This window comes from Triturus cristatus, chromosome 4_2, assembly GCF_964204655.1.
Source record: "Triturus cristatus chromosome 4_2, aTriCri1.1, whole genome shotgun sequence".
Taxonomy (NCBI): Eukaryota; Metazoa; Chordata; class Amphibia; order Caudata; family Salamandridae; genus Triturus; species Triturus cristatus.
Genome location: NC_140586.1, coordinates 795,704,033 through 796,857,465, shown reverse-complemented (window position 1 = coordinate 796,857,465; position 1,153,433 = coordinate 795,704,033). Strand labels below are relative to the sequence as shown.

Genomic DNA, 1,153,433 nt, shown 5'->3' with positions numbered 1-1,153,433 from the left:
AGCAGTGGCACGAAGTACCACAAATCGGTCGTGGGGAATGGGGGTAGCTGGACAGTCTTTCAAGATAGTGTCTCTGCGAAATACCCTGCGGATAGCTCACAATCCTCGAGCTGGAGGGTGTCGATTCTCTGGGCGATCTCTTACCGAGTCGTCCTCAAGGGGAGCGCCGCGAGTCTCTCAGCAGGCACAGGTGGTCGGAGTTCGGGAGCCGCGATTCCGTCAGCAGGGCTCAGATGGTTCAATAGCTGGGGGCCGCGAGTCACTCAGCAGGCCCAGGTGGTTCAGTGCTCGGGAGCCGCGACCTCGTCAGCAGGGCTCAGATGGTTCGATAGCAAGAGGCCGCGAGTCACTCAGCAGGCCCAGGTGGTTCCGTGCTCGGGAGCCGTGACCTCGTCAGCAGGGCTCAGATGGTTCGATAGCAAGAGGCCGCGAGTCACTCAGCAGGCCCAGGTGACTTCAGCGTTCAGGAGCCGCGACAGCGTCAGCAGGCTCGGATGGTTCCAGGTCTTCTCTGCCTTCGTTTCTCCGGCACCCCTTGTTATACTCCGCTTGCTCTTTGAAGTCCGGGGTCCTCGCAGAGGGGGGACTGGGGTGACGGAGGGGGTTCGGCGGGATTTCCTGCCGCTCACTTCTTTGGTCTTTTCAGGTGGGTCTGGGAGGGACCCCAGACGCTCGGCAGGGGAGGCGCCTGCTCCCCAGGGGCCTGGTGGCCGATCGAGTCTTCCCGGGGAAGGCGACCCGAGGTGTGACTGGGCTGGCACCTTTGGGTCTGGCTCGAGGGTTCCCGCTCCCTCGGTCGGACATACGTGGTAGGGTGTCGAGTCTGTCAGGGCTCTGGCCGGCCCTCGGATCTGGGTGGCTGGGGCGGCCGGAGTCGGAGATGTCGTGTCTTGAGGGTGGTTGCAGGTTGGCTGGATGATTGGGAGGGCAACGCCGTGAGGCCGGTCTCACAAGTGGTGTACGGACAGTGTAGGGGGTCGTGCAGGGGGTGGTGTTTTAGTGTTCTGGGCAGGGCAGTGCAGTGGTGTTCAGGCAGTGTATGGGGTCATGCAGGGGGTGGTGTTTTAGGGTTTAGGGCAGTGCATTGGTGTTCGGGCAGTGTCGGATGTTGTGCAGGGGGTGGTGTTTTAGGGTTCAGGGTAATACAGTTGTGTTTGGGCAGGGTAGGTGGTCATGCAGGGGGCTGGTGTTTTAGGGTTCAGGGCAGTGCAGTGGTTTTCGGGCAGTGTAGGGGGTCATGCAGGGGGGCAGTGTTGTAGGGTTCAGGGCAGTGCAGTGGTGTTCGGGCAGTGTAGGTGGTCATGTAGGTGGTGGTGTTTTAGGGTTCAGGGCAGTGCAGTGATGTTCGGGCAGTGTAGGGGGTCATGCAGGGGGTGGTGTTTTAGGGTTCAGGGCAGTGCAGTGGTGTACAGGCAGTTTAGAGGATCTTGCTGGTGGTGGTGTTTAGGGGGCAGGGCAGTGCAGTGGTGTTCAGGCAGTGTAGGGGGTTGTACAGAGGGTGGTGTTTTAGGGTTTAGGTCAGTGCAGTGGTGTTCGGACAGTGTAGGGGGTCATGCAGGGGTAGTGTTTTAGGGTTCAGGGCAGTGCAAAGGTGTACGGGCAGTGTAGAGGGTCTTGCTGGTGGTGGTGTTTAGGGTTCAGGGCTGTGCAGTGGTGTTCAGGCAGTGTAGGGGGTTGTACAGGAGGTGGTGTTTTAGGGTTTAGGTCAGTGCAGTGGTGTTCGGACAGTGTAGGGGGTTTTGCACGGGGTGGTGTTTTAGGGTTCAGGGCAGTGCAGTGGTGTTCAGGCAGTGTAGCGGTTTGTGCAGGGGGTGGTGTTTTAGGGTTCAGGGCAGTGCAGTGATGTTCGGGCAGTGTAGGGGGTCATGCAGGGGGTGGTGTTTTAGAGTTCAGGGCAGTGCAGTGGTGTACAGGCAGTTTAGAGGATCTTGCTGGTGGTGGTGTTTAGGGGGCAGGGCAGTGCAGTGGTGTTCAGGCAGTGTAGGGGGTTGTACAGGGGGTGGTGTTTTAGGGTTTAGGTCAGTGCAGTGGTGTTCGGACAGTGTAGGGGGTCGTGCAGGGGGTGGTGTTTTAGGGTTCAGGGCAGTACATTGGTGTTTCGGCATTGTAGGGGTCTGTGCAGGGGGTGGTGTTTTAGGGTTCAGGGCAGTGCAGTGGTGTTCGGGCAGTGTAGTGGGTTGTACTGGGGTGGTGTTTTAGGGTTCAGGACAGTGCAGTGGTGTTTGGAAAGTGTAGGGGTCATGCAGGGGGTGGTTTTTTAGGGTTTAGGGCAGTGCATTGGTGTTCGGGCAGTGTTGGATGTTGTGCAGGGGGTGGTGTTTTAGGGTTCAGGGTAATACAGTTGTGTTTGGGCAGGGTAGGTGGTCATGCAGGGGGCTGGTGTTTTAGGGTTCAGGGCAGTGCAGTGGTTTTCGGGCAGTGTAGGGGGTCATGCAGGGGGCAGTGTTTTAGGGTTCAGGGCAGTGCAGTGGTGTTCGGGCAGTGTAGGTGGTCATGTAGGTGGTGGTGTTTTAGGGTTCAGGGCAGTGCACTGGTGTACAGGCAGTTTAGAGGATCTTGCTGGTGGTGGTGTTTAGGGGGCAGGGCAGTGCAGTGGTGTTCAGGCAGTGTAGGGGGTTGTACAGGGGGTGGTGTTTTAGGGTTTAGGTCAGTGCAGTGGTGTTCGGACAGTGTAGGGGGTTTTGCACGGGGTGGTGTTTTAGGGTTCAGGGCAGTGCAGTGGTGTTCAGGCAGTGTAGCGGTTTGTGCAGGGGGTGGTGTTTTAGGGTTGAGGGCAGTGCAGTGGTGTTTTTGCAGTGTAGGGGTCGTGCAAGAAGTAGTGTTTTAGGGTTTAGGTCAGTGCAGTGGTTTTCGGACAGTGTAGGGGGTCATGCAAGGGGTGGTGTTTTAGGGTTTAGAGCAGTGCAGTGGTGTTCGGGCAGTGTAGGGAGTCTTGCAGGGGGGTGGTGTTTTAGGGCAGTGCAGTGGTGTTCGGGCAGTGTAGGGGGTCGTGCAGGGGGCTGTTTTAGGGTTCAGGGCAGGGCAGTGCAGTGGTGTTCAGGCAGTGTAGGGGGTTGTGCAGGGGGTGGTGTTTTAGGGTATAGGGCAGTGCAGTGGGGTTCAGGCAGTATAGGGGGTCGTGCAGGGGGTGGTGTTTTAGAGTTTAGGGCTGTGTTCGGGCGGTGTAGGGGGTCGTGCAGGGGGTGGTGTTTTCGGGTTTAGGGCAGTGCAGTGGTGTTTTGGCAGTGTAGGAGGTCATGCAGGGGGGTGTTTTAGGGTTCAGGGCAATACAGTTGTGTTTGGGCAGTGTAGGGGGTCATGCAGGGGGGCGGTGTTTTATGGTTCAGGGCAGTGCAGTGGTGTTCAGGCAGTGTAGGTGGTCGTGTAGGTGGTGGTGTTTTAGGGTTCAGGGCAGTGCAGTGATGTTCGGGCAGTGTAGGGGGTCATGCAGGGGGTGGTGTTTTAGGGTTCAGGGCAGTACAGTGGTGTACGGGAAGTTTAGAGGGTCTTACTGGTGGCGGTGTTTAGGGTTCAGGGCTGTGCAGTGGTGTTCAGGCAGTGTGGGGTTTGTACAGGGGGTGGTGTTTTAGGGTTTAGCTCAGTGCAGTGGTGTTCGGACAGTGTAGGGGGTCGTGCAGGTGGTGGTGTTTTCGGGTTTAGGGCAGTGCAGTGGTGTTTTGGCAGTGTAGGAGGTCATGCAGGGGGGGGTGTTTTAGGGTTCAGGGCAATACAGTTGTGTTTGGGCAGTGTAGGGGGTCATGCAGGGGGGCGGTGTTTTATGGTTCAGGGCAGTGCAGTGGTGTTCAGGCAGTGTGGGGGTTTGTACAGGGGGTGGTGTTTTAGGGTTTAGGTCAGTGCAGTGGTGTTCGGACAGTGTAGGGGGTCGTGCAGGGGGTGGTGTTTTAGGGTTCAGGGCAGTGGAGTGGTGTTCAGGCAGTGTAGGGGTTTGTTCATGGGGTGGTGTTTTAGGGTTCAGGGCATTGCAGTGGTGTTCGGGCAGTGTAGTGGGTTGTGCTGGGGTGGTGTTTTAGGGTTCAGGACAGTGCAGTGGTGTACGGTCTGTGTAGGGGGTCGTGCAGGGGGTGGTGTTTTTGTGTTCAGGGCAGGGCAGTGCAGTGGTGTTCAAGCAGTGTAGGGGGTCGGTGGTGTTTAGGGTTTAGGGCAGTGCAGTGGTGTTCGGGCAGTGTAGGGGGTTGTGGAGGGGGTGGTGTTTTAGGGTTTAGGGCAGTGCAGTGGTGTTTTGGCAGTGTAGGGGTCGTGCAGGAAGTGGTGTTTTAGGGTTTAGGGCAGTGCAGTGGTGTTTAGACAGTGTAGGGGGTCATGCAGGGGGTGGTGTTTTAGGGTTTAGAGCGGTGCAGTGGTGTTCGGGCAGTGTAGGGGGTCTTGCAGGGGGGGTGTTTTAGGGTTTAGGGCAGTGCAGTGGTGTTCGGGCAGTGTAGGGGGTCATGCAGGGGGGTGGTGTTTTAGGGGTCAGGGCAGGGCAGTGCAGTGGTGTTCAGGCAGTGTAGGGGTTGTGCAGGGGGTGGTGTTTTAGGGTGTAGGGCAGTGCAGTGGGGTTCGGGCAGTATAGGAGGTTGTGCAGGGTGTGGTGTTTTAGAGTTTAGGGCTCTGTTCGGGCGGTGTAGGGGGTCGTGCAGGGGGTGGTGTTTTCAGGTTTAGGGCAGTACAGTTGTGTTTGGGCAGTGTAGGTGGTCATGCAGGGGGCTGGTGTTTTAGGGTTCAGGGCAGTGTAGTGGTTTTCGGGCAGTGTAGGGGGTCATGCAGGGGGGTGGTGTTTTAGGGTTCAGGGCAGTGTAGTGGTTTTCGGGCAGTGTAGGGGGTCATGCTGGGGGGTGGTGTTTTAGGGTTCAGGGCAGTACAGTGGTGTTTGGGCAGTGTAGGGGGTCGTGCAGGTGGTGGTGTTTTAGGGTTCAGGGCAGTGCAGTGATGTTCGGGCAGTGTAGGGGGTTGTTGGACAGGCCACATGAAGGGCTTGCTCCCTCCCCGCATGACAGGGCCCAAGCCCCGGCCCTCCAGGTGTTACCCACAGAAACAACCCGCACCCCATCTCCAGACGGGACTCCTGCCCCCGGACATCTCTGTATCATGGGGCCGAACCACTACCGGCTCCCTCGCCCGGACCGGCCGCCATCTTGGACACTGCACCACGAGGCCGCGTGGCCTCAGCTTGACCCTAACCCTGGGCCTGGCCAGGCCCCGACATCCCTGCACCACCATCCACCCAGGAGGTGAACGGACCACTTGGCAGGTCGATGGGAGAAAGAAGTGTCGATGGCTCTCCCCCGCCAGGTGCCGACTGCCCCCCAGCTTCTCCGGGCGCTGGCTCCACCCCCCTGCTGGGTGGCTGGACTCCCTCATCCCGGACCCCCCGACCTCCAAGTGCGAGGGTCCGGACATCAAAGGGCGCCAGACCTATAACTAGGGCAGCTCCAGAGCAGGAAGGCAGTTGTATCCTGGAGTCGAGAGACACCGAGAAGAACTCATCCTTGACGGACTACCGGCGCAGCCGTAGCCCTGCCTTGTGAACTATCGTCCTGCCTGCTGGCGCTGCCGCGGCCTTCTGCATCCTCCATCCTCGTCGGGACCTGCTGGCGCTGCCGCGGACCGTTGTAACTACCACCTTCGTTGGGACCTGCTGGCGCTGCCGCGGTCCGTTGTAACTACCACCTTCGTCGGGACCTGCTGGCGCTGCCGCGGTCCGTTGTAACTACCACCTTCGTCGGGACCTGCTGGCGCTGCCGCGGACCGTTGTATCGACCACCTTCCCCGGGACCTGCTGGCGCTGCCGCGGCCCGTCCAGCTAGAACACCGAGCTCGAGGATTGTGAGCTATCCATCATATCATCGCATCTACCAGATTGGTAACCAGACTGTCCCGCTACCCCCTTTCCCAACCAAGAGACTAGAATCGAGGGGACTCCTGAGTCCAGACCTCCTTGTCCTGAGTCCAGACCTCCTTGTACCATTCTACCGTACCTAAGAGATCGCTTATAAAGAACGTTAAACCTTATCCTTGTGTGGTGTACATCTGTGGGGGGGAAGTTACTCGTCTGTACGATCGCTGGAGACGGCTCTCCCCGGAGACCTCTTGTTGGACAGGCCACACGAAGGGCTTGCTCCCTCCCCGCACGGCAGGGCCCGAGCTCCGGCCCACCAGGCATAACCCACGAAAAGCACCTGTACCCCGTCTCCCGACGGATCTTCTGCCCTCGGACCTCTACTCATCACGGGGCCCAGCCCCACCGGCTCCCCCGGCCGGTTCAAGCCGCCATCTTGGGCCCTGCACCACGAGGCTGCGTGGCCTCGCCCCGACCCTAACCCCGGGCCTGGCAGGCCCCGACATCCCGGCACCACCATCCACCCAGGAGGTGAGCGGACCACTTGGCAGGTCAATGGGAGAACGAAGTGTCAAGAGCTCTTCCCCCGCCAGGTGCCGATCGCCTCCAGCTCCCCCAGGCGCTGGCTCCACCCCCTGCTGGGTGTCTGGACACCTTCATCCCGGGCCCTCCGACCTCCAAGTGCGAGGGTCCGGACATCAAAGGGCGCCTGCCCTATAACTGGGGCAACTCCGGAGCAGGAAGGCAGTTGTATCCTGGAGTCGAGAGACACCGAGAGAACTCAGCCTTGATGGACTACTGGCGCTGCCGTAGCCCGCTCTTGTGAACCATCGTCCTGCCTGCTGGCACTGCCGCGGCCTTCTGCAACATCCATCCTCGTCGGGACCTGCTGGCGCTGCCGCGGCCCGTTGTAACGACCATCCTCACCGGGACCTGCTGGCGCTGCCGCGGACCGTACATCGACCATCTTTCCGGGACCTGCTGGCGCTGCCGCGGACCGTGTACCGACCATCTCGACCGGGACCTGCTGGCGCTGCCGCGGCCCGTACCAACTAAACCACCAAGCTCGAGGATTGTGAGCTAGTCATCATCTCATCCGAACTACCTGACTGGTAAACAGACTGTCCCGCTACCCCTTACCCTGCTTTGAGAGACTTGAATCGAGGGGACCCCTGAGTCCAGACCTCCTTGTACCGTTCAACCGTACCTTAAGAAGTGCTTATAAAGAACACTGAACCTTATCCGTGTGTGGTATCTGTCTGTGGGGGGGGGGAAGTTACTTGTCTGTACGATCGCTGGAGACGGCTCTCCCCGGAGACCTCTCCTCCTGACCCCGGCCGACCCTCCCGGTCCGTCTACCCTTTCTAACATTGGTGGCCAGCGGCGCGATCCGAATCAACGCGTAATCGTACAGAGAGTAGCTCACCCCACGACAAAAACACGATGTCAGCCAAAGATAGCAGCTCCACCGAGAAATTCCAAATGGATAAGTTAGAAGAATACAACCACCGCGAACTGAGACAATTCTGCATAGAACTTGGCATTGCTACCACCGGCCTGAGTACCAAGGATGATCTAAAGCACGCCCTAGAGTCGTGGACAGAAACTGGGGTCGCCGGACCCTCCGACCAAAGCAGCATCACACCAGAGGGGAACGCCACGGCTCCCGAGGAGCGGGGAACGGGCCTCTCGCAGGAGGAGATCCGAGAAAGAGAAAGAACCAGATTGCACGAGTTGGAAATGGCACGACTCAAGATGGATGGGGAACTCAAGTTAGCTGAACAGAAACTCAACCTCGAGCATATGCGGCTCCGAGAAGAACGAGAAGAGAAGCAGAGACAGAGAGAGCTGGAGGAGAAAAAAATAACGCTCGAGCACGAGCGCCAACTAGCGGAAATAGAACTTCGGAAACAGAATAAAGAACTGGGGGTGCCTGAGCGACCACACACCCCGGGGCCAATCGAGAAAAAAGTCCACATCCCCAAGGATGTTGTCCGCGAGTATGTCCGAGAAGACGACATACAACAGTGGTTTAAAGCCTACGAGATCGCCATGACCTCCCACCGGATTGATTGGGGAGCCGGACTTTGGGGGAGGTTTATCAACGAGGGTCGCGATGCCCTACTGCAGCTCCCAGATCACCAAATGTCGTCCTACGACCACATGAAGGCTGCCCTCCTCACCCGCTACGGCCTCACACCCGAGATGTACCGCCAGAGGTTCAGAGATTGCACCCGGATCCCAGGTACAACTTGGGTAGAATACGTGAACTATTTCAGCCGTGCCTTCGAGGGTTGGATCAAGGGGAGCCATGTCACCACCTACGAACAACTCTTTAACCTTATGGTATGGGAGCACCTGTCGAACAACTGTTTCGTCGACCTCAGGCAGCACCTCCTCGACAGTAAGCTGACTGACCCCCGGCAGCTCGCCGCCGAAGCTGACCGATGGGAAAGCACCCGAGTGGGCCGGAGGGGGCCACACGAACAGAACAGAAGCAACCAAGGCCAGCACCGTCCTCGGGGAGGAGGAGGGGGCCAGGGGCGAGGGAGAGACGCCTTGCCAGCAACACCCGTGGCCAGCACCCCGCCTCCGGCCGGCCGGGGCAACCCCCCGTGGCGTCCTGGGTTTCGAGCCAACGTCACGTGCCACCGATGCCAGCGAGTCGGCCACTACGCCAATGACCCGAGCTGCCTGCAGAACCAAACACCCAAGCCCCGCCAGGTAGCTGCCGCCGCCCTGGGGGAAGAGCGATTATCGGAGGAATCGGAAGAGTATGGGCCGGCCCAGCAAGAGTGGGAACCGGCCGCCATGGTCCTGGCGTGCTGAGGGGGAAGAGACATGGTCCCGCGGGCTCCCCTACCCGCTAACACCAGGAAATACGGTCAGTGGGTGACCATTAATGGACAGCGAGCCGAGGCCTTGCGTGACACAGGCGCCAGTGTGACGGCCGTCCGCTGTCACCTGGTGAAGCCCGAGCAGATCCTGCCGAACATTCTCTGCCCCGTCTGCTCGGCAGACAACTCTGAGAGTATGTGTCAAATGGCCTGCGTCCCATTCGAATGGGGAGGGGTCTCCGGCCTGTTGAAGGTGACGGTCCGGGACGATGCCCCCGTGGACTGCCTCCTGGGGAATGACCTCGAGAGTTCCCCGTGGGCCACCGTTGAGAGAAGAGAGCACCTGGGGATGCTGGGCCTCCCGGACTGGGCCTGCATAACCACCCGGTCCATGGCCGCCCGTGCCGTCCCCCGATCAGAAGAACCGGAATGGCCAGCACCTCCGCCCCCGGTCGCCCCAGTAGAAGACAACGACGAGGCCAGCCTCCCAGACCCGACGACCGAAGGGGACGCGCAACCCCAGGACCTTCCTGACCTGGCTCAGTGGCGTCAAGAAGGGGTGCCCACCCAAGAACAGTTCCGCCAGGAACAAAAGACCTGTCCCTCCCTCGAGGGACTCCGCCAACAAGCCAGCGCCCAGAACGCAGGGGACTCCACCGGAACTCACTGGGTCTACTGGGATAACGACCTGCTATACAGCGAGCAAAGAATCGCCGAGCTGGGGGCCGGTCGAGTACTGGTGGTACCTCTCCGCTTCAGAGACTTTCTGCTCAACCTGGCCCACGATGTCCCCCTGGCTGGACACCTGGGCCAGGACAAAACGTACAGCCGCCTAGTGACCCACTTTTTCTGGCCGAAAATGAGGAACGACGTCCTGAACCACTGCCGATCTTGCCCCACATGCCAAGCCAGCGGGAAGAGTGGTCGGAAGCTGAAAGCCCCTCTGCAACCCTTCCCTGTGGTCACCACCCCGTTCGAGAGGGTGGGGATAGACATTGTGGGGCCTCTGGACCCCCGCACGGCACAAGGACACAGGTTCATCTTGGTACTGGTGGACCATGCCACCCGCTACCCCGAGGCGGTGCCCCTACGGACCGTGACAGCTCCGGTGGTTGGCCGGGCCCTAATGGGGATCTTCTCCCGGGTAGGCTTCCCCCGAGAAGTCGTCAGCGACCGAGGCACGAACTTTATATCCAAATACATGAAGTCCCTCTGGCAACAATGCGGGGTCACCTACAGATTCACGACCCCCTATCACCCCCAAGGGAACGGACTAGTGGAGCGTTTTAACCGCACTCTCCAGGGGATGATTGGGGGATTGGAAGAGCCCCTCCGTCGCCAGTGGGATGTACTACTCCCGTGCCTCCTCTTCGCCTACCGAGAAGTTCCCCAGAAGTCCCTCGGTTTTAGCCCTTTCGAACTCCTGTACGGGCACCCTGTGCGAGGGCCCCTCAGCCTAGTAAAAGAAGGTTGGGAGATGGCCCCCCTAAAGACCCCTCCAGACGTCTTCAAATACATCCTGGCCCTACGCAATCAGACCCGGCGCTTCAGAGAGATGGCCAAGGCGAACCTCGAGGCCAGCCAGGAGGACATGAAGAGGTGGTATGATCACAATGCCTCCTCCGTTGAGTTCGAGCCTGGACAACAAGTATGGGTGATGTCCCCCACCGAACCATGTGCCTTGCAAGATAAGTGGACGGGGCCCTTCAAAGTGGTCGAGCGCAAAAGCCCCGTCACTTACCTCATCGACCTGGGGAACTCCCGGAACCCCCTTCGGGTCCTCCACACCAACCGACTCAAACCACACTTTGTGCGCTCAGAACTCAGCCTCCTGATGGCTACGGACAGTGGGGCAGAGGAAGACTCCGAACCCCTCCCGGATCTTCTGAAGACTCAGGAGAATGACGGCTCCGTGGACGGGGTCCGGCTCTCTGACGCCCTCACTTCGGAGCAACGCCAGGGCTGCCGGAACCTCCTGCTGCAGTTCGCTACCCTGTTCTCCCTCACCCCCGGGGTCACCCCTTGGTGGTTGCACGACGTGGACACCGGGGACAGTCCCCCTGTCCGACACCGGGCCTACCGCGTACCAGATCGGGTACGGGCCTGCATACAGGAGGAAGTGGCCAAGATGCTCACAATCGGGGTCATCGAGCCCTCGGACAGTCCCTGGGCCAGTCCGGTTGTATTGGTTCCCAAAGCCGCTGCCCCCGGCACCGCACCTGAACTGAGATTCTGCGTCGACTACCGGGGCTTGAACGCTGTCACCCGGACCGACGCTCATCCGATCCCCCGAGCAGACGAGCTGATCGACCGGCTGGGGGCCGCCCGCTACCTTAGTATCTTCGACCTAACAGCGGGCTACTGGCAGATCGGCCTCACACCCAGGGCTCAGGAACGGTCAGCCTTCTCTACCCCCGATGGCCACTACCAATTCAAGGTCATGCCCTTCGGCATGAAGAATGCCCCCGCCACGTTTCAACGCCTCGTGAACCAGGTCTTGGCGGGGCTCGAAGAGTTCAGCGCTGCCTACCTGGACGATATCGCTGTATACAGCCGCCACTGGCCCGACCACCTCCGTCACCTCCAAGAGGTCCTACAGGCCCTCCAGCGGGCCGGCCTCACAATTAAGGCCGGCAAGTGCCAAATTGGCCAAGGGTCTGTGACCTACCTTGGGCACCAAGTGGGAAGCGGGCTGGTGGCCCCGCTACAACTTAAGATTGCTGCCATCCAGTCCTGGCAGCCCCCCGTCACCCAGACCGAGGTCCGAGCCTTCTTGGGGCTCACCGGCTACTACCGGCGGTTCGTGAAGGACTACGGCAGCATCGTGGGGCCCCTCACGGGTCTCACGTCCAAGAACCAACCGAAGCGGATTAACTGGACCCCCGATTGTCAAGCGGCCTTCGAGAAGCTGAAGGCCGCCCTGTGCACCGCCCCTGTGCTCCAGGCCCCCGATTACAGTCGGGAATTCGTGGTACAGACCGACGCCTCCGACCACGGCATCGGAGCCGTCCTTTCTCAGTTAAACCCCGAAGGTCATGACCAGCCGGTGGCCTTCATCAGTCGACGTCTCCTGGCCCGAGAACAGCGCTGGAGCACCATCGAGAGGGAGGCCTTCGCAGTGGTGTGGGCCCTCAAAAAGCTCCGGCCCTATCTCTTCGGTACCCACTTCCGGGTACAAACCGACCATCGACCCCTGCAGTGGCTGATGCAGATGCGGGGGGAGAACCCAAAACTCTTGCGCTGGTCCATTTCCCTGCAGGGAATGGACTTCACTGTGGAGCACCGACCAGGCCAAGACCACGCCAACGCGGATGGCCTGTCCCGCTTTTTCCGCCTCGACGAAGAGAGTCCCCAAGGAGATGGGTGACTCTCCCCGCCTTCAGCTGGGGGGGACGCATGTTGGACAGGCCACACGAAGGGCTTGCTCCCTCCCCGCACGACAGGGCCCGAGCTCCGGCCCACCAGGCATAACCCACGAAAAGCACCTGTACCCCGTCTCCCGACGGATCTTCTGCCCTCGGACCTCTACTCATCACGGGGCCCAGCCCCACCGGCTCCCCCGGCCGGTTCAAGCCGCCATCTTGGGCCCTGCACCACGAGGCCGCGTGGCCTCGCCCCGACCCTAACCCCGGGCCTGGCCGGCCCCGACATCCCGGCACCACCATCCACCCAGGAGGTGAGCGGACCACTTGGCAGGTCAATGGGAGAACGAAGTGTCAAGAGCTCTTCCCCCGCCAGGTGCCGATCGCCTCCAGCTCCCCCAGGCGCTGGCTCCACCCCCTGCTGGGTGTCTGGACACCTTCATCCCGGGCCCTCCGACCTCCTAGTGCGAGGGTCCGGACATCAAAGGGCGCCTGCCCTATAACTGGGGCAACTCCGGAGCAGGAAGGCAGTTGTATCCTGGAGTCGAGAGACACCGAGAGAACTCAGCCTTGACGGACTACTGGCGCTGCCGTAGCCCGCTCTTGTGAACCATCGTCCTGCCTGCTGGCGCTGCCGCGGCCTTCTGCAACATCCATCCTCGTCGGGACCTGCTGGCGCTGCCGCGGCCCGTTGTAACGACCATCCTCACCGGGACCTGCTGGCGCTGCCGCGGACCGTACATCGACCATCTTTCCGGGACCTGCTGGCGCTGCCGCGGACCGTGTACCGACCATCTCGACCGGGACCTGCTGGCGCTGCCGCGGCCCGTACCAACTAAACCACCAAGCTCGAGGATTGTGAGCTAGTCATCATCTCATCCGAACTACCTGACTGGTAAACAGACTGTCCCGCTACCCCTTACCCTGCTTTGAGAGACTTGAATCGAGGGGACCCCTGAGTCCAGACCTCCTTGTACCGTTCAACCGTACCTTAAGAAGTGCTTATAAAGAACACTGAACCTTATCCGTGTGTGGTATCTGTCTGTGGGGGGGGGGAAGTTACTTGTCTGTACGATCGCTGGAGACGGCTCTCCCCGGAGACCTCTCCTCCTGACCCCGGCCGACCCTCCCGGTCCGTCTACCCTTTCTAACACCTCTCCCCTTGTCCTCGGCCGACCCTCCCGGTCCGTCTAACATTGGTGGCCAGCGGCGCGATCCGAATCAACGAGTAATCGTACAGAGAGTAGCTCACCCCACGACAAAACCACAATGTCAACCAAAGAGAGTGGATCCACCGAGAAATTCCAGATGGAGAAATTGGAAGAGTACAGCCATCGTGAATTGAAACAATTCTGCATGGAACTAGGCATTGCTACCACCGGCCTGAGTACCAAAGACGATTTCAAGCACGCCATTGAGTCGTGGGCAGAAACCGGGGCCACCAGATCCCCGGACCAAAACATTGCAGCATCAGAGAGGAACACCACGGCTCCCGAGGAGCGAAGAACGGGCCTCTCGCAGGAAGAGATCCAAGAGAGAGAAAAAAACAGACTACATGAGTTAGAAATGGCACGGCTCAAAATGGACGGTGAACTAAAATTAGCCGAGCAAAAACTGAACCTAGAGCATCTGCGGCTCCGAGAAGAACGGGAAGAAAAACAGAGGCAGAGAGAGCTCGAAGAAAAGAGATTAGCATACGAACACGAGCGCAAACTGGCAGAAATAGACCTACGGAATCAGAACAAAGAACCGGAGGTGCCCGAGCGACCGCGCACCCCGGGAGCGACAGAAAAGAAAGTCCACATCCCCAAGGATGTCGTTCGAGAGTATGTCCGAGAGGACGACATACAACAGTGGTTCAAGGCCTACGAGATCGCCATGACCTCCCACCGGATCGATCGAAGTGACTGGGGAGCCGGTCTATGGGGGAGGTTCGTCAATGAAGGCCGCGATGCCCTGCTACAGCTCCCAGACCATCAGATGTCATCCTATGACCACATGAAGGCTGCCCTCCTCACCCGATATGGGCTCACACCCGAAATGTACCGCCAGAGGTCCCGAGACTGCACCCGGATCCCGGGTACAACTTGGGTGGAATATGTCAACTATTTCAGCCGAGCCTTCGAGGGTTGGATCAAGGGAAGCCACGTAACGACCTACGAGCAACTTTTTAATCTCATGGTGTGGGAGCACCTCTCTAACAACTGCTTCGTCGATCTCAGGCAGCACCTCCTCGACAGTAAATTGACTGACCCACGGCAACTCGCCGCCGAAGCTGACCGGTGGGAAAGCACCCGAGTGGGCCGGAGAGGGCCGCATGAACAGAACCGGAACAACCAAGGTCAGCACCGTCCCCGAGGAGGAGGAGGAGGCCAGGGATGAGGAAGAGACACCGTCCCGGCCGCTCCCGCTGCCAGCACCCCGCCCCCGGCCAGCCGGGGCAACCCCCCGATGCGCCCGGGGTACCGAGCCAACGTCACGTGTCACCGATGCCAGCGAGTCGGCCACTACGCCAATGACCCGAACTGTCCACAGAACCAAACTCCGAGACCCCGCCAGGTAGCTGCCGCCGCCCTGGGGGGAGAACAAATCTTCGAAGAACCGGAAGAATACGAGCAGGCACAACAAGAGTGGGGACCGGCCGCCATGGTTCTAGCGTGCCTAGGGGGAAGAGACATGGTCCCGCGGGCTCCCCTACCCGCCAACACCAGGAAATATAGTCAGTGGGTGAACATTAATGGACGCCGGGCTGAAGCACTACGTGACACGGGGGCCAGTGTGACGGCCGTCCGCTGTCACCTGGTAAAACCAGAGCAGATCCTGCCGAACATTCTCTGCCCCGTCCGTTCAGCCGACAATTCGGAGAGTCTATGTCGGATGGCCTGCGTCCCCTTCGAATGGGGAGGAGTCTCCGGCATGTTGAAGGTGACGGTCCGGGATGATGCCCCCGTGGACTGTCTCCTGGGGAATGATCTTGAGAGTTCCCCGTGGGCCGCCGTAGAAAGAAGAGAACACCTGGGGATGTTGGGCCTCCCGGACTGGGCGTGCGTAACCACCCGGTCCGTGGCCACCCGTGCCATCCCCCGACCAGAAGAACCAGAATGGCCAGCACCTCCTCCCCCGATCGCTCCAGTAGAGGACACCGACCATACCGACCCCCCAGATCAAACCCCCGAAGGGGTCGCTCAGCCCCAGGACCTTCCCGACCTGGCTCAGTGGTGTCAAGAAGGGGGGCCCACCCAGGAACAGTTCCGTCAAGAACAGAAGACCTGTCCCTCCCTCGAGGGACTCCGCCAGCAAGCCCTCGCCCAAAGTGCAGGGGACACCACCGGAGCCCATTGGATCTATTGGGACAACGACCTATTGTACAGTGAACAGAGAATCGCGGAGTTAGGGGCCAGTCGAGTGCTGGTGGTGCCCCTCCGTTTTAGAGACTTCCTGTTAAATTTGGCCCACGATGTCCCTCTGGCTGGACACCTGGGCCAGGACAAAACCTACAGTCGCCTGGTGACCCACTTTTTCTGGCCAAAGATGAGAAACGACGTCCTCAACCACTGCCGGTCCTGCCCCACGTGCCAGGCCAGCGTGAAGAGCGGCCGCAAACTCAAAGCACCTCTGCAACCCTTCCCAGTTGTCACCACCCCGTTCGAGAGGGTGGGAATAGACATTGTGGGGCCCCTGGACCCCCGTACAGCACAAGGACATCGGTTCATCCTGGTACTGGTGGACCACGCCACCCGCTACCCCGAAGCTGTGCCCCTGCGAACTGTGACAGCCCCGGTGGTCGGCCGGGCCTCAATGGGGATCTTCTCCCGGGTGGGCTTCCCCCGAGAAGTCGTCAGCGACAGAGGCACAAACTTTATTTCGAAGTATATGAAGTCCCTCTGGCAACAGTGCGGGGTCACCTACCGATTCACGACCCCCTATCACCCTCAGGAAACGGACTAGTCGAGCGGTTCAACCGCACGCTCAAGGGAATGATTGGGGGGTTGGAAGAGCCCCTCCGTCGCCAGTGGGATGTACTACTTCCGTGCCTCCTCTTCGCCTATCGAGAAGTTCCCCAGAAGTCCCTCGGCTTTAGCCCTTTCGAACTCTTGTACGGGCACCCTGTGCGAGGGCCCCTCAGCCTAATCAAAGAAGGTTGGGAGATGGCCCCCCTAAAGACCCCTCCAGATGTCTTCAAGTACCTCCTGACCCTACGCAATCAGACCAGGCGATTCAGAGAAATGGCAAAAGCGAATCTTGAGGCCAGTCAGGAGGACATGAAAAAATGGTACGATCAAAATGCCTCCTCCATCGAATTCGAACCTGGCCAACAAGTGTGGGTGATGTCCCCCACCGAACCATGTGCCTTGCAGGACAAGTGGACGGGGCCCTTCAAAGTGTTCGAACGCAAGAGCCCCGTCACCTATCTCATCGATATGGAATCTCCCAGGAACCCCCTCCGGGTCCTCCACACCAACAGACTCAAACCCCAATTTGTGCGCTCGGAGCTCAGCCTCCTGATGGCTACAGACAGTGGAGCGGAAGAAGACTCCGAACCTCTCCCTGATCTCCTGAAGACTCGGGAGAAAGATGGTTCCGTGGACGGGGTCCGGCTCTCCGATGCCCTCACCCCGGAACAGCGCCAAGGCTGCCGGGACCTCCTGCTGCAGTTCGCTACCTTGTTTTCCCTCACCCCAGGGGTCACCCCCTGGTGCTTGCACGACGTGGACACTGGGGACAGTCCCCCTATCAGACACCGGGCATACCGCGTACCAGATCGGGTGCGGGCCTGCATCCAAGAGGAGGTAGCAAAGATGCTCACGCTCGGGGTCATCGAGCCCTCGGACAGCCCCTGGGCCAGCCCGGTCATGCTGGTCCCCAAAGCTGCTGCCCCCGGCACCACTCCTGAGCTCCGATTCTGCGTCGACTATCGGGGCTTGAATGCTGTCACCAGAACCGACGCTCATCCCATCCCCCGAGCGGATGAATTGATCGACCGCATGGGGGCTGCCCGCTACCTCAGCATCTTCGACCTGACAGCGGGCTACTGGCAGATCGGTCTCACACCCCGGGCCCAAGAACGATCCGCCTTTTCTACCCCCGATGGCCACTACCACTTCAAAGTCATGCCCTTCGGCATGAAGAATGCCCCAGCTACTTTTCAGCGACTGGTGAACCAGGTCTTGGCGGGGCTCGAGGAGTTCAGCGCCGCCTACCTGGACGATATCGCTGTGTACAGCCGCCACTGGTCCGACCACCTCCACCACCTCCGGGAGGTCCTGCAGGCCCTCCAACGGGCCGGCCTCACAATCAAGGCCAGCAAGTGCCAAATTGGTCAGGGGTCCGTGACCTACCTCGGACACCAGGTGGGAAGCGGTCTGGTGGCCCCTCTGCAACTCAAAATCGCTGCCATCCAGTCCTGGCAGCCCCCAGTCACGCAGACCGAGGTCCGAGCCTTCTTGGGGCTCACCGGCTACTACCGGCGGTTCGTGAGGGACTATGGCAGCATTGTGGGGCCCCTCACGGGACTCACATCTAAAAACCACCCGAAGAAGATCAACTGGACCCCAGACTGTCAAGCGGCCTTCGAGAAGCTGAAAGCCGCCATGTGCACTGCCCCTGTGCTCCAGGCCCCCGACTACAGTCGGGAATTCATCGTGCAAACAGATGCCTCCGACCATGGCATCGGGGCGGTCCTCTCCCAGCTGAACTCCGAGGGACTTGACCAACCGGTGGCCTTCATCAGCAGACGCCTCCTGGCCCGAGAACAGCGCTGGAGCACCATCGAGAGGGAGGCCTTCGCAGTGGTGTGGGCCCTCAAAAAGCTCCGGCCCTATCTCTTCGGTACCCACTTCCGGGTGCAAACAGATCATCGACCCCTGCAGTGGCTAATGCAGATGCGGGGGGAAAACCCCAAACTATTGCGTTGGTCCATCTCCCTGCAGGGGATGGACTTCACTGTGGAACATCGACCGGGCCAAGACCACGCCAACGCAGATGGCCTGTCACGCTTTTTCCGCCTCGACGAGGAGAGTCCCCAAGAGGATGGGTGACTCTCCCCGCCTTCAGCTGGGGGGGACGCATGTTGGACAGGCCACATGAAGGGCTTGCTCCCTCCCCGCATGACAGGGCCCAAGCCCCGGCCCTCCAGGTGTTACCCACAGAAACAACCCGCACCCCGTCTCCAGACGGGACTCCTGCCCCCGGACATCTCTGTATCATGGGGCCGAACCACTACCGGCTCCCTCGCCCGGACCGGCCGCCATCTTGGACACTGAACCACGAGGCCGCGTGGCCTCAGCTCGACCCTAACCCTGGGCCTGGCCAGGCCCGACATCCCGGCACCACCATCCACCCAGGAGGTGAACGGACCACTTGGCAGGTCGATGGGAGAAAGAAGTGTTGATGGCTCTCCCCCGCCAGGTGCCGATCGCCCTCCAGCTCCCCCAGGCGCTGGCTCTGTACAGTAGAACCCAACATGAAGGTCTTAGAGGCCATAGCGCCTCCAACAGAATGTGCACCAAAGACCTGAGTATCTACACCCACCTCCTGCATAACATTTTTGAGCCATCTGGCTATAGTGGCTGTAGTGACAGGTTTGTACGGTTTTTGCAGAGCAATCAACAATTGTACCACACCATCAGGCCTAATAGCCCTGGTACATTCTTCATAAATCTTAAGGCATTGGACCACACAAAGCTTAGTATTGTCGGGAATAGCATGATAATCCACACTGCGTGACATTGTTTTAGTTCTAGACGTAATATTAAACGAAACTCCCTCCGGAGTAAATACTCTACCTGTAATATCAAGAGCTTTAACATCTGAGGAACGTCTGCAGGCCGCTAGGCAGAGCAACATGGCCAGTTTGGCTGACAATTGTTTCCTGGACAACATATTGTTGTCGGGCCATCTGTTGAACAGTGACAGAGCCAGCGAGACATCCCACAAAGAAGAATACTTTGGTTTGGGTGGATTAGCTACTCTGATACCCTTTAGCAGTTTACATATTAAAGGATGCATTCCAACAGGTTTGCCCTCGATCTGAGAGTGGCCTGCCGAAATGGCGGAACGGAAGTTATTAACAGAGCGATACGCTAAACCTTCCGACGCCTTTTCTGACAGGAAGTTTACAATAAAGGGTAATCCTGCCCCCACGGGATCCACATGCTGTCCCATGCACCAACGAACCCAGCATCCCCAGGCTGAAGAATATCGTTTCCTGGTAGAGGGGGCCCATGCTTGGTTGATAAAGCCGGAAGCTTGTTCCGAAAATTCTGGCATTTGCCAACGCTGCCTGAAAGTCTCCAGGCCATCAGAGACAGATGCCCCGATAGAACCTTTTTTTTTTTTTTTTTTTTATTGAGCAGAGCAAGAGGTGAATAAAGAATAACATTGCAAAGTACAATTAGCGTGCATTTCATAGACAGTATGGCTTTAAAATATAATAGTACAAAGAAAGAGAAGCACTACTAGAAAGTGCAATGTGCCTAGTGCAAAACAGCAAAAGTACATATACACAAAAATCACTAAAGTGCGAGTGCTAAACATGAAAAGCAGCAATAGTATTGCAGTAAAAAACATTCGTTAGCATATAAAGATCGATACGGAAACGTACATTCAGACAATTCACCGCTTCAATGATATAAAATCTATAAAGTGCTAAATGCGTTCCTAAGGAAAGCCAATCAAGACAGGAATTCACTTCCAATCGAAAGTGCAATATACCATGTACAAATAGCAAAAAATACAGTACTCCAAACCATTAAGGTGCAGGTGCGAAACATAGCTAATTACAAAAATATTGTAATCAAAGGAGTTCAATATCGTAAAAACCACAATAGAGAACCAGTTACAAACGATTCACCACTTCCAGTATTTGAAACATAATCACTAAAAACTGCTAGTGCATTCTTAGCGGGCAATCAAAAAAAAAAAAAAAGAGATTCACTTTCACATGGAGATCGGAAATGGAGAAGACTATTGAGTATATCACTTCCAAAATTGCATTTACTATTAGGTCTTCTCCAATATTTGAAAAAACTTCCAATTTCGCTCATATTTTTTTACTGCTCCAACCCTCCTGGCATAGGCCTCCTCAAATTTTTTAACCCTTTTCATTTTATTAATCCATTTCAGATGAGATGGGGCTTCATTAGATCTCCAATTTTGCAGGATTAATGAACGTGCTACCGCACTAGCAATAAAAATGAAAACTCTTTCTGAATTAAACAGTTGTAAGCCTCCCTTGCAATAGCCAAATAGTACAGTCTCAGCTGTAGTCGGAATAGTATTTCCGGTTGCACGCTCGATGTCTAGAAAAACGACTTCCCAAAAAGACCTCAGACCGGGACATACAAAGAAAGTATGATGCCAACCACCTTCCCCTGATTTGGAGCACCGAAAGCACTTATCTTCAACGTCAGGAAACCTTTTGCTTAAGGTAGAAGGTGTTAGATAGGCCAGCCACCTTGAGAGAAAGGCCATCCTTTTATAGTTGGCAGCACACAGTGCTCTGCCACCGGAGTGGCAGATCCACTCCCACTCCCTTTCGGATAGACTGCAATTGGTCTCCCGATATATTTTTTCCAGATGGTTCTGGATCAAAGGAGAATGTTTTTCTTTATGTAGCAACTTATACCAGTTGCCTATCCCTCGTAGTTTGGCTCCATAAAGGGCAGTTGTCAAATGATTGAGAGATTTGGTGATACCACCATTACTTCTCAACCAGGAGACCAACCGCAGATATTCAAAATAGGCCGGTTTCCGACGAGTCCCTATCCTGGCCAATATTTCCTGCCAGGTAATCGGTCTATTCTGTACTATGAAATGTCTCAATTTGGTTAATCCAGCATTCTCCCATACATTGATATGACTAGCTTGTATCTGGAAACCGAGACCGGCACATTCTCTTATAGTGAGATATTGAAAGCCCATCAGATTCTTGTCCCTAAAAATTGCCTGAAGTCTATAAAGGGAGTCCTTTAAAGTTTTATATCGACTTTTGTTAGGAAGCTTAGCAGTTTTTAAACATACTGGAGCAGATGAACCGATTTCTAGCAGCATTCTATCTATAAAATAAGTATCTCTACAGGAGCAAGATCCTAAGAGACCAGATACTAAATCGAGAAGGGCAGCTTCACAGTATGATCTTAAATGTGGGAGCGCAAGTCCCCCCTGATCTATTGGTAGTTGTAAAGTGTCTAATTTTACTCTGGGGGCTTTTTTCTCCCAAATAAATTGTCTAAAAAGCGTATCCATTTCCCTAAAAAATACCTGATTGATTTTGATAGGGACATTGAAGAATAGAAAGATCAAGAGAGGAAGTATCGACATTTTAATTAATGATACTCGCCCTACTATTGATAATGGAAGCAATGACCATTGATCCAATAATTTAGTTATTTTTATCTTCATTCTTAAATAATTTAGATCAAATAATTGGGAGAACTGTGAGGAAACATAGATCCCGAGGTATCTTATGGGGTCAGTTCTGGATGCCTGAGATTTTAAAGAACAGGGAAAGACGTCGATATCCGCGTTCAAGGCAAGAACTTCAGTTTTGTTTGCGTTGATTTTGTAGCCGCCTATTCTTTCAAACTGAGAGAATTCTCCCAAGAACTCCTCGAAATTGATCCTATTAGGGGCCAGATATAGAATACTATCATCGGCCAATAGCTTAAGTTTGGGCATATCAAAAATTGAGGGGTGGATACCAGCATTCTATAAAAAAAGTAAAGAGTAAAGGAGATAGTGGACAACCTTGTCTCGTTCCACGCTTAATTTGTATTGCTCCTGCGCAGGTAGCATTTATTACAAGCTTAGCTGTAGCGTACTTATAGATATTATTTAGCATTCCTACAACATTTGGCGGAAAACCGAATTGATCCAAGGTAATAAATAAAGTTTTCCAATTTACAAGGTCGAAAGCTTTTTCAGCATCGACCATTACGATACTTGCAGGAATACGATTTATATTAATAAAGTCTAAAGCTTGTATTAAAAATTGGGTATTAGCAGCCATAGATCTACCCGCTATGAAACCCGTTTGATCTCTATAAATGACTTCCTGAGCAGCTGGTAGCAAACGCTCGGCCCATACCTTCATTAATAATTTATAATCGGAATTTAAAAGACTTATAGGCCGATACGAATTCATATCGTCGGGATTTTTATCTTTTTTAATAAATGAGATTATAATCGCTTCTTTGAATTCGCGCGGGACCTGGCCTCCTTCTCTTACTAAATTAAACAAGTTTCTCAGAGGAACAAGTAGTTCCTCTGAAAAAACTTTAAAAAACTCGATTGGAAAGCCGTCTTGCCCACAAGCTTTAGATCCCGCCGTTGATTTAATGGCTGCTACAATTTCGCCTACCTCAACTTGACTTTCTAAATTAAGAACCCCTCCGAGGATAGTTGAGGGAGATCCAAAGTTGCGAAATACTCTTTAATCGAGTTTTTCTGTATTTTATATTCGGTGGAGTATAACCGGGCATAATGATCCAAGAAGAGTTGGGCAATTTTGGAGCTGTCGACTACTTCCAGACCAGTAGAGGGATCAGCTATTTTTATTATTGAGGCTGATTCCTGTTTCTTTCTTGTAGAATTTGCCAGGAGTCTGCCGATCAACTGGCTCTCCTCATAGACCCTCTGTTGGAATAATTGGGAGTTGCAAACCTCTTCGATGGTAAAGAAATCTTTCAATGCCATTTTTGCCTGATCAAATTTATTGGGAAGAGACTGCAGTTTTAGGGCATACTCCCGCTCAAGTTCTACCTGTAATTGAGCTATCTTATCCCTACGATCCTTATATTGGGCAGTTGTGAAGGCTATTATTAGACCCCGAGCTGTCGTTTTGAAACCACCCCAAACAGAGAAGGGGGAAGCAGTGTTTTCGTTAATCCGAAAGTATTCCCCAATCCAAACCCTGAAATCTTTTACCCATTCCTCATTCTGCAGTAGGAAGCGGTCCAGCTGCCACCTGGGTTGTTCCCTATTTTCTCCATTGATTTTAATTTCCAAATTAATATAAGCGTGGTCAGAAAAAGGGTTACATCCTATGCCTGCTTCTGCGATCTGGAGGGACCTGGAGCTAAGGAAAAAACGGATGCGGTGTGAAAACGATGTGAGTAGAAAGTAAAAAATTCTCTCGCCGCAATCCTTTCCCTCCAGCCATCCAACAATTGGAAATCCTCAATAATGGTTTCCAAAGCTTTTTTAGTGCTCGGTTTTAATTGTCCCCTCTGTTTATTTGACGTATCTTTTCTTGGATCCAATATAAAATTAAAATCTCCTCCCAATATCATCTGCCCCGGGGCACCAGATAATAAAGTGTATATTTGAATCAGTGAATCCTCATCATCTACTATCGGGCCATAGTAATTAATTAAATTAAGCCTCTTCCCATAAAGCTTTACTGCAACTCAAATCCATCTCCCCTTCAAATCTCTATGAACTTCTACGACCTCCCAGGGAAGATTATTTGAGAGATAAATTGCGACACCCCTTGCTGCTAAACCTGAAGATGCAAAAACAACTTTTGAGAAAGTTCTAGGTATAAACAGCTTAGAGGAGTTAGTCTTTAGATGAGTTTCTTGAAGAAAGAGGATTTGAGGGCTTAATGAGGCTATCCATCTAATTAGGGCACCATATTTTTTTTTATTCAATATGCCATTTACATTGGCTGATAGAATCTTGCATCTATTGAACTCCCTAGCCATCTATCCGTCTAAACATGACCAATTCTCTACCTTGTATTTCCATATACATTCTAATCCTGACCTTGTTCCAAAAACCTCTTGCTCTATTTTTCCCCCTTTGCCATAAGTGAACACTCGACGTCGACAACCCCACCCACCCCTAGAAAAAAAGAAGCCCCCCCTAGAATGTGGAATATCCCCTGCGGACCCTGCTAACCACATTACCGCCCCCCCTACTACAACCTAGGGTGTCTTGACCTTACACCCTTAGTGCCCTACAGCCCATCTCCACCCCACCCCTAGCTTGTGAATTAATTTAGAGCCTGAACATCAAAAAAACAATTAATTGTAAATATCAACAGCTTTCTCAGTTAAGTTTAGACTCCCTTTGAAATTTCCTTTAATAATGCCTGGGCTTCATCCAGATCAGAAAATAAGAAGAACTTGCCCTTGACAAGAACTTTTAATTTGGGCTGTTGTGCGATTGAGGCTTGAGCACCATAAGTTTTAAAGAGTTGCAAGAGCTTAACGAATTCTTTTCTTTTGCGAGCAGCAGAGGCACTCATGTCAGAAAAGATACGACACTTAGTGGTGGCATTTAAAGAAAACTGCCTTTGCTGGATTGCTCTTGTTATAATTCTTTCTTTTATGCGGAAGTCCATAAAATTCACCAAGATTGTTCGTGGCATGGGAGAGTTCGGAAAAGGTTGTGCTGGTACCCGATGAGCCCTTGCAATTGTAAGGTCACCTTTGAACCCTGGAAGGACAGTCTGTTTAATAAAAGATTCCACCCATTGCAGTGGCTGTGCCTTTTCAATTCCCTCTGGAACGCCGACTATCCGTAGATTTGATCTCCGTGAATGATTTTCGTGATCCTCAATCTTATTTTCAAGATGTCTCTCTTTGATTGTAGCTGCTTTCATTTCTTTGGACACAGAAAACATCTGATCCTCAAGAAGTGAGACTCTGGCTTCTGCTTCCTGGAGTCTGATAGGGAAACCCTGCATCGCCTCTTCGATTTTCCCCAGGCGTTGGTACAATGTAGCAGTTTCGATTTTCTGGGCCCTCTTCATCTCACGAATTTCCTCTAAAATAAGATTGAGAAGGTCTTTGATGTCTAATTGCCTTACATCGCTTTTCTCACATTTCTCCAAGCTTATGATGGAATTAAGCTGGGATACAGTAGACTCAGTAAACTCGGGAGACATGGTAAGAATTGTAATCTCCCCTTGAACTGATACTGGTACTGGTACTGGTACTGGTACTGGTGCTTCGAATGGTCTTTCAGGCCCTAAAGAATCGTGATGTGATGAGGCAAATGCTGTTAGTGAGCCTCCATCTAATGTTTCAGCAGCTGTCGGAGTTAGAATCTCGCGGCCCCTGTGCATATTGGTGTCCTGATTTAAATTTAGCTCTTTTTCTTGCACATGATTTAAATTTTGATCTCTTCTTTGCGCTTGAGCAGGGACCAAGTCTTTGCCCCTGCTATTAAATGGCTCTGAGGAGATAATTCCTGTCTTGGGGGTAAACTACTGAGTAGTTCCATTATCTGGCTCCTGTCCGCTAAGTCGCCTTTGGTTGTAATCCTTATTGGTGGACTAGAGCTAGAGACCGGAGGCGGCAGAGTTGCTTTTTAAAAAATAACGGAAATTGCTTGGAAGAGTTAATTTTATCATTGGGGCCATCAGCATCTGTATCTGCTCTATCGGACTCACCACACTGCCCAAGTTCGTCTACCATATGAGGCTCCTTGGTTTTTAAGGATGTTAACGAAACCAGCTCCTCTTCAGAGCTCTCAAAGGTGCTGTCTTGGACTGGAGTGGGTGCGAGCTCGTCTCCCTTTTGAACCAGGCTAGCTGTATGTCTTGTTTCCTTCACCTGAGCTAGGCGAGTTTTTTTTTTTTTTTTGACGGGATACGTTGTCATTTTTGGCCGCCCCGCTGCTATTTTTTAGGGGTTTACCCATATTTTTGCGGCAAGAAGATATTTTGGAAACAAAGTCTTTCCCCTCCCAAGGCTTAGCTGAAATATGACGTTGTATGACGTTTTATGACCGAAAAAGGCAAAGGCAAAATCATATAGTTATGGTTATAGTTATAGTTTTGAGGCCAGTGCAATTCAGCGCGAAAAGGCAAAGGATCCAGGGCCTTGATCTGTGGAAAGCATTGCCCTTTTTTCCCCCTTTCTTTACAGAAGGCTCAAGTCATCCATCAGAGATTCAAGATCGTTTTGCAACGATTATTTAAAGGTGCTCTGGACTGCACTTTAGCACTGATGCACCATTTACTCACTCACTCAGTCGTGCTACCGGAGCTGGTGCGGCTCTGAAACTCCTGGCTCCTGTCTCCTCCGGACGCCAATATCGTCCCGTCATTCCCTGCATTCCTTGCCTCGTAACTCCTGGCTCCTTGGGGCGCTTGTTTCATCATTCTCGCCTCTCGCACCACCGCACTCTGCAGGTCTCGGATGATGGCGCACACAAGGAAGCGGGGAGACTCGCTGCCGAACAGGACAGAAACGCCGTTAACGCTGGCGCTCGAAAACCGCCATTACGGGGGTGGGCGTGGAAGCTTGGAAGCTTCGGACACCTGACTAGCCGGAGGCGGGGCGCTCCGCAGTCATCTCGGCCCGTGAGAATTAACAGAGGGGGCCCATGCTTGGTTGATAAAGCCGGAAGCTTGTTCCGAAAATTCTGGCATTTGGCAATGCTGCCTGAAAGTCTCCAGGCCATCAGAGACAGATGCCCCGATAGAACCATCGGGTGTTACTCTCCATGAGGGCCCTGGAGCATCGTCGAGGACCATGGGATCCTCCTAGGAAAGTCGCAACTCGCCTCCAGTAACAACGGGAACCAAGGCTGCAACTTCCACAAGGGGGTCACTAATATCACTTCTGCTTTCTGGCGCATCACCGGCGTGAACACTCGAGGAATGAGAATGAATGGTGGAAACGCATAATTCGACTTCTGAGTCCACTCCTGCGCAAAGGCATCCGTCGCTAGTGCCAATGGGTCCGGCCTTCAGCTGAAAAACTTCGTCATTTGACGGTTCAGCCTTGAGGCAAACAGGTCGATCTCGCAACACCCCCATATCTCCTGCAACCACCAGACCACTCGTGGGAGAAGTTGCCAGTTGCTGTAGTCCCTGAGGTGGCGAGAGTTCCAATCCGCCACCACATTGGACTGACCCGGAATGTATTCTGCTATGACTGAAATCTGATGACTCAGGCAATAGTGCCAAAAGGCCTTCGCTATCTCCACCAACATCAAGGACCTCGTGCCTCCCAGTTTGTTGATGTACCGCACCACCGATATGTTGTCCATCCGAAGAAGGATGCAACATGAGACCTGCCTGGGAGATAGTGTCCGGATCGCAAATGATCCTGCGAGGCGTTCTAGACAATTTATGTGAAGATTTAACTCTTCCAGGGACCAAGTCCCCCTGTGGAAATATTTCCGCAGAGCGCTCCCCAACCCCAACGGCTGGCGTCGGATTCTATGACCACCTCCGGTAGAGAGCCGAAAATTGCTCTGCCGTTCCACGCCTCGACGTGGGCCAACCACCACTGCATCTCTTCCCTCACTTCTTGGGACAGAGGGACTACGTCCGTGTATGAAAGACCCTTCTGCAAGTGCTGAATTTTTATTCGTTGCAGGGCCCTGTAGTGTAGGGGACCCGGAAATATTGCTTGAATGGACGACGCAAGAAGTCCCACTATCCGGGCAATCCCCCTGAGAGAAACCATTGGTTTGGTCAGGAAAGAGCGAAGCTCCTTCTTGATATCCTGAAGCTTGGAATTTGGGAGACTGAGCTGGGCCGGTAAACACCCAAAATATCGATTCCAAAATATCAACTGCCCAGAATATCGAAGTTAAAATATAGAGTGGACAGAATATCGACTCTACAAAATATAGATAGGTCAGAATATCGAAATTGGGGTACAAAATATCGATTACCAAAATATAGACCTTAAAAATATCGAATACCATAATATCGAATTTTAAAATATAGATTACCATAATATCGAAAAAAAAATTGTGTTATATATGGTAGTATATGTGTTAAAATGAAGTATTATTGTTGTAATGTATGTTTAATTTATTTAAACAAATGAATGTTATGTAATTTAATTATTGCGTAATTTAATTCCGTAGCAAGTTGTGGGTTTATAGGGGAATAGGGTGGGAAGTAATTTAATTATGGTTAATTAAATGTTAATTATATTTATATTTTTTGATAATTAATTAATTGATAATTAATTATTAATTGGTAATTTATTTTTATTAATTGGTAATTAATTTATATTAATTGATTAATTGATAATTATGTTAATTGTATTTGTTATTAATAGGAGCGGGTTGTGGGTTTGTAGGGGAATTGGGTGGGAAGTAAATTAATTGTAATAAAGTAAATATAATTTTTTTTATTTATGTGTATTGATAATTGATAACTAATTTGTAATTGGTAATTAATTATTATTAATTGGTACTATATTTTTATCAATTGATAATTAATATATTTAAATGGTAATTAATTGTTATTAATTGGTAATAATTTTAATTAACTTTTTATCAGTATTGATAATTAATTTCATCTTATATTTAATTTAAATCATTACTTTCCCTACTTTTGCACTCTCTGGAGTGGGAATAGTAATTTTTACCTCTACGCTATCCAACGCTTTCCCTACTGTTGCACTGTTTGGAGTTGGAATAGTAATTTTTACCCCTACGCTATCCAACATTTTCCCTACTGTTGCACTCACTGGAGTGGGAATAGTAATTTTTACCTCTACGCTATCCAACGCTTTCCCTACTGTTGCACTCTCTGGAGTGGGAATAGTAATTTTTACCCCTACGCTATCCATCGTTTTCCCTACTGTTGCACTCACTGGAGTGGGAATAGTAATTTTTACCTCTACGCTATCCAACGCTTTCCCTACTGTTGCACTCTCTGGAGTGGGAATAGTAATTTTTACCCCTACGCTATCCAACGTTTTCCCTACTGTTGCACTCACTGGAGTGGGAATAGTAATTTTTACCCCTACGCTATCCAACGCTTTCCCTACTGTTGCACTCTCTGGAGTGGGAATAGTAATTTTTACCCCTACGCTATCCAACGTTTTCCCTACTGTTGCACTCACTGGAGTGAGAATAGTAATTTTTACCTCTACGCTATCCAACGCTTTCCCTACTGTTGCACTCTCTGGAGTGGGAATAGTAATTTTTACCCCTACGCTATCCAACGTTTTCCCTACTGTTGCACTCACTGGAGTGGGAATAGTAATTTTTACCCCTACGCTATCCAACGCTTTCCCTACTGTTGCACTCACTGGAGTGGGAATAGTAATTTTTACGCTCTCAGTATCCAACAAAATCTCGACTTTTTTAAATTACTTATATTATGTTTACATTTTAAGCTATTTTATATTATATTATGTATGTTTTATTTAATTGTTTTTAATATTTAATTAATTTTATATTATTTTTAATACATTTAAAAAATTCGATATTTTGGCTAACTATATTTTGACAGTCTATATTTTGGAATCGATATTTTAGTACTTACCTGTTTGTAGATAGGGAGTCGATATTCTGTCCCTCGATATTTTAGTGTCGATTTTTTGTATAGTCGATATTTTGTCCCTCGATATTTAGTCACTGAACCAGCTGGGCCGTCTGAGAGTTTATGACGAACCCCAGAAAATCTATTGTCTGAGTGGGACACAGAACCGATTTTGGCTCGTTGATCACGAACCCCAGGTTCTGCAAGATACGAATGGTCATGCGCAAGTGCTGAACCGCCAACGCCTGAGACTGCCCCATGATGAGCATGTCGTCCAGGTAGACAATCATGCGAACCCCTTGTTCCCTGAGGTAGGCTACGACAGGTTTCAGAACCTTGGTGAAGCACCGTGGTGCTGAGGAAAGTCCGAAAAGAAGGACCAAGTATTCGTACCACCGGTTCCGCCATTGAAATTGAAGGAATCTGCGATGGGGACGATAGCTGGGGACGGACAAATAAGCGTCCTTCAGGTCCAGACGGACCAATCAGTCCCCCTGCTTCAATAGATCCACCAGCAGATGGATGTCCTCCATCTTGAAGTGCTTGTAAATCATATGTGGGTTTTGAATTCCTTCAAATTGAGTGCTAACCTGTAATCACCGCCTTTCTCACGCACCAGAAAAATATTGCTCCAGAAACCGCGTTGCAAGGTTCTATCGCCCGTTTCTGCAGCAATCCTTCTATTTCTGATTCGATGAAATCGCACTCTAGTTGGGAAAAAGCAAGCTGTCTGGGCCGATGAACCTGATAGGGTGTCTGAAAGAACTCTAGGTGGAACCCCTGAACTGTCTGCAACACCCAGGCGTCCTGCGATATTTGAACCCAGTTGTGATAAAACTGCTGAATACGTCCCCCCAATGGAAGAAGAAATAAGTCTGGAGCCCTCACCTGAAGATTCGGTATTCTGGAATCCTCCCCGATAAGATCCCTTGTTAAAGCGTCGCTTGTTGAAGCGCTGCCTGGTGAGGTAGAAGGTGCCACCGCGGGTGGAGTCCCACTCTCCCCTGCCGCGTCCGAAATCTCCTCGCTGAGGACCTTGGGAGAATTGACGGCCAAACGAGCGTCCCCGGCCTCGTCCGGCCCTGTTGAAAACCCCTGCCTGGAATACCCGTTTGATTCTTGCCTGAGCTTTGTCCAGGGTTGTGAAGGTGCCCACGTATTTCGCCACCTCTTTGACGAAGCGGTCCCCGAATAGGTTGCCGTCTGCCAATGGGCCAGGCTCCGCTGCTGCCAACTCCGTAAGGTTAGTGTCCATGCGCATCAGGATGGACTTCCTGCGCTCCGTGGAGATTGCGCACTTGGCATTACCTAATAGGCAGATAGCCAGCTGGGACCAGCCCGCCAACACATGGGAATCAATAGCGGTTCCCGATTCCTGTGCATCCAGAGCCATCTCCAAAATCTTAGCTAGGGGACCGACCACATCCAGAAGCTTGTCTTGGCACCCTCGCCATGCACGGTCTATACCCTTCTTGGGGTCCTTGGCAAACTTTTTAAGGAAAGTGAGCAAACTGGCGTCAATTTCTGGCGTTTCCGCCACATTGTCCGTAAGGTCCGGTCGGGGACATTCAGACCGCAGTCTGTTGCGCACTTCCTTGTCAAAGCTCTTGCGCAAGTTCTCATGGAGGTACGCTGCCACCTCAGGGGCAGGCAACCAATCCGAGGATCTAGGGTGAACAATATCCGAGGGGTTGAAGGTGAAAGGCGTAGGGGCCGCCTGTGGAGTCTCCACATTCTTAACCTTCCGAGATTTCTTCTTGGGAGGGGAATCATCAGGGGTGTCCGAGGAGGTGGAACCCGGTTCCGAATCAGTGTTCTGAACCCTCTCTGTCGCAGGGCGCGGGAGTGATGAATAGGAAGCAGAATGAGGCCAGGACTTAGGCCGAGGTGCCTCTTCCGGCTCCTCAGTTGGGGAAGTGAAGCCATGATGCTTAGCGAACCTCTCCAGTTGCCTAGTAATAGGCTTCAATGCAGTCGCCAATGCCTGCTGCACAGTTCCTGGAACTGCCTTTTCCAGGGCCTTGTTGACTGACTCCTGCACGGAAGCGTCCAGGGCTTCAACAATATTATCTTCTAATGCAGGTGTACCCACCTCTTCCTCATACAATGTGTCATCCTCCTCATAGTGTACCCAATTTTGCATGGTGGAACCAAATTTGTAGACGTACTTGCTCATAAGGCAGCAGAAAAGAGGAGTAGCAGGGGGGGAGCCAACCCTCAGCACCACAGCACCGGTACCTAGCTCCTCAGCAAAAGCTGTATCCCAATTATTACAGCCCACAGGGCGTAGTGGAGCCAAAAGAGCAAGAAAGATCCAAGGAGGTGTGCTCCCTCCAGGCCCAAGTCGTTTTTGCAGCCAGCCAGGCGTAGTAGATGCTCTCTGTATGGAAATCAGCCTGGAATGGCGAAAAACGAAAGAAAAACTACAGAATACGGGCAGTTACGACGTGCGTAGCCCAAATCCTACCAAAATAGTCCAATTGGGCTACGCACGTGGAAACCTGAGCAAAAACAAAAGTGACCGGCTCCCAGCGCACCGGCTTATTAGGAGAGCCTTCGCGCTACACATAATGCTCTGTTATGCACCCACCGAAGGCGGGACGGTACCGTGCTGTTTGTATACTTAAAGCGCTTCCACGCGCTGTTGTGCAATCTACCAGACTCTTTGAGACAACATGCCATAAAGCGGCGCGATGCCCCCACGCATCAAACGCCGTGTGTATGGGCCTCCGTTAAGCCCTGAGACCTCCCCGCTCCCAGCGGGAGCTCCGTAGCGCTCCGAGCGCGAAATCAGGCTTGTCCCGAAAATCGGGCATTCGTTTCAAAATGCAACGAGGCGTTAAATGACTATAGATCAAAGACCAAGCGCCGCTGGCAGAATATAACACATTAATCATCCCAATAAACCATTTAATAAGTGTAATAATCGAGAGCTCAACTTATATGTCTGCGTGAGCAGCAAAGAAAGAGGACTGGTTCCGGTATTACTGGCTCTTATGGGGCTCTGCAGGAAGTGATGTGGTGCATGCATCATGGGAAATGTAGTTTGTTTTGCATAAGAAAAGTTTTCATTGGCTGCTGTGAGTAGCAAAAAATAAGAAAGAGAAGCTTAATACGAAGCCTCCGGTCCTGTAATAGAATTAGTTTGAAATGTTTAGCCGCCTTTCAGACTCTCACCTTGTGTCACTTCACAATCACAAATACTGAAGCGCCCTGACAAGAGTTTTGAGCTAGACTCTGTTTTGATATATCGCTCTAGCAGTGGATTCGCTCTCGTGCTTAAAGTTTCAAAGAATATACTTTTAAAATGCACACACTTAGGCAAAAAATAAAACAAAATGTCTGAAAAATGGGAGCCTTGAAACAAATCCACTTTGAATGTTATTCCCCATCAACATAACTGTCCTCAAGTTTAGTTGCAGCACACAAACTCCCAAAAATAAAACCTCAGGCAGTCCCAAGAGACCTTTTTTTTTACCCAGCACCTTCTCAGTCAGAGAATGGTAGTAGAAAAAAAAATTCCTACCATGCGTTTTTGAGCGAAGTCTTGATAACAACAAACCAGGGGGCATATATCTACAAGGACGGCGATAAAAAACGCAAAGCGCGCTTAGCGCTTTGTTATTTATCGTCGTCTATCTCTGGAATTTCTCGCCCTGGTAAGGTGTTAATAACAACGCATTACTCCAGGGCGATAAAAATTCCAGAGATAGCGGGGAAAATTGCCGTTTTGCAGGGAACATTGCTGGTTTTCCAGCGTTGTTCCCTGCAAAACGGCGATACCCTTGCTGATACGAACCACAGGTTCGTATCAGCATAATCCACCCCATTGTCAGGGATAGGTAAGTCTGCATTTTAGCAGAGGTTAGTTTATGGAGAAAACAGAGGTTTTCTCCAAAAACTAACATGTGCTAAAATCCTGTGGGCTGCCTTGTAAATATCGCAATGTGAACATCAGCGATAAATGGAAGGTAGTCCATCCGGGGTACGCCCAGTGACGCCCACTTTGCATCTCATTAGAGATGCAAAGGGAGGTGTTGGGAAAAAGGGTGCTAACATGTGATTAGGCATGTTAGCACCCTCTTGTAAATAGGGTGATATTTTTATCTCCGCTTTTTTGGCTTTTTAAGACAAATAAGCGGAGATAAAGCCCTTGTAAATATGCCCCCAGATTCCTCAAACAGTTGAGACCTTCCTTGTCATAATACACAATCCCATCCTCGTCACCAGTGTGACAAGCTACATGTAAAAGATTGCAGGACACATGGTGTGGATGACAAAGTACTTATTGTCCAAACAACAAGGGTTTATCCTGCCACAATGGTAGACAAACAGGTCCTTCCCCTCTAATTGCCAACTTCCCCTGGCCTCCCACATTCCAACATCATTACCCGCCAAGATTCCATGAGATGACAGCTGCAGCTGTCACAGACAGCTTCATCTCACTTTGTATGCACATATCAAATAGCCCATTTGCAACCAAGAACAACTGACCACTGCCGATCACCAGAGTGCAGCCTGGGAAACTGAGTCCCAACCCTCAAAGGTGCACCCGAGTTTGATTAAGTCTTTGGAGTGCAGTCTCTCAGCAAGGAAGTTACCACCCGTTAAAGGGAACCATTGGTTTCTCTGTAACCGGACACAAGTAGACCAGTGGCAGCTGGTTTTTGGATGGACTTCACCTTGACTTCGAAGGACACTGACCCCTGTGGCCAAAGTTGTCCCACCATGTTTGTGGACCAATGGGTGACGCCAGGAAGACCCCCATCGCTGGATAAACATCCTTGAGAATCTTCAGCATCCTGCATTCCTTGGATCAGGATAACTCCATTGAAATCTGTGTTGGTTCACTGATAGAGCCTTGTACCTGGACTGGAGACTGGTTTGGCTGCGAGGTAACTATCCAACTGGACCTCATTGGTCCCTGTGATTCACTCGCTGCCAATGATGGTCACCCAAAGCGTGCGGAAGTAGTAGTTGCCAATTTCATGAACGTTTTACAAAGTTCACTGCTATTGCAATGATTTTCTTAGCTAAGTGTAAGAGCAGTGATTTATAGTTCCTTCGAAAATTCATATCTCCGGAACCCGCCAGTGGATTTTTGTAACTGAGGTGTCAATGTAAAAAAAAAAAAAAACCTATGCTTATACATTCTTTTTTTTCATATGCAGCAGGTCTTTGATACCACAGGGGCTGTGCCGTCATTCAATTTGTCCTGATTAATTTTGTTATTAATGTTTTAAAATTCCCGTTTAAATTATTTTAAAGATGCTATGGAAGCTGGCTATCTCTCTCCGTCAAATGCTACTGCTGAGGAAAACAGTAAAACACTTGTTTCTTTGTTCTCCTAATGCACTTAATGCGCACAGTTCAGTCTGGCTAATGCTTTTATAGCCCTGATGCTTGTGAGGTTATCAGCCCAGCAAAGCAATTGAATCTGGCACTGTACTCAATTCCTGATGACCTGGAGGTACAGTTAACCCCGGTTGCAGTAGGCTGAAGCCCCCTAACGCCTGGGACTGCATGTCAGTCAAAAGTTGGTCTCTGTGATTCACTTCAGTTGGTACAGGAAGCTGAGATCTGCACAAATTATGTCACCCTATGTCGCAACACGTGCTCACACACTGCACAAGCTTCTGACGTTTGCTTTCTACTTCAAATGGAGCTCAGAGATACATAGGGAAAACTCTGTCGGCCGCTACGGGCATATAGAGCAGAAAGACCGAGCCAAGCCAAATAACCTAGGGGTAGTAAAATTAGTGTTACTGTAAAATAGTGTGTTGAGTTGTCAAATGTCGGTTAATAATCCAAAGAGTCAATGTATGATTGTGTGTGCACATCTGTGAGGGCAGTTTACATGTATATTTCGTTTAATATGTTGTGCCTTGCCCCCTGGCCTTCTGTTTGCTTCAGCTTACATTGCACACTAAAGTAAAGTGTGCTCAAAGTTTCAAGAACAACACTGGCATTGAGTTGCCATTCCCGAATCAGCGAGGGCCCCACTCCCGCCTTTAATAAATACATTGGGGCAGATTTATCTTCCCTGGCGCATCCCTGCAAATCAGCATGGATGCGCCAGGGAAGATGCGTCACGAAAGTTTACCCTTGCGCCACAATAGATGCGCCGCATTTACAATGCAGCACATCGCGGCGCAAGGATAAACAGATGCGTGACGCATCTGATGGCGGAAGGTTGGCGCACTGCTGGAGTTGCGTCGCAAGCGCGACGCAGCTCCAGCAAGGCTCGGGGGTGCCCTATCGTTACAATGCTGCGTCAATCCTTACGCCTGCTTCAAGCAGGCGCAGGGTTTTGACGCAGCATGGCCGGAAAAGTGACTGAGTGAAATCTTGTAGATTTCTCTCAGCCACTTTTCGGAGGCGTTCCTGCGCCGGAACGCCCCCCCCGTGCAGGTTCGCCCACATGTGGCGCAAGCTTTACAACATGACGCATCTCCCTAGATGCGTCACGTTGTAAAAGGGGCGCAACATTGCGCAGGGTTTACGCCGCCGCTGTGTCACAAAAGTGACGCAACGGCGGCGTAAAAGTGGCGCAAGTCCGTTATAAATCTGCCTCATTGAATTTATCTTTCATTCTCTAAAGTGTAAACATTTATTTTAGACTGCAGCCAATGCTATTGGTGGGTATAGAAATGATCAGGAAGGGGCAAGCAACAATTAACAAAACAGTAAGATAATCTGCCATGTACTTTGTGTCAGCAGAACTATTTACATTTCTGTGCATACAGGGAGAGAAGGTAAACAAGGGATCTAAATCAAACTAAAACAAGCATTCAGCTTGCAAACGGTGTGTTGACAAGGTGCCTTGCTAAGCCAAAAGACTAGATGGCGCTGCCGAGGATGGACCAGTTTATTTTGCCTGCTGTCAACAAATAAAGAGGAAAAAGCTGTGCTCAGGCGCTTGATCTGAGTTTTGCGAAACTATTTTAGAAGAATGCGGTTAATGGAGTAGCATACACAAGAACGGTTTTAGTTAAGGCTGGCTGTAGGAAAGTGCCCCTTTCTGCATTGTTGCCCCCCCCCCCCTTTTTGCCTAATATTGATGTACTTTGTGCCCTGGGTTCCTGCCAACCAGGTACCTAGGGTCTATGTTTTTTCCCTAAACTGTACTGTTGCAAAACCCAATTGGCAACTCTCTGGCACATATAAGTCCCTTGTAAGAGGTACCATAGGTACCAAGGGTACTGTGACCAGGGAGAGCCTCCAAGGGCTGCAGCACTTATTATGCCACCCTTTGAGACCCTGTACCTTTACACACCCACACTGCCTTTGCAGACTCCGTGTTTTGGTGCAAAACAAAGTGAAGTGTCGACATGGCACACATCCCTGTGTGCCATGCCTACAACCCACTGCCCTGGCATAGGTAAGTCACCCCTCTAGCTGGGGACACTATACCAGTGGTTAGGGTACAGGTGCACAAGCCCTATACCCCTACAGTGTCTAAGTCAATTGTTACACATTGTAAGTGCAGTATTGCCATAAAGAGTATATGGTCTGAGAGTTTGTCATTACGAACTCCACAGCACCATAATTGCTTTACTGAAAACTGGGAAGTTTGTATCAAACTTCTCAGCACAGTAAACCCACACTGATGCCAGTGTGGGGTTTAACGAAGAATGCACTCAGAGGGCATCTCAGAGAAAAACGACCTAATTCCAGTGTCCTGGCTGACTGACTGCTCGCCAGCTGCCACCACCAGACATTTTTCTGGACCACTGGGTTGAGACCGTACCGCTCTCAGGATCCTCAAACAAAGCACATCCTGGGAGGAGGTGCCAAGCCTCCTCCCCAGGATGGGCAGGGTCCACGAAGAGGAAGCTTCAAAGGCCTGCCACCTTTGTGAGGTACCCCAGCCATTTGCTGCTCCCAGCAAACTGACCCCACCAGTTCTGACCCCCACTTTGGGCGGGAGAATCGTGGGAAGACTAAGTTAGAAGGAGAGGTGTGCCCACCTTTGCCAACCCCACCCCTCTGGTGGGGGAGGCAAAGTGAGCACAACATTCAGTCCCTGCCATCTTGCAGATGGAGGAACCCAGCCAACCAGAGTAAAGCCTATTCCACCCTCCCACTGGAGAGTGGCATGTTAGGGGGTGTACTCACCCCAAGAAAGTGACCCATTGCTCCCGAACTGTACCTATATGTGAACGCCCCTAAATTTAGTATTTAGTTCAACCCTGAACCTTGCCCCCTCAGATCAGAGCCGAAAGGAAGAAGCAAGAAGAAGAAGGACTGAACAACCATGCAGAGAGAAGACGAGCACACCTACTGACTTGGCCCCAGCCCTACCGGCCTATCCCGACCTCAGAACCTCGGTATGTCCTGCAGCAAGAAGCCCTCAAAAACCCAAAGAACCTGCACTGCCTTCACAACCAAATAGACTCTGTCTCCCGTGAGCCCTGGGCTTGCTCAAAACCAACCGACTCTAACTCCGACCAATTCTGTGACTCTCCACCAATCAACTCCCAGTGCCCGAGCCTGAGCTCGAGTAACCCAATACCCTAAGGAGGTCCCCCAAGAGATCCTAGCCTGGATCCCAGTGACCCCGTAACCTCTATAAGCCCCTAAACCAAACCTGCAGCCAACAACGGGAAGGTTGCCTCAACCGTAACCGAAGGCGACACCCTGACCGACTCTGTACCCAAAGCGGTCCAGAAAGATCAATCGCAACCATCTGACTGACTCCATCTACGAATGCTTGCGGTCACAAGAGGATGACTCCCAAAGACCCCATTCGCCTCATCCGCTGCTGACCGACTCCGAAGGATCCTCGACCAAATCTACAGCATCAGCCAAGACAGCATGCTACACCCGGCTGCCTCTGTGCCGCTGGTGGTGTAGCTCTTGTGCTGGCCATTGAGCCCTACAGTGCTGACCTCGACCCCAGGAGCTTTTTGTTTCCCCAGCTTGGTGGCCTGCTCATCGCAGTCCCCAAGCCTGCGACCATTTTTAGCCCATTGGCTTACATGTGGTCCCTGTACTCTGCACCTGGTCACCTTTGTCACGCTGGTGGCGATACTCAAGTGTCCATTTCACCGGATCCTACCCACGGACCTGTAAACTCAGTTATGCCTTCTCAAGACTAGGGTGCCGATCACGATCCTGCAAAAACCGGGTACGAACCGTCGGACGGAGCACAATCTCCGCCCGACGCGTACCCGGTCGTCAATTTTCACAAACAAGGAATTACGATTCGCACGGGTACACCATTACCGTACGAATCGTAAAAAAGCCCGACCGAACAAAAAAACACCTACCAATGCGATCCGGGAAAGCGCCGACCTGACGTCGGGACGCTCGCAGCCAGCCATTCACGACCCAGGAATCACGATTCGCACCGACGTCACCCCGCACGGTGAATATTTTGCGGCAGCCAAAAACTGCCGGGAAATCAGGACGACGCGAACAAGGACCACCAGTACGCGACAGACAGACGACGACGCGAACAAGGAGGACCAGTACGTGACGGATACACAGGACGACGCCACCAAGGAGGACCCGTACGCGACAGGACGACGCGATCAAGGAGGACCCGTACGCGACAGGACGACGCGAGCAAGGAGTACCAGTACGCGACGGACAGACATGGACCCAAACCTACGAGTCATCCCTGCCCTCATAGCAGTCCACCTCCTCTACAGGTTACGACGCAGACGCCGCAGAAGGTCAGAATAACTAAGGGAGGGGGGAAAGTGGGGTGGGGTGGGGGTGGCAGGACCAGGGCAGGCCACAAAACAACCACATAAGTCACACACCACACATGGCCTGGACATACCTGACTCCCATGCCCTGGTCACCACGAGGGGGTGGGGGCGTGTCCTGATAAGCCAGCGACCGCCACAACGGAAGTCCGTCACCACGCGAACCGGCAACACAACCAGACAGGTACGTCCCGTACCCACGCCTGAAGAGCGTGGGTACGAGTCGGACCACGCCCACACACGTCACCCCAACAATGGCGGGACGGATCGCACCCACGTGGCAAAGGCCTGGGTACGGGCCGCACAAACATCACATAGCGTGGGGACGGATATGTACGGACCCTACCCCCACCCGCGTATGCATGGAGCGTACCCCCATGCCAACAGTGTAAGTACGACTCGAACCCTCACCCGCGTATGCAAGGAGCGTACCCCCCAGCCCAACAGTGTAAGTACGACCCGTACCCCCACCCGCGTATGCATGGAGCGTACCCCCCAGCCCAACAGTGTAAGTACGACTCGAACCCTCACCCGCGTATGCAAGGAGCGTACCCCCCAGCCCAACAGTGTAAGTACGACCCGTACCCCCACCCGCGTATGCATGGAGCGTACCCCCCAGCCCAACAGTGTAAGTACGACCCGTACCCCCACCCGCGTATGCATGGAGCGTACCCCCCATGCCAACAGTGCAAGTACGACTCGAACCCTCACCCGCGTATGCAAGGAGCGTACCCCCCAGCCCAATATTGTAAGTACGACCCGTACCCCCACCCGCGTATGCATGGAGCGTACCCCCCATGCCAACAGTGTAAGTACGACCCGCACCCCCACCCGCGTATGCATGGAGCGTACCCCCCAGCCCAACAGTGTAAGTACGACCCGTACCCCCACCCGCGTATGCATGGAGCGTACCCCCCAGCCCAACAGTGTAAGTACGACCCGTACCCCCACCCGCGTATGCATGGAGCGTACCCCCATGCCAACAGTGCAAGTACGACTCGAACCCTCACCCGCGTATGCAAGGAGCGTACCCCCCAGCCCAACAGTGTAAGTACGACCCGTACCCCCACCCGCGTATGCATGGAGCGAACCCCACATGCCAACAGTGTAAGTACGACCCGCACCCCCACCCGCGTATGCATGGAGCGTACCCCCCAGCCCAACAATGTAAGTACGACCCGTACCCCCACCCGCGTATGCATGGAGCGTACCCCCCAGCCCAACAGTGTAAGTACGACCCGTACCCCCACCCGCGTATGCATGGAGCGTACCCCCCATGCCAACAGTGCAAGTACGACTCGAACCCTCACCCGCGTATGCAAGGAGCGTACCCCCCAGCCCAACAGTGTAAGTACGACCCGTACCCCCACCCGCGTATGCATGGAGCGTACCCCCCAGCCCAACAGTGTAAGTACGACTCCTACCCCCACCCGCGGACTCACGGACCGTACCCCCACCCCAACAGTGTAAGTACGACCCGTACCCCCACCCGCGTATGCAAGGAGCGTACCCCCCAGCCCAACAGTGTAAGTACGACCCGTACCCCCACCCGCGAATGCAAGGAGTGTACCCCCCAGCCCAACAGTGTAAGTACGACCCGTACCCCCACCCGCGGACATACGGAGCGTACCCCCACCCCAACAGTGTAAGTTCGACCTGTACCCTCACCCGCATATGCATGGAGCGTACCCCCACCACACCAGTGTAAGTAGACTCGTACCCTCACCTCGAATGCATTGCGCGTACCCCCACCGTGTATGTGCCAAGCGTACATATCCTGAAATCGGAGGTGTGTGTGCAGAGTCCACCCAGCAGTGCCCTGAGACAGGAGGGGTGGGTGTGGAGTCCTCCCAGCTGTGCCCTGAGACAGGAGGGGTGTGTGCAGAGTCCTCCCAGCAGTGCCCTGAGACAGGAGGGGTGGGTGCCTATCACTCCCAGCAGTGCCCTGAGACAGGAGGGGTGGGTGCAGAGTCCTCCCAGCAGTGCCCTGAGACAGGAGGGGTGTGTGCAGAGTCCTCCCAGCAGTGCCCTGAGACAGGAGGGGTGGGTGTGGAGTCCTCCCACCAGTGCCCTGAGACAGGAGGGGTGTAACACATGTGTGTGAGGCCAGAATTATCCACATGCATACTGGCTACAAGGGAACATGTCCCCATGAACTCATGTCAACAGACTCCACACACAAGTACAGTGATCACCAAGGATGCCACGATTGTTGCAGGTGGAGACATGGCCCTGCATGCATGGCCAAAGTAGAAGGGCTCCGTCACACACACAGCTCATGTAGACACAGCTCTGCGCTAAACATTGGGAACACCCTGCAGGGAAGAAAGCTGGGTACACAGAGGAAGGAATACACCCTGGGACAAGTGCACCATGCAGTAACTGCTTACATGAACAAAGAAAGTTAGCCAACACCTTGTGATGGCACACAGATCACAGGGTCCCACCAATGAGCAGTACACTACTACATATCCCACACACCCAAACCCTTACACACCACCAAAAACCATGTATCAGCCCCACCAACACCAATACCAGCATAGCAGTAGTGTGATAATGAAAACAAAATTAAGCTTTAATCAGCATGAGCACAATGTCCGTGGATCGCAGGCAGTTCAATCTTCCCAAAGACCATAGGGCAGTCAATGATTCTCAGCTGGATGGGGGACACAGTGGGATGCGTGTCCCCTACCTTGCCTGCACAGTCAAATGGCATCGTCTTCCACACTGGTGAGGGCATCAGGGGGGGGGAAGCAACAGGCACCGCAGGGACATCAGGGCAAAGGGGCGGCGTTGTGGGTGCAGGGATGGAGGACTCCACCACAGGGGGTGGGTCAGTGCCAAAGGCGGAGGCCAGGATGGCACTACACACCTTTGCAAGGTCCTCCAGGGAGTCCCCTGCACCCGAAGGGACCTCATGCCCCAAGGAGGGGGGGGGGGTCAGAGGGATGGGTCGCAGCGCCACCGGGGGAGGGTGGAGACAGGGGGGGAGACTCAACCACCCTGACCGGGGACCTCCTTGACCGCTTGCGTGGTGGTGTAACTGTGGGGCTCAGAGCGGCCATGAAGGAGTCCTTGGGGGAGATGTGGCCAGGAGAGCTGAGGGGAGGGGATTTGGAGGGAGTGGACTGGGTGGAATGCGGACTCCCACTATGGCTGCGTGTCACACATTTGCCCCCCGACCCAGTGGGTGTGCCTACCTCACCCTGTGTGTGCGTGTCAGGAGGAGTGCGGTGGACCTTCCCTGCTGGTGTGGTGCCCGTGTCCGTTGATGTGGGTGCATGCCGACGTCTGGGTGTACGTGGGACAGGCATGGGAGTGGGAAGTGTGGATGGGGCAGGGGTAGGTGGGGGGAGGTCGCGCTGCAGGAGACCCACTGCTGCAGTCAGTGTGGAGTCGATGGACCTCAGCAAGTTGCGTTGGTCAGCCTGCGATGAATGAATGCCCTCCAAGAAAGCCTCGATGTTGGTGAGGGTTTTGCCGTGGGCATGGAGGACATTAAGGATCGCAGCCTGACCAACCTGCAGTTGCCGCTGGATGTCCACAGACTCTGCATTGGCGGCAGCAGTGGAGACAGGGGCAGGGGGTGCGGTGCCTGGCAGGAAGGAGACATGCTGTGACCGGGCACGCTGGGAAGGGACACGAGCAAGTGGGAGGCGGCTGATGGAAACTGAGGGGGCGGGGCGAGGTGTTGTTCCGCTGTCAGCTGCTGGTGCAGCCTCCGCCCACTCGGAGACATCCTCCTCGGACCTGTCAGCTTCGTAGTCTGATGTGCCAGTCGACAGGTCCTCGGCCACACTCTCCTCCGCCTCTGTCCCACTCGATGTGCCAGACCCGATGTCACGGCTGGCACTGGTGCTCGGTCCCTCCGCCTGGTCTGTGTCCATGTCTCCCTCTGTGTCCCCCGACGATGCTGTGGGCAGGGTGGAGAGACAGAAATTAATCAGACACCTGTACACATCTGTCACATGAGTCCAATCTACATAGGTAACATTGCATAGCCTGAAAAGGAAGATCCCTAACATCTACTGAACAAGGTACCGATGTAGGGCATGAAACACACAGTTGGTTGAGCCACCATGCCACTGAAATACCATGGAGAGCATGAGACAATAGCTAAACACAGGAAACGGAGTCTGACATAGCACCCAGGCCCTGGGGACAATCCAGCACTGCATCTGCACTACACAGCGTTGGCGAAAATACCGATGACCAGGGACCATATCCATGAACTTGAGACACATGCTGCATAGGTAATGCTGAAAACATGCCCAACATGACTCGGTCACTGCACATTGCGTGTGTGTCCAGACACATCACACACTGCCCAGACCCAGCAAGTAGAAATCAGGATTTGACACATAGGCATTGCCCGCCCCAACAAGACCCTACACGAGGCAAATTGTTGAGACACAGGTGGCACCAACATCTCATAGTCTGGGTGATACACACAGGGGCAGGCAAAAAGCAAGAGTGTACGCCAAACAGCCAAGGTGCGCCTGTACAAATAATGAGGTACCAGTGCCCATCCTCAGATGAGTATAACAAGACACACAGGCACTGGCAACTGTGAGTATGAAGAAGGACAATCAGGTCAGGCTGCACAGTGGACACCTGTACAAAATAGCACGTCTATATACATGGTGACAGGGGACAATGGCACAGAGCACAACCTACGCTGTAGACACTGAGATTGGCCACGTTAATGATGACACATACACCACTGAGGAAAAGGTGCCCCAGGGGACAGTAGTGGGCACGCAACTACATGCTACTGAATGGTAATGACTGCAACACACGTCACCATCCCTGCACTATGTGTATCGCACACTCATGCACATCATGTCACAGGCCACTACATAGGACATGCGCGCTGTAAGGCATGACACATGAGAGACCAACTCCCATGTCTGGAGTCAGCATCAGTGCCAACTGACATGGAACCCACATGCAGTGAACTTGACAGTGCACAGGCAAGGTCCCACAACCTGTTACACACCACCCCCACACATGATGCTACAGTCATTGCTCTTGTGGACAAAGCGCCAGCCTACATTACCTTGTGAAGGAGTGACTACACACAGACCGGGGAACACATTGCAAGGAGGGGAAGGGTGGCAGGGGCACAGCGCTATACTGGGGCAAACAGGATCTGCACAGCACCTTTAAATCCTGCCAGTGAATTCATGCTACTGTGCCCTTACAAATGCCGGTGACACACAACAAACACACATGTACCTACCCCCTTCCGGCTGCTGCATCGCCTGTAAGCGCCTCTCCAGGTCTGGAAAGACCACCGGCAGCACACGCCTGTGGAGGTGGCTCAGACGGCGGCGGCCGCGGTTCTTGTGGCTCTCAGGTGAGTCCCCAGCAGGAGCCGTACAATCCTCCGCGTCCAGCACCGGATATCCTGCCAGCGTTTCCTCACCTGGGGCAGGCTCCGCCTCCGACCATCCACACCCCTCACGGCACTAACGGCGGTCAGCCAGATCTGCTCCTTGGCAGTGGCGCCTACCTGTGAGGAGGAACAAGTGACACCACATCAATACACCAGCCACATGTCACAGAGAGACATATGGGTACAAATTAGCTGGTTACAACAAGGCATGTCATGCAGCCAACGCATTGCACCTTTGTCATAGGGACATCATCCCCTGGTGAGGGAAAAAGCATTACGTGCCACAGTGGGTACACAGGTGGAATGATGGCAATGTCACAATCAATAATCAAGGCTCACACTGTGCATCACACCCACCCCTCCTGTCTCAGGGCACTGCGGTGAGTGATAGGCCCCCACCCCTCCTGTCTCAGGGCACTGCTGTGAGTGATAGGCCCCCACCCCTCCTGTCTCAGGGCACTGCTGTGAGTGATAGGCCCCCACCCCTCCTGTCTCAGGGCACTGCTGTGAGTGATAGGCCCCCACCCCTCCTGTCTCAGGGCACTGCTGTGAGTGATAGGCCCCCACCCCTCCTGTCTCAGGGCACTGCTGTGAGTGATAGGCCCCCACCCCTCCTGTCTCAGGGCACTGCTGGGAGACATCTGGCACCCCCCCCCCTGGGACCCCCCCGACAGTACATGGCATGTGTGTTACACCTGGACGCAATGGCAGAAGTCACAGTCACAACATAGGGACAGTCTGTGGCAGTGGCCTATGCACTCACCTGATACCCTGGTCGCCCATACAGCATGGAGTACTGTGGGAGGATCACATCCAGCAGAGCCATGTTCTCCTCCAGGGTGAATGGCTGTGTCCTCTCCACAGCCCTTGACATGGTTCCAGGGAATCAATAGCAGCAGCTGGGTCGACGAATGCAAAGATGTGCAGGCAAGTGCTCCCTCATGGGACCTGGCTGCCTTATATGTGCCCTTCTGCCCAGTCTCATGCACAGGAGTACAGAGTGATTGGTCACTCACATTTGCATCCTATGTTTCCACCAATCCCTTCAAACCTAGCAGTCTGTGGGTTCTCTATCGGTTTCATTCTCCTGCATGATGTCAGCCCCACAAACACATTGCAACAAAGTAGAAGAATTCCAACTGACTTCTGCTGTGCACCTTCCAGAACAATTTCGAAATTTGAACTTGGTCTCCAAGACAACCAGCATGCATGTAGACCTTAATACTTGTCCCCTATGTAATTTTGAGCATCACACACAGGTACGGTGCGTTTCGGGGCCCTAGGGCACACCAAATGCATGGCAACGGCCCGTACATGCATGCCTACGTTCACTATCACTATGGGTCTGCACGCGTATGCGTACCCGTAGTGGTACGGACCGTACACTCGCATGTACGCTCACTATCACTATGGGTCTGCACGCGTATGCGTACCCGTAGTGTTACGGACCGTACACACGCATGTACGCTCTCTATCACTATGGGTCTGCACGCGTATGCGTACCCGTAGTGTTACGGACCGTACACACGCATCTACGCTCACTATCACTATGGGTCTGCACGCGTATGCGTACTCGTAGTGATAGTGAGCGTACATGCGAGTGTACGGTCCGTAGCACTACGAGTACGCATACGCGTGCAGACCCATAGTGATAGTGAGCGTACATGCGAGTGTACGGTCCGTACCACTACGGGTACGCATACGCGTGCAGACCCATAGTGATAGTGAGCGTACATGCGTGTGTACGGCCCTATCACTATGGGTCTGCACGCGTATGCGTACCCGTAGTGGTACGGACCGTACACTCGCATGTACGCTCACTATCACTATGGGTCTGCACGCGTATGCGTACTCGTAGTGCTACGGACCGTACAAATGCCTGTACGCTCGCCATCACGATGGGTACACATACGGCAGCACTCCCACAGTGATTTGGGAACATGCACAGGCCCTCTCAGCAGCAGTACGGCGGTTTTTACACATCACTGTGGTGATAGGCGACACACAGGTAGGAATAGGGCGGACATACTTGTCCATGGATGGACATACTTGTCCAGGAATGGACATCAAGGCATCGTCTGTGCATTACTACATGTGTGGGGCACAGGTGTCACAGGCTGTGATGTGGAACATGCCTCCTGAGTGGAGAAGGCACCAGATGTATGATGAGATGTGTACATGTGTACTGTGTGAGGGTGCAATGTGTGCCAGGCATGCCCTTGACTCCTTTGACATGTGTGCATGTGGGACTGCGCACTTGGGGTGAGCGTCACTGGCATGGCACGGACACCAACACACGGAAGTGTCCCATGATGCCCGGTACAGGGGTCATGACACATGACTTGTCACTACCCACAGTGCACAATGTGACTATGTCATATATGTGTCCGGGATTTACATCAGGTTGATGTTGTAGCACCCTCAAAAGCTGCAGCCGTTGCAGCAACCAACATGTGGCTGTGTGTAGATTGTCATTGCACACTGTTCCGCACACCATGCCACATGTGTTATCGGATGTGAGGTGCACATGTATGCATGGGACACGGAGTAGCGTGACAAGGCCATGTCAGCATCCTCACAAGGAATGTGTGGTGAGTCATGACATGTGCACCTTCATGGCAAGGTGTGTGGGCTGGACTAGTGTAATGTCATGTGACCTGTGGCTCCAGTGTTCCGCTACCAGTCTCTGCAATCGGCATCCTACTTCTGCTGATGTGTGGGCGTATGTCACTCCTGTCTTGCGTCGGGCTGTGCACTTGCACTGGGACACAGCTATTAACATGGCGTGGCATGGGGAGGTTCTCAATCACCGTGTGTAGCTGGGTCTTGGAAGGAGTGTCACCTTGCATCCATACGTGTCCTGGGCATGTAGCACATGCCTGACTCCCTATGTAGCATGTGTGTATTGCCAGATTTACATGTGCTCAGTAGACATGAGTTGTTCTCGTAGTGCACTCACTCTTCCTTGTCACTTCCAAATTACTGCAGAGCGCCTCCTCTTGCCCGAAGAATTCCAGACTTGGCTACCATGCAGGAGAATGACAGGATCCGGCTCTACCGCTTCACCCAACCGTTGATTCTGGAGCTGACGGCGAGACTGGCACCACACCTGCAACCGCAGCACAGGTATCCTACGGCACTGACACCCCAGCTGAAGGTAATGGCTGCCCTACATTTTCTTGCCACGGGTACCTTCCAAAATACCATAGCTCATGTTGGTGGCATGTCCCAGAGCATGTTCAGCGGTGTGCTGCATGATTTCTTGGAGGCCATGTTGATTCACCTGGATGACTTCATCAAGTTCCCAACCCCTGAACAGATGACTGAGGTCAAGCGTGGATTCTATGCCCTGGGAGGGATGCCCCATGTCATTGGGTCCATAGATGGGACACATGTAGGTTTGGTACCACCACACGCACGGGAGGTGGCGTACCGCAATCGGAAGCACTACCACTCCATCAATGCCCTTGTGGTGTGTCTGTCCAATATGGTGATTTCACATGTCTGTGCTCGTTTCCCAGGATCAGCACACGATGCCTACATCATGAGGCGTAGCGGGATGCCTGATATGATGATGCAGCTGCGCAACGAACGGGCATGTGTTGTTGGTGGGTACAGTCTGTCTGTCCTGTATTCTGTATAGCCGACCAGCACGACCGCTTCACCAGTTCTAACGATGTCCATGTGCTTCCCATGTAGGGGACGCTGGCTATCCCAACATGCCTTGGCTGCTGACACCTCTCCGCAACCCCATCACGCCGGCCCAGCTCCGCTATAACACCGCCCATGGCCGGACAAGGCGAGTGATAGAGAGGACGTTTGGCATGCTGAAGAGCCGATTCCGGTGCCTCCACAAGACCGGCGGTGCACTCCCTTATGCCCCGGCGAAGGTCTGCAAGATCTTCATGGTCTGCTGCATGCTGCACAACATGGCAGTTGAAAGAGCTGTGCCACTCATCCTGAATCAACATGACGAGGACCATCCACCCGTGGAGGACGAAGGGCTTGGCAATGGGGCTAGTGATGTGGAGGATGTGGAGCCGCAAGAGGACATCCGGACTCGGCTCATACGCGACTTCTTTGCTTAGTGGTGAGTACCAGGGTCTGAGTGTGCACGCATTGGTCCCCGTGTGGCATGCGTTGTGATGTGTGTCTCCACCTGCATGTATGGCACGTGGGTCAGAGGTGTGTGTGGGTGTGTCACTGGAGTGATGGTGGCAGTGATGGTAGTATTTCCCCAGTCATAATTGTGACCTAGCATGTTGTCATCCATACATGTGTCGAGTAAATGCACATGCAAGTGGCTGTGCTTTTTGTGGCTGACTTCTTGTGTGTCTCTCTTCCCCAGGTACCTGCGCATGCCGTTTGCTGGTTGCATTGTTGTGGCACTGCTATTCCTCATGGACATGACATCGTGGGCTGACTCAGCGTTACAGGCACGGACACGTTTGGAAGTCTCCATGGGGTAAGGGATGCATCTGGGGTGTATTGGGTGTGGCAGTTGTTCACGATGTGTGCACACTGCCCCGGTCGGGGTTTGGTTCCTCTGCAGACATGTGGCATCCCCATGGGACACGACATGCAGCTGGGTACACCTGAATAGATGGGCTGCCTGGTTGTCAGTCATCAGTGATGGGATAGTGGATTGTGATGATGGCATCAATGTGTGTGACACTGCCCTCAGACACATACGGTTAACATTGTCTTTACATGGCGTGGGACTTCCACATCAGCGGATCTATGGTGTATGGCAGGCTCTCCGTGAGCAGCTGTGGGTGTTTAGCTGTTAGCCGACGCTTGTGTGCCAGTTCCATGGCTATCACGCATTTGTGCTGCAGAAGGGGGGTGCCAGTGTTGGACCCACATGTTACTCCACATGATGTGTTCATGTGTACTTCAAGTTGCCTCTGCAATCCCAAAAACATGACTAATAAAGGTGTCCCTATGCCTCCAAGGTGCCTCTTCTCAGTCAATGCTGGTGTGTTGGCACGGTGCATCCTGCATGTCTGGCATGGTATTCCCTGATTGTGGCTATGTGTCAATGTGTCGAGTGGCAAGATGCAAGCTGTGTGTGTGTGCTGAGACTGTGTATTGGGCATGATGTCCATGACTGTGTGGGTATTGTGACATGTGCCATCCCCATGCATCCAACGTTGTCCATGACCCCATTCTCTGCATCCACCGGACTCAAGCTTGCAGGACATGGTTCTGCCACCTGTCTACACATACCTGGGTGCCCCCCAGGACACTGGCCAGGATCCCTGACTTCTGCGCATGACTGTTGCTGTACTCAATGTGTCTGTCAGCACGGTTGTTCGGCCACCCCCTCAGCTGGTTCTGACCATCACGGGTGTGTATGGTGCTCCATGTCTGTCTTGCCTAATAAACTGTGACCCATGTGTCCTGTGCCAGACTCAGGCCCCAGGGTGTGGATGGTTGAAGTGAACAGATGACTCAGGCATGTTTAGACTGTACAAGACACATGTTAGGTAATAATGCTACCAGCAGGCATCTACTCTTAATAGTGTGATTTATTATTGGGGGGGGGGGGGGACAAAGTGAGGGGCTTTCCGGGATTAGGGAATCCAAAGTTCAGTAGGGGAGTTGGTGTCCTTGCCATTGGAAATCCTCAGAGTCCATGCCACAGTCTTTGTCAACATTGGTCAGCCAGTGACCAGCAGGGCCATGTGGCAGAGAATGTCTCTTGATGCTATGATGCTGTTGCTCCAGTGGGCCAGGTGCCAGGCCAGGTGTCCTGGGAGATGGTGATGTAGCAGCCACCCTCACGGTCCTTTCCGTGGACGACCCGGCTTCCTGCGGGGAACCTCAGCAGCAGGCCGTGACGACATCTGGGATGCTCCGTCGGATGTTTCCTCCTCCTCCTCCTGATCCCTCCCTGTGGGTGGTGATGTTCTCCGCCTTCTGGCACAGGGAGGGTCGGCCATGGTGTCGGCCATCCGACGGAGTGTAACGTGAATCCCCTGGGACGCCGTCACTTGCTCAGCCTGTCTGTCCTCCATCCTCGTTGGTGTACCTGTAGACAGGCTATTAGCTCCGCATGTTGCTGGGCCTGCTGGACCTTGATCCCCTCGAGGACGGACACAACCTGGGCCATGCCCGTGGTGTCCTGCCGGTATGAGTCCAGGATGTTACGGACATGGGAAAATACCGGATCCCCAGCCAACTGGTCAGGCTCGTGCCTCGGCCGTCCTCCACTCCCACCACCCCTGCCCACTTGCGCCTGGCCTGCCCTTGCGGGCACATCGGGTCTCCGGGACCCCTGAGGGGTGGCATTGGCGTTGTCGCCTGCCTCCTCCTGGGTGCCCGGGACACCGTGTCCCTCCTGGCCAGCCTGGCTGCATTGTGGTGTTGGGGCAGGGATCCTGGGTGTCTCCTGGGATGTGGCAGGAGTGGGGGTGGTGGTTGGCACAGTTGTACCTGACGCAGGTGCTGCAAGCGGTTGGACACCAGAGGGGCCAGGTCGGTCGGGGTCGTCCGCAGAGTGGTGAGAGTGGTCGCTGCCGGTGGGATCGGTCTCCTGCAGATCCGGGTCCTGTGAGTGTTCCCCCCCAATGTTGGGGGGTGCAGCACGACGTTGACCTGTGTGTGAGAGAGAAAATGTTAATTTTGGTCCATGCAACATCCATGTTTCATCCGTTTCAAAGTTGGCACATTTCCTCTTGGAATTAGGATCTGTCTTGCCTTCCACTCACAGTGCACTTGTGCATGGGTGTGTCCCTTGGGCACCAATTTGGCCCCTTTAACTATGTGTGGCACAGTCTTACTTGCTGCGTCAAGTGTGACTGCAGTCAGCAGTGGAGTGTGCAGGTGTGGCGAGCCATGCATTTGCGCCTTCCTTGTAGCACTGTACATGTGCACATGGAGTGGATCCACACACTTATATGATGCAGGTGGCTGTCCTTGTGCTCGTGTACAGGTTGGGACATGGCCCTGCGTTTTGCCATGATGAAGAGGGGGGGTTCTGGCACTGGCCACCCTTGTCTACATGCACGCAGTCCACCTGCTGACGAGCAGACATTCCCACACACCAAAGGACTGATTTGCTCTCCCTGTGTCTCCCTCCTTCTCTGTCCCCCTCTCCCTCCCTCTCTGTCCCCCTCTCCCTCCCTCTGTGTCCCCCTCTCCCTCCCTCCGTGTGTCAGCCTCCTCCCTCTGTCCGTCTCCCTCCCTCTCTGTCCCCCTCTCCCTCCCTCTGTCCCCCTCTCCCTCCCTCTCTGTCCCCCTCTCCCTCCCTCCGTGTGTCACCCTCTGTCACCTTGGCCCAGCTTCCTGGGCACACACTGTTGGCAGATCTTTGAGTGGCCCTTGGCCTGTTGATGTGAGTTTGTTTCTGATCTCCAGGCACCCATTTTGTCTGCTGTGTGTCTGTGCGCTGCTGCTGTGGTGGTGTGTGCTGCCACTCTTTCACAATGTTGGCTGTTCATTAGCTGCTGTCATGTGCAAAACAGTGCCTTCACCCCCATGTGTTGATGCAAGGCGTCCGCCATTTGCTGGCAAGTCATTCCTGTGTTGGGACACAGTGTTTGTCTGGCTGTGACCTAGGCCATATGGGCAGAGGGCATTGTTGTCTGCTTTGGAGTCGCACTATGTGATTTTTTGTGCCCAGCCTCCCGCCATCCGGGTTACCGTGTCATGTGTTGTTGTCTTCTGTGGCCTGTGACTTGACATTGTCCAGCTGGGTGCATGGGGCATGGTGGCAGCAGTGGCATGTGCCTGCTCATGGAGTGTGGTTGAGTCATGCGATGGCTTGTGGTGGTTGCGTGCCTGTTAGTAATTTTGGTTGTGGTTGCAGTTCCCCCCATGTGAGGTGCGTTGTTTGTGTACTCACCCGGGTCTCGGAGTCCTTCTACTCCTTCAACTGCCTCCACCGGCAGTATGGCCATCACCCTCTCCTCCCAGGGATGGTACTGTACGGCTCTGCGGGAGGGCCCTCCTCCGGTGGCGTTGGCCTGGTCGTGTTCCTCCTGCCTCTTGGCTCTGACCCTCCTCCGCAGATCGTACCACCTGTTCTGGCAATCCTGCTTGGTCCTCCTGGTGTCCGCAACGGCATTCACAGCATCGACGATGGTCTGCCACATGGCTGTTTTGGCTGCCTGGCTGGTGCTTCTGACCAATGTTCCAAAGATCTGTGGCTCAACTCTGAGGATTTGATCAACAAGGACCTCCAACTCTCGGTGACTGAACTTTGGATTCTTGGTAGTGGGCATGGTGAGGGGTGTGGGTGGGGATGGTGTGGGTGTGGGGGGTGTGTGGATGTTGGGGGGGGGTGTGGATGGTTGTGTGTGTGTGTGAATGTGATGAGAGGGTGTTTGTGAGGGTGGTCGTGTGAAGGTGTGCAAGTGTAAGGTGTGGTGTAGCTTGTAGTCTGGTTCTGTGGTGTCTGGCAGCAGTGAGTCTGTTGCAAAGGCTCATGGTTTGTGTGTGTGGGCCCTTTTTATTGGTCCATGGGTGGGTGTGGCAGTGTTTGAATTTTGGGTGGGTGTGTTATAAGGAGTGGTGGTGTATTGGGCCTCTGTTTGTTTTTGACAGTTGCAGGTCAGTGATTGTGTTATTTTAGTGGTTGTTGGCCATGTTTAGTGGCTGTGTGCCTTTCGAATGGTGTATTCTTGTGTTGTTTTGTTTTGTCCTTGTTGTGTACGTGCGTTTTGAGCGTGTGTACGGTGTGTACATGGGCCATTTGGTTGTACGATTATGTCCTTGTGTGTGGCTTTGTACGACTTGTACATGCGGTTGTGATGTTGGGGCATGGGGTGCGCTCCGTACTTAGGAGGTTGTGTTGGGGGTGCGCCAGGAACTACTGGGGTGTACATGGACGGTGGTACGACACGTACAGGGGTGGGGGGGTGTACATTGACGTTGGTACGACACGTACTGGGGTGTAGGTACACGGGGGTATGACACGTACTGGGGTGGGGGTGGGGCTCGAACGTACTGGGGTGTAGGTTCACGGTGGTACGACACGTACTGGGGTGGGGGTACGACTGGAACGTACTGGGGTGTACATAGACGGTGGTACGACACGTACAGGGGTGGGGGGGTGTACATTGACGGTGGTACGACACGTACTGGGGTGGGGGTACGACTGGAACGTACTGGGGTGTACATAGACGGTGGTACGACACGTACAGGGGTGGGGGGGTGTACATTGACGGTGGTACGACACGTACAGGGGTGGGGGGGTGTACATTGACGGTGGTACGACACGTACTGGGGTGGGGGTACGACTGGAACGTACTGGGTGTAGGTACACGGGGGTATGACACGTACTGGGGTGGGGGTGGGGCTCGAACGTACTGGGGTGTAGGTTCACGGTGGTATGACACGTACTGGGGTGGGGGTACGACTGGAACGTACTGGGGTGTACATAGACGGTGGTACGACACGTACAGGGGTGGGGGGGTGTACATTGACGGTGGTACGACATGTACAGGGGTGGGGGGGTGTACATTGACGGTGGTACGACACGTACTGGGGTGGGGGTACGACTGGAACGTACTGGGGTGTAGGTACACGGGGGTACGACACGTACTGGGGTGGGGGTACGACTGGAACGTACTGGGGTGTAGGTAGACGGGGCTATGACACGTACTGGGGTGGGGGTGTGGCTCGAACGTACTGGGGTGTAGGTACATGGGGGGTACGACACGTACTGGGGTGGGGGTGCGACTGGAACGTACTGGGGTGTACATAGACGGTGGTACGACACGTACAGGGGTGGGGGGGTGTACATTGACGGTGGTACGACACGTACTGGGGTGGGGATACGACTGGAACGTACTGGGGTGTACCTAGACGGGTGGGGGTATACATATACGGGGGGTACGTGTCGGACGTACGGGGGCTGGGGGGAGTGTTGGGCGCGTATGCGGGCACATGTCTCCATGGTTGCTATAGGTGTTCGGTGCGGACGGTGTTTTTTCCATACGGTTGTACGCTCGGACGCACGGGATGGATCGTGATTCCTCGGTCGGACTTGGATTTTCACGTTTGTAAGGTAAATCGTCCGAGGACGTGTCGGACACATTTTCCGACCCGAGGACGTGTGGGGAATGATTCCCAGTGCGGTTCGTATGGACTTTTTACCATGCGAATCGTGATTGCCAGTTCGTACGGCACTTGTACGATTCGTTTGGTAAAAAGACCCGATACGAGTCGCACGGGGGAATTTTTTGCCGGATCGTGATCGGCACCTAAATGTGGCTCTTGAGTAGTACTTGTACTGAGTTTGCAAAATTCATTGTCTCCTTTTTCCTTCCCTCAGAAAATGCACCAGGCTAGCATCTTGAGATACCTGGCTGCGTAAGAAAAGTAATTGCAAAGTGATTCTGACTGCAAATACAAGTAATTATACTGTTACTAATTCACTGAATTCCAAATGTATTTAAAATGCAAATGCTTGCAAAGCATTTTTATACTTACCTCTACCAGGCCTGGCTTGATTCTAGAAAATAAATATGTAACTAAATAATATTTTTATACAAACAAATTGGTCTTAGTTCAGTCTATGAGTGTGTGACATAACTGCTTGCCTGAGTGTGTACAATAAATGCTTAGCACTCCCCTGTGATAAAGCCTTACTGCTCGCTCACACTACCACAAATAGAGAGTAAGGTATGATATACTTTTACCTCTGTCTTCCTCTGGGGATCCACTGGACTCTGTGCACACTATACCTTACTTTTGTATAGTATATACAGAGCCAGCTTCCTACACTGGCAAAAACTATTACAAACTACTTTGGCCTTCCAGGCAGTTATGTCAAAAAGTGCATTGCTCCAGAAGTTGTTTTGCCTAGATTTCAGCCCAGATGTCAGTGAGTAAACAATAACCACTTAAGACTGAACGAGTCCTTCAGAAAATAGTTTGGAGGCACATCAAGTCTCAAATCTATCACTGTTTAAACAATAAACTACTACTTAACAATTTTTTCATAAGCAGTCAAGCACGGGTGACTTTGGAAAATACACTGAAAATCCCTGTATTCTGCAGTGTTATGGCCACTGCAAAAGTACGTCTTTGCAAAACTTGTTCATATTATATGTGAAAGAAATTTACAAACCAATGTGGAAAAGAACAGCAACAGGTGGAATCTTTCTGCTCCAACAGTGTTAGACACAATGTTGGCTGATGCATTTGTTAGTACAGAATGGTTCAGAGTGTCCATGTACTTTAAGCATAAACGGTCTGGTACAAACTGCGTGATTTGCTAGTTCTGGGCCCGCTCGTAGGCGCAGAACGTGGACACTTTTAAAGACCCTGTTTTTAACGTGGTTGGAGCTGAAGGAAATTGCCGGCGGAACAAACCCTTGAAGGCTGTTCTTGACTACTTGCTGGGACTGCGAGGCCCAGGGTGCCTTGCCTCGCTATCATAGGACGCACCTGGTCCCTCTTCCCGGCCCCTCCTCCCTTTAAGCTTTCTCTTCAAAAACGCCTCGCGGCCCCCGCTTCGCGGGAGCCGCTCGTAGGCGCAGAACGTGGACACTTTTAAAGACCCTGTTTTTAACGTGGTTGGAGCCGAAGGAAATTGCCGGCGGAACAAACCCTTGAAGGCTGTTCTTGACTACTTGCTGGGACTGCGAGGCCCAGGGTGCCTTGCCTCGCTATCATAGGACGCACCTGGTGCCTCTTCCCGGCCCCTCCTCCCTTTAAGCTTTCTCTTCAAAAATGCCTTGCGGCCCCCGCTTCGCGGGAGCCGCTCGTAGGCGCAGAACGTGGACACTTTTAAAGACCCTGTTTTTAACGTGGTTGGAGCCGAAGGAAATTGCCGGCGGAACAAACCCTTGAAGGCTGTTCTTGACTACTTGCTGGGACTGCGAGGCCCAGGGTGCCTTGCCTCGCTATCATAGGACGCACCTGGTGCCTCTTCCCGGCCCCTCCTCCTCCCGCTATTTGACTTCCGCCCCTTATCGCGTGAGCGGGACGCGAGCGGGGCGCAGACTGGGGCGAAGCCTGGGCAAAGGGTGGGCCGTCCGAGGACGATCGTGGACGGGACGGGCCACCTCCCTAACAATCTTTCCACGGTGAGAGCATCCATCACACACTGATTGAAACGGTTTGAAACCTTCGCCTGTTGTGGACATTGACTTACTGTGTATAGTTGAACTCTATTGGTATCTTTTTGCTGTAGCTCTACCGCATTATAACATCATGTCACAAAGCGCTGATAAGTCGCGTACTCTAACTGTAAACACCTCTAAAGGCCCAGTATCTGGAACTATCGATCAATTCTTCAAGCGTGTGACTACTGTCTTGGAGAAGGAGATAGCGGATACGGAAAAACGACTATCTTTAGACCTGTTAACAGGCAAGCGTTCCTCACTGGGCACAATTGGTAAAATTCCCTGTATTCTGCAGTGTTATGGCCACTGCAAAAGTACGTCTTTGCAAAACTTGTTCATATTATATGTGAAAGAAATTTACAAACCAATGTGGAAAAGAACAGCAACAGGTGGAATCTTTCTGCTCCAACAGTGTTAGACACAATGTTGGCTGATGCATTTGTTAGTACAGAATGGTTCAGAGTGTCCATGTACTTTAAGCATAAACGGTCTGGTACAAACTGCGTGATTTGCTAGTTCTGGGCCCGCTCGTAGGCGCAGAACGTGGACACTTTTAAAGACCCTGTTTTTAACGTGGTTGGAGCCGAAGGAAATTGCCGGCGGAACAAACCCTTGAAGGCTGTTCTTGACTACTTGCTGGGACTGCGAGGCCCAGGGTGCCTTGCCTCGCTATCATAGGACGCACCTGGTCCCTCTTCCCGGCCCCTCCTCCCTTTAAGCTTTCTCTTCAAAAACGCCTCGCGGCCCCCGCTTCGCGGGAGCCGCTCGTAGGCGCAGAACGTGGACACTTTTAAAGACCCTGTTTTTAACGTGGTTGGAGCCGAAGGAAATTGCCGGCGGAACAAACCCTTGAAGGCTGTTCTTGACTACTTGCTGGGACTGCGAGGCCCAGGGTGCCTTGCCTCGCTATCATAGGACGCACCTGGTGCCTCTTCCCGGCCCCTCCTCCCTTTAAGCTTTCTCTTCAAAAACGCCTCGCGGCCCCCGCTTCGCGGGAGCCGCTCGTAGGCGCAGAACGTGGACACTTTTAAAGACTCTGTTTTTAACGTGGTTGGAGCCGAAGGAAATTGCCGGCGGAACAAACCCTTGAAGGCTGTTCTTGACTACTTGCTGGGACTGCGAGGCCCAGGGTGCCTTGCCTCGCTATCATAGGACGCACCTGGTGCCTCTTCCCGGCCCCTCCTCCTCCCGCTATTTGACTTCCGCCCCTTATCGCGTGAGCGGGACGCGAGCGGGGCGCAGACTGGGGCGAAGCCTGGGCAAAGGGTGGGCCGTCCGAGGACGATCGTGGACGGGACGGGCCACCTCCCTAACAATCTTTCCACGGTGAGAGCATCCATCACACACTGATTGAAACGGTTTGAAACCTTCGCCTGTTGTGGACATTGACTTACTGTGTATAGTTGAACTCTATTGGTATCTTTTTGCTGTAGCTCTACCGCATTATAACATCATGTCACAAAGCGCTGATAAGTCGCGTACTCTAACTGTAAACACCTCTAAAGGCCCAGTATCTGGAACTATCGATCAATTCTTCAAGCGTGTGACTACTGTCTTGGAGAAGGAGATAGCGGATACGGAAAAACGACTATCTTTAGACCTGTTAACAGGCAAGCGTTCCTCACTGGGCACAATTGGTAAAATTCTATCTCCAGAGGTGGTGAATGTGGGTACCGGAATTTCTAGATCCTACTCAACGCCTGGAACAACTAAAAACACGTCTTATGTTAATTCCCTTGGCGAGGTTCCCCAGCCCGATGATAATATAACCACACTCACCTTATCGGGGCTATCAGATTCACCCAATCTAGTTATCTCTCCCCCCCCAGTGGTTAATAGACAACCAATGAGAAAGAGACGAGGCATACTTACTAGACCAGTCTTGACGAAAAAGAAAAAAGCTAAATCTCTCACCCAAAAGCCGAATCATGTAGGTTCCGTAGAAATAAACACTCCTCTTCCAAGCACAAACACTCCAGGATTGTTATCCAGTCCGGATATTTTGACCGACCTACTTGCTAAATTAGAGACTATGGTCAAATCCCTTCTACTTCCTCTTCTTGAAAGGTCTAGATTAATAACCCTCCACCTAGAGGATTTAAGTAAAAAAGTGGAAAGGAATAATCTAGTTATATCCGAATTCACCAATACCCAGATTAATAATACTACGAAGGAACAAGTTCCTCTTCCCATGATAGCGCGATCTTCTACTGATGATCACTCGACAAAATCACGCATCACTTCGGGGGCAAACTCTGCGGATATACCATCTAATAATACCGCAGATTTAGGTAGGACACATCACGTAACAAATAGCAGAGACTTAGAAGGGGACAATAAGGTGGGTAATAGACAGAAATCTGCCACTCAACGGGACACCGAAGAACAAAAAAGTAAAAATAGAATTAATTCTTCGGTAACACCTATCATGAAGAAAAAGGACATAACAGATCAAGAGAAGTGTGATTGGTTAACCCAGCCACAAAATATCCCAGTAAGTAGAAGAGTGGATCTACCGCCCGAATCAGCCCCATATACAGTTATTATGACAGGGGTCCCAGAATTAACACCAGGTGCAAGGGAGGACTTCCATGCGCTAAAAAACAAAACCATGCATTGGTTGAATCAAAATAGACCCCTCCCTGCACACATAAATGGGGAAATTCTTATGGTGAGACGTACAAGTTGGGTAGGAACTAGACCGAAAGATAAGAAGGGGGACGTGATAATTATAAATTTTAGAGATCACAGAGCGGTCAGATGCATAGGTGATTGGTTTGAGGCTAGAGGGGAGGTCGCAATTGCTACACACCTGGTTAACTATTTCTACCCTAGAGAACCGATCGCTTACTCCACTCCAGATGATAAACAAGATCTTCCTATGAATTGGGGTAAAATTGATCATCGTTTCTCTTTTCAAACTGTACATAACCATGCCTTTTATCCACAGCTGAATAGTAGACTTATGAGCAATAACTACCAACCATTTCAAGCTCTAAACCAGGCTCCAAGGAATGATAATTCTCAGACATATCAGAGATTTAATATTCCTACCTCTAACCCTTATGCCGCTTTGTACGGTTTGGAAGATGTAGATTGACTTAACATCAAAGAGATCCAAATTAGAAAACTCAATGCATCTGACCAATCTTCTTCCAACGACTCTGACCATGTATCTGAAAACGTGGAAATCAGTTCGAAAGAAACTAGGATCCCCCCTTCTGTACCAATCCCCCTACAGCATAGGGATTTTGATTCTTCTCCAACGAGTTCACATCAACTATCACCTAAACAGCCGGGGGTCACAGATCCAAGAGTGGTAGAAACTCTGCCTGCAGTGAAAGCACTCAATATTTGTAAAAGCCCAGACCCAAGAAATGCTTGCATCAATGTACAGTTTATGTCATGGAACATTGCGGGTCTACGAGCCAAAATAATGGACGGGACTCTCATGAAGTTTGTTGAAGAATACCAAGTAATTTGTCTTCAAGAGACATGGTCCACCAACGATCAACACTTGTTGGGATATAAAACTTATTCCTCACCGGCTATTGCAGGCTTACATGGCAGGGCGAAGGGGGGTTTGACGATATTCATAAAAAATACCATACCTGGGTTAAAAGTCACTCCCCTAAGATTACATACTAACCATCAGATCCTAAAACTTTCGTTTGAGGGGAAGGCGGTTATTTTTCTAGTAAATTCTTATGACAACCTTCCAGAATCAGAGAGACCAGAACTACTTGAGGCTATTCGCAACAAACTTTCCACTCTGATAAGCAGAATACAAGGGACAGATGTCCCTAGTATTGTGTGGGGGGGCGATTTTAATCATCACCCCTGCAACGTGTCAAACTGTAGCATTTGTGGGGATGGGGAAGAAACTGATAATTACGAGACCCATTTCAGTCATACAAAGTTAGGAGAACTACTTAATGAAATGATGTCGGAATTAGGTCTAATGATCTTAAATAATTCTAATACTTCATCAGGACAACTGCAGGCTACATATTTGGGGAGAGGGTGGGAGACAACAATTGATTATATTTTGATCACAGCTACGCTGGGTAGTAGAGCACAGAATTTTAGATTAATAATTAATGCACTAAGCGACCATGCAGCGTTGGTTTTTAACCTAATTCTTGATGTGGGGAAATTTAAACCGTACTTGTTGATGTCTGCTCTCGCCCAAAACAATATTTGCTTGGCAAAACAAAATGGTTATGCCATAAGTTGGGGCAAGATTGAACCAGAAATAATAACAAAGAAGGTGATTCAAGCGGTTTATCCCGCTATTATGAAATGTCTAGACAGCAATACCAACCAAAAAGAACTGTTGATTAATTTTAGCTTAATTCTGGAGAAAGTAAATAATTTTTTAACTCGTACCAATAAAGGGAAAAAAGGCGATAAAAGAGGGTGGTTTAGTCACGAATGCACCGTAGCTCAAAAACTTTTGAAAAAAGCATTGTCAAAATCTGTAAGAGATCAAGACGAAATTCGCCGGCTAAGGAGCTCTTACCGTCTAGCTTGCAGATTAAGGAAGCAGAAAATAAAAGAATCCCTATGGGACCAACTGCACGAGAGCTCTCAGTCCAAAAATGGAGAGCTTTTCTGGAGGACAGTGAAGACTCCCTTCCTGTCTGACTCCAGTGATCAGCCTTCAGTCGAAGTAGCGATTGACGGCCCGACATGGGTAAACCATTTCGCTAAAGTGTTTAGTAAAACTCAAACAGTCGACTTAGATGAGAAGAATGAGGATAGTGCCCAAGACATCCTATTTCCGATCCCCCTAAACTTTGAATTACACGAAATAATTAAGGCTGTGAAAGCCAGTAAAGGAGGAAAAGCCCCCGGCCCAGATGGAGTCCCAGTCGACTTTTTTAAATTTAAACTTGACCTGTGGGCACCAATCCTAAAAGGGGTGTTTGATGCTACAATGAGGCATGGGCTACTTGAAACTTGGACTCAATCAATTATGATTCCGATTTTTAAGAAGGGAAATAGAGATGAGGTCTCCTGTTATCGGCCAATATCATTACTGGATTCTCTCGGTAAAGTGCTGGGTAGGGTGGTCTTACAGCGACTCCAAGACTGGGCAGAAGACTACAATATACTATCAAATATTCAGTTCGGCTTCCGAGAAGGCTTCGGAACAATAGAACAGGCACTGAACTTAAGCTTATTGATGGGAAAATACGTAACAGCAAAAGAAGGCAGATTGTACATGGTATATGTCGATCTTTCCGCGGCATTCGACTGCGTTTCCCACTCAAAGCTCTGGTCTGTCCTAACTGACATGGGAATAGATCCAGCCCTGGTAACCCTCCTTCGGGCATTATATTCTAATGCTTCGTCGAGGGTCCTTTTTGGTACACAGGGCGAAGTATCTGAGTCCTTTCGGGTGGAACGCGGTGTGAGGCAAGGTTGTGTCCTGGCCCCCTTCCTCTTTTCTCTGTATACCAACGGTCTGGAGGTTGCAATGTTGAGGGGGGCCCAGGACCTCCCTCGAGTAAAAGACCGCCTAATTCCAGCGCTTCTCTACGCAGACGACGCAGTAATTTTAGCGCGTACCCCGCGAGGGTTGCAGAAATCCCTTGACAGGTATGCTCAGTTTATGGCTACTCTGGATCTAAAAATAAACATTAAAAAAACCTATGTAATGGTGGCAGGAAAGGACAGGAAAAGGGGAAAGTCCATATTCCTAAATAAAGAGATGCTGGAATCCACTAACCAATACTCATACCTTGGAGTCTTGATTGACGAAAAACTCAATTGGAAAGCGGCCATTAATGCCAGAAAACATTATCTCATGCGTGCAATAATGGCACTTATCAAATTTTCCCAGAAATTAGGGAAAAGACCACCCGTAGAACTACTTCGCATTTATGCAGCAAAGTGCCACTCTATTGCACTCTATGGGGCAGGTTTGTGGGGCCATAAAAGCACGAATGTAGTCCAAATCGCAGAGAATGTTTTCATGAGATTTCTCCTGATGACCCCCAAACGTGTGTCTACGTTTTCTTGTCATGCTGAACTTGGTATGGCTCACATCGAAGACTTGGCTAAAATCCAACCTCTTCTATTGTGGCGCCGTATTTGGATGTCATCAAAAAATCTACTTACAAAGGAGATTATAGCAGATTGCATGACGTTGGAGCACGCAGGAAAAATAGAATGGCTACTGTACATAAAAAAGTTTTTTAATGACCTAGATCTGATTAATATTATGTTAATCCCGAATCAATGTCCGAGATTTCGAAGAAAGACCTAAAAATAAGAGCCCTTTCTCATCTGGAAGAATTACGGATCACAAAAGAGTCAAGTAAAATATCGGTTCAACATTCTTTGATGGTTGAGACTTCTCTCACCATTGAACCATACCTGACCTATGTTGAGTCCCAATTTGAGCGCCTCTTGCTGACGCGTTTCAGACTGAATGTCTTCCATAGGCTTGTAGCTTTCCCAAAACGTAATTCCTGGGAACGAACTTTAGTGGTGTGTCCTTGCGATGAAATTTCAGCACAAACAACCATGCACACTGTTTTGTTTTGTAAGTTTTATGCTGTCCATCGCAATTTATGGCTGACTCCGTTGTTAAGAACGCTTGGTTTTAGAAGATGTCGTCCTGCTATGCTGCACCTACAATTTCTGAATACTACACTGATCACAAAAAGTGTAGCTATGTTTTTAAAGTGTACTTATAATCATAGATCTAATTTGGGTTGAAAGCATTCATGTTAACCTAAACAATTTTACATTTTGTGCATATTGTGGATGATATGTTTTCTGTAAAAGCTTTTATGGTTATAACTATTTTTATATAACCGAATAAAGATTATTATTATTATTATAGTTCTGGGCCCGATACATAATATATGATATTGAATGAAAGACTGACATATAAAAACGAATTTCCAAATGAAGTGGATATGTGAAATTAATTTGTTTTGGCTCAATGTGTTAATAAAACACACTGCCTGATATGTAGATATGTCTATGCCTATATTCAGCTATTTTGCAGAGCCTTCTTTTGTTCTGGGGAGGGGTGCAGTGGTACTGATTTACTAAAATGCTTTTCAGCTATGTCAGTTAAACGTACATTCAATCTGGGGTACATAGTTGATTGTGGCCTGATGACAATAGTATAGCACACACAAGACTGACCTATATTTGAGGGTTTATTGATATATGTGTGTTACACAGTAAGAAGCTTTGCCTATGCTACTGCTGCAAGAGAGCACTGTGTGAAGAAAGAGCTCTATTTGATACAGGAGTACAGACTTGTCATATGAACACAACCACACCATACAATAAACCCCATTACTCACAATGGATTTCTGTTGTTTTTTGTTGCAAATTGTGCTTACTCATTTCTCAGGTGAAAATGTTTTACTTTCTTATTGAAGTATGCCAAAAACGTTGAGTTAATATTGCTACTGATCGAGGATGTAAGGTTCTTTGTCTGCTTGTTGATCTGTTCAAACCTTCTGAGCACCGTTCTTACTTTTCCAGCTTTTCAGTTTTCTGCACATCTAACATGGGCTTCAATTGGAATTCTATAGAGCATATTATCAAGCCCATTATTGCCGTTTTAGCAGCAGTTTTCTGCCGCTAAAGCGGCGATAAGTTTATCGCCTGGCTTGATAATATGCCCCTTAATTCCTATCAATGGCTCGTTAAAGATGTTCAAGAGCAAAATCCCCTTCATCTCTCGATGTTGGTTTGTTACTTTTAGGAAACTTTGAAAGCAAGGATATTTGGGCCTGGTTTAGATTTGTGCAGATGGGTTACTCCCTCACAATGGTGATGGATATCCCGTCTGCCGAAATATAAATCCCACAGGATATTATGAGATTTATGTTTCAGTGGACGGGATATCCTTCACCGTTGTGATGGAGTAACCCATCTGCCGAAATCTAAAGCAGGCCCTTAGTCTCTATGGACTTTGGACACTCATTTGGGTTTTTCTGGTAGGCCCTTATCCTTAGAAAAGAAGACATCTAATCTACTGCATGAGGTCACTGGTAGATAAAAATTAGGATGACTGAGAGGGAAAAGAGACTGTAAGATCACACCAATGCAAATTGATATTGCTTAAGCGGATGTTATTGGAAGTTCTAGAAGCTATCGACAAACATAGGTTTCTACACTCTACTGAAATCATTTGATCTAGTACATCTCAACTGTGACTTACTTCACAATGCAAGGAAACACAAATCTCATAGACGCCTGGTTAGATATATTTAATACCATGAAAGAACCAATACATTTTAGCTGCAATTTCTAATGTAACCTAAGAACAGGAATGTCTCAGTAAAAAGCCATGCCATGCTCCCAACCTGATAACCTGAGGATGAAATACGTAACATCATATTTTTTTTGCTCTAGTGATTGGCTTAACATTCATAATATTGGAAAACTACATGGATGATGAGTGTTTACGCAAAACATGATGATAATAAAATAGATGCTTGTCTTTAGTTTATCATACCAAGTTAGAGAGAGAAAAAGTGTCTATTTATTGAAATTGCCATTCATGAAAGCTCTCAAATATTGTTCCATAGTTTGGCTTGTTCACTCAGCCTGTCCATCTGACTGAAGATGCACCATGAAGGAATTTTGGAAATAACTTATCCTATATCGAGCTAAATAAGTTATGATCCTCTGTGACTTATCAATATAGGAGAGATACATTTAAGCAGTACCAAGTTGAATTAATCCTATTAGTGGAATAAAATGAGACATTTTCAATCACTAAGGCAGTGATGTTTCAATGAAAAACTGAAAGATCTCTTACAAAATCTGACAGAATGCAATGACTACTTGGGGGATAGGCAGCAATATTAACACCATGCTTGCATTTTCAATACACTATTTTGACTACAAATTAACGTCATAATAAGACTTCACAACAATTAAGCCAATGCGCGATGTATTGAAAAGGATTGTGCCATTTTTGATGACTTGCTCTTAAACTGTTTTGTCACTAGTAAGTGATCATCATATCTGTGTGTTGCTGGTACACAATCACACTCAGTATTATATAACATAGGTTCCTTGTTTACTGACTCATAATTGCAGAATACTTTTATTGCAACCTACTTAGTTGACAGTGTCTACAATTAACAAAAGACTCCATCGTTTGGACATTCTCATTGTTTGGGCATGACAAATATTCTGCCCTTCTTCTCCCAGGTCTACATACCATTTCATAAATTGATTCTTGAGAAGAACACCATCAAAGTCACTTGATGTTGGGCATCAAGAGGCCATCCAATTGGGGAAGGAAGATGGCGGGTTGAGCCCGCAGTGGAGAGCTGCTCCACCCGGCCACTCCGTGTCAGCCGCCAGCCATTACAGATGCCGAACTGCAGATTCTCGGCTTGCGCTGACTTGCTCGCAGCAGCCCCGCTGACAGCTTGCTTTTCGGCATCTGCCTGTATGCTGCAGCTCTGTGGCTGCCGTGTTTTCAGCCTGTGTGGAGCTTTTCGCTGCTCCCATCTGGCTGCAATCCATCTTCAAAGATACCAGCGTAGTGTTTTAATGGAGCCTCCAAAGATAAATCCGCCCTGTTGAGCCCAAGGGGGGCCAAGACTCGAGCCATTGAATCACAGGGACAGCAGGAGCAGCAGATGCAGGTGTTGTGGGAGCCGGACACCATCTTACCCGCACCAGATAATACTCATGTTGGGCCACAATATTAAAACTGCTTCGGTCTGGTGGTATGAGGGAGCTCATACAGTCCTCTGCTACAGAGCCGGCAGTTTCTGATGAGGGGCTTGCACTGGCAGATCCTTTAATGGCATCAGTCACAGCAGGAGTGTCCTCTGGTGCGGAGGATCAGACTAAAGGCGTTGCAACATGCAACCTCTCGGCAAACCCAGGGTACATAGTCTCATCATCTGGGCCCCTGCAAAACTGGACAATCTAAGCTACTTAATGCGAGTACTATTACTGACACTGTTGGGGCTCAGGTTGGGAAGATCCTTGTTGATATGGTGGCCATTGAGGGTGAAGGCTGTGAGGCTGTGAGGGTGAAACTCAGTGGGGTGAAAGTGCAGTGGCACAGCACAATGGAAGTGTCAATAACCTCTCAAGGGTGGGTTATAGCGGTGATTTCCCAACCATCACCTGTTCAATCGATACTGTGTCCCCCAATACGGCTAGGGCCCTTTTGACTACTACTACACCTCTGTCGGGGGGTGCAGGACATAAAGCTCATCAGAGCCATGTTAGTTCTAAGAAGAAGAAGTGTGTGGACCAGGACTAGGACCAGGCCCAGCTGTATCAACAACGTAAATCCTGCAAACCTTACAGGCAACGGAATCTAAGCAAGGGCGGCAACTATGTTGCTCTGAGTAGCTCGCTCAGGAAGTAAGTCACATCAAAGGGGGAGGTAAAAAGCACTTGTTTCTCGCTTGTCATCAGTGCTCCCGGAGCCAGTGGCCAATAAAGTTCCTACCAGGCAAGGCTCACCCCGTGAATCCCCCCCTGCTAATCTGGGGTGCATGGCGGACATATCTTTGGACAGTACTCCGGAACACTCTCCATCCACTAAAATTCCAGGATGATGATACACAGAAACCCCCACTAAGAGTAATCCTACAAGTCCGACAGACTCAGCGCTCAGAAGCTCAGCTGTATTATGCTCAGTCTAAAGTAGATAATGCAAAGGTACAGCACTCCTTGGACGAGGTCTCAGGGCAAATCACCACTCTTACAACGGAACTGTCTGAGCTGCAAGAAAGAGTTGCTTGCACTGAGGAGGCCACATCTGCAACAGTTAAGGCAATCGTGGACCATGATTCCCAACTTGAATACCTCCAGACAAAAATCGAAGATATGGAAAATCGCCCAAGGAGAAACATCTTAAGGATTTTTGTGATACTGCAGGGAAAGGAAGGCCCTGACCCCCTGCTCTATATAGTACAACTGTTTGGGAGAACCTTTCCAGACCATTAGAATTGGGATTGGGACTCTCAAATTCTGCATGCTCGCCGCCTTCCGCTCAGTCAAAACTCAGCTAATGCTAATATGGCTGAGTCTCGCCCAATCCTGATATACGTTAGAAATGTCCTTTTGAGACAGGAAATCTCTCTAAAAGAACGTCCGGCGACCCCACTTCGGATCAAGGCAATGTCAATCGTGTCTCTGTCTGACCTTTGCAGATCCACAATGGACCGTAGATGGAAAATGTGTCAATTATAGATCCTCGTTAGGCTGTTGAGGCACAAGTCTTTTTGCAGGAGCCTTTTCGTCTCAAGATTATAAAAGACGGGAGAACCAAGATGTGCTACTCTATGGAGGACGCTAAGCAGGCTCTGGCTTGCCTGGGAACATGACAGTAACATTAGCTTAGCTTTGGGCTTTAATTTGATATAGGCTATCTCTTATTATATCTATTTATCGCTATGCTTTGATACATCTCTCATATATTTTCTCTGCGTTAGGAGAAGGTTAGTTTCCTTCTAACAATGGCGTTGATGATTTAGACACATGTCTACAGTTGAATATGATGCAGTATTTGGGTGGAGAAAAATTCCTTTTTATTTTCTCGGTGGTCTTTCTTACTTATTGGTCCGGGATGGATGGAGGGACAGCATGGCTTGGGCCAGTTAGGTGGCTGATTGGGGCTTAGGGGTGTAGGTAGTCGGTACTCCCCAGGGCTGTCTCCAGCTGACAGCCAGAAAGAGGGGGTTAATTTATTTTCTAGAGCACGGGCTGGGTGGGGAGATCAGGGGAGGTGGTTGGGGGGTGAGGAGGTGATTACAGTGACCATGTTTTGGCATTCGGGTGATGACAGCGGTGTTTGAAATGGTCAAGTTTGGTCTATCTATCTAGGGCTTATTTTCTGTATTATTTAAGGTGGTGGAATAATAAATTGAGCAACAAAGGGCACAAGGGGAACAGGGCATTGCAGAGCCACTGAAAGTTATCAGTCTTTATGGCTCAGATTAAATGTATATGCTGGAATGTATCCGGAATCAACATGCGTAGCAAGCGACAACTGGTTCGGGAGGAGATTATTTTCCATAAACCCCAACTGGTAGCCCTGACGGAGAACCATTTAGGATAGAAGGATAGGTCCTTATATAAGCAACTAGGATGTGACATAATTGCTTGCACATTGCAATCAATTTCGATATGTGGAGTGGCACTGTTGTCCGATAAGAAATTCTGTGGCCAAGTGCTCAGAAGCGCGTCCGACTCTAGGGGAAGATGGGTCCTTGCCCAATTATTACTTATCTCAATGAAATGTGTTCTGTGTGTAGTGTATGCCTCTTACAAATATGACCCAGAAATACTGGATATGTTGTCATTGGAGCCAGTAGATTGGGCTGGGAAACTGATCGTAATGGGAGATTTTAATTGTATACTGGATAATAATATAGATACTACTAATCGTACTGCTATCCTGCTTAAACTAAGAACCAGGGCCTCACTTAGGGATCCTATGCAGTTTTATGGGCTATGTGATTCATGGCTCATTCTCTATCCTCTCGACCCTGGTTATATTTTCTATTCTTTCCCTCACAGGCATTATTCCAGGATCGATATGGTTTTTACAGGGAGGTCCCAGATTGATAGCATGGAACTGAGGGTTTGCCCTAGGATAGTCTCAGACCATAATCTGATTCTGTTTTCATTTGGTTCAACAGGAGATAGGAATAATCTCACTACGCTCTCATTTCCCAGGCACTTGCTTGTAAGTAATGGTTATATTACTTATACATCAGGCCTACTTAGGGAGTCTTCCAGGACCACCAGGATACGGCTTTACCTCAAATAATTTGGGATACCATGAAAGCATGTATTAGGGGTATAACACTGCAGTATATTGTTAAACAAATAGATACTTCTGAGGAGGCTTACATTCTCCACCAGGCTATTTCACAACTCGAAACACCACACGCGCTTAAAATCTCACTAGGATGGACGGATAAGCAGTTGGTTTATCTCTAGGTAGTGGAGGAAAAAAAAGCTCTCCTGGGGTGTAGATTAAAAGACCAGATCGCAGCTAGGTATATAAAACACAGAGTTGCAATATGAATATGGGGAAAGGGTGGGGAGCATTCTGGCCCAATAGATATTAGACTGACAATCAAAATGTGCTATACAGGCAATCGAGGGCCGGGATGATAAGATATATGCCACCCGCTGCCTATTCTCGAACAATTTGCCGGGTTTTATGAGGAGCTTTGTGATCAGACAATAAGCATAGACCAGGCAAACTGCTTACAGTATATCCAGCAGTGCAGTTTACCCAACCTGGGGGAAAGCCAGGTTAATGGTATGCAGGCTGAATTCTCTTTGACAGAGATTGATGCCGCATTAATGGCTCTGTCAACCGGTAAGGCGGCTGGCAAGGATGTTATACCGTTAGAGTCTTACAGGGTATTTAAAGACATAATAGCTGTTGAGTTCCTAAAAGTGGCCCAATATAAATACATGGGGGACGATCCCCCGGATCCCTGGAATATTAATAACATTACGGTATTCTTAAAAAAAGATAAGCTCTCAGAAAGTATGGAATGTTATCGCCCCATATCCCTGATTAATGCTGACGCCAAATGGTTTGCTAAGATCCTGGCCATGCGTCTGGCCTAGTAATCTCCGTCTTAGTTTCCCCACATCAACACAGCTTTGTCCCAGAAAGGGACACCACTAGCCGTACTAATATGACAATTACAGCTTTTGATGTGGCTGGGAGGCTCAGAAAGAATATGGGCATGATTCTTCTTGATGCTTAAAAAGCCTTCAACTGTGTTGGGCTACAATTCGGGCCATACGGTATCAGTGAAAGATTCATCAACCTGACTCAAGCCTTATATAAGACACCTAGGGCAAGGGTAATACTCGCAGGAAACTGTTCTAACCAATGTCAGATATCCCGTGGCACCCGTCAGAGCTGCCCGCTTTTATTTGCTCTCTATATAGAGCCATACCTGCAGTCACTCTGCAGAAATGTAGATATTTAACCCTTCACCTTTGGAGAGCAACAATTTAAACTGGTTGCATATGCTGACAATGTGGCAGTTTTTCTTCCAATCCTCTAACAGCAATTGAACAGGTCTCTAAAGAAGCATGCATGTTTGGTGAGGTTGCAGGGTACAAACTTAATATATCTAAAACTCAGCTCCCCCTGAATTTTAATCCAGACTCTCCTAGCCCAGAGGTAACTAATACTGCAGTTTATTTAGGTATCAAGCTATGTTCAGAAATACACAATATTTTTTGATTGAACTATAATCCTCTGCTATCTGTGGTTAACTCTAAATTAAAATCGTGGGATAAACTTCCTCTGACAATTATTGGGCGAACCAACATTATTAGGATGAATGTTCTCCCCAAATTCCTCTATCTGTTTCGGCCTTCTCTTTAGGGGTCCTGGACTCTTTTTTTAAGCGCCTGGAGGGGGTCATCGGCAGCTTTACATGTGGGTATAGGCACGCAAGGAGAGCCATACGATTTCTTAAGCTTCCATTCAAGAAGGGGGGGCTCTCACTCCCAGATTGTAAGCTATATTTCTGGGCGGCATTCACCGGCCGCCTGCGCAGTTTATTGGACCGAGACGATCCCGGTTTATTCTCTAACTTCTACCGATTAGCTGCAGGAGCAGAGTGCAGGTTCTTTCTCCATCGACTAGGAGATCCCAACTACTGCAAGAGGCTACGGTTTAAGGTGCTGAGGGACATCATACATATATGGAAGGAAACATGCTGTAAATATTCCATAGCCTTTATAAACAGAGAAACGCCACTCTGGAATAATCCTGCGTTCCACAGTCTTTCGGGGTGCGACTTGCAGGGTATGGGCACGGAGTGGTGTACCAATGGGTCAGCTCTACGATGCTGAAGGCCTCAGGTTCTTTGTGGTGTTGAAGGATATATATGGGCTTCCACAACACCTTTTCTTTAAATATTTGCAATTGAGGGACAGTATTCAGTTGGGTTGCCAATACACACTGGATATTGAGGGCTTTGAACCCTCGTTATACTATTTTAAACCCGGTATTGAACCCTCATTTAGCACCGCCTACCAGGGGCTCTCCTCTTAAACTGTGGCAGCTAAATGAAGCCGACTGCTTTCAGTAGAGACCTCGGCTTCAGAGATGCATAACTTCTTCGAAATATTAGATCACTATAAATATTCAGTAAGGCTAAAACTGCAGCAACTGCGTACCATGCACCTGCTATATTATACCCCAGACAAAATACTCAAATGGGGAACAAATGTTGCTACGGATAAGACTAAATTCCCGAAGTGTAAACCCTAGCTGCTGACATATTACATTTGTTTGCGCTCTTCCCTGCTCTTAAAGAATTCTGGGCAGGAGTGAGCCAGGCAATGATATCTGGCCTGGGCCACCTGAGTGCATTAACAATCAAGAAAGAAATTATGGGGGTTAAGTACGACTGCAAGGGAGGTACCCAATATTTGGTAATGATCATGCTGGTGTGTTTACGACTAAGTATAGCCAGGGCAGAGATCTCCTCAAATGCCCCTAAGGCCAAAGAATGGAAGGTTCTTATCCACCAGATTTATGAGGCAGAGCTTACCTTGGCTAGTGCCAGAGGTATTACCTCGCTGAAAAGATTTGAAAGGATCTGGATTACATTTAGATGGGTCCCACTCGCCACCAATGTTTAATACTGACTAAATTAATAGCCTTTGGGTTTCTTCTCAATATGGAAAGACTGCTTCAAGTGCCCTTCTCTTGCTTGAATTCCACTGGCCTGCCCTTTTTATTATCATGCATTCTTTTCCCTTTTGCTTTCTCAGTATTTTTCTTTACTCATTTATTGTACCGTTTTATGCCTTTCTCATTGTTAGTTTTATATTCTGCCTCAGTCATAATATATGTACTACAAAGAGGTTATTTGTGACCAAATATGATGGCCAATAAAAAAATAATGACTTGATGTTGATTAATACATTTCACTGGCATTAAATACATCAAAGTGTATTGTTTGATAACAATATTGCATGGTTACTCATATATTCTGACTTTGTATCCAATGGCTACAAGCCACATTTACCTCAAGATTTTCTTTGTCTAGATAGTGTAATTAAATGTAGATGTGTTATGATTCCCAGGAGAAATGCCATTGAATGCATACTCATCATCCCTTTGCAGTCTTGGGGCAGCTCAGAAACTTAAACAATGCTAAAGGTATCAGTCTCTAATTTAAATTTCATTTCTTTAATCAAATTACTCCTTTTTAAATGCTCACAGATTTCTAAGTCAGTTTGGGAAAGAGTGCAATCATAGTCAAATCAAACAATAAATCTATATATTAGGTCTATATAAACAATCACATTCTAAATTACTTTTTAATTATTTTCGATTCTAAGGATATTTTTAATGGGGTAGCACATTTATTAATAATGAAAGTATTTATTTGCTTTTATTTGTAAAGCACAACCTTTATCCTTATGTATCATGACTCTATGATTTAGGCATGTGAGGAGCTGAAGGAACAGAACAGAAGAGTGGGAGAAAAAGTTGGCTGAAGAGCAGAGTTCTTAATTTTTTTTGCAAAAATGTAAGCAGTTGAGCAGCTCAAGTGGCAGGTCATTCACGAGAATGGGAGCCAAGATTCCCAAATGGTCTGGTGAATATATATTTTTTTTAATTGCAAAGTGGTCCTTCAAAAACAATTTAAGCGACATGTACGTAAAAACAGGAGGCCCTTGGTGGTTTTGGAGTTCAGAATTATAAAGACAAGTCAAGCAGCATCTTCAGAAGAACAAAATAATACATGTAAATGTTACATGTTGTCATTATCAGAGTCATCCTCTTCTTCTAAAGACTGCTTTGCATATTTCTCAGCTTCTTCTCGGATGTCCTTTGGAACAACTTCATGCTTGCCTTTGGTTATTTCTCCAACCCAGCTGAGTTCAAGTTCAAATGCTTTGTCCTTTACTTCATCATGGACGATGTGGATTATTTTTTAAACTTCTTTGGCAACTTCCCGGCAGGTCATGTCTTTCATCTGGAGTTTTTCAATCTCTGTCTTCGCCGCTCGCTGTGCCAACTGAACAGCCCCAATAGCCATAAGAGATACCTGCTGGATCAATCATATAAAGCTGAGCACCATCATCTTCATTATACGATCCCATCATGAAACGGCATCCAAACGGTCGGACAGCACTGTACAGTGTGTAGGCTTGTACGTACATAGCCGCTCTGTCTGCAAGGTGCTTTAACGGGATGTCATAGCCGTAACTTGATCTAAAGTTAGAAGCTTCTTCTCTTGCAATGTCAGCCAAAGAACGAGCATCTGCCAGGAGGCCCGCTACAGCCATTCCTACATGTCGATCTACATTAAAGATTAGTTTGTTGGAACCTTCTTCATAGAGTTTGGACAGAACCAACTCTTCAACGCCAAAGACAACACCACCTTTACACCTGATGCCAACAGCAGTACTACTGTTCTCTACTGCTTTGTGGCATATTCAACTTGAAACTCTCTACCATCAGGCGAGAAGGTGGAAGCAGACAGGTCATATGGCTATGTTTAATAACGACTGACACCACTCGATCTAACGGTGGCCCTATACCTACTCCCAAACATGCTTCCCCCGGCATCACCCGCAGATTTCTCAACCACCCCCCAATATTTTGGCCCCTCTTACCCCGGTTCCCAAATGGTCTTCCTCCACAACGTGCCGAATAAAAGCAGGGAATTTGGAGTAACAGAAGTGAACCCTATTTAATGGTATTAGTAAAAATCAAAGAGAAAAGCAGTTTTGGATTGGTCCAGTAGAAAGCCTGGTTAGCCAACCACAGATACTCACCATAGATGTGCTTGTTAGCTGGAAGACAATGAACTGAGATATGTTCAAAATTCCTAAGGCAAGCTAGCATGGTCTGGATTCTTTGCAGTTTAGCAATCTGGTTGCCTGAAAGACTGCAATACAATCTGACCCTGTAGTCTAGATGCAAAGGAATAATGGCACTGATAATTGTGGGCCAGTTTTCAGCAGGGAGAAAACGGAGGGTATTCCTCAAGCTTTCAGAAGTAGTGTAGGCTTTCTTTATCTGCACATTATCAATACACTACCTAAGGTTCTTTATCTTGGAGGCCAGGGAGGTAAATCCTCCCAGCATGTACGGCCAGAGAGACCTTGTTCAGAGGAAATGACTGCCACCTGTAATGAAGATTATGGACCTATTTCTATTGAGTATGAGAAAATTAGCTTTCTTCCTGTCTTGAACGTCTAGCAAATACTCTTTCAAGGGTCAACAGTTCTGGAGAATGATCTACAGAGAATTTGAGTGCACTACGCACATGCCAATCCAAAACTCCAGGTCTGCTCCCAAGACACTGGACATAGATATTGATAGATTGGCAGAAAGTGTTGGTCCTTGAGAGACTCACCAACACAGAGGCCAGTCTGTGAAGCAGAAAGAGGCAAAGAGATGGCTCATATGCACCTGCAAATTGACTTTAGGGTGATATCATATAATCACATATGCTAGGAATTTTATGTGTACTACTTGAAACTCACATTTCTCTAATGTTGGAGTCCTGTTCACCCAAAAAAAGGTGCAAAATGTAGGCAGAGATCTCTCCCCTCAAATTGAACATACTTTTCCATGCTTTTGCTAGTCACCAAATATATCAAGAGCACACCTGGAAAGCTGGATCAGGTGCAGGATACCAGGTTTACACCAGTGATGGTCAGGCGACTTTCCCAGTGGGCCTCTATTGCTGTTGTGCAGAGTTCTTCATAGTGAAGAACCCCACATCTGCAGAATATGATTTTGTGTGAAAATAAAACAAATTTCTTTGTTGGAAAAATATTTTCCCCCATGGAGGAAGCCCTTCCCCAACATTTGCAATAAAACTGGGGTGATCCATTCCCCTTCCAACCCTGAAAGAAAATGTCTCTAACCTGTTCTAGGGTGGAGAAGGGTTGGGTATGTTTTCAGAATTCCCAGAAACATGCATATTTTGTGCATTTCCAAACTTGCAATGCAAAGTGTGCCTTGGAATGCCCACATCCTACTCCTTGGCTTCAGAGAGCTCCACACTTGTCTAGTAAATGGGTTTATGCCTGCTGTTGAACCTGGCAGGGTTATCCCAAACCTTTTTGCCTTCTTCCTCCTATTCTTTTACCTGTTTTTGTTGGCTTTGGGACTGTGGTCACTTTACTACTGCTAACCAGTGCTAAAGTGCATATGCTCTCTGTCTAAATTGTATTGGTGATTATTTATCCATGATTGCCATATTTGATTTAATAATAGTCCCCTAATAAAGTATTCCGGTTGTACCCAGGGCCTGAAAATAAAATATTTCTAGTGGGTCTACAGCACTGATTGTGCCACCCACACGAGTAGCCCTGCAAACATGTCTCAGACTTGCCACTGCAGTGTCTGTGTGTGCAGTTTTAAACTGCTATTTCGACCTGGCAAGTGTACCCATTTGTCAGGCCCAAAACATCCCTTTTACTACATGTAAGTCACCCCCAAGGTATGTCAAAGGCCGCCTCAGGGAAAGGGTGCAGTGTATTTCAAAGGCAGGCCATGTGCTGGTGTGTTTTACATGTCCTAATAGTGAAATACGGCTAATTTCATTTTTCACTATTACAAGGACTATCTCTCTCATAGGCGAAGATTTGGATTGCCTTGAAATAACTTTTGAGTGTAATTTCACATTGGGAGCTAATAGAGATTTGTAGTTTGGGTCTCTCAACTCACAATTTAAAAGCACATCTTTCGGTGGAGTTGGTTTTTAAATTGAGTGTTTGAAAACGCCACTTTTAAAAAGTGGGCATTTTCTTGCTGAACCATTCTGTGCCTACCTGTGGAATCCACATCTGGGTCAGGATGACAGTTGGGCTCTCATGCATTCACTCTAGACAGTCAGATAGGCCATCATCAGAATGATGGGCCTTTCTGAGCTAGAGTAGGAGAAGTTGTCACTGGCACCTGACCAGGGCTGTGCTTGTCCTCACACAAAGCTGTCTCCACCTCTCTGTAGTATGTCTGGAGCCATGTCAGGGAAAGGCAGGGTCCAGTGCAGTACAAAGACTTTCTTTTGAAGTTTGCCTACTTCAAAGGCAGAAAGTATTAGACTTCTGACACTCAAATCAGAACGCTTCTGGAATGAGGGCATTCTGCCAGAAAGAAGAGCTGGATGTTATAGGAGGATTGAAGCTCTGCCTGTTGCTTTGTTGTGCTAGCTTGCTACTTGCTGCTTCTGTCCTGGGAGTGAAAGGCATGAACTTTGCTTTCTGTATCCTGCTTCCAAGGTTCTCCAAGGACTGGTGTGTGCTCGCCTCCTGTTAAGAAGTCTCAGCGCCATCAAACTTCACAAACCAGTGCCTGGGCTCTTCTGCTGAGAGTCCTTACTTGATAAGTGGTGCCAAATCCAGTTCCTGGGCCCTTGGATGAAGAATCTGGTGAACTGAAGGAGAAAATCCATACATCGACTCCCAGCATCTGTTTTTATCAATGATCTGCACATCGACCACAGCTTTTAACGGAGGCCCCAGCTTTCTTTTGCAGCACATCAGAACCGCTGCATTGTGAGTTTCGAGCACTGCATCATCAAATTCTGTGATACACAGGCGCGCAACGCCCATTGGGCTCAAAGGGCTTCAGCCCCACCTTCGTCGTGTGTTTCAGCCCGGCTGAGACAGCTTCCCGGGCACACACAGAGCAGCACCCGAGTACTTCACAGGTCTTTAAAAGACCATTTACTCGCTAACGAGGCTTAGAGCCCCTGCTTCTCCACTCTGCATATTGCTGGAAGAATCAGCCCCCCCCCCCCGAAACGTTGGTAGCCGCCCACAATATTTGGCTCTAGTTGCACTTCTGGTGACACACCACTCCAACTCTGAAGCAGTGCATGCTTGGTCCCTGTGGAATCGACGCAGTGCATCTGGATTTTCAACACATTGACCCTGGGTGCTGATCGCTTCATCGATGTTGCCCAGCAGTAAGGAACCGAGGTCACATGTCTGGATATCGATGCATCACCTTCCCTGGCAGTAAGGAACTGATGCATCACCTCCCCTTGGAGTAAGGAAACAATGCATCGCCTTTCTTTTCCGGAGCCTCTGCCCCCCTGAACCTTGCATCATCTTTGAGTTTGGACACATCCAAGGTACTTTGTGCTAAAAGAAACTCATCCATTGATTTTTATGGATTGAACTTATTTAACCTTTACTTGTGTATGTTGGATTTTTGTCATTTTGGTCTTATTGGTTTTATTCCAATGAATACTGGCTATTTTACTACACTGGTGTGGACTTATTTTGTAGTGTTTTCAATGTGTTACTGTATGTGAATGTACAAATGCTTTACACATTGCCTCTGAAATAAGCCTGACTGCTCATGCCAAGCTGCCAAGCGGGTAAGCAGAGGTTGTTTTAGCTGTGTGACTCCCTTTTCCTGACTAGTGTGAGGGTCCCAACTTGGACAGGGTGCAAGCCACTGCTAACTTGAGATCTCGTTTCTACCACCTACCATTAATCCATGTTTTTTCATTGACAATGTAAACCCACTTTAACATATTGTGAATGGTTTTCAATGTCAATAATAGGCCAAATAAATTAATAAAATATTGCTTAAGATATAAAATACAAAATGTTGAAATGCAGCTGCAGAATAGGAAGAGCAAGCCCTCATACCCAAAATTATTTACTTGATATATACCCTTGCTTTTATTATTCTAGCTCTATGATAGGTTCCTTGTGATTAATTTTAAAATACATTTGTCTCTGAAACTTAATGCAAAAATTATCCTGTTATTAGTGGTGATAATAGCCCTTGCCAGTGATATCATCAGTGCTATATTGATTTCCTTTATAAAGCATTCTAACCCCTATTGTTTGCTCTAGCAGGAGAACCCCTTGTTATATGGGGTTATGTGGCCCGTGGATAGATTGTCAACATTGCTAAATTAGCATGAGTTTTGCTTGCCCTATGCTGCTGCTTTTGCGCACGCCTCTGCTAAGAGTTTGTTTTCACAGCGCTTTGCCTCGGCCCTGTACATGATAACAGATTGTTTTTCACGTTCTCAGCTTTCCCTTCAATTCTGTCTGAACATAATGTGCAAGGTCGGTCAACAATGTCTCTTGTTATTCTGTTCTGGTCAGTCCCTATTACCTAGACAAAACATGTTACCAACAGCTGCAATATGGAAGAATCGTGCTTTAATATAGCGTGTTTGCATGTTTTTAAAACACACCCGAAGAAAGCTGTGCCATGGTGCTGAGCTCTGCTGTTCCTATGATGTAAACCTTTACGTTTAGGCTTTCAGGTAGGGGGTCTGCAAACAACGCCTAGAGATCTTCTGTTATATAAAATAACTTCTTACTGCCAAGGGGAGGGTGATTAGGCCTGGTTATTTTGCCTTTTTCACAGTCTTTATAAAATTACGACTCCTTTTGTATTCTGTGGTATTGTAACAATGCTAATGATGCTAGCTTTCTACATTTTGCCGCTGGTTCGTATACTATTTTATGAATCACTATAGTCAAAATAAACATTTTGAACTTATTTAGTGACTCTGATTATTCTTTTTGTGGACAAGTACAAGAGAGTGATAGATTGTCTTGTTCCGGTGACTCTGAGGTGGGTCGGGAGTGCTCGTGTTCTTGGCTGTCTAAACATTCGTAGCGTCTTGATTATTGTAGGAGACCGAATGAAACACTATTGCTAGTCGGTTGGGGTTTTGGGTACTAATGTGGCAGGAGGTACACCCCTATTTACTGAGGTCCTGTTTTCTTGTGCATAGTTCTGTGTAGGTGCAGAATCCCGGCAACACCCCAACCTCCTTAGGGATGCAACTGCAGCGAGGCACAGCATTCCCCACAAGGCCATTGCTACATGCCAACAACATTTCTCTGTTACTCAAAAACCCATGCAAGAATCTCACATAGATTACACAAAGGGGCATATTTACAAGGAGTGAACGCCACCAGAATGTTGTTCTGGTGGCGTTCACTTCTTCAACCTATTTATATGGTCGGGTTAAGCCACTTAACATGACTTAACGCTGCCAACGCTAGGGTTAATGCAGAGGTGCACCACATTCTTGTAAATACGGGGCATCCATGCATTTTGAAACTGTCAAAGCGCAGTATCACCAAGTTTGGCGTAACACCGAAAGTCGCCAGTTTCTTGTAAATGTTCCCCAAAGTGATATTTGATTTGGGGAACATATGGGTATCCGGATCCACGGGAATACATCGGAAATGTTTCCATTTATATATGGCACATGACTATCCTGGACTCGATGATTATGGACTGGTAAATGATAAGCATGCTATGCAAGTTGAAAGATAGATCCGGCTAAGCTTATCCTTATCGAGCAGAATTTCATTCGCCATAATGATAGTACTACCTACACTTCTGTACTTGCTCATTAATATACCTATTTCTCCTGGGAAACATTTGTTCACCAAACTTTGAACATTGCTAACTAAGTCAGCATGGTGATGCAGACACCTGAGGCTCAAATGGGACAGACAGACAAGCAGTACAAAGCAGCAGGATTTCCCACGCCTGATTCTAAGCGATACTTCCTTGCCGCACAATCACACTTTGTTATACTCTTGGTGGGTCCAGATAATATACACCACCACACTTGTCCATTGAGTGGGACCAGGTGGAGGTTGGGACGTAATGCTTCAATATGGGGTGTAAGGTACCTAGACTTAGCAAACCTTATGGAAACATTTAAGTGCACACACTGGGTGATCTAGACAGCGCCTAACAAATGGGGAAGGTGAAAGTGGAGTTCCGTAAAATGTTCATTGGTGACAATCCTGAGCGGTGCCCATCAGCTGACAAGTCAGTGAAGGCTACACTTATAAAACTGAAATGATATAAAACAAGGCAGTTGTTCCCTGATGGTAGCGATGTAGCTCAAATTGTGCTCTTTCATTTGTAGGGGTGCACCATAATCATGGGTAGTCCATACCAGCTTATACTCCTTAGTTGTATTAACATGTGGTATTAGCATGTGAACTGTAATAACGTGAAAGGTGACGTGTTAGGGACATTTTCAATGTAACCTGAAGAAATTAACGTTGAAACTAGATGTGTTTAGTTGGAAACTAACATGTAGAAGTTGTATATGCTGACAATTATTCACGTATTCCATATGCTTATGTAACGTGATAATATAAAAGTGTTCAGTAAAAGTATTCATTTTATGTGTAATTTTGTGAGGCCTGTGTGTTGTTCTCTTATGTTGGAAGATTTCTGTAGGCCTGGAAGACATTTTCCCTGGAAGCTCTCGCACTAGATTTAATAGTTGAATTTCATGTGCATGGTGGATGTGTTCTTTTTTATTTATCTGTTGCAGGTGGAAAATTCATCCTTGTTAGTTAGATTAATGTCTTTATTTTAGGAGTTAGGCTTAGGGAGAAGAGGATACATCGAGCATTGATACTGATAATGGAGAACTGTTGTACTTTCTCATCGGACCAAGCCTAGAACATGGAGCCCGGTTCCATCAGTTGGTAGCGGAGTAGGAGGGTTTTAGCATCAAGCGGCGGGATAATCCAGAAAAATATAGATAAAGACTTAGACCCCTATAGCCCCAAAATAGAGCCCAGTGATCTTGAGCGGAGAACGATGGACTTTGGCGGAGACCCACAGAACTTGATGGTGCTGCGAGAACAACCGCAAACAGAGGAGTGAGTATCAATAGGGATACATTGAGGTTCTGGAGCGATCCGAACCCGTGTATTCGGTATCGTAGTACTGACACGATTTTGGTACCAATGAACCGTAAATGATCCATTTAATGCATGACAGTGTTTTCGCTGCGCTCGCATGAATTCACTGAGAAATAGGGCATTCTGTTGTAAAATCATGGCATCCATTTTAGATACGGCACCCATTTTGTTTCTTGCCCTCACATAGTCAATGGACGAGCAATGACCCCAGCAGAATCACCTTGTTAAGGACACGTAATCTCGAGCCCGAGGAAGCTGACGCTGCGTGACTAGGCAGAATCAAGCTGCCTCCCCTGCCTGAGGCCAGCCCTGCTATACTGGTTCTCGTGTCCATTGTCCTGATTAAGAGGCCGAAGACGGTAGCCATGCCCGTTTATGCTCCTCTCCTTCTGGGCTTTTACAATGGGGAGGATACGATTTTTATGATGGGGAGGATCGGTCAAAGAATGGAAAACTGACAAAGAGACTTGATCGAATACTGAAAACCTACGACTAATTATTGTTTGGTGTATGTTTATTGTCTGTTTGGGATACCGGGTTGGGCATGAAAGATATTCATGCAATGTTGCCTGAAGACATATTTTGTGTATTTAAGGAGCAACCCACTTTTTGCAAATTGAACAGTCTCGTAGATTCTGCCTTTGTGTGGTTCCTATGACTTCTGTGTCCCTGCAGTAAATAAATCTCGGTCTCTGACGCCACCATCGAGAAGCCAGCGTCTCTGTTTATTTGTGCACCAAGGCAGGAAGGAACTCAGGGGTCTTTGGGTGTTGTTTCCCTGACACCTCTGGACTCTTAAAAGTCCAGAACCTCAATTTGGCGCCCAATGTGGGGCGACGTCATCCGGTACAGGTCCAAAGCCTGAAAATTTCGAGGAGCTTCGTGTGAAGATTCCAGAGGGAGGTACCCCGCTTCATCGATCCCTGTATGTCGTAAAAGTGGCCCGACGATCTCTTCCACGAGGGTTCCCGTTCCTAGACGGCTACAGAGGACCGCTGCCTTGACTGTCGCCCTGTCTTGGACCCGAGGTGCAGACCTTAGTACGGCGAGACGTAGACGGGTTCTCCTTGGTGACGTCTTCCACATTTCAGTTAAGTATTAAGTGGGTTGCGCTCAGTTTGGTTGTTCTTTGTTGCTCTTGTTTTGTTCTCTGGATACGTTTGTTTTTGAATTCATAGATTATCATTGGTTGCTCTTGTTAAGGTAATCTTTGTTTTTGTATTGGTTCATTTGGTAGGCCTAAGTTCTTTGCGCATTTTGGTTGGAATCTGTCCTTAGTTTATAATGACTAACAGTAGTAATTGTTTCCTGTCCTGGTTAAGTTGCAACGGGGATTCCCGGTTGGAGGATCCGTGTTCGGTTCCTCCGATTGGAACTCCTACATATGAGCTCTATTGTAAACATGGTGTAGGTCCTATCGCTTATAATGAAGTATGGGTCCGTTACACCAGGAAAGATGGTGTCCTTAGTTGGCCACCGCATGGTAGCTTTGAAATTGAAATTCTAGACAATCTAGAAATGAAGTTGTTTAAAAAGAAAGCCCGGCCGGCAATGTTTGATTCTTTTCGCGTATGGCGTAAAGAAGCCAAACAGAGAGAAGAAGGAACAAAAAGAGAAAGGGTTGACATTAATGGAGTCTGCTAGACAGTTGCATGTCAATGAGACTGAGAAAGCAATAGAGATGGCGAATAGAAAACATAATTTGGCGATTGATAAATGCTACCCTGTCTTGCCATCGTGCCCTGCTAAGCCGATAGAGGACTCTGAAAAGGATCCTCTGTTGTCTTATCTGTTGAGATCACCTCCACCATATGCACAGGGTAATACAGCACCACAGTTACTACCTGTTGTGCAGCCAGCTGCTGGTCAGCCTGGAATAGTTGCTCCACTTCCTTTGATTCAAGCTCCTGTCCTTCCTGTGGTTAATGTTCCCTCGGCACCCCCTCTTCCTGGGTTGCCTATTCCGCCTTTGCCTGTCGTTTCGCAAACTGCTTTACCTGCTACTCCCACCCTTACCATTTCATCTGCTCCAGCTTCCTTGTTCCCGAACTCTGTAAACATTCTGACTCCGCTTTCTGTTCGTCGAAAAATAACCGACTCTGTAACTAATATCTTAACTCCTCTCTACAGGTCTTTAATTGGGACCCCCGTTTCTGACTCCACACAGAGACGTAGCCAGTTTCCTGGTCCCCAGGAACGAGAAATATTAGATTCGCCAGCTCTTAGGTGGATGTCGAAAGCTGCGAAGTATGATGCACGAAGAGTGTCAGATACATTTATGCAATGGAATGAACCAACTCAGCGTTATGTCTTTGACATGATGTGTTCTCTTTTGCGTGAGGAATGGGATGATGATGACTTAGATTCCGTTCCCTCTGATTTGATAAATATTCAGCAAAAGTTCGCCGCAGGAATGGTGATAGGTTCAGAAGTAAGGGAAGCGATAGAACTGATTTTAGCTTATAGGGATGATTCTCCTCTTTGGTCTCCAAGGGGTTCTGATGGTTCACCGATTACTAGGAAAAGACGAGGTCAATATCCGATGAGGGAAGTTCCACCGATATGGCGCGAAGCAGTCCAAGCTGATGCGAACTTGGGTATTGCAGCTGCTCCAGCACATTTCCATAGAGTGTGGATACACATCCCTTGGAAGCGGGCTGAAGTATTAGCAGTAAAACAGGTATTACCGGATCCACGTAAAAATCCTGCTGGTTATTATAAAGAGTTAACCCAGACAGTTCAAGCGTGTGTCATGAATTTGGCAGACATCGAAATGCTATTTGGCAATGTAGTGCCACAGCCTATATGGGCCAAGATTCGGCAAGAGAATCACCCAGTTGCCTTAGGAGGTGATTGGCCAGCTATTATAGCGGCAGACGCGCAACAAGTTGGTGGTGCTAAACCTGAGCCTCTGATTGCTGCTTTACCTGGCAGAATAATTAATCTGATGAAAACGCTGATGCCAGCGTTACGGGTCAACTGGGATAAATTATCAGCATGCAAGCAGAAGAAGGACGAAAGTGTCTCTGACTTCTTCACTAGATTTGAAGAGACCTTCGTAGACCACAGTGGGCAAGATATGAGTACTGAGGGAGGTCAGAGGTTGTTTGTCGACAAGTTTGTGTTTAATTTACTGCCTGAGCTTAGTAACAAGTTAAAGGATTCTGAGAGTGCATGGGCAGTGTCGACGACAGCACAGATACTTGCAACTGCTCAGTATTACGAGAATAGGGAGAAAGAAGAGAAGGAAAAGTCAGAAAAGAAGACAAAAGATTTGAAAACTAAAGTTCTTTTGCAACAGGCGTACCCGCCTCGCTCAAATCAGTCAGATTCACAGCAGCGACCCCAGTTTCAGCAACAGCCACAATTCCAGCAAGGGATGTCCCAAAGATTTGATTATGATTTTCCCCGACAACAGTTAGCATGGAATCAGTGTGCCTATTGTAAAAAGGAGGGTCATTATAAGAACGAGTGTCCAGTACTGCACACACAAACCAGTGGTGTCCCAGCTCAGAGAGGTAGTGGTGGGTTTATGCAAGCTCCTAGAGGTAGAGGACGTGGTACAATGACTCCACAGGCTGATCGCCCATCAAATTATTTCGATCAGCGAAATGTACAATCTACGCAACCAGGTAGATCTCCACAGTATCATGTTGAGGATTACTATGAACATAATGAAGAGATTCAGACAAGCGAGTACTAGGACAGCCACAGGCAAAGAGAGGGAGTAGTATCAGTTCTAGTTGATCAGAGTGGACCTTATGTCGCAGTAGTTACATCAGGCGTGGTCGAACCGTTTCTGTTGGATACTGGTGCGGCAAAAAGTTCAATTATGCATGCGAAACTCCCTGGCGCACCTTTGTCTGGCTTAACGAACACTTCAGTAGGTTTCTCAGGCGCCCCTGTTCACAATCCTGTTTCCAGTCCTTTGTCAATTTCTGTTGGGCCAAGCGAACTAGAAGCACCCCTTATTCTGACAACCGGTTGTAATGAGAATCTGCTTGGTTTAGATCTGTTGAAACGCCTGCATGCGACACTGTACTGTTCTCCTTCGGGAGTACAGCTCACATTGGGTAAGAGAGTCATTTCTCCAATGTACATGTCAATGAATAAGCTCCCACCGGAGCTGCGTTCTCTCCCTGATACTCTTTGGGCGACTGGTCCTAATGATGTAGGTCTTTTGGAAATTCCCCCTTATGTGGTGAGTCTGAAAGCGAATGTTAGATTCCCACGAATCCCACAGTATCAAATTTCGAATGAAGGTGAACGTGCACTTTTACTGATCGTGAAAGACTTGATACAGAAATATGTGATAGAGGAAACTAGAGGAAATGTCTGCAATAGTCCTGTTCTGCCGATTTTGAAACGCACTGACCCTTCCAAACCTCCAATCTACAGATTTGTGATTGACCTTAGAGAGGTTAACAAAATAGTGATTCCACAGTTTCCTGTGGTACCAGATATCACTGCATTATTGACGTTGATTCCTGCCTCAGCCTCATGGTTCACAGTGATAGACTTGAAGAATGCCTTTTTCAGCATCCCGATAGCCGAGGAAAGTAGAGACATTTTTGGTTTCTCCTTAGGTGGTCGCAGTTTCAGGTTCAAGCGCGCTCCACAAGGTTATTGTGAGAGCCCTTCAATTTACAGCCAAGCATTAAAAAGTCAATTAGATGCTCTTGTACTTCCTCCTGGTGTTGCTCTGATCCAATACGTAGATGATCTTTTAGTGGCTGCTGATGACAAGGAAACTTGCAAAACAGCTACAATTTCTTTATTACGTCATTTGTCAGACTTACATCACAAGGTTTCACCTTCTAAACTGCAATATTGTTGCCAAGAAGTGACCTACTTAGGTCATCTTTTGTCAAAGGAGGGAAGAAGGTTGACCCCAGAGAGAATCAAAGCAAGTTCACAGATGACTGTACCAAGCACACAGAGAGAAGTGCGTGCGTTTTTTGGTATTACGTCATACTGCAGGCAATGGATCCCAAATTTTTCTCTCATGGCAAAACCATTGGTAGCCCTGACTGGAAAAGGTGTTCCGAGCCCTTTGCCATGGTCTGATGAATGTCAACAGATTTTCTCTGACTTACGTGATGCGCTGTGTTCAGCTCCTGTGTTGGGTACTCCTGACTACAGTAAGCCGTTTACTTTATATGTCCATGAAAGAGAAGGTTGTGCGTTGAGTGTTTTAACGCAACAATTTGGTGACAAACAGCGACCTTGTGCATATTTCTCATCCACATTAGGTCCGGTAGCCAGAGCATTGCCAAGTTATTTGAGAGCTACAGCAGCAGCTGCAGTGTCTATTCGACAGTCTGCTGGACTAGTCATGAACAACATGTTAGTAGTCATGGTTCCACATGCTGTGGATACACTCATGAATCGAACAAAAACTCAGCACCTCACCAGTGCTAGACTATCAGGCTATGAGCTGACGCTTTTGGCAAGTCACATTCAGATCAAGCGATGCAACATATTGAATCCAGCAACGCTGTTGCCGACTACTCAAGAGTCGAGTGATTCAGAGCCCCATGATTGTTGTTTTAGAACTGAGGAAGAGACAAAAGGTAGGATTGATTTAAAAGATACTCCGTTACTAGATCCAGATGGCACTTTGTACGTCGATGGGTCATGTTTTAAACTACAGAATGGTGATGTGACGGCCGCGTATGCAGTTACGACTTTGAGTACGATTGTTGAGACCGCAAGAGTAAGTCAGAATTCTGCCCAAGCTGCAGAATTAATTGCATTAACAAGAGCGTGTGTTTTAGCTGAGGGAAAGAGAGTGAATGTGTTTACTGATAGCCAATACGCCTTCGGCGTAGCACATAGTTTTGGACGTCTGTGGAAAGAAAGAGGTTTTCTCACGTCCCATGGGACTAAGATCCAACATGGACAGTTAGTCAATGACCTGATGGAATCTCTGACCCTACCGAATGAAGTTGCGATTGTGAAGTGCAGTGCACATCGAAAGATTACGGATGATGTTGGCCGTGGGAATGCGTTTGCTGATGAGGTCGCCAAGGAGACGGCCAAGAACATGATGAGTCGAATGTACGTTGCAACGTCTGCAAGATGGATTGCTGAATCAGGAATGTGTGAGAATACGATTGAAAGTGTGAAGGCAATCCAGAATGAAGCAACTAAAAATGAGAAGAATGGATGGAAGGAGAAAACGGGTAAAATGGATTCAAGTGGATGTTGGGTTGATTTGTCTGAGCAGCAGCGTTGGATGTTACCCGATGCGTATGTACTTGCGGTAGTCACGATGGCGCATGGAGCGGCGCACATTAGTTCGAAAGGGATCTGCAAAATGTTAGCTCCAGTATGGAAGAACGATGGAATTACTAAGTGTGCGGAAAGAGTGGTGAAAAATTGCATGATATGCCTGATGCATAATCCTGGCAAGGGAACCCCAACCCCAGCTGGTCACTTTGCTCCCCCTTCTTGTCCCTTTGAAGTGATTCAGTTGGATTTTATCCACATGGACAGGTGTAATAATCTTAAATATGTCCTAGTGGTAGTCCGTGCTTTTTCAAGATGGATTGAGGCGTTTCCGTTAAAGGATAACACTGCTATGTCTACTGCCAAAATCCTCCTCAAAGAGTACTTCCCCAGGTATGGTATGCCACGGATTGTATGGTCGGACAATGGAAGTGAGTTTGTAGGGAAAGTTATGAAAAGTGTGTGTGTGGGTCTGGGAATCACCCAGAAATTCCACAGTGCGAATCACCCACAGTCAGCAGGTTTGGTTGAAGGGTACAATGGTACCTTGAAGCTGAAACTTGATTACCTTTTTGACCTGACTGCTAAATTGAGCCTTATTCATCAACAGGTATTTGAATCCTTGCCTAAACTGCCAGAGAGTCCAGGTCACACGTTGAAACCCGGTGATCAAGTTGTGGTGCGGAATTTTGAACGAACCCGGAACCTCCAGCCAAGATTCGTGGGCCCGTTTCAAGTGCTCCTGGCCACAAGAACTGCTGTACGCCTAGCTGGAAGGAAGAATTGGGTGCACGCTAGCCATACGAAGCGTGTCCCTCTCCCACTCCCCTACGACAACTGGGTTAGACAGGGATTTGGTGTATCCGAGACAGAACCTGTTCCTAGGCTCATCCCCTTCAGTGATGCAGAGTACATAACGGACAAACGAACTGAAACGCAGAACTCTGATACCCCATCAGGAACTGTTCCTTCGAACCCTGAACAGAGTGTTGTACAAGGTGAACATTTGTCACCTGTGGATTTGAACATTACTGCACCTGTAGATCAATTGTTTCAAGATCAGACGAGACCAGAAAAATTTAGATACAATCTACGTTCTCATTTTAGAAAACAATAGCATTGCATAGTTACCTTTCTATTTTTAAAAAAAACTCTTTCACATTTCCATTCAGTCAGGAAGTTTGCTCTATAATTTTTGTCCTTTTTTTTGTTTTCTTTGTGTTGTTCTCTCACCTTGCCATCTGGGTTACCGTAGGGTCGTAACGTGTGCCTTGTTTTAACTTGCAGGGAACCAGACACAAGGTCGGTTTCTTCTGTTTATTTTGGGAACTCCCAGGGTAGACAGAGGCAATTTTTTAACAGGTACAAACCATCCGTTGCGAACGGTTGTAGAAGATGGAGCTTCCTGAACTGCGACGGGCTAGCGTCATAAATGCTCGCAAGACAAAACTGTATAAAATATTGAATAGCAAATATTTCCTAATGCAATGTGCTCTGACATTTCTGATTGTTTTAATAACTCTGGTAGGCGGAATTATTTTTGGTATTCAATTGATTTTTGCACCTGTTACATCTACAGTATCTCCCCATGTTTCTGTTTCTCCGACTGTTGTTTCTTTTCATTCTTTCCATCCTTTTCCTGCACATGAGCAAGCTCGACGCTCTGAGTTTATAAATAACACTTTCATTCAGCTCTTGCACCAACACCAACTAGTGGTAAACACAACGAACTGTTGGGTGTGTGGCTTGATACCACATACCATGGACAAGGGTATCCCTTATCTGGTTCTGCCCTTTAGTTATAATAGATCATTCTGGGCATTTCAGACCATGTTTGTCTATGCTCTAGAGACCTATCCCCCGCGACCTCCGCGTTCCACTAGGTATAACTTCGCTAATAGAGCCTTGGTAAAAGGAATTACTGACATGGTTAGAGATGTCAATAACACTCCTTTTATTCCCAAGGATGAATTACGAGTTTACATGGGTTGGAATGTTACGGAGTATGGCATTACTTTGGGTGAGAACAAACGTAAGAGCTCGACTCTGATCTGGGTCGTACCCCACCAAGGTCAGGTCTGTTTGCAAGGAAATGGGAGGAATCCGAAAGCTCGACTAGGGAAGAGTGACTGTACCGAAACATACGTTTTCCCGTCACAGTCTTCCTTTGCATTCTTAGCTGCTAAGGGCACATATTTTGTTTGCAAAGACAGAGCATATACATGGCTGCCTGATGACTTTTCAGGCTCATGTTATATCGCTCAACTGTTGCCTCCGACATACACTGCTGCACCGGATTATCACAAAACTAGAGTTGTGAGAGGTGTTTTCAATGAGGAAGACACTGCTGGCCAAGAAGCAGGAGACTTTTTCAAAGGTTTCCTTCCGTTCTGGGGGCCTACGGCCAACAGTAGAAACTTACGTCAACTAACACGGGTAGTTGAATCCACTATTACCGAAACTGCGGGTGCCCTTAGTAACCTGACAGCTGAGCTTCAAGCGGATCGCCTCATGACGTTACAGAATCGTATGGTCCTTGATGTATTACTTGCAGATCGAGGTGGGGTATGTAAGATGATCCAATCGAGTTGCTGTGTTTTTATCCCAGATAATGCGCCAACGGTATATAAGGCCATTTCTAAGTTACACAAAATCTCTGACTCTATTCATGTAGAGGAAGGTGACTGGTCACTAATGGGATGGTTCTGGAATCTGTTATCTGCGTGGGGATGGAAGGTTCTGATAGTCACTGGTGTTGCGTTGGTATTTTTATTTTCGTGCTGTCTCATTGTTCAGTGTGGTCCTGCCTTATGTGGCCTTTGTGTTTCAACATGCGTAAGAAGACCACCTGTTTTTGGAGATACGCCACGAGTTAGAATAATGCTCCAGCAACATATCAGTGATCTGATGAACATAGAGATGGACTCTGACATAGAGTAAGTTATTGCCTATGTAAGGGCAAAAGGACGGTCTGAGGTTCTGGAGCGATCCGAACCCGTGTATTCGGTATCGTAGTACTGACAAGATTTTGGTACCAATGAACCATAAATGATCCATTTAATGCATGACAGTGTTTTCGCTGCGCTACGAGCATGAATTCACTGAGAAATAGGGCATTCTGTTGTAAAATCATGGCATCCATTTTAGATACGGCACCCATTTTGTTTCTTGCCCTCACATAGTCAATGGACGAGCAATGACCCCGGCAGAATCACCTTGTTAAGGACACGTAAGCTCGAGCCCGAGGAAGCTGACGCTGCGTGACTAGGCAGAATCAAGCTGCCTCCCCTGCCTGAGGCCAGCCCTGCTATACTGGTTCTCGTGTCCATTGTCCTGATTAAGAGGCCGAAGACGGTAGCCATGCCCGTTTATGACCCATAAACACCTCTTATCCTACTTTTCTATCCCTTACACCTGGCTCTGCTCCTCTCCTTCTGGGCTTTTACAATGGGGAGGATACGATTTTTATGGTGGGGAGGATCGGTCAAAGAATGGAAAACTGACAAAGAGACTTGATCGAATACTGAAAACCTACGACTAATTATTGTTTGGTGTATGTTTATTGTCTGTTTGGGATACCGTGTTGGGCATGAAAGATATTCGTGCAATGTTGCCTGAAGACATATTTTGTGTATTTAAGGAGCAACCCACTTTTTGCAATTTGAACAGTCTCGTAGATTCTGCCTTTGTGTGGTTCCTATGACTTCTGTGTCCCTGCAGTAAATAAATCTTGGTCTCTGACGCCACCATCGAGAAGCCTGCGTCTCTGTTTATTTGTGCACCAAGGCAGGAAGGAACTCAGGGGTCTTTGGGTGTTGTTTCCCTGACACCTCTGGACTCTTAAAAGTCCAGAACCTCAACATTGAGTGTTAGATTGCAGGAGTTTGATGTCTGGTGGAGTTTGTGTGAAAGTCGAGAGAATGTAGTTTTGGGCCAGGCGTAGTCCAAGGATTGAGATTTGAGTTTCAGGTCCCGAAGTTAATGTGATTGTCTGAACATAGATTTGAGGCCTTGTCATGAGACGTCAGCAGCAGTTCCACCTAAGACAGGGAACTTTGTGTGAGGGGAATCGTATGGTAAACCTTGTGTACAGGGGTGGAGCTGACTAGCGCAGGTCGAGGGTTACTATGTGTGAATGTTCTTGGGTGATTAAATTCTTTTGATCTAATCATGCAATGTTTTAGGGTGTTGCGAGATTTGTTCAGGAAAGATCAGGGAGTGGTTGCTCAAGTTGGTGAGGAAGCACCGCCCAAGGATACTACAGCACACTAAATGGCAATGAATATAGTACTCCATATCATAGTTTGGCTTCAAAATTGGCATACAATCACAGAAAAAGAGGGGAATTTGGCATTTCCACATTATGTCTCTTTCAGATTGGAGGTGTTATATCAGTTGAGGGGAGTGATGTCTTTTCTACAGCCTCCACTTAGACCTACACAGTTTGAGGCATTAGATGCGTGGATGCGAGCAGCACATGCAAAGGACAGGAAGAGATTCCATGGAAAGATGAAAAAGGCAATAAAGGCATATCAGGATACGAGATGTGACACACAACTTAAGACATGGAAAGCAGACATCATCGAGGGAGATAGGTTATACCAAATGCTGGTGAGAGAGGGAGACACTCAGGATAGGAATGGAGGAGAAAATGGAAATGATGGGAGTGATACCGATGACAGCTTGTTAGACAGATTATTGTCAGAGCGCCCTCCACTTTATGATCTACATTCAGAGGAAGAAAGGCTGAAACTGGCAAATGCATCAAATACGGAAAGAGTGGTAACACCACAGACAGGCCCTACTGCAGGGATAGTGGGAAGGATTCCAGCAGCAGTAGGAGAAACAGGAATACCTGAATTAGGAGGTGCAGAGTCAAGGGGAGTCAGTGCTGCCTTATAGTTACCATAATCCCTTATGGTACCAGCCACCATTGGACCTGTAGTCTCTGTGTATAATTAGAGCTTAGTGGAAAACTCCAGTCAGCATCAACCAGGGTTAGAAAAGAGGAACAGCTCAGGAGGGAATGTGACAAATGGGCGGGAATAATCAGTTTCTGGTGCCTGTAGAATCTAGTACCCGGTTGCCAGCAAATGTAGACCCTTTGAGAGTATGTGTTGGGTCAAGTATCATATGATCTGTGTTCTTAGCAAACTCAAATTCAGATTTGAGGATGTGGGAAGTCCCAGTTAGAGGGCCCATGGGAAGAATACCGGAAGCAAATGCATGACAGGGAACCTCTGGAAATCAGCATGTCCTTGAAATCAGAGTAGTGATAGAGAAGGACAGAATAGCACGTCGAGTCAGGACACGATCAAGGCTGTGGTAAAGGCAAAGTTGATGGATGTGTAGAGGGGAAAGGCTGAGGTGGGCGAAATAATCAGTGGGAACTTGCCTTTGAAGAGGATAGAAATCAATGAGTAGGGTAAGCTATTGTTTGTGGCGAAGGATGTCACCAGTAAGGCGAGACGAGCACATGAGAAAGTAATGGAATTGGCTAAAAAATATGATGTAGACCACTCGAAAACAAATATGTTACAGGGAAACCGTAGGCTGAACTACAGTGATTAGGAGCTTGAAGAGAAAAGAGTAACAGGTTTGAAAACACACATATCAGAACTGATTATAGAGATACATGCATGGAGTATGCTTGATAAATGAAAGGAAAGATGGTCCAAGAAAAAGAGCATTAGGAAGGTGACAGGGGGGAACGCCGCCTTCAAGAAGGGGAAGAGCAGGAATTGAGGCATATCTACTGCACGAATTGCCTAGTGGAGGGTATGTGCATGTTCCTTGCAGCAGGGCAGAGTTGGCGGAATACCACTACACGGAATTCTGCGGAGTTGAACAAAAACTCTGTGAACTCCGCTCCGCAATTCTGTTCTGGCTCATCCCAATTAATAAAACAGAAACCTCACATACCTTTGATAATATAGTCATCTCACAAAAGTAAAAATACAGCAAGCAGTGAGAGGGATGATGATTTTGGGGCCTCCCTAACCTAGGGAGTGAACCAAGCAGATGCCTTGAACACAAAGAGCACATTATGCTGAACGATTCTGTGGTGGTCCCATCCTCCTAGGACCACGCCAAGCAAAGTTATGGGAAAAACACAATCCCAACCAAAGTCCCTGCAAAGCATTATGGGACGAGATTCTAGAGTACAGTGAATATTCTAGTATCCAGTATCAAAACATTCCTCAAGCGCAGCAGCTCAGCTGTGAGGCTAATAATATAATATTCACTGCACTCTTGAATCTCCCCCCATAATGCTTTGCTGGGCATTTGGTTGGCATTGTATTTTTGCCCATAAGTTTGCCTGTGGTGGTCCTAGAAGGATGGGACCACCACAATCGTTGAGAATGATATGCTCTTTGTGTTTGATGGGATCTGCTTGGTTCTCCCCCTAGATTAGGGGGAACCCCAAAATCTTCACCTCTGTCATTGCCTGATATTTTTCAAAGCTCACTTTTGTGAATTGGTTATATGCTTTTTAGCATGTAAAGGTAAAATTGTATTATCAAAGGGTTGTGGGTGCAGTAGCTTACTCCAAAGTTTTTGAATGAATTCCATGTTTTCAATGTAATGTCGTGAAACTCTCCTCATCCCAATTAATAAAACAGAAGTTTCACATACCTTTAGTAAAACAACAATTAACTATATTTGCAAAAATGCATATAGTCATCGCACAAAAGTGAAAATTAAAATATAACAAGCAGTACCTTTAGTTAAACAACAAATAACTATCTTTACATGCTAAAATGCATATAGTCATCTCACAAAAGTAAAAATGAAAATAAAGCAAGCAGTGAGAAAGGTGATGATTTTGCGGTCCTTCCTAACCTAAGGAGAGAACCAAGCAGATGCCTTGAACACAAGAACACAAAGAGAACATCACGCTGAACGATTCAGTGGTGGTCCCATCCTCCTAGGGCCACCTCAAGCACAGTTATGGGCAAACATACAATCTCAACCAAAGGCCCTGCAAAGCATTATGGGATGAGATTCTACAGTGCAGTGAGTATTATAGTATCCAATAGCAAAACATTCCTTAAGGGGCAGTCTCTCCCAGCTCAGCTGAGAGCTAATACTAGTTGTTTTATCTAAGGGTTTTGGTTGCAGAAGCTAACTCTACTATGTGGTGAAGTTAGAATTTTTGTATGAATTCCATGTTTTCAATGTAATGTGTAGTTAACAAATCTCCGCAATCTTCAGTAGCGGAGCGGAGTTCATTTCCCACGGTTATGTAGTAGGCATGATTTAGCAGCATTCACAAATAATTTTCCTCGGCTGAGGGAGAAACCGGCTGAATGGTACAAGTAAGTCAATCGCTTTGTAAAAATTTCAAAAGTGTTGTGGATTGATCTGAACACGTTGCTTAACATTGTGGTTCCCAGTGATTTATGATCCGCTTGTAAAATGACTATTGACTGGCCTTCTGCTGAACCACATAGAGATCCTATAACTCACGGTCCTTCACCTTTGGTTATGAAAAAGTTTGAACAGGTGTTACTAACCCTAGGCTGAGTTAGCCTAGCTGCGCTACGCGGAACTTTGCGAGCGGGCGGAGTTCCTTGTCCTGCCCACTTCCGTGACATTTATGCCGTACGTCTGTGCGGATTGCATGTTTGGGTGGAAATATTGCGCGAACTGCACCATGCGGTCACGCACGGGCGTGACAATCTTGTTTCTTAGTCTGTTTATGGTGCTGGAGTATATTTCGTGTTCTTTCTTGTTTTTCTGGGTTTAGTGAGTTTTGTACTGTTTTTCTCAAATACTTTCTTTCAATTTTTTTTTCCTTCTTTCCTTCTTACCCCTTAATTTTTTTATACTTTCTACGCTTTCTTTTCCACCCCCCCCCCCCCCAGCACCATGGCAGAGACCAGTGCAAAAAAGGCAGCAAAGAAGAGCTGCCTTCCTTGTGGAAGGCAGCGCCCAGAAGGGGACCCGCCCTGGGCATTGTTTTCTGATGTGGAGGTGGCAGCGCTGGGAAGTGTTTGCGCAAGGACCCTCGCCTGCCTTGAGTAAAAAGTTTTTTTTGTGCAGAGCCACCTCCCCTCCACCCTGGCAGCAGGCAGCAGGCCTGAGTCTGGGTACAGGCTCCGGGAGCATCAGCAGCGGTGAGCGAGGGTGTGTCGGGCAACGTATCACTGCTCTGGAGTCTGGCGCACCCACACCAGCTGATGCACCGGTGGTCCGGTATCTTGGACCAAGAGCAGGACCTGCTGGACCTGCTAGGAGTTGAGGTCATGGGCCTTGGTAAGTTGGTAATTATTATTATTATTGTGTGTTCATGTTATTGCTAATATTTTTCTCCCAAATAGCAAGCATGCTGCTCACATGCAGGTAAGTTATGTTAACGTTTACAAATCTTATATTATGTGATTGTTATTCTTCTAGGCAGGTGCTCGGCGCTACCTAATTGTACTTGTTAGAAACTTTTTTTTTGTGCTCGCTTCGGGTGATTATGTAAGAACTCAAATTAAGTAATGCAGACTACAGAGAGACTGCTTTCCTTTATCCAGTCACTACTAAGTCTAAGATAGTAAGTATAAGTAATCTAGTAGCACACATCCTCTCACTTCAGTTATTAGAATCTTTTTGTAGCTTGTACAGTGACAAGTAAACTAAGCAACCAATTCGGTGTATGCAATGCATGCGTCCATCTATGCATTTAAAAACAAAAATTTAGACTTAGTAAATTGGCCCGTCAAAGGGGGTTGAGAATGATTGCGTATGAGATCGGAACTTAGAAGCAAATATTATTTGTTGCAATCTATTCCAAAGTCTTTGGAATAGGCTGGTTAGGCTAGGTAGGTTTCGAAAATGTGGAATCGATAAGATGGTCCGCGATACCAATCTACTTCTAGTCAATATGATTTAGGAAAGTTCAATGTTATTGCAATTGCCGGTTCCTGTCCAAAAATTGTTTTTGAGTGATTATTCATTTACCACCAATTATTTCTTGTCTCTTTAATTATGTCTTGCATGCATCAGCATCCAAGGACAAGAGATCGTCGAAGGCGGGCGAGGGAGCTGGAGGTGCCTCCCGCCAGGAAGAATACTCCTCCTCGGCCGATGGCTCTGCTGACCCCAGTAAGTCCTCCTGTTGTTAATATTAATGTATTCCCCTAACGTCTACTGCTCCTTAATTTGAGCAATTTTCTACCTGTTTCCTAGTTGTATTCCTTTCCCAAATCCTCTTTCATCTATCAGTTTAAAAAATCTAGTTATCCTTGCATTATCCTATTATTTACTAAGTTATTTTATATTTCTATTGTCTGTATTTCACTTCAAACTGCCTCTGTCTGTAGCTTCCTTACTTCTGTTTTTTCAGTCAGCTTTCCCTCTCCCAATATCTATTTTGTGGACTGCCTAGTGGTGGTACTGTAAGACTCAGGCAACCCATTGGTCCTTACTGATACTACCACTAATACTACTACTCTGCAGAATACATGCCTAAGTAAGGTATTCTACGCATGTTTGTTGAGATGCGAATGAAGGCTTTCTTTTACTTTCTCATGCTCAATCAGTAAAACGAGAGAGTGGCCATGGTCACGTTGGACACCCCAAAGCTGTGTCATCTTCTTATCTAGGTCTAGTATTATTAGCAGCAGTTGATGGTGAACTGATTACCGTGCACCGTGGCTAGAAGGAAGTATGAGGAGGAGAAGGATGGCACAATTACATTTGCCAACCAAGAAGACTTTATATCCGTTTGTCCAGCCAGTTTGCCACTCTTATTTCTTTTCAAAAACTCAGATTCACCATTAGCTATAGCCACTCAGTTCAATCCTTTACACTGCAGGTTGTCTTCTTGAGATGCTTTTCAAAAATTGCCACCAACAAAATCAAAATACCCAAACTGATATTTTATCATGTTTGATAGGACATACTGTGACTGTACCCAAATTGGTAGTGATGTGTTTGGTGTATGTATTTTCAATTTTGCTATGGAAGAAAATAAATAGGGGGAGGCGCATATGGCATCTAAATGTTTAATGTTTTTTCTAGCCGCACTTCCATCAGTGCTTGGCCCAGCAGGGATGGCGGCGCCATCCAGGGATCAGATGCGGCAGCTGCAGGGGCTGAGCCAGCAGAAGTGGCAGGTGGTGGTAAATCATATTGCTTGCTTATTGACAATTTATATACTCGCTGCAAGGGTGTACATTGTACTGTTGAGAGTAAGACTTAGGGCCTGATTCCGATCACGCTAGGAAAGCCCTCCGTATGACTCGGATCTGGTGGGCTTTATGAGTGAAACGTGCTCCGGGGATCCGAACTAGCGAGTACGATGCATCCGTATGCCTACGGGCTGTGTTCACTTGGACCTCCATTGAAATCTATGGGAGCCAGTGTACAAATGCGTCCACAGGCTCTCATAGCAAAAAGGGGTGGGTGGGGAAAAGCGTACACCCTTTGCCTGGCACCACATGGTACCCACCACACTGTGCATGCATGGATCGTGGGGATCCATGGGCACACCCCCGTGACAGATTCCGCTGAGACCGAGGTGAAGTGGCTGTCCGAATCGTGCATCGTACTTGCTCGGTCGGAATTTGACTCCACAGCGTGGCGCTATTCGGCTACAAACGAGTCATATGGACAGATTCAGGTCCCAGAAACGATTATGTTGGTGCATACGCGATCTTCACATTGTACTTGGTCGTTCTGACCTGTGTACGATTCGGTCATAAACAAGGGCTACGAATCAGATCCGGGAAAGCCAAATCTGATTCGGAGGCAGTCCGAACGACATCGGAATCGGGCCCTAAGTTGTGAACGGTTGAAGACACCCCTTCTTTACTCAGCATTAGCATATACAGCAGGAGTTTAATAACTAATGGCCTCTTCTATCTTCAACTCAGCAGAGAAAGTTTCAAGAAGAAAAGTCAGACCTTGATGAGTTGATGGGAAAGAAGGATGGAAGGAGGAAGGATGGGTGAAATGTAATATGACTGGCAGAGAAGAATGTATGGGTGAAACACATGCATGCATGGGTGGATGGGTGAACGATGGGTGAAAGTTGAAATAAATTATGCCTGCCTGCCTGTGTGAAAGTGTATCCCCACCTATTCAACAAAAGAAAAAGTAAGTCGGTCCAGTGCTAACATTTTAACCAGCTTTGCGTTGTTCCAACGTGCCATTGGGTAGTTGCGTTCACACTGCCCCTGTGGCCTAAACATTGCAATAATAGTAGCCTGAATTTTTTTTTTCTGATTCCACTGATGCGGTTGAATTCATGTAGGCTCAATTTGCTTTTCAGCGGGGCAGTCACTGTCCTCTGTTGCCTTGGTGTCTCGACCTGAGTCTTGTACCATTGCGATATTGCTGATGTGGGCGATACTACTACACTGCTGGGGAGAGGCCTGATTTGTGAAATGAAGATGTCTCTCTCTTCTTCTTGTCCTTCCACCATGATCGGATCGGATTTGTATTCCCTGGTCAGCCGGCTTTCACTCCCTTCTCAAACAACACTTGCAGTTTTTTGCCCGCTAAGGTGTGCCTCCCAACGGATCATGTGGTTCTTTCTCAAATGGGTTGTTTTGCCCCGGGTACCATAGTTTTACCAAGCTTAACCCGACTAACACTTGCTCCGCAAATGGAGCATATGCCAATGTTTGTCTCCTTTCGGCTAACTGTAAGGAAATCCCAAACTGGGGAGCTCAACTTTCTGATGCAGCTGGTGCCACTGCCAATGCTGGATGAGCTAGCTGTAGTTGGGCGTTTTGGCGTTTGACTTTCTGGCTCTGCAGTACCTACTTTTACTGGTTGTGGATGTAGGTCGCTGTCAGGACTTTGCAAATATGGCAGCTGGCAGTGGTTGGATCTGTGGTGCCACTGCCACATCCCCCTGGGAAGTAGGGATGGGGCAACGTTGGTCTCCACTGGGGCTGGGTTAACATCCATGATGACAGGCTCATCATCATCCTCTTCTACATCTTCCTCTATATAACTGTAAGGCTTTCTGGAACCTTCCATTTCCCTAGCCTTGTCTGAACCATCTCATGGCGTGTCTCACTCTCAGGCTGAGGTGGGTTCCAAGTGGTGTCTAAATCATCAGAAGGGGGTTTGAAGAAGAAGACAATGCACCACTAACCCTCCTTTTTTTAGCTAGAGATCTAGAAGACAATGGATCTTCTGGAGCAGATTGCTCTATTTCCTCAGCATGAAGCTCAATCTCTTGAACTGCTCCTACCATGGCAGTTGTGGCTGTTGTTCTTGTTGTTGTCCACTTATCCGAGTTTCCTGCAATGATTGGGTACTACAAACTGTGCATCCTTACTTCAAGTTATCCCACACTGCACCATTCAAATAGAAATCCAAGATGGCATAGGCAATCTTCCCTTGTGTGACCATCGAGGTGTGCTCAGAGCAGGTTTGGGGGTAGCTTTTGTGCCACTGGGTTCAGAGCCCAGCTAGTGTAGGTCTTAGGAGCAAAGGCTTTCCCTTCTTAAGATCTCCCCTTACAATAAACTATGAATGGCCAGGCTTTTAGGTTTTTAATGTATTTTTATTGTTATACTTAACGCAATCAACAAAAAGCATTGCAATGCATTGTATGACGTGGTAGGGTACAAGCAGAGGTCAACAGGCACTGTCAATCATGCATTTTGTAAAGCACAGATGTATACACCAGGTTATATATACATTCCAGGCAAGGGTCAGTGTTATGTTCTTACTCCTTAGCAACGTAGTACACACTGTGATGTATGATGTACTAGAATGTATACTATGTCATTGTGGAATGTGTTTGTTTCAGTTACAAGGTGGACACAGGGGCTGATGGACATGTCCAGCCGTGCTCCTCAATGAACAATGAAAAAGGAATTAATAATTAATGACCTGCCGTATTCCTTCGCAACACTGAGGACGAGGTGTTGAGGAGTCATGAACCTACGTGAATATTCTACAAATCCTACCTGGATTTTCACTGTTCTGCATCGTGGAAGAGAGGTTCACTTCTTCAGGATTTCCGATCTGCCCCGCATCTTCAGGATTTCTGATTGGCGTTGTTGTTATTTGTTCGATACACACAGCGGAGAAGGATTTGGGCAGAAATCCAGGTATTGGACGCCGGAGCCAAATCCGAGCGTGAGGACAACGGATCCAACAATAACGGCTCGTGAGTTCTCGTGACCTGCGTGAACCTCCCAACGAGCTTTGTGTGATGTGTACTCAATGTTACGCCTCTTGCTTTTGCGTCCCTTGTAGGTGTTACTGTGTTTCGAGGCGCATTACGTTATCATGCGGGTCATGTTGCGTGACCTCACGGAGTGGCCATCTTGAAATGTAATGAATTTATCGGGAACGAAGGAAGAACTATCGGAAGCTTGTGGAGAATAATAATTATTAAAAACTCTCATTCTTCTCCAGCGGTTAACTTTATTTTACAGCATTATTGCGGTAAGCCTTACTAATTACTAAATTATTAGAATATTACTAATTGCTTTTATCTTTGAGTTGCTCTGTTGTGGTGAAGTTAGGACAGTGGACTAGTTCTTCAGGTGAAGTAAGGACACTGGACAAATCCACTCACCATGAGCACTCAAAGCTACAACAGCAATCCTCCTCAAGCATTTTGGATTTCAGGCTCTGAACCATCACTAAAATGGTTAGAATGGAAAGCTTATTTTGCAAACTACATTGAAGCCTTAGAATATTTAGGTCCTGTGAGTTTGAAAGTGTTTAATGAAATGACAAAAGCCAATATTCCAGGAGAATTGAATATTTATGCTTTAGCCTTAGTACACCTTGATGGGTATTTTATGCCTAAGGTTTGTATAGGCATAACAAGATTTAAGTTCTTCCAGAGGAAACAAAGCAGAATATAAACGGTTGATCAGTATGTATCTGATCTTAAAAGGTTAGCCTTGGATTGCAAATTTGGTGTTTTGCAAGAAGCCCTTATCAGAGACAAAGTTGTAATGCATGCAGTAATCCAGCTATACAGGAAGGACTATGGATTAGTGGAGATGCATCATTAGATGATATTTTAGCAATTGTGCGTAAAGCAGAAATTTCTAGTAGATGTGCCAATGTTCTCAAGCAGGACCACACAAGCAACGAAGTGGTGGGTAAAGTGAGTACCCAAGGTGAGAAAAAGAAATCCCTTGCCACAGCCAGGGATAATACCAATTTTAGAACCCAACCCAAGTGTTACAGATGTGGAAGCACTGAACACTTGGCGTATACTAAAAGTTGCCCTGCTATTAAATACAAGTGCAGTAACTGTGGCATTTAAGGCCATTTTGATAAAGTGTGCAAGAAAAGAAGAACCAATGTTAGATTTGTTAATTGTGCTGATTACAATGACAGGGAAGTCACTACTACTGAAAACTGTGAAGAAGATAGTGTGGACACAAACAGTTTAATAATGAATGTTCGTAACAACTTAGTGGTGAATATTTGTAATGAGATCTTTAAAAACAAACCTGTGTATTGGATGGAAATTGGGGAAGTTAGGAATTATTAGAATCTGACGTACATCCTGAAGGGTATGGTGGCGAGACTATTAATTTGTTGGGTTATCGTTGGTTCACCTTTAAATTCAAAGGACGTGAGAGTAGAGGTAAATTGTATATTGCCAAAACGGGTCCACCTGTTCTTGGATGGTTTGACCAGAAGCAGTTACACATCATCCTAGATCCTAACAGCAAGGAACAAATCTTAGTAGTTGATGAACGTAGCACTTTGGGAGATAGCATTTTTAAACAATTTCCTAAAGTATTCAGTAAAGTTTTGGGTAATCTCTAAGGTTTCGAACACAAAATAATTTTAAAGGAGAATGCCACACCTAAGGTACACAAATGTCGTAACATCCCCATACTTGTGAGAGAAGAAGTGTCTAAGGAATTAGATAAATTGGTTGCAGCACACGTTATAGAACCTATTGAAGCTTCTGAATGGGTTTCCCCCATAGTCGTGGCCAGGCGGAGCAATGGTAAGATCAGGCTCTGTGTAGACTTTAGACATTTGAATAATAATATTGTGATTGATAATTTCTTTTGTTTTCATTTCTTCTTCTTTTGGAAGAAAGGGGGATCTGTTCTTACTCCTTAGCAACGTAGTACACACTGTGATGTATGATGTACTAGAATATATACTATGTCATTGTGGAATGTGTTTGTTCAAATATTTGTCAGTTACAAGGTGGACACAGGGGCTGATGGACATGTCCACCGGTGCTCCTCAACAACAATAATTAAGGAATTAATACTTAATGGCCAGCAGTATTCCTTCGCAACAGTCAGTCAGTTTATTATTTGTTTTTTTGACTTTTTTAATGTCTGGCTGCTGAATACATTCTTTACCCATTGCCCTAATTTAGGCCTGTCTGCTGTGTGCTCTAGCTACCATGGGGTTGAACTCAGGTTGATTTAATGACTTTGGGGTTCACCCTGACAATTTAATGTTATTATACTGGTAGGGGTGTGAACACCCACCCGAAATAGTATTCCACTTACATGAAATCGTTAATTTTAATTCCGTGTGTATTCTCTCTCTGCTTAGTGATAGTGAGTCACTTCCTTCCTGAGGAATCCTTCCTTATTTGAGAATATGTGTTTATAATACGGCTGTGATAAGAGAAAGACTTGTGCCAAAGAAGACCTGGGTGTGTTATTTGTCTCACTCTCTCTCTTCCTCTCTCTCTCTATCCCTCCCGATTCCCACGCACTTTTCCCTTGGGTATGTGTCTCTTAGTGTGTGAATACTTGTACAGGTAGAGCAACATTTTGAAATGTGGGGTGGGTTAACAACAGAACCAGTTGGATAACATGCAATGAAGGAATTTAATATTTTGGGAGTTAGGGTTTCTCTGGTAGGATTCTGTCTAGGGTTCACTTACGGAGTGGTGGAAGTGTGGCATCAGCCGTTTGCAATGATGTGTGTCATTGTTTCTATTCTTGTAGTTGGGTTTTTTAGGTATTAGTTGATGTGTGAGTGATTTTTTTATTTTTTTGATGAGATTGTTTTAAAATGAGATGGGCAAATCCCTGGGCCATGATAAGAGTGTGGGCTTTGGAGTGCTAGAGTACATTTATTAAAGTACAATACAGTACGTGGAATGATTTTTGCCAATACAATAAAAATTACTTACATTTGCTAAAAGTGCGGAATTATACGATCACTTCCCAAATATTTCTCTGCTGCTTTTTGTCGCTTTGTGGAAAGATTGGTGGTTTTCCTTCTGAACAATACATATTATGTTTTATCTGTTTTTATTAATTTATGAAAATCATATACAATTATTTACAATCAAACAAAATCAAACCTTGCACATGCAAGTAAAGACAACAATGACATTGTTAACCTACAGAATTAAAAAAAAGTTACAAAAAAGGAGGTGGGCACAAAAAAGCTACAGTACTGATAAACATAAGAAGATGCATACAATAACTTCACCCACTTTGGAATAATAAGAACCCACATGGCCTTGCATTTAATGTCATTTTGCTGCCAAAAGATGGTCACTTTGGCAGAGTCAATGGTAGGAGGGACCACTTTTGATCTCATTAATGTATGGCTTGTCTCTTATAGGGTAGCCCCTTGGGTTGGTGCAAGTGTGCATCTCTCCAGCACTGGGAGTCATCCTGCATTGTACTCAATGCTCACATCTGTGCAGCGCCTTCTTTGCTCAGGTCTTGGAGCCACTGTCCATACTGTGGTACCATTGGTGACCTCTTGGCATGCATTGATAACTTTGGCCACTAGTAAGGTTAGAGATCATTTTGTCTCTCTCTTTTGGACAATCCAACCCAGCAGACCACCAATGCTCATTTGTGGGTCTCTGAATAAATTATGTGATTTTATTCAACACTGAGTTCAAGAATTACAGTAATGCCTGTAATCCCATACGGTTATTATGAAATCAGCTTCATCACACCTATCTGGAGTCCCTACATATATATTACACAGTAGTTTGTGAATTAGATATGTTCTTTGTAGTAACTTATAATCCATCAATTTGAGCTGAGCAATGAATACATTTTCACATACTACTTCATAGAAAAGATGAGATCTTTAAATCTATATCATAGGCCCAACAATTTAGAAGCTTTCATGTATATGCTATTTTAGAACGAACCAGAGCTGCAAATAAGGCACATACATGCTGACCTGTGTGTCCCTCCCTTTTTATAACACCAGAAACAATGGCTTCCTATGTTTACTTTAGGGTCAGTTCCCAACCTTCTTTAACTAGGAGAGCCAAACAACTATAGATTAAGAATTGCCCACAGGGTCAAATCTCCCCTTGTTTTGTTTTTAAATGCAGATTTTGTAGAAGTGTCTTAAACATATACAGCCTCTTTGGGCTAACGCCATTGGTTGCTGTGACTAAATGTGTAAGGGTTCATAGAGGGATCTTTGATTGCATTTTGGGTGTTTTCACATCTTGTACTGGCCTTCTGTTAAATTTACCTGACTATCACATCTATCAATTATAACCGAGTAAAATTTGTAAGTTTTGAAGCATTCTAGCAGCTGGTTTGACATTTGTTTTGAATGACTATCCACAAAGAAGATGTACTTTGGAAGTATTGAGTGAACGGTGTATCTAGATGTCAGTCTATTTTTTTAATAATTTTTTTTGTGTGCTCTGAGTCTGGTACATAATATGTTTAGGCATATGTAGAGGTGAAGAATCCACCTGGGCACCCAAGTACCAGAAGGTTTCTGTCTGGTACAAAGCAAAATTGGTCTCCATACATCAAGCGTATTAATTACAATTTCCTCCTGCTGGTATTTTACAAAAGACTTTGATGTCTTGCTTTGGCTTCAACAGCCGTTAGTCACCTTTTGTGTGTTTTGTTTGAGATTTCAGCAATATGCTTTTTTTTAACGAGAACAGATATAGTATAAGCAGCTCACGGGCCATCAGTCCTAGAAGTTTGAGTAGCTCTCTGCTGGCAGCTTTTAGATCCTATGGTCTTACCTTTGCTCCAGTTCACCTCTAACATGGGTGTATCTAAATTCAGTTCCACCCTCAATTCCCTACCGTAGGACCTCCTGCTTTGACTAGTCAGTGAGGGTTTGGGACTAGTCTTTGAGAAGGTCATGAGTCATGCTGTCAGCCATTGTTTTGAATTTTGACCCTTGCAATTTCAGAATTGATATTCTTTGCAAGTCTATCCCGGATAATCCTACCAAATTGTTGTAACATTTGTCATCTTCAAAATGCTTTGGGTCTATATTTACGGTATACTCAACCCTTTTTTAGGTTTCGCCTGAGCCAGCGCATGCGCTGGGCTGCGAGACATTTAGTGGGGTTTCAAAGTGCTACCAGGGGCTTTTGCTGGCCTCAAGCTTGCGGGTACGTGCGCGTGCATGCGCGCAGCCGCCATCTGCCTTTCTTTCATGGCTCATTAAGCCTTACAGCATGCTCCTCCACCCCCAACGCGCGCGCCTCGCTCTGCCTCTCTGTCTTGCTTGCCCCTCCCCCACCACAGAGCGCGTCTCGCAGCTGCAAGTCTTTTTCTCTTTCCCTTTCGAGTGTCTCTTCAAAGCTCGTTTCCCCACGTGTATTCTCTCCTTCTTTCCCCGCCCCTATTTCTCTCAGCCCTCCCCATGTGTCTCTCCAGTGTCCCCTTATTGATCACTTTGCTTTCTCTCCCACGCGTGGCCTGTCCGTGTCCTTCTAAATGTCTGCATCCCCAGCTTCCTAGGTTTCTTCCTCTCGCCTCGCCTCCATCTGTATATTTGTGTCTTCCGTGCCCACCTTCAGCCTCTCCAGTTTTACCATTTCCCCATAGTTTTCACTCAGTTTTTTTAAGTCTTCTGCGTATCCATCTTCTTCCCCTCGCATATCTGTCTCTCCAGTTTCATTCTGCCCCCAGTTCCAGTCTCCCCCACCCATCCATATCCACGTGTCTCCTGCTCCTCCGCATGCCTCGTCTATCCAGTGTTCTCTTCTCACCCAATCCATCCTGTCTGTTTCTCCCTCCTCGCCATCCCATGTGTACATCTCTCATTTCCACTCGCTCTTCAACGTCACCCCGTCTTGTTTTCCAATGCTACAAGCAGCGCACATGTCAGTCACAACTTGAAATTTACAGTTGCAGGAGAGAGTGCATCATTTACAGCTGTCATTCAGCCATCTCTTGCTTAAGGGAGCGCTCCTTCTCACCTTGCAGTGCACCCAGCAGCCATGTATTAAGCCATCGAAGTCTCTCGTTATGCTGGAGAACATTTTTTGTTTGTAGCATGTGTGGTATTGCTTGTTAAAAGAGGGTCGCATCACTTGGGATGTGGAAGCACGGACCACAAATCTGTGAGCCTTTCGGCTGATGGAAGTACAGAACTGAAGCCACAAGGTGTGGCACGATGTAGTCACACACACACACGAGGTGGAGCTTTAAAACTCGTTGCTGGGATGTAATGGGGGACAGACGATCTTTAATTTGCAAGCCTGGGAGCCTTATCTCACAAACAACAGATGGCACCAGAGGATGCTCTATGGCTTGCACGCGCAAATCTGACGACTACAGAGCTAGAAAACCAGTTCAAGTCTTGATGTCGGCACAGCATCCTGTGATCTTGGGCAAATCATTTAATCTCCCTGTTTATACAAAAACAATGTGTCCTTTGCATAAAGTAACTGGCACTCACATAAAGCATTCTTTTGGCGTTGGAGCAACATCCTGTGATCTTGGGCAACTCAGCAAGTAGAATTTCCCTTCTCCTACAAAAAAGAACATGGTCTTGTGCAGAGTAACTGGCGCTCATATAAGTGCTTTAATAATACATTGGGGTGGGGTTCATGCTATATAAACCTGCATTAAAAAAAAGAGAGGGAGAACGGAGCGAGTGAACTGAAACCACGAGCACTGTATGAAGTGTTACGAGGCAAAGAAAGCAAGCATTGGCATAGCCAATAGGTCTCGCCTTTGGGACCTTATAAGTGTTTAGCCATGCAACAGTTGATGTTGTTGCACCATAGATATTGTGCTGCATAACTAAATACTTATAAGGTCACAAAAGCGAGACCTATTGGCTATGCCAATGCTTGTTCTGTGGTGTTTCAAATTTGCACATAAGGGCTCTGTGGCGAGCACGGGAAATCATTCTGTATGTGCCTCTTACAATCAGCGGCATAACACAGCCCCCACAGGGTGTGAGGCCCCCGAGCTGCAGGGGGACCCCTCAGCACAGTTCTCTGGCATGAGAGCTCCTGATTAAATCTGGAATGGGGGCCCCTCCATGTACCTTGTAGGGGGGCCCCTCATGTTTCAATCCGCCACTGCTTACAATTGCAAATGCATACTCTTTAAGGAGTGGGGCGTTGAAGGAAGACAGCAAGGTTTGCCCTGTCCACCTGTGAGAGCATTCCCAAACTCGTATCTGACCGTTCGTAGGGGAATATCAGCAACAACCGGCGATAATTATCGCTCAGCGCTCTTAGCGTGAGGATAATTATCGCCGGCTAGCGTGGATTTTTATCACTGAGATAGCGTGCTATTGTCAACGCTTATCTCAAAAGCGATACAAATCCTAGCGCTAACTGCCTAACGTGAGATTATCGCTGGAAACCCAGCGATAATCTCACGAAATGTGGCATTAGCTTGTTGATAGGGACTCACAAACTTAGCCATGATATCCTCCTTCCATAGGATATCATGGCTAAGTCAGTCCTGAAGCAGGCGTAAGGAAAGTAGCGATAACAGGGGTTATCACTACTTTTCCTGCCGCTATGCTTCATAGCGTGGGGCTTGATGATAGGTGAAATGTCGCTTATCGACATTTCTCCTGTCATGTCAGGAAAGGAACGCCCACTTTGCATCTCATTAGAGATGCAAAGCTCGGTGTTAAGATTTCGTGCGCTAAAGCAAGGTTTCACGCGTTAGCAGGACCTTGCTAATTAGGCGATAAAATTATCGCCGCTTTTCGGCCGAAAACACCCGCAAAAGCGGCGATAATTTTCTATCGCCTCGTTGTTGATATGCCCCCAATTTTGGATAAAGTTGGGTTTTTACTCCAGTAAAGTGTCGGCATCGTCCACTTCCAGGGTGAGAAGGGACATGATTCGCCTTTTAAGAGGGTGGGATTTCAGGGTAAGGGATTTCTCTGTAGGAATTAATATTTTCCATTTAATGAAAAAGAAATAAATTGCATATGCACATCGGGCTACTTTTGAATTGTGGAAAATTGAACTATGTTCAATTACTTGTTCATAAATCACAGCTTTTAAAGAAAAATCACGACTCACTCCGTAGTATTCCTGGAAAAATGTGCCTGCTCCACCTTTCCTGGCAATCACAATTTGAGTTTTCTGAGTAAGAGAAAATAGTAAATATTTTCCCATGAGAAGTAAAGCTTCTACGGATCCTGATTTACTATTGCCTTTGTGATTTGAGCATACGGGTACCTTAAATGACAGTAGACATGATGTTGAGCTTTCTTGAATTAATCTCAGTCACTTCAAATTGTTCTTCGCTGCATTGCATGGATCACTGTAATGGAACAGACCAACTAAATATGATATGTTGTGATGCAATGCAGACAGGGGCGGCTCATCTGTTATGGCGGAGGGGTGTCACCCCCTTCTAAAAAAGCCAGCTGAGGCAAATGGCAAAAATAAAATGCTAAAACATTTTTATCATCATTTTATTTTTCGTCCTGCTGGCTACAACTTCTTCCGAGAGAGGGGCGTGGCCTCCCACACTGACACTGCAGCTGCAGCACCAGGGAGTAGGGTGGTGGACACTTCCAAGTACACATGACAGTTTGGATGGCCCTCTGGAGCCAAACCGTCATGCACGCTTAGCCTTTCACAACCTAGCTGTGTTGTACAGCTGGGTGGAAACACCTACACAGACTCCCAGGTTAGGTCTGAGCACCGAACCGAGGTGCTCAGACCAATCCAAGCGCTGCTCACATGCTGGGAATATTATTCTCAGCATTTGAGCAGCACTAGGATTGGGAGCTGGGACCCTGCACAGTGTGTAGCAGTTCCCACGGGGCGTAATGATCGGGAGCAAGGTGGCAGCAGTCGGAGCAAGGTAAGTGCAATTTTCTTTATTTACAATTGTTTTTTGGGTTTGTGTTCCCCCTCTCCTTCTCCCGCCCCACTACATCACAAAGGGGCATATTATCAAGACAGGCGATAAAATTAGCGCCGCTTTAGTGGCAGGAAACTGCCGCTAAAACGGCAATAATGGGCTTGATAATATGCTCTATGGAATTCCAATTGAAGCCCATGTTAGATGTGAAGGACATCTAACCTGAGCTTCAAGTGGAATTCCATAGAGCATATTATCAAGCCCATTATCGCCGTTTTAGCTGCAGTTTTCTGTCGCTAAAGCGGCGATAATTTTCTCGCCTGTCTTGATAATATGCCCCAATGTGAGTGCCTGCTACTGAATGCAGAGCAATTAGTTGTGGTTAAGATTAGTTTAAGCATTACCCCCTTCACTTTTTTGTACTGCCTATAGGAATGAATATTCCATGGCATGCTTCTTCAGCTTGCTCTGCCGTAGGAACCAATCTGCATCTTACTTATGAGCTCCAACAGGTCATTCAGATGGTAGGTGTCCAGCAATTTGGGGAGAATAGTTCCTTTTGAGATTGGCTAACAATGATTTTCATGTGGTTATGGTTGGTCTTTGTCTGTAATGTGACAGGCAAGCTAAGAGAAAAAATTGAATGTATTCCTTAGTAGCTGCAGTTAATTCAAGCATTCAAACATCCTGTTTAACACTTTTTGTGTTGCCTATAGTTTAAATGACATCTACATTCTGTGTTACTTGTAGTCCCTGTCTCCATCACTACACATGTGCTCCCTTGACTGCCCAGCATTGCCCTATTGCATACTGCAGCTCATAACTTTGAATATCAAACGCGGTCATTATCTTATTTACAGGTTGTACAAGAATAATGAATCAATTAACTCAGCCCAACTGGACATTTATTCAACTTGAAGTTTACACCTCAAATCCAAAAATCTATGTGTTATGTCCTAGAGCCTGACTAAGTTGCACTACTTATGAAACAGTGTAGCTGCTTGAAAAAATGCCTGTCAGGATCACCCAAGACAGGCAGGGGCAGACCTCTTAAACTTGTATAGTGGCATGTATATCATGCACACTATTAAAGCAACCATAATTCAAGTTCTAGAGGTGTATCACTTACATTCACACACTTTATGAGGCTAGTGGCTGACACCAAATGAGCACTTCCTGATACTTCCTAGTATTTTAGAATCCACACAGACTTATTTCGTATGTGTTCTGTGATCACTCAACTCCCTTTTACTATCATTGCGTCTGTAAAGTTCCTAAGATACCCAGTTGCGAAGCCACTTCTTTTGTATTTTATGGTGGGTCCATCGCAACCAAGATTTATGAAAAAGATTTATCATGGCAAAATGTCTCTAATTTAGTGGGCTCTAAGTCTACTTTTACCTCCTTCCAATGGCATTTTATTTATTGAATATACTGAGTGTTATCTAGGAATATCAATACAAGTTTGAATATTATTCGATGGGGCTCTTTTGTCTGGCTCCATGCATGACAGTGTTGTGATCCTACAAGTTTAATGCTCTTTCAGTCAACACTCTAGGCTGGCAGAAGATGGAGTACTCAATGCTTTTGCGTTTGAGCTCTCTAAATAGTAGTAGTTGGGAGGCCTTTGGTCAGACTTATTTTGGAGCCAGTCAGTCAGGGACAGTTCCAATAATGGTCCCTCAGCAAGGAGTTCCTACCACCTAAATACTGTTTCTTCGGGAATGACGTTCAATGTGCTCAGTTGCCCTAATTTGCAGGATCTTTCTCCAGTTCCACTTCTTGAGACACTTGTGCCTGTAACTCTTACAAATTCAACTCTAGTTCTACCCCTTTACTTTCTATTGCCTTTACTCTTTCATTTCATAGCAAATGATTTAGACCTTAGTGACAACTATTTTTATTTTGCTTACCACGGAGCTAAGAACATGTCATGTAGCTGAAAGGATTAAAACAGAGAAGCATCTACTGTCCCAAAGCATTAATGCTGAAAGAGTAAGCTGGATGACTGAACCTGGGTGCTCCGCTGTAAAATTTAGGCCTGGGCTAGATTTTAATAACACCGTAGTAATGTGAATTAATCCAATTTTGTAGTGTTACACTTTTGACGCGAAATTACTATAAAAAATGCGATTACGCCCATTCTCGTAATTATGTGTAATTTGCCACAAAATTACTACTGCTGGAGCACAAGAACGACAAACGCAGTGAGCACAAGCAGCTGCTGGCTACTGATGTTTGCATTCGGTTGCACTTAGCGCAATTTTCTTAATGCAGAATGAATCCTATAGTCCATATTTGATTGGAGGGTACAATTAGGGCTAAGAAAAGACCACTAAATGTTGGGATATGCCACTCCCTCAGCCCCACCCTCTTCAATGTCTACATGGCCCCCCTCGCAACCATCGTCAGAAACTATAGTCTCAACATTGTCTCCTACACTGATGACATACAACTCATCCTCTCCCTCACCAAGAAACCCGACATCACCAGGCACAACTTCCAAGAAGGGATGACAGCCATCACAACCTGGATGAACAACAGCTGCCTGAAACTCAACTCAGAGAAAACAGAGGTCCTCATCCTCGGCTCCACTCCCTCCACATGGGTCAACACCTGGTGGCCCCCACCCTTGCAGGTAACCTTGGTATCATACTGGACTCATCCCTCACTATGAATCACCAGATCCACCCCACCTCCTCTGCATGCTTCAACACCCTTCGCATACTACGCAAACATTAAATTGGATACCCACCCCCCCACCCCGACTGCAGGAAAACGGTCACTCACGCCCTTATCACCAACACCCGCTATGCCGGAATCAACAAAAAACTCCTCCGCAAACTTCAGACCATCCAGAATGCCGTGGCCAGACTAATCCTCAATATCCCACAGCACAACCACATCACCCTACACCTCCGCGACCTCCAGTGGCTTCCCGTTGAAAGAAGAATAACTTTCAAGCTGCTCACAGATGCCTACACAGCCCTCCACCACTTTGGGCCAGAATATCACAACAACGGCCTACCCTTCCATACCCCCAAAGAATCCTCCACTCAGCTGACCTCGCCCTAGCCACCGTCTGTGAGAAAGTGCCCCCACTTTTTGCTGAACTGCTGATGTACATTGACTAAGTGTGCCCTGGGCTCCTGCCAGTCAGACACCCAGGCCCTATATTCTTTCCCTAAAACTGCATTGAAGACCAAACCCAATTGGAACTCTCTGGCCACAGGTCAGTCCCTGGTAAATGGTACCATAGGTACCCAGGACACTGTGACCAGAGAAGGCCTCTAAGGCCTGCAGCACTTATTGTGCTACCCTGACAGGGCCAGTACCTTCACACTCACACAATGCCTTTGCAGGGTGCGTGTTTTGGTGCACAACAAAGTGAAGAGTCAACATGGCACACATCCCTCTGTGCCATGCCTACAACCCACTGCCCTGGCATAGATTAGCCACCCCTCTAGCTGGGTGCACTATATCAGTGGTGAGGGTACAGGTACATGAGCCCTGATGCCAGTGTGGGATTTAATGAAAAATTCACACTGAAAAATGACCTAACACTGGTGTCCAGGCTGAGTGGCTGCTCCCCAACTGCCACCACCAGACATGTGTCTGAACCCAGTGTGGGATTTAATGAAAAATGCACACAGAGGGTATCTTAGAGATGCCCCCTGAAAAATGACCTAACGCTGGTGTCCAGGCTGAGTGGCTGCTCCCCAGCTACCACCACCAGACATGTTTCTGGACCCTGGGTCGAGAGCCTGCTGCTCTTGGGGGTCTGAAATAATGCACATTCTGGGACGTGGCGCCAAGCCTCCTCCCCAGGGTTGGCAGGTCCATGAAGGGAAAGCTTCAAAGGCTTGCCACCTTTTTGAGCTTCCCTAGGCCTTTTGCTGCATCCAGCAAATGGTCACCACCGGTTCTGACCCCCACTTTGGGCGGGAGAACAGGCGGGAAAACCAAGTGAGGAAGGGAGGTGTACCCACCTCTGCCAACCCTACCCCTCAGGTGGGGGAGGCGAGGTTAAGCACAACTCTAAGTCCCCGCCATCTTGCAGATGGAGGGACCCAGCCAACCAGAGTGAGGCATATGCTCCCTCCCACTGAAGGGTGGCATAATAGGGGGTGTACCCACGCCAGGGAAGGGACCTATTGGTCCCAACATTTTACCTACCTGTAATGCCCTTAAATCTAGTATTTAGGGGCACCCCTAAACCTTGCCTCCTCAGACAAGAAACCACAAGAAGAAAAGAAGGACCAAACAGCCATGTCGAAGCCAAGAAGAGGAGGGCGCCCACTGACTTGGCCCCAGCCCTACCGACCTGTACCCACCTCGAACCTGCAGAAGCAAAACTCTGGTGTGTCCTGATGCCAGCAACCTCAAGAACCCCAAGGACCTGCCCTTCCTTCCAAGGAAAAGACTTTGTTTCCCGTGAACACCGGATTTATTACCCACCGACTCCAGCTCTGGCGAAATCTGCAAGTCTGCACCACTCTGCACCCGAGGCCAGAGTTTGAGTGGCCCAACACCACGGAGAGGTCTCCCCAGCAAGCCTGACCCAAGATCCAGTGATCCCTGACCTGCCTCAAGGCTCCTGCTGACGCCTGCAGCCTCAATCCGGAAGGTTCCCCAACCGTGACCAGGGGCTGGGAAGAAGATCCGACTCTAAAAGACACCCCTGCACCCGAAGCCCCACGGCCTTGGGGGGCCCAACCGACGGTGTCTAACCAACCCCCATCATCCCAACTCACCTCTCCAAGTGGTGGTCTCACCCAGAAGACCAAGCCTGCAGTGTGTTTGCAAACCAGAGACTCCGCTTTGAAAGTAACAGGGCACCCGAAGACAAGCCAGCTCCCTGCACCCGGCTGCCCTAGTGCCGTTGAGGGTGCACTTTTAGTTCTAACTTAAACCCTCCTTTGCCCTGAGCTTAAGTCCAGGAGCTTTGCTCCCACAACCTTGTGGCCTGCTTGTAAGCAGCCACCAACCAGAGGTCCCCTATCCCCCATTGGATAACATTGGGACATAGCACTCTGCAACCGGCCGCCCTAGTGCTGCTGATGGTGTAACAAGAGTGCATCCTTGACCTTGGGGGACCCCTGAGTCTAACCCCAAAACTCCAACAACAAAGTACTTACCTGTTAACCGATAACACTATTTCCTCCCATAGGATAACATTGACTGTTTTTCTATGAAAAAGTTTCCAATTTGCAAAATCTATGTCTCTAAAACTGTAACCAAATAACCAAAACGCTTTTACTTATCGGTTTACAGGAAACGCCACAGTGCAGTATCCAGGTATACTACACTGTGTAAGAAAAGGAATCTGTAAAGTAATCTACTTGACATCCTATTGAAAAGTCAATATAAAGTATATGTACAATATTTCAAAGCATTGCATTACCAGTGATTCTACTGTAATCAAACCAAAGTATATATACAACTGCAATTCAAACTGTATTATAACTGCAAAGTATAAATCACTTATCTGTGCCAGGCTTGCTTGGTTCTAAAAAAATAAAATAACAAAAAGAATATTTTAGCTTTATAAAACCTGAATGATTGATTGTCTAATTCCATGTAATTTTGCAGTAACTGTACGTAATTATGCTACAACAAATTACACAGGTTACACCCACCCCTTTATGATATATATCCATATCTAGGGAGAGAGGTTTTAAAACAGCCCATTCTCTTGTGCCACCTCCCAGTGACTACATCAATCAACAAAATAAGACTGGAGGACACCCTCCTATGTGGCCAGATTTGTTTTAGATAAAAGGTTTTAATCATCTTTCTGATTTCCTAAACCAAGACTGATCACCTCCTCCACATGAGGAGCAGGCTTCTCAATTGACCTCCTTCACCAGCACCACAGTGATAAAAGATGGCCTCACCCTTAGCACTTACTGGAGATGATTGAAAGCCTGTTATAGTGTACAGAGGGCAGCTTGTTAGTTCTCAATCACTTTATTCTATGCCACCTGTCCTCTACAAGGTAAAAAAGAGTGTAAAGGAGTAGGGTGAAAGCTAACTATTAGGGTTCCTTCGTTGCTCCATGTTAATAAGCCACATGTTTCAGGCCTATCAATGTACAGAACATATCACTGGGCTTTCTTTCAAACCTTTGTGAGGCCCTCACTGTCTTCCCTCTGTTACATTTAGTGAATTACAACATCTATCTGCATTCAGTCATGTACTTTAATACAGCTGAGCAATATAGAAGTACCAAGGACCATCACAAAATGGCTAACCATCAAACAAAGGTATGCTTTTAGTCTTCTCAGAAACGCTATTTTGGGGATTGGCTCATTGTATTCAATTTACTTTAAGCCCTGGTATTGTCAGGGGTTCATCCACTGTGGTTTTGGCTTTCACAAGGTTCTAATTGAATGGTTCTTCAGCTTTGTCTCTCCTGTCTTAAATTAGGTTTGATGTTTTCAATCTGTCTTATACTTCCGGACACATCTATATTATGATTTTAGAGTGCAGCTGAAACAAGAATCAGTAGTTCAGCGAATCACCCCACAGTATGCACAGAAACAGTGAAGTTATGGGACTGAAAAGAATACAAAAACTGCTCAGCTTTGTAAAAAACATTGCGATCTTGTCAGTTTGAGATCTCAAGCCCTGTGTCAACCACAGAAGCCTAGATATTAACAAAGTGAACAACAGATACATTTATTTCAGTCAAGTGTGAAGCACAAAACCCACTCAACAATTGTTTCATGTGTCGTAGGGCAGCCAATTATGTGTTCAGGACAGTCATCCACTTAGCTGAGCCGTGCACGAAAGTAGACACCTCTTGAAATTGTTGCAAGGCAATTACGAATTAAGAATTTCATGCACATTACATGAATGTCCAATCACAAGGTTCAGCATATGGCTTTCACAATTTATATAAAATGGCTTTGGGACATGTTTTAAAACTACTGCCTGTTCACTATTTATGGCACTGTACATTAGACAACCATCATGTCTGTCCACGCATACAATCAAGGTTCAGGACATATGCTTCTAATGAAATTAGCATTTTCTTCCCAGTCCTGACAACTGCTCCATTGTGTGTTTCTTCAAAACCAAAGAATTCTTCAAACACATATGTTCCTTCCGCAAAACCAATTAATAGTAAAGCTCTCTTTAGCAGCATTGTCAATAGTTCGGTCTGCTAAAATAGCACAAAATCGACTCTATTTCACGTTTACCATGTCAGAAATCCCAGCCTGAAGCTGTAGATGGAGAACAGCACAGAAAGTACTATCATTATCTTCAGGTTCCTTGAAGTTACTAGCTGTCCACTGTCTTGATGTCTCCAAAGAGCAATGACTTATTTAGCACAATGTAGTGTTGATTTCACTATTGGCAAAAGTATTTCCATGTTTTCCAGAATTTTGTTTTTAGTTGTTTCCATCATAGTTATTAGAGCAACATCCCTCCCTTAAAACAGAGAACTTGTTGCGGCTATTACTGAGTTCATATTCTATTTCTGATAAGTGGACTCCAACGAAAAATCCACCATGAGAGGTACCCTAGACTCCATTGGACCCTGCTCCAGTTTCTGCAACACCATTGCCAACTTCATTGCCCACCTCTCCCTAGACTCAAACAACTGCATCTTTCTCATCAATCTAAACTTCTATCTTGATGAACCCAACGACCACAACACCACCAACCTCTTCATAATCAAGAACAACACTGGCCCCACCCAACTCGTCAACAAACCCACTCACATCATAGGACATACACTGGACCTCATCTTCACCTACAGCAAACGATTCCATTGTCCACTTTACCATCTCCAACCTGCACACCTCCACCACCATGCCATCCAACATCCCCCGATGAAGCTGACCCAATTGACCGATGCGCTCAACACAACCAAACCTCACAACACCACGAACCTCAATCAGAGTGTCAAGAACTACAACACTTGGATAACCAACAACGTTGATCACGTTGCCCCTTCAAGAACAACATGAAAATCAGTTCCACCAAGCAAGCAAGATGGTACACTGAAGAACTGAGAACAGCAAACTGCAAACAACTGGAGAGAAGATGATGCACAAGCAAAAACACCCACAACAGGACCACCTACAAATCATCTCTCAGCCACTACCACTGAATGATAAGAGAGAGTAAGAAGAACTTCCTAGCCGATCAGATCAATGCCAGCTCCAACCACAGCAAAGAACTTTTCAAGATTGTCAGGGAGTTCTCCAACCTCATGGCCACAGAAAACAGCATAACACCCTCTCAAGAATTCTGTGACAATCTTGCAAATTTCAGATCAGCATCATCTATAAGAAACTTCTATCCTCAGCCCAGACAGACAAAAACCTCTCTCACCACTTCCTTCTATGACCACCTACTGACCACATGGAACCAGCTCATCCTCCTGGACACCACAACCACCATGAGCACCATCCACTCAGTAGCTCAGATGGACTCTTGCCCACACCATGTCTTCAGTCTTAGAAACCACAGGATCAGCCACAAACTTACCACTCTTTTCAACACGTCTCTCACCAAACCCTGGTCCCTGAAGACTGGAAACACACTACGGTCAAACCGCTACCCAAGAAGCCATCTCCCGACTCTAGCAAACTAAAAATGTTCTGCCTCATCCTTGCTCCCCTTCCCAGACAAGGTCCTGGAGAAAGCCATCAACAGGCAGCTCACAAGACATCTGGAATGGAACCGCCTCCTCCACACCTCTCAGTCTTGATTCCGCAGCAACTACAGTACCAAGACCACCCTGATAGCCGCAACAGATGACATCCGAACCATCCTCGACTGAGATGAGACAGCCACACTCATCCTTCTTGACCTCTCAGCAGACTTCAACACAATATCTTACCACTTACTGATCACAGGGCTATGCCATATTGGAATACAAGGAAACACACTCAAATGGATCACCTCCTTCCTCACCAGTAGAACCCCAACATTTCTGCCTGCAAAATCATCTCCAAATCCAAAGACATCATCTGTGGCATCCCTGAAGGATCATCCCTCAGACCCACCCTCTTCAACATCTACATGACATCACTAGCTGACATCTTCAGATCCCACGGACTCAACAGCATTTCCTACGCACAAGATACCCAGCTCATCCTCTCCAAAGACCCCACCAACACCAGAACCAACTTCCTCAGATGCATGACGAGCGTCCCGACGAGGCTGAAAGTCAACTGTCTGAAGCTTAACTGTGATAAAACAGAAGAACTCCTGTTCAGCTACAACCTCTCAGCTTGGAACAACTCCTGGTGGCCCATGGATCCGCCAGAAACATTTGCATCAAGCTGGGCAGTCAGCTGACCATGAGACACCAGATCAATGCAGTTTCCTCTCCCTGCTTCTTCACCCTAGGTATGTTATGAAGAGTCTTCAAGTGGCTCCACAGGACACAAGACGTACCTTCACACAGACCATCATCACCAGCCAACCTAACTATGGCAACGCTCTCAACACAGGAATCTCCACCACGCTCCTACAAAGACTTCAGACTATACAGAATGCCGCCACCAGAATCCTCCTCAATATCTCCCCGCGAACACCCAGCACCTGACCTCAGAAGACTTCACTGGCTCCTCACACAGGGAAGATGTCAATTCAAGCTACTGATCCATGCATACAAGGCTCTTCACAACCAGGAACCTGCCTACATCAACCAACACCTCAGCTTCCATAATCCCGCAAGACATCTACACTCTGTGTCCCTCTCCCTTGCCTACACACCCAGTATCCACCACAGCAGAAGTGGTGGATGCTCATTCTCATACCTGGCTTGCAAGACTTGGAACAACCTGCCCACGCAGCTACGGGCCCCCTCCTGCCCTCTCAATTCCCCCAGGTGATTAAGTGCGCTGTATAAATACACTGATTGATTGATTAAGCTTGGACATGAAAATAATTTTGTTCATGTTTCTATTTTGTTGTCGCCTGAAAAACTATGTTCCCTTCAAATTCATGCCCACTTCTTTCAACTTCTTTATGTACAAACATTACACACATCTTTCATAGGGCACCTTAACCTAGCACTGCTTGCACGTCATGGGCAATACATTTTCAGCTACTCATTTTGAAAACAATAGGATTCATTTTCCAGTTGAGCAGCAGGAACCTAATAAGATACATCTGGTGTCCAGGTACAGTGCAAAAGCTGGAAGCGTAACTAGTGAGGTTTTGAAGATAAAACTGTACCGTGGGATATCTATGTATTCAACTGTATTTAAATTTTATGAAGTCTTTGCAATAGACTGCTTTTGACATGGATTAGGAAACTCTGGTGTGCCTGTGGTTCTATAAATAACAAAATCACAATTGAGCAAATATAAATGCTTTGAAGGAATATAGCCTTGTTATGATCAGCATAAATCTTCTGAAACTGTCATTGAATTTCGAGTGACTTACCAGTGAGTCAGTACCCTCTATGGTTCATTGTTTATATTTGTATACCCAATGCCATTGGTTTATTTTAAAAAGGCCCTTATGTCAGTGTCTTATTCACAATAAAATCCTGAAACAAAAACCAAGATATTCAAGTAAAAAATCTTACCAGACTCATTAATGAAGCAAGCTAGAAGTGGCATGTCTGCAGAAAATGACCCTAGTGGACCTTTCCCCAGGTTGCTGAACAATTAACAGTGCCACCTGCTTAATGAATGTCTAAACACCTATCAAATTGAAGATTTCTTCTCATAATAGTCTCAAACCAGTCCCAAACAATATGCCAACTAGCGAATACAGTTAAATATGAAACTAAGAGATCACAGTACCAATGTAGACTTATACCAGAATGGTGTTTAAACGCATAGAGAGGAGGTAAAAATTGCAAATTGCAATTGAAAATAAAGACTGACGCTCAAGATAAAAAGTAGACAAACTGCAAACATGAAGATACAAATCAGGGATGAATAGAATATTTATCTAGCAGTTTATTAGGACCACACTCTAAAGTGGTTCCACCCAAGAACCAGGAACCAAATGGAACATATTGTAATCAAATCAAGCTGGATAGTCACTGAGCAATGAGTGAACACTATGAAATTTTTTCTGCAATGATGAATAGATCTTGAAATACTGGGCTTGGAGGCGAGAGGCTGCCAAATTCAAAGAGAAGAGATCGGTGTGAACCATCTGGCCTCTGAACATTTATTAACAGGTCTGGTTAGCATGGCAGCTTGAGATATGAATGATGTGACCAATGAAGGAGGTCCATGAACCACCGTTGATGTAGCCACTCCGGTGCTTTCAGGATAAGTCTGGCCCTTGAGTAGGACAACTTGAGGAGGACTGCCGGGATCAGAGAGATTGGTGAAAAGGTGTAAAGAAATTTACCTGACCAGTCTATCCATAGGGCATTCCTCAGAGACCCCCGTGGAAGTACCTTGAGGCGAAGTCTTGGCCTTTTTTGTTTTCTGTGGTGGCAAGCAAGTTGATGTGCGGAGAGCCCCAATGCCTGGAGATGTCTTGCATGACATCGTAATTCATGGTTTTCTTGCAGCACCTTGCTTAAGGTATCCGCCTTCACTTTTGCACACCTGGAAGGTGAGTTGCTGTGATCTGCAGGGTTTTCAGCCATCTCCAGATTGCTTGGGTTTCTTCGGATAATGGTCTGAACCTCATACCCTCCCTGCTTGTTGAGGTAATACAGGGTGGTCGTATTGTCCATTTACCAAGTAGGGACGGGCGAAACGTTTTCAGCACAAGGTGGACTGCCCTGTGATATGTCTTCCATGCCTTGAATCTGGGGATGATACATGTGGGCTTCCCATCCCATGAACAATGCCATCTGTCACTATGGTTTGAGTGGGAGCCTGCTGGTGGAAAGGCATCCCGTGAAGGAGGTTGTTTGGAGAACACTACCATGTCAGAGATTGCTTCACATGAGCGGGTAGAGTAATCATGTGTTCCCCATTGCCTGCCTCTTGGTCCCACTAGTCCTTGAGACATTCCTGAAGAGAACGAATGTGGAGGCATGCATTCGGAGTGAGGAAGATACAAGAGGCTATGGAGCAAAGGAGCAATGATACTGACCTCACCAGAGGATAAGAGACTTTCATTAGAGAGTGACATTTCCGACAGATCGATGAAAGTCTCTCCTCCGAAGGAGACACTGCACTGTCGATGGTAGCCCCTTAGTATTACAGATTTGAACCGGAGTGGAGATTAACTTGTCTTGGTTGATGTGAAGACATTGCATATCCAGTTGTAATGCTGCTGGGCTTCTTGTGAAGTTGATGCATTGATTAACCTATTATCTAGATGGAGATAGACCAAGATTTGGTGCCTCCTGAGATGAGCAGCTTCTACTGCCATGCACTTCGAGAAAGTTCTGGGAGCTGACGAGGCCAAATGGATAGACCTGGTATTGATAATGGTCCTGCCCCACTTCAAACCTCAAAAACTTGCAGTGGTCCTTGGTGATGGGTATATGAAAAAATACATCCTTGAGGTCTATGGAACAGAGCCAATCTCCCTAGTGTACTTGTGGATAGATCTAATGCAAAGCCAGCATCCAAAACTTTTCTTATCAAATCAATGTTTGGGCTACTTTTAAATCAAGAATGGGACTGAATTCATTCTTGTCTTCTTTCTTCACCAGATAGTATCTGGAGTAGATACGTGTACCTCCATTGTTTGTGGGCCATGACCTCCACTGATAGCTTCTGTAGCAAGATATGGACTTCTTCCCAAAGCATCTGCAGATGATGGCTTGATAGTTTTGGTGGTATGGTCGACAGAGGAATAGTAAATTTGAAACAATAGCCATTCTGAACAATGTTCAAAACTCAGGCGTCTTTTGTGATTTTTTACTACTCTGCCAAAAAGTGTGTGAGTCTTCCCCCTACTGGAGTGGGTAATGGAAGAGGGGGAAAGGAAGATTAAAGGTTTTGGGCCTGTTGTGGGTTTACCCCCTTGGGTGGGCTGTTGGGAAGACTGCCCTCTAGATTCCTGTCACCGTTGATGCTGTTATGGATGCTGCTGTCAACCCTGGTATCAATGAGGAATTTGAACCCTCTGAGGGTATAACTGGAGTTGGTAACCTGTAGGAGGCTGGCTTAGTACATTGTGCACACTTAAAGGAGTGATGCACCTTGCACTAATCCAGGCAACCTTTATCGTGATTTTAGTGGTCTTTGATACCCTTTGGCTCTCAAAGTGGCAGGTGTGGAGAACAGCCTTCAGGCCTATTTGAAGGAGTTTAAAGAAGCTTTTTTTACCATATTTAATCAATAGTGTATAGTAGATGAAAAAAGAACCACACAGTGTTTATGAAAAATAAGTCTATATATTACACAACACAATCACTATCACATTGGTATATCTCCTACACGGAGACAGCAACAATACACATGAAAATACTTAAGAAAAATAAGGTAGGTAGCACAAATATACACTGGTCTGCGGGGGAGACAAACAATAAACTAAAAAAGTGGAATGCGAACTGCAAAGAAGAAAAAGACTTGGACCAAAGGATGCGTAGGAGCTGAGAGAGCAAGAAACCACCCAAGGTAAGTACCCAGGATCCACACAGAGGCTATGTGAAGAGTGGAAACACAGCTGTCTGGAAATTGGAAATCAACGGAGAAGTTGTGGTTTCAGTTTTAAAGAAAAAGGACCCTTCTCAGAGGACCACTAAGAAACCCTTTGGAAGAAAGAAGGATGGAGAGCCACCCCACCCATGGATGCCCCAGGAGCCAGGTTACCTGCACTAGCGAAGCCGGGGGCATAGGAGTGAAGTGACGTCAGTACCTCTCGTAGACGACAATGGAAGACTTGGGAAGAAAGGCCTTTGGAGTAGTCTCTGAAGATGTGCAGTGGGATCTAAGGGTGGATTCTTGACAAGGGGAACCTGCAAGCACAGAAGGCATAGAACCACAATGCCCACAATTGGCAAGGAGCTCAGGAGAGTTGAGGAGGACCTTGTCGCTGCAGCTGTGGGGACCAGGAGGTGCAGAGGAAGGCCAGGAAATGTATACAAGCTGTTCCACGTTGTATGTCGGTGTCTAGGTGGTCGGTGTCCAACAGGGACACATACAAGCCTTGGTAGCCTCAACTGGCAAGAAAGACAACAAGATGTCATTGTTGGGACCAGCAAGGTTCAAGGGACTCACCAAGTGCAGGAGAGTCAGAGAAGGGCCCGAGCAAGTAGGGAAACCTATCAGCACAGAAGAAAACCTTCGGAAGGACCTCCAGGCCGAAGGCACAGGAGTCGCCAGAGGACCTCAGGCAGCTCACCAAAGATGGAGGCCCATGGTGCAAGGGCTGCTCTTCAAGGGATGAGGTGCTGGAGGCTGGAGCTTCTTGAAGCCGGAGATCTCTGGAGTGCAGAGCCAACAAACCTCAGCAAGTTGTCGCGGTCCACCCGTGTTTGGTCCCAGCAGCTCTGACAAGGGATACTGTCCTCCAAATTGCAGGAAAGACAGGTCAGGCCTCTGGAGAGCTGCAGAACCACCACCTGTGTTGCTGGGCCTAGGGAAGTCTGTCGGAGGACAGGAACAGCAGACTGGTTAGCTTGGTTGTGGTGCTTGCAGATGCAGGAAAGTGACTCCTTCCCTCCAAGGGAGATTTCTTTGGATGTCCTTAATGGCCACAGGTCTTATGGAGAACCTGAGCAAAGCACAGACACAGATGAGGCAAAAGACTTGAAGAACAGCGAGACCAGGAGCACCAGTAGTCTTCCTTGATGCACTCAGTCGAAGTCCAAGTGCCCAGATGGTCGAAGAGTAGGCCTGGGCGAAAATTCCGTTCCGCTCACGGAAATTGCGATAATATGACATTAATTTGACATCGGAGCGCGAAAATTTCCGCAATCCGCATCTTACCGGAAATTTTTTGCTTGCTCACGCTGTAAAAAAATTACATTCTCACGTGCGCGCGATCGCCTTACCTGAATCCCCGCGTTTGCCGATCCGGTCGCGTTCTCCACGAGATGTTGGATTGTTGGTGCCATTTGCGCTGTCTCGCGACAGTTCGTGCCCGCAGTGACATCATTCGTCACGCAATCACGTCTTTCTTCTCACGATCATGCACCGCGAGACTAGTGAAAACAAAATGGCCGCGCCCGCGAGCAACCACATGGATAAGTTGGCGAGCCGCGACCACGCAGAAAATATCGCAAACGGGCGGGAAAAAACGTCAGCATCTTCGCGATATTTCCGCGTGTTTGCGGAGATTTTTAACATTTTCGCGATAGTTTGCGAAAGTGAATTTCGCAAATTCCGCCCACCCCTATCGAAGAGTGTCTTGGTTTCAGAGGTGAGTCTTGTTCCAATATGAATCTGAGGACCCACCCACGGGGGATTCATTGCATACCCAAGGAAAGGGATGGAATGCCTTGGGGTCCCTCGCAGAGGAGGGGTTGGACAGAGGGGAGGATACTCCGCTGTCCTTTGTCCAACTTCACGTCAAAGCTGGAGACAAGGGGTCCTGAACTGTCTCAAACCTGAGTATGCATAGAGGGCAACAAGTGTGCCCTTCAATGCAGTCTAGTGGCGCTGAAAAGCACCCCCACCCCAACCCAAAACACTAAGTCCTGTCTGGGAGGTGGTCACACCTCCCTTTGACAGGAAACCTATTGTTCTACCTTCTCTTACTCAAGCTCAGTTCAGCAGCAGGAGGGCAAACCTGTGTCTGTGGTCGATAGCAGCCCTAGCTTGCTGACAGACCCTGAAAGGCTGTAACTGGGAGTACAGGGGTCACTCATAAGGGGCCCACCAGTACATGGTATCATACCTCAAACACCGGAATTGGCGTTGGGGTATGATTCCAATATGTTTGAACCAAACATAACCAGGCTCACCGCAGCCATTATATACTTAGACATTGCGTAATGACTGATGTTCGCTACATATCTTAAAATAGCTGAAAGCACTTACAGAGCCTGGAGAATCGACTCTGTGGTTTGTAGGGGTGCCCTGCTCATGTAATGGCACACTCACACTAATAACCAAGCACCCTACCCTTAGGACTGAAGGGCCTTCCAAAGGGGTGCCTTATAGGTTTTAAGTGTGGTGACCTCAGATGTAAGAACATTTATATCTGTTGTGAGAGGTGCAAGTACCACCTCACACAGGCTGCAATGGCAGACCTGTAGTTTAAGTTTAAGTGGAAACGCTCGGGCGGACAATACATGCTGCAGCTAGTGTTCCCTGTAGGGTGCACATGTGCGTGCATCTCTGTGACCACAGCCCCGCAGTGTCCTGAGTGAAGCGTGCACATACAACATATCCCACAAGAGCGTTTGCACTGCTCACGTTTTAATACTGGCGACGTGAAAAATTATAATTTGCTGGTTTCGGGAAGTGGTGGTAACACCGTGCATTAGGGGAACACGGAGAACATGAGGGAACGGCAGGTTAGTGTATTTTTTGTACGGTAGCCTGGCAGCCTGTGCATGCGTTCAGCAGCAAGTTGCTGCATGTATTTTCTAAATGTAACGTGGCTGCTGGCTGTTTGTGGGCCATTGTGAAAATAATCATGTTAATTGCAGTGCTTGACTGTGCTGCAATTAACAGGAATACTTTCACAAATGCCCACAATCAGCCCTCAGCCATGCTCTATTAAGAAAATAAATAAAGCACAACGTGTGCTTTACACGTCTTGTTTTTGCACTTGATGTATGTCTTTTCTTAATGGAGCAAGGCTGCGGGCAGATTGTGGGTGTTATATATGGGAGTTTCCAGTTGGCAGAGGTCCAAGTAGGGACCCTTCTTCCAAGTCAGGGTAAGGGGGATACACTTCTAGAATAACGCTTGCTCACCCCCTTGGTAGCTTGGCACGAGCAGACTGGCTTATCTCAGAGGCAGTGTGTAAAGCATTGTGCATGCATACAGTAACACAGTGTAAACACTACAAATGGACATCACATTAGTTTAGAAAAATAGGTAATCTTTATCTAAACCAAAACAAGATGAAAATGACAAAAATCCACAATACAAAAAAAATTCATTTATAAAATGTAGACACAGTCTTCCATGAAAATGTTGGATGCAACACTTTTACACAAAGTACCTTGGATGCGTCGAAAAATACAAGCAAAAAGAGTTGCAGCGAAGGTGATGCGTCGGATCCTCAGCAAAGAGGAGGTGATGCGTCGGTTTCTTACTGCGTGGGGAGGTGATGCGTTGTTTTTTTACTGCATCCCCCAATGATGCAACAGACCTGATGCTTCGATGTGATATGTAACAATCCGGTACGATGCGATGCATAAAGACCCGAGATGCACTGAAATGATTTTAGCCATGTCCCCTTGATGCGTTGGTTTTTCCACAACAGAACCTATCAGTGCGGTGATATTGGACGTCAGAGATCGATGCACAGGAATAGTTGCACTGAAGACACTTCAGCCGCAAGCAGGCGCTGCATCAATTCTTCAGCAGCGGCGATGCTTTGGAAAATTCTTCTTGCCCCGCTGTGATGCCTGAGAAACAGGCGATGCATTGATTTTCACAGTTCTTGTAGTTTCCAGTCCCAAAACAACCTGCAGAGGCCCAGAACACTGGCAGGCACCTCTCAGCAAATCAGAACTCCCAGAAAAGGAATTCAGGGGGAACTGGGGGTGAAGCCTTTGTGTCCCTGCGACTTCAGAACAGGAGGCAAGCTCAATTTTAAGCCCTTGGAGATCTTCCTCAAGCAGGGGACACAGCACACAGCAAAGTTCTTCTCCTTGTCTTGGCAGAAAGTAGCCACTGCAGGCCAACCCTAGACAGCAAACAGCACTGGGGCAGTTTCTCCAGCTCTTCTCCTTGGCAAAGGTTCCTCTTGATTCCCAAAAGTAATCTAAAAGTCTGGGGTCTGGGCCCCTCTTTTTATAATACAAAATCCTTTGTTCTCTGTGGTGAGAAGCTCTTTGCCCAGCCAAAACCAGTCCTGTCCTCTCTGGTGCAGCTTCCTGGCATGAGGTGGAGACAGCAGTGTCTAAGGCAGACCAAGCCCATTCAGTTCTGAAGGAAATCTCCTCCCCCTACTGTCAATACAGCCCAAGTCCATTCAGCCTAGCCCTGACTCACCCCGGAAAGGCAGGACACACCTAACCCCCCCAAGTGGCTTGTCTGAACAAACTGCACATCCCCAGTCCCTGTCACTCCAAAGCCCGACAGTCAGTACACAACCTAGCAGCGGCACACTGGATGGTTAGGCAAGAAAATGCCTTCTAAAAGTGGTATTTTTAAACCCAGAAGGTAAAACTCACCCTCACTAAAAAAGAGATGCATCGTAACATTGTGAATTCGGGCCTATCAAACTTTATTTTCCTATCTTGGTCCCATAGGCACTAATAAGATGTTATAGGCAGACTCCCCATTTTATCTTATGGACAGATAGCCTTGCAATAGTGAAAAACGAATTTGGCAGTATTTCACTATCAGGACATGCCACACACATCAGTTCATGCCCTACTTTTCACATACACTTCACCCTGCCCACAGGGTTACCTTGAGCCTACCATAGGGGTAATTAACATGTAAGAAAAGGGAAGGGAGGGCCTGGCAAGTGGGTGCACTTGCCAGGTAGACATGGCAGTACTAGACTGCACACAGGAACAGCAATGGCAGGCCTGAGACATTGTTGCAAGTCTGCTTGTGTAGGTGGCACAATCAGTGCTGCAAGCCTACTAGCCGCATTCTGTTTACAGGCCCTGGGCCACACAGTGCACTGTACTAGGGACTTAATAGTAAACCAAATAAACCAATCATGGAAACATCGATTCATAACAACAATTGACAAAGGGAGCACTTGCACTTCGGCACTGAACAGCAGTGTCAAAGTGCCCACAGCCTCCAGACCAGCAAAACAAAGTCCAATACACAGCAAGACAGGAGGCAAAAATACAGGGGAAACCCACACCAATGTTGCCAGGTCTAACAGTGGGCTATTGTGAAAATATTTATGTTAATTGCACCGCATGACTGCTGCGATTAACAGGAATACTTTCACAAAGGCCCACAAACAGCCTGCAAGCTGCGCTCTCTTAAGAAAAGAAATACAGCAAGTGAAAAAGCACAACGTGTAGAGCACAGGTCGTGCTTTTGGACTTGATGTATGTCTTTTCTTAATGGAGCGTGGCTGCAGGCTGATTGTAAGCATTTGTAAAAGTATTTATGTTAATTGAAGCGCATACCTGTGCTGTGATTAACAGGAATACTTTCACAAATGCCCACAATCAGCCCCCAGCCGAGAAAAGAAATGCATCAAGTCCAAAAGCAGAACGTGTGCTTTACACGTCATGCTTTTGGACTAGATGCAGGTGGCATCTGGCATGTTACTTGTTGTGTTATACATCTGGATGCAGATACAGAAAGCACCATAATGCCAGCCGGGCACACTATCTAAGCAGGAAAACTACCACTTTCCAAGGAATACTCTAGGGATTCTTTGTGAATACCATAAATCAGAAATTTGTTCCACATGAAAGCGTAACCATTCAGTTGCAGATTTCCAACTTTTTTACCATGTCCTGTGTTAATTGGTCTCTATCAGATAATTTGTGCTGTATATTTGTACAAATCTACATTTTATAGAGTTATGCTTAAGCTGGATGAGAGTGCAGGTCCACATGGGTATGCCAAGGGCACACGTTTCCTGATTAACTTTGTGTGCTTTAGTATGACTTTCTATTATCGGAAGTGAATGGGCCAGTCTATTGCTGCAGTGCATCCCTGTCCGAAATTTGACACATAAAAATTGAACGCACCACTCCAGTACCCTGTTCCTTTTTCTGTATGAAAGCCTACATCCACCTTGGATGTTTACATAACATGAGTAAAGTTTTAAAATGTGTGAAAGCTTGCAATTTGCACTTTTGCAAAAATTGTGATGTATCTTTTTTGAGAGTTCTATAAAACTTTACGTGCATCTTACAGCTGCTTCCGATCAATGTGAATATCAGGTTAGAATTAATTGCAAATGCTGGAGCAGAGTTTTCTGATGAAAATCTATTGGGTTTTTTAAGCTCTGGTTTGTCTATTTGTCATAATTAAAAATATTAATTTATAATTACTAATTATTTGTTTTGTGTAAATGTTTTAACTAACCAATACGTACTAATGAGAGAAAAACGACACGTGGGAATGCTTTCGTATTGCTTATTAATAATATGCATGTTTTATTAAATAAACGTTGCTGTGTGCTGTTTATTTTAAAGCACAAAACGCTTTTGAATTGCCGTGTATTAATGCTTTTCTGTGTTGCAAAGGCTAGATAATTACATACACATAAGGGTATTAGTGGGATTAACACTGTTTAATCACTATGCTGTGGTAACGTTGTTTTTGTCTCTTTTAATTAAGATGGTCCGTTTTGGCCTAATATAAAATGGCTGCCGTTTGCAGCCTGGGCTCGAGTGACTGAATTTTGATGAGAAGGCCTTGCTGAACATGGTCGAGAGTCATCTGACCACAGTCTTCGCCTGGTTTGAAAATTTTCCATGAGGACAGCAGTTCTGGGCGATTGTCCAAGTACATCTGAGTAACCTTGGAGGACAAAGGAGCCCTAATAGACTTTGTGATCATAATGCTGGTTCCGAGGAAATATGAACATGAAGAGTTACATTTAGAATTTCTAGTTCCGTGTTCCGTCTTTTTATTTTTGTGATTTTTTCTGAGCGGAGATTTTCCAAATGTAGCGATGCTACATCCTTTCCTGCTCGCTCTGCTCAGCGGTTCAGCGGATATCTAAAACATTTTATGTTGCTTTCTTTTGTTAAAATCATTATAAATATTGTTAGCCTAGAGAGGGTCTAAGGCCACTTCTTCCCAAACCTGCGTTGGTGAGGATCTATGCTGTGAGGACGGCGACTCGGGAGACTTCTACTGAGAGACCTGTCCTGACCCATTCTGACATTTAGCTAGAATAGGTAATTATGAGAAAAATTATTTATTCTGATTGATTTCCTTGACTAATTTTGGATAAAGTACCATAATTTTAAATACAGTGTTGGTGGTTATTTCTTGACAATTATTGAGTACTCTATTTTGATTATTGTTGTATAGATTGTTTAGATCATGACTCAGGACAGTTACAATTAGGTCTTCTCGACCTCAGTGTAGATGCAGGGTGTTTAGGAGTTTTTCTTTCCACAGGTTCAGTGCTGGTAGAGTATTAGAGCGTATGTTAGTAAAATGGGCCCAAGTGTATGATGAGTGTATGTGCGTGTAACTGTGAAATTACTCTATCCGTGGAAGTAGGGAGATTTTGTACACCCCGATCTGCACCAATTTCCTGGTAGCAGAGGATGGTTATTGATGATTGTCTTGATCTGATTAGATTGCTTGTATATTGGCTTATTGATTATTGATTGATGTTGGTATATGTACTAATACTATATGTTGGAGTCGTCGTGTTGAGTTATATGTAGTGCTTCTGGAACTTGGGAGCTAGTAGCAGTTCCGTAGTAGGGCAGAGGGAAGTATATACTGCTCTCGGGAAAGACGGGATTGTAGGGAAAAAAACGTGTGACAATTGAAGTTGCGCGTCACATTGTCTGGGTTCGGAATTAGTGACATGGTCGTATGTTACTATTAGAAATATATTTCTGGTATAAAAGGAGTGCGTATGGTAGTGAAGGTTATCTGTGAAACTCTAGTCTTAAGTCCCAGGGATCCGTAAGGTTCACCGTTAAAGCTTATCGCGGGAGAAGTAATAGGTATTCTCTGAGCTTGTTTGAAGGACTGGGCAGAGGTAAGCTGCTTGGTTAACGTGTGTTATAATTCTGTAGCGGGATAGATTGTTCGCTGTTCTCGGGAAGCAGGATTCTGTGTGTATGTACTACATTTTTCTTGTATGAATGTGCGTGAATGTATGAGCATTTAGTTGATTGTAAAACTCTTTGGACAAGTCCTAGAGGAAACAGTTAATGAATGCATGATAGAAGGGCAGACTAGAGGGATGTGCTACTTTGTCAACGGGATTCTTGTGAAATAGATTTTCTTTACTATTCTGTGGTTAGCGAAGCAGACAATGGAGATGTTTATATGTTGTAACTAATAGATTTTGTAGAAATTTGACACAAAGTCTACTGAGAAATTTTGTAAAGGAGGGGTAGACGAGTGACAGGAGACAGGACAGAAGCGACTGCAGCGACTGCTGACGTCAAACAGACCGCGCTCTGATTGGATATTGGATCAGAATAGTGTTCGCGCTGGGATTGGTGCGTTGGTGTGAGCCGCGCAAGGATTGGAAGAGGTATTCTAGTGACGTAGACGCTCCAGGATTGGTGCGTTGGTGTGAGTCGCGCTGTTATTGGTTGAAAAATCGTATTGTATATTTGTAATACGAAAGGGATTAGAAAGTTTTGGTAAACGCTAAAATGTATTACCAAGAAGAGAAAAAGAAAAAATCTTTGTTCGGAAAAATAAAACGCTGGTTTGACAAGGATAAAGATGTTAAAACAAGAGAGGGTGAATTGTTACCTCCAGCGAAAACACCTGCATCCTTCATGGCTGCGAGATATGGGTATCATACCTGTATATGGTTGGAGAATTGGGTTAGGTATACAAAGGAAGATGGTGTTCTAGCATTTCCAGAACATGGTTCATTTAATCTGGCCGTGTTGAGAAATTTACGGGAAAAGATGTTATGTCTTGACCCAAGACCAAGGCCGACACAGTTTGAGGCTTTAGTGGAATGGGAAGAGGAAGTACATGAGCGAGAAAAGCAGAGGTCTGGAGGAAATTACAGGTACATGTTTGGGAGGAGACATGATCGTGAAACTCCTCATGATCGAATGAAAAGATGGCGAGATGCTAGCATGTCAGAAGGATTATATCCTATGAGAACAGTTGAAGAGGGAGCAGAAAGGGTTCCTGAGGCAGAAGTGAGAAGATATGGAGTTAATGAGTATGAGGATGAGGTCTTGAATGACATGATTTACAAGAGACCAACTCCATATAGACCAGAACCAGAAGAGAGTACACCAGTTGTTTCTCCGATAAGAGATACATTGCGTATTATTGAGACAGAAAATGTGACACCTGAGTTAAGAAATGGTAATCCTTTCAGGGAGAGAGAGAATCGATGTGGTGACGAGAATACAAGAGAATTAGCTAGGACTAAAACAGAGCTGACTGAAAAGATTAGAGAGCTGACAAAGAATCTGGAAGCTGTTACGGTGCCTGTAACCATAGGTCCAGTTATGCCTGTTTTTGATAAGCAGAGGACAGGTGAAAATGGTTTGGTGATTCCATATGTTGGGAATAAGATAACAAGTTTAGTTGGTCCCTCAGGAGATTCAGGAAGAAGGACAGAGAGTAGTGATCTGAGACAATCCAGACATGACACATGTAGTGAAGGATTAGAGGTACAGTCTAATTCAAGATTGGATGCTAGTGAAGCTAGTTGTTCAGGGATGCCAATTTTAGAACCGCAGAAGAAAGTGGTTCCAGTGAGAAGAACTACTGAAATAACAGCTGAAGATTTGAATGATTGGATGAAAGTTCTTCAAAAGAGGGATAAAGATTCACAGGCAATTGATGTGGCTAGGTTACGTGTAGAATTAGAAGAGCTTGTTGCAGGGACAGTTCCTACAGAAATTCTAAAAAATCATCATGATGGTGAACTGTTATTTATGTGCAAAAACATCACCTGGAGAGCAAGGAATACACATGACAGGTTAAGAGCCATAGCGAATGAACAGGGAGTTGACATTGATAAGGTGAAAGCTTTGCAGAAGTCTTACAGGATGGATTTTACAGATAAAGACATTGAAAATCTGAATGGTACTGGTAGAACAGGACAGATTAAAGAAATGGTTGCGTTGTTGCGAAGATGGGGTGATGTAGAGAAGTGGAAGGATAGGTGGTACAAGAAAAGAGAAGAATCAGGGGACAGGACTTATTTAGCATTTCCTGTGAGAGAAAAAGAGAAAGCATCCACTGCTGCTTATCCTATGAGAGAAATACCTGGAGGAGGATATGTACATGTTCCATGGACCAGACAGGATATTTTATCATTTACGAATGATTTCCCTCGACTGAGAGAAAAGCCCGTCGAGTGGTATAGGCAGGTAGACAGGTTTGTGAAATTGTCAAAAGTGCTGTGGATTGACCTGAATAGTCTGTTTGATATAATTGTTCCAGCAGACTTGTGGACTGAGTGTAAAATAGTTGTGAGTTGGCCTACTGAGGAATATCCAAGAGATCAGAGAACAGGAGCACCAGATCCAGAGGTAATGAGAAAGTATGATCAGGTGATGGTATACCTGAAAAGTAAAGTACCTGCAAAAGAGACAGACTGGGTTAAAATAGACCGAACACAACAGGAAGCAAAAGAATCAGTTCATGCTTTTTACGAGAGGCTGATATTGGCGTTTAAACAATTCAGTGGGGATGAACACCTGGGTGACAAAGATTTGAGTCATTTTGTATACAGATTTGTATATGGCCTGAGACCTGAGATTAGTGAGAGAATTCGTGAGCATACAGTGGACTGGCAGAGTAAGAAAATAGATGAGATTCTGAGACATGCAAAATACTTCAGTGATGAAATTGAAGCAAAACAGAGAAAGCTGAAAGAAAAAGCAATGTGGGCACAAGTGAAAGTTGCGGAAAGACAGGAAGCACAGTTGGTGGAACAGGCGAATAATCCAGGAAATAATGCAGGGAATAGGCCCAGGTATGGAGGGAAAGGAAAGGGGAATCTTGAGGAAGCCAAAAAGAAGTTCCCATGTCACAACTGTGGCCAACTGGGACATTGGAGATCAGAATGTACCAATCCACCATTAGTGAATAATGAGGGTAAACCCTTGAATCAACAGGTGCAGAACGAAGGGAATAATCGACAGCAGCAACAACCTTCTGTTGTGAGACAGCAGAGTCAAGAGCCAAAACCGCCCTTGCCGCAGAATAGAGGGTCACAAAAGTACAATCAGGATTCAGGATTCTACAATGATGAGCAGGTAAACAAACAAAGGCGTTCTAACCAGGTCCAACAGTACTTGTTAAAGAATGAAGGGAGTGAGTCTGAGGGTGATTATTGACGGTGCCGAAGAGAGGAAGAAGAGTGCATACTTGGTGCAACTCTAGAAATAGACCAGGCAGGACCATTTGTAGATGGGAAAATAAATGAAGAAATTGTTACTTTTTTAGTAGACACAGGTGCGACAAGATCAACTGTCAGGTCAACAGATATTAGAAATCTTCCTCTCTCGGATGAAGCAATCCAAGTAGTTGGTGTAGCCAATACACAAATCAGGACACGTCTTACTGAACCAGTAAGAGTACAAATAGGGAAATTTTCAGACATGCACAGATTTATTGTCTGTGACACTAGTCCAGTGAACCTGTTAGGCAGGGATCTGTTATGTAAAATGAATTGTACAATTTTTTGTACACCAGATGGAATAGCTTTTGAGACACCAGATGAGGATGTTTTGTACCGAATGACTCTAGGAAATAGAGAGAGTGAAATGGTTGGTGCATTTGCTGTGTTTGATCCGGAGGATTTGCCTCGAGAGCTGAGAGACACAGTGAAAAGGACAGTTTGGGATTTTACTGGAGAGGATGTGGGATTGATGAATAATGTAGATCCTGTGAAAATTTCAGTGATAGAGGGAATTACTTATCCTAACATTCCTCAGTACAAAATGACACCAGAAATAATTGAAGGAATAACTCCTATAATTGAGAAAATGATTCAGCAGGGAGTTCTGAGAGAACTATTGAGTAGCCCGTGTAATTCACCGATAATGGGGCTAAAGAAGCCTAATGGGAAGTTCAGGATTGTACAGGATTTGAGAAAAGTTAACCAAATTGTGGTGGCATGTTGTCCTATTGTGCCAAATCCGTCAGTGATTTTGTATCAGATTCCACATGATGCTGAGTGGTACACAGTGATTGATTTGTGTCATGCTTTCTTTTCAATTCCATTGCATCATGACAGCCAGCCGATTTTTGCATTTAGGTTTGGCCAGCGTATTTTAGCATGGTGTCGTATCCCACAGGGGTATACAGAGAGTCCTTCGATATTCAATCAGTTATTGAAAAAATCATTGGAGAGCTTGATTATGCCTGAAAACTCAGTACTAGTGCAGTATATTGATGACCTACTTGTGGCATCAAAGACACGTGAAGCTTGTGAAGTAGATACTATAGCTTTACTGAATTATCTGGCAGATGGAGGGTTAAAAGTATCTCCAGCTAAATTGCAATTCTGCAAGAAAGAGGTGCATTATCTTGGACACAATATTGAAAAAGGTCTGAGAAAGGTGACTGATGACAGGATCAAAATCATCAGGGGAATAAAGGCCCCAAAGACCCAGAGGGAAGTGAGAATGTTCCTGGGTATGGTGGGTTATTGTCGTCAGTGGATAATTAATTTTTCTCTGATAGCAAAGCCACTGATTAAGCTGACAAAAAGTGAAATGACAGACCCATTGGAACTAGATGGAGAACAAATGGCAGCATTTGAGGAGCTGAAAAACAGAATGTGTGAAGCCCCTGCTTTGGGTATGCCAGACTATGAAAAGGAGTTTGAGTTGTACTGCAGTGAAAGAAATGGATGTGCACTTTCAGTGTTAATCCAGAAGCATGGACAGCTGAGGAGGCCTATTGCGTACTTCTCATCGACACTTGACCCTGTAGCTGTAGGTTTACCAGGTTGTTTGAAATCTGTGGCTGCAACATGCAGAAGCCTGGAACAGAGTGAGGGAATCATAATGGGATATCCTGTAAGGGTATTCGTACCTCATAATGTGGCAATTCTTTTGACAAGAAGCAGAACCCAGTACATGTCACATAGTCGGCTGACTAAATATGAGAAAGTCATTCTGGGAGCATCAAATGTGACTCTTGAGAGATGTGTGAATGTGAATCCAGCGACGTTGTTGCCGGATATTGAAAATGTGGGTGTGAAGACAGAAGATGATCACAATTTTTTGGATGTGCTTGACTACTGTACAAAACCGAGACCAGACATAAGGGATCTTCCCTTGCTTGAGAGTGATCATGTGCTGTTTGTGGATGGATCATGTCTGAGGAATGATGAGGGTGTGCTGTGTGCAGCATATGCAGTGTGCAAGGTTTCAGAGGTTATGGAAGCATCACCATTGAAAGGAGTGAAATCTGCACAAGTTGCTGAATTGGTGGCATTGACAAAAGGTTGCAAAATTGGAGAGAATCTGAGAGTGACTGTGATAACTGATAGTCAGTATGGATTTGGAGTTGTGCATGATTTTGGCCAGCTTTGGCTGCAGAGAGGTTTCTTGACGTCGAGTGGGACTCCAATAAAGAATGCTGAAGTGATTGGAAAATTACTTGAGGCGATACAGCTGCCTAAAGAGTTAGCAGTTGTGAAATGTGCTGCTCATGGACAAGGAGATGATTTTGTGACAGTTGGCAATAGATATGCAAATGACATTGCTCAGTATTGTGCAAAGAATAACCAGTCAATTAATCGGGAACGAGAAGGTAAAATGTCTTTTTGTTCTGTGATGTTTACTAATGTCCTAGAGACGTGGGATGAAGTGAAACAGTTGCAGGATGAGGTAGGAAAGGAAGAAAAGAAAGACTGGATCAAGGCAGGTTGTGCCCCAAGAGAAACAGACCATGTTTGGGTCTATAGAGATGGCAGACCAGTCATGCCAAACTCTATGCTGTCGACAATGGCAAGGATGTATCATGGCCAGGGACATTTGGGAAGGGATGCGATGATCAGGTCTTTTAAGCAGACTTGGTACAATGCAAAGTTCAGGACAATTGCAGAGAGCATCTGTCAAAGGTGTTTGATTTGCCAGCAATTTAACACTGGGGAAAAAGACAGTGGTGAGTCTGGGAACGATAGGTAGAGAAGGAGGTCCTTTTACAAGAATGCAGATTGATTTCATTGAAATGCCCCAAGTGAACAGACTGAGGTATGTTCTAGTGGTAGTCTGTTTGTTCTCAAGATGGGTGGAGGCCTATCCGACTAGGAGAAATGATGGAGTAACAGTGGCAAAGTTACTGTTAAGAGAGTTGATTCCTAGGTACGGGTTTCCAGTAACGATTGAGTCTGATAGAGGTGGACACTTCTATAATGAACTCATGCGTTTGATTTGTGAAGCATTAAGCATACATCAGAAGCTACATTGTGCATACAGACCAGAGGCTTCTGGTGTTGTTGAGCAGATAAATGGCACAATCAAGAACAGGATTGGTAAGATGTGTTTAGCCACTGGAATGAAATGGCCTGATGTCTTGCCTCTAGTGCTAATGACTATTAGATCTACTCCAGATAGAACTACTGGTTTAAGTCCGCATGAAATCTTAATGGGGCGTGCAATGCGACATGCATATGTGCCTGTCAATAAATTGATGACAATAACTGATGACATGATTTTGGATTACTGTAAAGGCCTGGCTGACGCAGTTCATTCTGTGTTTCACCAGGTTGGAGAAGAAGCTACCACACTTGAGAAGAAGCAAGCTCATGATCTAAGTCCAGGGGACTGGGTGAGGATTAAGGTGCACAGAAGAAGAAATTGCTTGGTTCCAAGGTGGGGAAGGCCGAGACAAGTCATTCTGACTACGACAACTGCAGTAAAGTGTGCTGGTGTGAAAAACTGGGTACATGCGAGTCATACTCTGAGAGTTCCAAACCCAAAGGATGGGACTGGTAAGGAGTATTTTGAAGAGTCAGATTCCAGTGATGATGAAGATACAGAACCAGTGAGAAAAGAAGCAGAAAAGGCTTTAAGAGAACCATTGAGAGTCTCAGAAAGGAGATCAGATTCTGTAAAAGAGCCTGAAGTTCCGAAAAGCAGTGAAGGAAAGAGAGGAGAAAAGAGCAATTCCACAGAGACTACTCTTGAATCAGAAGAGGAGGAGATTGAAGAACCACTTGAGATTGTACCTGAAGAAGCAGGGTCAGAAGAAGATAGAGAGGGACAGATTGCGGAAGACCCCCGAGGAGGTGTAGGGAACATTCTTGACAAGCTAGGTGAAGGGACAAGTAGACAGCAAGAAGATTGCGTGTTGGAGACCCGAGGAGGGACAGAAGTAGGGAAGTCTCAAACAGTGGTGAAAAAGACTGTGGAGCAAAAGAAAACTGCTGAAGAACCAGAGGCATTTGAAACAGAATCGGATGAAAGTGAGAATGAGAAATCAGAGGGTCGAGTTCTGAGAAAGAGAACTTGGATTGGAGAAAGAAATAATACAGAAACAAGACCGAAAAAGGTTATAAGAGGAGATCTTTGGACTAACAACAGAATAAAGAGGCTGAGATACAGACTGATAAGAGCAAATACCTCGAAAGCTGAACAAGTGAATGAGGTGTCGAGTCAGAATCCAGCAAGAGGTGAAAAGAGAAAAGAGTCAAAAGAACCAGAGGAGATCAAAAGGATAAGAAAACCTAACCAGAAGTATAGGTCGCCGGAATGGACGTATGTGGCACTGTCTGAAGGTGAAGAGGCAGAAAGTCAAGGAAATCCTGAGGAGACTGTACGAGAAGTGGTTGAGGAAGATACTGGTGAAATCCTAAAAGTAATCTTGACTGACATTGATGAAAAGTCGGATACTGAGGATATTGTTGGAGATCTAATACAGTTTGATGTTGAAGAAAATAAAGTAAAGAGTGATGAGTATCCAAATTGAGTGAACAGAAGAAATCACTTGGAGAAAGTGAAAAGAAGAAGAAACTGAAATTAATTGTTTGAAGTAATCCAGAATTTTAGAGTCTCAAGTAGTGGAGTAGTAGAGGCTAAGTCAAAAGACACGGTCAAAGTAGTAAAATGGCTAACATAGAGAATAACAAAAGTAGATGTGCCTTTTTGAAAAGATGGTGTAAAATGTGCTGCTGCTGTACTGGATTATTAATGCTACTATGGGGTGTTTTAGCTTTATTAGTTACTTTTAGAGTTACAATAGGTACATTTGAGATGCATACAGAGAATGTGACAAATGCAGAGAAGAGTTCACAAAAAGTAGTTCCAACTAGAATTAGTAATACTTACATACATAAAGATAGGTCAATTAATGATTTTTCTAGTAATGTTTTTTCAAAGTTGTTATACGAATATGTGAAGACAATGGAAGTTAGGGATTGCTACGTTTGTATGCAATTACCTGCATCCGTTTCAGAGGGTGTTACTTATCACCATTTACCAGCTACGTATGGAATTTCTTGTAGTGTTTTAAGTAGTGTGTTTTATTTGTTAGGGAAAATAGATTATGAGATGTCTAACAAAGATAGTATTTTTGGGCAATTGCCAATGAACAAAAAGCTGAATCCAGCTAAAGAAGCTAACATTTTGGTGAGATTTTTATTGAAAAAGAAGAATTAACTTTAGATTACATTTTTAAGAACAATTTAACTTGCAGTCTGAAAGAAGAGGAGAAAGTTTTCCTAAATATGGTGGAAGAAAGGAGATTAAGCATGCATGAGAAAGCAGGGAAATATAAAGTGAGTGAGACAATTTGGGACATTGAGATGGGAAAAGAATTGAGAAATGGGGCTAGTCCAACTTTAGCTCTAGATGCACCACAGAAGGGTAAGCTGTGCATTACAAGAAGGAAATCCCAATATGATACATATTTTGTTGGGACTAGTGAGTGTCATGATACATACTTCATTGCAACAGGATGGGGTTTCAGAGGTGGAGAAGATACAATTTTTCCAGGAGTGTATTATGTTTGTGGGAACAAGGCTTATTACAGGTTGCCTGACCATTGGAATGGCACGTGTTATGTGGGCCTGGTCTTTCCAAAGATCTTTCATATAGATAGAATAGAAGATGTAGAACATATAAATTTACTAACGCGTTTTAAGAGAGAAACTTGGTCTGAAATAGTGGGTGACATTTTTGGAGCTTTAATTCCTGCAGTGGGAATTTCTTTGAATGCTTATGGAATTCGAAAACTGTCAACAGTGGTGGATCGCTTATCGTTTGTGTTGTAAAAACAGGGGAGGGAAAAAGAAATTAATCAAAAGAAATAATGAAAAGAGAAATAAAAGGTTGAAAAGAGAACCACAAGAAATAGAATTAGAAGAATTGAGGGAGAGTGTTTACTTGGAAACAAAGAGGGATGATGAAAGAGTGTCTGGTGTGTAGTGTTGTGTAAGGAGAAAAAGACATTTCCAATTTCTCCTAAAATGGGACTAAATTTCACTAAATTTTTTTTTTTTTTGGATTGTTTATTTGGTGATAATATCACCAAAGGGGGGATTGCTGGAGCAGAGTTTTCTGATGAAAATCTATTGGGTTTTTTAAGCTCTGGTTTGTCTATTTGTCATAATTAAAAATATTAATTTATAATTACTAATTATTTGTTTTGTGTAAATGTTTTAACTAACCAATACGTACTAATGAGAGAAAAACGACACGTGGGAATACTTTCGTATTGCTTATTAATAATGTGCATGTTTTATTAAATAAACGTTGCTGTGTGCTGTTTATTTTAAAGCACAAAACGCTTTTGAATTGTCGTGTATTAATGCTTTTCTGTGTTGCAAAGGCTAGATAATTACATACACATAAGGGTATTAGTGGGATTAACACTGTTTAATCACTATGCTGTGGTAACGTTGTTTTTGTCTCTTTTAATTAAGATGGTCCGTTTTGGCCTAATATAAAATGGCTGCCGTTTGCAGCCTGGGCTCGAGTGACTGAATTTTGATGAGAAGGCCTTGCTGAACATGGTCGAGAGTCATCTGACCACAGTCTTCGCCTGGTTTGAAAATTTTCCGTGAGGACAGCAGTTCTGGGCGATTGTCCAAGTACATCTGAGTAACCTTGGAGGACAAAGGAGCCCTAATAGACTTTGTGATCATAATGCTGGTTCCGAGGAAATATGAACATGAAGAGTTACATTTAGAATTTCTAGTTCCGTGTTCCGTCTTTTTATTTTTGTGATTTTTTCTGAGCGGAGATTTTCCAAATGTAGCGATGCTACATCCTTTCCTGCTCGCTCTGCTCAGCGGTTCAGCGGATATCTAAAACATTTTATGTTGCTTTCTTTTGTTAAAATCATTATAAATATTGTTAGCCTAGAGAGGGTCTAAGGCCACTTCTTCCCAAACCTGCGTTGGTGAGGATCTATGCTGTGAGGACGGCGACTCGGGAGACTTCTACTGAGAGACCTGTCCTGACCCATTCTGACATTTAGCTAGAATAGGTAATTATGAGAAAAATGATTTATTCTGATTGATTTCCTTGACTTATTTTGGATAAAGTACCATAATTTTAAATACAGTGTTGGTGGTTCTTTCTTGACAATTATTGAGTACTCTATTTTGATTATTGTTGTATAGATTGTTTAGATCATGACTCAGGACAGTTACAATTAGGTCTTATCGACCTCAGTGTAGATGCAGGGTGTTTAGGAGTTTTTCTTTCCACAGGTTCAGTGCTGGTAGAGTATTAGAGCGTATGTTAGTAAAATGGGCCCAAGTGTATGATGAGTGTATGTGCGTGTAACTGTGAAATTACTCTATCCGTGGAAGTAGGGAGATTTTGTACACCCCGATCTGCACCACAAACAATTGGCTTGCGCTTGCATTTTATGGATTTGCACGAAAGGTTTCTTTGGGGAGCCCAACACCTTGTTTTCATTGTACTTTGCAACTCATAATTATGCCCACTGATTTTTATTTGTTGGTGTGCTTTCTACAAATGCTTTTTTCAATTTAAAAAAAAAAGGAAGATTTTTATGAATCGAGGCACAAAGGTGCGGTTTCAAAAGGTGACTTTTAAAACGTTGAGCTTTATAGCGCAAGCAAAGGAGTACTTGAGGATTTCTAAAGAACATTTTGTTCCTCATTACCAATGATCCCTTAACTCCTGTTACCACATATCATAATTATAACATCATCAATTGTGTACACATCAATGTTAGTTTTTATCAAGTGCGATAACTATCCCACTCGTAATGAGGGTCTAAATATGCCCACCTCCATACTGTACCAAAATTGGACTTTGGGTAAGATAGTCTGATAAAAAGCCATTATATAGCCCCCTATTTAGTACATAGTCTTTCCAGCACTGTGAAGAGCCTCAAAGGGACCCCAAGAGATCTCAATAAACATGCTTACACACCTTTCAGCGCCAATAACCTTCTCACGCAAACCCATAATATCATGTCACGGAACATCTGTATGTTGCAGTTACCGATCTGTGTCAGGGCCAGAAGCCAATACAATACAACTTGCCTCTGCTGTACGGATTCTCACTGAGCAAATCGATCGATAGCAAAGGAACTGAAGGGGCCTATTGGACAAATAATGCTGATTACTAATTGAATTGGGGGGTTTTGCCCTTACCTACAACCACCTTTGGGCCTTAGACATTTGTATACACAAAACAAATTCAGGTGCTTGTGAGATTTAAACACATCTTTACTTATGCATGATGTACATTTTACTCAATAATCATGACCTCAAATTTGTTTCAGCAATGATTGAAAACGTTTGTGTACATCTCACTACCACCTGAGATTACTAATTCAAGGCACAGGTGGGAGGAGAGTGGGGGGGGGGTGAGAGGAAGCTCTCAGAGAGGATATGTTGAAAAACAATACAAGATTCTCAAGGTAACTGTTATATCCTACTTAATTGAATAACATTGTAGTCCAGCACTGCTGCCACTAGCTGCTCAGCCAGTGCGTGAGATGGTCATAGAATGTTGGTGTGCCTGTGATGCATGGAATGCCTGGGTGTCTGAGTGGATGAGTGTTGGCAGTTGAAGATGGGCTGAGCAGCTAGGGAGGCTGCTCCTGGTGGGGCTGGTACCACACTAGGCTGGCTGGAGTAGAGACAGATGTAACCTGAACTGGAGACTGAATAAAGATGGTTTAAGAATACCTCCTGGCTCCAGGTGTCTTTCTACAGAGATCATAACATCTATTTTGGCGACGAGCGGACTTGAACCCTAGAGACTCTTGGTGAACCACTGAAACAAAGGTACTACAAAGAAAAAAAAGGAGAAACTAAGAGATCTTACAAGCAACTACAATCTACAAACAAAGAATTCCCAGGAAAGCCAGCGCCAGCCCCACCAGTGTCCTCATCAATGGACAGCCCACAGAGAAGTGTCATCACCAAAGGACACTACAGCCTGGGAATGCTACAGCCACAAAAGGACTACAGTGAGTTGGAGGAGTAGCTAAGCTACAGCCGCATCTGGTGTTCCGGCCACAACATTAGCCACAAAAGGATTACAATGAGTTGGAGGAGTAGTTCAACTACAACCGCATATGGTGTTCCAGCCACAGAAAGAAGAAAAAGTTAATTTTACAAGATGTAAAAACGGATATTGTGCAGTGGCTGCACAGATGGAGAATATTTTGTTTAAAAAGGTGCTTTATTGGCAGTTGCAGCGATTTAATGTGTCTTCAAAACCACAGTGTCTCACTTCGTCACTAGGACCACAGTGACATTAAGGAGAAAGGCATATATGGTGGTACATGTTGTTTCTAAGAAAAGCTGTCACATCACTTTGCATCCTGTTGCTGCGCAGATGGAAAACAAATTTTTGTTCTGCACACCGTTGCTACATTTGTGTTTTCCTGCTACATCGTGAGTGGAGTTCCACAATTATCGCGTGTGCCCTGGATTGTGTTGGCTTGGGCACTTAAAGGAAGGTATCATTCTTACTATGTGCACGGGAGCAGAAATTCTAACTCCGGGTCTTCCTCTGGAGCTGGCTATCTCAAGTTCAGCGGTGTTCATTTTTGGAGATGATGCACGTAACGTGTGCGGGCTTGTATCGAGGCCGTTTGGTGAAGTGACGTGCTCGGCCATTGACTTTACATATTTAGGTGTGGGGGTAAGTTAACGTTTATTTGTTTTGGTCGTACAACACCCAGACTTTGGCCAGTTCAATCGCTCTCCTCCAGTTCAACCGCTCTCCTCAAGTTTAAATTTTTTAAATTAATGCTCGTGCGACTCACTTTTGTTAGGCATTGCGCGAGGCTCCAGTGGGACTTCTGTGACATTTTCGCCTTCATCCCGCTGTTGTTTCGTCTCTGGACGCTTCCCAGCCTTGACGTGCCTTGAGCCATCCGGCTGGACGTGGAATTACGTGCAGCCATTTTGTTCTTGGTGGCTGCTGTCCATGCCCTATGCAGGCATTGCAGTCATCCACGGACGCGCTTTGCCAACCACGCAATATTTTGCCAGCCACAGTGATATTAATAAAGTTTTGTGAAATTCGACAGGAGGGCCGGGGACAACGCGGTGTCCTCACTACATGAACATTATTGAGTGCCGGAGACAAGGCGGTGTTTTCACCACATGAACATTATCCAAGATAGTGTTGGTTAACCTCCGTTTCATGTATGTCGGAGGTAGTGTGCTTTGTCAGTTCTTTATATCTGAATGCCCGTTTGTTCGGTTGGGCCACATGTCATAACATTTATTTTTTAACCATTACACTTGGATCTAGTTTCTCTTCCGCCACCAGTTTCTTTTTCTGTGCAGCGTATTTCTTTTGAAGTTGTCCCAAGTTTGCTGTACTTTGGCAGTGATATCTACATGCACATCTTGACAGTGTCTCCGACGTGGGTTGTCATAGACTTGCTGACTAAGTTTTCTATACCGTATATCTGGCAAGTTACGTCATCAGACTGTGTGTTAGTCTGTCTTAACAAATGTGTGGGTTTTTCGGCATACAAGAACATGCACTATTAATTTTGGCTATGGTATGGTTTATAACTAATGACAAAAGCTTTGAGTACAGTTGATGTAGTGATGCCACGTTTTGTCATTTTTTAAGGATGGGTTTTCCTTGATTTTGTGTGTGGTCATCACATTGTTCCCTACACGAGGAAAGATTGCGGGTAACAGCCCTTTGTCTAGTTACGTTTGTTATTGCCATTGGGGTATGTAACCTCCACAAGGGGGTCAAGAGCTCTTTTCGTATTAAGGTTTGGTTACTCCTACATGGGGGTATGTAACCTCTTTAAGGGGTTTGGAGTACCTAGGTTAACCCTCACACAGGGTAGGGTTATGGCTTAGTCCATAGATAGTTGCGCGAAGTACTAATGTACATTGTTTCATGGTTAACTCTCACACAGGGTTGGGTTATAGTTGCGCGCAGTACTAATGTACATCCCTTCACGGGGGTTGTTATGGGTGACGATCCATATACTTGTTTGTTTCCCTTTCTCTTGGGATTGTAGTTGTCGGGTATGCTATCTTTAGAGCTACTTTTAGTTATACTTTTGGACATTGGTTTTGTGGGGTATTTTACCCTTTTTCGTTGTAGTGCATCACCTCACAGTGGTTGATGCAAAATGCTTCAAATTTTTTTTTAGGGAATGTTATGCTTGCTTCATAATGTTTTTAATTCTTTTTAGGGAGGGATGGGAGATATTGCTGTTCATATGTATGTATCTTATCCGTCCTTTCTTGCTTTAATGGTTCTTGCTCCTGTGATGTTTGACTTTAATGGTTCTTGCTCCTGTGATGTTTGATTTAAGTTTGCATCCGTGGGACTTGTACTATTATTCATTTTTCTTCTTGATGCTCCTGCGATGTTTGATTTATGTTTGCATCCGTGGGACTTGTACTATTATTTATTTTTCTTGTTGATAGTTCTTCCTTCATGTTTTATCATTTGCTAGTTTCGTTTTCGTTGAAGAAAAAGGGATAATGTTATATCCTACTTAATTGAATAACATTGTAGTCCAGCACTGCTGCCACTAGCTGCTCAGCCAGTGCGTGAGATGGTCATAGAATGTTGGTGTGCCTGTGATGCATGGAATGCCTGGGTGTCTGAGTGGATGAGTGTTGGCAGTTGAAGATGGGCTGAGCAGCTAGGGAGGCTGCTCCTGGTGGGGCTGGTACCACACTAGGCTGGCTGGAGTAGAGACAGTTGTAACCTGAACTGGAGACTGAATAAAGATGGCTTAAGAATACCTCCTGGCTCCAGGTATCTTTCTACAGAGATCATAACAGTAACTTTCACCAGAATTGTGATTTATTTCAGTGTAGGCTTAATGGGGCCATTCACGCGCCTTTGCAGGATCGTGGAGTGTTTTCCTCAAACATAGATGCAGTACAAGGAACCTAGAAAACGTTTTTTATTACGTTTAGCCCAATCCCATAATGTGAAAACTTCTTGATATGCTCTTTTATATTTACAGTAACTGTCCACGAATCTTATAGACTGGGCTTTAAGTGGGATGAAAAAACTAGGGGGTCTCTTAAAAGGGTGTGACCAATGTAATTAAGAGTGTGGCTTAAAAACACATAAACTGAAAATCTGTGCTTAGCAAAGTGTGCTGCCTGACTGGTATTTTGCTGCTTCTGTCAGCACATCCAGATATATAATGCAAGTAACATTACACCTACAACAAGCCAGGACTATTGGCTTTGTCATTGGTTTTATTTTACTGCTTCTTCCAGTCTCTGCATCTAGATATATAATACAAGTAACATGCAGATGCCACCTGAATGAATTATGCTTTACATGTCGGGCTTTTGGACTTGCTGCGTGTCTTTTCTTAATAGAGCGGGGCTGCGGGCTGATTGTGGGCCTTTGTGAAAGTATTCATGTTAATCGTAGTACCATCATGCGTTGCAATTAACAAATATTTTCACAATGGCCCACAATCAGCACTGCAGCTGCGCTCTATTAAGAAAAGAAAGGTATCAAGGACAATGCTACTTGTATTATATATCTGGATGCAGAAAGAAGCAACAAATACCAGCCAGGCAACACAGTATCCAAGCAGAGATTTCTTAACTAAGGTGTTACCTGAAATAAATGCATCAAGTCCAAAAGCACGACCTGTGCTTTACACGTTGTGCTTTTGGACTTGTTGCATTTGTTTTAATTAACCCCTTCAGTGCCCCGCCCTTTCCCCCTCCTGTGCCGGGCGTTACATTAGCGGGCGGGGTCCATGACGAGATAGTCTCGTCATGGGCACAGCGCAACCGTGCTCCATGACGAGGCTATCTCGTCATGGGCATAGAAGAGGTTAACATGCAAGTTAGAAATTTCTTCTTAGCCTAGTGTGCTGCCCGGCTGGTATTTTGCTGCTTCTTTCTGTCTCTACATCTAGATATATAATACAACAAGTAACATTACACCTATAGAAAGCCAAGACTATTAGCTTTGTCAATATTTGTTAGTTGCATAAGATAAATGAGCAACAATAGCATCTTTGTACAAAATAGTTCAAGTTCAAAGTTTAAAAACGCTTTATATGGATACCTTCATATCCATAAAAGCACAACACACATGACAATTTTTTTTAAAAATGCACCAATAGGAAATCACAATAAAATCCATTGGTGATATACATAAATACACATAGTTAGGATATATCAGGTTTCTGCAAAACTCATATATAGATAATATAGGATTTCAGGGATTAAACATAATCTGGCGTGCTCACACAGCAATGCTCAAGAAAGTGCCTGTGCGAAGAACCAGCTCACGGTCAGCCAGGATAAGCAACCTCAAATAAGCGTTTTCCAGACTAATGGACGTGAGTTTCTTAAAAAACGGAGTTAAAAACCACTTAATATTCTTTGAGTAATATTTACAGAAAAACAAAAAATGTAAAATAGTTTGACCACTCTGGCCATCACACGGGCTAGGTAAGTAGTCAAGATTTGCATGATGGCCAAGGGGAAAGCACAGTGCAAATTTTACGGTACCTGCCCTAAGGCGAAAGAGGAGACTCCTCTCCCAATGACTCATAAGCAGGGTAAGATAGCTGGCCAAGGGATACACGGTCTGTTCGGTGGTCAAGCAACTAAGGACGGAGGATTTCTTAGATTCCCTTTCGAACCTTTCCGTGCTGTAAAGTGAATAGAGTGCATTCCTAAGGTCAAAAAAAGACTGGGGGGCATGTTCTGAAGGACCTATCGCTGAGTTAACGGCACTTTATCTCAGCCAAAGTGGTGGTAAATGTATTGCCCCGTTCACAAGCTGGTGCTAACAGCCCATACCACCAGTTTTCCCACGATAGCAGCCGCAAAAATCATCGCCACAGATGACCCCGGCAACTAACGCTAATGATATGCAGAGTAGGCGCTCCCATGGAAAAATCTGCAACAACACCACATTGCAACATTCACAACGACCAGCCAGATCAGCGATAAGATCACAAAATAGGCGGTAAGGCGCGTTAGCAGCAGGAATTTAACACCTGCTCAGACCTGGTGTAAAATCGGACGACAACCTGCACCATTAAAAGGGAGCCCAGCCCAGAGCCACACTTGAAGAACAACAGATGCCATGAAGTAACTGTTCATGCAGCTCGGAGCCCCAAGATGGCCACAACACCCACTACCGCCACACCCAGGCCCCCCCCCGAGGCCCTACCCCAGGCAACACCCCCCCAGACAAAGATACTGCACATCAACTTTACGAAATCATAAACAAAACAATTCGCCTGATTTCGCACAATCACAACAATTAAAATCCATGTGTGGCCAGAAAAAGGAGAATCATTCATTCATCTATGAATTTCCAAATCAAGTATCAGATTCAAAGTTAACTCAAAACAACTATGTGGAAGAGTCATGGCGGGTCTTCCATGGACATTCTGTAAGTCACAGCCTGCAAGACAGAATTCAAGATGAGAAGGTGTGTCATGCGCTCATCATAGGAGAGAGAGAGGGAGAGAGAGAGAGTGAAAGGAAGAGAGGGAGAGAGAGAGAGAGGAAAAGAGGGAGAGAGAGAGAGAGAGAGAGAGAGAGAGGAAGAAAGATAGTACGAGCGCCATGCCGCCCAGGCACTTGCGTCATACATGCAAACTGTTTTGTGTGTATCGCCATTGGTGCACCATGAGCCTAAGGCCCAGCATCAATTCCAGCACGAAAGCCACATAACATTCCCAGACTGCAAGCAGTAGTCAGACTAACATTAGGGATGAAAGGTCTATTGTCACCATACATAAGGTGGAAGGACATCTGTTCCTCCGACCTTGGTCTGGCCAGTGGCTGGCACCCCCTGAGAGATAACATTGCAGATGCTGACAACTCCCACACCACGCACAGCATCAATGAAAGACCAACGTATCCGCACCCCACACACAGAAGTCCTTGCTTGAGGTACTTCTGCATGGGATGCCCTTTACACTTATGCACACAAAACCCCATTCTTCCTAACGTTGCACACACATACGACTCATTTCTCCGAGCTGTGGCATGTCATCCACAGAACTGCCACAGAAAAGAAGAGTGCCGGTACCACCCGAGCCACAAACGCAATGGCAGGACATCTGGGCACATGCACAACTCCTTTCACGTGGGACTGTACCGTGACCGAATGCTGAATTTGTTGGGGGCACTGCCACTGGCAGTGTTCCGCATCAGTTACCGTCTGAGCTTCCTTCTTGCGTACGTCTCCTGTGTCCAGCCCTGGTTCCACTGTCGATCATGCACATTCCAGTGGCCCATGGATGTCTGCCTATCCAACACAACGGTAGCTGAACTGGATGATGACTTGTGTGTGTGCCCCCTGTTGGGCCATGACCAGGAGTGTAACCGTGATAGCCGTGCTTGGGAGGCCTTGATATCTGGCATATGTGCTGGCAGTTGGGCATGGGAGATTGCACAAATCCTCATGTGCAGTGACCACATCGAGGCGTTCACCTATTGGTCTGTGTTGCGGATTGGTGAAATGGCATGGACGGAGCACACCTGTCCGGACCAGTTAATGGAATGGATCGCACTCGTGTTCGTTGAACTCAACAACCACGTACTCTTGGAACTGATTGCACATCAAGCTGCGCTCGCATTCATGGACGAGTGACTATCTTCCTGTGCCCACAACTGATCGTAACCCAGAGCACAGGTCCCAACAACGTGTTGCATCTTGGAGAAGTGGCCACATATCCCACCACAACACTGGACATAGCTGCATTTGCCGGGACCCAGAATGCATGTGCGTGCACCTACGCGTGTTGACACACACCTGTGCAAGGTGAGGCAGTCCCATGGGCGGAGCTGCACAGCGTCGCTTGGCAACATTCCTAAATCTGACATACTGCTGGAGGAACAGTACACACATGGCAGTGAAGTACCACATGTGACCTTGTCGGACACCTCCACCTGCTCACTGTCAGCACAGCAGACAGTCAGCGCAGTCCGGTGGTACAGCACTATGCAGATCCCATGGGCTATGAGTAGTGTCCCCTGACACAGGGCAATGAGCATACACCATGACCCATCCAGCAAGGCAAGGTGGGCTGAGACCGTTGCCATCCGTAGTGATTGGTGTTCATTTCTGCCTCCCCATTTATTGCACCTCTACATGTCCCTATGCTGCCTGTTAGTGTCAGAAGCATTGGTCTGCATGTTGTGGCCCTTGTCTTGCACGTATTGACACTTACATGCCAATAAAGTCTATGCAACTTTACTAGTGTTCAACTGTGATGAGTGTTGATTAGAATGACAAATCGTGTGCCTCAATGACCATTGTTCATACACAGGGAGGGACTGACTGACGTATTCCACTTAGGGGTGAGTCCCCATTGCCAGCTCCACCTCTGTGAGTCAGACATTGTCATTGGGATAGTTGCTGGTAGACCTGTACTCTTACGTGTCTTCAGCAATGTGAGTATGGTGTCCAACGACATACCATGTGGGTCAATGTGATCCATCAAAACAGGAAGTGTCCACACAGTTGAGTGTGAAGGGATATGCGAAGAGATGTTCTGTTGTCACATGTGATGGGGACTCTACTTCGGGCCTGCTACCGAATGTGACAGTTTTACACACAGCCCTATATAATACATGGACGTGGGGCCACTTGGGCGGTTGCAAGATTGTTGTTTATGAGCAATGAGGCCACAGCTAGTTCACACCTTCGCAGTCATCTAATTGGCCATGTGGGTCAGGGTCAGACATGCGCATTGATGTCATTCCCCATGGTGTATATATTTGTGCAATCGATCTCCCTACATTCAGCCATACTTTTATACTTGATTGAACCTAGACATGACACATCTGTGTGTTTTGGAATGTTTTATTCACATTCTGTGGAATGTTGGATTGGGAGCAGTACATGGCCATGCAAACCCCACATTAAGAGTCCTTAGTTGAATGATTAGTCAATCGGAAGAGTTCAGTCCGCAGCCTGATTGCTGTGTCCTTGCTAACCAGAGCAGATATGACAGTCCATGTCGGGGTCAAGGTGTGTGTTGCAGAGTGTTTCAGGGGACAGTGGAATGTGTTATTCCAGAGCATAATGCAGAGGGCTGAACCAAGCAGGAACAGGCCATATGGCGGGGATGACTGCTACAACCACATTCCGCACTCAGAGTCATTACCATCCACATCTTAGTCCTCTGATATGTCTTCTGTGTCAGGTGTGTGTGGTGGTGTTATGGCTGCATCACTCTGTGCCACTGACACATCAGGGGGTGGAGGTGTAATGGATGCATCACTGTGTGCAACTGACAAATCAGGGGGCGGAGAAGTGTGTGGCGAAGTTCCTGCAGCAGTCATCTGAGATAGGCTCTGTGGCAGCAATGCCATGATGAGGATCTGCAGGGCATGGAATATCCCAGCTACATCTCGCTGGTGTTCAGCCGTGGTAGCCATCCTTCCAACCTGCATCCACTCCATGTTCTCCATTGTCCTTCGCAGCTGTGCCAACTCCGTGCTGTCATCTCTGGGGCCTGTCTGACTAGACAGTTATTGTATCCGAGTAATGGCTCCAGCGAGGTCAGCCAAGGATTGTTGTAGAGCATGGAACGGACTGTGGGTGTCCGTAAAGGACTGTAAGTGGTCCCTGATTGGACTTAGACACCCACGTATGGCATCCAGTTTGGCTGCCATGATTTCGAACCCCAATCGCACATGTTCAGCCAGCTCCTTCTGGCAGTCTAACACACGGCGTTGGAACGCCATGTGTTCTTCGGTGAGGTGCTGGGAGCCAGCTGTGGTGATGGATGCTTCCTGCTGTCTGGTCCGTGCAGGGGGTGGGGTCACCTCGATGCAGCTGGGCTGCACTGCTCCGGGGGGTGGGGTGCGGAGGATGTCCATGAGCCATTGGAGGGTGTCTTAGCAAATGTCCAGGGTGTCCTCTTCAACATCATTGTAGATGTTTATATCTAGATATAAATGTGCTATATATATAATATATAGATGTGCTATCACGAATCACTTGTCTTTCAGAAAGAGGATTAAGACCTGGCTATTTGTCACTCTTTAGGCCCGGTTCTCTGTGGTTCTTCCCACCCCAGGCTTGGTTGTTGTGTATCTAGCTCGTCTGCAAGCGCTGGGACGCCCCGTTGCTGGGGTAGCCATGCGCTATATAAGCTACCCTAACATAACATTTACAAAAAGACTGCATGACAATGTACATTGTGACTGTTTTGGTGGAGATGGCTATTTGACTACATTGACTTTGGACTACATGACGGATGTGAGGTTGTACTCGTACATTTTCATCTCACAGTGTCCTGCTATGCTAGATGTGATTGGCCAGTTTCTACGCACAGGCGGCACCAGTTGTTTCCTTTGTTCTGTAGTGAAAGTGTTGCACATTGTACCACATTGTCATCAGTGTTGATATGCTGTGATTGCTATGTGTGTGTGCTGCATTGTGGGGGAGTCGCCCCTGCATCTCTGAATTAGCAGCCCCTTATCCCTTTGAGGCGGTGTGCCTTTGACTTGTGTGCTTTTACATGGCAGATATGTTGGCATCTTGGGTCATTTGTGCTCTTGGACAGTTTTCGTATTCTTGTGCATTGTTTGTCTGCAGATGTGTTGTTGACGTCAGGGGTTGTATGTGCACGTAGATGTGTCAGAGTGTGACCTGCTCCTTTGAGGATGTGATCCACACTTGGCCACCTCAGTGTTGTGGCGTGCACCATGTTATGTGTTTTGACTGCAGCCATGCTATTGGTCATGCAGTGTCACTTGAATTGTCAGTGTGGCTCACAGAGCTGCTGCTTAGCTGGATTCAGCACATGTGCATGGGTAGGTTGTGAGATTTGTGATAGGGAGGGGCGCCCCTTTGTGCAAATGGTGGACGGGGGCCTACTTTGTGTTTACATGTGCTGCAGTGTGCCAAGGGTATCAGGGACATGTTCCACACTCATTGTGGGTGTGCAGTGTGCTACAAATGATTGTGCATGTGTGCCATTGTGCCCATCTCCCCCGTCATCCCAGTCCCTGGTCGTTACTCACCCTGTTGCTGTTCGGTCCAGCCATATCAAGCTGTGTCTGGCCCCCCAACTCCTGCCACTCTCTCCACACTGATGACTGTGGCCATCATTTCCTCCAGATCATCCAGCTCCTCCCGTGGCGCAGGACTCCCACCACCAGTCGCCGTTGCTGCCTTCATGTTGGCAGCGACTTTCTGCTTGGTTAGGCTTTTCACATCATGCCAGCGCCTCTTGATCTCCTCCATTGACCTCCTGGACACTCCGACTGCATTCACGTTGTTCATGATGGACTGCCAAATTTCCCTGTGTGTTGCCAATGACATGTTTGCGGTGCCAAACAGTTGTTGGTAGTGTCCTATCACCTATGTAACGATGATGCTGTTTTCCTGCGGACTGAACCGCATCTTACTCCTCCTCTTCTCCTTGGCCTTCCCCGAGCCTGGGGTTCCTTGCTGGTCGTCTGTGGGGATTGTGGGGTTCGTGTTGTCCTCTGCACTCGGTCCGGGTGCATCCTGTAGGAGAGTAGGATCTGCTTTTCATGGGTACCCCCACTTTTTGCTGGTGTTTCGCTGTTTTTGGACCTTAGTCCGGCTGTGGCCCTGCTAATCAGGACCCCAGCCTAGCTGCTTCCTCTCTAAAATGGTTTCCATGTACATTAGGTACATATCTAATTGGATTCTGGAGTGCCTTATAAGCCCCTAGTATATGGTATACTATGTACCTAGGGCATAGGTACCTCAGAGGCCTACCAGGGGCTGAAGCATGTATTATGCCACCCCTGGGAAGCCCTCCAAAATGGCACCACAGGTCTGCTACTGCAGCCTGGTTAAGGTGGTGCTTGCACCCCTTACAGTGGTATAGGCTACCTATATCACTACCATTGCACACACATATAAAACCTATATTCACTCCTATGGCAGGCCTTAACAATCCTGAAGGCAGAGTGCTTGGTTTTTATGTAAGAGGGTGCCTCTGCATTAACAGAGCCCCTCTGCAGCGTTCGGAGTACCTCCTCTGATGCTGTTTGTGGTGCAGCCTGACCATATACTCTTAAGTGCATTATAACCTCGTGTTAAATGCTAACTTTGGGATGGCTGCACGGAAACATGTTGTGTTTGGTGTCAAACGCTTTGGAATACTACCCCCACCCCGCCAGTTCTGGCGGCGAGGGTAGCATTCCACCCTTCTAGAGGGAGAGACATGCTCACACTGGTCTAACCTGGTAGGACTTTCTACAGGCCCGGCATCACAAAATGGATGCCTCTGCCACAAACACGGGTCTGGCTCCGTGCTGCTGACCGAAACTCCAGCAGGGGAGGCCTGGACAATAGGTTTACTGTCCCAGGGAGGTGTAACCACCTCCCCAGACAGGCAGATGTGTATTGGGGCTGGGCGGGAGCACTCTCTGGTGCTTTGAAGTCCTGCACTGGGGGCACACTTGGTGTCCCTGTCCCAGTTCAAACCGGTTGCAGGGGCTTCCTGCCTCTGCTCTGGCATGAAACTGGACAAAGGAACTGGGTGTAACCACACCTCTTCACAAACCCTCCCTGGAGTATGTCCAACCCCCAAACTTAATATAAGTATGGGAACCCAGTCCTTGCGACTTTAGATTACCCTGAACGAAACTCTGCAATATATATCCTGGACCTTCGACGTTCTACTTTGCTTAGAAGACTGAAGAAATCTCCCTTGGGGTCAAGGAGTGACTCCCCTGCTTGGCAGGCACCAAAGAAGCAACTGACCGGTCTGCATCGCTGAAGCTCCCACCGGACGCTGAAGTCTTTGCATCACCAAAAGTAGATTTTCAGACTTCGCCGAGGCTACCCTGAGTCCACAGCAAAGCTGAGGCTCGTGGATATTGTGGGTGACGTGGAACCGTGATCCCTGGACACCGTGAACTTTTTCAGAAACAACATCTTCCTGGTCTTCCTCGAAGTTGTGCTTTGGGCTCCGACTAGCCCCAGCCTTGAGCACCTCCTGCACCGAAGATTGCTGGCCTCCACTCCACGAGTGACACGTGGGCCAGTTCCAAGTGCGACCGCTCGAGGTTCCTTCGCGGTCGCTAGCCCATTGGCTAGTAGGTCCCCTCAAAGGCAGCTCCTCTTCTGATTGAGCTTTCCTGGTTGCTCCAGACGTGCCCCGACTTACCCTCACCGGGTGAGTCCCCCAGACCTTGCTGGTCTGCACCGCCGTCCTTTCTCTGATTCCAAGAGACTTGCCGTTGCCAAGGCTTGTTGGGTCCAATCTGGTCGCCGACACCGCAGCACTCGACAGACTTCATGGGACAGCTCGAATTCAGCTCCTGGTCATCATCGGAACCTCCTGGACCTTGTGGCTGAAGAGTCAAGACACCCGTCAACTCACCTGTTGCACCCGACATCTGTGGGCATTGGTCTATCGTGCCCGTGGTCACTGGCAAGTGACTCAGACTCTGTCCCCTCTGCTTTCAGGTTCCTTCCATCCATGATCCAGGCTTGGATCGCTTTGGACACTTCTCCTCTTCACGGCAGCAGCACTTCTTTGCCAGCTTCCATTGAAATCGACAATGCGACCCGACACCAAAAGACACCTATGCACCCGGCTTCCCTGGGTGAGGTAACACGAGTAACCCGGTGCGCCCGTGGGTGCTAGCCCTAGAACTTCATAAGCCCAAAAGGGTTTGGTCCTGACTCGATTCTAAGTGTCCCTAATCTTTAAATTTCCAACCGCGACATTACCCTTAGAAGCTAACGGGAATCCGCGGTTGTGTTTACACACTGCAATTCTACAGGCTCTAGTTCAGTCGTGGTTCTTATACCACTTTATTGGTATATGGTTTGGTACGCCCCCAGGGCCCAAACGTGTATTTGTGCTATTACTGTTGATAACTAACTTGTAACTTAAGTACTTCGAGCTCCAGTCTCGTAAAGAGACTAGAGGGGTGTGTTTTATCTTAAATACAAATATTTTAAATATATATTTGGTGTGGTTGTCCTTTCATTTGATTATTCAAGAAATATACGCTGGTAAAACAAGCTGATTTACATTCCTTCAAGATTTAGCCTGAAGGCTGCTCTCCATAGCTACCACTAGGATAGCTTTCAATAAAGGTTGTCTTTAACCAATTCACCATAAGGAGTTGTTTGGACTGATACAAGGTGCCCACTAGAACTAGTGGACGGCATATATCAGGCCAACATCTCACACATCCATGGTGCTACGCAGTTTATTTTCTTTTGCCTTGCACTTTGCCGCATGACGCGTGGGAATTGCAGGCCTGTCACTGGTTATCGCTGATTTGTGTAATGCGATTGGCCACATTACAACTTTGTTCGTGTTTCGCGTTTTTTAGGTGTTGCGTTCGTTTTAATGCAGTCATTTAGCACGTTATCGTGAGACTATCGCATGGCGTCGCCGGGTTAAGAATACAAAGTTAACACTACACTATTTTACCGTGATAGACTGTGATGTGCAAAGTTGCATTAAGCAAATTTAGCGATAGTTATCACACGTTCTTGAGAATATCCCCCTTCCTTTGTTAACACATACATAGGCTTCGGTACACTCCTGACAGCCATGGGATATCCTTCCCTTTCTCACACCCAATGCAGTCACCTATGATCTCTCTTGTTAGTGATGCGGCTGGATTTTTCCCTAGGGATATCTAGAAAAGGGCAGGGCGAGACCTGATAACGTCCTCTATGAAATTGAAATTAAGTTCCTTATGGCAAATGTATTGAGCCATGGAAATAGGTACGCCTAATAGCTTCCTACAGAATGTATTCTCTTCTTGTTGAATACAGTGGCTCTTGGCGCTACCCCAGACCTCAGCACCATATGTGGCTGTTGGTACACACTGTGATTTAATTTTTATTTAAATAGAATAGCACCTGTACTCTTTGGGCGTGGGAGACTAAGAATCGAGTAGGAGGCCTTTGAGAACTTGCTCCTGAAATGAGCCATATGTTCAGTCCAGGAGCCGTTTGCAGCAAAGACCAACCGAAAGGAAAAGAAAAGTACTAGTACTTATCAGTTTCTGGTCTCCCACAGATATAGAATTAAGATGGCGTTTCCCAGGTCCACACAACATTATTAAAGATTTTTTTAAATTAGTGCATAGGTCCAGACTGTTCATGTGGTCAACAAAACCCTGCACTAGAATGCGTAAAGAATTAGGAGTGCGGCCCATAAGGACCGCATCATCCACGTAAAGTAGTACAAGGAGGGTTTTGCCATTTATTTTAGGGACGTCTTAAATCAATGATTTAACTGTTTTATGCAGTCTGTTGATATAGATGATAAAGAGGAGGGGGGCTAGAACACAACTCTCTCTAACCCCCCTACCTGCTTTAATTGCTTCGGTGATCTCACACCCCCTGGGAATCCTGACCCGGGACTTAAGATCTTTGTGGAGGTGCGCTAGAAAGTGCACCAGGGGTGCATCCAATCCATAGGCCAAGAGGATAGACCAACGATTTGACCTATTGACAAGGTCAACAGCATCTTTGTACAAAATAGTTAAAATGCTTCAGTTCTGAAATGATGAGACTGTGAAAGAACTGTAATGAGTCGGGCATGGCCAACAGCGGGGAGCAATGGCTGCACACTAGCACAGCTCTGGCCCGACTGTTCTATCCCAGTGATTATCTTGTACTAAATCTGGCTGCTAAAGTCATACAGCACATAGGGAAGGAGAGTAGAGCCTGGGGGACCCAATCCTGTAGCCGCGGAAAAGCCCTGGACCGAGGATGGAAATTGGAAAGGCGGCAGCCTAATCACATCAAGTGGTGGCGGAGTCAAGTGAGCAGGTGCCCCGCCTGTGAGACAAAGACCGGGCAAGCGGCAAAGGCATGCCAGCACACACAACTGCGTGAAAAGAACGCTCCCCTGCGACCAACTGGGGGTACCAGCGAAAGCGGAGATCTGGTGCGGCAGCGGACTGAATATCAACGATGTGCGTACCCCGCAAATAAAACAAGTAAGAGTGTTTCTTCGCCGAAGAGCTCGAAGACTAGCAGCAGGCCGTTGTTGTGACGCACTCAGCCATTTGAGATGAGGCGCGTTGGATTGCCTTGGATTTAACATTAATGCCGCTCTACCGCATCCCCAAAGCGGACCAGCTCCTGGGGCTACTCGTGAGGGGACATAACTTTAAGAACTATATCCGGCTCAGACTAATAGCCCTGCAAGTCGCTCATGTAGCCACTTGGAATCCGGGGGAAAACACAACACTGAGGGCCTCCATAACTAAAGTGATCCGCATTTTTATGCAGCCCACTCACATTTGGTTGTCCACGGGGAGGCGCATCAGATGGCCTCTGATTCCAAACTGGCACCGCTGCAGGGCACCCTCATAATAGACTGGCCTCCAGGACTTATAATGAGGGGGCACGTTCCTAAGACCTGAAACCAGCTTAGGGGATCATCAGCCCAGCTAGATGCCCGTCTACCCACATGCAAGCTGACAAAGTGCAAGCCATGAAAGACCTGAATTTATGACCTGCTCCACAAGTTGCCAAACCCTATATGGTGCTGCAAAATCACCTGAGATAAAGTGTTGGAGGTGCAAGGGCTGACCCAACCACAGGGGAACAATAAATATCAAGAAGAGCCACACCCAACCAGTGATACCTTGAGACAGTAAATAAATCCTGAACACAACCGAACAAACAGCTAAGGTCACGGCCCGTAGCATCAAACACAACGAAACCCGAGAACACAGTCATATAAACTGACATACGGAGGGCGGGCCCAATGCTCTAGCGATTGTCACCTACAGACCACTACTCTGTAACTGGGGTTTGACGGAGGGGTAAAGCCGACAGGCTACGTGAGATTCCCCACGGTGGGCGGTGGTAAGCACCAACCGAAGATTGAGAAATTTGCTTGGCATAGGTCGCAGGAGGGGAGACCAGCCTGCTCCAGAGTGGACCAGGTAAACCAACATAAACCAATTGAACAAGTCTCCCCTATGCTCCAGAATGTCATGGCGGTGATTAATGGCGTTCGAACCTCGTTAGAGGGGTGCATGGACTCCTTCTCTACAGATATATCTCTGCTCAGGGCATATCTCAGGAAAATTGACTCTGGAGTTAAGGAAGTAGAAGACAGCACCCAAGACCTCATCACTGACACGTCAACACTTGAGAAGCAAGTCTCGGAGTTGCAAAATCACACCAAACTACTAATAATGCAGCTCAACTTCTATGAGGGAAGATCCAGATGCAATAACATCCGCATCCTAGGAGTACCGGAGAGGGCAGAAGGACCTGCAACAGACCTATTTGTCGAGGATTCAGTGACTAAACACTTGCAACCCAAGAACCTCTCCAACTACTTCTCTATTGAGTGAGCCCACTGGGAGGAACACCCAAGCCAGAGGCACCCCCCTGACCCATCCTGGCAAGGGTGTTTAACTTTAGAGACCAAGATGTTATCCTTCAAACTGCTCAAAGCGCTCCCCCTTCAAATAAGAGAACCATACAATATCGTTTTTTCCTGACTTTAACGTCAACATGCAGAAACTGAGACGCTCCTTCCTGGATGTCAAAAAAGCTCTCAGGGCGCAAGATATCAAATACGCCATGCCGTTTCCAGTGAAGCAGCGAGTGGAGGCACAGGGCAAAACCTGGCTCTTCGTGGAGTCAGAAGAGGCCCTAGACTGGCTTGATGGACGGCGGAGAGTGGGAGCCAGAGGAAACTCAGACCGACATGAGCGACGAGTCGTAAAGTGGCAGACAAGACAAGATCTTTCTCACGAAGACAGGGACCAGCACGTCACGGGAAGATTCTGAACTTACTCAAATGGTTTTGTACTACAACTAAAGCGAGGACTCTCCCTGCGAGGGAAGACCTAGACAAACACGCCTGAGGAGCGGCAAATATGACCAAGAAGCGACTAAAAAGATAGCTGAAACTCATAATAACCTCAAAGAACTTATCAAAACTAACCCACACAAAGAAAAGTGAAGGCAACACTCCGTAACGATCGACAAGAGCGGATGAGAATAAACTAACAGTATATAATGACTTATGTAGCAGAAGGTCCGATTGACTTGGGGGGGCAGGGAAGGAAGTTGAGCCACGACTCCTCCACACAGGGTTGGGAGGGTGACGGGCACTCTGCACAGTTGGGGAAGCAGGCCGTTGGATTCCGTTATGCAGGGAGGCTGGGTGGGAGGATGGAGGGAGTTTTGGGAGTGGGGTAACATATAATAGTTAATTGTTTTATATTAGCACAGCAAAAAAGCATGCCACATGAATCATTGTCAGGGCCGGAGACACTACAGCAAACCCTCAGGGCGACAAAACTAAGTTGATGCCCCACCTCCACCAAATGTACCTAGAGAGTTATGAAAAAGGTCTGCTGCCAGCTGAGATCCGAATAGCCACGATAGTGGTAATACACAAACAGGTCAAACCAGCAAATGATTGTAGGGCATACAGACCCATCTGCCACCTCACAGCGGAGGCCAAAATACTCGTGAAAGTATTAGCTAACAGGCTCATCCCACTGATCACAAACTTAGTGCACCCGGATCAATCTGGATTTATGTCTGGACGAAACACTGCTTTAAACTGACCTCGCCTGCACTGTGTTCTGAGTAGGGAAAGACACATTAAGAGAGGACGTAGCCCTGCTGTCATTAAATGCCAAAATAGCCTTTAATATTATTGAGTGGCCATACCTCTTTGCTTTGTTAGAGCGAATGGGTTTTGGACCCAAAATCACAAAGTGGATCGAGATCTTATACACGGACCCAACAGCACAAATTGTGTTAAACGATCACACATCATGGCAGATTCGGCTGGGAAGGGGAACAAGACAGGGGTGCCAATTATCGCCGTTGATTTTTGCACTAGCGTTGAAACCCCTGGCAATCTGGGTTAGGGCTGACCCTTTGATACAGGGACTTAAATGGACAGAACAACAATAAGACAGAATATCCCTCTATACAGACGACATTTTATTATACATGGCATCCCCAGCGTCCTCAATCAACCGCATCCTTCATATCTTCCACATATTTGGTAACCAATCTGGATATACAATAAATTGGGTCAAGTCTCAATTATTCCCAGTGCACGGCCTTAGACCCAAACTACCGAAAGACTATGACATCCCCGTCGCAACAGACGGCTTCCATTATTTGGGGATATTTATAACCATGGACTCGACAAAAGTCTCTCGTGGATCGTGGGGCCTTACGGATCAGTTGGAGACCCCGCTGATTAGAAGCTGTGGCTCACAACGTATCAGGGATGTGTCGCAGAAGCTATACCAGGAGTGTTACTTTGGGGTTTATTTACATGAGAGCACTACTACCAGCCCGCCGAGTGGATATCAATTAGCTACATTAATACACAATAGGACGGGTTGTTTGATCATGAGGAGATGTTTTGAAGCACTACCGGGACATTAATGTGGATCTTACCTTAATTAGATACCTATGGATGGTTTGAAGCTCGGTTATTATCGATCTTATGGCCATACGACTCTAAATATTTAATTTGGAGGCATTCTGAAATTTCCCCTACAAGGGACGACTATCAGGATCTTGTTCGTGGTCGTGAGTGGGCCATTTGGAATTGAGGTGTGTGTACCACAATATTTTGAGCTGGCATGCGTTTATATACTGCGACACACTAATAGACAAGGAGCGATTCTGACTTTGGATTGCAGTTTTCGATGTTTATGTCTTGAAAAAGTCTCTGTAAAGACGAAACACGTGTCAGCTAATTGTGTGCTGGGAATTTTAAGATTTATATTTTGAGAATAAAGACTGCCAATCGACATGGATTGACCTCTCTGAATTCCTGTTTCTGATCAATACTTTTGTGCTTTCCTTGCATTGAATTTGGGTTTATTTATACCAGAGGGTCGAACATACGCAATTAGGACTTGAATAAGACAAACGGTGTGCTGTATAGGCCTCTATTTTCTCTGTGTAAATTGGTGGTACATTGTTTTGTGCTAACAACACCTTTCGATAGTAGGTGGTTTTTGGGGCCGACCGAGCACCCGCTCTTATAACTATAGAAGAATACCTTTACAGAAGCAACTTGTTTTCACGCCAAATTGAATGCTTACTTATTCTTGTACACAGTGGAGTGCGGACATTTCCCTGTAAGGGAACACTACTATCTGTTGTTTATGTCTAATGAAACCAACTTGCATGGCCCTTTGACATATCTGTGGACCGCTGTCAGACACTGGTGAGGCCTCCTGCTGACCCTGCTGGGTCGAGCAGATCTTTTCAAAATGTTAGCACTAGCCCGCTTCCTATATGCACTGCAAAACACCCCCTATAGGGTCCCAGATTCCTATTTTTCAAATATAGACAGCGCGGTGCGTACTCTATTACGGGATGGGTGAACCTAGCATATTGCAATGCAGAAGTTAACGGCAGGATGGTACGATTGCCGGATTGCACTGCCCGACCTTAAGCTTTATTACTGGGCATCACAATTAACAATGATTAATCGCTGGGCATATGGTTCCCGGGTCGAACCGAGCCTTCCCTCGGATTTGTGGCTGATGGGGCAGGGAGGATACCATAAAGCACTATATACAAACCGCAAACGACTAAGTCTAACGGGACCCACGGCCCGAACAATAGAAATCTGGCATTTAGTCAACAAAAAAACTTGGTTGGGATAAGAAAATTACACTAGCAACTCCACTCTTGGAACCCGAGTGGCTGGCCTGATTGAGTACTTGCCCTGGGTTCGATAAATGGGACCTGATAGGCATTTCATCAGTAGAAGATATATGGAACAAAAAAGGATTGGTCACATTCGCGGACCACCAGAAAGAATATCAACTTGCACAGTCTGCAACTTTTAGGTACCTACAGATTAGCCATGCCCTCAAAGCAGTGATACCCAAGGGAGGCCTGCTACCCGAAGAAGACTGATATTATATATATTATATTAGATATAAGAAAGCCATCTCCCTAACATACAAAAAACTGATTAACAACCGACCGGATCTATTGACATGACTTAGGCAGCAATGGGAGGCAGATGTGGGCAAATTAGAGGACGACGGCTTGCGCAACACTTTGGCTTCCCCCAGGGAAATTGCCATCCCCATGAGACTGAGACTGGTCCAGCTTAAGATCTTACACCGAGTGTACCTACCCACGACAGTTCTGGTAAAGATGGGAAGGAGGGCTGATACTAACTGCCTCCGTCGATGCGCTCTGGAGGGTACCTTCTTCCACACAATATGGGAATGCCCGGTCATCTAAACATGCTGAGAACACAACACAAATGGAGAACGTAGGGGGGAAAAAGCTGAATCTCACCCCGAAACTCTGCCTAGTAAATATATGTGAGGCCACGGACTTCACCCAAACTGAACAATCATGGACTTCATTAGGGTGGGCCCTGGCGAGGCGCAATATAGCACAAAAATGGGGAATTTGGGAACCATCACTTCTAAAAGGATGGGTAATTGACATGGAAAGGGCCATGATAGCTGAGAAGGATGTTTTGAAAAATAGAGGGTGCCCCAAGAAATGGGATCGTAACTGGGCAGCATGGAATACACACAGAGGTGAGATATGCCTGTCCCCTAGGGTCGAACTTTGCAGGAGGGTGGAGAAGCTGCAAGACTTACCAAATGAAGAGGGTTAGATATAAGAAAGTAGAAATGATCAGAATTGCCGCTCCGAAAGTGAACTGTAACGTGAGCCTAGACACCGTCGAATGACTAACTGTGCTGCTGTGCTTTTGTTGTTTTGTTCAATAAAAAGAGTTAAAAAAAACAACTGTATTGAGTCCTTTTAAAGATGCATCAAAGGCAGTGAAGGGTGATACTGCTGCCAAGTTATTTTTTTTTTCACTCTGAGGGTGAGGACAGTAATAAAGGGCCGGAAAGGGACCTGTCTCAGCACCTGATTTTTAGGACCTGGCCCACTTAAAGCCCTGCCTAAAATGTTGGTTGTACTGTAAATTATCTCTGTTGTAGGGGCTGATCAAGGGTATTGCCCTGGAAGAGAGGGTCGGATCAATGGATGCAGCTGCTAATTTCAGTTTTAGAACATGCATCCGATCTGACTCGTGATCGAGGTCTTCATGTGCAAGACAGAGATTTTTTTTTTGCACACAGTGATATCTTAGGTAAGGGATGGTGTTTTCTGAATAGGCCTTGGAAAAAAATGGAATTATCTGAAAGTACATGTTGCGCTTCTACACTTACTGCATTCCTTTTGTTAATAGGGGCGCAGCTGCGGTGTAGATTGTGTACCTTTTTAATAGTATTCATGTACATCGCCGTGTGGAAGCATGACAGAGCCTACAATTAACATATATACTTTCAGAAAGGCACACAATATGCCCTGCAGCCGTGTTCCTAATACGAAAAGGAATGCAGCCAGTCCAGTACCACGATGTGGGCCCTGGGCCAAATGTATTGTAGGGAGGCCCTGTTAATAACAGCTTTCAGTTTATGATCGAGTTTCAGCTCTTTCATGCCCTCTTTGGTCAAATTCTAAATGTGTGTACATCTGATATACATCATATTTTTTGCATGCCACACCCTGCATCATGTCCATTTGGGATCTTTTGAAGGCTTATGTGCAGCCCAGTCCTCCTTGTGAATTTCCTAGTTCACCCAACTCAACTACTTGCACAGTTTGAATGGCAGGGAAAAGCTGAATCACAGAAAGTGTAACACACAATGCAGATTTATAGACCAGTTTAGCGTAATGGATGGTAATAATGCAGCACAAAGGCACATTCCTGTTTGACCTAAACTGAAATCCTAGGTAACTGTTTGGTCGCATTTCCTATTGGAGTCTCTGGAACAGTCACATACATTGTTTGTAACTCTTAGAGCCTTTGCTAAAGATCTTGTCTTCAATTGCAGGCTTTCAGCCTGTAAGGTGTTAATGATTTGAATGGTGAGTGGTGAGTACCCACAAAGACAAGGTAATTCTGTTTACGTACTACGCATACAATGACCAGGCAGACGTGAGTACAGGTAGAACAAACAGGTAATTGTTCGGTGGAAATAAAACTTTGGTGCACCTTGTGTAGTATAACAACATACCTTACCCATGTTTTCTCCTGTTGCAGGTTTTGCAAACAGTACCGCACACACATTTGAACAGGCATACGTGAGTACAAGCAGAACAGGAAATTGTTGGGTAGCGTTCAACTGTGGTGCATCTTATACTTTGTAGTATAACAACATACCTTATCCATGTTTTCTTCTGTTGCAGGTTTAACATACATTTGAACAGGCATACGTGAGTACAAGCACATCAACAGGTAATTGTTTTAGTAGAGTTCCCTTGTGCACATGGTATATTGCTATATCACAATATGCAGTAATACTCTTTACTTCTATTGCAGGATGTACGGATAGTGCTACATATATGTTTGGAAGGGAAGGGCAGAGAACAGAAAAATCTAGGTAATCACACTCTACGTTTTGCCAGCAATGCCTCACTACTGTGAAACAGATTGCTTTAATGAGCATAGACACCAACTTTAGCCATATTCCTTTTCTTTTGCAGGCTTTGTGGCATAGCAGGCTAAAACCGGTTAGCACAAAAATGTTCAAGCGCAAAGCTGTAACTTCTGCAGAGTGCGGTGCTTCACCACAAAGGAAGAAATGTTGCCTTGTATTCAAAGAAAAGTGGATGAAAGAAATTGTGAAGGCTGAGGCACAGAAATCATGAAGCAGGGTTCGTGTGCAACTCGGGGAACTATTTCAATACAGTCCAGATGTGGGCTTGATTTACAAAGCATGTGCTCAAGCCAAGATTTTTGGGGTCTTTTCTAGAAGGAAGAAATGGAATGATGGCTGGAAACTGGATTACATTAAACGCCATCTAATTAGAAAGGCTCACGAGTCTGCTTTGGTGATACTGAGAAACAAAAGTGGTGCTGCTGCCAGGTTTGGTTATGGAGTGTGGACAATACTGGCAGAAACTGCCACTGACAAAGCAAACAGAATAGAAGTAGTTGAACAACAAAGAAGTGTTACTACTCACCTTAAACAATCCATTCTTCATCTAGTTGAGCAGCATTGTGTCACCCATATTGAAGATTTGGGAGTTGATGATGCCTAGAAAAGGGTTCCGATGATTAAAGAAATGGAGACATTATTGAGAGCTTTCTGTCCTATGTTCTCCAGATCTCCTGCAAGGAAGTCCAAACTGGATGAAATTGCATCGGTCACTGAATGTGAAGTGATCTCTTTTCAACCATTGAAAGAAGTCCGCTTTCAAGGCCTTTTGCAGTTGGTGCCCTAATTCGGAATTACGAGGCTGTTCCTAAGTACTTTGAGCATGAGAAAGTTCAGGAGAATGATCCAGTTGCTAAATATTGTTACAAAAAGCATCGGAATCAAACTACCATATTTCTCTTGCAGTACTTAATGACAGTCTGGGTGGATTTGCATCTTTGGGCAAACTGTTCCCAAACCTTCTTTGATTACTGTTGAAGCTGTACAGTATGCAAGAGCCAAGATTGGCCAAATTAATGAACAGTTTTTGAGGGACACTGTTTTTGGAGCAGCACAGTATCTGATGGTGTTGTACAAGGAAGGACAAGAGTTTGAAAGTGGGCCTATTTTGTCTTTTGTTTCCCTTCTATGTGAGCATGTGCAAAAAAAGGTTCCCTGAAAATGAACTGAAAGAATGGGCAAGTTTTGAATTCCAGCCAATAGCAACACAATCACATTTTGATTTTGGGACTGAGAATGTACAAAGACTTGTTGAAAAGTATAAAAATGTCTTGGTCCTGGGTGATTGTGAAACACCAGAAGATGTTGTTCGACAATACAGAGAATATAAATATGTGGTGGCAGAACATCTAAAGGGTGGGTTATTTACCACCTTCCAAGACATGGTGAATTTCACTGTACGCAATGCTGCTCAGTATAGCATGGTGTTTCAGCTTGTTGATGTCTGTGCAACATTTCAAGCATCTAGTGCAGATTGAGAATGAGGATTGAGCCTCATGAACACTATCAAGAGATAATTGAGAAATAGACTAGAGCGGAAGCATTTGGATATGCTGATGAGGACAGAGGCCTACCTCCTGAATGGGAAAATTGATTTTAATAGAGTTTGTCAGCACTGGAAAAATGGCAAGGATCAATGTGAGAAGCAACCATGTCACCCATCTAGTGATAGCACTTGACTTGTGTGAATGACCCTCTCCCACAGTCCATGTTTGACTGGATGTCACTCATTTCACAAACCATCTCTGATGGAATTGCCCGACATTACTCACTAGCTTGCATATCAAATTATATATATGTTATGTCATTGTGTAACTTATTGTGTATATGTGATCTTGTATAGGCCCCCAACATTTCCCCACCCTATGAACAGTGCTTCAGTTGAGAATCTTTAGTAAAATCTTATGATGGCACCACAGTCTTGTGCTATTATAAACCCGAAGTGTACTTGCCTGTGTAACCAATTAATGTCACGGTGTGTGTATCCAGATTGCAAACCTGCCTTAAGACCCTTAACATGACTCTGTATGTGTGGCAATGCATTGTCTTTTTGCTTTTTTAAGCAAAAGTTTGGAGTGATATTTGGCGCTGCACACACATACACGCTGTCTAGTTCCTGGCACACATAGCCATGGCTGCAACACACAGAGACCCTACACTGCTGTACAAAGTGGAAAAAGTTAGAGGGAACATTGGGTGCAGGCCGTGGGAGACCCCTGGTATACCTATGCCCTGGGTACCTTAGTACCGTATACTAGGGACTTATAAGGGTATACCAGTAGCCAATTGTGGAGGTACAAAAGTACTTACCAACACCCTTTTGGGAGAGAGAGTACAAATGTTGGGGTCCTAGTTCACAGGATCCCAGCAAATTACAGTGAAAACACACTAACACTAGGCAAAAAGTAGGGGTATCCATAAAAGCAGATACATAAGCCCTGAAGGAACGCCTTTACTCTTTTGGTCTTTCTAGGCTGACATCCTTAAGAGTCTCCATTTCAGACTTCATGCGAGCCATCTCATCGTCTTTGTGGCTGCTGAAGAGGGTAGACCCTGAAAAAGGAAGATTTAAAACCCTTTGCTGGGACTGTGACTTAAGAGACGTGAGGCGGAGCCAAGAATGCTGCTTTAAGGAAATGCCATAGAAATACTCATATGCCACTAACAAGGAGGAGCCCACTGTGACACTGATGGTTGGACACCAATGAGGCTTCAGTAACAATCTCCAGGAGTGCTCTATCATTTCTACCCAGGAGGGCAGTAGCACTGGCCACTTTCATGGTGGTGTCTGCTATGTTATGAACCTTGCGACCCACTGAGTCCAATTGTTTGTTCTCCTTATTAGGAGGAACTGAAGAAGCAGAAGTGGTAGCATGGTGCTTCTTGGCTGCCAGAATGACTATTGTGATGCAGGAGGTGGATCAAATCAGAGAAAAAGAGGATCTTGCTCAGGAGGCCTATATTTTCCTGTTTCTTCTAAGGAACTGTTTTGATTGAGGCTGGGGTCAGAAAGAGTTCCATTGCTGTCTTCAAAAGATGTGGCACCAATGGAAGCAGAGTTCTTGAAAATGACCACTGGCGTAGAATCTCAAATATAACAGGTGGGGTAAGTGTGGGGACCGACATCTGAATACTAGGTTTTGCTGCACCTATCACTAACCCTGGGCCACAATCTCTGCTCCGCTGGCAGAGTTTGCAGATTTTTTCATACTCTGCGTTCTCCGGAGAACGCAAAGTCTGCAAAAACGTCCAAATCCTCAGCGGAGCAGAGTTCAGCCCAGGACCCACCCACCTCCCACGCGCAATAAATATTTTTACAGAAATATTACAATTAAAGTAAAATAAACGCCCACTTACCTTTATCGCGGCGTGTCCGGGCTGCCCTCCCCCTCCTTGCCGTAATCCCCTATGTCAGTGTGCGTCATGGTAGGACTGCGCATGCGTGGGCATGAAGCTGGGCAGGGGACACCCCGGCTCCTGGAAATGGGAGGAAGTGCGGAATCGTCCCTAAGTCAGGCGCCGGAGATGGAGCCTTAGAGTGACGACGCACCTGGTCCAACATTTCATCAGCTGACTGACAGGGGTAAGGCGAAGAGCGACCGTGTTTCTTCTTCTTCTTGTGCTTCAACTTACCTGAGAAGTGCAAAGACTTAGGGCCTGATTCCAATGTTATGCCGAAGGCACTCCTAGATGTCTCAGGAGGCGAACAGTACAACCGACTCGTATTGGGACTGGAGCTGGTTAAACCAAACAACACAGTACGATGCCCAAAACCCTTTATTCACCAACTGACACGGTCACTCCGAATCTGTCCTCATTGTCCAAACTAAAATTCTCCGGAAATGCAGAAAGGAGTCGTCCAGAGGCATTTCCAAGTCCGATTCGAAACGTACTTCCCACGCCCGGGGAGTATTTCAGCTCCGATTCGCGCCACAACATGAATCCTGCGAATAAGACGGTGCAGCCATGAATCCGATCGTGCATGTCATCCCCATACTCTACCTCTTCGAGCACTACTACAACCGACGCGTTCGTCGCACAAGGCAAATACGGCACCTACACATAGAGATTAACGTAAAAACCAGAAGAAAGACAATACAACAGAAAGCAGTGTTGCAAATACAGCCAAAGGGGGGTGGAAGAATATGACTAGCATTGTGGTGTCAAAATGGTGTTTGGGGGGCGCAAATGTGGGTTGTTCAAATACCCACATCAATGTTGAGTCAATATGTGGAGTGGCAACTACCCGCAGCAATGTTGAGTTAACATGTGGGGTGGCAATTACCCAAAGTAATGTTGAGTTAATAGGGGGGTGGCAAATACCCACAGCAATGTTGCATCAATAGGGGGCGTGGTAAATACCCACAGCAATGTTGAGTTATTATGGGGGGTGGCAAATAATTACAGCAATGTTGCATCAATAGGGGGTGGTGGCAAATACCCACAACAATTTTGCATCAACAGGGGGTGGTGGAAAATACCCACAGCAATGTTGAGTTATTAGGGGGGTGGCAAATACCCACAGCAATGTTGCATCAATAGGAGGTGGAGGCAAATACCCACAGCAATGTTGCAGCAATGGGGGTGGTGGCAAATGCCCACAGCAATGTTGAGTTAATAGGAGGGGGTGGCAAATACCCAAAACAATGTCGAGTCAATAGAGGGTGGTGGCAAATACCCACAGAAATGTTGGATTAATAGGTGGTGGTAACAAATACCCACAGTAATGTTGAGTGAACATGTGGGGTGGCAAATATCCACAACAATGTTGAGTTAACATGTGGGGTGGCAAATACCCACAGCAATGTTGGGATAACACTTGGAGTAGCATTTACCCACAGCAATGTGGAGTTAACAAGTGGGTTGGAAAATACCCACAGCAATGTTGAGTTAATAGGGGGTGGTGGCAAATACCCTCAGCAATGTTTCATCAATAGGGGGTGGTGGCAAATACCCACAGCAATGTTGAGTTAATAGTTGGGGTGGCAAATACCCACAGCAATGTTTTATCAATTGGTTGTAGTGGCAAATACCCACAAAAATGTTGAGTTTTTAGGGGGATGGCAAATATTCACTGCAATGGTGCATCGATAGGGGGTGGTCGCAAATACCCACAGCAATGTTGCATCAATTGGGGGTGGTGGCAAATACCCATAGCTATGTTGAGTTAATAGGCGGGATGGCAAATACCCACAGCAATGTTGATTCAATAGGGGTGATGGCAAATACCCACAGCAATGTTAAGTTAATGGGGGGTCGCTAATACCCACATCAATGTTGAGTTAATATGTGGGGTGGAAACTACCCACAGCAATGTTGAGTTAACATGTGTGGTGGCAAATACACACAGCAATGTTGAGTTAATGGGGGGTGGCAAAAACCCACAGCAATGTTGCATCAATAGGGGGTGGTGGTAAATACCCACAGCAATGTTAAGTTACTATGGGGGGTGGCAAATAATCACAGCAATGTTGCACCAATAGGGGGTAGTGGCAAATACCCACAGCAGTTTTGCATCAACAGGGGGTGGTGGAAAATACCCAGAGCAATGTTGAGTTATTAGGGGGGTGACAAATACCCACAGCAATGTTGCATCAATAGGGGTTGGTGGCAAATACCCACAGCAGTGTTGCATCAATAGGGGTTGGTGGCAAATACACACAGCAATGTTGAGTTAATAGGAGGGGGTGGCAAATACCCAAAGCAATGTCAAGTCAATAGGGGTTGATGGCAAATACCCACAGAAATGTTGGATCAATAGGGGGTGGTAACAAATACCCACAGTAATGTTGAGTTAACATGTAGGGTGGCAAATACCCACAGCAATGTGCAGTTAACATGTGTGGTGGCAAATACTCACAGCAATGTTGAGATAACACTTGGGGTGGCAATTCCCCACAGGAATGTGGAGTTAACATGTAGATTGGCAAATACCCACAGCAATGTTGAGTTAATAGGCGGTGGTGGCAAATACCCTCAGCAATGTTGCATCAATAACAGGTGGAGGCAAATACCCACAGCAATGTTGAGTTAATAGATGGGGTGGCAAATTCCCACAGCAATGTTTTATCAATAGGGCGTAGTGGCAAATACCCACAACAATTTTGCATCAATACGGGGTGGTGTCAATTACCCACAGCAATGTTGAGTTTATAGGGGGGTGGCAAATACTCACTGCAATGTTGCATCAATAGGGGGAGGTGGCAAATACCCACAGCAATGTTGCATCAATAGGGGGTGGTGACAAATACCCATAGCAATTTTGAGTTAATAGGTGGAGTGGCAAATACCCACAGCAATGTTGATTCAATAGGGGGTGATGGCAAATACCCACAGCAATGTTGAGGAAATGGAGGTGTGGCAAATACCCACAGCAATGTTGAGTTAACATGTGGGGTGGCTACTACCCACCATAATGTTGAGTTAATATGTGGGGTGGAACATACCTGCAGCAATGTTGAGTTAACATGTGGGGTGGCAAATACTAAGGGTGGGCGTAGTGGGCGTAGTGGGGCTACGTGAAGCAGCACGTAGTGTGCCCAAATCTATGCACACTACGTGCTTCGCGTAGCCCCACTACGCGCCACCCGCCTCCCGCCCGCCCTCCTTTTAAATCAAACCCCCGCATTTACAATAAATACTAAATTAAAGAAACTTACCTGAAACGCGGCGTCTCCGGGGCTCCCTCTTCCATGTCAAACTTCTTCTGACAAATGCGCATGCGCGGAAGCCCACGCATGTGCATTTCTTGCGAGAAATGTGCATGCGCGGGCGTCCGCGCATGCGCATTAGTCAGAAGAAGTTTGAAATGGAAGAGGGAGCCCCGGAGACGACGCGTTTCAGGTAAGTTTCTTTAATTTAGTATTTATTGTAAATCCGGGGGTTTGATTTAAAAGGAGGGCGGGCGGGAGGCGGGTGGCAGCGGCAGGCAGCTACGCTTCGCCCTGGGTGTGCGTAGCGCTAGCCTGCTTCGCCTACTTCGAAAACTGCGAAGCAGGCAGCGCTACGTACACTACGTGGGCGAAGCGTAGTGTCTCGCCCAGGGTTAGCAAATACACACAGCAATATTGAGTTAATAGGGGGGTCGCTAATACCCACATCAATGTTGAGTTAATATGTGGGGTGGAAACTACCCACAGCAATGTTGAGTTAACATGTGGGGTGGCAAGTACACACAGCAATGTTGAGTTAATGGGGGGGGTGGCAAATACCCACAGCATTGTTGCATCAATAGGGGGTGGTGGTAAATACCCACAGCAATCTTAAGTTAATATGATGGGTGGCAAATAATCACAGCAATGTTGCACCAATAGGGGGTGGTGTCAAATACCCACAGCAATGTTGCATCAATAAGGGATGGTGGCAAATGCCCATAGCAATGTTGAGTTAATAGGAGGGGTGGCAAAAACCCACAGCAATGTCGAGTTAATAGGGTGTGATGGCAAATAACCACAGCAATGTTGAGTTAATGGGGGGGTGGCAAATACCCACAGCAATGTTGACTTAACATGTGTCGTGGCTAATACACACCGCATTGTTGAGTTAATAAGTTGGGTGGCAAATACCTACAGCAATGTTGAGTTAACATGTGGGGTGGCAAATACCCACAGGAATGTTGAGGGGCTGATTCACAGAACTAATCTGAGACAAAATCCTAAACTTACTACTTTTGATATTCACAAAAGGCATTTAGTAGTAGTAAAGTTAGGATTTTGTCTTAAATTTGACTTAAAACAGCCTTAAGACAGACTTAAGACAGACTTAAGACATAATCCTAACTTTACTGCTTCTAAATGCCTACTGTGAATACTAAAAGTAGTAAGTTTAGGATTTTGTCTCAGATTAGTTCTGTGAATCGGGCCCTGAGTTAATAGGGGGAGTGGCAAATACCCACAGCAATGTTGCATCTATAGGGGGTGGTGGTAAATACCCACAGCAATGTTGCATCTATAGGGGGTGGCAAATAATCACAGCAATGTTGCATCAATAGAGAGTGGTGGCAAATACACATAGCAATTTTGCATCAACAGGGGGTGGTGGAAAATACCCACAGCAATGTTGAGTTAATTGGGGTTGGAAAATACCCACAGCAATGTTGCATCAATAGGGGGTGGTGGAAAATACCCACAGCAATTTTGCATCAATAGGGGGTTGTGGCAAATACTCACAGCAATGTTGAGTTTATAGGAGGGGGTGGCAAATACCCAAAGCAATATCGAGTCAATCGGGGGTGGTGGCAAATACCCACAGAAATGTTGGATTAATAGGGGGTGGTAACAAATATCCACAGTAATGTTGAGTCAACATGTGGGGTTGCAAATACCCACAACAATGTTGAGATAACATGTGGGGTGGCAAATACCCACAGCAATGTTGGGATAACACTTGGGGTAGCAATTACCCACAGCAATGTGGAGTTAACAAGTGGGTTGGCAAATACCCACAGCAATGTTGAGTTAATAGGGGGTGGTGGCAAATACCCTCAGCAATGTTGCATCAATAGGGGGTGGTGGCAAATACCCACAGCAATGTTGAGTTAATAGTTGGGGTGGCAAATACCCACAGCAATGTTTTATCACTTGGGTGTAGTGGCAAATGCCCACATTAATGTTGCATCAATATGGATGGTGGCAAATACCCACAGCAATGTTGAGTTTATAGGGGGGTGGCAAATACTCACAGCAATGTTGCAACAATAGGGGGTGGTCGCAAATACCCACAGCAATGTTGCATCAATAGGGTGTGGTGGCAAATACCCATAGCAATGTTGAGTTAATAGGGGGGGCGGCAAATACCCACAGCAATGTTGATTCAATAGGGGGTGATGGCTTATAACCACAGCAATGTTGAGGTAATGGAGGGGTGGCAAATACCCACAGCAATGTTGAGTTAACATGTGGGGTGTCTAATACCCACCATAATGTTGAGTTAATATGTGGGGTGGCAAATACCTACAGCAATGTTGAGTTAACATGTGGGGTGGCAAATACCCACAGAAATGTTGAGTTAATAGGGGGGGTCGCTCATACCCACATCAATGTTGAGTTAATATGTGGGGTGGAAACTACCCACAGCAATGTTGAGTTAATGGAGTGGTGGCAAATACCCACAGCAATGTTGCATCAATAGGGGGTAGAGGTAAATACCCACAGCAATTTTAAGTTAATATGGGGGGTGGCAAATAATCACAGCAATGTTGCACCAATAGGGGGTAGTGGCAAATACCCAGAGCAATTTTGCAGCAACAGGGGGTGGTGGAAAATACCCAGAGCAATGTTGAGTTATTAGGGGGGTGGCAAATACCCACGGCAATGTTGCTTCAATAGGGGGTGGTGGCAAATACCCACAGCAATGTTACATCAATAGGGGGTGGTGGCAAATACCCACAGCAATGTTGAGTTAATAGGAGGGGGTGGCAAATACCCAAAGCAATGTCAAGTCAATAGGGGTTGGTGGCAAATGCGCACAGAAATGTTGGCTCAATAGGGGGTGGTAACAAATAGCCACAGTAATGTTGAGTCAGCATGTGGGGTGGCTAATACCCACAGCAATGTTCAGTTAACATGTGGGGTGTCAAATACTCACAGCAATGTTGAGATAGCACTTGGGGTGGCAATTACCCACAGCAATGTGGAGTTAACATGTAGGTTGGCAAATACTCACAGCAATGTTGAGGTAATAGGGGGTGGTGGCAAATACTCACAGCAATGTTGCATCAATAGGGGGTGGTGGCAAATACCCACAGCAATGTTGCATCAATAGGGGGTGGTGGCAAATGCCCATAGCAATGTTGAGTTAATAGGAGGGGTGGCAAAAACCCACAGCAATGTCGAGTCAATAGGGTGTGATGGCAAATACCCTCAGCAATGTTGAGTTAATGGGGGGTGGCAAATGCCCACAGCAATGTTCAGTTAACATGTGTTGTGGCTAATACACACCGCAATGTTGAGTTAATAAGTGGGGTGGCAAAAACCTACAGCAATGTTGAGTTAACATGTGAGGTGGCAAATAACCACAGGAATGTTGAGGGGACGATTCACAGAACTAATCTGAGAAAAAATCCTAAACTTACTACTTTTGGTATTCACAGAAGGCATTTAGTAGTAGTAAAGTTAGGATTTTGTCTTAAGTTTGACTTAAGACAGACTTAAGACAGCCTTAAGACAGACTTTAGACATAATCCTAACTTTACTACTACTAAATGCCTTCTGTGAATACTAAAAGTAGTAAGTTTAGGATTTTGTCTCAGATTAGTTCTTTGAATCGGGCCCTGAGTTAATAGGGGGGGGTGGCTAATACCCACATCAATGTTGAGTCAATATGTGGGGTGGCAACTACCCACAGCAATGTTGAGTTAACATGGCGGCTGGCAAACACCCACAGCAATTTTGAGTTAATAGGGGGGGTGGCAAATACCCACAGCAATGTTGCATCTATAGGGGGTGGTGGTAAATACCCACAGCAATGTTGTGTTAATATGGGGGTGGCAAATAATCACAGCAATGTTGCATCAATAGAGAGTGGTGGCAAATACCCATAGCAATTTTGCATCAACAGGGGGTGGTGGGAAATACCCACAGCAATGTTGAGTTAATGGGGGTTTGCAAATACCCACAGCAATGTTGCATCAATAGGGGGTGGTGGAAAATACCCACAGCAATTTTGCATCAATATGGGGTTGTGGCAAATACTCACAGCAATGTTGAGTTAATAGGAGGGGGTAGCAAATACCCAAAGCAATGTCGAGTCAATAGGGGGTGGTGGCAAATACCCATAGAAATGTTGGATTAATAGGGGGTGGTAACAAATATACACAGTAATGTTGAGTCAACATGTGGGGTGGCAAATACCCACAGCAATGTTGGGATAACACTTGGGGTAGCAATTACCCACAGCAATGTGGAGTTAACAAGTGAGTTGGCAAATACCCACAGCAATGTTGAGTTAATAGGGGGTGGTGGCAAATACCCACAGCAATGTTGAGTTAATAGTTGGGGTGGCAAATACCCACAGCAATGTTTTATCAATTGGGTGTAGTGGCAAATACCCACAACAATATTGCATCAATACGGGTGGTGGCAAATACCCACAGCAATGTTGAGTTTATAGGGGGGTGGCAAATACTCACGGCAATGTTGAGGTAATGGAGGGGCGGCAAATACCCACAGCAATGTTGAGTTAACATGTGGGGTGGCAAAAACCCACAGCAATGTCGAGTCAATAGGGTGTGATGGCAAATACCCACAGCAATGTTGAGTTAATGGGGGGGTGGCAAATACCCACAGCAATGTTGACTTAACATGTGTCGTGGCTAATACACACCGCAATGTTGAGTTAATAAGTTGGGTGGCAAATACCTACAGCAATGTTGATTTAACAAGTGGGGTCGCAAATACCCAAGGAATGTTGAGGGGCCGATTCACAGACCTAATCTGAGACAAAATCCTATACTTACTACTTTTGATATTCACAGAAGGCATTTAGTAGTAGTAAAGTTAGGATTTTGTCTTAAGTTTGACTTAAAACAGACTTAAGACAGCCTTAAGACAGACTTAAGACATAATCCTAATTTTACTGCTACTTAATGCCTTCTGTGAATACTAAAAAAAGGAAGTTTAGGATTTCGTCTCAGATTAGTTCTGTGAATCGGGCCCTGAGTTAATAGGGGGGGTGGCTAATACCCACATTAATGTTGAGTCAATATGTGGGGTGGCAACTACCCACAGCAATGTTGAGTTAACATATGGGCTGGCAAATACCCAAAGCAATGTGGAGTTAATAGGGGGGGGTGGCAAATACCCACAGCAATGTTGCATCAATAGGGGGTGGTGGTAAATACCCACAGCAATGTTGAGTTAATATGGGGGTGGCAAATAATCACAGCAATGTTGCATCAATAGGGAGTGGTGACAAATACCCATAGCAATTTTGCATCAACAGGGGGTTGTGGAAAATACCCACAGCAGTGTTGAGTTAATGGGGGGTTGGCAAATACCCACAGCAATGTTGCATCAATAGGGGGTTGTGGCAAATACTCACAGCAATGTTGAAATAATAGGAGGGGGTGGCAAATACCCAAAGCAATGTCGAGTCAATAGGGGGTGGTGGCAAATACCCACAGAAATGTTGGATTAATAGGGGGTGGTAACAAATACCCACAGTAATGTTGAGTCAACATGTGGAGTGGCAAATACCCACAACAATGTTGAGTTACCATGTGGGGTGGCAAATACCCACAGCAATGTTGGAATAACACTTGGGGTAGCAATTACCCACAGCAATGTGGAGTTAACAAGTGGGTTGGGTAATAACCACAGCAATGTTGAGTTAATAGGGTGTGGTGGAAAATACCCTCAGCAATGTTGCATTAATAGTGGGTGGTGGCAAATACCCACAGAAATGTTGAGTATATAGGGGGGTGGCAAATACTCACACCAATGTTGCATTGATAGGGGTGGTTGCAAATACCCACAGCAATGTTGCATCAATAGGGGGTGGTGGCAAATACCCATAGCAATGTTGAGTTAATGGGGGGGTGGCAAATACCCACAGCAATGTTGATTCAACAGGGGGTGATGGCAAATACCCACAGAAATGTTGAGGTAATGGAAGGGTGGCAAATACCCACAGCAATGTTGAGTTAACATGTGGGGTGGCTACTACCCACCATAATGTTGAGTTAATATGTGGGGTGGCAAATACCTACAGCAATGTTGAGTTAACATGTGGGGTGGCAAATACCCACAGCAATGTTGAGTTAATAGGGGGGTCGCTAATACCCACAGCAATGTTGAGTTAACATGTGGGATGGCAAATATACACAGCAATGTTGAGTTAATAGGGGGGTGGCAAATAATCACAGCAATGTTGCATCAATAGGGAGTGGTGGCAAATACCCATAGCAATTTTGCATCAACCTGGGGTGGTGGAAAATACCCACAGCAATGTTGAGTTAATATGGGGTTAGCAAATACCCACAGCAATGTTGCATCAATAGGGGGTGGTGGAAAATACCCACAGCAATGTTGCATCAATAGGGGGTTGTGGCAAATACTCACAGCAATGTTGAGTTGATAGGAGGGGGTGGCATATACCCACATCAATGTCGAGTCAATAGGGGTTGGTGGCAAATACCCACAGCAATGTTGAGCTAATATGTGGGGTGGCATATACCCACCCCAATGTTGCATCAATAGGGAGTGGTGGCAAATCACCACAGCAATGTTGAGTTAATGGGGGTGGCAAATACCCACAGCAATGTTGACTTAACATGTGTCGTGGCTAATAATACACCGCAATGTTGAAACGATGAGAAACTACCAGTTCACGTTGAGAAAGCTGCCGCTCGAGTAAAAATCTACTCGAGCAGCAGAAAACTACAGCTCGCACTGTGCAAGATGCCATTTTCAATGATTGCACAGTGCCGGTTGCTTGTCCGCACTGTGCAATCATTGAAAACAACATCTTGCACAGTGCAAACATGTTACTGCGCAGTTCGCGAAGTGCTACGCGTAGCTCGCGTAGTGCGAACTTCACTTGGCGTAGCTTCGCGAAGTGCTACTTCGGAACTACGCCCACCCTTAGTTAATACCCACATCAATATTGAGTCAATATGTGGTGTGGCAACTACCCACAGCAATGTTGAGTTAACATGGCGGATGGAAAATACCCACAGCAATGTTGAGTTAATAGGGGGGGTGGCAAATACCCACAGCAATGTTGCATCAATAGGGGGTGGTGGTAAATACCCACAGCAATGTTGAGTTAATATGCGAGTGGCAAATAATCACAGCAATGTTGCATCAATAGGGGGTGGTGGAAAATACCCACAGCAATGTTGCATCAATAGGGGGTTGTGGCAAATACCCACAGCAATGTTGAGTATATAGGGGGGGGTGGCAAATACTCACACCAATGTTGCATCGATAGGGGTGGTTGCAAATACCCACAGCAATGTTGCATCAATAGAGGGTGGTGGCAAATACCCACAGCAATGTTGAGTTAATATGTGGGGTGGGAAATGCCCACAGAAATGTTGCATCAAATTAGTGATTTATTGGGGAATACACCATATGTGTAAATGCATATCTGGGTTTGGGGGAAATACCCCCATGCATGAAAGGACATATCTGGGGTATGGAGAAATACCCCCATAGATGAAGGCCCATATCTGGCATTGATGTGGAAATGAAAGCAAGAAATGTGTACATGAACAATGTAAGTTATGATCAAACCAAATTCCTAAATCAGTACTTGTGGAGTAGATACTGCAGGAATGTCCACAGAAACAATCTCACATGTTATATTCAATGAATGGCAGTCACACACTGTTGCAGCAAAAGTAACTGACAACTTTGAGGAATGGGTAGAATGGAGATGCAGGTGCACCAGGGTCACCTGTGGCCCATGGTTATGTGGGCCTTCAAAGACCACACCAATGGACTTACACACTTACACAGTCTCCACCACGCCACTGCAACATTAGGTCACAATTTACATAGATCACCAGCTGTTCTGTGAATAGAGGCTGGGGAACAGCCTTTGGGGCAGAACCACCATGCTGCACTGCCTTACATGCCTTGACAGAGGTAGTGTCATGTCGAACACATGAACATAACTTTCAGGTCATGGCAGGAGCAGTGATTTGGTGTTCAATTTGGGGTCCTTGCAGGGAGGCAAGTCACACCTGGACAGTCTGACCTACATACCACAACCTTGATCTGCAGCATTGTTCATTTCACTCCAAACCTTTGCCCAGTAAAACCACAGAGGCCAGGTTCAAGAGATGATCATAAATTGTGTGCCAATTACTTTCATTGGGCCTGAGCATCATTGTGATCACAATACAAACATGGGTCCATAGCATGTTGTGTATGTCTAATGAGGTAATGTCATCATCGGGTAGGTACAGCTAGCACACTAAATACTAGGGGAATAGCTCATTTGATGCTGGACCAGGAATTAGAATAACCACACATATGTGTGTAACGCCAAGTGAATGCATAAGTCCACCACAAAACATTCATACACATCGCAGGACAACACTATACCAATATACTAACAAAAGTATGACATTGTGATGCATCTGTGTATAGTAAAGCACCGAGGATACCAGCACAGACAACACACATGTACACAGACACAGACACTCAGTACTGTGTTCTGTGTCAATAACAACAACACAGAAGTGGTTGTGTCACAGTTGTCATGAAAGAAGCATGGGCCAACATAAATGTAGGATACTGTCCCCATGTGTGGACTTGGACATCTGAACACAAATACCAATCTTTATGTGTATACGGACATCTTTTGCGAATGTCATTCACAGCCAATCTCCATCTAGCCCTTCAATATGTAGTGTATGCTGGAAAGAAATAATCTCATTTGAAATGTGCAGATTGTGTCCTGTTTATTAATATGAGTATGCATGAGTCACAGGAGGTAGGATCCACAAACAGTGTTGGTGTGGCTAGTGCACAGCTCATTGATGAAGATAAGCTGCCAGCACAGGGGAAGCTGCTGGTGTGGTGAGTCAATCTGTGGATCAAAAACACAAGTCACTTACTCATCCTGAAGCCAGGAAATATGTGTACATCTTATCAGGATGAGAAACATGTGCCGAATTAAATACACTTTGTCCACATTTGGCACTGAAACAATGTCCAAAATAATCCATTGAAACATCAAGGACACTTTCAACAAACAAATATTTGCATCAAGCCATTAGTCGGTATTAAATGTGCAGAATGTGAGTTCATGGACACACACACAAGGGTGACCCTTACTAAACCAGATGAGTGGCAACAATAGTTGTGATAATGATAAAAATAATGGAAAAGGGTGTAGTGTTCCAGTGTCAAATGTGTATGTGTTTACAGTGCCATGTGTTTTCCTCAGCACAACCACAGACATCATCACAGTGACCATCTCCCATGGTAAGTAATCACAATAGGGCAACCCACTATTCCCCAAGGAATTGGGTAGATCAGTTAAATAACAATAGATACCTTGAGGATTTATTCAGTAGAAATTAATTAGTTAATTAGGTAGTCACAACAGTGATCTTAATTTCCTTGAACTCAAAACAGAAGAAGAGAAACTCACAAAGTGCAATAATCGAAAAAATGACCCAAGTTCATTTTTAGTTTTTTAACAAAAATAAATTTGTATTTTCAATTTCTGAAGTAGTGAAACAATACACTTTACATTTCATGTACGGCAACATAAAACTACTGTCTTCTTTGGAATCTCATTAGCAGTAGTCAATGACATTTCTTACAAACAAAACAGAGCCAACCACATGTTTGGCTATATATTGAACTTAATCCATATATGGATTAAGTTCATCTCCCATGGTGTCACCATACCTCAGACATTCAAAGTCACAATGCCAGCAATAACCATGCATATTTAGTGTACTGGCAAGACTTGGCATGCGTACCTGGGCTACTCTTACCCCAGGTAGAACAACAACACACATTAATTACTTGGACACTGATGGAGCTGTTAATGTTAATGTTAATGTTACTGGGTACTTATAGAGCGCACAGCTACTCCCAGGAGTGTCCTGGCGCTAAAGGAAAAGAACCAGTGACAAAACCAAAACTGTGAAGCCCCGAGGCCGCTGAACTATTATACAAACAGCCAAGTTTTAAGGCTGCAACGGAAACTAAGGAGATCCTCCTCCTGACGCAGATCAAGAGGCAAGCTATTCCAAAGCCGAGAGGCCACTACCTGGAAAGAACGTCCACCCAAGTACAAGGCCCCGATGTTATGGATGGCCTTGTAAGCCATCACCAAGGCCTTAAAGTTTACCCTCTTGCGTACTGGAAGCCAGTGCAAGGACCTTAGGTGAGGAGTCGTATGGGTCCTAAAGTCAACCATAAGTATGGGTCTTGCCGCGGCATTCTGTACCACCTGAAGGCGGCCAATGAGATGGTCCAGCAGGCCGAGATAGAGAACATTAACATAGTCAAGACGCGACAGGATCAGTGCTTGAACTACTGTCTTCCTGTGGGATACTGGGAGTAACAGGAGAAAATTACACAACATTTTCAGTAAGCCGAAACATGTGCCTGCCACAGCCTGGACCTGGGATTTTATGGACATATCCTTGTCCAACTTTACCCCTGGATTATTGACCGTAGTGGCTAAGGGGGTGGGAGGAGACATGTTCAACGGCCACCATTCGCGCCACTTGACCCCAGGATTGTAACCGAAGAAAATAATTTCTGATTTCTCTGAGTTGCAAAGTAGTTGATTCTGTTTAAACCACTCAAATATTGCGGACAAACAGAGATTAATCTTGCTCCCGTTGAGGGCCTCATCCTTACCACACGTGAACAACAATTGTGAATCATCGACGTAAGAGATGATTTTGGCGCCAAAATGTCCAGCCAATGGTGCCAATGGGGCCATAATCACATTAAACAGTGTAGGACTTAAAATAGATCCCTGAGGAACGCCTACATTCATGGGCGAAATGAGTGCTGCACAAGGAGGGGACCAGACTGTTTGCTGGCGATTATCCAGGTAAGATCTGAACCACTGCAGGACCGTGCCCCCGATACCACATCCTTGGAGTCTACCCAAAAGAAGCTCATGGGGAATGGTATCGAAGGCTGCGGACAGGTCAAGCAGTATCAAGACTGCCTTCCCACCTTTGTCCAGTGTGGTCTTTATGGATTCGGATATTTCCAAGAGGGCTGTTTCTGTACTAAAATTAGCACGGAAACCAGATTGACTTGAATGTAAAACACAGTTGGTTTCAACAAACTCCCCAACAACCTGATTTACAAATTTCTCCAAAGCCTTGGAGAAAAACGGCAGCAGTGAGATCGGCCTGTAGTTGCTGGCTACTGAAAGGTCGGCGGATGGTTTTTTTAGACGTGGGAGAATTTTCCTGTGCTTCCAGAAATCGGGCATCACTCCTTCAGCTAGTGAAAGGTTCAAAACCTTATTAATGGCCGGGTTTATCACTTCTGCAACAGATGCGAGAATGTTCGCGGGGCAAGAATCAGAGGGTGAGCCAGATTTCAGCACAAGCATAATCTTTAATGAGTCTTCCGACGTGATCAAAGGAAATTTCAAAAGGACTCCACCGGCATTCAGTAAGACATGAAGGGTGTTATCCATGTTGCCTGCTGAGGGTGGAAATGCTACCCCAAATGAAGCTTGTATGGTAGAGATTTTAGTATAAAAATAATGTGTAATGCTAGCCGTCCATTCATCAGTGGGAGTGAAAGGATTTTTTGTTGCACAAGGAGCAGGGAAATTTTTGACAATTTTAACAAGTTCCTTGCTGTACCCTGCAAAGGAAGGGATTGTCATCCATTGTTCATGCTTCATGGCATTGCACATGTAGAAAACCCCACATCCATCCCTGGGCACATTCAACGGCCAATAATGACCAATTAATAAGTACAAATACCTATAAAGGGGGAGATGCCACATCTGCCAACACACAAATCACAAAAGGCAGGGCTAGGTTGAGGAATGTTTTCCACTGATTCCAATAGGTTTAGCATATGACAGTGTACTCAATGTGGACATTCACACAATCAGAAATACAAATCCATTGGCAGACATCAAGCTGCTGACAACACATTCCACATCTACATATTCACTTTGACAACTGTATTTGTCTACAAACATACACAAAAACTAACAATAAGCACACATCAACATTATCTCATGGTCTGCATGAAAGATTCTTGTGCAGGTATGAACCCTCTCACATCCACCACAAAGTACATGCTCAACTTTAAACACTAGCAAACACACAAGCATGCCATAAGCCACATATGCTTCAGCTATTTGGAAAAACATGTTTGGTCTGCAAGCTACGGCCTTGTACTCCAACTGTTCAAACACAATTGTCACAAGCTCTCTCATGTGCTCCCCTACTCACAAACATACATATATGCACAGACCTAATCATCATCACTATGTACACAACTCACACATACAATACATGCACACTATGTACTGTGCTCATCACATCCTCAGCAGATGACAAACTCAACATGTAAAAATGACCAACCTCATCACCATAAGCACCCTCTGCAATGTATTAGGAATGCACTCATATCACAACGTGCAACATCAGATCCCACTCCGACATGCAAACTTAATACAGTACACTTACATTGCTCAATGGATATGTCCCCAGTAAGTCACATTTCATCACACACACACTTCTCTGCTTAAGTTACCCAGATTCTTATTTCTAAAACACATGCATACACGGATGCTAGAAAAAAATACATCAACTATATGACACTACACATTTCTGCAGAATACAGAACACAACTGGCGTATACGCTTCACATAAACCGTTTGGCACAAAGGGCAAGTTGAACGTTGTCTCAATGTTGCACTGTTACATCCACATGTTACTTTCATGGCCTATAACACCATTGACTATTGAGTAACAAAAACTATCATCACTCATTAATCGATGCCTGGTCACAGTCATCCCTTACTGTAGACACACAGACAACAGATCTCCACGTGCCCAAATACAACCTTGTCTAAGTGCTTCAACACCTATCTGATCTACCCATTTATCTCATACCTTGCACAAGATTCAAACTGCTGGGAACTTGGAATCACATAATTGTATCACCAACCCTTCATATAGGGTGAATGTGGATACCTCATGTCCCCTACACAAGATCTGCCTATGTATTCAAATCATACCTTACACACTCTGACAACCACTAAATTTGTCCTGCCAACACTACGTATTCATCTACACTCACATCAATACCTTAAATACTAGTTACTCTCACTTTAACCCTTTTGCAAGCAAGCTCAGCACATGCAAAATGAATGACTGATCACACATCTGCAGGCAAAATGCATATTTCCATCAACACATCCGCACAATTGTGGCAACTAAGAGCATGGTGGAGACTCGAAATCTGTTAGCATCTTCACAGTAGACAGGCACACATCCTTTAGGTGCACTCACTGTGTTCTTGCATCACCACATGTACCACCTGCCAAGTCACCTGACATCACAGTACTCATCATACAGCTTTGTGCGACATGGAACACCATCAATGTACCTCATATCAACAGTGGTGCGGACGTGTAGGGATGGGGGTATGGTGCGGACGTGTAGGGCTGGGGGTACGGTGCGGACGTGTAGGGATGGGGGTATGATGCGTACCGGGCCCCCTTTTCGCCGTGCATCGTGGCGTACTTAGCTTTTCCGGCACTTTTTGGGTCCCGTAAAAATATTGCCGTGCGAAGTGCTGTGGGTACGAATCGTACTTGCTGGTCCGTAAAACGCTGCCTGACTCCGTGCGAATGTCACGTACGTGGTGTCCCGGATCGGAATTGTGGGTATATTTTAGCCGGTCGGTGTTTTTTACAATTCGTATGGAAATGGTGTTTCTGTACGAATCGTACTTGCGGGTTTGTTAGGTGGTTTTCCCGGGTACGAGTCGGACGGAGAAAACGCTCTGTCCGACGATTCGTACCCGGTTTTTCCAGGATCGGAATCGGCCCCATAATAGCAGCCTATGGGGATACACTGTCCCATTGTCCTTCATCTCATACTTTACAGAAAAGGGTTTTGAAAGAGATTTGAGCTATTTTGTAAGATATACTCCTTGAATTATACTTTTATATGAGTACTTTAACCCTTTTCTAAGTGCAATCTGAAGAATGTCACCACTGTAGCCTCTTGTCCAGGTTGCATATCATGTTCTTTCTTAAGGGTTTCTGGAGGCCTTCCTGAAGAAAGACGAACATCTACACTTAAGAAGATATTCTATGAAGAAGTACTCTGGGATTACCGCACGTGGATGGAACTATTCAATTGCTTATGACTATTAATGGAGATCCCCCAAGACAGAAACAAGCTTTCAAACACTTGCTGCTCTCCTTATAGTCTTCTTTTCCAGGCTAATGGTAGCTCTCCGTTGCAACATAGGTCAGGCTTCTCACCCCTCCCGCCAGGACAGCAACTCCAGTTGCAGGTCAGGATTGTTCTGGCTTGTTCTGGCTGTTCATTGCAATGTGCTCCTCTGCTCCTGCATCATCCTTAACTGTGAGTGTGTCATGAGGTTACATAGGTCCTAGGCACAAACAATTCCATTTTACATGTTAATTTTTAAAGTTGACATTTTTTATAACATTGACTTTTAATACACATTAGTTTGCGAGCCCCCATGAGAAAAGGTATTCAGAAATGTTTTGCGTACAGTTACACTTCCTCAGAGGAACATTGTCATGCCCTAGAACATTCTGTTGAAGGACAGGTACACTGCACAAAATGTAATTGTTTATTGTTGTCCATTCTCCGACTCCTCTGGATGGGGAGAATCAACAATGACAGCCAGCCAAGAGCTCAGGCACAAAACAAATGGGTCCAGTTTACTATCAATCAATCAATCAATCATAGCATTTGTATAGCGCGCTACTCACCTGGAAGGGTCTCAAGGCGCTTGGGGGAAGGGGTCCGCTACTGCTCGAACAGCCAGGTCTTGAGTTGTCTCCTGAAGGCGAGGTGGTCCTGGGTCAGCCGGAGGTGGATGGGGAGGGAGTTCCATGCCTTGGCCGCCAGGTAGGAGAAGGATCTGCCTCCGGTGGTGGCTCTTTGGATGCGTGGTACGGTTGCGAGGGCGAGGCTGGTAGACCGTAGCTGGCGGGTGGGCGTGTAGAAGGTCAGGCGGTCGTTGAGGTACTTGGGGCCCAGGTTGTGGAGAGACTTGTGTCCGTGGGTGAGGAGCCTGAACGTGATCCTCTTGTCAACGGGGAGCCAGTGCAGGTCCCTCAGGTGGCCGGAGATGTGGCTGCGTCGGGGGATGTCCAGAATGAGTCGGGCGGAGGCGTTCTGGATGCGTTGGAGTCTTTTCTGTAGCTTGGCTGAGGGTGTTTCCGTAGTCCAGTCGGCTGGTGAAGAGGGCCTCGGTGACCGTCTTCCTGGTCTCGGTTGGGGTCCATCGGAAGATCTTGCGAAGCATGCGAAGGGTGTGAAAGCATGATGAGGACACGGCGTTGACTTGTCTGGTCATCGAGAGGGAGGAGTCCAGGATGAAGCCCAGGTTGCGTGCGTGGTCTGTTGGCTTGGGGGCGGTGCCCAGGGCCACCAGGAGTCGTTCCAGGCGGAGGGTGATGGTCCCAGGATGAGGACTTCCGTCTTGTCCGAGTTCAGTTTCAGGCGGCTGTTCTTCATCCACTCGGCGACGTCTTTCATCCCTTCGTGTAGGCTGGTTCTGGTGGTGTTGGGGTCTCTGGTGAGGGAGAGGATCAGCTGGGTGTTGTCGGCATCGCAGATGATGTTGAGGTTGTGTTGGCATGCGATGGCGGCTAGAGGTCTCATGTAGACGTTGAAGAGGGTGGGGCTGAGTAATGATCCTTGCGGGACTCCACAGATGACTTCGGTGGCCTCGGATCGAAACGGGGGGAGGCGGACTCTCTGTGTTCTTCCGGCGAGGAATGAGATGATCCACTTCAGTGCCTTCTCTTGGATGCCAGTGCTGTCGAGGCGTTGGACTAGGGTGTGGTGGCAGACAGTGTTGAATGCTGCGGAGAGGTCCAGGAGGATGAGTGCCGCTGTTTCCCCGTTGTCGAGCAGGGCTCGGATGTCGTCGGTGGCTGCGATGAGGGCGGTCTCGGTGCTGTGGTTGGCTCTGAAACTGGACTGTGAGGAGTCGAGGGATCCGTTCGTCTCGAGGAAGGCGGCAAGCTGTTTGTTGACGATCTTCTCGATGACTTTGGCGGGAAAAGGGAGGAGCGAGATGGGTCGGAAGTTTTTGAGGTTGGTGGGGTCCGCTGTTGGTTTCTTCAGTAGGGCGCTGAGCTCGGCATGCTTCCAGCTCTCCGGGAAGGTGGCGGTGTTGAAGGAGGTGTTGATGATGTCCCGGAGTCGGGGTGCGATGGTGGAATCGGCCTTGTTGCAGACGTGGTGGGGGTAGGGGTTGGTTGCAGAGCCGGAGTGGATGGTGTTCATCGTGCGGGCTGTGTCTTCGGTGGTCACCGTGGTCCAGGTGCGGAGGGTGGCGGTGGGGTTCGTTGGTTCGGTGGTTGGGTGCGTGGATGGCAGGGCCGGACTGAGAACCAAAACCGGCCCTGGCAAAGTGCTCGGGGGGCTGCGGAGAGGGGAGGTTGCCGAGCTGTTTGCCAGGGCCGGTTTTCGGCCGATTTTGTTACAGGGCCGATTTTGCAGCTATGCTGCAAAAACGGCCCTGTGTAACAAAAACGGCCCCCAGGGGCCAAAAACCGTCCCTCACCCGTGCGGCGCACCGGGGGATTGCCGGGTGCCCGCTACGGCCAGTCCGGCCCTGGTGGATGGTGCGCCGAAACTTTTGTGGATGTCGGCAATCTTGCGGTGGAAGAACGAGGCAAGGGAGTCGCAGAGATCTTGTGAAGGGGTGATGTTGTTGTTGCCGGTGCTGGGGTTGGAGAACTCCTTGACGATGCTGAAGAGTTCCTTGCTGTCGTGGGCGTTGTTGTCCAGTCGCTCCTTCAGTGATTTCTTCTTGGTGGTGCATATGAGCTGGTGGTGCTTGCGGGTGGCGTGTTTGAGGGCGGTCATGTTGTCAGTGGTCCGGTCGTGGAGCCAGGCTTTCTCGAGGGTGCGGCAGGTCTTCTTGGAGTCCTTGAGTTCGTCGGTGAACCAGGGGGCTTTCTTGCTTCTGGGTCTGCTGGGAGGGTTCTTCAATGGTGCGAGGTCATCGGCGCAGGCGGTCAGCCACTGCGTGAAGTTGCGGGCTGCTTCGTTGGCGTCTGATGTGCTGGCAGGTGGGTTCTGGCTGAGGGAGGTGGTGAGCTGGTCAGCGGTGATCTTGCTCCAGCTCCTGTGAGGAACCTGTTGCGGGTGGTGGTGGGTTGTGGTTTTTCTGAATCTGAAGTGGACGCAGCTGTGGTCGGTCCAGTGGAGTTCGGTGGAGTGACTGAAGCTGATGTGCTTGCTGGATGAGAAGACGGGATCAAGCGTGTGGCCGGCGTAGTGGGTGGGGGTGTTGACCAGTTGCTTGAGGCCGAGGTTGGCGAGGTTTTCCAGCAGGGTGGCAGTGTTGCGGTCCTTGTTGTTCTCCAGGTGGAAGTTGAGGTCCCCTAGGAGGATGTAGTCGGCGGAGGGGAGGGCATGTGGGCTGATGAAGTTTGTGATGTCTTCGCCGAATTGCGTGCGTGGTCCCGGGGGTCGGTAGATGAGGGTGCCTCTGAGGGTCGTCTTTGGGTCGGTGTGAATCTGGAAGTGGAGGTGTTCGGCAGTGGCGAGGGTGTCGTCGGCGTCGGTCGTGATGCAGATGGTGTTCTTGTGGACGATGGCGATGCCTCCTCCGGTCTGGTTGACGCGGTCCCTCCTGATGATCTTGTATCCATCCGGGATGGCGATGGCGATGTCGGGGGCTGAGGAGGCGTTCATCCATGTTTCAGTGAGGAAGGCGATGTCTGGTAATGTTGTGTCGAGGAGGTTCCAGAGTTCTACGGCGTGTCTGTGGACGGAGCAGGTGTTGAGCAGGATGCACTTGAGGTCGCTGCTGGAGTTTGGCTTGGCGGGCGTGGTGCAGGTTCGGAGGCAGGAGAACTTGCAGGTTGTGCTGGTGAAGGGTCCGTGAATGCGTCTTGGGGCGGCTCGGCAGCAGGTGGGATTTCGGCCGGCATTGAGTGCGTTGAGGGCCGCGGCATCGTAGGTCTGTCGGGTCGACTTGCATCGCTGGGGACCAGGGGTCCTGGCACTGGGCGCGGTCCATGCGCAGACGGGCTTGCCTTTGGCGCGCCTTCGGTGCACACTCGGCGGGCCCGCTGCGCGTGACCGCTGCGCGGACACGCGGTCGCCATTTATGGCGAAGTGGGAGGGAGGGAGGAGCAGCTGGGAGGCAGGAGCGGGGAGGGCACAAAACGAAAAGGGGGTGCGGCTGCTTGGACGGCAGCGGTAAGCGGGTAGCGGGGCGGGCAGGCACAGGGGGACTGAATAACAAGCAACAGAGCCAATACAACAGCGTTCAGGGGACAGCAGTGACAACAGTCAAAAGGCAAAAAACAATCAGGAAACGAAACGGTTAAACACACACACGCAAAATACGGCAGAGGGGCAGGGAACAGCGAGGCAGGCACAACGAGGCTGTGGGCAGCAGCGAGGCGAGGGGCACACACACAGCTGGTGGCTGTGTGGCGCGGGGGTGTCCTGAGAACAGGTCACACTCACCTGCGCCGCGCAGTCGCCATTTATGGCCAAGTGGGAGGGAGGGAGGAGCAGCTGGGAGGCGGGAGCGGGGAGGGCACAAAACGAAAAGGGGGCGTGGCCGCTTGGACGGTGGCGGGAAGCGGGGAGCGGGGCGGGCAGGCACAGGGGGACTGAATAACAAGCAACAGAGCCAATACAACAGCGTTCAGGGGACAGCAGTGACAACAGTCAAAAGGCAAAAAACAATTAGGAAACAAAACGGTTAAACACACACACGCAAAATACGGCGGAGGGGCAGGGAACAGCGAGGCAGGCACAACGAGGCTGCGGGCAGCAGCGAGGTGAGGGGCACACACACAGCTGGTGGCCGTGCGGCGCGGGGGTGTCCTGAGAACACCCCCGTGCTGCACCAAGCCTGTGTTTAGACAGAGGAGCATTCCAATGCATTGTCAAGGTTGCCCTATGCCTGGATTCTAGCCTAGCTGAATTCCATCTCAAACCTGATAAGGACTGTGGCTTCTTCTACACCAAGACTGGCTACCAGATGACACTTCCACAGAGGTAAATAGGCAGTTAGATCACTCTAAGTAATCTGCCAGACCTGCACACACTATGTTTATAAGGATAAGTAGTGCTAAGTTGGAGTACAATTATATGTATCCATATAATCAACGTGCATGCACAATGGTTGAATTTTCACCATTCTTGTAATGCTGGTTACAATATTGTGTTTCCTTCTGTTAATCATTGCAGCACAAATATTTTACACAAGAAGTCCAATTGCTTCAATAAATAACTGAAATGGAATTAGTATACTTCTTGTGTCTCTCTTTTGGCATGCCTGAGTTTAAAATGAAAGGGTAGATTTGTTTCCATGATTTCCTTGGGGTAATTGGGGTTGGCATGTACTGTGGTAGAAGACACCATCCAGTACACTTTCAGCTTTAGGGGTCCAGAAGGCACACTGTGAACTTGTCAGGAACTAGGTCATCATATCCTGATGGTATGCTAGGACACACACAGTTTTGACACTTATTTTGCCCAAACGCACAATCTTACTGAATTATTAGTAAACGTATGGCAAGTGTCATCATAGATTTGAATTGGAATAATCACACTTTAATGATAGTTGAGCTTAAACACACAAATGAAAACATTTTCAAGCCAACAACAGGTTCCTTGATTAGCACATTTAAAGGTGCACTTTTCACGGTTACTGGGTGTATAAAAGGTGCTCCTTGTATTTATGTTTTAGAAAAGATATTGATTTGTCTGTTAAGAGAGAGGAATAAAATAGAAAACCATTACTGGAAAAAAACCTCAGATCAGCACTCTAAATTTTCTCTATGGCATCATTGTGAAAGCTGCTAAAGAGACACCTGTAGGCATCCAAATACCTTCAGGGGCAAATTCACAAGAACGTTGGATAACTACCGCAAGAGTAGAATAACGCAACTTTCAATATCGCAGCCTATCGCGGGAAGGTAAATCCGTGTTAACATGGATTTCACAACAAGGCGGTAGCATGCAATAGTCAATAGATAGCGTGCCAAATATCCGCATGAAAATCAATGCCACACCACATAAATGCGATACGCGAACACAAAAAAATATGCAATGAGGCCAATCGCGGTACAGAAATCAGCAAAGACCAGCCACAGGCCTGCAAATCCCCCGCGCCTGGGGGGAAAAAGCACCATAAAAGAAAGGGGGAAAAAAAAAAATTCAAACCGCATAGCAACATGGATGCACCCGGACCGATTGCAGAGGACAAGCCGAACACCACAAGCCCCATGGAGGACCAGCCAGGAACCCCGCGTTCGGGGAAGGGTAAGGACAAGAGGAAGAGGAAGATCAGTCCGCAGGAAGACCGGATCCTCGTCACAGACGTGGCCCAACACCATCAACACCTGTTCGGCACCTCCGGGGTGGCACTGGCAACCCAAACAGAAAAATGGCAGGCCATCGCTACCAACGTCAATGCAGTCGGAGTGTTGAGGAGGTCACTGGAGGAGGTCAAGAGGTGCTGGCATGATCTGAAAAGGCAGACCAAACATAAGCTCGCTGCCAACAGGGAGGCAGCAACGGCGATGGGAGGTGGGCCTGCTGCGACACAGGAGGAGCTGGATGAGCTGGAGCAAATGGTGGCCACAGTCAGCAGTGAGGAGACGGTGGCAGGATTGGGGAGCCTGGACACAGCACGATACGACCTGATCCAACAGCAACAGGGTGAGTAACAACCAGGGATGGGGGGAGGGGGGAGATGGGCACAATGGCACATGCACAAGTATGCGTAGCACACTGCACACGCACAATGATTGTGGAACACGTCCCTGATACCCTTGGCACACTGCAGCACACATAGAAATGCCAAGAAGGCCCCCATACACAATGTGCACCGAGGGGCCCCCCATCACCAATATCACAACCGGCCCATGCGCATGTGCTGAATCCAGCAAAGCAGCGGCTCTGTGTCCCACACTGACTATGTAAGTAACACTGCATGTCCGATAGCATGGCAGTAGCCAAAAAAAATGACATGGCCCATGAATTGACATGGAGGTAGCCCAGTACGGATCACATCCGTAAAGGAGCAGGTCACACTCTGACATGTCCACGTGCACACACAACCCATGCCGTACAATACGCAGTAGACGAACAATGCACCAGGCCACAAAATCTGTCTGAGAGCACATATGACCCAAGTCAAAAGCTAATCAGGCCCCGAAAAGCACACAGTTCAAAAGCACTCCGCCTCAAAGGGAGAAGGCCACACGAAATCAGAGCTGCAGAGGCAACTCACATATAGCAATCACAGGACATCAGCAACGACAGCAATGTGGTACAATGTGCAACCCCAGCACCACAGGACAGAGCTCACAACAGGCTCTGCTCGTGCGTAGTAACTGTCCACTCACATCTGGCATTGCCTGACACAGTGTGATCAAAGCAAAACCAAAGGGGATGACACAGTGTGATGACAATGAACGGGTACTACCACACATACATCATGTATTCGGAAAACACACTGACTGCCATCAAATAACCAGCTCCCCAAAAAAAGAACATCTGCAAATCAACAACATACATGTGAAACTCTGTTAACCTGCATCTCCCCATAACATTTTAGAGGGACAATCAACACTTCATTGATGATGTAGAGGACAACCTGCACATATGTGAAGATATCCTTTAACGGATACTGGACAGCCTCTGCACCCCACTCCCAGGAGCAGGGCAGGCCAGCTGTCTCGAGGTGACCCTACCACCTGCACAGAACACACAGCAGGAAGCACACACAACCACGGCTGTCTCCCAGGACCCTCCCGACCAACACATTGAGCACATACAACATGTGTGGTCTTCCTTGGCTGAACAGCTGCGGGTGGGTTTCGAGCTCATGGCAGCCAAACTCAATGCCATACGTGGGTGTCTGAGTCCCATCAGGGACCACGTACTGTCTCTGTCCGCACCATGCTACGCCACAGGCTGACCTCGCTGGTGCCATCAATCGAACACAAGAACTGTGTGGGCAGACAGGCACCAGCCATGACAGCACAGAGTTGGCACAGATGCGGAGGTCAATGGAGACCATGGAGCAGATGCATGCTGCAAGGATGTCTGACATGGATGGACACCAGCGAGTAGTAGCTGGGGACTTCAATGCCTTGCAGTACTTCATCTTGCCATTGCTGCCACTGAGACGCTCCCAGATGACTGCAGCGGGAACATCGACACACACAGCTCCAACCCCTGATGTGTCCATGGCACAAAGTGATGCTGCCCCATCACCTTTGCAGGCTGATGTGTCAGTGGCACCATCACCCCGCCACACACACCGGACACACCGGACACTGAACCTGTATCAGGGTAGTAAGAAGGGGATGTGAACTGCTGTGTGAGGAAGGAGGCAGTTGCAGCCATCACCGCCTGGTTATGACCTATGCATCATGGCCTGTGAAACACCTATTAGTGACCCCCGGAACACTCTGCGAATTTCACCTGGGCCCCAACACGGACTGCCATTTCTTCACTGCTGGCCAATTACACAACTGTCCTGCTGCAGCCTGCACTCTCCCTCTTCCCAATCACTGTGTAATCCCCAAAGGACTCTGTTTGGCACACCACTGGGTTTCATGTGATGTGGGCTTGGATGGCCATGTACAGCCTCAGCTCCGTCAATCACCTGAATGCGAATAAAACATTCTAAATGACACAGATGTGTCATCACTATGTTCACTCATCTATGGAGGTATGGCTAGATGTAGGAACAATGATTCCACATGAAGGTACACCTTGGTAACTGTCATCTATGTGCATGTGTATCCCTGAGACACATTGAGGACTGTGAAAGTGAGTACTAGCTGTGTCCCCATTGCACATCAACAACAATCTCACAACCCCCAATGTTGGCACATGTCCATGTTTTGAATTGGGCTGTGTGTAGGACTGACCCAAACAAAAGCAGGCCAGGAGGGGTGTCCTACACCACATGTGACACGAGAAGTTCACGTCGCATAACTACTCACACACATCTGTGTGGACACATTCTGTTGTGATATATGAGATAGCTCCACATGGTCAGAAGTTGGATACCATACTCACATTGCTGAAGTCACATAAGTGCACATGTCGTCCATTACCTATCCAAAAACAATGTCTGGCTCACAGCTGTGGAGCTTGCCAAAGGGACACACCCCCATTGCACATTCGTCAGGCAGTTCATCCCTGTGTTGGGACGATGCTCATTGTGGCACATAAGTGGACAATCCAAACAACACACCTCACAGTTAGACACTAGTGGAGTTGCGTAGACTTTATTGGCATGTGCGTGTCAATACGGACGAGGCAACGGCCACGACAGGCAGGGACATGCTTAAGACACTTACACGCTGCATGGGTACATGTCGAGGTTCAGAAAATGTTGGGGCTAAAATGGACAACATTAATCACAGATGGCAACGCTCTCAGCCAACCATGCCTTGCTGAATGAGTCATGTGTTGTTTGACGTCTGCCCATTGGCCCGTGTGAGGGGGCATGACTCACTGCCCATGGGATCTGCATAGTTCTCTGCCTCCGGAGTGCGCTGATTGTCTGCTCTGCTGACAGTGGTCACGTGTGAGGGTCCGACAGGTTCACATGTCGTGCTGCATTGCCATGTGTGTCCTCTACCCCAGCAGTGTGTCCGAATTTGCAACATTACCAAACAACGCTGTGTTGCACCGAGCATGGACCTGCATCACCTTGCACGGGTGTGTGTACACACGTTGTTCGACACACAAGCATCCAGATCCCAGGCGAAGACAGACGTGTCCTCTGTTGTGGTGGGATATGTGAGCAATCCCCACGATGCAACAAGTTGTTGGTACATGTGCTGTGGGTGACAATCGGATGTGGCTGCAGGAACATAGTTACTCGTCCATGAATGCCCGTGCAGCTTCATGTGCAATGTGTTTCAATAGTATGTCGTTGTCGTGTTCAAGGAACACTAGGGTGAACCAATCCATTAAGTGGTCCGGGCAGGTGTGCTCAGCCCACGCCGTTTCACCAATCTGCAACACAGCCTAATAGGGGAGCGCCTCGATGTGGTCACTGCACAGGAGGAATTGTGCAATTTCCCATGCACAACTACCAATACGTACGCAGTATGTCAGGGCATCCCATGCACGGCTGTCTCGGTTACACTCCTGTTCGTGATCCAACAGGGGGCGCAGACACAAGTCATAGTCCAATTCATCAACAGTTGTGTTGGATAGGTAGACATCCATGGGACACTCGAATGTGCATGTTCGGCAGTGGAACCGGGTCTGGACGCAGGTGATGTAGGCAATGCAGAAGTTGAGCCGGTAACTGATCCGCAGCACTGCCAGTGGCAGTGCGCTCAGTAAATGCAACATACCTGCACGGTACTGTTCCACATGACGGGGGTTGTGCATGTGCCCGGTATGGCCTGCCATTGCGTTGATGCGTATCGTGGAACCGGCACTCTTGTGAACTGCGGCAGTTGTGTGGAGGATATGCCACAGCTCTGAGCAATGATTCGAATGTGTATGCAACGTTGGGGAGAGTGGGTTGTTGTTTCCGTGAGTGTCAAGGGCATCCCATGCAGGGGTACCACAGGCAGGGGCTTCTGTGTGTGGGGTGTGGATGAGTCGGATAGTTAATTTGCGAAATGCGTGGTGTGGGAGTCGTCCCCATCTGCCATGGCATCTCTATCAGGGTATTTCAGGCGCGTTCTGGACCAAGGTCAGAGGTGCAGGTGTCCTCCCGCCTTCTACATTGGAACAATGGAGCTTTCATCCCAGATGTTTGTCTGACTACTACTTGCGTTTTCTGAATGTGATGTGGCTTTGGCACTGAGATTGGGACACAGCCTTGGGCTCATGGTGTATGGATGGCAATACACACACACATGTTGGCATGTGGAGCCAGGTGCCCGAGAGGCCTTGCACTGCTTGTGCAATCTCACTCCGCTGATTGCATTGCTGTTTGACTGAGTCTCCATTTTCTGGTCAAGCATGTCTGTTGATTTTCCCGCTTATGCGACATCAGGCAAAATGTTTGTATTGGGATTCGTGGTGTTAGCGTGCAGTTTCTTTGTCCGGGGTTCGGGGAGGTCCCGGGGGGGAGGGGGGGGTGTTGAGGGCCTGGGTGTGGTGTCGGTGTGTGTTGTGGCCCTCTTGGGTGTCCGGGCCGCATGATGGGTGGCTCCATGGCATCTGTTGCCCTTCTGATGTGGGCCTGGGCTGTGCTCCCTTTTCTGGTGCTGGCTGCTGTCCGACTTTACACCAGGTAGGAGCAGGTGTAGATTTCCTGCTGCTAACGCACCTTATCGCCTGTTTTGTGTTCTTATCCCCGATCTGGCTGTTCGTTGTGAATGTTGGGGTGTGATGTTTTCACGGCGTTTGGCATGGGAACGCCCACTCTGCATCTCATTAGCAATAGTTGTGGGGGGCCTCTGTGGCGATGTTTTTTGCGGCCGCTATCGTGGGTAAACTGGTCCTGTGGGCTGTTAACACCGGCCTGTGAATGGGGAGGTAAATTTATCAAGACTATGGCTGCAATAAAGTGTCGTTAATTGGGCGATAGCTTCTTGTGAATATGCCCCTCAGTGTGCTCATTACTGTTACAAGTTCTGTGGGAAAAAACATCCTAGCAACAAAAAAGCAGAAGATCGGCCTTGCCAGCTCCAGTGGCATAAGCAGTTTTTACCTTTTAGAGAAACACCAGGGGCCGTATCATTCACACAGTGCAATATCCTTGTTTGCGTTGGGCGCACCGGGTGCAAACAAGGAAAATGTGCTGTGTTAGGATGAATGCGCTTCCCTCAGGGCAGCCGCAAACTCGTGCAGCCCCTCAGGGCAGCGCATCTGTGTGAAAAACGGTGCGGCCTCTCTAAAGCCCATACGTGTTTCACAGTGCAGGAGGCAGGCCCCCTCCACTTTTAAGGGGGATTAGAGATCCCCTTGCAAGTGGTGCAGTGAGCGACTGCACCAACCTGCAAGGGGATGTCTGAAGGGTGCATGGGACCCCTTCTCCCCTCTCCAGAGGGCTGTCATCAGGGGTGAACTGATGGTGTGCCATCTTTTAGGTGATGCACAGTTTCCCTCTGTGGGCACCGATGCATGGAATTCCCTCATTTGCATGCTGTCCCCCATGCAGATGATGGAATACCCTTTGATAAAAGAGCTGCCGCTTTATGTGCAACAAATGCAAAAAGAACAGATGATGGACGAAATGCTGAATTAATCAAATATTCACCCCCCCTCACAGATCTGGGTTAAATCCATTGTTTTTTTGCACGCTACGCCATTTTAGTTTAGACCCAGCCATATGCAAATCAGTCTTGACCCAGTTCCCCATGGGAACAGTACAGCCCGAACTGCCAGAAACAAGCATCCTGGGACCGGTTTCGGGGTACCACCCCTCATCAGCCAGGCTAGCTTGAATCTGGTGGAATAGCGAGCACAGGACCCACATCTGACCAGTGCTATCGGTATTACAGAAGGAGACGCACAAGATTCTTCAGGCCCTTCAGTAATACCAAAGTGCCATGGGGCACACAAAGCGGGAGCAAACTCCTGTTGCTCCCCCGGTGCCCTTCAGTAAAATGGCCTTGGGCTGTACGTATGATACATCTCCAAATGAATTACCCATGTGCAGAAACCTTTTGAGCGGGAAGGAAGGGCAGGGGCCAGGCAGATTGCATGCAAAGCTCTATCATGTCTTAAACTGGTCATATTTAGGGGACTTAGTTATCTTAAACAAAGGCTGCCTGTTTTTGGGAAACCCATGTAAACTCAGGAGTCATTGTGATTACTCGTATAATTGAGACTTTCTCAGGTCTAACCCACTGATTTTAAAAAAAAACTTATGCAACCTGTCCTCATAACAGCCATGTTCAATCTAAATTTAGTGCTATCATCTCGGTAATAACTTTCATTTAAGGTTTATATGTGGATTACCCACATACACTACGCAACACCATCACACATGGCCTGTTATCTGCCTCCATGTTACTTTTGTCGCCTAGGGTGAAGCAATAGAGGTCCCTTAGGAAGCTGTTCCCAAGTGGGTTTCAATAATCATCATGACTATATAGCATTTGAGTGTCAAGGGTAGGTGTGTGTTACATGTTCTGGATGCATATGGGAGAGAGTGGATGCTGTCCCCTGAGTGTAAACCAGTAGTTTGTTGCCTACATATCCAGTGGGCTGTTGCACAGTATGGTTGCCTTTAAGTTTAGATGTTTAGATTTTCCCATCCAACTGTTCTTGTCACCCCTCATGTAAGCAAGGTTTTTGTTAATTGCCAACAAAGGCAAAACCATGCCACAAACTTTGCTGAGTGAAAGTTACTTAACAGTTGATTTCTAGAACATTAAACAACATGGTAGGGTTAATAAGTAATGATAATTATCCTCCTAGGCATAAATCCGGCAACCACACACCAAACTAAGGTAACAAATGAGCCTGGTACCAACAACTTCCAAAGCTGAGGGAACTGGCGAGTACATTTGGAACAATATAGGAAACAACCCGCTACAAATTCTTTCCTGCTAGCAGGTGTTATGAAACAGAAATAGGCCATGTGATCTGGGCACTTTATTAGATAGTCATGAAAAAAGAGTACCAGAAGATGGAATCGCCTTGATATAGAGAAAAAGAGCTACGTTCGTGCAATGGAAAGAAGATCTGGCAAAACAAGAAAGTTAAAAGAATGCAAGCACCAGGAGTTATCAATCAAAGAACAGGGGTGATCTATAGGGTCCAGAACAATGAGGCTGGCTTGGCACTAAATGTTGCATGAACTCAGGGACAATTCGGACTTCAAGACAAAACGGAACATGAAAGGAGGTACAAGGAGTGTGAAATCATGTAGTTGGAACCTAGCGAGACCATGACTGGAAAGAGCACATCTGAACTTCACAAAGTAAACTTACAGTGCAGGCACTTTCCTGAAGAAACACAAGCAGAAAAAGAGAGGGAATAATATTTAAAAAAGGATGATCCTACAGTTATGAGTACAGAGGTAATATCAGAGTAAATCAAATAAGGCAGGAGATCAAAATAGAGCACTGAAAAGAGCTTTGTCCATGGTTGCCCCTCCTTATGTTAATGAAGACCAACCTGGCACATAAGACCTGTGGACAGAAAACACCCCTGAATCGGTAAGTGTAAATATGGGTCAAGCTAAATTATATTAACAAGTAGCAGAAGAAGTACACAGACGTATATTGAAAATGATCAGAAGCAAGCCTCAGTTGATTTTTAAATTTAAAACAGTGAGAAAAGTGAACCATATGCCTATTCAGTAGAATGTCATCTGTTTGCGATTGTTGGTGTGTTATTTTGAGATGTCCGCAAGCATGCTGAGATGGAATAGACTTTAAATAAATTGTGAGCAATATATTCTATATCTTCACTCTTTTATATATGCTTGTTGATTAATTGCTGTTTTAATCTTATTATATCTCAATTTGAGGGGACTTTAATGAAAGGCTTGTGCATTAACAAAAGTCAAACCACTTGTTCTGAAAATATGTAGATGTTTTATAATTTACCGAAAATATTTTAAAAACTATGCAGATTTTGTGCCCTGGCACTGGTGCCACAGAGGTTCACCTTTCACATTCACATTTTTACTATTTACCTAACTGTTGGACCCGGCCTCTTAGAAAGGCCCTCCGTGCCCCCGCACCACCGAAACCTGGTACCTGCAGCCCAAAAACCTGGTACCTGCAGCCCAAGCACACGGCCCAGCCGAACCTCCCCACCAGGACACACGCACCGACCCGGACATCCCCGTCCATGGCCTCTCTCCTTTCGGCCACCCCGGGCCCGCGTGCCCACTTCATGCACCAAGATGGCCGCCCGGCCCCAGCGCGACCCGGGCCTAGAGGCGCCACTCCGGCTGGAGGACATCACGCTTCCAGGGGATGAGAGAGGGAGGAGCAGTTTCTATCGCACCTCTGAACTCCCCCGGGACGATGGGTTTCGATCGGCCCTCCGGCCTCCCTGAGGGCTGGCTCCGTGCCTGCTGGGTGTCTGGGACTCCTCCCGACCCGGCCCTGAAAGGATCAAAAGACAATAGCAGGAAATCCCGACAAGCGACCCCCAGGTGACAAGACCCCTGCCTGCACAGACTCCGGACATCAAAGAGGGGTCGACCTATAACAAGGGGTGCTCTGGGTCTGTCCGGCAGATTCGACGCTGGAACAACGAGAGCCTGCCGACGTGGTCGCGGCTCCTGGAACTTGGACCCTCCTGAGCCCTGCTGAGTGACTCGCGGCTCCCTGAAGATCGTAAGACCCCCGAACTTGTACCTGAGCCCTGCTGAGTGACTTGCGGCTCCCTGAAGATCGTAAGACCTCCGAACTTGTACCTGAGCCCTGCTGAGTGACTCGCGGCTCCCTGAAGATCGTAAGACCTCCGAACTTGTACTTGAGCCCTGCTGAGTGACTCGCGGCTCCCTGAAGATCGTAAGACCTCCGAACCTGTACCTGAGCCCGCTGAGTGACTCGCGGCTCCAACAGACCCTCACGGTCCCGCCGGACCCCAACTACAACATCGTATCCCCAAGCTCGAGGATTGTGAGCTGTGCGCCGGATACGTCCCTGCTTTGAACCTTTACCAGAGACTGTCCCGCTACCCCCTACCCCTTCCGAGACTCTTGAGCTCGCGCTCACCTTGTACATATTTGCAGTGATAACCTACTTGATAAAGATTGTTTTCTCAGAATACCCGGTGTGGTCACTCTGTGTCGTGTGGTGCCAGAAGTACGATCCTAGATACGAGATTCATCCCCCTGGGGAGTCTCCCGCCAGTGCCCGGCTACGATACTTTGAGGGTGGGTCTCAGGGTAGTCAGGACCCCTTCCAGGCTCCTCTGAGGTCGCCGTCTAACATTGGTGGCAAGCGACGGGATTCGGGCCCATCACCTAGAGATCGTACCGTGAGCAACGGAAGCACTACCGACAAAGATGGCAGAAGGAAGCGCCGTGAGCCCCGCAGAAACCAACGCCAACAGGGTGTTCCAGGTGGAGCAGCTAGAAGAATACACACACAAAGAGCTAAAGCAATTTTGCAAAGAACTTAAAATCGCTACCACTGGTCTCAACACTAAAGAGGATTTGCAGAAAGCACTGAAAACTTGGGTGGAGACCGGGGCCTCCCGCCCGGAAGGCACGGGGGAGCGCCCCGACGAAGCCGAACCCCCCCAAAGTGAAAGCAGTAGCAATCAGGTGCGAGGCATCGTACCAGACGGGGGCCTATCCCCGGAAGAGCTCGCGGACAGAGAGAGAAGCCGCAATCATGAACTCGAGTTAGCCAAACTCAAAATCGAGGGCGAATTGAAGTTAGCGGAGAAAAAGCTAGCAGTAGAGCAAATGCGTGTACAAGGCGAACTAGAAGAAAAGAAGCTCCAACGGGAGCACGAAGGAAGGAAGCTCCAACTAGAGCACGAACGCAGCTTGAAAGAAATCGAGCTCAAGGCCAGAAGCGAGGAAGGAAGGCCCCCGGGAAACCGAGAGACGGCCTCCCCAGCGGAACAGAAGGTCCACATCCCCAAGGATGTGGTCAAGGAATATTATAAAAACGATGACATTCGGCAATGGTTCAGGGCCTACGAGGTCGCCATGACCTCCCATCGGATCCCGCAGAAGGACTGGGGGGCGGGGTTGTGGGGGCGGTTTCTGAGCGAAGGAAGGGACACCCTGCTCGATCTACCCCTCTCCCTGCAGACCTCCTACAGCCACATGAAAGAGGCCCTACTCACAAGATACGGCCTCACCCCAGAAATGTACCGTCAGCGATTCCGGGACTGCCGGAAGATCCCGGGCACCACCTGGGTGGAGTATGTAAACTTTTTCAGTCGGGCCTTCGATGGGTGGATCAAGGGCAGCAAAGTCACCACCCTTGCCGAACTCACTGACCTCATGTTGTGGGAACATCTGGCTGCGAACTGCTTCATAGAACTACGTCAGCATCTGCTTGACAGCAAGCTCACAGATCCCCGGAAGCTGGCTGTGGAGGCCGACCGCTGGACCAACACCCGGGTCTCCCGGGGCATGGTAGGAGAGTACCCCCGAGCCAGTCAGGGACCACCCCGCCAGAGAGGGGGAGGGAACCAGGGAGGGCCGAGAGAGTCCCAGCCTAGCCCCCCGAAGACACAACCTCCACCTTTCCCGGCGCCCCCCCACCGGTGACAGGGCCCCCTGGGAGACGGGGACACCGGGTGACCGTCACATGTTTCCGTTGCCAGAAACCCGGGCACTACGCCAATGACCCAGAGTGCCCCATGACCACCCAAGTCTCCCCTACCACCCCTGCGAGACAGATAGCCAACGTAGCCCTGGGGGAGGAGGTTGAGGAAGCCGAGGAGTGGGAACCCGCAGCGATGGCCCTAGTATCCCTGGGAGATAGGGAGATGATCCCTGGTAGCCTCCTACCCTCCAACACACAGAAATACGGGCAGCTCGTCAAGATCAATGGCCACCAGGTAGAGGCCCTGCGGGACACCGGGGCCAGTATCACCGGTGTCCTCAGGCACCTAGTCCCCGAGGAGCAGATACTCCCCAACGTCTTTTGCCCCGTAATATCCGCAGACAATAGAGAAAGTATGTGTCAGGTAGCCCTGGTGCCGTTTGAGTGGGGAGGGGTGATAGGTAAACTCAAGGTGGCCGTAAGAACCTCCCAGCCGGTCGACTGCCTCTTAGGGAACGACCTGGAGAGTTCTCCCTGGAAGCACGTCGAGCGCAAGGCCCACCTAGGAATGATGGGACTCCCCGAGTGGGTGTGCGCCACCACCCGATCTATGTCAGCCCGACTCACTCCCCGGAGAGAAGTCGAGAGCACCCCGATCGAAGAGACCAGTACAGTCCCCGCCGAGGGTCCTTCCGTCCCCCCATCAGAAGGGTCCGTCGCCCGCGACGAACCCGCACCATCCGACCCCGCCCCGGTCCCCGAGTTGGGAGATCTACCCGAGTTGGCCCATTGGCGCCACGAGGGCGGGCCCACTCGGGAAGAATTTTGCCGGGAGCAAGCCACTTGTCCTTCCCTGGTCGGGCTGCGGCGCCAGGCCGAGGGCCAAGCCGCAGGTGACCAGACTGGGACACACCGAATCTATTGGGAAAATAACATCTTGTACAGTGAGCAGAAGTCGGTGGAGCTGGGATCCGGACGGGTACTGGTGGTACCCCTCCGCTTCCGAGATTTCCTCCTGGGCTTAGCCCACGACGTCCCCCTCGCCGGCCACCTGGGTCAGGACAAGACCTACAGCCGTCTCGTGACCCATTTTTACTGGCCTAGAATGAGAGCAGCGGTAGAAGCCCACTGCAAGTCCTGCCCCACGTGCCAGGCTAGTGGGAAGAGTGGGGGGAAGTGCAAGGCTCCCCTCCAACCCTTCCCAGTCGTCAGTACCCCTTTTGAACGAGTTGGAATCGACATCGTGGGACCACTGGACCCCCCCACCTCCCAAGGCCACCATTTCATCTTGGTCCTAGTGGACCACGCCACCTGCTATCCTGAGGCTATTCCCCTACGCACCATTACGGCCCCCGTGGTGGGCCGGGCCCTGATGGGGATCTTTTCCAGGGTGGGTTTTCCCCGCGAGGTCGTGAGCGATCACGGCACTAATTTTATCTCGAAGTATATGACGTCCCTGTGGCAACAATGTGGGGTGTCCTATAAGTTCACCACTCCGTACCATCCCCAAGGGAACGGCCTAGTAGAAAGGTTTAATAGGACTTTGAAAGGGATGATCGCTGGCCTAGAAGAGCCCCTCCGGCGTAAGTGGGACGTCCTGCTCCCCTGCCTCTTGTTCGCTTACCGGGAGGTCCCCCAGAAGTCCTTAGGGTTCAGCCCGTTTGAATTACTCTATGGACACCCCGTCCGAGGTCCCCTCAGTTTGGTTAAGGAAGGGTGGGAGGCCGCACCCCAAACCACCCCCGGAGATGTGTTCCAATACGTCCTGGCCCTCCGGAACCAGACCAGGAAGTTCCGAGAACTGGCCGAGGCCAACCTGGAGGCAAGTCAAGAAGAGATGAAGCGCTGGTACGACCAGAATGCCACTCTGGTCGAATTCCAGCCGGGCCAGCAGGTGTGGGTCATGGCCCCCGTGAAGCCTGGCGCCCTCCAGGACCGATGGACTGGGCCCTACAAAGTGGTTGAGCGGAAGAGTGAAGTCACGTACTTGGTGGACGTCCAGTCGCCTCGGGATCCCCTCCGGGTCCTGCACGTGAACCGCCTCAAGCCTCACTTCCAGCGGACGGAACTGAGCCTCCTGCTGGCCACCGATGACGGGGCCGAAGATGAGTCGGATCCCCTCCCGGACCTCCTGTGTGTCAAGGAGCAGGATGGCTCCGTGGAAGGAGTGAACCTCTCCCCAGCCCTCACTGCCCAGCAACAAGCGGACTGCCGACAGCTCCTAAGACAATTTTCCGACCTCTTCTCCCTGACCCCCCGGGTCACCAACTGGTGTGTTCATGACGTGGACACCGGGGACAGCCCGCCGGTGAGACACCGAGCCTACCGGGTTCCTGACCGGGTCCGGTCCTGCATTCAAGCGGAAGTCTCGAAGATGTTGACCCTGGGGGTGATCGAACCCTCTGACAGTCCCTGGGCCAGCCCCATGGTCCTGGTCCCGAAGGCAGCGGCCCCCGGTGTCGCCCCCGAGCTCCGATTCTGCGTGGACTACCGGGGGCTCAATGACGTTACCCGAGCCGATGACCACCCCATTCCACGAGCTGACGAACTCATTGACCGACTAGGGGCAGCCCGGTTCCTCAGCACATTCGACCTCACCTGCGGATACTGGCAGATTGCGCTCACCGAAGGGGCCAAGGAGCGGTCCGCTTTCTCCACCCCCGATGGGCACTACCGCTTCCGCGTAATGCCCTTCGGGATGAAAAATGCCCCGGCCACTTTCCAGCGACTGGTGAATAGGGTCCTGGCCGGGCTAGAACAGTTCAGCACGGCCTATCTGGACGACATCGCTGTCTTCAGTTCAGAGTGGAGTGAGCACCTCCAGCACCTCCGGAGGGTGCTAACCGCCCTGCGCCAGGCAGGCCTCACAGTAAAAGCCAGCAAGTGCCAGATCGGGCAAGGATCCGTGGTCTACCTGGGGCTCCAGGTCGGGAGCAGCCAGGTCGCCCCTCTACAGCCAAAGATCGACGCCATCCTGGCCTGGGAACCACCCATCACCCAAACGGAGGTCCGAGCCTTTCTGGGACTCACGGGCTACTACCGAAGATTCATTCGGGGGTATGGCAGCCTGGTCGGCCCTCTCACTGAACTCACGTCTAAAAAACAGCTAAAGAAGGTGCAGTGGACGGCTGCCTGCCAGGAAGCTTTCGATGCTCTAAAAAAGGCCATGTGCACTGCCCCCGTCCTCCAGGCTCCCGACTACGCCAAGGAGTTCATAGTCCAGACCGATGCCTCCGAGCATGGCATTGGGGCCGTCCTGTCCCAAGTGAATGACCAAGGCCTAGACCAGCCCGTCGCCTTCCTCAGTCGGCGGCTGTTGCCCCGAGAACAGAGATGGAGCACCATAGAGCGCGAAGCCTTTGCCGTGGTCTGGGCACTCAAAAAGCTACGACCCTACCTCATCGGCACCCATTTCAGAGTCCAAACTGACCATCGGCCCTTGCGATGGCTCATGCAGATGCGAGGAGAAAACCCCAAGCTACTGCGGTGGTCAATCTCCCTCCAGGGGATGGATTTCACCGTAGAACACCGCCCTGGTACGGACCACGCCAATGCAGACGGCCTCTCCCGGTTCTTCCGCCTCAGCGAAGAGAACCCCCCAAGCTGATGGGCAGTTCTCTCCGGCTTTCAGCTGGGGGGGACGCGTGTTGGACCCGGCCTCGTAGAAAGGCCCTCCGTGCCCCCGCACCACCGAAACCTGGTACCTGCAGCCCAAAAACCTGGTACCTGCAGCCCAAGCACACGGCCCAGCCGAACCTCCCCACCAGGACACACGCACCGACCCGGACATCCCCGTCCATGGCCTCTCTCCTTTCGGCCACCCCGGGCCCGCGTGCCCACTTCATGCACCAAGATGGCCGCCCGGCCCCAGCGCGACCCGGGCCTAGAGGCGCCACTCCGGCTGGAGGACATCACGCTTCCAGGGGATGAGAGAGGGAGGAGCAGTTTCTATCGCACCTCTGAACTCCCCCGGGACGATGGGTTTCGATCGGCCCTCCGGCCTCCCTGAGGGCTGGCTCCGTGCCTGCTGGGTGTCTGGGACTCCTCCCGACCCGGCCCTGAAAGGATCAAAAGACAATAGCAGGAAATCCCGACAAGCGACCCCCAGGTGACAAGACCCCTGCCTGCACAGACTCCGGACATCAAAGAGGGGTCGACCTATAACAAGGGGTGCTCTGGGTCTGTCCGGCAGATTCGACGCTGGAACAACGAGAGCCTGCCGACGTGGTCGTGGCTCCTGGAACTTGGACCCTCCTGAGCCCTGCTGAGTGACTCGCGGCTCCCTGAAGATCGTAAGACCCCCGAACTTGTACCTGAGCCCTGCTGAGTGACTCGCGGCTCCCTGAAGATCGTAAGACCTCCGAACTTGTACCTGAGCCCTGCTGAGTGACTCGCGGCTCCCTGAAGATCGTAAGACCTCCGAACTTGTACCTGAGCCCTGCTGAGTGACTCGCGGCTCCCTGAAGATCGTAAGACCTCCGAACCTGTACCTGAGCCCGCTGAGTGACTCGCGGCTCCAACAGACCCTCACGGTCCCGCCGGACCCCAACTACAACATCGTATCCCCCAGCTCGAGGATTGTGAGCTGTGCGCCGGATACGTCCCTGCTTTGAACCTTTACCAGAGACTGTCCCGCTACCCCCTACCCCTTCCGAGACTCTTGAGCTCGCGCTCACCTTGTACATATTTGCAGTGATAACCTACTTGATAAAGATTGTTTTCTCAGAATACCCGGTGTGGTCACTCTGTGTCGTGTGGTGCCAGAAGTACGATCCTAGATACGAGATTCCTCCCCCTGGGGAGTCTCCCGCCAGTGCCCGGCTACGATACTTTGAGGGTGGGTCTCAGGGTAGTCAGGACCCCTTCCAGGCTCCTCTGAGGTCGCCGTCTAACATCTTTACAAACACAAACATAAAAACACAGGGCCCGATTCACAGAACTAACTTAAGACAAAATCCTAAACTTACTACCATTTTGGTATTCACAGAAGGCACTTACTCATTTTGGTATTCACAGAAGTTAGGAGTCCTAACTTTAGGACTCCTAAATGCCTTCTGTGAATACCGAAAGTCTTAAAATTAGTTTTTTTCTCAATTTAGTAGTAGTAAAGTTAGGAGTCCTAACTTTAGGACTTCTAAATGCCTTCTGTGAATACCGAAAGTCTTAAAATTAGGATTTTTCTCAGTTTAGTAGTAGTAAAGTTAGGAGTCCTAACTTTAGGACTCCTAAACTGAGAAAAATCCTAATTTGAAGACTTTTGCTATTCACAGAAGGCATTTAGGAGTCCTAAAGTTAGGAGTCCTAACTTTACTACTACTAAACTGAGAAAAATCCTAACTTTAAGACTTTCGGTATTCACAGAAGGCATTTAGGAGTCCTAAAGTTAGGACTCCTAACTTCTGTGAATACCGAAGTGAGTAAGTGCCTTCTGTGAATACGAAAATGGTAGTAAGTTTAGGATTTTGTCTTAAGTTAGTTCTGTGAATCGGGCCCACAATTTACACATTAACCACATTCACTATTATAATCCACATGCAAAAACCTTAAAAGCCTTATTTACAGCACTCCAACCACCTCTTTCGTCATGGAGCTGATACTATTTCAGCGCCATCATGGCCACAATTTGAGTGTCGGTGAAGGTGGAGTGAATGGGATCCACATAGGAGGTCTGCAAAGCCTACTCAGGGGCCCTGTGACTGCTTCAGATGAATAAACTGTATAAAAATAAAGAAGCAAAATGTAGTCTTGAAAATCTTAAAACGTTCAGCAAATGAGAAGGAATGCTAAATTGGAGGCTGAAAATTAAATTAGTGTCCTTACATTGATTCGTGGGAGAGCAATGCTAGTGAACTAAACTGAATATTATATGGACGATGAGTCGAATTTTGTGCATTATTTTGAGGTTCAAATGTTAAAAAAAAGTGGCACTGGGTTCCAGCAGTGATTAAATGTGAGGTCCAAAGAAGTCAAAAAGGTTAACACCCACTTATCTCCACCATCAATAAAATCACCTTCCGCCTGTTTCAAAATAGGGTGCAGAATGCAGAAAAGAACATATAGCAAATCCAACTTTGGATAAGCATGTGGGTGGTCTGACTGCTGTATTGTGATGTGACCGAGGGGTTGGCTGTCGTAAGTCAACGGTATGATAGCTGGGGCATGCTGTGGCCTTGGAAAAGGGCAGCAGCACATGCCTGCGCTGTACTGCACTGCCTGCACATCTGTTAACCGTGTGCCATGAACCATGTTGTGTACGGCACATGGTGAATGGAAGTCAGTGGGGGCACTACATGCCCCCAGGGACACTTTCCCTAGGCCAAAGATGGCCGGGTGCCCTGTTTTGGGCCCCCCTACCCCAATCCGAAAGCTTTTTCACGGTGCTCTGCCCACCTTGAAAAGGCTGTCTGAAAGAGATGTTGTAATTGAGACGGCGGTGCCTGCCATTCTAGCACGCTGCTCTGACCGTCGCCCCGTCAGGTTCTCTGATCCTGCCGTAGGCGGCGGTCTTGCATCTGACAGCTGTGGGTTGAACCGCCAGCATCGTTATGCGGCGGTCGGGCTGAAGGGCTGTCAGCAGTCGAAAGCGACCGACAGCCTGACGGTGGTCCGAACGCCACTATCGTAATCAGGCTCTTTGTTGGCATGTTGCTCAACACAGAACTCCTTTAAATCAGGCCACAATGCCATTACTTTTACCGGAATACTATGATCATTCAGCTTAGAACAGTCAGCTAGTATGGCTTTTTTTAAATCAACACCATCAACGTTTTGACTTTTACAATATTAAACAGAATCTTTGATGACGACAGACTGTATTCTTGCTCGACTTTCAACATAAACATTGAGGCCCATATTACGGGTTTGGCAATGTGGGAGCGCCACAAGCCCGCTCCCACACCGCCAAACAGGGCCGCTGCCCGTCTGTCAGATTACAAGTGGCAGGTGGCGTGGCGTGACGGTGCAGTTAAAAGGCTCATATGTGAGCTTTAAACTGCACCGCCACGGGACTGCCAGTGCACATTTTTGCACGGCATGGACTGCAGTCATGGCTGGTGTCAGGGCACAGTGGCGGGTTGATGGTAGGGGGGTACAAAACAAAAAACAAATAAACAAAATAAAACTTACCTGAATCCTATCGCATCTTTTCTGGCTCCACTGCCTGCAGGCACAGGCTCCCAGACTGTCCTGCGGCCAATCCTGACGCTGCTCTCACAGCATGAGAGCAGCATCAGGATTGGCCCGAGTGCCCTTGATATGCACTCTTAGGAAGACTGGGAGCCTGTGCCTGCTCTCTCCAACCTGGCAACGCAGCTCGAGTTGGAGACAGCTTCCGTGCGCATGATGATTTGGCCAGCCTGAGATGGCCAGCCAGACCGTCATGCACAGTATCCGCCATAACCCTCAGTGCCTGTCATCCCCTGGCCCCACCCCCAAGACTCCACGGTAGGAGAAAAAAATATATAATAAACATGCCTTATCCTTTTATTTTACAGGGGTGGCAACGTTCCTCCACCATAGCGGAGGAGGTGCCCCTGCATGTGCCCCCCCTGCATGCACTCCCGTGCACAAGGCTTTCCTCACAAACAGCAGTTTCATGGAGTATGAACCTCCATGAGACTACGGTCACAGGGCACCACCAAGCATATTGCAGCCCTCAGACCACCACGCCACAGTAAGGGTTCTCTAATCCCTGGCCATGTTGTGGTGCCATGGCGGTCTAACCACCCAAGTTGTAATCTGGCGGTCAGACCACCGGTGCAGCAGTGGTCGAACTGCCACTGCTGTGCCACCATGAGTTTGGTGGTCCTCTGATGGCCAAACTCATAACTACGCCTTAAACCACTCGTGGGATGGAACCACTATCACCACCTTCTCTACCATTCCTGTGCAGATGACAGGCAGATCTACATTAACATAACAAGCTAGTCATTGAAAACAATAAGGAACTGTCTCAACAGTAGTGACTTACAGATAGGAAGCAACTGCTTAAATACTGAATGCCTCAGAAATGGCTAGACCAAGCACATCTTAAAACCATTGATTCCTGTCCACACTGTCCACCTACTTTGGAGATCTTGTTTCTATCAAAAATACAGTGCATTACCGAAGAGTGGCATGGTATGCCAAATTTAACATGAATTTGCAATTGGGAGTAGTGAGCATGAAATAAAAATACTAACAAAGAATCTCTCTATCATCTCCAGCCACCAGTTCCATGAAAAAATATTGTCTTCAGAGATATCGATTCACCCAAATATTGTCAAAAACATTGTGGAATGGAATATAATCCAAAGCAAAGCAAGAAGATCAATTAAAAAAAATAGATATATAAACTGAAAAGTAATATTTTACTGAAAAAAAACAATGGTTACAGAGACGTTATAGTTAGGAAATAGAATTTAAAAAACTTAGAAATTCACTGAAAAAAACAAAGGTTGCAGGAACTATATAGTTGGGAAATGAAAAAAAAAACGTAAAAATTCACAGAACAAAACAAAGGTTACTGAGACGTTATAGTTAGGCTCAGGTTACACTCTTACAAAACCAGAAAAATTCAGCTGTTATAGTTAGTGAGCTAACTATAACTCATGCCCCCGCATTGAACAGTTTATGACCACGCATATTACATCACTCATGACATGATCAGTGACATCACTGATTACTTCATCCACTGACTGTGTGTTTCTGTAAAGTTTAAATATGTTTTATATATATATATTTTTCCTCCTTTGCTTGTGTTGCAACCACCGCACGCCAGACCAGAGGGCGCGTCGTTGTTCCGAATCATACAAGCTTGATCCGGTAATTATGCTGCCAATACCTCAGTATCACCAAGGACGGACGACGCCATGTTGTGACAAAAATAGGCTTTATTTGTCAGTTGCTTGTACGCGTTTCGCCTGAACCTGCAGGCTTGTTCACCAATAAAGTTTTTTGACAATTTTCACAATTTTTAAATTCCTGTGCATGTGACACAGTCAAGTGTTGAACTACACCACTAATGCATTGGAGAAGAGACTCATAGTTTTCCGTCTGTCTCCCAATGAAAACATGATATTTTTCTTGCATAGTGTTATTATTTACAGAAGAAGCGCATATACGTTACTTTGACATTGCACACAGCAGATAAATAAAAATGTCCGGAAGTTAATAATTTCAATAGACCCTTCATCAACATTGGTAGAATACGATCATCGGAGCACATTCTCCATTCAGGCTAATGACTAAGCTTGTACAATGTTATTTACAATTCATACATATATATTTATGTGCCATGGTGTATTGAAGAACGAGTGGGTGTATAAGTGTCTGAATGGATGATTTGGTAGGTGCGTGACTGACTGTCTAAGTGAGTGATTAAACGTGTCTTACTGAATGCATCGGTTAGTGACTAAACTGTGTGAATGTCTGTATCAGTCTCTCAGTTGGTGTGTAAGCGACTGCATGGGTTGGTGAATAGCTACATAAGTGCCTATATGGGTTATTGATTGGTTGTCTGAGTATCTGTATGGGTGTCTGAGTGTCTGGGTGGGTGGGGGTTGTGTGACTCTGTGCATAGATGTGTTATATTATATACCAAGGTGTATTGGTGCATCAGTGGGTGTGTGAGTGCCTGGTAGGATGATTCAGTGGGGGCGTGACTAACTGTATAAGTTAGTGATTAAGTGTCTCAGTGATTGTATGGGTGAGTGACTGGTTGTGTTAATGTCTATATCTGTCTATCCGTTAGTGTCTGTATGGGTGTGTGCGTGGGTATGTGAGTTTCTGTATGGGTGGGTGATTGGTTGTCTGAGTACCTGGGGCACGGACTGTAGTATAGGTACCCCGGTCCCACCCAGGGCACCCAGATTTTCAATGTTCAGGGCTGCAGGGGAGCTTCAAGGCCCCCACGGTCACTGCCGGCTTCCCACCTCCTGCAGTAGCGAGCATTGTTTGTAGACCCAGGGAGCTGCTAATATGAAGTTCCCTGGATCTGAAAGCGATGTCTGTTTCCCGGCTCACTTGACAGCGGGCAGGGAAACAGATATTCTCTGCTTTCAACAAGCGAGAGCACTTTCTGCTCCCGCCATGCCATAGCAAACTGCAATGTCCCAGGGGTGGGCACCTCGGGACATTGCTGAAGCCGGCCCAGGGGGTGGTTGTCCCCAGGGCCATGAAAGGCTCCAGGAGGGGGACCTGCCCTGGGGAAGGGGCAGTCCCTTGTGCTGAGAATGGCCTGGGAGGGGTCCACACAGACTTCTCCCATTTCTTTGCAAAACACTTTGGCCCCAGGGAGGTGGCAGTCCCCGGGTCATGGGGGGTCCTCGAGGCCCCCCAGTACATTAGCCCCAGGGAGGTGGCAGTCCCAGGGGCTGCGGGGGTCATGCAGGCCCCTGCATCTCTTTCAATATGTTTGCCCAGGGGAGGTGGGGCTCCCTGGGGCACAGGGGTTCTGTATGGGCACCTCCCGCTTTACTATATAAACTGCCCCCAGGATCTGGCCCACTTGGGGACCTATATGTAAAGATGCTAGGGAGGCCACACTCAGTTTTTTCTTTTAAATGTCGACGGGAGCTGGAATCCAGCACAACTCATGCCGAAGCCCTGGAGGGACACCCCCAGGAGGTCTAGGGGGGTAAGGGTGTTTTTACCCTACCCTCTCTTCTTTTTTAATGTATTTGGTCCTGGTTTAAAGTGTTGGCAGCCAATCAGATCTCAGGCATTAAATACCAACCAAGCCAACTAGAAATGAGTAGAAGCAACCCCTGACACAATGTTTCTCTCTCATTGGAGCTCTTCAGAGAGGTATATCTTTGTCCAGACACAAGGAAGCACCCAGTATAAGTCAAAACAATATCCTTTCAGGCATAGAGTGAAACATAAATTATGCAAAATAAGAAGCAGAGAATTCTGGGTAGTTCTCATTTTTAGATGGGAAGCAGCTCCTGTATAGAGCACTCTCAACACCAGCAACACTCTAGATCTTCTGAGCTCAAATGTCTGTGTTTCTATCATATATATATATATATATATATATATGATAGAAGTCAGCAGTCACCAGTAGGTAGTTATAGTTAGGACCAAGTTTTCATAGGAAGAGCATTTTTTGTTTTTCTTATAACTTTGGCGTCGTTTGATGAATCATCATGAAATTTTCCAAACTAATTCTTTGTTCATATCAGCTCCTATGGGGGAAGTGTGGGGGTGATTCGTCAAGGGGGGGCCGAGAAAAAAGGGGGGTCCCAAAACGTGTTTTCTCCATGTTAATTTCCATAGGACCGGTGAATGGAATTACCCCAAATTTGGCAGGGAGAAGGGTCTTGGTCTAGAAAGCACGCTTTTGTTTATTTGGTGTAAATCCATTCAGTAGTTTTTGAGAAATATCGAAATTTACAGATCTTGATATTTGGGAATTCTGCCATCTGATTGGCGAAGCACGAGCCTGCTGCTTATTGGCTGCGAGCGCTGCAAGCGGTGGCAACTAGGAAGTGTTGGCCGCCATTTTGTGATTCCGTCGAAGTGAGTAAGGGGAAAAAAGGGGGAAAAAAGTGGGAAAGAGAAGGGTAGGAGCACTGTAACCTCTGTGGGGTGTTTAGGGTGTGAAGCGAAGTATTCACCCCTAGCGGTGTGAAAGTGATAGGCTATGGAAATTAAGTGAGGTATTGCCTAGAGTCTGATGCTGCTAAGGTGAGCTGGTGCGGGAGTGGGGGATTAAAGCGTGAGCCCAAATTGTGCGTCTTATGCTATGAAGTCATGTGCCGTGGCCGCTGCACTATACCTGTGGAAGTAGTGTCAGCATGTGTTTATACCTACTAGGACGAATTACTGACCCGTACTGGTCTGAAAGTCCTGGGGTGCGGAAAATATGTGAGGTATTGTGTACAGTCTCATGGTGCTAGGCTGATCTGCTGCCGGACTCGGGGATGAAAGCGTAAGTCCAAACAGTGTGTCATATGCTGTGTAGTCATGTGCTCTGGCCGCTGTGCCACATCTGTCCAAGTAGTGTCAGTATGTAGTTATACCTACTCAGAGGAACTTTTGTTTCGAACATTGTAACTTGTGTATGGAGCTTAGGGGGTGTTATACAGGGAGTGCAAAGGTAAATCCGCGCGTATCAAATCAATTCGGTATTTGTAAAGTGCAAACTACTCACTCCTACGGGTCTGATGGTGCTGGGGGCGTAAGCTGAGCTGCTGACGGACTCGGGGTAAAGCCGGTGAACTACTGACCCTTACTGGTCTGAAATTGGTGGGTACGGAAATTAAGTGAGGTATTGCCTAGAGTGTCATGCTGCTAAATTGAGCTGCTGCTGGACTCGGGTATGAAAATGTGAGCCTGTGTTTGCTATGCTGTGAAGTCATGTGCTCTGGGCGCTGTGCCACACTTGTCCAACTTGTATATGGTGCTTAGGTGGTGTTGTACAGGGAGTGTGAAGGTAAATCAATACGGTATTTATAAAGTGCAAACTACTCACCCCTATGGGGGAGTAGAGGTGGCGATCAAAGCGAGAGCTCTGTGCTGCAAAGTCAGATGGTCTGGCCGCTGCGTCACAGCTGTGTGGAGACTACATTTTGGCGAGCGTCCAGGAGTTGCCGTTACCTGGCCCTAAAATAGCGAGCCTAAGTTGTCAGTTATATGGTGGCTCTAAAAAGAGCCTCTGTGTTGATTAGGTGGAGCTACATATAAGTGCGGATGCACAGCTTCAAGTTATTCAGGAAAACTCGATTTCCGTGATCTGTGAAGTGCACTCCATCACTTCTGTAGATATCAGCCATATCAAAACGTATGTTGTTGTTGTAGATGGACCCCATTTTGTGGTCTCTGAGGTATGCCGACACAGCTTTGTTGAGTTTCTTCCTAGATTTTTCAATCTGAGGACAAAATTGTTTTGACCATTTCCACTTCTGTCTTTGGCAAATATTGTAAAAGAAAGTTTGAGTGAAAAGTAACATCAATTGTCCAAAGGTGTCCTTCATAAGCATTTCCAAACCTACCCCAGTCAATGTGCCTAGGTCGTTTCTGCCACAGTGCACAATCATGAGGTCAGGGTGTTGGAGATGCAAACAGGTTTTCACCAAAGGCAACAATTGGTGCCACTTCAATCCTTTCTGTGCAAACCATTTAATGTCCACATTTTGTAAACCTAGGTCTAAGTCAATACGTATCTGTTCTGCATACCTCTTGCACCAGAAAATATAGCTATGTCCTACGATCCACACTAGCATTTTGAAGGTATGGCTAGAAGGTATGGAAAGATGTCTGTAGCTCATGCAGTTCCTTGGTAGAATAAGAGATATGTTTAAAGATGGGGAACTACTTTTTATTGCCATACAAAATGATACGTGATTGGGAGACGAAAAGCATTCTTTTTTAAAAGTAGGGTGCACATTCGTTTTGCGGAAAAGCATCTTTGTGATTGGTTAAGAAAAAGCAGTTTCAACGTGGAGTACATATCATAGGATACAAGTTGTCAACTCAACCACACCTGCTACTTGCATTTGGAGGGCACTTTTCGAACTTAAAACAATCGTGAACTTTTAACCTGCACGTGCCGTTTAATGTTCGAGAAAATGTTGCAAAAAAATATGGTTAAGTTTAAAAAGATTGATGAACTTTTAACCTGCACGTGTTGTAGAATTTTCTAGAAAGTGTGTTGAGAGAATACGTTGTTCTTTACGTGAATTTATGTGTGGAGCAACAAAATTATAGGCAGAACAGCACCAGGAAGAGGAAGAAGCAGGGAGTGGGGCAACGGGGGGAGATGGGCAGAATGGCAGACATGCACAATTAAGTATAGCACAACTATAGACAAACAATGGCCAAAATGAAACACACCAACAAGGAGCACAAGTCACACAACTCGCCAACATCACACCAGTGAACGAGCATAGAAGTGAAAACCACGCTGCATTCATAGAGGATGTGTACAAAGGCAGGTCGTTGGTGTTGTGGGATGTCTGCGACTGTGGTCATCATGGATGAGATGCCCAGCACGTGGCACATGGGCGAGTTCACTGTGTTATGTTGCAAACAGCTGCTCCTCCCTCCCACGAGCTCCCACACTTTTGTACGGTGTGCTGTTGTATCTCGTGCACTCGTACGGCACACCATTGTAATGCCTATTTGCGCATGTGCTGCTGCATTCCAGTTACACCATCACAGTGCTGTTTGGAGGTGGTGCATGCCACTTTACAACATCGACTGCTGCAGCCCTTTTGGCAGGCCACACCAGAACACAGAGACACACTTACCATACTTCTTGTACACGGAGATGTCCGAGACACCTCGTTCCCGTTGTCAGATAGGCACACCCCTGCGCTGACCTGTGTACTCCGGGCCAGCACACGCCGGTTGTGCATGCAGGAGGATGTGTGTGTAGCTACATGTACAGGCTCACTGCCAACGCCTAGGTGATAGCACACTGTCATGTTGCAGGGCTGGTGCCTATCATACTAACACAATGACCAGAGGGACACACTTGCTCAGATGTGGGTTTGGGAGGCGTTGGCGGTCCCGAAGTTGTTCCGAAGAGTCTTGTGGCCCTCATGGGTATCCCTGTATCATGCTCATTTATTCTATGACACATGTGGGTGTTCTGGTGTGGCTCTTGGCTGTGTTCTCTTTCATGGTGCAGGTAGTCGTCCTGCTTAACACCATCAGAAAACAGGTGTAAAATCCCTGGTGCTAACGTGGCTTATCGTCGGAATTTGTTTCGCATTGCAGTTGGTGTGAAAGTTGTGATGTGATTTTTTGTATGTGCAGGACAATATACGACCTGGGCAGTGTATCTCGTCAAGATCCAGCACCTGACGCCCGATTCCCAATCAATATAAATACAATGAGGTTTCGTAAATGATTTTGTGTGTACACTGTGAGTGCAGCCACTACGTCAGTGCAATTCAATACAGGATTTTAGTATTTAGAATAAATCGCAAAGGTGCACCTCGTGTCTTTTTGCATGGGAACGGCTAGTCTGCATTTCATTATCAGCCCTTTAATGGAAGTAAAGTTCAGACAAATCTACCACACTATTCAGAAGTTGGTGGAAACTGCAGACGTCATCAGTATTCCCACGATAAGTCCTCCAAAATTTAAGAGCATGGTGGACTTCATCAAATAACAGTAATAAGAACAAGAAAGAGTTACACAGCAGTTAAGAAAACAACCAGAAAAGTTATAAAAAAAATTTCAAAACTTTATTCTTTCATAACATATATCAACGATAAAGTAATAAACTAAATTTATCCCAAAAAAAATAAAATAACAAGGTGGAACACTGCTGTGGGGACCATGCATGTGGATGACAGAGCCTGGAAAAAAAAGCACAAAATAAGGACGTGTGTAATCCGCATATCAAAGGAGAGAGACATAGAGAAAAAGAGAGGGAAAAAAAAGCTAGGGAGAAAAAGAGAGGGAAGGAAAGAATGGGAGTGAGAAAGGGAGAAGGAAGAGAGAGAGTTAGAGAGATAGAAGGAAAAGAAGGAAGAGAGAGAGAGTGAATGCCTATGATGTACCATCCGGGTGAGCCATCTGTAGGGCTCTCCTCTTCATTTTGGCTATGTACATATTAAATGTAAGTATAATTGTTAAGTGTATTTGTATATATTGTATAGATTTATTGTGTTTTAGGGAGTTGTGGGTTTCCTTGGTGTGTTGACCGTGCCGTGCTCACAATGCCCACTCTGGATTTTCACTCCTTCCTATTTACTAGAGGGACTGATTCAGCAGCTATACAGGCTGAGCCGGCGGATTTAGCTTCGTTTTTAATCTTTTTTGTTTGATTTTACGAGTTTTTTTATGTGGATCTTTATAAATCTATTCCCTATGTTAGGTATAGCCACGGGTGTTTGTTACCCTGCCATTCGCTTGGGAACGCTAAGACCCGTTATCGAGATGAGCCTCAGGCGATTAATAGTCCTCTGTCTATGTTTATGCTGGCAGAGGGAGGGCCCAATGCAGAGCGTTAGCTTTTAGTTCCGGGTAGGACGCGTCACGTTCCGTTGCTTCGGCCCCCGTTGTGGTTTGGAATGGCGTGTTAATGGTGATTCCCGCATAGAGACTGCCCGACTTTGACCGAGTAAGTGTAATTTTTATCTCGGTTCAGACCGCTGAAGATGGGCATAGAGTCGCGGAGTATATAAAACAACTTTTGTCCATTATCTCGTAGAAACTGTGTGGAGAACCGGTGTCTTGATCTCTAGGGAAGGAACAGTATAGAAGCGCGAGTAGCGTTTATAAGGTAGGTGCATACCTACGTGTTTGACGAAATTATTTACTGTGTATATTGATTTACTTCCTCAGCAGCCCCGGTGACACTTTGTTGCTCTGTTCTTCTTGTCATTGACAGAACGTTTTCCTCGATATCTAGTGAGCAACTTTGGAATTTAGAGGATACATGTAAGTGTATCAGGACTGTAGGTGTAGGGATATAAGGTTTTTATTCCTGGTCTCGTTATTTGGGGCATGTATATAGCACATTAGGACGGTGGTCCAGTGAGAGACATCTTTAGATGGTGCCACTTTCTTTTAATTAGTTATTCTGCACACTAGGGTGAGGGATGATATTAGATACCCCCAGGCACCACGCGTTGTGTGGCACATATCTATCTTCTTTCTTCCTTTACAAATCACTTTGGGATGTAAGGTGTATCTGGTCCCTTTGTGGGCACTTGGTTTTGTGTGCACGGCTTGGTCATCACCCCTAGTTATGGGTCCTTGTAGATTTGATTAATGGTTTTCCCCCCTCCCCTTTATTGTTATAGTTGTCATTTAACCCCTGTCCTGAAGAGGCCTCAAGTTTTCTTTGGCTGAAACGTGGTCACGTCGACAGATATTGGATGGAGGAGTCACCTGAGTTTCAGTGATTCATAGACTGTCGCTGGGACACCTGAAATAACGTTTGGGTCATAGTTGCCCTCATTGCTTGTGTCCCCCACTTTTTAGTTTGACTACCTCCAAGTGGTCCGCCTGATACTTTGAAGGGGACACTGATGAAAATTGTTTTTGTTTGGGTTAATTGTTGTGTGTTATACATTTAATTGATGTTATGTGATATATGTGTTTGTATCCTTCATTGTATAAACGCCTGTTTTCTTGTGATATATTGTAAATGATGCCAGATGTATTCTATTTGATTATTTGATATTCTTGAAGGGGTAATTAAATGTGCTCTTTCCATGAACGATTGTAGATATATTTTTTCCGTGATACTTTTCTTCTTATATATATACACTGTGAGTGCAGCCACTACGTCAGTGCAATTCAATACAGGATTTTAGTATTTAGAATAAATCGCAAAGGTGCACCTCGTGTCTTTTTGCATGGGAACGGCTAGTCTGCATTTCATTATCAGCCCTTTAATGGAAGTAAAGTTCAGACAAATCTACCACACTATTCAGAAGTTGGTGGAAACTGCAGACGTCATCAGTATTCCCACGATAAGTCCTCCAAAATTTAAGAGCATGGTGGACTTCATCAAATAACAGTAATAAGAACAAGAAAGAGTTACACAGCAGTTAAGAAAACAACCAGAAAAGTTATACATTTTTTTTCAAAACTTTATTCTTTCATAACATATATCAACGATAAAGTAATAAACTAAATTTATCCCCAAAAAAATAAAATAACAAGGTGGAACACTGCTGTGGGGACCATGCATGTGGACGACAGAGCCTGGAAAAAAAAGCACAAAATAAGGACGTGTGTAATCCGCATATCAAAGGAGAGAGACATAGAGAAAAAGAGAGGGAAAAAAAAGCTAGGGAGAAAAAGAGAGGGAAGGAAAGAATGGGAGTGAGAAAGGGAGAAGGAAGAGAGAGAGTTAGAGAGATAGAAGGAAAAGAAGGAAGAGAGAGAGAGTGGGAGAGAGAGAGATAGAGAGAGGGGGGAGAGAGAGAGAGAGAGAGAGAGAGAGAGAGAGAGAGACACTGCCGCCCCTGCGCATGCATGAGCAAATAATTACCTGGTGCCACCGGAGTGTGCAGCAGTGGTCACTCCACATGCCCGTCAAAACTCATCCCAGATATGTCTCTGAGTCCTGAGTAATGAATGGCGGAGACCACATCAGGTGCTTGGAGGATCGCATAGATGTCGCTGAGTCCTGAGTCATAAATGGCGGAGACCACATCATCTTCTCCATGGCCCAGCAGATCTCACACATGTCGCTGAGTCCTGAGTCATCAATGGTGGAAACCACATCAACTTTTGGGGCCGCTAAGCCTGTGGAAGTTAAGTTTGTGCGACGTGGTGGTAGGCCCCTGATGGCCATATTAGCTTCGGTTGGCACTAACCCTGTGCATCTGAAGTCCGCGCCAAGGGGGTGGTAGTCCCCTGAGGGCTATACAGATTAGGGTGCGAGTAACCTTCTGCGCAAGTTTTGAAAGACTCTTTATGGTTGAGACACGTGGAGCGTCCGGCATCTAGTCAGCACCGACAATAAAGGATGTGACGTTGTCGATCTATTATATTTGCATGGTCACATGGCCTGTGACGCATGTGCCGGGTGTGGTGTGGTGTGTGTGCAAATCTGCCCTCAGGGAGTGGGCGGGAGATGTGGAGAACTAGACCACTGACCTGCACACCAACAGCGAGTACGCCTGCGACAGGTAGCCATGTGGGGCCATCGTCGGAACGTAATCTGAGTGGCATGGCATGGCGTACGACGGAACAGGGCAGAGATAGCTACAATGGCGCGGACGGCTCGTAGTACTGCGTCTTTGAGTGGAGTGGATGGGCCGCAGCTGTCCCTCTGCGAGCCTGGGTGTGAACTGTTCATAACTCACACTACATGAGTATTGAAAAATCATTTAGTGATTTAGTCCGTCAGCTGGTATTTGTCTGAGGTATGTGTGAAAACATATCGGAGTTTTCTCTGTGATAGATACCGCTTTGATGCTGCCTCTCCCCACATCAGCAGGTAACGCACCCTTTTCCCACATTACCATCATACCCCCAACAACCTTCTTGGGCCCGGAAGTGTCCCTGTGCGGTTGGACAAAGAAGAGTCTTAGACATGTATAGATTTACATATAAAAAAAATTCTTTAAAGAAAAGAACAACAAATAAGACTGAAGGGAGCCTGATGCTGTGGTCGCTGCCCCGAAGTTGGGGTGACTGCCATTCAGGACTCAGGACACAGTTACACATGTGGGATCGGTTTGTGTTAAAGAAGGTTAGTGGCACGACGTGCTGTTGGCCTTGCATATGGAAATATGCCTCACTGATCAGAGGGAGTCTGGTGCTGTGGTCGCTGCAACGGACTTGGGGTGACTGCCATTCAGGAATCAGGACACAGTTACACATGTGGGATCGGCTTGTGTTAAAGAGGGTTAGTGGGACTAGGTGTCGCCGGCCTTGCATATCGAAATATGACTCAGAAATCGAAGGGAGTATGTTGTGTGGTTGCTGCCTCGGACATGGGCTCACTGCCATTCAGGACTCAGGGCACAGTTACACATGTGGGATCGGCTTCTGTTAAAGAGGGTTAGTGGCACCAGAAGTATTGAGAGTGCATGAACCTGTGATGATGCTTGGTGTGGACTGGCCGCACTGGGAGCAATGTGTCTTGGCTATAGGACTGCGTCATGTGGAATCATGACTCTATCTGAATTTTGAGGCCTGCTGATCGTAGTGTAGGCCAAAGGTAGCAGTGAGCAAGGGCAAACAGCCACGTGCATACGTCGGTGGCGTCACCGGCCTGCGTGGTGCAGGTTCAGTGGCACCCCTTGTTGCCAGCCTTCAATATGAAAATACTCCTCACTAATTGAAGGGAGTGTGGTGGTGCGGTCACTGCCATGAAGTTTTGGGTCACTGCATATGGAAATATGTCTAACTGATCAAAGAGAGTTTGCTGCTGTGGTGGCTGCCATGGACTTGAGGTCACTGTCATTCAGGACTCAGGACACAGTTACACATGTGGGATCGGCTTGTGTTGGACAGTGTTAGTTGGCACCACTTGTCCAAAATTCAAATTGCGAGGTCTGCTGCCCGCAGTGTAGACTGCTGAGTGTTCATTTGTACTTGAAAATGAATTTGGTGATTGTACTAAAGGTATAACCGATATAACAAATGTTCAAGAAGAAAGGATACTAAAAGGATATTATGTAGATTTGAGGCCTGTAATAGTTACTTGCCTAGTGGACTCTGTAGTTAATGAATGAAGAAATAATTTCCATTGGGAGCCCTAGTGAGTGCAGCGTAGACGTATGATGAAAAGATGAAATAAGTATAGAATACACTGACGAAGTTTTGTATTTTCGGAGTACAATCTTGTTGTTAGAAATTAGCATTTAAAAATGGAATTGCGAGCTGTACTGCCTGCAGTGTAGACTGCTATTCCATTTTAGTTTTCATTTGAAGATTAATTTGGTCATTGCAGTAAAGCTATAACTGATATAAAAAGAGTTCTTGAAGCAAGGATACTAAAAGGATAATATGTAGGGTGTAGGACTGTGATACTTACTTGCCTACTGGAGTCTGTAGTTGCATATGGAAATAACCCTCACTGACCAAAGGGAGTGTGGTGGTACGGAGTTGGGGTCACTGCCATTCAGGACTCAGGACACAGTTACACATGTGGGATCGGCTTGTGTTGAACAGAGTTATTGGCACCACGTGTCGCCGCCGTTGCATATGGAAATATGTCTAACTGATCAAAGAGATTATGCTGCTTTGGTTGCTGCCACAGACTTGGGGTCACTACCTTTCAGGACACGGTTACACATTTGGGATCGGCTTGTGTTAAAGAGGGTTAGTGGGACTACGTGTCGCTGGCCTTGCATATCGAAATATGCCTCAGTGATCAAAGGGAGTGTGGTGCTGTGGTCGCTGCCACGGACCTCGGGTGACTGCCATTCAGGACTCAGGACACAGTTACACATGTGGGATCGACTTGTGTTGAACAGGGTTAGTGGTAGTACATCCACATTCCTAGGTGCAATTATATACGTCGGCAATAAATATAAACATAGTTGGGATTTTCACCAGAAACTACTTTAAACTTTGTTATTACTTTTTCAAACTTCACAACAGTATTATCTTCCATTTGTTGATCAACACCTAGACATATCCAACTGTGATATTCTGCACAGTTCTCTTGACTAGCAAAGAAACGTAAGTCTATATCATCACACATTTGTTTTATAACATTTATATTAAAACTCGATTTCGTGGCGTAGGAAACCCTAGACTTATCCAGATGGTTCCTTTTGACTTTGAATATAAACTTGCAGATGTCTATCGATCCGAACATTGGTAGGATCCAATTTCTCGATGTGAAAGTATCTTCAAACTGAAGCTGTACATTTTTTTCCTAAGTGTCTTCTCCTGTGAAATTTCTTCCCACATTTCTTTCAATTCTGTCTTCTCAGAGTTGGTAATATATGACATGACATATTGAGAAACAGCAATTGAGTTATGTGGTCATGTAGTCCCCGGGTCATGGGGGGTCCTCGAGGCCCCCCAGTACATTAGCCCCAGGGAGGTGGCAGTCCCAGGGGCTGCGGGGGTCAAGCAGGCCCCTGCATCTCTTTCAATATGTTTGCCCAGGGGAGGTGGGGCTCCCTGGGGCACAGGGGTTCTGTATGGGCACCTCCCGCTTTACTATATAAACTGCCCCCAGGATCTGGCCCACTTGGGGACCTATATGTAAAGATGCTAGGGAGGCCACACTCAGTTTTTTCTTTTAATTGTCGACGGGAGCTGGAATCCAGCACAACTCATGCCGAAGCCCTGGAGGGACACCCCCAGGAGGTCTAGGGGGGTAAGGGTGTTTTTACCCTACCCTCTCTTCTTTTTTAATGTATTTGGTCCTGGTTTAAAGTGTTGGCAGCCAATCAGATCTCAGGCATTAAATACCAACCAAGCCAACTAGAAATGAGTAGAAGCAACCCCTGACACAATGTTTCTCTCTCATTGGAGCTCTTCAGAGAGGTATATCTTTGTCCAGACACAAGGAAGCACCCAGTATAAGTCAAAACAATATCCTTTCAGGCATAGAGTGAAACATAAATTATGCAAAATAAGAAGCAGAGAATTCTGGGTAGTTCTCATTTTTAGATGGGAAGCAGCTCCTGTATAGAGCACTCTCAACACCAGCAACACTCTAGATCTTCTGAGCTCAAATGTCTGTGTTTCTATCATATATATATATATATATATATATATATATGATAGAAGTCAGCAGTCACCAGTAGGTAGTTATAGTTAGGACCAAGTTTTCATAGGAAGAGCATTTTTTGTTTTTCTTATAACTTTGGCGTCGTTTGATGAATCGTCATGAAATTTTCCAAACTAATTCTTTGTTCATATCAGCTCCTATGGGGGAAGTTTGGGGGTGATTCGTCAAGGGGGGGCCGAGAAAAAAGGGGGGTCCCAAAACGTGTTTTCTCCATGTTAATTTCCATAGGACCGGTGAATGGAATTACCCCAAATTTGGCAGGGAGAAGGGTCTTGGTCTAGAAAGCACGCTTTTGTTTATTTGGTGTAAATCCATTCAGTAGTTTTTGAGAAATATCGAAATTTACAGATCTTGATATTTGGGAATTCTGCCATCTGATTGGCGAAGCACGAGCCTGCTGCTTATTGGCTGCGAGCGCTGCAAGCGGTGGCAACTAGGAAGTGTTGGCCGCCATTTTGTGATTCCGTCGAAGTGAGTAAGGGGAAAAAAGGGGGAAAAAAGTGGGAAAGAGAAGGGTAGGAGCACTGTAACCTCTGTGGGGTGTTTAGGGTGTGAAGCGAAGTATTCACCCCTAGCGGTGTGAAAGTGATAGGCTATGGAAATTAAGTGAGGTATTGCCTAGAGTCTGATGCTGCTAAGGTGAGCTGGTGCGGGAGTGGGGGATTAAAGCGTGAGCCCAAATTGTGCGTCTTATGCTATGAAGTCATGTGCCGTGGCCGCTGCACTATACCTGTGGAAGTAGTGTCAGCATGTGTTTATACCTACTAGGACAAACTACTGACCCGTACTGGTCTGAAAGTCCTGGGGTGCGTAAAATATGTGAGGTATTGAGTACAGTCTCATGGTGCTAGGCTGATCTGCTGCCGGACTCGGGGATGAAAGCGTAAGTCCAAACAGTGTGTCATATGCTGTGTAGTCATGTGCTCTGGCCGCTGTGCCACATCTGTCCAAGTAGTGTCAGTATGTAGTTATACTTACTCAGAGGAACTTTTGTTTCGAACATTGTAACTTGTGTATGGAGCTTAGGGGGTGTTATACAGGGAGTGCAAAGGTAAATCCGCGCGTATCAAATCAATTCGGTATTTGTAAAGTGCAAACTACTCACTCCTACGGGTCTGATGGTGCTGGGGGCGTAAGCTGAGCTGCTGACGGACTCGGGGTAAAGCCGGTGAACTACTGACCCTTACTGGTCTGAAATTGGTGGGTACGGAAATTAAGTGAGGTATTGCCTAGAGTGTCATGCTGCTAAATTGAGCTGCTGCTGGACTCGGGTATGAAAATGTGAGCCTGTGTTTGCTATGCTGTGAAGTCATGTGCTCTGGGCGCTGTGCCACACTTGTCCAACTTGTATATGGTGCTTAGGTGGTGTTGTACAGGGAGTGTGAAGGTAAATCAATACGGTATTTATAAAGCGCAAACTACTCACCCCTATGGGGGAGTAGAGGTGGCGATCAAAGCGAGAGCTCTGTGCTGCAAAGTCAGATGGTCTGGCCGCTGCGTCACAGCTGTGTGGAGACTACATTTTGGCGAGCGTCCAGGAGTTGCCGTTACCTGGCCCTAAAATAGCGAGCCTAAGTTGTCAGTTATATGGTGGCTCTAAAAAGAGCCTCTGTGTTGATTAGGTGGAGCTACATATAAGTGCGGATGCACAGCTTCAAGTTATTCAGGAAAACTCGATTTCCGTGATCTGTGAAGTGCACTCCATCACTTCTGTAGATATCAGCCATATCAAAACGTATGTTGTTGTTGTAGATGGACCCCATTTTGTGGTCTCTGAGGTATGCCGACACAGCTTTGTTGAGTTTCTTCCTAGATTTTTCAATCTGAGGACAAAATTGTTTTGACCATTTCCACTTCTGTCTTTGGCAAATATTGTAAAAGAAAGTTTGAGTGAAAAGTAACATCAATTGTCCAAAGGTGTCCTTCATAAGCATTTCCAAACCTACCCCAGTCAATGTGCCTAGGTCGTTTCTGCCACAGTGCACAATCATGAGGTCAGGGTGTTGGAGATGCAAACAGGTTTTAACCAAAGGCAACAATTGGTGCCACTTCAATCCTTTCTGTGCAAACCATTTAATGTCCACATTTTGTAAACCTAGGTCTAAGTCAATACGTATCTGTTCTGCATACCTCTTGCACCAGAAAATATAGCTATGTCCTACGATCCACACTAGCATTTTGAAGGTATGGCTAGAAGGTATGGAAAGATGTCTGTAGCTCATGCAGTTCCTTGGTAGAATAAGAGATATGTTTAAAGATGGGGAACTACTTTTTATTGCCATACAAAATGATACGTGATTGGGAGACGAAAAGCATTCTTTTTTAAAAGTAGGGTGCACATTCGTTTTGCGGAAAAGCATCTTTGTGATTGGTTAAGAAAAAGCAGTTTCAACGTGGAGTACATATCATAAGATACAAGTTGTCAACTCAACCACACCTGCTACTTGCATTTGGAGGGCACTTTTCGAACTTAAAACAATCGTGAACTTTTAACCTGCACGTGCCGTTTAATGTTCGAGAAAATGTGGCAAAAAAATATGGTTAAGTTTAAAAAGATTGATGAACTTTTAACCTGCACGTGTTGTAGAATTTTCTAGAAAGTGTGTTGAGAGAATACGTTGTTCTTTACGTGAATTTATGTGTGGAGCAACAAAATTATAGGCAGAACAGCACCAGGAAGAGGAAGAAGCAGGGAGTGGGGCAACGGGGGGAGATGGGCAGAATGGCAGACATGCACAATTAAGTATAGCACAACTATAGACAAACAATGGCCAAAATGAAACACACCAACAAGGAGCACAAGTCACACAACTCGCCAACATCACACCAGTGAACGAGCATAGAAGTGAAAACCACGCTGCATTCATAGAGGATGTGTACAAAGGCAGGTCGTTGGTGTTGTGGGATGTCTGCGACTGTGGTCATCATGGATGAGATGCCCAGCACGTGGCACATGGGCGAGTTCACTGTGTTATGTTGCAAACAGCTGCTCCTCCCTCCCACGAGCTCCCACACTTTTGTACGGTGTGCTGTTGTATCTCGTGCACTCGTACGGCACACCATTGTAATGCCTATTTGCGCATGTGCTGCTGCATTCCAGTTACACCATCACAGTGCTGTTTGGAGGTGGTGCATGCCACTTTACAACATCGACTGCTGCAGCCCTTTTGGCAGGCCACACCAGAACACAGAGACACACTTACCATACTTCTTGTACACGGAGATGTCCGAGACACCTCGTTCCCGTTGTCAGATAGGCACACCCCTGCGCTGACCTGTGTACTCCGGGCCAGCACACGCCGGTTGTGCATGCAGGAGGATGTGTGTGTAGCTACATGTACAGGCTCACTGCCAACGCTGAGGTGATAGCACACTGTCATGTTGCAGGGCTGGTGCCTATCATACTAACACAATGACCAGAGGGACACACTTGCTCAGATGTGGGTTTGGGAGGCGTTGGCGGTCCCGAAGTTGTTCCGAAGAGTCTTGTGGCCCTCATGGGTATCCCTGTATCATGCTCATTTATTCTATGACACATGTGGGTGTTCTGGTGTGGCTCTTGGCTGTGTTCTCTTTCATGGTGCAGGTAGTCGTCCTGCTTAACACCATCAGAAAACAGGTGTAAAATCCCTGGTGCTAACGTGGCTTATCGTCGGAATTTGTTTCGCATTGCAGTTGGTGTGAAAGTTGTGATGTGATTTTTTGTATGTGCAGGACAATATACGACCTGGGCAGTGTATCTCGTCAAGATCCAGCACCTGACGCCCGATTCCCAATCAATATAAATACAATGAGGTTTCGTAAATGATTTTGTGTGTACACTGTGAGTGCAGCCACTACGTCAGTGCAATTCAATACAGGATTTTAGTATTTAGAATAAATCGCAAAGGTGCACCTCGTGTCTTTTTGCATGGGAACGGCTAGTCTGCATTTCATTATCAGCCCTTTAATGGAAGTAAAGTTCAGACAAATCTACCACACTATTCAGAAGTTGGTGGAAACTGCAGACGTCATCAGTATTCCCACGATAAGTCCTCCAAAATTTAAGAGCATGGTGGACTTCATCAAATAACAGTAATAAGAACAAGAAAGAGTTACACAGCAGTTAAGAAAACAACCAGAAAAGTTATAAAAAAAATTTCAAAACTTTATTCTTTCATAACATATATCAACGATAAAGTAATAAACTAAATTTATCCCAAAAAAAATAAAATAACAAGGTGGAACACTGCTGTGGGGACCATGCATGTGGATGACAGAGCCTGGAAAAAAAAGCACAAAATAAGGACGTGTGTAATCCGCATATCAAAGGAGAGAGACATAGAGAAAAAGAGAGGGAAAAAAAAGCTAGGGAGAAAAAGAGAGGGAAGGAAAGAATGGGAGTGAGAAAGGGAGAAGGAAGAGAGAGAGTTAGAGAGATAGAAGGAAAAGAAGGAAGAGAGAGAGAGTGAATGCCTATGATGTACCATCCGGGTGAGCCATCTGTAGGGCTCTCCTCTTCATTTTGGCTATGTACATATTAAATGTAAGTATAATTGTTAAGTGTATTTGTATATATTGTATAGATTTATTGTGTTTTAGGGAGTTGTGGGTTTCCTTGGTGTGTTGACCGTGCCGTGCTCACAATGCCCACTCTGGATTTTCACTCCTTCCTATTTACTAGAGGGACTGATTCAGCAGCTATACAGGCTGAGCCGGCGGATTTAGCTTCGTTTTTAATCTTTTTTGTTTGATTTTACGAGTTTTTTTATGTGGATCTTTATAAATCTATTCCCTATGTTAGGTATAGCCACGGGTGTTTGTTACCCTACCATTCGCTTGGGAACGCTAAGACCCGTTATCGAGATGAGCCTCAGGCGATTAATAGTCCTCTGTCTATGTTTATGCTGGCAGAGGGAGGGCCCAATGCAGAGCGTTAGCTTTTAGTTCCGGGTAGGACACGTCACGTTCCGTTGCTTCGGCCCCCGTTGTGGTTTGGAATGGCGTGTTAATGGTGATTCCCGCATAGAGACTGCCCGACTTTGACCGAGTAAGTGTAATTTTTATCTCGGTTCAGACCGCTGAAGATGGGCATAGAGTCGCGGAGTATATAAAACAACTTTTGTCCATTATCTCGTAGAAACTGTGTGGAGAACCGGTGTCTTGATCTCTAGGGAAGGAACAGTATAGAAGCGCGAGTAGCGTTTATAAGGTAGGTGCATACCTACGTGTTTGACGAAATTATTTACTGTGTATATTGATTTACTTCCTCAGCAGCCCCGGTGACACTTTGTTGCTCTGTTCTTCTTGTCATTGACAGAACGTTTTCCTCGATATCTAGTGAGCAACTTTGGAATTTAGAGGATACATGTAAGTGTATCAGGACTGTAGGTGTAGGGATATAAGGTTTTTATTCCTGGTCTCGTTATTTGGGGCATGTATATAGCACATTAGGACGGTGGTCCAGTGAGAGACATCTTTAGATGGTGCCACTTTCTTTTAATTAGTTATTCTGCACACTAGGGTGAGGGATGATATTAGATACCCCCAGGCACCACGCGTTGTGTGGCACATATCTATCTTCTTTCTTCCTTTACAAATCACTTTGGGATGTAAGGTGTATCTGGTCCCTTTGTGGGCACTTGGTTTTGTGTGCACGGCTTGGTCATCACCCCTAGTTATGGGTCCTTGTAGATTTGATTAATGGTTTTCCCCCCTCCCCTTTATTGTTATAGTTGTCATTTAACCCCTGTCCTGAAGAGGCCTCAAGTTTTCTTTGGCTGAAACGTGGTCACGTCGACAGATATTGGATGGAGGAGTCACCTGAGTTTCAGTGATTCATAGACTGTCGCTGGGACACCTGAAATAACGTTTGGGTCATAGTTGCCCTCATTGCTTGTGTCCCCCACTTTTTAGTTTGACTACCTCCAAGTGGTCCGCCTGATACTTTGAAGGGGACACTGATGAAAATTGTTTTTGTTTGGGTTAATTGTTGTGTGTTATACATTTAATTGATGTTATGTGATATATGTGTTTGTATCCTTCATTGTATAAACGCCTGTTTTCTTGTGATATATTGTAAATGATGCCAGATGTATTCTATTTGATTATTTGATATTCTTGAAGGGGTAATTAAATGTGCTCTTTCCATGAACGATTGTAGATATATTTTTTCCGTGATACTTTTCTTCTTATATATATACACTGTGAGTGCAGCCACTACGTCAGTGCAATTCAATACAGGATTTTAGTATTTAGAATAAATCGCAAAGGTGCACCTCGTGTCTTTTTGCATGGGAACGGCTAGTCTGCATTTCATTATCAGCCCTTTAATGGAAGTAAAGTTCAGACAAATCTACCACACTATTCAGAAGTTGGTGGAAACTGCAGACGTCATCAGTATTCCCACGATAAGTCCTCCAAAATTTAAGAGCATGGTGGACTTCATCAAATAACAGTAATAAGAACAAGAAAGAGTTACACAGCAGTTAAGAAAACAACCAGAAAAGTTATACATTTTTTTTCAAAACTTTATTCTTTCATAACATATATCAACGATAAAGTAATAAACTAAATTTATCCCCAAAAAAATAAAATAACAAGGTGGAACACTGCTGTGGGGACCATGCATGTGGACGACAGAGCCTGGAAAAAAAAGCACAAAATAAGGACGTGTGTAATCCGCATATCAAAGGAGAGAGACATAGAGAAAAAGAGAGGGAAAAAAAAGCTAGGGAGAAAAAGAGAGGGAAGGAAAGAATGGGAGTGAGAAAGGGAGAAGGAAGAGAGAGAGTTAGAGAGATAGAAGGAAAAGAAGGAAGAGAGAGAGAGTGGGAGAGAGAGAGATAGAGAGAGGGGGGAGAGAGAGAGAGAGAGAGAGAGAGAGAGAGAGAGAGAGAGACACTGCCGCCCCTGCGCATGCATGAGCAAATAATTACCTGGTGCCACCGGAGTGTGCAGCAGTGGTCACTCCACATGCCCGTCAAAACTCATCCCAGATATGTCTCTGAGTCCTGAGTAATGAATGGCGGAGACCACATCAGGTGCTTGGAGGATCGCATAGATGTCGCTGAGTCCTGAGTCATAAATGGCGGAGACCACATCATCTTCTCCATGGCCCAGCAGATCTCACACATGTCGCTGAGTCCTGAGTCATCAATGGTGGAAACCACATCAACTTTTGGGGCCGCTAAGCCTGTGGAAGTTAAGTTTGTGCGACGTGGTGGTAGGCCCCTGATGGCCATATTAGCTTCGGTTGGCACTAACCCTGTGCATCTGAAGTCCGCGCCAAGGGGGTGGTAGTCCCCTGAGGGCTATACAGATTAGGGTGCGAGTAACCTTCTGCGCAAGTTTTGAAAGACTCTTTATGGTTGAGACACGTGGAGCGTCCGGCATCTAGTCAGCACCGACAATAAAGGATGTGACGTTGTTGATCTATTATATTTGCATGGTCACATGGCCTGTGACGCATGTGCCGGGTGTGGTGTGGTGTGTGTGCAAATCTGCCCTCAGGGAGTGGGCGGGAGATGTGGAGAACTAGACCACTGACCTGCACACCAACAGCGAGTACGCCTGCGACAGGTAGCCATGTGGGGCCATCGTCGGAACGTAATCTGAGTGGCATGGCATGGCGTACGACGGAACAGGGCAGAGATAGCTACAATGGCGCGGACGGCTCGTAGTACTGCGTCTTTGAGTGGAGTGGATGGGCCGCAGCTGTCCCTCTGCGAGCCTGGGTGTGAACTGTTCATAACTCACACTACATGAGTATTGAAAAATCCTTTAGTGATTTAGTCCGTCAGCTGGTATTTGTCTGAGGTATGTGTGAAAACATATCGGAGTTTTCTCTGTGATAGATACCGCTTTGATGCTGCCTCTCCCCACATCAGCAGGTAACGCACCCTTTTCCCACATTACCATCATACCCCCAACAACCTTCTTGGGCCCGGAAGTGTCCCTGTGCGGTTGGACAAAGAAGAGTCTTAGACATGTATAGATTTACATATAAAAAAAATTCTTTAAAGAAAAGAACAACAAATAAGACTGAAGGGAGCCTGATGCTGTGGTCGCTGCCCCGAAGTTGGGGTGACTGCCATTCAGGACTCAGGACACAGTTACACATGTGGGATCGGTTTGTGTTAAAGAAGGTTAGTGGCACGACGTGCTGTTGGCCTTGCATATGGAAATATGCCTCACTGATCAGAGGGAGTCTGGTGCTGTGGTCGCTGCAACGGACTTGGGGTGACTGCCATTCAGGAATCAGGACACAGTTACACATGTGGGATCGGCTTGTGTTAAAGAGGGTTAGTGGGACTAGGTGTCGCCGGCCTTGCATGTCGAAATATGCCTCAGAAATCGAAGGGAGTATGTTGTGTGGTTGCTGCCTCGGACATGGGCTCACTGCCATTCAGGACTCAGGGCACAGTTACACATGTGGGATCGGCTTCTGTTAAAGAGGGTTAGTGGCACCAGAAGTATTGAGAGTGCATGAACCTGTGATGATGCTTGGTGTGGACTGGCCGCACTGGGAGCAATGTGTCTTGGCTATAGGACTGCGTCATGTGGAATCATGACTCTATCTGAATTTTGAGGCCTGCTGATCGTAGTGTAGGCCAAAGGTAGCAGTGAGCAAGGGCAAACAGCCACGTGCATACGTCGGTGGCGTCACCGGCCTGCGTGGTGCAGGTTCAGTGGCACCCCTTGTTGCCAGCCTTCAATATGAAAATACTCCTCACTAATTGAAGGGAGTGTGGTGGTGCGGTCACTGCCATGAAGTTTTGGGTCACTGCATATGGAAATATGTCTAACTGATCAAAGAGAGTTTGCTGCTGTGGTGGCTGCCATGGACTTGAGGTCACTGTCATTCAGGACTCAGGACACAGTTACACATGTGGGATCGGCTTGTGTTGGACAGTGTTAGTTGGCACCACTTGTCCAAAATTCAAATTGCGAGGTCTGCTGCCCGCAGTGTAGACTGCTGAGTGTTCGTTTGTACTTGAAAATGAATTTGGTGATTGTACTAAAGGTATAACCGATATAACAAATGTTCAAGAAGAAAGGATACTAAAAGGATATTATGTAGATTTGAGGCCTGTAATAGTTACTTGCCTAGTGGACTCTGTAGTTAATGAATGAAGAAATAATTTCCATTGGGAGCCCTAGTGAGTGCAGCGTAGACGTATGATGAAAAGATGAAATAAGTATAGAATACACTGACGAAGTTTTGTATTTTCGGAGTACAATCTTGTTGTTAGAAATTAGCATTTAAAAATGGAATTGCGAGCTGTACTGCCTGCAGTGTAGACTGCTATTCCATTTTAGTTTTCATTTGAAGATTAATTTGGTCATTGCAGTAAAGCTATAACTGATATAAAAAGAGTTCTTGAAGCAAGGATACTAAAAGGATAATATGTAGGGTGTAGGACTGTGATACTTACTTGCCTACTGGAGTCTGTAGTTGCATATGGAAATACCCCTCACTGACCAAAGGGAGTGTGGTGGTACGGAGTTGGGGTCACTGCCATTCAGGACTCAGGACACAGTTACACATGTGGGATCGGCTTGTGTTGAACAGAGTTATTGGCACCACGTGTCGCCGCCGTTGCATATGGAAATATGTCTAACTGATTAAAGAGATTATGCTGCTTTGGTTGCTGCCACAGACTTGGGGTCACTACCTTTCAGGACACGGTTACACATTTGGGATCGGCTTGTGTTAAAGAGGGTTAGTGGGACTACGTGTCGCTGGCCTTGCATATCGAAATATGCCTCAGTGATCAAAGGGAGTGTGGTGCTGTGGTCGCTGCCACGGACCTCGGGTGACTGCCATTCAGGACTCAGGACACAGTTACACATGTGGGATCGACTTGTGTTGAACAGGGTTAGTGGTAGTACATCCACATTCCTAGGTTGAATTATATACGTCGGCAATAAATATAAACATAGTTGGGATTTTCACCAGAAACTACTTTAAACTTTGTTATTACTTTTTCAAACTTCACAACAGTATTATCTTCCATTTGTTGATCAACACCTAGACATATCCAACTGTGATATTCTGCACAGTTCTCTTGACTAGCAAAGAAACGTAAGTCTATATCATCACACATTTGTTTTATAACATTTATATTAAAACTCGATTTCGTGGCGCAGGAAACCCTAGACTTATCCAGATGGTTCCTTTTGACTTTGAATATAAACTTGCAGATGTCTATCGATCCGAACATTGGTAGGATCCAATTTCTCGATGTGAAAGTATCTTCAAACTGAAGCTGTACATTTTTTTCCTAAGTGTCTTCTCCTGTGAAATTTCTTCCCACATTTCTTTCAATTCTGTCTTCTCAGAGTTGGTAATATATGACATGACATATTGAGAAACAGCAATTGAGTTATGTGCATCATATTGTATGGTCATATTTGCATTTTATATCTTCAAAGTCTCCGTATTGTAATCATTATTGTACTTTGATGCTTCTGTTCTTTTTAAATTATAAGTATTTTTGGGTGATTTTCGAGTGATGGTATGTCTTATTGCTGACATAAAACTGTTCACTCTTCCTTTGGAAATTACTGGACGTGGAAAGGGAAATCAACAGTTTGTGTAAAATGTATCTTTTGCGTTATCTTTTCGTCAGCAATACTATCCACATTGATGACTTCGATATGCAAATACGTCACAGTAATCGAAGGGAATCTGGTGCTGTGGTCGCTGGCAAGAAGTTGGGGTCACTGCCTTTCAGGACTCAGGACACAGTTCCACATGTTCCATCGGCTTGTGTTGAAGACGGTTAGTGGTACCATTTGTCGCTGGTCGCCCACAGTGTGACCCAAACAAACCTTGCGTAGTACCGTTTCAGTGGCACCACGTGTCGCCGGTCTTCCATGTGGAAATACCCCTCGGTGATCGAAGGGAGTGTGGTGCTGTGGTCGCTGCCATTGAGGACTCAGGACACAGTTACACATGTGGGATTGGCTTGTGTTGAACAGGGTTAGTTGGCACCACGTGTCGCCGGTCTTCCACAGTGTACGTGTGTGGTGTAGGTGACGTTGGCTTGAGCTGCACAGATTGAGAGCATTTGGTCTTCTTAACCCATCATAGTCTCTTACACAATTTGCATCACTATTAATGTTGAATTGTGAACCTTGTAGCTCCAGTGTAGGGCAGACGCAGCAGTTAGGATGGGCGCACAGCCACGTGGCATCGAGTTGACCTGCAGTTAGTGGCACCTGGAGTACTCAGAGTGTGTGCACCCTGCGATGAGACGTGGTCCCGGCGGGCCGCACTGGGAGCAATGTGTTTTGTCCAATGAATTCTGCGTTGATAAGGCCACGTGGGGATGACTTATGGTGCAGTGAGTTAGTAGCACCTGAAGCACACAGCGTGGTTTGTGCCTGCGATCATGCGTGGTCTGTGCGGCCGCACTGGGAGTAACGTGTCTTGCGAACTGGACTGCGACATCTGCAATCGCCACTGCATCTGAATTGTGAACCATGTTTTCCGTAGTGTAGATTGAAGGCAGTAGTTGGTACAGACATAAAGTCTGCGGTGCTGTGCCGCTGGGTTCGCAGGGGCCCTGTGTCGAGGAGGCCCGTGGTTATGGCGGCTGCCACGTGCCAGGGTGAGGGCTGCCGTTCTGATGGACTCGTTGGTCTTCCCACGCCTAGGGCCTGCTCTATTTATTCATACTCCTACGCTGGAGTGGCATACGTTGGAGCAGCCCACTCTGCTTCTGTTTCCAGGGGGGGACAACACAGCACCATGACCGAGATCTTCCCCACTGCCTGAGGTAACATGGTTGCGTCCAGTGTGCACTACACTACAAGTATCAATAGTATATCTCCACATGGAGAGGTTTGTGCTTTGCATAGTGAGGTCTGTGCAGCACATGAGCGTTAAAATCATAGGGTCCCAGCTTAGAGAGTACCCTTCGTAGAAACCCAGTCAAGAGTCCAATAACACTAGATTTGGAAGAATGGACAGACTCCATCGGCAGTCAGCTGACATCTGCCATGAACATACTAGCCCCAGCTAGAAGAATAAAAACAGGAAATAAGGGTAAGGGCTCACCCTGGTTTACAGAGGAACTCCGAGCTCACTTCGCCACTATGAAAGACGATGGCGTAAAGCTTATGAGCCACAGGCCCGCATAGAATACAGGGAAAAACGTGCCACCTACAAAAAGACCTTGCTCAGCAGGAAGGCCGAACACTACGAGAACAGGATTCTGTTGGCTACCAACAAACAAAAAGAAACATTCAAAATCCTTAAGGAATTAAGCCAAAAACAGGTACCGGTTGCACCTTCTAGCAAGGAATCATGTAACACATTTCTATCCTTCTTCTCGGATAAAGTCCAAGAAATCCTGACCGACATTAAAAACTCCCCCTTTAAACCCCCCCTTAACGTAAAGGTGGAGACACAGGAAAATCGGACTGAGCTGATTTCCTCCTTTCAGCCCCTTGATCTCGAGACCTTGCGAGGCATTGCTCTTCCAGCGATTGAGGAAGAAATTCTTGCCCTGATGAACCTCTCGCTAGAATCAGGGAAAGTCCCCTCTCAGTTCAAAGAAGCTAGAGTCATACCCCTTCTCAAAAAGACAGGAGCTGACGTCGCTAATATGAAAAATTTTAGACCCATTTCGCAGTTGCCCTTCCTGGCAAAAATTTTGGAGCAACACGTTCTCCAAACCCTCGCCAGTTTCATGGAAACCCATAGCTTGCTCGGGGACAGACAGGCTGGCTTTAGGGCCCATCATAGTACAGAGCTGGTGATGTTATCCGTACTGGACGAAATTAGGACTAAAGCAGATAATAAAAAATCTTGTGCCCTAGTCCTCCTTGACCTGTCGGCAGCGTTCGACACGGTTAACCATTTACAACTTTTGGACAGAATAAGAGACATCGGCATTGGAGGGTCTATCCTCCAATGGATCAAGTCATTTCTGACAGGCCGCACCCAAAAAAATTCAGATGTGGGACTCGGTGTCGGAGAGGGGGTCGATCCCCTGTGGTGTCCCACAGGGGTCGGCATTATCACCCCTCCTGTTCAACATTTACCTCAGACCCCTGATTAAGAAGCTCGCCTTGATGAACTGCCAGGTCTTCAACTACGCAGATGATACGCAAATTATTGTCCAAATAGACAGCATTCCTCAAGCTCACACACGGGTAAAAGACATCCTGAGATTTGTGGTCAGCTGGATGACCTCTAACTCACTCAAGGTCAACCCAGATAAAACGGAGGTGCTGGCTGTCACTAATAACAGCAATCCCTGGGACTCCCAGTTTTGGCCGGACGAGCTGGGTGCCATCCCTGCACCAGCTGTGGTGGTAAAAAGCCTGGGAATCAAGATAGATGCTAAACTCTCCCTGACAAACCAAATCACTTCCGTCTTCGGGATCTGCGTGAGCCTACTCAGGCAGCTGAGGAGACTCTCCCCCATCCTCTCCTTTTCAACAATGAGGACAGTTGTGACCGCCTTGATCCTGGCCCGGCTTGACTACGGGAATTCACTCTATATTGGACTGCCAGATTCATTGCTGCACAGACTCCAGGTGATAATGAATGATGCAGCCAGACTGATCTTTAAACTACCCAGACACACTCGGGCCTCTCCCCTACTACAACAACTGCACTGGCTACCCATCAAGCAGAGGGCCAAATTTAAAGGCCTCTGCATTACACATAAGACCTTGTTTGGGCAAGCCCCCAAATACATTAAGGAACGCCTGGCAATATACACCCCCTGCCACACACTCAGGTCCTCCACGGAGGGCCTCTTAAAATGTCCACGATTTCACTACTCCTCGAAAGGTGGTCGAGCTTTCTTCACTCTCATGCCGCAACTCTGGAACAGACTGCCAGGCCAGCTGCGTTCGGAAAGCCACCTCCTGCCTTTCAGGAGGAAACTAAAGACCCTCTTATTTACGGAAGCTTGGGCTTAACTCCCCTTTCTCGCGTTACAATCTCCCCCTGGTACTCCCGTGGATCTGCTCATAGCGCTTAGAGACCTGCAGGTATTAAGCGCTCTGTAAACTACAATTAACATTAACATTAACTTGGCATTGTGTGCTTTATCAGTGATGGGTGTCTTGCCTCCTTCATATATAGTTGGTTGCTCATCTCCCAACATTCAGCTATTGTGTGGCTGAGGGGCATGGCGTTTTGGGAAGGTCCGTTGATCTGTTTTGTGCTGCCTCGGTGGTAGTAGGGGGGTGGTCGGGGGGAGGTTCTGGTGGTGGTGGGGCTAGGTGTTGTGGCATTGTTGGGTGTCGGAGCTGCATCACATGTTGGTCTTTAGATGTGGCTGTGAGTTGGGTCAAAATAACGGAGTAGATAGTTGATCTCCTTACACCAGTTAAAGGTGGATGTTAATTTGTTACTGCTAACACGGCTTATCGCCTGCTTTTTGGATCGCATTGCAGATTTGGCTGGTCGTTGAAAATATGGGGAAGCGGAGTTTTCGTGTTTTTTTTTGCACGGGAACGCCTACTGTGCATTTCATTAGCGTTAGATGTGGCTGTTGTTTGTGGCGATTTTGTTGGTGTAAGGTATTGATGGAAGAGTGGTGAGATTTGCAGTTTTCACCAAGTTGAGAATGGGATGGTAATTAAAAAACACAGAAAAAAGATAGGTTTAATGAACGTTATAAATAGAAATTAGCATTTAAAAAACCTTTGAAATTCACTGAAAAAAACATAGGTTTCAGGCACGTTATAGTTAGGAATGAGCATTTAAAAAACCTTTGAAATTCCCTGAAAAAACCATAGGTTTCAGGCACGTTATAGTTAGAAATTAGCATTTAAAAAACCTTAGAAATTCACTGAAAAAAACATAGGTTTCAGGGACATTATAGTTAGGAATTAGCATTTAAAAAAACCTTAGAAATTCACTGAAAAAACCATAGGTTTCGGGGACGTTATAGTTAGTTGGACATTTGACTCATATAAAACCAAAGAAATTTGCCTGTTATAGTTAGTTGAGCTAACTATAACTCGCGCCCTCGCAATGCACTGCTGATGACGTCACATATTACATCACTCATGACATGGTCAGTGACATCACTGATGACATCACTGATGACATCTCAAATGACATCACTGATGACATCATCCACGTGAAAATCAGATGCACCTGATCAGACCCTCATATAACACTTGATACACCCAGTCTAAAATACAGACTATAATTTTCAAAACCGTGAACACACCAATACCAGTTAGTGCATATCCACTCTCTAATTTGTAGGTCTAGAGGCATCCATTCATTCACCTATACACTCACTCATACATACAGTTAGCCATCAATACAGCATTATCATAGCCAGTCACATATCTATACAGACACTCACACACTGCCGCTCATTCTTAGAGTTATTCACACACCTAGTCAGTAATGGAAATAATCAATAACACTTTCATTTACTCACCTGTACAGTTATACACGTCACTTATTTAAACATATACTAACACATACTTACACTCTAATACAATAACTAATACAAGGACACACTGAGCCATACAGGCACTCTCACAATCACTCATTCTCACATTTGGTCATTTATATAGTCCAACACTCATATATACTGCCTTTCACATATGGAGTTACTCACATGTACCACTGAGGCATCCATTCACTCACAGAGACACTCATACACACACTCGCTCAACCATACAGACCTTTACAGATACAGACTTGAACACATATACCTAGTAAATTAGCCACTCACACATCTATGCAGAGAGTCACACCCCCCACCCACACACGCAGACACTCAGGTACTCATACAGGTACTCAGACAAGCAATGAATAGCTCATACAGATCCTCATTTAGTTGCTTACCAAACCATGGAATTGCTTACAAACCAACTAACAACCTGAACTGTGTGAATGTCTATATCAGTGGCTAACACATGCATTAAGCAAGACACAATTAATTAGTCACTTATACAGTTAGTCAGACACCTACTTAATCATCCATCCTGAGTCTTATACACTCATTCATTCTTCAATACACCTTGACATATATATATTTATAAAACATATTTAAACTTTCCAGAAACACAGATTCACTGGATGATGTCATCAGTGATGTAATCAGTGATGTCATTTGAGATGTCATCAGTGATGTCATCAGTGATGTCACTGACCATGTCATGAGTGATGTAATATGTGACGTCATCAGCAGTGCATTGCGGGGGCGCGAGTTATAGTTAGCTCAACTAACTATAACAGGCGAATTTCTCTGGTTTTATATGAGTCAAATGTCCAACTAACTACAACGTCCCTGAAACCTATGGTTTTTTCAGTGAATTTCTAAGGTTTTTTAAATGCTAATTTTTAACTATAACGTGCCAGAAACATATGTTTTTTTAAGTGAATATATATATATATATATATATATTATCTACTGGCGGTCGCCAGTAGATAGTTATAGTTAGGACCTATTTTCCATAGGAAATCCGCAACATTCTATTCCCAATAAGTCTGGCGCCGATTAACGAATCTTCGCGAAATTTTCCAAACTTTTGGCCAGCTCCGCTCCTACCCTGAAAGTTTTGTGGTGATTCGTCAAGCCGGGGCCGAGAAAAAAGGGGGGTCCCAAAACGCGTTTTTCCCCATGCAATTTCCCATAGGATCTGTTGTCGCAGCTACAGCCCGAACCGCTGAACGGGATGACACCAAATTTGGCAAAGAGGTAGTCCTCAGTTCAGACTCGTGCCTTTTGCATAAATGGTGTGAATCTGTTCAGTAGTTCCTGAGAAAATTAGAGTTAAATGTACATAAATATCTATGGCCGGGGAGGATCCGCGCACCCTACCCGCACCCTAAGTGCACCCTCCCGGAACCGAGCGCGCATCCTCCCGATCGCGCGCTGAATGCTAATTGGTTGTCGAGTGTCTCTCTACATTCGAAACCAGGAACTGTTGGCGGCCATTTTCTGCCTCGGTAGAAGCGAGGCTGAAGAAGCAAGGGGAATAAGTATGTAAAACATAAGGTAGGGTGTATTGTTCTGTTTTTTAAAGGTATGATTCTTATTGGTTAACAAAAACAGATTGTAAGGAACATTATATATGATAAGCTGATATGTTTAGTAACATTGTGTGCTGAACTTGTGACCTGTGAGCTCAGTGCAGTGTTCCATGACCTGTTTCTATGGTAACAGGCAGAAGGCAGATTGGGGGAAGGGTTGAAATGTATTTCAGTTGGAAAGGGTTGAAATGTTTAACCAATAGAAATGTGTGTTTGCTTTTGAGTTTATGTGTGAAAGATTGTGATTTGATGTTTACATGTATATGTGTGGAAAATGAAAGGGAAACTTTTCCATTCTTTGTTTTTGCTGAGAGGTGCACAGTGCAGAGATTCTGTAAAAGAAAATATGGTGAGTGACTGATATACTTCTTAATCTACAAAACAACTTGAAATATGAGTTATTTCATTGTGAGGGGATGTATGTAGACTATTTTGATTTTAATCAGACTAATGTATTTCTCCTGCTAAAGTGTAGGGAGTACTTTTTTTCTCTACAATCTTATTGACAGTGTGTGTGCATGTAGAAACCATTCTGTGATAAGCATTTGTGTTTTTCAGGTGTTTGCAGACAGATAACTGTGCTGTTTTTATATTTTGGTAGAATTAGAAACCAGTCATCTTTTATGAATTTGTGAAATGAGTTATGTTATGTTTCTATACTAAAATGTAGTACTACTTCTAGATGAAGAAATGTGTTTTGGTGTAGTGCAAGGGACAGTGTTGTTTGTCTAGAATCACAGAGTGAGTCTGTGTGCATTTGGGAACCACTGTGAGAGAAACATTTGGTAACATTGTGTATTTGCTGACAAATAACTGTTTTAACCTGTCATGTTGTGAAGTTTTAGTAGCATTAGAAGACAGTTATGGCTTATGATTTGATTAAATGAGTCAGGCTTTGACAGAAAAGTGCAGTCCTGAAATATGTAGATTGTGTGCAGTTCCCTTACCACTTGCACTGTATTGAATGAGTTTTGGTAAACTCCTAGGGATAGTGGAGCTTGTCTAGAATCACAGTGTGAGTTAGTGTGTATTTGGGATCAGTGTGAGAGAATCATTTGGTGACATCATGTATTTGCTGACAGATAACTTTTTTAAACCTGTCATGTTGTGAAGTTTTAGTAGCATTAGAATCCAGTCTTTGCTTATGCGTTGATTAAATGAGTCATGCTTTGACACTGATGTGCTGTACTTAAATATGTAGGGCCCGATTCACAGAACAAACTTAAGACTAAATCCTAAACTTACTACCATTCTGGTATTCACAGAATGCACCTACTACTTCTGGTATTCACAGAATGAACTTAGAACTTTTGCTATTCACAGAATGCATTTACGACCACTAAAATTACGTCCGCACTCGGGCCGGAATTTCCGCTGCGGGAGCGGAATTTCCGAGGCTGGAGTGGAATGTCCGCACCCGGCCCGGAATGTCCACACCCGGTTACGGGCCGGAAAGTCCGCTTACGGGCCGGAAAGTCCGCTTACGGGCCGGAATGTCCGCATACGGGCCGGAAATTCCGCTCTCGGACCGGAACTTCCGATTTGGGCAAGACTACATTAACTGTGGCCATTGATCATTTGAGCCAAGGGTAAACACCTGTCCAAGTCCCTACCATCCCCCATCGTGCATCAGCTGACACACTCCAGCCAATCCTAGGTCGGCAGCACGTATAACTGCAGAGCAGACACACACACAAACCCTTACAACATGTCACTGAATGTGTTTGTTGTACTGCCCCTTGCCATGCGGCAAAACCACTTGAGAAGGAGGAGGAGAGCAGAGAGGATCTTCAGGCAGAGGATCAACCTATTTGGAATTTCCAGCCAAGATGTAAGGACCAGGTACCGTTTCCCTCCAGAAGTCATCTTGAATATGGTATGTGAGTGGGAGCAGGAACTTGACTCTGTGACCTGCTGCTCTCATGCAATCCCAGCATATCTCAAGATCCTCTCTGCGCTGCATTTCTTTGCCACTGGCTCTTTCCAAAGGGTCTCCAGTGACCATGTGGGCATATCCCAGGCGAGCCAGTCGCGGTGCCTGCATCAGGTACTGAGATGCATCACTGCAAGATCCCACAACCACATACAAATACCACGTACACTGGCCCTGAGACAAAGGGCAGCACGAGATTTCTATCTCATTGCACAATTCCCACGTGTGCTGGGTGCAATTGATTGTACCCATGTGGCCCTTCAGCCACCCTGCCAAATTGCACACATCTTCTGCAACAGACACCGATGGCATTCCATCAACGTGCAAGCTGTCTGCGATGCCAGGGGGAGGTTCATTAATGTGCATGCGGTGTTCCCAGACAGTACCCATGACAGCTTCATATTCCGCATGTCACCTCTTGCCCGGCGGATGGCTGCGGGAGAATTTGACAACATGTGGCTACTGGGTAAGTACCAAGCGTTAGAAATGAGGGAAATGTGTTTTGCAAATGTATGAATGCCCCCCAACATTAACCATTGTACAATAAGAATCATAAAGCTACATACATGGCCCAACAGATACTGCATGTAATACAGTACAGATCATGTCCTGTGCAAGTCAAAGAGGGAAATGTGACCAACTGCCCTTTCCCCTCTCCTCAGGTGACGCTGGGTATGCACTCACCCCACATCTCCTCACCCCTTACAGGAGTGCAAACACTGTACCACAGCATAGGTACAATCGGGCACACATACGGACTCGAGCCACCATTGGTCTGGTGAAGTCGCGATTCAGATGTCTCGACCATACAGGGGGGGTGCTGCAGTACTCCCCAGAAGTCGTGTGCAAGATCATATTAGCCTGTTGTGTCTTGCACAACATTGCCTTAACGCATGGCTTACACATACCGCTGGAACCTCGGCTAGCTCTGAATCTGGGAAACCGGGCCATGGCACATAACCAAGGTCAGGGCATGCAAGTCCGTGAGCAGCTCGTTGCCACATTTTTCACATGAGCAACCTGTAGTGGAATGGACTAAATGTGGATTGCTGTCTGTTGCCAATTATGAAACTTGGATATACACGACTGTGTAAATAAATTCCTTCCTGAGACAACTTTGCAAGCCACACTAACTGCATGTTCATCACAGCTGGTGACAGTAGTCAAAAGGTCGAGCGCGCTGCAGCTCATGTGCCCATGTCAGCGATCAGTGTAGTGGATGTCCCGAAAGAATCTATTGACGCTGATGGAAAATGATACATGTACTGAGAGACACAGCCGGACCTCATGAGGATGGGTCACTGAATCAGAAAAGGCCATAACCAAAGCATTGGCGGGCCTGTGCCATCCACAGATGTGACTCACCCACAAAAGATGCCCCTACAACGTGAGTGATGTCATGGGTGAATCAGACACCATGGGGCAGATGAAAAGGCCCAGTGCACCACTGTTGCGCCCCGTTGCGTCACTTTAGTGACGCAGCGGCGGCGCCGACCCAGTGCCATGCTGCGTGCTATTTACAACGTGACGCATCTAGGGAGATGCGTCACGTTGTCAAGCTTGCGCCACATGTGGGCGTACCTGCACAGGGTGGGGGGCTTCTGGCACAGTACTGCCTCCGAAAAGTGGCTGATTGAAATCCACAAGATTTCACTCAGACACTTTTCAGGCCATGCTGCGTCAAAGCCCTGCGCCTGCTTGAAGCAGGCTTAAGGATTGACGCAGCATGTCAGGGATAGGGGCACCCCGAGCCATGCTGGAGCTGTGTGGCGGTTGTGACGCAACTCCAGCAATGTGCCAAGCTTACGCCGGCCAGATGCGTCACGCATCTGCTTGTCCTTGCGCCATGATGCACGGCATTGTGAATGCGGCGCTTCTGCGGTGGTGCAAGGGCAAACTTGCGTGACTCATCTCCCATGGCGCATCCCTGCTGATCTGCAGGGATGTGCCAGGGAACATAAATCTGCCCCCATGTGTCTGTGATATATCCACACTTCTCCACCCCAATGTTACGTAACACATCACACAACTCTGCTCCTGAGCACCCAATATGGACTACATGTACCATGATGCAAAGCATGAGAAAGTGAAACAGGGGTTTCATGTTGTGTCAGCCCCCCCCGCCCATTAGGTCAGAAATGTCTTTAAATTGTCTCTTCCCCCTCTTGTTACATTTTGATAATTCACACATGCACTGTCTTTTCTTTTTTATCCACAACAGAACAGCAGGATGGCAGTAGATTGCATTCATGATTGTGGATGGATCTGGATGAATACAAAATGGCTGCCAACTATTTCCTGTGATGTATTTCCTGCCTCCCACTCCCTGTCAAATATATCCTGTATAAAAAAATCTGTTCCGGGTCATTTTCGGAGTTTACGGCACAAAAGCGGAAGTCCCGATTACGGAGCGTACGGCGCGTGTGCGGACCCTCCGCTCCGGAGCCGGAAACTGCGCTCGCGGCCCGAAACTCCGAAAATGACCCGGATCACATTATTTCATTCAGGAAATGTTTTACAGGAAGTTGGAGGCAGGAAATACATCACAGGAAATAGTTGGCAGCCATTTTGTGTTCATTCTGAGTCATCCTCACTCACAGATCAGATCCTCTGACAGCCTGTTGCTCTCATCATACTTATTATCCCCATAATGGCTGAGGGTTATGAAGAGAAGGCACCCCCTTTCACTGAAAGTGAGTTAGACATCTTGGCTGAGGGGGTGCTGGGCAAATATCCTCAGCTATATGGGTACCCTGAACACCAGCTGAGCAATGCAGCCCGGGCCAGGCTGTGGGCCAACATCGGGGAGCGCTGCAGTGCAGTGGGAGTCCACACCAGGAGTGCGAGGGCATGCCGCAAGCGCTGGGAGGACCTGAAACGGTGGTCCCGGCACAAGGCTGAGTAGATGGTGGGCCAGTCCTCCCAGCACCATGTGCATCGTCCTCGCCTATCCCCACTGTACAGGAGGGTCCTGCGAGCAGCTTGGCCGACCCTCCATGCTCAGCTGGAGGAGCATGAGCAGCAGGGACATGGTAAGTGCATCATATGCTAAATGTGTCTGGGAGTATGATGTGAGTGAAACAGTGCTGTACCATTGTGTGTCCGATGCTTCCATTCACTGATTCTGTGTCCATGCAGCAGTCACCAAGCATAAAAAGGCACACTGTGGCATATGGACTGTACAGGGCAGAGTGCATTTTGGGAGTTGTAGTTTCATCATGACAACTGGCTAAATGAATCTGATAGCTAGGGGTATACCCAACTATTACGCCATCCATTACCTGGCTAAAGTGAACGCAATATATAAAGAAACGTGGTTATAACTATATTTGTGAACAAGGACACATTTCATGATCCTTTCACATGTGATTAAATTCACTTCTCATTTTCTTTGTATTTGTGCTGAGCATATACAAAAACATATATTTACAAAACATAACCTCTGCACATATAACACGAGTACGCTACTGTCCTAAACAATAATTTTCAATTGTGGGTCCACCCTTCAATAGTGTGGACAACCCCAGAGGGCATATACATTGCATGAGAAGTAACAATGTCCCCATAAATTCTAAGGCAATGCAATGCTAAGGCTACGCGAGTTTGTTCAGGAGAGCACTATTCTGCAGCATATGCTGCAGATAGTGCTCTCCTGAACAAACTCGCGTAGCGAGAGTTAGCACCGATAGATGCGGAAGAGCTATCAAGGAGAGGCTAGAGAAGCAAGCGTGTAATCACGACGGAAGAAATCTTGACTTTAGAACACGAACAGGGGGCCCAGCTGACTTTTCAATAAAGAGATGGAATAGGGCGTGGATCCCCTGCGTCCCACTCCTGGCTCTTGTACAGTACTTACGCTTGGTATGCTGAGTAGAGGGACCAGCCTAAGATTGCTGCGGTTTTCCTTGTCCTGAAGAGGCCAAAAGGAATTGATTGGCTGAAACGCGACGGCGTCGACATTTTGGTTTTACAGAGGGACCCAAAAGAATTTGATTGTGTTGGGATTCAACAACCTTGCATTGCCTTAGAATTTATGGGGACATTGATACTTCTCATGCAATGTATATGCCCTCTAGGGTTGTCCACACTATTCAAGGGTGGACCCACAATTGAAAATTATTGTTTAGGACAGTAGCGTAGTTTTGTTATATGTACAGAGGTTTTGTATTGTAAATATATATTTTTGTATATGCTCAGCACAAATACAAAGAAAATGAAAAGTGAATTTAATCACATGTGAATGGATAATTAAAAGTGTCCTTGTTCGAATATATTTGTATATCCTTTCCTCCATACCACGTATCTTTATAAACTGGCAAAATGAGCCATAATAGTGCATTAATACAGAAATCTGCTCCTCACGCACCACTACAATTGGCACTCGGAAATCATGTGTGCATTGGATGAGCAATGGTACACACACTGTCCAGTGTGAGCATGCCAGGCAAAAGGGCATTGGATGCTATGACTTGCATTGCATTTGTAGAGTTTGGGTTCCAATTGTGACAAATCATCATGTGCCATGGAGTCAAGACAGACTTTGACATCCTTGCATCACTCCTAAGCGCTTCTAAATTTGCAAGGGGTGTCCACTGACAGACGTCTCACCCTCAGTGGGCTGTTTGACATTTCACATGTACAGGTAGCTGTCACAACAATCCCCCACTGTTCAGCGGTGTACTGCATTACCATATCAGTCACCAAAGCCAATATGTGCCACTGGATAGTCAGATCATGTGTGGGGACAGCCCAAGGCTAGACTCACAATGTAGCTACACAAATAGCCCAGAGCCTCAGTGGATGTGTGACCCCCATTCGCCACTTGTCTTGTCCCATACAATGACACAAAGCAGATGACACTTGTCCAGACCTTAAATAGCTGCAACTCCCTATGAATGGCCAAAATCCGAGAAATCAGGACTCTTCATGTTCTCCATTGGTGGATGGCTTTTGGAACCTGCACATGTAGCAGTGGCAGGACACACAGATCACCAGAATGCCAGGTTGAGGGTTGGCCAATACAGTTGTGTAAGCCACAAACATCCACGTGAGATGGCCATGTCAGACTAAATCCAGTAAATGACAGTGAACATACACGTAATGTCAGCTCATAGACGCTGACAACTATAGAGTGTGATCAGAGGAAAATAAGTCTGAGCTTGGCTCCTCTATGTATGTGTCTCGTCCTGCATGACACAACCATAACATTAGGATTTTGCTTACATTTCTGCAGGCACAGCTGGCAAAACGGAAGGGCAGCAGGACCAGGTCCGGAGCAAGAGGCCACCAGTGCGGCGGCGGCTACACCCTCTTTCCACCAGCGAGGAAGAGGAGGATGAGAAGGGACCCTCAACATCAAGAGGCAAGGGGATTGCACCCACCCGGACTGACAAGGGACACCCTGATGCTGGTGCTATATCCCGGGTGGAGCCTGAAGACATTGAAGGGGGGGGGTGAACCCGACACCTCGGACCATGATGTGTTGGAGAGCTACTCTCCCCATGACTCTTCACCTGTGGGCCCTGAAGAGGTGTCCTTGGGGCAAGCCAACACACAACCTGGGCCTGCCATCAGCCCCTCCCTACCTCTAGAGTCCCCCATGCCATCGGGGGCTCCAGCTAAATCCCCTGCTACAAGTCCCCCTCATCGTCGCCGCCAGCCCCACAACATCATTGGCTCCGGACCTCAGGCACCACATCCCTCCTGTCCCCCCCAGGCCCCTCCCGGTGTTGTTCCTCCTGTGACTGTGCCAGTGGACTTGATGTGGATGTGTGAGGGTCAGCCAGACATGTCCGCTCGCATCTTGCTACAAGTGTGTATGGAGGTACGCATGATGCGAGAGGACATGCTCCGATCTATGGCCACCCTCGCCACCAGCATCAATTCACTGACCACAGCCATGTCGTCTGTTGTCTCCCCAATCCCTTCCCATACCACCGTCAATGTCTCCCCCTGTCCGTTGCCCCACACTGTTTCCCCCCGTACTCCTCGTGTGTCACGAACACATGTGGTGCCTGTTACTGTACCTGCCAGACGTGTGCCTGCATCGGACTCAGAGGATCTGGACATTGTGGTCCTAGAGGATGACCAGAAGGACACTTGACTTTTGACGGAGACATTGACGTGAACAATTATTTCAGTTTCCCCTTGTAAATAGACTGTTTTCCCTGACGCTCCCTGACGTGTTATATTTTTGTTGCCCCACCCCAATCCAGGTTCCCTTCTCCCTCTGCATCAAGACCATCATTTGTTTTCCTTCCTCCCTTCCAAACGGACGGTTGTTCTGTTCGTACCTAAATATATTTGAGCAATTCTAATTACTTCTACTTGTTTGACTTCATTTAGAATGTCGGGTTCTGAATCAGGACACATATTTGGTGAGTCATCTGCTATGCACATAATGGCTTGTTGCAATGAAGGGTTACACTTGTAACTGTGTCACACACACACATACCTTCTCACATCTCGAGGCCACCTACATCGTTACACAGGACATGAGACACAACAGAGTTCTTTTTTTTTAGGTCTTTATTTGGTGAACACACAATCACGTGGTTACATTGTCCTGGGTTCCTGTCACCGGAGATCGAGCTTTCGACGTCACAATTTTGGGTGGGAGGAGCGCTTGGAGTGCTCAGCTCTGGCTCGCCGCCTACGTGGAGGTGGGTACTGTCCAAGGGACTGTCCAGGGTCATCTACATGTGCTGGTGCAGATGGTGTGTGCACACTTGATGGTTGTGCCTGGACAAGGGCCGGTTGTGCAAGTGGTGGGAGTGCCTGTACAGGGGGTGGTGGTGGTTGTGCAGGTGGTGGGAGTGCCTGTACAGGGGGTGGTCGTGGTTGTGCAGGTGGTAGGAGTGCCTGTACAGGGGTTGTTGGTGGCTGTGCAGGTGGGGGCAGTGCCTGTACAGGGGTTGGTGGTGGTTGTGCAGGTGGTGGCAGTGCCTGTACAGGGGTTGATGGTGGTTGTGCAGGTGGCGGGAGTGCCTGTACAGGTGTTGATGGTGGTTGTGCAGGTGGTGGGAGTGCCTGTACAGGGGTTGGTGGTGGTTGTGCAGGTGGCGGGAGTGTCTGTACAGGGGTTGGTGGTGGTTGTGCAGGTGGTGGGAGTGTCTGTACAGGGGTTGGTGGTGGTTGTGCAGGTGGCGGGAGTGCCTGTACAGGGGTTGGTGGTGGTTGTGCAGGTGGTGGGAGTGCCTGTACAGGGTTTGGTGGTGGTTGTGCAGGTGGCGGGAGTGCCTGTACAGGGTTTGGTGGTGGTTGTGCAGGTGGCGGGAGTGCCTGTACAGGGGTTGGTGTTGGGAGTGCCAGTGTCTCCCTTTGCTCTGTTGCTATGCAGTTGGTACAGGTGTGGGGATGTGCTGTCCTGTGGGCAGATATGATGGCTCCCCTCCCTGCGTTGACCGTGAAGGGATAGTTTGGCTCACTCTCAATATGCCCTCCATCATCTTCATGGCCAAGGCATGGTGTCTTGCACCCTCTTCCCTTTGGATGGATAGCATGTCTCGCATATTTCTGGACATGTCCTGCCAAGTCCTATCCATCCTATCCAACACTTGGCTCAGCCTCTCCACCACCTGAGGGAAGTGGACCTGGCCATCACAGCCAGGTGCAGGCCCTCTCTGCAGCTGTCTGCCATGGATGGGACGAGCATGTCCTACAGCAGGGGGGGTGGCAGGTGGGAGCCTGTGGGCAGGTGAATGGTGCCCAGGGGATTCCGGCAGCACAACAGGGCTGGTACTACCCCCAGATGGTGGAGAGGATGGCAGGGATACACTGTCTAGGGAAGAGCGGGTAGGGGAACCACCATGTTGGTCCTGGACGTGAGGACTGTGAGGGAGTGATGTCTGTGTTGTGATGCGTGGGTGCTCTGGCTGGTTTGCTCGAGTCTGGGGACAGGCCATGCTATGCTTGGGAGGAGGCTGACGAACGTTGCTTGGCAGAGGATGTGATGCCCTGACCGATTTAGCCAATCTGGCACGATAGCGCGCATTGGCATCTTCATCGTCATCAGACATGTAGTCCTCATCATCCACCAAGTAGACGTCCTCGGGAAATTCATCCTCCTCCTCTTGAGCAGTGCTTGCAGCCGACATCACAGCTTGGAGGATCAGGGGATTCTCCCCTCTGATTCCCCGTCGGCCCGCACTGGTCATAGGCCTGTCATCCTCGTCCTCAGCATACCCTGGAACAGAGGTTGCAACCGTATTAGGGATTGACCTGGTGTAACATGTGGTACAACACAAGGGTTTGTATTAACTGTACTTTGCATCAACAGATGAGGATCATGTGACGTGTGTGGGGTACCACCACGTCATGGCTTTGGAGTCGAAGCCAGTGACACACCTCATGCCAGAATTACCTGAAGGACAGGTGCGCGATGGTTTCAACGCTGCAGCCAGGCTGTCATTCAGTCCCCGGGATGGTGCACGCTGCTGTGGTCTCATGCTGTCAGCAGCTGTGATAAGACATACAGGTCCATATTTTTCAACCACAGATGGTAGCTCTGAGCCAACATGTCATTCTCAATGACCATTTGTGGGTAATCCAGAACAATGTGCAGCATGTTTAGCTCCTGAACTTTACATTTGGGCACCTGCTCACATGCAGTAGTTGCCAGCCGTTTCCTCCACACAGCAGTGACATCAATAAGATGACACATCAACAGACACACCTCATGCTAGAATTACCTGAAGGACGGGTGCGCAAGGGTTGAACTGCTGCAGCCAGGCTGTCATGCAGTCCCCGGGACGGTGTCTGCTGCTGTGGTGTCATCCTGTCAGCAGCTGTGATGAGACATACAGGTCTATATTTTGCAACCACAGATGGTAGCTCTGAGCCAACATGTCATTCTCAATGACCATTTGTGGGTAATCCAGAACAATGTGCAGCATGTTTAGCTCCTGAACTTTACATTTGGGCACCTGCTCACATGCAGCATTTGCCAGCCGTTTCCGCCACACAGCAGTGACATCAATAAGATGACATCAACAGACACACATGTATGAGAAGATTACTGATAGGAAGGGATAAATGACCCGGAATCCTCCCCATTACACTGCTTTCACCTTTGCCATTCAGACTTACATATTTCCTGAGTCTCATGTTGTTTGTTGTCAAGTAGGAAAGGGTTTCATGTGTGAGATTTGCAATGGTCAGGGACATGATGTTGCTCATTTGTGCTTCCCCACGCATGAAGTCACACATATTTGTATGAGAGAACACAGATGTCTTATGTCCATCCTTTGAGTGTCCTCTCTTTGCGTACTCTATTTCCCAGATCACGGTACTACTTAGCTGACGACGATTGGTGTCTTGTACAGCAGACATCCAAACCTCATATGTCAAACACTCACCTATACATGTGAATACAGTAGGAGAGGAGGCAAGCAGAATGAAACATTTGGTTTATATGAAAAGCTAGAACAGAAGTTGCGCACTCAAAATTTCTCCAGGTCAATATTTTAAGCAAAATTAGTTGGTGCAAACGAATTAATCCCCCTGAGTAGGGAATTCAAATCGTAGATAATGATAGCACGTTCCTGAATAGGAAAATGTCTTTCGTTTTGCACTCAATCTCAGAGATGTGATCTCTTTTATGAAATTAAACTCAGGTAAATCGGAATTTATTCAAGTATAACTTGAGTTTATTAACCGTTGTTCAAAGTTAATGAAGTCAAAGAATTGTATTCATTCTTTATCAATGCATCATATATCCAACTGCCCAATGCATTTCGGGCTTTTTTAAGCCCTTCTTCAGGGGCGGTACTCTGAAAGGATAAGGTATAGGGTTCAGTATATATATACATTTTATAAACACTCAATAGAAAAGAACAATTTTTATCCAAACAATTATACAGTAGATTTTGATTGTAACAAACATGATCATGTTGAAACAGTATGTTCGTAATAAGTAAAAGAACACAATGCCAGTGTTGGTATTTACCAAAATGGAGGTACACTACACATCAAAGTGATGTGAAAATATCCACTTGTTTTACATGTTAAAACAACATACTGTGATGTGCATTTACCAAGGTCATAGGAATTAGTGAAGCCGAAATGGACCAAGAAAGTTTGGGTGGTAGTGTAAGTAAAAAAATTAAATGGTAAAATGAAAATGTCATATAGGACAAAGTAATGTGGTGTGTTTTTTGCCAAAATTGTAGGAAAAAGTAAAGACGAAATAAAAAGAAAAATCTGGATGGTGGTGTGGGTAACAAAAATACATACGGCATGGGGCCTTTTAAAAGAATACAATCACTATCTGACAAGTAATGGAAGATCAAACTTACAGTTGGTATGGTGATGTATAGATTCTCCTGAACCCGGGAGAATCAAATCGGAAACGCTCCGGTAAGTGTAATGGATGGTAATCATGTGATATATAGACATGTGATAAGGAAAAGTGCGGGAAAAAGAGAACTACAAAGAAAACAGACTTGTAGTTCCAAGAGGTAATCATGTGATATGTGATAAAGAAAAATGCGGGAAAAGGAGAACTACAAAGAAAACAGACTTGTAGTTCCAAAAGGTCAATAAAGTTTAGTGAAACTACACGTGCAAACAAAATGTAAAATAATAAACAAAAGTGAGTGCAGTTAAATCTGTAAAGGAATTAGGCCAAAAGTAAAACGAAAAATGGAATAGACAGCGTGTGACACCGAAGAAACACATGTAATTCGAGTGATTCGAACCAAAAGCGATAGTTCAAAAAATGTAAGATATTACCAAATCCTGGAGCTTGTAAGGGAGCCTCAATGTAATAGTGCAATAGTACATGTGTATAAGATGAAATTAGTAAGTAAAATAAAATAAAATAACTGTAAGGTTCAACATGAACTGTAAAGTTACACAAGGTACTAGGGTATCACAAGTCGGGTGGAAAGTTCAAATCTCCAATTTAAGGTGAATAAAGGAGACCTTAGTTACAGAAAACAGCCCAGATCATAACGCTCGTTGAGACCTTTCGGATGTATGGAATTCAGCTTGTGGATCCAAAATGTTTCTCTTTGTAATAGATATTTGCTATTGTCACGACCCCTCAGCTGGGGAATCTGTTCAAGAACCAAAAATCGCAGTTGACAGATGTTATGCTGATGCTGGTGAAAATGAGTTGCGATTGGTGATTTCGCTTGTTTGGTACGTATATTGCTTTTGTGTTCATTGATCCGTATACGGATTTTTCTCTCAGTTTTGCCCACATAAACCAAACCACATGGACATTTCAACATGTAAATGAGATTCTGACTATTACATGTGGCTGTAACCTTGAGTTTGATCGTGTTGCCTTGTGAAGGATGTTGGATGTTGGTACCTTTGATGATAGAGTTACAGTTACCACAGTTCAGACATGGTAAAGTACCTTTGAAAGAGCTGGTTTATACTCACACATGGCGGATAGGCTGAGAGGCTTTGATGCCTTCTGCCTGCACTGGATTAGCGTGTTGCTCTTCAGCCTAGTCATTTAGCAGGTGTAACTACATGAAGATTCACCTTAGCAGCCCCTACATTCATCTCAGTGTTGGCCTCAGCCATGCTATTTTCATCATGGTGTTTCCTATCATTGAATTGCAAGCCGGTTGTGTTTTGGTCACTTCATATGACTCATGGTACTATTAAATGTCCATTCTGCACTCACTTGGCATACATTTTGTGTCATCCTTTCATTAGCCACCAGGGTCTGATCTTGCATGGGTTCAAATGCCATATGTGAGCATATTGTGATGCAGGACAACAGTGTTGTAATACACATACAACATACGGCAGACGTGAAAGGCACATTTCATGAGCAGTCAGCCTGATATATTCTTGGGTTCCCCTCCCTTGGCCCAGCACCGGAACAGAGTGTGGGCCCTGAACAGATGTCACAACCAACCTTGTAGCAGAAGTCAGTGTGTGTCTTTGATTCTGGGAGGACCTCGTTGTACCTACAATGATAAGTGTGTTTTGCTACTTTACATTCCTGCAGCCACATGTGATGCCCTAGATTTCTGGCACAAAGGATGAGCACAAGCAGTTGTGGGCACCTGCATTGCAGAAGTGTGTTATACGTAATATCATGATTGCTCCCACATAACTTCGAATGGGCCCACTACCTGGATGCAACCAATATCACAATGACATGTCTACGGATCCTGATGTGAGGTCCACTATCGTGTTTTGTTGATGGGCAACACAAAAGCCAGACAATGTAAGTGGTACATGACCAGCTGTGTGGACTGGGAATTTGATCTATATTGGAAACATTCAAAGTTGGACAGTGTATGCATTGTCAATACTAATGACCCTGGGATCTCACTTGTTCATCATTGCCATATTTCTGTCAATTAGATTGATTGATTACGTCTACAGACACCATTACAACATAGTGGGGACACCCTTTTGAGTAGTTGTGGCACTCGATAACAGGATTGGATTACCATGTCTGGGGCTGTTGCTGAAAAACATGTCATGTTCCGCAATTACGAAGGTTTGATGAGCCAAGACATGTAATATATTGTCCTCAGCTGTTCACAATAATAATTAGCTAAAGGTGGATGTCCATTGACAACTCCAATAGTAATGCAGCTATTTGTTCATCTCTGGTTGACTTTCATATGTGGGCACTATATGTCCCTCGGTCACTCGTGACAATGTATGCATTTTGACCATCTCCTGACCACTTTGACTTACCAGTTGGTGAGGGTGGTATGCCTATCACTGTACGGTGGCGATTCCTCACAGTCAATGCAGGGACCTCTGCTGCCGCAGTTGTCTGCGCTCTGGCTGAATGTGTCAATGGGTGAGAAGAGAGAAAACTAAACATATGGAATATGTGCCTGTGGAACATTTCTGTGATTTCCCCATTTCTTCTGCATGCTAACAGTGTTATGCAGTACTGCCGCAGACTGGGCAGGGAGGAGCAGTGGTGCATTGGGGACGTAATGGCGTGGCAGGGTGGGAAATGTACAACAGAATAGGTGTATGACTTTTTAGATCTGATGAATCTCTCACCTTCTGCTTTGTGCTTTAAGCTTGCACGGGGTGATTTACTTCTTTGATATTTTGTGGCATGTTTACACTCCCCTTGTAATACATTTCAACCGCAGTTGCGTCACTTCTGTGACACAGCGGTGGGGTAATACAGGTGACACATTTAGACTTATTCACAATGTTATGCATCTATGGGGATGCCTCACGTTGTGCGGTCCTGCGCAACATTAAACATGCATCAGCTGTGATGTAGGCAGGGTGTGTGTTTATTTGGTTATGCCTCGTACAAGTGATGCATTGTAATCGACGGCATTTTACGTAGTCACTTTTCATAGGGTGGTGCCATGCAAACTTACACCAGCTTGAGGCACATGTAATGAGTGGGCCAGAACATTAGGTGTAGGCGGTCAATGGACATTGTTGGAGTTGCGTCACACTTGCGACACTACTCCAGCAGAGCACCCCCCTAATGCCATCATTTGCGACACCCATCTGTCTATCCCAGCGCCACAGTGCACCGCATTGTAAATGTGACGCATCCGCGGTTGCACAAGAGTTGGATTGCGTGTGGCATTGTTACTGGCGCATCTCTGCTGATATTTGTCAATTGCTACTTAGCGGGCTGGTGTATTACTGCAACTGGACAGTGCCCATGTTTTCTGAAGTGGGGGAGGGATTTGCCATTTCCATCGCTAAGGATTGTGGGACTTGTAGTGCTACATACAGAGGGTGACACAGGAGTCTCTGACTAACGGATTTTATTTTAAAACTTTGGACTACTTCCTTATTCACACTGACAGTGCAACACAGACATTCTTTTCATGCACTTTTTCTTTTCATCCCACTTACCTGGTACCACGTAGCGGACGTCACTGACAGGCAGCCCATGGACCAAGTGGGGGTGTATCGTTGTCAGGATATCCTCCTCTAGTGTGGTGAGGCGGATGCGTGGTCCAGAGTATGCGGCTGGGAGGATCCGTTGTAATTCAATCCGGGAGTATTTCTCCTTTACCCTCAACCGCTCATCCTGCCACTTTTTTTTGAGGTCCTGGACTGTGCGCCTCTCCTCCCCCAATGCTGTGACAGCAGTGGATAATTGCTGCCACAGGGCTGCCTTCTGTGTCCCACTGGTGCAGTAGGGTGGGAGTCCATAGAGGCGTTTGTGGTGCCTGACAATGAACTCCACAAGCATGGTGGTCTCCTCTGCTGTGAAATTCCTCTTTCTTTTCAGGAGGTCCATTTTTCTCAGCCGGTGTCAGCTTGCAAAGACAAACTCTGTGTGGCCAAACCTGTTCCTTCACTGTGTGCTCCTTTTAAATGTTTTTGCTGCTGGTCAATCAGTGTTAATTGGCTTCAGCTGGATCATGGTGGGGGATGGTAGGCACTAGCAACATGATGGCTAACTGGAGCTGTTGGCTGAGATTGGCTGGAATGCGTCAGCTGATGCATGGTGGGGGATGGTAGGGACTTGGACAGGTGTTTACCCTTGGCTCAAATGATCAATGGCCACAGTTAATGTAGTCTGGTCCCAAATCTCACTTTCCGGCCCGAGAGCGGAATTTCCGGCCCGAGAGCGGAGTTTCTGGCGTGAAAGCGGAGTTTCCGGCCCGTATGCGGACTTTCCGGCCCGTAGGCGGACTATCCGGCCCGCGCGCGGACTTTCCGCTCAGGGGTCGGAAATTCCGCTCCGGGGGTGGAAATTCCGGCCCGAGTGCGGACGTAAGTTTAGTGGTCGTAAATGGATTCTGTGAATAGCAAAAGTTCTAAGTTCATTCTGTGAATAGCAAAAGTAGTAAGTTCACTCTGTGAATACCAGTAGTAGTAGGTGCATTCTGTGAATACCAGAATGGTAGTAAGTTTAGGATTTAGTCTTAAGTTTGTTCTGTGAATCGGGCCCGTAGATTGTGTGCAGTACCATTAACTCTTACAGACTAGTGAATGAGTTTTGGTAAACTCCTAGGATAGTGTTGCTTGTCTAAAATCACACTGTGAGTCTGTGTGCATTTGGGTAAGGATTGTGAGAGAAGCATTTGGTAACATCGTGTATTTGCTGACAGATAACTTTTTTAAAACCGGTCATGTTGTCAAGTTTTAGAAGCATTAGAAGCCAGTCTTTGCTTTTGCTTTGATTAAATGAGTCAGGCTTTGACACAAAAGTGCAGTCCTGAAATATGAAGATTGTGTGCAGTTCCCTTACCACTTCCACAGTAGTGAATGATTTTTGGTAAACTCCTAGGTATAGTGGTTGTTGTCTAGAATCACACTGTGAGTCTGTGTGCATTTGGGAAGCACTGTGAGAGAAGCATTTGGTAACATCGTGTATTTTTTAGTAGATAACTCTTTTAACCCCTTCGATGTGAGTGACGGAGCAGTTCCGTCATGCGCGTCGGTAGCGCTGTGCGCATGACGGAACCGCTCCATCACGGCCCCGCCCACGCACGGAACCTTCAGCGCGGCGCGGTAAGCCACGCCACTCTGAAGGGGTTAAAACCTGTCATGTTATCAAGTTTTAGTAGCATTAGAAGCTAGTCTTTGCTTATGCATTGATAAAATGAGTCAGGGTTTGACACTAAGGTGCAGTACCATGTACTATTCTGTTTACTGTGGCAGAACTGAAAATTCAAAAGTTTTAGCTAAGCACTGTCCTAGAAGTAGTCTGATTATTTAGTCAGTTTCTAAGTACCAAATAGATTGCTTCAAATGTCTATGCAGTATGCATGTAGTGTTCTAACATACTATACACTTGTCTTTTACAACTTCAATTCCCTAGTCAGTATCCATTAGGCCTGGGCAAAAATTTTGTTCCATTCGCGGAAATTGCGATAATTTGAAATTTTTCGCGCTCCGCGTAAAGCGCGAAAATGTCAAAATTTCCGCATTCCGCAGCTTGGCGATAATTTGTTTCTTGCTCGCGCTGTAAAATAATACATTTTCGCACGCGCGCGATCGCCTTACCTGAATCCCTGCGTTCGCCGACAAGTTTTCTTGATCCGGTCGCGTTCTCCATGAGATGTTGTATTGTTTTTAGCCATTTGCGCTGTCTCGCGACAGTTCGCGCCCGCAGTGAGGTCATGCGTCGCGCGAGCACGTCTTTCTTCTCGCGATCATGCACCGCGAGACAACTGAAAACAAGATGGCCGCGCCCGCGAGCAACCACATGGGTAAGTTGGCGAGCCGCAACCATGCAGAAAATCTCGCGAACATGCGGGAAAAAAACGTCCGCATCTTCGCGATATTTCCGCGTGTTTGCGATAATTTTTAACATTTTCGCAATAATTTGCTAAAGTGGATTTCGCAAATTCCACCCACCCCTAGTATCCATACACTTCCAGGAAACACCCTGTCACTTCCTTTGCAGTCCTCTAGAGACCCATTCAACAGCATGTACTAATCCATTCACTGTGCCAAAACCCAAACACTTATAAATTCACCAAGACACTCTCTTTCCAGTACTCTAATGATTCAGTCACTGCCTAAGTATTCATGCACTGAGCCAGGTCTTAGCACATGGACTTCTTCAAATCCCTATCCACTATGCATGCAGTCCTCTAACCACCTACACACTTGTCTTTCACACCTTCAATTCCCCAGTCAGTATCCATTCACTTCCAGCAAACACCCTGTCACTCCCGTTGCACTCCTCTAGTGACCCATTAAGCATCATGTACTAATCCATTCACTGCGCCAAACCCTAATAAATTCACCCAGGCACTCTCCTTGCAGTACTCGAATCATTCAGTCAGTACCCAAGTACTCATCCAGTGACCCAGGCCTTAGTATATGGACTGCTTCAAGCCCCTATCCACTATGCATGCAGTCCTCTAACCACCTACACAATTGTCTTTCACACCTTCAATTCCCTAGTCAGTATCCATACACTTCCAGGAAACACCCTGTCACTCCCTTTGCAGTCCTCTAGTGACCCATTCAGCACCATGTACTAATCCATTCACTGTGCTAAAACCCAAACACTTATAAATTCACCAAGATACTATCTTTGCAGTACTATAATCATTCAGTCAGTGCCTAAGTATTCATGCACTTTGCCAGGCCTTAGCACATGGACTGCTTCAAACCCCTATCCACTATGAATGCAGTCTTCTAACCACCTAGACACTTGTCTTTCACACTTTCAATTTCCTAGTCAGTATCCATACAGTCCAGCAAACATCTTGCCACTGCCTTTGCACTCCTCTAGTGACCCATTCAGTACCAAGTACTAATCCATTCCCTGTGCGAAAAGCCTAGCACTTATAAATTCACCTAGGCACTCTCCTTGCTGTACTCTAACCATTCAGTCAGTACCCAAGTAGTCATGCAGTGAGCCAGGCCTTAGCACATGGACTGCTTTAAATGCCTATGCAGTATGGATGCAGTCCTCTAATCACCTACACAGTTGTGTTTCACACCTTCAATTCCCTAGTTAGTATTCATACTCTTCTAGCAAACACCCTGTCACTCACCCAGTGTGTCTCCTTATAGTACTGTAATCATTTAGTCAGTTAGCATGTAGAGTTTTAGGGCCATATGTAGGTAGCCCAATACCGGTCGGTAACGGCCGATTTTCGGTAAATATACCGTTACCGACCGGTATTTAGGCTTTTGAGATGTAGGGGGATCATTTCTGTATTCGGTAATTTACCGAATCGGTAAAATTACCGAATCGGTAATTTTACCGATTCGGTAAATACCGAATACAGAAAGGGAGTGTGTGGTGGGAGTGGGGATTCGTTATTTACCACCAACTGAAAGTTGGTGGTAAATGACGAATGTCTCTGTTAATGCATTATTTGTCCCTTAGATGTGTGCAATGTGGCAGACACACATGCCCTCAGGGATGTATGTGTGCCACATGTGCACACATGCAGGAATCAGGGGTGCAACAGGGTGTCAATGTGACACCCTGCCACCCTTGATTGAGCTCCCCCCTCATTACCGATTCGGTATTTACCGATTCGGTAATGGTAACTGGCTTCCCATTGATTCATATGGGCCTCCTGGCCCATAGGAATCAATGAGATACAGGTTACCATTACCGAATCGGTAAATACCGATTCTAAAATACCGACACTTACCAAATCGGTATTTTTTTACCTACATTACATTTACTGATTCATAAATACCAAATCGGTAAAATTCGGTATTTAAGAATCTGTAAATGTAATTTACCTACATAAGGCCCTAAGTGAGGTAGGCTTTAGGGCATGAACTGCTTCAAAGTAGTATGCACTATGCATGTAGTGTTTTAACCATCGTCACACTTGTGGTTCAGGGACATAGTTTCTTAGTCAGTATTTATATAAAATGTGTTTGTACAGTAATGGAATAGTATAATTTTGAAAGTTATTAATATACATTTATTTGTGATTCTTTTTTACAGATACAGAATAGGAGTGTTTCACATCTGTTTGCACTCTTCTCGTGCAAGATTGTTCGGATGAAGGGTCCTTAGGTGTTTCATCATACTTGCAGTGCCGTACGAGTATTTCTTGTTAGGATCCCCTCATGACAGAACTCTTTTGCAAATCTTGCACGTGATCAAGGTGGCATTGGTCTTTGTTTGCCCCTTGGGAAAAGTAAAAAATGCCCTTACCACTGAAGAAAAACGCTGTGGGCGTGGTGCCTTCTGCAAAAAAAATTCCTCAGATTCAGTAAATATTTTAAAGCGGCAACATTTACAGTTTTTGTAAGTTAAACTTATAAAATTTTGTTAGCTGTATGCATTTTATATATCTATGATTTGTTTCTTGTGATATTTTGTTGAGAATACCATGTTGTTGTATTTTTTTAACAATCTTTCTGATTTTCCAGGTCTGTCGTCGACATCCATGGTCCCCACAGGAGTGTTCCGCCTTGTTGTTTTGTATTATTGTTGTTACATTTATTTTTTAGTTTATCATTGATATATATGTTAATAAAAAAATAAAGTTTGAAATTAGTTTATCATTTACATATTTATTATTATAAAAAAGAAAGTTTGAAAAAAAAATTAATAACGTTTTTGGTTGTTCTCTTAACTGCTGTGTGACTCTTTTTTGTTCTAATTACTGTTATTTGATGGAGTCCACCATGGTGTTAAATTTTGGGGCACTTATCGCTGGAATACTGGTGATATCTGCAGTTTGCCCCAACTTCTGAATAGTGTGTTAGATTTATCTCAACTTTACTTCCGTTAAAGTGCTGATAATGAAATGGAGACTAGCCGTTCTCGTGCAAAAAGACACGAGGTGCACCTTTCCGATTTATTCTAAATTCTAAAATCCTGTATTGAATTGCACTGAGGTATTGGCTGCTCTTACAGTGTACACACAAAATCTATTAAGAAAGCTCATTGTATTTATATTGATTGGGAATAGTGCGTCAGGTGCTGGATCTTGACGAGATACACTGCTCAGTTTGTATGTTGTTCTGCACACGAAAAAAATCACATCACAACTTTGACAGCAATTGCAATGCGAAACAAATTCCGGCGATAAGACACGTTAGCGCCAGGGATTTTACACCTGCTTTCTGCTGGTGTTAAGCAGGACAACTACCTGCACCATGAAAGGGAACACAGCCAAGAGCCACACCAGACCACCCACAGATGCCATAGAGTCAATGAGCATGATACAGGGATACCCATGAGGGCCAGAAGACTCATCTCAACAACTCCAGGACCGCCAATGCCCCCCAAACCCACATCTTAGCAATTGTGTCCCTGTGGTCATTGTCTTAGCATGATAGGCACGAGCCCTGCAACATCACAGTGTGCTGTCACCTCAGCGTTGGCAGTGAGCCTGGACGTGTAGCTACGCACGCATCCTCCTGCACGCACAACTGGCGTGTACTGGTCTGGGGTTCACATTTCAGTGCAGGGGTGTGCCTATCCGGCAAGGGGAACGGGGTGTCTCGGACATGTCCGTGTACAGGAAGTGCGGTAAGTGTGTCTCTGTGTTCTGGTGTGTCCTGCTACAAGAGCCGCTGCAGTCGATGTTGTAAAGTGGCATGCACCACCTCCAAACTGCACTGTGATGGTGTAGTTGGAATGTAGCAGGACATGCGCAATAGGCATTACAATGGTGTGCTGTTGACATCATCCATTGAGTATGTATTTCTGAACAGTTTTAATATGTTTAATATATATAGGGAAAGGCCTGTTGAAGAATAAGTGGGTGTACAAGTGTGTGAATGGATGATTTTCTAGGTGCGTAACTGACTCTATAAGTGAGTCATTAAATGTATCTTACTGCAGACTAGTGACCAAACTGTGTGAATGTCTGTATGTGTCTGTGTGTTGGTGTATAAGTGGCTGCATGGTTTTGTGAATAGCTATATGAGTGTCAATATGGGTTATTGATTGGTTGTCTGAGTATCTGTATGGGTGCCTGAGTGTTTGTGTGGGTAGGGTGTGTGTGACTCTGTGACTAGATGTGTGAGTGGGTGATTCAGTGGGTGCATGGTTTTAAGAGTGCATCTGTGATGGACTGTATGGTTGGGTGAGTGTATGTATGGGTGTGTTAGTGATTGAATGTATACCTCAGTTGTACATGTGTCAGTAACTACATATGTGAAACGCAGTGTAAGAGTATATAACTATCTATATGGGAGAGTGTGTGATTTTGGGAGTGGCTGTATGCGCCATAGTGCAAGGATATCTGTGTCATGTGCTGTTTGTTTTTCTGCAGGAAGACACAGAGTTTGTTAGTATTTTTATGAGTAAGTGAACTTGAGTGTGTTTAACTGTATAGGTGAGTAAATTAGACAGTGATTAATTATTTGCATGACTGACTGGATGTGTCAGTACCTCAATGGATGATTGGCGGTGTGTGAGTGTCTATATAGGTGAATAAATGCTTAGAGTGACTGTAAGTATGAGTGACTGTACAGGTGAGTGAGTGGACATGTATGTAGTAGACCTAAAAGTCAATGAGTGGGTGTGTAGTTATTGGTATTGGAGTATCTATGGTTGTCAAAATGGCCGTTTGAAATTTTGAGTCGGTGTATCAAAAGTTATATTAGGGTGTGAGAAGATGCACTAATTTATCACATGGATGACGTCATCAGTGATGTCATTTGAGATGTCATCAGTGATGTCATCAGTGATGTCACTGACCATGTCATGAGTGATGTAATATGTGAGGTCATCAGCAGTGCATTTCGGGGGCGTGAGTTATAGTTAGCTGAACTTACTATAACAGGGGAATTTCTAGGGTTTTGTACGAGGGAAATGTCCAGCTAACTATAACGCCCCTGAAACCTATGTTTTTTTTCAGTGAATATATATATATATATATATATATGTATGTATATATATATATATATAGAGAGAGAGAGCTATATATTACCTAGTTATAGTTATGACCTAGTTTCCATAGGAAACACGTTTTTTGGTTTGCCAATATCTTTAGTGCCGTTTTACAAATTTTTGCGAAATGTTTAAAACTAATGGGGCGGACTGGTCAGCTCCTGTCTTAAAGGTTTCGGGGTGACTCGTCAAGCAGGGGCCGAGAAAAAATGGGGGGTCCCAAAAGGCGTTTTCCCCATGTTAATTTTCCTAGGAATTTTGAAACAGGTCACAGCCCGAACTGCTGAACGGAGTTACACCAAATTTGGCAAACGAGAGCGTGCTTTTTTTAAAAATGGTGTATATCAGTTCAATAGTTCCTAAGAAATTCAAAAATAAAAAAAATATTGATATCTGGGTGGAGCTTAACCACACATCTCATCATGAGATCTGATTGGCTGTCCGCACTCCAACCAGGAACTGTTGGCAGCCAGCGTGTGACTCGGTAACCGAGTCACAAGAAAACAGTAAACAAAAAGGGGAACAAGAAAAGGGGGCAGGGTAGAAACACCCTGACCTCCTAGGCCTGTCAGGGGGTCCCACACGGATCCCCAAGCCCCAAAAAAGCATTCTTTTTAAAAAAGAATTGGGCGAATTACCGCTGGGTGCGCAAATTCGGCCGAAATTATTTTTTTAAAAACAAAGCATGGGCTCCCGCACTTCGTTATCCTTAAGCCCCCAGGTGGGCCAGGTCCCTGGGGTAATATTCATAATTTATGCGGAGGCCCCGGCAGCCCCGGGGACCGCCACCTCCCCTACGCTATATAATTAATGGGGGGCCTCACGGGCCCCCCCAATCCCCAGGGACCACCATCTCCCGGGACTTGAATAATGAGGGGGGGGCTTGCGGGCCCACCAATCCCCAGAGACCCCTCTTGCTTCTTTTTGCACCTCTGTTGGTTCTTTCTGCACTGCTCTTGCTTCTTTCTGCACCTCCCTTGCCTCTTTCTGCACTTCTCTTGCTTCTTTCTAAACCTCTGGTGCTTCTTTCAGCAATTCTCTTGCCTCTGTCTGCACTTCTCTTGCTTGTTTCTGTACCTCTCTTGCATCTTTCTGCACCTCTGTTGCTTCTTCTGCACTTCACTTGCTTCTTTCCACACCTCTCTTGCATTTCTGTACCTCTGTTGCTTCTTTCTGTACTTCTCTTGCCTCTTTCTGTACCCTCTGTGCCTCCTTCAGCACCTCTGTTGCTTCTTTCTGCACTTGTCTTCCTCCGCACCTCTGTTTCTTCTTTCTGCACTTCTCTTGCTCTTTCGGCACACTTCACCCCTCTTTCAGCACATCTGTTGGTTCTTTCTGCACTGCTCTTGCTTTTTTCTTCACCTCACTTGCCTCTTTCTGCACTTCTCTTGCTTCTTTCCACACCTCTGTTGCTTCTTTCAGCAATTCTCTTGACTCTTTCTTCACTTCTCTTCCTTCTTTCTACACCCCTCCGGCCTCTTCCTGTACCTCTCTTGCCTCTTTCTGCACCCCACCCATCTTTTTCTGCACCCCTCTTGCCTCTTTTTGCACCTCTGTTGGTTATTTCTCCACTTTTGCACCTCACTTGTCTCTTTCTGCACTTTTCTTGCTTCTTTCTACACCTCTGTTGCTTTTTTCAGCAATGCTCTTGCCTCTTTCTGCACTTCTCTTCCTTCTTCTTGCACTCCTCCTGCCTCTTTCTGTACGTCTCTTGCCTCTTTGTGCAACTCTACTACCTCATTCTGCCCCCCTCGTGCCTCTTTCAGCACCTCTGTTGGTTCTTTCTGCACTGCTCTTGTTTTTTTCTGTACCTTACTTGCCTCTTTCTGTACTTCTCTTCCTTCTTTCTGCACCTCTGTTGCTTTTTTCTACAGATCTCTTGCCTCTTTCTGCACCCCTGCTCCCTGTTTCTGCACCTTTCCTGCCTGTTTCTGTACCTCTCTTACCTCTTTCTGTAACTCTGTTGCCTCTTACTACACTTCTCTTGCTCTTTCTGCACCCGTCACGCCTGTTTCAGCACCTCTGTTAGTTCTTTCTGCACTGCTCTTGCTTTTTTCTGCACCTCACTTGCCTCTTTCTGCACTTTTCACTTCTTTCTACACATCTGTCATCTTATTTCAGCAATTCTACTGCCTATTTCTGCACTTTTCTTCCTTCTTTCTGCACCACTCCTGCCTCTTTCTGTAACACTCTTACCTCTTTGTGCACTCCTCCTACCTTTCTCTGCACCCATCTTGCCTCTTTTTGCACCTCTGTTGATTCTTTCTGCACTGCTCTTACTTCTTCTGGCCCCTAACTTGCCTCTTTCTGCACCCCTGGTCCCTGTTTCTGTACCTTTCCTGCCTGTTTATGTACATCTCTTGCCTGTTTATGCACCTCTGAGTTAGAGGTAGTTTTAATCCCCCTGCCCTATTATGTACTAGGGCCTTACAGGGGCTGTCATGCCAATCACAGGGATACCCCGACCCACAGTGTACCCTAGTGTATGTAGGTGTTTTTACTGTATTCTAAGTGTCTTTCAGCCTAGAAATGGCTCTGGGCCTGGTTAGTCAGCGTCAGTTACCACCATTACCAGTCAGTAAAAAGTTGGGTGCTCAGGATGACTTCGAAGCAAGGCCTATTTCTGTACCTCTGTTGGTTATTTCTGCATATCCCTTACTTCTTTCTGCACTTTTCTTCGTCTTTCTGGACTTCTGTTGCCTCTTTCTGCATTTCTCTTGCTTCTTTCTGCGCCTTTCTTCCTTTTTCTTCACATGTGTTACTCCTTCAGGCATAGTTAAAAATTTGCATTTAAAAAAACTTAGAAATCCTCCTAGGACCACCCCAAGCAAAGTTATGGGCAAAAATACAATGCCAACCAAAGGCCCAACAAAGCATTATGGGGCGAGATTCTAGAGTTTAGTGAATATTATAGTATTAGCTCTCAGCTGAGCCCGAGAGCCTGCCCCTTGAGGAATGTTTTGATATTGGATACTATAATATTCACTGCACTCTAGAATATCGTCCCATAATGCTCTGCATGGCCTTTGGTTTGGTTTGGTTTGTATTTTTGCCCATAACTGTGCTTGGGGTGGTCCTAGGAGGATGGGACCACCACCGAATCATTTCAGCATGATTTGCTCTTTGAATTCAAAGCAACTGCTTGGTTCTCTCCCTAGGTTAGGGAAGACCCCAAAATCATCACCTCTCTGCTGCTTGCTATATTTTAATTTTCACTTTTGTGAGATGCCTATATGCAATTTGGTATGTAAAGATAGAATTAATTATTGTTTAACTAAATGCACTGCTTACTATATTTTCATTTTTGTGAGATGACTATATGTATTTTAGCTTGTAAAGATAGTTTTTTGTTGGTTTACTAAAGGTATGTGAGATTTCTGTTTCATTAATACACGGGTTATTAATACGCATAACACAGAGCTCATGAAAAAACTCTGAAGTAAGCTACTGCACCCACAAGCCTTTGATAAAACAACTTTACCTTTACATGCTAAAAAGCATGTAACCTTTTCACAAAAGTGAGCTTTGAAAAATATCAGGCTATGAGCCAGGTGATGATTTTGGGGTCCCTCCTAACCTAGGGGAGGACCAAGCAGGTGCCATGAACACAAAGAGTATATCATGCTCAATGATTGTGGTGGTCCCATCCTACTAGGACCACCCCAAGCAAAGTTATGGGCAAAAATACAATGCCAAACAAAGGCCCAGCAAAGCATTATGGGGCAAGATTCTAGCGATTATCCAATCTGTGGATGGTGTCTCAGCAACAGATAAAGGTAATTGGTCTAATTTTTAAATATATTTTGCATCTTTTCGTGCCATTACTATCTGTCTTTCTGTTAGATCATATGCAGAAAACAGTCAAGTATTATTGATGTAGCACAGTGGCATGTGGCCAGAACATAATGTTTGCAACATCCAGCTTAGTATTAAAATGGACCGGAGCAGTGATTGTCCATATTGTAAAAAAGACATCTCGTGCGGTATTATGTCAATTGCTGACAATACTATGTTGCCCAGTGAATACATTCTGGATGATAATGTGGTCATACCTTTGTCAACAACAGCCAAAGCCTTTTCTAACTTAACCCTTTCAATTTTGTGCAGTCTTTCAGCAGCTCCCTGCTGAGAATTTTTCTGCAGTTTGTTGCTTATTTAATACAGGAAGTGCTTTTGAGGCGAGTTCTGGCAACCTACTAAAAAAAACCTGAGATCCATGTCATCGGAAAGAAGCGACAAGTTTGCTTCACCTGAGAAAGTGTTGAGGTTTTTAGCAAATCAAGGCACAACTTCTCAGCACTATATGATGTCACTACCCGTAGAATGTTTTGATTGTACATATCGCTGATTAGGCCTATTGATAGTAAATCCTTCTTTGTTACCCAGTAATCTAGCTTGACCCCCATTTGTGTCCACAGGACAAACCAACAATCCCTTCTAATTGAGGTCTGATGAATTAAAAGAACTGTTTTATATCATGGTATCCAGTGTATGCTCACTGTAGAGTGCGAAGTGCTGTCAGTTCTCAAAGCATGAGAATGTGGGAATACAAAGTGTGTTTGAATTCTTCACTTTACCTAGTCCGAGACAAGAAGCCTTTTTGTATTGTTTTAGTAAGGAAAATTATTTGATAAGGTATAAGGCATGCTCTGAATAAGGCTTCAGTTCCCTGAACCTGCCATTCTTTTGTCCCTCCAGACAGATTCTGTGCCTATAGTGTATTTCCAAAAGTCAAAACCCTGTACAGACAGTAAGGAAATAAAGGAAGCAGAGCATATCAGCTTGGTGTTTGTTATCATATTTTTCGTTGTAGGTGTAGGTGCAAGCCTATAATATTAAGAGGCTGGGTCTGATGTGTCAAAACCCAATGTTCACCATGGACAGGTCCCTTAGTTCGCGGTGCGATGATGCATGTGATTCCAGCGCCAAGTTCACAAGTTGTACTGCAGCGTGTTCTGGGAGATAGTGTCCATTCAGAAGTAGGAAAATGACATTTACCAAACCAATCCAGAGGACCCGGAAAAGTAATCCAATTGTAATCCAGAGATTTATTAAAGGAGCAACACAGTATGCCTTTTTCAGCCAAAGATTAGGTTCACCTAAATCCGATGGGAAGTCGTTATAATGCACGAAGTATCAAGACACTGTTCGGTCTATCTTTGACAGCTCAGCAAGTTTTATAGAACTGGGAGATGAATCGATCTGTGGCAAATTTACAAAGACGTAAATTTTCGAACTGAAATTTCAGTTTCTGTACTTGTTGACTGAACAGGGCAGTTGTTTCAACAGGAAGAAATATCACTTCATTGTAGTTTACAGATTCTCTTTGGAGAGAGGAATCTTCTGTAGTTATTAAAGCTTCCATCTGAACTTCCTGAACGGTAGTGAGAGGAGTGCGGCAGCTAACCCGGAACCCACGCGGCTTACTGTTGAGAATCGGCCACATAGTGTGGTTTTATCAGATCAATGGAGACAATCCTTTTGTCTCTGTGACCGGCAACAGGTAGAAGAAGTACAGTTTGTGTACCTTTGACAGCCAGGACAGGTACGCTGTAGGATGGCCCAAAATCTTTCTTGTCTACAATTGAATCTCTGACCAGGTCTCCAATCTTCGGGACATGGACGTTCTTGCCAGTACAACCTTTACTTCCCCAGTGGCGATGCAGTTTACTTGGAAGTTGCTTTGAGCACCCCGTAATTCATTGAGTTCCTATAAAGCAGCCAAACCTTAAATGATGTCAAATGGTGATTCCGCTCTGCCACTGTGCTGACGTGATCGAGGTCTGGTACCCAGATTCTACATCAAACAGGACTTAGGATGCAGTACGACCTCCCTAGGGATATTCTTGGCATTTTATTGAGTGCCCTCTGGACCCCATACAGGTGATTGACCCAACGGCCCCCCAAGCCTAAAACCCTTGCTTTTAAGGACTGCTTTAAGTCACGGTTTTTCCCCTCACCTACTGAATTTCCAATGGAATGTTAGGGGAAGGAGTACCGCAAAGCCACACCCAAACTTCCCATGGCTTCTTTGTAAGCCTGAGAGCTAAACACCGGACCCTGGTCGGAATGCAGTGTGCCAATTGTGTATGTCCTTTATAACAGTCGAGCGTCAGTCGAGCTCTGCGGCCAAACCCACAGGAATCTTCAGCATGAATCCACTGCCACCAAGATATACTTGTAAACCTCATCTGAGTGTAAGGGGCCACAGTGGTCCAAATAAACCACTGCTAGAGGCTTGTCTGAAGTCAATAGAGCTGTCTGTGGAGAATGTGCTATGGTAGAACCCTTCATCTGCTGACAGATGTCACATTTGAGGACAAAGTCCTTGGTCTGTTTTGTTAGACCAGGCCACCAATAGCACTGCTTCAGTAAGAAGACTGTAGCAGAAATCCCTGTGTGTGCTGAACCCGTACTCTTGTGTGCCGCTAGTATTAATCCCAATCAGTGATCAGTGTCTGGTATTACTCTATCCCCCACTCCTGGAATCTGAGCATATGGAATGTTTTGTGCATCTAACTTGTAGGAGAACTTGAATGGAAAGCCCTTTGGCAGGTGGGTGTCATTGTGAGCAGCTTTGACTGCCACCATTATGTCTCTCTATTCTCGTACTTGAACAAGTGATTGCAGCAACGGTAGCAGTGCAGTCTGTTGCCTTAGCAGCTTCATCAGCCATGGAATTTCCTTCATTTTGAACGCCAACATGTTGATTGCTCAATGTATGGATAACATGACACCCTGGTAAGCATGTGCTGGATTGTGCAACCCTTGGAATCTTGAAATCCATGTTGGCCCCCATTGTGAAGATATTCATTATAGGACTGGACACAGTAGTATGAATTACACACTATAAGTGTGGGGAATTCGTGATCCGTATATTGTAGTGCCAGTAGGGGGGCTTTGAGCTCTGCAAGCTGTGCTGTACTGTCCCATAGGGACTGTGAGTGTATTTTTTCAAGACAGAACTTTCCGTAATGCATGCACCTCTTTACGATTGCACATGCCATGGAATATTGATGTCTTGTCCCTACAGCAGGTTGAGCAGATCCATCAGTATAGATGATGTAATCATGTCAATCTAGAGGCATTATTATTTGATTCGGCAGAGGATATTCTTGTTCGTACTGCAGGAATGCTTGGATTTGTAATGAAGTATCGAATCTGCTGTCTATATCTGTTGTAGTGAAATAGTTGGCCCATTAAATCCATCGTGGATGTAATGCATTGGCATAAAAAATGCTTGCTTTAGTAATGGCCGCTAAGGTTGGTACTAGCGTATAGATAAATTATTTGTTTACCTTCAGCTAGTAATCTCTCTCACTATAGCAGTCTGTACCGCTGTGAGTATTTTCTCAGTGGGTGAAAAACGCATTTCAGCCTTCATGTACAAATGTGATTTATATGCAATATTTACCATATCACCTTCATTGAAAGTGATATAGGTGTAACCGGTTGGTCCAGCGACTACGCGGTTCACCAGGTTAGTTGTGTTTATAAGTGTGTGTAAATGTTTGGAAGCTATCATGTCAGCTTGTACAGAATGTAAAATGTTTGTATTTTCCTGTGTCCAATTGTTAATTGAAAAATCAGGTCTGATTAAATCGTAGAACGGTTTTACTCATTCTGTGTAATACAAATTGCATGTTCTGCCAAAATGTAAAAATCCTAAAATGGATTGTAGAAATTTCAGAGTCTTTGGAGATTAGAGCAGTGCGCATTTTTCTAAAAATGTGCTGCCTGGCACTTGCCTTCACTTAATAGGTCATAGCCCAAAAATAGGACATTGAGATGGGCAATGTTTGATTTTTAAAATTACATTTGTAGGCCAGGTGAGCAAACCCAAGAATTATGTGGTTCACTCTAGCCAAGTATTCCATTAACTCATCATCTGTCATATAAATATCATGTACGTAGGACAATGCCTCCTCATCAAAATCTTGAAGTAACTCTGTTACCCCGGATGAGAAAAGCCCAGGGCTGTTCTTTTACCCCTGAGGTAAACAGTAAAGTTGACACTGTTAACCTGCCTCTACAAATTCTGTCAAATATCTGCTTCCAGGTGCTATATTCTGGCAGAAAAATTCATTTGAGATATAATTTTGTACTGCAAACGTGTGTGTGGAAGTGTTCAAATGTCTGTAGTCTAAAACTAGACAATATGAATTGTCCGGTTTCATTATGGGAAACAAGGGATTATTCATGGAAGAGGTGCAATTTTCTACTACTCCCTGGTATTCAAGTTGTTCTAGGATTTCCCTAACTTGTTTTTTAGCTTCATGTTTTATTGGGTACTGCCTCTGGGGTTGAGGAGTTGATTTTAATGGGATTTCATGATGAGGTGACTCATCATCCCACCCAACATGATTGCATTATAGTGCTAACACCTACTCTTGCACATATGAATGTTTAACTGATTCTGGAACACGGTCAGACAAAGCGGGAAAAATTGCCATTCTACCAGTGGACACTCCATTACAAACTCAGGTGGGCATTCCTTTTCAGCCAAAAGAATATCGCAACCATATGTCAGGTTCTTCTAAAAGAGAGCCTTGCTGTTTCTGGATAAGACCCCTCCATTTGGAGCGTTATTTCATATAAACAATGTGGGACACTTCCTTGTATCAGGTGTTTCCATGGTGATACGCTCATTTAGCGCTCTCATTTAGCGCTACTGCCACCAGATAATCCATCAGGTTCCGGAGAGCTATTGTGACTTCTGTCATGCTGTCCAGCATCATCGCAGTCCTCAGTAGCATATCTTATTTTAATGCTAGCTACATTCTTCCTTTTGAATTGAAGTTTATGAGTCTTTAATTTGTTTTCTTTTTTAAGGATGCAGTCTGAAGTGCAATATGTTTCCCTTTTCGGCTTCACTCACTCTTCTGATCTGTGCTCTGACCATCCACCTCTCTCTGCACGTGTGTAGGATGAATCCTGAAACATGTATCAGTATCCTGATACCTGCCAGGCGTTCTAAAGTTCTCACGGTTTCTTAAACTATATTTCTTGTCAGTGGTTTCCTGCTGATGAGATCCTCCCTGTGATTGTGTCTTATTTTGTCTATTTTTTTGTTTATTGACCCATTTATTCTCGGAAGAATCAGTTGCTTGCTCGGAGTTATCCTTTTCAGAATTACTATTAACCTGTGGTTTCTCAGGTCTGGCTCCCAGATTATCTCTACCAAGTGCAGCATACATTTCTTCGATAATTTTAGGCAATTCCTGTTCCTGCTGTGTAGGAATGAATTCCCTCAGGCATTGGTGTATAGCCAATGCTGCTGCTTCCCCCTCTATGTTACTTAAACGTAATGGCTGATACGGCAGCAAAATTGCCCATCAATGTTATCCCTGGTTCTAGGTCAGGTGCTGCCCATACTCATTCTGTTCTTGTTTTATTACCGTATGTAGAACTAATTTTGAAGGGGAACTAAGAGTTCTGGTGTAAATTGCAGCACAGACTGTTCCCAAAGTTGCACAATCTTCCACCAGTGGAGCCATCCCCATTGGCAAGCAAATTGTTAATGTTCTGTGCTTGCCCTGTGGGCCCGTTTGGGAAAAAACAGATTCAAGTTGGTTTGTTTTCTGTGCTATCCAGAATGGAACTTGCTCCTAACTGGTGGGAATCTTTCCCATTACGAGTTCAGCGTTTGGGGGCTGATACCTTTGGTAGCCAATTGTGGTTGTGCAGCCTGAGCATTCCACTCAGGGTTTACTGTCAGTGTTTGCATAATGTACTGTGTGAGATTTCTGTAAATCTTTACTAAGTCTTTGTATAGTGTTGTTATTTCTGCTGCATCTACATTAGCAAGGATAGGATGCGATGTATTAGCAGCTAAGACCAGCCAAGTTGCTCCTTCTTTACTGAGCGGACTGAGTATCACCTTTTCCTTTGTATGGGGGATGGTGCCTTTAAACAAATGTAGGTGTTCTTGGTAGGTTAAAGGAATTTCTACATCCACATATGGAAAGTTTTCCTCTGGTGTTTCATCTTCAATGTAGGTGTGAAACAATTGTGAGGGGGCATCCGCAGCCGGGAATCTAATCCAAGAATAGAATACCTCTGTTCTGAACGCTTCATATGCCTTGCCACAAAGGTAACGTCCCCACCCATTGCTCGGAGGCCACAATGTAATAATTTCATAGTAACTGCATGTCTGCAATTTTCTGTAATATTTAGTCTAACTGCTTGTTCTTCAATTGCTAGAAGAAAAAGCAATTAATGAAAGGAATTCATGGAGATAGGGTTTACACAATGTGGGGAATTTGAATCCTACAAGCTTGAATACCCTACAGCCAATTCATAGTGTATACCTACATATCTGAGGTGGATTCCCATTCCCACCATGGATGTGTCTGATTTGGAGGCGAGTAGGGGTCTCTGAGAAAAGCACAACTGAACTTCTCAGATAAACTGTTAAATAAGAACCTGTTGGACTTGGCCCTTTTTGCAGGGTCATCCCAGAACTTTTTGCCTTCCTCCAGTATTTTTTATGACCTGTTGTTGGTGGTTTTAGGACTCTGGGCACTTTATCACTGCTGTTCTGTGTTAAAGTGCATGTGCTCTCTATGGTAAACTTCTTAGGATTGGTCTACACCTGTTTGGCATCTTTAATTTAACTATTAGTCCCTTGTAAAGTGGTATCTCATATACCACTGGGCTAGTAAATTAAATGGTACAGGTGGGATTGTAGACCTGCTTGCGCCACCCACCAAAGTAACCTTTCAAACCTATCTCAGGCCTCTACGATTGCAGGACCTGCGCATACAGTTTACTGCCGCTGTGACGTGGCACATAAAGTAGTTGCCACAACCGTGAATCTCCTTTTACTACATGTCAGTCACCCCTAAGGTCGGCCCTAGCTAGCCCTTTGGGCAGGGTGCGGTTTAGGTAAAAGGTAGGACATGGGCCTTAGCTGTGTGGCATGTCCTTGTAGTGACAAACAGCCTATTTGGTTTCTCACTGCTGTGAGGCTGCCCTCTCATAGGAATGGATAGGGGATTCCCAGATATGTGCTTCAGTGGTAATTCCTGACATGCGAGGGAAGGCGAGATCAAGTTTAGTATGTTTGGAATAGTGGTGATAAATGCGGCGCACTAATGTTCACGGATTTATTATCACTATTTTAGAAATGCCACTTTTATAAGTAGGCATTTCTGTGTGCTATGTGTCTTTGTGCCTGCCTGTTGTGTATTGACTGTCTGGCCTTGGAGTGACAGGGGCTGGGGGGGCGGAGCAGTGGCTCCAAACGGTCTAGGTGAGTCAGCGCTAGGCTGAATAGGCCAGATCTGCCTTTGGAGTAGTTTAAGGAGTAGAACCTAAACCTGAATAGGGCTGTGCCTGCCTTCCACAATGCTGGCTCCTCCCCCATGTGGTGTGTCTGGCGCCAGGGCCAACACTAACAATAGAGGTGGTTGTGCACTTGAAAAGATGTGCGTAAGTGCCCCTAAGAACTGGTTTGGACTGGGCAGAGAGCCCTGTGCCAGGGGGAAGAACAAAGACACTTGGTGGTATAAATATTGGAGCTGTGACCCCATGTCTGTTGTACCTGCATGGAACTTACTGGGATCTGAAGAGCACTCTGTCAGGAGGAACAGCCGTTGGACTCAGCTGCTGCCTGTTAGGTGGTTAGAGGGGCTGCCCTCTGCTGGGAGACCCTGTGTGCCCTGCCTTTGCCCAGCTCAGACCGTGTGGATTTCTGGCAAAAAAGGTGCTGCCTGTTCCCTGTCGGTGTCTTCAGGTGGGAGACAGGCTGAGTGCTTACTGATTGTGCCCTCTCATCAAGCGATGATGAGCGCCCTGCGTTCCCTGCATTCTGTGGTAAAGTGCAGGCGGGGGCGCTTTTCTCCTCTTGGGGCCAAGGCGCTTTGGTTTTGGAGAAGCACTGTGCGTGGCAGCCGTGTTGTTCCTCAGACATGAGGGGAGCCTCTTTGGGCATCAAAAACTAGAGGCAGTCACTTGTCAGCCGAGCCAGCGCTGCCGGAGCTGCGAGCATTGCCCAGCAACCTATTGGAAGCCGGAGCCGGAAGTCAGGCAGAGGACGCCCGGTTGTGGGTGGGGCCGACGTGGAGTTCACGTCGGAGCCTTGCAGACTCTGTGTACCTCAGAGAAGGAGCCAGAGTTGACGGAGACTTAGCTCCGTATGTAGACGACTCTTGCACTTGCCGCAGTCATTTTGGAGACCACGGCGGTGGTCCTGCACGATTCCAGGTAATTTCCCTTAGTGAGAGGACCCTAACCAGGATCGTTGGGCCTTTCCTGGCATTGTCGGTGCTGCACTGCCTGATCGCGGGCAGCCGCCACATGACTCGCAGTATTAGGGCCATTTCTTTGGAAAGGAGACTGAGTGAGTTCTCTCCGCCTCCGGGGGCATTCTTGTTTGGCGGGACTGGGGTGGAACCTAGACGGAGGTCCCAGTCCTGCAATTACCACGCAGCCCCCCAGTAAGCGCTGAAGTTGCTGGGGCTGCAGAATCGGAGAAGTGCTTCAGTGCGCAACATGTGTCGGGCCAGTTGGCTCTCAGGAAGGTCATCGGGGCAGGGTTGTTCAGGCCTTGATTACGCTGCGGGTCTACATTGTGCTATATACTGCAAAGTTAGTAATGTATGTTATGCCCTGAGGTTACACGGTCAAGGTTGCACTCTGCTAATTGTTTACTTTGGTGCACGGAGGACTGTATGTGGCATACTGTGCAGTTATGTTTATGCCTGCGAAGGGCATGATGTGTTATGAAAATGATGCACTGCACTACTGATGATTGTATGCATAATGTGTTATGTTGAATACTGCTACTGATGGTTTATGCCTAATGTGTTCATGCTAAGTGTGCCCTTACCAGTAGTTACTGGTTGTCTTCACTAACTGTGAGTTGTGATGTTATGACAGTGGCCCGATTGGGCCTGTGGTGTATATAATCCCTGTAGAATCATGCCAAAGTGCCAGGTGGCACAGTATTTATGTGATTATGTTATAATGTGTTCCATGGATAATACAAAGGCTATGTTTACATTTCCTTGTGTGGAGTTTCTTTTGTGGTGTACCTAGTGTGTCGCTGCTGTGTGAGTGTGTTGCGCAAACGCTTTACACATTGCCTCAGGGATAAGCCTGACTGCTCTGCCAAGCTACCAAGGGAGTGAGCAGGAGTTATCTTTGGTGTGTTACTCCCTTGCCATGACTAGAGTGGTGGTTTCTGCCTGGCGAAGGCGCATGAACTAGCAACCAGTTAATCCCTTTTTTAACAGAACCCAATCAACGTTGGTGGTGCCATGTCGTGTAGTTCCCACTATGACATGCACGTTTGTTGGACAACATAAACTTTGGGTGAAGTGCCTAAACTGATTCCAGGCACCCCGCAGGATATACTGGCCTAGAGACCAGCTAGCTCCCATTGTAAGCCCCCCTAACCTTACCAGGGAGCGAATGGTTTCTGGCAACCACTGAACATGACAACCGTGACCACTCAGGGATCGTGGAAGCAGATCAGGACCTTTCGCTCAGTCACTCGTGATTACTTGTGCTCAGAGAAATATACAGAGAATACACTGTATATATATATTTATTAAACCAACGTTACTCTTGAAAGTGATTACAAGCACCAAAAGAGTAAATAGTAGATACAGTTATACCATGGTGCTAAAACAGTGTATATATGCAGGCATATAAACAAGGCAGTAATCAGGCATGCTCCTACTATGCAAACCCTACTCTGAGTGTACCTAGAGCGTGTGTAAGTGTGAAGCCAAGAATCCCCCCCAAGGGACGATCCAACCCCATTACCTGGCGGGAGAGAATGTAGGAGCCCGTCTTGGTCACAAACTGGACACCCCCTCACGGATACGTCAGACTGCTACATGGTGAAATCTCAGCATGCAGGGACCCTCAGTGTCAGCTCGCTATCCTCCTCTCCTAATCTATTGTAGGCCTGGGCGGTAAATTCCGTTCCGCTCGCGGAATTTGCATAATTTTGCATTCCGCGGAGAACGCGAAATTGCTCTAAAGTCTGCTTTCCGCGATTTCGCGAAATTTTTGCTTGTTCGCGTTCTCAAAATGCGTGTTCGCAAGATATTTCTCCCCGGGCACGCACACAGCAATTGTGAACAGGAAAAAAGCATCGCGAACAAGCAATTCCGCGTGTTCGCGGAATTTCTGCATGTTCGCGGAGATTTTTTACCGTTTCGCGGAGATTTGCGTAACGCGATTACGCAAATTCCGCCCACCCCTAATCTATTGGGATGCTCTTTATTTATTATAGAAAGCAGCCTTGCACTGTGAGTATAGATTAGTGATATTATGGAAGTGTAGATAGCCCTGTCACTCAGTGGATGAAGATAGAACAACATTTGTACATAGTGCGTAGAAGAGCCTTGTACATGATGTTCGAGCCATTGTGATAATGTTGTGTGAAGCTAGATGTGTAAAAAAGTAGTTTCACAGAAAGTCATCCATCATTGTCGTGCATACAAATATGTGCAAAAGGTCAAGGCAGAAATGTTATTTTGAAAAATTGGACAATGTAAGAAATAAGCCACTTCACTACATGGGCCTAACCCGGGCACATAACAGGATGTGTTAGGTAGCCTCTCTGCAGGGCAGACTGCACTGTTGTGTGCCATCCAGGGAATCAGTCAACAGGTCACACGGTTAGCGCCTTTCATGGTTGGCTAACACTGTGTTATCTGCCATACAGAGAGTCTTGACCTGTACCACAGCCCCCTACACACCTCTGACTCCCACCCACCACCACTTGTCCCTTTCTCTGTGGACCCTTCCTTTTCCCTAACCTATCCACCTACTGCCATTCCACCACAGAAGAGACAACATCAACACTAGACCCCAGCTCGACACCAACACCCCCACCACCAAAGAAAAATGCACACACCTACACTCATCCACAGCATCACTGGAGGAATGTATAGGCCATGTGTGGTGCGAGATGCAGTGATACATGCTGCACAATGGCGTGCGCAGTTATTTTCACCTTTGCAGAAGGGTTACTTTTAAAATAGACGCCATTGCTGTGTGCTTGTGCATGTCTGCCGAAGCTGGGTTGCTAGTCTAGTTATTTGTTTCCCAGCAACCCCAGCTTTTGGAGGGAAGCCTGGCACCCAGGGTGCTCTACACCTTCCCCTAGACCAGTTAGCATCAGTTTCCCCAGACGCTTCTAGAAGCTTCTGGCACTGTCTGGTAGGTGGGAGGAGGGGTGCATATATAGGGGGGCTGGGCCCCCATGTGCTCAGATGGAGTGTGGACTTGAATGTGAGGGGACATACTGCCAGGAGGTACTGCCGCAAGGGCCTGTGTACTGGCCCCTGTGCCCATCTGTCCCCCCTCTGCTGTCCACAGGGCCAGTGAGAGCCTGTACTGGAGTGTAGACTGTATGCCAGGAGGAGTGCCATGCTATGAGGGTTGCCTGTTTCCAGGAACAGCTGTACTATACTGATGAGTGCTCCCTGACTGCTGATCTGACCTAGCATTACCTGCCTGCTCTCCTGTCCAAGCGCCTCGTGAGCGCACTACTTTGTCCGCCTGACTGGCCAGGAGGTGAGGAGCATGGGTGCTACACTTAAATGGCTAGACTCCCTGCCTGCACTCTAGCGCCTCGTGGGACCCTGCCTACATTCCCTGCATAAGGAGAGTGCTTTAGGGGTACTGCCCAGGAGAAGAGAGGGGCTGGTGTCTGCAGCGCTGGGCTGTGAAGGAATCCCAGCGTGTAGGAATCCCCCTACCTGCTTGGGGAAGAGCGGGTGCCCACCCCGCATGTGTGCCACTTCTAGGTGCTGGAAATTGCAGCGGGAGCCCACCCCGCATTTGCGCCCCAGGAGGAGGATTCATATTCCCAGCGGGGCCCCGTGTGCCAGGGGGAGCCCCGCGTTCCAAGGGAGAGCAGGTGCCCACCCCGCATTTTGCCGCGCTTTTGTTTTAAAAATACCGCTGGAGCCCACCCCGCGTGACGGCGGCCGGTCACGGGTGCCCACCCCGCTGTGTGCATATTCTAGTAGCGGGTGCCCACCTGGCGTGCTGTGCACCATTATCGCGGGTGCCAACCCCGCATTCCTGCTGAGTTGGAGAGCGGGTGCCCACCCCGCGTGCTGACAGGGAGAGCGGCGCCTTTAAAATAATATTGCGGGAGCCTACCCGCGTCTGGCCGACTACAACAGGAGCCTACTCCTCCAGGCGGAGAAGACACTCTACCCGGAGCACCCGAAGCGGGTGCTGAAGATCACCGCCGCCTGCCCAGGAGTGCCGCCCGGGCTTCCCCATGACGTCAGGAGAGCTGTGCTGTGATTGGCGCTGGCGAAAGCGCCTGAGGGGAAGTCCCGCCCTGCAACAGGGAGCCATCTGGAGCCTCGCGGGCTCCCCGTTGAAGTCCCGGTTCCCAGGAGGGGGCCCGGGTGAAGCCAAGAGAGGTGCTGCCGTGGCCAGGGCTCCCAGGAGCTGAGGGGAGCCCCGTGTGCTGAGGCCGCTGCCCAGAGACCGAGGGAGAAGAGTGCCGGCGAGTGGGGAAGTTGCTGGTGCCTTCCCCCGTCCAGATGAATCGGCTGCCCTACAGGAGAGGCCCCGGACTGCTGGTGAAGGGGGAGCCGGCAGCAGAGTGGTGTAGAGCCAAGGCCCGAAGCGCCCGGCTGCGGGTGAAGTCACAGCTGCCCTGCCTGGTAGTGGGCAGCTGTAACAGGGGGCATTATTGTAGTCTAGAGCCCAGGAGGGAGCTCCAACCGGACAGTGTTCTGGTGACCACACAGCGGCACCGCAGTTGCGGGCCGCTGCATCGATTTGGGGCAGGGCTGAGTTAGTAGCCCCAGAGTGGGGCCCCGACCTGCGCCATTTGCCCGTGCTGGGTTCTGGACACAGCTGCACCGTAGACGCGGGCAGCTGCCACATTGGACACACTTGCTTTGAGTGCCAGGTATATTCACATAAGGGGCACTGCTAATGTACTGAGAAGGGCAGTTCTGCATACACAATGTATTTCGGCCTGATGTTCTCCCCTGATGCTGCACTGGTGGGTTTATGCCTAATGTACCTGATCTGATCTGATCTGATCTGAGTGGAAGATAAACTGCTTTCTGCAGCGTGATCTCTCTTGCAGGCTGGATTCTATGGTGCGCAGTTTGAACAGCAACGTGGGAAGCTGTGAACTGGATTCTGCGCAGTGGATTGTTGAAACCCGAGCTAATACACTGGGCAGAATCCAGTGCTCAACATCTCAACCCCACCCTTCCCCAACTTGTCACAGAGTGGGGTGGGTCAATTAGGCCCCCTGAACCCACCCCACCCTGTGATGAGTTAGGGAAGGGTGGCATTGTACCAAACCTTGACTGACGTGAAGCCCCTGGCGCTGCAGGGCATTAGGCTGCAGCGCCCGGTGCTAACTTTATTAAAATGCCCTCAAGGGGTGGAGCTCAGCCTAGGAGGCTATTGCTATGTGGAGTTGATGACATCACAGGCCTCAGAATCCAGATCACAGCTTCCCACGTTGCTGTTCAAACTGCGCGCCATAGAATCCAGCCTGCAAGAGAGATCACGCTGCAGAAAGCAGTTTATCTTCCACACTTTGTCTTGTGACAAAGTGTGGACCCGAGAAGACAGGAACGAATTGTGGGCTGCTTGAGGTGAGTGCGTTATCAAATTAACAGCAGCACTTCCACGTATTCTGTCTTCTTATGTGCCTAGAACCATTGGCAAAAAATGGACTGGCTGAAGGACACCTTCAAGGCATGGGGCCAATTAAAAAGATATCATAACATACTATGTTTTCCTGTTTTGTAAAAATAGGAGTGTAACAAATGCCCCTGCGGTGCACAGAGTTCCCAGTCCTCCAGGGCATCCCCATTCAGCCAACATATGAATATTTGGTACTGGAAACTCACATTCTGCAGACGGTCCCGTTATTTTGCTTACAAATAAAACCTCAATTTCCCAGTGTGCATCAGTAGGTGGGGACTGTCTTTTTAAATGAACCTTTGGATGTAGTAGTGCCCTCTCAAAGGCTTCTGTAGCTATGGAGTGCTTATAGATATACAGTGATTTCAGCAGCACTAAATTTGAGCTATATTCCGCAGCCTGCCCTAACCCTCAAGCCCCGGCCACCTGCTCAGCTTGCTGGGTCCTGAATAAATCATTGCAGGTGTGCATTTGGGAGAAGCACATTGGGTAGTAGGCTGGAGTTATGTTTGTTGCTCGAAATATTAAATGGTTAGAGAAGGATTGGTTGGAAATGCCTCACTTTCAAGTGTTCGTGTAATCTTGCGTGTGATTTCTCCATGTTTGTTATTCCATGTCAAATAGGATTGGTTGTGTCTCGTTTTACATAAGCCTAGCATGACCAGTGGTGGCTGGTGACATTTGAAAGTGGTGATGTGTAAAATTTGCGCAGGAGCACACTGCGGCGAGCGAGCGTAGCGAGCGAGCCCGAACAACCTAAGGGGGGTTCTCCCACCGAGAAATTTTTGAACAATGAGTGGGCAAATGGTGCATTTTCAAGCAAATTTGAGAACACACACACTTTATTCTTCACAGTCAAAAACGAGGTGAGGGTTGGCCTAAACTAATTAATAATTAGTCTAGGCCAATGCTCACCTCCTTTTTGACTGTGAAGAATAAAGTGCATGTGGTTATGTAGATGGTTAAATACATACATCCCAACCTAGTCAGCCTAGCCTGACCCTTTACCTCTACCTGCCCAGCACTCTAAAAACACCTTCCCTTTCATTACCTGTGCCTCCATTAAGCTTACCCAACCCTTAAATTCTCTTTTTTCAAATGGCATAATATGTATGTCATTAAAAAAATACTATCCTATGTGGTAAAATACTGCCAGGTAAAGTACCAAAATGGGTCTTGGCGGTACTTTCCTGTGTGTTGCTTTCCTGCTTTGTAATGTCCTGTGGCATAAAGATTGCATAGCCTCCCTCCTCGTCTCCATTCTCTGAACTCCTCCCTCTGCCACCACCTTTGTGCAGCACTCCTTGTTTTTAGCTAGACTCGCAAACATCAAATTCACCACTGATAGCTGTTGTGCACTTATTAGAAAAAAGCATAACTCTCTATAAAGGCATTAAGGCATACATCTTCCTCCGCATCATTGCTAATCAACTCAGAACATGAATGGGGTACCATAGGAAACTTCCTGGAATCCACCTGACCCCCACACCCCTTGCTCTGTTGCCATGTTCCTGGACCTGACCATCTGTCGTCGAGTGACGTTGATGTAAGATGCTTCCACCGGTACATAAAACCCCTATTGCGCCTTGTCTATCGCTTCTGAGCCCACTCGACTTATGTCTTCACTGATAAGGACCCATCACCATGGAAACGCTGCTCGGGACATGAAATAACTGGCTGGAGCTATCATTCCACTGACATCAAATCAATACTTAAAGGCGTGTGAAGTTTTTTTCTGCTGGTCTGCTGATAACTAGGCAGAGTTTGCAATGCAAACCTTCTGCCTCTCGCGATTCGAGTGAAAATACACAAATAAGTCATGTGTGAGGTACGCGTTGATCCCAATTCCAAAAGGATAGCTAAAGAGGTTGGAAGGTTCCTGAAGTGATGTGCACCTAACATAAAGGTCACAGGTTCCAGTGACAGTGAGAGCGTGCGCTCTAACCTGAAGGATCCGTCCTGTTAGGTATTTGAGAAAGCACAAAATTAACTCCTTGGTGGGACACAGAGCTTTACAAAACAAGTCTATCATCATCAGCAATCCTATTGTGCTAAATATGCCACGGTCCAGCATGTGTGGGGTCTGGTCGAATGCGTATAACAAACAAAAAAACTGTGTACAGAAACAATAAGAATGAGATGATTTGGTGGGGTCCGTAAACCACCATTCAAACATTAGAATAAATGCAAAACCAGTATTAATTTATATATTCATCCCAATAGCTAATCATCATTCAAGGATAGAAACATTAACATACAATTTCATTAGTACTCCCCAAAGTGTTATTGTTCTATCTATCTGGTTGAGAGGCTGCCTGTACTTTGTGTCAATAAGCCATTATGGCCGTCGCACGTCCTATAAAGGTATGAAATGTTGCAGTTACATGGATGGTTATATGCTACAAACCAGCCTGCTTTGAAATACAATTCCTTAACCACCCAACTCTTTCTAAAACATTGATTTTTTGACATATCAAAGCCAAGCCTGCAATTCCAAGGTACTTTGCGAACCTCATTGTTAATCATTATTTTATTCAGGAGGCTTCCCTGCAATGACCTTCCAGTGCTCTCCCAGAGAGGCAAAAGTTCTCCATACACCTCAGACAAATCCAGGTACGCTGGAACGATATGACTGAATACACATTTAAATGTGTGAATGTCATTTTTGTATTTACTGTAAAGTGCAGTTTCACTCTGCAGTGCTCTACGTGCTATGCACTGTGTATGGTTGTAGGGCGAAAGATACTCTTGTTGGTGTCTGGAAAGTGCACCAATGATAGGATAAGACGTGTGTCTGTCGGAGATGCTTTGCTCTGACCTTTCTTGAAATCTGCCCTGCACCAGAAGCTCATGCTGAGCGCCGCACAGGTTTTTAGGTCTCGCCTGACTATCGCGTAAGCGATCGCACAGCGAGACTTATGTAGGGGCTTCAAAAAATGCTCCCAAAGGCTTCCCAGGCGGATCGGCTGGTGGTTACGCGCACAACCACGCGCATTCCATTTGCCACCAGCTACTTCCTGCGCGTGCGCCACCTCACGCATTGGAGAGATTTAGTAAGGGGCACAAGACCTTAGGAATATGGCCAGTGCATGTGAGGCATTCAAGCACGAAGCTGGCATCTGGCATCGGACTTGAAAGTAGCAGACTGCTTTTGCCAGCGCGCGCTCGGCCTCACTTCCTGCATCCCCTCTTACAACAATTAACTTTCGTTATAACTCACACCCCTAATGCTCGTTCCCTCCCACCCTTCCTTTGATGTTCGCTTTTCTTGTTGTTTACAAACCACGCCACACACTGCTGCACGTCACACACTGCTGCACACCGCACACTGCTGCACGCCGCACACTACCGCACGCCACACTCTGCTGCGCACACTGCTGCATTACGCACTGCTGCATTACACACTGCTGCACGCCGCACACTGCTGCACACCGCACACTGCTGCACACCTCACACTGCTACACGAAACACTGCTGCATGCCTCACACTGCTGCACGCCTCACACTGCTGCACGCCACACACTGCTGCACGCCGCACACTGCTGCACGCCTCGCACTGCTGCACGCCTCACACTGCTGCATGCCTCACACTGCTGCACGCCACACACTGCTACACGCCTCACACTGCTGCATGCCGCACACTGCTGCATGCCGCACACTGCTGCACGCCGCACACTGCTACACGCCACACACTGCTGCACGCCACACACTGCTGCACGCCACACACTGCTGCATGCTGCTGCACGCCACACACTGCTGCACGCCACACACTGCTGCATGCAGCACACTGCTGCATGCCGCACACTGCTGCATGCCGCACACTGCTACATGAAACACTGCTGCACACCACACACTGCTGCACGCCACACACTGCTGCACGCCACACACTGCTGCACGCCGCACAATGCTACACGAAACACTGCTGCACGCCACACACTGCTGCACGGCACACACTGCTGCATGCCGCACACTGCTGCACGCCACACACTGCTGCACACTGCTGCATTACTCACTGCTGCATGCTGCACGACACTGCTGCACGCAGCACTCTGCTGCACGCCGCACACTGCTGCACCCTGCACACTGCTGCACACCGCTGCACGCCACACAGTGCTGGATGCCTCACACAGCTACACGAAACACTGCTGCACGCCACACACCGCTGCACGCTGCACACTGCTGCATGCCACACATTGCTGCACGCCACACATTGCTGCACGCCACACACTGCTGCACGCCACACACTGCTGCACGCCTCACACTGCTGCACGCCTCACACTGCTGCACGCCACACACTGCTGCACGCCGCACACTGCTGCACGCTGCACACTGCTGCACTCCACACACTGCTTTTATGCAAGTTTATGCTACTGACATTGTAAATGACAATGCCTTTTATTTGTTTTAAAACCAAAACATAAATAAAAGGCATTGTAATTTTACAATGCCAATAGCTCAAACTCTTATAAATGCGAGACCTATTGCATTGCAAATGCTTGTTTGGCATGCCCCTGTACATACATTTTTTTAGTAATCCCAGTATCAAAACAATGCCACGAGCAGAGTCTCTAGGGACCTTGGAGTGCACACTCACCCTCTAGGAATGCTCATTTGTGGTATAAAGATAGACACGCCGCGTATTGCGGGTCTGTGCTGAGCACGTGTTGTTCAGCTACTGTAAAAGGGCAGTTGTGAATTTGCGTCTTAAAGTTTCCGGCAGTTCTGTGTAGATGTGTCAGCAAAGTGCATTGGTAACGCAGACAGCAGAATTTGCTTCATATTGAAGTGTGTGTCCTTCTCTTCCCTGGTATTGTTCCTAGGTCTCCTCACTGCTATTCAGTGTCGTGCTATCCAGCACCTGTGAGAATACTATGGAAATACCGACACATGTATACAATTTGGACGCACATGCGCTCCACAAAGCACTTAGCATACACTCTGCCCCATTGCATAATTGCAGTTCCTTACCTTGTAAATTGCCTGCCTAGCTGCCCTGCCGACTCCTTCACATATGGGGCCTTGCTCACAAGCTGCCAGCGATGCAGTAAATCATTCTTGTGTCCGACTGTGTGAACACTACCGAAATATACAAAAACCACAATTAAGTCATCACTTTCTGCTGTCCTCCAAGGCCTCCCAGATGCAGAGCTGTACGAGGCGCTGTGACTTGATCAGATTCAGAATGAATGACTTATAATCTAAGCCAAATCAAACGAAATGCACAGAACAGTTTTTCTCTGTCTCAAATGCTGGCCGGAGTGAGGAATGGCTCGCTTTCTCCTTGGCACTTTATTTAGTGCTGATTGGACTCCAGCATTTTGTGCTGGGGTTTTGTGCTCATTTGTGCCGTGTGTTTACCGTGTTATGAAAAGAATAACTTTTTATTTTTACTGAAAGATAACAGAGACATCTTGTCATTCGCCCACTGAACTGGGCTGCCCGTGTGCGCAAGTAAGAATAAATCTTATGTGCTGCTTTACAGCCGTGAACGAGCTGCACGCCTCTGCCTAATCAATCATGCCAGGCCCCATTTGAGTAATTCCTTGGGGGGCACTAAGGACTCATGCTGAGGTGAGGCGTATTAATGCAGCCCTCCCCGAAAGCGCAGTATATGGTGGTTGCTGTGACCTCAGTCACGGGGCACCATTTTAGACAGGAGGCAGCCGCATTATCATGTAAGTGCCAGAGCGAACGAGTGGTAGGTAGGGAGGAAGGGGGGGTTGTGTCTATGAGCACACACTCGCAATGTGCACTTGTGAGTTACAAGGCACACGGTCTTGAGGAAAGTGACTAATAGTGTTAGACGAGACTAGACTACTAGTAAATAACAGCGCATTTCGACTCTCTTGTTCTCTTACAATGGTGTCCAACTCCACAATGAACAAGCTTGTGCAGGAAGCTGTCTCACTCTCAGACATACAACAAGTCGTGTCTGCGCAGACTCGATTTCTGGTCTGACTCTTCCCGTCTGCCACACCTTTTCCAACTCGTCATAGGGTACGGTCCCACCCACACCCTGTAACGAGTTAGGGGAGGGATGGGTGACAATGCTCTCTCTACTCCCTGATTGACGTGGAAGCTTGGCGAAACCAGGCTTGTTAGGTCTCGGCTCGAGGGCTGCGCTTGCGCAGTCTTGCTCCGAGATTTAATGACTTGGAGAAGAGGGGCTTGAACCCGCCCCTCTTCTCCATTGGCTGGCCTCTTAAATGCTGGCCAGCCATTGGAGAAGAGGTTCGTCTCGCAAAACAGGCCCCGTCCTTTTCAGATTCGGGGGCGTGTTTTTTCGCTACTTTTTGCTGGGCGTGTTTTTCTCTCCTCCAGCCAATGGCAAGAGGAGAGAAAAGAAAAACACGCCCCCGAATCCGAAACTGCCGCTGCGTTTCTCCGAGGCATTTCTGCTTCACCTCGGAGAAAGGCAGTGGTGTGCTTGTTTTTCTTTCAAGTGGACCGCTCGGCACATCCTAGCAACAAGATCACCCGGCTTCAACTTTTAACTTTCAGCTGAGAACGCGAGAAACAAGTGATGGACGTTACTTAAAAAAATATTAATAATAACTTGATTGCTCTGGATTGTGAACTGTGGCCTATTCGGAGCCCAGAATACATGTTGGGTGTAAATCCCCCCCCACACACACACACACTCTTTAAGGAAGCTGTTGAAATGTTTGCACTGTAACCCTCGGAATGTCTGTTGCCAGTGGGTGGGAGAGGAAAACATCTATTACACAGCCGAGCAAAGCCTCGCCGCCGCCCCAAGACACGGAAGTATTGGGCCTGTCCGGGCAAGAGGGAAGCATCCGATGGCAGTGCTGGGGAATGCGGGGACGGCACCTATGCATTGCACAGCTTCATTTGGGAGTTTGTTGGGCACTTCCAGGTCACACAGGGCACTTCCAGGTCACACAGGTGGAGTTCTCCGTGGGAAGCGGATGGAGGTGAAGTGTTATTACTTTTTGTTTGCATACGGTTGTGAACATCGTGTTGCTGTTAGACGTGTGCTAAGGTGTCACAAATTTGCATGTATTTTTCTTTTTTTTATGTTCGCAGCCTACACGGACAGCTTGCACTCCTGACACTCTATTCATCCTCCTTTCAAAGTGTTCTTCCTCATTCTTTGCGATCGCTGTTCTACTTCGTGTTTTCTTTCTTAGCCTTCCTGTTTCTACTTCCTCCTCTTTCTTAATCCTTTTTACCTGTACATCCTTCTTTCTCTTCCCCCTTTTCTCTCCTTCCACTTTTCATCCTAGCATTTGATTCAACATATTGCTGCAGTTTTGCAAGTTTCTTAAAAACACGAGTTTATGTAAAAAAATAAAAAAGGCTCAATTGATTCTCAATTGCCTTGCAGTGGTAAGGCAACCATGTTAAAACAAAAACCGCTCAGTTGTCTTACAGTGATAAGGCAACCATGGTAAAGCATCCAATCGCACAGAGGCAACATTGGCATCTGATATAAGAATGCTATGCGTACACTGATATGAGCACAGGCATTATTTCCTCTTTGAAGGCCCGGCAAAATACAAAGTGTATGGCATGATTTGGGCACGCAAACGTGATTATGCAGCATGGTGTTTTTTAGGTTCAAATATAGGCTTTATGCTGCTAACTCAAGCATCTGATTAATAATTTTCATATTATAATAAAAATCTATTTTCATCTGAAACGGACGAAAAGTTATTCAAACTTGCTGCATGCCTAACACCCTGCAAAAGTTAACTGGCTGCCTTTTATCTGTACATCCATAACTTTATGTATGCATTTTATGTGGTGTCTCCGATCAGACAACAAGCGGCAGGGGTTGTCCCCTGCAGGCACTAATAAATAGAAATATACTTCAAACCGGGTGGAAAATTAACCTTCTATTTCATAAAAAGATTTTGTTTCACTTTTCACTGAAATTCACATTTAAATAACACTGTTTTCAGAGCAGCAATTCTTTCAAAGGGACACTCGAATGTTATAAGTATTTCAAACAAGCTGCTCCTGGTTTCTTGTCTAACATGCCTCCAAGAGACGAACCACCTTCTATAATTAATATGAAAAGTGCTAGATTGGTCTTCAGAACTGTAATAATAACAAGAGGGGGGATTCAAGGCCCTGAAGTGTGAGCCCAAAAATTAACCAGAAGCTGCAGAAAGGTTTTTAAACATAACCTGGGGCACCTTTTATTACAAGGTGTGTGTACTGAACATTTCTTTCCTCTGCTTCTTTACTATGTTAAATCATTACTTATTGGTGTATGAAATTTGAATAGTAAAAGCTTAATTTGTATTGTGTTCTTTCTAGAGACATCTGTGTACTTTTGTGCATCGGGATCTTTTTTATAACAATGCTTGTTAAATGTCAGAATAACTGGATGCTAATACCATAGATTGTGTTGAATAACTTGCTTTTGTGTGCAGAATATACAGCATCATTTCCGTATTCTTGCCGATTAAGTAAGTCAACCCTTCTGCCTCATTAAGTTCTCCACTGTAGCATGTTTCCAATAGGTCCTCCTAGAGCTCACGAGTAATACCAGTGTTATAGATTCCCCTATCCTAAAACTACAAATGGGGCGGGCGGGGTGTTGGAGTAGGTGAGGTTGCAAGAGATCTGATCTTTATCTAAAGATTTTGTAACAGCTGCTAAGAACATTAGCCAAAAGGATCACAAGAAAATACTTCTAATGTGTAAGGAAACGTGAAGGAAACACCACCATCCTTTTGTGGTCTTTCTAGCTCTCTGCCTGCTTTAACACTGTATAGTCTTTCACTTTTTACCTCAAACATTTTATTTACTTTTCTCGTTATTTTCCAGTAGCGCATCTGAAAACGTCGTACTGAGCTGCTCCCTCCTTCCAAAAAATAAAAAGATTGTTGAGGCTGGTGCCTATGTCCAAGGGGGTTTTCACACCCCTTAATGGAAGTCGCAGTTCAAAGCCTTGGAAAACGATCTGGAAAACTACAATTTACATTGGTTTTCAGCACGTTTTCCCTGCATACCCTGTGATATTGGAGGCTCACCGGTAGACCGTGTGATGGTAGCCGATATCGTATATAACACAGTGACACCGTGTGAGTTGGCAGGTATGCAACTCAGTGAGAATGATCTAATACTTGAAGAATTTTTTCACTGTTCCTACCAGAACGGGTACATTTTGACTGCCCAGAACAGATTTTAGCGATAAATATATTACTACAAGAATTGTTTTCTGTATTTGAAACTATTACAGCCCCAATACTTAATTTGACTTACTTAACATTTGAACAGGAGGTGAAGTGGGTGCCACTTCTGCTTTGGCTCCCAAGATCAATTTGTATGTGTCTAGATCTATGTCTGTGGCTCTCTATGTGTGTGTGTGTGTGGCTGTGTGTGGCTGTGTGTGTGTGTGTATGTGGCTCTGTGTGTGTGGCTCTGTGTGTGTGTGTGTGGCTCTGTGTGTGTGTGTGTGGCTCTGTGTGTGTGTGGGTGGCTCTGTGTGTGTGTGTGTGGGAGGCTCTGTGTGTGTGGCTCTGTGTGGGTGGCTTTTTTTGTAGGTGGCTCTATGTGTGGTGGCTCTGTCTGTGTGTGGGTAACTGTGTGTGTAGGTGGCTCTGTGGGTGGCTCTACTTGTGTGTGGGTTGCTCTATGTGAGTTGCTCTTTGTGGGTGGCTTTGTGTGTGTGGGTGGCTTTGTGTGTGTGGCTCTGTGGGGGCAAATGCAATAGGTCTCGCATTTGAGAGTGATTAAGCTATTGACATTGTATATAACAATGCCGTTTCTTTAATTGTTTTAAAAACAAAAACTAATGTCATGAGCAATGCCAATAGCTCTAACTTTAACAATGCCGAGACCATTGCATTGTAAATGCTTGTTTTTAAAACGCCCGGGCCAAGTTTACCTCCACGTCATCAGGGGATGGAGACTGGGCCGTAATGCTAGTTTTTCGCCGAGCTGATGACCTCACAGGCTTCAGAGCTGAGAGATCGTCAGCCCGGCAAATACCCACCTGCCTAGGGCCAGGGGAGCAAGCAGTTAAAACGCTGTCATATGTCCGCATTGTGGAGCACAGCAACAATGCCGATGTCCGTTAGTAGGGCAGACAGTGCCCCCATTCTAGAAACTTAAATGGAAAATTGTTTTTTAATTAAAAAACTTATTTTAACCATTGCTATGATTGCTTCATTTTTCTGTGAATATAAGGGGGCTGGAGCCCCGACGCCCGTACACAGAAACCGCCACTGAGCATGACCCTGCCCTTACACCTCAGAATAAGGCTGTGTGGTTTCTTAGGTGGAGCAGAGTAAACAGCTCAAGGAGAAAAGGCATTGGTGGTGTCAATTTTCTAATTTTAAGTCTGGCTCATGGAGAAGTGTGAACTGGGCATAATGGGACATATATGATTATGGACATTCAGACCTCCTAACCTACACAGTGCCACTGTGTGTCACACAATATTGACATGCTGCTTATGCATAGCTGCCACATTTTCAGTTTGCTTATGTGTGATATTTCCATGGTTTCATTGCACTTATGAGTGACATTCAGCAGCTGAATGTGTGACAAATTCTCTCAAGTAATTCCAAGAATGAGGTCAAAAAAGGGATAAATATCAGAAATTACGTCCTTTTGATTATTGATTATTGAGAAGGTCTAAGAATATCTTGAAATCGTTGCAGAATTCCTGGAATGGAAGGTTAACACCGGCTTTAAAATGAAATTAAATATCTGCACTTTTTGGTGCAACTTATGTTATACTGTGCGTAATACAATTTTAAATCAATGTGCATATTCAGACCAGGCTCCAGCAGTACTTGCTTCGTCTTGAATCACTTTCCTCAAGGTTTCTGCAGTAATCCTGCTCCAGGTTACTGCAACTCTTCTCACACTAAAGGCTCATGCTGCATCAGTCACGCAATTGGCACCTGTAGCTGCACCCTTCTTGCCTGAGTCCTCCAGTGCTCCTCTCTAACAAACTGGCTGCAGCACTTCACCCCTCATCGCTTGCCTGGTTATTGCAACTCTTCCCTGGCAAGGTCGACTGAGTTTTTCTGCCACAGTTGACCTTGCCAAGCGCATCATGAATGGTGGTTGCACTCTAAGGTGGCGCCGGAAATCTTCCAGCAATTTGGAAAACCCAAGCTCAATCTATTTGTCACTGCACTGAATGCACAGTGTCAATGCATGTAGAAAATACTTTTATTTTATTTTTTTTAAATCATGAAAGGTTGGAAATGCCACCAAGATACATAAGAAATCAAAACGATTAATCCAGTTAAAAGACATTTGAAGATGTAAACACGTCAGAATTCGTATGTGTGGAGGAGAACAAATATTCTAGATAGATAAGTTAAAAACTGACTTACTTGCTTCTCCAGGATGTAATGTGCTGCAAGCTCTAATAGAGAATGAACGACGAAATTAAAAAAGTGAGTGCAAAGTAGTCCCCTCTTGTGTAGTTTGGTTCAGCATTGGTTCTTGTCTAGTTCTTTTGCCGCTAAGTTCCAAAGTTTTATTGCTTTGCAGGACATTTGGACTGACAAGCCTCTAAGACATTTTATGACTGCCGCTCAGCAGGTCCTTATTTGTTCTGTCCTCAGTGGTTCTTGAAGGAGTGATTTCCGAAAGTCTAGTAGCGCAGGACTAATAGTGTAATAGTGACTCGTCTCCTTGTCCGCAGAGGCGGCATTCCTTTGTCCTCCACGTTTGTTTCCATTTTAGAGTGAGATCTTTCAAAGGGAATAGTCCCAGCCTTAGCAGGGTCAGGTTCTGCTGTTTTTGGTATGAAAAGTGTTCTGACAGATACGGTTGGGGTTTCAGCATTTTGTAGGATTGCATCGCGGCCCATGCGTGTGGTTTCTGGGCCAGGGAGGATTTGTCTATTAACAATGAGAATTCTGAAAAACAGCGTAAAGACCGTGAGCACACAGCCATCATCCTTCTTTGTTGCTGCTGCTCACAGAGATAAGTATCTCATTTCATTCGCTCTTACTTTTCATAAGTATTTATTTACTATTAGCGCTATGATTATTTGTTTGTGACATTCTTTGTACATGACTGGGTCCTATTGACCCTATCATGCCTTTCTTCCTATTCCTCTGAACCTCCCTTATGGGCTCTTTTTCTTGATCTTTCTCCCTTTGTCAATGTCGCTGTTTCAAGACTTTTATAGTGTAATTGTTATCATTATAATGCCGATTTTTACCCTCTTGCTATATTTTACTTTTAGCGCTTTCTCTCGCTTCCCCTTGCGAGTTTCAAATGTCAACCCGAGCGCGACCCGCTCCCTAGCAACGCCTTGATTGGAGTGTTCATCTCGCGTACTCCCTACCTCGTAGCGCGATCCCTGCCATGTAACACGAAGACCGCTCCAGTCTTCCCTTCCCACTCCGGTGCACTTGTACTGCCTTCCCCGTCTCGATTAAAACGCCATTAGCGCATTCCTCTCTGCCTCGCCGGAATTGTTTTTCTTAAGGCAACGCGAGCACGAATATACTAGAGGAATGGCCCTTAGGAACAACCACGCACGTAAAAAAACGTGCGTGGTTGTCACGGTTACTTTAACAACATTAGTCAGTTGCTCCCTCGTATCACCTCGGTAGAGTGCAACTGCCAAGACGTTTTACATATCCTCAGATCGAGTATCTCATGAACTTTAAAACAGGAATTCTAAAGGCGGATCCTTATAGTTTTTTAAACGTGTCTTACTCTCACAGTTAAAAAAAAAAAAAAGGGGGAAAAGAGGAGAACTACGGTAGGAAGACTTGTTTAACAATCTTCTAGCCCTTACTACTACAATGTCTTCCTCTGACGCATCGTTGGAAACAAAACTTGACCTAATGGTTTCTAAGGCCATGGATAGGGCCATGGACTCATTCAGCGAAAGTATAAATAAAAGATTTAACGATGCTATAAATAAAAAATTTGACATCCTCACAAAGGCTTGGCCCTCTACTAGCGGAGCGCATAATCTTAACCCCAAAGAAGGGACAGTAAAGGTCCCAAAGAAAAGATCCGGGATACAACAAACAGAACAAAAATCTAAGAGAGTTAAAGTCACATTAAATATGGATCGATCTCGCTTTCAAGGCGGAGACCAGAATGATGCCCAGGGCATCCCAGAAGGGCAAGAATCAGGCCTAAAATCGCCTATACAAGTTGACAGCGACGAGCAATACGAGGCGGAGATAGATCTCTCATGCTCCTCGTCTTTTGATTCGGACATTGACGTCCAAGAAAAGAGTTCATCTGTCAACACAGAAGAGGCAAACAAGGCCTCAGGGTCAAAAATGGGTATCACTGACCCCTTTGGAGAATTCATGTTTGATCCTTTACAAATTAAACATCCCTTATCCACCGAATGGATACCGTCACAGCACGTGGCAGACTACATTAGTTTTTGGCTAAGGAGAGAGATCCCGAAGGAAGTAAGGTCAAGACTAAGATCAGAATGCCCTCGACCGTCTCTCCCTGAAAAAATCGCCTTCACACCTGAAATCGACCCTAAAGTCGTTGCATTCATAGCCAAAGGCGGAAAGGATCCAAGGAAAGGGATAGATAAAAGTCTTAGATCTTGCCAAGACCGCCTACTGGACCTAATCGGGCCTCTGACCAAAATATTTGATATGGCAGAAAACGCATATGTTGGTGGCATTCCTGTTGACGCGAAGGAACTTCGCGAATGGATACAAAGGTGCATCTGTCTCCTAGGCAATGCAAACACCGCCATTTCTACAGAAAGAAGAAAAGGTATTCTTCTCAAAATAGACCCAAAACTTATTGAACTGGCCAACCAAGAGGCAGGGTTGGGTTGCCTATCACCATTTCAAGATGGAGGGAATCCATCTTCTCAGAGATGTTTTGAGGAAAGGGGATTGGCTAACATGTCTAGATTTAAAGGACGCCTACCTCACAATTCCGATTTGGCCACCTCACATGAAGTTTCTTCAGTTCACATGGGAGAAACAGCTATGGGAATTCTCAAGTCTTCCTTTCGGCCTGTCATCAGCCCCTTGGTGCTTCACCAAGGTCTTACGTCCGGTTGTAGCCTGGCTAAGGGAAAGGGGTGTGAGACTGATAATCTACTTGGACGACATTCTTATTATGGCACAGTCCAAGGATCAAATCCATCAACACACGAACCTTACCATTCATCTTCTGGAGCATCTAGGCTTCATTATAAACACTAAAAAACCATGTACTACCCCCCTACAAGAAACCCAATTTTTGGGATTCATGGTAAACACAATTTCGGGGGAATTAAAGTTACCCAGGGAAAAACTAAAGAAACTCAAAAAGGAGCTCAGAACGATCCTTGCCCTGGAATTCTTCCCTTTGAGACTTTTAGCGAGAATTCTGGGTCTCCTTTCCTCGACCATTCAGGCTATATTCCTGGGCCCTCTTCATTACAGAGCCCTACAGAGACTGAAGGCGAAAGCCTTCAAGTCGAGTCTTTCGTATTCCCAGATGACTTACTTAGACGAAGAATCGAGGAAAGAACTTATTTGGTGGTTGAGGAACGCAGAAGCGTGGAATGGCAAAGCCATCTTCGGGGACATACCAGACCTGATTATAGAGTCGGATGCGAGTTTAGAGGGCTGGGGTGCAACTTGCGACAACCTTTCCACAGGGGGGCGCTGGACTCTAAAGGAAAAGAAACTTCATATCAACTGCCTGGAACTTCTAGCCGGTTCCTTTGCGGTTTGGAGTTTTTCAAAAAATTCGATCAAGTGTTCCATAATACTCCGCATGGACAATGTCTCTGCGGTAAGATATGTCAAGAAGATGGGGGGACCTCGTTCGAAAGGTCTGAGCGAAATAGCGAAGGTTTTCTGGGACTATTGTCTGGAGAAAGGTCTGTCGGTCACGGCAGAGCACATCCCAGGCTTGAACAACCATGTAGCAGATTGGTTCTCGAGAAACTTCAGGGACCCGATCAATTGGAAGTTGGACAGGAGGATATTCCTTACCATCCAACAACAATGGGGCCCCTTCCAGGTGGACCTCTTTGCAGACAGACTGAATACTCAGATGACAAAATTTTTCAGCTGGAAGCCGGACCCTCTAGCATCCGGAGTGGATGCCTTCCTCCAGAACTGGCAGGGCTTAAAACCATATTCCTTCCCGCCCTTTGTAATGCTACCACGCCTTCTCTCACATGCTCGCAGATATCTTCAGAGCATGGTTGTAATAACTCCCCTTTGGAGGTCGCAAGCTTGGTTCCCGGTCATCCTGGAGATGGCCATAGACTTCCCAATCCTGATTCCGTCTTTCAATCATCTCCTCCTAGGCCCACTGGGGGAAGTTCACCCTCTTCTAGAACAAGGAATCCTAGTCCTGACGGCATGGAAGATTTCAGGCGACAATGGGAGATCCCTGGCCTTTCGCTCAATGCTTTTAGACTCATATCTGAATCATGGGCACCTGGAACAAGGAAAGCATATCGATTGGCATGGAACAAATGGGTTCGCTGGTGTCTTCAACGACATTTCGATCCCGTTTCAGCTGATTTAGTTCACGTTCTTAATTTCCTTTCAGAAAGATTTGCCTCCGGCCTTAGTTATAGAACCGTAAATGTTTATAGGTCAGCCATTGCGGCTGGCCACTCTCTAGTTGACGGTGTTTCTGTCGGCCAATCTCTTTTAACTAAAAAGATTATGAGAAGCATGCGGGTTCTCAATCCCCCAACTCCTAAATACTCAGCACTTTGGGACGTGAGATGTATTTTACAGCTTATTTCCTCTTGGGGAGATAACTCTTCTCTTTCTCTCAAACTTATTTCCTACAAACTTACTGTCCTACTTTTTTGGTCTCTTTTAGGAGAACATCCGATGTTAAAGCATTAGACATCTCCTGCAGATCTTATCAACCAGAGGGAGTTTGCTTCTATCTTAAAAAGAGGACTAAAACTATGTCTGCGTCCATTTTCTATCCTTTCTTTCCTGAGAATGATTGTCTATGTGTTGTTAAATGTCTTAAAGAATATGAGAAAAAAACTTTTGGTATAAGAGGTACTGAGACACAACTTCTGATCTCCTATAGACTTCCTCATAAACCAGTTTCTTCTCCTACCCTCGCGAGATGGGTGAAAGAGGTGATGCGTGAGTGTGGTATTGATACTTCTATTTTTGGCGCATATTCCCTTAGAGGGGCCTCTGCTTCCAAAGCCTTTATGCTTGGTGGTGGACTACAAGATATCCTTAGAGCCGCTGACTGGTCGAATGAAAATATGTTTAAAAAATGCTATTTTAGACCTATCAATAATGTGATTGACAGTGTGCTCAATTCACTTTAAACTTGCATAATGTTAGCCTCCGTGTCATGCCATAAAATTTAGATTTTTCACAGCCTGGTGGGCAGAAAATCTGGATTTTATTAAAGACACGGAGGCTGATATTATCCCTCCACTGGGTCTTCCCTCCCTAAGGAGACTTTGTTACTTTAATCTATTCATTTCTCTCTTTCAGAATAGAATCCTTTCGTTTTGGATTATTGCAATGACTCCTTCACCGTTATTTAGAAGATTGGGATTCACTGTTCTTTTTCCTGGATTCGCAACTTTGAACAAAGAAGGATGATGGCTGTGTGCTCACGGTCTTTATGCTGTTTTTCAGAATGTTCACAAGTTCTATGTTCTATTCTTTGTTACTGCTGAGCTGTGGCAATAAAGGAGAATTTGCATAATATTAGCCTCCGTGTCTTTAATAAAATCCAGATTTTCTGCCCACCAGGCTGTGAAAAATCTAAATTTTTCTGCCCTGACATTTAAAGATCCTGTCAGATGCTATGTGATCAGGAATATGCCCTGAATGCTCCGTCACTTGCAGGGGCAAAATGCCTCCTGGCACAGTGCCCATGATCATACTCCACCCTGTTTGTTGTAATACCACATGGTGGGCATGTTATCTGTAAGAACCTGCACCCATTTTCCCTTGATAATCGGGAATAACACCTTCAGTGCCAATAGAATCACTCACAACTACAGCAGGCAGAGCTGAGCCTCTCCTGGAAACCTCAGTCCTTTAGTGTCCACCTCTCACAGATGACCTTCCTAACTCAGTAATCATGCGTCCATCACAACAGTTAACTCAGGGTGGGGTCGTACGAGGGGTCTGCCGCCAGTTGCGGTTGCGCAGAATCCATTGGAGCTCTTTCGCAGTCTCCTCCAACACTTGGATGGAAGTTGACAGATCTATTTGGTGCTGAGCCTACTGATACCTCAGATCCCACGGTAGAGCCTACAAGTGCCACCTGGAGTGGTATATACGCAGGATGCAGGAGACAAAAAGGCCCAGAACCCTCAGAGTGTTCTCTCTGAGACACAAGCTGCAGGCTGAAAGATCAGAATCATAGTCTGAATGTCTGGGACAAGTTGAGGTGGAGGTGTAGCTTGGAAAAGTACTGTATCCAGGGTGGGAGCCATTGTGAAGGAGTCAGGTGTGAGTTTGGCACATTGCTAGGAAATCCCAACAATCGCAACAGGTTGGGTTCTCTATGGAGGTAGCTTGTGACTGTTTGAGGTGAGCCTGGCTTATGTAGCCAGTCTTAGAGGCATGGGAAGACTGCTATTCCCAACCTCCACAGATATGCTGTGACCACCACAATCACTTTTGTGAACACCCAAAGTGCAATGGTAAGCCCAAAGAAGAGCACAGAACACTGATAACGCTCCACACCTATGTTCCCTCTAGGCTGCGCGCCTGGGCGGCTACGCAGAGTCTCATTTTCACCATGCAGGGGCCTTAAGGAGCCAGCAAAACAAAGGAATCTCCTGCTGACAGGAGAAGGGCTCTTGACGACCTCTTAATGAACGGAGAGGGAAGGAAGATACTTTTCTTCCTGACTCCGGATTGTTCAAGGTGTGACTCCACTTGCTCACTGCCACCATTCTTAGAAGAAACCAAAGTAACTCACAGTTTTTGAAACTGGAATAGAAGTCCACAAGATTTACACACTTTGCAAGTGTGAAAATAAGGAACATGTTTGTGCGGATTCTAACATTTTTAAAATAAAAGCATACCAAGAAACACAAGCTGTTTTGTTTATATGCTTGTATTTAAAAGATGCTACAGCAAAAGCCCTGGCTGTTCCAAGAAAATAGTGTTACGTTCAACCTGATTTAAATGTGGAGGTAGAGAAATGCCTAGCTGAAAATAAAATTAACCCATTTGGAAATGACTGCCATAAAATAATCTGCATCTCAGACCTATTTTTCCCCACATCTCGACATCTCGGAGGGACATTTCCCTACCTACATTTATATGGCAAATTAAATTGACCAACTTTTTCGAAAATGATGCTCTGCCTTGTGCAGATGAGATGTCGGGGTTAGTATATGCATATATGCATATAATACACTTGCATTTGCACCGCATCAGTTACTTTCTTTCTGCGCCAATCAACACGAATCCGGAGCTTCAACTGTGATTTGACAAATTGGATTTTTCTTGAATATATTTCTCTTAAGTGTGCGGAATGTCACCTAAACCTGCAGGGTTTAGCCTTGTGCGACCTCCACCCGGCAGATGTCAGTTACAGTTCTACACGTTTGCTTTTGGTGTCTTTGCGTCGATCACAACTCAAACTCCTAATTGTCATGCACCCACATGAATAAGAAGGCCATCTAAGAACATGAGGCGAAGCTGGCCACCGTGGAGCCTGAAAAGTCGTCACCGGAAATGGCGCCGATATCAGCATCATTGACGCTGGTTGAAGACCCGATCACTCTAGTATATTCCGAGGCTGACCCTCTGCCTAGGCCAAGCGTTTATGCATATTCTGAAACCGATATGAAAAGTCAAGAATTTTGTTAATGAGGAATACCATCCCGTGGAACAGGATGATGTTTTGAAAGTATTACATAATGCCCGTGGTCGGGATCCTTCTCCGGAGATTGGATTCACCTCGCCTAATCCCGTTTTGCTACCAAGGAGACAGCCTCTTTTGCCACTGTGATAAGAAGGGCAGCAGATGTCCTTGACCTTAATAAGCCAACTCAGTAGGTTAAGGCAGCTGTTTTACACCCAGCACAGCCAGCATAAGAGCCTTTATTACCATTTAATGAGTTATGCCCTCCAATTAATCAACAGATTGCAAGGCACCAGAGACCGGCAACCAGGAACCCAGATGTTCTCTTCCAACACTCTACACAGAGTGATACAGGCTTCTATGAGCCAAACTAATCCTAAAGCCTTCCTTACCACACCACCTGATAGGGAATCAAAGAAAAGTGAGTCAGTAAGTAGGAGAGTATTTTCTTTGACCAGACTTGCTCTCAGATCAGTGAACACATGGAAGATGCACCCATAATTTATGTAATAAGGTGTCTGATGTTTTACCAGCAGTTCCTGACGACATGTAATTGCTGACGGTCTGGATGTGGCTAAATACTCTATCAAGTTCTGCTCTGGCAATTTGTATGGCGCACTAATCACCTGTGAGAGTATTTCAGCATTCAAGCAGGTGTGTAGGCATGCAGACCCGGTGGAATTATTCAAAGAGCCAGGTCTTCAGCCTTTTGTGGAACTCAGGAAGTGAGGAGTTGGTTCTGATATGTTGAGGGAGGATGTTCTATTCTTTGGGTGCAATATGGGAGAATGTTCTGCTCTGCTTTTGTGAAAGTGGGGGTGCGAGTGAGTGTGAACAGAGTGTAGGTATCTGGCAGGCTGGTGAAAGTGTATGCGGCCAGGGCCAGACTAGGAACCAAAACTGGAAGGGGTATGAGAGCACACTGCCTCACCTCCCAGCACAGTTCGCCCTTAGCATTGTGGTAAATGTAGTTCACAGAGATTTCTTACTTGAATTTTAGCTGTAGTGGTTCACCAAAGTTGGTGCAGGTTAGTGCAGTAAATCTCTAGACACATGTGTTTCTGGATATTATCCGTCATCAGTAGAGATAAAAACGAAAATTCAGGAAGGCTGGCCCCATGTTGTGTAATGCTTTGTATGTGTGTGTGAGAAGTTTGAATGGGCTGCACTCATGAATGGGAAGCCATTGAAGCTCCCAGAGGTGTGGTGCAATGCAGGTGTGGCATGGGAAATTAAGTATGAGTCTTGTGATGGCGTTCTGGATGAACTAAGGAATGTTTAGAAGGTGCTTTGAGATATTAGTGTAGAGTGCAGTGTGTTAGTTGAGTCTGATTGTGATAGGTGCTTGCGTTACGGTACGTCTGGTGTTCTGTGGCAGCCACTTGAAAATCTTTTCAAGTACGATGTGGAAGCAGGTGGTGCTCACTGCATTGACTTATGCCATCCTGTTGAGTTTGTTGTCTAGGATGATTCCCAGATTTCTTGTGTGGTCGTGAGTGTTGGTGTTGGCCCTAGCTCTGACAGCGACCAGGTGGAGTCCCATGGGGAGGTCCTAATTCCATTGACCAGTACTTCATTCTTGTCGGAAATGAGCTTGAAGCAGTTGGTTCTCATCTACTCTGCTACGATGGTCATATAGTTGGTGAAGTTGGTTCTGGTGGTGATTGTTTGTTCGGAGGATGAATTGGGTGTCATTGGCATAGAAGATGATAGTGATTTCTTGTGGTGCCATGTAGAAGTTGAACAAGGTGGAGCTGAGGAATGACCCCGGGAGGACCCGCCGATCAGGGTCTTGGTCTCTGACATAAAAAGTGGAAATCTGACCCCTTGGATTCTTCCTGTAATCTTGTGGAGCCTTCTGATGGGAATTCTGTGGGAGACAATGCCAAAGCTGCAGAGAGGTTGAGCAAGATGAGGGCCGCGTTTTCTCTTTGGTCCTGAATGGTGCGGATGTCATTGGTGAACTTGATGAATGCTGTTCTGGTGCTGTAGTTCTTCATGTATCATGATGGAGTGTCGTTCAGCTGGTGGTGGCTCTGGAGGTGGGTTAAGAGTTGTTTGTTGGTGGAACTCGAGGCATTTCACTCTGTGGAATTCTGTGGAGTTACATGAATTCTCAGCAAAATTCCGTGACCTGGAGGAAATCGGCATGACATGCTGTTCGCAATTAATTTTAGCGTCGGGAGCTAGTGCTGTGATTCCAAATCAGTGTGATTGGCACTACATGGCATGCTAGAGGCCACTGCTTCTTTGCTGCCACTCAAGTAGATTTTCTACCAGGGCAGATGCTTTCTCACTGTGAATGGTCATGACTGCCCACAAATGCCCGCGTTGAGAAAATCTCGCCAAGTGCCCTCCTAGTGCCCGAAAAATGTAGTAGGGGATGCCATTTCTTGCTCACCAACTTATTGTTTGTGAGCCGAGCGCTAGACAAAACTCAGGGTATGAAAAGAGTTCCACCGTACAGCGGTTGGTGGAGTTTGGCCAGAACCGTGCGTTACAAGCATAATGCAGTGGCCAAAACTCTGCAAACTCCACTGGGGGAGTGGAATTTATTATTATTTTTTTATTTTTTGTCCTCATTGCCCAGGTATAGCGGAGATTTACTCCATGATCACCTCTAAAATGGCACCAACCAGTGATCTTATTTTCCGGGACGGAACACTCTACACCTTGCAATCCTTAATCAACCATCGGTGACTATTTCATTGAAACGTCAAAAAGCCACCACCAGAGTATTTTAGCAATATGGTATAGAGGCCTAATCATTGGACTAATTTATAAATGATTCTACCCAATTCTCATAAGGGAGCCAGAAATCGTTCCGCTTACTTTTACATACTCTGTCTAACACATTAGTATACTTTAATGAGGCCAACCATTCTGTTTTATTAGGGGGAGTGACTTTGACCCAATTCTTACATATTTCCCTGCGTGCAAGTAATATTAAAAAGAATAAAAAAAAATTGAAATTTTTTGTCAGAGATTCATAGTTAATGGGGAGCCCAAAAAAACATATGAGGGGTGGGTACAGAGGACTACCAGCAGTACCCAGACATATGAGGGGTGGGTGCAGAGGACTCCCAGCAGTGCCCAGATATATGAGGGGTGGGTGCAGAGGACTCCCGGCAGTGCCCAGACATATGAGGGGTGGGTGCATATCCCTCCCAGCAGTCCCCAGACATATGAGGGGTGGGTGCAGAGGCATTAGAGTTGTTTTTGACTGTGGTTCTGGCCGGTGAGGGCTTGGGGGTAGTTGCGTGCATTTTGTGTAGTTGGGGTGTGGATGCCATTACCCCCATGTTACGTAAGTTGTTTGTGTACTCACCAGGCTCTGGAAGTCCTTGAAGTCCATGTACTCCCACCGGCGGAAGCAGGGCCTTCACCTTCTCCTCCCAGGGATGGAAATGTACTGGTCTGCGGGACCCACCCCCTCCAGTGATGTTGCTCTGAGCATAGTCATCGTTCATTTTTCGCTTGACCGCCCTCCACAGATCGTACCACCTGGCTTGGCATTCAGTCCTGGTCCTTCTGATGGGTGCAACAGCATTCACCCTATCGACGACCCTCTGCCACAGGCGTGATTTCTCGGCTATGCTGCTCTGTCTGACCAATGTTCCAAACAGCTGTGGCTCGACTCTGATGACTTCATTGACAAGGATCTTCAGCTCCTCCCTTGTGAACTTTGGATTCTTGTCTGTGGGCATGGTGTGGGGTGAGGGTGTGGATGGTTGTGGGTGTGTGGGTGTGAATGTGAAGTTGTGGGTCTGAATGTGAAGAGGGGGTATGTGTGAAGGAGGTTGTGTGAAGGTGTATATGTTAAGGTGGATGGGTGCAGCTGTTGGTGTGTGCTCTCTAGCTGCAGTGAGTCTGTTGCAAAGGCTCATGGTTTGTGTGTGTGGGCCCTTTTTATTGGTCCATTTGTGGGTGGGCCTCAGTTTGAATTTTTGGTGGGTGTGTTATAAGGGGTGGTTGTAAGTTTGCCCCTCTGTTTGCCTGTTTGGATGTAGCCAGGTCAGTCATTTCCATGTTTTATGCACTGTAGACGTGTTTTGTGGTGGTGTGCGAGTCGAATAGACACTCCTTGTGCTGTTTTACATTGCCTATGTACGGTGCGTACATACGCAATGATGTTGTTGTGAGGTGCGTACATACGTGAGGATGTCGTTGTGGGGTGCGTACATACGCGATGTTGGGGTACGCACTGTACATACATGATGATGTTGTTGTGAGGTGCGTACATACGTGAGGATGTTGTTGTGGGGTGCGTACATACGCGATGTTGAGGTACGCACCGTACATACACGATTATGTTGTTGTGAGGTGCGTACATACGTGAGGATGTTGTTGTGGGGTGCGTACATGCGCGATGTTGGGGTACGCACCGTACATGCGCAATGATGTTGTTGTGAGGTGCGTACATACGTGAGGATGTTGTTGTGGGGTGCGTACATGCGCGATGTTGGGGTATGCACCGTACATACGTGATGATGTTGTTGTGAGGTGCGTGCATACGCGATGTTGGTGTACGCACCGTACATACCTGAGGATGTTGTTGTGGGGTGCGTACATTCGTGATGTTGGGGTACGCACCGTACATACGCGATGATGTTGTGAGGTGCGTACATACACGATGTTGGGGTACGCACCGTACATACGCGATGATGTTGTGATGTTGGGGTACGCTCCGTACATACGCGATGATGTTGTTGTAAGGTGTGCACATACACAATGTTGGGGTACGCACCGTACATACGCGATGATGTTGTAATGTTGGGGTACGCACCGTACATACGCGATGATGTTGTTGTGAGGTGCGTACATACGCGATGTTGGGGTATGCACCGTACATACTCGATGATGTTGTGATGTTGGGGTACGCACCATACATACGCGATGATGTTGTTGTAAGGTGCATACATATGCATGGGGGGCCTGTACAACTCGTACCCCTGTACGACTCGCACCCCGGGAACTACTTTTCCTGGGATACGAGTCGTACAAAGTTTGCTTTGTAGCGGGTAAAGTCATTCCCCGTGTACGAGACGTTTTCCGTACGAATCCTAAATCGGAAAGCCGGTCCGGATCGTACTTGTACGGTCGGACTGTATTTTTAGGCTTCGTACGGAAAAGTGTCCGGGTCCGTCTCGTACAACTTTTCCCGATCGAATTCGTACAGATCGGGACGATCTGTACGTATTTTTCCCGTACGAATCGTACTTCACGGGTGGGACGGGACTTGTACGATTCGTACGGGGAACATTACGGATGCGAGTCGTACGGAAAAAAAAATACAGGATCGGAATCGGCCCCTATATGTATTAGTTATTATTTTTAAACATGTTTTAATATTTTTACCTATGTTTCTTTTAATTATATGTATGATGTACTTTATTTTACATTATTTTTTAACATTTTAAAAAAAACTATTTTTTTTACATCGATATTTTGTACTTACCGTGATGTAGATAGGATGTCGTTATTCTTGACTTCGATATTTTTGTCCCTCAATATTTTTGTAATCAATATTTTGTCAGTGATTCATTGTCTAACAAGCATTGGCAATGCCAATAGGTCTGGCTTTAGTATACTGCACAGTGCACTTACAAAGGCACACCGCTCTACCTGCACACATATTACACACTGAGAACTTGCACTCAGGCACATACCCTTCACTCACATAGCACACCCCTCACCTGCTCTTAATTATGGTTGCTGGCTCTGGCCACTTTTTGGACAACCATGAAACATAATTTGCTCGATAGAGACTTCAAACATCAGATTTCTCATCTTCTGTATATCCCCAGGCTTTAGACTGGACTCGGAAACTTCTGAATAAAATTTCTCTTTTGTATCAACAGGTGGCGTCGAGGATTCAAAAGATACCCATGGTTTGTGGATTCTCATAGAGGAAACTGACAAAATAGCCAACATATAGCTATATTTGGTGTTTTTGGAACAAATGGGGGGAAAGTGCTGTCCAAGAATGGGCCTGTTTTTCTCCTAAACATGGCATTACAAGAGATTTTCTGTGATAAGATTACTGTCAGGAACACACAAAATAATACACAAAGCTGTACCAAAACCAATATTTCTAAATACAGATTTTAATTTTTTCTAAGAGATAGCCCATTTTCCTAATTGTTGCTGTTTCACCCTATTTGCAGATTGTGATGGAAACACGTGTAAAACACACTGGTGATGCCAGAAAGCTTATACATTTCTGAACACAGGAAACATTCTGAATTCAGCAAGTGGTCATCTCTGTGGATTCCTCAAGGCTTTTCCAAAGAAACTAACTTGAAATAAAAAAAAAGAAACATGAGCAGTAAAACAACTATTTGTGACAATGTTTTCATCTGTAACTTCTTTTCATGATGTCTGATTTACAAAGGTAATATATAATTAAATCTGCTGGACCCTTCTGGTCACGGGGCTATATAGGGTTTGTAGGTTCTCCAAGAACCTAAGAGACTCATAGCCCACAACTGAGCTGCACCATACAATGGTTTTTCATTGTGTACTGAGTATAGAGTAAATCATTTGGAAAACGTTTAAGTGTGAAAAATGGGAATGAAGGAAACCTATGTGTTTCTGAAATGTAATGAAGATACTGATTTTAGGAATATGGTTATTTGTACATCTCTCAATTTGTGGGTACCCATACTAGCATGTGATTCTGATGACATTTTCCAAATTGTCTTCTATATTGCACACTGGATTACATTTGGGAGTCAGAATTGCAGAGAAATACAATTGGGAATATTAAATGTTGTACTATTCTGTGTTCTCACACATCTGCTGATAGAAACTGTACACCACTTGTGTAGCTGAGCTTAGAGCCTGCAACAGAAATGTCCCAAATCATAACCTGGAGCCATCACATTTCAGACAGCAAAATCAGTGCTTTGCTGACTGAAATGTGGGTGGCTACACATTTTGAGCCCTAGCTCAGCTGTTACACATGGAAGCATCCCATACCCAGACATTTCTGCAAACTTGACACCTGGGACATGACATGCGTATTTGTAACAGCAAACAAATGATGGACGGAATACTCACAATGCAAACATTCTCCCACAGTCAAAATATCTGGGTTAAATCCATCATTCTTTTGCCCACTACGCCACCCCAGTTTGGACCCAGCCATATGCAAATCAGTCTTGACCCTGTGCCTCATGGGAACAGTCCAGACCGAACTGCCAGGCCAGGTCCTCCATGGACCGGAAACAAGCATCCTGGGACTGGTTTCAGGGTATGTCACCCGTCTTCAGCCAGACTAGCTTGAATCCAGTGGCACAGTGAGCAAGGGACCCACGTCTGGGCATACCCATCCCACTTAGGGCGAAAAGTGTTACAGCAAACAAATGATGGACAGAATGCTGACAATGCAAACATTCTTCCACAGTCAAAAGATCTGGGTTAAATCCATCGTTCTTTTACCCACTACGCCACCCCAGTTTGGACCCAGCCATATGCAAATCAGTCTTGACCCTGTGCCTCATGGGAACAGTCCAGACCGAACTGCCAGGCCAGGTCCTTCCTGGACCGGAAACAAGCATCCTGGGACCGGTTTCAGGGCATGTCACCGTTCTTCAGCCAGGCTAGCGTGAATCCAGTGGCGCAGTGAGCAAGGGACCCAGGTCTGGGCATACCCATCCCACTTAGGGCGAAAAGTGTTACAGCAAACAAATGATGGACAGAATGCTGACAATGCAAACATTCTTCCACAGTCAAAAGATCTGGGTTAAATCCATCTTTCTTTTGCCCACTAGGCCACCCCAGTTTGGACCCAGCCATATACAAATCAGCTTTCACCCTGTGCCTCATGGGAACAGTCCAGACCAAACTGCCAGGCCAGGTCATCCCTGGACCGGAAACAAGCATCCTGGGACCGGTTTCAGGGTATATCACCCTTCTTCAACCAGGCTAGCTTGAATCCAGTGGCTCAGTGAGCAAGGGACCCATGTCTGGGCATACCCATCGCACTTAGGGCGAAAAGTGTTACGGCAAACAAATGATGGACAGAATGCTGACAATGCAAACATTCTTCCACAGTCAAAAGATCTGGGTTAAATCCATGGTTCTTTTGCCCACTACGGCACCCCAGTTTGGACCCAGCCATATACAAATCAGTTTTCACCCTGTGCCTCATGGGAACAGTCCAGACCGAACTGCCTGGCCCGGTCATCCCTGGACCGGAAACAAGCATCCTGGGACCGGTTTCAGGGTATATCACCCTTCTTCAGCCAGGCTAGCTTGAATCCAGTGGCTCAGTGAGCAAGGGACCCATGTCTGGGCATACCCATCGCATTTAGGGCGAAAAGTGTTACGGCAAACAAATGATGGATGGAATGCTGACAATGCAAACATTCTCCCACAGTCAAAAGATCTGGGTTAAATCCATCCTTCTTTTGCCCACTACGCCACCCCAGTTTGGACCCAGTCACATGCGAATCAGTCTTGACCCTGTGCCTCATGGGAACAGTCCAGACCGAACTGCCAGGCCAGGTCATCCCTGGACCGGAAACAAGCATCCTGGGACCGGTTTCAGGGTATATCACCCGTCTTCAGCCAGGCTAGCTTGAATCCAGTGGCTCAGTGAGCAAGGGACCCATGTCTGGGCATACCCATCGCATTTAGGGCGAAAAGTGTTACGGCAAACAAATGATGGATGGAATGCTGACAATGCAAACATTCTCCCACAGTCAAAAGATCTGGGTTAAATCCATCCTTCTTTTGCCCACTACGCCACCCCAGTTTGGACCCAGCCATATGCGAATCAGTCTTGACCCTGTGCCTCATGGGAACAGTCCAGACCAAACTGCCAAGCCAGGTCCTCCCGGGACCGGAAACAGGCATCCTGGGACTGGTTTCAGGGTATGTCACCCGTCTTCAGCCAGACTAGCTTGAATCCAGTGGCACAGTGAGCAAGGGACCCACGTCTGGGCATACCCATCCCACTTAGGGCGAAAAGTGTTACAGCAAACAAATGATGGACAGAATGCTGACAATGCAAACATTCTTCCACAGTCAAAAGATCTGGGTTAAATCCATCGTTCTTTTACCCACTACGCCACCCCAGTTTGGACCCAGCCATATGCAAATCAGTCTTGACCCTGTGCCTCATGGGAACAGTCCAGACCGAACTGCCAGGCCAGGTCCTTCCTGGACCGGAAACAAGCATCCTGGGACCGGTTTCAGGGCATGTCACCGTTCTTCAGCCAGGCTAGCGTGAATCCAGTGGCGCAGTGAGCAAGGGACCCACGCCTGGGCATACCCATCCCACTTAGGGCGAAAAGTGTTACAGCAAACAAATGATGGACAGAATGCTGACAATGCAAACATTCTTCCACAGTCAAAAGATCTGGGTTAAATCCATCGTTCTTTTGCCCACTAGGCCACCCCAGTTTGGACCCAGCCATATACAAATCAGCTTTCACCCTGTGCCTCATGGGAACAGTCCAGACCGAACTGCCAGGCCAGGTCATCCCTGGACCGGAAACAAGCATCCTGGGACCGGTTTCAGGGTATATCACCCTTCTTCAGCCAGGCTAGCTTGAATCCAGTGGCTCAGTGAGCAAGGGACCCATGTCTGGGCATACCCATCGCATTTAGGGCGAAAAGTGTTACGGCAAACAAATGATGGATGGAATGCTGACAATGCAAACATTCTCCCACAGTCAAAAGATCTGGGTTAAATCCATCCTTCTTTTGCCCACTACGCCACCCCAGTTTGGACCCAGTCACATGCGAATCAGTCTTGACCCTGTGCCTCATGGGAACAGTCCAGACCGAACTGCCAGGCCAGGTCATCCCTGGACCGGAAACAAGCATCCTGGGACCGGTTTCAGGGTATATCACCCTTCTTCAGCCAGGCTAGCTTGAATCCAGTGGCTCAGTGAGCAAGGGACCCATGTCTGGGCATACCCATCGCATTTAGGGCGAAAAGTGTTACGGCAAACAAATGATGGATGGAATGCTGACAATGCAAACATTCTCCCACAGTCAAAAGATCTGGGTTAAATCCATCCTTCTTTTGCCCACTACGCCACCCCAGTTTGGACCCAGTCACATGCGAATCAGTCTTGACCCTGTGCCTCATGGGAACAGTCCAGACCGAAGTGCCAGGCCAGGTCATCCCTGGACCGGAAACAAGCATCCTGGGACCGGTTTCAGGGTATATCACCCTTCTTCAGCCAGGCTAGCTTGAATCCAGTGGCTCAGTGAGCAAGGGACCCATGTCTGGGCATACCCATCGCATTTAGGGCGAAAAGTGTTACGGCAAACAAATGATGGATGGAATGCTGACAATGCAAACATTCTCCCACAGTCAAAAGATCTGGGTTAAATCCATCCTTCTTTTGCCCACTACGCCACCCCAGTTTGGACCCAGCCATATGCGAATCAGTCTTGACCCTGTGCCTCATGGGAACAGTCCAGACCAAACTGCCAAGCCAGGTCATCCCTGGACCGGAAACAAGCATCCTGGGACTGGTTTCAGGGTATGTCACCCGTCTTCAGCCAGACTAGCTTGAATCCAGTGGCGCAGTGAGCAAGGGACCCACGTCTGGGCACACCCATCCCACTTAGGGCGAAAAGTGTTACAGCAAACAAATGATGGACGGAATGCTGACAATGCAAACATTCTTCCACAGTCAAAAGATCTGGGTTAAATCCATCGTTCTTTTGCCCACTAGGCCACCCCAGTTTGGACCCAGCCATATACAAATCAGTCTTGACCATGTGCCTCATGGGAACAGTCCAGACCGAACTGCCAGGCCAGGTCCTTCCTGGACCGGAAACAAGCATCCTGGGACCGGTTTCAGGGCATGTCACCGTTCTTCAGCCAGGCTAGCTTGAATCCAGTGGCGCAGTGAGCAAGGGACCCACGTCTGGGCATACCCATCCCCATAGGGCGAAAAGTGTTACAGCAAACAAATGATGGACAGAATGCTGACAATGCAAACATTCTTCCACAGTCAAAAGATCTGGGTTAAATCGATCGTTCTTTTGCCCACTAGGCCACCTCAGTTTGGACCCAGCCATATACAAATCAGTTTTCACCCTGTGCCTCATGGGAACAGTCCAGACTGAACTGCCAGGCCAGGTCAACCCTGGACCGGAAACAAGCATCCTGGGACCGGTTTCAGGGTATATCACCCTTCTTCAACCAGGCTAGCTTGAATCCAGTGGCTCAGTGAGCAAGGGACCCATGTCTGGGCATACCCATCGCACTTAGGGCGAAAAGTGTTACGGCAAACAAATGATGGACAGAATGCTGACAATGTAAACATTCTTCCACAGTCAAAAAATCTGGGTTAAATCCATCGTTCTTTTGCCCACTACGCCACCCCAGTTTGGACCCAGCCATATACAAATCAGTTGTCACCCTGTGCCTCATGGGAACAGTCCAGACCGAACTGCCAGGCCAGGTCATCCCTGGACCAGAAACAAGCATCCTGGGACCGGTTTCAGGGTATATCACCCTTCTTCAGCCAGGCTAGCTTGAATCCAGTGGCTCAGTGAGCAAGGGACCCATGTCTGGGCATACCCATCGCATTTAGGGCGAAAAGTGTTACGGCAAACAAATGATGGATGGAATGCTGACAATGCAAACATTCTCCCACAGTCAAAAGATCTGGGTTAAATCCATCCTTCTTTTGCCCACTACGCCACCCCAGTTTGGACCCAGTCATATGCGAATCAGTCTAGACCCTGTGCCTCATGGGAACAGTCCAGACCAAACTGCCAAGCCAGGTCCTCCCTGGCCTGGAAACAGGCATCCTGGGACCGGTTTCAGGGTATATCACCCTTCTTCAGCCAGGCTAGCTTGAATCCAGTGGCTCATTGAGCAAGGGACCCATGTCTGGGCATACCCATCACACTTAGGGCCAAAAGTGTTACGGCAAACAAATGATGGATGGAATGCTGACAGTGCAAACATTCTCCCACAGTCAAAAGATCTGGGTTAAATCCATCCTTATTTTGCCCACTACGCCACCCCAGTTTGGACCCAGCCATATGCGAATCAGTCTTGACCCTGTGCCTCATGGGAACAGTCCAGACCAAACTGCCAAGCCAGGTCCTCCCTGAACCGGAAACAGGCATCCTGGGACTGGTTTCAGGGTATGTCACCCGTCTTCAGCCAGACTAGCTTGAATCCAGTGGTGCAGTGAGCAAGGGACCCACGTCTGGGCATACCCATCCCACTTAGGGCGAAAAGTGTTATGGCAAACAAATGATGGACGGAATGCTGACAATGCAAACATTCTCCCACAGTCAAAAGATCTGGGTTAAATCCATCCTTCTTTTGCCCACTACGCCACCCCAGTTTGGACCCAGTCACATGCGAATCAGTCTTGACCCTGTGCCTCATGGGAACAGTCCAGACCGAACTGCCAGGCCAGGTCATCCCTGGACCGGAAACAAGCATCCTGGGACCGGTTTCAGGGCATGTCACCCTTCTTCAGCCAGGCTAGCTTGAATCCAGTGGCTCAGTGAGCAAGGGACCCATGTCTGGGCATACCCATCGCATTTAGGGCAAAAAGTGTTACGGCAAACAAATGATGGATGGAATGCTGACAATGCAAACATTCTCCCACAGTCAAAAGATCTGGGTTAAATCCATCGTTCTTTTGCCCACTACGCCACCCCAGTTTGGACCCAGCCATATGCGAATCAGTCTTGACCCTGTGCCTCATGGGAACAGTCCAGACCAAACTGCCAAGCCAGGTCATCCCTGGACCGGAAACAAGCATCCTGGGACTGGTTTCAGGGTATGTCACCCTTCTTCAGCCAGGCTAGCTTGAATCCAGTGGCGCAGTGAGCAAGGGACCCACGTCTGGGCATACCCATCCCACTTAGGGCGAAAAATGTTACAGCAAACAAATGATGGACGGAATGCTGACAATGCAAACATTCTTCCACAGTCAAAAGATCTGGGTTAAATCCATCGTTCTTTTGCCCACTAGGCCACCCCAGTTTGGACCCAGCCATATACAAATCAGTCTTGACCATGTGCCTCATGGGAACAGTCCAGACCGAACTGCCAGGCCAGGTCCTTCCTGGACCGGAAACAAGCATCCTGGGACCAGTTTCAGGGTATGTCACCCTTCTTCAGCCAGGCTAGCTTGAATCCAGTGGCGCAGTGAGCAAGGGACCCACGTCTGGGCATACCCATCCCACATAGGGCGAAAAGTGTTACAGCAAACAAATGATGGACAGAATGCTGACAATGCAAACATTCTTCCACAGTCAAAAGATCTGGGTTAAATCGATCGTTCTTTTGCCCACTAGGCCACCTCAGTTTGGACCCAGCCATATACAAATCAGTTTTCACCCTGTGCCTCATGGGAACAGTCCAGACTGAACTGCCAGGCCAGGTCAACCCTGGACCGGAAACAAGCATCCTGGGACCGGTTTCAGGGTATATCACCCTTCTTCAACCAGGCTAGCTTGAATCCAGTGGCTCAGTGAGCAAGGGACCCATGTCTGGGCATACCCATCGCACTTAGGGCGAAAAGTGTTACGGCAAACAAATGATGGACAGAATGCTGACAATGTAAACATTCTTCCACAGTCAAAAAATCTGGGTTAAATCCATCGTTCTTTTGCCCACTATGCCACCCCAGTTTGGACCCAGCCATATACAAATCAGTTGTCACCCTGTGCCTCATGGGAACAGTCCAGACCGAACTGCCAGGCCAGGTCATCCCTGGACCAGAAACAAGCATCCTGGGACCGGTTTCAGGGTATATCACCCTTCTTCAGCCAGGCTAGCTTGAATCCAGTGGCTCAGTGAGCAAGGGACCCATGTCTGGGCATACCCATCGCATTTAGGGCGAAAAGTGTTACGGCAAACAAATGATGGATGGAATGCTGACAATGCAAACATTCTCCCACAGTCAAAAGATCTGGGTTAAATCCATCCTTCTTTTGCCCACTACGCCACCCCAGTTTGGACCCAGTCATATGCGAATCAGTCTAGACCCTGTGCCTCATGGGAACAGTCCAGACCAAACTGCCAAGCCAGGTCCTCCCTGGCCTGGAAACAGGCATCCTGGGACCGGTTTCAGGGTATATCACCCTTCTTCAGCCAGGCTAGCTTGAATCCAGTGGCTCATTGAGCAAGGGACCCATGTCTGGGCATACCCATCACACTTAGGGCCAAAAGTGTTACGGCAAACAAATGATGGATGGAATGCTGACAGTGCAAACATTCTCCCACAGTCAAAAGATCTGGGTTAAATCCATCCTTATTTTGCCCACTACGCCACCCCAGTTTGGACCCAGCCATATGCGAATCAGTCTTGACCCTGTGCCTCATGGGAACAGTCCAGACCAAACTGCCAGGTCCTCCCTGAACCGGAAACAGGCATCCTGGGACTGGTTTCAGGGTATGTCACCCGTCTTCAGCCAGACTAGCTTGAATCCAGTGGTGCAGTGAGCAAGGGACCCACGTCTGGGCATACCCATCCCACTTAGGGTGAAAAGTGTTACAGCAAACAAATGATGGACGGAATGCTGACAATGCAAACATTGTCCCACAGTCAAAAGATCTGGGTTAAATCCATTGTTCTTTTGCCCACTACGCCACCCCAGTTTGGACCCAGCCATATGCAAATCAGTCTTGACCCTGTACCTCATGGGAACAGTCCAGACCGAACTGCCAGGCCAGGTCCTTCCTGGACCGGAAACAAGCATCCTGGGACCGGTTTCAGGGCATGTCACCCTTCTTCAGCCAGGCTAGCTTGAATCCAGTGGCGCAGTGAGCAAGGGACCCACGTCTGGGCATACCCATCCCACTTAGGGTGAAAAGTGTTACAGCAAACAAATGATGGACAGAATGCTGGCAATGCAAACATTCTTCCACAGTCAAAAGATCTGGGTTAAATCCATTGTTCTTTTGCCCACTACGCCACCCCAGTTTGGACCCAGCCATATGCAAATCAGTCTTGATCCTGTGCCTCATGGGAACAGTCCAGACCGAACTGCCAGGCCAGGTCCTCCCTGGACCGGAAACAAGCATCCTGGGACCGGTTTCAGGGTATGTCACCCTTCTTCAGCCAGGCTAGCTTGAATCCAGTGGCGCAGTGAGCAAGGGACCCACGTCTGGGCATACCCATCCCACTTAGGGCGAAAAATGTTACAGCAAACAAATGATGGACGGAATGCTGACAATGCAAACATTCTCCCACAGTCAAAAGATCTGGGTTAAATCCATTGTTCTTTTGCCCACTACGCCACCCCAGTTTGGACCCAGCCATATGCAAATCAGTCTTGACCCTCTGCCTCATGGGAACAGTCCAGACTGAACTGCCAGGCCAGATCCTCCCTGGACCGGAAACAAGCATCCTGGGACCAGTTTCAGGGTATGTCACCCTTCTTCAGCCAGGCTAGCTTGAATCCAGTGGCGCAGTGAGCAAGGGACCCACGTCTGGGCATACCCATCCCACAATGCGTATTTGTAAAGCACACGATCAGCCAGAAGGGTAGTTTGGTAGTGAATAACAGATGTTCATTGTTCCTTCCACACTCGCCTTCAAAAGGAAAGTGAAAACGTTACTGATGAACACCGCGCTGAGCTAGAAACTCTTGTCTTTTCGTCTACTATCATGTACTGCAGATCATGACCTACTTGGCAATTGTATTACCCCATGGCCTGCCTCTTTTATGTCTTTTTGTTGTCATTTTTACCAGCTGTTATGGTTTTTATCTTTGCCTTATAACATTATATCGGTTGTTATTGCTTTATATCATTGCCTTTTGGGTTTCTCAACTCCTATGTAAAGCACTCTGATACCCACTAGGGTCATGTTCGCGCTATATAAACTTTAAAAATAAATAAATTACCCAACAGTACTTATTTTATCAACCTCAGAAGGATGAAAGACTGAGTGAACCCACCAGGATTTGAACCTGCGACCATGAGGTCAAACACAGGCCCCTACAGTGAATGCATTAATCCACTAAGGCAGCAGACCCGGCTGGATCAGTCCAGCATGGTGTTACTTGTGTGGTCCTAAAGAGGTTTTCTTACCCAGAAGACCTTACAAACCTCAAACTGTGGCTAAAAACACATAATTTCCACATATTTCTGTAGGGGAAAGTTACCGAACCTAGGGGATCCACAAATTTCATAACAGCCACTATGTCTTCTGATAAAAATGGTACCCCACTTGTGTTAGTGTATCTAACACCCACAACAGGAAAGGGCCTAAAAGGCAGTAGGGACATATCAAGTTTTTTCACTGAAAACCAACTCGATAATAATAATAACACCTGTCATTTACATCCTTTAATTCAGGCAGAAGTCCTGTATATGCTGCTTTACGACAACACACGAATAGGCAGACCCAGTAGATCTGACTGTAGTGTCCTAATGCATACAATAACAGGCAAAGGACAGCTGTTCAGGTTTTTCAACCCATACAAACACAGAAATGCACAAATATGCACTTTTGATTCAGGATGCCAGCTACAAATAATTTGTTCTCTAATGCTTTTACCACAACATTTTATACACAGCTACCAGGGAACAAAGACAGCAGCTTCTGCTTGTATGTACTTGTGAGAAATTCATCCTTTTTGCCTTGGTCACCCCCTCTGTTTGACTGACACTGGTAGTAACGGACTTTGTTTAGCCCTGTACTCTTCTAACCAGGCCCATGGCCAGTGCTCTGTTTAAAAGGTATATGGTTATTAGGTGTAATTACAATTGGTATGACAACCTACCTTTAAGCGCCAAAGTATATGGTAGAGCATGTAGGTTTAGAGGCCCAGCAGATTTAATGCACGTAAGTGTGCACTGCTGTGTTGCCTATTTTCATTTGCAAAGGCAGCATTGCTTTACAAGGTTTCTTTTAAAAGTAAATTATATGCAAATTTGACTTTTGAATTAAAGGTAATTACAAAGTCTTAAACTACCTTATTTTTACATCTAAGTAACCCCTACGGTGTCTTCTAAGTGCCCCAGGGGTAGTGTGCCTGTAACTATAAGCAGGGATATTTTTTTAAAAGATGTTTTTATATGCCCTGGTGTGGAGAAAACAGCCAATTTCATTATTCCCCATTGAAGCACATTGGCTCCATAGGCTAACATGGGAATACTTTACTAAAGTATAACTACTGATACAAGTGAGCTGAAAATATACTTCAAAATATCAAAATGATAGTTAGAATGAATCCAACAACTTGCCAAGGCTGGATTTATTATAACTATCACAGAAAAAGTTATAGAACTTTATTTTCTGATGAACCAAACTCCAGCCTTTCAAGGAGCCTCTCCTGATTGGCTAGCCTTTGACAGGCTGAGCCAAACTGCTCTGAAGAGGTGTGAAGTGGCCAGCATAGAGAGAAAGGACATCAGTCGAGAAAAGATCTGCAGCTGCAGAGCAAAATGTAGGAAGGGGGTGGAGTAGCCAAACTGGTCTTCAAAGAGGGAATCACAGTTAGGACAGCACACAGGCTCTCCCCCACTACCTGCTCCCCCAGCCAGACAGGAGCCCGGGTAATTGAATTAGCAGAGGGGCTGGAAGGGGAGTGTTAGGGAAACTTAGCCACACCATTGGATTGGCTTAGCCAGATGCTAACCTCCAGGAGAGAGTTTCTCCATTTTAGATTTTAAAGGAATAGTGCTTTCTGGGACAAGAATATGCCTGACTTTTGAAGAGGTTGTAATACCTGAGGGTGACACCTTGCAATGCACCCCAGTGGTCAGGGGGGCCCCCATGCTTGTCACCCAAGAACACTGGATAAATAAGGGACAGTGGCCTAGCAACTCAGATCCCTGTCTGAAACTACAATAAGAAGTGCCCTAATGGAACTCTGGCCTGTACCAAGAGGATTGCACTCTGAATGACTGCACCTGCTGCACACTATGGAACTATAGCCCCAAGGAATTTGCCTTGCTTTGAAAAGTGAAGGAGTGGACTTCCTGAAAGGAACAGGTTAAAATAACTCCACCTGCATCACCTCCAGCAAGAAGAAACCGGCTGACAAACTTCTGCTGGACTTTAAAGTATTTAGTCAGGTACAGAGTGTAAGACATAGTCCCAACATGCCAAGGAGAAACTCAGAGCTTCTGCAACCTTGGATCAGTATTGTGGACACTTTGAAACCCCATAAGGACCTTCTGGAAAAGAATCCACAGGTTTGGTGAATTTTTGTCAATAAGCTTTATACGGTGACCAACCCGTCGACGAGAGTCAAGCCAGCAACATCAAACCACGACTTGGCTTCAGATTCAGGTTTGGCCTGCTGAAGATTTCTGCCACTGATGAGACTTCCAGAAGTTGACTGAGGCATCGTGCTGAGCCAAGCCACTGTTGTCGAACCCAAAGCTGGCCTGACAAGGGGCCTCACTCGATGTCGAGAGTACAAGCTCCAAAAATGTGACTAAGTCAGAAGGTAAAAACTCAACCTGGTCCAAACACCAAGTCTATCTGACCCGTACTTCATTGCGGTTGGCATGAAATTTTCACTTTGTCCCGGTCAAGCGTGACCAGATGTCCCAAAGTGATGCTTTTGGCTTTTAGGCGCTAGAAGGTGTTTATTCTTTAAGAAGTCATATCTCCAGTTCCCTACATTGGGTTTTCATAGTTTCGGTGTCCTTTTAATCACAAAATAAATTCATATTTTCACAAATAGCTGTTGGATTTTTATTGTGTGTTCTGTCTTACTTATTCAATGTATTGGTGTTTTCAAATGCTTTACACACCTGTCTTCTAAGGCCAAGACAATCACACGAGTCTTGACAAAAACATGGAAAAAAAACTACTGTGAAATCCACATGATCTTGTTGTTACATCAGGAATCTTGATAGTAGCCTCCCAAAAATAGTACAGCAATTGGGCAGATTTAGTGCACACTCCAGCCTCAGGACAAACTGGAGCAAATAGTGTTTATTTCCCCTTTCACTACTGGCCCCTCCACTCCCTTCCCCTCTTAGGATGGGTTCACCATTGGGGTGGTGCTTGAATACCTGGGCGTTCAGATATACCATGAGGAAGCAAACGTCATGGCTGGAAAAGTACAAATAAATTGCTGCTTCCTTTTGACAGATTATCCTTTTCTGGACCAGTTGGGCAGGATAGCGGCAGCCAAAATGTTAATTATCCCGAGGTTCATGCATCACTTCCTGGCCCTGCTATAGAGATTAGCTGTAAATTATTCAAATAACTCAATAGTTTGCGGTCAAACTAATTTGGGGCACTTCCAGGCAGCAGTCGATTGAGAAAGCTAAGCGCCTAATCAGTGGGGAGGTTCAGGCACCCCAAACCTTGAGGTGTACTATGCAGAGGCGCAGCTGATTTGGTCTACTGATTAGGTGGGTGACCCCCTGGACTTCGTCAGAAAGGGGATTAAGGATGTCCACTAAGGCAGCTCTCATAAAAATGTATTGATGGGGGGCTTTGGTGGAGTTGTGTCACAGACACTATGGAAGGTCAAATATTGCTGGCAACTCTATCTGAAAAAGCTCATCAATAATACCCTACATGCCCCTGAACAGCCCACTTGGCATTGTGCCAGATTGAGGAAGTTGCTCATCGTCATTCGGGAGGTCCTGAGGAAGGCTGGGCTGATGTGCATTGGAGATTTCTTCTCAGAGGAGAATATTTTGACATTTGAGTCCATATTTGGTCTAGCCCAGTTCCTATTCATAGCCTATGGATGTGAGACCCTGTTAAGGATCCTGACTGTGGGTGCAGGGCGACAAGCGGCGCTGCAGATGTAATGAGTGGTGGCGTCGGAGTTTTAACCAAACGTTTCCACGCTGAACACCGTTTTGGAGGACAAACTTGACACTGTGGGCCTGATTTACAAAGGGCCTCCGCACTTGTGGTAGAGGCCCCACAGTAGTGGGGGAGTCTGAAAACTCTGGGCAGAATCTCAGCAATGATAATTCTGTACCGAGTGCATAAAACTCCCCCACAACTGCTGGGCCTCTGCCACAATTGCAATGGCCTTTGTGAATCAGGCAATGAGGAATCCTCCTGTCCAGGATACCATCGCCGAGTGGTTCAGTGCAGTTTCCCGTTCTCTTTCTAAGAGGCTTCTGTTGGGTGGGTTACGGCCAGCAGAGTGCAGCAGAGAGCTCAGCTCAGTAGTGAGTGGTGAGTGGCAAGCGGCAGGAGCTACACCGTTGGTCGGTCAGTGAACCGCAAAACCGCAGAGCCACAGGGACCGTAAAGGTTGGGAATGATGGTGTAATGGTTAATACTGTTAATATTGCTAATGCTGTCACTGTCAATGACATGGTTGACATAGTTGAGGTCATAGAATCACATACTGCTGATAGTAAGCATGGAGGAGAAAACCCCCTAGAATCCCAGAGGCATCCAGTACGGTGCCCTCCAGTCCCCCTGGTATCCTTAGGATCTACTTTACCATCTCCTAAGACGACAGATGTAATTTTACACAGAATACCATATACACCACATATAATTATAGATAAACCCCTTGGCCCCTATCTAGCAGAGGATGTCCAAAATAAAGATTTTTCTCTCCCGGATTTGGATTTAGAGCTTTGCAGGAGGTATATCTCTCATGATACTAGCAAGATTATGGAACTAGCAGATACTCCAGCAACAGCAGTTCCAATAGGATTAAAATTATTCAGTATCACCCCATCAAATAAATCTAATGATTCTCTCTTGCAATCACATCTTTCTTTTACTCATGATTTAAACATCAGTGATACCCAACCCAGTCAAACTCTAAGGAAAGATAAAATAGTCTCGGATTCATTAGCATCCGTAGAACATTTATTGTCGTCTATTTTAACGCTACTCGAAAAACTTGTAGGAGGTTCTGACTGTGTGTTGGAAACTGTTACCCAAATAATAATGGTACTACTAAAAAGTAATCGGGAGAGGGAAACTAGTCCAAGTGTATATTCTGAACAAGTAAATGTGGAAGAAAAGATAGAAGAGGTTCTAGAAAATATACCTGATGGTGCCAGTGGTCAACTAACCGGTACTGCTCATGATGCCAATCCCCAAATTGATAAGATAATGAATAAAGTTGTGATGCAAGAGAAGATCCCTGAACTTTTATCTGAACCTAGACAGATCACCTCTGATCAAAAAGCAAGGGGCTCGGTGGGCTCAACTAGAAGGATAGACCAGGAAGTATTCCCGATTTTAAAATCCCAATTAAGTGGTGAGAAAGACAATGTCTTAGGAGCTTCGCTCCTGGATAAAAATGGGAGAAATGGGAAAAAGGAAAAGAGTAGAGGGAAAAAGATGAAACCAATACAAAGATTCCCAAAAAAGAAGCAAAGGAGAATTCGTTTTAAAGAAAACATAGAGGCTTTAGTTAGTACGGAAACTCCCTCCCAGCCCTTGCAAAATACATCACGAGATACGAACCTGGAAGATGAAATTGATTCTGTGAACACTCGAAATAAAGATTTAATAACAGAGTCGATGATGGTCTCTGAGGCCCTCCCCCCCCCCAAATATTGCATATTCTATAGGAGAGTGTGCCAACCCCGTAATAGAAGGGCCCCCATTACTTACAACAGTGGAGCAGTCGAGGCCTCTTAACTCCCCCTCATCAGACCCCCTAGCTCTCCCCTTCACCGACATTGCAAAAATTAGAGATAATGCAGGGATAATTGGTGTTGAACCCCTCTGGGAAAGTATGGATACATTCCAGTTAGATTTTACCCCTCTGTTTGATATAGATTTATTTTAAATAGGACTTTGCTTCTCAAATGTCTCTCGGAGATCGAAAGTCTGAAACTTATACAAAGTAGTGATACAAGTTTAGTCTCCCTCTTAAATACAGAAGCAGGTTATAAGTCGAGGGTAAGGTTTAACTCCAAAATTATTGTAAATCCTATTTTACAATGGTCCGAAGGCCTACAAAGCAGGGGGATGGACGTAATTCCATTTTCTGAGATATCCAGAAATAGAGCACGTGACAATAGGTCTTTGTCAACTTACTCTGTTTCAGATGGTAGAGATTGCTTGCATGAAACAGAGGAACTAAAAATTTGTATTACAAAAAATGGTAGACAAGTGAAACTTAAAGCATGCCCCCCCCCCTTTCTTTTAAGTGGAATTCTAAAGAAGAGAGCCCAAAATGGAATTTGCTACCCGGTGTGCTTTCAAGTAGACCTAACAGTAAACATCTACAACTGCCATCCTTTTAGCAATGAACTAAAAATAATATCTTGGAATGCTGCAGGAATAAAGAATAGTAGAGAAAAGTTACAATATTTAAGTACATAAAGACGCAAACGTGATTTGTCTTCAGGAGACCTGGTGTACAGAGGAACTTCTATGTAAGGATTATTTCATTTTAGACTGTAAAGCAACCCCGTCCAGGAGGGGACATGCAAAGGGAGGGGTTGCTTGCTTACTGTCAAATAAGATAAAATGGAATTATGACTACTATAAGGATCCTAGTAATCTTTTTCTGGCAATAATGTTGAATAATCTTGATAATAATATAAAAAGCCCACCACTATTGTTGATAAATGCCTATATTCCACCAGATGCCTCTCATGATGCTCTTTTACAGGCGCTTTTTCCCTGCATTCAAAAGTTAATAATGTAGAATTTCCCCCTCATATAGTTATAGTAGGGGATCTGAACTGTAAAACCTCTAATTCTACTTTGGAAAGGTTCCGAAACAAAGAAAAAGAAGAATCTATGCCTGCCTCTCTGTTATATGGTATTAAATTGCTTGACATAGAGAAATGTTTTTTTAAAATACAACAGAAGGACAACTTTTAAGGAGCCTAGCCTCAGTCAACTCTGCTTGCCCAGTGGCTGCCCTAAGGTTAGAATTTGGTTTAAGAAGCAGTTGGGTACAGGGTCTTGCGGGGATAGTGCGATGGGTTGCAAGCCTTGTAAAGAGTGATCCTGGCACACTAAGATTTTTAATCCAGAAAGAAATATTAGAAAACCTGAAGGAACAGTCATTAGTTCTTACAAATTTTAGGATTGCGGTGGATTTGCTACAACTGGATGAGTCTCTGCTTTTCACTCTCTCGCCATATCAATTAAGGGCCACCTTGAAACAGGCTACCAGGGAATTAAGTTTTACTAGGGATAGGGATGCTCGCATCCAAAAGAGGGGCATCCATCCGTCTATAGACTCATGTGACATAAATAAAGCACAGGCTTATATTTCCTGGAACCTGCCACATGGAGTGCGCCGCTTCTGACTATTATTTAGACAGGGTATGCTCCCTTTATATAATGTGCTGTCTAAATGATATGGTTCTCCCCTGATCTGTAATTTGTGTAATAACTCCATCCAGGACGTTAATCATGTGTTATTTATTTGCCCTGCTTTATTTTTGTATCGGCATAAATGTATGAGACCTATTTGTCTACAATTATCTATCCTCTCAGCGTCTGCACTAATTGATTCTATTTATGAGCAACCAAATGAAATGTTTTGTCATAGGATGTTTTACTTTTTTAAGTGTTTTACAAATTTGTAATAAATTATATATAGGAAGCAATTATTAACTTTGGTTTTAATCCTGATGTTTTAGTGTTAAGGGCATAAAGGATATTTTAATTATTTCCTATTGTATATGAAACTATGTTACACAAAACTTTTATATGTTGTTGGTCTTTCAATTTATGTGGATCTCTTCGGAGTTCCAAGATCATAAATAAATAAAACTATAACAGAATCAGGCAAAGAGTTAATAGATAGGGACTGGGTACTGATAATTGCCTATTCTAAGACTGTCTCAAAAAACTCCCTCTTTTAAATTCACACAGATTATTATTTGCAAGAGTCCTGTCTGTTAGATTGGGGCGCATGTATAATGGTGTCCCTGACATGTGTCCTAGGCATGGGTCGGAACAGGTGGACTTCACGCAAAAGGTATGGGACTATGCAGAAGGAAGACGATACTGGTCTAAGCGCTTGCGTTTCCGTAGAAAATTACTGAGAAACAGTTGAAGCTCAAGCCGAAGGTATGCTGAGATCAATAGGTACCAAACATTTATTGTATTGATCTGGGCTTGATCATAGCCAACAGGAACAATGTCATGAGTTGAGAGACCGGTCCTGTACCAATTGCCGGAAAGTAGCTTATTGACATGGAGAGATGGTGTACTGCCTAGGTGGGGACTCTTAGGGTGCAGAAAGGGAGGGCAGGCGGTGCTGTAGACCTGACCACATGGGACTTGATCCAAGTGGCATTGGCCATCAAGTCAGAAGAACATCCTCCTTGAACACCTGTGCCGAGTTATTGCTCAGTAAACATTCTTATTAGTAAAATGCATGCACTGATGCTGGGCTTAAGTGGGCCGGGTCCTGCCTGTGCTCAGCACCAACATTTCGAAAAAGCAGGTGCTGAGACGGGTCCCTATCGGGCTCTCCATTTTGCCCTCACCCTAAGGGTAAAAAACAAATCTTAGCTCTGCAGCAGTACCACCCTTCACTGCCTCTGACGTAACTTCAAAGACACGTAAGAGTTCTTTTATAGTCTCATCATGTCATAACTTAAGCATTTTCAATATGTTATACAACAAAGCCATTGTGGTTGCTCATTTATCTTACTGAACTAACAACCATGACAAAGCCAATAGCCCTGACTTTTTGTAAGTGCAATTTTATTTGTTGTATTATATATCTGGATACAATGACAGAAGCAGCAAAACACCAGTCAGGCGGCACAATATGCTAAGCACAGATTTTTAGCGTACATGTTTGTAATCCACACCATTAATTACATCGACCACACTACTTTGAGAGACCCTCAGATTTTTCATCCCACTTAAAGCCCTGCAACAATGGTTGTTGCAGGTTTGAGATTGAGTGGGGGGTGGGGAGGAGGGAGTACCATTACACAGGCTCCTTTTACAGAGGCTCACACAGGTTTGGAACTGACGCTGCAGTAATACCCGGCAGCTGCTGATAATCTAGAATGCTAGGGTGGCAGACTGGTTGATGAAGAGTACTGCCCTAGAGTTTGTTGCTTCAACTGTCACTGTTTGCTCCTGAATTGAACGTAATGCTTTCTGAAAATATTCTGGGTTTAGGTGGTGCACAAGGATGTTGGACAGATTTATCTGAAGAAATACATTATATAACAGAAGTCTGAATAGCTTCGGTTGTACTAATTGATCTGTAGTTCTGGCATTAATGTTCACCACACAAAATGTTAATAAATGCTAAACGCATGGTCACTGGAATTATGAGATTGCACAGCTGTTGCAGTTTTTGCATAGTTATAGATTTGCTGTATTTGCCACATAATCCATCATCTGCTACATAATCTGCAGATTTTAACTAAAAAGATATTTTGTTTCTAGCTCAAAGGTTCAAAAGTTACGGAAACCGCAGCAGCACATGTTACTGTGCAGTGGAAGGCCTTTGGCAAAGGTTAACGGGTTAGTTTGTATATTTATATAGCGCGGTTTATCAAGGCACCAGGGTGATTAGGCACAGGGAGATTAAATGATTTGCCCAGAATGACCGGATGTGTCGCCATTGTCAAGACTCATAATCCTTTCTGTTGCTTATTGCTATATTTGGGTATTAAACTAGTAGTAATGAGGTGCACCCAATACCCAGACAGTGATAAACAAATGTAAAGAGCACAAAATAAGGAAGTAATCGAATTAAAAATGTACAGCATCACGCCGTATAATTTGCCTTTTCGTGCAGCATAATTTGGCCCTCTCCTACCTCATGATTCCAGTGGCCCTGGCTACACGGGGGGGGGGGTGGGGGGGAACTCTCCATTGTATACCTTGCATGCATGAGATTAGGCATTAACTGTAACTTGCTCTGGTGCACGTTGTACATACAAACACCCTCTCATTCATTGCGATGCAAGCCCTCAATAGGTGTTCTTGTTTATGACGATTGTTGTTATCACGAACCTGCCCCTACATTATTGAGTTGATTTGTGGGTGACTACTGCATATATAATTACCCTGAAACTTTTTACTACAAAGTCAGAGTTCAGAAGACACTGTCGCCTGAAGCAGTCCTCGCCAGGTCCGTGCTCCGCCCGAAAGAAAGTTCACGAGGGGGAAGGTCCTGGATTCCATCCAACACGTTCTAGGATTTAACTCCGGCTGCAGCATCCCTGGGTGACTGCTTTATTCAGAGCGCGAGAGACAACTCTGACCATGGTCGCTGAAAACCTCCGCGAGCTCCTGCCGGAGTTTGCGTCGGACCGCACCTTTTTCTCGGCTTTGGTCGTCTGCTCGGGGGCGTCCCTCGTAGCCCTGAGATGGCTGAAGCAGAGAAACATCCGCAGGAAGACGGAGGAGGCGAAGAAAAGGAGCGAACTAGGACTAAGGGAGATGGAGAGGGCAGTTCAGCGGTTTAAAAAAGAGGTATTTTCAGAGTGGAGGGTAGAGAGTTGGAGGTGGTTAGAAATAACACTGGTTTAAAAAGCACCTGCTGCGGAGCTCCTTGTGTGCTCCTCAGTTTTCAAGCAACAATAGAAATGGGAAGATAAATAACACTGGGGGCATACTATCAAGGGCCTTATCTCTGCTTTTTTGGCTTTAAAAGTCAAAAAAGCGGAGATAATGTTTTCGCCCTATTAACAAGAGGGTGATAACACGCATTAGCGCATGTTAGCACCCTTTTACCCGACGCCTCCCTTTGCATCTCTAATGAGATGCAACGTGGGCGTCACTGGGCAGAACAACCTTGTAAATATCGCTGATGTGCACATCGCTATATTTACAAGAAGGCCCAGGCATATTTGCAGACGTTAGTTTTTGGCGAAAACCGCGGTTTTCGCCAAAAACTAACGTCTGCAAAAATGCTGACTTACCTATACTTCATATTGGAGGTGGATTATGCTGATACGACCACAGGGTCGTATCTGCAAGGTTAACGCCGTTTTCCATGGAACATCGCTGGTTTTCCAGCGATGTTCCATGGAAAACAACGCTATCGCAGGAATAATTATTGCCATTGCGCTAAGCTTTGTTAATACAGCGCTAGCATAGCGATAATTATTTGCGATAGCCAGCGATAACAATTCTCACGCCGTAATTATCGCTGGCCGTTGATAATATGCCCCACTGGTGATTAATGTTGCTGCTGAATAAAGATTGGAGTTTTGTCCAGTGGCTGTGTGCATGCAGAGGGTTAAATGCCGCTGCAAAGAACATGTACCATGGAGAATTCAGAACTGTATTTTATGTGGATCGCTCAGTGAGTTACTGCTTTTGTCGCAGACTTTCTTTTGCGTCAAAGGGCTGCTTGTAAACTGCTTGGTATATGTTAGAAAGTTCTGCTCTTATCCCAGTCTTTCATTATCCTTATGTTGGTAAAATGGGTCAATTTGGATAGAAATACATTTTTATTGGTAAATTCAATCTCTTTGGCATGTTTTAAATCCTGAGTTTCTGCTTCCCAGACCAAAAATCTTAAAGTATACTGCCTACTTGTATTGGTGACATGTGACACCTACACCTTGTAATAATCATTATTTTGTCTAAAATTTCCCTGTAGACTGTTTTACATATGTATGACTCCTTGTCTCTTTATAATGTGTGTGGTGTTAAGTGCTCTGGCACAGGGTCGGTTCTAGTATTTTTGGGGCCCTGGGCAGAAGGGGAATGTGCAAGGCCCCTCGAAATTGCCTAGACGTAACACATTCAGGGCTGTTTGCATCTGAATAGATGCCCCTGAAGCTGCAGCCCCTTCCTCTCAGCGTCCTACAAGCACCTCCTAACAGCTCATCAAGGGCTGAAGGTGTGAGGGTTGTTTATCTCTAGAGAGGGTTAATACTGCCAGGGAGCTAAACAGCAGGGCAATAGCCATACTGCTGTGCCTTTGCATGGGTGGGGGGTGGAGGCCTAATTGCCGACAAACCTGAGGAGTGTGTCTTCATGAAACTGGGAATGGAAGCCCCCTCCTCACGGTAGCAGTGAGGCCATGGACAGGGGGGCCTCCTAAGGTGGGGCACTTGCAAGGGGCCACCTTTCATGCCATGGTCTGACTCTGTCACACTGGTGCAGGCCCCAAGTTGGAGGGCTGACTACATGACCCTGGAAAGCAGCCCACATTCCCATGCCTAGCGCCAGCCCTGCTCTGGCACCCTTCACTGGTATGAGGAGCGCTATAAAACAAATGAAAGGCGCTATGGAGGGAGAGGTTATGGAGAGATGAAGGGCACTGCTGGAGCATGGTAGTGAGGTAATGTTTTTGAGGGGGCACCAACAAAGTTTGTTGCACTGGGCGTCACCAGTGCTAAAGCCAGACCTGCTGCGTACCTGGCTTTTTGAGCCCACACTTGAATAGCTGCCAAGTTTCTAAGTTCAGTGTGGGACGTGCTGCTCCAGTCCTAGTTTTTTCTTTAGACTCCCAGGACATGCAGTTCTGTTTTATAGTTAAATAAACAAGGCTAGAAGTCTCAGAATTCAAAGTAAAAACCTAGACTGGAGCAGCACATCATGCATTAACCAGGGAAACTTGGCAGGGTTGCTCTTGGGATGGTATTGATATTGCACTTTCAGCAGAATCTGCAGTTTTTCAAACTACCTGCACCACTGATCCTCAACCCTGAGCCTCAATGTCAATTTCACTATTTTATCATTGCTGCATTTCAAAAAATGTAGTGCTGTTTAGATCGCAACACAACATTGGATATTCTTGCTAGGGTTGGCTTTGCAATGTCTAAGGGCTAAACGCTGTGAAAAGGTTTTGAAAATAAAATATCACCCGCTCCCTGGGCCTTGAAACAGAGTTCAAAGGGCTAATGCAGCTGTTGTTGAAGTCACTGAATGTACTAGGCTCAAGTTCAGCAGGGAAGACTCCAACTCTCATCATACACTCACACTTATATGCTGTTCAGCCTGCACCCGCACGGCTCACCATTCAGCCTGCACTCACACATGCTTACTCCTCTCCCTGCACTCAAACATGCTCACCTACAGGTACACCACTCAATCACGCATACACATCGCTTACCCTGCATTTACACAGGTACATACCTCCCCTTGCATGCACACCACTCACCAGTCATCAACAGAATCTGCCTTCATAGTTTCAGAGGCACATACCTCCCCCTGCTCCTATCCTACTCATTCTCACATACCTATTGGAACATCACTCAGTAGGAATGGAAGGAGAAAAGAGAAGCAAGGAAGTTAGGAGAGAGAGCAGGGAAGAGTGGTAGTCCTTGAAAGCTGCAGGACGAGGAGGGAAGGGACAGCACACTTGAGTAAGTGGATAAAAGACACTGGGCCCGATTCACAGAACTAACTTAAGACAAAATCCTAAACTTACTACCATTTTGGAATTCACAGAAGGCACTTACTCATTTTGGTATTCACAGAAGGCACTTACTCATTTCGGTATTCACAGAAGTTAGTAGTCCTGACTTTAGGACTCCAAAATGCTTTCTGTGACTACCGAAAGTCTTAAAGTTAGGACTTTTCTCAATTTAGGAGTAGTATAGTTAGGAGTCCTAACTTTACTACTCTTAAACTGAGAACAATCCTAACTTTAAGACTTTCGGTATTCACAGAAGGAATTTAGGAGTCCTAAAGTTAGGAGTCCTAACTTTAATACGACAAATCCTAACTTTAAGACTTTCGGTATTCACAGAAGGCATTTAGGAGTCCTAAAGTTAGGAGTCCTAACTTTAGTACTCCTAAACTGAGAAAAATCCTAACTTTAAGACTTCGGTATTCACAGAAGGCATTAAGGAGTCCTAAAGTCAGGACTACTACCTTCTGTGAATACCAAAATGAGTAAGTGCCTTCTGTAAATAGTAAAATGGTAGTAAGTTTAGGATTTTGTCTTAAGTTAGTTCTGTGAATCGGGCCCAATGAGCTGAAGAAAAAAATGAGCATTGTCAATGCCTATAGGTCTGGCTTCAAAGGAATGATGTATGGTAAAATGAAGTATTAAAAGTAAATAGGATGGGGATGAATATGTGTTTGTGTTGAAGCAAAGGACTGTTTAATACATTGTTTTAGATTGATAGGTCAGGCAGCAGTTACACTGTAAATCTAAAAATGCAGGGAGGTCAATGACTGCCCTCCTCCCAGCTGTGCTGCCACTAGGGAAATACAACATCAAGTAATTAGCTGTCTATGACACTTTAATAGCACTGCAATGCCATGTGTGTGTCAATGAATCTTCAAGATAAGGCAGCTGTATAAATACACAAAATGATCACAGCAGTGGATGGGAAGCACCTTTGTTGTGGAAGCACACAGCGTCTGCCCATTCATAGCATGTATTTGTGGTTCCCAAGATGTGCGTGGAGTCAAAGCCTCTCTCTTGTGGTGTTCAAAACATTGCCTGCTGAAAGATAGGATCATAACAAGCATTGGAAATACTAATAGGTCTGGCTTTAATACAATGTAGTATGGTAAAGTCAGGTATTACAAGCAGATAGCAGAGGAATTGATATCTATATGTGTGGAAGGAAGTAACTTTAGAATAATAATATTGTCGGTTAAAAGGCCAGACGATAGTCGTACTGTCAAGCTAGACCTAAAAATCCATGGAGGTTAATGACTACCCTCTTCCCATCTGTGCTGCTGCCGGAGAATAACACCATAAATTATCTGGTTATCAAAGACATTTCGAAGTGTGTGGCCTTGAAAGTTCAACCTCAGACAGCTGGCTAAATAAACAAAATGATCACAGATGTGTGGAGAGCAGGCGCTTTTTTCGCGCAAGCACATACATTGTGCCCATGCAAAATGTATCCCTGGATTCCCAAAATGGCTTAATAGTTGTCAAAAACACTTGACTTTTACTTCGGATATAAGGAAGAATGATTTACCGTTCTTGGACTTGACACTTCATTCTGAAGATGGCATCATCGGTACCACGCTCTACCGTAAACCCATCGAGCGTAACACCCTGTTAATGTACTCCAGTTACCACCCGCGTGGTTTACGCGATGGCCTACCTTATGGACAGTTCCTCTGGATTAGGAGGAACTGTAAATGGTGAAAAGATTATTTCCGCGAAGCAGCTATTTTATCCGAAAAATTTACCAACAAAGATTATCCCAAACACCTAGTGAGAAGGGCCTCTAAGAGAGCTTGGTATAGTCATAGGGAAATACTTTTCTCATCATCCAAAAAACCTATCAACCAATGCATTCCTTTTGTATCTACTTACTGCCCTTCCAGCAGTAAGGTTAGCAAGATTATTAAAAAGAATTGGACAATACTTCGTGCCTCTAGTGTGTTTAAAGTTCCACCCTTGTTCTCCCACAAAAGAGGCAACAACCTTTCAGACAAATTGGTCCATGCCATTACATGGCCTGAAAAAGAACAAAAACAATCCATTAGTTACATCAATGTGGGGATTGCCCCCCATCATAGGTCATTTTAAATGCCAGACATGCAGTGTCTGTGCCTTGACCATACCTACCATCTGAAACATTTTTCAAATTGCCGGACGACCAACGGTATCTATGCGATACGTTGTCCGTGTAATTTACTATACATCGGTCAGACCACCCAAATGAAAAAACAACGCATTGCTCAACATAAGAGCCGTATCAGATGTAATGTTGACACTGCACCGTTAGTAACACACATTAAAGAACATAATCACTCTGAAACTGACCTGACCTAGCAAGTGATTGACCGGCCCCAACTACCCATTCGAGGTGGTAACTTACAACTTCTACTCAACAGATGCGAATGTCGATGGATCGCACGTTGTAACTCTGTAACCTTAGGCCTTAATTCACTTGATGAATGGAATACGGTCATCACAACGGCCTAGAATACTTGCTCTGCCCCTTCGTACTAAGTACATATGTAATAATCTATTCTGTGATCCTTTTACAATAGTGTATTGCATTTACAAAAGATCTCTAGACTGTACTGCAGGGTTTATTCACTCTATTCTATCTAGTCACATTGATGCATGCCCGGTTCTCTTTGTGTAAATGTGTAATACGCCTCTAGGCATTTTTCAATCTAATAATGATTTTTTAGATTGTTATGCTTTGCTGACTGTATTCTTCATCTCAAGTTGTGTAAATATGCCTCTTTTGTACCTCATGTATGCAGATTATTATGCTTTATTGATGTTTTAACTCAATCTTTGTAAATATGCCAATCTTTGTAAATATGCTCCTCTTATTATTTTTTATGCATGCATATACTGATACCTGGTGTATCTAACTCAGTGCCTCCTGCTCCTTTTTCTATCCCTTTTTTCCGCCATCTCTCTCGAGGCGGTTCTGTCTACCTATAGTCCCCCTGGGGGTACCTCATCCCCGCTATGGACACGTTCTAGTGTCTGTAACGCTTATGCGACCTGCGCACTAGAGGCATCGGCTTTTAAATGATTACCGCCGTGCCGCCTGTGTGTACGCTTTACTCGTTTCCTGAGATTAATTCCTCGACTTGTATTTATTACCGAGTGGGGAGATTATTACTGACGCCTCTTGCTGCCGTTTCATGTTACGGACAGCACAATTATTACATCATGGTAAGAATTGCTAAACGCTCCGTTTTGAGTTTTTTTAATGTTGTTTTTTTCATGCTCAGATCGCATTTCATTGACTGGGTCCCTCCTTTTCTTTCTTTTCTTTTTTTTCTCCTGATTCGCGATCAGCTGTCTTCACGTATTCACTGGAGTATCTGTCATAAAATACGCATTGACGCGATAACCTACAAGCATTTTTGAGCACCGGACACTTGGTCATAACGCTGCCGATTAAATTTTCGGATAGCAACGTTATGGTTTCTTGGTAAGAACCATTACCTCCTTAAATTTATGAATTTATGTCATTCCAGTCCATTTTTCCACTGATCAGGCTACAAATATGTTTTTGTTTTACTTCCTTTCAGCTCTGATGTCTCCTGAATAATTTTTCAGCATTTGCTGATATTGATCGCCCCTAATTTCCACTGTGAATGCTTCAATTTATGAGATTTATTCGCTGTGTGCTCTCAGGTGACTTCCGTGGGCTTGTTAATTTGCTCTTTTCTATATATGGTCTATGGAACTTCATAGTCCTTATTCTTTTTTTCTTTTCCTTCTTTTTCATACAGCACTACTAAAAATGTGTAACCATTGTCCTAATGATGACCTTTACTTGACAAGGTCGAAACGCCGTTGACATTACAGCGTAACTTTTGGCTGCCATGGGCTCATTTTTTAAATCTATGAAAAACAAATTATTTCTGTATTAATTTGATTCATACCATTTGATCCTTGATTATTGTTTGTCTTTAGTGTTTTGCGCCGTCTCACGCTGTGTTTGTATCACTTGTGTCCCTTCACTTATCACTCACACCCAGCACGGTCAGTGCACAATTGTTTGTTTGGTTACTCTAATCCATTTGTAATGTAGTGCTGCTATAACTACTTGCTAAATAACAACCTTTATTCCCTATCTTGGTCTCCTGTTTTCCCTCCTTCAGTGATTTATGCACTTATTATAATTGTCTTTCTAAAAAGTTTACTGGTTGAGACATTGTTACTTTGTTATTATACTTTTCCCGGTCTCAACTGGGTTAACGGGTTTACTCCTATACTACGTTCATTTCCTTCTTTGTTCACAAATGGCATTGTTGTCCGGCGGGAGGAGTGGCAGTGTTTTAACTCATGCTTAAAACTAGCTCTTTTAATAAATTCCTCTCAATTCAGTGCTATAATCTTGTGTACTGGGGTGACACGCTAAAGAAATGCACTTTTTTGAATTCTGAAGAGACATTATCGCACATTTTTTACATCATGTTTACTGTATGATTAACATTAAACCCGGGCGTAGTGGTCCGCTCTGCCCACGGAGTGTACGTAGCGCTGCCTGCTTCACGGTTTACGAAGTAGGCGTAGCAGGCAGTGCTACGCACATGCCAGGGCAAAGCAGGGCTGCCCGCCGCCCGCCGGCCGCCTACCGCCCGCCCTCATTTTAAAATAAGTTAAACTATGATAAAACTAAGATAAAATACCTTACCTGCAGTGCGGCGTCCCGGGGCTCCCTCTTCCTCGTTGACAGCAACCTCTTTTCACAAATGCGCATGCGCGGACGCCCGCGCATGCCCCCCATAAAGAAATTGCAATTTTCAGTCTTTCTGCTCCCCCATGGGGACAAATGGGGCAATAGCCCCTGATCTGCTCCACCGGGGGATGGGGCAAAAAGCATATTAGGTGCCAGGGAATATTGTTCTTTCAGGATGTTCAGGATGTAGGGGTGGAAGCTGCCCAAAATGGGCATGCCAATGCCCCCACCCTCAAAAAAACTAAGGGGACAGTCTTTGGGGCAACAGCCCCTGATCTGTCCCCCCGGGGGGGGGCAGAAAGCACATTAGGCGCCAGGGATTATTTTTATTTCAGTATGTAGGGATGGGGGCTACCCAAAATGAGCTTGCCAATGCCCCCATCCTCAAAAAACTAAAGGAAGTCTTTCAGACCCACCTAGGGGGCAGATTGGGCAATAGCCCATGATCTGCTCCCCGGTGGGCAGAAAGCACACTAGGCACCGAGGATTATTTTGTTTTGAATATGTAAGGGTGGGGGCTGCCCAAAATGCGCATGCCAATGCCCCCATGGCAATAACAGTTATGGGACACTTTTTCTGCCCCCTCTAGTGGGCACATTGGGGCAATTGCCCCCAATCTGATCTTTAAGGGCAGAAAGTCTATGGGCATGTCAGGGAGCGGCCCCTTAGACAAAGGTCGCTCCCTTTTTTTTGTGCAAACATTTTTCTGTTTCTTCCCGACTTGGAAGTAGATCAGCAATATTTTTAGGCTCATCTGCCCCAAAGGGGGGCAGAATGCCACTATTAACTAGCAAAAGTTTCTCTGTGTGTGAACTAGAGTTTGACTGATGGTTGGGGAGTACTGGTGTTTGGCTGGTTGTTTGTGAACCTGCATTTTGCTGACAGTGTACGCGGACTATCGCTTGGCTGGCAGTGTGTATGGACTGTTGCTTGGCTAGTGGTCTGCGTGGATGGCACATGTCTGGTCGTGTGCATGGACTGTCACTTGGCTGGCGGTGTGCGTGGACTTTCGCTTAGCTGGCGATGCGCTTAGATGGTGTTTGGCTAGCGGTGTGCGTGGATGACGCGTGGCTGGTGATGTGCATTGATGGCATTTGGCCGGCAGTGTGGCTTACATGGATCCTCCAGCAAGCATTTTATTACTAAGAATCCCCTGCTAACTTCAAATTTAGCTAACAATTCACATTTTCCTCACATTTCTGTGTGGAAATTGTTGTATCTGGGTTTCAGTTCAATGCATCTTTCCTGTGTCTTTCCCCTTGCTGTTCAGCCAGTGTGGATGTGCTGTGGAATGTTGGTGTGCATGGTGAGGTAATGGAATGTTGGGATGCCTAGTTGTGGAGTGTCAGTTGAGAGTGTGGGCTGAGCAGCAAGGAAGCTGTTCCTGGTGGGGCTCAATCCTTTATAGGCTTAAAACTAAATGTTCAACATCTACTACAAGACCATCTAAGAACTGTATCAATAAATCTTCATCATTTGTTCTGCACCTCGGCTACTGGAACTCATTTACCCTTCACTACAAAAATATTTTCAGATCACTGCACTGGCACACATTTCCCATCACCAAGCGTTTCCATTGGTCTCTGGAAAAAAATGATACCTCACTTGTGTGGGTGCCCAAGCATAGAACCTAAAATGTATAAAATGAAAAACTGAGGAGGAACCAAAGTGAGTCCAAAAAAGCAGTTTTATTTCCTAAGCATCATACATGTACATGACAGATTGTAAAGACTGTAGGTACTGGAAAGTTTCCCCCCGGAGGTCTGCGGAACATCAGACCGAACAACCTGCCCCCCACAACCACACACCATTCATCCCATGAGAAGCAAGATATATATACAACAAATGAGTTTCCATCCACATCCATGACGAGCTAACGCATCAAACTGGCGAGTCATTCACTACCAGCCGTTCAAGAGGGTCCTGCTTTGTTGGTTGCGTAAGGAGAGACAGGTCAATACCCTGATATTTAGCCCACCCGGCCCAATCCTCCCTTGTTTTTGTGCACAGCCCCTTGCCTGAAACACCGCTATTTTGGCCTACATACATTTATCTAAAGCCTTTTTCCATGTTGCAACACTGGGGGGAGAGGAAGCCTTCCAGTGCTGTGCAATGTTCCGCTTGGCTAGCGTGAGGCCCAAGAATAGGACTTGTCTCTTGTATCTATCCCCCCCGATGTCCTCTGTGCTGTACAGAAGTGTCAGCCTAGGGTCAGCTGGGATATCCCACCCCAGTACCCGCCCCAAGCAAGACAGCAATCCCGACCAGGAGTGTTGCACTGCCCCGCAGCTTCAAACGGTATGGAGGAACGACCCTTCATTGGAGTTACAGCGGAGGCACAAGGGTGACTGAATGACCCTTCCAGAGGCGGAGGCGAGTGTAATATAGTCTGTAGAGGTACTTAAATTGGATCAGCCGGTATCTAGTGGAAACAGCAGAGTACCTGGGGCTAGCCAGTGCCTCGGTCCAATCATCTTCTGTCAGGGCCGGTAAGTCCGCCTTCCACGCAGCCAGGGTCTGATGTATGGTATTTTTGGAGTGGGCAGTGAGGGTTTGATATATTTTACGAATTTTGTGGGCCCCCAGATCGCCCATTAACAGTCTACCCTCCATTGGGTGAAATTCGGGTAACGACTTGAGGTGTCGTATCAGGGGAAACAGAGCATGGTAGAGCTGTAGATACCTGTGGAACTGGGATTTGTGTAGGACAAACTCCTGCAGCCTCTGGAAGGATTTAAAGCGTGGGCCCCTGCAATCTATCTCCAAGTGTAGATATCCCTATATCATCCCAACTGCGGAACCCCACCAGGGTCGAAACTGGCCGAAGGTGTGATCCCTGCCAGAGGGGGGTTGCGCTAGTCAACATGGCCCACCAACCCATTGACCTGGACACTGGTCTCCTAATCTGAATCACCGTCCGGCAGGCCGGGGGAGCGCCTCCAAGGATGAATTACTGTATAGGAGATGAAGTAGCAGGGTATCTGCCAGGAAGAGCCTTTCCACCGCATAGGCTGGGCCTGCCTGAGAGTTATACCACCATTCATTGATCACCAAGAGCTGTGACCCACAGTAATATGCCTGAAGGTCGGCCGCCGCAATCCCGCTGCAATATGTGGACTGAATACACGTCGCAAGGGCCACTCGGACAGCCCCCCCCCAGGAACCTGTTCAGGAGCGCATTTATTTGGAGAAACCACAATGGGGGAATTGGATATGGATAGTTCTGCAGCCTATAGAGCAAGCGTGGGAAGGACACCATTTTAAAAATGGCAGACCGGCCATATAGTGAAAGAGGGATGTGGGACCACACGTCGTTTCATCGCGCACCACTGGGAGCAGGGGAGCTATATTGCGCGACCACGCTTCTTTGGGATATTTAGTGATATACACTCCTGGGTACTTGAAACCCTCCTCTGCAACGATCGGCTGTGAAGCCCAAGCCTGACTCCTCTGCTCACCGCATATGGGAAACAAGACGGATTTGGACGATTGGCACATAGTCCAGATATCTCCCCAAACACCCACAGAATCTGGAGCACTCACGGCCCAGTGACCCAAGGGTCGGAGATTAAGAATAAAGCATCATCAGCATACAGCGCGATCCTATCTGAGCACTCCGCCGACCAGTCCAACCCTTGGAAGACCACATCGAGGCATACCCACGCTGCCAAAGGCTCGATAGCTAAGGTGAATAAAAGCGGGGAAAGGGGGCATCCCTGTCTAGTTCCCCTGCGAATGGGGAAGCGGGCCGAGTAATAACCAGCCACGCGGACCGTGGCCGTAAGGTTCGTATATAGCAGTTTCACATAGGCACAAAAACGGGGCCCTAGGTTAACCGCCTCTAGAAGTTTAAAAAGGTAGGTCTTGCTCAGCGAGTCAAACGCCTTGTCTATGTCTGCCAACAGGACAGCCGCGGGTCGTCCCAGACAGTGGGCCTCTGCTACAGCGTTATAGGCGCGTCTAATGTTGTGCCTGGTGGAGCGTTGTGGCATAAAACCAGATTGGTCTGGATGCACCAGGTCCAGGATACACGTGTGATGGCGGTCGGCCAGGACCATCATTAGCAATTTAGGTTCGGAATTCAGCAGGGATATGGGATGATATGAACCCGGATGTTCTGGAGGGCAGCCTGGCTTGAGGAAGATGACTGTCTCGGCATGTCACCAGTCTGTTGGCAGAATACCCTGCTCTGAGACTGTGTGTAGCGCCTTAAGTAGATGAAGCCCAAGGGTCCCCATATGGGGTCGCATAAAATCACATGGGAACCCATTTGGGCCCGGTGCACGTCCTTGGTGTGTACTGGATAGGGCTGCCTGCAGCTCGTCCGGGAAGATGGGCTTGTCCAAGGCATCCCGCTGCTCGTCCGAGAGGCGTCTAGGGGGGATGTCTGAGAAAAAATCATCTATGAGAGGTTCGGCTATTACTTTGCGTTGTTGTACAGCATCATGGCAAAGGCCTGAGCCACCACCTCAGGGAAGGCACATATGTCACCATAAGGGGACCTCAAGAGAGGATCTTGCGTCGGGAGGCTCTAGCCTGGCACAGCCTATGGAGCATCTGACTAGATTTGTCGACCCATTGATAAATACTATACTGGTTCGCCTGCCAGGCCTCCTTAGCACTATCAGTTAGCAACTGGTGTAGCTGCTAGTGAACGTGTAATAGATTGCGGTGGGCTCCGAGGTCGAAGCCCTCCACTAGTGAGGATTGTAAAGTGACCTGTCTGTCTTCCAGTTCCTGTATCTGCACCATACAGCGCAGTTTTTCCCCCATATGATAACTTATATCGGCCCTTCGAATCGTAGGCTTAAAAGCTTTCCATAAGGTGATCGGGTACTGGGAGGTCCCGGCATTGAAACTAAAATAATCGGCAATCACCCGATGTAACATTTCCTGATACCCGCCACCTCTAAGCAGCCAGGGAGACATGCGCCATCTGTAGGGGGCACGGTGGGTCTGTAGGCGGAGCTTGAGTTGGATCGGTGAATGATCAGATAGGCCCCGGGGCAGGATGGAGGTGTGTGACACCCTGTGGATAGAACTGTGAGGGAGGAACAAATAGTCTAGATGTGAAAGGCTGGGGTGAATGGATGACGCATATGTGAACCCGGCCTGCGAAGGATGAAAGGCCTGCCATGTGTCAGCCCAACTCAATGTATGTGTCAATATGTTCAGTTTGGACCTGGGAGGGGCGTGTCCAGAGGTCGAGCTTGTCCCCTGTCTGAGGGATCCATGATGTTGTTCCAGTCCTCACCCAGAATCATCAGGCCACCCGGGAGATCTCCCCATAACTGTGTCATTTTGAGTCTGGACAAGCGGTGGAGGGGCATAGACACTCCCAATTGTGATCTGCTCCCCGGCCATAGTACCAGAGATGACCATGAAATGGCCGCCTGGGTCTAACCAATGCTGTGTAATTTGGAGTGGGACTCTACGGTGAATAAGTATGGCTTTACCCCACGCCCCCCTTGAAAAGCCTGAGTGGTACACCGTGGTGACCCATAGCGGGAGAGGCATGGAGATTTATTGCCCAGTAGAAGTGTCTCCTGTAAAAGCAAAATGTCAGTCGAGTGACACTTTGCCAAATGAAGCACCGCCCCTGTTTGACCTTAATTCAATGAGCCTCACACATTCCAGGAAACAATGTTAAGTTCCCTCAATGGATGATCACCCGCCGTGAGGGCCATGTCTAGTCTTTAAAGTGTAGTGTGAAAAATGATGTCTAAATGATGGGACATAGTGGTGCGTGTATGGTGCAAGAACTGTCGAACAAACAACAAACAACTCCCCCCAACCCCACTCTCCTCCATACATCCTGAAACATGGAGTATCTGTTGCGGTGGAATCCCGTCCCGGCCCCCAAACATGAAGACCCCCAATAGATCCCCGCACTCCCAACATTACCCGTCATAACTCAAAACATTGAGAGCGTGTGAAGTTCAACACCTTCCAGGGAAATAAGAGAGAACCCTGCCCCCAGGATCAAAGACACCCCAACATGTGGCTGCTGCTAGTGACCTGTCCAATCAGGGAATAGAACAGAGTAAAATAAATCCAAGACCCCAGGGCTACCACAGTCCTCCGGTTCTGAGCACGCCAATTGGAGCGGGATCGATTCCGCCGATTAGTTGTGTCTCTGCCCTGTTGGTCACTCCTGTGTGAACCCTGGGAAGAGTCGGAGTCTATAGGGGGTGGTGAGTGCGGCTTGAGGTTGCGTCTCTCGTCTGTACAAACAAACACCTCCTCTGGGGTATCGAAAAAGAATGTTTTGGCTTTGTAGATCACCTTCATGCGGGCCGGGAACAGTAGCGCATAGGATAAGTTCAGCTCACGCAGTCATCGCTTGGCCGCCACGAAGGATTGACGTTGCTGCTGGACCAACCGGGTGTAATCCAGGAAGACCATGATGGGATGGGACTCGAATGTCATCTTGTCTTTATGTATCCGGGCAAAGCGAAGGATGACATTGCAATCGGCATAGTTGAGTAGCCGAGCAGTAACGGGCCTTGCGCGCTCCCCCGGTGGTGGCTTTTTAGTCTGAGCGCGGTGGGCACTCTCAATCACGAAGCAGTAAGAGATGTTTTTGGGGGGGTAGCAGCCCCTTGAGCCAACCTGAAAGGAAGGCATCCATCGAGGGCCCCTCACAACCCTCCGGAAAGCCTACCATGCAGATGTTGTTGCGAAGGGCCCGCCCTTCTACGTTCTCGACCCGCGCCACCAATTCTTGGGAGACCATGGCCAGCTTGTCTACCTTCTTCTGGAGGGTGGAAACAGTGTCTTCCACCGTTGAGACCCTCGTCTCTGCCTCAGTGATTCGGTTGACCGCCTTCCGGAGATCCTGGTGGAGGAACGACACTTCTGAGCCCACTGCCCCGATCTGGGCCTCGAGGGCGGTTCATGACTGATTTATGGCCTCCAAAAGCATTGCTGTGTATGAGGCGAGACCCTCTGCAGCTCCCTTCCCAGCCGGGGTGGCGGTGGTGTAGTGGTTGGCTAAGGAGAGAAAAAATTCAAGATCTGTAACGCAATGCAGAGGGACTTAAACTCCACTCGTCTGGCCACCGGCAACCAGTGTAGCTGAAGAATAGCGCTGGTGGTGTAGCAGGTACTAGGAAGACCAAGGAGAATTCTGGCAGCTGCATTTTGGACCCTCTGCAGTCTCACAATCTCAGACTTGTTTGCACCCAGGTAGAGCAAGCTGGCGTAATCCAGTCTCAACAAAACGGAGGCCTGGACAATAACCTGTCTGATGGATTGCTTGAAAAAGACCAACAGCGGTTTGAGTCCGCATAGTATACCAAAACACATCCCTGACACTTTCTTAGTTTGGACCTGAAAGCTGAGAGCCAAGTCGACCCAGACACCTAGGTTTTTCACCACCTGTTTGAGGGCGGGTGCAAAACCCTGGGTAGCAGGCCACCAACATTCACTCCACAACTCAGGATCTTTCCCTACCAGCAAAACCTCAGACTTGCTGGCATTGAGCTGAAGGCAGTTGGCAGTCATCTACCCAGCGACAGCCACAAGATCGCTCCGAAACTTATGAGCGCCCTGCACACATTCATCGGAGAGTGCAACTACCAACTGCGTATCATCTGCAAATGATACCACTGTGAGCCCTCTACTCCTGGCCAACACTGCTAATGGTTGGACATATAGGTTGAAAAGGGTTGGGCTCAGAGCTGAGCCCTGTGGCACACCCTGTTTAATAGTATGAACCATGGAGGTGAAAGGGGGGGTCATTACCTGGAAGGTCCTTTCAGAGAGAAAGGAGGCGAACCAGTCCAGTGCAGGGCCCACAATGCCTGCCTCCTCCAAACTTTGCAGTAGGATCTGGTGAGAGACCGTGTCTAACGACGCACTGAGATCCAATAAGATCAGTGTCGAAGTACGTCCCTCATCCAGTGCTACCCTCAGATGTTTGGTCACCGCTAGGAGGGCAGACTCTGTGCTGTGGCCCGGGTGGAAGCCGTTCTGAGAGGGGTCAAGTATGTTATTCTCTTCCAAAAAACCTGTCAAGATGGAGTTTCTGTAGGTCTCAGAGATCTTAGATGCTCACGGCAGGAGAGATTTAGGATGGAAGTTCTCAGATTTGGCTGAATCGTGGGTAGGTTTTTTAAACGGGGGAAAAACCCTGGACTGCTTCCAAGTCTTGGAGAAAACTGCCATAGACATGGACATGTTAATCACCTGGCCCAGGGGTGTAAAAAGCACAGGTAGCAGTTTCATAAATTGATCAGGCTTTATGGGATCAGCAGGAGAGCCGGATTTAACCTTGCAGCATAATGAGCGCAGCACATCTTGGGAGATCGGGGGAAGGCGGCAAGCATGTGAGTGGGATGGAGTCTCCCCACAGGGTCAGAGCACATATCCACTTGAGGAAAGGTTTTATTGATGTTTTCCACCTTGTTGACAAAGAAGGAGGCGAGAGCCTCACAATGCTCATCCGACGTGATAGAGGGCGCTGCAGATACCCCAGCTGATTTTTAAGTATGGAGAAAATACTCTTGGTGGGGTTACTGCTGCTCCTGATCTCGTCTGCAAAGTAGGCTGCCCATTCTTTCTGGATAGCCCTGTGATATTTCTTGGTGGCCTCCTGATAACACCCATTCAGGTTTGGGTCATAATCTCGTCTCCAAGCCCGCTCCAATCTTTTACAGGCTTTACGCATGATAGAGAGCCTAACATTATACCAAGGACTAGATTTGGTGTTACTGCACTTAGGCCATTTAACATGAATAAGTGTGTGCAAAGGGCGGAGGATCCAGTCCGATATCGCTTTGTCAGCAACATCCGGATCATCAGGCAAGCTGGGTATGTTCATAGAGATGAGGGCATAGAACTGGTAAAAATTTAATTTGTGCCATGGACGTTTGAGAGAGAATTTCTGGGGCACCCTCCGAAAGGGCTCTACCCCCGAGAGTGTCATGGGGATCAGATAGTGGTCAGACCAGCACACTGGGATGGGGTTAGTGACTGTGAGAGAGGGGAGGTTGGAGAAGACTGGACTGGATCTAGCAGATGGCCAGCAGAGTGGGTGGGACCTTCAACCAGTTGGAACAGCTGACAAGCCGCTAGGTCAGCAGAGAAGTTACCCACTTCTGAGTCATGGGAGTTGTCAAGATGCAAGTTCAAATCACCAATAACACTGAAGTTGGCAGATCTCATAGCCAGGGAACTAACTATGTCAATTAGTGCAGCCCTAAACTCAGTTCGAAGGTCCAGGTGGACAATAAACCAGTAGGCCAGACATGGTATAGCTGGCGTTAAAAGAGATCCCAAAAGGCGCACATTCACAGCCCACCAGGATTTCTTTAGCAAAAGTTCAGGTATAGCAGCATTTCTGTTGTGGAAAACTTTTTGGATCACTGCGCTGGCACACATTTCTAGGCTTGGGCTAAAATTCCGCTCCGGTCGCGGAAATTGCGATTATTTGACATTTTCGCATTCCGCGGAGAGCGCGAAAATGTCAAAATTTCCGCATTCCGCATTTTACCGGAAATTTTTTGCTTGCTCGCGCTGTAAAATAATACATTCTCGCGCGCGCGATCGCCTTACCTGAATACCCGCGTTCGCCGACAAGTTTTCCCGATCCGGTCGCGTTCTCCACGAGATGTTGGATTGTTGGTAGCCATTTGCGCTGTCTCGCGACAGTTCGAGCCCGCAGTAATGTCATTCGTCGTGCGATCAAGTCTTTCTTCTCGCGATCATGCACCGCGAGACAAGTGAAAACAAGATGGCCGCGCCCGCGAGCAACCGCATGGGTAAGTTGGCGAGCCGCGACCACGCAGAAAATACCACGAATGGGCGGGAAAAAAACGTATGCATCTTCGCGATATTTCCGCGTGTTTGCGGAGAGTTTTAACATTTTCGCGATAATTTGCGAAAGTGACTTTCGCAAATTCCGCCCACCCCTACAAATTTCCCACAAACCAGCATTTCCCTTGATCTCCTGAAAAAATGATACCTCACTTGTGTGGGTGCCCAATGAAAAACTGTGGGGGAACCAAAGTGGGTCCAAAAGGGCAGTGCTATTTCATAAGTTTTTAGGCTGACATTGCCTTGAGCACCCACCCAAGTGAGATAGCATTTCTATCTGGAGACTGAGGGGTGGTGGGAAATTTGTGCCGGTGCGGTGATCTCACAACCTTCCCACAAGGAAATGTGAGCACAATGTAACATTTTAGCTAAATCTGCGGTTCGCAGGGGATTCTGGGTAAGAAAACCTTGGGGTATCCACACAAGACACACATACCTCAACTCCCTTGTGTGTCTAGCTTTCAGAAATGTCTGGGTTTGTTAGGTTTCCCTAGATCAATCAATCAATCAATCAATCAATCAATCAATTTGTAAAGCGCGCTACTTACCCGTAAGGGTTTTAAGGCGCTGGGGTGGTGCTGCTGCTATTGGTCGAAAAGCCTGGTCTTGAGTTGTCTCCTGAAGGTCAGTAGGTCTTCGGTTTGTTGTAGGTAGAGGGGGAGGGTGTTCCAGGTCTTGGCTGCGTGGTGGGAGAAGGATCTGCCTCCGGAAGTGGTTCTACGGATGCGCGGGACCGTGGCCCGGGCGTGGTCAGCGGAGCGGAGTATCCTGTTGGGTACGTAGAAGGAGAGTCGGCTGTTGAGGTAGGCTGGGCTGGTTTTGTGGAGTGCCTTGTGTGCATGGATCAGGAGCTTGAAAGAGATCCTTCTGTCGACGGGGAGCCAGTGTAGGTTCCTCAGGTGGGGGGTGATGTGGTCGCGGCGCGGGACGTCGAGGATCAGGCGTGCAGAGGCGTTCTGGATTCTTTGGTGTCTGTTGATGAGCTTGGACGAGGCTCCGGCGTAGAGGGCGTTTCCGTAGCCGAGTCTGCTGCTGACTAGGGCCTGGGTGACTGTTTTCCTCGTGTTTGTCGGGATCCATCAGTAGATCTTGCAGAGCATGCGGAGGGTGTGGAAGCAGGTGGAGGAGACTGCGTTGACTTGTTTGGTCATGGTGAGTTTCGAGTCGAGGATGACTCCTAGGTTGCGTGCGTGGTCGGTAGGGGCCGGGGGGGTCCCCTTTGATGCGGGCCACCAGGAGTCGTCCCATGCTGCCAAGCCGCGGACCAAAAACGTAGGTGCTCCCAATCTATGGCAAAACGATCTGCTTTTGCAAGGGAGGCACCTACGCTTTTGGGCCCGGGTTCAGCGGCCATCTAGGGAAACCTACTAAACCCAGACATTTCTGAAAAGTAGACATCGGGGGGGGGAGTTCAGGGAGATGTGGCTTGCATGGATCCTGCAACGTTTTTTTACAGAGAACGCCCTGCAAACCTTAACGGTTGCCAAAAAAATCAGATTTTCCTCACAGTTCTGTGTGGGAAAGTTGTGGAATCACTGGGACAACACACATTTCCTACCACCCAGCATTCCCACAGGTCTCCTGATAAAACTGCTACCTCACTTGTGTGGGTGGGCAAGTGCCCTCGTCAGGGAAGGGCCCAAAACGTATTGTTGAGGCATTAAAATTATCGATCACAAAATGACCTGGTTTTGCAAGGCGTCACCTGCGTTTTTGCTGCTGGGCTTGGCGGCCATTTATGGAAATCTACCAGATCCAAACATTTCTGAAAACTAGACACCTGCAGGAGTCCAGGGAGGTATGGTTTGTGTGGATCCCCCCAACATTTTCTTACCCAGATCAGCCACAAACCTCAAATATAGCTAAAGAAATCACATTTACTTCACGTTTCTATGTGGGAAAGGTGTGGGATCAATGGGGTGACACATTTCCTACCACCCTGCATTCCCCCAGGAATTCTGATAAAAATGGTACTACACTCGTGTGGGTGGGCCACAACAGGGAAGGGCCAAAAACATACTGTGGAGAATTCTCTATCACAAAACTACCTCGTTTTGGAAGGGGGGCACTTGCATTTATGATCCCAGGCAACGCGGCCATCTAGGGAAACCTACCAAACCTAGACATTTCTGAAAAGCAGGCACCAGGGGAAGTTCAAGGAGGTGTGGTTTGCATGGGTCCCCCAACATTGTGTTACCCAGAATCTCCTGCAAACCTCAGATTTAGCTAAAAAAAAATCACATTTTTGTCACATTCCTGTCTAGGATCACCACGTGAGCACGTATTTCTTACAACCCAGCATTTCCCTCGGTCTCCAGAGTAAAATGATACCTCGCTGGTGTGGGTAGGCCAAGGCCTGCGACTGAGAAAAGCCAGAAACGGAGAGATTGAGGGGATAGCAGAGCGAGCTTTAAGCGCTATATTTAATTTATATACGTTTTTAGGCGATCCACATTGGAAACCCAAACAAGTGATATATCATTTTTATTGGGAGACCAAGGGGAACGCTGGGTGGTAGGAAATTTGTGCTGGCACGGTTATCCCACACAGAAATGTAAGTAAAATGTGATTATTTCTGTTTAGCTAAATTTGAGGTTTGCAGAGGATGCTGGGTAGGAAAACGTTGGGGAGCCATGTAAGTCACACCTCCCTGGACTCCCCCGGTTGTCTAGTTTTGAGAAATGTCTGGTTTTGGTAGTTTTAACTAGATGGCTGCCTAGCCCGGGACCAAAGATGCTGCTGCCTCCCTTGAAAAACAAGGTTATTTTGTGATCCATAAATTTAATGTCCAGACAATAAGCTTTGAGCCCTTCCCTGTTGTGGGTACTTGGCCCACCCACACAAGTGAGGTACCATTTTTATCAGGAGACCTGGGGACGTGCTGGGTGGTAGGAAATTTGTGTCGGCCTGGTGATCCCACAACTTTCCCACACGGAAATGTGGGGAAAATATGATTTTTTTAGGCTAAATATGAGGTTTGTAAGAAAACATTGGGGGATCCACACAAGCTACACCTCCCTAAACCCCCCCAGGTGTTTAGTTTTCAGAAATGTCTGGGTTTGGTAGGTTTCCCTAGAAGGCCACCTAGCACAGAACCAAAAACCCAGGTGCCCCACTTGCAAAACCAGGATGTTTTGTGAAAAATAATTTTGATGTCTCCACTATAGGGTTGGTCCATTTCATGTTATGGACACAAGGCTTACCCACACAAGTGAGGTACCACTTTTATCGGCAGACTGCAGGGAATGCTAGGTGAGTGGATGTTTGTGGCTCCCCGCAGATTCCAGAACTTTACATTAAAGAATGGGAGGAAAATGTGTTTTTTTGACATAGTTTGAGGTTTGCAAATGATTCTGTGTAACCTGGGGATAGCCACACAGGTCACCCCATCCTGGATTCCCCTAGGTGTCTAGTTTTAAAAAATGTACAGGTTTGCTAGGTTCACCTAGGTGTCGGCTGAGCTAGGTCCATAAATCCACAGCTAGGCACATCAAAAATGGTCAGTTATCATTGGAAAAATGTGAGGTGTCCATCTTGTGTTTTGGCTTGTTTCCTGTCACAAGAACTAGGCATACCCAAACAGGTAAGGTACCATTTTCATCAGGAGGCTTCTCGGAATGCTGGGTGGGTGGACTTTGTTGCTCTTCACACATTCCAAGACCATTCCATAACTGTAATGTCAGGAAAATGTTTTCTTTTTTTTTTTTACAATGCATGAGGTTGCAAGGAATTCTGGGTAACAGAGCCTGGTGAGAGCCATACAAGTCACCCCATCCTGGACTCCCTTGAGTGTTTAGTTTTTAAAAATGTACAGGGTTGTTAGGTTTCCCTAGGTGCTGGCTGAGCTAGGGCCCAAAATCTACATCTCGGCACATTAGCAAAAAGGGTCAGATTTCACAGGAAAAATGTGATGTGTCCACATTGCATTTTGGACCTATCTCTGTTGCGGGCAGGAGGCCTACTCACACAATTGAGGTACATTTTTTATCGGGAGACTAGGGTGAATGTTGGGCTGGGGAAAGTTTGTGGCTCCGCACAGATTCCAGAACCTTCCATCACAGAAATGTGAGGAAAATATGTTTTTTTACAAAGTTTGAGGTTTGCAAGGGATTCTGAGTAACAGCACCTGGTGAGAGCCACACAAGTCACTCCATCCTGGATTCCCCGTGTGTCTAGTTTTAAAAAATGTACAGGTTTGCTAGGTTTCCCTATGTGCCGGCTGAACTAGGGACCAAAGTCCACAGCTAGGCACATTGTGAAAAAAGAGAAAGTTTTCAGTGGAAAAATATGATGTATCAACGTTGCGTTTTGGGCTATTTCATGGCAAAAACACTCGGCCTACCTACACAAGTGAGGTATCATTTGTATCGGGAGACTCGGGGAACACAGAATAGTAGAACAAGTGCTATTACCATTTGTCTTTCTATGCACTTGTGCCTTCCAGATGTAAGTAAAAAAGAAGTCATTTTGAACAATACCCTCTAGTTCACATGCTGATATGGGTATCCACACATTCAGAGATGCCCAAATAACCACTGCCTCTATACTCCATATCTTGTTCCCATTTCAGCTATGAATTACTGAATACCCAATACACAATGAAAAACCATGCTAGGTGCAACTCAGTTTTTGGCTCTGGGTACCTGGGGTTCTTGGTGAACCTACAAGCCTCATATATGTCCGCAACTAGAAAGGTCCTGCTGACATAATGGTATATAGCTCTTAAAAATCTACTACATTTCAATATCTTTTATTTCATTTGTTATGAAAAATGGCTGTTTTTTTCAACTAAATTTCAATATTCTTTTATTTCATCTGTTACTGTCTATAGGAAAACCTTGAAGTATCTAATGACCCCTTGCTGAATTCAGAATTTCGTGTACTTTTCAGAACTGTTTAGCTATATGGGATCCATTAAAGGTTTCACACCCATTTCTACCACTAATTGGAAGGAGTTTGAAAGCACAAAAATTAGTAAAAATAGGCTATGTCCCAGTAAAATGCCAAAACTGTGTAGAAAATGTTGGCTTTCTAACAAAAGTCTGCCTGTTCCTGAAAGCTGGGAAGATGATAATTTTAGCACCACAAACCCTTCATTAATACCATTTGTAGGGAAAAAAAACCTTTTTCTTCTTCAGCACGTTGTTCCCATATTTCCCCAAAACCCCCATATTTTGCTCTATTTTGCCTAATTTCTCGATTCCCTCTTGTGCCTCTAGCGCAGCTGCTGGCTACTCATCACCAGCACGTAGAAGCTCACATAATACAGGCCAGCTATGTGGTTTGGTGAAAAATGTAATGCGATATTGTGTGTTAATTTGTTTTTTAAAACCTTGATTCAGGCTAAACAAATGGTTGCAGCATTCCCCTGCATAATGTAAGAAAAATAGGCGAAGAGCTGACGTTTTATGGGGTCAGCATGATATGCTCCGTCTGTGTGATATTGCAAGACTGAGAGGTATGAAAGAATGCAATCACTCATCCTGGTTATATAGTAAAAGCTGAAAGGAAAAATAAGCATTTGTTTTCATTTGGCATGCTGAAGAACCCGTTATGTGCTGTTCAACATATAGGGGCCGATTCCGATCTCGGTCAGAAGGGCACCGAATCGGGTTCGGCTGGAATAACTACGAGCCGTACGCGTGTTTTCCGGCCGACTCGTACAGCTGTACGAGCGAGCAAGTACGATGCGAGCTACATGAAATTCACCGACTGAGTCATTTCTGGGTCCAAACTGCTCCGTACGTCCCGGTCGGAAGCTAACCGTGGCGTGCAATGGATGCAATTTACAACCGAGCCAGTACGATGGACACGTCGGACAGCCTGTGCGAGCCGGAGTGTCCGGCTCGCAACAGCTCCCGGAGTCGGACTTTGGGGGTCCGCGTCGGACCCCCTGACACCCGCAGCCCTATGACTCGGACACAGGGGGAGACCTATGGGTCTCCCCAACACAGGCATGTACGGTGCGGGTGGCACCGACGCGTACCCACTGTAGGGGGCACACTTGTTCGAGTCGTACCCATTCAGTCAATGGGAGCACATTTACGCGTCGTACGACCGGCTGCCATTGACTTCAATGGGAGTCCGACCGAACCGAGTCCGACAGCATACGTGCGCATCGTACTCGCTCGGTCAGACTGTAGGGGTCCAGCTCGGTCGGAAAACACTCCGGATCCGACTCGGTCAGAGTGCTTTCCGACCCGAATCGGAATCGGCCCCTAAATGGAGTCTTTCAATGGGACTTCCAATTCATTATCATCCTACCGACGTTCATTGTATTGCACAGCTACTTTTTTCCAGCTCCGTCTAAAGCTATGTGATGAGATAAAAACATGATTTACAGCCCTGTTTACAAAAGTGCTCGGAGGAAGTCACGTGAACGTTTTGATCCGAAAGCAAACAACAAAACTACAATTAAAAAAATAAAGTGAAATATGCATTGGACAATGCCTTTTGGCGCTGGTGTACAGTGTCGGGAACTGATGCAATGCACGTCATTAAAATAAATATATAACCAATCTGACCTCAAGCTGGGCCTCTGGATCGAGCCTGCGGTGATCTGCCCATCTATAGTGTATGTTTCTCTTTCTGAGAGAATAAAGAACTTTAGGTATAACGATTGTGTGAGGAACTTGTTTTGAGCATGGAAGAATTTAGCCTAATCCACCCTCTGCCCCAAAAACTAAAGCCCATCCCTCACCTCGATGCTGTTCCACTCACAGGACACACTAGAAAGAAAAGTGCACTGACGCTTGTGTATGCGTCCGGTACTTGTTTCCTTTCACACCAATTTGTTCAATGATACAAAAATATTGAAATTAACACCCTCACATATTCTGCCACCTTCTGAAGATTGCCATCTGTGAACGTTTATAATATGGCAGTCTCAATAAGAACAGAATTTAGTACTCACTTTCACACTAAAGTCATTAGTACGCTAAAATCCTCAAGCAGCCACGAAGCAGAAGTTTGACTCCAAACAGTAAAGGCAGCTTGTCTTTCATCACAGACCAATGAAAAGAAACCGAAGCAATTTACATCTCATTCCAGAGCAAAGTAGGCCACATCAAATGCCATGCATGCAAAAGCTGGCCTTTAAAGGTAGCTGACATATGTAAATATTTCATCCGCTGAGAGTGTTTCCTTCTTCGAAAATAAAATAAAGACTACATTCCTAAAACACGATCCCATCGGCTGAGCACATTTTGTTGTAAAAGGAAACCAGTGGCTTTACAAAATCGCACACCCGATAAAACAATCACAAATAAATGATTTCAATATAACAGAGTACACTTTTGAAGTAAACTACATACAAATAAAAAGCATTTAAACATTGACTTAATAAATATTTAGGAAAACTGTGTGTTTGTGAACTAAACATTTTGAGAATTGAGCGTGTTTTGTTCTGAAATCCAAAAATACTGCATTCCTAAAACACAAGTTGAAACAGTCAAGAATAATAGTGTGCCAAAACTAACATAAATAGCCAGAAGGGAAAGGGTCCAAGTAATAGGGCCAGGCTCAATGGGAGGGAGCAAGACACCAAAAGGAGGAGCAAATATAACATAATTAACATCATAAAGGCAAGGCTTTTCCAAGGTCATGCAAAGTAATGAATGAAAAGCAATGGGCGGGCTGTAAACCCATAGATTGGATACAGTATGTCTAGCATAGACAGCACATGCATGGCCTAGGCGAGACCAAAAATCATGAAGCCAAAGTCAAAACGCTCATGGAAATCCTAGCACCTGTTCTCTGCATTCTAGGAGGCTCGCTCGACAAGTACTCATGATACAAACCAGTGAAAGAGCAGGCAGGGCTGCTCTCCTACTCTTGAGGTACACTTCTACCTGGGAGAAAACTGTTGCTTCTGTGGTGCTCACCCGCCATTTAACTACACTGCTCAGGAACTACGTATTTCTAGGTCTTTCCTGTCTCCCCCTTTTCCTTCTTACATAGTGCTCATCCCATGTCAGGCATCACTGTGAAGCACAGTGACGCCCAACTGGAAGTCACAGCCTTCTGCACTCCTCTGCAAGGCCACATGCATTGTGGAGGTGGCATTCGTAAGGAATGTGTATATTTAAAGTTATCAGAAAAAAACTGCTAAAATCCAGTTCAGGTCACAAACAAAACACCTACTGAAATTTGTCTATTATGGTTAGGTAAACTAACCAAAACTCATGTTCTGTTAATGCACTGCTTGTGTCCCTACATATTACATCACTTTTGAAATGTTAAATGACATCCTTGATAACTTCTCAAATTACATAACTGATGACCACACTGATGAATGCATCTAGCAGTACCGATAAAATGACTTTCACTTTGCTCAGTGAAAGGTAGCCACGAGACGACTCTGTGTCCACCCGCTGTGAGCAAAAAAACAACACTGTACACCTCTGTTGGGGTTGGGCACATGGCCTGGTCAAACCTACATCCAGCCTCCTGGTGGCTGCCAACTCCCACACACATGGCGTTCACCTGCTTTTAATGGGGGCTGGCTGCTAGGACTGATCTACAGCCAGGAATTGAGCCTAACCCTCCACAGGTGGCCAACCCCCATGGCAAATTAGCCAAGCACAGCAAGGATGACCCAAAGGGCAGGCTCCCCAGTCCAACCCTGTGGGAGTGACCACCCTCACAGCGCCAAGCCTTTTAGCAGTGCCTCACTGGGGTTCAACCAAGAGCTTGTGAAAGAGGGTTCACAGTCTAAGACCAAAAGAATGATCTTGGTTGGCTTACCGAACCATTGGTTAATTTCAAGGTTTTTTAAGTTTTTTATCTATAACTGCATTTTAACTGTGCTTTTTAAGTCAATTTCTGTATTTATTTTTTATACATTTGTTAGGGTCTTATAATCAAGGTGTACCATAACTTCACATGAAGCTTTTTTTTAAATCCTGTTTTTTAATCATATACTACAACCGTTATTGCTTCTAATCTTCTATTCACTGCCAACCCCCACAGCACATGGCCTTCAGGGATGGTCAGCGAGTGTTGGCTACAGTGCCTGTCATTTGGCCTGGTCTTTTTCCTAACTCATTGCAGGCAGACAACCTGCGTTGGGCACAATCTTTTGCAGTGTGCAGTGGTGTTTAGCAATGGGAGCTAACATACGGCCAAATCCTGTGCCCAAGCCCCCACACGTCCCAAACCAGGCTGCACGTGGCATTTACTTGAATGAAAGGAGGTTTGCAGCTGTGTCTGAACTTTGGCCAGGTCCTTCCTCTAGCTTGGCGTGGGCAGCCACATCTTGTGGGAGTTGAATAAGCATAGCTGTATTGCACCAGATACTTAAAATATAAGGATTAATTAATCCTGATATTGCAAGGAGGTCAGATGGACCATTGGACAGTGTAGTATTCACCCATTCATCGCAAGATTCACAGGCACATACTTTTATTTATTTTAATGCCAGGGAGTCCCTTTGTGCAGTCCCACATATGCTTGGGGGTTACTGCAGACTCACCCAATTCCCTAATGCACTTTTTGTTTTTAGTTTTCTCAGTAGGATGCTCAGTGTACCCTGCTGAGTAATTGTGGTCACAAAACATGTGACGGCCATCCAATCAGAGAAGAGAGAATTCACACATCCTCAATGGGCGATGGGAAAAAGGTCTGTAGTCAAATGGAGCAGTTTATTTTCTTAACTAGATATGCAAATCCATGAAAAATCCACTGATTAATGCTACTGTCTGTAAAACATGAACTCTTCATGCCCTGACTGGAACACTTTTTTAAAGACTATTTTCATGAAAAGTACTGAACGATTTACACAAAATTAGCAAAGACACTTCCATAAGTAAAGTACTTCTTACATGCCAAGTTTGGTTTAATTTCATTCAGCTGTTTTTTTTTAATGTATTTAGGAGAAAAGAATCCTATGCAAGTAAAAATGAGAAATGCCACTTTAGGACACACCTCCTCTTTTTTGGGGTCATCAGTTGATGGATCAATCAATCAATCAATCATTGGCATTTGTAAAGCGCGCTACTCACCCGGAAGGGTCTCAAGGCGCTGGGGTGGGGGGGGGGGGGGGCTAATGCTCGAACAGTCAGGTCTTGAGCTGCCTTCTGAAGGAGAGATGGTCCTGTGTAGAGCGAAGATGGCTGGGAAGAGAGTTCCAGGTCTTTGCTGCAAGGTAGGAGAATGACTTGCCTCCGGCGGTGGCTCTGCGGATGCGGGGGACGGCTGCCAGGGCTTGTCCGGTCGATCGTAGGTTGCGAATGGGTACGTAGAAGGAGACGCGGTGGTTAATGAGCTTGGGGCCTTGGTTGTGAAGGGCTTTGTGTGCGTGGGTGAGGAGTCTGAATGTGATTCTTTTGCTTACTGGGAGCCAGTGAAGCTTTTTCAGATGGCCGGAGATGTGGTGGTGGCGCGGGACGTCCAGGATGAGGCGTGCGGCTGCGTTCTGGATACGTTGGAGTTTCTTCTGTATTTTGATCGTGGTGCCTGCGTAGAGGGTGTTGCCGTAGTCCAGGCGGCTGGTGACGAGGGCGTGGGTGACGGTTTTCCTGGTGTCGGTGGGGATCCAGCGGAAGATCTTGCGGAGCATGCGTAGGGTGTTGAAGCATGACGAGGTGACTGCGTTGACTTGTCTGGTCATGGAGAGGGAGGAGTCCAGGATGAAGCCGAGGTTGCGGGCGTGGTCGGTGGGTTGGGGAGTGCTGCCTAGGGCGGGGGGCCACCAGGAGTCATCCCATGAGGTTGGAGTCGGGCCTAGGATGAGGACCTCCATCTTGTCGGTGTTGAGTTTAAGCCGGCTGTCCCTCATCCAGTCAGCGACTTCCTTCATTCCTTCGTGCAGTCTGGTTCTAGCGGAGGATGGGTTGTTGGTGAGAGAGAGGATGAGTTGTGTGTCGTCTGCGTAGGAGATGAGGCTGAGTCCGTGTTTGCGTGCGATGTTTTCTAGGGGGGTCATGTAGATATTGAAGAGGGTGGGGCTGAGGGAGGATCCTTGTGGGATGCTACAGATGACCTCGGTAGCCGCTGATCTGAAGGGGGGGAGGCGGACTCTCCGAGTTCTTCCGGAGAGGAACGAGATGATCCAATCCAAGGCCTTGCCTTGGATGCCGGCGTTGCTGAGGCGCTGTATCAGAGTGTGGTGGCATACCGTGTTGAAGGCTGCAGAGAGGTCTAGGAGTATAAGGGCCGCGGTCTCTCCCTTGTCGGTCAGGGATCTGATGTCGTCCGTGGCTGCGATGAGGGCGGTCTCGGTGCTGTGGTTGGGCCTGAAGCCGAACTGCGAGGGGTCGAGTGATTCGTTGGCTTCGAGGAAGGTGGTGAGTTGTGTGTTGACGGTTTTCTCAATTACCTTTGCTGGGAACGGGAGGAGAGAGATGGGTCGGAAGTTCTTGAGGTCTGTGGGGTCTGCTGTCAGCTTCTTGAGGAGGGTGTTGAGTTCGGCGTGTTTCCAGCTCTCGGGGAAGGTGGCGGTGGTGAGGGAGGTGTTGATGATGTCTCCGAGTTGGGGTGCGATGATGTTGTCGGCTTTGTTGAAGATGTAGTGGGGGCATGGGTCGGTGGGGGATCCTGAGTGGATGGAGTTCATTGTGCGGGTGGTTTCCTCGGTGGTGACCGGGGTCCAGGCGTGGAGGGTGGCGCTGTGGGGTGTGGGTTCCGGAGGGGGGTACGTGGTTGTTGTGGTGAAGCTGTTGTAGATGTCGGTGATTTTGTGGTGGAAGAAGGTTGCGAGGGAGTTGCAGGGGTCTTGTGAGGGGGTGATGGCGTTGTTTTCGGCGTCTGGGTTGGAGAGTTCTCTGATGATACCGAATAGTTCTTTGCTGTTGTGAGAGTTGTTGTCAAGTCTTTCTTTGAAGGAGGATTTTCTTGCTGCACGGAGGAGTTGGTGGTGTTTTCTGGTGGCATTTTTGAGGGCTGACATGTTCTCGTCAGTCTGGTCAAGACGCCAGGTTTTCTCGAGGGTGCAGCATTGCTTCTTGGAGTCCTTGAGGGTGGAGTTGAACCAGGTGCTCTCTTGTGGTTGGCTCCGTTCGGGCGGGCCTTCAGGGGAGCCAGGAGGTTAGCACAGTCGGAGATCCAGTTCCTGAGGTTGTTGGCTGCCTCGTTGGGATCTGAGGTGCTGGTGGGGGGGTTCTGGGAGAGAGATGATGTGAGTTGGTCGGCGGTGATTCGGTTCCATTGTCTTCTTGGTGGTTGTCGGGCGTGGTGGTGGGTTGTGGTTTTCTTGTAGCTGAATTGGACGCAGCTGTGGTCCGTCCAGGAGAGTTTTGTGGTGTGGTTGAAGGAGATGTGTTTGCTGGAGGAGAAGATGGGGTCGAGTGTGTGTCCGGCGTAGTGGGTGGGGGTGTTGACCAGTTGCTTGAGTCCGAGGTTGGAGAGGTTGTCCAGTAGGGTGGTGGTGTTGGTGTCGTTGTTCTTCTCTAGGTGGACGTTGAGGTCCCCTAGGAGGATGTAGTCGGCGGAGGGGAGGGCTTGTGGGCTGACGAAGTCAGCGATGTCTTCGCTGAATTTGGTGCGTGGTCCAGGGGGCCTGTAGATGAGGGTTCCTCTGAGGGTGGTCTTGGGGTCGCTGTGGATTTGGAAGTTGAGGTGTTCGGCCTCGGGGAGTGTGTTATCGGTGTTGGTCGTGATGCGGATGGAGCTCTTGTGGACGATGGTGATGCCGCCTCCGGATCTGCATAAAGCTTGCCATGAAGAATCCAAAGTGGATGATATTTATTTTGTAAAGTTTCCTGCAGTTCTTAGCAAAAAAATGCCATTTACAATGGACATTCTCACTTAACCAAAGGAACACAGGGGCTATCGCTACCTGTCTACTGTATGACATATTTTGGTACCTTTTTTTTTTGCAGAAAGTGCAGTGGTATAAAAACCCATATTTTACATTAAAAAACCGTGATATATAGGGATTATTTCAATGTTCCCTGTGAAAAATATGTTGTTAATTCTTTAGAGTCCCTAAACAACTTAGCAGGGCTTTACAATTGTCAGGGCCATTCGGGTTATGCAACAAATTTTTCTAGATTTTGCGACTAAAAGTCAAATGATGTGGCACATTCTCTGGCAGTAGTATTTTCCACCCATATGAGCTAGAAACAACTTTTGTTTATCAAATTTGCAAATAAAGAAAATGATGTGGCAAACATAAAAAATCCATAATTTTGTTGTAAAGAATGCAGCCATAAAATCTACTGGACTTAATCAATCTCGATTTAACACATTCCTCATGAAAGGTAAACCTAAGCATTCTAATTTGGGTCAGTGCCCATTGTTAGCTGTAATTTGAAACAGCATTTTCTAGATAACTTTCACAAAATTAACATGTAACATAAAAAATACAGAAAGGGTAATGTGGTCCTATTAGAAATGGGTTTTCTGCTTGTCAGAGTATGCATCCTGTGTGAGCAGAAACCACCACTCTAGTCAGAGTAAGCTAGATACACACCCAAAAATTACCTATTTTCACCCTCTATTAGCTTAAAGGGCAATGTGTCAGTTTTGATTGGCGCAAAATCGTCACTGTGTCGATTTGGATGGTTCTGTACAGCAGACGCTCATGTTCAAGGACCCAGGACTGGTTTGGCATCACTTGGCAGGGCAGGATTCACAGATGTAAGGTGCTGTTGCAGAGTTGTAGGAAGTCCTTGATGGCCTTGAGAATTCAGAACAGGAGCCAAGCCAGCAAGCCCTTGGAGGTACTCTGGGTTCAAGTGAGGTGGGACCAGTCCTTGTTAAAGAAACATTGCAACAGGGAGCACTACCAAAATAATAATTGGGGTTTTATATTAATATCCATATTTGGAACAAAAAGACAGTTCAATCATAACAAAGTCCATCCAGATGGGTCAAAATCTTCTTCCATTCGTCCATAAACACATGAGAAGATGAAGAGGTGAGTCTTCAAAAAAATTTTATTCTTCATAAAATAGAAACATCCAGACCAGCCAATGTGTTTCATACATCTACAAGGACTTCATCAGGGCTGTGCAGCAAAAACTATTTTTAAAAACACATTAAATATTTACAATTCTATATTCACATTTTAGACTCCCTCGATTTATGTATACACATTTCATATTCTAATAATTTTAAGATTCTATGCGCATTTAGAAAAAACTCTCACCCATTGTAAATGAACAATCGCACAATAATCTAAAGTGTTACAATATCTATTTCCTTATTCCCCAGTCCAAAATGTCCTAATAGAGAAAAAAGAAAACTATCTAAATATAACATGATCAATTAATTGTATTCTTTTTTTCCCCTTTTACAACTTGTAATTTTCAACCCGTTTAGAAAGTACATACAGCACGCATACCATGAACATTAATATCACCATATACGATTTTCTGTCTGACGAATATAGAGGCAGTTTCAATACTGTGGATCATTAATTGTCATTGACAATGAGAACTCCTATATAAATGGAGGGGGAAAATCGGAGGCTATAAGCTTCAATTTTCAATTTTACACACGGCTACATGCTTTCCAAACAGCTGCATGTTATCTAACAGTTGTCCCCCCACACATAATTTAAATCACTATTCTATGCAGTGTGTCAGTAAGAAAGAAAATCTTATCACAGCCCTCCCTAATCTATTTAAGAAAATTGATCTTGTCTCAGTACTCTTTAATTCAAAAGACCCACAAACCCTCCTTCTTTCATGGCCCTTCTCCTTACCATATCAACATCTACTTCCCAGCGCGTTCACTCCCTCACCGATGACCTGTATGTGAGAACAGCATTTTGCATTTCCTTCAAATGCCTCCCAATAGCCAATCAGAGCTTCTATGCCTTACCATTCAACCTGCAATGAATGTTCTAGTCTTCTATCACTGTTTTCAATGTGGTCTGTGTTCCAGCGGCCCAATTCATTTCTAACATTAAACATGTTTACACAAGAGCTTAAAATTTGAACATCTCTATTGGTTCATTGTCTCGACCAATCAAATACTGCCTCATATCTGACACACCAGTGAGCAAGAATTCCTTCATGTTCCATCTAGGTTTCCAATACTGTAAGTTCTTGCCTTATCCCAAATATCTCTACTGGTTCTTTTTATCGGCCAATCGTCTGCCTCAAATCCCACTATTAGCCAATCGTGGACTTGCGCGCTCAGTCCTGCTGAAGGCGCGCTGTGCATACTTAATTTTTAAAATTACCGCGTTTTGCATTTGCGTTTAATTGATTTATTTCACCCTGCTTTTAGTGTTGGGGGTTGCCCTCTTACCTGCACCCTAATTGTGTTGCTCCACCGCTGTTAGAGCGGGTCCTGTCATTGGGGTCTGTGAACTGGGGAATTGGCGGCCATCTTAGATTGGGAGCCGTCGTGACGCTTTTTGAGCGCCATCTTTAGCGTACTGGTGGTGATGCCTGTACGCTGCCACCTTATATAAGGCGGTACTTTGAGGGGGTCAGCCCTGAAAAGTTATCCTGGTTACTAGCTCACTAGTGGACTCGCGCGCTCAGTCCTGCTGAAGGCGCGCTGTGCATACTTAATTTTTAAAATTACCACGTTTTGCATATGTGTTTAATTGATTTATTTCACCCTGCTTTTAGTGTTGGGGGTTGCCCTCTTACCTGCACCCTAATTGTGTTGCTCCACCGCTGTTAGAGCGGGTCCTGTCAATGGGGTCTGTGAACTGGGGAATTGGCGGCCATCTTAGATTGGGAGCCGTCGTGACGCTTTTTGAGTGCCATCTTTAGCGTCCTGGTGGTGATGCCTGTACGCTGCCACCTTATATAAGCCAGCCCTTTAAGCGCGCAGTGGTTACGCGCAGCGGGAGCGCCTTCCCTGCGTCTGAGTTGTGCCAGAGTCCTGCCCGTCTGCGCTCGTCTGCGCCGAGTCAGGGCCCGAGGTGGGCCCGAGAGCCTGTTTTTAGCAGGGTTGAGGTTGGACAGGTCAATACGGAATGTATTCGCTTGAGGATTTGCTTAGGCTTCGTAAGTCGTCGTGCTGCACTCAGGTATGTTTACATCCCCTTTCTGGCCCCTATCAGTGTCAGAAGTGTGTCTTTAGGTTGACATCTCCTGGTTTTATTACTGGCCATAGGGTAACTCCCCCTGAGTGCGTAGACGGCCCAACTCCATCTTTAGCGATTCCACAGGCTTCTGATGACTTTAAGATCTGTCATCTCAATGTGAGATCGTTGGTTAAATATCATTTGGACATCCACACCCTTCTAATGGAGGAAAGCCCTGACATTCTCTTTATGTCGGAGACGTGGTTGCACGACGAAGCCTTAGCTGTGGTTAATTTAGCCCTTCCCTCTGAATACGTGATTTACACACACAATCGCAATTCGCGAGGTGGTGGCATTGCGGCTGTGATCAAATCCTGTTACTCATGCCTATGGTCGGTCCTGGATATAGCTGACTGCGAATGTGCTCACTTTCGTATCTCTGTTAGTCCGCATTTTACCTTCTCTGGACTACTCATTTACCGACCACCAGGGCCGGACATGGCATTTAGAGCTGCTCTCCCTGAAGCCGTTAGTGCTTTAGCTTTAAGGGCTGCTAATTTTAGTATCATTGGAGATCTAAATCTCCATTTTGATGCCTGTCACTCCTCTGCGGCAGCTAGTATTCTCGCCGATCTGGAAGCCCTCCAGCTACCTCAGTTGGTCAAACACTCCACTCATACTGGTGGGCACATCTTGGATCCTGTTTTCACCAATTTATCTATGGTGAAAGTGCTACCCCCAAGGCCTATGGCTTGGACTGATCATCATTTAATTGAATTTCACCTTCGGATTGAGTACTCTCCTCTCAGTGTAGCTGCGCCCTCGTCCCTCAAACGCCCGTGGAAAAAACTAAAGTTAGCCGATTTTCATAGGCTTCTTGGTTTGCATCCGCTGTGCTCTTTTTCAGACGCTGAGACGGGTTATGTCCACTTCTGTAGTTGGCTGACGGGAGCCTTAGACTGCCTGATCCCTATGACTGAGAGTAAGCACCGACGTGCTGGACCTAGTCCCTGGTATGATGACGCACTTCGGCTCCAAAGGAAATCCTGCAAACAAGCAGAAAGAGCTTGGCGTAAGTCATACCTGTCTGATAAAAAACTTATATATCTTGCCAGGATAAAAACTTATCATAAGGCGGTCTGTAAAGACCGGGCCGCCTACTTCTCTCGGGAAATTAATACCAGCACCAATCCCACCAAACTAATATTTAAGTTGCTTAAGGATCTGACAGCCAGTATTTATTTATTTATTTATTCATTTATAAAGCGCCTGGTTATACCTAACGGTGTGTCCCCGCGCTGAAAGTAGAGCCCCAGTTGTTGACATCTGTTCGGCCGCTCACTGTGAGGGCCTGGCAGCCTTTTTTGTGGAAAAAGTGGAGGCCATCTACCGCTCTTTCCCTGCTTCATCTTTATTTCTGGAGAAATTGGATTCTGGCCCAAAAACCACTCTGTCTCTGCGTTCCTTTCCTGAGCTCTCTATGGAGGAATTTAACAAAATCGCGGTGAAAGTTAAATCTGGTTTACCCATGGATCCTTTAGGACCTGTCCAATTTAGAGAGTCTGCGATTCTCTGCTTTCCTCCGCTTCGCGATTTGATCAATTTATCTTTGAAATCTGGCTCTGTTCCTGACAGCTGGAAACAAGCGCAGGTGATGCCTTTTCTAAAAAAAACCCGCTCTGGATCCTTTAAAATTTGAGAACTATCGCCCCATTTCTCTCCTTCCTTGGGTGGCAAAATTGACTGAGGCCCATGTCAATTCTACTCTGTAGCTATATTCATGCTGCTAACATTTTAGATCTTTCTCAGAACGGCTTTCGACCTGGCCATAGTACCGAGACTGCACTTCTATCTATGGTTGAGTACCTTCGAACTTTGGTGGACTCTGGTCAAACGGCAGCCCTAGTGCTGTTAGATCTTAGTGCCGCGTTCGACACCGTTTCCCATGCTATTCTATTACAGCGTTTGGTTGATATCGGTGTCGATCACGTGGCTCTTGAATGGTTTCGATCGTTTCTATCTGGTCGTACTTTCAGGGTCGTTACCCCCCCTTACCAGTCTAATCCCCATTCTATCACACAGGGTGTACCGCAGGGGTCTGCTCTTAGCCCCACACTTTTTAATATCTATGTCCAGCCGCTAGCTGCGGTTGTCAAGCGTTGTAATCTGACCATGGTGTCCTCTGCTGACGACACGCAGCTGGCGGTTGCCATAAGTGGGGCGTCTGACTTGGAGGCCACAAAGTTTCGTGAGGGAATCAGGTCAGTGGCCTGTTGGCTGACAGATAACTGTTTGCAATTGAATGCAAAAAAAACTAAGGTGCTCATTGTCGGCAATCAGAGCCATCTGTGGGGCGACCATTGGTGGCCACCTGAACTAGGACCTACCCCTCTTCCTGCCACCGAGGTAAAGAATTTAGGCATCTGGCTAGATTCCAAACTCAGTTTTGTCTCTCATACTAAGAAAACTGCTGCCTTGTGCTTCGGGATCCTTCGCAGGCTCAGGCCTATTTTCAAATTCTTTGATGCTCCAACCAGACAGCTTATCATACAGGCTACGATCCTGTCTCGGTTGGACTATGCGAGTTCTCTTTTACTCGGAGCCAATCAGGCCGAACTTTCTAGACTCCAGCGAGTTCAAAATGCTGCCGCCAGGGCTCTGGTTGGCTTGCCAAGATTTTGCTCGGCCAAAAAATCCATCTATGAACTCCACTGGCTCCCAGTATCTCAGAGGATCAAGTTCAAATCTCTCTGTCTTTCGTTCAAAATTCTGAAACACTCTTCCCCTCAGATTCTGGAACATCTTATCTCACCATATGTACCTGCGCGAACCTTAAGATCTTCAGGACTCCATCTGGTTTCAGTTCCACGCTTTAAAAGGGTTAGAGCTGGGGGCCGCTCCTTTAGTTTGCTTGCTGCCAAGCTTTGGAACTCACTCCCTGCCCACATTCGGGCCATTGATGAACTCCTGACTTTCAGAAGAGCCATCAAGACCTTCCTGTTTTCCTTGGACGCTTAGCATCGCTTTGGCCTGTTCACTGGGTTGTTTATGTGCCGATTTCTTGTTCAAAAGCGCCGGGACGCCCCTTTGCTGGGGCAGCTGTGCGCTATATAAATCTGGCTAACATAACATAACATAACATCCATTGTACTCTATGCCTGCTCTATTTGCACCAATGCCTAATGCCAGAATATGTTTATTGGTTCTTTCTGTCGACCAATCGGCTGCACAAATCAAACTCGTAGCCAATCCATAGCACTTCATGCCCATGGTCTATTAATTTATTGTATATGCTAATACTGCTTGGTTTCTAAACATCCCTATTGGTTCCTTCAACCAGTCATCTGTCTTAAAATTTAACAAGGAGCAATCCGTTTGACTTCGAGTACATGGAAAGATATTGCCATTCACTTCATACTTGTTTTCAATACTGAGAAATTCATCAACCTAGAGGTTACAATACTTACACCCCCAGTCTCCTTCTAAACATCCTTATTGGTTCTTTCTCTCACCCAATCAGCTGTTTTAAACTTAAAAAACACCAATCCATACGACCATAAGTATATTGTCCTTATATTATCATTCACTTGTACTTGTTCTGAAAACTGACAGATTTGTCCACCTAGATATTAGAATTCTAACAGCCCCCAGTCTCCTTCGTCCTTCTTTAAACTGTTTATTCACAAAGCTTACAATTCATCTCAGTATTCCTCTTGGTTTCACCTTTGTCCCATTGACAGCATGCTTATAATAGAAAAAAAATAACTAATAAAAGTGAAGTTTCACCTCTAGCTATCACAAAATCCTTACACTGCGGTTTGAATATTATAAAATGTAGGGCCAGATGTACAACCCACCAATTTGCGACTCGCAAATTGCGTCGCATTTGCGACTCGCAAATTGGGATGTATAACAGTGTCTCAGACACTGTTAGCGATTCCTAATGGTGTTGCAAATTGCATGCCTCATGAATATCAATGAGGCTGTTGCAATTCGGACTCCATTAGGAATGGCTAGCACTCCCAGGGATGGTGGCCTGCTGGGGTTTTGCAAACTCAAACGGGAGGATTTCCAGTTTGTGGACGCAAAAAAGGGTCATACATCTGGCCCGTAATTCTTTCAAATAACCATGGCCAATTCATTCCAACTTCATAGAAAGTAATGAAACTCATTTTCAATGATAAGTCTTTTTCCAAGGATCTCAACCTACTAGTCCATTGGGCTCAGCCTGGCAGAGTCTAAGCTCCTATTCAACATCCCTTGAATCTGTACCTATCTTTTGTAACCCATGAAACTTAAAATTCATGTCATCTGGATGACAATTTCTCAACTTTTGAGCTAGGGAAGAATGATAATCTTGATTTCTAATTGCTATAGCATGTTCTTGTATTGTAAGTTTGAGCATTCTCTTCATACCTCCCACATATGTCTTCAAACACGCACAAATCATAATATAAATCCCATAAAAACTATTACAATTGGTAAACTGTTGAATGTGATATGCTCTTTAAGTATTGTATTTTAACGCCTTAATTTTGTTCAAACCAAACTCACACATATTACAATGAGTGCAAACATAGAATCCTTTGGGAGGATCAGGTAACCAGGTCTCTCCATTAGAACTTACTAATGTCAGATGATTTCTAATTACTATTTCCTACACAGTCTTACATCTTCTGTGTGTTACCAATGGTATATCTGTAATTACTCCAGTTAGCCCTGGCACCCTTAACAGGAGTGACCAGTGTATTTTTGTATCCTTTAAATAGTATCATGCTCCTGACTGAATGTGAGAATGTCATAATCGGGGCAAATATATTTTCACCCAAAATAGTTTTCCTGTCTACTGCCCAGATTCTTCATTCAGCCTGATCCAGGAAGATGTTATTGTAACCCAGTGCCACCAATCGTTTTTCTCAGATTTCCAACTTACTTTTCAAAACTTTCTCCCTCATTTCAATTTCTGCATAACCCTACCATCTCTCCATAGGTTATACCCCTAATAACTGACTAGGGTGAAAACTGTCAGCTCTTAAGTTATTATTTGTAGCAGTAGGTTTTCTGTAAAATGCACTTTGAATAGACTCTCCTTTTATATGAAGTTCTACATCTAGTAAACCTATTTTGTTTTTATCATGTCAAATGGTAAAATGCATATTCAGGTTATTATTGTTCAGGTATTGCAATGGCTTTGCAATTGTTCAGTGGGACCTGTCCAAATCGAGAGAAAATCGCCTGTAAAACGACCCCATAAACAAATGTAGTCCAGTCCTTGTCCAAAGCAGGGCAGAGATCAGCAGGGCAAACCAGAAACACAGTTCTTCCAAAGAAGCAGCCAAGCAGAGTAGCAATCCTTGTAGCACAGCAGTCTTTACTTCTGGCAGAATTCTTCACAGGTCCAGTGGTGTACTGTCTTGGTAGGGTCAGAGTTCCAGTACTTACATCCAGTTGTGCCTTTGAAGTTGGGGTGACTTCAAAGCAGGCCCTTGAAGTTCACAGGTCACCCTTCCTTCTCAGCCCTGGCTCCAGACTATCAGTAGGGGGTAATCAGTCCTTTGTATGTGAAACCGGGCACTGCCTAATCAGGTGTGTCAGCTCACCTCCTCTCTTCCTGCCCTGTAAGAGCTATCAGAATGCAGATGAGTTCCTAGTCACACCCACAGTTCCTGTTTTTGTGGCTGTCCAGAGGGAATGCGCAAAGTGTAGCTGTCACCCACCCCAGATATGTCCTGGAGACAGGCTGCTAGGTAGGCATTTAGAGCAGCATGAGCAGAGAAATGCCCACTTTCTAGAAATATGAAAGCAAGGATGGTTCAGGGAATAATAAAACCAAAGAAAAACAATGATTACCCATAACTACCCAATGAATGGAATGACAATTTTTCAAAGGAAACAATAATAATACAGTACCCACAATCATTTATCAAAAGAGAAGTTTGTTAATGAATGATGAAAAAATACTAAGCAAGAATGAACTGGTGCTCATAAGGTTACACAAACATATACTAGAAAAGACAAACTTAGGTGTAAACCAAAGAGCAATGGCAAAGAGAAGGAAAATGAAAATAGGTTTGCCAAATTTCAAAAACAAAACACTACGTATGCTTTCTCTTGATTTTGCCAAAGGAAGGCGTAGACGGTGTTTGGGCCTTATAGCTTATCAGGTCATCATCAGGACAAAATCAAATTTAGAGAGCAACCTTCAATTTTTAATCGAGACTTATCACCTCACAGGAAATGAATTACTGAGGGTGTCATTCCATTTACTGGGTTGTTATGGATTATAACTGTTTTCTTTGTTTTAATTATTCCCTGAACCATTGCTGCTTTCATACTGTTTATTGGCCCCAGGTTTGGGGGACAGAGCTGCCCCTGTTTGTTCTAATCACTTCTAAAATAGTAATGGTAAATTAAACTTTACCATTAAAGAGGGTATATTATTACCATTCCAAAGTTATAAACATGGTTCACCTACTCCTTTCTATCATGAATTATAGCTTAAAAGTCTTCCCAATGTTAGCCTATGAGAGGAGTAGGCTTCACAGTAGTAAAAAACAAATTTCACTGTTTGTCACTACTAGGACATGGCAAACTCACCAGTACATGTCCTACCTTTTTACTTACACATGAACCTGCCCTTAGGGCTACCTACGGTTTACCCTGTGTGAGTTATGTGTAATAAAAGATTTGTTTAAAGCTTTCCAAGTGGGTTTAAGTGCCAGTTTGAAGGGGCAGTAAACTGTGCACACAGGCCTTTCAATGGGAGGTCTGAGACAGGTTTGAAAGTCTAATTGTGTGGGTGGCAAAACCAGTGCTGCAGGACCACTAGTAGCATTTAATTTACAGGCCCTGGGTATCTGGTATACCACTGTACAAGGGGCTTACAAGTAAATACCATACGCCATTCATGTATACACCAATATTACCATGTTTAGGGGAGAAGCACATGTACTTTAACACTGTTCAGCAGTGGTAAAGTGCTCAGAGTCCTAAGGTCATCAAAAAGATACAGCAAAACGAGCAGGCAAGCAGGAAAAAGTTTGTGTGAAGACCCCCTAATGTTAATAGGTCTAACAGGTCCTATCTGCAGTCTCAGGGTTCTGGTGACCCAGGCACTCGGCCATTCTGCACATCTGTATGTAGGGTTTAGCCCATGGTATTTTGGTATTATTTCAGAAAAAGAACTTAACCAAAACTAGGACGCAAGAGGTTAAATCACTCTGAAAAGGCCTGCTAACCCCTGGGAGAATTGTTTCAGTGAGGTAGTAAACAGTGAATTTCTGACGTCAATTTTACTGAAGGGTGGTAATACCATGTTCATGTGTGTTTATTAGCACAGTTTGAATAAATAACATAGGCCACATTTATTTTCGCTGACATGGCATGAATATAGTTAAAGGTCTTTCACAAATCTGCAGTACTTCAAGTAGTTACTAGACGTCATCTGGCGTCAGATCTGTATGCTCGAACTCTTCATCAACCTACAGTCCCTTTTGAGTCAGATACAATTGTTTGAAATCTAAGCTGATGGGCATTTGCTACTCTAAAAAAGATTACTTGTTTTCTGTAGTAGAAGCACGTATGCCAAAGCTGGTTTATGATGATGAGCCATATTGTAACATTCATTAAATTTCTTGACTCCTATGGAACACTTGTGATGACATAACAGTGTGCATAAGAAATCAGTTACGTACCTGTAACTGTAGTTTGCCAGTATTGGAAGCTTTAATAGATTCACATGCTGGAATCATTCCCCTTCGTCATGATGGGAGTCCTCAGTACTTAAAATAGTAGTAGTAGTAGACTTCAATAGTCCTAATACACTAATCCTTATAGACTGAAGAATGTCTAAGCCTCTTAGTTTAATAACCTATTGTAGTCCTTATTAAGGAAAGGACAAAAATTATGCCCAACCAATCAGCATCAACTACCCCCTAGAACACTCCTGAAGGAAGCTCGGAGCCTCAGAATTTCGAGCACAAGTACTATATATTCAACCTGTTGAGACATATAAGGAGAGCTTCCCCCTGGGGAGTAGGGTCGGTCGCATGTGAATCTATGAAATCTTCCAATGCTGGAGAACTTATTTTTTACTCCAGTATTGAAATCTTCATAGATTCACATGCTTAAATCAGATTAGCAAGCAGTTTGGTAGCACATTTACTTAATTTTGAAGCTTAGCAGGAATCTGAATAGTGTAACATGCTAGCGATTAACAAACAGTATAAAAGACATAACTGTTACAGTAAAGGAAAAACTTCCATTAGCGTTAAAGACAATAACCAAATTATCATATGGAAATGTGATACAGTTGGAAATAGGTAGGAGGGTACACAGGGGTGGCTCACCTTAATGGAACAGATGCCGAAGTACTGCCTGACCCAATGCTGTGTCATTGAGAACTGTTGAATGCAAGCAGAAATGTTGGGTGAAAATGTGTCTATTCTTCCACGTTGCTACCCAGCAAATTTACGGGAACGACACTCCCGCAAATAAAGATGTAGATGTTGCCACTGACGTTGTGGAATGGGCGCGTACTCTTGCAGACAGAGGTCTGCCTGCTTTATGATGACAAAAATATATTGCACTTGCGATCCACCTGGAGTTATTCTGTTGTAGAGGAGGAAACCTTTCCTTGGTGCTCTGTATGCCACAAATAGTTGAGAGGTCTTACGGAAAGATTTTGTCCTATCTAAATAAAACTTTAGCCAACGTTTGAGGTCCAATGAGTGTAAAGCTCTCTCCGACAACGTCGTAGGATTCGGGAAAAATGTTTTTAATACTAACGGTTTGTTAAGGTGGAAATCGGATGACACCTTGGGAATGAACTTCAGATTTGTTCAGAGCAGAACTCTATCTTTCCTAAACTGCAGGAAATGTCCCTTTATTACAAAAGCCTGTAATTCACTGACCTGTCTGGCTGAGGTCAAAGCAAGTAGTAAAGCCAACTTCCATGATAGAAACTTGATTTCCACAGTATGAATCGGTTCAAAAGGGGCTTTCATTAATTGTGAAAGGACCTTGTTTATTTGCCAGGCTGGTGGTGAAGGTCTTACAGGTAGAAACGTTTGAAAGAGCCCTTTGAGGAATTCTTTAACTACTCTAGACGACCATAGTGGTGAAGTTGACAATGATCCCCTGTAAAGGGAAATGGCCGCTAAGTGAACATTTTTTAACTATGTGCCAAACCTAATTTTGAGAGAAGCAGAAGATAAGGTAGGATCTGTTCTGGAGAGGAAGACAGTGGATGTAAACTCTCCCGATGGCATCAGATGCAGAAATGTTTCCACTTGAAGCGGTACATTTTGTTGGTACTGTCCACCCTCACTTTGGCTGGGATATCTTGGCATTCACTAGAAATGTTGAAGTGTCGGAACTCATTGTATTTAGAAGCCAAGCTGACAAATGCAGGCTCTTGAGGTCCGGGTGTAGTTTCTGCCCCTGGTTCATGGTCAGGAGATCGGGAAAAGCTGGAAGTTTGAGGTGTGGGACGTGCCATAGAAGAAGCAGTTCTGTGTACCAGTGTTGACATGGCCATGCCAGAGCGATGAGAATCAGTTTGCATGGTTTGATCTTCAAATTTCTCAGGACTCTTGGAAGAAGAGGAATGGGAGGAAAAGCATAAGCAAAGATGCTGGACCATGCAATTGAAAAGGCATTCCCCCATGACCCCAGTTGGGAATGCCAACTTGTATACTAGCGGCATTTGTGGCTCTGGGGAGTTGCGAACAAGTCTGCCCCAGCGCAGGAATATGTTCCTCGGGGTTTGGCGGTGCAGCTCCCATTAGTGACACGATTATGTCAGTCTGCTTAGCATGTCCGCAAACGTGTTCTGTGGTCCTGGCACGTGTTCTGCTCGGAGGAAGATTCTGTGTGCAATGGCCCCTTTCCACAACTTTTGGGCTTCCTTGGAGAGATGGAGAGATTTTGTGCCACCTTTCTTGTTTACAAAGTGCATCGTCGTGGTATTGTCCCTTCGGACTAGCACTGATGAATTCTGTATCCTGGGGAGAAACGCCTGGAGGGCTAGATGCACAGCTTTCAGCTCTAGCAAATGTATGTGAGATTGAGTTTGAGCTTGATGCCACTTTCCAGATACTTGGAGCTCTTTAAGGTAGGCTCCCCATCCCTCTAAGGATGCATCTGTTGTGATCACTAATGGTGTGGCTCCTTGATGTAAGGTCCTAGTTCTAGGACACCCCCGCGCCGCACGGCCACCAGCTGCTGCGTGTGCCCCCTGCCTGACTGCCTCGCTGCCGCCTCGTGACCACGCCCCCTGCCTTCGAGCGGCGTGGTCCGTGCCTGCCTGTCCTGCCCCTGCTGTGTTTGCTGTTTTGCCTGCTTAAATTGTTTAATCTCATCTTTTTGTTCCTGTAATAGTTGTAAACTTGTTTTTCCTTCCTGTTTGGACGTTTCGTTGCCCTTCGTCCTCCCTCCCCGATTCCCGCCACCGCCGCTAACCCCGCCCCTTTTTCCTTCTGTTCCCTCCCCGCTCCCGCCTCCCAGCTGCTCCGCCCCCCCCGCGCACTTGGCCATATATGGCGACCGTGCGACGCAGGTGAGTGTGACCTAGTTCTAGGACACCCCCGCGCCGCACAGCCACCAGCTGCTGCGTGTGCCCCCTGCCTGACTGCCTCGCTGCCGCCTCGTGACCACGCCCCCTGCCTTCGAGCGGCGTGGTCCGTGCCTGCCTGTCCTGCCCCTGCTGTGTTTGCTGTTTTGCCTGCTTAAATTGTTTAATCTCATCTTTTTGTTCCTGTAATAGTTGTAAACTTGTTTTTCCTTCCTGTTTGGACGTTTCGTTGCCCTTCGTCCTCCCTCCCCGATTCCCGCCACCGCCGCTAACCCCGCCCCTTTTTCCTTCTGTTCCCTCCCCGCTCCCGCCTCCCAGCTGCTCCGCCCCCCCGCGCACTTGGCCATATATGGCGACCGTGCGACGCAGGTGAGTGTGACCTAGTTCTAGGACACCCCCGCGCCGCACGGCCACCAGCTGCTGCGTGTGCCCCCTGCCTGACTGCCTCGCTGCCGCCTCGTGACCACGCCCCCTGCCTTCGAGCGGCGTGGTCCGTGCCTGCCTGTCCTGCCCCTGCTGTGTTTGCTGTTTTGCCTGCTTAAATTGTTTAATCTCATCTTTTTGTTCCTGTAATAGTTGTAAACTTGTTTTTCCTTCCTGTTTGGACGTTTCGTTGCCCTTCGTCCTCCCTCCCCGATTCCCGCCACCGCCGCTAACCCCGCCCCTTTTCCTTCTGTTCCCTCCCCGCTCCCGCCTCCCAGCTGCTCCGCCCCCCCCGCGCACTTCGCCATACATGGCGACCGTGCGAACGCGCAGCGGTCACGCGCAGCGGGCGCGCCGATTGTGCGCCGAAGGTGCGCCAAAGGCAAGCCCGTCTACGCCCGTCTGCGCCTGGACCGCGCCCAGTGCCAGGACCCCTGGCCCACGAGGACCCCGGCCTACCCGCCTGACGTACACCGCCGCCACCCTCAGCGCACTCAACACCGGTCGACTCCCAGGATGCTACCAAGCCACCCCACGACGCACCCACGGACCCTTCAGCTGCCACGCCTGCAAGTTCACCTGCATCCAGACCTGCCTCGCCAAGCCGAAGCCGAACACCAGCAGCAACCACCTCAAGTGCATCCTGCTCAACACCCGCTCCGTCCACAGACACGCCATCGAACTCTGGAACCTCCTCGACACCACAGCCCTTGACGTGGCCTTCCTCACGGAGACCTGGATGAACGCCTCTTCAGCGCCCGACATCGCCATCGCCATCCCAGAGGGATACAAGATCACCCGAAGGGACCGCACTGCCAACCAGATGGGAGGAGGCATCGCCATCATCCACAGGAACACCATCCGTATCACAACCAACACCGACAACACCCTTACCACCGCCGAACACCTGCATTTCCAGATCCACACAGACCCGAAGACCACCCTCAGAGGCACCCTGATCTACCGACCTCCAGGACCACGCACTCAATTCAGCGAGGACATCGCCGACTTCGTCAGCCCGCAGGCCCTCCCCTCCGCTGACTACATCCTCCTGGGGGACCTCAACTTCCACCTGGAGAACAACAACGACCGCAACACCAGCACCCTGCTCGACAACCTCGCCAATCTTGGACTCCAGCAGCTGGTGTCCACCCCCACCCACCTCGCCGGACACACACTCGACACAGTCTTCTCATCCATCACAGACATCGCCTTCAGCCACGCCACAGAGCTTCTATGGACGGACCACAGCTGTGTCTACTTCACCTTCAGAAGAACGACGACCCACCACCACCAGCAACAGGTTGCCCGCAGAAGCTGGAACAAGATCACAGCCGACCAGCTCGCCACCTCCCTGAGCCAGCACCCTCCTGCCAGCTCAGCGAACCCCAGCCAGGCCGCCGACAACCTCACGAAGTGGATCAGCAACTGCGCGGACGAACTCGCCCCGCTGAGGACCCCACCCACCAGACCCGGCAGCAAGAAAGCCCCATGGTTCACCGACGAACTCAAGAGCTCCAAAAAGAACTGCCGAGCCCTCGAGAAAGTCTGGAGAAGGGAACCAACACCGGACAACATGACCACCTTCAAGCTGGCCACCCGGAAGCTCCACCAGCTGATCCGCACCGCCAAGAAAACCGCATTCAAGGACCGGCTAGACAACAATGCACACAACTGCAAGGAACTCTTCAACATCGTGAAAGAGCTATCCAACCCCAGCGCAGGAAACAACGACATCACCCCATCGCAAGACCTCTGCAACTCCCTCGCCTCATACTTCCACAACAAGATCGCAGACATACACAACAGCTTCAGCACCCAACCAACACACACCACGACCGAACCACCGCCCCCCACCACCACCCTCTGGACCTGGACTCCGATCAGCACCGAAGACACCATCCACATGATGAACTCCGTCCACTCCGGATCTCCGACCGACCCTTGCCCTCACCACATCTTCAACAAGGCCGACGCTGTCATCGCACCCCACCTGCGGGACATTATCAACACCTCCTTCGACACCGCCACCTTCCCTGAGAGCTGGAAGCACGCCGAACTCAGCGCTCTACTCAAGAAACCTACAGCGGACCCCACCGAACTCAAGAACTACCGCCCCATCTCGCTCCTCCCGTTTCCAGCCAAAGTCATTGAGAAGACCGTCAACAAGCAGCTGGCCGCCTTCCTTGAGACGAATGGATCCCTCGACCCCTCACAGTCTGGCTTCCAAGCCAACCACAGCACCGAGACCACCCTCATCGCTGCCACCGACGACATCCGAGCCCTGATGGACAACGGAGACACAGCGGCCCTCATCCTCCTAGACCTCTCCGCGGCATTCGACACTGTCTGCCACCGCACCCTAGTACAGCGCCTCAGCTACGTCGGAATCCAGGAGAAGGCACTGGAATGGATCATCTCCTTCCTCGACGGAAGAACACAGAGAGTCCGCCTACCACCGTACAAGTCAAAAGCCTCCGAAGTCATCTGCGGCGTCCCTCAAGGTTCCTCCCTGAGCCCCACCCTCTTCAACGTCTACATGAGCCCCCTCGCGGCCATCGCACGCAAACACAACCTCAACATAATCTCCTACGCCGACGACACCCAGCTGAGCCTCTCCCTGACCAACGACCCCGCCGCCGCCAGAGCCAATCTGCACGAAGGGATGAAAGATGTAGCCGAGTGGATGACGACCAGCCGCCTGAAGCTGAACTCAGACAAGACGGAGGTCCTCATCCTGGGCTCCGCGCCCTCCGCCTGGGACGACTCCTGGTGGCCTCCCGCCCTGGGCTCCGCACCCAAACCAACAGACCACGCGCGCAACTTGGGCTTCATCCTGGACTCCTCCCTCTCCATGACCAGGCAAATTAACGCCGTATCCTCGGCGTGCTTCAACATCCTACGCATGCTACGGAAGATCTTCTGGTGGATCCCCACCGAGACCAGGAAGACCGTCACCCAGGCCCTCGCCACCAGTCGACTGGACTACGGCAACGCCCTCTACGCCGGTACCACCGCCAAGCTCCAGAAGAGACTCCAGCGGATCCAGAACGCCTCAGCCAGACTCATCCTCGACATCCCACGAACCAGCCACATCTCCGGACATCTAAGAGACCTGCATTGGCTCCCCGTCAACAAAAGGATCACCTTCCGCCTCCTTACCCACGCACACAAAGCCCTACACGACCAAGGCCCGAGCTACCTCAACAACCGAATCAACTTCTAGGCTCCCAAACGCCACCTCCGATCAGCCAACCACGCCCTCGCCGCCGTCCCCCGCATCCGAAGAGCAACAACAGGAGGAAGGTCCTTCTCCTACCTGGCCGCCAAGACCTGGAACTCCCTCCCGAGGGACCTGCGCCGGACCCAAGACCACCTCTCCTTCAGGAAGAAGCTGAAGACCTGGCTGTTCGAGCAGTAACGGCACCCCCCTCCCCCCAGCGCCTTGAGACCCTACGGGTGAGTAGTGCGCTCTATAAATGTCATTGATTGATTGATTCATTGATTGACATTCCTACAGTTTAATGGACTGTGTCTAACCACCACTCTAGGGCCTTCACAATACGTGGAGTTATTTTGAGGATGTTATTGAAGGAGCCTACAGACTGTACCCACTGTTTGTCCAGCTTCTTCTGAAATGGACGCATCTTGAGATGACAAACGGAATCAGTGGTATGCATGACAACATCATCCCTAAAAGGGATTTGAGAGTCGGACTGAAAGAGACTTTCTTCTTTTGATGGAATTTGCCAGAACGAGAAATCGCTGTTGTAGTTCCTCTGCAGGGTATGTTTTTAAGCAGACCATGTCCAGTTGGGCTCCTAGGAAGACAATCTTTTGCAATGGATTCTGATTGGATTATTTTGGATTTATAGTCAGACCCAAACATTTGAAGAGAGTTGTGCAGGCCCTTGTGGACACTCTCGCTTCTTGCTCGGATGGAGCTTTGAGGAGTCAGTCGTCCAGATACGGGAAGACTTGATGTTTCCGCTTTCTGAGAACTGCTGCAATCGGAGCGAGATACTATGTTAAAATTCTGGGCGCAGACTAGAGGTCAAATGGGAGCACTCTGAACTGGTAGTGGCATCCGGCTACCACAAATCTCAGGTATTTTCTGTGTTTTGGGTGAATAGGTACATGGAAATAGGCGTCTTGGAGGTCTAATGTTGTTATGAAATTGTTTTGGTTCAGGAGTTTCAGTACCTCTTGCAATGTTATCATTCTGAAAGATAGTTTTTTTACACACAGATTGAGATTTCTAAGGTCCAAAATTGGTCTCCATTGCCTTTACTTCTTTTTGATTAAGAAGAAATTGGAGTAGAAACCTCTGCCCCTGCTTGAGAATGGTACTTTCTCTATTACCCATTTGTTCAGCATGTTTTTTACCTCTTGCTGAAGTGCCCTGAGATGTTTGATGTGGGAGGCTTGTGGGGTGGATGTAGGCAGTTTGTGGGTGAATTCTAGAGTGTGTCCAAATTGAACTAGGTGCAGAACCCACTGGTCCGTAGTAATGGATCGCCACTGGTGGAGGAAGTATGAAATGTTGTCTCCCAGCCAGTTAGGATGAGACTAAAATGATTGGCTTGGTGAACTGAGAGTTGGCGCCCGAGCCAGAGGTATATCATTGACGGCGGTTAGTATCCTTGCTGGCCCGTGATGTCTTTCCTCTATTCGCTCTGACATAGGATGTCTGGGGTAGTTGTCTTTGCTGGAACTGAGGTCTGTATGACTGTGACGTGAAAGGATATGCCGGATAACGGTACTGCTAACATCCACCTCTATAGGAAGGTTGACCTCTAACCTTTGACCCCCGAAAGGGAGGTTTTCTGAACTGAAGCGTCCCCAAAGACATGGTAGTATCTGTATCTCCCTTGATGGTTTTAAGGGCTTCCTCTACATGGGTGCCAAACAGAGCCTCTCCATCATATGGATGGTCCAGTATTTTGTTTTGAACCTCAGGACGAAAAGAGGTGGCTGTAAGCCAGCCCTGTCTTTGTAGAACTGCTGCTCCAGCTAGTTGTCTAAATCCTGTTACAGCCACATCCATCACTGAGTCTATTATCTCGTTTGATGTTTTCTCTCCTTCAAGCAATATCTTATTTGCCTCCTCTTTACCATCTTCAGGTAGTTGATCAATATAAGAAGCAATGTCAGACCACATCTGACGATCATAGCGCCCTGAGATTGGCAAGGAGTTTGCTGCCTTTACTGCTAGAGCTGAAATTGACGAGAATATTTTCCCAATAGAATCTAGACGTTTGCCCTTTGTATCCGGAGGCTCAGAAAGAGGTACCGTAGGATTTTTTTAGCATAATTGGGCAGCCTGCATCACTACTGAGTCCGGTTTGGGGTGCCCTATGAGGCACGCTGGGGCGTTGTCAGTGGTCTTATACATTGTTTCCAGAGGTGGAAGCACCGCTGGCATAGAGGCTGGGTTTTTCATTATTCTAACACCTTCCTCCCAGATATAATCAATTGTGGGAATAGTTCTAACTGACTTACGAATAAGCTCTTTGAAGTCATATAAGGAGTCCGCTTGCTTGGAAGGCATTGGTATAGCAACAAATTTTGCTGCACGCTCCAACAAGTTGTGAAATTCCCCAATATCTTCTGGTGGGGAATCTACTGGAGGAGGTACTGGTGAGGCTGGTGAAAACATCCTGTAGTCATCCCGTTCTGAAGTTGTATCATGAAGTTCCCCTTCTCATCCGAAGAGGCTGGTTCCTGGAGGGGAAATTTATTATGGAATATTCGATACCGAAAGCACGGTAGGAGAACCAAACCTAGCTCGCGATGTCACCTGAGGACGAAGAGGTATATTGGATGGGTCTGAAGGTGGGAAGCGCTGCCTATAGTCCTGCAGCATAATTTGCAAATCAGATAGTAATGAAGATGGCATTGTGACCATTTCTACATGATACTGCTGATGTTGTTCAGACTGTGTCAAATAGGCTTGACCATAGTATTGCTGGTCATCATCTTCATCATCATCATCATCTGGCTGGCACTTGACGTGCAATTCTATATGCATCCCCAAAGAGACCTTCTTCTTCCTCTTTTTCTGAATCTCCCTCCTCTAAAAGGTGAGTGGGTAAAAGAGGAGTCATTTTACTAGGTGAGGTGTGTTCAGGCATGATTTCAGATGTCAGAATCTATTTTGGCGTAGCCAACTTTACAGATATAACCTTCGTCGAAGATTGCGTCGATGAAGGTGACTTCCCTTCTACTGCTTTTAATGAGCTTGCCGTAGGTGATGTCATCAACAACAATGAGTTCGTCGATGGAGGGGACTTCGTCAACACCTGTGGAATCATCGACGGTACAGACTTTGTTGACGCCGGAGACTTTATCTTCGTAGACGGTAATGTGTCCGTTAACGGTGGTGCACTCGACGACGGCGATGACTTTGCCGACTGCTGCTGCATTGTCAACCTTCTTTCAGTCGACGATGACCTCATCGACTGTATTTTCTTCGATGATGTAGTGGATTTCGGCGTTGACGTCAGGTGCTACTTCGACGATGTGTAAAACTCCTTGTGAGATGTCAAGGAAAGGGTCGATGAAACCTGACTTCGTGTCAACGATGTTAAGGTCGTCGGCGACGATGAGAGAGCCATAGAGCATGTCGTCGATGTGCCAGAAATGCATCCTCTTGTCGTCAGCAGAGCTGGGATACTTTTCTTCACTGACTGAGAACTTCCTGACGGGATGTCAGAAGAAGGTTTTTTTAAAGTTCCCCAGGAGGTGTTTTTTGTTCCAAAACAGTATTTGACGGCTGTTCTTTTTTATGAGAACCTTTGCGCTCAGTGAAAGATTCAAAAGAGGACTTCTTGGCGCATTTGTTAGCAGGCTCCTTCTCAGGCTGTGATGAATCTCTTGCCCTTTTTATAGAGATTTTTGAAGAAGTAGACTGGTCACTCTCGGAGCCTGACAAAGGGTCTGATCTAGTTTTCAACTTCTGAAGCCAGATGAGAAGACGTCCATCCCTGTCTCTAAGGGTCTTATTTGAAAAAGTACGACAAATCTTATGTTCTGACACCTTATGAGATGTATATAGGCAGTAAATGCAATTTTTGTGATAATCATTGACGTAAAGTCTCTTCTTCAGGCAAGTGGCACATTCTCTGAAGAGAGCCTTCTGGACATAGTCCAGATAGAATGAAGAATGACCAAAAGTAAGAAACAGGCAGATAATGTCTTGTTCACATCAAAAGATCATAAAAGTTTGCTTTCCTGTAGAAAATGTCCAAATTCTTCAATCAGATGAGAAAGCTGAGCAGAGCTGAGAGGAGACTCCCTAGCACACCCTGCGGTAGAACATCTGAGGCTCTGAGCTTCCCTCAGGAGTGTTCTAGAGGGTGATTGATGCTGATTGGTTGGGGTGTAATTTTGATCCTTTCTTTAATAAGGACTATGATAGGTTATTAAACTAATATGCCTAGGCCTTCTTTAGTCTATACCTATAAGTGTATTGTCACTATTAAGTCTACTACTACTATTTTAAGTACCGGGGACTCAATCATGACGACGGGGAATGATTCAAGCATGTGAATCTATGAAAGTTCCAATACTGGAGTAAGTACTAGTAGTCACTGGTAAACTCATATGCCTTAACCTTATTCTTAGAGTACTGTTTTTTAGTAGTACTATACAGGTGCCAATAATCAGAGTTTGTTACATTAAAGCCCATGACCCTATTCTGTATGATGCAGTAGGTCGAAACAAAATGTCCAGATCAATGGAGGGTCTGGTTCACTTGGGTGTTTTGTATCTCATGAGTCATTAACACTCCCAAAACTAAACAATGTTTCTCTCTCCCTCTCCCTCCCTCTCTTTCTTTCTCCATACATATGTGCATATGTGTATAGCAAGAGAGGAGATACGTATTGTAATAGTGCAATATGAACTTCAATTGACATCATAAACCACAAGGCTGAAAGCCCAGTGTAAATGTTACTATCACGCAGAGAGGCTAATGTAGAACTATACTCCATGTTATACATTATGTCATTTTTTTATTACATGTTTATTATGAGGCAGTTAGCTTGAAAAGAGCACTAATTTTTCCAAATAAGGAAATGTTTATTGAAAACAGTAACTGAAATTCTGGGCTACACTGTTTAGTTGTCTGTAGCACAAAGAAGATATTCTTTAATAACTAGTTAAGAATGTATACATTTAGAGAAAATAAATGCTTTGTTAAATAGCACATTCTGTCTGTCAAAGGGAGCAATTGCTGAAACTGTTCTCAGCAAGACGCAGCTAACAATGGGTACTCATTAGTACTTAAATGTTTTGGTTTTGTGCACCTTTCCAGAACAGAATGATCATGAAACAGGAGACAGGGTTAAAGCTCTGCACAATAGCTCGGGGTTGACATTATGATGGTGAAACCTGTATATGGGTGGATTGTTTAGCAGAGGGGTGAGATACATATTTCTTTAAGGTTCATGGTTTGAACCGACGTTGAGGTACATGGGTGAGCCACACTTCCACAGTTGTTTGAAATAGAGAGTTTTCACATGTAATGTGTCTGATGACAAAATGAAGGTGAAGGAGTAAGTTGGTGGTTACAGGTTGAGTGGAGGAGATGATTATGTTGCCGGTCACGGCTTGAAAGGTACAGCTTTATAGAGTTTATGTCGTTGGTTACTGGGTTAGGATTAAGTAAACACACATTGATTTTAATTTTAATTAATCTTATTTTGTGTAAGATAGTTTATTTAAATTGGTGGGGGAATATGAGAATTAATTTTTGTCAGAATTAGTTTGGTTAGAACACAGTGATTTATCCAACAGTGTGTTTTTTTATTGTTATTTTGATGAGTCCGTTTTTATGGTAACTGAGTGAAATGTTTGATTCGTTTTATTTTAGTGACCCCTGACCAAGGGATGTAAAAGCCCGAAATGCATTGGGTGATATTATAAGAGGCCAACCACGATAAATTGTTAATCCCTACGTGCCACTTGTAAGGCCTAGAAGGGCATGCCAGTGGCATTTGAAAAAATGTGGAATAATGCTGTCTTTTAAGTGATTGGATAAAATATGGATGAAGCTGAATATATAAATAGAGATCTAGATTAAATTCTGATCACTGGATGAAGATTGGTTTATTGTTATGACAAAGACTTTGCAACAAGGCTGTGTGTCTAATTGACGCGTGATGACGTGTCATATATATAATGAATTATGCTTGCATGCTATTTTCAACAGAGCACGTAATCAGCACATCACAATATTGTTACGAGCAGCCAGTACAATCGCAAGTATAAGAAGGTGTGCACGTTTTCACTCTCATTTGAAACCTATATATTGGCTATATTTCACTGGTTGATACAACGTATCTTTTTATACTACTTGCTTTTGTGCAACAAAAGCATTCATTTATGTAAAAAATACATACGAGCTGTACGAGCGAGCAAGTACGATGCAAGCTACATGAAATTCAACGACCGAGTCGTTTCTGGGTCCGAACCGCTCCGTACGTCCCGGTCGGAAGCTAACCGTGGCGTGCAATGGATGCGATTTACAACCGAGCCAGTACGATGTACGCATCGGACAGCCTGTGCGAGCCGGAGTGTCCGGCTCGCAACAGCTCCCGGAGTCGGACTTTGGGGGTCCGCGTCGGACCCCCTGACACCCGCAGCCCTATGACTCGGACACAGGGGGAGACCTATGGGTCTCCCCAACATAGGCATGTATGGTGCGGGTGGCACCGATGCGTACCCACTGTAGGGGGCGCACTTGTTGGAGACGTACCCATTCAGTCAATGGGAGCACATGTACGCGTCGTACGACCGGCTCCCATTGACTTCTATGGGAGTCTGACCGAACCGAGTCCGACAGCATACGTGCACATCGTACTCGCTCGGTCGGACTGTAGGGGACCAGCTCGGTCGGAAAACACTCCGGATCCGACTCGGTCGGAGTGCTTTCCGACCCGAATCGGAATCGGCCCCTAAATGGAGTCTTTCAATGGGACTTCTAATTCATTATCATCCTACCGACGTTCATTGTATTGCGCAGCTACTTTTTTCCAGCTCCGTCTAAAGCTATATGATGAGATAAAAACATGATTTACAGCCCTGTTTACAAAAGTGCTCGGAGGAAGTCACGTGAACGTTTTGATCCGAAAGCAAACAACAAAACTACAATTAAAAAAATAAAGTGAAATATGCATTGGACAATGCTTTTTGGCGCTGGTGTACAGTGTCGGGAACTGATGCAATGCACGTTATTAAAATAAATATATAACCAATCTGACCTCAAGCTGGGCCTCTGGATCGAGCCTGCGGTGGTCTGCCCACCTATAGTGTACGTATCTCTTTCTGAGAGAATAAAGAACTTTAGGTATAACTACTGTGTGAGGAACTTGTTTTGAGCATGGAAGAATTTAGCCTAATCCACCCTCTGCCCCAAAAACTAAAGCCCATCCCTCACCTTGATGCTGTTCCACTCACAGGACACACTAGGAAGAAAAGTGCACTGACGCTTGTGTATGCGTCCGGTACTTGTTTCCTTTCACACCAATTTGTTCAGTGATACAAAAATATTGAAATTAATACCCTCACATATTCTGCCACCTTCTGAAGATTGCCATCTGTGAACGTTTATAATATGGTAGTCTCAATAAGAACAGAATTTAGTACTCACTTTCACACTAAAGTCATTAGTACGCTAAAATCCTCAAGCAGCCACGAAGCAGAAGTTTGACTCCAAACAGTAAAGGGCGCGGCAGCTTGTCTTTCATCACAGACCAATGAAAAGAAACCGAAGCAATTTGCATCTCATTCCAGAGCAAAGCAGGCCACATCAAATGCCATGCATGCAAAAGTTGGCCTTTAAAGGTAGCTGACATATGTAAATATTCCATCCGCTGAGAGCGTTTCCATCTTCGAAAATAAAAAAAAGACTACATTCCTAAAACACGATCCCATCGGCTGAGCACATTTTGTTGTAAAAGCAAACCAGTAGCTTTACAAAAGCGCACAGCCGATAAAACTATCACCAATTAAATGATTTCAATATAACAGAGTACACTTTTGAAGTAAACAACATACAAATAAAAAGCATTTAAACATTGACTTAATAAATATTTAGGAAAACTGTGTGTTTGTGAACTAAACATTTTGAGAATTGAGCGTGTTTTGTTCTGAAATCCAAAAAATACTGCATTCCTAAAACACAAGTTGAAACAGTCAAGAATAATAGTGTGCCAAAACTAACATAAATAGCCAGAAGGGAAAGGCTACAAGTAATTGGGCCAGGCTCCATGGGAGGGAGCAAGACTCCAAAAGGAGGAGCAAATATAACATAATTAACATCATGAAAGCAAGGCTTTTCCAAGGTCATGCAAAGTAATGAATGAAAAGTGATGGGTGGGCTGTAAGCCCATAGATTGGATACAGTATGTCTAGCACAGACAGCACATGCATGGCCTAGGCGAGACCTAAAAACATGGAGCCAAAGTAAAAACGCTCATGGAAATCCTAGCACCTGTTCTCTGCATTCCAGGAGGCTCGCTCGACAAGTACTCATGATACAAACCAGTGAAAGAGCAGGTAGGGTTGCTCTCCTCCTCTTGAGGTACACTTCTTCCTGGGAGCAAACTGTTGCTTCTGTGGTGCTCACCCATCATATAACTACACTGCTCAGAAACTACGTATTTCTAGGTCTTTCCTGCCGCCCCCTTTTCCTTCTTACATAGTGCTCATCCCATGTCAGGCATCACTGTGAAGCACAGTGACGCCCAACTGGAAGTCACAGCCTTCTGCACTCCTCTGCAAGGCCACATGCATTGTGAAGGTGGCATTCGTAATGTATGTGTATATTTAAAGTTATCAGAAAAATACTGCTAAAATCCAGTTCAGGTCACAAACAAAACACCTACTGAAATTTGTCTATTATGGTTAGGTAAACTAACCAAAACTCATGTTCTGTTAATGCACTGCTTGTGTCCCTACATATTACATCACTTTTGAAATGTTAAATGACATCCTTGATAACTTCTCAAATTACATAACTGATGACCACACTGATGAATGCATCTAGCAGTACCGATAAAATGACTTTCACTGTGCTCAGTGAAAGGTAGCCACGAGACGACTCTGTGTCCACCCGCTGTGAGCAAAAAACCAACACTGTACACCTCTGTGGGGGTTGGGCACATGGCCTGGTCAAACCTACAACCCCCACACGTCCCAAACCAGGCTGCACATGGCATTTACTTGAATGAAAGGAGGTTTTCAGCTGTGTCTGAACTTTGGCCAGGTCCTTCCTCTAGCTTGTCGGGGGCAGCCACATCTTGTGGGAGTTGAATAAGCATAGCTGTATTGCACCAAATACTTAAAATATAAGGATTAATTAATCCTGATATTGCAAGGAGGTCAGCTGGACCATTGGACGGTGTAGTATTCACCCATTCATAGCAAGATTCACAGGCAAATACTTTTATTTATTTTAATGCCGGGGGTCCCTTTGTGCAGTCCCACATATGTTTGGGTGTTACTGCAGCCTCACCCAATTCCCTAATGCACTTTTTGTTTTTAGTTTTCTCAGTAGGATGCTCAGTGTACCCTGCTGAGTAATTGTGGTCACAAAACATGTGACAGCCATCCAATCAGAGTAGGGAGGATTCACACATCTTCAATGGGCGATGGGAAAAAGGTCTGTAGTCAAATGGAGCAGTTTTATTTTCTTAACTAGATATGCAAATCCATGAAAAATTCACTGATTAATGCTACTGTCTGTAAAACATGAACTCTTCATGCCCTGACTGGAACACTTTTTTAAAGACTATTTTCATGAAAAGTACTGAACGATTTACACAAGATTAGCAAAGACACTTCCATAAGTAAAGTACTTCTTACATGCCAAGTTTGGTTTAATTTCATTCAGCTGTTTTTTTTTAATGTATTTAGGAGAAAAGAATCCTATGCAAGTAAAAATTGGAAATGCCACTTTAGGACACACCTCCTCTTTTTTGGGGTCATCAGTTGATGGATCTGCATGAAGCTTGCCATGAAGAATCCAAAGTGGATGATATTTATTTTGTAAAGTTTCCTGCAGTTCTTAGCAAAAAAATGCCATTTACAATGGACATTCTCACTTAACCAAAGGAATACAGGGGCTATCGCTACCTGTCTACTGTATGACATATTTTGGTTCCTTTTTTTTGCAGAAAGTGCAGTGGTATAAATACCCATATTTTACATTATAAAACCGTGATATATAGGAATTATTTCAATGTTCCCTGTGAAAAATATGTTGTTTATTCTTTAGAGTCCCTAAACAACTTAGCAGGGCTTTACAATTGTCAGGGCCATTCGGGTTATGCAACAAATTTTTCTATATTTTGAGAGTAAAAGACAAATTATGTGGCACATTCTCTGGCAGCAGTATTTCCACCCATATGAGCTAGAAACAACTTTTGTTTATCAGATTTGCAAATAAAGAAAATGATGTGGCAAACATAAAAAATCCATAATTTTGTTTTAAAGAATGCAGCCATAAAATCTACTGGGCTTAATCAATCTCGATTTAACACATTCCTCATGAAAGGTAAACCTAAGCATTCTAATTTGGATCAGTGCCCATTGTTAGCTGTAATTTGAAACAGCATTTTCTAGATAACTTTCACAAAATTAACATGTAACATAAAAAATACAGAAAGGGTAATGTGGTCCTATTAGAAATGGGTTTTCTGCTTGTCAGAGTATGCATCCTGTGCGAGCAGAAACCACCACTCTAGTCAGAGTAAGCTAGATACACACCCAAAAATTACCTATTTTCACCCTCTATTAGCTTAAAGGGCAATGTGTCAGTTTTGATTGGCGCAAAATCGTCACTGTGTCAATTTGGATGGTTCTGTACAGCAGAGGCTCATGTTCAAGGGCCCAGGACTGGTTTGGCATCACTTGGCAGGGCAGGATTCACAGATGTAAGGTGTTGTTGCAGAGTTGTAGGAAGTCCTTGATGGCCCTGAGAATTCAGAACAGGGGCCAAGCCAGCAAGCCCTTGAAGGTACTCTGGGTTCAAGTGAGGTGGTACCAGTCCTTGTTAAAGAAACATTGCAACAGGGAGCACTACAAAAATAATAATTGGGGTTTTATATTAATATCCATATTTGGAACAAAAAGACAGCTCAATCATAACAAAGTCCATCCAGATGGGTCAAAATCTTCTTCCATTCATCCATAAACACATGAGAAGATGTTGAGGTGAGTCTTCAAAAAACTGTTATTCATCATAAAATAGAAACATCCAGACCAGCCAATGTGTTTCATACATCTACAAGGACTTCATCAGGGTTGTGCAGCAAAAACTATTTTTAAAAACACATTAAATATTTACAATTCTATATTCACATTTTAGTCTCCCTCAATTTATGTATATACATTTCATATTCTAAGAATTTTAAGATTCTATGCGCATCTAGAAAAAACTCTCACCCATTATAAATGAACAATCGCACAATAATCTAAAGTGTTATAATATCTATTTCCTTATTCCCAAGTCCAACATTTCCTAATAGAGAAAAAAGAAAACTATCTAAATATAACATGATCAATTAATTGTATTCTTTTTTTCCCCTTTTACAACTTGTAATTTTCAAGCCGTTTAGAAAGTTCATACAGCACGTATACGATGAATATTAATATCACCATATACGATTTTCTGTCTGCCGAATATAGAGGCAGTTTCAGTATTGTGGATCATTAATGGTCATTGACAATGAGAACTCCTGTATAAATGGAGGGGGACAATCGGAGGCTATAAGCTTCAATTTTCAATTTTATACACGGCTACATGCTTTCCAAACAGCCGCATGTTATCTAACAGTTGTCCCCCCACACATAATTTAAATCACTTTTCTCTGCAGTGTGTCAGTAAGAAAAAAAATCTTATCACAGCCCTCCCTAATTTATTTAAGAAAATTGATCTTGTCTCAGTACTCTTTAATTCAAAAGACCCACAAACTCTCCTTCTTTCATGGCCCTTCTCCTTACCATATCAACATCTACTTCCCTGCGCGTTCACTCCCTCACCGATGACCTGTATGTAAGAACAGCATTTTGCATTTCCTTCAAATGCCTCCCAATAGCCAATCAGAGCTTCTACGCCTAACTATTCTACCTGCAATGAATGTTCTAGTCTTCCATCACTGTTTTCAATGTGGTCTGTGTTCCAGCGGCCCAAATCATTCCTAACATTAAACATGTTCACAAAAAAGCTTAAAATTTGAACATCTCTATTGGTTCATTGTCTCGACCAATCAAATACTGTCTCATATCCGACACACCAGTGAGCAAGAATTCCTTCATGTTCCATCTAGTTTTCCAATACTGTCAGTTTTTGCCTTATCCAAAATATCTCTACTGGTTCTTTTTATCGACCAATCGTCTGCCTCAAATTCCACTATTAGCCAATCCATTGTACTCTATGCCTGCTCTATTTGCACCAATGCCTAATGCCAGAATATGTTTATTGGTTCTTTCTGTCGACCAATCGGCTGCACAAATCAAACTCTTAGTCAATCCATAGCACTTCATGCCTATGGTCTATTAATATCTTGTATATGCTAATACTGCTTGGTTTCTAAACATCCCTATTGGTTCCTTCAACCAGTCATCTGTCTTAAAATTTAACAAGCACCAATCCGTATGACTATGAGTATATGGTCCGATATTACCATTCACTTTATACTTGTTTTCAATACTGATAAATTCATCAACCTAGAGGTTACAATTCTTACACCCCCATTCTCCTTCTAAACATCCTTATTGGTTCTGTCTATCACCCAAACAGCTGTTTTAAAACTTAAAAAACACCAATCCATACGACCATAAGTATATTTTCCTTATATTACCATTCACTTGTACTTGTTCTGAACACTGACAAATTTGTCCACCTAGACGTTAGAATTCTAACAGCCCCCAGTCTCCTTCGTCCTTCTTTATACTGTTTATTCACACAGCTTACAATTCATCTCAGTATTCCTCTTGGTTTCACCATTGTCCCATTGACAGCATGCTTATAATAGAAAAAAAAACTAATAAAAGTGAAGTTTCACCTCTAGCTAGCACAAAATCCTTACACTGCGGTTTGAATATTATAAAATGTATGGCCAGATGTACAACCCACCAATTTGTGACAAGCAAATTGCGTCGCATTTGCGACTCACAAATTGGGATGTATAACAGTGTCTCAGACACTGTTAGCGATTCCTAATGGTGTCGCAAATTGCATGCCTCATGAATATTAATGAGGCTGTTGCAATTTGCCACTCCATTAGGAATGGCTAGCACTCCCAGGGATGGTGGCCTGCTGGGGTCAGCAGTCCACCATGTCTGGGACAGCTTTTAAATAAAGCAATCTTTTTTTTTTTTTTTTTGAATGCAGCCAATTTTCCTTAAAGGAAAACGGAATTCATTTAAAAAAGAAAAAATCAACTTTACAGTTTCATTTTTTAAGGGCTAAAATATTTTCTCACATACTTACAAAGGGGAAGGGGTCCCCTGGGGACCCCTTCCCGTTTATAAGTGGTTTACCACCTACTTGAAGTAGGTAGTAAACTGTAAGTGTTTTGCGGCCACAAATGCGGTTGCAAAACACTTGTACATGGCATGGTGAAACGCTATTAGAAAGGGACGCCCCTTCCTAATAGCGGGAGCTGCAAATGCTATTTTGCAAGTCAGTGACTCACAAAATAGCATTTGTACATGCCATTACCCATTTTTGCAAACGGGAGGATCTCCAGTTTGTGGACGCAAAAAAGGGTCATACATCTGGCCCGTAATTCTTCAGTTTCTAATAACCATGGCCAATTCATTCCAGCTTCATAGAAAGTAATGGAACTCATTTTCAATGATAAGTCTTTTTCCAAGGATCTCAACCTACTAGTCCATTGGGCTCAGCCTGGCAAAGTTTAAGCTCCTATTCAACATCCCTTGAATCTGAACCTATCTTTTGTAACCCATGAAACTTAAAATTCATGTCATCTGGATGACAATTTCTCAGCTGTTGAGCTAGGGAAGAATGATAATCTTGATTTCTAATTGCTATAGCATGTTCTTGTATTGTACGTTTGAGCATTCTCTTTATACCTCCCACATATGTCTTCGAACATGCACAAATCATAATATAAATCCCATAAAAACTATTACAATTGTTAAACTGTTGAATGTGATATGCTCTTTAAGTATTGTATTTAAACGCCTTAATTTTGTTCAAACCAAACTCACACATATTACAATGAGTGCAAACATAGAATCCTTTGGGAGGATCAGGTAACCAGGTCTCTCCATTAGAACTTACTAATGTCAGATGATTTCTAATTACTATTTCCTTCACAGTCTTACATCTTCTGTGTGTTACCAATGGTATATCTGTAATTACTCCAGTTAGCCCTGGCACCCTTAACAGGAGTGACCAGTGTATTTTTGTATCCTTTAAATAGTATCATGCTCCTGACTGAATGTCATAATCGGGGCAAATATATTTTCACCCAAAATAGTTTTCCTGTCTACTGCCCAGATTCTTCATTCAGCCTGATCCAGGAAGATGTTATTGTAACCCAATGCCACCAATCTTTTTTCTCAGATTTCCAACTTACTTTTCAAAACTTTCTCCCTCATTTCAATTTCTGCATAACCCTACCATCTCCCCATAGGTTATACCCCTAATAACTGACTAGGGTGAAAACTGTCAGCTCTTAAGTTATTATTTGTAGCAGTAGGTTTTCTGTAAAACGCACTTTGAATAGACTCTCCTTTTATATGAAGTTCTACATCTAGTAAACATATTTTGTTTTTATCATGTCAAATGGTAAAATGCATATTCAGGTTATTATTGTTCAGGTATTGCAATGGCTTTGCAATTGTTCAGTGGGACCTGTCCAAATCGAGAGAAAATCGCCTGTAAAACGACCCCATAAACAAATGTAGTCCAGTCCTTGTCCAAAGCAGGGCAGAGATCAGCAGGGCAAACCAGAAACACAGTTCTTCCAAAGAAGCAGCCAAGCAGAGTAGCAATCCTTGTAGCACAGCAGTCTTTACTTCTGGCAGAATTCTTCACAGGTCCAGTGGTGTACTGTCTTGGTAGGGTCAGAGTTCCAGTACTTACATCCAGTTGTGCCTTTGAAGTTGGGGTGACTTCAAAGCAGGCCCTTGAAGTTCACAGGTCACCCTTCCTTCTCAGCCCTGGCTCCAGACTATCAGTAGGGGGTAATCAGTCCTTTGTATGTGAAACAGGGCACTGCCTAATCAGGTGTGTCAGCTCACCTCCTCTCTTCCTGCCCTGTAAGAGCTATCAGAATGCAGATGAGTTCCTAGTCACACCCACACTTCCTGTTTTTGTGGCTGTCCAGAGGGAATGCACAAAGTGTAGCTGTCACCCACCCCAGATATGTCCTGGAGACAGGCTGCTAGGTAGGCATTTAGAGCAGCATGAGCAGAGAAATGCCCACTTTCTAGAAGTATGAAAGCAAGGATGGTTCAGGGAATAATAAAACCAAAGAAAAACAATGATTACCCATAACTACCCAATGAATGGAATGACAATTTTTCAAAGGAAACAATAATAATACAGTACCCACAATCATTTATCAAAAGAGAAGTTTGTTAATGAATGATGAAAAAATACTAAGCAAGAATGAACTGGTGCTCATAAGGTTACACAAACATATACTAGAAAAGACAAACTTAGGTGTAAACCAAAGAGCAATGGCAAAGAGAAGGAAAATGAAAATAGGTTTGCCAAATTTCAAAAACAAAACACTACGTATGCTTTCTCTTGATTTTGCCAAAGGAAGGCGTAGACGGTGTTTGGGCCTTATAGCTTATCAGGTCATCATCAGGACAAAATCAAATATAGAGAGCAACCTTCAATTTTTAATCGAGACTTATCACCTCACAGGAAATGAATTACTGAGGGTGTCATTCCATTTACTGGGTTGTTATGGATTATAACTGTTTTCTTTGTTTTAATTATTCCCTGAACCATTGCTGCTTTCATACTGTTTATTGGCCCCAGGTTTGGGGGACAGAGCTGCCCCTGTTTGTTCTAATCACTTCTAAAATAGTAATGGTAAATTAAACTTTACCATTAAAGAGGGTATATTATTACCATTCCAAAGTTATAAACATGGTTCACCTACTCCTTTCTATCATGAATTATAGCTTAAAAGTCTTCCCAATGTTAGCCTATGAGAGGAGTAGGCTTCACAGTAGTAAAAAACAAATTTCGCTGTTTGTCACTACTAGGACATGGCAAACTCACCAGTACATGTCCTACCTTTTTACTTACACATGAACCTGCCCTTAGGGCTACCTACGGCTTACCCTGTGTGAGTTATGTGTAATAAAAGATTTGTTTAAAGCTTTCCAAGTGGGTTTAAGTGCCAGTTTGAAGGGGCAGTAAACTGTGCACCCAGGCCTTTCAATGGGAGGTCTGAGACAGGTTTGAAAGTCTAATTGTGTGGGTGGCAAAACCAGTGCTGCAGGACCACTAGTAGCATTTAATTTACAGGCCCTGGGTATCTGGTATACCACTGTACAAGGGGCTTACAAGTAAATACCATACGCCATTCATGTATACACCAATATTACCATGTTTAGGGGAGAAGCACATGTACTTTAACACTGTTCAGCAGTGGTAAAGTGCTCAGAGTCCTAAGGTCATCAAAAAGATACAGCAAAAAGAGCAGGCAAGCAGGAAAAAGTTTGTGTGAAGACCCCCTAATGTTAATAGGTCTAACAGGTCCTATCTGCAGTCTCAGGGTTCTGGTGACCCAGGCACTCGGCCATTCTGCACATCTGTATGTAGGGTTTAGCCCATGGTATTTTGGTATTATTTCAGAAAAAGAACTTAACCAAAACTAGGACGCAAGAGGTTAAATCACTCTGAAAAGGCCTGCTAACCCCTGGGAGAATTGTTTCAGTGAGGTAGTAAACAGTGAATTTCTGACGTCAATTTTACTGAAGGGTGGTAATACCATGTTCATGTGTGTTTATTAGCACAGTTTGAATAAATAACATAGGCCACATTTATTTTCGCTGACATGGCATGAATATAGTTAAAGGTCTTTCACAAATCTGCAGTACTTCAAGTAGTTACTAGACGTCATCTGGCGTCAGATCTGTATGCTCGAACTCTTCATCAACCTACAGTCCCTTTTGAGTCAGATACAATTGTTTGAAATCTAAGCTGATGGGCATTTGCTACTCTAAAAAAGATTACTTGTTTTCTGTAGTAGAAGCACGTATGCCAAAGCTGGTTTATGATGATGAGCCATATTGTAACATTCATTAAATTTCTTGACTCCTATGGAACACTTGTGATGACATAACAGTGTGCATAAGAAATCAGTTACTTACCTGTAACTGTAGTTTGCCAGTATTGGAAGCTTTAATAGATTCACATGCTGGAATCATTCCCCTTCGTCATGATGGGAGTCCTCAGTACTTAAAATAGTAGTAGTAGTAGACTTCAATAGTCATAATACACTAATCCTTATAGACTGAAGAATATCTAAGCCTCTTAGTTTAATAACCTATTGTAGTCCTTATTAAGGAAAGGACAAAAATTATGCCCAACCAATCAGCATCAACTACCCCCTAGAACACTCCTGAAGGAAGCTCAGAGCCTCAGAATTTCGAGCACAAGTACTATATATTCAACCTGTTGAGACATATAAGGAGAGCTTCCCCCTGGGGAGTAGGGTCGGTCGCATGTGAATCTATGAAATCTTCCAATGCTGGAGAACTTATTTTTTACTCCAGTATTGGAATCTTCATAGATTCACATGCTTAAATCAGATTAGCAAGCAGTTTGGTAGCACATTTACTTAATTTTGAAGCTTAGCAGGAATCTGAATAGTGTAACATGCTAGCGATTAACAAACAGTATAAAAGACATAACTGTTACAGTAAAGGAAAAACTTCCATTAGCGTTAAAGACAATAACCAAATTATCATATGGAAATGTGATACAGTTGGAAATAGGTAGGAGGGAACACAGGGGTGGCTCACCTTAATGGAACAGATGCCGAAGTACTGCCTGACCCAATGCTGTGTCATTGAGAACTGTTGAATGCAAGCAGAAATGTTGGGTGAAAATGTGTCTATTCTTCCACGTTGCTACCCAGCAAATTTACGGGAACGACACTCCCGCAAATAAAGATGTAGATGTTGCCACTGACGTTGTGGAATGGGCGCGTACTCTTGCAGACAGAGGTCTGCCTGCTTTATGATGACAAAAATATATTGCACTTGCGATCCACCTGGAGTTATTCTGTTGTAGAGGAGGAAACCTTTCCTTGGTGCTCTGTATGCCACAAATAGTTGAGAGGTCTTACGGAAAGATTTTGTCCTATCTAAATAAAACTTTAGCCAACGTTTGAGGTCCAATGAGTGTAAAGCTCTCTCCGACAACGTCGTAGGATTCGGGAAAAAAGTTTTTAATACTAACGGTTTGTTAAGGTGGAAATCGGATGACACCTTGGGAATGAACTTCAGATTTGTTCAGAGCAGAACTCTATCTTTCCTAAACTGCAGGAAATGTCCCTTTATTACAAAAGCCTGTAATTCACTGACCTGTCTGGCTGAGGTCAAAGCAAGTAGTAAAGCCAACTTCCATGATAGAAACTTGATTTCCACAGTATGAATCGGTTCAAAAGGGGCTTTCATTAATTGTGAAAGGACCTTGTTTATTTGCCAGGCTGGTGGTGAAGGTCTTACAGGTGGAAACGTTTGAAAGAGCCCTTTGAGGAATTCTGTAACTACTCTAGACGACCATAGTGGTGAAGATGACAATGATCCCCTGTAAAGGGAAATGGCCCCTAAGTGAACATTTTTTAACTATGTGCCAAACCTAATTTTGAGAGAAGCAGAAGATAAGGTAGGATCTGTTCTGGAGAGGAAGACAGTGGATGTAAACTCTCCCGATGGCATCAGATGCAGAAATGTTTCCACTTGAAGCGGTACATTTTGTTGGTACTGTCCGCCCTCACTTTGGCTGGGATATCTTGGCATTCACTAGAAATGTTGAAGTGTCGGAACTCATTGTATTTAGAAGCCAAGCTGACAAATGCAGGCTCTTGAGGTCCGGGTGTAGTTTCTGCCCCTGGTTCATGGTCAGGAGATCGGGAAAAGCTGGAAGTTTGAGGTGTGGGACGTGCCATAGAAGAAGCAGTTCTGTGTACCAGTGTTGACATGGCCATGCCAGAGCGATGAGAATCAGTTTGCATGGTTTGATCTTCAAATTTCTCAGGACTCTTGGAAGAAGAGGAATGGGAGGAAAAGCATAAGCAAAGATGCTGGACCATGCAATTGAAAAGGCATTCCCCCATGACCCCAGTTGGGAATGCCAACTTGTATACTAGCGGCATTTGTGGTTCTGGGGAGTTGCGAACAAGTCCACGTCCAGTCTGCCCCAGCGCAGGAATATGTTCCTCGGGGTTTGGCGGTGCAGCTCCCATTAGTGACACGATGATGTCAGTCTGCTTAGCATGTCCGCAAACGTGTTCTGTGGTCCTGGCACGTGTTCTGCTCGGAGAAAGATTCTGTGAGCAATGGCCCATTTCCACAACTTTTGGGCTTCCTTGGAGAGATGGAGAGATTTTGTGCCACCTTTCTTGTTTACAAAGTGCATCGTCGTGGTATTGTCCCTTCGGACTAGCACTGATGAATTCTGTATCCTAGGGAGAAACGCCTGGAGGGCTAGATGCACAGCTTTCAGCTCTAGCAAATGTATGTGAGATTGAGTTTGAGCTTGATGCCACTTTCCAGATACTTGGAGCTCATTAAGGTAGGCTCCCCATCCCTCTAAGGATGCATCTGTTGTGATCACTAATGGTGTGGCTCCTTGATGTAAGGACATTCCTACAGTTTAATGGACTGTGTCTAACCACCACTCTAGGGCCTTCACAATACGTGGAGTTATTTTGAGGATGTTATTGAAGGAGCCTACAGACTGTACCCACTGTTTGTCCAGCTTCTTCTGAAATGGACGCATCTTGAGATGACAAACGGAATCAGTGGTATGCATGACAACATCATCCCTAAAAGGGATTTGAGAGTCGGACTGAAAGAGACTTTCTTCTTTTGATGGAATTTGCCAGAACGAGAAATCGCTGTTGTAGTTCCTCTGCAGGGTATGTTTTTAAGCAGACCATGTCCAGTTGGGCTCCTAGGAAGACAATCTTTTGCAATGGATTCTGATTGGATTATTTTGGATTTATAGTCAGACCCAAACATTTGAAGAGAGTTGTGCAGGCCCTTGTGGACACTCTCGCTTCTTGCTCGGATGGAGCTTTGAGGAGTCAGTCGTCCAGATACGGGAAGACTTGATGTTCCGCTTTCTGAGAACTGCTGCAATCGGTGCGAGATACTATCTTAAAATTCTGGGCGCAGACTAGAGGTCAAATGGGAGCACTCTGAACTGGTAGTGGCATCCGGCTACCACAAATCTCAGGTATTTTCTGTGTTTTGGGTGAATAGGTACATGGAAATAGGCGTCTTGGAGGTCTAATGTTGTTATGAAATTGTTTTGGTTCAGGAGTTTCAGTACCTCTTGCAATGTTATCATTCTGAAAGATAGTTTTTTTACACACAGATTGAGATTTCTAAGGTCCAAAATTGGTCTCCATTGCCTTTACTTCTTTTTGATTAAGAAGAAATTGGAGTAGAAACCTCTGCCCCTGCTTGAGAATGGTACTTTCTCTATTACCCATTTGTTCAGCATGTTTTTTACCTCTTGCTGAAGTGCCCTGAGATGTTTGATGTGGGAGGCTTGTGGGGTGGATGTAGGCAGTTTGTGGGTGAATTCTAGAGTGTGTCCAAATTGAACTAGGTGCAGAACCCACTGGTCCGTAGTAATGGATCGCCACTGGTGGAGGAAGTATGAAATGTTGTCTCCCAGCCAGTTAGAATGAGACTAAAATGATTGGCTTGGTGAACTGAGAGTTGGCGCCCGAGCCAGAGGTATATCATTGACGGCGGTTAGTATCCTTGCTGGCCCGTGATGTCTTTCCTCTATTCGCTCTGACATAGGATGTCTGGGGTAGTTGTCTTTGCTGGAACTGAGGTCTGTATGACTGTGACGTGAAAGGATATGCCGGATAACGGTACTGCTAACATCCACCTCTATAGGAAGGTTGACCTCTAACCTTTGACCCCCGAAAGGGAGGTTTTCTGAACTGAAGCGTCCCCAAAGACTTGGTAGTATCTGTATCTCCCTTGATGGTTTTAAGGGCTTCCTCTACATGGGTGCCAAACAGAGCCTCTCCATCATATGGATGGTCCAGTATTTTGTTTTGAACCTCAGGACGAAAAGAGGTGGCTGTAAGCCAGCCCTGTCTTTGTAGAACTGCTGCTCCAGCTAGTTGTCTAAATCCTGTTACAGCCACATCCATCACTGAGTCTATTATCTCGTTTGATGTTTTCTCTCCTTCAAGCAATATCTTATTTGCCTCCTCTTTACCATCTTTAGGTAGTTGATCAATATAAGAAGCAATGTCAGACCACATCTGACGATCATAGCGCCCTAAGATTGGCAAGGAGTTTGCTGCCTTTACTGCTAGAGCTGAAATTGACGAGAATATTTTCCCAATAGAATCTAGACGTTTGCCCTCTCTATCCGGAGGCTCAGAAAGAGGTACCGTAGGATTTTTTTAGCATAATTGGGCAGCCTGCATCACTACTGAGTCCGGTTTGGGGTGCCCTATGAGGCACGCTGGGGCGTTGTCAGTGGTCTTATACATTGTTTCCAGAGGTGGAAGCACCGCTGGCATAGAGGCTGGGTTTTTCATTATTCTAACACCTTCCTACCAGATATAATCAATTGTGGGAATAGTTCTAACTGACTTACGAATAAGCTCTTATAAGGAGTCCGCTTGCTTGGAAGGCATTGGTAGAGCAACAAATTTTGCTGCACGCTCCAACAAGTTGTGAAATTCCCCAATATCTTCTGGTGGGGAATCTACCGGAGGAGGTACTGGTGAGGCTGGTGAAAACATCCTGTAGTCATCCCGTTCTGAAGTTGTATCATGAAGTTCCCCTTCTCATCCGAAGAGGCTGGTTCCTGGAGGGGAAATTTATTATGGAATATTCGATACCGAAAGCACGGTAGGAGAACCAAACCTAGCTCGCGATGTCACCTGAGGACGAAGAGGTATATTGGATGGGTCTGAAGGTGGGAAGCGCTGCCCATAGTCCTGCAGCATAAATTGCAAATCAGATAGTAATGAAGATGGCATTGTGACCATTTCTACATGATACTGCTGATGTTGTTCAGACTGTGTCAAATAGGCTTGACCATAGTATTGCTGGTCATCATCTTCATCATCATCATCATCTGGCTGGCACTTGACGTGCAATTCTATATGCATCCCCAAAGAGACCTTCTTCTTCCTCTTTTTCTGAATCTCCCTCCTCTAAAAGGTGAGCGGGTAAAAGAGGAGTCATTTTACTAGGTGAGGTGTGTTCAGGCATGATTTCAGATGTCAGAATCTTTTTTGGCGTAGCCAGCTTTACAGATATAACCTTCGTCGAAGATTGCGTCGATGAAGGTGACTTCCCTTCTACTGCTTTTAATGAGCTTGCCGTAGGTGATGTCATCAACAACAATGAGTTCGTCGATGGAGGGGACTTCGTCGACACCTGTGGAATCATCGACGGTACAGACTTTGTTGACGCCGGAGACTTTATCTTCGTAGACGGTAATGTGTCCGTTAACGGTGGTGCACTCGATGACCTCATCGACTGTATTTTCTTCGATGATGTAGTGGATTTCGGCGTTGACGTCAGGTGCTACTTCGACGATGTGTAAAACTCCTTGTGAGATGTCAAGGAAAGGGTCGATGAAACCTGACTTCGTGTCAACGATGTTAAGGTCGCCGGCGACGATGAGAGAGCCATAGAGCATGTCGTCGATGTGCCAGAAACGCATCCTCTTGTCGTCAGCAGAGCTGGGATACTTTTCTTCACTGACTGAGAACTCCCTGACGGGATGTCAGAAGAAGGTTTTTTTAATGTTCCCCAGGAGGTGTTTTTTGTTCCAAAACAGTATTTGACGGCTGTTCTTTTTTATGGGAACCTTTGCGCTCAGTGAAAGATTCAAAAGAGGACTTCTTGGCGCATTTGTTAGCAGGCTCCTTCTCAGGCTGTGATGAATCTCTTGCCCTTTTTATAGAGATTTTTGAAGAAGTAGACTGGTCACTCTCGGAGCCTGACAAAGGGTCTGATCTAGTTTTCAACTTCTGAAGCCAGATGAGAAGACGTCCATCCCTGGCTCTAAGGGTCTTATTTGAAAAAGTACGACAAATCTTATGTTCTGACACCTTATGAGATGTATATAGGCAGTAAATGCAATTTTTGTGAGGATCATTGACGTAAAGTCTCTTCTTCAGGCAAGTGGCACATTCTCTGAAGAGAGCCTTCTGGACATAGTCCAGATAGAATGAAGAATGACCAAAAGTAAGAAACAGGCAGATAATGTCTTGTTCACATCAAAAGACCATAAAAGTTTACTTTCCTGTAGAAAATGTCCAAATTCTTCAATCAGATGAGAAAGCTGAGCAGAGCTGAGAGGAGACTCCCTAGCACACCCTGCGGTAGAACATCTGAGGCTCTGAGCTTCCCTCAGGAGTGTTCTAGAGGGTGATTGATGCTGATTGGTTGGGGTGTAATTTTGATCCTTTCTTTAATAAGGACTATGATAGGTTATTAAACTAATATGCCTAGGCCTTCTTTAGTCTATACCTATAAGTGTATTGTCACTATTAAGTCTACTACTACTATTTTAAGTACCGGGGACTCCATCATGACGACGGGGAATGATTCAAGCATGTGAATCTATGAAAGTTCCAATACTGGAGTAAGTACTAGTAGTCACTGGTAAACTCATATGCCTTAACCTTATTCTTAGAGTACTGTTTTTTAGTAGTACTATACAGGTGCCAATAATCAGAGTTTGTTACATTAAAGCCCATGACCCTATTCTGTATGATGCAGTAGGTCGAAACAAAATGTCCAGATCAATGGAGGGTCTGGTTCACTTGGGTGTTTTGTATCTCATGAGTCATTAACACTCCCAAAACTAAACAATGTTTCTCTCTCTCTCTCTCCCTCCCTCTCTTTCTTTCTCCATACATATGTGCATATGTGTATAGCAAGAGAGGAGATACGTATTGTAATAGTGCAATATGAACTTCAATTGACATCATAAACCACAAGGCTGAAAGCCCAGTGTAAATGTTACTATCACGCAGAGAGGCTAATGTAGAACTATACTCCATGTTATACATTATGTCATTTTTTTATTACATGTTTATTATGAGGCAGTTAGCTTGAAAAGAGCACTCATTTTTCCAAATAAGGAAATGTTTATTGAAAACAGTAACTGAAATTCTGGGCTACACTGTTTAGTTGTCTGTAGCACAAAGAAGATATTCTTTAATAACTAGTTAAGAATGTATACATTTAGAGAAAATAAATGCTTTGTTAAATAGCACATTCTGTCTGTCAAAGGGAGCAATTGCTGAAACTGTTCTCAGCAAGGCGCAGCTAACAATGGGTACTCATTAGTACTTAAATGTTTTGGTTTTGTGCACCTTTCCAGAACAGAATGATAATGAAACAGGAGACAGGGTTAAAGCTTTGCACAATAGCTCGGGGTTGACATTATGATGGTGAAACCTGTATATGGGTGGATTGTTTAGCAGAGGGGTGAGACACATATTTCTTTAAGGTTCATGGTTTGAACCGACGTTGAGGTACATGGGTGAGCCACACTTCCACAGTTGTTTGAAATAGAGAGTTTTCACATGTAATGTGTCTGATGACAAAATGAAGGTGAAGGAGTAAGTTGGTGGTTACAGGTTGAGTGGAGGAGATGATTATGTTGCCGGTCATGGCTTGAAAGGTACAGCTTTATAGAGTTTATGTCGTTGGTTACTGGGTTAGGATTAAGTAAACACACATTGATTTTAATTTTAATTAATCTTATTTTGTGTAAGATAGTTTATTTAAATTGGTGGGGGAATATGAGAATTAATTTTTGTCAGAATTAGTTTGGTTAGAACACAGTGATTTATCCAACAGTATGTTTTTTTTATTGTTATTTTGATGAGTCCGTTTTTATGGTAACTGAGTGAAATGTTTGATTCGTTTTATTTTAGTGACCCCTGACCAAGGGATGTAAAAGCCCGAAATGCATTGGGTGATATTATAAGAGGCCAACCACGATAAATTGTTAATCCCTACGTGCCACTTGTAAGGCCTAGAAGGGCATGCCAGTGGCATTTGAAAAAATTTGGAATAATGCTGTCTTTTAAGTGATTGGATACAATATGGATGAAGCTGAATATATAAATAGAGATCTAGATTAAATTCTGATCACTGGATGAAGATTGGTTTATTGTTATGACAAAGACTTTGCAACAAGGCTGTGTGTCTAATTGACGCGTGATGACGTGTCATATATATAATGAATTATGCTTGCATGCTATTTTCAACAGAGCACGTAATCAGCACATCACAATATTGTTACGAGCAGCCAGTACAATCGCAAGTATAAGAAGGTGTGCACGTTTTCACTCTCATTTGAAACCTATATATTGGCTATATTTCACTGGTTGATACAACGTATCTTTTTATACCACTTGCTTTTGTGCAACAAAAGCATCCATTTATGTAAAAAATACATTCTCTATATAATATCACAGTTAAGGTCAAGTTATGTTTACCAAGTTTGCCAGGTATTTTAGCTGTACAAAACTAGATTCATACCAAGGTCATGAAAACCATAACTCTTTCCTCAAATGAACTGCCCGTGAATGAATAATACTTATAATAATAAATAACAACCCGCCATCATTAAAGAACAACATATATCCAAGGAAAGAAATTATGCTGTATCCATAATGATATCATCTATAATGCAAAGGAAAGGGAAAACCTACTGCCACTAGAAATGTCGTCAAAGTCCACCATAACCTTGCTTATTTATAGTGCACTCCTCAACACTCCTGAACATATCCCCAACAACTCAAGACAACTGTAATATTTTAAAGTACTGATAATAACGCCGGTATACAATAGTACAAGCAGAGAGATTAATGCCAGGAACACAGAGAGCACATGAGCAGACATGGCAGAGACAGAGAAAATGGACTAGCTATTCTATTGTAATGTACCCGGCATAAATGTGTTTTCAGATTTTGTTTTGTCTTGAGATGGTACATTTTCTTTCATTCCCACACTATGGACAAAGGTAAATTCAAAAGATATGTACACTGGAAAATATAACCCTGTCCTGATTGGAGTCCCCCAAGTTTCTTCACTACCGCCCACTCTCTTCAACCTATTTATGGAGCCTCTTGCAGTAATTCTGAACAGGGCGATCATTCAGTACCACATGTATGCGAATGACACACAATTGTACCTGAAGATCTCTTCACAAGAGGACACAAAAACTTGAAATGCTGCACTTGCCCAAACTCAACAATGGTTAGCTCAGAACCATCTCATGCTAAATACGCTCAAAACTGAATTTCTTTTGATCACCCCACCTAATCACTCAGCTCCTACCCATGACTGGATTAAACACCTAACTGCTCTGAACTGCACACCTTATGTTGTAGACTCTGCCAAACCTTTAGGTATCACCTTGGATAAACTCCTAACCATGCAAGCACACATCAGTGCCACTGCTAGAGGTGCCAATTTCCAACTCAACATACTGAAGAAATTCAAACCATTCCTACCCCCGAAGATCTGAGGCAGGCGGTTCAATCACTGATTATCTCTAGATTGGCACTTGGGCTGGTGACCCTAGCAGGACTTCACAAAGCTAGCTTGGCCCCACTCAGAGCTACCTTGAATGCATCGGCCAGACTTTTAACAGGCTCGAGAAAATTTGATCACATTTCACCTGACCTGTTGCAGCTAAATTGGTTATCTATTGAAGCGAAAAATCTGACTCAAGATAGCTTGTCTGACTCATAAAGCCTTACACCACAATACCCCATACTACCTAGCAGATAAGCTTGAGCTATCGGGCTTCAGCCGGAACCTCAGAAGTACATCCACCCTTCTCTTGAAACCTCCAAGATTCAAAAAGAAAAAATCATTCAACCGTGCATTCTCCGGTCTTGCTCCGAGAATAAGGAACTCCTTCCCATCCGAGATCAGATCCATTCCATCCACTTCCTCCTATAAAAAACTGGTCAAAGGGCTACTAATGAACAAACGTGAATGCTTTGATCTTGCTTGGGTGTTTTGTCAATAACCAAAAACAGTGAAGTATTTTCACTGATATTCCATTATATCTTTTTACCTTATTTTTGTTCTAGTCCTAGATAGCTAACTGCATTAACTGTTGATTTTGCTTGTTTCCTCTTGAAGTTAAAATTCTTTGAGGCACATCGCACATCTTGGTTCATTCTATTGTATGATGTGCGACCTATGGCACCTCTGAGACACAATACTTCTTTATTTTTTAATGTTTTCCCACAGATTGTTACTTCACTTACTTTGTTTATGTTTTGTATACTTGCTGGTGCCAACTTTGTACAGCACTCTGATACCCCTTTGGTTCTTGTTCGATCTCTATAAAACTTTTCAAATAAATAAAATAAACCCAATTGTTAATCATATCACTCCTCACTTAAACTGGATATGGGCTGCAAATACATTGCTGATATAGCGAAAATATGCCTGCTGCTTTTTTGTTCTCCTATGCTAATATACTTGAGAAAGTGAGCACCCTTGATGTATTTAATAAGATAAGCTGGTTTAAAAAACATGAAATGTCTACTGAAATGCATTGGGGTAAAAGACCAATGGGATAATACCAACGCCCTACTGCCTCACAGTAAAAATGAAGTGAAAGCCATGTACTCGGATTGGGTACACCTGTCCGAACTCAACAACTCCTGGAGGAGCAGGTTGACAGTGGAATTTGTTGACTTCAAAATGACCAGATCACTAGAAACTTTACATGCAGTTCAGGTTCAGAGCACTTTCTTTAACCTCCTTTATCAGTTCATGGCACTGCAATCAAACACATTCCAAGACATGTCCTTGTTGTTTTGCACCTATTGAATCAATTGCACATGTTATATTCGCCTGTCCTGCTTATTTATCTCCAAGAGCAAACAACTGGGTACTTGAGAGCATGGCGAAGCTATGCGTATTCTTAGATCTGATGCCAGACCTTTGTTTGCTTGCTAACTAAATGTTTGAGCCGCATGTGGGGTATAAAAAGGAAACAACAAAAGCCCTGTCCTCCGTTGTTTTAATTAGTTCTAGCAATGGTATTTTTAAACCTAGGAATACACACTGATGCATATTTGCTGTCCATTTTCATGGAGTCGTGCAGTCTGTCGAAACAATGTCGTTAATCTGCTCCTGCATCAGCGTCAAAGGGCAATGCGTCAGTTTCGATTGGCGCAAAGTCATCACTAAGTCGATTTTGATGGTTCTGTACAGCAGAAGCTCATGTTCAAGGGCCCAGGACTGGCTTGGCACCACTGGACAGGGCAGGACTCACAGATGGCAGGTGCTGTTGCAGAGTTGTCAGAAGTCTTTGATGGACATGAGAATTCAGAAAAAGGGGCAAGCCAGCAAGCCCTTGAAGGTACTCTGGGTTCAGGTGAGGTGGGACCAGTCCTGTTAAAGAAAAATTGCAACAGGGAGCACTACCAAAGTAATAATTGGGGCATTATATTAATATCCATATTAAGAACAAAAAGACAGTTCAATCATAACAAACACCATCTTGATGGGTTGAGAACTTCTTCCATTCGTCATAAAATAGAAACATCCAGCCCAGCCAATGTGTTTCGCCCATCAACAAGGACTTCATCAGGGCTGTGCAGCAAAAACTATTTTTAAAAACACATTAAATATTTACAATTTTATAATCACATTTTAGCATTTTAGACTCCCTCGATTTATGTATATACATTTCATATTCTAATCATTTTAGGATTCTATACGCATCTAGAAAAAACGCTCACCCATTGTAAATGAACAATCGCACAATAATCTAAAGTGTTACAATATCTATTTCCTTATTCCCCAGTCCAACATTTCCTAATAGAGAAAAAAGAAAACCATCTAAATATAACATGTTCAATTCATTTTATTCTTTTTTTCCCCTTTTATAACGTAATTTTCAAGATGATATACAAAGTACGTACAGCACGTATACCTTGAACATTAATATCACCAAATACGATTTTCTGTCAGCCGGATATATAGGCAGTTTCAATATTGTGGATCATTAATGGTCATTGACAATGAGAACTCCTGTATAAATGGAGGGGGAAAATAGGAAGCTTTAAGCCTCAATTTTCAAGTTTATAAACAGTTATGTTATGTAACAGTTGTCCCCCCCCACACATAATTTTAGTCATGATTCTATACAGTGTGACACTAAGAAAAAAAATCTTATCACAACCCTCCCTCATTTATTTAAGAAAATGGATCTCCTCTCAGTCCTCTTTAATTCAAGAGACCCACAAACTCTCCTTCTTTCATGGCCCTTCTACTTACTGTATCAATATCTACTTTCTAGCGCGTTCACTCCCTCACTGATGACCTGTATGTTAAGAACGGCATTTTGCATTTCCTTTAATTGCCTCCCAATAGCCAATAGGAGCTTCCATGTTTTATAATTCAACCTGCAATGAATGTTCTAGTCTTCCATCATGGTTTTTAATGTGGTCTGTGTTCCAGCGGCAAAATTAATTCCTAACATTAAAAATGTTCACAAAAGAGCTTAAGATTTGAACATCTCTATTGGTTCATTGTCTCAACCAATCAAATACTGTCTCATATCCGACATACCAGTCAGCAAAAATTCATTCATGTTCCAGCTAGGTTGCCAATATTGTATGTTCTTCCCTTATCCCAAATATCTCTACTGGTTTTTTTTATCGGCCAATCTGCAGCTTCAAATCCCACTATTAGCCAATCCATTGTACTCTATGCCTACTCTATTCGCACCAATGCATAATGCCAGAATATCTTTATTGGTTCTTTCTGTCGACGAATCGGCTGCACAAATCAAACTCTTAGCCAATCCATAGCACTTCATGCCCATGGTCCAATAATATCTTGATTACTGCCAATACTGCTTTGTTTCTAAACATCCCTATTGGTTCCTTCAACCAGTCACCTGTCTTAAAACTTAACAAACACCAATCCATATGACTATGAGTATATGGTCCTATATTACCATTCACTTTATACCTGTTTTCAATACTGAGGAATTAATCAACCTAGAGGTTACGTTTCTTACACCCTCAGTCTCCTTCTAAACATCCCTGTTGGTTCTTTCTCTCACCCAATCAGCTGTTTTAAAACTTTAAAAAACACCAATCCATACGGTCATAAGTATATTTACCTGATATTACCATTCACTTATACTTGTTCAGAATACTGATGAATTTATCAAACTAGACGTAAGAATTCTTAAAGCCCCCAGTCTCCTTCGTCCTTCTTTAGACTGTTTATTCACACAGCTTACACTTTATCTCAGTTTTCCTCTTGGTTTCACCATTGCCCCATAGACAGCATGCTTATAATATATATAAAAAATTACTAATCAAAGTGAAGTTTCACCTCTATCTATCACAACATTCTTACACTGCGGTTTGAATATTATAAAATGCAATTCTTCAGTTTCAAATAACCATGGCCAATTAATTCCAACTTCATAGAAAGTAATGGAACTCATTTTCAATGATAAGTCCTTTTCCAAGGATCTCAACCTACTAGTCCATTGGGCACAGCCTGGCAGAGTCTAAGCTCCTATTCACCATCCCTTGAATCTGGACCTATCTTTTGTAACCCATGAAACTTAAAATTCATGTCATCTGGATGACAATCTCTAAATTGTTTAGCTAGGGAAGAATGCTAATCTTGATTTTTGATTTGCTCCAGCATGTTCTTGTATTAGAAGTTTGAGCATTCTTTTTATACTTCCCACATATGTAATCGAACATGCACAAATCATAAAATAAAGACCATCAACACTCTTACAATTGGTAAACTGTTAAATGTGATATGTTCATTGAGTATTGTATTTAAACGCCTTACTTTTGTTCAAACCGAACTCACACATATTACAATGAATGCAAACATAGAATCCTTTGGGGGGAACAGGTAACCAGGTCTCCCCATTAGAACGTACTAATGTCAGATAATTTCCAATTACCATTTCCCTTACAGTCTTCCATCTTCTGTGTGTTCCCAATGGTATATCTGTAGTTACTCCAGTTAGCCCTGGCACCCTTAACAGGAGTGACCAGTGATTTTTTAGTATCTTTTAAATAGTATCATGTTCCTGACTGAATGTCATAATCAGGGTAAATATATTTTCACCCAAACATTTAGGTTTCTGCATCAAAATAGTTTTCCTGTCTACTGCCCAAGTTCTTCATTCAGCCTGATCCAGCAAGATGTTATTGTAACCCTGCGCAACAAATCTTTTTCTCAGATTTCCAACTTCCTTTTTTAAAACTTTTTCGCTCACTGCAATTTCTGCATAACCCTACCATCTCTCCATAGGTTATACCCCTAATAACTGACTAGGGTGAAAACGGTCAGCTCTTAAGTTATTATTTGTAGCAGTTGGTTTTCTGTACAAAGCACTTTGAATAGACTCTCCTTTTATATGAAGTTCTACATCTAGTACCCGTATTTTGTTCTTATCATGTCAAATGGTAAAGTGCATATTCAGGTTATTACTGTTCAGGTATTGTAAGTATCTTTGCAATTGTTCAGTGGGACCTGTCCAAATCAAGAGAACACCACCTGTAAAACGACCTCATAACCAAATGTAGTCCAGTCCTGATCCTCAGCAGGGCAGAGATCAACACAGCAAACCAGAAACACAGTTCTTCCAAAGAAGCAGCCAAGCAGAGTGGTAACCCTTGTAGCACAGCAGTCTTTACTTCTGGCAGAGCTCTTCACAGGTCCAGTGGTGTACTGTCTTGGTAGGGTCATAGTTCCAGTACTTATATCCAGTTGTGCCTTTGAAGTTGGGGTGACTTCAAAGCAGGCCCTTGAACTGTACAGGTCACCCTTTCTTCTCAGCCCTGGCACCAGACTATCAGTAGGGGGTAATCAGCCCTTTGTGTGCGAAACAGGGTACTGCTTAATTAGGTGTGTCAGCTCACCCCCTTTCTTCCTGCCCAGTAAGAGCAATCAGAATACAGATGAGTACTTAGTCACACACACCCACACTTCCTGTGTTTGTGGCTGTCCAGAGGGAGCGTGCAAAGTGTAGCTGTCACCCACCCCAGATATGTACTGGAGACAGGCTGCAAGGCACCTAGAGCAGCAAAAGCAGAGAAATACCCACTTTCTAGAACACAAGGATAGTTCAGGGAATATTAAAACAAAGAAAAACAATTATTACCTATAACAACTAAATGAATGGAATGACAATTTTTCAAAGGAAAACATAAGACAGTACCAACAATGAGAAGTTTGTTAATGATTGAAGACAAAATTCACAAAAAATACTAAACAAGAATGAACTGGTGCTCACAAGGCTACACAAACATATACAACAAAATACAAACTTGGGTGTAAACTAAAGAACAATGGCAAAGAGAAAGATAATGAAAATAGGTTTGTCAAATGACAAAAACAAAACACTACTTATGCTTCCCCTTGATTATTCCAAAGGAAGGCATAGACGGTGATTTGGCCTTTTAGCTTATCAGGTCATAATTAGGACATAATCAAATGTAGAGAGCAACCATCAATTTTCAATCAAGACTTATCAACTCACAGGAAACAAATTACTGAGGGTGTCATTCCATTTATTGGGTTGTTATGGGTTATAACTGTTTTCTTTGTTTTAATTATTCGCTGAACCATTGTTGCTTTCATACTGTTTATTGGCCCCAGGTTCGGGGGACAGGGCTGACCCTGTCTGTTGCAATCACTTTCTAAATGTGGCATTTCTAAAATAGTAATGTTAAATTTAATTTACCATTAAAGAGGGTTTATCATTACCGTTCCAAAGTTATAAGACATGACGCACCTACTCCTTTCTATCATGAATTATAGCTTTAAAATCTTCCCAATGTTAGCCTGTGAGAGGAGTAGGCCTCACTGTAGTGAAAAACAAATGTAGCTGTTTGTGAGTACTAGGACATGCCAAACTCAACAGTACATGTCCTGCCTTTTGACTTACACATCAACCTGCCCTTAGGGCTACCTACCCCTTACTCTGTGTGAGTAATGTGTAATAAAAGGAGAGTTTGAGGCTTTCCCACTGGTTTTAAATGTCAGTTCATAGTGGCAGTGGCAGTAAACTGTGTACACATGTCTTTCAATGGGAGGTCTGAGGCAGGTTTGAAAGTGTAATTGTGTGGGTGGCAAAATCAGTGCTGCAGGCCCACTAGAACGGTGATGGATAAAACCCAGATCTGTTGACTGGATGTGAGTGTTTGATTGGTTCTGATGCTCCGTCCATCACCACCCCCTTTTGTACCGCTTTGTTCGCCATAAGTTGGCAGGGTATGCTCAGACGTGAGTCCCTTGCTCACTTTGCCACTGGATTCAAGCAAGCCTGGCTGAAGACAGCTGAGATGCCAGAAACCGGTCCTAGGAAGCTTGTTTCCGGTCCAGGATAGGCGTGGCTTGGCAGTTCGGGCTGGACTGTTCCCATGAGGCACAGGGTCAGACTGATTTGCCTATGGCCATGTCTGAACTGGGGTGGCAGAGTGGGCTAAAGAACGGTAATGGATCAAACCCAGATCTGTTGACTGGGTATGAGTGTTTGATTGGTTCTGATGCTCCGTCCATCACCACCCCCTTCTGTACCGCAGGCCCACTAGTAGCATTTAATTTACAGGCCCTGTGTATCTGGTATACCACTGTACAATGGGCTAACAAGTAAATACAATATGCCATTCATGTATACACCAATGTTACCATGTTTAGGGGAGAAACACATGTACTTTAACATTGCTCAGAGTCCTAGGGTCATCAACAATATACAGCAAAAAAGGAGGTAAGCAGGCAAAACGTTTGTGGGAAGACCCCCCTAATGCTGAGAGATCCAACAGGTCCCATCTGCAGTCTCAGGGTTCTGGTGATCTAGACACTCGGCCCTTCTGCACATCTGTATGTAGGGTTTAACCCATGGCATTTTTATATTATTTCAGCTACATAACAAGAGGTTAACTCACTCTAAAAAGGCCTCCTAACCCCTGGGAGAATTGTTTCAGTGTGTAAAGTAATTGTGAGGTAGTAAACAGTGAATTTCTAATGTCAATTTTACTGAAGGGTGGTAAAATACCATGTTGATGTGTGTTTATTAGCACAGTTTGTATAAATAACTAGGCCACATTTATTGTCACTGCCATGGCACGAATATAGGTAAAGGTCTTTCACAAATCTGCAGTACTTCAAGTAGTTACTAGATCTCGTCTGGAGTCAGATCTGTATGCTCGAACAACCTGCAGTCCTCAAATAGTTAAAGATGTCCCTTTCGAGTCAGAAACAATTGTTTGAAATCTAAGCTGATGGACATTTGCTACTTGTTTTCTGTAGTATAAGCACATATGCCAAAGCTGGTTTATGATGATGAGCCATATTGTAACATTCATTACATTTCTTGACTCCTATGGAACACTTGTGATGACATCCCAGTATGCATAAGAAATACGGGGCATATCAACAACAACCGGCGATAATTATCTCTAAGCGCACTTAGCGCTAGGATAATTATCGCCGGCTAGCGTGAATTTTTATCGCTGAGATAGCGTGCTATTAGCAACGCTTATCTCAATAGCGATAAAAATCCCCACGCTAACAGGCTAACGTGAGATTATCGCTGGAAACCCAGCGATAATCTCACGTTACCTTGTTGATAGGGACAGGCAAACTTAGCCATGATATCCTCCTTCCATAGGATATCATGGCTAAGTCAGAAAAATACCAGACGTAAAAAAAAGCAGCGTTAACCGCGGTTAGCGCTGCTTTTTTTGTCTCTAACAGGGTTAGCGACATTCTTGATAATAGGAGAAATGTCGCTTAGCGACATTTCTCCTATTATTTTACTCTGGAACGCCCCTTTGCATCTCATTAGAGATGCAAGGGGAAGCGTAGAGTAAAAGGGTGCTAACATGCAAATTTGCATGTTAGCACCCTGTTGTTGATAGGGCGCTAGTTTTATCTCTCCTTTTTTGGCTTTTAAAGCCAAAAAAGCAGAGATAAAGCCCTTGTTGATATGCCCCAATGTTACTTACCTGTAACTGTAGTTCTCCAGTATTGGAAGCTTTCATAGATTCACATGCTTGAATCATTCCCCACCGTCATGATGGGAGTCCCCAGTACTTAAAATAGTATTAATAGTAGTAGACTTAAATAGTCCTAATACCCTTATAGGTACAGACTGAAGAAGGTCTAGCGATCTTAGTTTAATAACCTATTGTAGTCTTTATTAAAGAAAGGACCAAAATTATGCCCCAACCAATCAGCATCAATCACCCTCTAGAACACTCCTGATGGAAGCTCAGAACCTCAGATTTTTTAGCAAAAGGGCTATATTCAACCTGTTGAGACTTATAATGTGAGCTTCCCCCTGGGGAGGAGGGTGGGTCACATGTGATTCTATGAAAGCTTTCAATACTGGAGAACTACAGATACAGGTAATTAACTTATTTAATTAGATTTACATGCTTGAATCAGATTATTAAGCAGTTTGGTAGCACATTCACATAGTTTTGAAGCTTAGCAGGAATCAGAATAGTGTAAGATGCCAGCAATTACCAAACAGTATAAAAGACAAAACCATAACTGTAACAGTAAAGGAAAAACTTCCATCAGCATTAAAGACTATAACCAAATTACCATATGGAAATGTGGTACAGTTGAAAAAAATAGGTAATAGGGTAGACAGGGGTTGCTCACCTTAATGGAACAGATGCCGAAGTACTGCCTGACCCACTGCTGTGTCATTGAGAACTGATGAATCCAAGCAGTAATGTCGGGTGAAAACGTGTCTATTCTTCCACGTTGCTGCCCGGCAAATGTCCAGGAGCAACACTCCCGCAAATAAAGCTGTAGATGTTGCCACTGACCTCGTGGAATGGGCTCAGACTCCTACAGACATAGGTCTGCCTACTTTCTGATGACAAAATTGTATTGCACTTGCGATCCACCTGGAACTACTCTGTTGTAGAGCAGGCAACCTTGCCTTGGTGCACTGTATGCCACAAATAGTTGAGAGGTCTTACAGAAAGATTTTGTCATATCTAAATAAAACTTTAGGTATAGTTTGACGTCCAATGAATGTAAAGCTCTCTCCGCCAATGTCGTAGGATTCAGGAAGAAAGTTTTTATTACTACCAGTTTGTTAAGGTGGAAATCAGATGGCACCTAGGGAATGAACTTCAGGTTTGTTCGGAGCAGAACTCCATCTGTTCTAAACTGCAAGAAATGTTCCTTTATCACAAAAGCCTGTATTTCACTGACCTGTCTGGCTGAGGTTAAAACAAGTAGTAAAGCCAATTTCCATGATAGAAACTTAATTTACGCAGTGTGAATCGGTTCGAAAGGGGCTTTCATTAATTGTGAAAGGACCGTGTTCAATTTACAGGCGGAAATGCTCAAAAAAGCCCTCTAAGGAATTCTTTAATTACTCTAGACGACCATAGAGGTGAAGATGACAATGATCCCCTGTAATGGGAAATGGCCGTTAACTGAACTTTTATTGAACTATCTGCCAAACCTGATTTTGCGATAAGCAGCAGATAAGGTAGGATCTGTTCTGGAGAGGACAACAGTGGATGTAAACTCTCCCGATGGCATCAGATGCAGAAACGTTTCCACTTGAAGCGGTACGTTTTGTTGGTACTGTCCGCCCTCGCTTTGTCTAGTATATCTTGGCATTCACTAGAAATGTTTAAGTGTCAGAACTCTTTGTATTCAGGAGCCAAGCAGACAAATGCAGGCTCTTGAAGCCTGGGTGTAGTGGTCAGGAGATCGGGAAAAACTGGTTGATGTGTGGGACCTGCGATAGAAGAAGCAGTTCCATGTACCAGTGTTGACGTGGCCATACCGGAGCGATGAGGATCAGTTTGCATGGTTTGATCTTCATCTTTCTCAGGACTCTTGGAAGAAGAGAAATGGGAGGAAAAGCATAAGCAATGATGCCGGACCATGCAATTGAAAAGGCATTCTACTATGACCCCAATTGGGAATGCCAACTTGCATAGTACCAGCATTTGCGGTTCTGGGGAGTTGTGAACAAGTCCAAGTCCGGTGTGCCCCAGCCCAGGAATACGTTCCTCAGGGTTTGGTGGTGCAGCTCCCATTCGTGACATGATGATGCCAGTCTGCTTAGCTTGTCCGCAATCGTGCTCTGCGGTCCTGGCACGTGTTCTGCTCGGAGGCAGATTCTGTGATCTGTGTCCCAATTTCCATAACTTTTGGGCCTCCTTGGAGAGATGGGGAGATTTTGTGCCACCTTGCTTGTTTACATAGTGCATCATTGTGGTATTGTCAGTTCGGACTAGCACTGATAAATTCTGTATCCTGGGAAGAAATGCTTGGAGGGCTAGATGCACAGCTTTCAGCTCTAGCAAATTTAAGTGAGATTGAGTTTGAGCTTGATGCCACTTTCTGCTTACTTGGAACTTTTGAAGGTAAGCTCCTCATCCCTCTAAGGATGCATCTGTTGTGATCACTAATGGTGCGGCTTCTTGATGCAAGAACATTCCTACCGATAAATGGACTGTATCTAAACACCACTCCAGGGTCTTTACCATATGTGGAGTTACTCTGAGGATGTTATCAAAGGAGCCTACTGACTGTACCCACTGTTTGTCCAACTCCTCCTGAAATGGGCGCATGCTAAGACGGCAAAACAGGATCAGTGGTATGCAAGACGACATCATCCCTAAAAGGGATTTGAAAAGTCGGACTGAAAATTACTTTTTTCCTTTGATGAAATTTGCAAGAATGAGAAATCACTGCTGATTTTCCTCTGCACGGTATGCTTTTAATATTTTGCGACGGATTCAGATTGGATTTTTGTTGATTTATAGTCAAGCCCAAACTTTTGAAGAGAGCTGTGCAGGCCCTTGTGGACGCTCTCGCTTCTCGCTCGGATGGAGCCTTGATGAGCCACTCGTCCATATACGAGAAGACTTGATGTTTCAGCTGTCTGAGAAATGCTACAATCGGAGCGAGATACTTTGTAAAAATTCTAAGAGAAGACTTGAGGCCAAATGGGAGCACTCTGAACTGGTAGTGGCATCCAGCTACCACAAATCTCAGGTATTTTATGTGTTTTGGGTGAATAGGTGAATAGAAATAGGTGTCTTGGAGGTCTAATGTTGTCATAAAATCGTTTTGGTTCAGGAGCTTCAGTACCTCTTGCAATGTTATCATTCTGAAAGATTGTTTTTTTAGAAACAGATTGAGATTTCTAAGGTCCAAAATTGGTCTTCACTGCCTTAACTTCTTTTTGATTAAGAAGAAATGGGAGTAGAAATCTGTGCCCCTGCTTGAGAATGGTACATTCTCTATTACCCCTTTGTTCAGCATGTTTTTAGGTCTCGCTGAGCCCCAGTGCTTGCTCTGGCTCGGAGAGACATTTTGTATGTGGGATTTTCAAAGTGCTGCTGGCTGGCCTAATGCTTGCGTTCACGCGATCGTGCACGCGCGCAGCCGGCCGCCAGCAGCACTTTGAAAACTCGTGCGTGATCGCGATCACTTTCGCTTTCAGAGCGATCGCGATCGCGATCACGATGACGCACGCGCACACACAACTCCCGCTTCTCCCCCTCCCCCATCACATATTGCGTCTCCGGCCGCTCGCGCGCAGCCAATGCTTGTTTTTTTTCTTTTCGCGTGCTTGTTAAATGTGGCATTTGGCGCATTGCCACTCACTCGTTTTTTCCAAGTTTATGCTTTCCCACTTCCGAGTCCCTGTAGCCATAAGTTTGTACCCCCACTACCGCGTTACTCTCAGCCTTCTCATGTAACATTCCTCGCTCTGACACCTCTGGTAATGTACGCGCTATATAAATTCGCATAAATGAATAAAGGTGATTTCGGCCACCTATTAACTTCCAAAACACCCAGACCCCGTCTGTGCAGAGAATCCACGCATTGCTCATTGGTGAACTGTGCAAGCTGGCATTGCTCGTTGCTGAACATACAAGCATTGCTTGCTGCAAAGCCTTGACTGAAAACGTCCCGAGTTACCCCCGAGCGCTTGAAAAGCTGTCCCATCTGCCAGGCGTGTCACTGGCTTGTTGGTGGAATGGACCAGCAGGGGATTTCACAGCACATCACCACGGCTCGCCTTTCGGCCTCTTGTTTAGTTCCACTTCTTGGAAAGGGTTCGCTTTCAGCAGTGGAATTCAAAACAAAAAAGCGCCAAACTGCAGTCCGGTAGTCTGGACGCAAGGTTGCCAGTAGCAGCAGTGCCCGCGGTCATAAATCGCCCCTCTGCACCTTACTTGGCACACGCAATGGGTGGGATGTGGTGCGCGTGAGCAAGTAGTCCTTAGTGTAAATATTGCGTGACTTTGACCCTACACCGGCACGTTCATGTTACTGCGTGAGATCTCAGAGTATGCTTGTGCCACCGGGGAACGTTTGTCTTCTTTTCTCGCATTATTTCAGCAGGGATTCGCCCAGGCCTCTGTCCAGCGGATGTCTGTCGTAGTTCACGTTTTTGCTGTTTTACATCCACTGGTGTCTGTATTGACACCCAACCAACCTCCTTGGACTAAAATTTCCAGGAAGGCTTGTCTGTGAGGGAAGCTTTGTCTAGTGGTGCCTATCTACCCCATGTGTTTCTAGGGGGGCCGCACCTGCGGGACATTACTGCCTGTGCACGGTAACTTCACCGCCCCGGCTGTAACCATAGATAGTACAGTCAAGTCTGTTCCCGTGTACACTCAACACAGCAGCGGCTTAAACCACACGACCGCACAGTAGGCATTCAGGGCTCACCTGTTGGCATCAGTACAATTGTGTCTTTGTGGTTAGAGCAAATCACCGCAACGCACAGGCCTTCCTCAAATATCCCACGTTATTTACACATTAGCCCTCTGTCTTCTTCAAAGGCCATGTCTCCGCGTCATACTCCCGCCATCGGTTGAGCGCTGTGCTCGGGTATGACCCGTGGCACTGCAAAGGTTCCCTGGGTCCGAACTCAAGCAAGGCATGTAGCCCCCTCAACCCGTGGTTTTATAGTAAAAACAAACAAAAAAACAGCCACTAACAAGGGTGACCTGGACCCCCGATGCTACTGCCCCGCTGCACCATCGATAGCTACGCCCCTAGGTATGACGCAGCCTATTTTTATTTTCTGCCCTTGACGCAGGGAGACTGGAAATCAGCTTTGTCTATGCTAATAAACTCCTGTATTTTGTATCGTGAGGTGAAACTTAAACGGGGCGGGGGGTGGGGCGTCTGCAGCAGCTGACATCACTTTAACTTCGACGAATCTGGAAACAAAAGGCTCGGGTGTGCGCCAGATGTCGAGTTGTCGAAGAGAATAAAGTGCAGGGCTATTTATTTGCTAAATCAGCGGCGCGTGTAGTTGTGCATCAGACGGGTGCATCCAGATTGCAGACAGCCCAGGCTGGCTGCACCGAGAAATGCATCGCGGTTCCTCTTCAGACCCTCATTTGAGCTTGTCACACAAAATGGAACATTGGACAACCTGCCGGGTGCAGGTCCTGGCCGAGACCTATAGGCCTGCCGACGGTCAAGTGTGCAAGTATCATTTGTGAAGCAAGTGCAGTGGCACCGGGCCAGGGGTGTCGGGGACCATCTGCGCCCAGCGCCCCAGGTAGGGCTGTCAATAACCACCACGTCTTACATTAAAAGCCCTGGTACCTTTCCTAAGCCCCTGCTGTCGTTCCCTGCCTTGCAGTGTTCCTCGTTTATGGTCCCTGATTACATCACCACCCTTTCTAATGGCCCAGAAAACTATTTACAGATCTTTGTTGTTAAAAATAATAGTGATGAACACTATAAAAGGTTTAAAATGCAAATTGCATCTTTACGAAACCGTGTTGGGCACTAGATTAGAACAAGCATTGGCATAGCCAACAGGTCTCGCTTTTGGGACCTTATAAGTATTTAGTTATGCAGCACAATATCCTTGGTGCAGCAACATTAACTATTGGATGGCTAAACACTTATAAGGTCCCAAAGGCGAGACCTATTGGCTATGCCAATGCTTGTTTACCTATTGCTGAAGAGCCCTGAGATGTTTGAGGTGGGAGGCTTGTGTAGGCAGTTTTTGGGTGAATTCTAGAGTGTGTCCAAATTATACTAGATGCAGAACCCACTGGTCCGTAGTAATTGTTCGCCACATGTGGAGGAAGTATGAAATGTTGCCTTCTAGGTGGGTAGGATGAGACTGAAATGATTGGCTTGATGAACTGAGAGTTGGAGCCTACACCAAAAAGGTATATCATTGTCGGCGGTTAGTATTATTGCCAGCCCGTGATATCTTTCCTCTATTTAATCTGATATAGGATGTCTGAGGTAGTTGTCTTTGCTGGAACTGAGGTCTGTATGACTATAACATGGAAGAATATGCCGGAAAACAGTACTGCTGATATCCTCCTCTATAGGAAGGTTGACCTCTACACTTTGAACCCCGAAAGGGAGCTTTTCTGAACTGCAGCATCCCCAAAGACTTGGCAGTATCTGTATCTGGTTTGATGGTTTTAAGGGCTTCCTCTACATGGGTGCCAAACAGAGCCTCTCCATCATGTGGAAGGTCCAATATTTTGTTTTGAACCGCAGGATGAAAAGAGGTGGCTTTAAGCCAGCCCTCTCTTTGTAGAACTGCGGCTCCAGCTAGTTGTCTAAAACCTGTTACAGCCACATCCATCACTGAGTCTATTATCTCATTTAATGTTCTCTCTCCTTCATGCAATATCTTTTTTGCCTCCTCTTTAACATCTTCCGGCAGTTGATCAATATAAGAAGCAATGTCAGACCACATCTGACAATCATAGCGCCCTAAGATCGCCCCAAGATCGCCAAGGAGTTTGCTGCCTTTACTGTTAGAGCTGACATTGACGAGAATATTTTCCCCATAGAATCTAGACATCTGCCCTCTCTATCCGGAGGCGCAGAAAGTGGTACCGTAGGATTTTTTGAGCAGCGTTGGGCAGCCTGCATCACTACTGAGTCCGGTTTTGGGCTCCCTGGGAGGCACGCTGGGGCGTCATCAGTGGTCTTATACATTTTATACAGACACAGAAGCACCGCTGGCATAGAGGCTGGGTTTTTCATTATTCTAACACCTTCCTCCCAGATATAATCAATTATGGGAATAGCTCTAACTGACTTACGAAATGGCTCTTTGAAGTCATATAAGAAGCAGTCTGCTTGCTTGAAAGGCATTGGTATAGCAAACCTTTTTGTTGCACGCTCCAAGTTGTGAAATCCCCCAATATCTTCTGGTGGGGAATCTACCAGAGGAGGTACTGGTGAGGCTGGTGAAAACATCCTGTAGTCATCCCGTTCTGAAGTTGTATCATGAAGTTCCCCTTCTTCATCCGAAGAGGCTGGTTCCTGGAGGGAAACAGATTGTCGAGTATTCAGTACCAAAAGCACCATAGAAGCACTAACCCTTGCTGACTATTTCACCTGAGGGGGAGGAGGTATATTGAACGGGTCTGAAGGTGGGAAGCGCTGCCTATAATCCTGCAGCATAAACTGCAAATCAGATAGTCATGAAGATGGTATTGTGACCATTTCTACAAGATACTGCTGATGTTGTTCAGACTATGTAAAATAGGCTGTACCATAGTATTGCTGGTCATCATCATCATCAACATCATTATCATGCGGCTGGCCCTTGCCGTGCAATTCTATATGCATCCCCAAAGAGACCTTCTTCTTCCTCTTCTTCTGAATCTTCCTCCTCTAAAAGGTGAGTGGGTAAAAGAGGAGTAATTTTACTAGTTGAGGTGTATTCAGGCATAATTTCCGATGTCAGAATCTTTTTTGGCGTAGCCAGCTTTACAGATAAAATCTTTATCAAAGAACGTGACAACGACGGTGACTTCCCTTCCACAGCTTTTAATGTTCTTGCCGTAGGTGATGTCATCAACAACGATGAGTTTGTCGACAGAGGGGATTTCGTCGACACCTGTGGAATCAGCAACGGTAAAGACTTTGTCGACACCAGAGACTTTATCTTTATAGACAGCAACGTGTCCATTGAAGGTGGTGCAGTTGACGATGGCGATGACCTTGCCGACTGCTGCTGTGTTGTCGACCTTCTTTCCATCGACGGTGGCAATGTCGACGATGACCTCGTCAACGGTATTTTCTTCGACGATGTAGTCGATTTCTGCGATGACGACGAGTGCTTCGTCGATGATGTGTCACACTCCATGTGTGATGTCAAGGAAATGATCGATGAAACCAGACCTAGTGTCAAAGATGTCAAGGTCGTCGTCGACGATGAAAGAGCCATAGAGCATGTCGTTGACATGCCAGAAATGCATCCTCTTGTCGTCATTTCTCCACTGACTGAGAACTCCCTGACGAGATGTCAAAAGATGTTTTTTTTAAAGTCAGTTTAAGTTCCCCAGGAGGTGTTTTTGGTTCATAAACAGTCTTTGATGGCTGTTCTTTTTCATGAGAACCTTTGCTCTAAGTGGAAGATTCAAAAGAGGACTTCTTGGAACATTTTTTAGCAGGCTGCTTCTCAGGCTGTGATGATTCTCTTGCCCTTTTTACAGAGATTTTTGAAGAGGTAGACTGGTCACTCTCTGAGTCTTACATAGGGTCTGATCTAGGCAGATGAGAAGACATCCTTCCCTGTCTCTAAGGGTCGTTTTTGAAAAAGTACGACAAATCTTGCATTCTAATGCCTTATGAGATGGATACAGGCAGTAAATGCAATTTCTGTGAGAATCATCGACGTAAAGTCTCTTCAGGCAAGTGTCACATTCTCAGCCTTGTCAGACATAGTCCAGATAGAATGACTACTCACCAAAAGTAAGAAACAGGCAGATAATGTCTTGATCTAATCAAAAGATCATAACATTTTACTTTCTTGTAGAAAAAGTCCGAATTCTTCAATCAGATTAGAAAGCGGAGCAGAGCTCAGAGGAGACGCCCTAGCACAACATGCGGTAGAAAATCCGAGGCTCTGAGCTTCCCTCAGGAGTGTTATAGAGGGTGATTGATGCTGATTGGTTGGGGCATAATTTTGGTCCTTTCTTTAAAAAGGACTATGATAGATTATTAAACTAAGAGGCCTAGGCCTTCTTTAGTCCATACCTATTAGTGTAATATGATATTTAAGTCTACTACTACTACTATTTTAAGTACTAGGGTGTGACAGGGCAGCGGCAACAGGGGCGATACAAGGAGGCCCCGGGGGCAGCAACGAGGGCACATTCCTGATGTCCGGAAGGGAAAGCCGCGAGCAGGAAGGAAAAAGCCCAAAAAGGGAGGCGGAGCAAGTCAGCGCGTTCGGCGGCGAAAACGGAGGAGCAGCAGCGGACCTGGTGAATGAGAGCAGTGTGGCTACTGCTGTGATGGAGAAGGCAGCAGCAGACCACGAGAAGGAGAAGGAAGCGGCGGCTATTGCGGACCGGAGCCGAGGAGCCGACGCCGAGAGGACCAGGGAAGCAGAGCATGCCACTGGCTGGGAGGAATCAGCTGTGGCACCATAAGACGGAGGCCGGGAGCCCCAGCGCGAGGAGAAGGAGGTCACCCTTCGAGAAGGAGCTCTGGATGAGACAGCCATGACCCCGTTGCCGGGTCACGGTATCAGGCAAGTGATGGCAGGGGCAAGGGGGGTGCTGCGCAGCTGGGTGTTTTGCACAAGGGACAGGCAGCGCAGTGGCGTCTGATATCAGAGAATACCCCCGGCCAATAGAACAGCCGTAAAAGGTACTCCTCTGTCTTTTCCCTCCCATAGTGCCCCCCCCTGCCTGGTTATGTGCCAGGTGGAGGACTTGTTGACGGAAGGAAGTGGATATTAACAGCTGCCTTATCGTCTCGGTGTCTTTCTTTACCCGCCTATACAGCAACCCCTTTGACCTATAAAAACAGGGGCCTACCTGGTCGTCGTCCTCTGGTACTATCCGGGCCCAAGCGTTCCCCAGGGTGGGATCTTCTGCTTGTGCTGCTCTGAAACTGCGTGGTCGTCCTGTCACACCATCTGTAACAGAGGAAGAGGCAGAGGGGGGATTTGACAGCCCATTCAGCACCACCTCACGGATGTGTTTTCTCTTGGTGAGAAATAATCAGAATTAGTTTGGTTAAAACACAGTGATTTATCTGACAGCACATTTTTATAATGTTATTTTGATGAGTCAAATGTTATGGTAACCAAGTAAAATGTTTGATTATTTTTATTTTAGTGACGCCTGACGAAGGGCTGTAAGAGCCCGAAATGCATTGGGTGATAATAAATGAGGCCAACCACGATGAATTGTTAATCCCTACGTGCCACTGATAAGGCTTAGATGGGCATGCCAGTGGCATTTATAAAAATGTGGAATAACGCTGCCTTTTAAGTGATTGGATAAAATATGGATGAAGCTGAAAATATAAATAAAGATATAGGTTAAATTCTGATTAGTGGATGAAGATTGGTTTATTGTTAAAACAAAGACTTTGCTACAGGGCTCTGCATTTGATTGGCACGTGAGGATGTGCCATATATACAGTGAATTATGCTTGCATCCTATTTGAGACAGAGCACGTAATCAGCAGGCAGTAATATTGCTACGAGCAGCCAGAACAGTCAGTATAAGAAGGTGTGCAAGCAATCATTCTCATTTGAAACCTATATATTGGCCATGTTTCACTGGTTGATACAACATTTCTTTTTATACCACTGGATTTTGTGCAACAAAAGCATCCATTTATGTAAAAAATACATTTTCTTTATAATATCACAGTTAAGGTGAAGTTATGATTGCCAAGTTTGCCAGGTATTTTAGGTGTACAAAACTAGATTCACGCCAAGGTCATGACAACCATAACTCTTCCCTCAAATAGACTGCTCGTGAATGCATAATAGTTATACCAATAAATGACAACCCGCCATCATTAAAAAAGAAATGTATATCCAAGTAAAGAAAGATGCTGTATCCATAATGGTATCATCTATAATGCAAAGAAAAGGCAAAACGACTGTCACTAGAAATGTCGTCAAAGTCCACCATAACCTTGCTTATTTATAGTGCAGTCCTCAACACTCCTGAGCATATCCCAAACAACTCAAGACAACTGTAATATTTTAAAGTACTGATAATGAAGCCGGTATACAATAGTATCAGCAGAGAGAGTAATGCCAGGAACACAGAGAGCACATGAGCAGACATGGCAGAGACAGAGAAAATGGACTAGATGTTCTATTGTAATGTACCCAGCATAAATGTGTCTTCAGATTTTGTGCTGTCTTGAGATGGTACATTTTTGTTCATTCCCACACTACAAACAAAGGTTAATTCAAAGATATGTACACTGGAAAATATAACCCAATTGTTAATCATATCACTCCTCCCACTTAAAGTGGATATGGGCTGCAAACACATTGATGATATAGCGAAACTATGCCTGCTGCTTTTTTGGGCGCGGATTCGATCTACCCCTGCACTGTTCCCCTATGATAATGCACTTGAGGAAGTGAGCGCCCTTGAAGTATTTAATAAGATAAGCTGGTTTAAAGAACATGAAATGTCTACTGAAATGCATTGGGGTAAAGGACCAATGGGATAATACCAACGCCCTACTGCCCCCCAGTAAAAATGAAGTGAAAGCCATGTACTCGGATTGGGTACACCTGTCTGAACTCAACAACTCCTGGAGGGGCAGGCTGACAGTGGAATTTGTTGACTTCAAAATGACCAGATCACTAGAAACTCCCTGTTCCCTGAATAAGTCACCCTCTCCAATTGTGCTCAGACTGGCCTCTACGTATCTGAGCCAGGCACTCCTGTTGTAATGCTCCAATTTCATGCAGTCACCGATTATACTCTGCGCTAAGTCAACAGTCATCCTACGCCAGATTGAGATCCATAACAAGATTGGGTCCAATCTAATTGAATCTACTATATAGGGCAGTCCCAGTTCACTGTGTAGTATATAATTAGAGAAGGACTGAGGGAGCGACACCCTATTTTTAAAGAATGTATCTTCTATTGTCTGGAGTTTACCAATCTGAGCCATACCCCATACTCCCGACCCATATGTTACTGCTGATTTTGCTTTTGCGAGGTAAATCTTTTTGATGGGATCTAAGGGGCTTGCACCCAACTTCTTAGCAAAGCCCTTAATGGCTTGAGGCTTCTTAACATGCCTAGGGCTCTCGCAGTCACCAGCTTTGCCCAGGAGTGGTTTTTATCGAATAATACTCCCAGGTATGGAAAAGATTCCACTATCTCGATTTTCTTTGTTCCCAGATGGAAATAAGGGGATTTTGAACTTTTACCTGCTATAATGATAAAGGATTTGGATTCATTCACCCTTAGGTCTAATTCAGCCATAAATGAGGCATATGTTGTTATCAGGGCTTGCAGAGCTACCCTCGTCCTAGCATATACCAAAACTGGCAGGGGACTTCTTTCAAAAATAGGCACGTTCCTGGGGGAGTCAGTCAGGGCGGCCCCCAACTCGATCGTAAATGAGCGTGTACATTCCCCATTAGTACCATACCGGACACATGCAGTTGCATTGGGATAAAGCTGTAGGAGGAAATGATTAATTGGTGGATCAATCGCAATCCTCGCAATCATTGGCCACAGCCAGTGGCGGCTGGTGACATTTGAAAGTGGTGGGCGTAAAGTTATCATGGTACTGCACTGAGGCGAGCGAGCGAGCCCTAATAACTCCTCCGAGAAAATTTTGAAAAAAGAGTGGATAAATGGAGCATTTTCAAGCAAATTTGAGGAAGCAGGAAGGTTGATAAAGCACTTGCGAAAGTATTATGACAGGATCTGTAATAACATCCTTATATCCATCAACTTTACTCCAACACAATACAAACACACACTCAAACTCTTTCAAGTACACACATAAAACACGAGTCACAAACATTTGTTTAGGCTTAAAGACCTATAAACAAAAAAGTATACAGAGACCGCTGCAGCTGTAAGCAAATGGGAAATACTCGATTTACTCACAAAGTGACAAAAACAAAACCCGCAGCCAGACATATTGGGCCCGGTGCTACCTCATAAGCACCCCTGGTCACACCTTCCCCTTTCTGGGAGCTTCCAGGAGACGTGCTGGCCGTCCGTGTGTGTCAGGGAGGAGGAGGGGTAGGCAGCGGGGGCATGCTTGAGCCGAATGTGATATGGACTGTCCAGTCCAGTCAGTCCTCGACATCCACTCAACAGAAGCAACGACTGGGCTCATCCTCCGATCGAAAGTCAGATTTAGGGGCTCACTGACAAAATTGCAACAAAAAAAATCGGTGAAATTCAATAGATGTGACTTGCTCTGTACATGGTCAGCGTGAATACCCAGTATAGCTGGTAATATTTGTCTGGGGAGGGGCAATCCCACTAAAAGCTGATTCCTGTTTACCGGTTTGCCATCATGGCTATACCATAGTGGGCTACAGTGTTGCAAAGCCTCAGGTGCTAGAAGCCAGGGATTATGCCTTCTGATAGCATATAGCGGACACATACGAGCGCTGTACGAGTTTTTGCCGGCGCCTGGGCTATTTGCTTTTTCTCACTCAGGGCCAGCTCTCAGCGGCAGGCGCTCTACCCACTGAGCTATATCATCGCCGGTATCGGAGTCTGCCAGGCCTCATTCTATCCATGATGCACACAAGAACAGGCCTCCACCCTAGCGCTGATAAAATGCGCCGTCTCCTTCCCAACCCCAGGAGGCCATCGGACGTATCTGCACGAGCGATGTGACAACTTGGGGCATTAGTGAGGGATTGGCCTACTTACACCTGTTTGCACATAGAAGGAGGCTGTACAGGGGCAACAGGTATGGGGTGTGTGGGAGAAAAAAAAAGATGACGCGGCCACATCACAGTTTTCCGGTTTACTGCGGGGTGGGTGGGGTGGGATGGGGGCAACACAATGGGAGGGGGTTACAGGCAAGGAGAGACACGTGGACAGTGAGTGGGGTGAGAGGCAGAGTAACATTCTGTCCCTTAAAGGCAGGAATCCTATAACGAAAATGTCAGCTTTTTCTGGTTGGAAAAAAGGGGTGTGTGTGAGATGGACAGGGACAAGATATCTGAGAGGATATCTGCGCATCAAACCAAATACATAAACAGGTATGATGTGGGTAAACATGAAAAATACTCCTTCGTTTAAAGAGGAAGACTGGGTACGAGTATATATTTCAAAACCCCATAAACACGAAAATTTTAAAAAGAAAGCTTACCAGACCAGGTCCGTGCGGCGCCTCTCTGCTTCTCGGCCGGGTCCCGTTGGCGCCTCTTCTAAGGAACAGCACTGGACCTCTGCAACAGTTTTGTTCTTCGTTCCCAGCTGTTTCTCAGGAATTTTCCAGTCCCATTTTTGCTGCTTTCTCGAACAAGTCACTTATGAGGAAGATAATGTGCTCATCCGGCTCATCTAGATGATTTTGTTTAAGCAGTTTGGTGATGGTAGGTACTCTTCTCACGGAACTGTACAGGGTGCAGGCTAGTTAAAAAAATTCAAATCTTCTGTGGTACCACAGAGGCAATTTGTAGGTATTTCATCATTTCTCTCATTCAGAGTTTTGTTTAATAGCAGACAGCCACCTCTTGTCAGCGTAAAAAAACCTAATTTCTTCATAATTTGTCAGCAGGGTTAAACTCTGCTGTGCACTCTCAAGCAGAAGTTGCTTCTCCCTCTTTTGTATCCTGTTAATTTGCATAGGTTGTTTATGTCAGCACTAAAGCATGGAGGAAATGGGAAAATGTGGTTTGTAACAGGAAAAAGAAGCAGAAGGGGTTCAGATTCTGTATTTTTAAAAGGCAAATTTTACATCGGGCAATAGCTCACCCAAAAGGCTACATCTTGGCCCCTTAAAAATGTCAAAGAATGACGATGTGAAAAGTAGTCCCACATGCAGAAATTGTAGCTAATTAAATACACTGAAGGATGTTGGGGGAACTTTTTCTAAATTAAATGAATCCCCAGTGCTATGTTTTTTTCTTACAAAAAGGCACCTGGAATAACCTCCAGAGATAGTGCTGTTTGCAACGTGGGTGTGCAAGCTTTTCTTTAATTTCACGGCAGTTCTACGGTCCTCCACGTCACAACCCAAGACCCGCTGTGTGGTAGGCGGTGTGACTGAGTGGATTGGCGCTGAAAGGATGACTGATACCAGGCAACGGGTGAGTTAAGTTTGGACCTTATCAATACCGCTGGGTATGACCATTAAATTCAGAGACTGGCGTGAAAAAATATAGTAGTGGGAAACAGCGGAAGTAGCGCTCACCACTCAAGTAAGCCCTGAACTGATCCGAGGCGCCCTTGGCACTTCCCGCACATCCAATTACGCAAAAACAGTAGATACATCTAATAAATTATGTGAATACCTTGGCAACCGTTCACCGATCAGCATGTGAGTGAGAGCATTGCTCACCACTATCGTCCGCCAATACGAGTACAAGACGGAGCAAGACCTAATTAATACCGTTGATTTAGACGATTAAAAGCTGAGGCTGCCGTGAAGTGTGCAAGCCCTGAACTGACCCATGGCATGTCAGCGCTCCTCGCGCACCTAATTTCGTGATGTCACTGACTGCACACCGCTGACATCCTCAGGTGCAGGCGGCACGGGCCGTATGATTCTGGCCTCTTAATCCTCAAGTAGTCTGATGCGGCCCTCGATGATGGAATAAACGGATCAGATATTAACAGCACTGTTTGGCAACCCCTCTAAGCCAATACTGACGCTGCTCCAGCAGCGCAGCATTGGCTTAGAGCAGGGTGACTCACCGCCCGCCTGCCCATTAGGAGACCGAGGTTTGAGCCTTTGCTCAACCCTCGCTCTCCTAATGGGCATGCGCCAGAACAGCAGACAGTAGTGCGCATGACTGGGCACGGAGCGAAAATTCGCCTCCTTCACCCAGCATGCGCACTGCTGCCTGCTGTGCGCTCTGCGCCACCCCTGGTCTGCTGCATGTCAGTCACTCAGCAGCATGACGTCGGACCGCCCTCCCCCTTCAGAATCTGAAGGGGGTGGGCAGTCCGAGTTCATGCTGACTGTGACTGACATGATTGTCAGAAAATTCTCCCTCGACGCCGAGGGAGCTGCCGGTGCGGGCGGCTTGTGGGGCAACGCCCCAGCGCCCTTAATGAACGCACCGCCACTGGCCACAGCCTATGATGGGATACACAGTTAAAGGCCGCTGACAGGTCCATAAGGCCATGTAGATCTTCCCACCTTTAACTTTGGTGTATTTATCAATGCAGAGTGAGAGGTTAAGGCATTGATCAATAGTCCCCTCCCCCTTCTGGAAACCATATTGGGCCTGCATCAAGAGGTTATGTTCCTGGGCCCAGTCCTCCAGCTGATAGAATCCGGCCCATAAGCTTGCCGTTGTGTCCAGTAGGGAAATGGGTCCGTAATTCTTAGGGCTGCTTCTATCCCTTTTCTTGTAAATCGGGACTATTCTGCAATGATTCCAGGACGGGTGGCCCTCTATCGCTATGCTATTGAATACATTAGTTAATAAGGGGCCCCATAGATCATAATTATCTTGCCTTCAGCCCTTTTGTGACTCCTCTAACTGTATATTTTAAAATACCTTGCGAAGAATAACTTACATTAGGCTGCCAGAAGGCGGGGGGGTGGTATTGGAGCCGAATATGCCTTCAAGATATCTGACCCATACATCCTCGCTTTCGTGTAAATCCAGGGATGGCTCTTTAGGCTCTTCAAAATAGGGTGCATTTATAACTTTCCAGATCTCGCTGGAGCTACCCAGATTGGCGACCTGCTGGAGGTTGTCCCAAGCTTTCTCCCTGATGTCCTTCTCCCTTTCCTTTCTTGAAGTTTTATAGTCTCTGCGTAACATTTTTATCTGCTCAGGGGCTCTCGGTTTGATCTTTAAAGCATCGACAAGAGCTCTTTTAGCTGTTGAGCAGGCTGGATCAAACCAGCCTCTTGCCCTTGGCCCGTTTGCACGCTTAGGGTGAGTCAATGCATCTTTTAGCTTCTCTATCAGAACTCTGAACTGGGAAACTAGGAGTGCTGGAGATGACTCCAAGGACAGACATAATAAAATATTATCCCTTGCTTTTGCTATGGATACGTGGGCCAAGTTCTGTTTGACCACCTGGGTCCACTTCAGTTGATACCCATTTTTCCTTTAAGGAGATATTTCCTGATAACACTTGCTGTTTGGTCCGCTTATAGAGGACGTGTAAGTGGGTAAATAAGATTGCATGGCCCTCTATAACAGGTAAAAATAGTATTTGTATGAGTGACTTTGCCACTAGATGTGAGGTTTACTAGGATAAATTCAATAGTGGACTCATAATTGTTCATCCTAAATGTTTTCCCTATGTTACCATCTTTTGTGTTATTTAGTATCCCCAGGTTTTTTATATAAAGGAGTTTGTTAAGACTATCCCCATAGTCATTATGGAAAAAATGAAGAAGGGAGTTACCCTGATAGTCTGTAAGCCCAAACACTGTGTCTTCTTTATACTTACAAAGGTGAGCGTTGAAATCCCCCACCCAGATAATATTTAGGGGGCCCTTTTTCGGGAAACAATCAAGTCAAGTCAAGAAAAGCTTTATTTCGATTGCTTTTTTAACAATCATAAAAGCACATAAAACATACAAAGCTTTTGTACAAAAATGTACTCAAAAATAAAAATACGGTAAACATTAAAAACATCTTAAAATTTGGCATATGATTTTGATAATTAAAAACAGACAATATTAAAGTGACAGTTCACCTAAACAATCTCACTCCTCATGTCACTATACTCTTCCTTTGACAGCACTTTTTTCAGAGACATGGATATCCTCCAGGCTATGTGCTCATTTTCTAGAAACTGGAGCTTGATTAGTGCCGGGCAACATTGCCTCAGCCCCGAAGCTTTTAAAAGTAGAACTAACCACACCTTTCTTAACTCCGTGTACAATTTACAGAATAAAACTAAATGAATTGTAGATTGGACTGAGTTGATTATCACAAGGACATAATTGTAATTCACGTGCCCAGTCATTAATTGTTAGAAAGGAGACAAATCTATGGACAATCCCCAGTCTAAACCTGGTTAGTAGCAGCCTATCCACCAGGGACAAATGCTTAGTACGGCTGCAATCTTAAAAGTAGTAAGAACCATCTGATGCTGCTGGACACTAGGCTTCAAAATTTCCCCAGATAATCTTAGCATGTCCAACAGCTGGAGACCCTCCTTTCTTAAGTTCTTTCTTGCAATCAACTGGATGGTACACGGATTGGTAAAATATTCGGGGTGACCTAGATCTCTCATAAATTCTTTCACAAACGTAACCCATGGAATCTTTAGTGCCCCTTCCAAGTTCAAACTGTCCTGTAAGATCTCCCTTTTTAACTTGGTCTGTTCTTTTGTCCAGATCCTGTGCCAGAGCAGAATAGGTTCCAGTTTTATAAGGTCGGAGATGTATAGGAGGCCCAACTCAGCATGACAGACGTGTGTGTAGGTACTGGCAGGGACTGACAGAATATACCTTAAAAAAGTGTTTTCCATTAATTGTATCGGGTATGTGTCAGCAAAGCCCCATACTCCCTCTCCGTATATTGGGGTCAAAATGCATTTCGCTTTGTAAATTTGTAAAAGTTCTCCTAGCGGTTACCTACCCAATTTTTAGAGAAGGTGGCCAAGGCTGTTGTTGTTCTAATAAAGGCCAGCTTTTTTGCAGAAACAGCTTGGGTCCAAGAATCGTTCTGATTAAATAAAATACCCAGATATGAAAAACACTTAGTGGGGGCTATTATGTGCCCATGCACGAATATGTCCCTGGACCTCTGATTCCCAAGTCCACATCTCAGTATAAAAGTCTTTGTCGTGTTAATACAGAGACCGGTGTCCTTCATGAAATTAGAAAAACTATTTGAAACCTTCTGGAGACCAATCTGCGTACAGGACATCAGTATTGCGTCATCCGCATAGAGGAGAGCTGGTATAGGACTATCACCTATTTGTGGAAAGTCTCGACCATCCTTAAGGAGTGCCTGCCCTAGCCAATTAATATAAAGGTTAAAAAGGAAGGGGCCAGGACACAGCCTTGTATAAGCCCCCTCCTAATCGGGAAAGAGGCAGTACTCTCTCCACCCAGACCAAAGCACACTTGTGACTTCGCTCCACTGTAGAGGCACATAAGAAAATAGATAATGTTAGGGTCAACCCCCAAAATCTCAAGAATCTCCCAGAGTTTGCCGTGCCTCACCGAATCAAAGGCCGCAGTGAGGTCAACAAAGGCTAAAAATAATCTGCCTTTCATCAACCTGGTGTACTTCCCCACAAAGATGGCTAGATTTAAGCTCTGCTCTATTGTCCCTAATCCTTCATGAAAGACGAATTGGATGTCAGATAGGATATGATCTTCATCGGCCTAATCATGTAGGCGTTCCAAAATAATTTGCCCAACAACTTTGGCCAAAGAATCCAATAACGAAATGGGTCTATAGCAGGCAGCATCCTGACGGTCCCCTTTTTTTAAAAAAGGAACGATAATAGATTCCACCCAAGTCGACAGAAATGAGGCCTGGCAACTGGCATTAATTACTTGTGTGATAATTGGGCCCCAGAGATTAATGTTGAACTTAAACAAGTCCACGGGAACCCCATCTGGCCCAGGAGCCTTGCCACCTAAACTTGCTAAGAGTGCTTTGTTTACTTCCTCTAGGGTGAAATAAAGGTCCAAGGTATGGGTGGTATCTTCTTGAATATTGCTATGTTGGTTATTAGAGATTCCCTGCCTGTTATACATCGTGGAAAAATGTTCAATCCCTTGATCCTCGGGTATGGGAATTTCTATTGAGGGACCCCCTCCCGGTGACAGAAATGGTGTCTTTACTGCTTTCCAAAAAGCAGCACTATCTTTCATTTGTGAGGCTGTGTTAAGGGATTCCCTCGCTTCTTTCCTCAAGGCGTTCTTTCTTTCTATGAGGGCCAGTTTATAATCCCTTCTAGCCTGCCTCATGTTAATAATATATCTTGGTAAATTGTGCAGCTCGCGCTTCAAGGTAGTATAAGCTTGTGTGCACTTTGTGTCGAACCACCGTTGGGGGCCAACATTTTTTTTATTTTGTGTGTGCAGGACCTCCCTTACCATGCCTGCTATTACTTGGAAGGAAGATTAAATACTATCAGGGTTAGCGGACTTACTCAGGCAAGTTTCAAAGGCCAGTCTACATTTGGTTACCAATTGTTTTGTAAACACTTTGGGGTCCACCATGGTCCAACGACTTTATCGATTTTTACATTTGCTAGTGCCTGGTCGACCTGTTCATCACTTCCCGGCTTACTAGTAGGGAGAAAGACCGATATACAGAGGGGAAAGTGGTCACTCAGCGAATTACCATCAACTGTAAAGGAATGCGACCTGGGTGCATGGGTGTTTTCAACTTTGTCCAACTCCCTATTTAGATGCTCTACCACTATCTTCCTATGACCCCCCATTTCATTATTATAAAAGTTAATTAAGAGCCATGGTCTTTCCTCTGTGCCTTCTATTAGTTCCAGATGGAAATGTCTATTCTGTGACCCAACCATCCTTACTTGAAGAGGAAAAGTGTTAGATATTAAAGTCAACAATCTACCCTTCGCTCTACCTGACACTGAGTCAACCGCTGCTGTGAAGAAGGACCGGTATCCCGAGACAAAGACGGGTTCCGTGGCCCAAGTTTCATGGAAGCAAATAACCTCCAAGGGGTGCCAGATTTTATGCCATTGCTCGTCTCCTAGTTTACGGGTGATTCCAGCCACATTCCAGGAGGCCAATCGGGTGTTACCAGTGCTAACCAGACTCGGTATGTGAATGATTGGTGGGCTTCCCTGGATCATGAGGGCTTGAATACCTAAAGGGTTAGTACATTCGGCAGGAGAACAGGTGACTGGTGTTAGTCAGTCACAAGTCTCCAGATCCGAGAGGACAGTAAATATGTTGTGAAGCCCCACCCCATAATGCTACTATAGCTACTATAGCTTCCCCCCTGGTATAGTTGGTGACCTTGTTTTTGCCTTTGCCCCAATGACTTTGTTGGCCCCTGCTTGTAGAAGTATTCCAGAGATAAGGGTATGATCTGAGTACCTCTAGCTGCCATACTATGACAGTTGCTCAAAAGGGCTTCAACCACTTGTGCGTTGTTAAAATTAATTACAACATAATCACCGTCAATGGATTTTATAGAGCTGCCCACCCAGCCCACTCTCCCGGCCATGATAATCTCATGGGACAGGGGATAGCTTCTCATTGCTATAGCCATTAGATGGTTTGATAGCCAATGCAAAGATGTGTCCATTAGCTGTTGAGTGGATTCAGGCTGGTTCTTACCGAGTGGTGGTACATTAGACAAAACTAAGGTAGATGCTGCGGGCGGGAGGTGTAAGACTTATTGCGGTTGGTGTGCATGTCTTTTAGTGCTTGCCTGTGATCTAAGTGATGACTGAGTTTTCTGAGGGTCACCACCCATGACCCCCAGGACTCCGGAAGCCTGATATGCAAAGCCCGTATTACCCGGTGCCGGTGGGATTTGACTTTCCCTGGGTGTCTTATGGCGAGCTATGTCCATGGGGGGCAGCCCATCAGGGAGTGTAGCAATAGTTGGTACAGAGTGCGGCAAAGTCACCCAAGTTGCTGTGGACCTGACATGAAAATGAAGACTTGTCCGTAATAACAGATGCCAGCTCTGTGGGATGAGGTTCAGAGGGACGGTGGTTCAAAGCATTTTGAGCCTCCAACCTGGATAAACGCTCTCCAATAGCTGTCAATTTGGATAGGATGGGCTCCAACAAGGCAGATGTTAGAACCGGCGGTCTCTAGTTGGCAGAGGTATACACTTCTGACAAATAGGGACCCACCAACTCTAGTCAGGGCAAGGGGATTACACACTCAGATAACCCCTGCTACCCCCTTGGTAGCTTGGCAGAGCAGACAGGCTTATCTCAGAGGCAGTGTGTTAAGCATTTATGACCACATACAGTAATAAAGTGAATACACTACAAATGGACACAACACAGGAGTTATTATAAAAATAGTATTTTTATATAAGGCTTAGCACAAGACCAAATAACGACAAAAATATACCACAGTCTTAATAAATCCTCTTTGGAAGGAAAACTGATAGTTCAAGTAAGGTTTCTTCTTGGCAAATAGTTCTTTAGCAACAAAATTAAGTATTCTTCTGAAACACAGTTCTTTGGCAACAATGTGACCCCCACAGGAGTCACACGACGTTGAGTTTACGTGATTCTCAATGTTCGGCGTCGACTGCGAGGAGCGCTACGTCGAGCCTGGAGTTGCAACAGACCCCACAAACACAGTACCTTTGGGAATGAAGAAAACGATGATCCACGGCGTCGAGATGTCGGCGTCGAGGTCGGCGTCGATCGTGCCTCGGAGCCGGGTCGATCCGCAGCGGCGTCGAGGGCTGGAGCAGCGCTCACGGCGTCGAGATCGGCGTCGGTCGTACCTTGGAGTCCGGTCAATCCGCAGCAGCGTCGAGGGATGTCGGGCCGGAGCAGCGCTCACGGCGTCGAGAAGGGCGTCGAGTCGATGCGATCAGCAGCGGCGTCGAGAAGGGGTCGCTTGGAGCTGGAGCCGAACTCGCTACTCACTGGCGTCGATACCGGCGTCAAGACGGGGTCACTTGGAGCTGGAGCCGAACTCACTACTCCTGGCGTTGCTACTTGCGTCGATCGGGCCCGGCGGCCGGCGTCGAAGGCTCGGAACACTGGAGCCGTTACTCACGATGTCGAGCTGGATTCGGCGGCATCGGCGGCGTCGAGACTGCAGATTTTCCCTTGTGTACTGGAAACAACACTTTCCAGCAATCAGCAATTCAGTAGAGGGTGAAGTCCTTTGGCCCTGTGACTTCAACAGGAGGCTGGCACTCTTCCAGCCCTTGGAGATTTTCTAGCAAGCTTTAGAGAGTACACACCAAGTTCCTCTCTCCTTGTTCCTTGGCAAAAATAAAGAAGCAGCTTCAGGTTCCCCACAGCAAACAGCACACTGGCAGAAGGGGGGCAAGTCCTTAGATCAGCAGGCTTCTTGTCCTTGGTAGAGGTTTCCTGGTCAGAAGTGATCTGAGTTCTTGGTTCAGGGGTCTTTCTTTTATACCCCATTTCTCCTTTGTTCCCTTTGTCCAAGCAGGGAAATTCCCCCCATCCCAGGTTTGTTGTGGGTGTTGCCAGGCAGAGGCACCTGGTCTATTCACTGAGCAGGGCAGGGTCCTCAGCCGCCCAGCAGGAGGCGGAGCCAGTATTGTCACTGGCAGGAGCAGGGCTATCAGTCGCCCGGCAGGAGGTGGAGCCAGCATTGTGTCAGGCAGGGCAGGCTACTCTTCCCTCACTCTAAGTGTAAATGCCTCATTCACCCCACACTGACTCATTCAGACCTTTGGAGCCACCCAGCCCCTGACACACACACCAAACCAGCAGAGACCGATGGATAGTTGGACAAGAAAATAGTAGGGGTGGGCGAAATTTGCGGAATTAACTTCCGCAAATTATCGCGAAAATGCAGAAAATCTCCGCAAACACGCCGGAAATATCGCGAAGACGCAGAAGTTTTTTGCCGCCTGTTCGCGGTATTTTTTGCGTGATCGCGGGTCGCCAACTTACCCATGCGGTTGCTCACGGGCGCGGCCATCTTGTTTTCACTTGTCCCGCCCTCTCGCGATGTTTACTTCCTGTTCCGGGTCGCGCAATGCATGTTCGCGGTCGATATTTCCTGTTCGCGACCGCTTTTACTTGATCGCGTTGCTTTTTGCTTGCTCGGGGAGAAAATATCGCGCGAACTTGCGCACGTGGTCGCAATGGGCGCGGCCATCTTGTTTTCCACTCTATTGCATGGTTCTGGGGCCTGATTTTCAATCCTCCCTAAATCTTTTCAATCCTTTGTTTATAGCCACTTTTTTTTGATCTTTATTACTTATTATTTCTCTAACTATTTTCCTGCTTCTATATTTTTGGTTTTTGTCTACTTTTTTTTAGTTTTTTAGCTACTTTTTCTCTTTGTATTGCCCGCTATTTATTTCCTTTACTCCTTTATTTATTTTACCTTTTCTTTCCCGCCCCGTCCCCAGAACCATGTCCAAGGGCAGGGCTGTTCGCCGGCGCAGCCAGAGCCGCGACCGCCTTCCTTGCGGAAGGCGGCGCCCACAAGGGGTGCAGGCACGGGCCTTATTTGGGGAGGCGGAGTTGGCTGCACTAATTTTCTTTGTGCAGCGCCACATCCCCTCAACCCTGGCAGCAGGTGGCAGGCCTGGGTCCGGGTACGGCCTCCGGGAGCGTCGGCAGCGGTGGGGTAAGGTGCGCCGGGCAGTGTCGCGCATCTCTGGGGTCCGGCGCACCCAGGCACAGCTGACGCACCGGTGGTCCGACATCCTGGACCGTGAGCAGGACCTGCTGGACCTGCTAGGAGTGGAGGTCCCAGGGCTTGGTGAGTACCTATTTAATTATTACAACTTTGTGTCTGTTCTTCTGCTCTATGTTATATATTGCGAATATCTTTTTTTCCTTCCAACCAGCTAGAATGTTGCTGCTTACAATACATTCCAGGTTAATAACGTTTAAAAGTCTTCTGTGATTATGACACAGGTGCTCTTCTGCGCTACTACTAATCTTACTTGTTTGCAGCTTTGCGTTTGCGCTTGCTTAGCGTGATTCTTTACGAGTTTATTTTAGAGAAATTAAGTTACGTAATGCTACAGTGACTCACGTCCACTCCTTACTTTGTCCTGTCACTAATAGATAGCGGCGGATTGATACTTAGGTTTAGGTACTTTGTATGACCTTCTAATTGGTTAGTGGTATGCGTGATGCCCCCCCTCACTCAGTTACGTGACGTGCTGCTAGTACGGCAGTCTTTAGAACCTTTTCTAGTTTGTTCAATGAGTGGAGGTAGGCTTTGCAGTTACTTAGCAGTAGCAGATCAGCATCAATCAAACCAAAATTTGGTGTATACAAAAAATGTAGTCATGTTCATGTGTCCTCCATGATTGGATCATACACATTGTTGAGGAATACAGTGGAAATGCATACTTAATGTACAATTGGCATGCCTGGAATAGGTGGGCTAGGTTGGGTGGTACGTTGTACTAATACTTAGGCTTACTTGTTATAGTTTTCTGGAATCAGAATGGAAGAATGGATTACTGTTGATAAATAGTAACTTAAGTAGTCGAACTGCGAATCCCACGATATTACATGTTGACCAGATGAGATCGGTCAATGTAGTTATTGCAATTGTTGTTTACATAAGTGTTTTTTGACCGTTGTTGAAAAATATTGTATTTGTTTGACACCATCCATCAATGTTTGTCTCTTTCTTAATTCCTATATCTCTCCTGTCCATCAGCACCCAGGGGCAGACCGACAGGGACTGGACAGTCGGCGGGACAGGAACACCACCAGGAGGACACCGCTGAGGGCTCCTCTGCTGGCCCCAGTAAGTCTTCTTGTTTTTAATAATATTTCTTATTCCATAACTTTTACTGCCCCATTTCTCCCGAACTATAGTGTGTTTCCAAATGCTATTTTTTTACCACCAATTATCCTTCGATCTGTACGGTTTCAAAAAGCTTATCCCTGCCTCCGCTATGATGACTGAGTACTACTACATACTATCAGTCTGTCTGTCTGTACTGTAGTAGCTAGTCTTGCCCAGTTGGCCAGTGCCACTCTTTGTGAAAGGTTGTAATATAAAACTCATATTCACCAGTAGCTCGTACAATCCGTTGGGTCGTTGTCTTGTACTACTTTTACTCTTATTGATGTTGAGGCTTTGAAAATTCACAGCAACAACAGCCCTACCAGATTTCTTAATATTTTGATATGATACCCTATAGGACATACCACTGTTGTAGGGATCTTGCACATACATTTGCACCAGAAAATAGGATGTTGGTGATGGTAGGTTGGACCTTCTTTGCACACCTCAATCAGAAATTCCGCACCCACCACAATTCCACTGCTTGACTATAGTACTGTCTTGTCATACCTATTAGGTCTCGGAACCCTCCCCCCAAGATAACCAACAAGTAGACAACCCAGAACATAACACACCCAACCTCTGTCGTGGAAGCAATTCACATGCACACCCTTACTTTAATTTGCTCACTCGTGTAAGTTAGTCCACTCCACACCAAATACCACGAAGTCTATGTAAGTTTCAAATGTTTATTTCAATTTGAGAAGGTCTGTACACTGTTTTCTTAGCAGCACCAACCGGCAAATCAATAACATTAATACAATATACATTGTTACACTTATACAGTTGGGAATTAAATCATGATAACTGAACAGTGGTGGAAGGCAGCACCACCATCCCATAGCAATTTAGTTTATATACATTTATAAATGAAGATGTGAGTGAAGGGACCCCTCACCTCAGAAGAACCTAGTACTGGTAGTTGGTGCATCGTTCAGAAGCTCTGGTTCGTAGAAGGGAATCTTGCGTCTGTAATGCGAAAAAAGAAATGGTGTGCGTTAGTATATTGCAACTTGCAAGCATTTCTCAGCCGTGCCAAAAAGTGTAGCATCTATGGATAAGCAATATGGACTAACAGTAACAGTAGTACACCAGTTCTCCCTAAAAAAGTGGCTTGTTAATGTTTGTTGACCGCTTGTACGCAGCGCGTAGACTAGACAGTAGCAGTGTGAGGCAGGTCATGTGGGCTCAAAGGTGTCTTAAGAAGCTGCAAGGTAAAGGTAACGTCACATGTGCATGGCTAGGGCTAATCAAGCAAATGCTACAATGATCATATAACTTAGTGTCTACTCTACTATTACCTGATTTGTACTAGTGATGTATGTTAGTATTAACTCATTTTTCAACCTTGCTACTGATCAATAGGGGGGAGGTGTATATGTCGCCTAATAAATGTGTAATGTTTTCTAGGCACACTACCAACCACCATTGCTGGGGCCAGCGAAGGCGACGGCGAGGGCGAGGATGCGGCAGTTGCAGATAGCAACGGAGGGGGAGTGGCAGCACCAGTGGCAGGCGGTGGTAAGTTAGATTCATAATCTTTAACTATTGTTGAACTTGACAGCACACTCACTGCAAAGGTGTACTGTATGTATATGTATACTGTACAGTTGTGAATTAGGGCCCCATTAGGATGGTGGGCGTATTGCCCCCGCCGGGCCGGCTGGAATTCACTGCCGTCACCGCAGGGGCAAGCCTCCCGCCATCCCTGTAGAAAATATTCAGACATGTCCAGGCGGAAAAGGGTTCAATATGGCGGTGGTGTCACTCTCACCACACCGGCAGCCATATAATCTGCATTTTGGAATGCCTTTGCGTGGCGGCATTGCCGTCCGCCACGGAAAGGCATGCACACATTGCAGAGTATGCTTGGGGGCCCCCATGGAGGGTACCTACTGATGCTATGGTACCCCCCGACTTTCAAAGCAAAACGTGACAGGCTCCGTGCGAGGCCCGTCATGTTGTGCTTGGAAAAGCAGCACAACATTTTAGCATTGCTTTCAGCAAAGCCAACCAGAATTTAAATTGAAAAAAACAGGGTGCGCCCGCCACTGTGCCGGGCGCATCATCCTAATTAACTGTCCCCACGGGACCCCCACCCTTTTTAGCAGTCGGATGGCGGGCGGACAAAGTCCGCCCGCTATCCGATGTCGTAAGTAAGTATGAGTTCTTGGGGACGTTTGAAGAGTGAACTAGAAGACTAGAATTCCCTTTAATTGGTATAGGACTAGGAGCCGGAGTATTGAGTAACCAATGTCCTCATCTATCTGATTTCAACTCCGCTTTGAAAGTTTTATGGAGAAGAGCACCTGGTGCACTGTTCAACTAAAAAGTGTAAGACAGGTGGAAGGAAGAAGGACGGGCGACATTTAAAATGTTATGTACTACTGTGCTTTATTTTATAGTGCTACTCTACCATGCCACTATGTGTATAAATAATTACCTTCTCCTACTGTTTTATTAAGACTATATTTTACAATTGTCTTGTTTTTTTCTTTTTGATACACAGCAACTCCGAAACTCAACCGTAAGGAGTTGGCCGCCAAGGCATGGCGCCGGAAGCTGGAGGCAATCCAGCAGGAATACCGGCGGCTTGTGGTCCTAGCCGAGGAGGAGGAGGAGACTGCTGCAGCTATTGAACCCTCCTCCGGTGCCCCCGGCCCCAGCCACCGCCCTCCAGTGGTAAGGCGCCACCGCCTGGCGGCTGCCCGCCGCCACCGTGTCATCTCCGGTGCCCCCCCCCCCACTGTGGCTGCAACTGCCGCGGCCTTAGACGCCGCGTCGCCTATTTAGAGGACCAGATGCGTGTCCTCCTCCAGTCCCGCCCCACCAGTTAGTCCCTGTCACTGCCCCTTTTTTAATCCCTGTTCGTTCTTCACTCGTTTGGGCGTTCTCTACTTCTATGGACAGTCGTTGGGGTTAGGGAGGTGGGTGGTTCAGCTTTTGTGGGTTTAGTTTATTTGTTAGGGTCAATTAAATATATTTTTCTATGTTACATGCAATGTTGTTCATGTTTTGTAGGTGGGGTAACTGTTTTACATCACACTGTTTCCTTGCTGGTGCATGGCCGCCCATAGCGTGTGTTTGATTTCAATAATTTGCTGACTGTATAAGACACAAACAGATAGATGCGACACACCTCACTCATTGACTGGTCCTACTATGCATTCTTTGGAGTGGTGTTTGAAACTGAAATCATTGACAACATGTCCATTATTAATTCTGCCTCCCCCAAACTTCTCTCTTACCGGTGCTTGATGTTTATGTCCAACTGTGGCACATCACTGGCTGCATGGTGAAGATGGTTTCCTTTTTCATACATGCCATGATTGGGGTGGTGGTGGTGGTAGTATAGTAGTAGTAGTATACAATGGCAGGGTGGCAGCATTTCCAAAAAAAGAAAAGGAGATAGTCAATCGCCTTTGAGAGACTGTTAGAGGAGTAGTTGAATGAAGTACATCACAGAATTTACCGAGCAACAATTATATGCTCAAATATTTGCCAAAAAAACTGAATGCTGATTATTATGAGGATAGCCTACTAGACAGAGTTACAAACTATAGTTTTGTCGACTTGACTATGCCTACAGTCTAACAGTTAGTGCTGTATATGAGGAATGACAACAAACAAATCCAATCAATGCCGGCAATTCATGCTGAGGTATATGTTCCTTTGGTAAATAAAATAACCTCTGAAATATCCTACTCATGGGTGGGCAAGCAGAAGAAGATCATCGCTCTGCATTGAAATTGAAGTAGTGTTGCTTTCACCACATCCGCCCCAGCAAGTGTGTGATTAAGTATTGGTGTACATTTAATTTAGTTACACCTCGACAATAAGTCACACAGCCCGGGGGAAGAGGGTTAGGGTCCGTTGATTGGATGGGAAGGGGGATTTTGGGAAAGGTTTGACATAGAAAAACAGTATGCATACATAGACAAACAAACGACAATCATTGAAGACTACCATACCATATCCATTCCATATGTTAAGGGGGAAAAAGGCAATGCATGCATGATGATGAGGCCCGGATTACATACACTTCTATTTCTTGTTCTGTTCCGGCCTTAATACTTTAACAGATAGCAAATAGAAATTTTAAATATTGGTAGTGAAGAATCGTAAACACAGAGCAAACGTAATGATGATTGATAATAACAACTCCAAGAACACACTGTTGTAAAGAATGTATACAAGATATTAATCAAATTATTTAAAAGAAGTGAAAAGTGGATACTGTTACTGTCTTATCCTGGTCAAAAATGTGGACTGTTTTTTTGCATCTCGGCATTCCTCTTGCTCCTCTCGTCCATCAATCTTGGGTGTGTCGCCTCGCCACTCGCCACTGCCCGGCTGGAATAAAAAGGTGATTGATTGGTAAGGTAATTAATATGCATTGTAATGTTTTACAAAGTTTTGGACAAGGCCCGGCCTGTAATTTTAGATTGAAAACCAAAGGGGATATTCAGAAAGAAAGTGAAAAAAAATGCACAAGTGATGGTGTAGTGCAACAAGAACACTTTCCGAGGTGGCATGTATGCATATGCATCATCTCTACTGTAGTCTGTTTCCAGCATAGACCTTCAACAGTAACAGGAGAGATCAGGCCCACAGTGCTTACCATTAGCACATCCTACGTTAACACTTTAGAGTCCTTTTTTTTCTCTCAAAGAGTTGGACAAACGCAAAGCACATTATCCATTCCAAACATAGCATTTTACAGTTAAAGTTAGTAAAATCAATGCACTGCAGTCATCCCACCGCTACACTCTATTCAACTTCTACACAGACATTTGGGTGTGCTGTGGTTGTTGTTGACGTGTTTACCTTTAGGCTTTTCCATTTTATGCCACTCATGAAACATCCTCCTGACTTCATCATCAGCTCTGATACTTCTACTGACTGACTGGAGATCGGCCTGCAGTACAAGTGTAATTTTTATAACACAACAAGAGTAGAAATATAAATATTACTGACTTGAGTCATTCTTTATTGTGTACAGAAAGATAGATTACCACTAGTACACTTTGACATCACTTTGTGCACAACAAACAACGCAAACACAAAGACCAATAGCTCAGAGTCAGGTGTCCAATGCATGCCATTAATTGTCATCATTCATTACCTGTTCCTTCTCATCTTAAGTTAACGGGCCGTCTCTTTCGCCATCATCATGATGGACGGTGCTGTTAAGTCACAGTCATTTGCATTGCGCAGATTGAGTGAGTCCCCTTCCTGTATTGAATTAAAAGCAATGTATCACCAAGATGCAGGAGAAGTACACATTTCTTGTTTGCCACAAGGGGAAAATTAGTAATTACTAGTGTGTTCTTTAGAAAGTTGATTAGTGGCAGTGCACAATTACATCAATTCATGCGCAACACACACCACAAAATCTACATCATTCAGTCTGCCATTCTGCGGCCAATGCATGGCATCAATCATTACCTGTTGCATCTCATCTCGTTAACGCTGCAGGCCGTCTCTTTCGCCATCATCATGATGGACGGTGCTGTTAAGTCACAGTCATTTGCATTGCGCAGATTGAGTGAGTCCCCTTCCTGTATTGAATTAAAAGCAATGTATCACCAAGATGCAGGAGAAGTACACATTTCTTGTTTGCCAGAAGGGGAAAATTAGTCATTACTAGTGTGTTCTGTAGAAAGTTGATTAGTGGCAGTGCACAATTACATCAATTCATGCGCAACACACACCACAAAATCTACATCATTCAGTCTGCCATTCTGCGGCCAATGCATGGCATCAATCATTACCTGTTGCATCTCATCTCGTTAATGCTGCAGGCCGTTTCTTTCGCCATCATCATGATGGACGGTGCTGTTAAGTCACAGTCATTTGCATTGCGCAGATTGAGTGAGTCCCCTTCCTGTATTGAATTAAAAGCAATGTATCACCAAGATGCAGGAGAAGTACACATTTCTTGTTTACCAGAAGGGGAAAATTAGTAATTACTAGTGTGTTCTGTAGAAAGTTGATTAGTGGCAGTGCACAATTACATCAATTCATGCGCAACACACACCACAAAATCTACATCATTCAGTCTGCCATTCTGCGGCCAATGCATGGCATCAATCATTACCTGTTGCATCTCATCTCGTTAACGCTGCAGGCCGTCTCTTTCGCCATCATCATGATGGACGGTGCTGTTAAGTCACAGTCATTTGCATTGCGCAGATTGAGTGAGTCCCCTTCCTGTATTGAATTAAAAGCAATGTATCACCAAGATGCAGGAGAAGTACACATTTCTTGTTTGCAAGAAGGGGAAAATTAGTAATTACTAGTGTGTTCTGTAGAAAGTTGATTGGTGGCAGTGCACAATTACATCAATTCATGCGCAACACACACCACAAAATCTACATCATTCAGTCTGCCATTCTGCGGCCAATGCATGGCATCAATCATTACCTGTTGCATCTCATCTCTTTAACGCTGCAGGCCGTCTCTTTCGCCATCATCATGATGGACGGTGCTGTTAAGTCACAGTCATTTGCATTGCGCAGATTGAGTGAGTCCCCTTCCTGTATTGAATTAAAAGCAATGTATCACCAAGATGCAGGAGAAGTACACATTTCTTGTTTGCAAGAAGGGGAAAATTAGTGTGTTCTATAGAATGTTGATTAGTGGCAGTGCACAATTACATCAATTCATTCATGCGCAACACACACAACAAAATCTACATCATTCAGTCTGCTATTCTGCGGCCATTGCATGGCATCAATCATTACCTGTTGCATCTTATTTTCAGTTAATGGCCAGTCTCTCTCGGCTCTGAAGGAGGATAGCTATAGAAGTCATCAGATTCATGGTCCACTTGTTTTGGAAGGACGAGGAAAGTTTGAATTTGTTGTTACCATCATCCAATCATCATTCATGAGGGAAATGGAATTGACCAGGAGATGCAGTATGATCGAGCGGAGGAGCTGGATTCTGAGGACTGTAGTGTCAAATGGCAGACACCTGAAACTTGTATCTTAAATTAGAAGAGTAGAAGAAGGTGATAATGCATTTGTTGCGATTCACAAGTTTATAACCGGAACGACAGACACAAACAAAGGGGGAAAAAAGGGAGGAAGACAGTAAGTGCGAGCCTAATTGTCAGGGAAGTATAGCTCGTCCTCAAACTCTGGGGGATCTTCCAGTAGTAGGTAATCATCTGACACAATACTTCCGTCACCTGAGCCGCTGTCCTCATCTTCCTCTGTTGATTCATGCATTGTGTAATTCGGTGGTATGAAGTGCTGATTCATTTTGATCATTGTTAACCTCTCCACGTTTTTGGGAGATAGACTGGTCCTTCTCAAGGTTACAATGGAACCAGCAGCACTGAAAACACGTTCGGAAGAGACACTTGCGACAGGGCAAGCCAGATAGCTTATCGCCAGCCTGCTGAGCTGTGGCCATTCAGACCTTTTCCTATACCAATACTGCACTGGGTTTTGATCAACGTACACCTCTGTTGGGTCGTCCAGGTAGGCCTGGACCATCCGCTCAATGTTCAGGGTTGCTGCTGGTAAGTTTTTGTGCTGTTTTTTCTGTGCATCAGCACTGTGCTTAAGGCCCATCTTTACATACCAATCTGATAATGATTGTACTCGGCCGAATGATCCAGTTATTGTTTTTGCAGTCGATGGTGATGGTGAGTGTTGCGATTGTGAGCCAACCGCACTGCCCTCAGCCGACGAAGTTGCACTTGATTCTGCATGGCCTGCTTCAGTATCAGTACTTGTTGTGGGTTGATGTGGCGGGCTTTTAATTAGCAGCCCTTCGTTTTCAAACTTGATGGCTGCTTCAGCTATACAACTTTTGTAGCGGGCAACATCATTGTCGGAAAAAGAAAGGAATAGTCCTAATTTTGCACGTGGATCCAGAATTGTGGCACAAATGTAATGTTCTTGTGACAAAATTTTATTTTGTATCCTTACATTTTCTGATAAGCGCCTGGATAAGCTCTCCACCAAGTCATGGGCTTGCCTTCTGTCCTCTACACCTTTGTAGGATTCAGACACATTATTCAGCTCATGCTCTAGCATTTGCAACAATGGGATAGCTTGGCCCATTGTACAGTCCTCCTTGCTGACTTCACGTGTGAAGACCTCAAAAGGAGACAGCATCTCAGTCAGGCATTGAATTAGGGTCCATTGCTCCCTCTGAAGGGTCATACCTTTAACACTAGCATCACTGCTTCTGTACCAGACATATTCATTGAGTGACCTGTGCTGTTCGTACAGACGATCAAGCATGTAATACGTTGAGTTCCAACGTGTTGCCACCTCCTGGATGAGTGCCTTGACTGGCATCCTACGGTCACGTTGGATGATCCTCAGCTGCTTCCGAGCTTTAAAAGAATGGCTGAAATGAGTGCATATTCTTCGGCAGATGGCCAGTAAATTGCTTACTATGGGTTCTTTTTTCAGAAAGTCTTGCACTATAATGTTTATGCAGTGTGCCAAACACGGAACCCTGAAATAGGAACCAAGTTCCATGGCCTTAACCTCTTCGGCGCTGCGCGGATTCCCGCGCAGTGCTGAAAGATCTGAGCGCGGGCGGGGCCATGACGGAACGGTTCCGTCATAAGCACAGCCCAACCGGCGTGCATGACGGAACCGTTCCGTCAACGGCATCGAAGAGGTTAAGTACATTACTGCCATTGTCTGTGGCAACAAAACCAATACCAAGCCCTCTGGGCCGCAGCCATTCCAAAACCTTGGTGCGAAACTCTTCTAAAATGTTTTCAGCCGTATGAGATTTCTCCATGGCGAACATGGCTACAGTTGCATGTTTCTGAGTACCTTCAAAAATCGCAGCTGTGTCAACAACACCTCGTGCAGATAGTTGATCTCTAACCCCCACAAAAGAGATCCAGTGTGCAGTGATGCACATGTAATCTGTGGCTTGGCAACTGGTCCACATGTCTGTTGTCAGGTGGATATTGTGCACAGCACTCTGCTGCAAACCGTGACCAACCAATTCCAGCACATCATGATGTAGTGCCGGAACAGCAATTCTTGCGAAATAGGACCGGCTGGGAACTTTCCATTTCGGGCAGATGGCAGACACAAATTCAAGGAAACCCACCCCTTCCACAAATGAAAAAGGAAGAAGGTCCAGCACTAACATTTTAGCCAGCTTCGCATTGTACAATCGTGCCGTTGGGTGGTTGCGTTGGAACTGCCCCTCCAACCTAAACATGCTGTCAATGGTAGGCTGGCTTACTTTCCTTAGTGGTGCTGTTTTCATTAACCCACTAAGGCTCAACGACACAGATTGTCTCATTGAGGTACTCGCCGGTCGCCTTAGTGTCTCACCCACACTCTGAGTATGGCTCTTACTGCGGTGCCACTCTGATGTTACTGAGGAGGATGTGGGCGTTACCACTGCAGTGACTGCACTACTGGTGACCGGGCTAGAAATGCCTCCCTGTTCTTCACCTGCCACCACAATAATATCGCTCCCTGATTCCTGACCAACTTCAAAGGGTTTAGTTTTCCTACTTTCTTTCAACTTACGTAGGTGATCCTCCCACACGATATTGTGGTGTATTTTTAGATGACTTGCTTGTCCTCCGGTACCATAGTTTGTACCAAGCTTACCACGCCGAACACCTTGCCGACAAATTGCGCATATAGCAACGTTCTCCTCCTTGGCGCTAACAGAAAAGAAGTCCCAAACTGGGGAGGAGAACTTTCTGGCACTGCTGGATGTGCCACTTTCAACACCAGATGAACTTGAGGGGGTGCTTGAAAATATGTGACCCTGTCCACCTACACTGTGACTTTTACTACCACTTCCTACTGAGATGGTTGAGCTGGATGTAGGTCCCTGCCGGGCCTTGCATAATATGGCAGCTGGAGGTAGTGGTGGTGTAACCTGTGTTGGTGAGATCCGTGCTACATCCCGCTCAGTAGCAGCCTTTCTGGATGGGGTGAGAATGTCGGTCTCCAATCCCTTTGGGGCGGGAGTAATGTGCGTGATGTCTGGCTCGTCTTCATCAACATCATCACCCCCCTCTTCTACATCTACCTCCATAACTCTAAGTTTTTCTGGGACCTTCCTTTTCAGAAGCAATGTCTTGTGGCGTACTTCACTCTCAGACCGAGCTGGTGGGACCCAAGTGTCATCACGACCATCAGAAGCGGGGCTTGAAGAAGAGGATGATGGACTAAGCCTCCTTTTCCTTGCTGGTGGTCTGGAAGACAATTGAACTTCTGAAACAGTGGTTTGACTTCGCTCCACTTTGTCTGCAGGAAGCTCGATTTCCTGAAATGCCCCTACGTCAGGAGCAACAACTACTATGGTGGGCTGTTGCGGCGGCTGCTGCTGTTCTGGTTGCGGCGGCTGCTGCTGTTCTGGTTGCGGCGGCTGCTGCTGTTCTGGTTGCGGCGGCTGCTGCTGTTCTGGTTGCGGCGGCTGCTGCTGTTCTGGTTGCGGCGGCTTGACACTGATCTGCTGAGTTTGCGCCTGCGTTGAACTTGATTGTGTACTACTTTGCGGTAATGACATTTCTTCAACATCGCTGCCCGTTAGTAGACTGGCTACCTCTGCGACAGTAAAGCCCTTGGGCCTAGGTTGGTGGGGTTGCTGGACCGCTGTGCTGCTCCCAGCTTGGTTCCCGGACAACGCTTTGGTGCCAAAAAAAACCTTGGCCGGCACACCACCAGTCGTGGTTAATGGCACTTCCTTTTTCTGTTCCTTCTTCTCACCAGCAACTTTCTTGGTACTGGACCTGGTACCTTTCTTTGGGGCCATCTTCTTCCGATGTCAGGCAGGAGGCAGATGCACAACAAGTTCTGGTCACACGTGGGCGTGATGCGCAGCAGGACTTCTGTCTGGCTGGCAGTACAACGGGTAGCCAGGTGATGCCGATGACACCTCCTACTCTGTCTTTTGTGCACCTAAAAGCAAAGAAGACAGGAGAAGAACATCAGTGAAATGTTGCATTTGTTTTTGTGGTTCAGTAACTTAGTACTGTACTAGTGCAAACAAAAGATAGTCTAGCCATTTATGACTTTTTTTTAACTAGAGCTATGTTATACTACTAGTACTGTGTACAGCCACACACTACACTCACAGATCACATAGAAAACACTTGATCAATAAAGCTGTGGCTACCTGCTCTGATCCTAGGGGATGAAAAAGCAGGCCTGTTGGCAGACAAGGCCAGGCAAGCTTGTAGGCCTAGGCCTCAAAATGGCCACCAGCCACATGGCCAGGCCCAACAACATCAGCAAGGCCACCCCAAAAAACACACTTCCCCCAACTCAATCCAATGCCATCCATGCCCTAAATGATGTCTAAATTCAACAGAGCAAACAGAAAACAGTAGATTACTAAAGCTGTGGCTACCTGCTCTGGTAGCAGTGGATGAAAGCAGGCCTGTTGGCAGACAAGGCCAGGCAAGCTTGCAGGCCTAGGCCTCAAAATGGCCACCAGCCACATGGCCAGGCCCAACAACATCAGCAAGGCCACCCCAAAAAACACACTTCCCCAACTCAATCCAATGTCATCCATGCCCTAAATGATGTCTAAATTCAACAGAGCACACAGAAAACAGTAGATTACTAAAGCTGTGGCTACCTGCTCTGGTAGCAGTGGTTGAAAGCAGGCCTGTTGGCAGACAAGGCCAGGCAAGCTTGCAGGCCTAGGCCTCAAAATGGCCACCAGCCACATGGCCAGGTCCAACAACATCAGCAAGGCCACCCCAAAAAACACACTTCCCCAACTCAATCCAATGCCATCCATGCCCTAAATGATGTCTAAATTCACCAGAGCACACAGAAAACAGTAGATTACTAAAGCTGTGGCTACCTGCTCTGGTAGCAGTGGATGAAAGCAGGCCTGTTGGCAGACAAGGCCAGGCAAGCTTGCAGGCCTAGGCCTCAAAATGGCCACCAGCCACATGGCCAGGCCCAACAACATCAGCAAGGCCACCCCAAAAAACACACTTCCCCAACTCAATCCAATGCCATCCATGCCCTAAATGATGTCTAAATTCAACAGAGCACACAGAAAACAGTAGATTACTAAAGCTGTGGCTACCTGCTCTGGTAGCAGTGGATGAAAGCAGGCCTGTTGGCAGACAAGGCCAGGCAAGCTTGCAGGCCTAGGCCTCAAAATGGCCACCAGCCGCATGGCCAGGCCCAACAACATCAGCAAGGCCACCCCAAAAAACACACTTCCCCAACTCAATCCAATGCCATCCATGCCCTAAATGATGTCTAAATTCAACAGAGCAAACAGAAAACAGTAGATTACTAAAGCTGTGGCTACCTGCTCTGGTAGCAGTGGATGAAAGCAGGCCTCTTGGCAGACAAGGCCAGGCAAGCTTGCAGGCCTAGGCCTCAAAATGGCCACCAGCCACATGGCCAGGCCCAACAACATCAGCAAGGCCACCCCAAAAAACACACTTCCCCAACTCAATCCAATGCCATCCATGCCCTAAATGATGTCTAAATTCAACAGAGCACACAGAAAACAGTAGATTACTAAAGCTGTGGCTACCTGCTCTGGTAGCAGTGGATGAAAGCAGGCCTGTTGGCAGACAAGGCCAGGCAAGCTTGCAGGCCTAGGCCTCAAAATGGCCACCAGCCACATGGCCAGGCCCAACAACATCAGCAAGGCCACCCCAAAAAACACACTTCCCCAACTCAAACCAATGCCATCCATGCCCTAAATGATGTCTAAATTCAACAGAGCAAACAGAAAACAGTAGATTACTAAAGCTGTGGCTACCTGCTCTGGTAGCAGTGGATGAAAGCAGGCCTGTTGGCAGACAAGGCCAGGCAAGCTTGCAGGCCTAGGCCTCAAAATGGCCACCAGCCACATGGCCAGGCCCAACAACATCAGCAAGGCCACCCCAAAAAACACACTTCCCCAACTCAATCCAATGCCATCCATGCCCTAAATGATGTCTAAATTCAACAGAGCAAACAGAAAACAGTAGATTACTAAAGCTGTGGCTACCTGCTCTGGTAGCAGTGGATGAAAGCAGGCCTGTTGGCAGACAAGGCCAGGCAAGCTTGCAGGCCTAGGCCTCAAAATGGCCACCAGCCACATGGCCAGGCCCAACAACATCAGCAAGGCCACCCCAAAAAACACACTTCCCCAACTCAATCCAATGCCATCCATGCCCTAAATGATGTCTAAATTCAACAGAGCACACAGAAAACAGTAGATTACTAGAGCTGTGGCTACCTGCTCTGGTAGCAGTGGATGAAAGCAGGCCTGTTGGCAGACAAGGCCAGGCAAGCTTGCAGGCCTAGGCCTCAAAATGGCCACCAGCCACATGGCCAGGCCCAACAACACCAGCAAGGCCACCCCAAAGAACACACTTCCCCAACTCAATCCAATGCCATCCATGCCCTAAATGATGTCTAAATTCAACAGAGCAAACAGAAAACAGTAGATTACTAAAGCTGTGGCTACCTGCTCTGGTAGCAGTGGATGAAAGCAGGCCTGTTGGCAGACAAGGCCAGGCAAGCTTGCAGGCCTAGGCCTCAAAATGGCCACCAGCCACATGGCCAGGCCCAACAACATCAGCAAGGCCACCCCAAAAAACACACTTCCCCAACTCAATCCAATGCCATCCATGCCCTAAATGATGTCTAAATTCAACAGAGCACACAGAAAACAGTAGATTACTAAAGCTGTGGCTACCTGCTCTGGTAGCAGTGGATGAAAGCAGGCCTGTTGGCAGACAAGGCCAGGCAAGCTTGCAGGCCTAGGCCTCAAAATGGCCACCAGCCACATGGCCAGGCCCAACAACATCAGCAAGGCCACCCCAAAAAACACACTTCCCCAACTCAATCCAATGCCATCCATGCCCTAAATGATGTCTAAATTCAACAGAGCAAACAGAAAACAGTAGATTACTAAAGCTGTGGCTATCTGCTCTGGTAGCAGTGGATGAAAGCAGGCCTGTTGGCAGACAAGGCCAGGCAAGCTTGTAGGCCTAGGCCTCAAAATGGCCACCAGCCACATGGCCAGGCCCAACAACATCAGCAAGGCACCCCAAAAAACACACTTCCCCAACTCAATCCAATGCCATCCATGCCCTAAATGATGTCTAAATTCAACAGAGCAAACAGAAAACAGTAGATTACTAAAGCTGTGGCTACCTGCTCTGGTAGCAGTGGATGAAAGCAGGCCTGTTGGCAGACAAGGCCAGGCAAGCTTGCAGGCCTAGGCCTCAAAATGGCCACCAGCCACATGGCCAGGCCCAACAACATCAGCAAGGCCACCCCAAAAAACACACTTCCCCAACTCAATCCAATGCCATCCATGCCCTAAATGATGTCTAAATTCAACAGAGCAAACAGAAAACAGTAGATTACTAAAGCTGTGGCTACCTGCTCTGGTAGCAGTGGATGAAAGCAGGCCTGTTGGCAGACAAGGCCAGGCAAGCTTGCAGGCCTAGGCCTCAAAATGGCCACCAGCCACATGGCCAGGCCCAACAACATCAGCAAGGCCACCCCAAAAAACACACTTCCCCAACTCAATCCAATGCCATCCATGCCCTAAATGATGTCTAAATTCAACAGAGCAAACAGAAAACAGTAGATTACTAAAGCTGTGGCTACCTGCTCTGGTAGCAGTGGATGAAAGCAGGCCTGTTGGCAGACAAGGCCAGGCAAGCTTGCAGGCCTAGGCCTCAAAATGGCCACCAGCCACATGGCCAGGCCCAACAACATCAGCAAGGCCACCCCAAAAAACACACTTCCCCAACTCAATCCAATGCCATCCATGCCCTAAATGATGTCTAAATTCAACAGAGCAAACAGAAAACAGTAGATTACTAAAGCTGCTATCTGCTCTGGTAGCAGTGGATGAAAGCAGGCCTGTTGGCAGACAAGGCCAGGCAAGCTTGCAGGCCTAGGCCTCAAAATGGCCACCAGCCACATGGCCAGGCCCAACAACATCAGCAAGGCCACCCCAAAAAACACACTTCCCCAACTCAATCCAATGCCATCCATGCCCTAAATGATGTCTAAATTCAACAGAGCACACAGAAAACAGTAGATTACTAGAGCTGTGGCTACCTGCTCTGGTAGCAGTGGATGAAAGCAGGCCTGTTGGCAGACAAGGCCAGGCAAGCTTGCAGGCCTAGGCCTCAAAATGGCCACCAGCCACATGGCCAGGCCCAACAACACCAGCAAGGCCACCCCAAAGAACACACTTCCCCAACTCAATCCAATGCCATCCATGCCCTAAATGATGTCTAAATTCAACAGAGCAAACAGAAAACAGTAGATTACTAAAGCTGTGGCTACCTGCTCTGGTAGCAGTGGATGAAAGCAGGCCTGTTGGCAGACAAGGCCAGGCAAGCTTGCAGGCCTAGGCCTCAAAATGGCCACCAGCCACATGGCCAGGCCCAACAACATCAGCAAGGCCACCCCAAAAAACACACTTCCCCAACTCAATCCAATGCCATCCATGCCCTAAATGATGTCTAAATTCAACAGAGCACACAGAAAACAGTAGATTACTAAAGCTGTGGCTACCTGCTCTGGTAGCAGTGGATGAAAGCAGGCCTGTTGGCAGACAAGGCCAGGCAAGCTTGCAGGCCTAGGCCTCAAAATGGCCACCAGCCACATGGCCAGGCCCAACAACATCAGCAAGGCCACCCCAAAAAACACACTTCCCCAACTCAATCCAATGCCATCCATGCCCTAAATGATGTCTAAATTCAACAGAGCAAACAGAAAACAGTAGATTACTAAAGCTGTGGCTACCTGCTCTGGTAGCAGTGGATGAAAGCAGGCCTGTTGGCAGACAAGGCCAGGCAAGCTTGCAGGCCTAGGCCTCAAAATGGCCACCAGCCACATGGCCAGGCCCAACAACATCAGCAAGGCCGCCCCAAAAAACACACTTCCCCAACTCAATCCAATGCCATCCATGCCCTAAATGATGTCTAAATTCAACAGAGCACACAGAAAACAGTAGATTACTAAAGCTGTGGCTACCTGCTCTGGTAGCAGTGGATGAAAGCAGGCCTGTTGGCAGACAAGGCCAGGCAAGCTTGCAGGCCTAGGCCTCAAAATGGCCACCAGCCACATGGCCAGGCCCAACAACATCAGCAAGGCCACCCCAAAAAACACACTTCCCCAACTCAATCCAATGCCATCCATGCCCTAAATGTGCTTGAAAATTAAATATATTCAAAAAACAAAAGGAACAGTTGCTTCATCATGCACACACACACCCATGAGGCCATGCCTATGGCTAGCTCGGGCCTACTACTACAACCCACAAAATTTAAAAAAAAAATAAAAAAAAGGAATGATGATAATTAATTAATTATCAAAAATAAATTGTAGTTACACAACAACTGCAATGCCCACAATCAAACACAACAACCACTTACTTGTAAAATATCCTATTCCAAAAATCCTGAAATCCAATTGCAATGATGCAGCAGACAAAAAGAGTGATCTTTCCAGCTCCAAATCCAAAGGCAGAATGAGCAGGAGATGGACAAAGCACTGGGAGGAGCCTGCTGGACAAGAACAGGAAGTTGGAGATTCTGTGTCACTTCCTCCCTCTCTCCACCTTGTAAAAAAATGACTCCTTGCACAAAAAAGGAAAGCCAAATGTGAATGTAAGGAGTTCTTTTCATCCAAAATCAGTATTTGCAGATGGTTTCATGCTGCTAGAGCCGATATTCCTCTCCAAATTGTAAATTTTACGTTGTTGAGTTCTCGAGCTTCACATTACTTCCGCCGGCGTGTCGAAAACGATATGATCGCGTTCTCTTCTTTGTCCCTGTCGCGTTGGATATGACGTGTTCGCGGTCTCTTTCTCCTGTTCGCGTTCGATTTCACGTGCCCGCGTCCTCATCTTCTGGCTCGCGATGTAGAATGACATGTTCGAGATCTCAATCTTCTCATACTCGCGCGGTGCATGATCGCGAGAAGAAAGACGTGATCGCGCGACAAATGACGTGATCGCGTGAAAAATGACTTTAATGCAGCCGCGAACTCTCGCGAGACAGCGCAAAATGGCTACCAAAATCCAACATCTCGTGGAGAACGCGACCGGGTCAAGAAAACTTGTCGGAGAACGCAGGGATTCAGGTAAGGCGATCGCGCGCGCGCGAGAATGTATTGTTTTACAGCGCGAGCAAGAAAAAAATTATCGCTAAGCTGCGGAATGCGGAAATTTTGACATTTTCGCGCTTTCCGCGGAACGCGAAAATGCCAAAATATCGCAATTTCCGCAAACGGAACGGAATTTTGGCCCAGGCCTAGAAAATAGCCACTTTCTAAAAGGGCTATTTTCAAACATAGAATTCAAAAACCATCCATCCTAAAGGATGTGTTATTAAATTCTGAGTTCAGGGATACTAAACTCGACCTGCTACCATGCTCCCTGAGTCAGATAGATTATAATGGAGTTAATAATCCGTCTGCCCATTCTGGCCTATGGGAGGCAGGTAGCCCTTCAATAGTGAAAAACGAAAATGGCTGTAATTCACTATTAGGTCATGCCACACACATCAGGGCATGACCTACCTTTTACCAACAATGCACCCAGCCCTAGGGCCTACCATAGAGGTGTCTGAAATGTGGCAAAGTGAAGGTTTGGAGACTGGCAAGTAGGTTTCCTTGCCAAGTCGACATGGCAGTCAGGGACTGCATGCAGGCTCTGCGGTGGCAGGCCTGAGACACATTTTACAAGCTGCTTCTGTGGGTGGCACAACCAGTGCTGCAAGCCCACCAGCAGCAGTTAACTTACATGCCCTTGGCACACGCAGTGCACTAGACTAGGGTCTGAACAGTAACCAAGCCAATCATGGTAACCCCAATCAATGTAACAATTTAACATAGGGAGCACTTGCACTGTGGCACTGATCAGCAGTGGCACAGTGCCCAAAGCAAGAATCCAGCAAAAACATCTTAAACAGAGGAGGCAAACAGAAAAAAATGGAGGAGAGACTCATGCCAATGATGCCAGGTCTAACAGCAGACAACAGATTGCTTAATTCGGCCCAGAATGCTTCGTCTAATATTACAGATTGAGGTGCTATGCTTGCGCAAGATAGTAATGCTGGGGTCTCTGTGGGCGTCTGGGGGTCTCCTCGCTTGTCTTTCTGGGCTCGGTTTAGGGTTGTTGGCTTGGGCCTAGACTTCATGGTATCTCCGCCCCTACGTCTCTTAGCTGGTGGGTCATTGGGGAGCTCAGTCTGAGGTGAATGCGCAGGCCCCCTACTAGTCTCAGTGTGCGCAGCCTGTGGGGATGTCTGAGTTTACACTCCTGTTTTTAGTTGATTGGGAGATATCAGTAGTTGTGAGGACTGGGTGTAGGGCACCATCTGCTCCCGGGGGTTCTCTACGGGTATCCTTAGTGGAGGGTAGGGACTCTAGAGATAGGCGCCTCTGTGTCAATTCTATTTCGTGACATAAAATGCTTGCTGCTCTAGACAGGAAAGCATCCATGTAGCCACTGACCCTCCACTCGCTTTCTTGATAGGGCCTTGTCTCTTCACCATTTTGTTAGAAGGTTTAAAAAACACTGTACCTTAATTTGGATGGTGGATGTTAGAGGCTCCGATGGGCCCACCCTTGGCCTGCAGTACTCGCAGCACGCTTTTAGGCACGGCGTTGGCGTGTGGCAGCAAATCCCCCGAGGCAGCTGGGATTCTGAGTAACACTGGGCATAGTTTACTTAGTAGCACTACAGGTAGCTATGCTGCATGCGTAGCTGATAGTAGTGTTTGCTTGTTTGCTCTGAGCAATAATTGCAAACAACATCTTGCACAGTGCAAGTTATGATAAACTAAATATTTCTGTCTTTATATGCTAAAATGCATCTAGTCATTTCACAAAAGTGAAAATGATAATTTAGCAAGCAGTGAGAGAGGTGATGATTTTGGGATCCTCCCTAACCGAGGGAGAGAACCAAGCAGATGCCTTGAAAACAAAAAGCACATCTTCTTGAACGATTCGGTAGTGGTCCCATCCTCTTAGGACCACCCCAAGCACAGTTATTGGCAAAAATACAATCCCAAAGAAAGGCCCTGCAAAGCATTGTGGGAGGAGATTAGCAGTGGGCAGTAAATATTATGGCATCCAATATCAAAATAATTCTACAAAGAGCTGCAGATCAACTTGTTGTTACTAGATGTCCCTCATGAGTCAAATGCAAAAGCATTGAAATTATTATTACATCAAGCTGCAGTTCCACTAGTAGTTACTAGATGTCCCTCACAAGTCAAATGCAAAAGCTTCATGAAAGGGTTTCAATGCTTTTGCATTTGACTCGTGAGGGACATCTAGTAACGACTAGTTAAACTGCAGCTCTTTATAGAATTATTTTGATATTGGACACTATAATATTCACTGCCCACGGCTAATCTCGTCCCATAACGCTTTGCAGGGCCTTTGGTTGGGATGGTATTTTTGGCCATAACTGTGCTTGGGGTGGTGCTAGGAGGAAGGGACCACCACTGAATCGTTCACCTGCATGATATGCTCTTTGTGTTCAAGGCATCTGCTTGGTCCTCCCCCTAGGTGAGGAGGGACTCCAAAATCATCACCTCTCTCATTGCCTAATATTTTCATTTACAGTTCACTTTTGTGAATTGGTTATGTGTTTTTTAGCATGTAAAATTGCTTTATCAAAGCATTTGTGGTTATTGTTGATATTACTGCTACGCTATGTGTTGTAGCACAGTTTTTGCACTGTGTTATGTGCATTTTGCGTAGTAGTGCAAACTATGCATGTTCTGTGTGCGAAGCGTAGTTGCTCCCTGCGGGAGATTGACAAGCAAGATGAAGCAGTGGCTACAACTCTGTGGGACTCACGGCGTGCTTTTAAGTGTGGCATTGTGGTGTATTGTGTTGCAGGAAATCCCCCAAGGCTGATGGAATTCTGAGTTCCCAAGGCAAGCGTTGCTCCCAGCGGGAGATTGACTGGTAAGAATAGGTTGTGGCTACAACTCTGTGGGATTGGCAGCACTCTTTTAAGCGTGGCGTCGGTGTGTGCCAGGAAATCCCCCGAGGCAGCTGAGATTCTGAGTCCCCAAGGCAAGAGTTGCTCCCAGCAAGATATTGACAGGCAAGATTAGTCTGTGGCTTCAACTCCTCGGGACTCGCGGCGCTCTTTTAAGCACGGCGTCGGTGTGTGGCGTGGCAGGAAATCTCCAGAGGCAGCTGGGATTCCGAGTCCCCAAGGCAAGCGTTGCTCTCAGCGGGAGATTGACAGGCAAGATTAGGCTGTGGCTACGTGATATAAGCATCATCACTTAGAAGTTTCAGATGCCTGATTAGTGCCACAATGGATCTAGTATATGAACCTGGTTCCCACACGTCATTAAAATGGAGATATTTTAGCTCAAAAGCTTTGTTTAGGAGAACGGTTGCTAAGCTACACATTGGGATAGTGACCGCTCTTGTTTTTCTCAAGTTGTGGTAAAGACCACTTTATTTGGAAACAGTCAGAGCTCACACATGTTTAAACTTCGGTTTAGCTGCAAATTCTAAAACTCATACCTCTTGTTTTAACAGTACATTATGTCCTACTCCCCTTTGCCCCTATTAGCCACCCGTTGTTCTATCCTACGCTTTACTTTTTGTCAAACATCAATATATTTAACCACAGATTAACTTCTGAATTTTCCGTGCTTGCGCCACCATCTTTTCTCCTTCCAACAGCCTGCACAAGACCCAGGGGGCCATAATTTCCGATTCCAGTGCTGCTTTTCAGCACATCTCCCTATGTAAACTTACTGGGCCTGATTCACAAAGGTAAACCTACACTTTTGTGTAAGTTTACTCCTTTTTGGTGTTCACTAACAAACAATTTAATAGTAGCTTTATGTTGTGCCCTACACCAGTAGACACAAGTACCCATGTTGAGTTTCAAAGTCTTCTCTATTAGTTCCAAGTCCAAATGACAACAATCTTAACTCCAGACACCACCATCAAAGGGGGGAGAACATGGCGGCCGCGTAGCACGCAGGTCGCAGAGCTCCGGAGCTCCCAGCCACTGAGCTTGTGAATACCACATCCCACCACCTCCTAATGCCGCTTATACAGCCTTGAAAACCTGATGTGTCTTACCGCCTGTGATTTTTCGGTGTTGCCGGTGTCACTGACCATAGGCTTGTTAATCCGACGTCCAGAATCAGACACCGGTCCTCGTTGGTTCAAGGCCACCCTTGAGCTCAGAAAGAGCCGCAGGGCAGCAGCGTGAGGCTTCCTCCGTGCGAGTGGAGACAGCGCCAGCACATATGCTGCAGCCGCAAGTTCTGGAGGCTTGGGGAATACAATCCCGTTTGGGGTAGAGCAGCGGACCGCCACCATTAGTAACGGAGGAAGCCAGGAACTAAAAGGTAGGGGGGCCATTGCGGGGGTAATTTTTGGCAGAGCAAGAGGGCAGATACTAGTCGGTGCCCATAAAAAAGAAAGGAAGAAAGCAAAAAAAAAGGAAGAGTTCCCAGATCCCAAACTAAGGATTACACCATCTCTACAATCTTTTTTTAAAGTACAGCCATCAGTACTCACATTAGAGAGATCCCCACAAGCAGAGGTAGAGTGCCCCAGAGTCAGCCAGGGGACTATGGCCCCTATAGACACCTTAGCCACAGGTATGGAGAGTGGAGAGCAGTCTGGTAAGGATAAACCCCAAGAAAGTGTTAAAGTCGTCATTCTAGATGGAGTTAAAAACCACAATGGCAATAGCACTCAGGATAGAGAACACGAAGACCATGGAGGGCATATACCAGTTATGAGCACATTAACCTCTGACAGTAGGAATCTGGTGGAATGATCAGTTAACGGGCTACGTGTGAAGGGGCGTAGGGACAGTTTATTACAATATCTTAGAGACTCTCCTGCCCAAATTCTGATCCTACAGGAGATGCACTTATTAAAAAAGGAATGTGTCGATCTTTTTGGAAAACAAAGATGGGTACAACAAGTTCTGTGTACGGACCAGAGCGGAAATGTTAGAGGAGTTGCCATAATAGTGAAAAAGCAAGCAAAAATATGGGTGACACAGACGAGGGCGGATAAAGGGGCCAGGTGGATTATAGCCGATGCTAAAGTAGATGATAGGTCATTAACATTAGTAGGCTATTGTGGCCCAAACCACGACAATTGTGAACTATTAAAAAATCTGTTTGCAAATCTTTTAGAATTCTCTGGTCCCATAATTATGGCAGGAGATTTTAATATTGTAACAGACTTAAAGTTAGACAAATCAAATAGAACTAGAGCCATACCGACGCCTAACTCACAAGCACTCCTAAAAGCCATGATGACTCAGCATACTCTATTGGATCTTTGGAGAGAAAGAGCAGGATATCTACAGGGCATATCGTTTCATAAAAATAAATAATGGAGCAGGTATAGAATAGATTACTTCTTAGTAGATTGGAGCCTCAGAGAGGATATCTCGGATATTGAATATAAGGCGGCCCACCTCTCAGATCACTCAGCAGTTTTTTTGACACGCAAAAACAGCACTAGGTGTGAAGAAAAAAGGTGGACTTTAGACCGCACCATACTGGCTGATAGTGAAGTAATGGACAACCTGAAGGAAGAGGTTACAGAATTTATTGAGATCAATAGTGGCGCAGCCACAAATGGAATAGTCTGGGATACCCTGAAAGCATTTATTAGAGGTAAGATCACCAGTGTAACCTGCCATAGGAATAAGCTGTATAAAAGTGAAATCTCTCGGTTAGAGGATGAAATAGAGCGATTAGATACGGAGATAAAAGTATCAGAACTAGGGGGGAGCAAAGCAGAATTAGAAAAGAAGCAGCTTCTATTGAAGAAGCAACTATCAGAGATCCTCCAAATAAGGATTAGAAAGAGGTGGGATGCCAGTAAGCTAGCGCATTTTGAGTATGGAGAGGGAGCAGGAAACTCCTAGCCTGGAAGATTAAGACAGATCTGAACAAAAACCGGAATAAGGAGATCAAGGAGGATTGGTCCGGAAATACTTTGAATAGTGAGACTGGGATCAAAGAGGCCTTTAAGGAGTACTTTCATATTTTATATATGGAAGAGAAGGAGAAACTGGTAGATGCCGAGATTGAGGGCTGGTTAGCTGAATCTAGCCAACCCATAGACTCTAATCAACAAAAAAGTCTAAATCAAGATACTATCAAGAAGTAAGTAGTTAAGGCCATTCAATCCAGTAAAGGGGGCAAATCGGCTGGGCCTGATGGCATTCCAATAGAGCTTTATAAAGACTTGGCAGTGGTGGTATCCCCTCTTTTGACATCAGTGATGTGTGAGGTATTAGATGACGGAGTACAGTTACCGAAATCATGGAACGAGGCCACAGTATCCCTTATTCTCAAATCAGGTAAAGATCCGGCAATATGTGAGTCATATAGGCCAATATCTCTCTTGAACTCAGATTTTAAAATCTTCACAAAAATGTTGGCTAATAGACTAGCCAAAATTGCGGGCCGTACAATTCATGAAGATCGGAGAGATTTGTGAAAAGGAGGAATCTGCACGGGCTCACTTATGAGTTAATCGGGGCGATTGATTTCGCAACAAACTTTGACACCCCTTTAGCAATAACAACATTGGATGCCTCTAAAGCATTCGATAAGGTGAGGTGGTCTTACCTATTTTCGGTACTGTAAGATACAATCTGGGGGACAAATTCTGTAGAGCCATACAGCTAATATACCAGGATCCTGTAGCAAGGGTCTTGGTGAACGGGAAGTTATCCTCACCATTTAAAATACTTAGGGGTACAAGACAGGGCTGCCCTCTCTCCCCTCTCCTGTTTAACTTTTATATGGAGCACTTGGCTTTTAGACTTAGAAATTCAATTGACATTCCCCCTTTTATGAGGGAGACGGCTCAGAAAGGTTGCGCTGTATGCAGACGACCTTATCGTATATTCATCTGATCTGGACACTGCCTTACCCACCATCTTACGTAGAGCATCAGAATTCGGAAAGGTGTCGGGGTACTCAGTGAATGAACATAAAACAGAAGTAATGATTTGGAATCAAGTAAGCAGCAATCCGCTGATCAAAAGGGAGATGCGATATCTTGGTTTATGGACAGTTTAAGATATAAACACAATTGCAGAAACTAATTTGAGGAGAATGTTTTGTCCAATTAATGAAAGGTTGGATACATCTCTTGTTAACGATTTTAGGGACACTTAGTTTGGTCAAGATGATTATTCTTCCAAAGATGACTTTCATATTCAACTCCATACCAATGCACTTTGATAAAATCACCATACACAAAATCTAGCAGGCAATAAACTCATTTATCTGGGCTAACAAAGGGATTAGGATCTCTCAGAAAAAAACTACGGAGGAGGAGGGAGGAAGGAGGGTTATCCTCGCCAGATATACAATACTATGCATGGGCTTTCCTACTAAAATATTCTAGAATGCTTACAAAGATACCTGATATATCTATAATAGGTTTAATGTTCTCAGCTATGTTAAAAGAATGTAAAGCAGATACAGATGGCTTCCTCTTTAAATTCGGAGACCCACATTTTTTTAAGAAAATCAAACTGTAGGTATTACAGTCAATGGCAAAAATGTGTTATCACATTAGACGCCTTTTGAAATTGGACTATTATTCCCACTTTGTCCCGATCTGGGATTCACCAAGGACCCCAGAGTGCCTCAATGATAATCTGGCGGTACCCATCAAAAACGCTGACCTAAAGATCTGGGGCGACCTGACCCGGGAGGGAAATCTGTTACCCTGGCAAGATCTAAATGGGTTGATGAAGGGCACCCTCTCAAAGTTTAAATTTCTACAACTAAAAAGCTGGGAGAAATGCAAGAAATTGACATTGGGCGCAGGCAACATTTTAGAAGAACAACTGGTTATAAAACCACCAGGAAATAAGGAAGTTGCACTCTGGTACTGGCATATTCAGGATATTATGGATGTAGAGTTTACGCTGGCTGAGGAACTGTGGGGAAACTACTTGCCGAGGGAGCAGCTGTAGAATATTTGGCAAGTATCTATGTGCACACTTTACCTCATTGTCAAACCTGCTTTTTTAAGGAGAAACCACCTCTTTTCACTACATAGGGCATATATATCACCCGAAAAACTATCAAAGATGGGGAAAGGAAGTCGAACCAGCTGTGCTAAATGTGGTTTGGAAAAAGCAACAGACGTGCATATGTTCTATCAATGCCCCGCAATCAGGGTATTTTGGGATAAAGTGGAAACATCAATGTCAGGTGCTTTCAGTCAGCAAATACAGGTAAGCCTTTCTTTGGTTATCTTTGGAGTGGTTGATGGCCTTATGGGCACCCCTAGAGATTTACTGTTTTATGCAATACTACTTGCCAGAAGAGAAATATGTCGTAAATGGGTGAGTAGTACACCACCACAGCATCCTAACGGGTTGGAATCCCTTGTGTATATGTCTAAGATGGACTTATTAGGTAAAATGCTTAAGAAGAAAGCCTTCTGGAATTTGCTGTTATTACGGATGGAGAGCCCGGAAGGGTTGTTATAAAATTTGGGGGGTAATGTTGATATAAGATCGCAACTCTGTCCAATGATTACACCGGCAAATATTCTAGACTGCTATAGGGCCCCCTACACTCCGAATATTAAAGCAGTACCGGTGTAAGTTTACACCGTGAGAGAGAGGCAGCCGCAGGAAGGATAATGCTCATTGTGGTAAGCTTGCCAGTGGTCAGTATCTCTCTCGATAAAAGGGACATTGGTTCTGAGGTGAATGAGGACAAAAAAAATTCTAAAAAAAACTAAACAATCTTAACCCCAGCCAGCTCTGGTCAAGTACCAGCCCCACCAGGAGCAGCCTGCCTAGCTGCTCAGCCCATCTCTAACTGACAACACTCATCCACTCAGGCACAGAGGCATTCCATGCATCACAGTCACACCAACATTCCGTAACCAACTCATACTGTGGCTGAGTAGCTAGGAGCACCTAGGCTGGTTTACATATAAATGCAATATAGAGGATACAACACTTTACGACTGTGAAGACTCCACATTTGGGGCGTCAAACTTCACATATAAACAGATAGGACAGGCCTGAAACAATACATTCACCCACAAACACCACAGCAGCATTTCTTCAGTATCCACTGATCACTAGCAGGTTATTTGTTAATTTACCAATGCCTTATTGGCAATCATTAAAATGTTGCTCAGCTCATGTCCTCACAAATCCGTTGCCAAAAGGACCAGACAAAATTCCATAAACATGATGCTATGATTCCACCTGTTCCAGCCATCAAGCCATGTCTCAATGCACCTCCTCCCATTTCAAAATAGCTTCTGTAGCATCTGAATATGTGAGTATACATTCCACTCATAGGGGTCGGGTCTCATCAACATTTTTCCTCCTTCAAGTCCCAATCAATGTCTGATAAAAGCATATTTCCTTTTTTAAGTAAAAACTTCTCCTTCTCTTTATTTCATTGCTCCCAATCTGATTGCTATACCTGGAGAAGAAAGGAAGGACTATGTGGCATTTTTTTATGGTGACAAATCGTTTGGACTGCCATATGCAAGCAGAAGGCCCTCCCTGGCACAATTACTCTGCAGCCAAAGCTCAAGTGTCCCAAGATCTATTGCATTTGTGCCAGTGCTTAGTTTGTAAATAAATAAGTGCTGGGCCCAAAACTTGGCTCAAAATCCAAGTGCCGCTAAATATTAAGAATGCAGAGTTCCCAAACTGTGTATCTTTATTCCACATCATGCATTTTTTTTTACCTGTCACCCTTTACTTCCTGTCACCATGCACTCTTTACCGAACTCTTGCATGTTCTTTTTCTTCCACTGTTTTCTTCTTTCACACTGTAATTCGATCTTTTTCTTCCTCCTCCTTTCCCTGTATTGTTCTGGGTCAACTTTGATAATGGTCCATAAAAATGAGCACCGGTGGAACCCATCTGCCAACACCACCTCAAATTAAGCACTGGCAGTTGACCTGACCAACATCTGCTTTCGGTAAGGTGAAAAGAGGACAAGGGTGTCAATAGACAAAAGCTTTCAGTTAAGCACTGCTGTTGTTAATGGTAACTCATTTTAATCTTTTCCCGTGGTGGTATGGAAGGATGCAAAAGGATCTGATTACAAAGATAACAGATATAGGGGTGTCTGCCCAGCTACTGTACAGTCTCCTACTGCATTGCCAGAACTCTAGATGTTTTGTGAGGAATGAAGTGGTGTACAGAGCATTGCTTCATTAAAGTGAATGCATGGTATGTTATTATTTCAAGTTCTTATTGTTTTATCATACCATTTCCAACAGAATTTTATTGAACTTTATAAAAATATTATTCAATGAAGCTTCAATATGCCCTTACATTTCTGTACATTATTATCTATCCTATAAGCTCAGTTCTCCTGACTTGAAATGGGAATAATTTCCTCAACACATACTTCAACATAGGCATTCTACCCAAATTTTACCGTACGATTGCCAGTTTACAGCCCTTTAGGCCATCAACACTTCCCTTTCCTCGAATCCAACATAATTTCTAGTACAAACTACTGTGTTTACGCACCAATCCATTTTTACATCACACCTTTGGGTCAAATGGATTCTCATCTGTACCATGTTTCTGTGACTGTTTAATGTGGCTAGTTCCCTAGGGACAAGTTCTCCCTATGTAAACAGTAACACTGCAAAACGAAAAGTCAAGATGCACTCCTCAGATTAAATTAATTTTTTATCTTGTGCACCTTGCCATTTAACTGTGCTCCTACCTTACCTGCTCAGTGAGGTGTGATGTGACATTGGCTGGTCACAGCAGGTCACATCATTGTTGCCCTGTAATCTTCGGTGCCGGTCACGCGGGCATCTAAAGTTCAGCTTGGCCTGCTGTATCTGCTACCCAGTTGCTCCCTGTAAACAGGGCTGGGCTGGCCTGTTGCGAGTACCGGGCGTTTTCACAGGTGGGCTGTCAGGGTGGGGGCCGGTTTTAGACCACTGGGGGGCCGATTTTGCAGCATAGCTGCAATACCGGCCCCCAGCAACAAAAGGGGCACAAAGCTTTCTGCTAGCCCCTCAACACCCCTGTGGCCGGCCGAGCTCTCTGCCAGGGCTGGTTTTGGTTCTCAGTCTGGCCCTGACTGTAATGCTGCCACTTCCAGGCTCACGGATGCAGCACAGCAATTAGGGTGCTGGTGCATTTTTATATAGTGCTGTAGACTGCAGTACACCATCCGTCTGAGATGGACTGCACTTGGTGGTAGGCCCAGGCCACAAGCATGCAAAAGACAGGCAGAATTAATTATGCGTCACAACTATGTTTGTCTTGGGCACAAGCTGACTGAGCTGGCATGCCGGCTACAACAAAGTTACATAATTTCGCTAAACAAGAGAGAAGAAGAAGACTGGTGTACTGTGTACTCGAGTCCACTGTGCTGGTATAATGCCTGAAACTCCCACAAATGTTAGAGGCCGAGGAACTGGGAGGATAGATACATACCACAAATGTTATGTACTGTGCTTGCTAGTGCTACTGTGCCACTATGTGTAGAATTAATTTGTCGTACTGTTTTGCTAAGAGTATTTGTTACACTGTGCAAACACTTTCAGAGCGGCATGGCTAAATCATGTCTACTCTGTTGTCTGTTTCCAGCATTAACCTAAAACAGCAACAGGACAGAGCAGGCCCACGGCGCCCACCGAACCTCCACTTAGCATAGATTTTGACTGAGACAGACGGAGCACACATGTCACATATACAGCAACATAGCATTTTCCAAAGTAGGTAACTAAATCAATGGCATGCACAGCTGTCAGTCATACCACCACTACTACACTCGTGACTCGACACCTCCACTACACAGACATGTAGGTCTGCTGTGGTTGTTGTTGACTTGTTTACCTTTTATGCCACTCATGAAACGCCCTGAGTTATTCCATCAATCATCTCCGATCCTACTGACTGACTGCGAAGATATTATGTCATTGTGGTCATCATCATGGTGTTGTTCAACTCAGTCTGCAGTGTACCTAGTGAGTCCAGATTTTAGATTAAAAAATGCAATGGATCGGCCTGCAGTAGAAGTACAATTTTGTTACTAAACAACAAGAAGGTAAACATTGACTTGAGTCACTTTTAGTGTGTAGATTAAATATTAGTACACAATGAATTCACTTCATGCACAACAAACAACAACAACAAAAACACGAATCACTCAGAGTCAGCGTCCAATGCATGCCATCATTATTATCTGTTCCTTGTTCTCATCTTAAGTTAAGGGGCGGTCTCTCTCGGCTTTGAAAGGAGGATAGCTATAGTAGTCATCATGTTCCACTTCTGTTGGAGGGACTCGACGAGGCAACATTTTGTTTTACTTTTCACCATCCAATCATCATCTGGCTTGAGGGAAATGGATTTAGGGCGAGTCAGGAGGATGGAGCAGGATTCGGAGGAGTGGACTTAAGTTAAATGAACAGAGCTGCAACTCCAATATGGAAATAAAAATGACTAGACTACGGTGGTGATGAATTTGTTGTGATTCGAAGTTTCGAACCAGAAAGACAGAGACACACACAAATAAAAGTAAAATAAGGAAGTAAGAAAGTAAGAAGTTCAAAGCCTAGTTGTCAGGGAAATATAGCTCGTCCTCAAACTCGGGTGGTTCAACCAGAAGTAGGTAATCATCTAAGACATTACTTCCATCACCTAAGTCGATGTCCTCATCTTCCTGCGTTGATTCACGTATTTTGTAATTCAGTAATTCAGTGGTATAAAGTGCTGATTCATTTTGATCATGGTTAACCTCTCCACGTTTTTGGGCGAGAGACTGGTCCTTCTCACTGTTACAAAGGCACCAATTATTTCAAGAAAACTACTTTTTATGAGAGCCACTTCTGCCCTCGTCAAATTCTCACAAAAACTAGGAAAAAGAACTCCCTCAGAATTACTTAATATATATAAAGCAAAGTGCATGAGCATAGCAACCTACGGGGCAGGGATTTGGGGCCACTGTAACGTTTCTGAATTACAGAAAGTGGAAAACGCATTTTTTAGATACTTATTGGCTGTGCCGGGCTCTACATCTACATATGTCTGCCATGCTGAGATAGGAGTCCCCTATTTAACAGATATCAAAAAAATCCAACCCGCGATCCTGTGGCATCGTATATGGAAGTCAGAGACTAATCATCTTAATCAGTCAGTGCTTCAGGATGCACTTAAGCTGGATTATTTCCTTGATATAGAATGGATTAGATATGTGAGGGACTTCATGACAGACATTGGAAAACCTGAATATTTTAATAACCCATTTTCCATGTTAGTCGTCTCAGGGAAAGAATTTAAGAAATTTTGTTTGCACCATATGGAGAGGCTGAGATTTACAAGTGAAGTCACAAAATCGTCTGTCAGCTCTAACCTTATGATAACATCCTCCTTTGGTATGCAATTGTATTTACAAAATACTGAAAATGGTTATGATAGATTTGTTCTTACCCGATTCCGATTGAACACCTTTCATAGGTTGGTCACCTTTCCATCTGTTAATAATTGGTCTTAAAACTTACCAAACTGCCCATGTGACGCCATTTCTGAGCAATCAACAATTCATGCTATTTTGTTTTGTAAATTTTATAAAGACCTGAGAAGAAAATGGATAATTCCAATCTTGAAAATTTGGGGCATTCGCCAATGTCGTCCCGCTTTCATGGCTCTCCAATGTCTTGATAATGATTGCATAATTTTAAATGTCATTTTCTTTTTAAAAAATCTTATCAAACGTCGTAATAGCATAGCTTTAGACTCTCTTAACAATAGCGATAGTGTTTAAATATCATTGAACATACAGTAATTAACTACGCATAGATGATAAGCTGGAGTATTGTAATCATAAGATTCCAAACGTTGTTTTGGGGCTTGGTTTCCATGTGTGGGGGTGCCTCTGCCTTAGCAGGGCCCCTCTGCAGCTCTCAGAATCCATTCTCTGGGGCTGTTTGTGAATGCAGTCAAGCCATTTACTCTTAAGTGCATTATAACATTGCGGTAAATGCTAACTTTGGGATAGCTGCATCAAAACATGTTGTGTTTGGTGTCAAACGCTTGGAATCATACCCACACACCAGTAACTGGTGTGGGAGTATGATCCCACCCTTCTAGAGGGATAGACATGCACCTACTGTGGAAACGCGGTAGAATCCTGAAGAGCCCTGGCATCACAAAATGGATGCCACCAGTCACAGACACTTGGCTGCCCTCCTGCTGATGACCGAAACTCGCAGTGGAGGAGGCCCAACAATAGGCATCCCGTCACAGGGAGGTGTGACCACCTCCCAGACAGGGTTTAGTGTATTGGGGCTGGGTGGGTGCACTCCTAGAGTGCTTTGAAGTCCTGCACTGGGGGAGCAGTAGGCTCCTCCTTGCATACACCAGTTCAAACCGGCTCAGGGCCTACCTGCCCCAGCTCTGGCATAAAACTGGACAAAGGGAAGTGGGTGTAGCCACCCACTCCCCTGACCCTCACATAGGTGGGGTCATAGAGCTAGTCCCTCTCTTCCTTCCAGTATAAGTTAGGGAACCCTTGCCATTTCAAACTAGATACCCCTGGACGATGCTCTGAAGACGAATCCCGGACCTTCGACGTTCCACTACCTTTGGAAGACGGAAGAATCTCCCTTGGAATCAAGGAGTGACTCCCCTGCTTGGCAGGCACCAAATCTTGCAATAAATGGTCGCAAAGTCCATCGCTCCCGCCGGAGCCCGAAGTCCCTGCAGCCCAGGAAGAGGATTTCCTGACTTCTCCAAGGCCATTGAGAATCCACAGTGACGCTGAGGCAAGTGGACCCCACGAGTGATGAGGAACAGCAATCCCAGGATACAGTGCACTATTTTTGAGTGCAACCCCTTCACGACGTTCTACGAACCTGTGCTTTGGGCCATGTGTGGTCCAAGCCTCTAGCAAGAATCCCTCCAAAGATCAGAGGCCTACCCCATCCAGAGTTAAGTGGATCCTCCTGAGGCATCTTTGCGATCCCTTTCCGGTTGGCTTGTGGGTCCCCTGAATACTTTTCTACACTTCCAAAAGGCTCCTCTGATTGCTCCTGGCCTGCCCTGACTTACCCTTGCTGGGTGAGTCCCTCAGACCTTGCTGGTCTGCACCGTTGACTTTTTATCCTTTCCACAAGACTTGCTGTTACCAAGGCTTGTTGACTCCAATCTGGTCAACGACACCACAGTAAGCTGCAGATTTCGTGGGACACACTGAATCCAGCTCCTGGTTGTCGTCGACACCTCGTGGACCTCATTGCTGAAGAGTCAAGACACCCGTGGGACACCTGAAATCACCCGACGACTGTGGACATCCATCTTCCTTGCCCCGGGTCACTGCCAAGTGACTTTGAACACCGTCCCCTCTGCTTTCAGGTCTTCCTTCTTCTGAATCCAGCCTTGGATTCCACCGGACACTTCTCCTGTCTTCACAAGCAGCAAGTCTTCTTTGGCTCCCATTGAAACCGACACCGCGACCCGACACCCAAAGACACCTATGCACCCGGCTTCCCCGGGTGAGGTAACTCCAGCACTACGGTGCTCCTGTGGGTGTTGGCTCTATTACTACTTACCCTAAAAGTGACTTGTAGACTCTCCCGAAGTATCCTAAAACTCTTAATTTCCAATCGCGACTTGATCCATTGAAGTCAATAGGGATTTGCGGCTTTGTTCTCAAACTGCATGCGTCTTCCGTGGTTCCCTTACTTACCTGCCTTGGGTGGTTTCATGGTGCCCCAGCGCTTCTGAAGGCCCTAGGCCTCATCCCCTTGTAAGTCGTTATCCCTAAGTCTCTTTTAAGTATATGGTCAGGTACGCCCCTAGGGCCACAGCCATATTTGTGCTTAATTTATTGTGAAACGTTGATTATGCATATGTCCCTGACTTCTAATCTCATAAAGAGATTAGCAGAGAGTTGTTAGTAATAAATACATATATATTTGATATATATACCTGTGTGATGTCCTTTCATTTAGTGATTCAAGAGATTATAAGGTAAAACAAGCTGCTTTATATCCTCTAAAGACTTAGCCTGAAGGCTGCTCTCCACAGCTTCCACTAGGATAGCTTTCTTGAAAGGTTGTCTTAAACCTACTACCATAAGAGTCGAATTGTACTGGTGCAAGGTGTCTACTTTAACTAGTGAACAGCATATACCAGGCCAACTTCTCACATCTGTACTGCTCAAACAGACATTCAAGCATGTAATAAGTTGAGTTCCAACGTGTTGGCACCTCCTGGATGAGTGCTTTGACTGGCATTCTATACTCACGTTGAATGATCCTCAGCTGCTTCCCGGCTTTAAAAGAATGGCTGAAATGTGTGCATATTCTTCTGCATGTGGTCAGTAAGTTGCTAACTCAGGCTTCTTTTTTCTAAGCCTGGGCAAAGCACTACGCTACGCTCGCGTAGTTTGCGAAGTTCGCGCTACTTTGCACTACGCGAACTGCACGTAGCACAGTGCGAACACGCGTAGCGTAGTGTTGCGTAGTGCTGCGGTCATTTTTTGCTTGCTCGCGGTCCTCAACGTCAAGTTGGCGACCGCGAGCAAGCAAAATGACATCCCGGCGAGACTTTTTCCTTGTTCGCGATCAGCAACTGCAAGATGGCGATCGCGAGTATGGAAAATAAACCTCCCGGCGAGATTCCCAACGCGAGGAGGTCAGGTTTCTCATTGCGAGTGGTCGCGTATGCTCGCGACCGCTCGCGATGAGAAAGTACCAGTTCGCGTTGAGAAAGCTGAAGCTCGAGTAAAAATCTACTCGAGCAGCAGAAAACTACAGCTCGCACTGTGCAAGATGCCATTTTCAATGATTGCACAGTGCCGGTTGCTTGTCCGCACTGTGCAATCATTGAAAACGACATCTGGCACAGTGCGAACATGTTACTACGCAGTTCGCGAAGTGCTACGCGTAGCTCGCGTAGTGCGAACTTCACTTTGCGTAGCTTCGCGAAGTGCTACTTCGCGAACTACGCCCAGGCCTACTTTTTTCAGAAAGTCTTGAACAATAATGTTAATGCAGTGCGCCAAACACAGGACCCTGAAATAGGCACCATCCTCCATGGCCTTAACTATATTCCTGCCATTATCTGTGGCAACAAAACCAATGCTAAGCCCTCTTGGGCGCAGCCATTTCAAAGACCTTGCTGTTAAACTCTCCAAAATGTTTGCAGCAGTATGAGATTTCTCCATGGCGAACATGGATACAGTTGCAAGTTTCCGAGTACCATTAAAAATCTCAGCAGTGTCAACAACACCTGCTTCATGTATCTTTTCTCTAACCATGGCTTGGAAAAGGTTTATTTTTTCTCAATTTTAATGCTGCTTTTAACTCTGCTGTCATTACATGTATTGTCATTTGTGGGATCATTTTATTGTGTAATGTGACTTTCTGAATCGCTGCTTTTTTAGAACATTCGGAGTGTGTTATACTCCCTTTTCATTTGCACTTTGCACTTTGCACTTCCTCGAGGCCAGTTTGTTCTTAGAGGCCATTTTTGCCGTGCCTCGCGCCATTCGCGGTCAGCGCTCTAGTCGCTGCACGCCATCCTCACACAACCTTATTTAACGTGCTGTGCTTGGGCATGCAGCGCTTGGAAAAGGTTTATTTGTGCTAAATTTTAAAACTGCTTTTAACTCTGCTGTCATTACATGTATTGTCATATGTGGGATCATTTCATTGTGTAATGTGACTTTCTGAATCGCTGCTTTTTTAAAAGGTTCAGAGTGTGTTATACTCCCATTTCATTTTCACTTTGCACCTTCTCGAGGCTAGTTTGTTCTTAGCGGCCATTTTTGCCGTGCTTCGCGCCATTCGCGGTCAGCGCTCTAGTTGCTGCAGGCTGCACGCCGTCCTCATACAACCCTATTCAAAGGCCTCTACTCGGACGAGCAGAGGATGAGTGCAGCGGGTGCGCCCCGTCAGTGCCAAGTCGGCGGCCAAGGCCTGTTATGCTGCCCGATTTGGGCCGTCTGCTGGTAACGTACTCCAGTTATCGGGTGAGTTCCTAAAAACGCTTCGGCCTTCCTTATGTCCTTCACACAGCTGCAGCACTACACTCTTTAATTCTGATTTTGTTTGCACTGACTGCGGCTTTACTCCAACATTAGAGCTCTCTTCTAGCAATCTGCCTAACAAATCGTCGAGGGCTTCGCGTATTAGAGCTGCCCTTATTAATACTAGATCATTGAGGAAGCATCATGTGGACGTGTTCGATTTGGTCTCCGACAATTCATTAGATCTGTTGTTTGTTAGGGAGACTTGGCTGGATAATCGTCCAATCCTATTGTTGCGCTGGCTACACCTGCTGGCTATAGGCTTCACCGATTGGACCGCCCAGTTGGCAGAGGGGGTGGTTAAACCATTTTGCACAGGGATAACTGCTTCTTTATAGAGAAACCTTTAGCCTATGGGGTGAGTGTGAGGTTTTGGATTTTAGCATTCAGCTTTCAGCACATTTCACATTAGGTGGCTCCCTCATCTACCGTCCCCCTGGTCCGGCTAGCCACTTCCTTACATTTTGTGGGGATGCGGTAGCTGAGCGAGCACTGCGTTTCTCCCATTACATGGTTTTGGGAGACATGAATCTTCACCTCGATCAACTTGAGGCTAGAGACTCTGCTGATTTTTTGTCTCTCTCCAATTGGCTCAACTTTCTCAATGGGTCATCCATCATACTCATCAAGGGGGCCACATTTTAGATCCCATCTGTTCTAACGTTCCGATTCCGGTGGTCATGCCCTTTCCTGTTTCTTGGTCTGATCACTTCCTCATTTATTTTTCCTGGGAAGTCTCCCAGCCCGCTCGGCTGGCTCGCTGCCATCGCCCTCCGACATTTAGTAAAATTGACCCTCTCCAATTTAACAGTACTTTGGCTGCCTCTCGGCCCTCCCTTCAACAAGACCTGGAGGGGAATGTGACCAGGTTTACTGAATGGATTTCTGACTCGCTGTCCGCACTATCTTCACCATGCCAACCCAAGCTGGCGAGAGAAACCCCTTCTAAACCTTGGCTTTAATCAGAGCTGAAAGCCCTGAAACATGAGTGTAAGATATTGGAGAGGGCATGGCGTTCCAGCTGCTATTGTCCCATGGCGAAACACTTACTCAGATCCAAACAAAAAAGCTATTATGCTGCTATAGTGGTCGCTAAAAGCTGATACTTTACTACACCTATCGACCAGGCCAACAATAATTCAAAAGAAATTTTCTCTATTGTGCAAAGTTTTATGTCCCCCAGTGCCCAGGCACGCGCTGCACCATTCTCAGAGTCTTGGTGTAATACCCTTGCCAAGTTTTTTTGGGACAAAATTTGCACTATACAAGCTACTCTCTCCTCCTGTGCCACTGTGCTCACGGCTTCCCCTTCTGGTCAGCCTGCAGCTGGCCCTGCTTATACGCAGTCTACCTTTGTGCCAATAGATTTGTCTGGCACCCTTAAAATTCTTAAGGCTTTGAAGTCGGGTTCTCCAACTGATCCCTGTGCTGCGAGACTTCTAGCTGCTGCTGTGAACATTATCAATACCGAAGTTAATCAAATTATTAACATGTCTTTGCGGGAGGCTTTTGTTCCGATGTCCTGGAAGCAGGCACAAATTCTCCCTCTCCTTAAGAAGCTGTCTCTGGACCCGCTGATTCCTAGAAACTGCCGCCCAATCTCGCTTTTGCCGAGTCTGGCTAAGGTTTGTTAGAAGGTAGTCACAAATCAACTTACCAATTACGTTGAGGCCTCATGTTTGCTACACCCGGCACAATCTGGCTTCCGGGCCTCGTATAGCATCGAGTCGGCATTGCTAGAGGTGTCAGAGGCAATCCGTGAGTGTTTGGATGCCGGCGGGAGAGCCACCTTGGTTATGCTGGATCTCTCGGCAGCATTCAATACAGTGCCATACTCCCTGCTTTTTGATCGCCTCTCGGAGATTGGTATATACGGGTCTGTCTGGGGCTGGGTCCTTCCTGGAAGGCCGCGCGCAGCAGGTCTGGCTTCCACCGTGTGCCTCTGCTTCCAAGCAATTGGCCACGGGTGTCCCGCAGGGCTCATCCTTTGGTCCCCTTCTTTTTAACATCTATGTCATGAGAAGACATTAGGGGCTAAGGTGATGGCCTATGCTGATGACACCCAGCTTCTGTTCTTTTGGGGAAGGGATGATGACTTTCTGCTCAACACTGTCTTTCCTCTGTTTTTCACTGGCTCGCTCAGGCGCAGCTGAAGTGCAACAAAGAGATGTCCGAGGTCCTCTTGTATGGCGTATTTCCTGCTAACTTCAGAGAGAGGCTGTGTCCCCCGGGCTCCCCCTTGCCCAGTGCAGGGGGAAACTCGGCAAAAAATCTGGGGGTCTGGTTCAATGAGAACCTGACTTTTTCGACCCAGGTCAAGAAGCTGGTTGGGACCTGCTTCGGGACTCTGAAAGCTCTGAGGAAGTTTCTTCCTCTCCTTCAAAGATCTGCTAAAGAAACTGTGTTCCGCGCTTTGTTCTTGTCCCACCTGAACTATACGAATGCTCTTTATGTTGGCACCACGGCCTAACTCTTGAATAAAATGCAGGTAGTTCATAATTTGGCTGCCAGACTCTTGCTGGGTCTGTCTAGCAGGAGAAGTCTGCGCGCTCAATTGTGTTCTCTGCACTGGCTCCCGGTGGAGTCTCAAATAAAATTAAAAATTTTGGCCGTTGCCCATAGTGCTCTCCATGGCCTGGGACCTATCTACCTACAGAAGAGATTCGCTTTTTATAAACCAGTGAGACAGCTGTGTTCTTCTTCTCAACTTCTGGTGCAGACCCCTAGGTTAAACCGCCAAAGGCTCGATGGAGCTCTTTGCCCGGAAAGCGGCTCTGGCATGGAATGCACTGCCCCTGGTTCTACACGGCATTCATGATCCTGCGATCTTTAAGAAAAAGTTAAAAACCTTTCTCTTCTAGTTCTGCTTCTGTTTCCTTCTTCAAGTACACTCCGGGACACTCTGTTGAGTATCTGTGTGCGTTATAAATATATTTAACATAACATAACATAACCCCCACAAACGAGATCCAGTGTGCAGAGATGCACATGCAATCATTGGGTTGGCAACTGGTCCACATGTCTGTTGTCAGGCGGATATTGTGAAGTACACTCTGCTGCAAAGCATCTCCAAGCAATTCCAGCACATCGTGATGTAGTGCTAGAACAGCAACTCTGGTAAAATAGGAGCTGCTGGGAACCTTCCATTTTGGGCAGATGGCTGTCACAAATTCAAGAAATCCCACTCCTTCCACGAAAGAAAAAGGGAGAAGGTCCAGCGCTAACATTTTAGCCAGCTTCGCATTGTACAAACGTGGAGTTGGGTGGTTGTGTTCGTACTGCCCCTCCGACCTAAGCATGCTGACAATGGTAGGCTTGATTATTTTCCTTTCTGGTGCAGCTGATGCAGGTGACTTCTTGAACCCAGTTCGGCTCAACAACGTACTTTTTTTCATTGCAGTACTCTGTTGCCTTGGTGTCTCAGCCTGACTCTTACTACGGTGCCACTGAGATGTTGCTGAGGATGTGGGCGGTACCACTACACTGCTGGGGACAGGGCTACTTTGTGTACCAGAGGAAATGTCTCCCCCTTGTTCACCTTCCACCGCGATCATATCTTCTTCTACTTCTTCATCCACACCAACAGCAATGGGTGCAGTTTTACTTTTTAGGCTTTTAAGGTGTTCCTCCCACTGGATCAAGTGGTGTTTTTTCAGATGGGTTGTTTGGCCTCCGGTACCATAGTTTGCACCAAGCTTACCCCGAGTAACACTATGTCAACAAATTGAGCATATAGCAACGTTCTCCTCCTTACTGCTAACCGAAAAGAAGTTCCAAACTGGGAGGTGAACTTTCTTGTGCCTGGAATTTGGCTCTGTGCAGTACCACTACTACCTACTGAGGTGGTGGTTGTGCTGGATGTAGGTCCCTGCCGGGCCTTTGCAAATGCAAATATGGAAGCTGGAGGTGGTGTTGGTATTACCTCTCTCGGTGGTATCCGTGCCACATCCCTCTCAGCAATTTGGGATAGGGTAATAATGTCGGTCTCCATCGCCACTGGGACGGGAGTGATGTTCAGGATGACTGGCTCATCATCATCCCCCTCTTTTACATCTATGTCCATAACTCTAAGGCTTTCTGGAACCTTCCGTTTCCCTAGCCTTGTCTTGTAGCATGCCTCACTCTCAGACTGAGCTGGTGGCTTCCAAGTGGCATCTAGATCATCAGAAGGGGGCCTTGAAGAAGAAGTTGATGGACTAACCCTCTTTTTCCTTGCTGGGGATCTGCAGGAAGCTCGATTTTCTGAACTCCCCCTACTTCGGGAGGAACAACTACTATTGTGGGCTGTTGTTGTGGCTGTTGTTGCGGCGGTTGTTGCGGCTGTTTTTGCAGTTGTTGTTGCGGCTGTTGTTCCGGTTGTTGGTGCGGCTGTTGTTCCGGCTGTTGTTGCGGCTGTTATTACGGCTGTTGTTCTAGCTGTTTTTCCGGCTTTTGTTCCGGCTACTGTTGCCCACTTATCTGCTGAGTTTCCGCCTGTGTTGATTGAGTACTACTTTGCGATAATGACATTTCAAGATCACTGCTTGTTGGCGTTTGCACAAGTAGACTGGCTACCTCTGCAACACTCATGGGCTTGGGCCTAGGTTGGTGGGATGGGCCCGCTGCTGCGCAGGTGCTGCTCCCAGCTTGGTCCTCAGACACCGCAGATGCAGCCGTAATTTTTTGTTTCCCAAAAAACATAATGGCCGGCACACCAGTCTTGGTAAGTGGCAATGCCACTTCCTTCTTCTGTTCCTTCTTCTCACTGGCAACTTTCTTGGTACTGGAGGAACTGGTACCTTTCTTTGGGGCCATCTTCTTCCTTCTGATGTCAGCAGGACGCAGGTGCACAAGTTGCAGAGATGTCTGTGGTCACACATGGACGTGACGTGGTGTGCAGCAGGACTTCTGTCTGGCAGTACAACAGGTGATGATGACATCTCCTCCTCTGTCTTTTTGTGCACCTTAAAGCAAAGAAGCCAGGAGAAGAACATCAGTGAAATGTTGCATTTGTTGTTGTGGCTCAATTACTACTAGGACAAACAAACAAATATAATATATAACTTAGTGTGTGGTGGTCATTCTTGTTAGTGTTATATTATTACATTTTATTAACTCAGGTTAAGTTATTAAAAAAAACTGTGTAGCCATTTGTGAGACTTTGACAACAAGAGCTTTCATGGTATACTGTGTACACTCAGGAAGGATAGGAAAGAAAAAGAACAAAAACAAAAATAAAAATGTAATGGAAGTGGAACCTGTTTGGCATTAATTTGCTCATCACGTCATACAGGGAGCTGTAGCTGGCAAAGGGGATGGAAGCAATAAGCCAAGAGGAACATAGCAAAGACATGCAGGCTTATATGGCAAAAGCAGCACACTACTAAACTACCACCACAAAATGGCCACCAGCCACATGGTCACTCACAGTCACAACAAGCAAGAGGCCTGGAAAACAATGAACTCAAGCAGGCCTATAAGGCCTGACAAAGGAGGAATGCTAAACAATACAGCTTGAATGCAAAAATGCAAAATCAAAAATCCACAGGGCTAAAAGAGGTTGGAAAGTTACGCAACAACCACACCACACACACATCCAACAAAGGTATTTATTTCACAAAAAAGTGAAATACTCCCCAAAAAACACATTTTGCCATTCAATCCAATGCCATCCATGCCCTAAATGATGTTTACATTCGACAGACACCACAGACACAGTTGTTTCATGCACCCATGAGTAGCACTGGGCCTACTGGATGAAGGGCATATTGGCAGACTAGGCCACAAGCTTGCAGGCCTATGGAAAAAGCACACTGGCTGGCTCCACAAAATGGCCACCAGCCACATGGCCAGGCCACCCACAACAGGAGGAAAGGGAAGACAGACAATGCAGGCCTATGGTAAAAGCACACTGCCTGTCTTCAAAATGGCCACCAGTCACATGGCCAGGCCCACAACAACAAGAAGCCTAGGCCAAGATGAACAAAGGAAAGACATGCAGGCCTATATGGCAAAAGCAGCACACTACTATATTACCATCACAAAATGTCTACCAGCCACATGGTCACTCACAGTCACAACAAGCAGGAGGCCTGGAAAACAATGAATGCAAGCAGGCCTATATGGCCAGACATAGAAGGCATGCTAAACAACTTTAATACAAAAACGAAAATCCACAGGGCTAAACAAGGTTTGCAAGTTACACAACAACGACACCACACACACACATCCAACAAAGGCATTTATTTAACACACACCAAATAAGTGAAATACCCCAAAATATAAACATTTTGCAATTCAGTTTCAATGCCATCCATGCCCAAAATGATGTTTAAATTCAACAGACACCACAGAAACAGTTGTTTCATTTCATGCACCCATGAGTAGCTCTGGGCCTACTGGATGAAAGGCCTATTGGCAGACTAAGCCACAAGCTTGCAGGCCTATGTCAAAAAGCACACTGCCTGGCTTCAAAATGCCCGCCAGCCACATGGCCAGTCCGACAACAATAAGAAAGGGAAGACAGACAATGCAGGCCTATGGCCAAAGAACACTGCCTGGCTTCAAAATGGCCATCAGCCACATGACCAGGCCCACAACAAGAAGCCTAGGCCAAAAGGAACAAAGGAAACACATGCAGGCCTATATGGCAAAAGCAGCACACTTCTAAACTACCACCACAAAATGGCCACCAGCCGCATAGTCACTCACAGTCACAACAAGCAGGAGGCCTGGAAAACAATGAACTGAAATAGGCCTATAATGGCTAGACAAAGGAGGCATGCTAAACAACACAGCTTTAATGCAATAAAATGCAAAAACGAAAATCTGCAGGGCTAAACAAGGTGTGCAAGTTACACAACAACCACACACACACACACACACACACACTCACACAACAAAGGCATTTATTTAACACACCCCAAAAAAGTGAAATACCCCAAAAAATACACATTTTGCAATTCAATCCAATGCTATCCATGCCCTAAATGATGTTTAAATTCAACAGACACCACAGCAACAGTTGTTTCATGCACCCATGACTAGCTCTGGGCCTACTGGTTACACACAATATATATTTTTTTTAAATAATGAAAAGTACAAAAATTGTAGTTGCAGCAACTGCAATGCCCCAGTAAAACAAGCAACACCAATTTACTTGTAAAATCTCAAATCCAAAAGTCCTCAAATCCAAAAGTCCTCAAATCCATTGAAATATGATTCAGCAGACACAAAGGGTGATCCTTCCAGCTCCAAATCCAAATGAAAAGTGAACAGGACATGGACAAAGCACTGTGAGGAGCCTGCTGGACAGGAACAGGAAGTTGGAGACTCTGGGGCACTTCCTTCCCCTCCCAAAAAAAAAGTAAACAAAGAAAAAGGAGTCCTTGCACAAAAAAGTACAGCCAAATGTCAATCTGAGGAGGTTTTTTCATCCAAATCATAATTTTCGAGAAAGTTTTATGCTGCTCGAGAGATATCCTTCTCCAGATTGCAAATTTTGCATGTTCGGCAGCTTGAGCTTCACTGAACTTCCACCAGATGTCCGATCGCACACTCTCCCGGGATCGCAAGGCCGGCTAACAAAATCTCGTGGGGCATGCGAACGGATAGGAAAACTCATTTGCCCCCACTTTTTTTCTGATGTTAACACTGGTTTTTGGCTATAGTCTGGCTGGGTCGATGCTGATCAGGGCCCCAGCCTCTCTGTTCTCTCTAAACAACTTGGAGTGCATGTTAGATGCACTAGTGATTGGATACTGTGGTACCTTATGAGACCCTAGTATATGGTACCTTAGGTACCAAGGGCATAGGTACTTCACAGGCCTACCAGGGGCTGAAGCATGTATTATACCATCCCTGGGAAGCAGACTAACTCTGACACCACAGACCTGCTACTGAATCCTGGGTGAGGTAGTGTTAGCACTCCTCATAGAGATATAGGTTCCCTATATCTCACCATACACACACATATAAACCTATCAGTCACCCCTAAGGCAGGCCCTATCAATCCTGAGGGCAGGGTGCTTGGTTTCCATGTGAGGGGGTGCCTCTGCCTGAGCAGGGCCCCTATGCAGCCCTCAGAGTCTATTCTCTGTGGCTGTTTGTGGATGCGGTTAAACCATATACTCTTAAGTGCATTATAACCTAGCGGTAAATGCTAACTTTGGGATGGCTGCATCAAAACATGTTGTGTTTGGTGTCAAACGCTTTGGAATCATACCCCCACACCAGTAACTGGTGTGGGAGTATGATCCCACCCTTCTAGAGGGGTAGACATGTACCTACTGTGGAAACACGGTAGAATCCTGAAAGAGCCCTGGCATCACAAAATGAATGCCACCAGCGCAGACACTGGGCTGCCCTCCTGCTCCTGACCGAAACTCGCAGTGGAGGAGGCCCAACAATAGGCATCCTGTCACAGGGAGGTGTAACCACCTTCCAGACAGGGATTTAGTGTATTGGGGCTGGGTGGGTGTACTCCTACAGTGCTTTGAAGTCCTGCACTGGGGGAGCAGTAGGCTCCTCTGTGCATATGCCAGCTCAAACCGGTTCAGGGGCTACCAGCCCCTGCTCTGGTGCGAAACTGGACAAAGGGAAGTGGGTGTAACCACCCAACCCCTGACCCTTCCAGAGGAGTGATCATAGAGCAAGTCCCTCCCTTTCTTTTAGTATAAGATAGGGAACCCTTGCCATTGCAAACTAGATATCCCTGGATGACGCTCTATAAGAAGAATCCTGGACCTTCGATGTTCCACTACCTTTGGAAGACTGAAGAATCTCCCTTGGAGTCAAGGAGTGACTCCCCTGCTTGGCAGGCACCAAAACTTTGAATCAACGGTCGTAAACTTTCCCACTCCCGCCGGAGTCCGAAGTTCCTGCAGCCCCAAAAATAAATTTCCTGATTTCTCAACAGCCATCGTGAGTCCCCAGCAAAGCTGAGGCGAGTGGACCCCACGAGTGATGAGGAACAGCAATACCTGGGTACTGTGCACTACTGTTGAGTGCAATCCCTTCACAATGTTCTACAAACTTGTGCATTTGACCACGTATGTTCCAAGCCTCCTGCAGGATTTTCACCAAAAATCAGATGCCTATCTCGTCCCGAGTGACCGTGGGCTCCAGTGAAGTGAATCCTCCCGAGGCGTCTTTGCGATCCCTTGCCCATTGGCTGGTGGGTCCGCTGAAGACTTTTTCATCAAACCAAAGGGCTTCTCTGGTTTGCTCAGGCCTGCCCTGACTTACCCTTGCTGGGTGAGTTCCTCAGACCATGCTGGCCGGCACCGCTGACTTTCTTCACATTCCACGAGACTTGCTGTTGCCAAGGCTTGTTGGCTCCAATCCGGTTGCCGACACCTCAGTAAGCTGCAGACTTTGTGGGACACTCCAAATCCAGCTCCTGTCATTGTCGACGCTTCCTGGACCTCGTGGCTGAAGAGTCAAGACACCCATAAATCACGTGAAATCACACGACTACCGTGGGCATCCATCTTCCTGGTCCCCGGCCACTGGCAAGTGACTTTGAACACTGTCCCTTCTGCTTTCAGGTCTTCCTTCTTCTGAATCCAGTCTTGGATTCCACCGGACACTTCACAAGCAGCAAGTCTTCTTTGGCTTCCATTGAAAACGACGCAGCGACCCGACACCAAAAGACACCTATGCACCCGGCTTCCCTGGGTGAGGTAACTCGTGCACTCTGGTGCTCCTATGTGTGTTGGCTCTCAAACTACTTACCCTGTAAGTGACTTGCTTGTAGACTCTCCAGAAGTACCCTAAAACTTTAAAATTCCAACCGTGACTTGCTCCATTGAAGTCTATTGGGATCCTCGGCTGTGTTCTCACACTGCATGCCTCTCCCGTGGGTCCTTTACTTACCTGCCTTGGGTGGATTAGTGAGTCCCCAGCGCTTCTGAAGACCTTAGGCCTTCTCCCCTTGCAAGTCGATATCCTTATACCTCTTTTTTAGTATATGGTCTGGTACGCCCCTAGGGCCCCAGCCATATAAGTGCTTAAGTTGTTGTGAAACATTGATTTGTGCATATGTTCCTGACTTCTAATCTCATAAAGAGATTAGTAGAGTGTGTCTAGAAATAAATACATATATATTTTATATATATACCTGTGTGGTGTCTTTTCATTTGGTAATTCAAGAGATTATAAGGTAAAACAAGCTGCTTTACATTCCTCAGAGACCTTGCCTGAAGGCTGCTCTCCACAGCTACCACTAGGATAGCTTTCTTTAAAAAGGTTGTCTTAAACCTATCTACCATAAGAGTCAAATTGTACTGGTGCAAGGTGGCCACTTTAACTAGTGACCAGCCTATGCCATGCCAACTTCTCACAGCAGGGATCCCGGTAAGTCTCTACCGAACGCGCGAAAACACATTTTAAAAGCGCGAACAAAGGAAAATCTCTGCAACGCCACGGATCGCGGAGTTGCCAAAAATCCGCAAACTCCGCGAGCCGAGCGGATTTTACCGCCCAGTCTTAATGCAAACCAGCCTTGACGCTATCCCAATAGGAACAGTCTAGCCCGAACTTCCAGGCCAAGTCCAACTTGAACCGGAACACAAGCAAGTTAGACCAGTTTCACCCTTATTGCTGCTCTTCAGTCAGGTGTAGCTTGTTATAGAGGTACAATGAGCACCTGACCCAGGTCTAGGCATACCCGTGGCCACTTAGGCCATTACATTGACCACACAAAAGGCGATGGGAGGAATGCTTACAATAAGCAACCACTACCACTCGCTTGGATTGGCATTCCAACTCATCTCTCTTTTCCCCATCTTGCCACTTCATTTGGGATGCAGTCATAAGGAAATCAGTCTTGACCCTGCCCCATTAGGAAAAGTCCATTCCAAACTGCTAGGTAATGCCCTCCCTGAACCAGAAGATACGCAACCCCTGACTGTTTTTTCTTTACATAACTTTTGTGTCATTACCTCCTGCATTGCATGTATTGATTTCAAGTTGTCAATCTTCACTCAATCAATCAATCAATCAAGGGCTTGTAAAGCACGGCTACTCACCTGTGATGGTCTCAAGGCGCTGGGGGTAGGGGGCTGCTGGTCGCATTGGGTGGAGGATCATTTGAATAACCTTTTGTTGAGGTCCTTCCTCAACTGAGTCAGTGACGATGATTGCCGAGGTGCACGGGCAGGTCTTGGCGGCGAGGTAGGAGAACGATCTTCCTCCGGTTCTGGTCCTGTGGATGGAGGCGAGGGTGAGTTAGGAGGATCGGAGTTGTCTGGTGGGCACTTAGAATGTGAGGCAGTGGTTTGGGTACGCTGGTCCTTCGTCGTGTAGGGCTTTGTAGGCGTGGGTGAGGAGCTTAAAGGTGACTTGCTTGTTGACTGGGAGCCAGTTGAGTCGTCAGAGGTGTTGTGTGATATGACTGCGGCGGGGAAAGTCAAGGACCAGTCTGGCTGCAGCAATTTGGATGTTCTGTGGTTTCTTGAGCTGTTTCTGGGTGATGCCAGTTTAGAGGCGGTTGCTGTAGTCGAGTCTGCTGGTGATGAGTGCGTGGCGTGACCGTCTTTCTGGAATCTGTGGGGATCTATCTGAAAGTCTTTCGGAGCATGTGGAAGCAGGCTGAGGAGACTGCGTTGATTTGGCGGTTCATTGTGAGCGAACAGTCCAGTATAATGCCAAGGTTTCGTGTGTGGTCCGTTAGGGTGGGTGGGGCACCCAGAGCGGTTGGCCACCAGAAGTCGTCCCATGCCGACTTCAGGTGCAACTCTTTCAGCCCTGCCAAGTGCCACGCATCAGACATTAGAATAGTGAATTTTAGGCAATTCTCCGCATTACCACTAGTATAGGGGCATTGTCAGGCAATCAGCTGAGTCCATAAGCCAATTGCTTCCCTGCATCATGGCGGTCCTCTGCGATTTATTTATTTATTTAAACTGCCAGTAGAGTAGGACCTCGGAGCAGAAATGCTGTTCAGGCAACTGGCAACAAGTACCACCAGCCTCTTACTGCAAACTAAAGTGAGCCTGCTGTGTGGGTTCGCAAGTGTCCTGCAGGCTGCTGTCCTTCATAAAGTCCATTTTAATTCCAACTGTGTTCAGCGCCGACAGGTGGGTTCTCCTTTAACTAAAGAAATTCTGGGGCATATCATCAAGCACCGGCGATAATTATCGCTAAGCGCACTTATCGCCGGCTATCGTGGAATTTTATGGCTGATATAGCGTGCTATCAGCAACACTTATCTCAAAAACGATAAAATTCCTCGCGCTAACAGCCAAAAGTGAGATTATCGCTGGAAATCCAGCGATAATCTCACACATTTTGGCGTTAGCTTGCTGATAAGGCGGGGCAGACTTAGCCATTATATCCACCTTACATTGGATATAATGGCTGAGTCAGGGTGAAAGCAGGCGTAAGGAAAGTAGCGTTAACTGTGGTTAACGCTACTTTTCTTATCGCTATGCCTGTTAGCAGTTCCCTTGATAATTGGAGAAATGTCGGTTAGCGACATTTCTCCAGTTATTTTTGGGACGGAACGCCCACTTTGCATCTAACTTTGCATCTCATTAGAGATGCAAAGGTGGGCGTTATGGGAAAGGGAGCTAAAGCAAGGAATCACGCGTTAGCGTGACCTTGATAATTAAGCGATAAAATTATCGCTGCTTTTCGTCCGAAAACGGATGTTAAAGCGGCGATAATTTGTCATCGCCAACTTGCTGATATGATATGCCCCTCTATGCTGACGAGTTTGCATGCATTTCGCATATAACATTCTACAGTGAGTTGCAAATACAGGGGCAGATTTACAAGCCCCGTGCGCCACTTTTGCGCCGCCGTTGCGTCACTTTTCTGACGCAGCGGTGGCGCAAAGCTAGTGACATGCTGCGCCAGATTTACAACGTGATGCATCTAGGGAGATGCGTCACGTTGTAAAGCCCTGCGCCACATTAAACCCCCGTCAGGTTTAATGTATGCAGGGTGGGCGTTACGTCGGACAAAGCCTCGGAAAAGTGACGCAGTGAAATCTACAAGATTTCACGCAGTCACTTTTCCGACGCTGGTGCGTCAAATCCTTACGCCTGCTTCAAGCAGGCGTACGGCGTGACGCACCATGTTAGGGATAGGGCAGGTTGGAACAGTGCTGGAGTTGCGTCGCGCTTGCGACACAACTTCAGCACAGCGCCAACCTTACGCCGGCAAATGCATCACGCGGTGGCGCAAGGGCAAACTTGCGTGACGCATCATCCTTGGTGCATCCCTGCTGATTTGCAGGGATGCGCCAGGGAAAGTAAATCTGCCCCTTAGATGTTTATTACTACTAAAATAAACTACTGAAGGGTCTACGCTCGAAAATATACAGTAGTCATACTTTTGACCCTGCCAGAAATTAAATAAAAGAAATTAGCTCAATTGATGCAGGACTGCCACCTGGTGGTTCATTGTGTTCAGAAAATCTATGGCACAGATGGAAATGCGTAAATAAACAGCTTTGTTGAGGATTTGTAACTCAAATAATCGGTGGTATACCTTGCACGAGGGGACATATCTTAATTGGAAATGATCATCTGGTAGAAAACAAAAAAATGTGCGTATGTTAAAGGTAACATGTAAACCAGCACTGTCTGAAGATTGGTAGTCTTCTAATTATGGATGCTGCAAAGCCATGCATGAACAAATGAATCTGTAATTTCACACTCAAGGGCAGTCAGTGCCTTAGGAAATCTGTGTAGCTGGCCCACTTCCTAGCAAAGATTTTATCAAATTTCTAGTTAGGACCTTCTTAGGCTTTTGATTCAGATCGAAAAGATATTTTACCAGACACACCGATAGTGACTTTCAATGAATTAGGGCAATATTGATCCTAGTGACAGGATTACTAATATGGATCCGCAGCTCCTGGCTACCGAGCACACCTTGTGGGAGTTTTGAATGTGGACCTTGTATATGCTGCAGATATGTACAAAAATGAATGCGCAAGGTTCGCAGATTAGAAAGGCAAGAGGAGTTTTGAGATCACATCTTTCAATAACTGTCATGCTCAGAAGTGTGTGTACATAGTGGTCCGTATATGCCAGAAACAATACATAAGGTCTGCAACCAGAAAACTGAAGGAGAGGTGGAGAGAACATATTCGGAAACTTAAGACTAGAGATCTAGAGTAAGAGAGATAGACGGGATCACCCCGATCGGAAAAGAACAGGTGAGGTTGGGGAGGAGAGGAGGTTATATTGTGAAATCAGTACCACTGAGGGAAGCTTTTTGGATCAATATGTTAAGGATAATTACAATGGGGTTGCATCTTGATGGAGAACTACACACATTATTGTAACAAGATGCAACTAGGGGGCGCAAGAAGAGGGTGGCACCTGGTAGCGAAAGCCTCCCTGCAGGGAAGGGGGAGGGGGGGTGTCTCTAGGAATGTTAAAGATTGGAAAGTCTGTGAAGTCCACTATTTAGGAATATGAGTAGGAGGTATGGAATTTGTGGATATCTCTCAGGAGGAATGTGATAGTTGTATGATATATGTGAAGTAAAATACAGGATTGATGTGCATGTCTAAATGTTCTGGATACAGTAGTGAAGTGGTGAAGAGAAAGTATAACATATATATGTGGTGTGTGAGGTTCGATCCCATATGACGACAGTTGGGGTGGAGGGAAGTGAATGTTGGACCAAGATATAAGTGCCTCCCTATGTCAAGGCACAATCCCTGATTGCCTAAAGTCTGGTCGGGCCATCCCTATCCTTAAAAAAGACAACGGCAGACCAAACAGACCTAAATAACTTTTGTCCCATCTGCAACATACCAACTCTGGCAAAGATCTTTGAAAAATGTGCAATTGTCCAAATAAGTAGCCACATTTATCAGTTCCCTCTTCGTGACTGATTCCAATCAGGCTTTCACCCATGGCATAGCACTGAATTGGCCCTTGCACACATAGTGGATGATGCACTAAGGTACTAGATCAAAATTAATCTTGCCTCTTAATTCTCTGTGACCTATCTTCCACGTGTTATATGGTTAAGCATTACTACGTACTAGATCTATTGGATGCAGGATGGGAATCTCAGGTTCCATCCTAAAATGGTTCACCTCATTTCTCCACATCAACAAAGTCATGGTGTCATGGTAAATCAGTCCCTGTCTAAGACTGCTCCAGTCACATTAGGTGTTCCTCAGGGCTTCTCTTTCTCACAAACTCTCTTTAACTTGATCATATTGCCTCTAATAGAAATGCTGAATTCATCTAACATCCACTATCACTTGTATACTGATGATATCCAACTCTACTTGAAAGTCTCTTCCCCTAAAGACATTAGATCGCTCAACACAACTCACTACATACCCAAAGTTGCCTAACTTGCAACTACCTCAAACTTAACACACTTAAAATGTAATTCCTCCTAATCACCCTGCCCAATCAGTCTGCCGTCACTAATGAATGCAAGAAGCAATTAACATCCTTCAAATGCCTATCACAAGTTATTGATTCAGTATGATCACTGGGAATAACTCTTGATAAGGACCTTAAAATGCAGAAACACATCAGTGCTGCCACTAAAGGAGCAAACCATCAAATTAACATCTTAAGGAAATTAAAACCATTCCTCCTCTGCAATGACTTCAAGTCTGCCGTGCAAGCTCTGGTCATCCACTGGTTGGACTATGGAAGTGCTACCCTCTGCGTTCTGCCCAAAGGCAAAACAGGCCCGTTAAGGGCTTCCCTCAACTCTGCTGCAGGGCTCATCACAGAATCAAAAATAATCACATCACCCCTGATTTTAAACCCCTCAACTGGTTTCCCTATGAAGCAAGAATTCGACTGAAAATTGATTGCATTACCCACAAATCTCTACACTTCAATACCCCAAGCTACAGTAGCTTTAACTTTCGATAGGTCTTAGATCCTCTAGAAGCTCCAGCACTTTAATACTGAAACCTCAGAGATTCTTTTATAAGAACAGCGATAACAGAGCCGTTGGCATTGCACCATGAATTTAGAACTCCCTACCCCCAGATCTAAGGATGAAATCTTCAACCACATCCTTCAAGAAAGGAGTTAAACTATTACTCATGAGCAAATGTCCGCCCTACACCCTAGTTACTCCCTCTCCGAGTAATTCATACTTATCAACCACACCGGAAGATTACTGCTAGCCTGTTCCACTATTTTCCTTATGATTTCTCTGTGTCAACTCTGAGTGGACCCCACCATTGTTGGGGATGCTGCCTGTTGACTCCTTTACTGTGCTAGATTATGATTATGATAGTATGATCACTGCTTCCTTTTATGTTTTTGTCTTGCCTGATCTAATTGTTCAATTACGGAGATGATACCACCCTCAGCAGGGGTGTTATTTTAGACTGTTGTTTTCTAGTTTGTGTCACCCTTTTTACCCCTTAATTATTATTGTATTATCTTGTTTAATCTATTGATCACAACACTGAAAGGCCACCACCCTCTTATTGGGGTGTTGCAGTATCTTGTAATGCCTTATTTATTCTAAGGTTTGTACATGTTTCATTGCATACATTCTGGTTCCGGAGGTTGCAGAGATTACAATGAAAACATGGAATTCATGCAAAAACTCGGACTCCGCCACGTAGCGGAGTTAGCTACTGCACCCACAACCCTTTGATAAAACAACTTTACCTTTATATGCTAAAAAGCATATAACCAATTCACAAAAGTGAGCTTTGAAAAATATCAGGCAATGACGGAGGTGATGATTTTGGGGTGCCCTAACCTAGGAGGAGGACCAAGCAGATGCCTTGAACACAAAGAGAATATCATGCTGAACGGTTCAGTGGTGGTCCCATCCTCCTAGGACTATCCCAAGTAAAGTTATGGGCAAAAATACAATTTTAACCAAAGGCCCAGCAAAGCATTATGGGACGAGATACTAGAGTGCCGTGAATATTATAGTATCAGCTCTCATCTGAGCCCTGAGAGCGCTGCCGCTTGAGGAATGTTTTGATATTGGATACTATAATATTCACTGCACTCTAGAATCTTGTCCCATAATGCTTTGCAGGGCCTTTGGTTGGGATTGTATTTTTGCCCATAACTGTGCTTGGGGTGGTCCTAGGAGGATGGGACCACCACCGAATCGTTCAGCATAGTGTGCTCTTTCTGTTCAAGGCATCTGCTTGGTTCTCTCCCTAGGTTAGGCAGGAGCCGCAGGACCCCAAAATCATCACCTCTCTCACTGCTTGCTATATTTTCATTTTCACTTTTATGAGATGACTATATGCATTTTAGCATGTAATGATAGTTACGTGTTGTTTTACCAAAGGTATGTGAGGTTTCTGTTTTATTAATTGGGATGAGACGTACGGTTCAACTCCGCGGAATTCTGCGTAGTGGTACTGCGCCAACTTCCCCCACCCTGAAGTAGATAGTAGATGTGGATTAATTTTTTGGACTGTTTACAAAATGTAAATATGATATTCATAATTAGGTGGTGTCAGCATCAAAATTGCGGGCAGTCAAAATTTAGTTCTTTTTTAATGAGATTGGGCAATAGAGCAGTTGTGACATGAGAATGGTTTGTACTATGCTGAAAGATTTGGGACATTCCAATTTATGTGGAATTTCCCTAAGGAAATCAATGGTTCGTCAAGCTATGTTTGAGAGCTATAACCCAAGATATGGGTTGTTGGTTAGGTTAAAACACAGTAGTGTAATGGACTGGAGTAAGTGAGATCTATGGACGTGATATACAGGGTTTGATCCCTGATGTTGTGAGGTGATGCAGAGAAAGTTGAATTTTATTTTTATTTTATGTTATGGGTAAGATTTGCAATTTGGTTAAAAAGAGGGTTTGGTTTGCAATTTGGTTAAATAGAGGTACACTGTCATTGATTTGGAGTTCCCAAGAGAAATGTATTAGTCATACAAAGGTATACTTTAGGAGATTTAGTTCCATTGATGTGGACTTGGACATGCCAATAATGCATTACTGTAGTGGATTAGAGAAAATTAGATTCATTGGGTGACAAGAAGTGGGAGTGATGACTACTTCCTTTGGTTGAAAAATTGAAGTTTTGTAGTTTGAGCAATAAAGAGCAGGTATTTGCAATTTGCAACCTTACAGCCACTCACACAACCACTCACTTTCCATACAGCTACTCACACAGACACTCACTCACCCTTATTTACTAACACAGCCACTTATTCACTCATACAGCTACTCAAACACCCACTTAGTCACTGATAAAACCACTCACACACCCATTTAGTCACCCATACAGCTGCTCAACAGAACCATTCAGCTACTCACATAGACACTCAATCTCCAATTCAGCAACTCAGACAACCAATCATTTAACCAAACACCCTCTCAAACAGCAATACTGTCATTTAAACACACAGCCCCTCACCCATACAGCCACTCACACAGCTACTTAGTCGCCAATACGCCACTCATATATCCACTAACACACCCATATAGCCACTCACACAGCCACTCACTTACCCATACAGCCACTCTCACACCCAATCACTCACCAATACCGCCAGTCACACCCCCACTCCTACATCCATACAGTTATTCACACACCCACTTATTCACCAATATGGGTACTCACACCCCCACTTATTCATCTATACAGCCACTCACATACCCACTCACGCACCTATACAGCCACTCATACATCCATTCACACATGGATTCAGACAGTCACACAGCTACTCACATAACAGATGTTAGAAATAGTATCAGGTGAATGTCTTTTTGGGGGGTTAGACATTTCCATATTTGCAGGGGGACACGAATCTTGTTTCTTTATCACTGCATGTGCAGTGCCGGCCTTGCCTGGGACAGGGCAGCTTGGGGAACTGGCACTGGGTATTGTTGGATTTCATTCTGGTGGTGCAACTGTGCAAATGTGGTTAGACAACTCAGACAATATGTTGGTGATTGGCTTAAACTGGAGCATTTCCACCCAAATACTAACTGTACAGCTTTGAGCGCCGCAAGCAATCATCGACTAAAGTAGAACATGCAACATACAGGAGGCGACAGGCAAGCCATGAGAACAGGATACTCCATAACCTGAGTCCCATGCCTCAAGCCGTAGCACTGACAGCAGCTAAATACTGATAGGAATTTGGCACAGAAAATGTAACTTTTGCAGAGCTGGGCGTTGGCCTGCTTGACGGACTAGAGAGTAGACTGAGCGCTAAGAAAGTACCTTTGTTTGTATAACAATTCAGGGGTGTACAGCAATACAGGAAAGTTAACAAACGTGTGTTACTTTAACCCTTGATGACATTTGGCAGTGCTGCTTTTATTGATAGGCACTGGTGACGGAAGATCATGCTGTGACATGTGCCTGTAAGACAGGATGTCCTGTGAGCTACTGTGACCCATTGCTGCTCCAAGAGGAAGGATAACTCTGATTTTACCTATGCTTCTTTCAGAATCCCAAAGTGGACTCTAGGACGATCCTTTCAATGTCCATGGTGGACCTGGCTGGTGGCCTGCAGAATGGATCCATCTCCCCAGAAAGTGTCCTCTATACCTATATGGGAAAAGTGAGGAAACCTATATAGCTGTTTTAATGAAGCAATCCTGTTTCTTAGGCTGATATGAAAATGTATTATAAAAATGTCGCTTTTCAGTCTTGTATCTTACATTTGCTTTCAATAACAAGAAATGTGTGGAGCCTGAATGTGAGCATGCATTTATTCATTTGTGAATTGTTAGATTTGTTTTTGTGTTGCTCACTTTTGTTTTTGACTCTTTGTGATGCCCTTTGATAAAACCATTAATAAATGCCAAATGAATTTAAAAATTGGGGGATGCATTGAAATTCAAAAGAAACATGCCTACTCTTTCCATCATGGCTTTGACCTGTCACCCATAAAATCTATGTAGAGTTGTTGGCAGCTGTAGCAGAACATGGCAAAAGTGTGACGGCCCACCTTAAGGATTAATCAGGGTGAACCCTGAAACTCACTACTTAGGGTAATATGTAAAATATTCATACAGTACCAATACTGTAATGAAGTGAAAACACCAAGCAATAAATAAATCTCAGTCCAAATTAGAAAAATAGAGTACATTTTAACAAATACAATTACACCAAAAGGACGAAAATCTAATAAGAGCAACCGAAGATATGATTTTTTTACATGTTAAGTAGAGATTTCACCAAAAGGTGGAAAGTGACAATGATAGTCCATCATTACAGTGGGCTGGGACCTAAATTCAATGTCATGCTGACCACGATGGAGTGCAGGTCAGATACCCAAGCCAGGTTTGCCCCGGTCAAAAAGTTTATCATATGTCTTTGGAGTCCCAACTTTTCAGGGTTTTCACGGGAAGCTCCTCTGGGTCATACCTAAGGAGCTAGGTCAGCACTTAGGGCCAGATCGCACTCCAGCAGGGGCAATCTGTAAAGTCCAGTCTAGGTCCAGCTGTAAGTGATCAATGGGGCATTCTTGAAGTACTGGGTTTTTCAGAACACAGCGGTGCCAGGGAACACACCCTAAGACTTCGAGTTCTTCCTGTTTCAGACTACAGAAACACAGAGTGTTCCTGGTGAAGTCAAAGATCGTATTTATTGGCTGCAACCAGTAACAGGTATCCTAGAAGTACAACACCGTGTATATTCTCAGGAGACTGCTCAACCTTACAAAGCCAGCCTTCTCTTTTATACAAAATATTATGCTTTAGGCAAACATTCCTTATTTTACAGCTGACCATTCACATATTTTCACTACAAAGAAAAAGCAGAGTCATGATGACAAGCCCATATTTCAGTTTGTTCAGCCCTCAATCAATTACTCGGCAAGGCTCGGTACTTTCATCAGATATCGGCGGACCCCCAATAAAAACGGGCACCTCCTCCTCATAAAGCAAGTCATAAAGAACGAAACAGGGACAGGTGTGTGTAAGATGAAAAGGTTTTATGATATGCTGTGCCTTGATACTAATCTCATTCGGCCACTGGGAAAGGAACTGGCCGAACAGGTTTTGGCTTCAGGCAGTGGAGTCAGCTTGCCCAGGTCACAGAGGAGTCAGAAAAGCTGTACGTGTCCTTCAGACTTTAAAATGGCCTTAGTCATTGGCCTATGTGAGGGCAATCACAAAATGGCTGCCGTTCAAATGGAACCCGAGGGTTCAGGACGGAAACTCTGATTTTTGGGGTGATTTTGTCACCTGAATATGGCGAAAATGCTTGTGCATAGTATATTAATCATTCTCGGTCTGCTGATACCAAAATCGTCATGATACGATGATGTTTATAACACGGATCCAGAATTTTCAGTACCACAGACCCTCCTTTTGCCCTTACATAGGCAATAACCTATACTCACGTTAATCTGAGTCCAGGTCTATATTCATAAAGTCGTTGAGATGTTGCTGTAGCATCATCCTATTACTTAGCTCGTCTCTTGATACAGGTTTCCTTACACACGATGTAGCACAGAGGCCACATATTGCAGGAGCACACTGTACACACAGACAGGACAGGAAAAGAATGGCTAAGATCATCCCAATGACTATCAGAATCTTCCATCCCAGGCGGATATCAGCTCCCAGAACCATCCCATCAATGACCAATCTCCTTTATCCACGTGGATAGATCCGGAGATCTTATGCAGTTTGGAAATGGCCTGGTAAACTGTCGGAGCGTTATCTGGAATGAAAATACAGCAACTTGATTGGATCACTTTACATACCCCACCTCGGTCTGCAAGTATGACGTCTAATGCGACCCTGTTCTGAAGAGTCATAAGGCGATCCGACTTGAGTTCAGCAGTCAAATTACTAAGGACACTGGCGGTTTCAACTACCGTGGATTCAACCACCCTTGTCAATTGCCTTATGTTCCTGCTGTTAACCATAGGCCCCCAAAACGGCAGAAAACCCTTTACAAAATCTCCAAATTCTTGTCCTGTAGTGTCTTCTTTACTGATGACACCTCTAACTACCCTTGTCTTATGGTAATCTGCCGCGGCCGTGTAGGTGGGAGGCAACAGGAACGAAACAAAACATGTGCCTGAGAAGTCAGGGGGCAACCATGTATAGGCTCTATTATGGCAGATGAAATAGGTACCCTTAGCTGCTAGGAACGAAGGGGAAGTCTGAGACGCAAAAACATATGTTTCAGTGCAGATACTTTTCCCTAACTGAGCTCTGGGATTCTTGCCATTACCTTGCAGACATAGGTGACCCTGATGGGGTACAATCCAAATCGGGGAGGATCTCTTTGCTCGCTGGTTCTCACTCAGAGTAACTCCATATCCTGTTATGTTCCATCCAATATATGCTAGTGTCTCATCTCTCGGGATAGTCTCATAGGAAATATCTTCCTTAATCATATCTACTATACCCTTAACTAGAGCACTATTCTTAGGATTATCTTCCACAGAACGTAGGGGGTTGGCTTCATGAGCATATATGAACATCGTTCTATATGCCCACACAGAACCATTATGGCTGAAAGGCAGGACCAGATAAGGGATACCTTTATCAGTAGTATGTGGCATAAGACCACACACCCAACAGTTAGTTGTGTTCACTACTAATTGGTGTTGGTGTAGAAGCTGAACGAACGAATTATTGACAAATTCTAATCTTCTAGCGGACTCGTGTTCAGGCAGAGGGTGAAAAGAGTGCGAGGAAACAGTAGAAGGAGGTATGGGCTGTGTAGTGGGTGCAAATGTCACTTGAAAAGATAATAAAACATATCCTATTAAAACGTCATTACACTAAGCAACATGAAAATACATAATATCAAAAATCGTTTCTTTGTCATCATTATACACATTCTGGCTTTAAAGTCCATCTGTTTGGCAGGTCTCTCATTCTCGAAAAACTCCCTTAGACCGACCAGAACTGTCGACCTAACGTCTTCAGCTGCACTCCAAAGACTTGGGCAACCACGACCCTACAGCTGAACCCGGATGGCGGTTCGAAAAACAAAAATAAGAAAGTTTCTCAGATGAGAGAGCTGCACTTTCAAAAATAGCAAAGAAAAAAGAATTTTTTATTTGTCCATAGTTCTCGGCCTCAAATTATAACGGCTTTTTCCAGGTAGTGTCTGGTTCTGGAACAAGAGTTCAGGCTCTGTAGTGTTCAATCGAATTGACGGTGGCACAGCTTCTTGCAAAATATTGTCACTTTCTCGTACTGAAATTGTTCCTTTTACACGTGCATCCCTAAAAGGCAGAAAACAAGGCACAGTCTCAGTCTCAGAGTCAGCGATCCCCTCCTGGACCCACCGGTCGTACGGTAGAGGCAAAGGGACCCTCTTGCAGTGTACGCCGTGGATCCAGTTCTTTTTCCCTTCCCCTCGAACAGCTGATCTTGTTGAGAGAAGGACGAGGTGGGGGCCGGTCCAACAGGGCTGGTCATTCTTCGTCCGCTGGAAGTTTTGACCAGCACCCATGATCCAGGATCGATAAGATGTCCTGGAGCTTTAGAGACCTGAGGCCGAGTATCATGAACCTGTTGGTGTAAAACACGCAATTTAGCCGTCAATTCATACAAATAATCAAGCAGTACAGGGTGTTCGATCTCACTGAATTTTGTCGGCCTTGGCACTCCCCATATGTTGGCCGGGCGGCCGAACACAATTTCATAGGGACTAAGTCCCACTCGCGAATGCACAGTCATTCTTGTTGATAGGAGTGCTAAAGGCAGAGCGTCAGGCCATTTAAGACCAGAGCTCGCTTGTATTTTTGCCAATTTCAGTTTTTACGTGCCATTATAGCACTCTACTAGTCCAGCTGATTGGGGGTGATTTGCAGCGTGGAATTTTTGCTGGATACCTAGTCCCTCACATACTTTTTTCATCACTCGACCCACAAATTCACTCCCATTATCACTCCAGACCATTCTCGGCATTCCAAACCTAGGGAAGAATTCTTTGGCAAGGGCTTTAGCTGTGGATAAGGCAGTGTTGTCTTTTAAGGGATATGCTTCTACCCATCTTGAAAAAGCACAAACAACAACAAGTACGTATTTCAAATTGTTGCACCTTTCCATGTGGATGAAATCTAGCTGCAAAACCTCGAACGGATACGTTGGAGGCGCAAAATGACCAGCTGGAGTTGGGGTTCCCCTACCAGGATTGTATTTCAGACACACCATGCAATTCTTGACCACATTCTCTGCACATTTAGGGATTCCAGAATTTTGCCATACTGGAGCCAACAACTTACAAATCCCTTTCACACTGATATGGGCCATTCCATGAGCCATTGTCACCACTGCAAGCACATACACATCGGGTAACAACCATCGCTGATGTTCTGACAAGTCAACCCAACAACCATTTTCATCCAATTTACCCGTACTTTCTCTCCACACACTCAACTCTTTCTCTGAAGCTTCAGCTTGAAGAGACTTCACACTCTCTATCGTATCTTCACACATTCCAACGTCACCAACCCATCTTGGCGGGCCTGCAACATACATTCGATTCATCACATCTTTTGCTGTTTCTTTTGCGATTTCATCAGCAAATGCATTGCCACGACCAACATCATCAGTAACCTTCTTGTGTGCACTGCATTTCACAATCGCAACTTGTAACGGCAAGGTCAGTGACTCAAGAAGCTCATTCACCAACTGACCATGCTGAATCTTAGCTCCATGCGAAGTCAGGAACCCACGTTCTTTCCACAATCGTCCAAAACTATGAGCCACACCAAACGCATACTGGCTGTCGGTATATATGGTCACTTTCATTCCTTTCGATAACACACACGCTCTCGTAAGTGCAATCAACTCTGCTGCTTGAGCTGAATTATATGGTATACGTGCAGCTTCAACAATCGTATGCAAAGTCGTGACAGCATATGCTGCAGTCGTATCACCATTCGGAAGCTTGAAGCACGAACCATCCACCCATAAAGTACCATCACACTTTACAAGAGGAGTATCTTTAAGATCTACTCTCCCTTTCGTTTCTTCTTCTGTCCTGAGAAAACAATCATGCTGTTCAACATCATCTGTCTCTACTGAAATCGGCAATAACGTGGCTGGATTCAACGTATTGCACCTCTTTATGTGCACATGGCTCGCTAATAGTGTCAACTCGTAACCTGACAATCGAGCACTAGTTAAGTGCTGTGTCTTGGTCCTGTTTAACAACGTGTCCACTGCATGTGGAACCATCACAATCAACATATTATTCATCACTAACCCAGCAGACTGTCGAATAGAAACAGCTGCTGCCGCTGTCGCTCTCAAGCAACTCGGCAATGCTTTAGCTACCGGATCCAAAGTCGACGAAAAATACGCGCATGGACGCTGTTTGTCTCCAAAAGACTGTGTCAGCACTGACAATGCACAACCCTCTTTCTCATGGACATACAGTGTAAATGGCTTACTGTAGTCGGGGGTACCCAACACAGGAGCCGAACACAATGCATTACGCAATTCGGAAAAACTTTTCTGACAATCTTCAGACCACGGAATGGGATTCGGTGTATCTTTACAGGTCAATGCTACCAAAGGTTTAGCCAGCAAAGAAAAATTTGGTATCCATTGTCTACAGTATGATGTAATGCCCAAGAAAGCACGTACTTCTCTCTGTGTCCTTGGCACACTCAATTTTGCAATTGCCTGAATTCTTTCTGGTGTCAGTTTCCTTCCCTCCTTCGATAAGAGATGACCTAAGTAGGTCACTTCTTGTCGACAATATTGCAGTTTTGAAAGAGACACTTTGTGATGTAAATCAGACAAATGGCGCAACAACGACAAGGTGGCTTCTTTACAAATCTCCTCAGTATCTGCAGCGATTAGCAAATCCTCGACGTACTGAATAAGGGTAGCGCCATCAGGTAAAACAATTGCATCAAGCTGTGTTTTTAAAGCCTGACTATACATTGATGGACTTTCACAGTAGCCTTGAGGAGCGTGTTTGAAGCGGAAGCTTCGGCCTCCTAAACTGAAGCCAAAAATATCCCTGCTCTCCTCGACAATCGGGATGCTGAAGAAAGCATTCTTCAAGTCAATCACCGAGAACCAAGTGGCAGAAGCTGGAATCATAGTCAATAGGGCAGTGATATCAGGAGGAACAACTGGAAACTGTGGCACAACTATTTTATTGACCTCTCTAAGATCAATCACGAACCTGTAAACAGGTGGCTGAGAAGGGTCAGTACGTTTCAAAACAGGCAGAACAGGACTATTACAAACGTTGCCTCTTGTCTCTTCAATTACATCTTTTTCAATCAAATCATAAATGATCGCTAGCAACGCCTTTTCATCTTCACTAGAGATCTTATATTGGGGAATGCGTGGCAATTTCACATTGGCTTTCAATGTCACAACATATGGCGGTATTTCCAAAAGACCCACATCATTAGGACCAGTAGCCCAAAGAATATCAGGAAGAAACGACAATTCGGTCGGAAGTTTATCCCTCGACAAATACATTGGAGAGATCACTTTCCTACCCAGTGTAAGTTGTACTCCCGAAGGAGAACAATATAATGTCGCATACAATCTTTTCAACAAATCCAATCCTAACAAGTTTTCACCACAACCTGTCGTCAGAATAAGGGGTGCTTCCAATTCACAAGGTCCAACAGAAAGGGACATAGGACTAGAAATCGGGTTCCTAACCGGGGCGCCAGAAAAACCTACTGAAACATTCATCTCGCTAGACAAAGGTGCGCCAGGGAGTTTTGAGTGCATAATAGAACTCTTTGTAGCACCAGTATCCAACAGAAAAGGCTCTGACACACCTAATGCAATCACTTTAACATAAGGACCACTCTGATCTACTGGAACTGAAACAACTCCCTATCTTTGTCTATGGCTGTCCTAGCAATCATTACCTTTGATATTCTCATCTTCTGCATAGTAGTCGTCAGCATAGTACTGAGCTGTCCTACCAGACGCGTTATTTTGCTGGTCAAAACTATTCATTGAATTCTGAGACGGAAGGGAACGCACGTTCTGGGGCAAACTTCCACGCCCTCTACCTCTAGGAGCTTGTTGAACACCTCGACCTCTTGCGCTAGAAGCACCATTCGTACGCTGTAACAAAATAGGACAACTATACTTGAAATGACCCTCTTCTTTACAATATGAACACTGATTGGGACCTACAGGAACACGTGGTTGAGGAAACTCGAACCTTTGCGAGTTTCTCTGAAACTATTGAGGTTGCTGGTAGTTATTCTGACCACCACGTGGCGGATACGCCTGTTGTAAAAGAACCTTTGTCTTTAATTCTTTAGTTTTCTTTTCTGCTTTATCCTTCTCGTCTTTATCCCTATTTTCGTAGTACTGTGCAGTAGCCAATATTTGTGATGAAGAGGAAACGGCCCAAGAACTCTCTGAATCTTTCAATTTCTTACACAGCTCGGGAAGCAAATTGTGCACAAACTTGTCAACGAACAACCATTGACCACCTTCTGTACTCATATCTTGACCACTGTGGTCGATAAATGTTTCCTCAAACCTAGTGAAGAAATCAGACACCGTTTTGTCTTTCTTCTGCTTACACGCAGACAATTTATCCCAATTCACATGCATCGCGGGCATTAAAGTCTTCATGTAAGTAATGATCCTAGCAGGAAGTTCTGCTACCAAAGGCTCAGGCTTGGCACCACCAACTTGTCTATCATTAGCAGTACTAATATTAGCCCATGAGTCACCTAACTCTTGCACATGATCTGTATGGCGAATCAATCCCCACAAAGGCTGTGGAACAACATTCCCAAATAACATGTCTATATCGGCTAGATTCATAATGCATGAGTCTGCAGTCTGAGATAATTCCTTATAATATCCTGCAGGGTTTTTACGGGGGTCAGGCAAAGTCTGCTTAAGGGCTAAAACTTCAGCTCGCTTCCAAGGAACATGTACCCAAACACGCTGAAAATGAGCTGGAACAGCATCAATTTGATTAGCGGCATCAGCCGCAACGGCGTCCTTCCATACCGGAGGGACTTCTCTCATTGGGTACTGTCGCACTTTTTCCCTAACAGAGGAGTCATGTTCAAACAGCGACTGAGAAAGATCCTTATTCCTAAAGGATAACAACGTCGCAACTGCTCTCTCAACATCGGAACCCACAATCGTGCCCTTTTCAAACTCAAACCGTACACGACACAAAGCAGGCGGATTTGTTTCCAAATCATTATCCTCCAATTCCTCACAAAGGAAAGCACACATTTTCTCAAAAACGTATCTTTGTTTCGGTGCTTCCCATTGACGGAAGACATCCATAACAGACTCTACATCATATTTAGAAGGGTAAGTAACCCATTTACGTGCCATGCGGTCAAACATTTCTCTCTCTCTCGAGGATTAGGCAGTTGACTACGCGACTGCTTACACTCCGAATCAGGGGTCACACCAGATGACCCAAAGAGAGGAAATATAAGGCTAGCAACAGTATCAGTCATTCTCTGTCGGACAGAAGGAGAAGTTGACGAAAGAACAGGAGGAAAAACAGAGGGAGGCAAGGCAGACGCAGATGCAGACGCAGAGGCAGTATCAGGAAGAACATCAGAAGAGGCAGTCGATGTAGTAGACAAAGTAGTAGGAAGTACAGATGGAGCAGGTAGCAAAGTCGGCGGCCCTTGAGGGGGCTGCGCCATAGTAGTAGGAGCCAACTGAAGAGGAGCTGGTGGCTGTGGAAGAACCTGAGGCACAACAACTGGAAGTTGCACAGCTAAATGTTGCGGAGGTGCTGTAGCACTCTGCGCATAAGGGGGTGGCGAACTCAACAAGTGTGACATTAAAGGATCTTTCTCAAGTTCTTTTGCTGCATCTTGCTGAAGAAGCGGCAAAACTGGATAACATTTATCGATCACCATTTTACGTTGCCTGTGCAACTTTGGCTTCCTTACGCCATAGGCGGAAAGAGTCAAACATCGCCGGCCGGGCTTTCTTCTTAAAAAGTTTACCCTCCAGGTTATCCAGAATCTTTGTGTCAAAACTACCATATTGGGGCCATTTTAAAACACCATCTCTCCTGGTGTATCGGATCCATACTTCATTATATGTGAGGGGGCCTATGCCATGTTTCACATACAGTTCATAAGTTGGAGTTCCAATCGGAGGAACCGGACACGAGTCCTCCAATCGGGAATCCCTATTACAACCAAGACAAAACAAATTTCCAAGTCTGCTAAGACCAGGCATCTTCGCTCTCTAGTCTAGCTTCAAACTTCAAAGGATTATCGAATACGATAGTCTCGTGAATACACGAGTCCCTCGGCTTTGGTACTTGCAAGTTCCAAATCAAAGATCCCAAGGGGATACCAAACTAAGAACCAAACTAAGGACTGGGAGACGCTCCACTTATACTTAACTGAGGTATGTATCGATGACGTCACCAGAAGACTCGTCTATCATTTCTCTCTACCAATCATCAAGGGTCCAAAACAGGGCGATAGTCAGGGCAGCAGTCCTTCGTAGCCGTCGGGAAGCGGGGAACCTCGCAGCAAAGACTTTCGGACCACGTCGACATACAGGGGTCGATGAAGTGGCGGCCTTCCTCCAGAATTTTCACACGAAGCTCCTCACGAACCTCTGGCTTGGACCGGTACGCTGAAATCGCCCAACGTTGGGCGCCAACTGAAGTACTGGGTTTTTCAGAACCCAGCGGTGCCAGGGAACACACCCTAAGACTTCGAGTTCTTCCTGTTTTAGACTACAGAAACACAGAGTCTTCCTGGTGAAGTCAAAGATCGTATTTATTGGCTGCATCCAGTAACAGGTATCCTAGAAGTACAACACGGTGTATATTTTCAGGAGGCTGCTCAACCTTACAAAGCCAGCCTTCTCTTTTATACAAAAATATTATGCTTTAGGCAAACATTCCTTATTTTACAGCTGACCATTCACATATTTTCACTACAAAGAAAAAGCAGAGTCATGATGACAAGCCCATTTTTCAGTTTGTTCAGCCCTCAATCAATTACTCGGCAAGGCTCGGTACTTTCATCAGATATCGGCGGACCCCCAATAAAAACGGGCACCTCCTCCTCGTAAAGCAAGTCATAACGAAAGAAACAGGGACAGGTGTGTGTAAGATGAAAAGGTTTTATGATATGCTGTGCCTTGATACTAATCTCATTCGGCCACTGGGAAAGGAACTAGCCGAACAGGTTTTGGCTTCAGGCAGTGGAGTCAGCTTGCCCAGGTCACAGAGGAGTCAGAAAAGCTGTACGTGTCCTTCAGACTTTAAAATGGCCTTAGTCATTGTGAGGAAATATGAATTTTGTGATCAGTTATGTCCCCTAACGTAGACCCCAACGGCTCCATGTGCATGCTATAAGTACATGTATGTTCCCTCCAGTTCCAGTTTTGAAGACGCAAATACATGTGCGTCCACCGTCAACATGTCCTCTTTCAGATCCGCCATGAATGGGTCAGATATTCCATTCCTAAGTATGAAAGGCCACCGACTTTATGTGGTTCACTTTCCACATTTTACAGATTCAGGCGAGTAGGCCCTGAATTCTGTCATCAAACCTTTCCTGCCTTCTGCCTCTGAAAGCTCCAGTCCGAGCCTGCATCTGTATCCATGAACTTTGTCCTACTCCCTGTGCGGCTAACGGTGCCTGATCCAGCCTGTTGCCTGCCAAAAACTGTATTTCACCTTCAAGATTATCTGCTCCGCTCCTCATCCGATGCATTCCTGTCTAGTAGTTTAGGTAAACATTCCTCCAGCTACCGTGCAAAGGGCCAGGCCTCGCTGTCCTCATGCAAGTAATTCATAGCCCCTGTTACCATGGAAGATTCCTGCCCCCTCGCATCTCATGTAGACACTTAGACGCTTGTACACGCACTAATAGTCAGTATAGAATAGATTCTATCCTAGAGACCTTTCCTTTTGGATAACACAGTTCTTTAAACATAGGATATTAGATATGATTTGGGATTAGGTTGACATGACCCCCTAGACTTCTGTCTCCACATGTAGAGCTAAATGTCAAGTCCCCTTCACCCTCTAGTTGCACGTCAATCACACGTCATGCGGCTGCGCGCGCATCTCTGCCGAATATTTCTGCTGACATTGCAGGATTCTCTTATGAATCCACCCACTTGTGACATCATGCATAATGACGTTTACTAAGTTACGCCTATATGTCCGCCTTTTTAGTTACGTATGCATATTTTATCTGTATTATCAGCTGTTACGCCTCTTGCATCTGTCTTAATGTAATGCTTTCCATATAAATACTATTACCTGTCAATAATGTATTGCCTTCCTTCCTGAACTTTCGTGGTGATGGAATGTGAAGCCTGCAATTCGAATTGTATTTCCTTTGTAAAGGAATAAAGCCTTTTAGAACCTCTAATACCACGGATTCTGCCTCTTATATTTACTGAGTTATTCTTACTAGACTTTACCGCATAAAAAATAGTACCGGTAATGAAATATTTACCACAATTGGCCTATGTGAGGGCAATCACAAAATGGCTGCCGTTCAAATGGAACCCGAGGGTTCAGGACGGAAACTCTGATTTTCGGGGTGATTTCGTCACCCGAATATGACGAAAATGCTTGTGCATAGTATATTAATCATTCTCGGTCTGCTGATACCAAAATCGTCATGATACAACGATGTTTATAACACGGATCCAGAATTTTCAGTACCACACTCTAGGGAAAAGGAATTTTGAAACTTGTTATGTTCGTGTAGCTACACAGGATGTCAGGCAACTGACCCTTGAAATGCACTTCTTAGTTCTAGGGAAAGGTCCAGTCCCTTGAAGCTCTTCTCAGGTCAAAGACAGCAAGTCTAGTCCTTTTCTGCTCTCCGCAAGTCAAGAAATGTGTTCTGTGCAGGTGTCTTGGGGCACCACATTTAGGCATGGCACCAGCTAGTGGGTTGTGGTGACACCTGACCACTGCCTAACCAAAAGGACAAAGTTTCTGGGAGCAGCCCTACCCACTTAGTACAGGTTTGCGTAACTTCAAAAAGGACAAAATGCTGTGAGTCGGGAATGTTCAAAAGACAAAAGACTTCGGCCACACTAAACTTTGGATTTGAGGGTTGTGCTTGTGTAGGGGAGTGCATTATGGTCATTACTAGTGTCCACCCACATCTAAAATTAAAATCCAGTTTAAAGCAGGCACTTTACCCTCAAGAAACCCTGAGACTAAAATATAGTTGGACTAAAGCAGGGTCTTTAAATTTTTATTCAGTTACATCTCAAAACATAAAAGCATAAAATTACCTTCACAAATGCTGAACAATTAGCAAAATATATTTAAAATGTGTAGCACGGTGAATACATTTGCGAATACCTCAATCTCGCAATGTCTTGTAAAAAACAGGCAACACTAAAATGACATTTTTATCAGTTAATAACTATAAAAACATAAAAGCTGATCAAACTTTAAAAAATCACTTGGTTTGAGCAATGGAACAATAAAAGCTTTCCTGCGCATGTCAAAATATCTACAAACATGATATATGCATTGTATACTGTGGAGACACACTGTCGCTGCCAAAAGAACCCAGACACTCTGTGCCAAACTCAACGTGACGAAAGCAACAGGAGGAATAATTTAAATATAGTAAGTATGGATAATCATTTCATTTTATTGTTGCCACTTGCTAGATAAGGTTCAATGAAATGGATCATAATTATCAAAATGTGCCCCGACAGATTATCTGAGCAATGATTTCCGTTATAAGAAATGACCCCTCACCCATTTCTGATCTGTCTCAGACATAATTTCAGGACTGTGAAATAACTCCACCCTGCTCATGCTTTGAAATGACTCCTTGCTATATCTGAGGCAAGAAATATTAGGAGCAAGATCAACTGATACACAGGCCCTTAAAATAAGCCGCCTCAGATTAAGTTTCCTTTTTATCCATACTTTAATCCCGCCAAGCAGGGGGCGGGGAGCTATCAAACCACAGAGATAATTTACTCCCAATTCATGCACACAAAATGACGGGGTGCTTTGTGGGACGCATAACAAGCACCTCAGAAATTTGTTTCTATGGCCTGAAGTTGATTGGCCGCCACAAAGCCCCAAATGTCACAACCATATGAAACTTTGGAGATTCACTTGGCCTGGGAAATCTTCACTAAGACCTTAAGTGGTCTGCTGACGATTCTGGATGCAAAGTTAACAAGCATTGGCATAGCCAATAGGTCTCGCCTTTGGGACCTTATAAGTGTTTAGCCATGCAACAGTAGATATTGTTGCACCAAGGATATTGTGCTGGATAACTAAACACTTATAAGGTCCCAAAGGCGAGACCTATTGGCTATGTCAATGCGTGTTACATTTTGCACCATGCACTTTCCATAAATGATAAATGAATTTGAACTCTTTTAATATATCGAGGAATGTTGACGTCAGGATTGCTGTGTCCCTGGAATGGTGAGATAGCCATTGGATTCGTATCCAAAGAGGGAGGTGTTCTGCGTGTATGAGCATCTAAAAGTTTACACACCTGATCATAACTGCAAATCCTTGCTACAAAAATCCAAGGTCCAGTTATTGTGCCCAGTCGCTATACTAATCTATCATTATACTTGTGGTCAAGGCATTAAGTGGCCCCTAGCGGTAGAAGATCCACTTTTAGATTGACCTTGAAATGTGCTTAAAACAGAGGACATAATGCTAAAGCAGTGCACCTGGTCCCTTTCCCATCACCTGACAGAAAACATGAGTCTCAGAAACATAAGCATCATGGCTGCACAGTCACACACAAGGCAATCAGCCTATTAAAAATGGGGAAGGAAATGGTAGCTACTTCAATGATTATTACACACACTAGGCTGTGTGGGTGCAGATAATATTATACATGTTATGTCATGTGCTTTATTCGCATTGCATAGGCTCTTCCCTTTATACGTCATCATTTGAGAAAGGGAGCGAGGCTGTCCACGAGAAGCTGGCTGCGGCTCACGTGATCTTCTCAAAGCTCAGATATTTACAAGCCATGCTTGCATGTACCGTAATCGTGACACGTGATGCTACATTGTCGGTGTATGCTAGTGCATCGCCTGTCACTAGGTCGACCTACCACAGAATCACCTTCTTCCTGGTGTTTTAGTAATACTTATTCGGAGCTTCGACAGTTTGGAGCGCCCGGCATATAGTTAATGTTATGGCACTAAAGATCGATCAAGCAGAATGCAAGCCTGCCATCTAGTGGCCATTTTCTTTTTCATGTGTCTTGATCACAGAATGAGTGCTTATATATTATATCAGCATGAGGGCTGAAGCATTTATTTATCTATCGTGATTAAGAATTTAGGGGCATATTAACAACATCCGGCGATAATTATCGCTAAGCGCACTTAGCGCTAGGATAATTATCGCCGGCTAGCATGGATTTTTATCGCTGAGATAGCGTGCTATTAGCAACGCTTATCTCAAAAGCGATAAAAATCCTAGCGCTAACTGCCTAACGTGAGATTATCGCTGGAAACCCAGCGATAATCTCACGAAATGTGGCGTTAGCTTGTTGAGAGGGCCCCACAAACTTAGCCATAGTCCTGAAGCAGGTGTAAGGAAAGCAGCGATAACAGGGGTTATCGCTACTTTTCCTGCCGCTATGCTTCATAGGGGCATATCAGCAACAACCGGCGATAATTATCACTCAGCGCACTTAGCGCTAGGATAATTATCGCCGTCTAGCGTGGATTTTTATCGCTGAGATAGCGTGCTATCAGCAATGCTTATCTCAAAGGCGATAAAAATCCTCACGCTAACTGCCTAACGTGAGATTATCGCTGGAAGCTATGCTTCATAGCGTGGGGCTTGATGATAGGAGAAATGTCGCTTAGCGACATTTCTCCTGTCATCTCAGGTCAGGAACGCCCACTTTGCATCTCATTAGAGATGCAAAGCTGGGCGTTAAGTTTTCGTACGCTAAAGCAAGGTTTCACACGTTAGCATGACCTTGCTAATTAGGCGATAAAATTATCGCCGCTTTTCAGCCGAAAACGGCTGCAAAAGCGGCGATAATTTTCTATCGCCTCGTTGTTGATATGACCCTTGGAGTTGGGGTGAACTGAAAATCACAAATAATGGAGTGGAAGTGCAGTGAGCTCACACTATTGCAGCTCTTGAAATTGTATGACATGCTAGTCCTGCAAAGTAGCACACTCAACCTTCAAAAACACTGTGATCTTTCAAACTCCTCTTCCTTTAAATCAGTGTGCATACTGCAGATGCAGCTGCCTTAATGTGGCCACAATAGGCATTTTTACTTGCGCATGGAATGCTCGATGTATCAGACACCGTGGCTGCGTGACGTCACAGGATCCAGCTTCCTCTGGACGGATGGCAGTTGCATATTTTCAAGGTACGTTCAAGCTCCATGACCACAGTGCAGCAAGGAGTCCTACGTCGAGCAGCTTTCATCTATTTAATAATGAGACGTTGCCCCCCGAACCCACCTGCCTCGCAGGAGAAAGTTGTCCAGAGTCCTCTGATAATTGCCTCTGAATGCAGAAGAATCCTTTCCGTGTCTAAATGCACATATGAGCATTCCGAAAATGATTGAAACCACATCCTGACTGACTGTGACAAGATATCTATGCACGAGACCCAACAGCAAGCGTCGGTGCGCGTGACTCCGCTGAGGGCTTCACAGCCCACTTCAAGAGAGCCCAACCCAATGAGGTGGGCACTCAGATCTCTGAGGACGCACGTATCGTGCACATCACTGGGAGGGGGGGATTTTAAGGGTGTATGCTGGATGAACAGGCGCAAGATCTATAAATTTAAAAAATATATTCAATTAGTGGCAAGTAAATAGGTGCACAGCTAAACAAGAACAAACCTCAGTATCGTCGCAAGACCTTTCAAACCAGGGTTAATCCCTGAAAGAAAAAAATGTTCACTGCCGGGAGACAGGACTCTGGCTTTGCTGGAGAGATGCCCATTAGCACCGGAATATCAGCAATGTGCATCCTTAGAGTGAAACCTGAAAACGGAATCTAACAACATGCAACACACATGAGGAATCCTAGGAAAGAGCAGTAAAACTTAGATAAGTCTCATGACAGTAACATCTATAACAAGCTCACGCGCCTCGCGCTGAAAGAAGGCAGCAGGGGTAGGGGAGAGAGGAGGGGGTCCTGCGCCTGTTTCCCTTGCGGGAGCGAGCAGGAACCATATGTTTGTAATTAACACATGGTTTGAAAGCTTGCTCCCGCAAGGGAATCGCCAGACGTGCACTTGTTGCCATTGGAAGCAATGCAACGTGTGCACGTTTTTCACTGCAAAGCTGTGCTGATGGCTAATGATCTTTTTCCTAGCAAGTGCATGGGCGCTGTGTAGGCGAGACCTAAAAACGGCAGCATTAGCCCTTACAAACCCCTCTTTCTTGGTTGTAATAAGGGGTTTCCAGCTCGAATTTGAGTCAGACAAAACTCCCAGGTATGGAAACGCCTTTACCTTTGACAATGTTTTTGATCTAGACAACATTTTAGATTGAGGGAGGACCCACTACCATGACAAAAGATTTGGTAAAGTTAACTGATGGGTCCAGCTTTTCCATAAAGGCCACAAAGGCACTCAGTAAAATGTGTAGGCCTGTGATTGTCCTAGTCATCAAAACTGCATCATCTGCATAGAGCAGAACTGGCAACAAGTGAGTACCTATTTGCGGGCACTCTACCTCAGCAGCCACCAGTGCCTGTTCGAACCCGTTCATTATAAATTGAGTAAAAGAGGGGTGTGTGTCCTCCCTTAGAGTACCCCCCCTCATTTCGAAGTGGTGAGTGAGTGCAGAATAGTATGGAGATCCCTTTGAAAATATACAATGTCAGGATCCACCCCAAAAGAAAAGAGGATAGACCACAATGTATCACAATTAACTCAGTTTGATGCCAATTTAAGAACCCTAGATGCCAGATGGACAAATTCAAATCCTCGTATCTCTATATTTATTAATTGTCATATAAAGATGCAGGGTCATTCTGTAATCAGATAGGGGATACACAAAATTTGCCCTAGCATCCAGTTTTCTCCCTTTCAAGTGGGTCAAAGTTTTACCTGTGGCTCAACAGACCTGTCATGCAGAATCTGGAACTTTATTGTAAACAGAAAGCCCAAATCCCCCTGTGAAGAAGTAGAAATGGAAGGACACCGAAGCAAGAGGTTTCTTTTGTCTTCTGAAGTTTATTCCAATAAAGTACAGTGCATCCTTGTCCTGTGCTTTCCATCTGCAGTTGCCTGGCAGCGGCATTCCGAACCCACAGATCAAGTGAGCAGTCACGGGCCGCATATTAAACATCAACAAGTTTATAGCATACACAACTGTGATTGTCAAAGCATAACAATTCTATTTTGTGTGCAAGTTAAGCAATAGTAAGTAAGAAGGGACTAAAACCTTAAAGCTATGTACACATCTTTACACCCCCATTTTACATATTCTTTTGAGTTCAGAGGAGTCATCTCTGCCCAATCAAGTCAGCCCATTGTGTGCTCCTGCGAGGAATTTCACACCTCTTTTGCACCTCTTCCAGGCTAAGCGCAGACTGGGAGTTACTAGAGAGTTAATTCACATTAGCCTTCAGGACCTTCTGGCAGAGAAAACTTAACTTTTTGAAAAATGTTACTTTCCCTTAATATTTATTAAAAATACAACTTCATCACTAAATTTGTTTTTCTTTTTGAGCTATTAAAATTAGTGACTTATTGTCTACAGAGGTCAGCCAGGCCTGCCACAGTGAGAACTTCCATTGCTCCTTTTCTACTGTTGGGAAATGCTAATATTATTCTTGTCCCTGTTCTTGGGAGACTCCCAGGCCATGATGGTAAGGATATTGATTTGGAGGGCTTGATGTGTACTCTGTTAAATTGATTACCAAGGTACACTACAGAGCCCTGCCCTATCTGACACTTACTTGCCTTGAAAGCAGGGGCGGTTCCCTCATGTGGACGCTGGGGCTCTGCCCCCTTTATTTCCTATGCAAAATAGCCTTTTCTTATTGAATTTTTTTTCAAATCCACTATTCCAAAAAAAACGATTTTCTTTAGGGCAGTACTGAAAATAAATCGCTGTCAGATAAAATCTCATCGAGCAGTTCTCTGCTGCACCTGCGCAGCTAACTGAGTAAGGCGTGCATCAAATTACCATTTTCCGGGCGGATGAGCTCTAAGCCCTGAAGCCTGTGAGGTCACAAGCTCGTCAAAATTATTACCTCCCGTGCTAAGCTCCACCCCCTGATAACACGGGTAGAATGTTTGTCCCTGGGCGTTTCTGGCTGAAGCCCTGCAGCTCCGAGGGCTTCACGTCCATCAGCGCTACATCACAGGATGGGGTGGGAGCAAGCAGCACTGACCCCATCTTGTGACGAGTTGTGAGAGTGGGTGGGGTTAGCGCAGGGCACAAGTCCTAAAAAAAGAAGTGGGGGGACGCTGTCACCGGAAGTGACGTCACAACAGGAATCTCATGAAAAGAAGTGGGGGGACGCTGTCACCGGAAGTGACGTCACAACAGGAATCTCATGAGTATTCATATGCCTTTAGATGACGGGGCATTTCACAGCACTGCTACCCCTGGTCTGTTCCTCGATGTCCTTTGCAACCCCCCCTCCCCCCCACTCCCCCGAGGGGGTGCCCCAGTTGCACAACGAAGTGCTCAAAAGTGCACAAGATACAGAAGGACACACATTCCATGCGTTAACCGCCAACGCCTGCTCGCTCCGCCTCCCAATCACTCCAGCCTGCACACACCACCGGTGCCTCTTAAAGTCTCCAATTACAAATATTAGCATATCTTTGGTAATTTACGGGAAACTTCCCTCCCACCCGGGCTCTCTGCTCACACAATGCTGTCCAGCTTTTGGGCAGGGGGGACGGCGTCCACCCGGAAAAACCTGGTAAAATAAGTGGGGGGACGCCGTCCACCCGCGTGGTACCCCGACTCGAGCCCTGGGTTAGCGGATGGAGGAGGCAAGCTCAACCCTGGAATCTAGCCCCTGGTGCTGTGTATTTTCTACAAATATGTGTGAATTTGTGGCTTGTTTTCTTCACGATCTCTCTGAATGCAGAGCAACTTCCTCAGCACCGATCAGCCTCCCCAAGTGAGCTCGATCGATATATTGCAGCTGTAAGTGCAGACAGGATGCTGTGGCACCATTGTATCAGCATCTCCTGGCACATACTTTTAGTAGGGGGCCCACATGTGCGCATTTAATTACGTGTTACCAAAGTGACTACACACCAGCCACAATGTCTGTTTTCCCTCTCTGATTCATGGTGCTGTTGTACGCTAACGTTTATTCTAGTCAGGATTTAATTTCGCCAGTGAAATGGGTTTCAAAACTTAGAAACAGACGCACTGGTGAAGTGCCACCGCGTGGTGCGCGCAGCCTGCTGTGTCCTTTAGCCACCTGAGAAGGTGCATTAGAAGAGCCAGCGAGGAATCCGAACACCAACCATAAGAGAAGGGTTGGAATTGTTCGACTGACTGCAGAATGCCATGCAAACCTTTTGACTTTCTTTCTGTGCTTGGCTGAAAGTCAACATATGCAGGCCCAGGTGAGTTTAAACGTTTTTGGCATTGCCCTGGCTGAAATGTTAAATGGCTGTTTGTGTGTATGTTTTCTAATGACGTGATTTGAAAGTCTTTCTTCTCATCGCTTTGCAGAGTAAAAGAGAGGAACTGGGTTAAACACATGAAGTGCAAAATGATGTTCCTTTGTGAATAATTTTAAAGGACTAGCAATGACACACGTTTTTGACCTGTTGATCTGTCAAGACTAATGTGCTGGTAGACCTCTAAAATGTATCATAAAAGTACTCAGCACCAAGCTTTTTTTACTTTTTCTCTTTTGTTTAATAAAACTGTACATTTTAGTCTACACTATTGGTACCAAACTTATCCTGTCCAGTCAACAAAATACCATGCATCCCTTCATCTTTAGTTATGCCTACTCATGTTTGCTCACTAATCGAAAATTCGTGTCTTCATTTTACGCCCCAACATTTTCAACCTTTGCCAGCCGCCACTGCTTGAAAGTCAGGCATGCCTGCTGCAGGGCCTGAAGCATCTTGTGGAGGTGGACAAGGTGGTCTTTCCAGCTATAGTTGAAGACTGCAAAGTCGTCCAGGTAGGCAGCAGTGAACTCCTCCATCTCAGCCTGGACCTGGTAACCCAACCTCTGAAAAGTGGCAGAGGTATGCTTTAATCCGAATAGCATCAACCGTAATTAGAAATGCCTCTCTGGAGTGGAGAATGTTGGGGCAGATTCACAGAACTAATCTGAGACAAAATCCTAAACTTTCTACTTTTGGTATTCACAGAAGGCACTTACAATTTATAGTATTCACAGAATGCACTTACGACTCCTAACATTACGTCCGCACTCGGGCCAGAATTTCCGCACCCGGGCTGTACTCTCCACACCCAGAGTGTACTTTCCGCACCCGGACCTTACTCTCCACACTCAGACCGTACTCTCCGGCTAAGGCTGTACTCTCCGGCTCGAGCCGTAATCTCCGGTTGGTGCCGGATAAAGTATAATCAATGGGCTGGATTGCAATGTTTACAAAAAGGAACATTAGGAATGTGTGATAAATGGTAGAGAAGGTCATGAAAAACAGTTTGGGTAGGGAGAAGGGTATGGCTAGACACTGCATCATAACCCAGAAAAGTTTTCTCCTTTGCATCATGGTACATGCAATGCAAAATTTCCGCTCCCCTCAGTGTTGACTGTGCAGTCAACACTTTTATGTTATTTCTAATAAAAATAATGTTGATCCTTTACACTATTTAAAAACTTTAATTAAGTTGCTGATGCCATCAGCCAGGTAGTGATCCTTTCACACAAACACCTGTCCATGCTATCATCTATTCTCTGTAACACGCCTTTGTCACTAATAGGATAATGCAGACATTATCCTTGCATTTTTCATTTCACAGTGGCAAAATCCATGCACTCATGCATGCACCAACACACTACCCCTGCACTTATGCAATCACCAATGCTCTACCCATGTACTCATGTAATCACTCAGGCACTACTGTTGAGATCATTCATTCACCTATAAAACTACTTCTGCACTCATTTATTCAGTGATACACTACCCATGCACTCATCCAATGACCCAGGCATTTCTGTTGCAGACATCCTTTTACTCAGGCACTACCCATGTACTCATCTAAGCAACCAGCCATTAGCCATGCACTAATAAAGTCACTCAGGGACTACCTATCACACTCATCCAATCACTCAGACAGTACCCCTGTACTTATGCAATCACCCAAGTACTGCCATGTACTTACACAATCACTCAGGCATTACTCCTCCACTCAACCATTCACTCAGGCACTAACCATGCACTCATCCAATGACCCATTCATTGACCTTGCACCCATTCTTCCAGTCAGGCATTACCCATACACTCATTGAATCACTGAGGTACTACCCATGCACTCATGGAATCAGACAGGCACTACTATTACCCTCTAGCATTCACTCAGGCACTACCCATGCACTCATCCAATGACCCAGGCATTACTCTTGCACTCATACGTGTACTTATCAAATGACCCAGACATTACCCTTCCACCAAACCTTCCACTCAGGCTCTACTCATGCACTCATCCATTCACTCAGGCAGTACCCATACACACACAGCCTGGAAATACTCCTCAGGATCTAAAGAAAGGTTTCAGTGAGTTGGAGGTGTAGATACACTACGACCACATGTCGGTGTTCCAGCCATATTGTTTTTTACAAAAAGGTTTGGTGTTTTGGAGGTGTAGTTACACTACAGCCACATGTAGGTGTTCCAGCCACATCGTTTTCTACAAAAAGGTTTGGTGAGTTGGAGGCGTAGTTACACTACAACCTCATCTGGTGTTCCAGCCACATTGATCTACGAAAACCACAGTGACTTCAAGAAAAAGGGCACCTTTTTACAGCTCAAAGGTCAAATAAGCAATATTTATTCTTTCTATCAAAGTGCACTTTCAGTGTCTTGGCGTGTGCACTTGGCCAATTTGCTTTTGCACTGCGACAAGTGACTGTAGTTAAGGATATTAACAGTACTCCTCATGCAGGGGATTAAGCTTACAACAGTTTTATGGCACATTTGTTCACTTCATCTGCTTCCCATCTTTCACCAATGCCGGTGTTTACAAGAGGCATTGGGTCAGTATGGTTTTAACTACAACGGTCGGAAGTGGAATTTCTTTGGACACTCTATGGCACTAAGAATACTTCGACATTAAGCACACAGCTTTTTAGCCTATATGAGGAGAAACGCTTAGTTAAAGCCTTCCGGCTCACCGTTTGCCACCCCATTTGAATTTGGGTTAAGTTTAATTATTTGTGTGCGTGGGGACGATTGTGGCACAACGTGAGTGCAAAAGTAATTATTTGTGGCAAAATTGGACGAGACCCAACGTGAAGACGTTCCTGGGGCCACACAGGAGCAGTGTGGTTCTCTTCTGTATCTGCCTTTTTAGCGCCTGAAAAGCGCATGCTCTAGGCAACATCTCCCAGATTGGAATATCTTCACAGCCCTTTTTGATTTTGCGGTGAGATTTCACTATTTACAAGTTTGATGTCTTTTGTTACAAATCGATTTTCTTTACTTTATCAACTGCTTGTGTGCCCCCATAGCTGTTCAACCACTGTACATCATTTAAAAAATAAACATGGCTCGAGCCATGCAGAACGCGCACACACTGATCGCGTGCAGCCTTTTCAAATGCAGTTTCAAGTAAGCTACTGCACGTGCAGTCTTATCTGCCTCCAGCTGTCCGGTTGTTCCTCCATTGGATCTTCTGTGACGTGTGCTCTTTAACTAGGCTTCTCGCTATTATTGACGTTTGGGAGCACGGTGATGCCGTGAGCCACTCGGCGCGGCGTCACTGGTGAATGTCGCCATTTTGCGATTGGAATAACACAGTAAGTTTGGGATTTTCGTGGTTACCTGCAGTCTTTAACATGCTTTGTACACGCTTTGCTAACCAAGTTGTTATTTCAATAAAGTTCCACCTGCACTCGCATTTGACCAGGAACTTAGGCTGCAGTTCATGTGTTCATGAGATTTGAAGGTGTACAGTGATGTTGCATCTTCCAGATTGTCTACATCTCTGCAACCTTTCTTTTTGAAGGTTTGTCGAAGCAAGGAGAATCCACATGTACTCTCTCTCGCTTATTGTCCACTTTTATGACTGAACATTGGGCACTAGCGTGGGGCAGCCACCCGGTTCATCAAGGAGTCTCATGGTGCCTGCAAAATTCAATCGCAACCAGACTGAACTTGATCACAAGAAATCATTTTAGGCTATGGTTTTTTCATTCTTGTTTTGTCATACACTGAGGTTCCTTGTGAGGATTACTGAACTTTCGCTTGTTATGTGATGCCACAGTGTATACCGCTTTACAGTGAGGTAGGAGGTGCATTGTTGTGGGTGGAAGTTGAATTAAACTTCATGGAAATAGCGTAGGTCACAAGAATGAGTTTATTAGGAGGAGACAGCTTAGACAACCACAATGCTGAAATGCCTTCAAACCTCTGCTCCAACCGCCCGTATAGAATCTCCATGGCCAGGAATGCGAGGACCTTCCAAGACCATGTTCCAACATGGAGACACTACACCCCTTCCCCATTAAAAAATTTAAAAAACAGAAAAAAGAATTATAGGGGTACAGAGATAGTGGTTAAATAAATACATATAACAAATAAAATTGTACACAGTCTTTCATTTTAACAGGTAAATGCTTGATTCGAGAACTTTTCCTTAGTTCAACCACATGGCTATCAGGTAGAGGAGTACTACTGCATTGTTCAGTGGATTGTTCAGTAGTATGCTCATCACTGATAATGGCATCGGAACTATGTTCAACACTGGTACTGTTAGTATACAAATCAGAAACATTAAGACCAGAATTGATACCATCTTGTGTGTCCAAAAAACTTGGAAAATCATCTTCCCCTTCATCGAGTTTATTGGATATAGTTTGTGAATTGTGTTCTCTCTTACTCAAAGATCTGCACAAGGATATACGCATGAAATTCCAAATCTTACCACCATCCACTCTCACTGCTTTGCTGAACACTTCCAACACCTTAACAGGATCCGACCATTGAGACCACTTCCTATTAAGAAAACTACCAAGCTTAACTCACACAAAATCTCCTACTTTGACCTTGGGATTAGTAAACTGATGCTTGAAAGAACCATTCTTCATTTTCTCCTGATATCTTTGAACACACTCCCTGACTTGAGACAAGTTCATTGCAGAGTCCCAGCAGCATGATGCCCCCTACTCTGCCCCCCTCAGCACTAAAACATCTCGTTTGGTTGAAGCGCTTGGATACCCGAAGGGTCACAGTGCGCTATACAAGTATTCATACATACAATCATAAGAGTTACTTATTTTTAACCACCAAGGCATGAGTTTGGAACTAGGTTTTCTACCACGCGACATTTCAAAAGGAGATAAACCTGTGACAGAATTAAGAGACGTGCGATAAGTCAACAAGGTAGCTCGTAAAGCCTTTCTCCACTCAAAACCACTGTTAATGGCCAGCTGGATAGACTCTTTTACAACTCTATTAAAGCGTTCTACTTGACCATTTGCCTGGGGATTTTAATTGGATACTCTTTTATGCACAACACCACATCTACTAAGGAACAGATCAAGCTCCCTACTGATAAATTGCGGACCATTGTCAGAAATAAGTTCCGCAGGCAGACCTTCACGACAGAAAATATCATCCAAAAATTCAATTACATGGGCTGAAGTAATCTTATCCACAATCTTCAACTCCGGCCATTTAGAAAAATAATCCACCAGGACTAAGGCAAACACATCCTTGGCAGAGGGAAAACTCAGTGGACGAATGATATCAATACCAAGTTTCCTCCAGGGTCCTTGAGCATACTTAATGGGGGTTATCTCCACAGACAATGGTTTGACCGACTTGTCACTTTTGGAACAGGGAAGACACTCTCTAACCCATCTGTCAAACATGCTATCAACACTAGGCCACCAATAAAAATCTCTTATCCGTCTTTTAGTGTTGGACATAGCCATATGTCCCTCATGGGCCATGTCACAATTCTTTCTCTAAGTTTGCATGGAGGGACAATTTTATCCCCTCTAGTGATGATGCCATGTGAAAACATGAGTTCATCTTTGATTTTGAAAAATGAGCTCAACTCACCACTTAATTTCCTTTCTTCCGGCCAACAATTTTGTAAAAACTTCACAACCTCAGTCAAATTGCAGTCCTCACACATAGCATCTTTCCATGCTTTTTCAGAAATAATTTCTAATTGCGTGTCCATACCAATGTTGACATCATCAATAGTATAAGCTACATCACACTCCTCAGTAGTTTTGTTTGGGTCAGATACATTTGGAAAAGGTAATCTTGACATACAGTCAGCATGCACATTTAAATGTCCAGAAACGTATTCCACTATACATTGATACTCTTGTAGCTTTTCAGCTAATCTAGCTAGACGTGCCGTAAGTGTTCTACCACCACTAGCTGCTAGCATATTTATCAGGGGCTTGTGATCTGTTCTTAAGCGAAATTTGGTGCCCCACAAAAATTGACGAAAGTGTTGAACCGCCCAAGTACATGCTAACAATTCCTTTTCAATGGTGGTGTAGTTATACTCTGCACCCCATAGCGTTCTGGAGGTGTATGACACTATATATTCATCACTGTTGTTGTTTTACATTAGCACGGCACCCAAACCTGTACTGCTAGCATCTACAGCTACAATGCATTCTTTACTAATCACAAAAGGTCTCAAAAAAGGTGCACAGTTAATTTATTTTTTTAACAAGTTAAAAGCTACCTGGTGGTCATTACTCCACACAAATGTTACATTTGTTTTAACAACAATCTTAAAGGATGTACCTTGGAGGAATAGTGTAGTACAAATCCACTATAGAACACTGTTAAACCTAAAAAAGAGAACAGCTGTTCTTTTGTTGTTGGTGCAGGTGCGTTAGAGATACTTTCCACATGGTTGAATTTAGGTTTGATGCCCTCACTGCATATCTCACATCCCAAATATTCAACCTTGTTCTGTCTGAACTTGCATTTGGAGAATTTCAGGGTTAAGCCTTTACTTTGTACACAATTTAACACATTTTCCAAATTTCTATCATGTTCTTCAAAGTCTTTCCCAAAACTTAAAATATCATCTTGGAAGGCAATGGCTCCAGAACACCCCTCCAAGATTTCCTTCATGAGTCTTTGAAATACTGAAGCGGTCTAGCTAGGCCAAAAGACATGCGTGAGAATTGGAACATTCCCTCTGGCGTAACAAACGCAGTCAAACATTTAGACTCTTCATGTAAAATGACCTGATGATAGGCACTAGCTAAATCTACTGTTGAAACAATGCAGGCCCCAGAAAGTGTAGAGATCAATTCATGTATGTTGGGTAAGGGATGTCTATCAATCCAAATGTCTTTATTTAGACTGCAAAGCTCAACACACAAACGAAGGTCACCGTTACTTTTAAGTGAAAGAACAACCGGAGAAACCCATGGGGAGGATTCTATGGGCTCAATTATATTTTTAGCAACCAGATCTGTTAACATTTCTTTAAGTTTATTGCAGTATGCCAAAGGTACGTTATGTACTCTGGGGCCGATTCACAGAACTGACTTAAGACAAAATCCTAAACTTACTACTTTTGGTATTCACAGAAGTTAGGATTTTGTCTTAAGACAAACTTAAGACAGACTTAAGACAGACTTAAGACAGACTTAAGACAAACTTAAGACTGACTTAAGACAGACTTAAGACAAACTTAAGACATACTTAAGACAAACTTAAGACAAAATCCTAACTTAAGTCTGTCTTAAGTCTGTCTTAAGTCTGTCTTAAGTTTGTCTTAAGTCTGTCTTAAGTCTGTCTTAAGTCTGTCTTAAGTCTGTCTTAAGTTTGTCTTAAGACAAACTTAAGACAAAATCCTAACTTCTGTGAATACCAAAAGTAGTAAGTTTAGGATTTTGTCTTAAGTTAGTTCTGTGAATCGGGCCCTCTGTGTCTAACAGGGACAGTGGTAACTTTGAGAATGATTTTGTGTTTGAAGTCGGCATATTTCCCTAGAGAATCATTAAATTGTTTAGGAAACTTGTTTTTAATACCTGCAACAAACTCCTCATTGTTGGAGGAGACAATGTAAATAGATGGAGAAGCATTAGGGTCTAACATTATGCCCATCTCTTGTTGGTGAGGCCAACCTAATACAGATACACCCTTGGTAGCTATGTACACCTTGCCTCTGGTTCTCCTACCTTCAAAATCCAAATCTGCCCACATGAAGCCCTCTAGGTCAATTTTGTGACTTGAATAACCACCAGGTTTAATGTCTGGTGGTAGTAGTTCTTTCGCTCCCCACATATTATTAAATACACTTTTGCCAATCACTGAATAAATAGAATGGATGATTGATCCCTGGTCGGTATTGGCGCTCACCACTTCCAATATGTACTGTGTTCAAATATTAAGGGTGCTCAAAGGAAGAAGGGTCATCCACCCTTCTAACTGGTGACCCCTAGAGATCACAAACAATATAACACAACCTGAGCTCGCTAAACAAGTATACACCAATATATTCAAAATAATATGATGCAGTTTCTTGGGATGTGAAATCAAGTCTACATTTATTGATTCTTGCGCCAGCCAACACGTGTTTCGTCGCCTGGGACTACCCGCGACTTCCTCAGGGCTTTCGTTAGCCAATTATCTCCTTTGCATTAAATGGATGGGCTCAAAATTCTCCGTTGTGGTCAAATAGTAGGTGGAAACCTTATCAGGAAAAATAATTCTTCTCGTTTGTCGGCAAATCGCCATAGATAGCAGACGCTCAAATAGTGTGGTCACGTAATATCGACATGACTCCTAGTTTCAAGTATTGTGCGGGTACTTGAAACTAGGAGTCATGTCGATATTACGTGACCACACTATTTGAGCGTCTGCTATCTATGGCGATTTGCCGACAAACGAGAAGAATTCTTTTTCCTGATAAGGTTTCCACCTAATATTTGACCACAACAGAGAATTTTGAGCCCATCCATTTAATGCAAAGGAGATAATTGGCTAACGAAAGCCCTGAGGAAGTCGCGGGTACTCCCAGGCGACGAAACACGTGTTGGCTGGCGCAAGAATCAATAAATGAAGACTTGATTTCACATCCCAAGAAACTGCATCATATTATTTTGAATATATTGGTGTATACTTGTTTGGCGTGCTCAGGTTGTGTTATACACTTTTGCCAATGATGGTGTACCAGGCACATGAGTCAACTATCATAGATACTTTTTTACCATCAATCAACACTACACAAGTTGGAAAACCTTTGCAATTAGTATTGCCAATACATAATATGGAGTTAAGTTCTGCCGAGAGTTCTTCTTGTTCTTGTGTGATGTAGTTGACCTTCTGAGATGACTGGCAAACTTTACCAAAGTGGCCTAGTCTCTTGCATTTGATGCAAATTTTATCCCACGCTGGACACCCTTTGAAGTTTCCAACTTGATCAAAACTACCAAACCTGTATCAAATTATTTGAGATCTTCTTCCAACTATTCAATTGTCCTTTATACCGGCATCTCTCTTAGGAGGAATAAAGGGAAACCTTTTAGGGACTAAACTGTTTTTTCACTCAAGAGACTTCTGGCACAACATTATGTGCTTTCACCGCTTGACTTGCAACTTGGCTTCTAATTTCACTAACAAATTTCCCTGAGTGTTCACTACCTTTAGCAATGTTCACTACAGCAAATAAGGAAGATTCTGTACCTAACCATAGTCTTTCTTGGAATTTCTTACTTTTCGTTTTCATCATTATCTGATCTCTTAGTACTTTATGGTAACTGATGGTCTCAAACGCACAAGAACCAGCTAGGGTACGCAAAGCAGAAACATAGTCTTCAATAGACTGGTCTTCTTTTTGTGCATGCGAGTAGAACTTAAATCTTTCCATCACAATGTTAATTTTTCTTCCAAACCTAGTACTCAATTGTTTAATTGCCACTTCGAAAACATTGGTGTCAGCTATACGGTATGGGTGGTAAGTTTGCAAACTCCTTCAATCCTGCACCACCTAAACAATGCCTTAATAGAGCAAGTTTCCTTTTAGGGGAACAGTCATCCTCTTCTAACACTTCAACATAGGCTAAGAACATGGGATACATCGATCCCATTCCATTTTTGGTTTACCAGCAACTGGTAGGAAATGTGGTGGTGCTGAAATATTAAACATAACTATAAATAAAAATTGATAATATATATAATTGAAATAGAATTTTAAAAAACGCAATTGTAATAATTTATTCGTGTAAAAGGTGAGTGAGTCACGTAAACAAAACTGACTCACTGCCGATCAGACAACAGGTGTGTGAGTCACCGTGAATAATAGCCTTACTTGCTTGCTTGCAAAACTGAGAAATAGGTGTACGAATCACCGATAATGGTGTTGCAGTAAAGGATTTTATAAGGAACATTTAAAAGTATCTGTGGTAATTGTTGCAAAAGTCCGTTGCTTGAAGACGCCCAGAAAATCAGCTAGAAATTACTCACCAAAGATGGCTGCTGTGCGTGAGATGTCATGACGGTCCCACAATGTTCAGTAGCACACAGTACGTCAGACGAGTATCCGATAGGTTGCTCTCTTGTTCTCCTGAGGCGGAAAGCCGGGAGTGTGTTTTTTAACCTGTTTTAATTTGATCTTAAACTTTGGACTGTCACATTATTTACTTGCTGCACTTCCTACCTCCTTGCTCTCCCTCCTGGCACTTGAACTCTTCGTTGGAAGGCGCTGCAGCAGAGGTCAGCGCTGCCGCCATTCCGTCGTCGAGTGAGGCCACGCCCCTTTTTCGAAGCCACGCCCCCCTCGAGGGCGCGCGAAACTGACAGAGCTTTCATAAGGACGCTGATTACAAGCGCCGGTGGTTGCTCTCTTGTTCTCCTGAGGCGGAAAGCCGGGAGTGTGTTTTTTAACCTGTTTTAATTTGATCTTAAACTTTGGACTGTCACATTATTTACTTGCTGCACTTCCTACCTCCTTGCTCTCCCTCCTGGCACTTGAACTCTTCGTTGGAAGGTGCTGCAGCAGAGGTCAGCGCTGCCGCCATTCCGTCGTCGAGTGAGGCCACGCCCCTTTTTCGAAGCCACGCCCCCCTCGAGGGCGCGCGAAACTGACAGAGCTTTCATAAGGACGCTGATTACAAGCGCCGGTGGTTGCTCTCTTGTTCTCCTGAGGCGGAAAGCCGGGAGTGTGTTTTTTAACCTGTTTTAATTTGATCTTAAACTTTGGACTGTCACATTATTTACTTGCTGCACTTCCTACCTCCTTGCTCTCCCTCCTGGCACTTGAACTCTTCGTTGGAAGGCGCTGCAGCAGAGGTCAGCGCTGCCGCCATTCCGTCGTCGAGTGAGGCCACGCCCCTTTTTCGAAGCCACGCCCCCCTCGAGGGCGCGCGAAACTGACAGAGCTTTCATAAGGACGCTGATTACAAGCGCCGGTGGTTGCTCTCTTGTTCTCCTGAGGCGGAAAGCCGGGAGTGTGTTTTTTAACCTGTTTTAATTTGATCTTAAACTTTGGACTGTCACATTATTTACTTGCTGCACTTCCTACCTCCTTGCTCTCCCTCCTGGCACTTGAACTCTTCGTTGGAAGGCGCTGCAGCAGAGGTCAGCGCTGCCGCCATTCCGTCGTCAAGTGAGGCCACGCCCCTTTTTCGAAGCCACACCCCCCTACTGACGTTATCAGCAGCTATAAAACATGTGCTTCCATCGGAAGCGCAGCGGACGAGCGCAGCGGGAGCGCCGTTTGCGCGCCGAAGTCGCGCCTAAGTCCAGCCCGTCTGCGCCCGTCCGCGCCGGACCCGCGCCCAACGCCGTAACCCCTGCTCCACTTGCCCCAAAAATTCGTTGGTCCTCTGATCAACTTCTTCACCTCCGTCCTGATACTTGTGCCCCCTTTACTTGCTGTAACATTGCTAGCCTTGATACTACTGTTTATTCCTGCCCTCACTGTAACTTTTCTCTCCCCATAGTACCTAGACCTCGGCGTCTACCCTCTAAAATCAATGATCAGCCATCCACCATCTTAAAGGCCGCATTAGTCAATTGCAGATCTCTCCCAGCCCATGCTCATGACATATGGCTATCTCTTGAAACCCTCAATTGGGACCTATTGTTTCTTACTGAAACTTGGTTAAAAGACTCCTCCAAACCGGACATCACTCTTGCTACTCCCCCTGGTTATCATTTCATTGGCATTAATCGAGACAACTCTAAGACCGGAGGAGGTCTTGCGATCATTGCTAAATCCCATCTCAAATTAAACCTCACGAAAATTCCCAACCTTGGCATCATCGAAGCCGCTCACTTTTCAATTATGGACCCTGCTTGTTCTATCTGTGCAGGCATACTGGTCTATAATCCCCCGGCCGTCACCTCTTCCTCCCTTATCACTCTGATTCACTCCATCGCCGATTTTTCTCTCAAACACCCCCATTTTACTGTTTTAGGAGATTTTAATATTCATATTGATAATCCCTCCTGCACACTAGCCTCCTCTCTGTTAGAAACCTTACAAGGACTCACCTTGCCTCAACTAGTGACAGGTCCTACTCATATAGCAGGCCATACCCTTGACCTCATTTTTTCCAATCTTCCTTCCCTCTCCACTCTCCCCCCCACTCCTTTGACATGGACCGATCATTATCTTATCCCTTTTTCTTTCACAGCCCCCTCCCCTCCTCCCCCTATCCCCCTTAATCGAGTTAAAGGTCGTAAATGGACCAAAGTTACATGTAACTCCCTGGAAGCTCATCTACATTTTCATTTTAACCAGCTAAATGACCTCAATTTAGAAACTTTGAGATTCAATTCGGCCCTCTCGGATGCACTTGACTCGGTTTCCCCTCTGGTCTCCGTCACTTCCTCCAGATCCCGTCCTTCTGCCCCTTGGTTCTCCCCTCTGTTGCGTGAGGAAAAGAGCAAGTGTAAGCAGTTGGAACGTAAATGGAGATTGAACTATGATCCTGTAGCCAAATTGGCCTACAAATCTGCCCTGAGTAAGTTCCACAAACTAACACGCTCGTCCATGAGAGCTTACTTTTCTAATTTGATTCAACAGGCGCAGAATTCCTCCAAAACTCTTTTTTCCATAGTGAATGACTTCGTATATCCTCCTGCTTTGAAATCCCTCTTTACTCCCACTCAAGATCTCTGCAATGGATTGTCTGATTTTTTTCAAGAGAAGATAGTTATACTCTCCTCCTCCTTTGCAGCAATGGCTCCGGATTTCCCTGATGATTGCCCTGGCCTCCCCTCTTGTTCTTTCAACTCTTTTAGCGAGCTAACTCCTGATCTCGCGTTAGCTTTATTACGCAACGTTAAGTCTGGTTCCCCCCTGGACCCAGTTCCTGCCAAAATCATGGGTAATCTCGCCCCTATCCTTGTGAACCCGTTTCTTTCCATCTGGAATGCCTCTTTGTCGCAAGGTCTATTCCCCTCAGTTTGGAAACAGGCCAGGCTGGTCCCCATACTGAAAAAATCTGGTGCAGACCCTCTGCTTTTTAGCAACTATCGACCTATTTCTCTCCTGCCTAAACCTGCCAAGATACTGGAGAAGGTGGTACAGAAACAAGTGGCACTGTACTTAGAGTCAAATCAGCTGCTACACGACTCTCAGTCCGGTTTTAGATCCGGCTATAGCACCGAGACTGCGCTGCTTGAAGTCTCTGAAATTATCAGGGAATCAGTGGATAGGGGCGAGGAGGCCATGTTGGTCCTCCTCGACCTATCCGCTGCTTTTGATACTGTCTCCCACAAAATACTTACCTCCCGCCTACAGCAGCTAGGGGTCGGTGGGACAGTGCTGGCCTGGATTATTTCTTTCCTGTCTAGCCGTTCCCAAAGGGTTACGATGCACCCTTTTGAATCCGAAGACAAACCCCTCCTGTGTGGAGTGCCCCAGGGCTCTGCCTTGAGCCCTCTACTGTTTAATGCTTATGTGGCTCCTCTGGCCAAGGTAGTTGAATCCTGGGGCGTCAGGGTGGTCTCCTACGCTGACGATACTCAGCTTATCTTTTCCTTTCGAGACCATTCTGACTCCCTCTTCTCCAACTTTAGAAACTGCCTTGGTAACATATGCTCCTGGATGTCAGCCAATCACCTTGCCCTTAACACCGACAAAACCGAGGTTCTCTTTTTCAGTAAAAAATCCCCCCCCCCTGCAACCCTTTGGTGGCCTACCATTCTGAATCCCCCACCCTCTCCCGTGAAGGCAGCTCGTAACCTGGGCTTCATTTTTGACAACTCTTTGTCCGGAAATGCCCAAGTTAACAAAGGGGTAGGGGCCTGTTTCTCTAAACTTCGCATGATCAGAAAAATCTTCCCCTTCCTCCCTCTATCCTCACGCAAAACCGTAGTCCAGGCCCTTATCATCACCCATCTAGACTATGCTAATAGTCTATATGCAGGTGCCCCGCACTATCTTATTGACCGCCTGCAAATAGTCCAAAATGCGGCAGCCCGGCTCATCGGTAACATCCCTGCCCGTACTTCAGTCAGAGCCTACCGAGAAGAACTTCATTGGCTTCCCATTTAACGACGCATAGACTTTAAAATTCTGATCCTGACATTTCGGGCTATCCATGGTACTGGCCCACTTTATCTGAAAAAGCGTCTCAAGATCTCTGTTTCAGCCAGACATCTCAGATCCAATAACCTTCGTCTTCTGTTGGTTCCTAGATTCAGGCTTTCTCGGACTGGCGGCAGATCTTTCACCGTCACTGCCGCCAAGCTCTGGAATAGCCTCCCCCTTGACCTCAGGTTCTGCGAATCTGAGCCAGCCTTTCGCCGCAAACTCAAGACCTGGCTGTTCACTAGGCGGTAGGACTTGGAACTGTCAACTCCTCACCGTTTCCCATTTTCTCTGTGAGATATGATCTTGGTTACTCCTCATGGGGACAGTTATGTAATCTTAGCGCCGGGACACCTCCTTTGGAGGTAGCTGCGCGCTCTATAAGCTCCATAAATAAATAAATAAATAAATAGTCAGAAAGAACAATGAGGAATGTTGGAATCTACGTGTTCACCAACAATCTAGATGACGAAAACAGGTAATGAGCGTTTCACGTGAGTATTTTTGTTTGAATACTTGAGTTCAACGGAAATTCAAGCCGGGCAGCACGATTTTTGATAAATCGAAAATCAGCGCAAAATAAATTTCACAACAGTTCTAATACAGATGCTGAACTCCCGCTGGTGCAATCAAGACACTCCAACTATGCAACAGCCGCGGGTGCGATCAAAGCACAACAAGAATAGAAATAATTTCCACAAATGAATTCAGACATTCACGTACATACTTCGGTCCACAGCCTCTCCCGCAGGTGCAATCAAAGCACTATAACATTAAAACAGCCGCTGGTGCATTCATGCACATAAACATTCATAAACGAAATACCTGTGGGTTTCTCGTTTTTTTTTTTTTAAACGATAATGTGAGCGATGTCTTCCTCCACGTTCCCGCTCGTCGCCAATCGTGAAGTAAACTTCATGGACACAGCGTAGGTCACAAGAATGAATTTATTAGGAGGAGACAGCTTAGACAACCACAACGCTGAAATGCCTTCAAACCTCTGCTCCAACCGCCCTTATAGAATCTCTATGGCCAGGAATGCGAGGACATTCCAAGACCATGTTCCAACATGGAGACACTACAGTAGTCACTTCAATTTCCCTTACATGAGGGATGGGTTTGGGGCAATGGCAATAGTCCCATCACAGTTTTATCCCTTACGTCAGAGATGGGGTTGGGTTTGAGTCCCAGTTAGTGACCTCTATATCGAGGTAGGCATATGGGTATGTTCCAATATACACACTTTTTGTTTTTAACCTTACACAAGGTTGGGTTATGGGATTTTTCCGATGTACAAAGATATACTCCTTCAGGGGGTATGTGACCTCCACATGGGGGTAGGTTATGGGTGTGTTTCCATATACACATGTTTTGGCGTAGACTCTTACATAGGGTTGGGTTGTGGGTGTCACCCCACTTACATGTACAAAGGTACAGCCCTACATAGGGTGTGTGTAATGGGTTCTAGCCCCATACACAGTTTCCATGGGTCACTGTCCCATATACTTGTTAGTTCCCTTGTATTTGGGATTGGTGACGCGGGGTGTGTTGCCTTTTGCGTTACTCTACATATGTTAGTTGGGTTTGGTGTTGCGGGGCGTGTTACCTTTTGCGTCACTCTACTTGATATTACAATTTGTTACACTGCAACATTTTGCAATTGGTTTTCGCTACAAATTGTTACAAAGTGTTAACACTTTGAAATGTTTTAATAATTTTTCAAGGGGGAGGATGGGGGATATTGATACTTATGTATGTTGTATTTTAGCCATCCTTTCTTGTTTTTATTGTTCACTCTCGTGATGTTTTGCTATATGTCGCATCCCTGAGTTTAGAACACTACTGCTTTATTGTGCTTCGTTCTTCTCTTGAAGTTTTGTTGTGTTTGTTTTTTATTTAAAGGAAAGGGATAATGTTATATCCTCTGTATTGAATTACACCAAATTTTCTGGAAAGTTACAACTTTACTCGGAACGGGTGCGTTTCATTATTTGGTGTAAATCTGTTCAGTAATTATTGAGAAATTAGTGTTTAAAAGGTGCTTGGGGTGGGCATGAAAGGGTGAACCATCAGAAACAATTTGTGATATTTGGACTGTTGGTGTTCAGTTACGCTCTGATTTGCCAACTTAAAGAGAATTGGTTGGTTCTGATTGGCTACCCACAATATGAACAATATGTTGTCGCAGTCATTACAGTACTCAGTGACATGATCAATGTGTCCTGAAAATGAATTTTAAAAAAAACATAAAAGGAGATTTGTGAGCATACCCAGAACCCCCCTCCTTACTCCTAAAAAGCAGCCCTTCTGATTAATTGGCTACATGGAAAATGTGCTGTGGCAGCCATTTCAACACTTGGAGACATGGTCTCCCTTGAAAGCCTGTTGAGGGGGACAAAAGGAACACATTTGAAGGATAACAGATTTTAATCAGAGTTTAAATTGCTTGTTGGTGGCACCAGAATAAGGCTAAAGATAGTTAAATGGAGACGTCTGCATACGTACAGCTTTCTCTAACCATATCTGTTTATTCATCCTACTCATGTTCTCAGTGGCTCAAAACCTCCCTAATTTTTACATACTAAACTTTTTGGTAGACAAGTTATGTGTGCAGCACAGATTACCGGCCCACACAGGCTTGACCATGAGGCGAAGAACTGCAGGCAACCTTTGCATCACGCTTTTGGTGCACTGGTGGTTCAGGGACCCACAAAAGGGCTCCCACAGAGGATTGGGCGCAGGTCCAGTGGGAAAATCCCACTGTAATAGTAATAATTTTGGTAGACAAACATTGGGACAGATTTGCAAGCTCCTTTCGTCACCATAACGTCACTTTTAGTGACTCTGTGATGGCGATAGGGGCTTGTCTTATTTACAAGGCAGCGTTCAGCCACTTAATATGGCTTAACGCTGCCTTGTAAATAAGGCCCCCTTTCACGATAAATTCAGCGTGAAAGGGAAGGGCAGTGGGTGTTGCAGTGGGCTTTCCAGTGAAAACCTGGTCTTAAGCAGGCAAAACAAAGAGAAATGCTTTATTTCTCCTTGTTTTGCTGTTTACATGTGTGCTGCCCTGTGCAGCACATATGGAAATAGCAAATTGCCATTGATTGTTTATCTGCAGAAAGTGATCCTTCCTACACATAAACAAGGCACAAAAATGATGTTTTGCAACTGCTATGTGTCTTGCATTAAGCAGCACACATAAAAGTTACAAAACACCTTTCAAAGATTGTTTATGTGCAGGAATGGAGACCTTACTGCATATAAACAATCTTCCCCTCAACGCAGACACCCTTTCAATATGGTGCAAGGGTGTCTGCGTTGACGCTAGGCTGATAAGTTTAGCGTCACTTTTTGGCAAAACGCAGGGCTGCACCATATTGCTGGAAATAGATGGTGGAGCCCTGCATTTCTGAAGTGGCGGAGCACACCGTAAAGCCAAGAAGGCTAAATCCAACTCCGCCACTTCGTTGTTCTTATGCTCCATTGTGCGCAGCAGGGGCTGGGTGCCTGTGAAGTGACAGGCCCTGCAGTCCATCCTTGTTGTGCACAGCCTGACACCTTGTGTAGCCATGGTTTTGCAATCATGGAGTATTTGGACGTCGGTCCTATTTAGAATATAATTAAAAGTCCCCAGAAATTAACAGAAAAAAACAAAGGTTAAAGTAATGTTATATGTAGGTGTTGAAATGAGACAAAAACTGATGTTAAAAAAACAACAAAAACACTTAAATATGGCATGTATAGTTTGGTCAATTAACTATAACTTGCAATCCGGTCATGATTGCTTAATGCAGGTCTCTCTCTCTTGGGGAGAGGATGTGGTCTTACGGCTAGAGCGGTCCACCACGAAACTGGGGGAACCGGGTTTGAGTCCCGGCAACAACACTCAACATCCTGTGATTTTGGGCAAATCACTTAAACTCCCCGTGCCTACCAAAATGAATGTCTCGATCTGTAACTAAACATGGTGCTCATGTAAAGCGCTCGGATGCCTGAAATCTTCGGTTCTAGTTTGCACTTTAGAAAACTCTTAATCACAGTAATTTGAGGCATAATAAGGTTAAAGATAGTTAAAAGGGGAGACGTCCACATATGTACAGTAATCTGTTCCCACATCTGTTTATTCGTCATACCCATTTTGTCAGTGGGTTAAAACCTCGCTAATTTTCAAATAGTAAACTTTTGGGTGGATACATTTTGTGTGCAGCGTGGATTAACGGCCCACAGAGGCTTGTCCATGAGGCCAAGACCTGCAGGCAACCTTTGCAACACACTTGTGGTGCACTGGTGGTTCAGGCACCCTCAAAGGGACTCCCAGAGAGGACTGGGCGCAGGGCCAGTGGGAAAATGCCACTGTAGTAGCAATCATTTTGGTAGACAAACCTTGGGGCATTTTATCAACAGCCAGAGATAATTATCGCTGGCCGTTCATAGCGATAGAAAAATTATCGCCAGCTATCGCTGAATATTATCGCCATGATAACGCTATATTTACAACGCATAGCGCTATGGCGATAATATTTCAGCGATGTTAAATCCCTGAGTTAAGGCTGAGGTAGCGCGATCGCTGCACCTTCTTGTTAATATCGCGAAGCTGCCTTCACGATATTAACATGTGTTGTTTTCACAGCCACGCCTCTTTTGCATCTCATTAACGATGCGAGGCTGTGAAAAAACGGGCTCTACATCAAGGAAACACGCGCTAGCGTGTCCTTGATGATATTGCGATATAATTATCGCCGCTTTTCGCCCAAAAACGGACGCTAAAGCGGCGATAATTATATCGCCAGCCCTTGCTAATATGCCCCCTTGTGTGCAGCAGGGGCTGGATACCAGCGAAGCGTTGGGCCCAGAGCCTGACCAAGAGGCCATATCCTGCAGCCAACCCTTGTTGTGCACGGCCGGAGACCCTGTGCAGCAGTGCTTTTGCACTTGGAGAGGGTTTGGGCACTAGGCAAATTCAGAATATATATTTTTTTAAACTCCAGAATGTAACAGAAAAACCCCCAAAGGTTGAGGTAATTGTTTATGTAGGTCTTGAAATAACACAAAAACTGTTGTTTAGAAAACAACCCAAAAAAACACCACCTAAAACATGGCAGGTATAGTTTAGTCAATTAACTATAACATGCGACTCAATCATGCATTGCTTATCATCTAACTTATGACATCACTCATGAAATGTAAAATGGCGTAATGGATGACATTACTCAATCGATTTTGTTCCAATTACTAACAAGTACTGTGGTCCTCAAGGTAAAATGTGATGCCATGTTTTATTTTATCATTTAAAAATTATTAGTTATCAATGTTGTTATTATAGCTCATTTAATTAATAAATTACTTAATACATATTTAGTTCTAATTTGTTTTAAAAATATTTACATTTCTATTTTACATAAACTTTTTTTATTTCAAGGAATAATAACGTTTAATCATTTTCCGTGCACTTTTCCATGTAGAGAGCTCACCGTAGTGGCAGAATTCTCCACCTACATGTGCAAAGTTACCTGGGGGCATATCAACAAGGGCTGGCGATGTAATTATCGCCGCTTTTGCGTCCGTTTTCGGGCGAAAAGCGGCGATAATTATATTGCATTATTTACAAGGACACGCTATCCCGTGTTTCCTTGAATCAGCTCCTGTTTAGTTCACGCCTCGCTTTGCGTCTCTAATGAGATGCAAAGTAGGCGTTCCCTGCAAAAACTAAGGGAAAATGAACTTTAACTGCCCTACTCCGTATTTACAATACGGCCCAGGACACCCATAGCGATGTAAAATACAGCGTTAACCGCTGTTATCGCCGGTATTTTAAGTCTGCTATTTTTCATGACTACCCTATCTATGACATGGGAGGTGGATTCAGTGGCTGAATCCACATCTCCTAATCATCAATGTTTCTTCTATCGCTGTGGGAATATCTCTGGTTTAACAGCAATATTCCCAAATAACGCCGCTTTTGATGAAAAATGTATCACCCTGGAGTAACGCGTTGTTAATAACGCGTTACCTGGGCGATAAATTACAGCGCTAGGCAGCGATAAATATAAAAGAGCTAAGCGCGCTTAGCGATATTTATTGCCGTCTGCTGCTGATATGCCCCCAAGTAACTTTGCTCTGGTAAATCCCATTGTAGAAGGCTCCATTCCCTGATCTGACGGACTGAAAACGTACAAGTCTACACCTAGGTGTAAACCTACACTCGGAAATGGTGAAGAGCAAGAAAGTGTAGACTACATCTAGATACTGTAGCAAATATATTCAAGTGGAAAATATACAGTTTCATACTTACTTTTGTGAATAGGCCCCATAGTAAGCAGCAAGCTTGTTAGTCGCCACAAGATGAGTTTACATACAGTTGAACAACAAAGTATATTGATAGGAATAATACTGTCATATGAATTGTGTAGCCAAATGTTAGTGCTGAGATTAAAATGCCTGAGGAACAGAGGAGCAACACTACTTTATTTCCAACAAACCCTTAACAGCAGAACCATGCAAAAAACAACCTGAAACCATGGGGCAAATCTATATTGGAGATGCGCCACTTTTACGTCGCCGTTGCGTCACTTTTGTGACGCAGCGGCGGTGTAAACCCTGCGCCACGTTGCGCTATATTTACATCGTGACGCATCTATGGAGATGGGTCACGATGTAAAGCCAGGAAACATAAATCTGCCCCCATGTTTCTTTAGGATGCTTGCCTTATAGGAGGTAAGGATTATAAAAAAACTATACAGGGAAAAAGGTATTTAAAATAATTATCTAGACAGAAAATATCCAGATTATTCAGATAGATGATTTAGCGTGAAGGGAACACACAAGGAACTCCTGCAAGACTTGAAGTGAGAGGTCAGGACTCTGTGAGCTTGTTTGCTCCTTCCACTGGCGATGGACTAGTGAATCCATTCCCATTCTAAAGCAAAAAGGTACTTTGTTGCCCTTTACACAGGGTAAGCGTGTCATCAGGTTTGTGACACCTAGAAGAATGACTTTCCAACACCCCTGGGGAAAGTTAGCCTCAGTTGGTAACCCTTATTTGTTTTTTATTTCATAAGGTCATTTTACGGAATTCTGGGGGAACGTTTTAGACTAAATTCTTCTAAAACAATGATGTAACGTTCATTTGACTCAATCGTTTCTGAATTTCTGTGGGAGAAGAAATCCCTGTCCCTGAATTCTCTGAAGGGTGGTCAGGCTTGCTCACTTAACAGGCTTGCTGAAAGCCAGTTGGGTTATGGCTATAAGAAGTGGAGGAATATTTTATTTTTCTGGGTGCTGCTTCCTTCTCCTTTTCCCCAAAAGGCAAGACTGTGCTTCAAGGCAGGAGACACACCCACTGCTAAGAGATTGTGAAGCAAAACGAGACCAGCACTCAATATGAGCGACAGTGCCCTGCGGTGTGGACTCATCACCAAATGAGATAGTCTCTACTTCAGCAATGCTTCCAAACAATGAGTGAGACTGTTTTCCCAGAAAGAAGCTCCCGCTCCATAATTTGTGAGACTCGCGATGTTAGTGAGATTGCATCTATTCCTGTCTGCTGTCTGCACCTCACCTTCCTGTTCTCCTCCTCCCCTGAGTCTCCCTGTGATGCGGGCTGGTGTGTGCTCTTCTGCCATATGATAACGCTACATGACCTTCCAAGATGGCCGACCCATAAAGATGTGGGCTTCTGATGAACTTCTAAATCCAGACACCTCATTTAGGAGAACAGAAAATGGTAGCACGGATAACATATGTAGAGACGTCTTGAACGTAGACGTTGCTGAAATTGAAGGTAGAACTTAGAAATGGAACCAGTAAAGTTGGTTTGATATCTCTTTCGTGCATGGTTTTAACCTGTAGAATCGTCTTTTTTACGTTGAGTTTTAAATCATTTACTGATGTACAGACATATTATTTAAAACTGAGATATAAACTGAGGGGCAGATTTATGTTCCCTGGTGCATCCCTGCAAATCAGCAGGGATGCGCCAGGGAAGATGCGTCACGCAAGTTTGCCCTTGCGCCACCGCAGATGCGCCTCATTTACAATGCGGTGCATCGTGGCGCAAGGACAAGCAGATGCGTGACGCATCTGCCGGCGTTAGGTTGGCGCATTGCTGGAGTTGCGTCGCAACCGCGACGCAGCTCCAGCAAGGCTCGGGGTGCCCCTATCCCTAACATGTCAATCCTTACGCCTGCTTCAAGCAGGCGCAGGGATTTGACGCAGCATGGCCGGAAAAGTGACTGAGTGAAATCTTGTAGATTTCACTCAGCCACATTTCGGAGGCGTTCCTGCGCCGGAACGCCCCCCCCCCCCTGTGCAGGTACGCCCACATGTGGCGCATGCTTTACAACGTGACGCATCTCCCTAGATGTGTCACGTTGTAAATCTGCCGCATGGCGCTGGCTTTGCGCCGCCGCTGCGTCACAAAAGTGACGCAACGGCGGCGCAAAAGTGACGCACAGGGCTTATAAATCTGCCCCAAAATATTGAATGGTACTCGAACTGATGTTTGGAATTTTCTGATATCTGGTTTCTCTGTGGATTTTAGTGTGGTAAGAGCGCTGAGCACTGCCAAACTTTAGTAAAAGGCGTTGTCTATCGAGCACCAGAGGGGAAGATTGGTTTCCCGAGAATGTATACATTTCTGTTTGATAATGAGTATGCTCTTTCGTTTTCATCTATTTCAGGCCTTCGAGTTGCACAGGGAGGTGAACTGCATCACAGATTTTATACAGGAGTGCCAGTCTCAGCTTCAGGAGCTCAAAAAACAGAAAGAAAAGGGGCCTCTCTATGGGATACCATTCAGTGTAAAGAATTCAATTCCTTGCAAGGTAATTCTTTGTATTCCTTTTGATTTTTTAATGTGTTTGATTTGGGGGTCTCTAGTTGGCACAGGTAGGTACCTGTGACAAATAGGGACCCTTGCGTCTAGTCAGGGTAAGGGGCTACACTCCTAAAATAACCCCTGCTCACCCTCTTGGTAGTTTGGCATGAGCAGGCAGTCTTATCTCAGAGGCAGTGTGTAAAGCATTTGTGACCACATACAGTAATACAGTGACAACACTACAAAGGGACACCACACAGGTTGTATTATAAAAATAATTATTTTTATATAGACTTAACACAATACCAGATGACAAAAATCATCCAATACTATACTCAAAAATAGTCTCTTAAATGTTATAAAATAGCTCAGTTCTCTCAAGTTGTAAATGCGACACTTTGTTCTCAATGTACCTTAGATGCGTAGCGCAAAGGAAACAAAAGGGTTGCAGGGAAGGTGATGCATTGGTTCCTTACACGCAGGGGAGTGGATGCGTCAGTTCCTTACTGTTCTCCGTGACACGCTAGCACCTCGATGCGATACTGTTCTCCGGTGTGATGCGACAAAATGGCGTCTTGGTTGCGATGCGACAACGTTGGTGTGATGCGATACGCCTGATGGCCGTGCGGCGACTCGATGATCTTTGGAGCCGCGACAGGCCCTGCGACGCGCTACTCCGGTGATGCGACGATGACCTCTGTGGCAGCGTCCCGCTTCTCCGCCGATGCCCCGCGCTTCGGCGATGCGATGATGACAGCGGCGGCTCACTTCCTCGGCGATGCAATGACAGCGGCTGCTGCGGTGACACGCTTCTCGTTGTTGCGTCGCGCTTTCAGCTCCCAGCGACACGCAGTCTCTCAGAAGGCCCAGCACAACAGCAGGCACTTCAGTTCCCAGCAAGGGAATTCAGGGGGGAGCTGGTTGGTGAAGTCTTGTATCCCTGAGACTTCAGGCAGGAGGCAAGCTCTAGTTCAAGCCCTTGGAGATTCTTCTTCAAGTTGATAGAAAGCACACTCAGTCATTTTCTCCTCTCTTTGGCAATGAAGCAACCACTGCAGGCCAACCCCCAAACACACAGCACAGGGGTAGTCTCCTCCTTCAGCTTCCTGGTTCTTCTCCTCAGCAAAGGCTCGTCTTGATTCCCAGAAGTGATCTAAAGTTCTTGGGTCTGGGTCCCAATATTTACACTCCTTTTCCCTTTGTTCTCTGAAGGCAGAGAGGCCTTTGCCTAGTCCAAACCAGTTCTGGTCAGTCCTGGAGCACTTTGTTGACATTTCTCCTTCTTTCCTTTCACAGTGCAGGGCAGGGATATCAAACACACCACAGGAGGTGGAGCCAGCATTGTGGAGGGAAGGCACAGCCCTATTCAGGTCCCAGGTACAGCTCCTCCCTCCCATCTAGATGCAGATCTCTCTATTCACCACTGGGTCACCTCACCCTGTCTCCTGGAATTCCCCAGCCCTGTCACTCAAACTCCAGACAAGGAATACACAACCTAGCAGAGGCAGGTTTGGATGGTTAGACAAGAAAATGCCTACTTTCTAAAAGTGGCATTTTCAAACACAGAATGTTAAAACCAACTTCACTAAAAGATGTATTTTATCATTCTGAGTTCAGGCATACTAAACTCAAATTTCTACCATGTTCCCTGAGTCAGTTAGGATTATAAAATGTAATAACCTAACTGCCCATTCGGGCCTATGGAGAACAGTTAGCCTTGCAATAGTGAAAAACGAAGATGTTATGTTATTTAATTTTATTACGCGCACGGCTACTCGAAGGAGTGTCCCGGCGCGAGCAAAGGGAAAACAGACATAACCTAACCCTCACATGAAGAGATGAGTTTTTAACAATTTTTTAAAAACAACGTCATCAGCCGAACGAAGAGCAAGGGGAAGAGCATTCCAGGCACGTGCCGCCAAAACGGACAGGGAAGCACCCCCTAGTCGCTGCCGCTGGAAACCAGGAATCTTTGCCAATTTAAGGGAGGCAGAGCGCAGAAGTCTCCCAGGAACGTAAAAAGAAAAACGTTTCTGCAGATAAGCCGGACTAAGGCCATGGAGCGCCCGATGGGCTGTGGTGAGGGATTTAAACACCACCTGCGCCTTGACCGGGAGCCAGTGCAGGGAGCGCAGGTATTCCCACACGCTCTCCCTGGGCGAGATCCCTCCCAGAAGGCGGGCAGCCGCATTCTGGATCATCTGGAGTCTATTGAGGGAGTACGCTGGAATTCCCACATAGAGGGCGTTAGCGTAATCCAGAAGAGACAGGATAAGTGCACGCACAACCGACTCGCGAGCCGACTGCGGAAGGAGCGGAAAAAATCTTCTCAGAACTCTCAGGAGTCCAAAACAACAGCCAGCCAGTCGATTCACCTGGCTGGAAAAAGAAAGATTCCCATCAAACCAGACACCCAGGTTCTTGGCTAACTGGCTGTAATTCACTATTAGGACATGCCAAACACACCAGAGAATGTCCTACCTTTTACCTACAATGCACCCTGCCCTTGGGCCTACCATAGGGGTGAATAATATGTATAAAAGGGAAGGTTTTAGGGACTGGCAAGTGGGTGCACTTGCCCAGTCAGCATGGCAGTACTAGACTGCATACAGGTTCTGCAATGCCAGACCTGAGACACACTTTACAAGCTGCTCCGGTGGGTGGCACAATCAGAGCTGCAAGCCCACCAGCAGCATTGGTTACAAGCCCTGGGCACACGCAGTGCATTGTACTAGGGTCTGACAAGTAAACCAATCAAGCCAATCATGGAGTCACTAATCCATATATCAATTTACTATAGGGAGCACTTGCACTGTGGCACTGAACAGGAGTGGCACAGTGCCCAAAAGCATCTATAACCAGCAAAAACACATGAGGCAACAGCAAAAAATTGATGGGAGACCCACGCCAATGGTGCCAGGTCTAACACGTGTCCCCTCCAGCTGAAATGTGGGGAGAACTACCCTACCTCCTGGGAGTTCTCATCACTAAGGCGGAAAAATCTGGACAGACCATCAGCATTGGCGTGTTCTGTACCAGGGCAGTGTTCCACCGTGAAATCCATCCCCTGTAGGGAAATGGACCACCTCAACAGCTTTGGATTCTCACTCCTCATCTGTATCAACTATCTGAGGGGCCTGTGGTCTGTCTGAACCCGGAAGTGAGTCCCAAACAAGTATGGTCTCAACTTCTTCAGTGCCCAGACCACAGCAAATGCCTCACGCTCAATTGCACTCCACCTCTGTTCCCGTGGAAGTAACCTCCTACTGATGAAGGCTAGCGGTTGATCTAGGCCCTCTTTATTAATCTGTGATAGAACAGCCCCCACACCATGCTCTGAAGCATCTGTTTGCACAATAAACTCTTTTGAGAAGTTGGGTACCAGGAGCACGGGCGCCGTGCACATGGCAGTCTTCAGGGCATCAAAAGCTCTCTGACAGGTGTCAGTCCAAATCACTCTCTTGGGCTGCTTCCTGGAAGTCAGCTCTGTCAACGGTGCAACAATGCTGCCATACCCCTTGACAAACCTCCTGTAATACCCGGTGAGTCCTAAAAAGGCTCTCACCTCTGTCTGGGTCTTGAGCGGTTCCCAAGCCAGGATGGTTTCAATCTTGGGCTGTAGGGGCGCCACCTGGCCGCTCCCAACCTGGTGTCCCAAGTACACCATGGAACCCTGCCCGGTCTAGCACTTACTCGCCTTGATCGTGAGGCCTGCTCTCCGCAGTGCCATTAACACTTCCCAGAGGTGGCGCAGATGTTCTTCCCAACTGGGGCTGAACACTGCGATTTCATCCAGGTAGGTGGCACTGAACTCTTCCAGCCCAACCAACACCTGGTTGACCAACCTCTGAAAGGTGGCAGGGGCATTCTTCATCCCAAAGGGCATAACCCGGAATTGATAGTGCCCATCTGGTGTGGGGAATGCTGACCTCTCTCTTGCCCCATCAGTCAAGGCTATCTGCCAGTACCCAGACCTTAAGTCAAACGTGCTGAGGTACCGAGCAGCCCCTAACCGATCAATGAGCTCATCAGCTCTGGGGATGGGGTGCGCGTCAGTCCTGGTGACTGAATTGAGCCCTCGGTAGTCCACACAGAACCGCAGTTCTGGCGCGACACCTGGTGTGGCAGCCCTTGAGACCAAGACCACTGGGCTGGCCCAAGGACTGTTAGAGGACTCAATCACCCCCAGCGCAAGCATCTTGGAGACCTCCTCCTTGATACAAGCTCTCACCCTGTTAGTCACTCTGTAAGTTTTGTGCTTGACAGGAGGACTGTACCCGGTGTCTATATCATGGACGCACCAATCAGTGACACTGGGAACTAGGGAAAACAGGTGAGAAAACTGTCCCAGCAACTGGTGACAGTCATTCTGTTGCTCAGGGGTCAGGGTGGCAGAGAGGTTTACTCCATCCACTGACCCATCTTGCTCTGTGGCAGACAGGAGGTCAGGAAGAGGCTCAGTCTCCTCCTCCATTCCAGCATCTGTTGCTAGGAGCATGCCCACTTCAGACCTTTCTAAGTGGGGCTTCAGGCGGTTGACATGCAGGACCCGCAAGGGGTGCCTGGGAGACCGCAAGTCCACCAAGTAGGTAACCGGACTTTTGCGCTCCACCACCTCAAATGGTCCGGTCCACTTATCCTGGAGCGCACAGGGCTCCACGGGGGCCATGACCCATACTCTCTGACCAGGCTGAAGCTCTACCAGAGTGGCATTCTGGTCATACCATCGCTTCATCACCTCCTGGCTGGCTTCCAGATTCGCCTCAGCGAGTTTTCTGAAATGCCTAGTTTGGTTCCTGAAGGCCAGCATGTAGCTATATACATTCTAGGGAGGTTTCCTGGGAGATTGCTCCCAGCCTTCCTTGACCAAACTCAAAGGTCCTCTCACTGGGTGTCCATAGAGAAACTCAAAGGGACTGGACCCTAGAGATTTCTGTGGCACCTCACGGTACGCAAAGAGAAGGCATGGTAAGAGGACGTCCCATTTACGCCTCATAGGTTCCTCAAGACCCATTATTATGCCTTTTAGGGTTCGGTTGAACCTTTCAACCAACCCATTTCCTTGGGTGTGGTAAGTAGTGGTGAACTTGTAGGTTACACCACACTCCTGCGAAAGGGACTTTATATACCTAGAAATGAAGTTGGTACCTTGGTCAGACACCACCTCTCTAAGGAATCCTACTCATAAGAAAATCCCAAGAAGTGCCCGTCCCACCACGGGGGCCGTCACTGTCCTCAGAGGTATGGCTTCCGGGTACCGGGTGGCATGGTCCACCAAGACCAGGATGAACCTGTTGCCCATGGCTGTCTTGGGGTCCAGTGGCCCCACAATATCAATACCCACCCGTTCAAAGGGGGTGCTGACCAAAGGGAATGGCTGGAGAGGAGCCTTTTGATTTCTCCCGCTCTTTCCACTTGCCTGGCAAGTCTGACAGTTCCTGCAATGAGTGTCTGAACTCTTGCGCATTTGGGGCCAATAAAAATGGGTGACAAGCCTTTCAAAGGTCTTGTCCTGCCCCAAATGTCCTGCTAAAGGCACATCATGAGCCAGCCCCAGTAGGAAGGCTCTGAAGCGCTGGGGTACCACCAGCACACGGGCTGACCCAGGCTCAGCAACCTTAGGTTCACTATAGAGGAGACCATTCACCCAGTTGATCCAATGTGATCCAGACTGATCACCTGCTGCCTGGTGTGCGGCCTGCTGCCGCAAACCCACAAGAGAAGGGCACTTGTTCTGCTCCTCACAGAACTCCTCCCTGGAGGGACCTCCTACCTGCTGCCAATGGGTCAGCTCAGGCAGGTCTCCCAGTTCAGCAATCTCTTCCCCAGAAGGCTCCAGGGCATCCCCCTCAGGGTCCACCTCCTCCGGGGCCGTGGGAATCTCAGGGGCCGGTTTCCCGTGCCTCCTACCTCTTCTCTTAAAGGCAGGTACCTGGGCCATTTTCTCAGGCTCCAGGTCCTCTTGAACACCCTTACCGGCTGCCACCGACCGAGTGGTCATGCAGGCCCACTCAGGCAAACCCAACATCTCCAAATGAGCTCTCCACTCCACCTTAGCCCAAGGGGAGCTCTCCAGATCATTACCTAACAGACATTCAACAGGCATGGCTGGCCTCACAGCTACTTGAAGAGTCCCTGAGACCCCCCACTCAAAGGGAACCTGTGCCACCTTGCAGTGGCTCTCTGTGTTGTCAGCGGCAACAACTGGGTAGAATGCATTTGGGACTACCTGCTCTGCAGACACCAGCCGACAACTGACAGCTGTCACACTGGCTGCGGTGTCCCTAGAGCTTCCACCCTCTTGCCATTTATTGTCACCCACTGCCTGTATTTCTTAGTGTTATCAGGCAGCTGGGTCCTGGGGACCACTTCACAGTCTCCTAAAGAGGACCCTACCCACCTTGGGCACCCATCTCTTCCCCCAGGGCTACACTAGCCAACTGCCGGGGTGGTGCACCACTGGGTGCTGTCTTCCCATACAAGGGACATCTAGCATCATAAGAACAGTGGCCTACCTGGCCACACTTAAAACAGGTCTTGGGCCCCTTGTGAACAGGTTTATCTGTCGGGGCCACAGCCTTCTTCTCAGGGGGAGGCTGGGAACCTTTCCCTTGGTTCCCTTGGGGATTACTTGGGGGCCCTTTCTGGAACTCCCTCTGTTTACCCTTGTCCCCCCTACTCTTCTGCTGGGGACCCTGCCCACCTTTGGCGAAGTCTCCCACATGACCCTTCTGGAACCGGGTGCTCCCCCAGCGGTCTGCCTCTTCAGCAAGCTTCCTAGGGTTAGTCAGCTTGCTATCAATAAGATGCTGGCGTAGCTCTGGAAAACAGTTATTAGACAAGTGCTCCCATGCTAACAAATCATAGAGTGCTTCAAACGTATCCACTTTGCTACCCTTCACCCAACTATCCAATGCTCTGCAAAAGAAAGACACATATTCCACCCAAGTGGTAGACTCCAGTTTTCTGCAATTCCTAAACCTTTGCCTGTATAACTCTGGGGTCAAACCAAATCTGGACATTAGGGCTCCCTTCATGTGGGTATAGGATATCTGCTCCTCTGTAGGCAAATCCAACAAAGTGCCCCTCCCATCACTAACAAAGTGGCCCCACAACCCCGCTCCCCAATCCTTCTCAGGGACCCGGTGGGCCAACATTGCAGCTTCATAAGCCCTAAACCATTGACCAATATCCTCATTCTTGTGGAAATGTTTCACTACATCTGTGGGGATGTAAGCTCTTGCTTCTACCTGCACTGGCAGTATGCTGCCACCAGAGGGAGTAACCTCTAAACTTTTGGCCTTGAGTTCCAATTCCCTCAATCCTCTCTCATGCTCAAAATGCATCCTCTTTTGCTCTAAGGCTAACTTCTTCATCTCTAATTCCATCCCAAGCTCTATTTTCTTGCTCTCTATGTCTTTCTGCCCATTCATTGTGAGCCTAGCCAGGTCCAACCTATGCATCCTCTCCTTTGCTCTGTCCTCCAGCTCTCCTGGAGACAATCCTTTGGAAGAAACACTGCTGCCCGCCCCTGAAGGTGCTTTCCCTCCATCTAGGCCCGCTGGCCTCTCAAGCTGTTCATTCAAACCTTCTGTCTCCACTGATGGCTCTTCAGGATGCTCAGGGGCATTCCTAGATTCCATCCAGGCCCTCAGCGCCTTTAGGAATTCCTCCCTCCTGGTGAGGCATTTCACAGAGATTTTAAATTTCTTGCAGAAAGCTTTGAGATTAGGCACAAAGTAGGTATCAATTCTCTCTTCTTCCAACACAATGTCTACAGATACTATGGATACTGACTTGCTCATGGTAGCAAAAAGACTGGCAGTTCTTAGGAATCAAAAATAGAAAAGAAGCTCCAAGGAAAAATTCTCTCAAAGTATGTGGTTGCGTTATGGTCTGCACTCACTAGTAGTGTACACCAATCACTGTATATGAATCACAAATACAAGTCCAAATCCTCACCGCTGACCACCAATGTTAGATTTGGGGGTCTCTAGTTGGCACAGGTAGGTACCTGTGACAAATAGGGACCCTTGCGTCTAGTCAGGGTAAGGGGCTACACTGCTAAAATAACCCCTGCTCACCCTCTTGGTAGCTTGGCACGAGCAGGCAGGCTTATCTCAGAGGCAGTGTGTAAAGCATTTGTGACCACATACAGTAATACAGTGACAACACTACAAAGGGACACCACACAGGTTGTATTATAAAAATAAGTATTTTTATATAGTCTCAACACAAGACCAGATGACAAAAATCCAGAATACTATACTCAAAAATAGTCTCTTAAATGTTATAAAATAGCTCAGTTCTCTCAAGTTGTAAATGCAACACTTTGTTCTCAATGTACCTTAGATGCGTAGCGCAAAGGAAACAAAAGGGTTGCAGGGAAGGTGATGCGTCGGATCCTTACACGCAGGGGAGTGGATGCTTCGGTTCCTTACTGCTCTCCGGTGCGATGCGACACGCTGGCACCTCGATGTGATACTCTTATCCGGTGCGATGCGACAAAATGGCACCTTGGTTGCGATGCAACAACATTGGTGTGATGTGACACGCCCGACGGCGACTCGATGATCTTTGGAGCCGCGACAGGCCCTGCGACGCGCTTCTCCGGTGATGCGACGATGACCTCTGTGGCAGCGTCCCGCTGTGACAGCGGCAGCGGCGGCTCGCTTCTCGGTGATGCGATGACAGAGCTGCTGCGGTGACACGCTTCTCGTTATTGCATCACACTTCCAGCTCCCAGCGACACGCAGTCTCTCAGAAGGCCCAGCACAACAGCAGGCACTTCAGTTCCCAGCAAGGGAATTCAGGAGGGAGCTGGTTGGTGAAGTCTTGTATCCCTGAGACTTCAGGCAGGAGGCAAGCTCTAGTTCAAGCCCTTGGAGATTCTTCTTCAAGTTGATAGAAGCACACTCAGTCCTTTTCTCCTCTCTTTGGCAATGAAGCAACCACTGCAGGCCAACCCCCAAACACACAGCACAGGGGTAGTCTCCTCCTTCAGTTTCCTGGTTCTTCTCCTTAGCAAAGGTTCGTCTTGATTCCCAGAAGTGATCTAAAAGTTCTTGGGTCTGGGTCCCAATATTTATATTCCTTTTCCCTTTGTTCTCTGAAGGCAGAGAGGCATTTGTTCTGGTCAGTCCTGGAGCACTTTGTTGACATGTCTCCTTCTTTCCTTTCACAGTGCAGGGCTGGGATATCAGACACACCACAGGAGGTGGAGCCAGCATTGTGGAGGAAAGGCACAGCCCTATTCAGGTCCCAGGTGCAGCTCCTCGCTCCCATCTAGATGCAGATCTCTCTATTCACCACTGGGTCACCTCACCCTGTCTCCTGGAATTCCCCAGCCCTGTCACTCAAACTCCAGACAAGGAATACACAACCTAGCAGAGGCAGGTTTGGATGGTTAGACAAGAAAATGCCTACTTTCTAAAAGTGGCATTTTCAAACACAGAATGTTAAAACCAACTTCACTAAAAGATGTATTTTATCATTCTGAGTTCAGGCATATTAAACTCGAATTTCTACCATGTTCCCTGAGTCAGTTAGGATTATAAAATGTAATAACCAAACTGCCCATTCTAGGTAGCCTTGCAATAGTGAAAAAGGAAAATGGCTGTAATTCAATATTAGGACATGCGACACATACCAGGGCATGGCCTACCTTTTACCTACTATGCACCCTGCCCTTGGGCCTACCATAGGGGTGACTAATATGTATAAAAGGGAAGGTTTTAGGGACTGGCAAGTGGGTGCACTTGCCCAGTCATCATGGCAGTACCAGACAGCACACAGGTTCTGCAATGCCAGACCTGAGACACACTTTACAAGCTGCTCCGGTGGGTGGCACAATCAGTGCTGCAAGCCCACCAGCAGCATTGGTTACAAGCCCTGGGCACACACAGTGCATTGTACTAGGGTCTGACAAGTAAACCAATCAAGCCAATCATGGAGTCACTAATCCATATATCAATTTACTATAGGGAGCACTTGCACTGTGGCACTGAACAGCAGTGGCAACAGCGAAAAATGGATTGGAGACCGACGCCAATGGTGCCAGGTCTTACATAATGTTACTTACTTTCTGGATCTCTCACTTTGGAGAGAAACTACACAAAAGGCATTGTGTAGGACCTGTTCAGGTCATACAATGTAAAATGATTCAGTCAATGAATAGGTTTTAACAAATATGTTTCGCTGCTAACAATGGAATGATATACATGAGGCCTTCAGACTGACTGGTTGCTGATTTTTCTAACTAAGTAGCAACAACTCAATTGTTTTCCTTTACTCAGAGCGACAACATGTTTCACAAAAACACTCATATATTCAAAGTTTGACTTTAAGTTCATCAACAAGGCACCTTATATAAAAGTTATCTTCAACTACAAATTCAGTGTCCATCAGTTTATGCGATTGATCTCAAGACCTTAACACTAGTCATATTTATGTATATTTATCAATTTTGGGAGAAACATTGATTTGGGATGTTTAAAAAGAATATTACAACAGCTACATCAAATATTACAAATTCGAATCAAAGATATTCTCTGTGCTAGGGATGTGCCCATTTTCAGGTTGAGGCGACAATACAACCCTCAGGCTTGCATTATGACGGTTTCACTTTTAGCTCAGTAGTTGTGCAAACCCAGTTTGTGATACTGTCCTTTTGTGGACACGCTATTACTACATTATTCAGAGTTTCCGGCCACCCGGTGTGGTATAAAAAGCTAATTGTACATTTTCCTCATGTTCTAACGTCCACAAGGTTGTAAAAAGTGCTTTTTGTTTCACAGATAGGCATCAGGTTTTACCTGTTGAAAATTGTATCGACAAAAAGGGGGGCAATTAACACCCGAGTTTGAACCGTGAATCGAGTGCAAATTGGAGTTGGAGAATAGGGATGCCAGGGATGAAGAAGGCAGGAATCTTGAAGAGTTGAGGGTGTGTAGTATTGTGTAGTAAGGTAGAATGCTCTCTATGTTCTTCAGAGACACTCCATGTTCTATATTCTGTATATATAGTGTAGGGTTGAGAATGTTGCCAGCATTCTTTGGCATGTAGATACTATACCTGTTCTTCTGGGGTTGGAATAAAGGAAGACCAATTCATGTTCCCTGAATGTTTGGAGCTTTATTTCCAGGAGATACTACATAATTTTGGCAATGAGCTATGTTTCAACCCCGTGTGAACCCGCAGTGATTTTGTGCACTTTGTCTGTCATCTACAGTTTGCTCTTTACTGTGGAGGAAAGGAAGAACAAATAAAGAAGAAGAATATTAAGGATAGTGGATTCATTCATGGATGCTTGGGTTTGTAGATCAACTTATGGACCCTGTTGAGTGATATTCAGTAATTATCCATATTTCTGCGATTTACCACTTTGTGATCCATTTTAGCGGCAGAAAACTGCCGCTAAAGCGGCGATAATGGGCTTGATAATATGCCCTTTAGAATTCCCATAGAAACCCATGTTCTGGTGTCAACATGGGCTTCTATTGGAATTCTCTGCGGCCTATTATCAAGCCCATTATCCCCGCTTTAGCGGCAGTTTTCTGCCGCTAAAGCGGCGATAATTTTAACGCCGTGCTTGATAATATGCCCCCTAATCTTTATCCACTCACCTACATGTACACATGTCTCCCTAACAGCTTTGCGCCTGTCAAAATACAATTTGGGTTTAATTTCCTTCTCTTATTCTCTCTCTTTCCATCCACTCACATCACCAATATTTTCATCTATCAACGTTCTTTTCTCATTTACCCAAGTAAGTACCATCTCACTCCTTGGCAACCTCCCTTTAAATAGACTGAAAGAAGACACACCCGTCGTAGAATGTGGAGTGAGTCTGTACTCCCTCACTTTCTTCCTCAAGCCTTCCTCCCAGTTCATGCCAGACATTGATGATTGCTGCAAACATTCTTTCAACACTTTGCTACATTGTTCTACAACTCCATTGGATTCAAGATGTTAAAGAGCACTCTTTTTATGCTTCACTCCTCTCACTCTCAGAAATTCTTCTACAGTGACCGAAGTCAAATGAACCCCATTTCTAGTTAGAATGCTTGTGGGAAAACCTTCTCTTTCAGACAATTCTTCCCAGAAATGTATCACATCTTTTCATTAATTAGAATTCACGATTTTGATTTCTGGCGATTGCGAAAACATGTCTAGATAAACCAACGCATATTTGTCATGGGAGTCCACTTTCACAGGTCCAAGAATATCCAACGCAATGTCGGCCCAAGGTCCTGAAGCTTGTTCCCTGATAGCCATTAGCCATGTCCTGCACGTAAACGCCTTGTCACTTTGCACACATTCCACACATTCACGTACTTCTCTTTCAAACATTAAGTCCATTAAGGCCACCAGTACTTTCCTGATTCTTTCTTTAGTTTTAGAAATACCCATATGACTGGCATGGGCACTTTTAACTAACTTGTCTCCAAGACTGAGACGCAGCACTAATTTACTCCCTCTCAAGAGTATTATATCCACCACAGACAACTTGTTACGCACCTCCCATAACGCCAGAGCATTCTGTTCACACAAATTCTTGCACGACAATCCTTCCAAGATCATCCTAATAACATATTGAAGACACTCATCCTCCTGCACCATTCTTCTCCATTCCTCTTCCTGTATAATACCATCAGTGATGACGCACACTTTTACTTCCTCATCAAACTCTTCCCCACCAAAGTCCTCCTCTACTAACTCATCATCATTAGTCCTGATGGTTGCCTGAAACCTTGAGAGACTGTCAACTGGTAGATTACATGCTCCTGGGCCATATGACAGAACAAACTGTGAAGCACCAAAACCCACCTTCTAATACAACAAGAAATGTTATCCATTCTTTTTTTTCCAAAAACTTCTTTGAGGAGCTTGTGATCAGTTTTTATCTCAAACTTCCGTCCCCAAAGGAACTTTCTAAGTTTTCTCACTGCCCAAAATACACCAGGCGCTTCCTTCTCTATAACAGAGTAGTTAAGTTCAGCTCCCCTCAAACCACGAGATAAATATAAAATAGTTCTATATGTACCTTTAGACTTCTGTAACAAAACAGCTCCTAATCCCTTTGAGCTGGCATCTGTCATTACAATGGTATCAAAACTTCCTAAGTCAGAGGCTTTCTCTAATCCCTGTTTTATATCACTAAACTCTTTTTCACAACCAACACTCCACAAAAAGTTGCTCACTTTCTTTAACAAGGCCCTGAGTAAAACTGTTCTCGCCGGAAATTTTGGCACAAATTTGCTAGAAAATTCAGCCATGCCAAACATCTTTACTAATTCATCCCTACACTTGGGTGAAATTAAATTCTTAATGGTGTCCACTAAACCCTTTTTGGCCTGATTCCTGAACCAGAAACTAAATGCCCAAAAGTATCCTATCTCAGGGACATTGAACTTACACTTGTACCTTTTCAAGGTAAGTCCTGCTTTCTGTAATCTTTTCATAGCTTCACATAATCTGCCATTGTGTTCCTTTAGATTAGATCCTAAATCTAAAACATCATCTTGGTACACTTTGACTCCCAGACCATCCTTCAAATTGTAAAGGATAATAATTCTTGTGAAGAGCCACTAAGTTTGATTTGGTGATACGCTGAACGGTGCTCTTTTTTTTTTTTAACTTTTCAAAAAACTTTATTCAGCATTTAGTCACATTACACAGCTTTATGCCTACAACCACAAGTGGCCGGCAGCGTGGCGGCATCTAGAACGATAATGGTGTACACAGCGGTTCGTCCACAACCCGCTAGGGGCCGGCCGCGTTGCAGTGTTAACAATACGTAGGATGATAACTCAAAAAGGGACTCTCGTCCTGTTGTTCTATTTTGGAACTGGCAGGTAATAATCGTGACATATCTCGTGTAGACAGTATGCGGAATCAAAAGACAGCTGGTGTAACATCATCACATCACATTTCCCAGGGGTGCAATATATCCCATTTCGTTACTTTATCAAGCAATGCCAGAGGAACACAGAGGGAGAATCCGCACCATCATCCCTTCCCAGCTGTCTCAGGAGAGGCCCCCCCGAATCATGGAAGCCACCTCCCCCAGCCGCCGAATCGTGAGCACGCTTTATATGAATGTAATGGTGTATCGGTCCAGACTCGACCTCGTCTCCATGTGCCCACGCTCAAGCAGGGTGGGTCCAATGGGCGTGGCGCTATAGGATCTATCTAATACAGCTAAACGATGATGTGTTATGATATGGGGTGTGACAACAGGTAAGTCGTGAGAGGACCCCATATATCCACCGGGCGAGCCGCTGTGGGCAGAAGCTCCGCGTATTGGAGCAGCGTTTCTTGACACTGAACCATGCTTCTGATCCAGTCTTTGAATTTTGGGGCTCTGCCCCTTCCCCACCTGCAAGCTATCAGTCTCTTGGCCATAAGAAAAGCGACTGTGGCAAATCTGCGGACAGGTTTCCTAACAGTTTTTGTGTAACCCAGCAGTGCCTGCACTGGAGATGGTGTTAATGGTATATCTATCATCTCTGAAATGCCCGAATACACCTGACTCCAATAGTCGGCGACCTCCCGGCATCCCCATGCTACGTGCAAGAAGTCCGCCTCGGGTGCGCGGCATCGCCAGCAAAGGTCGTCCTCCCGTAGGCCGATCCTATGCAGACGGGCAGGGGTACAGTAGAGTCTATGTAGGAACTTATAGTGGAGGACCCTGAATCTGCTGCTGGAAGAAATTTGTTCGGTTTGTGCACAGCAAAAATCCCAGATTTCGTCTGTAATGGGTTCTCCCAACTCCCCCCCCCAGCCAGCGCGTGCCCCGCAATGTCCGTGCTCCGGTATGGCGTGCAGTAAGTGGTATAGGTTCGATACCGCATGTGCAGGAGTAGTAGCTTTGAGCAACTGATGTAGAGGGTCTAGCGTGGGCGGTTCGGCCGGAAACTCCTCCGTCAGCGCTCGAATCCCACTACGAAGTCTAATGTATAGAAATGTATCCATGGGAGTGGGTGTAAGGTCAGCAAACATTTGCGTCTGCGACCTAAAACAACCATCACGATAAAGGTCTCCCCATGTCTTGATGTTGAGTTTGATCATAAAGTTCTTGAATATTTGTTCCTGCAGAAGGGGTAGCGTGGGATGGTACGCCAAAGGAAGCAGCAGAGAGTATGGTAAAGTCGTGTGAGTTTTTTCCACGATACGTCGCCACGCCAGGACCGTACTAGAAACTGTGGTAGTATCTGCAGTACATGTTACGGGTTCGCTAAATAAGGAGCCCTCCAGCGGGATCGGGTCCGCCAGCCAATGCTCCACCGCTGTCTGGGGCAGGAAGGGCGCAGGGCGAACCCAGTAATGTACATAATGGGCCTGGGCACTGTCATAATAAAGTTCGAACTCCGGTAGGTCGAAACCGCCTTGCGCGAATGGGCGAGTCAAGATAGCCCAGCGCAGTCGTGGCCGCTTTCCCCCCCAGACCAATCGGAAAAGTTCAGATCGCAAAGGTTTAAAAAAGGACTTGCCCGGGTTGTATGGGATATTTAGGAAGAGGCAACACAAGTTAACAACAGGAGAGGAAGGGAACAACACGACTACTCCCCTCAAGGGAAATACTATGAAACAACGAAGTCAGTGTAATGTAAACAAGGCACTTTACATCAAAAGGGCATGGGTCTACAAGCTCGGAACAAACCAGTATGTTGTTGTGAGGAACGCAGACTTCTGAAGATAATACACGATATGTATAAAGCCCTCACTCACCAACCTGGTTGGTGACATGCTTCATCATCGGGCTCCACTGGGTATGGCCGAATGCCATCCCAGTGTGCTGCAACGCCAGGTTACTGCGGAGCGGGGTTCATGTGAAGTGACAGTGAATTTAAAATTTCCAATAGAGTCAAAAAAGTAAATTTAATAATTTCGCTAATTGGAAATGTTAAAAAGGAGTCCGGGTCCGGACCCGGTGGCAAGAGGCTCTAGGTTCCGAACGGGTGCCGAGCAGCGAGGGCGGTGTGCCATATTGCTCCCAACACCCCCCCCCCCCGGGATCCCAGAGGCCTCAATTGGATATGCCTCATAAATAAACTTGTTTCTCTCCACCACTATACTACTTGGCGGATTTTTCACTGTAAATACAGATTTTTCACACAATAGTACACGGGAGGGTGAACCTTAGCGCGTTCATACCACCGGGACTTTGCACCCCCACTCTGGTCCTGATGAAAGCCTGTTGAACATTCACTTTAGGCAGAAACATGTTGACCGCCATGGAGTGAAACAGGTCTTCTATTTTTGACCCTCACTCCTTTTTAACTTTTCCAATTAGCAAAATTATTAAATTTACTTTTTTGACTCTATTGGAAATTTTAAATTCACTGTCACTTCACATGAACCCCGCTCCGCAGTAACCTGGCGTTGCAGCACACTGGGATGGCATTCGGCCATACCCAGTGGAGCCCGATGATGAAGCATGTCACCAACCAGGTTGGTGAGTGAGGGCTTTATACATATCGTGTATTATCTTCAGAAGTCTGCGTTCCTCACAACAACATACTGGTTTGTTCCGAGCTTGTAGACCCATGCCCTTTTGATGTAAAGTGCCTTGTTTACATTACACTGACTTCGTTGTTTCATAGTATTTAGGAAGAGGTACAGAAGTTTAGGTAGAATCACCATCTTAATGAGGGATGCGCGGCCTGCAAATGAAAGTGGCAACGTGATCCATCTTGTCACGCAAGTTTGGATGTGGTCAAAACCACGGCCATAATTCAGCCGCATCAGTTCGTCCTGGTCTCGAGTGAGAAATATGCCTAGATAGCGGACCTCATCTGTGCACCACCGCAGTGGATAATCGAGGGAGAACGGCTGGGCCGCTCTAGTGAGCGGAAAGATAGTGGATTTTCCCCAGTTAATATGGATACCCGACATGCCGGCAAAATGAATGAATTCCCTCAGAATGGGGTTGAGGTTATTAGTGGGATCACGTATGTATAGCGTTATGTCATCCGCGTAAAGGGATACAAGGATCTCTCGCTGCAGGCAGCGTAGAGCTTTGTCCCGGTGGTGCTGTCGGAGTCTGGCCACCAGCGGTTCCATCGCTATGGCGAACAGTAATGGAGATAAGGGGCACCCCTGACGCGTGTCCCTGGATATGGTAAAGGCGTCAGATATCCGACCATTCACCCCAACGCGAGCAACCGGCTGACGATAAAGTATACCTATCCACTGTGTGAAACCTATTGGCATCCCCATGTTTCGTAGTATGCATTGGAGATAGTCCCATTCTAACGAGTCAAAAGCCTTGGTGGCGTCTAAAAAGACCGCCACCAATGGCAATTCAGGGTCTACATTTTGCAATATGGAGAAAAGCGTACGAAGGTTGTATGAGGTAGCCCTGCCTGGGATGAAGCCCGCCTGATCCGACAGCACCAACCCTCCCAGTAGCAGCTGCAAGCGGTTGGCCAAAACCTTGGTCAGAATTTTCGCATCACAGTTGATCAGGGAAAGGGGACGGTAGGAATCATAGCATGTGGGTGGTTTACCGGGTTTTAGAAGAGAAATGATTAGAGCTTCTTGCATGGACGGGGGAAGTATTCTGGACTCGTGCGCCTCGAGCTAGACCTCTCGAAGCACCGGTGCCAGGATATCTGCATAGGCCTTGTAAAAGTCCATGGGCAGCCCGTCCAGCCCAGGGGCCTTCCCGGGTGCCATCTGATTGATCGCATCTCTTATTTCGTCTAGACTTATGGGTTCTGCCAGAAACTCTCTGTGTCTGTCCGGAAGCCACCCCAAAGTGAGTTCCCTCAGGTAGTCACCCATATCCAGGTCCCCCACTCTGGTAGTAGAGTAGAGTGCGGAATAATGTTATGTTATGTTATGTTATGTTAATAGTTTTTATAAGGCGCACAGCTGCCCCAGCCAAGGGGCGTCCCGGCGCCTGATCAGGTACCACAACACAACAAATCGATACTAGTAAGGGAAAAGGAGGGAATCAGTCAGCGATTGGGAACAAAAAAGTTTTTATGGCGCGCCTAAAGGAAGTAAGACTGTTCAACGAAAGCGTCTAGGATCGACCGTGTGTCTCGTAAAGGTGTCCCGCCGTCTCCCTCCAGTTCCAATACGAAGTTTGTGCCACGTCTGGGGCGAATCACTCCCGCCAAGAATCTCCCGGGTCGCTCTCCCTCCCCATAGGCCCTAGCTCTGAAGTGTTTACCCCGGAATTTTACCTCTCTGGCAGCGGTGGAAGTATATTCAGACAGCACCTCTCGATACCGTGCCTGGGCGGCGGAGTCCGTGGTATAGTCCGGCTGGGTTTCTAGTGTTCGCAGTGTGTTTTCCAATGTATGTAAGGTATTGCGTAAGGCCCGCAATACGCCTGAGCCTTTAGAGATGCAAATGCCACGTACCGTGACCTTCAGTGCCTCCCACAGTGTGGCTACCTGCTTTACTGATCCCTTGTTATGCGAAAGAAACTCTTCAATGTCCTGGCGGAGTTCAGAGCGGAATAGCTCATCAAGTAGTATTGTGGGTTGGAGGCGCCAGGATGGGGGTCTCCCCAATATGTCCGGTAAGCGGAACCTGGTCAGTACCGGGGAGTGGTCAGAAAACGTACGACCCACATGTTGTGCCGCGGCCATGGAGGGGGCCAGCCCCCGAGACACCAAGATGTAGTCTAGTCTAGCCCAAGTGGCATGAGCCGAGTTCCAATGCGTGCCCTCCATACTAGTAGGGTGGAAGTGACGCCATGCATCCACCACCTCCTGAGTGTCACAAATGTCTCGCAGGTATCTGTGGGTGTTGGTGTAATGGTGTGTAGAAGGGTTGGACCTGTCCAAGGTCGGGTCAAGGACCGCATTGAAGTCCCCTCCCCATATGAGATGTGTTGATCCCACCTCCCTGATCTTGAAAGCTACTCGGGTCATCACAATTAGGGCCATAAGAGCATGCTAATGTGATGGTGTCAGCACCCATCCTTCCCCAGGTGACGCAATACCGTCCCTCTCGGTCAGCTGCGTCTCCCATGGGAGTATAGGGAACATTCCTTTTTATCAAAATAGCGGTGCCTCTCGCATAAGACGAGTATGATGCAAAGACCGAATGTGACGCCCAACGGGCGGCAAAGCTGCCGCCGCGTAGGGGATCCACATGGGTCTCCTGCAAGAATGCTATATTGACAATAAGTCTGTCCAATGCCCCCAATATCTGTCTCCTCTTCCTTGGGTCCCCTAGATCTCTGACATTCCAGGTAATAACGGACAGAAGGCCCCCCCCCCCTTGCTATCTAGCTGCACTTCCCGGCTCATATTTAAAGCTATAGAAACAACATATCCTGGATTGCGCAAACACATGCCTGCTCCGGAGCCATTGCATCGCGGAGGGTTCAAAAGGCGAGTCGGCACTGTGCACTGTGACCTTATCCATGCTTTGTTCAAACAAAATATCAACAATCCCTAGAATATCCCCCCCCACCCACACCGACATCCCAATCATGCCGAGCATCCCCCCCATCCCATATCCACACCACATTCCAAACCATTATCCTGTTGGGGAATACCCAATTGGGAGATACTAGGGGTCCAGACCCGCCAACCCAACTCCCCCGATTTTTCACCCGCTGCCCGCGTGGATCAGTAGCAGCAGGCTACGCGGGAGGGGGAAGGGAGTGCCAGAGCAAGATCAAGTTAAACATCAACAGTTGTACCCTGGAAAACAACCGGGCCCATTAATCTACAAGCCATCAACTCGAAGTCAAGGCACAAAGCAGAGGAAATTACGAGCAGTAGGGCTCATCAAGCGGCAGAAACTAAACATTGCTATGCAGTGGCAGTGTAATGAAAAACAAGAATATCATCCATACCCCTCCAGTCAGTCCAGAGCTGAGGTGGGCGAGCGGGAGCAAGCCCTCCCAGGCGGTGTTCGGGCAGTCTCTTGAGGGCGTGTTTGGTCTTTTAGGAAGAGGTCCACCTGAGATGGGTTCTGGAATATGTGTGACTTGCCATGGTGGACCACCCGTAGGCGCGCCGAGTAGAGCATGGAATACCGGATATCATTTTGAATTAATCGTTTCTTAACTGCCCCAAATTTTCGGCGTGCCTCCTGTACCGACTGTGTGAAGTCGGGGAAGAATGAGAGCGTGGTGTTTTCATACTGAACAGGCTGCTTCTCTCGTGCCAGGTGAAGCAAAGTATCACGGTCTCTATAATTCAGGAAGCGGATGATGATTGGTCTCGGAGGGGCTCCAGGTATGGGGCGAGGGCCCAGGGTGCTGTGAGCCCGCTCCACCACCAAGTGTGGGGAGAAGGCCTCTGCGCCAACGAGGTCAGACAACAGTTTTTCCATGAAGAGTTCCATTTTCCCCACTGCGGTAGATTCTGCCAGACCAAGAAGGCGCACGATATTTCGGCGCGAGCGCGATTCCAAGTCCTCATTCTTGTCGGCAATTACCTTCAGTAACCGCTCCATCTGCGATACAGTGCTGGCATTGGCCGCCGCCCCATCCTCCAGCCCTGAGATCCGCTGCTCCGACTCTTTAACTCGCTCCTCTTGTTGGTCGAGACGATGCACCACAGAATCCAGTCGTCTGGACATATTATCAATCTTTGAGTCAATGGAGGTAAGACTCGTTTGCATGTTTAAGAGAAGCGCCTTCCAATCTACCTCCTCTGCGTCTCCTACCTCCGAGTCACCATCCCCCGTCGGCGGGGTGCGGGCTTTTTTCTTTTGGGACTCAAAAGGGAGCTTGGATTGTTTAGTATCCGTCTTCGTTAAATCAATAAGGACATTGATCCCTGTTGGCGGCGAAACTGAAAATATCGATCACCTGCTCAACAGAGGAGAAAAAGGTGGGAAGAGTGTAAAGATAGGGAGAGGGAACAAGGGGGGGGGGGGGAGGTGGAAAAGAAGAGGAGAGGGGAATAGAGGTGGGATGAAAAGAGGCAGAGAGAATTTCCCCAGTCTCAAGGATCCACTCCTGAAGGGGAGGACTCTATGAAGCCTTTCGTGAGCCCTCACACACCCCGAAGGATGTCTTGCTTCATCATTGGGCTAGTTGTTGCTCCTCGTCGGGCCGGCGCTGCAATGCCCGACGGTCCCCCGAAGGGTCTCTCTATCGGAGGTCTTTTAAAGAGAAAAGCCGTAAGGTGAATGCGGGTGTGTGGGCAAAAAAAGCAGTGAGGTGGATCCGAGAGATAAGTGGTAGGATGCGTGCAGAGTGTGTGAATTTAAAAATGCCTAGGGGTGTCCAAAAAGGTGGATATTTAATAGTATGGAGCCTCTGGCAGACTAAAAAGACCAAAAGGTCGCGGGGTCACTAATCAGCTCAAGGTGCTGGTGTGACTACAATTAAAAAGGTCGACATGTTTCACGCCTTGGATGCCCGGACGGGTCAGTGGCGTTTCTTCAGGACCGTAGACAAGTGAAAAGTAGTGCACGGTGAAGACGGGAGTGCCAGAGATTGGAGGGGTAACTCACGTCTAAGAAAAAAGGTTAAAAAAGGTACGGGACTGCGGGGTACAGTGACCTGGTCAGCAGAGACAAGAAGAACGTACCAAACTAGTGTAACCTGTAGGGGAAATAAAACGGGAGGGGGGAGGTAGGAAGGGTAGGGATGCGAGAGAGAGGGGATGGGAAGGGGAGAGAGGGGTGACAAGACACACATGAATAGTTAGGACAGAACTGGTACAATTTGGACACAGTTATTACGAGAAAGCACAGCAGGACCTGTATGTGCCCCCGCAAACCATTCACATGGGGATAGTGCGGTCACCCCGGTGACCATGTCAACACAAACGAACATCAGTGACGTATCGGGTGTCCTGCATGAGTCTGAAGTGCAATCTACTGTTTCAAAGGTAGACTCACTCCCCTGCATTGAGGAGCGGTGCAGGGCGGGGACCAACACTCATTGCGGGAGTTACTGTATAGATATTAACATTGTCGCTGAGGTTGGAAGGAAGCGTAGGTGGGGGTGGTATTAGTGACGCCAGAGGATGCGGCACGTGTTATCGTGATAGACATCATCAACTTAATGTAGCGAACAGATCATTATAGCAAATAACACACAATGCCATGAAAAGCGGACCCACTAGACTAGTTGTGGGGGGCCCGGGCGTAAAAAGATTATGTGCAGTGAGCAGAACAGATGGGAGAAACACAAATGCAAGCAAAACGAAAAGCACACACATCACGTCGCTAGTAAACAACGAGCCCACTGGACTCATTGAGGAAGGGGCGTGGCCGGACCTGATGGTACGGACAGAGAGCGGGCGCTCAATAAGAATGTCACTTGAGGAAACAGTGTCTATGCACAGGGCCGTGAGGAAATTAAAAGCATGAAACTTCTATAGTGAATTGCAAGGTAACCCCATCCTTACCCTCGTGTATCTGTACGGGGCTGCATAGGATCCGCCGAGGCTGCCAGCGCCCTATTTGCTGGTGGATCAAAACAGAGCGTAGAGAGTATAAGGGAGTGACTCCTGCATGGAGGTGGACTACGTTTACAACAAAGTCCCTGTAGGATCCTGCCTGTGTGTACTCACGGTTGCGTCGGGGGCCGGCTCAGTCAGCACCTACCCACTGCCATCGGCTGCCTGGAGATAGTGTCCGTTGCTTGCAGGCTTCATTTTAAGGCGTCGGAGAAAGGGAGTGAACCACTTCCTGTGGGAGGGCCGGAGGCTGTGCGCGTGCCGTGTTTCGCGCATGCGTGGGTGAGTGTGTCTATGGTTGTGCGCATGCGTGGAGTAAAGAAGTGAAGCTACGCCAGATGCGTATGCAGTATAGACACCCCATAGTGTCCTGCTCGAGGATGGTGAGTTATCCTAAGGGGCTCGTAGGCCCATAATATTATGGCTGAGCCGGCCCCCGACGCAACCGTGAGTACACACAGGCAGGATCCTACAGGGACTTTGTTGTAAACGTAGTCCACCTCCATGCAGGAGTCACTCCCTTATACTGGCAGCCTCGGCGGATCCTATGCAGCCCCGTACAGATACACGAGGGTAAGGATGGGGTTACCTTGCAATTCACTATAGAAGTTTCATGCTTTTAATTTCCTCACGGCCCTGTGCATAGACACTGTTTCCTCAAGTGACATTCTTATTGAGCGCCCGCTCTCTGTCCGTACCATCAGGTCCGGCCACGCCCCTTCCTCAATGAGTCCAGTGGGCTCGTTGTTTACTAGCGACGTGATGTGTGTGCTTTTCGTTTTGCTTGCATTTGTGTTTCTCCCATCTGTTCTGCTCACTGCACATAATCTTTTTACGCCCGGGCCCCCCACAACTAGTCTAGTGGGTCCGCTTTTCATGGCATTGTGTGTTATTTGCTATAATGATCTGTTCGCTACATTAAGTTGATGATGTCTATCACGATAACACGTGCCGCATCCTCTGGCGTCACTAATACCACCCCCACCTACGCTTCCTTCCAACCTCAGCGACAATGTTAATATCTATACAGTAACTCCCGCAATGAGTGTTGGTCCCCGCCCTGCACCGCTCCTCAATGCAGGGGAGTGAGTCTACCTTTGAAACAGTAGATTGCACTTCAGACTCATGCAGGACACCCGATACGTCACTGATGTTCGTTTGTGTTGACATGGTCACCGGGGTGACCGCACTATCCCCATGTGAATGGTTTGCGGGGGCACATACAGGTCCTGCTGTGCTTTCTCGTAATAACTGTGTCCAAATTGTACCAGTTCTGTCCTAACTATTCATGTGTGTCTTGTCACCCCTCTCTCCCCTTCCCATCCCCTCTCTCTCGCATCCCTACCCTTCCTACCTCCCCCCTCCCGTTTTATTTCCCCTACAGGTTACACTAGTTTGGTACGTTCTTCTTGTCTCTGCTGACCAGGTCACTGTACCCCGCAGTCCCGTACCTTTTTTAACCTTTTTTCTTAGACGTGAGTTACCCCTCCAATCTCTGGCACTCCCGTCTTCACCGTGCACTACTTTTCACTTGTCTACGGTCCTGAAGAAACGCCACTGACGGGCATCCAAGGCGTGAAACATGTCGACCTTTTTAATTGTAGTCACACCAGCACCTTGAGCTGATTAGTGACCCCGCGACCTTTTGGTCTTTTTAGTCTGCCAGAGGCTCCATACTATTAAATATCCACCTTTTTGGACACCCCTAGGCATTTTTAAATTCACACACTCTGCACGCATCCTACCACTTATCTCTCGGATCCACCTCACTGCTTTTTTTGCCCACACACCCGCATTCACCTTACGGCTTTTCTCTTTAAAAGACCTCCGATAGAGAGACCCTTCGGGGGACCGTCGGGCATTGCAGCGCCGGCCCGACGAGGAGCAACAACTAGCCCAATGATGAAGCAAGACATCCTTCGGGGTGTGTGAGGGCTCACGAGAGGCTTCATAGAGTCCTCCCCTTCAGGAGTGGATCCTTGAGACTGGGGAAATTCTCTCTGCCTCTTTTCATCCCACCTCTATTCCCCTCTCCTCTTCTTTCCCCCCCCCCCCCTTGTTCCCTCTCCCTATCTTTACACTCTTCCCACCTTTTTCTCCTCTGTTGAGCAGGTGATCGATATTTTCAGTTTCGCCGCCAACAGGGAACAATGTCCTTATTGATTTAACTGTTACGAGTGGAGCACGGACATTGGACCATAACGAGCTCCTGGTCCCCCCCTCTCCTTTTTTGACTTAGTATCCGTCTTCCCCATTATGGAACACCTGGCGAATCAGCCCACCACACAGGAACACCAGAGCGGAGCACTCCCTCCAAAACCACCCGAGTCAGGCGTGAGGTATGCTGTGCATCGATTCCGACGGTCTAATTTGCGTCTCGACGACAACCCCCTTCGTTCCTCGTGATGTGGATGGACCAGTACCCTCGGGGGGGGGCAGGGGGGGGGAGACACCCCCAACAGATCACTGGCTGCAGTATCGATCCCTAATATCCAGATTTTATGCGCGGTAGTAGTCCTGACAGCGTCCACAAAACAAGGTAAGTGGTAGTACCGCGGCGAGCAGCCACACAGCTCCTCGGGCGGGTCACCTCCCGTCAGCTCCGCACATTTCTTTCCTCCCAGTGCGACGTAATGTAGGATGGCTAGTCAGGGGGGAGCGCTCCCACCCCCGCCGACGACACTCCGTCGCAGGTCAGCAGTGCTCCTCTCCCCGGGCCCGTAGTAGTTATAGGCAGGCCGGCAGGCCTTCGCGAGACCCTCCCCCAGCGAGGGTCCCACGTCTGGCAGCTCCCCCGTGGGTCGGTCTCACGACAACAGCAGCGGAGGGAGCCCCACCCCGCTCTCAGTTAGGGTGCAGGTTGCAAGGAGTCCCCCGCCCGCTCAGGGGCCCTCCAGGGCCACGCAACACGCCAAGGCCTACCTCTCTGGTCCCCGGGTGACAGGGCTGCTATGTAGGGTTTTGCTTCGAATCTCGTCTCCTCTGCAGCCCACCTTCTCCGCTGTCTTATCGACACTTCAGGCCCCCCGGCCCCACCGCAGGCAGTCCGGTGATGTTAAGCGCCTCCGCCAGTTCCGCTCCAGCTAGGGCCACGTCTCGCGGCCTAGCGACCACGTTCGAGCGCCGTCGTCGCGTGCACTCGCACGCCGTCTTCTGCACGTCTGAAGGTTCCAGCGCCTCCCGCAGGACCTGCTAGGGAAAATATCTTCCTCGTTACCGCACCAATTCAAGCCAAACTCGCCACAGATGTGCGTTTGCCCCTGTGGAACACTCGGTCTGAGCAGCCTCCAGTTTCTAGGGTAAAGGATGGGTTATACGGATAGTTGAAGTGCCCGGCTGGCGAGAGCCTCACCGAAGTGCGGCCATGTCGGTCTGGCGCCCTCTAGCGCCCCCCGCTGAACGGAGCTCTAACGATGAAAAATGCTTAGCCCCATTCACCGAACACATTTCACTGATGTTGGGAAGGGGACAATGGTCCACAACAACTGCTTTGTTTAACTCTCTCAAGTCGATACATAATCTTGCATCTCCATTGGCCTTGGAGGCCATCAACACTGGTGCGAGGCGCTCAGAGGCTTTTACTTCTTCAATTATGCCTCCATTAAGCAATCTGTCCAGTTCCCTTTTCATGCTATCTTTGACCACCAAAGGTACACTCCTCACTTTTGCTATCTTTGGGTGTGCATCTGACTTAAGTTTAATCTTGTGTACATAATTCTTCAGACAACCAAGCTCTTCCCTGAAAATATTTGAGAACTCTTTGACTATTTCATCACACCCATCCAATACACAGCACACGGGAGGCAACTCTTTTATACAAACTGAAGGATTGGCGTTAGGGTCTAGGAACATGTAAAGATCTCACCGGTGAATCCAACTTATTAGTGAGTCACCCTTCACTGATATATAAATCTTTCCTGGTATCAATCAATCCTTGGATTCTACTGTGCCCCAAACATATTCAGCGAGTTTTATAGGTTCACCACCGTAGCACCAAGGTTTGATTTTTGGTTTCAATATTATTATTTTTTTTTAAGTTTAAGTTTATTCGAGAAAAAATCATTTAAACACAAGAGAAACTTCACATGCTATACAATATAACAATATAAACTTATAATGTAGCAAAACAATTTAAGAAAAGGGGGGATCCGAAGGAAGCACGGAAGGAAAGATCAGGAAGGGAAGGGGAAAATAGGAGAGGGAGAGGTCAAAAATTTAGAAATAACACAAGTGTACAAACTTTATCAACCTGAGAAAGAAGAGTCATAAAATATGCAGAATAATAAGAAATTAACAATACAACAAAAAGGAGTAATCAGAAAACTAGAATTCAGATATAAAAGAAAAGACAACGGTTACCTCAGGGAGGTTTCTGAACATCATCGGAAGAGTTAGCTGGTGCAGGGTTGGTAGTAGCAGAGAGTGTAAGATAGGAGGATAAAGGTAGCCATAAAAGATCTCGTTTAATGGAAAGCGATGTAGGAGTAACATAACTAGTGTCTAATCTATGGTGAAAACAGACAGCATTCCACCAAGCTTTAAAGGAGACGTTATCAGCCTGTTTCCAATTAGAAGTTATTAGGTGGAAAGCAATTGCTATTAATGAATCAACCAATTTGGAATTAGGGGGTGCAGCCGACCATGCAGGAGATAGGGACCCTAAAAAGATATTGGTAAAGGAAAAAGGAATTTGAGTATGAAAGATTTTGTTAATTTGAGACCAGAGTAAATACCATAATCGAGCAATGGGAGGACACTGAAAAACCATATGTTTTAAATCAGCTACTAAAGAAGGACAGGACTAGTAAGCAGAGGGACTATCAGGCGAAATAGAAGCTAGCCTAGCGGGGGTGAATAAAATACGTTTATAAATATAATAAAGGGTTTGAGAAGTGTTAGCAGCTCTGGAAGTTTTGTGCATCTTTAGCCATATTTTATCCCAAAGAGAGATAGGCCAAGTTTCATCTAAATCCTTTTCCCAAGCCAATTCAGCCTTCTCCTTGCCCCTAATGGAAGAGAAATACAAACATTTAAACAAAGAAGATGCTGAAGCTGCGGATGAGAGTAAAGGAAAAACGGCAGAACATTTAGGAGGAGGAGTAGAAAGAGATGGTAGGGAATGGAGGTAATGGGAAAGAGAAGAGCATAATAAAACAAATTTATCTTTACAGGAGATTGGCAAGAGGAATTTCGACTGTAGTTCCAAAAAAGAAATAGGAGTTTTGTTGTTTAATAATGGGGAAATCCAGATCAAACCCTTGAGTCTCCACGTTTTCCAATAAAAGGCACGATTATTGATGCGTAATGACTTATTATGCCAAATGGGCTGTTGATCTAAAGAGGATAAAGAGGGGTAAGAAGAAGGAAGAAGAGGTGCAAGAATTTTATGTGTATGAGAGATGACAGGGGAACGAAAAAGGGAGATGTTGTTGTTAATGGCAAGAGATTCCTTGAAATCAAAGGGAGAAATAAAATGTTTTTCAATTTTTAACCAAATAGGAGGGTGAATCTGTTGATCAACAGAAAGCCAGCGAGAAGATTGTTTCAAAGAGAAAGCAAGATGATAAGATTTAAAATCTGGAAATTTAAGGCCTCCCGAAGTTTTATCTGTTTTTAAAGCAGAAAGAGCAATTCGAGAAGGCTTATTCCTCCAAAGAAAATTAGACAAAAGAGAATCAATTTAAAAAAAATAAAAAACAGGAATATGAACCGGGATCATAGAAAGAAGATAGAGAATCAAAGGAGCGAGCATCATCTTGATGGAGTCTAAACGCCCCCACCAAGAGAGAAACAGTGGGTGCCATCAATCAATCGAAACTGATAAAGTTTTAATGATACTATCGAAGTTTATTTTTTAATGTTTCAGGAATGTTAGAGGCAAACCATAAACCTAAATATTTAGGAGCTCATTTATGAGCCCCTGCGTCACTTTTGCGCCGCCGGTGCGTCACTTTTTGTGACGCACCAGTGGCGTAAAACATGTGCCATGTTGCGCCATATTTACAAAGTGACGCATCTAGGTAGATGCGTCACTTTGTAAACCCCTGCGCCACATTATACCTGCGCCAGGTATAATGTATGCAAGGGGGGCGTTTTGACGCAACAAAGGGTCGTAGAAGTGACGCAGTGAAATCTACGAGATTTCACTGCGCCACTTCTAGGGTGCAAATGCGTCAATTTCTTGCGCCTGCCTCAAGGCAGGCGTAAGACTGACGCAGGCCCTTTCACATGGGGCTTGCCCCATGTGAAAGGACACATTGCTGGAGTTGCGTCACTTTTGTGACACACTCCAGCGATGCGTCACTTTTGCGCCTACAGATACGTCAGAAATACTGACGTATCTGTGACTCCTTGCGACATGATGCGTCATACTGTAAATATGACGCATCACTGGAGTCGCAGGGAGGGCGCAGTGAAAAGTGGCGCATCACTGTTTTCACGCAGTGATGCGTCACTTTTCATAAATGAGGCCCTTAGTTTTAGAACTTTGCCAAGAAAATCCAGTCTGTATGAAGTCATGTTTAAGACACAAAACATTTAGAGGCAAAACTTCGCATTTGTCAGCATTAAGACGATACCCAGATAGTTGAGAAAAATTTGCAACTAAAGATAAAAAAGAAGGAATGGAGGTGGATGGATTGGAACAGTAGAAGAGAATATCATCCGCATATACGGATAATTTAATATGGGACGAATTAAGTTGAAAACCAGTTATTTTTTCTTCTATTCTTATTTTAGTTAAGAAGGGTTCCACACCAATTATGAATGAAAGAGGGGAAAGAGGGCATCCTTGGCGGACTCCTCTAGAAAGGGAGAAGTAATCCGAACTCTTACCATTTACAAAGATAGAGGCTTTGGGTTGTGAGTATAAAATAGAAATAAAAGATATTAGCTTAGCAGGAAAACCTATCCATTTTAGTGCTTGAAACATAAAGTCCCATCCGATTCTGTCAAAAGCCTTTTCTGCGTCCAGTGCTATGGCGGCAATAGGATAATCAAGAGAAGAAGCTTTACTAAGAACGTTAAAAAATACTCTGGAATTATCAGAAGACAGGCGACCCTTTACAAAACCCGATTGTTCCGGGCCAATGGGAGTGGGTAAGATAGGATCTATGCGAAGCGCAAGAATTTTAGCAAAAATCTTATAATCCAAATTAACTAACGAAATTGGCCTGTAATTTTTACAAAGAGAGGGGTCTTTATTTTCTTTAGGGATTAAACAAATCATGGCTTCTTGGAAAGATCCGGCTGAGGCTCCATTAGATATAAAAGTATTATAAAGAGAAAAGAGGTGAGGGAGTAAAAGATTCGCAAAATGCGCATAGAATTCAATGGTAAAACCATCAGGACCTGGTGCTTTCCCTCTTTTCAATATCGATATAGTGATTTCCGATAAAGAGATATCTGCTTCTAAAGAGGAAAAGTCTATATCATGAGAAGAAGGGGATTCAATGGATTGAAAATAAGTAGCTGGATCGGAAGGGTTTGGTTGATGTTCAGGAGTATACAGTTTTTTATAAAAAGAGACAAATTCATTCAGGATATCATTATCTTTAAAGCAAGATAAACCCATCTCATTTCGAATGGATTCAACCTTAGTCCGTTCGCGTCTAATTTTTAAGTAATTAGCTAAGAGTTTCCTCATCTTGTTCTGGCCTCCATAATATCGAACGCTGCTTTTTAAAAGATAGGAGGAAGCTGCTTCCGTGGATAATTTATTAAATGTAAATTTAGCGTCAATTAGGTTTTTTAAGGCGGATTCGGAATTTGAATGGTAATAGATGTATTCAAGTTTTTTGATTTCAGCAAGTAATTGGGAGTTTTTATGTTCAAAGGACTTTTTCTTTTGCGAAACAAAATTAATAATAAAGCCTCTGGCTGCAGCCTTAAAGGAATCCCAAATCATCACCTGAGAAGAGTCTAAAGTGGAGTTATGCGAAAAAAAATTCAGAAGCAAAAGAGGTGAATTGGCTTGTGAAATTAGGATCGGATAATGTTATGTTAGATGATATTTATATAGCGCACTGACACCAAAGGTTTCCTGGCGCTTAACCCAAAAAAGAGTGATAACAGCAACAAGGCAAGAATTAACAGTGAGCTGATTATTAAGGGGGAGGAAAAAGGGAGGTTTTTAGCAATTTCCTAAAGTTGAGTAATGAAGGACTCGACTTGGTAGAAAGAGACAATGAATTCCAAAGGGACGGGGCCAAAGAAGCAAAGCAGCGGCCTCCGAACTTCTTGGTTTTAACTCTAGGAGCAATCAAAAGGTGAAGATGAGCAGAGCGTAAGTTACGCAAAGGCCGATGGACCGTGACTAGAGATTGCAAAAAAGCAGTGCTAGTGCAATGGAGGGCTTTGTAGATGATACACGCCACCTTAAAAGCTGCCCTTTGTCCAATTGGCAGCCAGTGAAGTTGCTGTAGTAGTGGTTTTGCCGACTGCCACCTGGGGAGTTTGTAAATAAGACGAGCCGCCTGGTTCTGAACGACCTGAAGGCGATGCAACAGACGCTGAGGAAGTCCATGATAAATAGAATTTGAGAAATCCAGGCGGGATAAAACCAGGGAGATGACAACCAGAGTTAATGCAGATGATGATAGTAAGTGGCTGATCTTACGGATCTTCCTAAGCTGGTACATGGAGGAGGAGATAACAGCCCCCACTTGGGCTTTTAGTGAGAGTTCTGCATCAATTATCACGCCGAGACTCTTCACTGAATTATGCGGAACCGGGAGAGAGCCCAGTTCAGAAGGCCAGAACTGCGGGCCCCAGTAAGAAGAGCTGGAGCCAGGGAGGAGCAGTTCAGTCTTCCCCGGATTCAACTTTAGTTGATTGATATTCATCCATTCCAGTATATGAATCATGACAGAATGGAAGGTCTTATCTGCATTAGGAGAATTAAGAGGAAAAATGATTTGTAGATCGTCGGCGTAATTGTACACCGTGATATCCCACTTCCTGAGTGAGTGGATCAGAGGACGGAGGTAGAGGTTAAACAGCAGCGGGGAGATAGAGGAGCCCTGAGGGACTCCGCAGGTAGTTGCAGTCTTCCCAGCTACAAAAGGGCCTAGACGTACAGCCTGTGTTCTGCCGGTTAAGAATGACGTAATCCAGTTGAGGGCGGTGCCCTGGATGCCTGCCTGTGCGACACGGCGGAGAAGGATGTTATGGTCCACCGTATCGAATGCGGCAGACAAATCCAGAAGCACCAGAGCCTGAGGAGTACCAGCGTCCGCATTACTTCTTAGGGTGTTCAGAACTGCGTGAATGACCGCCTCGGTCGAATGAGCGGGTCTAAACCCAGCTTGATTGGGCTCGAGGTAACTGGAGGACTCAATAAAATGTGAAAGAATTTGAGTCACATGAGCCTCCAGTAATTTTGAAAGAAAAGGAAGGAGGGAGATGGGACGAAAGTTAGAGGGTTCCCCAGGATCTGCTCTGGGTTTCTTTAGAAGGGGTACCAAGATATCCTCCTTGAAGTATGCAGGGACAGTACCGCTGTAGAGAGAACCATTCAACAGAAAGAGGATAGGGTCCGGAAGCTTGAGGCAGACGTCCCGCATGACTGAAGGCGGGCAGCAGTCGCTGGGAGAACCTGATTTGACTCGAGTTACGAGTCTGGCCAGGGAATCGGCGTTAAGAGCAGGAAACATCGTGATGGTCAAGTGATTGTTGGACGTTAAGTCCTGAGAGGATGGCTGACCAGGAGAATGGATTGAGTCTTTGATTTTTATAATTTTTCAATAAAGAAAGAGTTGAGGGCATCACATGTCTCTTGAGAGGGAGTCTGAGCAGGAAGAGTTCTATCGTCGGTGGTAAGCTCATTCATAATTTTAAACACTTCCTTGGATTTATTGGCTGCTGAGGAGAGCCTGTCCGAGAAGTGGGCTGATTTGGCTGAGATGATGGCTGCTTTGTATTCTCTACGAGCGGCAATGTAAAGTGATCTAGCTGAATCAGAATAAGTATGCCTCCAAATGCGTTCCTGTTGTCGTAATTTTAGTTTATGCAGTTTAAGATCATGTGTATACCATCTGTGAGAGACAGAGTGCTTAGTGGGGGGGAATCGTTTCAACGGAGCAAATTGGTCACTGCCCGACTTTAGCCAGTTGGTAATGTTACTGTCTAACGTGTCAAGATCAGGGCAGACTGTGGGATCCCAGGCTGGGCTGGTATCTGCTAAGGTCGTAAGAAAGGCCTGGGAATCCAATGTGTTCCACTTACGGGAGAGCCCGCCAGCCATACGAGGGGCAGGGAGCCTGCCTGTGAGAGTGAGAACCGTATCGACTAAAAAGTGATCGGACCAGACACAAGGACAGACAGTAGGCAGAGACAGCGCTAAGTTATGTGACCAGATTTGATCTAGAATATGGCCCTTGCAATGGGTGGGGCAGAGAATCTGTTGCGTCAGATTCAGACTATGCAGCATTTCGAACAGATCAAAGGCATGAGAGCCGGCGTTGGGGTCGCTGTACCAGTAATTAAGATCGCCAACAAGTGCGAAACTAGCATGATGAGTCAGAATGGAGGACAGATGTTCACTCAACACAGTGGCGAAAGTAGACATAGGATATGGTGGCCGATAGAGGAGAAGCAGTGCAAAGACACCAGTGTTGGTTCCTATACTGAGGAGCAGATTATCCACCCCTGGTATAGAGAGAGAGGAAGAGGATAGATAGTTGAGACGTTTTGATATAATCGCAGCAACTCCCCCTCCAGAGCGGTATCCCGGCCGGTCCGCGTGAAGAATGTAATAATCTGGGGGGAGGGCCGCCAAGACATCAGGAAGCGACTCAGCAGTAAGCCAAGTTTCAGTCAGAAGGAGAATGTCCGGTTTTTCATTAGTAAGTAAAATAAAGATGTCAGACTGGTGGTTCACTAAGGACCGGGTATTCAAGTATATTACCCTGATGGTAGTCTCACCACTATTGGCGTGAGCAAGGGGCTTTACCTCAGCGCAGTCGCAAATCGCTAGGCGATTAATACCTACGGTGTTCAACCGGTTAACAATAGTGGGACTGAGGGTGGTGCGGGCTTGCTGTAGTGCTCTGAGACAGTCCGGTGTATATATGGTGTGAGGGGCAGCATAAGTGGCCCCTGGACCCGGTCGGGCGCGGATGGGCGCAGACGGGCTTGCCTTGTGCGCGCCTTCGGCGCGCCCGCGGCGCGCCCGCTGCGCGCGTCCGCTGCGCGTCAGTCTTTGCATCGAATTTAAACTTTCCCCCACCGGAAGTCACGGACCACTAGAGCGCTAACGCTGACCTTCCTGAGGAAAGATGGCGCTCAAACTCTAATTTGACCGAGCTGGGTTAGGATCAACAAAAGTGCAGTATGCAAACTCATGTGCCAAAGGGAGTAGCAGCAGCTAGCAGCAGAAAGGCTCGAAATACAGTACTATTTTAAAAATAAACGATTTTTCTTTACTCGATTTTAAAAAGATTTTAGCAGCATTAATACAATGTCAAAAGCAACGTTTGTACGTTTAAATCAGTGCAACTGAACAGTCAATCTCAGCGTTCCTCACACACTCTAATCGGGTTTCGCTGCGCGTCCGTCTTTGCATCGAATTTAAACTTTCCCCCACCGGGAGTCACGGACCACTAGAGCGCTAACGCTGACCTTCCTGAGGAAAGATGGCGCTCAAACTCTAATTTGACCGAGCTGGGTTAGGATCAACAAAAGTGCAGTATGCAAACTCATGTGCCAAAGGGAGTAGCAGCAGCTAGCAGCAGAAAGGCTCGAAATACAGTACTATTTTAAAAATAAACGATTTTTCTTTACTCGATTTTAAAAAGATTTTAGCAGCATTAATACAATTAATACAATGTCAAAAGCAACGTTTGTACGTTTAAATCAGTGCAACTGAACAGTCAATCTCAGCGTTCCTCACACACTCTAATCGGGTTTCGCTGCGCGTCCGTCTTTGCATTATTAAAACGCCACCTGCCTGCATGGGGAATAAAAGGGAGTAAATCAAAATCAACTAGTACTGGTGCATGGTCTGATATTAAAATAGAACCAATTTCAGAAACGTGTTGGGTAAGAGATTTATTAAAGAAAAGATAATCTATACGAAATTGTGAGTGATGCGGGGGAGAGTAGAAGCTGTATTCACGGGAATCAGGATTACAAAGTCTCCAAACATCTACCAAGGATTTACGATGTATAGAGGAAGTGCATTGTGTGTGCATCTTTGTATTGGAGAATTTAACCGAAGAGTGTCTGTCCAATATGGGATCGAAAACTTGATTACAATCTCCACCAAAAATAATATAATCTTCATCAAACAGGAGCAGTTTATCAGAGACACGTATCCAAAAGGAATTCTCTACATTGACCGGTGCATATACATTAAATAAAACTAAGGATATATGATTTACAAGCAATTTAACAATTACCCAACGGCCATCCAAGTCAATCTCTTGATGTACAACTGAAATCTGGTATTTTTTATGGCATAAGATGGAAACTCCATTTTTCTTACCTAAAGCGGGGGAGGTAAAGACGTTGCCAACCCAACCACGTTTCAATTTAGAAGCTTCGCTATCAGATAAATGTGTTTCTTGAATTAAAGCAATGTCAGCATTCAGTCTAGCTAAATGCGTTAAAACCCGTTGTCTTTTAATAGGATTATTTACTCCTTTAACATTCCAGGTTACAACTCTAAAAATACATCAATCAATGAAACATGAACAATTGATATGGTTACAAAATAAAAGTTAGGAACTGTAACATAGCAGAAATTGAAATTGATGGAAAGAAGAGTAAGTGAGAAACTCAAGAAAAAATGAAGAAAGATGATAAACAAAAAAAGAGCGTTGTAAGATGTATCCAAATACAGGGGGAAGGAAAGGGAGAAGAGAAAGAGAGAATAGAAAAGGAGAAAGACCAGGTAAGGGAAAGAAAAACACAGAACAAAAAAACAATACAAATCAAACAATTGATCATATAAAAAGGTGTGAAAAGGACATACCACATAGAGACAATACGATCGGGGATGGTGGAGCCACATGAGGAAGATAGCACACCGGACCAGAGACTCCATCGGGACGCAGCAGAGGGAGAGCGACTTCCAGATATATATGACAAAAACATATGTCAAAAGAGCACATGACAGCATCTAAAAGAAACCAAAAAGAAAGAAAATAATCCATTAACCACATAAACTCACGACGGAACAAGAAACGGCAGGCAGGATATGACAATACGCTTCAAGACATAAAAGAGGAATGCGTAAGGACACAGAATAATTATGCTTGAGGGATGTCCATTGAGTCCTCTTTACATGAGTTCAAAAATTGTTGAAGCAACTCTGGGTCTTCATAACACGTTGTTTTATTGTTGCAAGTCACTTTAAAGAGGCAGGGGTGGAACAAGCCATAACGAGCATTCAGGGAGCGAAGAGCAGGTCTCATATCTAGGAATTTCTTCCGGTGGTCAGCAGTAACCTTGGCGTAGTCTTGTGCAAAGAAAAGGTTAGAACCATTCCAAGTTATTTTCCCTTTCTGCTTGGCAGCTTGAAGGACCTTAAGAAGATCGGTATATTCTAGAAAATACAAGATAACTCCTCTAGGTTTTGTTGAAGAAGATGAAGAGGCATTGGAGGAACGAGAGATTGATCCCAAACGATGAGCTTGTTGAATATTCAAAGTGAGAGAACTTGGGAGACGAAGCAGCGTGGGTAAAAAGGATTGAAAAAAGGATATAGGATTTTCTAAGTTTTCGACCTGTTGCTTAAGGATTTGAATTTCCTTATGTATACATGGGACTTGCTCCGTAACTGTTTGAACTGAAGTCATTTTCCTCTCCAAGTACTCGACCTTTTGCTCGGTGTGTGCAAAATTATCCTCGAGACTTTGCAAACGAGAATTAGTTTCTGTCATGTAGGGTTTGAGTGAGCGAATCTCCTCAAGTATAAGCTCCATTGAGACAGAAGAGGGAGTATTAGTAGGAGATGGAGGATTCGCCTTCACTCGTTTCCCTGGCGTAGAGGCTGAGGAAGAGGATGTTTTGGACTAAATTTTAGAGTTTGGGCGGGAAGCCTGAGGAGAGGACGATTTAACTGCAAGTGAATCACTAGTTGCCTCTACTGTGCAGTCTTGAAGTACACTGAAAGGGTTAAAGTCTTCCAGAGGAGCTGAAGAGGCATTCACTAACTGAGAAGCATTACGTGTATGCCGTGACGTCGCCATTGAAGAATTAACGGCGGGAAAAATTGGTGAATCAGGTCTCAAAAGCTTAAAATAGCGATAGAGAAGTAATACAGAAAAAACTCTGAAAAGGAATTCCTGTATGAGGTGTTATTATCACCAGTTATTTAATATCATATGGCATAAACTGACTGGAAAAAAACAGAAAGCGAGTAAAAAACAGCATAAGATACCTTCCTCTCAGCAGCGAACTCTAAAATGACCACAATTGAGACAAAAATAGTTATTAAATCTCCTGCAAGGCGTCAAGAAAAATGCATGACATCTATGAGGCTGCAAACAGCGCGAAATGGCGGATGAAGAGTAAAAGGCAGACTTCCGGAAAATTTCCCTTAAAAAAAGAAAAGAAATCCTCTTACCCTCTGCTTACAATGAAGGTGTCTGTCGCAAACAAAACAGGAAAGGGGAGAGGAAGCGCTCAATGAAGGGAATATGCACGAGGCATACGTGAGGAGCAAAGCCTCAGGAGAAAGTAAAATGGCGGCCGCATCTGTACTCCGGTCTGTGAGCAACGAAGTCAGTCAAAGACAGCCTTGTAGGCACACCTCATCACTGCAGCTGCCAGATGGTGAAAGAGCTGCTGTTCCATTACAATCCTAGCGCATTTTCCAAGACGAGTGCTCGCTCAGGACGCCTGGAAGCTCCCATTGCGCTCACTCTCCGACGGAGCTCTTCGCAGCGGCGGCCATCCTCTTCGGCGCCTAGCCACGCCCCCCCTTGGTTTCAATATTTTGACTTTGTCTTTTAATTTGTCTTCATAAAAGTATTAGGAATCAATGTTATTTTAGCTCCTGAGTCAAACAACATTTTGACTGCTTCCTCATTGGCATGCACCACTTCAACAGGTCCTTCTAAACTTACAACATTGTTTTGTAAAACATCTACCTCCTCCACCAGATCAACTTCACAATCCACCTCTCTCACCTTCTTTATATTTGATTTGCAACACTTAGTTACATCCTCTTTCCTCCCACAATTTTTACAAGTTGCTTTCCATCCTGGGCAGATTTGTCAGTTGGCCATGTGACCTCAATCACCACAGCGGTAACACTTGCCTGAGACTGTGCGACTTGTCTTGTTACCAGTGTCACTTTTCACTTGAACAGATCTATTATCATTTTCTTTTTCTGACACTACTTTGACAGAAGCACTATCACTCTTGTTTGTTTGAATAGCATCTGTGCGAATTACTTCAACACATACCTTTTAATGCTCTTGTGTTTTGGCCATAGTCAAAACTTAATGTAATGAAGGGTTGTCCTTCTTCCATATAGCTTCTTTTGCTTTTTCTATGATACATCCAAACATAAATTGATCTCTTAAACGTTCATCTAAGGCATTACCAAAACCGCAAGTGGAAGATAACTTGCGTAGTTCTGTAATATATTGTTAAACACTTTCATTTTGTCATTGCATTCTCTTTCCAAAATGATAGCATTCAAGCACTGTGCTCATTTTAGGAAGATAATGACGGTCAATTTTTTTATACAAATCTTATACTCATTAAGGTCCGTAACTTCATCTTCAGACAGTTCAGGAATACTTCTTGCCCTTCAGACCCTAAATAGTGCATTACAGAGAAGTTTTCTGCTCCAAGCTCAAAGATGCACCACACACTTTTGCGTAATGAGCAAAAACCTTCTTCCATTTGACTCACAACATAGGTTGGAAAAAGGCTTGTATCCGACCTATACTAACAAAACCGCACTCGATCCCTTGGAGACCAAAAACTATCACCCGATCTCCTGCCTTCCTCTACCCTCCAAAATCTTGGAGAAAGCTATGAATTCTGAACTGACGGTATATCTGGATCAAAATAACATCCTAGATTCCTCTCAACATGGCTGCAGATCTCGGCACTCCACTGAGTCTGCCCTGATCATGGCGACAGAAAAGATCCTCAAGGTGATGGATGAAGGTGAGAGGGCTGCCCTCATATTGCTTGACCTAACCGCAGTTTTTGACACTGTAAACCATGTGGTAGTAGTGCGAAGGCTGAAGGCTGTCGGCATCAGGGATAAAGGCCTAGCCTTACTAACATCATTCTTGGCATCCAGGGAACAATTAATTCACTGGGATGGACTTCAGTCAGAAATGTTCATTCTCCCAAGTGGAGCTCCTCAGGCCTTGGCCTTGTCCCCGACTATGTTTAATATATATGTTGCCCCATTAGCCAGACTAATAAAAAGCCATGGTCTTTTTAGGAGAGTAGGATCTGCTTCACATGGGTACCCCCACTTTTTGCTGGTGTTTCACTGTTTTTCGACCTTAGTCCGGCTGTGGCCCTGCTAATCAGGACCACAGCCTAGCTGCTTCTTTTCTAAAATGCTTTGCATGTACATTAGGTACATATCTAATTGGATTCTGGAGTGCCTTATAAGCCCCTAGTATATGGTATACTATGTACCTAGGGCATAGGTACCTCAGAGGCCTACCAGGAACTGAAGCATGTATTCTGCCACCCCTGGGAAGTACTCCAAAATGGCACCACAGGTCTGCTCCTGTAGCCTCGGTAAGGGTGTGCTTGCACCCCTTACAGTGGTATAGGCTACCTATATCACTACCATTGCACACACATATAAAACCTATAAGTCACTTGTTAGAAATGGGATTTCTGGTTGGCTGAGGCTTGCGCCAAAGCCAGGCAGAAACCACCACTCTAGTCAGGGCTGGGGAGTTACACGCCAAAGATAACCCCTGCTCACCCCCTTGGTAGCTTGGCACGAGCAGACAGGCTTATCCCTGAGGCGATGTGTAAAGCGTTTGCGCGCGCACCCAGCAACAACACCCAAGGCCCACCACAAAGGAAACTCCACACAAGGTATTCTATAAAAATAGCCTTTGTATTATACACAACACATTAGATAAAAACACACACTCTACAATGTGCCAACAGGCACGGGCAGAATTTACAAGGGATTATATATACAGGGGACAGGGCCACATGGACCACTGTCAGGAATTAGCACTTAGAACATAGCACAAATCACCAATAGTAAATGTAGAACATAACACAAAGTAACTGTAGAGCACAACCAGTAACTACTGGCGCACTAATGACCTCAGCGTCATCACACTAGCATCAGGTGTAAAACCTATCCTGCATCTATCACAGGGGCATAAATCACATTATGCAATTCTCATTGGTCTAACGCATTAGACCTAACCACCCAAGTATAACTATACTAGGGGCGCACATCGCACAGGGAAGTACATTCTCCCTACCATCAACCTAAACAGGTAAAACAACCTCCTAGGCAGAAATAACCACATTTAGAGGTATCAGACACAGGGTGCGCAAAACATGCTATATACAATACATTTCCTAGCACCCAAAAGCACATTAGCATGAATCGCAATAACACCTCAATCCCATTAGAGTCCAGGACGCACCAGAACCTAAACGTAGCAGCTGCCCACTACTTGCTGGGCAGCTGGGGACAAACACAGGGCCTAAACGCTGCAGCTGGCACTAAGTGCTGCGCAGCTGTGGAAGGTAAATAGGGGCCTGGGCTCTCAAATGGCCCATGACACAATGTCACAACGTGGGAGCCCTCTAGGCTCTAGAAACAACATGTCCCCAAGTCCCCCTGGGACTTCTAAATATCACATGGCCCCCTGAAACGTAGAGCGCACGGGCGCTTTAAACTAAGCATGTCCCCAAATTGGAGCCTCTCTTAGCTCTAGAATAATCATGTTCCCACACGAGGAACGGGCACCCGTCGTGGGAGCGCAGGAGCGCTCTAAAACAAATCAGTCCCCCACGTGGGAGCCCCGCAGGCTCGGGAACCAACTGTGCCCCGCATTGGAGCGCCCTGGTGAAAATAGTAATGGCACTACGTGTGCTATGAGAATCCCACTCCGGGACTCCGGGATTCCTGGCCCAGCAACGTTGGAGCAGCCCCCTATCAGGCGGGGGCTGCTCAGCACATGGGGAGTGACTCTGTGCCTCAACCGGCACACCCAACACCAACGGAGCCCGCCCCCCAGCCCTGCTTCACTCACCGGGCTTCGGGCAGGACTCTCCATCACTCGCGGTGGGGGCAGGCACCGGCAATGTGCCTCGAGCCCCCTCCGCCTCTTCTTCCTACTCGTGGGCGCCGGTGGGGCTCTCCCCAGTCATGGGAGCCCCATACGAGTCAGCGCCAGGCTTCTCTTCGGGCCGGGACTTCGAAGTGGAGCCTCGCAAGCTCCAGGCGGCCGCCTCCCATCAAAATGGCGGCACTTCCGCTTCCGTCCCGCGGCCCCGCCCACAACCAGGCGGGCCGCGGACTCGGCGGCGGTTTTTAAATGCAGCTCGGGCCGCGGTGGTGATTCCTGTGGCGGGCAAAGTGCGGGGTGGGCACCCGTCATTTTAAATAAGTAAATAAGCGGGGTAGGCACCCGTATTACTCCTCCTCCTAGCACAAAGACGCAGGGTGGGCACCTGCAAACCCAAGGCAAACAGATAAGCGGGGTGGGCACCCGCAAGGCACATATCAAGGGGGAATCCCTACGCTGGGGATTCCCTCTCTCGCTCGCAGCAGCGCTGTGCTGTGAGGCCCACGCGCTCCCAGGGCGCTTGGCAGGCTAACAAGCCTTGGTAAAGCAAAAGGAGAAAACGGTCCCAGATGTCCTTACATACAGAAATGGAGCAGAAAAGCTCCCAGCAAAGAGGCCTTCAGAAAGTAAGGGGCAAGGGCAAAAAGAATGGTCCCAGAAGTCCTCCAGCGTCCAGGGCATCCAGGGGCTGGGCAGGGCCCAGGGAGGCAAGCCCTCCCCTGGGCCCCAGCAGCAGCACGCCCCTGGTAGATTCGAGTTGGAACAAGAACATTTTGTAAGGGGACACAGCCCCTTTTTATACACCAAATCCCTTTGTCTGGGTTCAGGGTGAGGGGGAAAACCAGTCGCAGCTGGTTGGGGAGCACCCTTGATGTGCTCAGCCCCTCACTCTATTCATTGGCAGGGCTAGGGTCGTCAGTCGCACCACAGGGGGCGGAGCCAGCAGTGTGTGGGGAAAACCCTGCCCTATTCAGGTCCAAGGTGCACTCCTCCCCAGCCATCAGCATGCTAATCTCACACTCACCACTGGGGCAGACCCAACCAGACTCCTGGAGCCAGGCTCACCAGCCAGCTCCAGCCAATCACACGCCAGACGCACTGCACACAGAAGTGCCCACTTCTAGAAGTGGCACTTCCACACTAGGTACATGCACGCCGCACACATCATCGCGCAGCATTCACTCCCACGAGTCCGCACATACCAAACTCGGGCCTGCACACCCCACGCATCAGGAACTACTAGGGACACATACATTCCCCATGCATTCCTATGGGAGGGCAGGCCTATCTCACCACATGCACTCAGAGCACGCACGCACTTTACCCTGGGACACAGGGAAAGTGCGCAGGAACCAAACAAATCACCACACCAAGTCACCAATAAAAAGCAAAAAGTTCAGGGGTGAACCTGCCAGAAGGGCCAAGTCCAACACAACCCCCTTCCAGCCAAAACGCAGGGCAGACCAATCACCACCGTGATGGTCTTCCCTGCTTGGGGCGATAGAACACGGACGCAGGCCCGCACTGCAGGGACACTCTCCGGTTCTACGCCATTCTCAATCAACATGGTTCCATCTGAAAAAAAAACAACCGCAAAGAACTCAGGCCCAACTAGGCTACCCCACTGGTACTGCCTAGTTGTCCACGGCCAGGACCAGGCCCTAGGCCACCCAGATACCACTGGTCCTTGCCAAACCCAGAGTGGGGGGTAGTAACCCCTGGCATACAAGCCATTCTCCACTCTCCCTCTCAGTGTAGTTCCCAACTACCACTGATCCTTCAACCTAGGGTCCGCACCCTCAGGCTGACCAGAGGTCACGGGCAAGAATGCCCCACCCTACCTCTACTTCTGTGGTTCCGCACCCTACCAGGGAAGCACCCACCAGAACACAACTCTCCCACCAGTTTAGGACCTCTCTCCACCAACTGGTCTACCACCTGGGATCCAAGGGGTCAGAGGCGAGGACTCCCTCCCTCTGCACCCCCTTCCACTGTAGAGCAGGGTCTCTTCACTTAAGATGAGCCCCACCTGCCCTCAGGACTACAGCTGCCCTTACGTCCAGATCCGGAAACACCGACTACTGGCTCCCCAACCGAGGGACGTACCCTTTGGTCAGATGCCTGGCGAACCAGGACTTAACGAGGGTGACCCATAACTAATGGGTCGTGTGACAGTCTGCCTGGCGCTGATCTCACGACCTCCTGTCCATCTGACAGTGCGTGCAGACCCCCCAGGACAGAAGTGGCGACACCACGGTCACTCAGTGGCAACACAGCCCTCCCGGCTGGTCCCTGACCTACTGGTTCCCACTGGGGAATCCCTCCCCCTCTCACCCCTCCCTCTGGACTTCCGCACCCTCCCAACTGGAGCGGTACCGCCAGACACCAGGACTACTGGAGCTCTGATTACAGACGCTCCACGTCCTCTAGACACTGGGAGATCCTCCTCAAGTGACCTATTGGTACAGCCTAGGCCCCCGACCTGATGTTCCCTAAAGAAACCATCCAGGCCCTGACACTGGGTTTCGGGCACCTGGAGACACGCAGTCCCACCCACTCCTTCTCCGCAGAGACAGGCCGTGAGCCCCTACACCGAGACCTAGCTGGGCTACTCTGAACCTCTTCCACCACGCTGGGCTGGAAGACACCTCAGCCACTACTTTTGGAATCACTCCCCAATGCAAGCTCCCTATCCCAGAGAACTCACACCCAATCAACCAGCAAGCTCCTTATTTCAGAGAACTCACACCATTCATCCACACACACACCCCCCAGACTAGTAAGACAGTTTCTACCGCCCCTGATTTCTCAACCTGACCACCACGTGACACAGGTACTATTACTCTGGGAACTGGGAATGGGACATTCACATTCATCCAGCGCATTACACATTCATCCCCAAACCCCTCCCAAGACTGGTAAGACAGTTTCTACCGCCCCTGATTTCTCAACCTGACCACCACGTGACACAGGTACCACTACCCCTGGAACTGGGAATGGGAATACATGCACTGGACACACATCTGCTGCCACCACTGGATCCCACCCTCTGGTGAATCCAGAAAACACAATGCACTAAGGGGGATGATCTACCCTCCCGAGCTAGGGACACCTAACTCACAGTGCACAAGAACACATTAAAAGCAAACTTTAAAACAATAATCCCTATACCATGTGATTTGTCTAAATGCAGAGTTTTGTAGTGCGGCCAGTTGCCGCTGCGGTACAGCGCAAACGCAAGTCCAAATCCCACCGCTGATCACCAATGTTAGAAATGGGATTTCTGGTTGGCTGAGGCTTGCGCCAAAGCCAGGCAGAAACCACCACTCTAGTCAGGGCTGGGGAGTTACACGCCAAAGATAACCCCTGCTCACCCCCTTGGTAGCTTGGCACGAGCAGACAGGCTTATCCCTGAGGCGATGTGTAAAGCGTTTGCGCGCGCACCCAGCAACAACACCCAAGGCCCACCACAAAGGAAACTCCACACAAGGTATTCTATAAAAATAGCCTTTGTATTATACACAACACATTAGATAAAAACACACACTCTACAATGTGCCAACAGGCACGGGCAGAATTTACAAGGGATTATATATACAGGGGACAGGGCCACATGGACCACTGTCAGGAATTAGCACTTAGAACATAGCACAAATCACCAATAGTAAATGTAGAACATAACACAAAGTAACTGTAGAGCACAACCAGTAACTACTGGCGCACTAATGACCTCAGCGTCATCACACTAGCATCAGGTGTAAAACCTATCCTGCATCTATCACAGGGGCATAAATCACATTATGCAATTCTCATTGGTCTAACGCATTAGACCTAACCACCCAAGTATAACTATACTAGGGGCGCACATCGCACAGGGAAGTACATTCTCCCTACCATCAACCTAAACAGGTAAAACAACCTCCTAGGCAGAAATAACCACATTTAGAGGTATCAGACACAGGGTGCGCAAAACATGCTATATACAATACATTTCCTAGCACCCAAAAGCACATTAGCATGAATCGCAATAACACCTCAATCCCATTAGAGTCCAGGACGCACCAGAACCTAAACGTAGCAGCTGCCCACTACTTGCTGGGCAGCTGGGGACAAACACAGGGCCTAAACGCTGCAGCTGGCACTAAGTGCTGCGCAGCTGTGGAAGGTAAATAGGGGCCTGGGCTCTCAAATGGCCCATGACACAATGTCACAACGTGGGAGCCCTCTAGGCTCTAGAAACAACATGTCCCCAAGTCCCCCTGGGACTTCTAAATATCACATGGCCCCCTGAAACGTAGAGCGCACGGGCGCTTTAAACTAAGCATGTCCCCAAATTGGAGCCTCTCTTAGCTCTAGAATAATCATGTTCCCACACGAGGAACGGGCACCCGTCGTGGGAGCGCAGGAGCGCTCTAAAACAAATCAGTCCCCCACGTGGGAGCCCCGCAGGCTCGGGAACCAACTGTGCCCCGCATTGGAGCGCCCTGGTGAAAATAGTAATGGCACTACGTGTGCTATGAGAATCCCACTCCGGGACTCCGGGATTCCTGGCCCAGCAACGTTGGAGCAGCCCCCTATCAGGCGGGGGCTGCTCAGCACATGGGGAGTGACTCTGTGCCTCAACCGGCACACCCAACACCAACGGAGCCCGCCCCCCAGCCCTGCTTCACTCACCGGGCTTCGGGCAGGACTCTCCATCACTCGCGGTGGGGGCAGGCACCGGCAATGTGCCTCGAGCCCCCTCCGCCTCTTCTTCCTACTCGTGGGCGCCGGTGGGGCTCTCCCCAGTCATGGGAGCCCCATACGAGTCAGCGCCAGGCTTCTCTTCGGGCCGGGACTTCGAAGTGGAGCCTCGCAAGCTCCAGGCGGCCGCCTCCCATCAAAATGGCGGCACTTCCGCTTCCGTCCCGCGGCCCCGCCCACAACCAGGCGGGCCGCGGACTCGGCGGCGGTTTTTAAATGCAGCTCGGGCCGCGGTGGTGATTCCTGTGGCGGGCAAAGTGCGGGGTGGGCACCCGTCATTTTAAATAAGTAAATAAGCGGGGTAGGCACCCGTATTACTCCTCCTCCTAGCACAAAGACGCAGGGTGGGCACCTGCAAACCCAAGGCAAACAGATAAGCGGGGTGGGCACCCGCAAGGCACATATCAAGGGGGAATCCCTACGCTGGGGATTCCCTCTCTCGCTCGCAGCAGCGCTGTGCTGTGAGGCCCACGCGCTCCCAGGGCGCTTGGCAGGCTAACAAGCCTTGGTAAAGCAAAAGGAGAAAACGGTCCCAGATGTCCTTACATACAGAAATGGAGCAGAAAAGCTCCCAGCAAAGAGGCCTTCAGAAAGTAAGGGGCAAGGGCAAAAAGAATGGTCCCAGAAGTCCTCCAGCGTCCAGGGCATCCAGGGGCTGGGCAGGGCCCAGGGAGGCAAGCCCTCCCCTGGGCCCCAGCAGCAGCACGCCCCTGGTAGATTCGAGTTGGAACAAGAACATTTTGTAAGGGGACACAGCCCCTTTTTATACACCAAATCCCTTTGTCTGGGTTCAGGGTGAGGGGGAAAACCAGTCGCAGCTGGTTGGGGAGCACCCTTGATGTGCTCAGCCCCTCACTCTATTCATTGGCAGGGCTAGGGTCGTCAGTCGCACCACAGGGGGCGGAGCCAGCAGTGTGTGGGGAAAACCCTGCCCTATTCAGGTCCAAGGTGCACTCCTCCCCAGCCATCAGCATGCTAATCTCACACTCACCACTGGGGCAGACCCAACCAGACTCCTGGAGCCAGGCTCACCAGCCAGCTCCAGCCAATCACACGCCAGACGCACTGCACACAGAAGTGCCCACTTCTAGAAGTGGCACTTCCACACTAGGTACATGCACGCCGCACACATCATCGCGCAGCATTCACTCCCACGAGTCCGCACATACCAAACTCGGGCCTGCACACCCCACGCATCAGGAACTACTAGGGACACATACATTCCCCATGCATTCCTATGGGAGGGCAGGCCTATCTCACCACATGCACTCAGAGCACGCACGCACTTTACCCTGGGACACAGGGAAAGTGCGCAGGAACCAAACAAATCACCACACCAAGTCACCAATAAAAAGCAAAAAGTTCAGGGGTGAACCTGCCAGAAGGGCCAAGTCCAACATCACTCCTATGGCAGGCCTTAACAATCCTGAAGGCAGAGTGCTTGGTTTTTATGTGAGAGGGTGCCCCTGCATGAGAAGAGCCCCTCTGCAGCATTCGGAGTACCTCCTCTGATGCTGTTTGTGGTGCAGCCTGACCATATACTCTTAAGTGCATTATAACCTCGCGGTAAATGCTAACTTTGGGAGGGCTGCCCGGAAACATGTTGTGTTTGGTGTCAAATGCTTTGGAATACTACCCCCCACCAGTTCTAGCGGCGGGGGTAGCATTCCACCCTTTTAGAGGGAGAGACATGTTCACACTGGTCTAACCCGGTAGGACTTTCCTGAGCCCTGGCATCACAAAATAGATGCCTCTGCCACAGACACGGGTCTGGCCTCCTGCTGCTGACCGCAACTCCATCAGGGGAGGCCTGGACAATAGGTTTCCTGTCGAAGGGGGGTATAACCACCTCCCCAGACAGGCAGATGTGTATTGGGGCTGGGTGGGAGCACTCTCTGGTGCTTTGAAGTCCTGCACTGGGGGCACACTTGGTGTCCCTGTGCATAGTCCAGCTCAAACCGGTTGCAGGGGCTACCTGCCCCTGCTCGGGCACAAAACTGGACAAAGGAAATGGGTGTAACCACCCCTCTTTCCAAACCCTCCCATAGGTGGGTGCCTAGAGTATGTCCAACCCCCAAACTTAGTATAAGTATGGTAACCCAGTCCTTGGGACTTTAGATTACAATGTACGAAACTCTGCAACATATAACCTGGACCTTCGACTTTCTATCACGACTAGAAGACGGAAGACATCTCCCTTGGAGTCAAGGAGTGACTCCCCTGCTTGGCAGGCACCAAAGAAGGAACTGACTGGTCTACATCACTGAAGCTCCCGCCGGACACCAAAGTCTTTGCATCACCAGAGTTGGATTTCCAGACTTCTCCGAGGCTACCCTGAGTCCACAGCAAAGCTAAGGCCAGTGGCTATCGTGGGTGACGTGGAACCATGACCCCTGGACACCGTGAACTTTTGCAGCATCACTATCTTCCTGGTCCTCTTCGAAGTTGTGCTTTGGGCTCCTAGTAGCCCCATCCTTGAGCACCTTCTGCACTGAAGATTGCTGGCGTCCACTCCACGAGTGACCCGTGGGCCAGTTTCAATTGCGACCACTTGAGGCTCCTTCGTGATCACTAGCCCGTTGGCTAGCAGGTCCCCAGGAAGGCAACTCCTCTTCAAATTGGGCTTTCCTGGTTGCTCCAGACTTGCCCCAACTTACCCTTGCTGGGTGAGTCCCTCAGACCTTGCTGGTCTGCACCGTAGTCCTTTCTCTGAATTTCAGTGACTTACTGTTGCCAAGGCTTGTTGGGTCCATTCTGGTCGCCGACACTGCAGCACTTGACAGACTTTGTGGCTCAGCTGGAATCTGGCTCACAGATATCATCGGTGCCTTCTGGACCTCGTGGCTGAAGAGTCAAGACACCCATCAACTCACCTGAAGCACCCGACATCTGTGGGCGTTGGTCCATCCTGCCGTCGGTCACTGGCTAGTGACCCAGACTCTGTCCCCTCTGCTTTCAGGTTCCTTCCATCCTAGATCCAGGCTTGGATCTCTTCGGACACTTCTCCACTTCACGGCAGCAGCAGTTCTTTGCCAGCTTCCATTGCAATCGACGATGCGACCCGACACCAAAAGACACCTATGCACCCGGCTTCCCTGGGTGAGGTAACTCGAGTACTCCGGTGCTCCCGTGGGTGCTAGCCCTAGAACTTCTTAAGTCCAAAAGGGTTTGGTCCTGACTCGATTCTAAGTGTCCCTAATCTTTAAATTTCCAACCGCGACATTGCCCATCAAAACGGGAACCCGCAGTCACACTGCATACAGTCCCCGTGGGTCCCCTGTGTCACTACCTTGGATGGTTCCTTGGAGTCCCAGCGATTCTACAGGCTCTAGGCCTTGTGTCTATTCCAGTCGTGGTTCTTATACCACTTTTTTAGTATATGGTTTGTGTTGGACTTGGCCCCTCTTGCGGGTTCACCCCCAAAACATTTTGCAATTATCCTAGCTTTTTCCCTATGGAGTGTTAGTGCCAGGCAAGTACTAAGCCAAAGGGTTTAGACCCATGGTTGGGAGGCCAGGTTCAGGATCAGACTGACCTGGAGGGAAGGACGACTGTAAGCAGTGTCCTGTCCTGACCAATGTAGCTGCTAGGGGCACCACTCCAGTTGGGAGGGTGCCGGACTCTGGAAGGGGGTGCAGAGGGAGGGAGTCCTCGCCACTGACCCCGGTGCAACCTGAGGGGTTAAACCCTAGGTTGGGAGACCAGTTCTCAGGGAGTGGTCCTGAGCTGGTGGGTGAATTATGTTACGAGGTCGCCTCTCAGAGGAAGAGAGGACGGAACCCTAGAAGAAGAGGTAGGGGGAGGAGAGCCTCGCCCGTGACAGCTTGAGGGTACAGATTCTGGGCTGGAGGATCAGTGGCAGTTTAGAACTGCCCTGATGAGGTGTAGAGTGGAGAATGGTTACTATGTGCCAGGGGTTACTACCCTCCACTCTGTGGATAGGCAAGGACCAGTGGCATCTAGATGGCCTAGGGTCTGGTCCTGGCCGCGGACAGCTGAGGAGTACCAGTGGGGAAGCCCATCACGGTGGTGATTGGTCTCCACTGCGTTTTGGCTGGAAGGGGGTTGTGTTGGACTAGGCCCTTCTGGCAGGTTCACCCCCAAAACTTTTTGCAATTATCCTAGCTTTTTCCCTATGGAGTGCTAGTGGTTTTAGACCCCTAGGCACTTTAGCACGGTGACCCCGTGTAAAAGTGCGTGCCCTCTGTGTTACATTGAGTGAGACTGACCTGCCCTCCCATAGGAATGCATGGGGAATGTGTGTGTCCATGGTAGTTCCTGATGCGTGAGGAAAAACTTATTTGGGAGGTCCTTGGCACACTGCTCCGTGAGGTGTTGACTGTTTGGTACCAAGAAACATCTCTGTTTTGTGGCTGGTGAGCATTTCTGCCCTTCACTACTTCTTTGGTGTTAATGTGCCTACTCAGTCTATTTTACCATTTTGTCAGTCGAGGGATCTTCACGTAGCGCTGACTTTCTTATACTGATGACGTGTTAGAACCTCCGTCTGTACTAGCGGAGGAGCAGCACACTCCATGTTCACGTACAGTGTCCAGCGTCATAACAAAGTAATAGCGTCTTGTGGAAACCTTTTCTTGTTACCAATTTGAGTGCGTCATTGCGCAACGTGAAACCTCACAACACAGCATCAGGAAACCATCTTGTGGGTTTGTTCTCCGATTGTACTCTCGTTCCCATAGCAACGTTAGTTACTGGAACATAACGCCACTGAATGAATTTAATGGAGACACGAAGATAAACTCAGCGGTTGCTACAAGCTGTTTAATTTGAGCAACTTAAACAGTGAGTTATTGCTAAGTGACTGTCGTGTTTTTTTTTTGTTTTGTCTTCTTTCTGTATAAATGCGTTTGTATCGTACGGAATGAGAGAGCCTGGGTGTTCGCAACACATTCAACTTTTTGCCAGAACCGATGTACGCATCATTTCACATTTAATTGAAGTGAAGCACCGTTTCAGCGTCAAATCTTTTACAACACTGCCACCTTGTGGAGCTTTAAATTATTGCCAAATTAACCTGCATAAAACCTGTACAAGAGCTCGTTGAAGAAGCAAATATTCTGTTGTTTATACAACTTAGCAGTATGAGGAATTGTCAGTTTCAGAAATAAGAAGGGACAGTACAGTGGTAGCTCAAAGTCAAGTGTCATGCAACAATAGATTCGAAGCTTGTTTAATTTTATGACATAACAGGAAGAGGAGTTAATGCTTAATTCCACTTGCAGTGACTAGAACCCAGGACATAGAAACCCAGAACAAAGGGTGCATAATATCCTTGAAATAAAACAGCGGTCAGGTTAACAGTACTTAGAGAGTCTGTGGAATAAAGTAGGAACGGAACCTTGAGTCTAGACTTTAAAAAAAATAACACTATCGGAAGTGTCAAGAGCCTAGAAGCGGTAGTGAGCCAGTAGCTGCTTGTTCAATTAATTGACAGCGGGCCCAGAAGTGGGCCATTGGACTCAAACCTGGAAAATATGGTCCTATGAATAGAAGCTTGTCAACATGTCCCAGGACCACGACCAGCAGTAAAGAAAGGCTCAGGACCGGCACAAAACAAGTTTCAGAACTAAGTCTGTAAGAATCTGAAATGGGTCAGAGCACCATTAACAGGGACAAGCGCCCCACAACTAGCATCTGCTCGATTCAGAGAGCTCTAGAGCAGGGCGAAGAGTTCAATTAATTGAAAGTGAGCCCATAAGCGGGCTGTCCAAGAAGTAGGATTGGACAAAGGCTGTTCAAGAGGGGACAAAGGTCGTGCAAGAGGGGACAAAGGTCGTCCCACAACAAAGAGAGGACAAAAAAAATCGTCCAAGAGAGCACAATGCTCATGACTGGTATGGCGACCAGAAGTGGGTCAGAGGACCCAGAACTAGGTCTAACGTTCCACATCTGGAAGTTGGTCAGGAAGCTCTTAACCTTAACTGAGAACCAGGAGGGGACAAATGTCTACGGTTTGGACAGTGGGTCCAGAACCGGGAAGTGTACTTTGGGAAGGAAAAGATTCCGCAAGCCAATCCAGGGAAAACTAAGGACAGAGGGAGTGAGCCTTGGACCAGGACCGGGAGAGGACAAAGCTAGTCCCAGGACCGGTAGAACCAGGAACCGGGAGAGGACAATGGTAGTTCCAGGACCGGCAGAACCAGAAACCGGGAGAGGACAAAGGATGTCCCAGAACCGGAAAGAGACAAAGGTCCCAGAAGAAGAAAAAAAAGAGAGTACAAAGGTTCCAACCTATCTAGAGGGGGACAACGGATGTCCCAAAATCAGTTCCGGGAGTGGACAAATGGAAGTCCCAGGACTGGCAGAACCAGAAGGGGACAACGGATGTCGCAGAATCAGCACCGGGATAGGAAAAAATGTGTCCCACGACCGAGATTCGTGACGACAAGAGTTCCAGTACCACGACAGAAAATCGTGACAAGGGGGTTCTCTGAACGGGGACAAACGTTACGTGACTAGAACCGGGCCTTATAGCCCACAGTTCTGAGACAGTTTGTCCACAAAGAAATTAAATTTAAAGGTAACTTAGAGGCCCTGAACCACATCTAGAGGCCCATAACCCAAGAGAAAGAACCAGAACCGAGACACCTGGTCCGGAACTTCATCTTGGACTGTAAGAGAACTGGCTCCAAACTGTGCATTGCTAGGAAGCAGCTTCTCGAGGAAGGCTCTCATTGTTGCCAAGGAGCTCTGCGTTTGCACAGCAACCCTCCCAGAGCACGTCATCGCGCAACGTGAAATTACACAACGCGACGCCAGGCAGCCATTTTGTTGCTTCTTATCAAAAAGGTTAGCGGAACACAATGCAAACGAGCATCATCGTGCCTGTCTCTAATCTCTATGTTGTGAAGCAGGAACGAATTTGGTAAGCAAACTCTTGCTTTAAACTGACTCCCTGGATATACGTCGCGAAATCTAAGAGTGACAAAAGCGCAAGCACTGCCTGTCTGATGTCTGTGTACTTTGGGAAGAAAAAGATTCCGCAAGTTATGCTATGGGCTTGTAAGAGTCTGACGCTTTCAGTGTTGCCATTGAGCTTCACATTAGCAAAACAACCTTTACCTGCTTTCTGCACACATTTTGTCAAGGGATCTGGCTTCATATTTTGATCAAATACTAAAGTGTTCACTCCTGGTTCAAATCAATGGCATAATTCTTGGAGGTTGAACTTAGGAACAACAATGAATTGGATGGTGTGTGCACTCGTAAGTGTATTTACAGTCTGTAACTGTGTGAAACTCTTTACATTGTCACCTTGTGGACTATGAGGTATTTTATTTCCATGAAATCTGTGTTATCGCACACACAGGGAAATAGAGAGACTTGCTGCAGGTGTACGACTTTGTATTACCCAACGCCTGCCACGTTGATAAATTCTGACTTAACAACCAGCAAATGTAGAGGCTATCATGCCGGTAAACAGCACTTTAAGATGTGGTCATAAGGGTGTTGGAGTGACCTAGCGCCATTGAAGTTTAAAAGAAAAAAACAAGAACACTTAGCACCAAGTAAACTAAACCAGAAATGAGATGGAAACACTCTGCACCAGGGAATTAAAAGCAGGAACATTTCTGACAGCCCATATTGGGGGCAAAAAGCTTAAGATCAGCTTGGAGACACCAGAACCAGATACAAATGGGGGCAACGACTGGTCCCAGAACTATGAGGGGACAAAGGTCTTTCCAAAACTAAGAATGGACAATGGTCGAGCAGAAGGGACAAAGTTCCTCCCAGAAGAAGGAGTAGAATGTCTGTCCCAATACCAGGATGGAGAGCCTGGACAGAAAGTCCAAAAACGGGGACAAAGATCCCAGTGCTAACACCATGAGTGGACAAATGTCCCAGAATCAGAACAGAGAGAGCCTGGATGGAAAGTCCAAAAAACGGGGACAAGGGTCCCAGTGCTAACACCAAGGATGGACAAATTTCCAAGAACTAGAACTAAGTGGGGGCACAAAACCTTGGCAATGGTCCCAGAACTAGACAAAGACAAAGCTAGTCACAACTAAGTATATGTGTCCATCTTTTGAAGAGAGATAACTTCAAGCTAAAATTAAATCTCATAACATCACATGCGATACTGCACTTAGAAATCTTGAAGAGTACCTAAGTCTGGAGTTCTTGAAGAGTATCTAAGACTGTTGTATCTGTAAAGCACGGAGGCGTATGTTGAACTTTTCATCTTCAACTTAGAGCGGAAAGTGTTGGTGGACCGAACGGATTTGAGAGAGTGGACTGTCTTTTCCTGATTTTGTCAGTCCAAGGGGAGTAGGTAGTGGTGATGCCCATTGGTTGTTTTGAGTGTTGTGTCTCACCTCACACTTCACTGTTACAATCTTTGTCCCAAAATACTCTTTTGCCTTTGAACTAAAAATAGTTCAAGACATCGTAGACCTCCTATCTGTCTTAATGATTTTTTGTTGTTGTCTCCCATACTTTAAGCTTCATTTTTGTGATTTGTTTTTTTATTTCTTTTTTCTGTAAAGGAGGAAGATATGTTGTATATTGATTCTTCTCCCAGAATACCTGTGAGTGTTGTAACTTGTACCAGAGTGTTCTACTCTTGTCAGTTGATGGTCTGGTCAGCTGGTCAGGTGTGTTGCACTTGCTCTGCTGTAACCTAATAAACCTAACTTGTAACTACAAAGAAGTGCCCTGCTACCTACCTACCATCTACAACAAGTCCCCTTACCAGGCGCTTCACTTCCGGCACGCAGAGGAGGTATTTATGCCTCCCCCGGCAATTTTGGCGTCCTCTTTGCGCCGGACACGCTGTCTGGTTGGTGGTGCTGCCGTTTGCTGCGGGACGCGGTGTCCTGAGTTTGGCCGGTCTGGAAGTGAAGGGAGTAAATCACCCCCCCCCCAGGTCCTTAACGTAGGCCATTGCCAGAGTGGCCCAGTCCCAGCTTCAAGCTCCCTGGTCCGGCCCCGCAGGAGGCCCGCTGGGATGGTGCCTTTGGTTGGGTTTGTAGTGAGGGGCTGTGTCAGGGCAGGGTTTAAAGGGGGGTTCAAGCTTCCCAGCCTTAGGCCACGCAGGCCTGTCCTAGAAGCGGCACACAACAGAGCTTCTCTAGCTCCTCGTTCCACCTTCCATGCACTGTCTGTTCCATTAGTAGCCACCTGAGGTCTCCATTGGCGATGCTTCAAAGGACAGCAAGTGGCACAGTGGGCCCGACCTCTAGGGGTAGAACCCCAAGAGGGGCTGGCCTCAGTGGCCATGCTAGGCCTTGCGTGTCTTTGTCCCCCCGCTGGACAGGATGTGTGCATGCTATCCGGTGAGGTTGCGCTGGTTGTTTGCAGCGATGAAGGGGAGTTTGCCATTGGGGGGGACAGCCCACGGGGGCTCTGGGCAGCGCCCCCTTACCTGGTTGTGCCCGGCACACGGCAGACCGGGGTAAGGGCAGGAGGGGGCTGAGGCTTAGAACGCCTCATCAGCCTGGCGCATGCTGGGATCCGGCATGGCATGGGTCCAGTGTGTTGGGGGGGGGAAGCCAGGGGGTTCTCTTTCCCTCTGGCTTGGACCAATGGCTTCGGTCCGTGCAGGCTCGAGGTTGCCACGCTGCGAGTGGTCAGACTCACATTGAGAGCGTGGTGCGGGCGCTTGCCTGCGGAGAGAGCCATCATGCCTTCCAGCCTGTGGCGCTGGTGCTCCGGGGGCGTGACCGCTGGTGGCGTGGGTAGTGTGCAGTCAAGGCCTCCTGGGTTGTGCTGGAGGCCTGTGTGTCAACATGCGGGGAGGGGGCGCGGGGTCTGCGGGCTGACGGCGCTTGTAGGCTGCCCCCGCCCCATCATGCATGCTTCTACCATAGCAGGGATGGCCGTGCGACTGTGCTGCAAAGAAGTTAGCATGGGCGTCATCGCCTCAATGCTGCCAGTTGATCGTTCGTGCATAATATGGGTGAAACGGGGAGAGCAGGTTGCCGGGAGCACTGCGCCTTGTGTCCGGATTTCCTCAGTGTCGCCGGGAAGCCGCTGATTAGGAACCAGGCGCTGCAGTTCAAGCTTCCTGGCAACATCATTATCAGCGTGCTGCGTCAACAAGCCATTGCCGATGTAATAACTCCTGCAAAAGAAATGACAGATCCCTGCCAGGCAGCGGCCTGTTGAGAGGCTTGTGCGGGTAACCAGAGTAGTTGCAAGGCAGTGGAACGGGGGTATGGCGCCCTCATCGGGCTTGTGACCACTTCGCTCTTCTTTTACCCTGAAAGCTGAAATGTTAGTTCAAAATGGCATTTGACATCGCGCGCGGCCCCCAGTGGATTGGAGGGCTCCGGGTGCAGGTCGCACTCATTCCAGACCCAAGTGGCCTTTTTCCTTGCTGTTCATTTTGCCCTGCTAATTGTAAACTTTGTTTTATCCTGTTGGCATATCGGGTGGCTGTATAGCCTTTGAACGGTCAGGACAACAACGGGAGGCTCATGTACTAACACACCTATTGTTTGTCCAGGTATTTCACAGAGGGAAATGAGGTGTTTACGCCGTCGGGTAGCACTGTCCCGGTGTTCTTGTTGTTTCTCCGTTCACGATAGAGTAATCTGTGAGCCCTTGCCCCTGCTGCGTGGAAACCCTTCTCACATACTGGTTCATGTAGTGCAGAAATGCAGTGTGGCTTCTTGGCACTGTGCTGGTGACTCACAAGCTCTTCAGGGGTTCACGTATCCGCTCAGATTGTGTGGCTTTACGGGCCACTAGGCAGTCGCATGTAGCCACTCTGGGGCTGCGACGGCAGGCGGCGCGGTGTGATACCCTCCTCCGGTGAGGCAGCAGAACAGCAGCACTATAGGCCAGCAATCCAGGCAGGGCGGCTGAGACCTCAGGTGTGCTAACCAAGCAGTGTCTCCCGTGCTGGATTGGGGTGCTCTTCGCTGGGAGTAGTGGGATCTCTGACCTCTCTGCTAACCGCGCTGGGGATACGCTGCACAGTACCAGCGAGTGGGTGGTTCTATAGCAGATGGGGTGAGGAGCGAGGGATACAGTGTCTATGTGCGCTCCTGTCTCGAATCACTTGGAGGGATTAGAAGATATGGGAGTCTTTTCAAGAACCGATAGTGTCTTTTCAAGAAGAAAGAACATTTTCGCAGCTTAAAGTAGAGGTGCGAGAGTTTTCTCATGTTTGTTTTATGGCTTTATTAAGTGACATGAGCACACTCGTCTCACAGGGCTAACCCTGTTCACGGATGCATCAAACCTTTCTACCTGAACATCAGACCTGTGCATGCCCTGCCCCTTGCCAGTGCTCTGCACCACGAGCGTTATAGTGCTTCCGGAGCCTAATCATTAGCGGATACCCCCCCGATCATCTGAATAGGAGACACCGGCATCTCTGGGAAGGCCTGGGCTCAGACAGCTGCATCAAGGTTCAGCTGTCAGCACTGACAGGCTAGTGTCCTAACTCCCATAAAGGCATGAAGATTGTTTTGGTGTGGGTTAAAAGACACAAGGTGATAGAGGCCTCCCACCTCTTGAAACCGGGCTCTGAAAGTGACATTCCCTGGAAACCATGTAGAGACCTGTGCAAAGGTTGTACATACGTTGGTTACAATATTTGTGTTCACTTGACTGGAGAGGGCTGGGGTATTAAATAGGCAATTTTAAATGAATAATCAAGGGTATAATATATATTATGCCAGTGATTCCATGATCTGATAAGGGAAGAGTTATGCTTTTGATGTACCATAAAAATAAACTAAAGGACTATACCTACCAATAGTCCCAATACCTTTACCAAATGATCAGTCAGTTGGCAGTGAAGAAGGTTCAATTGTTTATTAAACAAAACACTCTATAGAGGAGCCTCTCCGAACCTCACCCATCAGGTGCGCCGAGAAGAATGTTGGCTCGTATTCAAACATGAGGTTATATGCTTTTCGGTTCAACACATACAATCACTGTAAATGGAAAAACACCAGTTGGCCCTCGAGCTCCAGGAAAAGACCATATATGGCACACATCAGACCGGTACAAAGGCTTGACTATCTATTACTGATGAGGTCAGGAGGGGTGACTCCCTTTCGTCTTGGTGCCTGGGAGTGTAGACACGGCGCCTCCAGGAATGCACTTATCACCCCAAAAGCCAGATGCGACCTTGAGTCTTAGATCAGAGGAGTGAACAGCCTACCTTCAGCTGCTATCAGTAACTCAGATGAGTTGGGGCCTGACAACTAGGGGTGGGCTGAATTTGCGAAATTCACTTTCGCAAATTATCGCGAAAATGTTAAAAATCTCAGCAAACACGCGGAAATATCGTGAAGATGCGGAAGTTTTTTTCCCGCCTGTTCGCGGTATTTTCTGCGTGGTTGCGGCTCGCGAGAAGAAAGACGTGATCGCGCGACGCATGACGTTACTGCGGGCGCGAACTGTCGCGAGACAGCGCAAATGGCTACCAACAATCCAACATCTCGTGGAGAACGCGACCGGATCGGGAAAACTTGTCGGCGAACGCGGGGATTCAGGTAAGGCGATCGCGCGCACGCGAGAATGTATTATTTTACAGTGCGAGCAAGAAACAAATTATCGCTAAGCTGCGGAATGCGGAAATTTTGACATTTTCGCGCTTTTCGCGGAACGCGAAAATGCCAAATTATCGCAATTTCCGCAAACGGAACGAAATTTTGGCCCAGGCCTACTGACAACTGCACGTGATCAACGCGTGATCACGGCCCGCGCTCGAGCATATGTTCAGGTTTCTCGGCCTACTCTTTTAGCAATAGATATACAGGGAGAAAATAAATAAGTTTCCTCCAAGCAAAAGTATATATATGAAACAGGGAGTGTACGTATAGATGCATCATGCTAACATAATATAGGTCCGATACTCCTTATATATGGGAAATCTACCTTTTTATCCCTCAGAATGGCCCTTTTAGCATGATGTAGCTAACTAAAACAGCTCAATCTTCAAATATTCCCTCATCAATCTGCATTAGGTCCTTGAGTTCTTGCTGAAATAGCTGAGCTTTTACCGCTGCTGGGGATGGACCAGACACAGAAGAAGTGAGTTTTGTCGTGCAATAAGAAACATGCAGGTCCACATTGTACACATACACAACACGTAAATATGACATTGGCTATACATGCCAGCACCATCAAAATTTTCCATCCGCAAGTAGACAACAAACCCCAGAACCAACCAGAGAGAGACCACGTACCAGTTTCTACATGTTTCTCAGAAGCTAAACGATGTAGCTTCTGTATAGCCAAATGAACGGAGGGGGCGGAGTCAGGAATATAAACACAGCAAGAGCTGCCGATCACACGGCATGCTCCTCCTCGATCTGCCAAAATAACGTCTAAAACCATCCGGTTTTGAAGCGAAACGAGTCTGGTCGCCTGTAGCTCTACTGTTGTATTGGTCAGTATTCCTGCAGTAGTGTTAATTACCCCTTCAACTACTCTAGACAAACGTCGTACTTCTTGACTAGTAATCACAGGCCCCCAAAAGGGTAACACTCCCTTTATAATGTCGGTGAAATACTGTAGTGGAGTATCCGTCTGATCTATATCAGTGGTATCTATCACTCTTTTATTTCTCCTAATAAGCAAACTACGTTTATCTAGTCGGTGATCCTTGTAATAATTAGAAGGGGCAATATAGACTGGAGGGTACAGGAACGACAGGTAACAACGTCCAGTCCAACCTCGCGGAAGCCAAGTATAAGCACTTCCTCCACAGACAAAATATACATTAGGAGGGGTTAACAACAGAGGGCTGCTAAACGTACTCAATCGATAAGTGTAATTACATTGGCTTTCTCCTACAGATATGTACCCTGCTCCTTGAACACAAAACGTAGAGGTACTGTTTAATACAGGCACTGGAATAGCTCTATCTTCAGTAACATTACGGTCCTGAAAGTGTCGGAAATATTGAGTGAAATTGAATTCAACAAAGTCCAAAATTTCATTTTTCAACCAAGTGGTATTTTCGTGCGTTATATACATATTCATACAGGCATTCGGATCTAAGGTTCCCTCTCTATTATTCCCATCGGGATTGAATCCTTGATGAACCTCAATATATGCTAAAATCATTTCATAATTTTTCTCTGAAATCCTTTGAGCGTCCACACTGTAATGCATATACATCATAGAAAGCAATTTAAAGCAAGACTCACAACTTTGCAGATGAGACAAAGGTATGGATATAAATAAGTCGTGCTTGTGCATAACAGATGGTAAAAGACCACAAACCCAACAATTCGTAGTATTGGTGGCACTGTGTGCTTGATGAAGCATTTCAATGAATGCGTTCTTGTTGGACCCGGCCTCGTAGTATGGCCCTACGTGCCCCCGCACCACCGAAACCTGGTACCTGCAGCCCCAAGCACACGGCCCAGCCGACCCTCCCCACCAGGACACACGCACCCGACCCGGACATCCCCGTCCATGGCCTCTCTCCTTTCGGCCACCCCGGGCCTGCGTGCCCCACTTCATGCACCAAGATGGCCGCCCGGCCCCAGCGCGACCCGGGCCTAGAGGCGCCACTCCGGCTGGAAGACATCACGCTTCCAGGGGATGAGAGAGGGAGGAGCAGTTTCTATCGCACCTCTGAACTCCCCTGGGACGATGGGTTTCGATCGGCCCTCCGGCCTCCCTGAGTGCTGGCTCCATGCCTGCTGGGTGTCTGGGACTCCTCCCGACCCGGCCCTGAAAGGATCAAAAGACAATGACAGGAAAACCCGACAAGCGACCCCCAGGTGACAAGACCCCTGCCTGCACAGACTCCGGACATCAAAGAGGGGTCGACCTCTAACAAGGGGTGCTCTGGGTCTGTCCGGCAGATTCGACGCTGGAACAACGAGAGCCTGCCCGTGGTCGCGGCTCCTGGAACTTGGACCCTCCTGAGCCCTGCTGAGTGACTCGCGGCTCCCTGAAGATCGTAAGACCTCCGAACTTGTACCTGAGCCTGCTGAGTGACTCGTGGCTCCTTGAAGATCGTAAGACCTCCGAACTTGTACCTGAGCCTGCTGAGTGACTCGCGGCTCCTTGAAGATCGTAAGACCTCCGAACTTGTACCTGAGCCTGCTGAGTGACTCGCGGCTCCTTGAAGATCGGAAGACCTCCGACCCTGTACCTGAGCCCGCTGAGAGACTCGCGGCTCCCTGAAGATCGTAAGACCTCCGAACTTGTACCTGAGCCCGCTGAGTGACTCGCGGCTCCGACAGACTCTCACGGTCCCGCCGGACCCCGACTACAACAACGTATCCCCCAGCTCGAGGATTGTGAGCTGTGCGCCGGATACGTCCCTGCCTTGAACCTTTGCCAGAGACTGTCCCGCTACCCCCTCCCCCTTCCGAGACTCATTGAGCCCGTGCTCTCCTTGTACATATTTGCAGTGATAACCTACTTGATAAAGATTGATTTCTAAGAACACACGGTGTGGTCACTCTGTGTCGTGTGGTGCCAGAAGTACGATCCTAGATACGAGATTCCTCCCCCTGGGGAGTCTCCCGCCAGTGCCCGGCAACGATACTTCGAGGGTGGGTCTCAGGGTAGTCAGGACCCCTTTCCGGGCTCCTCTGAGGTCGCCGTCTAACATTGGTGGCAGCGGTGGGATTCGGGCCCATCACCTAGAGATCGTACCGTGAACAACGGACGCACTACCGACAAAGATGGGAGAAGGAAGCGCCATGAGCCCCGCAGAAACCAACGCCAACAGGGTGTTCCAGGTGGAGCATCTAGAAGAATACACACACAAAGAGCTAAAGCAATTTTGCAAAGAACTTAAAATCGCTACCACCGGTCTCAACACTAAAGAAGATTTGCAGAAAGCACTGAAAACTTGGGTGGATACCGGGGCCTCCCGCCCGGAAGGCACGGGGGAGCGCCCCGACGAAGCCGAACCCCCCCAAAATGAAAGCAGCAGCAATCAGGTGCGAGGCATCGTACCAGATGGGGGCCTATCCCCGGAAGAACTCGCGGACAGAGAGAGAAGTCGCAATCATGAACTCGAGTTAGCCAAACTCAAAATCGAAGGCGAATTGAAGTTAGCGGAAAAAAAGCTAGCAGTAGAGCAAATGCGTGTACAAGGCGAACTGGAAGAAAAGAAGCTCCAACGGGAGCACAAAGGAAGGAAGCTCCAACTGGAGCACGAACGCAGCTTGAAGGAACTCGAGCTCAAGGCCAGAAACGAGGAAGGGAGGCCCCCGGGAAACCGAGAGACGGCCTCCCCAGCGGAACAGAAGGTCCACATCCCCAAGGACGTGGTCAAAGAATATTATAAAAACGATGACATTCAACAATGGTTCAGGGCCTACGAGGTCGCCATGACCTCCCATCGGGTCCCGCAGAAGGACTGGGGGGCGGGGTTGTGGGGGCGGTTTCTGAGCGAAGGAAGGGACACCCTGCTCGACCTACCCCTCTCCCTGCAGACCTCCTACAGCCACATGAAAGAGGCTCTAATCACAAGATACGGCCTAACACCAGAAATGTACCGTCAGCGATTCCGGGACTGCAGTAAGATACCGGGCACCACCTGGGTGGAGTATGTAAACTTTTTCAGTCGGGCCTTCGATGGGTGGATCAAGGGCAGCAAAGTCACCACCCTTGCCGAACTCACCGACCTCATGTTGTGGGAACACCTGGCTGCGAACTGCTTCATAGAACTACGTCAGCATCTGCTTGACAGCAAGCTCACAGATCCCAGGAAGCTGGCTGTGGAGGCCGACCGCTGGACCAACACCCGGGTCTCCCGGGGCATGGTAGGAGAGTACCCCCGAGCCAGTCAGGGACCACCCCGCCAGAGAGGGGGAGGGAACCAGGGAGGGCCGAGAGAGTCCCAGCCTAGCCCCCCGAAACACAACCTCCACCTTTCCCGGCGCCCCCCCCACCAGTGACAGGGCCCCCTGGGAGACGGGGACACCGGGTGACCGTCACGTGTTTCCGTTGCCAGAAACCCGGGCACTACGCCAATGACCCAGAGTGCCCCATGGCCACTCAAGTCTCCCCTACCACCCCTGCGAGACAGATAGCCAACGTAGCCCTGGGGGAGGAGGTTGAGGAAACCGAGGAGTGGGAACCCGCAGCGATGGCCCTAGTATCCCTGGGAGATAGGGAGATGATCCCTGGTAGCCTCCTACCCTCCAACACAAAGAAATACGGGCAGCTCGTCAAGATCAATGGCCACCAAGTAGAGGCCCTGCGGGACACCGGGGCCAGTATCACCGGTGTCCTCAGGCACCTAGTTAAAACCAATGAGGTCGCACCCCGTACCGTCATGTTCTGTTGGAAGCGTGATTATATATGTTTATGCAATCGATTGATCATGCTATGTTATTATATAAATTGTTGTTGCTTGTTTTTGCTATTGTTTATATTTTATTTGTTTACAGGTGTGCCTGTCCCTCCATCTGTGTTCTCCTTCGCCCTGAAGAAGGTGCAGCCCCTGTTGGGGCTTGATCACCGAAACGCGCGTTGGCATTGTGCTATTACACCCCCGGCCACCACCAACGTGGAATTTTGTTGCATGCCTTTTTAGCCGCTTGGACTGTGTCTAGTCCACTAATTGACCTAGAATTTTGTTGCGAAACAACTATTTCACATTGCTGCATGTTTTTATAAAAGTGTATTGTCGTTATATGTTTCCCTATGTGGTTGTTGGTATGAATGTGTGTTTTGTTTGAAGGAGCACCCGTGGGACTATTAGCTACTGCCTGTATAGAAATTGTATTATTTTGAAGTTTGTCTCATTACCTATTTTGATTTAGTCTGTCCAACCCTTCATTATATGCACTGAAAATGAATTTCTTATCTACAATAATTACCACTATAAAATAAATAAAAAAGATCTTTTCTAAAAACACGTTCCTTTCTTTAGATCCTATTTGTTCATTTTCCTGACCTTGAACTGGTTTGCCTTTGGTCGTTGTTTTCTGAAGCATTTGGACCCTCTTCTAGGGCCTCCGTGTTATGTATCCATGGCAGGTACTCTCTTTTTCCCTTTAATATTATGTTGATTCCCCTGGTAGTCCTGCCGACATCAGTTTTCAGGGGTCCCCCTTCTTAGTGGATATTGAGTCACAGCCCTGTGCTGTGGGGGCTTTTCTTGGTCCTTCTCATTGGAATATTGTGCGTTTATCTATCATATGATGTATGTTTTGTTTACGATGTCCAGGCTTTATATGCTTTCTTTGTGCACCTACTCGCCCATGCCTATCTAAGACGAATACCCCCAGTTTCTAATCCTCTCTCCCTGAACCTTTTCCCCCCCCGTTAATTTCCCCCCCCCCTCTTTTCTGTTTTTGGGACCTCTGGTGCCCTTTTCTATCCCCGCTTTGATTGAATTGTGATTTTTTGCCTGTTTCCACCATGGACGGCATTAAGACCTTCGGGTTTTCCGATGAAGATTTCGCCAAAATGATCGGCCTAGCTACAGGTAGTGATCAACAATTCACCCTCAACAAAGGCTTGGAGGGTGAATGGACCAAACTTCTTAACCTAAAAAAGAAAAGTAGACGCACTGAATTCCACGCAAAATTCATGTTGGAATATCTTAAAGCGGGAACTATCCCTATTGGACTACGGGTCAGGAATATACCTGGCCTCTTTATAGAGATACGACATTTTCTAGAACGATGGGCACTAATTTCCAACAGATGTTCCAGAGACTGGATGATGCTGATTGTGGAAACTGCCAGAGAAGTTATAGCTATCCTCAATCGAGAGATAGATGAATTAGAAGAAAAACTTAAAAAAGACAACTCAGTTGAAATGGGGAAGAAGAAACTGGAGGAAATCAATTTAGAACTTGACTCCTTCACTGAGTATCTTCTCAAAAGGAAGACTGATAAACTCAGAAAAGACGTCCGCGCATTCTCACAAGAGCGTACTTACCCCTATTTAACCTCTAACTTCTATAACTCTACTGAGGAACCTCCCAGTGGCAGCAACACCCCCAGATGGGGCAATAGACGGGTAACCACCTTCTCAGATACCACCGATTCAGAAGGTGAGGGCCCTAGCAATCCTGACCCTAATTATCAACATAGACAAGATTCCTATGAGAGACCCAATATGCCTAATCGTTTTTTAGGCAATCGCCGGGGCAGTTTCCGCCCCAGAACGCGGAATACATACCAAAGGAACTACCGTCAGGATCAGCCCCAGCCGCAAATGTACATCCAGACTCGACAACAACAATACTGGAAAACGTGAAAAACATCCCCGTATTTAATTTGTCCAACATCAGCATTGGCCCAGAGGCCTTGACCCTATTATCAAAAGGATTATCCTTTGTTCCTACCAATAATTTCAGCAAGTTTGAACTGCTGAAAGACCTCAATGCCTTCTTTCGGAAGGTCAGGCTAAAAAAATATTTCCTCAATAGACCTTCCCTCGATGCCGAGGAGAACCTCTCTGGACTGAGGCCTCCATCCAACTTTACTCCTCCCCTGGAGACAATTGGACCTGAAGTAGGTATTTTTGAAAAAGCTGTCACCAAAAAATTCTGCAAAATCATTAAATATGTGCCAAAACCCCCTAGCAATCTCTCCAATCAGGAAAGTAACACCTTGCTTTCTCTCAAGACTAACCAAAAACTTACCATCAAACCTTGCGATAAGGGCGGGGGCATTGTGATTTTTGATACCCCTACATATATCACTAAGATGAATTCTCTTTTGGCTAATGATAGGCACTATAAACAAATCACTAGAAACCCTGAAGCTACCTTGAAAAGACAAATCCTGACTTTAGTTGAGGAAGCCGTCGACAAAGGATATATATGTACTAAGGAAGCGGAATTTTTAACACCGAGCTATACCCGCATGCCCATCATCTACGGGGTTCCCAAAACCCACAAGAACATCTCTGACCCCCCTCTTAGACCGATAGTATCCACTATCGGGTCAGCCACTGAACCCCTCTCTAAATACATTGATCGTTTCCTCCAACCTCTGGTCAATCAACTCGAGTCCTTTGTTAAGGACACAGGACATTTCATCTCCAGAATTGAGGGAACGCGATTTACAGCGGACAGGGAATTGTTGGTTACTCTAGACCTCGAGTCGCTGTACACCAACATCCCACAGGAGGGAGCTTTATTGGTGGTACAAGAGTTTCTAGCGTCTGAACCGGACATTACCAATGCTCCCTTCATCATGCAATGTCTTAAAATAGTTCTCTACGAGAACTATTTTGAGTTCAATCATTGCTTCTTCCACCAGATCAAGGGAGTCAGCATGGGGGCTTCGTGTGCCCCGAGTATTGCTTGCCTATACATGGGACGTTTTGAACAGTTAAATATCTTCAATGAGCTGGCCCCATTTTACGAAAATGTTCGTTCATGGGTCCGATTCATAGATGACATCTTTTTCATATGGGAGGGTGATCAAACCTCCTTTGACATCTTCCTTCTTTGGATTAATGCGGCCGATATCAACTTGAAATTCACGGCCCACGTTGACAATTTCCAATTGGAATTTCTGGATGTGTGGATCAAACATAGGGATAATAAAATCTACGTATCCCTCTTCACCAAACCCACTGCTAGGAATACGCTCCTACAGTATGGCAGCTACCACCCCCGCTGCCAAAGGGACAGTATCCCATTCAGCCAGTTTCTTCGTATCCGAAGAAACTGTTCCAATATCAACGACTTCACCGAACAGGCCAATGTGTTGAAAAGCAAACTCATCCATCGAGGCTACCCTCTCAAGCTTATTAACGATTCCCTAAAAAGGGCCAAATATTTCAATCGTGAGTCAATGTTTCTTCCCAAAGAAAAATCTCTGACTGACAAACTTGTCTATGTAACCAGACATTCGAATATCAATCACAAGCTGAGACAAACGATCAATTCATGCTGGTTTCTCCTCAACATGGGTAACGAGGATAATATTTTTCCTAAGCCTATCTTCGCAGTCAGAAGGAACAGGAACCTCAAGAACCACCTGGTCAAAGGGAAACTTCAAGAACTCCCTGTACCCCAACAAACTGGCATTACTAATGCCGGACCTGTTCTAGGCAACCACCGTTGTGGCAATTGTCAGGCATGTCCCAATGCCATGGTAGGAGACAGTATAGACACCCCTGAACGTCAAATCAAACTTACCACCATGACAAATTGCCGCACATCCAACATTGTATATCTCATCATGTGTCCCTGTCGGATGATTTATGTTGGAGAAACGGGACGAGAATGCAGAACAAGGATAGGGGAACACAAGTCTAACATCAGGAATGGAAAAACATCGGCCCCTCTGGTCCAACATTGGCAGGACTCTAACCATTCTGTCCTGGACCTCAAATGGTCGATCTTAGAGAAAATCGTGACCCGTCCAGGAAAGGACCCAACCCAGATCCGCAAGAAACGAGAGGTATTTTGGATTTACCTCCTGAATTCGGTCAAGAAAGGACTCAATGAACACTGTCCCTGGGAGAATGCCATCATCTAATTTTCTCCCCCTGAGTAGACCTTTGTTCTTGACTTTTTCTGGTTATTTAAAAGTAACTTCCGCAGTATATATAAAAAAATAAAAAAATCATTTTTTTATTTTTTTATTTTTTTATTTTAAAAAAAATTACTTTTTTATCTTTTTCACCCTGTTATTTCTGGGTCTTTTGCCTGTGTTTCCTTGTCAGTTGGTAACTATTATTGATATTCGACTGTTTCTGTTGACCAACTAAAGATGGCTGTTCCATTTACTGCCTGTATGGTCCCTTCTTTATTTTTAGTACCCTCCTCCCCAATCTCCCCTCCTTGCGGGCTATTGGTCATCAGGTTATCTTTATTGACATAAAAGACGGCACCCATTTCCCAGCTAGCTGTCCGTTCCCGGAAGTCGCTGATTGCTAGCGATTCCGCAGAGATCTGCGTGTGAAGCCTGTCTGATTGCCGACCAGTTGAAACTTAATACGGTAAGCGCTCCCCCTTAGGCATCTATTTCCTCTACTTTAGTTCCACACTCTGAGGAAGATTTTGACCTTGTTCCATTTTCCACTCTTCCAGGTATATGCCTGATCATTGCCCATTTTAAAAAACCGCATATATACGTCTCAGTGTGGGGCGTTTGGTTTATCCGCTGTCTCTCCGAAAAGGAACTTTTTTCCACAACAAGAGATGACCTGACTACGGGTAGGGAATTTTTTCAGCCCCCGTTTGTCCCGGCCACGCAGGGCTTAGTATTAATCAATTGCGGAAATGTTATCTGTTTCTAATGACTGTATAAATAACCCCACAGGCTTTGGATCCAGTGAGGCTCCCATTCCTCTACAAATCTGCCTCCTTTCTTGATAACTATCACCATCGTCGGGGGCGGTTTCCTATCACGCCTGAGAACCTGTGCGTGTTTCTGTTCTCGTTACGAAGAACGCTTGATTCCCTGAGCAGCGTTTTGACCCCATCCGTCCGTAATGGTATTGATACGATTCGTTCCCTCTTTTTCCTATTAACTGAATCCCCTCTCCCTTACCCCTGGAGGGCTATAAGGTTGTTACCCTTATTTAGATACGCAGCGGGCTTGGTGTTGGTACACTTTCATGTTTCATGTATTTTTCTACCACGAGATCTCGATCTATTCATCCATCTTGGAGCGCACTATGTCCCCCTCTGTCTATCATCCTTCGGCTACACTGATCACTTTAAATAAATATAGGATCTTTACATACAGGATTATCATTTTCATACTCCATTTGCCTTGTTAGCTGTACCTATATTGCATTTATGTCCATTTAGAATATCACCTTTTTTTCCTCCATCTATATTATGTATGTTGAGTAATCTATATATTTTGTGCTTACTTTGTCTCTCTTACTTTCAAAATATATTCGGAGCATCTGGTGGTTGGTTTCTTTTGCTGCACTCTATTCCAATTTTTAAGTTGATTTGAAATAAACCCTATATCATTGCTTCTACCTCTGGCAAACCATGTCCAAAAATTTTTTTTTAAAACCAATGAGGTCGCACCCCGTACCGTCATGTTCTGTTGGAAGCGTGATTATATATGTTTATGCAATCGATTGATCATGCTATGTTATTATATAAATTGTTGTTGCTTGTTTTTGCTATTGTTTATATTTTATTTGTTTACAGGTGTGCCTGTCCCTCCATCTGTGTTCTCCTTCGCCCTGAAGAAGGTGCAGCCCCTGTTGGGGCTTGATCACCGAAACGCGCGTTGGCATTGTGCTATTACACCCCCGGCCACCACCAACGTGGAATTTTGTTGCATGCCTTTTTAGCCGCTTGGACTGTGTCTAGTCCACTAATTGACCTAGAATTTTGTTGCGAAACAACTATTTCACATTGCTGCATGTTTTTATAAAAGTGTATTGTCGTTATATGTTTCCCTATGTGGTTGTTGGTATGAATGTGTGTTTTGTTTGAAGGAGCACCCGTGGGACTATTAGCTACTGCCTGTATAGAAATTGTATTATTTTGAAGTTTGTCTCATTACCTATTTTGATTTAGTCTGTCCAACCCTTCATTATATGCACTGAAAATGAATTTCTTATCTACAATAATTACCACTATAAAATAAATAAAAAAGATCTTTTCTAAAAACACGTTCCTTTCTTTAGATCCTATTTGTTCATTTTCCTGACCTTGAACTGGTTTGCCTTTGGTCGTTGTTTTCTGAAGCATTTGGACCATCTTCTAGGGCCTCCGTGTTATGTATCCATGGCAGGTACTCTCTTTTTCCCTTTAATATTATGTTGAGTCCCCTGGTAGTCCTGCCGACATCAGTTTTCAGGGGTCCCCCTTCTTAGTGGACCTAGTCCCCGAGGAGCAGATCCTCCCCAACGTCTTTTGCCCCGTAATTTCCGCAGACAATAGAGAAAGTATGTGTCAGGTAGCCCTGGTGCCGTTTGAGTGGGGAGGGGTGATAGGTAAACTCAAGGTTGCCGTAAGAACCTCCCAGCCGGTCGACTGCCTCTTAGGGAACGACCTGGAGAGTTCTCCCTGGAAGCACGTCGAGCGCAAGGCCCACCTAGGAATGATGGGACTCCCCGAGTGGGTGTGCGCCACCACCCGATCTATGTCAGCCCGACTCACTCCCCGGAGAGAAGTCGAAAGCACCCCGATCGAAGAGACCAGAACAGTCCCCGCCGAGGGTCCTCCCGTCCCCCCACCAGAAGGGTCCGTCGCCAGCGACGAACCCGCACCATCCGACCCCGCCCCGGTCCCCGAGTTGGGAGATCTACCCGAATTGGCCCATTGGCGCAACGAGGGCGGGCCCACCCGGGAAGACTTTTGCCGGGAGCAAGCCACTTGTCCTTCCCTGGTCGGGCTGCGGCGCCAGGCCGAGGGCCAAGCCGCAGGTGACCAGACCGGGACGCACCGAATCTATTGGGAAAATAACATCTTGTACAGTGAGCAGATGTCGGTGGAGCTGGGATCCGGACGGGTACTGGTGGTACCCCTCCGCTTCCGAGACTTCCTCCTGGCCTTAGCCCACGACGTCCCCCTCGCCGGCCACCTGGGTCAGGACAAGACCTACAGCCGTCTCGTGACCCATTTTTACTGGCCTAGAATGAGAGCAGCAGTAGAAGCCCACTGCAAGTCCTGCCCCACGTGCCAGGCTAGTGGGAAGAGTGGGGGGAAGCACAAGGCTCCCCTCCAACCCTTCCCGGTCGTCAGTACCCCTTTCGAACGAGTCGGAATCGACATCGTGGGACCACTGGACCCCCCCACCTCCCAAGGTCACCGTTTCATCTTGGTCCTAGTGCATCACGCCACCCGCTATCCTGAGGCTATTCCCCTACGCACCATCACGGCCCCCGTGGTGGGCCGGGCCCTGATGGGGATCTTTTCCAGGGTGGGTTTTCCCCGCGAGGTCGTGAGCGATCGCGGCACTAATTTTATCTCGAAATATATGACGTCCCTGTGACAACAATGTGGGGTGTCCTATAAGTTCACCACCCCGTACCATCCCCAAGGGAACGGCCTAGTAGAAAGGTTTAATAGGACTTTGAAAGGGATGATCGCTGGCCTAGAAGAGCCCCTCCGGCGTAAGTGGGACGTCCTGCTCCCCTGCCTCTTGTTCGCTTACCGGGAGGTCCCCCAGAAGTCCTTAGGGTTCAGCCCGTTTGAATTACTCTATGGACACCCCGTCCGAGGTCCCCTCAGTTTGGTTAAGGAAGGGTGGGAGGCAGCACCCCAGACCACCCCCCGAGATGTGTTCCAGTACGTCCTGGCCCTCCGGAACCAGACCAGGAAGTTCCTAGAACTGGCCGAGGCCAACCTGGAGGCAAGCCAAGAAGAGATGAAGCGCTGGTACGACCAGAATGCCACTCTGGTCGAGTTCCAGCCGGGCCAGCAGGTGTGGGTCATGGCCCCTGGGAAGCCTGGCGCCCTCCAGGACAGGTGGACTGGGCCCTACAAAGTGGTTGAGCGGAAGAGTCAAGTCACATACTTGGTGGACGTCCAGTCGCCTCGGGATCCCCTCCGGGTCCTTCACGTGAACCGCCTCAAGCCTCACTTCGTGCGGACAGAACTGAGCCTCCTGCTGGCCACCGATGACGGGGCCGAAGATGAGTCTGATCCCCTCCCGGACCTCCTGTGTGTCAAGGAGCAGAATGGCTCCGTGGAAGGAGTGAACCTCTCCCCAGCCCTCACTGCCCAGCAACAAGCGGACTGCCGCCAGCTCCTAAGACAATTTTCCGACCTCTTCTCCCTGACCCCCCGGGTCACCGACTGGTGTGTTCATGACGTGGACACCGGGGACAGCCCGCCGGTGAGACACCGAGCCTACCGAGTCCCTGATCGGGTCCGGTCCTGCATTCAAGCTGAAGTCTCGAAGATGTTGACCCTGGGGGTGATCGAGCCATCTGACAGTCCCTGGGCCAGCCCCGTGGTCCTGGTCCCGAAGGCAGCGGCCCCCGGTGTCGCCCCCGAGCTCCGATTCTGCGTGGACTACCGGGGGCTCAATGACGTTACCCGAGCCGATGCCCACCCCATTCCACGAGCCGACGAACTCATTGACCGACTAGGGGCAGCCCGGTTCCTCAGCACATTCGACCTCACCTGCGGATACTGGCAGATTGCGCTCACCGAGGGGGCCAAGGAGCGGTCCGCCTTCTCCACCCCCGACGGGCACTACCGCTTCCGCGTAATGCCCTTCGGAATGAAAAATGCCCCGGCCACTTTCCAGCGACTGGTGAATAGAGTCCTGGCCGGGCTAGAGCAGTTCAGCGCGGCATATCTGGACGACATCGCTGTTTTCAGTTCAGAATGGAGTGAGCACCTCCAGCACCTCCGGAGGGTGCTAACCGCCCTGCGCCAGGCAGGCCTCACAGTAAAAGCCAGCAAGTGCCAGATCGGGCAAGGATCCGTAGTCTACCTGGGGCACCAGGTCGGGAGCGGCCAGGTCGCCCCTCTACAGCCAAAGATCGACGCCATCCTGGCCTGGGAACCACCCATCACCCAAACGGAGGTCCGAGCCTTTCTGGGACTCACTGGCTACTACCGAAGATTCATTCGGGGGTATGGCAGCCTTGTCGGCCCCCTCACAGAACTCACGTCTAAAAGACAGCCAAAGAAAGTGCAGTGGACGGCTGCCTGCCAGGAAGCTTTCGATGCCCTAAAGAAAGCCATGTGTACTGCCCCCGTCCTCCAGGCTCCCGACTACTCCAAGGAGTTTATAGTCCAGACCGATGCCTCCGAGCATGGCATTGGGGCCGTCCTGTCCCAAGTCAATGACCAAGGCCTAGACCAGCCCGTCGCCTTCCTCAGTCGGCGGCTGTTGCCCCGAGAACAGAGATGGAGCACCATAGAGCGCGAAGCCTTTGCCGTGGTCTGGGCACTCAAAAAGCTACAACCCTACCTGTTCAGCACCCATTTCAGAGTCCAAACTGACCATCGGCCCTTGCGATGGCTCATGCAGATGCAAGGAGAAAACCCCAAGCTACTGCGGTGGTCAATCTCCCTCCAGGGGATGGATTTCACCGTAGAACATCGCCCTGGTACGGACCACGCCAACGCTGACGGCCTCTCCCAGTTCTTCCGCCTCAGCGAAGAGAACCCCCCAAGATGATGGGCAGTTCTCTCCGGCTTTCAGCTGGGGGGGACGCGTGTTGGACCCGGCCTCGTAGTATGGCCCTACGTGCCCCCGCACCACCGAATCCTGGTACCTGCAGCCCCAAGCACACGGCCCAGCCGACCCTCCCCACCAGGACACACGCACCCGACCCGGACATCCCCGTCCATGGCCTCTCTCCTTTCGGCCACCCCGGGCCCGCGTGCCCCACTTCATGCACCAAGATGGCTGCCCGGCCCCAGCGTGACCCGGGCCTAGAGGTGCCACTCCGGCTGGAAGACATCACGCTTCCAGGGGATGAGAGAGGGAGGAGCAGTTTCTATCGCACCTCTGAACTCCCCTGGGACGATGGGTTTCGATCGGCCCTCCGGCCTCCCTGAGTGCTGGCTCCATGCCTGCTGGGTGTCTGGGACTCCTCCCGACCCGGCCCTGAAAGGATCAAAAGACAATGACAGGAAAACCCGACAAGCGACCCCCAGGTGACAAGACCCCTGCCTGCACAGACTCCGGACATCAAAGAGGGGTCGACCTATAACAAGGGGTGCTCTGGGTCTGTCCGGCAGATTCGACGCTGGAACAACGAGAGCCTGCCCGTGGTCGCGGCTCCTGGAACTTGGACCCTCCTGAGCCCTGCTGAGTGACTCGCGGCTCCCTGAAGATCGTAAGACCTCCGAACTTGTACCTGAGCCTGCTGAGTGACTCGCGGCTCCTTGAAGATCGTAAGACCTCCGAACTTGTACCTGAGCCTGCTGAGTGACTCGCGGCTCCTTGAAGATCGTAAGACCTCCGAACTTGTACCTGAGCCTGCTGAGTGACTCGCGGCTCCTTGAAGATCGTAAGACCTCCGACCCTGTACCTGAGCCCGCTGAGAGACTCGCGGCTCCCTGAAGATCGTAAGACCTCCGAACTTGTACCTGAGCCCGCTGAGTGACTCGCGGCTCCGACAGACTCTCACGGTCCCGCCGGACCCCGACTACAACAACGTATCCCCCAGCTCGAGGATTGTGAGCTGTGCGCTGGATACGTCCCTGCCTTGAACCTTTGCCAGAGACTGTCCCGCTACCCCCTCCCCCTTCCGAGACTCATTGAGCCCGTGCTCTCCTTGTACATATTTGCAGTGATAACCTACTTGATAAAGATTGATTTCTAAGAACACACGGTGTGGTCACTCTGTGTCGTGTGGTGCCAGAAGTACGATCCTAGATACGAGATTCCTCCCCCTGGGGAGTCTCCCGCCAGTGCCCGGCTACGATACTTCGAGGGTGGGTCTCAGGGTAGTCAGGACCCCTTTCCGGGCTCCTCTGAGGTCGCCGTCTAACAGTTCTTCACATATGTCTGACGATGCCTTTCCTTATGAGGGGCTAAAGTATGAAACACATGTTCCGGAGGTGGGGTAGTTGTTCCTAAAACAGTATGCATAGGGTGGCAGAATTCTAAATATATGAATACTCCCAGTAATATAATTAGCAATATTGCTATAGTAGCTATAAATGCAATTTTAACACGATTGGTCCTACTAGAAAAAACAGGCATATATGTAGGAAAATAGCGTGGTACAAAAGGACGTTCCTCTTCAGGAACAAAACGAGCAAAGGGATACATGCTAACTAAAAGTCAAACAATAAACTAGGGCAATGCAGTCCAACCTGCCAGAGGGTGCTTCTTTCCTGTGTCCATTTAGAGCCTCACAGGCAGGCGCCTATCGTTCATCACAGGTAATACCAAAACAAACTTCTCACGTTGGAGTTATGTTCTCACACAACCCGTGAAGAAAACACAACCTGGGCCCCTTTGAACATGAAATTCAGGCTTTCTTTCTGAACAGAGCGGACAAATGTTCAAGGCTCTCAGCGTGTTCAGTCCAGTGTCTCGCTCAGTACACCAGAAGCGTATCCAACAGACATTCATAGCACAGGTCTGTACCCTATCACTCAAGTCTCTCCCTGTCTCCTACCATGTTCACCTGGTGTACCGTGCTGTTTTCTGGGCCGCAGGTTGTATCGAGTATGGCCAGACACTTCTTGATCAGAGAACAAAACAGAGGATGACGAATCCGGTGAAACAGGGGTACTGCGAGCCTCTGGGTTAGCTGTAGGAACAACAGAATCTGGGTTGATCAATTGTGCTGATGACAAAGCCCCTTCCAAGCCTGGTGCACCTTCTCCTTGCCCTTCTCCAATTACCTGGGCATCAGAAAAAGGGATGAATCGAGGAACTCGCTCACCCTCCCGAGTCACAACCCCGTCTTGGATTCGCTGATCATATGGAAGTGGGAGGGGTAGTTTTTTCAAATGTGACACATGAATTCAGTGTCGCTTGCCGTTCACCTTTACCGCCATCCACGTGGCCAACAAGACTTGAAATGGTTCAGACCAACGAGGATCCAAACTGGATTTCCGCTGATAGTTACGGACCAGAACCCACTGGCCTGGTTCCAGACAATGACCAGGACCCTCCGACAGGGGCTGCTAAACTGCTGAGACCTGTTGATGAATGGAACGAAGATCTTTAGTCAAAGCATACAAATAGTCTGTCAGCATAGGAAACTCTATATCACGAAACGTTCTGGATCTCGGGACGCCCCAAACATTAGCAGGGCGCCCAAAAATGACCTAATACGGAGACAAACCAGAACGAGAATGTGGGGTAACTCATATTGACATTAATGCCAGCGGCAGAGCATCTGGCCACTTCAATCCAGTACTTTCTTGGACTTTAGCTAATTTGAGCTTTAATATCCCGCTATACTTCTCGACCAACCCAGCGGACTGGGGGTGTCGAGCCGCATGGAATTTCTGTTTAATCTGTAATCCATTACATATATGTGTGATGAGTTCTGCATTAAAATGTCTTCCGTTATCACTCCAGATCACACGAGGCAATCCGTAGTGAGGGAAATACTCCTTTACCAACGCCTTTGCCGTTGCCAAAGCAGTATTTTCTTTCGTTGGGTAGGCTTCCACCCATTTACTGAAAGCGCATACCACGACCAGGACATACTTCAAATTATTAACGCGCTCCAGCTGGATATAATCCATTTAAAGCACCTCAAAAGGCAAAGATGGTGGTACAAAGTTTCCACTCAGAATGGGCTCCCTGCCCCCTTGATTATGTCGTAAGCAAACCATGAAATATTGTACCAAATGAGCAGCGGTCCTAGAAATATTGGGATTGTACCATACGGGATCTAATAATGCACAAATACCCTTCACCCCAATATGAGCTGAACCATGTGCCATTGTCACCACCGCATTCACTAATGCATTAGGCAACAGCCACCCCTGCTTTTCTGTCAAATCAATCCAACAACCATATGCATCTAATCTCCCAATTCGCTCTTTCCAGTGAGCCAATTCAATAGGGGTAGCTTCTTTCTGTGTTTCTCGGACACTCTCCATGGTATTATCAAACATCTCTGTTTCAGCCACTCGCCTAGCAGAGCTAGTCACAAACATTGAGGTTAATTTGGATTTCGCAGTTTCCTTAGCTACTTGATCGGCAAAAGCATTACCCTCCCCCACTGCATCAACCACTGCCTTGTGTGCGCTACATTTAACTACAGCCACTATTTCTGGTAACGTCAATGCTGTCAGTAATCGCAAAATCAAGGGGCCATGCTGTATTCGCTGACCATGAGAAGTAAGAAAACCTCTTTCTGCCCAAAGGCGGCCAAAACAATGGGCCACGCCGAAGGCGTACTGGCTGTCGGTGTAAATATTTACTCTCAGTCCTTCACTTAACTCACAGGCCCGAAACAATGCCACTAATTCAGCCACCTGTGCTGACTGATAGGGTACTCGAGAAGCATTAACTATAGTGTGAAGATTAGTTATCGCATATGCAGCAGTTGTCGTGCCATCTGGTAACTTGAAACAAAAGCCATCGACGTACAACTCCCCTTGAGGGTCAGATAGAGGAGTGTCAGTCAGGTCTACTCGTCCCTGCGTTTCTTCCTCAGTCCGAAATATACAAACATGAACATCATTGTTCTTTTCATTCGAAGGGAGGGGTAGTAACGTAGCAGGGTTCAGAGTGGCACATCGTTTAATCGTAATGTGTGGAGCAAACAAAGTCAATTCGTATCCGGTAAGACACGCACTCGTTAGGTGCTGGGTCTTTTGTTTTGTTCAATAATGTATCCACAGCATGCGGTACCATCACTGTGAGGTCAGTGTTCATAACGAGCCCTTTCGACTGTCGAATAGCCACCGCAAGACCCCCAAAATTCTCCGTGGTACACTGACCACCAAATACTTACACAGTTAACTGCTTCAAAAGCACTGCTCAACAGTGCATGCCAAGAACATCACAACAATTCCACTCACCTGGTGCACACAGGTACAATAGCGTCTTCTCCACTGCCAACTCCTGAAGACCAACACGGTCAGCTCCTGGGTTACACCCGTAGGACTCCGGTGAAGGCTCACTTGCAGCTGGGGATACTCTGATTGTGAGAGCGGAGTAAGTTCATACCAAAAAATGGCAACATTTCAAAGGATCCTTTTTCCGTCCACCCGCTCGACCAGAATTACCCCTTTGTCCTTACTACCCGTTTACGGGGAGGACGACCCTGTCACGGAGTCCCGGCGGAGTCGCCAACTGATGTACCATGAAAATAAACTAAAGGACTATACCTACCAATAGTCCCAATACCATTACCAAATAATCAGTCAGTTGGCAGTGAAGAAGGTTCAATCGTTTATTAAACAAAACACTCTATAGAGGAGCCTCTCCGAACCTCACCCATCAGGTGCGCCGAGAAGACTGTTGGCTCGTATTCAAACATGAGGTTATATACTTTTCGGTTCAACACATACAATCACTGTAAATGGAAAAACACCAGTTGGCCCTCGAGCTCCAGGAAAAGACCATATATGGCACACATCAGACCGGTACAAAGGCTTGACTATCTATTACTGATGAGGTCAAGAGGGGTGACTCCCTTTCGTCTTGGTGCCTGGGAGTGTAGACACGGCTCCTCCAGGAATGCGCTTATCACCCCCAAAGCCAGATGCGACCTTGAGTCTTAGATCAGAGGAGTGAACAGCCTACCTTCAGCTGCTACCAGTAACTCAGATGAGCTGGGGCCTGACAACTGCACGTGATCAACGCGTGATCACGGCCCGCACTCGAGCATATGTTAAGAAGATGGCGTCTGTATGGTTCTCCGCCTACTCTTTTAGCAATAGATATACAGGGAGAAAATAAATACGTTTCCTCCAAGCAAAAGTATATATATGAAACAGGGAGTGTACGTATAGATGCATCATGCTAACATAATATAGGTCCGATACTCCTTATATACGGGAAATCTACCTTTTTATCCCTCACTTTGCTAGTTCGGATCCCTTAAGTCTTCACACATGATAGACCAGTTGAAGCGGTTGCGCAAATGTTTTGTCCAGCAAAAATCTGGGCAAATATTTGGTCTGGTTTGCACTAAACTGTGAAACCAAATGGAAAATGCCTTTCGAAAGGGTAAGACCGGGGAAGTAGATGCATCGCCGGGTTTACCATGGCCAAATAGGGGGCAATGGGGTTGAGACACTGAGTATGTGATCTTGCAAAAGCAGATCTAACTTCGTCTTTGAGGAAGTGCTTTGTGTAACGGCGGAAGTCAGAGACTTGGATCTGAGGGACAAGGTCCACATGCTGGCATTGGTGCGAAATCCTGTGGTTCTGGGCAAACCAATAATTAGCGGGGCCACTGCCATGTAAATCTCTGTGCCGGCAGGTGGCGTATGTCCTTGTATATTGTGACAGGAGCGCATGTAAGGCGCTCTGACACCATCAGCTCGAGTATGTGCTAGATAGAACTGAGAAAAGACAAACAATGAGGGACACCAGCATGGCGACACAGCATCCGTCAGTGCAGATGACGGTTGGGTTTACAGGCAATAAGGACATGGTGATCCACCCTCGTCTTTGGTTAGGCGAGGGGGCGCACCAAGTGGCCTTGCAGGGCATGATATTCAGGATATTCCTGTGCTAAAATACAAAAAAACACTAGTCCCCTCTATAAAAGGCAGACATGAACCTAGTGGCTAGCGGGTCAGGGCACCCCCTGCATGGGGTATGTGCTTTACCCATGGTCACATGTCATTCCTGTCAGGCTCGCCTAGCTTCTCATCCTCCTGAGGTCAATCACCATTAATTTGAGTATCAATAAAAACATGTTATGGGGAGATACTTACCACACCCACTGCCTGTGCATTGTGCTTTGGCCGGTTTGTTTCATCTTTTCATAGTGAAGAGACATGTGGGGTACCTAATTGCTCACAGCCTGGCACATTAAGGTGGGCGCAAACCTGGTTGTTGCCCATTTACTGTTTTATAATAAATGCTTTGGGGCACTTGCAACAGTGAGGGCGCTTCCTGAGGACTTGAGGTTTAGTAGCACTTCCCTCCCCCAGGCACACAGGGCTTTCAGCAGAATGGCCACAGGCTCGAGCAGGTCAGAGGGGGATTAAGGGCATGTTCTGCGAAAGGGCAGTATACTATGAAGGTTGTTCCAAAGTTTTGGGGTCAAACTGGGTTGAAGCAGTAATGTTAAAGTCAAAGCACAAACAGGCTACAATGTATTAAGGAACATTTGGCATGCCCAGTATTCAAGATAGGGCAGGGATTGAGTATGACCAGTGGACGTTCTCACACCAAGGCATTTGGCAGCAGTTAGTGTTGCTATGCTGTAAGGATATAAAGGTTAAATAGGACTGCCAGGCATCAGTAGCACTGAATGGCTTACAGCCAGAGGTGGTACCCGAGGCAAGGGGCAGCTGTTAGAATAGAGCTCTACTCAGAGAGACCGCCTTAAGTGCTTGGAGGTCTGTTGGCACCGCCTTTCAATGGAGCCATTGTCTAGCGAGTTGCTCTGAGAATTTGCAGGCATAAGTAACAGTATCAGCTGCCAGTTCAAATGTGCATCTTTCACTAATTTACTCAGATAACTGGCACAGGAAGTAAGGCGGGCTGGATAACCCTTGCTTCTACCTGCATTGGCACATCTTGTCAGGAGTGTATGTCAAAGGGATTGCATTTAAGCCAGGTAAAGTTAGCATCCATCCACACCAAGCCGATTGTTTAAGGTCGCCCTGGGCCGTATTTACACAATCCAGTATTAGGCCCTGGTGGGTCAGTGCCATGAATTCCTAAATTGAACTTCATAGGAGGCGTGACTGTGGGTTACACTAGGAGAAGTTTGGGGAAGTGCTAAACTCCACCCATGGTCATGTCGTAGTCTTACGTTTTTGGAGTAGTCACTCTTATTTGACCAGGGGTTCTATGCTACACGAGGGCATCGCCGCGCTGCGGCCAGAGCATGGGCATTGTGTTTCCCAGGGGGGCAGCAAACGAAGGCAAGGCTCTTTCCAAATTGACACAAGGTAGTCAGGGCCAACTTGTCTGTTGGGTGACTTGTGTAGGCACCTGTGTAGTTGTCACTCCACGAAGGGGTGAGTTGTCTTCAATAGTGGGCACTATACATATATGTGTGTCTCAGCCCTACAGCTGTGTCGAGCCTGTCTCAGAGGTACGCCCAGGTGGAAATTGTGTACTTAAGGTTTGCATGACCAATGCAGTTTGTGGTATCTCCTAGCACATCCACTGAAGGTGTACTGCAGCTAAACAGGGAACTGGGAAGCTTGGTTTCCATCACTTTGGCAGGTTTAAAGCATCCAGGGTCAGAGATGGACAGTAGGTTCTGTGCATCTGTGATCCGACGGCAGTTAGGCAAGTAGGGTGTGCTGCGTAAGTATTAATTGCACAAAAGGGTGAGGTGTCTCCAGTAGTGGGCGCAAAACATATATTGTTTGGGGTAAGTAACAGTATCAGCTAACAGCTCCAACATGCATCTTTCACTAATTTACTCGGATAACTGGGACAGGAAGTAAGGCGGGCTGGATAACTTCCTTCTACCAGCACTGGCACATTTTGTTCAGGAGTGATTGTCAAAGAGATTGCACTTAAGCCAGATCATGCTAGCACCCATCCACACCAAGCCGATGGTTTAAGGTCACCCTGGGACGCATTTACACAGCCCAGCAGCAGTCCCTTGTGGTTGTCAGTGCCATGAATTACTAAATTGAACTGAACAGGAGGGTGTCCGCGGGTTAAACCTGCAGAAGTTTGGGGGGAGCAAGACTCCACCCATGGCAAAGGTTTAAGTAGTTGGAGTGGCACTCTTATTTGACCCAGGGGGCACCAAGGGAAGGCAAGGCTCTTTCCGAACCTGGCACCAGAACACAAGGTAGTCGGGCACCTTGTTTGTTGGGTGACTTGTGTAGGCACCTGGGTAGTTGTCACTCCACAAAGGGGTGAGTTGTCTCCAATAGAGGGCACAATGCATATATTGTTTCAAACCAGATTTGACACCATTAATGTGTTCACCAGGGTCTAACAATCAAAGAGGTCTGTGAAGTTTTCTGGCCAATAGCGCAGACTAAGTGCACTCTAGAACCGAGGTTAGGTGACACAGGAGGGTGATTCAAGATACTCCGGTGGTGTGATGGCAAAACGGGACTGTCAGCTTATGATGGGTAGGATGTTCCGTATCACCAACCAGAAGGGTGCCATTTGGCAAAACCAGTAAAGGTTTAAGAATGATATAGATGCAGGTCAGGAGAGGTTTGTCAAAGGTAGTACACTTATTGCCAGGTATTGTTAACAACCCATCCACACCAAGCCTATAGCTTAGGTTCCTGGGCCGCATAAACACAATCTGGTATTAGGCACCTGCGGTTGTCGGCGCCATGAGATACTAAGTTACAACTGTACAGTGGGCGCACTTGCTGACCGGGCAGTATTACTACGGCCTCCAAGGGCCGATTAGTCAGACATTAGTAACAGTGAGGGTGGCTTGCCCTCAGTGCAGTTGTTAGGAGGAACTTAAATTCCATGTACAGGTTATACTGGACTTGCTACCAGCGGGTCTCGTTTGTGAGCGGGTTAACTGCTTTGAAAAAGGTGTAAAATGAGTATGGCATAACACATGGACTACTAGGAGTTAAAGTACGGGGTAACCATGTGTACCAAGTCTAGTGCTTTACATCCTGGGTAAAGCGGGTTGGCACACAGGGGAGGTCTAGGAGTGTCCAGGCAAACTCTGCAGTGTAGAATGCAAAGAACTGCACGTTGCCACTATTTTGAGTGTGACGGATGCAACAATTTGATCCTTGCCAAAGTAAACCATGGTTATTATGGTCAGATGCACAAAAGACAACCGTTCACTCCAGGTTCACTGAAGGTAGTCTGTTAGCAGAGGTATAGAACGGGACGTCTTGCGCCAGGGTGCAGATATTGCACGGGCGACACTGCAGATAGTGTGCTGTCAGACGAGGGTGCTTGTAGGCTAAGAGGCCAGGCCAGATAGCAAAACCAATCCTAAAGACCTCTCTCCCCCACTGGACTGCCCGAGAATGTCGGTGCGGTGAGATTCGCAATGTTACAGGTATTTTCCCGCCCATACAGGGGCAGAAGGGTACATTGCAGGTATCAGCATAAATAGAGTGGTGCTCATGTGTGGCTTGATCTTGTGGAGGGTAATATTACCTGGAATAACAAAGTACTAGGTCATTAGCCGGTTGGAGCATCAAGGATCACAGCTGGTTAGCAGGTATGTGTGATATCTGTCATCAAGCCTTAGTTAAGCAAGCCTGGTAAGTGTCGTAAGTTGTCACTCCTAATGGTTGCTGTGACTGCAATAGTGTGCGCTATGCGAACAGTCCGGTTCACCACGGTTTATTAATCACAATGGGCGGTGCACAAGTCTGGTCAACTTCAACAAAGAGGGTGCACTCTGCTCCCAGGGCAGGTTATGGGTTGCTTCTGTGAGCATGAAATGCCCCGCCCGCATAGCCAGAGTATATAGCCTGGTTGTGGAAGCATTCGTCGAAGCAAGTGCGCTGCTGTTCCATGAATTGGGGAAACAGGTGTTAGGGAGCACAAAATGCTAGAAGGACTGCAACTACAGGTTGCAGGAGGTGGGAGCCACATCAGCTCGTAAGGTTATAGAGCGATGGTTAAGAGTAGAAGCTCCCTCCTGGGAGACTATCACATCCTTGCAGGGCATGCGAGGCACTGGTACATTCCCAGAGAAGCATAAACCGCTCCATGCGCAAGTTTGCAGAGCAAGGGGCTTTGGCTTCATCAGGCATGTGCCATGCCAGGCGAACACCAAAGGTTATTTTGACAAAGTTGGGGTGCACTTTGCACAGGTGGGCTTGGATCTGTTCCTTCTGGACATGAAGGAGGCCCGGGAAATTTCAGGTTGCAGTGAGAAAGTGTTACAGCGTGGAACATCAAATTCCACCTTCGTCACAGACCAAATACCTCAGCATCCAATTCACTCATACACATTCATTGGTGGGGCCCATAACACCAATACTTACATTCCGTTGATCTGCTTTCCTAGGGAAATAAGCTTCCAAACGCTGACATGAAAGGAATACCTTTACCTTCCTCTAAACACCTAGACTTCAGACCTAAGATATCCCTCTCATAAGGAGATGGATCATTTAGTTGTTGTGTATGATTTTAGTGAATAAACTCATCTATCTACACATTACTTCTTTACCGTTATTCTCTTATTCAAATAATCGACACAACACATATCAATTAATCAAGTATTCTTTATCTAAGAAATATTTCAAGAAACGTTAGAAATCATCATCAGCATTTCAGAGCATCATATTTACCTATTCTGGCTAAAGTCGTCCTCTAAGTCAGTCAGTCAAGAACAATTTTATTCAGCAAAGTTAGGCCGCAATTCATTCTCTCAAAGATTCAGGATAACAGCTGTCCAGCAGTGTCACCGTCCTCTCCGTCAGCATAACGTCAGGAAATCGAGTTCGTCAAAGAAGTGCGTGCGATGTGATAGCATAAGCATAAGCAAAATGTCCAATTCCCTACCTACTTTTATAATGAAAATAATGTCAAAAAGTATCAAGATCGGGGTTTAGAAAGTCCTGATTGGTCTACTTGGGGTCGCGAGGTACAGTTCCCAGGGTGTCAAATGATGAAGTCATCAAACTTGCTAGTTCCGGTTTTTAAATCGAGCATTGTCTTTGGTATTGGATGGGTTCCCGGAGCATCCTTGAAGGGTACATGTTCTCCCGGGGTCAGGTCCAGGCCACTGCTGCTGGCGGTGACGCCTGCGCACTTCACCCAGAACCTCGTGTTGTCGGGGCAGTCACGTTTAACATCTCATTCAGCCATCTTGTCTAGGCCGAAATGGTCAACTTAAGCAAAAGAAACACAAAAACGTAATTAAAACATAGAAATGGCTAATAAAATGTTATCCCCTTGCTAATACCCATATGTGTGTGTATTTATCTAGCAGAAGCAACACGCAGAGCGGTTTATACTCACTGAATAAAGCACAAATCAGAAATACGTCACCAAAGCGACATATAACATGCAATATTCTAATTTTCTACTATTAATATGCGTACTCAAGTTAGTTCACAATTAATATAGCCATGCAAGGTGCAATTCCCACGTGTAATTCTTTTGTTAATATAAATGGCGAGTTATCACTTCAAAACGGATTAATAATATTACAATTAATTGATTATTCGGATTAATATAAACATCCAGAATGGGGGGTATACAAAATGTTGTATTACCCGCTCCAGCAAATGGAACTGTTTTGGTGGGGGGCTCTTCAGGCGACAGTGGCCGCCTCCAGAGCTGTGGCGGAGTTACAGAGCAATCTGGAAGCATATGGGTACAGAAGGGTACCTCTGCAAGAGCACAATAGGGGTGCCAGAGCCAAATCACAGCAACCTCGTATTGAGGGTCCTGGAACAACTACGTCGGCGCCCCGTTAGTCCTTCGGGCGGTTGTGGGCCTGAACAACCGGGGGTTTGCCTTGCTACGCTCCGCCCTGAAAGGGGCGTGAGTAATAAGGGACCAATGTGTCACGTGATCCAGTAAGGGGATCACCTCCATAAGGGTAGCGCTGATTGGTTTCTCCACAGTGCTTGGCTCATCAGGCGGGCTGGGCAGTATAGGTTGGAACAGCTGCCTGCCCTTGGATCGCCCGTAAGATAACCCACCATATTGCATACTTTTGTTTTCCCAAAAAAAGTTGTGATGTGTATTTATTTATGCATGCATACTCTGTTATGGTATGGGTGGGGTGTGTTGCTATAATGGGACTATGCGGCTGCCCGCGGCCCCCGCAGTGGTCCCTTTAGTGCCATTTGGGCACTTCCCCACCCCCACTAATAATGGGGGACTCGAGGAGGAGTCCCCTTACCAGACGCATAACTTCCAGCACGCAGAAGAGGTGGGGAGGTATTTATGCCTCCCCCGTCCATCTTGGCGTCCTCTTTGCGTCGGACATGCCGTCTCCCACCCTACCGCTTACCCGGCGTGGGGTTGGCAGGTGAAGTACATAGAACGTTGTAATGTTTTCTTTGTTGTTGCCAGCGGAGTTGCAGGGCGATCTGGAAGCATATGGGTACAGAAGGGTACCTCTGCAAGAGCACAATAGGGGTGCCAGAGCCAAAACACAGGAACCTCGTGTGGAGGGTCCTGGAACAACTACGTAGGCGCCCCATTAGTCCTTCGGGTGGTTGTGGGCCTGGACAACCGGGGGCTTGCCTTGCTACGCTCTGCCCTGAAAGGGGCGTGAGTAATAAGGGACCAATGTGTCACGTGATCCAGTAAGGGGATCACCCGTGATCCAGTAAGAGGATCACCCCCATAAGGGTAGCGCTGATTGGTTTCTCCACAGTGCTTGGCTCATCAGGCGGGCAGGGCAGCATAGGTTGGTACAGCTGCCCGTAAGATAACCCACCATATTGCATACTTTGTTTTCCCAAACAAAAGATGTGTTGTGTATTTATTTATGCATGCATACTCTGTTGTGGTATGGGTGGGGTGTGTTGCCATAATGGGACTATATCTTCTCCATCATTCAAGCATCGGCACACAATCTCGGTCGTTATGGTGTTTTGTTACTCACGTAGGTCACTCGTCGCCAAATGTAAAGATGAACAATCCACGTTGAACATGAAGTAATATTAGGATTCTTTATTTAAGTTAATAGTTGTACAGAGACTCCTACCGCAGGGCACATCTGAGAGTCAACAGCCTCTTCTCAGCTTCTCCCTTCACAACATTCCACCCTGCATCCATAGAAGCAGAACCTACACTCTAAAGATTCTGTAACTTAGGATACGACAGTCTCGCAACATGACCTGGAGTGCCACCATTTTGTTTCTTGCTACCACATTCAAGCACTCTAGACCTTGTCATGCTATGTGTCCCAGCGAATTTTGTTTTATTTTGTCTCCGCTTCGTAAACGGCCATAAAAAGAGCAATGCGAAGCAGAGCTGAGAAAACAAAAGAACAAAGGGTGGAGTAAGTAGCAAAATATTTTCTTTGCTTTCTTTCTCTTTTTGTTCAGGCGTCCCAGCTGACATTTATCCAAGGGTAATGTGATGGTACTGGAGCAAAGTTAACTGTTACCTCTAATTGAGTAATGTCTTATAGTACTTACTGTAATTTCTATTTAAGTAGTGCAGGAATTAAACTCTGTCAGCTCTATACTCTGGTGCATACAAAGATGGAAGGAAGTTCAAACAGTACATTGAAAGTGGGCATAACTTTATATACACCCCAAGAGTTCCTTACGAATACTGGTGAGCTCAATGTTAAATTGTCAATAGGGGAAAGAATATTTAATAAATTGCATTGCAACATTGGAATATAAAGGTTGTGGTCTATCACCTGATAGAAAGAATATAACTCCCTTACATTGTTTGGGCCCAGATGAAGAAACCTGAAAGTGGTGACTCTGATCTGCATACAAATACTTCTTTAGATCTGAATGCAAAGTATTTACCCATTAGATGTGTCGCTGTCACAAGACGTGTTTCCCTTCCTTAAGCAAGGGCACAACAAATCCATTAAATCTATATCTCTGTCCTTAAGAACTTGGCAATTAAATGCAAATTTGGCAACTTACATGATGAGTAAATTGGAGATCAAATATTCATGTATATTAGGAATAAAGACATCCAAGAGAGATTGTGGATTGAGGGAGCGTCAAGTCTTAAAGACATTATGTCCTTAGTTAAAAAGCAGAATTTTCAGAGAGATGCGCTAAGGCGGTGACTCCATCATCTTACAGCTCATCTTTAAATAATGTGTTGAAAAGTAAAAAAGCAAAAGTGACTTTTTTTTAAAAAATACCAGTGTTTGTTCTAAATACAACAAAGCTGTTGGGAAGGAAGGAAATAACCAACAGGGTGTATCTGGTTTTATGTGTTTCCGCTGTGGCTGTACAGCACATACAGCCAGATTTGACAAGTGCCCTGCGAAGATGGCAAAATGTGGAATTTTAGGGCATTGCACAAGGATATGCAGGGAGAAGGATAAAAAGAAGACTCCAGTAGCTTGTCTTACTGAAAGTAGTTCTGACTCTTCAGTGTAAGTTTGATGATGTGTCATCCGAATCTGGTCCTAGGAAAAGAAGTAGTAATAAGAGTGCCATGTTTAATGTGAATAGTGAAGCTTGCTATAAACTGTTTGAAAGGATGATAGGAAACAAGAGTTGGTGGATGCCAAAGGTTTATTGGTACAGAGAGCCGTCCCTGGTATGACCAAGGCACAGGTAGTCACTGGCAGTTTGAGAACATTAGAGAACACAAGTCCACCAACACTCCAGATGACATATGGATGTTCTGACAGTCATCTGGCTACATGACATCACCACACTTCCCCCCTTTAAATAAAACAACTCTTAAAGAAACACAATAAGGATAAGAAATACACAAAGAAAGGAAAAGATCCGAAGGAGAGGGAAAAACAACTGGAAAACAAATAGAGAGGATGTAACACAATTTCTTAAAGCAGTTAATAAAAACAAGTAATGAGAATTAAACATAGTCTTATAGATTTCGAGGTCTAGAACAAACTCTAGTGCTTTTCCTAACACCATCCCCTCCTGAAACATTTTGATCGTGTCTATCAATGTTGGAAGAAAAAGAAGGATCGTTGGCAATACGAGAAGTACTCCACCAGTTACCATTCGACAACTTTACAGCATTATTTCGTATATGTATGATCTGATGTGACTTAAGAAATTTGGAAAAACCTTTCCTTACTGAAACTGTATTTTTGACTCTAACCCAGTCTCCAATACATAATCTGTGAGATTATTTTCTATTCGAAAATTGACAAGATTTAGAACAAATTTCACTTGAAGTCTTCCATGCGGATTCCCATACATGTTTCATGTCACTACCATGATGAAAAGATTTCACCATCCAAAAAGGGTACACTTGACTAGATGCTTTTCGGCCCCTCATAAGTTCAAAAGGAGAAAAGTTGGTTGCAACGTGAGGTGAAGTGCGATATGACCAAACAAGATCCCTAACAGCCTGAAAAACACAAGATCTAGATCTAAAAGCTGCTTGTACGCACTCCACCACAACTCTGTTAAACCTCTCTGTTTTCCCATTACTTTGCGGATGATAGAGTGGAGTTCTGGTGTGTTTTATGCCACAGGAACGCAAAAATTAAGTCATTTCATGTGATACAAATTGCACACCATTATCGGTGAGGATTTCTTCTGGATACCCTTCTCTTGTAAAAATGGTGTTCAAACAATTAATGACACTTTTTGAATTAGGAATAGAAATTGGTTCAACTTCAACCCATCTAGATAGATGGTCAATTAGAACTAAAAAGTATTTTGAACTGGAAGGAAGAACATGAAATGGTCCTAGAAAATCCATACCAATTTTTTGCCATGCTCTACTGGGAGGAAGAACAGGAGATTCAGTAGTACCTTCAAGTACTAACACTTTGTCGCTAGATTTGCAACGTGAACAATTCTTAACCATACTATCTACTTGAATGTCCATTCTGGGCCACCAGAAATCATTTCTAACTTTCCTTTTAGTGATGGTTGCCCCAAGATGACCAGAATGCGCGGCTAGGATAAGTTTCTCAGGATAAAGAGTAGGAGGAACAAGTTCATCGCCCCTAACTATTTTTCCACCTTCTACTGAAAGTTTGTCATTAACTTTCCAGAACTTTTGAAGTTCAGGTGACAAACATTTCTCTTTTGGCCATCCTCTCTTTATTAAGTATGCAACCCCCTTTAGAATAGGATCCTTGTCAATTTGCACGATCCAATCTTCTTCTGCAAATGATAAATTGCCCTGACCAATGAGTGCTACAAAACACTCTTCGATTTCACTCTCCCATTCTTGATCATCCAAATCTGAGATGGGGAGTCTCGACAAACAGTCTGCTCTACAATTTTTCCCTCCAGGAATATATTCCACGGTAAAGGTATATTCGATAAGCTTTGTGGACAAACGTGCTATGCGTGCAGTGGTACGCTTAACACTCTTACCAGAGAGAATGTCTACAAGAGGATGATGGTCAGTCTTGAGGATAAAAGATCTACCCCATACGTATGGCTTGAATTTTTCTACGCTCCATACGCAAGCTAAAAGCTGTTTTTCAATTACAGAATACTTTCGTTCGACGGGACGGAGAGTCCTGGAAGCAAATCCGACTGTATATTCCTTTCCACTGTTATATTGTGAGAGAACAGCTCCTAGACCATACTCAGAAGCATCAACAGTGATAACTGTTTGATTCCCTTATATGAATGCTTGCAGAGCAGGAGCTCGAACTATATGGTCTTTGATAGTTTGAAAACCTTTTTGGCATTCTTCAGACCATACATAATTTGCACCTTTCTTAAGCAGTACTCTAAAACACTCTGTGGTCTTGGCAAAGTCTTTCATAAATTTGGAATAGAATTTACAAAGACCTAGAAATGACATTAGTTGTTCTTTGTTCTGAGGAGAAGGAGCATCAACTATACTTTTTATAAGACCTGGTCTGGGTTTGATGCCATGTTCAGATATTACGTGGCCGAGATACTCAATCTCCCTTAGTTTGAAAATACATTTATTTTTTTGCAAAGTGACACCTCTATTAGTTAAAACATTGAACACTTGGTCAATGACAGCATCATGTTCTTCTTCATTTTGAGTGAAAATGAGGATGTCGTCTTGAAATACCACTACATTTGGATTGTGTACAAACATCTCAGTCATTAATCTTTGAAAAACGGCTGCAGCCGATGCGAGACCAAATGGAAGACGACAAAACTGAAAGACACCATCAGGAGTGACAAATGCTGTGAGATGTCGGAACTGAGGATGTAATTCAACTTGAGGGTATGCCGCTTTAAGATCAAGTTTCGTTAACCAGGAAGAGGACCCTACTTTTGCGATAAGATCTTCAATACGCGGGAGGGGAAAACCATCAACCCAGATGGCTTCATTGAGGCTCCTCAAGTCAACAAACATCCTCAAGTCCCCAGATCTCTTTTTGGCCAAAACAATGGGAGAAAGCCAAAGAGTGGATTCCACTTTCTCTATTATGCCCTGCTCACATAAAGAATGCAAATGCCTAGAAAGGTCACTTCTAATACTCAAAGGAACATTGCGAAGTCTAGGTTTAATTGGTATGGTACCTTCTTTGATCTTGATAAAGTGCTGAAAATCAGTAATCTTGCCCAAACGGTCTTCAAAAATCTTCGCATATTTGTGTTCCCAAGAAGAGGCTAATTGTGTGTTTGACGTAGAGCTAATATTCTTAACAAAATTAGGATGGATGGAGTTGGGCTGATCAATAAAAACCAGATTAGGCAGACCAGGTTTAATAGTAAGACCAAACTCAGCCTGATGTATAAGACCAAGGACATTGATGCCTCGTTTAGCTACGTACACTTTACCATTAATGTTTTTATTGAAAACACTGATTTTAGCCCAAAAATAGCCTGATAAATCAATCTTGCTACCCTCAAAAGGTACTGTAAGTATATCAGGAGGTAGTAAACTTTTGTTGGACCAAAGCTTGAGATATCTGTCTTGGGAAACTATGGTGATTCGAGCACCTGTGTCAACAAGAAGTTGAATATGATTATCATCAATAAAAACTTCAACTTCTGGATCTGGAATATGTTGTGTAACACAGATGTCTGAACAATTCTTAACCACTACGAGATATTCTTGATTAGTAACATCTTCACTGAGTTGATCATCAGAATCATTGAGTACACATATTACATTACCCCTTTTACTTCCCATACAAACATTTGCAAAATGGCCTATTTTGCTACATTTGCTGCATTGTTGATTGATTGCAGGACAATGTTTGAATGAAGATACATGCAAGGACGATCCACATCTATAGTAACTTATTCTATAGTTGAATTGTCTATTAGGTGTAAATGTTTTTCCACCTCTGTTTGGTGTAAAGTTTCTTCCACCCCTGACTATAGTTGATCTTCTTGAGATATTTGGAAGAGAAGGAGAAGAAAAAGAAGGTTTAGCGTTGACAGCGCCAGAAATTGTAGAGTTTGATAATGCAGATTCAAGTTGCTTTGCATCATCCATAGATATTTCAATGCTCTTTGCCATCTCTACTGCTTCATCGAGAGTTGGATATTTGCAAGTGAGTAATCTTTGTTGTACCTTTTTACAGTAACAGCGTGCAACAAGTTGATCCCTTACAAGTTGGGATGTAAAATTATCAAATTCACATTTTGCAGCAAGAACTTTTAACGCAGTAATAAAAGTGTTTATACTTTCATTAGGTTTTTGTGCTCTAGTGAAAAAGTTGTATCTATGTACAACAATGTTTTTTGTTTTAGCAAAATACTTATCTAATTGCATTACTGCTATCTCAAATTCGTCAGGGTCTTGACCTTCGGGTAGCTCAAAGTCAGGTAGATGGTCAAAGACATTCTGACCCTCGACTCCTAAATGGTAGTACATCAAGTTTTTCTTTCTCTCAGGCCTGTATCTCTGTCCATCAATAGCACCGAGATATGCTTTGAAAGATCTGACCCATAACTTCCATTCAAGTGGAGGTGCTCCAGGTTCCTGCAAAAAGGGTGCAGGAGGTGTGACACTCTGCATATCGATGAAAGTGAGTAAAAATATAGAAGAAAAAGAAAAAAAATATATTAAAGAAGAGAAAAGAGAAGAGAAGAAAAATAATTAAAAAAATTATATATATATATTTTTTTGTGTGAATTTAAAAGTGAATAAAGTTATAAATAAAAGAAATGTGCTATAATTTTGTTCAAGAGGCTGTTATTTGAATCTGATTCATTAAAGAATTATTCCACAAGATGGCAGTAATGTGTTATACAAAATAAGTAGCAAAAAGATACTGCCAAGGGGAGTGTTGAATGATACACATAAGCTGTGTGTATCAGCGAGGTTGTTAAAATTGCCAAGCAAAGACTGAATTCTCCAACTTGTAGAAGAAGAGCTGAGCGTGTCAGCGAACTGCAATGGCTGTGCGCGTCAGCGCGATACAAGAAAAATGACTTCAAAGAAGTGAATTTGACACACAAATGCTGTGCGCATCAGCGCGTTACAAAAGAGATTCTTTCCATAATGTCAATTCAACATGCAAATGCTGTGCGCGTCAGCGCGAAGCGAAGCAAATAATTTCCTTGGCTTTGATGGTGAACGTTGCGTTCCACAGAGTTGAAACGTGAATCCGTTCCGTGTTGACGCTGTGCGTCACAAATCTTGATGTCAATGCGGGAAGAGAACAATGGCAGTACACGAGCTTAGGTGAGTGCTCAATCGCGCGCTGAGAGAATTCTTCAACAAGACAGATCGCGTGGAGCTAAATGTCTCGAGGGAAGCAGAGCGCGAGAGCGTCTCACGGTTGGGCTCCGTACAATTTCCACAATTAACTTTAGACTTTTCACTTCCTCCTGCGGTGCGAGCACAGTTACCATGGAAAATAATGAGAAAGTCAATAAAGCACTGTTCAAATTTTGAATTGAACCTGAGGAGGGCACGGCTCTCTGTAACTGTATGCGAACGACTCAAACGCTGTAAGCGAACGATTCAAACGCTGTATGCGAATGATTCAAACGCCTTGATCATCAATAAAAAAATAAATGTACTCACTGTTGATCTGTGAAAGCAAAGTCCAGTAGTCCAGTAGAAACAGTGAGAAGATGCGTTACCTTGGCAAAAGAAGTTCATATTAATGTAGATTCACAGTGGACTCGCATCTTGTAGTATGAAAGTAGATTGTAGCTCGAAATCCCATCTTCTGTCGCCAATGAAAGGATGATAGGAAACACGAGTTGGTGGATGCCAAAGGTTTATTGGTACAGAGAGCCGTCCCTGGTATGACCAAGGCACAAGTAGTCACTGGCAGTATGAGAACATTAGAGAACACAAGTCCACCAACACTCCAGATGACATATGGAGGTTCTGACAGTCATCTGGCTACATGACATCACCACACTGTTATGTGTCATTTCATTTGGAGGCATTCCTTAACAGGTTGCAGCTGATTCGCAGTTGCTTGTTCAGTATGGAAATGAAACGTTGTAAGTGTCACTGGTCCCTATTTTAGAATCTACGGATGTCAACCCCCAGAGCTTCACAGGTGAAATCAATCGACATGTTAGGATTTACATTACTTGCGTTTGAGTTCAAGGGCAGGAGAGCTACTTGCAAATTGTATGTAGCAGCTGACGGCCCATCAGTTTTAGGTTGGAAAGACAAAGTTTTCTGAAGTGTTTAATGGCAACATTTGGAAACTCAAAGGTTTCACTCACAAAATCAGAGTGAAACCCTCTACATCCCACAAAATTCACTAAGGGGCATATTAGCAAGAACATGCGGTATTTTATCGCCGCCTATCGCCGGATATTATCACAGAGATAACACGCTATTAGCAACGTTTATCTCTAATGCGATAAAATATCCAGCGATAGTGGCTAAATGCATGAATATCGCTGGAAATCCAGTGATATTGCCGCATTAACGCCAATGGGGACCTAACCTGACAATCCACCTCCCATTGATTACACAGGTAAGTAATGTTTTGAGCAGGTGTTAGATTCTGGCGATAATCGCGCTTAGCGTGACTTTTTTTATCGCACAGCCTGCGTTGCTAATAGGCGATAGCTGTGTTAGCGACTGCTTTCAGTCGCTAACAGTTTGGGTACGCCCACTTTGCATGTCATTAGCGATAAATATCGCTGCCATGCAAAGTGATCCCCAAACCGGTCGCTATCGCCTGAAAGCTGTCGCTAACTGCTGTTAGCGACAGCTTGCTAATAGGGCGATAAAAAAAGCATCGCTTTATCGGCAAAAAGTGCTGTAAAGCGGCGATGAAGCCCTTGCTAATATGCCCCTTAATTCTTACTGAAATATAGAAGTGATTTTTATTGACATGGTCAAGTACTCCTAAGTTTACTTCACAAGTGATAAACTTGGTCTTGAATTTAGCTGCAGAACATTCAGTGAAGCGTTTAATTAGCTGAATCGAAAAAGTGTTGCTTTTAAGTAAACACAATAGTACATTTCTCTGGAAATATTGGCGTAGGAGCAAGAAACAGGAATGCTTTAACACCATTTCAGCTGTGGAAATATCAATAGATAAAAAATCAGACCTGCCTATTTTGGAAAATATTTCTTTTCTATCACCCTGAGAGTAATATTGATTTTAGCTTTGATTCTTTCTATCTTCTAAATGAAGCTAATTTTGATATTAGAATACATCGGTAGACACAACCAGATTCATGCAGCCCAAGAAGCACATGTGAAACCAAAAAAATCTTTCATTAATAAAGTTCTCTAAGATTTATAGAGTTGCTGTGGGCGTGGCATGGACAGAGTGGAAGACTGCATTACAATACTGCCGCACCCTCCCATGGTGTTACTTTTTAGGGCCACAATGGCATCAACTTTGATCTGTCCTCTGGAATGGAACATATTATGAGATCCTGATTTACAGCAACAACTTAAATAACATCTCCACACCTTCCTGGCCTGATACGGCCTACACATCGGCTGGAACCACTCCAGTCTCCTCTCCCAATCGTACCACTGCAACCTTAATCTCCTTGTGACGACACACAGATGGTCCCTCCTCTGTGATCCCAAAGTTGATTTCGAGGCTCTTGTGCGTGTACACTGATTACATTTTTCACTGCTTTCTTTTAATAACCTTTTAAGACAAACACGCCTCCTCACCTTTTCTGATCTTTTAAGCAGATTCCAAGAAAGTGACCGCGACAGGAGCTCAGACGCGATATTATCCCTTGGTCTCCAGTGTTGTTCTAGATAATATGGGGCTCTCAAATATTCTTTGTTTGTCCTACAAAATATATAGGATTACGGCAGCTCCAATCCCTGAAGCTCAACCCACCTACTGATCTACTCCTCTTGTATACACTAAACTAAAATGGTGGCTATATGAGTATTCACTCTCAATGTCTGGTACTTCATCCAGATTCACTACAATATCCAAAGATCAGAGTCAGCTTCATCTCTAAACTCTATCTGCAAATTTCTCTCCCTTACTACCAACCGAAATCTCACTTCGCAATCCCAACAAAGTGCACTTTATTATCCCGCTACTCTGATTCCTGTTTAATTCCAACTGTGGCGGACAAGGAAACCAAGACAAGCCTTAAACGCTCGAAAGCAGAACCTCCTAACCACGATTCTCCAGTCAAAGGGGAATCTGACATTTCCAGCACCATGGATATGATTTTTAGAACATTAGTGGAAATACATGACCTTGATGAAAGTCATCATGGATCTAATGCAAATAGAATTCTCAGCAATCTGATTGGATATGAAACATCTAAATGACAAACTCGCAGATGCAGAAAACAGAATGAGATCTCTTGAGGCTTCTGACGCAGAATGAAAAAATACTTTTCATCTATCTTGATTAAGTCCTACACTTACAAATGGAATCAACTGAATTAGAGGATAAGAACCATCAAGGAAATATAAGAATTTTGTAAATCCACTAAGGAACAGGGGACTCATCAGGCTCCTGCATTACATTTCTTGGAAGCTGGATTTCTCAATCAACCAATACCATCTTCATTAAAGAACTAGAATTGGAAGGGTGCACATAGTGTTCCTTCTCAAAGACTAGCACATAAAAGGAACCCTAGACCTATCATTTGCAAACCATTGAGGTACCATCATGTGGAGCAAATTTTTGAATATGTGAGGAAAGTCAATCAAAAAACCTGGAATGGCACAAAAATATTAATATCTCAAAATTACTCAAAATCAACAGTGGGTACAAGGAAAGGTTTCTTGCCTTCCAAACCCAAAATTATAAACATGAATATTTCCTTTTCTTTAGATGGACCTGCGATATTTCTAACAACAATCACATGAAAAACATGCATATTCGAGGACCATCGTGGACTGGCCAAATACTTCAAAAACAAATATGACTGTGAAATGGACATCTCAAGCTTTAATAAGACACCTTTTCCCACAGTTATCACTACAATACTCTGTGCTATTCCTAATCCTTATGCTTAAGAATATTCAAAAGGGTTTACATAACAACATTAATATTGCCCTCTAATTTTTCACATCTTGTTTTTTACACATTGAACCAGGCTTGGCACCGCTTCCCAGCAGTCAAATAGTTACAATGGTCTGACATATTTTCATGGTGTGCTACCGCTAACTGAATGTCTTTATGCCTAATTCATAAGTCTTTCTAGACCTATCCCAAGATACTGATTTTACAGCTGTCAACAATCACTGCCTACATGTGTTGCTACCCTCACACACTATGTGCATCTTCCATCAGTGACAATTTTGGAAAGCAAGTCAGCCTACTGATCAGATTCTTTCATGTTTTACCTTTTGTGATTGCATAGATATTTACTATTTGAAATAGTTGATAGTTACAAGTAACACAGCAGGTATTAATTGTTTCTTCTTGCTTCAGTGATACCTTTGTGATATCTATCAACTTGGGACAGAGATACTTCCCTCAATCACCTTGTCCAGTCATACAACTTTGGTGGGTGTTTTTGGAAATGGGTGTAGATGCTTTTATGTTTATATTTTCCTTTGTTGTTATTGCTTGTGCATGGATGATACGCATAGCTTTTTCTTCCAGAGGCATGAGACTACTCTCATATCATATAATCCCCTTTTAAACTCTATCTTCCACCAGAGGTAAACACCATTCTTTGAACCATTTTAATGGCTACCAACCTTAAAAAATAATTTGAACATCATTTCCTAAACACAAAGGTCATGAATCATCCTGTCAAAAAACAGAAAATTCCAAGATTACATATCCAACCTAAAAGGAGATATAATTATGCTCCAAGAAACTAAAATAAGGATGAATTAAATTAATGCCTGTATAAAACATTGGATCACAGATATTGTGTGTTCGCCTGCGAAAGAACTATAATGGTATCATTACAATAATCTTTCGAAAATCAAACTAGTCCTCTTCTCATCCACCGATAAAGATAGAAGATGGTTGATTCCCAATTTACAAAAAGTACACACCATAATCTATGCGGTTAATATTTGTGGCCCAACAAAAACAATCCTTCATATTGGTCCAACACATCTAATAAGATAAAATCAATCTCGGACAATGCATTGATCAACTTAAGAGGAAATCTTACCCTTCCAATGGACTGCATACGTGACAGACAGTCAAACTGTAAACATCGCACCACCCCCATCAGCACACATAGAAATAAAATAACTATTCAAAAGGTCTAGTCTCATAGACGCCTAGAGACTAAAAGATTCGGACACCAAGGACTTTACCTTTTTTCCCCCTTCCCACAAAGCTTACTCAAGGATTAACCATAAACTTCTCTCAGCAATCCCACTCAATCTATAAACCAATCTACAGTTGAAAACAAAGACCTATGAGACCATGCCTACATTACTCTATCTCCATCAGGTACTTTAATCACTCTCACCACTAGATCTTGGAGACTAGATGATGCAATTTTACAAAAATTGGAACATATTGAATTACCTGCTTAGCTTTAAACAATTATCCAAGCCGTAACTCCGACCCTGACTTTTCCCTCTTGCTTATACAGGAATCCTCAAACACAACTATTAGAGGTGATTTAATCAACATTTGATCTAAGATGAACACAATAGCCAATGGCAAGGAAATTAGAACTCAAAATCCTAGACTAATCAGCTCTAGAGACAATTCCCTCCTTACAGCACTATAACAAACAAATACGAATAAAACCAAGTGTAAGCTCGATGGCTGGAGCTTAAAGTTTACAAAGTTATAACACCAACAAATCAGGCAAAATGTTAGCTTCATATCTAAAATTCAAACAACCTAAAAATGCAGGGCCTGATTCAGAAAGGTAAACTGAGATGAAAGTCTAACTTTACGACTTTCGGTATTCACAAAGGGCATTTAGGAGTAGTAAAGTTAGACTTTTGTCTCAGATAAACTTTAGTTTTGGTCGTAAGTTTAACTGAGACTAAATCTGAAACAAAAGTCTAACTTTACTACCCTTAAATGCACTCTGTGAAGAACGAAATTTGCAAAGTTAGATTTTTTATCTCAGTTTACATATGTGAATCAGGCTCGCAGTCTCTGCAGTCAAAGATTCTTCTGTTACAAATCCAACTGACCCTAGACTAATCGTTAGAACTTTTAAAGAATCCTACCAAAATCTCTACTCTAATAACTTGCATACCAGTGTAGTTGAATGCAAACTATATCTACGCAAACAAAACTCCCTTGTTTCTCAGAAAAATATTTAATAATCATTCTGTTTACAAAATATTGACTTTTATCAAATTGTAAAATTTAAATCATATCTGAATAAGTAAACCTGCTGTAGGAAAACCCTTTGAACCTTCAGCACAGTTTAAATCTATACAAAACAGTATATCTGAATTCTTAAATAAACAAATCTTTTAAACCAAATAATGTTTAGACCCCCCCAATGCTTACATAAAAAGAGTCTCAGAGATAGCCCAGCATGCTGGAATTTTAACTCTCTACCTGGATATCTTCCCCGCATGTTTTATTATTGCACTCTTTTATATACCGTTTGGTCTCAAATTCAAGCTTTAATCAAATCAGTCTTACAGGTAAACATACAGAATGATTTATCATCTACAATATTTGGCTTTTTTGATGTAACTATAGGAATTGTGGAAGACAAATGTATATTTGGTCTTATGCTAACCATAGGATGTAAAGTCATCCTTACTAATTGGAAGGACTATAATAAGGTTTCCTATTCAATATGTTTAGGAAATTGGGTTGTTAGTTGACTGCGGCGTGAGCCCTAGTCAGGCAGCAACCACAATCCTTGTCATTGTGAGGCACAAGCCAACCCTAAATTAACCTTTACTTAACCTTCTGGTAGCTTGGCACAGAGCAGTCCGGCTTAATGCAGAGGCAATCTGTAAAGTATTTGTGCAACACTTCAAACAGTAAAAGTAAAAAACACCACACAAAAAGATCCCACACTAAGGGGCTGATTACGATGATGGTGGGAATGCCAGCGGATCCATGTATTCCACCCACCTTATTTCCATGACGGGTGGATGGTTGGTGTTTGGAAACACCACCGCCACATAATCAACGGGCTCCTTGAGCCTGCCAGTGCATCAGAGGTAAATCCAATCTCTACAATAGCGGTGGTGCCTGCCAGGCCTTTTCTTGGCAGTTAACCCGCCATGAACAGGCAGGCGGAAAGGGACTTTAGGGGCCTGTTGCGGGCCCCCTTCCCTCCTGGCCCTAAGCTGAGGGTGTAGGGGCTCCTTTTTGCATTGCGGCGTGTGCTGCAGCCAGTAGCACCCCTGCAATGCAAAACATAGGCATTGCGACCACCATAGTGGCGTTTTCATTTTAATGCCTCTGGCGGGACCACTGACAGCCTGTCAGGCAGTCCCATTTACGATAGGGTGGCAGTTAGAAGAAGGTCTGACCGCCATCCTAATCAGTCCAAAGGAAGGTTGCTCAATCATAAGCTGGTTATCAAGTTTTAATTAGCTTGCAACAAAAACCGACAAATGCTTTTCAGCCTCTTGGCACATAGAGGAAAGCCAAGAGGCTGAAATGCATTTATCAGTTTTGTGGCAAGCTAAGTAAAACTTGATTCCCAGTAAAAGATGTTACTTTGATAAAAAAAAACAATGTATGTGCAAGAGCATCCTCGCTAGTCGCAGCGCTCACCACGTACCGAGCAGCAGCTTTGGCAGAACAGTGAGACGATATATATATCAGACCTGATATCAACTGTGCATATATGGTCGCACCGGACTGGGACAAAATCACAAGTTCAGGCCAACCGCGATGGAGCACAGGCTGGCTACAGAGACCCCGTTAGGCCAGATGAAAAAAAAGAACCTTAAATCATGGTTTGCCGCACTTTGCGAGGCTATGCTTCGAAGATGAATAGCGAAGAAATGTGTCAGTTCCAAGATGTGGAGATGCAGCAGTGCGAGGTCCTGCGTTGTTGTGGATGATCCCTTCAACGGGGCTTGAAATGCAAAATTCAGCAGCGAGGGTGTGGCTCACTGTTGGAGCAATGCGTCGGTTCCATGAAGTTGCAATGCTGAGTCTGTCGTCCAGGCTGCTATTTATGAGGGGTGTGAAGGCCTGCACTGAGGATGTGTCACGCAGTGGCGGTTCCAATGAGGCTGAGGAGATGTTGTGGGTCTTTGCCGTGGGTTCAATCCACGCAGCGATACATCACTTCTGCTCAGGTTTGCACCACGCAGCAGAGGAGATGTTGATTCCACTGGATCCCCAGAGAATGGTAGAGCACCTTAAGCCAACTTCCAAGATCAAGAACTGGGCTGACACCACTTGGGAGGTTAGACTCACAGATGGCAGAGTCCACGTGCAAGGTTGTTGGAAGCCTGCTGTGTCCCTGATGCTTCAATTCAGGAGGCCAGCCAACTAGCCTTTGGAGTCACTCTGGGTTCAAGAGATGCAGGTCCAGTCCTTCTCAACCAGGCAAGAGGGCAGCTGGGAGCAGGTCAGCACAGCAGGACAGGAGTCCTCCAGTGCAGCAGTCCATCAGAATGGAAGTCTTTTTAGCAGCACAGCAGCAGTCCTTCTTCCTGGCAGAGTATCCACAGGTCTAGTAGTGTACTGAAGAGGTGGTGTCTGAGGTCCAGTAGTTATACCTAGTTGTGCCTTTGAAGCGGAGAAGCTTCTAGAGACATGCCTTTGAAGGGCACAGGTACCTTGCCTTCCTGTCCCTGGACTCAGACTAACTACAGGGTGTTTGATGCCCTTTGTGTGGAGGCAGGACACAGTCTATTCAAGTGAAAGTGGGGCTGGGTCCAACTCCTCCCTCCCATCCTGCCAGTTATGGTCCATCCAGTCACACCTAAGCTCTCCATTGTGTGTGGCTGTCTAGGTGGCATACACAAAGCCCAATTGTCAACTGCACCTAGTCATGTGACCCAGAGACAGGGTGCAGGTACCAAATAGCTAAAACAGGAAAATGCCAACTTTCTAAAAGTGGCATTGTCAAATTGTTATTTAATCTCCGGCTTTAACATGTTAGGATTTCTCATTACAATTACAGAGACATCACACATAACCGGTTGCTTTTTACACTTGTGAAATGTAATAAGGTAACTCCAATGTTATCCTATGGGAGAGGTAGGCCTTGCAGTAGTGAAAAACAAGTTTAAGAGTTTTCGACTACCAGGACATGTAAAGCATAAATGTGCATGTCCAACTTTTTAAATAAAGTGCACCCTGCCTTATGGGCTGTCCAGGGCCGACCCTAAGCGCGACTTAAATGTATTAAAAAAGGAAGACTGGGAGGGTGTGGCTAGCCGCCAACTAAATATGGCCGCACACTAGACGGTTCCCTAGACGCCAGTGAAATAGCTCCTAAAATAGAACACATATCCATCCAGTGACTCAGCATCTGCTTATACCACGGCATCCGATCACATCTGAAGAAAACATACATCTTTTCCATTGGCCATTTGAGCCAAAGTTGTGGCAAAAGGCCAATTGATGGATGCCTTTTGGGAATGCCGAAATGGTGCAGGGTGAAATTATGGCATAAGGGGCTGCGGCAAATTGTGCTATGGCCCTGCCAGCAGCAATACTTTCACCCTCTGGTGCGAGTGACAACAAATACGTGAGCGTGCAGAGAGGGTGTGAGCAGTGACATATATTCCTGGGTGCCTTGGTGAGGAACATTGATGGAGCCGGTGCAGCGTCTGGGTGTGGCGCTCCGGGACTGAGACTTGCCTCTTGGGCGAAGCCGAGTTAGTGCAGGCTGAGGGGCCAGCTGGCATGCTGGAGTTGGGCGGGAGGCTGCTTCCGATCGCTTACGAGTGCTGACTCGCAGGGCCCCTGGTCTTCCTCTGTTGGGAGAGTGTGTCCTGAGAGCTCTAGGATCTGGAGATTGCTGGGGGTGTAGGATGCTGTCTGTGACCCTGCTGGACTAAGAATTGGAGAACTGGGCTGTTGTTTAAATCCTGCGTGCATTGGGGCCCAATTGATGAGGAGGTGCTCATATGGGGCTGGTGCCTAGGGACAAAGGCAGGAGTGCCTGGGGAATTGCTCCCTGAACTGGAGATGAAAAGTAGGCTCTGTGGTCCTTGAGAGCTATGCAGTGCATCCCTCACAGTGGGACTTCAGCTCACTCCATGCAGTGAACAATGGGGGTAGGAGGTGCAAAAATGAAAAACCCACCTCTCCTTACCCACAATACATAATTCAGTGGATTGCCCATGACGGTGGGGTGCTGCTTTCCAGGATCCCTCCTGCTGGGTCCTGATACCTATGTAGGAATCAGAGACAGAGGGTGCTGACCTAGTGAGCCTGGCTGTAGGAGGCATAGTGAAAGACAGGACTGGACCTCTGCGCTGAAATCCTTGGGATAACAATGGGGGTGACAACTTGGACAGATGGGTGATGTTTCTGGCAGAGTACATGTGGACCTGACCTTTGACTGGTGGGCACAGTTGTGGGTCTGGTGGGCACACAGAAGGGCCTTCCAGTGATGTTGTTGGGGTCATGGTCAGAAACGGAGCCCCTAGACTGACACAATCCAACTAACTATACAAATACGCAGTGACAATGGTAACATTCGAAGGGGGTCTATGGGAAGCGGACACAGGAGATAAAGAGCAGACACCTGAAAGCACTGATGAACCCTCACTGGGTAAAGTAATTACTGCAATTGAGGACCTCAGAGGCACAATCAAGCCTAAATTGGATTGTGTCTCAGTAGTCATTAACCTGCTGCGAGAAGACTTTAGGAAAATCTCTGAGAAAGTAACAGTGGTGGAAACACAAGTCAATGGACTACAATCTACAACAAAACGAATAAAGGAACAAGTCCAAATGAAACAACATACCAGCAGGATGGAAGATCAAGAAGGGAGAGCTCAGCGCAATAACATTGTGGTAGTGGGGTGTCTCAGAGGGTGTGGAGGGGAGCAGCATTGCTCTCTTCCTAGAAGATCTTATCCTGAAAACCCTTCGCCCAAGAGACTCTCCAACCTATTCTCTGTGGTGTGGTAAATAAAATATTACGCTCTATGTATTTCAGAATATCAATAAGATCATGCATAAAGCAAGAGGCTGAGTCTGTGGTATCAGGTTCTAAAAGGGCTTTATTCCAATAACTCGAGTCAAAGGGAGAATATTACCATCACCAAAAAAGGATCTGGAAAGGGACTCAAAAGTATTCTCAATATTCTCAAAACATTATTCACAGAGTACAGTATATATACATTTCTCAATTGTACGTAAGCAAAAGAGCAAGAGAGAATGAGATAAGAGCATGTGGGCGTGTAAGTAGGCGTGAAGGTGGGCGTCCATGTGGGCGTCCACTTGATGATAATGGGTAATTTGTCATGTGTGGGTGGATACCTGGAGGGGGTTGCGTGATCTGCTGGAATTGTACTGGAACTTTGCCTTACTTATGCTCAACTCGAGCATGACGTGTAACTGACGTGGGGAGGGTTGCTATGCAACCGAACAAGTCTGGAAGTGAGGCCTTCAGTTAGTGAGGCCTTCAGTGTCAAGACGACCAGCACATCTTGTATTATCTGATATCCGATGTCTGGAGCAGGGACTGATTTGTGACATAGGTTGCTCATCACCAAGAGCCGATGTGGCATCTATTTCTTCATTTACTTCATTTACTGCAGAAGCCTTACATGGGGGCTATGGGCTTTTTACTGACGTGAGCTTTGCAATCTCACAAAGAGAGACAGTAGGGCTGGGCTCCCTCCTTGCAGATGGGCGCGTTCATTCCTCCTTCACCAGGCAACAATGTGGTTTCAGTAAGAGTAAGCAGATAACCGTGCTCAATACTGTCTCGGTACCTTGTGACAGGGCCCCTTTGGCTGAGGCCCAAGTGTGCAAGGCCAAGGATGCGTAGCTGTAGCTTTCAGAGCGTTCTGAGGCATGAAAACCTCTTTTTGGCTCTGGCTGAGCCATAAACATGAGCTTCATGAAAATGCAGGAAAACATGATGAAAAACGTGTAGGCCTCAATACAGATTTGTCGTTTCTCTCATGGGAGACTGGATGATGGCAGGCCACGTTATAGCATAAGCATCATGATAGAAAGGCCATGGAGGGGAAATACATAGGTTACATGTATGTGCACATAAGCGTTCGGGGGGGGCACATGGGGACACATAGGCCTCATAGATTTTTATTTTCCTCATTTCCTCCTTGTACCTTAGTGAACCCCCTATGTAACGTCTATGTTCATGAGACAGTCGATCTGTTCTTGCAGCATTATTTTTCCATTTTTTTTCCATTTTCAATGCTTTGTAAATAGGGATGTGGAACACATGCAGTAGCACACAGGCCACAAATGGCCGGGCCACACTGCAGACATAGGCAACAACTGAATATCATTAATAGTATCAACCCACAGACGGTCAACACTTTCCATCCCCAAGCCGATATTAATCCCCAGAGCCAACCGGACCATGTCCACGTGCCTGGGTCTTGATGTATGTTTTGGGCAATCTTGTGGAGCCTTGTTATTGCTTTGTATTCTTTGGCATCACCGTTGATGGATGTCATTAAGGCAAACCATGCTCCGCAAGAACCATTATGGGAGAACGGAAAAGGAGAAAGAGGCAACACTCCCTTTACCTTCTGATACGGGGGAAATCGGCCACAGACCCAGCAGTCTGTAGCATTGCTAGTCTGATGTGAATGGTGCAGCATCTGAATAAAGGTATTGTTGCGTAAGGCAAGTCGATATGATAGCTCATGGGATGGCAGATCACTAAATGTGTGCTTTATGGTATCATTAGTGGAGGAGTATAAGAGTGAGGCAATAGGAGGAAAAATAGCATGTAGTATTAAGCTGATACATATTATCGTGATGCACATCTTGCTCTTTTTTATCAATATTATTGTCCAAGATCTTATGCAAGCCAGAATACATGTTCAACCGCTTCACCACCTAGTGGACTTAATTGATCAAACGGGTTCTGACTTTTTAGATCTAAGTTTAGCTTTGTGGAAACTGCTGGGGAGTCTCCTCTAGAAAATGGTGTTCAAAATCCAAAATCCAAGTTCAAAGTCTTTTTCCTTTGTAAAAGAGTGGTGAAGGTGCAACCATCCTTTCTGCCCTTTGACTTTAACGGCCGTCCCCGTGGTCCAGAGCACTGACTTTGGCGCCTTCCATCCAGGAGCGATGGAGTATTCTTTGACCTGGGTGTTGTCAGGGAAGGCGGCAGCAACCTGCGAACAACAAGAGAGTAGTGCAGACATCAAGGAAGCCAGGTAATCTGTCAGCATGTTATTATCAACATCAATAATCTTTTAGGCATTGGAGTGCCCCACATATTTGGTGGTCTACCAAAGACCACTTCATAGGGAGATAAGCCTGTTCTAGAATGAGCTACCATTCGCATGTAAAAGAGGGCAACCGGCAGGGCTACCATCCAATCTACACCTTTGTCTGCGCAAATTTTTAATGTCTGTTTATGTCTTTCTACAAGGCCTGCTGCTTCAGGATGTCGCACACAATGGAATTTCCAGGTATACCCTAACAGAAGGGACACCTGCTTCATTAGTACCAGGACATATTTGTAACCTCTACATCTGTTTATTTGGATATAATCCATTTGGAGCACTTCAAAAGGGTGGTCAGGTGGATGGAATCCACCTTGTTCCATCGGAATGCCTTTACCTGGATTGAATTGGCAACAGATCATACATGTTCTGACCTTTTGTTTCGCTGCTGCACGCAGGTGCTTGTTGAACCATATATTCTGTAAGCTATCTATCATTGCTTTCTCTCCTAAGTGTGCAGGACTATGTGCGGTATTTATAATCACTTGTACCATCGAATCAGGAAGAAACCATGTGGATTTGCCCTTATTCATCCAACCCTGATCAGTCAGTACCCCTCCTTGTTCCGACCATTTCTTTAATTCGTCCATAGTAGCATGTGTCTGTATGTCTTGTACATCCTTGGAAGGATCCCTAACTGTCATGGCTTTGGACACTTATTGAACCTGTAACTTTGTCATGTCTAGTGGGGTCTGAGCTGTCTGTTTAGCTGTTCGGTCTGCCAGATCATTGCCTTGGGAAATGGTATCTGTGGCTCTAGTATGTGCTTTACATTTTAGGATAGCTATGGCTGTTGGTAAATGTATTGCTTCCAGTAGGGCTTGAATATGGGGGCCATGCTGTATCTTGGCCCCATGAGAGGTCAAGAAACCTCTTTCTCGCCAGAGAATCGGTGTAAATGTTTACTCTCAGGTGCTTAGCTCTTATGCACGCTTGTGTCAGGGTGATGAGCTCTGCTGCTTGTGCTGACAATATGTCTATTCTTTTAGTCTCTATTATTACAGTATCAGTAGTCACTGCATATGCTGCCACTAATTCTCCCGCCCCTGTCCTCATGCATGAGCCGTCAACTTATAGTGTTAGGTCGGGGTCTGGGAGTGCAACGTCTGTCAAGTCTTGTCTTGGTTTAGTCACGGTATGTATTACTTCAACACAGTCGTGTGGTGAAACGCTTTCTGTACTGGAGGGCAAAAGGGTAGCAGGATTCAGTATGTTGCATCGTCTGATCTCTATGTGTGGTTGAAATAACGTTGGCTCATAGCCTGTCAGTCTAGCTACAGTCAGGTGTTGTGTTTGTGTCCGGTTCAAGAGAACCTCTACTGCGTGTGGTACTTGTACTGTCAGAGGGTGGCCCAGCACTATCGAGTCACTTTGTCTTATGGCTAAGGCCGTTGCTGCAACTGATTTTAGGCACGCAGGCAAAGCCTGTGCTACTGGGTCTAATGTACTAGAAAAATAAGCACAGGGCTCGTGTTTTCCTGCATGATCTTGTGTTAGGACAGATAGTGCTGTTCCATCCCGCTCTGTCACAAAAAGCATAAACGATTTGTTGTAATCAGGGTTTGCTAAAACTGGTGGTTGACATAAAGCTCTCTTTAATTCTTCAAATGCCACAGTGTGTTCTTGAGGACTTTAGTCTTTTTGTGTCTTGGGCTGGGAAAAACCAGAAATCAATTGAATACGTTCCGGTGCCCACAACTAATTCCCCTGAAAGATCACAATAAAACATGAGAAAAAGGGGAAAGCACCATACCTATTTCCTCGACTTAATTTCTAAGGGGGCTAATTTCTAAGGGGCTTAATTTCTTAAGGGGCTAGCGGGAAGCGAACCTCCTCAGGGGCCAGCAGAAAGCCAATATTCTCCTCCTTCCCCCCCTTTTTGACAGGAGGAAATCTGAAACAGATTTCACTGCTGTCAAACACTATCAAACCCTGTGTCTTGTCAACACTATTAATCCCTGTGTGTAGCTACTGGGCGTAAGCAAAATTATAGGAGATACACAGCGTATTAGAAACGGCGAGAAATCCTTCAAATTAATGTACAAACCTCATTGTGTTAGCTCATAAGCTGGCCAAATGACATCTCATATGCAAATGTCCCTATTACATGAACCTACACCAACCTGAAGTCAATATTAATGCTAGGAGGCCCTAATAGGAATGCTAAATTACCTAAATATTCGGAAAACCAAGTTTAAGAACAGTTGTTAATGTTGATAATTAATAATTCATCTGCTAAAAAAAATCAGTAATTCTGCAATAATTTCCACCTATACAATAAACAGCCTAATTTAAAAACAAGTCAACTTTTGGGGCCACCACTTACAAGAATGAGCTTACTAAAGCAAACTTTAAAAAGGAAATCCTGTCAGATATTTTCTCATTACCCTAAATACCGAGCCTCATTTGTCACTCTGTGGTGGCAGTCCTTATTTAAAACAGGCCTTTCAAGAGGTAAGATGCGAGTGCACAGATCATAATGGTTCCTTAATGTCCAATCTGGAAACATATGACCGAGGCTGCCTGTCTATAAGAGAAAGGCAGTCATGTGATACATATTTAAGTCTTGCATAACTATTTTCTTCTTTTATTCATCTCCAATACCAATTAGACATACACTGATAACGTGTTGTCCGCTATTTTTGACAGCATGATAAAGGTAATATCATGTCTGTGAAATTTAGTAATTGTGAACAAGTTCCAGCCAAGCGCAGCGCAAAGATATACGTCGTCACGTCCATCTCAGTAACGCCCAGGAGAACTTGCATTAATGCCAAACATACTGGTCAATACAACACAAAAACAAAACATATATAAAATACATATGCCAAGCCATCAGTATACCAAGCACAGAAAGCATAGACAATTACACTAACATATATAAATGAGCAGCGATGCGCAATTACAGTACCTACAGCTCAGAGGCGAACATTCTGGCCTGCTTAATTTGTCAGGCTTATAATCAATAACTGATTTACCTGCCCTATACACCCCCATCTGAAATCACCGTGTCAAGTCTGACACACAGAATCAGCAATAATAATCAAAAACGAAGAACACACGAACCTGTTTGTTTTCTTTTATAAAAACAGAATCAGCAATAATAATCAAAAACGAAGAACACACAAACCTGTTTGTTTTCTTTTATAAAAATGAGCTATGCATCTTCGTCAACACAATGTACCCTAATGTCCCAGACGAAGACGCACCTCTCATCTCTCCTCACAGACTTTTAACCACTGGATCATTTATCCAATGCAACTGGTGGCAGCTTGTGGCCACAATTCAAAAATGTCTGAATTTGAAAATCGTTTTTATATAGGCACATAGCCCTTAAAATTCCAAGCAAGAGCAACATTTTACTTTCTGGCCAGAAGCAATATAACAATTGCTAAAAAATAAAACAAATCTTCTCCATAGACATTTCCCCGGGGCACTGGTTTAGCACAGAATAGACCAAGGGAATCTTTCTCGACTTACATTTCTCAGCTGCCCTGTCTTATCAGAGAAGCTAAAAATAGCCCCTCAGTGCGGCCTGAGCCTGGGCTGCCAGCCAACTTTTTGTGTTGTTCCGGCTGCAGGCATTACACAGATGCGATGTCAGAGAAGCTTTCTAAGCAGTGCCTCTGTTCTGCTCCTCTCACCGGCCCCCACCTACACTGGCTACAAGGTCAGAATCTGTCTCCGATTTCTGTCTCACATACTGCTCTACACAGCCCCCACCTTCTCCTCACTCTGAAGCTGTCAAAGTGTGGTAAATATTTCTCCTTTACCGGGACTGAATTTGATACAGGAACATAGTAAAATAGCTCAATGAAATGAGAGGCAGAATCCGTGGTATTAGAGTTTCAGAATGGGCTTTATTCCAATAAGCGATTATAATCGGATGCTTCAAGTTCCATCACCACGGGAGTTCAGGAAGTGAAGTACATACTTTATTGACAAGCAGTAACTTTTATAATACATACATCATAATGAAGTGAATACAGTATGCGTAACAATTGATAAGGACATTGACGTTTGGTTTGCGTAACCGAAAATGGGTGTAATAATGAGTAAAAAGGAACATGATTGGCTATGATGTAATACATAGCTGGATCTATAAGATAATACTTGGCATTGATGCGCGCGCAGCAGTCTGACGTGTAATTGACGTGTAACTAGGGGGTGACGGGGACTTGACATTTAGCTCTACGTGTGGAGACAAGAAGTCTGGGGGGTCAAGTCAACCTAATCCCAAATCATATCTAACATCTTATGTTTAAAGAACTATGTTATCCAAAAAAGAAGGACTTTCGGACAGAATCTATTCTATACTGACTGTGCGTGCGTGTACAAGCGTCTAGATGTCTACACTGAATGCGAGGGGGTAGGAATATTCCATGGTAACAGGGCTATGAATTACTTGCATGAAGACAGAGAAGATGGGCCTTTTTGCTTGGTAACTGGAAGAATGTTTACTTAAACTACTAGGTAGGAATGCATCGGCTGAGGGGGAAGCAGATAATTCGAAGGTGAAATACAGTTCTTGGCAGAGAATAGGCTGATGTCAGGCTTCGTGAGCCGCGCAGAGAATGAGACAAAGTTCATGGTCACAGATGCAGGCTTGAACTGGAGCTTTCAGAGGCAGAAGGCAAGAGGAGTTCGATGACAGAATCAGGGCCTACTTGCCTGGACTGTGAAATGGCATAAGTGAACCATATAAAGCCGGTGGCCTTTCATATTTAGGAATGGAATATCCAGCCCATTCATGGCGGATCTGACAGAGGACATGTTGACGGTGGACGCACATGTGTTTGCGTCATCATTACTGGAACTGGAGGGAGCATACATGTACTTGCGACATGCACATAGAACCGTTGGGGTCCAAGATAGGGGACATAACTGACCAGAAAAATCCATATTTCCACATTCCCTCCTTGTCCCCTTCTTGCCCTTCAAGAGATATCAATCTTCATCAATCCATTGATCTGTTCATATAGCATCATTTGTTCTTCTTTCTTCTTCCGGGATCTTGAATGAAAATCTTGATGTGGAATGCACGATGTGGCACATAGACCACAAATTGCTGGTCCACATTGTAGACATAGACAGCAACTGAATAGTATGAGAAGGCCAATACCTAGGAAGGATAGAACTCTCCATCCCCAGGCTGATACCGTATTCCAAAACCAACTGGACCAAGTCCAAGTGCCTGGGTTCTGGTGTATCTGGCTTACTATCTTATGAAGGCGAGTGATGGCTTTATATACGGATGGCGAATTTTCTGGTATGAATACGCAGCAGCTTGATCCGATGACCCTACAAGCTCCGCCTCTATCAGCCAGGATGACGTCAAGGACAAGACGATTTTGAAGCACAACAATCCGCATAGCAGACTGTTCTTCTGTTAAATTGCCTAAGGCGGAAATAGTTTCATTCACTACTGCTTCAAGGGTTCTAGTTAATCTACGTATTAGCTTACTATTAGTAACAGTACCTATATAGGGAAAGATGCCTTTATTAAAATCTACATACTTGTCCCATGCCGTCTCAGTGTAATCGACAATGGGGAGATCTCTCCGTTCTCTGTTGTGTACTAAATGAATATTTCTGTAATAATCAGGAGGAGCTAGGAAAACAGGTGGCAAAAGGAATGCAATGTAGCAGGTACCATCCCAATCTAGAGGTAGACGCATATATGCAGTCTGACCACATATAAAGTAGGAGTGGCGAGAAGCTCTGAATGAAGATTTGCCTTGATCACTGAATTCTACTGTAGTAGTGCATTTACTATGGCCCATATGTATAGAACCAACCTTTCTTACACACAATTCACCTTTTGCTGGGAATACTGACATGGTGGGTAAGACTAGTTCAATTTCAGATACGACATTTAGAATCATGAGATTAGGTGTAAAATTACCTAATCCATACACTTCATTTTCTAGATCAGTTCCTGTTCTTTTGGGGCGACCCTCCTTGTCAGGGTAGCAGACCTTGAGTAAAACTAGGTTCAGATTTCCCCATACCCAATGATCTTGGTAAACTGCTGTGTCTGAGTCTATGGAATTAATTAAACTAAACCATGCTCCACAGGAGCCATTATGTGTAAATGGATGTGGAAAGAAAGGCAGGACTCCTTCATAATTCTGATAGGGAGGGAGTCGGCCACACACCCAACAATTGGTGGCGTTACTAGTCTGATGGGAATGATGTAACATACTAATGAAAGTGTTATTACGCAGCGCAAGTCTATAAGACAATTCATGCGGAGGTAAGTCACTAAAAGAATGTTCAGCAGCAACATTATAAACATGTCTAGAAATAGGGTAATATATGTGCAACAACATACTTGTAATAATTATTAAAAGACTCAATGAAAACAAAATTAATAATGTCACTATGCAGTGGCTACGCAGTGATTTACAATACGCCTGTCGTTTCATCATTTTTTGCGATTGTTCATGATTCAGGTCTAGAGGATACATGTCAGAGACAGATTCAACCGCTTCACCTAGGGGAGGACTTAAACAATCAAACCGTCTGACGTCCTAGGCCTTAACTTAACTTTGTAAAGTTCGCTTTCAGTTTTTTCCACCAAAGGAAGTTTTGAATCAGTCTGTGAGGGAGTGCAGGGCACAATGTCTATATCCGAAGGTAGTCCATGAAATTTTTTTATGTGGCTTGAATGAATCCAGCCCTTGCGGCCCTCGATCTTCACGGCTGTTCTTGTGGTCAGCAGAACCAACTTGGGTGCTTTCCACCTGGGCTCCAGTTGAGTCTTTCTGTCGAAATTTCTCACAAAGACAAGATTACCCGGAACAACGTCATGGGGTTTCACCTCAGTGTTGTCGGGAAAGGCTGCAGCTACCTGTGAACGAGAAGATTGGAGTGCAGACATCAAGGAAGCCAAGTAATCTGTCAGCATATTACAGTCAATATCAGTTATTTTGCGTGGTATGGGCGTCCCCCACATATTCGGTGGTCTACCGAAGATCACCTCATACGGGGATAGCCCTGTTCTAGAGTGTGCTACCATTCTCATGTAAAAGAGTGCAACTGGTAATGCTACTATCCAGTCAACACCTTTCTCTCTGCATATTTTGGACAGTCTGATTTTCAGTATCTGGTTATGTCTTTCTACGAGACCTGCTGCCTCGGGATGTCGAACACAGTGGAATTTCCACTGATATCCTAACAGAAGTGAAACGTGTTTCATTAATTCGGATGAGAACGGCTGGCCGTTATCTGAGTAGACAACACGTGGTAAACCGTATCGTGGGAAGAATTCTCGAACTAACTGTTTGGCAGTAGTCGGGGCAGTGTAATCTGAAACCGGGTATGCCTCTGTCCAACGGGACAGAGCGCAGACAACTACGAGAACATATTTGAATCCTCGACATCGTTCCATCTGGATATAATCCATCTGTAGGACTTCAAAAGGGTGATCAGGAGGATGAAATCCACCCTGTTCTACGGGAACACTTTTTCCTGGGTTGAACTGGCAACAGATCATACAGGTACGGACCTTTTGTTTTGCGGCTGCTCGTAAATGTTTATTGAACCAAATGTGTTGAATGCTGTCTAGCATAGCTTTTTCTCCTAGATGTGCCGGACTATGTATAGTGTTAATTACGACTTGGACCATTGAATCAGGAAGGAACCATACAGACCTTTCCTTCATCATCCATCCTTGGTCCGTTTGGATCCCTCCTAATTCAGTCCATTTCTTTATTTCGTCTGGTGTAGCATGTGTCTGTATGTCAATTACGTCAAGAGTAGGATCTTTAACTGTCATACAATGTGTCGGTGTCGGGACTATTGTCTTTGTCATATCGGGGGTTTGAGTTTGAGCAGTCAGTTTAGCTGTTCTGTCGGCTAGATCATTGCCTTGGGAAATGGTATCAGTAACCTTTGTATGGGCCTTACATTTCATAATTGATATTGCAGTGGGTAGATGTATTGCATCTAATAATGCATGAATGAGGGGTCCGTGCTGAATGTGGGCACCGTGGGAAGTTAAATAACCTCTCTCTCGCCACAGCACGCCGAAGTCATGTACAACTCCGAATGCATAACGTGAATCAGTGTATATGTTGACTTTTTTATTCGTGGCTTGAATACAGGCTTGTGTCAGAGCGATGAGCTCTGCGGCTTGAGCTGACAAAGTATTTATACGATTAGTTTCAATGACTTCAGTATCTGTTGTGACTGCATAAGCGGCTACTAACTCTCCTGTACTTGTTCTCATGCATGAACCATCGACATAAAATGTCAAGTCTGGATCTGACAATGGAACATCGGTCAAGTCTTGTCTGGGTTTTGTCGTTACAGTAATGACTTCAATACAGTCATGAGCTAGTGGGTCTGTTCCGATTACTGGCAAAAGTGTGGCAGGATTCAATGTGTTACAGCGTCTTATTTCTATATGTGGCTGAAACAATGTAAGTTCATACCCTGTAAGTCGTGCTACGGTCAAGTGTTGTGTTTGTGTTCTATTTACAAGAACCTCTACTGCGTGTGGTACTTGAACTGTCAATGGATGTCCTAACACTATGGCATCGCTTTGTCTGATTGCTAAGGCTGTTGCTGCCACTGATTTCAGACATGCAGGCAAAGCCTGAGCTACGGGATCTAATGTACTAGAAAAATAAGCACATGGTTTGTGTGCTCCTGCTTGTTCCTGTGTGAGTACTGACAAAGCAGTACCTTCGCGTTCTGTAACAAAGAGTGTAAACTGTTTTCTGTAACATGGTGTTGCTAAAACTGGTGCTTGACATAAAGCTTTCTTTAGGTTTTCAAAAGCTTGTGTATGTTCTTGAGTCCAAGGGAGAACAGTCGATGTGGCTGCCTCCTGTGTGGTTAACTGAATGAGTGGTTTTGCTAGGAATGCATATTGCGGAATCCACTGTCTACAGTATGAAGTGAGGCCTATGAAAGCCCGCACCTCCTTTTGTGTCTTGGGTATTGGCATGTTAGCTATTAACTGAATGCGGTCGGGTGTAAGCTGCCTTCCCTCCTTGTCCAGCGAGTGTTCAAGATAAACAACTCGCTGGACACAGAATTGCAGCTTAGAAGGGGACACCTTGTGCCCTTTTTCGGCTAGAAATTGTAAAACTGTCAGTGATGCTTTCTCACATTCAGGTTCACTTCTTGCGGTGATCAGCAGATCATCGACGTATTGAAACAGAGCAGTGTTAACTGGCATGTGGATACTGTCAAGTTCTCGTTTCAGTGCTTGGCTATAGATGCTGGGGCTTTCTGTAAATCCTTGAGGTGCGCGTGAGAATTTAAAGCTACGTCCATTTAAACTAAATCCGAACAAATATTGGCTTTCCGGATCTATTGGGACACTGAAGAAGGCATTCTTGAGATCGATTACAGTGAAGAATGTCGCTTCGGAATCAATAGCTGTCAGTAATGACGAGATATCTGGGACCACAGGGAATTGTGGCACAATGCATTTGTTTAACTCGCGCAGATCAATAACCAATCGATATACTGGCGGGGCCTTCGGATCTGTTCGTTTAAGAATCGGTATTATCGGTGAATTACATATATTGGAGTCTGTTTCCACAACTACTCCTTGGGCAATGAGCTCGTCAATGATTTGTAGTAAAGCCACTACAGCATCTGGTGGTAACTTGTATTGTCGCATTCGTGGTAGCACCACTCCTGCCTTTAGCGTGACTCGATATGGTGTAATATTCATGCAACCAACATCAGTAGGGCCTTGTGCCCATAGATGTGTAGGTAAAGTCTGCAGTCGGGGATCCATGTCTTTAGATACATAGTGACCTTTAAAATCACGTAAAAACAATCTTACTCCTTCCGGAGAACAACATATTATAGCTCCTAGAGCTTTTAACGTTTTTATTCCTAATAGATTTTCTGGACATGATTTAGTAAGCAGTAAATCTGTAGTTCGGGTCAGAGGTCCTATTGTAAGTGGAAGAGGCTGTGACACTTCATTAACAATAGGTTTTCCTGAAAAACCAAGGGAAATATTCTGTGAGCCTGAGAGGGGTGCCCCTGGAACTTCACTACGTTTTATAGTTGTTCGACTTGCCCCTGTATCGAGTAAAAATTTTCTATCTTGACCTAATAATTTACTATGTACATAAGGTCCTTCTTGATCTACAGGAATCTCGATAAGGGGTAAGTCAACTTCCCTCTCTAGGCTAGTTCATGCGTAACGCTGATACTCGGGATATTCATACTGTGCGGTCTGATACATTTGTCGTGTTGTTGTCTGTGTGGCAGCAACAGGCAATGGGGGTGCAGCTGGCACAAACTGTATTGGCTGTTGTGCGGCTGGCATTGCCTGGACATGCTGTATAGCTCCTTGTTCATTCTGGTCTTGTCTGAGTGGCCGTGATCTTTCTTGTGTTTTACCTATGGCGATATTATGTTTTAAAACTGGACAATCGTGTACGTAATGGCCTGGCTTTTTACAATAATTGCATGTCCCTTTTACAGGTCCTGCTGAATCGGAATGTGTCATACCCTTTTTATGTCCTTCAGCTGGAACTGTCTGGGAAACTAGCATTTTCATTTTTGTGTCTTTCATGCGTCTGTGTTCATGTTCTTGTTCCTCTTTAATTCTATTGTGGTGGTACTGTAACATTTGTAACATTTGTGTTGGAGTGTTACCTTGCCAGGTACTTTCGAATTTTAATACTCTATTCTTTACTGGAGGCAGAGCATTTTCTACTAATTTTGTTACAAACAGATGTGGGTATGATTCGCTACTTGCTTTTATGCCACTATTTATACCAAAACATTTTTCAAAACGGGCATAGTAATCACTAGTGTCTTCATCTTGCTTCTGTTTACAGGCTGAAATTGTACCCCAGTCTTCCTTTTTCGTGGTTAATAAACGTGGCAGTACCTGTACTAGTAGTCCTGGTAATGCCTTAGTTTTGTCCCCAAGCCCCGAACCTGGACCTCGGGCCCTTTCTTCTGCTTCTAATGCTGACCATTCTATCTTTTGATCACCTACCTCCCACTCTTTTTCTTTGAGTTTCTCATAAATGCCAGCAGGCATCAACACCTTTAATATTGTCATAATGTCGGGGTAGGTATACTCTCCCATGAGTAACATGTCTTTAATTTCTCGGTGAAACCCCGCTGGGTCCTTGTCATGACTGGGTACTACTTTCTTCATTTCTAATAATTCTATTTTCGATATAGGCGTATATACAAATACGCGTTTAAACTCATTGTCCTCACCCTTTATTGGGTGCACTTCTCGTAAGGGATTCTGTCTATCTATGTGATACGTAGTTCTTTCCTTGACGGACAATGGAACATGTTCTGAACATACGAAAAGAATATACTGCTTTCTTGATTCTAGAATTTCTTTAATTAATTCAGTACCTGGACCTCTCCATTTATTCATAAGTAATTCAGTCAGTATGTCAGGCAAGGGACCAGGGTCCGAATGCTGACTCCGATATAGTATAATGAGTTGTTGGATCATATAAATCCCAGCTAACCTTTGTTCATCTGGGGTAAGATTCAAAAATGTGCGTACTACTGTATCATCACTATATTTTCCGGCACTGTCCACCCAATGGACAGCTGCCCTGGCTAAATCTTGTTCATCCATAGAATCGAGGAAATGATAACCCCTTCGTTCTCGGAGTAGTTTGTCGGCGGTTTGGAACGAATGCTCGTTAGACTTTATATTAATTATAGGTATTTGAAAATTCCTGTTATTATCTGGACATGTCGGATGTATTGAGTCAGTATGATATCTAGTCTGATTCCTATTACAAGATCTTCCTCTACCTACATAGGCTATGGTGTCTGACTGTCCTATGGGCAGTCCTGACCCTTCTTCCTCGTTTTGTTCGAACTCGTCTGTCTCTAATCTCTCTTCGTGTAGGCGTTCTATTTATTTACGGATCTTTCGGCACATGGCTATTATACAATTTTGTTTATCATGTCTCCCTTCTGATATATTCTGGCTCCATCTTGTAAGAATTCTCATGGCTTCCGGGTCTACCCCCGGTCGGTCTTGATTTCTGATCACACAGTTTATGAGGAAACGTAACAGTTCCCCCTGTATCTCTACTTTCTGGTATTCCATAGCTCTGTAAATACATTCTGGATCTCGCCCTGTTTGGACAAAATGATATATATTATCTAGATGCGCAGTCATTCCTGGTAACTTCGCTAAATACACTGCGGCTCGTCTGATACGCAATGATTCTAGGGTCATTTCGTCCTCTTTTCCAGGCACCGGGTCATATCTACAATCTATAAGAAGTTCCTTAAGCGTACGGGTACTAAGGAGTTTGGGTGTACGTGAATGCGCTGACTCTTGAAAAGTAAGTTTATTTATTCTGGGTGGCGTAGAAAAGACATTGGTAGCTCCTCCCGCGGCCCCATCTGTGGCGTCGGGTGTAAAAGGATTCGTTGGTGGTTCAGTGGTAGAATTCTCGCCTGCCACGCGGGAGGCCCGGGTGTAAAAGGATTCGTTGAACGTGACACAGCAACTACAGGTGTGGACACAGCCATAGAAGTAGCTGTAGGAGCGGATACAGAAACAGATGTGCTTGCCGGAACTTGTGACTCGATTTGTTGCTGCAGGGATACGGGTACTGGATCTTGGCGTTGAACCTCCCTGGTATGCGGTCTATGTAGGGCAGAGTTAGCATACTCGGGAGCTGCGTCATCCAAATATGAGGAAAGAAAAACATCTTCTGCCGTTCTAGGATGCCCCTTAGGATGTACCTTTATTGGGAACAATGGGGTTGGCAAGTCTTTCGGTATCTCCGGAGTAGCCTTGGGTAATCCTTCGGCCAGAAGGGGATACATACCATTCATAAGGGCATTTCTTTGTCTGTCTACTTGTTCTGATTTCACTCGGATACCTTCCTCAATTAATAGATTCTCTCGAACTTTATTGGAGCTCTCTTTACTCTTCTCCTCCTGTCTACGTGCTTTTTCTGTTCGTCTATGTGATTCTTTACGCCATAATTCAACGGCGTCTTTCTGTGACTGTCTGACTTTTCTTTTCCATAACTCTTCCTCGACTTTCATGATGCACTCTGCATCCCAGGTCCCTGCTGTGGGCCACCTCTGACTTTCTGGTAATCCCTTGGTATAGTCTACCCATAAATCAAGAAATAATATAGCGTCTAATCCATGTTTGTGATACATAAAGTGCCCTGGGGTGTCCCTAGGAGGAATAGGGACGGCTTCTTCGAGAACCCCTTTTCTGGTAGTGATCTGTCTTAATTTCGAAAAGAGCGGCATATTGAGAACTGACCTTATACTTGATTTTGACCTGATACTTGAATTTGAACAGACTTAATACAATAAACACGATAATGAACAGTCATTCATACCACGATTTACTTAAACACTTTAAACATTAAACATTAAACCTTTAACTGAAACAACAATGATGATCGTCTGCATAACTAATCACCAAGCTTAATTCTCGACAATAACTAGATAATAACTAGACACTTCGGAATACTTCGGAATACTTGATATACTGCTAAACAGTACAGATACACTGCTAAAACAGTGCAGACCGGATTTGTGTACCCAAACCCGTCTTGACCGGCACAACCTATGTGCACGTCAGAAATGCCTCCCCAGCAATGGTACTCACCGGGTAGCTTCGGAAACGGAAGGCCTCAGTAACTTGAACTTGACTCGGATTGGACTGGACTCGACTCGACTCGTCGGACACGGGGCTTGACTTCGGACTGGTGGGTCTCTGTATACCTCGGATCTTGCTCTCTCAGCTAGGCTCTGGTCGGGATACTTCGCACTTCTCACCGCCTCGTCTGGGTGTTGATTGCAGTCTCAGTCGCCCCCGCTTGACCGGAGGGAGATACAGGAAATCCTGCTGGTACGCGTTATTGTCCGTCCAGCTGTGGCAGGAGACCGGACCTGCAACGCACCGCCGGCGCGTGAGATGAGAAAGTGTCCCTGTTCGGGCGCCATCATGTGGTAAATATTTCTCCTTTACCGGGACTGAATTTGATACAGGAACATAGTAAAATAGCTCAATGAAATGAGAGGCAGAATCCGTGGTATTAGAGTTTCAGAATGGGCTTTATTCCAATAAGCGATTATAATCGGATGCTTCAAGTTCCATCACCACGGGAGTTCAGGAAGTGAAGTACATACTTTATTGACAAGCAGTAACTTTTATAATACATACATCATAATGAAGTGAATACAGTAGGCGTAACAATTGATAAGGACATTGACGTTTGGTTTGCGTAACCGAAAATGGGTGTAATAATGAGTAAAAAGGAACATGATTGGCTATGATGTAATACATAGGTGGATCTATAAGATAATACTTGGCATTGATGCGCGCGCAGCAGTCTGACGTGTAATTGACGTGTAACTAGGGGGTGACGGGGACTTGACATTTAGCTCTACGTGTGGAGACAAGAAGTCTGGGGGGTCAAGTCAACCTAATCCCAAATCATATCTAACATCTTATGTTTAAAGAACTATGTTATCCAAAAAAGAAGGACTTTCGGACAGAATCTATTCTATACTGACTGTGCGTGCGTGTACAAGCGTCTAGATGTCTACACTGAATGCGAGGGGGTAGGAATATTCCATGGTAACAGGGCTATGAATTACTTGCATGAAGACAGAGAAGATGGGCCTTTTTGCTTGGTAACTGGAAGAATGTTTACTTAAACTACTAGGTAGGAATGCATCGGCTGAGGGGGAAGCAGATAATTCGAAGGTGAAATACAGTTCTTGGCAGAGAATAGGCTGATGTCAGGCTTCGTGAGCCGCGCAGAGAATGAGACAAAGTTCATGGTCACAGATGCAGGCTTGAACTGGAGCTTTCAGAGGCAGAAGGCAAGAGGAGTTCGATGACAGAATCAGGGCCTACTTGCCTGGACTGTGAAATGGCATAAGTGAACCATATAAAGCCGGTGGCCTTTCATATTTAGGAATGGAATATCCAGCCCATTCATGGCGGATCTGACAGAGGACATGTTGACGGTGGACGCACATGTGTTTGCGTCATCATTACTGGAACTGGAGGGAGCATACATGTACTTGCGACATGCACATAGAACCGTTGGGGTCCAAGATAGGGGACATAACTGACCAGAAAAATCCATATTTCCACAAAAGACAAAAAGACTTCTCAATTCCATAAAAACTGCAATAAATCGCCCAATTGAAAAATTATTTTTACATACAATTTGCACTCAGGGGGTCATAATCTTACCGACTTGACCCAGCACATTGGCTCACTGGACCACCAAGAACACAAACCTGTATTCTTGAACAATTTGCAAATTCGAAATACCCACAATTCTTTTTTCAAGCTAAACTTTTCACTAATTATTTTTTCGTTAACACTTTGTACATTAGGGGTGTCATCAAATCACAGGTGTTGCTCCTTCTCTAGCTACACCCCTCTCAATTTCCTATTGACAACGTAGTCAAATGTTGGACCATGTAAACACCAGCTATGCGCTGTTCATTTGGTGGGTGGCTCAAGAACCTTTGGGCTACTATATCATTATTATATGTATCGTGGTACTTGCGGTGGCACTCTAACTGGTCTTTCTACTGGGGCCACTCTTGCTAGGTCCTCTGAAAGGACGGGATAAATACCAGCAACGTCAGTATTTCTTTTTCTGTCAGCCTGCGCTCATTTTACCAGCTCCACTTCCTCCTGTAACATCTTTTCCTTGGCTTTTCCAGACTCCAGTCTACTACTCTCTGCTTCGTGAAACACTTACTCTGTCCTCCTATGTGACTCCTTGCGCCAAAACTCAATGGCATCCTTCCAAGCTGGTCTACATTTTCTCTTTCATAAGAGTGTTTCGTTGTCTATCTACTTGTTCTGCTTTTACTCGGATACCTTCCTCAACTAACACGTTTTCTCGGGCTTTGTCTGAATCCTCCCTACTTTTCTCTTCTTTTCTGAGCGCTTACTCTGTGCGTCTATGCTATTCTTTACGCCATAATTCAATGGCATCTTTCTGTTACTGTCTGGCTATCTTTTTCCATAATTCTTCTTCTACTCTCATGATGCAATCTGCATCCCATGTCCCAACTGCGGGCCACCTCTGACTTTCTGGTAAATCCTTGGTGTAGTCCACCCATAAATCAAGAAATAATACGGCATCTAGGCCATGCTTATGATACATAAAGTACCCTGGAGTGTCCCTAGGTGGAATGGGAACAGCTTCTTCGAGTACCCCTTTTCTAGTTTTGATCTGTCTTAATTTTGAAAAGAGCGGCATTTTTAGACCTTATTACTTGAACACACTTAATACAATAAACACAATAATGAACAGTCATTCACACCACAATATGTAGAACGTATTTAAAACATTTAACATTTAACATTTAACGAACAACAATGGCCATTAGGGAACTAATCACTTAGCATAATACTCGACACTAACTAGGTGATTCTGAATTATATACTAGACATACTAGATATACTGCTAAACAGTACAGATACACTGCTGAAGCAGTGCAGACCGGATTTGTGTACCCAAACCCGTCTTGACCGGCACAACCTATGTGCACGTCAGAACGCCTCCCCGGCAATGGTACTCACCGGGTAGCTCGGAACGGAAGGCCTCGGAACTGAACTGGACTGGACTGGACCGGACTGGACTCGACGCGGAACTTCGGAACTTCGGAACTTCGGAATCTGGTGGGCCTCTGTATACCTCGGACACAGCTCTCTCGCAGGTGGGCTCTGGGTAGGACAATCTGCGTTCCTCACCGCCTCGTATGGATGCCTGGTCGCAGTCTGTCCCCTTCGTTGGCCTGAGGGAGTTGGCGGGAAGACCCGCAACGTGCGCGCTTGAAGTCCGTCACGGCTATGGAAGGGGGCAAAACTGGACCTTCATCTCCGGCGTGTGGGGAAAGAGATTAAACTGTTCGGGCGCCATTATGTGGTAAATAAAATATTACGCTCTATGTATTTCAGAATATCAATAAGATCATGCATAAAGCAAGAGGCTGAGTCTGTGGTATCAGGTTCTAAAAGGGCTTTATTCCAATAACTCGAGTCAAAGGGAGAATATTACCATCACCAAAAAAGGATCTGGAAAGGGACTCAAAAGTATTCTCAATATTCTCAAAACATTATTCACAGAGTACAGTATATATACATTTCTCAATTGTACGTAAGCAAAAGAGCAAGAGAGAATGAGATAAGAGCATGTGGGCGTGTAAGTAGGCGTGAAGGTGGGCGTCCATGTGGGCGTCCACTTGATGATAATGGGTAATTTGTCATGTGTGGGTGGATACCTGGAGGGGGTTGCGTGATCTGCTGGAATTGTACTGGAACTTTGCCTTACTTGTGCTCAACTCGAGCATGACGTGTAACTGACGTGGGGAGGGTTGCTATGCAACCGAACAAGTCTGGAAGTGAGGCCTTCAGTTAGTGAGGCCTTCAGTGTCAAGACGACCAGCACATCTTGTATTATCTGATATCCGATGTCTGGAGCAGGGACTGATTTGTGACATAGGTTGCTCATCACCAAGAGCCGATGTGGCATCTATTTCTTCATTTACTTCATTTACTGCAGAAGCCTTACATGGGGGCTATGGGCTTTTTACTGACGTGAGCTTTGCAATCTCACAAAGAGAGACAGTAGGGCTGGGCTCCCTCCTTGCAGATGGGCGCGTTCATTCCTCCTTCACCAGGCAAGAATGTGGTTTCAGTAAGAGTAAGCAGATAACCGTGCTCAATACTGTCTCGGTACCTTGTGACAGGGCCCCTTTGGCTGAGGCCCAAGTGTGCAAGGCCAAGGATACGTAGCTGTAGCTTTCAGAGCGTTCTGAGGCATGAAAACCTCTTTTTGGCTCTGGCTGAGCCATAAACATGAGCTTCATGAAAATGCAGGAAAACATGATGAAAAACGTGTAGGCCTCAATACAGATTTGTCGTTTCTCTCATGGGAGACTGGATGATGGCAGGCCACGTTATAGCATAAGCATCATGATAGAAAGGCCATGGAGGGGAAATACATAGGTTACATGTATGTGCACATAAGCGTTCGGGGGGGGCACATGGGGACACATAGGCCTCATAGATTTTTATTTTCCTCAGTGGAAGGAGCACACAGAGCACCTGGCCTGCGCCTTTGTGCCCCTCTCAGAACTATAACTGACAGGATACTCAACTACAGGGATCAGGATGCCATCCTTTAGGCTGCCCACACTCACAGTAATCTACCAGTGGAAAATGCAGCCATCCATTTTTTTCTGGACTTCACCCTCCAAGTGACTAGCAGAGGTGTGGTGCAGCTGCCAGAGCTGCTGCCTCCGGAGCGTGGGGTTCACGGTTCGAACCTCGGAGGCAGCTCAGCTCAGCATCATGTGACTCTGAGCAATAGCTCACTTAATCTCTCTGATGTAACGGGGTGATGTACAAATAGCAATTATTATTATTATTTATTATAAGTGCAAAAGCAAAGGCGGAGCTTTGAGGAAGTCAAGAAGGCTCTTAGGGCTAAGGTCATAAAATAAATGGTGCTATACCTGGCTCAACTGTGCGTGTTGGCAGAGTGCAAGACTTGGCACTTCGCCTGCCTAGAGGAGGCATGGAGCTGTATCTAGAGATGTCGCGCAGCGGGCTGAAAAGGCACAAAAGATCAGAGGAGCTGAAGACCCAACGTTGACTGGGAGCCACAACGAACTGCCTCTCCTGAAATCAGCAGACACAAGACTTACCCAACGACATGTGAGATGTTGACCTATGTGGGGAGTGGGCCACTGAAAATGTTGTGTTGTACTATGAGGGGGTTATGGGTCTCTCTTTCACGATGTGCTTGTCTGAATGAGATTGAGAGACAAAGTAGAGAGTGCAAGGTTTTTAATGCGACACTGGACCTTTTACTTACCCAGCAATAGGGAATATCAGTCTCCGACCACACATCCTGACCGGGTTTTACAGGGGCAGGGTTAGTCATCCCAGGTTACGAGAAGACAACAGGCAATCTGCTTATTGGGGCAGTGGGTGGTTTTAAACTTGCATAGTAGGGTGGCAGGGAATGGAAGTTACAGGGCTTATTTCAAATGTTAGTGTTAATTGTTATAGCAACTCGCTCGATTAATTGCTCATCTGTGGAAAGGCTAGCGTTAACGGGGCTGCACTATAAGATAAAGGGAGGAAGACCTCACATAGGGCAGTTCACCATGGGGCAGAACTCCAAACACAAGACATTGCCACACCAATGGAGGGTCGCACACCATGTGAACTCAACATGCTTGCTTGGTTGGCCCAGGAATAATGGTAAGGAGCGCAGGCATGTGGGAGCATCAATGAAATGGGGCGAAGTCCACGCGGGGGACCTGTCCGCTATCTGCTTCTGGGGACTGAGAACCTCAGTACACTGGCATCAGGTATACTAAGAATGTCAGTCAGAGGCCTGTGTTGAGCAAAATAGGAGGTAATCCGAGGAAGATGTGACGTATTTGTGTGGCAATCCAAGTAAACTGTAGACATAACAGTTTACAAAGTCTTACCAGTTTGGGCTTTCATTCAGGAAATGAACTCAGCAGACCATATTTTGATGCATGAGTAAAAGATATCACCCTGAAAGGTTAATAAAGCAATGCAGAACATGAGCCTCATAATCTCTAGATCTGCTGAAGACTAGGTCCTCATGGGAAATGCCCCCAGTCTGGTACATGATCCTAATCAGAATGTGCTGAGTCAGAGTGTGCTTGGAACAAACAGAAACCATGTGCCTGGTGTAATTACAGTTGTGTCTCCACTATTGAAGTTAAGATCATGCACCTAATGCACTTAAGGAATCTCACAAAATTCCTGGTGTTTCTTCATGGCAGGAAAGAAAGCTCTTAGCTGTGTTTCTGCATCCTGCAGAGTGAAAGGTTGTCTGGCATCCGCACTGGGGCCTCTCACATCCTGTTTGCTATAGTTGGATCCCACAGTTCTCTTCCAATTCAAGTGTTTGCAGAAGTTTAAAGATCTTTTTAGAGCTTATTGTTGCTCAAATGGGTGTAATTTGTGATATCTCTGTTTCCCTCATCTTCATTGCTAGATTTTGCTTGTGAGAAAGTGTCACTCATAGTCATTGAATCTCACTCGTAATTACAATTAAATTATGAAAATGTCACACATAAGCAATCTGAAACCTTGGCAGCTATGTATGCTAGCTATGTTTCAGGAGGTGCGTAAAGGGGGATGCTGCTGCAGGAACAGTGGATAGCCACTATACTAGTTACACATAAGAAGGGCAAGCCTCAGGCAGATTGTGGTTCATACAGACCTATGTACTTGCTAAATGTAGAGGCTAAGGTGCTAGCAAAGATATTAGCAGTCATACTGCACACAGCAAATAGATCGATTGTACATCCTGACCAATTGGGCTTTATGACACACAGAAGCACTCGCCCTAACTTGAGAAGCCTATTTGGAGTGCTACATGAAACCGCAATGCCTCAAACAGACTGGGCAGCATTGAGGTGCCTCGACGCATAAATGGAATTCATTAGCATTGATCAGAACTATATGTTTGCCACACTGACCAGAATGGGCTTTGGTCCGAAATGTTATGGATAGGTCAGAATCCCATACCAGGAGCCATTAGCTTGGGTAGGGTAAACAGAGCAGTCTGTAAAATATTTCCCTGCAGAAGGGCACCAGGCAGGGCTGCTCTATCTCCTCCATGATTTTTGAGCTGACCTTTGAACCGCTCGCAGCCTGAAACTGACAGGGCTCACTGGTACGTGGGTAAGGAGTGGCGTGGATCGGGAGGAATAAATCTCCCTATACACCGAAGACATCTTGCGCTACCTGGCTCAACCAACCCCTTTCCATTGATAGAATCCTGCATATACTCAACTTCTTCAGAAACTATTCAGGCTATTACATAAATTGGACAAAGTAAATGATATGTCCCTTGTTGGGTGGTACCATGAGGCTCCCTCCATCCTGCCCAGTACCTTTGATGAGGGAGGCTGTCCTATACCTTGGGATCCACCTTACTTGAGACCCTCGGGAATTCATATGCAAGAATCTTCTACCACAATTAGAGGGGCCGCGGAGAGATGTTATACACTGGGAAAATCTTCCGCTGTCCTTCATGGGTAAGGCAGTACTATACAAGATGATGACACTTCCACATCTTATTTATGGCTTCCAAAACACGCCCTTCAGGATCCCACAAGGGTTCTTTTGGAAAATTGAACATGAAGTTCGCTCACTGTTATAAAAGCGGAGTTCACTGCGCTTTTTTTCTGTCCTAGATACAGTTAAATGTTACTGGGCGACACGGCTGTTGGTTGTCAACAACAGGGTCTTTGCATACAGCCAACAGCAGGCATACAGAGTGGACAGAGAGTCTATGGGTGATACCCGCCACAAGACAATCCTTTACCGGAGGAGGAGAGAGCACTGGTGTTGCCACCACACACTCGAAGTCAGTGGTTAGATCATGGAGGGAGGTCACAAAGTATTTTGACAGAAAAGGCAAAGTCAACAACATGACCTTCCACACGAGGTGGATGGACTGTAGGGCTTCTTGAGATGGGAATTAATAGGAATTGACCATTTGGGGGAAGTGTTGTGGGATCAAGCCTTCATATCATTCGAGAACCTGAGCCAGGAATAGGAGTTGGCAGAGTCAGAAAGATATAAGTACTTGCACCTGGGACACGTCCTTATGAGACACATATTAGAAGGGGAGCATCTACCACAGGTGTCGCCTCTGGAGGATCATCTCCCTGATGAGGCAATTTCTATTATCTATAGAAAATTGGTAAACAACTCGCCTGATCTGTTAGTCGTGCTTAGAGAAGCCTGGATTGGAGACCTTGGCTATTCGGAGGATGAAGGCTATTCAGAGTCTGCATGAGATTGCTTGTTTTGGCTGGTTCAACTTAGAATTCTACATAGGTCCTACTACTCAAGAACCCTGCTAGCCACAATTGGGAGAGGCAGACACATCAGCATGCCTCCAGGGGTGCAGACAGGAGGGTACATTCTTTCACACTCCGTGGGATTATCCGGTGACACAGGCATATTGGAGAGGGGTCACAGGAGTCGTGTCCCGAGTATTGTCACTGGAGGTCCCAATAGATGCAAAGTGTCTCCTACTGGCAGTATCGGGAGAAGAGTCCCGTCTAAAATACCAGAAAATCTGGCTAATGATGGCTGCCAGGGTGGCCATGCCGAACATTGCGAGCATGTTGGGTAGTGCTGATCCACCAAGACTTGCGGAGTGGGAGTTCAATCTAGACTGGTACTGGAGAGCGAAAAAGGTAGTCTATCAGAGTAAGGGCTTACCTCATAAGTGAGAAATGGTGTCGGGCCTGGCTGGCCTTCAGGGGTACTGACAGGTAGGAAGGTTCTTTTAGGGGAAAGATGGCACACTATACTTGACTGGGAGCGGAAGCATACTGTGTAAAGTATAATGGGGCATAAAAGCGCCATTTGCACTTACCTACCTTTACTGTTTTAAATTCTTAACTGCCATGTATTGCTGGGGCTTGCAAAAAGCTTTATTTTGCTTGGTCAAAATGGCAGTTTAAATTGCACAAATACAGCCTGCAGTGGCAGGCCGAAGACATGTGTAAAGTGCTACAAATATGGGTGGCACAATCAGTGCTGCAGACCCAGTAGTAGCATTTAGATAGATAAAATACTTTATTCGGTATAAAAAAAATACCATAAAAGTGCAAATGAAATAGATCATAATAAAAACAGGCCACATAACAAGTGAGAATGATGCATGCTCAGTCCATCCATAAATAAAAACCCCTTAACATATAAAATTCATATTTAGGGCCAATACGGAACTAGCCTCACCAATCACGAAAATTCAGAAGGGGTACATCACATAATTGGAGAAATGCAGAACAACTCAACAGCCTAAAATAAGTGCATATTCAATCAATCCTGGATTAAGCGAACCATTTCCCTCGTCAAATTCATTTTAAGTCCTTTAACAGGGTCGCGCTAGATGCCACGTTTGTTCACCTAGTACCTCTTGTATTTCTGAGTCTGACAGCTGCCCTTAAAAGGTTTACAGTGCAGAACAGAGTTAATGCATCTGAGGACAATTTTAAAAACAAGAAGGCCACCTTAGCGTGTTTAAATCTAGCATTTTTTTAAATACTTTTTAAAAACAAGCTCCTAGGATATGAATAAAAAGGACATAATAAAACAAAGTGAAGTGTATCCTGTGGAGACCGATGGTCGCAGCCGCACGGACCCTTCAACTCTATAGATAAGGTATATCCTGCCGGGTCAGCTAATAAGTGGTGTAGAAGATTGAACCTGAAGCGTGTCATTAAAAATCTGTCATGGGAATTGTAAAAATGAGATAGATAAGGCTCAATACCCAGACATGATTTAGTCAGGAGATGAGCTCTGGCTGATTGCTTAACCAGCTCCCTATCTTCCCTAAGTGATGTAACATATTTCTGGTACCGATCTTTCACCAAGGCCTTATCCTGGACTAGCATTTTTGTGGGATTATTAAAAAGGTCTGCACATCCTATGCCTACTAGAGATTCCTTTACGTACTTAAGCCAAGGGATGTGCAGTCCCCGGTCATGAGCAAGGCAGTCTATTATGATCTGCTTGCTAAATGAGGCCTCTGGGTTTGTCCAAATTTTGGCCCAACAGGTTAGGGGTTTGACTTCCAACCTGTCTCCAAGATAACTAACACCCAATTCTTCATGAATGAGATATGACGGTGTACTCTGGGGCACTTTGAGTAGACGCCGAAGATACTTGTTTTCTTCGGTTTGTAGGTGCTGCGTGTCAATGAAACCCCATACGTCACTTCCATAGAGAATTCTGGCATAACACATAGAACTGTATAGTCTCAAAATTTGCTCCGGGGACCAACGCCCCAGCCTTCGTGCAAAATTCATAATTGACCCGGAGCAACTCGCTAGTGTGCGACATTTATGTTCTAATAGAGCTTTAAAATTAAGGCGTGTGTCAAATAAAATCCCCAAATATGAGAAGGAGTGCACCTTTTCCAAACGATGAGAACCAATCAAATAATCGTATTTTTTATTTGTTTTTTTCCCCACTTCCATGATATACGATTTGGATAAATTGGGGGACAGGTCTAAATTCTCCATAAAGGAGACAAAGCCGTCTATCAAACTCTGTAGCCCTTTGGGTGTGCGTGCAAGAAGAACCGCGTCGTCCGTGTAGAGCAGGACGGGGATCCCTCTTGAGCCAATCCACGGTGTGCCAACCTTCAGGGCCACAAGTGCCTGGTCCAGACTATTGATATAAAGAGTAAATAAAAATGGGGCCAGGATACAGCCCTGTCTCACCCCACTTAGACAAGGGAATGAGTCAGTAGTGCTTCCCTCCTGATTATATCTAACTGTGGCAGTAGTATTCTGATGCAGGACTCTTAGAATATTAATGAGTTCAGGGTCCACGCCAAGACAGCTCATGATCGCCCATAGTTTCCTACGATTAACTAGATCAAAAGCCGCCATCAAGTCCATAAATGCCAAGTACACAGTTTCGTGGCTGGCAATAGTGTACTTGGCTACCAACAAGTATAGATTAAGACATTGATCGGTTGTTGACTTTCCTAGCCTAAATCCGTATTGAGTGTCAGTGATAATGTGTTGATCCTCAGCCCAGTCCGTTAACCGGCTGAGGATAGCCCTTCCCAGCACCTTCGCTGACACATCGATTAAGAAAATAGGCCGATAACAAAGTGGGCTATTCTTATTAACCCTGGGCATAGTTTGCGTAGTAGCACTATACGTAGCACACTTTTATCTACGTTCAGCTACTTTGATCTATGCGTAGCTGATAACACAGCATTTTGCACACTGCAAGTTACGATAGAATTAGAATTTCTGTCTTTATATGCTATAACACATGTAGTCATTTCACATAAGTGAATATGATACATTAGCAAGCAGTGAGAGAGGTGATGATTTTGGGATCCTCCCTAACCTAGGGAGAGAACCAAGCAGATGCCTTGAAAACAAAAAGCACATTTTCTTGAAAGATTCGGCGGTGGTCCCATCCTCTGAGGACCAACCCAAGCACAGTTATTGGCGAAAATACAATCCCAACCCAAGGCCCTGCAAAGCATTATGGGACAAGATTAGCAGTGGGCAGTGAATATTATAGTATCCAATATCAAAATAATTCTACACAGAGCTGCAGTTCAACTAGTCGTTACTAGATGTCCCTCACGAGTAAAATGCAAAAGCATTGAAATTATTGTTACATCAAGCTGCAGTTCAACTCGTCATTACTAGATGTCCCTCACGAGTCGACACGAGTCAAATGCAAAAGTTTCATGAAAGGGTTTCAATGCTTTTGCATTTGACTCGTGAGGGACATCTAGTAACGACTAGTGGAACTGCAGCTTGATGTAATAATAATTTCAATGCTTTTGCATTTGACTCGTGAGGGACATCTAGTAACGACTAGTTGAACTGCAGCTCTTTGTAGAATTATTTTTAAGCCTGGGCAAAGCACTACGCTACGCTCGCGTAGTTTGCAATGTTTGCGCTACTTCGCACTACGCGAATTGCACGTAGCACAGTGCAAACATGCATAGCGTAGTGTTGCGTAGTGCAGCGGTCATTTTTTGCTTGCTCGCGGTCCTCAACGTCAAGTTGGCAACCACGAGCAAGCAAAATGACATCCCGGCGAGACTTTTTCCTCGTTCGCGATCAGCAACATCAAGTTGGCAATCGCGAGCGTGGAAAATAAACCTCCCGGTGAGATTCTCAACGCGAGTAACTCATGTTTCTCATTGCGAGTGGTCGCGTATGCTCGCGACCGCTTGCGATGAGAAACTACCAGTCCGCGTTGAGAAAGCTGCTGCTTGAGTAAAAATCTACTCGAGCAGCAGAAAACTACAACTCGCACTGTGCAAGATGCCGTTTTCAATGATTGCACAGTGCCGGTTGCTTGTCCGCACTGTGCAATCATTGAAAACGACATCTTGCACAGTGCGAACAGGGTACTACGCAGTTCGCGAAGTGCTACACGTAGCTCGCGTAGTGCGAAGTGCACTTTGTATAGCTTCGCGTAGTGCTACTTCGCGAACTACGCCCAGGGTTAATTATTTTGATATTGGACACTATAATATTCACTGCCCACTGCTAACCTCGTCCCATAATGCTTTGCAGGGCCTTTGGCTGGGATTGTATTTTTGCCCATAACTGTGCTTGGGGTGGTCCTAGGAGGAAGGGACCACCACAGAATCGTTCACCAGCATGATATGCTTTTTGTGTTCAAGGCTTCAGCTTGGTCCTCTCCATAGGTTAGGGGGGACCCCAAAATCATCATCTCTCTCATTGCCTAACATTTTTCATTCACAGTTCAATTTTGTGAATTGGTTATATGATTTCTAGCATGTAAAATTGCTGTAGCAAAGCATTTGTGGGTTATGTTGCTATTACTGCTACACTATGTGTTGGAGCACAGATTTCCACTGTGCTACGTCCATTTTGCGTAGTGTGTAGTACTGTAAATTACGCATGCTCCATCAGCGAAGCGTAGTAATATGACAAGGCTTAATCCTTATTACCCTTTTTAAATATAGGAACGATTATGGCTGTAGACCACGATGGTGGCATACCTATATCTACTGCTACGCTGATGACTCTAGTCAGGATTGGAGCCCAAAGATCTACCTGGCTCAAGAGAAGGTCGGGTGGGATTCAATCAGGACCCGGGACCTTGTTACGAGTCAGGCCCTCGACACCATTGATCACAAAATTTCTTTTTCCTGCTAGCCTTTTTAATGACTGCGGTTTATGCATCAATTATTGCACTTTCTTGTTTTTTGCCCATAGAACTCTTAACATTTGAGAAAAACGTACTAAGAGATCTAGACAACCTTGAAAAAAAGAAAACCTTCACAAAGTGGAATCTGACGAAAAAAGAAAAAGAACCTTTGGACCACTTATCACAAGATAAGAACCTTATAATCAAACCGGCAGATAAGGGAGGAGGGATTGTCATCTGGCCGAGAGAAAAATATGAGTCGGAAATACAGCGACAACTGGCAGACACCAAATATTACACAAAAACCAATGAAGACTGGGACAAGAAAATTAAAGAAAAACTACTGTCAATCATCACCATAGGCAAAGAAGAAGGTTGGCTGACAAGAAAAGAGTCACAGTTTTTGATCAACGACAATCCCAGGACACCTATCATGTATGCCCTCCCCAAAGTGCATAAGGACTCCAGAAATCCGCCTGGGAGACCCATAATCTCGGGAGTAAACTCGGTATTGGAAAGACCAGCGAAATATGTTGATACGTTTTTAAAACCATTGATTAGAGATACTCCAAGCTATGTGAAAGATACTATGGAGGCTATAACCATGCTTGAAAACTTTCCATTTGATGCAGAAAACGAAATCCTTGTGACCCTTGACATTGTCAGCCTATATTCCAACATCCCACAAGTAGGAGGCCTAGAAGCTATACAAGTTTTCCTAGATAAACGTCCTCGACCACACAATGTACCAACACAGTATCTCATTCAATTAGCAGAAATCTGCTTAAAATATAACTTTTTCACATTCAATGAAACACAATTCTTGCAAGTCATGGGAACCGCGATGGGATGTCCCTTCGCGCCAGAAATGGCCATAATGTTTATGGCTCTATATGAAGAAAAATGGGTGTATAATAACAACCCACATGATGGCCACATAAAAATGTGGCGTCATTATATCGACGACGTTTTTATGTTGTGGCGAGGTGACGAAAAAGCTCTAGAGACATTTGTGACATGGTTGAACAAGAGGAACCCTGACATCCAATTTACAGTCAACTACAATAAAATGGAAATGAATTTTTTGGACCTCTTAATCAGACACGAAGATGGCCATTTATACACAACACTCTACACAAAAAAAACGACAGAAATACATTCCTCCATTTTTCCAGCTTCCACCAACGGAATTTACGAGAAAACCTCCCCTTCAGCCAGTTTCTAAGAATAAGGCGGAACTGCTCGAAAAAAGATGACTACTTCAACAACGCACACTTACTATTGGAAAAACTGGTTAAGCGGAATTACCCCAAAAAATTACTCAAAAGGGCATTAAAAAGAGCATGGTACACCCCCAGAGATTCCCTCCTTACTCCAAAATCAAAAAAAGAAAGCACAAAATTGGTATGCGTCACGACATTTTCAAGCAGAACAACAGAGATGCAAAAAATCATCCGAAAAAACTGGGGTACAGTCAAAAGTATTCCCCCTTTCTCACAGATACCGATTTTTGCTCTAAAAAAAAACGCAAGCATACGAGAAAAATTGGTACGAGCCAATACGTTCTTCAAACAACCAGCAACATCCTTAAGATCCATGCTTTCATTACCTCCATTAAAAGGACACAAAAAATGCGGTACATGTGTATCCTGCGACAGTACATTGGAGGGCACAAAGTTTGAATATGGGCAAAAACACATAATCCATGAAAGTTTCACCAACTGCAATACACACAACGTCATCTATTGCGTTATGTGTCCTTGCCCCCTGGCATACATCGGGAAAACTACCCAACCGGTGAAAAATCGAATTTCCCAACATCGATCAAGGATTAAGTGCAAAACCCTTAATGCCCCGCTGGTATCACACTGCATAGAGAAGAACCATGGTCCAAACGACCTCAAATGGACAGTTCTACGCCATATTCAAGGAAAAAACATTGACACTACCCTGTCAAAGACCGAAGCTAAGATTATCATGTTCCTAGGCACCATCGAAAACGGGCTAAATGAGATGATGGAAATAACACACATTATATAATAGAGGCTCACGATACCCCCTCCAGAAGCTATAGGTTTTGTCAAATCCAAAAGCAAACAAACACTGAGTCTTTAATACTAGACAATACCGTGATAAACACCACAAAAAAAACCTCCCAGATTCCTCCCTCCAAAGTTACTCACAAAAAGATAAGGCACAAAAAGAAGCAGAAATATTGGATTCATTACAATTTATTTCATACTTTCAAGAAAAAGGGACAATTGCGGTAAACATCCCTGCCGTTTGAACCACGCTATACAACTCTACACACCAACCCAGTGATGACCTTGTCTTTTACCTTCCTCAAAATCGAAAGCCCCAAAAAAAACCAGCGGCAGCAACCTCCGCGGACAAACCTTGATAAAGTTCTATTCAAGTCGCTCAACCTTGGAGCACCAACAACTTCGTTACCATGACGATGGTCCACGAGAATGCCCCGGAAACTCCCTTATAACCAACCAATGCGCAGAAGCGTCTCGCAGCACCACACATTTGCCGGAAACGCGAGGAAAAAGGATTGCCGAAGACTGAACAACCACGAATTCTTTGAATGAGAAGACCGGCACCCAAATCCCAACCGAGAAAAAAGGTACGGAAAGCGCAAACTACAAACTTACTAACAAGCATGCGGTGATCCGAAGAGGCACTCGTTTCCTAATAACAATGTGTCAGCTCAAATACTTGCAAATGCATTTTTTTTTTAAAAAAAACCAACTCGCATGCAGCACAAGACGTGTAAAGTCAAACTATTGACAGTTTTAATCCGAGCACACATTCGACTTTAGAAATACGAGTAACCAGCACCAACAATAAAAATGAAAACACGTTAGCCACGTTATGCCTTTCGAAAAATAGATCGCCTAAGCACCACCTCTGCAAATCTCGACAAATCCACAGCTAGACAACATGTCCGCATTAAAATACTTTAAAATACAAAAACAACTCACGAATACAAACTCAAACAAATACGTTTATCTACTTCCAGTTCCGCAGGAAGAAATCCGCCACATAAGGCAAGCTGAGTAAAGTCACGTAATCTGGATTCTTCGACCAAAGAGTTGAAAGGTAGGACAATCACCATCCAGTGATTAGAACAAAAAAGTAAAACGCTCAAACCACGAGTGCTAATATCCATACCACTCATCTCTGTATTTCAGACAAAGATGTAAAGCCACCGTTGCCTGAGCGCGCGTAAGTTCCGCAACATATCCCTGTTTTTCACAGCATTTTCACTACAGCCCAGAAATTAAAACAAACATAACCTTGTTCCCACAGGTAGAGACGTCCGACCATAACCACACAACAGCCCTGAAGACGACCTTACGAATAGAATACAGGTCCCCCTGTCATAGGTCGAAACGCGTCGGCTAATAGGCAGAGATCCGGATATCCCTGGGAGTGATATATCTAGACATCAGTACTTCCCAAAGAATGCGAGCAACAAACTAGTGTAACGTTCCCCTTAATCATCAAGATATAAGCATCTTACTCTGCCATAGGACCGGACCAACAGTCAGGACTTGAGGAACGAACCTGTTCTAGTTCCCAAAGATAGATCATTCGGACAACTCATTAATGTCATGTGAAAATTTATCATTTGTCTGTTTAAAGTTTTTTGAATTGTAGTAAGTCTTGTCACTAAGTCACTGTATATACATGTAAATATTTGTCACTATTTCATGTTCAGAATGTGTATATGGTAAAATGAAGGAGTGTTCGTTCAGTTACAAAAAACAAGAAAGTTCAATAATTGATGCATAAACCGCAGTCATTAAAAAGGCTAGCAGGAAAAAGAAATTTTGTGATCAATGGTGTCAGAGGCAAATGCATGTTATAAAAAACATACCATAATTCTGGCAGAATATGGTTGGCTACCCTTGGTTTGTTTGCCTCTTGGAAACAAGGGTCATTTATAACTTTCCAAAAGGCAGTAGTATTCTTTAGGTCAGTTGCTTCCCTCAGGTTCTCCCACGCCTGCCATTGCACACTATTTTGACGTCGTTTTACTGCCGATTTATAGTTTGCCCTGCATGACGTCACCCTGCTCTTGTCTCTTGGGGAAGATTTTAAAGCAAATTTCAGCTCTCTCAGGGCATGGGAACACTGTTGATCAAACCACCTTGGGTCATTCGTCAAGCTTTATGAATTTTGGTCCTGAGTAGACTGTCAATCCGATGAGCCACACCCTCAAAAGCTGTGACCAATTCGGCCCCCTCCACATTTAAATGTAGGCAGTCCGCAATGAGCTGTTCCCCATCTTTCATTAGTGCTATATAGAAGGCTTCACCATCAATCTGTGACCATCTAAGCCGCCTCCCTTGATCCATAGCACATACCACACCACCTGCCCCCAGTCTAGGAGTGTTCTTGCAGAGATTTAGCTCCGCAAGAGACATGACTAGAGGATTATGGTCACTAAAAATGCTTAGGCATATTTTAAAGCCTGTGATCCATTTTTTAAGTATATTGGAGGCAAAGATAAAGTCGTTAAAAGTATCTCTTCCTCTACCTTTGAATGTGGGATGTACCAATTTATCCTTCCCAGCTTCAGCCAAATCCATAGTGTGTGTGAGGGCGTGTGCATTTAATAGCTTGACTAACACCCTCCCCTCCTAGGTGTGCTCCATGTGCGGGCCCTCTTCCATGGTGTACGATGACCAATCCCCCCCATTAACTTTCAAGTCTGGACACAGGTGACAATTGAAATAGCCAGCTAAAACCAGATGGGGCATCAGCGCCCTGGCTCCTGAATACACGGCAGCCTGCTCTCAAGCTCATCCACTCTTATAGTACTGTGACCTGGTAGGATCGCATTATAACATTTTATAAAATTTAGCTTGTGGCCCTTGTTATAAAATCTAATCCCCTGCATAAAATCTGAGTTCCAGCCCAGATCAGTCCATCTGCCCTGTAAGTTAAGGTCAACATATATGATCAGTCCTCCCTTTGCTCTCCCCGATGCAGCCTTACGTGCAGGCACAAAATAAGTTTTGTAGCCTTTCAGATGAAGTGTGCTACTTTCCACCTCCCACGTTTCCTGTAGACAGATGACTTGAAATTTCTTAATATAGACTAGCCAGTCATAATTTTTAAATTTAGCAGACAAGCCTGCTATATTCCAAGAGATTACCTTGAAATCTCTCTGGCTATGTCCCTTGAGACTGCCTTGTGTGAGTCCAGGTTGTGGGCCTTGAGGTACTGTGAGTAAGTGACTATGTTCCTGCATTCCGGGACCCAAAAGCTCTGAGTGTGATAGGTTTGTGGTATCCTCATTCAAATTTGCTGTGGCTGTCCCACCTGTGTCTGTGTTAAGGGGGTAAGTCTCCAACCCTTGAGCGCCCCTAGTTGCTAGCAACAGGTCCAGTCAATCATTATCCTTAAGATCCCTTGCATTATTAAGGGGGGCGTACCGATTAGTTACTGGAACTAATGGACCACCCCCATTTGTTCCTGCCAGATGTCCCCTGTGTTCATTACAGTTGTGTGGAGTCATCATATGCCTGTAAAAGAAGCCCAGGGGGAGAATTCTGATGCTGGTTACCCTCATCATAGTGAGTCCCATTGCTCTGCATAAGTGAATTGCGTACAAGCTCAGGGTGCCTTAGATTCACGATCACACTGTCACCTGGAAAGCATTTCCTGGTGTTGCCAATCCAGGACACCCTTCTAGCCATTAAGATATGCTTGTGGTTAGCGATGTTAAATCCTGCATTTCTACTCATCCAATGAGATGTTTTATTTATCAGCATAAGTGGGGTTTCTTCTCCATCTCTTATGCAGGCCGGAACCCCTGTCAAGACCACTGCCCTCACCAAAATGGAAGATCTTCACTTAGTGTGATTCCAGTGTTTACAGCGGTATTCATTTACTATTAAAATATAGTATTTATTTAGTATGCATGTTGACTATGTAGTATGCCCACAAGCCGAAATATGCAAATGAGGGAATACTAGTTCTACTCCACTACCCTTCAAATACATGATGAAAATTTCAATTGAATGCTAAAAGAAGACTAGTAGTATTCTAGAAGAATAGTATTTGAAGCTTAGTAGTATTCTGTTAGGGTTTATTTACAGCTCCTTTGCTATTTCAAGAGCAAAATGAAGGCTAGTCTCATTGATTATGACCACTGTGTGAAGACTAGTGGTATTCTTTGTGAGCGATATCTGAATACTAACGGCAATGATTGTGAAGACTCTAGTAAGACTAGCAGAATCCAAATTGAATGTTATTTGAACACTAGTCGCATTAATTTTGATTAATTTATAGCAATTTAATTAATTTTATAACTACCCAAGGGGCTCTTGAGAAGGGGGAGGCGGGGGCACTGGATGTGCTGGGGCCTGGAAGCGGCTTGATGGAGAGCGCTTCTGGACTTAATGTGTGGGCGGGGTTATGTGCGGTACCAGGAGCCTCAGAAAACAAGCATTGGAAATGCAGTAGGCCTCGCATTTGCTGGAGTGAAGCTATTGGCATTGTAAATGGCAATGTTTTTTGCTATTGCAAAAGTTATTGTATTTGTTGGAGCTAGTTTGAGACCTGGCTCCAGCTCAATATCCTATGGCCAATTCATTTAATCCCACTAGTCATAAAATACAAACAATAAATACCATGACCTTACGTATTGTTACCTGGTGCGCATGTCAATTGCGCTAATGCCCTTGACCTACACGTGTGCTACATAAAAACGTAAAACAAATATCTGAAACCTGAGGCCCACATTCTAATTGGGGTGTAACTTCTCCATAAACTCTGAGTCTGTACCCAGTGTGTCTCCTCCCCTTGTGCCTCACTCCCCTAATCTAACAACATTGAAAGTTCTCAGAAAAAAACATATAGGGGCAGATTTACAAGCCCCTTGCGCCACCTTTGCGTCACTTTTCTCATGTTAAAAGTGACGCAAAAGAGGCACAAAGGGCTTGTAAATCTGCCCCATAATTATCAAAAGCCATTTAGAACTCACTTTCATGTAATATTATGCCTGGCACTTTGTGGGAAACAAGCACTAACAAGCTACATACAGTTCTAAAGAAGTGCAAAAAATAGAGCAAATTCCCTTCGCTGCACGTGTAAGCAGCGAATTACGAAAACAGAACTGTTTCAAACTAAAGTTTTGGACAAAGGTTACTCGTGAAGCGCACCAATGTGTGCCGTCCAAAACACCACGGTTTTAACCAAAATTATTCACAGACCAGGTTTTCCTTGTAAAAATGTATTAAATACGTAACATATTTTCCCAGCCATGTCCTCCTGGTGTATTTGTTGCAATGTTTATCAGTTTGTTTAGTCTGTTGCTGCACTGGTGCAAAACGCTTCAAGTAATTTCGGAAGCCAAAGCACTGGCGCAGAAAGCAGCTGTTCTCTTACTAGTAGCAGTAAAAGTGTCTGCATTGTAGTGCGTGCATTTACCTAAGAGGTCCGTCATTATTGAAATTTCCTGGTAAAGTCAAGTCTTGGCTCGAAAATGTCATGAAAAGTTAGAAAGACATGGATATTTCCCGAGCAAGTCATCGGAGTATGAAGACAGCTGGTTTTTTTCTGAAACCAATGTCTTTGGCCGCCACACTTGGCAGCAACTTCGACTCTGGACGTCTTGCTCACTATAGACTCAGCAATAATCTGCTATTTCTGGGGCCACTTCTCGCCCCTTGCTTACATCATGATGTTTATGGCCCACCGCATGACGTAAGGAATATGGCGAGAAGGAGGAAGCTTGTAACCAAGTAACAAACCAATGAAGTTTCACATATTCTGCCCTTGAAATCTGGGGGGCAGATTTACAAGCCCCTTGCGCCACTTTTACATCACTTTTCCCATGTTAAAAGTGACGTAAAAGTGGTGCAAGGGGCTTGTAAATCTGCCCCTGGCTTCTAGAAAAACGGGGCCGTGTGACAACTCGCCACATGGCTCCTGCATGATAGATAACACGATCTGAGTCAGGCATCCACGTCACCGCCAGCCTCCCGCACATTGGATGTGGAACAAGCATCGAGCACCCTGCCGTGCCAGCACTTTAGACATGTTTATAAATCACAGTTCATACAGTGTTCAGTTTACAGGCTAACATGGAAATCCGCCGCGACGCAGAGCACGCAGGCGGCGAGATCACACCCCTGACCACCGAGGACACAAAGGCACACAAGCGGTGCGAGGGTGGAGCGCGGCCACGTCCAAACCGCTGTATGAAGCGAGCGCTGTTCACGGGAGCGGGATCGGGGCTCCGGGACTGACACACAAGCCACACATACACAAGTTATTATTCTTTTGATAGAGTAGCACTTAGGCCAGCATGCTCACCCCCAACCCTCCATGCGTGAACGTCCCCGCTACCTTCGACTGGTGCCAGTGGATCAGGGGGAGTTAGTCTTTCGCATTTCTGGTGATGCCGACACAGCAAGTTTCACGCGCGCGTCCAACTTTACCACTCTTCATTTTCAATTCAAAACACTGCGCAGGCGAAGCAGAGCAAAGGAAACTTTGCATCCCAAGTTGGACAAACTGGAGCCCAAAAAGAGCCCAACTCAACTCTTCTCGACAGAACAAGCCCAACGCACATCAACAGAAGACCAAAAGAAGAAAGTCGAAAGCCTGAAAGAACTGGAGTTCCACATAATGATGAAAATAGGTTACAAAAGTGAACGAGCACATCGAGGAGAAACATTTATTATCCTTTGTAAAGCAAACCGCTTTATATGTAGTTCAATCAATAACGTATTGCAGCATGAAAATAAAAATATGAATGTAAAATATTTAAATTAAGTTGTCTGAAAAACGCAGAAACAACTTTTAAAGCTCAAACCATTTACAGTAGTAATGTCAAAAGGCTAAGTTTCACAAGTTAGTTTGCATTTTTTTAGCTCCTAATTAAAATTGAAGTGCATTTTAGGGGTTGTAGTTCTAATTCACTTAACCAATTATTAAGCGAACCCAGTCTTATCCATGTCACTGTCATAGCTGCCAATGTTTTAGATTTCTAGGTGTGACATTTTCATAATTTTAGTGTCATTATGAGTGACATTCAATGATTATGAGTGACACTTACGCACAAGCAAAATCAAGCAATGAAGACAAGATGGTACATATTTTTAATAGCACTACAATTAAGGCACGAATAATTAAAATTGATGCTAATAATAATGAAAATATATACAAACACATGCATGTTGGTTTGTTAGTATTGTGATAGAATATTATTAACCTAGCCATACCATTCAGTAAAGCTTACAAAGTTTTGGACAAAAATGCTTTGCACATACATCTTTTAATATGTTAGTAGTAAACATATAGCTTATTCATACAAATCTCTGCATACATCATTCAATTCAGCAAGACTTGAATAGAAGGATTATGTGATCAGATTTTTTTGCATTGTAAATGAAGACTATTTGATTAGCAAATAAGTATTTGAGAAGTATTCTGTTAGTGTTCAAGAAGTATCACTCACATTCCAGTAGTCTTCATACACTAGGCTTCACAAAAAGAATACTACTGAATACTAAAATTGACGTAAAATAGTCTTCGAATGCTATAAAAAGACAGGTTAACCACTAAATATAGTATTCAACTTCGGTAAGGGTGTATATGGGCATGATGCGGTGGTAAGTCTAAAGATGGCAAGTCTGGGATACCCCGAACCCAGTGTGCTGACACTTGCTCAGAGTCTTTTGTTCCAAATGGTTTTCCGCCTATGTTAGTGGGTACTAATTTTTGGTTGGTGTTGTGACCTAAAATTCCTTCCCTCTCCTGCCTGTTACATCCAGGGCTGATATGTGTGCTAGGTGCCTTTCCTTCTATGAGCCCCGGGCTTAGTCCTCTACTCGCCCCATCATTTATGCCCCGTAGTCGTTCATTGACGTTATTCCTCCCCTTCTTCCCCTCTATTATGGTTGGTACATCTGGCAGGTTGGGGCCCTCCAATGCAATCGGGATATTAATTGTGCTACCATTGGCCATGCTGGTAGAAGCTCTACTCTGTACCAAGAACAGCGACAATTTTTCTTCCACTGATCTAATTTTCTCCAGTACAGGCCCTAGGAGAGTGGTTAACATCATTTCCATCCTTACCCATAAATCAACATCCACTCCCTGTCCCACATTAACCTCTCCACATTTGGAGCACGAAAGGTTATCTTCAGTGCCTTCTATATCCATGGGCCTACTGGCTTTAGGCACTGATCTAGGCTTTTGTTTAGTTTTTTGTTTGGAATTAGATGACCCCCCACCCCTAGTTCGCCTCACTTGGGCCGTGCCGCTGGCTGATGTCTTAGTAGTGCTATTTGGTTTAGAGGCCCTTTTTGAACGGGTGATAACCTCCCTGCCTACACTAGGGATAGTTTCCACACTTATAGTTGGTACAGCCAATGCAATCACCCCAACCCCCTACACTGACAATAAGCTGAGTCATTGTCCTCCCCGATATCTTTTACAGTATTCTCTGAGGGGCCACTCTCAGATTGCGACTCAATAGATCGGGGTAATAAGCAAGTAACCTGTGTGGGCATAAAGCGGAAATTGGACCTTCTGAATCATTACCACCTCCCAGTTTTGCTTGACGCGGAAGGGCTCCATCGTTGGGGGATTTAGTCATGGCTATACTGCCCATCGAAGATCGTTTTTGTGCCACTATAGAGTCCAGGGAAAGTCTCTTCTCCGTTAGCTGAATTTCATGGACTAATATTGAATCCGCTCTAGTTAGAAAGGCGTTCAGAGACCCCTTGACCCCACCCCCCACCATAGAGCCCGTTGACTTACGCCTGCTTATTCTGCAAACTGGATTCACTTTAGTGGAGGATACAAACACACAGTACCTTTATAGCCACCCTGGAGTCCACTCTACTATCTGCTGGGTTCTTCTGTTCCCTAGATGTAAAGGGAGTGGCCCAGCCCTGCCTCGGTCTGTCGCAGACGGGTGCAGACGGCCCGCCCTTGGTCCGGGCTTCGTCCGGGCTACGTCCCGCGCCGTGGGGGGAGAGGCTGCACTATGAGCACGTTGGCCCCACCTCCCCCTCACTCACGGCAGCTGCGGGGACAGCAGGAGGTGGGGTGCACTATGGGGTATGCAGTCCCCAGAGTGTGATTAGCAGAGTCTTTTGTTCTGCAGGAAGGACGTTGCCCCTGGGACCATTGTCCCACCAGGGGATTTCAACACAAATGTATGGAGGTTTGGAGGGCAGCGAGAAAACAAACAGCACCAGACGACAAACAAAGAGACTCCCAACACCAATTATCTCCTCTGCAACCTTCCTCTGCCGTACCAGTCCAGAACACCTGTCCTATTCGCACCTTTCGCACCCTTATAGCTTTTGTCCTCTGCCTTATGTCCTTATGTCCTCTGTCCCTCCCTTGTCGCAGCCAGTTCAACAGACTCTCTTGCCAAAATAGCCGTCTCTTAATCTCTTCACGGTCAGCTGCTGTTGTTTGGATGGATAAAACTTTATTTGCCGAAATTTCATAGGGCACAGCACATAAGGATTAAAGGCAGACCGGGCAGTTTTGATGAGGAAGCTCGCTGATCGATGTGTCACTTTGTCCGATCCGCCGCATCAATCCCTGATTAAAAGCCCTTAACGGCTTTCCCGCGGCATCCCGCTGTCTCCCGGGGCGCCGCTTTCAACCACAGCCTTTCTTTCACGTAGGGAATCAGAGCGGAAATCAGAGCGCTAAAAAGCGATCTAATCGCGTCTTTCCCTCATCGAGTCCGTCTCAGGTGAGGTTTTTTTGCCAGCGCCGTTTCAGGAATTCTTCCGCTCGGTGTTCGAACACCCGCGGACGCCAGTAGCATTTAATTTACAGGTCTGGGTACAGGTATGACACTTTACCTGAGACTTACACGTAAATTAAATATCGCAATTGGGTATAAGGCAATCTAACATGTTTTAAGGAGTAAAAGCATTTTAGCATTAGGAGTCATACGGCCAGCAAAAATGAAGTCAGCAAAAACTGGAAGTCTGAAGGCAAAAGGTTAGGGGGAAACCACACAAGGATTCCAGGTCTAACAGTATTACTTGAATGGTTTCTATCCCTAAGAGGTGCAGACAATATTTCACCATCACACTCAATATGGAAAGCCCCTAACAAATCCATTTGGCAGTCACTTGACTCCTATGTTGAATCACAGCACTGGCATTCCCTTCTATATCACCCATACAATGACAATAAATGTATGCATCACCTTTTTATTTCATATACGGCATGATTAGAAAAAAAAAACATAATTCAATCTGCTTTGGTAAAAGAACTATGTCTTACGATGCATATGATTGTTGGTATAATATCTCTCAGCCTGCTACATTAAGCTAATAAAGATCTATAGAACAAACAAAAAAATAGGCTTTTTTGGGGCCAGGACTATATAATATATTTTTTTGCGTCCTAGAGAGGAAGCCTACCATGGACCGCGGGAGACTGGACTGTGGTCTATTTGGTCTTAAGCCTGCATATCTGACGTTGTGTTGCTTCACACACACGATTTCTAAAACGGTGGATATATCTTTATAAGATTAAATGGATTAGCTGGTTGTTAATGTCTACAGGCAGAGTGAACATAGGACTGAAACTTAAAGACAAGTGATCGCTTAATTGATATTGGTCATGTTTTATATATCTTAGAGAGGATACCTACCAGCGACCTCGCTGTGATCGTAAAGTTTGATCTGATATTGTGACGCTACACTAGACGTGGTCTAGATGCTGATACCTCTCCAAGTCATATGCAATACATTCTTTACATATTTCGAATAGGTAATTATATTCGCTTTATTCATGCTAATATTTATAAGCATGATGATATTTACTCTACTTTCATGCAGTGTTTTTAGTGGGGAGCACTACCCTTCATATATATATAGATTATATTGAGATTGTACTCTTTTTACGGACTGAGGCAACATCATTTGGAGATTTATTTTTGGAGAACACACTCAATTGTGGACAAGTCTCCAATTAGCTGTTTGTGGTTCTGAACATAATTCATATATATTTGTAGACCAGGGGATAATGCCAAAGGACCCTAGCTTCAAAGATTATTCTTGAGTCAAATAGAAACGAGCATTAACGATAAACTTGGCAAAATATGTGCATTTAGAATAGTATCCGAATGGAATCTTTGCTCATTTTAACAGATCTCTTTGGGTATTCTTATGGTTTTTGATACTATTTAGAACACGGCTGCATGAATCCTTACTACAGGACCATCTCAACTATTTACGTGCAATTGTGGGTCTTATATTACATTATATAGGTTGTAAACCTAAGAGGCATGAATTAGGCTTGGTGAAATATATCTCCTTAGTCACATCTCTTTTCAATTGTCACTTCGTATGGTGTTAATCACCGTATTTCATCTATTATATTGGTGTTCGAATGGGGATGGTAACCTTTTCTATTTCACTTCTATCACAACCCACCTATTGTCTTCTTTAGTTGCACTTGTTGATTTTGAATCTTCTATCACCCAACCTAAGCATGGACATCACATATCAAAATTACTAGTACTTTCTGCACTTATTATAAACTCATTCTTAGGCCACATTATGGCCAGTTGCAAATATGTTTCAGGACTGTTGTAAATCTCATCATTTTTGCTAAAAATCTGTTAAAAATCTCTTATGTACAAACAAACAAAATGTATGGCATTTACTTTTCCAGCCTTGAAAAAGTCTATGAGTAGAGGAAACACGTTTTGGCAAATTCCTTGCTGGGAGTAACAAAAAAACAACAAGCTGAACACTAAGGGGCACATTAGTATGGCGGTCAGAAAACCACCCTGACCGCCATGGTAGTGGAAAACAACCGCCCGCCGGTACAGCGGCAAAACCTGCGGGCCGATTAGGACCAACTGCCCAAAAAAACCGACGCGGCAGACAGAGTCAAAGAAAAACCTCCTGAAGTGGGCGGAGAGGGTCAAAAGCCGTCCGCAGCGTACGGATTCTCACCGGAAACACGCCAACCTGCTGCCACGATAGCGGAGACACCGCCCGGAAAATTTGGATATCCACAATGTGCCTGCGGTACGTTCCTCTGTTTCCGACTGCCGTGGTCGCAAACAGTGATGAATGGGAGATACGGCGGAAGGGCTGTAGCATAGCCACCGCTGCGGGCGCTCCGTGAATAAAATGGCAGACAATATGAAAACACACAACATGGACACTAAGTGCACACAGCAAACTAGTCCTGCCCCCCAAAACACCTAACACATCCCAAAGATACACATCCATGGCAAATCAGAAAACTACAAATCCCAGGACAACCCACACAACACACCTGACAGCAATAACCCTCTTTGACACACCCACATAGCTGAGTATAAAACCAGCCCCTTCCCTGACCACAATCCTTTGCAATACTCCACAACTGAAGGGCCCACCACCACAGCTGAAAGGAGAGGAAAATCAGCACTGCACAGCACACAGACATCACCACTACCAACACTACTTCCACACCTGCACCTCTAACCCCTTTGCACATCACACACCATATACATCACCACAACAACCACCACTCCCACACCTGCACCTCTAACCCCTTGGCACATCATACACCATGGCACCACAGAAAATGCCAAAATTCACAGAGAGTGAGTTGAAGGTTATGGTAGATGAGATAATCAGAGTTGAACCACAATTGTTTGGTAACCTGGTCCAACAGACACCATTAGCCACAAGAGCACAAATGTGGGTGAGGATAGTTAATAAGGTCAATGCAGTAGCGACCACCCTGTCCAAAAAACAGGAAATCCGGAAGCGGTGGCATGACCTGAAGACTGTTGTGAAGAAGAAGAGGAGCAAGAACCGTGAGCTGGTACTGATGACAGGCGGTGGCCCTCCTGTCCCACTAAAAACATTCACTTCATGGGAGGAGACGGTGCTTGCCATATTGCATCCAGAGAGTCTTTCAGGAATAGCCAGGGGAGTGCAGGCTGGTAAGCACAAACAAATGTATACCATCACACTGCTATGTACTGTCTTGCACATCTACAAAGCTACACCTCCTAGGCCCAAGTTCATTAGTCTGCACCACAATACCCAACACAGGTCTCACAGATGTAACATTCACTCCATCTGAATCACCCCAAAGCTACACAACATATACAGGGCGGCATGTGTTCAGGCAACCAGCACCACAACTCCCACCATGCACCCCTGTCCCTCCCCTGAGCAGGATGGAGCACTCCCTCCCACCCAGGTGCATGTGGCAGCCATTGTATGGTTCCCCATCACCTAACAGGTAGGTAGCCATCTTCACAGGGAGGGCTGTTTGGGGGTGTTATGCCTGCACTACAACTCCCACCGTGCACCCCTGTCCCACCCCTGAGCAGGATGGAGCACTCCCTCACACCCAGATGCATGTGCCAGCCATTGTATGGTTACCCCTCACCTAACAGGTAGGTAGCCATCTTCCCAGGGAGGGCTGTTTGGGGGTGGTAGGCCTGCACTACAACTCCCACCATGCATCCCTGTCCCACCCCTGAGCAGGATGGAGCACTCCCTCCCACCCAGATACATGTGGCAGCCGTTATATCTCACCAACAAAACTCATAGGTAGGTAGCCATTTACCAAGGTTGTTCTGTCTGGCGGTGGGAGGCCTGTACCACCACTCCCACCATACACCCCTGTCCCACCCCTTAGCAGGATGGAGAACTCCCTCCCACGCAGATACATGTCACAGCCATTGTATCTCACCAACAAAACTCACAGGTAGGTAGTAATTTACCAAGGTTGTACTGTCCGGGGTGGGAGGCCTGCACCACCACTCCTACCATGCACCCCTGTCCCACCCCTGAGCAGGATGGAGCACTCCCTCCCAGATGCACATGGCAGCCATTGTATGGTTCCCCCTCACATAACAGGTAGGTAGCCATCTTCCCAGGGAGGGCTGTTTGGGGGTGGGATGCATGCACCACAACTCGCACCATGCCTCCTTGTTCCCAGGCTCAGCAAGATGGAGCATTCCCCCTACCCAGAAGCATGTGTCAGCCATTGCCTTTTTCACCTACACCTAACAGGTAGGTAACCATCTTAACAGGGAGGGGTGCACAGCTCACACCAGGCCCACTTGTACCAAAGCTCAGCATGATGGAGCACTCCCACCACACCCATAACCATGTGTCCTCCATTGCATTGCTCTCCACAAGCTTACAAGTAGGTAGCCAACTTTACAGTGAGGGGTGTATGTGGGTGGGAAGCCAGCGCTACAACTTCCACCAGGCACCCCTGTCCCCCCCTGAGCAGGATGGAGCACTCCCTCCCTCCCAGATGCATGTGGCAGCCATTGTATGGTTCCCCCTCATCTAACAGGTAGGTAGCCATCTTCCCAGGGAGGGCTGTTTCAAGGTGGAAGGCCTGCCACACAACTCCCACCATGCCTCCTTGTTCTCAGGCTCAGCAAGATGGAGCACTCCCCCCACCCAGAAGCATGTGTCAGCCATTGCATTTTCCACCTACACCTAACAGGTAGGTGACCATCTTAACAGGGAGGGGTGTCAGTGGTTGGGAAGCCTGCACTACAACTCACACCAGGCCCACTTGTACTAAAGCTTAGCAGGATGGAACACTCCCACCACACCCACATCCATGTGTCCTCCATTGCATTGCTCTCCACAAACAGACAGGTAGGTAGCCAACTTTAGAGGGAGGGGTGTATGTGGGAGGGAAGCCAGCACTACAACTCCCACCAGGCACCCCTGCCCCACCCCTGAGCAGGATGGAGCACTCTCTCCCACCCAGATGTATGTGGCAGCCATCGTATCTCACAAACCAAAATCACAGGTAGGTAGCCATTTACCAAGGTTGGCCTGTCTGGGGGTGGGAGGCCAGAACCACCACTCCCACCATGCCTCCTTGTTCCCAAGCTCAGCAAGATGTAGCACTCACCCCCACCCAGAAGCATGTGTCAGCCATTGCATTGTACACCTTCACCTAACAGGTAGGTAGCCATCCTATGCTCTCTTGTTCCACCCCTGAGCAGGATGTAGCCCTCCACCACACACACAGAGAGATGTGTCACAAATTCCACCTAATTGTCAGAACCGAACAGGTAAGTAGACAGTGCATGCACCGAGCCATTCCTCCAAAAAAGCATGTTGCCATATGACAACACCAGCACTCTCAACACACCAAACTTCACAGAGATCCTAGTGCCACTTACAGTGTGCAGCCAGCCAAGTGAATGTAACTGTCACAGCAACCAAAGTGTGACTCACCAATTCACATGTTGATGAAAGTTGCTGCACAACAATGCACAGCATTGAATGCCATGTGTAAGTGCCATGGGGCCAGAGCATCAATTACCATATGCGAACAAAGAAAGCAAGTGCGGCAATACAAATGGAGGTTTGCACATGGCATGACAAAGGAATGCATGAGATAACAATGGCCAGTCTATGCTCAGCTGTAACCTCTGCCAGGCAGAGTGATCAACAAAGGCGCTTCACATTGAATTGTTGTGGCGCTAGTCGTCAGATGACAACATGTCCTTGAAATCACAAAATATGCACGTTGCGCATTGTATGTATTGACCTGTCACATCATTGACAAGCAATGCATGTGCGGCCACAGCAAGTCAGGATGCACAGTAGTGTTCAGAGAAACAATGTGACAACTAGTAAACTGTGTTGTGTATGAACAGTGAATAAGGTACATTTAACACCATGCTTGAGGGGTGCACCTCAATGACCATCTCCCCTCTGTCCCACAGGTGACCAAGAACTGACTGCAGAGGAGGACAACAGCAACCTGCTGAGCCAGTCTCCCCCCCTGCAACATGGACTCTCGGATGTTGACTCCCTGGATTCTTTGGATGAGGAGCTCGAAGCCGGCCCATCTGGTGTGCCAGGGCGGGACAGGTCCCAGGACCCCATTGTCCCCCCTACCACATCTGCTGCAACAACAACATCTCTGCAGCCCCCTGCTGTAACGGCCTGTGCGTACTCAACAAGTACCACCACCACCACCACCAGGGCTGCCTGCAACACCCTCCCAGCACCAGAGGGTGACCACCCCATACCACCAACTGAGGAGAGCAGGGAGAGTATGTATGTGTCTACAGTGGTGAGGCAACAGGTCTGTGGCAGCAGGACAGGTGGGAGGACAAGGGTCAGACATAGATAACCGGACACTGGGACCGAAGCCCTGGACAACATCAACAGAGTCATTGGGGCCTATGAACAGGCCCAGGGACGAAGGGGCCGGGCTGAGGAAGATTCACGTGAGCTCCTCCTGCTGATGAGGTCCATGGACACCCGCATGGGACAAATTGTGGACATCTTCGGCCAGCTGGTGGCGGTACTGAGGGACAGGCCTGCGCCACAGCCAACACCTCCAACTCACTCTGGTGGGCTGCAGGATGACAGTTCACCATCCTGCATCTGCAGCCACAGAGAGGGGTGAGTCCTCAGACCCCACTGGCCCTGCAGCAGAGGGCCCCCTGCAAAACGACCAAGGGGCCATCCAAAGAAATCCCTGCGAGTCACCCGTGGCAAAGCACCTGCCAAACGCCAGTCACAGAGCCAGCCATGATGCCCTCACTCTTCAATACTGCATTGACTTTCTGGACTGTCCTTACCCACACTGCCTTGTGAATGGCATCTGTCTGTTGGACTGGGTCACCACATCGATGTGGTGACTACTTGATTGTCTCATGTACCATAACCGACAACTCACTGCATCAATAATCACCAATGTCCCCATTGTAAATAAGCACTACTCTCACACACGTCGTTGTTTCAGCTCCGTGTTTATTCCAGGTCTTCACCATGATTACAATGTACTTGGAGTTTGGAATATGTTTTGGCAAGGAGAGGCTGAAGGGACCTAGGAAAACAGAACAATATTCACTAGTCAGGTGTTGGCATCACAGCCATCACTCAACACTTGTCATCAAGGTACTCAATTCTGCACACATTACAATGAGCGACAGTGCTGACATAAACACCATGTAGATGGGCCAAAGGACTCTGTCTCAGAAACATTGTCAGCCACCATTGAGTCAACAACCGGCTGAAGTCACAAAGCTGACACACACCTTGCCAACAAAAGCGACATCATCACACAATGGGTCCATTGTACATTGTCACTCACCTTCAAGTGAAGTCCCCACTATCCTTGTCACTGGACATGGGTTGGCTAGCAGGCAGGGGCCTTGCCTGCTCATCACCATCCAGGAGCAGGGGGATCTTCTTGCGCAAGGCAAGGTTGTAGAGCATGCAGCATTCTACAACGATCTGGCACACCTTTTGTGGCGAGTACATGAGGGCACCTCTGTTCTCGTCCAGGCAGCGGAACCGTGACTTGAGGAGACCAAAACTCCGCTCCACCACACGACGTGTGCATTGTTGTAGCAGATGTCAGCCGGTCTCTGGGGATTGCGCAGTGGGCTCAGCAACCAAGGACGATTGAGATATGAAGAGTCACCTAGGTGTGAGATAAACAGACCTACTTTGTCATACAACTGTGGCAGAGGACAGCATGACACACACAGCACGCTAATTGACTCTGCATACTCACCCACAATCCATGCCCGCTCAGGAATCAGATTAGCCATCAGCTGGGGCACGATGCTGTTCTGCATCATGTATGAGTCGTGGGCCGAGCCTGAAATTTTGGCACACACATGCAAGATGATCATATCCGCCTGGCACACCACTTGCACGTTAAAGGAATGGAAATTTTTCCGATTCCTGTAGACGTCCTCACATGCCTGTGGTGGAACCAGCCCCACATGTGTGCAATCAATGGCACCAACACCATGGGGGATGTGCCCAAGGGCATAAAAGTCACCCTTAACATCCGCCAACTCCTGTCTCCGGGGGAAATGTATATATCTGTGCTTGTATATCATCATGGCGGACAGGACATCCCGTAGCACCATGCTGAACATCAGTTGAAACATCCCACGTGCGCTGGCCACCGTGTTCTGGAATGATCCAGTCGCAAAAACATACAGGGCCGCCATCACCTTCGTTGTTGTGGTGAAAGCACCCAGATATGTCCTGCAAGGCTGCAGGTGGGGCTCCAACATAGCACATAGGGTTTGTGGGGTGGCTCTTTTCAGACGGAATTTCCAGATGATATCCTCATTCTCCATGTCTGCCAGCACTGTGTAGGGACGATGCAGATTTGGTCTCCTCCTAGTTGAGATAAAAGGGGACATATGTCAATGCAAAACACCATGAGATGTGTACCACATCTTACATTTTGACTGACAGAACGCCAACAAGGACTGTCATCACAGTTGAGTTGCAGACCACCTTACATGGAGTGGCACCTTCAGCTATACTACTCGTACACTTGTCCCCTTTCACACAGCAAGTACCTACAAAACAATATCTGACTATGAGAATGCACAAAGGGATATGGCCACATCTAGCATGATCAGCCCTGAGAGTATTTTAAACAGCATATGTGTGAAACTGCAACACCACTGTCTCATACCTAGCTGCTGTACCTGCCAAACCTTCAGCGGTTAGTTACACAGGGTACACATCGACAACACAATAAGCACAGTCTGTGCGTAAACTACAAGTGTGTGCCTGAGCGCAGAAAAGCAGACATTGGAAAGTCCATCACAACTCTGTTCTGTGTTCATGCCCATCAAAATCACAAGTGACATGTGAGTGAGTACATGCCAATGTACTAAATCATATATACAAACATGGCATGTGTAGTCAGCAGTGGTCTAAATGTCAATATGGCATTGTGTGCACAATGATGTGCCATTAATCATGTGGCCACTGTGCACTGTTGTTAGCTGGCCATTGGCCATTGACACAGCATGATGTGTCCATAGGTGCTGTCAAACAAAGTGCTCTGCCATCCAAATCACGGTCACTCATTGCAGTGTATGGCACCCAAATCTTGGTTGCTACCACCTGGCACCAGCGGTGTATCACTGCCATGGACCCTTACAGCCAATGTGAACCGCAATCGTGGTAGCCTAATGCAATTTTGAAAATCGCGGTAGGTGTGGACCGCCACCGTGGGGCCGGTCATTGGATGCAATTGAAAGATGCACCACTGCGGTGTGACACTGCCATGGACCATGCCCTTACAGCAAATGTGAACCGCAATCGCGGTAACCTAATGCGATTTTGACAACCCCGCCACCTCAGGGCCGGTCATTGGATGAAATTGAAAGATGCACCAACGCGATAGCACACGCCTAGCCCATGCAGTTTTTCACCGCCATGGACCATGCCCCTACAGCCAATGGGAACCGCAATCGCGGTAGCCTAATGCAATTTTGAAAATTGAGGTAGGAGTGCTCCGTCACCGCAGAGCTGGTCATTGGATGCATTTTTAAAAGGCTGACCTGGAACACCAATTGTATCAGCTTAGAACCACAGAAACTACTCCAGGGGCTTCATATGTGTGGGAGAGAGCCTCACATTTCCACAGCTTCCATTGCCTGCTGCCTGAGACCCATCACCTGCCGCTGCTGCTACTGCCTCCAGGGACTGCTGCCTGCCACCCCTCAACACCAACAGCCTCTGCCTCCAGGGACTGTTGCCTGCCACCTCTCAACACCAACAGCCTCTGCCTCCAGGGACTGCTGCCTGCCACCCCTCAACACCAACATCTTCTGCCTCCAGGGACTGCTGCCTGCCACCCCTCAACACCAACTGTAGCAGCTGCTGTCACCTGGCCACAGTGATGGCGAGGACTGAGAAGATCCGGGCCAGTCCCTTCACCAGCGCGGTGTTGGAGGTCCTGATGGACGAGGTGCTGACACACTATCCAAGGCTATATGGGGCCCCAAATATCGTGGTAAGTCTGGGTGGCACACATGAAGTTGAGATGCTGCAGTACGTGCCTGAGAGTGTGGGGTTTTGTCATGCACTGCCTAGCATGCTTTCTCCAGGGAGAAGGGGTGTGTAGCCTATGTCACACGTTTCCCTGCCTGGACATAAAGAATTGAGGGACATGTATTGTCTTGTCAGCCATACAGTGACACAGCAAGTTGGTAATGCAGGAGTCAGGACAGTGATTGCTTGTGTGAATGGCTGTGTGGGTCCCTGTTGTCCCTCTCAGTATGAGCCCACCAGACCTGCACAGTCACCACCCAATCTGACAAGGACACTCACTGAATGTACAGAATGTGACATGTGTCTTATTTTCCTTACTCTCCATCAATGAGCCGTCTCAGCCCTGTCGATTGCACACGACCAGCCTTGTGAGAAGGGTGTGGGTTTGTGAGATCATGTCCCTCAATGTGACATCGATGACACAGTGAGCCATTCACAGGGCAAGGGCATTGAGGGCTGCGCAGTGTTGGACACAGTGAGTCTACCCCCAAACATATGTTGATATCTAATGTATGTCTTGCTCTACTTAAAAATGGACTGTAGATGTGGGCAGACAACACATGGCTTTATGTGCTGGCATCCTGCATGTGTATAGATATGAGCAGGTGCTGTGTCCACCCTCACACCTGCATGCATTTACGTGTGCTTCTCCCATGCTGATGTACCACGTGAGATGCATTCTTGTCTCTGTGAGACATATCTGTGGATTTGTGATGAGTCAGTATCATGCTACTGTACTGAGAGATATTGGTACATAACACTGTGTCACTGATGTTTTCCCCCTCTTGTCTCCCATGCCTGCAGCTCAAAGTACACCAGCGTAAGGCCGTGTGGAGGGCCATTGCATGCAAGGTGCGGGCTCTGGGTGTCCCCAACCGGCGGCGCACCTACTGTCACAAGAGGTGGGATGACATCTGCCGGCTGAGCAAGAACGTGGCCGAGCTGACACTGGAGCCGATCCCTCAGACTGGCAGGTTGGTGCGGTGCAGCATGACACCACTCATGGCCCACTTCTTGCCCGTGACACAGCCCGAGCTGGATGCACATTTGAAGGAGCATCAACAGCAAGCTAGGGGTGAGTATTCTGGGAAGTGTGACTTTGTCTGTGAGTGGCTGTATGTGTACACAGCCTGGGCCAGGGCTGGGCTATGTGATGTTGATAGTGTGATGCAGTGGCTTGTAAGTGGCCTCTGTTCTGGGTGCAGCTGTCATGCATTTCCCCCACCTGTACTTCCTAATGTAATTTGGTTACTGGGCATTTACATTGCATCATGAGTCGTGGGCTTCAGGTATCGTCTGCATTGGGTTAGTCTGGTAAATCACTTGGAAGGGAACGGCAGTGTGCCTGTTCTGAGTGTGCTTTCATCAATGCGTGCATTGCCTGACCTCAGATTTGTGAGGCTTGGACATCTGACACCAATGTGCAACTGTAGTTGTGCCCCAAAGTACAACATGGTGGATGGCATGAGCTCATGGCCATTGTGGACTATTATGTTGGAGTCTGTATCTGTGTTATGCCCTTCTGCTCCATCAAGATATGACAGTGGCAACATGTTGTGGGGTTCATCAGTTTCCGTGCCCACTGAGAAGGTGGTGCCTGCTAAGAGTACACATAAGAAGAGCTCCAAGGCAGATTCACCCACAACCTCGACTCTTATCCAAAGGCCAGTGAAGCAGCGGAAGGAGGGCACTGTAGGGGGAACACCTGATAAACAGGGGATAGAGGTGCTAAGGCAAGGCCAGGCCAAGCGAAGTGCAGGATCCAGCATGTCCCCAGAGGGTGAGACACCGTCTGCACCTGATGCAGCTTTGGTGGTGAGTGTGCCTGTTGTGTCCACACCACTTCCCATTAATCCCAAGACAGGAAAGCCATTTTGAGCCCCCAAGAAGTGGAAAGGCACCCCTCCACAATCTCCCACCCACACTGTGTCTCACAGCAGCATGGCTCCCCCTCCACATGCCACTACACCACCTGGTCCAAGCAGCCCTCCAGCTTCCCAAGCCACTGATGCCTCTACCTCAGTTGGGCCTCTCTCTCCCCGGACCAGGCCTCCAACTGTCCCCGACACACAGCCAGCTACCAGTCTGACTGACAGCCAAGTCTGAGTGGTAGTCACCCTCACACAACTGTGTCTCATACATCGGTGCCTGTACTGCCCATTCTTACCCCCCTGACTGTGTTGCTGACCATGGCAGGGTACAGTCGCACACATTCCCAGTGCAGCTTCTCATGGGCCCACTGTGCACATTGGACTGGGCACTGGCCTTGTTGTTCACTGCTGGTTACCCCTTGCCTCTGCAGCTTCTCATGGACTCACTCTGCCCTTTGTGCTGGCCACTGGCCTTGTTGTTCATTCCTGTTTGCCCCTTGCCTGTGCAGCTTCTCATGGACTAACTCTGCACATTGGACTGGCCACTGGCCTTGTTGTTCACTCCTGTTTGCCCCTTGCCTGTGCAGCTTCTCATGTAACTACTCTGCACTTTGTGCTGGCCACTGGCCTTGTTGTTCACTCCTGTTAGCCCCTTGCCTGTGCAGCTTCCCATGTAACTACTCTGCACGATGTGCTGGCCACTGGCCTTGTTGTTCACACCTGTTTGCCCCTTGCCTGTGCAGCTTCTCATTGACTCACTCTGCACTATGTGCTGGCCACTGGCCTTGTTGTTCACTCCTGTTTGCCCCTTGCCTGTGCAGCCTCTCATATAACCACTCTGCACTTTGTGCTGGCCACTGGCCTTGTTGTTCACTCTTGTTTGCCCCTTGCCTGTGCAGCTTCTCATGTTACTACTCTGCACTTTGTGCTGGTCACTCACCTTGCTGTTGTCTAATATTTGTACCTATCTGTGCAATATGTGAATAATGACAGTTGCTCCTGTTGTCTGTTTTGTCAGTGTCCTTACTGATTAAAGTTTTTTCTGTGTGTGTATGGTTTACTGTGCCACATGCTCTGTATTCCACTTAAACATTGCCAATGGCTTGTCCCACTTTTTCTAGTTTTTACAGGGGTGACAGGAACTTCAGTTCTTCCTGACTCTGATGCTTGTGGGTGCAATGATGGTGGTTTTGTTTGAAATACTGTTGTCATTATCATACTTTGTTCATGTTAGCTATATTGTACACATGTCTGGTTTGGAGACACTGCCTGCAGAGAGTGGGATTCTATCCACAGGATTGCAGGCAGGCTGGCCAGGGTCATCATGTTTGTGTGATATTACTTTATGTGTGCCCAGCAGTGTAGGTGTATAGTCATCTTGTGATGATCGGTCATCCTAGTCACATGGGTTACTTTCAATATGTGCACTTGGGTGGTCTAGAAGTGGGCAGTGTGAAGGGGTGGATTTGTTGGAAGTGTTGATGTGTGTGTGCCCCTGCAATGTCAACTACACATATGTGTCACCCAGGAGGAGAGTGCCTGTGTTTTGTGATTGTTCAGCCCTGTGATTGTGATTGTGTGCACATGTGTGTGTTTTATGTTGTGCACTGTGCAGTGTGTTGTTGTGTCCTTGTAGTTCTGGCTGACTCCTACTCGTTGTTATTGGCAATTGTGATTATGCAGGGTATGTGACTGGCAAGTCAGTGTGGTGTTTTCTTGATCATCCATGTGTCTTGATGCTGTTTGTGGTCACTGTGCATACCTGTTCAGCCACACTTACATTGTGGGTGTGTTTTATCATGCATTTCTGTCACATGGGGCTTTATTGCCTCCAGTAAGGCATGTGGGATGTGGTGTCATACCATCCCCTATCTGTGCTTCAGATGCCTAGCCATTGTGAGTCTGCACTCCATCTATTTGTGTATGGTACACTCCTGCCATGTCCACTAGTAACGTACACACCACTTCACTTTCATGTCATCTGTTCCCTTGGGTTGCCTGTGTGTGTGCCTCCCTATCACTCCCAAACATGTGCATCTGTGGGTGTTGGGTTAGGTGTATGTGTGTTTGCTGAGGTACAGCTTCACTTCCTGAGTGTGGTGTTGTCTGTGTGCTGTTTTGCTTGTTGTTGTGGGTGTTCATGTTTGGTGTGCACACAGTGCTTGGTGTGCATGCAGTGCTGTGGGTGTATGTTGCCTTGTCCTTGCCTGGTGTGCATCCACTGATGTCCTGATGTGTTTGCAATGTGATTTATTGGCATGTGCATCTGTTGTGTGTTTGTTGTGGCTGTGTTCAGTGTTTGGGCTGTGTTGTCTCTTGCAGCTGACAGATGCGCTGTGTGTGGTGTACTATTTGCATGTCAGTGTGTGTGTTTTGTTGGTGTGGTGTGTTTCATTCAGATGTGTGTTGCTGGTGTGGTGTGCCTTACTTGTGTGTCTATCACATGAACTTAGGTCTATTCTGGTTCCTGTGCTTGTGTTAGGTGCCTCCTTGGTGTTTTCTCCTCTCATATTTGAGCTGTCTCTTGTCATTCTTGTGCATTTACAAGCTTATGGTACACTATGACACCATGTTGACATGATGGGTGGTGTGGTATGTCTGTCTGTGTGTCATTGTAGGCCCATTTCTCCCAGTTTGTGTCCATGATTGTTTTGTGATGGTGCACTTCTTGTCTGTGTTGTGGTATGTTGTCTGTGCATTGTTCCTGACTGATGGGGTTGTGCACTCCTGTTCTGTCTGTGCTCCCATTGCCTTTCCACAGTTTTGCTCCACAGGTCATGGCTGGTCTTGTTGTGGTTCTATGTGTGTTTCTGTTGTGTTATGTGGTGGCTGTTGTTTTTGTGCAGACAATGGTTCTGGTATCCCTGTGTGTGTGTGATGTTTGTTGATACCACAGAGGGAGTGTGAATGTTTGTCTGTGTAATGACTGGACAGTGGTGGCACCCTTCTGTGTGTCTAACACTGGTGTTGTGTGCTGCAGGTGTGATGGGGGTGTGTGTAGATTCCTACATGTGTTTGACAGTCATGGAGTGTTGCAATGGGCCCTGAGTGTTGTGCTGCTGACATCCTCATGTCAAGTAGGTGTATACAGAGATGTTGCTGTTCACTGTTTGACTTCAGGGCCTTCCTTTCATCACTGTGCCTATACATGGGTTGCCTTGCTGTCTCCCTGAGTTGTTGCACTGAGGTGACTGTGGTTTGCCTTCACTCACTGTGCCAGCCATGTGTGATTTGGTGGGCTGAAGGTGTTCTTATATGTTTCTTGTCTTGCATATGATATACAGATGCTTGGTAGTTAGCTCCTTGTCCTTCAATTTGTGTGCACCTCACTTTAGCTTTCCTATATGTTGTACTTCATTACTGCTGGCATGTGGTCTGTGTATGTGGCTGTGTGTCAGTGTGGGTTATGTCTGTGTGACTTGGCAGGCAGTGTGTCCAGTGGAGTGTTGTTCATTATCTGTATGTGTGTTCATTTTGTGCTTGGACTCAGTTTACTAGCCATGTGTGTGGTGTTGTTGTAGTGTGTGGGTTGCCCTGGGCCTGTGCTTCTGTGATGTGTGTTTTCATCTGCAGCCACACCTGCTGGGGCTGTCTCCCTAGTTGTTTGGTGTGTGGTGCAGGGTGTGGGTTCACCTGGCTTGTTTTTGGGCATGGGGGAGCACATGAGGGGCACATGGCATATGCCTTCATGTTTGAAGGGGGCCTAGTGTGTGGAGGATAGAGGTGTGGCCCCATGACCTTTGTTCACTGCCCATGCCTGGCGCAGGCCCTGCCTTCTGCCCTGCCGTCTGCATTGTGCGCATGTTTTCCTGCGTCTTCACCGCTGCGGTGACGTGATCGGGACATTATATCAATATCGCGGTCGATGGGTGTCCTGGATGCAGAGGGGTGATTTGGTGACAGGTAGGACATGTGTGGGTACACTTATGGATGTGTTCCTGTCCCCACCAGGGTGTCTGGTGGGGACAGGAACCCTATATCAGCCCATGAGTTGTGTGTTGTGGTTGTGGGCAGAGTTGTGTTATTGCGTACATGTGGCGTCATCCGCAACGGTCCATGAGTTGCTGGTAATGTATGAGATACAGCTCCGGGAAGACGTGTAGAGCTGGTTCCATTGCAGTCGGGACCGTTTGAAAGGGACCGGGACTCTGGTTTCGCGTTCCGCTGTCGAGTTTCCGCCGTCTCTGGTTGGGCGGTTTCTCCACTGCGGTGCAACTGGATGTTTGGGGCATCCTGATTTGTACAGCGGACAGGACGTCATTCCGCACGGTGGTGAGTCTCCATTGGCTCCCTCCGCCGCAGTGGTGGGCGCATTTTGATGGCAGTTCGCGTCGCACCGCGGCGGACAGGAAATGGGCTATGTTTGGCCATACTAATATGGCGGCCGTGAGGACCGCTGCTGGGTTGCGGAAAAAGCATTTACCGCACTGCCAGCACCGCGGTGGTGCCTCCGACCGCCATGCTAATAGACCCTAAATCTTTGGACTTTCTGTGACTTCTCGTACTTTGTAATAAGATATCATTGGCCTTCTCTGAAATATTGTTTTAAACCAGAAAAAATTGTGTTTGAATGTAAAACTTATGATGGTTAAATTTATCCAGTACATTTTGGATTATTATACTTACTAAGGAGAGTGCAGAATTGAGCTCTGTTTTTGTATATATGTACACACATTAGGTTCTAATGTGATAGTAGCACCTTTGGTAGTGGGTGAATTGAGCCCAATAGCACCTCAGCCAAACTGCAAGTTGATGTTTACTGACTCACACAAAATTTAACTACATTTAAACTTACAATTCTTTGATTGTGCAGTAATTTACCAATTAGGACCACTACTACCTCACTTTAACTTATTAATTGTTCTGTGGTTACCAGCACTCAAGTTGTGTTGAAAGTGTGATCTGATACAAATTATTTCAGAGTAATTGAAGGAAAATTATTGAAGCTAAACGGCAGGATATGAGAATGACAGGGATAAGGTTTTCAAGGATATTTTTTGACCACAAAGTATTCATAATAGGAAAACGATAACTGAGGATAAACCTCAGGGGCTAAAACAACTGTTAATTAGATTAGAGACGATACGTAAACAGGAACTCTCACATCAGTGGGATTTAACACCACTAAAAAAATATATTGAGATTAAACAGGTACCAAGAGGCCTTAGAGCCATCATTTTCCCCTCATTTTAGGATCTAGACCCAGACCTGTTGAGTGAGTGGGAAAACTTGATACTATCATCATCCTTTGGTATGATGGATTTATTGGTAAGGCATGCATAGAGGAAAAGGTCCAAACTAATGAGTGAAATTGAACAAATAGAGGAATAGATAAAAACACTTAATCCTAATGAAGCTACGAAAAAAACGACAAGATTCTGAAAGAGGTACTCAGCGCTCACCAAACTTATATTAGAGACAACAAAATATGTAAACTAAAAAGGGATGACGACTACAACAACGGTAGAATTTTTATGTTTGCAAAAAAGTTTGATGAATTTAAACCTAGAGGGGGGTCGAAGATGCCAGGTGAAACAAGACCGGTGGTCTCAACATCAGCAAGCGAGTTGAATCCATCTAGCATTAGCAGCGAATTAAGCAAATCTAGAAGTGAAACACACATAGCCACAGGAGAAAACGAAAATACAATTGCAGGTTCTTCTTTTTTAGCAGAGCTTGAAAGGTACAGGAAGGGAACCATATCAGGGTTCTACAAACAGAACGTAGGAACAAAAGAACAAGACGAGGGGGCAGATAGAATAGGCTCCAATCAGGAAAAAGGAGTAACAGGATCAACTACACGCATTCAAAAGAACTGAATGCTGGAGAGGGCGGTGAATCAAATGTTACATCTCTGTTAACAATACCTATGACTATTACCTCAAACGATGATGTCTCAATTGTTAATTTGTCACAGCATGTTTTATCCAATGCAGTAGAAACTGTACTTGAAAAAAGGCGTGAGTTTTTGCCCTATATTTATATTGAATTTCACACAAATCCATATTGATCCATTCAAATTTGTACGTAGATTGAAATTTAAAATTTTTTTGATGCCAACCAGAAGCTGTGCCCAATGTCCATTTACACAGTTAACAGAAGTGATAAAACAATCAAAGATATTCAAGATTTACAAATGATGTTATCACTAGATAAAAGTATGGGACCAGCGCCTAGTATTGGTGAAATCTTACAGGATCTAGATGTAGGCGCTAATTTAAATTTGGACAGGGGGCTCAGAATGAAATCTACATTTGTACCTATGTTGCCACCAGAAAATTTGATTGATTGTTTTTATAGAGCATAACAAATGATCTTTACAAATAAGAAGACAAATTCCAACGGAAACACATCAAATTTAAAGATAATCTCAGTAGAGAAAAACGAGTAGCATTACAAAAACTAACTGATTATTCCGATATAGCAATTAAGAAGGCTGACAAGGGGGGCAACATTGTCCTAATGGACATTGACTATTATATCAAGGAGATTGACAACCAATTGACAACAGACACTGGTTCTTATATTAAAATATCTCATAACTCCTTGAAGGAAGTTACAGCACTAATTGAAAAAACATTGAGTTACTGGAAAAATTCTTGTCTTCTTACTGATATGGAATTTAAATATTTGTTTAACCCAACACCACGAGCTGCATGTATGTACACTTTACCAAAGATACATAAAAATTGTACAGTCCCTCCAGGAAGACCGATTATTTCTGGAATTGGGTAACCAACTGAGCGCATATCAGAATACATTGATATTTTTTTACAGCCAATTGTACAAAACTTGCCGGCATTCATTGAGGACACTAAAGATTTCTTAAACAAGGTGGAGGACCTTATCTGATCTGAGGAGTTCACTTTTGTCTCCCTAGATGTCAATGCTTTATATACCAGCATCCCACCCTAACAAAGGCATGGAAGCATTAGCGTATTATTTATCTAAGCGTGACGCCAAACTTTATGAACACACACAAATGATTTTAGAGCTCACACGTCTTACATTGGATAACTATATTATACACAATGGTACGTGGTTCAGGCAATCATCTGTGGTTGCAATGGAATCAACATTTTCCCCATTGTTTGCCAATATATATATGGGCTTTTTTGAACAGCGCCATATTAGGAGATGCTGCCCATCCAATATGACAGGATCCATCATTTACTGGGGGCGCTTTGTAGACGATATCCTCATGATTTGGAGTGGGAACAATGAGACTCTAATGGTTTTCATAAAACATCTGAACACTTACAAATATAACTTGGGATTCACACATAAGATCAGTAAAAGTGAGATTGACTTTTTAGATATTACTCTATGTATAGAAAATGGCAAGCACGAATTCATACTTTATCGGAAACCCACAGCGTGCAACTCTGTGTTAAATGCTAACAGTGTGCATGCTGATATACAAATTAGGGCCATCGGTTTTGGAGAAATGACGCGTCTAATAAGGAACTGCAGTAATGACGCAGTATTCCAACAGGAATTAGACTGCTTAAAAAAACGCTTTTTGATCAGGGGATATGATAGAACTACCCTAGACAGAGCACAGGGCTTCTAAAATCAAGCAGCAAAAGAGACAAGCAAAACAAACAAAGGAATAATATTGCATTTATTATGCAATTCAATTCAAACAGCCAGGATATATTTAAAACCTTAGATAAACATTGGCACCTTTTGAAATTGGACCGTAGCTTGGTTCCATATTAAACAAAAACCACAGATCACGTACAGTAGAGGGAGAACACTAAGGAACATATTGTGTCCATCCTACGTTCCTAGGAACACGATAGGACAGGTACAAACTTGGTTATTAAAGAAACCTTTGGTTTTTTTTTAAGTGTTCAACATGCAATGTCTGTCAATTTGCCTTAAATAAAAATGCAAACTTATAAAACAGGACAAACACATACAGTCCTCCATTTTATAAACTGCAATACAAAATTTGTAGTGTACTGCATTTTCTGCCAATGTGATTTAATTTATATGGGCGGCACAATCAGACCCCTTAAGGAACGTGTGCAGGAACACATTAGAGCAATTCGCAACAGTAGCATTAATTATCCACTGGCAGTACACTACAACAGTGTGCATGCTGCATCTGAAGTAATAAAAATCTGATTTCTTGGTATTGCAATAGCAGAGGACAATCCACACGGTGGAGATAGAACTTTAATATTGAGGAAATTAGAAATGAAGTGGCAAATAAAACTCGGATCTGTAGATCTAGGATTGAATATCCACAGAGAACTTCATGTTGTCCTACAGGACTGGAAATGCACATTATTTCTTGTAACTGTCCGTGTTTCGAACTGTATAGCATCAGGTGTACTCTGCAGTAGCCAAACAGGCCGGTTATATGCATTGTATTGTTAAACTTGAATGATTCCATTAATGTACATATCACTCCTACTCTGGATTTATCAACATCTACTTGAATCTGGTTTGGGTTCTCACTTTGGGATATAAGTGCCCCATGAATTGGGAGACTGCGGGTTAACTATAATCCACTTTTCTGAAAATGGATGGATTACCCTCTTACAACTCGTATGAAGGTTGTGATAAAGCTCTGATTCTTGAGACTTCATATACTTCTATTTTGGAATTATGCGAAGAGTTCATTTAGTGAGCTGCATTAAACTGGGATGCTTTGACTTAGTCTCAGATATAATTTGTGAAAGAAGTATTCTTTCTGTACTGTTGCACTGATATATATTCAACTTATGGTGGAATATCATGGTTAATGCTAGATATGAGATTAGGTCACATTATGAATAAGTTCGCTATAACGGATTCTACCTTTTTACTCTGTCTACAAAGAGACTTTCTTGATACTGTTATGTTTCAGTTACCCTTCCAAGATGGCGCAATTTCTATTGACTGACTTTCTTTACTCAGTTCATGCTTCAACTGATTCTCCATATACATTCTGTCTCAATTACTATGGGACTTTGACATTGCGACATCTATATATGACGCCACTGGAATACGTATGCTTTTAAACTGATTTACCCGATATACTTGGTCAGTTTACATAATCCCCATGATGACACCGTGATGAAACAATAAATCCTTACATAGGTTTAGCCATAATATTTAGACAGCTTATGGGGCCATAAAACTAAGAGTATAAGTACATGGGATGAACGGGCACTACATCCTTCATTAAACAAAACTCCTCTAAGATGACGACGCTTGTAGTACCTCGAAATTCCTACACTGCTCGATTGATCACATGCAGGCGAGTCATGTGACCGTAACCGGCACCCTACAAACAAAGAAAATGGCGACCGAACGAGAAGACTCAGTACGGGAAGCTTGGACACGCATTTGGACTGTTAGACATTTCTGTTTTTTTGGAGAGTGAGTTCCACGGGATACTTCGATCCTGATCTAGTATTAACAAAGATTATCATGCTTTGTATTTTTGTTGACTATGGGTTGGGCTTCTTTACTTTTTACGCTTTATTTGGGTACGTTGGCCCCAGGGGGATTACTGTCACTTTCACATCCTCACCAGAATTATAACTATTTAGGCTTTATTTGGGCCAGGACTATATAAAAAATGTTTTGCATCCTAGAGAGGACGCCTACCAGGGACCGCGGGAGACGGGACTTTGGTCTATTTGGACCTAAGTCTGCATATCAGTCTTCGTGTTGCTTCACACAGACAATTTCTAAAATGGTTAATATATCTTTATAAGATTAAATGGATTAGCTGGTTGTTAATGTCTACAAGCAGAGTGAACATAGGACTGAAACTTAAAGACAAGTGATCGCTTAATTGATATTGGTCATGTTTTATTTAACTTAGAGAGGATACCTACCAGCGACCTTGCTGTGATCGTAAAGTTCGATCTGATATTGTGACGCTACATTAGATGTGGTCTAGATGCTGATACCTCTCCAAGTCATATGCAATACATTCTTTACATATTTCAAATAGGTAATTATATTCGCTTTCTTCATGCTTATATTTATAAGCGTGATGATATTTACTCTACTTTCACGCAGTGTTTTTAGTGGGGAGCACTACCCCTCATGTATATAGATTATATTGAGATTGTACTCTATTTACGGACTGAGGCAACACCATTTGGGGATTTATTTTTGGAGAACACACTCAATTGTGGACAAGTCTCCAATTAGCACGAAGTACGTCTATTTGGTGGTTCTTAACATAATTCATGTATATTTGTAGACCAGGGGATAATGTCATTCTTGAGTCAAATAGAAACGAGCATTAACGATAAACTTGGCAAAATATGTGTATTTAGAATAGTATCCTAATGGAATCTTTGCTTATCTTAACAGATATCTTTGGATATTCTTGCGGTTTTTGAAACTATTTAAAACACCGCTGCGTGAATCCTTATGTCAGTACCGTCCTGACTATTTACGTGCAATCGGTGGGTCTTACATTACAGTATATAGGTTGTAAATCTAACAGGCATGAATTACGCATGGTGAAATATAACTCCTTATTCACATCTCTTTTCAATTGTCACTTCGTAGGGTGTTAATGTAAGAAACTGGCTCTATATATACTGCACCAAAGTGAGGTACAGTGTGTATAGAGTCCAAGAGTCTCCAGAGGTTTGGCAGAGGATAAAGTTAGATAGAACCTTACTCTCCAAAGTGGTAGCTTGGTCGAGCAGTAAGGCCATATCAGAGGACAGTGTAAAGCATTTGATGTACACACTCAGTCAGCAAATGGTCTCACACACTCAAGGACTGAACTCTAGGCCAATTGTTTTGTATAAAAAAAATATACTGTTGTTTTATTTCTAGAACCAAGCAAGCCTGGTACAGGTAAGCATATACATATTTTGCAGTAGTAATTTACTTGTTTGAACAAAGTTCAGAATTGCAGTATAACTTGTACTGGTTTTGGTTACAGTTTTAAGAAAGCAGTTTGCAACACATTGCAGGTATAGTTCATTTAATTTAATGGGCTTTTTAAGTAAAATGCAGTTAATTATTTTTCAGATCACTTTTTCTACCACAGGACTGGATCCTGGATTCAGCCCTGGGACATTTCCTGAAAAGGTGAGTAAATGCGTTTTGGTTAAAGGTACGATTTTTAAGGAATATTATTGCATTTCAAAACTTAACACTTAGAAACTTTTTCACATAGAATCACCAATGTTATCCTATGGGAGGAAATTTGCTTAGCAGGTGTTAGAAATGGGGGTCTCTAGTTGGCAATGGCTGGCCACTGTCCAAGTTGGGACCCTTCTTCCGAAGTCAGAGTAAGAGGGCTACACCCTTTGATAACCCCTGCTCAACCCTGTGGTAACGTAGCACGAGCAGCTAGGCTTATCTCAGAGGCAGTGTGTGATACATTTATGACCACACACAGTGACACAGTGAAGAACACTACAAAGGGACACCACACAAGTAATTATAGAAAAATAAGTATCTTTATATATAGACTTATCACAAGACCAATAACGGTAAAAAGCCACAATACGGTAAAATAGGATTATTCTTGAAATGCTGCAAAAATAGTTCAAAGTGTGCAAAGAGGAGTTCAGTTCAAGGCAGTGGTCTCTGCGACCCTTTTACTTCTAAAGTACCTGGATTATGTAGCAAAACAACCAAAATGTCGCAAGCGAGCTGTAGCCATGATTTTCCTCACGCGAGACCAGCGATGCGTTGAATCCTTGCCGCAAGGGAGGATGATGCGCTGATCTGCAGATGCGTGTGGGACAAAGCGACAAACTTCTTCACGCTAAGCCGGCGATGCGTTGAAATCCTTGCCGCAAGGGAGGATGATGCGCCGAGCCTGTTGCGTGTGCGACGAGAAGAAATGGCTCTCTGCGAGGGAGCGATGATACGGGTGTGATGCGATGAAAATGGCGGACGGCGCCGCACTGCGATGTCGTGATTCGATGATCTCAATGCGATGATCCTTGGTTAGCGAGCACTCGACAGCCCACAAACGTGCGATGCGATGATCTTTGGGTGTTAGCGAGCGCTTTGTGGCCCGCAAGCGTGCGATGCAATGATCCTTGGTTTGCGAGCACTCGGCGGCAGCAGCGCGATGATTTTTCAGACGCTGTTCAGCTGCGGCGGCTCGCAAATGGGCGTTAGCGACGATTTTCAACACTCTCTTCTCCGTAGTAGAACTAGAGGCCCTGGAACTCACAGGAGCCTCACCTGCAGCTAGAAATCCTCGCTGGGAGGAAACAGGAGGCTGGTGGTGGAGTCTGATGTGTCTGAGACTCCAGCAGGAGGCTAGCTGTCTTCTAGCCCTTGGGTGATTGCTGTAGCAAGATCAAATAAAAGTTCCTTCAAAGTCCTTTTCCTCTTCTTCCAAGTCCAGTAGTAACCACTGCAGGCCAATCCAAGAGCCAGCACACAAGCACAAGGATAGTCACCTCCTGCAGATTACTTCAGTTACACGGACGGATGTTCTTCTTGTTGTCCAGGAGCAATACAAATTATAGGGGTTTCAGCACAGATATTTATATCCCAAAAGTCTTTGTTCTAAAGAGCCACATGTCACTGAACCCAACCAGAACCAGTTCTGCTCAGTCCTGGAGCACTTTGTTTACCAGGCTGCTTCTTTCCTTTCAGAGTGCAGGGCAGAGACATCAGATGCACCACAAGAGGTGGAGCCAGCATTGTGGAGGGAAGGCACAGCCCTATTCAGGTCCCAGGTGCAACTCCTCCCACCCATCTAGATCCAGATCTCTCTATTCACCACTGGGACACCTCACCCTGTCTCCTTGAATTCCCCAGCCCTGTCACTCCAAAACTAGACAGCCAATACACATAACAGCAGAGCACACTGGAAGGTTTCGGCAAGAAAATACCTACTTTCTAAAAGTGGTATTTTTGAAAAACAGAATATAAAAATAAACTTCGCTAAAAGATGTATTTTAATATTCTGAGCTCAGGCATACTAAATTTGTTTTTCTACCATGTTCTTTGGGTCAGTTAGGACAATAAAATGTAATAGTCAAACTGCCCATTCTGGCCTATGGAGAACAGGTAGCCTTACAGTAGTGCAAAACGAAATTGGGTGTAATTCACTACCAGGACATGCTACACACACCAAGGCATGTCCTACCTTACACATACAATGCACCCTACCATAGGGGTGACTTACATGATGCCAAGGGAAGGTTCAGGGGCTGGGAAGTGGGTGCACTTCACAGCCAAGATGACAGTTCTGGACTGCACACAGACACTGCGGTGGCAGGTCTGAGACACACTTTACAAGCTGCTTCTGTGGGTGGCGCAAACCAGCCCTGCAGGCCCACCAGCAGCATTTGGTTTACCAGCCCTGGGCACACACAGGCCACGCTACTAGGGACTAACAGGTAAAACAAATAAGCCAATCATGGAGATACCAATTCACACACCATATTTGCAAAGGGAGAGCATATGCACTTTAGCGCTGATCAGCAGTGGTAAAATGCCCAGAGTCACAAAGCCAACAAAAACAGGTTCAAGGCAAAAAGCTTAGGGATGACCCTGCAAAAAGGTCCATTTCCAACACCAGGTAAGTTAGGTTATTGTTACTTTTTCTTACTCAGTGCTGGATCCTGGATTCAGTACTGGGACATTTCCTGAAAACAGTTGAGAAAATGCGTTTTGGTTAATCGGCTGATTTTTAAGGAATATTTGTAGTTTTCAAAAGTCGACACAAAAACTTTTTGGGAGAAAAAGTGTCAGTGCCAGGTAAGTTAGGTTATTGTTACTTTTTCTTACTCAGTGCTGGATCCTGGATTCAGTACTGGGACATTTCCTGAAAACAGTTGAGAAAATGCGTTTTGGTTAATCGGCTGATTTTTAAGGAATATTTGTAGTTTTCAAAAGTCGACACAAAAACTTTTTGGGAGAAAAAGTGTCAGTGTTATCCTATGAGGAAAAATGAGTTATCGGTTTCAAGGTAAGTAATCGGTCTTTCGAGGTAGGGTTCTGGGGTTAGACTCAGGGGTCTCCCAGGATCAGTGATGCACTGTTGTTGCACCCTCAGCGGCACTCGGGCGGCCGGGTGCAGAGTGTTGAGGCCCAATGTTATCCTATGGGGGATAGGGGGACTCCGGTTGGTGGCGGCTGGCAAGCAGGCCACAGGGTTGTGGGAGCAAGGCTCCTAGGGTTAAGCTCAGGGCAAGTTGGGACCAAAGGGGCACCCTCAGTGGCACTAGGGCAGCCGGGCGCAGGGTGCAGTTTTGAGGTCGGGTACCCTGTTGAGTTCAATGGAGATTCTCCGGGACAAAAAAACACTGCAGGCTCAGGGACGAGGATCTTCCAGGAGTGACCACCACTTCGAGGGGTAAGTTGGGATGTAGAGGGATGGTTAGGCACCGCTGAGTTGGGCACACAAGGCCTTGAAGCATCGGGTGCAGGGGTGCCTTTGGACGTCAGATTTTCTTACCCGCTCTGGTTGTGGAAGGGGGTGTCCTCTGGATTGAGGCTGCAGGCGTCGTAAGGAGGCTTGAGGCAGGTGAGGGGTCACCGGATCTTGGGTCAGGATTGCCGGGGGGACCTCCTCGTGGTGTTTGTTCACTCAAAAATGGGCAGGGCTCGGCGGGTGCAGAGTGTGCTGGATTCGCGGTTTCTGGCTGGCACCAGAAGCTGCAGTTCAAACACATCCTGTGTTCACGGGAGAAGCAGCTTGGAAAGTGAATGCAGGCAGGTCCTCCGGGGTTTTTGAGGTTGCTGGTCACTGGACACGCCGGGGTTTTGCAGGAGTAGGTTCGAGGGGAGACAGGCCTGTAGTTCTGGGGCCAAGTCAGTGGGCGTCGTCCTCTTGTTAGCACTGCGCGGCTTCTCATCCTTCTTCTTCTTCTTTTCTTGTGGTTGCTGGATCTGAGGAAGGAAGGTTCAGGGTGCCCCTAAATACTAAATTGAGGGGTGTTACAGGTAGGTAAAGGGCAGGGACCAATGGGTCCCTTCCTTGGGGTGGGTACACCCCCTATTCTGCCACTCTCCAGTGGGAGGGGGGCAGGAGCCTGTCCCTGGTTGGCTGGGTCCATCCATCCTCAAGATGGTGGGGACTCGAGGTTGTGCTTCACCTCGCCTCCTCCACCTTAAGGGTGGAGTTGGCAGAGGTGGGCACACCTCTCTTCCTCACTTTGTTTTTCCCGCCGGGTCTCCCACCAAAAGTGGGGGGTAGAACCAGTGGGAACCAGTTGCTGAGTACAGCAAGTGGTCTGGAGAGGCTCACAAAGGCGGTATGCCTTTGAAGCTTCTCCTTTGAGAACCCTGCCCATCCTGGGGGAGGAGGCTTGGCACCTCGTCCCAGGATGTACATTGTTTCAGGCCCCCGAGAGCAGCAGGCTCTCAACCCAGGGGTCCAGAAACATGTCTGGTGGTGGCAGCCTGCGCAGCCACTCAGTCAGGTCACTGGTAGTTGGTCGTTTTTCAGGGGGCATCTCTAAGATGCCCTCTGTGGTGTATTCTACATTAAATCCCACACTGGCATCAGTGTGGGTTTAATGTGCTGATAAGTTTGATACCAAATTTCCCAGTCTTCAGTGCAGACATTATGGTGCTGTGGAGTTTGTAATGACAAACTCCCAGCACCATATACTCTTAATGGCAGCACTGCACTTACAGGGCCCAGAAATGGACCTGGGCACTGTAGGGGTCAATAGCTCATACACCTGTACCCTCACCACTGGCATAGGGCACCCAGCTAGAGGGGTGACTGATGTATGCCAGGGCAGAGGTTTGTGGGCATGGCACAGATGTGTGCCATGTTGTCTCTTTGTTTTTTTCTGCACCCAGACACTCAGCCTGCAAAGGCAGTGTGTGTGTGTCAGGGTACAGGGCCTCTAAGGGTGGCACAATAAGTGCTGCAGTCCTTAGGGGCCTTCTCTGGTCACAGTGCCCTGGGTACCTATGGTACCATTTACCAGGGGCTGACTTGTGGCCAGAGATGCCAATTGGGTTTAGACTTCAATGTAGTTTTAGGGAAGGAACACAGGCCCTGGGTACCTGATTGGCAGGAGCCCAGGGCACACTCAGTCAAAGCACATCAGCAATTCAGCAAAATGTGGGGGCATACCATGCAAGAAAGAGGGCACTTTCTCACAGTTAATCACCGTATTTCATCCATTATATCGGTGCTCGAATGGGGATGGTAACCTTTGTAATATCACTTCTATCACAAACCACCTATTGTTTTCTTTAGTTGCACTTGTTGATTTTGAATCTTCTATCACCCAAACTAAGCATGGACATCACATTTCAAAATTCCTAGTACTTTCTGCACTTACTCTAAACTCATTCTTTTGCCACAATATGGCCAGTTGCAAATATGTTTCAGGACTGTTGTAAATCTCACCATGTTTGCTAAAATTGTGTTAAAAATCTGTGGAAAATCTCTTATGTACAAACAACAAACAAAATGTATGGACTTTTCCAGCCTTGAAAAAGTCTATTAGTAGACGAAACACGTGTTGGCAAATTCCTTGCTGGGAGTACCAAAAAGAATAAACCAACAAGTTGAACACCAGGGGCCTCATGTAGGTAAATAAATTTTACCGGTTCTTAAATACCGAGCCGTACCGAATCGGTAAATTAGAATCGGTAAGTTATATGTAGGTAAAAATTCGGTAACAGTTACCGATTCGGTAACATTCGGTAAATACGAATCGGAATTCACCGATTCGGTAAATACCGAGGTGATAATTACCGAATCGGAAAATACCGAGGTGGTATCTACCGATTCGGAAAATACCGAGGTGGTATCTACCGAATCGGAAAATACCGAATCGGTATGTACGGATTCGGTAAATAACATCACATGACTTGACGAAACAGCTAATCCTGTGCAACGACAGCCCACCCAACCAGGAACTGCCCACACCCAGGCAGGTGTACACAATTAGCCGACGTGGCCACACCCAGGCAGGTGTACATAATTAGCCGACCCTGGAGAGGCTTGGAGTGCAGAGGAGAGGCAGGGAGCAGTTGCATGTGCGAGCGGGAAACGAACAGCATGTCCAGCCAGAGAACACAGAAAGACGGAGGGGAAAGGAGGAGGAAGCTCAAATTCAGCCCCAAGGAACTCCAGGTGCTGGTGGAGGAGGTGGTGAAGCAGCACCCGAAGCTGTTTGGGAGGCAATCCCTGCAAGTGCCTGAGGCCGAAAAGCGCAACATATGGCTGGCCATCCAGGCGCAGGTCAATGCTGTGGGAGTGACCCACAGGGACATTGAGGTCCTCAAAAAGCGCTGGTATGACCTGAGGATTGTGACCAAGAGGAAGATGGGCGACATCCAGAAGGAGGCCAGCCAGACCGGAGGTGGAACCAACAGGGCACCTGCCCTCACCGAACTGGAGGAGCTGGTGGCGGCCACAATCGAGCAAGAGAGCGTCGTGGGTCTTGGGGACGCCGACAGCTCTGCCAGAGCCGCAACACACCAAGGTAAGACGAAAGCACAGCAATGTAGCCTCCCCTACCCCTATCCCACATCCCCCATTGTGAAACGAGAATCACACTGCAGTCCACACGTGTCAGTGCAGACAGGCAATGCATTCCGGGAGATGTAGTCAGGGCAACACTAACCATGACGTAAATGTCACAGGGCAACAAGGCATGTCACGCACTCGAGGCACAAGGAGACAGAGGACAGATTGGAATGTGAAATGATTTATTGTGACGCTTGCAATGCAGCCCTTCGGGGACACTGAGCCAATGTTGTTTTTCTGTCCACAGATGTGACATCATGCAGTACAGGGCATGCTGCAGGGGAGACGGCACACCGGCCACAAAAATCACCTCTAGCCAGCATGAGTTCAGACCAGGGAGCAGGCCCACTGGCAGCCGAACCACCAACACAGCCAGCCTCGCCGCACACAGAGCCAGCATCACCTCACCGAGAGCCAGCATCACCACAACCACAGCCAGCATCGCCACTCATGTTCGAATCACCGGCCACATCTCCGCTTGCAGGTGTGAGAATGAGGAGGCGTCCAGCAGCCAGGCTACGAGCCTTCGACACCTCGTCAGACGACAGCATGGGCCCAGAAGACCGCACCGGGCACCAGGAAGGGAGCCATCCCACTGTGCCCCACACCTCACAGGCAGCACAGACGGGAGCAAGAGGGCGCCGCAGGTCGCGTGTCCAGAGTCCACCAGCACCCACTGACGGCCATGGTGTCTTCTTGGGGCTCGAGGGCCAAATGTTGAAGCAACAGCGCCTGCAATCAAAGGCAGTTATGTCAGTCCAGAGGCACATGCGGGTGATGAAGACAAGCTTAGTCAACATGGACACAAACATTGGCGGCATGGCTGCGGGCATTCGGGACATGTCCCAGTCAATCCAGCAGTTGTGCAGCAAATTAGATGCTGACATCGAAGCACGGCGCCGGGAACGCCAGAGAAGGGACACTACCAGCAGGGCACTCAACCGTCTGGCAACTGCGACTTCCCTACTTTGCCGGCGCTCTGTGATGATGCAGGAGGGCCTAACACAGTGCTGCAGCGACCTGTCTCGGGGGATGGTGCAGGTGACAAGTGCACTAGGGGTGCTATTGACTAGTCAGGCGTCGACAACTGCTGCAGGGGATGCTGCGGAGAGCATCGACACCAGCAGCAGCATCACACCCCCCGTCCCCGAAGCACGCAGGAGCAGCAGGCGGCTTGGGGTTGGCTCTAGTGAGGATGCACAGGCCGTGCAATCCACCACTGCAGCGCGTATGCGCAAACATTGATGTGGCCCTGCTTAGCCACTTCCCATTGGGTGACGTAACCCTGGACATACTCCTTGTATAGATGGTATATTGCCAGATTGGCCTGTTCATGTGTTCATGGCGTGGTGCCACATTAAACTACGTCATGACTTCTCACAACTCGCTGTGTCCCCTCACTTACTCAGAAATAGTTGCATGTGATCTCTGCCCGTCTCTCTCTCCCATCGATTGCAGTTGGCACTCTAGCTGCGCTGCCCTCTGGCTGGCCTGACTCATCCTCGTTGTCCTCAAAATATGTTAGTTCCACATCTGTACCTTTTTTCGTGGCAAGGTTGTGCAGCATTGCACAAGTGGCAATAATCTTGCAGCAGGTGATGGGTTTGTACTGGCGTGCGCCTCCGCTCTTGTGGAGGCAGCGGAACCTGCTCTTCAGTAGTCCAAACGTGCGCTCCACCACATTGCGTGTTGTTTTGTGGGCCACGTTGTATCGTCTCTCACTCTGGGTTGCTGGGTGTAGGTAGGGAGTGAGGATGAATGAACGGCATGCATATGCACTGTCGCCTGGATGAGTAAAAGGGAACCATCAGTTACATGCCTCTATACACTCTGATTTGCAGGTTTCAAGGGGCGTCACTGTTACTTACCCAGCAGGTATCCCTCTCCGAATTCGCCGGCACTCAGTCGTGTGTAGATCCCACTATTCTGGAAGATGTAAGAGTCGTGGGTGCTCCCAGGAAACTTTGCAACAATATCTGTGATGATGTTCCCTGCATCACAGATCACCTGCACATTGATGGAGTGGGTGGACTTCCTGTTCCTGTAGATGTGCTCTGTATCAGCTGGTGGACAGATTGGGATGTGTGTACCATCAATACAGCCGATGACATGGGGGAACTGTGCCATGTGATAAAAGTCTGTTTTTGTTTTCTGCAGTGCAGCCTGTGTGTTTGGGAAGCTTATGTAGTGGTGCATTCTCTGCATCATGGCATCCAGGAACTTCCTGAAGAAACGGGACAGGCAACTCTGGGATACACCACCCACCGCAGCTATCACCACCTGATAACTGCCGGATGCCAGTAGATGTAGGCTGCAGAGCACCTGCACATGTGGTGGTATGGCGTGCGCCCTTCTTGTTGGCTGGTCCAGGAGTGGGTGCAGGTCCCTTATCAGGTCCATGATGGTTTCGGGGTGTAGCCTGTACCTCTCATGTATCTCTGCATCAGTCAGCTGTAATAGTGTGATGCGCTGTCTGTAGATTTGTTCCTCCCGTCGCCACACCCTCAGTCCTGCTGCCTGTAGACGTAGGCGCCTTGCAATGACGTACATGGCGGCCATGTTGTCCACGCTGTTGCATTTTGGGATTGCTTATGTGCATTGTTGATGGTTACCACCTGCTTTCAATCCGTGTTAATTACCGACTCTTATTTACCGATTTTCCTGGATTTCTTAATTACCGACTGCTCCTACATGTCATTTTAAATTTTTACCACTTCATATTTACCACTTCATATTTACCGATTCGTTAATTATGTATTCGGTAAATATGAATCGGTATTTTAGAATTCGGTAACTATGAATCGGTATTTACCGCCTCATATTTACCGAAAAGTGGTTTTTGGACTCCTACATCTCACTTGTCTGAATACCGGTCGGTAACGGCATATTTACCGAAAATCGGCCGTTACCGACCGGTATTTCGCTACCTACATGAGGCCCCAGATCTTTGGACTTTCTGTGACTTTTTGTACATTGTAATAAGATATCATTGGTCTTCTCTGAAATATTGTTTTAAACCAAAACAAATTGTGTTTGAATGTAAAACTTATGATGGTTAAATTTATCCAGTACATTTTGGATTATTATACTTACTAAGGAGAGTGCTTAATAAAGCTCTATCTTTTGTAAAAAAAATTTATAAATAGGATGACTTAAATTCAATGGGCCTATGGGTCATGGCGTGTATAGGAGGGTGGAAGGGATTGTTTCCGCCAGAATGTGATGGCGGCCAATTGCCATCAATCTAAGTGATACTGGTTTGAAGTACTACAAGGATGGGCTGTGTGTTTCGGTTTTGTTGGAAAGCTTTATTTGTCTTCAGCAAGTTTCAGACCTGCAATGTCTGCACTAGCATGCACCGAATTTGAGGTGATCCATTCGGAACTACCTCAAAAATAGCACATTTTCACCCATCTAGGCGTTCAAAGCTGGAACTTGATCTGGCCACTTAATTCTAGTAAGGTGGTTAATAGATTTTTCAAACTTTCGCAAGCTTGTCCAAAATGTGTGCATATGTGCAAAGACTGTCATCCATAATGTCACAGTCCTAGCACGAGTTGTGCTCAGGTAATGGGGAGAGCACCATTAACTCATAGAGTGGACATGTTCAGACCAAGGAAGGACAAAGTAAATACTTGGGTTGCAAGAAAAAGCAGAAGCACTGAGAGATGCTGCCCCCTGCTGTTCTTACCTCCCTTTGCACCTATCCTGGCCAGTTAAGTGCTTCACTTGGGCCGGTGTTTTCAGGTACTCAGCACTGGCACCTATTTCTAAACATCGGCACTTAGTTAAGACAGTTCACCAATTGGCGACACTGTCATTCTTTTTACCAAGATCAGTATAGTGTTTTAAAATTCCGTAAACTTTAAAAACCTGATGACATTAGCATGTCTATGCAGTCCATACAGCTTCAGGCACCTTAAGTTAATCCAGAATGTCACACTTTTAAGATAATGATGGTTAATAGTTACGCAGGAACTGGCATTTAGCTTTGTTGGCAGGAGCAGTGGGTGGTGTGAGCTGCGTTGGCCTCCTAAATATCAGCTTGGGCTTTTTAAGAAATTAAACACTGCAGCACTGAAGTAGGAAAGTCTCACTGACACTGCAGCAGGAATTCTGTGACCCATTGACTTTATCTGCCAACCGACTTCCAGGATGACAATGATTTTGGGGCAAAGGCAACCATGGTGCAGCCACAGGGCTCCCAGGCGCATGTTACAATACTGGTCATCCATTCCTAATTCTGTGTTCAGAAAACTTCTAAAGACCTGACTTTTCAGACAAGCATATGTATAATGGTCAATAATGTGCTATGTTTCCGTTACCTTAGTGCCATGAAACCGTTTGGTGAACGTGTTGTACGCAACATAACATGACATTCAAGCACTGGGTTTCCAAAAGATTCTCCTCTTCTAACTGTTGCCTCTCCAGGGCTTGCAAATAGTTTTTTCTCTTTTTTTTGTCCTCATATCCCCATAGTGTTTGCAAATCTTAAACTACTTTTATCACTCTGTCTGCCTCGTGGTCTATTGCATTTGCTCACTTTTGACCTCAACCGCCCTGACCTCACATCAAGGGCCAACTCCAGGTGCGGTGTTCTGGTGTAATCATAGGACCATGATATTCTGTTTGGGATTCACCCCTCGGTACCTAACCACCTCATTAGATCCACCTTATGAAATCATTCCAGAATTTACAGATCTCCCGCATGATAAGGAGCAGCAGATAGAAAACAAGACCACTTTGCTTACTGCTCAAAATACTGTGTGAAAGATTATCGCTCCCCCCCCAGGAGGACTAAGACAGGATTCAGAGTTATAGTTGTCCCCGTAATGTTTTTTAGAATTGAAACAATACCATTCCAAAACTCCTTGATCTTAGGGCGGCTAAATGACATGTTCGTCGTCCGCTTTTGAACAACAGCATCTTCTGCACCTAGGGGTAGGCTATTCTTTTTGATTTTGTTAAAAGTTTGCAGGTGTGAAACCGAATATAATAATTTCAATGAGTCAAACCATATTGATTGTATATCCTCTCCCTGAAAAGAGTCTGTCCACACTGTGTGTGGTGACTTCAATTTCTTATATTCTGCCTCTCAAAATTGCTAATACCAAATGGTCACCTTCTTATTTTTAGGTCTTACATCCTGGAGTGAGGCTTCAAATTCCCAATCCCCCCAGCCTCCAGGGTTAATGTCATAAACCAAGACGTCTGCAAAAACAACTATTGATGGACGGAATGCAGAACAAATCAAAACATTCACCCCCAGTCAAGAGATCTGGGTTAAATCCATCATTGTTTTGCTCACAATGCCACCCCAGTTTAGACCTGGCCATATAGAAATCAGTCTTGACCCTGTGCCTCATGGGAACAGTCCAGCCTGAACTGCCAAGCCTGGTCCTCCCTGGACCGGAAACAAGCATCCTAGGACCGGTTACGTGGTTTCACCCCTCTTCAGTCAGGATAGCTTGATTCCAGTAGCATGGTGAGCTGAAAAACGATGGATTTAGGCCCAGATCTCTGTACTGGGGTGAATGTATGACATTGTTCTGCATTCTGCCCATCAATATTTCTCTTTGCATTTGTCACCGCAAGTGGGACGGGTATGTTCAGACGTTAGTCCCCTGCTCTCCATGCCACTGGAATCAAGCTATCCTGGCTGAAGAGGGGTGAAACCCCGAAACCGGTCCTAGGATGCTTGTTTCCAGTCCAGGGAGGACCTGGCCTGGCAGTTCGGGCTGGACTGTTCCCATTGGGCACAGGGTCAAGACTGATTTACATATGGCTGGGTCCAAACTGGAATGGCCTGGTGAGCAGAAAAACAATGGATTTAGGCCCAGATTTCTGTACTGGGGTGAATGTATGACATTGTTCTGAATTCTGTCCATCAATATTTCTTTTTGCATTTGTCACCCCGAGTGGGACGGGTATGCACAGACGTGAGTCCCGTGCTCTCCATGCCACTGGAATCAAGCTATCCTGGCTGAAGAGGGGTGAAGCCCCGAAACCGGTCCTAGGATGCTTGTTTCCAGTCCAGGGAGGACTTGGCCTGGCAGTTCGGGCTGGACTGTTCCCATCGGGCACAGGGTCAAGACTGATTTACATATGGCTGGGTCCAAACTGGTACGGCATGGTGAGCAGAAAAACGATGGATTTAGGCCCAGATCTCTGTACTGGGGTGAATGTATGGCATTGTTTTGCATTCTGTCCATCAATAGTTCTTTTTGCATAGACCAAGACGTCAGTTGCACAGTCTTGAACCTAGATAGTCTATTGCCAGTTCTTGCTCTCAGGACCTCCCAAGGAGAAAACCCCTCCAACATCCTCAGATACCCCCTGCTTACTCCTGTCTGCCTTAGAGGAAGGCTCAACCTATCCTTCAGGCACTGGTACCGTCTCGTACCTTTTTATACTATTTTGGTGCTCCAAACTTGTATAGAAAGCCTACTAGTCCATACTTCCTAATCATCTCCCCCAAGAGTGTTCCCCAGATTGTGGAGTCCAGCTTCCCCAATGCTATGCAGTATAAATTAAAATCAGGGAGGGCTAGACCGCCCTTCTCTAATGTGCGCCACAACATTTTCCATGTAAGTCTTGCCCCACGAGAGGCCCAAATGCAGCTGGTTATTTTCCTCTGAATCTTGCCAATAACTGCCTTTGAAAATGTGAAGGGAATACCGCTGAATAAGTACATCAGTTTATGGAGGCTTGACATCTTGATGAGATTGACTCACCCATAAATGGTCAAATGCAGGTCCTTTCATCTAGATGATAACATTTCCACCTTCTTAGCCACCCGCTTCAAATTACACAATGGAATTCAATCTATCTGATTGACAATTACATTCCCGAGGTATTTTGTCTCTACGCACACTATCCCCTCCCAATCATCTATTATCCAGCACATCACTTCTGCCTTGGAGCTGTTCACCAAATATCCAGACATGACCCCATATTCATTTGTCAATTCTCTGCCCTTGGTGTATTTTGGGTGGGATCAGATGTGTATATTATCAAGTTGTCTGTATTTAACACTATCTTACTGCTTGAGGGAAGTGCATAGCGAGGGACAATCAGGTCATCCTTTCGTAGAATTTGTGCTAGCGGTTTGATATAAAGATTAAACAAAAGGGGCGCAATGGGACACCCCTCTCACATGCCTCTTTGAATGCTGAAGCTCCTAGCCAGAGAGTCATTTAGAAGGACTTTGGCCGAGGAATTTTCATAGTGGTTCTGGAGTATCGAGATAAAACCAGCACTAAATCCCATTGAATCCAATACCGCCCAAAGGAATGCCCAACACACCCGATCGAATGCCTTGCCCGATTCTATCGTGACCATAGCCAAGAGGATGGAGTGAGTGGTAGCAAGATCATTGGTGCCTATTAGCAGCTTTGTAAGTTCTTTCTGATCCATATGTATCAGCTGAGGGGCTAACTTGGCCAGTCTCTCTGCCAATATACTAGTGAAGATTTTATAATTGGCATTTAGCAGGGAGATTGGGCGATATGAGTCTGCCTCCCTAGTATCCTTAGCGGGTTTTAAGATCAAAAACAATTGTGGCCTCTTTCTAAGAACTTAGGATCTGTCCTTCCCCCTTGCAAGTTGAATTAAACATTAATTACATTTTAGAGACTATCTCTTCCATTATAGATTTAATTAGCTCAGCAGGTATTATGTCTGAGCCAGCAGCCTTCCCATTCTTTATCCATAGGAGATGCTCTCTAATTTCCCCCTCAGTTATTGGAATGTCCATACCATCTCTACCCCCTGTTGTAACCTCTGGGATTCCTATGCTACTTAACCATTCCTTGAGTCTCCCCACGTCTGGCTGGACCTCTTGCATATATAATTCAGAAAACAGGGAGACCAACAAGGCCTGCATTTCCTCCTCCATGTTTGGGATGTCACCCTGAGGGCTAATAATCAACTCCCTATTATGGTTCCAAGACCTCTCTACCCTTGCTTACCAGGCTAGCAGTGCCCCTGCTCCTTCCCCATATTCAAACTGCCGCATAGATCCAGTTAACCAACGCTCTAGACACTTAGCCTCAAGTTTGATCTTATAATTTAGTCTGGCCTCCTCAAGTTGATATGAAATTCTCTCCCTGTCCCGGTTGCTCCTCACGCTTTGCTGCTGCAACTCAACCTCCAACATTCCCACTCTTGCCTTTAATCCTCTCAGTTCCACTTTTTCTGCCTTGTTTTTAAAATGGACCTGACTTTGCAGCACCCCTCTAATATATGCTTTAAAGGTGTCCCAGATTACATCTAGAGGGGCCAAGTGGGCATTATCCAGAAAAAAGTCTACACTTGCTTTTATCAGGGCAGTGAGTACATCTAAGTCGAGAAGGATAGCTCTTGTTTTATACCGAGCCCCCTGAACAAGACACAAACTGCAGCGTGATCTGAGATGTGCCCTGGTAACAAAATAACCTTTTTTAATTACCAGCTAAGGCCCTATCTACAAACATATAGTCTAGCCTGGAGAAATGGCCATATTTTCTACAGTGGAAACTATTACCACGCTTTGGCCCCTTTAAATAACTCTGTGCATCTACCAAACCAATATCCTGAAGCATATGCTTGAGAGCCTGCCTTTCCTCTAACTTAGACTCAATTCCTACTGGTGGATCTATCCAGGGTAAGATCTAGGAGGGTGTTAAAATCTCCCCTAATAATTACAGGGGTGGTTAACCCCACTAAGTTTCACTCCAGACTTAATATATATGCTGGGGGTCATCCAAATTTGGGCCGTAATATTCAACACTTACTAGTTCCATACTGAGACATCTGAGAGTTGCCTAAACCCACCTACCCAAGCTATCAATTTTTAAGGAGACTAAGGTGCCGATCACGATCCGGTAAAAAATTCCCCCGTGCGACTCGTATCGGGTCTTTTTACCGTACGAATCGTACAAGTGCCGTACGAACTGGCAATCACGATTCGCATGGTAAAAAGTCCATACGAACCGCACCGGGAATCATTCCCCACACGTCCTCGGGTCGGAAAATGTGTCCGACACGTCCTCGGACGATTTACCTTACAAACGTAAAAATCCAAGTCCGACCGAGGAATCACGATCCATCCCGTGCGTCCGAGCCTACAACGGTATGGAAAAAACACCGTCCGCACCGAACACCAATAGCAACCATGGAGACATGTGCCCGCATATGCGCCCAACACTCCCCCCAGCCCCCGTACGTCCGACACGTACCCCCGTATATGTATACCCCCACCCGTCTATGTACACCCCAGTACGTTCCAGTCGCACCCCCACCCCAGTACGTGTCGTACCACCGTCAATGTACACCCCCCCACCCCTGTACGTGTCGTACCACCGTCTATGTACACCCCAGTACGTTCCAGTCGCACCCCCACCCCAGTACGTGTCGTACCCCCCGTGTACCTACACCCCAGTACGTTCGAGCCACACCCCCACCCCAGTACGTGTCACAGCCCCGTCTACCTACACCCCAGTACGTTCCAGTCGTACCCCCACCCCAGTACGTGTCGTACCCCCCGTGTACCTACACCCCAGTACGTTCGAGCCACACCCCCACCCCAGTACGTGTCATAGCCCCGTCTACCTACACCCCAGTACGTTCCAGTCGTACCCCCACCCCAGTACGTGTCGTACCACCGTCTATGTACACCCCCCCACCCCTGTACGTGTCGTACCACCGTCTATGTACACCCCCCCACCCCTGTACGTGTCGTAACACCGTCCATGTACACCCCCCCACCCCTGTACGTGTCGTACCACCGTCTATGTACACCCCAGTACGTTCCAGTCGTACCCCCACCCCAGTACGTGTCGTACCCCCCGTGTACCTACACCCCAGTACGTTCGAGCCACACCCCCACCCCAGTACGTGTCACAGCCCCGTCTACCTACACCCCAGTACGTTCCAGTCGTACCCCCACCCCAGTACGTGTCGTACCCCCGTGTACCTACACCCCAGTACGTTCGAGCCACACCCCCACCCCAGTACGTGTCATAGCCCCGTCTACCTACACCCCAGTACGTTCCAGTCGTACCCCCACCCCAGTACGTGTCGTACCACCGTCAATGTACACCCCCCCACCCCTGTACGTGTCGTACCACCGTCAATGTACACCCCCCCACCCCTGTACGTGTCGTACCACCGTCTATGTACACCCCTCCACCCCTGTACGTGTCGTAACACCGTCCATGTACACCCCCCCACCCCTGTACGTGTCGTACCACCGTCTATGTACACCCCAGTACGTTCCAGTCGTACCCCCACCCCAGTACGTGTCGTACCACCGTCAATGTACACCCCCCCACCCCTGTACGTGTCGTACCACCGTCTATGTACACCCCCCCACCCCTGTACGTGTCGTACCACCGTCTCTGTACACCCCCCCACCCCTGTACGTGTCGTAACACCGTCTATGTACACCCCCCCACCCCTGTACGTGTCGTACCACCGTCTATGTACACCCCCCCACCCCTGTACGTGTCGTAACACCGTCCATGTACACCCCCCCACCCCTGTACGTGTCGTACCACCGTCTATGTACACCCCAGTATGTTCCAGTCGTACCCCCACCCCAGTACGTGTCGTACCACCGTCAATGTACACCCCCCCACCCCTGTACGTGTCGTACCACCGTCTATGTACACCCCCCCACCCCTGTACGTGTCGTACCACCGTCTATGTACACCCCCCCACCCCTGTACGTGTCGTAACACCGTCTATGTACACCCCCCCACCCCTGTACGTGTCGTACCACCGTCTATGTACACCCCCCCACCCCTGTACGTGTCGTACCACCGTCTATGTACACCCCCCCACCCCTGTACGTGTCGTACCACCGTCTATGTACACCCCAGTACGTTCCAGTCGTACCCCCACCCCAGTACGTGTCGTACCCCCCGTGTACCTACACCCCAGTACGTGCGAGCCACACCCCCACCCCAGGATGTGTCATAGCCCCGTCCACCCACACCCCAGTACGTTCCAGTCGTACCCCCACCCCAGTACGTGTCGTACCACCGTCAATGTACACCCCCCACCCCTGTACGTGTCGTACCACCGTCTATGTACACCCCAGTACGTTCCAGTCGTACCCCCACCCCAGTACGTTCCTGGCGCACCCCCAACACAACCTCCTAAGTACGGAGCGCACCCCATGCCCCAACATCACAACCGCATGTACGAGTCGTACAAAGCCACACACAAGGACCAAATCGTACAACCAAATGGCCCATGTACACACCGTACACACGCACAAAACGCACGTACACAACAAGGACAAAACAAAACAACTCAACAATACACCATTCGAAAGGCACACAGCCACTAAACATGGCCAACAACCACTAAAATAACACAATCACTGACCTGCAACTGTCAAAAACAAACAGAGGCCCAATACACCACCACTCCTTATAACACACCCACCCAAAATTCAAACACTGCCACACCCACCCATGGACCAATAAAAAGGGCCCACACACACAAACCATGAGCCTTTGCAACAGACCCACTGCTGCCAGACACCACAGAACCAGACTACAAGCGACACCACATCTTACACTTGCACACCTTCACACGACCACCCTCACAAACACCCTCTCATCACATTCACACACACACACAACCATCCACACCCCCCCCAACATCCACACACCCCCCACACCCACACCATCCCCACCCACACCCCTCACCATGCCCACTACCAAGAATCCAAAGTTCAGTCACCGAGAGTTGGAGGTCCTTGTTGATCAAATCCTCAGAGTCGAGCCACAGATCTTTGGAACATTGGTCAGAAGCACCAGCCAGGCAGCCAAAACAGCCATGTGGCAGACCATCATCGATGCTGTGAATGCTGTTGCGGACACCAGGAGGACCAAGCAGGATTGCCAGAACAGGTGGTACGATCTGCGGAGGAGGGTCAGAGCCAAGAGACAGGAGGAACACGACCAGGCCAACGCCACCGGAGGAGGGCCCTCCCGCAGACCCGTACAGTACCATCCCTGGGAGGAGAGGGTGATGGCCATACTGCCGGTGGAGGCAGTTGAAGGAGTAGAAGGACTCCGAGACCCGGGTGAGTACACAAACAACGCACCTCACATGGGGGGAACTGCAACCACAACCAAAATTAATAACAGGCACGCAACCACCACAAGCCATCGCATTACTCAACCACACTCCATGAGCAGGCACATGCCACTGCTGCCACCATGCCCCATGCACCCAGCTGGACAATGTCAAGTCACAGGCCACAGAAGACAACAACACATGACACGGTAACCCGGATGGCGGGAGGCTGGGCACCAAAAATCACATAGTGCGACTCCAAAGCAGACAACAATGCCCTCTGCCCATATGGCCTAGGTCACAGCCAGACAAACACTGTGTCCCAACACAGGAATGACTTGCCAGCAAATGGCGGATGCCTTGCATCAACACATGGGGGTGAAGGCACTGTTTTGCACATGCCAGCAGCTAATGAACAGCCAACAGTGTGAAAGAGTGGCAGCACACACCACCACAGCAGCAGCGCACAGACACACAGCAGACAAAATGGGTGCCTGGAGATCAGAAACAAACTCACATCAACAGGCCAAGGGCCACTCAAAGATCTGCTAACAGTGTGTGCCCAGGAAGCTGGGCCAAGGTGACAGAGGGTGACACACGGAGGGAGGGAGAGGGGGACACAGAGGGAGGGAGAGGGGGACTGAGAGGGAGGGAGACGGACAGAGGGAGGAGGCTGACACACAGAGGGAGGGAGAGGGGGACAGAGAGGGAGGGAGAGGGGGACACAGAGGGAGGGAGAGGGGGACTGAGAGGGAGGGAGACGGACATAGGGAGGAGGCTGACACACAGAGGGAGGGAGAGGGGGACAGAGAGGGAGGGAGAGGGGGACAGAGAGGGAGGGAGACACAGGAAGATGGACAGAGGGAGGAGGCTGACACACAGAGGGAGGGAGAGGGGGACACAGAGGGAGGGAGACACAGGAAGATGGACAGAGGGAGGAGGCTGACACACAGAGGGAGGGAGAGGGGGACACAGAGGGAGGGAGAGGGGGACACAGAGGGAGGGAGAGGGGGACACAGAGGGAGGGAGAGGAGGACACAGAGGGAGGGAGAGGGGGACAGAGAGGGAGGGAGAGGGGGACAGAGAAGGAGGGAGACACAGGGAGAGCAAATCAGTCCTGTGGTGTGTGGGAATGTCTGCTCGTCAGCAGGTGGACTGCGTGCATGTAGACAAGGGTGGCCAGTGCCAGAACCCCCCCTCTTCATCATGGCAAAACGCAGGGCCATGTCACAACCTGTACACGAGCACAAGGACAGCCACCTGCATCATATGAGTGTGTGGATCCACTCCATGTGCACATGTACAGTGCTACAAGGAAGGAGCAAATGCATAGCTCGGCACACATGCACAATCCACTGCTGACTGCAGTCACACTTGACGCAGCAAGTAAGACTGTGCCACACATAGTTAAAGGGGCCAAATTGGTGCCCAAGGGACACACACATGCACAAGTGCACTGTGAGTGGAATGCAAGACAGATCCTAATTCCAAGAGGAAATGTGCCAACTTTGTAACGGATGAAACATGGATGTTGCATGGATCAAAATTAACATTTTCTCTCTCACACACAGGTCAACGTCGTGCTGCACCCCCCAACACTGGGGGGGAACACTCACAGGACCCGGATCTGCAGGAGACCGATCCCACCGGCAGCGACCACTCTCACCACTCTGCGGACGACCCCGACCGACCTGGCCCCTCTGGTGTCCAACCACCTGCAGCACCTGCGTCAGGTACAACCGTGCCAACCACCACCCCCACTCCTGCCACTTCCCAGGAGACACCCAGGATCCCTGCCCCAACACCACAATGCAGCCAGGCTCGCCAGGAGGGACACGGTGTCCCGGGCACCCAGGAGGAGGCAGGCGACAACGCCAATGCCACCCCTCAGGGGTCCCGGAGACCCGATGTGCCCACAAGTGCAGGCCAGACGCAAGTGGGCAGGGGTGGTGGGAGTGGAGGACGGCGGAGGCGCGAGCCTGACCAGTTGGCTGGGGATCCGGTATTTTCACATGTCCGTAACATCCTGGACTCATACCGGCAGGACACCACGGGCATGGCCCAGGTTGTGTCCGTCCTCGAGGGGATCAAGGTCCAGCAGGCCCAGCAACATGCGGAGCTAATAGCCTGTCTACAGCTACACCAACGGAGGATGGAGGACAGACAGGCTCAGCAAGTGACGGCGTCCCAGGGGATTCACGCTGAACTCCGTCGGATGGCCGACACCATGGCCGACCCTCCCTGTGCCAGAAGGCGGAGAACATCACCACCCACAGGGAGGGATCATGAGGAGGAGGAGGAAACATCCGACGGAGCATCCCAGACGTCGTCACGGCCTGCTGCTGAGGTTCCCCGCAGGAAGCCGGGTCGTCCACGGAAAGGACCGTGTGGGTGGCTGCTACATCACCATCGCCCAGGACACCTGGCCTGGCACCTGGCCCACTGGAGCAACAGCATCACAGCATCAAGAGACATTCTCTGCCACATGGCCCTGCTGGTCACTGGCTGACCAATGTTGACAAAGACTGTGGCATGGACTCTGAGGATTTCCAATGGCAAGGACACCAACTCCCCTACTGAACTTTGGATTCCCTAATCCCGGAAAGCCCCCCACTTTGTCCCCCCCCCCCCCCCTAATAAATCACACTATTAAGAGTAGATGCCTGCTGGTAGCATTATTACCTAACATGTGTCTTGTACAGTCTAAACATGCCTGAGTCATCTGTTCACTTCAACCATCCACACCCTGGGGCCTGAGTCTGGCACAGGACACATGGGTCACAGTTTATTAGGCAAGACAGACATGGAGCACCATACACACCCGTGATGTGCAGAACCAGCTGAGGGGGTGGCCGAACAACCGTGCTGACAGACACATTGAGTACAGCAACAGTCATGCGCAGAGGTCAGGGAACCTGGCCCGTGTCCTGGGGGGCACCCAGGTACGTGTAGACAGGTGGCAGAACCATGTCCTGCAAGCTTGAGTCCGGTGGATGCAGAGAATGGGGGCCTGGACAACGTTGGATGCATGGGGATGGCACATGTCACACTACCCACACAGTCATGGACATCATGCCCAATACACAGTCTCAGCACACACACACAGCTTGCATCTTGCCACTCGACACATTGACACATAGCCACAATCTGGGAATACCATGCCAGACATGCAGGATGCACCGTGCCAACACACCAGCATTGACTGAGCAGAGGCACCTTGGAGGCATAGGGACACCTTTAATAGTCATGTTTTTGGGATTGCAGAGGCAACTTGAAGTACACATGAACACATCATGTGGATTAACATGTGGCTCAAACACTGGCACCCCCCTTCTGCAGCACAAATGCGTGATAGCCATGGTACTGGCACACAAGCGTCGGCTAACAGCTAAATACCCACAGCTGCACACGGAGAGCCTGCCATACACCATAGATCCGCTGATGTGGAAGTCCCACGCCATGTCAAGCCAATGTCAACCGTATGTGTCCGAGGGCAGTGTCACACACATTGATGCCATCATCACAATCCACCATCCCATCACTGATGACTGACAACCAGGCAGCCCATCTATTCTGGTGTACCCAGCTGCATGTCGTGTCCCATGGGGATGCCACATGACTGCAGAGGAACCAAACCCCGACCTGGGCAGTGTGCACACATCGTGAACAACTGCCACACCCAATACACCCCAGATGCATCCCTTACCCCATGGAGACTTCCAAACGTGTCCGTGCCTGTAACGCTGAGTCAGCCCACGATGCCATGTCCATGAGGAATAGCAGTGCCACAACAATGCAACCAGCAGATGGCATGCGCAGGTACCTGGGGAAGAGAGACACACAAGAAGTCAGCCACAAAAAGCACAGCCACTTGCATGTGCATTGACTCGACACATGTATGGATGACAACATGCTAGGTCACAATTATGACTGGGGAAATACTACCATCACTGCCACCATCACTCCAGTGACACACCCACACACACCTCTGACTCACGTGCCATACATGCAGGTGGACACACACATCACAACACATGCCACACGGGGACCAAGGCGTGCACACTCAGACACTGGTACTCACCACTAAGCAAAGAAGTCGCGTATGAGCCGAGTCCGGATGTCCTCTTGCGGCTCCACATCCTCCACATCACTAGCCCCATTGCCAAGCCCTTCGTCCTCCACGGGTGGATGGTCCTCGTCATGTTGATTCAGGATGAGTGGCACAGCTCTTTCAACTGCCATGTTGTGCAGCATGCAGCAGACCATGAAGATCTTGCAAACCTTTGCCGGGGCATATGGGAGTGCGCCGCCGGTCTTGTGGAGGCACCGGAATCGGCTCTTCAGCATGCCAAACGTCCTCTCTATCACTCGCCTTGTCCGGCCATGGGCGGTGTTGTAGCGGAGCTGGGCCGGCGTGATGGGGTTGCGGAGAGGTGTCAGCAGCCAAGGCATGTTGGGATAGCCAGCGTCCCCTAAATGGAAAGCACATGGATATCGTTAGAACTGGCGAAGCGGTAGTGCTGCTCGGCCAAACAGAATACAGGACAGACAGACTGTACCCACCAACAACACATGCTCGTTCGTTGCGCAGCTGCATCATCATATCAGGCATCCCGCTACGCCTCATGATGTAGGCATCGTGTGCTGATCCTGGGAAACGAGCACAGACATGTGAAATCACCATGTTGGACAGACACACCACAAGGGCATTGATGGAGTGGTAGTGCTTCCGATTGCGGTACGCCACCTCCCGTGCGTGTGGTGGTACCAAACCTACATGTGTCCCATCTATGGACCCAATGACATGGGGCATCCCTCCCAGGGCATAGAAACCACGCTTGACCTCAGTCATCTGTTCAGGGGTTGGGAACTTGATGAAGTCATCCAGGTGAATCAACATGGCCTCCAAGAAATCATGCAGCACACCGCTGAACATGCTCTGGGACATGCCACCAACATGAGCTATGGTATTTTGGAAGGTACCCGTGGCAAGGAAATGTAGGGCAGCCATTACCTTCAGCTGGGGTGTCAGTGCCGTAGGATACCTGTGCTGCGGTTGCAGGTGTGGTGCCAGTCTCGCCGTCAGCTCCAGAATCAACGGTTGGGTGAAGCGGTAGAGCCGGATCCTGTCATTCTCCTGCATGGTGGCCAAGTCTGGAATTCTTCGGGCAACAGGAGGCGCTCTGCAGTAATTTGGAAGTGACAAGGAAGAGTGAGTGCACTACGAGAACAACTCATGTCTACTGAGCACATGTAAATCTGGCAATACACACATGCCACATAGGGAGTCAGGCATGTGCTACATGCCCAGGACACGTATGGATGCAAGGTGACACTCCTTCCAAGACCCAGCTACACACGGTGATTGAGAACCTCCCCATGCCACGCCATGGAAATAGCTGTGTCCCAGTGCAAGTGCACTGCCCGACGCAAGACAGGAGTGACATACACCCACACATCAGCAGAAGTGTGATGCCGATTGCAGAGACTGGCAGCGGAACACTTGAGCCACAGGTCACATGACATTACACTAGTCCAGCCCACACACCTTGCCATGAAGGTGCACATGTCATGACTCACCACACATTCCTTGTGAGTTTGCTGACATGGCCTTGTCACGCTACTCCGTGTCCCTTGCATACATGTGCACCTCACATCCGAGAACACATGTGGCATGGTGTTGGGAACAGTGTGCAATGACAATCTACACACAGCCACATGTTGGTTGCTGCAACGGCTGCAGCTTTTGAGGGTGCTACAACATCAACCTGATGTAAATCCCGGACACATATATGGCATAGTCACCTTGTGCACTGTGGGTAGTGATAAGTCATGTGTCATGACCCCTGTACCTGGCATCATGGGACACTTCCGTGTGTTGGTGTCGGTGCCATGCCAGTGACGCTCACCCCAAGTGCGCAGTCCCACATGCACACATGTCAAAGGAGTCAAGGGCATGCCTGGCACACATTGCACCCTCACACAGTACACATGTACACATCTCATCATACATCTGGTGCCTTCTCCACTCAGGAGGCATGTTCCACATCACAGCCTGTGACACCTGTGCCCCACACATGTGGTAATGCACAGACGATGCCTTGATGTCCATTCCTGGACAAGTATGTCCATCCATGGACAAGTATGTCCGCCCTATTCCTACATGTGTGTCGCCTATCACCACAGTGATGTGTAAAATCCGCCGTACTGCTGCTGAGAGGGCCTGTGCATGTTCCCAAATCACTGTGGGAGTGCTGCCGTATGTGTACCCATCGTGATGGCGAGCGTAGATGCGAGTGTACGGTCCGTGTCACTACGGGTACGCATACGCGTGCAGACCCATAGTGATGGAGAGCGTAAATGTGAGTGTACGGTCCGTACCACTACGGGTACGCATACGCGTGCAGACCCATAGTGATGGAGAGGGTAGGCATGCATGTACGGGCCGTTGCCATGCATTTGGGGTGCCCTAGGGCCCCCACACGCACCGTACCTGTGTGTGATGCTCCAAATTACATAGGGGACAAGTATTAAGGCCTACATGCATGCTGGTTGTCATGGAGACCAAGTTCAAAATTCGAAATTGTTCTGGAAGGTGCACAGCAGAAGTCAGTTGGAATTTGTCTACTTTGTTGCAATGTGTTTGTGGGGCTGACATCATGCAGGAGAATGAAACCGATAGAGAACACACAGACTGCTAGGTTTGTAGGGATTGGTGGAAACATAGGATGCAAATGTGAGTGACCAATCTCTCTGTACTCCTGTGCATGAGACTGGGCAGAAGGGCACATATAAGGCAGCCAGGTCCCATGAGGGAGCACTTGCCTGCACATCTTTGCATTCGTCGACCCAGCTGCTGCTACTGATTCCCTGGAACCATGTCAAGGGCTGTGGAGAGGACACAGCCATTCACCCTGGAGGAGAACATGGCTCTGCTGGATGTGATCCTCCCACAGTACCCCATGCTGTATGGGCGACCAGGGTATCAGGTGAGTGCATAGGCCACTGCCACAGACTGTCCCTATGTTGTGACTGTGACTTCGGCCATTGCGTCCAGGTGTAACACACATGCCATGTACTGTTGGGGGGGTCCCAGGGGGGGGGTGCCTGATGTCTCCCAGCAGTGCCCTGAGACAGGAGGGGTGGGGGCCTATCACTCACAGCAGTGCCCTGAGACAGGAGGGGTGGGTACAGAGTGCTCCCAGCAGTGCCCTGAGACAGGAGGGGTGGGTACAGTGTGCTCCCAGCAGTGCCCTGAGACAGGAGGGGTGGGTACAGTGTGCTCCCAGCAGTGCCCTGAGACAGGAGGGGTGTGTGCCTATCACTAACAGCAGTGCCCTGAGACAGGAGGGGTGGGTGTGATGCACAGTGTGAGCCTTGATCATTGATTGTGACATTGCCATCATTCCACCTGTGTACCCACTGTGGCACGTAGTGCTTTTTCCCCTCAACAGGGGATGATGTCCCTATGACAAAGGTGCAATGCGTTGGCTGCATGACATGCCTTGTTGTAACCAGCTAATTTGTACCCATATGTCTCTCTGTGACATGTGGCTGGTGTATTGATGTGGTGTCACTTGTTCTACCTCACAGGTGGGCGCCACTGCCAAGGAGCAGATCTGGCTGACCGCCGTCAGTGCCGTGAGGCGTGTGGATGGTCGGAGGCGGAGCCTGCCCCAGGTGAGGAAACGCTGGCAGGATATCCGGTGCTGGACGCGGAGGATTGCACGGCTCCTGCTGGGGGACTCACCTGAGAGCCACAAGAACCGCAACCGCCGCCGTCTGAGCCACCTCCACAGGCGTGTGCTGCCGGTGGTCTTTCCAGACCTGGAGAGGCGCTTACAGGCGATGCAGCAGCCGGAAGGGGGTAGGTACATGTGTGTTTGTTGTGTGTCACCGGCATTTGTAAGGGCACAGTAGCATGAATTCACTGGCAGGGTTTAAAGGTGCTGTGCAGATCCTGTTTGCCCCAGTATAGCGCTGTGCCCCTGCCACCCTTCCCCTCCTTGCAATGTGTTCCCTGGTCTGTGTGTAGTCACTCCTCCACAGGGTAATGTAGGCTGGCGCTTTGTCCACGGGAACAATGTCTGTAGCATCATGTGTGGGGGTGGTGTGTAACAGGTTGTGGGACATTGCCTGTGCACTGTCAAGTTCACTGCATGTGGGTTCCATATCAGTTGGCACTGATGCTGACTCCAGACATGGGAGTTGGTCTCTCATGTGTCATGCCTTACAGCGCGCATGTCCCATGTAGTGGCCTGTGACATGATGTGCATGAGTGTGCGATACACATAGTGCAGGGATGGTGACGTGTGTTGCAGTCATTACCATTCAGTAGCATGTAGTTGCGTGCCCACTACTGTCCCCTGGGGCACCTTTTCCTCAGTGGTGTATGTGTCATCATACACGTGGCCACTGTCAGTGTCTACAGCGTAAGTTGTGCTCTCTGCCATTGTCCCCTGTCACCATGTATATAGACGTGCTATTTTGTACAGGTGTCCACTGTGCAGCCTGACCTGATTGTCCTTCTTCATACTCACAGTTGCCAGTGCCTGTGTGTCTTGCTATACTCATCTGAGGATGGGCACTGGTACCACATTATTTGTACAGGCGCACCTTGGCTGTTTGGCGTTCAATCTCGCTTTTTGCCTGCCCCTGTGTGTATCACCCAGACTATGAGATGTTGGTGCCACCTGTGTCTCAACAATTTGCCTCGTGTAGGGTCTTGTTGGGGCGGGCAATGCCTATGTGTTAAATCCTGATTACCACTTGCTGGGTCTGGGCAGTGTGTGATGTGTCTGGACACACACGCAATGTGCAGTGACAGAGTCATGTTGTGCATGTTTTCAGCATTACCTATGCAGCATGTGTCTCAAGTTCATGGATATGGTCCCTGGTCATCGGTATTTTCGCCAACGCTGTGTGGTGCAGATGCAGTGCTGGATTGTCCCCAGGGCCTGGGTGCTATGTCAGACTCCTTTTCCTGTGTTTAGCTATTGTCTCATGCTCTCCATGGTATTTCAGTGGCATGGTGGCTCAACCAACTGTGTGTTTCATGCCCTACATCGGTACCCTGTTCAGTAGATGTTAGGGATCTTCCTTTTCAGGCCATGCAATGTTACCTATGTGGATTGGACTCATGTGACAGATGTGTACAGATGTCTGATTATTTCTGTCTCTCCACCCTGCCCACAGCATCGTCGGGGGACACAGAGGGAGACATGGACACAGACCAGGCGGAGGGACCGAGCACCAGTGCCAGCCGTGACATCGGGTCTGGCACATCGAGTGGTACAGAGGCGGAGGAGAGTGTGGCCGAGGACCTGTCGACTGGCACATCAGACTACGAAGCTGACAGGTCCGGGGACGATGTCTCCGAGTGGGCGGAGGCTGCACCAGCAGCTGACAGCGGAACAACACCTCGCACCGCCCCCTCAGTTTCCACCAGCCGCCTCCCACTTGCTCGTGTCCCTTCCCAGCGTGCCCGGTCACAGCATGTCTCCTTCCTGCCAGGCACCGCACCCCCTGCCCCTGTCTCCACTGCTGCCGCCAATGCAGAGTCTGTGGACATCCAGCGGCAACTGCAGGTTGGTCAGGCTGCGATCCTTAATGTCCTCCATGCCCACGGCAAAACCCTCACCAACATCGAGGCTTTCTTGGAGGGCATTCATTCATCGCAGGCTGACCAACGCAACTTGCTGAGGTCCATCGACTCCACACTGACTGCAGCAGTGGGTCTCCTGCAGCGCGACCTCCCCCCACCTACCCCTGCCCCATCCACACTTCCCACTCCCATGCCTGTCACACGTACACCCAGACGTCGGCATGCACCCACATCAACAGACACGGGCACCACACCAGCAGGGAAGGTCCACCGCACTCCTCCTGACACGCACACACAGGGTGAGGTAGGCACACCCACTGGGTCGGGGGGCAAACGTGTGACACGCAGCCATAGTGGGAGTCCGCATTCCACCCAGTCCACTCCCTCCAAATCCCCTCCCCTCAGCTCTCCTGGCCACATCTCCCCCAAGGACACCTTCATGGCCGCTCTGTCCCTGAGCCCCACAGTTACACCACCACGCAAGCGGTCAAGGAGGTCCCCGGTCAGGGTGGTTGAGTCTCCCCCCCTGTCTCCACCCTCCCCCGGTGGCGCTGCGACCCATCCCTCTGATCCCCCCCCCTCCTTGGGGCCTGAGGTCCCTTCGGGTGCAGGGGACTCCCTGGAGGACCTTGCAAAGGTGTGTAGTGCCATCCTGGCCTCCGCCTTTGGCACTGACCCACCTCCTGTGGTGGAGTCCTCCATCCCTGCACCCACAACGCCTCCCCTTTGCCCTGATGTCCCTGCGGTGCCTGTTGCTTCCCCCCCCCCTGATGCCCTCACCAGTGTGGAAGACGATGCCATTTGACTGTGCAGGCAATGTAGGGGACACGCATCCCACTGTGTCCCCCATCCAGCTGAGAATCACTGACTGCCCTATGGGCTTTGTGAAGATTGAACTGCCTGCGATCCACGGACATTGTGCTCATGCTGAATAAAGCTTAATTTTGTTTTCATTCTCACACTACTGCTATGCTGGTATTGGTGTTGGTGGGGCTGCTACATGGTTTTGGGTGGTGTGTAAGGGTTTGGGTGTGTGGGATGTGTAGTAGTGTACTGCTCATTGGTGGGACCCTGTGATCTGTGTGCCATCACAAGGTGTTGGCTAACTTTCTTTGTTCATGTAAGCAGTTACTGCATGGTGCACTTGTCCCAGGGTGTATTCCTTCCTCTGTGTACCCAGCTTTCTTCCCTGCAGGGTGTTCCCAATGTTTAGCGCAGAGCTGTGTCTACATGAGCTGTGTGTGTGACGGAGCCCTTCTACTTTGGCCATGCATGCAGGGCCATGTCTCCACCTGCGACAATCGTGGCATCCTTGGTGATCACTGTACTTGTGTGTGGAGTCTGTTGACATGAGTTCATGGGGACATGTTCCCTTGTAGCCAGTATGCATGTGGATAATTCTGGCCTCACACACATGTGTTACACCCCTCCTGTATCAGGGCACTGCTGGGAGTGATGGGCACCCACCCCTCCTGTCTCAGGGCACTGCTGGGAGGACTCCACACCCACCCCTCCTGTCTCAGGGCACTGCTGGGAGGACTCTGCACCCACCCCTCCTGTCTCAGGGCACTGCTGGGAGGACTCCACACCCACCCCTCCTGTCTCAGGGCACTGCTGGGAGGACTCCACACCCACCCCTCCTGTCTCAGGGCACTGCTGGGAGGACTCCACACCCACCCCTCCTGTCTCAGGGCACTGCTGGGAGGACTCCACACCCACCCCTCCTGTCTCAGGGCACTGCTGGGAGGACTCCACACCCACCCCTCCTGTCTCAGGGCACTGCTGGGAGGACTCCACACCCACCCCTCCTGTCTCAGGGCACTGCTGGGAGGACTCTGCACCCACCCCTCCTGTCTCAGGGCACTGCTGGGAGGACTCTGCACCCACCCCTCCTGTCTCAGGGCACTGCTGGGAGGACTCCACACCCACCCCTCCTGTCTCTGGGCACTGCTGGGAGGACTCTGCACACACCCCTCCTGGGTCTGGACACTGCTGGGGGGACTCTGCACACACCCCTCCTGGGTCTGGACACTGCTGGGAGGACTCTGCACCCACCCCTCCTGTCTCAGGGCACTGCTGGGAGGACTCTGCACACACCCTCCTGTCTCTGGGCACTGCTGGGAGGACTCTGCACACACACCTCCAATTTCTGGATATGTACGCTTGGGACATACACGGTGTGGGTGCGCTCCATGCATTCGAGGTGAGGGTACGGGTCGTACTTACACTGTTGGGGTGGGGGGTACGCTCCATGCATACGCGGGTGAGGGTTCGTGTCGTACTTACACTGTTGGCATGGGGGTACGCTCCATGCATACGCGGGTGGGGGTACGGGTCGTACTTACACTGGTGGGGGTGGGGGTACGGTCCGTACGTCCGCGGGTGAGGGTTCGAGTCGTACTTACACTGTTGGGGTGGGGGGTACGCTCCTTGCATACGCGGGTGGGGGTACGGCTCGTACTTACACTGTTGGCATGGGGGTTACGCTCCATGCATACGCGGGTGAGGGTACGGGTCGTACTTACACTGTTGGCATGGGGGGTACGCTCCATGCATACGCGGGTGGGGGTACGGGTCGTACTTACACTGGTGGGGGTGGGGGTACGGTCCGTACGTCCGCGGGTGAGGGTTCGAGTCGTACTTACACTGTTGGGGTGGGGGGTACGCTCCTTGCATACGCGGGTGGGGGTACGGCTCGTACTTACACTGGTGGGGGTGGGGGTATGGTCCGTACGTCCGCGGGTGAGGGTTCGAGTCGTACTTACACTGTTGGGGTGGGGGGCACGCTCCATGCATACGCGGGTGGGGGTACGGGTCGTACTTACACTGTTGGCATGGGGGTTACGCTCCATGCATACGCGGGTGAGGGTACGGGTCGTACTTACACTGTTGGCATGGGGGGTACGCTCCATGCATACGCGGGTGGGGGTACGGGTCGTACTTACACTGGTGGGGGTGGGGGTACGGTCCGTACGTCCGCGGGTGAGGGTTCGAGTCGTACTTACACTGTTGGGGTGGGGGGTACGCTCCATGCATACGCGGGTGGGGGTATGGGTCGTACTTACACTGTTGGCATGGGGGGTACGCTCCATGCATACGCGGGTGGGGGTACGGGTCGTACTTACACTGGTGGGGGTGGGGGTACGGTCCGTACGTCCGCGGGTGAGGGTTCGAGTCGTACTTACACTGTTGGGGTGGGGGGTACGCTCCATGCATACGCGGGTGGGGGTACGGGTCGTACTTACACTGTTGGCATGGGGGGTACGCTCCATGCATACGCGGGTGGGGGTACGGGTCGTACTTACACTGTTGGCATGGGGGGTACGCTCCATGCATACGCGGGTGGGGGTACGGGTCGTACTTCCACTGTTGGCATGGGGGGTACGGTCCGTACGTCCGCGGGTGAGGGTTCGAGTCGTACTTACACTGTTGGGGTGGGGGTACGCTCCATGCATACGCGGGTGGGGGTAGGGTCCGTACATATCCGTCCCCACGCTATGTGATGCTTGTGCGGGCCGTACCCAGGCCTTTGCCACGTGGGTACGATCCGTCCCGCCATTGTTGGGGTGACGTGTGTGTGGGCGTGGTACGACTCGTACCCACGCTCTTGAGGCGTGGGTACGGGACGTACCTGTCTGGTTGTGTTGCCGGTTCGCGTGGTGACGGACTTCCGTTGTGGCGGTCGCTGGCTTATCAGGACACACCCCCACCCCCTCGTGGTGACCAGGGCATGGGAGTCAGGTATGTCCAGGCCATGTGTGACTTATGTGGTTGTTTTGTGGTCTGCCCTGGTCGTGCCACCCCCACCCCACCCCACTTTCCCCCCTCCCTTAGTTATTCTGACCTTCTGCGGCGTCTGCGTCGGTGCCTGTAGAGCAGGTGGACTGCTATGAGGGCAGGGATGACTCGTAGGTTCGGGTCCATGTCTGTCCGTCGCGTACTGGTACTCCAATCGCGTCGTCCTGTCGCGTACGGGTCCTCCTTGGTGGCGTCGTCCTGTGTGTCCGTCACGTACTGGTCCTCCTTGTTCGCGTCGTCGTCTGTCCGTCGCGTACTGGTGGTCCTTGTTCGCGTCGTCCTGATTTCCCGGCAGTTTTTGGCTGCCGCAAAATATTCACCGTGCGGGGTGACGTCGGTGCGAATCGTGATTCCTGGGTCGTGAATGGCTGGCTGCGAGCGTCCCGACGTCAGGTCGGCACTTTCCCGGATCGCATTGGTAGGTGTTTTTTTGTTCGGTCGGACTTTTTTACGAATCGTACGGTCATGGTGTACCCGTGCGAATCGTAATTCCTTGTTTGTAGAAATTGACGACCGGGTACGCGTCGGACGGAGAATATGCTCCGTCCGACGGTTCGTACCCGGTTTTTACCGGATCGTGATCGGCACCCTTGTCTTTCCTAGTCAAAATAGCCACTCCCTTGCAATACTCTGCTTGATCCAAGGCTGCAAAGCTTTCTACCCACCTTAAAGTTGGAATATGGGGCTCTACTTTCACTAGCCATTAAATGCATCTCTTGTAATATAAAAATGTGGGCTTGACTATCTTCCAGGTATCTCATCACCAATCTCTGTGGACTTCTGGTTCTAAGCCAGTTTATGTTCCATGTTAGAAACTATATTTCTTTACCACCCCCCCCCACATTGTTCACAAATTCGAGAACCATCATATCATCTACTATCCTAAGTTGGCCAGCTGCGGAGATATAATTAGGTGATATAGAGGACTTATTTTTTTCAATTTTTTTCCACTACTCCCCACCCGGTGCCCTAATACCCCCCACCCCCCAGACCCTCCACACTCCACTCCCTCTCCTTCCTGTTGGAACCCTCCCTTTGCTGTCAGGCATAATGGCCTGTAGGGCCTACCCGATGAAGGAGAAATTGAGTATAGCTTACAATAATAGAACACCACCCCCAACACACCCCTCTGTCCCCCTGTACTTGCTATTTCCTTGAAGGCGTCCCCTCAGGGCCCTTCTCCTCTTTGTTATAGTTCAATTAGAGCATCCACTTCCTCCACAGTCCTATAGTTACACATTTGATTGATTCACATGACACGGAACATCATGGGAAATTTCAATTGGACCTTTGCCCCTAGCCTGTTGAGCTCCTCCATTCTTTTGCCCAATTCCCACTGCTTCTAATCCGCTACCCGGCAAATTTCCGATCTAATAGAGAAGGAGTAATTGCCTACTGGAAACGGGCCATTCCTCAGAGTGGCTGCTAGTATCACCTCCTTGAATGAATATGAGAGAAAATTAATTAGGATCTTCCTTGGCGTCTGCTTTTGAGGGTTCCTTCTGAAGGTGTCCCACTACACGCATTTTATCTCTTGGTCTAGATTAATATCAGGCCTGTCTTATCCCTCAGCAACTTGATTATAAGTGCCTTAATGTTGGTGCCCTCCTCAGCCTCCAGGATGTTTAAGAACCTCACTGTATTACTTTATGAATGATTATAGATCCTTTCCAGATCATCTCTTAATCCTAGATTCTCTTTAGAAAGGATACTCAATCCGGTGGCATTCTTAGCAATGTCTTTTCTCATCATGCTGACCTCTTCCTTCAATGCACCGCAGGGTTTGCGAATTGTGTGATAGAGTACATTAATCTGATCTCTTAGGCTAGGAGCAGCCGGATCAGGAGTTATGAAATCTCTTCCTACTTCTTTTGGATTTAACAAAACCTTTGCCTCCAGGTACTTGACACTCAAGTTAAAGACAGAGAGACTCTTCTGGCTCTCCAGCCTGAAGTTTTAGTGCACTCCCTCATGTTGAGGTGACACAGCCAAAATCCTTGGTTAAGGTCTCCCAGAAACACTAGTGCAGCGTCAGGGACTACGGGACCAGTTCAGTCCTCTGGCCAAACTGGTACTGCTACACTGACCAAGCTTCTGGGCATGTCATTGGTCCAGCTTGGTCATTGTGAGAGGACAACTTTTCTAGGGTTCTAACTCCCATGATCCTCTTCTTGCCTGAAGGAACTAGATGGTGGCTCGAACACCACTATCAAAAGATCAGTATTGGTCAGAAACTTCACCCACTCACGTGCTGTATGATTTCTTAGTCCGGGATGTATGTCCAAGGCGACCCCCCGGGGGACTGAAAGATTGAGTTGGTGACATCCTTAAAACATAATTTTTTTTTTTTTACAACAAACAAATGATGGACGGAATGCTGACAATGCAGACATTCTCCCCCAGTCAAGAGATCTTGGTTAAATCCATCATTCTTTTGCCCACTACGCCACCCCAGTTCAGACATGGCCATATGCAAATCAGTCTTGACCCTGTGCCTCATGGGAACAGTCCAGCCCGAACTGCCAAGCCATGTCTTCCCTGGACCGGAATCAAGCATCCTAGGACCGGTTTCTGGCTATCAGCCGTCATCAGCCAGGATAGCTTGACTCCAGTGGCGTAGTGAGCACGGGTCCCAAGTCTGGGAATACCCGTCCTACTTAGGGCGAAAAGTGTTACAACAAACAAATGATGGACGGAATGCTGACAATGCAGACATTCTCCCCCAGTCAAGAGATCTGGGTTAAATCCATCGTTCTTTTGCCCACTACGCCACCCCAGTTCAGACATGGCCATATGCAAATCAGTCTTGACCCTGTGCCTCATGGGAACAGTCCAGCCCGAACTGCCAAGCCATGTCTTCCCTGGACCGGAATCAAGCATCCTAGGACCGGTTTCTGGCTATCAGCCGTCATCAGCCAGGATAGCTTGACTCCAGTGGCGTAGTGAGCACGGGTCCCACGTCTGGGAATACCCATCCCACTTAGGGCAAAAAGCGTTACAACAAACAAATGATGGACGGAATGCTGACAATGCAGACAATCTCCCCCAGTCAAGAGATCTGGGTTAAATCCATTGTTCTTTTGCCCACTACGCCACCCCAGTTCAGACATGGCCATATGCAAATCAGTCTTGACCCTGTGCCTCATGGGAACAGTCCAGCCCGAACTGCCAAGCCATGTCTTCCCTGGACCGGAATCAAGCATCCTAGGACCGGTTTCTGGCTATCAGCCGTCATCAGCCAGGATAGCTTGACTCCAGTGGCGTAGTGAGCACGGGTCCCACGTCTGGGAATACCCATCCCACTTAGGGCGAAAAGCATTACAACAAACAAATGATGGACGGAATGCTGACAATGCAGACATTCTCCCCCAGTCAAGAGATCTGGGTTAAATCCATCGTTCTTTTGCCCACTACGCCACCCCAGTTCAGACATGGCCATATGCAAATCAGTCTTGACCCTGTGCCTCATGGGAACAGTCCAGCCCGAACTGCCAAGCCATGTCTTCCCTGGACCGGAATCAAGCATCCTAGGACCGGTTTCTGGCTATCAGCCGTCATCAGCCAGGATAGCTTGACTCCAGTGGCATAGTGAGTACGGGACCCACGTCTGGGCATACCAATCCCACTTAGGGCGAAAAGCGTTACAACAAACAAATGATGGACGGAATGCTGACAATGCAGACATTCTCCCCCAGTCAAGAGATCTGGGTTAAATCCATCGTTCTTTTGCCCACTACGCCACCCCAGTTCAGACATGGCCATATGCAAATCAGTCTTGACCCTGTGCCTCATGGAAACAGTCCAGCCCAAACTGCCAAGCCATGTCTTCCCTGGACCTGAATCAAGCATCCTAGGACCGGTTTCTGGCTATCAGCCGTCATCAGCCAGGATAGCTTGACTCCAGTGGCGTAGTGAGCACGGGTCCCACGTCTGGGAATACCCATCCCACTTAGGGCGAAAAGCGTTACAACAAACAAATGATGGACGGAATGCTGACAATGCAGACATTCTCCCCCAGTCAAGAGATCTGGGTTAAATCCATCGTTCTTTTGCCCACTACGCCACCCCAGTTCAGACATGGCCATATGCAAATCAGTCTTGACCCTGTGCCTCATGGGAACAGTCCAGCCCGAACTGCCAAGCCATGTCTTCCCTGGACCGGAATCAAGCATCCTAGGACCGGTTTCTGGCTATCAGCCGTCATCAGCCAGGATAGCTTGACTCCAGTGGCGTAGTGAGCACGGGTCCCACGTCTGGGAATACCCATCCCACTTAGGGCGAAAAGCGTTACAACAAACAAATGATGGACGGAATGCTGTGAATGTAGTCATTCTCCCCCAGTCAAGAGATCTGGGTTAAATCCATCGTTCTTTTGCCCACTACGGCACCCCAGTTCAGACATGGCCATATGCAAATCAGTCTTGACCCTGTGCCTCATGGGAACAGTCCAGCCCGAACTGCCAAGCCATGTCTTCCCTGGACCGGAATCAAGCATCCTAGGACCGGTTTCTGGCTATCAGCCGTCATCAGCGAGGATAGCTTGACTCCAGTGGCGTAGTGAGCACGGGTCCCACGTCTGGGAATACCCATCCCACTTAGGGCGAAAAGCGTTACAACAAACAAATGATGGACGGAATGCTGACAATGCAGACATTCTCCCCCAGTCAAGAGATCTGGGTTAAATCCATTGTTCTTTTGCCCACTACGCCACCCCAGTTCAGACATGGCCATATGCAAATCAGTCTTGACCCTGTGCCTCATGGGAACAGTCCAGCCCGAGCTGCCAAGCCATGTCTTCCCAGGACCGGAATCAAGCATCCTAGGACCGGTTTCTGGCTATCAGCCGTCATCAGCCAGGATAGCTTGACTCCAGTGGCTTAGTGAGCACGGGTCCCACATCTGGGAATACCCATCCCACTTAGGGCGAAAAGCGTTACAACAAACAAATGATGGACGGAATGCTGACAATGCAGACATTCTCCCCCAGTTAAGAGATCTGGGTTAAATCCATTGTTCTTTTGCCCACTACGCCACCCCAGTTCAGACATGGCCATATGCAAATAAGTGTTGACCCTGTGCCTCATGGGAACAGTCCAGCACGAACTGCCAAGCCATGTCTTCCCTGGACCGTAATCAAGCATCCTAGGACCGGTTTCTGGCTATCAGCCGTCATCAGCCAGGATAGCTTGACTCCAGTGGCGTAGTGAGCACGGGTCCCACGTCTGGGAATACCCATCCCACTTCCGGCGAAAAGCGTTACAACAAACAAATGATGGACGGAATGCTGACAATGCAGACATTCTCCCCCAGTCAAGAGATCTGGGTTAAATCCATCGTTCTTTTGCCCACTACGCCACCCCAGTTCAGACATGGCCATATGCAAATCTGCTTGACCCTGTGCCTCATGGGAACAGTCCAGCCCGAACTGCCAAGCCATGTCTTCCCTGGACCGGAATCAAGCATCCTAGGACCGGTTTCTGGCTATCAGCCGTCATCAGCCAGGATAGCTTGACTCCAGTGGCGTAGTGAGCACAGGTCCCACGTCTGGGAATACCCATCCCACTTAGGGCGAAAAGCGTTACAACAAACAAATGATGGACGGAATGCTGACAATGCAGACATTCTCCCCCAGTCAAGAGATCTGGGTTAAATCCATCGTTCTTTTGCCCACTACGCCACCCCAGTTCAGACATGGCCATATGCAAATCAGTCTTGACCCTGTGCCTCATGGGAACAGTCCAGCCCGAACTGCCAAGCCATGTCTTCCCTGGACCGGAATCAAGCATCCTAGGACCGGTTTCTGGCTATCAGCCGTCATCAGCCAGGATAGCTTGACTCCAGTGGCGTAGTGAGCACGGGTCCCACGTCTGGGAATACCCATCCCACTTAGGGCGAAAAGCGTTACAACAAACAAATGATGGACGGAATGCTGACATTGCAGACATTCTCCCCCAGTCAAGAGATCTGGGTTAAATCCATCGTTCTTTTGCCCACTACGCCACCCCAGTTAAGACATGGCCATATGCAAATCAGTCTTGACCCTGTGCCTCATGGGAACAGTCCAGCCCGAACTGCCAAGCCATGTCTTCCCTGGACCGGAATCAAGCATCCTAGAACCGGTTTCTGGCTATCAGCCGTCATCAGCCAGGATAGCTTGACTCCAGTGGCGTAGTGAGCACGGGTCCCACGTCTGCGAATACCCATCCCACTTAGGGCGAAAAGCGTTACAACAAACAAATGATGGACGGAATGCTGACAATGCAGACATTCTCCCCCAGTCAAGAGATCTGGGTTAAATCCATCGTTCTTTTGCCCACTACGCCACCCCAGTTCAGACATGGCCATATGCAAATCAGTCTTGACCCTGTGCCTCATGGGAACAGTCCAGCCCGAACTGCCAAGCCATGTCTTCCCTGGACCGGAATCAAGCATCCTAGGACCGGTTTCTGGCTATCAGCCGTCATCAGCCAGGATAGCTTGACTCCAGTGGCGTAGTGAGCACGGGTTCCACGTCTGGGCAAAAGAACGATGGATTTAACCCAGATCTCTTGACTGGGGGAGAATGTCTGCATTGTCAGCATTCCGTCCATCATTTGTTTGTGTTAGACGGCGACCTCAGAGGAGCCCGGAAGGGGGTCCTGACTACCCTGAGACCCACCCTCGTAGTATCGTAGCCGGGCACTGGCGGGAGACTCCCCAGGGGGAGGAATCTCGCAGCTAGGATCGTACTTCTGGCACCACACGACACAGAGTGACCACACTGGGTATTTTTAGAAAACAATCTTTATCAAGTAGGTTATCACTGCAAGTATGTACAAGGTGAGCACGGGCTCAAGAGTCTCGGAAAGGGAGGGGGTAGCGGGACAGTCTCTGGTAAAGGTTCAAAGCAGGGACGTATCCGGCGCACAGCTCACAATCCTCGAGCTGGGGGATACGTTGTTGTAGTCGGGGTCCGGCGAGACCGTGAGAGTCTGGGGGAGCCGCGAGTCACTCAGCGGGCTCACGCACAGGTTCGGAGGTCTTACGATCTTCAAGGAGCCACGAGTCACTCAGCAGGCTCAGGCACAAGTACGGAGGTCTTACGATCTTCAGGAAGCCGCGAGTCACTCAGCAGGCTTAGGCATAAGTTCGGAGGTCTTACGATCTTCGGGGAGCCGCGAGTCACTCAGCAGGCTTAGGCACAAGTTCGGAGGTCTTACGATCTTCAGGGAGCCGCGAGTCACTCAGCAGGCTTAGGTTAGTTCAGTTCCAGGAGCCACGACCACGTCGGCAGGCTCTCGTTGTTCCAGCGTCGAATCTGCCGGACAGACCCAGAGCACCCCTTGTTATAGGTCGACCCCTCTTTGATGTCCGGAGTCTGTGCAGGCAGGGGTCTCGTCACCTGGGGGTCGCTTGTTGGGATTTCCTGCTATTGTCTTTTGATCCTTTCAGGGCCGGGTCGGGAGGAGTCCCATACACCCAGCAGGCACGGAGCCAGCCCGCAGGGAGGCCGGAGGGCCGATCGAAACCCATCGTCCCTGGGGAGTTCAGAGGTGCGATAGAAACTGCTCCTCCCTCTCTCATCCCCTGGAAGCGTGATGTCCTCCAGCCGGAGTGGCGCCTCTAGGCCGGGTCGCGCTGGGGCCGGGCGGCCATCTTGGTGCATGAAGTGGGCACGCGGGCCCGGGGTGGCCGAAAGGAGAGAGGCCCTGGACGGGGATGTCCGGGGTCGGTGCGGGTGTCCTGGTGGGGAGGGTCGGCTGGGCCGTGTGCTTGGGCTGCAGGTACCAGGTTTCAGTGGTGCAGGGGCACGGAGGGCCATTCTACGAGGCCGGGTCCAACACGCGTCCCCCCCAGCTGAAAGCCGGAGAGAACTGCCCATCATCTTGGGGGGTTCTCTTCGCTGAGGCGGAAGAACCGGGAGAGGCCGTCAGCGTTGGCGTGGTCCGTACCAGGGCGGTGTTCCACGGTGAAATCTATCCCCTGGAGGGAGATTGACCACCGCAGTAGATTGGGGTTCTCTCCTCGCATCTGCATGAGCCATCGCAAGGGCCGATGGTCAGTTTGGACTCTGAAATGAGTACCGAACAGGTAGGGTCGTAGCTTTTTGAGTGCCCAGACCACGGCAAAGGCTTCGCGCTCTATGGTGCTCCACCTCTGTTCTCGGGGCAACAGCCGCCGACTGAGGAAGGCGACGGGCTGGTCTAGGCCTTGGTCATTCACTTGGGACAGGACGGCCCCAATGCCATGCTCGGAGGCATCGGTCTGGACTATGAACTCCTTGGCGTAGTCGGGAGCCTGGAGGACGGGGGCAGTGCACATGGCCTTTTTTAGAGCATCGAAAGCTTCCTGGCAGGCAGCCGTCCACTGCACCTTCTTTGGCTGTTTTTTAGACGTGAGTTCTGTGAGAGGGCCGACAAGGCTGCCATACCCCCGAATGAATCTTCGGTAGTAGCCCGTGAGTCCCAGAAAGGCTCGGACCTCCGTTTGGGTGATGGGTGGTTCCCAGGCCAGGATGCGTCGATCTTTGGCTGTAGAGGGGCGACCTGGCCGTTCCCGACCTGGTGCCCCAGGTAGCCTACTGATCCTTGCCCGATCTGGCACTTGCTGGCTTTTACTGTGAGGCCTGCCTGGCGCAGGGCTGTTAGCACCCTCCGGAGGTGCTGGAGGTGCTCACTCCACTCTGAACTGAAGACAGCGATGTCGTCCAGATATGCCGCGCTGAACTGTTCTAACCCGGCCAGGACCCTATTCACCAGTCTCTGGAAAGTGGCCGGGGCATTTTTCATCCCGAAGGGCATTACGCGGAAGCGGTAGTGCCCATCGGGGGTGGAAAAAGCGGACCGCTCCTTGGCCCCTTCGGTGAGCGCAATCTGCCAGTATCCGCAGGTGAGGTCGAATGTGCTGAGGAACCGGGCTACCCCTAGTCGGTCAATGAGTTCTTCGGCTCGTGGAATGGGGTGGGCATCGGCTCGGGTAACGTCATTGAGCGCCCGGTAGTCCACGCAGAACCGGAGCTCGGGGGCGACACCGGGGGCCGCCGCCTTCGGGACCAGGACCACGGGGCTGGCCCAGGGACTGTCAGAGGGCTCGATCACCCCCAGGGTCAACATCTTCGAGACTTCATCTTGAATGCAGGACCGGACCCGGTCAGGGACCCGGTAGGCTCGGTGTCTCACCGGCGGGCTGTCCCCGGTGTCCACGTCATGAACACACCAGTTGGTGACCCGGGGGGTCAGAGAGAAGAGGTCGGCAAATTGTCTTAGGAGCTGGCGGCAGTCCGCTTGTTGCTGGGCAGTGAGGGCTGGGGAGAGGTTAACTCCTTCCACGGAGCCATCCTGCTCCTTGACACACAGGAGGTCCGGGAGGGGATCCGACTCATCTTCGGCCCCGTCATCGGTGGCCAGCAGGAGGCTCAGTTCTGTCCGCACAAAGTGAGGCTTGAGGCGGTTCACGTGCAGGACCCGGAGGGGATCCCGAGGCGACTGGACGTCCACCAAGTATGTGACTTGACTCTTCCGCTCAACCACTTTGTAAGGCCCAGTCCATCGGTCCTGGAGGGCGCCAGGCTTCACGGGGGCCATGACCCACACCTGCTGGCCCGGCTGGAACTCGACCAGAGTGGCATTCTGGTCGTACCAGCGCTTCATTTCTTCTTGACTTGCCTCCAGGTTGGCCTTGGCCAGTTCTCGGAACTTCCTGGTCTGGTTCCGGAGGGCCAGGACGTATTGGAACACATCTCGGGGGGTGGTCTGGGGTGCTGCCTCTCACTCTTCCTTAACCAAACTGAGGGGACCTCGGACGGGGTGCCCATAGAGTAATTCAAACGGGCTGAACCCTAGGGACTTCTGGGGGACCTCCCGGTAAGCGAACAAGAGGCAGGGGAGCAGGACGTCCCACTTACGCTGGAGGGGCTCTTCTAGGCCGGCGATCATCCCTTTCAAAGTCCTATTAAACCTTTCTACTAGGCCGTTCCCTTGGGGGTGGTACGGGGTGGTGAACTTATAGGACACCCCACATTGTTGCCACAGGGACGTCATATACTTTGAGATAAAATTAGTGCCGCGATCGCTCACGACCTCGCGGGGAAAACCCACCCTGGAAAAGATCCCCATCAGGGCCCGGCCCACCACGGGGGCCGTAATGGTGCGTAGGGGAATAGCCTCCGGATAGCGGGTGGCGTGGTCCACTAGGACCAAGATGAAACGGTGACCTTGGGAGGTGGAGGGGTCCAGTGGTCCCACGATGTCGATTCCGACTCGTTCGAAGGGGGTACTGACGACCGGGAAGGGTTGGAGGGGAGCCTTGCGCTTCCCCCCACTCTTTCCACTAGCCTGGCACGTGGGGCAGGACTTGCAGTGGGCCTCTACCGCTGCTCTCATCTTAGGCCAATAAAAATGGGTCACGAGACGGCTGTAGGTCTTGTCCTGACCCAGGTGGCCGGCGAGGGGGACGTCGTGGGCTAAGCCCAGAAGGAAATCTCGGAAGCGGAGGGGTACCACCAGCACCCGTCCGGATCCCAGCTCCATCGACTTCTGCTCACTGTACAGGATGTTACTCTCCCAATAGATTCGGTGCGTCCCGGTCTGGTCACCTGCGGCTTGGCCCTTGGCCTGGCGCCGCAGCCCGACCAGGGAAGGACAAGTGGCTTGCTCCCGGCAAAATTCTTCCCGGGTGGGCCCGCCCTCGTGGCGCCAATGGGCCAATTCGGGTAGATCCCCCAACTCGGGGACCGGGGCGGGGTCGGATAGTGCGGGTTCGTCGCGGGCGACGGACCCTTCTGCTGGGGGGACGGGAGGACCCTCGGCGGGGACTGTACTGGTCTCTTCGATCGGGGTGCTCTCGACCTCTCTCCGGGGAGTGAGTTGGGCTGACATAGATCGGGTGGTGGTGCACACCCACTCGGGGAGTCCCATCATTCCTAGGTGGGCCTTGCGCTCTACGTGCTTCCAGGGAGAACTCTCCAGGTCGTTCCCTAAGAGGCAGTCGACCGGCTGGGAGGTTCTTACGGCCACCTTGAGTTTACCTATCACCCCTCCCCACTCAAATGGCACCAGGGCTACCTGACACATACTTTCTCTGTTGTCTGCGGATATTACGGGGCAAAAGACGTTGGGGAGGATCTGCTCCTCGGGGACTAGGTGCCTGAGGACACCGGTGATACTGGCCCCGGTGTCCCGCAGGGCCTCTACCTGGTGGCCATTGATCTTGACGACCTGCCCATATTTCTGTGTGTTGGAGGGTAGGAGGCTACCAGGGATCATCTCCCTATCTCCCAGGGATACTAGGGCCATTGCTGCGGGTTCCCACTCCTCGGCTTCCTCAACCTCCTCCCCCAGGGCTACGTTGGCTATCTGTCTCGCAGGGGAGACTTGGGTGGCCATGGGGCACTCTGGGTCATTGGCGTAGTGCCCGGGTTTCTGGCAACGGAAACATGTGACGGTCACCCGGTGTCCCCGCCTCCCAGGGGGCCCGGTCACTGGTGGGGGGGGCGCCGGGAAAGGTGGAGGTTGTGTCTTCGGGGGGCTAGGCTGGGACTCTCTCGGCCCTCCCTGGTTCCCTCCCCCTCTCTGGCGGGGTGGTCCCTGACTGGTTCGGGGGTACTCTCCTACCATGCCCCGGGAGACCCGGGTGTTGGTCCAGCGGTCGGCCTCCACAGCCAGCTTCCGGGGATCTGTGAGCTTGCTGTCCAGCAGATGCTGACGTAGCTCTATGAAGCAGTTCGCAGCCAGATGTTCCCACAACATGAGATCAGTGAGTTCGGCAAGGGTGGTGACTTTGCTGCCCTTGATCCACCCATCGAAGGCCCGACTGAAAAAGTTTACATACTCCACCCAGGTGGTGCCCGGGATCTTCCTACAGTCCCGGAACCGTTGACGGTACATTTCTGGGGTGAGGCCGTATCTTGTGAGTAGAGCCTCTTTCATGTGGCTGTAGGAGGTCTGCAGGGAGAGGGGTAGGTCGAGCAGGGTGTCCCTTCCTTCGCTCAGAAACCGCCCCCACAACCCCGCCCCCCAGTCCTTCTGCGGGATCCGATGGGAGGTCATGGCGACCTCGTAGGCCCGAAACCATTGCTGAATGTCATCGTTTTTATAATATTCTTTGACCACATCCTTGGGGATGTGGACCTTCGGTTCCGCTGGGGAGGCCGTCTCTCGGTTTCCCGGGGGCCTCCCTTCCTCGTTTCGGGCCTTGAGCTCGAGTTCCTTTAAGCTGCGTTCGTGCTCCAGTTGGAGCTTCCTTCCTTCGTGCTCCCGTTGGAGCTTCTTTTCTTCTAGTTCGCCTTGTACACGCATTTGCTCTACCGCTAGCTTTTTCTCCGCTAACTTCAATTCGCCCTCGATTTTGATTTTGGCTAACTCGAGTTCATGATTGCGGCTTCTCTCTCTGTCCGCGAGTTCTTCCGGGGATAGGCCCCCGTCTGGTACGATGCCTCGCACCTGATTGCTGCTGCTTTCACTTGGGGGGGGTTCGGCTTCGTCGAGGCGCTCCCCCGTGCCTTCCGGGCGGGAGGCCCCGGTCTCCACCCAAGTTTTCAGTGCTTTCTGCAAATCTTCCTTAGTGTTGAGACCAGTGGTAGCGATTTTAAGTTCTTTGCAAAATTGCTTTAGCTCTTTCTTCTAGATGCTCCACCTGGAACACCCTGTTGGCGTTGGTTTCTGCGGGGCTCATGGCGCTTCCTTCTGCCATCTTTGTCGGTAGTGCGTCCGTTGTTCACGGTACGATCTCTAGGTGATGGGCCCGAATCCCGTCGCTTGCCACCAATGTTAGACGGCGACCTCAGAGGAGCCCGGAAGGGGGTCCTGACTACCCTGAGACCCACCCTCGTAGTATCGTAGCCGGGCACTGGCGGGAGACTCCCCAGGGGGAGGAATCTCGCAGCTAGGATCGTACTTCTGGCAACACACGACACAGAGTGACCACACTGGGTATTTTTAGAAAACAATCTTTATCAAGTAGGTTATCACTGCAAGTATGTACAAGGTGAGCACGGGCTCAAGAGTCTCGGAAAGGGAGGGGGTAGCGGGACAGTCTCTGGTAAAGGTTCAAAGCAGGGACGTATCCGGCGCATAGCTCACAATCCTCGAGCTGGGGGATACGTTGTTGTAGTCGGGGTCCGGCGGGACCGTGAGAGTCTGGGGGAGCCGCGAGTCACTCAGCGGGCTCAGGCACAGGTTCGGAGGTCTTACGATCTTCAAGGAGCCGCGAGTCACTCAGCAGGCTCAGGCACAAGTACGGAGGTCTTACGATCTTCAGGATGCCGCGAGTCACTCAGCAGGCTTAGGCATAAGTTCGGAGGTCTTACGATCTTCGGGGAGCCGCGAGTCACTCAGCAGGCTTAGGCACAAGTTCGGAGGTCTTACGATCTTCAGGGAGCCGCGAGTCACTCAGCAGGCTTAGGTTAGTTCATTTCCAGGAGCCACGACCACGTCGGCAGGCTCTCGTTGTTCCAGCGTCGAATCTGCCGGACAGACCCAGAGCACCCCTTGTTATAGGTCGACCCCTCTTTGATGTCGGAGTCTGTGCAGGCAGGGGTCTCGTCACCTGGGGGTCGCTTGTTGGGATTTCCTGCTATTGTCTTTTGATCCTTTCAGGGCCGGGTCGGGAGGAGTCCCAGACACCCAGCAGGCACGGAGCCAGCCCGCAGGGAGGCCGGAGGGCCGATCGAAACCCATCGTCCCAGGGGAGTTCAGAGGTGCGATAGAAACTGCTCCTCCCTCTCTCATCCCCTGGAAGCGTGATGTCCTCCAGCCGGAGTGGCGCCTCTAGGCCCGGGTCGCGCTGGGGCCGGGCGGCCATCTTGGTGCATGAAGTGGGCACGCGGGCCCGGGGTGGCCGAAAAGAGAGAGGCCCTGGACGGGGATGTCCGGGGTCGGTGCGGGTGTCCTGGTGGGGAGGGTCGGCTGGGCCGTGTGCTTGGGCTGCAGGTACCAGGTTTCGGTGGTGCGGGGGCACGGAGGGCCATTCTACGAGGCCGGGTCCAACAGTCTGCATTGTCAGCATTCCGTCCATCATTTGTTTGTTGTAATCCTTAAAACATAGGCAGGGAAACTATTTCCACCAATTCTTTTTTAGGAAAAAGGGAGGCAGAAATCAGATGTTTGTGATAAGGTGTGTTTTGATTCAGGTCTAAGAGATTTGTATATTGTGATGCCATTGGTGAATGTGAATCCTGCGTTGTGGAGATCTCATTTTATGGGCCATGGAGGACAGTTCGGCTTGGGTTGCACTCAGAGTCATCCTACCAGCTGTGGGAGCATTGTGAGATGCTGACAAGTGTGATGACTGTGGGGTATTTGGAGGCTGCATGATGGTGAATAGGTTGTCTTTCAGCTTGCATCAGGAGAGCTTGGAATGGCCTAATAGACATGTTAGTAACTCGATGGGCATTACACAGTGATATATAATAATATCAATAAATTGGGTAATCATGGGTGGCATAGGGTAACAGGGGCCATGCCTGGCTTTTGTAGGCGGCTACTGGTCACTTGTGGAATATTCCAATGATGGTCCCCACTGAATAGTTTTATGGAAAGAAGAATCCTTACTTTTTCATCTTGTGCAAGTAATCCGTTAATTAGTCATGCACATTGTTTTTGCTTATAGCGTGACAGGGCTCAAGGTCATGTAAACATGTAGGATTGCTTCTAATTACGCCCTTTGTCTTTCCTTCATCATTGTTTACCTCTGTTCGAAAGTGCTTATACACAATAGCCCTGATTTGGATTCTATGACAGGACTGTAGATGAGGATTATGCTCTACTTTCTTTATTTTCCATCACCAGCTGTATTCAGCATTAACAGAAAATACTCTCTTTCCCATGGAACATCAGGAAAGGCCAGTTCCAAAGGTCAGCCAATCAGCAGTTGTATACATCTTGAAAGGTCCAGTGCTGCTGGGATACTTCCTCTTTCTTTTCCTGCTCCACCAGCAGTTAAGTCGCTTTTCTTTTCTCTAAAGGTTTAGTGACACTGTACATTTAAATTGTTTATTGTTGACAATGTTTGTGGCAGCGCGAGCGCTTTTTGGATGATTGTAAGGTAGCATGTGCCCTTGGCTGTCCCTGACTAGCGGCACACGACGTGAGTTTGTCCAGCCGGGGGAGCGTCCCTCATCGCTCCTTTCGCATCTGTGTGTGTTTTTGCCTGCCGCTAGAGGGTGCCAGTGTAGCGTGTTTCGCGACTCGTTGCTTGGCGGGAGCACGTCTTCCTGTCAGGTTTTTCCTGCCAGTGTGTTCCCTGCCGAGCAGCAAGCCCGTATGCCAGGAAGCTTTGACGCCCGGTGCTTAATTTTCTGACCTGAGGGTCTGTCACATTTTCTGGCCTTCAATTGCCGTGGAAGGGGACTATGTAGAGGAGGAAACCTTTCAGGTTCTGCCCCTAGATGCTAACTTTTGCAACGCGGTGGATGCCTCCATCAACCAGGCAGTTGCTGCAGCTATGGGGCCCTTTGAGAGGCGTATTATGCAGGTTGTTTTTTCCTATGCAGGAGGACCACCCTCTGAGGAATGACCCTCTGCCCCTCGCCCCCCTAAACAGAAAGCACGACTCTCCGGTGAATCTGGGGGCGTTTGAACGCCTTTAAAAGGCCCTCTTGGCACGTCCTTCAATGGGGCCAATAGAACCAGTAGAGGAGGTGATCCCTTTATCCCGGGAGGGCAGGGGATGACGATGGTGATGATTCCACCACTGAGTCTTTGGAGGAGCCTGGCCCTTCTAGGCCCTGGCGTCCTTCCACAAATATAACGCAGCCCCCACCGGACATGCTAGTAATGGAGGATCTCCTGCACCCTCACACCTCAGAGTGGATCCCGGGTAACAAGGTGGCGCAGTTTGTAGCAAGCCGCATGAGGAAGCCCTTAGAAAAGGAGGCTAGACCTGTATACGGTTGGAATGCCCACATCCCGACCTGGCGGGCAAGGTGGCGATCACCCCTGAAATAGATGCCAGGATGGCCACCTTTCTCCAGAAGTCGTGATCCCAAGAATGGGATTGATAGGTCCTGGAAAGCTTGTCAGGACAAGCTTTTGGATGCTTGCGGCCCTCTTACCAAAATTTTAGACCTCGCAGAGGAAGCAAAGTATTCTGGTACTTCATTTTCCCCAGAGTCATTGTCAGGTTGGTCTCAGCGTGACAACGTATTCCTGGGGAATGCGAATTGTGCCATCCCGGCCGAGAGGAGACGCTCTTTGTTGCTTAAGGTGGACCCCAAACTTGGAGACTTGGCCTCCTCGGAGGCAGGGGCCATGGTGACCGAGGAGTCTTCGGGGAGCCCTTTGTGAATGAGCTCACAAAGTTTATCTCTACCTTCACCACCTTAGATAAGGCACAGGCTTCCATCAAGCCGGTGTTCCACCCTAAGGTTTTCTTCGGGGTCGGTCGTGGCAGGGGGTTCTCGACCAGCCGCTTCTATACTCAAGCCCCTACCAAAGGCTCTGAGAAGGTGCTCGACCAGCCCAAGCAGGAGTTCTTCCAGTCGAGGCGAAACAACAGAGGCAGGGGCTCGAGAGGCAGAGGCAGAGGTCATTTCCAGACCCAAACAGGTGAGTCTTTCCCCTTACCCCCATTTATCTATACGGGGCAGGCTGGCTCTATTCGCGCACAATTGGGAGGCCATTACTTCTGACTCATGGGTTCTACAGGCCATCAGGGGTTTTCATATCGAGTTTTACGGGACCCCGATTCAGGAATCCGTCCACTGCCCCCTGGTCTTTACGTCAGTCCAGAATGTCCTGGTAGACGAAGATGTTCAAGATCTTCTTCACAAAGGGGCGATTGTGTGCTCCTCCCTCCATCCAAGGGGATTTTTGAGCAACATTTTCTTGGTGGACAAAACAGACGAGGGTCAGCGCCCAGTCATCAATTTGAAGGAGTTCCACAGCCGGTTGGTCTACCGCCATTTCAAAATGGAGAGGATCTACCTGCTGCGCGACCTCCTGTGCCCAAACGACTGGATGGTGCGGCTCGACTTAAAGGACGCATATTTATCAGTCCTGATTTATTCTCCGAAGGTTCCTTCAGTTTCAGTGGAGAGGACAGGTTTATGAGTTCACAACGCTCCCCTTCGGCCTCTTCTCGCAACTTGGTACTTCACCAAGGTGCTCAAGCCCGTAGTAGAATACCTCAGAGCACGAGGCTTCAGCCTCATTATTTATCTAGACGAAATTCTTCTGCTGGCTCAGTTTCCAGCCATGCTTACGGAACAGCCGCAGACGACGGTAGCTCTGTTGTAGAACCTCGGCTTCGTTATCAACGACAAGAAATCCCTCCTCATCCCAGCCCAGCAAACTAAGGGGCGTATTAACGAGGAGAAGCGATGATTATCGCTAAACGCGCTTAGCGCGCTTTAAATTATCGCAGGCTATCGCTGGATTTCATTGCCGTGTCAGTGGCATATTAGCAACGCTTAGCTGACAGGCGATGTGAAATCCTGCGATAGACTGCGATAATGGACATTTGCGTGTGAAATCCTGCGATGATTTCACAGCGCTAATGCCAAGCTTGGTAATAAGGGAGTGTGGACTCAGCCTTACAATCCACCTCCCATAGGCATTAATGGTAAATCAGGTTTTTTTCTGGCATTGGAATCATGCGATGATGGGGGCTTAGCGCGCGTTTTGTTATCGCTTCGCTGTTCAGGGGCAGCGTTGTTGATACAGCGATATTGGTTTTACGTGCATTTTACATGTTGTCTTAGGAGGGAATGCCTACTTTGCATCTCATTAGCGATATTTATCGCTGTCATGAGATGTGTTATGAAATCGGCTGCTAACATGCGCTGATGCATGTTAGCACCGCCTTGTTAATAGGGCGATAAGAATATCTACGCTTTAGCGGCAAAATGTGCTGCTAAAGAGGCGATAATGCCCTTGATCATATGCCCCTAAGTTTTTAGGACTTGTCATGGACTCTGTCAACAAGACTTTGAGTCTTCCCTCCAGGAAGGCTTCCAAAATTCGTTGGGAGCTCAGGCGAACCCTAGCCCGCTCCACCTTCTCTCTCCAGCAAGATGCCAGGGTGGTGGGTCTCCTGTCGTCCTCCATCCAAGCCATCTTTCCGGGGCCTCTCCATTACAGAGCCATTCAACGGGTAAAAGCCACTCACCTCACGAAGGGCCTGAAGTACGCGGGGCATGTTCCTCTCACAGACGAGGTGAGGTTAGAGATGAAGTGGTGGCTGGACCATATGAAGGCCTGGAACGGGAGGGCCATTTTGGGCTCAGTTCCGGACATTGTCATAGAGTCGGAAGCCAGCAGTTCGGGCTGGGGAGCACGTTGCGGGGACTCCTTTACAGGAGGAAAGTGGTCAGCTGACATCAATTGCTTGGAACTTTTGGCAGGTTCCTTCACCATTAAGTGCTGGACGAAGGACAGAATCAGCTGCAATGTCCTTCTCAAGATGGACAATGTGTCAGCTGTCCGCTACATAAACCACCTGGGGGGCACGAAATCCAAGGTACTAGCAGATATGACCAAGGAGTTCTGGACCTTTTACCTAAGGAAAAACTTGTCTGTGACAGCGGAGTACCTTCCGGGAGCATCCAATGTGGTAGCGGACTGGTATACCCGGGTCTGGTCGGATGTGAGCCTTTGCGAATTGGATACCAGAGTCTTCCAGAGACTAAACGCCCTTTGGGGCCCCTTCTCTGTGGATCTCTTTGCCTCTCGCCTGGATCACCAACTACCCATATTTTTCAGTTGGAAGCCGGACCCTCTGGCGGTGGCCATGGATGCCTTCCTTCAAGATTGGTCGAGAGAGAAGGGTTATGCCTTTCCCCCGTTTGCCATGATAATGCGCCTCTTGGCTCAGGTCCGCAGACAGCAGGCGAAGGAAGTGTTGATCACTCCTTATTGGAGGTCGCAAGTATGGTTTTCAGTTCTTCTGGAATTTTCCTGGGATTCTCCAATCCTTTTCCCCCGCGATCAGATGATTCTTCGGGATCCCCAGGGAGAGCCTCATCCCCTCGTCCTGCAGAACCGGATGCCCCTCATGGCTTGGCACATTTCCGGCAACGTTGTAGACTCCGGGGCTTATCAGGAGAAGCTCAAAACATCCTGGCAGCAGCATGGGCAGACGGCATCAACAAACAATACAGATCTGCTTGGGCCAGATGGGTGGGTTGGTGCCTTGGCTGGGATCAGGATCCTGTGGGGTGCGAGGTGGCACCCATCTTGAACTTTTTGGCCTCCCTGGCCAAGGAGGGTTTGGCATACCGCATGATTAATTCTTACAGATCAGCAAACTCAGCGGGCCACCACCCGGTGCAGCGTAACGCTGTAGGGGAACACTTGTTTGTCTGCAAACTGATCAGAGGCATTCGCTTATCCCTGCCATCTTTACCTAAATATTCTAAATTGTGGGACGTCAACAAGGTGCTATCCCTTTTTAAGTCCTGGCCCTCGAATAAGTACCTTTCCCGCAAGGAGCTTTCGGTGAAGTTGGCCATGCTTCTTTGCTTGGTCTACTGTCGGAGGGTTTCTGATGTGAGAGCCCTGGATCTCCATGGTCGGGTGTTTACCCCTCAAGGAGTCACTTTCCATATTTCCTGCCACACTAAGTCCAATTCTAGGGTGATCTCGTACCAGGCTTTTGATAAACACCCTAAATTGTGCGAGGTGCGTTGCCTCAAGGCTTATGAGAGCATGACAGATGAATATCACCCCCATGGCATTGACCAGCTGCTGATATCTCTTGGGAAACCCTTCAAGGCTGTCTCTCCTCCCATCATGGCAAGATGGATCAGAAGGGTCATGTGGGAAGCAGGCATTGATATTTGTTACTTCGGTGCTCACTCAGTTAGAGGCGTTATTGCCTCCAAAGCCTTTTATCTCTGGGCACGCCTCGAGGATATTATCAATGCCCCTGACTAGTCATCAGACTCTATGTTTAAAAAGTTTTATTTTAAACCAGTCGTTGACATGGCTTCCCTAGTGGTCGACAAACTTTGAACAAGCATAATCCTTGCTTCAGGTCCTGCCATAGAATGAAAAAAATCCTAATAAACACAAAGGAAACCTTTAATTCTATTAAGGACTCGGAGGCAAGGATTATTCCTGCCCAGAGTTTCCTGAGGATTCAGTCATCACCCACCCTCGACTATGGGTCAGCACTCCGTATGGTATAAGTATTCTCACAGTTCTCATTGTAAAGCATGGTCTTGTTTCACATGGATTTACAGTTCAGTGGCTTTGTGTTTTCCTAATCTTCGATCTTTTTCTCCTGTACTATGTTATTTGGTGAACGTTGTGGTCGTTAAGTTCTGGTTCATCTCGATATCCTTTGGCTTCTTTTAGGATCAGAGTCTACAAAAACGTACTAGTGAAATTCGATGACGTCTGGATGATCGCAGTCAAGAAAGAGGAAGTATCCCAGCAGCCCCGGACCTTTCAGGACGTATACAGCTTCTGATTGGCTGACCTTTGGGACTGGCCTTTCCCGATGTTCCATGGGAAAGAGAGTTTTTTCTGTTAAATTTGAATACTGCTGGTGATGGAAAATAAAGTAGAGCATAATCATCACCTCTGAGTCCTTAATAGTATTGAAACTTTCCTTCGTGCCTAATAGGACATTTTTCATTTGTTGTTATTAAATGAAACATGGTTTCCGACAAGCCTCTGATGTATATGTTGTTTCATTTTTTGTCCTTGTAGGGTTATGACAGTGGTTGCGGCCTTTTACAATTTCACAATGTTCTGGAACAAGAGGACTGTGTGCTCATCCAGGTTTTGAAGAAGCAGGGAGGCATTCCCTTTGTAAAGACTAATATCCCACAGGCATTGTGTAGGTAATGATGTGCTTTTATTTCAAATGGCTTTTTTTTATAATCATGAAGAAATAAGTGTTGCAGGTCCAACTATTCATGCTTTGCATTCCTTTGTTGAATCTGGATGCTGAAAGAACATCACTGGAAAAGAGAATGCCTCTGTACACCTGCAGGTTTTTCGTTTTTCTTGAAAGATGCCAGACTTGAAAGATCCCTTAGGTTGGTCATAGCGAGTTCTGTAGTTGAGCCCCAAGATCACGGATAAATCTCTCGCCATGACTCTTGACAGTCAAGCTGAACTGGGTCATCAAATAAGCCTTACTGGATCTCAAGTTATGTTTCAGTACATGAAAGAAATAGAGCTTGCAGTTATCTTGTTTTAGTCATTGTTTTTATAAACCACTAGAGCAAAGTTGGGGGGACTTCAAAGTATTTTCAAATTGTGGTGTTACACAGGAGGAGCGAAAGGATAAACACTTTAAACAGGATAAATGCGTCTTTAGTGAGTTTCTCTACTTTAAAGACTTCTCTTCTGAACATAGGAATAAAGAAGGCAAGTTCCAAAATTAGAAGTCACCATTATTGTATTTCTTGTAGGTTGAAAGTCAAAGTGTTTTTGGGAAGCCATCCTTAGGCATGTGGTCAGTTGATATCCCAGAAGCACTTTTGAAGATAAGTGTGGTGATGGACCATTGAGAGCCTTGTGTGCAAAGCATAAGCCATGGAAGTCAGTCCTTTGTTTAACTGGGAGAAAATGAAGCATCATCAAAGTAGCCAGTGACATGATGGGTGCATTTCAGTCCGAAGACAAGTTGAGTGACAGCATAGTTTTGGACTCTACTTAAAGGGGACGATTCCGATGGCCGGTCGGACAGCAATCCGTAGCCTTACCGTGAGACCGACACGTACCCGGAGCCGGTCCGTCCTGTCGAGTAAGTACGATGCGCATAACTGCCAAAAACACGACTGACATGTAGGCTGTGAATCTAGCTCCATTCTCCGTCTGAGCCGTAACTCCTAAAGAGGAACCGAGTCGCCCGGAAGTAGTATCCATAGCAGTTTCCGGCATGACAAGTACGATGCGTACTTTCTACACGCAGGACGGGTCGTCACATACGGCATGTCACAGCATCCAGAAAACAAGCATATCAGCTACGATTCGCGCCACAAATCAATACACGGCTACGAGACGGTTCAGCTTGCAGCGGGTACGAGACGGAGCAACTAGCAGCGTGTACGACACGAACACATCATGAATCCCATCGCGCAGGTCATACCAGTACTCTACATCTATGACCGGATCAGGAACCGACGCCGACGGCGCTGACGTTAAGTCAGACACCTACAACACAAACAAACGACACATACCTGCAAAATGGCACACACACACAGGGGATCCACATCCTGGCCACTAACTACAGCCCACCATAGGGGTTGCATGGCCAGCACCACTAACACCCCCACCCATAGGGGACCTGTTGCCCATCACCCCTGCCACCCACACTCACAGGGCTTATGTTGCCCATCACCCCTGCCACCCCCACTCACAGGGCTTATGTTGCCCATCACCCCTGCCATCCCCAGCCTTAGGGCTCATGTTGCCCATCACCCCTGCCACCCACACCCATAGGGGACCTGTTGCCCAACACTACTGCCACCCCCACCCATAGGGACTATGTTGCCCATCACCCCTGTCACCCCCAGCCATAGGGCTTATGTTGCCCATCACCCCTGCCACCCACACCCATAGGGGACCTGTTGCCCATCACTACTGCCACCCCCACCCATAGGGACTATGTTGCCCATCACCCCTGCCACCCACACCCATAGTGCTTATGTTGCCCATCACCACTGCCACCCCCACTCACAGGGGACCTGTTGCCCATCACCGCTGCCACCCCCACTCACAGAGAACCTGTTGCCCATCAGCCCTGCCACCCCCACTCACAGGGTACCTGTTGCCCATCACCCCTGCCACCCCCACTTACAGGGGACCTGTTGCCCATCACCCCTGCCACCCCCAGCCATACGGCTTATGTTGCCCATCACCCCTGCCACCCACACCCACAGGGGACCTGTTGCCCATCACCACTGCCACCCCCAGCCATAGGGCTTATGTTGCCCATCACCCCTGCCACCCCCAGCCATAGGATGGGTGATGCGCAACACATCCAGCATACGCAAACATCAGGTATGTCCGCAAAATACATCCCCCATGACATCATGACAACAGTGTGTAGTCTGTGACAAATGCCCACAACAGTGATTATGGCTACGAGCATACAATGTAGGTAACAGCACATGTGTGACCAACACATGAGTGTTTACCGTATTCCTCCTGAGGCTCAGCCGGGAGTTAGTCTAGCGTTATTTGCACATGCTTAATTTAAAAAATTTTACCTGCAATTGCTGTTGTCTTCTAACTGCCCCCCTGCTGCCTCCTGCTCCCTGCCTGATAGCGCCCAGCAGCGATCCTAACGCTGAGAGCTTGCGGGAGTCTTGGCAGGCGCCATCGGCCACGCCGTAGCGAGGGACACGCCCCCCTCGAGGCCTCACCCCCTTCACTGAGTATATCTGACCGCTGACTTACGAGCGCGTTAGTTTACCGTATTCATCCAGAGGCTCAGCCGGGAGTTAGTCTAGCGTTATTTGCACATGCTTAATTTAAAAAATTTTACCTGCAATTGCTGTTGTCTTCTAACTGCCCCCCTGCTGCCTCCTGCTCCCTGCCTGATAGCGCCCAGCAGCGATCCTAACGCTGAGAGCTTGCGGAAGTCTTGGCAGGCGCCATCGGCCACGCCGTAGCGAGGGACACGCCCCCCTCGAGGCCTCGCCCCCTTCACTGAGTATATCTGACCGCTGACTTACGAGCGCGTTAGTTTACCGTATTCCTCCTGAGGCTCAGCCGGGAGTTAGTCTAGCGTTATTTGCACATGCTTAATTTTAAAATTTTTACCTGCAATTGCTGTTGTCTTCTAACTGCCCCCCTGCTGCCTCCTGCTCCCTGCCTGATAGCGCCCAGCAGCGATCCTAACGCTGAGAGCTTGCGGGAGTCTTGGCAGGCGCCATCGGCCACGCCGTAGCGAGGGACACGCCCCCCTCGAGGCCACACCCCCCTCCCAGCCCTATAATAATGTGTATTCACCGGAGGCGCAGCGGACGAGCGCAGCGGGCGCGACGATTGCGCGCCGAAGGCGCGCATAAGGCAAGCTCGTCTGCGCTCGTCCGTGCCGAGTCCGGGCCTAGGGCCAGTCCTCCTGCCTCTCATCCCTCAGGTCCCATCACCTATAGTGCTGACACTCTCCACAGTCTTAGGATACTTAACAGGAACTGTAGTCGAAACAGCTACCAAGCTGACACCTTGCCGACCACATGCCCTGATTGCTCCCACTCCTTCAGACCCACATGTAATTTGGAACCTCTACACAACTTTTGTATGTTGTTATTGAACTGTCGTTCCCTCCCAAAACATGCGACCGAAATTGCGTTGCTAATAGAGGAACACGCACCAGACATATTGTTCCTTACAGAAACCTGGCTATCTCCTGAGGCCGATCACGCGGTCATAGCAGCCATTCCTCCAGGTTTTCGAATCTCCCGCCAAGACCGCCCCAAAGGGAAAGGAGGAGGTGTGGCGATAATCTATAAAGAACAACTTCTCTGCCGAGTGATCTCGGAAACCATTACGGACTGTGAGAGTCTTACTTTCAACATCGAATTAACACCTAATAGTTGCCTTTCTGGCACTCTTATTTATCGCCCCCCCCGGCCCCCCGAAGCAATTCCATGTCAGCTTACCTTCTAGTGTGGCTGAACGTCTTAATACCACCTCCAACTATATCCTGTTGGGAGACTTCAATTTTCATTTTGAATCATCCTCAGAACATGTAGCATTGACTTTAGCAGAGGATCTAGCAGCCCTGCAACTCTCCCAACGGGTGCCCACGGCCACCCACGTGAAGGGCCACTTGTTGGATCCGGTCTTCAGTAACTGCCCCGGCCTTTTAATCACGCCACCGATTCCCTTGCCATGGACAGATCATTTCTTGATCCCCATTAACTGGACTGTGTTTAAAAACCCTGAGCCAACACCCACCACGAGATTCATGAGAGCGTGGTCCCGCTTAGCGGCGGACAAGTGGTCCAGCAAACTTGCTGAAAATCCACCTAGGATTCGTGCCAACCCCGACCTTGCCTACCAGGCATACGCCAGCTGGATCACTCAATCCCTTGCCGTTGTCCTACCAAAAAAGGTAATTACGCTTAAACGCTCCCACAAATCCTCCCCGTGGTATTCTGAGACCCTGAGAGACAGGAAACGTCTCTGCAGGCAATCGGAGAGACGTTGGCGTTCTGATTACTCCACAGACAATAAAACTCTCTACCGAAATGCCATCAGCGAATATAAAACTATGATAAAAGCAGCACAAGCCTCATACTTTTCCGCGAATATTCTACTTGCCAAATCAAAGCCTAAGGAAATTTTTCGGATCATCAACACTCTCACTAAACAGGCCCCTTGCCTGCACGTGGACAAGTCCACTACCTACTGTGACGATATTGCAGAGTTTTTCTATCAGAAAATAAGTTCTATCTACTCCGCTTTCCCTCCTAAGAACCCCAATCCCTCTATCCCCTTTCCAGATCCCGCTACCCCCTCATCTACGTATCAGCTACCTTTGCTCACTCACTTTCCCCCTCTGGATCTCGTCACTCTGGACTCCCTGGCACGGAAAGTTCATTCCGGATCCCCAGAAGACCCAGCTCCTCCAGACATAATAATGGCAGCCTCGCAGGTCACTCTACCCATTATTAGGGAGGTCTTAAATGCCTCCATCTCCTCCGGCACGGTTCCCACCATATGGAAACAGGCGATGGTTAGAGCCTTATTGAAGAAGCCTACCTTGGACTCTACTAACCTGAGTAACTACCGCCCCAGCTCCCTGCTCCCTTGGACAGGTTAGATCCTGGAGAAATATATTAATTCACAGTTAATAAATTTCCTGGAAGATAACCATCTACTAGACCCCACCCAGACGGGCTTTAGACCAAAGCATGGGACCGAGACCGCCCTCCTCATGGTCACAGAGGAAGCCAGGAAAATCCTTGATCATGGAGGATCAGTGGCAGTGATCCTCCTTGATCTCAGCGCGGCCTTTGATACGGTCAGCCATGTCACCCTGATGGAACGCCTATCCCAAGCCGGGATTAAGGATAAAGCCTGGTCATGGTTCCAGTCCTTCTTAGAGAATAGGTCTTTCCGCGTCTTTGAAGGCGAATCGGTGTCCACCAGGAGACCTCTGAATTGTGGAGTCCCCCAGGGCTCCTCTTTGAGTCCTGCTCTCTTCAACCTGTACATGAGGCCACTGGCTGATGTCGTCCGCCCATTCGGTATAAAGATCATTTCCTATGCGGACGACACGCAGCTGGTGGTCTCCATGACGCAGGCTGCCAATCCATCTGCTTGTGGTGGACTTAGAGAGTGCTTAGAGGCAGTAAAGACCTGGATGTCCCTGTCCTGCTTAAAATTGAATGGGGACAAAACCGAGCTCATGCTCCTAGGTTCTTCAGATCTCAGCCTCCCCACCTCCCTGTGGCCGCCTAGTTTAGGACCTCCCCCAACTCCTAAAAATAGTATCAAGAGTCTTGGAGTCTGGCTGGACAGATCTTTGTCTTTTAACATACAATCTACAAAACTTTCAGCTACTTGTTTTGGCATCATGAGGATGCTAAAGAAAATTCTCCCTCTCCTCCCCCTGGAAGCCAAACAAGTGGCCGTACAAGGTCTTATCCAGTCACGCCTTGATTTTAATAACATATTATATCTTGGTGCCCCTGAAGCCACTCTGAGAAGGCTGCAGACAGTTCAGAGCTGCGCAGCACGCATTCTATTAGACCTCCCCCGCAGACAGTCAGTGAGGTCGGGTCTGGTCTCCCTCCACTGGTTACCGGTGCGTCAGAGAGTAATGTTTAAAGCTATGTGTATAGCTCACCAGGCCTTCTGGAACGCCGGCCCCAGGATTACTCGGGACCTAATCTCCCATTACACGCCCAGAAGAAGCCTACGTTCTAGTCAGACCTTCCTTGCGATGGCCCCCAGAATTAAAAGAACCAGATCCGGAGGCAGAACATTCTCCTACAACGCAGCTAGGGCCTGGAATGCCCTGCCACCGCATCTTAGAGCCGACCCCAAGCTGACGGCCTTCCGCAAACAGCTGAAAACCTTTTTATTTCACTCAGTCTAACTTCTCTCCCCTCCTACTTCTGGATCCACTGGTTGGATTACTGGTATTCTCAGCGCTTGGACGCCTCCGGGCAGCAATTCGCGCTCTACAAATGTACTTCCAATTCCAATTCCAAGGCAAGCATCACCATAGCACTGTGGCAATGTAAAAAGAACACCCCCTCACTGTGTAGAGCAGAAGTTAAGTGGGGGCTCAAAAAAGGCAGCAGATGTGGAGCATTGTGGTGATGGGGACCAAACCCCCCTCATCACAGAGACCAAAAGGTAAGTGTCATCATGGTCAAAGCTGCAAATAACAAACAGCATGTATGATCCCTGCTCCCAACACATCAAACACTTCTGGGGCAAACTAGTGGTTGTGTCCAATACACACAGAGATGTGGTGAGGCTAACAGTGCTGTGAAAAGATAACACTCTCGGCCATGTGCAGACAAGCACCACACATGGGTGCTGACAATGCACACAGCGTACAATGACACAACAGCAGAAGTGAGCATCACCAAGCATGCACACATCTTGAAAATAGACACACCAATCAAAACAATATGTGTAGATTGTAGGTGTCAGCTCACAAACTCACATTCCATGCCAGCAATGGCACCCAACAACCAGGATGAATGTGCCCAATGATGTGAAATGACTCACAGGGATAGAATGCAAAATCACAGAAACAGCATCTAGAACATGGCCCACAATAGCAATACCAATGCACTGGTGCAGATGCACAAACAGGCAAACTGCACATCGGAGACAACATGTGTGTGTGTCACAGTATCCCCAGGCAACTAGACAACACATGAGGGGGGCTGAACCACAGTGACACAGATGTGTACACAGTGCCATACAAAAGTAAACCATCATTGGGACACCCTCAGTGGGCAATCAGGCATTGGGAGATGAGAGGAAGCACAACAGACACATGTGACACAAGCTGGAATGAACACCAAATAACACAGCAAGAGACGGACACACAACACCACTACCCCCAGGGCGATCACTGACATAATATTGAGGAGGAAAATATCGACCTGCCAAAATATCGAGGAAAAAATATAGAATGCCAAAATATCGAATCCCTATCTACAAACAGGTAAGGAAAAAAATATTGAATCCAAAATATCGTTGTAAAAAATATAGTTAGTCAAAATATCGAATTTTTTAAATGTCTTAACAGTAATGTAAAATTAATTATATAATAAATATAATTAAACAAAACATACTTAAAATACTTAAAGAACTTTTAAATTAATAAATAATTAATGTAAGTTAAAAAAACATACATTTTTATTTTTTAATTCATATATATATTAACGTAATATTAATAAAAATTATTCAATATTTTTAGCGTAGGATAGCGGGAGGGTAAAATTTACTATTACCACTCCAGTGAGTGCAGCAGTAGGGAAAGTGTTGGATAGCGGGAGGGTAAAAATTACTATTCCCACTTCAGACAGTGCAACAGTAGGGAAAGCGTTGGATAGTGGGAGGGTGAATATTACCATTACCATTCCAGAGAGTGCAACAGTAGAGAAAGCATTGGATAGCGGGAGGGTAAAAATTACTATTCCCACTCCAGAGAGTGCAACAGTAGGGAAAGGGTTGGATAACGTAGGGGTAAAAATTACTATTCCCACTCCAGAGAGTGCAACAATAGGGAAAGCGTTGGATAGCGGGAGGGTAAAATTTAATATGTCCACTCCAGAGAGTGCAACAGCAGGGAAAGCATTGGATAGCGTAGGGGTAAAAATTACTATTCCCACTCCAGAGAGTGCAACAGTAGGGAAAGGGTTGGATAGCGTAGGGGTAAATATTACTATTCCCACTCCAGAAAGTGCAACAGTAGGGAAAGCGTTGGATAGCGTAGGGGTAAAAATTACTATTCCCACTCCAGAGAGTGCAATAGTAGGGAAAGGGTTGGATAGCGTAGGGGTAAATATTACTATTCCCACTCCAGAGAGTGCAACAGTAGGGAAAGCGTTGGATAGCGTAGGGGTATAAATTACTATTCCCACTCCAGAGAGTGCAACAGTAGGGAAAGTGTTGGATAGCGTAAGGGTAAAAATTACTATTCCCAATCCAGTGAGTGCAACAGTAGGGAAAGCGTTGGATAGCGAAGGGTAAAAATTACTATTCCCACTCCAGTGAGTGCAACAGTAGGGAAAGTAATGATTTAATATTTTAATAAAAAGAAATTAATTATCAATACCAATAAAATATTAATTAAACTTAATTACCAATTACAAAATATTTAATAATTAATTATTTATAAATACCAATAAATATTATGTATTAGAAATTAATTACCTATTAATAATTAATTAACAAACAATTACTTTTCAATACAAAATGAATAAATAACAAATACCAATTAATAATTAATTGACAGCAAATTAATTATCAATACACAAAAATATTTTCAATAATTAATTAATTACAAATAAATTACTTCCCACCCTATTCCCCTATAAAACCACAACCCGCTACACAACTAAAACGCAAAATTAAATTAAAACTTATTAATTATTCCTAAAAACTTACTATTTAATTTACTATAATTAAATTACTTCCCACCCTATTCCCCTATAAACCCACAACCCGCTACGGAATTTAATGACGCAAAAATTAAATAACATAAAATGTATTAATTTAAAAAAATTAAACATACATTACAAACACTAACACATACGCTAACGTACAAAACACTTTAAAAAATTCGATATCATTAAAAATTCGATATATTTTAATGCCTATATTATGAACTTCGATATTTTGACAGTCGATAATACTTACCTGCATTTCGATATTATCAACCACTATATTATGTCCATTCGATATTTTGTCCATTCTATATTTTGTACTCGATATTATGTCCATTCTATATATTTTTTTCAATATTATGTCTAGTTACTAGGGGTGGGCGGTATTTGCGAAATTCACTTACACAAACTATCGCAAAAATGTTAAAAAATCTCCGCAAACACGTGGAAATATCGCGAAGATGCAGAAGTTTTTTTCCCGCCCGTTCGTGGTATTTTCTGCGTGATCGCGGCTCGCCAACTTACCCATGCGGTTGCTCACGGGCGCGAGATCTCAATCATCTCATACTCTCGCGGTGCATGATCGTGAGAAGAAAGACATGATCACACGATGAATGACGTGATCGCGTGACAAATTACGTTAATGCGGGCGCGAACTGACACGAGACAGCGCAAATGGCTACCAACAATCCAACATCTCGTGGAGAACGCGACCGGATCGGGAAAACGTGTCGGCGAACGCGGGGATTCAGGTAAGGCGAACGCTCGCATGCGAAAATGTATTTTTTTACAGCTCGAGCAAGAAGAAAATTTCCAGTAAGATGTGGATTGCGGAAATTTTGACATTTTCGCGCTCTCCGCGGAACGTGAAAATGTCAAATTATCACAATTTCCGCGAGCGGAATGGAATTTTAGCCCAGGCCTACTAGTTACCCCCCCAGGGACCAGACAGTGGTGTGACACAAGCATGCATGACACCTCCACTGTGATGACAAAGGCAGATGTCGTACAAACTGGGAAACCCAGACATGTGTCCTGTGCCACAAACGTACATCACACATACACAAACACAAATCACTCAGCATGGCCCCTCATCCATGGACAAACGGGAGCTAGGGGACCATCCATGCAAACATTCACATCAGTCCACCTTCAACACCACACACCTGAACTGCAACAATATGTATCTGTGAAGTCCACATGGACAGGTGACATTGCACATGCACCCATGACAAACACAGGAATGTTGGCAGGAACTAAGGTGCACACACACATCACACAAGGACTGTTTACAACCCTGGGGAATGACAGACACACTGCACAGTATGCGGTACATGGCCATGACCTCAAAGGTCATGTAACCTTCAGAATCCCTGCCACAGTCCCAGGACTATGCGATGCCAAGGAGAAACACAAGGCACCCATACTGACACCTGCCAGCATCGCAGCCGTGAACCCGACAAGTGGGAGCAGTCACACACACATACAAATGACTCAATCACTGAAAACCACCACCTAGGCACAACTACATGATATTGCGAACAAACAAGCGCCTTGAGGAACCCTGACTGTGTCTCATCTGTGTCTGACAACATCATCACCACTCAGAACTGACAAAGCCCAATGATGATACACCAATTAACAGTAGTGTGTCACGCACCCACACATCTGGTAGCTGATTGGAAAAGTAGTGGGATGAACCCAGTATTACTCAGCAAGCATCAACAACAGGGACATATCAAGATAACACTGTCTGTGTATGAACAGGGATGTGGACACACACACATGCACATACAACACACACCATGGGCCCAGGCCATGTCACTGGACAACACACTAACTTGAGGGGACACAACTCCTGTGGGAGCCCAGCTGTGCCAAACATATTCACTGCAAGTCCCACTCATGTCTGCAGAACGCTTGGTCAGTCAGCCATCAGTTACCACACAATGAAGGCTCTGGTCACAACAGCCTGGGTACGTGAGTCTCATCTAAGTCATCTGCACATACCCAAAACATATGTCTAGCAAGTTGCACAGAGGCCCCAGTTGCTCCTAATACAATGATGCCCACACCTGTAGGTCCAGTATTGATGAGCACGAAGTATGTGGAAGTGACAATTTGGACAATGGGAAGCACATCATATGTGCAGGGGTGCAAACCACAGATGTGACCATGCGAATGAAATGCTCACAGAGAGATGTACACAAATAGTTGATCCTGACACACCCAGGTAGCTGCAAAGGATGACATGGATACCCACCAGAATAGGATACATATCTCATGGACCACAGGGAGTACCTCACATCAACACATCAGTATGCAACATTGTAAACCAAGCATTACAGGTGCAAAGGCATGTAAAACAACATCAACATGATGTACAGCTAAATCAAGTTCACAAGGACAAAGAAAAAAGCTTTATTCAGCATATTAAAAGTGAAAAGTCTGTTCCAACAAAAGGCCAATGGCCAGTCCATGTCCAAATGCCAAGGAGTGAACTAGAGTAACAAATTCAGTATATGAAATACTAAACGTCTGTGCAACCAAAAGGCCAATGGCCAGTCCATGTCAAAATGCCAAGGAGTGAACTAGAGGGACAACTGTCACACCTTGCTTGCCTGCACTGCTAAGGACCGGGGTCATCCCCTCGGAGGGGCATACATGGGGGCAGGCCAGGCACCACAGGGACAGGATCATGGCGCAGCAGAAGGAGGCAGTGAAGAGGTGGGGATGCAGGCGAGACACTTGCAACTACAGTGGAGATGACTGAAGTGGTGGATGCTGTCACAACTGTGGGGCACAAGTCAGATGGGGTGGGTGCTGGAACAACTCCAGTGGGCAGGTCAGATGGAGTGGATTGGCTCACCACTGCAGTGCCCAAGTCAGATGGGGTGGTCGTGGACTCCAAAGCAGTGCCTACATCCATGGGAGCAGAATGGGGGACAGGTGAGGTCGACAGGGCAGGGGGGGACACGGTCCCCACATCAGTGGCACCAACTGTCTGACCAGGTGTGGAGGAGCAAGCGCTAGGGGGGGTGGCCTTAGCATTTTGGGGATGGTGTATCTGTGAGTGGGGGAACCCGGGGAAGGTAGTGGCGGGGGAACCTCTGGAGTGGTGGCCTGGGGGATGGAGGACGGAGACTTTGCCTTGGAGCTGCGTGGTGGTGGGGGGTCTTGCTCTTCTTGCGCTGGGGGGCTTGCGGGTGGGTGTCTCGGTCTGACTGCACCTGGGAGAGGGTGTCTGGGTGTGAGGGGCACTCCCTTCTGTTTGTGGGGACTTCCTCTTCCACTTGTAATCAGGATCTGCTGGGTCGGTGGGGAAGAGGCCAAGGTCACAGAGGAAGAGCTTCTGGGGGGATGGGGTTGCAGGTGAGGCAAGGGAAGGCACAAAAAGGTACCTAAGCACACGCAGAAGTAATTTTTGCAAATATTAATGCGTTAATTAAAACATGTAACACAACAAGTGAGTCTCCGTTTCTTTCTTCAATTTAATTTTCAAGTTTTCATAGTGAGTTTGTAGTCTTCACAGTAGTTCCCAAGCCAACACGTGTTTCGTCGCCTCTAGTATTATTGTACATGCGACTTGTTCACGGCTAGGTACAAATTGATATGATAAGTTGACATTAGTTCAGCTGTTATCTCAAGACGTTTGCAAACATTTGTTGATACTACAAACAAATGTGCTCCCAGGGTTGGTGTTGAATTTATGATTTCTTTACGTGGGAGGTGCTATCACAGGCTATGGTGTATAGCATGCACCGTGAGTTCAAGTGAGAACCATTCTTTTTATATCAATAAGTGACCAACCAGAAACATGTAGCTCTAGCGTGAGGGCAAAATGATGTGAGATCTTCCATATGTGACTATTGTCCTTTCATTGTGTGCTGACAAACTCAGTGAGTCATGCGGTATGCAGAATACAGATCTGTAAAAGGTGGTGCGTGGGTGAGTGTCTAGTTATAAAGTGATGTGAGAATATCTAGGTATTGGTGTTGATAGTTCAATGTGGAAAGACTGACCTGAACACTGTATTTTAAACAATCACTGTAGAGAGGGGGTACAAAGGAAAGAAATTGTACAAGTATTTGTTAGTGACCACGAGGTGGAATATAACAAGTAACGCTGTAATTATGCTCATTGCGGGCAATGTGCCGAAAAGAACATACTTTATGTATGACGATAATTCCGGGTCATACAGTCAATCGACGGGGGGGGCTCAGTCCTAGTTTAGGAAGGCGTATTTCATCCGTAGCGGTCCTCAGTATTTGTGTGAGGTGCCCATCTAAGTATAAACAAGAAAAAATGAAGGGTTCCGAATGAGGAACTCTTATTCTGAAAAGCAGTGAGCAGAAGCCCCATGAAGGGGACGGTGGATAGGAAACAAATATGTTTTCCTTCAGCATTCGTGGTGTCTCTCTTACCTCCGAGTAGAGGAGAGAGTGTCCGTAGTCTGCAACTGCCCCCAACCGCGTCTGGCTCCAATTCGAGTTGCCGGTACTGTTCGCGCGGTTTGTTTATCACTCGTGATTGAAGGTCACGTGACCATCTGTCATGTGTAATCATTGCCATAACATCGTCAAAATGGGTGCCATCTTTGAGGCTGTTACTTAGCATAGTGCCCACCATATATTGTGGGGTACAAGGTGATTCACAACAGTCCTGTCGCTAGTTACAAATTAAATAAGAGTCGCGTGAATGTGCGCTCAAAGATCCCGGGAAATTACGCACGGCGTTCGGTCAGCTGTGTGTGAGTTTATCGGATTAGGGTTAGTTATATATATATTAAAGTGAAAGATTAACAATAGTGTGCAGGCAATATCCAAAACTCTGGCGCCAAACAAATTAGTTATTTGGGAGGACCCTAACGTATTAGGGTCTCTCAATACTACGAAGTGGCGGCCATCTTCGAACGGGTAAGATCGAGTAAGCACGGAGAGCATACTATGAGAATCGGCGAGGACAGTTACGTATAGTGTATTGAGTTTGCGTCGTGGGTAGTCAGCATAAAAATGAATAGGAGCTGACAGACAATAGTTTTGTTGTCATCATGCAGGTTAAGTCAGTTAAATTGAGAAAAGAACCTAAGGTTACTGATAATAATGGGAATACAAAGGCCTTGAGAGATTCTTTCTCTATCTAGGAAATTGAGAATTAATATGTATGTTTGGAGATCATGCATACCGCTTGTGAACGGAGGGTGCTGATTTAAAAATTATATTCATCAATAGTTAAGGTGCAAGGGTGAGTGACATCTTAAAACAGTGTAGAATTACATTTATACATATAGAACAGAGTACATACATGACTTGCATAATTGTCATATAAGCTGGACAACTGTGTATATATGACAGGTAATGATGCGTCGCTCTGTTGACATATGAGATCATATCCTTATTTTCATTATCATTTTCCAAGGAAGTAATGCATTTCATCATCGACATTCATCCCTATATCAGTCGTACGCAATTTCAGAATCCAGGCTGCTTCATTCCTGCGAAGTGTCAGTTCTCTGTTACCCCCTCTGGGGTTCCTCATTGTTTGTTCTATACCATAGAATAGGAAGTCTTTATGTGTACCCTGAGACTGACAGTCAAGAATGTGCGTAGCGATGGGATATCTGCGGTCTCCCTGCTTGACAGCCCTCATGTGTTCGCCTATCCTGACACGTAAGGGACGTATCGTGCTCCCCACATATTTTCTGTTACATCTACACTCGATGATGTAAACAACAAAACTGGTGTTACAGTTAATATTTGTGAGAATCTTGTAGCATCTGTCATTAGGACCCATATGTTCCAATTTCTTGCTGTATGCCCATTTGCAGGCTGAGCAATGCCCGCATCTGTGGAAGCCCACCATGTATGTAGAAAGCCAGTTTTTGTTGATCGGAGGTGAGGGATAGCTTGGGCTAAGAAGACTTCTGAGACAAGTCCCTTTTCTATAGGTAATCTCAGGTTTATCGTCTATCACCCCTGTCATTGTCTCATCTTTCTTGAGGATATGCCAATGTCTGTTCAGACTCTTTACCAGAGTGTCAGAGAGATTATCAAAATTTGTAATGAACCTGACTTTGTTCTCCTCTTTCCTTCTACTGGCGTTATCCCTTAAGGTCGTTGCTCTTTTGATCCTCATGATCCTAGACTCAGCTTTCTTAATGGTTTTCGTGTTGTAACCTCTAGACTTAAAGCGTCTGGTCATTTCTGCAGTACATTTTGTGAAGTCCGAATCTACACTGCAATTGCGTCTAGCTCTGACAAATTCCCCATAGGGAATGGCATTAATCTGGTGCTTGGGGTGCGCGCTAGATGCATGCAGTATTGCATTGCAAGCTGTCTCTTTACGATACAATCTGCTATTGATCTGATTATTTTCAATATACAGTTCTGTATCTAGAAATGTCACCTTCACCTTACTATACTCATGTGTAAACCTGATGTTCCATGTATTGTCATTTAGGTGTTCCACAAATCTCATCAGTTCAATATCGTCTCCTGTCCAAATCATAAGGCAGTCGTCAATATACCTGCCCCAGAAAAGAATGAACTCTGTCCATTCCGATCCATGATGGCCCCAGATCCACTCCTCCTCAAACCAGCCCATGAACAGATTGGCGTACGAAGGAGAGAATCTGGAGCCCATGGCAACTCCCTGTTTCTGACGGTACCACTTGTCTTTAAAGAGAAAAACATTGTTGTCAAGGATAAGTTCTATCATGGTAATGAGCATCTCTGTATGTTCCCATGTGCTGGCAGATCATACAGAGATGAGATTTGTGGAACACCTAAATGACAATACATGGAACATCAGGTTTACACATGAGTATAGTAAGGATTCGGACTTCACAAAATGTACTGCAGAAATGACCAGACGCTTTAAGTCTAGAGGTTACAACACGAAAACCATTAAGAAAGCTGAGTCTAGGATCATGAGGATCAAAAGAGCAACGACCTTAAGGGATAACGCCAGTAGAAGGAAAGAGGAGAACAAAGTCAGGTTCATTACAAATTTTGATAATCTCTCTGACACTCTGGTAAAGAGTCTGAACAGACATTGGCATATCCTCAAGAAAGATGAGACAATGACAGGGGTGATAGACGATAAACCTGAGATTACCTATAGAAAAGGGACTTGTCTCAGAAGTCTTCTTAGCCCAAGCTATCCCTCACCTCCGATCAACAAAAACTGGCTTTCTACATACATGGTGGGCTTCCACAGATGCGGGCATTGCTCAGCCTGCAAATGGGCATACAGCAAGAAATTGGAACATATGGGTCCTAATGACAGATGCTACAAGATTCTCACAAATATTAACTGTAACACCAGTTTTGTTGTTTACATCATCGAGTGTAGATGTAACAGAAAATATGTGGGGAGCACGATACGTCCCTTACGTGTCAGGATAGGCGAACACATGAGGGCTGTCAAGCAGGGAGACCGCAGATATCCCATCGCTACGCACATTCTTGACTGTCAGTCTCAGGGTACACATAAAGACTTCCTATTCTATGGTATAGAACAAACAATGAGGAACCCCAGAGGGGGTAACAGAGAACTGACACTTCGCAGGAATGAAGCAGCCTGGATTCTGAAATTGCGTACGACTGATATAGGGATGAATGTCGATGATGAAATGCATTACTTCCTTGGAAAATGATAATGAAAATAAGGATATGATCTCATATGTCAACAGAGCGACGCATCATTACCTGTCATATATACACAGTTGTCCAGCTTATATGACAATTATGCAAGTCATGTATGTACTCTGTTCTATATGTATAAATGTAATTCTACACTGTTTTAAGATGTCACTCACCCTTGCACCTTAACTATTGATGAATATAATTTTTAAATCACCACCCTCCGTTCACAAGCGGTATGCATGATCTCCAAACATACATATTAATTCTCAATTTCCTAGATAGAGAAAGAATCTCTCAAGGCCTTTGTATTCCCATTATTATCAGTAACCTTAGGTTCTTTTCTCAATTTAACTGACTTAACCTGCATGATGACAACAAAACTATTGTCTGTCAGCTCCTATTCATTTTTATGCTGACTACCCACGACGCAAACTCAATACACTATACGTAACTGTCCTCGCCGATTCTCATAGTATGCTCTCCGTGCTTACTCGATCTTACCCGTTCGAAGATGGCCGCCACTTCGTAGTATTGAGAGACCCTAATACGTTAGGGTCCTCCCAAATAACTAATTTGTTTGGCGCCAGAGTTTTGGATATTGCCTGCACACTATTGTTAATCTTTCACTTTAATATATATATAACTAACCCTAATCCGATAAACTCACACACAGCTGACCGAACGCCGTGCGTAATTTCCCGGGATCTTTGAGCGCACATTCACGCGACTCTTATTTAATTTGTAACTAGCGACAGGACTGTTGTGAATCACCTTGTACCCCACAATATATGGTGGGCACTATGCTAAGTAACAGCCTCAAAGATGGCACCCATTTTGACGATGTTATGGCAATGATTACACATGACAGATGGTCACGTGACCTTCAATCACGAGTGATAAACAAACCGCGCGAACAGTACCGGCAACTCGAATTGGAGCCAGACGCGGTTGGGGGCAGTTGCAGACTACGGACACTCTCTCCTCTACTCGGAGGTAAGAGAGACACCACGAATGCTGAAGGAAAACATATTTGTTTCCTATCCACCGTCCCCTTCATGGGGCTTCTGCTCACTGCTTTTCAGAATAAGAGTTCCTCATTCGGAACCCTTCATTTTTTCTTGTTTATACTTAGATGGGCACCTCACACAAATACTGAGGACCGCTACGGATGAAATACGCCTTCCTAAACTAGGACTGAGCCCCCCCCGTCGATTGACTGTATGACCCGGAATTATCGTCATACATAAAGTATGTTCTTTTCGGCACATTGCCCGCAATGAGCATAATTACAGCGTTACTTGTTATGTTCCACCTCGTGGTCACTAACAAATACTTGTACAATTTCTTTCCTTTGTACCCCCTCTCTACAGTGATTGTTTAAAATACAGTGTTCAGGTCAGTCTTTCCACATTGAACTATCAACACCAATACCTAGATATTCTCACATCACTTTATAACTAGACACTCACCCACGCACCACCTTTTACAGATCTGTATTCTGCATACCGCATGACTCACTGAGTTTGTCAGCACACAATGAAAGGACAATAGTCACATATGGAAGATCTCACATCATTTTGCCCTCACGCTAGAGCTACATGTTTCTGGTTGGTCACTTATTGATATAAAAAGAATGGTTCTCACTTGAACTCACGGTGCATGCTATACACCATAGCCTGTGATAGCACCTCCCACGTAAAGAAATCATAAATTCAACACCAACCCTGGGAGCACATTTGTTTGTAGTATCAACAAATGTTTGCAAACGTCTTGAGATAACAGCTGAACTAATGTCAACTTATCATATCAATTTGTACCTAGCCGTGAACAAGTCGCATGTACAATAATACTAGAGGCGACGAAACACGTGTTGGCTTGGGAACTACTGTGAAGACTACAAACTCACTATGAAAACTTGAAAATTAAATTGAAGAAAGAAACGGAGACTCACTTGTTGTGTTACATGTTTTAATTAACGCATTAATATTTGCAAAAATTACTTCTGCGTGTGCTTAGGTACCTTTTTGTGTTGACTTGTGTGGCTTTGGTCACAATCCTTTTGGGAGGCTAGTGGTTCTCCCTTACCCTTGAGCACCGCCATTAATTGATTACGTCACTAATATTAGGTGTACTCACTACAAGCGCCTATTTTCTATTGATAATACCACTGCCTAGTCTAAAACTGAGGCAAGGGAAGGGGGCTGGGAGGGAGAGGTCTCGGAGGACTGTGGAGTGGTTGTGGATGACTGTGTGTGTGTCAGCAAACCAGCCCCTTTGAGTGTGGAATCAGTCCCCTGCGCTTGCTTGTGTGCACGTCTAGCCCTTGGTTTGGGGGTTTCTGTGCTTGGGACAGGTAGGGTGCTAGGTATCGTGAGTGGTGCAGGGGTAGGAGGGGTGCAGGACTTTTGGAGGAGGGACACTGCTGCCGTCAGGGAGGAGGCCACGGACTGGTTGGTCCTCTGTAGGGCAGACATGCCTGAGGAAATTCCCTCCATGAATGACACCAGTTGTGTCAACAGACCTGTGTGTGCATGGAGGACCTTCAGCATCGACATCTGCCCTACATGGATCTGTCGAAGTAAGTCCACATACTCCTCACTCAGGGCAGCAGGGGACACAGGGGCAGGGGGTGCGGTGCCTGGCACAAAGGAGACATGCTCACGAACACGGGAGCCCACAGGGACCTCTGGGATGGGAGCCGATGGGAGGGGGGTGGTGGTGGTGGTGGCAGTGGCGGAGACAGCCTCACTAGCTGGGGTTTGGTGGCTGCTGACACCCGCCTCCACAAGGTGTCATCCTCAGAGCTGCTGTGGTCTTCAGCTGGGGGGGATGGTACTGACGACTCCTCTGTGTGGCTCAACTCGCCCTCTGTGCCACTGGGTCCACCTGACTCCTCTCCTTCTGTCCCTGTAAGGCTCTGTGGCTCCTCCTGGTCCATGGAGCTGTCCCCTCCTGTGGCCATGGATGTATCTGGATAGGAATAGGAAGTAACAGAACTACATCAGTCACCTGCACTGACTGCACACACCACAGTGAGTACATCACATCACAGGGCAAGCCATGGCATCATCAGCTGAACACAACTCATGTTTAGGATAAGACAATTGTCATTCTCAACATCAACCATGGCACACATATCCCTCCTTGACTTTCACACATGTTGGATGCTAACACACCAATGTGCCAACATGCACCACCCACACATTAGTTGTACATGCAAGTGAACATGTAGGAGTATGTCACTATACACACAGCACATCTCTTGCGACTGACTCAGTACAGCTGTCCGGATAAAGGGATGGGCAGAGACTCATTTCACATGCTTGGGATGCATGCCAGCAACACACACTATGATGTACCCATGTCCTGATGGGCAAGGCCACAATGGGGTGCATGGTGCACACTTGAACACAAAGCAGGCTCACTCATAGCAAGTTAAATGCCATGGCACTGGGATGCCCTGAAAGTCAGTCAACACTGTCTCCTGTCACAGGGGCAGGGCATCCAGACAACAACAATATGCATTGACTCACAATCCTAGCTCAGGGGTAGAGCTGACTCTGCAGATGACCGGCGCACTTTCCCATCCCATGCAAACAACATATCCAGGACCCAGAAGACCCCACATCATGCAAATCATTCATATGAGTCTCAGCCAACACAAATCCCTGTACATTAACACATCACAGTTTGCCATGCATGTAACCCAGCTGCATGAGGGACACAGTTGCATACACCATTGTGCGCTGTCAGATGATCACACACCTATATGTCACACAGGTCTTGTCTCCCACAGTCACATTGCAGATGTCATGCTGACCCTCTGAATCATGGACACCCCAGTTGTACGTAGCAACAAGCCACACCCTATTGACACAGAGGCAGACACCTAAGGGCACATGTCACTAAGCACAACCTGCAATTTCATACACAGGATTGGGATTACAGAGTGTTTCTGAATGCCCTTGAGGGGGCATGACTGGGCAGGACTAAGTAAAATAGTGTTTTGCCCCAGACAGTAGTTAGGTGGCTAAGCAATTGTGAGATACTTGATATACATACTCCTGATGCACAAAAATTGGAGTCCCCTGCTGCATGGTTTTGTTTGGAATACCCAAGACACATGTTGCGAGTCAGACGGCAATTGGTACACATCTCAAGGGCACACACAGTTCACATGTCAGATCTCAGGCATTGTGTAAACAATTGACCCAGCCATGAAACACACAACAGAGTCACGGGAACTGATGCTGACCGGTACCTGAAGCATGGCTGACTGCAGGGACACAGTGCCCTAGTGACACAAGCAACAGACTGTGGGGGCCACACCTGTGGAACAGATTAGGAGGGTGCATCAGACAAATGAGGGACCTGAGTTTCGGACTACAAGACCTACGTAATGTGGAAGTGTGACCAGGACAAAAGACTCATATTTGCATGTCAGACATAGTACACAGATCAGGCATTGACTTACCCCCTTCCTGCTGCTGTCTGGCCTTCAGCTGCCTATCCAGGTCTGGGAAGACCACCGCCAGTATCCGGAGCATGTGGGGAGTCAGGGTACGGTGTCTGCCCCTCCTGCGTGGAGGTGACAGCTTCAGCTGGACTCTAGCTATCCTCCGGGTCCAGCCCCGAAGGTCCTGCCACCTCTTCTGGCAGTTGCGGATGCGGCGCTTGTAGACCCCCACAGAACGAACAGCCCAGGCGATGGTCAGCCAGATCTCCCACTTCTGGTGGGCATCAACCTGTGAGGATGACAAAGTGAAAAGTACATTAACACACATGCCCCAGATTTGTGCAGCACACAATTGGATATACATGTCATCATCACAAAGGGAAATAAATTACACAGGTAGTGCAACCATGGGGAATGAAAACTCACATGCATGTCTGACATGTCAACAATGCCTGGATAGTTTAAACTTGCAATAATGCACTTTAGCAGCAGGAAAACTATTCATTACATGTACCTACACACTTTGGTGGATGAAAGTAGTCAGTGTGAATGCTTGCCACTGGTGTACACACTGCTAGTACTGCTAGTCAGACAACATGCATAATTAGGAAGGCAGTGGACAGCACACTCACCTGCTCCCCTGGTGTCCCATAGAGCTTTCTGTACTGTGGAAGGAGCCCGTCCAGCAGGGCCTGGTTCTACTCCTCAGTGAAGGCTGGGGCCCTCTCCAGAGTACGTGCCATAGCAGGAGCCAGAGGATGCAGAGACAGCAGCAGTGGTAGCAGGGATGTGCTCCAGTAGCATGTAGTGCAGGCAAGTGAGCTCCCTGGGGGCCAGCCAGCCTCATTTCTGTGCTGCAGAGGCAGACTCTGTGCCATGTGTCCCAAATGATAGGTTCAATACGGTTGCATTCTATGAATCTGGCCAATCCATTCAAAAGTATGACTCGTACACGCCTTCAAATCTTCACCTTCATGGAACACTTGAAATCGTAACATTGTTGTTGGCATCCAACTGAATTTGCAGTGCACAACTCGTACAAGTTTTGAATCCGCATCCGTCTCCATGACAGTCCTGAGCCAATGGGTGCGCCCAGCTCGTTCAACTGACTGTACAACATGTATTTTGAATATACACATGCACCCGTCTCCATACGCCTGTCTCGGACCATGCCTGTCCGACGCGTATGCATGATAGTCACCCGCTTCGGACCTCATTGGATTCAATGACAAAGCGTACGCACGGCTCGGTCATGAACTGTGCAATGCGTACGCATTATCACCCGCGTCGGACCTCATTGGATTCAATGACAAAGCGTACGCACGGCTCGGTCATGAACCGTGCAATGCGTACGCATTATCACCCGCGTCGGACCTCATTGGATTCAATGACAAAGCGTACGCATGGCTCGGTCATGAACCGTGCAATGCGTACGCATTGTCACCCGCGTCGAACCTCATTGCATTCAATGACAAAGTGCACGCACGGCTCGGTCTTGAACCATGCAATGCGTACGCATTGTCACCCGTGTCGGACCTCATTAGATTCAATGACAAAGTGCACGCACGACTCGGTCATGAACCGTGCAATGCGTATGCATTGTCACCCGCGTCGGACCTCATTAGTGTGACTATTATATGGATGCAACACACATATACTGGCTATGGACACCTGCGCACACCTGCCACACTATAGCATTGGCCACAAAGTGTCCCATGGCATGTAAGGCTGCATTCCCTGGGTGTTTGAGGGGGCCACAGCTGTTTTTTGTTCTGGCACTTTGTGCAGCCACTCCCAGGCTGTTATCTTGTACATGATGGTTTTGTGTGTTGTGCACATTACCACTGTGATGTGCAATTGGACAGTAATGGGCATGAGTGAAGGCCACAGTGTCAGGTTGGATATGTTTAAGACATGTCACATACACCCTGAGTCCTGGGGGTGATGGCATGTACATCACAGTGAGACCTGTAGCCACAATAGTGATGTGCACCCACAGTCTGTGTACATGTTGTGTCTCTGATGTGTCTGATCACATGTTACCAATGGTTCACAGTCTCCACATCCATGTGGTATATGCATCAACCTTGATGGGGTGTGTGTCTAAGAGACGTACATGTAGGGCCGGCAGGAACAACAGTGGCCACTACCTGTGGGACGTACGCTTGCCTTGTGGTGTGTACGTGCTACGCCATGTCCATTGCTGTGTTGATGTGGCAATACAGGGAGCCTGGGTTTCTGCATGGCAAAGATCTGTGATGCCTGGGAGACATGAGTCCTCAATTGTCACTGGGGTGGGTTTTTTGAACGTTTCAGCAGCACATAGGTTGGGTGACACAGCCAGATGATTTGCCCATTGCACTACATGGCACTCATGTGGACATGTGGAATTGAGATGTGAGGTGGTGGTCTTGTAGGTGACATATGTGTCCATGACCAACAGCACACACCTCAGTACATTGTGTAATGTCATGAACTAGCATGTGATAGTGATCGTGGTCATGGCCACATGGGTGGATGTACTGACAATCTTCCTTTGTGCATCTCTGTACTGCAGGGCACCAGCTGTCCATCGTCCGTTCCCAGACCTTGCAACCATGCAGGAACGCGACAGCATCAGATGGTACCGCTTCACCAGGCCACTGATTGAGGAGTTGGCGGAGCAGTTGGCGCCATATCTGCTACCTGGCCAGACATACCCTACAGCACTGACCCCAGAGGTGAAGGTGATGGCAGCCCTGCACTTCTTTGCTACCGGTACCTTCCAGTACACTGTGGCTACTGCTGGTGGTATGTCGCAAACGATGTTTAGTCGGGTGATACACGATGTCTTGGAGGGGATGTTGCAATTCCTCGACCTGTATATCAAGTTCCCAAGCCAAGATGAACTCCCTGAAATTAAGGATGCCTTTTATACACTGGGGAGGATGCCAAACGTCATTGGATTCATTGATGGGACACATGTTGCCCTGATACCACCACAGGCACATGAGCAGGCATACCGGAACAGGAAGCACTACCATTCGATCAATGCTCTGGTGGTCTGTCTTGCTGACATGTTGATCACACGTGTGTGCACGGTTCCCTGGTTCGGCGCACGATGCCTACATTATGAGGAGTAGTCGCATTGCAACACTGATGTCACAGATGCCAGCTCACCGTGCCTGGCTTGTCGGTGTGTACTGACTGTTTCTCATTGTGTGTGTTTGTCAGTGTTGTATTCCGCACTCCTACAAAACTCAGCTACTTGTTCATTTTTGTGTGTGTAGGTGACTCTGGATACCCCAACATGCCGTGGTTGCTGACACCCCTCAGGAACACTGTGACACCAGCCGAGCTGTGCTACAATGAGGCACATGGTCGGAGCAGGAGGGTGATTGAGCGGACATTCGGCCTCCTGAAAAGCCGCTTTTGCTGCCTGGACCAGACACGGAGGGGCCCTCCCATATGAGCCTGCAAAGATGTGCAAAATAATACTGGTCTGCTGCATGCTACACAACATGGCGGTGCGGAAGGAGGTGCCTCTCCTCCAGGATGACGATGACGACGACCAACGTCCGGCACCTGTAGAGGATCCCGGCCTGGGCCAAGATGCCAGTGATGATGAAGATGATGGTGACGTCTGCTCCCAGCTCATCAACAACTTCTTCACCTGAATGTGAGTTTCCAGGGTTGCTATGTAAATGTATGGAGGTAGCCTGGAATGTGTTGAGCCAGCTCTGTTGCTGTCTGAGTGTGTCTGTGTGCCACTTGACTGGATGCATGCTGTGATGTGTCCATTCAGGTGGTGTGTACTGCTATCTAGTGTTTGTGTAGGTGTTTTGCAACATGTTTTGTGCATGTGTATTGCATTTCTCTCCTGTTCTTCTGTGCTTTTGACTGTATCTTGTCTGTCCTTCCCAGGGTCCTTTGCCTGTTGTGTGGTCAACACTGACCCCCAACACCTAGAAGCCAACACCAGTGTGGAAGTTGACAATTCCCATTAACTGATGTACCACACATCCCTGGACTTCCATTCTCCAACTCATTGCGAGCGTGTGTCCACTGTTACGTAGACTTACCATGCAACTAGTGTAGAATAAACGTGTTGCTGATGTGTAATGAACCTGTGCTACGCTTTGTTATGTGCGTTGTCTGTCTTCCCACATCTGAGTGACATCTGCTTACCTCACCTCTGGACTTGTTACCACTGACTGTGCTTGGTGTTGTGTCTGTGCATGCCAATGTGTTTCAGGTCAACATCATTGTGTGTGATGAGTAACATGGTCATGGTGAGTATGTTTTGTGTTGCCATAGTGGTGTGTCTCCCTCACATGTGTCACATCCCCATGACTAACCTTACGTTGGTCACATTGTTGCAGTATTTGGCATGCACTGTGTTGTGTAGCAGATCGACATCTCCCTGAACATGACAAGTTGGAATCACAACAGAGGCAAGTATGGTGTACTGGTGAGTTTATTTACAAACATGTGTGAATGAAGTGCACAGGATGGTGGGTGCTGTACAGTGGTTTGGGAATCCAAAGTTCACATTGGAGTTGGAAGTGCTGGTAGATGAAATGTCCAGAGTAAAGTCCACAGTCGTCTGCTAGATTGGCCCAACATGAACCCTCCATCTAATGTGGGCGAGTTGTGTGCGATTGGCCAAGGTGAACGGGTTGCGCACAAACAAAACATTGTCCAGAACAGGTTTGGAGGCCCTGGGGGATGCGCTGGGACATCTGCCTCTCACATGTCCTTCTTCGGACTACCCCTCTTCTTCCGGGGGGGATCCTCATGTGCAGGCCTCTGCGGTGCAGGGGACTCTCCGCCAGAGTCCTCCTCCCTCCCTGTGGCGCTGGCAGATGGTGTTGCGACAGATGTTGTGGGCACACAGGGGGGTGTGGACAGGTTGGTGTTGATCTGGTGGAGGCATTGTAGTATGTCCCGATGCATCGCAGTGATGTCATCCCACTTGGCCTCTATGTGGGCATGGTGGGCGACCTGCTCGTGTTACATGTCCTTGAGGATCCCGACTACCTGGCCAAATCCTCTGGTGCTATCCTGGTACGCATCTAAGATGCGTGCCATTTGGGGGTCATCATGCAGTCCAGACCCCTCTGCAAGGCGTGCCCTGTGCCTCCCACCCCTCCCAGCACCCCTCTCCACACGGGCAGGACCAGCAGCTGTACGCACAGGTGACACTGGAACCCCTTGGGTGGTGTTGCTGGTGGTGTTGGCTGTAGATTCCGGGGGGTCCTGTGTCCCTGTGCTGTGGGTGTTGATTGTCCTTGGTCTGTCTGTGTTGGCGGGGTTGCCCTGTCTGTGTCCAGATGCTGGAGGCATGGGTACAAGGGGGGTAGATGTTGCTGCTGCTGGTGCTGCATGATGACTCACACCGAAGGGGCCAGGTTGGTCGTCGTCATCCGAAGAGGACAGTGAGAGAGTCAGACCAGAGAGCTCAGTGTCCACCAGAGTCTGGGACTAGGTATCCTCGTCATTTGGTGCTGGGTGCCCAGCAAGACCTGTGTTTGGAAGAGACACACAATGTGATTTACATTTCTACATGCATCGTTGGTTCACAAACATGACATTTTCTACTTTTCATACAGATGCCTGCCTGTACACGGCTTTTTCCTAGCTTGTCACAGACAGAGTTTGATATTGTTGTTGGCCATTTGCCAGCATGGCCTTGTGCTCCCCACAACAGAGCCCAGTGTCAGACATCTTGTCAGTCCCTTCCCACTCCCTGTGACACCAGCCGAGCTGTGCTACAATGAGGCACATGGTCGGAGCAGGAGGGTGATTGAGCGGACATTCGGCCTCCTGAAAAGCCGCTTTTGCTGCCTGGACCAGACATAGAGGGGCCCTCCCATATGAGCCAGCAAAGGTGTGCAAAATAATACTGGTCTGCTGCATGCTACACAACATGGTGGTGCGGAAGGAGGTGCCTCTCCTCCAGGATGACGATGACGATGACCAATGTCCGGCACCTGTGGAGGATCCCGGCCTGGGCCAAGATGCCAGTGATGATGAAGATGATGGTGACGTCTGCTCCCAGCTCATCAACAACTTTTTCACCTGAATGTGAGTTTCCAGGGTTGTTATGTAAATGTATGGAGGTAGCCTGGAATGTGTTGAGCCAGCTCTGTTGCTGTCTGAGTGTGTCTGTGTGCCACTTGACTGGATGCATGCTGTGATGTGTCCATTCAGGTGGTGTGTACTCCACAATAGGGTAGTACTGCTAACTAGTGTTTGTGTAGGTGTTTTGCAACATGTTTTGTGCATGTGTATTGCATTTCTCTCCTGTTCTTCTGTGCTTTTGACTGTATCTTGTCTGTCCTTCCCAGGGTCCTTTGCCTGTTGTGTGGTCAACACTGACCCCCAAAACATAGAAGCCAACACCAGTGTGGAAGTTGACAATTCCCATTAACTGACGTACCACACATCCCTGGACTTCCATTCTCCAACTCATTGCGAGCGTGTGTCCACTGTTACGTAGACTTGCCATGCAACTAGTGTGGAATAAACGTGTTGCTGATGTGTAATGAACCTGTGCTACGCTTTGTTATGTGCGTTTTCTGTCTTCCCACATCTGAGTGGCATCTGCTTACCTCACCTGTGGACTTGTTACCACTGACTGTGCTTGGTGTTGTGTCTGTGCATGCCAATGTGTTTCAGGTCAACATCATTGTGTGTGATGAGTAACATGGTCATGGTGAGTATGTTTTGTGTTGCCATAGTGGTGTGTCTCCCTCACATGTGTCACATCCCCATGACTCACCTTACGTTGGTCACATTGTTGCAGTATTTGGCATGCACTGTGTTGTGTAGCAGATCGACATCTCCCTGAACATGACAAATTGGAATCACAACAGAGGCAAGTATGGTGTACTGGTGAGTTTATTTACAAACATGTGTGAATGAAGTGCACAGGATGGTGGGTGCTGTACAGTGGTTTGGGAATCCAAAGTTCACATTGGAGTTGGAAGTGCTGGTAGATGAAATGTCCAGAGTAAAGTCCACAGTCTTCTGCTACATTGGCCCAACATGAACCCTCCATCTAATGTGGGCGAGTTGTGTGCGATTGGCCAAGGTGCCTCTCACATGTCCTTCTTCGGACTACCCCTCTTCTTCCGGGGGGGGGGATCCTCATGTGCAGGCCTCTGCGGTGCAGGGGACTCTCCGCCAGAGTCCTCCTCCCTCCCTGTGGCGCTTGCAGATGGTGTTGCGACAGATGTTGTGGGCAAACAGGGGGGTGTGGACAGGTTGGTGTTGATCTGGCGGAGGCATTGTAGTATGCCCCGATGCATCGCAGTGATGTCATCCCACTTGGCCTCTATGTGGGCATGGTGGGCGACCTGCTCGTGTTACATGTCCTTGAGGATCCCGACTAACTGGCCAAATCCTCCGGTGCTATCCTGGTACGCATCTAAGATGCATGCCATTTGTGGGTCATCATGCAGTCCAGACCCCTCTGCAAGGCGTGCCCTGTGCCTCCCACCCCTCCCAGCACCCCTCTCCACACGGGCAGGACCAGCGGCGGTACGCACAGGTGACACTGGAACCCCTTGGGTGGTGTTGCTGGTGGTGTTGGCTGTAGATTCCGGGGGGTCCTATGTCCCTGTGCTGTGGGTGTTGATTGTCCTTGGTCTGTCTGTGTTGGCAGGGGTGCCCTGTCTGTGTCCAGATGCTGGAGGCATGGGTACAAGGGGGGTAGATGTTGCTGCTGCTGGTGCTGCATGATGACTCACACCAGAGGGGCCAGGTTGGTAGTCGTAATCCGAAGAGGACAGTGAGAGAGTCAGACCAGAGAGCTCAGTGTCCACCAGAGTCTGGGACTGGGTATCCTCGTCATTTGGTGCTGGGTGCCCAGCACGACCTGTGTTTGGAAGAGACACACAATGTGATTTACGTTTCTACATGCATCGTTGGTTCACAAACATGACATTTTCTACTTTTCAAACAGATGCCTGCCTGCACACTGCTTTTTCCTAGCTTGTCACAGACAGAGTTTGATATTATTGTTGGCCATTTGCCAGCATGGCCTTGTGCTCCCCACAACAGAGCCCAGTGTCAGACATCTTGTCAGTCCCTTCCCACTCCCTGTGAGACGAGTATGGTTCAGTTTGATCTTGCTGGGCCATGTGGGTGGGTGTAGGTTGTCTGTGTCTGCGAGTCCCATCATACTCTTGGCTACACTCCCCTTCCCAGCATGCCCATGCTTCCTCCCTCTTGACTCTGCTTCCCTGTGAGGGGGTGTGACAGCAATGGCAAGATGGCTGACTGTGAAATCCTGGTGTTTATTTGGCTACAAGTCCCAGCATGGCCTTGTGCTCCCCACAACATGGCCCAGTGTCAGACATCTTGTCAGTCCCTTCCCACTCCCTGTGAGGCGAGTATGTTTCAGTTTGATCTTGCTGGGCCATGTGGGTGGGTGTAGGTTGTCTGTGACTGTGACTCCCATCATACTCTTGGCTACACCCCCTTCCCAGCATGCCCATGCTTCCTCCCTCTTGACTCTGCTTCCCTGTGAGGGGGTGTGACATCAATGGCAAAATGGCTGCCTGTGAAATCCTGGTGTTTGCTTGGCTACAAGTCCCAAGTGAGCCCCTGTGCTTCACACAGCAGCACCCAGTACGGGGTATCTTTTGCTGATATTTCAATGAGGTGTATGTCAATGCATTGTACCCGGTGAGTTGTGTGGAGTTTGTGTTGGGGGTTGTCTCCCCATGCTGAGTAGTATGGTCAGGGCTGTCAGTCCTCCTTCCCATCATGAAACGTGCTTCCATTGTAGGGCGTGCAAGTTGTCTTTCAGGATGTCAGTCAGTGGTGTCCTGCTTCTGATTTGCACACAAGCCCTAGCAGGGCCTTGTGCTCCCCACAGCAGGACCCAGTGTCAGCTATCTTGTCAGTCATTTTCCACTCCCTGTGATGTGGGCATGTTTCAGAGAGGTCTTGATGGGCCAATCAGGAGGGGGGGCATTATCTGTGGCTACAGGCCCCATCATTCTTTTGGCTACACTCCCTTCACCTGCATCCCCACTATTCCTTCCTGACAGTCAGCTGCACTGTGAGGTGGTGTGTTTGTGGTGTCAAACTGTCTGGCAGGGTGTATTTGGCTTAGTGCCACTGGCTTGCTCTATTTGTTTGTAGGTTGGTGCATGTCATGACACAGTCCCCAGTCACTATGAGATGGCAGGTATTGTGTTTGTGTGACTGGCATACACATCTTGGGTTGATTATCTTTTGGTTAGTGTAGCTTTTCTTGCGGTGCATGGTTTCACTGTCCCCTTGCCACACAATCTTGGGTATGTTGTTTGTGTACTCACCAGGCTCTGGGATGTGTGTTAGGCCATGGACGCTCTCTGGTGGTAGGATGTCCCGCACCTTCTTCTCCCAGGTCCTGAGGTAGACTAGACTGGTTTGGCAGGAGGGCCACCGCCGGTGCGCTGACTCAAGGCGTGATCTTTCTCGATGAGTTGTTTGACCCTCCTGCGCACGTCATACCACCGGTTCTGGATATCGTCCTTTGTGCGCAACGTTGGTGCTTGTGCATTCACCTTGTCCACAATCTCCGCCCACATCTTGGTTTTCTGTGAGATGGAGGTTCTTTGAACCAATGTACCAAACAAATGTGGCTCTACTCTGATGATCTTGTCTACCATCACTTCTAACTCACTATCTGTGAACTTTGGATTCTTCTTTGAAGGCATGGTGATGGGTGGTGGTGGTGGGGGATGTGTGTGTGAGGGTGCAAGTGATGTTGGGTTGGTGTTGGTTTTGCTGTGTGTATGTGTGTGTGCTTTTGTATGACGTGCTGATGGTGTGTGAGTTGTGTGATGGGTGAGTTGTGAGTGTGTCTGTGGTTGCTGTGTACTGGTGTTTGCTGCTGGCTGTGTCTCCTGTTTGCAAGGGATGATGGTAGTGATTGTAGTCCTTTATATAGTTGGAGTTGTGGGTGTATCTTTGTCCCATTTTTCTTGGTGGTATTTATTGGCTTAGTCATTGCTTGTTTGATCCTTTTTTTGTCTTTTTTCCTTTGTATTTTGTAGGCATGAAGGAGACGTTCATTTGACGGAAACAGACGCTGCTGTTGTCTCGTGCAGGCTTCTCCGCCTCGTTCATGCTGCCTGTCTTCTGTGTTTGGTACGCGTTGTTCGCGGCGGTCTCTATTGCTTGTGTGCCGGTTGTCTGTGCGTGTCGGTCATGCGGCTTGGTCTCCGTGCGAGTCGGTCTGGTTTTACACGCATTGCAGTGTACTGCGCTAATCGTACATCTCGGGTACGGGTCGGTCGGATTCATTCCAGTTTCGTGTTGGTCGGTGAAAAGCGCGTCGGTTTTCCGTCCGGATCACGATTTTCCCTCCGGCTCGGTCGTACGGCTTGTATTCCGTACGTGTCGGTTGTAATTCACTCGCGTTGCATCGTACTGCACGGGTCGTACGCCGCTGGTCCGTGTCGGTCGGTATTCGGTCTGGGTCCGTGACGGTCGGTTCGTTTTGCGGCCGGAATCGGAATCGGCCCCATAGTATCAGCAGAGAGACTAGTGTATATAACGGTACAGTAACACTTTCCAAAGATGGAAGAACTGTGTCAAGGACTGAGTATGGTGTCTTAGTAACTGCTCCTGCCGGTGGCCCAGAGTGCCCAACCATCTTAAAGTATTCGGGCCTTGAAATATCACAGTTTCAAACTGTAGAAAGAAAGAGGAACTGGAAAACAAGGGTAGGAACGTTAGTGAGCACATGTACTGCTGGTAGATAGATGGAGGAATAACAAAACTGCCGCCACCATACACCACTTCCTCCTCCAAACCAAAAAGAAAATGGCCCTCCAATGCATAATCCACGCCAACTCTCACAACAGTAAAGAACACTTTTCCATTCTTAAGGAGTTCACCAGGTATTGGATCATATACATAGTCTGAGTTCAAACATATAGAGCAACATAACATTTTAGGATAATGAGACAAGGAATGAGAATTATTTTTGTCATTCTGGTATCATTTTATAAATCAGAATTTACTTTCTTTTTCGAAATCAGATTAACCTTACTCCTTGTCTCAGTATCCTAAAATGCTATGGTGCTTTATATGTTCAAACTCAGAACATGTGTATGATCCAATTTTTGCTCTTGGTTATGCTTCTTTTTCTTCTCATTTTCCTGTAGTCCAATTATACTGTTATCTGATACTGATTGAGACTATTTTAAAGTGCCTATAAAGAACCCCCCCCAAAAAAAAAACATCCAGTCAGCAGAAATGAAGACAATTACTTTTAAAGTTGGAAGTAAAAATAGCACCAAATGCAGCAAAGCACCACCTGAAGATATCTGGTCACGCAGGACTGGAACAAAGTCACAAGTTCATGTCAAACAGAATGAAGTGCAGACCAGGGGCAGGACTGAATTTGAATCTTCCGTCTCAGACAGCAAAAGCAGTACTTTAAGCAGCAGGACAGTCCTCTGCCAGCAAGATAGTCCTTATTATGTAATTTCCACAGGTCCAGGAGTGTTCTGATGAGTGGTTCTGGGTGTCTAATATTTATACCTGTTGCTAGATTTGTATCGGGGGACTCCCTGTCATACCCCAACATCTGGTTCCGGAATATTTTCCCCTGGGAGTTGTACCTCATGTACTTGGTGTGAGGTCGGCACAGCTGTGCTTTTTGAGGCTTCTTATTGCTCAGCGTTGGTTCCAATGAACCTTTGAGGTGTGTGATGAGGCTTTGCAGGGCTTTGTGTCGCTCTGCATCAGTTCCAATGAAGCTCTCAGCTCTTTGGTGAGGTTTTGAAGGACTTAGTGCCATATGTCGGAGGCCAATTTGCGATCGCAAACGCTGAAATTCGCAGACATTTTGCGTTTGCGATCGCAAATTAGCAGTGTGCAATGTAGCACACAAATTGCAAATTGCGATTCCTCAAATGCAATGTAAGAAGCACAAAAGAAAGTGCGATTTGGCCTTAAGGAATCGCAAATTACCACCAACTTCAAGTTGGTGGTAAATTGCGATTCCACTTAAAAATGCACTATTTTGCATTTTTTAAAGTGCCATGTGGAACACATACATGCCCTCAGGGCATGTATGTGTGCCACATGTGCACACATGCACATTTCAGGGGTGCAACAGGGTGTCCTTTTGACACCCTTGAAAATGCATTCTCAATTTGCGGTTCTCTAATTGCTAATCGCAAATTGAGAATGCCTTCCCATTCATTCCTATGGGCTTACTAGCCCGTTGGAATGAATGGGAAGGTATTCCATATTTACGAATCTCAATTTGCGATTCGCAAATAAGGAATATGTTGGATTCATAAAATTATTAGAAAATCCCACATGCATTGCATTTTGCGATTCTCAAATTGCGATTAGCTGAAAATCGCAATTTGCAAATCGCAAAACTCTATTTTCATACATATGGTCTTGGTGTCGCTCCGTGTCAGTTCCGATGAAGATCTCAATCAACTGTATGTTGAGGCTTTGCGTTGGGTCCAATGAGCCCCATTAGCTGTGCGTCGAGGCTTTGCGGGGCTTCTCGTCACTTTGTGCCAGATTTGATGGAACCTTCAGTTAGGCAAGGAGGAGTTCTCCCTGATGCCAGACAAGGGTACAGGACCTGGGCCACATCTCTTTTGGATCAGGACTCACTCCAGCAGAGGTCAGCAGCAGGGCTCAAGCTCGTTGCATGGCAGGTCCATGATTGCCCAGTTACAGCAGGTCAACTGGGCAATTGAAGGGAAGCCTCTGAAACGTGTTGTGTCCCTGTATCTAACACAGGTCAGCCAGCTGACCCTTGAAGTCACTGGGATGAAGGCAAACAAGTCTAATCGTCCGTCTCAGACAGCAAAAGCAGTCCTTTAAGCAGCAGGACAGTCCTCTGCCAGCAAGATAGTCCTTATTCTGTAATTTCCACAGGGCCAGGAGTGTTCTGATGAGTGGTTCTGGGTGTCTAATATTTATACCTGTTGCTGTCTTTGTATTGGTGGACTTCCTGTCGTACCCCAACATCTGGTTCTGGAATATGTTTCCCTGTCAAGGCTCCAGGCTGGAGGTGACAAAAGGCAGGGCATATCTTGTGTCAGGTGGTAAAGCCCTTTGTATTGTAGTTTGGGCTGGGTACAGCCACTCCCTAGTCATCCTGACAGGATGGCCCATTCTCTCCACACCTATGCCCCCTTTGTCTTACTGTCTGGTAGCAAGACACAAACCACAACAGCAGAGCCATTCACTGACACATGACCCAGATGACTGGGAGAAGCCACAAATGGTTGGGACAAGAAAATGTTAACTTCCTAAAAGTGGCAATTTCAGAATTGTAACTTTTCTAAAAGTGGCATTTTAAGAATTGTAACTTAAAATCCAATTCTTTTGAGTATCATAATATCCCTACCTGCTCTCAATTTAAAGTTGGCATATTTTAAATGTAACAAGGTAACCCAGTGACAATCAATGGGAGAGATGAGCCTTCCAATTGTGCAAAATGACTTTAGGAGTAATTCTCTGCCAGGACATGTAAAACTTGAGTACACATGTCTTACTTTTTAAATACCTTACAGCCTGCCTTATGAGCCTTTAGGGCTTACCTGGGGGAGGCTACCCCACTCATAAAGAAATTCAGATCCTCCCCGTGCCTTGCAGAACAACGCTAGCCACATACTATGTATGCCTTCACTTTGGCTTGCAGTAGGGATTCACTGTCTCTGGGCTTTCCAAAGCCCTTCAGCACTTCCAGCACTTGCTTTCAAAATGTACATGCTTTTCTGATCTCCTTTCTCTCTCAGCTGTGTTCATTTTGTATCTACTGCAGTGTGTCCATCTTTTCTCAAGACCTTTATTATATTATCCAAGACCTGTAAACTCCCTTCTTGGTGCTAATATTGGGTTATTGATATATTTTTTGTCCTTAATCTTCACTACCAGCCAATACCCTATCAATACAGATGGATGACTTGAGTAGATTCAAGTTCTGTTGCTCTCTTAGACAGCCTACCACTGCCCTCCATGGGCCGGAAAATCATTGGGGGGTGGGAGGGCTAGTGCAAATTTGCTGTTTTTCTAGCTCAGTAAACACTTTACCATCACCTCTATGACTGGTCTGGTCCCCATAGTATGGATTACAATACCTCTTCCACAAAACCCATACTCTAATCCACGTCTGTTTCGCCTTGTTAGGTCCATGTTGGTCATGTCTGGCCGTCTGCAATGACTAGGGAACCAACTGAGGGGCATATTATCAAGCACGGCGTTAAAATTATCGCCGCTTTATCGGCAGAAAACTGCCGCTAAAACGGCGATAATGGACTTGATAATATGCCGCAGAGAATTCCAATAGAAGCCCATGTTGACACCAGAACATGGGCTTCTATGGGAATTCTTAAGGGCGTATTATCAAGCCCATTAGCGCCGCTCTAGCGGCAGTTTTCTGCCGCTAAAGCGGCGATAATTTTAACGCCATGCTTGATAATATGCCCCTTATTACGTATTGGAAGTGCACATGTCAAATTCCATAATGGGCCGGTGTGCCATTGTGTATAAGTTGGAGTCACAGCTAGGCTTAGTAGATTTCTTGACCCAGAATTTACAAGAGAGGTTTTATATGGTACATACCATTAACTAAATTACTTCAAGTTGCTCTCAATTGATACAGTTGAGATAAAAGTTTTGGGGTACATTTGTTGGCTTACGATCATACAACTGGTCAAAGGAAAATCCGTGTTTGAACCCTTGTTTTCTCATTACGGTATATGCATTTCAGCCACCGGAAGGATGTATCCTTTTTATTTAACACTGACAGTCAATGCTTTGTATTCAGTTATTTTAGTTGCTAACTTATACATATTAGTAAATAGGTATCCATTTAATGGTAAACCAATCTGACAAAAGAAACTGTTCTAGAAAAAAGTGCAAACTTGTGGTAAGGGAAGGCTGGACAACCTGTTTTTAGGTGATGCGTACAAATTTTTTTAGCAGTCTACTGTCAGAGACCTATTTTGAGCATAGAATACTTAGATTGAGTTTTGAGACAGCCCCTTCCTTACTCATGATTTGATGGCTTTCTTGTATCTCACACTTTCCCTGCTTCTGATTCAATGGCTTTATTCCCGGTTTCTGTGTTTGCCCAAGGAGAATTTCAATCTTACTGTATTTTGATTGAATGGCACGTATCCTACCACCACTGACATCAGGCCATGCCTTTCATGACAGTGCAATGCGTATGTATGAGTGAATATTTTCTCTCCCTATCTCTCCCTGCCCCCTCACACTTCTTGGGATACAAGTGTGTAATGAAATACAAGTGAAGTGTTGAATTTGACTTCAGACACAGTTTTAGTACATGTTCCATACACACCAACATTTTCAAACTAGAAAGAGGGATATATTGAAAAAAAGAATCGTTGGACTTTATTTTCCCCATTGACTTAGAATAAAGTCAATTTTAGGTAGGAAATTACTAAAATAGAGCCTTTTTTGCTTAAAAATCTAGAGATTCCTACTTGAATTGGGTGTGTTGGCATGTACAATGTTCGGCGAATGAGCAACTAGAAAATCACCATATTCGCTTATCAGTTTTGTCTTTTGAAATCTATATTAAGGAGGTGAAAAGGAAATGTCTGAGATTCTACCAGAGCTCTATTACGGCTCTCCAGCTGCCATGGGCCAGGGCCGGGCCAGAGCCTGTCATTCAGCCCAAACCAACCGTACTTGGCTTGCCCACCTTTGGTACTGGAGACATATAAATCAGGGACTTCTAAACTTCTTTGATAAAACAGGAACACATCAACATGTGCTAATCAGTGATACAAGAATTAAGGTGTAGTATTATCACTATATTTTGCTGCGTTGTTCTCCATGTGAAAGAAACGTAGGGGCATATCAACAAGGGCTTTATCTCTGCTTTTTTGGCTTTAAAAACCAAAAAAGCAGAGATAAAACTAGCACCCTATTAACAACAGGGTGCTCACATGCAAATTTGCATGTTAGCACCCATTTACTCTAATCTTCGCCTTGCATCTCTAATGAGATGCAAAGGGGGCGTTCCAGAGTAAAATAATAGGAGAAATGTCGCTAAGCGACATTTCTCCTATTATCAAGAATATCGCTAACCCAGTTAGAGACAAAAAAAGCAGTGCTAACCGTGGTTAACGCTGCTTTTTTACGTCTGGTCTTTTTCTGACTTAGCCATGAAATCCTATGGAAGGAGGATATCATGGCTAAGTTTGTCTGTCCCTATCAACAAGCTAACGTGAGATTGCGCTGGATTTCCAGCGATAATCTCACGTTAGCCACTTAGCGCGAGGATTTTTATCGCTATTGAGATAAGCGTTGCTAATAGCACGCTATCTCAGTGATAAAAATCCACGCTAGCCGGCGATAATTATCCTAGCGCTAAGTGCGCTTAGCGATAATTATCGCCGGTTGTTGTTGATATGCCCCTTATTTCATTATGCAGACAAATCTAAAAAGCTGCTTCTAAACATATTTTCATTTCGTTTCAACCCTTCAGTTATGACTGCAGCAACCCAGTGAATGGGCAGACGCTGAACCCTCTAAACCACAAAAAGGCCCCTGGAGGGTCCTCAGGAGGCGAAGGGGCTATCATCGCCGGTGGTGGCTCCATCATAGGACTGGGGTCTGATATGGGTGGAAGTTGCCGATTTCCAGCTAGTTTTTGTGGAATATGTTCGCTGAACCCAACTGTTTGTAGACTAAGGTAAGTTCTGAAAACTGCATTTGGATGGTCCATGTCGCTTGCGGTATTGCATTAAAACATGTTTTAATGCATGAAACAGAGTTCTACATTTGTCTGTGCATTCTTATTGTGTTCAGGCCCTTGATCAACCAATGTCCATTTGATAGAAATAGCATTTCGATTGGAACTTTTTATATATGCATATGTAGGCAGGGGCAGAAAACATTTATAGTTTGTCTTCATTCTTGCCAATATCACTCATTAATAGTTTAATTGGTGATAGTGATTCATCATTCTATTGTTATTCACCTGTTGATCTTTCTAATGACTTTGGCTGTTTTGATACAGAGAACGAAAGCCCATTCCTTGGCTATTGTAGCAGAGCACCAAGTGTACATGCATATGAATAGAAGTAATATAGTTGTGATATAAATAACGCTGATTAAGTGTGCACAGGTACAAATAGAAATTGGCTTCATGTGTCTGCATGGGAAAAGAAAGGTATTTAAGGATAGCGCCAAAGAGCGACTGAGGTCATCTAGTTGCTCTTGACTGGTACCTAGGTGCTAGTTATGGTTCACCGCGTTGGAGCATTGGTCAGATGCAGAAACCAGGTCCGACCCTATCAGAAGTTTTATCTTCCAAAATCTCTGAAATTCATGTCAAAATCCTCAATGGTGCACAACAGTGGGCTGTGGTCAAAGAGGGCGATGAGTTGTCGGATAGTCGCTGGATGAGGTCTCTGTAAGCAAATTGACTTTTGGTGGGAAAGCTCAGAAAAATTAGAATTTTGAACCCAGTGAAGGTCCTTCATTAGCTGGATAGTTTTAGCACCTTTACTCGTGGAAGGGTTCTACCTTCGGACTTAGTCATTTTTTTTAGCTTGGATTCTTCCAGTGGGGCAAGGCTGCAGGTTGTAGTCAAAAAGGGTTCTACAAGGCCAGATACACTCTCAGAAAATGTTATCTGCTTCTGCGGAAACGATCCAAACAGGAGCAACATTAATCTTTAGCACAACGGCAAAGTAGCTTAGTCAAATCAGCTCAGCAGGTTGGTCCCAGTCCTCCGGTGGTCTTTAAAACCCAATTTTTTTTAAGTCTCAGGTTCCATGAAAAGTTAAGGGAAGTACAGGCCCTTGCAGACAGCACCAGGAGTGAAAGACTCACATCAGCAGGGTCCAGGACAGGTCCAGTTCCAACTGGTCAGCTAGGTAATAGAAAAAAGCTGTCTGTAGCTTCTTGTGTCCCTGTAGCTTGAACAAGAGGTCAACCTTTTGACCCTTGGACTTCGTTTTACTGGTTACCAGAGGGGGGCAGGGCCAGTGTTTAAGGCTCTTCTCATGTCACAGACAGGAGGTCCAGTATTTCTTGTTCTTCCACAGGTCCAGAATGTGTTTTGAGGTGGGTTCTGTGAGTGCCACCTCTATTTCTGGCCATAGCTTTCGGGTGGGGAAAACTCCTGGCCACTCTCTAACTAATGGGGGAATACCTCCAAGTGATGACTTTACCCATATTTGTAGCATTTTGTGTGTGCTATACAAATACTCCCACAGTGCCCTTCTCTAACTAAAACCAAGATGGCAGAGGCCTCCCTCCCTTGTGCAGAACGCCTGTGCCACCCTAGAGGTGAGGTCAGGCAAATGAGCAGCCTCTCCACTATGGCCATTAAAACTGTTTCAATGGGGTAGCTCCTCTCCTGGTGGTATTGGTGCCTGGCTGACTAGAGGGACAAAGGAGAGGCAGACCCAAGTGTTAGCTACATCTACCTAGACAGGGTAGGCAAAGTTGAAGTTAATTAAGCCCTGGGACACAGCCCAGATGGGCTTCCTGCCAGAGGAACAGACCAGCTCCCCACACCGAGCCCTTCATCTCAGCTATAAGGGTAAGTTCACAATGTATCAAAGGGCTATTGAGCTCCTGGGTGACAGCAATAGCTTTCTAAAGTATATCTTCCTAAATATTTATTAGAAATAAATCCAAAATATTAAATTTAAAATGTGTTCCCAATGCTTTCTTAAGGAACAACCAATCCTGCTTCACTGAAAATAGATTTTTGGGCCTTTTCACTTTAAGGACATGTTTAACATGAAACTTTCAAATGTCCTACTTTTAAATATCATGTACCTTACGTTAAGAGCTGATTGGCCTATGTAGGGTGACTTACTAGTAGGTAAAAGGAAGATGTAGGCCTGTCAAAGGGGTTATTTTGACAGTTCGAATTGGCAGTTTTAAAACTGCACAGCCAGGTTACAGAGTGTAGGGCTACAGACCTGTTAGCATTGTCACTGGAGTGGCTGGCACAATGGGTGCTACAGCCCACTAGTGACATTTAACTTACAGGTCCTGGTTACACTTTGTACCACATATTAGGGGCTTATAGGTAGATTCAATATGACAATTATATTTATGCCAATTCCATCAGATTTAAAGGGGACCACAATGGTAGACTGCGGAGAGTTCTACAGCCAGCAAAAACAGTCACGGCAAATGTTTGGGGATTTACTATGCAAAAGAAGGTCATTTCCTTTATTGAGAATCTCAAATAGCTCTCTAAGAATGGGCACAATTACATTACTAGTGGCTTTAGTGCTATTCACTGTAGATATTCACAAAAGCCAGACCAGTATCAAATGAGTTCACAGACTGTACATGTTTGTGATGTCTCTAAATCTGTCCGTGGTCAGTAGTCACCCTGTTATAGGGAGATTAGAGTGTTGATTCCTCAAAAATGGGTATTTGTCATACATTCTCCAGCAATCAATATATGATATGATTATTCTAGAGTTAGCGCAGGAATCTTTCATGGGGCCTTCAGTATGTTACTTACTTTGTTGACTTAGTGTGGCTAATATAACATATTCTGAAATGCTGATTTTTACATCCATAAATACTGACCTGGTAAGAAGAGTCACTTTTCGAATGTATAGGTGTAGCCTATCACTCAGAACATTTACTAACTGCTGCATGCCATTGTAATATGGTGTACGTTGCACTTTGTGCTGCATTCCAGCAGACCTGACACTCTTTAGTGCATATTTCCAAGAGGTAGATGTGTACTTTGAAAAATTTTAGTAAGGTCGATTCTTCTCCCCAGAGATCTCAGCTCATTTGGATGTCTTTTGAAGCCATATATAAGTGGCGAAAATAATTTGTTAGTTTTGTAGAAGATGGCTAGTCCTCCTCTGGTTTGCGTTTCTGTACTGTGTTGCGATCTTGAAGCCAGTGGGGATAGCCGTAGTGATGTCGGAGGCCCAAGTTTAGAAGAGCCAAGGTTTGGTCATGAAAAACAATATAGGTGGAATTTGTGCAGAAGGTCCCATGCTTTGAAGGCATGTCTGACATAAAAGGTAAAAGGTAGGAGAGGAGGCAAGAAATGTTGAAAAATTGGGGCAAATGAGCAAAAAAAGGTCAATGGTCAAGGTCAAATAAAGCAGGAGCGATAGGTTAAAAGAGGCAAAAAGGCAAATGCTGGAAAGTAGTGCAATTATAACAGGGGAAGAGTGAATGGAAAAACAGGAACAAAGTCGCGAACGAGAGCAAGAGTGACTGCATAAGAGTGATATGAACGAAGAGGCAAAATGATAAGAACATGAGTGAGACGAAAAGGGCAGAAAGGCAAGAGTGAAAGGCCTCAGTGTAGCATCATAAGGAAGAGTGTCCAAAAGAGCAAGGCCTGAGGACTGGTGTTTGAACTGGTACTTTCTGATGACTCCAAGGGTCAGTTGGTTGACTTCCTGTATGAACTACATGCACACAACATGCTCCCAGAGGCCTACCTGCTACTGCCCTGCTGCCCAACATCAACTAGACCTACCTGAGCAGTGCTGCTGGCTGCTGCTGGAGTAAGTCATGATCCCCAGGTCCTGGACCAATGGCTGGCATCAGTATGAACTCCTCCTAAGGAAAAGGTGAAGTTACAGATGTTTTGGACTCCTCGTGACCCCAAAGTGACCTTTTCACTCTGAGAATCGACCGCCCATGATGACCCGTCAATGTAGAGCTTCATCGGGACCAGCTCTCCACGCTGACAGTGACTGCCCACTATGACTTCAATGCGAGACCTGCATTTCACGCCTGCAGTGACAGCCTGCGATGTTTGCCAACGGGAAGCTCCAGTGACAACCAGCTTCTCACACTACAGCAAAACAACCATCTGTGACGCTCAATCTGTTTCTGGTGCTGACAGCCTACTCCTCGCGGCCTCCGCCAATGTGAACAGCACCCTTCGTGCTGGACTTGAAAAGATAACTTCTACGGGACTAACCTGGTCCTTGTATGTGACCTGCTCTCGATCTCGGTGCGCCTGAACTTGTGAATGTCCCTGATCCAGCATGACCAGAAAATCGCTAGCAGTGTTTGGGCCTCTTGGCACTAATTCCACCAACATGACTGGCTGAAACTTGAAACCAGAAGGTTCCATTACGCCTGACTCCTACTGGCATCCAGAGATGGACAGTGCTCTGCAAAGGTCAACTGTTTTACCTGCAGCTAAGTGCAACAAGGTTGCATAAAGCAGAAGGACTCCTGAATCCAAGTAGGTCCATGTGATTACTGAGAGCTGGACTTTTCATGAGTCTTGGCTAGAGAAAGAGTTGATGCCTTCAAAATTGCCTTGTAAACTGGGGGCTGCAGCAGTGACCAAAAGGAACTTTCCCAGAAATGTTGAAAAAGTAGTATCACTTAGTAATTTTTCCATCGCTGAAGGATTTGCACAGGGAGCTTAGGCTTCTGCATGGAGGGAACATCTTCAGCGGGCGAACATATCAGAATTGTTTAGCTGGAAGTTTTTGCTGAGCTGAAAACAGCAACTGTAAATCATTAAGTTGTGGCATGTTATTGATTTGGTACAGTGCGCAAATGCCCAGATTGCTTTAGTTAAAGAGATATTCTAGGATAAAACCCGACTTGACTATGTTAAGCAGATCATTAGATCTTAATTGTACACAGTCTGTCTTTGTAATCATTTGTACTGGAGCTGTCAATTATAACTAAGCCTGTGTAAAATGCGCTTAATTTCTTTTGCCAAAATGTTGTCAAATTCTCGAAATGTAAGTAAAAATATGTACAATTATGCAAAATGCTAATCCAGAATTTTACGCTTTTTTTAGTGCAAAATGCATGAATGCTTTTTTAGGGTAATAAATAGCATATCACATGTGGCGTGGACAGGCACTCTTTTCGTTTGCTTTACTCCTGTGCTTCTGCAACAGAAGAAGATCCACGACATATTGGAAGGGCATACTTTCTGGCATGTTGTGCAGCACGTATAACAGGAAATGCATGCCATCTCAGACTGGAACCAACCATGAGTAAATTAGCTCTGGTCCTGCTCCAATAGGAGCAGTTTAGCCCAAACTGACAGGACAGTTCCCTCTGAACCGGAACAACCAGTCTTGGAATTTCAGAATCGTCTGTTCCCATTTGGAGCAGAGTCCCTATGGATACTGACTTGCATATTGTAGGCCTCAGCCTAGAGTGGGATAGTGGGTAATAAATGATGGGCTGGACTGTGTTTGTCTATTTGCAAGCTTTCCTCCCACCAGCATTGTATGTTTGACGTTATAACCTAACTGGCCGACAGTTTTCTCAGACATGGGTCCCTTGCTCGCTGTTCCATAGGATCCGAGCCATACCTCACTGATGGGGCATAACAACGCCAACTCGCTTTGGGGGTGCTTGCGTTCTCTTCTGGAGGCGTCCATGCCTGGCAGGGCGAAATGTGCTGTTACTATGAGGAGCATGGTCGGTACTGATTTTCATAATGCGGGCATCTGTCTAGAGTGACAAAGTGGGTGAAAATTGATGGGCCTGAATACTACTGGCTTAGAGGATTCGCAAGCATTCCTCCATTCAGCTTTTGTGAGCCTGTTTTGATTTCTGCCTATTTTCGTTACATAACATTTGAGATTATGTATGAGGAAAACGATTTCTATTTGAACCGTTTCAGGATTCTGCATTTCTATTTTAATATTCACATTTATTGATTGACTCCAGTGTTATTAAAAAGGGAGATAAAACTCCACTGCTTGGTAGTTTTGACTCCATGATAAAACTCCAGTTCCTTCAAAGCCCACTAAAGTTAGCTCAGTCCTTCGGAGAGCAGAGCGTCTTCAGGATTACTTCCTTGTAAACTGTCAGGAAGATGCCAGACAGAACATGCTTCCAACTCCTCACGGAGTTGAGATCACAGGTGTAATGTAACTAAGATTATGTCCAATAGAACAATAAACATTGCACCCCACCTCCCTTTAATGGATGTGAGGGGTGGGGGCAGGGGGCATTTTTTTATGTAACAACTGAAATTGTTTTTAAGTGGTACAACCTTGACATCGCCCTTTGATATTGGACTTGTCACTAAGATATTGGTCTTCTCATAAAACTGCACTGGAGTCTGTACCTTGAAGCCTTTACAGAGTGGGGTACTGGCATGTGGCATATAATGACGTGGCAACCATTTATTTTACTTCAAGTAGATTTCTAGTTATCAAGGTTTTCAAGTAGAAGGGGAACAACCTTTACAACGCAACTTTTACAACGCACTACCTTTACAACGCATTTTTTACAACGCATAATCCATTACAACGCATGACATTACAACGCATGACACTACAACGCATTTTTAAAAACTACCTTTACAACGCATTCCATTACAACGCATACTACCATTACAACGCATACCATTACAACGCATAATATTACACTACACTATCCAACACTTACCCTACTGTTGCACCCCCTGGAGTTAGAATAGTAATTTTTACCCCTATACTATCCAACACTTACCCTACTGTTGCACCCCCTGGAGTTAGAATAGTAATTTGTACCCCTATACTATCCAATACTTACCCTACTGTTGCACCCCCTGGAGTTAGAATAGTAATTTTTACCCCTATACTATCCAACACTTACCCTACTGTTGCACCCCCTGGAGTTAGAATAGTAATTTTTACCCCTATACTATCCAACACTTACCCTACTGTTGCACCCCCTGGAGTTAGAATAGTAATTTTTACCCCTATACTATCCAACACTTACCCTACTGTTGCACCCCCTGGAGTTAGAATAGTATTTTTTACCCCTATACTATCCAACACTTACCCTACTGTTGCACCCCCTGGAGTTAGAATAGTAATTTTTACCCCTATACTATCCAACACTTACCCTACTGTTGCACCCCCTGGAGTTAGAATAGTAATTTTTACCCCTATACTATCCAACACTTACCCTACTGTTGTACCCCCTCGAGTTAGAATAGTAATTTTTTCCCCTATACTATCCAACACTTACCCTACTGTTGCACCCCCTGGAGTTAGAATAGTAATTTTTACCCCTATACTATCCAACACTTACCCTACTGTTGCACCCCCTGGAGTTAGAATAGTAATTTTTACCCCTATACTATCCAACACTTACCCTACTGTTGCACCCCCTGGAGTTAGAATAGTAATTTTTACCCCTATACTATCCAACACTTACCCTACTGTTGCACCCCCTGGAGTTAGAATAGTAATTTTTACCCCTATACTATCCAACACTTACCCTACTGTTGCACCCCCTGGAGTTAGAAAAGTAACTTTTACCCCTATACTATCTAATACTTACCTTAAATGCAATTTAATATTATGCGTTGTAATGGTATGCGTTGTAAAGGTAGTATGCGTTGTAATGGAAATGCGTTGTAAAGGTAGTTTTTAAAAATGCGTTGTAGTGTCATGCGTTGTAATGTCATGCGTTGTAATGGATTATGCGTTGTAAAAAATGCGTTGTAAGTGCATGCGTGGTAAAAGTGTGCGTTGTAACGACATACATCCAAGTAGAAAAACAACCTCCATGTCCCTCATTACATTTGTGAGTCCCCTTACATGACAGTCGATTTCCTTTCCTTGCTATACATATTTTTTTTAAATGTAAGATGATCACAATAAAAGTTTGACAGTATCAATCAAAAATTAAGTTGTTTATCCATTTAATTACCTTTTTTTTCTTTTTATTTTTAGTGTCTCCGGTATGAGTAGTCCAATAGATGGACAACCTGCAGGTATATTGTTTAATATTTGCCACTCACTTCAATATAAATTAAATACACTATGTGTGTTGCCAAATACTTTTGAACATTCTTCAGACTGTTTTAAATTTAACTTGACTACAAAGTGCATTAATAATTACCTGACATTCAAAACCATCCATATCACTCTCATAGCCCTTAATGCTAAACACTGCTTGATGTTTCTCAACTGTCTAAAGGGAAATGCACAAACAACTGTGAGGTTTTGCTCCTATTGTGATTACCAGGCTGTGTGCTCTTCCCCAACAGCCCTAACATTGCCTATTGGCTGGATTAAATCTCTGACAATTTCCAGGGTGGAAAAGTGTCAGATTGGAGTTGAGAATGGCCACAAATTGGCTTGTGGGTGTTCTGGACCCTAATGTTGCTGCATGTACAGTAATTTTTTAGATTCCCCTCACTTTGGTATTCTACCGTTACTATCTAGAATAGATGAGGAATCTATGCTTAACACATACTCTGTAGGATTTTCGGAGGCTATTCAATTCAGGTGATAAAAATTTACTTTTTACTCTTTCCCCCATGAATCTTGTTTGTGCATTGACTACATACTAGTTGATGCCCCATACCTGCAATCTGCTACAGACCTAAAGATCGAACGCACACTCATGTCTGACCACGCATGTGTCACTTTGTACAGTAGATAGAAATCAAAAATTCATTCAACAGTTTATTTATGAAAATAGAAATTCATTGCTCCTCGCCCATTATCTTAAGAGACTTAAATGCAGCACTAGAGGACTTATACATAAGCTAATGGGTATGAAAAACACAGAAAAAATGAAAAAGATAAATGAATTGGAGAAAGAAATTAAATCCCTAGAAATACTACACTGGCAGAGAAAAAAAAGCTTACACACTTTGTAGGCAAGCACAGTAAACAAAGAAGATGTGACACCTAAATAGAGAGGTGAAAGCCTTAGCATCCTACCTGGTATTTAGAAAAGAAGAGTCTATAATTTCAAATATTAAAGATTCACAGGAAGTGCTTGTGCTTTAGACTCAAAACATGGCAGAATTGGCTTATACACAATTAGCATATTTAATAGATAGATAGATAATTTTTATTGTACAATTAATTAAATAATAAAATTAATTAAAATCATTGCAATCTTGCTTGATTAGGTACAAAATAAAGTGCACAATTTCCAATGTTAGAGATAAAATGTGGCAAAGAGACATCCTATTATTTTAGAATTTTAGACTTCACATTGTCAGCAATAAAAACATGAAGGATTAAGACAGTTGATAGTGGGTTGAGCATTATGATTCTATAGGTTTATCGGAAGTCAGAATGGCTTTTACAGGGGTAAATAATTCCATAAAACGTGCCACCAGCTGTGCTGAGTCACCCATCAGACATTCTACGATGGCGTCCTTACATGTTCGAATATTTAAAATACGCCAAATGGGGTGGAGCCAATAAGTACTCAAGGTGCGTAGTGACTTACAGATACACAATATGTGAATTAATGATTCCTCTTCTCCCCCATAAGCTCGCCACTGTGTAACTATCATTTCTTTATAACCTTGGCCATACTTATATGCCAATAGAGGGATCAAGCCAAACCAAAGCCTCATTAGTTGACACTTCATTATTGGCTTTAGGGGGGAGGACAGGTTGAGTGGTATGCCCCTGCTGTTATATAATTTTAGTGCCCAGCTTTTTCAGCCTTGTTGTCTCATTGGCCGCTGACATTATTTTTGCTTGTTTTGTTAAACGTTTTGCTGCTGCTGGTATGGGTATAAGGGTGGACCATATTTCAGGTGCTTCCGGTATTTCATCAGAGTGAGTAAAAATGTTATGCCAAGCTAACCCAGGTTTATTTATCATTAGCCAGATATACTTCTTTAATGAATTGTCCCATGCTTGTTTGGCTTTTAGGCAGTATGCTATGAATCTAGCTGTGAGTATCCAATGTTTGAGATGTCAAGTTGAATTCCTTGTGAATTTGCGCGTGGGAAGTTGAGGTTGGTAAGAAAAAAAATTTTGAAAGCTGGCAGACTGGGACGGTAGAGATTTTGCCCCCCTTGCCTGAATTAGAGGAGTAAGATCGGGTGAACACATGGCTTTCCTTGTTCTGCAGAATGCCCCCTCCAATGATTGTGCCAAGCCTTGCATCGCTGTAATATGGGTGGACAGCCTTCCTTTATGATTGATCCATACTACAAGGTACTTATAAGCTTTGACTGTCTCAATGGGTTTGCGATCAACTTGCCATAAGCCTCTTCTCTTCGTTTGTATGTAGAATATCATCTCCTTTGTTTTTGTCATATTTATTTTCAGTTTATTTGCTTTACAGTATAATGACAATGCAATTAAGAGCAGCTGCAGACGGATCGGTGTTTGATCAAACAATATGGTATTGTCTGCATTTTGCAGCGACTGGATTTTAGTTCCAGCGAGTTTGGGAGGGAAGGGTTGGGCATCAGCCAAAAATCTGGTAAACCCGCAAAATACATGTTGAAAAGCTTTGGGGCCAGTATGCATCCTTGCTTTAGTCCTTTGTTGTTTTATCTTTTTTTTGTCATGGACCAGTCAGAAGTCACTCTGATCTTGACCCATGTTTCAGAGTATAGAGCTACCAGAGCATTAAATAGTGAATTATCAATGCCCATATTTAATTTACTTGTAAGTCCCTAGTACAGTGGCACTACCTATGCCCAGGGCCTATAAATTAAATGCTATTAGTGGGCCTGCAGCACTAATTGTGCCACCATCTTACGATGCCCTTTAAACATATCTGAGGTCTGCCATTGAAGCCTGCATGTGCAGTTTTAAGTGCCATTTCCATCTGGCAAAATAAACCTTTTGCCAGGCCCAAACCTTTCTTTTCAATACTACCTTTGGGTAGGTCCTGGATAGCCCAGAGGGCAGAGTGCAATGAATTTAGAAAGTTGGAAATATATGTTTTAGTTTTCCATGTCCTAGTAGTGAAAAATTCTTACACTTGTTTTTTACTTCTGCAAAACCTACCTCTCCCATTGGATAACATCGGAGTTACGTTATTCCATTCAATAATTGATTATTTCCAAATGCGGGCAGTTACCCTGTTAATGTTTGGTTTCTTTGGAATTGTAATCAATCAAGCAATCAGCATTTTTAGAGCATGGAACTGTCACCCCTGGGGGTATCTGGGCATTGGGTGCGAGGTCTCTGTTGAAAAGTCAAGTCTTAAGGAAACAGTGGGAAGGGGAAGAAACAAGCAGAAGAAGGCAGAAAACCAAGCAAGAAGAAAAGGGGAGACAGAGGGCAGAAAATTGAGCAGAAAGAGCGAAACAGAGGGCAGAAAAATGAGCATAGCTGGCAAAACCGAGCAGAAGAGGGCTAAACAGAGAGAAGAAGGATCAGAAAAGGCAAAAACAGAGGACAGAAAAATTAGCAGCAAAAAGTAAAAAGGTGGGCAGAAAAACAGGCAGAAAAGGCAAAACAGAGCAAGAAATGAGCAGACGATGGCCAAACAGAGGGCAACAGGTAGACAGGCAGCAGAGGGTGGAGAATTACAGGTGAGCTGGACAGGAGAACTGTTGCACAGGGAACTTCTTAAAGAAATATCCTGTCTCATGTTGAAGTTGGATTTTATATTGCAGTATTGAAAATGACACTTTTAGGAATTTGACATTTTCCTGCCTTAGCCATGAGTGCCTGAAGCCTGTCTCTGGGGCACATGACGTCGTGTAGATGACAGTTGAGCTTTATGTACTCCTCCCAGACAGCCACAAACAATGGGGAGCTTAGGTGTGCCTGAATGGGCCATTACTGGCAGGATGGGAAGGACAAACTGGGAACAGCCTTACTTACATGTGAATAGGCTGTGCACTTCCTCCACACTAAGAGCTGCATTCTCCCTGTAGTTAGTCTCGAGTCAGGATAGGAAAGGCAGGATGGCTGTGGAATTCTAAGGGGAAACTTTAGAAGCTTCTCCCACTTCAAAGGAAGGCTCAGATTGGGCCGCAGACACAAGCTCTTCATAACACTACTGGACATGTAGATACTCTGCCAGGAAGAAGGACTGCTGTGCTGCTGAAAATACTAGCACCCTGCTGGACTGCTGCTCCGAAGGTCTGCTGACTGCTGTCATGACCTGCTGCTCTTTTGTCTAGGTGAGAAGGAATGGACATCTGTCGAATGCAGGATCCCAAAGTGACTCCAAGGGCTGGTTAGCTGGCCTCCTGACTAGAGCCTCAGGGACTGAAGGCACCAACAATTTTCAACTCAGCACATATATTGTGCCATCAGTCCTACCCTGCCAGGCAGTGCTACCTGAGTCCTTGACCCTTGAAAGTGGGCCTAAAGGTGTTCTGCCAGACCATCTGTGGACCCAGCAGAACTGATGCATCTCCTTTGCTGTGCGGTGCAAACCCAGGCAGAACAGATGCATTGCCTCTTCTGCAATGGTTCTCCCAACGCAAACACTCTGCATCTAACTTGCAGTCCACATCGGAATCGAAGATTTGCCGTGCATCGCAAATTTCATGTCGACAGCAGCTTTGCATCGCAGCCTTGCAGCTCTTCTGAACCAATGCATCGCCTCTACTGCACACTGCTTTCTCGATGCCAGACTGTGCACCACAGCACTTGTTGGTGGCATCCTTGACAATAATGCAGGACCTAACATTGCAATTGCGCAGCTCCATGGGACCAACTCATCTCGGTGGTGTGATACTTCTTTCACATTGGACCTTGCAATGCTCTGCAACCAGGACTTAAGTTACTCTTGTGCAGCTGGCCTAACTGGGTCCCTGTAGCCAGCCTGCCTCCATCGCCGTAGGCCTGAATGTGTGACTTTTTCCGGGTCCGGCGTGACCGGATTTCCACAGTTGGAGCTTTGTGCCTTTTGGTGCTATATTTACTGAAATCTATAGTGTTGGTCTTAATTTTATTTTTTTCTTAATTGGTGTGGATTTTTTCTTTTGTGGTATTTTCACTTTATTAACATTTGAAGTGCTGCATAAATACTTTACACAATCTAGCACATGCATCAAAAATGCCATTTGCGATTCCTTATTACCGAAAAATAAGGATTCGCTAATAAGGAATCGCAAAAGCCTATGCATGTAGAAATAGCTTACAAAATAGCGATTTCTAAATATTTCTTAATTCCGAGTCGCAAATTGCGAGTCGCAATTAAGGAATACCTCCCCATTCATTCCTATGGGCCTAGAGGCCTATAGGAATGAATGGGAGGACGTTCTCAATTTGCGATTCTCAATTAGAGAATCGCAAATTCAGAATGCAATTTCAAGGGTGCAAGGGTGTCAAAGCGGCACCCTGTTGCACCCCTGAAATCGATCTGTGTACAAATGTTGCACACACACATGTCCAAAGGACATGTGTGTGTGTAACCTACCACTTTGAAAAATGCACTTTCGTGCATTTTTCAAAGTTTTTGCACATTACCATGAAGTTCATCTTCATGGTAATTTGTGCCCCCTATCAGCGAAATCGCTAATTATTTTACTTTAAAGCATTGCATTTAAGGAATCTGAATTTGCGATTCCTTTAATGTAATCACAATTTGAGAACTCGCAATTAATTGCGAATTCTCAAATTGTGAGTGCCTTGACCCTTCATGCATCGCAAATGCCCTTTATGCGGGCGCAAACAGACGATTTTTGCGAATCGCACCGTTTGCGCTCGCAAAGATGGTTGATACATGTGCCCCAATGTCTCTAACTAAAGCCTGGCTGTTCTGTGCGATGCTACTAGAGGATTGAGCATGAGCACAGGCTAATTTGGGGTTTGCTTGTGCCTCACTCAAACAAGGATTGTGGATGCTGCGTGAGTAGGGTTTCACCCCCTTCAAACAGAAAACTATTTCTCACAGTAGGAATAAAGGTAGCTAAAATTTTCTAGGATGTAATCAAATACGTTATTTACTGATGGTCATCCTGAAAAGATTAAAAACAATAAATACTGAAGTAGTACTATAATGGACATCTGAGGCAAAATGTGGAGGAAAAGCACGCAAATGAAGCCTGTTTCAAAGACTGTAGCTTCAAGACCTCCGGAGGAATGGGAGAAACCACCCCAGCCTATCCAGCCAAGGCACGACCTCGCTGGGTTAAGAAATCAAGTTTCTCCAGCTCGGACCTTCTCTACAGCAGCAAATCTGATTCAGTTAACCCTCTACAAGAAGGTATCTGGCCTCAAGGAATTCAGTGTTAGATACATTGTCCCACTGAAGAATTCCAAACTTCAACAGAGTGACTAAGTTGCTAGGAAAAAATATTGACTGGGCGAAGGTGCCAAATTATCGTCCAGCTAGAAGTCTTCAGTGGGCAACAAGTTCTCCCGCACAAAGATTTTCAATCAATTGATCAACCTGGATTTGTATAGCGTGGGTAATCACTCACAACTGTTTTATTTCTTGAATAAAGACAGCTTTAGCTGGCTTTCCAGCCTCATTTTTCCAAAACAATCATACACAAAATACATACATACATAGGGGCTCGCAAATAACGCTCTTTCACTATTGGTCTTTTGACATGTCACTCAAATTATGCTCCCTCTCACCCCAGCAGAAGGTATAGATCAACAGACAAGCCCACTCCAGCCATTAGATGCTTTTACCTTTAGGAATTGCATTTTTGCCTTGCACATGTACACATACACCTAAAAAGTGTTCCCCAAAAATACAAATTATTAGATATTTGCACTTCCCAATGACTGATAATCCCTATGTATAGTAGGGTTACATCAACTATTTTCATAATTCTCAAGACATTTATTGCAAATTTAAATGTTCATTCCTCACTATAAACCAGCTTTGGTATATTGTGTCCTACATAAAATTAGCACAATTCATTAGAATAACTAGAGTGTATATTCAAATTTAGGTTGCCCCCCTTCCCCAAGGTTGGTGATTGACATTTCAACCACTTGAGGGAGCCCACTAGTAACTACTTCTACAACTATATTTCCTCTCTTGGAGTGGTGTACCAGCACTGTCTCAACTGGAGAAAATTAGGAGAGGACAATTTATATACAGTGAAATCAAGAGGAACAAAGGAGGGGAGACCACAGCGTAGGGGTGAGGTGAAGAGAGTCAATTTTTATAATTCTGTAAGTAGTTGAGAGGCACTACAGTACATTTATTTTACAATGACCATAACACACAAGGTGGGCACTGAGCGTGCTAGTGAGAGGTGGACGGCGCAGTGACACACGCGTGCAAAAAACAGCGTGAACGGCGAGATAGGATAAGATTTCAAGTAGTCAAAAAACAATGCAAGTTATGTACAAAATTATTCAGGTAATGGAATTGACCACAAGAGCGCCTGAGTTCTAGGCTGTGTAGTCAACGGCGTTTCAACCTGGATGATTTCAGGTCATCATCAGGACAATAGGTCATAAAATTGAAGGTAGTTCTCTAGTAGAAAGCAGTTGGTAGGGCGTCATAGGTGGTACTAGATCTGTAATTTGTAGAAGGCGCTGTGTTAATCCGGTACAAAGTCCGATGGAACGCGTTGGCGGAGGGCCAATAGCGTTTAAGCGTATTGGGTGCGTTTGTCCAAAAGAGCCCGGGAGCTGGGCGCGTGTGGAGGAGGAAGGGGGTAGTTGATTTGAAACAACGCATCCCAGGAGAAGAGAATAATTCCATCAGCTTGAGGAGAATAAATCTGTCAATGATGCGAGGGTGAGTGAAGCATCATAGAGGTTAGAGGTTTGGGTCCTCTCATGCTGATGGATTTATTCTCCTCAAGCTGATGGAATTATTCTCCTCTCCTGGGACGCGTGGTTGCAAATCAACTACCCCCTTCCTCCTCCCCCCCACGCGCCCAGCTCCCGGGCCCTTTTGGGCAAACTCCCCAAGATATTGCAGTCAGCTCTTTTCATATATGCCACACCCTACACAAATTCCTACAAAAACTCAAACTCCCATAAACCTTCAACCTTTAAGCTTACATCATTTACTGCCTTTTTTCAGAGGAACTTCATCTCCATCTCATCCTCAATCCCACCCTGAAAAAATGTTGGAGAGTTGCTCCAGATCACACCCAGATTTGCTGTGCTTGCAAAGGATGGGCTTTCTGCATGGGGGATTTGTTTTTCAGTGGTGGGAAAACATGTGTATGTGCACAGGAGGCTCCATTGTACCTATGTGGAATTCAACCAAATGTAGAATATGGAAAAGGACCTTGTGCATGTCACATGACATTCGCAGTAATACGCCTGGAAAGCTGCACCATGTGAAGCTTTCCAGGCATACTACTGCAAATATTGGTGAATATAAAAAAGTAGTAAATCTGCACCTGCACCTAGGTGCACTCTTATGGGTACAAATTTACTAATTATTTTGTGAATAAGCCCTAAAGTATTTTGCAGTAGCCCCTGCAGAAAAGGAGTTGAACTAACTTGACATGTTGAACCCTCAATGGTAAATAGTGGTGAATGTCCTGGGTTTATTCAAATAAGGCTCAAAGGTGTGCCGTCAGTGTCAGGAAGAGGCAGGGCTTTGCCACCCCTCTTATTTTCATTAACTGCCAAGATTTTTGAGGTCGGAGAGCCCGTTTTACCGCACCAGTACTTTCCCTGGCTGGGGACTGCATCCCCCTGCAATGTTTGCGCCTGGAGGTGCACAAAGACACCCCACACTTTCTTCTCTCTTCTAGGGATCACTTGCATCTGGACAGAGGTATTGTTTTAGAGTGACAACTGTCTGTGTATAAGTGACTGTTAAACACCGCACCCAGGGCCATAGCGTATGTAGCAACCCCTTGCTTATTCCTTTCTGCATGACATTGTTATATAATGGGAAAATATAAGTGTAGTGCGGTGGGCTCGAAGGCCGCCACGAAAAAAAGGGCGAAGAAATGCAAAAAGGCTGCAAGCCCCAGTGAAGGGGGTAGGTAGGAAGGGGTGTTGGACTGAAATGATATTCTATTGACAGAGTGTGAGGGCCTCCTTGATTCCAACAGCGCATCAACTCCAACACTTGGTGCGCAGCCCCAGGGTAGGTCTGCTGACAACATCTGCCAAGGCCGCATTCCATCATTATTTAATAAAGCAAAAGGAAAGAAACCACCTGCGTTTGTCACAAAACCTAGCCATGCAGTGTCTAACAATGAGGTAATAGAGGTAGCAGAGGTGCAAGAGCCAATAGATGAACTCTCAGTCTTTGCCTGTAGCAATAGTTTTGCCCCCCTCATGGACAACAATGAGGTAAGGATGTGCCAATAGGGGGTGCTATGACAGAGCTTACACATAGGGGGGGATCTACTTTTCCTGGTCAAGCTGAGTATGCTAGTAAGGAAGAAGCCCACACCAAAGGACGTTTAACCATGCACAATAGTTCTACCCTCAGAGACCTGTGCTTGCAAAAACCGTTTTCAGGGCAGATATCTAATTTAGTGGAAGAAATTAGAATGCTTAAGGCAGCCATAGGCAGCCTATCTGAATCCTTTAGTAGAGTACTTAATGAAGTCCAATCTCTCAAAAAAGCTTTATGCTCCAAGCCCATTAATCCAGCGAAGGGTAAGGTGGGCTCATCAGCAATGGGCCCTACATTAGGTCAATTGCAGGGGGCTAAAACTGACATTGGAGGCAGTACTCCAAGCAATGGAAGAGCTAAGGGGGGCCAACAAGTATCTGAGCTCCAAGGTGGGGAATTTCACAACGTAGGTTCCCTTTATCACCTCCCAATTACAAACTATACACAGAACCCCAAAGCGAGTTCTTATTTTCCACAGGTGACAAACAATGACAATTCCCTTGGGTGGAAGGAGACAATACACTTGATTAATGTACCTAGGCTCCCGCCTGAGATAAGTAGAGAAGTTGAGGGAACCCTAGTTAATAAAGCTATCCATTAGATTCGACAATTGAGAGGGTGTCGATCCATAATAAGGGAGGACATAGTAAGGGCAAAAAGATACTCAACACCAGGATCCGTTACAGATACCATTGCCCTTACACTAACACACCATGACCTAGTAGAAAACTTGGTAGCCTTTGATCTTCAGACCAATTATCTTTTTAACACTGCAATTCGGTTTAAATTCAATCGTCCAGATAAGACCAGTTGCCCAACTTTCATACTTTCTAACGATCCCAAACCTCTGGGTTCTTACCAAGTGAGACTGATTGAAGGTGTCCTCCGCCCTCTGCTATCAGTTCACAAGCCTCTACACCTACTGATAAAAATTAGTCTAATACATCTTGCCCCAATGGTACACTCCAAATGCCAACAAGCTTCCCTAATAGTACCAGGTGTACATTGGATGACGGCTCAGGTCCTTTAATTGTTATGGTCGGCCAGAAGCCTGATACCAACATAATGCCACGTATTCATTGATTATGATCCTGGAACATTGCTGGCCTGTGGCACAGGGGTCAGGTTCCTGATTGGAATACCTTTATAGAGGAATTTGATATCTGTGTTTTCCAGAAAAAATGGTCCATAGAGCCTATATACCATCCTGGATACCTCAACTTTTATATTCTGGCAACCAAGGGAGCAAGAGGCCGGCCGAGGGGGGGACTCACACAGTGGGTTAGACAGGACATTGGCTTTAGAGTTCTGGCCCTCTCGACAGCCAGCAACGACATTTTCGCAATTAGGCTTTGTGTCTGATCAATTAGGTCCCATAGATCTATACAATGTCTACGCAAGAATCCTTAGGGGAGGGCAGAAATCTGATACTATTCTTGCATTAGGTGATCTCTTAGAAATTCCCTCAGGGGCTACTCATGTAGTCATAGTTGGAGACCTAAAGACAACATTAGAACCCTTTGATAATGAGGATAATGATGCAACTATGGAGGAGGATGAACATGGGGCATTCTACTTCTGGAACTTGCACCCATTAAACATTGGACTGAGTCTGCCATTCAACTGAAAGCTCTTTGTCTAGAACATGGTTTAAGGGCAGCAAATGGAGAACAGTTTCCGATAGGCATGGAGCAAAACACATTCAACAGTGGACACCACGCAAGCTGTATTGACTATGTTCTTGTTAGTTAAAATTTATGGCATACTCCTGAGAACTTGGTAGTGACAGATCGCGTGGAGAGTGATCATAACCCACTGTGCTCTAGGTTCATACTTAGGGATTCAAGGCCACAAGCACAGTATGATGCAGCACACATTACTTGCGACCTCTAGCTAACAAATAATATGCGGCGAGTTAAATGGCCTATGAATCTAGAGCGCCCTGAAATTCTGTCCTCCATAGCTAGTGAATTGGGCAAAACAGTAAATGCGATGGAGTCACACTGTTTTAAACACCACCTGCCAAATGATTTTACACAACTGCATAAAACCTTATTTGCAAAAATTAGATCGCATTTTCAAAGACTAACTAAAACCACGCCATGGGTAATAAACGCAAAAGATCGCTGGTATAATACTGAATGTATCAAGTCAAGAGATGTGGCCAGAGAGCGATCTGCCAAGAAAACCTGGGTTGAGGATAGGTGGATGGAATTAAAACGCGCCTGCGGAACCAAAAACTCACAATGGTTCTGGCACTTGGTCAAATGGGGGAGTGGCGGATTGGCTCCTCCCCCAGATAACCACATTGACCCGATAGCGTGGATTAGGCATTTTTCTGCTCAATACGTAAGCAATGAGGCAGAGGACTGTAGCCCTGCATTGAAATATTTCTGCGAAAATGATAAGGTATTTGATGAGGCAGATGTTAGCGCTGCCCTAAACTCACTAACAGGAGGTCGAGCTCTAGGGCTAGACTGTGTTCTGCCACCACCACCTCATCAGGACCGCCAAAAGGACCTAATTCACAGACCGCCTTGACAACAAAGCGCACAACAGCAAGGAGCTCTTCACCATCGTGAAGGAACTCTCCAACCCCAGCTCCAACGCCAACGACATCCCACCATCACATGCCCTGTGCGACTCACTCGCCACCTTCTTTCACCGAAAAATAACCGACATCCACGACAGCTTCAGACCCCGGACAACCCCTGCCGACCACACCGCACCTAACCCACCGCACTCCACCACCCACGAAACCCTGACTACCTGGGATAAAGTGAGCATCGAGGACACAATCAAGACCATGGGATCTATCCACTCATGTTCCGCTTCAGAACCCCTCCCACACCACATCTTCAACAAAGCCAGCAACTCCATCTCACCCCTCCTGCACAAAATCATCAACCTCTCCTTCAAGACCGCCACCTTCCCTGAGAACTGGAAGCAGGCAGAGATCAACGCCCTACTAAAGAAACCCAAAGCAGACCCGAGCAACCTCAAAAACTGCCGGGCCATCTCCTTGCTCCAGTTCCCAGCTAAGGTCATCGAGAAGATAGTAAACACCCAGCTCACGCGACACCTCAAAGACAACAACATCCTAGACCCATCACAATCAGGTTTCCGCAGCAACCACAGCACCGAGACCGCCCTCATCGCCGCCACAGACGACATCAGGACCCTGCTAGACAATGATGAGACAGCTGCCCTCTTCCTCCTAGACCTCTCTGCTGCTTTCGACACCGTCTGCCTCCGCACACTACGCACGCGCCTCCACGACGCAGGGATCCGAAACAAAGCCCTGGACTGGACCACCTCCTTCCTCTCCGGCAGAACTCAGAGAGTCCGCCTCCCCCCGTTCCGCTCCGAGGCCTTCAAGATCATCTGCGGCTTCCTACAAGGATCCTCCCTCAGCCCGACTCTGTTCAACGTCTACATGGCACCACTAGCACGCATCGCCCGACAACACGACCTCAACATAATCTCCTACGCCGACGACACTCAGCTGATCCTCTCCCTCACCAAGGACCCCCTCACTGCCAAATCCAACCTCCACCAGGGAATGAAGGCTGTCGCCGACTGGATGGAGGACAGCTGCCTCAAATTGAATACAGACAAGACAGAAATCCTCATCCTCGGGTCCAACCGCTACGCATGGGACGACTCTTGGTGGCCCACGTCACTGGGGTCCCCCCTGGGCCCCACCGACCACGCACGCAACCAACGCAACCAACGCAGTCTCCTCCACCTGTTTCAACACCCTCCGCATGCTCCTCAAGATCTTCAGATGGATCCCGACAAACACGAGGAAAACTGTCACCCAAGCCCTGGTCAGCAGCAGGCTTGACTACGGAAACGCTCTCTACGCCGGAACCTCGTCCAAGCTCATCAGCAGACTACAGAGAATCCAGAATACCTCTGCACGCCTGATCCTCAATGTCCCGCGCCGCGACCACATCTCCCCCCACCTGAGGAACCTGCACTGGCTCCCCGTCGATAAAAGAATCTCCTTCAAGCTCCTGATCCACGCACACAAAGCACTCCATAAAACTGGCCCAGCCTATCTCAACAGCCGACTCTCCTTCTACGTACCCAACAGGAAACTCAGCTCCACTGACCACGCCCTGGCCACAGTCCCACGCATCCGGAGAACTACTTGCGGAGGCAGATCCTTCTCCCATCGCGCCGCCAAGACCTGGAACACCCTCCCCCTCCACCTACGTCAAACCGAAGACCTGCTGACCTTCAGGAGACAACTCAAGACCTGGCTCTTCGACCAGTAACATCTTCCGCTCCCCCCCCAGCGCCTTGAAACCCACCCGGGTATGTAGTGCGCTTTACAAGTTACATGATTGATTGATTGATATTTTTCTCCAGGACAGGCCTAAATGATCTCAATATATACTTTTATTAGCGAACGCTATTGCCCATGGTGCTCCCATCCCGGTTACCTGGCGGGGGCAGAAATAATCCCAAAATCTACAAAAAAGGAAACAAATCAATGCCTGGTAACTACAGACCCATAAGCCTCATCGTTTCCATACAAAAGGTGATAGCACAGCTGGTGTTGGCCAAGATCCATGTGTGGATGGAGGAAAACCCCATCATTATCCACCTTCAGGCAAGCTTTCGGGCTCACATAAGCACAATTGATCAAGTCTTTCGCTTTGTTACTCGTCATTGGCGAACAGTAGTTCTCAGCAATGGCAGCATGTATGCTGCATTTGTCGATTTGAAATCAGCTTTTGACCTGTTTCCATGGCTTAAACTATGGGAGGTACTGAAAGTAATGGGGATGCCTCAGGACCTACTCTACCTTATTGTCCGCCTTCAGGAAGACAATTTTGCACAGATTCGTTGGGGTGCACAGGGAGATAAGATAGAACCTTTCCCTGTATGTAAGGGCGTCCGACAGGGTTGTGCGCTAGCCCCCACTCTATTTTCCCTTTTATTAATGGTGTGGCAAATGTTTTGGCTGCCCCCCCATACTGATGCACCTATTTTAGCTGGTAGAAAGATTCAGATTTTAATGTTTGCAGATGATACTTTGATTATCTCCAAAATCCAAGTGGCTTACAACTTGCTTTATGAAGATAAGAAGAATTCTGTCATCTGCAAAGTCTACAAATCAACGCTTTTAACCAGCATCGATCCTTCAAGGGCAGTATATTTATGGATGGGCTCCCTCTAAAGCAAGTTGACTCATTTGCCTATTTGGGCATTAGACTACAAAAGGACATGAGTTGGAAGTCGCATGTAGATGCTATGGCATTAAAGCATAGACAATGAGCGGGCATTTTCAGAAAAGAATTTAGAACTTCCTGACAAAACCACTCAGTCTAGTACTCCAAATTTATAACATCAAAGTGGTGAGCTCGGCACTATATGGTGCTGAGCTGTGGGGTTTAGGAAACCTGCTGCAGCTAATCATTGCGGAAAATACATTCTTCCGCGCGATAACCAGTCTATCGCAAAGCACTCCGATTGTTCCTTTAAGGAGTGATCTAAGTAGAAATGCTATAGCAGACCTCGCCAGACTTTGGCCGATTCTGTACTGGCGTAGGTTGTGGTGTATGCCGGAATTGAAAGTTTATGCTGAAGGTTTAAGGGACGTTATAGAAAAAGACCAATTCCATAAGATCAGCTGTCTGAGAAACCTCAAGGGTTTATTTTAAGCTCACAGAAATATACTGGGAGATGGTTGCACGTGAAGAGTGTAGGTGCCACGATTCCACTTCACTCACAGGACTCTTTCTACAGATCAAATTTCGCCCAAATCTTGAGCTGTTTTGGGATGCTATTACAAAGCCTCTGGATCTGAAACTCTATTTCCAATTTAGATCAGGGACCCCTCCTCCAAAGTGTTTCACATCCAAATGGTCTACAACAAAGAATAACAAATGTAATATATGTAGAGACCAGGTAGAAAACCTATCACATGTATTGATTGTGTGCCCCGCATATCCAGCCCAGCGCAAAACATGGCTAGCGCAAACCTGCAGGAATATGGGTATAAGATCGTGTAGCACAGCTATCCGTATTCTTTGTACAGATCAATCACTCAGGTATGCCATCCCGATAGCAAAATTCTTAAGGTGGACGTGGCGACTCCATGCACAGCAAACCATGACTGAAAACTGAAAACTGGAACTCATCCACACCCTTGTATGTGCAACAGGCCTAATGAGACTTGTGGGTTCTAACATGCCTAATTGTGCTTTAAATGTGATTAACTAGGACCCTTCTGTAAATACTGTTTTTACACACTTTCAACAATGAACTAAATGTCTGATCTCACCGGGATTTCTGAAGGCGGCTTTCTACCTCTGTATATAAAAAAAAATCTTTTATTCAAGTTTTATCTGTACACTAATTTTTAACTTTTTCATTTGCAATTCTTTTATGACATGTATTGTCGTATAAAGCAACTATTCATTGATGTATTACCATTTTAAAATACTTTAAATGTGGTACAGTGATGGGATAGTTGCACTTTGTAGGATCGGTAGCAAGAACATGCTACGGCAAACAAAATCTACTTTCTTTGATGTTTACTTTGTTTTTGGAAGTACGTGCAATCTCAGTAAAGTACACAATTCTCTTCCACACACTATGAATATTAAACAGACGATTATTGCTAACTTCATCATAGAATCTGTATCGCTGTAAATGTAGGCTTTATGTATTACTGACCGCAATGATAACATTTTAATGCACCTCTTTGATCTCACACTTCTAGTGCCTATATCGATTGCCCCCATGGCAAAGGATGTGGACAGCCTAGCCCTGTGCATGAGATCCCTCCTGTGTGACGACATGTTCCTCCTGGACCCTACTGTGCCACCTCTTCCCTTCAAGGAGGAGGTAAAGAGCCTTATAGATCAATTCATGCAGATTTTTAAAAAAAAACACTGAATGCTGATTATTATTTCAATTTGTGCCATCAGAAAATAAAAAGAATTACTATATTTTGGGGGGAAAATTCACAATTGTCAAGATTATATGTCACAAATAGGATGGAATGCAAAGCTTGCATTATGACAGAGTAAGAGCTGATTTAAAATGAAAATGAACACAGCATTTGGTGAGGAGAGAAAACGTTAGCACTGAATAAACCCTGTGGGCAAGTGAAGGTGATTAGTGCAATCTGTAGGAATCAGTGCTGGGGACCTAGTGGGAGAAAGAAATTCATGATGTTCTGATAAAAATCAGGAGCAGGTTGTGTGGAGAATGATTCTTCTAGTGGAAAACGTTGCAGACCAGTAGGACTTTTTTGGTCTCACGTAAGACTGCTTGTGCTCGGTGCTTTGCAAGATCTTTTGGTCTCTTTACAGTGGGCTTAGAGTTCCCCGATTACTTACAATTGGTTGGCTTCATTGTCAGTCTTATTTCTTTGCTTCTAACTGGTCAGCCACTGTACGCTTCCTTCCTCTTCCTGTTTTTGTCCATGCCATAGGGTATGGGCACAATACTTGTTTCCTTCCCCTACTTGCTTCTCTTTGTGCTTAATCACTCTATCAATGTGTATCTCTTTCTGCTGGCTCACTCATGTATTTCTGTACTCTCCTTGTTGGCTGTGCTACCTCCCTACCTACTGCTGTCCATGTTGGCCTTGCTCCATTCCTCTCTTTTGCTGTCCTTGTTGACTTCCTCCCTTCCCCTATCCCGCAGTCCATGTTGGATTTTCCTGCTCTTGCTCTCTGCGTGCTTGCTTTGCCCCCTACCACTGTCCATGATGTATTTGCTCCCTCCCTCTCACTGTCTGTGCTGCCTTGCCCCGGCCTTCATTCCTCCTGCTGCCCATATTGCTTTGGCCCCACTCTCCCTCCAGCTGTCCATGTTGTCTTGCTCAACCCTCCTTTCTGCTGTCTGTGTTGATTGCTCTCACCCAGAATACCTCCTACCCATTGGTGTTGCACTCCCACCAGCCATAAAAAAGCACAGTGATGATGACACTGCTGGCTGCGTCATAGCACTTTTTCCTACCACATCCGCCCTCTGTCTTTCCCCCCTCTCCCTCGGTGTTGCATCCTGCCCAGCCCTCTCTCTTGCCAACAGTAATAAAAAGTGCTATGATGCAGCTTACGCTGGCCATATCATAGCCCTTTATTTTAGACATGCTGCACAGCAGCCGTGCATATGTAAATAAATTGAGTAAACCCAATATCTTGCACAGGCGAGACATGTTTGTTTTGCCAATGCTTTTTGAGGTATAAATGGAATTAATTAGTGAAGAAAATGCTGGATTGCTGAGAAGCAGCAGCTAATAAGGTTATTGGTGATATATGGAAGTAGGACCTATGTGCAATAGTGCAAAGTGAGCTATGCAGTGGAATGAAGACACAGATGTGGATTCCATGTAATGCATAGACTATATTGTGAAAAAGTCATCCTTTTGTTGCCTGATCAACCCCATTCATTGACTTATACTGGTTGTAACTGACTCTGATAGTGCCCTGGGCTCTGCTAACCAGACCCAGGGCCAGTACTCTGTGTAAAAGGTATATGGTTTATTTACAATTGGCATAAGAACATACCTGTCAACCACTAGAATTTTGGTAGGGTATGCAGGCTTAGAGGCCCAGCAGATTTAATGTACGTATGTGTATACTGCTGTGTTGCCTGCTGTAATTTTAAAGGCAGCTCTGCTATGCAGGCTGCTTTTAAAATTACATGTATATGCAATTTCGACTTTGGAATTAAAGGTACTTCCAAACTGTTAAACTACCTTATTTATTTTAATATGTCACCCCTAAGGTCGAGGGGAAAGGTATCGTGTAACTATAAGCTGGGACATTTTAAAAGATGCATTGTATGCTCTGGTGGGGGTAAAACTGCTGATTTAGTTTTTCCCCATTGTAGCACAATGGCACCATAAGCTAACATTGGAATACTTTAATTAAGTATAACTATTGACAGGAGTGAGCTAAACATACACTTCAAAATATTAAAATAATAGAATAAATCCAACAACTTGCCAATTTAGATTTATTATAACTATCATAGAAAAGATGATATAGAAATTAGTTTTCTGATAAACCAAAATCCAGGCTTCCAGTAGCCTCTTCTGACTGGCTAGCCTTTTCAGTCTGAGTCTAACTGCTCTGTTGAGGCGTGAATTGGCCTGCATTGAGACAAAGGACATCCTGTGGGAGGAGATCTGGAGCTGCAGAGCAAAAGGCAGAATATGGGTGGAGTAGACAAACTGGTCTTCAAAGAGGGAATTGCAGTTAGGATAAGACACAGGCTCACCTCCACATCCTGCATCCCCAGCCAAGCGGAAGCCCAGTAATTAAATAAGCAGAGGTGCTGGAAGGTGGGTGTTAGGGAAACGTAGCCACACCACTGGGTTGGCTTAGCCAGATTTTAACCTCCAGGAGAGAGGTTCTCAAGTTTGGATTTTAAAAGACCAGTGCTTTGTCGGATAAGAATATGCCACATTTTGGAGGAAGCTGTCATACTTCTGGGTGGCACCCTGTACCTTTTTGGTCAGGGGTGCCCCCCTGCTTGTCACCCAAGAACAGTGGATACATATGGGAGAGCTGCTCAGCAACTCAGATCCCTCCATGAAACTGCAAGAAGAAGGACTGCCCTGCTGGAACCCTGGCCTGCACCAAGAGGATTGTACTCTGGATGACTGCAACTGCTGCACACTTTGCTACTATAGCCCTAAAGACTTTGCCTTGCTTTGAAAAGTGAAAGAGCGGACTCCCTGAAGGTTAACAGAGCACCTGAATCATCTCCAGCAAGAAGAAACCAGCTGACCACCTTCAGCTGGAATTTAAAGGATTTGTCTACATGCATCATGAGATATGTAGGCTCAACATCCCAAGGAGCAACTCAGAGCTTCTGGAACCTTGGATTGGTTATGTGGACACTTTGGAATCACCCCAAAAGGACCTTCTGGTAGAAGAAGCAGATGTTTGAGAAGATTTGAAGAATTGTTGTCAATAGCCCCATGCATTGGCCAACCCGTTGGTGAGAGTCAAGCCGACGACGTCGCTTCATGACTTGGCCTGAGATTCAGGTGTACCCTACTGATGCTCCAGAGCTTTTTGTCATCGCCAAAACTTCCAGGAGTTGACCAATGCATTGCGCTGAGACAAGCCGCCTTTGTTGAACCCAAAGCCAGTCCTATGAGGCACCTCACTGGACATTGAGAAAAAAAGCTCCAAAAAGTGACTAAGCCAGGAGGAAAAAAATTTGACTGGGCCCTACCGCTAAGTGTATCTGACCTGAGCTACACTGCGTTCAGCCTGAAATCTTGACTTTGTCCTGGTTAATCTTTAAAAATTCATATTCCCGGTTCCCTACATTGGATATTTGCTATTTTGGTGTAATTTTAAGGTTAAAAATATTTCCTCTTAATATACATTGGTGTAGGATTTTTATTTTGTGCTGTGTCTTACCTATTTAATGTATTGGTGTTTTTAAATGCTTTACACACCAGTCTCCTTAGTTAAGTCTGCCTGCTCGTAGCCAGCTACCAAGAGTTGAGTAAGGGAATCATTTATTGACACCTTGACTGGCCCTTATGTTGTGGCCTTATTACTAGTAATAGGTACCTACTTTCCCCTCCTAAAAAACCACAATCCAACATTATTATGTACAGAGACAGAAGTGAATCATCAAATCTGAGACTTCTTCCACAGAGCATCTTTTTCCAGAATGAAAAGATTACTGATTCGCATGCTGTGCCTATCCTGTCAACAAGTGGTACAGTGGAAAAATTAAGACTAAGGGGCGAATGAGTGCACAAACAGACAAAACACCAGCACTATAAACTCTCTCTCCTGCGGTATATGACCTGTTTACAAGTGTGATGGAAAATTTGTACCAGTGCCGATAAACCTGTTTAGGCAACGGCAGGAATTTGAAATGTGCGGAGCTTATTGCACCTGGTAATTTACCACGTGAAATGTCATCATACCCCGATACATTTCAGTAGGTGAAATCTGTTGGTATTTATTTGGGGGGGGGAGGGTGATTAAGACCAGGTGTTTACTGAGACATGTGGATTTTCCTCTTGTCCAGAATGTTGGAACAGGAAGAATTTATTGCGGCTGATTAATTCTGAACCCAGAGGTACTACATTTTATTGGGTGTAATAAAATCCAGCTATACCTACCAAGTGTTCTTAATCAGGCCCATAAACCGTCATTGTAACCGGCCAACCACATCTTATAAGCTCGGTGACAAGAATTACATGGCCAATTGATTTTATGAGTTTAGTGGGAACACAGCAGATAAGTGATTGTTAACTCAGAGATTTTACCTGTTTCAAGGAGGGGACATCTACAAGTAAAGAACCAGGGAAAAAGATGCTGAAATAGACACAGCTAGTCTGATTTCTGCATATTCTTTCCCAAAAATGTCATTATTTACTCATCCCTGGGATTACTGGACTCCAGTAGCGGTAAATCTGGGAGAATAACATAAATGATTACTGGCGGCCAGGACCATTTGTGGTCAGAAAGCTGCCATACATGTGGAAAATCTACTGGAGTGGCAGCAAAATCACCTCAAGAAGCAGGGCCCTCTGGCACGCTGCATGGTGCCGTTCGTGCTGGTTTTTCAGCGCATAACGGGCTCCTGGTGCTAAAAACAGTGCAGGCAGCGTGACGTTACTATTTACACCTGCTTGCAGAACTCTGTGGCATCTTGCGGAGTTTTCATGTAACTCTGCGGTATTCCCCTGAGTGAAACTCACCAAGTTCCGCCTACCCCAAGTTAACACGAATGTGTGCCTACTTAAAGACTAAAACAAAGATGTTGACATGCAGGTGTAATAGCAGTAGTGGGCATGACTGGATAGCTAGCACAAAAATGTTTCGAGCATGCAGCGGACATTGGGTGTCAGCCGCCGGGCCAATGAAAAGAAAAGCAACCTACTTTAGGCATTGTACGACTATCAGGTTTCCATTTCCATTAAAATATATCCATCAAACCAATCCCACTCCAATTAATGCATTGCATTTGAATCATAGTATTGGAAATGTGGCTGGGATCAAAAAGATTTCCGGCTTCGCTCGAATTCCACACAAATTTCCTGTCAGGGCAGCACGCAGTTCAAATCTATAATAACAACTGATGCTAGCGGGAAAGGTATAGGAACTGTGCTCACTCAATTGGCATGGATGTAAGGGAAATACTAATAGTGTTTGCTTCTCGGTCATTGACTCCCACTGAACAATTTCCTGTAATTGAAAGAGAGACTCTGGAGTGTTTGCGAAGTTTGAAATATTTCCATCCCTTTGTGCGGGGTCTTCCAGTCATACTGAGGTGTGACCATAAACCCCTTACAAGGGAGTTTACCACTAAACGACTTAAGGGAATTTCTCTGCACATTGCACGTATGCCAATCCAATTGTTTATTTTTACAATTATAAAATGTAATATGTGCCTGGAGTAAAAAATAAGATGGCTGAATGCTTAATTCAGCTACTTGCAAGTGTGAAAGGAACATGATTGGGATACGTGTTGTGTGGCCAGTTTACTACGAACGGATATCTCAGGGATAAGTAAAGAAGAATGAGAGAAAAGTAAGAAGAAGATACAATTGTAATTAAAGTTAGTAGATTAGGAAGAGATTGATGGCCTGCAATGAATTGCATTACTAAAGAGTTTGGTGCTTTTTGGGAAGTAAGAAATGAGTTTTCGGTGGATAATCGTAAGTTGCTGAGGGGTGGCAATGAATCCACCGGTTGGTGTTAAGAGCTGAATTTTTCAAATCTGTCATGTAGGGCATCATGGTATAACCAAAACCCAGCCTAAAGCGTAAACCTCATATTGGTGGCCAGGGATGGATGTAGGGGTAGAGAGATTGCTGAGAAATTGTGTACAATGTGAGAATTCAAAGAAATCCTGTGTTATGTTTAGACCGACATTGTCTCCCAATGTTAGTCCCATATGTCTTGGAAAAGGGTTGGAACTGACATTATGGGTCCATTTATTAAGTAGAAAGGTGTGGTACATAACCAAGATAGTAGAAACATTTTCTAAGTGGCTGGAAATAGAGATAATGAGTAGTGTGGCATTGCTGTTTCTAGACAAAGTGTTGTTCGGGGGAAATGTTATGGTCCTGGAGCACTGGACCAGGGAAGCTTAATTTGTGGGGGGTCTTCTACAAAATATGAGAAAATACATGTGTAAACGATAGAAGTTGAAGCAGGTTTGTTTGCACTTTATTACATGAAAACCACTTCCAACATGACGTGCAAAGAAAACACTTTAAAATGCAATAATGAGATGCTGGAAGTCTTAGCAAAGACTGAATGGCAGAGGACACATGTTAGAAATATAACTAAGGTATATAATGGAATGCTTTTAGGCAATAAGAATGTAGGAACAAGAGGCGAAACATCTGTAAATATATCAAACATATTCAGCAGAATCAATATTGTTTTGAAGAACAAAGAACATGCATTTGGAATAAGACTGAAAATTATATTAAATGAAGAGAGAAATACATTTAATAATAATTGAAGCATATGTAGAGAGAAATGTCATTGAGAATACACTAGAAAATATGCAACCTTAATGAAAATTCTCTTGGAGAGCAAGAACATGTAATTGCAATAATGTTTTAGAATAAGGGCAATGCAGAGGAGCAAGAAAGAGACACATTCAAAATACAATAAGCATTTATAGCTTCTGCCAAAGATGCCAGATAGATGGCTGAAGGAGACCACACAGGCGTCAGTGACCCAAGGGGTCACTTCAGCTAGGTAGTCCGACGAATGGACTGTGGAGCAGATCTTTATACTCTTTTAATGAGGAACCATTGACCACAAAATCACGACAATATCAGGTGCTTTGACCGCATGACGCACTTTGGTCACTTCTCGGAAATATTAGGAACACCGAAGTTTTCCAAAAGGTCACTTGATGTTTGACCATGAATCATAATGAAATCGAACATCTATCGAACAGGATTTGCATCACTTCAGGGATTTTTTTTATAAGTTTATAAGAGTTCATCTTAGCGTGAGGAGTTCCCTGTTCTTGCGGTATCTACGTGGGTGTAAGAGAAAAAGGGCACATCGGGGGAGTGGGGACCTTATGGGCAGTTTGTTTACAAAGAAATCAGAGCTAAAGCGTTGTGTGTGTGTTGCAGAAGAAATAACTTGTATTTTAGCTGAGAGGCATTTTGGGCCTACTGAGACAGTATGGTCAACTTAACAGATTCCTATATGCTAGCTGGTGGGGCCTATATGAGGGTTTCATACTTCAGGTGTGGGCAGAATGGGCCTGAGAGTCTTATATGATAAAAATAGACCCTGCTTCAGTGTTTCTGAGAGAAGGACTTTTTCCAGGATTTTTAAGAAAAATAACGTTATGCATAAGACTACATTGATTGATCATGAAGGAAATCGTTTTTGTGGGTCACTTCAACATTGTTGTAAATGGTATTATATAGTTGGCAAATAGCAACAAGCATTTGCAGTGCAATAGGTCTTGCATTTGTGAGAGTTTGAGCTATTGGCATTGTAAATGATAATGCCTTTTACTTATGTGTTTACAAAACCTGCAAGCAGTGCATAAACACCACTTGCAAGTTTTGTAAACAAACAAATAAAATACATTATCATTTCCAATGCCAATAGTGGGGGAAGAGACGGATAGGACAGAGTACAGTTATGAGAGTACACATGAAAGACAGTCAGACTGCAAGCAAGAGCGATCCAGTAAGGGGAGGGAGACAGAAAGAAAAGACACCCAGCGAGAGACAGTCTTAAGATACATAAGAGACCGCCAGAGTGAGGGTACGCAAGAAAGGGAGCAGGACTTGGACAATGAGAGTATTTGACAGGCACTGATGGCAAAGGATAGGTAGGTAGTGTGAGGGTAGCAAGAGACCAACAAGGCAGAGTACAGTCAGTGAGAGGATACCAAGAGACAGCTTGAAAGCAAGAGAGATCCAGTGTGAGGGGAGCAAGACAGAAAGAATAAACAAGCAGCCAAAAGGCATGCAAGAGACAGGCTGAAGGTACATAAGGAACAGCCAGAGTGAGGGTATGCAAGAGACGGTTAGTGAGAGAGAGAGCAGGACTTAGAGAGCGATAGAGCAATTGACAAGCACTGAGGGCAAGGGAGAAACTGGTAGGGTGAGGGGAAAAAAGACTGACAAGGCAGAGTACAGTTATGAGACGACATATAAGAGACTGTCAGCTTGCAAGCAAGAGAGATCCAGTGTGAAGGAAGGGAGACAGAAATGCAGAAAGAAGAGACAGCCAGAGTGAGGGTGGGCAAGAGATTGCTAGTAAGAGTGGCAAAATGACTTTGAAATTGAGAGCAACTGAAAGGCAGCGAGGGCAAGGGAGGGCAGATAGTGTGAGGGTGAAACCGGCCCACAGCATGATGGAATTGAGAGTGCAATCAAGAAAGAGGTGGCTAGTTTTGCAATAAGCAGACAGCCAGCAAGAGCAGATGCAAGAGTCAGCTTTCACTGCGGCACCAGGCGCCGGAAGATCGATGGACGTGTGGGAGGGGCCAGGGCAAAAGCGGGGGGAGCTAAAACTCACCTGAAAGTTTCCAGAAGTTTTGCAGGAGGGGAATGGATAAACAGAGGGAATCAGGTAAGGAGGGGAGTGGGAAAGACTCATGGGGAGGGGAGCCTTATGGCGAGTTCTGGGATAGCAGAAGAGAGGCTCAGAAAGAGATGAACTGGGGTAGACTCAGGTTTAGATGTTTTGGGGGTGGTTAGGTACCATGTGAGATGGTGTGCAGGGGAGGGAGGGGTGCGAAGACGTAGGGCACAGACTCTGATAGACACTTAGAAAGGACGAAGAAGGGATGTTTGCCCAGGAGCACACTGTGTGCTGGGAGCGAGACATGGCTCTACTTGTCACTGTTCATGCATTGCAGTGTAATGTGTGACTCCGGGGCAGAAAAAGAACAGCAGGTTAGTGTGCTTGTTGGCTCTGTGTGGATGATGGTCCAACAGCAGCTGAGGCTGGCTCCCCTGCCCCACCTACTGGAGGAGCAGTAAACAGAGGCCTCTTTCGCAACGGACAGTGAAGAAGTGACCCCTGAGGCTCTGCAGCTCGCCCAGGGCCGAGGCCAGTTTGAATGGTGCAGGCTATGTGAAGCTGCGTTGTGTCTAGTAACCACTTTTAGAGAGGCCACAGGTGAAACGAGCACAGGGAGGTGGGAGGGTTGGGGGCATGAGGTTGGGAGAGCTATACTCAGTGCAAAGGCGAAAACGAGTTCCACCTAAGCTGTAAGACCCCCATATTTCACAATACCAACTGAAAACAACTGAAAACAAGTGTTGTATTGTTTGAGACTTCAGGTTTTAGCCTGCATCAAAATACTTGTATTTTCGGGCACGCTCTGGGTCAGCCAGTGCCCGGACCACGGTACCATGGGGTATAGTGCTTTGTTTAACGAGATGCCGCCACTTACTTTTGCTTTATTTTAAAGTGCAACAAGGGTGGAAAGTAACGGGGGAGAGGCTGGGGAGAAGAACTAATGGGGCGGGAGGTAAAAACATTAGATACTCTTTGTGACAGCAGGTACACTTTGTGACAGCAGGGGGACCCCTCTCCACTGCCACAGCATTAATCAACAGAGTGGCGGTGATGAAAGCACTTTTGTGACGACGCGTGTGGCTGATATGGCAACTGGTGAAGTGCTGCAATATCCAAAAACAAGCGCACAGAGTGGTTTCGACTCTACCCGTCCCTCCCCTCCAAAGAGTGGCTGCATCCGAGCTGCTGACTGTAGACCTGAGGATCAGTATTCGAGCCTCAGTGTTGCTGAACATCCTATGAATCTGGGCCATCACTTAATCACCCCATGCCGACGCTAAATAATTGGACAAATTACATAAAAAAGTAGTGATCACAAAGGGGTGGCTGCGTAGTGTAAATAGACGCGGTAATGTAGACCAGGCTGTTCCAGAAGGCGGGGGAGAGCCGCGGGTCCCTCTCCAGCTGCTTGTCCTCGCTCAGCCGCCAACTCAGCCCGTCGCATAGGGACCCGGGCCTCGGGAGGGGGCGGGAACAAAGTCAAAGACAACAGAATGGAAACTAAAAAAACAATACATAACAGATTGCACGTCCTTTCCGTCTCTTCCTGATCGCTCATGGCCAGGTGCCTGCCAACCCCTGCCTATCTGCACCTCGTGCCCCTTCCCAGAAAATATGTAGCACCCACCCCCCTCACCGTACAATACCCCTTTGCATACCAACCCTCCACACTGTGCTTGCTAATCCCAGTGGCACCTACCAACACAGAAAATACAGGGGCAGACAGCCCTCCAGCCGAGCCGGTAGCCGGCTCCGCTCGATCCTCAGCACCTTTTTGTTGCCCAGCATGTGGAAGGCGATCACCAAGCTGTTCCGGATGGTGTGAGAGAGCCGCAGGTCACTCTCCAGCTGCTTGTCCTCGCTCAGCTGCCAGCTCCGCTCGTTACACAGGGGCTCGGGGCAACGGGAGTGGGCGGGAATAAAGTAAAGGGCAACAGGATGTTGCCCTTTATTGAAACACCATTGTGCAAAAGTGCAGGGGTATTTATATATTTTTATATGTATTTTTTTTATTGTCTTCATCGGTCTATTGTTAAGGCGAAAGATGTGTTATATTTTGCATAGTATGTAGATGCCACCTGGATTGAGTGTTCTGGAATGCCCTGTATGTTCCAGCTCACAGGAGTTAGTGGCAGCAGGAGGTGACAGCAAGAGGAGTTGTGTCCATGAACAGGGTTGCAATAAAGAGATACATTCGATTGCATTTGGTGTTTCTTTGCAAGAAAGGGGTCGAGCGTGCACATAAGGTTGTGGATTAATTAACAAACTTCTCATCAGAGGTGCCAAAAGTCATACAACAGATCAGAGCTGATGGAACAAGAATGGCAAGGTGGTTTATTCTTGGTAGTCTGCTTTACTTCACATTATATGCCACTATTGTTTATGAATGGGAGTGTTCACAAAGAATTAAGGGAAACATTAATCCATACTGGATACAGAGCACAGTCACACAATGTAAGCACAGTAGACGAAAATAGAATCACATCTGTTGATGAAGTTGAAACTAAACAGAATAATTTGCAGGAGTTTTGTAGTTTAGGTATTTTGAAAACTATGTAAGTGAATGTGATGCATTCTCCAGGTAAATATGATGAGCATTGAAAGCAAAGACACTCAGGAGGGATTAAAAGTCATGATTAGGTATTTTTCAAATATATTGGGAAATGTGTGATCCATTAAATGTGTACTCCATTTAATTTTGCTTAAGTGAAACCTACATTATAAACAATTACAACCTGTCATTCCAGGTTTTTTCCAGTTCAGAACCTCTTAAGATTGGCTATTTTGACAATATGGACTGTTTTCCAGCAGTACCCAGTATGAGAAGAGCAGTTCATGAAGCTAAAAAGCTTCTTGAAGAAGCAGGACACACGGTAAGCATTGCTGGGATTCATATTCTGATGTGGGTCAATAACATTTTAATATTGCTATCCTGTTACTTCAAATATCATTGTAATGGACCTTTTCTGAAGATGTTATATTTCCCACCATTTGTATCCATTTGCCTATGTTTTAGGAGCACAGTCTTTCTTTTCCATGTTTCTTTATTTTAGGGTATTTGTTTGGTTTTATTAATTTCTTTTCATTGAAAGATTAAGCATAGTATACCTTTGAAGTATTGTAACTGTAAAGTTAAGACTCTCGAATATTAGTAAGTTACATAGTCATTATAAACTGTAATATAATATAGACATAGAAACCAAGGAGTACATAATTACAGCTATCTTCTCAGAGAGACAGAAGTAGATGGAAAGGAAAAAGTAAAAAACAAAAAACTACCAAAAAACACCAGCTCCGGCGCTGAACTTTCCTTTAATTACAGCTATCTTCTCAGAGAGACAGAAGTAGATGGAAAGGAAAAAGTAAAAAACAAAAAACTACCAAAAAACACCAGCTCTGGCGCTGAACTTTCCTTGAATCGTATATCTTATGTAATAATATAATTTGAGGAAGTCTTTCCATATTGGATTGGGGCTGCCGTCATTACCCCTCATTCTGAATGTTACCTTTTCAACCAGTTAGAGATGGGACATTTCCAGCAGCCATTCATCAATAGGAACCAAAGATAAACACTTCCATTTAAAAAGGATTTGATTTGGGTTCGTCTGATCGCAAAGGACCACCCACAGTATTTTATGTCTGTCAGTTACTCTCCAGGATGAGTCTCCATTGAACAGTCTTACAAACTCTGTTCAACTGATTTGTAGACCCATCACTGGCGGATTTCTGTCGCAACATCATTCTGCCATGCACATTTCCCAGCACATGAAGTTAGCTGCAGGAGTTTGCTCTTTGAAATGTCTTCAAATGTGTCCAACAAGCTTGTAATCTGCCACATAAACTATTGCTCCGGCCTATTTTAGTATCTCGCAATTATCTACTGGAACCCACTCTGGTCAGATGGAACTTTTTACTTGCCTAATAGCATGGAGGGAAAATCACTGTTATCACAGTTACAGTCTACAATTTTCCATAATCAAGGACTCGAGACTTAATCTCTTGGCTCTCTGGTTTTTATTATCAGCATGAAGATTTGCAGATACAAAGTCCTCAATACGAGGCACAACATGTACATAGGCACTAACACAAAAGCTACTCTACGAAGAATCCGCATACGGCTAAAAATAACCAAAAGTACAATCTCTAAAAGCATGAGGTAGAACACCACCAAGCAAATGTCGATACTAGGGACACTGAACCATACCATCTCTGTCCCTACTCTGCACTAGATGACATCCCTACTTAGCAATCCCTTGAGACCCTCATCGAATAAAAGGTGTCAGAGTGAAACTTCATAAGAAGACTTCACTTAGAGAGCTTGGTCTAAGTTGCCCCCTCTATCCCTTCGCCTAGCCTTCCTCTGCTCTGGGCTGCTCTGATCTGCCTCCACCCTCGGGGCGCTGTCCCTAATACAGAACCCCAAATCCCAGAACACGCCCTTTGCGCCTCCTCTTCTGCGGGGTCGTCTTTCAGTAAATTTCCACAGAGCGCTGTCCAGTTCCATCGTCCATCGCTTGGCCTTGAGTCCCAGACGCCATCCGCACTAGGAGTTACGATTGGCACATTCCAATACACTCCCATGTCTGGCTTTTACTACATAAGTCAATTTGTGAACAAAGAGCTTCTCTACTAACGAGCAACTGTCCTTGCACCTGGGGTGAGATCATGCAAAGCAGACATTCTTCACATCTTTTAAGTTGCAATTTACTACAGCCTAAAACCTCTACTGGAATAAATCCTTTTTGGACTATTGCCCTTGGCTAACATAAGAAAATACCAGGCCTTTCGCCTCAACGATATATGCGAATTCTGGCCACTACTTCGGTTACACAAGCAGGTTTCAATCACAGTATTGACATTTACGTCTTTCTTTCATGTGTGGTCAACCTAAACAACCTACAGACACGAAGTCTGGGGTACACATTTCTAACACCACATTGCATTTCCCGTAGCTAAACACTATACATTTCTCTACTACGTTTACCATGTGCTTGTACATAGCTAGCACTTCTACTTAAAATCGATATAGGTTATACAGTTGTAATACATTGCACACGAAATCCCTGAGTACACATTTGGTTATATGCGGGTGCCGACTAACAGTGAATATAACGCACCCCTACGATTCTCAAACTTTTAAACGCTACATCAGTTCCCCCCTTTGATGACATCCGTCATCACCATTACATTTCCTTCTTCAGAACTGATTTAAACCGTACTAGTCGTAACATTTCCATGTCGGACTCCCTCCAGTTTCTTAAGACTCTCATATTGCTGCTCCTGGAGCTTTGCCAACCTCCTCTCGTTTGCCTTTAGAGCTCTTTCAACCTTGCCTCCTTGATACCACTTCCATGCCTTCACACATCCCCACAAACAGATCACACAAACCACGGCAAGAATAATTGGTTTCAACACTGAACCTAGAAATCCCCTTCCCAGATTCGCAAACCAAGTTCCCACTCTTCCAAATCCTAATCCAATCTTCTCCCACACATTCACCTCCGTCAAATCCGTAATCTCCTTGTGAATAGTCGTTATGTTGTCTATGTACCTCCCTATCTCCTTCGAGTTGTCTGGAATATACGTGCAGCATTCCTGAACTTTCAATAATTTGCAGACTCCGCCTTCCTTTGCTAACAACACATCTAAAGCAAGGCGATTCTGCAAAACCATATTCCGGATCGACAACATCTCTCCAGCCACCAATATCAAAGATCTCGCCGTGTTCATAGACAACTCATCAACTACAGTCGCCAACCTTCGGATCTTCACATCATTCAACACCACACCCATACTAGGTATCATTGCTCCGTATATGTCCCCAATCACTGCACCGGCATTTGTAGCCCTACGTTTCCTGGGCGGTCGCTTCGTCTCTAACAACTCCAAGTCCCTTGTGTGATAAATCTTCGGGAATATGATAGCCAAATAGCATACTCCATACCAATTGTCGGGTAGTCTGACATAAGCATTCGTCCCACAAACATAATACACTGTCGGGATTACTTCTACTGGACCTTGCATAAAATTCTTAGCATAAGCTTCCATTGTAAAAGTCTGAGAACAAATGCTATGTCCTACTGCGACCTTCTCCGTCTTGGATTGAGGCCGTGCAATACACAAATTCCCTCTCTGTGCCTCATCCAATGCTATTGGTCCATAACTTCCCTTAGATCTGTGAGCTCTCTCCTCGTCCGTCCAATCTACTGGGCTATCTCCGGTGTGTCGTGTCTCGGTCAACTTTCTATACCTGTCCTCTACTTGGTCTATGAATTTCTTCTCTATCTCTGATAACGCACATGTCAGGTTATTCCTGTGAGCATGCGCCGTATCCAGTTTCACAGTCGGTCTAAAATATTTCAGGAGTCTGTCCTCTTTCTTATCCAGATCATATCTATTCAAATGCTTGATTGCTGGCACCTCGGGAAGTACCGTGTCAAAATTTGAGAAGAAATACTCGAACTGTCTCCTGTCATAAAATAAACTGAGCCATATACTACAAGAAATCCCATAAGTCAATGGGAGATGATGATACTTGATACCCTCATCCACTGAAGCAGGCAACTGCATGCACACATAGCAATCCTTCACATCCATCGCATCAACATACTCATACAGCAACCTTGCATACGCGTTAAGCTTAAAATCACCCTTTGACAAATCCATGTGAAGTCTGCGAACATCTCTCAACTCCGATAATTCCTGTTCGCTAATACTGACACCACTCTGCCCTGGGGTAATAGGTGTGGGTGCTCCCTGAACCCTCCCCTCTTGCCTGTGAGCCACCATGTAGGAACTGATCACTACCGCAAATATGGTGACTACTACAACTCCGATCAATGTGCCTATTATCAGTTTAGCCCTACGATGTGGGTTTACAGGATCTGCCATCTTCGGAATATGCTCAATGTCCAATGCAGTCTCTGAAAGCATAAGTCTCTTTCTCATTAATGTCTCTTTCGTGAACTTAGGCAAACCTCCCTAACTTGTCTTCGTTCTATAACGGAAAAATCCCTAATTTTGTTCTTCTTCCGCTCGGCTCTAGGTAATCTTCTTGTTAGCTGGCAACCTTTCTCAAATCAATCTAACATAAGCGCCGGTCCCAACAGCTCCAAGACTCCCTGCAATATTTCGAGCTTAAGAATGATCAGTTCTTGTGGATCTGGCACAGTCGTGAACGTCGGGAACTCCAAATTGTCCAAGATCATACCTCGAATGACACTTAGGAATGGCGGACTCGGAATATGAATCGTCAAAATTCCTTCGATCTCCAATCCCGGAACTTTCAGCAACACTTCCACCCTCTGGAGCGGGACACTGTTGACCAATGTCATCGACCTCAATCTTCCCGTGCTCGGTAACCCTGGCATCAGTCACTTGGTATGCCCACTCCGGGGAAGCGTACTTCCGACTTGGCACTCGAGTTCTCTTGGACCTTCTCACACCACCTTGAGGATTTTCCTCGTCTCCCGATTCTTCTTCCGGTTCTTCCGAAACTGGTGCAAGGTCGGTGTCTGGGGCCAACCTCAGGTTTACCCGGTTCTGTCTTGCGGGCCAAACCCTTTCTGCTTCGGCGGCACCTCCGGTCTTCTCCCCGATACCCCGTGCACTGACTTCCTCTTCTTCACCCGAACTCAATTCAGTACTACCCACTGCACCTCTTGCCCTTCCGCCGGTTTCTGGGTCAGTACTTCTTTCACGTTCTTCCTCAACTCGATTCAGTGCACCATCAGCCACTTCAGCAACCCTTACAGCTTGACTGGCCCTCTCTGGCGATTCTGTCGGCTCACTGGGATCTTGGTTCTCGAGAGGGGCTGTATCTTCCAAGGGTGCTGGAACTCTACGGGTATGAGAAGCATGCACCCAGTTCGGTAAACCTCCACACTTGACAGCGGTGTTCGTGACAAGGATCACTTGGAAAGGGCCGCGCCACCTAGCATCCAAACAACTCTTCCTCACGTGCTTTCGGACTAGGACCCAATCGCCTGGGTCCAAGTCGTGGCACCGGTCACTCGCAGCTGGAACCGTTGCTGTCTGCACCTGCTGAGACACAGAACGGACCACGTCAGCAAGGCCTTTACAATAGTCCAGGATCATATCATCAGTGATATTTATCAGAGCAGTAGCAGGTATTGCAGGCAAACGCATCGCTCTTCCCATGAGGATTTCATGGGGTGACAACCCAGTTCTTCTATCAGGCACACTTCGAAGGCTCATAAGGACCAAAGGTAATGCGTCAGGCCATTTCAGAGACGTAGACGAACACACTTTCGCCATCCGAGCCTTTAGAGTTCCATTCACCTGCTCCACTATCCCTGAAGCTTCTGGTCTATAGCTACAGTGTAACTTCTGATCTATATTCAAAGCAGCACAAAGCAATTTCATAACTTCGCTGTGGAAATGAGTTCCTCTGTCCGATTCAAAGGACGTCGGGAACCCATACCTAGGAATGAGTTCTCTCAATAATAGTTTCGCTACGGTGAGTGTGTCGCATCTGCGTGTAGGATATGCCTCCACCCACCTGGAAAAGACACATACTATCACTAATATGTACCTCAACCCATTACACTTCGGCATTTCGACAAAATCCAACTGCATCCTATTGAAAGGTCCCCCTGACCTCCCTATGTGGCTCAATGTCACAGCAGTTCTTTTCCCTACATTCATCTGTTGGCAAGTGACACATCTCTGGCACACAGTTTCAGCCACTGCACGAAACTTCGGGTTGTACCAAGTCTGACGAAACACTCTCATCATGGCATCCCTACCAAGATGTACAGCACCATGTATCAACCTCGCCATGGGATTCAACAAACTTTCCGGCAACACTGCTCGTCCATCATTCGAAACCCATATATCCACATCTCCCTTCTCACATCCAGCTCGTATCCAACTGTCACGTTCCTGATCCGAGACCCCTTCCTGAAGCTGCTTCAGTTCCTCCCATGTGTCAGCCATTGCTAACATCTGACCGTACACCACCTCTTCCCCAGTTTCCTCAATGTGGATCTCAGTAAAGTTGCATCCCTGCTCTGCACAAAATCGAGCTACTTCGTCTGCATAGTTATTTCCCAACGAGACAAAGTCGCTTCCCTTCGTGTGGGCTGCACATTTAACAACAGCAATTTCATCAGGACCTTGCAATGCTTTTAACAATTTCCGCACATGATCACCATTTCTTATGGGAGAACCTGAAGACGTCATAAACCCTCTCTGGGACCATAGCTGTCCAAAGTCATGAACCACACCAAACCCATACTGGCTATCCGTGTAAATCGTTACACGGATCTTGTCGGCTGCCAAACAGGCGCGAGTCAAAGCAATGAGCTCAGCCACCTGCGCGGAGTGTACTCCTTCTAAACAAGCGGCTTCAACCACCCCCGTAATGGTGCATACAGCAAACGCTGCTCTCAATCGACCGATACTGTCTCTTAAACATGAACCGTCCACGAAGAAAATCTCATCTGACACTGGGAGCGGTTCATCGACAATGTCGGGTCTCGGTTTGGTGCATAGTTCAGTCACATCGAGACAATCATGGTCCTCACAATCTTCATTATCATCTATTTTTAGAACAGGTAGCAGTGTAGCAGGATTTAAAACAGCACACCTCTTCAATGTCACATTATCGGCTGCAAGAATAACTTGCTCATAACGAGTCAGCCTATTATTCGTGAGGTGCTGTGTTTTAGTCCTAGTCATCAACAATTCAACGGAATGTGGCACATGTACAGTAAGAGGATGCCCCATCACAATGCTCTCACATCTCTCGATGCTGACACCTGTTGCCGCAACGGATCTGAGACATCCGGGCAACGCAGAAGCTACTGGATCTAAAGTAGCTGAAAAATAAGCAACTGGTCTACGGACACCTCCATGATTCTGGGTTAACACTGCTAATGCGCAACCTTCTCTTTCGCAGCAGAATAATGCAAATGCCTTGTTGTAATCCGGCATTCCCAACGCAGGAGCGCTACATAAGGCTTCTCTCAGCCTCAGAAATGATTTCAAACAGTCGTCGTCCCATGGTACCGGATCACTTACATCCTTTCGCGTCAGCCGCTGTAAAGGCTTCGCTTCAAAGGAAAAGTTTGGGATCCACTGGCGGCAATAGCCCACCATTCCCAAAAACATTCTAACTTCCCTCTGCGTCGAGGGAACTGGCATTCTCAAAATCGCATCAATGCGATCTGGAGACACCTTCCTTTTACCCTTCTCAATTCTGTGCCCCAAATACTGTACCTCAGGTAAACAGTATTGCAGCTTGTTTGGAGACACCTTGTGACCGTTCTTTCCCAGGAAATTCAACAACGCAATGGTATCGACCCTGCAAGCGTCTTCTGTCTCTGACGCAACAAGCAGGTCGTCAATGTATTGCACCAAAACAGAGTTTTTCGGCAACACAAGACCTTCAAGGTTCTTCTTTAAGAGCTGATTAAAAATCGATGGGCTCTCCGTATACCCCTGTGGGATACGGCACCACGTTAATATACGATTTTCTAGCCTAAAGGCAAAAAGAAATCTACTCTCTTCATGCAGGGGAATCGAAAAGAATGCCTGACACAAGTCGATCACTGTGAACCATCCAGCTTCGCATGGGATCTGGAACAGTATCACAGATGGATTCGGTACCACTGGACAACATGGAACAACTATGTCGTTTATTTTCCGCAGGTCTTGCACTATCCTGAACTTCCCACTCGGTTTCTGCAGTCCCATAATGGGTGAATTACATGGACTACCCATGATCTCCACCAGTATTCCCTGCCTAATCATAGACTCAATCACAGGTTTGATCCCAGCAATCGTCTCAGGCGACAGTTTATACTGAGGGGTTCTCGGGAATTCCGCGGTTGGCTTAACCTGTATCTTCACTGGTTCCACTCCCCTGACTAAGCCGATCTCCTCTCCGCTTAGATCCCACACATCGGTCGCAACTGACTCCCTCAAGTCCTGTGGAAGCTCCTCCACTGTCAAAGCCGGGTACATTTCCACGCACACCCGCTGATTTTCAACCTTAAAGGTCGCGTCATCATCTCTTGTCTGTACCTCTACTCCCCTCGGGGTACAGTAAATTGTGCAATTGAGCTTACACAATAAATCTCTTCCCAACAGACAAACAGGACTAGAATCGCACACCACGAACTGATGTCGATCCCTAAAGTTTCCTATCCTGACTGGAATCGGTTCCGTTAAGGGGCTCACTAGTCTCTTGTTCGCCACTCCAACCACTTGTATACTTTCCCCCGAGAGGGCTACCCCCGGAACTACTGCTGATCTTATGGTTGACCTGGTAGCCCCCGTATCTACCAAAAAGGTAGTAGGGCGTCCATCGAGTTCGGCTTCCACAAAGGGTCCCTTCTGATCTACTTCTAGTATGGCCCTGAGCAGGCAATCATCGTCCTGACCCAAACTTAACTGCGCCAGCAAATCTGCATCCTTCTCCTCTCCCACTTCGAACATGGGCATCTGCAAATAGGTCCGAGCTCCCTGCTGTATATTCTGCATCCGGGGTGGCTGGGGAACCTGCACCTGCGAGACGCCGGTCCCCCCTTGCATCATTCTCGGTACAGTCACCGTCTGTACCGGTTCCGCCCCAGGGACCTGACCCATTCCTCCCTCCATCTGCGGCTGATTATAAGGGTTCAAGGGACACTCGCGCCTCCAATGTCCCACCTGGTGACACTGGTGACAAGCTGTCGTCTTCTTCAAGATTGCTACATCTATGCCTGTCCTAGGGTCAACGGGCCTCGGCCTTCCCTGACCCTGCGCGTTCTGATTCCCTGTCTGATAGTTTCCCTGTCTCCGCCCCACCGGACCCCCATTCAGCGGTCCCTGCGCAGCTTGCATCTGAATGAGCAATAAGTTATCCTTCATCTTCTTGTGCTTGGACTCAATCTCATCCGTGCAGTACCTAGCATACCGCAAGATCTCATCTACGGGCTTATTCTGCCAACAGATCAAATGCTGCTGTATCATAAGACTGACCTCGGGCTTCAAACCCAGCACGAACTTAGACACAAACTGTCCCATGTCCTTTGTTTCCAGCTCATCTAACCCACTGTACTGCTTAAAAGCTTTCAAAAGTCTCTCATAGAATTCATGTACTGTCTCCTTGGGCTCCTGCACTGTCCTGTCTATCTTCACCCAATCGATATCTTGGGGTGAAACCTTCGATTTCAACCAGGTAATTACCTTATCGTACAGCCTCATTACCACGGGCGACGGACCATTAGTAACTATGTTCCTATCAGGCTCATAGTCCGGCCAATCAACAGCAATTTTACATGCGTTCCACAGGTCTCCCGGAACCACGATATCGAATAAGGTGTTCAGATCTATCCACAACACCTTCGAAATCTTAACGAAACGCTCAACTTGCTTGTACCACTCTGCAGGCTTCTCCCTGAGCCTGGGAAAATCATTCGTAAATGAGGCCAAATCCCCCCTGCTCCATGGTACATGCACGTATCCTCCATTCGCCACCTCTCTCAAGGGAAGAATCTTTACCTCCTGCAAATCTCCTTCAGAGCTCCCTCCTTTCGCTCCCCTAGAATTCTTTTTCCTAGCCCATTTCTCTTGCCATTTGTCGAGCATCAGCCATATTCTCATAGCTACAATCAGTTCCCTAGTATGTGACCTCAGACCAACCACTCTTTTCTCTTCCAATTCCCGCTCGGTACAATGCATCCTATGGTTCCCTTGCAATGCTCTAGTCTTGGATAGATCCACCCCATATTCTCTAGCCAAACCTGCCAGTTTCTCATGTGCCACTCGTGCTTTTCGAGTCACATCTTTTGCTACAAAAAGCAATTCATCCGGAGTATATGCCACCACTCTCTCAAGAGGTAGATTCCCATATATTATTTCATCCGCCTCTGCTTTAAGTCTTACTACATCTATCATTCCTGCCTTCAAGGCTCCTTTCAACACCTGACAACTTGCTCCACGTCCCTCATCATACTCGCATTCCGGCTCCTGCTCTCTCCTTTCTTCTGGTAGTTCTATAGGAGCAGAATGGCTCGTAAAGGCAACTGGGGTCGTCCCCGCTCGGCCCATATTCCAGCTCATTTGCTTCTTTGGTGGTACCCATGACCCTGAATCTGATCTTGACTCCATCAGAGTCCTCGGCCTCACCGGTCTCTCGTCCTCTTCGCCCCTAGATGTATCTGACACCGCTGCTAATGGTGTACTCCATTGTACAGGGCTTGGAGGTCGGGCCGTTGCCCCTTCCAACTCACTTTCCCCACTTTCTCGCCTACTTCTCTCTGCCTCTCGTTCAGACCTCTCTCTCGCCTCTGATTCCGGGCTGTATATAGACACAGTCGGTCCAATGGTGACCGGTACCCTCAATGCATCCGGTAACCTCATCTCTCCTTCAATCCTTCGGCTAGACTCAGACTGACCCTGTGAACTCGCAGTTTCAAACGAAACCAACCCTTCCACTCGGGTCTCAGGCTGGATTGTTACCCTCCTAGAGTCTCCCCTCTCACCCCACCTATCATCCGCTTCATCTGGATTATAAGGGGGTGGTCTCTCGTCTAGCAATCTTTGTAATACCTCATCATCAGAATCACTATCCTCTTTCTGTGCTTTCCCATTCCTTATTCCTGTCTCCTCCATTATCGCGGGATACAGTTTCGCTTCCTCAATTGTCTGCACTCTCCATCTTCTCTCTGCTACGTCCCACTTGGCATCCTGAAATGCCCTAATCGACTTCCTCATCCTCTCCTGACTTCTTCCCTTTTCTTTATCATGCGCTGCTCTAATCCACGCATGTAACGCTTCAAACTGTGCTGGTCTTGGCAAGGGTTTTAAGGACCCCATCACCGTCTTCAGTTGGTACAGCACCGCTAATCTAAATGAGCCGTACCTCGGGAAAGCTAATTCCCCCTCACCTTGCGTAACCTTGTGCCAATTCTCGATCCAAACGATAGTATGTAACCCCACATTCTGTGCCATGTAATGTGCCGGTGTATCCTCGGGAGGAGCTTCTTCTCCCCCGCGGACAACCACATGCCTATCACCTCTACACAACTCTCGCAAAGCCCTAAGACACTTCATGATGAGCAAATTCGATCTCGCGCTCTATTTACTTCTTGTTCTCGAATCCTCCAATAACAGCGCGACTCACACCAACCGGCCTATCACAGCGCGACACTCTCTGACGTCACCTTCCTTCGTTCGCAGCAGTTCCCTTCTCCAAACCCGTTTCACGCTTACTCACGTCCCATTCATACACTGAAATAACCAATTAAGTTATTTCTCTGGCTGTCCGTCCACAGCCTCTGACTGTCCGTCCACAGTCTCTCGACCTTGTTGACCTCGATTGGCGCCCGTCTGCCCCCGTCCGGCCAGACAAAAACGCCTCTGATAGGTTACTAACACTCCGATCTGCTCACCACAACCCACGACCAGCGTTAAGTTGCCATACACACACGCATTCGCTCCCCCTATCTCGGTCCAGGTGATCGATGGTACCTCACGATCTCCTTTGGGTGGTCAACAAAATCTATCTCAGGTGTCTTCTACACCACAATTCCCGGGCTGCGCGCGCTCACAGCCTGATCTCACAATCACACGACATACACAACAACTCCGCAAGACATCACACAACAAATCAACACCGCAATCTACAACATCTCATTTTCATACTCACTCCTGGAACTGCTGCTTTCGGCCGTGCTGCTACTCGCCGTCGATGCTCATCTGCCGCCGTCTGCTGTTCGCCATCTGATGATTCAGCATCACCTATCGTCTCTCGGGCCTCAAGGGTCACTTATCCTTGTCTAATCTTCCCTCGCTATCAGTAAGTAACCATCCTCTGCTACCAACTGCTCCGGCCTATTTTAGTATCTCGCAATTATCTACTGGAACCCACTCTGGTCAGATGGAACTTTTTACTTGCCTAATAGCATGGAGGGAAAATCACTGTTATCACAGTTACAGTCTACAATTTTCCATAATCAAGGACTCGAGACTTAATCTCTTGGCTCTCTGGTTTTTATTATCAGCATGAAGATTTGCAGATACAAAGTCCTCAATACGAGGCACAACATGTACATAGGCACTAACACAAAAGCTACTCTACGAAGAATCCGCATACGGCTAAAAATAACCAAAAGTACAATCTCTAAAAGCATGAGGTAGAACACCACCAAGCAAATGTCGATACTAGGGACACTGAACCATACCATCTCTGTCCCTACTCTGCACTAGATGACATCCCTACTTAGCAATCCCTTGAGACCCTCATCGAATAAAAGGTGTCAGAGTGAAACTTCATAAGAAGACTTCACTTAGAGAGCTTGGTCTAAGTTGCCCCCTCTATCCCTTCGCCTAGCCTTCCTCTGCTCTGGGCTGCTCTGATCTGCCTCCACCCTCGGGGCGCTGTCCCTAATACAGAACCCCAAATCCCAGAACACGCCCTTTGCGCCTCCTCTTCTGCGGGGTCGTCTTTCAGTAAATTTCCACAGAGCGCTGTCCAGTTCCATCGTCCATCGCTTGGCCTTGAGTCCCAGACGCCATCCGCACTAGGAGTTACGATTGGCACATTCCAATACACTCCCATGTCTGGCTTTTACTACATAAGTCAATTTGTGAACAAAGAGCTTCTCTACTAACGAGCAACTGTCCTTGCACCTGGGGTGAGATCATGCAAAGCAGACATTCTTCACATCTTTTAAGTTGCAATTTACTACAGCCTAAAACCTCTACTGGAATAAATCCTTTTTGGCCTATTGCCCTTGGCTAACATAAGAAAATACCAGGCCTTTCGCCTCAACGATATATGCGAATTCTGGCCACTACTTCGGTTACACAAGCAGGTTTCAATCACAGTATTGACATTTACGTCTTTCTTTCATGTGTGGTCAACCTAAACAACCTACAGACACGAAGTCTGGGGTACACATTTCTAACACCACATTGCATTTCCCGTAGCTAAACACTATACATTTCTCTACTACGTTTACCATGTGCTTGTACATAGCTAGCACTTCTACTTAAAATCGATATAGGTTATACAGTTGTAATACATTGCACACGAAATCCCTGAGTACACATTTGGTTATATGCGGGTGCCGACTAACAGTGAATATAACGCACCCCTACGATTCTCAAACTTTTAAACGCTACATCACTATATACAAATTAGCATCCACTCTTCTATTATAAGAGCTGATCTAACAAAGCTGCACTCATATCTAATTCCTCATCATTGTTAATCTTCGCACTGTTGGTTTTTCCTCTGTTATTTGTTTGTAAATAGATACAGCAAAAACATTTCTTTCACCTTTTACTACTTGCTGAAGAGGTAGACATTTCATACTCTTTTAATTGAAGAATAGCTCTTTGGAGACACTGGGCCTGATTCACAATGCCATGTACTACTGTAAACATGCGCGTATAGCCGAACATGGCGTCTGTTTATGCCTGCCAGGCATATTCAGTTTTTCACAAATACAATGGGGAAACCCTGTGTCCCTCAGAACCTGGGTATTTATCAGAAAATCTGCAGCGGTTCTGTTGGGTAAAAGAATGATTTCTTCACAACGTCATAACCAATTTCAATGATATCATTCAACTTTGATACCAATGGAACACAAACCAAACGAAAAACTGTGCAAAACAATTCATTTATAGACTTTCACTTTTTACTGGAGAATGCAATTAGAATGTTTATTTTAATTTTTTAAGGCTGTCAAGACGAACAGTGACATATATTACAGTGAAGTGAGTGCTCAGTGACTGTGGTGATGTGAACGCATTATATACAGGTATAAGCATAAAATTATTTACAAATGATCAGACTGGATTTACAAATGAGGAAAAAATGGTCAGAACAAATTAAATCAATGTCTCCGGTAGATGGCAAGAGTGCTCATTATTCTAAACCATGAGACTTAATGTAGCTGAGCCAACGTGTAACACCGACATTTCGACACTGACAACAGCCTAATTCATTGATGTCATGGCGGGTCTTCCTCAAGGCTAGGGAGTTGTAGACAGCCCAAATGGAGGGGTGAATTCGCTCAGGGTAACCTTTTCCAGTCAAGGCTAGTGGTTACCTGATGAAAATCAGGGACCAACGCTGTCCTGCAAGTCGTTGTTTTGAAATTGTGGCCGAAGTCTTTGTTTATTAGCCACGGGAACAAAACTAATTATGCTCCCCGGATGGAAGGCGCTCAGTGCCTAATGGTACGTCCTCTGGCAGCAGCAGTCTTGAGTGAGGCATATTCAGTTAGCAGGGGGAAACGCTTTTGCAGCCAGATCCACTCTTTGTACCCTTGGATATTAAAAGGTGCACACATTGGAATAAAAAAAATACTCAATTTAATGACCTGATGCCAATTAAAAGTCAAAAATCAATTTTTGCTCTCAGTCCAATTTAGGGCTTTTTTTAAAATTCCAACTCAATAGTTGAGCTGTACTGCCCAGCACAGGTTCGGCATCCCACCACTAAACACATATGTCAGAAAGTGCATTATTAGTTGGGGTGACTGGTAATGCACCACAAGTTATAATGGCACAATTCCTGTTAGGTCCAGTTAAGTCTTCATTCATTTAAACCTGAGCTTAACCTCTGGTAACTACCGAGCATTCGGCAGCAAATCGGTTTCAGCGGGACATCACAGAGAAGGTATCCACATGGTTGGATACCTTCTCTGTGATGTCCCGCTGAAACCGATTTGCTGCCGCAGAATTACTTTGAGCTGGAACCACCTGAATCTTTGGCCCAGCAGCTTGCACATTTGTCATAGCGGCTTGGCAGGTTGGTCCTGGGCCGCTATCTGTGCCCCAGGAAAATATCTTTGAAAAAGTTTCTAAGTCTAAGCTTTTAGGGTTACGCAAGAAGAGTGCACTCACTTATGGAAGGGCCGGAGGAACATAGGGACACCACTTAGAGGTCAGGAATCACTCCAGGAGAAGCCACCAACAGGGTCCATGACCGGTGCAGTTGGAACTGGTCAGTTGGGTCTTGAGGAAAGTGGGCTTCTGGCAGCTTTTGCATCCCTGTAACTTAATAGAAGATCAGCCTAATGACCCTTGTAGTCCACTTCTCAGTCCTGAGTACAAGTGGTAGTAGGTTCAGCCCTTGGGGGTCTCCTCACAGGCTGCAACAAAGTCCAGTCCTTCTTCTGTCTTCTATAGGTCCAGAGGTGTTTAGAAGCTGGTACTGTGGGTACCACATTTATGCCTGTGCCAGCCTATTGGTGAGGGAAACTCCTGGCCACTCTCTAACCAATGGGGTAAGTATTCTCAGGGGTGCTCTTTCCCGCTGTGCAACACTTCACATGTGTTTCGTTGTAAACTTCACCAAAGTACCACTCTTTACCTAAACCCAAAATGGTGGAAATTGTCTTCTGTTGTGCAAACCTCCCTGTGGACATCCAGAGATGTGACTAAACAAATGAGGAACTCTTCTGTGGTCACTCAAAATTGGTTCTGGGGGCAACTCCTCTCCCACTGGGACAGATGCCTTTCTGACTAGCAGGAAAATGAGGGGGAAGACCAGGTGTGAAGGACATCTGCTTGCGACAGGGTAGGCCTCCATTGAAGATAATTATGTTCTTGGGCACAACCCAGTTGACCATCCTGTAATGGAGAGAAAAATTTGCCAAGCACTTTGTCCACTGTCTGGGAGCAATACACATTTCACCTCAGGGGAGAAATCAACAGCCAGGTGACACCGAATACTGGCAGAAAGGCACATTTGACTCAGGCAGGAAATGCCAACTCTCTACTGGTATACAAATAGTGATTGATGGAATGTTTGAATTAATCTCAGCCACTGGTAATTACTCGAGGTCAAATCCCAAACCATCATTATTTTGCACACCATGGCACCTCAGCTTGGACCCAGCTATATGTAAATCAGTCTTGACCCTGCTCCAATGGAAACAGTCCAGCCCAAACTCTCAAGCCAGGTTCTTCCTGAACCAGAACACAAGTAAGTATTTAAAAAATGTGTAGGCCTGGCAAGAAGGTTTATTTTGCCAAGTTGGATTGGCAGCTTTAAATTGCCTCCCCAACCTGCAGGGTCAGGCCTGGAGACGTGCTTTGAATTTTCTCTTTAGTGGTTGCACAATATGTGCTGCAGTCCACAAGTGTCATTTACCTTACAGGCCGTGGGTACACTTTTGTATCATATACTGAGGTAAGTTAAATATGTCAATCAGGAGTGTAGCCAATTTTAGGGAGTCAGACTGCATGTTCTCAGGCCTTGTTAGGAGTGCCCAACTGTGAAGAGCCACAAACTGGCAGTATAGGTCCATAAAAAATTGGTTGACCATACAAAAAGAGCCATTTTCCCACATACACACAATTTACAGTAGTACATTGCATGAAAGAGGTGAGGAATGGTTGCTTTAAGGCATAGTTTTCATTGTGAGTTTGTGAATGTCCACAAACTCCTCTTTAATGCTTTCTCATTCTGACTATGGTTGGAGATTTCCTGTAAATGGTTCAAAATGTGCTGCTTCAGGTGTGCTGGTATAAATATTGCAAAGATTAATAATGGAATCAACATTTCATTAATGTTGGAAGCGGGGGTCCTAGTCTTTCACTGCTGCCACCAAATGCAGGAGGTGGGAGTCCCTGTTCCATACCGCTGTTGCTAGGTGCGAGATCCTGACCCCTCGTTTCAACGTTAGGCTAAGTAAGGACACTGTCTGAGATAGCCCTGCTCATCCCCTTAGTAGCCTGGCGCGAGCAGCCAGGCTTATCTCCAAAGCACGAGTGTACGGTATGTGCAACCACACTCACAGCAACCCACTGATGTCACCACAAATAGACTCCACACAAGTTTTTATAAAATGAATATAATCTGAATGTAAGAAGATATACGATAGGACCACACGATACAAAACCAACATATACTAAAGGGTAATATTCCTTCCGGTGGATTGGTAGGTTCTAATCCCAACTACCGCTTCTAACCAACAGGTAAGTCTTACTTCTAACCGTTCCCAAAAGGTTAGGCAGGTCGTATTGCTAAAATCACACACATTGCAAAAGAAAATAAATACTGCAATGCGTAATGATATACCCCGTGCTATGCACTAGAGAAACAACGCCATCCGTAGCGCCACAATCATGTACTTTGCAGCAGAAGGAATAATGCAATGCGTATCACTATCAGCATGCCCTGTGCAAGGAAGAAACAAAGCAATGCGTCAATCATGCACTTGTGCAATGGAAAAACAATGCAATGCGCCACGTAATAATCCTGGACTGTGCGATGAAGAAATAATGCAATGCACCACATTACAATCACGTACTGTGCTAGGGAAAAATAACACAGTGCGTAGTGCATATAGTTCGTCAGGCACGATTAGAGTCAGGTGTCATATGACAGTTCAATAGTTCGTTAGCAGCAGTAATGCAAAGTGTAATACGACAGTTTAGGTGCTCCGTTGACAGTTGCCCCCAATCATGGATCAATGATGACACAAAAGTACCGCTTCTCACTCCGGCCCCAGCCCTGCCCCACCTTGGGTCAGCACGGGCCTAGATTCGAGCCGAAGCAACAGGCTCGCGCAGCTGACAGAAGTGAGAGGCTGAGAGAGTGTCCCTCCGGGCCCACACCCAGCCCAGGTGGTGATCCACATTACCTGGGGGGGTGCGACTCCACTCTCCTCTCCTCCTTCAGCGACTTGGACCTTGATCCGGGACTCCGCCAAATGGGCACGGCCAGCACGGGCCGGCGGCGGCTCAACTCCTCCGAGGCTGTTGATCCGGACCGCTCCTGCTTCACTCTGAGGGCCTGATGTCCTAGCCCTTCTTCCGGAAGACTCAGTAGGCACCGAGACCTGCCCTCAGCACTGTGGAGACCTACTTCGAGTTCAGTGCACACACCACCCAGGCACTCCTCACCAGTGCCTGGGATTGCACCGCGACACGCACCCTGCGCGTCCGAGCCTCACCTTTTCTCCCGATGCACACGATGAACAGGCTCTCTTCACCAGCGCCTCAGCTTGCACCACGACACGCACCCTGTGCGTCCGAGTGTCACCTCTTCTCCTGGTGCACACGATGACCAGGCGCCCTTCACCAATGCCTCAGCTTGCAAGACTAGACGCACCATGCGCGTCCGAGACTCACTTATTTTCCCAGTGCACACAACGACCAGGCTCTCCTCATCAACGCCCTGGCTTGCACCATGACATGCACCATGCGCATCCAAGACTTACTTCTTTTCTCGGTGCACACAATGACCAGGCTCTCCTCACCAACGCCCTGGCTTGTACCATGACATGCACCATGCGCGTCCGAGACTTGCTTCTTTTCTCGATGCACACAACGACCAGGCACTCCTCGCCAATGCCCTGGCTTGCACCACGACACGCACCATGCACTTCTGAGTCTCCCTTCTCCTTCCAGTGCACACAACAACCAAGCACTCCTCGCCAATGCCCTGGCTTGCACCACAACACGCTCCTTGCACGTCCGAGTTTCACTTCCTCGCTCCCGGTGCACACAACTACCAAGCGCTCCTCACCAATGCCTTGGCTGCACCCCGACACGCTCCTTATGCATCCGCGAATCAGTTTACTTCTTTGTGCCCACGATCACAAGGCATGACTTCTGAGGGTCTCAAGCTGCAAAAGCACGCACACACCACATTGTTTGGAACATCTCTGGAAACATTTATGTGCCTGTGTTTCCAAACAGGGAGCTAGCTCACCTCGGGCCCTTGGGGTTCAGGGCACAGCACAAAGCACAGTATTGTTCAAGAAGGGGGGGGACACTACCCTCTGCAATGTCCCTTTAGTCTCTTTCTTAGTAAAAGCTACAAGCTGCAGGCCAGCCCCAGATCACGAAGCAAGGATCAATCCTAACCAGCAGTCCCTTCAGCAAATCCTTCTTCCGGAGAGGATCTTCTTGATCACGAAAGAGGCCAAAGCCTTTACAGACTTGACCTGTCCATTTCGCCATTCAAAACTACACCAAATTCTATGGGTTTCAGTTCTCTTAGTTATACCCCTTCATGTCTTTGAAGTCGTTTGTGCTCAGGGGTCACTGACCCCACCCTAAATCAGTTCTGGGTGTCTCCCTGCCAGTGTCACCTTTCGCCCTTTGATACTGGGGGCCTGAATCCTTAATCACTCAGCTGGAGATGGGTCAATTGGTTTATAGTACCAGCCCAGGCCTTTTCACCTCCCGGGCTTCTCCTCCCCCTACTCTCCAGATGCAGGGCAGCCTGGTGCCATCCCAACCTCTCCCTGGGTCAAGACCTCTCCCAGCTCCTCTCACCTCACACATCCAGACAGTCAATCCACATTCAACAGAGACACACAGAAATGCTTTAAAGCACAAAATTCAGCCACTTTCTAAAACAGTGGTTTATGAATACACAGTGACAAAACCACTTTCACAGAAAGATGCGTTATGACACTGTGAGTTCATACATACCAAACTTCACCTCTCCATTATAAACCTACAGGAAACTAGGCTACCAAAACACAATACCCAGCCTCTCCCATTCTATCCTACGGGCAGAATGGCCTTTCACCAGTGAGAAACTAAATGGAGTGTTTTTCACTGTCAGGACATAACACACACCTCAGTAAATGTCCTGCCTTTTACCCACACTGTTCCCTGCCCAGGGGTTACCTGAGACCTACCACAGGGGTGCCCCTAGTGTATTCAAAAGGGAAAGTAAGGCCTGACAATTGGTTACGCTTGTAAGGACAACATCCTAAATTATCACTCTGCGCGCAGGCCCTACACTGAAGACCTGAGTTCTCTTCTCTGCGCGCCTTTGCATTACTAGCCCTTGCACACACAGTGCACATCACTAGGGACTTTTACTAGTAAGGCAAACCTACTAATCATGGCTAACCAATTACCACTACACTTTACATATGTGTAGAAATCAAAAACCTTTTAAGGGGTTCACTGATGCACCTGGTCCTTAAACCAACAAAGAAGAGATTGGCAGGAAAGCTGGAATAGTAAAACACAAGTTTATTAACCTCACATGAGGGAGACTGACCTCACATGAGGGAGACTGCATCAATATGGTACCCTCAGGCCACTGTAATGAGACAGTCTAAGGAGTACAGGGAACCTGGGTCTTATATGTACATTTGTTGCGTAGTCAGCATGAGACCAAGGGGAGGTACTGGCACATACAAGAATAGTTATTGACTAATATGTGTATACAAAAATTGCTTACTCAACAAAGTGAGAGGGGAGGCATTTCTCCTTACATCAGTAAAAACAGCCTGACAGTTATACACTAAGAGCAGGTGCATTCTGGCAGCTACAGGTCTTTCTGAGCATGTGTAAGGCTCTGGCTCAGTGCTGAAAGAGTTAGCTATATCATATGACACAAGCAGAATACAAGGGCAGTCAACACTGAGGAGGGAGAAAGCACATGGCGGGCGCATGGCTAACTAAAATGGCTGCCAAAAACAAAATGGCTTCAGCTGATGCTAACAGCTATTGCAGCTAGTTTCCACAGATGGCCGTTTTAGCATTAACTGAAGACATCCGCTATGATCTAGAAGGAATATAGGAAATATTTTGCACATTAATTATCATAAATTAATATCTTGATCCATTGCTAGGTGGGCATTTACATTCTAAACATTTCATTGAACGAGTATATATAAGGTATAAGCAGGAGAAAATAATGGCTATTATTACAAACAGAACTATTAATATTTTCCAACCCCAAGCAGAAAGCAAATCCCAAAACCATCCAGTCCAATTCTATGTTTCAGGGCTCCTATGTATTTTTAATAGACCTTTTCAATGTTCTTTTCATGAGGGCTAGAGTACCAACTAATATATTCAGGAAGAGGGCAAAGAAGAATTTATCAACTGTTCAACAAAACGTTTCTCTTGCAGAATAAACATTCCTAATGCAAATATTAAAGCATTTAGACATATTGTTACAAAAACAATCTTCACTCCAGGGGACCAGGAGGACCACACGGGACCATGGGAATTAGGACGAGGAACTGCAAAGTGCTGCTTCTCCTCAAGAATGGGACAACCAAACGGGTACATTACTAACAAAAAGTCCTTTGGGAATTGAAGCCGCTGTACAACCAGCCAGAGGGGAGTCTTCTCCCTATGTCCGTCTGAGCCTCACAGGCAGGCTCCTATTGTTTATCCAACTGTGGAGCTGCACAACTTGCAACTCAAGAAAACAATCACAGCCAAGTTTTAAGGGAAAAGTTTCTTCTTTCAGGATAGGGCAATCACCCCCCTGGGCAAATGCCCTCAACGATCCTGTCCAGTGTCTCAGGCAGTGCACCAGTTTTCTTTACTTTAATCTAACAGGCATCAAAGGCACAGCACCTGTACCCTGAACTCAAGTCCTTCCCTAACTCCTGTGTTGCTCCACTGACGCACTGCTCTTTTGTCGGGACCACAGATTATAACCAGTATGCCCAAGTATCTCTTGATCAACAAACAGAGGTGCAGACTTGCATTCACTTGGAGACCAGGACTCAAAGGCTTGATGCTGGGATATCTGAAGCAACTCTTGTTTCAAAGGGGGTCACCTCAAGCAAAAGCCTCCTTGCCATCCTTGTCGGTCTGTGACTCTCTCAGCTGGGCATCAAAAACTGCATTCACAATTTTTCTATTCTGATTTGTGACCCCGTCTTTCACCCAAGACAGTGGCAGGGGTACACACTTCACGTCCCAGTGCTTCCGGCCTTCTACCTTGTGAGAAGTTGGCCTGGTATATGATGCTCACTAGTTAAAGTGATCACCTTGTACCATGCCAAGCAACCCTTATGGTGTGGTTGTAAGTCAACCTTTTCGGACTAGCTGCCCTAGTGGTAGCGTAGGCTAAGCAGTCTTTGAGGCTAAACTCGTGAAGCGTGTTAAGCCAGCTGTTTTACCAAATGCAACCCCCTTTTATACCAATGAAAGGACACCACACAGATATATATTCAAAATATATATGTATTTATTTCTCAAAGTAACCCCTAGTCTCTTTATGAGCACAGGAGCACAAATCGTCAAACAAGATTATCACAGAATACACAGAAGTTGCACTTTATATGGATAGGCCCTGGTGGCCACTCGAACCATATACTAAAATAGTGGTATAAGTACCACGAACAGAAAAGGGAAAAGACCTAGGGCCTCTAGAATCGCTGGGCCTACAAGGAGCTAACATCAGTTAGTGACCAGGAGGTCCACGGGTGGCGTGTGCAGAGCAAATAGTCACACGCGTGCTCCCATAGGTTTCAATGGGTGCGTAAAAAGTACAAAGTTACTGCAAAGAGGATCTTCCGGATGGACTAGGAACTCAAGATTTGGAACACAGGCACTAGAGATGTAATACTACACTTGGGCACAGGTGTGCCAGCTTTACCTCACCCACAGGAAGCGGGTGCATAGGCCTCGAAGTGCGTCGGGTTTCTTCTATCTGTTCCGTGGAGCCTGAAGACAAAGATGCTGCAGGCGGTCGGTACGGGAGAGATGCAGTGGATCCAAGAGTGGATCGGAGATGTTGAAGACCTGTAAGCAGAGGGGACAGTGTTCACAGTCACTAGCCAGTGACCAGCGTGGTACCAGGTGGGTACCAGGCAATGTCGGGTGCAAACAGGAAGAAAGGTGTAGCTTGTCTCTGCAGCCACGTGGTCCCTGGAGGTCGACGACGTCCAGGAGTCGGTTCACGAGCTGTCCCACGCAGGCTCTCGCTGTCGGCGGTGTCGGCGACTTGATCGAAGCAAACAAGCCTTGGCAAAAGCAATTGTTGTAGGAGATGAAAATAAGCTGATGGTTCTGACCAGCAAGGTCAGAAGGACTGCTCCTTTGGAGGGGAGCAAGGACCAGTCTGGAGCAACCAGACCAGTGGTGTATTTCGTAGAGTTCGTCGCCAAGATGGCTACTAGCCAGCGGGCCAGCAACCGGTTAGGCGCGTCGAGTGGCAAAATGCAGAAGGGCCCCACGCAGATCGTGGAGATGCTGGAGGGCTCACCTTTGGTGCAGATGCTGCTCGGGTGTTGGGCTTCTCAGATCCCAAAGCACAACTTGGAGGGAGCCTCGGTTGTTGCACTTGTCAGCTTGTCGTATTCGTTCCAAGATGGCTGGCTCCACGTGTCTCGGTACCTCCACGGGTCTCCTCTTTTCAGGGACTGTGGATCGGGCGGTGAGAGGTCTGGAGGTCCAGGTCTTGTCAGTCTCTGGGCTCGGGCTCTGGCGGGAGGCGGCGGCAAAGCAGATGTTGATTCGCTGGATGGTGCTTGCGTTAGCAAGGTGGTCACTCCCTGACCACAGGGGAGATTGGCTTCAGTCCTCTGTGCAGCAGAGCGTCGAAGTTCCCGTCTTCTTCTTAGTGTTAAGTTGATTCCAGGATGTCTGAAGTCTTAGGACACAGCTCCTACCTTTAAGCGGATTCTAGGGGCCGGACTACCTGCTAGGTCCCTCCCTAAGGGTGGGACCAGGAAGGGGGGTGGTTACACCCCCAATCCTTTGTCCAGCTCGCCCCAGGCCCGGGACTGGTGTGCCCCAGGACCGGTTTGAACTGGCATATGCACCGAGGCTCCTTGTGAGCCACAGGCATGTCTGGTTTCTTTCAAGCCCTACCTGACCAATACACAAAATCCTGTCTGGGGTGGTGCACGCACCTCCCCTGGCAGGAAACCCTTTGTCCACACCTCCCAAGCTGGAAGGACTCCCAGCAGCAGGAGGGCAGACTTGTGTCTGTGGTGGCAGCATCCATTTTGTGGAGCTGAGGCTATGTCTGATTTTACCCGGGTTTCAGGTACTGTACATGTCGTGTCCCTCTAGAAGGGTGGAATGCTAACCCCGTCGCCAGAATTGGCGAGGGGTTAGTATTCCAATTCGTATGACACCTTACTCGACATGTTTTGATAAAGCCAAACCAAAGATAGCATTTAACCGCGAGGTTCATAATGCACTTAAGAGTATATGGTATGACGATATCTGGAAACAGTAGAAGGAAGCTGTTCCGACCACTGCAGACAGGCTGAGCTCATGCCAGAGCACCATCTCACATGGAACCAAGCACTCTGCCTTCAGGATTGTTAAGGCCTGCCATAGGAGTGACTTATAGGTTACCAGGTGTCCCATTTAAGGTTAGGTATAGGTATACTACACCTAAGTAAGAGGTGATTACACCAACTTACCCCAGCTGAGTGATCAGCCAGTTGTGTCAAATTGTTAGGCCAAGCCTGGGGTGGCATAATACATGCTTCAGCCCTTGGCAGGCCTTGGGTACACCAATGCCCTGGGTACCTAGTGTACACTGGTACAGGGGCTGACAGGGTGATCCACTTCCAATTGGTTATGCACCTAGGGTGCATAGTTTTAATTTAGTAGAGAGAACAGCAGGCTGGGGGTCTGATTGGCAGGCCCACAGCCTCAATATGTCAAAAACCAGTGAAGCAAAAAGCAAAAATTTGGGGTGACCATAGGATAGCAGACCCTACTCTCCTACACAACCCCCCCCCCCCCAAACGCTGGGACATTAAACTAGCCTTGACCAGTCTCGTCTTCATGTCCTAAGTGGAAGTACCTGGAGAGACCATCTGCATTCCCATGGTCAGTACCTGGCCGGTGCTCCACTGTAAAGTCCATCCCCTGTAGGGAAATGGACCACCTAAGCAGTTTGGGGTTTTCACCCTTCATCTGATTTAGCCACAAGAGGGGCTTATGGTCGGTCTGAATCTTGAAGTGAGTGCCAAACAAGTATGGCCTCAGCTTCTTCAGGGCCCACACCACAGCAAAGGCCTCCCTCTCAATAGCTGACCAATTCTTCTCTCTGGGGGTCAACCTTCTGCTAATAAAAGCAATGGGTTGGTCTTGACCATCTACATTAAGTTGTGACAGCACAGCTCCCACACCCAACTCAGAAGCATCTGTTTGGACAATAAACTCTTTGGAGTAGTCAGGACTTTTCAGGATAGGTGCAGAGCACATGGCCTCCTTCAGGTCATCAAATGCCTTTTGACAGCTTACTGTCCACTGAACCTTTTTGGGCATCTTCTTGGATGTCAGATCATTAAGAGGAGTCACAATGGACCCATAGTTCTTAACAAACTTCCTGTAGTACCCAGTCAAGCCCAAGAAAGCTCGAACTTGAGTCTGGGTGGTTGGAGGGGACCAGTCCTTGATGGATTGTATCTTACTCTCCAGTGGTTGAACTTGGCCTCCACCTACAAGGTGGCCCAAATATACAACCTTACTCTGCCCTATCTGGCACTTGGTAGCCTTGATATTGAGGCCTGCCCTTTGCAGAGCCTCAAGAGCCTTCTTCAGGTGGATCAGGTGATCCTCCCAGGTGGAGCTAAAGACAGCAATGTCATCAAGATATGCTGCGCAAAAGTCATCCAACCCAGTAAGGACTTGGTTCACCAGCCTTTGGAAGGTGGCAGGTGCATTCTTCAGACCAAAGGGCATCACCACAAACTGGTAGTGCCCACCTGGGATTGAGAATGCTGTTTTGGCCTTAGACTCCTCAGCTAATCTGATTTGCCAATAGCCAGCTGTTAAGTCAAATGTGCTCAAAAACTTTGCAGAAGCTAGTTTGTCTATGAGCTCATCTGCCCTTGGAATAGGGTGTGCATCTGTCCTGGTGACAGCATTGAGTCCTCTGTAATCCACACAGAACCTCATCTCTCTCTTGCCATCTTTGGTGTGAGGTTTGGGGACCAGAACCACTGGGCTAGCCCAGGGGCTCTCTGAGGGTTCAATGACACCTAATTCCAGCATTTTATGTACCTCAGCCTTTATACAGTCCCTGACGTGGTCAGGTTGTCTGTAAAGCTTGTTCTTTACAGGCAGACTGTCACCAGTGTCCACCACATGGGTACACCAGTCAGTTTGACTAGGTATCAAGGAAAACATATGTGAAAATGATTGTAGAACCTGTCTACATTCAGTCTGCTGATGGGCAGTGAGGTTGCCTCCAAGGGTCACTCCTTCAACTGAGCCATCTTCAGGGTTCTGAGACAACAGGTCTGGGAGAGGGTCACTCTCTTCCTCCTGTCCCTCATCTGTAGCCATGAGCAAGCCCATGTCTGCCCTGTCAACATATGCTTTAAGCCTGTTAACATGGAGTACCCTGTGGGGACTCCTGGGAGTTCCTAGGTCGACCAAGTAGGTGACCTCTCCCTTCTTTTCCAGGATTGTATGGGGTCCAGACCATTTGTCTTGGAGTGCTGCTGGGGCCACTGGCTCCAACACCCATACCTTCTGTCCTGGCTGAAACTCAACCAAGACAGCCTTTTGGTCATGCCAAGCTTTCTGTAAGGCCTGGCTTGCCTCAAGGTTTTTGGATGCCTTCTCCATATACTCAGCCATCCTGGAGCGGAGACCAAGTACATAGTCCACTATGTCTAGCTTAGGCTTTTTGAGAGGTAACTCCCATCCTTCCTTCACCAAACACAGTGGGCCTCTCACAGGGTGCCCAAACAACAATTCAAAGGGGCTGTAGCCAACTCCTTTTTGTGGGACCTCTCTGTAAGCAAACAGAAGGCAGGGTAGAAGGATGTCCCATCTTCGCCTGAGCTTTTCAGGTAATCCTTTGATCATACCCTTTAGGGTCTTGTTGAATCTCTCAACAAGCCCATTGCATTGTGGGTGATAAGGGGTGGTGAACTTGTAGTTGACACCACATTCCTTCCACATAGCTGTCAAGTATCCTGACATAAAGTTGGTACCTCTGTCAGATACTACCTCCTTAGGAAACCCCACTCTGGAGAATACTCCCAGCAGGGCCCTGGCCACAACAGGTGCTGTAGTGGTCCTAAGGGGAATTGCCTCTGGATACCTGGTGGCATGATCCACTACCACCAGTATAAATCTGTGCCCAGATGCAGTGGGAGGATCCATGGGACCCACTATATCTATTCCCACTCTTTCAAAGGGGACCCCCACCACAGGTGGTGGTATTAGGGGGGCCTTTGTTGTGCCACCTGATTTGCCACTGGCTTGGCAGGTAACACAGGAGCGACAAAACTCCTTTGTATCTTCATTCATGTGAGGCCAGTGAAAGTGAGGATCAAGCCTGTCCCAAGTCTTATTCTGGCCTAAGTGTCCTGCTAAAGGAATGTCATGGGCCAAGGTGAGAAGGAAGCCCCTAAATTGCAGAGGTATAACCAACCTCCTGGTAGCACCAGGCTTGGGGTCTCTAGCCTCTGAATAAAGGAGCCCTTCATCCCAATACACTTTATGGGTACCTTGAGCATTCCCAGCAGCCTCAGCAGCAGCCAGCTGTCTGAGGGGTTCAAGAGAGGGACAGGATAACTGAGCCTGCCTCAAGTCAGCCCTTGAAGGTCCCCCTGTCCCCAGAAACTCAACCTGATCAGGTTCAAGCTCTTCAGGGACAGTTCCTTCAGGGTCCTCTAGATCAGCTTCCTGGGAAGGCTGATCATCACTCTGAGGCAGGGGGGAAGGCACAGCCTTGACCCTCCTGTTCTTCTTCTTGGTAGGTGCTTGGTCCATTGTTCCAGGATCCAAGACCTGAGGTTCAGTGAGGCACTTTTTGGCCTGTGACCTAGTCACAGCAAGGACATGTGATGATATACCTAACATCTCTGCATGAGTCCTGTACTCCACTTCTGACCATAGAGAACTCTCTAGGTCATTGCCCAACAAACATTCTACTGGGAGGTCTGCACTAACCACAACCCTTTTGAGGCCAGTTACCCCTCCCCATGAGAAGTTAACAACTGCCACACTATGTGAAGTAGTGGCATTGCTGGCATTGGTCACCAGGTAGTTCTCACCTGGTATGTACTGTCCAGGGTCCACAAAGCCTGGTGTCACCATAGTGACACTGGCACATGTGTCCCTGTAGGCTTGAGCCACTTTGTCATTAATTAAAGGAGTCTGTCTGTACTTGCCCAGGTTACTGGGGCTCACAGTCAGGGACAAATCAATGTCCCCATCACAGATCAAGACTGCCTGTGTCAGGGTTCTGTCTAAGTCAGAATCTCCTTCAGTTCCCATAGTGATTCCCACTACACCCTTTGTCTGGGGACCAACACTGCTAACAGTAGTACTGGGAGCAGGTGCCTTAGGGGCAACAGTGTTGGGGGCTCCACCCTTTTTGCAATCACTAGTCCAGTGAGTTGTATTCTTGCAATGATTGCACCAGGGTTTCTTTTGACCTTCTTTCTTCTTTTTGGACTGTTGTTGGGACCCACCCTCCTTAGCAGTAGTTTGGGGCCCTGTTGAAGACTTCTGGTCTTTAGATTTCTGATCTCCACCCTTTTGGTCTGTTTTCTTCTGATCACCCCCTTGGCCCTGGTTCTGGTTCTTTTGCTTAACCCTGGTTCTGACCCATTTGTCTGCCTTCTTTCCCAATTCTTGGGGAGAGGTCAGATCAGAGTCAACCAGGTGTTGATGCAGTTGCTGGTTTTGACAGTTATTTAAAATCTGTTCTCTCATCATCAAATTATACAATCCTGTAAAATCAGATACCTTACTTCCCAGCAACCAACCCTCCAAAGCCTTAGTGGCACATTCAACATATTCAGACCAGTCCCGAGTCTGTGTCTTTTGGGTGTCTCTGAACATTAACCTGTACTGTTCAGTGGTTAAGCCTAACCCATCTACCAGAACACTCTTCAGGACTCTGTAATTTCTGACATCCTCTTCTCTAACAGTGAGGAGTCTGTCTCTGCCTCTTCCTTCAAAGGAGAGCCAGAGGATTGCTGCCCACTGGTCTTCAGGAACCTGCTGTACTTTGCAGGCTCTCTCAAGAGCAGTTATCCATTTGTGGATGTCATCCCCACTTTTGTAGGGGGGCACAACCTTAGACAGGTTCCTATTATCAAAGACCCTATCTTTGTCCTTAGGGACAATGCTGCCACCAGTGGGTATAGACCCACTCTCTCTAGGTTGCCTAGCCTTGTTCAGTTTTTCTTCCATCAGGGCTACTTCTAGCTCCTGCTTCCTGATCCTCAGCTGGGCTTCCTGCATTCTGGCCTCATGTTCCCTCCTCTGAGGGGTGGTCATCCTTTTCCTGGAGTGACCTTGAGAGCCTCTAGAGCCATGAGAAGCATTGGAGTCACCTGAGCGATTCCTTTGCCTCCCAAGCCCTGTGTTAAGTCCACTGGGGAGATCCAATGGGGTAAACCCATTGTCAGTCCCCAATAGCCTTAGTTTAGCTGGGCCAAGTATAACACTTGGCACTGGGCTAGTTCTCCCTTCATCCTCACCACTTTCTGTATCCCCATCACTTTCCTCCTCTGTAGTATGGTGCTCATCTAAGGGATGGCTATTGGAAGGGGGTACCTCTGTGGCATCTTCAGAAGGGGGGCCTCCTGTTCCTGACCCTAAGGGGGCTAACTGGGAAGCTTTCCTGAGTTCTCTCTGATTCTCATCATTCTGTAAGAGTTCTCTGAGCTCAGCAGAGGTAGGGTTCTTGGGCTGTTTAAGGCCTCTAAGAGTTGCCAAATGCCTGAGCTCATTCTGATTAAGGGTAGCAAAGCTGGATGGTGCCCTCTGGGGGTCACTCTCAACAGAGATGGGTACAGTGGACCCCTCTGCCCCGGCCATTGCTCTTAAGTGTGGGTGGATGTGTTGCAATCTACCTTCACTTGGGTTTACCTACTAAACCTATCTAGTAGTTGTAGTCAGGGTGTGCTACTCCCTTTGCTCTACAACAACTAAGTTCAGTAGAACTTAAGTATATCTAATCTTGTTTTATATGTACCTACAGGTACCTATGTGATCTTTCAATTGGTAACCAAGAGATTACAATGGTAAAACACAGCAAGCTCAAATCCAACCGCTGCTCACCAATGTGAGAAGTTGGCCTGGTATATGATGCTCACTAGTTAAAGTGATCACCTTGTACCATGCCAAGCAACCCTTATGGTGTGGTTGTAAGTCAACCTTTTCGGACTAGCTGCCCTAGTGGTAGCGTAGGCTAAGCAGTCTTTGAGGCTAAACTCGTGAAGCGTGTTAAGCCAGCTGTTTTACCAAATGCAACCCCCTTTTATACCAATGAAAGGACACCACACAGATATATATTCAAAATATATATGTATTTATTTCTCAAAGTAACCCCTAGTCTCTTTATGAGCACAGGAGCACAAATCGTCAAACAAGATTATCACAGAATACACAGAAGTTGCACTTTATATGGATAGGCCCTGGTGGCCACTCGAACCATATACTAAAATAGTGGTATGAGTACCACGAACAGAAAAGGGAAAAGACCTAGGGCCTCTAGAATCGCTGGGCCTACAAGGAGCTAACATCAGTTAGTGACCAGGAGGTCCACGGGTGGCGTGTGCAGAGCAAATAGTCACACGCGTGCTCCCATAGGTTTCAATGGGTGCGTAAAAAGTACAAAGTTACTGCAAAGAGGATCTTCCGGATGGACTAGGAACTCAAGATTTGGAACACAGGCACTAGAGATGTAATACTACACTTGGGCACAGGTGTGCCAGCTTTACCTCACCCACAGGAAGCGGGTGCATAGGCCTCGAAGTGCGTCGGGTTTCTTCTATCTGTTCCGTGGAGCCTGAAGACAAAGATGCTGCAGGCGGTCGGTACGGGAGAGATGCAGTGGATCCAAGAGTGGATCGGAGATGTTGAAGACCTGTAAGCAGAGGGGACAGTGTTCACAGTCACTAGCCAGTGACCAGCGTGGCACCAGGTGGGTACCAGGCAATGTCGGGTGCAAACAACAAGAAAGGTGTAGCTTGTCTCTGCAGCCACGTGGTCCCTGGAGGTCGACGACGTCCAGGAGTCGGTTCACGAGCTGTCCCACGCAGGCTCTCGCTGTCGGCGGTGTCGGCGACTTGATCGAAGCAAACAAGCCTTGGCAAAAGCAATTGTTGTAGGAGATGAAAATAAGCTGATGGTTCTGACCAGCAAGGTCAGAAGGACTGCTCCTTTGGAGGGGAGCAAGGACCAGTCTGGAGCAACCAGACCAGCAGTGTATTTTGTAGAGTTCGTCGCCAAGATGGCTACTAGCCAGCGGGCCAGCAACCGGTTAGGCGCGTCGAGTGGCAAAATGCAGAAGGGCCCCACGCAGATCGTGGAGATGCTGGAGGGCTCATCTTTGGTGCAGATGCTGCTCGGGTGTTGGGCTTCTCAGATCCCAAAGCACAACTTGGAGGGAGCCTCGGTTGTTGCACTTGTCAGCTTGTCGTAGTCGTTCCAAGATGGCTGGCTCCACGTGTCTCGGTGCCTCCACGGGTCTCCTCTTTTCAGGGACTGTGGATCGGGCGGTGAGAGGTCTGGAGGTCCAGGTCTTGTCAGTCTCTGGGCTCGGGCTCCGGCGGGAGGCAGCGGCAAAGCAGACGTTGATTCGCTGGATGGTGCTTGCGTTAGCAAGGTGGTCACTCCCTGACCACAGGGGAGATTGGCTTCAGTCCTCTGTGCAGCAGAGCGTCGAAGTTCCCGTCTTCTTCTTAGTGTTAAGTTGATTCCAGGATGTCTGAAGTCTTAGGACACAGCTCCTACCTTTAAGCGGATTCTAGGGGCCGGACTACCTGCTAGGTCCCTCCCTAAGGGTGGGACCAGGAAGGGGGGTGGTTACACCCCCAATCCTTTGTCCAGCTCGCCCCAGGCCCGGGACTGGTGTGCCCCAGGACCGGTTTGAACTGGCATATGCACCGAGGCTCCTTGTGAGCCACAGGCATGTCTGGTTTCTTTCAAGCCCTACCTGACCAATACACAAAATCCTGTCTGGGGTGGTGCACGCACCTCCCCTGGCAGGAAACCCTTTGTCCACACCTCCCAAGCTGGAAGGACTCCCAGCAGCAGGAGGGCAGACTTGTGTCTGTGGTGGCAGCATCCATTTTGTGGAGCTGAGGCTATGTCTGATTTTACCCGGGTTTGTTATGTTATGTTATGTTAAATGGGACTTTTATAGCGCAACGGCTACTCCAAAGGAGTGTCCCGGCGCTTTTGTGCTCCAGACCAAAGAAAGAGCTGGAAAACATAATAGTAAAAAGAGCAGGGGCCTAAAGAGGGGGCAGATTATCCAGTGAACAGCCAGGTTTTTAAGTCTTTTCTGAAGGCAAGCAGGTTAGCGGTGTTTCGCAAGGACACCGGTAAGGAATTCCATAGCTGCGGAGCAAGAAAGCTAAAGGACCGGCCGCCTAGCCGAGCCCTTTTGATGCGTGGCACCCGAGCCAAAGCCAAAGCTTCTGACCTGAGGGATCGTACAGGTCGATAGAAGTCCAGCCTCCTCTGAAGATATTTGGCACCATTGCCATGCAAGGCCTTATGGGCGAGAGTCATGGCCTTGAAAAGTATCCTCTTCCGCACCGGAAGCCAGTGAAGGGATACGAGGAGATTGGAGGCACTGGTGCGGCGGTGCAGGCCAAAAATTGCACGAGCAGCAGCGTTCTGAGTAACCTGCAAACGCTGGAGGAGGTATTCAGGCAGACCCAGATATAGGACATTTGCATAGTCCAATCTGGACCCTATGAGTGCCTGAACAGTGATCCTCCGATGTTCCTCCGAGAGAAGGGGAAAGAACTTGCGCAACATTCTGAGTATCCCAAAGCATGTTCCCGTAAGAGTGGAAACCTGGGATTTGAGCGAGAGCTCGTTGTCAATTTTAACCCCCAGGTTCTTAGCCCACTTAGAGGACTGAGTGGGAGGGAACATGTCAGCAGGCCACCATCCCTGCCAATCTGGTTCTGATGGGCATCCGAAGAATAGTATTTCGGATTTGTCCGAGTTGCATTTGAGGCTGTTGTGTGAAAACCAGCTAAAGACAGCCCCAAGGCACTCGCAGATCCTTTCTCCATCGAACTCTTCGCTCTTACGACAGGTGAATAGAAGCTGGGTGTCGTCAGCATAAGAGACGATCCGGGCCCCGTAGGACTCCGCCAGTGTCGCCAGAGGGGTCATAAGGATGTTAAATAGAGTGGGGCTCAGTACAGAGCCCTGAGGCACTCCGACTCCCAATGGCGGCATCTCGGCGGACCCGGGTGGGACCCAGACCGTCTGCCGGCGGTTGGCCAGAAAGGAACGAAACCAGTTGAGCACCGTCCCCCCTAGACCGATGTTATGAAGTCTAGTGAGGAGATCCTCGTGGGGGACGGTGTCAAACGCCGCCGACAGGTCTAACACGACTAACATCACCCTGCCTCCTGTGTCCAGCACCTCCTTCACGATCTCCGAGACTTCCAGGAGCGCCGTCTCGGTGCTTAAGTTGGAACGAAAGCCCGATTGGGATTCATGAAGTAACTCATTAGACTCCAGGAAGTTAGAAAGCACGCTGTGCACGTGTTTCTCCAGGATCTTGGTCAGTGCTGGAAGGAGCGAGATTGGCCTATAATTAGAAGGCGCCTCTGGATCAAGATTGGGCTTCTTGATCAGGGGGATGACCATGGCTTGCTTCCAGGCCTGGGGCAGAAAACCCTGACTCAGGGATAAATTGAGGATAGGATTAGCTATGGGATTAATGACATCTGCCATTTTCGCTAAGAATTTTGCTGGACACGGATCTAATGGTGAGCCTGATTTAAGGTTCCTCATCAAGGCTAAGGATGCGGCAACCGGAAGGGGAGGAAAGTCTAGCAAAGCTGGGCCAGGAGGAGACAGGAAGACTGTCTCCGTCGGCATCGTAGATAAATCATCTAACGCTCTCGACGGGAAAGAATCCTGAATTAGCCTGATTTTGGTGGTGAAGAAATTGGCAATAGTGTTAGCCCAGGTCTCCACCGGGGCACCCTGAGTAGAGGTTGTCCGGGGGCTGGTAAATTCACGTACAATTGAAAAAATCTCCTTACAGGAGTTAGCTGCGTCTTCAATCCTTTTAGCGAAGTAACATTTCTTGCCCTGTAAGATAAGATCGTGGTAGGACTTCATCATGATTTTATAGCGTTGTTTGGCTTCAGGCTCATACTGGACTCTCCACGCCCGCTCAGCAGCTTTACATTGCCTACGAGCGTGGGCTAAATCCTCCGTAAACCAGGGGGCAGAGACCCGCCGGGCAGCAGATCTGGGTGGCTGTGAGGGAGCGAGCTCATTTAGTCTGGCAAGAAGCCAGGATTGTAGGCTCTCCAGATCTTTCTCCAGGTCGCCAGTACAGGAAACAGGGTGATCTGCCAGGGCATGCGTTAGCATGTCTGGGGTCACCCGGTGGAATGCCCTATAGCTGCTGCCCTGCTGCCTCATGACACTGGCCGGAGAGGTCACAGTAGAAGGTATTTCAAAGTGGGCAAGATAATGATCAGACCAGACGACTGGCAGAAGAGTTACAGCCATGATAGGTGTGGTGGAAAACACCTGATCGAGTGTGTGGCCTTTGTTGTGGGTCGGACCAGAAAGATAGGGGGAAAGGCCTAGAGTGGATGCAATATCCAGCAATTTGATGGCGTCCTGGTCATTATGGTCGTCCAAATGGAAATTAAAATCTCCCGCCAGTAGGCACAGCTCCGATCTAAGGACAAGGATCGACATGGCCTGCTGGAGATCATCAAAAAAGGATCCCACTGGGCCCGGAGGTCTGTAAACAATCAGACCCTTCAGCGCTTGTTGCGGCGATAGGGAGATGGTAAAGGCTAAAGAGTCCGCCCCTGCGATGGTGTGAGTATGCGTGACCGTGCACGGAAAAGATTTTTTAACAACCAAGGCAACTCCTCCTCCCCTACCCTTGTCTCTGTCCTGTCGATGGATGGTATAGTCCGTGGGGATGGCTGCCACAATGTCCGGGTGGGAGGAATCATTCAGCCATGTTTCAGTAAGCATCAGACAGGTAGGACTGGTCGTTGAGAGGAGATCAAAAATCTCTTGAGTGTGTCGGTGCAACGACCTCGTATTGAGGAGTACACAAAGGTGTTTTATGCTACACTCCTTAGCAGGGATAGGGGAAGGGAAGGAGCGAACAGGGTGCCAATGGCAGGCAGGGCACGTATGTTTACCCTTATATCGGCCAGGAAAAACCGTGTAACACGACGCATTCCAGTTACGCAAGGAGTATAGCTCCTGAGCGGAGTAGGAGAGCATAGGGGCCAGAGGTACCAGCCACGCCAGACGCTTCCGGGACGCTGACGGGCGCAGACGGGCAGGACTCTAGCACGACTCCGGCGCAGGTCCGGCGCATCCGCTGGTCGCGTCCGCTGCGCGGAGCCGTAAGTGCCTGTTTTTATAGTCCTTGTCTATGGCCTCCCCAACCCAGCCCAAACGAAGATGGCCGCCAAAACCGGCGTCCATCCCTCGGCATCAACACTCAGCCGAGGGTGGGACCGGAGCTGCAGGGATGGGGGAAAAAAGAGTTTTTAAGCGCTGCTGAGCGCTGGGGGGTCCCTACACACTGCTGCAGGCTAGAAAATACACTTAGCAAGCACAGGTGAAAAAACGAGTAAAATCACGAAAATTAGTTTAAAATTGAAAGAAAAGCAGGAGACCTCCCGGCTTCCGCCTCAGGAGGGGAAAGGTGTGTGCAGAGTCTGATTCAGGAACTGTACATGTCGTGTCCCTCTAGAAGGGTGGAATGCTAACCCCGTCGCCAGAATTGGCGAGGGGTTAGTATTCCAATTCGTATGACACCTTACTCGACATGTTTTGATAAAGCCAAACCAAAGATAGCATTTAACCGCGAGGTTCATAATGCACTTAAGAGTATATGGTATGACGATATCTGGAAACAGTAGAAGGAAGCTGTTCCGACCACTGCAGACAGGCTCAGCTCATGCCAGAGCACCATCTCACATGGAACCAAGCACTCTGCCTTCAGGATTGTTAAGGCCTGCCATAGGAGTGACTTATAGGTTACCAGGTGTCCCATTTAAGGTTAGGTATAGGTATACTACACCTAAGTAAGAGGTGATTACACCAACTTACCCCAGCTGAGTGATCAGCCAGTTGTGTCAAATTGTTAGGCCAAGCCTGGGGTGGCATAATACATGCTTCAGCCCTTGGCAGGCCTTGGGTACACCAATGCCCTGGGTACCTAGTGTACACTGGTACAGGGGCTGACAGGGTGATCCACTTCCAATTGGTTATGCACCTAGGGTGCATAGTTTTAATTTAGTAGAGAGAACAGCAGGCTGGGGGTCTGATTGGCAGGCCCACAGCCTCAATATGTCAAAAACCAGTGAAGCAAAAAGCAAAAATTTGGGGTGACCATAGGATAGCAGACCCTACTCTCCTACATACCTTCACTGAGGTCCCAGTTGCCAGCAATGCCTGTGCTAGTTCCCTTTACCCTGGCTTCAAGCTGGACTGGCGCTGACTCCCCAGACTGGATCTGATGACCGAGCCCCTCTGGCAATGGTTGTAAGGCAGCAAATATCTATTGGTGGACAGAGCAAAAGGTCTTTATGCAAGGCATACAAATAATCTATCAACAGAGAGGATAGTCTCAGAATACTTCCTTAGTCTTGGGGCGCCCCATACATTAGCAAGGCACCCAAGAACCACTTCATCTATCTGAGAGTAAAAAGCACCCTGGACCTATTAGCGAGTATAAAATGAACTTTTTGCTGAACTGACAAGAGTAAAACGTTACGCTATTTGAAGCAGCCAAGGAAGTCTGTGTTCATTTACTAAATTCTGAGGAAAAAAAAACAAAAAAACAATACAGATATATTCTAAATCCTTACATTTGTGTATTCCTATATTATTCATCTGAAGAACCTCAAGAAAGGGAAGTTTTAGAACAAGCATTCTTTTGTGCTTCTTGTCTTAACAAGCTTTTATTTCATAAGTCATAACCTTTCACTACTTGTACAGGACTGCAGACACTTCTAAAATGATTTTTCTTACATAAAAGCACCTACATTTTACGCTTAGGACCATGCTCCCATGTTATAGGCGCAGCGGGAAAATCTAAAACTGCTAATTGAACAGGGGTTCCTATTACATAAATATCTAACAAAACCTCAATATAAAGGCTGTTAGCTCAATTACACAGACTAGTAATGCCTTTGCCAAACTGTATGTAGCATGAGAATAACATAAACAATAATGGTGTTATCACCTGAGAATTTTAGAACAAAAACTACCCACATATAGTTCCCCTTTAAGGTCAGATAAGGGAACAGCAACCTAAACTACTCATCCTTTCATAATTTCATCAGACAGGATGAGCAGTAACATGGCATATTTATTTATTCACTTTATTAATTCTAACCATTTTAAAACAGTATTACTGAATAGCCAATTAAATGTCTCATGGCCGTTCCTAGACAGCTTAGACAGGCTCAAGAGTGAGTGAGAAAAAGAGAGAGAGAGAGAGAGAGAGAGAGAGCACATAAATCAAGAAAAAATGACAATGTGGTAGTTAATTTTGCTTACCCTTAATTTGCCCAGGAGCTAATCTCCCTAATCTACTCCCCATGCGACAGTAGGTAACCTTAAACAGGTTGCTTTCTTTCAACACTATCTACCCCTAGGTTTGGCAAGTGGGTACAAGCAAACTTGTAGGATGTAAATAGCACATTGGGCTGGATAGAAAACATTAATAACCAACTACCAATTCCTTTAGCAATTGTACTAGTATAATATGAGGGCGCATGAATGCAAACTAAATCCCATTGCCTCCCTATTGTAGCCCTTGCACAGTAATCTTTAAACTAAAAGCATTAGTGCTATATACATGGCAGAGCTATTCTCTGCATATGGCCCACAGACGCTGCTATCCCTCGATAATGTTTTTCAATAGAATAAACCCCACCTGGATATCTCCTACACTTGTATTATTGTGCAGTAAAACAGTGATAGCCCCATGTTTTCCTAACAGAATATGCAATATTTCCTTTAGCTAATGTTACCTAAAACAGATCTGTGGTGTCCAATCTTGTTCCAGGAAAGGCTTAATCAGGGCTATAAGTGTATTGAGACAACTAAGTAAATTCTTCCATTTTTTAAATGTAGTTACAAGCTTTCATAGTGTAATGAGAAATCACAAACTGTCACAGTGGCTCTCTGCGTGGAAATTTCACGTTCAGTAGGGCTGATCATTTCTAAAAACAGAACTTGGCCTCTGATCTTAAACCTGTTGTCCCCTGTCAGTAAGGCTATTCCATGCGGTATTTCCAATTCAAAGTAACTCTGAAGAATCACAGCTGAAAGGCAGTCCTGTTCCGTACCTGTGTGCTAACAATTTTAAAGGTAGGATAATACATTCTGCTGGTTTTTTATACTCATTTTCATTTGTGTGTGTTGTGCTTTCTAGCAGTTTAGAGGTCATCTGCTTGTTCTATACTTGCATGTGTGCATTGCTGAAGCCTGAGATCAGGCTTGAAAACAGCCTTTGGGTGGCAGAACTGCTTTTAAAAAGTAAATTGTGCACAAATTCGACTTTGGTGGTAGGGGCACTTACACATGGAGAACCTACAATGTTTTTGCATATTAGGGACCCCCATGGTCTCTCCTAGATATACCAGGGGTGGGGGATCAGAAATTTATAAGGTACACCCTTAAAAAATCAGTTTTTATCCACATAGGTAAAGTAAATTTTCACTCCCACATTGTGGTTAAGTGCTGCTTAAATTTAACTTTGATGCTAGGAGCTTATAGTTTTTCACAGTATTATTATTAGACATTACAAAGATCAAAAACGATTTTAGTGCATTTATTTTTAATTATTATTTTTTCATATAGTCAAATTCTAATTTTTTTAATAATGATCACCAACCCTTTTGATGTTTCCACATATGAAAAGCAAGCCTCATTCCTTTCCTTTTGCCTTTAAATGCATTTATTTATAACACTAAGCACAGAAGCTTTACTGAAACCTAAAATAGCTTGCACCACTTTTTTAAAGGGCTGTCATTATTTTACCAGATCCACAGATGTACTTATATAAAAAGCAACAAGAAAGAAAGTCCTACACTTTTAATCCTTTCTATTTTATCCAAAATAATAAAACTGTAATTTCAACTTTTAAAATCAGCAGTCTTTTAACGGACGCCTTCATATCATGCTGTACTAATTGAAACCGTAGTTCCCACAGCCTGATCTGTAGCGTTGTGGCCAGCCATGTGTTGTTTACTCAGCTGTGCTTTTTGCGACCAGCAGGCGTCATTTTCTTAAGCTTTTTCAGGAGAAACCTCCTTTTACTGTATTGTAATGTCCTGAAAATGTTTGCAAACCATTTCTAACCTCTGCTGTTCAGACAGCTTCCTTCGGTACAGACAGCTTTGAACAGCTGCAAAAAGAAAGGCTCTCTTTCTGGTGCTGGAATTTTGAGCACGGTTCAGTCTATTTAAAACTCAGGCCTTTCAAGCCAGTCAAAATCTATCGTTTTGTAATGTGGTACAAAAGATGCGCTTTTATTTTACAGCAACTAATCACTCAAATAATGTGAATGCCTTTCAGTATCTAATTCAATGTAGGAGAATGCTGTAACATTTTGTATTGAGACCTAGGTGTGTAAAGCACACAAATTCGTTTTTTCGTCCTTTCTATGAGGCCTATTTTATTCCTATTGAGTGTGAATTTTAATTTATCTTTACCATTGTGGCAATTGTCACACATCTATAGTTTCTTACTTTTTCACTTTAATGGTAGCGTGCAGCTATTTAGCGTATGTTACATAATTCATTCCATGAATTTTAAAATGTAATTCTTTCAATGACATTTGCATAACAGAATGACAACAACAAACCAAATTGAGCTCAATCCAGACACTTTCAAGAAGGCGGTCATACACTACAGAACACACCACACTGCTTGTTGAAACAAGTACTTCACACGTATGTCAGTCCACAACCACATAGACACTCCAAAAAAACAATTAACCCACAAATCAACACTTGGGACAAAACAAAAGACAGCCCAGAGACTGTACTCAAACCAAACCATTTGTAAATACCAATTGTAAGTCATATTTACAAAAAGAGCTCTCAAAAGTAGCCCAAAAGACTGCACCAAAACAGCCCAAAAACTGTTCCATGTTCAAGAGGCCAAATTCACCAAATTACCAGTTTGGCTAACAGAACACTCAAAAGCGCTCCATATCACCAGTTATGAATTTTACTAAGTGCGCAGATCAGGATCCGATTTATATATATACATATTGTGTTCCATGTTGTACTAGTGAGCATGGAAGAAATACCTTTTTCAATATATTAAACCTATTTAGGTATCCCCTCTAGGGATACAGCTGAGTACTTCCTAAATCCATATTGGTACTTCCAAGACAGCAACACTTTCAATGAAGTGTGCTAGAAACAGGCATGCCAAGAATATTGTAGCATATACAATATTATTCACCAAGTGACACTTAACACAATGTGTGCCGTTCAAGTTTTCAAAATGTTGAGAAAAATCTCCTCATTACCTGCCTTCATTTGCTGCAGCAAACAAACAAACAAACCAAAATATTGGCCAAGCTAATTCCAAAAGTGTTTCCACAGCAACCTTACCAAACCAAAGTCTCCAGCTTCCTCTGCCAAGTTCTGAGTGACCTAACGGTCATTTTAAAATACTCAAACCAAAGAAAATCTCAGTCGGGAGTGGCTAACACCTGGAGGGTCAGAACGGGAAAACTGGAAAATACGTTGTCTGCAAAGACAAAGATTCTCCTTGTGCAGGGTACCTCCTCAGTAGATTCCTGTCCTATCCTCCTCAGTAGATTCCTGTCTTTCGTCAAGATCACTCCCTTGAATAGCCGCATCTCCGATGAGGTCCACGTCAGGTGCCAATTTGTAGAAATCAAAAACCTTTTAAGGGGTTCACTGATGCACCTGGTCCTTAAAACAACAAAGAAGAGATTGGCAGGGAAGCTGGAATAGTAAAACACAAGTTTATTAACCTCACATGAGGGAGACTGCGTCAATATGGTACCCTCAGGCCACTGTAATGAGACAGTCTAAGGAGTACAGACAACATGGGTCTTATATATACATTTGTTGCATAGTCAGCATGAGACCAAGGGGAGGTACTGGCACATAGAAGAATAGTTATTGACTAATATGGGTATACAAAAATTGATTGCTCAACAAAGTGGGAGGGGAGACATTTATCCTTACATCAGTAAAAACAGCCTGACAGTTATACACTAAGAGCAGGTGCATTCTGGCAGCTACAGGTCTTTCTGAGCATGTGCAAGGCTCTGGCTCAGTGCTGAAAGAGTTAACTATATTACATGACACAAGCAGAATACAAGGGCAGTCAACAGTGAAGAGAGAGAAAGCACATGGTGAGCACATGGCTAACTAAAATGGCTGCCAAAAACCAAATGGCTTCAGCTGATGCTAACAGTGTTTGAAATGGGATTTATGCTAGAAATGGGATTTCTGGTTGGCTAAGGAAAGCGCCTAAGCCAGGCAGAAACCACCACTCTAACAGTTGGTGTTGCCTACCTTGTAGCAGGATGACAATGCAGTGTGATACATACATAAATGTGATAGGAGTGAGTCTGTTGCACTTATAAGAGAGTTTGCAGGTCATCATGTGGAGAGGAATGCTATGCTTCTAGTCAGCAGAGTAAAGTCGAGATAGACAACCCTGCTAGCATAGACTGCGGGAACCCTGGTGCCGCTGGCTCCGCCTGTGTCTGCATATCCCATGGGAGCGAGTCTGCAAGCTAATGTGGACTGTCAGAGGCTAGATTTACCTATACTTTATAAAGGAAGGGTAATGATTCTGATGCATTGACGCATTGACCTTGACTCCAGGTGTTCTAGGCTTATTAACTTCACAAATAGTCTAGATTAGAGCCTGGCAAGATATTGAAACTATTGGCAGCAATCCCTGTACCCAATCGAGATCACACTCAAATGCAGCTCTTCATGTCCACTGTGCTAGTAAGGATGATTGTCCTTCATGACTGTTGGGATGGAAAAGTCCTCTGGATGGTAAGAGACATTTACCCTGCCCTGGGTGTATTGTTGGCAGGATCCCGATTGCTAATTTATTTTGTGTCATAGGCAAACAGAGAACATGTGTCTGTGCGCCATGACACAGGACTGTCTCACTAATTGCGGTCTTTTTGGTCGGGAGAGGCGTACAAAGCGCTACCCTCATAGTCATGGAAGGCTAGCACCTTCCCTAGGAGTTAAGCAGCACAAACGTGGAAGTGGTGCCATACCACGTACTGATCTGTAGCAGTGAACAGGACCTTTTTACCCTGCCTCACTAAAGTGAGGCCAACAGGCTCACACACTTTTTTTTAAAGTTCAGCTGCTGTGTGCTTAACTCACCCTTGGCCTACATCAAGTACATGTGGAGTGCTGCATAGCGCTGGAGTGGTGACTCTGCTTTAGTTGTATGTGTGCCTGAGAAAGATACCGTACAAGGATGGTACAGAACTGTGCAGTATGTGTAGTTGGTTCATGTGAGGATGTATGTATGCCTGAGAGAAATACATAACATGAGGGATGGTATGCTGTGCAGTGCATGCACATGGACCACGTGTGCTGGGTGTATGTGTGGTTGTGTGAAGTTCAATACATGATGGTAGCGGAGTTGTGCAGCTTACACATAGTGAGTGTGCGCGCTGGCAGTACGTTTGTTTCAAAATAAGCACTCCCAAGTTAAAGATAGAAGAGCTTCAGTGCAAGCAGAACGAGTGCGTACTGAATGCATATGTGCATGCAAGGGCACACTGCATAGATGTATTAGTGCTGAACAGAAAGTGTACTATGAATGTACACTGAGTGAGAGTGCCTGGAATGTTTTATTACATGGAAGACCGTGGGTTCCATTTTGCGAAGCCCAGACCTGCTTTTTGAAGACATAAGGAGGACAGGAATCCACTCCAGACAGATTTGCGGATTGCTACATTCATGAGATTTGGGAGGGTGCACACTGGAAGGAACAGACTCCCTTCACATTTCAAAGAGCGCTCCTAAATTCAGTGATAGATCACACGGAAGGGGCCTGGGAAAATCTCAGGAAGGAAAATGGAGTTGATAAGATAATCATAAAGAGTAAGACTGGGGGACTGGGATTAACCCTTTGATCCAGATATCACTGTGGATGACATCTAGGTGTCAGTCAAAAATCTTTATTCGGCTGCATACCAGCCATAAAAGAGATCTAGGTGTAAATTCCTGTCAATCCCTTGAATTATGCTGTGGGCAATCAGCTTCAGAGTCATGCCTGCTGTGGCAGACCTCTTTCATAAAGGAAGATGAAAAGGAGAAGTGCCCACTTAAAAACAAAGCAGAGCTACTACATAAAACTTCAAAGACCCAGACCCTAAATTACATTTGGTGTCTGGAAAAGGACTATGAAAAGGGGATATTTGAGTCCCCAAAAATTGTCATCTTCCAAGCAACCAGACAGGCTGTATGAGAAGGGGAAGCTCTACAAGACTTCTGCCTGTGACCAGGACTGGAGGTCAAGTCCTGCTAGTCTTCCTGCTGGTTGATGGAGCATCACCCAGGAAAACCAAGACCACCTGCCCTGGAGCACCAGTGCAGCGTTGCTGTGACCCCGTATGCCAGAGGAGGCCACTAATAAAGTGCCATTTCAAGAAGTGCCAATAGTTGTGACCATCTGGACTGAGGAGCTGAGGCTGGACGGGCCTGCGCCTGTATCACCATGTACCGCGACCACCCCGTATGCCAATAGGGGCCCGACTGTAACAATGTTGCCCAAAGGTCCGGGATGCTGTTATGTTTCAATTTTGATGTCCATATATAGGTTTTCCTAACTCATGTCCTTATATAGGCACAATTTGTATTGCCCTTATTAAGGCATAGAATCCCAGTCCTTATTTAAGCATTAGCCATGCTATCCAAATACAGGCATGGTCACCTACAACCATCCATTTCAAGATCACAACGAGTTCTTATAAACCAGAACCTTAAGCCTTTGGGACTTTCTCTAGCTAGGATTATTGATTTCTTCAAGAACTCATCTATTATGCATGAACTACTATTCCTTAGGGGTTCATCCATGAAGTCTTCCTCTGCCGACTTTACGTCAATGCTAACATTCCTGAGCACTTTCCAGTTATAAATATACCTTCCCTTATCATGGCAAACTACGGCTCGGCTTCACAGCTCGATACTAAGGGTGGGCGGAAATTGCGTAATCGCGTTACGCAAATCTTTGCGAAAACGCTAAAAATTATCGCGAACACGCGGAAATATCGCGAAGACGCGGACGTTTTTGTCCCGCCCATTCGCGATGTCTTTTGCATGATCGCGTTGGAAATGGGTCACCAACTTGCCCATGCGGTCGCTAATGGGCGCAGCCATCTTGTTTTCACTTGTCCCGCCCGCTCGCGATGCTATTTCCTGTTCCGGGTTGCACAATGCATGCTCGTGCTTGTTCGCGTTAGGTATTTCCTGTCCAGGAACGCGTATTGCATGTTCACGATGCTTTTTTGCGTGCTCGGGGGAAAATATCTTGCAAACTTGCCCATGCGGTCGCAATGGGCGCGGACATCTTGTTTTTCACTCTATGCCATGGTTCTGGGGCCTGCTTTTCAATCCTCCCTGTTTACAAAAATGTTTTTTTGACAGTCTTTTAAAAATATTTTATTTGTTTCACACCAATCATCAATGTTTGTCTCCTTCTTTCTTATATCTTTCATGATCAGCACCCAGGGGCAAGAAGACGGGGGCAGAGTCGGCGGGAGCAGTTCCAGACGGACAGGAGGACCAGAACGAGGGCTTTTCTGCTGGCCCCAGTTAGTCTTCCTGTTTTTAATATTGTTTCTTATTCATTAACTTTTACTGCACCGTATTTTTTTTCCCGAACTATTGTTTCCGTTTCCTAATGCTATTTTTTACCAACAATTACCCTTCGATCTAGACTATCTGTTTCTAGATTCTTGTTATCCCTGCCTCTAACTGCCTCTGCTATGACTCTCTGTACTACTACTATTAGTCTGTCTGTAGCTAAGCATGCCCAGTTGGCCACTCTTTATTTAAAAGGTTTTAAATAAAACTCAGATTCACCAGTAGCTCTAGCCATTGATGAGTCCAGTCCTTTGGGAAGCACCACCATCCCCTTTGTAGGAATAGGAATATAGTTTATATAAAATTATAAATGAAGATCTGAGCGAGTTCTGTGGACCCCTCACCTTAGAAGAAGCCAGTACTGGTTACATCATAAACTCTGCAAACCTCTGGTTCGTAGAATGGAATCTTCCGTCTGTTAGGAGAAAAATAGTGCGCATTAGTATATTGCAAGCATTTCTCAGTCGTGGCAAAAAGTGTAGCATTTTGGATAAGCAATATGGACTAACACCAGAACTCCATAAAGTGGCTTGTTTTGATTGACCTTGTACGCAGCGCTTAGACAGTAGCAGTGTGAGCTCATGTGGGCTCAAAGGCGTCACTCTTTATACAACAAGCTGCGAGGTAACGACGCGTGTGCTAAAATAAAAGACACAAAGGTAAAATGGTAGCAGTGTCTACTCTACTACTACCTGATTTGTACTAGTGATGTATGTTGTATATGTATGTATTACTATTAACTTATTTTTCAATCTTGCTAGTGAAAAATAGGGGGAGGTGGATATGACACCTAAAAAATGTCTAATGTTTTTTCAAGGCGCACTACCAAGCACCAGTTCCGGGGCCAGCGGCGACGCGGCTGCTGACGGAGGAGAGGAGGAGGCGGCAGTTGCAGGAGGAGCTGCAGGGGGTGAGCCAGCAGCAGTGGAGGGTGGTGGTAAGTTAGATTCCTAATCCTTACTTATTGACATTACACTCACTGCAAGGGTGTACTGTTTAATGCTGTACAGTTGACTTACTAAGTAAGAGGTTGTTGTGAATGGTTGAAGACACCCTTTACTTAGCATCAGTAAAAGCATTTGTGGTGGGAGTGTTGAGTAACCAATGGCCTCCTCTATCTGATGATTTCAACTCAGCTGTGAAAGTTTTATGGAGAAGACTAAAAGTCAGATCAGATGACCTTGATGGATGGGTTGAACGAAAAGGGAAAGAAGAGTGGAAGGAAGAAGGACGGGCGAGATTTAAGATTTATGACTGGCAGACAAGGATTCGTGGGATGCATGCAGCATGCATACTGTCGGCTGATAGGAATCAGGTGCATGGTTGGTTGAATGACTGAAACTCCCACAAATGTTAAAGTCCAAGAAAGTGGGAGGATAGATAGTACATACCACAAATGTTATGTGCTTGCAAGTGCTACCGTGCCACTATGTGTAGAAATATTTGTCTTACTGCTTTGCTAAGAGTATATTTTACAATAGTCTTGTATTTTCTTCTTCATATATAGCTACTCCTTCCAAGGGGAAACCTGACCGGAAGGAGTTGGCAGCCAAGGCCCGGTGCCGGAAACTGCAGGCCATACAGACCGAATATCGTCGGCTGGTGGTCCTGGAAGAGGAGGAGGAGGAGGCGGCAGCAGCTGCAGCCTCTTCCAATACCCCGGGCCCCAGCAATCGCCCTCCAGTGGTACGGTGCCACCGTCTGGCAGCCGCCCGCTGCTGCCCCTCCATCATTGCTGCTCGCCTGGAGGAGCAAGTTCGTGTCCTCCTGAAAAAAGCCCGCCGAACTTAGACGCTGTTATTATTGCCCCCTTTTTAATTATTCTTGGGGTGGGTGGGATCCGGGCGTTGGGTTTTCTCTTTTGTACAATTGGATATTTTCTTTACGGACATTGGTTGGGGTTAGGGAGAGGGATGGGTCAGGTGTGGGATTTTTCTTACATAGTTTATTTTTGTTAGAGTATTAAATAATATATTTCTACTTAAGTTTACATACGATGTTATTAATGTTTTCTGGGTGGAGTTACTGTTTTACATCACACTGTATCCTTCTTTCCTTGCTGGTGCAGGGCCGCCCACAGCTAGTGTTTGATTTTAATAATTGGATGACTTTTTAAGACAGAAACAGATAGATGCGGCACCCCTTACTGAGTGACTTGTCCTACTAGTACTGTCAGTCTCTTCTACTCTAGGCACTATGCAACTGGACTCAAAGGGGTGTGTGAAATTGAATTAATGAAAACATGTCCATTATTAATTATGCCTCCCCCAAACTTCTCTTACCTTTGCTTGATGTTTAACTTAGGCACAGCGATGGCTGCATGGTGATGATGGTTTTCTTTCCTAACATGCCATGGCTGTGGTGGTGGTAGTAGTAGTAGTAGACACTGGCAGCAGCATTTGCCAAAAAAGAAAATGAGATAGTCAGTAGCCTGAGAGAGACTCTTCGAGGAGTAGTAGAATGAAGTACAGTACAGAACTTACTGCCAAACAATAATATGCCCAAATACAACAAAACATAATGGTGGTGGGGATAGCCTAGTAGTACACAGAGTTATAAACTCTAGTTGTGTCGAGTCACTTGACTAGGCCTACAGTACACAAGCGTAACTGTTAGTGCTGTGTAGGAGGATGACAACGAATGAAATCCATTAATCCAATTAATGCCGGAAATTAATGCTGATGTATTAGCCGGTTCCTTTGGTAAAAAAATATGCTGCTCATGGGTGGGCAAGCAGAAGAAGATCCCCGCCCTGCCTTGAAATTGAAGTACTGTGTCTTTTGCCACATCCGCCCCAGCAAGCTTGTGATAAATTATTGGTGTGATTCTACGCTACTCTTCTTCTACAGCGCTTAGAGACCTTTTCGGTATTAAGCGCTCAATAAATCCAATTTAACATAACATAACATTTAATGTAGTCATACCTCAATAAGTCACACAGCCCGGGGTAAGAGGGTTAGGGTTTGTTGAATGGTTGGGAAGGGGGTTTTGGGGAAAGGTTTGAGAAAGAAAAACAGTATGCATGGACAAACATCAAACGACCGAATCTTTGTAAACTACCATATCCATATCAATATGTTAAGGGCGAAAAAGGAAATGCATGCATGATGGTTGATGATAAGGAGAGACCCGGATTACATACAGTTTGTGTTCAGTGTTACCAGGCTTACTTTTACAGACAGCAAAGAAAATTGTAAAATATCTGTAGGGATGAAGTATAGACAGAGAGCAAACCTAATGATAATAATAGTAATAACAGCAAGAACAAACTGTTGTAATGATTGTAGACAAAAAAAATGAATCAAATTCTTTAAAAGATGTAGAAAGTTGATACTGTTACTGTGTTATCCTGGTCAAATGGTGAGTTGAATCTCGGCATTCCTCTTGTTCCTCCCTTCCATCGATGCTCCGTCCATCAATCTTGGGTGACGCCACTGCCTGCCTGGCAGATGTAGATTCATTGGTAAGGTAAGTGTGCATTGTTTTCCCAAATATAGCACATTGGAAGTCCTGGCCTGTAATTGTAGATGCAAAAACAAAAGGGATATTGAGATTGAAACCAAGTTGAAAAAAATGGACAAGTTAATGGTGTAGTGCAACAAGAACACTTTCCGAGGCGGCATGGATGCATCATCTCTACTCTAGTCTGTTTCCAGCATTAACCTACAACACCAACAGGACAGAGCAGGCCCACGGTGGCGGCACCCTTTGCACATCCTCCATTTAGCGTACATGTTTTGAAAGAGTTGGACACATATCCAGCAACATAGCATTTTACAATTTACCACAGTCATACCGCCGCTACACTTGACTCCACCGCTACACAGACATTTAGGTCTGCTGTGGTTGTTGTTTACTTGTTTACCTGATATGCCACTCATGAAACAGCCTGACTTATTCCATCAATCATCTCCGATCCGTGTACTGGGTGACTGTGAAGATACTATGTCACTGTGGTCATCATGATGGTGTTGTTCAACTCAGTCTGGGTGTACCGAGTGAGTCCCCTTCCTATATTCAAAATGCAATGTATCGGCCTGCAGTAGAAGTACAAATTTGGTATTAAAAATACAAGAAGGGAAAAGGGACTTGAGTTACTTTTAGTGTGTAGATTATTACATAAAGTACACAATGAAGTAACTTCATGCACAACAAACAACAAAAAAAACACTCAATCAGCGTCCAATGAATGGCATCATACAGTACCTGTTCCTTCTCATCTTCAGTTAATGGGCAGTCTCTCTCGGATCACAAAGAAGGATAGCTATATTAGTCATCATCAATCATGTTCCACTTATTTTGGAGGTACTTGGAAATATTTTTTCTTTTTTCTTCTATTTTGCATCATCCAATCATCATCTGACTTCTTGAGGGCAATGGATTTAGGGAGATTCAGGAGGATGGAGGAGCAGGATTTTGAGGAGTGTACTGTGATATGCAGCCAGCCGAAACTTGTATATGGCAATAAAATAATTAGAAGACGGTGGTGATGGAATGTTGTGATTCAAAGGTCCAAACCAGAAAGACAGATAAACTAATAAAAGAAATTAAGTGAGGAAGACAGTAAGAACTGGAAGTGCAAGCCTAATTTTTAGGGAAGTGTAGCTTGTCCTCAAACTCTGGGGGTTCAACCAGAAGTAGGTAATCATCATCTAACACACCAGTTCCATCACCTGAGCCGCTGTCCTCATCTTCCTCCCTTGATTCATGTATTGTGTAATTTTGTGGTATAAAGTGGTGATTCATTTTGATCATTGTTAACCTCTCCACGTTTTTGGGTGAGAGACTGGTCCTTCTCACTGTTGCAATGGAACACTGAAAACACGTTCCGAAGAGACACTTGCGACAGGGCAAGCCAGATAGTTTATCGCCAGCCTGCTGAGCACTGGCAATTGGGCCCTTTTCCCATACCAATACCTCAATGTGTTTTGATCAATGTACACCTCTGTTGGGTCATCCAGATAGGCCTGGACCATCCGCTCAATGTTCAGGGGTGCAAAACTTTTTTCGGGCTCTTTTCTTCTTGCATCAGCACTGGACTTACCAATGCCTTGCTGTAAATACCAATCCTGTAATGATTTTACTGGGCCTGAAGATACAGTTCTTGCTGTTGTAGATAGTGTTGGTGAGTGTTCTGAGCTAAACGCACTGCCCTCAGGCTCCCAAGTTGAGCTTGACGCCGAATGCCCTGCTGCAGTACTTGTTGTGGGTTAATCTAGCAGGCTTTTAATTAGCAGCCGTTCATTTTCCAACTTACTCCCTGTATCAGCTATCCACGTTTTGTACCAGGCAACATCCATTTCTGAAAATGGAATAAATGTCTTCAGTGCCCATTTTGTCAGTGGATCCAGAATTGTGGCACAAAAGTAATGTTTTTGTGACAAAATCCTATTTTGCACCCTTGTATTGTCAGCCAAGCGACGGGCTAAGCTCTCTACAAACTCATATGCTTCTTTTTTTTCCTCTACATCTTTGTATGCTTCAGACACCTCCTTCAGCTGATGCTCTAGCATTTGCAACAATGGGATAGCTTGGCCCATAGTACAGTCCTCCTTGCTGACTTCACGTGTGAAGACCTCGAAATGAAGAAGCATCTCAGTCAGGCATTTAACCAGGCACCATTGGTCCATCTGAAGGCTTATGCCTTTCACAGTAGCTCTTCACATGACATATTCACTGATTGGCCTGTACTGCTCAAACAGATGGTCATGCATGTAATAAGTTGAGTTCCAACGTGTTGCCACCTCCTGGACGAGTGCTTTGACTGGCATTCTATAATCACGTTGAATGATCCTCAGTTGCTTCCGAGCTTAAAAAAGAATGGCTGAAATGAGTGCATATTCTTCTGCAGATGGTCAATAAGTTGCTGACTATGGCTTCTTTTTTCAGAAAGTCTTGAACAATAATGTTAATGCAGTGTGCCAAACACGGAACCATGAAATAGGAACCAAGCTCCATGGCCTTAAGTACATTACTGTACAAAAGGGGGTGGTGATGGATGGAGCATCAGAACCAATCAAACACTCACACCCAGTCAACAGATCTGGGTTTGATCCATCACCGTTCTTTAGCCCACTCTGCCACCCCAGTTCAGACATGGCCATATGCAAATCCAGTCTGACCCTGTGCCTCATGGGAACAGTCCAGGCCGAACTGCCAAGCCATGCCTTACCGGGACCGGAAACAAGCTTCCTAGGACTGGTTTCAGGCATTTCAGCCGTCTTCCGCCAGGCTTGCTTGAATCCAGTGGCAAAGTGAGCAAGGGACTCATGTCTGAGCATACCCTGCCAACTTATGGCGAGCAAAGAGGTACAAAAGGGGGTGGTGATGGATGGAGCATCAGAACCAATCAAACACTCACACCCAGTCAACAGATCTGGGTTTGATCCATCACCGTTCTTTAGCCCACTCTGCCACCCCAGTTCAGACATGGCCATATGCAAATCAGTCTGACCCTGTGCCTCATGGGAACAGTCCAGCCCGAACTGCCAAGCCATGCCTTCCCTGGACCGGAAACAAGCTTCCTAGGACCGGTTTCTGGCATTTCAGCCGTCTTCAGCCAGGCTTGCTTGAATCCAGTGGCAAAGTGAGCAGAGGACTCACGTCTGAGCATGCCCTGCCAACTTATGGTGAACAAGTACATTAATGCCATTATCTGTGGAAACCAAACCAATCTTAAGCCCTCTTGGGCGCAGCCATTCAAAAACCTTGCTCTGAAACTCTTCCAAAATGTTTACAGCAGTATGAGATTTCTCCATGGCGAACATGGATACAGTTGCATGTTTCCGAGTAGCTTTAAAAATCTCAGCTGTGTCAACAGCACCTTCAGATAGCTTATCTCTAACCCCCACAAATGAGACCCAGTGTGCAGTGATGCACATGTAATCAGTGTCTTGGCAACTGGTCCACATGTCTGTTGTTAGGTGGATATTGTGAACAACACTCTGCTGCAAAGCTTGTCCAACCAATTCCAGCACATCATACTGTAGTGCTGGAACAGCAACTCTTGCGAAATAGGACCGGCTGGGAACCTTCCATTTAGGGCAGATGGTTGACACAAATTCAAGGAAACCCACCCCTTCCACAAATGAAAAAGGGAGAAGGTCCAGCGCTAACATTTTAGCCAGCTTCGCATTGTACAACCGTGCCGTTGGGTGGTTGCGTTGGTACTGCCCCTCCAACCTAAGCATGCTGTCAGTGGTAGTCTGGATTATTTTCCTTTGTGGTGCAGTTTTCTTTAACCCAGTTAGGCTCAACGACACACTTTGTTTCATAATCATTGCAGTACTACGTGGTCGCCTTGGTGTCTCAGCCTGACTAAGACTCTTACTGCAGTGCCACTCAGATGTTGCTGAGGAGGATGTGGGTGGTACTACTACACTACTGGGGACAGGGTTAGAATTGTCTCCCTCTTGTTCACCTTCCACCGCGATAATATCATCCCCTGATTCTTCATGCCCAACAACAATGGGTTAATTTTTACTTTGTTCTAAGCGAAGTAGGTGAGCCTCCCACACGATAGTGTGGTGTATTTTGAGATTACTTGTTTGGCCTCCGCTACCATAGTTTGTACCAAGCTTACCCCGCCTAACAGCATGTTGATAAATTGAGCATATAGCAATGTTCTCCTCCTTACTGCTAACCGAAAAGAAGTCCCAAACTGGGGACGAGAACTTTCTGGTGCTGCTGGATGTGCCACTTTCAATACCAGATGAACTGGAGGGTGTACTTGGAATGTGACTCTGAGCAGCTACACTACGACTTCTACCACTACCTCCTGGGTGGTGGTTGAGCTGGATGTAGGTCCCTGCCTTTCCTTTACAAATGAAAATATGGAAGCTGGAGGTCATGGTGGTTTTACCTGTGTTGGTGGTATCTGTGCTACATCCCTTGCAGCCATTTTGGATAGGGTAATAATGTTGGTCTCCATATGCTTTGGGCCGGGAGTGATGTCCGTGATGATTGGCTCGTCATCATCATCATCCCCCTCTTGTACATCTACCTCCATAACTCTAGGGCTTTCTGGAACCTTCCTATTCACTAGCCTTGTCTTGTTGCATGCATCACTCTCAGACTGAGCTGGTGGCTTCCAAGTGGCATCAAGATCATCAGAAGCGGGGCTTGAAGAAGAAGATGATGGAATAACCCTCCTTTTCCTTGCTGGGGGTCTGGAAGACAATGGATCTTCTGAAACAGTGGCTTGCCCCTCTTTGTCTGCAGGAAGCTCGATTTCCTGAAATGCCCCTACTTCAGGAGCAACAATTACTAATGTGGGCTGTTGTTGTGGCTCTTCTTGCGACTGTTCTTGGGGCTGCTGCTGTTCTTGCGGCTGCTGCTGTTCTTGCGGCTGCGCCTGCTGCTGCTGTTCTTGCGGCTGCGCCTGCTGCTGCTTTTCTTGAGGCTGCGCCTGCTGCTGCAGACTTATCTGCTGAGTTTCCGCATGCGTTGATTATGTACTACTTTGCGATACTGACATTTCAACATCGCTGCTCGTTAGTAGACTGGCTACCTCTGCGACACTCATGGGCTTGGGCCTAGGTTGGTGGGGTTGGCCCACTGGTGCGGATGTGCTGCTCCCAGCTTGGTTCCCACCGGACAACGATGCTGCAGGCGTGTGTTTTTTGGTCCCAAAAAACACATTTGCCGGCACACCAGTCGTGGTTAGTGCCTCTTGCTTTTTCTGTTCCTTCTTCTCACCGGCAACTTTCTTGGTACTGGAGGACCTGGTACCTTTCTTTGGGCCCATTTTCTTCAGAGGTCAGACAGGACGCAGGTGCACAAGTTGCAGAGATGTCTGTGGTCACAGTTGGATGTGATGTGGTGCGCAGCAGGACTTCTGTCTGGCAGTACAACGGGTGATGATGCTGACACCTCCTCCTCTTTCTTTTTGTGCACCTAAAAGCAAAGAAGCCAGGAGAAGAACATCTGTGAAATGTTGCATTTGTTGTTGTGGTTCAATTACTACTAGTAGAAACCAAAAAATAGAAGATATAGTGTAGCCATTTGTGAGACTTTGGCAACAAGGGCTATGGTATACTACTTACTGTGCACAGTATACACACACTACACTCTCAGGAAGGTTAGGAAAGAATAAGAACAACCACACAAATTCAACTGTAATGGAAGGGAGCTGCTGCTTGCAAAGGTGATGGATGGAAGCAGTAAGCCAATAGGAAAACCATGCAGGCCCATATTAATTCCCAAAAACAAAAAGAGGGTGAGGGACTATCACTCTTGTTCCCCCTGGTTAGTTCAGTTAAACAACAAAAGAGTGACAAGGGAAAAAGGAGCAAAAGAGCACAGGCAAAAACCAAAAAGATTTGTTAAAAGAACCCTCACTCACCAACCTAGTTGGTGACATGCTTCATCATCGGGTTCCCACCAGAGAGGCCGAGTGCCTCTCTGGTGTGCTGCGACGCCTGAATTACAGCGGAGCTGGTTTTTGAATGTGAAAGGAAGTGAAGTTAAAAGGTAAATGATTTTAACCAACAACAAATTTAATCATGGCAAACCAAAGACCAATAAAAGCGTGAGTTGGACAAGAGCCGGTTGGTTAGGTTAACCGGAGCTCAACCAATTTGCAATAAGGTCGACATGTTTCTGCTTATCATGCCCAGTTGGCTAAGCTTTCATCAGGACCACAAGGGCTCCACGGCGGTATGCGCACGCTAAGGCGCACCCTAACCTGTGGACATCAAATGGTAAAACTCACAGTTCTACCGAAAAGCCACCCTATTATTCCGGGGCTAAGAGTGTCTGTAAGAGAAAAAAACAGACATAACACACATAAAGACATAAAGAGACATAACTTTGTTGATTGCATTTATTCTTCTTTACGTGATTGAGTGAACAAATAATTTGATAATCCTGTGCTGTGGAGCGGGAGTGGGTGTCAAAATAGCAATTATAGCCAAAACGTCCAAACGCGAGTGATTACTCGTCGCAAACAAAGGACTTATAGAAATATCAAGGTGTTTCCATAAGACCCTGTACACTCATTGTGCCTGCGTTCGATTACATTGTGTGTCAAATCAGCAGACAAAGTGCAATCGTAGTGGCTATTTAGCCGCTGTGTATGCCGAAGAAATAGCGGACTCGTGAGGTGGTAGGCATGCTATAAACAAGCGTCTGAGGTGTTTGCCAGGCGCCGTTGCTCCAGAGCATGTCTAGCGTTAAAAAATAGTTAAAAGCAGCTGCATGGATAAACGATTTGATCCTCTTACTTATGTACTTGGTGCTACTAACATCATGGGTCCGAGAGGGGGGTAGTGAGCTATAGTATCTGCCAGGATGGAAGACAAACAATAAATTGTTTTAATCTGTTAAGATAATCAACACAAGTTGAAAGGAACCTAGTGCTGTATCAAGGAATGGTTCGCCAACTTACTTCCATGCTCGCACACTCCCGCGATCAACCTCGATCTGTCCTCCTCGGCCCGGATATTAGTGAGTGAATGGGGAACGCGGAAGTAAATACTCCGTGATTCCCGTCACGTGATTGTTTCGACGCGCGTATGCGTGTGATGCAGTCCAAAGGGGCGTGTGTTTAGAAAGTTAGTGTGTGCGTTTGTATTGGTTCTACCTTCGTAATGGGGAATTTGAACTGGCGTGCTTTATCCAACGAGCTAACATTGCTCGGGATAACCATGGTGTTTACACGAGAGAACTAAATAGTGCGTTAGGTGAGTGGAGGAGCTTTTATAAGAAAACACGCCGTTTAGAAGGGAACATGATACGCAAGGTGCAAATGCCAAATATTTTACCTGTCTATGGAGAGTCTCAATCAAAGGCAAACCGTGTCACCCTGATGTTGGGGGTTGACAAGGGAAAGTGGCAAATCAGAAACTGTTAAGAATTAAGCTACACGGAGGCTATTTAGGTATTTAGCCAAACTGGCTAGGCTGGGTCAGCAAATCAGTGTTTTAATATGGAACCCCATGGGATACTGTCATTCAGACCAATAAGATGAGTAGATAAACGATAAACCCAACGTTGTTCTTTTTCGAATAATAACTGTTGGGTATTTGGTCCAGGCTTCAGTTTTTCAATGATTGACCACTTCATGTCATTTATTGTGTGGTTTGCCAGCAAAAAGTGTTCCGTCAGTTTTGTGCTCAACTTGCGACACCGAATGGTGCTGCGATGTTCGCAGATGCGCTGTTTGATTTTTCTACTTGTCATGCCGACGTATTTCAGTCCGCATGGGCAAGTGATTAAGTAAACCACATCAGTGGAATTGCAATTAGTGTGCATTTTCTGCATCCATTGTTTACCTTGTTCGAGTATTAGATATTTCGAGGGGGATGTCAGATGGCAGACACTACATGAGCCACAGGGGTAGTGGCCAACAATGGGGGGAAGGCCCCACGCACTGACAATGGACTGGTCTTGATTCTTATCCTGGACTTTCGGACGGGTATGTACCAAAGAGTCCTTAAGGCTTCTTGCTCTTTTATAAGAAAACAAGGGTTTCTCCCAGTCATGTTTGTTGCTTGTCAGGATATTCCAATGTTTCCTGATGGACTTGTTTACTGCGTTGGATGCTGCGTTGTAGGTTGTAACACAGCTGCTTTTAACTATTTTTTAACGCTAGACATGCTCTGGAGCAACGGCGCCTGGCAAACACCTAAGACGCTTGTTTATAGCATGCCTACCACCTCACGAGTCCGCTATTTCTTCGGCATACACAGCGGCTAAATAGCCACTACGATTGCACTTTGTCTGCTGATTTGACACACAATGTAATCGAACGCAGGCACAATGAGTGTACAGGGTCTTATGGAAACACCTTGATATTTCTATAAGTCCTTTGTTTGCGACGAGTAATCACTCGCGTTTGGACGTTTTGGCTATAATTGCTATTTTGACACCCACTCCCGCTCCACAGCACGGGATTATCAAATTATTTGTTCACTCAATCACGTAAAGAAGAATAAATGCAATCAACAAAGTTATGTCTCTTTATGTCTTTATGTGTGTTATGTCTGTTTTTTTCTCTTACAGACACTCTTAGCCCCGGAATAATAGGATGGCTTTTCGGTAGAACTGTGAGTTTTACCATTTGATCTCCACAGGTTAGGGTGCGCCTTAGCGTGCGCATACCGCCGTGGAGGCCCTTGTGGTCCTGATGAAAGCTTAGCCAACTGGGCATGATAAGCGGAAACATGTCGACCTTATTGCAAATTGGTTGAGCTCCGGTTAACCTAACCAACCGGCTCTTGTCCAACTCACGCTTTTATTGGTCTTTGGTTTGCCATGATTAAATTTGTTGTTGGTTAAAATCATTTACCTTTTAACTTCACTTCCTTTCACATTCAAAAACCAGCTCCGCTGTAATTCAGGCGTCGCAGCACACCAGAGAGGCACTCGGCCTCTCTGGTGGGAACCCGATGATGAAGCATGTCACCAACTAGGTTGGTGAGTGAGGGTTCTTTTAACAAATCTTTTTGGTTTTTGCCCGTGCTCTTTTGCTCCTTTTCCCCTTGTCACTCTTTTGTTGTTTAACTGAACTAACCAGGGGGAACAAGAGTGATAGTCCCTCACCCTCTTTTTGTTTTTGCCATATTAATTCCCACCAGAAAAGGCCACAAGCCACACGGACACTCACAAGCAACAAGCAGGAGGCCTGGGAAACAATGAACTGCTAAAAGGCCTATAAAAGAAGCCAGGCAAAAGATACATGCTAAACCACACTGCTGTGCCTTTTTAATGCAATAAAATGCAAAAAATGAAAATCCACAGGGCAAAACAAGGTCTGCAGATTGCACACCAACACACCAGGCACACACAACAAAGGCATTTCTTTAACACACCCCCAAAAACAGAAATACCCCCCAAAAAACACATTTTCCAACTCAATCTTATGCCATCCATGCCCTAAATGATGTTTAAATTCAACAGAACACACAGATAAACACGTGTTTAATGCACTTGTGGCTACCTGCTCTGAGCCTACTGGATGAAGGCAGGCCCGTGGGCAGACAAGGCCACACAAGCCTGCAGGCCTAGGCTTCAAAATGGCCGCCAGCCACATGGCCAGGCCCCCCCAACTACAATAAACAGAAGACAGACAATGCAGGCCTCTTGCAAAAAACACTCTGCCTGCCTTCAAAATGGCCGCCAGCCTCATGGCCAGGCCCACAACAAGAAGTTTAGGCCACAAAGGAATACCATGCAGGCCTATATATGGCAAAAGCAGCACACTAATAACTCCCACCAGAAAAGGCCCAAAGCCACATGGACACTCGCAAATCACAAGCAACAAGCTGGAGGCCTGGCAAACAATGAACTGCCAAAAGGCCTATAAAGAAGCCAGAAAAAAGATGCATGTTAAACTACACTGCTGTGCCTTTTTAATGCAATAAAATGCAAAAACGAAAATCCACAAGGCAAAACAACAGAGCTTACACCAACACACCAGGCACACACAACAAAGGCATTTCTTTAATACACCCCCAAAAACAGAAATACCCCCCAAAAAACACATTTTCCAACTCAATCCAATGCCATCCATGCCCTAAATGATGTTTGAAAAACATTCAACACACACCAAAGGAACAGTTGCTTCATCATGCACCCACCCATGACTAGCTCTGGGCCTACTGGCTAACCCCAACAATTTAAAAAAAAGAATGATAAGTACCAAAGTTGTAGTTGCAGCAACTGCAATGCCCCCAATCAAACAGACACAACACCAACTTACTTGTAAAATATCAAATTCAAAAGTCCTCAAACCCAATGATAATGATGCAGCAGACACAAAGAGTGATCCTTCCAGCTGAAATCCAAAGGCAAATGAACAGGAGATGGACAAAGCACTGGGAGGAGCCTGATGAACAGGAACAGGAAGTTGGAGAGTCTGTGGCACTTCCTCCCTCTCCCCCCCAAAAGTTTTTTTTTTAAAAAGGACTCCTTGCACAAAAAAGGACAGCCAAATGTCAATCAGAGGAGTTTTTTTTACATCCAAATCATCATTTCGAGAAGGTTTTATGCAGCTAGAGTTAATATTCTTCTCCAAATCGAAAATTTGGCGTGTTCGCGATCGCGACCTTCACCACACTTCCGCCGGATGTCGATGGCGTGTCCAAAATGACGTGTTCGCGATCTCATGCTCTTTGTCGCGGTAGAGATTGACGTGTTTGCGACCTCATGCTCTCTCTCGCGGTGGAAAATGACGTGTTCGCGATCGCAGACTCTCGCGGTGTCTGATGGCAAGGAGAGTGATGTTATCGCGAACTCTCATGGGATAGCGCGACCAGCTATCAACATCTCGAGGCGCACGCGAACGGATTGGAAAACTCGTCGGCAAACGCAGGGATCCCGGTAAGGCGATCGCGCACGCGAGAACGCATTTTCAAAGCGCGAACATGAAAAAAATCTTCGCAACGCGGAAAATAGCGGAAATGTTGGCATTTTCTCCGCGGAACGCGAAAATGTCAAAATATTGCAATTCCGTGAGCGGAACGGAATGTGACGCCCACCCTTACTCGATACAGCACGCCACGGCAAGTTCGGAGGGAATTCGAGTCCCCGCCTGACGCACTGACCAGACGCTTTCCTCCCTGCTCGCAGAGAATCCAGCTTCCAGTGTTCTGACTCCCTTCGCGGGGTGTTAGAGTTTGAGACCCGGAAAGAGATTCCCACCTCTCTCATTCTAAAGCTATGGAGCTGACTAGAACCTAGAGGGACTCTTTGCATACCAGATTTAACATATGCAAAACTATAGCTAACCATTCTATAGAATACAGCACCTACTTCTTACGTTGTACCACACTTAGGTTAGGTACACTGGGATAGAACTAGTTAGAAGCATCAGACGAGTATCCACTTTTTAGCCTATGTTATTTATGTATGTGTATATGAATATATGTCATAGCTATTGCAGTATGTTAGAAATGGGATTTCTGGTTGGCTAGGGCTTGCGCCAAAGCCAGGCAGAAACCTCCACTCTAAGTCAGGGCTGGGGAGTTATACGCCAAAGATAACCCCTGCTCACCCCCTTGGTAGCTTGGCACGAGCAGTCAGGCTTATCCCAGAGGCAATGTGTAAAGCGTTTGCGCGCGTACACAGCAACAACACCCTAGGCCCAGCACAAAAGAAACTCGACACAAGGTTATATATAAAAAATAGCCTTTGTATTATAATAAACACATTAGATGATAATCACATATTTTACACTGTGCCAACTGGCACTGGGCAGAATTTTACAGGGGACAATTTACACAAGACAGGGCCACATGGACCACTGTCAGAATTAGCACAAATCACCAATTGTAAATGTAGAACATATACCAACTGTAACACAAATTATCATGGAGAGCACAACCAGTAACTACTGGCGCAATAATGACCTCAGCATTATCATAATAGAATCAGGTATAAAACCTATCCTGCATACATCACAGGGGCATAAACACATTATGCAATTTCTCATAAGTCTAACGCATTAGACCCTACCACCTAAGTATAATTACACTAGGGGCGTACATCACACAGGGAAGTATAATCTCCCTAACAGAAACCTAAACAGGTAAAACAACCTCCTATGCAGAAATCATACCTAGGGGTATAAAACACAGGGTGCGCAAAACATACTACACACAGTACATTCCCTAACACCATAAGCATTAACACAGGGTGCGCAAAACATACTACACACAGTACATTTCCTAACACCATAAGCATTAAAACACAATAGTACTTCAATCACATTAGGGTCCAGGTTGCGCCAGAACCTAAACGTAGCAGCTGTCCACTACTTGCTGGGCAGCTGGGGACAAGAAAAGGGCCTAAACGCTGCAGCTGGCACTAAGTGCTGCACAGCAGTGGAAGGCCAAAGATGGGAGCGAAGGAGTGTGTCTTACTCCTAACTTAAAGCACATGTCCCCCCAAAGAAAGAATACCCTAAACGGTACAGCTGCCCACTACTTGCTGGGCAGCTGGGAATATTCAGAAGAGGCGTGGGCTCTCAATGGCCCTTAACAAGTATGCCAGGCGTTGGAGCCACACGGGGCTCTGAAAGTAAATAATGTGCCCAGACCATAAAGCATGGGCCCCTCGGGCCCGGGTAATCACATATGACCACACGCTGGAGCCACCTGGCTCTATAATAACTACTGCGGGGTGTTGGAGCCATTTGGCTCTGAGGAGCAATCTGACCATCACTAGGGCCACGCGGGCTCTTATCCCCAAAGGATGCCCCGCTGTCGGAGCGGCCCGCAACTGCGAGCCCGCTCACTAAATGGGCACCGTGTGCCTATCTCTGGTCTCCCCCGCAGGGATCTGGAGGCCCTTTAAACAAGTGCTGCCACGTGGGAGCGGCCCGCTGCACGATCAGGGCCGCTCTGACCGGGTACCTCTGCCCGGCGTCCTCCCTCGCTCCAGGCAGTTCTACTCACCCGGCTGCTCTCCGGAGGCGGCGGGGGACACTGTCTCTTCTCGCGGTCTGCCGGGACTCTCCCTCGCTCACGGGAGCCTCGGCGGTTTTCATCGAGGCAGCGGGCGGGGCTCTCTCTTCCTCTCGAGAGCCTCACTGGCCGCGGCTGCATTTTTCTGGGGCACAGGGCTTCCCTTCACCTCTGGGAGCCCCGCACCGCTATCCGCCACCTATGCGGCGTGGAACTCTTCCCTCCAGCGGGGGGAAGCGGAAGTCAAACACCCCAGGCCCCGCCCGCAGTCAGGCGGCACGGGCCTGGCTTCCTGTTTTCTGCGAGGGCCGCGGCGGTGAACTTTGCGATTTCGTCAAAATGAGGGGTGGGCTCCCTCGCAAGTAAGAACATAAAGCAGGCTGGGCTCCTGCTAAATCAAAGCCAAACATACGCGGAATAAGCGGGGTGGGCACCCGCAAAAAGCACACAATGAGGGGGGAATCCCTATGCTGGGGATTCCCTCTAAGGAGATCGCAGCCCAGCGCTGCAGGCGGCAGAGAGAGGCGCTCCATCTCCAAAGAGAAATTAAAGAAATAAAGCAAAGCGCTCACCGGGCGCTAGGGCAGCCTAAAATCCATGAGGCTAGTAAAAGGAAACAAACAGGTCCAAGAAGTCCATCAGGCATCCAAGGGCTGGGCAGGGCCCAGGGAGGCAAGGCTTCCCCTGGGCCCCATCAGCAGCACGCCCCTGGTCGATTCGAGTCCAAGAACAAGAACATGTTCATGGGGTCACAGACCCTCTTTTATACACAAAATCCTTTGTCTGCAAAGGTGCAGGGAAGGGGTGAACCAGATGCAACTGGTTCCTGAGCACTTTGTTTTGCTCAGCCCCTCTCCCTATTCACAGGACAGGCCAGGGACATTAGATGCACCACAGGGGGTGGAGCCAGCATTGCATAGGGAAAGCCCAGCCCTATTCAGGTCCCAGGTGTACTCCTCCCTGCCATCAACATGCAGCTCTCTCCACTCACCACCGGGGCAGACCCATCCTGACTCCTGGAGACAGACACACCAGCCAATCGCAAGCCAGACAGTCACTGCACATTTATTATACAGACAGGCCAGCTTCTAGAAGTGGCACTTCTACATGAGACACCGTAACGCCGCACACATCATTGCGCAGCATTCACTCTCACAAGCTCGCACATACCAAACTCGACCCTGCATTCCTCTCACATCAGGACTTAACACGGTCACTTATATTCCCCATGCATTCCTATGGGAGGGCAGGTCAGTCTCACTAAAACATACACAGAGCGCACGCACTTTCCACTGGGACACAGTGTGAAAGCGCCTGGAGGCCTAAAACCACTAGTACAACATAGGAAAAAGGCTAAGATAATGCAAAAAGTTCTAGGGGTGAACTGGCCAGAAGTAATTACATTTAATGTACTATATAGAGGCATACTGACCTCAGTCCTATGCCACAGCCATAGTTTATATTATTCCAATGGGCAGAGCCGATAAGGGAAATAGGACCTACACTACAATGTCACTCAAATTAGATACTGAGGCTACGACTAGCCAGTTGGACCCACGCTGTGAGGGAATTACCCCCGGCTCACTGCTGAGAACTGCCCCAAAGCCTCTTTGAATGACATCGCATCCTCACTGGCTCCATTCGGCAGCTGAAGAAAGGATTTCCCACCCATGTTGACCCAAATAAACGTAGTGAGAACAAGATATCGTTCCCAAGCACAAACACATAAATGTTCGGAGTAATATCAATGTCTCAAAGAAGGATTTAGTCCATATAATCAGGAAACAGTCTTCTTTATTTTCCTATTTCCCAAAGTCTCTCCTTAGGGCCATTGCATGACAATTCATAGCACCAGGTGAGCACAAAAGTTGCAGCCAACACGTGTTTCGTCTTGGGTTAGTTGACCAACGTATTCCTCAGGGCTACAAGATGACAAAAATTCTATTCAGACAATATATCATTATAACATATTCAACAATATATATGTTCAGCAAGACAGTTTATCCGAGGGAAATCCAAAAAAAGATACCAGATAGAGCGAAATACACCCAGTGATAATAGACACCAAAAACCACAGCGAACAGTGCTACCAAAAGTAAAAAGGATCAAATAATAAAAAGCGAAAGAAACGTGAAGCAGAAGACCAATGAAAGATTGATGAGATAGGACCAGAGTCAAGCTCTACATCTAACAGGTCTAACATGGATGTTCAAACCCAGTTGAGCCATCCTATATAACAAGTATGTAAACACCAAAAGCGCAAAACAACTACTATCAAGAAGGAAAAGACCGAAAGTCAAAGGTTGCACCCGTGTTCATCAAAAAATAATAATCGCATAGTGGGACTGCAAACTAATAAGTATAAATAGTCTGTATTTTATCTGTCTGAACAATATTAGTATCACTCACCAAATAAAATATTAAGTAGGTAATACATCACACATTAGGTAGGGCCTAAACTCGATTTCATATGGTTAGTATCTGAGAATCGCTCATATTCATCCAGTTTCAACGATAAGGCATATATAACTATTTGAAAAAAGACACAAGTGGACATATAACCAATATTATAAATTCAAGATGTCATTCGGTTGGATGTGCAAAGCATGTTATAAAACTAGATAATATCGTACTCTACCCCATATAAGGTGCTTTTATCTGAGAGGAATACCTAAGCACTAACCGCGTGCCAAATAAAAACTTCACAAAAAGGAATGAAAGCAGTCTTCATTTCAATACAATATATTTAAAGTATCTTCTAACATGCATAGTTCTGTGCATCATAGATAAGACTGTTACATGCATAGAATCATATAAAATTACCTGGTTTGGACTATTGGTCAATTGTTTCAAAAACCGTCTCAAGAATAAAAGGAATGTGGATCTACAGCCGACAAAAAAAGGGGGGGAAAAGAAGAAGAAAATACAGAAATGAGGCACAATTGGGCGTTCACTATTACATATTGCGTCATGAAAACATATCTCCAACTTTTAAATCTAAACCTCACTGCAATTATAGTAAGTATAAGTTAAAACCAAAACGTATATCCATTTCTCGATCATACTAACTAAATGCTAACTGAGTTTTCAAGGACAGAAAAGGCAATATATTAAGCCCAAACATCGCCAGGCATCATCCTTGTTAAAGTATTCGCCACCAAACGGCTACATATAAAGTATTTAAACCATATTGGAAACCATAATCTTACCGCTAAAAGGAGAGTACTCCAATCATTAACGTGTGGGATTCATGTAAACCCAGGCGCCATGCATTTCCGTTATTTGTACAAACATACGTGAGGTGCCGTTCACGTCGCTTCATAGTAATAGACGAGGAACTAAAAAACCAATGTGCAGGTATTTTGTCCGCCATCTTTAAGCGGTAAATTATATTAAAATATTTAAATAAAATACCATTAAAAATAGAAATCCCTTTTTCGCCCAGCCACAGCTATGATGAAGAACAGATAGTAGTATCAATGAATATCTATAAAAGTATACGCTTGACAATCAAAACAACCACAGAGAACGTCTGGCAGGCACTAGTTGTCGACGTTCAAAAGAGCCATAAGTATTTAAGTAAATAGATAAAATATCAGAACTATTGTAGTATGAAATTGATTCTTTCGTACTGATGAGCATCACCAGCTCAAAGCGACACACTAGAAGTTAGAAATTGTAATGAGCAAACAGGCAGAAAGGTCATTTCATCAGAGAGTATCAAAGTAAAAGGACAGATCACCCAAAGAGTGTTACGAGGTTAACATTAGAGTAATAGGGTGATTAACTTGAATTTTCAGTAAAATTGTTTAGTAGACAAATACCAGAAATAAAACAAAACAAATACCCCAAATAGCAGGCATTAGTATAAGAGCCAGGTCATAAGAAGCACAGCAAAAAGAAGAAGCACAGCAAAGAGATCTCATCATGGAGCTAAAAAGGAGCATTTAGTCTGCTCCAGAATGTACAGGGTCACTTACAGAATGAATTCCATAATGTTTATCGCATTAAATCAGTCAAAGCATATATTAGGATTATATAATTAACAGATAAGTCTCCCACCTATATGCCAAGATAGAAAACATGAATACAATCAGAATAGCATGATTCTTATTTAGACATCCAGAAAGTAATGTAATTCATGATCGACATTGATTCCAAATTCCACAGCCCGTAATTTGGAAATCCATCGCGCCTCCACTGACGTAGTCTTAGCTGTCTCAGATAAAAGCACCTTATAAGGGGTAGAGTACGATATTATCTAGTTTTATAACATGATTTGCACATCCAACCTAATGACATCTTGAAACACCTCAGCACACCCAAACTCCACCCATTCCAGAACCCTAAAATTACTCAATGCCCTTAAACACCAGCCATCCATGACCAATAGGAATGCCACATCACCGTAAACTACTCATCCGTTAACCTTAAAAACCCCTTCTACAGATAAACTCCACCGTGTCTGAATCCTTATAACCCCTCACCACCCTAAAATCTACCACATCCTGAACCCTAAAAGCTCTTCACAACTGCAGGCACTAACCATAAAGAACCTTAAAAACCCTCATCAGTCCTAAACTCCGCCAATCCAAGAACTTTAAAACTTCTCGATTCCCTTACACTCCACTCATCCCTGAAACCTAAAATCTCTTTCTGTGCCCGAACTCCAATTATTCCTGCCCCCTTAAAACCCTAATCATCATCCATCCCTGAACCCAAAACCCCACAGCAGTCCAAAACTCCACCCAAGTGTAATGTAATTTTGGATTTCGCCTTAGAACTATATTTCCTTTGTTTCCTTTAATTTTCCATTTTTTGTATTTTCTAATAATTGTCTTTCCTTAAAATTAGTTTTCCATGGTTTGGTTTCTTCTAGTGTGGTTTTTCAGTTTTCGTTTTCCACTTATTCACACACATCAATTTGTTGCAGCTTTTGAAAAGAAATAGTAAAATGAAGCACTTTAACAAACTTATGCATTGTCCATTCAGTCACTGCAGTTAAACATTGCATTTATTAGAGACCCTCAAAAATTTGAGAATTGTGCTTTAAAACCATCATGTCAATGCTTATAGCATAGAATTAATGAGGCTGGCATGCACACTTATATTATCGGACATCCATCATGTATTTGGAAACATGCACTGAGAGTCTAATCTTTCAGTCAAATTGAGGAAATTTGTGAAAGAGAAACATTTTAGACACTAGGCTAGTAGTATTAGTATATTAAACATTTTCTGTGAGCCTTGCATTCATTACAGTCCATTACTGCTGTTTATATGTGACAAGCAAAAAACATATATTATAGTTGTTATCAAAATGTATTCATGAGGCAACCTATTTTATTGAGCAGTGCGTTCCAATGAAAAAATAGCCGATGCAGTAAGAAAAACCTCCACATCAGTTTGACCATCCCATCTCAGTTACTTTACTTAGTTTTCACATTGTACGTACCAGGTGAATCAAATCAATTTTATTTTTAATGTTAGTATTTTGCTGCTAAATGTTTAAAAATGGAATGTGTTACTCAAGAATGTATTTTGAGCAACTCTATTTCTCTACACAGCTTGTGGCCTTTTCACCCCCTGAACTGGAGGGTGGTGGTACCTATGAGTTGTTTTGCAAGTTAATCTTTGGAGATGGAGGATCAACATTCACAGATAAATTGTAAGTACCTTACTGTTCACCAAGTGACATTAACAAAGTCATCAACCTTATATTTCACCAAGTGTTACTAGCTAAAACAGTAACCTTTGTCAAACTGTAAATCCTTGACTGTTCACTGAGAGAGATTAGTGGTCAGAAACCTTTGTGAATACATTGTGAGATCCCTACAGTGCACCAAGTGACATTAATGAAGTCAGCAACCTTTGTCATTAAATTGTGAATACCCTACGGTACAGTTAGAGCCTGATTCACAAAGGTAAGCTTACACTTTTATGTAAGTTTACTCTTTTCTACAAATCACAATACAATTTTACGAGTAGTATCTTTATGAATGCCGAGTCTCTGCTCACAAAACGATAGACAGTTGTAAAGATACTACTCGTAACATTGCTTTGTGCGGTGGAAAAATCATAAATTTATAGAAAAGTGGAAATGTTACCTTTGTGAATCAGGACCTGAGTGACATTAAGGAAGGCAGCAACCTTTGTCAATAAATTGAACATTACAGTTCATTGACTAACATTAGTGAAATCAAAATCTTAAAAATGTGAATAATTGAAGCTGCAAACAAGAGGAAATCTAGTTGAATATGAGATTAAAAATGAGTCCAATTTATTGATGATTAACATACATTTTATATCTTGCATTCAATGTGTGCTTCTCTTCCTTCTTCCGACTCTTGTGAACTGATCTTCCAGTTAATACACAACCAGGTAAAATATCAGACCAGATGAGCTAGTACAGTCTTATGGCCTGCAGGAAACATTCCAGGTGATGTATGTCAAGTAGATTGAGACTAGGCTTGGTCTGATTTTTTCAAGCAGTTAATAAATGGAGCAGATCCCAAGAAGAGTGGGAATAACTAATAAGTAGAGGGCACGGCTTGTGTAACTTAACTATTGATACGCTATATACTGTCTAAGTATTTAGCACGCCACAATGCATGGCAGGAATAAAAACCAATCAAACTTTCTTAGGAATCTCACCATGGTGGAAAATCACTCAAAATAAAGAATTGCACTATGCTTAGCACTATGTGCAAGCCTGTAGATAAGGATGTGAAAACATTAGGGAAAGACACATTATCATCTGATCCTGGAGGGTATTCCCACATTGAGAATGTGCACCTTTTAAATGCAAAAACATTTCATAATTAATTTGAATTACAGCTGTTTCAGTTAGTAATGAAAGTAATGAAACTACCGTGCAATAAATTACTTTGTAGGAGTAAAGTGCTAAGAGTGGAAGTGCCGAACTGGAGACACACAGCATGATTGCAAAACTAAATAAAGTAATCATGTTTACATCATCAATGATTCACCAACTGACTCTTCTAGTGGAATTTAAAACCAATGTGATTTATTATATTTAAATTGTTTAGAATGTGAGTGCTATCAAGAAGGCTGGAACTGATAGATCTACAGGCCCCATGATTGTCTTGTAAGCTCTAAATTAAAAAGAGATTGTTAAGTACTTGAATGCATTAAATGAGGCACTTAGCTGAGGTGAAGTTATTGTTAAAGTAGGGTTAATCAAAAAGGGTGACATTTTATGAGATAAGATGAGTGTCAATAATCAAGATACATGGAAAAAGGATTGTGGGGACTTAATTGACAATGCTATTGGAAAATGGGTATATATCAAGAACTGCTGTCAAAACGGGTTGATGTTAGTTTTGGCAAATAAGATATCCTGGAGTGCGGCTTCCTTTTGTTCTAAGTAATTTATTACGGGCCCTTAAAACTCGCCTCTTCCTGCGAGCCTGTGTGTAAGGATGTACATTTCCATCTTTGTTTTGTTAGGCGCCTTGATACCTGCGGGTTATCGTCTTGCGCAATATACATTTTCTATCATCATCATCATCATCATTCCACCCGTTGCTGCCTGCACTGGCTGAGAGCGCGTTGGGAACTTGAATTACTTTGGTTGGATATATTTACATATCTATATATTTATATAACTTTAAGGTGGTCGCCAGTAGGTAGTTATAGTTCGGAGCTTGTTTCTATTCAAAAAGCGTGTTTTCTTTTGCCAATATCTTTGGCGCTATTGACGAATCGTCGCAAAACTTTCAAAACTAATGGCCCACTCACTTCAGCTACTGTGTTGACAATTTCGGGGTGATTCGTCAAGCGGGGCTGAGACACAGGAGGGTCCTAAAATGCATTTTCTACATGTTAATTTTCATAACAAACTGTTGACTTAGCTACAGCTCGAACTGCTGTACAGAATTACACCACATTTGGCAGAAAGGTAGCTCTTGGTCCAGAGTGCACTCTTCTTGTTAAATGGTGTCCCCTCCTGGAGCACTAGCCCCCGGAACCATTAGTAATGCCTCTTGTATTTCTTCAATAGTCAGCGGTGCTTCAAGCGCATCAGAAGCCTGGGCAGGAAGGCGCGCCAGGTTCAGCGCCCGTAGGTATGGGACATAATGATGCTTCCCTATTGCAGGGTCCGCAGCATAGACTATCTGTAGGTGTTGTTGGAGCACCTGCAGGATTGGAGACCTAGGGTATACTATCTCACCTGTCGGTGCGTGGAGTGCAGTAATTGGGACTGGGACCTGCTCTCTCAGGAGGATCGATCCCAGAAGCCATCCAGGTCTGACCCCCTCCCTATGTAATTGCTGCCGGTACAGACGGAGAGTCTACTTATCTAGTCTGTTCCAAATGTCACTTATATATGGGTGTATATATCCCACTCTCGGGTCGTGGTGGCCTGATCAGCAAGATCTAAGGCCTGTGCCTCTGCAAGCGACAGTTCCTCTGTCTCGAGCTACCGTTGCAGTTGCCTACGAACCACTCTCGTCAGTCCTATACAGGCTCCTTGTATCACAGCTTTAAGTGCCTCCCATTCTGTGGCTCCAGTGATGTTTGCCCCCTCCCAGTTCAGTGTCATATAGTCCATCAAGGTGTGAGATATGTGTTCTTTTCCGATCAGATCTTCCAGGATATCTGATGCCATTCACCACATTCTGCGGAGGTAGGCATGCGGGCCCCCCCCAACGGACCATACAGCTAATTGGGGAGTGATCTTTCAGGAATCAGGCCAAGTGGGTCACCTCAACATTTAAGTCAGCTACAGTGTCAGAAACTAAAATCATGACCAGCCTTCTGTGTGTGCCATGGGTAGGAGAGGAGAGTGGCAGGTGTACAGTCTCTGATTTGGGTGTCTATCTCTCCATATGTCACGTATTTCTAGATTACCCATCACTGCTTTAAGCCACGCAGTCATCAGCAGCTTGGTGCCTTGTCGGGGGGTGGGGTGCCTATCCAGGTCAGTATCTAGTACACAATTAAAGTTCCCATCCAAAGAAGAAGGGTGTCTAATCCTGAGATCAGCGCGTCCTATATGGTTTGGAAAAAGTCTGGGCATCCAGGTTAGGTGAGTAGATGTTCAGTATAGCCATCTCCCGTCCATCCAGCTTAACCCTAAGCAGGATGTATCCTCCATTTATGTCAGCTTCAGTACTGTAAGACAAGCGGTGTGCCCGGGCCACCCATATCAGTACAACCCATGCATATGTAGAGTAGGATGAATGGAAAATCTGTCCTCTATTTTTTGGCTACTTTATTGGCTCCTGCACCATCTAGTTGGGTTTCCTGTAAGCAGGCCACTGAGACAAGGTGCCTCCCGAGGAGCGAGAGCACTCTGTGGTGTTTTGTGCATGTACTCAGTCCCTTTACATTTCAACTAATACATTGAACCCCCATTGTTCCACTAGTAGCTCCCGTGCTTGCTCTCAGGACCTTGCAATGGCATATCACTCACCCTCAACATACTCTGCATGCAATAACTAGTAACAATCAATGTGAACTGAACCAGATTACTCCCACCCCCTCCCATGGACAAATGATGTGCAATGGTGCATTTGAGTATTCCCTCCCCATTCTTGTGCCAGGACGTGCACAGCACCCCCTGTAGCCTAACAGGGGCCACTAAACTTCCCACAAAGACAAAAAAATAAACCAGCCTTCAGGCCTAGCCCAAAGTTTCAGCGGGCTGAAGTAGCCCAGCAAGGTACCCTGTGCGCATGGGCCATGAACAATGCACATTACACAGCGTCCTATCTCAAGGCTCCCAGAACAGCCCTCTTTCAGCCCATATATTCTCACCCGCTCCCCTATCCCCTCCCCACAGCATCCCAGCAGAGACCACAGTCTCGCTGTTGTTGTACTCTATAGCGATCACACCCGGGGGCCCTCCAAACGATGAGTCATTACATGCACATGGTTCTGGTACTATTCAGCGGCTGCCGTGGTCAAGTCTGCGTCCAGGATAGTGTCAGGAACCGCATCCGTAGTGGTACTGACACTTAGCAGGTCAGGCCCATGACCAGCAGCCCGCTGGGAGAGGACACCCATGTCAATGGATTCTACCTGCATGTTGCCATCCTGGCCCACCGTGATCCTCTGGTTGTACGGTGGGTCTTCCTCTATGTTCCGGATCAGGGCTTTAAGGTTGTGGAGACCTCAAGGTGGCCAGATACCCCAGACCCTCCGGCTGCCGTGCCGCTCCAGATGAAGAAGGAGTCACCTCTGGAGTCTTGAAGAAATGGGCCCTCTCCTGTGCAGTCACCTTCAGTTTGGCAGGGTAAAGTATCATGTGCTGTAGGTGCATGTCCCAGAGCTTTTGTTTGACTCCCAGGAAGGTTTTTTCTGCTCCTGGACCAGCCTGGTGTAGTCAGGGTACATGGTGATTTTATTAGGTCATAACGCAGGTTTGTTGTTTCTCTGGCGGCCTTAGCGTACAGCCCCTATCTTAGTAATTCAACATATTGGGGATTATAGCCCAGGGGGGAGTCCCAGGTGCAGAGCGGAAACCAAGGCCCTTGGGGCATATCTGTGTGCGTATCCAGTGCTCCAGAAAGTGTTCAGTATTGCCACCCTTCAACCCGCTCATGAATCCCAAGAATTCTGATGTTGCTGTGCTGACCCAGGCCTCCGCGTCCTCGGCTCTATACTCACAAGCCCTCATGGTCGCAGTCATGTGAGTAACCTCTGCTTCAGGGACACCACCTCACCTTGTAAGGTCAGTATATCCCCCTTGACATTGGTCACCTTGTCTTTCACTTTATGTAGGTCAGCTCTCAGTAAGTTGACATTGATTGAAACCATCTCGATTTGCTTCCTAAGTGCATTTCGGGATCCTTAGATGGCCGCAAAAATGTCTGCATGAGTGGGTTTGCCACTTTCATAGTCTTCGCTTTCTTCGCCTGCACCCGTTTGTCTCGCAATGCATTGCGGGGGGGGGGGTGGGGGGGGAGGGAGTCGAGAGGTGGTGTACTGAGCTATTATGTTAGATCGAGCAGCATGGGCTTTCTTGTCTTTACTAAAGAAGATTCAAACTGCACTCCAAAAATATATTCAATTTAAATAGTGAAACCTACACTTTTTTTTGTAATCAGTGTGTGCTGCTTTGAGTAAGGACCTACCCTTGTCTCTATACCTAAATCGCATGGCTTAGTGTGCAGAGACCTGTACACATTTCACAAAGCTCACTGCCGACACCCATAGGGTTTTAACCACTTGATGTGCTTTATCAGTTGTTTCAGAAAAAACTCATAACATTCTTCAAAAAATATTTAGTCAAAGTAATTCAGTATCATTAGTATAACATTTTAATATGTTTGCATAATTCAATGTTACTTAACATTCTTCAAACATATATGCATGCAAAATTCGCAGTTACATAAATAGCTTAATTCATGTGCTTCTTATGCTGTCCAATGCATTTCCGGTTTACAAAAACCTTTCATCAGGGGTACAATTTGTTCAAAGTTAGGCTTTTATCGGCCACCTACCGGAACAGATACAAAAAACTACAGTCAATGCAAAGTTAGGCAATGTGTGAACAATATGAAAATAGTATAAAAACCCATACAAGATTAAATTTAGAATCCTATTGCCTACAAACATTTGAAGGAATAGAGACACCTTCTCCAGTGCACCTGCACCTTGTGATATGGTACCAACATCCATCAAATTATAGATATTTATGAGCCCATCTCGTAAATACTTCTGTGTTCTGCAAGTCTTGCAATAGTCCTTCACCGTGTGTTTGAAATATGTACACAATAGTTAGAGCGTACCTCAGCTGCAAACTTGTGTCCAAACCAATATAGCTAAATCAAAAAAGAAAAGATCAAAAACACCAAGAATCAATAAATGCTAGTTACTGCCAGTCTCATGCTGTAAAAATAGTCCCCAATGCGTGTCAGGGAGCACTTACTTTGTAATCCACTGCTTAGTGTGATAGACACCGTAAATCAAGTCGGGAGATGATCCTGCAATTCTGCATGGAAAATCAACACGAAAAGAACCTCATACTCGGTAAACCTCAAACTCAGTTAACAAACCAATACAAATGGAAGTCCCTAGACGCTGTTGTTAACCTTACCCGCAAAACGCAGAGTACTTCTTTCTGTGCACGTGTGTTTTTCTCCCGAATCCTGCCTCCTCGAACCTCAACTTTAATTGCGTAGTAATGTTGCATGTAGCAGTGAAAGGGCAGAAAGGCTACCGCAGATATAGTTCAAAGGCTAATCAACAAGCTTTATTGGAATCCCGCAGTTGTTTAGAAATCACCAAAAAATAATTGTGATCATGAAGTGCTCATGTGTTACCAAACGTCTCAGAACAACTCCGGGGGTAATAACCAAAAAATGCTCTGAAGATATAATATGAAAAAATGGCATATACATTTTTTTAACTAAATTACCGCTGTAGTAGTAGTGCAATAGTGCAAAGTGACATGCTTGCTTGTCGTTAAATGTTTGCATTCAATGGATGTACAAGGAAAATAGCCAGAGATTACATTAGTGCCAAAAGTGAAATGTGTTCACATATCAAGCCATGTTGCTCCATGGGTTGAGATCTAGAACATGAATATATATGAAGGGAGAAAGGCAAGGAACATTAGAGGAAACATATCATTTCAACTTTATCGTTGAGACCTTTCGGGACTAAAGTTTCAAGGAATTTAATCCAAAACGTTTCTCTACATGCAAGTGATTTTTGCGTATACCTGTCTACAGCTAGTGGTACCTTTTCCAAAACTGTAAAGCGAAGTTGAGGCATGGCATGTTGTGCACCACTTGTGTTCTGGTATCCTAACTTTAATCTTGCGTGAAGTACGACCCACGTACGTTAAACCACAGGGACATTTTATTGCATAAATCACTGACTCAGAGTTGCAATCGGACGAGTGTTTTAAGGTGATTTTTTTGCCAGTCTGTGGATGTGTAAATGTGTTTCCTAGCATAACATTACCACGATGACTACAGTTCCAGCACTTCTTCATTCCTGTATGTGTGTGTTTGTCATGCGTTAGTGATGACTTCAGCATATCCCTGAGATTCTTTGAGTGGGAATGAGCGAATATGGGTTTGGTAGAGAATAGTGTGCCGAAATCAGCCTCTTGTTCCAAAACTTCTCCTCTACGGGAAATAATATGTTTTAAGGCTGGAGCTTGGGTTGAGGATTTCAAGACGCAAAGTTATCTCCTGGTCATCAATTTTGGTGTGGGAGTAAGTAAAATCTTTCATGGCTTAAGCGCTACTTTTCTTTTGGCTTCATTCAAAATATCAGTGGGGTAACCTCTCTTAATATATTGTGCGTATTCTTCCTCTATGGTTTTGTCCATCTGTGCCTGTATTGATGAAATTCGTTTGATCCTGATAAACTGTAAGACCGGTAAATGCCTCTTTAGAGACAGAGGATGAAAACTGGAGTAATGTAACACGTTATTTCTGTCCATGGGCTTCTTGTAAATTGCCGTTTGAAGACCATTAGCCATGATCGTAATTTGAATGTCTAAAAAATGTATCATGTGCTGAATCCGTGGGTTGTGTTGATTAAGTAACCGGATGATGAAACAGACAAGACCCACAATGAAAACTGGGACTGCAGAGGCAATAAACTGCTACACAGAGAATGCCAAGAATGCCTGTTTGCGCAAAGAACAATGACATTGAACCGTCCAAGAGAGATGGGGGTATAGTATGTCTTAAATGTTCCTGTCCTGTTGTCTCCACCGCAGCAGGTAAAATAGACCAGGAACTGCTGTGATTAACTGTTTTAAAATTTGACCAATAATACTTTAGTTGCATAAGATCTTAGATCGTTGCATGTGGGGAAGGGAGTGGGACCAGCGTGACCACGAACCTTAAAATGTTTGGGGGAGGGCAATAAGGGACTCTGCAATGTTGGGGAGGCGGGCGGTTTTCGCGCCGTCATACAGGGAAGCAGGGAAGGGGGGATAAGTTAGTTCAAGTTAGAAGGAGGAATTTTAAGATTAGTTACGGTTCAGTCAAAAAGGGGTGGAGGAGAGACACTATCCACACATATATGTATTTCATTTTAAAGAATTACATGAATAAATGAGGTCTCACACTGCAGCAAGACCCAAGACAACAAAAGAGGATTAAGACACACTCTGCACACTATCAGAGCATTAGGCAGCAGGTATCCGAGATCGAATAAAGACAGATACCATGCTCACCATGTCAGACAACAAAGCTGGAGTTGCACTCCGAATCCTAACCTGGAATGTAAATGGATTGGGAGACAAACTCAAATGGGGGATAATATTGCAATTTATAAAACGTCAAACACGGGACGTAGTATTATTACAGGAAACTCACTTAGTTGGTAACACCTCCAAAGCCCCGGATAGATGGGGGTACAAATTTGTGGCACACACAGGGTCCACTTCAAGCTCCAAGGGAACAGGCATTCTAATCCGCAAAAACCTCCCCTTCATATAATAGAAGTCCTGGGTAGACATACAGGGTAGATTTGAGGTAGTAATGAGATAATGAGAAGGGAAACCTGTTAACCTAGTTCAATTCAATGCAATTCAAATGATCTTTATTCGGATATATTCAAAAACATCCATAAAAGTACATACAAATTACATCAGACATTTATACACAGTCAAATAAGTGCAAATATCAGTAGTGCAAAGATAATTCTAGCATGTCAGAAAGCTCTAAAAAATGCGTCCATTAAAATACATAAAAAGTAATCCCAATGAATAATAAAACCATCTTAAAAGAACAGCATATTAAAAGTACATCCGTTGTGCAAATATGCAATGTGCAAGTAATAAAACGGCCGGATACATTAATGGAAATTAATCTTACAAACAGCATATCTAATATTACGCCCGATGTACAAAAATACAATGTGCAAATAAGGACAGGCTGTCTGACCAAATTCATTGAGATAGATGGACAACCAATGTACAAAATGCAGTATGTTGAGTGGACAAAATAGTCAACACACTTCAGGTCATGTTCATTGTGGCGCGGGAACGGACAGCAATTTGAAGAAAGCGATTAACTCTGTATATTACATCGTCATTACTTAGCATCCGTAAAACTCTAAAAGCCTCATTAAAATCCGTCAGGACATTGGCTCTCAAATAAGGGATTAGCAAGTGTTTCGTATATTTTACATAAAAGCCACAGAACAATGTAAAATGCAGCAGACTTTGCTTTCCACCCTGGTTACATGGGCAAAATAAATTTCCCAAATTATGTGTGTAACCTAGGGGGAAGCAGAGTAAGTTTACCACACTCCCATCCCTAAATCTAAACAGCAAGCTCTGGTTCCATCTGCCCAATTTCTTGCGTAAATAACCTTGGGGCATGTTATGTGGCCTAGAACAGAATACTTGTAGAGGTAAGTAACCAAGAACTGCTGGCTTTGTAAATTCAATTTTTTCTCTGTTCGCTCGATACAAATCAAATAATGCCTTTTTAACTGTGGTTTTATGTGAGGAATCAATTTTTTCGGGTGCTAAGAAAAGATGCCCCATATCTACGCTTAAAAGGCTCATTTGTACCGCGTTAAGCCAGGGAATATATTTTGCCCGCTCACTTTTTAGGCAATCTAAAATTATGTCACGGGTCAGGGAGGCAGCTGGGTTACGCCAAATTTTTAACCAAAACAAAGCAGGTCTAGATTTTATAAAGTCCTCTATATAAGGGAGATTCAATTCTCTATGGCACACATATGATGGAGCCGAAATAACTCCCCCCAGTACCTTCCTACAGAATTTATTTTCTTCTACCTGAATGTTCGTGCAGCTCGAGTATCCCCACACCTCAGCACCATAAGTTCCTGTAGGGACGCACTGGGTTTTATAGATTTGTAAGAATGATAGAATGACTTCAGTGTGCTTTGGTTGGCGTAAGGTAATTATAGAATTAATGGCTTTGCCCAGGTTATTCCTCCCTCTAGCAACATGAGGTTGCCAAGATCCGAAATCGGAAAACAACAAACCTAGGTAAGGGAAAGTGCTAGTGCTATTTAAAACATTATTCCCTGACATAATATGGCAGATTTTATGTTTCTTTGGCCCGCAAGACATTATATAAGATTTTTTAAAATTTGTACATAGATCAAGGTCGGCCATATAAGAGACAAAGCCTGAAATTAAAGTGCGGAGTGCATTGGGTGTACGGCCTAATAGTACCGCATCGTCGGCATAAAGCAATACAGGGAGGGGTTTGCCGTTGACGAGCGGGACATCAGTACTCAATTTATCCAAGGATGTGCTTAGTTCATTTATATAAAGAATAAAAAGCAGGGGAGCCAAGACACAACCTTGTCTGACACCCCTGCCAATTAAAATCTCACCCGAGACTTCTCCATCGTTGTTAATACGAACACAGGCTTTTAAGTCACTGTGTAAATGGGCCAGGAATTGGACCAGAGGTTCATCCAAACCATATTTCAGCAAGGCTGTCCATAGGCGTGATCGGTTGACAAAATCAAAAGCAGAGCTTAGATCCATAAAACCTAGGTAAAGTGGGGATTTTTTAGCTATAGTATACTTATCTAGAACTAAGTTTAGGTTCAAGCACTGCTCAACCGTCCCTACGTTGCTTCTGAAACCTAACTGACATGGGTTTAAAATTTTATTTTCCTCGGCCCAGAAGCTAATCTTATTAAAAATGACCCTGCCCAAAATCTTCAATGTGTTATCAATTAATGATATCGGGCGATAGCTCCCAGGATCAAGTCTGTCCCCTTTTTTAAAAATAGGAACGATGGTACTGTTGGACCAGGAATCGGGCAATGAGGTGGTTGATAAATTGTTAAAAACATTGCACAAAAGTGGGGACCATAGGTCAGGCTCTGATTTAATTAAATCAATAGATACTCCATCAGGCCCTGGCGCTTTATTTCCTGCGCTTTGAAGAATTGCATCCTCTACTTCCGTTATAGAAAAGTGCGGAAACTTAGATGGTTGACAATTTTCAATGGGGGGAGTCGATGCCATATAAATGTTTGTGAAGTGCTTCACCCATACTTCCCCTGGTATGCTACAAGTTATGGGAGTAATATTGGAGCCAAATGATTTCAGGTTCTTAACCTCGCTCCAAAACCCAGCAACGTCCTTTGTTGCTGCAGTTCGTACAAGTGATTCCCAATGAGATTTTAAGAGCTCTTCGGATCGTGTTCTTAAAGTGCGTTTATAACTAGTCCTCAGAGTCCTCACCAAAGACCGATCTAATGGGTCGGTCTTTAGGGCCGCTCTCAAATCTCTATTTGCTCTAGAGCAGGAGTTGTCAAACCATCTAGGGTTAGTATTAGTATTGATTAGGACTGGCTTTGATATCTCCTTCTTTATAGTCTTACACAATTCCATGAATGCTTCCACAATCGCATAGTCAGGGCAGTCGGAGGACAGGCAGGTGGATAATAATCCCGATAGGATTTTACAACTCGGGCTAACACCCCCTTATTGTCAATCCCCTTCCAAACCACCCTTAGCCTATCCGTCGACACGACTAGGTTTTTTGCCCCTATTTCTATCCGCTTCAGCTTTTTCTGAGGAAGTTTAAGAGTGGATAGGATGGGGTAATGGTCGCTATGTATGCACCTAACTACTGTGCCCTCCAATAGAAGGTCAACAAGCGTGGGGGTCATAAATACATAGTCAATTGTGGAAGCACTCCCATGCCCAATATAAGTAGCCGCAGGGCAGATATTCTCCCTAGTGTTTAATTTTTCCATAACGTTAATTAGATCCCTTGTGGCCAGAAGGTTGGATAATTCTTCACCTCTTTTACAGGGGGGGGTTAGACGGTGGATGTGTGCATTAAAATCACCTCCTACACATATCCCGTCGAGTTTACCACACTTTTGTCCTTCTACAATATCGTCAATAAAATTAAACAACTTAATAAAATTCATATTGGGATGTGTTTTAAAATCATTGTTGTAAAAATTAATTAAACATATTCTGACACTACTAGTATAGAGCAATGCCTGGAAAATTCTGTTGTGTGTTTCCAGTGGTTCAATTTTGACATCTGCACCAATTTGGACCCATATTGATAATCCCCCACTGGGTCTACCCATAACAGGTATAGAGGCAATTTGGTTAAAACAACTGAAACCATCAAACAAAAGAGGGGTGGTGCACCAGGTTTCTTGAAACATCAAGATATCAATTTCAGAAACCCAGTCCACCCAATCCCCGTTTGTGACTTTAGCATTTAAACCTGCTATATTCCAGCTCAGTATTGCCAGATTGTTAGTGGGGGGTCCTGGTGTGAGAACGAAACTATTACCCTTGGGCACCTCATCATCATTAGCAATCATTGCGATTGGGTCAAAAGATGAATCCCCTGCTGGCTCAAATGTATTAGAATAATTCCTGATTACTGGATCTAACGAGATGGTTGATGGTCAGTCCAAGGTGCCCAGATCCGACAATGCACTGTACCTATTATGTAAAGGGAAGGGTGAAAAAATGGGGCTAGGTGGTATGTGGTGAGGTCTGTAAAAATAGCCCAGTGGCAAAGAGGTTATGTCAGTAGGGGGGGAGAAACTCATATTAGTACTACCAAGAATAAATTTAACCGTAGAGGGATTTCTAAAATTAATGACAATACAATCCCCTTCTATGTTCTTGTGTAGTGGCCCAACCCAGCTCACCCGTCGAGTAGTCAAAATTTCCCTCATGATGTTAGGTCCTACCCTTTTATGTTTAGATAGCCAGTCTGTACATTTGTTGTTTAACTGCATCCATGACTCGCTCTGTCCCTCCCGTAACTGAGGTACGCCTGCCAAGATTATTATATAGGGGCAGGCGTCGGGGGGCAAATTGAGGACAGGCCCTGGGTACATTGATGGTCTTGTGATGGTTGTTTGGCCCTTTTCTGATGCAGTGTTAGTAGGTACCTTCCTCCCTGTAGCATGCAGGGTGGGAGCATCCTTTGACGTATTAGTGGCTATGTTATTGGGGCATATTGGTTCTATGACTGTAGTCAGGGTGTACTGGGGTTTTTTTTGAGTATGGTTTCTCCCTTCATTGGCGCCTTTCGATGCGGTATCAACAATGGTAGCTCTTTTAGAGGCGTTTTGCCCTACACTGTGAATGCCCTTGTTAGCAGTTTCTAAATCTTTCAGAAAGCGCTCACCCCTTATTAAGTCAAGACTAATAGCCCCCTTCCTCTTAACATCTTCATTCTTTATCAAGGTTTCAATGCGGTCTAATCTTTTAAAAATATTATTAAACTGTTTGATCATTTGGCATTCTAACTGTTTAAAAACGGTATCTACAATGGTTTCCATGAAATTCGCATTTGATTTCAATGCTGAAATGCTTCCACTAACTGGCTCAGTCTGTGTACATGTGCAATTTATGCCATTACTGGGAGGAGTAATATCCAAGGGTTCTCTGGCCGATTGCACTTCTTCAGTTATAACATTACTACCCCCTATTGTTTTTTGCTTCCCTCTGGTCCACATACTCTGCGGTGTAGGTTGGCCCTTGTTACACAGAGCTGGTTTCCTTTTATTAGTTAAGGATTTTGGGGGGCCTCTTTTCCTTTTTCCTCCAGCAGGTTTGTCTTTCGCGGATACATGAGGTATAGGGGCGTATTCAGTAATGTCAAGCTGGGACTCAAGAATAATGGTGTCGCTTTCCTCCCCAAGAGTAATAGGTTGTAGCTGGGGCACATTGGACTTAGACACTGTAACAGTTGGGGATAAAGGTATAGTATGTACTATACTTGAGTCCCGAGGCTCAGGATGTATACGTAGGAGCTCCAATGACATCCGTCTTTCTGTGCTTGCAATTTCATTAGCAACCATGTTGAAGGCATTATCCAACATACTTTCCAAGGATAGTGGTGTACTCGGATGTGCCACGTCCGATCTCCCACTTTGAATAGCAGAACGCTTCCCCCTGGTGGACATGTCTCCTCTCTCACCTGTCTGCTGCTTAGATGGGTGGCCCGCCCGACCACTGTTGACCTCTGAGGGCCTCAGAGGGCCCGCCTTTTGCCCGGGCTTAGCCCGGCGCCGCCCGCGCGCGTCCCGCGACGCGGAAGGAGCCGCGGTCTTTTGTGCGCCTCCGGGCGCGTTGGCGGCGTCAGAACGTGAGGGGCCGCAAGGCAGGCTGGGGCTTGTAGTCTCCCCCTCTCTCTCGGCCGCTAGATGCTACGGCGGCGGGGGGGGGGGGAGATGCGGCTGAAGAGACCCCTGTAACGGCAACAGCAGCGGTAGGTTTACAGGCTTCCGATTTTTAAATTTCCCTAGTGTTGTTGGGATTCTGCACCTACACAGAACTATGCGCAGAACACAATACTCCCGACTCTCCCAGGAATCGCAGTATCAAGACATACCCTTTTGCTTGCTCACTTGTACTTTTCCACAATAAGAATTGGCAGAGTCACCTTAATACTTTAAAATGTTTCATTTAACTATTATGCTGTACAATACGGTATACAAGCCACTACCAGCAGCAAAATGCATAAACTCAAAACAATTTGCATTGTTACAAATCCATAGAGTACAAAGGGGGAAGTCGTTGTATAAAGACAGTGGGAAAAGGACTAAAAGGCCTAACTACCCTCCCCTTGACTGGAAGAAGTTTTATATATAAAGGAAGATCTCTGGGCTGTGCCGGCAGAACACATACCTTAAAGCCTGGATGCAAGGTTTACATCATAGGAACAGCATAGCTCTTCTCCATGGAAAGGGCTCTCTCCAAGTGTGTATTGAAACAACATGCATCCCCGTAATATCAAAGCACGATTCTCCAGCATTGCAGCTGTGTGTAGTATGTGTTGTCTAGGTGCTAGGGACTGACCAGAACAGAATAACAAGGGGCATTGTTTATCGACCTTGCACATCGTGTTCAGAATAAACTCCAGGAACTTAGCAGAGAACATGAAAGGCAGACAGTTCTCATGTGAAAGGCATAAACAGAGTCTTGCAAAAACGAAGTCATGTAGTAACGTGCGCAAAAGCAGCACCATGGCAGCAAAGCTCATGCTAACTTAGCAATATCGACAATGTCCCCAATGGCCATATAACACTAGTATCGGCTTATGTCCCCAGCTCTTCAGAAAATAGCCTTAGCCGATCTAATAAGACTCATCCTAGACCTCACGACTGGAACTCATGTGATGAGAGGTGACCTGAAAATGATAGTCCATGACAAACTGGATCAATGTCCCCCTCAGGAGTCACTCGCAAAATAACTCACCATTAGCTGACTTTTTGTCGACAATGGGTTCGGTGGATATATGGTGCCAATTCAATTCCCCAGACAAGACAATATACATTTCACTTGGGGGCCCACAACAGCCTAACATGTATAGATTACATACTCACACTAGCAGACGATGTATGCAACTTTAGAGAATCTTGAGGGCTAGCACGGGGTATCTCGGATCACTCCCCCATCTGGGCTAGGTTCATCTTAGACTCACACACTAAATGTACGATTCTCACACTAAACCCATGGTACTTGAAAATCCCACGAATTAGAAAAGAAATGGCGCACACACAGACGCATGTCAAATTAGTCACAAACACTTTGGGAGGCATTCAAAACAATAGTAAAGGGCCAAGCACTCTCACTCACAGTGGGGCATAGGAGAGAGCATAGAGGTAAAATCGAAACATTGGAGAAGATACTAGACAGAGAGGAGCAGACCATGGACTCCCTAGATGTGTCGTTCAAGCACTCTCTGGACATTAAGCAACTCAGGTATAAACTACTGGTGACAGAGACAACCAGGTCTAAACACAGGGCAACACAGCACAAAATATACAAAATGGGTGGTAGGGCAGGCAGACTCCTGGCCTGGCTCGAGAAATGCGAACAGGCTCACCGTTGGGTGCTGAAACTGAACAGAGACTAGGACAAGACCCTGAAAGACCCCCAAGAGATAGCAGAGACGTTTGCAAATCATTTCAAACTCTTATACACACTGACAACCACTGCCACAATAGACGACTTCCAAGAATTATCAGCAGACATCCCACTGATGACCCTATCGGGCCGAAGCGAAGACCGGGAATCATTAGACGGAGACTCTACAGAAGAGGAACTGCTATCAGCAATACGAAGTGTACAGTCAGGGAAGGCAATGGGGCAAAATGGCCTCCCAATTGAATTTTACAAACTAACCGCTACATGGATAGCTCTTTATCTCCGTGACATGCATTTAGAAAGCAGGTAGAAAGGATCCTTACCATGCAACCAAAGGCTGGCCTCCTGAGTCATAATACATAAGCAAGCCAAACTGACGAGGTGCTGCAGCATCTATCAGCCCATTTGATTGCTCAGTACAAAAGCCAAGATCCTGGCAAAGCTTCTAGCTGCACGTCAGATTCTCATAATTACAAAAATAGTACACCCGAACCAATCAGACTTTATACCCGTGCGAGGGAAGACCTTTAACCTACGCAGTCTCCATAGCTTGGGTGGAATGGAAACAATCAGAGAAGATGCAGTGATACTGTCCCTTGATGCATGAATGGCATTCAACACTATAGAATGGCCATATCGCTTTGCAGTCCTGAAACGAATGGGATTTGTCCCTTAGTTCCTGAAATGGATAAAACTGCTATATGCCAAACTGATGGCACAAGTGATAGTGAATTGTCATACCTCGTGGTAGTTCCGTCTTGGAAGAGGAACGCGCCAGGGCTACTGGGGTAAATGTTTGACATTGTTCAACATTATGTCCATCAATTGTTCTTTTTGCAATTGCAATATGGCACCAGGCAACAAAAATATTAGGCTGGCACAAGAAAGTGACGCAAGCCAGGCCCCAATTGGAAGTAGATCTGTTGGGCAAATTAAGTAGCCACCCAGGATTCGTTAAACGGGATACCGTTGGCATCTCATCGGTAAGAGATCTCTGGAAAGAGGAAAGGTAATCCCATTTTCAGAGTTGCAACTAGAATACGAAGTGGTAAATAAGGTAATATTCAGGTACTTACAAATACGCCATGCCCTAACAATGGTGATTCCACAGGGTGAGGTTTTGCCAGAATCATCCCCAGTGGAAGATAGACTCCTAACAGAACCTATCAATCGTAAGGCAATCTCAATGACCTATCAAAAACAAAGTAATAATCTACCAGACCCACTCCAGCGGCTACGAGAGCGCTAGCAAAGAGACATAGGTAATTTAGAAGATGAAGACTGTCAGGAAGCACTGAACTCCACGAGGGAGGCTGCCATCCCATTTAAATGCAAAGTAATCCAGCTTAAAATCCTACACAGAACACGGGTGGTACACTGACTAAAATGGGGAAGAGGGAGGACTCAGGATGTCTTAGACTCTGTACGAAAAAAGGCACATTTTATCATACCCTCTGGGAATGCGCCATCACTAAACCATTCTGGGTGGCTAACTTCCCAGATGCAGATAGTGTGTGAAAAGGAGATCCACCCTACACCCAAGCTATGCTTGCTTAACATATGGGAGGTCACTTCTCTAACCTCCGCGGAGCAATCCTGGGTTACACTAGGAAGGACTCTTGCCAAAAGAGAAATTAGCTCAGGAAGTGGGGGTTAAGAGAGATACCTACCCTCGATGGATAGGAAAGGGATATAGATAAATGTATGATCGCTGAGAAATACGTATACAAGAACAGAGGATGTCAAGGTAAATAGGACAAAAAATGGGGAAAGTGTAATACACATAGAGGTGATATGTGTTTCTCTCCCACAAGAGAATTCAATAGGTGTGGGAGAGAGGAATCTGTTTGGGACTGTGATGATGAAAGGTTGTGAGCTTCACTCCCGGCCTCGAGACACACCAAATGTATCACATTGACAATTGTTGCTCTGTATGAATCCAAGCCTTCCCTTCCTAACTTCTGTATGACTGTACACCATTAATAAAAATAATTAATTTAAAAAATGAGGTTTTGGATTCCACAGAAAAGCAGTTCACAACATACTCAACAGACCAACTTACAACAACTGCTGCATGCCATATGGAACATCTACTCACATGGTTAACATTAAAGTGTGATGTCCCAAAAAACAGCTTGAATAGAAACAACATACAGATAAGAAATTTGAAGGAGAAGGCAGAGGGTCCTGACATCATAGCATGTGTCCATGATCTTTTCTCAGGCACATTGCATGTGGAGAATAGAAAGGGTATCTCTATGGAGTGTGCACTGACTGGAACAAAGAGTATATAGGCCTGTAGATGTTGTAGTAAAACTTAACTAGCTACCCTTTGAAAGAAAAAACATTTGACAAGGTAATGATACGTAGGCCACTACATTTTGGAGCTTTTCCAAGATGTAAATACTGAACTGATGACTAAACAGACATAATAAAGATAGATCTATCCTGAGAAGATGCATGCTGCTGGAGGGGTCAGAACACCATAAATGCAATACCAGAAGAAGTACAGATGCTGTTGAAACTTGAAACTCCTGCTGACCTGCATTAGACGAAAATGCACCTGTCTTACCCAAGGAAAAAGCATGGCTCGAGATTGACAAACCTAAATTTCGTGCTCAACAACACTTAGACTGTTTAAGAAAGGACACTAAAACAAACAAATGCAAAAATAGAAGCAAGGATAACAGGCTTGGAAGGGTGCACCCACTTGTATTTCTACTAGAGATGAAAAGCTAAGCAATCAAATGGCAATGAAACTGAGACTTCATGGGTAAAATGGAAACCAAATAGCGACTGACGTTTACTAGCAATAATGAATAGACATTGACTGAAGGGGACCTCTAGCAGAACAAAGTAACTTATATTTATGAGGTATGGTGGGGACGGGTAGGAGATGCAAATGAACACTCCTTCAAGCCCACGCATTTGGAGCAATAACTGTTGGCCATGGGTGGTTGCATGTTGAGGGTGTAGGAGAAATATTTGCCTTTGAATTTCCTTATAGGCTTGTTAATGTTGTTTTGTTATTGCTTTTAGGGGATTGAAAAAAGGAAACAAGGCCTCCTTCACACTATTATTGGAACATGCAAAGATGAGAAATATTCCGAGGTACATTCATCTTAACATCTTAACATCGTTGAATGTTAGGGAGCTTAACACTTTCAGCAAGCATAGCAGGATATGCAAATCTCTTGAGAAGATGGCGCTAATGTAATTTTCCAAATTGGAGACCCATCTCCTGAATGAGTCCCCATGTCAAATGTGACATAAACACTAAACAGAGCAGTTCTAGGCCTCTGCAAAAACTAAACTGACGGGGATGGCCACCTTATGGAAGAGGAACCTATCTAGTGATCACAAAGGGAGATTCCTGATCATCATATTCATTTTAGTGGGAATTTCGCCACTCAGATGACCCTATATGGTCTGAAGATTTGAAGATTTTATTTTAAATATTGTAGAGAACTATTGGTCCTGTAAATGAATCACTGATCATGGGACGCAATCTAAATATACCATAGGATCCATATCTTGACAAATCCACGCAAGTCTCAGGCCACACCAATGCCTACCCTAAGAACCTTGCAACCGCAAGTATGAAAGTCTACTCTAACTATTGAGCTGTGCATGCAATACCAGAATAGATTATCTGTTTCACTCCCATAATATCATGGCTAGCTTGGTGGTATCTTGCATGGTTGGGGGTATTGTATCATATCTGATAGAGACATCTAGCTGCAGATTCCTTACCTTTGAACTTCCAGGCGTAAGGGCAGTACCCTTGCATGCTGGTAGATGGCGTCGGTCGACTCCGAGTGAAGCCGGTTGAATCGTGTTTATCATCGTCGCCACATGCGTATCATCAATATAACCGCCACTCCACCACGCTAACGTCAGTTCTTTTCTTCCTGCACCAGCCAGCACAGGTCCGTGGAAGAGAGTTTATACCCTGTCATTCTTTCTTTTTTTTTTTACGCTTAGAATGCTTTATTGATATAGTCAATAAAGTAAAAGATCAGTACAATTTATATAAACAAAGGTCGGTCAGTACAAATACCTAAATTGAGATATTCAAAAAATGAAAAAGAGATATGGGTATATCAATGAAACCAATTGAACATTGGTATGATATTAAAAACAGGGCCCAGGCAGTAAACCTTTTAACAGAAATGAGCCACCTAGATATAGCCTGTGCCATGGGGAAGTTCATCCTAAAAGTCAAAGTATTTCTTAATAGGGATTAGAACTGAATTGTCATACAAATGTATGTATTATGTTATAGGCAAAGACGAAAGGAAAGCTGAATGTATAATATGACATTTTATGATGTTTTAATAATGATTTGTGATTTTAGATGATTTTTAATGTACTTTTTAAAAATGTTTCAGGATGTTTGGTCCAAATAAACTTGAATTGAACTTGAACTTGAATTGAACATTCTAAACCTGTACTTAGATGCATGCAATTTTGAAGTTTTAAAAAGAGGGAGGTAGGGAAGCAGAGGAAGGGGGGAAAGGGGAATAATATGAGGAAATTAAACAGTTATGCAAAAATAACAATAAAAAGCAATTACACATAATAACATTAAGGAGGAACATGGCAATGTGGATACATAATAGATCAAATAGTCAACCTGGAAAGAAATGTCATGAGTGGTGACCAAAGTAAATCTTTTTTAATCAAAAGGGGTATCGAGGATTGCGTGTGCGCGGTCTAGTCTGTGATGATGGCATAGCAGGTTCTACCAGGCTTGATATGAAATTTTGGTTGCATCCTTCCAATTAGTGGTGATGATCTGAAAAGTAATAGGTATAAATGAATCAACAAGCTTACACACGTTTCCCTGGGCATCCCATATAGAAGAGGAGCCACCCAGAAAAACGTGCACAATGTCAAAAAGAACATCAGTAGATACAACTTCTTCCAAATGTGTGACCAAAAACTCTTAACCGGAGGGCATAAAAAGAAAATGTGAAGTATATCACTGTTTACATGAGGGCAAGACCAGCATTTCGTGGAGTCCAACAAGTTGAACTTATGCAAATCTGTAGGGGTGAAAAAAAGCCTGTTATAGAAATAATATAAAATCTGTGTTGTACTTGCTGAGCGTGAGGAGGTATGCATTTTTGTCTAGATGGAGCCCAAGATCTGAAACAAAAATTCCTGTGCCAAATCGTTTTCCCAGAGAAGTTCTACATTAGATTTGGTTTTAGGATCAGTCGGGCGAGATAGTATCTTGTATATAGCAGATGCCTTGAACTGAGTAGAGAAATCTAGCGGGAGAGTGGATGTCTGATCGCGTGAGACTAAGGAGACATTCTGGGAATTAAGGTGAATTATAGATCATCTGAGAAGAGGGTAATGAGTAGTATGTAGGGGAGATATACCATACTTCCTTTGGATCTTCGGGAAGTCCATAAGAGACCCATCCTTTAACAAATGTTCATATGTAATAATGCCTTTATCAATCAATTCCTTCCAAAATAGAGCTCTATTTTTAACATTTAAGTGTTTGTTATACCAGAGAGGAGTGTTTGCAAAATTATCTGAGTGAGAAAGTTGAGTTTTAAGTAAGGAAGTTATGACTGCTGTAAAATGCATGAAAATAGGCGATGATAAACCTCTCGGGGGTTGAGATAACTGAGTGGCTGCAGTAAAAGAGAATGGTGCGTATTGGGCTTGTTCTAAAGAGCTCCAAGCCGTTAAAGGTTTATGCGAAGATTCAGATAAAAAGGTCCAAACTTTCAGGGTGAATGCAGAATGGTAACGTCTAAGGATAGGAAAACCAACCCCTCCTAATTCTTTAGGCTGCTGGAGACGAAGAAGTGAAATCTTATGGTTGTTCCATAGGAATTTGGTCAGAGAACAGTTAATGATACTAAACAATGAGAGTGGGAGAAAGACCGAGAGATAAAAATTAACAATTGGAAGCAACATCATTTTAATTGTGGCTAGTGTACCCCACCAAGACAAAAAAAGTGGAGACCAACTATCAATGAGTGCAGAAAGTTTCAAACGTATGTCCTGAAGGTTGATTTTAATGGTTTCCTTAATATTATTAGTGTAGTTGATACCTAAGCACTAAATACTCCTAGAGTTCCATTTGAATCCCATATCATTAAAGATATGTGGAAGACAATGTTTATTTAGTTAGCAAAACACACTTGGGTTTTGACTCAATGGCAGCAAGGCCAAGTCATATAAACTGAAAAGAACAAAGGGAGTGCCAATGCTGCACTGAAACTACAAGGAAAATTTTAAGCAAGAACTGAATTAAACACGTCCATTGCTCCCATTGATTAGGTTGATTTTAATCAAAAATATATTTTTGCAAATTTTCTTATTATTTTGCACGGTAAAGTAGAGAAGTGATTAAAGCATTTCGATAATCAAAAATTCAAAAAACCACAAATTTTTACAAATATATACATTACATTACATTAACACATATAAATGACGTCACCACTAGCGTACCACAATCACTAAACGAACAACAGCACTCAAAACACCACAAATATGTACAAAAGAATATTCAATAAACATTATAAAGCTCACAATATACAGTTGTATGTATAAAATGTATAGGGCCATCAACAACTAACATTTGCAGTACTTCTAAACATTTATTTTTAGTTGTTTAGACAGATGATTGGCCAAGGGCGAAGACAAGTCAAGAAAAGGGGGGGTCTACGCGTTTCGAATCCCTTCACCGGGGACTCTCTTCAGGACCAATATTTTCTAAAGCTTCAAAGTATGTTACTCAGGGTTTCACCAAACAAACGACTGACAGTCGTTTGTTTGGTGAGCACAGCGCGATGGTGACGGCAGCTTTTGAAATAACTGGACAATAGAGCCCAGCTGGCGACTTAAATCTTCCAACTGATAGCGGACAAACATCTACTTAACAGCCATCGCTCCCATTTAGACTTAGTCTCCAGTGCGGCGAGCACGGCGCGCAATGGCGGCATTGGACTAACGAAAAAAGGCCACAGCTGGTGATTCAATTTCCAACACGCCTTTATGCACGATAATATAACCACGCTTACGAGTTACCATTCACCTGAACAAATTGTGGGTGTCGGACTGTTATGTCGTCTCACTTCGAAACCCTGAGTAACATACTTTGAAGCTTTAGAAAATATTGGTCCTGAAGAGAGTCCCCGGTGAAGGGATTCGAAACGCGTAGACCCCCCCTTTTCTTGACTTGTCTTCGCCCTTGGCCAATCATCTGTCTAAACAACTAAAAATAAATGTTTAGAAGTACTGCAAATGTTAGTTGTTGATGGCCTTATACATTTTATACATACAACTGTATATTGTGAGCTTTATAATGTTTATTGAATATTCTTTTGTACATATTTGTGGTGTTTTGAGTGCTGTTGTTCGTTGAGTGATTGTGGTACGCTAGTGGTGACGTCATTTATATGTGTTAATGTAATGTAATGTATATATTTGTAAAAATTTGTGGTTTTTTGAATTTTTGATTATCGAAATGCTTTAATCACTTCTCTACTTTACCGTGCAAAATAATAAGAAAATTTGCAAAAATATATTTTTGATTAAAATCAACCTAATCAATGGGAGCAATGGACGTGTTTAATTCAGTTCTTGCTTAAAATTTTCCTTGTAGTTTCAGTGCAGCATTGGCACTCCCTTTGTTCTTTTCAATGTTTATTTAGTGGCAAGACTTCGGATTTATCGATATTCAATCTGTAACCAGAAACTAGAGAGTATTCTTTTAGCAAGGAGATAAACACCGTCAACAAGTGGTGGGGTTAGAGAGATATAGCAACATATTGTCTGCCTATGCAGTAAAATTTATGTCTGTGTGTTTAAATTGGAAACCCGTCTATTGTCGGGGATGTTTACTTTTTTCCAAAAAAACATTCAAGGGCAAGAATAAATAAAAGTGGGGACTAAGGACACTCGGGTCTAGTTCCTCTGTGGATTGGAAAATATTTAGATTGACATACATTCACCCAAATAGAGGTGGATGGTGCAAAGTAGAACAACTGGATGTGTCTGATAATAGGGGTGCTAAAGCCATGCCATTTCAGTGCATCAAAAATGTATTTTTTAATTTAACCTGTCAAAGGCTTTTTCAGCATCTAATGTAATTGCAGTAACTGGTGACTCTGCCTTAGAGGCTAAATGAATAATATTAAGGAAAGTCCGAGAGTTATCTGTAATAGAACGCCCTTTTACAAACACTGATTGATATATATTAATAAGGTCCGAGATTACTTGGATAATACGGAGAACAAGTAGTTTAGCAAAGATTTTACAATCCGCATTAATTACGGAGATTGGTCTGTAATTTTTGCACTGAGATGGGCCTTTGTCTTGTTTCGGGATCAAGCATAGCATCGCCTAGGTAAAATACCCCCGTGTTTCACCGGAGGTGAGAATGTGATTTATCAGGGCTAACAGCTGAGGGACCCGAAATTGTTTGAAGTGTAGGAAAAAACGCACAGTAAAACCGTCCGGACCTGGTGTTTTGTCTTGAGGTAGTTGCATAATGGCGTTGGTGATTTCTAGTTCTAATATTGGACTGTCCAGGGATGTGAGATCAATGTAGCTCTCAGGTGGTTTGGGAATAGTTTGGAAGAAGAAATCAATTTGATCAGAAGAAGGAGCTGACTTGGGGGTGTAGAGAGAAGTATAATAGTCAGTGAAACAATCAAGAATCTTAGCATCTGTAATGTGTCTGATTCCTACTCTATCTGCAATGGCAACGATTTTGGATTTTTGTTTTTTAATTTTAAGTTAATTGGCAAGAGATTTGCCTGCTTTATTCCGACCACTGTACAATTTGGCATCAAATTTAAGGAGGTTGTTACACGCATTGTGCCAGGATTGTTTATTTATTGCATTTTGGCTTTAATGAGATTAGAGAGCGTATCAGAGCAATTTGTGGTAAAGTATTCATGCTGTATGGACTTAATTTGCTTAAGAATAGGTGGTCCCTCCGTAAGAGCTTTCTTCTTTTTCTGAGAGACAAAATCTATTATATAACCTCTAGCGGTTGCATTGAAGGCATCCCAAATAAAATGAAATTGTGAAGCAGAGCAAAGATTATTATTGAAATATTCCTGCATAAATTGTTCAACAAATTGAGGGTCCAACAGAAGGGCATTATTAAAACACCAACTGCGTGAAGTAGGTGCAGGTGTGGGAAAATCCATATCTAAAATGACAGGGGCGTGGTCAGAAATGAGAATGGAGCTAATCTCTGCATTTTCCTTTCAAGATATGGTTCGGGGCTACCTGTTCCCTCCCCCTTTCCTTTCTGCTTGTCTTTGCCTTTTCGTCTTTTTTTAAATTTTGGTCTATGTCTGATATACCGTTTTGAGTTCCATGGTCCAAGGATTAACAACATACTAAACAGGTTGCTTTCTCCATTTCCAGCACCTGCCTATAGAAGAGATGGTGTCATTGTCCATCCAGGAGGAATAATCTCTACTCTGCCCGGGGATAATAGCTATCCTTCCTCCCTTGTGGAGTGACCGGGCACCCTACTGCCTTTCTCTGGTTTGGCTAGGCCCTACCTCTTTGAACTTAGATCATAATTTGATAAATGAAGACTAAAAAGACAACAAAAAACAAATCTCAGCATTTGTCATGAATTGAAGAGATGATTTGGTGAGAAATATATAATCTATTCGGCAGTGAGACCTGTGAACAGGGGGAAAAAAAATCCAAGACAGCAGGATGGGAAATCCATGCATTCAACCATTCTCTAGATGTGATAGCTTTATGGAAAGACTTTTGCATTTTACTGGGGATGAATTTGGTTTGGGATTTCCGGTCTAAAAAGGATCCATAAGTTGATTGCAATCACCACCCACAATTAAGTTTTCAGAGACGTGAGAAGAGAGGAGAAATAATTCCAAAATACTGGATCAATACCATTGGGACCATACACATTACAAATTGAGAATTAAGTGTTGTTAACTTTAGCATTTAATAAAAGCTATCTACCGCTAGTGTCCTTGACCTCATTTTGCAAAAGAACATTTAGTGACTTTTGAAACAAAATTACTACACCATTCTTATTGTTTACTGCTGGGGAATAAAAAACATCTCCAACCCATAGTTTGCGCAAAGAAGACAAATCTTAGAATTTAAGATGCGTTTCTTGCAGTACTGCTACGTGACATTTCAATTTAGCAAGGTGAGAAAATATTTGCTGCTTTTTAACTGGATTTCGGATACCCTTAACATTCCATGAGATAATATGAAGACCACTTATCGAAAAAACATATATAAATGTAATCATGAAAAAGCATGAAACTTAAATAGAGTGTTATTAGAGAGTTGCAAGAGGCAGAGTGACAATGAGAGGCATAAGTACGAAAATGATGCAAAACCAGAGAAGAGAGGAATTTGCAAAGGACAAGAAAAAAGGAAAGACAAGAATTGAAAAATAGGAAGGAAAGTTGAACAGCTAGCCTGATGAACGCAATTTAACATGCCAAGTTGAAAATGATAAAACACCACAAAAACATAAAGATAGAGAGAAGCTGCACATGAATAGAGGGCAAAGAGGAGAGGAAAAGAGTGGAAGAGAAGGAGGAGGTATAGGAGATAGAAGGAAGAAGCAAAAGGGGAATACAGTAGCTCTTGGAATGTAACTGAAGAAAAGATGACAAAAAGCCAGAAGGCTTTAGTCATAATAATCACTGAAAAAAAGAACATTAATATAAGAGGGGGGGGCAAAAAGAACAGAGGCCACCCCAACGAGGGACACCGAGAAAGAACACAAAGAATTATAATCAATAAAGGTAAACATCAGCAACACAATGGAAGGGAACTTACCAAGCATTAGGGAAGACAATGCAACTGAGTCAAGTATACACAACAGAACAGATGGACAATGCAGATAAGAACGTCAGCACCAACAAGTTGTGAAGGGGGAACCTATGGAACAAGAGAGAGAACATATGAGAGAACGATTAAGTTTTGCTCAGTTCCATAGGATCTCCTTTATGAACTTGAATACATTTCCTCTGCTCGTCAGGATCCTCAAAAGTGAAAGTTCTGTCCTCATAAGTTACTTTGAAGAAGCATGGATGAAGGAGACCATAACAGGCATTGATGGATATCAGGGATGGTCTGGAGTTTAGAAACTCTTTTCGGCGATCAGCAGTAGGCTTAGCGACATCTTGACTGAAGAAAGTTTTGTGGCCGGACCAGAGCATCTGTTTATGTTGCTTAGCTGCATTGAGGATTGCCATATGATCAGAATATAGTAAAATATGCAATGATTCCCCGCGGTTTGTTTGAAGCTGATGCGTCCTGTGCGCTCTTTGAATATTGAGATCAATACATTTCGGCAGGCCAACTATTTGCGGAACGTGGACCTTCAAGAAGGAGATAATATCCGAGCCTTCTGAGCCTTCTGGAATTCCATTGACTCGAAGGTTGTTGCGCCTATTCCGATTGTCTAAATCCTCTGCAACTTTCTTCAGTTGCGTAACCTCTCGAGAAAGAATGTCCACTTTGGCAACAACATCCTGTGTGTCACTAATCCTTTGCTCTACATCCGAAAGTCTTGAGTCCAGACTGGCCCACTTCTCCTCAATTCTCTGAAGTGTTGCAGTAGTATCTGTCATAAAAGGTCTAATGTTGCAGAATTCGTCTATAATGTCCTCCAAAGTCAAAGGAGGAGGTGATTTTGTTGGGGAGGATGCATCCTTCTAGACACATTTGTTGGTATTACCATTTGAATCCTTGCATCCACCCGAATTGGAACCAACAACCCCATGGATTTTGTTTGGGAGCGGAGGATCCATGACCAGAATATGGTGTATCGACAAAGCTTGAGAAAAGACTCCTACAAGACACAAAAATCTGAGGCCGTACCAGATACAGTATGACTGGAGGTTGCGCTGACAAATCAGTTGAAGATCTGACTGAAAATGCTGGCCAAGTAACGTCAATGACACCTGAAGAGAAATGAAGGCATCCGAAGCGGAGAAATCATCCATTGGTATTTGTCACCATTTCACAACAAAGTAGCAAAAATCATGTAGAAAATACCCCGGAAGGACAAAAAAAAGACTCCAGGACATTGCTACAGTGTAGCCCTATGTGAAAAGTGCAAGTGACAGGCACACAAAATGGCGGGCGCAATGCGAGGCTGCATGAGGCAGACGAAAAAGGAAGAAAAAGTATAAAAAAAAGACCTTCTAAGGGTCTGGAAAACTTGCCCGCGTTCTACACAGCTTTCAACAGGAGAATTCATTATGTTTGCGCCACACCGTTGGTAAAGGAAAGCCCTTTGTCTCCGGTCGTACCTCGGTGTCGCAGGGCTGATTTACAGGGCGGCCATCTTGGTTCTCCACCGCCGCGTGCTCTCCCTTACCCTGCCATTCTTTGACAGACTTTTTTTTTTACTTTTTGTCGGGGCTCAAGCTGTGTGACGCCTGTCACGGATCCCTACTAAGTGTGTCCCTGGCACCTGGAGAGCAACCATGACATGAAGTTGTGCTCCAATTACCAGGCCATGGCACCAAAAACATTGAGGGAGCGGTCACTAAAGCTAATCGCGGATCAGCGCCCAGCACCTCGAAAGTTGCCCCGTCGATCTCGGTCTCGATCCATGTCCCGGTCGAGGGGAAGGTCTGAGCACCGCTCCTGAGAATCGAAGTCCTCCTCTTGCAAGTCTTTGGGTAAGAGGTGTCACAAGAAACACAATGTGCTTCGACATCGCCATGTCCATCGCGTGACGATATGTAGGAATCTCGACGATCAAGACCCCGCTCTGCAGAGCTGGTGCCTCGGTCGGCTCCGGGTTTCCCTCTCTTCCCGAGGCCAGGAGTGACATACGCCAAATTGAAGGAGTTCTATGATGCCATGTGCACCATATTTGGACAGCCTGACCCTGCAGGCACGCCATCGGGCCCCGCAGGCTTGGATGATGGAGTCCCTGTGAGTCACATGCCTTAGACTCCGCCCCGGCCTCTTACTGGACCCGTTCCTGGGTCTGCACCAGATCCGGTCACTCCTCCACAGCAACCTTTCCCTGCACCATGTCCACAGCGGAGGACCCCGGTGTCACCGGTACCAGCCGGCGGCGCCTCCCCGATCCTCATTCCAGATGACACAGAGCCGGTCGGCATCCACCAACACCGAGACCGGCACCAATGGAGCCTTACGGCTCCATTTTGTTTAACCTGCCCTATTCTGAAGGATTAGAAATGGATGAGGAGGGGAGCAGGACCCCTTAGAATTCACGCAACCCCAGGACATGGACTGGTATGAGGAACTGGTGATGCCAGTGGCCTGGATACTGGCATGCTTTCTTCCCCTAACCTGGTTTCTGAGGAGAGGGCATCATTCGCTTTGGTGGTCTTGGACCTCCAGTCTACAGTGGCAGTCAACAATAACGCCTTGACAGAGGTCCTGCAGCCTGGTGTCTCCAGCTCGGATCCCTTGCTGCCCATCAATGAGGCATTGACAAATGTTCTTCTGGGCACCTGGACCAAGCTCAGCACAGGTGCTCCTGTGAATAGAACAATTGCCACCACCATCGACCTGCATCGGATGACCCAGCTCTCCTCACCTCCCAACCCACAAAGCTTGGTGGTTCAAGCTTCCAATTTCTGAGGTACGTTCCATTCAGCACCCCCAGACAGGGAATCCAAGAGACTGGAAAGCTTTGGGAATAAACTGTTTTACTCCACCAGTCTAGCATTAAGGTCTGTAAACACTGCATGCCATTTGGGCCGTTCAAAATGGGACACGATTGCGCAGGTGCTGCCTTGAGTCTCGAAGGGGCACCAGTTTCTAGTCTCCCAAGCCATTTCAGATGGGAGAGATACAGTGAAACTTGCTATCCGATGTGTCTTGAACATAACAGACTCGCTGGGCAGAGAGATTTCCACGACGGTGGCCGTACGTTGCCACACCTAGGTGAGGATGTTTGGTTTTTCAGGGGATGTGCAAGCTAATTATATGCCCATGCCCTTTGATGGCTCCCGTCTCTTGAGTGACAAAGCAGATTCCGCCCTTGAGCATTTTAAGGATTCTTGGGGGGTACTGCCATGTCCTTGGCCCTCACCACAACATCACGGGCTGTATCCGCTTATCGCTCCTTTCGTGGCTACGGAAGTGGCTACCATCCACCCCAACCTCATTCCGGCCAGATGGCCTCACAAGTTCAGCAACATCTGTGGGGCCGTGAATGCGGGTCACTCTGACCCTGTGTGTCGGGGGGCCAGAAGTAGAGCCAAGACACAAACCCCTCCTCCACTGCAAAACCATCCTAGTCCGATCCCCCAGGACCAATCATGACCAGTTGGCGGTAGAATATGCCATCATCTCCACCACTGGCAAAACACCACTAGAGACAGGGAGGTGTTGCAGATAGTCTAAAGGGGCTACTCTGTCCCCTTCAAAACTACCCCTCCATCCATGGCTCCAGTGTAAGTTCAGCTGACGGGGGATCGCCTTGCCTTACTCCGTGAGAAAGTCAAAACACTCTTGGCCAAGGGAGCTATAAAGAGGGTTCCTGGGCCAGAAATTGGCTGTAGTTGTTTTTTCTGCTATTTTCTGGTCCCAAAGAAGGAAGGAGGCCTATCCTCGACCTCAGAGCCCTCAACTACTTCCTCAAAAAGGAGAAGCCCAAGATGCTTACCCTAGCTCAGGTCCTTTCTGCCCTGACCTGGATCCAGGAATTTGGATGGTAGCGCTGGACTTGCAGGATGCCTATTTTCATATCCCCATCCTGCCTGCCCATCGTTGCTACCTGGGGTTTACGGTGGGCCACAAGCACTTCCAGTTTGCTGTGCTCCCCTTCGGACTCATCAGTGCACCTCAGTGTTCACAACGGTGATGGTAGTGGTCGTAGAGACCTCAGATATAGGAAAACATATATATGTGCTAGCACCAGCTTACACAGGCTTTATTGGCAGGCCTGTTGTCACAATTTGAATGACCCCTCATGAATGACACAATACATGCTTCAAGCCATGGGGGACCCCTGGTATACCAATGCCCATGGCACATTAGTACCATATACTAGGGACTTACAAGTATACATCAGTAGCCAATCTGGGGGGGTACCTAAGTACTCATCCTGTCCAATTTAAATTTAGGGAGGAAGCACAGAGACTGGGGTCCTGATTAGCAGGATCCCAGTCAGACTAGTCAGTAAAACATAATAACACCAGCAAAAAGTGGGGGTGACCGTGATCCTACTTCCTACAGGCTAGTTCAGGTGTTCGCAGATAACCCTATAGACATGTGGTGCTGCCACAAACAGGGTGGAGTGGGGTCAAGGACTCTCTGTCAAGAGGCCCTGCACCTCTGTACTTGGCTGGAACAACAGAGCATTTCCCTGGTGGTTCAATATCTGGCTGGTTCTCTGAATGCCAGAGCAGGCGAACTCAGCTGAAGGCGCCTTGCTGATCACAAGTGGTGTCTCCATCCGGAGGTGGTACAAGGTCTCTTTCAGTGGTGGGGAGAGCCTTGATTAGCTATGTTCGCCTCCGAAGAGAACATGCAATGTCAGCAGTTTTGTGCATTGGAGTTTCCAAGGCAGCTATCATTCAGCGATGCTTTTCATCCCAAGTGACGCTCAGGCCTCCTGTATGCCTTTCCTTTTTTTTTTTTTTTTTTTTGTCCTCATCTCACCAATAAACACTTGTGGGTCTTATGAAGCCGCTTAAATGATTTATGGGGGAGGAGGCCCACGGCTTACCACATATGTTTCAGTTGGTTGGCCAGTCCCTTATTTGTGTGGGTAACTGGTGTAATCATTGGACAAAGGTGTTAAGTCGTAGATTATGACCCCAGTTCATAAAGGTGTTAAGTCGTAGATTATGACCCCAGTTCATAAACGGATGCCAAAGATTAGTAGACGCATCCCCTATTCCATCATATTCCAGATGGGCCATGGCGAAGGAAGCCTTAAGCCACTCCTCTCTGGTGGGTGGATGGTGGTCTTTCCATCTCTTGCATATTTCCCTTCTTGCAAGCAAAATCAAGTATAACAATAGACCTCGCTGCTGTTGTGACGCCTTGATGCAAAATAGGCCATCGTCCCCGAAGAAAATCAGTGACTTATTGACCTCTATGATAGAGTTAAACAGATCGTTGAGAATGTCACCGATTTCTTTCCAGAAGGTCTTAATTTCAGGGCACTCAAAGAATATATGAAGATCATTTGCTAGGGGGATCTTGCACCTATAGCATTTCGGGGTTGGAGCTGGGGCGAATTTCGCGATTCTCGCTGGTGTGTAGTAAAGTCTATTGACTACAAAAAAGTGGTTCTTTTTTAAAGCTGCAGGTTTGATGAATTTATACAGCAGCTTCAGTGATGGTTCAAACAGTGCTTCTATTGTTGGCTCAAAGGGGGACTGCTCCCATATTTTGATCGATGAGGGTGTTTCCGAGTCTATCGCTTCAAGGGCTAGGTTGTACCACACTGATACCTCTTTTTTTAAAGCCTGTATGCCTTTCCGACCATATCACTCCTGCCCAGTGTGCTTAAGAAGATCAGGAACGACCTGGCACAAGTTATTTTTGTGACTCCAGATTGGGGACGGAGAATTTGGTATCCTGAGCTTCTGAGTATAAGCATCGATCCTCCGGTCAGGCTGCCCCTTCGGAAGGATCTTCTGTCCCAGCAGCAGGGGAGGGTCCTCCACCTGAACCAATCTACTCTCCGCCTCCTTGCGCGGCGATTGAGGGGCAACAGCTGACAGCTTTTGACCTTCCTGCCGAAGTCTGCAGAGTTATTCTGGAAGCCAGGCGTCCCGCCACTAAATCAGTAAATGCCTGCTGATGAAACAAGTTTTGTAAATATTGTACAGAATGGTCTATTGACCCCTTATCTGCTGCTCTTGCAGATATTCTCCTGTTTATCCTTTCCTTGGCCCAACACAACTCTGCTTTGGGCACGTTGAAGGGCTGTCTTTCTGCTTTTCTTCGGCTGCCAGATCAGCCTTCACTTTTTAAGTCCCTTCGGGTGCAGAGGTTTTTGAAGGGCTTAACCCACTTGTTTCCTCCTTCTCCTTTTCTTATGCCACAATGGGACCTTAATTTGGTCCTTAATTTATCGATGTTCGCATTGTTGAACTGGTGCACAACTGCCCTTTATGATTTCTCACTATCAAAACAGCTATGTTAGTGGCAATTACCTCTGCCAGGAGGGTGAGTGAATTTCAGGCACTGTCATCACAGTCTCCTTACCTGACAGTCTTTCCAGAGAAAATGGTGCTACGAACTAGGACATCTTTTTTGCCTAAGGTTGCAACTCCCTTTCATCTGGGACAGTTTGTTATGCTGCCCACTTTCTAAGGACCTCCGCACCCTTCCAAAGAAAAGGAGCATCACCACTGCTTGGACCGAAAAAGAGCGGTATCATTCTACCTTGATCGCACTAAAGAGTTCCGGGTGAATGACCAACTTTTTATAGGGTATGTGGGAGCAAAGCAGGGGCATGCTGTACAAAAGAGGACCATATCACGCAAGCTTATCCTCGGTATCAAAATATGTTACGCCTTGGCAAAGAAACAGCCTCCTGAAGGCCTTACGGCCCATTACACAAGGGCAAAAGCAGACACCACAGCCCTCCGGTGTGGTGTTCAAATCTGTGATATCTGCTAAGCGGCCAAATGGGCATCTCTGCACACGTTTACCAGACACTATGGCCTGGATTCTCAGGTTTACAGAGAGGGCCTGTTTGGCCGCTCTGCCTTTACAGGATTTTCTGGTCTAAAGCTTTTCCCAATTCCCTCCTCCACGAAAGGTATTGCTTGAGTATCTGTTCAAAGGTAAGGAATCTGCAACTAGATGTCTCTATCAGATAGACAAGTTACTTACCATTGGTGACACCTTATCTGGTAGAGACATGATCTAGCTGTGGATTCCTTACCGACCCATCCATCCTCCCCTCACTGCGGAACTGTTGTTTGTATCTGATAAAGACGTCTAGCCGCAGATTCCTTAACTGAGAATATCCCCAGGCGTCAGACTGGATCCGGAAAATCTTTTGCAGCAGCACATTTGCGTGCCGGGGGCGGCGCTGTATGGCTCCGTCCTGACGTCGTCCACGGACATGACATCAGCGGAGCCATATTTGCCCCTCCCGGCGCGCTGCCATCAGTTTTCTTCTTCTCCGCGTCCAAGCGTGGATCCTGGAAAACCAGAAGTTCCTTGGCATGGTTTTTGGGCCTTCTCGACACCCTCAGGTGTCATGGGAACAGTGTGCAATGCATTCCGGCTTTAAGGCTTGTGATGCCTGTACACGTCAGATGTCTGGCACTGACCAGCACCTCATCCGTATGTGGTGCCTCGGCGTGCACCATGACTCCAAGGACTGTGACGCCTGTCAGAGGATGAAACTGAAGTCCTTGAGGGAGCATCGCATGAAATTGCTCGCCGCACAGATGTCTGGGCCGGCTCCCTCCCATCGAGCTCTTCTCGAGATCGGGCTCGTTCACGAGGTCGCTCCCGCGACTGTCGTGCGACGAGAGGTAAACGTAAGCACAGGTGCCGCTTACGGAGATCTTCCTCAAATGTCCGTGCTGCCCATTCCTCTCGCATTGTGCCGGGTATGGGTGCACGGCAGCCTCCTCCTCCTTATCCACCCTTTACGGGTGTTGGAGCAACGTGTGCCCAAATGGAGGCTTATTTCACAGGCACTACAGGCTTGTTTTGAGTGGCCCCCTCTCCCTGGTGCGCCTTCGGGTCCCACAGAGGTAGTAGGCACTCATGCCAGGTCCTCTTCTGCGGACGTTTCCCCAGCACCGGCTGTGTGCATCGACTCCGATTCCGGAGCCGACACGATGCCACCGAGCAAGGACCCAGGGCACAGCCCTACCCGTCTGTCAGCGCATAGTCCTGTGTGGCTTCCTGAGCGGACGTTGAAGGTGGCGCTGGTGATGCTGGGTACTACACCAGGCTCGACGCCGGCCCCGGCACCATGTGCTTCCTCCAGCCAGGTTGTACTGGGATCGGCGTCGATCGGCGTCCCGCTTGCGTCCTCTGTGGAGGTCGTCGACGTCCAGGAGACTCCGGTGCGGCGTCGATCGACGTCGGTACCGGCGTCGATTCCGCCTCCCTTGATGGTTGCTCCCCCGACTCCTCGGGCTGCGATAGGTCTCCAATACGGCGTCTGTCAACGCCAGTTCAACCATTTACGCCTCCCCATTTGGAACCTGATGCTTCACTGAACTCCCCAGATCAAGGAACCAGGGTGGAAGTTCCCTGTGTTGCCTGGCCTTGGGGTCAGGCTCCAGCTCCTCCACTCCTCATGTCTAGTGGCAGGATTAGCCTTCAACCGTCTCCTACTGACGGTTTGTTGTCACCTACACGGATGGCGACTGAATCTGGTGATGCCTTCACGCGCGCTATTCATGCGGCGGCTGCTGTACTCGGCTTTCAGCCTCCTGTCGTGCCTCTACTTTCTGATCCTTTATTATATCTGCTCCATTTAGAGCCTGTTGAAGTAGAACCTTTGCTGCCCTTCGGAGACTCTCCGGTACAAAAGGGAGTGGTGATGGACGGAGCATCAGAACCAATCAAACACTCACACCCAGTCAACAGATACGGGTTTGATCCATCACCGTTCTTTAGCCCACTCTGCCACCCCAGTTCTGACATGGCCATATGCAAATAAGTCTGACCCTGTGCCTCATGGGAACAGTCCAGCCCGAACTGCCAAGCCATGCCTTCCCTGGACCGGAAACAAGCTTCCTAGGACCAGTTTCTGGCATTTCAGCCGTCTTCAGCCAGGCTTGCTTGAATCCAGTGGCAAAGTGAGCAAGGGACTCACGTCTGAGCATACCCTGCCAACTTATGGCGAACAAAGCGGTACAAAAGGGGGTGGTGATGGACGGAGCATCAGAACCAATCAAACACTCACACCCAGTCAACAGATCCGGGTTTGATCCATCACCGTTCTTTAGACCACTCTGCCACCCCAGTTCAGACATGGCCATATGCAAATAAGTCTGACCCTGTGCCTCATGGGAACAGTCCAGCCCGAACTGCCAAGCCATGCCTTCCCTGGATCGGAAACAAACTTCCTAGGACCGATTTCTGGCATTTCAGCCGTCTTCAGCCAGGCTTGCTTGAATCCAGTGGCAAAGTGAGCAAGGGACTCACGTCTGAGCATACCCTGCCACCTTATGGCGAACAAAGCGCTACAAAAGGGGGTGGTGATGGAAGGAGCATCAGAACAAATCAAACACTCACACCCAGTCAACAGATCCGGGTTTGATCCATCACCGTTCTTTAGCCCACTCTGCCACCCCAGTTCAGACATGGCCATATGCAAATAAGTCTGACCCTGTGCCTCATGAGAACAGTCCAGCCCGAACTGCCAAGCCATGCCTTCCCTGGACCGGAAACAAGCTTCCTAGGACCGGTTTCTGGCATTTCAGCCGTCTTCAGCCAGGCTTGCTTGAATCCAGTGGCAAAGTGAGCAAGGGACTCACGTCTGAGCATACCCTGCCAACTTATGGCGAACAAAGCGGTTCAAAAGGGGGTGGTGATGGACAGAGCATCAGAACCAATCAAACACTCACACCCAGTCAACAGATCCGGGTTTGATCCATCACCGTCCTTTAGCCCACTCTGCCACCCCAGTTCAGACATGGCCATATGCAAATAAGTCTGACCCTGTGCCTCATGGGAACAGTCCAGCCCGAACTGCCAAGCCATGCCTTCCCTGGACCGGAAACAAGCTTCCTAGGACCGGTTTCTGTCATTTCAGCCGTCTTCAGCCAGGCTTGCTTGAATCCAGTGGCAAAGTGAGCAAGGGACTCACGTCTGAGCATACCCTGCCAACTTATGGCGAACAAAGCGTTTCAAAAGGGGGTGGTGATGGACGGAGCATCAGAACCAATCAAACACTCACACCCAGTCAACAGATCCGGGTTTGATCCATCACCGTTCTTTAGCCCACTCTACCACCCCAGTTCAGACATGGCCATATGCAAATAAGTCTGATCCTGTGCCTCATGGGAACAGTCCAGCCCGAACTGCCAAGCCATGCCTTCGGAGACTCTCAGCTTGACATCCTGCGTGGCACAAGGTCAAGACTCTCTTCTGGTGACCCTGTTAATCGGGCTATTGCTCGTAGGCACCGCCCTGCTCCGGGTGATCCTCTTTGTCTGTCTCTTCACCCAACGGCTCAGGGCCTAGTTGTTCAGGCGGCTTTTAATTTACAGTCTTCACCCTCTTTGCCATTGTTACCTCCCACCAGGGAGTCTAGGTGGCTGGATTGTGGTTACCGGCTTTTTGCCTCTGCCAGCGCAAGCGTCTGGGTTTTAAATATTTAAATACGGCCTGTGTGTTTGCGCACACATCCTCCGCTTTTTGGGATTCAGTTGCTCACCTTCTCTCTTCTATTCCAGAAGGGCCACTGACACAATTGCTTTGTCTTCTGCTGCATAGCAGAAGCATGGCACAATTCTCCCATAGGTCTTCACTCCATGCAACTGACTCTATAGGAGAGGTCCTTGCTCGTGCTGTGGCTTTACGCCGTCATGCTTGGCTGCGGGACAGTTGCTTCCCAGATCATATTCGGGATGCCCTCTGGGATCTGTCGTTCAATGGAGTGGATCTTTTTGACAGCCATGCGGATTCGGCGGTCTCCCGTCTTTTGTCCGGGCTGCAGTAAATCTTGATGCCATATTCTCTGCATTATTTTCTGGCGCACATCCTAATGCACAGGTTGATATAGTGACCGGTTAGTGTTTATAACTGGTTAGCCATCTCTATGTTCATTCAGTACAGCCGTTTGGTTGATTCTCTTGTTTTTTCAGTCCTCTGACTGTGTGTTTAACCCAAGAGGACGACCCTCCTGGAGATTAGCCTTACCCTATGTGGGATATTTATTTATTTATTTATTTATTTGCTGTATTTATAGAGCGCGACACTCATCCCAAGGGATATCACGGCGCTGTGAACCAAGAGGGACAACTGAAGGCATATGCTGGAAGGTTACATTTTGGGAAAGAGATGTGTTTTCAGTTTTTTTTCGTAACTGAAGGTAGTTTATAGTGTGTCTTAGGTCGGTAGGTAGTTCATTCCACCTTTTGGCTGCCAGGTAGGAAAAGGCGCGACCGCCTGTTCTGACTTTATAGATTCGTTTGAGTTTGGCCAGGGCTGATTGACTCGACCGTAGATTCCTGTTGGGAACATAGAACTCAATTTTCCCTTGAAGAATTGTAGGGCCAGTTTTATGTAAAGCTCTATGCGCATGGCTAAGCAGTTTGTAGGCAGACCTCTGACGCATCGGAAGCCAGTGGAGTTTCTTTAGGCATTCCGATGCCGAGTCTCGTTTGCCTTTATTGCAGACCAGTTTGGCCGCCTGATTTTGCAGGACCTGTAGGCGGGAGAATAGTTGTTCATTCATCCCTTCAAATAGTGCGTTGCCATACTCTAGGCGGCTGACCAATAGGGCCTGTGTGACTGAGCGTCTACAGTCCAAGGGTATCCAAGGATATATCCGTGCGAGGAGTTTTAATATAGCAAAACCCTTGCCCCAGAGGGAGCGAACATGATCCTTCATGGACAGGGCATCATCCATAATGATTCCCACATTTCTGGCGTGTTGTTTGGGAATGGGGGCCAATCCCAGTGAAGGTGGCCACCATGTGGCGTCCCACACACGTTTGGCTCCACCGAACAGGAGGATCTCCGATTTGCCAGCGTTCAGTTTTAGACAATGGTTGTGCATCCATTGGGCAATCTCGGAGAGGCAGTCATGTAGCTTGTTTTTGGTTATCTCGGGCCCTTCGTTCATGGTCACCATCAGCTGTGTATCATCTGCGTAAGAGCAGATGCCAATGCCCCACTTCCTTCCAATGTCAGCCAGGGATGAAATATAGACATTGAAAAGAGTGGGGCTCAGTGAGGCCCCCTGAGGGACCCCACAGCCGATGGGGTTGGGTTTTGAGTAGAACTGGCCCATATGCACTGCCTGGGTACGGTTGCTTAGGAAAGATTGAATCCAGTTCAGTGCTGTAGATTGAACTCCTTTACTAAGGAGTATGTTCAGCAGGCAGTCGTGGGATACCGTGTCAAACGCCGCTGACAGGTCAAGCAGTATCAGTGCCACTGCTCCACCTTGATCGGTGGAGGATCTGACACTGTCCGACACTGCCAGCAACGTTGCCTCGATGCTGTTGTTAGCTCTAAAACCAGTCTGGGAGGGATCCAGAAGAGAGTTGTCTTCTAGATACCTAGTCAATTGTACGTTGACCAACTTCTCCAAGGCTTTGGAGAGGTAAGGGAGCTGGGAGATAGGTCTATAGTTCTCTGAATTGAGAATATCAGATCCCGCTTTCTTCAGAAGGGGGGTCACGAAGGCGTGTTTCCATGCCTCAGGGAAGATGGCAGTGACAAGTGATTTATTGAAGAGTTGGGTGACGAGGGGGCAGAGCGTGGGTGCGATTCTAGAGAACACGAAGTGGGGACAGGGGTCCGAGGGTGAACCGGATTTGACTGTGTTCAATACCGCTAAGACCTCTTCTTCAGAGAGTGGTTCAAAACTGGTTAGGCGAGGTGCATTGCATGGGTATGATTGGTCTTTGCATCTTTCTGATGAAATAACAGTCCTGCAAGGATTGTCTGGGGTGCTGAAGGTATTTAGGGGGGTGAAGGTAGAATATATTTTTTTGATTTTATCAGAAAAGAAAGTGCTAATAAGCTCACAAGCCTCAGTTGAGGGGGTGAGGGTTTGTGAGATGCTCGAAGGTTTACTAAGCTCCTTTACTATTCTGAACAGTTCTTTAGCTGAGTTACTGTTCTCCTGAATGCGTTGGGTAACATAGACCTTCTTTGCATCTTTAATGGCCGAAATATATTGCTTCCGTTTGTTGGTATAATTTAGTCTTGCTTCACTGTCTTTCTTCTGTCTCCATAAGTGTTCATGTTTTTGGCAATCCTTTTTAAAAAATTTTAGGTGGGGGGTGTACCATTTGTCTGTTATGGTTTTTTTCCTGGGTTCCCGCATGGGGGCTAGTATGTCTAATGTTTGTCGTATTCGGGCATCTAATAGGGCGACATCGTTGCAGACAGGGGAATCGTCCGGTGGTGTAGCGTCCACTTCACAGAAATAGTTCTCAAAGTTTGATTCATTGATTAGCCTCCAAGCTCTATTAGAGATGAGAGGGGCTGTTTTAGGCTTTGGAGGTTTACTAGGAAGTTTAAATGAGAAGGATATCATGGAGTGGTCTGACCAGGATAGGGGGAGGATTTCTCTTTTATCGGTGGATTCGATATTGGTAAATAGTAGGTCTAGGGTGTGGCCAGCTAGGTGCGTGGGACCCACTATCCACTGTCTTAGTTGGAGAATTCCCATGTCATATTCCAATTGGGAAGATCCTGGGGCATCCGTTTTCTCATAATGGATGTTGAAATCGCCAACAACCATATAGTTTTTGTTTTTTAGACAGAGTGGTAGCAGTTGGCATTAGGTTCTACCTTTGCCTTGGTACGCTCCTATGGAGTCTTCGAGCGGACATTCTGCTGGGAGCCACTTGTCTCTTCCTACAGTGATCCTTGTATAGCTTTGCTCTGTTACACATTAGGGTTGTTCTGTCTGTAGTGCAACGGAACCTGGCATAGGTTCCGTGCCGTGCGGTGTCTAACTCGCACGCCTAGTGAGACACCTTGTTGTCGCAGTTCTTTCACATATGACACCCTATTTGTCGCTGTGCGGCCTGCTTATTATTGTTCTTATTAGGACAACTTGGACGTACAGCCCCTTCTCGGTTTGTCCTTCATGGTAGTGGATAAGCATATGTTCTCTGCTAAATGTGGTCATGGCCTCTTTCTGGCCGCTTATCCTACAGCAGTGTCCTTATCCCTGCTGTTTCCGTATGAGTGTTTCCACGCTTTTGCTTGGGTTCATACTGTGCACTCTCAAAGGGGCGTGTTTTCCTTGGAATACTCGCTCCTTGGTGTCTGGGGCCTTTACATTTGTGCTCACTTTTTTCCACTGTCGTGCCTGGCTCTTTCTCCTACTCTGCCTTGTGGGGGATCAGGCAAGGGGCATGTGTTGCTTACTGCTCTGGATATTGCCCTATCCAGTTTTCACATGTCTGCGAGTCATTTTAGCGTAGTCTAGACTCTTGTTGTGTCACGCTTCTTTTTTTCTGTGTTTATTTTTCCTGCTCTGTATCTGCTCTGTGTTCTTACCCGGCAGATCCATGCAGGCTATATCATTCATGCGGTATCCAGGGTTCCTGGTCCGGTCTGCTTCTACCACCAGCTCTTATGTGGTGTCCAGCTTGCTTGGTGCCCTTTTGGGCCATTGTCTTCTTGCTGTTGTGAGCCTCTGAGCTGCTCCCGCTACCCTACAGGGGGTTCTTGCTTACTTCATGTGGTTCCAGCGTCCACACGGTATACTTAGATAACTTCCGGTATGCTTTGATACCTTCGGTCTTCGCTCTTGTTTGTTGACGCTCGACTGCTTGTCATCGGCCCTTTCACATGTTGTGATGGACCGCCTAGTACTTGGCATGTCTTGTGCTTTCGTACTACTGGCACCTTCCGGCCATGGATTGGCATCCTGCCACGGCTGTCTCTTGTGTCTTGCTGGTACCAGTTTCAACAGGGCTCCTTTTCACTGTTGTACATATTAGGCCGGTGTGCGATGTCTCTGTCATACCAGTTACCGTCTCTCGAGGCTTTGCTGCAGTAGGCACTCTAAAAATCCGACGGATCTCTCAAACCCTCGATTCAGCTTCACTTCTTGCGAAGTCATGACCTTTTTACTCCAGCATATCTAGTATATGGCTTCTTCTTCATGCTGGCACTTGCTGGGTAAGGGTCAGCCTCTTGTCACTGCTGCCCCACGTGCCTTGAAGGTGCAGGTTCCACACTGCTTTTTTCCAATGTTCTGCTTGGTCGACCGGTAATTGCTTTTGCTTTCTGTCGCTACCTCGGATCCTGTGGATCCCTCAAACCCTGGGTTGTTTCATCTCCTTTTCGGAAGTTATGAACTCTCACTTCGCCACGGGCATTCTGGCTCTGTGCTTTCCCTCTCTCAACCCGGTATACACAACGGGGTTTTCGTGCTGCTCTTGAAAGCTTCTGGTGCCTTTGCCTCCCATTGTTTCCGCTCTCATTAGAGCTTCATGGTCTGGTGGTTAACTACGCTATCATTACTGTCCTCATTGTGGTTCATTACAAAGGTTGACGGTGCTGTTAAGTCGCCTTATGGACGACTGAGTTCCCTCTAGAACTTGATGGGGTTCAGTGGCAGACCCGCCTCCATGGGTATGGTTTTGGTATCTATTCTAAGTTAAGGAATCTGTGGCTATACGTCTCTATCAGATGAACGAGTTACTTACCTTCGGTAACAATGTATCTGGTAGAGACATAGTCTAGCCGCAGATTCCTTAAAGCCCACCCGTCCTCCCCGTTCTGCGAGGACCTTATCAGGTTGGGGCTTTCTATATTCGCCGCCCTTTGGGTGGCTTGCCCTTTTTCAAAGTGATATTCTCTCACTCCAACACAGACTGCTTTGTTCTGTTTCTCTGCTCCATTCCGCCCTTTCTCAAGATTGGGCGGTATGTTGACAGATGTGTTCTTTCCAGCCCTAGGTCTGGATTGTGCTATGTGAAATCTATTCATGCTTTTTCGCACCTTCCCGCTCTTCCCTTCTCCATTGCCTTGTGGTCTTTGCCACCCCTGCGGCCTTTTACTTCAGATCTCTTGGCTCTGTACATTTATAGGTCCTTTATTGGGGTTGCGACGTCTCTTTCTGGTGACGCCTTGTGGTGACCTCTCCTTAGTCTGGTGTTCCAGACTTGTTCAACATCACTGTTTTACTTTCTTGATGCGGACTTTCTGTCCTCTGTCAGGCTGTTTTTCCACATCCTTATCTCCCATTCACGTTGATTGGCCTTCTCTCTTGCGGGGTGGCTTTTCAGAGCACTGCTCTGTCTCACCTGTCACTTTCTTCCTACTTTTTCATCATTTTTGCACACTGTTCCCATATTCTCACAGTTTTTTGGTGATGGCTCCACGTTCTGACGCGGAAAAGTTTCTCCAACGAAAACTGATGTCAGCACGCAGGGAGGAGCGTATATGGCTCCGCTAACGTCATGTCCGTGGACGACGTCAGGGCGGAGCCGGGCGGCGCCACACCAGACGCGCAGAGGTGCTTCTGCAAAAGATTTTTCATATCCAGTCTGATGCCTCAAACATTGCCTTGTGTCTTAATAGCTTCCTCAAAGTTTCCATTTTTGTAGCAAAATTGGCTACAAATTTGCTATAATATTCACACATGCCTGCGAAGGACAGCAATTACTCCTTGTTTATTGAAGCCAGGGCATTTACAATACCATCAACGTGTAAGAGTGTGACCTAAATACTCAACAGTTTCTTTAAACATTTTACATTTATGTGCCTTAAGAGTCAGACCATTTTATTTTTTATCTTTCACATACCTCTGTAAGGTGCTTCAGATGTTCTTCCTCATTGGATGAGAATAATAAAATATCATCCTGAAAACATTTCACAAAGTTGTCTACATCTCTCAAGATATTAAACACAACTCTTTTGAAAACTGAGGCACCCGAAGCTAACCCAAATTGCATCCTGGTATATTGATACAAACCCTGCGGAGTAATAAATGCAGTTAGCATTTTAGACTCTTCTGTGAATGGAATCTTGTGATATGCTGACCTTAAATCGAGTGTTGAGAACACTTTGGCACCCTCCAACATGATTACAACCTCATTTATGTTGGGGAGGGGATGACAATCCAAAACAATTCCTACATTCAGCGCTCTCAAGTCAACACATGCTCTCAATATTTGTTCCAGTTTACGAACCAAAACAATGGGAGAAACCCACTCAGAAGAGTCCACAGGATAAATGATCCCTTCTGACACAAGTTCACTTATCATGTTCTTTTCTAACATTGATTGGTACACTTCTAAGTCTTTGTTTAGCTGGTGTAACATTACTCTTAAGTCTAATATGATGTGGGTACTCGGGAGGCCACAGTAGGTGCAAAGCGATGGCAGTTTCACAACCAATTTGGTTGTAAGAAGCGCCCCCCTCCCGCTTCCTGCACAGCGCCTTCACTCAGCCATAGTGTTTGCGCCAAGTGTCCGCTAATGTGTTGACACAGCGTTCCACACACCTTAGCGAGTGTGTAGGTAACCCCATTTTTAATTTTTTTCACCACGTGGCACTACACCTTTTGCCACTCACTTCTCACTGGTCCTGATGAAAGCTCCTCATTACTTTTACTAGAGAGCTGAAACATGTAGACCCATCACCTAGTCAACTAATAGATAATTATTCCTATATTTAGTTGCACCACATATCCTTTTAACCAATACCCTGAGCCGCCAATAATAAATTTTCCTATGGTAAGGATTCTCAGTGGTATTTTTTATATTTTCACCACATCACATTTTTGCACTACACCAGCTCCGCTGTAGCCAGGCGTCGCAGCACAACCGGGAGGCACTCGGCCACCCGGTTGGGGCCCCGATGATGAAGCATGACACCAACCAGGTTGGTGTGTGAGGGGCCTTTTAACCCACTTGGTGGGTTCCCAAACATTCGCTTCATTTGACCGTACCATACCATACTGGGCGTGTCCTTTTTTGACAAAACTTAGAGCTTCAACAGTACCTGTGTCTTTTGAAGCTATTGCATAGACAATTTTCCCCTGTGGAAAATGATTGAACTGTTCGTGTCTCACCTTGTTGCTTCTCCTTTCATAGGGTGGAACTCTATTTCTTAAAATATCTCCCATTGGAACACTTTCTTACATTTTCCGCATTCACCGGTGTGGGATGTTTGCTTAACTTAAATTCCCTTCAAAGGAGACGGGCTGAATCTTGATGTCATCAAGGTCTTCCTGCCCCTCAGTTTACATGGCAAAAGTTGTCATTTTAATGTGGTTGCTGGTGCAATGTATTTCCTCATGTTCCCTATTGTAAATGAGCGTAACACTCTGATTCTGTTTTTTGTGTGCAGTTTTTTGTAGCACCAACACCAATCAAATGTAGTTGAGTGCTTTACTTTAGGACCAGTACCTTTTTGCACGTTTTCAAATAGCGCAAACACCCCCTGAAGGTATTAGAGAGTTTTACATTAGCCCCAGTTCATTTACATGAAGACATCTTCACTTTTGTAGGCACAGGGAGAATTAAGTGATTTGCCCAGAATCAAGCATGTTAAGCTGACTCTGAAATTTGAACCCGGTTTCTTAGCTCCATTGTCGGCAGCTATGGCCCTTATGCCACACCCTCTCCCAAGAGGACGCCACATTGTCTTCCTAGCATTGGCCTCAGTTACACATTTTATGATTATGGCCAAATCACTTAATCTCCCCGTGGCAGCACTCATTTGATGTTGGTTGCCCATTCACTTCCTGCCTGTTGCTGCTTGCCCCGCTGAATTCCTTTAAACAGATCCACGACTCTGCTTTTCACATTTTATTTTGTAGTTTTATATTGTGACAACACCACCCGAAAGTATTGCAGTGATTTACATTAGCACTAGTTACTTTTTTGGGTGCAGTTCTATATAGTGCCACACTCTCTGAAGGTATTGGAGTGCTTTACATTAAGACCAGTATTTTTACGAGGACACCATAAACTTAGGCAAGTCACTTAATCTCCCCATGGCAGCCCACATTTGCTGTTGGTTGCCCGTCAACCTCCCGTTGGTCGCTGCTTGCCCACGCTGAACTCTCTTTGCACAGATCCCCTCTTCCCCCAGACCCCTCCTCATCAATTTCATATTTGTTTTTTTGTGCCGTTTTATGTAGCACCAACACAACCTGAAGGTATTTGAGCACTTTACATAAGCACCAGTTATTTTATTGTGCAGTTACTTTACACTAGGACTCATTCATTTTGGTAGGCAAGATTAAGTGATTTGCCCAAAATCAAGGCTGTTAAGCCAACACCGAAAATGTAACCCGGTTTACCAGTCCCATAGTTGCCAGCTCTGGCTCCTAGGCCACATCCTCTCCCAAAGAGACACCATATCATCTCCCTAGCCTTAGTTCAACATTTTGTGATTACAGATAAATCACTTGGGGCCTCATGTAGGTAGCCAAATACCGGTCGGTAACGGCCGATTTTCGGTAATTATACCGTTACCGACCGGTATTTTGGCTTTTGGTATGTAGGGGGTGAATTTCTGTATTCGGAATTTACCGAATCGGTAAAATTACCGAATCGGTAATTTTACCGATTCGGTAATTTTAATGATTCGGTAAATTCCGAATACAGAAATCAGATGTAGGGGGACTGTGTGGGTGTTGTTTAGAGTCGGTACTTACCACCAACTAATAGTTGGTGGTAAATAAAGTATGGATGAGTAAAAGCATGTAAAAGCGCTTAGAAGTGTGCACATGTGGCAGACATACATGCCCTTAGGGCATGTATGTGTGCCACATGTGCACACATGGCCGAATCAGGGGTGCAACAGGGTGTCAATGTGACACCCTGCCACCCTTGCATGTGCTCCCCCATTACCGAATCGGTATTTACCGATTCGGTAATGAGGCATACCTTCCCCTCAATGGGAAGGTATGCCTCATTACCGAATCGGTAAATACCGATTCGGTAATTACCGACTCACTCCGATTCGGTAACATTTACCGAATTTTTACCTACATACACTTTACCGATTCTTAAATACCGAATCGGTATGATTCGGTATTTTAGAATCGGTAAAGTGTATGCCACCTACATGAGGCCCTTGATCTCCCCGTCTCTAAATACAAAAAGCCAGTAGGTCTTCCCTGTGCGAAATCTGTTGTTTTTCGGTCTCGGCATGTGCAGGTTAGAAGAGGCATCTTGCGTTCTATCTGTGGGCTTCAAGGCCGCCCATCTACTACCAATGGTAACCTTCAGAGTTTAGAAGACTGCTGTAGTGATCTGTCTATCACCAGTAGGTCGCAGGTTCTAATAACGCTAATATGTCCTGATGGGTTAATGCACTTGTTGTCTGATTGTGTGAAAGTTACTTCAAGATATTTTAAGTTGGATATTAGTTTTTTGAAATAGTATAAACCCAGGTCCCTTGTGTTTTTCAAACAGAGCACCTCACTCTTACAGTGCTGCCCAAACAATGGTACTATATGCTGGGGGGCCAGTTGAAAGCAGATTAAAAAACACAGGTTATGAATCACTGACCTACACCATGTCTTCCTACATGAATCTCTCTATCTGTAATAACTGCAACAGACAGAACATTTTTAAGTCTGTGCTGCCCTGTAGGGAAACTATATATATCTTAGGGCCTGATTGCGACTTTGGCAGTGTGTCACCAGGTCTGCCATGCCCTGCTGCTGCACTACCAGAGCCGTGGTCAGACCACCCGGCAGATTGAGATTCCTCCTATCTGGCGGACTGGCTTTTGGCATTTGTGCCTCTGAAAATGGACACCACAATGGGAACGCCAAAAACAGTTCTTGCATGGCATGGACTGAAAAGTCTATGCCGTGCAGGAACTGGTGCGCATGCACACAGGTGGGCAGTGGCGGTTTATGCGTGAAGGCGTCAGGTCTTTGCCCCCTTTACTTTTACCCCCTGGGTCACGCTACTACAAAAGTAAAACCAAATTATTTTCATCATCAGTAAAAAACTAAATTACACACACCCCTTCTTGCTTGGGGCCAGTCCGGCCCTGGGGCTGTTGTTGCTGCGAACATTAGTGACCCTGAGTTTCATGTTACGTGATCCTGGCAGCCCACTCTTTCCCAGCATGTCACAGGGAGGAGGGTCCTGCCCTCTGACAAGCTGGGAAAGGGTGTAGTAGAGGCTGCAGGTAGGAAGTCGAGTCTGCGCAGTTTGTCATCAGGACTTTTGAGGACTAACTGCGCAGACTTGAGGTGTCTGTTTCCTGCGCTGCTGGAGCAGGGTTGTCTAAATGGCTTCCATCATTCTTTTGCAGCTCCGGTGTTTCAATGGGATGCTCTGACCACACCTGTGTCAAAGCGCACCTCTCTTTCCATGGTCTACCTCACACCTTACATGCACCTCTTTCTCCCCATGCAAAGGCCCTTCCCCGGGTCTCCTCCGGCCCCGGACTCCGTGCTTATGAGTGCTGCAGTAAGAAGTCCAACTCCGCAGCTGATGAGATCCTCAGTCTTCTGCCTGCATTAAGGAAAGCTGACAGGGACGCTCCAGCCACTTCTTTTCTAAAGTAGCGCACTCCCAGCTCAGCACAGCTAGAGGCCGGAGACAAGCAGTCTAACAACCAGGCGCGCAACACCCATTGGACTCACAGGGCTTCAGCCCCCCCCCCGTCGTGTGTGGCAGCCCGGGATGAGACACCTTCCCGGGCAAAAAAGCAGCCGCACCCGAGCACTTCACAGGTCTTTAAAAGACCATTTGCATGTTAATGCGGCCTTGCTGTTGTTTCAGCCCTTCTACGAGCCCCTGCAGCTCCACTCTGCCTATTGCTCACCCCTTCTAAGAGCCCCTGCAGCTCCACTCTGCCTATTGCTCACCCCTTCTAAGAGCCCCTGCAGCTCCACTCTGCTTATTGCTTAAAGTTCAGCCCCCCCCGAAATTTTTGCTCAGCCCCCCCCGAAATTTGGCTCTAGTTGCGCCTCTGCTAACAACTGTGCCAAGGTGGACAAAGAGGGCCAGTTGTCAGTAATCAGATGAGATAATCCTTCAGTGTGACTTTGTTCTGTGTTGTAGATAATTAGTAAAACTCTGTTTTGGTAAGTCCTGCCTTGGCGGGACCTTGTCCTTAATGAGCTGTAATTATGTTCGGCTTAGCACGGCTGGTATCAGGAACCTGACTTCGGCCCTTCAGCTAACTAGCTGCTCCAGAGGGCTCTGAGGGCAAGGTGTATGCAATGGGGGGGCCAGCGTGGTTTCTACATGCCCAGCGCTGTGAGCCATGTGTGTTTCAAGACTGTGACTTAATTTTTCTTTTGGGGTTTTCCGGTGCCTGCCCTTTGCTCGGCCAATGCAGATTGCAGAGTGTTTTTTAACGTAGGCTTTACAATGCAGGTAAGTGCTATGCAGTTAAAGTGGTGTGCGTGTGTGCATGAGAGTGCAAGGAGTTTTGTGATGTGCAAAGCTTCTCTCTTGCTTCCTTCCCTTCCTCCCTTCCAGGCATCTGTCTCTCCTCGACTTTATTTCCCTCCTTCTTGACCCCAACATTCTCTTCCTTCCTTTACTCCTTCTATACCTCTACGTCACGCTTGTTTCCTTTTCTCCCTCCATACCTCTCTCGCCATTTTTCCTGCCCCTCCATGCCTCTTCCCCTTGCGTCAACACTCCTTCCGTCTCCTTTCGCCCCTCATTTCTTGCTTCCTCTTTTTCCTTTACTACCCCTCCTTTCTCTTGTATCTACTTCCTGCCAGCTCCACCGCCTCCTTTAAAAGCATGTTTCTGTCGTCCCGTGTACAAGACCAGGGCTGCGCTTTTCTCCAGGTTCCGATAGTTCTCCGGCAACTGAGGTCAGGCATTGGATGGGAACATATGTCTAGCTTTTGCCTTGCTGAGCTGTACAGAGAGAACGGACATAGACAGCTATTGGTATAAAAGGCCAAACAATCAAACTTTCCCTGTTAAGGGAAAAAAAGCCTGCCTGGGTAAATTTGTTAAAGGTGGTAAATACGTTGTAAATTGGCAGTGAGGCGATTAAAGAGCAGGCAGCCCTCTCATGCACCTAGTGTGGAGTGGGCCCTGCACATTCCTCTCTCTCTCTCGACCTGCCCCCTGGCTCTGTTTCCTGCCTTGCATAGTGTGCTCTTGGGCTCATGAGCTACAAGCTTCAGGATCTGAGCATTTCACAATGCTCAATAGTTTAGCCTATGGTAATATATTGCGGGCTCAATGAATACAAGAGGGCGTGTTTCTCCTGCAGACAGTAGACAAACAAGACAACCATGTGTGCAGTTAAGATAATTATTAACCTTGCTTGTACTGTAAATTTGCACACTACAGTTACCAAACAACCAAACAATTATATTCTGTAAAATATGGAGTGTTTTATATGTGTTGAAATATTTTAAGTCTACACTATCACAATTGCATTACAAACAGTCTTGCTTCATCAAATATGCCTTAAAATGCATGATTTTCCCACTCTTTTTTACAAACTTTCACACAGGAGAAATCCCTGATGTGCACACTCGATTTGCCCGTGACACAACACACATTAACAACTTCTATGCCCTACCAGGTTAAATAGTCGCCAGCCGCCACTGCAGGTGGGCGCATGTTGTGCTCCCCTGTCTGCATTCCCATGTGGAGGAGCACTGCAGGGCCCCTTTGTTTTCTCTCTACCACAGTGTTTATAGAGGAAGAACATCCACGACACTGTCGGCGGAGAGGAAACTAGTAATATTCCTGGCGAGACCATGACGGTCCCGCAAAGCATATTGCGGCCTCCTGACTGCGGTATGACTGCCAGGGAATGGCAGTTCCCTGACGGCTGTAGCAGAGCTGTGGCGGTCTGACCACCCAAAACGTAATAGGGCAGTCGGGACACCACCACTGCCATGCCCATTTGAGTGTGGCGGTCTGTGGACCGCCAGACCCATAATTAGGCCCTAAGATTTCGACATGACACATTTAACATGTAGAAAGTTGTTTGAATAAACAATTCACTTTATATCTCCCAGAAAATGCACTGAGGCATAGTAGATTGATGATAGATCAAACTTGTATAGGATTTTATGAATGTAGCAGCTGAGTCAATTTTATGAATGTATTTTTGTAGACGAGATATTAGGACCAGTATGATTAAATTGTTTCCAAATGTTTCTACTTTGATATGAAGAATCAGTTTCAAATGATATCCATGTCATTTTTCTTTCTTCTACTGAGTTTGTTCTGACAGTGCAGACGGTCCTGTGTGCTCCTGCCTTAAGATCCCAGGCAGACACCCTGTCCCTCCCAAAATTAATTTCAGGGTGACTGATAATTTACTTAGAAGAGTCAGTACGGAGATATAAGTTGACAAAAGATTGTATAAACAGCTTAAACAAGCATGTGTAAAGTCAAATGATCAGGCTTGAATGTGTCTGCACACATAAACCTCAGCATTCACAAACGTCGTTTGCATGCACGAGCGATATTCATCACATTAAAGGAGTGTTTTCTGTAGAGAATGCATATGGGAGAAAAAATAATTGATGTGACTAACATTATGATGGTGTTTGGACAAAATATCTCATTAAAAATATCGGGAGACGGAAATATTGGAAATGAAATATCGCGACAGACAAATATCGTGATGCACTAATATCGTTTGAAAAAATATTGTTTTTGGAGGCAAGTAATACCATAAATAATATGGAAGTTTTTAATACCGTTTTCACTAATAAAGTGGTTAAAAATGTAGTTGATATATGGATTTGATGTGTTACAATTGTTTATATAAATGTTTAAAATATAGCTTGTGCTTTTAAGTGATTGAGAATTTTCAATTAATTATTAAGAGTAATTTATAGCGTTGTAGGAGGTTTTGGGGTTTTTAGGGGTATAGGGTGGGAAGTTAAATAGGTAATAATTATTTGATCATCAATTTTATTTAATTATATTATTGTTATTTATCATGTAATTTATGTAATAGTGATTTATTTTTGCATTATGTTATTTGGGGGCTGTTAGTTTTGTAGAAGTATAAGGTGGGAAGTTAATCTAGTTGCAATTAATCAACAATTATTTATGTATACTTAATTATTTATTTAATTGATTGTTAACCATGTAATTTATCGAATACTTATGTATTTTACTTATATTGTAATTGTGGACTGCTAGGTTTGTAGGGGTGTTGGGTCAGAAGTTAATTAATCAATAAATAATTAACAATGTATTTATGTAAAATTTGGAATGATTTACTTACATTTTATTGATTGATGCTAGGTTTGTATATGGATGGGAGGTTAATTAATATAATTGACTATTGAATATTAAAAAAATTAACTATTGAATTGAAGTTTAAACATAAGTTGTGGAATACTTATTTTAATTTTTAGTTTAGTTTTGGGATACTTGGGGTGTGGGGTGGAAAGTTAATTAAGTACGAATTAGAATTCATTATTAATTGTAAAATAATTATGTAATCTATTTTAAATAAATACGTTATGGAAGAGTTATTTTTGAGTTACATTTAATGTATGGGCTGATAGGTTTGTAGGGGTACAGGGTGGGAAGGTAAGTCATAATTGAATACCAATGTTTTATTAATTAATTATTATTTTCTGTATTGATGAGCAATTATGTAAATTGAGTAATTCTTTTCAGTTTTATATATATATATATATATATACATATATTTCTGTTAAAACAAATTTTACTAAGAGAGTTTAATCATTTCTCTAAATTTATGGGGTTACACATCCATGTAATGTATTTGAAGTGACATATTTTTCTTAGTCTTGCTTAGACTACAGTAGGAATTGAAAAATTAACTTTTTCACAGTTCAATACTTTCCCTACTGCTGCGCTATTTGGTGTGGTAATACTAAATTTCACCCCTCCAAAGTTCAACGCTTTCCCTACTGCTGTACTGACTCGAGTAGAAGTAGTAAATCGAACTCTTCTGAAGTACAACACTTTCCCTATTTTTGTGATGAATGGAGTAAGAATAGTAGGTTCAACTCTTTCCCTAATGTTGCATAAACTGGCATAGTTAATGTTCTTTGACTAGTTTTCATAATATTGATTAAATAGATTTTATGACTTCAATTGTTATGTTTTTATATTTTATGTTATTTATTTAAATAGTTATAGTATTTTTTGTACATAAGTTTTTTTGATTTTTCAATTTTAATATAATTCTATTTATCATCTACATTATATATGCTTATTACCTACTGATGATAGCCAGTAGGTAGTTATAGCTAGGACCAACTTTTTCCATAGACAAAGCATTGTTTGTTTATCTAATAACTTTGGTGCTGTTTGATGAATCTTCATGAAATTTTCAAAAGTAATGTACTGGATACTGTAGCTGCTGTCTGAAAATATGTGTGGTGATTCATCAGGGGGGGGCAAGAAAAAGGGGGGTTCTAAAGCCCTTTTTTCCCATGCATTGTAATTGGGAATTTTTAAAGAATTGGACATGGCTATAGCCTGAACCGCTGAATGTGATTGTACCAAATTTGGCAAAAAGCTAGATCTTGGTCCATAGATTGTATGTTTAGTAATGCGGGGTAAATCTGTTCAGTAGCTAAGGAGTTATAAAAGAAAGAAAAATATCTAGGAACGCGGATCCTCCCTAGATTTGTTGGTACCTGCGAATCCGAAGCCCAATCGGAAATAAAACCTCACCTATTCCCACACACTATCTCCCCACAGTGTGGGATTGGGTGCATGCGGGGGCTTTGGCCGCGCAGCCAGACCAAAGGACGTGCACTGCGGTGGTTGAATTAGAGTACAGTAAATATATATTACTTTACTTTAAAAAAAACATTTAAATTCACTGAAAAAATTAAATATTGCTGCCATGTAGTTACTATAAGACCTATATAGGATCTGCGTGTTTGGAAAACATACACTGCGGGCCTGGTGTCGAGACTAGTTCCAGACAACCACCCGGGTATGTTGGCCTGTGTACCAGCTAGCTCGCAATGCCACTATAACCTCCTCTTCCCAAGGAGAGAATAGTTCTTGGCAACTATCGAACATGACAGTGGAAACAGTAACTTACTTTTTGCTCAGTCACTGTGCTCACTTGTTCTCAGAGAGACACACAGAATAAACGGTTGGACATTTTCAATAAGTTTTTATAACAGTTTTTATTCAAGCCGAAAATAAGTGCACTGAAATCACCAGTAGACCATAGCATTGATAAATGAGTAACCATGGGCAACGAACTCTACTCCGCCAGCGGAGGTTGCGGAGATTTGTTAACTACGCATTACATTGAAAACACGGAATTCATGCATTAATTCTGACTCCGCCATGTAGCGAAGTTAGCTACTGCACGCACAACCCTTTGATATAACAACTTTACCATTACGTGCTAAAAAGCATATAACTAATTCATAAAAGTGAACTTTGAAAAATACCAGGCAATGAGAGAGGTGATGATTCGTGGTCACCCCTAACCGAGGGGGAGGGCAAGCAGATGCCTTGACCTCAAAGAGCATACCATGCTGAACGATTCTGTAGTGGTCACTGCACTCTAGAATCTCGTCCCATAATGCTTTGCAGGGCCTTTGGATGGGATTGCAATTTTGCCCATAACTGTGCTTGGGGTGGTCCTATGAGGATGGGACCACCACCAAATTGTTCAGCATGATGTGCTCTTTGTGTTCATGGCATCTGCTTGGTTCTCTCCCTAGTTTAGAGACATCATCTCTCTCACTGCTTGTTGTGTTTTTGTTTTCACTTTTGTGAGATGACTATATGCATTTATGCATGTAAAGATAGAGTTACTTGTTGTTTTATCAAGGTATGTGAGGTTTCCATGTTATTAATTGGGATGAGACGGAACGGAGTTGCGGAGCGGAGTTCACGTAGTTTTTGTTCAATTACACAGAATTCCACATAGTGATACTCCGTCAACTACGCCCACCCTTATAAATGAGTAGCAGCACTAAGAAATTAAATTGATGGTAGGTTTCTACCATTTTGCTAAAATCATAAATATAGGCGAGTATAAAAAATACATGGCAATAAAATGTGTGCTCTACGATGCACCAAAACCAGATTTACCTAGCATGTGAGTAGGTGTAAGGCCAAGAATTCCTCTAGGATAAAGTCAACCCCATTACCTGATGTACGACTTCAGGACCCGGTTCTGGTCTCAAGCTGAACACCCCGCGAGGTATGTCATACCACTGCGTGCTGGAGTATTTTCATACAGGAACCTCAGCGTCTCGCGTCTGTGTGTCGGCATGGAAGTCATGATCTCCTCCTCCTATCTCAGCAAGATGTGATGTTTATATACCCTAAGGTATTCCCAGGGGGTTCTACCTTGCTGTGCCAATGTCGGACTTGGGATGACATCAGGAATGAACTTTATACATAGTTATTAAGCAGTAGATGATAGTACTGCTGTGATTCCAAGAAACTAAGAATCTTCATGCATAATTTTTAAGACCAGTGTTCAGGGAAAAACCCTACGTACGGTGTATAGTATTGTAACTACGTAAAAGGTCAGTCCCTCTAATCTGTTATGTATGTAATATAGTAGAGAATGTATGTGAAGGGTTATGATGTTATCCGGGCATATATGGGGGGGCCCTATATGGAATATAACACCCACTCCTCATCCAACTGGACAACACTACTAAATCCTAGCCTACTACCGAGGTGTCTAGAGGTTTGTACGCAACTAATAATAAAAACATTTTAAGAGAAGGTAAAAAGCGTTTAAGAAACCCTTTAAAAAGTGTTCGTAAAAAGAAATCACTCAAGCCCTTGCTCTAAAGTGTCCGTTTATATAGTCCAAACAACTACAAGCATCTGAAAGCCATGCAGGTCAAAAGGTTTCATTTTGGAGTTTTGTACAAAGTGAATGGCCAAATCTTCCCAGCATGCAATGGGCCAAATGTTTGTGTCCTTGCTGGTAGACGCAACATTGCTGCTGCCTGCGTACGCACTTGACAATCCCTGTAACCCCTCACAAAAAATATCTATTGAGCACAGATGATCTTCCGTACTGCCTGCAGCAGATGCCAGGCAGCCTGTGCCATATCCAAGGCCTGAGTGTTGGTGGAGGAGCCGGTATTCATACCAAGAGGAGCAGAAACAACTTGTGGTGGCTCTAAGAATGCTGCCAACAACATAGGAATACACTGAGGACACTGCAGAACATGGGCTGTTATCGGGTCCAGTAAAGCATCAATGTCCAGTGGCTCAACCAATGGAAGTGTCAGACAGAGGTCCAACACGGATTCTTCTCCACAGTACAGGCATCGGTGAACAGGTAGAACACAGTCCATCCAGACTGGTCAAAATGACAGGAACCAAGAGGCGCTCAGTTCCAGTAGGAGTGGTGTGCCCAAAAGTTGTACCATGCATTCTCGGTATTTGAGCTCCAAGAGTGCTGTTGCTATCTCTATGGTGACTGGGCCGTCCATTGCGTAGCAGAAAGGTAACAATCAGGATTCCTGCTCTTAGAAACAGGATCAGCGGAAACGTAGTGTATAAAGTGTGGTATAACTACGAGGACCGTCTGAAAGGTGCCTAACATCCCTGAACCTATGGTCTTATATAAGTGCACAATACCCGTCGTATCGGACATGTTAAAGATATAACTTACCATTTTGTGGAAATGGAAAGGGCAGTTAGTATGTATAAGTGCCTGTATCTCTGCTGAGGACCTTGCAGTCTGGAGATCAAAAGTCTCTCGGGCAGAGGTTAAGGGCATGGTTTGCTGTAAAAGCATGGCTTTCATTCTGTTCAGAGTATCAAACCGTATAAAAGAAACATTTAGCATGGGCCATAACGGCGCCTCCCTGACTGTATGTGATGGGCATGGTTTGCTGTAAAAGCATGGCTTTCATCCTGTTCAGAGTATCAAACCGTATAAAAGAAACATTTAGCATGGGCCATAACGGCGCCTCCCTGACTGTATGTGATGGGGAAACAATACTTGCATACAACAAGTAACCATGGAGCTCATGGTGACTAGATATGCGATGCCCGGAAGCATCCCACAACAACCTTGATCAATCAGCATTAATTTACTCCCATTCGAGAGAAGCCTGAATACCGAATTAATCACGGCTTCCGGGGTGCCTTTAAAGTGACAGGACAGGTTTGCCACAGACCCATTAAAAGCCCAGTGTTTTATAATATCCTGGCATATGAGAGAGCCACTTACAGCGTTCTCGCAGTTAATACTTGTTAGAATTGGGATTTCTGGTTGGCTAAGGCTTGCGCCAAAGTCAGGCAGAAACCACCACTCTAGTCAGGGCAAGGAAGTTACACGCCAAAGATAACCCCTGCTCACCCCCTTGGTAGCTTGGCACGAGCAGTCAGGCTTATCTCTGAGGCGATGTGTAAAGCGTTTGCGCGCGCACCCAGCAACAACACCCAAGGCCCACCACAAAGGAAACTCCACACAAGGTATTCTATAAAAATAACCTTTGTATTATGCACAACACATTAGATAAAAACACACACTTTACAATGTGCCAACAGGCACGGGCAGAATTTACAAGGGATCTGTACAAGACAGGGCCACCTGGACCACTGCCAGGAATTAGCACTTTTAGAACTTAGCACAAAAATATAAAATTACTGTAGCACAAAAATAACATGTATAGCACACAATCAGTACTTACTGGTATCAGGTAAGTACCACCTATGCAACCCTAACTATCTTAGGAAACTGTCACGCAGGGAACTGGAACCTCACTAGCACCACCTGTACTAGGAGAAAGCAAACAACCACCTAAGTATCACAATACCTGTAGGGGTAATAGAACGTTACACATGATGCATCACATTCAGAGGTGTAGGGAAGGAAAACACATGATGCATAAAAACACATTCAGAGGTGTAAAGCAATGGCACATGACGCATAAAAACACATTCAGAGGTGCAAGGAAGGAAAACACATGATGCATAAAACATTCAGAGGTGTAAAACCAGGCACATGACGCATCAAAACACATTCAGAGGTGCAGGTTGGAACAACAGCGCAAAACTCCACATGAGCCACCACCTGTGGCAGTCCCTGGGCCAACTGGCCTTGTAGGCTAAGACGCCCTGTCCCAGTAAAGCTGCGCAAGCCAAAACGTAATTATCCCAACCTAAACGTTGCAGCTGCCCACTAAGTGCTGGGCAGCTGTAGAACTGAGCATGGGCACCACCAATGTGCCCTGGGACACGTAGGAGCGGCCCGCTGCCTTCCGGGGGCGCTCTACTCACTAAGAAATGCCCCCTAAGAAATGCCCCCGTGGAGCCTCGTGGGTTTGTGAATGAGGAATGTCGCCCAACGTTGGAGTTCCGCTTTGGGGAACTCGTGAGCCTCGCCGGCTTTACAAGAACGACGTGCCCCTTCGTTGGAGCCTCTCGGGCTCAAGGACAATGCCCCCTATGTTGGAGTCCCACTCAGGGGACTCGTGGCCACACCGCGGCCCGCGTTGGAGCCCGACAGGCTCAAGAAGCACTGCCCCCCCCTCGATGGAGCGCACGGCGCTCTGCACCCAACACTGCTGCCCCCACTCACCGGGATTCTGGCAGAGGCGGCGCTGACGTCTTCAAAGGCGGCGGGGCTCTCCTCTTCCTCACAAGAGCCCCGCTCGGGCAGCCAGTACCTCAGGGACCCTTCTCTTCTCCGGCGAGGGCAGGAGCGCGGGGTAGGCTCCCGTAGCTTCCTGCTTCAAAGTCCCGCCCCCGTCCCAACGAAGGCTGCCTGACTTCCGGGCTTCCCCGGACCGGGCTGCAGCTGTGATATAAAACTTCAGCAATAAGAGGGGTAGGCTCCCTCCTCATAGGAGCTAAACGGCGGGGTGGGCACCCGCCGCGATATACCACAAATAAGCGGGGTGGCACCCGCCAACGGCAAGGACAGGGCAAACGCCGGGTGGGCACCGGCTTGCAGTAAGACAGTGCTCCTGAGCGCTAAAGGCGGATAAAAGCGCTCCCAGGCGCTTAGGGCTACAAATAAAGCGCTCCCAGCGCTTTAGGGCACAAATAAAGTCCAGCCAAAGTCTTCCCAGGGGGGCAAAGGCTGGGCCCAGAGCCAGCACACAGGGCCCTCCAGCAGGGAGGCAGTCCCCAGTGGCTGTCTCTCCTGGCGCCCAGCAGCAGCAGGCCCCCTCCAGATGATCCTGCAAGAGAACAAATTGTAAGGGGACACAGCCCCTTTTTATACAGTAAAAAGTCTTTGTCTGAAGGTGCAGGGAAGGGGCGAACCAGTTCCAACAGGTTCCTGAGCACTTTGTTTTGCTCAGCCCCTCTCCCTATTCACTGGCAGGCCAGGGTCATCAGATGCACCACAGGGGCCGGAGCCAGCAGTGTGTGGGGAAAGCCCTGTCCTATTCAGGACCCAGGTATACTCCTCCCCAGCCATCAGTATGCTAAACTCCCATTCACCACTGGGTGACTCCTCCTGACTCTGGGGATTTCCCTAGTCCGTCACATGATCTCCACCAGCCAATCGCCAGACAAGCCACACATTTTATACTGCCCACTGAAGTGCCCACTTCTAGAAGTGGCACTTCCACACTAGGTACATGCACGCCGCACACATCATCGCGCAGCATTCAATCATACGAGTCCGCACATACCAAACTCGGGCCTGCACACCCCACGCATCAGGAACTACCAGGACACATACATTCCCCCATGCATTCCTATGGGAGGGCAGGCCAACCTCACAACACGCACGCACTTTACCCTGGGATACAGCGGTAAAGTGCGCAGAAACCAAAAAGCACTACACCAAGTCACCAATAAAAAGCAAAAAGTCTCGGGGGTGAACCTGCCAGAAGGGCCAAGTCCAACACAACCCCCTTCCAGCCAAAACGCAGGGTAGACCAATCACCACCGTGATGGTCTTCCCTGCTTGGGGCGATAAAACACGGACGCAGGCCCGCAACGGCAGGGACACTCTCCGGTTTTACGCCACTCTGAACTCACATGGTTTCCTCTGAAAAAACTCGGCGGACCAACTGGGCTACCCCCCTGGTACTCCTCAGCTGTCCGTGGCCAGGACCAGGCCCTAGACCATCTAGGCGCCACTGGTCCTTGCCTAACCACACAGTGGGGGGTAGTAACCCCTGGCACATAGCAGCCATTCTCCACTCTACCCCTCATCAGGGCAGTTCGAAACTGCCACTGATTCTCCAGCCTAGGGTCTGTACCCTCAAGCTGACCAAAAGTCACGGGTGAGGCTCTCCTCCCCCTACCTCTTCTTCTAGGGTTCCGCCCTTTCTTCCTCTGAGAGGCGACCCCGTAACATAACTCACCAACCAGCTCAGGACCCCTCCCTGAGAACTGGTCTCCCAACCTAGGGTTTAACCCCTCAGGTTGCACCGGGGTCAGAGGTGGGCTCTCCCACCCTCTGCACCCCCTTCCAGAGTCCTGCTCCCTACCAACTTGGGCGGTACCTCTGGAAGAAGAACTGGTCAGGACACTTGTTACAGTAGTCCTACCCTTCAGGTCAGGCTGCTCTTGAACCTGGCCTCCCAACCTCTGGTCTAAAACCTTCGGTGGAATAATTGCCTGGCACTCCAGGACTTCTGGGGACTTACACACCATCCCCCTGAGGCTGACACATGACCCATGTGTCGTGTGACTGTCTGTCTGGCGCAGATCTCCCGTCCCCTGTCCACCTGACAGTGCGTGAAGATCCCCCAGAACAGAAGTGGCGCCACCCTGGTCCCCCCAAGAAGATCTAGCCCAACTGGCTAGTCCCTGGTCCACTGGTACATCCACTGGGAAATTCATCCCCCAACCACTCCTCACGCTGGACTCCTGTACCCTCCCTACCGGAGCTGTACTGCCAGACTCTAGAACCACAGGAGCCCTGTTTACAGGTGCTCCCGGTCCTCTACTCACTAGGTGATCCTCCTCAAATGGGCTAACAGGACAGCCTAGGTCCCCAACTTGGTGTTCCCTCATGAAACCACCCAAGTCCTGAGGCAGGGTTTCGTACGTCTGGGGACCCTCGGTCACCCACTTACTCCCGCTCCACTGAGCCAGGCCGTAAGGCCCTACACCCTCCTCGCTATCCTGGGACCTAGCTGGGCTACACGGAGCCTCTTCCACCACGCTGGACTGGGAGCTACTTGAGTCACTAGTGTGGGAAGAACTATCCCATTCCTCATCATAACTTGGGGCCCCTTCCCATCGGTCTGCTTCCTTTGCAAGTTTCCATGGATCAGTGCACCCCCATGCTAACAGGTGTTGGCGCAACTCGGGATAAAAACTACTGGATAGCTGCTCTTTGATGACCAGGTCATACAGTTCGTTAAAATCCTCTGTCGTGTTAACCCTTACCCAATCAAACAGTGCCTCATCACATTCCTCCACAAACTTCTCCCAAGACTGGTGCGGCAGCTTCTTACTGCTTCTGAATTTCAACCTACATTCCTCCTCTCGGGAACTAGGTACCATACTGGGGGAACTGGGAATGGGACTCTCTGCACTGGTCTCTCTATTGCTGCCACCACTGGACTCAACCCTCCCTGGGGAGCCCAGAAAACTAAGACTGCGCGCAGGCGGTAGTCTACTCTCCAGCGCTGATTTCTCCCTGGTGAAGGCCCTCTCAGCCTCCTCTATCCTCTCCTGCGCTAAGACCCTCTCGGTCTCCAGCTTTTTCTCCTCTATAGTCAGCTGCGCCATCCCCCGGGCATGCTCTAACCTGAGCTTCTCCATGGCCAGCTGATGCTCCCTCTCTTCCCTCCTATCTCTCCACTCCTCTGGGGACAGGGAAAGGGATGGGGTGCTGCTCCTGACACTGGACCCAGCAAGGGACTCCCTATCTATGGGGTCTTCACTTTCTACTGGCGTCCCTGTCAGGTAATCCTCCTCCTCTTCAGATTCCTCAGGGCTCCCCTCAGACCTACCACCCTCTCGGCGTGCGGCCCGGGCCCTATCTTCCTCACTGCGCTCTCGCTCCCACTCATCCTTTTGCCATAGGATCAGGTTGTCCCTCAGTTTGGACTGGGTATCTGACTCACCCACCTCTATGTCCCTCTCTTCACAGAACCTTACCAACTCCAACCTACTGTATATAAACAGACCACAGAAATTAAAAGCAGGCTCCATTTTGGCGGACGTTCTCGAGAAGAGTTTAACACAAGGAACCTGAGTGTCTGAGCTAACACAGGAGTACATAATTCACAAAGGACACCTTTAGGAGAAGAAATACTGGAACTCAAAAACAATAATCCCTAAAATGTGGTTATCTAATGCAGAGTTTTGCAGTGCGGCCAGTCGCCGCTGCGGTACCGCGCAAACGCAAGTCCAAATCCCACCGCTGATCACCAATGTTAGAACTGGGATTTCTGGTTGGCTAAGGCTTGCGCCAAAGTCAGGCAGAAACCACCACTCTAGTCAGGGCAAGGAAGTTACACGCCAAAGATAACCCCTGCTCACCCCCTTGGTAGCTTGGCACGAGCCGTCAGGCTTATCTCTGAGGCGATGTGTAAAGCGTTTGCGCGCGCACCCAGCAACAACACCCAAGGTCCACCACAAAGGAAACTCCACACAAGGTATTCTATAAAAATAGCCTTTGTATTATACACAACACATTAGATAAAAACACACACTTTACAATGTGCCAACAGGCACGGGCAGAATTTACAAGGGATCTGTACAAGACAGGGCCACCTGGACCACTGTCAGGAATTAGCACTTTTAGAACTTAGCACAAAAATATAAAATTACTGTAGCACAAAAATAACATGTATAGCACACAATCAGTACTTACTGGTATCAGGTAAGTACCACCTACGCAACCCTAACTATCTTAGGAAACTGTCACGCAGGGAACTGGAACCTCACTAGCACCACCTGTACTAGGAGAAAGCAAACAACCACCTAAGTATCACAATACCTGTAGGGGTAATAGAACGTTACACATGATGCATCACATTCAGAGGTGTAGGGAAGGAAAACACATGATGCATAAAAACACATTCAGAGGTGTAAAGCAATGGCACATGACGCATAAAAACACATTCAGAGGTGCAAGGAAGGAAAACACATGATGCATAAAACATTCAGAGGTGTAAAACCAGGCACATGACGCATCAAAACACATTCAGAGGTGCAGGTTGGAACAACAGCGCAAAACTCCACATGAGCCACCACCTATGGCAGTCCCTGGGCCAACTGGCCTTCTAGGCTAGGACGCCCTGTCCCAGTAAAGCTGCGCAAGCCAAAACGTAATTATCCCAACCTAAATGTTGCAGCTGCCCACTAAGTGCTGGGCAGCTGTAGAACTGAGCATGGGCACCACCAATGTGCCCTGGGACACCTAGGAGCGGCCCGCTGCCTTCCGGGGCCGCTCTACTCACTAAGAAATGCCCCCTAAGAAATGCCCCCGTGGAGCCTCGTGGGTTTGTGAACGAGGAATGTCGCCCAACGTTGGAGTTCCGCTTTGGGGAACTCGTGAGCCTCGCCGGCTTTAAAAGAACGATGTGCCCCTTCGTTGGAGCCTCTCGGGCTCAAGGACAATGCCCCCTATGTTGGAGTCCCACTCGGGGGACTCGTGGCCACACCGCGGCCCGCGTTGGAGCCCGACGGGCTCAAGAAGCACTGCCCCCCCCTCGATGGAGCGCACGGCGCTCTGCACCCAACACTGCTGCCCCCACTCACCGGGATTCTGGCAGAGGCGGCGCTGACGTCTTCAAAGGCGGTGGGGCTCTCCTCTTCCTCACAAGAGCCCCGCTCGGGCAGCCAGTACCTCAGGGACCCTTCTCTTCTCCGGCGAGGGCAGGAGCGCGGGGTAGGCTCCCGTAGCTTCCTGCTTCAAAGTCCCGCCCCCGTCCCAACGAAGGCTGCCTGACTTCAAGGCTTCCCCGGACCGGGCTGCAGCGGTGATATAAAACTTCAGCAATAAGAGGGGTAGGCTCCCTCGTCATAGGAGCTAAACGGCGGGGTGGGCACCCGCCGCGATATACCACAAATAAGCAGGGTGGCACCCGCCAACGGCAAGGACAGGGCAAACGCCGGGTGGGCACCGGCTTGCAGTAAGACAGTGCTCCCGAGCGCTAAAGGCGGATAAAAGCGCTCCCAGGCGCTTAGGGCTACAAATAAAGCGCACCCAGCGCTTTAGGGCACAAATAAAGTCCAGCCAAAGTCTTCCCAGGGGGGCAAAGGCTGGGCCCAGAGCCAGCACACAGGGCCCTCCAGCAAGGAGGCAGTCCCCAGTGGCGGTCTCTCCTGGCGCCCAGCAGCAGCAGGCCCCCTCCAGATGATCCTGCAAGAGAACAAATTGTAAGGGGACACAGCCCCTTTTTATACAGTAAAAAGTCTTCGTCTGAAGGTGCAGGGAAGGGGCGAACCAGTTCCAACAGGTTCCTGAGCACTCAGCCCCTCTCCCTATTCACTGGCAGGTCAGGGTCATCAGACGCACCACAGGGGCCGGAGCCAGCAGTGTGTGGGGAAAGCCCTGTCCTAGTCAGGACCCAGGTATACTCCTCCCCAGCCATCAGTATGCTAAACTCCCATTCACCACTGAGTGACTCCTCCTGACTCTGGGGATTTCCCTAGTCCGTCACATGATCTCCACCAGCCAATCGCCAGACAAGCCACACATTTCATACTGCACACTGAAGTGTCCACTTCTAGAAGTGGCACTTCCACACTAGGTACATGCACGCCGCACACATCATCGCGCAGCATTCAATCATACGAGTCCGCACATACCAAACTCGGGCCTGCACACTCCACGCATCAGGAACTACCAGGACACATACATTCCCCCATGCATTCCTATGGGAGGCCAGGCCAACCTCACAACACGCACGCACTTTACCCTGGGACACAGCGGTAAAGTGCGCAGAAACCAAAAAGCACTACACCAAGTCACCAATAAAAAGCAAAAAGTCTCGGGGGTGAACCTGCCAGAAGGGCCAAGTCCAACAATTCTACTTCGAAGCATTTACATATCCCCACTCCTGCATCGAAATCTGTACTGTAAATCCCAGGACTCCCTGATGAATTCCTTACCCATTTTTTCATATCTGCCTGCCTGTTGTTGTTCTAGACAATACTGAAACTGGAAAGTTGCAACTGGTAATGTTATATGGCCGTGGATGAACCATTCTGTGGACGGTGATTCTGCCAAAGTAAATGGTAATCTATGCAGTTTATCAAAATTGAGCATTGTATATTTGCTCCCCTCTGTGCCATTTTCATCTGTCTTTCTGTTAGATTATATGCAGAAAGTAATGATGTACTGTTGATAAAAGGCCAAGGCACATAACTGGTGCGCAATGACTGCAGCGTCCAGCTTACCAGAATAATAGAACATAACTGTGACTGTCTGTGTTGCAATATGGACAAATCCTGTACTATTACATCAATAGCAGAAGATACAATGTTGCCCAGTGAATATATCCTGGATGTTAACGTAGGCATGACATTGCCAATTACAGCTAACGCCTTTTCTAGGTTAACTTTATCTAATTCTCTTAATCTCTCTGCAGCTTCTTGTTGGGAGATTTTCCAGATTTCGTTATAGACAGTACACAAAAAGCACTTCTGACGTGTTTTTCTGGGACCTAATAAAAATCCTGTAGGTCCACATCCTCTGTGAGTAAGGACAACTGTTGCTTTACCTGGGGTAGTGTTGAGGTTTATAGCCAATCAAGGCACAACTTTCCCACACTATATGATGTCACTACCCCCGGATGTTCTCGTTTGACATAACGTGGGTTTGGTCAGTGGATACTAAACCCTCCGGCGGTACCCCTGATTCTTTCCTGACATCTGTTTGTGTAGGTAGGCCAAACCAACCATCACTTTCAATTGGGGTCTTATCTATTGCATTGCAATTTGTTATCCAACTTAGCCCCTTTTCTGATGTAAAATTCCCCTCGGTGTTTAAAGGTGTTGGAATTTGAAGTGTGTTCAAATCCTTATTCGTGGCTAATCCAAGACAGGAAGTCTGTTGCACAGTGCCATTCAGATAAATCATCTGCTGTGGAATAAGGCATGCTCTAAACAATGCTTCTGTTCCCTGGACTTGCCAGTCCCTAGAACCCCAGATCGATTTCAAGTCTACAGAATCCATCCAAAAGTCAAAACCCTGTTCAGACAGCTGGGTGACAAAGGAAGCAGAGTAAATTAGTTTGGTGTTATTTAACTATTTTTCTGGGCAGATATTGGTGCAACCTTTTAGTAGTACGAGGTTGGGTCAGAAATGTTAAACCCTGAAAAATGTGAGAATTTCTGTGCAAATAATTTTGAACTACTTTTCGGTGGTGTAGGCAATATTCCCACTAGTGGTATGTGAAAACATTTCTGGGTTTGCTAGATTAATGCAAGAAATGATTGCCATAATGTTGGTAACAATACCATTTTGTCAAAATCTGATCTATCCTCTAAAATTTCAGCGCGAGAAAATGCGGCAGATTGTTCTAAATCAGACAATAAGTTATTAACAGTTTCAAAATCCCAATCATCAGAAAATGTACTGGAAGTATTGATATAGTTCAGTGAAATTTAAAACAAATGTTGAATTTTTAAAAGCTTGGTCGCTCCAAATATATCATAACTTACTTTGTCCCACACTATGCCATCCGGTATAGTAACTGCTGAAATGTTCACGAAGTACAAGTCTCTTTGTTCACGATGAGCTGAAACATGAGGTTTTAAAATTAAGTTCACTTTTGACGTTGCAGAGTGTGATGTTGTACATCCTCCTTCTGTAATCTTATCTCTAGCACAGCTTTTGAATTTAGAATAGTGTATATTCTCTGTTCTAGAATAGTAGAACATGGAGTGGGGAACATTTGTGTGGGAGACAGTTGAAGATGTACAGTTGGTGGATGAGGTGAATGAACCTACCTGTCTCATCAGTGTTGGCGTTCCTGATTATGCAAAAACAACAACAATTGATGGACAGAATGCAGAACAATGTCATACATTCACCCCAGTACAGAGATCTGGGCCTAAATCCATCGTTTTTTTGCTCACCATGCCATTCCAGTTTGAACCCAGCCATATGCAAATCAGTCTTGACCCTGTGCCCCATGGGAACAGTCCAGCCCGAACTGCCAAGCCAGGTCCTCCCTGGACTGGAAACAAGTATCCTAGGACCGGTTTCGGGCTTTCAGCCCTCGTCAGCCAGGATAGCTTGATTCCAGTGGCATGGAGAGCAAGGGACTCACGTCTGAGCATACCCTTCCCACTCGGCGTTCCTGATTATTACTTTCCTGAAGAACACCACATTAATTTGGCGACGATCGGGAGCACCTCAACACCAATCGAGTTGAATTCCTGGGAAGCAGTTTCATCTGAGTGCAGCCCCTGCTTCAAGGACAGATTCCAGCTGGGAGCGTCGTGAGAGTCGTGGATTTTTCTACTAGAGGCGCCTTCTGGGAGTATTGGTGTGGCGTGAGAGTGACATCTGCGCATGCGCGTCACTCGTCAGGAGCGAGGCTTGAATCTGCTCGATAGGAGTAGACGCTGTCTTCCCAAACCGAAATCTGCGCATGCTCGTCACTCGTCAGGAGCGAGGCTTGGATCTGCCCAATAGGAGCAGACGCTGCCTTTCCATACCGAGGCTTGGCTCTGCCCTATTGATGAAGGACACTTCCCAAAGTAAAGCCTCCGTGTGTGTTTAGAGTAACACGCATGGATTAGGTTTCGGAGCACTCCGCGTCTGGAGAATATAATCAGCAGAAGGTGATCGTTAGTGGGCAGAAAGAAAAGATGCGAAGTAGCGCCTCTGGTCATCATGAATAAAGGTATTTAAGGAGGGAAAATTCATTGGAGTGTACAAGAGGATATTTTTTTTTCAATGGTACCTTGCCATGATCAGAGACGATTAGAGACGTCGCATAAGTCATCAATTAGCCCACCGATCTGAGTCATCATTCCAGGCAAATTGTGAGCAAGTTATGGATATTCGAGTGCTGCATAATATTAGAGTGGGCTAATGCACTGTGTCATTACTTGTTTTCGGTGACTGGCACACCTTTAAAAAAAAAAGTGAAGAAAATGTAGGAGCCGGTTTCTTCTCAACTTGATTAGGGTTAATTTTTTTTTGTTTTTTTGTTTTTTCCATCTGTTGTACTTTAATCATTTATTTTATTTTCTCAGTATATCTTTAGGTTTCTGGGGAGATTCAAGTGTAAACAACTTAAAGAGTGCTCAACTAGCTAACGTGCAGGTGTTCAAGTTCTGGTTTACTTGTTTCATAGCATGTTTATTTAAAAAAAAAATTCCTACTGTGTAATTAGCTTCAACATGCAAAATGTAACGCAACCTCCTTTCTTTCTAATGAGCCCAGGAGAACCTAATGTGAAATGGCAGAAGTGGAAGAAAATATTTGTGAATTATGCAAGGGTATGTGGGACGAATTTAAGTGCAGAACGTAAACATTCTTTACTGCTACATTGCCTTGGAGGTGAGGGACAGGAAGTGTTAGAACATTTACCAGATCTAAGTGCTGCTGAACAAAGAAACCTGAATGAATACGAGATATGCATCTTACAATTAGATCGCCACTATTTATGGAAAGGTACCATTTCGGGTTAAGGGAACAGAAGAAAGATAAATCAGTTGAAGACTTTGTTTCAGCACTTAGGAAACTTGCGTCTTCTTGCAAAGTTGGTCCAGCAGTAGAGGAGAGAATCAGGGATCAATTTTTTCTAAAGTGTGCACATGATAACATCAGAAAGGAGCTCTGGTTGAAGGATGAACCTCCACTGGAAGAAGTCATTGCTATTGCTAAACAAGTTGAGCACATGATGAAGTGCGTTGATGAGCTCAGTGGTGAGAAGAGCAAATTGACCACTACTTAAACTAAGGTAGAAGAGGTTCTGTGCCAGGTACAGAGAAAAGAGATGGAAAAAAAAGATAAGAGTATCTCTGTTTCTAACAGTGTTGCTAGCTTATCTGTAAGTGGCAAGCCCATTTGTTTTAGATGTGGTCGTTTTGGGCATCTTGCAAATTCGTCCTTTTGTCCTGGCCTACGGGTAGTTTGCAACACTTGTGGACGCAAAGGTCACTTTGCAAGATGTTGCAAAAGCAAAATTAGTAGAGATAACCGTGCTGCCACAAAAAGTCAACCTGAGGTTAAGGTGGTCACTTTCCAGGTTGATGTAAGGAAGGGTGACCATCCTTCACATATGGTTAACATTGATGGTGTATCACTTGATTTCAAGTTTGACTCATGCTCACATTTAACCATGATTGGTGAGGATGTGTTTCTAAAGCACTTTGTGAACAATGTTAAACTTCTTAGAAATGATCTGTCTCCCGTAGGGTATGGTGGGTTACCCATAAGGATGTCTGGATATTTTGTAGCCTCTATAGAACTCTGTGGAAGAGCTATTGCAGGGAAAATATATGTAACTAAGCATGGTGATTCCCTCATGGGTAGGCCTCACCAACGTCTACTTGGAGTGCGTTTGAACCCCAACGCCTCCCCACAGGTTCAGGTACAAGCAGTTGAAGATTCCTCTATTACATTTGTGGAGCAGTTTCCAGACATATTTAGGGACTCCCTAGGGTGTCTTAAGGGGTATAAACACCACATCAAAGTGAGAGATGGGGCGGTGCCTGTGGTTGCCAAAGTAAGAAGGATCCCACTAAACAAACAAGCTGGTGTGCAGAAGGAAACAGACAAGTTGGTAGATACAGGTATAATTGTACCGGTGGAAGCAACAGAATGGTTGGCTCCCATAGTCGTAGCTAAGAAGGCCAGTGGGGAGCTTTGTCTTTGCATTGACTTACGCGCCTTGAACAAAGAAGTCATTGTTGATAAGTTTCCACTTCCCAATATAGACGAAATGGTTAGTACCTTGTGTGGCGCGAAGTACTTCTCTACTCTAGACTTGGCTTCAGCCTATCATCAGGTTGAGTTAGATGATTCTTCTCAAGATCTAACTGCCTTTGTAACTCCTATGGGTACATTTAAATTTTGTAGGATGCCTTTTGGACTCAGCGGCTTTGGTATTTCAACGTATCATGTCCCACATTCTTAAAGGCCTTACTGGTGTAAAACATTACCAAGACGATCTTTTAATTTTTGGTAACTCGGGGCGTGGCCTGCTGAGCAGCGACATGACCGCTCTCTGAGTGTGCTCCGCCGGCCGTAAAACTATCCTTTAATTATCCTGCACTCCGGGGTGGTGACGAACTACCCAGACCGTCTGAAATAGCTGCTGTAGAAGTGTGCTATCGGCGGAGGTCCCTCATACCCGTCCTACCTCATGTAGATGGAGGCGGTGACCCGTTGGAGTCTGTGATGGGAGGCGCCGGCGCTGACTGCTGGTGAGAAGACGGGAGGCGCTGTAAATCAAGGCCGTGGTCGTCCCACTGAGCGAGGCCTGTATTTGGGAGGAGGTGCGTCGCCCGTACTGGCCGGAGATTGATCGATTCTGGTGGCGGGCGCACCCCACCCCCCGGCGGAGAACGGCTGTGGCGCAGGCTGCTTCTGGTGCCTGAGGGGGTGGACGGAGATGCGGAGGACGGCTGCTGATCGGGACGTGGAGGTGGCGAGAGGATCGGCAGGTCGTAACGGTCAGTGAATGGGGAGGTGTGTGGCCGCCATCTTGGGAGCGCTGCTGTGACCGCCTGCGGGGAGCGCTTTGACGGGGAGGTGCAGGTGCCTGGACGGCATGTACACATCCGGAGGGTCGTCGAGGTGCCAATAAATAAAGGCTGGGGCTCCTGAGGTGGCGGCGATGGCCCCTGGCTGCCTGGAGGAAATTGTTGGCCGCGCCTGTCGCCGGTGCCCGTAGGAGCCAGTACTGTTCAGGCTAGAGGAGGCCCCAGGTGATCACGATCTCCTACGCGTGTGAAGTGCTGTTCGCCTTTGTTGTGGGTCTTTGCTGATACACATTTGGGGTTCGCATGTGGCGCAGTCGGGAGCTTGTGCCCCCTACAGAAGAAGAAATTGTGTAGGGATCCCGTGTGGGCTGCTGGAGTGGAGGTTGCTGGTTGCTGGGCAGCTGTGGGACGGAGATGTAAAATACCTACCTGCTATAAACATTTTCCGACAACGGATATTGGCCTGCCTCTTGCCATATGTGGGTAGGGGCTGTATTGCCGCCCCCTGCGAAGTATGAGACCTAGCAAGGCGCTGTAGGGACATCTCCCCGGAAAGTCACCGTGTAATAGTGCGGTGGGCTTCACCGCCTGTTGGAGCTGCTTTGCCTGTAGGTGCTGCCGGCCTAGGCAGTATTTAGGTACATGGTGCACATCGGCTCTACAACTTACACCTCCCAAAATAAATAACAATCATCGGTAGGGGGGGCACTACCTGAAGTGTGGAGAGGCATTACCACCTAACATTCGCTATTGTTGACTCGGGGGTACCTCTACTCCTCTTCTCCGCGTGCTATTAGTACGTTCCATTAGATATGGGCAAGCAGGATTCTAAGCAGACGAAGCTGCCCTTTGAGCATAAGCGCTCCACGCGACAGGCTGAAATGGAGCCGGAAGCCCCGGCGGAGGGCCAGCGGGATCCCACTGCGGCGGATCATGGAGAGGATTTGCGGACACTTATGTTGGAGATGCGATCGAGCCTACGCAACATTGACACTAAACTGGATAATCTAACCTCTCAATTAGACTCTGTGAAATCACAGGTGGCTACCCATGAGACGCGGTTGGATACACTGGACAATCGTCAGACGGAGTTTCATGAATTCCAAGTTGAAACGAAGGACCAGTTGCTACATAAAGACAAACTGCTCGGCATTATCAGAGCTAAGAATGAGGACTTGGAAGCAAGGTCAAGGCGCAATAACCTTCGCGTTACCGGTATTCCGGAGACAACGGCAATATCAAAAATGGAAACCTATATCACTGACCTGTTACACGAGCTATTTGATCCACACCTGTCTGTGGTGTTCGTGGTGGAAAGGGCGCACAGGTCCCTAGGGCAGAAACCTCCTGTTGGGGCGCCGCCTCGGCCTATTATTGCGAAGCTTCTGAACTATCAAGATCGTGACCTCATCCTACGATTGGCTAGAGAAAAGGGCAACATCACGCATAAAGGCAATAATATCTCGCTCTACCCAGATTTCACTCCGGCTGTCCAGGCGGCGAGGCGTGAATTTCTTGCGGCAAAGCGGGCTCTCCTACAGGCGCAGATCCCATACTCTCTTCTATACCCCGCTAAACTGAAAGTATCGTTTGAGGGAAGTGCCCACATATTTACTGACGCTAAATCGGCTTTGATGTTCGCCAAACATGTTGGAGGCAAGAAAACAAAAGGGCCTCGTGGGAGAGCGGAGGCATCTGGAAGCCAGTTGAGTGACAATGATTAACATGGGTATCGTATTGTGGATGTATTGGACCTGACAAATGGTTAGACTGGGGGCTGGAATATCGTCAATTCTGGTGTGCATTTGATGTTCTCCAAATTCCAATTCACACTGTCTCTTATTGTTTTTTTTAGTACATGTGTCTTGGGCGGTTCGCATCCCCCGCAGGTTTTCTGGCCACCCTGTCCACTACAGGGTAGTAGCCGGCATAGCTAGACCCCCTCGGGAATGTTCTATTTCACTCTGTTTTGGTTTTATTAGTTGTGATGGGTATTCTACAACCCAATTGGGGGGTTGGAGTGGGTGGGAAGCAGAGGGTGGGGTCTGTTTTTTTGTTCAATGCCAGTACCAATATCATATGATGTGTGTCCGGGGTCCTCTGCATATGGAATGGGTCTTGTCGATCTGTTGATTTCCACTTCTGTATTATAGCGGGATTTGCACAACGCTGATAAAACGTTGAACTGTCCGACCTGGAATGTTCGGGGGCTAAATGACAATAGGAAGTCACGGCTGGTGCATGCCTACTTAGCATGCCACAATGTGGATGTCTGCCTGCTGCAGGAAACACACTTAAATGCCGCACCATCCCAGAGATTGCGTCATAATAGATGGGGACACGCTTATTCGGCTATCTACTCCAGCTATGCACGAGGTGTGGCGATACTGATCAGACGGGGGTTGGATTGGAGGGAGGGGTCGGTCCAAAGAGACCCGGAGGGTCGTTATGTCTTGGTTCAGGGACTGGTGTGTGGGCTTTCGTGGTTATTATGGCTGTCTATGGTCCTAACATTGACTCCCCCATCTTTTTTCATAAGATCTGGGGACAGATTAGGGCTACTGGTTGCAATACGATTCTTTGGGGGGAGACTTCAATGCGGTCCTGGATGACACAATGGATAGGAAGGGGGCCGCTTGAGCACTGCACCCGATGGCTAGCACCGCCCTACAAAAAATAATAGCTGATGGCGAACTCATTGACATTTGGTGAGGCAGACATGAGGCGCTTTTGCATTTGACTCGTGAGGGACATCTAGTAACGACTAGTTGAACTGCAGCTCTTTGTAGAATTATTTTGATATTGGACACTATAATATTCACTGCCCACTGCTAACCTCGTCCCATAATGCTTTGCAGGGCCTTTGGCTGGGATTGTATTTTTGCCCATAACTGTGCTTGGGGTGGTCCTAGGAGGAAGGGACCACCACGGAATCGTTCACCAGCATGATATGCTCTTTGTGTTCAAGGCTTCAGCTTGGTCCTCTCCATAGGTTAGGGGGGACCCCAAAATCATCACCTCTCTCATTGCCTAACATTTTTCATTCACAGTTCACTTTTGTGAATTGGTTATATGATTTCTAGCATTCAAAATTGCTGTAGCAAAGCATTTGTGGGTTATTTAGCTATTACTGCTACGCTACGTGTTGGAGCACAGATTTCCACTGTGCTTTGTCCATTTTGCGTAGTGCGTAGTACTGCAAACTACGCATGCTCTGTCAGCGAAGCGTAGTAATATGCCCAGGCTTAGTTTTTAGACATCACCAAGGCCTTCAATACTCTTGTGTGGCCCTATTTATTTACTAAATTGGGCAGGATGGGCTTTAGGCCACTCCTCATCAAAAAAAATGTGCTTGCTATACACAATGCCCAGAGCCCGGGTGAGGGTGAATGGCCTGGTTTCGGAACACTTCCCTATTTCACGGGGCAAGAGGCAGGGTTGCCCCCTCTCCCCGCTGTTGTTTGCCATAGCTATGGAGCCTCTGGCTGCCAGAATTAGACAGCATCACACGGCAAGAGGCATAGGATTCAGTTCTAGAAGTCTCCTAATATCACTATACGCGGACGATGTGACCCTCTATTTTATTAATCCGGATGAAAATCTAAACCCTGTATTACGTGAATTTGTCCGCTTTGAAGGTCTTGTGGGCATCTCTGTCAATTGGTCCAAGTCGGTAATTTTCCCCCTGACAGATAACACTGCAAGGGTATCCTCTGAATACCCCCTGAGATGGGAGGCAGACGAGGTCAAATATCTGGGGATATGGATCAGTAGATATCTTCAAGCAATCTGGAACCTTAGCTATGGGTGAGCGACAATGTGGCTGGGAGAAAAGGTAAAGATATGGGCGAAACTACCCTTGTCCCTCACAGGAAGGATAGCGGTAGCTAAAATGATTATATTACCTAAATTCCTCTACCTGTTTGCAAACATACCGATTCTGCTAACGTCACAATTTCTTAGCACCCTGAGATCGCATTTGGTTGAACTGGCATGGACAGGCGAGGGTGTCCTGGGACATGCTGACGCTGCCTTTAAAACAGGGAGGCCTGGGTGCCCCGGATATGTGGCTGTATGCACTTTGCGCTCAAGCCCAATTTTTGCATTTTTGGACACATCCAACTCCCTTTCAGCCCCATGTGGCGGTGGAACGGGATGCTGTTGCGCCAATCCCAATAAAGTAGCAATATGTGCCACAGCGAAACGCCCTAGAGGGGATGTGGATACGGCTGGGATATGACAATGGGCGTGGGAGGAGTTGCGCAAGAGGGCGGGAGTCCCGTTGCTTTATGCCCCCTCGCTTTCCTTGATGCATAACCTGATGCTGCCATGTATTGTAGATGGAGTCGCCAAACACCTAGTGAAGAAAATGCACCTTCATACATTCGCAGACCTCTTCCCCGACAACGCGTTCATGGCCCCCCCGGTGGCAGAGGAGGGCCGCACTGTGCCCTTCTCTGATTTATTTTTGTATCATAGATTGTGGGAAGCATGCCGCGCACTCAGCGGGGACTTCCCGGCGGCCCCTCCGACATTCACTGCTTTGGAGGGTGTGGTGGGCTCCCCGTCCCCACGCAAGCTAGTCACCCGTATCTACCGGCAAATGCAAAACACGGCACCGGTGATCACACCTAAATCCCTCCAGTATTGGAATGAGGACCTCCAGTCCCCACTGTCCGAGGAACAATGGAACTTCTGCTGTGGGCAGCTCACTGAGCTCTCTCCCAACTATAGGCTACGGTTAATACACTTTAAATATTTACACAGATTCTACAGAACCCCTATCAGTCTGAATGGGAGACTGAGTACTGGAGATGTAGGTGCTCCCCTGCCTCTTTTTTACACATAGCATGGTCTTGCCCACTGATCGAGAATTATTGGTCTCAGATTTTTGCTTTGGTAAACCAGATTGTTGGGCGATCAGATATCCCATCCCCTGTACTTGGTATATTGGGATATGTTAAGGATACTCCACCAAAATTGCGTAAATTGCATGCGTTGCTTCTATTATTCGCTAAAAGGCAAGTGGCACTGTATTGGGGCAGACGGAGGGTGCCTACTAGGCCTGGGCAAAAATGTCGTTCCGTTCGCGGAAATTGCGATAATTTGATATTTTCGCGTTCCGCGGAGAGCGCAAAAAATGTCAAAATTTCCGCTTTCCGCAGCTTGGCGATAATTTGTTTCTTGCTCGCGCTGTAAAATAATACATTCTCGCGCGCGCGCGATCGCCTTACCTGAATCCCTGCGTTCCCCGACAAGTTTTCTTGATCCGGTCGCGTTCTCCATGAGATGTTGGATTGTTTTTAGCCATCTGCGCTGTCTCGCGACAGTTCGCGCCCGCAGTGACGTCATGCGTCGCGCGATCACGTCTTTCTTCTCGCGATCATGCACCGCGAGACAACTCAAAACAAGATGGCCGCGCCCGCGAGCAACCACATGGGTAAGTTGGCGACCCGCAACCATGCAGAAAATCTCGCGAACATGCGGGAAAAAATTTTTTGCATCTTCGCGATATTTCCGCTTGTTTGCGATAATTTTAAACATTTTCGCGATAATTTGCGAAAGTGGATTTCGCAAATTCCGCCCACCCCTAGTGCCTACGATAAAAGGCTGGCTGGCTGACATAACATATGGACACACACAGTTAACCACATTCTGGGAGTTGATGCCGTCAGCATCCCGACCTCGCGATATCTGGGAGCCGTTTGTGCAGTGGGCTCAGGAGCGTCAGGACATAGAGACAAATGATGACACTTTGGATGGGTAGTCTCTGGGGTTGGTGGAGGAGGGGCTGGGGGAGTTTCCGCAAATAGTTGAACCACTCTGTTTTCCCAATGCTATGAGCTAGAATAAAGCCTGGGGTCAACTGAACAGGTTGAAGCGGAACAGTACGACGGCTAAGATGATTACCTGAGGGTCCTGAATGTTCGAGTCTACATGAAATTGTGTTAATGTGAGTAGCCCCTGTAACTTACGGACTTATTCTAACAATATGCTTTGTCCACTATGGAATTGACAGGACCAATATTGAAATATGTACATCTCTGTATGGCACCTGACAACACCATGTATATGGATATGCTACGACAACGACTGGCTGGTTATGTTGGTTGTATTGTTTTGTATTTATTGCAGAAATAACTAATAAAGAAAAAAAAAAAGTCCTGCTAAGTGAGCAGGCATTTGTACTAAAAAACTCAATTCAAGAGCACAATACTCGTGTGTTTGCTGTTCTAGATTGTCTAAGAAAAGCTGGCCTTACTCTTAGGAAGGATAAGTGCAAGTTTAGCTTAGAGGAAGAAAATTATCTTGGCCATCGCATAACTGGTCATGGTGTTTTTCCTAAGAAGGAGTTGGTAGATTCCATCATGAACATTTCTGAACCGGTCAATAAGGAGGAACTTCTGTCCTTTCTTGGCATGGTAGAATTTTATAGTAAATTTATTCTGGACTAGGCTGGTAAGACCCACAATTTGAGGAAACTCACGGTAAAGAATGTTGTTTTTCAGTGGTCAGGTGAGTGTGAGAAGGAGTTTATTTCAATCAAGGAAGAACTATGTAAAGCTCCTGCTCTTCATGCGTTTGTGCCGGGGAATCCTACCTTTATTTTGACTGATGCCAGTGAAAAGGGGTTAGGTGCTGTTTTGGTTCAAAAGAAGAAAGGTATGGATTGTCTTATTGCTTGTGCCTCAAGATGTCTCAGGCGGTCGGAAAGGAACTACTCTGTAATAGAGAAGGAGTCTTTAGCCATATTTTGGGCTTTAAGGAAATTCACAAATTTAAGTTGGCGAACAAAGGTTAACGTTTTGTCTGTCCATAAGCCTTTGAAGGAGGTGTTCTCAAAGAAAGGCCTTGACTCTATTTCTTCTAGAATAAAAAAATGGATCATATCTCTTCAAGAATTCGAATTTGAGGTAGACTATATTCCAGGGGTCATCAATAAATCTGCTGACTGCCTTTCCAGGTTAGTTGATCTCAGTGGAAATTTAGATGAAGAGGTCACTTCTGATTCTGAGGTTGTCAATGTATATGAGATCACTGACGGTGTTGTTACTCAGGATGTTTGGAAAGTTGAGATCAACAAAGATGATGAGATCAAAAAGTGATTGAGATGTTGAGTGAGAATAAACGGTTGGAAAAGCCATGGAGTTTGGTTTCGGATGAACTCTCAGTTGTGGATGGCATGCTTGCTAGAGGGACAAAGTTGGTTCCACCATTAGGTATTAGAAAGAAGTTACTCACTTTTGCCCACGTGGTCATCCTGGCATTGTTAGAACCAAAGAATTGTTGAGATTGCAGTTTTGATGACCTGGTATGGACGTTGAGATTGAGAGGTTGGTTCGTGAATGTACTGAATGCTGTGCTAGCGACAACATTTTGAAAACGAAACAAACTCCCATGGTTTACAGAAAGTTACCGGTTCACCCTTGGGATGATATTGCAATTGACATAATTGGACCGTTACATGGCGTGTGCGATACACCCTATTTGATTGTGGTTTTAGATCTCTACTCTAGGTGGATAGAGGTGTGTGCCACGAGAGATGTTTCCACAGTATGTATAATGACGTTTTTACAAGACATATTCAACGAAAGAGAAAGCTTCCCCAATAGCATACTTTCTGACAACGGGCCTCAATTTTCTTCTAATGAGTTCAAACACTTCCTTGACAGCTGTGACATAATTCACAAAAAGTGTGCGATCTATCATCCGGAAGCCAATGGTGCGATTGAAAGGGTAAACAAAACACTTAAAGAAAGCATTCAACTGGCGAGGGCCAGTGGTCTAAATTGGAAAGAATCACTTCAGGACAGAATCTCGTCTTATCGGGTTTCTCCTCACTCGACCACTGGAAGATCGCCCTTTGAACTCTTTAAAGGGAGAACTCCCAATACGTTGTTATGTCCTGGGTGGATACAATTAGGAAAGGGTTTTGTTAATAATCAGATAGGGGATTGGAGAGTTAAGGAACTGGAGAAACAGTCCTTGAGAAAATCTTACTTTGATAAAAAAAAAATTGCACAATTCCTGGCGGTGAACGTTGGTGACCTGGTTAAGATAAAAGCTCCGGTTGGGTGTCAACCATGGTCGAAATACACTAATGTCAGACTAGTAGTAAAGGTTTTCAAAAATGCCGTCAAGACTAGTGATGGGAGGATTTGGAACAAGAGCCGTGTTGTGGTGGTGAGTCCTCTCTCCTCACCAGACCAGTCTGGTGGTGACAGACTGGACTCACGTTCAAAGTTTTCAAATGTCTCATCGTCTTTCTCTGGCTTGCCTAGTGTCTCAGGTTGTGTTAGAGAAAGAAGTCAGAGGGTGCGCAGACTTCCTGTGTATATGAAAGACTATGTTTAGTTTTAAGTTTGCGCTGACTCCCTGTGTATATGTGATTGAAGATGTACCTTTTTTCATTCTAGTTATTATGTATAACTCTGTTCATGCATAATGTTTAGGTACACCAAAAGTGTACATTTACTTACCTCTGTTTACGTACTTGTGTTGAATTTGTTATTTTTCTGTTGCTAAGGGAGAAGATGTGTGATGTTGTACATCCTCCTTCTGTAATCTTATCTCTACCACAGCTTTGGAATTTAGAATAGTGTATATTCTCTGTGGTGAATAAACCTTCCTGTCTCATCAGTGTTGGCGTTCCTGATTATTACTTTCCTGAAGAACACCACACAGAGCTCTGTTGAAGATAAGTTCCATTGATTAGTAAGTGGAAGACAATTACTAATCCAATACAAAAGAGAAAAAATAGTATACCAGTGATTATCCAAAGCTCTAGCCACGGTGATCCTAAATAAGCCTTTCTAAGAACGTTTAAAAAGTCTTTGATACGTTGTTTGTGAGAAATTTGGGCTGGCGTCGTTTCAGGTTCACTTGGATCATATGAAAAGGGATTGAAGTCGATGAAATAGCCTGATACAGTCGGATCTATCTTTGGTAGCTCAGAAGGTTTTGTTGAACTTGTGCATTGCTCTTTTTAAGGCATATTGATGTAGACATCTTTATTAGCTTGAATTGAAATTTGTCTTGCACTTTGATTTTGAGAGTTTGTGTCAAGGGGAACTAGTTCCATTGCATTCTTATTGATTGCATTGCTTTGTAAAGGTGACTCTTCAAATGTTATGAGTCTTTCTGTTAGTACTTCCTGTATTGTAGCGAGAGGAGGATGTTGGCTACTCAGGAGCCCATGAGCCTACTATTTGTGTGGTTTGATCAGATCGATTGAGAAGAATCTATTTTCCGGCAAGAAGCGGTAGAATTATAATTCTTGATCCTTCAACGGCTGTGACAGGTACAGGCTTTCGATAGGATGGCCGGAATTCTTTCTTATCCGCAAACTTTTCTCTGACCAGATCCCCAACTTTAGGGATCCAGGCAGGTCTTGCCGTGGCAGACTTGACTTCCAAAGTGGCGCTTTTCTATGTCTCGACGTTACTTAAGGAGGCTCTGAAAAACAGCCAAACGTTTATTGATGTCAAACAGTTTTTCATCCGCCACTGTGCCTTCACAATCGAGATCAAGTACCCACATTCTTGTCCCAAACAGGACCTTGTAGGGAGTTGCTCCTCCCAGAGAGCTTCTTTACTGGTTAAGGGCCCACTGGACCCCATGTAGGTGATTGACCCTACTACCACCCTAGCCTAATATCCTAGCTGCTAAAGATTGCTTTAAGTGTCGGTTTTTCCTCTCCACAACCAAATTTCCCTCTGGATGGTACGGAGAGGAGTACCGCAATGCTACTCCCAAACTTCCCATGGCTTCCTTGTGAGCCCTACAACTGAATGCAGGGCCACGGTAAGAATATAATGTCCAACTGCGTATGTACCTATGAAGACTCGCAAGTCTTTTATAACAGTCCGGGCATCAGCCAAGCGCTGGGGCCATACCCATTAGAATCTTGAACAGGAATCCACTGCAACCATGATATACTTGTAAGCCCCAGCAGTGGTCCAGGTAAATGCACGCAAGCGGTCTGTCTGATATTAATAATGTTGTCTATACTGGACGTGCTATGGTGGACCCTTTTATCTGTTGACAGATATCGCACTTTAAGACACTGCTTTGTTAACCCAGGTCACCTATAGGGTTGTTTCAGTAAATAAACTGTCGCCGTAACTCCTACATGCGCAGAACCCAGACCCTTGTTGCAGCCAAGATTAATCCAAACCTGCAATCCATGTTTGGTATTACCCTATGCCGGGTCTGGTGGCTCAGTGGACTAATGCATCCACTGCAGAGGCCTGTGTTCAACCTCATGGTCACAGGTTAAAATTCCAGCGGGTCCACTCAACCTTTCATCCATCTGAGGGCGATAAAATGAGTACCATTGAGTTGGGTAACAATAAACATCTGTTATTCAGCGCCAAGAGACCAATCGGTACATGTGTGCTTTACAAATATACATGTTATGGTATGTCTATCCCCCACTGCAGGAATCTGAGCAAATGGAACGTTGTTTGCATCTAACTTGTAGTACTTGAGTGGAAAACCTTTATGTAGTGATTTGCTGTTATTGCGTGAAGCAATCACAACTACCATTGTGCTACCGTCTACCCTCGTTTTTGAATGGGTGATTGCAGCTACGTAGTGCGTACTGTCCCCTCCGCGGCTTCATCAGCCAATGAATTCCCTTCAACATGAAAGCCATCACGTTGATTACTTAGTGTGTGTATCACGTGAGTTCTTGGTAGTTTGTTCCTCAACTCTGCTACCTGTTCCCATAGTTTTCTATGTTTAATTGTGCCACCTTTTGCATCTCTGTACCCATTTTGTCCCCAATCTTGGTGCTATTCATTATACGACTGGATATCAGTGTGGGGAATTCTGGATCAGTAATAGTGCTTTCAGTGCTGCCAACTGAGCTGTGCAGTCTCCAAGAGACTGCGTTTTTGTACAGCTCAGACAGAACTTGCCGTCCTGCATCCTACCTTTTACAATAGCGCATGCTGCACTGTATTGTTGCTTACTCCCTGTGACCGGTTGAGCAGATCCGTCAGTATAAATAATGTATTCATACCAATGCAAAGGCATTATTTCATTTGGTAGAGGATATTCTTGTTCATATTGCAGGAATGCTTGTTTTTTAAACTAGGGTCATATCTGTATTCTACATCTGTTGTAGTGAGAGATTTAGCCCATTGGATCCATCTTAGATGTAACGCTTTTGCATTTGGGACACCTACCTTTGTGGCAGCCTCTAAGGCCGGTTCAGGGATCACGACAATTATTTGTTTCCCTTGAGCCAGTGATCTTTCTCTCACTACAGCAGTCTGTACTTCTGTCAAAAATGTTTCTGTAGGAGAAAAACTCATTTCAGCGTTGGTGTACAAATGCAATTTATATGCAATTGGTACTTTTTCACCTTCATTAAATGTTAAGTGAGTGTACCCAAACTGACCTGCGACTATGCGGATCACCAGGTTGCGTACGTTTATGCGTGTCTGTAAGTGTTTTGATGATATCATATCAGCTTGTAGGGAACGAAGGATATTCATGCGTTCCCATGCCCATTGTCTAACTGAAAAGTCAGGTCTTATTAGGTTGTAGAAAGGTTTTACTCTCTCTGCTTAATCCAAAATGTATGTTCTGCCAAAATTAAAAAATCCCAGTATGGACTGCACATTTTTTAATGATTTTGGAGGTTGTAGCACTGTGAACCTTTCTAAAAAGTGGCCTGCTAGGCTTTTGCCTTCACTTCAAAGCTCATATCCCAAAAATGGGACATTGAGATGGGCTATTTTTTTTTTTTTAAAGTTAAATTTGTAGCCCTCAGATGCGAAACCCCCAAAAATGGTGCCCACCCGTGTCATGTGTTCCTCTAAGTCATCATCTGTCAGATAAATATCATCAACATAGGATAATACTTCTTCATCCAAATTCTGTAGTAACTCTGTTACCCTCCTTGAGAATAACCACGGGCTGTTCTTATACCCTTAGGGAAGTCGACGAAATTGACGCTAAGACCTTAGCGCTGAAAAGGCTATCAAATATCTGCTGTCAGGCACTATGTTTTGGCAGAAAAATCCATTTGAGATCTCTAGTGTTGTTTGGTATTTTTTCCGCACAATGTTATTCATTAGTGCGGCACTGTGTGCAGTCTGAACTGCAAATGTTTTAGTGCATGAGTTCAAGTGTCTATAATCTAAAACTAGACAATATGAACTGTCAGGTTTCATTTAGGGGTGGGCGTAATTTGCGAAATTGCCTTTCGCAAAATTTCGCGAAACGGCAAAAAAATCTCCGCGAACACTCAAAATTTTGCGTGCTCGCGGAGATTTTGGGCTGATTAGTGCTTCCTGTTGAGGTTTAATTTTTGTGACAGGAGCATCGTGCCAGAATGAATCTTTCCCTGCATGTTTATCCAAGAAGATGCCACCGTTTTGTCCAATACCTCTACTGGAGTCAACTGGAGTACTTTCTACTGGCTAATCATCAGTAAGTGCTACCTCGTTGGGTAAATGCATAGTCCGTTTCCTACACTACAGCTGCGTAAAGGGCCAGAAGAGTTGTCTTCAATGACCATGTGTGCCTGTAACTTTAACACCGCGCCAGTGGGCGCCGGGGTCCCTTGAGTGAGCTGTCCATCATAGTGGGGAAAGGGCGGGAAGATGTTGCACACCGCTAGTGTGTGTGGGGCCAAACGGGCGGGGCTTCTAGGCCAGTTCACATGCCCCTTGTTTATAAAGGATCAGAGCAGGGTCTCTGAGGCAGACAAGGAGAAGGAACCGCCTTGTCACAGGAAGTACACAAGGATTGCGCTCGAGATAATCAAGGATGCAAAGACCACCGGCAAGGATTACAGCTAACATTTCAGGGTGGAAATGGGGAGAACTAACATCTGCTTAACCACGCTCACGAATTCTACACGAGGATTGCGCACGAGAAAATGAAGGATGCAAACACCACCGGCAAGGATTACAGCTAACATTTCAGAGTGGAAATGGGGAGAACTGACATCTGCTTAACCACGCTCACGAATTCTACACGAGGATTGCGCTCGAGAAAATGAAGGATGCAAACACCACTGGCAAGGATTACAGCTAACATTTCAGGGTGGAAATGGGGAGAACTGACATCTGCTTAACCACGCTCACAAATTCTACACGAGGATTCCGCTTGAGAAAATGAAGGATGCAAACACCACCGCAAGGATTACAGCTAACATTTCAGGGTGGAAATGGGGAGAACTGACATCTGCTTAACCATGCTCACGAATTCTACACGAGGATTGTGCTCGAGAAAATGAAGGATGCAAACACCACCGGCAAGGATTACAGCTAACATTTCAGGGTGGAAATGGGGAGAACTGACATCTGCTTAACCACGCTCATGAATTCTACACAAGCATTGCGCTCGAGAAAATGAAGGATGCAAACACCACCGTCAAGGATTACAGCTAACATTTCAGAGTGGAAATGGGGAGACATCTACTTAGCCACCACCACGCTCACAAATTTTTGGGCAGATTAATGCGTTCCAGAATTTGAGCTTCAACTCGGGCACCTGCTTTACTTCCTGTTGAGGTCTAGTGACAGGAGCATCGTGCCAGAATGAATCCTGCCCTGCATATTTCCGTTCCGCCACAGAGCGCGGAAGTTTCGACATTTTCGCATTCCGCGTGGAACGCGAAAATGTCGAAATTTCGTAATTTCCGCAAGCAGAACGGAAATTGTCACCCACCCTTAGTTTCATTATGGGAAACAGAGGTTTATTCATCGATGAGGTGCATGGTTCAATTACACCTTGGTATTCAAGTTGATCTAAGATCTCCCTGACCTGTTTTTTAGCTTCCTGTTTTATAGGATACTGTCTTTATGGAGTTGGGTTTGTTTTTATTGGAATTACGTGGTGGGGTGACTCTTCATCCCACCCAACGTGATAGTGGTATAATGCTGGAGCAAGGGTCTTAGTTGTGCGGGGACTAGGTTGGAGAAAGCTGAAAAAATAACAGCTTCCCCCTTTGGGCATTCCATGACAATAGTAGGAGGACAACCTTTTTCCGCTAATAGGATGTCATAGCTCGAAGTCAGGTTCTCCCAGAAGAGACCCTTAACTTGTCTCAGCTTGTTCCCCTCCATTGTGAGTGTTATTTCATGTAACTTGTGTGAGACACTCACCCTAGTATCAAATTCCATCAGGCTCCGGCGAGCTATTGTTACTTCTGCCACGCTGTCAGAATTCTGGTCATGTCTGACTTTGAGACCTGCTACCTTCTTTTTAAATTGAGGTTTTGCATTGGGTTTTTCTTCTTTCTTTGAAGAGTAGTCTGGAGTGTGTTGCTTGTCTCTGGAGTTTGAACGCTCTTCTTGTCTTTGATCTGACCGTCCTTCCCTCTCTGAGTTTTTCGATGAACCCTGAAAGGAACGAGAGGAACGAGTATCAGCATCCTGATACCTGTCAGGTTTTTTAATGTTATCTCTATTCCTAAGATTATATCTCCTTTCTGGGGGCTCTTTCTGAGGAGACCTTCCCCTGGAGTGAGATCTGTTTTTTGGTTGTTTATTATTGTCCCATTTCTTCTTTGAAGAAACTGGTGTTTGCTTTGCCTGGTCTTTATCTAAACTCCCCATTAGTTGGAGTTTTACAGGTCTTGCTCCCAGACTTTCTCTACCTAACTCTGCATAAGCAGTTATTTTAGGTAGTTCTGTCTCCTGTTGTAATGGAGTGAACTCTCTCAGGCGTTGGCGTATTGCCACTGACTATGCTTCTCCTTTCATATTTGCCAATATTATGTCAGATACCTGGGCAAAGTTATTTAACAACTTTATCCCCAAGTAAGAGCAGGCTTTGCTCCGTACTCATTCTAAATTTGTCTCAATACATCTGGTATTACCGCTAAAGAAGCAATACCATGAATCCTGTTATATATTGCAGCGAAGACTGTGTCCCAAGAGGTACAATCCTCTATAGAGGAAGCTATCCCCATTGGCAAGCAAATAGTAAGTATTCTATGCTTTTGCTTAGGACCAGTGTGTGGAAACACCGCCTCCAGTTGTGTCAATTTTTGTCCTATCCAGAAGGGCATTTGTTCATGTTTTGTGGGCATTTTACCCATCACTGCGTGCAGTGTCTGTGGTGTAATTTTTGTTGTAGGAGTTTGGACTGCTTCTGGTTGTGTAGCTGGTGTGGGTTGAAGTGTGATTGTTCTCAACACAAACTGTGTCATGTTTCTGTAAAGTCTTATTAATTCTTTATGCTGTCTCTTCCGAGCGGACCAAGTCTTACTCTATTTCTTGTATGGGGGAGGGCGCCTTTAAACCAGTAGAGGTGTTCTTCATAAGTGAGTGAAGAACACCTCATATGGACTGTACTCATTTGGCATTTAATCTTCTACATTGTAGTGAAATGTTCCAGTTTGTGCATTCGCCTGCAGGAATTTAATCCATGAATAGAATACCTCTGTTATATATGATTTGTGTGCCTCTATCATGAAAGTCACTTGCTCACCCTTAATTGTAACACAATATGCTAGAAATTTTAGGGCGACGGCATTTCTAAAATTATCTGCAATATATATTGCATCTGCATCGTCTTCTTCTGCTCAGAAGTTTAGTGCATTCCCTTCATTGACGTCTCTTTGTTCAGTCATTATTTTTAGAAAGGAGAGCGTTTCAAGGGAACTGAGATAAGGTTTTGTGTACAATTAGGAACACTGTATCCGTTAAGCTTGCTTAAACCAACAGCCAAGACAAAGGAATTTTTCTACTCAGCTGCGGCGGATTTGTTCCCTCCCACTCTAGACGTCTCTGGGGAAAATGTGAGTAGGGGTCTCTGAGAATAGCACGACTCAACTACTCAGATTTCACTGTTAAATAAGTGCCAATGTAAACGGCGGCGCCATGTCATGTAGTTCTCATAAAACCTGTATGGGATCTGCGGGTTTAGACAACATACACTGCAGGACTGGTGTCCAGATTGATTCCAGACACCCTCTGCCGGGGATGTTGGCCTGTGTACTAGCTAGCTCGCAGTGCCAATATAATCTTCTCTTACCAAGAAGAGAATAGTTCTTGGCAACTATTGAACATGACAACCCTGATCCCTCAGGACTGTGGAAACAGTAACTTACTTTTCGTCCAGTCACTCATGCTCACTTGTTCTCAGAGAGATACACAAAATAAACGGTTGGGACGTTTTCAATAAGTATTTATTGAACAGTCGTTATTCTAGCGTAAAATAAGTGAACTGAAATCACCAGTAGACAGTAGCATAGATACATGAGTAGCAGCACTAAGAAAGTAAACTGATGGTAGGTTTCTACCATTTTGCTAAAAACATAAATATAGATGAGTATATAAAATACATGGCAATAACATGCGCACCCCTACGATGCACCCTAACTAGATGTACCTAAGTGTACCTTCCATGTGCATAGGTGTAAAGCCAAGAATACCTCTAGGATAAAGCCAACCCCATTACCAGATGTAAGACTGCAGGACCCCGTTCTGGTCTCGAGCTGAACATCCCGGGAGGGATGTCAGACCACTGCGAGATGGAGCATCTGCATGTCATTTGAGATTTCATCAGTGATGTCACTGACCATGTCATGAATGATGCAATATGTGACATCATCAGCAGTGCATTGCGGGCACGCGAGTTATAGTTAGCAGAACTAACTATAATGGAGGTATTTCTATGGTTTTGTACGAGTGAAATGGCCAGCTAACTATAACACCCCTGAAACCTATGGATTTTTCTGTGAATTCCAAAGGTTTTTTAAATGCTAATTTCTAACTATAACGTCTCTGAAACCTATGGTTTTTTCAGTGAAGTTCAAAGCTTTTTTAAATGCTAATTTCTAACTATAACGTCTCTGAAACCTATGGTTTTTTCAGTGAATTTCAAGGTTTTTTAAATGCTAATTTTTAAGTGTGATCGTAGTTATACCTTTTTTTGTACTGATTTTCTACAGTTTTTTAACTGTTGATTTATACATTTTTTATTCATTAAATAACATTATATATTTTTCTGAAAATTGCAAAAAAAAATGAAAAAAATTCATGCTGAAATATTGAATATATATTTATATTATTTTCTTTAAAAAAAAAAGTTGCGCACTCAAAGCGTACACATCACGGTGGGTGCGTGCATTCTAGCCACCATTTTAGAAAAGCCATGAAGGATCCGCGTACGGTGTGCGACGGCTGCGTGTTTTTCAATTACATCATATACATTTAATATTACTTGATGTGCGCGATTGGTATGTGACCAGTCCGCGACTCCTGCTCCCGCGCATTCGCGACACATGCACATTATGGTGAGGAAATATGAATTTTGTGATCAGTTATGTCCCCTATCGTAGACCCCAACGGCTCCATGTGCATGCTATAAGTACATGTATGTTCCCTCCTATTCCACTTTTGAAGACGCAAATATATGTGCGTCCACCGTCCCCATGTCCTCTTTCAGATCCGCCATGAATGGGTCAGATATTCCATTCCTAAGTATGAAAGGCCACCGACTTTATATGGTTCACTTTCTACATTTTACAGATTCAGGCGAGTAGGCCCGAATTCTGTCATCAAGCCTTTTCCTGCCTCCTGCCTCTGAAAGCTCCAGTCTGAGCCCGCATCTGTGACCATGAACTTTGTCTTATTCCTTGCGCGGCTAACGGAGCCTGATCCAGCCTGTCGCCTGCCAAAAACTGTATTTCACCTTCGAGATTATCTCTTTTGCTCCTCATCCGATGCATTCCTGTCTAGTAGTTTAGGTAAACATTCTTCCAGCTCCCGTGTAAAGGGCCAGGCTTCGCTGCCCTCATACAAGTAATTCATAGCCCCGTTACCATGGAATATTCCTACCCCCTCGCATCTAGTGTAGACACTTAGACGCTTGTACACGCACTAACAGTCAGTATAGTCAGTATAGAATAAGATTCTATCCTAAGAGACCTCTCTTTTTGGATAACACAGTTCTTTAAACATAGGATATTAGATATGATTTGGGATTAGGTTGACATAACCCCAGACTTCTGTCTCCACATGTAGAGCTAAATGTCAAGTCCCCTTCACCCTCTAGTTGCACGTCAATCACACGTCATGCGGCTGCGCGCGCATCTCTGCCAACTATTTCGGCTGACATTGCAGGATTCTCTTATGGATCCACCCACCTATGACATCATGTATGATGACGTTTATTAAATTACGCCCTCTATTAGCTACGTATGCACCTTTTATCAGCTGTTACGCCTCTTGCATCTGTTTCACTGTAATGTATTTTCTATAAAACTGCCTATCTGTCAATAATATATGTTCCTTCCTTCCTGAACTTTCGTGGTGATGGAACAGAAGGCCCACAATTCGAATTGTCTTCCTTTGTATAGGAATAAAGCATTTTAAAACCTCTAATACCACGGATTCTGCCTCTTATAGTTACTGAGTTATTCTCGATAGATTTTACCACATACAAAATAGTACCGGTAACGAAATATTTACCACATAAATTGGCGCCCGAATAGGGACACTTTCTCATCTCACGCGCCGGCGGTGCGTTGCAGGCCCGGTCTCCTGCCACAGCTGAACGGACAACAAAAACGCGTATCTACAGGATTTCCTGTGTCTCCTTCCGGCCAAGCGGGGACGACTGAGGCTGCGATCAACACCCAGACGAGGCGGTGAGAAGTGCGAAGTATCCCGACCAGAGCCTAGCTGAGAGAGCAAGATCCGAGGTATACAGAGACCCGCCAGGTTCCGAAGTTCCGAGTCCGGTCGAGTCGAGTCCAGTCCCGTCCAGTTTCAAGTTCCGTTCCGAGGCCTTCCGTTCCGAGCTACCCGGTGAGTACCATTACCGGGGAGGCATTTAACGTGCACATAGTCTGTGCCGGTCAAGACGGGTTTGGGTACACAAATCCGGTCTGCACTGTTTTAGCAGTGTATCTGTACTGTTTAGCAGTATATATAGTATGTTTTGCATATAAATAAGTATTATCTAGTGTCAGTATTATGTCAGTAACCAGTTTCCTATTAGTTATCATTGTTCGTAAAACTGTTAAGCGTTAAATGTTTTAAATACGTTCTATATACTGTGGTGTGAATGACTGTTCATTATTGTGTTTTTTTGTATAAAGTGTGTTCTAGTAATAAGGTCTAAAAATGCCGCTCTTTTCGAAACTAAGACAGATCAAAACTAGAAAAGGTGTACTCGAAGAAGCTGTTCCCATCCCACCGAGGGACACTCCAGGGTATTTTATGTATCATAAGCATGGCCTAGATGCCGTATTATTTCTTGATTTATGGGTGGACTACACCAAAGAATTACCAGAGAGTCTGAGATGGCCCGCAGCGGGGACCTGGGATGCAGATTGCATCATGAGAGTAGAAGAAGAATTATGGAAAAAGAAAGCCAGACAGTCACAGAAAGATGCCATTGAATTATGGCGTAAAGAATCATATAGACGTACAGAAAAAGCACTTAGACAGGAAAATAAGGGTAAGGAGAATTCACATAAAGTCCGAGAAAATCTATTACTTGAGGAAGGTACCCGAGTAAAATCAGAACAAGTAGATAGACAAAGAAACGCTCTTATGAATGGTATGTATCCACTTCTGACCGAAGGGTTACCTAAGGCTACTCCGGAAATACCAAAAGACTTGCCACCTCCATTGTTTCCGATAAAAGCACATCCCAAGGGGCATCCCAGAACCGCAGAAGATGTTTTCCTTTCCCGCTATTTAGATGACGCAGCTCCCGAGTATGCTAACACCGCACCACATAGACCGCTTGCCGATGATGCTCATCGCCAAGAACATTCGTCTGTACCTCCGCAACAACACGCTTCGACACACATTCCGACAAGCACATCTGTTTCTACAGCTTTTCCCGCAACGACGGTTGCTGTCTCACCCTCAACAAATCCTTTCACGTCCAGCACCCCAGACGGTGCTACAGGAGGTACGACAGACATTTTTTCTACGCCACCCAGAGGAAATACATTTTCCCTTAGAGAATTAGCACACCAACGTACGCCCAAACTAGCCACTCCCGACATGCTTAAGGAACTTCTAGTAGATTGTAGATATGATCCTGTGCCCGGTAAACGGGACGAAATGCTGCTGTCATCATTACGTATCCGACGAGCTGCAATATATTTAACGAAGTTACCAGGAATGGATACACATTTAGAAAATATATATCACTTTGTCCAGTCAGGGCGAGGTCCTGAAAGTATTAGTAGAGCCATGGAGTACCAGAAAGCGGAGGTACAGGGACAACTGTTACGTTTCCTCATAAACTGTGTAATTAGAAATCAAGACCGGCCTGGGGTAAATCCGGAAGAAATGCAAACACTTGTCACTTGGGGCCGGAATATATCAGAAGGAAGACATGATAAACAGTTATGTATAGTAGCTATGTACCGAAAGATCCGCAAAGAGGTAGAACGAATACACGAAGAAAGATTAGAGGTAGACGCCGCTGATCTAAACAGAGAGGAGGAGGAGCAAGAATCAGAGCAAGTAGACACGATAGCTTATGTAAGTAAAGGAAGACCCCATAATATTACCAGAGGTTTTAACGACCCAATACGTCCAATACGTCCAGAATATAATAGACATCTTCCAAACCCTATGCTAAATACAAAATCCCCTGAACACTTATTCCAAGCCGCTGATAAATTACTCCGAGATCGAAGGGGGTACCACGTGCTCGATTCCATGGACGAACAAGAATTAGCCCGGTCAGCAGTACAATGGGCTGACAGTCCCGGCGAATACAATAATGATGTACTTGCACACACGTTTCTGAATCTAGACCCATATGAACAGCGTTTAGCTAGTATATACATGATTCAACACCTCCTTATATTATATAAAAGCCAACACTCTGATCCAGGACCCTTACCTGACATATTGACAGAACTACTCACGAACATATGGAGAGGGTCAGGTACTGATTTGATTAAGGAAATTCTAGAATCCCGAAACCAATATTTAAATTTCGTATGCCCAGAACACGTTCCAGTTCCCATAATGGGAAGAAAAATGTATCACATAGATAGACAGAACCCGTTACGCGAAGTGCACCCGATCAGAGGTGCCGGCGATAATTTCACACGTGTGTTTGTATACACGCCTATAACTAAACTGGAATTATTAGAAATGAAGAAAGTAGTACCCAGTCATGACAAAGATCCAGCAGGTTTCCACCGTGAGATAAAAGACATGTTACTCATGGGAGAGTATACCTACCCCGATATTATGAAAATATTAAAAGTCCTATTACCCGCAGGTGTTTATGAAAAACTCAAAGAAAAAGAATGGGAGGTAGGAGACCAAAAGATAGATTGGACAGCATTAGAAAACGAAGAGAAGGCCCGAGCTGCAGGAGCAGGGCTTGGGGATAAGACTACAGCACTAGCAGGATTACTAATACAGGTACTGCCACGTTTATTAACTACGAAAAAGGAAGACTGGGGTGCAATCTCAGCCTGTAAACAAAAACCAGATGAAGACACTAGTGATTTCTATTCCCGATTTGAAAAATGTTTCAGTATAAATAGTGGCATAAAAGCCAGTAGTGAGTCATATCCACATCTGTTTGTGACAAAATTAGTTGAAAATTCTCTGCTACAAGTCAAGAATAGAATATTGAAATTCGAAAGTACCTGGCAAGGTAATACCCCATCACAGATGCTACAGATGTTACAATATCATCACAATAGAATTAGAGAAGAACAAGAACACGAACAAAGACGTATGAAAGATACAAAAATGAAAATGCTTGTTGCACAGTCAGTTCCAGCCGATAGTCATCAAAAGGGTGATTCCACAGGTCCTGCAAAGGGGACATGCAACTATTGTAAACAACCAGGTCATTATATACACGATTGTCCAGTCCTGAAACATAATATAGCCACAGGTAGAACACATGAGAGACCACGTCCACCTAGACAGGATCAGAATGAACAACAGACGCCTCAGCAGGCACAACCTAGGTTAGCTCCGCAACAATTAGCTCCGCAACAGGCAGCTCCACAACAGATCGTAGTACCACCACAAGCGCAGCCTACTGCTGCAACTCAAGCAACAACACAACAAATGTATCAATATGCACAAGCAGATTATCCCGATTATCAGCGATACTCATGAGATAGCCTAGAGAGGGAAGTTGGCTTACCCCTTATTGAGGTTCCTGTAGACCAAGAGGGACCTTATGTACATAGTGAACTATTAGGGGAAGACAGAAAGTTTTTACTTGATACAGGGGCAAGCAGAACAACTATAAGACGCAGTGAAGTTCCAGGGGCACCCCTCTCAGGCTCACAGAATATTTCCCTTGGATTCTCAGGAAAACCTATAATTAATGACGTAACACAACCTCTTGCACTCACAGTAGGTCCATTAACACGTACAACAGATTTGTTGCTTACTAAATCATGTCCGGAAAACTTGTTAGGTATAAAAACATTGAAAGCTCTAGGAGCCATAATATGTTGTTCTCCGGAAGGAGTACGACTATTTTTACTTGACTTTAAAGGTCACTACGTATCCAGAGACATGGATCACCGACTGCAGAATTTACCTACACATTTATGGGCACAAGGCCCCACTGATGTTGGTTGCATGAACATTACACCATATCGAGTCACACTGAAAACAGGAATAGTACTACCACGAATGCGACAATACAAGTTACCACCAGATGCTGTAGTGGCTTTACTGCAAATCATTGACGAGCTCATTACACAAGGAGTGGTTGTCGAAACTGACTCCAATGTATGTAATTCTCCGATAATCCCGATTCTTAAAAGAACGGATCCAAAAGCTCCACCAGTATATCGATTAGTCATTGATCTGCGCGAATTAAATAAATGTATTGTACCACAATACCCTGTGGTCCCAGATATCTCTTCATTACTCACAGCTATTGACTCAGAAGCAACGTTTTTCACTGTAATTGATCTCAAGAATGCTTTCTTTAGTGTCCCAATAGATCCGGAAAGTCAATATTTGTTCGGTTTTAGTTTAAATGGACGAAGTTTTAAATTCACACGCGCACCTCAAGGATTTACAGAAAGCCCCAGCATCTATAGCCAAGCACTGAAACGAGAACTTGACAGTATCCATATGCCAGTTAACACTGCCTTGCTTCAATATGTCGATGATCTGCTGATCGCCGCCCGAAGCGAACTTGAATGTGAAACAGCGTCACTGACGGTTTTGAAATTTCTGGCTGACAAGGGGCACAAGGTGTCCCCTTCTAAGCTGCAATTCTGTGTCCAGCGAGTTGTTTACCTTGGGCACTCGCTGTCCAAGGAGGGAAGGCAGCTTACATCCGACCGCATACAGTTAATTGCTAACATGCCACCACCCAAGACACAAAAGGAGGTGCGGGCTTTTATAGGCCTCACTTCATACTGTAGGCAGTGGATCCCTCAATATGCATTTCTAGCAAAACCACTCATCCAGTTGACAACACAGGAGGCAGCCACATCGACTGTCCTCCCTTGGACTCCAGAACATACACACGCTTTTGAAAGCTTAAAGAAAGCTTTATGCCAAGCACCTGTCCTAGCAACACCATGTTACAGTAAACAGTTTACACTCTTTGTTACAGAACGCGAAGGTACTGCTTTGTCAGTACTCACTCAGGAACAAGCAGGATCGCACAAACCATGTGCTTATTTCTCTAGTACATTAGATCCAGTAGCTCAGGCACTTCCAGCGTGCCTGAAATCAGTGGCAGCAACAGCTTTAGCAATCAGACAAAGCGATGCCATAGTGTTAGGACACCAACTGACAGTACAAGTACCACACGCAGTAGAGGTTCTCTTGAACCGCACACAAACACAACACTTGACGATAGCTAGACTCACTGGTTACGAATTAACACTGTTTCAGCCACATATAGAAATCAGACGTTGCAATACGTTAAATCCTGCCACACTGTTACCAGTGGGCGGAACAGATCCATTGGCACATGATTGTGTCGAAGTCATTACTATCATGACGAAACCCAGACAAGACTTGACAGACATCCCTTTGACAGATCCGGACTTGACATTGTATGTAGATGGGTCATGTATGAGAACAAGTACAGGAGAGTTAGTGGCCGCTTACGCAGTCACAACAGACACTGAAGTCATTGAAACAAATTGTATTAACACTTTGTCAGCTCAAGCAGCAGAGCTCACCGCTCTGACACAAGCCTGTATTCAAGCCATAAATAAAAAAGTCAACATATACACAGATTCACGTTATGCATTCGGAGTCGTCCATGACTTCGGCGTACTGTGGCGAGAGAGAGGTTATTTAACTTCTCACGGTGCCCACATCCAACACGGACCCCTCATTCAAGCCCTATTAGACGCGATTCATCTACCTACTGCAATATCGATTATGAAATGCAAAGCCCACACAAAAGTTACCGATATCATTTCTCAGGGTAATGACCTAGCTGACAGAACAGCTAAACAGACTGCTCAGAATCAAACTCACACAACTGACATGACAAAGACAATAGTTCCGACACCAACACATTGCATGACAGTTAAGGATCCCGCCCTTGATGTAATTGATATACAGACACACGCTACACCAGAAGAAATAAAGAAATGGACTGAATTAGGAGGGATCCAAACAGATCAAGGATGGATGACGAAGGAAAAATCTATATGGTTTCTTCCCGACTCAATGGTCCAAGTCATCATTAACACTATACATAGTCCAGCGCACCTAGGAGAAAAAGCTATGCTAGACAGCATTCAACACATTTGGTTCAACAAACATTTACGAGCCGCAGCTAAACAAAAAGTTCGTACCTGTATGATATGTTGTCAGTTTAATCCAGGTAAAAGCATCCCCGTAGAACAGGGTGGATTCCAAACTCCCGATCATGCTTTTGAAGTCCTCCAGATGGATTATATCCAGATGGAACGATGTCGAGGATTCAAATATGTTCTCGTAGTTGTCTGTGCTCTTTCCCGTTGGACAGAAGCATACCCGGTTTCAGATTACACTGCCCCGACTACTGCCAAACAGTTAGTTCGAGAATTCTTCCCACGGTACGGTTTACCACGTGTTGTCTATTCAGATAACGGCCAGCCGTTCTCATCCGAACTAATGAAACACGTTTCCCTTCTATTAGGCTATCAATGGAAATTTCACTGTGTCCGACATCCCGAGGCAGCAGGTCTCGTAGAACGCCATAATCAAACTCTGAAAATTAGATTGTCCAAAATATGTAGAGAAAAAGGAGTCGATTGGATAGTAGCCTTACCAGTTGCGCTCTTTTACATGAGAATGGTAGCACATTCTCGAACAGGGCTATCCCCGTATGAGGTGATCTTCGGTAGACCACCAAATATGTGGGGGACGCCTATACCTCGCAAAATCACTGACGTTGACTGTAATATGCTGACAGATTACCTGGCTTCCTTGATGTCTGCACTACAATCTTGTCGTTCACAGGTATCCGCAGCTTTTCCCGACAATACTGAGGTGAAGCCCCATGACGTGGTTCCTGGTGACTTGGTTTTGGTCAGGAACTTTGATCGGAAGACCCAACTGGATCCTAGGTGGAAGTCACCGAAGTTAGTTTTACTCACCACAAGGACAGCCGTGAAAATCGAAGGAAGAAAAGGGTGGTTGCACTCGAGTCATATCAAGAAATTTTATGGACTACCACCCAGTATAGAGACTCAACCCTGTATTCCCTCACAGACAGACTCAAAGCTCCCCTTGGTTGAGCAATCGAACTCAGAACTATATAAACTAAAATTGAGGTCCAGTAAGTCAGACAATTTGATTGTTTAAGTCCTCTCCAAGGTGAATCGGTTGAATTTGTCTCTGACATGTATCCTCTGGACCGGAATAGAGAAAGAAATAATCAAATGCTGCTCAAGAAGCAAGCGTATTGTAAATCATTTCGTAGTCATTGTACAGTAACATTATTAATTTTGTTTTTTCTAAGTCTTTTGATCATCATTGTCAGCATCCTATTGCACATGTATTACCCTATTCCTAAGCATGCTTATAATATAACTGCAGAACATTCTTTTAGTGAATTACCTCCACATGAATTGTCTTATAGATTTGCGCTGCGCAACAACACATTCATTAGTATGTTACATCATTCCCATCAAACCAGCAATGCCACAAATTGTTGGATATGTGGCCGACTCCCTCCCTATCAGAACTATAAGGGAGTTTTGCCCCTCTTTCCCTATCCGTTTACACACAATGGCTCCTGTGGAGCATGGTTTAGTTTGATTAATTCCCTGGATTCAAATTCCGCGGTTTATCAAGACAACTGGGTATGGGGTAACCTGAACTTAGTTTTGCTTAAAGTCTGCTACCCTAACAAGGAGGGACTTCCCAAAAGAACAGGAACTGATCTAGAAAATGAAGTATATGGATTAGGTAATTTTACACTTAACCTTATGATCCTGAACGTTGAATCTGAAGCTACACCAATCTTGCCCGCCATGTCAGTATTCCCAGTAAAAGGGGAATTATGTATTAGAAAGAATGGTTCCATACACATGGGCCATAGTAAATGCACCACTGTAATAAAATTCAGTGATCAAGGCAAGTCTACATTTAGAGCTTCTCGTCATTCCTACTTTATATGTGGCCAGACCGCATATATACGTCTACCTTTAGATTGGGATGGTACCTGTTACATAGCATTCCTTCTACCACCTGTTTTCCTAGCTCCTCCTGATTATCATAGAAATACCCATTTAGTACACAATAGACAGCAGAGAGATCTCCCAATAGTCGATTACACTGAAACAGCATGGGAGAAATACACAGATTTCAATAAAGGTTTCTTTCCCTATATAGGTACAGTCACTAATAGTAAGCTGATACGTAGATTAACCAGAACCCTTGAAGCCGTAGTGAACGAAACTATTTCCGCCTTAGGCAATTTAACAGAAGAGCAGTCTGCTATGCGGATTGTTGTGCTTCAAAACCGTCTTGTCCTTGACGTCATCCTAGCCGATAGGGGCGGAGCTTGTAGGGTCATCGGATCAAGTTGCTGCATTTTCATCCCAGAAAATTCGCCGTCAGTGTATAAAGCCATAACTCGCCTTCATAAGATTGTAAGCCAGATACACCAGAGTCCAGGCACCTGGACTTGGTCCGGTTGGTTCTGGGGCGTGCTGTCAGCCTGGGGATGGAGAATCCTCTCCTTCCTAGGTATTGGCTTTCTCATACTATTCAGTTGCTGCTTATGTCTACAATGTGGGCCAGCGATTTGTGGTCTGTGTGCCACCTCGTGTATCCCACATCCAAGTATTCGTTCGAGATCCCGGAAGAAGAAAGAAGAACAAATGATGCTATATGAACAGATCGATGGATTGATGAAGATCGATATCTCCTAAGGGTCCGAAGGGGACAAGGAGGGAATGAGGAAATATGAATTTTGTGATCAGTTATGTCCCCTATCGTAGACCCCAACGGCTCCATGTGCATGCTATAAGTACATGTATGTTCCCTCCTATTCCACTTTTGAAGACGCAAATATATGTGCGTCCACCGTCAACATGTCCTCTTTCAGATCCGCCATGAATGGGTCAGATATTCCATTCCTAAGTATGAAAGGCCACCGACTTTATATGGTTCACTTTCTACATTTTACAGATTCAGGCGAGTAGGCCCGAATTCTGTCATCAAGCCTTTTCCTGCCTCCTGCCTCTGAAAGCTCCAGTCTGAGCCCGCATCTGTGACCATGAACTTTGTCTTATTCCTTGCGCGGCTAACGGAGCCTGATCCAGCCTGTCGCCTGCCAAAAACTGTATTTCACCTTCGAGATTATCTCTTTTGCTCCTCATCCGATGCATTCCTGTCTAGTAGTTTAGGTAAACATTCTTCCAGCTCCCATGTAAAGGGCCAGGCTTCGCTGCCCTCATACAAGTAATTCATAGCCCCGTTACCATGGAATATTCCTACCCCCTCGCATCTAGTGTAGACACTTAGACGCTTGTACACGCACTAACAGTCAGTATAGTCAGTATAGAATAAGATTCTATCCTAAGAGACCTCTCTTTTTGGATAACACAGTTCTTTAAACATAGGATATTAGATATGATTTGGGATTAGGTTGACATAACCCCAGACTTCTGTCTCCACATGTAGAGCTAAATGTCAAGTCCCCTTCACCCTCTAGTTGCACGTCAATCACACGTCATGCGGCTGCGCGCGCATCTCTGCCAACTATTTCTGCTGACATTGCAGGATTCTCTTATGAATCCACCCACCTATGACATCATGTATGATGACGTTTATTAAATTACGCCCTCTATTAGCTACGTATGCACCTTTTATCAGCTGTTACGCCTCTTGCATCTGTTTCACTGTAATGTATTTTCTATAAAACTGCCTATCTGTCAATAATATATGTTCCTTCCTTCCTGAACTTTCGTGGTGATGGAACAGAAGGCCCACAATTCGAATTGTCTTCCTTTGTATAGGAATAAAGCATTTTAAAACCTCTAATACCACGGATTCTGCCTCTTATAGTTACTGAGTTATTCTCGATAGATTTTACCACATAAAAAATAGTACCGGTAACGAAATATTTACCACAATGGTACGAGATGCTTGCGCGGTTGCAGGTCCCACGTGACATCCTATATGTGCTGGGGCGCGCTGGGTGCGCGACTCCAGGAAAAATAATTTATGTTCCAAAATGATATGTATCTGTCTTTAATATACATATTAGGGCAAGAGATTATCTAAGATATTCATAAAAATAATATATTTATACTTATAATAAACTTATATTATTTTTAAATATATTTTCGCGAAGTCGGGTGTGTGCATCGTGAGTGCAGAGAACCAGGTCAGCAGAGCTGCTGTAGAGCCAGAGAAACCAGGTCAGCAGAGCCGTTGTAGAGCCAGAGAACCAGGTCAGCAGAGCTGCTCTAGAGCCTATGAAGCAGGTCAGCAGAGCTGCTCTAGAACCAGAGACCCAGGTCAGCAGAGCTGCTCTAGAGCCAGAGACCCAGGTCAGCAGAGCTGCTCTAGAGGCTGAGAACCAGGTCAGCAGAACTGTTGTAGAGCCAGAGAACCAGGTCAGCAGAGCTGCTTTAGAGGGAGAGAACCATGTCAGCAGAACTGCTTTAGAGCCAGAAAACCAGGTCAGCAGAGCTGCTCTAGAGCCAGAGAACCAGGTCAGTAGAGCTGCTTTAGAGCCATAGAACCAGGTCAGCAGAGCTGCTCTAGAGGCAGAGAACCAGGTCAGCGGAACTGCTTTAGAGCCAGAGAACCAGGTCAGCAGAGCTCTTTAGAGGGAGAGAACCAGGTCAGCAGAGCTGCTTTAGAGCCAGAGAACCAGGTCAGCAGATCTGCTCTAGAGCCAGAGAACCAGGTCAGCAGAGCTGCTTTAGAGCCAGAGAACCAGGTCAGCAGAGCTGCTTTAGAGCCATAGAACCAGGTCAGTAGAGCTGCTCTAGAGGCAGAGAACCAGGTCAGCAGAGCTGCTCTAGAGGCAGAGAACCAGGTCAGCAGAGCTGCTTTAGAGGGAGAGAACCAGGTCAGCAGAGCTGCTTTAGAGCCAGAGAACAAGGTCAGCAGAGCTGCTCTAGAGCCAGAGAAACCAGGTCAGCAGGGCTGCTTTAGAGGGAGAGAACCAGGTCAGTAGAGCTGCTTTAGAGCCAGAGAACCAGGTCAGCAGAGCTGCTCTAGAGCCAGAGAACCAGGTCAGCAGATCTGCTTTAGAGCCATAGAACCAGGTCAGCAGAGCTGCTCTAGAGGCAGAGAACCAGGTCAGTAGAGCTGATTTAGAGGGAGAGAACCAGGTCAGCAGAGCTGCTTTAACGCCAGAGAACCAGGTCAGCAGAGTTGCTCTAGAGCCTAAGAATCGGGTCAGCAGAGCTGCTCTAGAGCCAGAGAACCAGGTCAGCAGAACTGCTGTAGAGCCAGAGAAACCAGGTCAGTAGAGCTGCTTTAGAGCGAGAGAACCAGGTCAGCAGAGCTGCTTTAACAGGAGAGAACTAGGTCAGCAAAGCTGCTTTAGAGCCAAGGCACCAGGTCAGCAGAGCTGCTCTAGAGCCAGAGAACCAGGTCAGCAGAACTGCTTTAGAGCCATAGAACCGGGTCAGCAGAGCTGCTTTAGAGCCAGAGAACCAGGTCAGCAGAGCTGTTGTAGAGCCAGAAAACCAGGTCCGCAGAGCTGCTCTAGAGCCTAAGAACTAGGTCAGCAGAGCTGCTCTAGAGCCAGAGAACCAGGTCAGCAGAGCTGCTGTAGAGCCAGAGAAACCAGGTCAGCAGAGCTGCTTTAGAGGGAGAGAACCAGGTCAGCAGAGCTGCTCTAGAGCCAGAGAACCAGGCCAGTAGAGCTGCTTTAGAGCCAGAGAACCATGTCAGCAGAGCTGCTTTAGAGCCAGAGAACCAGGTCAGCAGAGCTGCTCTAGAGCCAGAGAACCAAGTCAGCAGAGCTGCTTTAGAGCCATAGAACCAGGTCAGCAGAGCTGCTTTAGAGCCAGAGAACCATCAACAGAGCTGCTCTAGAGCCTAAGAATCAGGTCATCAGAGCTGTTCTAGAGCCAGAGAACCAGGTCAGCAGAGCTGCTGTAGAGCCAGAGAAATCAACCAGGTCAGAAGATCTGCTTTAGAGGGAGAGAACCAGGTCAGCAGAGCTGCTCTAGAGGGAGAGAACCAGGTCAGCAGAGCTGCTCTAGAGTCAGAGAACCATGTCAGCAGAACTGCTTTAGAGCCATAGAACCGGGTCAGCAGAGCTGCTTTAGAGCCAGAGAACCAGGTCAGCAGAGCTGTTGTGGAGCCAAAGAACCAGATCAGCAGTGCTGCTCTGTGGCCTAAGAACTAGGCCAGCGGAGCTGCTCTAGAGCCAGAGAACCAGGTCAGCAGACCTGCTGTAGAGCCAGAGAAACCAGGTCAGCAGAGCTGCTGTAGAGCCAGAGAAACCAGGTCAGCAGAGCTGCTTTAGAGGGAGAGAACCAGGTCAGCAGAGCTGCTCTAGAGCCAGAGAACCAGGCCAGTAGAGCTGCTTTAGAGCCAGAGAACCATGTCAGCAGAGCTGCTTTAGAGCCAGAGAACCAGGTCAGCAGAGCTGCTCTAGAGCCAGAGAACCAAGTCAGCAGAGCTGCTTTAGAGCCATAGAACCAGGTCAGCAGAGCTGCTTTAGAGCCAGAGAACCATCAACAGAGCTGCTCTACAGCCTAAGAATCAGGTCATCAGAGCTGTTCTAGAGCCAGAGAACCAGGTCAGCAGAGCTGCTGTAGAGCCAGAGAAATCAACCAGGTCAGAAGATCTGCTTTAGAGGGAGAGAACCAGGTCAGCAGAGCTGCTCTAGAGGGAGAGAACCAGGTCAGCAGAGCTGCTCTAGAGTCAGAGAACCATGTCAGCAGAACTGCTTTAGAGCCATAGAACCGGGTCAGCAGAGCTGCTTTAGAGCCAAAGAACCAGATCAGCAGTGCTGCTCTGTGGCCTAAGAACTAGGCCAGCGGAGCTGCTCTAGAGCCAGAGAACCAGGTCAGCAGACCTGCTGTGGAGCCAGAGAAACCAGGCCAGGAGAGCTGCTTTAGAGGGAGAGAACCAGGTCAGCAGAGCTGCTTTAGAGCCAGAGAACCAGGTCAGCAGAGCTGCTCTAGCTGACACTTACTGACTGACACTGACTGACTGACACTGACTGATTGACACTGACTGACACTGATTGACTGACTCTAACTGACTGATGGACACTGATTGATTGACTGACACTGACTAACTGACTGACACTGACTGACTGACACTGACTGACACTGACTGACACTGACTGACTACTCTCTACTACTCTACTACTCACTCTCTACTACTCTCTCTCTACTACTCACTTTCTACTACTCACTCTCTACTACTCTCTCTACTACTCACTCTCTACTACTCTCTACAATTCACTCTCTACTACTCTCTACTACTCACTCTACCACTCTCTACTACTCTCTACCACTAACTCTCTACTACTCTACTACTCACTTTCTACTACTCTCCCTCTACTACTCACTCTCTAGTACTCACTCTATATTACTCGCTCTCTACTACTCACTCTCCACTACTCACTCTCTACTACTCGCTCTCTACTACTCTCTCCTACTCACTCTCTACTACTTACTCTCTACTACTCTACTACTCTCTACTACTCTCTCTACTACTCACTCTCTACTTCTCACTTTCTACTACTCTACTACTCTGTACTACTCTCTCTACTACTCACTGTCTACTATTCTCTACTGCTCACTCTACTACTCTTTCATTTTACTATTCTAATCTTTATAAACCTTTCTTGTAATTAAACACAGTACTTACATACCCGCAAAAGACACCTTATATTCCTTCTAGTTGTTAGGCAGAACCCCGATACATTCGGTGTTTATTCAAAAAGTTCTCCATATGTCTGTATGAAAGAGTTATTATATTCAGCATTACCACCTATCTTACACTATAGAAGGCATCCTTACTGTGCTCTGTCTCCAAAGAGGAAAATAAGCTGATCATAAATACCTTTGAGTAGTATATCTTATTGAAGTCACAAAAGTATTCCCATTTCATCCGTATCCAAGTCTGGAAAAAACCCCGGATAGGATACACGATTTTAAAATTCTTCGTAGTGTCCCTATAACAAAAAAGGGCAAGACAATGGTAGTATATTTTGCTATGGGAGGAAAAAGGGTGAAGGAGGAGAAGAGAAAATACAAAGAACGGAATCTCAAACCTGTACGACACGTGTTCAAAATTACCACAATCTAATATCTAATTCCCATGGATAGAAAAGGCAAAAGAGTCCTAAGAAGCAGACAATAGAAACTCTAAGCTGCTCAACATAGACTTCTACCCACATTCCTTGCAGGGGAGAGATCCAAAGCCCAGTCTCTTAATGATCCAAGATACCAACCCCAATATCCCACGAAAAACACGGAGGCTAGGTCAAGAGATTAACAAGTGGATGAAGTCTCAGATTTACCCCCAAAAAACACTGAATCCAACCTATTCCCTCCTAACTCACCATATTTTCTTGTGTATCAATCCTTCAATCGCACGTTGGCGTCATCGGGTCTCCTTCCTGTAGGTAAGTGAGACATATCCCAAATACGTGTCTCTATTTATACCATTACGGTCTACACCGCTCCGCAAGCATAATTGCCTGAGCAGCTTCACCTGTTAATTCCATAGGAACAGACAGAGGACTAACTACCTCTACTACTACAAGCGCCATCTTAAACAAGTGTGTTTCATATTGTATACCACATAGTGAATTGCCACAATAACCTCGTCTGTACACGTAAGCCCACAAAAATGACGGACTATCTGCAAGCGCTATCTTAAGTACGTATCTCTATTTATACCATTATGGTCTATACCGCTCCGCATACATAATCGCCTGAGCAGCTTCACCTGCTAATTCCATGGAAACAGACAGAGAACTAACTACCTCTACTACTGTATGCGCCATCTAAAACAAGTGTGTTACATATTGTGTACCGCATATCAAACTGCCACAATGACTTCGTCTGTTCAAGATAGTCCACAAGGATGATGAACTCTCTGCCAAAATTTCTACAAGCGCCATCTTGAGTGAGTGTGTTACAAATCGTCAACAATAATAGGTAATTATGCAACGTTCAACAGACAACGTAAATGGACTTTTCTATGACCAGACCAACAGCGCTAAATTTCAATTAATAAAACAAAGTGAAAAAGCCCAGCCTATAACCCATAACAACTAGAAGGAATATAAGGTGTCTTTTGCGGGTATGTAAGTACTGTGTTTAATTACAAGAAAGGTTTATAAAGATTAGAATAGTAAAATGAAAGCCAACATATAAATGCAATTACCCTGATGTTGTTTCTCTCTTCTGATCTTGCTAGGGTATCGTCACACAGGAAGAAACTGTGATTACTCCCTTTAGTAATATCATGAATTATTGTATGCCAGTATCATTCCCGTATATAGTAAGTATTTTACTTACAAACTTATGGTAGGATTAGACTATAATACTAAAGTTACACTTTGGATATACATTCTCCCTCATGCATTATAGTTCCACGTTGATAAAGTCCTCCCTTAGATTTATTAGATTACTTTCTTTTGAAAAAATCTTTTCTTGTTAGGCAAGGTAACACTAAGTTAATCACCATGTATGTTGGGGTCATTATATAGGGTTACATTGTAAGGGATAACCTTGCCACCTGTGCATTACATTATTTGGTATATATTGTATATATGTATTATTTGGTCCAATCAGAGTCTTTTTAAATTTAGCTAGTAGTTTTTTTGTGCTAGTAATTAATTTCGTTTTATATATATATTTTTCTAGGAAATCCCAGGGTTTGAGAACCTGTGATATGAGAAGTAGCGGGTCCTGATGAAGGTGGTTTCTACGTTTTCTTATGCCACCAAAACGCGTTGACCAAGTCTTTCTGGAAATCCTACAATTGTTGTAGTAGCTCCCCCTCGAGGGTTATAAAGACTGTTAACAACTAATAAGCTCTAACTGAGACAGCTATTGAGATTTATTTATAGGATGTGTATTGTATGTGGATGTATGAATGAATAGTATGAATGTTTAGTGTTCTCTTTCTGGGTCTGATTTGGACTAATACATTTTATATTAGGGAATTGATATAAACAATGTGCAAAATATAATGGTGATGTCATAAATGAAGATTGATTTATACATGAAAAAAATTATTAAAAAAAGGATAATTTAAAAATACAATAAACAGGAGTAAAGAATTAAATTCAAGTGGTAAATTGGTGTTGTTTGTTGAAAAGCCCATGTTGACTTATATGTTTTAACAATATTTGACTAAATATAAGAAATTAAAATACAGGTCTTGAGGGAGCATTATTTGTTAGGTTGAATGACAACTTTCTACACTGAAAGGTAGGGTGTATATTTCTGTTTTTTAAACGCATGATTCTTATTGGTTAAAAAAAACTGATTGTAAGGAACATTATATATGATAAGCTGATATGTTGAAAAGTCAAGTACACTTGCTGTCTTGTTTAGCAACATTGTGTGCTGAACTTGTGACCTGTGTGCTCAGTGCAGTGTTCCATGACCTGTTTCTATGGTAACAGGCAGAAGGCAGATTGGGGGAAGGGTTGAAATGTATTTCATTTGGAAAGGGTTGAAATGTTTAACCATTAGAAATGTGTGTTTGCTTTTGAATGTATGTGTGAAGGATTGTGATTTGATGTTTACAAGTATATGTGTGGAAAATAAAAGGGAAACTTTGCCATTCTTTGTTTTTGCTGAGAGGTGCACAGTGCAGAGATTCTGTATAAGAAAATCTGGTGTGTGACTGATATACTTCTTAATCTGCAAAACATCTTGAAAGGTGAGTTATTTAATTGTCAGGGGATGTATGTGAACTATTTTGATTTTAATCAGACTAATGTATGTCTCCTGCTAAAGTATAGGGAGTACTTTTTTTCTCTACAATCTTATTGACAGTGTGTGTGCATGTAGAAACCATTCTGTGATAAGCATTTGTGTTTTTCATGTGTTTGCAGACAGATAACTGTGCTGTTTTTATATTTTGGTAGAATTAGAACCCAGTCATTGTTTATGAATTTATGAAATGAGTTATGTTTCTATACTAATATGTAGTACTCCTTCTGGATGAAGAAATGTGTTTTGGTATAGTGCAAGGGATAGTGTTGTTTGTCTAGAATCACACAGTGAGTATGTGTGCATTTGGGAACCACTGTGAGAGAAGCATTCTGTAACATCGTGTATTTGCTGACAGATAACTGTTTTAAAACCTGTCATGTTGTCAAGTTTTAGTAGCATTAGAAGCCAGTCTTTGCTTATGCATTGATAAAATAAGTCCTGCTTTGTCACTAAAGTGCTGTACTTTAATATGTAGATTGTGTGTAGTCTCCTTACCCCTTGCACAGTATTGAATGAGTTTTTGTAAGCTGCTAGGGATAGTGTTGCTTGTCTAGAATCACACTGTGAGTCTGTGTGCATTTGGGAACCACTGTGAGAGAAGTATTTGGTAACATTGGGTATTTGCTGACAGATAACTGTTTTAAAACCTGTCTTGTTGTCAAGTTTTAGTAGCATTGGAAGGCAGTTTTTGCTTATGCTTTGATTAAATGAGTCAGGCTTTGACACAAAAGTGTAGTCCTGAAATACGTAGATTGTGTGCAGTTCCCTTATCACTTCCACTGTAGAGAATGAGTTTTGGTAAACTCCTAGGGATAGTGGTGCTTGTCTAGAATCACACTGTGAATCTGTGTGCATTTGGGAACCACTGTGAGAGAAGCATTTGGTAACATCGTGTATTTTCTGACAGATAACTTTTTTTAAAAATTTCATGTTGTCAAGTTTTAGTAGCATTAGAAGCCAGTCTTTGCTTATGCGTTGATTAAACGAGTCATGCGTTGACACTAATGTGCTGTACTTAAATATGTAGATTGTGTGCAGTACCCTTACCTCTTCTAGATTAGTGAATGAGTTTTGGCAAACTCCTAGGATAGTGTTGCTTGTCTAAAATCACACTGTGAGTCTGTGTGCATTTGGGTAAGGATTGTGATAGAAGCATTTGGTAACATCGTGTATTTGCTGACAGATAACTGTTTTAAAACCGGTCATGTTGTCAAGTTTTAGTAGCTTTAGAAGCCAGTCTTTGCTTATGCATTGATAAAATGAGTCAGGATTTGACACTAAAGTGCAGTACCATGTACTATTCTCTTCACTGTGCCAGAACTGAAAATGTAAAAGTTTTACCCAGGCACTGTCCTATCAGTAGTCTGATGATTTAGTCAGTTTCCAAGTACTCATGTTGTGAACCATACATTACCACATAGACTGCTTCAAATGTCTATACAGTATGCATGCAGTCTTCTAACATACTATACACTTGTCTTTCACACCTTCAATTCCCTAGTCAGTATCCATACAGTCCAGTAAACATCCTGTCACTCCCTTTGCACTCCTCTAGTGACCCATTCAGTACCAAGTACTAATCCATTCACTGTGTCAAAAGCCAACCACTTATAAATTCACCTAGGCACTCTCCTTGCTGTACTCTAATCATTCTGTCAGTTCCCAAGTACTCATGTTATGTTATGTTATGTTATAAGAATTTATAAAGCGCGACTGTTACCAAAAAGGTGTCCTGGCGCTTAGAGAAGACCCAAAGAGGAGTAAAATGAGAGAGAGGAGGTCAGTGGAAGATCAATACTTGAAAAGGAATGTTTTTAATGTCTTTCGAAATGATAGAAGATCTGTGATACTTCTCAAAGACATGGGGATAGCGTTCCATGCCCTGGAAGCGTTGGCTACGAAACCTCTGCCACCCCAGTTGACCCTCCTCACTCTGGGCACTGTGGCCAGTTTGGCATCCGAGGATCGTAAGGTTCTGTTGGGGGAATACCAGTGAAGTTGTTGAGTTAGAAATGTAGGCCCCATTCCATGGAGGGCCCTGAAGGTCAATGTCAGGGCTTTGAATAGAATACGTTGTCTCACTGGTAACCAAGCACATAGACTGCTTCAAATGCCTATTCACTCTGCATGCAGGGCTCTAACCACCTACACAGTTGTCTTTCACACCTTCAATTCCCCAGTCAGTATTCATACACTTCTAGCAAACACCCTGTTCCTCACCCAGTGTGTCTCCTTATAGTACTGTAATCATTCAGTCAGTTAGCATGTAGTCTTTTAGTGAGGTAGGCTTTAGGACATGAACTGCTTCAAAGTAGTATGCACTATGCATGTAGTATTTTAACCATCGTCACACTTGTGGTTCAGGGCTATAGTTTCTTAGTCAGTTTTTATATAAAATGTGTTTGTACAGTAATGGAATAGTATAAATTTGAAAGTTATTAATATACATTTATTTGTGATTCTTTTTTACAGATACTGTTTTTCAACGTAAAAATAGAGAAATCATGCCAGAAAAAAAAAGAAAAAGAAAAGAAACTCAGAAAGGCGCAGGAGCAGGAGTGTTTCTCATCCGTTTGCACTCTTCTCGTGCAAGATTGTTTGGATGAAGGGTCCTTAGGTGTTTCATCATACTTGGCGTGCCGTACGAGTATTTCTTGTTACGATCCCCTCGCGACAGAACTCTTTTGCAAATCTTGCACGTGACCAAGGTGGCATTGGTCTTTGTTTGCCCCTCGGGAAAAGTAAAAAATTTCCACACGACTGAAGAAAAACATTGTGGGCGTGGTGCCTCCTCCAAATTCATCCATAGATTCGGTGAATATTTTTAAGCGACAACATTTACAGTTTATGTAAGTTAAACTTATAAAATTTTGTTCGCTGTAAGCATTTTATGTATGTGTGATTTGTATCTTGTGGTATTTTACTGAGAATAGCATATTGGTTTTTTTTTAACAATCTTTCTGATTGTTTTTTTTTTGCCCGCTGTTAAGTGATGAGTACGATTGAAATCACTATCAATATATTCTGAGAACAGCAAAAAAGGCATACAAATTACTTTGTGGAAATTATGCTGTGTTGTAAAAAATTTATTATTACATGTTATAATTTTTTTTCCTTTTCTTTCACAGATCCAAATTTTAAAATAAGCAATTTATATGAATTTAGATTGCAATGAAAATCTGAAAAAAATGTATACCATTTTGTATTCCTATTACTGTGAAGGTAAGTTTAACTAAGCCTCAATATGCAGAATGAGGAGGCCTGCAAGAAGCTACAAAGTTGAAACACGTTTCTAAAAACACTCTGTTTATACCTATGTAGTTTTGAAATCTGACCATAATCAGATATCATGTGACCTGCAAAAAAAGAGATTTGAGGGGTTCATAATATTTCCCATTGTACCTATTGAAGGACCGCAATCATTTCAATCATTCTTCTTTGAACATCTTTGCAGACAAAACTCTGTGCTTACCTTCTATCATTCGCAAGGAATTTTAAAACCAGAAATATGTCACTTTTTGTAACATAGTTATTGCGCAAGACACTCTTTCATATTTACAAAGAGAGGAAAAGGCACTCTGTGCACTTTTTATACTCCATGTAAATACAACCTCATTATGCACACCGGTTTGCGTTGAAAGGGTGTTCTATAAGTGTTGTTGTGCATGATTGCACTGAATACTCATAGAACAAGACACATCTCTAGATTAATCAGAAATCATAAATCTCGATATGTGTGTGAATGCTGCACCATTCTAAAATTGGTGTAGGAAAGCACAACAAGGAGAATTGTTTTCATTTCTCCACATTTTTATATTTTCAATGCATGCTACAATGCTCAGCATACATTGAAAGAGAAAAATGCCTTTACTTATTGTTTTTGTGCAAGAAGGTGTGTCTTCCTGCACAAAAACAAACAGCACATGACACAGATATCCTTGCACTATGGTGCAAGGGTGTCTGTGTCACCACATGGCTGCAGTTTAAGCAGCCGTGCAGAGAGAAGCATAGATTTGCAACATATGTATGTACATATGTTGCATCCCTGTGCTTCGGAAGTACTACAGCACACTGCAGTTAAAGAGGTTACTGTGTGATGCTGCAGCACTTCCTCATAGTTCTGCACTTATACATTCACCATACGCTACTAATGCATTCATTCAGTCAATTGTGTACTACACATACATTCATCTAAACTTTCACACACTAACAAAGAAATTTAGCTCTTTTTTTAAACCAGGAAAGTTAGTTCTTACAAGAACTTTTTTTTTTCTTCTTTTTTGTTTTTTATTTTTTGGGGGGTTTTCGGAACAATTTTAAATTTTTTGGGGTTTTTCTGCAAAAAAAACAAAACAAAAAAAACAGGAGGAATCAAACAATGGACTTCAGGGAACAATAAAAAAAAAAATAGCAAATGTGACTTTCTTGCCGGCGGCAGATCAGATCGATCAACTGCTCACCGTAGCACAAAGTCGCATTGCACTTAGTGCAGAGCACTTTTAAAAATTGAAATTGAGGACGGATGTCATAAGTTTGGGCTGATGGATGCACTCTTGAAGTGCTCGGCTGTGTTGAGGTGGAAGGCGCAGGAGCAGGAGTGTTTCTCATCCGTTTGCACTCTTCTCGTGCAAAATTGTTTGGATGAAGGGTCCTTAGGTGCTTTATCATACTAGCCGTGCCGCACGAGTATTTCTTGTTAGGATCCCCTCGCGACAGCACTCTTTTGCAAATCTTGCATGTGACCAAGGTGGCATTGGTCTTATTCTGCCCCTTGGAAAAAGTTAAAAATTTCCACACCACTGAAGAAAAACGTTCTTTGCGTGGTGCCTCCTCCAAAAATTCATCCTCAGATGTATGAGGAGATGCAGGTGATGCCTGCTGCCCTGAAGCCATTTTTAGTTGAAAAAAGTTAGAGCTAAGTGTAAACTTAGTCTAAAAAAATCTTCTTCTCTGCAAAGAGATGCTCCTCCAAAGAAGGTCAAAGAAGAATGATTGAATTGGGTGGGGTCTTTCAATAGTTAGAAGAGGAAGTGTAGTGAACCAATCAAATCTCTTTTTTTGCAGGTCACAGGGGATCTGCGCACCCTGCGCTTACGCATCACGCACCCAGCGCGCATCCGCGAAATTGAATATTAGATGTAAAAATATATTACTTTTAAGACTAGTTTAGAGTTTGTCTTGAATTATAATCAAATGAAATACATATATATGTTTTTTTAAATGTTAAATATTTCACGGGATCCGTGCACCTACCGCGTCATAGACGCAGATGACGCATCGCGGAAGCGCGTAAACGTCGCGTTACGTACATCGAATGTGTTGCGTACAGGCTGGGAGTTGCGTACCTGTCGCATTGCGATCACGCACTAAACACGTACCCAATGCATACCATGCGCGGATGCTATCGCCTAGGGATCGAGAACGGTGCGCATAGGGTGCGCGGTTCTAAAAACATGGAAAAACATATATAAAATAAAGTTTTGAACATATAGTTAAAGAAATATTTTTAAAAATATAAACAAATATGTTTGAAAAACCCAATAAAAACAAATAATATTTTTTAATTTTTAAAAGAATTAATTAAAAAAATAAATTTAAAAAATGGTGATAAAAAAGAATTTCAAAAAAACATAATCAATGAAATTGACACACTGAATTTCAAAAATATAGAAATCCAATGAAAATCATTAAACATGATATCTTTAGAGATAAGTTATAGATAGGAATTAGCATTTAAAAAACCTTTGAAATTCACTGAAAAAACCATAAGTTTCATGCACGTTAAGTTAGGAATTGGCATTTAAAAAACCTTTGAAATTCACTGAAAAAACCAAAGGTTTCAGGGGCGTTATAGTTAGGAATTGGCATTTAAAAAACCTTAGAAATTCACTTAAAAAACCATAGGTTTCAGGAGCGTTATAGTTAGCTGGACATTTCCCTCGTACAAAACCCTAGAAATTCCCCTGTTATAGTTAGTTCAGCTAACTATAACTCGCGCCCCCGCAATGCACTGCTGATGACGTCACATATTACATCACTCATGACATGGTCAGTGACATCACTGATGACATCTCAAATGATATCACTGATGACATCATCCACGTGATAAATTAGTGTATCTTCTCACACCCTAATATAACCTTTGATACACCGACTCAAAATTTCAGACAGCCATTCTCAGAACCATAGATACTCCAATACCAATAACTACATACCCACTCATTGACTCTCAGGTCTACATACATCTCCACTCACTCACCTGTACAGTCACTCATACTTACAGTCACTCCGTATAAGACTATCATATGCATTTATACACCTATATAGACACTCACACAGCGCCAATCATCTATTTAGGAACTGACACACCTAGTCAGTCATGCAAATAATTAAACACAGTCCAATTTACTCACCTATACAGTTAAACACACTCAAGTTCACTTACTCATAAAAATACTAACAAATTCTGACGCTCTTAAAACATTACTAATACAAGCACACACTCATCCATACAGCCACTCCTACAATCACTCACTCTCACATATAGATAGTTATATACTCTTATACACATATACACTGCGTTTCACATATGTAGTTACTGACACATGTACAACTGAGATATACATGCAATCACTAACACACCCATACATACACTCACCCAACCATACAGTCCATCACAATTGCACTCTTAAAACCATGCACCCACTGAATCACCCTCTCACACATCTATGCACAGTGTCACATCCACCCTACCCACACAAACACTCAGGCACCCATACAGATACTCAGAGAACCAATAAATAACCCAAATAGACACTCATATAGCTATTTACAAAACCATGCTGCCACTTATACACCAACACACAGACACATACAGACATTCACACAGTTTAGTCACTAGTCTGCAGTAAGATTCATTTAATGACTCACTTATAGAGTCAGTTACGCACCTAAAAAATCACCCATTCACACACTTATACACCCACTCATTCTTCCATAGGCCTTTCACTATAAATATATAAAACATATTTAAACTTTTCAGAAAAACACACATTCACTGGATGATGTCATCAGTGATGTCATCGGTGATGTCATTTGAGATGTCATCAGTGATGTCACTGACCATGTCATGAGTGATGCAATATGTGACGTCATCAGCAGTGCATTGCGGGGGCGCGAGTTATAGTTAGCTGAACTAACTATAACAGGGGAATTTCTAGGGTTTTGTACGAGGGAAATGTCCAGCTAACTATAACGCCCCTGAAACCTATGTTTTTTTTAGTGAATATCTAAGGTTTTTTTAATGCCAATTCCTAACTATAACGCCCCTGAAACCTTTGTTTTTTTCAGTGAATTTCAAAGGTTTTTTAAATGCCAATTCCTAACTATAACATGCAGGAAACCTAGATGTGTGAGTGGGTGATTCTATAGGTGGATGGTTTTAAGAGTGCATCTGTGATGAACTGTATGGTTGAGTGACTGTATGTATGGGTGTGTTAGTGATTGAATGTATATCTCAGTTGTACATGTGTCAGTAACTACATATGTGAAACGCAGTGTATATGTGTGTAAGAGTATATAAATATCTATATGTGAGAGTGTGTGATTGCGTGAGTGGCTGTATGGATGAGTGTGTGCTTGTATCAGTAATTGTATAAGAGTGTCAGAATTTGTTAGTATTTTTATGAGTAAGTGAACTTAAGTGTGTTTAACTGTATAGGTGAGTAAATTGGACTGTGATTAATTATTTGCATGACTGACTAGGTGTGTCAGTACCTCAATGGATGATTGGCGGTGTGTGAGTGTCTATATAGGTGTATAAATGCATATAATAGTCCTGTATGGAGTGACTGTAAGTATGAGTGACTGTACAAGTGAGTGAGTGGAGATGTATGTAGACCTAAGAGTCAATAGGTGGGTATGTAGTTATTGGTATTGGAGTATCTATGGTTTTCAAAATGGCCGTCTAAAATTTTGAGCCGGTGTATCAAAGGTTATATTAGGGTGTGAGAAGATGCACTAATTTATCACATGGATGACGTCATCAGTGATTTCATCAGTGATGTCATTTGAGATGTTATCAGTGATCTCATCAGTGATGTCACTGACCATGTCATGTGTGATGTAATATGTGATGTCATCAGCAGTGCATTGCGGGGGCGCGAGTTATAGTTAGCTGAACTAACTATAACAGGGGAATTTCTAGGGTTTTGTACGAGGGAAATGTCCAGCTAACTATAACGCCCCTGAAACCTATGGTTTTTTCAGTGAATTTCTAAGGTTTTCTAAATGCCAATTCCTAACTATAATGCCCCTGAAACCTTTGTTTTTTTCAGTGAATTTCAAAGGTTTTTTAAATGCCAATTCCTAACTATAACATGCAGGAAACCTATGGTTTTTTCAGTGAATTTCAAAGGTTTTTTAAATGCTAATTCCTATCTATAACTTATCTCTAAAGATATCATGTTTAACGATTTTCATTAGATTTCTATATTTTTCAAATTCAGTGTGTCAATTTCATTAATTATGTTTTTTTGAAATTCTTTTTTAACAACATTTTTTAAACTTATTTTTTCAATCACTTCTTTTAAAAATGATAAAATATTATTTGTTTTTATTGGGTTTTTCAAACATATTTTTTTAAAAATATTTTTTTAACTATATGTTCAAAACTTTATTTTAGATATTTTTTTCCATGTTTATGGATCCGCGCACCCTATGCGCACCGTTCTCGATCACTACGCGTTAGCATCCGCACATGGTGTGTGCTGGGTACGTGTTTAGTGCGCGATCGCAATGCGACCGGTACGCGACTCCCAGCTTATACGCAACACATTCGATGTACGTAACGCGATGCGCCTTCTGCGTCTATGACGCGGTAGGTGCACGGATCCCGCGAAATATTTAACTTTTAAAAAAACATATATATGTATTTCATGTGAATATTAATTGAAGACAAACTCTAAACTAGTCTTAAAAGTAATATATTTTTACATCTAATCCTATATTTTTTTTAATTCAATTTCGCGGATGCGCACTGGGTGCGTGATGCGTAAGCGCAGGGTGCGGGGATCCCATGTGACCTGCAAAAAAAGAGATTTGATTGGTTCATTACACTTCCTGTTCTGAAAGACCCCACCCGATTCAATCATATCTTCTTCACCTTCTGTGGAGGAGCATCTCTTTGCAGAGAAGAAGATTTTTTAGACTAAGTTTACACTTAGCTCTAACTTTTTTCAACTAAAAATGGCTTCAGGGCAGCAGGCATCACCTGCATCTCCTCATTCATCTGAGGATGAATTTTTGGAGGAGGCACCACGCCCACAACGTTTTTCTTCAGTGGTGTGGAAATTTTTTACTTTTCCGAGGGGCAAACAAAGGCCAATGCCACCTTGGTCACGTGCAAGATTTGCAAAAGAGTGCTGTCGCGAGGGGATCCTAACAAGAAATACTCGTGCGGCACGGCAAGAATGATGAAGCACCTAAGGACCCTTCATCCGAGCAATCTTGCACAAGAAGAGTGCAAACGGATGAGAAACAATCCTGCTCCTGCGCCTTCCACCTCATCGCAGCTGAGCACTTCAAGAGTGCATCCATAAGCCCAAAACTTGGACATCCGTCCTCAATTTCAATTTTTAAAAGTGCTCTGCACTAAGTGCAATGTGACTTTGTGCTACGGTGAGCAGTCGATCGATCTGATCTGCTGCCGGCAAGAAAGTCACAATTGTTAGTTTTTTTTTGTTTTGTTTTTTGTTCCCTGAAGTTCATTGTTTGGTTCCTCCTGTTTTGTTTTTTTTTTTTTTCCAGAAAAACCCAAAAAATCACAAAATTGTTAGAAAAACCCAAAAAAATATATAAAAGAAGAAAGAAGAAAAAAAAAAGTTCTTCAAAGAACTAACTTTCCTGGTTTAAAAAAGAGCAAAATTTCTTTGTTAGTGTGTGAAAGTTTAAATGAATGTTTGTGTAGTACGTAATTGACTGAATGAATGCATTAGCCATCCCAGACGGGTACAAGATCACCCGCAGACACCGCGTAAACAGAGCCGGAGGAGGTATCGCCATCGTCCACAAAAACACCATCAAGATCTCTACCAACACCAACGACACCCTCAGCACCGCCGAACACATGCACTTGAAGATCCACGTGGACCCCAAGACCAACCTAAGAGGCACCCTCATCTACAGACCACCAGGACCCCGGCCTCAATTCTGCGACTCCATCGCCGACCTCCTCAGCTCGCACGCAATGACCTCCACCAACTACATCCTCCTCGGAGACCTGAACTATCACCTGGAGAACAACAACAACAGCAACTCCTCCACCCTGATCGACAATCTCACCAACCTCGGACTCAAACAGCTCATCACAACGCCAACCCACATCGCCGGCCACACACTTGACGCAATCTTCTCCTCAAGCCCCCACGTCAGCTTCAGCCACGCCTCTGAACTCACCTGGACTGACCACCACTGCATCCATTTCTCCTTCTGAAAACCACTCACACACCACCGCACCCTACAGACCCCCCGCCGCCGCTGGGGCAAAATCACTGAAGAACAACTACAGACAAACCCCACCAACCCGGATGATGGTGCACTCTCCCTCGAACGCTGGATGAACGACTGCGCCAACACCATCGCGCCGCTGAAAAACCCCACCAACAGAGGCACCAGCAGAAGAGTCAGCTGGTTCACCCCGGAACTCCTCGACTCCAAACGCACCTGCCGGAAACTGGAAAACACAGGGAACAGCAACAAGACGCCAGACGGTCACACTGCCTACAAAGACGCCGTCCGCAACCACCACCACCTCATCAGTACCGCCAAAAGGACCTCCTTCACAGACCGCCTTGACAACAACACACACAACAGCAAGGAGCTCTTCACCCTCGTGAAGGAACTCTCCAACCCCAGCTCCAACGCCAACGACATCCCACCATCACAAGACCTGTGCGACTCACTCGCCACCTTCTTTCACTGGAAAATCACCGACATCCACGACAGCTTCAGACCCCAGATGACCCCTTCCGACCACACCGCACCGAATCCACTGCACCCCACCACCCACGACACCCTGACAACCTGGGCCAACGTGAGCATCGAGGACACAATCAAGACCATGGGATAAATCCACTCCGGTTTCCATTCCGACCACCTCCCACACCACATCTTCAACAAAGCCAGCAAGTTCATCGCACCCCACCTGCACAAAATCATCAACCTCTCCTTCGAGACTGCCACCTTCCCTGAGAACTGGAAGCACGCAGAGATCAACGCCCTACTGAAGAAACCCAAAGCAGACCCGAGCGACCTCAAAAACTTCCGGCCCATCTCCTTGCTCCCATTCCCAGCTAAGGTCATCGAGAAGATAGTAAACACCCAGCTCACGAGACAGCTCAAAGACAACAACATCCTAGACCCATCACAATCAGGATTCCGCAGCAACCACAGCACCGTGACCGCCCTCATCGCCGCCACAGACGACATCAGGATCCTGCTAGACAACGGTGAGACGGCGGCCCTCATCCTCCTAGACCTCTCCACCGCCTTCGACACCGTCTGCCACCGCACACTACGCACTCGCCTCCACGATGCAGGGATCCAAAACAAGGCCCTGGACTGGACCACCTCCTTCCTCTCCAGCAGAACTCAGAGAGTCCACCTCCCCCGTTCTGCTCCGAGGCCTTCAAGATCATCTGCGGCGTCCCACAGGGATCCTCCCTCAACCTGAGGCTGTTCAACGTCTACATGGCAGCACTAGCACGCACCGCCCGACAACACGACCTCAACATAATCTCCTACACTGATGACACTCAGCTGATCCTCTCCCTCACCAAGGACCCCCTCACCGCCAAATCCAACCTCCACCAGGGTATGAAGGCCGTCACCGACTGGATGGAGGACAGCTGCCTCAAACTGAACACAGACAAAACGGAAATCCTCATTCTCGGGCCCAACCCCTCCGCTTGGGCCGACTCTTGGTGGCCCACATCACTGGGGCCCCCCCCAGCCCTCACTGACCACGCACACAACCTGGGAGTCATCCTCGACTCGAAACTCTCCATGACCAAATAAGTCAACGCAGTCTCCTCCACCTGTTTCAACACCCTCCGCATGCTCCGCAAGATTTTCAGATGGATCCCGACAAACACGAGGAAAACAGTCACCCAGACCCTGGTCAGCAGCAGGCTCGACTACGGAAACGCCCTCTACGCCGGAACCTCGTCCAAGCTCATCAGCAGACTACAGAGAATCCAGAATGTCTCTTCACGCCTGATCCTCGATTTCCCGCGCCACGACCACATCACCCCCACCTGAAGAACCTGCACTGGCTCGCCGTCGACAAAAGAATCTCCTTCAAGCTCCTGATCCACGCACACAAGTCACTCCACAAAACCGGCCCGGCCTATCTCAACAGCCGACTCTCCTTCTACGTACCCAACAGAAAACTCTGCTCTGCTGACCACGCCCTGGCCACGGTCCCACGCATCCGGAGAACTACATCCGGAGGCAGCTCCTTCTCCCATTGCGCCGCCAAGACCTGGAACACCCTCCCCGTCCACCTACGTCAAACCGAAGACCTGCTGACCTTCAGGAGACAACTCAAGACCTGGCTCTTCAACCACTAACAGCTCCCTCCCCCAGCGCCTTGAAACCCGCCCGGGTATGTAGTGCGCTTTACAAGTTACATGATTGATTGATTGATTGATTGATTAGTAGCGTATGGTGAATGTATAAGTGCAGAACTATGAGGAAGTGCTGCAGCATCACACAGTGACCTCTTTAACTGCAGTGTGCTGTAGTACTTCCGAAGCACAGGGATGGAACTTATGCACATAAATATGTTGCATATCTATGCTTCTCTCTGCATGGCTGCTTAAACTGCAGCCATGTGGTGACACAGGCACCCTTAAACCATAGTGCAAGGATATCTGTGTCATGTGCTGTTTGTTTTTCTGCAGGAAGACACACCTTCCTGCACAAAAATAATGAGAAAATGCATTTTTCTCCTTCAATGTATGCTGAACATTTCAGCATGCATTCAAGATATAAAAATGTGGAGAAATGAAAACAATTCTCCTTGTTGTGCTTTCCTACACCAATTTTAGAATGGTGCAGCATTCACACACATATCGAGATTTATGATTTCTGATAAATCTAGACATGTGTCTTGTTCTATGAGTATTCAGTGCAATCATGCACAACAACACTTATAGAACACCCTTTCAACGCAAAGTGGTGTGCATAATGAGGTTGTATTTACATGGAGTATAAAAAGTGCACAGAGTGCCTTTTCCTCTCTTTGTAAATATGAAAGAGTGTCTTGCACAATAACTATGTTACAAAAAGTGACATATTTCCGGTTTTAAAATTCCTTGCGAATGATAGAAGGTAAGCACAGAGTTATGTCTGCAAAGATGTTCAAAGAAGAATGATTGAAATGATTGCGGTCCTTCAATAGGTACAATGGGAAATATTATGAACCCCTCAAATCTCTTTTTTTGCAGGTCACATGATATCTGATTATGGTCAGATTTCAAAACTACATAGGTATAAACAGAGTGTTTTTAGAAACCTGTTTCAACTTTGTAGCTTCTTGCAGACCTCCTCATTCTGCATATTGAGTCTTTGTTAAACTTTCCTTCACAGTAATAGGATTAAAAAATGGTATAAATTTTTTTCAGATTTCCATTGCAATCTAAATTCATATAAATTGCTTATTTTAATATTTGGATCTGTGAAAGAAAAGAAAAAAAAATTATAACATGTAATAATACATTTTTTACAACACAGCATAATTTCCACAAAGTAATTTGTTTGCCTTTTTTGCTGTTCTTAGAATATATTGAATTTCACTGGAAATAGTGATTTCAATCGTACTCATCACTTAACAGCGGGCAAAAAAAAAAAACAATCAGCAAGATTGTTAAAAAAAACCCAACATACTATTCTCAGTAAAATACCAAAAAATAAAAATCACACATATATGAAATGCTTGCAGCTTACAACATTTTATAACTTTAACTTATAAAAACTATAAATATTGCAGCATTAAAATATTCACCGAATCAATGACCACCAAAAAGTCCATAATTCAAAAATATACCTTTCCTTGAGGCCAAATGGTATTTTTGCACTCCTTCTTTATGTAAATTGTCCAATGGTAGTCCTATTAAATTATAATAATAAATTCCTCAGAGAGTGAATTATCTTCCTAAAACTTTGACTTTAAAAATTTTAGGTAGGAATTTTGTAATTCCCTAGGCAAACGTTGTTTAAAAACCAACTGGGAATCATTTCAAAGTGTCCAGCCTTTCTCACATTTTAGATAGGCAGTGTAATGTCCAGATGTGGTGGAAGGACCATCATGGAAAATTATTGCAATTGCTACAAAAGTCCTTCCTGATATTGATAGATGTGCTGCTACAAATTGCTTTATTAAAGTATCAAATTTTCTTCCGTCAGCTGTACAACTTTGCATCATTAAAATTATGTATTTTCCATATTTTGTTAAGAATAATGTGGATAACATTTCTGATTTACATTGGCTACACTCCATGTTTTGAATTGCACCTTTAACTAATTTATTGAAAGACACTGATTTACAGTCTGGTAATGTTAAATACAGAAATCTCTCAGTGTCTACATTGGTACTACATGTATACATGCAATTTTCACAATAATGTTCCCATTTGTAAGAAAGGCCAAACATATTTTCTATTTCTACACCTTCATTTTCAAAAATGGTAAGCATATACATTAAAAATTTCTGAGCATCTTGTTGGATATTTTGTGTAAATTGTGTAGAACCAGAACACACATCCAAAAGACTACGCACATCTGAAACAGATTGTATTTTACTTCTATCTGTTGTCAATTTTTCATAAACAGAATGCAACAGAGAACAAAATCTTTTTCCCGATTCTGCATAATTTGTTTTTGCAAACCTTCCAGATAAAAAACAACATTGACCACTACATTAGCATAGCAGTTGACACCAGAACTATTTTCAAACTGATAACAAACAATCTCTTCAACAGTGTCCAATTTCTTTTTACCTGCAATCACAACATTATCTTGTTCTTTTCCCTTCTTAACACCTTCAGAACAGATATTCTCTAACCTTCTTTTTCGACCAACCACACGCTTTTCAAATACAGGATATTGACCTAAATTTGGAGCATACACCCTTCTTAACCTATTATACTCTTTTACACAGTTTGCATCTGCAGTAACCTTTGTCTCATCAAAAACAATCAAAAACAAACCAGATAATGTTCTGACTCGCAACAAAGCAACACATGTCATACCCTCTTTAAATACAGTAGATCCAATGTTCACCAATGCACTGTCTACACTTAATCCTTGAGATTTATGAATAGTCCCTGCATATGCCAGAGAAAATGGAAATTGTTTCCTACAGACATATAAATCTTTAACAAGCAAAAAACGAACTGAACAACGACCAATTTCTTTAACTTAATCAATCTGATCAAATACATTTTTAAAAAATTCAATTCCTTCTTTTTTCTGATAATTCACAAAATCCACCATTTTACCCATTGCACCATTAACTAAGCCTTTCTCTACATCCAAATTACGCCTTAAAATTACCCGACAGTTTACACACACACATAGTGTCTTTTCTAAACCAGCAGTTTTAGATATTTTTTTTCTAACCAATCCAGTTTTGATCCCAACTTTCCCGTCAAAATAATAGTGATTCCTTCGTGCAGTATTTTATCGATGGCTTCCATTTTTACAATTTCTTCATTTTCCAGTTTCAATAATTCTTAGTTGAATATGGAACACTCACGCAGTATTGGCATTAAGCAAATCACTGACTTATTTTTAGCAATTTCCACGTACACTTTTGCAGGAACAGCATTTTCATTTGGAAAGACATTGCAAAGTAATCGACTCTCCAAATCTTGTTTGCCTTGTTTTGAAAGAATTCCAATTCTTATATCTTGAAGAATACTTCCAGATTCAGCATCATTTGCCTCTCGCATATTTGTTGTCAGTTCTTTGTATTCAAAATTACTCCAAATGTTCACATTACCAACACTGCCAAGAGACTTTCTGGTATCTTCATGGGCAAGTGTTTTAAATACCAGTTGCAGTAGATCTCCAAAACTATGACGTGTTTTCCTCCAAATAACATGTCATACTCTGTTTTAAGAATTTGCTGCATTCTTAAATGCACAAAGGCAAGTATCAAGTTTGAGACCATGCTCACCTCATCAATAATGAGAAGTTTCATTTTCATCAGGACTCTTGAAACTTCACAAAAAGCTTCTCCAGATAGCTTGTGGTATTCCAATTTGTGCTCATGCTCTACTGGCAGCATTAGTAAACGATGTAAAGTAATTCCTTTAATGTTATGTGCTACCAACCCAGTTGGAGCAGTGACAACACAAGACAAATGCGAATCAGTTGTTTTCTGCATATAACTTGTAATTACTTTAATTAAGAAACGTTTTCCTGTTCCAGCTTGACCACTCACATACATTCGGATAGGTTGAAATGATGTACATGAGCACCCTCTCTTTTCATGAAGTAATCCATGGTCAATCTGTTCTTTCACTTGCTGATATATTTGTTCCTGTTCAACATTTAGTTGTTCTTCCAAGTTTCCTAACTGGATTGCATCTTCTTGAGCTTGATACATTGCTGTTTCCACCTCATTCATTACAATCGCTGCTTCATTTTCAACAATTGGTTGTCCTAGTGGATCTTGACTCAGTGCAGCAGAACTTTGACTGTCTTGAGAACTGTCTCTAGCAATCTCAGCTGCAATTGTAGCTTCTTGATCAATTTCATCATTCAACATTTTGACATAATTTGCGAAAGCACTGCATTGTATGCTATCTTTAGAAGCATTAAATGAATCTTCATAGCTGGGAAAATCTCCAAGTAATTCCAGTTCTGAACGCCATGGTTTGAACATTTGCAAAAGGGCTAAATAGTAAAATTCCCTTTTGTCAGCAGTGTCGCAACTCAGTTTCCTGTGATTAATTAAATTTCCTTTCCTTTGTTTCACCAGACATCCTTCGGAACCAATCACTCCATATTTTCCATCGTTGATGTTCTCTGTAGTATTCCGTTTAAAAGTGTAGTTTTGCAGCACTTCATAGAGACACATGTTCTCAAGATGATGACTTCTCTTTGGATAGTATGTGTCCAACATATTCGTTTTCAAAATATCTGTACTTTCTGGTTCATTTTCTGCTAAATATTCAATTTCTTGAACAGATTTCAGTACCCGATTTCGCATTCCTGCAAGACCTAGACTCACCCAAATGATTCTTCTACTTTTGGAATATAGACTTGCAGATGATAACCGATCTGAACATTCATATGCTCCAATTTCACAATGCGATAACATCTTCAAACTGAAACTGTATAATTTCTTACTTAGAGTCTTCTCGTGAGAAATCTCTTCCCACATTTCTTTCGATTCAGTCTTTTCTGATTTAGTAATGTAAGATGTTACATATTGAGCAACAGCAATGGAATTGTCCGCAACATACTGAATATCCATGTTAGCGTTCCACATGGATAAAATAACTGGATTGTAGTCATTTATGTATTTCGATTCTTCGCTTCTTCTTAAGTTCTAGGTGTTTTTCGGAGACTTTCTTGTGATGGTATGTCGCATAGCTGACATAAAACTGTTCACTCTTCCTTTGGATAATACAGGACGTGGAAATCCAAAACGACATTTGGTATAGAACTTATCCTTTGACTTGTACTTTCGTCGACAGTATTTTCCACACCTGTGGCTTTGAAATCGTAAGACTTGTTGTTTTAAGTTTTTATCTTCTCTGCTATTGGGAAGAGCACATGTAGCATAATCGTCAATGAAAGACAAAACAGTTTCATCTGAATCTGTTCCAAATTTGAGGGCGTCCTTGATCTATAACAACATATGTATGTGAGGAGCACCTCTTGCTTGATACTCTTTTCTCCAAAAGAAATCCACAACTTCTTCAAGAGGAGGATTATTTTTATTGCAGATGAAAGACATCATAGCTTCAAATCTATGATTGAAATATCTGCATACATTGACAGGATCCAAAGAGCACTATTCTCTAGGTGTCTTGTATTCAATATTTTTTATATTGGAATTTGCCTCTCGAAGAAATTCAAGTAAATCATCCCAAGCATACTCAGCACAGCTTAGTGTAACAAACCATGTAGGAGTTCCCAAGTTCCGTAGCATACATTTCAGTTCTTCATGTCGACGGTACCAATATTCATTAGTCCCACGCTGACAAGTCATCAGATTAATCAACTGAGAATCTAAATGATCATCTCTCCCATAAAATCCTTTGTAGTTACATTTTGAAGATGCATTCCAGTTTTTAAAATGTGATTTACTGCATATGAAAGTCCAGACAAGTCAATTTCATACAGAAGATGAAACATATAAGGGATACATTGTCGAAATCTTGGATCTTCTGCATATAATCTTGTTGTCCGATATTCAGATGCAGGAATCTGCACAGGACGTTCATCATATCGTCCACCTTTTCCTGTTGGAACCAACTGCGAGAAACAACGAGCTTCCAAGCTCTCTTCCCATACACTCATGGAACTTCCTGTTGCATTTTTCATTTGAAACAACTCAATTGTATTCCCCATCACCTCTTTGGAATGAAGTGGATGTGCACTGTAATGTTCATAGATTTCTTCACATCTGGACATGTCCACTTTTTCTATTTGTCCACTTAATGTTTCAGTATCTTCTGCTAAATCTATTTCTTCTTCTCCTACAAACACATTTCTATAGTACTCATTATTTTTTAACAGATACAATGATGCCTTTTGCACTTTTCTAACATCCACTAACTCTTGCCAAATTTTCTTATTCTTAGTAGGAACACCATTAACTAGAATGACTAGTGGCTCATTTTCTGCATGGTCTACACCAATAGTTTCAATATTTTTCCTTAAATCTAACGGTAAATACACAACTCTTCCTTTCAATCCTCTTTGCAACTCTGATGGAGGTAATTTACCTGTTTTGGGCTCCATACGAACAATAGCCTGAAACGGGTGAACACATTGTATAAGAATAGACTCATATGTATTTAAATCTATCAGCTCTGGAAGAATAGCAACCAACTCTAGATTATTATGAACAGCTCTAGTAGGCATTTTATTCTCATCTAATTTGTTATAACAATATGTGCAAATACGCTGCTCACATCCCAAATCAAAACAATCCTCTACCAGCAAATAAGTTGCAAATTCCATCCACTTATCATTATCTTCTATTTCACTTTTTAAATACAGATTGACACCCCTAGTCTGATTTGTATAGTGACTTCGCCGACAACAAATACAAGAAACATTTGGTCTTTCACCTGAAATTACCTTAAACTTTGTGATTTCATCCTCAAAATGTTTTGTAATTACGGGTTCTACATTGTCTTCAACATTTTGTTCTACTAATGTGTCAGTTTCTGCACTCTCTTGCTGAGGACCAAAGTAACAAAACTCAATATCCTCACAGACCTGCTTCACATCTGATACTGACCCACGCAAAAGAGCACTGTTCAACTCACTTAACTTTAGTGCTGGACTTTTTGCATAATACAACCTTCTCACTAACTTCCGCATTTGAGTATGATGTACTGCCAGCATTCTGAAATGGTGAGAAAAACTTTGACAAACTTTCCTAGAAAGACAAGCCAGAGAATGACCTTGCAAACCAGTATGTTTTCTCATTCTGCAAGGGTCTAGTCCTTGCAACAGCTTAATCTTTTGTTTTACACTTTTTTTTAGTATAGGCTCATAAAAAACGACATAATTTTTCAATAGATTCCTGTTGTACACTGCAAACACTACTGCAATCCCAAGTGTACACAGGGTTTTTAGCACGTCTCCCTAAAACTTCATCAGCTATCACTTCTTCTGCATTTCTTTAAACCATTTTCTCTTTCTCAATTGGACAACCGTCGCTAATCTCATAACCTCTACCACTGGTGTCAACTGCATACAATAATTTTCCGCTCAGTGAATAACTCTCTTCGCTAAAAAAAGGCTCTGAACTGGAACTGTGTTTCCATTCTCCCCCAAAAAATCACACATTTTTTTTTTATTAATACCTCTTTTCCTCCTACTTTTGGCCTTCATTACATGGATTGGTTTATCTAGTGATCGAATTCTGTTTAATACTAAAATAAACAGTTTCCTTTTTACTTCAAAAGCCTTTTCCACAATGTTTTCAATATGCTTCTTCTTTTTATAAAATAAAGCTCTCTTTTTATATTTCTTCACATCTTTCAGCAAATTATGCACTACTCTCTTGTAAAATATTTTTTTGCGTAATTCCCATACTTTATCTCCTTTGACTGACCATTTGCTTTTTTACTTTTCCTCTTATTTTGAATTTTTTTCTTGCTTGAAGAATTCTCAGTAGTTCCAGCATTATCTACATTCTGTTTGTTCCTACAAATATTTTTAATAAATTGCTTTGTGATCTTACCAGAAGATTTTTTCCTTTTAGCCACATTATCTTGTACATTCAATACTTGTGGTTGATGTTTCTTCAAATAACAATCCTGTCTCTGTTCTTTTCCTTTTCTTTTTTTTTCTGGCATGATTTCTCTATTATAACGTTGAAAAACAGTATCTGTAAAAAAGAATCACAAATAAATGTATATTAATAACTTTCACATTTATACTATTCCATTACTGTACAAACACATTTTATATAAAAACTGACTAAGAAACTATAGCCCTGTACCACAAGTGTGACGATGGTTAAAACACTACATGTATAGTGCATACTACTTTGAAGCAGTTCATGCCCTAAAGCCTACCTCACTAAAAGACTACATGCTAACTGACTGAATGATTACAGTACTATAAGGAGACACACTGGGTGAGTAACAGGGTGTTTGCTAGAAGTGTATGAATAGTGACTGGGGAATTGAAGGTGTGAAAGACAACTGTGTAGGTGGTTAGAGGACTGCATGCATACTGGATAGGCATTTGAAGCAGTCCATGTGCTAAGGCCTGGCTCACTGCATGAGTACTTGGGTACTGACTGAATGATTAGAGTACAGCAAGGAGAGTGCCTGGGTGAATTTATAAGTGGTTGGCTTTTGGCGCAGTGAATGGATTAGTACTTGGTACTGAATGGGTGACTAGAGGAGTGCAAAGGGAGTGACAGGATGTTTGCTGGACTGTATGGATACTGACTAGGGAATTGAAGGTGTGAAAGACAAGTGTGTAGGTGGTTAGAAAACTGCATGCATAGTGGATAGGGGTTTGAAGCAGTCCATGTGCTAAGACCTGAGTCGCTGGATGAGTACTTGGGTACTGACTGAATGATTAGAGTACTGCAAGGAGAGTGCTTGGGTGAATTTATAAGTGTTCGGGTTTTGGTGCAGTGAATGGATTAGTACATGGTACTGAATGGGTCACTAGAGAAGTGCAAGAGGACTGACAGGGTGTTTGCTGGAGTGTATATATACTGACTGGGGAATTGAAGGTATAAAAAACAAGTATGTAGGTGGTTAGAGGACTGCATGCATAGTGGATAGGCGTTTGAAGCATTCAATGTGCTAAGGCCTGGCTCAGTGCATGAATACTTAGGCACTGACTGAATGATTAGAGTACTGCAAGGAGAGTGCCTTGGTGAATTGATAAGTGTTTGGGTTTTGGCACAGTGAATGGATTAGTACATGGTGCTGAATGGGTCACCAGAGGAGTACAAAAGGAGTGACAGGGTGTTTGCTGGAAGTGAATGAATACTGACTGGGGAATTGAAGGTGTGAAAAACAACTGTGTAGGTGGTTAGAGGACTGCATGCATAGTGAATAGGCGTTTGAAGCAGTATATGTGCTAAGGCCTGGCTCACTGCATGAGTACTTGGGTACTGACTGAATGATTAGAGTACAGAAAGGAGAGTGCCTGGGTGAATTTATAAGTGGTTGGCTTTTGGCACAGTGAATGGATTAGTACTTGGTACTGAATGGGTCACTAGAGGAGTGCAAAGGGAGTGACAGGATGTTTGCTGGACTGTATGGATACTGACTAGGGAATTGAAGGAGTGAAAGACAAGTGTATAGTATGTTAGAAGACTGCATGCATACTGCATAGACATTTGAAGCAGTCTATGTTGTAATGTATGGTTCACAACATGAGTACTTGGAAACTGACTAAATCATCAGACTACTGCTAGGACAGTGCCTGGGTAAAACTTTTAAATGTTCAGTTCTGGCGCAGTGAAGAGAATAGTACATGGTACTGCATTTTAGTGTCAAACCCTGAGTCATTTTATCAATGCATAAGCAAAGACTAGCTTCTAATGCTACTACAACTTGACAACATGACCGGTTTTAAAACAGTTATCTGTCAGCAAGTACACGATGTTACCAAATGCTTCTCTCACAATCATTACCCAAATGCACACAGACTCACAGTGTGATTTTAGACAAGAAACACTATCCTAGGAGTTTACCAAAACTCATTCACTAGTCTAGAAGAGGTAAGGGTACTGCACACAATCTACATATTTAAGTACTGCACTTTAGTGTCAAAGCCTGACTCATTTTATCAATGCATAAGCAAAGACTGGCTTCTAATGCTACTAAAACTTGACAACATGACAGGTTTTAAAACAGTTATCTGTCAGCAAATACACGATGTTACCAAATGCTTCTCTCACAGTGGTTCCCAAATGCACACAGACTCACAGTCTGATTCTAGACAACAACCACTATCCCTAGGAGTTTACCAAAACTCATTCACTACTGTGGAAGTGGTAAGGGAACTGCACACAATCTACATATGTCAGGACTGCACTTTTGTGTCAAAGCCTAACTCATTTAATCAACGCATAAGCAAAGACTGGCTTCTAATGCTACTAAAACTTGACAACATGACAGGTTTTAAGAGAGTTACCTGTCAGCAAATACACGATGTTACCAAATGCTTCTCTCACAGTGGTTCCCAAATGCACACAGACTAACGGTGTGAGTCTAGACAAGCATCACTATCCCTAGGAGTTTACCAAAACTCATTCACTACAGTGGAAGTGGTAAGGGAACTGCACACAATCTACATATTTCAGGACTGCACTCTTCTGTCAAAGCCTGACTCATTTAATCAAACCATAAGCAAAAACTGCCTTCTAATGCTACTAAAACTTGACAACAAGACAGGTTTTAAAACAGTTATCTCTCAGCAAATACCCTATGTTACCAAATGCTTCTCTCACAGTGGATCCCAAATGCACACAGACTCACAGTGTGATTCTAGACAAGCAGCACTATCCCTAGCAGCTTACCAAAACTAATTCACTACTGTGCAAGGGGTAAGGAGACTACACACAATCTACATATTAAAGTACAGCACATTAGTGTCACAGCATGACTCATTTTATCAATGCATAAGCAAAGACTGGCTTCTAATGCTACTAAAACTTGACAACATGACAGGTTTTAAAACAGTTATCTGTCAGCAAATACACAATGTTACCAAATGCTTCTCTCACAGTGGTTCCCAAATGCACACAGACTCACAGTATGATTCTAGACAAGCACCACTATCCCTAGGAGTGTACCAAAACTCATTCACTACAGTGGAAGTGGTAAGGAACTGCACACAATCTACATATTTCAGGACTGCACTTTTGTGTCAAAGCCTGACTCATTTAATCAAAGCATAAGCAAAAACTGCCTTCTAATGCTGCTAAAACTTGACAACAAGACAGGTTATAAAACAGTTATCTGTAAGCAAATACACAATGTCACCAAATGCTTCTCTCACAGTGGTTCCCAAATGCACACAGACTCACAGTGTGATTCTAGACAACAACCACTATCTCTAGGAGTTTACCAAAACTCATTCACTACTGTGGAAGTGGTAAGGGAACTGCACACAATCTACATATTTAAGGACTGCACTTTTGTGTCAAAGCCTAACTCATTTAATCAACCCATAAGCAAAGACTGGCTTCTAATGCTACTAAAACATGACAACATGACAGGTTTTAAAAGAGTTATCTGTCAGAAAATACATGATGTTACCAAATGCTTCTCTCACAGTGGTTCCCAAATGCACACACACTCACAGTATGGTTCTAGACAAGCACCACTATCCCTAGGAGTTGACCAAAACTCATTCACTACAGTGGAAGTGGTAAGGGAACTGCGCACAATCTACATATTTCAGGACTGCACTTTTGTGTCAAAGCCTGACTCATTTAATCAAAGCATAAGCAAAAACTGCCTTCTAATGCTGCTAAAACTTGACAACATGACAGGTTATAAAACAGTTATCTGTAAGCAAATACACAATGTCACCAAATGCTTCTCTCACAGTGGTTCACAAATGCACACAGACTCACAGTGTGATTCTAGACAACAACCACTATCCCTAGGAGTTTACCAAAACTCATTCACTACTGTGGAAGTGGTAAGGGAACTGCACACAATCTACATATTTAAGGACTGCACTTTTGTGTCAAAGCCTAACTCATTTAATCAACGCATAAGCAAAGACTGGCTTCTAATGCTACTAAAACATGACAACATGACAGGTTTTAAAAGAGTTATCTGTCAGAAAATACATGATGTTACCAAATGCTTCTCTCACAGTGGTTCCCAAATGCACACACACTCACAGTATGGTTCTAGACAAGCACCACTATCCCTAGGAGTTTACCAAAACTCATTCACTACAGTGGAAGTGGTAAGGGAACTGCGCACAATCTACATATTTCAGGACTGCACTTTTGTGTCAAAGCCTGACTCATTTAATCAAAGCATAAGCAAAAACTGCCTTCTAATGCTACTAAAACTTGACAACAAGGCAGGTTTTAAAACAGTTATCTGTCAGCAAATACCCGATGTTACCAAATGCTTCTCTCACAGCGGTTCCCAAATGTACACAGACTCACAGTGTGATTCTAGACAAGCAACACTATCCCTAGCAGCTTACCAAAACTCATTCACTACTGTGCAAGGGGTAAGGAGACTACACACAATCTACATATTAAAGTACAGCACATTAGTGTCAAAGCATGACTCTTTTTATCAATGCATAAGCAAAGACTGGATTCTAATGCTACTAAAACTTGACAACATGACAGGTTTTAAAAGAGTTATCTGTCAGAAAATACATGATGTTACCAAATGCTTCTCTCACAGTGGTTCCCAAAAGCACACAGACTCACAGTGTAATTCTAGACAAGCACCACTATCCCTAGGAGTTTACCAAAACTCATTCACTACAGTGGAAGAGGTAAGGGGAGTGCACACAAACTACATATTTCAGAACTGCACTTTAGAGTCAAACCCTGACTCATTTAATCAAAGCATAAGCAAAAACTGCCTTCTAATGCTACTAAAACCTGACAACAAGACAGGTTTTAAAACAGTTATCTGTCAGCAAATACACGATGTTACCAAATGCTTCTCTCACAGTGGTTCCCAAATGCACACAGACTCACTGTGTGATTCTAGACAAACAACACTATCCCTTGCACTATACCAAAACACATCTCTTCATCTAGAAGGAGTACTATATTTTAGTGTAGAAACATAACCAATTTCACAAATTCATAAACAATGACTGGTTTCTAATTCTACCAAAATATAAAAACAGCACAGTTATCTGCCGGCAAACACATGAAAAACACAAATGCTTATCACAGAATGGTTTCTACATGCACAAACACTGTCAATAAGATTGTAGAGAAAAAAGTACTCCCTACACTTTAGCGGGAGAAATACATTAGTCTGATTAAAATCAAAATAGTCTACATACTTCCCCTCACAATTAAATAACTCACCTTTCAAGTTGTTTTGTAGATTAAGAAGTATATCAGTCACACACCAGATATTAGTCACACACCAGGTTTTCTTATACAGAATCTCTGCGCTGTGCACCTGTCAGCAGAACCAAAGAATGGCAAAGTTTCCCTCTCATTTTGCACACATATACATGTAAACATCAAATCACATTCCTTCCCACATAAATTCAAAAGCAAACACACATTTCTATTGGTTAAACATTTCAACCCTTTCCAAATGACATAAATTTGAACCCTTCCCCCAATCTGCCTTCTGCCCGTTACCATAGAAACAGGTCATGGAACACTGTACTGAGCACACAGGTCACAAGTTCAGCACACAATGTTGCTAATCAAGACAGCAAGTGTGCTTGACTTTTCAACATATCAGCTTATCATATATAATGTTCCTTACAATCAGTTTTTGTTAACCAATAAGAATCATGCGTTTAAAAAACAGAAATATACACCCTACCTTTCAGTGTAGAAGGTTGTCAAACAACCAATGATTTCTTGTCTTTTTTCAAAACTGCATCTTAGCCACCATTTTAGAAACATCTTACTTTCCAAACTGCCATTTCATTTACAGAGACCATCTGAGTGCATCCAGACCTCCTTTCAATATGCTTAGAGTGTGGATTGTGGGACACAGTTATATTTTCTGGAGCCAAAGGTATGCAGAAAACAAAGGCATTCACAAAGACCTAGGTTTGCCAAATATAGACATTAAATGGATTGGACAGAGAGGGTTAAAGTGGCACCATTTGATGCCATTGGTGAAATCCTTCATGCATATCCAACACCCTGACCTCATAATAGTGCACTTTGGTGGCAATGACCTAGGCACTTTGACTGGGGTAGGTCTGGAAATCCTTATGAAGGACACCTTTGCAGAACTGATTTCACTTTTCCCCAAAACTGCCTTTGTGTATTCTAACATATGCCAAAGGCAGAAATGGAATTGGTCCGATCATTTTTGTCCACAAATTGAGAAAGCTAGGAAACATGTGAATATATCTGTTTCTGCTTTTCTCCGAGACTATAGAATGGGGTCCATTTACAATAACAATCTGCGCAAGAGATGTCTAGGAGAGATGGAGTACACTTTACTGATGAAGGAAACAGAGTCTTCCTCAACAAATTTAGACTCTGTATAGGTACTTACTTATAAGTACCAAAAACTCTCAATGAACACAACAGCTCTTTTTAGAGCCACTCAAGAACAAAACACTTAAGCTTGATCTTTATCTCCCAAAAATGTCACTTTTTTCCCCTTGGATCCGTGCACCCAGCGCGTTTGGATGCACGCACCCTGCGTGCATTTCGCCGTTTAAAAAAAAAAAAAAAGGGGGCCCCAGGGGGTCTTTCTGGGACCCCCTAAGCACCTCTAGAGGGTCAGAGTATTTCCACTCTGCCCCCTTTATATGTTTTACACACTTATTCCCCTTGCTTCTTCAGCCTCGCTTCTACCGAGGCAGAAAATGGCCGCCAACAGTTCCTGGTTTCGAATGTAGACAGACACTCAACAGCCAATTAGCATTCAGCGTGCGATCGGGAGGGTGCACGCTCGGTTCGGGGAGGGTGCGCTTACGGTGCGGGTAGGGTGCGCGGATCCTCCCCGGCCTTAAATATCACTAACTTTTTTACCCTAATTTTCTCAGGAACTACTGAACAGATTCACACCATTTATGCAAAAGGCACGAGTCTGAACTGAGGACTACCTCTTTGCCAAATTTGGTGTCATTCCGTTAAGCGGTTCAGGCTGTATCTGCGACAACAGATCCTATGGGAAATTGCATGGGGAAAATGCGTTTTGGGACCCCCCTTTTTTCTAAGCCCCTGCTTGACTTATCACCACGAAACTTTCAGGGTAGGAGCGGAGCAGAGCTGGCCAAAAGTTTTGAAAATTTCGCGAAGATTCATCAAACGGCGGAATAGAATGTTGCGGATTGCCTATGGAAAATAGGTCCTAACTATAACTATCTACTGCCGACTGCCAGTAGATAATATATAATCTGCATATCTATATAAATATCTATATCTATATAAATACAAATATAAATGCATCCATACATATACATATATGCATACATATGCATGTTATGTACATGAAAGTTTGAAAAACACTAATACAAAGCTAAAAAGCCACCTAATTTCAAACCGAATTGCTTTAACTTAAGCGAGGGCGAGACCTATTGCATTTTCAATGCTTGTTTACTTTGGTTCCATCAAGAAGGCATTCAGATGTGTCACACATTTGCCATAAATTCTGAATGGTAGCACTCTAGTTGCTCATTAGATCACTGTAGTAAAGCTACTGCTCACCAGGGAAGTCTGGTGCTGGTATTCAAAGGGCATGTTTCAGTCTGCAAGTCAGAATTTTTTCATGAAATAGAAGAGGATTTGAGAAGTCAAAATGTGCCCTATTTATTATTCTGCAGCACTAATCATAATTTCTATGGCAAAATGAACCCCCTCATTTCGTTCCTTTGCAAATTAAATGTTTTAAGTGTTACCACTTTATTCCACTCAAGATGGCTTCAGGTGTGCCATACATTTGTCATAAGTAAGACTGTTAGCACTCTAGTTGTTCTTTAGAACACTCTGGGACATTCTGTGATTGGGCTATACTTGGGCTAAATGTGTGTGCTACATTTGGGCTCTTTTGTCTCTGGTGGCCATCTTGGGATACTTATTTGTTATGAAGTTTCCTAATTTCCTCATTTACTACAGTCTCCTCAGTAGGAATACTTTCAGTTTTTTAATTTGATTCCTTCAAGAAGGCACATCAGCCAGAAATTCAGAATGTTAGCACTCTAGTTGCTCATTATATCACTGTAGTAAAGGTACTGCTCACCAGGGAAGTCTGCTGCTGGTATTGAAAGTGCATGTTTCAGTCTGCATGTCAGAATTTTTTAATGAAATAGAAGAGGATTTGAGAAGTCACTCAAAATGTGCCCTCATTTTTCTTTCTGCAGCACTAATCATACTTTCTATGGCAAAATTAACCCCCTCATTTTGTTCCTTTTTAAATTAAATGTTTTAAGAGTTACCACTTTATTCCAATCAAGATGGCTTCAGGTGTGCCATATGTTTATCATAAGTAGGACTGTTAGCGCTCTAGTTGATCTTTAGAACACTCTGGGAAGCTGCAGTAGAACAGAACGGAATCAACTGACAGCCTCTGCCCTTGTTGGGTGTACTTGTTTTACTGAGAATGTCAGACTTCATTCTCACATGACTGAGAAAGATAATGTGAATTTACAGAAAATATGCTCTCAGTTTAGCTAATAGATCACCTTTCAAACCTCTGTAGGAAAAGCATGGGAAAATAGTTTTCTCTCAAACCTGATTCATGAAATCCCAGCAGAAGGCTTTTTCACATGGTAAAATCAATCACCTTAAAACATACCACAATTCCTAAAATGAGTATGGTACCATCAGCAAATGATTTATAATGTATCTAAAGTCTTAAAACCTTCTATTAACTGCAATGCCTTTTAATGAGGTGCTATCATGTATATTGGTCCCAAGATGGCTGCCAACACTTCTTGGATTAAGTGCTGATAGCCAATCAGATCTCACGATGAGATTTGTGGTTAGGCTCCGCCCAGATATCTATGTGATTTTACTTTTGATTTTCTCAGGAACTACTGAACGGATTTACACCATTTAAGCAAAAGGCATGAGTCTGAACTGAGGACTACCTTTCTGCCAAATTTGGTGTCATTCCGTTCAGCAGTTCGGGCTGTAGCTGCGGCTAAAGGTCCTATGGGAAAATGGATGGGGAAAACACGTTTCGGGCCCCCCTTTTTTCTCGGCCCCCACTACACGAATCATCCCAAGACTTTCAGGATAGGAGCGGACTGGAGCTGGCCAAAAGTTTTGACCGCCAGTAGGTAATATATATATATATACATATTATCTACTGGCGGACGCCAGTAGATAGTTATAGTTAGGACCGTGTTTCCATAGGAAATCTGAAAATTCTATTTTGAATAACTTTGGCGCCGGTTGACGGATCCTCGCGAAATTTTCAAAACTAATGGGGCGCTCCGCTCAGCTCCTACCCTGGAAGTCTCGGGGTGATTCGTCAAGCGGGTGCTGAGAAAATTTTCCCATAGGACCTTTAGTCGAAGGTACAGCCCGAACGGCTGAACAGAATTACTTGAAATTTGGCAAAGAGGTAGTCCTCAGGTCAGGGATGTGCCTTTTGCATATATGGTGTCAATCTGTTCAGTAGTTCCTGAGAAAATTGCAGTTAAAAGAACATAAATATCTATAGGCGCGCACCGTGCGCGCACGGTGCCGTGCGCGAGCGTAATTCTGATTGGTGGTTACATGTCAGTCAACATTCGAATCAGTCGAAATCAGGAAGTGTTGTCCGCCATTTTGTGTGTGACAGTGAAAAAGAAAGGTGGAGAACGTGAAAAGGGGGCAGGGTACAGAGTTCCTGACCCCCTAGCTTTTGTCAGGGGGTCCCTGAAGGACCATGAAGGGTGAAAACAACATTTTTTTTTTTTTTTTTAAATCGCGGCGGGGGGCGCACACGGTGCACGCACGGCGGAAAAAAAATCATAAAAAAAATAGAATTAAAAATCAAATTTAAGTGTTTAGATGTTAGGTGGCTCTAAAAAGAGCCGTTGTGTTAATTGAGGAACAGAGGAACAAAAAAATGACAAAAATTATAGGGTGCCGCACGTGTGCTGCTGTATCTTGCTCTCTATTAGGGGAATGCTGGTGTCCCCATAAGAGAGAAGAGCATTGCACGCATTGCACCGTATATGCACCCTCTTAAACAGAGGGTGTATATCCAGAGGAACAGAAGCAGGTGAAGCTGCCACCGCAGATGATGTGCTCGGCTGAGCTGCCGATGATGTGTTCGGCTGAGCTGCTGCGGATGTGCTCGGCAGAGCTGCTGGAGGGTTTTCTCTAGCAGCTCGAGCATAAGCCACAGGATGCACATCTCTAACGTGCCTGATCATAGTGAAGATACTAAAAGAGTATTTCTTTTTAGGATCTCCTCTTGATAAGACACCATTACAAATAGTGCAGGTGACTTTTGGAGCATTCACCTTCTTCTGCCCCTCTGTAAAAGTTAAAAATTGCCATATAAAAGAGTTTTTCTTTTTCCTCTGTCTCTGTGGCACAAGGGTCTCCTGCTCACTCCCAGAAGATGACTGCTGCTCTGCCATTCTCAAGTACTGGAGTACTGGAAAAGCTCCTTCTCCCAGGGAATCAGAAGTAATAATGAGGGGAGTGGGTGTGGTGTTGGAAGTTTCTGGAACTGAAACTACTTTAAACCAATGGAAAGTGTTGTTTCTTAATCACTTGACCTGAAACTACTATAAACCAATGAAAAGTGTTGTTTCTAAATCACATGACTTGCCGTGCGCGCACCGTGCGAGTTCAGTGCGCGCACGGAGAACGCACGCATGCGCATACGGAGCACGCGTGCATGCGCGTACGTGCACAGAGCACGCATGCATGCACGTACGGAGCACGCGCGCATGCGCGTATGTGCACGGAGCACGCACGCATGCGTGTACGGAGCACGCACGCATGCGCGTACGGAGCACGCATGTACGGAGCACGCACGCATGCGCGTACGGAGCACGCGCGTACGGAGCACGCACGACGTACGCATGCGCACGTGGAGCACGTACGCATGCGCACACGGTGCACGTACGCATGCGTGCACTGTGCGCGCATGGTAAAAAACACTTTAAAAATAAATAAAAAAATTTAAAGTGTTTATAAGTTTATAGAAGATATTAACTATGCTGTTCAACTCTATCCAAATAAAAAAAAAAACGGAGCCATTCCATATTACAGGATAAAGTTAATCTATAACTATATATATAGGTAGCTTATTGTAAAATAAATATTTTTAAAATATAATAATACATTCATAAATTAGCATTTAAAAAACCTTGCAAATTCACTTAAAAAACTATAGGTTTCACACACGTTATAGTTAGGAATTAGCATTTAAAAAACCTTGCAAATTCACTAAAAAAAACATAGGTTTCACACACGTTATAGTTAGGAATTAGCATTTAAAAAACCTTGCAAATTCACTGAAAAAACCATAGGTTTCACACACATTATAGTTAGGAATTAGCATTTAAAAATCCTTGCAAATTCACGGAAAAAACCATAGGTTTCACACATGTTATAGTTAGCTGGACATTTCACTCGTAAAAAAACAATGAAATTCCCCCGTTATAGTTAGTTCAGCTAACTATAACTCGCGCGCCCGCAATCCACTGCTGATGACGTCACATATTACATCACTCATGACATGGTCAGTGACATCACTCATGACATCACTGATGACATCTCAAATGACATATATATAACACATATGTTTGTGTGTTGACATACCTATATATTTATATATAGCATTAATTATTAGTGAAACATATTACATTTACATTATATTACATTGATATATTTAAGATTCACTACTCTAAACTACTGTATACACACTTTATATAAAAATATCATTATTTTGTCTATTTTTAGTTGATATCAGTATCACCGATTTTCATTTCTGATATTTTTGTACTTACCATTGTGAATATAGCAACCACTCTCACAACCATTGATAGATCCATTTAGCCACTCACACACGCACTGATAGATCATACAGCCACTACTCACACACTGATGCAGATAATCACACAGCCACTCAGATAACATATGTTAGACATAGCATCACTCATTAGTAGTACACAAAGAATGGTAATTTAACTTATGCAGTAGCATAGTATCTATCCGTATGTCTCAGAAACGTTTACAAAACTCTTACATTCACTGGATAATGTCATCTGTAATGTAATTTGATCAATGTAATATGTTATGTCATAAGCAGTGTATTGCGGGGCACAAGTTATAGTTAGCTCAGGTAACTATAACTGCTGAATTTCTATAGTTTTGTTCGTGTGAAATCTGAACCTAACTATAGCGTCCCTGTACCCTTTAGTTTTTATGTGAATTTCTAAGGTTTTTTTAATTTTATTTCCTAACTATAACATCCCTGTAACCCTTCTTCTGGTGAATTTCAAAGTCTTTTTAAACTTTATTTCCTAACTGTAACCTGTAAACCCTGATAGTGGGTGTGTGAGTGCTGTATAGGCCAGTGAGTGGATGTGTGAGTGACTGTGGGTCTGTGAGTGGGTGTGCGAGTGGCTGTATGTGTGTGAGGTGGTGTGCCAGGCAGATGGGATCATTCTTCCTTTAAAAAAGGGCAGGGTGCCGCATAGCCCCTCTCCCCGGGCTGACTTTGGCCCCGGAGACCCCATCCTTTGCGTCCCGGACAAGAATTAATGGAGAAGAGGGGTCCATGCAGCTCCCCTCACCAGACCAATTTTGACACCAGGAACCCATCCCCTGGGGCCCAGTCACTTGATGCTGGGTGCCCTGAAGCCTACCCAGTGCACCCAGTGTACATTGATGGAGATTGCGATGGGAATCTCAATGCCCCTGGGGTCCCTTCAGGTTCCTCGCCTCCATCAGGGGCCGGCATTGCTCCCGCATGCAGGGAGCAGTCCAAAATGCTGCTTCCTGCATGTGGGAGCAAAACAGATAAAAACTCTGCTCCCAACGAGCAGGAACAGATTTCCCGCTCCTGCCGCCTGGAAGCCGAATTTCTGTTTGCTCTCGCTTGGTGAAAGCTTTAGAGCTAACAGCTATATTCCGAGGGTGGGCACCATGGGATATAGGGAGCCAGCCCTGGAAAGTGGTGATCTCCTGGCACAACCCCTCTCCTTTCTTATTGCAAAACCTGGCCCTTGGGAGGTGGTGGTCCCCAGGGTCAAAAACGACCCAGGAGGAGGGGTTGCCATTCTAAAATTGACCAAGCCCCGGGGAGGTGTTGGCCTGTAAATGGCACAGGAGGGGGGCCTTGACCCTGGGAGGTGGCGGTCCCCGGGCCTGTGACTGGCACATGGAAGGGGGCCACACGGCACCCACCTTCTTCATATAGCATTGGCCTGGCCCCAAGGAGGATGCTGGCCCTGGGGCCCATATCAGCCAGGTGGAGCGGGGCTGCATGCGCCTCCTCCTCATAATATATAATAAAATATGCCCCCTGAACCCATAAGACGCATTGCTTGTTTTTTTAAGAATTATTTTCACAGGGATTTGCAAATGTTTGCGATTTACACCATGAAAATTAGAAACCATATGCTTTTTGGCCCTGGTGAAGTTTCTGGGACACCTCAACACCAAGCCTGGGGCTCAGGGGATTCCTACCCTGTCCTCATCCTCTTTTTTTGCTGTTTTGTTTGAGACTCAGCTGAGTCAGAGTCCCAAAATCGCTGTCAATACTTCCCGGTTGAAGTATTGGCAGCCAATCAGATCTCTCAACAAGATCAGTTGAATTCATGAAGCGTCTGCATCCCTAGATATTCTCAAACTACTAAATGGATTTACACCAAATTAGTAAAAAACATGCTACCTGGACCAAGAGTTAGCTTTCTGCCAAATTTGGTGTAATTCCATTCTGCAGTTTAGGCTGTAGTTGTGTCTAAAATCTTTTTCTCTGCCCCCACTTGTCGAATCACCTAGACACTCTAAAGACAGCAGCTGAGGTGAGTGTCAAACTAGTTTTGAAAATTTCATGACGATCTGTCTAAGGGCGGCAAATTTATTAGCAAAATAAAAAACGCTTTTCCTATGGATCTCGGTCCTAACCATAACTACCACCAAGATATATATATATATATATATACATATATATATATTATTGCATATTACAGTGTGGCAGTAGCCTCTCTGTATCTGTAATTAAGGTTACCAGCGATAGGATTTCCTGGGGATTTTGCCCCTTAATAATTTTGCAACCATTCAACGCATCTCCTCAATACTTTGCAGACCTATTCTTCCTTCTTCATTGGGATTTGATGTAAAGCTTTGTAGTGATTGCTGAGTAATAAAGAGGGGTCCTAAAACAGGACTTGACACCAATGTATTTACATACATTTTTTGTATTGGACATAGCAACAAAATGGCTTAACGGATTTACATGCAATTTGCAGGATTAGACATTATGGTGCATAGATAATCATTTTGGGTACTACAGGTAAGTTGGGTATGTATTTGTAAAGTTATAATGCATTTCAGCATAGTGATATCTGCTGTCAATGTATTTCCTGGAAGTACTGTAGTACATAGCAAAAACAATTCATAATTTCGTTGGCTTAAGACTGTCTTTACAAACGCTAAAGGCAGCCATGTTGTTTTTAGGTACAGGTTGCGTGTTTTCTGCATTACACCTTCAGCCTTCAGATCTAGGTAAGTAGTAGGTTGGTATTTTTGTCCCATCTGTTACCACTTCAGTAAAGTGATACTAGGTTGGGAAACTATTTACAGTTTATATATATATATATATATATATATATATATATATATATATATATATATATATATATATATATATATATATAAAAAAAATAAGGAGTACCACAGTACCACAGTACTACCTCGGGTAACAAAAAACAAAATAAAAATTTCAAATAACCTGTAATACGCTATATTTTACAAATATTGTATGCTAAAGGGTATTTTCTGATTCTACCATATTTAAATATGCACAAAAAAGTCTACAGAGTAGAGGGGTATTTCTGTTTTTAACATATTTATATACACATAAAAAAGTTCACAGAGTAGCACAATAATAGCTACAAATTACCACGCTACTTTAAAAAATCTCAGTTTTTCCTAGACTGCTATACAAATATATAGAAAATTATAAATACAATTTTCTACTTATTACCACTTAAATAAAGCGGTTTTAAGTAGTAAACAACAATAATTCTTAATAAGTAGCGATATCTAATAGATTAACCCAGAACACAGCAAAACGCAGATCGCAGAACACAGCAAAACTGTGATAATAACAAAATAGCAGCCTTTTACCTTTGGTAAACTCAGACATTAGCCAATCACATACTGACTCATCCGCATGTACAGCTGTATAATCGCAAAGTTACCATTGTACACCGCTGCACAATATATAACTCAGGTTTTTTTAAAGTATAACTTTCACACTATTTACACTATTCAAACATACTATAAAATATTACCATTTCCACCTCATAATGTACTCCTGCTACCATTATATAATATAAAAACCATTGAAATCCAATGAAAAAAATCAAAGGTTACGGATAAGTTTTTTCTTACTATACAAACCCAATTTAAACTAATACCCTTGAATGCTACATAACTTATAGCATGAGAAATCATAGCATTCATGAAAAAACACTTATGGAATCTTAAATTACATGATTTGTGAGAACACAGTGCATAGTAGAGTGGCAAGTTATAGTTAATGCAGTGTTCCAAGTGAGGTGACCAGACTGTGTACGGAAGTGCACAATTAATAGTAATTTGTAGGTGGTGCACAAATTATTAATGTAAGTTATAACTATTACGTTAGAGTTTCTAATGTTTGTGTACTTTACTTTGAGTTTGTATAGAAAGAAGGAGTGTAATTTTATTTGACAGCCAGATGATGTGTTTCAGCCATGACGATGATGGACTTCATCACATGACATGCATTTCTTTCACCCACTTCATATAGTTGCAGACATAGAAGAACGGCAGAAAGTTCACACATGGGCAGTGATATTGGAGTACTCACTCTAATGGTATAGAAATTAATATAGCATGTTCTATAGACATCTGTTCACAGTCGTATACTCTGGAAATGCTGTGCTAATCATTTTTCGCTGATCAATTACTGGAATTCTAAGGGGCCGATTACAATGTTGTTCGGAAAGGCTCCGAATTGGATTCGGAATCTCAGAATCTGATTCAGAACCTATGTTTCCAGCTGAATCGTACACATTTCCAACCGACCAATTACGATGCACGGAAACCGTTCGGACTATCCGATTTGGTTTCGAAAGGCATTCGGGCAGCCTGAATCTTTTATAGCCGAATCGTACAACTCCATAGACACGGTTTACGACTGAGTGATTACGATGACCAATTCGGAAAGCCGTTGTGATTGGGTCTGCCCGACATGAAACGGCTGTTGTAATCTGAATTTGAGGCCCGCAGCAGGCACCCCTTCACCCTTAGGCCTCCTGTTGGGCCTGTGGGTGTACCCATTGGACCCCTCTGGCCAACCATGCACAGTGTGGCAGGCACCATGAGGTGCCCGCCACAGGGTGCAAGATTTTCCCCGACCACCCCTTTTTTTCAATGGGAGCCTGTGTTCTCATTTGGAACACAGACTCCCATTAAAGTCAATGCAACTCCAACCAAACAATGTTTGTAAGCATCGTAATCAGTCAGTCGGTTTCGCAGAACCCTATTCTCTTGAAAACTATTAATAAACCGATTTGGTAGGAAAAGTTTTAAGCGGCCCCTAAGTTGTAAGCAACAAGTTACCAGGATAGGAAACTCCCTAACAGAAGCGTCTATCCTTAGAAATGGTGTATATACTCGTTTATAGTAAGGTGCCCTGTTCCTCCAGGTAATGTGTCATTCCTTAGTTTGCTAACTAGGGAAGAGGGAAACTCTGGCAGTATACCTCTCTTGCTTTGAAACTTCTTGCCAGCCTTTGAGCTAGCACAAGGTACACTTCTAAGATATTGTAAACAAATGCAGCCTGTTTTCACATTAACAAACAGCAGCAATTAGGCTATCCCTCACATGGCATCAAGATGTTTGTGCAGACTAAACCCTTCATGCTACAGTTGCACATTATAGGTGTGGGAGTACAAGCCCCAGAATTCTGCTAACTGAAGAGCTGGGACTTGGTGAAAGTCACTCTTATAAAACTGGAACATTTATGGCAGGTATGTGATATGTTACTGAGTAGGATCGAACCCAAATGCACCCCAACTTCTGTCAGGGATTCTTCTAATCTTGTTAAAGTGCATGGGGTTGCCATGTCAAAATAGATGCTGTACCACATTTCTAATAAAATAATATTTGAATACATCGAAACAAACTGTAGAATATGCACATGAATGAAATGGAGAGGAAGAGATCATGTGAAAACCAAACACCATGGATCATCAAAAAAAGGACAATATAATTTTTGAAAGAATTGAAAAGCATACATTTGGTTATTTCTTGCTTTTTGGTCACTAGCTGTATGCAGTAATTATTACACACCAAGGAGGTCAAAGTAATTAAGAGGGATACCATTGATTATAAACTCAACGAAATATAGACGTGAGCTAAGGCGTATTCAAAGGACACTCTGAAAAATGACTACTTCTGCCACATCGGAAGGATTTTAGTGTGTCTGAAGATGAACCAGTAGAGAGAAACAAAACAGCAGTCATTAGAGATAAAAAGAGTGCAACAGAAAAGATGAACTGAGATCAGGCCACAACATTCACAGATCCTGCAGACCTATAACTCAGTGGCGTAGCTACACATTTTTACATCCGTGGCGGTTCCTGTCTTTGCCGCCCTGTCTACCGCATGGAAGAGCAGTGCTGGTGATTCCCTAATATGCTTCCCTGCAATTACAAATTACAAAAGTAATTGAAAAACCAGGAGAGGAAAAAGATAAAACAAAAAGAAAAAACAAAAGAAACATAACACGAGAATCTGAGGTCAAAGATTCGGTGCCACATGTTCATAGAATTACATTTGCAATTTATGAAATGAGAATTTTGTGATTCACTATTTGTAAATCGCAAAAAGCTATGTACAACAGTGTTTCAATTCCCAGTGGGGTCGCAATTGGTCTACCTCATTAATATTCGTTAGGTAAATCACAATTTGCGACCGACTGGGAATTACTAAAAACACAGGGATAGTTGCCTGCTGGGGCCAGCAGACCACCATGTCTGTGTTTGCTTAAATAAAGCAATGTTTTTATTTTTTTAAATGCAGCCTTTTTTCCTTAAAGCAAAACAGAATGCATTTCCATAAATAAAATGAAACTTTTCAGTTTCATTTTTTAAGAGCAGGCAGTAGTCAATCGGACATACTCCCTTAGGGCCTTAGGGACACCTTCCCATTTGCGAATGGGTTACCACTCAAATTGTATTTTGGGGTAAAAAGCAAATGTTTTTCAACCATATTTCCATTGCAAAACATTCACATATACCACTGCGAGTCACTATTAAGAAGGGACACCCTTAACACGCCCCTTCCTAATACTGAATCGCTAAGCTATTTTGCAATTCGGTAATTTAAAAAAAAAAATTATTTGCAAAGTTTTATATAGTGCTGGCTAGACCGAGAGGTATCAGAGCGCTTTACATGAGGATCAGCGGATTGCAAGTTACATAATTACGTCAGTTACAGGAGCCAAGTATAGACATAGGAGACAAACATGAGATTACACATTAATATAGGTAATTAATGCATAGTATAGCCAAGACACTGTGAAGAGGAGGGGGAGGAAAACAAAGCGGGGAGACGAAAACCGTGTCTGATGTCCAGCTGTTTGGTAGGTACCAGCTGAGGGGGTGAACCAGAGCCAAACTACGCTAAAGCTGCACCGGACAGCTCCAATAGGGATCTGCCAAGGTTGCTCGGGTACTGCTGTAAGTATGAACAGGTAAGGTATCCACCCAGGGGGTATCGTCATAGATCCATCAACGTACCATTCCCAGTGTTACAGGGAAGCGCAGACCGCCTCGTCCTCCAACTCACGCCCAGGTCGAGAGTGGGGAGAGCAGAGATGCAAGGGACAGTTCCAAAGTCTGTAGAATTGAGGGACAGACCATTGTTCTTGTCTTCAGTCCTCTTGGTGGGAGTGAAACTGAAGAGGGGTTGTGAATAGAAACCTGAACTTAATCAGAAATTAGTCTTCAATAGGCCCAAATAGTGACATTGCAGATATTGATTCTGGGCGCCATTTTAGAGTCAGGCAAGCCTGGGCCTGACCTTTCCTTGTTTTAGCAGGTCTCGCTATGCACCAGGTAAAGAGCAATGATTATGGGGATCTGTTTAAATCCATGACTCTGCAGTTGGTCTTGCCTCTGGTTCTGTGACTCTTTTACTCTGTGATGCCTTTGATCCAGTTTATACATCGGGATCCTCCCTCACCGGTGGTATTTCTCTGGCAGGCACCATTTTCGAGTCAGGCACAGCGTATCCCGCTTAGAAATCTTAGCAAAGTTTTTATAGTGGATAGGTTCAGGCACTCTCCAGTCCTCAAATCTCCCAATTGGATCGCCTGAGGCTTTCTCCACTCCCCCACTCACCATCTCTCAGCCCCTGCAGCGCGTCTGCTAAGGCGTGCGGAACTCTCGCAACACCAGAGCCGACTCACTGGATGATGCTGTATCTTGCGTTGTCACGAAGTTTCCACAGGTACCGGGGGACCGTTGGCTTGTTCTTGGGCTTAGTGGTTGCTGGTTTGAGGGCTGAGCGTCTTCGTCGCTCCGTTTGTTCAGGGCTGCACCATCGGTAACAGCTGCTCCCCTTCTACTGCAGGCGCCCACTGGGGATGCAGAGGGGGCAGCTCTGGGTCTTGCCGCTCCTCCGATGCAATCTCCCGGGGGCCCGATCCTGATTACATGGCCTCTGCTCTGTTACACTTTAAAACGAGTCCGCTCCACCCCATGCACCATTTTGAGGCGCGATCGCCTGGCGAGTTTTAGCTGATTACACGGCAACAAAGCAGTTTGGGGGAACGGCGCCCACAGCCGCAGACGCTCCCAATGCTCCGATGTTGGGAGTGAGGTTTTCCTGCTGGTTTTGGTGTGTGATAATAGATTATAGGTAATAGGTAGTAGGTGCTGGTAATAGGTTACCGAATTGCATAACAGGGTTTGGTGCACTAAAAAATGCCTTTCGGGCATTCACAAGTGGGCTGATTCTGTAAATCGGCCCATATGCAACCTCAGAAATGCTTTGTACATGTGTCACCTAGTGATTAACCCTTTCGCTGCTAGACCTTTCCCTACCCCTGTGCTAAGCATTTTTTTGTCTGCTTTTTAGGGTAGTTTGCACTTATGCCCCTGTAAATTTTTGTTCACATAAGGTAGTCCCGCCAAATGTGCGCCCTTTTCTTCCAACATCATCGGGATTTTAGAGGTACCCAGGGTTTGTGGAATCCCTTAGTGGGGACCCAGAAATTATCCAAAATGCAGCAACATTTTTTTCTTTTTTATGGAAAAATGGGGAACATTGCTGCAGAAGAAAGCTTCTAGGTTTTCTCCTGCAAATGGTATCAACAAAGGGTTTGTGGTGCTGAAATCATCATCTTCCTAGCTTTCAGGGACATGCCTACTTTTGACAGGAAACCAACATTTTTTACACAGTTTTGGCATTTTACAGGGACATAGTCTATTTTCGCTACTTTTTGTGCTTTCAACCTCCTTCCAGTTAGTGGTAGAAATGGGTGGGAAAGCAATAATGGATCCCAGAAAGCTATACATTTCTCAAAAGTAGACAAAATTCTGAATTTAGCAAGGGGTCATTTGTATAGTTTTTTCAAATAGAAACTAACAATAAGAAAATAAGACATTTTTTAAATGAGTTGGAAACAATAGCCAACAACTGAGCAGTGTCTTGCAGTGGTTTTTCATTGTGTACCGGGTATATAGCAATTAATTTGGTAAAATATAAAGAGTGAAAAATAGTTATCAGAAACACCTATGTTATTTCCGAAATAGGAACAAAATATAGATTTTAGAAACAGTAGCTATTTGCACATATCCAAAATTGTGGTTACCCATGAAAGCTTGTGAATTGTAGGACATTTTTTAAAGTGACTTCTATTTTACACATTGTCTTACATTAGGAAGGAAGAAATGCATAGAAAGTCAATATGTAATAACAGTTTCTCTACAGTTCTGAGTTCCCCTAAGTCTCCCGATAAAAATGACATGTCGCTTGTGTGGGTAGGCCCAGTGCCCGCAACAGGAAACGACCCAAAATGCAAAGTGGACACACCACATTTTTTACAGTGAAAACAGAGCCTTTTTTGCACAGTGCCTATCTGTGGATTTTGAACCCTAGCTCAGCTGGCACCTAGGGAAACTTAGCAAACCTATACATTTTTTAAAACTAGACACCAAGAGAAATTCAGGATGGGGTGACTTGAGTGGCTGTCACTGGATTCTGCTACCCAAAATCCCTTGCAAACCTCAAACTTTGTAAAATAAAAAACACATTTTCCTCTCATTTCTGTGATGAAAGGTTCTGGAATCTGCATGGATCCACAAACGTCCACCCACACCACATTCCCAAAAGTGTTCCAATAAAAATGATACCTCACTTGTGTGGGTAGGCCTTGTACCCGCAGCAGGAAACGGCCAAAAACACAGCATAGATACACCACATTTATACTGTGAAAACTGGCCCTTTTTTCGCAAAGTGCCTACGTGTGGATTTTGAACTCTCGCTCTGCCGGCACCTAGGGAAACCTTGAAAACCTATACATGTTTTTAAACTAGACATCGAGAGGAATCCAGGAGGGGGTGACTTGTGCAGATCTCACCAGTTTCTGTTACCCAGAATCCCTTGCAAACCTCAAACTTTGCCAAAAAAACAAATTTTCTTCACATTTCTTTGATGGAAAGTTCTGGAATCTGCATGGGTCCACAGAATTCCACCCACCCCGTATTCCCCAAACTCTTCCGATTAAAGTTGTACCTCAGTTGCGTGGGTGGGCCAAGTACCCACAACAGGAAACGGGCCAAAATCCAACATGGACAGAGCACATTTTTACACTGAAAACCCTTTTTTTGCAAAGTGCCAGCTGTAGTTTTTGAACCCTACCTCTGCCGGCACCTAGGGAAACCTTGCAAACCCATACATTTTTGAAAAATAGACACCCAAGGGAATCCAGGAGGTAGTGATTTGTGAGGCTTTCACCAGATTCTGTTACCCAGAATCCCCTGCAAACCTCAACTTTGTCAAAAAAAACACATTTTACTCACATTTCTGTGATGGAAAGTTCCGGAATCTGTGTGGATCCACAAAATACCTCCCACCCTGCATTCCCCAAAGTCTTACGATTGAAGTTGTACCTCACTCGCGTGGGTGGGCCAAGTACCTGCGACAAGCAAGGGTCGAAAACATATTGAGGAGACATAAAAATGACCTGTCACAAAACAACCTGGTTTTTCAAGGGGGGTCACCTGAGTTTTTGGACCCAGGCTCAGCGGACATCTTGGGAAACTACAAAATCCACACATTTCTGAAAACTAAACACCCGGGGGAGTACAGCGAAGTATGGATTGCATGGATCCCCCTTCGTTGTACTCCCCAGAATCCCTTGCAAACTTCAAATTTAAATGAAAAAAATAAAATTTTGGAAAGTTGTGGGATGTGGGCTGAAACAAATTTGTCAGCGTGGGGCAGAAAGACTGACTGTGCCCAATTATTTTTGGGGGGAGCAAAGGCCCTTGCCCAAGGGGCCGCTCCCCCCTTCGTGGTGCCTTGGGTACAATTGGAAAGGGGAGCTTCTCCCCTTTTCAACTATACCTCTTCTGACATGCTACATGCTCAGGGGTCTGAGATAGCCCCCTGAGCATGTAGAAAGTGAACTGAAATGAGCCTATTGGATCATTTCAGTTTCGGTTTCAATGAAATGACGCCTTCACGATGTGCGCACTGATCGTCATTTCATAGAAACCAAAAATACAGCCTTGGGAGCTGGGGAAGCTCTTTCCCAGCTCCTGAGGCTGTTGGGGGAGAAAAGGGAATCCCTCTGGTGCCCACACCAGAGGAATTCCCTGTGCCATGGCTTCTGACACGTGGAAGCCGTCCGATGCCCATTAGCACTTATGAGTCGGCCGGCTCCTGCGCGTCCGACGCATGGAACGGGTTAATATTTTCTCAACCTCTATAACTGCACACCAAAACAAAGGATCACCTAAAGGAACTTATTTGGTACCCACACACCAAAACTAATAAACAGTAAATTGAAGTTGCATTTTTTTACATTGATGAGGAATCTGTGGTTAAAATTCTCAGTTGAAAAACAGTATCAATCAATCCAGGTGACTACATCTACAAAGAATTCAAACCTAAAATTAGCTTAATGGCCCCTCTTCACATAAAACATTGGACAATTTTGAGACACTTGTAAACAATGATTTATAAAAAAAAACTAGTTTAATAAGAAAATTACCAAAACCAATTCCACCCAAAAGGACACACTAACCCTTCGGAAAAACAAAATACTGTGCTACAGATGGCAAATAAGGGAGAAGCTTTAGTCATAATTGATACAGGGCATTACACATGCAAAGTTAATGAGTATGTCGATTACACCAATGCGAACATTAGGTTACAAAGAGATCCCACAAAGGTGTTCCAAATATTCTTGTAATCATCCTCAACACCAAACAATTAATCAGAAAAAATCAAGATTATGCATGCTCCCAAAGATCCCTAACAACTTGACAGACCCTCCTTTCTTGTCCCATCTTCACTATTCTACTCCTGAAACAGTTGGTAAAAACACTAATTCCCTCAACAGGTTACAGGCAGTCACTGAGAGCAAACATGTGGCTGTGTACTATTGATATTGCTGCCTTATATACCTCTATCCCCCACTCTTAAGGTTTGGATGCAATGGAATGGGCATTGTAGAAGGAAGACAATTTGGGGGCAAACAAAAGATTTCTATTGGATTTATTGCATTTTGCCTAATTTCACAGCTATTTCACTTGGAATGATGGGTGCCATCTACAGAAGAAAGGCACGCCCATGTACGTTTCCGGGGCCACCAGCAATGCAAATATGTTCAGGCCACCTTTTGAGAATGTAAAAAATAACAAGGTGATGGATGGAATGCTCAAATTAACCTCAGCCTCTGGCAATCCCTGTAGATTGCATCCCAATCCATTGTCTTTTGCCCACCATGCCACCTCAGTTTAGACTCAGTCATATGCAAATCAGTCTTGACCCTGCTCCTCATGGGAACAGTCCAGCCGGAACTACCAGGCCAGGTCTTCCCTGAGCCAGAACACAAGCAACTCAAGACCAGTTTCACCGTAGTAAGTGCTCTTCAGCCAGGTATAGCTTGGTTCCTGTGGTACAGTGAGCTCGGGATCGATGTCTGGGTATACCCTGTGCACTCAGGGTGGCAAATACAAAAACAACAAGATGATTGATAGAATGCTCAAATAATCCATAGTGTTTCACTCTTTCAAACGTAGGCCTAATGACACACGCCACAGTCTCACAGGTATTGACTTGTCAATACCTCATTGGTAGGCCTTAAAATAGTCTCACGTCCTTTAAGAATACATTGTTGTCAGTTCTTGATGGAGACCTCAGGGCTGCCTATGTGCTCCTCCAGAATTTATTTTTCACCATTGAATATGCGTATAGATATGCATTAAGAGCCTTGAAGCATTAACACTTTTTATTTGATTGACAAACCGACATATAGTAAATTAAAACCATCGGGCTTTTGGCGTCATACAATTGAGTTATTTGTAGTTTTATCTACCATCTAGTTGGTGTTTTCAGCAAGTGAGGTGCAGGAGTTCCAGCTAGTCACTACTTTGGATGCCTCAAGAGGAGCTAGGTAGATGGTGCATTCATACAGTAATAGGTAACAAAGACGCTGTGGATGTTATGAAAGAAATAGACAAGCAGTTTGTTGCAAAGGGTGTTTTCAGTGAATTAGTCACACTTGTGTATTTGTTATCACCTTGTGTTTTTTGGGGCATAGATGATCGAAGTGTTTTCCTTTATAATGGGATACATATAATGCATGGATTGTTACATATATGATATTGCAACTAATGCAAAAATAGCTTGTTTTGGACATTAATAATGCTCTCCTACTCTTCATCATGTAATGTTGTTCATTTTTGTTTGTTATCCTTCTGAAATGTATCAGGGAAGAGCAGATGTTTTAATGGATACAGGCATTAACTATGCATGATGCCAAATAAAATTTGGAATGTAAGGCATGAAATCATGTACAAACCAGCACAACAGATTATCAATAAAAGGACAAGATTAGTTTTGAAAGAATTGAATGCAGTACATTTGGTGATATATTGCTTTTGTGGTGGCTGCTGTTCACAGTAATTAGAGCAGTAGGTCTAAGGGACTATTTGTCATTCGACATGTACCTTATTTTAATAGCAGAGCAGATGATTATCCTAATTAGTAAGGAATTTTTTGTTGACTTTGAGTTAAGTCATGTCACATTTTATTGAAATTGGCTGCCAATTATTTAGATTTCCAGTATAAGTGGTGCTGTAATCCGCCATTGGTAAATTTGCACCCGGAATTATCAATACTGGAAATATCAGTAATTTTGTGATAAAGAATTTGAGTCCATTTTAGAGTATGTCCCTAATTGCTCCTCGAGAAGTAGGGAATTACTAGGAGTATCTGCACTCATGCACCTGATTGTGACAGTAATTCTCCAGTTTGCCACCCAGAGGTTTTACCAGCTTTCAGATGGTGAAAAGCACATGAGGGTAAACACTAGAAGAGCGGCTTTCCCACTGCTTTTGTAATCCTTTTTCCCTTCCTCCGGTATTTTTTCTGACCTGTTGCTGGTGGTTTTAGGACTCTGGTCACTTTATCACTGCTGTTCAGTGTTAAAGTGCATTTGCTCTCTATGGTAAACTTGGTAAGATTGGTCTACACCTGTTTGGCGTATTTAATTTACCAATCAGTCCCTTGTAAAGTGGTATCTCGTATACCCAGGGCCAGTAAATTAAATGCTACTGGTGGGCTTGCAGCACTGCTTGCGCCGCCCACCAAAGTAGCCTTCCAAACCTGTCTCCAGCCTCAGTCTTTGCAGGGCCTGTGCACGCAGTTTACTGCCGGCTGTGACGTGGCACATAAAGTGGTTGCCACGTCTGTAACTCCCCTTTTTACTACATATCAGTCACCCCTAAGGTAGGCCCTAGCTAGCCCTATGGGCAGGGTGCGCTATAGGTAAAAGGTAGGACATGTGCCTTAACTGTGTGGCATGTCCTGGTAGTGACAAACAGCCTATTTGGTTTCTCACTTCTGTGAGGCTGCCCTCTCATAGGAATGCATTGGGGATTCCCTAATATATGTTTCAGTGGTAATTCCTGATATGAGAGAGGTGGCGTGCGTAAGTTTGGTATGTTTGAAATAGTGGCAGTAAATGCTGCGTAATGGTGTTCACAGATTTATTATCACTATTTTAGAAATGCCACTTTTAAAAGTGTGCATTTCTGTGTGATATGTGTCTTTGTGCCTGCCTGTTGTGTATTGCATGTCTGGCTCTGTATGACAGAAGCTGGGGAGGTGCAGTGGCTCCGGAGGGCCTAGGTGAATCAGCGCTAGGCTGAATAGGCCTGATCTGCATTTGGAGTAGTGGGAGGAGTAGCACCTGGACCTGAATATGACTGTGTCTACCTTCCACAATGCTGGCTCCGCCCCCCCTGCAGTGTGTCTGAGACCAGAGCCTACGCTAACAATTGGGAATGTTGTGCTTTTGATAAGTGCCCCCAAGAACTGGTTTGGACTGGTTCCAAAGCCCTGTACCAGGGCAGAACAAAGACTGTATGTGATATAAATATTGGAACTGTGCTTGCTGAAGGACTGCTAGGCACCAAGAGGAACCACCATGAAGGGCTTACCCTCCGCTGGGGGATCCTCTGAGCGGACCTACCTGGGCCCAGCTTTTGCCCTGAATTTTTTGGGGGCACAGCGCGTGGTGAGTGCTATTCTTTTACTGTGGCTCCTGGGTGAGCGCAGCTTGTAATCCTGCTGCCCACGGGTTGCCGGATCGGAAGTGCTTTCCCCTGCGGCACTCTCGCCACGTGGACAGAATGGTGAGCTGAGGGACAAAGTGCTCCCTCGGAAGAGGCCAGCAAATGGTGAGCGCTCTACTACGGGTGGGCAGCGATGTGCCGTATGCATTTGGGGCCCCTGGCATGGGCTCTGCGGCAGAGAGGATGGGCCGTCTGACCAAGCCTGATTGTGGGCTGAGCTTCATGGGCTCCCACCAGCTGTGGCTGCGCAGAGAATCGAGGCCGCTGACCTTTACCGCCGGAAGTGCTACAGTGTACCAATCAAGGTAACTGAAGCCACACCAAGAGCTTTCCCAAACCTCGGCGGGTTGCCATTGCAACAAGGGTCCGTGTCCGGAAAGCCCGAGCAGGATCACACCACCTCCAGCAGAGGAGTCGGCCACTGTCTGTGAGGCTGCCACCAGATGAGGAATACCTGGGGGGGTGTGGATTGCCAGAATCGCCTCCGGCCCGAGAAGATAAGAAGGAAAAGCCAGGTGAGGAGCCGAGTCGGCGTCACCACACGTGGCCAGGGTAGCAGCTGCCCCGGATGGTAGCACGCAGCTACCAGAGTGACTCTTGGCCCCACAGCCCTACTTTTGTGGGCAAAGGCCTTGTTGTGGGTCTTGGAAGCTCGGGGTAAGCTTCGATGTAGGCCCCAAATCTTTGGTGGAGGAAGCGCCTTCTACAGAAATCACTGCAAAGTCCAGATGGTGAGCGCAGAGGCGCTGGGGATGCCAATAGGGGGCCAGTGGGCTCCCAGAGAGATTGCTGCCTATAAGCAATTACGTTTAAGCCTGAGAATGGCTAATGAGATGTACACTGTGACAGGTAGTTACATAGTGCACAGCTGATGGGGGCACCTTATAAGTGATTATGGTGCACTGTTGCTGATTATGTTTTGCATAATAATGTGCTACGTGCAATGTTACCAGTAGTTACTGGTTGTCTTAACGAACTGTGAATAAGGATGGTTATGACAGTGGCACAATTTGCCCTCTAGTGTATATTATCCCTGTAAAGTCATACCAAGTGCCAGGTGGCACACTGTATATATGTGATATGTTCTAATGTGCTTTGTGAGCGTGTTGCGCAAATGCTTTACACACTGCCTCTGTGATAAGCCTGACTGCTCGAGGCAAGCTACCAAGGGTGTGAGCAGGGGTTATCTTTGGTGTGTAACTCCCTTGCCCTGACTAGAGTGGGGGTTTCTGCCTGGCTTAGGCGCATGCCCTAGTCAACCATAAATCCCATTTCTAACACCTCCCCACTCAAATTGGGTCTTTAGAAAACAGGGCGAGATGCTGCCTCTTTGCCTTTGACCTGGAGGCTCCTGGTATGGTGCATGAATCCAGTGGGTCAGACGGACTATCACTGGACATTTGACATAATGAAAGCTAGGTCTTACTCAGGCCCATTTCAATAATAGTGACTACTATTAACCGTGGGCAATGAACTCCGCTCCGCTGGCGGAGATTGCGGAGATTTGTTATTTGTTAACTACGCATTACATTGAAAACACGGAATTCATGCAATCATTCCAACTCTGCCACGTAGCGGAGTTAGCTATTCCACCAACAACCCTTTGATAAAAGAACTTTACCAATACATGCTAAAAAGCATATAATCAATTCTCAAAAGTGAATTTTGAAAAATTCCAGGCAATGAGAGAGGTGATGATTTTGGGGTCACCCCTAACCTAGGGGGAGGGCAAGCAGATGCCTTGAACACAAATAGCATATCAGGCTGAACGATTCAGTGGTGGTCCCATCCTCCTAAGGACCACCCCAAGAAAAGTTTTCGGCAAAAATACAATGCCAACCAAAGGCCCAGCAAAGCACTATGGGGCGAGAGTCTACTGTAAGCCTGGGCAAAGCACTACGCTACGCTCGCGTAGTTTGCGAAGTTCGCGCTACTTCGCACTACGCGAACTGCACGTAGCACAGTGCGAACACGCGTAGCGTAGTGTTGCGTAGTGCTGCGGTCATTTTTTGCTTGCTCGCGGTCCTCAACGTCAAGTTGGCGACCGCGAGCAAGCAAAATGACATCCCGGCAAGACTTTTTACTTGTTCGCGATCAGCAACTTCAAGTTGGCGATCGCGAGCATGGAAAATAAACCTCCCGGCGAGATTCCCAATGAGAGGAGGTTAGGTTTCTCATTGCGAGTGGTCGCGTATGCTCGCGACCGCTCGCGATGAGAAACTACCAGTTCGCGTTGAGAAAGCTGAAGCTCGAGTAAAAATCTACTCGAGCAGCAGAAAACTACAGCTCGCACTGTGCAAGATGCCATTTTCAATGATTGCACAGTGCCGGTTGCTTGTCCGCACTGTGCAATCATTGAAAACGACATCTGGCACAGTGTGAACAAGGTACTACGCAGTTCGCGAAGTGCTACGCGTAGCTCGCGTAGTGCGAACTTCACTTTGCGTAGCTTCGCGAGCTACGCCCAGCCCTAGTCTACAGTACAGTGAATATTATAATATTAGCTCTCAACTGAGCCCGAGAACCTGCCCCTTGAAGAATGTTTTGATATTAGATACTATAATATTCACTGCACTCTAGAATATCATCCCATAATGCTTTGCAGGGCCTTTGGTTGGGATTGTATTTTTGCCCATAATTGTGCTTGGGGTGGTCCTAGGAGGGTGGGACCACCACCAAATCTTTCATCATGATGTGCTTTTTGTGTTCAAGGCAACCACTTTGTTCTCTCCCTAGGTTAGGGAGGACCCCAAAGTCATCACCTCTCTCACTGCTTGCTATATTTTCAGTTTCACTTTTGTGAGATGACTATATACATTTTAGCATGTAAAGATAGAATTATTTAATGGTTAACTAAAGGTAGTGCTTGCTATATTTTCATTTTCACTTTTGTAAGATGGCTCTATGTATTATAGCATGTAAAAATAGTTATTTGTTGTTTTACTAAAGGGATGTGAGACTTCTGTTTTATTAATACGCATTACATTGAAAACACAAGATTTCTGAATCATGCAAAAACTCTGGAGTAAACTATTGCACCCACAAACCTTTGATAAAACAACTTTACCTTTACAAGCTAAAAAGCATATAACCAATTCACAAAAGTGAGTTTTGAAAATGATCAGGCAATGAGAGAGGTGATGATTTTAGGCCCCCCCAACCTAGGGAGAGTAGCAAGCAGATGCCTTGAACACAAAGAACATATCATGCTCAATGACTGTGGTGGTCTCATCCTCCTGGAACTATCCTAACTATACTAATCCTATCCAAAGACAAAAATACAATGCCAACCAAATGCCCAGTAAAGCATAATGGGACAAGATTCTAGATTGCAGTGAATATTAAAGTATTAGCTCTCAGCTGAGCCTGGAGAGCCTGCCCCTTGAGGAATGTTTTGATATTGGATACCATAATATTCACTGCACTCTAGAATCTCGTCCCATAATGCTTTGCAGGGCCTTTGGTTGGGATTGTATTTTTGACCATAACTGTGCTTGGGGTGGTCCTAGGAGGATGGGACCACCACTGAATCGTTCAGCATGATGTGCTCTTTGTGTTCAAGGCATCTGCTTGGTTCTCTCGCTAGGTTAGGGAGAACACCACAATCATCACCTCGCTCACTGCTTGCTGTATATCATTTTCACTTTTGTGAGATGACTGTATGTGTTTTTGCACGTAAAGAAAGAGTTACTTGTTGTTTTATCAAAGGTATGTAAGGTTTCTGTTTTACGGAGTTGCGGAGTGGAGTTCAAGGAGTTTTTTTCAATTCTGCAGAATTCAGTGTAGTGGTACTCTGCCAACTATGCCCACCCTTAACTAGTATGGGCAAACCTATTATGCACTTACAGTTTTATTCTCATAATATGTATTTTACCCAACTGCTTTCACAATATACATTTTGCATTTTCCAGCAAAGGAAATATTCTTGAACCACTCCATAGTGGCTTAGTATCTACATTGAGGAGTCCAGTTTTCACGAAGAAAATCGTGGCCTTCTTTATGAAACCTTGGGTAAGTTATGTTTGTTTGCCTGCTCACATTCATTTGGTAGTTTCTTTGGTTCAATCTAGAATAGAATAAGGGAGTAGTATTTTACTTGGAGCAGTAACAAATGTTTATTTGCTCTTGTAATGAGTGTCCTGGGTGAGGTTGTGATATTTGTCACACCTGATAAAATCTGAGATATCAGTATTTGGCAATAAATAAATAGTACATATTACAAGTGTATCCACCAATAATGGGGAATAACAGAACCACAACCCAGTAATTAGCAGATATTTATATCCTGTTCAATTCTTATAGGTTTGACTTGTTGAATTTAAACAGAGCATGCGCACTTTATTGCACTCAGTAGTTACCGGTGCAATAACATACTTGTAAACATATAACTCCATCTCATGCATAAACATGAGTTTTCAAAGAGGTTGGATACACAGGGCTACTGATCATATTGACTTTAATAATATACATTACAAATGATCTAAAATAGTGCAGCACAAATAGTAAGAGACCAAAAATATAGGCTCACATCTCTCCCACATTAGTCAACTACCTTTGCATCTGGTGCACAAGTGATTCCAATTCAAGTTCATATGGTTATCTATAACACACTTGATATGCAATCACCCACTTTTTGGGTATCTAAGTTCAAATAACAAATTCCTTATTGATTTTTTAAGTGCCTGCAAAAAAGTGCTTTGTTTCTTGTCACATTGGTCGAGTCAATGGCACCTTTCTGGTTCTGTCTTCTATTATCTTGGCTGCCAGATGTAAGGCACACCCCTTCCAGTAGCTACAGTGCTGCTAACTAGGTAGCACCTATCAGCAAGATCCTTCAAGGATGAGCCCAAGGAGGGGACAGAAAACAGCTGGCATAAAAACTCCGTAAAAGATGGTGAAGAGTAAAATTTGAGATTTCCAAGGAAGCTGGAGATGAAAGGAGAAGGATTTATAGAACTTGATGAAAGAGAAGAGGTAACCAATTCCTGGAAAACACGTGGGACAAAAAACCAGGAGAGATGAGCAAGACCAAAAATAACTTCCTGAAAGCATAGCACTGCATGGAAGTGGCAAGAACCCCCCCCCCACCCCTCTATATAGTGTGTAGACCGGAAGATATTCCACAATCTCTAGACCTCCATTTTTCTTTGGCAAAAATTAGATAGAACATTAAGTCCCATCCGTCATCTTGAATTTGGAGATAAAGTTCTTCATTAACTCAACTCCCAGTGCTTTTGGGTAGGAGAAACAGCCATGTTGAGTGCAAATATGTGATGCAATCGACCTGCAGGATTGCGTTCCCTGAGAGGGAGGAGTGCCTTAAGAGAAGCCCGCACCAGAGAGTTGGCCACATCCTGGTAAGTCTCTGTCACTGCTGCTGCACCGTCATGTACCACCATAACCCAGCCCACTTCATCTGTGTAGGCCCATGTTATTATGCTGTGGGCGAGGCATCTGTCCAGAGCGAGGCAGAAGGAACTGCGTCAGCTTAATAATATTCCTGTCCTGCAAAGAATCAGACTTATCTGGAAATTGCCTGAACAATCTGGGTACCAATGCTGGAGTATGGGCCAAAAAATGCATCTTCCCTAGAATGTTCACTGAGTGAGTGACCTTTAAGAAGTTGCAGCTTTCCTACGAAAATGAGGCACAGCATTCCTGTAATTCAAATTCTGCGATCAACCAAGATTGGAGAAGGTAATGTGTGAGGCAGGGGACCTTTCAGACGTATACATAGAGCTACTTCTGCTCATGGGACATTTTGTAAGCTAAAAGCACATTTTGCAATAGTGCAGTAGTAACCACATCTGTTCCGCCAACAATATACCAGTGACCACCCAAACAGGCAGAGTTTCCAGCACAAATGTCAGGAAAAGTGTCATCAATAAAATATTTGCAATGTCAGCAGTTCTGCACATTCGAGTTTTCCAAGGCGACTCTTGCTTTTCAACCTTCTTTACTATTTTTACAGAATGCAATAATGACAGTAACAAAAATACAATACAATCATATGCCATTCTGGGAGGTAATAGCAATCATAGGGAAAGTAGGATCATAAGTCTGCCCAGAAAGGATAAATAAGCGAGTATAATTGGAGGAGGAAGGCAGGCCAAATGTTAGCAGGTCAAACCACTAAAGCCCTAAGGTAATTATGAGGGTCAGGGAAATGAACGAGGTGGGGGCAAGCAATATGTGGTGGCTGTGTTGGAGTGAAGATGGGAGGTTTCTCTGTGCAGAGCACAATAATGTGGCAATGCTATGCGCAGTCAGAAAGAATTTGACATAGAGTGTGCAAAATGAGACAGATGAGTGCCTGTAATTGCCCAACGCACAGTGCTTTCAGCCTCATCCTAAGCCAAGATTGAATGTCTCTGCACCGCCAGGCTCGGAGGTCAAGCAGCTTTTCAGTGATGCGCTGTTATGCGTCATGCTTGGAGTATGGCAAGCTCTAGAAAGTGTGCTACGACTTGTCGTCTCACAGGTTGTAGAAAACAGCACATGGCACAGACCATGGTGCAAGGATGCCTGCCTCGTGGGGAGATTGGTTTTGTACGGGAAGGGGCACCTTCCTGCACAAAAACAATCAATTGAGGTGATTTCTTCTTCCAATGCGTACTGTAGAATGCAGCACACATTAAAAGAAGAAAAAAATTAGGAGGAATTAAAACATTTCTCCTTGTTGCGCCTCACTATGCCACTACGTGTGGCATAGCATTCTGACGGATTTCCAGGTTTACGATTGCTAGTTAATCTGGAAATGCATCAGTGGACATGGGTGTTGGGTGGAAACACCCACAGCAACACCCATGTCACTTCCCTAACACGCAAAGTGTTGCGTGAAAAGGGGTGATATTTACAAGTACACGTAAAGCCACACAAGGTGACTCTACGTGTGCTTGTAAATATCATGTAGCAGGTTGCGCCGCCAGTGCATCATGCAATGTAACTCACTGGCGGGGCAAGCGGATTGTAAATAAGCCCCTCATCCTGTAGCAAATATGTTGTATTTCTTCCTTTTTGAGACATTTCTTTACGGCTAGTTACTTGATTTTGACCTAAGTAGTTTCTCATTTGCTGTTATTTGCAACCTTTTTGTGACAGAAATTATTTACTATTAGTTATGTATGAAAGTTACTTATCCAATTCTCTGAATGTTTTCTTTTTTTACCATACTAACTCACCTCTGACACATTTGTTGCTCCCATTTTCTTTTCTGCTTTACCCTGTCCCATTTTGACACAGTCTGTTTCATCCTGTTCGATTCTGTTTTTATGGGAGAGGTAGCTTGGCAGTGGAGTTGACAGAAAGCAAATGGAAAGCTGACACTTCATACAGCAGTGTGATACGGAGGGCCAATTGCTAAATGAAAAGCAGAGGCAGGGAGTGTTCTCTGACATTCATCGCGCATGAGCGCAGGCAGGGTTTTTCCCATTTTATTGTTCACTCCTGACCCCTAACGTCGGATCGGGGTGTCATGCATGTTTGCATCACACCGCCAACTATGACCCTGCGGCCATGATGTGTGCTGATTCTTTTGTCAGCTCGATTATTCCTTTCTGCTTCTTCACTGTATTGTTCTACATTATGCATAACATTCTCTATTCCCTTTCAGTGCTCTACATTCTATATTTGTATATATTCAACATGTGTTGCACTTCCAGAAGGCATTTGCTTCTGTATTGTCAGTTGCTTCTGGTCATGGGGTCCTTTACTGCATTAAAATTCTATTTACTTAAAATACGTTGGGGCATATCAACAAGGGCTTTATCTCTGCTTTTTTGGCTTTAAAAGCCAAAAAAGGAGAGATAAAACTAGCGCCCTATCAACAACAGGGTGCTAACATGCAAATTTGCATGTTAGCACCCTTTTACTCTACGCTTCCCCTTGCATCTCTAATGAGATGCAAAGGGGGCGTTCCAGAGTAAAATAATAGGAGAAATGTCGCTAAGCGACATTTCTCCTATTATCAAGAATGTCGCTAACCCTGTTAGAGACAAAAAAAGCAGCGCTAACCGCGGTTAACGCTGCTTTTTTACGTCTGGTATTTTTCTGACTTAGCCATGATATCCTATGGAAGGAGGATATCATGGCTAAGTTTGCCTGTCCCTATCAACAAGGTAACATGAGATTATCGCTGGGTTTCCAGCGATAATCTCACGTTAGCCTGTTAGCGTGAGGATTTTTATCGCTATTGAGATAAGCGTTGCTAATAGCACGCTATCTCAGCGATAAAAATTCACGCTAGCCGGCGATAATTATCCTAGCGCTAAGTGCGCTTAGAGATAATTATCGCCGGTTGTTGTTGATATGCCCCTATGCTCCCGTAGGTTTACTCTTACCACAATTTGGAGAAGAGTTGTTCTCTGGAACCCACCAACACTTTCTGACTCGACAGCCCTCTGCCATCCTGGATGAATCCATCCATGCAATTGTTTCCCCCCTTAAACTACCTTGCAGATGGATTGGCGGTGCTGTTTGAGATTAGCGAGCATTTGCTGATTTATTGTGAGAGGGTGAAATGATGAATGTATACAGTAAGCTGGCTAAAGTTGAAAAGCATTGAATCCAAGGTAAAGAACCCCATGACTTAAGACGCGTCTGGACACTTGGAGGAACACAGCAGTCTGGCGTCAGACTCTGCTGAGGTTCCAAGAACCATCCGACTCGTTCCAAAGAACGTGGAACATACGACAACAGAAAACCCCATGTACTACGCATAAAAACAACAGCATCAAATGATGAGTAAGTGCACAATTAAACAAAGAAGAAGAATTAGCATAGCATATTTATATGAACATTTCTGGGGGCCCTAGCTGTCAGTCATTGTATTCTCGATTCTACCACGGCTGCTGTTCTTGTTCACTTGTGGAGACAAAGTGCCTGTCGCCTTCATCATGCTCGAGAGGATTTGGAATCTCCTCTCTCTCAGCGCTTGAGCGGCTCCTGCGTGCACGTCTTTCTAAACTCACCTCGCATTTCTATGGTATTTGAGGCCTCCACGTACATGGAAAGAGTTGAACGGCGAATCGGACTCATCGCGCTCAAGGAAGTACGAGCTTTCCCCCTTCTGCTGTTCTTCTGCATGCATAGCATCTCCGATAATGCAACTGGACAGAAACTGAACAGCACGTCACATCATACGGCCACACCTGGATGAATTGAGTGTAACACTTTTCACTTTTCCTCACCATTTTAATAACAGCATTGTTATTGTTATTGAACAAGGAAAAAGGACTGACATCTTGAGTTGGATTCTACACTTTGGAAGCACAGTATTCAACACGTTTAACCTTTTCTTAGTTTTAGAGTCAGTATCATTTTAATTCCTAACTAAGAATGAGATAAATAAGAAAAAACTCTTTGCAGTCATTTATTTCTTCATCCAATTTATCCTCCTTCTGGTGTTTTTTTACTTCATCACTGTTTTCTTATTTTGTATGGGCTCCATACAGCATGGTCTGCAATCACCACCCTTTTTGCAACTGCCAGGAAAACCAAACATTGAAGAAAAAAAAAACATAAAATGGAAGGAATGTTTGCTCATTGCATAAAGTTTGTAACTTCAAGGAAAACAGCGATTCTATTCAGTCATCTTGGGCAAGCGGGTCCGAGAATGTTTCATAACCTATGGGATGCTCACAAAGTGAATCAGCAGACTTTGATATTTACTCTGAAGCCAAAGAAACACTGAGGAAGCAATTCTCGAAGGAACCAAGCGTACAATTAAAGAGACATAACAACTTTAGAAGGAAGCAAGGAAGGGATGAAAAGGTTGAGGACTATGTTGCAGCCTAACGCATTTTTGCTTCCACTATTGATTTTGAACACTCTAATGAGATAATGAGATATATATGGTTCGTGAACAAGGCTGCTTTGACAGCCGGAACGCGTGCATGCCATTGTTCAAATAAAATTGGAGTAGAAACGTTCCCCTTGGAGTGCTGGATTATTTCTCGAAACTGAAGAAATTGGTATTTTGAATATATATATATATATGAAGGTGAGCGTTGGAGTGAACATATATATATATATATATATATATATATATATATATATATATATACGCTCCGGTTCCACTTTAAAAATGGCTGTGGACGCCGCACTTTACATCAGCTCCAATCCACCTCAATTATAAAGGAATTATCGCACTCTCGGGGACGTGGAAGAAATACTTTATTTTTCAAATGGCCAGCAACAAACGCGTTACGGTGAACTGCCTTCTTCGGTGTTGATGACACACCGGAGAAGGCCATGTTTATAAAATCAGTGAAACAGAAAATGGAATAGCGTGTTTGTTCTACTAAACACACCATCTTTAAAAAGGTTCTATATGAACCAGCATTTCAAATTTACCTTATTCTTAACATGAAATCATGCTGTTACACCATAACTATGCACACTCATGAATAAATCTCAATTGTGAATAAACATAATTACATATATTCACCCTAAAATCCATAGAATTAATTTCTTATTTGTGTTTTGTAAATATTTTCCAAACACATATCATTATCCATACATTGGTTGTTAGTGTGCTAAATAATCAGGTGTTAAATATCTCGCCGTGGATCGGCTGTGGTCCCTACTTCGTCTCACTTTTGATACATGATCTTCTTACCATCAATTATTACGTCAGTGTTTACTTTATTTTTATTTGTATTTTTGTTATTATTATTTCTTGTTATTCTTATTTATGTATGTTTTATTTTTCAATTTCAATCTCAATAGTGTTTAGGAAAACAAATTCATATAGCAATTACAGTTTCAGTTTCAATGGTTCCTACCTAATATCTCAAGTAGTTTTATTAAATGATAACTGAGTATCTCAAAATCAAGAACCTATATGTACTGCTAACTTCTCTCCACTGCTCAAGCCTCCTGGAAACTTTGTGAGCAGGTCTATAATATACCGGGACTCGAGTCGCCGCAATTTGCGGACCCGGTCTCCCCCTCGTACACTTAGGGGGGTGGAGTCCAAGCCATAAAATTGTAGCTGATTTCGGTCACTCTGATGTTTCTCAGCAAAATGGCGTGCTACCGGATATGCAGGATCTTTCTTATCAATGGCCCTCAGGTGTTCCAATATTTTAATCTTCAATTGATGGACCGCACTGCCTATATATCGTAGCCCACAAGGGCATAATAGGCAGTATACTGCATATGGTGTACTGCAGGTGATAAATTTAATTATCTTCTTTTCCTTTCCTATATCCGGTATTTTATATGATAAGACCCTTTTACTGTTTGCGCAGGCTTTACATCTGCTGCATGGAAAAAAGCCCATCATTTCTTTTAATGTGCTCACTCTCTGTGGTATTTTCTCCAGATAACTTCTAACTAGAATATCCCTAAGTGACCTTGCTTTCTTAAATGTCATCAAGGGATAGGCAGGAATATCGTCACATATAACACTATCTGTTTTCAGAATGTGCCAATTCTTTTTGAGTATATGTTTTAAATGATTGGCTTCCGCAGAATAAGGGGTAACCATTTGGAATTTACCCTTTTCATCTCTCGGTTTTTCCTTATCAATTAACAGTTTAACTCTTGGAATTCCTCTCACTTTATGCAACGTAGCATTCAACATTTTGGGATCATATCCCCTTACAGAAAACCTGGCTATACTTTCTAAGGCAGCCGCCTCAAAATCCTTCTCTCTAGTGCTGTTTCTCTTCAGCCTAAGTAACTCACCATAGGGTATACTTTGAACGAGTTTAGGTGGATGGCTACTGGTTGCAAATAACGTAGAATTTCCTGCGGTGGACTTGCGGTATAGGGCTGTGTGAATTCTACCCTCTTCTATAAACACTTTCAGGTCCAGGTAGTCCACTGCCACTGGACTCACAGTTCCTGAAAAATGTAAGTTGACACTATTGTTGTTTAGAGTGTCAACATATCTAAGGGCCGAGTCCATTGTCCCCTGCCACACAATGAACAAGTCATCGATATATCGATACCACTTAACTACCTTTCCGCAATTGCCCTCACTTTGGGTACCTGCTCCTCCCACCAGCCAACGAACAAGTTCGCATAGCTGGGAGCGAAGCAGGTGCCCATCGCTGTACCAGACAGTTGCCTATAATATTGGTCCTCAAATAAAACTATGTTATTTTTTAGACAAAATTCCAAAAACTCAATCAGCATTTGATTATTTTCTGTGTATCGTAACTGTTGTTTTTCCAAGTAGAATTTCACTGCTTTAACGCCATCCCTATGATCTATACAGGTATAGAGGCTAGTGACGTAGAGTACCATCAATTGGTAAGTGGGATCCCACTCCTGTTGCGTAATTTTGTTAAAAAAATCCTTTGTATCTTTTACATAGGAATCCAATTGTATCACAAAAGGAAGTAAAAAGTGATTTATAAACATTGATAAATGCTCAGTCAAACCATTCAAAGACGATACAATTGGCCTGCACGGTGGATGCAGATTGTCCTTATGCAGTTTGGGAATGTGGTAAAGAGTGGGAACTACTGGATTTGAACTACGAATAAATAAATGTTCTTTTTGGCCTAACATTGATTTATTGTACCATTTTGGAATCAATTCATCATAGGTTTTTATACTTTTCTGATACATGTCATTAGTTGTTTTCTGATAGGATTGTTCGTCTGATAGTTGACGCAAGGCCTCCTTACAGTATTGTTCCCTAGGTTGAAGAACCACATTTCCCCCTTTGTCGGAGGGTTTTAGGATTATAGACGTGTCCTGTCTTAAGTTCTGTATTGCTCTTTGTTCCATCTTCGATAGATTGTTCTTTTCACTTCTTGGCAAATTCTTCGACCTGTATTTTAAAAGATCTTTCACCACGGTTTCCGAGAACACATCTATCGCATCAAATGGCATTTGTGGGTTGAAGAGAGATTTAGATTTAAATGGACTCTCTTCTCTTTCTTGCTCAATGCCTACATTTCTGGCCTTTGTGGCCATATCATCATTGGTTGTCAAGTCTCCTTCTGTTTCTGATCGGAGATTTTCCAAGAGTTCAATTGCTGGCAGATCTTTTCCAGTCAACATGTCCGTCACAGTCAACCTTGATGTTATTCTAGGGTCTTTCATATTCACTCTTAATTTGAAATATTTGTGCAGTTTTAGTTTACACACAAAACTAAAAAGGTCGATCCTAGTTTGTGTATACTCCAGGTGATTGCTTGGACAAAACGTTAAACCTAGACTTAGTACTTTGACTTCAGTCTCCGTAAGAAGTTTTTTAGTTAAATTGACTACTGTTAAATTGGTGGTATTTACTGTTTTTTGGATGACTTCTTGCGATTCGCCCATCCGGGTGCTCTTCATCTTCCTGCCACCCCCGGCTCGTCGCGTTTCTCTGCACCTCTTTCCGGTGGTTTGTTCTTGCCTCCCCGTAACCAGGACTGTCGAATGATTTGAAACTCGTCGTGAAAAGGAGTCTGGATTCCCCTCCCTTCCACTGGTCTTCCTGTTTGTTCATCTCCTGATTCATTCTCTGTAAGATCAGATTCTGAGGTTTCCACTCTTTGGGGCATTTGTTTGGATCTTATACTCAACTCTTTTCTCGGACCATCAAATTTACGGGCAAAAGTTAAAACCCTGCCCTGTAGGGAGTCATTTTCATTACGTTGGAATTTCTCTTGTTTCAGATTTCTGATCTTTTGTTCGTATTTGAGCAATCTTGCCTTCATTTTTCCCATTAGATCTTCAATCTTCTTCTTGTCTTCCTCTTTAACTAGCTTAACTATTTAACTAGAATAAAGTTTTTCTTCCATGTCCAGAGAGTGCGATAATTCCTTTGTAATTGAGGTGGATTGGAGCTGATATATATATATATATATATAAATATATATATATATATATTAACACAAACAAATCTGAGATAGTTTCATATTACAAGCAAAGAAACAATATATGAGTCTTCTTATGTATTCATCTTCTGATGTTTATTCTTATTTTCTTTGTAGAGATTTACATATAAGAATCACAGTGATGCCTTCTTTTTCCTTTATGTTCAGATTTACATACAAGTATCACAGTAAAGCCAACACGTGTTTCGCGCACACTGCGCTTCTTCAGGGCTGTCATACAAACAACATAAATGGTTTTTTTTTTTTAAACAGAAAGGAAGAACAACTTACAATAAAGCACGTTCCTGATACATTAAAATACAAATTAACACTTATTTAAAATTAGAACATAATTGTTAATTTATAAACTCAAAAGCAGTATCTAAATTATAACCGATTGTTCAATCAGTCAAACGTGTACAGAAATTCGGGTTGTCATAATAATATACACATTTTCTATGGTAAGTATACCCATTCTAATGATCCATAGTGGTGTATCAATTTTTAATTTTTTTTTTATCCTCCCAGTTCTTATAATGGCTGGAGCATTTGTTTACCTCAGTTAAGTAGCTAATCTCACTTCTTGCCTTGTATTTTGGAAAAAGTTCTCCCATTAGTAGAGTCTCCGTTTTCTAAGTATAGGTTCCTAAAATAATATATATTGATGTTACCTTATTGCTTTGTTTATTTACAAATAATCATTATTAATATTGAAACTTAATTATTCATGTATACTTGTTGCACAGCTAAAATATATCTTCATAATCAGAGTGTATTCTTTATCAGTCCTCAGTCTACTGATCCTTGATAAGATCTGTAATAGTCCAATAAACCAAACATATACCTTACACAGTGTCACCTAGTCTAAAGAAGAAAATTCTTTTAAATATTAAGGAGTTTATTTTAATTAATTATTTGTTGAACCTTATACCAGGATCGAACCCGCGAAGTTAATTTTTTGTTGATACCATGATCTAATGCGCTACGCTAGCCTCCTTGTCAAAGCGAATCCAGTTTCAACTAGCTATCTGTTTGGTTTTTTAGATTAATTGTATGTTCAGAAAGGCTTCTAATGAATTATACCCAAAATTAAAGAACACTTACTAATATTACACATTTGATTCTACACTATAGGTACACTCTACTCTTCATGCTGACTAAAAAGCTTCATTCTGTCAATATCAGTAAAAAAATATATCTATGACAATTGACTGAGAATAGCTGTGAAAAGTATTTACGAACTAGGACAGGACCTGTCAGTATTGTAAAGTCAAAGTGACAGAGGAATGACTACACTTTATGTCTAAGTTCAACAAAACTAGAGTCCCAATGCTAGAGAATTCTTCTTACCTCTCAACCTTTCGACGATCGTCTAACCTTTGCCTCAGCCCGTACCGCAGACAAAACATTAGTGTCAACTGCCTTTTTATATACTCCCCCTTAGTCAATCAATTAGCGTAATTTGGCGGGAACGTTTGTTTAAATGTTAACAGACTCAAGATGCGTCGTTGCCAATTCAACATGAGTTCTTCTCCTTAATAATGTTCAACATTTATTTAGAACAAAATCAGAATTTATATTAAAATAAAAAATAAAAGTAGAGTACTACATGTAGCAAAATGAAGGGATTTATAAAAAGAAAAAATATTTAGTTGAATTATTTTCTCATCACGAACACGAACCTCCAATGTTAACTCTATTGAGATTCCGTGTTTTACTGCTCTGAGCTATCTTGTATGTCAGTGCGGTCAGTCTTTTAATAGATATCTGTTTCTACCCTAGAACTAGTATTATAATAATGGTGATAAATTAGAAATATATATAGTTCAACATAAAAAGGTTACAATAGATGAAGCCTAAGGCATAAATTTATGGTATCTTGATAATTATCCACACCCATGCATCTTCTAAGTATCTCAGCCGAGAATCGAACCCTGGATAGCTAGCATTGGAACTTGATCGTTCTTATGTGTTGTGCTATCTAGAACTATATAAAAGTTGCATCTTATAATAGTTTTCCTACCACACAATTCTATAATATTACGCAATTTATTCATAAGTCCATAGTCATAATCTAAAATTTAGGACAACAAAAATTAACCAAAGTAAAAAAACAAATATGCATATGATCTATTATAAAAAACCTCTTGAACAACTAGTATTAAATCTATTAGGTAAGTAATTTATTAAATTTGTTAATTCCTCCTCCATCTAATTGAAACGCAAAATGTATTATTTACTCAGACCATTTTAATGAAAGAACGTACCCAAAATTAGAATACTCAATAATTGTTGTTTATTAGAATCAACATCAAAGCTGCCTGCTCAGGTCACTGTACCTATTCTCAACTTCTTAATTGTATTGTAGCAGGAGGTTGTGATCTATGGGAAGTAACTTAGAGTCCCAATTATGATCATCTTAAATATCAATAAGTATACATATGTATTTCTCTTATTAATTCCAATATGTGACATACAGAGTCGCAAAGAAGATTTAAGGACCGAGTTAACTTAATAATGTATATATTTCACGATCCATATTCAACCCATATTGTACTGCTCGTAATTTATTAATCCAATAGGTTTCTCTCGATCTTAATTTTGCTTCTAAGTCTCCACCTCTTCTATCAATATTAACTTGTTCAATACCCATGAATTGGATATCTTTTAATTCAGTCAGTTTATGTTTATCTTTGAAATGTACTGTCATTGGATATTTAGGATAGCAGTTTTTGATGGCTCTAAGATGTTCCATCCATCTAATCTTCAGTTTTCTCATAGATGAACCCACATTGGCCGTTTTTTAAATTGGGAGATTAGGTCCCCTTGAATCCTGAGGATCCCTAGGGGCAAAATAGCCCACTAGGTACGTCCAGTAAGCGCCAATGCAGAGAGGTGTAAACAGGGGCACGGCCTGCACCACCTCTCTGCAACGCAGAGCAGTGGCACTTACTGGAAGCACCTGGTGGGCTAGTTGGCCCCCAGGGTCCCTCAGGATTGAAAGGGAATTATTTCCCCAACTTAAAACGTGCCACAGGGCGTGTTTGCACACGTCACCTCAGGCCCCGTCCCCTCCCTTCACCACTGTGTAAACGCGCCCTGTGGCCGTTCTAAGTTGAGAGATTAAGTCCCCTTGAATCCTAAGGGTCCCTAGGGTCAAACTAGCCCACTAGGTACCTCCAGTAAGTGCCACAGAGCTGCGTTGCATAGAGGTGTAAAAAGGGGCGTGGCCTCAGAACACCTGTCTGCAACGCAGCTACCTGGTGCACACTGGAGATACCTGTTGGGCTAGTTGGCCCTCAGGGACCCTCAGTATTGAAGGGGAATTAATTCCCCAACTTACAACTGGCCAGGGGGCGCGTTTGCAGAGTGCAACAAGGAGGGGGCGTAGCCTCCAGTGCGATGCCCGTCTTTTATTTATTTTATTTTTTTAAGAAGGAGGGCTGTGTGGCCCCCCTTCTTTTTCTAATTTACTGGCCCTGGGGACCCCATCCCCCAGGGCCTGCACCCTATTTTTTTTTGTTGAAAAAAATTAATTTGGCCCTCCCAAGGCCTTAATCGGCCCCGGGGACCCCAACCCCCGGGTCATGGCCTTTTTTTAATTTAAATTCTTTAGGAGGGGGCTGTGTTGCCCCCCTCCTCAGGCCACTTATGGCTCCGGGGACCCCATCCCCCGGGGCCGGCCTTTGTTTTTTATTATTTTAATAATATATATATTTATAGAAACACCTAGGACATGCTGGACAAACCGTATGTACCTATCACCATGACGATTTGCATGATATTCATTAAAAGGCGACTATGCATAGAATGAATCCACATGGAATGTATTTACACCGCTAGTGAAGCTCTGACGTGTCTGACGCCCTACCGTGCCTAATCCCGGCGCCCCCGTCGGTGTGTACTCTCCAAGTAGACACCCTTGTCGTTTATTTATACAAACATGGGTAGCTATTGACGGGCACATTTAATATACACGCATACCAAGCCATTCAAAGGGGATTCGACAAAAATTCGACCAAACTATGCAAGAAACCCCCCACACGGTTAATAAAAACACATCCACCGCCAGATGTGTAATACTTTTTATTTTACTCTCTGGAAAGGAGACGAACCTCACTTGAGAGTCACAGCGTGCTCCTGGCTGAGCCCAATGCTGTGTTACACCCATCAGCGTCCGGCGATTGCCTCACACCTCTGTGTTGTATTCCACCAGATAGTGCGTATGCTATGACACTCTCTAGCCCATGTGCACTATAACACCACCCCGTGAATATGTCATGCCACACTTGCCTTCGCACGGGTTATATTGCCCCATCCAACGCGCCTTCCTCGATGTGTATGTTATAACGCACAGCGCTATGCCATACATATTACAATCTGGTATCCATATCTTTGTCACAGTGCATATGCAACGTTACACTCCCCAGCACATATTTTATATTACAACTTTAGAGACTAGTTATGTTACACAACACTGTCCTGTGCATATTACAATCCAAGGCGCATATCGCATAGCATGCGCTAGTGCCTGTGCTATCTCGCGCTCTCCAATGAATCTGTCATTGCGCACAATGTATTGCATATTATATTTCACGCCCCGGTTCATCTTATATCACACTTTTTGGTGCATAGTTTATACCATATACTACATCTAGTTTTCATTTTCAATCGTGCTCTCAGGACTATGTTCTATATAACACTGCGTCCACCTACCCTTTTCACGGGCATTACATTTTGCGATGGGGGTGGAGGGTCAGGGGGTGTTTCTGCCAAGTGAGCCCGGAGTCACAGTCACAAACGTCCTCTTCTTCCTGAATAAAAGTGAGATTATGCTGCATACTTGTTCATATTTTAAGTAGTTCGCACAGACACACATTTTAAAAACAATAAAGTTCCTAATACCCACCTTCTCTGAACAGTTAGCTTGCTGCCCCATCCACCTCCTCCCTATTCTCTGTTGTCTGAATCCATGGACTAGCCTCCTCCCTCCTGCCATGCATGGTCTGATGTGCTGCCACTGCCCTCCATTTAGCATGATGTACCAGTCCACTCCTCCTGCCCTCCATTGCCCAATTCTATGGCCCATCATTGACCTCCTGCTTAGCCTCTGTGCTTAGCTTGCTGCCCCTATTCGCTTCCCCCTGCCCTCTGATGTCTTTGTGCATGCCACTGCTCCATCCTTTTTGTCCACTATTTTCCATGGACCTGCCACTCCTATCTACTCTGAGTGTTCTGTTGAGCTGCCACACCCCTCCCACCTGCCTAGCATTGTCAGATGACTGTAACCTGTCCCTGCCACCTCCACCCTGCCTGTCCACATGCCATGCCCCTATCCCCTTCCTCCTGTCCTCCATGGTCCATTTTACTGCCACACCCTTCTGCCCTCCCTGATCTGTTGTGCTGCAACTGCTCCTCCTGCCTGCCCTGCGCGGTTTGTTGTGAGGCCCCTTCCCCTGAACTCTCTTGTCTGTGCCCAGGTCCTGACCCTCCCTTCTATCCTCCATGGTCCTTTGTGCATGCCCCTGCACCCTCCTTCTTGCCCATCATAGCCATTGTGTTGCCACTAACCCTCCCGCTTGCCATGCATGGTCTTCTGTGCTGCCATGGCCCCTCCCACCTTCCCTGTGTGGTCAGCTAGCTGCCCCTGACCCCCTCCCACCTTCCCTCCATGGTCTGTGTGTATGCCACCATAGTCTCATTGTTGCTCTCCATGGTGTGTCTTGTTTCTAGTGCCCATCCTGCCTGACCTCCATGGTCATCCTGCTGCTCCTGCCCTGCCACCTTGCCCCCAGCCCTCTGTTTCCATGTGCAGACTTCCTATTTCCTCCCTCCTGGTTTTCTGTTCCATTGTAATGCCCCTGATCCGTCCCTCCTGCCCTTTATGGTCTGTTATGCTGCAGCTTTCTCTCCTGTCTGTGCATTATGGTCAGCTAGCTACCATTGCCTCTTTCCCATCTGTTCTCTGTTGTCCATGTGCATGGCCCTGTCCCCTCCCTATTGCTTTCTATGGATTGTTGTGCTGCACTCCCGTCCCGCATGCGCTGTGTGGTGTATTGTGCTGCTGCAAACCCTGATGCCTGCCCTGTAGGGTCGGTTTGGTGCACCTCTCCATGTTCCTCCTGTCCTCTGTTATTCGAGTCCATGTCCCTACCCCAATTCCTTCTGCCTACCATGATTCAATGTACCATATTTGCGAACATTTTGAACTTGGTAAGAGGGAGATTTTGAAAAAAAACTGGGGTATTGATTTTCCCCTTTGAGTTACATTGAAAAAGAGGAGATTGTAGACAGGAGACAGATCAAATAAAGCCCATTTGAGCTTAAAAACATTGGACGTTTCCTGGCTGAAACGGGTCTGTTGGCATGTATGGTTGTACTACCTTCTGCCCACTATGGTCTATTATATTCCCACAGCCTCTCTTGCCAGTCCTGTATTGTTGGTTTGTTGCCCCTGCCCCCCTTTTCACTGCCCTCCATAGTCTGTTGTGCTGCCTCTGCCCTTCCTGCCTGCCCAGTGTGGTCAAATTGTTGCCTCTGCACTCTCCTACCTGCCTTCAATTTTCAGAGTCCGTGCCCCTGGCCTCTGCCTCTCAACATTATCCCAATGAACAACTAGATTGCTAACATTCTATATTTATTACAAAAGTGTGGAACGCCTGACGTCATCTTGATGTAATCAAAACTGTAATACCTATAGTATTTCATATATGAGAGGGTCTTATTTGCATCAAAATTATGGTTAGTGCTCTAAAAACTAAATTGAGGACATATTTTCTGAGTTTTCAAATAGCGACAAAGATCTTTTAAATTATTTGTAATCTTTATGTTTTTTTATCCAGTTGACCACTTGATTAAATGTTGCACCTTGGCGAGAGGATGTGGTGTTACTTCCAGAGCTGCAGACTTTGCAACTGGGGAACCAGGTTGGAGTTTCTGCTTCAGCTCAACATTCTGTGGTTGTGGTCAAATCACTTAATCTCCCCATGTCTACAACCAAAATGAATTTGATCTTTTGTGATGTAACCAATGCTCATGTAAAGCATTCCAATACCTGACAAGTCTGCACTATATAAAACTGCAAATACACAAAAAATAAGTGTTTTGCACACTTCTGTCATTGGGCTACATGTGGGCTACATCTGGGTGATATTTGTGCTACATTTAGGCTCTTTTGTGTCTGGTGGCCATCTTGGGAGATTTATTTGTTATGAAGTTTCCTACTGTCCTCATTTACTGCTGTCTCCTCAGTAGGAAATGCTTTCAGTTTTTTACTTTGATTCCATCAAGAAGGTAGTCAGATATGTCACACATTTGCCATAAATTCTGAATGTTAGCACTCTAGTTGCTCATTAGATCACTGTAGTAAAGCTACTGCTCACCACGGAAGTCTGCTGCTGGTATTAAAAGTGCATGTTTCAGTCTGCATATCAGAATTTTTTAATGAAATAGAAGAGGATTTGAGAAGTCACTCAAAATACGCCCTCATTTTTCTTTCTTCAGCACTAATCATAATTTCTATGGCAAAATGAACCCCCTCATTTTGTTCCATTTTTAAATTAAATGTTTTAAGTGTTACCAGTGTATTCCAATCAAGATGGCTTCAGGTGTGCCATACTTTTGTCATAAGTAAGACAGCAAGCGCTCTAGTTGTTCTTAAGAACACTCTGGGACATTCTGTCATTAGGCTATACTTGGGCTACATCTGGGTGATATTTGGGCTACACTTGGGCTCTTTTGTCTCTGGTGACCATCTTGGGAGATTTATTTGTTATGAAGTTTCCTAATTTCCTCATTTACTGCAGTCTCCTCAGTGGGAATACTTTAAGTTTTTTATTTTGGTTCCATCAAGAAGGCATTCAGATGTGTCACACATTTGCCATAAATTCTGAATGTTAGCACTCTAAATGCTCATTAGATCACTGTAGTAAAAATACTGCTCACCAGGGAAGTCTGCTGCTGGTATTCAAAGTGCATGTTTCAGTCTGCATGTCCGAATTTGTTTATGAAATAGAAGAGGATTTGAGAAGTCAAAATGTGCCCTAATTTTTCTTTCTGCAGAACTAATCATAATTTCTATGGCAAAATGAACCCCCTCATTTTGTTCCTTTGTGAATTAAATGTTTTAAGTGTTACCACTTTATTCCAATCAAGATGGCTTCAGGTGTGCCATACTTTTGTCATAAGTAAGACTGTTAGCGCTCTAGTTGTTCGTTAGAACACTCTGGAACATTCTGTCATTGGGCTATACTTGGGCTACCTCTGGGTGATATTTGGGCTACATTTGGGCTATTTTGTCTCTGGTGGCCATCTTGGGAGATTTATTTGTTATGAAGTTTCCTAATTTCCTCATTTACTGCAGTCTCCTCAGAAGGAAATACTTTCAGTTTTTTACTTGGTTCCATCAAGAAGGCATTCAGATGTGTCACACATTTGCCATAAATTCTGAATGATAGCACTCTAGTTGCTCATTAGATCACTGTAATAAAGCTACTGCTCACCAGGGAAGTCTGCTGCTGGTATTCAAAGTGCATGTTTCAGTCTGCATGTCAGAATTTTTCTATGACATAGAAGAGGATTTGAGAAGTCAAAAAGTGCCCTAATTTTTCTTTCTGCAGCACTAATCATAATTTCTATGGCAAAATGAATCCCCTCATTGTGTTCCTTTGTAAATTAAATGTTTTAAGTGTTACCACTTTATTCCATTCAAGATGGCTTCAGGTGTGCCATACTTTTGTCATAAGTAAGACTGTTAGCGCTCTAGTTGTTCGTTAGAACACTCTGGGACATTCTGTCATTGGGCTATACTTGGGCTACATCTGGGTGATATTTGGGCTACATTTGGGCTCTTTTGTCTCTGGTGGCCATTTTGGGATACTTATTTGTTATGATGTTTCCTAATTTCCTCATTTACTACAGTCTCCTCAGTAGGAAATACTTTCAGTTTTTTACTTTGATTCCATCAAGAGGACATTCAGATGTGTCACAAATTTGCCATAAATTCAGAATGTTAGCACTCTAGTTGCTTATTAGATCACTGTAGTAAAACTACTGCTCACCAGGGAAGTCTGCTGCTGGTATTGAAAGTGCATGTTTCAGTCTGCATGTCAGAAATTTTTAATGAAATAGAAGAGGATTTGAGAAGTCACTCAAAATGTGCCCTAATTTTTCTTTCTGCAGCACTAATCATACTTTCTATGGCAAAATGAACCCCCTCATTTTGTTCCTTTTTAAATTAAATGTTTTAAGAATTACCACTTTATTCCAACCAAGATGGCTTCAGGTGTGCCATACGTTTGTCATAAGTAGGACTGTTAGTGCTCTAGTTGTTCTTTAGAACACTCTGGGAAGCTGCAGTAGAACACAAAGGAATCAACTGACAGTCTCTGCCCTTGTTGGATGTACATGTTTTAGTGAGAAAGTCAGACTTCATTCTCACATGACTGAGAAAGATAATGTGAATTTACAGAAAATTTGCTCTCAGTTAGCTTATAGATCACTTTCCAAACCTCTGTGGGAAAAGCATGAGAAAATAGTTTTCTCTCAAACATGATTCATGATATCACAGCAGAAGGCTTTTTCACATGGTAAAATCACCTTAGAACACACCACAATTCCTAAAATGAGTAAGGTACCATCAACAAATGATTTATAATGTAACTAAAGTCTTAAAACCTTCTATTAACTGCAATGCTTTTTAATGAGGTGCTATCATGTATATTGGTCCCAAGATGGCTGCCAACACTTCTTGGATGAAGTGCTGACAGCCAATCAGATCTCACGATGAGATGTGTGGTTAGGCTCCGCCCAGATATATATGTGATTTTACTTTTGATTTTCTCAGGAACTACTAAACGGATTTACACCATTTAAGCAAAAGGCACATGCCTGACCTGAGGAATACCTCTTTGCCAAATTTCAAGTACTTCTGTTCAGCCGTTCGGGCTGTACCTTCGACTAAAGGTCCTATGAGAAAAAGCATGGGGAAAACGCATTTGGGGACCCCCCTTTTTTCTCAGCCCCCGCTTGACGAATCACCCCGAGACTTTCAGGGTAGGAGCTGAGCGGAGCGCCCCATTAGTTTTGAAAATTTCACGAATATAAGTCAACCGGCGCCAAAGTTATTCAAAATAGAATTTTCAGATTTCCTATGGGAACTCGGTCCTAACTATAACTATCTACTGGCGACCGCCAGTAGATAATATATATGAGTAGGCTAGATTATTTCAAGAGTTTCCATCCATTACATTTTTGCTATCCCTATTGAGTAGCTAAGGTATAGCTCATGGGAAGTAGTATGCAAATCAAATATATAAATATATATATATATATATTTCTCCTTGGTCTACTTCAAGTAAAGTGGTCTTCTTTGTTATATATATATGTGTATATATATATATTCACTGAAAAAACCATAGGTTTCACACACGTTATAGTTAGGAATTAGCATTTAAAAAACCTTAGAAATTCAGTGAAAAAACCATAGGTTTCACACATGTTATAGTTAGCTGGACATTTTACTCGTAAAAAACCAATGAAATTGCCCCGTTATAGTTAGTTCAGCTAACTATAACTCGCGCGCCCGCAATGCACTGCTGATGACGTCACATATTACATCACTCATGACATGGTCAGTGACATCACTCATGACATCACTGATGACATCTCAAATGACATCACTGATGACATCACTGATGACATCATCCAGTGAATGTGTGTTTTTCTGAAAATTAAATATGTTTTATATATGTATATCTCAAGGTTGATAGAAGAATAAATGGGTATATTACTGTCTAAATGGATGATTTCTTTTTGAAAAATTGATTGTGTAACTGACTGATTAAGTGTATCATAGTGAATACATGGCTTAGTGAGTAATATTTAAATATGTAAATATCTGTATCATTTTTTCACTTTGTGTATAAGTGGCTGCATGGGTTGGTGAGTAGCTACATGGGTGTCTATATAGGTTATTAGTTGGTTTTTTTGAGTATTAGTCTGAGTGTCTGCATGGTTCGGTGGGGGGTATGACGTAGTGCATAGGTGCATGAATGAGTGACTCACTGTTTGTATGTGTTGAACAGAGCATGTGTGCAGGACTGCATGGGTGGATGCGTGTGTGTATTGGTGTGTTAGTGAGTGAATGACTGTCTCAATAGTGTCTTTATGAGTAACTACATATGTTTTAAACTAGTATATGTGACTATTGGTGTATATATGTGAGTATATGTGAGAGGGAGAGATTGAAAGAGTTCCTGTATGAATAAGTATGTGTTTCTATAAGTGATTGTTTAAAAGACTAAGTATGTGTAAGTTTCCGTAGAAGTAAGTGTGGTGGTGTGTGTATAAGTGTATATGCAGGTGAATGTATGTTTGATTCTTTATTAGCATGAGTGACTATGTGTGTGAGTAACTCTATGGATGAGTGGCATTATGTAACAGGATGTATAGGTGTATGAGTACATATGATGAGTGAGTACATGTATGAGTGACTGTATAGGACTGTTGGTGAATGAGTGGATGTGTATGTTGATCTTAGAATTACTGAAGAGGTTGTTGTAACTGGTATTGGTATGTCCATTGTTTTGAAAATTTTAGTCTCTATTTTTGAATGTGTGTATCAAAGCTTATATTAAGGTGAGAGGAGGTCTGCCACTCTATCACAAGGATGATGTCATCAGTGATGTCATCAGTGATGTCATTTGAGATGTCATCAGTGATGTCATGAGTGATGTCACTGACCATGTCATGAGTGATGTAATATGTGACGTCATCAGCAGTGCATTGCGGGCGCGCGAGTTATAGTTAGCTGAACTAACTATAACGGGGCAATTTCATTGGTTTTTTACGAGTAAAATGTCCAGCTAACTATAACATGTGTGAAACCTATGGTTTTTTCACTGAATTTCTAAGGTTTTTTAAATGCTAATTCCTAACTATAACGTGTGTGAAACCTATGGTTTTTTCAGTGAATTTCTAAGGTTTTTTAAATGCTAATTCCTAACTATAACGTGTGTGAAACCCATGGTTTTTTCAGTGAATTTGCAAGGTTTTTTAAATGCTATTTTTTTTTTTTATTCTTCATTTTTTTCAAACATATTTTTAATTTAATTTTCTTACCTTTTATAAAGACTATGCTTAAATTTTTAAAATCATTAAATATTTATTTTATATAAATTTTTTAAAATAAACATGTAAAATTTATTTCCAGATTTTTTTTTTTTTTTTTTTTTATAGTACGCGTACCGTAAGCTCACGGTAAGCGTACGGTTTACGCAACGCCCGTAATCTATCTACGCTGCTTGCGTATAGTTACGTACTTTGCGTAGCCGCGCGTACTGCGCGTGGGTCGCGTGCGCGCTTACGCCACACGCGCACGTTACGCGGAAGTGCCGGGGAGTGACTGTTATGCGCATGCGCGCAAGCGCGTGTCTTTTTTACGCGCACGCGTACTTTTTGCCGTAAGCGCACCGTAAGCGTACCGTAAGCGTACGGTAGGTCATGTGATCATGAAACACAACTTTTGATTGGTTGAAAGTACTTTCAGTTCTAGAACTCTCCTACACCACACCCATTCCCCTCATTTCTGCTTGTGATCCCTTGGGAGAAGGAGCTGGTTTGTCTTTGGGATACGATGGCAGAACAGCAGAGCTCTTCTGAGAGTGAGGCTAGCACCAGCAGCACTGTCTTGAGGCAGAGAGCGAGGAAAGTAAAGCCTTCTTATGTTTGGGATTATTTTACTTTTCCAGAAGGCCAGCAAAAGGTGAATGCACCCTTAGTTACTTGCAAGCTGTGTAAGCGTGTACTTTCTAGAGGTAATCCTAACAGGAAGTATTCCTTTGGGAATCACACCATGAAGAGACACCTCCAGGATGTACACAGAAGGACACATGGTCATCTTTTTGGAGGTAACTCTTCAGAAAGACGAGCCAGTACATCCACAGCAGCTCAGCCTGGACCATCACCTGCAGGGCTTACTCCTTCTTCTGCAGGTCAGGTGAGCCCTTCATCTGTGGGGGGAGAATCTCCTTTTGCTGGCCCTCTGGAAATGAACCTTCGATTTCGGAAGGTTGATATTCATTGCACATTTTGTAAAGGTCTAATTTGTCATAGGGAGACCAGTGTTTCCCTAGTGAACAACAAAATAGATCAGCACATTTGTAGCTTTGAATGATTTTCCCATGCTTCCTTTCCTCTGTCCCTGCATGAACACAACGGTTCTTTTAAGAGCCAACCTTATCTTCCATCTTTTTTTTACTTGTTTTTAAAAACTTTTTTTTTTTTTTTTTTACCGTACGCGTACGGTAAGCGTACCTTTTTTTTATTTTTTAAAAAAAAACACTAAAAATCATTTATCACATTATAAAGTCCTTGAGAGACTACAATTTTTATTATTGACTTACCATACTCACTCAAAAAAATATTTATTCATTTGTTTTTTTAAAAAATAGTTTTTAAAATGGTTGTAGTTTCCGAAAATTTTCTATATCGATCTGAAAATAAAGAAAAAAGTATTAATATTTTTAAACCATTTAATAATACAGTACACATATTTACATTTTTTACCAAAAAATATTTTTGCCTTATTTTTGCTGTTTTCAGAATAAATTGCATTTCACTATTAATTGTGAAAGCAATTGCATTCATCATTTTACAGCGGGCAAAAAAAATTAACAATCACAAAGATTGTATTAAAAAAGCCCAGAATCTCTTCTCACTTAAACTTATCATTACAGAAATGCATATTATTCTAAAAAAATATCATCTAAAAACAATACTTTTTTCTTTAAAATACCGTCTGATATGTTTGTTTGAGAAGTATAATCACAATATTATATCTCAAATAACTCCAAAATACATCTGATTTTATTTCCTTTAGGCCAAATAGTATTTTTTTTTTTTTTCCTGGAATAAATTTCCAAGGGAAATCCATTAAAATCCTAAAGTTTAATCTGTCCAGATCTCACCGATTCTCTGTAACATTTTGGTTCACGAAATTTTTTTGAATAATTTATTTAGTCCACAATAGAATTGCTTACTTTTCCACATGGCCAAATAGTAATTTTTTAAATCATTTTTGAAAAAAATTTCCAATGGCAGTTCAATAGCATTCCAAAATTTAAAATGTGCAGAAGTTACCGATTATCTCTAAATTATTGGTTTTTCAAAATTGCATTAAAAATTAAAAAAGTCCACATTACAATTGGTTATCTTTCCTTTAGGCCAAATGATAATTTTAAAAATATTTTTTCTACAAAATTGCAACGGTAATCCAGTAAAATGGTAAAATTATTTTGTCCAGATCTTGCCAAGTCTCTCTAAAATTTAGGTTTCAGGAAGATTAGATAGGAATTTGCTAAATCAAAAGGCAAACGTTGTTTGAAAATCAATTGGGAATCATTACACAGTGTCCAGCCTTTTTCACATTTTAGATAAACTGTGTAATGTCCAGAAGTAACAGTAGGTCCATCATGGAAAATTATTGCAACAGTTACAAAAGTTTTTCCTGAAATTGATAATTGCTGTCCTGTAAACTTCTTTATTAAAGTATCCAATTTTGATCCATCAGCTCTACATCGTTGCATCATTAAAATTACATACTGTCCGTATTCCCTTAAAATTAATGTTGATAACATGTCAGAATTACACTCACCACATTTCATGCTATGATTAGCATCTTTAACTAATTTTGCAAAAGTGACTGTTTTACTCTCTGGCAATGTCAAATAAATAAACCTTTCATTATCAACAATAGAGCCACATATATTATAACAATTATCACAACTATGTTCCCATTTATAAGAGAGACCAAAAAAAATGTCAATGGGAACTCCTTCTTCTTCCACTACCTGAAGAAAATACATCAAAAATTCGTGTGCATCTTGCTGTTCATTTTGAGAAAACTGTGTTCGTCCTGAACATACATCTAAAAGTTTTCTAATGTCAGTAGCACTTTCTATTTGAGTTTTATCTTTACTCAGCTTTTGAAAAAGGAGACTCAGCTCTGAACAGAATCTTTTTCCCTGATTTACTATTATCTGCTCTTGCAAACTTTCCAGATAAAATGCAACATTCAGCACTACATTTGCATAGCAGTTGACACCAGAGCTATTTTCAAAATGACATCCTACAACCTGTTCTTCATTTTCCTTTTTCTTTTTGCTTGCAATTACATCACTCCTCTTTTTTTTCCTCTTCTCTATATCTTCATTACAGATATTCTCATTTCTCCTTTTACGAGAAACTACACGTTTCTCCAACACAGGATACTGACCTAAATGAGGAGCATAGCTTCTTCTTAATCTATTATACTCCTTTACACAGTTTGTATCAGCACTAACTTTTGAGTCATCAAAGTCTATCATGAATAAACCTGATAATGTTTTGACTCGTGACAAAGCTACATATGCCATACCTTCTTTGAACACAGTTGAACCAATGTTCACAAATGCACAATCTACAGTCAATCCTTGAGACTTGTGAATAGTTACAGCATATGCTAGAGAAAACGGAAACTGCTTCCTACGTACATATAAGTCTTTCACAAGCATAAAACGAACTGTACAACGACAAATATCTTTAACTTCTTCTATCTGATCAAATTTTATTTTTAAACATTCAATTCCTTCTTTTTTCTGATAATTAATAAAACCCACAACTCTTCCCATTGCTCCATTCACTAAGCCTTTCTCAACATCCAAATTTCTCCTTAAAAACACTCTACAGTTCATGCAAACATATAGATTTTTTTCTAATCCTGCTGTTTTGGAGATGTTCTTCTCTAGTGAGTCCAATTTATTTTTCAGTTTGTCTGTTACTGTGACAGTAATTCTTCCATCCTCAATTTTGTCCACTGCTTCCAATTTCCTGATGTCTTCCTTTTCCAATTTCAAAAGCTCCTCATTAAATATTGAGCATTCACGTAGAGTTGGCATTAAGCAGATGACACTTTTGTTTTCTGCAATATTCTTGTATATTTTCTCTGCAACTATTTCTTCCTTTGGAAATAAATTATGTAGCAGCCGACTCTGTAATGCTTTTTTCCCAACTTCTGTGAGTATTCCAATCCTGATATCTTTCAGAATACTTCCATATTCTTCATCGTTTGCTTGCCTCATATTAGTTGTAAGTTCCTTGTACTCAAAGAAGGACCAAATATTTGTATTTCCAATGCTTCCCAATGACTTCTTCGTGTCTTCATGTGTCACAGTATTAAACACTGGTTGTCCTTTAACTGGAGTAAGTTGCAAAAGATCCCCAAAAACTATGACGTGTTTTCCACCAAATAACACGTCATAGTCTGTCTTCAAAATTTGCTGCATTCTTAAATGCACAAAGGCAAGCATTAAGTTCGATACCATGCTCACCTCATCAATAATGAGAACTTGCATCTTCTTCAATACTCTTGAAACTTCCAAGGATGCTTCTCCAGTTAGCTTGTTGAATTGTATTTTGTTCTCATGCTCCACTGGTAACATTAGCAAACGATGTAAGGTGATTCCTTTTATGTTATATGCTGCTAACCCAGTTGGAGCAGTAACCACACAAGACAAAGTAGAATCCGTTTTTTGCTTTAGGTAGCTTCTGATGACTTTAATTAGGAAACTTTTTCCAGTGCCAGCTTGTCCGCTTACATACATCCTGATTGGATGAAATGATGTGCATGAGCACTCTTTTTTGATATGTAGAAATCCGTGATCAATTTTGTTTTTGATCTCTTCATAAATTTGTTGCTGCTCTTGATTCAGTTGTCTTTCCAAATTTTCTAAGTCTATAAATTCTTCTTGACCTTGATTCATAGCCGTTTCCACTTCATTCATGGCTATTGATGCTTCATTTTCAACGATTGGTTGTCCTAGGGGATCTTGACTGTATGTTCCTGAACTTTGGCTGTCCTGAGAACTGTCTCTAGCTATTTCTGCTGCAATTGTAGTTTCCTGTTCAATTTCTTCATTTAACATTTGCAGATAAGTTGAGAATGTACTGCATTGTATGCTGTCTTTACAAGCATTAAAAGAATCTTCATAGCTCTGGAATTCTCCCAGTAGTTCATCCTCTGTACGCCATGGTTTAAACAACTGTAAAAGAGCCAAGTAGTAAAATTCTTTCTTGTCGGTAGTGTCGCAACTCAGCTTCCGGTGATTTATCAAACTTCCTTTGGTTTGCTTCACCAAACATCCTTCTTCACCAACAACTTTATATTTTCCACTGTTGATGTCTTCTGCAGCTTTCCGTGAATAAATGTAGTTCTGTAACACTTCATAGAGACACATGTTCTCCAGATGATGACTTCTCTTGGGATAATATGTGTCCAACATGTTTGTTTTCAATATATCTGTACTTTCTGGGTCATTCTCAGCCAAATATTCAATTTCTCCAACAGATTTCAGTACCCGATTTCTCATTGCTGCAAGGCCTAAACTTGCCCAAATTATTCTTCTTGACTTCGAGTAGAGACTTGCAGAAGATAACCTATCTGAACATTCGTAGGATCCAATTTCTCGATGCGATAACATCTTCAAACTGAAACTGTACAGCTTCTTACTGACAGTCTTCTCGTGAGAAATCTCTTCCCACATTTCCTTCAATTCTGTTTTTTCTGATTTCGTAATGTAAGACGTTACATATCGAGCAACAGCAATGGAATTGTCAGCAACATACTGTATATCCATGTTAGCGTTCCACATGGATAAAATGACTGGGTTGTAGTCATTTATATTTTTAGATTCTTCTTTTCTTTTAAGGTTGTAGGTATTCTTAGGTGATTTTCTTGTGATAGTATGTCTCACAGCTGACATAAAACTGTTGACTCTTCCATTTGAAAGAACAGGTCTAGGAAATCCAAATCGACATTTAGTGTAGTATTTTTCTTTGCTCTTGTATTTCCGTCGACAGTATTTTCCACACCGATGACTTTGGAAACGTAGAACTTGCTCCTTTAACTTGTTCTCTTCTGTGCTTTTTGGTATAGCACATGTTGCATATTCTTCAATGTAAGATAACACTGCTTCATCAGTATCTGTTCCAAACTTTGGGGCATCCTTGATCCACAGCAGCATATGAATATGAGGAGCAACTCTTGCCTGGTACTCTTTTCTCCAAAAGAAATCCACTACTTCTCCAAGGGGTGGATTTTTTTTATTGCAGATGAAGGACATCATAGCCTCAAATCTATGATTGAAATATCTGCAAACATTAACCGGATCCAATGAGCACAGTTCTCCTGCTGTCTTGTATTCGATGTTTTTAATGTTTGAATTGGCCTCTCGTAGAAAATCCAGTAAATCATCCCAAGCGTATTCGGCACAGCTTAGGGTAAGGAACCATGTTGGTGTTCCTAAATTGCGTAACATGCATTTTAGTTCACCATGGCGTCGGTACCAATATTCATTTGTCCCACGCTGACAAGCCATCAGATTGATCAGTTGTGTTTCCAAATGATCATCTCGGTGCTGCACTTTCTCCATAAAATCCTTAGCAGACACATTTTGTAAATGTACTCCACTTTTTAAAATGTGATTTACTGCATAAGACAGTGCAGACAAGTCGCTTTCAAATAAAAGATGGAACAAATAAGGAATACTTTGTCGAAATCTGGGATCTTCAGCATATAGTCTTGTAGTCCGATACTCAGAAGCTGGAATCTGTTCTGGACGTTCATCGTATCGTCCTCCTTTTCCTTTAGGAAACAGCTGGGGAAAACATCGAGCTTCCAAGCTCTCCTCCCATACACTCACGGGATTTCCTTTTGCTTTCTTCATCTGAAAGAGATCAATATTGTCTCCCATAACTTCTTTCGAATGGAGAGGATGTATGCTAAAATGTTCATAAATTTCTTCTTCCTTTGACTTGTCCACTTTTTCAATTTGTCCAGTTGGTGTTTCTGTGTCTCCTTGTAAATCTTCTTCTTCTTCTTCTTCTTCTATATAAATTGATTCATACCATTTGTTATTTTTTTTCAAATACAAATTTGCTCTTTGTACTTTCCGCACATCTACCAGCTCCTGCCAAATCTTCTTATTCTTTGTAGGTACACCATTAACCAGAATAATTAATGGTTCAGTTTCCAAAGTATCCGCATCAATAGTTTCCATATTTTTTTTCAAATCCAAGGGCAAATACACCACTCTACCTTTTAAACCTCTCAGTAAATCTGAAGGAGGTAATTTACCAGTTTTGGGCTCCATACGTACTATGGTCTGGAACGGATGAACACATTGAATGAGTATAGACTCATATGTATTTAATTCAGAAAGTTCAGCAGGAATAGCATCCAATTCTAAATTATTATGTACAGCTCTGGTCGGCATTCTATTTTCCTCTAACTTGTTATAACAGTATTTACAAATACGCTGATCTTCACCCAATTCAAAACAATTTTCTAGAAATATATATGTGGCAAAATCCTTCCACTTATAATTATCTTCATTTTCACTCTTTCTGTAGAGATCAACATTCCTAGTTTGTTTTCTATAATGAGTTCTGCGGCAACAAATACAAGTAAAATTTGGTCTTTCATTAGAGACTATTGCAAATTTTGTTATGTGATCATTAAATGTGTTACTTACAGAGGGTTCTACATTCTCTTCCACTTCTTCCTCATTTACTGTGTCCTTCTCTGCACTGTTTTGTTCAGGACCAAAGTAACAAAACTGAATTTCATCAACAACCTTCTCTACATCTGATACCGTTCCTCGGAACAGAGCCCTATTCAATTCATTTAACTTTATTGCTGGACTTTTGGCAAAATACAACCGTCTCACAAACTTTCTCATTTCAGTATGATGAACAGCCAGCATCCTAAAATGATGGAAAACACTATTGCACACTTTTCTAGATAGACAAGCAAGAGAATGACCCTGCAAACCAGTATTCTCTCTCACTCTGCATGGATCCAGACTTTGAAGCACCTTAATCTTTTGTTTTACACTTTTTTTACTATATTCTCTTAGAAACTCTCGAAATCTGTCAATAGATTCCTGACGCACAGTGCAAATACTACTACAATTCCAAGTGTACACTGGGGCTTTAGGACGTCTCCCCATTGCCTCATCTGCCATCACTTGTACCTCATCTCTTGGAACCATTATCTCCTTCTCCATTATGCAACCATTTTTTACTTCGTATGAACGACCTCTGGTGTCAACTGCATGCAGCAAACTATTACTTTGAAAATAGCTCTCTTCCTTAAAAAAAGGTTCACTACTTGAACTATGCATCCACTTTCCTAAAAACACTTTACAAAAGTTTGTTCTGTTCACTACTCTTTTGCTTTTGCTTTGTGATTTCAGTACATTAACCATTTTATCTAATGTACGCATCCTATTCAAAATTAATATGAATAGTTTCCTTTTTAATTCTAATGCTTTTGCTGCAATGGCTTCAATTTCTTTTTTTCTCTTGTAATATTTAGCCTTTTGCTTATATTTCTTTATATCCTTTATCAAATTGGACATAACTCTTCTCTGAAACATTTTTCTACGTATCTCTTTAAATGCTGTTTTTCTGTTTATGTTAAACTTTTCAATTGCAGAAGGTATATTTGCATTAACTAAATTCTCAATTTTTTGCTGTTCTCTATGTTTTGTTACATTTTTCCGAGAACAGACATTTTGTACATTTTTCTTTGTTTTAAATATTTTGTTTAGGAATTGTTTTTTTTGCTTACCAGAAGATTTTTTCTTTTTCCCAACATCAGCATCTTCTACTAACTTTGGTCCTCCAGTTGTCTTCAAATATAGTTTTTTTTTTAGCGTTTTTTGAACTCGAGATTTTGTAGGCATCTTAAATTTTGTTCACTGTTCTTCAGCAATACCTGAAAAAAACTAAAAAAAAAATCTGTTATTGTATTTAAATATATTACTACATTTCTTTTCACAATAGTCACAAAACGAAATTTCTTTGCCAATTTGAATGCACACAAACTGCTCTTTTTTTTGGGCAAGTGAAAATCTCTTTTACAAACTGTCACATTATGAAACCACTTTTCAGATTTTTTAAAAAGCCCATGTCCACAGTGCTACACTCCAGCAAGGGCAACCAGCCTTAGTGATGCTGAATGTATTTGCATTACAGACTTAAACCTGAAAACCCCACTGGCTTGTAAATACTGTGCATGACTATACACGGCAAGGACATGGGTGTGTGCTAAGCCTCTGCTTCTTCCCCCAATAATTCGCTCCCCCTTTCCATCTAATGCAACTGTGAAATCACCAGAGCAAGACGCAATAAATCTCTGCCTATAATTCTTCTATGCACACAGAGTCATGTTTTCACATTAGTCCCAAAACGAAATTTCTTTGCCAATTTGAAAGCACACTTACTGCTCTTTTTTTTTCGGGCCAAGTGAAAATCTCTTTTTACAATTTGAAATCACTTTTACAGATTGACACATTATGAAACCACTATTTTTGATTTATTTAATTGCACGTGTCCAAGCTGTTTTTTCAGACCACCACCATGTGTATTCTCTGTGACTGCCTACACTCCAGCAAGGGCAACCAGCCTTAGTGATGCTGAATGTATTTGCATTACAGACTTAAACCTGAAAACCCCACTGGCTTGTAAATACTGTGCATGACTATACACGGCAAGGACATGGGTGTGTGCTAAGCCTCTGCTTCTTCCCCCAAAAATTCGCTCCCCCTTTCCATCTAATGCAACTGTGAAATCACCAGAGCAAGACGCAATAAATCTCTGCCTATAATTCTTCTATGCACACAGAGTCATGTTTTCACATTAGTGCCAAAACGAAATTTCTTTGCCAATTTCAAAGCACACTTACTGCTCTTTTTTTTTCGGGCCAAGTGAAAATCTCTTTTTACAATTTGAAATCACTTTTACAGACTGACACATTATGAAACCACTATTTTTGATTTATTTAATTGGACGTGTCCAAGCTGTTTTTTTTTCAGACCAACACCATGTGCATTCTCTGTGACTGCCTACACTCCACCAAGGGCAACCAGCCTTAGTGACGCTGAATGTATTTGCATTACAGACTTAAACCTGAAAACCCCACTGGCTTGTAAATACTGTGCATGACTATACACGGCAAGGACATGGGTGTGTGCTAAGCCTCTGCTTCTTCCCCCAAAAATTCGCTCCCCCTTTCCATCTAATGCAACTGTGAAATCACCAGAGCAAGACGCAATAAATCTCTGCCTATAATTCTTCTATGCACACAGAGTCATGTTTTCACATTAGTGCCAAAACGAAATTTCTTTGCCAATTTGAAAGCACACTTACTGCTCTTTTTTTTTCGGGCCAAGTGAAAATCTCTTTTTACAATTTGAAATCACTTTTACAGACTGACACATTATGAAACCACTATTTTTGATTTATTTAATTGCACGTGTCCAAGCTGTTTTTTTTTCAGACCACCACCATGTGCATTCTCTGTGACTGCCTACACTCCACCAAGGGCAACCAGCCTTAGTGATGCTGAATGTATTTGCATTACAGACTTAAACCTGAAAACCCCACTGGCTTGTAAATACTGTGCATGACTATACACGGCAAGGACATAGGTGTGTGCTAAGCCTCTGCTTCATCCCCCAAAAATTCGCTCCCCCTTTCCATCTAATGCAACTGTGAAATCACCAGAGCAAGACGCAATAAATCTCTGCCTATAATTCTTCTATGCACACAGAGTCATGTTTTCACATTAGTGCCAAAACGAAATTTCTTTGCCAATTTGAAAGCACACTTACTGCTCTTTTTTTTTCGGGCCAAGTGAAAATATCTTTTTACAATTTGAAATCACTTTTACAGACTGACACATTATGAAACCACTATTTTTGATTTATTTAATTGCACGTGTCCAAGCTGTTTTTTTTTCAGACCACCACCATGTGCATTCTCTGTGACTGCCTACACTCCACCAAGGGCAACCAGCCTTAGTGATGCTGAATGTATTTGCATTACAGACTTAAACCTGAAAACCCCACTGGCTTGTAAATACTGTGCATGACTATACACGGCAAGGACATGGGTGTGTGCTAAGCCTCTGCTTCTTCCCCCAATAATTCGCTCCCCCTTTCCATCTAATGCAACTGTGAAATCACCAGAGCAAGACGCAATAAATCTCTGCCTATAATTCTTCTATGCACACAGAGTCATGTTTTCACATTAGTGCCAAAACGAAATTTCTTTGCCAATTTCAAAGCACACTTACTGCTCTTTTTTTTTCGGGCCAAGTGAAAATCTCTTTTTACAATTTGAAATCACTTTTACAGACTGACACATTATGAAACCACTATTTTTGATTTATTTAATTGCACGTGTCCAAGCTGTTTTTTTTTCAGACCACCACCATGTGCATTCTCTGTGACTGCCTACACTCCAGCAAGGGCAACCAGCCTTAGTGATGCTGAATGTATTTGCATTACAGACTTAAACCTGAAAACCCCACTGGCTTCTAAATACTGTGCATGACTATACACGGCAAGCACATGGGTGTGTGCTAAGACTCTGCTTCTTCCCCCAAAAATTCGCTCCCCCTTTCCATCTAATGCAACTGTGAAATCACCAGAGCAAGACGCAATAAATCTCTGCCTATAATTCTTCTATGCACACAGAGTCATGTTTTCACATTAGTGCCAAAACGAAATTTCTTTGCCAATTTGAAAGCACACTTACTGCTCTTTTTTTTTCGGGCCAAGTGAAAATCTCTTTTTACAATTTGAAATCACTTTTACAGACTGACACATTATGAAACCACTATTTTTGATTTATTTAATTGCACGTGTCCAAGCTGTTTTTTTTTCAGACCACCACCATGTGCATTCTCTGTGACTGCCTACACTCCACCAAGGGCAACCAGCCTTAGTGATGCTGAATGTATTTGCATTACAGACTTAAACCTGAAAACCCCACTGGCTTGTAAATACTGTGCATGACTATACACGGCAAGGACATGGGTGTGTGCTAAGCCTCTGCTTCTTCCCCCAAAAATTCGCTCCCCCTTTCCATCTAATGCAACTGTGAAATCACCAGAGCAAGACGCAATAAATCTCTGCCTATAATTCTTCTATGCACACAGAGTCATGTTTTCACATTAGTGCCAAAACGAAATTTCTTTGCCAATTTGAAAGCACACTTACTGCTCTTTTTTTTTCGGGCCAAGTGAAAATCTCTTTTTACAATTTGAAATCACTTTTACAGACTGACACATTATGAAACCACTATTTTTGATTTATTTAATTGCACGTGTCCAAGCTGCTTTTTTTTCAGACCACCACCATGTGCATTCTCTGTGACTGCCTACACTCCAGCAAGGGCAACCAGCCTTAGTGATGCTGAATGTATTTGCATTACAGACTTAAACCTGAAAACCCCACTGGCTTGTAAATACTGTGCATGACTATACACGGCAAGGACATGGGTGTGTGCTAAGCCTCTGCTTCTTCCCCCAATAATTCGCTCCCCCTTTCCATCTAATGCAACTGTGAAATCACCAGAGCAAGACGCAATAAATCTCTGCCTATAATTCTTCTATGCACACAGAGTCATGTTTTCACATTAGTGCCAAAACGAAATTTCTTTGCCAATTTCAAAGCACACTTACTGCTCTTTTTTTTTCGGGCCAAGTGAAAATCTCTTTTTACAATTTGAAATCACTTTTACAGACTGACACATTATGAAACCACTATTTTTGATTTATTTAATTGCACGTGTCCAAGCTGTTTTTTTTTCAGACCACCACCATGTGCATTCTCTGTGACTGCCTACACTCCAGCAAGGGCAACCAGCCTTAGTGATGCTGAATGTATTTGCATTACAGACTTAAACCTGAAAACCCCACTGGCTTGTAAATACTGTGCATGACTATACACGGCAAGGACATGGGTGTGTGCTAAGCCTCTGCTTCTTCCCCCAATAATTCGCTCCCCCTTTCCATCTAATGCAACTGTGAAATCACCAGAGCAAGACGCAATAAATCTCTGCCTATAATTCTTCTATGCACACAGAGTCATGTTTTCACATTAGTGCCAAAACTAAATTTCTTTACCAATTTGAAAGCACACTTACTGCTCTTTTTTTTTCGGGCCAAGTGAAAATCTCTTTTTACAATTTGAAATCACTTTTACAGACTGACACATTATGAAACCACTATTTTTGATTTATTTAATTGGACGTGTCCAAGCTGTTTTTTTTTCAGACCAACACCATGTGCATTCTCTGTGACTGCCTACACTCCAGCAAGGGCAACCAGCCTTAGTGATGCTGAATGTATTTGCATTACAGACTTAAACCTGAAAACCCCACTGGCTTGTAAATACTGTGCATGACTATACACGGCAAGGACATGGGTGTGTGCTAAGCCTCTGCTTCTTCCCCCAATAATTCGCTCCCCCTTTCCATCTAATGCAACTGTGAAATCACCAGAGCAAGACGCAATAAATCTCTGCCTATAATTCTTCTATGCACACAGAGTCATGTTTTCACATTAGTCCCACAACGAAATTTCTTTGCCAATTTGAAAGCACACTTATTGCTCTTTTTTTTTTCGGGCCAAGTGAAAATCTCTTTTTACAATTTGAAATCACTTTTACAGACTGACACATTATGAAACCACTATTTTTGATTTATTTAATTGCACGTGTCCAAGCTGTTTTTTTTTCAGACCACCACCATGTGCATTCTCTGTGACTGCCTACACTCCACCAAGGGCAACCAGCCTTAGTGATGCTGAATGTATTTGCATTACAGACTTAAACCTGAAAACCCCACTGGCTTGTAAATACTGTGCATGACTATACACGGCAAGCACATGGGTGTGTGCTAAGCCTCTGCTTCTTCCCCCAAAAATTCGCTCCCCCTTTCCATCTAATGCAACTGTGAAATCACCAGAGCAAGACGCAATAAATCTCTACCTATAATTCTTCTATGCACACAGAGTCATGTTTTCACATTAGTGCCAAAACGAAATTTCTTTGCCATTTTTAAAGCACACTTACTGCTCTTTTTTTTTTCGGGGCAAGTGAAAATCACTTTTTACAATTGGAAATCACTTTTACAGACTGACACATTATGAAACCACTATTTTTGATTTATTTAATTGGACGTGTCCAAGCTGTTTTTTTTTCAGACCAACACCATGTGCATTCTCTGTGACTGCCTACACTCCAGCAAGGGCAACCAGCCTTAGTGATGCTGAATGTATTTGCATTACAGACTTAAACCTGAAAACCCCACTGGCTTCTAAATACTGTGCATGACTATACACGGCAAGCACATGGGTGTGTGCTAAGACTCTGCTTCTTCCCCCAAAAATTCGCTCCCCCTTTCCATCTAATGCAACTGTGAAATCACCAGAGCAAGACGCAATAAATCTCTGCCTATAATTCTTCTATGCACACAGAGTCATGTTTTCACATTAGTGCCAAAACGAAATTTCTTTGCCAATTTGAAAGCACACTTACTGCTCTTTTTTTTTCGGGCCAAGTGAAAATCTCTTTTTACAATTTGAAATCACTTTTACAGACTGACACATTATGAAACCACTATTTTTGATTTATTTAATTGCACGTGTCCAAGCTGTTTTTTTTTCAGACCACCACCATGTGCATTCTCTGTGACTGCCTACACTCCACCAAGGGCAACCAGCCTTAGTGATGCTGAATGTATTTGCATTACAGACTGAAACCTGAAAACCCCACTCGCTTGTAAATACTGTGCATGACTATACACGGCAAGGACATGGGTGTGTGCTAAGCCTCTGCTTCTTCCCCCAAAAATTCGCTCCCCCTTTCCATCTAATGCAACTGTGAAATCACCAGAGCAAGACGCAATAAATCTCTGCCTATAATTCTTCTATGCACACAGAGTCATGTTTTCACATTAGTGCCAAAACGAAATTTCTTTGCCAATTTGAAAGCACACTTACTGCTCTTTTTTTTTTTCGGGGCAAGTGTAAATCACTTTTACACACTGACACATTATGAAACCACCATGTGTAACTACAACAAAAACAATTCCCATTTCTATTATTCATTTCTTAAGTTACCACATACATCCCCTCTCAAACTGTAAACTCACCTTTAAAATTAGTTAGTTGTGAAAGAAATGTGACACTCAAACAGCAGATTATCAGAGCCAGGATCTCTGTTCTGTTCACCTCTCTCCTCTCAGCAGAACCAGATAATGGCAAACTTTCCCTCTATTTTTCCACACATATACATGTAAGTTTCAAATCTCAGTGCTTCCCCCTTTTTTTCACATGTATTCACACATTTCTATTGGTTGAAAACCAACCCTTTTCCAAAAGTACCCTGCCCCCAACTTGACTTCTGCCTAGTACCCTTCCCCCAACTTGACTTCTGCCTGCTACCATAGCAACAGCTCATGGAACACTGCTGTGTGCAGTTAGGTCAGAAGTTCGACACACAATGTTTCAATTCCACAGAGCAAGAGTGCTTGACTTTTCAAACCTTACAGCAAATCCATAGTACTGTTCTTTGGTTACACATTTTTTTGTACCAATACAAAACATGCTTCTATTAATTTTCACATACAGCCTAGTTTTTATTCTAGAATGGTATGAAACAGCCAATCAGTTCTTTTTGTTTTAAAAAAATATGTATGCCTCCATTTCCAAACTGTCTTTCTTTTCTTATTGCCATTCTACTGAAAGACACCTCCTGAGTGCATCCAGTTCTCCTTTGAAGATGTTCACAGTGTGGATTGTAGGGCACAGCTATGTCTTCTGGAGTGAAAAGTTTGCAGAGAAAACAGATATGGTGAGAGACCTTGCTTTGCCAAATGTAGACATTAAATGGATTGGTCAGAGAGGGTTAAAGTGGCACCAATTGATGCCATTGGTGAAATCCTTCATTCAAATCCAACACCCTGACCTCATAATAGTGCACTGTGGTGGCAATGACCTAGGCACTTTGACTGGGGTAGGTCTGGAAATGCTTATGAAGGACACCTTTGCACAACTGTTTACACTTTTCCCTAAAACTGCCTTTGTGTTTTCCAACATATGCCAAAGGCAAAAATGGAACTGGTCCAATCATTTCTGTCCACAGATTGACAAAGCAAGAAAGCACGTCAACAAATCTGTTTCTGCTTTCCTCCGTGACTATGGTATGGGTTCCATTTACCACAACAACTTGCGTTATGACATGCAAGACATTTATAGAGGAGATGGTGTGCACTTCAATGATGAAGGGAACAGAGTCTTCCTCTTGAACCTTAGACTCTGCATCGGTACTTACTTGTAGGTACCACTAAAAAAATGACTTCATAAACACAACAGCTCTTTTTAGAGCTCCCTAATTTCTAAACTCTTAAATCTGCTTTTCATTTATCTTTTTTTTTTTTTTTTTACCGTACGCTTACCGTAAGCTTACCGTACGCGTACCCCGTGATTTTTTTTTAAATCAATAAATGTTTTTTTTGTACTTTTCTGTCCTTCTTTGACCCCCTTACAAATGTTAGGGGGTCTGTAACTCTCCTCATTGCCCCCTTTCCTTGTTTTCACTCTTTTTTTTCAGAGTGAAATACACAAAATGGCGGCCGCCGCTTCCTGGTTTCGACCGATTCGAATGTTTACTAAGATCTAACAGCCAATCAGAATCGCGCTCGCGCACGCCGCCGTACGCTTACCGTAAGCGTACGGTAAGCGTACCGTAAGCGGGCTCAGATATATATATTGATTTAAAGGCTATTTTCTCAGAATCTACTGAACAGATTTACACCAAACCTACAAAAGGCACTTCCTTGACCTGAGGACTACCTCTCTGCCAAATTTCAAGTAATTCTGTTCAGCCGTTCGGGCTGTAGCTCGTTCTAAAGGTCCTATGGAAAAATGCATGGGAAAAACGCGTTTTGGGACCCCCCTTTTATCTCAGCCCCCGCTTTACGAATCCCCCCGAGACTTTCAGGGTAGGAGCGGAGCGTAGCGCCCCACCTATTTTGAGAAATTCGCGAGGATTCGTCGACCGGCGCCAAAGTTATTCAAAATAGAATGTTGAGGTTTTCCTATGGAAACGTGGTCCTAACTATAACTACCTACTGGCGACCGCCAGTAGGTAATATATCTATATTCACTGAAAAAAACATAGGTTTCACACATGTTATAGTTAGCTGGACATTTCACTCGTAAAAAACCAATGAAATTCCCCCGTTATAGTTAGTTCAGCTAACTATAACACACGTGCCTGCAATCCACTGCTGATGATGTCACATATTACATCACTCATGACATGGTCAGTGACATCACTCATGACATCAATGATGATATCTCAAATCACGACAAGTCATGTAATTTAGAAACAACACTTTTCATTGGTTTATAGTAGTTTCAGGTCATGTGATTAAGAAACAACACTTTTCATTGGTTTATAGTAGTTTCAGTTCCAGAAACGTCCAACACCACACCCACTCCCCTCATTATTACTTCTGATTCCGTGGTAGAAGGAGCTGAGCAGCTTTTCCAGTACTCCAGTAATTGAGAATGGCAGAGCAGCAGTCATCCTCTGGGAGTGAGCAGGAGACCCTTGTGAGACAGAGACAGAGGAAACAGAAAGACTCTTTTATATGGCAATTTTTTACATTTCCAGAGGGGCAGAAGAAGGTGAATGCTCCAAAAGTCACCTGCACTCTTTGTGATCGTGTCTTATCAAGAGGAGATCCTAAAAAGAAATACTCTTTTAGTATCTTCACTATGATCAGGCACGTTAGAGATGTACATCCTGTGGCTTATGCTCGAGCTGCTAGAGAAAACCCTCCAGCAGCTCAGCCGAGCACATCCGCAGCAGCTCAGCCGAGCACATCATCGGCAGCTCAGACGCGCACTTCATCTGCGGCGGCAGCTTCACCTGCTTCTGTTCCTCTGGATATACACCCTCTGTTTAAGAGGGTGCATATACGGTGCAATGCGTGCAATGCTCTTCTCTCTTATGGGGACACCAGCATTCCCCTAATAGAGAGCAAGATACAGCAGCACACGTGCGGCACCCTATCATTTTTGCCATTTTTTTGTTCCTCTGTCCCTCTATTAACACAACGGCTCTTTTCAGAGCCAACTAACATCTAAACAATTAAATTAGATTTTTTATTCTATTTTTTTAATGATTTTTCTTCCGCCGTGCGCTCACCGTGCGCGCACCGTGCGCGCACCCCGCGATTTAAAAAAAAATAAATAAAATTTGTTTTTTCACCCTTCATGGTCCTTCAGGGACCCCCTGACAAAAGCTAAGGGGTCAGGAACTCTGTACCATGCCCCCTTTTCACGTTCTCCACCTTTCTTTTTCACTGTCACACACAAAATGTCGGACAACACTTCCTGATTTCGACTGATTAGAATGTTGACTGACATGTAACCACCAATCAGAATTACGCTCGCGCACGGTGCGCTTTCTATAGACATTTATGTACTTTTTCTCAGGAACTACTGAACAGATTGACACCATATATGCAAAAGGCACATCCCTGACCTGAGGACTACATCTTTGCCAAATTTCAAGTAATTCTGTTCAGCCGTTCGGGCTGTACCTTTGACTAAAGGTCCTATGGGAAAATGCATGGGAAAAACGCGTTTTGGGACCCCCCTTTTTTCTCAACCCCCGCTTGACGAATCACCCCGAGACTTCCAGGGTAGGAGCTGAGCGAAGCGCCCCATTAGTTTTGAAACTTTCGCGAGGATCCGTCAACCGGCGCCAAAGTTATTCAAAATAGAATTTTCAGATTTCCTGTGGAAACACGGTCCTAACTATAACTATCTACTGGCGATAGATATATAGATAGATAGATAGATAGATAGATAGATAGATAGATAGATAGATAGATAGATAGATAGATAGATAGATAGATAGATAGATAGATAGATAGATAGATAGATAGATAGATAGATAGATAGATAGATAGATAGATAGATAGATAGATTGATTGATTACCGGTCGCCGGTAGATAGTTATAGTTAGGACCAAATTTCCATAGGAAGAACATTTTTTGTTTTGCTTATAACTTTGGCGTCGTTTGATGAATCTTCATGAAATTTTCCAAACTAATTCTTTGTTCATATCAGCTCCTATGTTGAAAGTGTGGGGGTGATTTATAAAGGGGGGACTGAGAAAAAAGAAGGCCCCAAAACGTGTTTTCTCCATGCAATTTCCATAGGAAACTTTAGACAAGGCTACAGGTTGAACGGGTAAACGGATTTACCCCAAATTTGACAGGGAGAAGGATCTTGGTCTAGAAAGCACGCTTTTGTTTATTTGGTGTAAATCCGTTCAGTAGTTTTGGTGAAATATCGAAATTTTGAGATATCGATATTTGGGAATTCTGCCATCTGATCGGCTGAGGCGTTACGAGCACGAGCTTGCTGGCTATTGGCTGTGAATGGTGGCAACTAGGAAGTGTTGGCAGCCATTTTGTGATTCTGTTGAAGCGAGTAAGGGGAAAAAAGGGTGATAAAAGTAGGAAAGAGGAGGGTAGGAGCTCTGTGGAGTGGTTAGGGTGTGCTATACAGGGAGTGTGAAGCCAAGTATTCTCCGCTACCGGTGTGAAAGTGCTGTTTTGCCCACAGTGAGATGATATTGAGGTGAGGTGCCGATACACTCGGGGATGAAACCGTGCACCTAAACCGTGAGCTGATTTCTGTAAACTGATGTGCTCTGGGCGCTCTAGCATAGCTGTGCAAGTGGTGTTAGTATGCGTTTAGACTATAGCGGGAGTGGGAAGCAAACTACTCAATCCTACCGGTCTGAAGACTCGGGGATCAAACCGTGAGCCTAAGCCGTGAGCTGATTGCTGTAAAGTGATGTGCTGTGGGCGCTGGAGGATACTGGCCGCTGTAGCATGCCTGTGTAAGTAGTGTTAGTATGCATTTATACTATACAGGGAGTGGGAAGCGAACTACTCACCCCTACCGGACTCGAATGCCGTGTTTTAACAAGCAGGAATAAAGAAATAATCATGAAGAATATAATGCAGAATGTTGCAATGCCACAGAAGACAAATGGTGAAATCAGGTGTGTCTAAGAAAGTGGCTGTGTGTAATAAAGCGATGGAGTCTGCCAGTTATATAAAAAGTGTCTTTATTTAAGTGCCATAAATGGATCTACTGGTGCAAGAGCTAAGGCATTCAGCTGAGGCAAACTCCAACCGCTTCTGCTGTATTCAAACCTAAGCTCCTGCATCAGTGAATTCCACATTACATGTTACAGTTCCATGTGACATAAACAATACCTATTAGACATGAATGACTCTAAATTCTATAATGAAAATAAAGGTAGGATACGATTACCACATGTATCCGTTAAGAAAACAAAAACAAACAAAAAAATTCCAAATTGTAATCATCAAACTTCTTAGGTACCCTGGTACTTCTTTTTTGTAACACAAAATTATCAACAGCAGAACAGTCAGGAATCTCTTCTACAGTAGATTCAATCTGGTGCGTGTCAGAATTGGAACTTTGAGGGGGAACACAAACATTGCGCTTCTCAGAAGCACATTCGGTACCCTTCTTGTCAAACCATACATTATTGTCTTCACCCCTTTCAAAAAAACATTCTTGTGCAAGAGCTAAGGCATCAAGCTGAGGCAAACTCGAACCGCTTCTGCTGTATAAGTGAATTGCACATTACGTGTTACAGTTCCGTGTGACATAAACAATAGCTATTAGACATGAATGAGTAAATTTTATAATGAAAATAAAGGTAGGATACGATTACCAAACTGTGCCAACTAGTTTCTAAACAATGTCGTGTTTTTTTATCTTGATCGCCAGCTTGCGAGCAGAGGCTGAGGATGAACTAATTTGTGTGAAAGGGCTTTGTGGATAACAGGCAGGCAGAGAGACGTGTGCACAAAGAATAGACATGGTTTCAAAATGGATGTCGGGTTTAGGCTAATTTAGCAAGCAAATAGCGTATTTGTATAGGCCATACATCACCCATCCCTGGTTAAGCTGGAGACGTAAGGGGCAATAATGAAAACAGAGTTCAAATGCCTGAGTATACTTAGAAAGTTATTATATGAAAATATTTCAATTCAAGTGTATTAAAAAAGTTTATAGGAAAAAGCCCAAAAAAGTTGGAAAAAATCATTCCAAGGATAACGTGAATTTCTTACAAGTTCTTCAGCGGCTTGAGATGCGTAATGTTCTAAGAGGCGATTTTTGCCATCTTGTGAGAAAAGCGAAGCGATCCAATTCATATCCGCGAAGGGACAGTAATTTTCCTCGAATGTTGGAGTGGCAATTTGGATTGGCAGGCAATCTGCGATGTTGTCAAAGGTCGCATGTTTCAGGAGATCTTTCGGCGCTGTGCAGGAATCCCATTCCGCCAGGATACTTTTTTCTGTTGCATCCGCCATTGCTTCACTGCCCGAACAATCAAGTTCATGGTTTTCAAGATAGTACATTACCTGCTGGATATCGGGAGCGATTGTTGGGATGTTGGCAAGGCATAGATCCATTCGCCAGTCAAATGGGCATGTTTTGCAATAAAAAGATGGTTGCACGCAGATTGCATACGTGTAAATAAATGTCATGTTGTAGCTGGCTCCGATAATAGATAGAGGCAGGCAGCCAAAAAGTTGTTAAATTTTTTCACGGTATTGATGTAGCTTAGCTTAGAGGCGTATTCTGTCGGACATGATTGTTACCACAGGGAGCGCTGCCATTTTTTACAAGCAAAAATAGTAGTAGGATGGCCGCAAACAGAGCAAGAATTATGGGCACTGTTCCTGTTATTCCAGAGATGATCGAATTAATGAAGTCTGGTATTATACCAAAAACAGATTGAAAGCCTGTGACAAGGCCTGAAGGAGACAGTGTTAAAAAAATGTGCCAGACCTTGAGTGTCAGATGTGTTGAATATAGTGTAACAATTCACAAAGTGTAATGGTAGGTTCGTATTTAAAAGGGACTGTATTTTACCTGAAGTTCGTGCTATCTGTAGTCGATAAATTTATTTTGCAGAAGTGAGGGACACTTCTGTTTGAAACAAAAGTGCTTTCAGTTTGCTCAGTTTAAATAAATCTGTTTTCAAAGTAGGTATTGAAGGCCAAGTTGAACTGTGGGAGTTACTTTGTGTGGGTGGGAATAGACATTGCCACAGGAAGTTACTCGGTTTGAAACAGTAAGGACATACGGTATGCCAGCTCACATTCCGTAGCAGTCCAGTTTATTAAGAACCAGATAACTGCTGTTAGAAAGCTGTGTGAATGTTGGTCTGATTGTGGGAGTTGGCGTGCTTTTAAGAAAGCACGCAAGATTGGGGGCTGTAAGCTTAGAAGCGTCATGCAGTTGGACATTCTTGCATAGTAATGAATGACTGCCATTGTGGTCGCACTTTTCACCTGTGAGAAAAACTTCTGTATCCTCTTTAAGACAGCGATATGTAAATGGGAGAAACCACTGCTCGTGAATAAATGCGCTACCTATTATCATCACATAGAACATGTACACCTAGCAGACACAACGACACTACGTACTGTGGGAACCAAGGCTAGCCATGTACACAAACCAAACATGACATGGCACCTCTGCCACACAATACAGAATGCGGGGAGAGATGGGAGCAAAGTATGTGAGAAGGTGGCAAGTGATTCTCGTTTATAAAAGTATACAATGCAAAGTGTTGAGGGGATGTGCCGGAGAGACTTGAGTATGCAGAGCACAGACATGTACATGTTAACATAAACTGATGGTCAATTGAGTGAAGTGGACAGTGGACGCAACCATGATAGTACAGTCAGTAGGGAAGATTACGAAAACATAGAGTGTACGTGCCCTCCCCCCAAATCTTTAGCGTAGTGGGCTGGCTCAGCGTATGCAAGGCTAGCGTAGGGGTATGAATAAAAGGCATGTTTCTCTGGGTGTGGTTCTCTTCCGGATTGGCGAACGTGTCTGCCAGGTCTGCGCAGCTTACACCGCCACAAGGCTGACGCCGTGAGCGAAGGTGAGTGTGTGAATGATGCTCTCAGCCTGCTGGTACCCAGAAACCGTCATGGCCACTGCGACGCACATATGTCCCACAGTTCACCTTTCGACACCGTCATATGTGAAAGAGGGCCCACCAAGTGCCAGCGGAAGCTCCTGGGCCGAGGTCTGCGAGCTGGGAAGGCTTCTGAGATCAACGCTGGCTACTGCGACACAGACACACAGCGCCCAGCCTCAGGCCCAGCACCGTGGAGTGCTCTGTATACTACTAACACAGTAGTCCAACAGGTACCAACAGTGAAACGGTGTCTTGATCCCACAATGGACGATGTTAAAACTGCATCTGAGAGTGGAGATGAAGGTATTGCCTTCGACCAGGTGCAACCAACTCCACGTCCCAACAGTGGAACGGTGTCTTGATCCCACAATGGACGATGTTAGAACTGCATCTGAGAGTGGAGATGAAGGTACTCCCTTCGACCAGGTGCAACCAACTCTAGGTCCCAACAGTGCAACGGTGTCTTGATCCCACAATGGACGATGTCCGATATTACCTGCTGCTTGGTTTTCACAGAACTCCATCCATTGAGGTGCATCACACTCTGTGCTTCTGTAGCTAACTGCTGCACATGATTATTGGGCTTGGTTGACTGTAGTCGCTGGACTACACCACGGTACAGAAGGTCCCAACAGTGAAACGGGGTCTTGATTCTATGATTGAGGATGTCAGAAGTTAAAGTCTGTAATGATTTCTGTGTACCCCTTCCGATCAGGTGCAACCAACTCCGTGCTTACGAATCCAAGAGCACGTGGCTGTGAGGCGTTAATGACCACTGCCTCTGGCCTACAGTGCAGTCAGCAGTGTTCACAATTCAGATCAAGTCGCAATTGTAGATGACGCAGTCCTGTAGGCAAAAGACATTGCTGCAGTGCGCTCTGTCTGCACTATGCATATACATCATCGCAGGCTTCGCATACGCTTTTTGTTGCTTCGCTTACTGCAAACAAGACAGCTCAAGTCAATGCCACATGGCTGTGGGCCCTTGCTGACCGCTCTTTCTGGCCTACACTGTAGACAGCAGTGTTCACAATTCAGATTGAGTTGCTATTGCAGATGATGCTGTTCTGTAGGCAACAGACATTGCTCCTAGTATGGCCTGCCCGCAGCACGGATCATCGCTGGCTGTGCACATGCTGAATGCTTTTGATGTGGCAAACTGAGTGCACTAGAACTAATGGACCCTTTATAATACAATCTTTTTATGTATTATTTCAGATCTACTGCCTGTATCTCAGTATACCACAAGTTATGGTTCTTTTACGATAGAATCTTTTGTGTATTATTTCACATCTACTGTCCCTACCTTACTGCAGCACAAACTATTGACCCTTTTATTATGGAATCTCTGTGTGTGATCCAATGATTACTGTTGTAGTTGATGCTAGCAGCAACCATTCCCTGAGGGCTGGTTTACACTCACCTCTCACGCATTCAGCACAGATGTCACTGGATATGTGACCCTGGTAATAAAAAGGAGTCGAGCACATGTGCCCGTACCCACTTCCACTATCTATCTGTGTCCGTGTGTTCATTATCTATGCATGATACTGCCCCTGGGCCATACCACTTTACATTGTGCTGTGGACAGCGTATGCAACCATGTTACCTCTGGCTGTGGGGAAAACTTTTAGATGCATGGCTATCACAGGTGGAAGGCTACTTTACAGACCATGAATATTGATGAAGATGATGGTTGTATGTTGTGTGTACATAGCAAAATGTTTTCAAAAAAGCTCTCTAAGCAGAAGAGGTGTGTCTCATCAAACGCTGTGGAGAGAATGACTAAAATGGGTGGAGTTCTCCAACTGCTACAATGGGAAATGTTATGAACTAACCAAATGCTTTTTTTTAAGGTCACATAGCAATCACACACCCAGCGCGCAAGTAGACCGCACCTGATGCGATTTTGAGAAAATATATTTACCATAATATAAGTTTATTACAGTTAGAAATATATAAATGTTTAAAATATTTTAGATTATCGCTTGCTCTCATATACACTTTAAAGTTATTTAGATATAGTTTTGAGACACAAAGAAACTAGCACACTGTCCGCGTTTAGGACATATTTCTTAAAAGAAAGGCAAAACTGATTTCAACTGCATTAGGAGCGTGTTTACAGCAATCAATAAATGGTTGACCGCCCGTGTTTAAGAGTGCGTCGTACTGCGCTATGAAGCCCCGCTGGGTGGAGTCGATGCTACATAAGATAGTATATAAATAAATATAAGGGGGCTGTTAACTTTGTTATTCTGTTCAGAGGTGGGGATTTGTCCTTTCACTGAAGACCCAATAAGAGATGGCAGCTAACACAATTGTTTGAAGAGGCGACCCCTTTCACTGGACCTATTTACCTCTCTTATCACAAGAGCCTGGCCCTGCTGTCCCCAAACTAACTCCTCCAGCCACCATTTCAGATCTCTTTATCCGTCACCAGTGGCCTCCGCCCATGCGAGAGACATTAAACCTCTGTTTGCACAGTCGGGCCGAGTGTCTGCTGTCAAAGGACGGCTGGTTATACAGGGGCTCGTTCAAATGGCATCGGCACCCGCTTTGAAGAGAAGTGAGGCAAGCACGCCTGCATCCTCCAGCCAGCCAGCCGAGCGTGGTTCGAGTCACTGCGTGCCGAGCCGGAGGTAGCCACTGCACTACAGTGTAACACTTTTGGCGTGCATGCGCACGATGTAAAGCAGTGCACGCATGCGAGAGTCTGGACAGGTCAGACAAAAGAAAGTGCGAATGCAGGCAGCCAATCATATGAAAAAAGCATTTACAAATGCAATAGGACTTGTATTTATGCGAGTCCTATTGCATTGTAAAGAAAAATGTGGGTGCCGAAGAAGGCAGGAACAGGAGTGGGTGGGGGGGTGGTGGTGGTCAGAGAAGTCACGGACTTTGGGAGGGAACAGGGAGAGGCAGGGGAACAAAAGAGTTGCTGAAGTAAAGGGGCTGAGAGCCATGGAAGGATAAAAATAATGTCATGGCAGTAAGGAGGCGGGACTTTATACGCCGGCAACCATTGAAAATGCAGCATTTCAGATTTGAGCAAATCAAAAGCATGGGCAGAAAGTGGGCGGAGCTTCCCCCACAATACTGTATACAGCATCTCTCGCCGAGACAGCGCATGCGCTGCCTGTGCGAAACCTAAAAATGAGGGAATAGCGTACCCAGCGCGACACCACACATCTGACGTAACACAGGGCCTGGCAGCGTGCACTTGTCGCTTACTGAACGTGCAGCCGGCGCGACCCCATATGCATATGATGTAATGCACGGCTTGGTACCGTGCACCCGTTGCATACCAAACTAGCAGCTCGCATGACCTCATACGTATATGATGTTAGGCGGGACGCGGTGCCACGAACCCGTCGGATACAAAATGTGCATCCTTTACAAGTTTAGCAATTTCGCGGATAGGATTCGCGTGCTGATGGAGCTTGGTATACTACTTTTTTGTTTGAAGATGTAAAACATTACATAATTTTTAAAATTAGAAAAAAGGAAGAGTTCCAAAATATTTTTTTAAAAATTGAAAAAATATAGGTTTTATAAATATTAAAATATCCAATTAACATTTAGAAAACCTTAGAAATTTACAGAAAAAACCCTAGGTTTTACAGACGTTATAGTTAGGAATTAGCATTTAAAAAAAACGTTGAAATTCACTAAAAAAACATAGGTTTCAGGGACGTTATAGTTAGTTGGACATTTGACTCATAAAACTAGAGAAATTCACCCATTATAGGGGCATATTAACAAGGAACAGGGAAAATTAACGCTAAGGGCGCTTAGCGTTAATTGTTTTAACGCCCACTATCGCTGGATAATATCGCCTGGTCATCGCGTTATTAACAACGCTAACCGCCTAGGCGATAAAAAATCCTGCGATAGCGGCATTTTGGAAGGTTATCGCTGGTAATGCAGCGGTAAAACTACAAGGCTAGGGATATCCTCGTTGATAGCCCATGGTGGACTTAGCCATGTAATCCACCTCTCATTGTATTACATGGCTAAGTCTGAAAATTAGCAGATGTAAAAAAGCAGCGTTAACCGTGGTTAGCGCTGCTTTTTTGGTATCTAACAGGGTTAGCGTGAAGCCTGATAATAGGAGAAATGTCGCTTAGCGACATTTCTCCAATTATTTTGCTCTGGAACGCCCACTTTGCATCTCATTAGAGATGCAAAGAGAAGCATAGTGAAAAAGGGTGCTAACATGCGATTTTGCATGTTAGCACCCTGTTGTTGTAAGGGCGATATTTTTATCTCCGCTTCTTTGGCTTTTAAAGCCAAAAAAGCAGAGATAAAGCCCTTGTTAATATGCCCCATAGTTAGTTGAGCTAACTATAACTCGCGCGCCCGCAATGCACTGGTGATGATGTCACATATTACATCACTCATGACATGGTCAGTGACATCACTGATGACATCACTGATGACATCTCAAATGACATCACTGATGACATCACTGATGACATCGTCCACGTGATAATCTGATGCACATACTGATGCCCTTATATAAACTTTGATACTCGCACTCTAAAATACAGACTACTATTTTTGAAACCATGCACACAACAATGCCAGATACTACATACCACCCACTATTTCCTAGGTCTACACACACATCTAGTCACTTATACATGCAGTTACTCATCAATACAGTACTTTAATATGCACTCATACACCTATACATACAGTCACACTCTGCCACTCATCCTCAGAGTTACTCACACACGTAGTCAGTCATGCAAAGAATCAATCACATACCCATTTACTCATGTATATAGTTATACACACCAACTCCGTTATTTATACACACACCACATCACTTATTTATGCGGATACTAACACATACTTACTTTGTTATACAATCACTGATACAATCAGACACTCATTTATACAGCCACTCTTCAAATACCTTACTCTCACGTATAGTCATTCATATACTCCAACACTCACATATACTGCCTTAAAACATATGTCAGAAACATGAATAAGAACATTAAGGGTCCGATTTGTGGCGTTACCAATGGAGGCAGTACTATCAAAGTAATGGCTTATTCAGTTGCACCCATAAAAATGATTGCAGACGTCACATTTCTTAAACATTGGCGAAGAGGAACTAAGTTACAGTGCACTGACGTTAACCCTAATGTCTTTGCAGAGTTTGATATAGACATGCTCGGCTGCTTCACAAGTTCTTTTGAGTGTTTAGGAAGATAAACTGAAACCAAGATTTAACCAGCAGTCAAAAGTTGAGACATCATTGGGTGTATGTACCTGGCAAAGTTGGTTCTCTATCTCAAACCATGGTCTCATAATCCCATTGTGTTGGGAGAGCTTCCTGTTTTTGCCATTGGTCTTGATAAGAACTTGTCAAACAGTATGATCACTAAATTTCCTGAACTTTTTAATGAAAAAGTAGTAAAGTGATTTGTTCACAGCATTGAACACAAAAGTGGGGCTGTTCTTCTGTTTCATAATGTCAGACCTGCACCTTTAGGTGTACGGAATGACCTTAGGGTTTGGGTGGACATTCCATGTGCTTAGGGCATAAAGACACCAAAAGATACTTCTGAATGGGTGTCTTTCATTGTATTAGCCCGCAATCAATCAGGAGATTTGTGTTTGTGTTCTGACCTACCCACCGCTATTAAGAACATTGTGGTTGACTGTCATCCCTTGCCCCACATCCAAGAAATGTTTGCTAATATTGGTAAGGCAAAATTTCATCGATCTACATTCAGCTTGCCACCAAATTTCAGTCTTCAAAAATTAACAGGATCTATCATCTTACCACCTTTGTCACATTTTTTGGTGCCTATAAATATTTACGTTTACCTTTCGGACTTTTCCAGAAAATGATGGATGTGCTATTTAGCAAGATGCCTAACGTTCAAGCGTTTTAAGGTGATATCCTGATTTAGACTGCTGAACAACACTTGATCGTTGATTATTTAGGACACACTATATCTTCAGAAGGGATTTCCCCTAAGTATTGCAACCCTGAGGCCATACAAAAGGCTCCTTCTCCATTTGACAAAGATACCCTACGGTCATTCTTATGGCTTTGTGAATATCATGCATGTTTTATACCTGGGTATACCATAGCTGTTCAACCTTTGAGATCCCTTCTTAAGAAAGGTGTCAAGTCTGAGTGGTCATCATCAACCCAAAAGGCTTTTGAGGAAACTAAGAAACTAGTTGCTGATGCACTTGTGTTACAACCCTTTGTATCTGGAAAAAGGTGTGCCATAAGTGTAGTTGATAGCATGTGTGGCTTGGGAGTGGTCTTGGGCTAAATGGTGAATGTTAAGGAGTGTACAGTGTCTGTAGGGTGCAATGATTATGAGAAATTCAAACAAGGTTAATAGGACAGATGGGGAGATCTTCCAGTCAAACAATAGGAAAACTTGTAAACTGGAATGGGTATCAAAGCATTCTGAGGCCTTAGAATGAGCCCTTAAAATGGTTAAAACAGACACAGAAACATTTTACTGCCTCCCCCTGGAGCAGAGGTCAACAGATTTGCAGAGAAATCACGGAATTCCCTTCAACAAGATTAAGGACCTTTTAGCCCAGAGCAAAAGAGCTGGTCACCCCCAGGGATAAAGAGGTGGCCTGGTACAATAAAGCGTGTAGGAAAGCCAAAGGGGACTTGCTGAGGGCAATGAAATCTAAGTGTAGGGTAGACTTGGTGAAATAGAGAGTAACCTATAAAGAGCAATTAGCCAAAGTAAAGAGAGAGTGGGAATGTAAGTTATTCTAATATGTATGTTGCAATGACAATGAATGGATACTAGATCCTTTTGGAAAATTGTAGCAGATAGTGCCACTGGTGCCAAAAGGGAGGTGAAGTTCTTTAGCCAACCCCAGGAATTTTTTTGGGGGAAAACATATGCTCATGTACAGAAGCGTTGGGAAGAGAGAGCCAGGATTCTGTAGGTATTCCTGCGGAAGGCAATAAAAGCTGTCTGATTTTTGAGATAAGTAAAACCGTGGCCCAAATAAAATCACGTCATTCCTCTAAGGCCCCCCAGCCCGTACATGTTACCTAATAATATATAGCTGGCTTCCCCAGAAGTTTGGGGCCCCTACATGTATTTACTCTTCAATACCATATTGCAGGGAATGGATATTCCGCCATTATGGAAGCCAGCTGGGCTTAATCCAATTTATAAATAGGGGCCACGGATAATTGATCCACAGTGAGTTGGGGGAACAGGGCCAGTTGACTAAGCCCTTTAGTATAGATTGCGGTGTCAGACAAGGTTGCATTCTAGCACCAACCCTAGTTCTCCATGTCCATAAATGGGGTAGTTGACCATCTGGGCAGGGATTGGTGTGATTCACCAAAGGTGGTGGGTCATCGGTTACCTGCCTTACTTTTTGTGGATGATACGCTTCTGTTATCAATGTCTCTATGGGACTGCTGCAGCTGCTAAATTATTTTAATGCATTTTGTGAGGAGCAGGGGGTTGAGCTAACCAGTACAAAAACTTAAATTTATGGTTTTTAGCCCAGTATATCAAAAGAAAAGAGTAGGACTGCAGAAGCACATTGGCACCAGCTAGATTGCGCAAGTGTCTAGGTTCGATCATTTAAGCATTAGATTAGCGCCTAACACAAAAAGCACATGCATGCTTATCATATCAAGTTGGTAATATTGTAAAACCTCAAAAGAAGACTTTCACGAAGCGGGTTGCTCCGGCGTTGAGGTATAGAACATGAATGCATTAGGGGCTGTTTTCTACGGTTACGAAATCTGGGGCTTTGCGAACACCAAACTTTTGGAAATAGCTGAACACAAGCTCCTAAGATCCTTATTGGGTCTCCCAATGAGTGCCCCATTGGTCCCAGTTCATCTTGACCTGTGACAAAAGAAATTATGACAAAAGGTTGAGTGCAGAAATTTGACATATTGGCGCAGGCTCTGGTCTTCCTCCGCCCTCGAATCCAGTAGGGAGGGCCTGAGAGAGTTATTGATGCCAGGGAAGGCTACGAAATCCCATGGCTCAAATTTGTGATAAAACTTTTGGGTTGACTGTTTCCGGAGATATAGTGGTTAAATCCTGATGATCTAATTTCAGTCTGCAAAGCCAGTCTAAAAAGCATTCATTGGGAAGTAATGACATTTTCAACGGGTCACTGAAAATACTAGCAAGCTAACCAGGAAATATTTGGATTTTAAACCTCTTTCATGCTACCAGCCTACCATAGATGAAATAGTGTCGATGAAGGCACATAAACTTTATATACAGTTTAGATATAAGTTACTACAGAGAAAGGCTTTTTGTAGTAAGTAGACTGAGGTAGCATCCAAAGATGACTTACGTCCTGCGTGCACGTGTACCTTGGAGATGTCTACTCATGTATTTTTCCTTTTTTCCAGCTTATACTACCCAAAGAAACAAATGGATATTTAGGTCTCTGGGAACTAGTAGGTACCCGGAGGCATTCAAAATACTTAGCACAGACAAAAAGTGAGTTATAGTGTTGTCAAATTTTTATTGTCTGTTTGGATTTGGCACTGTAAGTGTCTTCAGGTAAACAGCTTAAGTGGTACTTCTATATGGGAAAGGTGTGTTTTTCCTTTTCCTTTCTACCCAAAATCCTGAGTTGAAAACCCTGTGGTTATTATTTTATTCATCATGTAACCGGGTCCCTTTTAAAATATTTTAATTATAATTTTATTAATTTTAAATAGTTATATTGTGCTAAATTTTTGCCATATTCATTTAAGATTATGTGGTTGTTTTTAATGTGCAAAATGGCAAAGATAGGGCTAGTATCCTGCACTTTATATAAATGACTTGTCAAACATTTGCACCGTTTTTTATTCAGTAACATGCTTTTGTGTATGTATTTATCTGAACCAAATGGTAGTATGTTAATTGCATTTACAGTGGCACTTTTTATTCTTTACATTTTTAATTTGTACGTTAATTGCACTTGATGGTAGCATGTTGACTGCGCCTGCATTGGCACTTTATTAAAATTGTTTACATATGGAAATGATTTAAGGGCAGAAGGGGAAGAGGATGTAGCCTGATGGCTAGAACGGTCAACCTCGAAGCTGAGGAATGGGGTTCGAGTCTCAGCAAGGGACGCTCAAGCATCCTGTGATTCTCTGCAAATCACTGGGGGCCAGATGTACGACCATAGCATTTTGCGAGTCGCAAATTGCGAGTCTTAAAATGCTATATACAATAGTGTCTCAGACACTGTTTGCGATTCCCAATGGGGTCGCAAATTGCATGGCTCATGAATATTAATGAGGCTGTCGCAATTTGCGACCCCTTTGGGAATGGCTGGCACTTTGATGGATGGTGGCCTTCTGGAGTCAGCAGACCACCATGTCTGGGACTGCTTTTAAATAAAGCAGTTTAAAAAAAAATGCAGTCCATTTTCCTAAAAGGAAATACATATGTTTTTGACTCGCTTTTAGGAAGGGATGCCCCTGGCATGCGCCTTCCGAATAGAGAGTCGCTAACTCTATTTTGCGAGTCGCTAATTAATTAGCGACTCGCAAAATAGGTTTAGTACATTGGGCAAATGGTTTTTTGAGGCCACAAACGGGTCTAAAACCCCTTTGCAACCGCAAAACATGGTTGTACATCTGCCCCTTAATCTCCCCGTGCCTAACAAAAAGAAATGTGTCCCTCTGCCATGTCATGTAAAGCGCTCAGATACCTACGGATCGAATTTGCGCCATACAAGATTCCGGAAATAAAAGATATGTTTGTTCCTAGTTCCTAGTATGGGTTTTTGTTGGGAGAATAATTGATTTTGTCTTTTGGGCATATGTAAGTGTGCGTATTTATTCTTGTGTTTTGTACAATGTATATTGCTTTTATGATCCTAGTGATCGAAAATGCAGCTTTAATCAAAAAGTATCACAATGATATTGAATGGGATCAGAGAATTATATAAGATATACACTGCTCACTCTTCAAATCTGCTCTAACTTGTATCTCTTCATCCAGTTTGTCCTATAAATATTTTGTAGATAACACCCAAATGTTTTTACTGTCCTGTTTTTAAGTTCCACCTAAATTCATGAATGCAGTTTATTACCAAAATCATCCTTGCGACCGGACAGTGGATGGCACTATGGTTACTTATGCTGAATGCCTCTAACACAAAAATATTATATTATACACAAAAATATGATGCTTTCCTCCTTTACCAGCAACCGTCTCTTTTACAGCATTCAACTTTCTTAATTACTGTCTGAGGTGTGCCTCCTTTGTCAGAAACCTTGGATTCTTTTCTGTCCATCCATGAAAATGGAAGCATGTTTTTCCCAACTCAGCTATCACAGCACGTTTTCAGTTATTGAAGATATGCAGGGTACAAACACATTCATCTTTTAACACAAATAAAACACAAATCAACATGCATCAGAATTTGCTGTTGCAATAGTCTCCCCTTCCCTTTTCTTGCTCCACTTGAACGAGTCATGAACTTTGATACCAGAGCTCTCTATAGAATGTCTTCACCTCAGTATAGAACTCCGAACCGACTGCCTCTACACCATCAACCAGACCATATTCAAACTCTTTTCAAAGCAGTAAAGTGTCTAGTTCAACACTTTCTCACTGACATTCTATTCCAGAACACACCTGCTCTAAGTTTACAATTAATTGGACTCAACCTTCCATTTTATCTAGTGTGAGAAAAATACAGGGAAATAGATGAAAAATTGTGTGTTTTTATATAAGTATGGCCTAAAAAGACTTTCCTTAGGAACACAGCCTAGTTTAAAATGTGAGGAACTACCCTATCTTGATAGTCCTTTCCTTTTAAACATTGACCACTAGATTATATTTTCATCTTCAACGCTCTACTTCTTCTGAATCTCTATAACCTTTGGGATTACAGAGTTTGTTGCCAGAAACAATCTGTTGACATTCCTTTTGGACCCTTTTACCTCAATCTAGGGAAATTCAGCAAGCGTCTGCCCAGATATTGCTCAAGGTTATTGACCAACCAAATCAAGAATGTTACAGAATCCGAAAGTAAGGCTTTCCATCTGAAAATCTCTCTATTAATGCCATGTTGTTAGCACAGTTCTGTTATATAAAGAAAGCAAGTTTAAGTGGTGCACATGTTTGATCTACAAAGGGGTACTTTGCTGTACCAGGAGAGGTAACTCTTGCAATACAACTCCTCTTTGATGACTGCCCTGGCAAAGGTCTCATACCTGAAGAGAATGAAATGCCAATTGTCATTAACTGTATTTACTTAACAATAAATCATTTTTCTTTTCCAGAGTCCACGTATTTCCAGGTTGCTGAGTACATTGTCGTTGGCAAGGTATGATTAACTGTTTTCCCTTCTTTGGGGTTTAATAGGTATGATGTTGGAAATAGTTGCTTATGTATATTTCAGCGAGCAGCAAATGCCGTATTTATGTGCAAACATACATATATAGTTAGTACAAATGTTAGTGGTCAGGTAAATAATGGCATAACTCTTCTTTCCTTCTTTCATTCTTTATTCTCATTTGTATACCATGGCATAACTCTTCTTTCATTCTTTATTCTCATTTGTATACCATTTATTTTAGTTGATACTTATTTTGTTCTTTTGCACCTTTTCAAGGCTTCATGAAAATCTGTATTTGTTTCTTATGTAGAGTGTATATAGTTGTTAAAATGTATGCTATAGAAATTTCCATCACTCTGTTTAGGGGTGACTACATTTGAGTGTCTTAAAAAATCCTGAGTGTCAATAGAACGTTCAAACGTGAATACTAATTGCATTGATGCAGTTGCATTGAAAGGGGGGAAACCCAGAAGTAAATCGTCAGAACAACAATTATTCACTAGATAGTTGAGTACCAAAATGTTGAACATATGAGACATAACATGAGGTTTCATAAACCTTACTACATAAAAAGTGAATAATGGAAGCCTAACTAATCTGGAAAATATCCACTCATCGAATGCATCATCATTCAAACCAACTACGAAGGATGACCAAAGCAGGTTGACCAAAGGGATGTAGGGTTAATTGTACGCCCAAAATATAGCTGGTGAAATTGTTTAGTTAAGTAATGGTATCTGGAAGGGGCATCTAGGGAGGTGAATACTCATCAAAGAGGGTTAGATGGTGGAAGATATACTCTGTGAGCTGCACTAGGTAGGCCCTGTCTTGTTCATGGCCCAATTCTCATCAAAATTATTGTACTTTATACAGTCCTAACTACTAACTCTGTGAGTTTAGGCATCCAGTGGTGCTCAAAAGTCCTTACGACTAGGAACAGACACTGCTCTCTGCAATCACTGGTAATACCCATTTACACAACCTACTGGAGAGCATATGTTTTTATTCACCAACTACCTTCCCTTCAGAAAGAACTAAAATTTGGATATCTACTGAAAGCATTTGCCACTGATATCATACTGCCAAAGATTTACAATGAAGACATATGAGCATTGTACGTTTGCATCATAAGACTTTTTACTCCTTTGAAAGCAAGTTAAAGTCCACAAATAAATTTATAAATAATATGCCTCCTTGTTAATCACCTAAAGCTCATGGCAGATAAAATAGAGTCCTAGGTGGTGTGTGTGATCATAGTCATGGTTCCTGTCATATTTGGCAAATAATGTGAAAAAGAGGGCTGAGAAAGCTTGAGCAGTAATCGTGAGAAAGATTTTCATAGTATGCATTCAAAGGAACATAAAGAACAGTGGGCAGTAGGTAATGGACAGGTGATCATATATAACCCAATTTAAAAACTTTTTGCACGTGTCCATGTATAGGCAAATAGCATTTTTACAACTGCAAACTATTTTTGTAATTCACCAGTTTGTAATTGTAAAAGGATTTACTCACACAGAGATTTCATCTGAATATATATCCTCCTGTGGGACAGCAGAGGACATTCCAGGACAGAAAAGCTCATGAAATATGTGAGCACCCACAAAAATAGACATGTTGGGGCGTTCACACACCATTCTCTAACCCTTTTCCATCCTATAAATCTTGGCACATAGACTCTGGCAAAGGAGGTCACGACTCACTACCATTTTTGCAAGGACCAGGGAACATTTGTCAGAAAAGGTATTGGTCTCAGGAAAAGGGGTTGTGCCTCTGAAAGATTTTTTTTTCCCCGTGGAAGAAAAAAGGGAAAAAGTAGTAAGGGCTTTGTGCTTGGTATATTTTGTAGTGCTAAAACGTACTCACGTGTATTGTCGCCTGAGTAAAAATAATTCATAAAACTCTATCTCTGGAATCGTGCAACTAACTGGACCCGGAAAAGTGTTTTTGAAATCCAAACTGTCATAAAACTGCATCTATAGGCGCAAGCTACTACTGTTTTTCGATTGAGTAGATGTAAATCAGAAAAAGCTTTCTGCGGTTGAAAAATCATATCCAACCAACAAATCCTAAAGTCTCCAGTAATTCAGGTTACACAACTCAGACAACTTAAGAATGATTGAGAGGGGCATTCTTTGAACACCTTGAGGAGTAAGTAAAAATAAGTAGAAAAAGTACCACAAGAAAAAGCAGGAACGTCTCAGCTGGAGCACCAGGAGCACAGCGTAGTGTGGACCTTAACTTACATGCAACGTAGACTTTGTGATGTTCGGCCGAACAATATTCTCACTTAGGCTCAGGGAAGTCTATCCCTAACTATGATTCATACTTCTGATAAAATGGGAGAATTAAGACTTGTTTGGAACATTGTCAAGTGCCAATACTAAGGAAAATCTCATTTTAAAGTTGACATATGTGCCCAAAGAATCACTTACATATGACGAAATAATAAAAACTAAACAAGGTTTGCAGCTTAATACAGATTATTTTTAAACTGATGTCCTTTTATGTCCTTTCGCCCACTTTTGTAAATGATGATTCTAAGCATTGGTTGCAATTTGTTTTAACAATATAAGGTATTGCAACTCTGTATGACCAAAGAATACAATAGCCATTAGGCACTGGATCTATATGTTCACTTAGTAGTATGTAATTATTCCATAATATATGGAGTGCTGGAAATGTGAAAATGCATTTTCTTACTAATAACTTATTTCATAACTTATTCCATAAGATAGTGGATCATTTACACTGTGTATCTTGCATGTAATTGATAAATGTCTTTAAAAACATGTAGGTCCGTGAAGACACTGTGGGCAACCCAGAAAGTACAACAGGTACTTCATTTTTAAGTATTATTCATTAACTATCTCTTAAACTGTCACGTTTTACTTGCTTCTATTCTTTGGTGTACTCCAATGTTACCACCGCTTTCACCACAGCAGCAAGCCTGTAAGTTCAAGTTGTATTAACTATTTGCCAAGGTGTCTTTTGCGAACAAAAGTGTAAAAAAACAGAAAAGCTTAACATCACAGTATGGGAGCATGTTGTGGAAATGCCTCAGTGTACAAATTAGGTTTACAGGGGCGAAAACAACAAGGAGATGTGATATTTACAAGATTGCTACCAATGGATAATGGGGTTGAGTTATTCTCAAGAACGATGCTGCCAAGAGTCTTGATATTCTAGGAAGATCTAGGCTAGACGAAAGGGAATTGTAAGGGATGGGGAGGTTGGACAGCACGACCTTGCAACCACATGGGTAAATTAGAAAATATAAATAGAATGGGTAACATAGATATTGTTTGTGGAAGAACTATGGGCTCTGAAAATAGGTGTCATAAACCAATAACTGCCCAAGCCTTGTTGCTCATACAGCTTCCTATTTGATACGGAGAATAAGGATCTCCCACTCCTTCCCACAAATCTAGTTATTGCTATTACCACATCACAATACAGTCTGTGTGGTTACCTGCTTGTATTTGCTCCAACGTGCATTGTCCATCTTCCCTTAGCCAACTCAATGGGGCATATTCTCAAGGACTTATCGCCGAGTTAGCTGCACTTTATTGCAGCCAAAGCGGAAATAGATTTATCGCCCCATTCACAAGCTGGTGCTAACAGCCGATATTGCCAGTTTTCTTGCGAAAGAAGCCACAAAAAACATTGCCACAGATGACCCCGGCAACTAACGCTAATGAGATGCAGAGTAGGCGTTCCCGTGCAAAAAGCCATGATAACACTAATGCGCAATATTCTCATTGACCAGTTAGATCGGAGATAAGATCCCAAAATAGGCAATAAGGCGCATTAGCAGCCGGGATTTAACACCTGTTCTGACCTGGTGTTAAGTCGGATGACAACCTGCTCCATAAAAAGGGAGCCCAGCCCAGAGCCACACCTGAAGAACAACAGATGCCATGGAGCTACTGATCATGCAGCTGCGCCAAGAGGGCCACAACACACACCCCCACCACACCCAGGCCCACCAGCCCTCCACCCGGATCCCTTCAACACCCCCGGACTACCACACAGGCAGCGCAGACAAGCGCAAGACAGCGGACCTTCAGAAAACGCACCATCCTCTGCATCCTGACCATCATTGCCCACAGACTGACCGTACCAACACAGCGGACAACCAACATCCCTCCACAGACAAACCTGCTGGTTGTGCTGCACCTCTTGGCCTCTGGGACCTTCCAACCAACAACTGCAAGAGTCGGAGGAGTCTCACAGCCAGCCCTATACAAGTTCCTCACACCTGTCTTGGATGCCATCATCAGCTTGGTACCCCAGTACCTTTACTTCCCACACACTGCGCAGGAACAGCTGGCGATCAAGCGAGGCTCCTATGCCATAGCTGGCTTCCCGCACGTGTTAGGGGCAATCGGCTGCCCACATGTACTCCTCGTGCCCCCTGCCACCACCGCACACAATTACCGCAACAGGAAGCACACTCATTCCATCAATGTACAGGCAATAGTGGACCACCTGGGACTCTTCACCAATGTCGTCGCCAACTACCCAGTCCATCATCAACCAGTGCTTTGGGGCTGGGTCCTATGGGAATGCATTGCTCGTTGGTAAGTACCAAATGAACACACCACACACCTCAACTCCACAATCATGCAACTCACAACTCTGGGAATGCATATGTTACAAACTCACATACAACATGCCAAACAACATGGCCACATAGCAGACACGACAGCACAACTTACTGTGGTAACCTGGGCTAGCCATGTACACGAGCCATCAACCTCAGCTTCACAACAGCAGAATGTGGGGGAGAGGTGGGAACCAGGCATGTGCGAAGAAGGCAAGTGACCCATGAATGAGAATGTACACAATGCCAGGTGTGGCGTGGATGTGCTGGCCAGACTGCAGTATGCTGACCACAGACATGTCCATTTCAACATATACTGCTGGTGTTTGGAGTGTAGTGAACAGTGGACGCAACCATGTTACCCCAGGCAGTGGGGGAGATCGCGGAAAGGTAGCTTGTTACGACCCCCCTGTAAGCGTGAGCGGAGTGGGCTGGCCTGGCGTCCGCCAGGCCAGCATAGGGGTGTGACTCCTGTCTTCCCTCATACAATCAGTCCGCATTCTCAAGGTTTCCTTCAGTCCAGGAACATGTTGGGCTTCTCCTCTTGGACAACCTCTCCTCTTGTGGTTGCAGGTAGACTCTTTCCCTCTCTCAGCAGGCAGATAGGCTTCAAGGCACAAGGCCGACCATCAGCTCTTCCAGAGATAAGTAAAGTCCATCACCTCCAGGAAACTGGCTGTCAGGTAGACATCAGCTCTTGACACACAACAGTCTTTTGAATACTCTGTGGAGCACACCCTTCATTTGTTACAAAGAACTTGTAACTGTAACAAAGTGGGGTAGTTTGAGTCCCGTCTTTATATACATTGTCTAGAACTGGGAGTGCAGAATAAGTTTGTGATTGTTCTCTTTTAAGTATACTTGCCAGACTGCTTTTCAGACCCAGCCTATGTATACAGTTATACTTCTTACCTTAGGTAGTATTGTGGCTGTCTCCAAACTGAAGCATTTCCAACATTGGTACAATGAAGTGTGAGGTTTCTGTGCTTAGCAGTACCTGTGAAACAGTAATCAGGGACAGACAAAAGGACAGGCTGGACCCAGAAACTTCCTTAACTTGAACAACAGAAACTGCAGTTCCACCTCACCCCTACTGTAGGAAATTGGGTTACTGTTTGATGGGGGTGAAGCCCTACTCAAGCAGCAACCACAATTCTCATCATGGTGAAACACACTCAAACCATAAATTAACCTGTGCTTAACCATCTGGTAGCTTGGTACAAAAGCAGCCAGGCTTAACATAGAGGCATTGTGTAAAGCATTTATGCAGCAAACAAACCGTAATAGGGTGAGAACACAACACAGGAAAAATCCCACATCAATTTAAAAAATAGAGTAAAATGTAATAAATTATTTGACAGCAGAACATCAACAATCTAACTAGTAGAACCCAGAGATATGCAATTGTAAAGGTTTAGGTAAAATTAGTCCTTTAAAATCACAAAGTGCCAACTGTGATTATCTGGTTGTGCTGGACAGGGGTAAATATCACAAGTTTAGGTCCACCGCAATTGCGCACAGGCCGGATACAAGGACTAAGTTAGGCCCACTGATGACGGTTCCGAGGAGCGATGCGAGGTTCGATTCAAGAATGCATCACACAGCAGCAGTTCCAATGAACTGCGAGGGCTGCGATGTGGGTTTGCATAAAGAATGCTTTGTGCTGTGTAGTTTCTGATAAGAATTTGGGATGCACACTTGTGTCGAAGCTGTGTCACGCTGCATCAGTTCCAATGAGGAACTGCGATGTGAGCTTGTGTTGAGGCTATATCGGTTCTGATGAGGGGATGTGAGGCTGTGGCAGGTTTGGGACACACTGCATCAAGTCCAGATCTGAAACCGTGCTTTCACGAGTCCAGGTCTGGAGGTGCACCATTTGAGGGGTTCGGACTTACAGCAGGCATAGTCCAGGTGCAGGGATCAAGATGGTTGGAGCCATTTCTGTCCCTGAGGCTCTGATCAGAAGGCCAGCCAACTATCCCTTACTCTGTAGGTCCTGAATTAAAGGTGCAGGTCAATTTCTTCTCACTCAGGCAGCAGAGTAGCAGGGTAGCTAAGCAGTCCTTTTTATGCAGCAGAGCAGCACTAAAGTCCTTTTAAGTATTCAACAGGGCCAGAAGTGTACTGAAGACTTGGGTCTGAGTGTCCACTACTTATACCTGGTGCCTACCTTGAAGTGGGAGAAGCTTCGAGAGCCCTTTTCATAAAGAGGTGTCTGAAATTTCCTGCCTCTCTGCCCTGGCCCCAGCATGCCTGGGGGCAGAAAAGACTAGTGTGAAACCATGTGTGATTGTACTGAGGCAGAACATTTGTTATGTGCAGCTGTGCAGGTGACAGCTCCTCCCCCTTCTCTTGACAGAGATGGCCCATCCTGCCAACACATATTCTCACTTTTTGTCACTGTCTGTGAGCAATACGCAAAGACCAAAAGCCAGCTACACCTAGTTATGTGTCCCAGGATACAGGCTGCAGGCACCAAATGGTTGGGACACATTTCTAAAAGTGGCATTTGTAGATTTGTGACTAAAAATCCAACTTTACCATTAAAGTGGGTTTTAAATTACAATTCCTTAGAGACCAAACTTGACTTTCCTACCTGCTCACAATTGACATTTTTCACATATTAAATGTAATAAGGTAAACCAATTTCACCCTAGGGGGAGGAAGGCCTTTTAGTATGTAAAAGTTAAAAGTACATGCCCAACGTTTTAAATAAACTGCACCTACCATAGGGGTGACTTATATTTATTAAAAAGGAAGGTTTGGACCTGGCAAAAGGTTTATTTGGCCAGGTTGAAATGTCTGTTTACAACCGCACACATAGACTGTAATAGCAGGCCTGAGAAATATGTAAAGGCTGCTTCAGTGGATGGCATAATGAGTGCTGCATGCCCTCTAGTAGCATTTAATTTACAGGCCCTTGGTACAGCTTGTACCACTTAATTAGGAACGTACAAATAAATTGAATGCACAAGCACTTTGGTACTGTTTACCAGTGGTAAAGTGCAGAGAATCCTAAGACCAGCAATAACAAAGTCTGTAAAAACTGGAGGATTGAAAGCAAAAGGTTGAGAAAAAGCATGCAAAGGATGTCAGGTCCAACACCTACCATCAACCAAATGACAGTGCTCAGGAAAAACGAATCAGCTGACCCTTTCTAAAACAATCTTGATAGAATTTATGAAGGTACCCCTATTGCCATCCTCCCTAATTTATTGACTGCATCTCCACCTTCCAGCCACATGAATGCACACAGTACACTACAGCTGTCTAAAGAAGCTGCCCTCCTCCTCCATCGTGCACTGTGATAAACCATGAGCAACTAAAATGGACCCAACAAGCTCCATAATACACAGACATAGTCCTACAATCAGACATTTACTACAAGCATACTATACATGCACCCACACTCAACATACACATAGTTTCTAGGTTTCACATAACAGTGAAACTTTACATAAGAAGGGACAGTAGAACTTACTTACAGATACAACATTTTGATCAACTATGAGGATTCACAAGACACAGTACGCTGTCACCACTGCTTCACATGCTAAACACTGCCCATAAAGCCCTTCACAGTTCCGGTTTGAATGTTCCCATTGGAGCAGGGTCAAGGCTAATTTGCATATGGCTAGTTCAAATTGAGGCCGTATGGTGAGTGAAAATGATGGATTGGTATGGGCCCAAGCGATCAACAGTAGTTGAGAATAGATCAAGCATTGTATCCATCACTTTTTTTTATGCCCTTGGAGCTAACCGTTCACCATACCTTGGCCCATACTTATAAAGTGCATGGCTACTCGAAACCGGGCTTCCAGCACTAGGTAAAAGTACAGGGAAGAAAGAAAAACAAACAAACAAATTAAGAAGAAAGATACGTTTTTAGCTGCTTTCAAGTTCAAAAAGTAGTTTTTGCTTCTCAAATTAAGAGGCAGAGATTTGCAGAGCTTGAGGGCACGATAAGAACATGAGCGTCTCCCACGTGGCTCTGATTATTCTGAGCACAACCAGAAGTACAAGGTTATTTAATCAGAACCCTATTGGGTTGATACGGTGTGAGAAACTGATGAAGAACTTTAAGGCCGATCCTGTGCTAGGTCCCATGTGCAAGACTAAAAGCCTTAAAATGAACTCTGCATCTTATGAGCAGCCAGTGAAGGGATTTTAATGCTTGCTTAGCTGACTGCAACTTAGGAGTACTTACTAGGGTTTGCTCTGATCATATAGCAGAAATTTAGAGAGGAGCAATTAAAAGACCTATTCACAAACGAGGAGATATAAAGGCCCTGAAGAATTATGGAATAATTAACCTACTGGATGAAGGAGAAAAGGTATTTGCTAAAATATTTTTAGACAGACTCAAGGACTGGGTAGAAACAAACTAGATTGTGCCCCCAGAACAGGGAGGTTTTAAGGAGGACCATTCTACTGTTGATCACTGTTTTGTGTTCTGGTCCATTGCGCGGAACTCTATGGAGCAGAGGGGCAGTTTGTTCTGCTGCTTCCTGGACTTTCGCGCAGCATTTGATTTAGTGGACCGTAAGAAACTGTGGGAGGCGTTGATTAGATACAACATCCCTAAAGATCTGTTGATGATAATTCAAGCGCAACATACCTGTAATTGGGCTCAGGTATTTCTGGAAATAGGGGAGATCCTATCGCAGAAAATACAAATGGGCTAAGACGGGGGTTTATATTGGCCCCCCAACTTTTCTCCTTATTCATAGCAGATTTAGCGACAGTTTTGGGCGTTGCGAGGGGTGCCAGCTCAAAACTAAATGGAAAACATAAGCATGTTTACTGTATGCAGACGATCTTGTAATAATAGATCAAACAGAGATAGGCCTGAAAGAAAGTTGAATATGTTTAATGAATACAGCAGCCTTAAAAAACTTGTAGTAAATATGGAAAAGACAAAGGTATTCAGCTCTAGTAAAGAATTAATATGGTTAGTTGGGTCTTGGGTGCCACGAAGTTAGAAAAGGTAAAAGACTATAGGTACCTAGGGATGTGGTTTAAGAAAAATCTGAATTGGCATACTCGCCTGGATGCACTAAGAGTAAAGGCTCTAGCTTCTGTTAGTGGCTCGAAAAGTAGAGTGATATCATGGGAAATAACGGCATGTATGGCACTATTAAGATTTCGGCTGCGCCTGGAGTGTGGGGAAAAGTACAAAATATCACAGTAGTGTAGAAATGAGATACTGCAGAGTGAGCCGAGGTGGGCAAGGGAGACAAGGGAAATCATAACCAAAGCTTTAGAGTTATAAGGATCAAGTTGTGCCCACAGAATTTACAAATCAAAGTAGACAAGAGGGAACTTTGGCATTAGGGAGAGAAATTTCTTGAGATCTTGATTCACAATATCTCATGAAGAAAAAATATGAAGGCTTCATGGCTAATTCTTTGCAAAATTAGCAACATTTCGTACATATAGATGTACAGCCCTGTTGTTGGATTGAAGAGAACTATTAAGGTTAAGAATAGGTATTAACCCCTGTTATACTAACGATGGGGTGAAAAGAGCTATGATTGATTCCAAAGGGAAGTGAACTTGTAATCTGGGCACCACATGCAACATGTTGCACATCTTATTGGACTGCCGGAAGGTCTTGGATATAAGGAAAATATTTCTATGTTCAATATTTAAAAAGTATGATATTAAAAACTGGCCACAAGCAGTAGACCTTTTAATTGAAATGTATAATTTGGATATAGCATGTGCCATTGGGAAGTTCATCCAAAAAGTTAAAATAAATCCTTAAAGGTGAATAGAATCGAAATCTCCCTCATAGATATGTATATGATACATGGTATTTAAAATAGAAAGGTGGAATGATCAATGAATTTTATATGTATACATTTTATGCAAGATTTTATTAGGATATGTTTTATGTGAGATTGTATTTATGGCGATTTTATGTCTTTAAGTAACAATTGGTCCACATAAACTTTTGTTTGAACTGAACTGAACTAGAGTCTGGGCTGCAGGATTCTGAATAATTTGAAGATTTCCAATCACAACCTAGGTAGAGTGAATTACCATAATCAAGGAGTGATAAGATCATCCCCTGGATCACTATTCTTTTTGACTCAGCAGGAAGCCATCTGAGAGGTTTCCTCAATGTTCTCAAGAGACCAAAACAGCAACCAGCTAACCTGTTCACCTGTGATGTCAGCTGGGGAGAGAATATCTTCATGGAATCCAACACTTCTGTGGGGAAATGGGATATGAGGCTGGCTCCCTAAAACTAGCCTCCCTAGGAACTAATCTGGAATTATCATCACCATCATTTTGGGCAGGAGGATGACTGAAAAGGACTATGCCTTAAAAATGTGTGTATTTTTTCAAAACACTCTGTCTCTTTCTGTCACTCACTTACAAATTACCTTCACTAGCAGTGGGGGAAAAGAGAGAGAGAGAGGGGACGCAAGTGACACGCATTCACACTCTCTCACTCTCCCCTTTATTTCTCTCTCTGTAAATAGAGGGATATAATGCATGGGTGAAAATAAATGTGGCCCAATAACATGTTATTTAGAGCCATGTTGCTGATAGAGTCGCATTCACATATTAATTGCTACAGTGGAAAGGTATTGGATTTTAACAGTACAGGAAGGATGACATGAGAAAAACACATTTTACAGCCACATAGTTTGCATATAGCAGTTACTTTACACATGGACACAACTCTCCTAATAGTCACAAATGTGATTTTACCGTGCTACATAAATGTAATCCCTTGTGTCTGGGATATGGTTAAATACATACACATGAAAATTTGTCCTGGCATAAACCATATATGCAGAAGTGCAAAGTAATAATATACCATAATATAATTTAATACAATCGGGCTAAAGTACCCCCCACCCCAATGCATTATAAAGATTTTGCAAGCCACCAAGAAGTTCCATGACCTTCTAGTGGAAGGTCATGGAACTCCAATGTCACTTGCAATATCCATATTGTGAACCACAGGCATTTGTCAGATTGTCACATCAAACCCCTTACCTCAACCACTTAAATGTTTTGTGGCATTCTCTTTATATGAAAGTGATAGTATGACTGCAGACATAAAGAATTAAAGTGGGATCTTAATTGAAATTAAGTATATCGAAAAGCAATGAGTAATTTGTTGCCCAAAGTTTTCGGTGTAGTGAAAATCAAATTTTAGAACATGCTTGCACTCAGAATGTGTAGAAAATGGCTGTATCTATTTTTCTCTGTAATGGCCTTTATTGTGAAAAAATGAAAACATAGGGGGGTATTAGCAAGGGCAGTATCGCCGCTTTAGCGGCACTTTTTGCCGATAAAGCGCAATATTTTTATCGCCCTATTAGCAAGCTGTCGCTAACAGCTGTTAGCTACAGCTTAATGGCAATAGCAGCCTTTTTTTACCGCTTTGAATGTCAGCGATAACTATCGCTAAGGACATGCAAAGTAGGCATTCCTTACTAAAAGTAATAGGAAGAAGTCGCTAACACAACTTCTCCCTATTAGCAATGCCCGCAAAGCGATAAAAAAACTTGCGCTAACCGCGATTATCGCTGCATTTTAACACCTGCTAACATCCTGACTTAGCCATTGTTTTCTATGGGAGGTGGATTCTACGGCTGAATCCTCACCTGCCTATTAGCGATCTTTTCCTTAGCGATGGGAATTCATTGCTGGAATTCCAGCATTATTGATGGAGAATCGCCTCTATCGCTGGTTTATTATCGCCTTGGTGATGAACGTTGATAATAACGCGTTATCTCCGCGATGTAAACCAGCGATAGCCGGCAATAAAAAATACAGTGCTAAGCACGCTTTGCGATAATTATCGCAAGTCCTTGCTAATATGCCCCATAGTGTGATACATATCTCCTTTATGCACATTTTCTTTTGGAAAAACACTTCTAAAGAAAGAAAAGATAGTTCCCATTTTTCTTCTTTAAAGTTCAGCTGTAGTTATGCTCCATGACATGTCTTTTATTTTCGCTGGTAGCAGCAAACATTGTAATTTCAGAAGTTACCTGTAATACCTTATTACAGTTAAGTAGCTATGTTATTTCATTCTTACAGGAGACGTCACAAGTCGTCTGTAATATATCCATCTACCCCTCTCTTTCCAAGGTGCATGGTGGCTTCACTTACTCAAATATACCAGATAAAATCCAAGTCAATTTTGTGACATGCTGTGACTAATTTATCCTCTGTATTACTATCTGAGTATTAATTCTGTTAATAGTGTACATAAAGGATTGTATTGTGTATGTGTGCTCACTCTGACGTGCCGAGAAGTAATTATTGGACGGACAATATATGTGAGAGTGCTAGGTGTACTGAATGGAAGTGGGTTTCTAGGAGTGGGCCTTTATGCTAGAGGAAAGTGTGAGTGTAGTGTTTGACTATGAAATTGTGTGGGGGCTTTTTTTCATAATTTGTGGTAGCTACATACCTGTCTCTCCAACAGCTCTGGAAATTAGTGGACATGCTGATATGCTATTATCACTTAATGAGACAGAACCAATGTGTGAAAACTGTCTTGTGTTGTCTTTTCTCACTTGATTCTTTCCCTTTCTACTCAGGAATACAAGGAGGAGTTTATTGCTGAATGGAAGAAGCTGAAGCTGGATGTTGTTCTTTGTCCAATGTTGGGTCCTGCTTTTAATATTGGGTACCCCGGACTTCTATTTGGTAGTGTATCAGTCGGGGGCGACCTTGCTTTCTTGGTTTTTTCTATGTGCTGTGAGCCCCAAAATATTGTCTGTTACCAGCTCTTATTGGAAGTTAGTTTTATGGGGCGGGGGCGGGGGTGGGGGGGGGGTAGAGTCGGGTCAGAGAAATAGGGGTGAGGGTCTCAAGTCTATTTCTGTTTGGCTCATGTTACTGTGACTTAATTGTAATCTTACTGCATTTTCGAGTAATTGGTGGGACATGCACAGCTTTTAAAGAGTCCCTGAAATTATGCAGAAAAGAAAGCCTTCATGATGTAGCCGAGCTGACTACATTGTATTGCAAAAAAAAAAAAAAAAATCGAGGTTGCGCCAAAGAAATGCAAAATGTGAGGCAAATTGTGGGAACAGTGAAAATTGTGGATATTTTTATATTTTAACACTGAAGTACTGACAGCAAAACGACCTCCCTGTCGTAGAGGAGGCTGGTCTGCACTAAAACTGCTTCCGGGTGTGAAACTCGGTGACAGAAAAGAAATCCTTTTAAGTAGTGTTAAATGTGTCAAGTTTTATATTTAAGGGGCCTAGCCACAGGTTTACGCCATTAAAGGACACACTTCCATAATGCTGCCCATTAACTAAATGGGCAAAGACTCCTGTTTTGCTCCAGTTATCATCAGAAGTGGTTTGCCACCTGGCATGTGGGTTTCCTCGTTCTAGGGAAGTAGTATTAGGAACACAGAACATGTATGTCTTTAGACCGTTCAGTAACGGATGTTAGTGGCAAAGTATTCAAGGGTTAGGTTTTAAAGGGTAACCATTTAAATTCTTGCAAAAATAAATAGTTTGCAGTTGGTTCTTTTGAGATGGCAAAAAAGCACGGCTGCTACTTCTGCATTTTACGGATGCTCTAAATACAGATGTCCACAGGGCTGCAGGTTCCTGGGATGATGGTTATGATGTGATATGATGTGATATGATGGTTAGCCTGTATGAAATAGCATTCACAGTCTTGTTTGGACAGGTGCAAATGTGGTGCACTTTTAGTGGCTTGACCTGAGCAATAAGGCAGTCCACAGATAAAGTATGTGAAATAGTTTGTTTAGCAAACAGTACCGATAAAGAAATAAAGTATCCACTCCAAGTTTGTAAACATATTACATTAACATGGAACTAAAAAAGATTGCAAAAATAAAGCAAAATGGCAAATTGTTTCAGATATTATGGGAAAAGAGAAAATGTAACTTTGCAGATCAATGGATACTGTACTGTAAAGTAGTGAGAAAATGAGTGTATTTCGGAGGTCCTTTTGGGACCGAGGTATCTCAAGAGGCAAAGGCACATCTTAGTGCAATGTTATAATTCTGTACTTAGAAAAGAAGTATGGACCAGAAATATATCAAGTGGGACCAAACCTGACATTTTACCTAAGCAGAGTTCCAAAGCATTGGTTGTGTGTTGTAAGATCACTCAGGACAGCTCAACAACAGGTAAGAAAAGCTCCAAGAGTGGCCAATGCCAAAGTAAGGATCAACCATGAGAGGTCATAACTAGCCTACATTGGTGGCTCTGATGTATGAATCTTTTTACAACCAGGCTTTGAAACTTTATGAAGCTCAAAATATTTCAGTGGGACAAAGTCTGTGGTCATGTTTGTACAGCGTTCACATCGATCCTTGCAACGTTTAAAAAAGCTTACAATGTTGTGCGGCTATCTGAAAAGTTCACACATTTGTTGCAAAGTAGTACCTCTTTTTTCCAGGTCCCAGATACCAGCTCATGCAAACATGAGGATAATTCTTTCCCCTCTTTGTTCATTCCAGAAGTGATGTAATTCCTGCTCTGGAAGAGCACAAAACCTATGACACAAAAAAATATCTGTTTGCTGGATCATTCTAACAGGGAAACAGCGTTTAGATCACATGCGATAAATCGCTTGCAATTACAATGCGGTCGTTACAACGACCGCGTTATAACATCGCAAACCATTACATCGCAAGTTCTTACAACAACTTGCGTTAGGGAGCACAAGGTGTTGAATTTACAATCCAACACCTTCCTTTGCTGAATAAACAAACTGGAGTAGGAATAGTAAATAATACTATTCGTATGTCCAGCGTGCCCCCTACAGCAAGTCGTTGTAACGACTTGCGATGTAATGCTTCGTGATGTAACATGGTTGTTGTAACAACCGCGTTTTAATGGCATGCGACCTATTGCATGCGTAGGAAAGAGTCATGTTCAAGCCAACATGAACAGGGGTCTTACTTCCCAACTCCACACACTGCCAACCATTTCTGCCCGATTCACCTAAGTGTCAATCGTCTCTTTTCTGTGAAAGCAACATGCCTGAAAAAACACAGCTAGATATGAGTGCATTTACTCTGAATCTAAGCCAATCAATTGTGCAACTTAGGCTATCTTGGCTACTATGAGTGAATTTTTCCAGTGAATCCTGTACACACAAGAGTCTTCCTTTCAAAAATCGTAACTTGCCATCCTCATAAATCATGTCTAGTGTAGAAAATGACACCCACAATGCTATGCTTTGGCAAATATAAGAGTCAACAAGACTATGTTGGCCTACTTTTTAGGCATGATGGGTAATGAAGCAATCGGATTTAGTTTCTATTAATATTATGCTGATTTTTGGCACCAGTAAAAAATGGAGGGCCACAGATTGTGAAATAATTGTAAAAAACTAAAGCTAATAGATCTGTTGCTTTATGTCTGTGATGCTGTTTTATCATCGTGGTCCATTATTAACTTGTAATTAAACATGTACTGTTTGCTACTTATGTAATGAAACATGCAGAAACCTGATTTTGCCTCAAATATTGCCTTGCATTTTAAATTGAACAGTAAAAAAAAAGCTTTTGGTCAACTTCCTTTAGGCCAAGTGTTATTGGAACAATTTACTTTGCTCCGTTTCTGCCCCGGTACTAAATTCAGTTTGCAGTAAGCAATGCTGCATTTCTCAGCACTAGAATTGAGTAGTAACCAGCTGGTTAGCGGCTGCGGAAGCTATACATGACTCAAAACTCTATTCAGGCTGGACACTAGCAAATTATTCTGACGTTGATAACTTTGTCTGCACCTGGGTACTTGCAGCAGCACCAATTCACACTCAAGCTTCTAAGGTACTCTACCAAATGGAACCCATTTGATCAACTTTAGATTTTAAAAAAATGATTTAAAACCTTATAGCATATAAGCAGATGCATAACGCACGAATTTGTAACTTTTCCCGTGCAAGTTATGCAAGGATCTCTAAAACAAAAGCATACACCTACATAGCAATCTTGCGTGGAACAGAGGTCTGTGACCCACACGTACCGGCAGTGCTCAGCGGCAAACACCTTTACTCTGGGATCTATATTTTGATGATTCAAACCTGGAACCAGAAATTTCAGAAGGATCTCTCTAGCTAGTGCATTAATCCCCTGCGTTATAGTTACTACTGTTAAACTTTGTACACATACATCTATGCCCTGGACATGCAGCCTGTTCTGCCACTTCTCTCACCCCCACATTTTTGGTTGTCACAGTACATTATTTATATTTCCTGCACTGCGCCTCTCTACTGCTCACACACACATTATTGCAGAGATGGGAAGCTTTATGTTCTATGTCCTACAATATCTAAACTGCAGTAACTGCATTTTTACAGAGTATGGAATGCATTTTCTTTACTGTGTAGTTTATTTCTGTTTCCTTTACAGCTCCCGTTTGCTATACAGTGCTGTTCAATATCCTGAACTTCCCTGCTGGTGTGGTACCTATCGGTAAAGTGACGGAGGAGGATGAGAGGCAGATGAAGAATTACGGAAGCGGCTATGATGATGAGTGGGACAAGCTGATGAAAAAGGTCAGTGCATATCTATTGCCTCAATTCTTGGGACCTGCCCGAGCCCTGCATCTGGGCACAGCTTCTGATTCCTGACTTGCATCACTTTGCACCTTGAAGCAGGCGGTGGCAAAGCAGGTTTATTACTCTTTCGGGTGTTTTTGCCAAACTATTGAAGAGAAACTTTTGTGATACATATCACAACTTTGAATACTATTATTATATTCTTTTATTCTCGTAAAAAGATATTGTTGTCTATAATGTTCATTTTTTACACGTGCTTACATACAATTTATATGTTATTTAAAATTGCAAAACATTTAAGCAGTGGGATGTATAGTTTATAGGGAAGTAGGGTGTGGGTTATCTAAATTTTGTTTTTTCATTGTTTAACTTTTAAATGTATTTGTAATGTTTATGAATTATGTATTTACATATTGTTAATTTTTTAGGTTAATCCATTTTTAAATTGATGTACTTTCTTTTAAATATAATGTTTACTTTTCGATTTTTTTATTTTAAAATGTGTTTTCATATTTAGGAGCGGGATGTAGGGTTTGTAGGGGAATAGTGTGCAAAGCTTTTAAACTTAAAAAGTTTAAATAATATGGTGCCGATTCCGATCCGTTAAAAATTTTCCACGTACAAATCGTATCTGGATTTTTTTACGTACGAATCGTACAAGTCCCGTACAAACTGGCAAGTACGATTCGTATGTTAAAAAATCCATACGAATCGCATTGGTAAAATTCCCCGACACGTCCTCGGGTCGGAAAAAGTATCCGACACGTCCCCGGACAGTTTTACGTACGAATCGGGAAACTGAAGTCCGAGCGCGCAAGTACGATCCGTCCCGTCCGTCCGAATGCACAACCGTATGGAAAAAACACCGTACGGAGCGAACTCCCATTGCAACCATGGAGACGTCCAAACATGTGCCCGCATACGCACCGTACATACGGGGGTGGGGGTATGCACCGTACATATGAGGGGTACGCACCGTACATACGGGGTGGGGTGGGGGTACGCACCGTACATACGGGGGGTGGGGGTACGGCATGGTCATGGGGGGGTGCTGGGGCACGGCGCAGACATGGGGGGGCTGGGGGTACGGTGCAGACGTGTAGAGATGGGGGTACGGTGCATACCGGGCCCCCTTTTCGCCGTGCATCATGGCGTACTTAGCTTTTCCGGCACTTTTTGGGTCCCGTAAAAATATTGCCGTGCGAAGTGCTGTGGGTACGAATCGTACTTGCTGGTCCGTAAAACGCTGCCTGACTCCGTGCGAATGTCGCGTACGCGGTGTCCCAGATCGGAATTGTGGGTATATTTTAGCCTGTCGGTGTTTTTTACGATTCGTACGGAAATGGTGTTTCCGTACGAATCGTACTTGCATGTTTGTAAGGTATTTTTCCCTGGTACGAGTCGGACGGAGAAAACGCTCCGTCTGACGATTCGTACCCGTTTTTTCCAGGATCGGAATCGGCCCCTATGTGTTTGGTATAAAATACATTTCTTTTTTAAATAATTTAAATATAATAAATGTGTCGATATGAGTTTTTTGTATTTTCTGTATTATCATTTAAAAAAAATATGTATATATGGGGTTCTTTTTGGGGGAAAACGTAATATATTATTTATTTTTGGGAATTCATTAACATAGAACTATTCTGAGAGCCCCTATCCCAATAAGCCCATCTGCTCCAAGATTAGCAGAGATTGACTATGTAATGAGCAACTCACAAAGTGGAGATGGGGAAATTCTCATTTGATTAATTCATCTCTCCAAAGCCATAAACTGCCCACACAACTCACTGCTTGGGCTCCCGACTTCACCACCACATTCAGACCAGAATATAGGAAGATTCACTAGATTTGCCCCTGAGAATAGGGTTTCCACCCCGCTGAGTATAACTCAAATTTGGGCTACTGGGACCCAAAAACTGTGGGGAGTGTGAGTACTTGCCCCCTACAGTTGCAATCCTGAATATTGCCAGGTATACGTGACAAAACTATTGATTCTCTATGGGGTAATTTCATAGATGAATTTGACATAATTCTGCTACAGGATCCCTGGTCCTTAGACCCATTATTCAGATCTGGCGACTTAAATTTCAGTATTGAAGCAAACCCATCCAAAGCTTAAAGCCCTTCAGGTGTCATCTTAGTTTAGGTTAGAAATTCCTTAAACCTGATTATCAAAAAGCTGGTGCTAGACAGCTCTGACATAATTAGGATGACAATTAAGGAGAGTAATAGCCTAGCGGTGAATGTGTATAGCATCCACAACCCTTTTCTGCTCGAAAACAAAGAATCTCCAATGCATTACTGGATCACCATTCATGTAGTAGACTCGGTAGGTCTCCTGTCTTGTTACATGAAAATCTCCTATCATTTGAGCACTTACAATGAATCAAATTGTCACAGATTTTGAAGATTTTGTAAAAGGTATACAAAGGCTGGATGCTGATCCAATGAATACTTGGTCTTCAGCTGCCACCCAGTTAGTCTCTATTACTCTTTCATACAGCCTGTGTGCTTATAATGGCCAGCCTCAATATGATACCCATAGAGCAAGAGCATATACTTATTCAATAGGGGTAGTAACAGCAGAGTAGATTATGTCATTTTTATTTATAGTTATGGCATACTATAGATTTTTGCGTCATATACATAATGGATGGTGATCATAATACTCTAAAACTGTAATTGAGAGGCAACACTTTCTTTGATTCTACTGCTGCTTCCAAGTTGTCTGGGACACCTTTATCCCTTGGGAACAATAGAAGCTCTGTTAAATGGACTAAACTGACAACTAAGCCTGACAAATTACCCCAAATATATATCCTGTTTATTTCCCTTTTAGGTCCTTTTGCTAAATCCCCCACAAGTGTGTTCCCAATCACAGAGCTCCACTCTAGCTTGTTTAGGGCGCTGAAATATGATGCGCCAAAGCAGTGCAAACCTCAAAACCTCTGACATTTAAGACGACATCATGGTTTTCTAGTGATCGTCATAAGGCAAAGTCTTCACTAATCACGGCCATCAAATTGCGTGACCCAGATCAGATTAGAGTGGCCAGAACTAGATACAAACAAATAGTCACTACAATGAAGCAGAATTTGATCAATTCCTACTGGCTGAACCTGGTAGATGTACCAAAATGCAGTGTTTTCTGGCAAATTGTAGCCAATGGCAGCTTAATGAATTACAGTCTTCTAGAGTTTTTTTATGCAGTCACACTCATGGATAAAACCTTTTGCAGATTTGTAATCTGCTCGTATATATAACATCAAAAGGGCCCTCTGTAACCTCTCAGGGCACCCATCCACAGAATGATAATTGTTCATCAGACGCTGACAGTCCCTTGTATTTTCTGAATGGCTCGATTAGAGCTACTGTGCTCTTGAAACCTTGGAAAGCTCCTGAGAATTATAAGGTTCCTCAGAATTTGTGAGCCCCTGGGGGCCTGGGTGTGCTGTGATGCACAGGTATGGGGCTTTGACTGGGGACTTGAGAAGGAGGACAGAATCATCCTATATGCGGACAACATCATCCTGGTTCTCTCCCAGCCCACATCCACATCCTGTCAACATTTAGTTTGTCCTCTTGCCTATGGATCAACTGGAATAAATCCCTCTTGGTCCCCCTGCTGGGTGACCAATGAGATGAGACCTGGCACCCAACATACCCATATGGTACCTTAGTTTTATGTACCTGGAAGTGTACCCATCCTGGGAACCAGAAACCGCCCCTTGCTAGGTAGGGCCAAAGTAGACATGATCTTATGGGAGGAGCTGCCCCATTAATCCCATCGCTTGGATAGCCATATTTAAGATGATGATCCTCCCATGGCTGCTCTAGGCCCTTCAAAATGTCCCTATCCACATTCTGCAGACCTGGTTTATCACCCTAGCTGCACTCATGAGGTTGTTGATATGGGCAAATAAGCCTCTTTGAGTCACCTTTCGGAAATGCATCTGTTCTGTGTACGACGGGGGACTCGCCATGGAGGATATCCATCTGTTTTACTGGGCAGCCCACATCCTGACATTGAATGACTGGTTACACAAGGGCTCGGAGGACCTAGCATACCGGGTAGAGTTAGCCATACTTTAACTAGAGAACATAGGGAGTAGCCTTTATGGGCCCCCGGCTCCTGAAACTCTCCCAGAACTGACCTGAATAGCGTTCCTGACGTGGAGAGTGGCTCGACCTGTTGAGCTAGTGGACTTACGTTGAAGACTACCTTGCGGGTGGACTGCTGGATGGTCCGTGTTTCGAACGTCGAAGGATTACGAGGGTGGGACCACATTGTGATCTTGCCCCTGGGAGATGTATCGGACCTAATTGACATTAAATCATTTCAGAACCTTCTGTATGAGTTCCACATGCTTAAATACCTGTTCTTCTGATACTTACAACTCAGACATGCTCTCTCCAAGTACCAAGAGAAGCTGGTGGATGGCCCAGAGAACATCCCACTTGAAATGCAAGTACCTATGGGCCCCTTTGGGAAAGGGGGGATTTCACAAATCTACAAAACCTTGGTTACACACTCTCATGACCTAATGGGATCCATGAGAGCAGGAGAGGTGGGTGGTACCCCTAGATGAGACGGACTGTCTGGATGCCTTTATGGCACCGTGCACTTTGGCATTCTCTGCACAGCTTAGGCTCATTCAGTTAAAATATCCCACATCAAGTTTATCTCACGCTTTAACGCAACTGCCACGGTGGACAACCCCACGCATGCAGCCAATGTGGCTGAAGGTTGTGCGTGGGGGGGGATTGGCCACAAGCCCAAGGCTAGGCCCTGTGGCCAACCCCCAAAGGCAGTCAATACAGCGACCCTGCCCTTTGTTAATTTTGGCCCCATGGGATCCCATCCCCCAGGGCCCACCACATTTGTTTAGGGAACGTTTTATGTAGCCCCCCCACCCCGGGTTGTATTTGGTCCTGGGGACCCAATCCCCCAGGGCCCATTGCTTAATTTATGAGGGAGGGAGGCATGCAGCCCCCCTCTCTGGGCCGACGTCAGCCCTGGGGACCAGATGTCCTGGTGGCCCAGACATATTGTATATTTCTGGCCCACTGAACCCAGCTCCAGATGCCCAGCCATATTAAAAAGGGCTAGGGGCATGCAACCCCCTTAGTTGGGCAAAAATTGGCTCCAGGAATCCCATCCCCAGGGGCATATTCAGTTATTAATTGGCACCTGTTGAGCTAGTGGACTTACGTTGAAGACTACCTTGCGGGTGGACTGCTGGATGGTCCGTGTTTCGAACGTCGAAGGATTACGAGGGTGGGACCACATTGTGATCTTGCCCCTGGGAGACGTATCGGACCTAATTGACATTAAATCATTTCAGAACCTTCTGTATGAGTTCCACATGCTTAAATACCTGTTCTTCCGATACTTACAACTCAGACATGCTCTCTCCAAGTACCAAGAGAAGCTGGTGGATGGCCCAGAGAACATCCCACTTGAAATGCAAGTACTTATGGGCCCCTTGGGGAAAGGGGGGATTTCACAAATCTACAAAACCTTGGTTACACACTCTCATGACCTAATGGGATCCATGAGAGCAGGAGAGGTGGGTGGTACCCCTAGATGAGACGGACTGTCTGGATGCCTTTATGGCACTGTGCACTTTGGCATTCTCTGCACAGCTTAGGCTCATTCAGTTAAAATATCCCACATCAAGTGTATCTCAAGCTTTAACGCAACTGCCACGGTGGACAACCCCACGCATGCAGCCAATGTGGCTGAAGGTTGTGCGTGGGGGGATTGTCCACAAGCCCAAGGCTAGGCCCTGTGGCCAACCCCCAAAGGCAGTCAATCCAGCGACCCTGCCCTTTGTTGATTTTGGCCCCATGGGATCCCATCCCCCAGGGCCCACCACATTTGTTTAGGGAACGGGATATGTAGCCCCCCCCCACCCCGGGTTGTATTTGGTCCTGGGGACCCAATCCCCCAGGGCCCATTGCTTAATTTATGAGGGAGGGAGGCATGCAGCCCCCCTCTCTGGGCCGACGTCAGCCCTGGGGACCAGATGTCCTGGTGGCCTAGACATATTGTATATTTCTGGCCCACTGAACCCATCTCCAGATGCCCAGCCATATTAAAAAGGGCTAGGGGCATGCAACCCCCTTAGTTGGGCAAAAATTGGCTCCAGGAATCCCATCCCCAGGGGCATATTCAGTTATTAATTGGGAAGGAGGGCTGCACGGCCCCCCTTCCCGGGGCCTGGCCACATTTTGAAGTGGGTGTGGGGGACACAACCCTTCTCCCTGGCCCTTTATTGGCCCAGAGGATGCCATATCCCAGGACCTGGCCAGTAGAGGGTGCCCTACATTATCGTTGGAGCCTTAGGGGGAAGTCCTAATGCCCCCACGACCCCAGCCAGCTCCTTGCATCTAGCGGGTGCCCGCATTGCTCCCTCCCACAGGGAGCAGCTAAAATTGCTGCTGTTGGCGAGAGCAGTTCTCACATCTGCTAGATTATAGTACAGCATCCAGGAAGAACAAAACTATGTCTACCGCAAACAGATGACTCTTTGGCAAGAAAATGTACAACTGCAAATCTTCTTCCCAAATAATACAAGCAAGGTGCTATGTCAGTATTGTCCTGCTATTTTTTAATAGCAATTGCAAGACATGGTGTCCTTTTAATCGAATGCAGATATGTTTGCAATTGTCCTTCACTCTTACATGGGACTCTAGCTGAAAACAAAAAAAGTTTTTGAAAATTAGCTCTAAAAAAGCTGCCATAGCGTTCTAAGATAGTGTCTTTAGAAGGCTCTCTACTTGGCCATACAAAAGAGAAACAATTTTAAAACATGTGCCCAAGGCTAAATATAATTAAGCCTGGGCAAAGCACTACGCTACGCTCGCATAGTTTGTGAAGTTTGCGCTACTTCGCACTACGCGAATTGCACGTAGCACAGTGCAAACACGCGTAGTGTAGCATTGCATAGTGCTGCGGTCATTTTTTGCTTGCTCGCGGTCCTCAACGTCAAGTTGGCGACCGCGAGCAAACAAAATTACTTCCAGGCGAGACTTTTTCCTCGTTCGCGATCATCAACATCAAGTTGGCAATCACGAGCGGGGAAAATAAACCTCCCGGCAAATTCTCAACGCGGGGAGGTCAGGTTTCTCATTGCGAGTGGTCGCGTATGCTCGCGACCGCTCGCGATGAGAAACTACAAGTCCGCGTTGAGAAGGCTGGAGCTCGAGTAAAAATCTACTCGAGCAGCAGAAAACTACAGCTCGCACTGTGCAAGATGCCGTTTTCAATGATTGCACAGTGCCGGATGCTTGTCCGCCCTGTGCAATCATTGAAAATGGCATCTTGCACAGTGCGAACAGGGTACTACGCAGTTCGCGAAGTGCTACTTTGCGTAGCCACGCGTAGCGCTTCTTCGTGAACTACGCCCAGGGTTAAATATAATCAAGTCAACAATACATTTTTGATACATCCCATATTAAGAGATTCCCAAACTGAGATATTTTGAGTGTCTAATTTTAAGATGAACGAATTGCAGTTAATCCTTGTTTCAACATGTACTGTAGAGATAATGTATGTTAAATTGAAATTTCATGTTGGGTTTCAGCATGGTACCTGGCAGCTTGCATCTGCCTTGTTTGAAATAGAGCGTACTCACAGAAAAAATGAAATTTAATGTTTATTAGAACATTGGAAGGTGTGAAAACAATGGAGTGCCCAGGGCTTCTAATGACTGGTAGTAGCCTGGAGCTCCAACATTTCAATGTTGATGTTCACAGCTGTTGGAGCACAGTGATAGCTTGAATTAAGTCAAAGGTTATATTGACATTTCCAAACCTGGCGAGTAATATCTGAGTATAAATATATTTTGTCAAGTTTGGAGATAGGCAGTAGATATCAGGTGTTGTTCCTAGAGCAACGGACAGGGGCTCTATCAAGAAGTCAAATGAGATGGAAGAAAGAGGGCACACCTCTGGGTATCTTAATTAAACCTGCTATCTTGGAATTTATTATTATCAGACCCCTCCCCTGGACCCACCACTCGATATTGCAGCAGACGCAAGCCAGTTTGGTGCCACCAAACTGGGAGTTTGTTGGCACTTTATTTCACATTTGTATCCTTATAAATTTAGCACCGAAAATAGGAAGGATCGTTCTGTAAATTATATCAGAACATGAAAGTTTGCTAAGACGTTGTTATAATTATTAATGATGAAAGTTCTACATCTTGGCTGTTTTGTTCAAATTGTTCTGAACAGCCCATTCTAGTCCATAATCCTGCTGGTAATTAGGGGTGGGCGGAATTTGCGAAATTAACTTTCGCAAATTATCGCGAAAATGTTTAATATTATCGCAAACAAGCGGAAATATCGCGAAGATGCGGAAGTTTTTTTCCGGCATGTTCATGAGATTTTCTGCATGGTTGCGGGTCGCCAACTTACCCATGTGGTTGCTTGCGGGCGCGGCCATCTTGTTTTGAGTTGTCTCGCGGTGCATGATCGCGAGAAGAAAGACGTGATCGCGCGACGCATGACGTCACTGCGGGCGCGAACTGTCGTGAGACAGCGCAAATGGCTAAAAACAATACAACATCTCATGGAGAACGCGACCGGATCAAGAAAACTTGTCGGCGAACGCAGGATTCAGGTAAGGCGATCGCGCGCGAGAATGTATTATTTTACAGCACGAGCAAGAAACAAATTATTGCCAAGCTGCGGAAACCGGAATTTTTGACATTTTCGCGCTCTCCGCGGAACGCGAAAATGTCAAATTATCGCAATTTCCGCGAACGGAACAAAATTTTCGCCCAGGCCTACTGGTAATAGTAGTATGGATGGACTGCTTTGTGAGTGAATACCGTCTGTATGAGAAAATAATGTTAAAGATGCTCTTGCTCCTTTCAGCATCTGTAGAACTAATCACACTGTTCTTGTACATGGCTGACACCTGTAAAAGTACTGGTGTATGGTCAGCCATATGACACCTAAAAGGTAAGTGTCAAAAACCCCTGAAATTGATGCCTGAAATGTTTCTGGGCCTTCATGTTCAAAGTAGAGTTGAAGCTCCTGATCTTGAGCCTTGCTTAAACCAGTGATGACTGAATATGTACTACAGTCTTGGGATAGGATGCCAAGTTGTGAAGAGTATCACATAACTTCATTTTCATTAGTTCGTACTCTGGCATAGGTCTACCAGACTTGGAATGTTTTGATATTTGTCTGACGCAATTTACAACTTAACTGTAATACACTTCTTGTTGTTGCTGCACCGAATCCTCTGAAGATTTTCAAGCTAATTGAATAGACTTGCCGAGTTGTATCTCATACTCAACAAGACAAGCATTGGTATTCCAGTACCTGCAATGGTACCAGACAAGTGCAAACCAAGAATGTCTATTGGATACTGCAAGGGTCACGCGCCAGTAAAGGTTTAATTTCATTGACCTCTGCAAGGTGATGGAGGTACTTTCACGTTCTGCTACTAGTCATGTAGAAGATTCATTAAGAAGTCGAACAGAAAGCACAAAAGGCTTGTTGAATGACTCCCCAGTAAGATTTATATTAAGTGTATCTGTTTGTTGAGTATAGAGCCTCTACAACATAATGTTATATGCGTTGAGCATGTGTTCAGCATTGCCCATGTTAAAGGAAATATTGATCTGGAAAGCAATTTTGTATTATGAAGACTCTGAGAAATGCTTGCAGTATCATTCAGTGGTTGCATTGTGAGAGGAAAACTGAGTCTGCTCAGATAACTTTCAGCACAGAGAATTCCTTGGAATCAGGAATTTCATCAAACAATGCACTGATCTTGCAATCTTGCATTTGTTTTTTAAAATGTTCTTCTGTTTCCAAATACCTTTCTGGGAGATTACGTTATTGACGCTGTTGACTTCCTGGGATTGTGCCACCAATTAATATTCACTGATAATGGAATTTGCTTAACACAGGGTGATAATTTTTTGCTCAGTGGAATTATCAGTGCTGTACAGATGTTGACCCAATCACTTTCAGATCATCGATTAATGCACCAGTCCCTGTACTGTTTTTGAAAAGTGAGTTCAGAGTCGTCTGATGGACACATATCGGGATATATTGGGATCTGGTGTGTCATTGCAGTGTTTCATGTGTCTTTAGCGCCACACATGTATATCCTTCATAAGCTTTCAAACATGGCCTGCTTTGTACTTTAGAACATAGTATATCAAAATGCATAAAGAGCAAAGCATCACTCCGAAATCAGCATGCATCACATCGCTATATCACTGGTCAGGTCTACTGCAATTATTTGGATAACCAAATGTGATCAGTTCTCTCATCATTAATAGGCTTCATGAATTTTCCATCCTACCTGCAGTATAGTGTTGATCGCGCTCTAGGAATCCTGAAGCTCTTTTCCGATCAGGTGACGTGTCTGTTGGGTGACACTAGGAGTGCTGACGTTCTCTGTTGTTGAGCCATGCCCTATAGCTGGACTGCTCTGCAAGTATAAGTGTTTTTAACTTAATCGGAAAGGGGGGAAAAATTAACACAATTGAGATAAAAGGTGAGTAAAAATCTTGAAAGAAAACATAGTTTAAAAATTAACCAATGTCTGCTGAATAGCACTTGCAGCAAAAAAAATCAAACAGGTTTGAAATAAAATCACACGGGAAAACTGTCAAGTTGGGACCATGAAAAATGTGAAAATTAACACAGTTTCAATATAAAAACAATTAACTGCAAAGAATAGAAAATCTGAAATCTGGCAAAACTAAGTTGCACTGAAGGAATTTAAATGCATGAAGTCAGAAGTCCTTTGCAGTCAGATGACACGCTTGTTGGACCCCTGGAGCTAAGTTTAATGTTCTCTGTGGGGTTGTGATGCACTGTCATTAGACTAGTATGCAAATATGTTGAGTGTTGCTTCATTATTGCTGACCTTGTTTTTGCTGGTTTTAGAACTCTGGGCACTTTACCACTGCTAACCAATGCTAACCTGCATGTGCTCTCTCCCTAGAGTGTGGTAACATTGGCTTATCCACATTTATCATATTTAATGTATTTATAAGTCCCTAGTAAAGTGCAATGTATCTGCCCAGGGCCTGTAAACCAAATGCTACTAGTGGGTCTGCAGCACTGATTTTGCCACCCACTTAAGTAGCCCTTAAGACATGTCTCAGGCCTGCCACTGCAAAGCGTGTATGTACGGTTTTACTGCCATGTTGATTTGATAGTTAAAACCCCTACCCAATCCTTGAACTCCCCTTTTATTACACATACATCACCCCTAAAGTAGATCCTAGGTATCCCATAAGGCAAGGTGCTGTGTAAGTAAAAGGCAGGACATATACTTTTTTCTGCTGGTTGTGAAAAACGAACAAATGTGTTTTCCACTACTACGAGGCCTAGCCCCCTAATATGTTAATATTGGGGATTTCTTATTACATTTAATAAGTTATAATTCCTGATTAGAAAGGAATAGATCTGACATGTTTGGTACCTAAGGACTTGTAATGACAAATCCACTTTAATGGTTAAGTTGGATTTATTATTACAACTTTAACAAGCATTTGCAATGCAATCGGTCTCGCCTTTGGGACCTTATGTGTATTTATCTATGCAGCACCTTAGCCTGTGTGCTGAAAGATCTACTGTTCTTTAACATGGAGGAAAGTAAGCAACAACCTGCGTGACATGCCAGTTATGGGAACATATGAAGAGAAATATTGCCTTTCAACGGGAAATGGAATAGTCCAAAGCTGTTTGTAATATAAAATCAGGGTCTTCGGTGGTAATATCACTGAAAATACAAGATTTGAAAAAAATATTATTGTCTACGGGTGCTCTTGGAAGACAATTTCTATGGACTAGAATCTAGAGAATGCTAAAGTGATTCTGGTATTTTACTGACCTCTGCTGGTCGTTTTCTATCAAGAAAGTTGAATAGAGGCAGTTGCCAGAATTTTTTTTAAAAAAAAGTCCCTCAGCAGAAAGCAATTCTGGTATTTTACTGACCTCTGCTGGTCCTTTTCTATCAAGAGAGTTAAAGAGAAGGCAGTTGAACAGAAGAATAAGTCCCTAAGCGGAAGCAGACAAGTCCTAGGGCTGATCTCCAGAGCTCACAAAGTACATACACATATTAGTATATAAGAAGTATATACTAAAGTATATACAAGAGGTCTCGAGTGCTCGACCTAAAAATGCCACTTTTGGAAAGTTGGCATTTTTCTGCTCTTTAGCCCTGTAGGCCTTCTGCCGGTCTCCAATACATGCCCGTGATGGGTGGGTGAATTGTGCATTCCTTTAGACAGCCACACACAAAGGGAGCTTACGTCTGACTAATGGGCCATCCACATCCTGATGGGCTGTCCTCGGCAGGATGGGAGGGAGGAGCTGGGCACAGCGTCACACTTACACCTGATTAGGATGTTCCCTGTCCCCACACAAAGAACTGCTTAACCCCCTGTAGTCAGTCTGGAGCCAGGGCAGAATGGGAGAATCACTGTGCACTTCAAAGCCCCTCTTTGAAGTATCCCTACTTCAAAGGCACGACTGGGAATAAAAACTGGACTTCTGACCGTACCAACTCAGTACACGTCTGGACCTGAAAGAACTCCTGTGCTGCTGAACGACTGCCAAACTGATAGACTGCTGTTCTGGAAGAACTTTGTTTCTGCTGTGCTAACCTGCCTGCTGCTCTCCTTGCCTGGATGAAAAGGACTGAACCTACACCTCTTGAACCCAGAATGACTCCAAGGGCTGGTCTGCTTGCCCTGTCAGGTGGTGCCAATCCAGTCCACACCTCCACAATGTTGCGCCGATCGAAACCTTCGCTTCACCCTCGATGTCAGCGCATCGCGGCTACCACAAGGACTGAGGACTGCTGTCTGCATGACTTATCGCCTTCAGTGCTCGATGCATCCCCTCCAGTCTGTGGCTCGGTGATAACACATCCCTGAGGTGCATGGTTCGACGTTGACGCATTGCCTAGGTACTTCAGCATCGACACATCGCCTCCTGCTCAACACATCCCGGCTTAGTTGATGACACAACCAAGGACATTTTTGGTGGTATCCGACTCGCGCTCTATCACGGTCGGGCTCAACTTTCAGATTTGACCTGGTCAAGTGCAACCAGATGGCCCCGGTTTTACTTTGAGCTTTTGAGCACTATATTTCAAGATATCCTTAAAATGAATAACTCTGGTTCTATTTATTGGATTTTTGCTAGCAGAAGGTGAACAGAGGTTAATTTGGGGTGTGTATCTGACTTACCCTGACTAGATTGTGCTTCCTGCTTTGACAGGGTGCATATCTCTGCCAACCAGAAACCCAATTTCTAACAGGGAAAACAGTGCTATATAAAATTAAGATAAAATAATAATTTAAGGCAAAATGATTTCCAAATCCACTAATATCTGCTCTAAAGTACCTGCAAGGTCGAAAATAGCCACAAATCTTGGGAGCTTCTGAAACTGCTCCCTTCGGCTGGCATACCATAGAACCAGAACTGCTGGAAGTCATGTACAGCACAGAATAAGTAATTTGCTAGCAGATGACAAACATGAAAAAGCTCCCCATGCAGGTTTGAGTCCTCTTTGGGTATTTAATGCATTCTCCCGGGACTGCTCTGAAAAATTAATCACTGCTATTTCACGTACCCCAAAGGGAAAAAAGCTATAGGGGAAAAAGCTAAAGGTTAAAATTTTAATGAAAACGTGATTTCAAAATAAAACGTCTGCTCTGCTCCAATGCAATCCAATGCAATTGGTGGAAAATAGTTACAGTAAAAGCGTCTTAGTAAAAGCTGACGTAATGCACCAAACTCTGCTCTAAAGTACCTACATAAAGCTGAAACAAAATCACAATGGATTACTGGTTGCTTGTAAGTATGGATGTCATGTTTTGAACATACCAATAAACTTAGTTTAAAAACATAACAGGCAACAGAGTAAGACAAAAATGAAACATGGTGAATCTAATCTACAGGAAGGAAGTTATAAAAGGAACTCAGTTTTAAAAAAGAACACTTTGAAGCAAGAGAACTGAAATAGTAAAAGTATGAAAATTAATGCATGAACAAAGTCAAAATTGCAACTGGACAAAAATAACCATACAAAGGAATTTTTCAAAATGTTAAAATAACACTCTAGACTAATTTAAAGAAAAATATAGTAAATAACTTGCACTAAGAAAAAACTCACAGAACGTCTCTAGAAAAGCTTATGCAAAAAGGGTTCAATTACACCCTCACAAAGAATGTCCAGCATCAAAACAGCACAAATTATGTCTAGGGGCTCCCATGATGCTTCCGCCAATTGACAGTGATCCTTCAGAAATCTGAACCCAGAAATTAAAGGACTTGTGTATTGGCATAGGCATCATCTCCCCGCAAGTATAAATAGCAACAAAGTGACCTTCTGAGCGATTGTCTCAGCATTAGTCACATTGTGTTGTTAACACAGTGTCCAACAGCTGCAGAACCGCAGATTCTTTCCTCCTCTGCAAAAGAACAAAATAATTAGAACCAACTATAAACCCTTTCCTGTCACTATCCCCCAAATCATCGACCTCTACTCCTTGCCTCGCAGCCCTACAATTGAAAATCCGCCACTTCACTGTCACCCTGCCCCCAAAATACTGCTCCCTACCTTCTACAGTACCCCAGAACACCTACCTCTACCAACAAAACTGTGCCCTATACTTCTTATGTTTCTGACATCCTACCCCCACAACTTTTTTCTTTACCACCTACTTGGTGCCAATTAGATGGCCCCAAACAGTGCATCTACTCTGCCACCCTACCCCAAAAACTGCTTCTACCACCAAACCACTGTCCTCTGCCCTACACCATTGGCGGTTGTCTGCTTCCCTGCCATCCTACCCTCAAAACGATGAGGATGGTTTACCGTGAGCATGCTGCATGCAGCCTGGGTAGTGGGTCCAGCTTACTTTAGAATGACGGGGGTGATTGAAGGGCCAGTGGTGGTTGCGGTGGGATGGGGTGACTAGGGTCCCTTGGTACCAAATGATCACCTAGGGACCCCTAGTCCCTGGGTGCCCAAAGAGCAGTTTGGGATTGGTGGGGTTAATGGTGCATTGGGTGGGAATGGGGTGACCAGTGTCCTTCCTCATGGCCTGTGAATTGTTAGTCCAACCAATTTCTTGGTGGCGGGTTGGGGGGCATTGGTGCTTTTTGTGCTGAGGGGTGTCAGAGGTTGAGCGCATACCCCATAAGTGGCAGGCTAAACTTAGTTTTGGGTGGTGAGGGATGGAGGAATATGGGCAGTTTGGGTGGGGGACAGGTGTCGGAGGGCCTTCCCATTGGTGGAAGGCCGTACTTACAGGTGTTGAGGGAGAAGTAGATCTTTGATATTGAAGGGGTGACTGGGGAACAGCCATGTGCCCAACTTACTTTTGGGTGATGGTACTTAGAGGGATCAAGTTGTCCTCTGGGTGGAGAAGGGGTGGTTTGATCCTCGCTACATTTCCCATGGGCAGTGGACCCAACTTACTTTTGAGTGGTGTAGGGTGGACAGGGCAGTAAAGCTTAAATCTCAGAGCACCCTGTCTTCAGCCTCCTGACACCTAGAAGGATGTGTAAAATGGGACCAGCCTCATACCCCATGGGCAGCAGTTCTGAGACTTTCTTTTTGGTGCTGGAAGAGGGGTGACTGGTGGTCCTCCACAAGTCCCATGGCTGCTGTGTCAGAGGTATTATTTTCTGTGCAAGGGGAAGGATGACTGAGGGACCACTGCCTGCCCCATGGGTGGTGGGCCCAGCTTGTTTCAGTGTAGGTAGTACAGGTGAGCTATTGCAAGAGGTCCTACTTTGCAGATGGCCTGCAAGGCAGACAGTGGTGCTTGAAGGTGGGGAGGCAAACAAACTGCCAGAAGTATCAAGAAGTGTCTGTTGTACTGTTGGGATAGGTGTCTTCTTCTCTTTCCTTTGAATATGAGCAGACAGTATGCAGATGTGCAGGTCCCTTCACCTGCTTGATGATCCTACAATCCTGGAATAGGATGCTGATTTATGCAGATAATAACATACCTTCATTGTCATTAGTTTCTGAGACTGGTATAGGTCCATCAGATTTGAAATGTTGTGATATGTGTCTGCAGCAATATCCAACGCAACTTTAATGCAGTTCTTGCTGTTGCTGCGCAGAAAGTGACATCAAAGAGAGAGACCCATTTTTACAGGGAGAGAGACCCAGTTTTACAGGGATTGAAAACAAACATTTCCATTCGATAGGATCAAATTATTTGTCTTCATCAATAAGCAGGATGACTGCTAGTGTCTTATTTACAATTACATACTCAATTGCTTTGATTAAATAACACATATTTGTGTCTATTCCTTATGGGATTGAACCCCTTTGTATCTCACTGTATAACTGTGTGCATTAAAGGAGCAAGTCTACTCACAAAGATTTGCCAATAATGTATCACTCTCCATTTAATAGTGGAGTAGGTCCATAGGCTGGAGGATCAGGTATAGATTTTGCAGGATTATGAAAACTGATTTTGAAAGAAGAGGACACATATGTATCAGCCAAAATGTGAATTCAGGGTAGTATTAGAGTACTGACCAAAAGTTCTGAGAAGGATATAACAATTTCTGCAGGGATTTTATCCTAAATGCATGGTTTTTAGTTAGGAAGGTCAGTCACTACTGTTGATATCTCTTGCTTTGTAAGTAGTTGAGAAAAAAGGGGTGGTCTTGGTTTTGAAAAAAACAGTTATAGAGAGATGGGATCAAAATACTTATATGTAAAAGTTGATTTTGTCTGGTCAGATTGATAAATTCCTTATTGATTTTAAAAACTGGGTTTTATATTCTTTGCCATCTCTGGCCTGTAAAGCTGTTTCTCACTCATTTATTGCCTGCACCACATTTTTTGACTGCCTTTTGTTAACAGGTCAAGCAAACAATCTGCTAGCATATTGAGAATATTTAGACTGACATAATGATGCTGAATTCATTCAATTTTGTTATACATATTTGGCTTTTAAATCATGTTTTACTTTTTCCTATTTAAATGTATTTTCTCGTTAGGACATAAATTTGATCTGATGCCTGCAAAAAGGTGTTCAGTTGATGGTGTTCCTCAGTTTTCCTGCAAGCTGAATCTGCAAAAGTTAATATTTTACTTCTAGTCATTGTTGAATACCTCCCAGGGTATTACTATCCTGTAATATCCCTTTCTCCAGGCTGGAGTTATTGCCCCAATATTTAATAAAGGCAGTTGGCAGGACATTTGCTGTTACAGACTAACTCACTTTTGGATTCACTGGGTAAGGGGGTCAGCCATTTCATCTTGCGAAGGATAGAGGCTTGGATTAGTCAGATTGTGTCCTTAGCAAGGTGCAATATGGATTCAGAGAGGGACTGTGGACTCTGGGCCTTAACCTGAGCCTACTGGGTTTGCAATTATTCATCTTAGCCACCCTATCTGGAATGTATCTTTTCAACCCTATCTATATCTTTTCAAATCTATCTATATCTGTCTTTGCAAATCTCTCTATCTGTCTGTCTCTCTGTCTTTGCAAGCCTCTATAGCTGACTGTCCTTGGAAGCCTCCCTGTCTGTAAAAAAGATTTATAAAAATAATTCTAAAAAAAAGCATTTACAGAGGCAAGAGTCTGGCAGCCAACACCATGCCAATTGTCATTTTTAGGTCTAGGGAAAACGTTTTTATTTTACAAAAATTATGTGTATAACATAGTTATTGTGTTTTTTAGCCAGACTGCCTCCATGAGTCTGTTGTTGTGTCATTCACATTTTTCTTTCACCCTCTCCAGTATGCATTATGGCGCAGTAAGCCAGCCTACTTTAGCCATTGACTAACTTTAATGTAAGTTACAGTATGCTTCCCTTTCACAAGGAGAACATGCACACACAAAGTAGTTTCCTTCATCGCTAGGAACTCCTAGGTAATTTGTGTTTTATTGAGACCCCAAAAATATTTTTGCCTGTAGCCGATGTTTTGTGTTTTTTTTTAACTTTATTTTCCAATTTTTCTCTCACATGAGTAATGTACAATTGGTGGTACACCGTCTTAGAACGTATCATAGAAATAATTATCAAACTTACACAGTTGGGCATGTGAAATGTAGCATAACAGTAGACATGGAAACATTGACATCTGTACATTCTAAATGTCATATTTCCCTCAGCTTGCCTCAGTCTTCTCTTCAAACTTCAACCGGCAATCGCCTCTATATCCGATCCTGCGTTATCCAACACATAAAGACAATCAATCTAATTTTGGGCCATTACCATGGATAAATGTCCAATAAAGAGGTAGTCTCTAACCCAAGGGATATGCCCCGTCACCCCACACCTTCCACGACTATGCAATTTTCTAGTTGTGAGTTGGAGGACTGTTGCAAGGGTGTAACATACACCCTATATTGGCCTCATATGTCTTTAGGGCGATCAAGCTGACTGACGCAGCTTTTTATGAATCTACACGCGGAGCGCAGTCCCGCTTTTCCATTCTTCTACAGAGAAATACTCTCAGTGCATTGTCACTTTTAATCCACAAAGGGATTCTACAACGCTACGGCTGTGGCGTATAATTAATTGAGCCCCTCTGGCCCACCTACATACCCCATTGGATTGACAGCCTGTCCTCACATTGAGTACCCGAACGGGTCCTCGTGTGAGTAAACATTTTTCCTCTTTTCTTCACGTGTGGCACATCATTTTCACAAGGCTGCGCAACTATATATTCAGATGCCCCTTCATCAATAGCCCTGAAGAGACCCCACATTGTTTTGAGGGTCGAAACGCCGTCGACATACAGAAGAAGCGAACCATTTCCCCAGCACATATCACTGTATATAGCTGCTGTTCCCATGGAATTATTATGATAATGGTCGACTTGTACAAATTGTGGAAACCTTGTATTTAATAATCACATTGTCACTTAGGTTTAGGATCCCTTTGTCACTTGGGACACTATGCACAAATGTTGTTTTGATGTATAATGTTTACTCCTAACTTGACTGTTTAAATAATCCTAGGCATGATGTTAGCGTAGACCTCGCTATTGATATTGCAGTATGCTAAACTACGTAGCCATCTCTGTAGGGTAGGGACAGCCCTTCGGCCCCGCAATAGAGCTAGCCCACTTGGCCAGCAGCAATCCTAGGGATGCGAATCTCCTGACTTTTTTAGGAAAATTAACGTGTATCCTAGTAGTGCCACTTCTGGTGTGGGAACAAGAGACAGATTAGTCATGACACCCAGCGTGTTATTTATTTTCTCCCAATAAGTCTGTAATTTGGGGCAGGTCCATGTGAGGTGCACAAAGTCCACATATGGCGCGGAGCATTACTGGCAGTTGTGGGGTCTGGACGGATCTATTTTGTGTGCTTTGGCAGGGGTGTAATAAATTTGGCACAGAAGTTTGAAGTGTATGTGCTGATGCCTACGATTAAGGGAGACTTCCTTCATCACCACGCAGGATTTTGCCCATTGTTCATCTGTAATTGGGCGACCGAGGTCACGCTCCCATACCTTGCGAACCTCGTCGTCCTTCACCGGTCTCGTACTAGCACATGATTTGTATAACTAGGAGATGAGATGAGTACCCGCCTCACTTTCAATGATTAATGTGAGTGGAGCAAAAGACTCGGGTTCAAGTGGGTAAGTAGTCAGTGTGGCGCGTAAAGCAGAGCAGATCCACCCCTACACGAAATTATCCACAAAGGAGATGTTTTGGAACCACCAATGTTTTCTTTTTAGATTTATGAGGGCCCTGGAGAAAGAATCTCATTTTTCTTTTCCAGATGGGTATCATTAGAAATAGACATGGAACAATATTTAATTTACTTTGAATATTAGATACAGCTAATTCAGAAAATGACCAACTACTCCTTTTCTTGCTTGACTCAGAGAAGGCGTATGAGAGAGTTTACTAGACTGATTGCCCTCCCACCCTTTGTTTTGCACAAAAGCACTTAGTAGAGGCACAAGGCAGGGATGTCCTCACTTGCCTTCACTTCTCTCTCTTTTGATGGAGCCATTCATTCAGAAGGGGCAGACGAATCCTTTAATTATAGAAGGCATCTCCACAAACATGGGTCTGACCAAACTGTCCTTGTTTGCCAATGATATATTGTGCTTTTTTACCGACTCAGCCTTCTGTCTTCTGGCATATTTGGCAGAACTAAAGAGATTACAGTAGATTTCCAGATTCAAAATTAACCACAAAAAATCAAAAGAAAAGAGTGTGGGACAACCAAAGATAAGATTGCAAAGATAAGGGGCCCCTTGGTACTAATGTGAAGTTCACCTAGACAGGGAAATACAAACTGTAAATAATCTAGGGCAACTTCAACTTTATAGAACAATCAAAACATGTCAAATAAAAGCAGTGACACTAATATTTAGAAAAACGTTTATTTTATTATGTATGATTATTTAAAAGTATTCATAAATATGGTTTTTATAGATCTGCACAGGGCTTTCATTTATACAGCATACTAACTTCAATCATCCTTCAAGCATTCATACTAGTTAGATTGATATCTCCAAATTCAGTTCTTTTGATAACAGTACACATTTTTACTCCGCTATGCAGGATATAGAAAAGATTCCATTTGAACATATAATTTTCGGGTGGTTTCCAAGTTGTCTCTCAGAGAGCTGATTGAAGGATGATTGAAGTTAGTAATCCGGCAGAGTAACAGTCCTTTCAGCAGCACAGCTGTGCTTCTTCCTGACCGAGTGTTCACAGGTCCAGAAGTGTACTGAAGATGTGGTGTCTGAAGGTCCAGTGCTTGTACCCAGTTGTGCCTTTGAATTGGATGAGACTTCAAAGACAAGGTTTAAAAGTGCATAGAGGTCCTCCTTTCCTGCCCTGGCTCCAGACTCACTACAGGAGGATATGCAGCCCTTTGTGTGGGGAAAGGACACAGCCTTTTCAGGTGTAAGTGAGACTGGTTGCAGCCCCTGTCTCCCACCCTGCCCGCATGGCTAATTAAATCACACCTAAGCTCCCATTGTGTGTGGCTGTCTAAGAGGAGTACACAAAGTCCATCTGTCACCCACCCAGACATCTGAGTGATCAGAGGCAGGCAGCACGCACCAAATGGCTAAAGCAAGAAAATGCCAACTTTCTAAAAATTGGCAAGACGCCCAGAGAACCATCATTTGCATAGTTCACGTAGGAATTCACTATGCGGGAACACGAGAGGGTTAGTATATTAACATGGCATTCTGGCAGATTGTATATGTATTGTTGGTGATGGATGATTTAAGCTGAATAATAATAGTCAATATAGCAATGGTTATTTGTTTTATTGTCGTTTACAGTGATCCCTGACGAAGGGCACTAGTTGCCTGAAATGCATTGGGTATTTTTAATAAAACACTGTCTTGGACGAATCATGCATCAGTCGTGTTTTTTGCAAGAGGCCGGAGTGGCACAGCTAAAGCATGGGAAACCTGGAAAATGGCATAATATTCCGCGTGTGGAGCAAAGAATAAAATTCATGTTGAAGAGAGGATGAAAAGATATATGAGGAACATAACGAACAAACTGATTAATATGAAGGAGAAACTGACATAATCGCCAATCTGGCACAACGCTGCTGTGCTACTGGAGGGGGCGAGATGACGCCCCCCTTAAAACGTTGTGTCTTTCAAGGTGTCATTTGGGCATGGCACCATTCCAGTGTGCACGCATTCTTGGAATAGCATTGGATAAAGCTGAAAAAAACATGAAGAGCAGGTGTGCATTTAATTACTGTAACTGATGTCTAACTTTCTAAAAGTGGCATTTCCAGAATTGCAATTTACAATCTGGATTCACCATAAAATGGGATTTTAAATTGTGATTACAGAGACACCCCAGACTTGAAGGGTTTATCTCTTACCAATTGTAAATTACACTTATAAAATGTAACAAGGCAACTCCAATGTAATCCTATGAGCGAGTTAGGCCTTGCAGTAGTAAAAAACGAATTTAAGAACTTCTCCCTACCAGGACATGTAAAACCTAAAGCTACATGTCCCACTTTTTAAATATACTGCACCCTGCCCTTGGGGCTGTCCAGGGCTTACCCTAGCGGTGACTTATATGTATTAAAAAGGAAGGTTTGGACCTGGCAAGTGGTTTAACTTGGCGGGTCTGCATGGCAGTTTAAACTTCATACAAAGGGTCTGCAATAGCAGGACTGAGACATGTTGGAAGGGCCACGTAAATCGGTGGCACAATTAGTAGTGCAGGCACACTAGCAGCATTTAATTTACAGGCCTTGGGCACATGTTGTGTCACTTTTCTAGGGACTTATAACTAAATTAAATATGCCAATTGGGAACAACCCAATGTTAGCATGTTTTAGGGAAAGAGCACAAACACTTTAGCACTGGTCAGCAGTGGTAAAGTGCTCAGAATCCGAAGGCCAACATAAACAAAGTCATCAAAAACAGGATTTCTGAAGGCAAAAAGTTAGGGAAAACCATACCAAGGATGTAAGGTCTAACAGTTACCCTATTATTGGTAATAGGTGCTGACTTTAAATTGGGAGCAGATAGAGTTGTCATGTTTAGACTCAAAGGAATTTAAATTACTCTTTGCTGGTAAATTCGAATATTTAGTCACAATCCTAAAAATGCCACTTTTAGAAAGGTGTAATTTACTTGTTCTAACCATTTGTTTCTTCTGCCAATGTCTTGGGCCACATGACTTGGAATAGCTCTACAGCTGGGGTGTTTGTATTCCTCTCAGATAGGGACATAAAGGGAACATGTTGTGGGCAGGATGGGCCAGCCTGTCAGGATGGCTGTGGTGGAGCTGTGCCCTGCACTTCAAAGAGATTGCCTCTATCACACACAGAGGAACCTGACACCTCCCTTTTGTCACCCCAGATTTTTTGGAGCCCTGACAGGGCTTTGCAGAGTCAGACATGGGGTTTAAAAAGGGTGTCCCCACACACACAACGTTTTGCACCTTGTATAAATATTGACTCTCAGAATACCTCTTCAGTCCATTCCTGGATCTGTGGAAGACCTCAGAAGGACTGCCTTGCCACCAGAGGACTGCCCTGCTATTACACAATGTCTGCCCTACTGCTTGAAGGACTGCCCTGCTGCTTGATAACTAGACCATCTCCTTGAACCCAGGAGCACCAGAAGTGACTCCAAGGGCTAGTTGGTTGACCCCCTCTGTGAGCTACAGGGACATAACATGTTCCTGAGGTCCTGAACCAAATACCTGGTCTCTGCTACAGTGAGTCCTATCCCCCTCCCCCCTTCATATGGTACTCCCCAGGTCCTAGATCCTTGGAACGGGTGCTGGTAGTAATGCTCTGACTTACCCTAAACCTGGGATTTAAAATATTTGTCACCAAGAACTTCCTGGAGAACCACCTGCAACTGAAACCTGCCTACCAGCCAGTCCGCCCAGGGTGCATTGCCGGTCGGCCTACAGGTGTATTATTTCCCCCTGCATTCTTCTCCACAGCTGCAAATCTATTTCATCAGGACTGATCAGTGACGGTATCTGGCCTCGTGTAGCCCTCTTTGGCTACAGCCTGCCATTTTGTCCCACTGAAGGTTTTTGACTATCAAAAAGTTGTCTAAGTGAACTTTTTACCACCATCGTTGACGGCTTCACCATGACTTCATCCAGTGGCTCCCTGATGATGATGACTCCCCTGCTCTGCTGAACTCTACCTACCTCTTGCATCTGACTTGTACTCCAGTGCGGTTGACCTTAACTATTGACTTGATCCGGTCTCACATGACCACATAGCTGCGGTTGGCACGTTGATCTTTTGAAGTCTAGATCTCACTAAAACATTAAGAATTCATAACTTCATTTCTACTAATGGAATTAAATTTTTTTTGCTGTCATTTTATTGATCAAAATGTACTCAATATTTCTAATTTCGTTTGGAATTTTTCTTGTGTTGTGTTTTCACTTTATAACCGTTTGTTCACTGCATACATACTTTAAGCATTGCCTCTAAGTTAACCCTAACTGCTTTTGTGCCAAGCTACTACAGGGTTAAGCACAAGTTAACTTAGTGACTATCTTGGTTCATACTGACAAGAATAGTGATTGTTGTTTGAGTAGGGTTTTCACCCCCCCAACCAATAACTCAATTTCTTACAGTCTGTTTATAAAGTAATGTTCTTGACTACTTTATATGTGGTGGGATTGTAAATTAATCAAAGCTTTCTAGAGTGAGCTACAATGCTTAAGGATATCACTAGAGCTATGCTACCACTAGATCCATACATTTTTCTACTGAGCCAGGTGAATCAGGCGGGACTATACCCGCTCTCCCCTGCTAGCGGCAAACTGATGAACCACCTGCTTATAGCAGCTCAATTAACAACTGCATAACATGGAAGGGTCCTCGCGTACCTAATACGATAATATGGTGGATGATAGTGTGGCATCTCCATGTGATGGAAAACTTACCAACAATATTGGGGGTTCAGAAGATCTTTGAGAATACTTAGGCCCCATTTGTGACATACATCACATGATCTAGAATTAGCTACACTGCCTCCAGACCTTCTGGAGTTGGTAAGAGTATGGGTAAACACCCTACATTATTAGACACTTCAGATTGAAATACCAAAATCCTGCTGGGTGAGCAGATATTTGGGCAGGGGATTTTCTTTTTGCTTATATGTGATTGTTTAATGATAGATTATCATTGTTTTATGTTAAATGCAACCTTAAACCATGGGTTACCTACAGTTTTTGATCCCTTGCTAAGGGATACATTAGGATTTGTTTGCACCTGATTTCTCAAGATGTATATTCTAATACCAACCTTAAATAAAGTGGCTAAAAAAATCATTACAAAATAATTCCTGATTTCTAAAGCATTCGCTCTCCAACGGGGACAGTTTTCCCTTTGTGTAAATCTATTACCTCTTCCTTGATGAGCTGTAACTTTTCAATGGTTTGCAACAACTTTAACAATAGGCCCATGCAAGATGTAAATTATGTTTTCATAATTTGTGGAATTATGGGAAATTTGCATTACACTGATCGAAATTATGCCATTACACCACATTCCGTAATTACGCCACCATGTACACCAAAATTATAGCACAAAATTTGTCCTCATGTCATAAATAAAGATATATTTCTCTCTACAATATACCGCTTACTGAGGCATTTGCATTTTGCCTGATTGTGTGTAATTTTGGGTCATTTTCCCAACATTTTCCTTTATTAATTTAAAACAAATTAAGCAAGTTTCTCACACACCCCTAAAACATCTTATTTTCAAATCTCAAATAGAAGATACTGCCTCTTCCTAATTGCGATTCGAAACTAGTCAGTAAACCCATTTTGCGATTCGGAAAGGCTTTACTGAATAGCATAATGGGTTTAGCTATGGCGAGCATCGCCCTACTGCTTTTAAGCATTGCGAACTACAAAACATAAAATGATAATCACTTTGAGTTATTACAAACAAAGGGGCAGATTTTTGAGCCCCTTGCGCCACTTTTGCGTCACTTTTATCATTTGTAAAGATCAATCTAAACATATTAGTCCAGAAACATTCTTCATTTTGGTCTGTTGCTGTGGAATTCAACAAAGATGCCAATTTGCATGTTATTATCTGTAATGTTTTGTTCAGGAAACTCCCATGAATCTATTAATAGCTTCGGCTAGCTGACTTTGGGCCTGTATACAGGTTTTCACAATGACAGGTGTGGCTGGGTAAGATTGCACTTCCTGAATTTAGGAAATTCATGTAAGTCCACATTGGAATGGGTCTGTCATCCTCCCTTTGGTCTATGACTACCTAGATCTCAACCTCGCTACAAGTCGTCCAGTTCACTAATTCCTGTTAATTTTTAACATTTTATTCTTCCAAATGTGAACATTTTCAAAACAATTTATATTACCCATTTAGTTGTTCCAGATTTTTAAGTGTTACGTCAGTGTCCATTACAGTTTTTGAAACATGAACCAACTTGGTTGTACAATTGAAAATATTTCTCCTTGGCATTCCTTTGCTACAATGTCAGTGTCATATTTAAATCATCGCGGTGCAGTACTACTTCTTAATACCTGGTACCAATGAGAACTGAAATGGCACAATGTAAATATCTACAAAATGTTGCGGGCTGACCTAAGGCCAGATATATTAATATTGGGAATAGTGATTACCTTATTGCGATTCTCTGCGAATCGCAATTAGGTAATTGCTAGTCCTAATGTTTGAAACTCATAGAGTTTCATTTAGCCATTCCTTGTCATAAATCTGCCCCCATGTCTGTGATTGCTTTAAAATAAAGCAATCAATTTTTTTGTTAAAAACAGCCCGTTTTCCGTAAAAAATGCACTTAAAAAAGAAAAAAGCTAAGTTTTCTTTTCATTTTCTAAGGGGCCACTGCCTGCTCTTAAACGTTCTTACGAACATTCACAAAGTGACCCCTTCCTGTTTGCAATTGGGTTACCACCTACTTAATGTTCTGGTAAAAAGTGAATGTTAAACAACTGCATTTTGGTTGATAAACATTCACATACCACTGTGATTCTGTATTCGGAAGGGATGCCCTAAACACGCCTCTTCCTAATACCGAATCAGTATGTATTCGCAATTCCAAACTGTGATTCAGTAACTTGTTATCGAATCACAATTTGGTAATGATACATACCAACATGCATTTTTCCGGTCAAAAAATGGCCCAATTCTGCAAATCAGGCCGCTTGCGACCGGAAACATGCTTATTTTATGTGGCCCCAAGATTTGACATACAGCACAACCATGCAGTGGCTAATGGAGAAAAACATTATGGAGACCAATAGCTGGAAGGTGCTGGACCAAAGCCTGCAATCCTGCTCTATTTCTTGTTATTGTTTCATTGTTTTTAGTTTTCATGCCTATATGTTCTGTAGATCTAAAACGGAGCTGCAGTAATGCCATACTATTGGTAGATATAATGCCATAGAAATGGTAACTAACACTAATAATAATGTGCACATTTTGTAATTCCTGTGTTCTGTATTCGTAGATTTGAGCTTTTCTTAACCATTAGTAACTACTGTCACCTTCGACTAGGATCATTGAAATTGCATCCCAAACCTCTCCATAAGTAGACATTGCTTTATTTATACATGAATTTGCACCACAGAGCCTGCAATTGAAAAGTTTACTTCAAGGCACTGAAACTGACTTGATAGATATTTGAAGTGTTTGCAAAAGTGAGGCTGCCAAATTGTTTGTTGACTGACAATTAGGCCTAGTTTTGTTCAAAAGAGTGTAAGTAATTTTTGTAAGAACACAGAGCGGTGGATAAGGAATGAGTGTTGTTCCATCCAGGGATGAACAGGATGGTAGAAAGACTTAATAAAACGATGAAGGAATGGATACAATTAGCAAGAGTGTGGTTGTGGGAGTTTGTGTGGAGATTACAGCACTAACAGGTACTTTGAGTTTGCCCAAATTTACTAATCCCATGGCAATTATTAGGACATATTGAATGCTGTAAAAATAGTTGATCGGAGACTGTGAATTTTAAGTTTGATTTTGGTGCATAATGATGAAAGTAAAGACATGAGAGACAATTGAAAGTATGTAGGGTGCCAGACTGGTTTGGGTTGTCAGTTCTGCTGGAGTTGACTTGGGAGAATCTCAAGGGAGTGGCACTGGTAATGTTGGGAAATATGGTTTGAGAACTGCATATCTGAAAGAGTATAGCTCAACTTGATTAACTGTACTCAGTATTTGACCAGAATATTTGAGAGTTTATATCACAAATGGAGTTAATATTTGCACTTTTTTGTAGGTTCACATGTTTTACTGGGTGTTCTTTTCATTTTGCCTTTCTTTTCTCTTCAAATAGTTTTTAGACTTACCCTAGAGTATTGTTTTTTCTGTTAAGGAAGAACTTAGGGGCATATTAACAAGGGCTTTATCTCCGCTTTTTTGGCTTTAAAAGCCAAAGAAGCGGAGATAGTATTATCGCCCTATCAACAACAGGGTGCTAACATGCAAAATCGCATGTTAGCACCCTTTTTCACTACGCTTCTTTTTGCATCTCTATTGAGATGCAAAGTGGGCGTTCCAGAGCAAAATAATAGGAGAAATGTCGCTAAGCGACATTTCTCCTATTATCAAGCTTCACGCTAACCCTGTTAGAGACAAAAAAAAGCAGCGCTAACCACGGTTAACGCTGCTTTTTTATGTCTGCTATTTTTCAGATTTAGCCATGTAATCCAATGGGAGGTGGATTACATGGCTAAGTCCACCATGGGCTATCAACAAGAATATCCCTATCCTTGTAGTTTTATCCCTGCATTACCAGCGATAACCTCCCAAAATGCCGCTATCGCTGGATTTTTTATCGCCTAGGCGGTTAGCGTTGTTAATAACACGATAACCAGGCGATATTATCCAGCGACAGCGGGCGTTAAAAAAAGATAACGCTAAGCGCCCTTAGCGTTAATTTTCCCGGTTCCTTGTTAATATGCCCCATGTTTTGTGGCCCGGAAGACCGATCTTCTAAACGCGAACGCGGGTTTGACATTCTGCGTGGATTCTGCACACCGTGGCAGCGCATGTCACTCACTACGTTTCATTTTTAAAAGCTATGGACTTTTCCGATATCCATCTGAAGAACGCAAGTCCCCTGATAAGGGCGAGCCAAAAATGCATTGGGCAGAAATATGTGAAATTGAGCAAACAATGTTTGGAATACTATGATTTTAATAGTATGAACATTCAATGAAACTGAAAATTTTTAAAAGAATACAACAAACAGCATAACGTCTTCAGTACATTTATTGGAAATTCTTTACACCAAGGGGTGCTGAGTAGGGGACGCTACTCCCAAGGGAGATAACGCTTTAATTCCATGTTTTGTGGCGTTCATCATGGAATATCTAAGCAGCATCATATGAGATAGATCGGTTCCATCTAGTAACGTATATGATTGAGTAGGAATATTCAGTCAGTTTGTTGCTGTTCATTTGTGAGCTGATTTGCTTAAAGGTGACCTGAACTTACCTGCTTGCCACTTGCATAGTTATTTATTGTGTTATCCTTAAGTAATTGACACTTTATACTTTGTAAATCAGTCCTGCAGACTCTCTTGTTGCTGTTGTTTATGCTCGACTAGCTGATATTTTCTACTTTCTGCTCTTGGTGATCTTTTTTGACTGTGGCTCTTAATTAATTTGTTTCCTTCAGATTAGTTATTCTGCTCTTTCTTCCTCTTACAGGCTGTAGCAGGTGGTGTAGGACTACCCCTATCTGTGCAGTGTGTGGCTCTGCCTTGGCAAGAGGAGCTTTGCCTCCGCTTCATGAAGGAAGTGGAAACACTTGCAGCTGCAAAGAAGTGCTAGGGGGTCCAGTGGCACCTGTCAGTGTGTAGGCATTTTGGGTAGAGGGACCAAGGTGGCAGAGAAGGTTTTTACAGTAAATAAAAATGAAAGGCTAATAAAAATCATTTTCAAATGTTTTTTGACAAATCAACATGCATTGAAGTTATTTTTTTATTTCTTTGAATTTGTATTGTGATTTACGGTGCAAAAAATAAACATCTTCTTAAATAAAATTAGTAAGTATTACATTTTCATTCATTTTAGAGCCCAATGCAGTGTTTAAT

The 1,153,433-nt window shown here is 45.6% G+C and overlaps 3 protein-coding genes and 1 pseudogene across 4 annotated transcripts; 3 read left to right on the top strand and 1 right to left on the bottom strand.

Annotated features, from left to right (window-relative positions):
• Window positions 1-73,112: 73,112 nt before the first annotated feature.
• On the bottom strand, window positions 73,113-106,254 carry LOC146835063 (proteasome subunit alpha type-3-like; annotated as a pseudogene).
• A 222,246-nt stretch (window positions 106,255-328,500) lies between these two features.
• Window positions 328,501-1,153,170, top strand: LOC146835060 (vitamin D3 hydroxylase-associated protein-like). Its single transcript, XM_085599957.1, has 15 exons — window positions 328,501-328,869; window positions 491,322-491,435; window positions 534,161-534,304; window positions 753,343-753,476; window positions 790,822-791,028; window positions 799,004-799,044; window positions 815,026-815,150; window positions 826,567-826,692; window positions 893,360-893,460; window positions 1,050,522-1,050,621; window positions 1,106,670-1,106,713; window positions 1,109,523-1,109,562; window positions 1,119,905-1,120,013; window positions 1,123,714-1,123,859; window positions 1,153,048-1,153,170. The coding sequence occupies exons 1-15, from the start codon at window positions 328,660-328,662 to the stop codon at window positions 1,153,168-1,153,170; spliced, it is 1,764 nt and encodes a 587-aa protein (XP_085456083.1). The 5' UTR covers window positions 328,501-328,659.
• Window positions 334,831-439,813, top strand: LOC146835062 (uncharacterized). 2 transcript variants are annotated; one of them, XR_014960682.1, is made up of 5 exons: window positions 334,831-334,969; window positions 335,096-335,231; window positions 436,772-436,861; window positions 438,314-438,424; window positions 439,413-439,813. XR_014960682.1 is itself a non-coding variant. In XM_085602731.1 (4 exons), the coding sequence occupies exons 1-4, from the start codon at window positions 334,939-334,941 to the stop codon at window positions 439,694-439,696; spliced, it is 516 nt and encodes a 171-aa protein (XP_085458857.1). In that variant the 5' UTR covers window positions 334,838-334,938; the 3' UTR covers window positions 439,697-439,813. The 2 variants fall into 2 exon arrangements, 1 of the variants encoding a protein (XP_085458857.1); XM_085602731.1 differs by lacking the exon at window positions 335,096-335,231 and having other exon boundaries at window positions 334,838-334,969.
• LOC146835061 (uncharacterized) lies at window positions 699,079-708,618 on the top strand. The gene is made up of 2 exons (XM_085600171.1): window positions 699,079-699,167; window positions 707,486-708,618. The coding sequence occupies exon 2, from the start codon at window positions 707,560-707,562 to the stop codon at window positions 708,481-708,483; it is 924 nt and encodes a 307-aa protein (XP_085456297.1). The 5' UTR covers window positions 699,079-699,167; window positions 707,486-707,559; the 3' UTR covers window positions 708,484-708,618.
• Window positions 1,153,171-1,153,433: the final 263 nt, after the last annotated feature.

What these genes read in the sequence shown, in the direction of transcription:
- LOC146835060 (XM_085599957.1), top strand. Translation starts at nt 328,660, where the DNA reads ATGGTCGCTGAAAACCTCCGCGAGCTCCTGCCGGAGTTTGCGTCGGAC. An exon ending in AGAATTCAATTCCTTGCAAG is followed by an intron (nt 534,305 to 753,342) that starts GTAATTCTTTGT and finishes TTGTCCTTGTAG; the next exon opens with GGTTATGACAGTGGTTGCGG. An exon ending in CCTTCTTTATGAAACCTTGG is followed by an intron (nt 1,050,622 to 1,106,669) that starts GTAAGTTATGTT and finishes TTTCTTTTCCAG; the next exon opens with AGTCCACGTATTTCCAGGTT.
- LOC146835062 (XM_085602731.1), top strand. Translation starts at nt 334,939, where the DNA reads ATGTTACGGACAGCACAATTATTACATCATG. An exon ending in GGGCTCCTCTGCTGGCCCCA is followed by an intron (nt 436,862 to 438,313) that starts GTAAGTCTTCTT and finishes AATGTTTTCTAG; the next exon opens with GCACACTACCAACCACCATT. An exon ending in AGCACCAGTGGCAGGCGGTG is followed by an intron (nt 438,425 to 439,412) that starts GTAAGTTAGATT and finishes TTTGATACACAG; the next exon opens with CAACTCCGAAACTCAACCGT.
- LOC146835061 (XM_085600171.1), top strand. Translation starts at nt 707,560, where the DNA reads ATGAGTTCAGACCAGGGAGCAGGCCCACTGGCAGCCGAACCACCAACA.